The sequence below is a fragment of the Hydractinia symbiolongicarpus genome, chromosome 7 (genome assembly GCF_029227915.1).
Source record: "Hydractinia symbiolongicarpus strain clone_291-10 chromosome 7, HSymV2.1, whole genome shotgun sequence".
Classification (NCBI taxonomy): Eukaryota; Metazoa; Cnidaria; class Hydrozoa; order Anthoathecata; family Hydractiniidae; genus Hydractinia; species Hydractinia symbiolongicarpus.
The window spans coordinates 18,002,146-19,153,542 of record NC_079881.1 but is presented as its reverse complement, the minus strand read 5'-3'; the positions used below and the strand labels follow the sequence as shown (position 1 = coordinate 19,153,542).

Here is a 1,151,397-nt window from a genome sequence, read left to right as displayed (position 1 = left end):
TCGGGCTTTTACTTGGATCGCTTATGTTAAAAATTGCCCGAAAGTACGTTTTTTCATAATACTACACTCTACAGAACTGTAAACAACGAACTTATAAAACTAATCTCTAAATGTTAAAAACACCAAATATACGTTCCACCGAGCGCATAAAATAAAGAAAATACCAACAATATTACCGGAATTAAAAGTCGGAGATTTCACAATCTTACGTGAAACAGAAACGAAGTTCCTGGGAGTTTTACTAGATGAGAATCTTACCTGGCGGAAACACATTGAAACTATAAGTATAAAACTTTCAAAATCTATTGGTGTTCTTTATAAAGCTCGACACCTCCTAAATAAACATTGTCTAATAAACTTATATTTTTTATTCGTACATATAAATTACGCAAATGTAGTTTGGGGCAGCACTAATAAATCTAAACTTGAATCGATATATCAACGTCAAAAACACGCTGTAAGGACTATTCTTTTCCAAGACAAATTTACGCATAGCAAACCACTACTGCAGTCTATAAAAGCTTTAAATATTTTCCAGATAAATATTTTTCAGAACGTATGCTTTATGTATAAAATGAAGAACAAATCTATACCCCCATAATTTCTAACATGTTTTAAGTAAGAGAAAGTAAATATTCAACCAGGTCGTCTGGTCAGTACTATCCACCATACAGAAAAACTAAGGCCAGTCAGTTCTCAACTTCATATCGTAGTCCATATATCTGGAATAACATACACAAAATTGATAGATTTGTACTTGACAATGAGAGATCCTTTTCAAAACAAAGTAAAAACATTTATATTACATAGATTGAACAATGAAGTTTTGTACTTTTAGAACTTTATTTATCTTTTGCAGGCATTTGTTATTTAACATTTTTTACGTAGGTTATTTTAATTCTCTTTTTCATGCATATTTTTATATATAAGCGTCTTCATAGCAAGAGCATGATATGTTATTTCAACAGGTTCTCAATGAAATCCGCTGGCTCCGCCGCAGTTTCATTCAGCGGAACGCTCACTCCCTCCTCCTTCGCAGTGCAATTTTATTACTTTGTGTCCCAATATTGAATCCTGCGACAAAATACGCGGGAAATATGAATAACAATGGGACAATTTCCATGGATGCGCCCCCTCTTTCCCTCCGTCCTCCCCTGACGACATCAGAATACGTTACATCAGAATATATGTTTCAGGTTCAGATAGAGAAATTATTTAAGCATATGCTAAGCAGCATACTGCCTAGCCTGGGTGAATACCACTACACTGTCTGAGTTCACTTTTTGTGACTACACTATACTATACAGCCGTTTTAGGCTGTTTAGCTAAAATTAAGATCATTTCATTTTATCCATATAGCTCGTTGCTATTAAGGCTGTGTTAGTTTTTAATTTGTTTTTCAACACGCGTAACCCAAAAAAAACAATCATATAATGCGTGTCCGTGTTTTAATTTTTAACGCAAGCACTTTTTTAGGTAGATGGAATTCTCTGATTCTATTAGTGTCTCTTTTAGAGAATTCGGGATCATTTTCACTCATCGAGGCCGTCTTTTCTTGTTTGAGAAAGTTTGATAAAAACGTGGATGGCGTTGCAGGTACTTTCAAATGCTAGTTTCCAAAATTTTAGGAAAATTCAAAAAATATATTGGTTAATTGACAGGTATCATACCGAAAATCACATAAATGAGAAGACAGGGGCCCCAGTCTATAAACTTTCAGAAAATCATCGTCAAAATTAAGAAGCATTCAGACGAAAGCAAAAAAATATGTACGAAAGGACAAAAAAACGCCCAGTGTCTAATACACTAACTGCTTATGGGAATTTTATCTCAGGTTGAAAAATTGTTCAATTTCGCTCCGTGATTAAAATCATACCAATCATTACAAAAGTAGTGCAAATTCTTCACAGTACGCTTTATTTACTTAGCCCTAAAGGGAAAAGGAAAATGGAACATGTGACCGACTTAAGCGGAACTCTAGGTGAGTCAGACTTTTTGAAAACGTGTGATTTCTTATCGATATAATGAAAAAAAAAGTAACGAAAAGTCCCACATATCGGGGTGCGACTTAAGATGATGTTTTGTAGTTGATAAAGAAAATTCAATAGGAACTGAAACTTAGCCCAACAAAGTAACAGTTCGACTTGTCCAAGATACGGGTCAGCGTGAGGCTACTGTACTACAGAAAGTGCTTCTTCGTTTGTGAAATTCACGTGATTTTTAACAAACCTAAAATTTGTAAAAGTTAATACCAGCGAAAATCATTTATCTTACCATCTACTCTGAGTTCAAATACACATATAGAAAAACACGTTAATAAAAATATGTATCATGAAAATAATATTTACACATTTGAATAGATTACAATGATTTGTCAGATGTTTCAAATAGTTATCAATTCTTACAGTTTGTATTTATTTCATGCTCAGAAAGTTTCACGGGACACAAAGACTAACAAATATTTGCATTCTTGCGGGATAAATTTTCGCGGTTGACAAAGTTTTAATGGATTCGCGTAAAGTTATTTCTGCGGATGATTAAAACTTAAATTTAATCAATAAAAAGAAACGTAAAAAAATTTCATTATAAACTTAAAGACGCACTTAATATTTTTAATAACTATATTACTGAAGTTAAAAAAACAGCAGGTGATTGTAGAAATTAAATCTATGGTCTTAAAACTTCGTACTTCAGGACATTTCAAGGAAATTTTTTCGTAGTTTGCAAAATAAACCCTGATATTTCAAGAAAATTAATTTTGCCAATTTTTTAGAAAAAGACAAGAAGCCACAAAATTGTCATCCTGAGAAAATTTTAGAAAATAAAGTAATTTTTGAGGGGCTTTTTATACAGAGACAGGCTGGCTGACAAACCGAGCTGAATCACTTGTCGGGCTGGATTTTAACTTGTGTATTCTTCAAAAATAGCACTTAGGCGAGATCACGGAGAACGGGCTGGCTCAGCTTCCGTATAAACAGCCTCTAAGAATAAACACATCGTTCAATTCAAAGGCTTAAACTAATAAACGTCTTTTCACTGTTCAAGTTGCATCATTGTTCATTTCGTAATTTTCATACGCAGAATTAATTTTGTCCCTTGTTGGTTGAAAATCACTGCTCAAAGACTTCCGACAAAATGAACATAACAACACGAAGATAACAGCAAGAGCAACAAAGCCACCAATCGCTCCAATAACTATTCCAACAATTTTTACTGCTTTTGACTCACTGGAGCCGCCACCTCCACCGCTGCTCCGACTTCGACTTCTAACCCGACCACCGCGACCACTACGCCCTCCTCTTGGCTGAGGGTCGGGCGAATTCCGAATTCCTTCATAATCAAGTTCGTCTTCCAAATCAGGATTCTCTTCGTTTAAAAATATTTCGTGTTGTTGATACGCGTAAATTTGAAAATAAAAACAAGTTAGTACAAGTGCAAAGAAAGATATATCTAACAAACGCATACTGTCTTTCCTTCATAAGTGTCGAATTAAAGATTTTGCGTGATACTGTAATGTGTTTAACCTATCTCAACAAAACCAAATCCATCGAGGTTGTCTTTCAAGAACGACAAAATGACAAAAAAGCGGTGGCAGATTCCTTCTAAAAGTGACGTGTAACATGCTTTAACGTGTTGTCACGCTGTTCTATCAAATGGGCCAAAATTTCTTCGGATCAAGTTACATTAACTGTGAAATATCAACAAGTAAATTACGAAAAACATGTTAGTTGAAATGCTTTCGTATTTTGCGCTTACGAGCGTTATAACATTGATTCACGAACATTCCAATGGTTGTCTTTCTTGTTTACGTTTTTTCATCATTTCCATTCTTTCACTATAGGTAGGTCCCACATGCCAAAGTTTGGTTGGTCTGTTTGCTCTTCTTTTACAATATTCGCAGCAATACGTAAGCAATGTCAAAAGAAAAGCCAAACCAAAGACAGATCCAAAAATGATTCCAATGATCTCTCCTGGTGTTAGATCTACAACACAACACACGCCTCCACTGCCACCTCCTCTACGATAACGTCTACCCGAACGTCCACCTCTTCCTCCTCTTGGCTGAGGATCTGGGAGGCTCCTGATGGTTTTGTAGTTAAGTTCATCCTCAACAGCGGGACCATTTTCGTCTTGATCTAAAATTGTTTTTACATCGCGTCTATAAGCTTGGAGCACATGATAAAAACAAGTCAATATAATAAGCAGATGTAATAGAACTCGCATCTCCTTGAAGATTTCACAATGTTTTTTTTATTTCTTATTGGTCTACTTTATATAAATATTCACTCAATTAAAAAAACATTACGTCGGCAGAAAATCGGTCTGACGTATATATACTTTAATAACGGTTGCTTAGTAACTAAATGATTTTCCTATCTAGAAATAACAAAAAAAAAATTAATCGTCATCAATTATTCACAAAGCCTTACAGAATCACATTAGAACTCGCAAAGTCAGCATAATCGAGTCAGCATAATCTTTCTAGTTCTAGGTCATTTCAAAAGTTATAACAAATATGAAAAATAACAAGATTATTAAGCACAACAACTCAAAAGACTTTACAAAATTACGTGATGACAGTTTTCACAAAAAATAAACCAACACGATTGCCCTGATCAAGCGTGATTGCCCAAATTATATAGCCTGATTAAAAATGCAGTCCTGTTTGCAGACATCTCATTTTGTGAATTTCTCTACCTAATGGAAAACACTAATAAATAACCTGCTTAGTTTTCAAATAGAACAACCTGACTTAAAAAATGCATGATTAAAACAAAACAAAAAACAAAGCAAAAAATTCAATGTGAGTGACATTTCCAGCAAATTTTTTGAAGAATTAATCTCTTTTAAGAAATACATAAATAAACTAGTCGATAAGGCCTGTGTAAAAATCCACTTAGGCAAAAAAAAAAAAGTTGGCGAAAATTAGTTCATTCATTGCTCGTAATAAGAAGATTGAGACGCTGATCCAAATAATGTATAGGATCATATGTTTTCGACAAGCGCCTGAGGAGATATAAGTTTGAAGATTTTGCTGGTATCAGCAAGGGCTTGTCAAAACCCCAAATTTATTTTTAGAAATTTGTATACATGTTGCCTTCATTGTATAGATCTTGAAACGTTGATCAAGAAAATGTATAGGATTGTGTACTTTTGACAAACAGTTGCAGAAAAGTTAGGGTTTGAAGGTTTTTTGATGACGTCATCAATCCGTTAATTCCGAAACGGATTCGGGGACCCAGGTGTGGGAAACTTACCCAAATTGGTCCCAGGTGGTCCCTAGTTACCCACGCGGTAAAAAAACATTGACGTCACCACTTTGTTTTCAAGTTATTTGGCCTTGAAGTTTTAAGTGCACTGTAATGGCTTCATTAATTTAATTTACTTTCCTTTAACAACAAGAACAGAACGAAAATAGTGTTTTCAGGATTAAAGTTCATTTTGTGATATAAAATGTATGACGTTTCAAGGAAAAAACATTCATATTTGAAGCATAAATTTTTAACTTGAACGAAGATAAAATATGTTTTGAGTTAACTTTATCTACCAAAAGAAAAAAACTGTCTCATTTTGGACCTTCCTCTGTATAGCGTTCTCCATTATATATATATACGGTTTACAATACACAGATTGCAAAATGAAAATCCTTTGGTCAAATACATAATCTGATTAAGCGGAATAATATTTTAGGAAGCGTTAAAGAAAGGGTTAATTGCTGTGAAAAATAAACTAAAATTTGATATAAATTCCTCAACAGTGCACGCAGTAATGGCAGTAGAGGAATCTCTCACGCTCGATGACTTCAAACTGTGCAGTTTATTAATTCATTCAATTCATTCGAACTTTAACTTTGTGTACCAAAAAAAAAAATGTCTCGGTTTTGATCCTCCTCCGTACAGTGTTTTTTTGTTATATTTGGTTTACAATTCAGATATTAGTTCAATATTTAAAATATTAATTTGGTTTTGTTATTTCTCGCGTGTGGTTTTAAAATACTAATACAGTCAGTATATGTTTTTTTCAAAACACCTTCTGTCATTTAATCAACTGTTGCATAAAGCCGGAGTCACACTAAGCATAAGCATTTCAGAAAAATGTTTCATGAACTCTTGTGTACATTATAAAATGTTTCACATTCGAAGCAGTAGTTGCGTTTATTTCGTTTTATCTATTTAACTCTAACTGGACTACTTTGAAGAATTGTCTTCTAGAAGCTTCTGATGATACCTGTGGGTGGACGAAAGGACCAGCTAGACATAGACAGACCTGGTGGTGGAATAATGAGGTTGACCAGTGGATAAAGGAAAAGAGGAAACTTTGGAAAGAGTGGAAGTCAGGTGGTAGTAAAAATATTTACTTAGAAGCTAAGCGTCGCGCTCGTACAGCAGTGTATAAGGCAAAATCAGAAGCAGAGAGAAACAGATTTGCAGATGTGTTAAGAAGGGAAGACCAGCGCAATGAGGTATTCAAGATAGCAAAGCAAATGAAGAAGACTAATCAAGATATTGTAGGTGAGAAGTGTATACGTAATGATGAAGGTGTTTTGGCTAGCACAAAGGAGGAGAAAAGGGTAGCTTGGAAGAATCATTATCAGAGGTTGCTTAACACTGAGTTTGATTGGGACGAGGATAATTTGTCTGATGATGATGTCGTAGAAGGGCCAGCTATGCAGATCAAGACAGAATGGGTAGTGGAGGCTATTAGGAAATTGAAGATTGGCAAGGCTGCAGGAGTATCAGGTATTGTTGCAGAGATGGTAAAAGCATCTGGATATATTGGAGTTGAGCTTATTACAAGTCTTGGTAACCAGATTATAAAGGATGGTGCTATTCCGAGTGAGTGGCAGTCGAGTGTAATAGTGAACTGTTTCAAGGGCAAGGGTGATGCATTAGAAAGGGGTAACTATAGAGGTTTGAAGTTGGTTGATCAAGTAATGAAAGTTATTGAAAGAGTGATTGATAAGTTACTTAGAGAAAGAATTGATATAGATAAGATGCAATTTGGTTTTGTTCCAGGGCGTGGCACAACAGATGCAATATTTTTACTCAGACAGCTTCAGGAAAAGTATTTAGGAAAGAGAAAGAATCTCTATTTTGCCTTTGTAGATTTAGAGAAAGCTTTTGATAGAGTGCCACGTAAAGTTATTTGGTGGGCTATGAGAAAATTAGGTGTGGATGAGTGGCTAGTTACGATGGTTCAGTCTATGTACAGCAATGCTAGAAGTCGTGTCAGGATTAACGATTCACTTAGTGATGAATTTAGTGTAAACGTTGGTGTACATCAGGGTTCTGTACTTAGTCCTTTGTTGTTTATTCTAGTCTTAGAAGCGCTGTCGATGGAGTTCAGAACAGGTTGTCCATGGGAGTTATTGTATGCAGATGATTTGGTTCTCATAGCAGAGTCGATGGAAGAATTAGTTGAATAGTTTGAGAAGTGGAAGAAAGAACTAGAAGAGAAAGGGCTGAAGGTAAACACAGCAAAGTCTAAAGTCATGATAAGTAGCATTGCAGCCAAGTGTGACCTTGTAGTTGGAAAGTGGCCTTGTGGAGTTTGCAGGAAAGGGGTTGGTAGTAACTCAATTTTTTGTCAGACTTGCAAGCATTGGGTACATAAGAAGTGCAGTAGTATTAGTGAAAGGTTAAGAGCTGACATACAGTTTGTATGCAAGCGTTGCAAAGGTGAGATTATAGAGAATGAAGTATTTCCAGCTTTAATGATGTACAACAGTGGCTCGTTAGAGATAGTTAAGAACTTCTGTTACTTAGGTGATATGTTGGGCAGTGAAGGGGGTGTTGGAAGAAGTGTTACTTGCAGGATAGGTTCTGCTTGGAAAAAGTTTAGAGAGTTACTTCCTTTACTGACTAGCAGAGTCCTGTCAATTGAGGTAAAAGGTAGGTTGTATAAGGCCTGTGTAAGAAGTGTTATGTTGTACGGTAGTGAGACATGGGCAGTGAAGCAGGAAGATCTTGACCGTTTAGAAAGGAATGATATGAGAATGGTTAGGTGGATGTGTAATGCCAGTCTGAGAGACAGAAAGAGTTCAGATGAGCTAAGAAGCAGGCCAAGTCTCCGTAGAATTAAAGATGTTATCCAGATAAGAAGATTGAATTGGCTGGGGCACTTGGAAAGAATGGAGGAGGATAATTGGGTAAGAAAGTGTAGAGACTTGATAGTTCCTGGGGTAAAGCCCAGAGGCAGACCGAGAAAGACTTGGCAGGAGGTTATAAGGACAGACTTGATAGAGAGGAAGTTGAGTTTAGATCTAACACAGTCTAGATCAGATTGGAAGAGGGTCATTAATATACCCCGTCCAACCCATGCTAGCATGGAAAACGGACGTTAAGCCGAGAATGATGATGATGATGATGATGTGGTTATTTAAAAAAACTGCTGGTTTTCTGTTGGTTACTTCAAAATACTGGTGGTTACTTCAAAACACTGCTGGTCCCTGCTAGTTCCTGCTTTTAGGAAAAGGCGACCAATAATCAATAAAACTTTATGTGTAAGCTTGTTTACGTACAAATTTGAATGCAAACCGACATGCAGATCCAAGTTATGGTGTAGTCAGCAAAAACATCATTTAAAACTTCTGGTTCCCTTTAATGTTTTGATTTTGCACCAAGAACAATGGACTTGCACACAGATATGCAAATAATATATAATAAATAAATGGGTCTGCCCGTCCTTTTTATATTGCATTGGGCGGATCTTATTACTTGCAGTACCATTTTGTGTGACAGACAGATGTATATGAGTTAACGATCAAAGATATTATGCGAAAAAGACTTAGTTATATTCCAAAAGCATATAAAATTATCTAGACAATGATCAAAAGATTACTTAAAAAAATAATTTTAGATCATAAAAAAACGCCTTAAAAAATGACCCCCTGGCTTAGAAAATTTGTCCCATTTACAAAACTAAAAGATTTTCATACATTCTGTTTGCAATTTTGTATTCACTATACATATATCTCGGGTGCATTTTTGAATTATGCTTTGAATGTTTTTACTTTTAAAGATATTTCCCATCAAAGTTAAGTACTGAATTATTCACTTCGTTTCATCACAAAAAGCATCATAACTTGAGTTAGGTTTAGATTCACACCTTAATTCAAAAAAGCACCCGAGATGTATCATTCCTTTACAAAACAAAGTCACCCTACTCCTCCTTTTTTAGAAGTTTATTATTTTCTGTATAATTCATTCGTCACCATAGTAACGAATTTATTTTTAACACTTTCTGTATGATGTGCACATGTCTACTTACTTCCACACTTTGATCATAACAAAACGACATGAGTAAGATAACAAATAATAAGAAGAAGGAACACAGATAAAAGTAAAAAAATGAAAAAATATAAAAAGATTCGCATAAATATAACTATTGTTTTTTTTAAAAATCTTTTATGATGGTAATTGCATTATCATAAAATTTCGCTTGTCTGAAAGTAAGTAAAAATTATTTTTAAGATGACATATTTATGAACATTCGGAAATGTGTTTTTGTGAGTGCAATAAGTTATGTGTGTTTGAATGTAAAGTAGGTTTTTTGGAATAAAGACATTCTTTCAGATTGTTTCATTTCTTTTTTTCTATCAAAAAGCTTGTATTCGATTCTATACGAATGCGTAAAAAATGTTTTTTGAAAAAAAAAGAGATTCTTTCCCTTACTCACACCTTAAGCTGCTCTTAAAAAAGAGAAGATGTATTATAATAGTTGAAAAAAAAAATTCTGAAAAATCTATAAATTAAACGTATATATATATATAAAGCCAATTTGGCCTATGTGGACCTAAAATGTTAAACCTATAGCTATACCGAAAACAAGGAAACCTTTTAGAAACAGGCAAACAGAGGGGGAAGCGATATAAAAACTAGGGAGGAAAGGGAAACAGAAGAAAAATAAACTAAATAGGAAACAACCAGGAAGCACAGTGCAAAGTATCAATCATGGCAGTAACGTTCAAACAGTTGTTGGTGCCACTTAAACTAAGTGCTTCATTCAATCCTACCTAGTCCCTCCTTCTGATTGGACCTATAAGTGAACCTATAAGAAATCTAGCTAGCTTTACTCTAGCCCATTTATCAATACTGTTGCAGAGACTACAGTGTAGCTAGCTAGCTGCCTACCTGAATTTTAAAAATAAACAATGAATGAATGAATGAATGAATGAATGAATGAAATAAACATATATTTCAGTTTACTAGGAGATAAATATACATTATTAATTAAAATTTTTGCCCTAGTAAACCCCGGAAACTGCCAAAGTTAGCAGAGCTCGAAGTATGACAGCCACCGTGGACAATACAAAAACACACAACTTACACAGACAACACTACAAAACAAGACAGACAAGCGAAAAAATGTGAAAAATATTGCAATTGCAAATCCCAAGAAAAAAGTGGTGTGAAAGTGATTGTGAACAATAGTAATTTTAGGTATATATAAATTAAACATAATTAGACAACAATGTATGCTTTATTAGAGATTTAAGTCTATGCAAAGGGAGATCTAAAAGTCTTATTTCAGGTAAGGTATTCTGACAACTAGACCATGATAGGACACTTTGATGCCTAATGGATTTCAAACCAAATGCAGAAGTACAAACAGCACGCAAATTTATAAGGCCTAGGCTGTTAGCACGAGTATTATGAGAGTGAGAGAAGTCAATTGAAAAGGTACCAATCAGAGGAACAGGTAGATTGTTGGAAAATAAATTATAAATAAATAATACATTTTGCAGTTTCACAGTATCTGTGAATTTAAGGATGCCTAAATCTTTATAATATTGGTTTGCATTTGTTCTATGGTTGGCAAAATTCATAAGACGTAAAGCACAATTTTGAAGGACAGTGATTCGGTTCACTTGTAAACTTATGGACTGACCCCAGACTTGGGAGCAATAATTTAGATTTGAGTGGAAGAGAGCATTATAAACTGACAGAAGAACATCCATTGGCACATAATGTCTTATTTTTGCAATGATTCCATTAACCTTTTTCAATTTGGTTGCTGAATTAATCTGGGACTTCCATCCTAGGTTAGAATCAAGCAGTACACCAAGATATTTTATAGTTTCACTAGGAAAAACCTTTTGACTACCAATAGAAAGCTTAACTTCACAGTTAAAGGGTTTAGAGGGATGTCTAAAGACTATATATTCCGTTTTACTAGCATTAAGAGATATTTTGTTAGCACTGAGCCAGTGCCAGAGGAATCTAAGATCAAGATTGACTTTTTTGACGAGGGATTTTAATGAGGGATTAAAATGCAGCAAGTTTGTATCGTCAGCAAAGTGATGAACTAGGGAAAATTTTATTGCTTCGTGTAAGTCATTAATATAGAGCAAGAAAAGAAGTGGGCCAAGTACAGATCCTTCAGGAACACCATGCTTCATAAATACCTTATTTGAGAAAATACCTTTAATGGAGACAAACTGATCACGGTCAGAAAGATAGGATTTTAATAAATTTAAAACATTACCTCTAACGCCATAATGAAACAATTTTTTCAATAAGATTTTATGGTCAACAGTATCGAAAGCTTTTTGGAGATCTACGAAAATTCCACAAACATAATTACCTTTGTCTAGGTTGTCAGCAATTTTTTGAATCATGTTAAGCAAGGTTTGTGAAGTGGAATAGTTTTTTCTGAAGCAAAACTGTTGTGAATATAGGACCTTGTTTTTGTTAAGGAACTTATAAAGTCTATCATGAATCAGCTTCTCATAAAGTTTGTCAATATTTGATAACAATGAGATTGGTCTATAGTTTGTGCAGTCGAGTGTGGATTCTTTCTTGTGAATAGGGATGACTTTAGTTAATTTAAGTTGAGTTGGAAAAACACCTAAGGTAAATGAGAGATTAATAATTTTAGATAAGGGACAAGCAATTTCATTTTTAATAAGACTCAAAACATTATAAGGAATACTTGATGGACCACTGGACTTTTTAGAGTTTATAGTAGATAAATATTTCAAAATCTCCTCTGGAGTGGTGGGTGACAGGAACATTGAATTGGGTACACTGTTTTTTAAAAACTGATTAAAGTTTTTAGGTGTGTGAGGAATTTTCTTGTGAAGGTTTGTTGCGACAGAAGAAAAAAAGTTGTTGAAAGTATTGGCTACAGTTAGGGGATCTGTGGTTATAGATTTATTAATGTTAAGTGAGATTAAATTAGATTCATTGCGACTACTAGAAGAGATCAAGGACCTTATACCTTTCCAAATGTTACCAATATTCTGGATGTTTTTTTTTGAAATAATCAGAATAGTAATTCTTCTTACTGGTTCGACACAAGGATACAATCCTATTACGATATCTTTTATATCTTTCTTGGATGTTAGACTTAATGATAGGGTTTTTTGCACACATAAAAGATTTATAAAGTTTGTCACGGATTTTCATGGATTTTAGAATACCTTTGGTCATCCAAGGATTTTGTGGTTCAGTTTTTGATTTTGTTGATAATATAGTTTTATATGGAACATGGATATCCAAAATGTCCTCAATGGCTTTGAAGAAACTGTTAAAAGATGTGTTTACATCTTTATCACCTGTACAAAGTACATTTTCCCAATTTAATGCAGAGACTTCATTTGAGAAATTGGTTTCGTTAAATTTAGACCAGTCTCTCACTTTCAGTTTTTGTGGCTTAGACTTTTCATTAGTTCCATTGATAATAAGGAACTGAGGCAAGTGATCAGAGATGCATGTTATAACATTACCAGAAATAGTGTTCAATTCATCAAGGGTAGTGAAAATATTATCTATGATAGTTTGACTTGACTCAGTCACTCTAGTAGGCAGGACGATATGAGGAAATGGTCCAAAAGAATTAATAATATCTAAGAAATTTGTTGCATGAGTATTAGTATTTACTTGCATAATATCGATGTTGAAGTCACCCATCAGTGTCAGAGATTTTTTTTCAAGTGAGATTTTTTCCAGGAGAGGCATTAAAATATCATTGTTTAAGATCTCAACAGGCATTTTAGGATGTCTGTAGATACAACCTACAACAACATTTTTTCGGTTTTTGCGAATGACTTCAATGACTTCAGGCAAGTTTATCTAGATCAACACGAGTGGTATAATTAAGACTGTTGGATACATAAAGTAATGCTCCCCCCTTTTCTCCATCACATGGAGTGTGCTCAATTGTATAATTTGAAAGTGAAACATTACTTGGGATGATTTTATCTTGGAATTTTGTTTCAGTTATACCAATGATATCGAAAGCAAATTCAAGGTTTTGGAGGAGAGCTTTAAGCTCATCAAAATGCAGACTCAGAGATGCTATATTCATGTGAAAAAAAGAAAGAGCTTTCATGTTGTCCAACTTTAATGATGTAAATTCGTCTGTATCATAGTACCTACAGTTGACACCCTCAACACCCATATTTTCTTGTACAGTCTCGTAAAAGTTATTGAGATCATTCAAGCGGGACAAAAAAGATTTTAGTTCAGTATTTTTGCAGAACTGGAATTTGAAAAGTCAGGAGGAGAGGTAGTACTCATGTTATTAGAGTCGTCAGAGAAAACATTTCCTGGGGGAAGAGCATTTCTAAGGCATTTTTGACAGGCCCAGTTAAATGGTGAGTCTTGGAGCAGAATATATTCACTAGCTGTAATGTTGTTACATTTGGTATGAGACCATAATTTGCAGAGATCACAAAATACTGCAGTATGGTTGTCATTTACTGATTTTCCACACACACTACAAGGGAAAGGGATTGCAAGGCACATTTTTCACACACAAACTAGACACAAAAATAAACAAAAACAAAATAATGTTAGCTAGCTAGACACAAGGGAATAGCAATACAAAACAATACTAAAGGGCATGAAAAATAAGCATTGTAAGGATGATATAAAAAATATACAACAATATTGGAAACAACTTAAATGATATAAGCAAAAACAAAAGAGAACAGAAACATTACGATCGTACAATCGTGTTTACACCGCCATTTTGGAATGCACACTAGAAATAACATAGTCTCGCTTGTAAATAAGACTAAAAACAACAACGGCTGCGCTTATTTGATTATGTTTTCTAGAATTCGAATACGAAATCAGGAAACATAAAAAATACATCTCAAATATAAGAAAAATCATGGAATTAAGACTCCTTAAAAGAGAGAGGGAAAGAGTACGAGCCGTAGCAGTAGCCGTAGCCACCATCTTTTCCATACGGGCCATATTAAGACTATGTTTACACATTGTGGATAGGTTTCAATCCGGAACGCTTTGTTATTCCCGTGGCACCAACATCTTCCTCCTCGTTCCACCCTTTGATTTTACCCTTTTTGATCTGAGAGAAAGAAACAACTTTGTGAAGCTGCGGCCTTTCTATGTTTCGTTATGTAACAAATGGTTTTTACGGCTTTCAGTGTGAAAGTTCGGATTGTCAACAACTTGAAAGAGGATTAGTTGTTGGAACATCAGGTTTAATTTCACGACAAAAAGGCTAAGTATGTAGATCTTTCCTGTTTAGCCCTGCATAGTCCAGAAACCTTTCCAACAGGCTGGTACTTCCCATGAAAAGAGTTTAAACATGTATAAGATTCACTACGTTGAACACCGCGGAGTGTATAGCTAGGAGACCCATCATAATTTTTCTTACCACCAGAAAATCGGAATAAAAGGCGGAACTTTAGCCACCCAGAAATTTTGTGTTCAAAACATCACCACGTGTAAACGCACAAAAAGCAAACATTATCTTTCACTATTTTTTTTTAAAAAAAACGAAAAAATGTGGCCAATAATTGTTTCTATGGTAATGTTGAAAAAATAAAACAGGAGGGGAATTTTGCACCTTCAAGTAAAAAACGAAAATGTCTATGATCAGAGGTCTGATCGGGGTGAAGCATTCTCTGTTCAGAATGAAATACAGATGTGCTATGATAAAATATTCACCTATATGTATACACACCATCCGGATAAATTATCTGAGTTCATCACGAACATATTACCCCACGTAGTGTAGTTGGTTCGTCTGATGTCAATCTTCTAAATCTTTCAAAAGCATGACGGTGGGGTTGATTACCTGAAGATTCTTGCTTTGTAAGTTGGACTCTATATTCGACGAAATTTGCGCGATTCTCATTTCATAAACAAGCAATACTGACTACGGCAACGTAGCTTCATGGTTATAACTCTCGCACTTTGTGTGTGAGACTGGGATTTGATTTGCCTTGGCGACGATTCAATATAGGCGAGTGAATGTTACCATAGCCCAGGGTTAACCAAAGCAATGCGAGGGAAATGGGGAGATGACACACTGTGTGCGGTGTTGAATGTTGCAAGGAGTTGCCTGATAGATGACGTTTGCGTAGCTCAAAGAGGGCATTAAATACTCCAGGACTCGCCATCTAACCCATGGCCTGTTTGAAAATAATAGACGGGGTATATCCCTCGATATTTGTGAGGCTAGTCATATAAAATATGCACATCTATCTATTTGCGAAGCCCAACAACATAAACAAATAACAAGAGGCGGAAAACAGTGCAGATGTTGATGACCGTTTTTTTTTACTGAAAAAAACAACAAACAAAGATAGCTTCATAAAGTTGGTTGCGTCGAGACAGAGGGATACATGATTTGAGTAAGTTGACAGAAATGCAAGATCAAGTACAGTAACAGCGAATGATATTGATGTTGCAATGCTGCGACCCTCCCACTGAAATGAATGTCATGGTGAAAGTTATTTTCTTTTAAGAAAAGGCAAACAAGCATGGAAAGTTAATGAAATTAGCACGGATGAGATGCAGATAGTTTCTGCCATTATAAATGATGTATGGGCTGTGCAAGACAAGGTTTGAAGAGCTGCAATTGACATCATTTATAATTGAAGTAACAAGGATTCCTTGCGCAAATTACAATATTACATCACAACATGTGTATAATCTATAGCACATACTCTAATTTAATCCCTTTATCAAAGCAATAGAAAATGCTTGGGTATGCCTTGGGTATGGAAAAATCGAACCTAAACAAATGCCACCAACATAGGAAACAGCATATTTTTATGGGCTTTGCGTTTATTTACAAGTGATGATTTGGAAATTGCTATGTGATAATGGGATGCTTCTTAAAGTAATAAGACACAGTTGCTCAACCAACATGGGATTGCATCCTTTTTTATGGGAACTGCCATGACGAGTCTTGTGGGAAGAGAAGGTTTTTTAAAAAAATTCACAATGACAATGATCACAAATACACAGTGATAATTTCTTTAGCGAATATGACAGAAATGTTTCCGAAGATCTATTCACAATGTAAGAAAAAAGTTAATCGAATTTCTGCGTCAAATATCTTGATATTAGTTTGAAAATAAGTGTTTCTCTTATTATACGAATTGCCGGAGAAATCATTACATCCAACTGCTTTTGTTGGGAATACTATATTTTATAGTTTTATAGTTAAATGATCAATTTTATATTTTAGGTAATCATGGAAAATGAAAGACAGAAACATTGTAACAAATGTGATGATTTGAAAAAACCTTAATCCTTATTGTTTTCATTTGCGGAAATGCAACTGAATTTCAATTGCATCCTATATTTTCCTTTCTGAAAATTTTTAAAATTGTAGTAAGCCGGCTGTATGCAACTGCTAGTCCGAGTCATGATCGGGACGAAAATTCTGTTCTAATGTCATATATGATTATCTTTGAAATATGGCCCTCTCTGACATTCGTCCTTTTTTTAAATGGAGGTTATCTCCAAGAGCTTTTTTTGTTTAATCAACATATCAAACTGACGCTGTGTACCAAGCTTCAGCTTGGCATATTGCAACCTCGCCCCCAGGACCTTGTCGCCCCTGATCTGTTAGCCACTATCAACTGCATCAACAAGGCAAAATGCCCTTGGAACGAGGTTTGACATGATGCTTTTTCGGGGTTTAGGCAAATATTCTTATTTACCAAACGGACTAAATTTATAATTTAAGGCAAAAATTAAATTAAGTTGTCACCGTGATATGTTTTTTGCCTGCCTGCTTTGTTAACACGTCGGCATGCACGCTGGCAAATTGCCAAATACCGTTGTAAATTAGAAAGCCTGAACGCAAATATGTATTCACCACAGTTTCTGCATTTATCAACGTCGTCCCCAGGGTCTTGTGGTGCTTAAGCCGTTATTACTATGAAATAGGCAAAATGCCCTGCAAACGAGTTCGGGCATTTATATGGTGTTCAAAAGTTCTTTTTCGTTGAATGTTTATGTTTGTGGATCTGAGTTAGAATACAAATAACGTCGTTTTTAGATTCTGCAGAAAATATTAAAGATGCTCTGGCCGGGGGAGGGTAAGGACAGCATAACGTCGTCTCCACGGCATGTTTAAAGTTGAGCAAAACGTTCCTTTGGGACGAGGTTGAGAGATTTTGCTGATTTTTTTTTTTTTTAATAAAATCGCGGGACTCTTTTTGCCTTAAAAATGGCGCAAGCAAAAAAATAAGACTTTTTAGGAAATTTTTACAACTTTTTTTAATAAATACGTGTTGCCCGATAACAGGAGTGAGGAAGGCTTCTGTTTTCCTGAAATTTAAAAAGTATCTAATATTTTTAAAGCTTGACAATTAATTGGGCGAGTTGGTTTATATGCGCTTGTTAAAATACCTTTGTAGTCACAAACCTTTGTAAAAGGGTTTTGTTTATTACATATGAACTCTTTTGTTTGTGCATCATGTCACGCATTGTGTCCTTGTGTCATTGACATTCTGCGGTCATCGACATTTTATCTGTGTTTATCTTCCCACAACTAGATATATAAACACTGTTAAATTTATTGACGTTATGATAACAGTGTGATTCCTTTTCTTTTCCTTTATTATTTCGTGCAGGATAGCAGTGTTTTGGCTGGTCATAAACACGTATACCACATTACATCTTATATGGATTAGTGTCCATAGCATAACGGAAGCAATCACAACCGAGGGAATGTTTTTTGTGTACGTTTTAACATAGACTTACTACAGGTTTTTCATGATATGACGAGAAGAATCAAGACATATATTACTCTAGAAAATGTTTCATGCGAGGCACGCAACCATCTAAGGTTTGTTTTCGATTGAAGCAGTGCTTAACCGACACGTCATCTTAATCTCCAATCGCCCGCACCCCTGAATTTTTATTTTTAATAAATTTTACAAAAAGTGAAAAAAATTAACATTACTTATAAAAAAAACTGCCAAAAAATAGTGGGCCGGACGAGACAACGATCATGAAAATTAATTGTTAGCCAAACTCGAATTAGATATCAAGGAAGCAATTGAAATTCTTTAGAAGTTAATAACTATTAAAGTGAAGTAAATCTTAATGACGTGATTTGGACGCTTGAGAATAACGATCTACCATAACTGAACTGGCTTGAAACGTGCAGAGGTTGATCAAGTTAACGTTTTGTCTCAATTAACAATCTTGACACTTTTCGTCCAAATGATTGACAATAAAAAAAACAAGAAAGATTATTGTTGTTATGTAAATACCTAAATGTTTTGACTTGAATTTTGCATTCTGCTTGTTTTCTCTTATTGTTGGTCCTTAGTCTTTAGTCTAATTACTTCCCTCTTATTCCACTCTATCTGTTCGCCACAATGATTTCTTGTGATTTTACAGATTTTAACTTGTATGTAGATTTTGTATTTTATATTACTTTTATCTTAACTAGGCGGAATAACCATTTGTATATACACTCAAGGCTACAAGCAAGCGCGCATTCCGCAAAAAAAGGGAGTTCTTCCCAAAATCCACCATACTTCATCTTGTACTTGATAATAACCATTCACCGGTATATTAAATGAGTGGTATTTAGAAGACATTTTTGTGGATGCTAAAGGAAAACATTTTCTAAATAAGTGAAAGGAAAAAGGTTAATTGAGCAGTTTTTGAAAGTAGGTGTGTTGTGGGGAATTAGTGGTACCTGACGATTGGATAGTGGTCAATATTGTGAAAGTACATATGTTATTTTAAATGTTTCAAATTAATACATTATTAACTTTATTTGGATTAAAGGTTTTTGTGTGATTAGGTGGAAAAAAATAATTTTACAGATTTAATAAAAAGAAAAAAGTTGATTTAGAATTTCTAAGCATTGGTGACGTCATGCTGAAAGTTAATTTCCGTGATGCTGACACAGGAGTTTCACATGTCAGCCATAATGGTATTATAATAGTAAAGAATAATTATGACGTAATAAATTTATGACATCATTACGCAGTGATACTATAAAAGAGTTGATCCGCAGCATACATAGCAAGTCAATACGAAACAGGAGAAATCAAAACATAAAATGAAGACATATTTATTGGTTATAATCTTTCTAACACTCTGTTCTTTGTATAAAGATATCGATGCTCTCAAGCTAAATGAAAACACGACGACTGAAATACAAGAAGAAAAAAATCATCTTACTGATGAGACCTTTCAAACTAAGGAAGAAGAAGAAGAAGACAATAGAAAAGAAGAAGTTACACTAAATGAAGGTGAATTGAAATTAATACCGCATCCTCAAGCTAGAGGGCGGGGAGGTGGTGGCCGCAGCCGTGGTGGCGGTAGACGATACAGACCAAAGGGTGGTTCAGGAAATTCAGGAGAACTAGGTGGTGGTGAAATTTCTGGTATTGTGATTGGCTGCATTTTTGGGGTTATGTTACTAATATTTCTTATAGCCTATTGCTGTGACTAAAATACACTTAATTACTTGTGTCCTTAAACAGTGGAAAAATTACATTAACATCCTATTGTGTGCAAAGTTTGTTGGAGATGCCAATGTTCTAACAGCTTTACGTGAGCAATTCGTTGAAACTTAAGCAATAATTGACGTTGGCGTGATAATGTTTTTTAAAAAAACAAAAATGTTTTCTGTGCATTTTATATGATAAACTACAGAACAAGTTGTAGCAAGGGAGCACTTTTTATTTCTTATACTTTAATGCCGCATTTTTATTGCAAATAACAAAATTTGCAAATATTATTGTAATATTTAACTAATTCAGAAACTTATTATAGACATTTATTTATAAGCAAATTTTAGCAATTTTAATTTTTACTTATTGTATGTATATTGTAAAGAAAAAAAGAAAAACACTAAACTCATTTATTCAGTTCATTCAGTATTCATATAAACTCAGTTATTTGGCCATTTTTCAAATATGGACAAAAACTTCAAACGGTCAATGTCTCAAATTCGCTCCTTCTGCACACGCGTAGGCCTCGTAGACAGCGTTTAAAACTTGCTAGTCGCATTCTCTAGCACGCATGTACCCTGATCATCCAAATAATCCACGTCGGGGCCCACGAAGGTCCAGAAATTCGTGGAAACTTGTCATGCTGATGACAGCAACAATTTGCACATTGTAAGAGTTTGGACTTAACCAAATAATCTAAAATGGTAAGTCCTAAGTCCACTCTGAACATTCCATTGACAAGTGAATTTTGACAAGTTCAAAATTAAATATTGAAATTAGCCGTCTTGTCTAAACATATTCCGACTAAGATTGTAGATAGGTTGTTTGGATTAATTTTATGTATAACCAAGTTAAATCTTGTGACATATTTGTTATAAATCCCAGTGTACTTACCACAACAAGAGAAAATAATCATCTACAGGTCATCCAGTGTAGAATATCCAGTACAGGGTATCAACTACGGGGCATCAACTGTAGGGCATCGACTGTAGAGCATTTTATGCACGGCATCCTGTGCAGGGCATTAACTGCAGGATATAGACATGAAACAGTTGCACAAGCCAAAAATTTGAACAAATAATGTATACCAACAATTTATATTTGTTGTCTTTAACATCTTCAACGGGCATATCCCGTCAATTGTTTTCAGAAGGGCTCAAATGTTTAACAATTATTTCAATATGTTACTTAGCGGCTCCTGTGAAATTTTTGAACTCACTGAATATTGTACCTTCTATTCTACCTTTCCATTCCACGTTAAGGCGGAGTCTGCATAGTATATTTTTCTGTATAATTTTTTGCTGTTTTTGGTGATTAAGTGCTGTATGAAAATCAAATTATATATGATCAGTAGAACTCTTCGATTTTCAAAAAATGTATGGTACATTTGGGTATTGTTGGATTCTTAGTGTGAAATGTGAAATAGAGTACGAAAAATGGTAGATTTTCCCATACCTGTTCGATGAAAACACAGCCATGATAGTGTTTTCATCGAACAGGTATGGGAACTATATCTTTTTTATCACGTATGGATTCTTACAACTTGTAACATAGAGTGAAGTATTAATTTTTTGAGTTGTTCCCCTCTAAAATTTGATGTTTTTGGTTTTGCGATGATACGCTGTTTTCTGTTATTGTCAAGCATATAAGCAAATTTTAAAAGTGATGTTTTTGCTAAACATTTAAGAAATTTGTTTGATTTTACGATATGTGCTAGCTGGAGATAATATGGTAACACAAAATAGGCTGCAACCTCATTTAATACTACTTATCAAACTTATAGAACTTGTTAGGAGTGCATTTTGTATTTAAAAAACTTCTTATAGCTAGCGAGCTATGTAAAATTTTACTTTTAACAGTTTAGCTAACTAAAAGATTAACTGTAGAGCTAATTTAGTTAAACAGTTGCCGCTCAAAATGTGGAACCCCGGATAATTAGAAATTTTAGTAAGTCGAACCATTTTTCTTGATGCCTTGGATTTGCGTTATCAAACTCTCTTAATTTCTTCGGATGAGTGGTACGCCGGATAAGTGGAACATTCGCTAAGTGGAACCATTTTTCTAGTCCCTTGAGCCAAATTACACCCTTGTAACTGGATCCTTCGCTCAATTTTTAAAACAAATTCCGGAATTCCGACGCTCGGTAGAAAAGAGATTTAAACCACGTTTGGAACAATTAAATAGATATTTTGCGGGCTGAGTTCTTGTTTTTAGAAAGTCATAAAGCAAGAAGAACACTCTATCTTTACTTATGGGAATTCTTTTCCTGATGAAATGAACCTTAAATAGCCCTGGGAATGAGGTTGCCACGAAATGCCTAGTTTGTTTAAGGAATATCTTCTTGTGTGCAATCGTCATTGGATGTAAACTGTCTATTGTGCCCTTGTCGTGTCCAATGTTTTATGATTGAAGAAATGTACCAATAATTATACTGGTTTTTTCCTCTTTTCTTTAATCATATCCTCTTTGTCGATTGGACAATGTGTTAATTTAGTAATCCCACTAATTCAGTAATCCCATTTCGCTTCGCAACCTTTTTGCGAAGCCAAATTGTGGAGCACGTTTGCTACGCAAAGTATACCAAGAGAATTATTGAGATTCCCATAATTTCGATAGAAAAAAAATCATATAAATCAGCGTAAAGAAATATGACTGATATTTTTCGCGAAAAGGTAGGTTATTTTTTTGTCTAATAGAACAAATAAGTTTGTACCGAGCAGCTGTTATAAATGTTAGCCAAAAATGCCAATAAATAGGCTTTGTACCCCCTAGCCCCCGTCTTTTGTCCCCTCCCCCCCTTTACACTCAAGCAATCAGAAAACGGCTATCGGCTAATTTGAATTATCGTGTATTTTACAGACCTAACACAAATACATAGTTTAGACTAAGTCCTTAATTGACTTAGCTGGCATGCTATTTCTCCTAATATTTCGATTTGGAAAGCTTGTATATACCTTTTGAAGGCACATTATATTAATTTGAACGTTTATAATGCGCAAAAACGAGTTATATTTATGGCTTCACTAAAAAGAAGATTTTAAAGTACCAAATTATCAGCTTGAATTGGCATGTTTGTGGTATCCTTTTCATACAGCAGAAGGAAAGTGAGTTGCGAAGGCATGGATGATTTGAAAGTTAAATTTACGTTTTTTCCTTGGTTTGATGTAGCTAGCTAACTAAAGTACTTTTTGGTGGTAGTGGCCACCATGGAAAATATTTTTTGCTGTCATCCTTGAATCGAATCATTAGCTAGCTACAATCGTGGTGACAATATGTTGGGACAAGACAGCAAATTTCGAAATTCGCCACCACAAGTAATTGCGTAGGCTCATTCTATATTAGATTCACACATCTTGAACTTGCCAAAGTTCACTTGTCAATGTTTTCAAGAAGCGAGCTTACGTACGACGTGTGGATGTCACGAATGACCAAATTGACTTTTGTTCGATAATGGTGGCGACCGTTAATGTAATTATTGTTTTTCGAAGATTAAGTTTGGACATATATAAAATATTTACAAAAGATAAAAAAATTTAGGGCGTCATCATTTTCTTTACAACCCTATGTTTTTGCATTGTGTTTCATGAGCCTACAATAATGTGGTGTAGCTAAGTTATGATACGTAAAAACTACTCTTGAATGAACCTTTAAGAATGTGAAACCACATAATACACCTTAATCAAATTTTGTGTTTTTCTTAACTTTCGTGTTCAGTATGATAGATTAGTATGCCTGTCAACTGGCCAAAAAAGCCATAAGTATGAGGGCAACCTTGAGCAAATTGTTAAATGCAATTTGTACTTTCCAAATGGGAAACAGTGGTTTCAATTCTGTTGTCTTGGCCACAAAAAGTAGTGATCTATATTTTATGTGGTTAGCCTCATTAATTCCAATAAATTTACTCTGTCGATTTTTTTCCAGGAGGGACAACATAGACGGTTCTAGGGTGTGAAAAAGCTTCTATTTGAACTACAGAAACCCTATAAATTTCTGTTCAAAAAGGAACAACTGTTATGTGGGATTGAACCCATATGAATATGAAGTGAACTGAACTACCAATTCCCAAAAAAAGACAATCCTCAAAATAAACAGAGTTTCGTGACTTTATTAATTATATCAAGCGTATTGTATCTAGTAAACACTTTTTGAGCACTCTGTCCCACAAAATGATATATATTTGTAGTTTAGAAATTTAGCTCTAAATATCGTCCCTTAAAGGCAGTGGATTTTAATGTATTTAGAGACTTTACTATATATATATAATATAATATACTATAAAAAAATGTTTTCTGTTTCTTTTTAGATTGTGTACAATGAGAGTAAGAGATTTTATCTTTCAATACGTAAGATAAAAAGAAGAAAGCGAAGCCTCACACCGCGTTATTATTGTTTTTCTGTCAAAAATTTGAAGCTGTTTTATAAACCTTGATAAAGTTAATAAATTGTTTTTGTTTCTGTAGATCGTTTGTTTTTGTTTATTGTTTCCCGTGAATTTTAAATTCATTTCAACAGATTGGGTGGCTTCAAGAAATGGGTTTTCATAACTAGTGCCGTTATTTTTATGTAAAAAAAAAACCCCACAAGCTGCTTCGTTCGCCTTCTCATTTCCGAAGTCGTTAACGCGAAAGTCTCTATTATTATCTGCGTTCCGAGTATTATTTTCCTGTTGAAAGAGTGTACCTTACGACGCGCATCCCTTTAATTCGTGACATTTTCGCACACTACGGATTGCACAACTCGATGTATTGCATTTCTTTCAGAATAAAGGCTTTAACTTTATAAAAGTATAACTTTGCATGGATTTTTGGCGCCTAAAGCTTCATCAACGTTGGATTTACGTCGGCCACCACTGGCAATATTGTGATTATTATCAATATTTAATTTTATAATTCTGTGAAAAAGAGGTTTTACGAAATTTCTTAGTTATCGTTTTTGTTTAGTTTCGCGCGATCAAAATTTCTCGTACCTTCTGAAAAAAAATATTCCGCATATATATATATACATTGCATTTTTGCCAAAAAATCACTACTTTTGCACAACGAGTTGTTGTTGTTCCGCGGTGAGTTTATTTTACAACCTCGTCCCCAGTGTTTTCTACGTCTACGATATTCAGTTTTGGTGTATTCCCAGATATCAGCTGCAGTAAGATGTTAGCACCTCGCCGTATTATATCAAAGAGAAGCAAAAAGCACTAGGGTCAACCATTGGCTAATTTCAATTTTGCTTGCAACTTGCGTAATGCTTCGCAACCTTTTATTTAATTTCAAGTTACACTCCTGTCTTCAATAATCTCTCTCTCTTTTACCACCAAACGCACCCACCAAACAAAGTAACAAGGTTTAAGACTATCACCTAAACTACGGCAAAGTAAACAATGAACAAAGTGGACATGAGGGTGTTAGGGGGTGTTAAAATCTTGCTATTATAGAGTCTCTGCCCCACTAATTTACATAAAAGAATTTGCTATAGTCATTTTACTTGATACTAGCCTCTAGAAAAATCAGAATTTCTTTACAACCGTAAAAGATAACTAAAAACTGTTTTTAGAATTGGAATCTACGATAAATTTTGAGTACATAAACAGACACAATAAAAAACCACATTTTTATTTTTTTCGAAGGGGGTGTTCTACCTTAATAGACTGGAGATTAATTAGAAAATAGAAGAATATGTTAAGAATGTGAAGCTGATCTGGATATTCATGGAAAAAAATTTAGCTGCATCCAGCTGCATCGGTTACATGTGAATGTAAATTCTGTGAGGGGCGGATAAATAAAATTAAATAATTTAAGTCACACCTAATTGCTCATAAAAATAATTAGAACATGGTGTGTAAAAGGAAGAAGAAGATCTAGTACAGATAAAGACAAACTCTGACATTGCTCTGACATACATTCTGAATAAGATTTTTAAGAAAGCCCCGAGGTCGTCAAACTTTTGCATGAAATTATTTTTATGTTAATACAACATTATTCGGTTAAAACACAATAAGTTATCCGACAAATAAATTCTCAGCTACGATTCATAACTACATAGCTAGCTATATACACATCATAATAATAAAAAATTGGTTTGTTTGTTTATTTATTTGTTTGCTTGCTCGTTTGTTTCCCTGAAGAGAAAAATCAACAATTTCCCTACACAAACTCTCAAAATTCTAGCAATGAAAGGATAAACCATCATATCACACTACTCCGTACGTGTGATTTAATAAAGCATATTTTGAAATCAAACGAAAATTTAAATATAACACTGTTTCATTGTCTGTCCATTTTTTAAGCCTTAAAACCCAAAACGGCCGGATTAAGGTCAACCAAGGGTTACCTCAAATAACAATACGACGACGGAAATAATATTTTCAATAAATTGACTTCTTTGAAGAAATTTCCGTTATGGCGATTAACATTGTGACCTGCACAACCTTTACATATATAAAGCTTCTTTAATTCTGGTGAATATTTAAAAAATAAAATAACGTGATAGCCTACAACAAAATGAAGACACTTCTATTACTTTTAACATACCTTACGCTCTGTGTTCTCTCAAAACAACCAAATGCATTCAAACTAAATTCCACTGAACACATACAAGAAAAAAGCCATTTCTCTATCGATGAGAAAAGTGACAAAACACTTAAAGATGATGTTGTTGACGAGGATGTTGCAGAATTAAATGAAGAAGAAATAAAATTACAACCAGATGCTCAAGCAAAACGTGGAGGTTCTCGTGGTGGCAGCAGAAGTGGATACCGCAGAAGTAGAACAAATGGTGGAACAAATTATGCCAATGGTGACACCTGGAGTACAACCTCATGGCTTATTTTTTTTTCTGTTCTACTCGGCGTAGCAGCAGCCATTTTTGGACTCTACTTTCTTAATAAATGTTGTGGATGTGTTAGTTGTTAAAGTTGGTTGCTTAAAATTTAAAGAATAAAACTTTAGAAAGACTGCTTCCTTAAAAAAAACTGAAGCGATCATCATATAACATAATTTTAATAATTTATATTTTGCTTGTTATGTGCATATTTTACAAAAGAACTATAGAAGATAGCAACCTTGTCCCCAGGGCTCTTTTCTCTTTCTGACAATCTCGGACGGCGATATTAGATACTAATCACATAAATTTGTGTCATAAGATAAATTGTTGATTTTGATAGCTATTAGTCAGGTCTCTTAAATAAACCTAACCCATTCTAGCAGGGTTTTTAAAACATTTTCAAGCCTACCTTAGATTGTCTTAAATCAATAAAAAATCCTACATCTCCATTTTATGTGCAGCACAGTTTCTAAGGGTCTAGGACATAAATAAGACCAAAAAGGCTAATTGCTAAGCAGTTCTCAGGCCTTACATCTATTCTCTGATCACGTTTTCATTTGTTAGTAAGCTTCTGCCGAACTATGGTGAAAGCTTTCATGTCTTACAGCACTAATATCTTAATTTAATCGTGATGTTTTTACCACACTAAGCATACACACATATTATACGTTATTTCGAAAGAAGAGCCAATTTGTAATATTTGATTGGAGTCGAAATATATAGCCATTATTGCTATTACAAATTCTTTCTAAGAGCAACACATAACCCTTCTGTTTTCTTCAATCTCAATGGAGTTAGTAAAAAAATCAGGTTTAAAAGAAACTTAAGAGCCGCACTCGGCCTTTCCTTGGCTATAATCACTGTACATTCGAATCATTGTGTTTCAGGAAACTTTAAGAACACAAACATTTGAATGCTAAGAAATAAATATCTGTCAAATATTGAGATGAAACAATAAGATATTTTGAAACCACAACCCCAACACGTTCCACCAGAATTTTAATCACAAATTAAACATCGATTGACCTTTTTACCTGTATTATTTACATGTCACGGTACAACCACACTCTACTCCACAGGTCTTTAATTCGGAAGTGTACTCAAAGAGTTCTGGAAAGGCATAGTAAACTGGCAAATTTACCGCACAGCCTACTTAATCAAACGAATTTTCGCGATTTAACCCCAATAACAAATTTTTTTGACCTGGCGAATATTTATCCAACAACCATGCATTTTGCTGTTATTAATTCCCATACACTATTTCACCCATATCACCTTTTAACTGACGGTTTGCAACATTTCAAAATTAAAATTAGCACAAAAAAGCCAGTAATTTACCGTTCTTTTATTGATAGAGAGTATACTTCTTCTTTTAAGGTGGCAGTAACCCTTTTAAAAATCGGGAATTTTTTTTTACATAATTAGTTACGAAGGATTGTTTACAGACTATATATTTACTTTTTTTCTGATACAACACACTTGTCACATCTTTATGGCTAAAATACTATTATCTTTCACCAAAAATATTCAGCTTCAACAATTCCTCTTTAAAATAAAATTCATGAATAATTAATTAGTTCTGCCGAATATAGCTTAAGTCTACGCGCTTGCGAAATTGTACAGAAAGAAATGACGTAATTATTAAAAAGAAGCGTTAATCACAACAAAGATGGCGCATTGAGTAGAAATTTAAGACGATCTTCATTATGGTACACTGCACGAACTTTAACTTTCGATAGCATTTTCTTTTTACTTTAAAATTTTTAGACATGCTTGGTGAACCATGCAGCCATGATACGGTGTGCGGAAACCTTTTTATTCGTAATATTTAAGATTTCGGATCGTATCCGAATTCTTATTGAAACCGGCCGATTTCCCTCCTTTTTCTTTTTTTCTTCGTCCGGCAATTTGACCAAAACGCCATCGATGCCGTTTCCGGGGGCAACTTCTTATAATGACGTATAATGCAACCAATCAGGTTCGAGTATTTTTTGTGACGGAAAGGACCACCAATCTGGCTTCAGGCCGGCTTGCTTTGTGTTGAAAAATAATCCCGGGGGCTGTACCCGAAATATATCTCAATTTTTGACACATTATAGTTCACACATAATTATTTAAAAGTTATGAAAGTATTAAATAACGTTACATTTAGGGTAAAGAACCTATTTCATTCATACGGGACGCTAGTAGGTTGTATCGGTTCTTCCTTTATTCTCCCTATATCTTACCCCCTTGTCATAAAAGCAGAATATGCTGTCGTAAAGATAAAGTTTGTTTTCATGATGGCGTTTTCAGCGAGAGGAACTAGACGGGCATTTCTGTCATGGTAATGTTCTGATATGATAAGCTTTTCTGAGTAAATTCGTCACATGAGTGATAGCCAGCTAGCTTCTTTATTTCCACTCCCTTGCAATGTTGAGTATCATTTGACGTTGTAAAAATGTTGTAAAATATGTGGATGTACTTTGAAAGTGGAAATTTAATGACTTAATAAGTGAAGCTGATATTGATATGATACTGAAAATGGAATAGTATCCAACCACTTGCATGTTAGATAAGAAGAACTTTACTGAACCCTGAACAATGAAGAAGAAATTTCTGTATTCCGTTTGTTGCAAGGTGGAACATTAATTAATAACCATCTCTGAAAGTTTAATAAAGCCTTTTTCTGAGATATGGCGTACATGTCGAATACAACAATGTGTAGTTAATTTTCAAATTACATCTCGTGCACTTTTTATCGAATATGAAGTGCTATTTGGAATAAGGTACAACACACGTCCTTGATCTTCAATCATAATTTAATACCATTGTTGAAATCATCCAATAGTTCATCATGCATATTCCATAACCATGGCAATGCAATAGCGATGGAAATGGCTTCATTAAAACAGAACAAGCAGACAAAACTGTAATGTTGAATTCGTTACATTGCCAATACAATTCCACTTGTCATAAATATCGATTACCAGATAAGCTTTAGTTTCATAAACCAGTATGTACACAAAACGGTGTTGACAACTGTCAGTTCTCGTATATTGGAATTCGGTTCGTCAAGTTGCAGGAAAGAAGTATGTTTTCAGATCATACTTCCGAACACTGATTTACCTGTACGCTGTCATATCGTTGATGTAACTTGGAAAAAATGAACTAAAAATGAACAGCCACCATAAACTCTCTGTAAATGTTTAATCGATACTAAATGGATTAACAATCAACTAGTGAATGTTTTGCTTTTTCAAATGTGTCAGCTAAAGCCTACATTGTCACCCCGATGGCAAATTTTACCCTCTTAGTATCTTTCCCTCTATCTGCGGGATAATTGAAAAAAAAAGGTTTATCAAATCTATTTCATACCCTCAGCATGACATAATGTTCTGAAGTTCTTAATACATGTCTAAATACATAGTGAAAATGTAATTTAGGACAGGATCCGCTCGCACTTATTGGCACTATTCAAGAACATTTTTGACTTTAACTTAAAAATGTACAGAAGGTTCGATGGTAGTGGACGAACGCAAACATTTTTAAATAGAAATTTCTGCTGACTCAGCAATTTTAGTGTTTAGTTAAAATTATTTGATTATGTATGTTTAGGAAATAGTAAAAAAAATGGTATAAATAAAACACTGAGTAAATAATTCAGCTATTTGGACAGTTAAAAAAGGGTTACTGTCACCTTAAGCAGTCAAAATGATCTTGAGTTATGGAATCATTCTTTCTCTCTGTAATAAAACACTAAATACAGTAAAATAAATTCATTTAGGCACGGTATGTTTATATGATTTCGGGCAAAATAAAACTCACTTCAATCTAAAAGACTCAAATAAAATTTCATCTCGGCCTCAAAATATGTTTAACTCAAATGAAACTACGCATGTTTAAAAGTTAATGCGCATGTACACAAAGTTAATGCGCATGTGCAAAAAGTTTAAGCGCATGTGCAAAAAAGATTAAAAATGGCGTCGTGGCGAGCGGTCATGCTCTTTTTGCTGTTAATTTTTTGCACACCTTGAACTGCATCAGAAGCTAAATCTTGTATGCCTTGTTTAGATGACTATTTTAAAAATAGAGGTTTGAAGATACTACATCAGAACATTCGTGGTTTAATGTGCAACTTTTCATTGTTACGACATTTGCTTCACACATATAAACAAGCTGATATTTTTGCATTAACTGAAACGCATATCGATGAAAATACTGCTAACGCGAACGTTTATGGGATCACAGGATATCAGTTTATATCCAGACATCGTGAGAATGGTTCAGGAGGGGGGGGGGGGGGGGCGGTGTATACGTTAAAAATGGTTTTAACTGGAAAAGAAGGATGGATTTTTAACATAAATCAACCGAATGTATTTGGCTCGAATTTTTTTGTTAAACACTCAAAATCTTTCTTTATAGCGTGCTATTATAGACCGCCAAACACATCGAAATATTTATCAAAAGATTTCAACATTACATTTAATGACAGTTTAATTGCGGCAAAATGCGAGCAGAACGAAATAATTCTACTGGGAGACTTGAATGCGAATTACTTAAAAAGAGACGATCGTAAAGAACTTAAAACCATTATTGAAACAAATGGTTTTGATCAACTCGTCAAGAAACCTACCCGTATCACACAAACAACAGAGACACTTATCGATATAATTGCGACTAAAAACCCGTCAACAATCTCAAAGGTAATTGTCGAACTACTCTCCCTCGGGGACCACAAACTTTGGATGCATACGAAAACTCAACCATATTAAATATGAATAAAAAACAACGCGATTTAGAGATTATAAAAAATTACAACCTAGAAACACTAACTGATGATGTTAAAAATATAAACTGGAAACCATTATACCAATGTAATGACCTCGAGACCGCAACAAATTATTTCACAGACTCCCTAAAAAAGGTTTTTGATGCACACGCTCCAATTAGAACGAAAACCGTGAAGGGAAAACCAGTGGCTTGGCTGAAAGGAGACTTCAAAAGGTATATAGTCACTAAGGATAGATGTTTAAGAAAAGCTCGTAAAACCAACAACGACCAAGACTGGGAGGAATACAGACGTGCACGTAACAAATGCAACGCGAAAGTCAAAGAAGCAAAACGAAAGTACCATCGGGACCTAATCGAGAAAAATAAGTCGAATCCACGGATTGATGCTATCAAAGCGGTGTTTCCCTCGAAATCAAAAGCATCAGTAAATTCATCATCGAAAACATCGGAAAACCAGACACTCGTAAGCACTTTCTTAAAGTACTTCAGGAACGTTGTCACCGATCTCAAATCAAAAATCGTTACATTATCAAATTATATATGGAGACATTATACCAAACGAAACAGACGAACTAATCACACTTTCGGATTTTCCTACGTATCGAGGATCTTCGTCGAGAGGCAGCTTAAATCATTGAAGAGAAGAAAAGCATCTGGTACTGATGATTTATCACCTGGGATGATTAAGGATTGTCGAAATGAAATCTCGCAACCCTTGACTTACATAATCAATCTATCTTTGAAAAGTGGGATTGTACCCTTTATCTGGAAACGTGCAAAGGTACTCTGATGCATAAAAGCGGTGACACTAAAAAACCTGAAAACTATAGGCCAATATCAGTTCTTCCAACATTCTTAAAGACTTTGGAGAGAGCCCTACATATACAACTCTCACAGTATCTCGAAAATAACGAGTTACTAACAGAATTCCAGTTTGGATACAGACGTAATAGATCTTATGAAGTTAGCATCAACTCTACTTTTCGACAACATCAGAAATTTTATCGACAAGGGAAATACGGTGGGAGCTGTTTACATAGACTTAACCAAAGCATTTGACACCGTAGGACATTGAATACTGTTAAACAAACTTTATGAGTATGGGATCGAAGGAAATGAACAAGAATGGATTACTAATTATCTTTTTAATCCAGAACATGTTTAGAATCGTATGTTTAGAAGGGACGTACTCAACTAAACAGCCATTATTGTCAGGAGTTCCACAAGGGTCAATTCTTGGACCATTGTTGTTCATATTGTTTTTTAATGACTTTCCAGAATGTCTTACAAACAGCAGAATTGTCATGTATGCGGATGACACGGTTATTTACGTCACTGACAAAAATCTGACAACTGACAATCATCTTGACGTTTCCTACCGTGGACAGTCAATCAGCAATGTTCCACAATACAAATACCTCGGCAATATCATTGACCAGTACCTGAACTTCAACAGTAATTTTGACCATGTGTACAAGAAAGCCAGTGGACGCCTACGACACTACTTGACGCCGATTCTGCATATTATATATTAACAATGATGGTGCAACCAATCCTGACGTACCGCAGCACTGTGAAGCTTCTCTACACTAACACCCAACAAAAGAGATTGAAATCGTTAATGAATCGTGCTGAACGTATTTGTTGGTCGAAAGGTTCCGTGTATAATCAGTGCTATTAACAAGGAAACGTGCTGTCTCGTCAAGAAGTCCCTGGATAAGACTCTGTGTTCAAGTTTTAACGATTATTTCGAAATCAGTAATCATTCCAGGAAGACAAGAAACTCTGGTTATCTTCTGAAGTTACCTAAAGTCAAACTTGAATTAGGAAAACAGTCTTTTGCTTATGCAGGAGCTAAAATATTTAACGATCTTCCACTAGGCATTAGAAAAGTGGAATCTTATAGTCAATTTACAATTGAAATAAGAAAACATTTTAACTGATTTTGTATGTATATGTTAATAAATTTATAGATTGTTTTTATCCAAAGCTACCATCCTCTATCCCAGGATCCTTTTCCTGCTTACTCTAGATCTCAAATGGCCCTGAGAGCAGGGTTGGTTTTTACCCACTAACCTTTTAAGTTTTACTTTATATTTTTATACTTTTATGTTCACAGGACTAGCATTGATAACAGTCGTAAATTTTATACAAAATTTTACGTAGCTCACGCTTTGTATACTGTTTAAATATTCTGATAATTAATGCGCATGTGCAAAAAATTAAAGCGCATGTGCAAAAAGTTACTGCGCATGTGCAAAAAAGTTACTGCACGTGTGCAAAAAGTTACAGCGCGTGTGCAAAAAGTTACTGCGCATGTGTAAAAAGTTATGGCGCATGTGCAGTTCACACAACCTCGACATGAAAAACTTTATGTAAACACAACCATATTTCATAGCAGTTTGAAATTTAATTACGTGTAAATCTCATGTCGGGTCCAAAGGCCGCCTTAGTCAAATTTGAAATACCTCCCTTCTTTCGGATTTTGACAACAACAATAAATTAAATTTCTTAAATATAAGCATACTTTTCCCAAAAAAATGTTGAGGCAAACGATAATGTAGATAGCCAAAATAACCCTAAGTTTAAACAGCTCACATGGGCTGACAATTTAAAAACAGAGAAGTATAAATTCACCGAAAAAGAAACAAACAACCTTGCATGAAAAGATTAAATAAATAAATAAAAAATGCTTAAAATATAACATTACATCATACCATTATTACATCAGTAAATTGACATAAATTTGATAAAAACTTTAAAAGATCGCGCTAGCTAAAATGTTAACTTTAGAATAAAAAGTTACGGATAGAAAACCTAAAAACATTTACAAAAAAAACGTACTTCAAATGTCCACACCTAATTGTCAGTACGATAAATCCAAAAAAGCTACGTTTCTATGTTAACAACCACAACCCATCAAAGCTTCTCTACATTCGAAAATAACACAAGCCCGCAAAATAGTAACAGGTACTACAAACAATTATTTACGAGCAATTATTTACGAGCAATTATTTACGAGCAATTTTTTACGAGAAATTTTTTACGAGGTTTTACGAGAGTCAAAAACAGTTTGTCAATAAAAAAACCTGGTTTTTATATGTAACACGTATCTCCGTTCATAAACGCGAACACATTTCGTTCAAAATCGTTCGATTCTTCTTGAACATCTTTTGCGTTTGTAGGGCACATCTCTTCAACCGGAAATATAAATCGTTTCTTTTTCAACGATTTCTTATCGTGACCTGTTTTACTAGGAACGTTGTTATTGCACGCTTCTACTCGTCTCGTGTGCCGCGGATGTTTTTGTTTACGACAGCGGTTTTTATGTCCTGAAGAACGGTCAGCGTCAGAAATGATCGATTTCTTTCGTGAGACGTTAGACTGCCTTGCACGATCTTCTTCAATTTTTAACTGAAGCGCTTCGAGGTAAGCCGTATCTTGCGGATCCTGGACGTTTTTTTTTGATTGTTGAACGATTCCGGTGAAATAATTGGATATGCTGTTATAATATTCTCTTCCTGCATTTTCGAACATTTGAGGAGGTATATCCGCCGTAACGCCTCTTTTAGCGACTAACCTGTCGCGGAAAATATCTTTTTCACATCTGAGGACGGGAATAAGCGGGTAAGGCGTTCCTATTCCGCCATATGGAAAATGCATGGGTGGTGGCGGCATGCAAAAGGGAGGACAGATAGATTGTCTATGCAGCCTAGCTGTATTTTCATTCATTCGTCTAGTTTTTGAATACTGATTTCGTATAGAGTTTTCTTTTATCAGACACTCTTCTCTCCTATCTGCCTTTACAACTTGCGCATGCGTAATATCAAAATGTACATTTAACGATTGTTCAGTATCGAAGTGTATACCACATTCACAAGTGTAGGATGTAGACGCTTCCACAGTCGATACGTTTTTTAATTTTGATCTTGTCATATTCGATTGACTATTGATTTTCGAACTTTTAAGATTCGATACGTCATTTCTTTTCGAACTTGCGGAATTCGATAAGGCTGTATTTGAAGATTCCTTCGCCTTCGCCTTTTTAACTTTCGATTTGTGTTTCTTTTTCGAGCTTGCGACATTGGAGACGATTTCAGTTTCAACATTTGACAGATGTTTTAACGAATTCAGTTCAAATGACGTCTTTCTAACGCTTGATTTTAAACCATCTCTCTTTCGTTTATATTTATCACAAAATTCTCTGTCAACCATTTCATAACTTACGCAATTTTGAAAACTCTCCGATAAATCGATAAACTGTTCCGTTTTCGATTGTTTCGCTGTTTCTTCTACTTTGTTTACAACAACCGGTATTTCATCTTGGGTAACAATCTCATTTACTGTTTCGTCACAACAATCGTCCACAGAGAGCGACAACAACGACTCTTCAGCTTCTTTTAAACTCACAAAAGTTGGAGTGCTTACTGAAGGTAGTTCCCCTTCCCCTTCATTCGCACAAGCTTCTATGGAAGGCATGGCTGGTTTAATAGCCGGAACTGTAAATAGATTGTCTTTGATTTTCTTCAAACACGAACTGTAATGCCAGTTAAGGGAGGCAACGCGTTTGAATGTTTTCAAACAATGTTCACATGTCACGTGGTCCCGAGGAGTAGAAACAGCCACCCTTTTTCTCTTCTTTTTTTTCTCATGCTTGTGGCGATGGGGGATAAACTTTACCGCACAGTCAGAACAACACCACTGAATAGTGTTGTCATGCGCCGTGTGCGCAGTTAGTAGGACTCCCCCACGGAAACAAAACTGACACTGTTTTTCCTGAAATCCTTTCTTTTCTGCCAAGACAGCTGCCAAGTGGCGTTTCATGCGATGTTCTTTTAAGTCGCTATGACCCAAAAACAAATCATTGCAGTTTTTACATTCTAAAATATCATGACTGATTCTGACAACATCTTGTGAGAAAAACGTTTTCTCTCGACATCCATGCGACGATATTAAATGCTCGTTCAAACAATGCAGCCGTTTGTAACTGCGCTGGCAATATTTGCATTTAAATGGTACTAACTTAGAATGTCCCACCAAATGGTGAATCAGCTCATTCTTGCTGTCCGTTATCTTGCTACATTGGTAACATTGATGTGAGGCTGATTTGTTTTGATCGAGCTTGCTTTTCTCTTTTTTAGCATTCTTGTCAGCTCTTTTCTGCTTAGCATGTTTTGCATTAAGCAAACAAGCGTGAGGTTTGTTCTTTCGAATTGAATAGTACTGCTTACATGTTTTGCAAACTTTCTTGCGATGAACCAACATTACATGTTCCTCTAGCTGTTTACTTTTCTGGTAGCTTTTGCAGGCACAAAACTGGCAGTGGGATAACTGCTTGTTCTTTTTACGCTGGATGTGTCGCTGTAGTTTTGGTTTTGATTTAAACACATACGAACAGTCCGTGCATTTTAACGAATCCGGTGACGACGGCTGTGCAGTGTGTTTCGTTTTTTGATCCACTTCGCAAACATGTTTTGGGCCTTGATATCGTCGAAATGGATACACCTTAAGGCTCCGATTACACCATTCGCAAATGTAACAACCAGACGTACTATCGGCGTAATCCATGACATTCCCATTTAAAACACGACAAAAGTGACTTGCTCTGTACTCGACGTCTCCAATTTTGCTCGTCACACCACACTTAGCGCAATAATAGTAAAGCAAAGTCCTGAGATGAGCATTTAATACTCCTAATGACTTGAAGGCTTTCCTACAATGCATGCACCTGAAAAATCTCACATTGTTTGGTTTCACTTCAACTTGAACGGTCACTTGGACCTCCTTGTTATGCATTTTGCTACACTGGATGAAATGCTGATTTCGTTTTGCGCTCGTTCGAAACTTCTTCTCGCAGTATTCACAACTCTTAAGCAACGTCTTATGACAAAACACGCTGTGTTGCTGGACACGCATGATATTGTGAAAGGACTTGCCACATTTCTGACAGGTGTTTTCCGTGAAAGCCGTGTAACGCTTTGCACTGAAGTATTGCGGACGCTTTTTAATGAAAATCTCAATGTTCTCATTGGAAAAACAATCTCCCATATTATGCTCATCAGACAAAACAACCGGTAACGGGTTTCGCTTGTTCAGCAATAATTTGTGTTGCCTCAACTCATCGTTCGATGGAAATGGATTCTCACATTTCGAACACATGAAGATTTCTTTTGTTGCTTTAAAGTCAATAGCGCCAAGCGTTTGCTTTTTGCTTGGCTCCCCGCAATGCAATCCGGCACAGGACTCCTCGTGATCCAGCAACCTTCTTCGACTATCAAATATCTTGGAACATTTGGAGCAAGTTGGACGAGGTCGATGGTCGTACTTCACGTGCATGTCGAGCGCAGTCCGGCTGAAAAAATGATCTGTGCACACCGTACAGGGGAAAATCGTGACGGGTTTTTTTGGAGCTGGAGCAGCTTTTACGACGCTGGGCTGTCTGATCTTTGTCGTTAGTTTTTTGACGTGCTTTTTTGGACACAGTTGAATGTGTTTTTGCAGCATTACTCGGCTAGTAAACTTTCGAGAACATAACGTGCATTTATGTGTCACCACTGGCTGTCTCACTACCTTCATTTGCTTGTGTTGGTAAAAAAGTTTCTGGAAGGCTGCGTACGACATAAATAAGCGTTCCGCATCATCTACGGCAGCTTGTTTAGCTTGTTTTATAGAGGGCTTCATTTTAGCTGGTTTGTCTGCATGGGAATTTGCTGTGTGCGGTTTCGGGTTATCGGGGTTTCCGAGATGCGTCTTTAGGCCTACAAAATTAATACAAATATAAATATTTTATGAACAGTAAAACAGGATTTAAATAATAACATGACTACATTTTTCTTACAACACAACTCTGCAAAACACATTACTAAAAAATTAGGGAATAAGAAACACGTGTTTTTAAAATAAGCATAACCCTAACTCCGGTTTTGTTGAAAGAAAATGTAAAATTCAGCTTTAAAGTCATACACCAACATTTTTTATGAAGCATTTTTATATTTCACATATATTTTGAAAAAAATTATCTGTACGTTATATTTTTTTTTTAATTTAAAAAGGATAAAAAATAAAAGGTATAAACATATTGAACCCAAAATGGAAGTTTACTCAGCACACGCTTGGAGGTACACGCTTGGAGGTACAGGCTTGGAGGTACAGGCTTGGAGGTACACGCTTGGAGGTGCACGCTTGGAGTTACACGCTTGGAGGTGCACGCTTGGAGGTACACCCTAGCGGTTTATAACGATTGCTGTCAGTTGGAGCCAGAAATAGTGAAATGGTGAAAGTAAATAGCGACGGACAAATTCCTGCGGAAACATGCAGGATTTTTGTTATTTGAACTTACAGGTGAAAAAGATGTCTAGTGCCACTGTCAAAACTTGAAAAGACTGTATTCCTTTAAAAAAATCAACTTTTTGTACACCATAACAAATTACAAAAATCGTTTTAAAAAATATGATCAGCCTGAAATAATTTTTTGGAATCGTTTGGAAACCTGCCAAAAAGGTAGTTGGACATAAGAATGGCTTTTAGGCCTATTCGGTTAACAATATGTCGCTTGTATTTCCTTTGTGTTGCATCATACTTTCATATATATCTATAAAACACGTAATTTCAAAATTTTCAGGTGGCATACCTCCTATAGATATTGGCTCTTATTTGACATTAAATTTCTATGAATTCCTATACTATTTAACAACTTTCATTGGCCTTATGCTTAGAACTGAAAACTTATAACAGAATTTTATTTAATCAAGGGATCATTCTTTAAGTTTCTAAATGCGATTAATATCGGTTTACTAACTAAGCATCGGATTTCTGTGCTACATTTTAGCACTTTTATCATGCAAAATATGCAATATGTCAGCACCAGGTTTAGGAAACAGCGAACTTGTGCAACAAATACACCAGAGAGACGGAAGTCTTCAAAATAATGTCACCTGTATATGTCTGTCTGTCACGCAAAATGGTACCGCAAGTAGCGAAAAGCACGCAATGCTGTATAAAAAGGACGGGCCAACCTGTGAATTATTACACAACCCACCGTCTAGTATAATCTTTAATACGTTAAACACAGTTTTTTAATAAAAAAATCAAAATTCTAACACATTGCTCATTATTCTGATTTCTCTATTATTCTGAAGAATAGACTTGTTTTTAACCTTAAATCCCAGCCTGATATTCTTATAATCCATATTATTTTAAAAGAACAGCGCGCAACGTTTAATAGTAGTCTGCTACTTCTTCGTTAAACTTTAATGCCGCACAAATTTCATAAATATGATTTACCGTCGACCAGACCAATATGTCAATATGTCGGTAAAGATTTCAAAGTGAAGAATAAAAAAACTGACGAACAAACCTTATTTAAACTTTAAAAATTACTCTGATTCATTCATTCTAATTTATTACATAGAATTTCTTCCCAACGACAGCTATCAAACGCCGTAAAACGTGTATATACGTTTTTAAAAAAATGCACAAAGCGATTTAACGGGTGCGATTATCACAATCTGAATGATTTCTTATTTTTTTTTGTTTTTACAGTTTTAATATTCCTTCCGTTGTATACATACATATAAAATCTTTCAAGATTTTATGTTCTAAATTCTACAACTTTCTATAAAAGAACATTTAAACTTTCTTCTTCAAAACTGCGTCAAATAAGTCTTAATTTTTATATTTATTATACGCATTAAATAATTCATATTAGATCACACCTTTTTCTCATAAAACAATACCAACATGTTACATATATAATCATACTATAATCACTACGACTTGATTTCCCCAATCACAAAAACACGAGTCATTGTGACGAAATAACTCCGTGTAATTTGTAGCAAATCGATTTTACTTTTGGAGAACAATACCAATGCCTTTTTAAAAAGTTGTAAGAAGCCTGCATAGCTAATTACGTTTTTCTTCCCACATTATCGCCTTTCTTTTTCACGAAGACACACACGAAGACCATTCCTTCTTTAATTATTCTATCTTATCAGTACTTAACTTTATCAACTCGTGGAAGTGATGATTTAGCTAGTATCATTGCAAGCGGTTCTTGTATTATCTAAAAATTTTGGCCTACTTTTGAATCGGCTTTTCAAAGTTCAGCTAATTTTTGAGGAAATACGGTATTTGTTGATATAGAAAATTATGTAGCATAATCGTTTTGTGGACAAGTGTTTTTCTTCTGGAGTTGTTGTTGTCCAATGTAATGTTTAGTAAAGGATGTTGTACTTGAAAAGCTAAGTCATTTTTTTTGTCTCACGCCGGTTTTCCACTAAATGTTAAATTCTGTGGAAAAAACTACTGTGTTTTCAAAAGAAAAAAGCGCCTGACCTCATTAAATGTTTTTATCATATCCTTATAAAGAAAATTTTTAAATTTCTTTGATCAGCATACTTTATTTGTTAACTGTGCCAGATTTAGCCGAAAATGAAGTGGTTTTAATTTTTGTACCAATTTTGGCCTAAATTGACATTTAAGGTGACAAGAAATCAAAGTTCTGATGTCACCAAAATGTTCAGCATACTTTTTTTGTTAACTGTGTCAAATTTTGTCAAAAATAAAGTAGTTTTAAGTTTTGGACCAATTTTGGCCTAAAATGACATTTAGGTAAGAAGAAATCAAAGTTTTGATGTCACCATCATGTTCAGCATACTTTATTTGTTTACTGTGCCAAATTTTGTTGAAAATAAAGTAGTTTTAATTTTTGGACCAATTTTGGCCTAAAATGTCATTTAGGTGACAAAAATCAAAATTATGATATCACTATTATGTTCAGCATACTTTTTTTGTTAACTGTGCCAAATTTTGTCGAAAACAAATACCAATTTTGGCCTAAAATGTCATTTAGGTGACAAAAATCAAAATTATGATATCACTATTATGTTCAGCATACTTTTTTTGTTAACTGTGCCAAATTTTGTCGAAAACAAATACCAATTTTGGCCTGAAACGTTATTTAGATGTACTCCCAGTACTTAGGGAGCTTGGGTACGAAGTTTAAACCTGCGACGTTGCAATTGACCATTTGGGACAGGGTTAGTTAGTAAGTCAGTGATACCAATACTATCCTCCTCTCAGAGGAACGTGAAATCCCAGGGTCGATTTTTCTCAAAAAATGCTCCGAAAGAAAAAAACGACGGTTTCAAAGAATTCCCTACGCCTTTGGGCGCGGAAATTCAATAAAGTTCTAGTACTTTTGGCAAGGGAACTCCCGTTGCCTTTGAGAGTTTTTTTTAAATATTTTTTCTTTCCTTAAAATAAAGACTTCTAAAGGAATTTTGCAAATTATAACATTCATACTCAAAGACCTTACAGTATCCTCAATCCTACGTGGTATGGTTTTTTTGCAGGTATGACAAAAAGTGACTTGGGTCGGGGCAGTGCCTGCTGCCTATGAAGTCTGACAATTGTACTTATGACACAAAACGTGACATTTTTTCCGTAACGTCACCAGCATTTTTAAAATTAATCTATCAAATCCTGTTTGAGAACGTTCGTAGCGTTTTATTATGTTATACGTTAGAAATAATAACGGTTTATATAACATTTCTTGTTTTTGAACATGAAAATGAACAGAACTAGCTAAATCCAGAGAAATCAGCTATGGTTTATATATCCATTTTAGAGAGTTTACAAGGGTGGTTATGAGCAATGACTAATAATTCTAGACATTGTTCAAAACCACCATAGAAAACCCTCTATAAAGGAAAATTTTAAGAAATCGGCATGAAAATTTCGTAAGAATGTTAATAGGTAAACAGCTATTTCTACAATTTTAAAATTGCTGAAGTCAAATAAAAAATGACGTCTAAATCCTTTGGTTTTATACTACAATTGTCAGAACTTTTATATCACTCCACTAGAATTCATGGAGTCTGGCTACTTTATAGTGTTGGTGTGGACGTTCTAAAAATCAAGCCTTTTAATAAGAGAATAACACCCGAGCAATAAATCCTCACCCAAGGTTATTTAATTTAGACTGGGCGAGCAACCTGAATAAGTTTATAAACGCATATCTTAATACAAAACATTTTTATCTATTTTATCACATCTTTTTTTATATATAGTTTGGTTATTTTTACTGCAAAAAATAAAGAATACATTGAGTTTCATGTTGGATGAATTGATATTGTATAGCCAGATAAACTTTTTGTGGAGTTGGGGAAGCAATTAATGGCTCAGCTAGTCTCTCATTACTCAGAATTGTTAAGTCTTTGCACGAGCAAGAGCAACCGCAACCTTTCTCTCCACAATTTTATAATGTAATTTGAGAAAGCTTTGAGATTACGATTCAAGGGTCCAGTACATGACAACCTCTTTACAATAGCCATTTGCCACAAGGTTTTTCTGTTAATAATACTTTCTTTCCCTTAAAGCATTTCCCACTTTTTTGCATTTGAACCTGTCATTGCCATTGGCATTTGTGCTGTGTGTAAAAAACCCAATTTCTTTCAAAAATGACAAAGGAGTACATTGGAGGATAATTGGGACATAATATTTCCCACTCTAAAATATACCAGAAATTTTTTGACCAATATAAAGCTAAACTAAAAATTAATTCAATTTTCAAACCTATAAAACAGCACGGCACAGAGGTTATCGTCAAGTTTAAAATTTCAACACTGAGAATACAAGTATAACAGAGAGTCTACTTCTTCTAATAGTCATTTAATACCGTAAGATTCAAGTAATCAGCTTAGTACTTTATAATCGTATTAAGTCCTAAAAAGAGAACTTATAAAAAATATAAATTACACCTAATCTAGGTGTAATTTATATTTTTGCAAGCTACCATTGCAGCCGCCATGTTTGGCTCATAGACAGACAGCAAGCATGTTGATATAAAACTGTATTACGTGAGATATTGATCCTTACCATTTTCAGCAGTGAATGTCTTCTGACTCACTCCTTTGATTCCATATTTAAGAAAAAACATTGAATAATATGGGTGCTCCTTCTTGGTATTTTTATCAAGTATCTTCTTCATTCCATCAAAGTTATACGTTTCAATAACATTCTTCACCTGCAACTCTTTTGGCTTTGGAGAATTGCACGAATGCAGATTTCTCAATGCCAGCATTGTATTGTTTGTCCTGTTAAGGAAAAAAAAGAAAAAATACATTTTTTTGAATGAAATTCTTTTGTTGAAATTTGGGGCTGTTGTGACATTGAAAACTGTATTGTTATTAAGGTTTAATTAATATTTTCCTTGTCATTTTTTGTTAACTGTGTCCACAATTTGCAAACTAAATACATTTTTAAACAATAATAATAAAAGTGTTTGGCATAATCTTTCAGTAATGATACATCAATCTATGCACAATAAAATTTGATAGACCACCAGTCGAACACTTAAAGCTTCTTCATATCTCAGGTTCGGAATTAAATACAGTGGCCCTACTTGTGTTGACTGTCAACACTTATAGCTTAAGAAAACAAATACAGGCCACATTTCCACCAAACAACTGTTTTGACATAAAAACAAACAGAAATCAATGCAATTCTTTCCTCTGTTTTTAATATTAGAAAGTCATAAATTTCTTTCAAACAATGAAGTATAAAATGGCAATCTGCTTTTTTTAAAACTTCTATCTCTTATGTATTCTGGTAGATTTTTCTAATAGAAATGGGGTCATCAGCAATAGATTAAGGGGTCTCACACTAACAAACAAGTGACATTTTGGGGAAAAAATATGTTAATCAATTCAACTTTATAATATCTATGCATTGATAAAATTTGAATTCACATCCTAACAGGTCTAAAATTACTGAATAGTTCACCACAGGTTAATTGTGGTTCCTGAAGTAAGGACTTATATCTTGTTGAGAGGCTTGGCTTTGATTGCATTCAGTATGAACAAAGATGGCTACTAGTATCACTGAAGGATATACTTTAGAAACCCAATGTTCTTCCAAATCTAGAATGGTAGACTAGTAAAAGGGTGGTTGCAGGGCATGAATACTAGGGTGCTCCTTATCCCAGACCCTCAAAGTAACTAACAAATACTGCTGTAGATCCAGGCCCTAAAATTGCCTTGCTTACCTATCAAATGGGGGTACCTAAAGTCAACAAGTTTCCATCATCACATTTTGCTAATAGTTTGGTTTGCCCACCCACCCACTCACCCTTTTAATATATATTTTTCTTTTTTCTTTTATGTACATCAATCACTTCATGTACTGGCATCAATGTCCACAACTGTCACCATATTAACTAATCCTACAATCAACCACGACCCACATGTCAACTTGATAATCGGACCATCATCGTCACATGACGAGTGCATATGATGCCAATTGATGTAACCCCTAAGTACAACACAACACTGAACTACAACACGCAATGATACCACGAATTACAACATGCGACGATCTACAACGCAAGATGGAGGGATCAATTGACATGTAAGACGTGTGCTCGCTTACACCAGTTCTCTTGCCTCAACGTTTTTTTGGTGATCCAAATTTGGCTACTTGCGGTCGCCAATTTTTTTGTCCAGAGGTAGAAGAACTGTTGACCTGCGCCGGTGGGGATGTCAGATTCCTTCGTCAGCCAAATGGGATGAAGATGCGTTTGTTTCCCTAACAAATGAGTTGCGTTTCCATGAGATACACCAAAGCAGATAGTAGGCATTTCCAAGAGATTTGCTGGGGTGTGGGCGATTCCATGAGATTCGCTGAGATGTAGGCGATTTCCAAGCAGGTTGCTGAGAAATAGGCATTTCCACAAGATTTGCTGAGATGTAGACATTTCCAGGACATTTGCTGAGATGTAGGCATTTCTACGAGACACAGACACCTCCCTTTCCCCAAACTCAATTGTAGTTATGACATGAAACAAGAGAAATATGCTTCTAACATTATTTGTCATTGTTGTTCTTGCTTTTGTGTTGTTGCTTCAGAACCATAGCAATTAATGACAGAAAACGTTAAAATTTGCTATTACTTAAATATGACATCATATATAATTTATGCAGCATAATTAAATCTAAAAGTATTTAAATGTGAATATTCTGAGAATGAAAAGAGCTTTTTAAAAATGTTTTAAAACTTTTTAAGCTCTATAAAACAAGTCCATGTCATTTTGTATTTCGAGTTCCCTTTAATGCAAAATCTGACTCTCTTTTTTTTAGTGCCGAGCAGCAAGGATGTTCAAATTATATATTGGATAGTATTGATCATTAATTAATTAAGTCCCCACTTTAAAAATAAATAAAAATAAGACGAGTTCGAAATAAATTTGCAATTTTATTCTAAAAATCAGCCAAGCTCGCCTTCATATATATAAGCCTTTTCGGCGACTCAGCACTCTTGTAGCTGTTCAAATTTCAAAAGAAGAAATAAAAAGTTTTTAGAAATAATGAGTGGAATATTTGGATTAGGCGACTTCAATTTAATTAGTTTTTCTACGTGCCCAACCGACCCTAATTTCTATGAAAACAAAAAAATAATAATATCAAACAAAAAAGTTTTAAAGAAAAAAAACATGAAAAAAAAACAAACATTTTTTCATCCCATCTCGTGAAAATATAATGAGAATAGAAGATAATAATGATGTTATTTTTTGTTGGTTGAATGTCCATCTACAATTAGACTAAACAAGGTGAATCAATAACGTTACTTTAGGACCACCATTGCTAAGGCAACTAGAAGTTGATTCTTTGTTGTTTATGGTAATTAGTTGCGATAAAACTAAAATGCGCTGTGCGCTACTTTTGTAATCACAAAAATAACGTGGTTAATAAACAGAAGTTTAAATTTTTATGTGATTTAAAACAAAAATTAGCTACTTTCGCTAAAATAGTTATAATACAAGTGAAAAACAAGACAAAAAATTATTGTAACACGCTCCATCGTTATGATTAATATATATGTTTAAAATTACACTAGCTAAACTGTAATAAAGCAAGAGTTTGTTCGATACCATTTAGGAAAAATAATTAAAACAAGGTAGAATTCGCTTGTCGTAACACCCTTTTTGACCATGCAAGTATTTTTATCTTTTCACCTTGAGAACTAGTTACATATTTTATAGTGAGACAAATTATTATTATTCAAAAATACATGCGAAAATGTTATACAAAAATACATGCGAAAATATTATGCGAAAATATATAGAAAAAAGTTGTTGTCGTAACACTTTTCTCCATTGTTATTTTTCATTATTTTTTTGCTGTTCATTCTCAATAAAATTATTTTCATTTATTAAATTATAAAATTATTTTTATTTTTATTAATCCCGTGATTTCACCTTTCTCAGTAACTTTTTTATTCCACTGACAACAATGGCTGGCTATGACATGATATCCTGGGCCTTACGTCCATGTTGTACCATATTACCATTTTCACTAGCACTGAAACTTGTGCACTAAGACAGCTCAAACACGGGTAGATCACACACGAGACTTTTTTTGTGCAGTGGGGGTGTGACATTTTAATCAATTGTTATCTTTGTAATGAATTATTTAATACCAAACAAGCCTAAATTATTATGAAACTAGACAGGCTGGAAAATATTTTTAGGAAATTATTATGACTGTTTTTTGAGTATCAGAAAAAGGTACATGCCAATGTTTTAAGCAGCCACTAGCTTTGTTTTAGACAAGTCACCAAGTATTACGACCATTTTAATTACAAAATAATCTTAAGAAATAATTCTGTGGATCTGACATTGGTAAAAACACATCACAGAATTAAGATGCAAATCACGGAAATAGGACATTTTTGACAATTTTTTTTCACTCTGCCCTGTGTAAACGCCCGCCTTGTTCGCCAGGATTATTGCAAGTTGTTTAAAGGGATGGCTTATAGTCAAAATCATGAAGTTGTGTGGCAAGCGGAGTTGCCAGATTTTCGCTAAAGCTGTCTGTTTAGATAAAGCCGTCATCAAAAATATGTTGTGTTCGCGTCCTCCGACCGACTCACTTTTGGAAATAAAAACCCGAGTCGGTAAGTCTGAAAAAGACGGGGGGGAAATTAATTGGCCTAAACACATATAGGACGCTAGGTCATTTTTGTTGAAATGATCGGAAAATTTCAAGCATGTTTACCCTGATCTGAGAATAGTAATTATATAGCTAGCTATACTGCATAACAGCACACTAAAAGTTTCCCTGATTGCATTGCAATCATTTTAATCCTAAAATAGGCTTTAGAAATAATTCCAGTGGATTTCAAATTAAAGTAAAAATATCCCCAGTGATACGTAAATTACAACACAACTAGTACATTCCTTTTTAGATTGATCCTGTGCATTTTTGCAAAGTTGTAAAGGAATGTTCTAAAGGGATTACTTTATGTTTTGACGCAAAAGGATCGTCGCTAAAGCCGTTTTTTAGATATTCACGTAATAGGAACAGGACACAACATTGCCAACCTATTCTTCCATAAAAAAAGTATATATTAGTATATATATATTTATCAGTATTAAGCTTACCTAGCTATAGCTATCTAGCTTTCTGCTGGTCTAACAAACGATAACTGCTAAAGGCCTCAAATACACCAAAACAAAACACACTTTCAATACTACTTCGATCTGGGTCACATGGCAAATGATTTCACGGACCATATTAATCGGTAAAAAAAATAAAAATCGGTTTATCGGAAATTTCGGATTTCTTCTACAGATGCAATAAATAATCTATTAGCTTTAAATTTATTGTACCAGCAAAGCATTTTAAGGTAAGAATAATAAAGATTATTATGACGAAAATAAAAACTATCAAAAAGAGATTATTTTGTACAAATTCTGCCCTCATGAAACAGCCCCGATCAAAAATCCGGCTAACAATGATGGTTCCTGCATTTTTCTTGTGCACGCATAATGCCAATCAGAAAACATGGCTAACTTTTTTAGAACTGAACTGGCTTTTTTGACATTAGCTAGTTTTATATATGTTAGTTTTTATATCATTTATTTTAAATCACCACAATTTGTGTTTGCTGTGGCTTGCAGACATTACTGTTTTTGTTGTGTTTGTATTTAAAGCAAAGTTTCTTAGTTAGCTAGCTACATGTTCCTCAAAATATACACAGATTTTAAGGAAATTTAAAAAACACCATTGTTTGAAAAAAACACCATATGCAGCTATAGCTAGCTATAGCTATAAAGGACACCATCAAAAATATGTTGTGTTCGCGTCCTGAAGACCCTGCAAAAATGAGTCGGTCAGGCGGTCGGGCGTATTTTCCCTCGGGATTTTCAGATCGGAGCAACCAAATTCGTTCCCAGGACCAAAACAGTATAGAGCCAACTTGACATCGTTTGTAGACCACTTTTCACCCTGTAAACTGTCAATAGCCACAGGAGTGCCCTAAATGAATTAATTTTTACGGAAATAAATTTTCGCGAGTTTTTGTCAATTTTGCATTTTCTGGCGAAAAATATTTTCTTTTTGAAAATTCCTCACAAAATTTTTTCCTGATTTTTTTCCGACTTACTGACACGGGTTTTTATTACCAAAAGTGAGTCGGTCGGAGGGCGCGAACACAACATATTTTTGATGACGGCCTAAGAATAAAATAAGAATGAATTTCAAATTTATGTTCTTACCGTTAAGAACACAATAAGAACAAATCAGGCTAGAAAGGCTTAAAAACAGCCACCTTAAAGCTTACCTCCCACTTCAAAAAAAGTTCATCTTATTCTGTTTATATTATGTTGAGAATTTGTAATTTAACATTTATTAAGTAAAATTTGAAATAATAAAGCTAATATGAAGCCACATTTTCTTGTGTTTACAGCATGCTTCCTTTTCGAAAGCCGCCATTTTTTGATAATTTTTTTTTCGGATTAAACCCAGTTTGACGTCATCTCCCGGATGGCAAAAAAAGCCCCCCTGAACATGTTGCTGCAAAACAATAACTCAGAGAAAAGGAAGAAGAGTAAATTGTTGCAAATAAGATTAGTTTTGTTAATAATTATAAAATGTGTTTTTGTGCTATGGCTTTTTGTAATAAGAATAATAGAAGTAGCGCTGGAAGGCATTCCTTTGCCAGTCTTCCAACAGGCAAGGAAAAACGAGCTGCGTGTACTCTTAACAGAGTCGATACCTTTCAGAAGAGTTTTAATCATCTAGAATGTTTTGATCAACGTTGGCAAAAAAGGCTTTGGCAATTCTAAATCTCTGTCTACTTGTCTTTGCATTAGGCCATATGAAAATTCTGGTATAGGTGCTCGCTCTTCTACGTTGCGTCTAAGACTTTTCTATTATATTGTGGTACACTAGGCAGGGGATTTACGGGATTTTATTTTGTTCTGCGTGCGTTGTTGATTCTTCCTTCTTTTTTTTCTTTTTTGCTTTCTTATATTAATCTATTTTAATTTATTTTTCGTGTCGCGTTTCATTCTCATATCAAAGAACGCTATAGGCCGGGGGATCGAGTTTGCTTGATTTGTTATTATAATAAGCCCAGGGTTGTGTTTTTGCACCCATTCTTTCTATGTTTACTTCCGCATGGTCGTGATTATTAATGCTGCCAATAGTCTAGTCATGAAATGAAGTTTTCTGCAAATCTTCTAAATTAAAAACGCTTTCAGAGTCTAACTCTTCTAACCAACACAAACTCTTAGGGATCACAGCGCGGCATTTTTCGAAAGAGTAAAATAAAATGTCGCCCGCCATGGTTTGCTCTGATAGCCCTAAATAGCTTCTTTTTTACTTTAAAATATACTTTCCGGCGCCGCGACCCATCTCCTGTGGGCATTGAAGTCTCTACACAAGTCAGGAAGAGCCAATCTCGTTCTGAGAGCATCGGAATATCTAAAAAGGCCATGGTTTACTACTAAGCTATTGCTTCAACTTCCATTCTCATCCTCATATCAGCTTTTCTGATTCACTGTCAGGTTTTGTAGACTTTTTACTGGCTTCAAAACTTCAAAACTAAGAAAGCCTACAACTTTTTCACGGGAACTCAGTTTTAAAAAGGGAAGTAAAAAACAAGTGTTTACTTATCTTCAGTATGTACGTGTTACAAACTCATCTTCAGTACCCGTTACAAATGTTTAAAAAACAAGAACCGCTTTGTCATATATAAAACCACTTTGTATATAAAAACATGGGCCAACGGCAGAGTCAGCGAAATTATCATCCGGGAGTTGACGTCACAAGCCCTCCCGCGAAGGAATTTATTTAAAATTGGGACACAAGATGGCGACTGGCACAAAGCTTCTTCTTCAGCTAATATTTTACAACTTCAACAACGAATATCTTGCGAACAAATCAAAATAAGTACAAAAGAATTTTTTTTTCGTTATTAGTACAATATTTTGAGTTGATTTTCGAATACTTTTTTTAAAGTGGGAGCTAAGCTTTAAGGTCAGATTTTACTGGTTCTTATAGAAAAGATGTTGTTGTGCAGTAGGCGAAATACTATTACTAGGAAGCTGATACTGGAGCAACCTTAGAATACCATCGCAGTTTTTTAATTTGTGGCCAACAATCCAACGTTCAAATGAGCTAATGAACCAACAAGTTCACGAACCAACATAGCCAATGAACCAACTTACCAACGAGCCAAATAGCTACCCTCAATTTAGGTGTTGGTATAAAAAAGTGTGTAATCAGCAGTGAAAACCCAGAAATGATGAAACTAGCTACAAATATAAATATAGTTTATTGCAACAGTTTTCCAATTTTTAGGATTTTTTGATTTTTCATTTTTTTCAAATTTTTATGTCCATTTTTTGCAATTCCCAGTGATGTTTCTGTTAAATTTAACTTCAGTGCATGTTATTGAGCTTTTTACTTTTTTAAAACAGTAGTAATAATATGGCTAATATTGATGTTGCAAAGATGTTTACGAAAATGTTCCATCACGACATTACTAGGGTCTGCAACACTTGATTTTATCTACAAGGCTTTTTTTACCAGGAACTGGAGCTGTGCCTATACCCCACTTATGGTGCTTAAAAAACCCACCAAGACCCCCAACAGTATAGAATTAATTCTGCAAAAATTATTTCCTTTAGGGTAGCATCTATCATTATTTTTTCGAGGGATCGCTGAAGGAAAGTGTATATAGTTGTTGAAAAAGTTTGACTTTTTAAACAGTTAAACAGACAACTTAATGCATTTATATATAAATGTCACAATATACTACCAAACGATATCGTTGTATAGTTTATCATAATGGACTGAATGTTTATGTGTAGTGAAATTGGATGTATCAAATTCTTGCCATGGATGATTATTACTGTACATTATCTAGCACTTTATCAACATTAATATTTCTAGAATAAATAATGAACTCTGCTTTGCAGAACACAGCACAAAGCATTTGGAAAAAACATTCCTTTACTCTTATGCGTGGAACTTCAAATATTGTTACGAAACATCTATTGCATGTTGCTTCTCAGTTGGAAGAAGAAATTGAACGAAAGAACCAGAAAGATTTCAAGAAAAGTTCTCCTTTCAAAAATATTTCTTTAGTTACTCCAAAAACATTTACAAAGTTTTTATTTACTGAACTAAAATTAAAAAGTGATGAAGTGGATGAAAACACTGAACCTGGAATTGAACTTCTCCGAAATATTGCATCTAATTATGATTACTGGATTCCACGAAATAATCAGTCTCTACTCCTTTACTATAGACTGCAGATGCTTCTACAAAGGATTTCATTTCTAAAGACAGTAGGACTCACGCCACAGCAAAAGTTGAAACATATTGAAAAGTATCCACCTCTGTTGCTTTTTTCCTTTACTGATTGCTCGTATGAGGCTAAGATGCTTTATTTACGTGGATTGGTTAATAAAACTGGAAACACATTTTTACATCTCTTTTATCCAGTCACAAATAAGGTACGTGTATACTTGCAAATTTTTTTTAGTTCACTAGACTTTTATGTTTCATTTAATGCATATTACAAAAAAGGAATGTGGGTAATTGTGATGTTGTATACAGTTGATCCTGTAGGATTTTTGCAGAAAAACAAGCATCTATAGAAACATTATTACTCAACATGTTCAATAGGCAAATTGTTTCCCTTCTATTGAAATATATTGTTGTAAGATGAATATTTATGATCTGCTTTTTCTTATGTATTGTTATTGTTTTGTTTGTGTTATATGTCGTTGTTGTTGTTGTTGTTGTTTATTTTGGGTTTGTCACTGTTTTTACATATGCAGTTTTTTGGATTATTATCTGTACCACACAATTAATCTTTTACTTGTCCTCATACAAAAAAATAACCTGATTAATATATAAAAAACCATGAACTGTTGCTATAATTGAACCCAGGAACCAAATTTACTCAAAAATTTTTTTTCTAAATCACACAAATTGAGGTTGCGTGTAACAAATTAAATTCACACAAAATTTATGTTCATTTTACTTTTATTTCAGATTACTGCTTCAAAATCAGACATTGAACAAAGAATAGCTACAGTGGAATCTCACCTTCGGATCAAGCAACCAGCTGTTATTCGACAACTGCTTAACATGCCGTGTTTTTTCATGGAACCATCCCTGCTAAAAGATGTTGACCACATGTTAATTCACAAACATTCTTTGCCATTTCAGTATGACATTGATCAACATACATTACATGTTTTACCACCTGTGTGCGATTTGCCTTCTCTTCGTCTTTCCCCTGTTAAACATTTCAGCAACAAAGCGAATAACCAAACAATTTCTAACCTTCCCACATATAAATTAGATGACATATTAGATTATCGATACCCACAAGACAATGGCAAAGGAAATCCTGAATGTTTATCAACTTTTTTAGTCAAAGCGGAGAAGGAAGAAGAAAAAGATCGAACTGGAGGACAACCACTGAAAGGAATACGTGGGTTTAATGTTCCTCCAAGACAATACTAGTTATCTACTTTTTGTATTTTTATACCATTTTGTTGCAGAGAATTAAATTTGTTCATTTACATTATCCATTTATATCTAACTGTAGCTTCTCAAAAATAGAGTTATAACATTGTTCTCTTTAATGAGGTTGCAATTGTCATTTTCATGGTTCAAATTATTAAACAGAATGAACACTTTTTTAAAAAAGTTAGTTTCGTAAATTTTAAAAAAAAACTATGATTAAATTTGATCTTGACTATTTGAAATGACTGTTTTCTTATGTTAAATTGTTTCACCCTTTGCTGCTTTTACATATCAAATAAGATTTGTTAATTGTCTACAGATATTTATCTAAAAAAATCAATAATTTAACCATGTGATAGAACACTGGGAACTTTGCTGTCATTAAGATTAAAAAATTATAAACATTTTGATTGTCTATCAAAATGTTTATAATTTTTTTAATCTTTTTTTAACAAAAAATATGATCACATATGAACCTGATGTTTGATGAAAGATTTTATTCTTTTTGCCTACTCTGCCAGCCTTGCATTGGTTTTTAGTATCATAAACATGTCTAATTGTCAGTGTTATTTTACTTTTGTAATCGAAGGTTACGTTGGAATGAATGGATTATGATGTGATTTCAACAAAAAATGGTTGCTAACTTGAATCATAAGTTTGTCGATAGGAAGCAAACAAATAGTATTTGATTTCTGCAATATTTTGCGACATTAAAATTAATTAGGGAACTGACTATTCTTCGATATTTTCAAACATTTTGTTACTACATCTCGTCTTACCTTTAATTTAGATGGCAGGTAAGCCCTACAACAGCATCCCTTATCTAATGCTAAATAAAGACTCAATTAAAACAACAGGGACGATTTCTGTGTAAAATATATTTTGTTTTGTTTTAGTTACATGAATACTTCAACAAATTAAAAATTTGTACCTATAACTAAAAATGGGTAATGAAGGATATAGATTTTACGAAAACGTTCTTGGCTCACCCAAATTTATATTGGCACCTATGGTTGAACAATCGGAGCTTGCATTTCGTTGTTTGAGTCGCGAGCTTGGATCACAACTGTGTTACACACCAATGTGGCATGCTGGTATTTTTGCTTCAGATGAGAAATATCGTAAAGCTGCTATTGAATCAGCACCAAATGACAGACCGCTGTTGTTCCAAGTAAAAATTTTTGTTCAGAGTGTAATTCGTGAACAAATATATGATATTTATCCTGGAAAATTCAGTAGCACTGTTTTTTTGTCTAAACTTATTATCCTAGTGCATTTACGATGAAAGCAGGTTACGGCACCTGGCAATTTATCAAAAGTTTATTTGTGAGTGAAAAAACTGACAAAAAATTGATGATTTTGTTGTAGAAGCTTAGCAATAAAAATGAAAGATTCATAGTGGATCTTTCATTAATTTCTATAAAGTTCTCTCAGTAAACAATATTGAACATACATATTAGGGAAAGAAGGAAAATCATTAATCTATAAATATTTCTATTTCTATTCTCACAGTTTTGCGCCAACGACCCCGAAAAATTTGCAGCAGCATGTGCTTTGGCAGAACCTCATTGTGATGGTGTTGATTTAAATCTTGGATGTCCACAAGTCATTGCACAAAGGGGTATGTGCTATAAAGTTGTTTGAAGTTGCTTTAAAGAAATTATTATCAGTTAAAGTAACTTTTATACTGGCCATGAACCCTTGGGTCTAACTGCAACTGTATTTTCAGGTTTTAATGAAAAACTGGTGATTATCAACGTGTCTTGCGAAATATAACTATTTATACTATCTGTAACTAATAAATATTTTCTTGATACTTAACTTTTACTTTTTTACATCATTGCTGACAGGGATGGCATTTTTCACTGTTTGCATTAAAAGTTTGTTTTATTTTTTTGTATTTTTTCTGTTAGTACTTATGTGCAGACCAGTATTGACAGTTCTGTGTAGATGTTTTTTGACGAGCAGTTAATTTTTACAAATTTATTTTAACAAAGACCTTCTTAAAATTGGATATCTGACCAAAAACTAATTCTTGCGTTTATAATTTTTTAAATTTGGTCTAGTCATATAAACTTGTGATTTATACAATACGTGTAATGTTTTTATTGAACTGAATTTGGATCTAATATACTACAGACACAAACACACTTGGTCCAAATTTGTTGCAAACCATAACTGTGTGTAATCTTTGAGTGTTTCATAAATCTTCCTGTAAATTAAGAGCTAATACCAAAATTACAGCTAAGTAGTTGCTGAAAAAGAAAACTAAAGATAAAAATATGCATAAACATTTTTGTGCATTTTTAGGTCATTATGGAGCATTTCTGATGGAGGAATGGGAACTTGTGGAGAAAATTAGTAAGAAGTTATTGTTTAGTTTATCTGTCTGTCTATCTGTGTCTGTTTGTATGTAAGTTTATTAGTTTAAGGTCAAGGAAAGTTGATTTATCTGTTTTGCATGACTGCTTGCATTCAGCTTTTTTAGACGCGATTGTTGATTTTATTCTCTATAGTATTTTTCATTCCATGATTAAAAAAAAAATTTCTCTGTTTGTCTTATAATAAATTTGCCAATATTTTCTATTTTAAATTGTTTCATTATTTATGTAAGCATTTGACGTTTTGGTTATCTTTTCACTTTTCTTAAAGGGCGATTTCTATTCACATTTTTTTTAAAAAAGGTTAAAACTGTGGCCTTCGATTTTTTTAAGTTTATAAAAAGCAGGCACATTTGCATTTTTAAGCAAAATAAAATGCACTACGCATGATGTTTTGAAGGTGGTCAAACAAAATATTGGCCTTATTGATTGACTTGTAATGAAATATATAATTGCTTTTAGTAAGGACAGCAAGTGAACGCATTAAGAAACCTATCACGTGTAAAATACGAATCTACAAAAGTATAGAACATACAGTGGAATATGCTAAACGGTTAGAAAAAGCAGGTGCAAAGGTAAATATTTTTTTTTTCTTTTCAAAAATGGTCACTCGATAACTGTATTTCAGACGGAGTAATTTTATTTATTCACGCTAACAGTCTAACAAGGGTGCATATCTTACATATATGTGTAAAATCATTGATCTGAAATATTAGTTGGAGTGAGCATTTGTTTCATTATTTTATTCCTCAACCTTCAACTAAGGTGCAGCGGAATTATTTAAAATGGTTATCTTACAAAAATACCGCGGTTGTGTCGACAATTAATAATTACTTCCTCTTTAAAAGGAATCTCTCCAATTTGAATCTCTCCAATCTTGATTGTCATGATGTTTCTTCGAAAATTTCAGAATTTTGCTACTAGATAGTAACCGTGCATGGTCGCTTACGAGAACAAAAAGGTCCTCTCACTGGTGTGGCTGATTGGGAGCATATAAAAGCCGTCAAAGAGAATCTCTCAATTCCTGTCTTCGCAAATGGAAACATTCAGTATTTAAGAGATGTGGAAAGATGTTTTGAATACACCAAAGTTGATGGTGTTATGACTGCAGGTGAATTGTTTTATTTGTTTGTTTTTGTTTTGTTTTGTTTGTTTAAAAGTGAATATGATATATTGACTGAACTTTAAGGAGTACAAAAGCACTGCTTTTTATAAGACCAAGCTTTGTGCAGTTTAAAATGATTACTTTTTTTACTATCACAGAAGTGATACCGATATAGCAAGTTTTCTCTCAACTGTTTGTAACATTATGCTTTTTTGTGTAGAGGGTGCGTTATACAATCCAGCTATCTTCACTGGAAGGCAACCTCCTGCATGGGAGATGGTTGATAAATATATCTCCTATGCAAGAGAACACACTCCTCCGCTTGGTTATATTCGAGGACATTTATTTCGAATGTGGCATCACTGGTAAGTCATTGTTCATACAGATTTATATGCCAAAGGACATTTTTCAGTAGGAGAGCACACTGCTCCACTTGCTGTATATAAATTATCTGTACAGGAGTTTCTGCATGCCTCACCTGTCATTTAAAACAACCTTTGACCTTGACCACGTCGACGTTGACCACGCCATCTAGACCGCTTCGTAAAGTGTTGTGCTAATTATTTTTCATCTATATTATAACGCCATTCAATAATTTTTCAGTTATACCGTACTCTTTTTTTTCCAAACCTAAATATGACATGTACTAATAGGTTGCTAATCGTAAAATAACTTCTCACTAATCCAATTAGAGCTGTCAATTTTCGACGGTATAAGTTAAAGCAGTACAGCGATGTGCAAATATAAGGAAGATGAAGATCCTAATATTACCTCTTATAAATAAAATTTATATTGTTAAAACCAAAATCTATATTTTTCTAAAATCTCCTAAATAACCTATAATTTAGACGCGATATATCTTGATTCCATCTAAAAGATCCTAAATTGTTTATTCAACTTACTTCCGTTTAATCATTTATATTTTAATACATTTTTAAAAACTGAATTGGTTTTAAATAGAAACTCTCTATTTTCTCCTAAAATTTTCTAAAAATCTCCTAAAATATGGAATTATTTTTAATTATTGTTGTTTCATCTCTTTATCTCCTAAATTCTTCTAAAATTCAAATAAACTAAAAGTTGTAGTCACCTTGATTAGGGGAGAGATATTTTCATCCTGCCACTTAATGGGAGAGTAATTTTCGTCCTCGTCTTACTTGAGACTCTTTTATCTGATTTTTTTTTAATATTTTTGGTGATTTAAATGCAAGCTGTTTAGGTTTGCTTCCTGGGAGTCATTAGTCAATAGAAAACGTTCTTGTAAACATTTTCTTTTATTCGTTTAAGTTAATTTTTTGGTACTCCACATGGTGTTGATATTAAGATCAGTTTAAATAAAAAAATATTGTATATAGTTTATTTCAAGAGAAAGAGCTTGCTCTGTCGGCAACACAGTGACCCCCTGTCTGTGACAGTACCCCCTGATACTAAATACTATAAAACTTTCTAGGTGTGTAGGAGCACTTCTAGATAGAAAATATGGTCCCAAACAAATTTTGTTTACTCGTCAATATACTCTATAAAAGTTAAGTTTGTTGATACATTTTTTAGTTTGTGCAAATATAAAGATTTGCGAACTCCTTTGGGCGTCGCAAAATCATTCGATGCGTTGGTGGAGGTATCCAATCAACTTAAACATCTCTGTAAGGTATGTACTTTTCTTCAATGGTGCGCGTGTTTTCTTAATAACATGTCTGATTAAAAGATATAGCCAGAAGTAGTAGATTATAGATACTACTTTATGTTGTCATCATCAACATAGTCATCATCATCCATTCTCGGCTTAACGGTTGCTTCTTCCTCACATGAGTTAACTCTAAACTCTATAGTCCTAGAAATGGAAATACACTCCCGGAAAGTTGCAAAACTTCTAGGAAATGATTTTTTAAAATTGGTTTTTAGACAGTTTCTTTAGTCATTAAGTTGTGAAACTGCGTTTCTTTTTTTAATCACACGCGACAGTAAAGTGACCTATAAATTAAGGTCTGTCTGTACATCACAGCCTTTCTCTGGATCTGCTTATTAACTTTTTGTATTTTTTTTGCAAAAAATGTTTCTACTTATCAATAAATGCTAAAAAGTGAGTTTCTCGGAAGTTTAAAGAGAAATTTTAATGTCATTTTAAGCAAAAAGTACTTATAATTTTTTTTTATAAATGTCTAAAACTTAAGTAGAGATTGTTACCATGAAAAATCATGCTGCTAAGTAACATGCCTAATTACCCCAAATTCGCCATAAATTAGTTACTGGTGTTCTAGAATAATTATTAATACTTTTTTCTATTATTGGCCTGGTTAAAAAAATAGATGTTTTGGAATTATCAGTTTGGTAGGCGACTTAAGTTTATCTCTATTGCATAAATGGTTTAAAGTGAAAGAATTTCGCTCCATTAAGAATATGTGATTTCCAAATAACACGCATAAAATGAGGCTGCCAAGGACAATATACGTGTTCTAACGATTGTTGAGTTTTTCCACTCTTTTTAAGTTACTACAAGTTTCTGAATGTTTGTGAAAATGTTTATCAGAGTACACTAAAATTCACATCTTTAAACCTCTTGTGGCTGAAAGTACTATCAGACGAGTTCGCTATTTAATGTGTGAAATTTTGTATTGTCTTTCTCTCCATTTCTGGTCATGTAAGTTTTTAAAATAAGATTTTTCGGATGAGATTTATTTCAGTGTAAATTTAAAATCTTCGTTCATCTTAAAATTTATTTGTTCCTTTTTGTAAAAAAACTATAATCTGAGAACAAATGATTATATACAATTCTCCGTTGATTTCATGTTTGTCTAAAAAGTATGCTACTAAGCAGCAGGCATGTTTAATATTCACGTGTGACCATTGAGATGGAAGCTTGTTTCTCCTTGAAATTCCTTCTTTATTCACTTGGATAACTCCTAAAAAAATGTCAGAAATCTCCCAGAAAACTCATGGAAAACTCCTGTTGAAAATGCATGGCTACTCTATTCTACTCAACCAATTTTTTGTTTGATGGAGATGAAATTTGAAAAATTCCCTCTCTTTATTAGCAACGTCTTAGAAATCTCATTTCAGAATCAGCTTTGAAACATTTATTTTCCTTGTGTGTGTTGTAGCTATCTGAAAAGCAGCAGATCATAAATTCTTCTTGTCATCTGTAAGTTTTCGAACTCTCCATTCATTTTCTGTAGAAAGATGCAGAAAAAGACATTGCCGAAGGAAGAGACAGTGAAGAACTGGATAAGCTTCCATACTGGAGATGTCAACCTTATGTAAGACCTCCGTAAGGATGCTACTTTTCTTTTTTTTGATTATGACGACTCGTGGCTGGCGAAAATAAAATAAATTGGCCGAGTATGTAATGCGTTATGTTTCTTTGACTGCAGCTTCGAAATATTTTCTCACAAAAATTTGGGGTAATTTTAGATTTTATCGGGTTAAGAAATAAAACTTTTCTTCATGTCATTTGGTTTATTTTTTTATTTCTGTTAATAAATCTATTTTTTTAAAAAAATTCTAAAAAGAAACCATTTATTGTTTTATAAGTAAATTTATTGTAACAATACCTTGAATTCCGTTGTGATGACACTAAGATAAAAAACCTACAGAATTGTTAAACTGATTTTAAAACTTGCAATACTGTTATACGCACAAAAGCTCTTTCTAATACAGCATTTTTGAATTGTAGGCAAAAAAACGCCGGTAAGCGGGCTCATGAAGAATTGTCAAGTGATGAACCGAAAAAGGATAGATCGCATACGAGAAGAAAAATGTTACGACAGAAACATTTTGAACATGGAAAGGGACTTTTCCCTAAAAGTGAGAGATTTTTGTTGTTATTGTTGTTTATTGCTTGTGTTCTTTTGTAATTACGACTTCTAACGGACTTGAAAAGCTCACAATATAATATTCCCAACAACATTCCTTTCTAATTGACCTGCAATACTAAGAGCCAAAAAAGTTAAACCTTAAAGAAAGCTTAAACACAGTGGGAAAGAGCTTTGGAAGCCATAAAAATCGATAACAAAAATTGGTAGCTAGATAACATGTTAAGTTTCATACTTTATAGCTGCGAGAGAAAAATGGCCGCTGTGTACAGTTTGCCTTGTCAATCCATGGGTAAGTTGCCTTGCTTCCTTTATTTTAGGCTTTGTTTATACGTACTACCAAAGTAGACCTTACACGACATTTCTTATATATTAGGGTTCGAAATGTGAATTTAAACGATGTCGCAAGTGTTGCAAACAGAAATCTGCTGTGGAGATTCAAGATTGCCAAGGTAACATAATTTTTGTTTGTTTTTAATATCTTCTGTTATTTTATGTTGTGTGTGTTACGAAACGTCAAACTTTTTGTTAAACTCATTGATAACTATTCCGGAGAATTACCATCAACCAGGAAATCATTGATGAGGCTCCGTTACACATATAATAACATCTCTTATAATAATACGGATTATACTATGTCATATAATTCTTTGTTCGAAGTTTTGGGGTTTTGAAAAAAATTATCCGGAATAGATTTCGAAGTATCGGTAAAAGTTTGTATTTCATTTATAATGCTCAAATATTTCAAATTAAGATATGAAAAAGTGGAAAATATTGATTTGATGATTTCTACATGTGTTGTTCCTAGCTCATGTGTTTTTAGACTATATATTACTTCATAGTGCACCGAGTTTGGTACCACAGCAATCTTGTTGCAAACCCACGAAAGAAGAAAAGCGAAACAACAGATAGTGGTCAAATAGACAGTGACAATAAGAATGACACTTTTAATGAGTCGTCGCCTGTCGTCAAAAATACCAACAACACTTCCAATGAATCGTTACGTTTTGTCAAAGATACTAACGACTCTTCAGAGAAATCGTCTCTGGACGTGGACAATACTTCTGTTGGTAGCCAAGATGTTTCAGGTGATGACCACGCGATGGAGCAAGCTGTGACATAGAAAGAAAATACAAAAACTTTTTTATAAGTAAATTTTACGTGACATTTAGCTTTCTCATAAGATATTGTACTCTCCGACAAAATGTAATAAAGGGTCATTAAAATAGAACCTAGATTTTAAACAGGTTTTCTTCTAAAATTATGAAATCTTATCACCTTGTTAAAACTATTTAAAAAATAATATCTCATGCTGCTCAACACATCACCACATCTGGAGAAAAATTAAACCACCGCTTGAAATCTACTTTCTACATCTTTCATTTAGTGGATAGAACGCTGCGTTTCTATCCACGTGTTTCCACGACAGGTGACTCCGCCCTGACAACTTTTATGGGCGTCATATGACTTTCGTTGCAAGGTAAAGGTAATAGAAGAAGTTTAACTCTTAAGTCGAGTCTTTACAGGGTAGATGTTATATCTGTAGAATTGTCTATAACGAAGAACTTTGAACATAAGTCAATTGCTTTTTCAGACGCAGTATTTCTGACTAGCGATAAGAACCTAGCATCTTATTGGTTATAGGCTGTTTTTCATCAACTTTTTTTGTTTCGATAAACACAAAAAATTTTGTTTAAGAAAACTTAATTAACTTCCTCTCTTTTTACAGGCTCATTTGCTGGCAACCTCGTCTCCAGGGCTGTTCCTCGCCGTGGATATTCGAGATGGCTTTGTTGGTTATATTGTGTCTGTTAATTGTCTCCTTGCAAGGACTAAATTTTGCGTTAAGTTGGACATGTGCACCAATTGAAATTTTATTACCGTTTGTACAAAATATTGTGTTGTTGTTTTCATCTTTTTTATTTAAAAACATTAGGCTGCACCCTTGCTTACCAGTTGTTTGGTTATAAGAAGAATTAAGCTTTGAGTAAAATGTCGCTTATAAAAAGGTACACTGACATGAATACAACACCAACCTCGTTCTCAGGGCTTGTTAGCCTTTTTATATTTGTACGGCCTAAAAAGCCTAATGAACCCTTGGGCCGAGGTTGTTATAACACCAGACATAAATTATTGCTAAGGACGGCAAAATTTCAAAGCTCTTGACATCAGCACAAGCAATTAATTAATCAGTTTCTACGTAATGTAGGCAACACGCACTGCAACCAATTGCCACTTAGGATCTTAGCTAATCTCGTTAGATCCAAAATCTTAAAGTGTGCTAATTTGTCCAACTTTTACGATTTTACGGTCCTTTAGAAGGCGTGTAGAGGATTGTTTCAACGCACTTTCGACTTTGGTTACTCGGCTTACACCCAGTACTGACCAAGGAATTCTGCTTTGCCATTAGGGGAAATAGCCCAAAATCAGTCTTTTGCAAAAATATGACTGAAATTGTGAAAGATTAATTAAGTGTCCAAGTGTATTTTGAAAACTGAGAAGAGAATTTGAATGTTTGCAAACCAACATAAAACAAAAGCGAATGCATTTTTTTTGCGAAGTGCGTAACCGCAGCGAATATAAATGTTAGAAAAATTCCTTGACCGTGTAACTTCGGATCCTTAATTTAGATATTTGTTCTAACAATAATCAGAACTTATAATCATTCAGTCTTCTCGTTATCATAAAAGTCAGCCACGAAAAATCGAACGTAAATAATCCAAGTTAACGCAAGATTTTTCATCCCCTGCTCGAAACACCAGTTTCATAGAAATACTGGTGGTAAAGTTGGTGTTTTTTTGCAGGATTTATTTTCCCTATATCACAGAGTCTGCTGAAATATTGCTTTTAAAGTATATTTTTAAAAAAGGGAAAAAAATCAGAGATGAAATGAGTATGATTTTGTTCCTCAGATATAAAATGCTAATATCACGCTTTCGAATTACTGTTTCGAACATTTTCATCTCGAATGTGCGTTCGAAAACATGGCTGCTAAAAATGTTCCAAAAGACTGTTAACGTAAACGTTCCAAGGACAAAGACAAAACTTATATTTTTCGTAAACAAATGTTATAACTGGAATATGCTAGGTAGGTAGAAAGTGTTGGAATAAATTTTACGATTCTTTTTGTTAGTGGACGGATAAAAGCACCGTATTCTTTCTGCTTACGTAGATTACCTTTATTTTTATGCCGTGTGACCAAAAGTTAGCTAGCTGGATTATCTTTAAAATGTCAACAGGTAAATAATGCTTTTCCTTCTATTTAAAAAGCTAGCTAGTAGCAAATTTTTAAAAACAACATGAATATATTTTAAACTTACTGCTTCTTTAGAAATGTAATTCCATGTTTTCATTTTAGAGAAAAACTTGTACAAAAACGTGGAGACACTATTTTTGGAACTATAGCTGTATAGAATAAATAAACAAAAATACGTATGATTTTCACTTCAAAGTTGTATATATTCATATTTTCTAGATTAGATGTTGAGATGTCGTACACAGAGAATAAAGAAAACATGCTATCATTTCATTTGCAACATTTCGCCAAGAAGAACAAACCCCTCAGTCCTTTTGTTTCAAAGTTACGCTTTCTTCTAAACAGCACGAAATACCACCACGCTATACGCTGGTCTATGGACGGTCGAGCAATCATCATCACAGACATTGATACCTTCAAACAATCTGTTCTCCACAACGAAGAAGAAATGTTTAAAACTAGAAACTTTACTTCTTTCGTTCGACAGTTAAACCTCTATGGATTTCGCAAAGTTCCAAGCAACGGTAAATCTGATCCCATGTCCAACATGAAGTTTGAACACGTTCATTTTCGGCGGGAAAGACCAGATTTAATGTATTTGGTACATCGCACTTGCTTAGGAGGTAAAAGACGCATAGATACATTATCAACAAGTGGTCTGTTGCGTGGAAAAAGAGTGTTGATGCCGAACTCTTTTGATCTAAGAAACACTAAAGACAATGGCTATAAAAAACCACCAACACAAGTCAGATTAAACATTCCCTGTAAATTTTCGCAAGTTCCTAAACTTGCACGTACTCCATTAGGCGTATCCGTTCTTCAAAATCTGAAACGGAAGCATGAACAAAATTTCACAATTGTACACGAAACAGCGTCAATTAATCCTACCTTGGATGATTCGTTAACGTCTTCGCTCGATAGTTCAATTAACGAAAGGGATATCGATATTCATGGTTTGAATTCACATGATGAACACGATTACGCGTTACCTGTTCATGAATCAAATCACTGCAATGAAATCGACGAAAAGGCAACTTTCAATTTTTTAAATCAAACTTTTAACAATGAAATCGAAGTCGTACGTGGTCTTCTTAGTTTAAAAGATGTCAAGCCAAAACATGATACTAACTTAGACGGCTTGACCACACTGGCCGAGGTTTCCTTTCAGCTCTCCAACACACCGTTGTTACTGGAGACAAATTATAATATTCGAAGTCAATCCATGGCCACACCAAGAGAAACATTGCAATCCTCCTAGATTACTGACCAATGCAGCATGTTTTACACTGGAAGAATATGTTTTCGGTTTTATTTATGTTTGTTTAATTCTACTTTTAGTCCTACCAAGAGAATATATATGATAGAGTCTGTCATCGAAGTTCGAGATATATATCTGCTATTTTTAAAAAATGTTAGAAATTCTCAATAATTTTTACATTACGGATAGAGAATGTTCTGAAACAAATTTCGTAACACATAGAGTGTTCGTTCACACACATCCGATATGCCTAACAAAATAATTTGAAGAAAATTGTGACTTTGCTCCGATGATACAAAACACATCGTGTGAACAGAATAACCAAAACATAATAGCGGCATTAAATAGTAAACAAACATACATTAGCAATTTCGCTTGATGGATGATTGACTAACTGTTGCAACTGGATCTTTTAGTTTCCTGTACACATTATGTTTCGAAATAATTTAAGATAATTTCTTTTTCGGAATGATTTCTATCCGCGTGAACACGGTGTACATATTTTCTTGTAATTGTAGTCACGTGTAATGTATCCGTCAGAATTCATAATACTAAACCACGATCACAAATTAAGCATTTTTTGTTAACACTGCAGCAATAAAAAAAGTTCGAATTTTGCAGAAAGTTTGTTTGACTTTTCTCTTCGTACTAAAGTTGTTTAAAGTTGAAAACGTTGTAAAATGAGAGTATTTTCGCAATGGCGTCAGAATAGTCTTTGTAATGACGTCACCACAATTATAAGTTAAGGAAAATGCAAATTTTATAGTGTTAAATTTTGTACTGTAAAATGTACCCTTATTTATTTATTTATTGCAGTAAAAATTAAAATATGTTTTTATAATAAGTGACAATAATTTTACAAATAATACTGGCTTCTTTTCTCAACCGTGCTCCCACGCAACTTCCTTTCCAAGGAATTTCGTTTTGATAATAAGCCTGTTTACTTCATTACCAGGGTGTTTTACCTCTTCAATAAATTTGCCTGCTATATAAACGGCTCAGAGACCAAAGAAGAGACCCTTAGAAACAACTCACTGTTAGAAAAAGAGAAAAAAATGCACTGGAAACGAGGTTTGCCAATTTGTCAGTAGTTAGATTACCTTCGTAATATTTATCATTCTTAGAAAAAGGACTTTTTTAAAAAATTGTTATCTTTTTATAAACAATTCCCCGCCGGCAACTTCGTCCCCAGGGCACTGTGTATCTTTTTTAATATCCAGGACAGTGGTACGAGCACGATGTTCGTATCAGTGTTCCAGATATTAGGAAAGATACAAGACGCCCTGTGGACGAGGTTGTCCTACGGGAGCTTTTTTCTAAACAGCATTTTATAATTCTGAAAAATCAATATATCTTCTTATAATAGGCTACTAATCGATTCCTGGTTGTTTTTCACGTAAAACACTCTTTTCAGTTTTATGCTTAGCATACGAGAAAAGTGTGACCCAGTATCCCGGGACTCTACAGGGTGGGACCAGGGATGCAGGTTAATTTTTTACAAATACCAGAATAATTTCTCCGCATACGAAAAAGGCGAAATTAGATTTTTCGGCATATGCATTCTATAGCTTCACCTGTGCGAACTATCACTTTGATTATTGTTTTATGGATCATACAGAAAACAAACTTGTGGAAATGTGCAATCAAACAAGAGATTCTCTTTGGTTTGGCAAGTTCGATTACCTATACAATGAACAAAATAAAACTTTAGTTCTGAACATAATCAAAAATACATGAAAAAACGTTGAAAAGAGTGTCATTTTCTCCCTTTTCGACTACGTATTTGTCGTATTGCATTCTGCTTTCTCAGCTGCCTTCTTAGCGTCTGCACTCTACGATATCGTTTGTTTTTCATGAAGTTCGAAAAAATTATACACAAAGTGATAGTTTTTACAGGCGGAAAAAATTTAAAATAAATGAATAACCCAACTTTTTTTTCGCAACAGAAAGCCAGTACTGGTTGTCTAGATAATAAAGTACAACAGAAAAGAAGAACATAGAAACATTTATAAAAAACATCAATACCATATGCAAGAGCGGTTTAACAAACAAGAGAATAGTCAGACCAATCATCATGATTTAAAACAAACTTGTGAAAGTCACTTTACTTGCGTTCTCCCTTTCCATGTTGATGTTTACAGCATTCTGGTATTCGTAATATTTTAACTCAAAAAATTTGCTCTGCGTTTTGGGTCCCGAGTCCAACCATCTAGGGTCCCTGGATCATTGGTTTCAAACTTGTCCTGTATATAGTTGGGAGGGCTTTGCTTGTTTACAAAAATATTTGTTTTACTTTCTTTCTGCAGATTTTTTTTATATGAAAGTACAACATAAAAAACAAATGTGGTAATTGCTGGCAAAATTATCGAATCAAAATTACGAATTCGCATCAAGAAATTACGGGGATAAGAAAAGAAATCGAGAAAATGTACTCACTCACCCAAACAAATATAAAAAATTCTATCACTATTTAAGAGGTAAAGTGTGGCCAGGTTGCCTTTGTGCTTATTGATTGATTTAACTTCAGGGTGTGCTCCGAGAAATTATTTTTGTGTTAATTAGTGGATTTTAATTTTAGTGAGTTGCTCTGACAGTTATTTGCGTACAAGCTTTCGTATGAGAGAAGCCGAATTTTGATATTCTCGAAAGAGAGCTTAGTTAACTAGGCTATTTTTATCTTTTTGCAAGTGGGGGCGGGGGAAGGCACAAGAATGCTTTGGACGCACAAGTGTCCCCATTGAAGAGTTCATTATTTAAATGCGACACTACATGACGTTATTCCCAAAATATGCCGCCACAACGAGCACGCCATTATGCAACTATTGGCAAAACACAAGGCACGTGTTGTGTGCTTTTTCAAGTTTTTTTTAGATTTTATTTAGTTTTATCCTATTTTTATCAATATATCTGATACAACCTGTCTAACGTATTCTATACATGATGTGCTGAAATTTATCAGTCGAGGGAAAACTGCGTGACTGCTCTCCAGACAATTGTTTTTGTCTAAAAAAATAAAAAAATGATATATATGTGAGTGACCCCTTAGTTCATTTTAAATGGATTTTTCTTATATTTTATAGAATTAAAGTAAACTTACTCTTATATTTTATAGAATTAAAGTAAACTAAAAGTTAAAATTTTTACTTTCGTTTAGTTCCATACCTTAAGAAAAACTGAAAAACTCATGTTTTGCATACAAAGAGGGGCCATGGCCCCTCCTGGAAATAATAGACAGGGTATATCCCTCGATATTTGTGAGGCTAGCCATGTAAAATATGCACATCTATCTATCTATCTATCTATCTGTCTATCTATCTATCAAAGTGCATGTAAGTGGTTATAGCTCTCCTATTCCGTCGGGAGACCGGGATTCGGTTTCTGTTGACGGCGATTCAACATTGGCGGGTGAATGTTACCATAGCCCTGGATTAACCCAAACCGTTTGAAGGAAATTGGGAAGATGACTCTATGTGTGGGCCGTTGGATGTTGCCGGGAGTTGTCTAGTATAGAGCGGCCCCTAATTGGGCCTGCGTAGCTGAAAATGAACATTAAATACTCTGGTACTCTCCATGTAAGCCATGGCCCCTCCTGGAAATAATAGACATGGTATATCCCTCGATATTAGTGAGGCTAGCCATGTAAAATATGCACATCTATATATCTATCTCTAGCTAGCTAGCTAGCTAGAGCTAGACCTTTAATGTTTACATTTTTCGCGGTAAGTCCCACTGGCTCTAACAACTGCGTGCCAGGCAGAAAGATAACTTCTGATCGACTAACTAACTGACTTCATCCAGTTTATCTAGCACCTGAATCTTTTTGCCTGCCATGCAATTGTTAAAGTCAAAGGGGCTTACCGCGAAAAATGTTCTTCTTCAAAATTTGTGTTAAATTAATGACTTTTATTAAATGCAGTGGTAATTTAAAGAGTACTAATTTCATGACTTGTTAATTAAAATGCTTCGTAAAGTACATTTTTTTTTACTCCTCATCAGAGGAGCTCAACGGTGTTCTCTTTTTCAACAATCTTTTTTAACATTATTTTTGCAAACAACGAGAGACCGCTTCACTATCTAAACCCTGATCGTTGCCTGTTAAATTTAAAACCTGACAATGCGAAACTCGTTAAAAGCATCTACAAGTTTTTCCAAACTGAAAAATGACGAGACATCACCACTGAAAACGGGTAGTTTAACATGGGCCGATTTTTGTAAAATTACAAGTTAATGTCATGCGAAAAAAATTTACTTACTGTTAAAAAATGTTTTTCCTGCTCAAAGTATTTTCTTCTTCTTAAATTCCTGTTAATTAAATGCATTTTTCAAAATAATTTCATTGAACTGCATTAATTTCATGTCCGTTAATTTATTTAGTGTTAATTTCTTGACTCATTAATTTCATGGAATAAGGTATGTTATAAGTTATATTATTATCTGTCATTTTAGAAAAAGGAGATAAAAAAGTTAAAAAAAATCTATTTTTTAGTTTTTTTTTGTTTTTGTATAATTAAATAACTGTTTTCAAACGAATGTTTGTCATGTTTATCTTTTATGTGCGAAATTAATTTTAAAGGAAAAAAAGAAAAGAAAAGAGAAAAGAGCTGATAACTTATCGGTAAATACCAGTTCAACTGTTTTGGCCAATTATTTCTAAACAGTTTCAATTGCCTTAAAAAGTTCACCAATTAATTGCGTTGTATTTAATTAATTATTTAATTAATTGTATTTAAGTACCAATTAATTGTGTTGTATTTCTACATTCAATTCACACATTTTGAACTTTTCAAAGTTTGTTTCTTTTATAGTCATGCTTCATCATACAAAAACCCCAGAATGTATAACTATTCTTCTGTGTGTATTTCAGCTGCCTAATGTTTGTAGATTGCTTAAAGGAAAAAGTGTTAGCTATTTATTTCTATAATTTTTCCCTTTCCCTGGGGAAAGTCAGGAAAAACTTTTTCACCCTTTTTACAATTGAGGCTAAGGTCAAGAAACAGTTTTCTTATAAAAAAATGTGTATATATTTAAGGCATTTTTGATTATGGTATTTATGTAGTATTCATTATAGTATTGAAATAAATAAGGGTATGATGGCACATTTCCAGAAGAAAATGGGTAAAGATAGAAAAACTGAAGAATTTGTTTCTGATGATGATACAGATGAGGAGGTGGGTACTGAATTATTTTTTTATTATTATTAATGAATGGTAGATATCCTTGTTTGGAAGTTCTTATAGCCTTTATAATTCAACATAAAAACGTTGGCAAATAACTGCTGACTCGATTTGTGTAGTATTTTTTTAACTTAACAAAGCACGCTGGTATGACCCTTTACATTTCATGCATACCCGTAGAAGGCAAGTAAACTGATGCAAAAAACATTTTCTTTTTTTCATTGTTACATTGTCTTCTTTTTTGTTGTTACAATTGCTTTTTTTTTGTGCATGTGACCCACAAATCCTACAGACTTCTTATGTGTGATTTTACTGCGGCAAATAATTTCATATTTAGTTATAGATAATTAGTTGTATGTTTTGTTTAAAAAAGATTAATGGCTGAAAAAGATGTATCATTGCTCCATTGGCAATGTTGGTCGGTTGCTATTTTTACCCAGGAATAGGTTCCAGTTATTATATTATTATCAATGGCAGCCCTTTAAGGGTTTCTATCATATATAAAGCTCCTATTTATCTACAAATTCTGTAAAAATGCAATGCTTAGACATCTGCCAAAATTGTGTATTATTTGTGTTGATAGGAAGTCGTGCTTGGCAAAAAGACAAGAGAACTTTATAATAATCCGGTATGTAATATTCTATGTTTTTTATAAACAAGTGAAAAAGTAGAAATCTAGCTTATTAGCACAAGACAAGTTCAGACATTATGGTGGTGTTAATTATTAAATTGCATGTGTTAGGAATAAGAATAGTCTGTAACTGATTACAAAAAGCCTTATACAAATGAAAAACACATACTGTCAAGTCTCCAATAGTAAGGGGGTCTGGAAGAGTGTTTGGACAATTCCAAAATTAAATTTGCTTATATTCATGTCAGAAAAACCAAATTAATGATAGGTGGACGGTTTTAAAAAAGTATTGATTATTGTGGCAAAGAGTCACGTATTATTAGTTTTTTCAAAAATTAATGGTGCAAAGGAGGGGGCACTATTAGAGACTTCAGAGTAAGAAGGGTTCCCCAACTTGGTTATAATTAAGAAGAGTCAGTATTATAGTATGTGTTCGAAACTAACTACATGCGCTGTATAAGCTTACGGTGGCCACATCTCTCCATAACTCTCTCCTTAATTTTAAAAAGTTTTTAACAACTTTCTCTTAAAATTTCCTCAATTTTTGTTAGGCATTCTTGTTCCGCCTGTTACATGTTTTTGATTTTCAAAATGCTACATGGGTGCAGCATAATTCATTTTTTATGTAAAATAATATGTAAATGTTTTTTATTAAAAAAATATTTGTAGTCTCAAGATTAGTTAAAATTCTCATAAGAAGTCCTCAATTCGCCTTAAATTCGATTATGAAAATAGTGGCAATCCTTCACTATTTTCCTTTTCTTATTGACATTGTAATCACCTGCATTAGCATTCATCTTTTATGTGTTTAGGATTGTTCCATTTTTTTATTATCTCTTTAATAATACCTGTATACGTCTGTTTGTCTGGCCGTCTGTCTGTCTGGCTGTCACACAAAATAGTAATCAGAGTAGTGCGGTATATAAAGGACGGCGAACACGTTGATTTATCCATGGGGCACGACTAGTTATTATTATTATTCAAGTCGACTAGTTATTATTATTATTCAATGTATTTTTTAACAGGAAGCAATGGAAGCTAAACTAAAACAAATGAAGACAGATTTGGACTGGTTGCAATGTATGGATATTACAACAGATTTAAAAGACGTAAACATTCCAGGTGTTGAAAAAAATGACACAAAGGGCGTCCAAACAGATATACAAGATGATTTTAAAAGAGAAATGCTGTTGTGAGTGTTCATATATGCATTTAAATTTTATACATCGTTATTTAAAGAGTTTGTTTCCACATGTTAAAATTTCTTGGATCTCCTGTGTAAACGGTTTCTATCTATTATTTCAAAAAGCAAAATTAAGTTGTTCTTCTTCCAAATATTTGTCTTAAACAAAAACTTTTGCGATAAAAATTTGCAAAATTTCCAGGATTGTAATCGCAAAATATCGCAGGGTAATGTTTTTTATCGTTGAATAAAGAAACAGGTAACAGAAACAGTAGGCTTCAAAGAAGATTAAAGAAATGCAGTACATACTGCTAGTTTGAATTTTAAATGTTTAGTTTTATATCTTATATGCTGCTAAGTTCTCCTTTTTTCTGGTTATGTTTTTTTTTTTTTGTAGACCTTGACCATTTGTAAAAACAAACAGAGATTAGAAAAAATTTTTGGCACCCTGAAATATCTTTTTGTGTGCTTTTTCTCTTTTGCCACTTTGCCATCAGTCGCCATGTCAACCGACCTCGTAATGCGAAGAACTGTGATAATTCTAAGCATAAATGATGAATAATTTCACACTAATTAGAATAATTCTGAAGTTAATGAACAAAACAAAGCATAAACTCTACATACGGTTATTAACCTTGTTCAGCCTAGCATTTACTCAAAAACAAGTGCAAATATTACTTGAAAAACCATGCCATGATGACACTACATTTTTTTCAGTTATTGTCAAGCACAAATGGCGGCTAAGGAAGCTTTGAGCAGGTTACGAAGCCTTGATATTCCTACAGAACGACCAGATGATTACTTTGCAGAGATGGTTAAAACTGACGTACACATGCAGAAGGTCCTTATAAAAGTTTTATTTATTTAGTACATGCAATGTATATAGACATTTAAAGTACATGGGGTATAAGGAAAAGAAGGATACCTTGACAAATTGTTTTAATAAATATTTTGTGATACTAATGTAATAAGTGGTGGCTGATATGTGCAGTATAATGTACAATTAATTTCAAATTAATCTTTTTTTAAAAGACTGCAAAAAACTTGATGGCAAATTGTTGTAAGTTTGTAAGGTTTTGTGTGCAGTAAATTATTGCTTTCCTAGCTTTATGAAGCCAACATTGACCAACAACTTTCGTGTTTACCGGCCGAATGTCGATCTATTTATTTTTAAATTTTTAGATTCGTCAAAAACTTTTGGATCGTAAAACAAGCATGGAGAAATCAGAGAAAGCAAAAAAACAAAGACAACTGAAAAAGATTGGGAAAAAAGTAAGCTTTATGTTTTTGTTTGACAGGTCGTGTTTCATTGTGTTTGATGTTTGATATGACAATCTACCATCTTCAATTTGCATTCTTAAGGTCCAACAAGATGTCTTGCAAAAACGACAACAGGAAAAGAAAAAGATGTTGGAAACTGTCGATCGGATCAAGAAAGGCAAGTGAAATTCGCAGCAATACAAAGAGAGAAAACAACAAAACTTGAGATAATTAACTCGATTGCTGTGTCTATAGGCTTGTCCAGCATCACAGGACATTATGCGCATGCTCGTAGCTGAAAACCCGATTTGTGCAGAACCCTTAAAGACATTTATTTACCCAGTTGTTTCTGATAGTTTTGTTTGTGTGTTCCATTTAGAAAATTTAGGTTTGGTATTTTAGGGAAGGAAAAATTTAATGATTTTCACAAAAGAAACGATGATGATATGTTTAATGTATCGAAAGAAGACAAAAGGTAGGTTAATGTTAATAACACCTTTTCTGAATTAGTTTTCTTCAATGAACTGCTGCTATTTTTCAATTTTGTCGAACAAAATAAATGTGATTTTTGAAATCCTGACCTGAAACTTGATGAAATATAACATCTTTAGATTCATACAGCAAACGAACAACCTGAGTTTTTTTAATTTTGTACTAATTGACCTCTGCTTGAAACAAGAATCTTATTAGTACAAATCAGAAATTAAGAAAACTTTGGCGATAACATTAATACCACCAAAACAGCATTTTCCCATTCCGGATTAAGTTGAAATTTTATACACACACCAATTCAGTGATGCTGAATATGATCTTAAAGTCAAAACATCAAAATCTTTAAAAAGATGCAATTTGGGAGACGTGTATTCTGTATATCTTTGCTATGCAAATTGTGATTGCATTATGCGCTGCCATAAAAACATTTGCTGTAAGCTGAATCTCCACAAGGCGTAAGATGGAGAGGCGGGCGATTTTTCTAATTTTTCCTCGTATCCTGAAAGTGGGCGAAAGAATGGCTATAAAGAAAGTCGGAACCATTCCTATTATTCGCAAGTTGTTTAAACATACAACCAATCAAAATGCAGGAAACTGTAAACAAACTTATTTTCGAAGCCTTTTCAGACGTCGTCAAACGAAACTCTTATTCACTGTCGTGTTATTATCAAAGAAAAAAAAACTTGTAAACTTTAAAATTAGACAAATCTATCAGAAAATTAAAAAATAATTCCTGATTGTGTATATCGCTTCATAACTTTTGCAACAAGATTTGTGATAGTGAATATTTTACTTTATTTTGTCTATCAAGGAGATTTACTAGCAGTTGTAAAAGTCGCCTCGAAAAAAATCGAGAAGGATATGATTTCTGTTGTTTACTCTAGGTCTGGACAAAAACGGAAGAGAAAAGATGAGAAGTTTGGTTTTGGTGGTAAGAAACGAAAAGTGAAGAAAAACTCCGCCGACAGTTCATCTGATATGACGTCATTTAAATCACATCTTCACGGGAAAGCGAAGAATGTCAACAAACAAAAATTTGTGAGTGGTTGTAAATATACCATGTGTAACGTCAAACACTGGAACACGCCATTTTAGAAGTATACCTTGCGTTGTTCACGCCCTTTAACATACTGTATTCAATTAGGAGGGGCGCTTATTTATTAGCGGCTGCGCCTTCTAAAATTAGATATACTAGATGGACACTAGACTTGTTATTTCGAGCGGATAATGGCATGCAGTAAAATAGCAAGGATGTTTTCCTACATGCTGTAAATTTTTATTCACGAAACCAGAAAATAGTATTTGGCTGATAAATCCACCTCGATTTCTTTCCACAATGTTGCTGTTAGCGGTTCTGAAAAGTTTTCATACTTAATTTTTCATCGTAGTTAAATAAACAATCGTATATTAATGTTTTGTTAAGAACTGAAACATTTGACTTGAATTTGTATGTTTTATTTGGTGTTCGCACTTGTACATCAAAACTTTAATTTGTAATTGTTCTTATCTTGTTCTAAATTTTTTGCCGAGTTTTTACTAGATGTGAAGCTTATCTTTTCTCTTAACCTCAATACTAATAACATGGTTGTTTTTATAAAAAAAGTTTGTTTGCTATGGAATTTACTACATCTCTTTAGGGTAACAAAAACTCAAAGAACGTAAAATCTAAGCGCCTTGGTAAATCGAGACGAATGCAGTCCCGTGGAAAGAAGTAACGTGCACGCGCTGTATAATCGAGATGAGCTATTAAAACATCTGGCATGACGGAGCAAACGAGAATACTGGTTTCTATAGACTGCTGGAAGCTGTTATTGTGTTTTGTACCACTTTCTGGTAGTTGGCCACCCTCCAAAAGATGGTTTAATTTTTATGTAAAATATTCGGATTATTTTTCATGTGAAATATATATAAAACTCCACAATTCGAACATGAGAGGTTAATGTCACTACGTCCGCTACGCCCGTTTCTTTACAAATACTCACGGAAAATAAATTCTTGAAAAACATTTGAGGATTGCTTACTAAAACTTTGTGAATTGGTGACTTCGCCCTATTTTTATGTCGTCGATAGTTAAAAATTTTTAAACATGACGTGTTTAAAAATACTACCACTTATCTGTTTTGCTGGTTCATGATGATATCTATATTATCATTGGTAAATAGGTGGTCAGGGAAAAAGCCAAACGGATTTTTATTTTCTAACCCTAACCACAGGACACAAATTAATAGCAGTATATACTTAATGCTGAATTGTACATATCCTGGGGAAAAACTCATGAATAATAATAATAAAATGCGTTTACTAAAATTCTGTACATCTACATCTTTTCAGCCGGTGTTTTTGTGTTATTTTTTATTATTTAAAAGTTTTAACTTACTGAAATCAGACTTCATTGTTGTTTCAGAAGATAGCTTTGCCTCGCTAGCTGTCTTACTTTTTGATTATTTTCCTTTGTTCAAACAGTTAGTCGTTTCCTTATGGAGATAATATCAGATCTAGACAAATGGAATACCTAAATTTTCAGAATTTTCCCTTTCGTGCTCTTAATTTTTTTATCTTCATAATGCTTCAACTGTCTTCAACTATTGCAATGGGTATTCTCCCCATTGGGTTTTTTGGCTTAAAATATGCAATAATGCCGGCCAAGCTAATAAAAAAGAAAGAGCGTGATAAGAATTAATTATCATAATTAATAACCATGAGGCAATTTCTTCTTTCTGTTTTGTTTTGTCCGTGGTCTCCAGAAACAATGGCGAATAGAATAGAAGAAAATTAAATCTAAGTGGAGAAAGTGATAGGGATGTTCTTACGCGCAGCCATTTTATTAAAACAGAACCACAATTTGCCATGTTTTACAAAGAAAAACAAGCAAAAAGAACAGCGTGAACGGAGCCTAGCATAATGGCGATTTTATCGAACTCCATCTCAGTGCTCATTTAAAGATAAGGCCGTTTGTTTACCTACGGTTTCACACAAACATTTTGCGACGGCCCGCTCATTAGACGGGAATAAGAGATCAACAAGATCGTTAAATATGGCGGCTAGGAAAAAACAACAAAAAATCTAAGATATTAAAGCATCATTATCTCCATTTCTAGTAAGTTTTATATCCTTTGTCGAAAAGGGTGATTACGCGCCTTTAATTGAAAGGTTTTTAACCAATCAAAATGCTTAAAATCTGTACATCAAATGTGCGTTAAAAAAATGTTCGTTTCTATATAAAAAATAAACATTAGTAGAGGAACTTTAAAAATATTATGTCGTCAGAAAAGGATAAAACAGAAATCAACGAGATTTTTATCAGTAAATGAAGCTTATTAACAGAAAAGTAACAAATAACACACTCCGTTGTAACGTTTTCTCAAATTTTTTGTTGTTGTAATAATAAACTGTAACAGCAGCGAGTTCAACTCTGTCTTCGCACTCTAAAGACATTTTATCAAAAGAAAATAATCAAAAATCTGTCCAGTTTTTAATAATGTTCAATATATTTCAACAAATCGAATTCGATCAATCGGATCGTGTATCACCGCCTTAAGGCTTCTTGTCTCTCATCAGCGCTGGCGCTTTTTGATAGGTCTGACAAAAGAGACAAGAGGTCCTGGGATCGAGGTTAATGAATGCAATCAAATATCCTCTAATTTTACAGAATTAAATTCCACAAAGCTACATTTTCTTAAAGCATAATGTTAAAAATCAAGCTCACTTATTTCGCTGAATTACTAACTTTTAACCGTCGTACTTCTCCGCAGAGCATGTTCGTCGGTTATTTGTTGCAAAATCATGTCTAATTTTTGAAATTGCAATTCAATGCCTCTGTTGTGTTTGTCAAGCATCTGTTGACGTCGGCAGAATTCTTCACCTCTTTGTCTGCCATTTTTACAGGGAACTTGTTGCTTCTCTTTTACTCTACTTAGAGCAGCTTCCATCGCACTAAAAGAGTTAAAAAATGTGTTAGTAGCTTATCTTAGGTTCTTAGGACCCATTATTACTGCGAAGATAGTATCGGTTTCCAACTCGTAAAATGCAGTCGTATGGAAACATAGCTATGTTCCAAATGGTCAATTGCAACGTCACAGACTTAAACTTTGTACCTAAACTCTCTAAGTACCAAATGACGTTTCAGGCCAAAATTAGCATTATTTTTTTCGACAAAATATGGCACAGTTAACAAAAAAATTATGATAAACATGGTAGTGACATCAAAACTTTGATTTTGTGGCGTTATTTGAAAAAATAAACAAAACTTGTGATGTAATAACTGCCTGAAAGCTTATTTTCAAACTTCATGAATACCATTTGATAATCTAATAGCCGCGCCCGAAAGCCAATTAAAAGGAGGTCACTTATAATGTTATACAGGATTATAAACCAAGTTGATTAAAGAAAGCAACAGATTTCCATTCTTTAATCCTGTTTTTTTAAGTACAATAGTCGTTAGCCCGTGGAAAATCCACGGGTTCGCCCGTCCTTTTTATACGCATTGCGTGCGTCTTGCTACTCGCGCAGCTAAGCTACCATTTTGCGTGACAGGCAGACGTATACGGGCATTATGATATAGATTCTACCAAATATAAAGAACTCACTCATTGTCCTCTTCGATTAGTTTAATGATTTTCTGTATTTCTCGCTTTTGCGCACGCGACACCTAAAATAAAGTGGTAAAAACAAATCTTACATTTTCGGTTTTAATACCCCCAGAAAAACAATAACAAAAAGAAAGTATTGTGCTGAAACAATGGTGAACATGAGACTGATTAAATAACACCAAGTATATGAATACAAGAATTGGATGCTGATGCAGCATCTGTTATCGAAACAGTGATGCATATGTGTGTAAGAAGGAGAGGTGTGTGGCTTGAGTACATGTCATTTGCTTCTCAAAAGTTACAAACACAACATTACTTAATATATGCATGTCGCAATAAATTACATAATGCACAAAAAGAAAATACAAAAATATACAAAAATATACAAAAATATACAAAAATATACAAAAATATAAAAAAATATACAAAAGTATACAAAAGTATACAAAAATATAAAAAAATATACAAAAATATACAAAAGTATACAAAAATATACAAAAATATACAAAAAATTAGAAAACAATACAAAAAATACAATAATACAAAAATACACAAAAGTAGACAAAAACAGGAAGAAAATGCAACATGTGGCAGTACCTGATGCAGTGACGTCATAATATTGAGTAATTCACCTAAAGATAGCATGTATACGAGTAAACAACCTTTTAACAATGCTACCAAAAGTTTCATTCGTACTGTAGATTTGCAGAAAAGTTTCATTCTTAAAGTTTTGCAGAAAAGTTTTATTCGTACTGTAGGTTTACAGAAATGTTTTATTCTTACCGTAGGTTTCCAGAAAAGTTTTATTGGTACCATAGGTTTTGCAGAAAAGTTTTATTGGTACCGTAGGTTTCGCAGAAAAGATTTATTCGTATTGTAGGTTTGCAGAAAAGTTTTATTGGTACCGTAGGTTTTGCAGAAAAGTTTTATTTGCACTGTAGGTTTTGCAGAAAAGTTTTATTCGTACTGTAGGTTTGCAGAAAAGTTTCATTCTTAAAGTTTTGCTGAAAAGTTTTATTGGTACCGTAGGTTTGCAGAAAAGATTTATTCGTATTGTAGGTTTGCAGAAAAGTTTTATTCTTACCGTAGGTTTGCAGAAAAGTTTTATTGGTACCGTAGGTTTTGCAGAAAAGTTTTATTCTTACTGTAGATTTGCAGAAATGTTTTATTCTTACCGTAGGTTTGCAGAAAAGTTTTATTCGTACTGTAGGTTTGCAGAAAAGATTTATTCGTACTGTAGGTTTGCAGAAAAGTTTTATTGGTACTATAGGTTTGCAGAAAAGATTTATTCGTATTGTAGGTTTGCAGAAAAGTTTTATTCGTACTGTAGGTTTTGTATTTGTAATTAAAGCTTGGATAACATGATTTGAAGGTATATTGTATACTTTTAAAGATATTCTGAAAAATATGTTTATTTTTAATTAAATATATGACGACAGACAAAAAATTATACCTTTTTAAACAAGGAGATTGACCATAAAAGTTGCAAAATTTGTTAGATACAAATATCTAAAAAAAGATTTAAAATTTAACAGACAAACCTTTTTAAAACTCGATATGTTCCTTTCGATGCTGTAGTATGCAGGTGTTTGATACAAGAAACAATTTTGATTCACTTTTTATAAGCGTTATGCTTTAAAGGTACATGAATAGTAAATTCAAAATTTAAGATTGAATCTACAATATTTATGTTTTTGTTAATGCACCCTGGCAAATTTAATTTTAAACAATACTTGCTTCAACTTAAAGCTACTAAACCTACAATCTCTTACTAAAACTTTGACACCGCGATAGCTTTTCAACCATGTTTTAAAGCGAGAGAAAGCGTAAACTTGCCAACTTTTCGCAATGAACTGCGAGTTCTTTTTTGCAGATGCTTAGTTTAATAGGCATCACAATTGACTATCCCTTATTCGAATTCCCACTTGAAAAAATTTTTGTTTGAATTATAAAGAGATTCGAATTATGGAAAGTCTCTGTAATTCGAACTTTCAGCTTCAAAGAGTGAAAATTTGAATTACAGAGAGAAATTACGTTAATTTAAAAATGAAGAAAACGTAATTCACGTTTAATTCAATCTTTATTAGTTTACACAAAAAAGAAACTTAAAAACACTCTAAAAAACACTCTTAAATTCGAATTAGGAAGAAAATCGTACTGAAGAGACTGAAAAACTAGTCGAATTATAGAAAGTTTCGAATTAGAGAAATTCGAATTGTAGAAAGTTTTGAAAAGAGTTTCTTAAGGAAAATTGGCGGTGACTGAACACTTTTTCGAATTATAGAAATATTCATTATGATAAATCAGCCAACAAATAAATAAGAAAAGTTTTAAAAACACATGTTAAAATTTTATTGCGAAGCAATTGAGCTTTGCGAGCGAAGCGAAATTGTGGAGCACGTTTGCTACACGCGAGGTATACCAAGAGAATTATTGACATTCTCAAAATTTCGATAGAAAAAAAATCATATAAAATCAGCGTAAAGAAATAGGACTGATATTTTTGCACATAAAGCTAGGGTATTTTTTTTTCTAATAAAACAAATAAGTTTGGACCGAGGGGTTGAAGTATAAGTCTAGTAAAAAATGTAATAAGTACGGCTCGTACCCCCCCCCCCCATCACCCCCGGATTTCGACCCCCCGTCTTTTGGTCCGGATTTTACGTCCGCCGAACTTGAACACACAAAGAGGAATATGCCGTGAACAAGAAACGGTAGTCGGCATATTAGACACGTATATTTTACAGACCTATAATATGCCTTATTTCTTTGTATTATAGCTAATTATTGTATAAATAATTAATTAATTATTTTGCAATTTTGATTCTAATACTATTATAGTTGTATTTTAATGAAAAATAATAGTATTAAAACGGTTTTCTTCTTTTGAAATAATTTATTGCTAGTCTTGTTTCTAATCGACTCTACTTGTGTATTTTAAGCTTTTTTGTTGCTGTGCTTTTTCTGGAGATTTGAGTTGGATTGGAAAGCTCCTGTGTAAGGTACCCTTTTCTAAAGAAATATTGAATCAAGGTAAGGCTTAATAATGATAAGGCGCCGAGCTGTGTTTTATTTTATTGTTTCTAAGAAGATGTAAGAATTCAATATTATCAATTTTAATTGGTTTTATCCAATGTCCGTACACCCTCCCTGAGAACAAGGTTTAGAACGACATTAAAACATTAAAACTGTCATTAAACAGAACTCCAAGGATGCCCAAGCCGCACACGTCCTCTAAAGGGCGTGGGAATCTTCGAAACTGCTTGTAATTTTAGAACAAGGGTGCTGATAAGAGAAATTTCTTGTCCACCGCCCACGTGTGTTTGAGAACAACCCACATAAAAAAGTTCATTATTTTTTAAATTATTTGTGTAAAAATTACTATTTCATTCATGATAAACCATTTGTCAGTCATTTTATTCATCCAACAAAGAATCCTATCCAAGGTGCTTTCCTATTAGTGCTGAATTTAATAATTGACATGATTCAGCATAGTTTTTAAAAGGGTCTGATTGCAAAATATGATTGCCAAAGTTCAACACTTGTAATATTTGTGTATTTGTGTACCCAGCTTCTAAAACACAGACAAGAGACATTATAATTTCCTCTGGGTGATTACATTAATGTTGGTTGAAAAAAACCTGAATGATGAGAAGCATATGTTTTTGAATGGGACAATAAACTTATTTAATTTCCCTTGGCCTTGCATCAATCAAATTCTGAAAAAATAAACACTTTTGGAAACAGATTTGGAAACTGTTGGTATGGTTGGAACTTTGCATATAAAATTAGTAAAGTTGCCAAATTGTTTAGTTTTTTCTTTTATACTTTTCAGAATTAGCCTTAATTATTTATGAGATGAAAAACAGCGCTTTCAATTCCATTGACTTGGCCATCCCTTAAAGGCACTGGAAGCTTCACTATATGAAAATGTTTTCTTTTTCTTTTAGATTGTGTACAATGGGAGTGAGTGATGTAATATTTCAATGCGTGTGGTGAAAAGAAGGCAAAACCGTTATTGTTTTTTCTGCCCAAAATTGAAGCTATTTAATAAATCTTGATAAAGTTAAAAAACTGTTTTGATTTGTTTGTTTTTGTTTTAATTGTTTCCCGTGAGTTTTCGAAATTCGTACTAGCTGATTCTGTGGCTTCTAGTGCCGGTATTGTTACGTGAAAAAAATACTGTTTTGTTGTAAGGTCATTTACGAAATCGTTAACGTTAGGACCAACTTCTGCGGGTTGTACAACTCGATGTATTACATATCTTTCGGAATACTGCTAAAAGTGTAATTTTGTATTGCGCTCTTTACTTTTATCATTCTGTGGGAAAAGGCGGTACAAAATTTTAACACGCGTTATTCGTTTTTGTTAGTTTTGCGTAATCTAATTTTCTCGCACATGTTGAAAAGAATATCCCACGCACATCAAATACTCGCGCAGTCTATTCGCAAAAAAAAACTGTTTTTGCGCAACGAATTTTTTTGCAGAGCGTTCACTTTCCTACCTCGTCCCCAGGGTTCTTCTATATGATATTCAATTTTAATGTATTTCGGAAGATGTTAGCGCCAAAGAAACAAGAAGCGCTAGGGACAAAGTATAGGATAGTTTCATTTTGCTTGCAACTTGCGAAATGCTTCGCAACCTTTTTTTTTAATTTCTAGTTTTTGATTTATAAAGTAGCACGAAGCTTTTCGTAACTGAGTTACATTTTCAAGTGATAAAAATATCCTAAGCTAAAAACCTTTATACAAAATATCTACAATAAAATAATTAATTGATTTAATTAAAATGTTCTACCCAAGGGAATACAAGTAAAAATCATGGACAAGCGAAACAAAAGAAAAGAAAGAAAGAAAATGTGCAAAATCACCATGTGTAAAAAACAAAATAAAAGAAACAAAAACTAATTGCCCACGGGAATAGAGAATAAAAACAGGCGATTGTGTAGATAAAAAGCTTTGTAACTCCATTCCTAAATAACAAAAGTGATTTGGTCTCTTTTTGATCATTCAAGAGGGTCTTATGGGAACAAATGAAAAATGCCTCCAAAATCTTTCTTTTTCTAGTGTCTCTTGGCGCCTTAGACAAGATGGACCAATTAAGGGCGTGATCGGGATTTCTGACTAAGTGCTTGGAAGGTTCGGATTTCTCACTGTTGGAGTTATGTTCTTTCCATCTCACAATAGCATTTCTCATTGTTTCTCCTATGTAGATAGTGTTACACGTCGCGCATTCTCCCTTGTAAATGATTTTGCTATGGTGGTTAACTTTATCCTTTAATGGGAAAAGAGACCTGACTTTAGTAGTTTTCCACGTATAAACAACTCTGACTTCCCCATTCGTAAACGATTCTATGTTTTTGACAACTTTTCTAATTGACGCCTCATTCTTGGGACAGAATGGTATTTGGATAAAAACTTTCTTTTTATCTTCTTTGAACAACCAGTCTGGGATTATCATTTTCTTTATCATTATTTATTTTCTTTATAAATTAAAAATAAAATTTTAACATGTGTTTTTAAAACTTTTCTTATTTATAGAAATATTCAAATTATAGAGATTCTTTTTAGAGGAAGTTAACTATAGGGTAACTTTTTGACCCAGATTTTGTCTGATAGAATTTTCGTTTTTTACAATTCTTATAATTTCGCTATTCAGGGCCGTCGATAAAGTAATAATTTCTCGTGATAATAACACGATTTTGAATGTCTGCTATAGGAGAATGTCAAATCCTCACTTTACATACACATGTCTCTACACTAGTTGAAAGTATGAAGAAAAAAGGAAGTGTGCGGATTAGCGTACACTCCCGTGCTCTTTGACTGAGACTAGTGTGTATAAATAAGCCGCCCTCTGGCAAATAGCGACAGAATGTTTTTGTTTTCCTAAAGAACACACATATATTACAGGGTCCTTTTTAAGTATTCCAAACAGAAAACACTCAGAACAACCTGGAGATGTTCTCTAAAGTCTGTGTAAGGATTTAAATGGACAGGGAAAGGGTAAAAAGTTTTGAAAGCTTAATCTATAACTGACATATTTTGGATATTTTACTTCAAAGTAATTAAATTTCAGAAAAAATAAATTTTCATAACTTAATTCCTTCAAATGATTTGACCAAATTTTATAAAAGTTTCAGGAATTAATCTTTTTTAGTATGACTCAAGCATGCGAATTACGTGTGCACTTGTTTCAGGATTTGCACTTTTCATAAGATGCAATTTAAAAATTATTAACCATGTACAGTGGAATCCCGTTAAAGCAGACACCATTGGGACCAAAAAAACTGTCTGCTTTAACAGGATGTCCGCTTTATAGAGAGTTTGTGTCAAATTTTATTTTAGATGGGATTTTGACCGAAAAAGGTGATTTATGCTTTACTGGGCTTAAAGTAAGAAGTTAAGAGGTTAGGATTTGAGGGTATATCAGCTATATTCAGAAACCTTAATCAAACTTTACAAGAAAAAGTCTTTGATAGAGGCTTGCTTCTTGCATTTAATTTGTAGATCCTCAATCTTTTTTGTAACTGCCGTCAGCATTTTTTGACTTGTTACTCAAAAATATTGATGAAGAGATAGAAGTAATTATTATAAAACAGAAGGAGTATTGTTTTGAATCTTTCGTTCGAGGATACCATGCTTATATGGACATTTGGACACCGAAAGTCGACGATGAAAATCTCTGTTTGAAACCAAAAAGCGACAATGAACATGATAGCTTTGCAGTTGCTGTTTTGCTGGAAGGAAAAGTCGTTGGACATGTTCCAATGAATTTAAGCAAGTTGTTCAATAAATTTCTTAAAATCCCAAGCTGTACGATCAGATGCAAAGTCACTGGGAAACGCGTGAACCGTGGGGCAGGTTATGGTCTCGAAATTCCAGTGCATTACGCACTCATTTGCCCTGACAAAGCTGTGTCTTTTACAGAAAGGTGTATTAAAAAGATTTTAGACTCTGTTGATAAAAAAGTTAGAAAATGTCTGAAATAAGAATAAAAATTTCGTTGCAAAATCTTTGTTTCCATTTTTTGTTTTGTACTGTACGCTTTACAGGGAGTCTTTATAGGGAAAATATTCATTTGGTGCAAAATAAATCGTCCGCTTTAACGAGTGTCCGCTTTATGACTGTCCGCTTTATAGAGAGTTTTTTATAAGAGTTTGACTTAAAATCAGTCCGTTCCAAGTGCTAGTGTCCGCTTTAACGGGCTGTCCCCTTTAGAGGGTGTCCGCTTTAACGGGATTCCACTGTATGTCATTCTATGTTATTTCCCTTGACCATTTTAATAAGATGGCAGAAAAAGGTATAGAAAGCTAGGTTGCATATTTTGGTTAAGCCACAATGGTTAACCAAAGGTTATTGACAAATATTCCTCAGAGTATCGATGCGTTGATTACAAACAGAAAAACTAAAAAAGGAAATCAATAAAATTACCAATGAGCATTTTACCTATTACCATTTAGTATTGTACTAAACGTAAAAAAGGGAATGGTGCGTATACAACTTCCCTTCCGATCATTGAAGGAAAGTTCAGTAATAATAACGACTTGAGATATTACACGCGCAAATATAGCTTTAGAGTGTTCCAGAACTATATTTTAATATAACTTCTATACCTTATTGTAAATTTTATCGCTTTGTACCTAGTGGAGTTTGTTTTCAGAAATAAGTATTTACAAGAACCTCTTCTACTAAAATACCTATGATTTTTTGCGTGACTAATGACAGTTAAATAGAACACTTTTGTGCAGTGTGTTAAATAGACCACTGTCCGTGTTGTATGTTAAATAGACCACTCTCTGTGCTGTATATCAAAACTACTTTCCGTGTGGTATACCACTTGCTGTACAGTATGATAAATAGACCACTCGCCGTACAGTATGATAAATAGACCACTCGCCGTACAGTATGATAAATAGACCACTCGGCGTGCAGTATGTTAAATAGAACACTCTCCGTGCTATATGTTAAATAGAACACTTTCCGTGCAGTATGATAAATAGACTACTTTTCGTGTTGCATGTTTTAATGTTGCTGTGAGAACAATGGAAATGCTCACTAATTCCTATAGTTAGGAAATTTGCATCCGTAGATATATTTCGCATAGACAAAATACCACGAACCAAATGCAAATCTTAAATTAACTGGATGACTTGCACAGAAGTAGTTTTATCATCCAGAAACTGTGATATCTGCAGAAGCATAGTAGCTACAAAGGTTCTTGTAAAGGCTATGTACAGTTTAATGTCACCAACCAGTTAATCAACAATCTAGAAAGGTTAAATGACAACGAATATGTGCTAATAAGTTTATTGAGGATGTTGTTGTCATTAACGTTAACTTTTTGAGCGCATGTATTAAAAGCCACAAACTTTCGTAAACTTTTGTGAATATCGGCATGTCATCTATTCCTCGATGTTGTTGATATAGCAGGATGCAAAAGGGTGGTCCCAAATAAATTTTATATCCGATTGGTTTCTCCAAACCCATTCAACTGATGAAGTTGATGTGCTCTGCTCACGTGTTCAAAGCTTTTAGTGGTTTGCGAGGATAAATACTAATATCCAATTAACATATCCGGAAAAAACTTTGTTTACAAAGTATAATTAGTTACTCTTGTCTGATTCTTTAGATTATAAACACTGAAAGTATTTATTTAAAGGGAATCATTTTAAAGGGAAGCATCAGGATGAAAAGAAAAAGTGACATCAAAACAATATGTTATATAAATTATATAAATTATTGGAGTTCTTGTTGTTTCGGATACAAGAGAACATGACGAATCGGTTACATTGGCAAATTTTAGGAAATTTTCTTATAATTGTACAAAAAAAATTTCACTTCTCAGTCACAAAAACAAACCGTCACCATCGATGGGCTAGAAAATTTTACCTTAAAATTGCCGCACACAACGAAAATTTTGAAGTAGCAATTAAATCTTTAGATTGTTTATTTTTTCACACATTAGGGAACCTAAACATGTGTTTGTTGCAATTTTACAACGTTTCGTCTATTGAGTTTCATTCGCATTGGTTTCAAACAATACATTGCACGTGTTTTTAACAGTGGTTTTCCTGTTTTGTGGAAGATCACCTCCTCGTCACATCGCATTGCGTAGTACGTCACGTGGTTTTGACATTTCATGTCTCAATAACAAGACGCATTGTAAGTTCTCGTTATTGCCTGTTCCCAATTAGATATATAAGGAAGAACAGCGAATCACTAATTATTGTTGCTTGAGATTTTCTTTACTCCGGTAATTAATGATAGATATTAGTATTATTATTATTATTTTATACAGGATATAGCCACTTTAGTATAACACTGTTGTCAAAGTGGTTCCTTTGTTCTTAATGTATACATTAGGTACAAACCGGCATTGCCTACCCAATTCCCCTCACCTCAAGGGTTGACCCTTAGGTGTGGTTAAGACACTTGATAAACATGCCCACGCTGTGGACCGAACCACGGACTCTGTGACTACAGAGCAAACGCCATAACTACAAGGCCACGCGACGTCAAGCATCTCAAGCAATGTCACTTTCAAGTTGCTTGTTTAGTATCTCTGCCTGGTGTTTGACAAATATTTGTGTTTTTAGCAGACATCGTCCCTATGATAGTATCGAGGGCTGACTTGATGTGTGTCAGGAAGAAAACTTTTAGAATAGCGTGTCTAAAGTAGCGTGCATCCATTTATATGCTGTTCTAGTGGTTAGAGTTATGAGTCATGCAAGCAATATGCAATTTAATATTGTTGTTTGATCTAATCTATTGTCCCAGGACGGTACTATATTTTTTATGTTCCGTAATGAGCTCGTTATACCATTAATTAGCAATTTTAGATTAACGACCACATTGCTAAGCACTTTGACAGTGATTCTTCTTTTAACTTTTAGTTGTCAAAGGGAAAGAAGAAGTATGGAATCAATAGTTAAAAGTAAGTTATCTTGTTAAAGATAAATTCTTGTGAAACATAAGTTGTGCACAATTTAACAGGAATAATGAATGATTTTGAGCAAACTGCAAACAAATGGAAATTCAACTTTTATGATTGTTCTCCCTCTGTTAGTATGCGCAACAAGTTTACCCAAGTCAAAATAATTATTTTTTCAAAACAGTAACTCCCCTTGTACCTTTTACATAAGTCTTGTCCTTCTCTTTGTTTGTTTGCCAAAGTTTTGTTCGTATGTGACAATTAACTGCTTAGAAAAAGGAAGAATTGTGTCTTTTCGTGAGCACATTCTTTAGAGAAGTAAAACCTCTAGACTTTAAATCTAACACTCAACTGGTTGAGTTTGTCATTGTGCTTGTACTTGTTAATTTCCTTCTTTCGTTAGAACAATACTGGTACTTGATTTTTTTTTACTTCAAATATTGATACTAATATTGTTGTTATTCAGGAAATAATTCTTTGAAGTTTATCATTGTTCTGGTTATGTCAACAGCAGTGTTCATTGGTGCAATGCCAGCCTCTGATAAGGTGAATGTTATATTTATTCAACTGCCGAACGCACGATCAAATAATTCTTAAGATTGGTTATATCTGTACTAAATAAAAGTTGACAACGTCATGCATGCCAAAAGTTTGAGTTAATAAGTTTCAAAAGTTGCAATTATGAGATTGTGTTTAAAAAGAGGAAGTGAGAGAAGGCTGTTTTTATTCGCTCAATTACTAAATTGGTTGACAAAAAGATACTGATAAATATGCATATAGATTCGAATGAATGAAATCAGATATCAAGGGTCTCTGTTTGGTAATTATTTCAATTTATTTCAGGTCATCAAATGCCACATGTTACATAAAATAAATTGTGATATCTAATTTTTACCATTTTTGTTATTCAATATATTGCATTAAAAAGTTTTTAAATGCATATGACGTTTAAATGTCTCGTGTTATATTCTCTATTATACCTAGACCTTTTTAGGCTGAGTGAGAAAATAGGGAGTGCACAAAATTGTCCGTGGGTGATATCAGATCTACTTATGCTTAAGAGATGAAATTTGGCACGGTTGTGTTATCAAAGTTTAAAATCACTTTGGCATAATGTATTAATACAAACTGTTTCCAAAAAAAATATTACTTAGAGTTTTAAAAAATGACATCACACATACCAAAATAGGTCATTTTCCGTATTTTACAATACACATTAAATTTTTTAATGTTATGTTATGGTCCTTATTCCTTAGTGATTGTGTAAACTAAATTCAGAAAAAAATTAATTTCGCAAAAATTTTTTAATATCTGTTTTTAGTGTCTCGCTTACAAAACTGGTTGTGTAAATGATTCAGATTGTGGATATACTGGCAGCTGGAGAAACTGTCCGTGCAAGTTGTTTACATGCAAGTGCCGTTCGGTGAGAACTAACATGTATGAAACGAAAAGATTTTGTCTCCCTCCTCTGCAAGCAAGAGAAATCACTGGCGATGGATTATAAAAACTTTCTTTCTTTTTTGTTTTGTTTTTATCTTTATAAAGCATGTAATTTTGTAAATACTATTTTTGCTTAAAATATAGGCAACACAATGTTTTGTGATCTCTTTCCAAATGAAATATTTCATTAAAGAGTACATGATTCGTGTTCATTTTAAAGACCAGACCGACTGGCTTGGTCGTACGCTCCACAAGAAATCACCATCATTTTGTATACATCTTTGTGAGTGCTGAATTATTTATACTCAATATTTTTTACATATTTGCAAGACGGGCGGCTAAATTAAAAAACAATAAAATATATATCTCTTTACTGTGATGGTCACGGGTCAATATACACAAAATAATTCAACAAGAAAAAGTTGAATTAAAATGGCAAAAATGTTAAACAACATGTGACAAACATATTTTTATTATTCTATACTACTGATACTGAACAAACTAGCAAGTAAATATAATTCGTGATTTTTTGAAATTAAAGCTTCCTGTCTGTTTATTTATTGAAATTTGGCGCCATCTTATGATAACAAACTTCGTCGTTCAAAGCTGGCAGTATGTTGTGGGAAAGGGACTGAAAACAAGAAAAAATATTGTTGATGGTCATTTATATTTCTTTAGTTTAAAGAAGTTTCAACAAAGGTTATAAGATGCTGTTATAGTACGTAAAATATCGTAATTATCTTCAGTCAAAGATCTTGCTTCAAATGTTTACTTTCAAGTACATCCAAACCAATTTATTTCCACCCCATACAGTCATTAAAATTATATAAAATTGTTGCAGGGAAGACATATAGATACTTGGTTGTGAAAGACAGAGTTATTTATTTGTTAATACATTAGTGATCTTAGTAGATTTTGGGATTTAGAAATCTTTAATTTTCATCTCTTGCTTAAACTTTATTTTCTGGCTGACAAAGTAATCTTTTTTTTCGCCTCTCCGTTAATTGATTGCTTCAAATTTGTACCATTTTCAATTGCGAAATAATAAAAGGAAAAAACGAATAACAAGTATTAATTATTTTCCAATCTGACTACGCCAACAGGTCACCATGTTGGGTATATTGACGAGTTACTATTTTCAGTAGGTGACGTAAGGTCACGAGGAATGCATAATTTAAAAAGTATAGTAAAGTAATAAAATGATATCTTAAAAGTAGTTGTAATTTGTTTCCGACAAAACTTTAATTAAGAAAGCGCGTTGCTTGTTGTGCAATTTTAAAAATGATATTACTGTTTCGGCGAATAGAAAATTAGCCACGAGAAACCAAAGCCGCCACGCGAGCTAATTTTACACGGCGCGTGGTCGTGATATAAGGGAGCTTATGATGCAAACTACGGGAAGGTGGGGGCCACGTCATGACGTCATTTTTTTCGTTCACGTTTTCGTTATCCGTTATCAAGTTGACTTACGTAAGTTGGCGCGAGAACTGAAAAACGAAAAACAGCAATAAATCGAAAGTGAAATACTATTTTACTTGCTCAAGCGTCTAATAACATCAATGCTGAAGAATTTTGTCTACATTAAGAGTGAAATTTTCGGCGAAAAAACTTTCGGGCACAATTTTTTATTTAAGCGGAAAAATTTTTGGACAAAATTTATAAATTCAAGAAATGCATGGGTAAGTCCTTCAAACGAAGGACTTACCCATGCACCCATGCAAAATGACACAAAAAGAAGGCTAAAAACATTTATAGTGTACATAAACTATGTTTGGACTTAGGCATTCAGGTAATTTCTTTTATTCGAATTGCTCCCCGTAGGAAGTCTTGTTGGCAAATGGTTTCTTCGTATCAAATATTCAGTTGTTTGTATCTTTGCCCTCTGTTGTCGAGTCGAATAGTACATTGGACGAGTAGTAATCTCTACTGCGGCGAGTTTTGCCGTGGGGAAATTTGATGCTTGACTAAACCGTCGGTGCACGACGTGAAATTCATAACCAAAATTGACATTTGTCTTCGGCCGTAATGATTTTGCCATGTCACGCCGTCCGAAGTTTTTGTAATTGTCTGTTTTTTGCACATCCATGCCTGCCGACGGGGGTCCGTAAACGTCTTGTCTATATATTAATACAGAGAGTGTGCATGTTTGTGAGAGAAAAAGTGGATGTGTTCATTTTTTTGAAGTCACCGAAAAATATGCACGTTTCAAATGCTAATTGACTAATTAAACTTTGCTACGTCAATAACATTAGATTAACGTCAATTTCCTATCAAATTAATGAAACCATTACAGTGCACTTAAAACTTTGAGGCCAAATAACTTGGAAACGGAGTTCTTTCTGTTCTGGTTGACCGTGCTTGTGTTACACACACAAGCACGGTCAACCAGAACAGAAAAAATCGATAATTGGCATAAAGTCCCCAGAGGACCACCATCAACAAAGTCAGGTAGTAATTAATATGATTAAACTTCGAGAAATAGATTTAATAATCTTCTTCATGAGGATTTTAACTTTGAAAACCCTAAAAAGACAAACCTTATTACAGGCTCTGACATTTAATCAAGTGGAAGGTTTTTGTCACAAACTAATGGGTCAACAAATGCACGTAATATAATGTTTCGTCCCAGAAGGCCAAATCCGGTTGTAAGTCACTATTCGGAAAGGGAAAAATACTTTTACAATAATAACAATGATCAACAACGTATGAGAAAGCCAGCCACGAAGAAGAAAAAAATCAGAATCATCTGCGATAGTATTCCTAAGGGAATTAAGACAAGAGAATTTAATAGACACTTAAAAAATGGTGATGCAAGAATAAAAGGTTTTCCAGGTACAAATGTGAAGAATCTTGGCCATTATGCCCTTCCCACCCTAATCGACGATCGCCGCGATATCGTTGTGTTGCACGTAGGAATTAATAATCTTCTTGATGTGGACGAAAACGATAATACTGAAGAACAAATTGCTAATAACATCGTAAACGTTGCAGATATATGTAAAGAACATGGCGTGGAAAAAGTTTTGTATCAAGTATCATCAGGTAAAAGCGAGTAAATTTTAAGAAAATTAATAAAGTGAATAGAACCGTAGAAGATAAAGGTATTGCACACGACCATATTAAACAATGAAATGATTAAAGAGCTCAACTTTTGGAAAGATGGCCTACACTTAAATGATAATGGGAAAGTATTTTTAGCCAATAATTTTTTATATGTAAACACGGTTTCTTGAGGGGTGTTCCATAACTCTAAGTGATGTCTCAAATAAGGAGCAAGATGGATTTTCTAATGAATGTGATTTAAAAAATGCTAAACATTTGCGGCTTAACCGAATAATCCTTTGCTTTGCTATTTAAACTTAAATAGCTTAAGGAACAAGATGGTAGATGTTCGCGAAGTTGTAACTAAAATATCACCAGATTACTTTGTTTATCAGAAACTAAATTGAACCTTAAATTTCCGTCTGCTCAATTTGATATTGAAAATTATGAAATACGAAACAGAAGGGACAGGGATAAAAATGGAGGGGGACTTATTGAATACGTCAAAAAGGGCTGATTTGTAAGCAATTATCGAACCTTAAGTTATTTGTTCTGAGATTACAGTGAGTAAGAAAAAAATGGGCCATTTTTAGTGTATATAGACCACAAGAATCTTCTAACTTAAGCAACTTTTATTGAGATGAACGCCCACTTGATTTACCTTTCAAAACTTATGATGTTGTAGTCATGGGCGATATAAATATTGATTGTGATGACTCAAGTTCGATAGGTTTTGACAGTTTTACAACTTTTTGCGAAACCTACAATTTAAAAAATTTAACAAAACAAAAAACATGTTTTACAAATACTCATGCGTCACGAATAGATGTGTTTTTAACAAATAAACATTCATGTTTCCATAATTCTAAATCTTTTGAAACTAGACTTAGTGACCACCACCATATGATTTCTACTTTTATGAAGACTTTTTTAGTACATTTAAAATCGAAAGAGATATCGTATAGGTGTTTTAAAAAATTTGATGAGCAAGTTTTTCTTGAAGAAGTGAGGAGCACAGATTTTTGTTGTGATAACATAGATCCAAATGAAAGTTATGAGAACCTTGTACTGAAATTTCGAAATATAATTGATAAACATGCACCTATAAAAATTAAATTAGTTCGAGGTAACGAAGCCCCGTTTAAGAATAAAAAATTACGAAAAGAAATTTACACAAGATCTCCTCTTAACAAAAATCGAACAGATGAAAATAGGGCAAAATATAAAAATCAAAGAAATAAGTGTGTTAGTATGAGACGACAGGCGATTAAAGAGCATTTTAATAGAAATTTTGGAGCACTGTTAAACCTTTCCTTACTAACAAATCAGGTAAGAGCTCTAATGAAACATGACAGTAACAGTAACGGATGATAACAAATTAGCGGAAATTTTCAATGAAGCGTACATACACATAGTTGAAAAATATAGTTAAACCAGTGTCGCTAAAAAATTATCAATCTGAAAATAGAAATGAAGTTATCTCAAGGATTCTGGAAACATGTAAAAATCACCTTAGTATTCTTGAAATTAAAAATTCACTAATTGATCAAAATAATGAAATGTTGTTTAACTTTAAGGAAGTCTCTGAAAATGAAATCTTTAAACTTTTCGGGGATCTAAAAGTAGGTGTGGCATCTGGAGAGGACAAGATAACGTCTAAAATGGTGAAGTTAGCAAAACCTTATTTGACAAAACCCTTAATAAATGCCATTAACAACAGTATTTGTCTTTCTGTTTTTCCGAGGAGAGCTAAACGCGCTACTGTATCCCATATTGATAAAGGTGGGAAAGATAAATTATGTGTAAACAACTATAGACCAGTTAGCGCTTCGTACAGGTAAACAATGTCGCACATAGGTGTAATTCGCTTTTCCAAAAAAAAACGTTATCGCAACTTCGGTTGAACAGAAACACAGGAAAAAGGCTGTTGTTGACACTGTTGGTCTGAGCGGCTACAACAGGTAAACCGTGTCGCACATAAGTATAGGCGTAATACCATTTCCCAAAAACTTTTGTCGCAAATTCGGTTAATAAATATTAAGGAAACAGCCTGTCCTTGTCCTGTCAAGTTAAACAAATTACTCAACAATGCAGCTAAGTTTTCATAACAGTAATAAAAGTTTTAGCTACCTAACTGCATTTAGCGTAATTATATATTGAGAAGAAAATGTGTTTATATGTTCGTCTTAACATGTAAAAACAAACAGAAAATAAATATTCCTATAGATGCAAACTATTTAAACGAGAAAAAGATGAAAGGAATACGTTTAATTCTGACACCATTACTTCTAAACTAAAATGGCCTTCGCAGCTTGCCTCCGTTTTGTTTGGCTTCTGCCTTTAACCCGAAATTAAGCTGCGTCGAACCAAAAAACAGAGGTCAATAAATATCGGGTTCTGTGATATTTTTCCAAAATAGCTGCGCGCAATAATTTTAAACAGAATGCGGCTATTATTAAAGAGTAGTCGTCCTTTATATCGCATTTTGTGTTTCCGTAACAGACAGACAAACAGACAGACGACGGTTAATATTACAGAGACTATTTGGTTACCTGTGGAAAATCCACGGAGTCGCCAGTTTTTTATATACCGCAGTTCGTGTTTCCGTAATATACCGACAAACAGAAAGACGACAGCTATTTTTAAAGGGACTAGTTGGTGACCTGTGAATAAATTCACGCGGTCGCCCGTATTTTATGTACTGCGTTTCGTGTGTCGCGATACCTGCAAACTGTGCCTCACATTTAGGTGAAGCGCTTTAGTACTGGTATACAGATCATTACTGATAAATATTACAAAGTCAAAAAGGTTTTAGAAAAAGATATCTCAATAAGTGATCTACAAATGTCAAACTAAAATGACCTTCGTCAATGTTTTCTTGCCCGGGCAGTAAAGCCTAACCAGCCGAACAAGCATTTACCGCGAGAAAATGAAATGTTTTTTGATTAGTTTATACATATATTCAAAACTGCTAATTGGCTAATTAAATCGAGGAAAAAAGTCCGGGGAAGAACCGAATTGCTTAAGTAAATATTTATTTTGTGTGGGTAAATCATACAAACAAAAACTGCGACGCAACTGTTTTGAACACAAAGACACGCGACGATTATTATATATTAACTAGTTGTAATCCCATGGAATAATCCACTGTATCTCTCATTGAATCCAAGTAAAAGATACTAAGTGTTACAAGAACATATAATACAGTAATCTAAATTTTAGAAAGTCACAATTTGCAATATTTCATATTTATACCTGCTAAAAAAAACGTCTAAACAAAATTGGGAATGGCTAACAAAATCGAAGGTGTCTAACAACCGTCATAAAGGTAACATTGGCAATGTAATATAGTCACTTGTCAGAATATTAAAGATCAGATTATTGTCAGCTTTTCACTGTATCAAGAAAATAGTGCAAGAGTGCCGTGCGTAATAAAAATGCATCGTTCTCGAATATATCTCAAACGATCGCAACGTACCAGATGTCAAAATTGATGAAGTTTGTTTACATTTAGGTTTATTATAACGACATCAACAAAAAAATACTTTTTAAAGTTTATATAAATTAATCCCTAGGATATACACGCTGTTTTTTCAGCGTCAATATTCTTAACTTTTTTGACAAATACTATCGTCATTATTCTTAATACATTCTTAGCATGACTATGGCTTAAGAATACATAATGGCTCAGTAAAATAAAGCTTGCTATAATTTACTATAGCTAATGGCAAATTCTGCTACGCATAACGGACCTATTCGTACGTACGTCAAGTCACGTGACAATTCCCGTTGACCAAGAATTGCGTAATTTCACAGGATATTCTGGCGGAAAATTTTCTCTGAATTGTTCTTAGTACCACATTTTTAAATAAACATCTGGGCACTTACTGTACCCATAGGAAGCACAAACTTGGGCAAATATTAAAACTAGGTACATACGAATTTACAAAACGACCTAAGCCGATGTTTGAAAACCAGATATGTTGTTGTGGAGCTGAAAAGAAGAGAAAAAAAGCTGATATTCGTAGGTAAAACAAAATTTAGGGAGTTGGTTCCCGTTCATATGCATTCTTAACTATCTGTTTACCAAGTATTTTTTATTTTGTGTGCTCTTGACCTTTCTTAGTGCAGCGGTTTCGTGTTTACAACAAACATGTATCTACTTTCTCTTAAAACGCATATTTAGTAAAGTGCAACCGCAATTTTAGGTTTGCTGCTTTACTTTAGGACATATATTACTTTAGCTAGTTATATTAATCTTGTTTAGTAAATCTGTTTCAGATGTAGTTAGCTATAACTAGCTAAGTGAAGCTCTTCCCGAACACGGGCTAGAAGAATCTTTTTGAATTTTAGCTTAGAAAGTATTTAGCCAGCTACAGCTTAACTAGTTTTATAAAAAACTTTTTATGCACAGAATATAACAAATCACGTGTTTGACAAACAAAGACGTGATTGAGTGGTTTAAGACAGGCGTGTTCTAAATGTATGTAAACAATTTTGTAGCCATTTTTTGAAAGATCGGACAATGTTCAGTGATAAAACAATCTTCAATAAAATTCGTCAACAAGGAAAGATTTTATAGAAGGGAAAACTAAAAATTAGAAAAAGGTCGCAGAGCATTACGCAAGTTGCATGCAAAATTGAAAGTAGCCAATAGTTGTCCCTAGTGCTTTTTGTTTCTCTTTGATATAATACGGCGAGGTGCTAACATCTTACTGCAGCTGATATCAGGGAATACACCAAAACTGAATATCGTAGACGTAGAAAACCCTGGGGACGAGGTTGTAAAATAAACTCACCGCAGAACAACAAGAACTCGTTGCGCAAAAGTAGTGATTTTTTGGCAAAAATACAATATATATATGGGGAATATATCTTCTCAGAAAGTACGAGAAATTTAGATCGTTAAAAACTAAACAAAAACGATTACTGAGAAATTTTGTAAAACCTCTTTCCACAGAATTATAAAGTTAAATACTGATAATAATCACAATATCACGAATTCAGTGTTGGACGAAGTAAATCCAACATTGATAAAGCTGTTAGCGTCAAAAATCCATGCGAAGCTATACTTTTATAAAGTTAAAACCCTTTCTCTGAAAGAAATGCAATACATCGAGTTGTACATTCCGTAGTGTGCAAAAATTTTACGAAATAAGGTGATGCGCGTCGTAAGGTACACTCTATCAACCCGAAAAAGATACTCGAAACGCAGATAATAATACAAACTTTCGCGTTAACGACTTCGGAGATGAGAAGGCGAGCGAAGCAGCTTGTGGGTTTTTTTTCACATAAAAATAACGGCACTAGTTATGAAAACCGATTTCTTGAAGCCGCGGAATCTGCTGCAATGAATTTCGAAAATTCACGGGAAACAATAAACAAAAACAAACGATCTACAGAAACGGAAACAATTTATTAACTTTATCAAGATTTTTAAAACAGCTCCAAATTTTTGACAGAAAAACAATAACAACGACGTGTGAGGTTTCGCTTTCTTCTTTTCATCTCACGTATTTAAATATAACATCTCTCGCTCTAATTGTACACAATCTAAAAAGAAACAGAAAACATTTTTATATAGTATATTATATTATATATATAGTAAAGTCTCTAAATACATTAAAATCCAGCGCCTTTGCGGGACAACATTTAGAGCTAAATTTCTAAACTACAAATATATATCATTTTTTGGGACAGAGTGCTCAAAAAGTGTTTACTAGATACAATATGCTTGATATAATTAATAAAGTCATGCAACTTTGTTTACTTTAAGGGTTGTCTTTTTTTGGGGATTGGTAGTTCAGTCGGTAGAGCGTTCACTTCCTATTCATATGGGTTCAATCCCATGTAACAGTTGTTGCTTATTGAACAGAAATTTAAAGGTTTCTGTAGCTCAATTAGAAGCTTTTTAACACCCTAGAACCATCTATGTTGTCCCTTCTGGAAAAAACAATTGACAGGGTAAATTTATTGGAATTAATGAGGCTAACCACATAAAATATAGATCACTACTTTTTGTGGCCTAGACAACAGAATGGAAACCACTGTTTTTCATTTGGAAAATTGTATTTAAAAATTTGCCCAAGCCTGCCCTCATATTTATGGCTTTTTTTGACCAGTTGACAAGCACACTAATCTACCATACTGAAAGTTACAAAAAACACGAAATTTGATTAAGGTCTTTTATGTGGTTTCACATTCTTAAAGGGTCATTCAAGAGTAGTTTTTACGTATCATAACTTAGCTATACCACATTTTTGTAAGCTCATGAAACACTATGCAAAAACATAGGGTTGTAAAGAAAATGATGAAGCCCTAAATATTTTTTATCTTTTTTAAATATTTTTAAATATGTGAAACTTAATCTCCCAAAAACAATAATTACATTAACGGTCGCCACCATTATCAAACAAAAGTCCACTTGGTCATTCGTGACTTCGACACACGTCGTACATAGCTCACTTCTTGAAAAATTTATTGCGAGGTTCGAGTGTTGAAGAATTTGACATGCAAAAGTAGGTAAACAAAGTAGAACTTCCAGGTAAAGATACCGTTTGATAAAATAGTTCAGATTTAGAACATATATCAGTAAAAAGACGCTAGTAGCAACAGTACAAAAGTTTTTAACCACAAATGAGCAAATACCTTAAAGAATGAAGAGGTATATTTTCCCGTGATAGTTTTGGATTAATGATATAAAATTATTTCCACAATACAACAAAAAAAAAAGAATGACAGCAAAAAATGTTTTCCATGGGGGCCACAGGCACAACAAAGTAATTTAGTTAGCTAGCTAGCTACATCAAACCAAGAAAAAAACGTAAAAATAACTTTGAAATAATCCATACCTTCGTAACTCACTTTTCTTCTGTTGAAAATGAAAAGGATACCACAAACATGCCAATTCAAGCTGATAATTTGGAACTCTAAAATCTTCTTTTTAATAAAGCCATAAATATAACACGTTTTTGAGCATTATAAACGTTCAAATTAATATAATGTGCCTTCAAAAGGTATATACAAGCTCTCCAACTCGAAATATTAAGAGAAATAGCATGCCAGCAATTATTATCAGGACTTGGTATAAACTATACATTTGTGTTAGGTCTGTAAAATACACGATAATTCAAATTAGCCGATAGTCGTTTTATGATTGCTCAAGTGTATTACCCAGTCTTTCGCTTCCGGCAAACGGAAAATCGGGAAATAACGGGGTACAAAGCCTATTTAGTGGCATTTTTAGCACAAAAAAATAACCTACCTTTTCGTGAAAAAATATCAGTCCTATTTCTTTACCCTGATTTTATATGATTTTTTTTCTATCGAAATTTTGAGAATCTCAATAATTCTCTTGGTATATCTCGCGTCTAGCAAACGTGCTCCACAATTTTGCTTCGCTCACGAAGCTCAGTTGCTTCGCAATGATAATATTTACAGAAACAATGAAAAGGATAACAGCAGCTTATTCATTGATAGGTAGGTAAATCTTTGGTCGTCTAAAAGTGACATTGAGAAATGGGTTAGATGTATTGAGGAGAATGTTCAATAGAAAAAGGTTTTAAAGAAGAATTTTATTGATTTTTAAAGAAGGAAGTATAGTTTAGCAAGTGAAAGACCTTACGACTTGTTATTGAGACGCAACGTGCACAGCTTCAAAAATATTTTGAGAACACAGTCTTTAGTTGCAAAGTTAATTCATCTTAAAGCACATGAGGAAAGGTGTAATGATGTGTTTGGTTTAGAGGTTCCTCTAAACCAAACACATACACAAACCAAACACATCATTACATGTTATGTCATTAGTTTCATCAAATTCTAAAAAGTCAACGTAAACTGTGCAGTATGAAGGAGAAGAGAAGACATGGAGCTTTCCTCGTCTTGTCGATTTAGAGAAAGGGCATATGATTATTATTTGCTACTTTCTCAGTTGATATATAAAAATAAACATTAGTAGTATATACCTACAATACTGGACATAAATTATTGGAAAAGGCCAATTTTTGGCTATTTCTCGAACTGGACAAATGGAGTCAAAACTCTGCAGGCTGCAAAAGCTTCGCTTTGGGAGATGTGTAGGCCAGGTAAATAGCGTCAAAAATGCGCTGGTTGAATGGGTTTAAAAGAACTACAAGTTCCGAGATATTGAATTCGAAAATGTTAATCTTAGCAAACAGTTAACCACAATGACGGGGATTATGAAATTGACGACAAAGATTTTTTTGAAAAGAAAAGTTAAAGGGAACACTCTCACTTTTTTCCTAAATGTTTTTTTTTTAAATTTTTACCTGAAGGAAAATTTTTCAGACGCTTTTAAAATTCAAACTCAAAAAAAATACGGACAATTTAATTTTTTTGGACAAGCTTTTGTCCGAAAATAAAAACGTCTGAAAGTTAATGTACTTTATTCTTAGAAACTCAATAGTAGTTAAAGTGTTTTCCAATATGTCTTTGACTTGCCCGAAGGCCACTATCAGTACAGTTTCTTTCTGCTTGTGGCTTCTATCAAATTCCGCGGGAACTGCATTTCCCAGCTAGCCAATGACATCATCACGCTTGAATCAACGGCTTTTTACTTAAAAGAGACGCAATATGACTTAAACAAAAGGGTTGCTACTTTGCCGAATTCATGTGATGCGTAACCCGGACTTAGTATCCTCGTATCCTCGCGTTGTTTGAAGATCATTTTTAACTGAGACTAGCTTTATTTCTTATGTGCAAAGAAAGGAAGGTTAAATTAATTATATTTCAAATAATCGCCAGGTTTGTAACAAGTCTTTTTTTTATGAACACAATAACAAATCATGAAATTTTTCTATCATGTCAGAAACGAAATTCAGTGGGTACTGAATTTATGACCTATTTTGCCATGAACTACTGCTTGGGTATTGATTTGCGTATTGTTATATAAGTAACATCAGAAAATTGTGTACGTTTTATTCCATATAATTGCATAAGTCGATATTGGAAAATATGACCTGATAATTCATCATCACCCAATCCAATGCTTGCAGCTTTCCAGTTTCTTATACCAGTACGGTATGTGGCTAATACTTCAGCAGGTTCAATAACGGCCAGGCCATATATCATGTAATAAGAATAAAATCGACTAGTATTGATAATGATGGTGACATAGACTTTAAAGTACAAATATTAAGCCAAACAACTAATCAGGAAGATCAGAAGGCAATTGTTGAGGCATGTTTCAATGATAATTCTAAAAATGTGATTAAGGCCATGTTGTGGTAACCATATTTATTTATATCTTCCCCAGTCCTCTAGCTGCTCTTATTATGTATTTATATTCTCGCACATGTTAGTTTAGATTTCGTTCTTTAAAAATATAGTCACGTTTTAAAATAAAGTTTTATTTATGACGATATTTCCGACGTTCAAAAAAAGACCTATTTAAAAAATCTAGTATCGCTGGGTTTAGACTTAGCAATGAAAATTATAAAACCGTCGTTGATTTACTGAAAGAGAGATATAATAATAAACAGTTACTTATTTCAGCACATATGAAAAAATTATTGAAACTTGAACAGGCGAATAACTTAACTAACATCGAAACATTGCGTAATGTATTTGACAACGTTGAGACACAAGTGAGAAGTCTGGAAAATTTAGATGCCACGTCTGAAAATTATGGTCCGCTATTAATACCGGTACTTATGTCGAAACTTCCAGAAGAGTTTTATACTCCTATTCATAAATTCGATGGCGCAATAACTGTTCGGCGTGAAATCGGGGCTAAGGCTGGATAAACAAATAAGATGGCGGACAAGAACCTAAAGAAAAAGGCAAACAAATCTCTAGGTCGTGAATATGCTGCTTATGGCTGCTCAACTCGCGAGTATACTGTGTTAAATGGAGAAAGACAGCGAAATAATGTTAGTTTTTTCAATTTTCCCCGTGATACTTTTGTAAAGAGATCGTGGTGCAATTTAATTATACGACAGGATGGCCTAGATGGTTTTAACATTACAAAAAACACTCGCTTATGTGAGAAGCACTTTGACATCAGTGTGATTTATAAACCACCAGGAGGGACACGTAAAAGACTGCTGGATGGAGCAAAGCCAATATTACATGCATGGAATGATTTTGGAAAAGATTTTAAAAACGAAAACAATCAATGTTAAGAGCGTCTCCCAGGAAAAAATGCAGAGTTCAGACACCATTGCAACTCACTTTTTCTGATTAAGAACTTTAAGTAACAGAGACACCAGAGATATCTGAATTGGATCAAATAAAAGAAAAACTCCAAAATTTTAAAAATGATAATGTTTCTTTGAAAAATGAAAAAATATATTTACAAGCTAAGTGTGAACAACTTCAACAAACAGTTAATAGTTTACGTCAGGAAATAAAACATGTATTATCAGTTAAATGTAACTTTGTTGCACATTGCTTAAGCAGTGATAGTATCTGCAACTACTATACAGGATTTCCTACTTTGGCCACATTTCGCTCAGTCTTGATATTTTTAGATGCAGGAGAGATTCGGGAAAACGTAATTCTCTTTAACAACCAAGAAATAAAAGGGGATTCAAATTGTGGACGTGAACGTATTTTTTCACCACTAGAAAGTTATCTAAACACATTGATAAAGTTACAAAGAAATTTTCCTGTTAAGCATCTGTCATAACATTTTGATTCTTCTGAAGGGACAGTAAGCAACACAGTGACCACATGGGTTAATATATGTATCTAAAGTTGGGATCAATGTGCATCTGGCCAGACAGAAAAAAAATACAAATGCTAATGTCTAGTTCAATGAAGGAAAATTTTCCAACTACAAGATGTATAATTGATTGTGTGGAATTTGAAGTTGAAGTTCCGTCATCCCTTTATGTTCATAAAATGTTGTATTCAGATTATAAAAGCCACACCACAGTAAAAGTTTTAGTTGGAATAGCTCCCGGAGTTTAATTTTATTCTACAGCGTATCCTGGAAGTATTCCAGATAAAAGTATTGTGATTAAAAGTGGATTTTCACATCCTGGTTTATGGGAGAAAGCGGACAGTGTAATGACAGACAGAGGTTTCACGATTGAAGAATATTTAAAACCATTGAATGTAAAATTAATAATACCAGCTTTTTTAAAAGGACGTGGACAATTCACCACAAACGAGATTGTAAAAAGTTAACAAATTGCAAGAGAGCGAATACATGTGGAACGAATGATTCAGCGTTTAAATAGTTACCATATATTTAATCAAGTAGAACCGGTCAGCATGATGGGATCCATGAATCAAATTATTACTGTTTGTGTGGATTGCTGGCAAATTTTCAGAATCCTATTTTAAAAAATATAACGTGAAAATATGTACATAAAATTATATATATATCTATATATATACATGCTTGCAGTGAAGTAAAATATTTAATCCTTCATATATTTTTGAACCAACTCAGGCAATATTTTTGTGAAATAAAGCTGTGCTGCTTCAGATTGAATATTTTTCCAAAATTCTGGATCGAAATAGGCACGGTATGTGTGTTTTTTTTTATTTTTTATAACATCATTTTCTTTGTCGTAAACAATGCATGGGTTTTTGGCTACAAAACAAATATCTTTTGGATCAAGATCTTTGTAATGCTCACTACACTTGACTTCCAGTATACCAAATTTATTTCCATGATTAATTTTTCCATCTGGTGTTGAACCAAAAATGTAATTAACAGAATCGATTATTAATCCACAGTCCTCCACATTGATTGTTTCTTCTGTCGTTCTAAAATACCGTTCATACATCTGGATTGCAATTGGATAGTAAAACTTCGATAAGCCATTTTCATTTTAGCAACGTTATTAATTTTCTTTTCACCGAAAACAATCCCTTTTGCTAATGAGAAAAGGCCTTTTTCAGTTTTTTTACTTAAGTCACCTATTTTGTTAAAAAGCGAAGCAGTAAATCTGTACTTCCTGTAATGAAACCACACGATAACAACCCGTTTTCATCATCGGCATTACCAGTTCACTATTCACATCAATCGAACCGTGATCTTTCGCACAATCAGTATCAGAACAACCAGCATAATTATCGCAATCATCAGAATAATCAGAATAGTTATCGCAATCATCAGAATAATCAGAATAATTATAGATGCATATTTTGTGACAAATCGCATAAATCACAGCAATGCCGAATAATCACTAATTTCGATGCAAGGAAAAACGTGTTACGTGACAAGAAGAGATGTTTTGTTTGTTTAAAAGGTGAACATTTAGCCAAGTCTTGTTATTCTAAGATTAGTTGTTTAAAGTGTTCGGGTAGACACCATGTTGCTATTTGTGATAAGAAAAGGGACGTTGACCAAGGTCGTAGAGATAAGCAGGGTCGGATCCAGCTATAGGCGAGGTAGGCTAAAGCCTACATTGAGATGGAGCTATTAAAATCCTGCATATGATAATTCTATGGAGAAGCAGCTCGTGAGAGAATCGACAAGAAATATTCATAGATCGCGCGCGGTCATTGTGTACGTGAAAATGTTATAGCCCGTGGCGCTTTGAATCCCGTTTGTTTACGTTGTCTCGATAATCTAACAATTTTTGTCTTTCCAATAGAGACACGCCAATCTGCCTTAGAAAATCACTTGTCCTAAAACTCGCAAGTAGGCTAAAGTCTGGACAGCTGTTTTTAGTAACCGATGGCACACAGTTATTTCAACAGGGATTTCAAATTCGCGAAAACACAGTCTAGTTGCCTACTACTTTTCACTCGCAAGTAGGCTGAAATTCAACTCGCAAGTAGGTTCAGAGGACTGGTGACAAAACTCAAATTCGGGTCAAAGTTCAGTGAGCCAGAAAATAGATGATCAAACATGGCTTTTAGATACTGCTCAGATATGTGTGTTTCGTGAGATTTGTGTTTCAGGTGAGTTTTCAGAGTTTTTGTTGGTTTCATATTTTATAAAACACCGGAATAATGTCATGCATGAATCATATGTCCAGCTAGCTAGGAACTTGTTAGTCTTGTTAGAGTTTATACTACCTGGCCTGTGGAAGACATCATCTCCTCCCCACACACTGCCAACTTATTTATGTCTGCATGTAGCTAGAGTAGTATGAACAGAGTGTCGAGGAAGATTGAAAAATAGTCAGTCCAGTTGTGCATCGAGAATAGATCTTATTATTTTTAGTAATGTATAGCTAGCATCTTGAAGAAACATGGACTTTGAACTTACTCTACAACAACAAAAAGACATCAGAACTCGTTTCGAAGGCAACTGGAGAACTAAAAAGTTGTTTTCACCGTCGTCACCATCTATTTTGAAGACAGATGAACTTGCACAAACTATATTCATCTCTACTGTTGAAAAATTCAAAAAAAAAGTTAATCCTGCTCTCAAGCCAGTTAGGTATCAAGTTCTTTTTGTTTATTTACACATTCTCGAAGAAAATGAGCACTTATTCTGTATGTATAGTTTCAATATAGAAGAAAACATACCTAGACCAGTAAACATTTATATAGCTATACAGCAAAAATAAAGTTTTGTTTTGTTTCTGTTAAAAGTTTTTTTTTACTTGTCAGTTGCAACAGTATATTTATGTGAAACACAGTACGATAAACCACGATTAATTATAACCGGAATTTGTTCAAATGGCAAGATATTTTCATTGTCAATGACTGGATGCATGTTCTTTTAGAATATCTGGGGATGGTAATTGTTTGTACAGTGCAGTGTCAGTTGGTTTGGTTGGTAACCAGTCATTAGCATATGATTTAAGAGTCTTGACGTCAATTGAGTTGTTCCAAAATGCTGAATTTTATGCTGATCATCCACACTTTGAAATTATTGCAAATCAGTTGCAGTGCAAAAATTCAAAAAATCTGTTTACACAGGCTTTATCAGATCATGGTTGCAAAGTTTATACCGAAACGAAGTGTCGCATCACTGCTTTAAAAGAGGAGGCTTCATATACATCACGGAATTATAGTTGGTCATCATTTGTCTGTGTTATGGCATTATGTAATGTTATTGAGGTAACTAACTTCCATACGACAGTATATACAGAGTAGACAAAATGTAGAATCTACTGTGAATATATATCTGGGAAATTTCTTCACTTGGTGGGGAATAGTCAAGATAGTCATGGTCCTAATGTGTTCCATATTTCTATGAAACTTTTTGAAATACACCTGAAATAGTTCTAGTTATCATAGCTTATGTAATTGAATTAGTTTATAGAGATATACAATATTTTTGTTTATATTAGTTCCCTATTCAGCTTGTATATCAGCCACTGGGAGATTCAAAGTTGGATTCACTTTTCAATAATGTGTTTTCACCGAAAAAAGATGCTGAAAGTAAATCCCTATTGGTGTTATTATGGTACAATTCCTGTGTTGATCGTCCAAAGACAGTAATGCGACCAAATCATTTTGTTGTTTTATTGCCCCTACCAACTGGTAAAAGAAAATTGGCAAAGCATAGTTTAACCTTGGTGTCTAATCTTCCAAATATTGTGGCTGAACAACCTTCTTCACAAAAAGCAGTGAAAAAAATCGTGTGGTTCGAAAATCAATAACATCCTACTTCAGTCAAAACTTGCCAGGTATATAACACTTTTGATGAGATAAAGGTGCAAACATTTTATTTATATCTGTTTTCATAATGGATTTTAGTAGGGAATCAATTTTTCACAACAATTTTCAAACAATTACAAATATGGAATGATGAGTTATCAGTATGGCAATTTTTACTGATTCAATCCTTTTTTCAATTTTACAGAGACTGGTGAATCTTCAAAATCTCTTATCGAACCATCCAAATCTACTGTTGAACAACCTACTGAAAATAAATCTGACGAAAAGGTTGTGGAAGTTGATCATATCCTTGAAGCTGATGTGATTAATATGATGAATACTGATGATTCAGTAAATGATGGTGCTTTACAATTTCCTGAAGTGAACAATGAGAACATTGATTCATTTGATATAGGAAATTTGGTGAACAATGTTGCAAAAATAAAGGTCACTGAAAAATTAGCTTTTTTAAATTCTGTTTGGATGCCTGATGAAAACTTTCATTACCCAACCTCAAATCGACGTTTCATTCATTCTTGGTTGACTTCTTATCCATGGTTATGTTACTCAAAAATCCATGATGGGGCATTTTGCATAAATTGTGTGATGTTCCATAATAACTCACAAAATGTTGGGAAAATGGAAAAATTGTGCAAGGAACCATTAAGAGATTGGAAAAATGCGAAGGCTTTACTTGAAAAACACCACCATAAATCTCCACATCATAAAAAGTCTGTTGTAGATACAGCAAATTTTAAAGCTACAATGGCATCAACAGACACCAGAATTGATAGGCAGCTCAACAATATTGTGCATGTACAAATTACAAAAAATCGTGTTGTATTGAAGTCATTGATCAAGATTCTCATAACAATGGCTCAACAATGTATTTCGTTAAGAGGTCGTGATGAGACAGATCCAACTGCACAATTTTAATCTAAAGAGAATGTAATGAGCAATTTGAATCCTGGTAATTTTCTGGCTTTTGTGAAACTAGCAGTAGAGTTGGAATGCCCTGCTTTGAAGGAACACATGAGTAACTGTGCCAAAAATGCTACTTATTTGTCAAAAACTATTCAAAATGAACTCCTATCTCTTATTGCAAAAAAACATTGTCACCCAAGTAGTTGCACAAATAAAACGATCTAAATATTTCTCTGTTCTTGGCGATGAGGCAGTAGATATAAGCAACAAAGAACAGATGCGATATATTGACAGTAAAGATAAAATTAGAGAGACATTTTTAAAGATGGCAGAATGTAAACTTGGTTGTTCTGGTAAAGGGCTGTCAAAAACTATAATTGATGCTGTGGAGCAAAACAACTTGGACATGAATGATTGTAGGGGACAAGGCTATGATGGAGCAGGTTAAAATCTGATACAAATAACCATGTTTATCATTAGCTATCCATATATTTTTATCTTCATTTTGTTCTTTTTATTCAGGTGCAATGGCTGGAAAATGTTCAGGAGCATCCACATTGATTAAGAACAAATTCCCCAAAGCCATTTATGTTCATTGTGCATCTCACAGGTTGAACCTATGTGTTGCAGTTGGCTGTAAGCTCCCCATGGTTGCTGATATGATGTCACAGTTTCAAGCAGTGGCATTGTTTTTTTACTGTTCGCCTGTCAGAACTCATGTTCTGAAAGGTGTCATAGAGGCTGTGTCACCTGAGATTGTCCATTCAGTAGTTTTGAATATTTGTCGTACAAGATGGGTAGCCAGGCTGGATGGACTTGACTATTTCTGTGATTTATTACCATCTGTCATGCTCACTTTGGAGAAAATCACAGAAAATAGAGACAAATCCTTCAGTCGTAGTAACATGGATGCTGCAAGACCACTCCTTCTAGGCATATGTCAGTTTGAATTCATTGCTGTGTTGGTAATTGTTCAAAAGGTTTTGGGTTACACTCGTGGTCTCACTGTGAAATTACAGAGTATTGAATCTGATCTTGTTAAAACATCAAGGAACGTGCTTTTGTTGAAACGAACACTGCAAGTGATCAGATCAGATATTGACACCCATTTTAATAAGTGGTATGAAAAAGTTCTATCTTTAGCTACTGAGCTTGATGTTGTGGAATCAATGAAACGTCGATGCAGCATCTAGTTGTAACTATGTTGCCAATGGAGTGAAAGAGTACCACAAATTGGCTGTTGCTATTCCCTTCATCGATCATATACTGCAAGAACTGGACACTAGATTTTCTATTGACAATCTCAGTGTCTACTCTGGTTTCAGCATCATGCCAACTACCATTCTTTCAGATGAGGGTCGTGTTCTTGTGGGAGACCAACCAACATGGAAAGTTGAATTTTCTAAATTTATTCAGAGATATCGTGATGATATTCCTGCTCTGAGTAACTTGTACGCACATATGTGGAAAGTTAAGTGGAGAACATTCACCGGAGTGTTACCTACCACATTGCAAGGTCTGTTAAAACACACTGACAAACTTTTATTCCCATCGATACATGAAGCGATACGAATTCTAGCTACTATACCTGTCACTACTTGCACCTGTGAGAGGAGTATTTCAGGTTTACGTCGTGTGAAGACATGGATGAGGAATACAATGACAAAGGAAAGATTGAACAGTCTCTGTGTTATAATGTTCAATCGAGATGTGACTGTTGATTTAGATCAAGTTGTAGATGAATTTGCAGCTGCTAACAAACGTAGAATGACGTTTTCTAATATTTTTAGTGACTGAGTTTAAGTATTGTTTTTATAGTTTTAGTACACCTTTTTTATATGTCACTTTAGCCATAAATTATAGGTTAAACATGGTGTACACAGTGTTGTAAATACCTATTTTCATTCGATTGTAAACTTTATGTGTATAAAAATAAATCTATCATTTCAGTTTTTTGATGATATTGCTGCTGTTATCTTGTATAAAATTGTATGACCAGTATGATCTTCAATATGATGATAAATGTTTTCTTTGATATTTAGTTGAAAATTCACAATTGTAAAATGAAAGAAGTTCAAATGCTCAAACAATGGAAACAAAAGTTCAACGGTGAGTTTTGCTTTTTTACCTTCTATTGTTTTGTCTTGCTGTATCATTCCTGTTTTCAACGAAACTCTTGTATTTCTGGGTTCAATTCCCAGCAGGAGTAATTGTTCATTACTGTTTCATTTCAGAAATATTAGAAAGAAAGAAATGAAAAAAGAAAGACAGACAGAAATAAGGAAGAGAGTTAGTCAATACAGTTGCATATTGAAATAGAAAGTTTGTCCTTTTTGTTATTCAGAAGACTGTCAAAGGTGTAAACAATTTTTCTGTGTGTCAAAATTTATTCGATTCTTTGTATTTTCTGTCATAAAAACAACTGTATTGTCGTCATTTTTCGACACATTTAGAGCCATTTGAGGCATTTAGAGGGCTCTAAAAGCGTTGGCTTCCAGGGCTCCGCCCTGTAACCGTTGGGGGGCTCACAACGCCCCCCAAACCCCCAGTTGTTCTGGATTGCGCCCGATAGGGCGCAATGCAACGCCCCGTTGGGGCGTTGTAAATTCAATTATTCTAAAAAAAATTTTTTAAGAAATTTTTTTATATAGGCCTACATCCAGTAATTCTCTGGATCCGACCCTGAAAATGATATCATATCGAAAATCTAAATAAAAAACATTGAAGACATTATGTTATACATTTGTTGACACTTTTATAGTTTATCACGTATATATATATATATATATATATATATATATACGTGATAAATATATATATATACGTATATATTTTATAGTTTATCACGTACATATAGGATATTTAGGCAGCTAGTGAAAAGGATGTGGTTACCATATTTGTTTATATCTTCCCCAGTCCTCTAGCTGCTCTTTTTATCTCTTATAATAATACGCCAGTTCTGTCTGTCTGTCTGTCTGTCTGTGACTTTTGCAAAGTGGATAAAATTTCTTTGATAAAGTCTATAAAACATCGCCTATAAATTTCTTCTGTAAATTAGCAAACGTTACCGTTAAAGCAATATTGACGTCAAAGGAAAGTATATTAATTTTGATTATGAGATAACAAAACAGCAAGCTGTAGTGATTCGACTAGTCTAATGACTCTTATTATAAGTGGTAGAGGTTAAACCCTCTAAAGATCTCTAAACAAAGCAAGATCTCCCTTTTACAAGGGATTAGTGAAGCCATTGCACTGCACTTTTAAATTTAAGGCTAAATAACTTGGAAACGGGTGGAATTAACTGACGTCATCTCCTGCGTGGGTAACTAGGGACTACCTGAGACCAATTTGAGTAAGTTTTCCAAATCTGGGTCACCGAATCCGTTTCGGATTGTACGGGTTAATGACGTCATCAAAAAACCTTTAAACCTTGATATCTCTGCAACCGTTTGTCAAAAGTACATGATCCTATACATTTTCTTTATCGTCGTTTTAAGATCTATACGATAAAGGCAACAGGTATACAAATTTCTAAAAAAAAAAATTGGGGGTTTTAACGGGCCATTGCTGACGTCAGCAAAATTTTTAAACCCTTATATGTCCTTAGTCGTTCGTAGAAAAGATATGATCCTATACATTATTTTGATCAGCGTTTCAACCTCTACACGTTACAGGCAACGAATAAACTAAATTTCGCCAATTTTTTTGGGATTTAGAATGCTGACGTCAGCAAAACGTCTTAAACAACCAACTTTTTCAATGTCCTATTGCCTAAGTGGATTTTTCCACGGGTCTTTATCGACTAGTCTATATTATAATGCTTGTATACGTCTGTCTGTCTGTCACGCAAAATGGTAGCTTAGCTGCGCAATAGCGAAAAGCACGCAATGCGGTATAAAAAGGACGGGCGAACCCGTGGATTTTCCACGGGCTAACGACTAGTGTATTTATATTCTCGCACATGTTAGTTTATATTTCGTTCTTTAAAAATATAGTCACGTTTTAAAATAAAGTTTTATTTGTATCCGAATTTATCTGGAAATTCACATGTTCACACGTTGCTGATACATTTGGTTCCAAGGTATAACTGTTTCTAAATGCCCAGCGACCGTCATGTTCGCATGAAAAAAGGGGTGATGGTTAGATGTTCTCACCCAGCCAGTCCAGTCAATCATAACTGAACTAAATATTATGTAGATGAGCTACAGCGCTAAGAAAGGAAACAAGATGCACATGGACTGATAAGGAAATTAAGCTTCTTCTGGATACAGTGAAAGCCTAAGAAAGCGGAAAATGAATTACAAGGAAAAGACTGGAGGAGTATCGGGACAAAGTATGAAACAATAACTGGAAACCTTTAAGATTCTTAACCAAAGAACAGTGATGAGGACTTTCCAAGGAGTGGTAACAGACTCAGCGAACTGAGTAGGCAGAGAGTTACTAGCAAACTGAAAAACATACGTCCCAGCTACAAGAAGGCTGTAGATGCTGGCTGCAGAAGCAGTGGAGGTAAAGTGGTCATCACATTTTTTGACTTGTGCACTGACATATGGTCAGGGTCACCATCTACTACTAGCCTGAGTGGTGGTTTTGAATCTACTGCGTTAGTTCCAACTCAAGAAAGTTCTACTGTGGAATTATCAGAGGCTAATAATTCCTCTGTTCTGCCTTTGAACTCTACATACAATGATGACATAACAATGGATGACCATGGTGATTTAGTTTCCTCAAGAAGTTCAACATCTTGAAGCAAGGACAGCAGTAATAATGAAGACAGACGTAAGAAAAATAGAAAACACTTGAAAGATGAAAGGCATAATCGGCTATCAAGAAAGATGTCGCTTGAAAATCAACAATTAAAACTTGCGAGGGAGGGCTTGGAATTAAAGCGAAAGTTATTAGATAGAATTGATCAGTCAGATGCAGACTTTAAGGACAGTATGTCTAAAATGGCAAAGTGCATTGAAAATGTGGGGAACACATGTTACAAATTCCCACAGGTTGTAACATATGATTTGTTTTCAAACGAGAGCAATACAGTTTTGAACAAACCTGGGGTTTGAGTGTCAGAAGTCAACGATATTTTAGAACGTGCATTTCGAGGTCAACAACAGAAATAGTGACATATTTTAAAAGTGAATTAATTTTTACAGCTTATGTAGATATTTTTTACTAGTCGATAAAACCCGTGGAAAAATCCACTTAGACAGAATAACAGTAAAAAAGAACCATTATTTAAATTTTGATGACGTCAGCAATGATCTGTCAACAACAAAATATTTTTTCATGGAAATTTGTTTTCACGTTGCCTCTATTGTGTAGAGCGTAAACTGCTGATCAAGACAACGTATATGATCATGTGGTTTTAATAAGCAATTAATGAGATATAAAGGTTTAAAATCTTTCCTGACGGCAGCAATGGCCTGTCAAAACCGCAAAAAATTTTTTTAGAAATTGTATACCTGTTGCCTTCATCGTATAGATCTTGAAACAATGATCAAGGAAATATACAGGATCATGTACTTTTGAGAAACGGTTGCAGAGATATTAGGGTTTGAAGATTTTTTGATGACGTCATCAACACTTCCATCCCGAAACAGATTTTGGGACCCAGGTTTGGAAAACTTACCCAAATTGGTCCCAGGTGGTCCCTAGTTACCCACGCGGTGAAAAATTATTGACGTCACCACTTCGTTGTTAATATACTTTCCTTTGACGTTAATATTGTTTACCGTTAAAGTTTGATAAATTACAGAACCGTTTTATGTATGTATATGTATTTTATATTTTATCCACTTTGGTAAAAAAAATTCCATGACTTTTCCCTGACTTTTCCATGACTAAAACCGTTAAGAAAAATTAAACCCCTAAATTAATCAATTATCAAACAAACCATAAATTTCATTATTTAGAGAACAACTTTGCTGAAAAAAGTACAAGTACTTTTTTCTACATGATGAAAAATAACAAAATCGTGTCAAAATATAAAGAACATATATATTCATACAGAATATTCATATAAAATCAGAACTTTAGAAAAAAAATAGACTAGAAAAACAAAAAATATCAACTAATATCCTATATAGAGTCTGTGAGCATTGACGTTACTTTTCTTTCTGAAGATCCTTAGTTAGCTTCTCCACAGCTTTATCTAGATCGGCTATGTTAGCTTTCTTTTCGGTGACCTTCCTTCTAAAAGCATTTGCTTTAACTAAAAACTCCATGTTCTCAGATTCCTCAACTTTGTAGCAGAGTTTTTCAATATCCGTGCTCAGTGCATTGATGGATGAGATTAATCTTTTCTTATAGTTTTTAACATTGTTGATTTCGTCTGTTATTGATTTTCTTTTGTTTGATTTCTTGTCTTTGTTGACTTTTCTTTTTTGGTCTTCCAGAGGTGTTTCGTATCTTTGTCTGGCAGTTTTACAACTTTTCAACAGACCATTACTCAATTGATACTCATGCAAATCCACATTGGATGATTGTAGGTGGTCATATACTACTTCTCTTGAAGATTCTCAATCAACAGTTCTTTATTGATACTAAATCCCCGTTCAACAGCAGATTAACTGTGTGATAATGTGAAGATCACTTTACAGATGGCCTATAACGCTTTTTGATCTTTGAAATACGGCCTTAGGAATTCATCCACTCTTGATTTGCTGAAATCAAATTGCACAAACTCTTCCTTAGTAGGTGCGTCGAGCGATGACAAGAATTTCTTAAGCTCTTCTTTTGCCGAATCTGCTACAGAAGGCAACACATGATCAACCTGATGAAGCTTTTCAACCAGAGATATAAACTGACTTGTAGCTTTCTGTTGGTTCTGTACCATATTGACTGATGATAATGAGGAGGAGTATCGAACGATAACATACTTCAAGGGACTTCTCTCTTGTAGCTTCAATATCAGATTAGTTAGAAAAGCCACAGAATCTTTTCGGAACTGATGTTTTACCCCATGCGTTATCTCTTTTGACCGCAAGATAGCCTTTACAGCTGTGCCTGTGTTCACCATTCCTGTCCCATGCTACAAGCTAGAACTATGCTAGGACTCCCTTCCTTAGAAGAAACATTGATTAAAAACGATTTTACCACACAGATTACATCAATATAAGTTATCATTGCTTGTAAACTAAGCAGTCACATGACATAATGTATAATAAAACAAATTTATAGCATAATAAAACCAAACACAACTATGTTATATTCCAACAAAGCTTGACAATGAAACTGTTCAAAAAAATTAAGTTTTCTTGGAATTTATGCTACAAAATATAAACTGCAAAAATATTTAGCCAGTCAAAAACTTAGGTTGTCAAGGAAAAAAAGTTCCATGACTTTTCCATGACTTTTTCATGAAAATCCTGTTTTCCATGACTTTTTCCAGACCAAATAAAATTCCATGACATTTCCATGATTTCCAGAAATTCCATGACTTGTGGCCACCCTGATTTGGTGGGATTGTACCTGCCCTTAACTGGTCATTGATAACAGAAATCCCCCAAATTCGTGCATCGTGCCCACTCCCAGGCCAACACACGACTACGTCAAAAAAGTAATACCTGTAATCCACATATGCCTGAACATTAATAGCGTAGCGTCTTTCTCGATTAATGAAATCACTTGCGTTGTCTTTTGGGCATTTTATATCAACATGAGTTCCATCCACAGCCCCTACACATTAAGGGGAGCCGTAACTGTTCTCGAATTTGTGGTCATCTCATAACTCTGTCGATAGTTTAAGTCATTGTCATTGAATAATATAAATATCATCATGTCATGAACAAGCGAGTTTATTCTATGCTACGTTTTGATTGATACAGCTGTCATCGATAGTCATTGGCAAAGATATCAAATCAGGTCCAAGATGATCACAAAATGCTTTGCACACTTGCTTAACAACTACCGAAACTGTGCTCTTACTAATACCAAACGCATTCGCTGTCTTTTACATTCTTCCTTCATCAGATAGGTAGTACAGAGTAAGAACAACTTGAGTTTTAACCGATATTGCAGCACGCATTACAGTTGTTTGTTTGAAAATGAATGGTCGCAGAAGTTTATATAACTTATTGAAGTTTGTGTTTGACATACGAAAACATTGTTTCCAATCGTTGTTGACCACTTTGTTGAACAGGACGTTTTCCCACCAAATACTCGTTTTTCGTGGTTTCACCCAATATTCTCGCGAAAAGTTCTTTTTTTACGAAGACAGACTGACTTTCCTTCCGAAATTCTGATTGTGGCAAGTTGTTTTCGCTTGCAAGTAAAAAAAGCAACTCTCATATATTCATATTTCGCGCTGTATAAGTTCTCCACAACATATGCATAATGCTAGAGCTTTGACCTTGCTTCCTGAAGAAGTAGATACTATTGTACTTAAAGAACAGGTAGATTAAAGGTTTTAACAAGGTACACTGCCAGGTGTGATACAGTTGAGAGGTCTATAAAAGGGTTGTGTTATGGTTAGTCTTGTGGAGGTCGTCTTTAATCAAAACTAGGGTACAATGGCCATTATTTTTAATCTTTTCCAATGGAATTTACAAAGATGTTAATGATGAAGTGCTACAGATAGGTTGCAGATGCTTTCTGAAGAACAGAAAAAAAAGCAGGATTGAGTGATAAATGTTTTAAATTTGTGGAAGAAGAAGATAAGGGACCAGCAAGGCAGGAACATGGTGGTGATGGTGAAAAAAATATATCATGCATAACATGTCCATTGGAATTTAGAGATACTAAAAAAAGCTTTATATAATAATTAAAAAATTACTGGGAAAAGAGGGTGCTAGTGAAGAATTGTTACAAAATGGTGCATTTGCTTCAGCAGATTGAAAAACTCTAATTTTCAGCCTTCAAATAAACTAAAAACAATTTGGTTTTATCCATGGAATTCCCTACAATTTTTATTAATGGTAGCTGTGAAATCACTATTCGAAATCTTGTTAGTTTTAGTTATAATGAATATGTTCAGCATGCCAGGGTATCTCAACATCCTTATTAAAACGTTTTTTACCGAATTAAGAACGCAAACTGTAAAACGATGGCGTTTTGTAGTTTCTCAGAAGTTAAATGCTGCTCATCTTCCTATCACTGAATTAGCTAAGAATTTACATCATGGTGATGATTGTGTTCCTTGTAAAATAATAAGTGCTACTGCTAAGTTGCCTAATTCACTTTTCTTTGAGATTGATAATATTACAGAAGAGAAAAATTACAAAGTGCAAGCACAATGATAAACCCAACCACTGAAGTCTTAGATTTAAAGTACATAGGTTTTGCTTCTCTGGAAAATGTGCTCAGAAAAGGACACATTTCTTCCTTTTTCCAGGAAGCTAACTGTTACATACGAACAACGAATCGGCAAACAAAGAAAGAGTATGACAGCACTTCTCTAAAAGGCACAAGAGCTTTAACCAAATCCGAGTTTGGTGAAGTGCCAGCATATTTTGATACAATGACTTGTGCTGGGTATCATTGTGTTCCTTTAATTAATCTTCTCATTAAACATTATGCTGTTTTGAAAAACGAAGAGGAAGAATTGATCAGGGAAAAAGTCAACGATGGCACCTTTAAGCTAAAATTGTTTTGCAGAAATTGCATATTGGTACAACTTATTTTTATAAAAGCTGTTTTAATTATTATGTAACTGCCATTAAAGAAGTTTTACAATATTCTGATGCAATGTTGGAGGTATGAATGTGCGAAAAGTGAAGTTGAAATTCATAACAGGAGTTGCGTTTGTGTTAATCATAAGTGGTCGAGCAATTCATTTAATGGTAAATATACCCAGGAATAAGAAAGAGTGTAAAACAGCAAGTGACTGATTATCCAATGAGTGATAACAGCAGTAACTGGTACACATAATCTGAAGGACCCAATAAAGTTAAAGTTACAGATGTTATACAGATGTTATATAAGAGAAAAGAAAATGTTCGAAAAGAGTTGTAGCTTGGTGCAACCAATGTTAAGAAAAAGCCACTGTTGCAAAAATTGGGATTGCAGGAAGTATAGCAGTGGTAACTTTTAATGGAGATTCGGAACAGCTTGACCCTATTGGTTCAACTGATTTCCAAAAAGCTTTGATGATCCTGAAGAATTTACAGGATTTACAATTTATCAGTCCGTTAATGAAGTTGTGGTATTATCAAAATCAATGTGGCAAAACCAAGATCAAATTTGTCTTCTAAATCGACTTTTGAGAATAAGAAATGGAACTATTACATAGGATGAATGGATGGCAATTGATAACAGATATGAAAAAAAAGAATGAAAATTACAAAGTGCACGCACAATGATAAACTCAACCAGTTAAGTCTTAACATTTAAATTTTAGAGGTTTTGCTCCTCTAAAGAATATGCTCATATAAAGGAACACAATTCTTCCTTTTCCCAAGGAGATAATTGGCACAAAAATTGAACAAACAAACAGACAGGGAGAGTAGGACAGGACTTCTGTAAAGGGTACAAGGGTTTCGACTCATATTCCTGAACCAAGGTACCCAAAATGTCTAGCTGAGTCACCTCAAAAGAGGTCTGCAAGTGGAGTCTTCACTCTCCAAAGATAAGACAGTCAAACCCCTTTGCTGACATAAGCTGGAAGTTGTGGTGTTGACTGCAATTTACCTAAGCTCTTCAAGGAAAAGAATGTAAGGTTGTACACCATTAAGCAAGCTTTGTTTGCAAGGGACCACTGCTCAGTCGTTGCAATGAAACCACTTACCATGCACTTGGTTATAAGCAACAGTAGTGTAATGGCCATTGCTCAAATTTCCAGAGTGGTTAATTACAGCCCTTAAGTTGTAGTGCTTGCGACAAGAGACTTCAGTGTCCACAGTGATAGGTATAGAAACGGTGCCCGCGTAAGATGTGACAGGAGAACAAACCTTAGAAACAAGACCTTTGTTATAGGCAAAGCGCTTTAATTGCAGAACCAAAATTGAACCGCACTCTGCGACCTCTTTTTCAACTGTTGCAGCTTGGTAACTATTGCAGTAGTGACAGAAGTACCAGTTGACACCTGACAATTCTTCGCTCTCCAAAAAGTTATCCACCGAAGATTGTACAGTCGATGTCAAGGGTAGTTGAAGAAATGGACTTACTTGCTCAGAGGTGCTAATATTATTGCAAACGCTGCAAGTAGTGCAGATTTTCACACGAGTGTTGAATAATCCACCAAAGAAAGGAAATGCTAAGGAAAACTCTGGTATGAGATACTCACGAATCTCTAGGGCATCTTGCTGAGAGAACGGATTAAAAGCAGCACCCCTTGTATTAGAAACATGGCCTTTTAATGCATTTAGGAATATAGAAGTGTTCACTGGAACCTTGGAGGAGGATTTGCGTAGAATACTTACAAAACTTTTACCTATCGCCATGTTGGAATCATTTGCAGAGTTGGCTGTGGCGACTGCGGGTAACACATAAAAACATTGCAAGATGGAATTGAAGTAACATGTGTTGCCCAAATTTATCAAGCCGCTGTTTCTGCCTAGTGATTCTTGTGCAGGCAAGGTAGTGGAGCTCTTTGTTACGCCCTGGGAATTCTTGTCCTTAAAGCTAGTGGTCGAAGTTGCTTGTGACTTGGATGATTTCTTTGAAACAGTTGGTATCAATTGAGCGGTATTCTGTGGGTCCCTACCAGGATGATTTACCAGACTTAGATTTCACATGATAAAGTAATAACTCTTATGGTAACATAGACTGAGGTTAATGAAGTGAACCAGAATCACTTAGCACAACTTGCAGTGTCAAGTATAATTTGAAAGTGAAAAAGTTATGTGGTCAGATTAGTAGACCGTGGGGTCTACAGTTATTTTGGTGAAAAACTAACTTGAATTGACATTTTTGGGACTTAATATGGCATTAGGCAAAGTAATTATTATGTTGTATGCAAAAAATGAAGTTTCTCCTAATGTTCCTAATGCTATTGTACTAGATTTTCTAGGATATAAAGGACCAGCTTGGATTTAAGAGTTTCCACAATGTGCCCTGATTCCTGTCAACGAAGGCAAATGCGAGAGTAACTGTTGTTTTAGACGTGGCATTCCACCAATGCCTGGATATGCTATTCCTATTGCTAAAAGCCGGGGTATGACCATTGGTAACACAAAGCAGATTGCCCATGCTGTAGAACAAAACTGCAATCAAAAAAGGTCATGAAAAATAGCTTAGTTTTATAATACGTATACAGCCCTTTCCATAGCAGAAAAAGAGTCTAACCAAACTTTGGTAGAATAAATTTCTGAGGATAGACCATCATATATAAATCATCATCCATCAACTCAGGCCTTAAACAATGTCTTGTCCGGTACAATAACTCCTTTCCAGTCACTAAAATGATATGTTAGACTTTTAGGCCTCTAAAAAATTGCGTTTTTCTAGATAGACATCACAATTTGTTGGTAAAATTAGTTTGTTTAAGACACAACAATGAGACATTGTTCCTGGCCAAAAGACATACTTTCAGGGGGTTTGTTGTAGGGAAATAAATATGCTTGCTCCTGAAAATGAAAATGTGATGTCGACAAGTTATAGTTCCTTGGTTTTTTGTCAATCCTCTGAAATAGTAATAGAAGGAAATACTTATAGTACCTCTAACTACTAGTAAAATTTAAGTCATTCGCCCCCCAAAATACCAAAAACTTCATCAATTATTCTGCACAATTTTTTAATTTCAAAAGCATTGACTCATAATGAAATTCAAGTCATTCGCTTCAAAATTAGCTAAAACTTTAGCAGTTAGTTTGCACAATTGTTTTTCAATTTTGGAGGCATAAAGATGACTAAGATGAAAGATGAATCTACAAAACAAACAAACGAACAAAACTTATTGGCACAAGAACGTCCAGATGTCGCTAACCATGAAGGTGGTATAAGAAAGCAACATACCTAGATTGTGAATAGAATTGGCCTCCATAATTGTAATTCTAACTGTTTGCGTTATCGACGCAAGAATAAAAAGGATACTGCTCCAAAAAAGTACTCTCGCTTTCATTGCGGTGTTCTTGATTTGCAAACCAATAAAATAAGTGGTAAAGGGATTCGTTTTTTCAATGCAGTCACATCAAAAAGGAAAACATCCCATATATATGGGGGTGATCATCTCTGCTTGATGATGCAAGTCCGCTAAGTTGGCTAGCAAATTGTGACAGTCAACCCATTATCGATCAGGACCTTCTTTTAGGGTCTCAACCAGATTTAGTACATGTTTTTCGTCATCTTATTGAAAACAGTGCTGTTGGTAGCACAAAGAATTTGGCGCAACGACTACTTTAAAAAATTGCTTTTCAAGTAGATGTACAAGGTGCTGAGGCAGATTTAATAGTGGTTGTCGTTTGACTAGATGTACCAGAAACTTCGATACATTGGTATCTGTGGCTTTAGAGCTTGAGAATGAAACTATTACCAAGAGTAGCACGGTGGACAAATGTTTGAGTAATAAACGAAGAGAAACTGACCTAGAAATATCATTATGGAATTAGAGGAAAAAATTTGATTGTACTTGCAAGGTAGACATCATCGCAGTTAATAATATGTGCAAAATATGTTCGACCTGTTACTGAGGACTAAGGAAAAGGTATGCTTATCATCTTTTTTGGAACCTAGCACAATACCGAAAAATTACAGGGAAAACATGATCATTTGCTGCTGCTGCTTTTAACTTCCCTTGTTTAAACTGAAAAGTATCCATCAATATTAAACGAAGCATTAAAGAGACTATACGACCATTCGATAAAAGGAGAGAGAATCACGAAGTCACACTCGTGTAATCAATAGTGAAACCAATACTCAGTTTTTGGATTAATTATCGCAATATACAGATGCAAGTTCCCAATATTCACAAAATTCTATCATTGCAGAAATGAATATAGGTAGAGCAATATTGAGAGATGTTGCTAGACATTATGGTGCTGATATCCATGAGCCAATTATATACAACAGGTTTTTTTCCAATGGAGGGCCTACATTATGCAATTCAAAGTTTTGGTACTCAATGGCTAATTAATACGTATTAATACATCTAAAGAAACAGAAAGAAATGAATTGCAGCACGCTGATGATTGTACCTTATCCCAAATATACATTTAAGTGTCGTCAACAGAAATGACTTGACATTAATGCCAGAATACGAAATAACAATTGCCAAAAGTCAGGGTATGTCAGGGTTATTTCATACAATTTTTTTAAAAAAGCTAATTTTAATTGACTGTAACAAAAAAAATCACAGTAATAAATACTGAAAGTACTATTCAGTCTCTGAGTATCATACTACGTTTACGCTTGACCATTTACACAGATTCAAAGAAAGTATCCGGATTTAAACGAAAATGCAATAAGTTAAAAACAAAAATGTTTTATCCATTTTCACGTGTATGGTGGCCTACAACACCCATGCAAAAAAGAGAATCTTAAAACAAACAAACAAAAAAACAATTCAAAGCTAAATAAAATTAAATTAAATTAACTACGACTGAAATGAAATGAAATCAACTTCGCTTTAGATCAAATGAAATGAAACAAAATTAAATCAACTTTACCTTAAATTAAAGTAAAATGAAATGAACTTATTTTTATAGATCTAAAAGTAATTGCTCAACACAACCGTTTTTAAAGAATTACATTATTTTTTTCGCGGAAATGATGAAATGTGATGTTTTGGCTCATGGAAATTTGTTAACTGTCAAATATGTGGTTTCCACATAGCTTCTGACTCCTAAATTCACGAACTAAATGTAATACTCGCAAACTTTAAATGTGCGCCAAGACAAAATGGCAGCAATAAGAATGCATACAAGTGGAAGCACTTCTTATGTAAAATAAAGAGGGGGAGAACCAAAAAGACCGTCAATGGAAAAAGGAAAAGTGAAGAAGCTGGGGCTACAGTTGGAGGTAACATTCTGGCGAAAAAGAATGATTGTTCCGCGTTATGCCAGTGAAACAACAGGTAATTCTATGAAGTATCCAAAGATCGGTCCTCCTAAGTTTGTACCTTATCCTTTTGGAGAAATAACATTTGATGTCAAAATTGCTAGCAAGAGACACTTTGCTGGCAGGCTACCCAATAGAAATAAAGAGTGAAATTTCAAAATCAGTAAATGAAACATCTTGTGTTAGGATAGATCAAATTAAATCATTTAATATGACTCATGTTAGATTTTTTCAAATCTCTTTAAGCAACCACCCTATGAATAAGGAAAATGAAAATGACCAAAAAGTGATAAGCAAACTCATAATGAACGCACGAATAAATTTCAACAAGAAAAGGAAAAAAAATGGATACACATCATCACGTTAAAGTTTATCATTATTTTCATCCTCCACCACCACCAGTTCCAGAAGAAACGGGTTTTTGAGCCCCCTTTCCAACTTATCTATAGTTAGAAAACGTTACTGTCAGAGTTGGCCACCTTTTCCAAAAGTGTCACCCAGTAAGCGACTGCAGCCTGAAAATTAAAAGTATCATCAATGCTGCAGTTGGGCTCCAAAGTTTTAGATGCACCTAAAACTATTGAAATTTTTTAATTCAACATCAGAATTAGCTGGTAAACAACTGGCCTTTATGAAGTTTTTAAAGGAAACATACGATGCTATTGACATTATGAACAAAACTTCAGTACGGAAGATTTATCACAACAAGCAGTAAAAATGCATATGTTAACACTACACTTTGCTGAACAGTTAAAGTTGAAATTAACCGGTAATGCTAGAAAAGAAATTGGGAGCACGTTTTCATATCACATGCCAAAATTAGGAAAACTATTGGAAGAGCTAGGGGAATGCTCCATTGCAATGGTAAAGGATTTAACGATTTATCTGAATGTTTAGCTCACTTTACATTTCTAAAATCAGAAAAAAAATTATAGCTTTTGGATATTCAAGGTTCTGGTTATCAATTATATGACCAGGGAATAGCAACTTCAGAAGTGGCTGTTGGTCCAGATGGACTGAAATTTTGAATGGGAAACCTTTTAGTGACTGCTTTTGAAAACCTTATATACATGTCTGTAGCAAGTTTTGTGAACTTACTGGTTTTAAACAAATATATTAAGTTTTAATATTTTTTTTACATTGTATTTCACCAAGTTAGTGTCCATGTTATTGATTATATTTAAGTTTTAGATAATAGATATATTTTCTCTGACTTCATCCACAATCATTAGCAAATGCAGTTAGAGACTGGTCATCGAAGTAATATTCACCAAAGTGCAAACATTTGGCAGTTCAGTTGCATTTCTTAGTTTTTCTGCACCCACTTTAAATCCTAAATTAAAGGTTATAAACAACTAATTTGTAGGTGATAAATTTTTGCTCTTTAACCTGGGTTTTGATCAGTTTTGTTTTATCCTTCAGAGACCCAATCAATTACCTCACAGCTGTTATTATGTAAATGATATGATATGATGACATGATAAATCATATATATACAGAGTATATTTTTAGTATATTACCACACTTCTCAAGCTCGTATCTTTAAGGAAAATCATAGATATAGTTTGGGATTCCATCGAGCATTAAGCTATTCTTCTCAAAACAAATCCGACGATTATTCCGCACCATACATTTAAACTCAACCAGTTGTTTTTGAATCATTATGAAAGCAAGTTTGTTTTTAAGGATAAGTACAAAGCAAAATCTTAAGGAATAAGGATTTCCCCTTTTTAAATTTTGTACTGAGGTTTAACCCTTTTATTGATAACTTGCAGATGATTGTAAAAAGAATACCTGTCTTCTTGATCATTAGGAAGATAATGATGTTCTTCTTTTAACTAGGTCAATCCAACTTTAAAATACTTTTTCAGCCTTTCATGTGTTCTTTCCACCAACGCTCTATCTAAAAACAGATTCAAGTGTGTATTTATTTGTTCAGATTTTTATTGTTTCATGCATTGATATTTTTAAAATGTTGCTTTTAGGTACCGAAATATCTATATAATAATACGCCAGTTCCGTGTCTCTGTGACAGGCAAAGTTGATATCGTCATTTTCTTTTGATGAAGCCGAAAAAAATCTTTGACGTTGCCGAAACAAATATGTCTTCTTTGTGGAGAAAAGCCGCGAGTTTTGTTTGTTTACGTTTTAAAATCACGTGATCAAAATAAAAAATTTAATTGGATGAACCAAACCACGGGATTAAAATAAAGCAATTTGATTTGCTGAAAATTTCAAGTTTCCCCTGACGATCAAAACAAACGTAAAAAGTTTTTTTAAGTTCAGGAGACGAACAAACGAAGTAGGTTGCTTGCTATATACAAATATCAGAAAAACCATTTATTTTATGTGTTGTAACATGTCCTTTTTTTATTTAAGTAAATTTTAAGTAGAGAAGAAGGAAAAGGAAAATTTAGTTGAAGTGGATTTGCAAGATCGTGTGATAGAAAAAGGAGTTTTAAAAAATCAGTTGTTAGTAAATAGTATTCTTTAGATTTACCTAGATTTACAGTTAGCTTACCATTTTTTCTTTATATTTTTTGTTACGGATAAAAGGCGTAAGGAGCGAGACAGTAGTGACCTACTTATAGGACAGTGAGTGCTACGACGTAAGAAATTTCAAATTTATCTTTGTAAAACCTAAGGATTATCATACCTATTGTACGATAAATCGTTCTTTTTACTATTTTTCCCATTATTTTACATTACATCACTTGGCTTGGGTTGCGACGTTTTTTACATTCTTCAGGTTACCTGTCAAACTTTTGTTATAACAAACTTCTTGCATTCCAGTCTTCAGGTTTCTCATTAATTTTATAGAAATTATTCCAAAATTCTGTTGACCCTAGGCTCAATTTTATACCTTAAAAATGTTTCTTATAAAGGAAAAGCGTGTAGCCATATTAAGATCTGAGGAAGAGAAAAAGGAGACCAATTTTCACTTGCCCAATGTTTGGTTTGGTTGCTTGCAGAGTTACATCTTTCTTTTGATTATGCCTTCATTTATTATATAAAGTTTATTCCCTTGGGGAAACGTTTCCCAATTTACACTACTGTATTAGCTAATAAATAACTAACTAGCTATGTTTAGTTTAGTAAATGAAATTTTAGCTGACTTATTTCTTATTTATTTTTAGAATTTGTGGTTCCTACTAGCTAGCTAGCTAGCTAGGTTGTGTATTTTTCTCTATAATGTCTAAACCGTTAGAGTAACCATTAGACCACTAAACCATTAGAGCAGTAACAGTAACAACTAATGAATAACGAATCGAATCGAAATTCAAACGCAAATGGCAGTTCCGCGCAACTAATTCAATTGGTGACATCTTCTACATCATTCAGATGCAACTCCTGTAATACGAGAACTTTTACCACATATAAAGGTTTGAATATTCATCTTAGAACATGTTTTCGAAAAACAAATGAAGCGACAATTACAAACTCTTCAAGCCAACCAGCTGCCGAACGAATTATTCCAACAACTGTAGTAAATGAAAATTTATATTGGAAGAGCATTCCAGGGTCAAAATTTACGCATGATTTAGACTATACATAAGAAAGAATAGTTTATTGGAAAAAGAATTTGTTTTTACTACCTTTTGGTGCGGCTGGAAAATCCTTTATTCGAGAAATGACACGTCTTATAAATCTTTGGATCGACGATTCGACGATGAAACCTATTTCGTTAAAAGCACTTCATGTAATGCCTTCACTGTTGTTACAAAAACCCAGCAAGAAGTCGAAATCAAAAGACCATACAAAAGCTTTAGAACGGCGCTTGACACTATGGGAGAATGGCGAATTGTTAGAACTTTTTAATGTAGCTGTCGCTATTCGGGAAAGACTTCAACCACCAAATCCGAAAAGTGATATTTCATCTATTTCGAAAAAGTTTTGATTGTTCATGCAGAAGGGAAATATCAACAGTGCTTTGCGATTATTAACTGACAACATGACGCAAGGTATCCTTCCACTTAACGACGAGACATTATTATTATTGGAACAACAACATCCAGATCAGGGGAATCTTAGCGAAGATACGTTAATAGATCAACCGTCACAGCGAATCCATGATATTGTTTTTGATATCATTGATGAAGACATGGTATTGAAAGCTGCCACGTATACCAAAGGTGGTTCTGGTCCGTCAGGTTTGGATGCTGACGGATGGAGACGCATACTTTGCTCGTCCACATTTGGTACCACCAATACTGATCTACGTAAAGCCATAGCCGAGTTAACGAAGAAGCTGTGTATTGAATCTATTCCAGAATCTGATAGAGAAAGGTAATGCTGCATAACATTTCGAAGTTATGCCCAATGATTGCTACGTTCATTAACAACTGTTATGCTGTACCTGCACGTTCATTCGTGATAGGCGGAAAGGAGATTCTTTCGAGGGAAGGCACCACACAGGGCGATCCGACGTCGATGGCTTCGTATGCTATTGGAATCATACCATTGTTGAAAGCACTTTTCAACAATACACGTTCGAATGACCACACCCTTGAATAGGTTGCATACGTTGATGATTTTACTGTTGCTGGAAAACTTTACGAAATTAAAGAATTTTGGTGGAAAATCGTTGACATCGGTCCGAAATACGGCTACTTCCCGAAAGCGACTAAATCCCATCTAATTGTGAAACAAGAGTATCCACTTAGTGCTGAGCAAATCTTTGCAGATTCAAATATTTTGGTAACATCGACTGGTCAACGTCATCTCGGTGCAGTCATTGGTAGTCAGTCATACAAGATTGAATATGTTAATAGCAAAGTTGCAAGTTTAGTTGAACAGCTAAAACTTCTATCAAACATTGCTGAACTAGAACCTCAATCATCTTATTGTGCGTATGTAACCGGTTTTAAAGCTAAATTGACATTTCTTCTCCGGACCGTTCCTGACATAAAAAAATTACTTCAACCGATAGAGACAGTCGTCAGAAACGAATTCATACCTGCGATAACTGGTGGTCATCTATGCTCCGAAAACGAAAGGCTTTTGCTATCACTTCCCACACGACTTGGAGGATTGAATCTCACTATTTTTCCTGACGACGCACAAGTACAATTTAATAATTCGTGAATGATCACAAAATGTCTTGTCGACTCTATCAAAAAGCAAGACATTGACGGTATCTACGATGTTGGAAAAACAAAAACAGCTAAAGCACAAGTTAGAACTTTAAAATTGGATATCTAGAAAGAGAATCTGGCCCTATGCAGAAATAACATGACGGTGAAGCAAGTTAAGGCAAACAACATCAACCAACAGAAAGGAGTCTCCAATTGGCTCAATGTATTGCCAATAACTGAGCAAGGTTTTTATCTCAACAAGCAAGAGTTTTGGGATGCTATGCGTCTACGCTACAATTGGAGCATTCCCAACTTACCCAGCAGTTGCGTTTGTGGAGCTCGATTTGACGTTGAACACAGCATGAAGTGTAAGATGGGTGGCTTTGTTACGAGACGTCACAACGACATTCGTGACCTCACATCAAAGTTACTCAAGGATGTTTGTCATCATGTACAGTTAGAACTGAATTTGCTACCGCTGACTGGAGAACGTTTCGATTTAAAGAGTGTAAAAACCGGTGATGATTGTAGACCGGACATTCGTGCTCGTGATTTTTGGATAAACGGCCAACAAGCATTTTTTGACGTAAGGGTTTTTGACCCCACTGCCTCGAGGTACAACAACCAAACTTTACGGCAATCTTTCATTTCAAACGAGAACGAGAAGAAAAGAAATTACAATCGTAGAATTTTGAGTGTTGATAATGGCAGTTTCACGCCGCTTATATTTTCAATTCACGGAAGCATGGGTCGCGAATGCATCACTTTTTACAGTCGGCTTTCGGAAATGATAGCGGATAAGAAGAACATACCCATTTCAACTGCAGTCACACATATACGCACAAAACTTTGTTTTGCTCTGTTGAGATTTGGTTTAATAGGTTTAAGAGGTTCGAGAAGTTTATATAAAAAGTTCGATGTAGGAAATGATATTGTGGTTGATCATGAAATTTCAAAGTTAAACTGTTAAATCGTTAGCTAGGAATATGTTGTGTTATGAAGTAATTTAGTCCCTTGTAATCATATGTTCTAGTTATAGTTGTAAAATTGAAAATAGTTAACAACTTATTATATAGATAAATTTTCAAGTAACAGTAACAATCCTGTACATGGTTTTACGCTTTTTAATAATGCTCGCAGGTTTGTGTTGCAACGCCCTGAAAATAGTCAAAGTTTAGTAAGTATCATTATGGGCCAGCAGATGTCAGATACTCCTCAACATGTTGAACTGCCAAATGAAGTTCAGGTGAATGTCATACCACGTGCATCAATTTTTGATGATGTGTCTTTATCTAGGCATAGACATGCACAATGTGTTGCATGTGTGGGTATTGCTGAAAGTAATGAGCAGTCTGCCAATAGACGTGCTCAGGATGCTGAACGACATGATGTTTCATGTCAAGGAGAAAATGGTGAGCAGTCTGCCAAAAGACGACGTCGAAATGCTGAGAGGCAGGTTATTGTTTGACAAAGGCAAAATGTTGAACAGGTAGTAAATAGACGTCAGGCAGATATCCAAATGCATGATGCTGTTCGTGCTCGCCGAAATGCACCGTATTATAACATTGCACGTCAAAATATATTGCCTAATTTATATTTTTTAGGTGCCATGGACAAAGAGTGTGAGTATTGTCAAGCTTTAAAGTTTAAAAATGAAAATTGTTTTAAATGTTGTCACACTGGTAAAATGGCATTAGATAATTTGTCCCCTTACCCTCAACACCTTAGGGATTTATTAACAAATACAGATACTGTTCAGGCAAAAAACTTTCAGGCAAATATACGTAAGTATAATAGTGCCGTTGCATTTATTTCTTTTGGAGCAAACCTTCGCCCCCCCCCCCCCCCCCTGGCCGTGGACCACCATGCTTTCGTATCTGTGGTAAAATATGGCATTGTGTTGGGGGGTTTCACCCTCCTGAAGGACAAACCCCTGTTTTCAACCAACTTTATATTTATGCAGCGGGTAGGGCACTCAACGAAAGAATGGCATGCCAAGGAAATAATGGCTGTCGTGAAGATGTGATGCAAACTGTTTAAGATGTCATGGACAGAGTAAGCCCGTTTGCTGCTGCCTATAGGTACATGGCTGAAGTTGAAGCTGAAGAATTATATCAGGCAGCAGCACAAAACCGTGCTCCATCTGAAGTACGTATGTACCTGAGAGTTGGCAATGACCGGAGGTGCTACAACTTGCCACATCATGATGAAGTTGCAGCAGTATTTGTTGGGCAAGATGGAGCACCTCCTGAAAACAGGGATGTTGTTATCTATCCGCGTGGAGGTGATTTACAGAATATTTCCACAATGTCTGCAAACTTGGAGCCAATGGTGTATCCTCTTTTTTTCCAAGGGTTAAACTAGGTTGGGATAATAGGATACCTCATGTTGCTGTACGTGCAACCCGTACTCGCAACACTACTACAATGTTGCAGTATTATACTTACCGTTTAGCTGCTCGGGAGTATTTCAGCCCGATTCATTATGGTAAGAAATTGTTTCAGCAGTATTGGGTTGATTCTTATGTTAAAGTTGAAGGTGATAATTTAAATTACATTCGAGCAAATCAAACCAACCTTCGTGTTGATAGTTATGAAGGTTTAGCTGACCATTTGAATGCACGAGCTGAAGAGCGAGGCCTTCAACCAGGTCATATTGTTGTTATTCCTTCAAGTTTTCAAGGAAGTCCACGTGCCATGGCTCAAAACTATCAAGATGCTACGGCCGTCATTGGTAAGTTTGGAAAACCTGAATTTTTTCTGACTTTTACGTGCAATCCAAAATGGCGTGAAATTACAGAAAATCTGTTTGCACGCCAACGTGCACACGATCAACCTGATTTAGTTTCTCGAGTTTTTATATTGAAACTAAATGAACTCCTTAAAGATGTTACTGATATGGGAGTTCTAAACAAGACTATAGCACATGTGTATGTTATAGAATTTCAAAAGAGGGGTTTGCCTCATTTTCATTTGTTAATTCATTTAGATCCCAATGACAAACTTAGGGATGCAGATGACATAGACAGTGTTATTTTAGCAGAAATTTCTAATCAAAAGGAACACCCTGAGCTGTTTGAAATTGTACGATCGTGTATGATTCATGGACCATGTGTTCATTTGAATCCTAATTCCAGATGTATGGAAGATGGTTTTTGCACAAAAAGTTTTCCAAAGAACTTTTTAGCATCTACGGTAGCTAAAGTCAACGGATATCCATTATATAGACGTCGTGATAATGGTATACATATTAATGTCAATAATGTTGACGTAGATAATCGCTGGATTGTTCCATATAATCCATGGCTTTCCAAGAAATACAATGCACATATGCCGCTGCCGTTCAGGCTACAAAATTAACAGCTTGGTTTGTGTTAAATGCAGAGAATCATGATGCTCGGCAATATATGTATCCAGATTATCCTCTTCACTTTGTTTTTAATAAGAACAAAGTTTGGAAACGAAGACAACGCGGTCTTGGTAAAATTGTGTCCAGAATGTATAGTGTGAGTCCTCGCGCAGGTGAGCTTTTTTATTTACGTATGTTGCTATTGCATACACCTGGTGCAACTTCTTTTGAAGATTGACGAACTGTCAATGGCCATGTTGCTGAAACATTTCGTGACACCTGTTCACTGCGTGGTCTCCGGCAAGATGATACTGAATGGAACAATACTTTGCAGGAAGCTGTTAACTTTTAGATGCCTCGACAATTAAGGCAACTGTTTGCTGTGATACTTACTCACTGCGAACCTTTTGATCCTTTTATATTGTGGACAAGGTACGAGGATGCAATGTATGAAGATTATATTCGCCAAATGAATGAGGAACAGGCTGAGTACAGGCTGCTTCAAGATATTAATTCTGTACTTAGGCAATTTGGTAAATCTCTTACTGAATATAATCTTCCTCATTTAGATGAATTACCCCCAGCTGAAAACATTGATGTAGCTATGGAGGCTGCACTGGCTAATGCAGTCATAGAAGCTGTTGTAAATGTTGCTAACAATGCAGCCCAAAACAACTGTCTGTTTTATTTAGAAGGTGCTAGTGGTAGTGGTAAAACCTTTACTTATTACCTTATTTCTGAACTTACTGGTAGAGGTTTTCAAGTTGGAACTGCTGCATTTACTGGTATAGCAGCAACACTTTTAAAAAAGGGTACCACCATTCATAGACTATTCCGGTTACCTGTTCCTATTGTAGAGAACAGTACATGCAGCATAACCCCGGTTTCTGCTTATGCTGCAGAATTGCGACAAAAGAGTCTCTTTTTACTTGATGAAGCTTCCATGATTTCTAAGCATGCTTTTCATACAATAGATCGTCTTTTACAAGATATTTGTAATAATGAGCTTCCATTTGGAGGTAAAGTTGTTCTTTTAGGTGGTGATTTTTCAGTTACTGCCTGTTGAAAAGAAAAACCGAATGAAATTGTTTAAAAAGTTCTCCATTATGGCACTTGGTTACAGAGTTTATATTAACTCGCAACATAAGAACAAGGCCAGGAGAACAACAATTTGCTGCATGGTTTCTGCAACTTGGGAAGGGTGTTTTACCTGTTCGGGAGCAAGAACCTTTCCAACGTTCAATTGAAGTGCCATCAAATTGTGTGTTGCAACAAAATCAATGTATTGTTGATACTTTGTTTACGGATTTTCACCCAGAAAATATGCCATCATCTGTGGTACTAGCACCCACAAATGATGACTCACTTATCATTAATGGTCAGGTGTTGGCGCTTCTGCCTGGTGAAGAAAAAGTTTATTTTAGCGCAGACGATGTTGTGTGTGATGATGAGGAGGAACGGAATCAATATCCAGTAGAATTTTTAAATAGTATCACACCTTCAGGTATGCCTCCTCATTGCCTTAAATTAAAGACTGGTGCCGTTGTTATGTTACTAAGAAACATAAACATAAAGAATGGTTTATGTAATGACACTCGCCTAATTATAAGACGTCTTCGTGACAACTGTGTCGATGCTGAAGTACTTACTGGTAATGCCATTGGAGATAGGGTTCTTATTCCGAGGGTGCAACTTGCACCTTCGGATACAGGTATGCCTTTTGTCTTACGTCGCAGACAGCTTCCACTAAGGCTGTCTTATGCTATGACAATAAACAAGGCACAAGGTCAAACCTTTGAAAAGGTTGGAAAGGTTGCTGCGCAGGCCATGTTTTTCTCATGGTCAGCTGTATGTTGCTTTTTCAAGAGCAAGAGCATTTGGTGATGTTCGAGTAGGTGTTGTTCCCTCATCCAGGCAAGGATTTTTTAATAGGGAATGTTATACTCAAAATATGGTTTACCGTCAGGTTCTGACATAATTTACTGAACAATTGTGGTGCAGTATATAATGCAAATATAAAATAAACAAAATAGATTATTTGCTCTTTATATCTATCCGCCGTGTTGTGCGAAATGTACTGCCAACATGAGAGTAGCGTGCACTGTTGATGGGGGTAAATGTTCCTATTCGGTGCACCCATGTCTTATACATTTATAAGGCTCATCAGAATAATTAGGGTTCAGCGGTATGCTTAAGTCAGGGGGGAGGTCTTGATCTGACAAGGAAAGTCTTGAAAACAAAATAAAATGTTTTGACTGTACTGAACAGGATAGTAATTTCGTATTCACATTTAAAAACAGTGAATTTGGTAAAAGTGCTACAACCCTTACAAAAAGCTGATGATACTACTCTTTTTCGGATATTTATTTTGGCTTTTTCAAATTTATTGTATGCCCGAACTATGTTGTGAATCCTAAAATTACAGTAATGATGCATTTTATTTAAATGTTGTGTTGCACATGCATCTCTTTTTCTTTTAGGTGAAGTGCAAAGTCCTTTGGCTTACCTTCACGTGGTGCACTTTGTTAAGTGATTAGCATATGAACGCATCAATTTAAAAATGATTTATCATGAACTAAGGATTAAGAAAAGAAATTTGCAACATAAATTATTTCTTAAATCTGCATTCTCATACATTTTGCAACATCAATTATTGCGGTTTAAGGCTTTTTTAATTTTGTGCAGTCTTTTTTATAAAACTAGCTTCAAATTTTTATATATCAGAACAAACAAAAAACACTTAGAAACACTTAGAAAATTTTGCGATATGAAATGATTGTGGCTTTACTGATTTTTTTAACCTTTTGAACATGAGGAGACATTAAAATAAGGCTGCTATAACTTATTGTGTGGTAGGCATGATGTGTTCTAACAACTTTAAAAATAATATGTATAAGGTCAAAAATTACAATGGTTACTCAAACCCTAAGCAGAATAGGGTTAAGTCAAGCTTTAACTATCCGTCTGGGTTTTAATTCAACTGAAATTCATGAATAAAGGTTAAGTCAAGCTTTAATTATCTGTCTGGGTTTTAAAATCAACTGAAATTCATGAATAAGGCTAAATCAAGCTTTAACTATTCGTCTGGGTTTAATTCAACTAAAATTCATGAATAAAAAACCTGTTTTTGAGGGGTGCTCTTCTTCATTATGTGAATAAGGTTTTTGCCAGAAAAATTGAATTTAAAAATTATTATTACTAATTTAACCAATACTAACTCACACAAAAACTTTATGTAAAAAAAATAGCAGCAGTACGTCACTTCACAATTTTTGAAATTTCTTTTATGTGTTTATTTATTATTCATTTTGTTTACACCTTTTTATGTCGTCTAAAGTCTTTCTGTATCGTTACGCTCAACTCATTACCTTTAGCCGTCGTGCTTTGAAGTAAAAGATGGAGCTGCGAATGCTAAGGTTTCCTTAGGACAAGACGATCGTCCAATAAAACCGCCATTAGTACGTTGCTTGTTTTAAACTTGGATTTATCCTTTTTTTGATCAAGTTTACGTCAACTTAAGTCTTTGTGTTATGTTACGTCTAACTTATTACCTTTAGCCGCCGTGCTTTGAAGTAAAAGATGCAGCTTCGAACGTTAAGATTTCCTTAGGACAAGATGATCGTCCAAAAAAACCGTTATTGGTACGTTGCTTGTTTAAACTTAGATTTATCCTTTTTTGATCAAGTTTATGTCGACTTCAGTCTTTGTGTATCGTTACGTCTAACTTTTTACCTATAGAGTCGTGCTTTGAAGTATAAGATGCAGCTTCGAACGTTAAGATTTCCTTAGGATAAGATGATCGTCCAAAGAGACTAGTACGTGTTTAGCTTTTTTTATATCATAGACGTGAGTAATTAATAAAAACGTTAATTTTAGTATTTATTACTCTATCTTTATACATTCTTTGCTATCTTCAGCCATCGTGCCTTAATGGAAAACATTCCAAATCGAAAATGGAGAATTTTTTAATAGAAAATGACCACCCCAATAAACAAGCGTTGGTATGTTGCTTATTTTTGCCTTGTTTAAGAAACAAAAAGTTGATCAAGGTTGATTTTAAATTACCTCATTCATACTAACTTTCGGGTGTATTAAATTTCGCGCAGCATAAAAAACATCGGTTTAACAAGTATAAAATTTTGCAAAATGGCAATGTGAACGTATCAAATTCCCCACAAATTAAAAGAATAAATAGTAACATTTTTGGCTTTAGACAAAATATAGATGGTTTTCTTATATATAAATTAAAGGTATTTTTTGCGCAAAAATGATTACTACGAGCGAAAATTAGTACGAATAAGGTAACTAACTGTTTATAGCACACCAAATTTGACCAGGAAAATGTGGTCGCTAAACGAGACATGGCATTCCGCAGGTTAGTGCAAAGTTTTACTTAATTGTAAATGGTGTACAGCTTTTACAAAACTACTAACATAAAAAAGGCACGAAGAAGAATCTTTACACTGGGAAACGGTTAAGAAAATAAAAAAAGGGGGCTTATCTTCATCATAGAACATTTACAGCATTGAAAGAAAGAATAAATTGTTAAAAATAATACTAATAGTAATAAGGGGATCTTACTTATTTTGATTTCAATCGATTCTGTTTTATTGTTTTTACTGATGCACAAGAAATTAATTGGGCTTCTTAATATTAAGACTAGAGTATTTGTAATCAGCCAATCACATATTTTGGATAATTCTTGGTTAAGAATTGAAACATTTGTCTTGTTTAGAATCAAAAGAGAGTGTCCCGTTTGCAAGTTGATGGTGTGGAACCTGCCACGTCATCTTCGAAGCAGGACACATGGCTGGTCTGCAGAAAGTGCGGCCGCTTCTGTAAACCAATTTGGACTACGTAAAACAAACAACAGAAAGAAGAAGAAAGCCGTAGCAGTAGAAGCAGAGTCAGAAGTGAAGAAAAAAAAATCAACGAAGTTACCATCACAAACGTATTTGCCCCATACAAAATTGCATGAGAGTGACCCTTCATTTAAACGTACATCTTTTGAAGGTCCATAAATTGGCAAAAGACGCAATATATTTAAAATTGTTTAACAGTGCTTCTTACTTTGTTCCCGAACAAATACCTCGCGAAGTCATTGTTTATCCAAGAAAGAAGTACGGCATTGTTCCCAAAGATAGCTCATCTCTTCCTCGGCTAATAATCAAACCTATATTTGCTGAAAGGAGAGCAGTGGAAAAGCCCATAGAACGCACAGGGTATGTCACCGTATCAGATTCTTATTCTTTAAGATTAAGAAAGCGAATGGAAAAGGAAAGCAGTAATGAGGATGAAATCAACAGTCAGACAGGGACGAGATTTGAGCAATACACGACGGGGCCAGACGGGGGAAGAAAAGGACGCGCTGTCGCTTGCGTCGCCGACGATGTGAGAAGAATATTTAACATCTTATATGCGGGTGAAAATTTAAGAGTTGTGTTTGATAAAAACACAGCAACCTTACGAAATCAATACTTAATGATTGTGAGATAACAAAACAGCAAGCTGTAGTGATTTGACTAGTCTTATGACTCTTATTTTAAGTGGTAGAGATTAAACCCTCTATATATCTCTATGCAAAGCAAGATCTCCCTTTTACAAGGATGCAAAGATAAATTTGCCAAATGTTGAAACGCAAAACATTTTGACTGCAATTTTAAAAATCGACCAGTGGCGCAAAACGTACTCCAAATGTGATACTGTGCAAAGGCATGTGCGGTTCAGGGAAGATCTAGAAATGCTTGTAAAACCGGAACAAGTGCAGCAGTATGAGAGCAGTGAACAAGCATTACTGGCAAAAACCTTGTTGACCGACTTAAAAATTTTTACTGGTAGGTATATACCTCAATTAGAGTACTGTTGCATTGGAGATCATTTGTGTGCTGTAATTGCCTCCAGTAATTGTCAAAGATCTGGAGTTACCGCACATATGACAATAGAAGAAATCCAAAGAGCAACAAAGGTAGGCAAAAATTATCAAATTGAAGTTTGGGACCACAAAACTGTAGCCAACTTTGGTCCAGCTAGAGTAAACCTGGTACTGGAAGCCTTTGGATGGCTTTCCTTTTTTTGTAGAAAAAGTTCGAAGCCAATTAAGAAGCTGCGAGGGTAATGCGTTTTTGAGTTTGGAGTGGAAAATCCATGACGTCTGGTGACGTTAGCAGCCGAATACACGAGTCATGGAGAAAGGCTGGTATATTTGAAAATAGGGAAATACCAAAACGTTTATCAACAAAGATAATTAGAAAATTTAGTTCTACTGGTTTGAAAGAATCCAAGAGCCAGTTTACGCGACAAGTGGCAGACAAAATGATGCACAGTGAGAAGACGGCAGGGTCACATTATTTTGTGAAAACTCTAAAGAAATTAACTTCAGTTTGCAGTAAAGCCATACGTGAGCACTTCTATGGTTCATATGCAAAACCATCGCCAAATAATGCATTACCAAATGCAGACAACGTGTCACCTAGAAAAAGGTGAAATGGCCAGGAGGTAAGCACGCTAAACAGTATATTTGGAACAGTATATTTGGAAATGACTTACATCTTATCAGCAAAAAAGAGATCGAAAAAAAAAAAGAAATGGACAAATTAGATCTGGAGGCATCACCAAAGCAAATATACGACAAAGTGAGGAACTTGACAAGATATGAAGGGCACAGATCTCCGGTATGTTTATATCTGTGTTTAATCAAAGAAAGCATTTTTGTTTTTGTTTTTTTGCGTCTTCGTGGGAAAGTACGAAAGAGTTTTCTTTTTCTTTTTACACTTGCGTCATTATTATAATTCCTCATTAAATTGTATTTAGACCAGTACTATTTTAAGAAGGTCACTGTGGTCGGAGCATGACGTACATCTACGCTGACTACGAGAGGCGAAAAATTGATTAAATGGGGTCTGCTTACTCCTGACGTAATTGAGAACGAGTTAAAATTGTGAGATTTTGGAAAAGTTTACCATAACACAAAACCGTACAAGAGTGAATTATGAAAGAGCTAAAAGAAGCAAGAAACACTAACACTTATCATCAACAATAGTATTGAACTTTTTTTTTAGTTTTTGTTTTTTGTGTATGTACCAATTACTTCTGACATCACCTCTGGGTTCTATGTGGACCGAAAAAAAGGCTAGACAGATGTGAATAGTATGAAAACTTCATATCAATACCAACATTAATATTATTTTGAAATTGGCTGCGAAATCCCTACCATAATTTATAGAATCGACCACTTTGTAAGTTTTTTTAGCCCTTTCGAGCCTGTAATTTATTTTGATTGAAAATTAAGAAATCTTTTACCATGCCTAAAGATACTGTGATAGCTCTCTATCTTTAAATGTAAGACCACTAAATTATACAGCTATATTCTGAAAGTATATTAAAATATCAGAAATTGAAAATATGCAAAAAAAATCATATTCCAACATTTAATATGTGCTTGATCTCCTAGACTGTGGTAGCCCAAACATTGCATTACAAGACATTACGGATGAAAACCAAGGCTCGATCTCCACATCCTCTTCTACGACCCCGTCCTCTTCTTAGACCTTGTCCTCTTCCAGCAGTAGCGCCACGCACAGCAACGCGAACAAGTCAACGGCCCATGTACTATGCTATCCATAGTAGGTAAGGTACCACATCTACCTTACCTACTATGGATAGCATTGTCCCCTGCTCCTCCAACATGCTGTTTAGTTCTTTGTAGTGGAGGGGAAGCTTCAACGTCAGTGTCAGTGTCTCTCTGGTCAGAATTTGGAGGTACTGGATTATTGTTGTCTTTACCCATGGCTACTAATTCATCATTCAAAAACGGTGATGATGGTCTATTATGACCCAACTCTCCATCAGTTACATTATCCTTCCAGCCTTGTTCACCTTTAGAACTTTGGGCTTCAATTTCAGCCTCCTTATTTCCATCAGCATGTAGAATAGCAGCCTAACATTTTTCTTACTTCAACTTAAGCTACTTGGTACGTCAGCCATTTTTTTCTAAATGTTTATAATTTAAATTTGAGGTCTAAAGTAGCAAAAACCGAATCAAAACTTTTGTAGATGGAAAACTGCTACTTCGGACTTTTCATACAAAATCTCAGCCAAATCCGCCGAACGTTGCGTGTAAAAGGTAGACTTGAGCGTGGGGGTCCGTTTTCGGACCTTTCGGCTCCAAAGGGTCAAACCACACACAATAATGCAATACTTGAAAGTCATGGTTCCCTTTAAAAGAAAGTTTTACTCTTTTTTATAATTTCAGCTTACACACGTTAGCCCGTCGAAGAATTAGTCGTCTCACTAATCCGATATTTTATGCATCCTTAGCTCAAAGTTCGGCATTATCTTGAACAGGGCTAAAAATACGGCTATTATTATAGAGACTGTGAAAAAATCCACCGGGTCGCCCATTCTTTGTATAAGGCTTTTTTCTGTTCCCGTAGCACAACTTACTCACGCACACATACACAGACAAAATACCGAATAATAAAGAGAATAACCCACGGGTCCGCCGGTCCTCTGATCTTTGCTCGTCGTGGGATCGCTACTTCGTGCGCATTATTTACGACATCAGTCAGCATGACAGACCCTGCGGGAATAATTAATATAGAGGCTAGCGTAGCCCACGAAAGAGTCGACGAAAGTCGCATAAATTATATCGCATTTAATATTTCGGCTAAAAATATTTCATGTATTCTTAACACAAAATCAGCCTGTGTGACAAAAATAATACGGCTACTATTAACGGGGGTCCTTAGATTTTTGTCTGTCGTAATAAACCTGCAATTCGATCCTTTTGAACATAGACAGAAGCCTAGTCGTTAGCTCATGGAAAATTCCACTGGTTTGCCTTGTTAGATTTTTGCCCGTTGTACGGAAACGTTATTTCGTGTATCCTTGTTCGCCTGTTAGCATAAAGTAATCGTTACTCTGGTACCATTTTGCGCAGAGACAGACAAGGGACGGGTATTAATACTATCGAGACTAGTCGTTAGTCTGCGCCCTTCGTATCAAAATGCATCGCCTTTGCTATTTCATGTGTTCGTAGACCGACTGTTTCTCCGTAGACTGACTTTTTTTCTCGCAAACAGACAGACAGATTACGATTATTAATAAAGAAGATAAGACAGACACTATTCGTTGGTCCATATAAATCTCACTGTGAGTTCACCCATCACAACAAAGTAGATAAAAACATGTTGCATTTGCTTTTTCATGTATCCGTAGCATGACTATGCAATTGCTCGGAGATAGACAAAATATTTCTACTTTCTGCTATGTTCATCCCTGGTAAGAAGTAGTGTTTTACTCTGAGCAACACCATTTTTAAAATATTTCACTTGCTACTTTTTGCATACCGTAAATGATTGAATAAGCTATCCAACCCAGTCAAAATGGGTTTAGGAAGAGGGTGCTTATACGGAGGGGAAGCGGAGGGGTTATTCAAGACTGGGGGCTTATTTAAGAGTAGAGGATTATTCGATAAATTACGGTAACTGTTCCATAAATACTGTAGCTAGCTTTAAGAACCACCACATAAAATATGAAAATCCACATAAAAATCAAAATCTAATCCGCAAATAATGTAAAGCAATAAGAAAAGTGCAAAACCCGTGCACAATCTTTAGAAAGGTTCAGATTCTACTTTTAATGTGTAGGGTATAAACTTTTGCGAATGAAAAAACATAAAAAAACTTAAAAAGTACGTATTACGAAAAAACGTGTACTAAAGTAACCGCTACTCCCTGAAAAACTTATATTTTCTTCGGTCCGGTGTAAAATGATGAGAATAGAAGGTACATTCTTATCTCATTAGAAATCAAGGACACGAGTTAATCTTTAACATTTTTTTCTCTATGCCGTTGATACAGTAATATGTGATCATGTGTCCGTAGTTTTCTAGTGACAAGTTGATTTGCAGCTTTATGGCAGTCAACCTAGAATGTCAAATATGTTGCATTATATTCAAAGCGAAAAAACTGCACGGTTTTGACCCTAAATTACTTCTTTCCTTGCTGGGAAAGTATATATTACCAAAAAAAATTGTTGCCACGCACGACAATTGATTGCGCAACCTATATGCATTGCCTCGTAAACCTTAAATGTCAAGTTTTTACCGACTTTTAAATTCCTGGAGGCCGTAATAAAGGCTTCTAAGTGGTTATATTATTAATTAGCAGTTTTAAATGTACTAAATTGGCTAAAATATTCGTTAACTTGCAAAATCCTAAACTTCGCGAGATTCTTTTTGAATGAATCGCAGAAATACATTTGGCTGTTTCGGCTACTGAATCTTGTTATTCACGTCCAAGCTAAAAGTTTAATGAAGGTTGAGGTTTCGTCAAGACAGCATTTTAATAAAATGCTATAGGTTCCAAGATATAAAACCCCGACTTTTTATACAGTGTACTCGATAAGCGAGATCCTGGACAAGTAGGACTTTTGCTAAGTGTTACTGAATTTCTCGGTCCCCTAAACTTTCATACTACATTAAAGAGGAGTTTATAATATTGCGACCAATTTTTTTCCTAATAACCAAAAAACTTCAACGCAACGACTTCCGCTAGCAAGGAGATTCGAGTAAGTATGGGATCGATTTTTCGGTACTTTAAGAGATGCACTTAACGCGAATATACCTGCTCCTACATAAGAACGAACACCCTTTATAGCAGATAATTCTCTACACGACGGACGCTTTTCTCAGGAACGAATGTAATGACGGTCAACTCTCACAACAAAACCTCTATGTACCGAATACCTTTCTATAGCGAATGTCAGTAAAATTACCAACTTACATTACCCCATAGCGGATTCACCCGCCAATTAGAAGGATACCATAGTTCTTAAGACGAGTTTATTACTGAAACTCTTTTAAAACGAATACATGACTTTGCAAATCTTCTTTTATTTAAAATTAGTCACCAATGCGTATAATTACTTTTTTTCAAAAATGCACGACTTTCCGGGACTAAAATGGTTAAAAAAAAGTTATGAAAGGTTTTATCAAGTACAAGTCCACCGGCACATTACAATTTAGACTTAATTTATTGGAAAAGAGGGTCGAATTTTGAAGTTCGTTTTACAAGCAATTATAAACGCTGTTTCTATAAAAGACATAGGCACTAAGAAATTGTCAAAGTTCACTTGTCAATGATCTCAAATGGACTTATGATTTAGGATCTTAGGTTATTTGGTTAGCTTCAAATTCTTAAGCCATAACAATTTTTGCTGACGTCAGCATACTCCATTTTTCGATGTTTGACACCTTAGCTGGCCGTCGTGTAAATTTTTCAGAAATGCAGACATAGCAGAAACTTCCAGCATTTTTGACGCTGGCCTATATATCCGCCAAAGTAAATCTTTTGCAGGCTACCGGATGCAGATTTTTGGTAAGGTGAGTTTAATTGCACATTTCGTGAAATTGCCAAATATCGACCTTTTCCAATAATATTATGACCAGGATTGTAGCTTCCCAAGTGATGCAAAAATGATGGATCAAGTTTTATCAGGTGTTCAGAAGGTTTCTTATGGAGTTTAGAAATCAAAAATCAAAAAAGCCTGAAATAAAAAAATATTTATAGCTCCTCAAAAAGCCACTCCTGACTTCGCTGTCCAATTAGAAGCAATGCCAAGCTCCCTTTGCTTACTAAATACAGCAATTAAAATGACATATTTTTCCTAACATCTTCCTTTAAACATCTTTAAACAACATTTTCCTTATTTGCAGTCCATATTCTTTGTTCAATGTATGCCCGAGTGCCTGTGATTTCGTGCATAAAGTATCAAATATCACATATATTCAGGCCCGGCGGGCAATTTTTAAAGTGGAGGGGCTAAATTATTCCGTATCAAAAGAAGCCCGATCATCACGGGCTAAGAAATCTTTAAAACTTTCGGCCCCTTGATTTGGTAAAGCATACTTCAAATTCCGAAATATTGCGCTCAAAAGCCTCACAAAAAGCAAGAGGTTATATATAGAAATAAAGAAACGCCATATTTTATGCAAAATATATTTTCAAAAAAAGAAAAAAAAATCGTACCAAAATAAAAATAATGCAGAGAAAGGTTATAGTATATGACAACTACCAGTCCTCCTTTGTAAATTTTCCGAATACTCGCTTTCTGTTGTCGTCGTCCCTTGATTGAACAAATGCGTTGGCAATTTTGATCAGATATTTAGACACAACTCTTTTGCCATATAATTGCAGCACAAATTCAAATTATATTTATATATTTATCAATAAAACACATGATAACCTTATAAAAAATCACAAGCCTGATGTTGGGGACTTCGTTTACGCATGGAGGAAACGACGTATAGGATTATATAAACAGCAGATTGACGTTTAGCGTATACTTTACATTGGTCATCTCCTTTTTTTAATATAGTTGACTCTTGTTCTAATTATAGAGAGATTCGAATTATAGAGAATTATTAAGTCTTTGTCATTCGAACTTAGAGAGAAATTACGTTAAGTTCAAAATCAAGAAAACATAATTCAAGTTTGATTTAATCTTTATTACAAAATAAGAAACTCTATTTAAAAAAATGTTAAATATTTGATTGCTTTACATTGGAGAGTCGATCTCTTTCGACAAAACGAATTGCATCACCAAGTGCAAGACCAACGTTTTGAAAAATAACGTTCGAAAGACAATTTTTGAAATTTAGAAAAACATTCGAATTTGTCAAAGCCCTCTTTATACTCTAAAATTCGAATAAGGAAGAGAATCGTTCTGAAGGGATTGAAAAGATGTTCGAATTATAGAAAGTTTCGAATTAGAGAAATTCGAATTATAGAAAGTTTCTAATTGGAGAAATTCGAATTCTCGAATGTTTTTTATAAGAGTTTCTTAAGGTGGTTCCCATAGAAAAAAATTTTAAAATTCAAGAAGTGTTATTTAGCTGTTTTCTGACAGCAAATTTAACTTAGAATACCGTGGCAAGTAGTGCTTGCTTCTGACACATTTAGATTTTTATTGCACATTCTGCCACTTTTTCCAACCAACCGGAAATATAAGTCTTAACGACGCACCCTCCAAAGTGAACTCTACAGAGTTTACTCATCAAGGTATTTGGTGCTTTCAGGTTGAAATAGTGCTGGCGTACACCTTTTGTCGATCCACAAGTCAAGATATTCATAAAATAATCTTTAAACAAGTGTTTTGCCGTTTTAGTTCGGAATCCACGCGAAACATGAATTCTCAAGATCGAAGCACCCACGCGTTACAATTTCTTCTGTAGTTGCAGGCATTAGTACTACCTAGTGTTTAAATGAAACCGATTTTCAAATCGAAGTTTTGTCTTTCAGTTATTTTGTCGAGATATTGCCTGTCTCGCCCTGTTTTAGCTTTTCTGTTGTCCAAAAAATACCGCATCAGTTCTCTGGAAGATGAGTCAGCCTTTGGAAAGTGCGCTTCTCTCAATCTATACACGTGACCTTTGAGGAGCAAAAGCGGCTTGAGGAGCAAAAACGGCTTATTAAGTATCGTCACAAAAGGCAATCCTCTGCGATATAGTTTTTTTTCTAGGGGAACCGCCTTAAGGAAAATTGACAGTGAATGAGCACTAGTTCAAATTATAGAAATATCCAAATTATAGAGATTCAAATTACAGGGAGTCAACTGTACCTCTATTCTGTCTGTTTTTGCGCGACAAAAAAGTTGTCCTACGAAAACACGAATATCACATGCGATAAATTTATCCACTTTGTTGCGACGGAGAAATTTAAAGGACAGGTGAACCTGTGGCTGTGGGCTAACGACAAGTTTGCTATAGCCGTATTCTGTTCAAAATGGAAGCCGAACGCTACTTCGTGCTAAGGATGCAAACACTAGGAATTTCCGGGATATGTACAACAGGTAATAATCTAAAGATTGGAATTGTGCGACAGGCGCGGAAACCCGTGGATTTATTGACGGGCTAAGTTGTGTCGGGAATTCTTTTCCCAGGCCCTTTAGACACAGCGAAATTTTAAACTTGTTGTTGAAGTTGAATGAATATATGTTTCTTAAATTATGCTACAAATAATAAACTACAGTGGTGTGGTTCCTCTTTACAATTTCTTCGCGATCGAGGAAGGAGCTCCGAGAAAGTCATTTTCAAAAGTTTCATATCAATCGAGATAATTTACCTACATCACCGACTAGTGAATAATGAATTTCATCAAGATGGAGTCCTCCAATGTTGTTGATCTTGCTGTTGATCAGATTGACGACAGTAGGAAAGAACCTAACATGGAAGAACCTAACATGGAAGATAATAGCCAAACAACAACTGGCGAACGAAAGGCTGATGGCCCTGCGATGACTGATGGCCCTGAGAGGCATCAACAGCATAAACGTTTTAAAGTTACCCAGGAAGAGGATGCACATAAGTGGTCCCTTCCTGAGGAACTCGCTCAACATGCCAACATCCGAACAAAGGCATCCGAATAGTTTATTCCTGACTAGGAACTAAAGTCAAAACCATCAAGATTATGAGCTGGATAAAACCTTAAAGAAGATTCAAGAGAAAGTGGCTGACATAATGGGGCCACTTTTCAAGGTATGACAGATGGTGGAGCTTGTGCGTAGCTCTGGTGAGGGTGCGGACTTGCCGAATCCGGAAGAAGTGGCTTCAGCAGTCGAGAAGTCTGTAACTATGGTGGGACAATGCTTAAACATGTGGCCCTATGAACGTCGTAAGAATGTTTTGACTGCTATGTCGAATGTGTCAGCCGCTCAAGCGTCACAAACTTTGCAGGATTAAGCATCACTGCGGCAGATGGATGACGATGACCTTTTTGGTAAAAAGTATAGAGAACGTATGACAGAGACGAACAAGAATATCAAGCAAGATTGTATGGTCGTGCCATATCTAGATAAACCCTCATCATCATCAGGTTCGAAAAAGAGATGGTTCAACAAAAAGCCCTTTCGATGGGGCCCTTCCCATTTCAAGACGATGGTGGGGGAGGACAGAATACAAGTCAAAAAAGTATTAGAAAATGGTCCTTGTCTTATTTTTGATTATGAGATAACAAAACAGCAAGCTGTAGTGATTCGACTAGTCTAATGACTCTTATTTTAAGTGGTAGAGGTTAAACCCTCCAAAGATCTCTATACAAAACAAGATCTCCCTTTTACAAGGATGGTCTGTAGAACCAAGTTAATTGAAAAAGCAACCCTCTGGACTATACAAATATTGCAACAACAAAACAAAAAACAACAACATATATTGACACAAAACGTATATATATGTAAATGAAAAATACATGAAACAAATAAATGAAAACTATATAAAGGGGGCAAACAACTACCTATGCGTCAGGACTTGTGAACCTGGCTGTGGCTTTACACGTGTTACGGGATCCCAACACTCAGCCTTACACAGGTGATTGATGCTTTGGACCAGCGTTGGTCAGGACCAGCCTGGGGTCGTCGCACCAAAGACAAGACATAGTTGAACCCCCTTGCTATGCTTGTTATGATTACTCTATAAGAGAGTGAAGAGTCAGCAAACTCTAGGTTCACGGTAGAATGCTTGTGACAGAAACAGCCGGGGTAATATAAAACCGCTAGGGAAAGATAACCCTCCCCCTTTTATGTGAATGTTAATCAGACAATTATTACATTTTCACATAAAACAACACATACACAGAAGAGTTATTTAAATCGGATGGTGCAACTCTAACAACTGCTTTATCGTCACATCTTAACCATGAGCCACGGCTGCGATCTTTAATGAATGCCCAATAGTGACCTGCTCCTAGGGTGCCCGAATGATAGTGGCAGCTAACGAATATTTGTTGTTAAATGATATGTCATCCGTTGGCTGAGAGCGAACTCTAAAAAATGTCGTCATTTGAAGCAAGGCAGGTAACAAATTTGTTATTTTTTAGGGTTCTTCCATCAAGAAACGTAAACCTCTTCAGTTGGATAATTAGAATGTCTCCACACTGGGTGAAAACCGTTTCGCTTGTACTGTCTTGATAAGAAGAGCACTGCGGGCAAAGCCACCTGTCATTTCCAGACAAATTTTCGGGCTGCAAAAAAAAATTAATTGAACCTGTAACAAGGGAATTGGGTAAACTCGGAGGACCTCACTCGGGTTCATCAGGTAATTCTAAATCATTTTTAAGTCTAAAAATTCCAAAGGCCCCTCTGGCTGGGCGTATAATACATTTTCTTCTAGCCTGGAGAAGACTAACTCAGGACAAAATTCTGTTGTCAATAGTCTTGGGTTACGAAATCCCCCGACATTGACTCAACAAGAAAAAAGCATGGTAGATAGAGAAGTGATGGAAATGTTGAGAAAAGCAGCCATCACAAAAGTAGGTTCTGTAGCAGGACAGTTTATAAGCAATCTTTTCCTCGTGGGGAAAAAAAGATGGAGGAAATCGCTCAGTAACTCAACAAATTTGTACCCTACAACCATTTCAAAGAAAATTTTAAACATTGCAGCACGGCACAATGAAATACTCAACCTGTTAAGCTTTAGGGTTAAATCATAGAGGTTGTGTTCCTCCAAAGTTACTGCCAATAAGACACTTAAACAGTGAAAGAAACACACACACACACAAAAAAACACACACAAAAAAAATGCACAATCCCAACCTTGACACCAAACGGTTTCGCCCCAAAGCCTCAACCAAGTGGTGTCAGGATTCCAGGCAGGGCACTTCTAGTCCAAGGTCCACTAAGTGGTCATCCGGAGGCCCTGGAATCCTCTTAAGGTTTGCATTCACTGAAATATCTCCCAAAAGAAGGGGACGGAACCTAGATGCGTTGTTATCAGAATTCCAGGAGGTATTCAAGCCTGAATTAGGAACATTAAAGGACACCCTTGTGCATATTCCAGTTTTCCCTGAGGCGAAGCCCAGATTCTTCAGAGCTCGCACCGTTCCTTATGCTCACAAAGATAAAGTAAGGAACTAGACAGACTCGTCAAAAATGGGTTTCTCAACAGGTCGCATATTTAAAGTGGGCCGCACCCATCGTTCCGGTTCCAAAGGACAACGGGACAGTAAGAATTTGTGGATGAAAAAGGTTTACAATACAGCAAGCTGCACTGAAGTATCTTGTCTACAGGGACGGTGGATGTAAATAAAATTGGGATTAGGCTCCCAGAAGAAGGTGCTGAATACACTTTCTTGCTTATTACAAGCATGAGTACTGTCCAACTTGGACCTATAACTATTCACTGAGAAAATCTTAAAGAGAAAAAACAATCCTTCAATCACAAACAATACGACACAAGACAGATCTAACAACATAAACGGACTGGTTACAGAACAAACACAAATGGAAAAAATGTATATGTCAAAAATATATAATATAAAAAAAAGAATTATATAAAACCCTCCTGTGCGCCAGAACTTGTGACTCTGGCTGTAGCTTTCCACATGTGTTACAGGGCCCCAACACTCAGCCTTACACAGGAGGTTGTCATGACAGGACCAGCCTGTACATATTTTGACTAAGGACAGCAGGGTTGTCAAGCCTGAAGACCAAGTTAGTAAACTTGGGCACCTTACTGAACTGGGGTAAAAAGTGGGGTCGTTACACCCAAAGACAAGCTGAAAGCAAACCCCCTTGCTAAGCTTCTTTTAAGTTACCAGAGAAGAGTGAGCTGAACTCTTTACCCTCTGGGTATTGACGGCAAACTGGTTCGAATGAACTAGCTGGGGTAATATAAAACCGCTCGGATTTACATTTTCCTCCCCCATGACCCTGGAAGTACAGGTTTTATAAACGTAATGATAAATGTATAAGAAAGAAAGAAAAAGCGGATCAACAGCGAACGTAACAAAGAATATAACATGAATTGTTGTTGAGAATAGGTGGAGAGCATTTGCAAACCGCTCTATCATTGCAGTGGTACCAAGAATTTGTGGCAGGATCCTTAACATAAGCCCAATAATGACCTGCGGTTAATGTACCGGAGTGATTAATTGTTGCTAACAATGAGTAGTTCTGATTAAACATTGTGTCCGTATCACTGACGAGAGGTAGTTGCAGGAGAGAGTCACGTATAGAAACACATTCAACAACTCTGTTGTCTTTTACCAGATGTTCACCATGTTTTAAAAACCTTTTAAGATGCAGGAATAAGATTTCACTACTCCTGCTGATTTGCGTTTCTCTAGTACTCTCTCTATGTGCAAAGCATTGCGGACAAAACCACTTGTTTCCATCAGTTAGAATTTCCGGTTCTAAAAATTTGCTGACACAAGATTGGATTTTAGATGTCATTGGCAGTGTTAAAATGTCCTGCATTTCGACATTTACCGAGGTGCACAGGCAGGTGTTACAGCTTACGGACATTGAGATTTCAGTTGAGATTTTATCTGCAGCAATCGGGGAAAATCCCTTAAGGGCGTCCAAAACCACAAACAAAATCTCTGCTACATCTTGCTGAGTATTAAATTGGAAGTCCAGTTTCCCATCAGAGTGCATTTGACGTTCAAGGGCCCAGAGAAAATTCGAAGGGTCAACAGGTGACAATGATTGCTTCAGCTTCGCCATGTTAAGCGAAATAGACCTCGCAATAGGTGATAAATGAAACGATTCTGACCCACTCTGGCACCAGAGTGTTGGAATGGTACTTAATACTTGCAAAATGGCGTTGGCGTAACAAGTGTTGCCTTTGTTTAAAAAACCGATGTTTTTATAGACACTAATTGGTTGAGTGTCATTTTTATTTTGGCTAACCTTTTTAGATGGCCCCTTTCGGCGAGATGAAACACCCTTGGTCTCCACAATGGGCAAAGCCTGCTTGGATTTGGGTAATTGCATTAAGGAGTCAGTTGACCAAACATTGGATTCACGTGCCAGCCAGATACAAAAAGAAGACCTCATACTGATTTTACCGAGATCATTTGCAGTGGAATAAGCAAGTTTGTTGGTGAAACCCATTCTTTTTAAACAGGCAGTGGTGGTTCTTGCACAATATCCTCTTGCTCCTACTTCCACTGCGAAGAAATCAACTTGCCAGCCATTAACCATAATCACATTCATTAAACAGGAATATTTGGCAACTTTTGTGGAGTGCCAAGCATTCATGTTTTCCTCACATGGGCAAGTGAGTTCTACAATAATAACGCGCTTAAGGTCATTTGAATATAACACAAGGTCCGGTTTAAGCTCAGAAATGGCAATATGGCTAGGAAACACATAGTTCGAGTGTGTGTCAGCAACAATCTTCCAATCTTTGGTAAGGTGCAGTATACCTGACACTTTAGATTTTGTATGTGCCTTTGACCCGGCTCTCAGAAAGGTTATTTTTTGACAATTTTTAGGAGGTTCAGAAGGAAGCTCAAAAATGAACTTTTTCAAAGTTTCTACCAAATGGGTAAGTACAGAATCGTGTCTAAAGGTATATCTACCCTGGGAAAGAGCAGTTTTACAAGCACCAAGAATGTGAGCAGAAGTGCAAATTTCTTTGTGACATAGGAAACATGATGGTTCTGTATTTATTTTCCACCTCCTTAGGTTACTTGGTGATGGCAGAACATCGTAAGTGGATTGCAGGCAGAAAGATAAGAGATTAGGAGGAGTTGCTAGGATGTTCTTCCATGAAAGATCAAACTTTACGTAGTTCTCCCATCTTGTCCATTGGCCCTGCACCTGAAGTTGCAGTGCCTTAGATAGATAGCTTTCCTCGTCAATCTCAGCCGATGTTTTTGCGATTAACTTTCTGTACTTGTGAGTGGTTTTTGGTGGTATTACTTCCACTTTACAAATGCCAAGACCGGTTCGTCCACGCTGTACAGGACCCCTTATGGTCTTGTACTTTAATTCACCCTCAGCTATGTTAACTGCATCGCTCACCTTCCAAGAACCTGCCTTTAAAGATGGATCGAGTGTTGACAGAATCGGATCTTTGGAGTGACGCAAAAGTAGGTGGCCGCTAATCTTTGCGGATTTTAAAATAGAAGTGAGGCTCTTAATGGGCAGAGGGCAAGGAGAGGAGTCAGCATATAGGGAAATGTTTGTGATGGAACGGTGTAAGTTCAGCCATTTTCGTATGAACACTGAAACCTTTTGCTCTAGGCGCCCAGCAACAGACATCGAGACCTCGTATATTAACAGTGGCCACTGAATTCGCGGGATCAAAAGATGTTGCAAGATCCAAAGTTTTTGCGCTCCAGTGTATAAGGACTTATTAATGACACGAAGCCCTTCTATCAGCTTTTCCTCCAATTCGTTGATGGACTTCCTGTCTGAGATAGAACAATCAATAATCCGGCCTAAAAATCGCACTGGCGAGGCATGAATAGATGGGATATACTGTGAGAAATCAATGTCGTTTTCAGGGCTACTTACACTAAAAGGGGTGCTATTGATAGATCTTCCCTTGATGATCACAAAACTACGGGATTTTTCAGCGCGAAATGTCATATTGGCCCAACTTAGAGCTGTGGTGCACCTGTTAAGGAGTACTTGTGTTCCAGCAACAGAAGAAGACATGATGTTTATGTCGTCCATAAAAGCCCTTATTAAAGGTAAGGATACTCTGTTAGAGGTGATGTAGCATGACACAGATGTTGCCAGCGTATACTCCAAAATAACATTTATGCCTGATAAAAACAAGACGATAGACAGGGTGCAGCCAGCGAAGATGCCCCTGAAGTGCTGGTGCCAATTGCTTGGAGCAGATTTTGAGAATGATTTGCTGTACAGCCCAGAATAGTAACCCTTTACAATGGCAATCCAACTAGGAGATATACCATACCTTTCCAAAGCAAAAAAGATTAATCTGTGCGGTATTGAGGGATACGCACTTGCGATATCCAACCAAATGGTGGCAAGATCAGTTCTTGCAGAGCGTGCATCTTTTAAAGCTGCCCAGATTGACGACATGTGTTCCCAACAGCCAGGAACATTCGCCATGCACCCCTTTTGAACAGACGTGTTAATAAACTTATTGTTATGGATGACATGTGTTTCTAGTCGCCTTGAAAAAATACTAAAAAATAATTTTCCTTCGACATTTAGGAGGGCTATAGGTCGAAAATCTTTTAGGTTAGATGGTACAGGAGTTTTGGATTTGGGAATGTAAATTTCTTTGGCATGACGCCATTGAAGAGGCACAACACAATTTTTTAAACAACACTTAAATACATTAAACAAGAAGGATGAAATTTTCGTACATTTTTTGTACACTTTGTAAGATATGCCATTTAGCCCAGGAGCTGAGGCGTTCCTACGCGTATATAAAACACTTGCGAAATCAGAAAATTTGAAAGATGTGGCTGAGAAAGCTTTCTTGATCTGCGGAGGTGGTGGAAGACCTGGAAGAAGGGGAAGAGAAGAGTCGTGAAAATTATCAGATAAGCTAGATAATTTATGGTTGTCCAGAACAGACTGTTCAACACAAAGACGAATATCTGATTTAGGGTTAAGCAGGTCCTTTCCTGCTTTGTAGGGATCATTCCTAAAAACCTTTTGAGCGTTCTTAAAGCTCCACTTTCTTCTTCTTCGTTTCTCACCTCGACGCATCACCCTTATTTTTATTCGAACTTGTTGCAACAGTTCTTGCAAGGCAGTTAGTTCCTCCTTGATGGTTGATGAGGCAATCTGCGCTAACAGAACATTTTTCTCCTTAACCAGATTAATGGAACGTATTGTACGCCTGTTAATACTGGCAATGTTTTTTGTTTTATTTGAGGAGCGGCAACCAAATATTTTTGAAGCCTCTTCGTAAATTAAAGTTTCGAGTGTTTTAACTTTCTCAGAAATGGATAGATTGGTACAAGCCTTTAGCTTGCTATGCACAGCACTGTCTAAGTCACTCCAACGCTTATCATTCATCTTACCCCATATAATGGGGGCTTTCTCATCGAGGTTCTGAAGTTTGTTTTTTTCCGTGTGACACAATTTACTTTTGTGGGATGAAATCGAAGTAGAGATTGTGATCTTAAGCTTTTCAGCACCACTGAGAGAACAAACATCCTCCAAAACAACTTTACAGCTTTTCATCAAGTGCTTTTGGAGTACTGTATCATTTTGTTTATTGCAATGATTCTTTTCGAAGTTGGGTATAAAAGAAGTCATAACTATAGGGGTTGATTATGCACAGGATAAGATTGTCAGCCCTGCGTTGCCTGGCGCACAGGGTAAGGCTATAGTTTTCACAGCGGCACCAAGACTGTGAGGATTCGCTAGCGACTAATTAACCCATTAGCCATTCATCCGTTGACGCGTACCGTGGATTAGGGTCCGGTTATAATAAAATCAAAATCAGTATACACAATCGAGTCCTTTAAAACGGTCATGTCGATCCAGTTGCAAACAGTTTACCGGTCTTTCCCAGTGTCACTAGTCTCTCCCAGTGTCCCTAGTCTTTCCCAGTGTCACTAGTCTTTCCCAGTGTCAGGTTGAAACCATTGCGGTCAACAATAAGATGAAAAAGGTTTACAATACAGCAAGCTGCACTGAAGTATCTTGTCTACAGGGACGGTGGATGTAAATAAAATTGGGATTAGGCTCCCAGAAGAAGGTGCTGAATACACTTTCTTGCTTATTACAAGCATGAGTACTGTCCAACTTGGACCTATAACTATTCACTGAGAAAATCTTAAAGAGAAAAAACAATCCTTCAATCACAAACAATACGACACAAGACAGATCTAACAACATAAACGGACTGGTTACAGAACAAACACAAATGGAAAAAATGTATATGTCAAAAATATATAATATAAAAAAAAGAATTATATAAAACCCTCCTGTGCGCCAGAACTTGTGACTCTGGCTGTAGCTTTCCACATGTGTTACAGGGCCCCAACACTCAGCCTTACACAGGAGGTTGTCATGACAGGACCAGCCTGTACATATTTTGACTAAGGACAGCAGGGTTGTCAAGCCTGAAGACCAAGTTAGCAGTCAACCAGGCCGCTGACCTTGACAGCTATCTTGTGTCGAAAACTGAAGATCTGCTGGCTATGCTAAACGGGGGAAAACTGTTTTGCAAGCTAGACCTCAGTCATGCATATCAACAATTGAAGTTGGACAAAGGGTCAAGGGAATACTTAACCGTAAATACACACAAGGGATTATATCAACCGACCAGATTGCAGTATGGCATACACTCGGCATTAGACATGTTCCAACAGGAGATGGAGAAGAAATTAGGACACATACCGCGCCTTACGGTTAGAGTAGAGGATTTCCTGCTTGCAGGAACAAGTCAATCAGACTTGTTGGCAAATCTAAGAGAAACAGTAATCAAAAATTGCGGACTAAGATTAAAGAAAGAAAAGTGTTCTTTCATGGTGAGCGAGGTGATATACTTAGGATTCATGATCAACAGTAGAAGTGACACTCCAGTCAAGTCAAAATTAGATCGATTCTAAAATTACCCACTCCAAGCAAAGTCCACAAATTGAAATTCTAGTATTCAGAGGTGGGTTTTGCTGTTGTGAGGATATAATTATGAATTGAGATATCGTAGCGGAGAGTTAAATGCAAACGCGGATTGCATGCATCGTCTTTCCTGCCTTCAGAGGAATCCTCAGGAGCAAAAAGTGAAGTGATGCTCACCGAACTTGTACATTTTCCTGTTACAGCACATGAAGTACAGAAAGACACCAGAAGAGATCCTGTGCTTGAAAGGGTGCTCGACTTTGTATGCAATGGATGGCCAGAACACATGACGGCCCTGGATCAGTGGAAACCCTACAAAATTCGTCAGAACGAACTGTCAGTCGAGGATGGATGTGTGTTGTGTGGCAACCGAGTAGTAGTGCCAGCAGCTCCGCAATCCAACATTTTGGAAGAATTGCATGTTGGATCTGTTGAATGAAGGCGTTGGCCCGCAGCTACATTTGTTGGCCCAACATGGATCGGGATATCAAGGAAAGTGTTAAAGGATGTCAACCCTGCCAAGAACACCAAAACATCAACCATGGACAAGGTTTCATTTAGACTTTGCCGGACTTTTTCTCGGAAAGGTAATTCTGGTTCCAGTCGACACATTTTCCAAATGGATTGAGGCCTATCCGATTGAGTCCCAACAACTACGGGTTAAAGGCAACAATAGAATGTCTGAGGATCGCCTTCGCCACCCATGGTCTACGCCAGATGTGTGGAACTGATAAGGGGCCAAGTTTTACAAGCAGCGAGTTTGACATATTCATGAAGAACTGTGGCATTCGGCACATCACAAGCGCTCCATACAATCCGTCAACAAAAGGTAGTGCAGAACGAACAGTTCAATCCTTCAAAAGTGCAAGGAAGAAGATGAGTAGTTCTCCATCTGTCGATTCCATTTAAACAAGAGTGAACAGGTTCCTTTTCGGGCATAGAACAACGCCACAAACAGCAAACGAGATGTCTCCGGCGGAACTTTTAATGAACCGGAAGTTGACTACAAAGTTGAGTCTCATCAAACCAAATCTCTAGAGGCGATTGAGTGCAAAACAAGAAAATAATCTCACTGGAAATGCTCCCTCCTGGTCCTTTTCAGTCGGACATGAGGTGTGGATGAGGAGTCATAACCGTACAGATTCGAAATGGGTGCAAGAAGTAATCGAAGCAAAATCAGGACCCGTTTTCTACCACATACATGCAGGCAACAAAATACACCACCGTCACATTGATCAAATCAGGAATAGGAGCGACAGCGGCGAGAATATCTTAGATCCTGTGGTGATACCACAACCAGATTATGAGATAACAAAACAGCAAGCTGTAGTGATTCGACTAGTCTAATGACTCTTATTTTAAGTGGCAGAGTTTAAATCCTCTAAAGATCTCTATGCAAAGCAAGATCTCCCTTTTACAAGGATGGTCTGTACAACCAAGTTAATTGAAAAAGCAACCCTCTGGACAATACAAATATTGCAACAACAAAGTACAAAAAAAGTACCCAAACAAGTACATTACGCGATGAAATAGTACCACCGCAACAACGGTCCAGACAACCGGAAGTCGTTGAAACTAATGCTGTAGCGCCGTGCACGCCAAAAGTTGAAGCTATGCCTGGGGATTTTGAGACACCAAAACGAGTCAGGCGGAAACCTGAACAGCTAGAGGATTATGACTGCTCGACCTAAAAGAACTTAGAGGGGAGAAATGTTATATACTTGGACATTGGAACGGACTAATCCGGTTGCCGTAAAGTTGTTTTGTTTTGTTCTTTTGAGGAATGTTTTTTAGTAAAATAAGATGGCGTCTCTGTGACCACTATTTGTTGTCAGCTCTTTCTTGTTGGTTCAAAATACTACAGTTCGTTGTCTCAACTTGTATAGAGTTTCAATGGCACACGCTCAATGTTTTGACTGCTAGCCTTTTGCGCATGCGCACTTAGTAAAAATCAAAACACACGGAAGCCATCTAGTAGATCTTTGCGGGAGCTTGGCGCCCTTACGCAATTCCTTAATTACTCCACAGGAATACAGCCAGGTAACAAAATTAAACAAATCGTGTAGCAAAACTGCTAACAGATATCTAAATGCAGCTATTCGACTTTTGGGTGAGAACTCATGCGGATGAGGATACAATGCAATGACTTCTTCAAAAACATCCTAGTGCGCAACTGAAGTATGACGCCATGCTATTGCAAGGTCAAACCAAAGATATAAACAATGTTATCTATGACGATATTAATGCTGAATTGATAAGAAAGTGTGCACTTAAAAGGATCCTAACATGAAAATATAAATAAATATAAAACAATGAAAAAGAGTAAGAAACTTTCAAAAAACATGCTCTTACTATATGTAGATTACTAATGTGTTTGATATTGTTTAAAACATGCTGGATTCATAGCCGCCATTTGCAGAATAAACTCGACCGCGTTGTATTCTCGGTTCCAGATTACTTTGCTTCGACAAATGCTGTGACGTAAGGTGTCTCGCACTTTTACAGGAAAAAATATTGTGAGCGCATCAGACGAGAAAGTTATTAAAAATTGAACTTTTGCCTTCTTCCTCACATTCGATAGCAATATCGTACTAGTAAAACATGCACACACAATAAAACAATCTTTTGGCCTTTGTCTATCAAATGTCTGGAAAAGCCACGTGTTAATTAAAAAAGTTTGTTTTTAAAAATTTTTATTGCGGTTACGAACCTTTAAGAACTTATAGACATTATGGTTCATTGTGAAGCTGTTAATTGTCATAATCAGCGTAGATGGTCGTTGGCTTCTTGCAACGGACATGCCGAGTTTTTTGTGAAAAGGTTTGCGTCTGTGCTTTATCACATAGCCAACAAACACTCGAATTTTTTAGGTATGCTGTACACTCAAATACACATTCCATTTAGGATAAAAAGAGAATAAAATTTGTTTCATTCTCTTTAGTTAAGCAACATGTGTTACTGAATGTAATGATGATACGCTAGAAAAAAACGAAGTTCGCAGGGTTAAATGATTAAGACCGTTATCACCAGAATATGAGGCAATTAAGAAAGTGTTATGTGCAACAAAATTGAAAAATGACATGCTAAAGTTATCCAAAGACATGCATACTACGCTTCTTGAGGTAACAAAATCTTCAAATAAATTTCCTGTAGTTAAACCAGAAAGCTTTTCTGTTTCCAGGTTTGCTGCTTTTTATTCTTTGTCACAACCTCTCTAAGGGCTGGGTTCCAAGTCTACCTCTCTTAGCCCTGGGCTCTGTGTCAGTCTGTGTCAGTAACAACGATACGATTTGCAGCTGTCGACTTTTCTTTCTCCAAAGTTTAACAAAAGTTATTGGTTTTGGCGGACGGTGTCAATGAATGTGGCTGGTGTCTTGCAGGAGGCAGGGGATGCTTACTCAAGGGCCCGCACCAGATCCCAATTTCACCAATCCTCGTGTTTCCACATTCACATTTTTTTAATTAAACTTTCCGTCTTAAAAGACTAGTTTTATCTGCATTGCGATGTAGTTACTCCTATTCTCCGCAAGCATAATTTATGGTTAATTTATTTTGATTTATTATCAAAAAAAAACACAGATCCACATAGAAATCTGTTCCAAACGATCTGCAACAGCTCGGATAAGTGTGCACCTATACGAAATAAGCTCTACTCTATATACGATATAGTTGATACACTACCAAATTCCACACACAATCTTAAACGAAACCTTTTTAACAGTTTGCCCACCACGGGTTGACATGAAAACGACACCCCATCTTGGGTGAAGTCTTTTTAACAGGTTTGTCCACCACTGGATGGCACAAAAACCACACCCTATCTTGGGAGTAGGTTGTTTGATGATTTGACAAATCTTCAAGCATATAGATTTTTATTAGAATAAAAAAACCACCTCCTTTAAATTATTTTCATATCTAAGTCAATTATCTATAATTGCGACTGCATTTCTCAATAAAAATTTCAGTTGGTGACAAAATAGTTTATTTAAACTACGCATTAATGCATCAGGTTGATAACTTAAAGAAATTCATCAAGTTCTTTGCTTAACTGCTTTTTTAGAATATTTTTTTCATGTTGATATATCTTGTTTTTATCTGTTTTAAATGCAATAAATAGTTAAAAAATTCTACATTTGAATTGATTCATGTAGGAATTAAACCCACTGCTAATTTTGCAAGTGTTTCTTCCATTTAGAATCTGAATTGAACAATATGTATGAAGTAAGCATGCCAATTGTAATTACTTATTTTCAATTATATTTATATATACTATAATGTAGATGTGCTATAACGTTAAAAAAATCTTTCGCTAAAAAGTATTACAAAAAATTATATATCCTGTAGTGAGAGAAAAGGCAATTGCAAACTTGTCTCACTATCGGACCGATAGCTCAGTTGGCAGAGTAATGGGGCGCTAAACCCAATAGTCACTGGTTCAAATTCCACACAGTCCAAGTTTTCACTTTCGCCGATCCACTACTGAAAATTGTTAAATGTATATGCCTTGTACTGTATTCTACTACTGTTGTACTAAGGTAATGTTACCGAAACACCCGGCTGGGTAGCTGGCCGCGATTGACGGAAGTGAAGGCTTGTGCTGGTTGGCTTGAACCACCAACTGGGCTCGATCCTGTACTGAGGGAAAAAGGCATATGCAAACTCGTCTCACTATCAGACCGATAGCTCAGTATATGTATATACTAAAGATAATTTATTATCTGTCAATTTAGAAAATTAAGATGAAAAAGAGAGGATTTTTATTTAAATTTTATAGTTTTTTCTGTTTTTTTTATTTTTTTTTATTTGAATAACATTTCCGAACGAAAGTTATGCCATGTGTACCTTTATGCAACCTGTTTTTTGAAAAAAAGAAAAAGAACAACAAAATGAATAGGAAAACACCTGATGACTCATCAGTAGATACCAGTGTAACTGCTTCAGGCAATTATTCCTAAAAAGTTTCAATTGCCCAGCAGGAGTAGCTAATTCCCACCGCCATAGGTGTGTTTGTTGTTGGTATAAATAATGACAATTGTCACAAGTCAAAAGGGATTTGATGGTTTGTACCATAAGTCGAGTTTCAAAGACCAGCTACTAAACGATTTGTAATAATTAATGTGCTGCATAATAGTGTCATTAGTATAAACAATAGTATAAAAGTATAAATGATAATATAAATGAGATAGCAAGCCTGACCTGCAGCGTGATTCTCCAGCATTAAGTGCGTATTGAAAAAAATAAGAAACTGTCACATAAGGCACATAAAATAAATTTATGATGGAGGAATAACTGTCCAGCAGGTAAAAATGGTTTGATTTCGAAAAAACTATATGAATGAGCTAGCCAGCAGCAGATGAAGAATGATGAAACACGGCCTGTCGTGAAATATCTGGGATAGATATGGTGTGTGAATGGATCCACAGACTATATATTCGGCGATTCGGTTCAGCTTTGCTGCGGTAGTTATAATTGACATTTTGCTTATTTGACCAATCACATTTGTGCTACATCTCCCATTTTTAAAATTTTGCAGGGTGAAACAAACCTAATTCGTAGGGGGAAGAATGCAAAAAAATGTGGAAATGGAAGAGTAATTAGCTAACGAAAGTGCGTTAAAAGTATTGCTTAAGTACTGCAGCAAAAAAAGTAAAATATACCGCTACATAAAATTTTCGTGTCCCCTTTAATTTTTTGATATGTAAATGCACCAATACGGGTCCGCAATCCGATACGTATCTTACCCTCCTATGTAGCCCTTCGCGAGCAATTGTAGTTATGGTAAATCGGCAAAATTAAATAACGCTCATATTAAGTCATAAGCCGCATTTTGCCTCAACAGGTTATAGCCTAGACGTCCGTGGTGAAAAAGCTACAATCTTTGCCAGTCTATAACAATTTATCGCGCGTCCCTTTACCATTTATTCCCGCGATGCCCCAGAAACTTGAGGTAAGAAATTTGTGACTACTGCAAGATGGTGGCTTTAATCTTGTCACGCATATCGCTCCGCAGCCTCTTGCCTAGAAGCTTAGATAAAATTGGTAATTATAGCAAGCGATAGTGCAGCTAGTGCATGTTGCGAGCGCGCTTGTTCTCAAAATATTCCTTGAAATTAAAAAAGCATAATTTGTTGATTTAAATTTATTTGGAAAAATAATTTTGTATGGGCTTACCATGGCAGTGGGGAGGTGTATGTGTGTGAGAGATATATCACTAAAGATAGCGATAATCCCTGTATTTTATTGTGCTTTCTGATGCTGTTGATTTATATTCTTTTTGTTGGATTTGATAATTGTTTTTTTTGGTTTCTTTGATTTTTATGGCGGTCATTGGATTTGGTGATTTTTCGATTGGAATTGGAGTTGGTGTTTTTGTAGTATAATTTAGGTGGTCGGATTTTGAGATTTATGAGTGGTACTGGTCGCTGCGTTTGATTTGGAATTTCTTCTTTTGGGAGGAGTGTAGTTCTTTTAGTTATTGGATTTTTCTTGTTTGTGGTCACAGGTGGAGACAGAGGTGTAGAGGGATCCTTACCTGACTTACCTGGAGAGGGTTGGCCGCACGTTACGTTGTCTGGTATGGGTGTAGATATATGTTTGTACTGTAATTGTAATTCAATTTGGTGTAATTTAGATTCTATGTGCGTGATGACTTGTTCCAGAAGAATATGGTGAAGGAAGGCTGTATGTTGACATATCTGGTTTCAGTGGGTAGTTCAGTTTTTTGTAAGGGAAATGGTGGGAATGATATTTATGCATGGCCCAAAGTCTCGATTTCTGTTTTTTTTTTTTTTTAATTTTTCTATTAGGAGCAAGTCCAAGCTTTGTTTTTTTTTCTTTTTCGAGGTGTCTTTGGTGCACGAAGGTAGGGGAGTCTTCTGGAGGACCAAACATGTCAAAGTCTTCTGAAACGCCAGTACTGAGTTGATCGCAGTCCAAGATGACTAAAATTTTAAAGCAAAAAATAGCGAACATCACTTTATCATTTATTTTGTCGGGGTTAAAAAGGGGAGGGGGGGAGACCAAAAGGGAGGTGCATGTGAAATAGTTTTATAACGATCCACTGGGTGTCCCACTCAAAGAGAGCATTTTGTTTTCAAATATGTCAAAATAATACCATGTGTTTAATTTGTGTTCCAAATTGGTTGTAATCCATCTAATTTCGTGGATGCGTTTTATCGTTTTCATAGCGTTTAAGTGGCTACATAAAATATGTTGTATGGAAATTTGTGGGGGGCAACCATTTCCAAACATAAATAAAATTAATTTAAATGTATCTGAATCGGATAGAGGGAGGTTAGTAAACAATAACTGCATATCTAAAGACCATGTGTGTATTGGGAAAAAGCTGTCACCATTTATAGACTTATAAATTTCGCCGCGTATTTGTTGGATATTGCTATTGTTAAGATTGCTGAAGAAAATTTCTGTCTTTTTTATATCTCCTTCACCTTTGAGGTTGTGTGTAGAACGTTTTCGCAATGTAGAAAATCGAAAAGAAAAAACGACAGTAAGTACTTAAATACTTTAAATTTGCTATATTAATTCACACTATTATTTTATCAGTATCTCGAAATGTTTTAGCAGCGTTCTCTTAAGTCTGGGAAAATATTGTTTTTCAAAAAATTTGTTTTTGTTTTTATATTTTACCGCACCAAAAGCAAGCAGACGTGTGCTTAGCCCAGCTTATACCCAGCTAGCTACCAATTTTGTTGCTTAAATATATAGTTAAAAAAAGTCATTCAAACTTTGTTCTGATCATGCCTCCACAAAAACACTTGTGTCAAGCTTATTTTTTGCTTTGACTACCAGCGACCTATAACTCTATATACTCCATGTTTGAGTCATAAAGCTAGCTACATATGTTTTATAATTTTAGGCCATCAATGGGATGGACCCCGGAGCACGATGAGCTCTTGATTCCAGAAATTCTAACTGTGGGCCCTTATAAATATAAACATGGTACGCCACAGCGTGGCAATGCCTGGGACCAAATAGCAGATATATTAAATGATATCGATGATCCCAAATTCAGAGTGAATCAATGAGCTGTCAGGGATAGGTACTCGGCAAGGCAAGAAGAAATTGCTAGTGGAAATTCACCACCTGAGTTGACAGATCTGGAAATTGCAATTCAAGATATTATCGATAAGTTTAATGATTTATCTATCCAAAGTACTGGTTCAGAAAATGCTGATAGTGAAAGAAAATCTGCTGAAGAAATGCGTCAGAAAAGTTTAGAAACCTTCAGCGAAACGAAAAAAAGAAATGCTACTTCTGACGATGAGAGCCCAAAAGGTGCATTAAAGCGTCGAGCAAATGGTACTAAACGTTTTTTAAGAATAAAAACTGAAACTGATCGTGAGTTACGTAGAGAAGAGTTAAAAATTCGAGAACATGAGCTTGCAGGACAACGACAACTTATGGCAGATCATCAAAAGGTATTAACTGAATGTATGGAAAGAATTTCACAAAATCAACAAGCAGCTTCACAACAGCACAATCAATTGATGATGACCCAGTTACAATTCCAACAACAACAGTCACAACTGTTTGCAGCTTTAGTAGATAAATTGACAAAATAAACATTAAAAAAAAACTTTGCTTTAAAATTTTGCTTTATGTTTATGTACAGTGTTTAAAAAGTTATTTATAAACATTGCTATAGTCAAATGATTGTTTCTTTCCTTCACTGAAAATAGTTGAATATGTCAGGAGGGTCAATGCCAAAGTAATTTGAGGTAGTATTTTTGTACAGACAACTATGAGCATTTCTCATCAATGCACAACATATATACATTTTTCCAAAGGAGCTAAGACCAATTTTCAGATTCTTTTTGTATATTTTGTACACCCATTCCACAGAAATGCGCACTTGACTTATTGCTTTATTGTATAATTTTTGGTTCTGATTGAGACCTGCATTTCGTCTAAATGGGGCTTGTAGATGAACTCTCAAAGGATATGCAGGGTCCCCATAAATGCAAAGTGTATTTCCAGCAGGCGAGAAGCTATAAATTTGTAATTGATTAAGCAAGCCTGACTCTGCAAGCATACCAGCGTCATGTTTTCTTCCCTCGTATGGACAAGATAAGTTTGCTATGATTCCATTAGGAGCCACAACTGACTGGAACTTTATAGCGTGAATTCGCTTGTGACCATTATACATAACTCTTTGGTTCTCTTGTGCTCTACATATAAGTTGAACAGTGTCATCCACAAAACCTCAACAGTTTTGAAGTGGTGCGCCTTTTCTATGTATGCTATCTGCAAATCTTGAGAGTTCTGTATTTGAGAACCACGGTTGATTTAATGTAGTGACGTGATATGAGAAATTTTGATACACATGATCAACAATAAAATTAGATATCATTGAAAGTTAAGGTGTTGGGCGACAGAATCTATTCATGATATCACTATATCTGCATGGGTATGCAAACCTCTTCAAGACACCTTGAGCCCATTGTAACATTTTATTTCGTTGGGTATTTGAAGAGCTTCTGTCAAAATATACAAGTCATTCTTCCAAAATCTAAACTCAGTTCTACATTCATCATCGCTCATAGAATGTAAATCGAATCGTTCGTAATTCCAGTACGGAAGGTCATAGTTTTTTGTTCTGTTTATATCATATAGTAAAATTCACGTATCTTCATCAATTAAGTTATCACTGTAAGCAAATAAAATAGCTTCACGAACATTTCTCAGGGGAGCCATATTATATATATATATACGTTTTTCCCGCCGTTGTTCGAATTTAATGATCGTAATGACCGTCAACTATTGCGGAACCGCTATCCTCGATCATTTTGTTACGCCGTCGCAGAACTTACCGCCGTCAATTTCGTAAGGTGCCTAATAAGTAGTTCTTACGGTGAAAAGATAAAAATACTTGTATGCTCAAAAACTTGCTTTTCAAAGTTATGCAGCAAGAATTTTTCTTGGTTTGAAAGTTATACAGCAAGAATTATTCTTGTGTTGCTTTAAAAGTTGCACAGAATATACTTGCATTGTTTTGAAATTTATACAGCAAGTTTTTCTTCTCCCACTTAAAATAATAAAAATGCAGCTGATAGCGGCAGCGAATCAGCGGAGATTTAATACATTAAGGTCACATATTCTCGCGTGACAAAAAAACGCGAAAATTTTATCTTAGCGCGAATACATTTTTGCGTATGGGGGATTTTGAAAAGGTTACGCAGAATAAATTTTCACGTTTTAATGAGAGTATTTAGCTTCGGGATGGCATAAAAACAATTTTTGTATGACTTTTTTTCTTAAAGAATTAAATTTGGTCGCTAATAAACTGACATCGATACATTACCGTCGTTCTCAACTTATTCAAGCGGGCTAAGAATTGCATGTCTTGATCATAACAATGAGTTTTTTGCGTGAAAAAAAAAGCTCGCGGAAATTCTAACTTTCGTGTGGTGCGGCGATTTTGATTTTTTTTCTCGCGAAATTGACCAAACAACGCGAAATTTGTTACCGCGAAAATATGTGACCATTAGTATTTGTTTCCGCCAGTGACTTTCTTGTGTATAATTTGCGGAATGATTCGTGTAAACATTAGGAGCGGTTACGCAGATTTCACCACGAACTTCGTAAAAGGGTTGTTTTGATGGATATAACTTAAATTCTGTTATACAATTCAAAACAGTGTACTGGGTAGCGATTAAGTTAAAGTATCCTGAAAGTAAATTAACTTGGCGATGAACAATCGATCTTTTACCTCTTTATATATCTTTAACGAGTGGGCGAGGCAATCTGAATCAGCAAGAAACATAATAAATAAAGAACATGGTACTTAGCCTGTATATACAAAACAGAACTTTAACTATGAGATTCAATTACCAGTGCATTTGTGTTTATTTAAAAAACACAACACAACATGTGCTTTTTGTATAAAGGAAGATGAACAAATAATATATACAGATGTAAACAAAATAAAAGCTTTCTGTAATTCCGAAAAAACTATAAACAAACTTGTTTTTATTTCTACTGGTATAAATGATTGGCACAAAAAAGCAAATTGCTGGCAGGTTTTATGATCTTAATCCTTCAATGGTTTTTGTCATAACAAAGAATTTAAAAAACAGAAAAGTATAAAACATAAAATAACGAAACATTGCTCAGACTGTTGAGTCAAACGAAATCACAACATCTTGCGTATTCACTTTAACAGATATTTCTAACATATCCAAAAAGGTATCTTCAATTGTTTCATCATTTTTTGGAATGTTATTGTCAAGGAAATCATTTATCACATTGGAAAAGATAGTAAACTCGTGCTGTTTGACCTCATTCTCAAGAACAACATTGACATTAGTTACATTTTTACATGAAGCAATTCTCATCTTAGAATTGCAGGTGTTGCACTTACAGATTTCTCTCCTGTCAGCAGAAACACATTCTTCTTGCAGCATTGCTTGACAAATTTTGAAGTGAATAATGTTACACGAGATGAACTTCCCTATTAGAGTACGAATTTGATCTTCCCCCAATGGTACAGGCTTGTTGCTCCAATCAATAGTTGGAATGTCTGTTCTTTGAATGGTTACTGAAAAATCAGACGTCGATTGCAATTTTATACCTTTCCACGACTACAACTTTAAAAATTTGATAACAAACATTTTCCTCTATTTCATTGATCAAATCACCCATATAGATATTGGTATAATTCCCGTCTCATCAGCAAAAAAACCATCTCTCACACTCTTAATTACTTTGTTTAGACCTACCTGGATCTCTACTGTTTCTTTAGACCATGACACGAAGCCGACAACTTTATTTGAACCGGAATGTTCCAATTTAATTTTATTTACCTTTGTAAAGTGTCGTGCGGTTCCCATCTGATTTTACAGCTAAAACGTTTTGCCAGTGCCAACGGCCTTGTGTCAAAAATTGCCTCTCGTATTACTGCTTACCCTGGTACCCTTTCCATACCTTTAACCGTAGATGGAGAAGTGAAATTTCGTAAAAATTTTCAATTAAGGGCTATTATCAACCATTGCGGCAACTTAAATAATGGTCACTACACAACCATAGCCTTTGACCAAATGGTACACAGGTGGATGCATTGCAACGATAGAGCAGTAATTTTCTGTGATGACCGCCTTATTAACAGTCACGAGTCATATGTTTTCTTTTTAGAAGAGCTGAGATAAGAATATTTTAACCGTAATGAGGGGGTTTGATCATACTAGGTCTTGTCTTTGGAGAGTGACGACTCCACTTATTACCCCAGTTAAAAAAAAAAAAAATAAATAAAAAATAATAATAAAAAAATATTAGCAGGGGGGTTTGATCACACATGATCTTGTCTTTGGAGAGTAACGACTTCACTTATTACCTCAGTTAAAAACAAAGAATAGCACAGTTGAACAGAAAGTGGTCAAAGTTAATTTTGGAAAGATAGGGATGTGTAGTTTCTGCTGATGACCGTCCAACACAAGAATAACCAATGCTCCTGCTGGTTTTTCCTTCGGCTGAATATGTGAGCGAGACTATTCTATAAGCAAGTCTCCTTGTAAGATCATATCGTTATTAATGGTATTTCATCTATACTGACTATATTTTTGATAGTTGAGTTTTAGGTCGACAATATCTGATTGTGTTAGTAGTAATGGATGCAATAGTAGTTTCTGCTTGTGTTAGTGGTATTGCATCAACTCCAATCAATAAGCATCGAACATGTTAGAAGTAATAGATGGAATAGTAGTTTCTGCTTGTGTTAGTAGTATTAAAACAACTCCAATCAGAACATATTAGAATAATGGATTCAATAGTGGTTATAACATTTTCATTCCAGTATTTTGCAGTAAAGATCAAATCTTCTAATGAAAATTTAGCGAGAGTCATTTCATAATTTTCATCAGCATGAACTATGATGACATTTTCCCTGTAAATTTCGAAGTACATCACCTGGTTGATGATAAAGTAACATGAAAATAAAATAATTTGGTGAAAAGTTAGGTTTCAAAAAAGAAACAAGAGAAACTTCAAGAAAATTGCTTTTGAACTTATGAAATGCACAATTATTATACTCAAGAACAAATTCATTCAGTTTATCTTCAATACTTGAACTATCATCCTCTGGTAATAATTGAGTTTCAGTCAAACATATAATGTCACGGTTGCAAAGATGTTTATCTGCAGCAATATCTACAGCGTGCTTATTGAGTGACCTTGTGTTAAACAATGTTACTGTTACATTGTTATGAAGTATATCTAAATCCATCAAAGGTTTAAAGGCATTTCCATCTCTTAATCTCTTATACTCAGCATCTGCTTTTTTCTTAATTCTAATTGCTTTGTATGAAAATTTACCGATTAAAAATAGTCCCTTATTATTAGTAACCCGACTTAATGATCGAAGCTAATAACAGCACTTGGTAAACTGAGACCTTGTACTTTATGACATGAACAAGCCCAAGAAAGCATCAAAGGAAATCGTGTTCGTCTAATACAAGGAGAATTGGATATCCGTTTTGTGTGTTTAATGTTGATTCTGATCTTTCAATCACTATCCAGTTATTTTGCCTTGTAATTAAATTTGTCTGTTTTGATTTTAACCCGGCAGTATTGTAGGTGCTTGGAAATTAAAGACACGATTCCAACGGAGTAGTTAACAATCTTAGTCGCTAAACAAACAAAATACAAGGCGAAGTTTAAGTAACAAATAACACATATAACATGACATAAATATTAGGAAATAATCACTTACTAGAAATATAGTGGCGTGAGCCAAGCCAACTACAAGTGAGAGAAAACAACTGAAATGTAACTGAGATCAGGACAACTCCTGTGATATGCGAATATAAATTACTAATTCACTCAACAGCGAATGTATTCCTGAAGTTTATGTCCGACCTTGTCGCTACATGCTGAGGACTGCTAGCACAGAAAAAGGATGTGCAAGATGTGCAAAACAAAACAGACTCAAGGGGAAAATTTAACTAAAAATAGTACCAAAATTACAATTATTCTTTTACATAATTAACACGGGACATCACAACACAAAACTAACGAATATAATGCATCTCGTACTCCACCGCAGAGCGAACTCTACAGCAGAGCACAAACGGGACAACACAAGGACAACACAACCCAGTTACATAACAGATATAAATTTCAATACGGCAGGACATAAATAGCATATAATTAACTAACATTACTGTTTCTAAATTTAATGAAAGAAATTGCCCCAGCGTTTGTCAAATATGTCAATATTCTTGGTTATCATAACTCGCACATTGTAAATCTAATTTATAAGTAAGCCCACCAGTTTCGCTCAAATTGGCTGTTTTAACCCATGTCAAATCAACATTTGAAATTTCGGCTTCTCTTGGAATTTCATCGATAGCTAAAATGTAAGTTAATTGGTGTGTCTAAATGCTCAAGCATTTGCTGATTGTGTTGATTTACAGGTGCATTTTCAGCAAATATATAAATAGTTTGAACAGGGTAGTCTGCACTATATTTTGTCAAAAAACGAGATTTTAAAAAAACTAGAAACCTAGAATACCTTGAACGTAAGAACAGCCATGTATGTACACAGGCCTTCCAAGTACTGGTGGTAGCTGATAGAGATCTCCACATAGGATAATTGACTTTTCTCCAAATGCCATGTCGCAGCTAAATATTTCTCGCAGTCGTAAATATATTTCTTTGAATAACTTACTTGGAACCATAGGAATTTCATCAATCATAATCAATTCTACAAAAGCTAGCTTTAAGCGCAATTTAGTTCTTGCCTTGTTATTTAAAGGAAAGAGTTTGCCTCTTGTTGGAATAGTTAACTCTGAATGAATTGTTGTCCCATTTACATTTATGGCAGCTACACCTGTTGGCGCCAAAACTAATATCCTACTTTTACTGGGTTCATTACCCCTGTAAATCAACTGTTTGCTTAAAGCATTGTACATTGTTGTAAGAAGTAGTCATTTACCAACACCGCCGCCACCAGTCAAAAATAAATGGAATGGTTAAATTTTACTTTGTGCTTTACAAGACAAATTCTTTAAATATTTTCTACCGCAATTATGAACAAATTCAAAAATTTCTCTCTGCTGGCAATTGAGACTTCTATTTCTAGCATTTAAATCATCTGTCAATAAGGCAATAGCAATTGAAATGACTTGATTGGAAGATGCAGGTGGCATTTCATCATTCTCTTCTTCATCTTCATCATCTACTAATTGATCTAGAACCTCTCCATTTTCTTGTTGACTGTATGCATCTTTGGCAGTGGCATTAGTGTTCATAAGTTGCTCAAAGGCTTGATCAACTAGTTTTAAAAACGGTTCAATCAATGCTTTATTTATGTTATTGTATCAATAGTGCCAAGTTCTTGAAGTATTTCTACATAAGTTTGGGAATTTTCTGATGTTAACTCAAGTTTTTCTTTGTTGGGTTCAATTCTGCATTAATATATGTCTTTTTCAAGTATGTCTTTGCGCCAAACTTGGAGAAAGATCCCTTGATAAAGGTTCTGATATAATTTTATGCTCACAAGAAAACTTTCCTAAATGAATTCTGCAACTATTATTTCTGTACTTTCTGCAAGATTTGGAATGTCGGTGTATTTGATATGTTTTAACAAGTTCACAAATTTCATTTTGACTTCTGACAGGTAAAACTGCACTTATCTTTCCATCGACATGCCTTATATAAAGTTCCTTATTATCGCTTCTTAAAACTGGTGAATTTGTTGTCCATAGAAAAGAGTGAATATGAGGACTTCCTTTTACCTGAAACTTAACACGAATAGCATAGTATTGTGTTTTACCGAGTAAACCACCAAGGACAATCTCTTTGAAAAAGTTTTCTACACAGCTAATACTGGATTACAATTCAGTTCATGATAAGTCATTGCATCTAGTTGGTCCTCAGTTTTACATATTATTATTATTATTATTATTAGGATGGATGTGCTATTCTAATTGATTGTATTATTCTGCAACTCGTTTTTTTTGGTTGTGCTATTCTGTAAATGGTTGTATTATTCCGTAATTGGTTGTTTCGTGTTTTTTGGTTGTATTATTCTGAACTGTGATTGGGCCATTTTTTTTTATTTTTTTATTTTTTTTTTTTTGACAAGGATTTTTATTTTTTCTTGATATTTTCATTGTGATAAATTTCCGCAGGGATTAAATTTCGCGGTTAAGCTCATCCGCGAAAATCGATTATTTCGCGGATGAGCCATTTTCTAATATCTCGCGGGGACTTAATTTCGCGTTTTGACATTTTTGACTATTTTTTAAAACTGGCAAAATTAGCTCTCATGACAAACCGCCAAATCTATTGTCTGTTTTTGAATGCTCAGAGATCAAAATCAACCAGCTGGGAAACCAAAGCCAGGCGGAAAAGTAGATACTTCTGTAATCGATGACGAGAGGTACTTTATTTTGAAATATAGAATAGCTTAATCTCTTAATTTTTACTCGTTTCTTTTCTTATGGGAAAACGCTTGTGGAAGTGAAGATTTCGACAATGGAAATTTTTTCGGAAATTTTCTTATATAAACTTCGCGTGTCAGTTAATTATTTAAAAATTTCGAGGGGACAAATTTTCGCGGATAACTATACTTTACAATATTTTCGTAGGGACTTAATTTCGCGGATTGGGTCAAATTCCGAGAAATCCGCGAAATTAAATCCCCGCGAAAATTTATCCCAATAAAGTATGCAGATCCATTGAATGAGACTTAGGCTTTTGGCAAAAACTATACAACAGTGGCTATATCTAAAAATATGATTCTTTCGCATCCATCGCATACATCGCAAGTTCAAAATATCTGACCAGATTTATGCTAAGTGACTAATATTTTTTGCCTAGCAACGATTTTTGCCTTTTTTGTGCGGACTACAATTTTTTGTTGTTTTTTTGTCATTTTTTATTTTTTGTCAAAATTTTCAATTTACTATCTATAAGACCATAGCAGTAATAGTGAGAACACAAAGATTGTGTGAGTCTCTCCTCCCATTTTTCTAAATAACCTTTACAATTGTTGATATATATAACAGAAGTCCTGTCCTACTCTCTCTGTCTGTTTGTTTGTTCAATTTTTGTGTCAATTATCTCCTTGGAAAAAGGAAGAATTGTGTTCTTTTATATGAGCATATTCTTTAGAGGAGCAAAACCTCTAGAATTTAAATTTTAAGACTTAACTGGTCGAGTTTATCATAGTGCGTGCACTTTGTAATTTTCATTTTTTCTATTTCAGTGTCCTTTTGTTGTTGTTTATTGAACGAAAAACAAAGGATATTAGTCGGCAATAGGAGACTAAATGTTTACCGACTATATTTTTTCCCGACTTCCCGAAGTCTAAGCACGATATTCCCCTATCCCTATACTCTCTCTGTAATAGACGGCGTCTTATTTGAGGAACGTAAACTTTCAGTCATTTAAAACTTACGAGTATTGAATTGTGAAGGAGAGCGCGTTGACCAAACACACAAATAAGACACAAACAGCATTCACCCTTCAATAATTTTATTTTTAGTTTATTTTTCCACAGAAAGTACTTAAGAAACTAAATTCTCAACGGAGATACCGTATTTAAATAGCACACATAAAAAATTAACATAAATCCTTAAACATAAAAATGACGCTTCTAGTGCAAATCAAGTATCCGCAAAAATGTCTAGTTTTCTTTTACTACAACTTATTCAGCAACCATGTTTTGTGCTTCTTCAAGCCACATCCGACACTTAGAAAAATTCTCCCTTGCCATTTCAGTTTGATACTTTTCGCGCATATTTAAAACCAGATATTTCCAATAATCCGAGTCGTTCATTTTACACATTTCTCGTATTCTTTCATGTTTTTGAATACACGGCTTAACTTCCTTTGCAGTAAAACTTCTTGTGCTAAACGCATTATCGTAATCTGCACGTTTTATAAGTTCCTCACACGCATACGTAAGGGCAAGAAATATACGCCTATCATGTTTTCTTCCTTTAACCAGGTCTTCTCGTTTGGTCTCAGCATATTTTTCACTAAATATCTAAAATTAAAACATTCATTATTCCTCCTATTAATCCCTTAATTTCATTCTTAGCATTTTTTTTTAAATTTTCTACGAACTATTAAACCCAGTAAAAAATGTGCTTAAACCTGTGAAAAATTTGGTTTGGAAATTTCACATAACATTATAATTAAGCAACGTAAAACGCTATATATATTACCATTTCATCTGACCTCACAAAAGAACCAGTTGTTTTTTCTGTTGTGTTTAAAACCTCGTCCGAAGTGTCGGAGTACATACTTTCCGCAGAACTGTCACTGTTGAAATCACTTTCATCTTCGGAATCCGATAAAGGTTTATTCTAAAATAGGAAAAAAAGAGTACAACAGCATATAGCATGCATGATAATGTTAAGCTAAATGCATATGACCAGTATAAAAGTCATTCTAGAAACATGTTAATCCAGCGTAATTTCCTATATCTTAAAATACACCAGGTTTAGGACTTCAATACGAAATGATGCGCATGTGCTCATCCTAATTACTAAAATAAGCATTTACGGCACAAGTTTTATTAATTTTTTTATATATACCTGCTGTTTATCGCTTTTTGTACCTTCACGCAGTGAGTATGTTTTGACAGGTGCAACCTCAACCTAGATGAAAAAATGCAAATGTATATAACGCCGTCCGTCTGTAAGCCAGAGATGGTAGCTACGACTAGCAAAGGGTGAATTAACGTGGATTTTTAGATAGATTAATTCCCATGTTTTTTACCATGATTTTACGACGGATAAATTATAACTTTAATATTTTCCCCATAAAATAACTTTTGTACTTAGTAAAAAAGTGTAACAAAATAAATAAGCATTAACCACCAGCCACCATTCCGACTCACAGATGGGCAGACGTCATTATTATAGAGATATAAAAATTTATAACATCAGAAAATAGAAATAGCACAAGAAGAGGGAAAAAGCATCTCGTTACAGGAGAAAGAAGAAAACATGATACAGGAGAACATGGATTCACAAGGTGCATACTCTATGAAGTTATAATTCTAATAACAGCAGCAATCATATGAACTCACATTTTTTTGCTTTGCTTCATTTTCTCCATAGAATTTTTTAAGTTTTTCAGTCCCAACTTCAACTTCTCCCAGTATCTCAAGAAAATCAGCCAATTCTTTTGGTTCAAGAGCGTTGTTGTTATTGGCCCACTTTATAACGTCATCCTTTGATGGTATTTTCTTTTCATTTTTGTATATCTCAGTGGTGATTTTTTCAATATCTTCAGTTTTAAGGACTTTTGTGATGTCCCCCACTTCAAAAGTGTTCCCCATCATCATTGCCAATTTCAGCGCTTCTCTGTGGTTGGAATAAAGGTTGTAGTGGATATTTGTGGTATCTTCCTTGTTCTTCATAAAGTGTTTGGCAAAATATCCACTATCTATGCCATCTACTTTGCAACCAAATGTAGCATCACATCTTATTCTAGTTGGACAAACCCTTCCATATTCATTCTTCTTAAAAGCAGATGCATTTTTAAAGGAAGATGTCAAACTACTTCCAATGACAGCGTGCGATATTTGATCGGCATCTGATGCAATAAACAAATATGTTTCCGTTGTTGGACTTAATACATCCCTAAGATGATCGACATAATACTTTAAATAGCTAAAAATATTTTTAGGTAACACAATTACTTTTTCACCATAAATTGTAGAAGTCTTGTACCGCGAATTGGTAAAAACCATATATCCTGGATACTCTGGGTCGGTGTGAGCTTCCTGAACATCTGTTAATCTTAATTCTATTATGTTTGATGCTCTAAGCCCGTTCATAATGCACAGTTAAGTAATTAGGTAGTCTCTCACATTCTGCGCAAAACGCTTTGTTGGCTTTGATCTTTCTTTTTGGGAAGTATTCTCAACCTGCTTGATAAGACCCTGTACAAATTGTGACCGACCATATCTTATCATGTGCGTAGGCGTCATCAGCCTTTTCAACTTTATTCACGTTGAAATTTATGCTTTCTTTTGAGATGCCGGCGAAGTCGTGTATGCCAGACACCACATATTGTGCACGGTAACGGCTTAGCAGAACCATGTTTATTTCTTTTAGCCCACAGAAACATTACCCTGATCTCTGATTCTTTTAGCTTTGCCTCACTATTTGAGTATTTATGTTTCAACATAAGATGTTGGTGCAATCTGCTTGAAACTCTATTGCATACTGGGCATTTGATATCATAGCTCTTTTTCAAATCCTTCACTCCTGTTTTCCGCTCCCTAATAGTACCAGGCGACCCAACATATTTTGAGACACAGGCCATTGTTTTTTTTCGTTTCCTTTCTGCCTTTCTTTTTTCCGCAAGCTTTTTCGCATGGCTCAGCACTTTAGGTGGTCTTCCTTCATCATTTTGTGATTGTTGAACCACAAGATCGATGTCTTCCTCCTCACTTGTCATATATTCCCGTTCAGCAGCCCTCTCGGCCTTCTCCAAACGCTTTTTCATCACTTCCATCGACTTCTTTAATTCTTCTATCTTATCTGGAATAAATCACGAAAAATAAAAGTAACTGCGTTTATTTTATTTCATAAATTATTTAGAATTTACATAGTTCCTACCTAATCTTCTCTTCTCCTTCAGTTTTCTATTCTTTTTTAGGCTTTTCACTGGATCTGTTACTACAAATAGAGAAGATAGAAGTTAAATTTGGGAATACAATTTGTAAAGAATATTCATTTTTAGGCTATCAACCACACGTGCTAGGGAGATAACATCGGATCGATAGCGCAATCAGTAGAGCAATCAGATATCAAGCGAAAGGTCGTGGGTTAGAGTCCTATTCGATAAAATAACTTTCAGCACCGCACCTGTTTCAGTGAGCGAATTTTTATCCTCACAACATCTATCACGTCCAATTTCAGAATAGGAAACGTCTTCATCTAAACAGTATGGCAGAGCTTGCAAATAAAATTATGTTACCATTAACAAAAATTAAAAATGGCGCCTTAGATTTAGTGATTTTGTATGTTTGTAAGTAAAATTTCTGTCATAACAATCCCATGTTACATCCTTTGATGTTTCCAGATTTTTTTGATTTTGTTTCACAACTTTTTAAACGCTCATATTTTATGTCTTCGTTTTAAGAAATTTTGGGGTATTAAAAACGAAACGTATACAAAAGTTTTCTGTTCTCAAATATTTCGATCGAGAGGTATTAAAAACAAAATTGGTTTAAATTTATCCTGCTTTTGAAATTAAAGATCGTAATATCAATCTTACACCGTAATATCAGTTCTTTCCTACACTTTTTTAGAATCGTTAAAGTTTTTACGTCATCAAAAAACATATGTACATAATATAAAATAAACAACAAGCAATCAGAAGGTATTCGCCTTTTTTCTATTGCTTTAAGTGCAAGCTATACTTACAGATTTTTCCAGGATAAAAACTCTCCGGTACCTCGTAGCCAAATAAGGTTGGTTTCATTTACCTATTTTCCAAAAAGAAACCATATAGAAGCGACATATTTCTAAGCTTAAAGTAAGGCAATATCATATTATACAACTTTTTAGGGGGTGGGTGGGTGGACTTTCTCTTTAACTTGTTATAGCTATAATGGTTAATGGACTTGTGAGCAGGGTGAGAGTTGTTGCACGTGTTATAACGCTAAAACTGGAACTAGTGTGCCGCGTAACGGCACACGAATATTTCGTAACGAAAATAAATACGATAAACGTTCGAAATGTTACATCCGGCAAATGCTTTTTCTTTTGGACGCTTCGTAATTAATCCTCGTTCTTAACTGTACAAGTGTGTATTTTTGAAGAAGCATAGAGCCATCTAAGGCCATTTTAATGAGATCATCCGTCTTTGGCCCACTTTTGATTATGTGGCCACATCGCTGACGAATTTTCTCGATTTCTTCTTCTGAAAACATTCTTCGTCGGGCAATATTGCTGGATGCAACGACAGATGACTGAGACGCTGCTAAATTGGTCTACACATAATAAAGAGAGTAAATCATCAAGTCGGTTTTTATGCATATTGTGATGACATTCGTAAAACACTATAAATATTTCATACCTCTTGTGATTTAGAGTCATCGTCAAGGTGCTCAGATTCCACAATATCAGTCTGTTCTTTACCGATTAATTTCTTACTTTATCGTACAACTGCTTCCCAGACACATCTTTAATGTTCAAGGAGAAATACCTCTGACGTACGTCTTCAATTTTAACATTTCGTTCTACAATTTTGTCTGCGAAAGCAGACTTTAAAATGCTTTCCTCTTCTGTTGTCCATGATCTCTTAGTATCGTATTTCAAAATTGGAGATGCAGTTGCGCCATACTTTGAGTTCACTTCTCCATGAAAATACCCTCGAACCACTTTACAACCTATGTAATAATCAAATTATAGATATTGTGTAAAATTTTCTACTATCAGACATTCTGCAGAATTTCTCCCGAAGTCACGAAATTAAGTCAGAAAAAGTAAGCACAACCTTCAATTCGCAAAAAACAACAACAAAAACAAGGAAAAACGTCAATGAATGAAATTAAATCCACGAAATACAACGCGAAAAAAATAAAAATACATTGGGGCAATATGCTGGTTTTGAAACCTCGAAAATTTCTTATCGCAAAAATTTTTACTCTTTAAAAGCAAACCTAATTTCATTCTCATGCTTCTGTTGTTTGTTAACAAACAAAAACCAACTACGCTTATACTCCTGTCACGCCAAAACTATTAAAATGGCATTAACAATGCGATTTTAATAGTTATGGCGTTTAGTAACCACAAATGTACAAACTTCACGGACAACTTTAAATAAAGGACTTACCTTGCTTAGATTAATTTAATTTTTTACGATTCACATAGTGCGTTTCTGCAGTTTGGATGCTATGTGACATTGCCGCAGCTGATTCAGCATAAAAACCAGTTTCCGCTTCTCGAATTCCAGTGCTAGCACTTTTTCTTAATATTGTGCAACTCAAATTTTTAGGTAACTTTCGGTTAATGCATAAATGCCTGCCTTTAGCCAAAGACTGTGCAGCTGACAACTGATAGCACCAGATCTCATATGTTTACCAGACCATGATGTAAAAACATATGGACAACAAACGCTAATTTGAGAGCCTATTTTATTAACGAACAATGATAGCCAATCAAACACATGTCTTTCTAGTATCACAATGGCATGCCCATACACGTGAAAGGTTTTGTGATCTCTAACTTTGATCACATAACGACCATCATCTTGTTGAAGTGCAGCTTCAAATTCTTTTAATTTCATGTTTGCACTAACACCAGAGCGTTGGGCTGTGCTAGTATGTAGCTCCACAAACAAGAAATCTCTCATTATGCAAAAATCTGTCATGTTTATCATATTTTGACAGTATGGGCTGGCGTATTGACCAAACAGCTTAATGGCAGCCCTGTTATGTTCACTTGTTTTATAGGTGGAAATTTGCTGAGGAGTAACCATCATGATCTCATCCTCTTCTTGTCGTTCCCAGAATCTGTGCTTTGACTGCTTTTTGTAGGTTTTCGACCATGCCAAAAGTTTCATTTTCATCACTGACACCTTTTCTAAGGAACAATTTGGAATTTCCACCTCTTCTGCAATAACGAAGTCGCAGAAATCGCCAAGTGATCTCAAGTATCTCTTAACCGTGTCAGCTTCATATTTCATTTCCTTACAATATTCTGTCAAAAAATGGTCTCTCAAAAGCCTCGGTTGGAACATGTCACTGACAGATGAAGCCTTTATCACAGTATACATTCTCTTGATCTGCGATGCTGTTTGCTTTGATGCTTGTTCGTTCTTCTGTCCTCCGTCAGCTGAAATGATGTACTTAAAAAACTGATCAACAAGGTTTTGTGTAATTTTGTCAACTGCTTGCTGGGACTGGACGTTTTCTTGTTGAGGCTGGTATTCGGAATCGGTGTCAGATTCAAATTCAGAAGAAGAACCTGATTCCGAACTTTTGGAGCTTTGTCGATCGTGCATAACTTCTTTATGTTTATACACCGGTTTAATAACTTCATTCGTGTTTTTTACTTGGACTTCTTCCACCCTCGGCTTCGAACTGACTCGCGATTGAGCCTTCAAGTTTACCTTTACTTGAGCACATTTCAAAACTCTCCTTTGTTCTGCAGAGCCCCGCTGTATGTGATGCACTTTGAGCAAGTGTTCGTCCAATTTCAGTACTGCAGCTTCACAGGAACCAATGGGGCACCACCGTTTTTTATGGTAATCACGCAGTTTTTTGTTGCTTTCTGCGTTATGTATTTTTCTTTTCCCTTTGTTGTTATTGTGTTTCTTTCTTAAGTCAAACTTTTCCATGGCACCAACAGCCTTTTCTCGGCACCACTTGTGTACTTCACGCAAATGACGGGAAACGTCTGTGACAGGTTTCGAACAACACTTAATGGGACACTTTATTTGTCGTCGTTTTGTTAATTTTTGCTTTCTAAAAGGAATAAAAGTAGTTTCAGTATGCTAACAAAGTTGGACAAGCACAAAATTTAACACGCAGTAAATGTCTGCACCATTTACTTATTAGATTTTTCACTAAATGAGTATACGTTTATTTTAATTTCACAATAATAGAAGTGTCTCTTGAAACTTATCCATCGCATATTTCAGTCTACCCCTTCATCAAATGTTCGATATTAATTATAATAACGCATGAATTATACTTACGAATTTAGATCGGTTTTCTCATTGTTAGTCACTTTCTCTAATCGTTCAAGACTCTAAAAATATAATTTACAGGGATTCATTAACAACACGTGAATAAAAATACAGTGTTTAAATTGGAGAATTATTTTGTGCTTTTATAAGCCTACTCTCGCCAGGTCTTATAATGTATGAAATGTTTACCTCTTGTATAGCCCTGAAATCGTTTTGTTCCAGTAAACGGGAAACCTGTTCCTTGATTTGTTTAATTTCTACCTCTTTAGAATACTACAAAATAAATATTACAGACCAATGCTTGCTAGCGTCATTACCCCATTATTTTCAAGTGCACTTTTGTGGTCACGTTTTAGTTTGACTGGTGACTCCTCAATCTAAACAAAGTGAAAATATCGTATACTTAAAGACTTTTATTTAACTTAATTAAAATTTGCCTCTTTTCTATGATCATCACGAACACTATAAATTTCGCATCGACATTATTCAATCATCTTTAAATGGCTATGCAAATCGCTTTTGCTTTGAATCAAAATATAAATTGCAGGTGTACCTGGTTAATTTCACATTCGTGCTCTACCACACATTCTGCGCAAAATAATTGATTCTTTAATTTACAATGAACTTGCCGACACTTATCAAATCTATCTGCAAACACCTCCTTGTTACATCCAATACAGACCTAAAAATACAAATAAAATCAGAGGTAAACATAATGGCAGATCAGATTGTTATCTTTAAATATTTTGTTATCGCAGTGATAAATATGAAAACAAATATTCGTACCTTCACATTCCTTAGGACAGTCTTCTTGCGGCATAAATGAGATTCCAGACACTTTTCGCAAAAATATTTTTGGTATGCAACACACAAAAGCGCATTGCATTCGCCCATTTCACCTGGAGGTTTTCTCTTTTGACAATAGCAACATATCTGAAATTAATAAAAATAAAGTGATAATGCACGATTTGATGGGTATATTGAAAAACTAAATGTCTTTGGGCTTTAAATGAAGCGTAATGCTAGTCAACAGTTATACTAAATCTCTGTTGAGTTGCCTGTAAATAGTTTCCATGCAAAATCTTACCTTAGCACTTGTCTTTGTGCAAGCATGTTTATCCAGGCATAAAGTACATAAAACCACATCACTCTCCGCACACGATCGTCGGCCGCATTTTTGAACAGTAAATTTGTGTTCCCCACATATTGCACAAACAACCTAAATTAGCAAAAATGAAATTTACAAAACGCAAACATTGAATGACAAGGTAAAATCTATACTTTCGATCTATGTACTATTCTCACCTTGTTTAAGATTTTCTTGCAAACATGTTTATCTAGACATTTCTCACATAGAATGATATCACTATCTGCACACGATTGTCTGCCACATTTCTGAATAGTAATTCCTTCTTCACCACACATTGCACATACAGACTAAAAATGCGTTTTGGTTATAATACACATTCATTTGGGAAACATAAATAATAAAATAATAAACTCTACCTGGTTATCAGTACTTCTCAAAGGAGTCTCTTCTGTAATTGGTTCATCGTCAGAAAGACACTGCTAACAAAATAAAAGTCATCTAAATGTTAAATGTAACTATAACAGATCGTTTTCCTTTATATGTAGTATGGAAATATTTTTGTATATCATAGGTTGAAAAATTTCATTATCTTCCACATTTCTGAATAGTAATGCAAAATTTATTTTCCTTAATAAATAAATTATAAGAATTGTACCTGTCCATATGTCTGCCTACATACATGCCCATTAAAACATAGAACACAATAAAGTATATCCCCGTCTGCACAAAATTCGAATTGACATCTTTGCAAGTTGCGACACTTTTCAGTGCAAATCATGCAGTCCTAAATAGAGTGCAAAAAATATTAAAAAGAGGGCAATTGACTTTCAAAATTCATTGAATACAACTTCAAATCCTGTAATAAACACATACACCGCTGATATCAGTGTTAACAGCGAAGTCACTTTTATTGATAACGATTTCCATGGACTTTTCAGCCTTTTCAGCCTTATGAGATTATATAATTTACAGAAACAATATTATACACATAACAATTTATCTTAACTAATTTTGAAAAACGAATTTCTAGATTGATAATTCTGTAATGAAAATCATTTATCTTTATTTACCTTTCCAGAAAAAATATCCAAAATTTTCTTTCCTACATGGCGTATTATTTTCACTACTACATCTTCAGGAACATCTTTTAAATTTCTGAAACAAAACAAAAATAATGAAATTAAAATTAAGAGAACAATTAGATGACAGTACAAGCTTGATAACCAAAAAAAACTCACTGGAAAGACACCCAAAACAACTTTTCATCTTTCATCTCCAACTCAGTGTAATTCTAATAATGGTGTAGAGAGATATTACTATGATTATCATACATCTGTAACGTAAAATACTTATCAAATAATCTGCGGTATTTAAATATTAAATTCCCATAGTTATTTGGCAGTAGGTCTTGTACGTTACATGCAAATTTTATTGATTTGTTGTTATTATTAATAATATAAGCCAGACATCATTTAAAACAAAATGCAACAACCTCCTTGAATATATTATACTTAACTATTGAATTTACAAGCTGTTTTTTACGTTTGAAAAAACAATATGAAGACAAAGGCAAATAATAATACTTTGAATGCTTTTCTTTTATACAAATAATTTTATAGAAGAAAGTAATGTTTCTCTCAAAAAATAAGAATTAATTTTAACCTAAAATTTTCCATAAATTTGAATACTCTAAGACGATGCAAAATATATTTGACCTGGTGTGGGACATTGAAGTATTTAAAGTCTTGCTTTGTTTATACTCAACCTAGCTGCAGGTCACTGAGTATCAAAATCTCAACTAAATAATTCTGAATGTCTCATTAAACCTTGTTGAATGTCTGTTTAAATGTGTCACCATGCAAAAATTAAAAGTAGGTCAGATTTTTATAGTACCAATGCAGTTTTGTTTGCATCACAGAGATTTGGATTTTTCTGCAACCAGTCTTTTTCCTACAAAGATACAAAGAATATGGAGAGTTACCTTAAATGTAAAGTTTAGACTTTTAGAATTATAAAGATTCTCACAGTCTATTCTTACTTCGGAAGTATCAACACCAGGCTCAATATCGATGTGCACTACACCATCACGACACGTTATTCTTTCTTTTAATTGAAAATCAATTTGATCTAAAGTATGGATTTTACCACTACAATACTTCATATACAGAATGTACAGTGTTTTACAAACATGTTAATATGAATATTTTATTCTCTTTTCCACTTTCAAATTACACTACACTTAATAATAACACTCTTCACCTTTTTGGATAGTATCTTCATTAGAAATGGACTCATCTTTATTCTTAAAAAAATAAAAGCATTTTAAATAACCAACAAGGTCAAATAAAAACAAAATTTTACAAGGTCAACTGTCCATTCACATTAAAAGTTTCACTTAACATACACATTTGCTGTAACTTATTGACTGAATCATGCTCAAATTCATGGCAAATTTTCATTTAGGATCCTGAAATAAATAAAATAAATTCTTGTCAATAGATAAGCATGTATTTTAATTTTGATGTAAGGTAAACTAATTACCTTTCTCCAAGGTAAACCAGGTACACCATATGAATATCTTAGCTCAATCCCTGATGAGAGGTTGGTCAATGCAAACAAGCATAGGTGTAATTGCCCTTTAATTTGAACTGAACGCATAACACAGTTTCCATATGGAGAATCATTGACATATTTGCCAAGGCGATTGTCAAAAGTGGCATTAATGCTAAATGCATTAAAAATAAAAATCAAATTTAAATATTATCATTTTGATTAAGGCAAATGGTCACACGAATGTGCCATGACAAACATTGATCTATATTTACCAAATATCTTTGAAAAAGAAGAGATACGATCCTGCTGCTTCACTGTACGTTGTCATACGTTTTTCTCCCTCTGACTGCGTTATATGTTCACCAGAATATTCCAGCAAAAATTATCATTTTTCAAAATCTTTAACAGCAAAAACACCATAGCCTGTATAATGTAAAGTGCTATGTAGTATACTTTAAGTGGTACATTGTCACAAGCAAATTCATCAAGTACTAATCCTACACAGGTAAATCATAGGAAGAAGTTTGTCTGTTTGTAAAAAACAACGCTAATTAGTGGCATCTATACAACTATAAAAAAACATAAAATAAACAACGTACTTAAGTTAGTACACAGTAAGTACAGTTAAAGTGTTAAGATGATTTTTAAATCACAATAATAAATGTGTAAATATTGATGCTAATCACGGTGCACATTAAACAAATGCAAAGAATAACAAATGATCAGAAAAACAGACAACCAAAATCAATGTATAGTTCAGCTAGGCGGTCCTTAAAAAATTATTCGTTTTCTAACCGACCACAAAATTTTGGGATATGATTTTCAACATTCTTTAATTTTCCCAGTATTTCGTCGATTCCCAACCCCCCAAAAGTTAAACTACTGGTTGCAGCAAACAAATCAATAACGAAATAAATAATCAAAACAACAGAGTATGCCAGAAAATCACACTTCAAGCAGCTACTATATTTATTTATATTGTATTCACGATCTAGTATATTTTAAATTGGTAAGAGATAATTGAAATGAGGATATCCTAATATTACAAACATACAGTAAAGCAAGGTTGACAAGAAGACAGTATTTTTTTATCTGACAAGAGGTAAAAAAATAATAAACCCTACAATCGACCCTACAACAACAACACAAGCCGGAAAACAGGGAACCATAACTAATAAAGGCCATGTATACAATTATAAAGTGAAACTAAGGGAATAAATAATGGCTCAGCTACATGATTTAGTTTCTCAGAATGGGGCTATATCTTCCCACTTTCCAGAGCCTTCGTATATTGTTTATTAACTGACTTGGATATTTAAATTTACATATTAAAATTGATGCTTACCAATAACATCGTCTATCCAATGTTTTTCAAATCCAGAAGGGTCTACTTTTTTTGTGCAGTAAAGCTTTGCTTGCTCAGTAAAATTTACTTTCACTCTTTTTCTTTGAGACTAAAAGTAGATAGAACATGTATAACAACTTGGTATGTCTTTATTAAAATGGGCAAACGTGTTATAAACCAATGCTCCATTTAGTATATGCAGCATACTGTAAAGGCTCTATTAACCAGCCCGCACGCTTATATAAAATTTTGAATTTTATGGTGGGTGCTTATTTCAGAGGGGCAGTAAATCAAGAGAAGTGCCTTAAAAAAAACCCTCAAGCTTTTAGAAGTATAATGAATATAAACATTTTGACATAAAATTTCATGCTGTTATGACTTAAAAATAAAGCTTTTTTGAAGACAAGTTTTTTTTCCTAATTCTAAAATATTGAAATAAATGGTCCTTTTGGCTATCTGCCTTGGGGTGCTTAAAATAAAGCTAAAAAAAAGTGCATAATCGAGTATTTACAGTAATTCTGTATTTAACAACAACATGGTTACAAAATTAATTTTTTGGCTAATAATCCTATAAAGCTTTAGACCTAGGTATTAACTCACCATTGATAATTGAGTTTCCTCACTAACTATTTCGCTGAAGTGGAATTGACTTCACCTTTTATTTATTTATTTATGAATCTAAAGAAAATAATATTGCATTTTAAAACTTTATTTCCATAAGATATTTAGGTATAAGTGGTAAAAATTTATTTTACATCACACCTGTGCAAAAACCAAACATGCAGGTTTCAGCAAGAACAAAACCAGAAATTTTAACCCACCTACAAAGAACTTGTAAGTATTATATAGTCAAATGCTATTAATTTTTATTATTATAAATTTGCAATACAAAACAACAAATAATATTGGACGCCTAACATTATTCAATAGTAGCTCTACTCCTTTTTTGGAATAGATTTAATGTTTTTTATCATTATTAAATCAAAAAAGCACGTGAAGTGCACTAAAAACAACAACAACATCATGCAATAAAATCTTATTGTTTAACATGGAGATGCATGGAGAAAATTAAATATGTATACTCCATACAATTGGGAAAATCTTAAATCTTACTGTGATAATTTTAACCATTTTTCAACAAAATGAGCATGAACTGGTTTGGACATGGATATACTTCGTTTTTTGAAGAAAAAAAAAATAAGCTTTGTAAAGTGTTTGCAACTTGCACAAAGACCAGCTCACATCATGAGAAATATTCAGCTTGCCTAACTAAGCTAGCTGGTTAAGTGAGCCGTCTAGCGTAACCCGATACGCCCCTTGGTGTGAGTTTTTTATTTTTTCAGTCCCTTCAGTCTATTATTTATATTTTTGCCTGTACATATCCATGTGTCAGCCTTTCTTATTCATGGTGTTAACAAAAATTCTTAATTCACGTCAGCAAATTGGTTTCTCTCTAACTTGGATGTAAAATTGAACTTCAGCAACTGTGTTGCCATAAAAAAAAAATTAGTTAGAAAGGCTGATGTGTGGACACGAGTATTGTTTTCGGTGAAAAACTTATCAAAAACAGCGCATATATGAGGGCGAGATCTGAGTTTTTTCAAATAAATTTTTTATTTAACAAAAAAAGAGAACCTTAAAGTTAAAAGAGTTGTAGGTTTATATTAATGATTTTCTAAGGATTTTATTAGTGGTTATAGCTCTCGTACTCAGTGCGGGAGACCGGTTCGATTCCTCTTGACGGCGATTCAACATGGGCGAGTGAATGTTACCATAGCCCTGGGTTAACCCAAGCCATGTGAGGGAAATTGGGAAGTTGGCATACTGTGTGGGTCGTTGGATGTTGCCGGGAGTTGTCTAGTAGAGCGCAAGCTCTAATTAGGTCTGCGTAGCTCAAAATGGGTCTGCGTAGCTCAAAATGAGCATTAAATACTCTAGGACTCTCCATCTACGCCATGGCCCCTCCTGGAAATAATAGACAGGGTATATCCCTCGATATTTGTGAGGCTAGCCATGTAAAATATGCACATCCATCTGTCTATCTATCTATCTATCTATTAAGTATGTATGTTTATCAAGCAAATTGTATCAAATGCAGCCTTTTCATGAATTTTACGACAATAAAGCTCCAACAAAGTTTGTTCCTGATCCCAGACATACTGATAACAGTATGTCTGCCATTATGTTTTTTGCGAAATTTATGTGCATGACTTTTGCAATAGAAGGCTTGATTTCCTGCCATTAATACAAATTCCTGCCACTAGAAAAGTCTGGCCCATGCAGTTGTTGTTGATAGTTGAAGTAAATGTTGACATAAATTCTGTATTTTTATTTATTTTAAGTTCCCGTAGGGTTCCAACATTGGTGGTTTAGTACACTGAAAAGTTGTTTTTTAATTTTTAAACTTGATGAATTTTGAGTTTTTGCAAAGCACCAAAACCATCTAAAAGGCCTAATTAAATTAGGCCTTTCGGGTGGTTTTAATGGTTAAGCATTTTCGCAGCATGTCATTGGCAACTTCTGCGATATACAACCTAATGATGCCCAAGCCTACCCTTTAATACCTGTTTTTGATGTAAATTACTTATAAGAAAGTTATTGTTTCCTTTTCAGAGCTTAGTTGTATTATTGCCGTCCGCTGCAGTTGTTGGTATATAAAGTAATTTTACAGTGTAATAATTTTCCTCAAAGGCGTAATAATTAATAATTTTGGGGCTAATTGTTACGCTTAATAATTGTGGAGCAAGGCAGTTAGGAACTAAAAATTGTTTTTACTTTTAAAGATGGTACCATAGCCTTTACAAAATCACAACAAAGGAAATTTAACTCTTTACACCGGGCAAAAAACAAAGTTTTGTGATATGGCGTAATAATTACCCTCCCTCACTATAACACATCGGCATTCCCCTGTCACTTGCAAAGTGCTGATGTGAATTAGAAAAGTGGATTGGTGACAAAATTTGTGTAATTTATGATGTTAGCGATGTTTGAAGCAGCCATAGCCTTTTATAAGAAATTTTTCAATTAAAATATTTTTGTGAAGTTTTGTGAGTCCTAATATTTTGTGACAATTAAATTTTGCGGATTTCATGAAAAGTCCATTGTTTTCTCAATTTATACCAATTCCCAATGGCTTTCAGAGTAGGAGACATAAAATATACACTGCTGAAGTTAAAATTTATTTTATTTACATAATTACAGATTCAATCATAACGGTTAATGAAATAAATAAGCGTTGTTGCAACAAAAATTTATTTGTATCACAAAGCCACTAAAACAAAATATTTCAAACAGGGGTAAACATAAAAAGTATTAGTCCTTTGATCGTTACTATTTGAATAGTATGTGACGCAAACTGAACTGGACCTAAATGTGGAAAAAAACTTATCGTTTCCTTTCGTAAGTAAGTCTTGTACGCAGTTGAACAAATTAGTATTTTCCCACCAATTCGGAATCTTCCAAGCTTTCTGAAACTTTATACTCTTCAATTGGCCAAAATCTTATTATTTTAGCACATTTTGCTTGCAATTCTTTAATTTCACTACTTGAAAACATCTTTCTTTGTGTATTGGATTTTTTCGCCTCGATCTCGCTATCGGAAGTCATCGAAGTTATCGTGATGTTCGGGATCTACTTCTATTATTTCTCTACGAGAATGTTTGGTATGGTGAAAATCGACATCACTTACATCGTTGGCGTTATCGTCGGCTTCAGTGTTTTGATCAAAGTGTGTCTAAAATTTAAAATGTGTTTAAACAGACAATTTTTAATAAATTCTTCATACGTTGTTTCGAAGTCTTTTTGGATACACTTTTTTACACACCTGGAAAATAGAAATCGAAATTTTAGATTATTTTGGTACAAATCAATTATTATGCAGTAAAAAATAAATACTGGACTTGCCTCGTCATCTGCTTTTTTCTTTTTGCCTCGTCATCTGCTTTTTTTCTTTTCAGATGCTATTTTCATAAAGGCTATATGCATACTTTTATTTTGCCAAATATGTTATAAATACAGAAGAGATAGACTAAATACTATAATGTAGATTTTAAAGCCAGTAATAATGATTTACCGTAGAAATATTTTCTTTGGTTAGTGTAGATCCGTTGCTAGCCTATGGAATAAATAATAGTTATTAACCAATTATCTCATCCCTTTGATATTCGACATTTTTCGAATTTTTTAAAAGGTAAGGTAATTGACATGGGGGGAGTCACTTAGTGCTATTTCATTCGATATGAACAAACATGTTCTTTTCACCCGGAATATGGATACTAATAAAGTTTTCTTTTATTTAATGTATATAATTACCCCGTCATTCAAACCATGCATACAGTTTGCTTCGTTATGATTTTTGAATTAATTGTCCTATGACACAAGATACAATGGTTCATGTTGTTCAAAAATTTTATAACATAAAAAGAAAACTACTACTGTATGCGGTCTTTGCATTACAGCTTTCTCTTGTTGATTCTGGGTGCATTCGAAAAAATATATTCTTTTAATATGTAAATAAAAGGATAACTTTTGAAAAAAAATCATTTGCAAGAAGTTATCTGACAAAAGTCATAAATTTTCATCTGCTAAAACACAATTTATTCTAGTATGATGTGTTCAACGCCTTTATAGGCTAAACAAGCTACTGAAATCAAAGAAATACAGTGCCAAGATTGAAATAAGTAGTCCTAATAAATCTAAATTAAATATTTGGAAAAGCAGTATAAACTGTAAAGTGAAAGTAAAACAAATAAAAACTAAACACAGCAAAGGATGTTATACTTACAAAAGGTCCATAGAAGCTTTTTATTTTCAGACCATTTTCTTCTACCCTATCTTTCAGGCACGAGAGTAGGTTTTTGACGGCATTCATTTCCTCATTTGTAATTTTAGGATCCAATTTCATCATACACTGAATAACTTCATCTTGTGTAGGAAGGTTCTTTTTAGTGGTCATCGCATTCGTTAACTCCTCTTTTTCTTTTTCCTCAATTTTTATTTTATTTCCGCCTAAAACTTGAAATTAGCCGCCGAGAAGACTGGCTGGCTGGACAAATGGTTTGCATACATATTGTAATGCATTGCGGTTGTCTGCTTTCTATTTTTCATAAAATGTTTAGCCACTTTAAACACTCAAGCCTTTGCAAATGATGGAGTTAACGAAGCAGATACGTTGCTTTGAGTTAACTTTGGTATATCTGATGTTGAAACTGATAAACGCGAAGTTTTTTTCTCATCAACTAGTACTGGACGACATTATTTCACATAACTTTCAAGTTGTTCAAACAAAGGATTAGGTAAGGCAATCAGCTTTTTACCGTAGATGCTTAACATCTTATACTTCGCGTTTTCAATTACTTTCTGTCCAGGATACTCTTCGTTTTCTACTTCATTTTTGACGTTTCCCAATGTCAACTCAATTAAATGCAAAGCCTTGAAAACATTCGTAATAGACATTTTTCACATTAGGTAATTCCATACATCTATTGAAAACCTTTTGACATTTTTACACTGCTAAACTTTTTCATAATTTTAATGACGTTTTGCACATGCTTAAAACGGTCATATGATATCATGTGGAACGTCGTCCTTAAATTCTTCTTTCTATCTTGCCGAACGTCCATTCGACGTTGTGATATCTTTGGGTCCAATTCTTTGTTTAGGTTTTGCATATTTTCCAATACATTAGTGATATCTGACCTTGTTACACTAGCAAATATACCACATTTATGAAGAAAGGTTAGGAAAAAATTCACGCAATGTCGAACCTTCTGCCCCACCTTTTCCAATTTTGCAAAAACAAGGGGTGATGGTAGTTGTCATGCAATGCGTACTTGTTCGAGAGTGAATTTTTTGGAAACATTAAAAAAATTTTATCCACGGTACCCCAAATTATCTCCACTTGATTTCTGTGTTGCTTGGCTGGGCGGTTGTAACTGCCACTCGCTTTTAATTCTGCAACAAATGCCTTCGTCAAATCTTTCTTAGGCTTATAGTAAATTTTAAAAACACACTCGGATACTACATCCCATGACTTCTTCAAGATTTTGCGGAAGGTATTTTGCGCCGATCCTTCGTTTCCCATTCTGCCATATTTTTAACTCAGTGGTTGCATAACATTGAAACGTTGAGATTTGTCCAACTTGTACTTTCGGCTCAAGTAGTCTAACCGCAAGTGGCATACTTTGCAATCTTCGCCTGTTAATAGTAATTATGCGCCCAATTAGTTTTTCTCTGCCCACAAAAACATCACACACATTTCTGATTGCTTTTAGTCAGCGTCTTGTTCACTATACTTGTGTTTGTTTTGCAAATGTCTAGCTAATTGTATCTCAATTTTTTTCGTGGCATTCCGAACAGGCAAATGTGAAAACTCTTTTTTTATTTTGTTCATCACCGTATCATCACATTTTACAGCATCTAATGATCCGAGGTGTATTTTAATACAAGATCTCCGCTTAGCCAACTTTCTCTCATTAATTCGCTTTTTTTATACCATACTATTGTTTTTTCCCTGTTGAATATAAACTCATCGTCTGCAAGTAATTGCATTTCTGCAGCAGTAATTAATTTGTTCAATCTGTCTCTGGAGTCTACTAGCGATTAGTAAATGTTCATTGCTGTGTTTCCCTCTTGCTCACTTTCACTAGATCCTTCTTTCCCGTTTGAACATTATTCAGTATCAGTTTTCGCCGGAATAAACTTTCGCGATTGAGGCCAAAAATCGCGAAAGTTTCTTTCATTGAAATAATACAAACTCTGCTTAGAAGTAAATTAATAGATCGAATTTTTACCATTCTGTTTGATGTTTCTGACGGCCAAATAAAAGTTGCTTAACAACATAACTTCTGTACTTTCATTTTTTGTATTTTTTGAAAATGCAATTTTTCCTGATTTTCAGATAGAATCCAAAATAATCGGGTTAATCACGTGTGAAAACTTTCTAAAATGAAATTTGTTTATAAAATAAAGTTATTTTGTTAGTTAAAAGTTTCAAGTATTATCCTAATGAAAGTTATTTTATTTTACAGATCACAAGAATTTTATAGAAATTTAGGGGCTTGTTTCCAAAAATGGCCAATATCTAAGGCTCTGTGAGATACTTGACCTAATTATTTTGTAGGCAAGTTGCTAATAGATGAATACTAAAAATCAAAAAGTATTTATAGCTATGCTACGGAGTAAAAAAGGGGGAAGGTGGGGGGGGGGAGTTGGTCGGGGAGCGAACTGAATGGTGTTAATCCCAAAACTAACTAAAATGACACAAACAGCCATGTGAATACTTAAAATCTATTCTGAATGCTTACTTGATTGAATGAAGTTTTTTTTTTCTAAAGAAATAATCATTCATGGTTAGTTCTAAATAACAAAATTATGCTGTTTTCATATATGGCTCTGAAACAAAAAAGGGTAAAGATTCCTATAACTGATATAGAAAAGGTAGTTGCAAAATGGGGCAAGCTGGTCACGTGACATTGTAATTTCGATTGTCGATTATTCTCCTGTCTCTAAACTCATCTACAAATGTAGTTACGCTTTAATTGCATAGCTTAACAGAGAAATATTACTGTACAAACTTTCGATTGTTTGAGTATTATTATTCTAACATTAGAGATAAATGCGTCGCAGCAGGTACCTGTAAGGAGAAATAATATAAAAAAAAGTTTATCATTATACAGCTGCAGTCATGTTTATGTTTATGGTAGTAAGCAATTCTTATTATTATTATTATTATTATTATTATTATTATTATTATTATTATTATTATTATTATTATTATTATTATTATTATTATTATTAGGATGTTCCTATTTGAAAACAGGATAGCCTGACATCCTATGTATAACGACAACCGGCAGGCGTTGGATCAATTATATTATTGTTGTTGCGCAAAATTTATATTATTGAGATTAGATCCAATAAAAAAAATTATTATTTTATTCCAAACAATATTGATTTCCTCTAACTTAAAAATAGTGATAATAATTGATTCAATAATTATTATTGGTAATACGTTGATCCAATTATTATTTCCAACCGCGGAAACAAATTGCCGTTTGACGATATCGGATAGCCTGCCATCTCTAATTTTTTTCACATATGGCAAGAGAAAATGTTTACTGTATTGGGTATCAGCAGTTTTGCGCCGGAATCGTGGAAAAGTCTTTTGCAAGTCAATAGACAGGGAAAGTCTTTGTTAGCCCCTTGATTATTGTTTTCTTGCGCTTTAGGTCATAACTATGAAACCTATGTTTTTATAAAATTACCGATCAATTATATCTTGTGTATTTTTTAATGCAACGATGCGTTTCCTTTTTATTAGGACGCTGACCCACCCCTGTGTAAAAACCCGCATGAATTTGCCCTTCACATATATATCCCTGCATTTTATGCTTGCTTGTCCGCCTGTCATCATGAACAAAGAAATTACTGATCGGAGAGTCTAAAATAACGCAGTGGTGCAACCGTTTCTAACACAGATAGACAACGTATATTATTGTTATAGAGAGGATTTCGGTTTGGCGATTAATGATTTTCCATTTTACTAAGGCCCAGTATAAACGACTTATTTTCAAGTTAAGGAGAGAAAATGTTCCCAAGTACTACAGGAACGAGAAACCGTTCGAAATATTCTGTTCAATTATGAAGACTTCAATTGACAAGATACTTATCCTATTTGGTATGGAAAGTCGCCGCGCCGGAATTATTTACATCAGTAAAATGCTCGGATTAAGTGAAGTCGACTTAAAGTCTAGACCTTCTCTTGCAACATGATAATGCAAATATGTTGAAGAACACAAAATAAGCAATTTAAAAACAGTACAACGAATTAAAAACATAATGTGTTTAAAAGGGGAAAGGGGGCGGAGTGGGGCAAGATACTCTAACTACATAAAATGGCACCTAAGCTGTGCACGAAAATTCAACTACATACCCGAATAATATCAAGGAAGATATCGCGCCCTAACACAGTGATTATTTGAATATAATCTCTATCATAATTAATACCCGTATACGTCTGTTTGTCACGTAAAATGATAACCATAGTAGCGAAACATGAATTGCGGTAAATAAAGGGCATGCGAACCGTGGATTTTTCCAAGGGCCACCGATTAGTATTTTCTAAATAACAATGGATCTTTAAAAACATATATCTTATCAAAATATGCAGACTGACGTCAGCAAAAGTTATTGCTGACAGTCATAATTTGAAGCATTAGTTTTAATTGTCTCGTCATAGATCACGTTTTATGGCTTCTAACCCAAGACAAGGTAAGTTATGGGGGTAGGGCAGTTTTGGCTCTCTCCTCCCTCCTCCCCCTCCCTGACACCCTATACTTCGGCATGCATAGGGTAAAAATACACTGCTGCCTGAGGAGGAGAGGATGAAATTACTTTTTGGAGTAGAAAAAACCTGTACGAACATACTTTGGAGAACAAAAAAAAATCATTTTGCTGGCCACAGCACTGACATAATTATTAGTGTACAATGACGAAATTTACATTTTCACCGGAGGAGATTAATATAAAAGAGTAAATCATTGGGAATTTTTAACCATGGGCTTCTTAGCTTTGCTGGATGTGAGCAAGCTGTTACTGTTTGTAGTTGCTAGCATTACATTTTCTTATCGATAATCGACATTCGTTGTTGGAATTTTATTTCACAGTTTTCATCAAAAAGGTGAAGAGCTAAATTATATTAAAAGTGAAGAAGTTTTAAAACGATGTTAAAATAGCGGAAGGTATAACTAAACATTGAAATTTTAGGGAAATTCCTTTGAATCAATAAGATTGACGCAGTATCAAGTATCAAATAGCATTATCAAAAACAAACTATAAGCATAAATAAACTATAAAGCTATATGTATTATGAAATTCACCCTTTTTTTCTTTGTAGATTTTTCTCTCGTAATTTATTCGAGTGCGCAACTGAACGAAGGTGTACTTCTCGAACAACCCACATGATTCTAGATGTGTCCTCAATCTGTTTTCATCTAAGCTTCCACCTTTAATTAGTTCTTTTCCATGCATTAAAATTAATTTTAAATCATGTTTCGGAAACAGTGATTTTCGCTTCATGACACACGGTGGTGTTTTTTTCGGTGATATATGACGCAACTTGTCATAAACCTGTCTAGGTGACGCAGTTAGAGTTGGTACAGCTGCGCATTTTTGTTTTACCTCCGAGAAACTCACATCATTATTGACAGGAAACACCTCTTTCAGCTCTTTAATCTCTTGTTCTGACCACACTTTTCTTTTGCTTTCTTGTCTAGCTGCTTCGTTTGACTTGTCAGCTTGGAAAAGTTCTTTAACTACCCAACCAAAGAAGACTTCTCCATATTTCTTAGGAAATAGTGTTCCTCTGCTGTCCTCATGCTGTGTGTCATCAACGTGGCGGCATCTTTTAAATTACAGCTTTCCGATTCTCTTAATGCTGTGCTAACAGACTTCCGAATTATATTTGCTGAAAGATTTTTTGGAGGACATTTATCATTAAAATTACCAACTCTGTCCCACTGAAGATGAAGACGTTTACTAATGTCCCCAGGTGACACTTTCTTTCCTGACCAACTTAAAAATACATACTCGCATTTTGGTAAAGTTTGTGGTCTGGCAAATTTCACGTATGTTGTCAAGAAATCAAATTCTTCTTCATTAAGGATAATTTTAGCTGGGCCATAGGTGTCAACTGTTTTATGGTCCCAAACATTCATTACAAATTTTCCGTCAAGCTTCGCTGCCCTATCATATTCATTCATTGTGAGGTTGGCCGTCACACCAGATCTCTGTGCAATTGATAAATGAATCACAGCATATAAATAATCTCTTACGGCGCAATACTCCGTCTGAGTTAGATTATATCCTATGTCTTCCTTTAAAAGTTTTAGTATGGCTTCACCCTTTTTTGCTCCCTTGTTACTGTTAAGGTATCTTCCTACTTGCTCCTGATCAATGAGCATTTCTCGGTCGTCTGTCATCTGCTCAAATTTTACCAATTTCTCTTGCACTTTAAAAATTTTTCTCCACTACCGCAATTTTGAAATAAACGTTGTAATGTCTTGATGACTGCTGTTCATTACTTCTTTTTCCTCAGCAATAAAAAATTCGCAAAAGTCTATTAGACTATATAAATACTTTTTGATACTGGTTGTTTTTTTCCGTTTCTTGACAGTGCTTTGTAATGTATTTATCCCGAAAATCATTACCTCCATTTCTGAAAACAACGCTTAGGTCATCCTTTACTTCCATAACACGAAATATACGTCGTATTTCATTCGCAGTCAGGTAAACTGCCCTATGTTTTCTCTGTCTATCAGGGCCGATCCTATAACATATGAAGTCTGTAACCAAAGTTTCCACGTTACTAGCAAGGTTATATATTACAGATTCGTTCTTTTCATCAACAGGCTCAAATTCACTTTCCTCACTTTCACTTTCCTTACCAAAAGAACTAGATTCGTTTCTGGTGTTGCATGCAGTGTTTTCAACAACGATCATTATTCACTGAAATCTGAACAGATTGCACGAAACATTCCTCTACGTCATTTTCGTTCGCCTTTTGTTGTAACTGTTTAATAGGTGCAGTTGAAGTTGATACAGTGCTTTCCAATGTTCTATTTAAAAATACTTCCGAGAAAGACTTTCTTGGAGATTCGGAAACATTGCCTTGTATAAAAGGGGCGTCTACCTTGGGTGCCTGTTTCAGCAAATGATAATATAAAGGACCTTTTGGGATATTGTGTTGTTTCATGACGTGATCAGGTAGGTTTGTCCTCACCATCATGCAATTTTTAACAGAACACATTCTCTTGCGATGATAGTTCAGAGTTTTTTTATCAATTTTACTTAACTTTTCGTTGCCTGTTTTTGGTGTGCTACTAAAAAACTGACTAGAGGCTGGTGCAGCACTTTCCCAGCTCCACTTATGCTTTTGCCTTAAATGTCTTGTGATGTAATTCTGTTCAACATCACACACAGGGCATTTAAACTTTCGATTGGTCCTTCTTCACTACCTGTTTTATTCTGTTCTCTCTTTTTTCTTCTTTTGACCCAAGCAGCAGCTCAATATTGTTATGAGTATAAGATTTACTTGAATCGTCATAAACCTTGGTATTACAAAAAACGATTTGAGAATTCTTCTTAGTGGTATCTTCGTTAGAGTTTCTAGCCTGCAATTTTCCTTTCTTTGAATCAGTAACTGCAAAGTCGACCTAGATATTGATGACATTATTATTTTAAGACTTGTCAAGCACCCATACCAACGTCTTTAATAAGCGACTATAGGAAAGGCGCAATCTTCAATAAGCGTCATAATTTTCTGAGTACACATTTTTTTCGCTCCTGACCATTATGATTCGATTGGATTGACTTACAAGTGAATTTTTGGTTACCGTAATGCTTCGAATATATTGTCCTCTTCCCTCGAATAGACGCTCTCCTTTTCAGTCATTTTTCAAATAAACGCCCCCTCTACTAGACACCCCCTCTAACATAAGACCCTCCCTCATAAGGGGGCGTTTACTCGAGACGATAGTAAAAGTATATGAAAAAATCAATAACTGTTATCGTTTTGGTATTTTATTTGAAATGAAATTTTATTGGTTCTATTATAATATAAAAATTTCATAAATACAACTAAATACAATCTCTCATATTTGATACATCGGTAAAATAAGGAAATTTTCTATAAATAACAGCTGCTGCATCCCGTTTCAATATGGAACCAAAGCGTGTGAGAGAATGGAAAAATGATATTAAGCAAATTAACTTAACAAAATTGAACAAGCTAGGTCTTGAAGGTGGAGGGAGAAAATGCGTAGATGAAAATTGGACGCAGTAGCCGCTTTTTGTTTTTTTAATTTTTCTTGAACTTCTAAACTGAGCTTCAAAGGCTTTAAATAATTAGAACTTTTCCGCCATGGTAAATACTTTCCTTTATCACCGTAATCGTATCGAAGCTCTTAGTTTACGTCGATATCTTTACTTGCGACTAAGCATATCTGTGGCATTTCACCATCATGCTTTATTACCATTCGACAGTTCGAAAAACATTGCGGTGAGTCGTTGACGTATCTTGCCATGCAGTTAGAATTTGTTGCATTGACGCAAAGTTTATTATTTTTGTCAGAGAAATAAAAAAGGTATCTGGATGAAATATTTTCTCCGTACTCTTTTGCGAGATCATCTGCTTCCGTCGCACTAACTAAACTTCCTTTGTAGCTGAGCAAAGCATCTCCGTTTTTGAACCACTTTGTTGCAAAGACACCATAGCCTGATAAAAAGAATTAAAAAATTAGTAAACAGCTTCTATACCAGATCAATAGATATAATCTTGCGTATCATAATTCCTCAATTTTGTAGATATTTGCTAAAAATAATAAACTTAATCGACTGCCTGAGGTTGATCCGTCACCAGTCGGTTAGGGCGCAATATTTTCCTCGATATCATTCCGATTTTTTCGTATGGTGTGGAATTTTCGTGCCATTTTATCTATTGTTTTCGCGGTCAAAACAACGGTACTCTTTGGATTAGAGAAGTCATTTTCACTCACTCAGCATGAATGTTTGACATAAATATTTCCATCAGTTGCTACCTAGGGACGATTTCTCGTCGATGATGATTAGTTGTTATCGGCGAAAGTAACACAGTTGGGCAAGTTCACGCGTGTCGGTTGCTATTGATTGACATATTAACTCATTCTATTTCAACAAAGGCGGTCGCATATAGTTACTAGTACCGTGACACCGTATTAGTAACTATATTGATACTTTTGATATTTATATTTAGCGCCATAATTGAGCCTTTTATTAGAGCGCGATTTTGTTAAAAAAAATTAAAAATTCATGCGCCTTTTTAATAAGATATAGCGTTTATTTGGTGCATTGTTTGCTTGGCTGAAAATTAAAAAAAATCCACAAAATCCTTAACGTCCTTGGCGTGAATAAGAGATAAAAAAATAAGGCTTAATTATAGAACTCCAACGACGAAAATCATTGTTATATCAAAACATTCGAAACAGATACACGGGTCTTTTAAAGAATGGGCGTGGCATACCACCGACTGGAAAGTTTTTAAACTTTTTTGGGTCGGCTACTAATTGTTACTAAGTTAAAGTATGTCCGAAGGTCATTTCACCCTCCTTTCCCTCTTCCCATCTCCTGTCTGACGTGAATAATGTTAAAGAAAAAATCAAATATTAAATACTCACCGATTACTGTGTCGATTTGATGCAAAGTAAATCCGTGGCCATCTTCAAGGGCTTCCTCCCAATCGCGTACCAAAAATCGATTATCCTGCATGAACATGAATTATTATGTTTTTTACTTTTCCATATAAAGCCTAGAACATTTTCAACATACCTTCGGTATTTTATATTCCTTTTATTTTCAAGGTTACCTCTGTGTAATGTTACAGACTATAAAAACTGGATGATGACACAATGGTTACTTAGATGTATATAATTTTATTACCTTTTTCCAACTAGGAGGTTTTGAGGTAAACAACCAAAGATCATATTAAAATACCTCGTGTATCAATGTAATGTGCAGTAAAAGTATATAATAGTAACTCTTGGAGCAACATATATTGTGGGAGTAAATTCCTACACACGGGTGAGAACGCAGTGACTTTGGGTTGGTAATTATTTGCATAATTAGAATGTAAGATATTATAACTTACACGGTTTCTGAGTGTATATGCTTTCTTTTCAGTATCCATTGTGTCCGTTTACAAAGTCAAGGTGCTAAAAGAAGAAGATGCAGAGTAATTATTTGGGTTGACAGGCTAATCCGTTGAACTTTCCATAGCCTGAGATTTTTTCGCGGATTGTTGTTATATCTCGGCAAACTCGTACCCAGACTGATAAATTTTAATCTTAATAATAAAATCGGATAGTCTGACATCTTCACGCACATTGCTCTTTTGACTCGACAAACTCGTACCCAGACTGATAAACTTTAATCTTATTAATAAAATCGGATAGCTTGGCATCTTCACGCAAATTGCTCTTTTGACTCGACAAATTCGTACCCAGACTGACAAACTTTTAATCTTAATAATAAAATCGGATAGTCTGACATCTTCACGCACATTGCTCTTTTGACTCAACAAACTCGTACCCAGACTGATAAACTTTTAATCTTAATAATAAAATCGGATAGTCTGACATCTTCACGCACATTGCTCTTTTGACTCGACAAACTCGTACCCAGACTGATAAACTTTTAACCTTAATAATAAAATCGGATAGTCTGACATCTTCACGCACATTGCTCTTTTGACTCAACAAACTCGTACCCAGACTGATAAACCCTTAATCTTAATAATAAAATCGGATAGTCTGACATCTTCACTCACATTGGTCTTTTGACTCGACAAACTCGTACCCAGACTGATAAACTTTTAATCTTAATAATAAAATCGGATAGCCTGGCATCTTCACGCAAATTGCTCTTTTGACTCCACAAACTCGTACCCAGACTGATAAACTTTTAATCTTAATAATAAAATCGGATAGTCTGACATCTTCACGCACATTGCTCTTTTGACTCGACAAACTCGTGCCCAGACTGATAAACTTTTAATCTTAATAATAAAATCGGATAGTCTGACATCTTCACGCAAATTGCTCTTTTGACTCGACAAATTCGTACCCAGACTGATAAACTATTAATCTTGATAATAAAATCGGATAGCCTGGCATCTTCACGCAAATTGCTCTTTTGACTCGACAAACACGTACCCAGACTGATAAACTTTTAATCTTATTAATAAAATCGGATAGCCTGGCATCTTCACGCACATTGCTCTTTTGACTCAACAAACACGTACCCAGACTGATAAACTTTTAATCTTAATAATAAATCGGATAGTCTGACATCTTCACGCACATTGCTCTTTTGACTCGACAAACTCGTACCCAGACTGATAAACTTTTAATCTTAATAATAAAATCGGATAGTCTGACATCTTCACGCACATTGCTCTTTTGACTCGACAAACTCGTACCCAGACTGATAAACTTTTAATCTTAATAAAAAAATCGGATAGTCTGACATCTTCACGCACATTGCTCTTTTGACTCGACAAACTCGTACCCAGACTGATAAACTTTTAATCTTAATAATAAAATCGGATAGCCTGGCATCTTCACGCAAATTGCTCTTTTGACTCCACAAACTCGTACCCAGACTGATAAACTTTTAATCTTAATAATAAAATCGGATAGTCTGACAGCTTCACGCACATTGCTCTTTTGACTCGACAAACTCGTACCCAGACTGATAAACTTTTAATCTTAATAATAAAATCGGATAGCCTGGCATCTACACGCACATTGTTCTTTTGACTCGACAAATTCGTACCCAGACTAATAAACTTTTAATCTTAATAATAAAATCGAATAGCTTGACATCTTTTGCCACATTAATCTTATATCTCCACATCAGATTCACTAAGATTAAAATTCGGGCAATGGCTTTAATGTCCCACTATAAAGTATAATTTATAATTCCCCCGGTAAAGGTTAAAAGCCTCACAGACTTTCTGTGCTCTCAGGCTATGCATCTTACAAATAAATGCACACGTAGACACACAAAGACACAAAATACTTCTTACTCAAAAATACTGTGCTTTCACTTTGCTTCTAAAACGTTGATGATGGTAATGTACTTTCAAAATATCAATAATATTTAATTTTACGCCAATATCGTGATCACTGTTCGCCTTTTATAAACATCCCCCAATATCAATTACAATTTTTCACTACGCTGTCGTTGGGTCATCTAAAGTATCTGGTCAAGTTTTATTGTTTTTCATCATATAGTAGTTTTAACATTTAATCCTTTTATTGTTGCATATATCGATCGTTATTTATGAGTATATAAAGTTTGTAATTATAAATTTGTAACTTGGTTTGGTTGTCATTCTTACCTATTAGATATTATCCTATCGAAATGGTCTCCAGTCTATTAGGACAAATAAATAAATGAATACTTACTTACTTACTTAATTCAGGATAGTCTGGTATTTACACTAAATTCCCTTTTAATCTTAATACTAAAATCGGATAGCCTGACATATTTTTTAATATTTCTCTCATAACTCAACAAACTCGGTACACAGACCTACAATGTTTTATTATTTCTAACAGATTTGTGTTTCCATTATCAAAAAGTGAAGAAGAGCCCTGGGGAGGAGGTTGACATTTTGTGTTGTGATTAGCAGTATGATTTTACTAATTTTGCGTTAACGCGGCGAGTTGCCGTAATTGATCACCGCGGTTAAAATAGAAAATAAAATATGATAATGCTATGGCCGCGAATTTTGCAAACTAAAGACTTTTGATTTCGATGATTGAATTTGTTTCATCTACAAATATTGAGAAAATATTATAGTTGTTTATATCTAGGTCTCAATATTTTGTATAGCTACTTGTAAAGTATATATGTAAAAATACCCGACCGGAGTTAGCATTTTGTATGTTAAAATTTGTCTATTATTGGTCCTTAGTAGTGTAGTAAGTAGAACGTACTAGATAGTTGAATCCTTAAGTCAATAACATTTTTACATTCACAAGATATTTCGTCATATTAAAAAGTCATGACTTACCAAAGTATTGGAAAACAACTTTATCAATGGCGTTATATTGTGTCAAATATATCTAGTTTGACAGTCTGTTTTCTATTCCCATCAAGAAGCTGAAGTACTTTTTTTTCGCAGATTACTTTTAGCACATTTTGGGAGCTTTTAATTCTGATACCTTTCAAAACTAAGATTGTGTTATTGTTGTGTACTACTAATTCTATTTAAACCAGACCATGATATGTAGAGATTTGTCGGGTACTTCTTAACCAACATTTGACCTAAAATCATAACGAAAACCTCAGTTTCTTTGATTTTTTTTACTATACTAGTTGGTAACCCGTGGGTAAATTCACTAACTCGCCCGTCCTTTATTTGCCGCATTATATGTTTCGCTACTGCGGTTATCATTTTGCGTGACAAACAGACGTATACAGCTATTATAAAGAAGCAGGGGAGCTTTAAACGCTGGGATCAGCCACAAGTAGCTGTGTGACACTTCGTGGAACGCCCAGTAAAGTACTTAATAAGACCCGCAGAGTTGAGCGCTTCAGTATAGGAATGAAGTAAAGCACACACAAAATTATGGTGTTTTATTCTCCCACAATTTTAGCTGAAATAAAAACACAGTTTACAACCCGTTGGTACACCGTCATGGAAAAAACAGTTGACCAACCTTTTATATTTTTCAGAATATACTCAAAGCTGAGCAGTTAGGTAAAAAAAGAGGTAAAAAATGCCGCGCATAAAATTTATCGCAACTTCGGTTAAATAGAAACACAGGAAATAGCCTGTCGTTAACAATGGGATGAGCGCTTGGTACAGGTATACTGTCTCGAACATGCTATATATGCAAAATATATACCATTTTCCAAAAAATTATATCCTAACAACCCGTCGTTGCTCCGTCTAGCTAAAAAATCACTCAGCAATTTTTCTTTGTGGAATATATTTTCATGACTGTTATAAAAGTTGTAGTTACTTAACGTGGCTACGTTCCTCAGCTTTTCACATGCCTACATGCCTTAATTTTTGTGTGATAATTCTTTTTGTTGGATACTCCTTGTTGTTGCTAAAGAATCCAGTAGTAAGCGTTGTTAGTCTACTCTGAGTCAATGGAAAATCACGTGTTTTTTGTTGTTGTTGATACTTCAATGGGACCTTCACAATCTTTTTAAAAGCCTTGAACAGCAAAATTTCAACGCCTTAATTTTAAAAGGATTCATCTTTCGCAAAAATTATTTCCCTTAATTTCCCAATTATTTCGAATCGTGAAGGTTTATTAATAAAATCCCAATTACCGCAGAAGCACTAGGGCACGTAAGTACATAAAGTACGTTGCGAAAATAAGGCGCGTAGACACATAAAGCACGTAACCACGAGGGAACGTAAGGCACGTAATTTAGCAGACCCTGTACATGGCTAGAGAACGAGATGATATACAATCCCGATCGATATTAATACTTTTTTTCCGGTCCTTTTAGTCATCGCAATCTCTTGTAGGCAAAATTATGTTATACATCTGGAACTCCGTTATCTCAAATTTTCGTTTTGTGGAACTATTTTTCCGGTCCTTTCAGCTCACAGGACGTATATTTATAACAGTATTTTTTACTGATATACTCATCCTGTATATAAATTCAGAAATAAAAATAATAAAATAATCATTTTATCACGAACTGGATATAGCCTAGAGAAAGCAGAGTAATACTTTAAGCTTTTTTGGAAAGAAGTAAGTTTAGTAACAATCACATACTACTATCAATATATATATATATATATATATATATATATATATATATATATATATATATATATATATATATATATATATATATATATATATATATATATATATATATATATATATATATATATATATATATATATATATATATATATATATATATATATATATATATATATATATATATATATATATATATATATATATATATATATATATATATATATATATATATATATATATATATATATATATTCTTTTTTCTGTTCCTCGTTTTCGGCTAAACGAGTATTTTATCTCGAACTTCAAAAGGTCTTCGACGCTCGATAACTCGGCTATCCTTTATCTCGAACTTTCGACGTCCTAAACTTTTTTATCAGTTCCCTGAGAGTTTGGGTCGACCGTATTTATTTTAACACGTGGTATTAAGAAGAAAAAAAGTACAAAAGGAGATCGACAAACCTGACACCACCACTTTCAAACCAAAATGGCTTTCGTTACATGTTTTCGTTTTTGTCTTTTTCTTTTGATTCTACCTTAATTCTGTAAACAAAATCCGCAAGAAATTTTCCGAAATAAAGCTGCGGCGCATCTTTTTCGAACAAAATACGACTATTATTAAAGAGACTAGTCGTTAGCCCGTGGAAAAATCCACATGTCCGTCCGTCCTTTAAATTTACAAATCCCGACACATTGGATAAAATTTATCGCATTTGATATTCGTGTTTCCGTAGCACGATTTTCTAACTCAGCGGAGCGTTTGAGCAGAGACAGACAAATTACGGCTAGACTAGTCAGTCCTCAAAACATATCGCAATTGGTGTTTCTTAGCACAATGTTTTCGCGTGGACAGACAGACCATTATTAAGATAGGGAGCATAGACTTACAGCCTTTGATCTGAAAAGTAATAGTCACCATGAATTGAATTGTAGTCTGTAATAAAAGGCATTAAACATATTCGTAACATGTCGGGATCACCATTTAACCTAAAAATATGCTGACAAGCTTAACTGATCTGAAAGTTTTTTAGAAATTATGCACTGGCACTAAACAAATAATTTTGTTACATTAGTTGTATATATTCTGTTTGTACTCAAATTATTCATTTTTGATTTTTACGAATTAGAGCCCCGGAATCTCAATCATTACGATATGTTCACCACGCTTTAACTGATGGAATTTTTTGTCCGTATTTTATATACATGTTGACCATTTCAGTTAAGTGCAAAGAAGTTATTTCATATTAAAAGAAATTCCGTAATGCTACATCTGGTGTGCGTCACCGAGTAACATAGTTTCATTTTTGTCAGGTAACCCAAAATTCTCTGTTTACACGTCCTTGCCACGCCGAAAAATTGCATTACATTGCGTTGTAAAAACATAAATAAAAGTGCCAATTTTCCCAAATTTTAAAGACGTACAAACTGTCTAACAAACTAAAGTTTTACACAAAAATCTTCAAATATAGCTACTGAAATTCACAAAACTAAAAAGCATTAAAGAAATCAAAAATCTACTGTTTCTTAGACTGTTTTGGTTTCGCCATCATTATTTTTCACTCGCTAGAAGTCGTAGTTTTTTTCTTGACGTCACGTGGTTTATGCTTACCGAACACGGCGTCCTTTTAAGAAAAATTTAGGTTAGGCAGAGAAATCTTATAATTTTTACAACCCTGGGTTTTGGGTTGTGAAACGGTCACGACTCTGGTACAGTCCTGTTCAACTGGTCTGTACCAGAGTGATGCTCGTATCACCGTCTGAATGTTAGAAAAAAATACAGATGCCCTGCTTGATTTTTTCACAAACTCGTAGCCAGACCGATAACATGTTAATCTTAGTAATAAAGGTGGATAGCGTAACATCTTTTCACACATTGATTCTATATCTCCGCAGAAGAGTCGTGCCCAGACATTATGAATTCTATTTTAAATAACTCCTGTGGTGCATTACTCTTATAACTTGACAAACTCGTACCCAGACCGACGATATTTTAATCCTAGTAATAAATTCGGATAGCCTGACATTTTTTCGCACATTGCTTATATATCTCAGTAAACTCGTACCCCAACCGACATAATTCAATTTTAAGTAATAAATTCGGATAGCCTGACATCTTTTCGCATATTACTCTTATAACTCGACAAACTCGTACCCAGATTGACGACATTTTAATCCTAGTAATAAATTCGGATAGCCTGACATCTTTTCGCATATTACTCTTATAACTCGACAAACTCGTACCCAGACCGACATAATTCAATTTTAAGTAATAAATTCGGATAGCCTGACATCTTTTCGCATATTAATCTTACAACTCGACACACTCGTACCCAGACCGATAACATTTTCAACTCACTAATAAATTCGGATAGCCCGCTATGTTTTTGCACATTGCTTTTATAACTCAGCAAACTCGTACCCTGACTGTTTTGCTAATATAATTGAAAACTAGTACCCAGGCTGACATTGTTTCAATCTCTGTAATAAAACGCCAGTTCCGTGTGTCTGTCTGTCATTTTTGCAAAGTGGATTATTATATTCACTACTTTCTTTGATAAAGTCTATAAAACATCACCTATAAATTTGTTCTGTAAAGTACTAAACTTTGATGTTAACATAATGTTGACGTCAACGGAAAGTATATTAATTAATGAAGCAATTACATTGCACCTAAAACTTTGAGGCCAAATAACTTGGAAATTTTTCACCGCGTGGGTAACTAAGGACCACCTTGGAGCAATTTGGGTAAGTTTCCCAAGCCTGGGTCCCCAATCCGTTTCGGAAGAGACGGGTCGATGACGTCATCAGAAAATATACAAATTTCTTAAAATAATTTTTTGCATATTTGTTCGTTTTTGCTGAGGTCAGCAAAATGTTTAAACCCTCATATCTCCTTAAGTGTTTGTCCAAAACAAATGATCCTATACATTATTTAAATCAGCTATTCAAGCTCTACACCATAAAGGCAACAAGTAAACAAATTTCCAAGAAAAAACATTTTGTCTCTTGACAGATCCTAGCTGACGTCATCAAAATTTAAATAACGGTCCCATTTTTGTTATCCTGTCTAAGTGGATTTTTCCACAGGCTTTATCGACTAGTTCAAATACTAATTTTAGACCTTCTTGTTTTTTAATGATGTTGGAAGACCTGCAAATTTTGTATATAGTCTGTATATTATATTACAGACGCCTGTATATTATTATACAGACCACTGCTTTTAACAAACAATAAAAAGTTCTATCGGGAGTGTGATATAAAGATACATAATCATTCCGTTACAGTGATAAAAGTTCAATAAACTATAAAAATATTGTAAGAGTTTTTTCTTCATTCTCTTCTTCTTTTGCAGATATGACTTTCTCGTAAACCAGCATTAAGTTTTTCTAAAATATAAAATCATCTATCAAAATCTGGACAAAACTAAACACTATGCAGTGACGCACTTTGTATGTTTCATGGTGTCATATAAAAGAGTTTTGATAAATTAGCGTGTTGTAATATATTTATACGTTATACATACCTTGAACCTATAAATTAGATCCATTTCTTTAAATTTATAAATTACATCGGTATACTTGTGCTGTCATTAGAGAGCTTCAATTTACACTAAGGTGCCACCATTTACCTGGATACATAAACATGTGCTAAAAAATCACATTGAAATGTGATTAAACATTGTTTTTAACTACTCCACAAAGCAGTTTGTGTACACTCTTACACAGGTGCAGTAGGTGAAAAAAAAGTTACTCCATACCTGAAATAACGATAATCCCCAGATTGCACATATTCTTGTCTTTTTTCATTTCAGTGCTTCCCATCAGGTAATATTATGAACTCTAAAGTGACATTGTTTAGAAATATGAGAGGTTTAAAAAAATTTTTAACCATGCTTTCACAGAAAATTGCCCACAATTAAGGACACTATCATTCAAATTTAACATTTTAATTTTCAAATTGTCAGTTTTCTTAATCATTGCTTAGTGTGATATATACAACTACCTTTTTGCTCATTAAAAGAAAACATGCATCCAATTTTTAGATAAACAGTGTTGATGAGAAAATTTGAAAAATTAGATTGATCGTGTAATACTCCGAAGTTTTGTGAAGAAACACTGCTACACATACAATAATAGGAAAGATACGCATAAAGAATTTCAGAAATTACTTATACACACTTTTTTGTAATAAATCATTTTTTAAGAATATATATATATATATATATATATACACATACAATATATATATATATATATAAAACAAACTTTCCATAATTTATAAACAGACACAAAATGATAATATTTTAACAATATCTACAAAGTTTCTGTTACTGTTTTACTGTCACAGTATACAAATTGTTTTGACAAAGTAAAACATTTTATCACTTAAATTACAACTGAGTTGAAACTTTTATCCCAAAGTAAAAGAAATTAAGAATGTCGTAAAAAAATTGACAAGAAGAATTCTCAAAAAAATTAAGAATATTTTGCCTATGCTTAGTTTAAATATATCTGGAACTTCATCGCAAACTGCGTTTTGACAAGCTTTAGAATAATCTCTTTTTCACAATTAAACGATATAGGTCATATATGTGATTGAGCATCCTGAGACTCATTTCCTAAACATGAATATATATCAAGAATATAACTTCAGCAAACAGACAAATAGTGAACTATTTTTCTTATGTGGTGCTTTAGGAGCATTGTAACAGAATTAGTGTAACAGAATTAGTTTAGAAATTTAGGCATATTTAAAGAGGCAGACAAGATGACTGGGCACATGATAGTCAAAGCCCTGAATAACATATTATCGTAATTATATTTATTGTGAATCATATAGCTAAAGTTTCAAAAGTATGAAATGATTTAAGATAATGCTTAGCTAGCTATCTAGATTCGTGGATGTGCAGGTTAGAATTTTCTAATTTTTCCAGATCAGTCATGAAAAAGAACAGCTAGCTAAAGCTACAGAGCACACCTTTCGACTTGCTAACCTTGTTTAATAAAGTTAAATTTCTCTAAAGCACAGGGCTGTGCTATCTAGCTACAGACAAGAGGGTCATTATTAGCTATATATTTATTTTTTAAACAATTGTCAAGTTATCACAACACCAGGCACCTATAAAGTTACACACTCAAACTAACCATAGCAATAAGTCTTGTATTTTTAACTTCAATGTTAGCTAGCTATATATATTTAATAGTACCATAACAACTACTCAATATGTATGTTTAGATAAAAACGTAATTAGGACTAATACAGCTATTAGTTTAGAAAAACTTTAGTCTCCGTATAACCTATATGATTAGCTAGCTAATCATATAGGTTATACTTAGCTTATTAAACAAGCATCCTCTTACAGAGATGGTCCGCCAGACTGTCAACCATTATTAAACACAAGTGGAAATGTTAACGGCGGCCGACAAGGATGGCAGGCTATCCTATGAAGATGGCAGGCTATCCTATGAAGATGGCAGGCTATCCTATGAGATGGCAGGCTATCCTACGAGATGGCAGGCTATCCTATGAAGATGGCAGGCTATCCGAAAAAGATGTCAGGCTATCCTAAATCCAATTAGGAACATCCTTATTATTATTATTATTATTATTATTATTATTATTATTATTATTATTATTATTATTATTATTATTATTATTATTATTATTATTATTATTATTATTATTATTATTATTATTATTATTATTATTATTATTATTATTATTATTATTAGGATGTTCCTATTTGAAAACAGGATAGCCTGACATCCTATGTATAACGACAACCGGCAGGCGTTGGATCAATTATATTATTGTTGTTGCGCAAAATTTATATTATTGAGATTAGATCCAATAAAAAAAATTATTATTTTATTCCAAACAATATTGATTTCCTCTAACTTAAAAATAGTGATAATAATTGATTCAATAATTATTATTGGTAATACGTTGATCCAATTATTATTTCCAACCGCGGAAACAAATTGCCGTTTGACGATATCGGATAGCCTGCCATCTCTAATTTTTTTCACATATGGCAAGAGAAAATGTTTACTGTATTGGGTATCAGCAGTTTTGCGCCGGAATCGTGGAAAAGTCTTTTGCAAGTCAATAGACAGGGAAAGTCTTTGTTAGCCCCTTGATTATTGTTTTCTTGCGCTTTAGGTCATAACTATGAAACCTATGTTTTTATAAAATTACCGATCAATTATATCTTGTGTATTTTTTAATGCAACGATGCGTTTCCTTTTTATTAGGACGCTGACCCACCCCTGTGTAAAAACCCGCATGAATTTGCCCTTCACATATATATCCCTGCATTTTATGCTTGCTTGTCCGCCTGTCATCATGAACAAAGAAATTACTGATCGGAGAGTCTAAAATAACGCAGTGGTGCAACCGTTTCTAACACAGATAGACAACGTATATTATTGTTATAGAGAGGATTTCGGTTTGGCGATTAATGATTTTCCATTTTACTAAGGCCCAGTATAAACGACTTATTTTCAAGTTAAGGAGAGAAAATGTTCCCAAGTACTACAGGAACGAGAAACCGTTCGAAATATTCTGTTCAATTATGAAGACTTCAATTGACAAGATACTTATCCTATTTGGTATGGAAAGTCGCCGCGCCGGAATTATTTACATCAGTAAAATGCTCGGATTAAGTGAAGTCGACTTAAAGTCTAGACCTTCTCTTGCAACATGATAATGCAAATATGTTGAAGAACACAAAATAAGCAATTTAAAAACAGTACAACGAATTAAAAACATAATGTGTTTAAAAGGGGAAAGGGGGCGGAGTGGGGCAAGATACTCTAACTACATAAAATGGCACCTAAGCTGTGCACGAAAATTCAACTACATACCCGAATAATATCAAGGAAGATATCGCGCCCTAACACAGTGATTATTTGAATATAATCTCTATCATAATTAATACCCGTATACGTCTGTTTGTCACGTAAAATGATAACCATAGTAGCGAAACATGAATTGCGGTAAATAAAGGGCATGCGAACCGTGGATTTTTCCAAGGGCCACCGATTAGTATTTTCTAAATAACAATGGATCTTTAAAAACATATATCTTATCAAAATATGCAGACTGACGTCAGCAAAAGTTATTGCTGACAGTCATAATTTGAAGCATTAGTTTTAATTGTCTCGTCATAGATCACGTTTTATGGCTTCTAACCCAAGACAAGGTAAGTTATGGGGGTAGGGCAGTTTTGGCTCTCTCCTCCCTCCTCCCCCTCCCTGACACCCTATACTTCGGCATGCATAGGGTAAAAATACACTGCTGCCTGAGGAGGAGAGGATGAAATTACTTTTTGGAGTAGAAAAAACCTGTACGAACATACTTTGGAGAACAAAAAAAAATCATTTTGCTGGCCACAGCACTGACATAATTATTAGTGTACAATGACGAAATTTACATTTTCACCGGAGGAGATTAATATAAAAGAGTAAATCATTGGGATTTTTAACCATGGGCTTCTTAGCTTTGCTGGATGTGAGCAAGCTGTTACTGTTTGTAGTTGCTAGCATTACATTTTCTTATCGATAATCGACATTCGTTGTTGGAATTTTATTTCACAGTTTTCATCAAAAAGGTGAAGAGCTAAATTATATTAAAAGTGAAGAAGTTTTAAAACGATGTTAAAATAGCGGAAGGTATAACTAAACATTGAAATTTTAGGGAAATTCCTTTGAATCAATAAGATTGACGCAGTATCAAGTATCAAATAGCATTATCAAAAACAAACTATAAGCATAAATAAACTATAAAGCTATATGTATTATGAAATTCACCCTTTTTTTCTTTGTAGATTTTTCTCTCGTAATTTATTCGAGTGCGCAACTGAACGAAGGTGTACTTCTCGAACAACCCACATGATTCTAGATGTGTCCTCAATCTGTTTTCATCTAAGCTTCCACCTTTAATTAGTTCTTTTCCATGCATTAAAATTAATTTTAAATCATGTTTCGGAAACAGTGATTTTCGCTTCATGACACACGGTGGTGTTTTTTTCGGTGATATATGACGCAACTTGTCATAAACCTGTCTAGGTGACGCAGTTAGAGTTGGTACAGCTGCGCATTTTTGTTTTACCTCCGAGAAACTCACATCATTATTGACAGGAAACACCTCTTTCAGCTCTTTAATCTCTTGTTCTGACCACACTTTTCTTTTGCTTTCTTGTCTAGCTGCTTCGTTTGACTTGTCAGCTTGGAAAAGTTCTTTAACTACCCAACCAAAGAAGACTTCTCCATATTTCTTAGGAAATAGTGTTCCTCTGCTGTCCTCATGCTGTGTGTCATCAACGTGGCGGCATCTTTTAAATTACAGCTTTCCGATTCTCTTAATGCTGTGCTAACAGACTTCCGAATTATATTTGCTGAAAGATTTTTTGGAGGACATTTATCATTAAAATTACCAACTCTGTCCCACTGAAGATGAAGACGTTTACTAATGTCCCCAGGTGACACTTTCTTTCCTGACCAACTTAAAAATACATACTCGCATTTTGGTAAAGTTTGTGGTCTGGCAAATTTCACGTATGTTGTCAAGAAATCAAATTCTTCTTCATTAAGGATAATTTTAGCTGGGCCATAGGTGTCAACTGTTTTATGGTCCCAAACATTCATTACAAATTTTCCGTCAAGCTTCGCTGCCCTATCATATTCATTCATTGTGAGGTTGGCCGTCACACCAGATCTCTGTGCAATTGATAAATGAATCACAGCATATAAATAATCTCTTACGGCGCAATACTCCGTCTGAGTTAGATTATATCCTATGTCTTCCTTTAAAAGTTTTAGTATGGCTTCACCCTTTTTTGCTCCCTTGTTACTGTTAAGGTATCTTCCTACTTGCTCCTGATCAATGAGCATTTCTCGGTCGTCTGTCATCTGCTCAAATTTTACCAATTTCTCTTGCACTTTAAAAATTTTTCTCCACTACCGCAATTTTGAAATAAACGTTGTAATGTCTTGATGACTGCTGTTCATTACTTCTTTTTCCTCAGCAATAAAAAATTCGCAAAAGTCTATTAGACTATATAAATACTTTTTGATACTGGTTGTTTTTTTCCGTTTCTTGACAGTGCTTTGTAATGTATTTATCCCGAAAATCATTACCTCCATTTCTGAAAACAACGCTTAGGTCATCCTTTACTTCCATAACACGAAATATACGTCGTATTTCATTCGCAGTCAGGTAAACTGCCCTATGTTTTCTCTGTCTATCAGGGCCGATCCTATAACATATGAAGTCTGTAACCAAAGTTTCCACGTTACTAGCAAGGTTATATATTACAGATTCGTTCTTTTCATCAACAGGCTCAAATTCACTTTCCTCACTTTCACTTTCCTTACCAAAAGAACTAGATTCGTTTCTGGTGTTGCATGCAGTGTTTTCAACAACGATCATTATTCACTGAAATCTGAACAGATTGCACGAAACATTCCTCTACGTCATTTTCGTTCGCCTTTTGTTGTAACTGTTTAATAGGTGCAGTTGAAGTTGATACAGTGCTTTCCAATGTTCTATTTAAAAATACTTCCGAGAAAGACTTTCTTGGAGATTCGGAAACATTGCCTTGTATAAAAGGGGCGTCTACCTTGGGTGCCTGTTTCAGCAAATGATAATATAAAGGACCTTTTGGGATATTGTGTTGTTTCATGACGTGATCAGGTAGGTTTGTCCTCACCATCATGCAATTTTTAACAGAACACATTCTCTTGCGATGATAGTTCGGAGTTTTTTTATCAATTTTACTTAACTTTTCGTTGCCTGTTTTTGGTGTGCTACTAAAAAACTGACTAGAGGCTGGTGCAGCACTTTCCCAGCTCCACTTATGCTTTTGCCTTAAATGTCTTGTGATGTAATTCTGTTCAACATCACACACAGGGCATTTAAACTTTCGATTGGTCCTTCTTCACTACCTGTTTTATTCTGTTCTCTCTTTTTTCTTCTTTTGACCCAAGCAGCAGCTCAATATTGTTATGAGTATAAGATTTACTTGAATCGTCATAAACCTTGGTATTACAAAAAACGATTTGAGAATTCTTCTTAGTGGTATCTTCGTTAGAGTTTCTAGCCTGCAATTTTCCTTTCTTTGAATCAGTAACTGCAAAGTCGACCTAGATATTGATGACATTATTATTTTAAGACTTGTCAAGCACCCATACCAACGTCTTTAATAAGCGACTATAGGAAAGGCGCAATCTTCAATAAGCGTCATAATTTTCTGAGTACACATTTTTTTCGCTCCTGACCATTATGATTCGATTGGATTGACTTACAAGTGAATTTTTGGTTACCGTAATGCTTCGAATATATTGTCCTCTTCCCTCGAATAGACGCTCTCCTTTTCAGTCATTTTTCAAATAAACGCCCCCTCTACTAGACACCCCCTCTAACATAAGACCCTCCCTCATAAGGGGGCGTTTACTCGAGACGATAGTAAAAGTATATGAAAAAATCAATAACTGTTATCGTTTTGGTATTTTATTTGAAATGAAATTTTATTGGTTCTATTATAATATAAAAATTTCATAAATACAACTAAATACAATCTCTCATATTTGATACATCGGTAAAATAAGGAAATTTTCTATAAATAACAGCTGCTGCATCCCGTTTCAATATGGAACCAAAGCGTGTGAGAGAATGGAAAAATGATATTAAGCAAATTAACTTAACAAAATTGAACAAGCTAGGTCTTGAAGGTGGAGGGAGAAAATGCGTAGATGAAAATTGGACGCAGTAGCCGCTTTTTGTTTTTTTAATTTTTCTTGAACTTCTAAACTGAGCTTCAAAGGCTTTAAATAATTAGAACTTTTCCGCCATGGTAAATACTTTCCTTTATCACCGTAATCGTATCGAAGCTCTTAGTTTACGTCGATATCTTTACTTGCGACTAAGCATATCTGTGGCATTTCACCATCATGCTTTATTACCATTCGACAGTTCGAAAAACATTGCGGTGAGTCGTTGACGTATCTTGCCATGCAGTTAGAATTTGTTGCATTGACGCAAAGTTTATTATTTTTGTCAGAGAAATAAAAAAGGTATCTGGATGAAATATTTTCTCCGTACTCTTTTGCGAGATCATCTGCTTCCGTCGCACTAACTAAACTTCCTTTGTAGCTGAGCAAAGCATCTCCGTTTTTGAACCACTTTGTTGCAAAGACACCATAGCCTGATAAAAAGAATTAAAAAATTAGTAAACAGCTTCTATACCAGATCAATAGATATAATCTTGCGTATCATAATTCCTCAATTTTGTAGATATTTGCTAAAAATAATAAACTTAATCGACTGCCTGAGGTTGATCCGTCACCAGTCGGTTAGGGCGCAATATTTTCCTCGATATCATTCCGATTTTTTCGTATGGTGTGGAATTTTCGTGCCATTTTATCTATTGTTTTCGCGGTCAAAACAACGGTACTCTTTGGATTAGAGAAGTCATTTTCACTCACTCAGCATGAATGTTTGACATAAATATTTCCATCAGTTGCTACCTAGGGACGATTTCTCGTCGATGATGATTAGTTGTTATCGGCGAAAGTAACACAGTTGGGCAAGTTCACGCGTGTCGGTTGCTATTGATTGACATATTAACTCATTCTATTTAAACAAAGGCGGTCGCATATAGTTACTAGTACCGTGACACCGTATTAGTAACTATATTGATACTTTTGATATTTATATTTAGCGCCATAATTGAGCCTTTTATTAGAGCGCGATTTTGTTAAAAAAAATTAAAAATTCATGCGCCTTTTTAATAAGATATAGCGTTTATTTGGTGCATTGTTTGCTTGGCTGAAAATTAAAAAAAATCCACAAAATCCTTAACGTCCTTGGCGTGAATAAGAGATAAAAAAATAAGGCTTAATTATAGAACTCCAACGACGAAAATCATTGTTATATCAAAACATTCGAAACAGATACACGGGTCTTTTAAAGAATGGGCGTGGCATACCACCGACTGGAAAGTTTTTAAACTTTTTTGGGTCGGCTACTAATTGTTACTAAGTTAAAGTATGTCCGAAGGTCATTTCACCCTCCTTTCCCTCTTCCCATCTCCTGTCTGACGTGAATAATGTTAAAGAAAAAATCAAATATTAAATACTCACCGATTACTGTGTCGATTTGATGCAAAGTAAATCCGTGGCCATCTTCAAGGGCTTCCTCCCAATCGCGTACCAAAAATCGATTATCCTGCATGAACATGAATTATTATGTTTTTTACTTTTCCATATAAAGCCTAGAACATTTTCAACATACCTTCGGTATTTTATATTCCTTTTATTTTCAAGGTTACCTCTGTGTAATGTTACAGACTATAAAAACTGGATGATGACACAATGGTTACTTAGATGTATATAATTTTATTACCTTTTTCCAACTAGGAGGTTTTGAGGTAAACAACCAAAGATCATATTAAAATACCTCGTGTATCAATGTAATGTGCAGTAAAAGTATATAATAGTAACTCTTGGAGCAACATATATTGTGGGAGTAAATTCCTACACACGGGTGAGAACGCAGTGACTTTGGGTTGGTAATTATTTGCATAATTAGAATGTAAGATATTATAACTTACACGGTTTCTGAGTGTATATGCTTTCTTTTCAGTATCCATTGTGTCCGTTTACAAAGTCAAGGTGCTAAAAGAAGAAGATGCAGAGTAATTATTTGGGTTGACAGGCTAATCCGTTGAACTTTCCATAGCCTGAGATTTTTTCGCGGATTGTTGTTATATCTCGGCAAACTCGTACCCAGACTGATAAATTTTAATCTTAATAATAAAATCGGATAGTCTGACATCTTCACGCACATTGCTCTTTTGACTCGACAAACTCGTACCCAGACTGATAAACTTTAATCTTATTAATAAAATCGGATAGCTTGGCATCTTCACGCAAATTGCTCTTTTGACTCGACAAATTCGTACCCAGACTGACAAACTTTTAATCTTAATAATAAAATCGGATAGTCTGACATCTTCACGCACATTGCTCTTTTGACTCAACAAACTCGTACCCAGACTGATAAACTTTTAATCTTAATAATAAAATCGGATAGTCTGACATCTTCACGCACATTGCTCTTTTGACTCGACAAACTCGTACCCAGACTGATAAACTTTTAACCTTAATAATAAAATCGGATAGTCTGACATCTTCACGCACATTGCTCTTTTGACTCAACAAACTCGTACCCAGACTGATAAACCCTTAATCTTAATAATAAAATCGGATAGTCTGACATCTTCACTCACATTGGTCTTTTGACTCGACAAACTCGTACCCAGACTGATAAACTTTTAATCTTAATAATAAAATCGGATAGCCTGGCATCTTCACGCAAATTGCTCTTTTGACTCCACAAACTCGTACCCAGACTGATAAACTTTTAATCTTAATAATAAAATCGGATAGTCTGACATCTTCACGCACATTGCTCTTTTGACTCGACAAACTCGTGCCCAGACTGATAAACTTTTAATCTTAATAATAAAATCGGATAGTCTGACATCTTCACGCAAATTGCTCTTTTGACTCGACAAATTCGTACCCAGACTGATAAACTATTAATCTTGATAATAAAATCGGATAGCCTGGCATCTTCACGCAAATTGCTCTTTTGACTCGACAAACACGTACCCAGACTGATAAACTTTTAATCTTATTAATAAAATCGGATAGCCTGGCATCTTCACGCACATTGCTCTTTTGACTCAACAAACACGTACCCAGACTGATAAACTTTTAATCTTAATAATAAATCGGATAGTCTGACATCTTCACGCACATTGCTCTTTTGACTCGACAAACTCGTACCCAGACTGATAAACTTTTAATCTTAATAATAAAATCGGATAGTCTGACATCTTCACGCACATTGCTCTTTTGACTCGACAAACTCGTACCCAGACTGATAAACTTTTAATCTTAATAAAAAAATCGGATAGTCTGACATCTTCACGCACATTGCTCTTTTGACTCGACAAACTCGTACCCAGACTGATAAACTTTTAATCTTAATAATAAAATCGGATAGCCTGGCATCTTCACGCAAATTGCTCTTTTGACTCCACAAACTCGTACCCAGACTGATAAACTTTTAATCTTAATAATAAAATCGGATAGTCTGACAGCTTCACGCACATTGCTCTTTTGACTCGACAAACTCGTACCCAGACTGATAAACTTTTAATCTTAATAATAAAATCGGATAGCCTGGCATCTACACGCACATTGTTCTTTTGACTCGACAAATTCGTACCCAGACTAATAAACTTTTAATCTTAATAATAAAATCGAATAGCTTGACATCTTTTGCCACATTAATCTTATATCTCCACATCAGATTCACTAAGATTAAAATTCGGGCAATGGCTTTAATGTCCCACTATAAAGTATAATTTATAATTCCCCCGGTAAAGGTTAAAAGCCTCACAGACTTTCTGTGCTCTCAGGCTATGCATCTTACAAATAAATGCACACGTAGACACACAAAGACACAAAATACTTCTTACTCAAAAATACTGTGCTTTCACTTTGCTTCTAAAACGTTGATGATGGTAATGTACTTTCAAAATATCAATAATATTTAATTTTACGCCAATATCGTGATCACTGTTCGCCTTTTATAAACATCCCCCAATATCAATTACAATTTTTCACTACGCTGTCGTTGGGTCATCTAAAGTATCTGGTCAAGTTTTATTGTTTTTCATCATATAGTAGTTTTAACATTTAATCCTTTTATTGTTGCATATATCGATCGTTATTTATGAGTATATAAAGTTTGTAATTATAAATTTGTAACTTGGTTTGGTTGTCATTCTTACCTATTAGATATTATCCTATCGAAATGGTCTCCAGTCTATTAGGACAAATAAATAAATGAATACTTACTTACTTACTTAATTCAGGATAGTCTGGTATTTACACTAAATTCCCTTTTAATCTTAATACTAAAATCGGATAGCCTGACATATTTTTTAATATTTCTCTCATAACTCAACAAACTCGGTACACAGACCTACAATGTTTTATTATTTCTAACAGATTTGTGTTTCCATTATCAAAAAGTGAAGAAGAGCCCTGGGGAGGAGGTTGACATTTTGTGTTGTGATTAGCAGTATGATTTTACTAATTTTGCGTTAACGCGGCGAGTTGCCGTAATTGATCACCGCGGTTAAAATAGAAAATAAAATATGATAATGCTATGGCCGCGAATTTTGCAAACTAAAGACTTTTGATTTCGATGATTGAATTTGTTTCATCTACAAATATTGAGAAAATATTATAGTTGTTTATATCTAGGTCTCAATATTTTGTATAGCTACTTGTAAAGTATATATGTAAAAATACCCGACCGGAGTTAGCATTTTGTATGTTAAAATTTGTCTATTATTGGTCCTTAGTAGTGTAGTAAGTAGAACGTACTAGATAGTTGAATCCTTAAGTCAATAACATTTTTACATTCACAAGATATTTCGTCATATTAAAAAGTCATGACTTACCAAAGTATTGGAAAACAACTTTATCAATGGCGTTATATTGTGTCAAATATATCTAGTTTGACAGTCTGTTTTCTATTCCCATCAAGAAGCTGAAGTACTTTTTTTTCGCAGATTACTTTTAGCACATTTTGGGAGCTTTTAATTCTGATACCTTTCAAAACTAAGATTGTGTTATTGTTGTGTACTACTAATTCTATTTAAACCAGACCATGATATGTAGAGATTTGTCGGGTACTTCTTAACCAACATTTGACCTAAAATCATAACGAAAACCTCAGTTTCTTTGATTTTTTTTACTATACTAGTTGGTAACCCGTGGGTAAATTCACTAACTCGCCCGTCCTTTATTTGCCGCATTATATGTTTCGCTACTGCGGTTATCATTTTGCGTGACAAACAGACGTATACAGCTATTATAAAGAAGCAGGGGAGCTTTAAACGCTGGGATCAGCCACAAGTAGCTGTGTGACACTTCGTGGAACGCCCAGTAAAGTACTTAATAAGACCCGCAGAGTTGAGCGCTTCAGTATAGGAATGAAGTAAAGCACACACAAAATTATGGTGTTTTATTCTCCCACAATTTTAGCTGAAATAAAAACACAGTTTACAACCCGTTGGTACACCGTCATGGAAAAAACAGTTGACCAACCTTTTATATTTTTCAGAATATACTCAAAGCTGAGCAGTTAGGTAAAAAAAGAGGTAAAAAATGCCGCGCATAAAATTTATCGCAACTTCGGTTAAATAGAAACACAGGAAATAGCCTGTCGTTAACAATGGGATGAGCGCTTGGTACAGGTATACTGTCTCGAACATGCTATATATGCAAAATATATACCATTTTCCAAAAAATTATATCCTAACAACCCGTCGTTGCTCCGTCTAGCTAAAAAATCACTCAGCAATTTTTCTTTGTGGAATATATTTTCATGACTGTTATAAAAGTTGTAGTTACTTAACGTGGCTACGTTCCTCAGCTTTTCACATGCCTACATGCCTTAATTTTTGTGTGATAATTCTTTTTGTTGGATACTCCTTGTTGTTGCTAAAGAATCCAGTAGTAAGCGTTGTTAGTCTACTCTGAGTCAATGGAAAATCACGTGTTTTTTGTTGTTGTTGATACTTCAATGGGACCTTCACAATCTTTTTAAAAGCCTTGAACAGCAAAATTTCAACGCCTTAATTTTAAAAGGATTCATCTTTCGCAAAAATTATTTCCCTTAATTTCCCAATTATTTCGAATCGTGAAGGTTTATTAATAAAATCCCAATTACCGCAGAAGCACTAGGGCACGTAAGTACATAAAGTACGTTGCGAAAATAAGGCGCGTAGACACATAAAGCACGTAACCACGAGGGAACGTAAGGCACGTAATTTAGCAGACCCTGTACATGGCTAGAGAACGAGATGATATACAATCCCGATCGATATTAATACTTTTTTTCCGGTCCTTTTAGTCATCGCAATCTCTTGTAGGCAAAATTATGTTATACATCTGGAACTCCGTTATCTCAAATTTTCGTTTTGTGGAACTATTTTTCCGGTCCTTTCAGCTCACAGGACGTATATTTATAACAGTATTTTTTACTGATATACTCATCCTGTATATAAATTCAGAAATAAAAATAATAAAATAATCATTTTATCACGAACTGGATATAGCCTAGAGAAAGCAGAGTAATACTTTAAGCTTTTTTGGAAAGAAGTAAGTTTAGTAACAATCACATACTACTATCAATATATATATATATATATATATATATATATATATATATATATATATATATATATATATATATATATATATATATATATATATATATATATATATATATATATATATATATATATATATATATATATATATATATATATATATATATATATATATATATATATATATATATATATATATATATATATATATATATATATATATATATATATATATATTTCTTTTTTCTGTTCCTCGTTTTCGGCTAAACGAGTATTTTATCTCGAACTTCAAAAGGTCTTCGACGCTCGATAACTCGGCTATCCTTTATCTCGAACTTTCGACGTCCTAAACTTTTTTATCAGTTCCCTGAGAGTTTGGGTCGACCGTATTTATTTTAACACGTGGTATTAAGAAGAAAAAAAGTACAAAAGGAGATCGACAAACCTGACACCACCACTTTCAAACCAAAATGGCTTTCGTTACATGTTTTCGTTTTTGTCTTTTTCTTTTGATTCTACCTTAATTCTGTAAACAAAATCCGCAAGAAATTTTCCGAAATAAAGCTGCGGCGCATCTTTTTCGAACAAAATACGACTATTATTAAAGAGACTAGTCGTTAGCCCGTGGAAAAATCCACATGTCCGTCCGTCCTTTAAATTTACAAATCCCGACACATTGGATAAAATTTATCGCATTTGATATTCGTGTTTCCGTAGCACGATTTTCTAACTCAGCGGAGCGTTTGAGCAGAGACAGACAAATTACGGCTAGACTAGTCAGTCCTCAAAACATATCGCAATTGGTGTTTCTTAGCACAATGTTTTCGCGTGGACAGACAGACCATTATTAAGATAGGGAGCATAGACTTACAGCCTTTGATCTGAAAAGTAATAGTCACCATGAATTGAATTGTAGTCTGTAATAAAAGGCATTAAACATATTCGTAACATGTCGGGATCACCATTTAACCTAAAAATATGCTGACAAGCTTAACTGATCTGAAAGTTTTTTAGAAATTATGCACTGGCACTAAACAAATAATTTTGTTACATTAGTTGTATATATTCTGTTTGTACTCAAATTATTCATTTTTGATTTTTACGAATTAGAGCCCCGGAATCTCAATCATTACGATATGTTCACCACGCTTTAACTGATGGAATTTTTTGTCCGTATTTTATATACATGTTGACCATTTCAGTTAAGTGCAAAGAAGTTATTTCATATTAAAAGAAATTCCGTAATGCTACATCTGGTGTGCGTCACCGAGTAACATAGTTTCATTTTTGTCAGGTAACCCAAAATTCTCTGTTTACACGTCCTTGCCACGCCGAAAAATTGCATTACATTGCGTTGTAAAAACATAAATAAAAGTGCCAATTTTCCCAAATTTTAAAGACGTACAAACTGTCTAACAAACTAAAGTTTTACACAAAAATCTTCAAATATAGCTACTGAAATTCACAAAACTAAAAAGCATTAAAGAAATCAAAAATCTACTGTTTCTTAGACTGTTTTGGTTTCGCCATCATTATTTTTCACTCGCTAGAAGTCGTAGTTTTTTCTTGACGTCACGTGGTTTATGCTTACCGAACACGGCGTCCTTTTAAGAAAAATTTAGGTTAGGCAGAGAAATCTTATAATTTTCACAACCCTGGGTTTTGGGTTGTGAAACGGTCACGACTCTGGTACAGTCCTGTTCAACTGGTCTGTACCAGAGTGATGCTCGTATCACCGTCTGAATGTTAGAAAAAAATACAGATGCCCTGCTTGATTTTTTCACAAACTCGTAGCCAGACCGATAACATGTTAATCTTAGTAATAAAGGTGGATAGCGTAACATCTTTTCACACATTGGTTCTATATCTCCGCAGAAGAGTCGTGCCCAGACATTATGAATTCTATTTTAAATAACTCCTGTGGTGCATTACTCTTATAACTTGACAAACTCGTACCCAGACCGACGATATTTTAATCCTAGTAATAAATTCGGATAGCCTGACATTTTTTCGCACATTGCTTATATATCTCAGTAAACTCGTACCCCAACCGACATAATTCAATTTTAAGTAATAAATTCGGATAGCCTGACATCTTTTCGCATATTACTCTTATAACTCGACAAACTCGTACCCAGATTGACGACATTTTAATCCTAGTAATAAATTCGGATAGCCTGACATCTTTTCGCATATTACTCTTATAACTCGACAAACTCGTACCCAGACCGACATAATTCAATTTTAAGTAATAAATTCGGATAGCCTGACATCTTTTCGCATATTAATCTTACAACTCGACACACTCGTACCCAGACCGATAACATTTTCAACTCACTAATAAATTCGGATAGCCCGCTATGTTTTTGCACATTGCTTTTATAACTCAGCAAACTCGTACCCTGACTGTTTTGCTAATATAATTGAAAACTAGTACCCAGGCTGACATTGTTTCAATCTCTGTAATAAAACGCCAGTTCCGTGTGTCTGTCTGTCATTTTTGCAAAGTGGATTATTATATTCACTACTTTCTTTGATAAAGTCTATAAAACATCACCTATAAATTTGTTCTGTAAAGTACTAAACTTTGATGTTAACATAATGTTGACGTCAAAGGAAAGTATATTAATTAATGAAGCAATTACATTGCACCTAAAACTTTGAGGCCAAATAACTTGGAAATTTTTCACCGCGTGGGTAACTAAGGACCACCTTGGAGCAATTTGGGTAAGTTTCCCAAGCCTGGGTCCCCAATCCGTTTCGGAAGAGACGGGTCGATGACGTCATCAGAAAATATACAAATTTCTTAAAATAATTTTTTGCATATTTGTTCGTTTTTGCTGAGGTCAGCAAAATGTTTAAACCCTCATATCTCCTTAAGTGTTTGTCCAAAACAAATGATCCTATACATTATTTAAATCAGCTATTCAAGCTCTACACCATAAAGGCAACAAGTAAACAAATTTCCAAGAAAAAACATTTTGTCTCTTGACAGATCCTAGCTGACGTCATCAAAATTTAAATAACGGTCCCATTTTTGTTATCCTGTCTAAGTGGATTTTTCCACAGGCTTTATCGACTAGTTCAAATACTAATTTTAGACCTTCTTGTTTTTTAATGATGTTGGAAGACCTGCAAATTTTGTATATAGTCTGTATATTATATTACAGACGCCTGTATATTATTATACAGACCACTGCTTTTAACAAACAATAAAAAGTTCTATCGGGAGTGTGATATAAAGATACATAATCATTCCGTTACAGTGATAAAAGTTCAATAAACTATAAAAATATTGTAAGAGTTTTTTCTTCATTCTCTTCTTCTTTTGCAGATATGACTTTCTCGTAAACCAGCATTAAGTTTTTCTAAAATATAAAATCATCTATCAAAATCTGGACAAAACTAAACACTATGCAGTGACGCACTTTGTATGTTTCATGGTGTCATATAAAAGAGTTTTGATAAATTAGCGTGTTGTAATATATTTATACGTTATACATACCTTGAACCTATAAATTAGATCCATTTCTTTAAATTTATAAATTACATCGGTATACTTGTGCTGTCATTAGAGAGCTTCAATTTACACTAAGGTGCCACCATTTACCTGGATACATAAACATGTGCTAAAAAATCACATTGAAATGTGATTAAACATTGTTTTTAACTACTCCACAAAGCAGTTTGTGTACACTCTTACACAGGTGCAGTAGGTGAAAAAAAAGTTACTCCATACCTGAAATAACGATAATCCCCAGATTGCACATATTCTTGTCTTTTTTCATTTCAGTGCTTCCCATCAGGTAATATTATGAACTCTAAAGTGACATTGTTTAGAAATATGAGAGGTTTAAAAAAATTTTTAACCATGCTTTCACAGAAAATTGCCCACAATTAAGGACACTATCATTCAAATTTAACATTTTAATTTTCAAATTGTCAGTTTTCTTAATCATTGCTTAGTGTGATATATACAACTACCTTTTTGCTCATTAAAAGAAAACATGCATCCAATTTTTAGATAAACAGTGTTGATGAGAAAATTTGAAAAATTAGATTGATCGTGTAATACTCCGAAGTTTTGTGAAGAAACACTGCTACACATACAATAATAGGAAAGATACGCATAAAGAATTTCAGAAATTACTTATACACACTTTTTTGTAATAAATCATTTTTTAAGAATATATATATATATATATATATATATATATATACACATACAATATATATATATATATATAAAACAAACTTTCCATAATTTATAAACAGACACAAAATGATAATATTTTAACAATATCTACAAAGTTTCTGTTACTGTTTTACTGTCACAGTATACAAATTGTTTTGACAAAGTAAAACATTTTATCACTTAAATTACAACTGAGTTGAAACTTTTATCCCAAAGTAAAAGAAATTAAGAATGTCGTAAAAAAATTGACAAGAAGAATTCTCAAAAAAATTAAGAATATTTTGCCTATGCTTAGTTTAAATATATCTGGAACTTCATCGCAAACTGCGTTTTGACAAGCTTTAGAATAATCTCTTTTTCACAATTAAACGATATAGGTCATATATGTGATTGAGCATCCTGAGACTCATTTCCTAAACATGAATATATATCAAGAATATAACTTCAGCAAACAGACAAATAGTGAACTATTTTTCTTATGTGGTGCTTTAGGAGCATTGTAACAGAATTAGTGTAACAGAATTAGTTTAGAAATTTAGGCATATTTAAAGAGGCAGACAAGATGACTGGGCACATGATAGTCAAAGCCCTGAATAACATATTATCGTAATTATATTTATTGTGAATCATATAGCTAAAGTTTCAAAAGTATGAAATGATTTAAGATAATGCTTAGCTAGCTATCTAGATTCGTGGATGTGCAGGTTAGAATTTTCTAATTTTTCCAGATCAGTCATGAAAAAGAACAGCTAGCTAAAGCTACAGAGCACACCTTTCGACTTGCTAACCTTGTTTAATAAAGTTAAATTTCTCTAAAGCACAGGGCTGTGCTATCTAGCTACAGACAAGAGGGTCATTATTAGCTATATATTTATTTTTTAAACAATTGTCAAGTTATCACAACACCAGGCACCTATAAAGTTACACACTCAAACTAACCATAGCAATAAGTCTTGTATTTTTAACTTCAATGTTAGCTAGCTATATATATTTAATAGTACCATAACAACTACTCAATATGTATGTTTAGATAAAAACGTAATTAGGACTAATACAGCTATTAGTTTAGAAAAACTTTAGTCTCCGTATAACCTATATGATTAGCTAGCTAATCATATAGGTTATACTTAGCTTATTAAACAAGCATCCTCTTACAGAGATGGTCCGCCAGACTGTCAACCATTATTAAACACAAGTGGAAATGTTAACGGCGGCCGACAAGGATGGCAGGCTATCCTATGAAGATGGCAGGCTATCCTATGAAGATGGCAGGCTATCCTATGAGATGGCAGGCTATCCTACGAGATGGCAGGCTATCCTATGAAGATGGCAGGCTATCCGAAAAAGATGTCAGGCTATCCTAAATCCAATTAGGAACATCCTTATTATTATTATTATTATTATTATTATTATTATTATTATTATTATTATTATTATTATTATTATTATTATTATTATTATTATTATTATTATTATTATTATTATTATTATTATTATTATTATATCATTCCGACGCAAGTCTATATCGAGACACGATTGACAATTTTGGAATCGTGGTCGCTTAGACTATCCATTCTAAACAAAGATTTTTTGCAATTTTTACTTAGAAATGTGTGAAAGCCATTAGATATTGCAATGTATTAACTAGGTTACATATAGCCTAACTAGTCTACAATGTGTCGCCTAATTAGGTGATATGCCCTAATTAACCTACCGTCACCTAATTAAGTGTTTACCCTAACTGACTGAATGTAAAATCAGGTAGTCTTTGCATTTATAACTTCAGTCAGCTAATTATACAGTAACAGCTGTCATATAGAATGTTGAAGGTGTGAGAAAGTCTAGCACTGCATTAGAGGTAAACATAGAAAAATTACCTACGCAATGTGTAGTTTCCTTCGTGACATTCGGCGAAATTGGTCTTTCTTGAATCTTGATTAAAATTGGCGTCCCGCGTAACCGCATCTACCATTTTAATTGTGGCAACCAGAATGCTATTGACCAATGGCATGTTTGACGAATCATCTGGCATATAACAAAAGCGGGAAAAAATTGGTGTATTTTCATAGTATACTTCATAGTATAATATACTACTTGGATGTACTACTTGGATGTTTTTTCTCTTTGCAGTCTCTATACTCCATGATTTTTTTATTTTTTTTATTGTAGTAATATGTGCTATGATATTTTCCCTAAAAAGATAATGGTACAAATAATTTTAAATACATATTTCACCTAAACAGGATCAAGCAATAAAGGAAGCAGCTAGTATGTCTTTAGTTCCCTGATCTACATCTTTATTCTGTTATGTGATTTATGGAATGCGAGATATACTTGAATACACAATTACATAATTAGAATATCGTCTTTAAATTAGGCATTAGGTGGGGCAAATTAAACGTTGATCTAACGAAGAGATCCAGTATAATTTTTCTTACCACCGGGAAAGGGAAATATAGTTAGGTTGTAAAAAATTACAGTCATTCTTAAAAGATTTTTCTGTGGCCAATTCCATTGTTCTTTGCCCACATGATCGATATCGGAAATGCCCTTTTCATCCGAATATTCGAGCGGGTGGTTTCACTTAGGGATTTGCAGAGCCATTTGTTTGCGTCTAGCTTTTTTTTGAGATACCGTCATTCTTCTAATTTAATCCTCCGGTAAAAATAATTATTTTGAAGGAGTCGTACTAATAATAAGAGGAAATAAAATACCTTGGAAATTGAAGTTGATTGTCGTACTAATAATTAGAGTAAAATAGGAATCAAATCGTATTAAATTAGGGGTTGAAAAATTGAAAACACACTTTTTGGTACTTTTTATTTTTTTTTTCTTTATTTTTTAAACTCTTATTTATACCAACTTTTCTTCTCCCTTCGAAGTTTTCCAGTTCCTTGAGAACTTTCTCTCTCATTTGATTGTGAAGTTTTGCATCGACTGTTTTGAAGACAAAATCAGCTGGTATCTCCATACCTCCTTGTGGAAGATCGAATGAGAATCTTCGCTCTCCTGTTACCTTTATTTATAACGTGCCTTCGTATTTAAGAAAAAAGAATATCAGTTGCGAGAGAAATTTAGGCACATGTCCAATTGTTTGTCCATTATCTAATACAGCAATGGAATATTTATCTTCAACCAAAGCACCCAGTCTCACTTCTGGTTCGCTCGTTAAAATTGATCCTATTTCAGCTTTCCATTGCTTCCATCTGTAAATATGATAACCTCTGATGCAACAAGGAATAGTAAATTCTTTTTCCAATGGTATTGGTATCTCTAAATCAAGAAGTAGTAATGGAGTAATATCGTCGGTCATTTTTCTACAACTTTTCTGAATATGTCGAGGTAGAAGCTAGCATCAGGCAAATACTGACGTCTTTGCATTTCGAATCCAATGTTTTTGTTCGGAGGAAAATCCAAATGATATTGCGAGCTTATTGCATTGCAAATCGAATGTTTCTTTTCATAGAGGAAAACCCAAATGATTTTACAAATTCAAAACAATCGATTTGGAGCACTTTTTTCTTTTGTCAGTGCTGTCAGTCTGTCGCGCGTGGTATCATCATGTCAACCCAAACCAAACTGTTTGGCTATTTTCAAAGCAACGTTAAAAACCAACGAAAGCGTCAATCAACAATATCCTCTTATTTTGCTCCTGGAACTGCAAAAGATGACGACGTGGTTTATTTAGGCAGTAAGTAAAACTTTAGTTTAATGTGACTCAAATTATGATTTCAACTTTGAAATGAAAGTGACAGAATAACTCAACTCTTTCAACGACATCGTTTGTCACTGCACAGCAGGACATCAGTGAGCCAAAAGCTTCCACGTCAATTGGAAGAATCGATTTCGAAGTTTTATGCAGATGCCGGTCGTTTCATGAGAATTGGGAAATATCCCAGATCATTGGTGGGAAATATGGATGAAACTCCAGCTTTTTTCGATATGGTCCCAACAAAGAGCATCTGTAAGATCGGTAGCAGAGAATGTGTTGTTCGAACGTCAGGGAATGACAAGAAACATATCACCATCGTTCTTTCAGCTGCTGCTGACGGTACTTTGCTACCGCCGATGCTGATTTTTAAAGGGAAGACTGAAAGAACTATCGGAAAATTGCGTGTTCCTGAAGGGTTTGTCGTAAAAACTCAAGAGAAAGCATGGATGGATGAAGATCTCATGATTGTTTGGCTGGATGAGATATGGGTCAAATATGTGAAGAAAATCAACAAAGAGCTCGGATTGGAAAACTCCCTGTTAACCTATGATGCCTTTTCTGCTCACAAGACAGACACTGTGGCGAGTAAGCTGAACGAAAACAAATCAGATGCCTTAATGATCCCAGCCGGTTGTACTTCAAAGTGTAAGCCAATGGATGTATGTATTAACAAACCATTTAAAGCAATTCTACGAAAATGTTGGGTCGAGCATGTCAACAAAGCAGTCGAGAAGATGCCCACACCTACACCTAGCTACCACCTACCTACATAAGCTACCTCCGCCAACCAGACAGGACATGGTGGATTGGGTTGTAAAGGCATTCCAAATTATTTCAGATGACAAGGATATGATAATGAAATCCTTTGATGTATGCGGAATAATTACCACAGATCCTTCGAAAGTCCGAAGTGGCGAATTTTATTCAAAATGCATGGAAAAAGCTAAAACCATCCTAGACAGTGACGATACTGAAGACGATCCATTTACTTTGTAAATTAGATTAAAATTTTTCATGTTTTTTTAAAAAAGAAAGTTTGAAACAAAAAAAATTACGTGTTTTTTACTATTCGTACTATAATTAGAAGAAAATTTGACCTTTATCGTACTAAATTAGAGGAAAATCTGAAATTAGTAATTATGGACTCGTACTAATAATTAGAGTTAAATAAATTATTTCATTTTGCCAAAATAATTAATTCGTACTAATTAGAGCACGGATTAAATTAAAAGAATGACGGTAAACTCAATTTATTAACATCCAAGAAGAAAGCTACGTCAAATGAGGTTAGTCTAGTCGAACTTCATTTGATGTTTTTTGAAAATTTTAAAGCTCAGTAGTTTTGTATAAAAATTATGTGAAGTACCAAAACATGTCAAGTCCCAACCGATTTTGAATTTTAAGAATCATAACGTAGTACAAGGTATGCGAAATAAAAACAAAAACATGCCAAGATAAATAATATATAAGTTTCTTCTTTTTAACATATTTTGTATGCTTCACTATGGAGAAGGGAGGATTCAAAGTCCAACTTGCGCCGCAACAATATAAATTTAAAGATGGTATCCTAACTAGTGGTTGCTTCACACATTACCAAGTAAACCGTTATCTATTGCTCAAAAATCAAGCTCAGCATTAGAAAATGTTAAGGAGGCAAAATAACAAAAAGATCTGTGAAGGCCAGCACATATGGCAATATTCAGTTTTATAATAATATTGGTTTGTTTTATATTTAATGGATGAGGTAACAATAATGTTTCTGTTAAGTGTACAGTTTTTAGATCCTATAGACGTAAGGCAGAGGATATCATGTTATATCCATCCAGTGCTGCTAGTGAAAAGGAAAGCCACATAACTAAAGAGGCTCACTTAATACAAACAGTTTTTATAAATATACTATAGTTACTAGGCGACTCCAACTTAATAAGTTGTTCTGCGGCCCGACCGACCCTAATTTTCAGGAAATTAAAAAAATAATAATAAGCACAAGTTTGTTGGTTAAATATCAATCTACAATTATACTAAACAAAGCCAATCCATAATCATCTGTTAAGACTGTTGCTAAAAGGCCACTTGCAGTTGATTCTTTGTTCATGGTAATTTGTTGCGACAAAACTAAAATGCGCTAATTTTGCGCTAATATGTGATTTATAACAAAAATTAGCTAGTTTTCATTAAAATAATACAAGTAAAAAACAAGACAGATTACTATATGTATGTTTGAAAACACGTTAACTAAAATGTAATACAGCAAGACTTCTAGTCGATACCATTTAGGAAAAATAATAAAAACAAGGTAGAATATACTTGTTGTAACACACTCCCTCATTATAAATTTTAAATAAATAATTTTAATACTGCGAAAGACTTCAAATATTGTCGGCTAAACTATAGTCCGTAAAAAAAATCTGGACTCGAATTTGGATTGCGCAAAAAACATTAAAATAACACTAAGAGGAAGAAGCATTTCATGTTTAGGTAATCGTTTGTTCTGTTTTCTCTTTCAGCTCCTTCGTGATAGATACTACTTGATAGATTTAACTGTTAGATGCAAATTGATAGATACTGTTTGATAATTGTTTGGTATTTTTGGATTTGGCTCTAGGGATTATTTTCTACTTCTAATTTGGCCTATAAAACAAATAAAAACAACTGATAGAATGCCTGTCTATCAAACTATTAGCCCAGTTAAAGGTAAATTTCATCAGGGTGATGGTAGATTTGGTAGTACAGCTGGTCGTCAATGTGCGTGTATTTCCTTATTTTCTAATTTTGGTTAAACATTCGCTCAATTTTAAGGTGGAACAGCCATGAATGTTACAATTTTTACAGAAGGGGACCAAATATATAAGTCGCTAAACACCAATGAGTATCTTTCTGCGGAGGATTTACCTAACACTATTGAATTTAATGGCTTTACTTCTAATGTTATGTTTAGAGAATTGCTTGATTATGAAGCAACTTTAGTACAAGACTTTACTTTTCTGAGATCTTTAAATTATTTTGCAAGTCACGAAACATGTGCTATTGAATGTTCAATGTTTATTGAAGGTTTTACCATTGCCATTTACCGTACTATATCAAATAATATTAATACATATCACGTTTTTGATTCGCACAGTAGAGACCTTCGTGGTCTTACTTCACCCAATGGAACTTCTGTGCTGTTGCAATTTGATAATTTGTATGAATTGGAAAAGTATATACAAGTTTTCTATCTTGACTATAGAAGCAAGGAAAGAACATATTTTCAAATTCAATTCATTGAAATAACAACAACTGAGAATTTCCGTTCATCTTAAATCTCTTCTTTTTCAAATTATATGCGGCATAATAGAATTGAAGCTCAAAACAAATGCTCGTAATACAATACGTCAGGACAAATACAATGATAGCGATAGTGAAATAAACAAGAAAGGAAGACAAAAATACGATGAAAATAAAGGTAATTTAAACGAAAAACGGAAACACAATTATAATGAAAATAAGGGTGATTTAAGCAAAAAACGAAAAGAGAAATACAATGAAAATAAAAGTGATTTAAACAAAAAACGAAAAGAAAAATACAATACACAATGAAAGTGGAGCTCTCTAGAACACTTTCGACTTATCGCCGTTTTTCACTCAAAACCCCAATTTCAAGGGTCTGAGACAGCACTGTTTCCTCGCTATATTGATCCTCTGTGCAAAGGGTCAATACCGCGGACAATTACCGCTGTGCTGCAGCACTCTCGTACGAACGCAATATTGTGACCCTGGTTGGGGTCACAACATAAAATAAAATGTCCAGCGTCCCAGAAAATTTTCCAACATATAATAAAGCAATGAGTTTCTTTAGAAATGCAATTAGTAAATTATATAGCGCTGTATCTGCACCAGTGGCAGCAACACGTGATGCACTCGCAGAGAGACTGCAGAGTGTGCGTGAAACTGCTTCTTTATTATACCACAAGGCTAAGGAGAGGCTTGGTTACGGTCAAGCCTTGAAAGCCACCGTTGAAGACGCTGCTGTGGAAGAAGAACAAGTGGAAGAAGTGGATCACAGTGCTGTTGAAACGGAAGGTGGATTTGATGGTAATTATCGACATTTCCGAAGTGAAGGAACACCAGAAGGTCAAGTGGTGAGTATTGAACAGTACCTGGATCAACAGAAAAAACATGTGGAGAAAGTCATCACAGACTTGCAAAACACTAGACAGAATTGGAAGTTTCAACTGAATCTCGTGGTGGAGTTTGTGCACAGGGAAAATCCTTCTGACAAGTTTACAAAACCAATATGGAGTGAAGCTGTCACAATCATGGAAGGAAGCGACATCGAAGAATTGATCGAAGAGATGTATAAAAGCCTGCTAAAACGCTTTAAAATGACATCGGAGAAACTCAAAAAAAGCGACTACATCTTCAACCGAATCACGGAAATGACGTATCACTGCCACATGATTGACCTTATGAGAGGTAGATCATGGTTCAAGACACCCGAATGGCTGCAAAAAAAGCACTGCATCATCAATCCCAAAAATGAAGACGAGCAGTGCTTCAAATGGGCTGTCATTGCAGCCCTCCATTTTGATGGCATTGGAGCACATCCTGAGCGCATCTCGAAGCTCGAACCGTTTGTTGAACAGTACAATTGGAGTGGCATCGAGTTCCCAACTCCCAACACACACTGGAAAAAGTTTGAAAGGCAAAACCCCAACGTGGCGCTGAATGTCTACTTTTCTGAAGAAGATTTTCAGGTCAGACAGGCATATGTTTCGAAACACAACACGACACGTAAAAAGGTGGCAGATGTGCTAATCATTCAAGAAGGAGGGAAAAAGCACTACGTTGCCATTAAAAGATACTCTGCGCTCATGCGCGGTTTATCATCTAGACATCGAGGTGATCACTACTGTTGAAACTGCATGCACGGATTCCGCAGTCAAGAGCCACGAGACAATCACATGAAAGTGTGCATGGACCATGATTTTTGCGAGATTATCATGCCTAAAGAAGGAACAGTACTCAAACACGAAGATGGGCAAAAGTCGCTCAGAATGCCATTTGTCATCTATGCAGACACAGAATGTATCTTGGAACCTGTTCAAGGTTGTGATGGAGACCCTGAAAAATCACACACCAGAGACGTCAGCAAGCATGTGGCTTCAGGATATGCCTTCATAACCAAATTTGCACATGGAGAAGTTGAAGAATCATCCGACTACTATCGTGGAAAAGACTGCATGGAAAGGTTTTGCAAGGGACTGAGACATCAAGTCAATAGAGCTATCAGACATCCACAGAAGAAGATGATCCCGTTGACACACGAAGAGAAAGAAGCCCACAAGTCTGCAAAAAGATGCTTCATTTGCAATGGGCTTTTCAAGAAGAACAACAAAGACATCACAATGCGCAAAGTTCGAGATCACTGTCACTACACTGGTCAGTATCGAGGAGCTGCACACAGTTCGTGCAACCTAAAATATCGCATCCCCAACGAGATTCCGGTGGTCATGCACAATCGCTCACGGTATGACGATCACATCATCATCAAGCAACTGGCCAGGGAATTCAAAAGCCACGAGTTTGAATGTCTGGGTGAAAACAGCGAAAAATACATCAGCTTCTCCAACAAGCAATCCGTCACATTTCAAGGAAAAGACGGTGAACCGCTGAAGCAGATGAAGAAGAACAAGAAAACCAACCAAATGAAAGAAGTGGAAATCAACACGACCTGCAAAATCAAGTTCATCGACAGCTGCAGGTTCATGCAAAGCTCACTGTCAAGCCTTGTGGATAATTTAGCTGGAACCAACAGTGAAAGTGTCAGCTGCAACGACTGCAAATCAAACATGGAACTCATCGAGATTGACTCAGAGTACAAGGCGCAATTCAAGTACCAAACCTGTTACTGCTCTTACAAGACGGTGGAACTGAATGAGCATTCCATGAAGAAGAAATTTTCCAACACATTCAAGCATGCAAAGGGCAATGACGAGCACTTTAGACTTTTGCTGCGTAAGGGTGTTTACCCCTACGAATACATGGATGCGTGATGCGTGAGAGCGTTTTGAAGAGACAGCACTTCCTCCAAAAGCACAATTTTACAGCAGCTTGAACCTTGAAAACATCACCGAAAACGACTACAAGCATGCTCAAAAGGTGTGGAAGGCTTTCAACATCAAAAACCTTGGAGAGTACCACGATCTCTACGTGATGAGCGACACGCTTCTTTTAGCAGACGTTTTTGAAAATTTTCGAGACACTTGTCAAAACATCTACGAGCTTGATCCAGCGTATTTTTACACTGCTCCAGGCCTCGCATGGCGAGCAGCTCTAAAAGTGACTGGTCAAGTGCTTGAGCTTCTCACAGACATCGACATGCTACTGATGGTTGAAAAGGGGCTCAGAGGTGGTATTTGCCAAGCAATCAAGCGCCATGCTAAGGCGAACAATCCGTACATGGGGGAATTGTTTGATGTCAACCTGTTGATCTCGTATCTGCTGTACATCGATGCCAACAATCTGTACGGAGGTGCCATGTCACAAAAGCTGCCAACACACGGCTTTAAGTGGCGTGAAGACCTCGAAAATTTTACTCAAGCTTTTATAGAAAATTATAAAAATGGAGATGATGGATATTTTCCTGAAGTGGATGTCCACTACCCGAAAAAGCTGCACAAACTCCACAACGACCTTCCATTCTTACCTGAAAAGATGCGTCTGAACAACGACTGTGAAAAGTTGACGTGCAATGTGTTTGACAAGGAAAAATACGTGCTGCACATTCGCAAATTGCAGCAGGCACTGCAGCATGGATTGGTTCTCACCAAGGTGCACCGAGTCATTGAGTTCAAGCAAAGTGCTTGGCTGAAGCCCTACATTGACATGAACACAAAGCTGCGAAAGGATGCCAAAAATGACTTTGAGAAAGACTTTTTTAAGCTGATGAATAATAGCGTGTTTGGCAAGACCATGGAGAACGTTCGCAAGCACCGTGACATCAAACTGGTGACAACGGAATGGAGGCGCAAGAAGCTCGCATCAGCTCCAAACTATCACAGCACATCAAGATTTGACAAGAAATTTGTGGCAATGGAAATGAACAAAGTGAAGATCGTCATGGACAAACCTGTCTACCTCGGCCTCTCCATCTTGGACTTGAGCAAACTCACGATGTATGAGTTTCACTATGACTACATCAAGCCGAAGTTTGGTGCAGGCGCAGAGCTTTGCTACATGGACACAGATAGTTTCGTCTACCACATCAAAACAGACGATGTCTATAAAGATATCGCAGGTGACGTTGAATCAAGGTTTGACACATCGAATTACAGTCCCGAAGACAAACGTCCCTTGCCTATTGGCAAAAACAAGAAAAAATTGTGCCTCATGAAGGATGTACTTGGTGGCAAAATCATGATCGAATTTGTTGCATTGAGGTCAAAAATGTATGCGTACAAGACACTCGAAGGATACGTGGAAAAGGAGGCAAAAGGTACAAAAAAGTGTGTCGTCAAGAAACAGATCACGTTCGCAGACTATTTGAACAGCCTGCAGACCTGTCAAAATTTGTATCGCACGCAACTGAGATTTACCAGTCGAAAACACGAGATTTTCACCGAAAAGCTGAACAAAATTGCGCTGAGTGTTGATGATGACAAGCGACTTCAAGCTCAAGGTGGGTTCACCTTTGCACATGGAACCAGTCCTGGATTAGTTTGCAAGCAAGAATTGCTCGCCAGGGTGTGGGTGTGCCAGGGTAAACCATGGATGTTTTGAGTCTTGCGGCTTTAAAAATTTATAAAAAATAAAAATGATGAACGACATCAGCCTCACTATAGCAATAATTCTTCCGTACGTCTTGATCGTGCTCTGCTTTTTGCGCTATAGAAGGCTTCTAATGAAGATGAGCGAGATTACAGCTATATTTGATGTTGTAGACACACCTGCGGAAGCCTTTCAACCCAAAGAAAAACCTATCGACAAACGTCAAGCTTTGAAAGAAGCTATACGCAAAGGCAAACAGCATCTCTTGCCGCAGAAATGTACTGAAAGCTTTGCTGACAAGGCATCAGATGAGGCGATCGAAAAAGCGTATGCGGAATTCGTTCAACGTGAAATTCACGAGAAGGGAGAAAAGACCGCCAAGGCACTACCTTCACATGCGATTAGCATGTACGCGAAGGCTGTAGGTAATGTTGTTCAACTCGATAGTGCGGAGGGTCTGAAAAAGGACATTGAGGAAGACCCAATTATCAAGGACTCCATGGCAGATTTGGGGATCCTTGTGTACTCTGCCTTTGGAAAATTTCTAGCGCCACTCTTGGTTGCTGCTCATACTATTAATCACACTCAGCTCTCCGTGAAGTCCAAGACAGATAAAGAGCGAGATGATGAACAGCAAGAAGAAAATGGGGAGCAGTCAGATATTTAACAAAATGGAAAAATTGAAAAGGCTGTATTGGATGGCAGACGAAGACGAGTACCGAAATGTCCTAAATAAAACTGCAAAGCTAGCCGAACTCTCGCGAAAGCGAAAAAACCACGCATACGTAGAGGAATTTCTAAAAGGGTGGGAAGCCCTGTTTGCGTACGGAACCTACGCATCCGAAGGAGAGGTAGACCCCAACTTTTCAGCATCTGAGGCCTGGAAGCTGATGCAGGATCTTGAAGACGCACACCTTGACGAAAAGACGAAAAGTTTCAAAAGGCAGATGATAAACTTTATGCGCGCTCTAAAGTGGATGCAGTGCTGCGGACGTCTCACGCCTGACAAAATCCAAGCCATCCATGAGATCATGATGCGCGGGGAAAAACACAGGAGCGGCAAACCCGTGCTGACAGGGAAATACAGGACGACTAAGGCATTCGCTGGTTTTCACGAATTTGCCCCTGTTTCTGCAATCCCAAGGTTAGTGATAGACGCCCTGGATCGATACTACTCTACAGAGACTGACGATCCGATATGGAACGCGGTGAGGTTGTTTATGGACTTGATTAATACCCATCCATTCGAAGATGGGAACGGGAGGCTATGTAGGCTGGTTATTTCCCACGTACTTGTGGAGAGTGGAATGAGTCTCTTTCCGGTTTTGCTTAGCTCGTTCCACAAACGCGGCAGGCGCCATTACATTCAGGCTGTTATAAGGTTTAAAGAGAGACCATCGTTATTTTACACGATGGTCTGTAGGTCTTTGGTGAAGGTATGGGATAATTTTGAGCAAAACTTGGCTCTACTAGAAAAGTCGAAGATTCACTGATTCGTCACTACAAGGAAATTTTGTAAAACTCTTTACAAAATTTTTAGCCCAAGCGTGCCTTTGGTCGTTTAAAACAGTAGATGGCTTTTCCTTCGTTGTAGGTCCCTGTTGAATCGACAGTCACCTCTACCCCCGATCTGGGCACTTCAGATAAAGACCTCTTTTCATCTACTATTTTTCCAAGAACAAGTCTAAATAAATGGGTGAAGAGCAATCTAACCAAGTCATAACCAAGAAGAATGAGGGTCGTGTTGCTGCTGGCAAGAGACTTGCTGAATGGAATCGCAAGAACAAGGCTGACTTACAGAAGAACTTGGACAAAAGTACTTCGCAAGAGGGTCAGGAACCTGTCGCAAGTCCTCACAAGTTCAGTGCATATCTATATGGCGCTGGAGGTATTGCCGTTCTTGCCGTTTGCGTGGCAGTTCATTATATACGTAAGAAGCCTAGCGTCGCCGCAGGAGTACGCGCACCTCAACCCACGCGAAAGCAAGAGCCCGAGCGTCAGCCTGATATTGACATTTTCAAGATGCGATAACCTATAATAAATGAGCAGCAAAGAGTACCAGAAAGAAGTCGTCGATTCCTTGTGGGAATCTGTCAGATTAGTATCCTATACTATTGTCTTGGCGCTAGGCGCGAAAAAGGCTCTGGGAGTTTCTAGCCGGGGGCCAAGATGGACATGGAGGACGGCCTGAAGCTCGCTGGCTATATGACAGGAGCGATATTATTCGACGATTACGCGATAAAACAAGGGTGGTATAAGCGTTCCATGATGCCTCCAAAATAGTTGACCAACGAGAAGACTACACTATACAAATACCCAACCAATGTGGGCAAGCGAGAACATTAGAAAAGGTAACCGCTTCATCTCTAAGTAAGCACCCTACATCGCCTGGCGGCTCCACGGTAGTAAGGTTCGGCTCCGTCCTGACGGGCACGAGTGACCCGAAGGACCTAAAATAAAATGACTCTAGACATTGTCAAGGAGCCGCATACGGCAATCTTTACCGGACCGACAAGCTGTGGCAAAACGCAGCGTGTCCTGGATTTGCTTGAAAACGAGTATAGGCAGCATTTCGACAACATTGTCATTCTCTGCCCTACACTACGCTGGAACAAGACCTATCAAGAGAGATCCTCGCCATGGAGGGATGACTACGTGTTTCTGGTGGATCCCAAGGATCAACTCTTCGAGTGGATCCAAAAACTGTCGTCGTTGCTGGCGGGCGAAGAGACGTTGTTTATCGTTGACGATATGATAGCCGACGAGAGTCTCGACAAAACTCGTGGTGCGTTGCTAGAACTAGCTGTTTCGGGTAGACATCGTGAGCACAGTCTCTGGCTACTAACACAAAGATATAAGAAGATTCCGATAACAGTAAGGGATCAAATGAAACAGCTTTTTGTCTGGTAGCCAAACACCTCTACATAGCGATCGCTGCTGTCGTCGCTTTTGTTGTGGCCTACGTTGGGAAGGGTGGCAAACTATCGTAAATATTAGTGCTCCCGCGGAGCATTAATATTTCTTCAACCAAATGTACATTAGGATCGATAATACTCCCGCAGTAATCAAGGTGGCCTTCGTGTCCTCGTGAGGGTTTCCATCTCCTAGACCTGACTGAGGTATCGGTGGCATCTTTTCAGACCCCCGGGTTAGGGACCTCGATATTTCTTGCCCAGACCTGACTCGTTTTAAACCCCGAGGCTGTGTGGTAACGGGCTTGTTGTTTAGGTCTAGCCTTATGCCAATCATCGCACTCGCCGGCGCAATCAAGATGTTGTTGTTATACCCCACAATTTTACCAATACGCAGCTTCATATCGGATGGTAGCATGTACACGTGGTGCATCACGGCAAAATTCACTGGGGTCCTGGCATATTGAAGCACCTTTTGAAACTTGGTGATATCGTGGCTTACGTTCTCCTCACGTTGTACCATGGCTTCGAATTTCTGTAGTAGTATCTGTCTCGCTGTAAAATTGTCAGCATCCGAACCTATAAGGGATGCCTTGGCATCAGCTTGGGATCCTAGTAGTAAAATCACGTAAACACAAATACTCTCGCTAAGCTTCGACAGACCTTCCGATGTCAGGCCTTGGCTCGTAGGCATGATAAACTTGGCCCAATCACCATCTACTTGCGGCCACCATCTACCATTTGTGAGCGAGGACATGAGAGCTCTAAACTTGTATTGGGCATTGGGGTCGGCACCATATTCACGACAAATCTGGGCATATCCAGATGTAGAGTAGGGGTTCTCGTATTGAGAAAAGCCGTCATCGTGTGGCATGGGTACCTTCATTCTCGCTAGGATACGCCGCATGTGGTAATAGACGTGGAATTTAAAGATACTATTGATGAGAGGCACGGAGCCCTTCAAGTGTTTGGCGGATATACCCAGGGCGGTGCTAGCGCAATGACAAGCGAAATTAACTTGTATATTCCAGTAGCCAAGGGCTTGACCGGTCCAATTTACACTTACGGGGTCGTTCAACAGGTTAGTGGGGACTTTTATGGGGTATTTCGTGAACATCGAGAAGGTCACAGGAATGTGCGATTCTGTAGAAACGTAGAGGTCTTGATATTCTAGATTAATTACACCGAGAGGCCATTCGCCTCTATTGGACTTGTATTTTGCCTTGTGGTTATAGCTATAAATGTTCATGTTTCTTTAAAGAAACATGAGACAGCTGTATGTCACGGATATAGAGAAGCCTACGATTTTTCACGAGAATTGCCCTGAAATCAATAAGTATCAGGCCTGTATGGCTGAATCTTTTCGAAAAAAAGAATGATATCAAGATTCATAAAGCGGTGCTCGGATCGACCGATGATGGGAACTTTAATGTTGGAGTTTTTGAAACCCTCATCACGATCGAGAAGGGTCTATATAGGATCGAGGATCTCGCTGCAATAGTCAACAATCAAGCAGGGAACAGGATCAAGCTCTTCGTACTCAGGAATGGAGCGTGCAGGGTTAGGGTTAACAAGGGGTACATTGCGATAGTCGATAAATCACTACTGGACCTTATGGGTTATAATCTTCATACCGAAGCAATGTTTACCGAGGGCGACCATGACAGCTTCTACAAAACTGACGTGTACCAAAGATTGAGACTCGTTTGCCCTCAGCTGGATGAAGACGATTGCCTACTGGATGGGAAGAAATCAAAAATTCTTGCTTTGCTTCCCACCAAAGAGTTAAACGCATGGGGAGACATGCTTACATGGAATTTTGACACTCCAATCTACCTTCCTTTGAAAGGCTCAACAGACAGACTGGAGTTCATGCTGACGGACGAGCATCATCATGAAAAAAATGTTTCGTTCGTCGGAATTACGATGCATTTACTCATAGAATAAATGGCAGATATGAAGCTTTACCCAACTTTACCGCCAAGTGCGCCTGAGCAGGAGCCTGATCACCTGGCGGCTCCGCAGGAGCAAGAAAGTCAGGTCTACAGACTAAAAAAGATCGAAGAAATTGAGCAGTACCTGCGGTCTGAGATCAAAGAGAGAGAAAAACTCTACAAAAAGTTCAAGCTTTGGGGGATGAGGCTTCGCTATGCTGATCATGGCATGATTGCTGTTACTGTCATCACCTCCGCAGCAGGTATTGCCACGCTTGCAACCGGATTCGGAGCCCCTATAGCAATTGGTCTTGAAGCCGCGGCTCTTGCAGTTGGCATAGGCCAAGTAGGTTTGAAGAATGCTTCCAAAAGGATACAGTATAAGGTGCACAAGCACGAATCCATCAAACTCCTAGCTGAATCAAAACTAGACACTGTATACGATAAGATTTCCAGAGCGATCCAAGATGATATAATTTCAGACGATGAGTTTACATGGATCATGCAGGAAAAACAGCGCTACATGGTACTCAAGGAGCAGATCCGACAACGAACGAAAAAAGCTGTGAAATCCATCAACGATAATGAACGCGCAGAGTTGCTAGCACAAGGCAGGCAAGAAGCTAAAGATGAAATTTTTAAAAAACTGCAATCTGCGCAGTATGCCAGCGCTACTTATAGTCTCCACCTGCTTACAAAGTTTAATATGTTGGTCAACATACTAGACGATTACTTCTCCTGTATCTTGATCTATGAGCAAGTCGCCATCATGTACGACACGTTTTTTAGCGAGATCCCTCAAATATTGAGCTAGATTTTTCTCCCATACAATTTTAGCACAAGGCTCGCAGTACGGTCCGTCCGTTTGTGTCGACGCATCCTTATACTTGACTTTGCGTATGGCTTCAACAAGGTCTGCTCGCTTCAGCGTAGAGTACCCTTTGAGACCTAAGGCTTTAGCTTCTTGTCGCAGTTTGTCCATTTGTTTATGTGGGTGAGCACAACCAGGCTTTCGTTATTTTTGTGACTGTCTCCAGTCACAAAAGATTACTTTTTTTGTCTTTTTAGTCTTCCACTTCCACAAGGTCGTAATCATAGTAAAATTGCCCAGGATTCTTCGTAGATTGTTTCTTTCCCAGTGATTTGATGAACATCTGACCCGTTCGACCTATCAAAGCTTCTCTCAGTACACTCGTTGCCCATGCTCGAAATCGTTCACCATCACAATCGATCAATGTGATGACAGTTGCATCACCTTTTTTGGTCTTGATCTCTTCAACATACTCAATTTTGAATATGATTCCAGTGGGAACATCACGCCACTTCATAATACACTCGTGTTCTGATTTCAAGGCATCAAATTGTTCTGCAGATAGGAAAGGCATCTCTTTATTATAGATTTTTTAAACCCCAACCAGGGTCACAATATTGCGTTCGTACGAGAGTGCTGCAGCACAGCGGTAATTGCCCGCGGTATTGACCCTTTGCACAGAGGATCAATATAGCGAGGAAACAGTGCTGTCTCAGACCCTTGAAATTAGGGTTTGACTCAAAACACGGCGATAAGTCGAAAGTGTCCTAGAGAGCTCCACTTTCATTGTGTACAATGAAAATAAAGGTGATTTAGACAAAAAACAGAAAGAAAAATACAATAAAAATGAAGGTGGTGTAAGAAAAAACGGAAAGAGAAATACAATGAAAATAAGAAAATAATTTACAAAGAGTTGGCAAGCCACCGCAATGATGAACTCAACCTGTTAGGTCTTTGGAAATAAGCTAGAGGTTGTACTCCTTTAGAGAAAATGCCTTTAAAAGCACAATTCTCCCTTTTTACAAGGAATTAATTAAAAAATATATAAAAAAATAATAAGGACACAACACATTTGAAAAGATGAACAGAACTTTAACCAAGAGCAGGTAGGTTTCGACCCATATTTCTGAACCTAAGTACCCTGGATGTCTAGCTGGGTCACCTCGAAGAGGTCCGCGGACGGTCATCAGCAGAAACTAGACATCCCTATCTTTCTAAAGTAAACTTTGACCACTTTCTGTTCAACTGTGCTATTCTTTGTTTTTAACTCAGGTAATAAGTGGAGTCGTTACTCTCCAAAGACAAGATCATGTGTGATCAAACCCCCCTGCTAATATTTTTTTTTATTTTATTTTATTTTTTTAACTGGGGTAATAAGTGGAGTCGTCACTCTCCAAAGACAAGACCTAGTATGATCAAACCCTCTTGCTAACTTAATTTGTATTTGATTTTGTTTTATTTTTGACTGGGGTAATAAGTGGAGTCGTCACTCTCCAAAGACAAGACTGAGTGTAGTCAAGCCCCCTTGCTGACTCATTCCGGTTAGAATATTCTTATCTCAGCTCTTCTAAAAAGAAAACATATGACTCGTGACTGTTAATAAGGCGGTCATCATCAGAAAATTACTGCTCTATCGATGCAATGTATCCACCTGTGCACCATTTGGTCGAAGGCTATGGTTGTGTAGTGACCATTATTTAAGTTGCCGAAATGGTTGATAATAGCCCTTATTTGAAAATTTTTACGAAATTTCACTTCTCCATCTGCGGTTAAAGGTATGGAAAGGGTACCAGGGTAAGCAGTAATACGAGAGGCAATTTTTGACACAAGGCCGTTGGCACTGGCAAAACGTTTTAGCTGTAAAATGAGATGGGAACCGCACGACACTACTTCTTTTTTAACTAGAGCAGTTTGATGAGCGTTGCAAACATGGCAGAAGTAGGCATTGGTGTCTGACAACTCCTCGCTTTCGAAGAAATTATCTAAGGAAGATTGTAACGTAGGGTGCAGAGAAAGTTGGATGCATGGTGCTATAACTTCTGAGGAGCTGGTAATATGACATGAATTGCAAGTGGTTGATGTCTTGATGCCAATACTAAAAAGACTTCCAAGAAATGGAAAGTCTAATGACAGACCACGTAGGAGATATTCAAGAACCTCGGGGACGTCGTGCTTAGCAAAGATATTAAATGCACTTCCCTTCGCAGCTGAGATATGATGTTTCATAGCACGCAAAAAATGGGAGGGATCAACTGGACTTCTAGAAACAGCCAAACTTTGAAGAACACCTACAATGCTTCGCTTAACTTTGAGGTTGTTTTGCTGACAGAAATGGCTTCTTTAACTTTTGGAAGGTTATAAAAACATTGTAAGATGGAGTTTGCATAACATGTGATTCCCAAGTTTTTTAGACCGCTATTCCTAAAATCAGGGTTAGATGGCAATGCGACTGTTGTTTTGGAAGACCTTGTAGCAAGTTTTTCGATTTTTTTGATTTTACAAGATTTTGTGTGATTTGCAGAAGATTTCTCAGGGGTTTTTGATTTCTTTCATTCCATATTTATAACAGAAGAAACTGCAGGAATGATTGGGGCCTTTTCAGGCTTAACCCAAGTGGTAGAATTTCGAGACATCCAGATGTAAAAATAAGCACTCATGGAGGTATAAGTTAGGGATTGTAATAGGGAACGTAAAGGCTTGTTAGGGAAACCAAGGCGACGAAAACAGGTCCTTACTGATTCTGAACAGAAACCCCTTGCACCCACCTCAATGGCAAAGAAATGCACGATCCATCCATTGTTTTTTATAGCATAAAAAAGTGAAGAATATTTTTAAGCTTTCGTTTGTGCCAATATTCCGTGTTCTCTTCACATGGACAAGTCAGTTCTAACATAATTACAGTTTTGGAAGAACTGGATATTAATAACACGTCTGGGCGTAGTTGTGTTATTGCAATGTATGGTGGAACAACTAAAACTGAATCTAAATCTGACAGTATTTTCCAATCGGAAGCAAGGTGAAGAAGGCCTGGACACTTTGCATGCCTCTTCTTAGATGGTGATTGACCGGCCGGAATGAAATTAATTTTGTTGCACTTGGAAACCCTAAGAGGTTCATATGATACCAAAAACTCTTTTAATGCCTCAAAACTATTAAAACCGAGTCATGACGGTATGTGTATCTACCCTGCGTAAGGGAGGTCCTACAGGCACCCAATATGTGAGAGACATTTGAGGATGGTTTCTTGCACAAAATGCAACTTTTGTCTTTCTCAATTCCCCATCTCACAAGATTGGTTGGAGAGGGAATGGTGTCGTAGGTTGCCCCTATACAAAAGGAAGTTAGACATTGTGGCAGTGAAAGAATTGTTCTCCAAGATAATCATTTTTCACATAAGAGCACCATTTCGTCCAATTGCCTTGCAAATGCAACTGTACAGCTCTAGCATGGTAAATATCTTCTTCATTTTCTTCAATGATATTGGAAACAAGCTTTCGGTAAGCATAAGTGCCTTTTGGTGGTATATTTTTGTGGTCTAAGAGCCCTAAGCCAGCTCGAACAGTCTGATGCAAACCTAAAATCTTTTTGAAATTGAGTTGACTATCCGCCGAAAGAACTGCCTCACTAACTTTCCAATTTCCATCTTTCAAAACTGGTACGCACTGGAAACTTGTACATACAAAAAAAAGTATCTGCTAACTCAGGTTGAAAGAGTTTACACTTTTAAAAAAAGATAAAACAAGGCCTACACTTTGTTTGTGTTTGTTGTAATAGATGTCTATATTTTTATTCTGTTAAGAAATTTCTAATTAAAAAATGCAAATTTGCTATTAAAAACATTGTAATATTGTTCAATCCTCTGATGGTTTTTATTACATTTGCAATAGATGTGATAAAACGCCCATAAAAAAGAAAGTTCTTTGTCAATCAGTGCCAAACAAACTCCATATATTCCAATTGCCAAATTATTTATTAAATATACGGCGACTAGAAAGAGTTCTTATCTCAAGGCGTTTAATATTTTAAAAAGTAACAATTATGAAGGTCAAGCACAAAGTTAAAAGGAGCATTATGTAATATCCTTATTGAAACAGTTAATGTGTCTGATGTTTTGCCTAGAAATCCTGATAGTAATGGAATAATTCTTGTTAAACTTAAGCGTAAACTTGAATATAGAGGCCATGTTTATTTTAAAGGTGTAAGACCAGAATTTGTTGCAAGGCTTTTAGAATACTTAAAACTACACAATCATTTGTATCAAGATGTAGAAATTAATAAAAATATCCCTAATGAACTAATTAATCAAAATACATGTGGGACTGAAGATGATAATATTGAGGATTCAATAGATTTTTAAAGTTGAGGTAACCCATTAAGCAATTCCTGTCATTATAGAAAATTATGATTTCTGTGATAAAAGTGAAAGTGATCAACTAGAAACAACTGAAAATCTCCTAAATGCATTTCGATTTAGTGCAGATGAAACAATGTTGATGACTCAAATAACTAGTTCAAATGAAATCGGTAATAAAATTTTATCACTTGCTCCTGGTGAAGGAAAAAATCCAGTACCTATTTTGAATGGTGATCATGCGAATAGACTGCACGAGTATTTGATGTGCGTGGGATATTCTTTTCAAAATCTGCGAGAAAATTAAATTACGCGAAACTAACAAAAACGAATAACGCGTGGTAAAATTTTGTACCGCCTTTTCCCACAGAATGATAAAAGTAAAGAGCGCAATACAAAATTACACTTTTAGCAGTATTCCGAAAGATATGTAATACATCGAGTTGTACAATCCGCAGAAGTTGGTCCTAACGTTAACGATTTTGTAAATGACCTTACAAAACAGTATTTTTTTCACGTAACAATACCGGCACTAGAAGCCACAGAATCAGCTAGTACGAATTTCGAAAACTCACGGGAAACAATTGAAACAAAAACAAACAAATCAAAACAGTTTTGTTAACTTTATCAAGATTTATTAAATAGCTGCAATTTTGGGCAGAAAAACAATAACAGTTTCGCCTTCTTTTCACTACACGCATTGGAAGATTACATCTCTCACTCCCATTGTACACAATCATATTTAAAAGCGCTGTTTTTCATCTCATAAATAATTAAGGCTAATTCGAAAAAGTATAAAAGAAAAAACTAAACAATCCGGCAACTTTACTAATTTTATATGCAAAGTTCCAACCATACCAACAGTTTCAAAATCTGACAAAATCATTTTAAAAGCTTTTTTTTTTCAGAATTTGATTGATGCAAGGCCAAGGGAAACTAAATAAGTTTATTGTCCTGGACCCATTTAAAAACCATGCTTCTCATCATTCAGGTTTTTTTTCAACCAACATTAATGTAATCACCCAGCGGAAATTATAATGTCTTTTGTCTGTGTTTTAGAAGCTGAGTACACGAATACAAAAATATTACAAGTGCTGAACCTTGGCAATCATATTTTGCAATCAGACCCTTTTAAAAACTATGCTGAAACATGTCAATCATTAAATTCAGACTGATAGAAAAGCACCTTGGATAGGATTCTTTATTGGATGAATAAAATGACTGACAAATGGTTTATCGTGAATAAAATAGTAATTTTTACACAATAAATTTAAAAAATAATGAACTTTTTTATGTGCGTTGTTCTCAAACACACGTGGGCGGTGCACAAGAAATTGTGATATAATTTCTCTTGGTCTATTATTCCTGAGAATATTCTAAATAAGAGGCTGTCAATAAGCTGCAAACGCCCACATATATAAGGGCGAATTCGGGCAACTTTTCGAATTAAATTAGCGGTTGTCTTCCAAAACCGCCCGCACTTTCCCGAACTTGCCTGGAGCATTTCCAAAATTCAATTCCTTGTAACATACCTTGTGGACGATTGTTGGAAAAAGATGCTTTAAGAGAAAGGAGTTATTAAAGTTTAAAAGTTATTTATCAAGTAAATTTTATCAAAAACCATCGAAAACAGTTCTTTTTAGAACTTTGCTACCACATAGTTTATTTTATGGTCTATGCGGGTTTTTTCGGGTGAATACTTGAATTTATTTCAAAACGCTAAACTTGCCCAAAAACGCCTGCACGTTTTACGGCGTATGCAGCTTATCAGCACCCTTGTTCTAAAATTACAAGCAGTTTCGAAGATGCCCACGCCGTTTAGAGGACGTGTGCGGCTTGAGCGTCCTTGGAGTTCTGTTTAATGACAGTTTTAATGTTTTAATGTCGTTTTGAACCTTGTTCTCAGGGAGGGTGTACGGACAACTAATTCCTATTGACAATTACATTGCTGTTGATTTGATAGCAAAAGTGGATACTTTTTTTAATTACTGTAACATGTTACTTATATAATAAATAAAAAACTGTGATAAAAAACGGTTGGTCGGCTCACTCTAGCACCCAGAGCTATTTGTTTTGTCTGCGCCATAGCTACAGGTTTTCCTATATTTGGCTATCAGTCAGGTAGTAATACAGCTTCTCCATATGTATTCTACAAATTATTTTTATACAAAACAGAGCTCTAGCTAGCTACCTTTCGTGTGATTAAGCCTTACCTTGATTTGGATAAAACCAATTAAAATTGATAATATTGTATTCTTACACCTTCTTAGAAACAATAAAATAAAACACAGCTTGGCGCGTTATAATTGTACAAATTACTTCAATATTTCTTTAGAAAAGGGTAGCTTACACAGGAGCTTTCCAATCCAACTCAAATCTCCAGAAAAAGCACAGCAACAAAAAAGCTTAAAATACACAAGTAAAGTCGATTAGAAACAGGACTAGCAATAAATTATTTCAAAAGAAAAAAAACCGTTTTAATACTATTATTTTTCATTAAAATACAACTATAATAGTATTAGAAGCAAAATTGATCAAAGAAATAAGGCATATTTTAGGTCTGTAAAATATACGTGTCTAAAATGCCGACTACCGTTTCTTGTTCACAGCATATTCCTCTTTGTGTGTTCAAGTTTGGTGGACGTATAATCTGGACCAAAAGACGGGGGGTCAAAAACCGGGGGTGGTGTGTACGAGCCGTACTTATTGCATTTTTTACTAGACTTATACTTTAACCCCTTGGTCCAAACTTATTTGTTTTATTAGAAAAAAATACGCTAGCTTTATGTGCAAAAATATCAGTCCTATTTCTTTACGCTGATTTTATATGATTTTTTTGCTATCAAAATTTTGAGAATGTCAATATTTCTCTTGGTATACCTCGCGTGTAGCAAACGTGCTCCACAATTTCGCTTCGCTTGCTTCGCAAAAATCAAATCTTTAAGCAATTTACATGTTAAACTTAACCGTAAAATCTTACACGAAAAAAATTCTATATAAAAAATAACAGCTTAAAAGGTGTAAAATCCATTTTGGAAAAATACGTTTTTTGTCAGTATGGCATTTGATTTTTTTGTCACAAAGCTAATAGGAAATGTTGACAAAATACAATTTGAAGCAATAAAAAAACATTCTACATTTATTTTTGCTACTTTCGTACAAAATATCTATCATAATTTTTTTAAACCCACTATATATAGCAGTCTGTTGCAAAGTTTCTTCTCCCCAAAAAGTTTATTCAAAATGTAAGAAAAATAAAGAAATTTTCACATTTTAACTATTTCTTTACAACGCACAGGCCGCTTATCAAAACAATTTAATCCAAAATATTGCGAAAACTATTTCTAAATCAACAATATCAGCTATTTCGGTAACAATGCAGACAGTAATAAAAAAATGTTCCTTAACAATTTGCCTTTACCCATAAAATCGTACACAAAATATCAATCTCTGTCACAAAACTTCACATGTAGTTTTAAAAATTTAAGAATTTTACGGTTATTCAACAGGAACAATCTATCTACAGTTCGTTTTATGCCACTTTTTCCTAAAATGAATACTATAAATTTCTAAAACCAACTTTTTGCAACACAAAATATAAAAAATATAAACCAACTAAATTTTAATGTAAACAAATAGAAACATTTCCAAAGTTCGATTATTTCAGTACATTACGTTTAAATACTCTCTAAAACGACATTTTATCCGAAATTTCAAAGAACATTAGATCGCATATAAAAATTTCAAACTAACAAAAATCAGTATTTTTTGTAACACTGCATACAGTGCTTGCATACAGTTCCAGATTACACAAAATGTAAAAAAAATATAATTTCGTTATTATATTTATTGAATGGATGTCAAAAAAAAAGGAAAAGGCTTGTATATAGTAAATTTGAACGATAAAATAGGTCTTCTAGTAGTGTGTTAACCATGATAAAATGGTTGTGTAGACTAATTCTCAATAAAGAAAAATCAGTTTTTTCGGTTCAGCAAAATTTTAAAACACAACAAAACTGAAAAAGCACAAAAAAAGCACAAACACAAACTTTGCTAGATGCATCCCGTAAACCATTCTCTTCTACAAATGTTTTTGTACAGATTTATTTCGAAGGAATGAAGTATAGAAAAATGCGCTCATCGTTTTTAAATTTGTCTAAATGAATTCTTTTTTCTTTTGCTTTAAACAAAAAACTTCAGTTTTTTTCTTTTGCACTGTTTGCTTTGCTTATTTTTGTCTTAGCGACGCAAAAGGATTCCATCCTTAATTAGACGTTGTGAACCAATGATCGCATTTAAAGATCGTTACATGATAACATTGAGAAACCGTTAAAGAGCCACACAAAAGGATTAAGTTCCTTACAAAATAAATTATTATATAGATAAAAGAACAAAATCAGAATCTGGTTACACTACATCTGCTCAGTAAACTTTTACAAGCGCAACTTTAATTCCAACTCGCTGTCCCAATAAAAATATCAATGACAAGCGCCAGAAAAGAGGTTCCTTTGAGAGAAATGCAATAGATAATAATTCAGATTATTCGAAATTTACCAAAAATTGTTTCATTATCACGCCTTAGAATTATTTTTAAAAAAAGATTTCGGAAACGAGCGTCAATTTTTGTTACAAAAAGAATTTAAAAGAGTGTAGTTTATTTTCAGAAACTTATTTGGTTCGGGTTTTTTCGAACATACTTTGAACGGGGGGAGGGGGGCGTAATCCCCCCTCAAAGGGTTGTTTAAAATGTTACTTTTACATATTTCATAAGACCTGGCACAAAAAAAGCCGATCACTAAATTCCCTAAATTCTGCAGTTTGTAAAATATTTAAAAAAAATTCTATATAAAAGTAAATATAAATACCTAAATAGGTTTGTAAAATCACCCTGCCAAAGATTCACATAAATTTAAAAAATAAACAGCTTACAACCTTACCAGTTTACAACAATCAAATATTGCATAGTGCCCCTGGCAAAATTGAATGATTTTTAGGTACGGTTTTTCTTTGCCAATCTTTACAAAAATGTCCAAACAGAACGGTTTGTGAGGAGTAAATACTAAATTAATAAAAATCATATCTTTGGGCAACGTACATATTAAATTTAACGGGAAAAAATTCTATAAAAAAAATAACAGCTTAAAAAGTGTGGGAATCCGCCTGCACCCCCTCAATAACTTCTCATAGGGTAGTTCAAATTGAATCAAACTTGGCACACTTATAGTACGTCAGAAAAAGGAACAAAATGGCAGCAATAAATTTTTGTTTGCGTCAGCACATTGTCTGTAACGTCATTAGAAGCTTGAAATTTGTTAAAAATGCCACAATCTGCTTAAAATTTAATTACTTTTTTTCCAGTCACCATATTTTCCGGTTTTTATGTGGATCGCATAAAAAATTGCCAAAAATTGCCCGAAAATCCGTTTTTTCCCGATTTTCGGGTATAATCCGACACAATCGGGAAATCGGGTTAGTAACGTGTCCATATTATGGAAAATAATTTTTCTTAATAAAACAAAGTTGTGTTGCCAGTTTCAAGTTCTAAGGATAATCCTAGCAGATGTTATTAAATTTTCCCTGTTATAAGGATTTCATAGAGATATTTTGGGGTAGTTTCGAGTAATGGCCAATATCAAAGCCTCTGAAAGCTATGGTACCTAAAAATTTGGCATGCAGGTGTCTCATAGATAAATATTAAAACTCAGTAAGTTTGATAGCCAAATAACATAGCAATAGGGAGTTATTAAAAAACAGCCGTCAGAAGGGGGACAGAATCCCCCCCCCTGGACCGAATAGGGTTAAGGGTAAAAGGCAAAGGCAAAGGCGTCTCATTGTCCACAAAAAAATTAAACCCACTTTTATTATTAAAGGCCGGTTAGCTTTCTTGATCATCAGTGAAAATTAGTCCCTGCAAAACTAACTTCTGTTCCTCGCCGGAATTTTCTTACCACACAATTCTTGCCAATAAATTTTTAACGGGTGTTGGGTGTTGAGCGATATCGTATAATGCTTCTACAAGGTACAAACTGCCCTTCCCTGCGTTTTTCACAAAAACTTCCTACGTCAGAAATGGCGTGTAAGCACATTTTCTACCTCAACTCTAAAGCTAGTAACTGAATTTGCGCATGAAGATAATGTTCCCAAGCAACATTTTAAAAACAATGTACCTACAATGTTACGTTAATTGTTTTCATATATGACTGTTATTTACTGCATGATCCGGCAGACACTAAATATTCAGACCTGTATAACTGGATTCATTAATTTATGCCTAAAAAAGCAAAGAAAAAACAGTAAAATTAAATTTATAATTAAAGATGTACATATACTTTCATATTTTAAAAGCACTAGGGATAATGAGGCTCCCAAAATGCTCCCTATGTGTTTAAGTATTACTCGTATACTTTCTAAATAGCTTTGATTTTCCGATGACACGAGCTTGGCAAATGCAACCACCAGAAAAAACTGTTCGCCAAAATCAACAAGAATTGTGGTGAGAAGGTATAGCAGTAACATTGCGATTTTGATGCTGGAAACGAGATGAACAGACACAAATATATATTGGAAAATTAACAATGTGACGAGTGAAACCTGTCCTAATACTCCAACCCAGAAAACGACCACAGATCCAGTTTTGATTCTGATAACTGCAAGGCAAGCTAACAAGAAGCCAACACCTTTAATGATAATGCCAGCAGAAATCATTTTGTAAGACATCGACAGTACGTCCATCACAAGAAAGGGAAGATTTCTACCAAATGAGATGCAACTAACGACATTGAAGAACGTCATAGCAAACATAAAAACCAACACTCCCGATTTACAAGCCTTTTTGAAGACTTTTATACCATCACTGTTCGAAACATCTGATATTATAGTAGATGACTTTTCTGTAGATGCTGCTTCCTTCATATCATATTCTCTTGATAAATCATGCGCAAAACATACAACACAGCATTGTATGCAGATGATAGTAACGAGGAGAAGAATACCTGATATATTTCCATATCCAATTTGTAACTCACCGAAACGAATATCGACTTCTGCAAACGGAAGTACGACACAAGGCCCAATTGTATATCCTAACGTCGCTGATACAATTAGATAGGCAAATTTCCTTTGTAGTTCTTCAGGTGGGTATGATCTTGCTGTTTCACCGATAATTAAGGGTTGCAGTATAATAACACATCCATTAAGGAGTTTTCCTGCGAGAGGAAAGAGCGGAGACACTGGAATAACGTATAAAATACTGCCTAACATTGACACAAAATTTATAATGATAATAATTAGCTTAATACGTCTTGTTTTGTCAGCGAATCTTGCCACTACGGAAGATAACAGAAATGGCAGAATATAAACTGCGGCGCTTATTAATCCATAATACAAAACAGGTTGATTAGTCTTCATGAGTTTTGTTAAGTAGATCCATAATGTAGCTGCATTTATGCTTTTCTCAAAATCAGCGAAAAAGTATAATAGCATATATACAAAGAGAGTGGTCTTTCTTTTCACCTCCCATTCTTTTATATTAACCAAGTTATTCATAATCTACGCAGTTTTGCGTGTTAGAGTGGTATGTGCAATCGTATATAGGATACGCCTTTATTACGTCAGCAGTAAGTTTTTCCTCAAAAATATCGGTTCGAGCAAATGGTAAATAATATAAACGGAGTCGAAAAAGTTTCTTTTAAAAAATTGATAATTGAACCGTACCTCCCTAAGACAATCATCAAAATAATAAAAATTTCTACAGGAAAACGTATAAAAAGTAATAAAGTTCGTTGACAAAAGGTTGCTAAGGTTACATAATGCGATAATTGAAAAAAAGTAAAAGGTAATTAAGGCTCAATTATTTCTCACTCACCGTGTTCTTTTATTCTTTTTGCAAGTCTGTGGCTTCTTTTTACACCTAGCAATAAATAAGACAGAAAAAAACAGCATTGGAGTAACTAGGTATATTGGTATGGAGAGTCAAAAGAGGACCAATTTTTATTAAATCCTAAATCTTTTCAGAAAGTCGTTGAGTTTTGCTATCTTTCATGCATCCGTCCCTACTGGAACTTGATGACCACCTGACGTGTTTACTTATCATTCTGTCTGTGAAGCCGTTATTTGCAGCAGCACGAGCTCAACCTGAGCGTAAAGAATGTAACCCAAAATTTTCCGGTAACGACTTGTGACCAGCAACTGGATTATAAACTTCCTTAGTATCCACGGCCAAGTGTGGATTGCATCTTTTGTGCGTATTTTTTTCAAGAAAATAACCCGTGAAGCTGATCACTTTGCAGTTGTCGATGTCCGTCTGTTCTTCTTTACGCCAACATTTTCTTGATTATATGCCCCGGTGAGGTACATAAAACGAAAATTGCAACAATTAATATTAATGACAGTTAAAGTTTGCAATGCTTACCACGCGACCAAAAACCGAGGCTTGCCCGAAGATACGACACGTGCATTTATATTATTATGATGGGCATGCGCATAACCCGGAAAATTGGGTTACATTGCAGTGAAATCCAAAAAGGAATTTCGTTCCCGACTTATCGCAGAACGTCGGAAACAGCGCTAACCTCACCAATGTACAAAGCGTCACAGTTCGTATCGGGGACATTCGACTTTGTATGCTAAATTAGGTTTGTGTTATTTGGTTGTTTGATCTTCGATCGTAAATTGTGACCCAGTTTCGCACCAGTGTAGCAATCTTTGGTCGTGTAGGTGTTGTTTTTTGTAATACAAATTTTATATATAGTTATTACCTGGCTTATGTTATGCCCTCGTTTGTTTAAAAGTTTCATTTAAATTTGCAAATTGTATGGAGGAAAGATGCTTTGTTTTTTTAATCTCCATTTAATCCTGGGGTTAAGATTAGAAGAAATTAAAACCCGCAAAGCGTCTATTGAAATTCTATTCAATCTTCTAATAAGACTATATATATAGAAATTTAGGCACACTTGCCTTTGTTTACGTTTTAAGCTATCCAAATACATATTCCCTAAAGACTGGAGTCTAAGTTGATTCCAAATTTCATTATCCGATCATCTTTAAAGTACATTAAAAACAATTAATTCTGATATATATCACAACCAAATAAGTTTTGCAAAATAAGTTTTCATGATGGTAATAAAAGGTGTAGCTACCTAACTGCATTTAGCATAATAATTTTGTTGTAGCTAGCTAGCTAAAAACTGCATTTGGCTACTTTCACTTTTTGCCAGAGATAGCTATGAAGAGCTAGCCACAATCAAAACATAAGACCAAATAAGAATATACCAAACTTAATAAAAACATCAAAAGAATGGGAATAAATAAGGCTAGCTGTAGCTTCCGGCTAGCAGAATGCTCCCTTAAAATCTACGTTCCTAGCTAAAATCTGAAAATTGGTTTGTTTAAGATTTATACATTACTAGAAAATGTGACGATATATTCATGTTAACATGTAAAAACATGAAAATAAATATTCCTATAGATACAAAGTATTTAGAAGAGAAAAAGGTCAGAAGGAGACTTACGAACCGGGCAACATCACCTCCAAACTAAAATGGCTTCCAAGCATGTTTTCGTTGTTTATCCTGTTCTGGCGTGATTCCGAAATTATTCCGAAATTGTGCTGCGTCCAAACGAAAAAACGAGGACCGTAAAAATTGGGCTCCGCGATAATTTGCCGAAGAAATCTGCGCGCAACCATTTTGAACAGAATACGGCTATTATTATAGAGATTTATCATCATAATGTCATTTTAATTGATTAGTTTTGATTGGTTAAAACTTATCGCACACGAGAAAATTTGGACGCTTTTCCGAGATTTGCTAGCTGTTGTTAATAAAGAAAATGGATTAGCAAAACAGAATTTTGTTATGGAAGAGAAAACGGAAGTCAACTTACATTGTGTTTTTTAATTTTGTACTTCCAAATGGGTTTAGAACTTGGATGTGTTAATGCAACGCTATGGATATATGTATGAACTGTTCTAAAAACCAATAATCCCGAGTTGTTATAGAGGATGATTATCGGACGCTTTTTCGCACCGTCCATATTATTCTCTATTCTCATATCATTCACACATCCCCTTGTTTCCGTGGTTTGGAAGATTTTTGAGCGGTTTTACCATGGTAGTGACACCACTCATGGTTTCAGAGGTTGCAAGATCATACCCTAAAGAAGAAGTTTCGCAAAAATTGATAATGCTTAATGGTAATCATTTACTAGGTTACGCCTGCGGGCCATGCCCTTTTGTATTTTGTCTCAAAACAGATTTTTGGATTTGAAGTATCCACATAACGTATGCCAATGTTATTGGACCTACTTCATTTACAAAACATAAAATTAAACGGGTAAATTGATGATGCAATGCTTAACTTGTTTATTTATACTTGTGCGCAATATCAAATATTATATTTCCAAAACTTATAAACTATAAATAAACAAGTTAAGCATTGCATCATCAATTTATCCGTTTAATTTTATGTTTTGTATTAGCCGCTTGTTCAATATCGTTTTTCTTACTTAGATATTGATTTAGCATGTGTAAATTCATATAATAAGAAAATACTTTGCAATCTTGTGTTGCTACGAAGTTTTGGAAATATAATATTTGATATTGCGCACAAGTATAAATAAACAAGTTAAGCATTGCATCATCAATTTATCCGTTTAATTTTATGTTTTGTGTTAGCCGCTTGTTTAATATCGTTTTTGTTACTTAGATATTGATTTAGCATGTGTAAATTCATATAATAAGAACCTACTTCATTTGTAATTTGCTGCATTATACTGATTGTTGTATTAATTTTTACGAATGATTTATCAAGAGGATATGACATAGAAGCAGAAACCATGGAGATAAAAGTATGTGTTCCGCATCCACAGCCAGCACAACAAAAAATATTTTTCAAACTAAAGAACTCTCCTGATGATCCTTATCTGCATATTTTTTGGGACAATGGACCAAATAATTTTCCGTACTTTACCCATGATTGTTATCACAAGATTGAACTTCAGTTAATCAGTTCTAAATATTCTGTTAATGGGTGTTGTATTCGCCAACATTGTTTTTGTTACATTTCTTCTATCTCGGAGAGTGTCAAGCAGAGAAGTGTTTTATCTGGTGTTCTAAGTTTGCTTTCTGTAGTTCTGACATCTTTGCTTTTCTTATTGCTCTACTATCGAGTTGGGAACGGTACTGGATGGTAAGTGATGCTGGTTACAAATCTTTTTGCAACGCAGTGTTTTTACTTGCTGATCAAACATTTGCAGTGATTGTGTGCGCAAAATTGGCCCATTCATGCAATCCAGGATTCTTGAAAGGTGTTCGTCTGTTTTCTATACAAAGTGGACGAGCCAGCCACATGAAAATATTTTATCCTGCAGCGACAGCTTCATCAATTATTCTCTTGGGATTATTAATATTGGGAGAAAAGTCTCTTTCAAATCCTATACCAATTATCTAACACTTTAAACATGATTAGTGACAAAGTTCTATATGCGACATAGGAAATTCCAGCAATACATCCGACACGATTTTGAAACAATGTCATCATTAAAAAATTTTTAAGCGATTTCGAAACAATAACCGTTTGCAAAGACAACTAACCTTCTTTGAGCATATTCAGTGACCTAAACTTTGCAGTATTTGATTTTATTAAAAATGTGTTGTTTCTGACTTTATAATACATGGAATTTTCTTCGTTTTGCGTAACAAGGCTGCCACTACTCTGCCTTATAATTTATACAGCTCGTTTATAAAAGTACATTTTTTGTTATTTGTGTTTAAAGGGGCCATGAAACGGCTTTTGCTATTCAACTTTAGTGAAAAGTTTCATGATTAGTGGGGACAAAAGCAACAACTTAAACCATCACAAATATTATATTACGCATCCAAATATAACTAAAAATGACAGAAAAATTCCCTACAAATTTTGGATATCCATGATTTATCACTTACCTTGCTTTTAACAAAATTTTCTCATAAAATAAACTTTAAACCTTTTGAACTAGCTAGCTCGTTACACCATTCGAATTTTTTCGCAGAAACATTTATTGTACATAAAGCCAATTTAGGTAACAACAAAGGCCTTAAAATCCTTTTAGAGGTTTTAATTATAATAGATTATAGATAGACTATATTTTACCGCTAAAGAAGAATAATGCAGGAAGAAAATAAAAAATAAAAAAAATATCAGATTCATTATAAACCTTTAATTGATAATTGTTTATTGATAATTAATTAATTAATTAATTAATTAATAAAGGGTTGTGTAGACGTATTATATGTGGTTTTAAAGTTCGTATAATTTCTTGTGCCTTGACCTTCTGTTAATTACACACCATTCTTCGAAATTTGCCTGGATTGGGCTCATTAAATCGTTTCGTGGCCCCTTTAAGTGTTGGTTTTATCAAAGAAATATTGGAAATTGAGGTATTCCTTGTATAATTCTAACGTAATATAATTTATAATCTTCACCAAAACCATTGTAGCACCGGTAGTTTGCGGTTCAATTATCTTCATCCGCATCGTAAGGTCAGGTAGAAAGGGTTTAAAATGTTTTAATCCACTTTCTAGCATGCATGTGTTCCACCAAATGAGCCACATCAGGCGCAGAAGGTTCCAAAATTCGAAAAATGGTTATACTGACTTTGTTTTAAATTTCATGAAAAGAAAATAATTTTTTTCCTACTAACCATTATTCTAAATCTTTGTTTTTCACTAAAACGTTCGAACCCCTTTCACGATGAAGAATCTTATTTTATGTAGACTTTTGAACGAGGAAAAAATGTCTTTTTCACAAATTTTTAAACAACGAATAACGCGTTTTTTTTAAAAAAATGCAGCAAAGCAGTGTTGTTGAGGTACTGCTGGACTATTTGATAATTATTAAAAAAATTAAGCAGATGGGAGTTTCGTACGTTTTGGTAAGAAACGAAAGGTAGATTTATGTTTACCAGCGCAATTATTTTAATATCTTTTAGACAATTTAACTTTCTTTTATATCCAATAAATAATTTTGTAAAAAAAAAAAAAAAATTAATTAAGAAATAACGGGTATACTAAATCTGCGTCTGAACCATTACTGTATCCTTAAGCAATATACCCGCTGTGAAATTGAAAGTTTAAATAACGTGAATCTAACATAGAAATTGTCAGTACATAGTCACAAACTTTAATATTTGCGGCCATGTCTTAGAACATATATTGCCGAGGATTGCAGATATTTCTGTCAATTATATATGTTCAACATGTGTAAAATATAAACTATAAATTACATTGGCGTGACTGTTTCTTTATGTGCTTTGCTTGCGTTAAGTTATTGTTGAGAAAAGAAACTAAGTTGGTTGCAAATCTCAATTCTTAAATATCCCAACCAAATCCAGTACAATTTTGCTTACTTTGACCGATATTTGTTCCATCAATAATTATAACTTCATCTCTTTAATTAGTATTTGTATACGGTGCTGTTCAAGCAAATCTGTGAAAAATAATATAACCATGTCAAAAGGAGAAAAATCTATAGCTATTACAAACAACAATGCAGAATTGGCGTAAATATAGACCATTTATTAAGTTATCCAACTTATTCATAAGCAACTCTACATGGACAAAATTAATATGGGAACCTAAATTAAAATGGATATGAACTTTATTTTATTTTGATGTACAAGAAAATACTAACTTCACCGGTCCGAAAATAGTTACGAAACATCACGTATAAATCTTTATATACGCTTAAAAATATGTTTTATTTGATTTAGCTAAACTTGAGTTTTTGACAGTAACAATTTTGTTACCTGATAACATAGAACAAGGTTAAGATGTTCTTATTATTTTCCCGCTATTAATTAGTACGCTGCACGGCAACAAATTTTCGAAGAAAGACAACATTCTTATTTTAAGTTTTAGGATTAATATTGACATTTTCAAATAAGTACAGAATACCGATACTAAAAAGGGATGATGGTTTCTCTTTGTTAAAACAAACAAGAAACACATTACGTCCGACATCAAATGTTACTTTCACCTGCTAAATCGTAATAAATTAACCCAATAACTTATAGTTAAAAAATATCGACAAAAGTATATACAAAAAACAACCTAATAAGTAAAAGGTTTATTAAAATAATTGCAGTAACGAAATGTCAAATACTGATTTTGATACCTAGCAAGATCAGATAAGAGCAAAAACACATACTTTTCTTATCGCATTTCTTATCGCCAAAACAGGAGAAAAGAAAAGCCTCACAAGGCAAAGGAGCCTCAAAGACATCCCACCTTTCGCGTCTTTACAAAAAAAGGATAGTTTCTCAAATCAGTATAAGGTATACATAGAGTACAGGAGCTGAAAACGTAAAACAAACGAAAAGGTTTTTGTTATTTTGGTGTTATTATGTCAGCTAATACAAAGAAAATACAGATATTATACACACGGATACTGGTCATGTATTCAAAAAATAAGGATTAAATATCAGGTCAGGTTATCCATGAAACTAACTGATCCACTTTTTCAAATCAATATCTGGGATATTCCCACACCCTCTTCGTACTGTGTTGGGAAAAACAGCTCTTAAAGCATTTCTTTGGATGGAAACGATACCTTTTAATGTGTTGCATAACACCTTCGACAATGTCATTTTGTTTATTTCAATAAGCTGGTCCGGAGTGAAGACACCAGGGTTTTCATACCAAAATCGATCTCCGTCTCTGAAGCGCTCAAATTGGATTTTTTGGATACATTGGAAGGTTGGTCCAAGCATTTTTCCGTTGGTGCGTCGTTCTGCAATACCAGCTGCAAATATGTCAATGTCATTCGGGTTGTTGTACACTGTCTCGAAATTCCTAATCGTTGAATTAGACATTATTCCCACCAGATCTTCAAACGTATTGATGGCTGGTAATCTACATCTTCGTCTCCAAGCTCCATATGTTTTCAAACCATGATCTCGTCCTCGTTGAATATTCAAAGCTGTCAAATCTTCAAGTCTTCTCTCTCCTAAAGGAACAAGTAACCTTCGGGCAATTCCAAACGCAAACGTGGTATCAACTACTTGCGATCGGTTTGCCAATAAACCAAATGCTGTTGGTTCTATACCCCGATTACGAATTGGAAGAGTGTTTTCAAATGAAGCTTGAAGAGAGATATCGTTGAAGGCCGTGTCAAAGTTGTTGTTTAGTTGCGCCCAGGCATTTGGAACCAAACTGTGACCGAATCTAAAGGCTGCTGTTGAAAAGACATTAGTTATGGAAGCATCCACTGATGTATCGTAACCTTTGTATGGAGCTAAATCAACAATAGGTGGAAGAAACTCGTTGTAAACAATGCGTTGATATATGGCAATATTGATTTTCCTTGCTGTCTCGAAAAGAAACTTTTCACTGGTAGATCTTGTCAAAACTTTTAGTTTTTTAGCTATGTAGTTGTGATATCGCACAAATATCGTATGTAACGTGTTTAACACAATATTTTCGTCTCCTCTGTCATCACCAACCAATGAACATCCGCCTGGATTTCTACATTCTGGATCTGATGGTGGCAATCTAATCGGTAGCAAATTTGACGAAGTAACCTTTAGCAATCCATTGCCTAAACAAAATATGAAGTTTTCGTATGAGATACCCTTCAAAAACTTTGAAAGTTCATAATATATTGTAAACGCCAAATGCATGTAAATAACTTACCATCTAATGTTCTCAACTGTTTGTGAACAATTATATCGTTGCTGTATACTTGGGACAAATCAACGAAAGATGATATTATGTTCAACTGTTCTCTTGTGGTTCGTGGTTGAAATTTGGGTTGACAGACAGGAACTGACCTTGCCAGAGATGTACAACGTGATCCACCTGACCTGATTATCAGTGGGAAACATGGGTACGTGAAGGCAGTTATTGAACCACATCTAGTACAAAATTAAATATGTTAACTAAGTAAAACTTTTTTGTATACTAAACAAAATAAGAAATGCATATTATGGGTTTACCCTGCAGACACATCGCACGGAGGATGACTTGTGTATGCAAAGTCATGATCGAGGAATTGTCCAAATGCCATAAACATTGTTGACAACGATGATCTTTGTCTGTTTCTAGTTTGAACGCGGAAGACTGCCCGTGAAACTTCATGAGCTGTAGGAACGCGCGGTAATGTTCCAGGAAAGCCACGCGGAGTATCAAGATTTTTGCTATCGACATAATCAGCCGCTAAATTAAAAAGTGTAAAGTTTATGAAGGTGTAAAAATAGTTCTCTTATCTTTCTCATTGTATACTTACGTAAAAGTCGAGCTAAAGCTGTATCTTTTGCTCCTTGCGGTGGTTTCGCAAGGTTGTTACAGCTGCCGTCAACTGATCGAAATGGCAGAAACGCTTTACAAAAAGCAGTAGGATTTGGTGGAACACAGTTGGCGAAGGTATTTCCAGGATTAAACAGTTGTGCTAGAATAAAGATTATATTAACGCATCAATGAGCCATATATGAAAACAGAACGTTTCAACAAGCTTTTTATGACAGTTTAGATTTTCTAACAGTTTAGTTGCTGCGGTGAAAAGATAGTAACTTTAAAATATTACCTTTCATTGTACATGCTAAAAGCAACGGTATTAGGAGTGTTGCTGCTAATTTGCCCATGTTAAGTGACAGCCAATCTTCCTTGTTGATTTTTTTGTTACTTCTGAGATGCAAGCAAAATAAGAAGTAATAAAAATGTAAAATTCACTATTATTTATATGATTTCACAGCTTCCAGATTTGTCAAGTCTCGACTACTTCTTGCCTGGTCATTTCCATCAGGATGTCAGGAAGGAATAGATTCGTTCTTGTGATAATTAACTTTGTGGTTTATATTCTTATATGTGCTATATTTGTTAAATTAATATGCTGTGACGTTTATCTCATCTACCGATAAATCTGAACATATGAGGAAGTTGTAAATAATCGATGAGAAACTAGCTTTCTTTCATCTTTAATTTTTAGTACATTTGACTGAGTGTACTGTTGGCTATGCGGTTTCACCACCGAACGCTTCGCATACATATTTTTAAAAATTGTCTAACCTTGGTTATTATCAGTAGTATAAATGACTAGTCCATGATCCGTGGATAAATCCACATGTTCGCCTGTCCTTTATGTATTAAGACTAGAACCACATATCCATATTTCTTGTATTTTATAACAGAATTTCATTAGCAGATGTTGTTTTGGGTATAAGGTGATGTTGGTTTGAAACTTTTTTATGCCAATTTGCCTTTTTTAACAAATAGCTTTATTTACTACTTTAATGTAAAAGTAGCATATATTTTTTTTTCAAAGGAACTTTCACTTTATCTTGTTATTACAAAAGTTAAAGACTCCATTGGACAATCCAAATTATCGGACCCAGATCCGCTAATTTGAAAAGTCCGGAATCATAACTTTTTAATCAATGTTTAAGGCTGTTTTTTTTTGCCGCTCTTTAAGCGAACATTTCTTGCTCCAATAAAACTAACAGCGCTTAGTTTTTTATATTCCGACAAAATTATTAAACAAGGCGGTTTTATTTTTAATTTTATTTACTTACTTATATATTATTATTTTTATATTTATTATTTGCAAACTTCGCCGAAAGTGTTAAATGATTAATGCTCTGCAGCCAACACGTAGGTCAGCCGGACAGCGTTTTAAATCTTCCTAGTGGCATTCCCTACCGTTTCTGCACGACAAAATAGTTCTCGTTGGGGTCCCCGAAGTTTTCGAAATTTGGGAAAATTAGTCGTGAGCAATAACTAATACGTTTCAAGACTAACGGTTTAACGAATAACCTAAAATCCGAAGTCCTACATCCGCTGTGAAATTGAAAAGTTCGACTTGATATAGAAACAGCCCCGGGAAACACTTGTTGCGTCGAATCTCGAAATTAGCTGTCTTGTTTTGTCATAAAATCGTTCGGGTATTGAGTTTACTCCCTGGGTACTTTCTTTGTATACGTTTGACTACACGGGCCGAGTCCGGAATTTAGGGGAAATAATGATTGTAGAGTAAGCCAGGCTTCTTCCTAATTTAATAATTGCTTCTATTCAACAGGCTTTATCATATCTTGACATAAAGTTATTCTAAAGTTCAGAGAATTTACCTGTTACTTTATTCATGAATACTCTTTAAAAATTTAATTTTAATAGTTGGCAACTAAATTAAATCTGTGTTTTTTGTTAGGCATAATTAAGAAAAAGTCACCACCTTAAAAGAGTAGCAATATGTTAGACAAATATCTCGGTCTGCTTACTTCCCCTATGATATAATACTTTTTAATAAAATTTAACACCTTGTTCATACACGTTCACGCCAATGAAAAAGGAAATGTTACGTAAGCGGACGGAGGTAATTGGCAAACAATAGTTTTGTTAATTTGTACTATGCAATGTGTTTGCTGGCTACAAAGTTTTATGCGTAAGTATAGCTTTCCTGTGTTGAAAGAAAACTAACCGCGATTTTTTGTGGGTTCCTTACTGAACGTTCTGATTGGATTCACTAATTTTGCGTCTTTCACAAAACAATGAATACACAACAATTAACCGATCCTTTAAAGAGAAACAAAGTCATGAAATCTAATTATTATAAGGAGCTAAATATACGATACATACGATATATGCGCTCTAATTAATTGGTGATATTGACACGAAATCCTAGCTTTAATGCTCGTAAGTAAATATATAAGACAAACAGTTAAATAGATTCGGAATAAATTAAGAACTCTGTCAATTCACTTTCCTAATTTTTTCTGATAATTTCTTACAAGTCAAAACTTCAGGCTAAAAGATTGTAACCTGGCTTTAGTGAATAAATTTTCGAATAGAAGTTTAACTGTTTCTAGAAAGTACCACAGTCCAGCTTTTACGGAAACACAATATTACATATGTTAATTCACTTAATTGTAGGCAATCTGTAATGTGGTGATTTATAATACTGTGGTTTGTTCGTCGCCACCGTGTGTAGTGTATTAAAATTCTACGACAGCATTATCGTTCAAACATTTGGATAAAAATGAAAAGAAAACATTAAATATAATTTAAAATAATTAACATAACTTGGAAGTTTGAAAATTACCCTTGTAACAGAGTTCGAAACAAGTAACGAAATTCCTATGAAAGTTATTTTATTAAAAAACAATATGAACTTTTGTTGTGGGTAACATACACAATGTCTTTATATAATTGTCATTTTTACTTTATTTGCCACTTTTGCTGACTAGGACATTAGAAAATGGAATGGGTGCAAGGAAATACTTTTTGTAAGGTTTAAGAAAATAATACTATCACTACGGTAGTAATAAACAGTATGGGGATCACAATGAGAAGAAAGTACAAATGTTATTACCAGTCATAAGTAAAATAATTTCGTACAAATTTCATTTCAAATAATTTCTTTTTCTACGCTCTCATACTTTATATAATAAGCAATTCTAGGCTCTTAACAGATTAAAAGAACAGAGATAACCGGAGAAAAAAAAGCTCACGGAGATGTTAATAAAAACAATTCCTAACGAGAACTGTAAAATATACTTTTTCTATTTAATATTAACTTGTCGCTTGCTTATATCTTTTGTTTTGTAAACAATTTAGAAATAAACCAACGTTATTAACCCAGAAGTGGCATTAGCAGCAATGACGCATAATATATTATTATAGCAAATATAGGAAAAAATAAAACACCACAAAGTTAATTATCACATGAACGAATCTATTCCTTCCTGACATCCTGATGGAAATGACCAGGCAAGAAGTAGTCGAGACTTGACAAATCTGGAAGCTGTGAAATCATATAAATAATAGTGAATTTTACATTTTTATTACTTCTTATTTTGCTTGCATCTCAGAAGTAACAAAAAAATCAACAAGGAAGATTGGCTGTCACTTAACATGGGCAAATTAGCAGCAACACTCCTAATACCGTTGCTTTTAGCATGTACAATGAAAGGTATTATTATACAGTTATTATCTTTTCACCGCAGCAACTAAACTGTTAGAAAATCTAAACTGTCAAAAAAGGCGATAACGTCGTTGCTATGTTTTCATATAACGTCGTTGTTATGTTTTCATATATGGCACATTGATGCACTAATATAATCTTTATTCTAGCACAACTGTTTAATCCTGGAAATACCTTCGCCAACTGTGTTCCACCAAATCCTACTGCTTTTTGTAAAGCGTTTCTGCCATTTCGATCTGTTGACGGAAGCTGTAACAACCTTGCGAAACCACCACAAGGAGCAAAAGATACAGCATTGGCCCGACTTTTACGTAAGTACACTATCAGAAAAATAACACTATTTACACAACTTTATAGAATTAAGCAATCTGCCTTTCCTGGGGATAATACTTTTTTTTATTAAAATAATTTTTTGTGCTCATATGATCACCATTCAACTGAGAAATCTATATTTTCCACACAAAAATATGTTTCTTAAACTACAAACAGAGCTCATACAGTTCTGTACATTTTTATTTTATCTTTGTTTCTGACATATACATGTCAATTAATGACTACGTTTTCTTCTAATTTAGCGGCTGACTATGTCGATAGTAATAATCTTGATACTCCTCGTGGCTTTCCTGGAACATTACCGCGCGTTCCTACAGCTCATGAAGTTTCACGGGCAGTCTTCCGCGTTCAAACTATAAACAGACAAAGATCAACGTTGTCAACAATGTTTATGGCATTTGGACAATTCCTCGATCATGACTTTGCATACACAAGTCATCCTCCGTGCGATGTGTCTGCAGGGTAAACCCATAATATGCATTTCTTATTTTGCTTAGCATACAATAAAGTTTTACTTAGTTAACATATTTAATTTTGTACTAGATGTGGTTCAATAACTGCCTTCACCTACCCCTGTTTCCCACTGATAATCAGGTCAGGTGGATCACGTTGTACATCTCTGGCAAGGTCAGTTCCTGTCTGTCAACCCAAATTTCAACCACGAACCACAAGAGAACAGTTGAACATAATATCATCTTTCGTTGATTTGTCTCAAGTCTACAGCAACGATATAATTGTTCACAAACAGCTGAGAACAGTAGATGGTAAGTTATTTACATGCATTTGGCGTCTACACTATATACTTTTAAAGTTATTGAAGGGTATCTTTTACGAAAACTTCATATTTTGTTTAGGCAATGGATTGCTAAAGGTTACTTCATCAAATTTGCTACCGATTAGATTGCCACCATCAGATCCAGAATGTAGAAATCCAGGCGGATGTTCATTGGTTGGTGATGACAGAGGAGACGAAAATATTGTGTTAAACACGTTACATACGATATTTGTGCGATATCACAACTACATAGCTAAAAAACTAAAAGTTTTGACAAGATCTACCAGTGAAAAGTTTCTTTTCGAGACAGCAAGGAAAATCAATATTGCCATATATCAACGCATTGTTTACAACGAGTTTCTTCCACCTATTGTTGATTTAGCTCCATACAAAGGTTACGATACATCAGTGGATGCTTCCATAACTAATGTCTTTTCAACAGCAGCCTTTAGATTCGGTCACAGTTTGGTTCCAAATGCCTGGGCGCAACTAAACAACAACTTTGACACGGCCTTCAACGATATCTCTCTTCAAGCTTCATTTGAAAACACTCTTCCAATTCGTAATCGGGGTATAGAACCAACAGCATTTGGTTTATTGGCAAACCGATCGCAAGTAGTTGATACCACGTTTGCGTTTGGAATAGCCCGAAGGTTACTTGTTCCTTTAGGAGAGAGAAGACTTGAAGATTTGACAGCTTTGAATATTCAACGAGGACGAGATCATGGTTTGAAAACATATGGAGCTTGGAGACGAAGATGTAGATTACCAGCCATCAATACGTTTGAAGATCTGGTGGGAATAATGTCTAATTCAACAATTAGGAATTTCGAGACAGTGTACAACAACCCGAATGACATTGACATATTTGCAGCTGGTATTGCAGAACGACGCACCAACGGAAAAATGCTTGGACCAACCTTCCAATGTATCCAAAAAATCCAATTTGAGCGCTTCAGAGACGGAGATCGATTTTGGTATGAAAACCCTGGTGTCTTCACTCCGGACCAGCTTATTGAAATAAACAAAATGACATTGTCGAAGGTTTTATGCAACACATTAAAAGGTATCGTTTCCATCCAAAGAAATGCTTTAAGAGCTGTTTTTCCCAACACAGTACGAAGAGGGTGTGGGAACATCCCAGATATTGATTTGAAAAAATGGATCAGTTAGTTTCATGGATATTCTGACCTGATATTCATTCTCTATTTTTGAATAACAGACCATATTTTCTTCTCAATTTTAAAAAAGTATTCTCTATGTAATACATGAAAATGGCAAATCTCTTTTTCTTTTGTCTTAAGAAATCCGAAAATTTTAGTTCCTACATTCTATGTCTACCATATACTGTTACCTAAAAACTAGGAATATTTCGGCGCTTTGTTTCACTTAGTGACCTCTATCTTTCTCTACTTTGTTGGGAATGCGACAAGGTTTAAAGGAAGAATATTCGCTTTTATCTGCAGCATTTCACATGTCGTTACGGCAACAGCCATCTTAATAAACCCTTCATTTAATGACAGGTTTGTAAACTTTTGTCGATTTTGTTACCTCTCATATGTAACAAAATCGACAAAAGTTTATTTATTTATATAAGTTATTGTATTAATTGATTACGATTTATTAGTAGGTTGAATTGAGATTTGATGTTGGACACAATGCGTTTTTTGTTTGTTTCACAAAAAAAAAACACCTTTTCTTTGTAATTTCTTTATCCTGTGCTTTTTTAACATGTGAATGGTAATCTTAAAGCTTGTATTCGTGCGAATTTTTTTATGGTGCAACTAATAATAATAAGAAAAAGATATTAACAAAATTTTAACCTTTTACTGAGTTATTAGGTAACAAACTTGCGACTGTCAGAAATTCCAGTCTAGCTCTATCGGATTTTTAACAAATTTTGTACAAGAAACATGTTATTAAAACTCACATAAACATTTATACGCGATAATAAGTAATTACGAACTGGTGAAGTTAGTACTTTCTTGTACATCAAAGTATAATTACATTTATAATTATTTGATTTAGTTTCTAATATTAGTTTTTTCCATGTAGAGTTCCTTATGACGACTAAGTTGGATCATTTGATAAATGCTTGATATTTATGCCAATTCTGCATTGTTGTCTGTAATAGTTACAGATTTTTCTCCTTTTGACATGGCTATATCAAAGATTTGCTAGAACAGCAGCATATATAGATATAGTTTCTTTTCTTAACATAACTATTACATAAGTTTACATAACACAAGTAAAGCACATAAAGAAACAGTCACACCAATTTATTATATAGTGTAAGTTTTACACTTTGTTGAACATAGTTGACGGAAATATGTACAACCCTCGTCAATATATGTTAGATTTACTTTTATTTAAACTTTCAAGTGTACAGCGGGTACAGTGCTTAAGGATACTGTAATGGTTCAGACGCATATTTAGTATGCCCATTATATATCAAAATTTTTATTTTACTTTCAAAATTTTTTATTGCATATAAAAGGAATTAATTTTTTTCCACAAAATATTAAAAAAATTTCCAGGTGGACATAAATCTACATTTTTGTTTGTCACTAAAACGTGCCAAACTCCCCTCCCCTTATTATTTTTTTTAGTATTTCTCAACTAGTTCAGCATTACCATAGCAACAATACTTTGCTACATATTTTTTCGAAAAAGTGCGTTGTTCGTTATTTAGAAATTCGTGAAATAAATATTTTTTGCTTGCTTAAAAGTCTACAGTACAGTCTACAGAACAGTACCCTGGTAAACGCCGCAATATATAGATTCTTTATTGGAACGGATTCGAGTTTTGTTGAAAATGTAATTTATTAACCACACTTATTCATTTCTTTTAACACCATAAGCCTGCAACTTTGTTAATAAAATACTATGACCAATTGTGTCGAAAGATAGATTTATGTATATAAAGATAGTATATACAGCCTACCGTTTTACTATTATCTAATTCTCGGCGTACACTATCACATAAAATGCGATTGCTTTAAGTCTTTGCTTGTTATTAATTTGTCCATAGCTGGGAGCATTTTATATGCCTTTCCCACATCTCTTTTGTTTCCGTTGTTTGAAGGATTTTTAAGCGGGTTTAGCATGGCAGTGACACCACTTATGGTTTTAGAGGTTGCAAGATCGTACCCTAAAGAAAAGGTGTCGTAAGAATTGATGAGGATTAATGGTAGTCGTTTAATAGGCTACGCTTGCGGGCTAGGCTTTTCTCTATTTTGTCTTAAAACAGATTTTTGGATTGGAAGTATTCAAATAACGTATGCCAATGTTATTGGACCTATTTTATTTGTATTTGCTGCATAATACTGGTTGTTGTATTAATTTTTACGCATGATTTATCAAGAGAATATGACATGAAAGCCGAAAACATGGAAGGAAAGGATATCGATTCCGCATGAGCATCAGCGCATCAATAAAGATTTTTCAAACTAAAGACACTCTCCTGATGATCATAATCTGCATTTTGGGGGGGGATTTTGTATTAATTCTTACGCATGAATTATCAAGAGGATATGACATAAAAGCAGAAACCATGGAGATGTGTTCCGCATCCACAGCCAGCACGACAGAAAAAAGTTGTCAAACTAAAGACACTCTGCTGATGATCATTAATGCATACCTTTTGAGATAATGCACCAAATAATGTTTTATACCTTACCCATGATTGTTATCACAAGATTAAACTTCCGTTATTCAGTTCTGAATGCTTTCTTACTGGGTGTTGCATTCGCTAACATTGCTCTTAATGCATTTCTTCTATCTTGGAGAATGTCAAACAGAGAAGTGTATTATGGTGGTGTTATTAGTTTGCTGTCTGTAATTTTGACATCTTTGCTTTTCTTATTGCTCTACTATCTAGCTAGGAAAGTTACTAGATGGTATGTGATGCTGTCTGTGTTTTTTCTCGCTGATCAAACATTTACAGCGATTGCGTGCGCAAAATTAGCTTATTCATACAATCTAGGATTCTTGGAAGGTGTTTGTTTGTTTTCTATACAAAATCAGCGAGTTTTTGGAGCTATGTGCGTAGGAATGTATCACAGCCACATGAAAGTCTTTTATCCTGCACCGACAGCATTATCAATTGTTCTTTTCTGCGAGGAAAGTCTCTCTCAAATCCTGTACCAATTATAAAATTATATATACTTTAAAAATTATTTCTAACAAAACTCAATATGAGAAAGTTGGTATTCCTTGCATAATTCTAACGCAATATAATTTAAAGTCTTGACCAGAACCGTTATAGCAACGACAGTTTTTCAGCCATATCTGATATTAGACAGATGCCGTTCATTTTTCCTAATCGGAATCGTAAGGTCAGTTAGAAGGGGCTTAAAATCTTCTAGTCCACTTTCTAGCACGCAGGTGTACTACAAATAAGCCCCGCCAAGGCCAGAAGGTTCCCAAAATGGAAAAATGGTTAAGCTGACTTCAGCACTAGAACTTGCTTTTTCTTCAAGCGTTTTTTCTCTATTGCTTTATAACAAAGAGAGATTACGACAGAAAGAAATTTTATAATTATCAAAAATATACCCAAATATTTTTTCCATAAATCCCCAGATTTTTTTTTTACTAAAACGTCTGAATCTTCCCTCCAAAATGAAGAAACCTCTGGACAAAACTTCACATGTGCCCATAAATGCCTGCTGCAGCATGTTTTGTCACATTTCATGTAGACTTTTGAGGAAGGAATACGAATTTTTAAATAACAAACAACGCGCTTCGGTGAAAAAAATATATAGCAAAGTATTGCTTAATTTGTTGAGATATGTTACAAGATATATTACAAAATAAAAGAAAACTAAGCGGATTTGAGCTTTATACGTTTCTAGTGATAAAGAAATATGTAGATTTATGTCCACCTGGAAATTTTTTTAATATCTTATATACAAAATTAACTTCCGTTTATATCCAATAAATAATTTTGTATATAAATCAGAAATTTTGAGATATAATGGGTATACTGAATATGCGTCTGAACCATTACAGTATCCTTAAGCATTGTATTCACTGTACTCTTGAAAGTTTAAAGAAAAGTAAATTAACATATATCGAAAAGAATGGTAGATATCTTGGTCAATTATATATGTTCAGCAAAGTGTAAAATTTATATTATAAATTAAATTGATGGGACTGTTTCTTTATATGCTTTAATTGCGGTAATTTACGTTCTAGCAAATTTGTAAACAATGATATAGCCATGTCAAAAAGAAAAAAATCTGTAGCAATTACAGTCCACAATGCAAAATTGGCATAAATATCTATCATTTATTTCTTATTTTTGTGTTCTTTGTTCATACTTGCAACTTGCTATACCTTTAATTCAAGATGTTTTATTTTTCTTACGTTTCCACTGTCAATTTCTACACTGGACCATAAAAAACTTCTCAGAAACATAAGCTTTAGGATTACCATCCAAAGTTTAAAAAAGTACAGGATGCAGAAATTACAAAGAGATGGTGTTTTTTTTCTTTGTGAAACAAATAAAAAACGCATTATGTCCAACATTAAATTTCAATTCCACCAACTAATAAATCGTAATCAATTAATACAATAACTTATATAAATAAATAAACTTTTGTCGATTTTGTTACATATGAGAGGTAACAAAATCGACAAAAGTTTACACAAAGAAACAAACCTGTCATTAAATGAAAGGTTTATTAAGATGGCTGTTGCCGTAACGACATGTGAAATGCTGCAGATAAAATCGAATATTCTTCCTTTAAACCTTGTCGCATTCCCAACAAATTAGAGAAAGATAGAGGTCACTAAGTGAAACAAAGCGCCGAAATATTCCTAGTTTTTAGGTAACAGTATATGGTAGACATAGAATGTAGGAACTAAAATTTTCGGATTTCTTAAGACAAAAGAAAAAGAGATTTACCATTTTCATGTATTACATAGAGAATACTTTTTTAAAATTGAGAAGAAAATATGGTCTGTTATTCAAAAATAGAGAATGAATATCAGGTCAGAATATCCATGAAACTAACTGATCCATTTTTTCAAATCAATATCTGGGATGTTCCCACACCCTCTTCGTACTGTGTTGGGAAAAACAGCTCTTAAAGCATTTCTTTGGATGGAAACGATACCTTTTAATGTGTTGCATAAAACCTTCGACAATGTCATTTTGTTTATTTCAATAAGCTGGTCCGGAGTGAAGACACCAGGGTTTTCATACCAAAATCGATCTCCGTCTCTGAAGCGCTCAAATTGGATTTTTTGGATACATTGGAAGGTTGGTCCAAGCATTTTTCCGTTGGTGCGTCGTTCTGCAATACCAGCTGCAAATATGTCAATGTCATTCGGGTTGTTGTACACTGTCTCGAAATTCCTAATCGTTGAATTAGACATTATTCCCACCAGATCTTCAAACGTATTGATGGCTGGTAATCTACATCTTCGTCTCCAAGCTCCATATGTTTTCAAACCATGATCTCGTCCTCGTTGAATATTCAAAGCTGTCAAATCTTCAAGTCTTCTCTCTCCTAAAGGAACAAGTAACCTTCGGGCTATTCCAAACGCAAACGTGGTATCAACTACTTGCGATCGGTTTGCCAATAAACCAAATGCTGTTGGTTCTATACCCCGATTACGAATTGGAAGAGTGTTTTCAAATGAAGCTTGAAGAGAGATATCGTTGAAAGCCGTGTCAAAGTTGTTGTTTAGTTGCGCCCAGGCATTTGGAACCAAACTGTGACCGAATCTAAAGGCTGCTGTTGAAAAGACATTAGTTATGGAAGCATCCACTGATGTATCGTAACCTTTGTATGGAGCTAAATCAACAATAGGTGGAAGAAACTCGTTGTAAACAATGCGTTGATATATGGCAATATTGATTTTCCTTGCTGTCTCGAAAAGAAACTTTTCACTGGTAGATCTTGTCAAAACTTTTAGTTTTTTAGCTATGTAGTTGTGATATCGCACAAATATCGTATGTAACGTGTTTAACACAATATTTTCGTCTCCTCTGTCATCACCAACCAATGAACATCCGCCTGGATTTCTACATTCTGGATCTGACGGTGGCAATCTAATCGGTAGCAAATTTGACGAAGTGACCTTTAGCAATCCATTGCCTAAACAAAATATGAAGTTTTTGTAAAAGATACCCTTCAATAACTTTAAAAGTATATAGTGTAAACGCCAAATGCATGTAAGTAACTTACCATCTAATGTTCTCAACTGTTTGTGAACAATTATATCGTTGCTGTAGACTTGAGACAAATCAACGAAAGATGATATTATGTTCAACTGTTCTCTTGTGGTTCGTGGTTGAAATTTGGGTTGACAGACAGGAACTGACCTTGCCAGAGATGTACAACGTGATCCACCTGACCTGATTATCAGTGGGAAACATGGATACGTGAAGGCAGTTATTGAACCACATCTAGTACAAAATTAAATATGTTAACTAAGTAAAACTTTATTGTATGCTAAGCAAAATAAGAAATGCATATTATGGGTTTACCCTGCAGACACATCGCACGGAGGATGACTTGTGTATGCAAAGTCATGATCGAGGAATTGTCCAAATGCCATAAACATTGTTGACAACGATGATCTTTGTCTGTTTCTAGTTTGAACGCGGAAGACTGCCCGTGAAACTTCATGAGCTGTAGGAACGCGCGGTAATGTTCCAGGAAAGCCACGAGGAGTATCAAGATTATTACTATCGACATAGTCAGCCGCTAAATTAGAAGAAAACGTTGTCATTAATTGACATGTATATGTCAGAAACAAAGAAAAAATAAAAATGTACAGAACTGTATGAGCTCTGTTTGTAGTTTAAGAAACATATTTTTGTGTGGAAAATATAGATTTCTCAGTTGAATGGTGATCATATGAGCACAAAAAATTATTTTAATAAAAAAAAGTATTATCCCCAGGAAAGGCAGATTGCTTAATTCTATAAAGTTGTGTAAATAGTGTTATTTTTCTGATAGTGTACTTACGTAAAAGTCGGGCCAGTGCTGTATCTTTTGCTCCTTGTGGTGGTTTCGCAAGGTTGTTACAGCTTCCGTCAACAGATCGAAATGGCAGAAACGCTTTACAAAAAGCAGTAGGATTTGGTGGAACACAGTTGGCGAAGGTATTTCCAGGATTAAACAGTTGTGCTAGAATAAAGATTATATTGACGCATCAATGAGCCATATATGAAAACAGAACGTTTCAACAAGCTATTTATGACAGTTTAGATTTTCTAACAGTTTAGTTGCTGCGGTGAAAAGATAGTAACTTTAAATTATTACCTTTCATTGTACATGCTAAAAGCAACGGTATTAGGAGTGTTGCTGCTAATTTGCCCATGTTAAGTGACAGCCAATCTTCCTTGTTGATTTTCTTGTTACTTCTGAGATGCAAGCAAAATAAGAAGTAATAAAAATGTGAAATTCACTATTATTTATATGATTTCACAGCTTCCAGATTTGTCAAGTCTCGACTACTTCTTGCCTAGTCATTTCCATCAGGATGTCAGGAAGGAATAGATTCGTTCTTGTGATAATTAACTTTGTGGTGTTTTATTTTTTCCTATATTTGCTATAATAATATATTATGCGTCATTGCTGCTAATGCCACTTCTGGGTTAATAACGTTGGTTTATTTCTAAATTCTTTGTAAAACAAAAGGTATCAGCAAGCGACAAGTTAATATTAAATAGAAAAAGTATATTTTACAGCTCTCGTTAGGAATTGTTTTTATTAACATCTCCGTGAGCTTTTTTTTCTTTGGTTATCTCTGTTCTTTTAATCTGTTAAGAGCCTAAGAGTCTAAGGAAAATAACATTCCTGTAAAATAAAAATTTTAATTGCCTCAGTACGCAAGTGCCGAAACGGTTTAAAAAGAAAACAAATGTAATAAAATAATTACCCCCCTTTGAAATATTATATAATGCGATTAAAATAGCAAAAATAATTTTTTTGTAGGAAAGGGCCTTTCTTAGAAAGTGTTAGCACGCTGGAGTAAAATTAAAATAATATACTTTTCTTACTATATGAAGGTATTGGTAATAGAAATCCATAGTTGTATTTGTCGGGCTATCAGGAAGTAAACTGTAAATTGTTTTGAAAATTTGACGCCACAATTGTCTACATTTTCTTAAAACTGGAAGCAGAATTATGATTATTTTTCCTGTACAGAAAATTTTAGTGCTGTAGATGCGGTATTCGCCAATATGTGATAAACATAAAAGATGGTGTCACAATATTATAAAGAGAAAATTGTGAATATCAGTTGAATGCTACTTTTAAAAAAGTGAAGGTTCCGACGTTCTACGATAAGTTAGGAATAAAGCTTTTTTTCGGATTCAGCATTACAATGTAACCGGACTATTCGTGTTTTATGCATGTGCATCAGAATAGCCTAAGTTCATGTGTCGTATCCTCGAGCACGCCTCGGTAGTTGCATTGTAAACTTTAACTGTCATTAATTACTGTAAGTTACTACACACAAGTAATCAAGAAAGTGTTGACGTGAAAAAAACAGACGGACAACGAAAATATTGTTGTTGCTTTCTGTCCTAATATATTGTTAGGAAGATGTGAAAAAAATCTTTTTTAACACATTTTGATAATGACATGTTATTTTAATTACTATTTTTTCAGTTCAAGGCCCCCCTTGAGGTTAGTTTTTTCTTAACACACGGAAGCTATACCTACGCATATAATTTGTTAGTTAGCAAACATATTACGTTGTAAAGTAAAAATTAACAAAACTATGGTTTGCCAATTACCTCCTTCCTCCTTTCCATTTTCATTGACGTAAACGCTTTTAAACAATGTGTTCAATTTTATTAAAAAGTTCTTCCTCATATGGGAAGTAAAGCAGACAGAGATAAATGTCCAAGATATTACTTATATTTTAAGGTGGTTTGTTTGATTTTCCCAACACACATCTTAGACATTCCTAACAAAAAGCATTGACTATTTGACACTTTCGGCGAAGTTTAAAAAATGACAAAAAAACTGCTTTTTTCAATAATTTTGTCCACGATTAAAGTCAAATTTTGCACTATATAAAAAACTAAGCGCTGTTACATTTACTAGTTTTACTTCCTACTCTTACCTTGTGCTAATTATATATTGAAAATTATGAAATGATAAATTAACATTCTGCTTTTTTTCCATAACTTTGGTTACAGTTAAAGTAAAATTTTGCATTATATCAAAAACTACGCCCCGTTAGTTTTATTTTCAATTTTAACTTTATGACGAAATATGTAGGAGTGATAAGTTTGAATTACATTTTGTTTATTTGAAACGACTTTCCATGAAGATGGACATGGAAACATCTCAGATTAGCAGATCCGGGTCCGCTACTTTGTGTTGTCCGATAAAGCCTTTTGTAATAACTAGATAAAGTGAAAATGCTTTTCAAAAAATATGTGTTGTTTTTATATTAAAGCCGTTTGGTTAAAAAAGGTGAATTTGCATAAAAAAGTTTGAAAGAAACACCACGTTATACCTAGAACAACATCTGTTAATGGAGGCCTGTTATAAAATACAAGAAATATGGATACATAGTTATGTAACATAGTTATTCCTATGTCGTTAAGATAGGTATTTTAGTTGATTTTAGGAATAAAAAATTTATTAATTTTTGTTTCTACGCTTATAATTTATTACGTGGCTACCACAAAATAGTTTTATATTAACCTTTCCTTAACGTTAGAGTTATAGTAAAGACGATATAGTTTTACCTACGATTATTATGTTTTGTCTATAGTCTAAATACATTCCAGAAATAAGACTTAGGCGTATATAAAATCTATATTATAATACCCGTACACGATTTACCCACAGGTCATTGACTAGTCATTTATAATACTAATAATAACCAACGTGAGGCATTTCTTAAGAATATGTGTGTATGGCATCTTGATGGTGAAACCGCACAGTCAACAGTACACCCAGTGAAAATTTATTTAAAGTAAAGTCAAAGGAAAGCCAATTTTTACCCAATTATTTAGAAGTTGCTCATATTTTCAGAGTTATCAGTAGAAGAGATACACGTCACAGCATATTAATATCACAAATATAGCAAATGTAAGAATATAGGCCACAATGACAATTATCATTAGAACGCATCTATTCCTTCCTGACATCCTGTTGGAAATGACCAGGCAAGAAGTAGTCGAGACTTGACAAATCTGGAAGCTGTGAAATCATATAAATAATAGTGAATTTTTCATTTTTATTACTTCTTATTTTGCTTGCATCTCAGAAGTAACAAAAAAATCAACAAGGAAGATTGGCTGTCACTTAACATGGGCAAATTAGCAGCAACACTCCTCATGCCGTTGCTTTTAGCATGTACAATGAAAGGTAATATTTTAAAGTTATTATCTTTTCACCGCAGCAACTAAACTGTTAGAAAAACTACACTGTCATAAAAAGCTTGTTGAGACGTTCTGTTTTCATATATGGCTCATTGATCCGTTAATATAATCTATATTCTAGCACAACAGTTTAATCCTGGAAATACCTTCGCCAACTGTGTTCCACCAAATCCTACTGCTTTTTGTAAAGCGTTTCTGCCATTTCGATCTGTTGACGGAAGCTGTAACAACCTTGCGAAACCACCACAAGGAGCAAAAGATACAGCATTGGCCCGACTTTTACGTAAGTACACTATCAGAAAAATAACAATTACAATTATACAACTTTCTAGAATTAAGCAATCTGCCTTTCCTGGGGATAATACTTTTTTTTATTAAAATAATTTTTTGTGCTCATATGATCACCATTCAACTGAGAAATCTATATTTTCCACACAAAAATATGTTTCTTAAACTACAAACAGAGCTCATACAGTTCTGTACATTTTTATTTTTTCTTTGTTTCTGACATGTACATGTCAATTAATGACAACGTTTTCTTCTAATTTAGCGGCTGACTATGTCGATAGTAATAATCTTGATACTCCTCGTGGCTTTCCTGCAACATTACCGCGCGTTCCTACAGCTCATGAAGTTTCACGGGCAGTCTTCAGCGTTCAAACTAGAAACAGACAAAGATCATCGTTGTCAACAATGTTTATGGCATTTGGACAATTCCTCGATCATGACTTTGCATACACAAGTCATCCTCCGTGCGATGTGTCTGCAGGGTAAACCCATAATATGCATTTCTTATTTTGCTTAGTATACAATAAAGTTTTATTTAGTTAACATATTTAATTTTGTACTAGATGTGGTTCAATAACTGCCTTTACGTACCCATGTTTCCCACTGATAATCAGGTCAGGTGGATCACGTTGTACATCTCTGGCAAGGTCAGTTCCTGTCTGTCAACCCAAATTTCAACCACGAACCACAAGAGAACAGTTGAACATAATATCATCTTTCGTTGATTTGTCTCAAGTCTACAGCAACGATATAATTGTTCACAAACAGTTGAGAACATTAGATGGTAAGTTATTTACATGCATTTGGCGTCTACACTATATACTTTTAAAGTTATTGAAGGGTATCTTTTACGAAAACTTCATATTTTGTTTAGGCAATGGATTGCTAAAGGTTACTTCGTCAAATTTGCTACCGATTAGATTGCCACCATCAGATCCAGAATGTAGAAATCCAGGCGGATGTTCATTGGTTGGTGATGACAGAGGAGACGAAAATATTGTGTTAAACACGTTACATACGATATTTGTGCGATATCACAACTACATAGCTAAAAAACTAAAAGTTTTGACAAGATCTACCAGTGAAAAGTTTCTTTTCGAGACAGCAAGGAAAATCAATATTGCCATATATCAACGCATTGTTTACAACGAGTTTCTTCCACCTATTGTTGATTTAGCTCCATACAAAGGTTACGATACATCAGTGGATGCTTCCATAACTAATGTCTTTTCAACAGCAGCCTTTAGATTCGGTCACAGTTTGGTTCCAAATGCCTGGGCGCAACTAAACAACAACTTTGACACGGCCTTCAACGATATCTCTCTTCAAGCTTCATTTGAAAACACTCTTCCAATTCGTAATCGGGGTATAGAACCAACAGCATTTGGTTTATTGGCAAACAGATCGCAAGTAGTTGATACCACGTTTGCGTTTGGAATAGCCCGAAGGTTACTTGTTCCTTTAGGAGAGAGAAGACTTGAAGATTTGACAGCTTTGAATATTCAACGAGGACGAGATCATGGTTTGAAAACATATGGAGCTTGGAGACGAAGATGTAGATTACCAGCCATCAATACGTTTGAAGATCTGGTGGGAATAATGTCTAACTCAACAATTAGGAATTTCGAGACAGTGTACAACAATCCGAATGACATTGACATATTTGCAGCTGGTATTGCAGAACGACGCACCAACGGAAAAATGCTTGGACCAACCTTCCAATGTATCCAAAAAATCCAATTTGAGCGCTTCAGAGACGGAGATCGATTTTGGTATGAAAACCCTGGTGTCTTCACTCCGGACCAGCTTATTGAAATAAACAAAATGACATTGTCGAAGGTTTTATGCAACACATTAAAAGGTATCGTTTCCATCCAAAGAAATGCTTTAAGAGCTGTTTTTCCCAACACAGTACGAAGAGGGTGTGGGAACATCCCAGATATTGATTTGAAAAAATGGATCAGTTAGTTTCATGGATATTCTGACCTGATATTCATTCTCTATTTTTGAATAACAGACCATATTTTCTTCTCAATTTTAAAAAATGCAATTTCTGTATTTTCTATGTAATACATGAAAATGGCAAATTTCTTTTTTTGTTGTTTTAAGAAATCCGAAAGTTTTAGGTCCTACATTCTATGTCTACCATATACTGTTACCTAAAAACTAGGAATATTATGTAGCTCTTTTTCACTTCGTGACCTCTCTTTTTTTCTATTTGTTGAGAATGCGACAAATTTTGAAGAATTTTTGCTTTTATCTGCGCTTTTTGTGTGTCAAAAGCATCATTTCACATTTCGTTACTGCAAGAACCATGTTAATAAACCTTTCATTTAATGACAGGTTTGTTTCATTGTGTAAACTTTTGTCGATTTTGTCAACTATAAGTATTTATTTATATAAGTTATTGTATTAATTGACTACGATTTAGTAGATGGAATTGAAATTTATTGTTGGACATAATGCGTTTTTTATTTGTTTCACAGAGAAAAAACCACCATGTTGTTTTAACAAAGAGAAAACCACCATCTCTTTGTAATTTCTGTATCCTGTACTTTTTTAACATTTGCATGTTAATCCTAAAGCGTGTTCCCATTCAATTTTGTGTTCCCACTAAATTTTTTATAGTGCAGTGTATAATTTAATAACAGAAAAATAAAAAATATTAACAAAATTTCAACCTTGTACTAAGTCACCAGATAACAAAGTTGTGACTGTCAGGTAACAAAGTTGTGACTGTCAAAAACTCCATTCTAGCTCAATCAAATTATCAACAAATTCTGTAAAAGAAACATATTATTTAAACTCACATTATCAAGTATACGCAATGTCTTGTAACTATTGACGAACGAAGTTAGTATTCTCTTGTACATCAAAATATAATTAAATTTATAACCATTTGATTCAGTTTCTAATATTACTTTTGTCCATGTAGAGTTGCTTATGACTAAGTTGGATTATTTGATAAATGCTTGATATTTATGGTAATTATGCATTTTTCTCTGTAATAACTACAGATTTTTCTCCTTTTGACATGGCTATATCACAGATTTGCTAGAACAACAGCATATATAGATATAGTTTCTTTTCTTTACATAATTATTACATAAGTTTACATAACACAAGTAAAGCATATAAAGAAACAGTCACACCCATTTAATATATAGTGTAAATTTTACATTTTGTTAAACCTATTTAATTGACGGAAATATGTACAACCCTCGTCGATATATGTTAGATTTACTTTTATTTAAACTTTCAAGTGTACAGCGGGTATAGTGCTTAAGGATACTGTAATGGTTCAGACGCATATTTAGTATACCCATTATATCTCCAACTTTTTACTTTATTTACAAAACATTTTATTGGATATAAAAAGAAGTTAATATTATCTATAAGTTTATTGCCCAAGTTGCACACAAACTAGGTTCACACAAGTACGAATAACGTTATTCTATGTAAAAAGTCAATTCTGATGGAGCCAAAAAGGAAGAGAACAAAGCTAACAGAAGAATATAAAAGAACTAACCCTATTAAACCTGGCTTTTCTAAACTTGAGATATTCTAAACTTAGCTCATGTTTGCATTTACAGATGTTGCTGCTGAGGTAAACAATATAATGACGTCATTGGGATCAATAAATGATGTGATTTTGCAGGATCCATATTTTGTTCACACACGGTTGGTATTATATTCTAAGGATTTATGTATCTCTATAGCAACACTTTAGTACCACCTGGTAAGGAACATGCAAGTAGTGAATAAATAACATGACAGCCAGTATAACATCTTACACTTATGGACCGTCCAAAAACTGGACTACTCCCGCAAAGTATAAAAAAATTCAGAAAATATGTTTTGTTTATTACAAATCCCCCCAAAAGTTAAAAAAATTCACAAAATTTCAGAACTGAGTTACATGGCGAACATGGTTTTTGATTGGGTAGAAACACTTTAGCTATGATAGCTATGACGGGATTAATACAAACTTTGAAATTTATAATAAGGAATATACTTCCATCTTCTAGAGATACTTCTCATTTCTATTGTATGCCCATTCCGCGTAAAATTTTCTTAAAGTAAAAATTAGCCTTAAGTTCAAAACATCAACATGATAAAATACCACAAAACATGTACTTTAGGGAACGTGTATTGATATGCTAAGTCATTAGAAAAATAAAAGAAAATCATTTAAAAAAAAAATAATTAAGTCATCTAAAATTTTTGCGATAGCACTTTTGATTTTAAATCATTTCTTCCGAGGACAAATGCTTTCACTGTCAACTATTGCCACATTGATTGACAATCAATGTGGCAATAGTTGACAGTGAAAGCATTTGTCCTCTCCTTATTCATTTTGAGGTTGTAAATTACCCAGCTTGTCAACCCTACTCTAAAAACAAGACAAAAAATACCCTCTCTTCCTTCCCATTAATTAGGAGTAATCAAGACAGCCCTCGCTTCTCCGCAAGTTATATAGCATAGAATATTTTCCCTATGTTTTAGGCCATCAAGCCGTTGTCTCAAGCATGTTTGTTTATGTACGTGTGTGTAAAACAGTAAAGTGTTTTATTCCCACAGGATAACATTCACAGCGAGTAATTAATACTTAATACTCAAAAATGAAAATAGAAGCACATATTTTTATAATTTCATTTTGCACACGTTTATTCAAATGCTATTATAATCCTAAAAAGCGCAGTTTTTTTAAATATTCCTTTAGTAGTGCATACGCTTAAAATTCTTTTCACCTGTGAGAAAATGTAGTTGATAACTTTGAAATGTGACGTAAGAAGCTTTAGAATAGTTTTGGCACAAGGAGAAATGAAGTGGCTATGTATAAGCACTTAATGACAATTGTTTACACGTGCTAATTTTAAGGAAGTAATTTAAAAACCACTTAATTAAGCATTAATTATACTCTAAATTTATGTTCCCGGCTGTCTTAATTGTTTTCCTCCCCCCCTAATAAATCAAGATAATGTAACTTTGGTTACTGCAGCATAGATTATTCGACCATAGTTTGGATTACTTCTAAAAGAAGAAATTCTTCTTCCAGTATCAGCCACAGTTGTTATATATCTAGCGTTGTCACTATCTATCACATCGTTTATCTCGTCAATGTAGTAGATTCAGGATCAATCTTGGACAAATTTTTTTGCCTTCAGGTGACAGAATCATAACAATTTTATGAAAAATAAGGTAACCGGTGGATATCTTGAGAAGATGAGAAATAACTGCGTGCTGTTGTTGAATAAATTGCGTCTCAGTCGCTTCAATAACATATGAACAGTTCGTTTAGATTTCTTTTTCTAATATTAATAATAATAACCGGAGCAACTTCAGAATACTATCACAGTTTTAACTATTTTTTGCAAAAGGGACGGCTAGCCAACAACCAACAAGAACCCATTCCTTTCTTTTCCATGAGATTTACTTAGTGTTTTTCCTTGAATAAAATTATTTACCATAAATACAGTAGATAACATAACATCTTGACACAAGGCCGATAACATAAAATAAACAACAACAAAAAACACATGATTTGATAGAAAAGTTATTCCGATGATACGGATGGAGCACTACCAAACTGAATGGATATTGCTGAGACAAATGAAAAAAGAAACAATAATCGAAGAAAATGAACAGAAAATCTCTATCCAATTAACAACGTACAACTACAACTAAATCTAAAGAAAACAACCCTACTTACAACTTAACAATTAAAACAAATGAGGAAAACACACGAAACATGAGATAGAAAACAAATAAACTAACGAAACTGAGAACCTGAACCTCCAAACCTTTTTTCTACATCACTTTTTAACAAATAGAATAAAATCAGAAAAAAAATGTCAGTAAAAGTATGTAAAGTTCCTAATTGTCATTAATAGATCTATTTCCATGTCCATTTTCGTTCCGCAAAGTATACATATCAAAATCCCGAATAACATGAAAACGAGATTAGTTTATCAACAAATTTTAAGTTTGCAGGAAAGTACTGCATAATATAGTTTGCTTTTGTAAAGTTGAATTCTATTTATTAACACTTGGTAATGATTAGGGGTAATAGTATGTATCTACCAGATCACGCGCCGATCTAATGGTTTATTTTAATACTAGTCGGTGGCACGTGAAAAATCCACGGTTTTTCCGTTCTTTTTAAACCGCATAGGGTGCGTCTCAGTACTTTCGGTACCATTTTGCGTGACAAACTGACAGACGATTACGGGTTTTACAATATAGATTCTTTGTGTTAAATGAGCTAGATGTACTATAGCTATCTTTAAATGTGAAGATATGAATAACTGGCTGGCTGACTTATTCTAAACAAACGTGAAATGTCAAGGTGTTTCTCAAGATTACTGATGTTGCTGAAATACATCTTGTGTCTTTACTGATTGAGTGTACCACCTTTTTGACACAAAATCTACAAATATTAAAATCAACTACGCTTAATGGCAGTGCTTGTAAAGCAATTGAACTTTTACAACTTGTCTTACCCTGCGCAGTCTTATCGATTACTTCCGTCTGTTTATGACAAACAAAGAGAAAATCTTTTTACATTTCTGTTGTTATGGCGTGACGTCAATAACATTATTTTAACGTCAATAACTTAATTTAAATCAATGAATTCATGACAGTGTAATTATAACTTCGGGCCCAAAGTCTAAGAAGCAAGGACGTCAATCATTTATCTCGATGTGGCTTACTGGGTACAGCGTGAGACTAAATTGGGTAAGCTTTTAAAACCTGGGTTCCGAATCCTTTTCCGGAAGGACAGGTTTATGAGGTGATGGAAAAACCTTTAAACCCTAAATTTTTGTTCGTCAAAAATGATTTACGAATTACTTTGTATTTGGCATATTATGGAAAACTATAAAAGAGGACCTAGAACAAAGGCCTAAAATTTTTAAAAACATAAGTAAGAAGAACATCCTAAGGAAAGTTGTGAGTCGCTTGTTTGAGGCGATACACTTTAGCACTCTAATATCATAAGCAGGAGGTTTAAAGTCCAACTCGCCAACCACCATAAGTACGTCAAATTACGATCCTACATGCCATTATTCTATGTTAAATAATGAATTGAATGACGAACTAACTTTGCAGAAATGCAAGAAAGCAAACTTTATTATTCACTACTACTTCGCTGCAAATTTAAAATTTGCTTATAACTAATCTCGTTTTCATGGTCTTTGGTATTTCGATACGTATACATCCCGAAATAAAAATAAATATGGAAATAAAAAAACTAGCTGTATGCCCGTGAAAAGAATCTATGTAACAGACACACATGCATCAAAGAGTAAACAACACTACAGTGCGAATTTTACAACCTTTCTTATTTATTGATCACAACCTGAACATGATCGATTCAAGTATCATTGAAGAACTGGAAAGTAATTTCGATCTTGGAATTGAGTTAATGCCATCCCAATCCTTGATGTCAGTTTCTACAATCGACGATGAAATCAGCGATTTTTTAGTTGCCAGTAAATCTAAGAGAACCACATATCAAGATTTAACAGCTTCTCGACGATTGAGATTCTTTATGAAAAAAAATAATGCTCAAAGACTCGTGATTTTCTTGATCTATCACCATGTGAGTTGGATCAGTCAATTTTTCATGCAAGCATGCAAATAGAGAAAAATACTATGAAATAAATGGCCAAAATAATTTGTATTAACCGGACACACTAAATTCATTCAGAAACGCATGGCAAAGAGTTCTCAATGACAATGGAAAAAAAGCAAGCATTAAAACTGACAAACAATTTGACAGATCGCGAAAAGTTTCGGCTAGCAGACGGAAACAACTCACACAACTGTGAATGAGGAATAAACCCAATGCCACTCGTCCCCTGGAATAATGTGAGGTTGACAAACTTTTTGAAGTCCAATACTTCGACGTTGGAGATGGTAAAACACTTCAACGAACTATGTGGTGGATTGTAACAACATGCTTTGGCTGTCGTGCCAGGGATGAATCGAGAAAGTTAAAATACGGGGACATAAAACTTTGTATCGATACGAAAATACTTGAAATGGGATAAAGAAAGAGGAAGCAAAACAAGGACAGGAGAAAACAGCAACTCCCATCAGCGATCTTTTAACCCCCGAGCATATGCTACAAACACCGACCGTTGTCCTGTAAGGGTTTACGAACTATTTGTTAGTCACCGGCTAGACAAAGTAAAACAAGTGACTCACCATTTTTTTAGCCGTTGCTCCAGCCAAGCACGTTAAAAAGAATGTTTGGTATTTTGATCGACCTTTGGGTAAAAATTTATTGGGATTATTTCTCTCTGATGCTTCTGATTTATTACAGAATGAAAAATCAAGTTGCAGTAAATCAAAAATCTCGAATCATTCCTCCAGAAAAACAGCCACCTCAACTCTTCTTAACAACGACGTCCATCCAATTCACGTTTCTCAATTAAGTGATCACAAAAACATCGAAAATTTAAAGTCATATCACACGGCTTCAAGTAAACAGCAAGAGCACATGTCAGACCTAATCAGTTTGAACAAAAAACGTCCTTTGCAAAACATTACAAACACTATATCCATCTCATCATAAAGAAATGTTGATAATTTTTAATCCATGGTTGATTGTGCACACATAAATAACTGCGTTTTTAATATAAACATTCATCACCACAATGAGCAACAAGTAAAAAGACGTCGAATTTGTGTGATAGACTCTTCTTCTGACGAAGAATAAACTTTGGTTCAAAAACACCGATGTGTGTCGCCTTTAAAAGTTTTATAGACACGTTTTGCTGGTCAATGATGGGAATGAATGAGTTCAATTAAGAGAAAAGAAATAATGCTGTAACAACACACAAGGGAGAATCACGAACAACAATAGTAGGAGATGCAGAAGATAAAAGAAAGCTCAGAAATTTCTTATTCAACTGTATCCATCCATTTGAAGCACCAACAAATGTTTCATACAATTATACAGGAGAAACGTGTACAGAAAACCCAATGTTGTTCGTTCTTATGGAAATGGAACGGAAATGATGCTAAAATTCAATCACAATCTACCTAAAGGATTTAGATCAAAACTTTCAAATAGAGTAAATACTATGGCTAAAAGTAAGAAACAAAAGTAAAAAGGTGAAACAAATGAAATATATAATACAGGACTGATATTCTCATATGTAATGTATTTGTTAAGTGCTAAGCAGATTGAATTAAAAAGTATTTTACACTACGAGCTAGCACCGGTACCAACATCCATGTTCCAAGATAATGGTGAATCAAGTATTGACAAGTACAAAATGTGGTTGTAAAGGAAAAATTAAGCTTAGTTTTGACTGCTTAACATCTAACATTTTCTATATAAATTATATTATATCTTTTTTTTTTAGGTAATAAATGTCAGACCGTGGTTTTTCACATGCAAGAATTCCTTGTTCTGAATTTTGTGAATGTCGTGAATCGTTTTCAATAATGTTAACTCCGAAAATAACGAATATGTTGATGATAGCGACAACAATAGTGAATCTGATGATATTGAATTAGATAAGAGCAGTAGTGAAGAAGATGATATAGATATATTTTAAATTTATTACTGATGTATTTTCCATAGACTATAGCTGTATATCCAAAGTCTTGTTCAAAATAAAAGTCGTATTTTAAAATATTTATATCCCCCAATAATTTAGGACATATCTCGATTTTTATCAACTGTATAGTCAATAAAAAGTGCAGTTATAGTCAGTATTAAATTTCGAACAAATGATATATAGCATGACCATATTTGTACAAAATAAAAATTTCCGATTTTGGGATCTGGGCCAAAATTGTGTAAATTGACTTTGGACTTATAAAAAAAATTTGCACACCCTGTTGAGCTTAACAACATTCAAAATGTCACCAGGAAGGTCAAAATGACACTTAAAGAAAACAATTACATATATCCCCCAAGATGAAGTTTCTTGGTTTTCCACTGTACTAATTGTCCTTCCTAAAAAAATGGATCACAAAATGTAAAATTAATAATTTAAATTATTTCTATCTTTTACCCAAAAATTACAAATTTTACAATGCATAAGACAAAAGTTGTAATTCAACTAAAATCGGTTATTTCTGCCTATTGTATACTATCATCTTCCACTAAAAAGTGTGAAAGCGGACGGTATCCAATAAACAGAAAATAGACTCCCCAATTAAGTGGACAAATCCACTTAATAAGGGAGGCAAAAAATTACGATTTTGATGATTGCAAGCCCGTTACCACTTTTGTTAGAAGTTGTGACGCTGTTCTTTCCATTGTGTTCGGCTTAAATGATGATCAGAATAACGCATCACGTGCTTACCACGAATTGTTAAAGAAATATAATGATTAAAGGAATATTTGATGATGTCACCAGATCTTTCATATACAACTTTTTTTTCAGAATTGTATTACTCTGCTGTGTAAAGCTGAAAGGAATATTTCGCGAGGCTCTAGTTTAATTTAGTGTGTATACGCACATATTCCAGGATGTAAAAAACAGGTTTTACAACGTTTATTAATTCTACACGATCGTGCAATAAATCTTCCAATTATTTTCGAAGTTGCGTGATACCAATGCAGCGTTTTTGAATTTGATGGATCGAACCAAGGAGGTTTAAAGAGAGAAGGAAATACATCTCAGCAACGTCCATTTAAATTCTATTCAAATTTCTTTTGTTTACGTGCTCCTTTGAACCCATCCGTTGCGCCGCTTTAGCTGTATTTTTACATACCGAGAATGAGACGAGTGTTTTAACGACAGAGCAGAACTTTCAAAAAACATATTGAGAACTATACCAAGCATAAATAAAACACATGGCTCTGTTAAGCTATAAGAATTAATGCTGGTGAAATTTATTATCACCACTTGCAAAATAATTCAGCTGGTATTTGGCACTTATATTGCGTAAATTGATGCCCTGAGATATGGTGTAATTTTACATCTTGTAGATGTTTCTGTATGTTCCCTCTTAGCACAGCGTCAGTTAAAAGATTGAAAGAACTTTTAAAAAATATTACTGCAGGAAGGGTTGCATATTAGTACATATTTTTGTCTTCAAAGTTATTGAATTTTTGGTATAGACTCGGTGTTCGGTGACTATTGTTTTTTTCATAGAACAAAGAAAATATTAATCATTCGTTTCTCTAATTATGCGTTTTTCGTTGGGCAATGATTTACTTTTATTTCTTCACGTTCTTATTTTCTAATATTGTTTTTTTTATCTCTATCTTATCATAATTTCCCCTATATTCGGCTGATTTTACTTATTTTCTGCATATACCACCAGAAAAGTTCAAAACTGATTTTAAACGATAAAAATACAAAGCAAACGAGTTTTTACCGCTAGACACGCGAGATGTCCAAAAATTTTGTTTACAAAACTGAATTTGAAAACAATACTCCAAATCGGCAACGGATGGTTTTAATAGAAACTGCTGAGATATATCTCCTTCTCTTTTTAAACCTCCTTGATCGAACAAAGTTTCAAAATATCGTATCGGAACAGATGTAAACACTGATTAAAAGTTTACAGTTTGTTATGTTTATAACAACGACAAAAAACACTGTATCACCCCGCCCCTCAAGTGTTAAAAACAGTAGCAACGAAAAACTACTTTTTACAGTTTTAAATAAATTCTTCTTTAGATAAACACTGACAGCTTTACAAGCATAAAAAAAATGAAAGCATCACGCGCCAATGGTGGATCTAGTGATTCTTTTGTTCCTAACGTATAGCGAGAAGAGGTGCCTAGCGGGAAAAAAATGCTTTTAGTACATCACAAAAGGAGGGATCTTCCAATTTCCTAACTATCCACACAAAAAAAGTGTATAAGGCATTATGTACATTGTTTTTAAGATTTTAGAAAAGTTGAAAATCAATATCCAAACAATACAAGGTTTGTACGAGGTTCCATTTCCTAACATCTCAGTCTATCTGACACTGGATTCTTCCATCCTAACCATGCTAGCTAAAGAATGACTCTTCGGCATTTTGCTTTCCTCTTCCACCTTTGCAGCCGAGAAAAGCGCGACACGTAAATATAAAGGAAAACACTAAAAACCGGTACTGCGCACCATAGTAGATCAGCAAATTTTTTCTCAATATTTTCTCGCATGCAGCGAATGTGACGATTTATTGCGTCACGCTAATTGTTAATAACAACTATAATGCATCCAATGAACAATTTTTCCCAAGGTAACAGAACAATGACTAAATCAATTTGGTGAGCGGACGAGTGTAATATAAGAAACATTTCAAACAACTTTAATAATTTTCACATACAAAAAGTTTTCTAACATGCGACGTTAGTAATCACAGCAATGCTACAATTCCAATAGAAATCAAAAATATTTATATTCATCGTATATTATATTACTTCAAAATTCATATAGATGAATTCCTGCGTGAGGTTATTTGTTAAATGTTCAGCGGTAAGCTCATTGGCTGTGGTATTTGCGTGGCAGAGAAGATGCTATGATTTTCTGAGGAGTGGTATCCTTCTGTGAATTTTTTCTCACGAAAACATCGTTTGAAGTTTTAAACAATTATCGAGTGTAGATTGGTTCCTTCTGAATTATTTGAATTCATTTATGTGACGAAAAAAACTAAAAATATGTTCGTGTTACCTAGCGCCTCCCTCTTTTTTTCTGCCACGCAGATATCAGAGCCCAATGAGCATACCGCTGAAATGAAAACAAAGGAATTCATCTGCTTTAACTATATATTATAGTTTTTTTCGTAGCGCTTATTCCAGCATTAGCGTGTAATTAAAAAGATTAAACTGCTAGATAATTCATTAAAATTTAAACTAATTTAGAGACAATAATTCGAGGAAGCTTTTGTTATAGTTATAACCCACAACACTGTCTATTTTATTTTATAACATTGATTAACAACCTTTAAAAAGGTCTATAAAAGGTAAAGACGATTTTCTTATTTTTTGTTTTCTAACATTGTGATAGATACTCAACTAAATCTTGCCGTTTGAGTTGCGTTAAAGCAATTTTTAAGTCTTCAATCGTAAACGATGGACATTGATGGGTGATAATAGTAAACAGATATTCGGCAGGACTTTTTTCTTCTTTCGGCTTGTTTGATTCAATGGTCGTTATCTCTTTGCTTGAATAGCCACATCTTCCAGCAAATGTACGCCAGTTATTCGTTGAGCAATTGAGAAACATGGCTATATGATCTTGCTCTTCATAAGGAGTTTCAAAAAACAATTGAGGATACGACTTATCCTTCATGTATGCCAAGACATCATATCTCTCCATCTCCTCCATCGTTTCTTTAAAGGCTTTTGTTTTTAAAGAAGGCTTTCTTGTTTTGTACACTTTTAAGAAATCCTCACATGGGCTGTATCCTCCATGAACCAAGTTTTCGATTTGAACTGTAGACAGGCCTACCTTTTCTTTCAGGAGATGGCCAAGCTTTTCAACATTTCTATTTCCATCTAACTGATTGGCCAAGTGTCGCCGATCTCTCATTCGCATATCACGCAAGAAGCCCTAAAAAGAAGAATGAAGTTTGGTCCCTTTAAAAAGAATTAAAATATTGAAATAAAAACAAAACAAGAAGGAACAATGCATTAACTTACTGTCGATCCAGATGGTCTTCGTGGTATTGAAACACTATCATCGCTTGATATACTTTGAAAAGATTGTCCTAAAAAAATTTGTTAGTTCCTAATTTAGTGGCACACTAAATAAATTCAACATAAAATGCCTTGAGACTTTAAATTTCGAAATTTTATGACAGTAAAAATTAAAATTTACTTATAACATAGGTTTTTTAAAGTAAAGAACATAAAACAAAATGAATTGGACACATCGGGACACACCACGTGAAATCATCGCCCATGAAGGTGTTTTCTAAAAAAAATATATAACATAGATGACACATTTTTTAAGAAGCAATTAAGTAGCAGCCAGGCGAATCACGTTTGAGTGTTCACAATAACATATCACAAAATTATCTACCTTAGTTCTCTTGTATTTCATTGGATCTACAGGAAAATCTAACAAAGCAAATTAAATGTCATTATATGACCTTTACCACCAAATGACGCTTACAATTAACAACCCTTTAACAACAAATAGAACATAGCTTTTTAATATTAATTCAAAAAGCACTTACCTGTAATGTTGTCTTCAACTTCCTCCTATTAAATATTGTAAAATATATAAACGTGATACGCCACGGTGGAAAAGTATGAATGCGATGCAATGCGATGCAATGCGATGCAATGCGATGCAATGCAATACAATCTAGTGCAAAGCAATGCAATCCAATAAAATGCAATGTAATGTATTTCAATGTAATGTAGTACAATGCAATGCAATAAATGCGATCCAATACAATTTAATGCAATACAATCTAGCGCAATGCAATGCAATCCAACAAAATGCAATGTAATCTAATTCAATGTACATATACAATGCAATGCAATGATTGCAATGAATGCAAGATAGTTTAATGCAATACAATCTAGTACAATGCAATGCAATCTAATCAAATGCAATATAACGTAATGTTACTAACCTCTTCATTCACATTTGGAAGAATTTCTGGCATGTCTCCTGATGTTATTAGAACTAACAAAAAAGACCGCATGACATTAACACCCGACTTTCGTTTCCCGCTCAGCTGTTTAGAAGCTTTTTTCATTTTAAGATAATGGACCAACAAACATTTTTGAAAAAATAGTTATTAAGAATGATGGTATCACAAAACGATGTTTTTTGATCACCGTTCTAAATTCTGTCGAGAACGAAGCATTTTTTATTTTAGAAACATTTGTGCAAAAAATAGCACTAGGATAAAATTATGCTGCTTAACGACTCAAACTAGTATGTGAAATATTGCAATAATCATTTTAAAGCAAAAAAAAAATATTCTTTAATGATTTCATAATCCAATAAAAAAGACAAACAAATGTGTTTTTTTGTCAACTCAATAAAATAGCGTAACAAATAATTAAAAATGACCTTACTATCAGGGATGCTTTGTTGACTTCCGTCACGAACACTTTTTTCTTCGACAGGCTGTAAGAAATAAGAACAATTGTAAGAAATGGTATGATAATTTAATATGTTAAAAAGTACCAGTTACCAACCTGATGTAAGGGCAGTTTTGACGAGCTTATACTTTCTTGTTCTCTAAGTTCCACATATCTATCTTTATCAGAGTAGTCCTAAATGCATGTCAAATAAAACGATATTATAAAGGTCAAAAAGATAAAAAAACACGACTAGTTTTTTCTAGACACGTTACCAAGGCTGGGCCGTCGACAGTGATGGAGCTGCCGCTTTCTCTTTCCCATATTTTTGCAGAGTAAGATTTTTTTTAACGTGAATTTGGAAAAAAACATTATGTTTACTTATGTGTCCGTTTTCATAATCATGCAAAAAGTAGCTAAATAAAATAAAATATAATGATAATGAGGTGACAAAACAGCTAGCTGTAATGATATTTCTTGTCTAATGATAGCTGGTTCTATTATAGTTACATGTTGTAACCCTCTGAAGATTTTTCCAAAAAGCAAAATCCCCTTTTTTGCAAGGATTTCCTAAAAACATTGACCGTAAAGGGGCAGAAAAATACAACAGTGACACAACACAACACAAAACAATAGATATTAAAGCAAATATCATTTTACAAAATGGACTAATGTAAAATTGAAGTGAATTTAAATCAAAGAATGATTAACGTTAGAATCAATTTGGACAATTTACTGAGGGTAATTTTACTCACATATTTGTATATTCTTTCATAATTGTTAGGGTTACGTAAAAAAGAGAAAGCAATATTTAGATATTTCATCGACTGAGAAATTTCTAAAATCACTGTTCAGAGAGTGCGGTTTTATTCAATCTAAAGCATCAAAACCTAAAATACTTTCCAGCGCGTCGGCCAGAACTCGTGGGCCCCCCTTTCGTCACTTGAGCGTGGGCCCTCAACGTTTATGTACATGTCGACGTCCCTGCAAGAACCAATAAGTATTAACTTACAAAGCCTATTGTAAAGCTTCTTGGTCTTTGTTTGGGTTTCACGGGAATATCTTCATAATTACCTAGAAATCAAAAAAGGTATAAAAAGCATTGTATGGTATTATCTTAGCAGGTGAATAACTATATTGTTTATTATCTACCTTCATCTTCTTCTTGAATAGTGATATTCTGAAAAATAAGAATTCAAAATTTAAAAAATATTTTTTTTTATTTTCAAATATTACTTAGCATAAAATTTATTGAAAAGGCAAACCTCGTATTTATGCCCGTCTGTCTTCGGTCTTGGCCTAACTCTAGGTCGAGCGTCTGATATAGTATTATATCCTAAAAACGCACAATAAAAAAGAAATCAAGTTTTCTTGATTACTTAATTTTTGAGAGGACAGTTTTTAATTCTCACGTATTGCTTTCTACGTGTAATAAAGGTGCTACAATTAAGAAGACGCCAAGAAAGTGTCGAGAATGGGAGAGCTTATATGATATTGAAGTTTTCTTCAAATCTCATCTTTAATTGTGTTGGTTCAGCGAAGTCTTAATAGTAGTTAACGGTATAATATACGGTATAGTGTTGGGTTACGAAAGCTGTGTTTTTATAATTTTAACCCAGACTTTCTTATATGTCTTTGTAACTAACGCTCTACACAGTCCGATTATTTAGTACAAATTACATGTTTTTCTTTTATAAGCAATTAAAACTTCAAAATGAGGCTTAAGGATGCTTATGAATTTATTTTTCCGGTTTGAAATATGCTCAAGTTATGCTTAATGGCAAAAGGATTTATTGCAATAAGCCTATGAAAAACACATGATTAGGCTCGAAATATGCTTATTTGAAAAAAAATATTGCATTTGAATTTTAAACATCAGTAATTACAACTTAAAATTCACTGCATACTGGTTAATTAAGACATAAAGAAAAAAATAAAAACTTCACAAGACTTTACAAAATGGTTAAAAATGACCAAAGTTAAGCCTACCAATGCCTATATACGTCATACTTATAAAAAAACATGTATATGTGATAAAATCGTGTAAACAAAATGTTATTAATATTTACCGAGATCGTCATCACCAGGCAATAAATTATAGATTTCCGTCTCTTCCTAGAAATGAAATATTGATATGGAAAATGATGGTCAAAAAAGTAGAGAAGTGCATATTGGCCGAAGTTGTTTTATTTGAACTTCATAAGGAGTAATGGCAATCGATTTCCATTGTCTAGTAAATGACCATATATGCCAAATTCGATTTCGTGATTTTATCCCAAATAGTATTCTTGGAAACATTTTTGCTCACCTCATTAGTGGACAGTGACTTACTTTCCCCGTCTCTAGAAATAAAAATAAAAATGCAACGTAAAAGCGTACAAGGAATAAGTATAAAATAGTGTAGGCAAAGTAAACTTACGTTATAATGAGTTTAGATGACAGGATGTCAATTTCGCTGGCGACATCTAAATATTTTGAATGAATCAATCCACTTTTAAGGTGATGTAAATTTAGATTACTCGCAATGTACCAGCCATCCTAAAATTTAGTACCATAATAAATACCTTGGAAGTTAAATATCGGCACTGCCTAGTATAACAAGAGTCCAACTGGACCTTGTGGTTTTGAACATTACTTTTCCGCCCTGTATTTTCTCACCTCATAATAGATCAAATTTAAGTAATATAATTATTTAACTTTCTTTTTATCCCCAATGCCAAAAACTCTACGGATGCTTGAACGTACACCAGACGACTATGTTGATAAAAGCGGATACTAAACTTACTTTATAAAAACGTAACACTTGAATACAATCATTCGGCCAGAATTCTAAAGTCTAAAAACAAAAATTCACAAGTCAATCTATCGATAAACTTACCGCAGCTGTCTAAAATGTTCAGTAGTTGGATTTAAACCTTTAAAAAAATAGTCTTAAAAATTAAAGTTCCTTAGAAGACAGTTACTCGAATAAGCGCCTCTCTTAAATAAGCGCCTCTCTTAAATGAGCTCCCTCTTAAATGGCGCCCCTTCTCGAAAGATCACTCTCTTGAATAGGTGCTCCTTACAATCTCAACATTTTTTTAGCCCAACACGCTCTTATTCAAGTAAATGTAGTAATTGTATGTTATTAAAGAATTACTTTGCATATCAAGCAATATTTTTTAAACGAATTTTAAGTGACTGCAATGTATTACTAAGAAAATGAAATTCCTGTCATGTATTATTACTCAATTTTTTGTCATACATTTACCTTTCGCCTTTTTTTGAGAAGTATCTCCTAAAAACAAATAACTTTTTTTGTATAACTGAAAACAATGAGAAAAAGAAAAAAGGGAAAAAATAAAACAACAACAACAATGACAATGACAACAATGACAACAACAACAACAAAAACAACGACAACAATAACGAACCTTCAGCGAAGCTTTTGGTAACTAAAAGGACAAGAAATATAGTACAAAATTAAAAAATAAAAAATGGTTAAAATCAGTAAAGCATATTTGAACTAACTTACTTTTAACTTGATCTTTCTATCATTTTCTCTTGCTTTATAGATTTTTCCAATCTCAAACGCAGGACTCGGATGCTATAAAGGATATATTGAAATATAAAATTAATTTTCACTTACAGGTATGACGTAAAATTAATCAGTCAATGTTTTAAAGTTTCTTATTTCATTTACGATTTAATCGCGTAAATATAGTACATAACTACTCTCTGTCCGTAAAACTTCGGAGAGTGGATAGTTTAAATGCTACAAAAACTCGCTTACATGGCTATTTCAATTACAAAGAATTACGTAAGTGTATATTTTAAACTACCCTAGTTGGAATTCCTAGATTGTTAAATTTCAGTCCTTATTATAGATGTCGACTCTTCTTTTTCCAACGTTTAACAAAAGTTTTTGCGGATAGTGTCAGTGAATGTGGCTGGTGTGTTGCAGGAGGCAGGGTATGCTTACTAAAGGGCCCACACCAGACCCCAAGCATGAGTGAATTTTATCAATTCTCATGTTTCTGCATTCATAGGTGTTTGTTTCAGTACAGCTGGAATCCATTAGATTTTTGATCATTCTATAAAGGGGAGAGAATACAGAAGTTCTCCAGTGGCTTCTTATTCTTTGGAGAGAAACCTCCGTTTTTTTTATTAGGATCTCTGTCTTAAAAGGTTATATCTGCATTGCGATGTAGTTACTCCTACTCTTTTCGTACTTACAAAGCATGAAAGATGCGCTGAAAGATGTATCGAACAAGAAAGTAGTAACTTGTAACTATAACCACAATATTTTCTTAGATCGTTATAGCCAGATGACGTCTGGACTTCTTTGTCATTTCTCATATTACTTCGGAGAAACTAAACAATACACATTTAATACGAGAATGACATTTTATCTTATCTATATTATAATGCCCGTATACGTCTGTCTGTCTGTCACGCAAAATGGTAGCTTAGCTGCGACGGGCAAACCCGTGGATTTTCCACGGGCTCACGACTAGTGTTAATTACATGCACAATTTTTTGTGACGCAAAAACCATTTATAAATACCACAATGCAATCAACTGGATCAATTTACCTAATAAGTTTCGATTTTCCGCTTTCATTTAAATGCAAAAAACAAGTAAAATCTAAATTATAGCTTAATGGAATGATATAAACTGCATTTCTTTGCACTACCGGTTATTTGTTTCACAAAGAAATTCCAAACATAACCCTAAACATTGTTACAGGCTGAAATTTTTCAACACTTTTCGTTGTTACAAAAACAACTGTTATTTTTCCGAAGTCTTATCAATATCTTTTTTTTCTCATCGATATTTTTATAAAATTTTTTTTTTACATATTGATGAGAAAAAAAAATATTTTGTGCTTAAATCTCCATAATAACACGGAGACTGTGATTATATTTTTCAATTTTCTTTAAAAGCGTCTATAATAGCCCATCAAAATGTGCTGTATTTTAAAAACGTTTTGTTTACGATGTTAATTGGTTAGAACAAATCATGTGATACAATAAAGTGATTTCATTAATTGGGAATTTTATTGCACATGCTAATTTAAGTTTACCGTGACGAGTGCTTTGTTATCAATTATCGTACGAACAAAGTCACGGGCAATCAAAGTTGTTATTGTTGCGGCCTGTTTCGTTTAAAAGTTTTAATTGATTGTTTGTGTCTTTTAAATGAGATTGACAACAAATCATTTCGCGATAAGAAACATACCATGAACTTTATAAGTTTTTGAGTGGACACCTCCACGGGAGTTCGTTTAAAAAAATAGTTTTTTAGCCTTCCTAATGAGATTATTTATAAACCTTTTTGTGATAAAAAGCAGAATAAATTTAAGTGGAGTCTCCACGGGTTTAAATTACTAGTCTATATTATAATGCCCGTATACGTCTGTCTGTCACGCGAAATGGTACCGGAAGGTTTTCAATACTTGTTGGTACTGGCTTTCAATACTTTGGAAACTTATATATGTCACAACAGGAGCTTTTGTGCAAGTTTTTGTGATTTTGTGACCCCAGGGGACTCTTTTCCCCCGGAGTTTTCTTCCCCATGATATAACTTAGGGCTTTATACCTAAACCTTTCTGTTAAAAATTACGCAGTTTAAAACAAACAACAAGGCAAAACTCACGGTAAAGGAAAATGACATTCTCACTAGCTAAAATGATAACTCTATATATCTCATATCTGCTTAGTTACAATATAAAAATTAATGTCATTTATTGTGTATAAAAGATCACAAGTCGAATAACAAAGTGCAATTCGAACGAAAAACTTACTTGGGAAAGTTTAGTGTCCATCATTCGACGATTTGTTTGTGGTATACTTATGTGGTATAGTTTTGGGTTGTTGTGGTTTATATTTTATAAGAATACCTAGTGAGGGTTATTTCCCAGTAACACGTACAAAACCTAATGACTCAACAGCATTGGCATTTATTTGAATTATGTTGTTGTTTTAATGTAAATAACTTAACAAAAGGAGGGATTAAGACATGCTTTTTTATGAAATTACTTCATTGCAGTTTCGATTCGTAAGCATTTTTAGCGTAGACGACAACAACAATAAAACTGTAAAGTCGTTAAAAGAGATCGTCCTGTTGCCGGCAGCAATTATTTTAATCCTCAACATTTTAGATGGCTTCCGTTGACTCTCTTTTATCTCTGAAATACCAAACAAACAAAAAAACATTTGCTTTGAACACCTTGGGTTTACTTTTTTTTGCCTCGTCGCCGGGGTAAAAATTATATTAGAATTTAGTGTTCATGAAAAAGGTTTAAACAACAGCAAGCTGCACTGAAGTATCTTGTCTACAGGGACGTTGGATGTAAGTAAAAGTGGCATTAGCTCCCAGAAGAAGGTGTTGAGTACACTTTCTTGCTTATTACAAGCATGAGTGCTGTCCAATTTGGACCTATAACTATTCTCTGAGAAAATGTTAAAGAGAAAAACAATCCTTCAATCACAAACAATACGTCATAAGACAGAGCTAACAACATAAAGGAACTCTTTACAGATTGAACACACAACTCTTTAACGACGTTTCGGCCGTACGACGGCCATTTTCAAGTATAGCTATTTACAATTGACGAATTCAACACTATATACAAAATATCGTACGATATATCATCGTACGATCAAATATTCCGTAGGGGCAAGTCAATTATCTGAAAATAGAAATAATGGCATTGATGCAATATTTCTATTAAGAATTGGCTTATCCCTACGGATTAACAAGCTTTCCATCAATTCCAAATCAAAATTATTAGATGCGCAGGAGATAATAGAAAAATTATCTAAAGATGGTCTATTTTTACAGAAAACAACATGCTCCAAAACCGCACTAGGGTTAATAGATTTGAAGGATTTTCCAGTCAAGGCAGAAACGGCCATGTGTTCGCAGGCTCTAACTTTCAAATGTCGCATAGTTTTCCCATAATAGATGGCATTGCAGCCATCACACTGATATTTATATACGACTTTTGAACGCAGAGCCTTTGAAACACGGTCCTTAAACCGGAAAAAATTGCCAATTCTACAACCCGATTTGAAAATAACCCTAAGCTTACAGCACGGAAGATGCTTATCAAATGTTTTAACTAAGTGAGTTCGCAGTTTCAACGATATATTACCCAAATATGGCAAAATAATAAGAACTTCTAACTTAGGCACGGTACTGAAAACTTTCTTATCTTGAAACATTCTGTCGAGAAAAGACTTAATGCATTGATCAATCAAACTTGACGGGTAGCCATTTCTTAACAGAATGTTTCTAAGATCTTGCATTTCTAAGTGAAACCTAGAAAAATCAGAAACAATCTTAAATATCCGAAAAATCAATGTCATTATCAAACCCGTTTTATATTCTTCCGGCAAAAAGCTGTTGTAATTCGTGTAAACACCACTAAATGTAGGCTTCCTATAGATAGATGTAACAAACTTCGATTCATTGCGAGAAACAGATACGTCAAGAAACGGAAGAGTTTTATCGGCCTCGCACTCAGACGTGAAAGATATGTTGATGTGTTGCCTATTAAGATAGTCCTTAAATAGAGGCAAATGGCTAGGAGATGAGAACAACACAAAAACATCATCAACATATCTTGATGATAGATAAGATATGTTGATGATGTTTTTCAATCAGATTGAACACAAATAGGAAAAATGTATATCTCAAAAATATATAATATAAAAAAGAATTGAATAAAAACCGTCCTGTGCGCCAGAACTTGTGACTTTGGCTGTAGCTTTCCACATGTGTTACAGGGCCCCAACACTGCATGAATAATTGATGATGAGGTGACAAAACAACTAGCTGTAATGATATTTCTTGTCTAATGACAGCTGGTTCTACTATAGTTAGACGTTGCAACCCTCTAGAGATTTTTTAAAAAAGCAAAATCCCCCTTTTTGCAAGGATTTCCTAAAAACATTGACCGTAAAAGGCAGACAAATACAACAGCGACAGAACACAACACTAAACAATAAATATTAAAGCAATTCAAAATGAATTGAATAGGTACAAATGAGATAAATAAAACTTATCATAACGTGAATATCCTTAAACGGATAAATTTAAAATTATTCTTTAGAGAATGTGTTTAAGAAGCAAACAACTATCTGCGCGCCAGGAGTTGTGACCCTGGCTGTAGCTTTCCACATGTGTTATGGAGCTCCAACACTCAGCCTTACACAGATAATTATTGCTGTGGACCTGCCTAATGACAGTACCAGCCTGTCATAACTGGGGTAATATGCGTGGGCGTAACACCACGAAGACCAGATAAGAAAATCTAACCCCCTTGCAAAGCTTCTTCTAAAATGACTAAGGGCAGCAGGATTGTCAATCCTGAAAGCAAAGTGAGCAAACTCTGCCTCCCTACTGGACTGGGGTAATAAGTGCATTATTAGCGTCGAGAAAGTGTCCCAGGTTTTGAGTAGCTTTATTTTTGCCGTTGAAATTTTTTCTCTATCGCTAAAGCGATGGCTGTGTTGTTTCATTTTGTGCCAAGAAACTGGAATAGTGACGTTTATAAGTCGGTTACTGTAATTCATTACTATTAACAGCTATAAACATGGCAGACGTTGGTGTGTGTTTACACTTCTTGTAATAGAAATAAATATATAATTTATATAATAATATAATATAACAATAGAGATATAAATATACTTAGTTGCATGCCTAACATCGCATTATTAATATATTCTTACAATAATATGATAATTCAACCTAAACATGGAGTGGATGAAAGACAGTTCTATAGTGTTAACAACAATCTTTGTCCACTCGACTGAAAAAGGGTTAGAAAAAGCATCGTACATAGGACAATTATGTCGTTGAATTTACCCTGTTAGGAGGAAAATGTTTATATTGGAATTAGCGAAATTACGGAATTGTCATGAAGAAAAAGGTAGTGAACCAACTATAAAATAGTCTTTGCTTACACATTGCACAACATTGTTTAAGCGAAAAGTATTAGCTGATACGTTACCAAGGAGACAACCGTTTAAACAATAGAAACTGAATTAATTGCAAAATGCCACCATAAAACAAATTAATCTTTTGAGGTACGACTTAAAGACTTATGTAAATATGCTAAGGGGAAGTTTTTTCTAGCGTCTTCCGAAGACGACGACGCTGTTTTGTAACGGAAATTCCAGTTTTTACTCACATTTAACGAAGCAATGACATTTTTAATGCATGACGCTTGCGACAATTGAAAAATTATCAAGAAGTTGAGTTTCAAATCGAAGTCAATCAATTTAATTAATCGATAGATATCTCTAGCGATTAATTAAATATGATAAAATAAAAGTGCTTCCTGATAAAATTAGTATGGGTGAAACGAACGAACCGTCATCCGTTTTATACAAATAGAGAGATGTCGAAACATTACAATTAGATAGAAACATAACACGCACATAAACAAATTGTGTACTGACGTGAAACTTTTTTTCTTGTTCTCACTGGCAAAACTGGACAAGAATACGTAAACAAAACAGTCAGATTTGTGTATGAATAGGTGAGAAGTGCTCCATTAAAGGGATTTCTTAAAAAGCTATAATGATGATGCCAAACCTTCTCCTTCAAAAACTAAGCAAAAATTCTAAAGCAATAGATCACTTCGCAGCTTCGGAAAGAGGACTCATCTCATGACGAAATCGTGACATCCTTGATTTGCAAAAGAAGCTGAGACGCTTTAAAACTATTATTGAAATTTTGAATGCAAAGAGGAAATGTTAATGGAGCTAAAAGTTATTGACTATTACCGTGCAAAATGGATTCTTGTCATTAAACAACGAAACGCTCAAAAATTTGAAACAAAAACATTCTGAAGATTTTAAAATAGATCGCACAATTATCCTTCCAGATATGTCAGAAATAGCATATTTAATTGAATTCGAAAATATTGATGTTGGGGGTAGTACGCAAGGCTGCAATGAAGACGAAAGGTGGTGGATGGCTTTTGGAGCTGGACGGCTGGACGTTGACTAACTTCAAAGAAACTTCCACAGATTTATGCAAAGAATTCGTTAAGGCTAAGTTTATATACGGTCGATCTTTGTCGCGTCTAAGTTAACTATTTGTTAGTATTGAATAACCTTTGACAAAAGTCTCACTGCATAAACTGAAACATCCAGCAAATCAATTAAATGCAGCATTTTTATTTAATTTAATGCAAAAAAAAAAAACGATACAAGTTATGCCTGGATCTATGCAGGCGAACTTTGGTCGAGATAGAGTTTCGTCTTCAAATTGTATCAAACCAAATTAGTTTCTATCGTTTTTTTCAAAAACATGCACAACAAACTTATTCAGCTTCATGTACTGCAAGATGGCAGACGAATACAAATCACACGAGGAAGAGGTAAGTAAACAGAGCAAATGAATTATGTACATTATATTTTTTGTGACTAAAATAAAGATAAAAATGTCTGTTGATATTTGTAATGTGCGCGTGCTCATATTTTTACAGAATGTGTGGAACGACACTTCAGAAGAAGAGTCAGACAGTGAACGTATATCGCTTTGAAAATTTATAAAAAACACGAAGAAAATCAAGCCAGGTAAAACATTTTAATAGCTAGAAGATGTTGTGAATGGCCTGATATATGTAATCATTGATAATGGAAGTATAAGTTATTATTACCAAACGTGAACAACGTAAAGAATGGAGTGGTGGAAGACGTGAAAGAGACATGTTATGCTAGGGGAACAGTACAATTATGACATCATGCCGACCAGTAGAAATTCAAACGATGCGTATGTCTTTGCCGTGAAGCATCGATGAAAATAAAGACAGCGTCAGGAATTTAGCGTTTTCAGGAAGACGAAAAACTAGATAGATGGATTACCAAGCTTTTACTTGTCATTACTTCAATGCCTAGTTGCCTGCTAAAGCAGTTTATTAAGAAGAAATGAATTCACAGAAGCAGCTACTGAACTACCTGATGACTTGCTGTTACCACAATCTTCATCTACCTCTTCATATGAGCACTAAAAACTTAAATATGTACCCATCTCTAGCATACATGGAGAAAATGTAAAAAATGATCATTTGAAGGAATCATGAATGATTTCTCAAGTTAAATTAAAGAATTGCAAGATGTGGTTGCAAACAAGGCCTCAAAAGATACTTTAGTATTCGAGAAAGAAAAAAGTGAAAGGCAGGCAAGGAGGGCTCATCCCTCCATGCCAGCATAATCAACTTATAGGAAACCTATGCGCTCAACATGCTCCTAATGTTCCTGCAGATACTGGCTTTCCACCAGGTTTTCAACATTCACAGTCCATAGTGCTGTAAATAATACGTCAGTTAATGCATTGACAACTTATTTAGTTGCACCTTGACCAGTGATCTCAAAGTGCTTCTTTCGCGAATCTGTTAAATCGAGAAGATCGCAAACATAACGCAACTAAAGTTTAAGTACAACGCCTTTAAAAGTTACAAAATTGCACTGCCCACAGTCATTCAATGCAACTACGGAAGCGGACATTTAGACTGCGCATGCGTCAAAACTTGTAAACAAAATCCGTGATTTTTCTTCCCAAATGATAAGTGTAGGGTATGCACAGACTGCAATAACTTAAAAACTAGTGTGACTTGCAATATAAAGTTTAGAACGTGTGTCCAGGAGGTAGTCTTAGGTCGCTCAGTTAAGTTGCTACAACAAACAGAGCGATTTTGCGGAAATTTTTAATCTTGTAAAAAACATTTTAAACCCTGTTTTTTTACGGTTGGTGTGAAAATTCAAGAGTTTTCCCAGCAAAACAAGAACTTAAGTAATAAAGAGGAACCTTTTAGCATTCACTGGTTAAAATTTGTACTTCTGGCCACTTTTTTACTGGCAGTTAGAATAGTTTTTCAAACACACCCAACTTATCGTTTTTCTGTTATCAAAAATGGCTGACATACATGCTACCAGTTTTTCAAAATTATGCCGAATTTCATAATGTCATTATCATCATTTCCTTAATGTCATAAAACACAAAATGGCACAATCAAACCTCCCAAATCAAAGTATCGAGTTCAAGGCTGGTGGATCCAGGGTAATTTTATTATTTTTGTTACAAAAATTGTTCTTACATGATTTGAAAATTACGAGTGCACGTTTTTCTTAAAAAAACTTAAGCATTTGGTTGAGCCTGAAATGTTTCTTAATTTTTCTTATTCGAGCCCAAAAAGTTTCGTAAAAAAACGTGCATATGTTTTTATGAGAAACAAGAATTGTGTTCTTATCGAATTAAAAAGGGCTGGTCATTAAAAAGGGCTAGCCAAAGTTTTTTCTTATAAAAACGTGTACACGTGTTCTTATACAAAACCATTTAAAATGTTTTAATTTCTGATTCGTTTCATACAAGTCCAGCGATTTATTGGATCAAATTATTTTTCATGGTTGAAAAATTTTAATTCTTATTTGTACAGCATAAAAATTTTGAGAGTTCTTAAGCCACTTGTTGAAAATCAGGGTTAGTAAAGGTTATCAGGGATGCTAAACACACTGTCATATAAAAGTGTAGTTTAAACATTATATACATGTATATATAATATGTATGCATGTATGTTTTTTCTTAAAAAAATATTGTACAAAAAATAAAATAAAATCCGGACATTCTTCTCTAGTCCTTGATTTTAACATCCACGCCTAAAGCTGAGAAGATTGGACCAATCACAACCAGACACCTAAGGAGAAGAACGCAATATTTAAAAAATCAAAAAATGGTCACAGGAGGAAAAGCTGAAAATGCATTAAAACAAACATCGCATCTGCAGAAATCATTTCGGCATGAGGAGAGGATAGAAATTTTAAAAAACTCAAACATCTCATCAGTAGCGATTACCCCTGAGGCATTGGTTGTACTAAAAGTCGATATAGGTATTCCCTGGGAAAAAATAAAAACAATGGCAAGGTATATGAAGACTTAACTTTTTTGCCATATTGTCTATACTTTATGGGAAATTCCCAGGGTATTCCAAGCCATTTTATTTTATGATTTTAATAAGCTATTAAAATGTAAAATTTTTTGTTACAGGTGGCTTAAAACATCTCAATCTAAGCAACAGAAAATAGCAAAAAGTTGGCAAGGAGACGATATTATTACTGAGAACACACCTTTTCGCTTTGAGGTTAAAGACAAAAGTAGTATATGGGATTAGAACAGCAGCATGGTGTTACGTAGAAGATTTACCATCATACATAATAGGATATCTTGAGAAATTGTTACAGTAAGGAAACGGTGTACCATAAATCCCAAAAAATCTAGTCAAAATTTTGTTAAATTTTTTTTAAATACTTCTTTGCAGGAACACAATGATTGTCAACAAAAAAGAATTCAAAAATGAAATCCATGTGAAAATTGGAGGTGACCATGGTGGCTCATCCTTTAAAATGTCGTATCAAGTTTGTAACACCGATCGGATTAATAGTAAAAACAACACTTTTGTTTTCAGCATTTTTGAAGTGAAAAACTATAGAGTTAAGATGATGGTTTATGTCGTTTTAGTGCGCAAATAGATCACCTTCAAAATGCATCATGGAGGTAAGTAAAGCAATCACCCACATTTCTCCATTTATTGATTGAATTATAACGGTTATTTATACACTAGGCAAAAACATGAACGCGTCTTTATCTTTGGTGAAAATGCTTTTCTTTGTGCTATTTATGGACTCACAGGGGGAAACGGTAAGAATTGTACTTATTTTTGTATTTCAACATTACAAGTGCACAATCATTACTAAACCGAGTTTAATTTAGGACGACATTGTTGCTTGTACTGCACAATTAGAAAAGAGGAGATGCAAAAAACAATTGCCAGTCGAGGTTGTATGTCTAAACACACATTAGAATCCATAGCTAATGATTTGAAAGGCTTTCGCGAGGCATGAGGAAACATAAAGAATGCTAAAAACTTCAATAATGTTATTGATGATGTGATTTTTAGTGTGCCAATTGACCAAGTGAAAATGTGCTTACATAATCGATTATTTAAAATTCTTTAAATTTTTAAGATTTTATAATTAGTAGCTTTTATTACACTAGTGTTCTAGCTCAGATTAGGCTTATCCACAGAATTAAATCTAAGGAATCTTTATAATAATGCGTATTTTTATGCATGTCATCATAAGTGACAAATGTTGTAAAAAATTTCATCCTACCTTTAGGTTGCAGTTCCAGTGTTGCACATTTCACTAGGGACATATCTGAAATTTTTCAGAATGCTGGAAGATGACTGTCATCTTATAGATATTAGAATTGCTGGATTCTTGGCCATCGAAAATAAGAAATTAGGCCAAAGTGATTTTGACCAGTATGTTTCTGATCAACTGAAAATAAGAGAATTGGAATATCAATGTCTCGATTCTGAAAATAAGATTAGCCTTATACATGATGCGATTCATGATGCCATCTTGAAAGATCCAGATAACAAAACAAACATAAAATCCGTTTATGAACCAAGACTAGATCACTTTACGAACAGACTTACAGAAAAAAGTTTAAATAACTCAAATCGAGACCAGTTAATTTAAACTTGGAAAACTTCATCATGTTTATATTTTTAGACAACAAGTAAATCTGAATTGAAACAAAAACAAAGTTTTGGCAAAAGCAATGGCCCACTAGTCCGAAAGTTAGACCAAATGTGGAAAGGCAAGCGTATCATGAAAAATCGTTCGTTGGAAATCATGTCCATAAAATGCTTAAGGTAAATATTATACCAAAAATAAACTTAATAAATTGTCTCTAAAAATCCTGTTCTTGTGTATCATTTTAAAATTATAGAGAATAAAATAAAAACAGTGAAAATTTACCTGTTAATAGGTTAAGAATATAATCCAACTTTGCAATTCTATACCAAAACTTAAATTCGAGATTCCTGGGCTTGTCAACACAAACATTCATTATGACTCCATAAACATCGCTACAAAATACAAGAAATTATTTAACATGTATTAAAGATGTCATAATCTGATGAATTCATGCAAAGCATTTGATGAGCAAAAAATCCAAGATTTAGGTAAGATGCAACAAGGGTTGTGTATGAACATTTTAATTAGTGCATATTAACATAACGAAACAAATTATTCAAATTATTTTGAACACATTTTATAGATAATTTAAGGATGCACTTTTTACGTGATTCATTTCCAAATGTAGGCATTACACCAAAACTCCACCTGTTGGAAAGTCACGTTGTAGAGTTTGTTAAAAAGTGGGGCATTGGAATTGGACTCTACAGTGAACAAGGAGGGGAAAGCATACATGCTAAATTCAACAACTTGAAAAGAACTTATGCCATAATGAAGCCAGATAGTATGGATTTTTATGAAGAGAGAGTTAAAGTTTAAATCCTGTGTTTTCGGTAGCAAAGCATACGAAAAAATTCGAGAATGCTAATTATAGGAGGAAAGAAAATTATTTACAAAGAGGTGGCAAGCTACCGCAATGATGAACTCAACCTGTTAGGTCTTTAGCAATAAGCTAGAGGTTGTACTCCTCTAGAGAAAATGCTTTTACTGATACGTAAAAAAACAGAAATATTTGCTTATGCTGACAATAAATCTCTTAAAAAGCCTTGCTTTTCTCACGATTTGTTTGGCTTGCTTCCTTAAATGTTGGGTACCTAGTTTGTTTAGCTATCTAGTATGCATATATGAGAAAGATATCTATAGCTATATATTTACATATAACCATAGTCACAGGAAAACTGCTTATGATTTTTGAAACACTTGTGTTTTGTTGTAAATATTTTTTATTAATATTTTATAATAACCAGGTAGTATATCCAGTTCAGTGAAGTATTAACTCTATTAATTTGTAGATGTACAAATTTAGAAAAAAATATTGATTACCTTTTGGTGTCTGACAGTAGCCATTTTTATTTTATTGAAATTATACAATCTTCAATCTTCAATTTCTCTGGACAAAAAAGTGGCCAGTGGTCAAGGTGTTTCTTTTAAAATGTACCAATGCTGTAAAAACTCTGTAACTGCAGAAATCCATCTTTTTGTCAGCTAAACCAAAATTTTATAAACCAAGTTTTATAAGAAATATTTGCCCCAAACAAATCACGTCCAGCTAAACACGTTAGTTTCTCTGAAAGAATGCTCATATGACGAACTGAAACACGTTTCTTGAATTGTCTTATTTACCAAAATAATTTAAGCATGCATGCTGTTAAAACAAAGTTTTGTGGTCAGCGCCATGTTCTTTTATAAGAAAAGTAATCGGAAAATCGCGCATGCGAAGACTGAATGTCCGCCTATAAACTACCGTGAAGTCAACGTTCAGTTTGATGTATAGCCGAAAGCAAAAAGGAAAACAGATCCTACTCAAAACCCCCGCAGAATGCGAAGACATTCGATCTTTCAGATACTGTAAATATTAATTTATGTACACTGCAAGCACAAGGCAAAAAACAAAAAAGATCAAACTTTTACATGACTCACAGAATTCTATGAAAAAATGAAATAAAGATGAAGAAAAAATGTTGTTTTTAAATTTTCGCGTGGATTTATTTTCGCGAATAAGCTCTTTTCGAAATTTTCACGAGGATTAAATTTCGCGAATTTAGCTTCTTAAAAATTTTCGCGAGTTCTTATTTTCGCAAATTTGGGCGAAATTCGCGAAATCCTCGCAAAAATTAATCCACTTTAGGTAAACCTTTCGTAATACAGCTGCAGACATTGTTAACAAACTCCCAAAAAACATCAGAGACGAGAATTTTTTTAACTCTTTTAGGAAATGTCGTAGTTACCTTTTAGACTCTTCATTTGTCACATGCATGGCTTGAATTCCACTAATTAATACTACTATGGTTTTATGTGTATTGGATAAGCCTCTAAAGATTTGGTACAAAAACAAATAATTAGTTCTTCTTCGTCTCACCTTTTGTCTTTAAAAAAGAAAGAAAGTATCATTATCAATATTGTTACAGAGAACGTAACTCTAAATCACATTTTGTTCTGGTTAAAAATGGTAAAAACACTTCCTTCGAATATCTTCAACTTTTGTCGTCGTTATTTCGTACTTTCTCTGCCAACAAAAGCTAACTTAACAATATGGAATTTGGAAAGTTTGAATATATGCCTGTTGTGTAACGAAAAGACGGAGGGAGACATCATATAACGGCGAATTGTAACAAGAGTGTTCTGGAGGGAAGATATACGTGGCGTCATGATTCCGTACTATACACCATCGCTGCACAGACGTGTCTGTCCTGCTTGTAAATACAACAATCGCGACGAGTACTTTTTTATTAGATTTTTTGAAATGCACAGTGTTGGTATACGTTGGTAGAAATATGTTAGTTGATTTAATAACGGCAATGAACATCAAAGATCAAACAAGAAAGAGAGCTTTGTTATTACATTACGGAGGATTTGAATTACAAGGCTTTTTTTGAAGTACTTGAAAATACTGGAACCACAATCGAAAATTTAACTAATGCATTAGTCGATATTTTAAGCCGAAAGCGAATGAATATTTTGAAGTTTAGAATTTAAAAAAACAATACAGAATGATGTCATAAGTGCACCACAAACAGAAGACTATCAAGTTATAGCATACTTAAGTCTAGCGTTGTCAGATACCGAATCTCGTTAAAGCCAATTAGAAAAGGAATGTTTAGTAATTGTACATGGGTGTGAAAAGTTTTGCTTGTATGTACTCCACTCAGACTTTGAAATTCTTACAGACCACAAACCATTGGTATCATTACTCAGGAATCTTAAGTCAACTTTACCTTTACGTATAGAACGCTAGCATTTACGCTTAGAAGGATTTAATTTCAATATTCGTCACATCAATGGCTCTTTAAACCCGACAGTCTACTGTTCCCGACACACTGTTCCTGACAATAATACAAACTCTACTAGAATCAGCGAAAAACACGTAAATTTTACATCGAAGTATGCAAAACCGATTGCCGAGATAAAACTACACACGAAAAATGACCCGACCCTGCAATGTCTGAAAGAACTTATTATTCGCTGTACTAAATGGCATTCTATAGATACGATATACCCGAAATAGCCCAACTGTAACGTTGGGATATTTGGGGGAGCTTCACCTTTATACCAAAATACGCAACGAGTTTACTTGCAACACCGACGAATCCTTGATACTTAGAGGAAATCGAATTGTAGCACTGACATGTTTTCGCCACAGAATGCTCAAACTAGCTCATTAAACGAAATCCATATTGCGTGATAAAATTTATTTTCCGGATATTAACCAAACACTCTGCAAGAACTGTGTATAAACTCGTGTCTAAAACCATCTCCCCTACCACCATCGCCGTGGCACACATTAAACATAGACTTTCTGAAAACGTTACTAAATCGCTCGCACTTGCTGGTAGTAATAGACCAACGTACACGCTTTCTGAAGTAGAGACCGTTGGCTAAAAAGCTTCTGCACCGACTTTGGGAGCTTTAGGTAAAATTTTTGCAACGCATATACTCCCTCATAAAATTATTTTTGATAACGGTAGTCCATTTTACAGTAATGAATTCAAACGCTACATGCATGCTAGCGGAATATATCATCAGAGAATCACACCGCTACATTCGAAAGCAAATTGACCTGTCGAGGATTTCATGAGCAACATTAAGAAAACTCGACAAATTGCTGCAATATAAGGAAAGCCCTGGAAAATCGCACTGTAAAAGTTCCTGTTAAATTATCGCATATCGACGCATTAAACAACCGGAGTCAGTCTAGCTAAAGCACTATTTCAACAAGTTAGAGGAAAAATGCCATTCTTAACAACTAACTTAACAGGAATGCAATCAAGGAGGCACCACACCGAGATGCACAACAAAAATTTCGACGCCTGTTTTCATGCTATAAACAAAGTTGACTACGTGCTGGTAAAACAACCGAAACCTAACTAGCTTTTGGCCCTTTTGATCAAAAACCATACTGTATCACACGAGTTCAAGGTACGAAATTGACGATAAGCCGACCGGGACATACTATCACACGCAACGTTAAACTTTAATGAACTTTGATCAAGAGGGGGAGAAAAAGAACGATATTGAGAATCCAGGAGAATACCAAACTACCGCTAGACCTACTGAGTTATATGTACGACAACATCCTCGAAGAATTAGAAAAAGACCAGACTACTTTCATAAAAATGTACATACCTGAACAACAGTAACGGATTTATTGTAAATTTATGTAAAAAAAAGACAATCTGCGAACTTGTTATGTTTAGGTAAAGCGACAATGAACACATTAAACTAAAGAGGTGGGAAATGTTGTGTTTAAGGTTGTGGAGACTTTAAGTAGAGTTGAAAATATATAGAGCAGCGTACAGACCCTGCATCTAAATACAACAATCTTAGTCAAGTGGAAAACCACCACTATGTATGAAAATGCTTCAGGTTTTCTACACCCATCAATCCTGTTCGAATATGTCAGACCAGACATTGTCCTCGTGAAAGACAACACCTATCATATCATCGAGTTCACGATTTGTTTCGAGATCAATTTGGTAAAGTCACATGAATATAAAAGCAGAAAGTACAAGTACATACAGGATTACGTAATGGATAAGAACTTCGACGCCGTAGTTTACCCTGTTTAGGGGGTGATTACAAAGAAAACTTCAGCCCGGGTTTAGAAGTTAGGATTGCGTATTGCGCATGTTTCTATTTTTTTGTATATGGTATTGTGATTGGTTATATTTGGTCACGTGCTTATATTCTGTTTATTAACGCTACCTCGTGTATATTTTTCTCTCTTGCAAATAGCCTTTCGAGAGGGAAGTAGAGTTATGTCTTCTAATCTCGTTTTGACATGGCGTCCGATGAGGGACTCGAACCCGCGACCCTCAGATTAAAAGTCTGATGCTCTACCGACTGAGCTAACCGAACGAACCCAGCTGCTGTAATGCCAACTGATTGTCTCTCAATGATTGTATGTACTCTGGTCCTAACCTTCTATTGAACATTTTTGACGTTTTGATTCGATTTCGCCTCAACCGAGTTGGCATTTTAGCTGACTTGAAAGCAAGCGTTTTTGCAAGTTGGTATATCTGAAAACCATAAGGATTTTTTACGTTTTCTTTAGTTAGATTCGACTGCCGGTTATGATTCCATTGTTGTTTCTCAGTTTTTAAGAGCTGTTTTTGGAGTTACCAGCAGTCCATGCCACCATTAACGTCATTTGAGCAAATATTTAGTAACTGTTTTGAAAGAGTTAATCGAAAAAAATGTTAGACAATCTATATGTGGATGACTTAGTTTCAGGCTGTGATTCGAGTGAGCAAGGAAAAACGTACTACAAAAATATTAAAAGCGTAATGTCTGGAGCTGGGTTTGTTTTACGGAAGTGGGTAACTAATGATTCTGAGTTATCCTCTTATTTTAAATCCCATGAGAACATTAATGGTCAAGGTGTAAAGTCTAATGAGGATGATGCGTCTTATTGTTACACCATCTTGCCTCATGCTGACAAAAATGCCACTGTATTGGGTTTAGGGTGGGATACCAACACTGATGAATTTGTTTTTGATTTCAACAATCTACTTCAAAAATGTTTAGAGATGAAAAAGACTAAGCGCGGTCTTTTGAGCACAGCCGCATCAGTTTTTGATCCTCTGGGTATTGTTGCTCCTGTAACGGCAAGGATTAAAACTATTTTTCAATTCCTCTGTAGTGATAAGTTAAGTTGGGATGATAATATACCACAAAATATTTTAACTATTTGGGAAAAATTTGTGGAGGAATTAAAAGCATTAAATGAAGTCAGAGTTCCAAGATTCATTTTTACTGGTTGTCATGGTTTTTCAGACAGTTCTAAGGAGGTTTATTGCACTGTGTTGTATATGAGGGTTGTGTCAGGAAGTAATGTGAATTTAAGTTTTATAGCATCTAAGACAAGAGTGGCCCCTTTGAAGCAACTTTCAATTCCAAGATTAGAATTAATGGGATGTTTGCTTCTCTCTACATTGGTACGTGAAGTGTTAGATGGATGGAAAGGTAGAGATCATGTGAATAAGGTCTTTTGTTGGAGTGATTTACAGGTGAGTTTGGCGTGGATAAAGGGAAAAGAACGATGGATGGAAAATAGGGTAGTTTCTATTAGAAAGGTTGTTGAGAGGAGTGATTGGCAATTTGTGAAAGGTGACCTGAATCCTGCTGATATTCCGAATCGTTTTGGAAAAGATTTAAATGATTGTTTTTCTAGTTCGTGGTTAGCTAGTCCAACTTTTTTGTTGAAACCTGATTTTGATAACTTTTCTACAGATTCTAATTCTGTTAATGACACTGTTCTTTCTGAATCCATAAAATATTTTACCGATAACCAGAACGAAATTTACACAAACTTGACCGAGACAAACATGACTGTAACAGCTACTGAAGACATTGGCTTGAGTAAGACCCTTGATGTGAACAAATTTAGCTCGTAAAGGAAGCTCATCATGGTTGCTGGTTTTATCTTTCGCTTTGTAAACAATCTGAAGAACAAAGCTGCTAACTTTCAACATCAAAACGTTACAGAAGAAACGCTTACAAAAGAAGAATACGATGCCGCATTCACAAAACTCATCAGAGAAGAACAACGAATTCTGCAACGCCAGTCAGACTTTGGAAAGCTTCGCAATTCGCTTAAGCTATTTGCTGATGACGACGATGTTCTTCGGTGAAAAGGAAGATTTGAGAATTCCACGCTAACATCCGATGAAAATCATCCAATTACACTTCGAGATGGCGTTTTACACAACTGGTTATATGGGATGCGCATCAACACGTTATGCATCATGGTATCGAATCAACATTGGGCTACGTCAGAAAAATGTTTTGGATAGTGAAGGGGAAAAAGTCTGTGAAGAACGTCATTCGAAAGTGTGTAATTTGTATTCGTTTTCAAGGGAGAACACTCAGACCGCCGACATCTTCCGATCTGCCAGAGTTCAGGATGGATAGTTTTTCCAAATCGTTTAATTGCACGGGTTTAGACTTTACAGGTCCTTTATTTTATTGGAATTATTGTAAATCTAGTATTTGTAAATCGGACAGTCTAAAATGTTATATCCTACTCCTTACATGTGCCACAAGTTGTGCGATTCCTTTGGAACTTGTAACCGATCAGTCTACCCATTCGTTTGTTCGAGGTTTTCGCATATTTGTTTCACGGAGGGGAACTCCGAATACTATTGTGCACGATAACAACACTAAGACCTTCAAATCGACAGAAGTAAAAAATTACATGATAAATCATGGGATTAAGCAGTGTTTTATTTTGCCAGCATCACCCTGGTGGGGCGGTTTCAACGAGAGATTGGTCCGTAGTGTAAAACAACATTAAAGAAAACGCTGGGACGGTCGTTGTTAACGTTTGAAGAACTCCAAACAACGCTGTGTGAAGTAGAAACAACGATCAATAGTCGTCCATTGACATACGCGAATGAGGATGACCTCGACAAAGTTTTAACACCAAACCACCTGATTTATGGAACGGACATTCACGAAAACGAACAGAAATTCGACTCTATTCTGCAATATGAGGACTTCTCAAGACGTGTTCGTCATATTCGACTTACTTTACAACATTTCCGTAACGATTCAATACGACGTATATAAACGAACTCTATGAACTATATGGAGACCTAGCATCAGGCAGCTTTAAACTGGCAGGTAAACTGCTGGCTAGTTCAATATGCCTAAATGGACCCGCACCTTATTTCTTAACCAGGTATCTATATATTAATACCCTTGTGTCAGTGACTATGTAAATTCAAAGCACTAAAATCATGAGTCTCTTTCTTATGGCTCATGCATTTTGTCCCCAAAGCGCGGCGTTACACTAAAATTTACTAAGTTAAAAAAATTGCCACACAGGAGTTAATTTGTTGTTTATTTTAAAAGCCGTGTGGGGTCGTTATGGATAGAATAATATAATTTTACCCCCGGTTTACCATGTGCGCGTCGTATCTCACGGAAACCAGTTGTTTATCAAATGAACAAAGAAAACTGAAGCGAATATGGTTGTCTCTTTTTCAAATTAATCCTGAAAAAAGTTATTTTAAACAAAGCATGTCAATGTTTACTCATCATGAGGTTAGCTTAAAGCTTATTTGTTTTTCCATAATTTCCAATTTTGTGTTCTGGGACCGAGGTTGCTTACTTATCGCATTTGAATATGAATAATTCGAATCTAAAATGTAAAAAACTGTTGTTATCGATCGGGTATAAAAGCTAATGTAGTTGTCAGAAATATTTTGTAAAAAAGAAAAACGAACGATGATATAACGTCACAAAGAGAACTGATTGGAAATGTATCAGACAATTGTATACACTTCGATTCGGTCTCTTTGGGATAAAGTGAAGTTTAGTAATCGAAGTAAAAAACTGATTGGATTTTTATCCAGAGAACGCTAGCTAGGTGCCTACTGAGAAAGCAAAAGCAAGTGCGTCGTTTATAGTACCTGGTACAGAAATGGATTTAGGTGTAACGATTTTTTAGCCGTTTTACCTTTCAGAGCTAAACTTTCCCATAAATATTAATATTAAACAATGTTTTTTCTTGTGTCTTCAGGCTGAACATATTTTCTTTAAGCACTTTTTTTTAAGAATGTAATTTTTTTTTCGGGCCATAATAAGGATAGCATTTGTCAAAAAAGGTAAGAACATTGAGGCTGAAATAAAAACAGGGTGTATATCCTAGAGAAGAGTTTATGTAAACTGTAAAATGTAATTTTTCCGTTGTTACTGTTTTTAACGCTACGAAATGGATGATTTAATGTTGGTGTCGTTATTATAAACAAAACAAAATGTAAACAAATTCCCCAGTGTTTACATTTGTTACGTTACTATTGTTTAAATAAGTTCGATTCTGAAATTCCAAAACACGGTATTGTTATTACGCACGATTTTCCTGATCATGAGTATGCGCCTTTAAGGCAACCTGTTCTTTTAATATTTTGGATTGAAATGTTACGGTACATATACAATATACCGAAATGATTCATTATTTTTTGTTTTTTTTTCGTGTTGTTAACTATTGATTTCTTATATTTCGAGTAAAATTTTGGGAGGAGTTGTATAACTTAACTAAATATGTTGGATTTTTTTTTATGTTTCATATACTATTTTCACTGGTGTACTTCTGGAATTGCAAAGCAAGAATATAGCATTAGCAAATTTAGCCTTTTACATGACAGTTGTTCGACACCTTCTATTTTGATGGACATTTTGCATTTTTATTTTATTTTTTTATTTGCACTTGTTTCTATTTTTAAACATTTTCTTTCAGCGAGTATAAAGATAGAATAATGCAGACTGTGAGTTTTAAAAATTCAAATTACTGAGTTGTATGTTTTTGTTTGGTATCCCTTACATGTATTCAATAAGAGATTCAGTAGATTCTTCCACGGAAATTCAGCTAGTTGAACTTAAACTTGAATCTTTGTGGTGGTATAACTTACATAAGGTGAGAGAACAGCAAGCTGTAATAATACTTGTCTTCAGACAAATTGTTTTTGTTAAGTAGATTTTAATACCTTCTAAAAGGTTGTGCAATTTTACAAAATCTACCTCGTTGCAAGAACTCAAAAAAGGGAAATACAATGACTATGGTGGCGTGTCAATTAGTGATAACCCCACATCGCAAATTCTTCAAACAGGTATGTCATGAATGCATTCTATTTTATAGAACTTTTTTTTATAACATTTCATGTTTTTTTACAAGTTTTAAAAGTCTTAATTTGTTTAATTTTTAGTTGTGCTTCGCGTGGTTATTCCTTGTTCATCTTCTTTAATTTTGCTAATACTTAAACAACTTGACGTATTAGCCTTCACTATTCGTAAAATAGAGGTATAGAAAATTAAATCTTTTGTTCACATCAAAATACTTGTACTTAGCTTAAAGATGTTACAAGGTTGACTTGTTACGTGAATTGCTATTCACGGATGTTGGGTTAGATGTCTTGTCGGAAATTGGGTATTGAGCTGTTCCTCGTCGTTCAGATATAGAAAGTAAAGATGCGGTTTGTTTTACTGTCCAGATATAGAAAGTAAGGATGCTGTTTTACGGTAAAATGTTATACCTATTTCCAAGATTTGGAGGTTGTTCCACCGACTGTAAAATTCCTGTTTCATAAAACTAGTTAGAGCAATTTCTTCTCGATCAAATATGTGAAGGACTCCTTGCATACGGCTTAAATATTATAAAAAACCCCGAAATTTGAGAAATTCGTTGTTCCAAGGTTTAGAAAAAATGACTCCTTCAAAAAGAGGAAATAGATGATTGATGATAAGGTGACAGAACAGCGATCTTTAGTGATAATAGTTGTGTAGATGGTTGTTGCTATGCAGAGGGTATACACTCTGGCTGCAAGGATTTAAATAAAAGATATCAGGCAATTTTTTCATTGCAATCCAGACGTAGTTCGATGCAATTGTGAACAGGTAAAAAGCTTATATTTTAGAAATTTATAAAATAAAACTGTTTAACTTTATTATAATATCCATAGCCGTTAACAATAAGTGAGCAACAAGCAATCTGTTACGCCCAATGACTGGATTTGTACAAATTGCGTTCACACCGTTTTACCATTCCTCAATGTTAGATCATTAGACGACACATGCGACTTTGACGCTTCATTACCGAACGAAAACATCCTAGTTGATCACCTACAACGTATAAACGAACATCGTAACAACATATCTATCGCTCATCTTAATACGCAATCGATAGCTTCCACCTTTGACGCGTTTTATTTGATGATCAACAAATACAAGTTCGACATTCTTGCAGTGACAGAAACATGGTTGAAAGGTAGCGTTCATCAGTACAATTACGTTCAAGTCGAAGGATACGAAACTTTCTTCAGAAATCGAGAAGGGCAGAGAGGTGGTGGAGTAGGGTTTTATATAAAAGATAATATTGTCACCAGTGAACGTAAAGACTTCAACAAACTCGACCAATCAATAGAACATCAATGGATTGAAGTGCGTGGCCGAAACAAAAACACCCCATATTTAGTTGGAGTAATGTATCAACCGAGTTCTGATGAAAACATCAAGTTAGATTGGTTAGAAAAACTGGACAGTTTGCTGAGTAAAATCTGTGTTAAGTGGAATGGTGTTATTATTTTAACTGGTGATTACAACATAGATCTCTTAGCTGATACAGAATCGTCTCGTAGATATAAAAATATCTTGTATTCATACTCGCTACACCAACTGATTACTAAGCCAACAAGAAAATCGAAAACACTAATTGATCACATAAGCTGTAATATACCACAAAAATTGATTCATCAAGATGTTATATATACCCATGAAATAAGTGATCATGACATGCCGTACGTTATCTTGAACATCAAAAAGCAGCGGTACGAAACCAGATATAAATGGCAGAGGAACGAGAAGGCTTTCAATCTTGATAAGTACAAAGCAGACTTTCGAAATCTCCCATTGAATCTTGTCTTCAGTTTTGATGATCCTGCTGACCAGATAAGTGTTTTGAATAAGCTAGTGTGTGACTGTATCAATGATCATGCCCCGCTTAGAAAAATTAAATTGACGCGTCCTCCATCACCTTGGATGAATGACCCGAAAATAAGCTCGTTACAAAATCACACAGAGATATTACGAATGAAATCCAAATTAAGTCAACTAGTAAGCGATCGAGAAAGCTACAATAAATCAAAGTCAAAGTTGAAACGAACCATCAAAGAATCAAGACAGACGTTTCTAAGAAAAGCACTTTCTTTAAAGCAACCAAAGGAAGTGTGGAGGACAGTTAATCAAATTCTTAAACAACAACACAAACGAATTAGACACAGCCCAACTGATATCAACCAGTACTTTTGTACTTTGGCGAGTGAACTGACCAACAAAGAAAACACTAACACCGTTAATGCCGAATTCATAGAAAACCTACCAATCAATAACAGTGAAAACTCTTTCAAAATACAACACACTAATTACAACGAAGTTAGAATATTTTACTGAGTTTAAAGAATGATTGCTCTACTGGTTTTGATAGTATTCCAGTAAAATATCTGAAACCAGTTGTTGATTTCGTCACTTCGCCACTTGTACATATAATTAACACAAGTATTGATAAAACAGTTTTTCCAGGTGCGTGGAAAGTGGCGAGAATTTGTCCTGTTCCAAAAATCGAAAACCCTACTCAAATTGCAGATTATAGACCAATTTCCGTGTTACCAGTTTTGTCTAAGGTATACGAACGTGTCATATTACAACAGCTTTGTGACTATATAGATAAACAGTCTTTAATGAATGAAACACAATCAGGTTACCGGAAGGGACACTCGACAACAACGATATTATTGAAACTAAGAGATGATATTCAAAAAGCTATGAATAAAAGCGAGGTAACCCTGGCTGTTTTAATTGACTACTCGAAAGCATTTGACACTGTACATTATGAAACTTTACTTCTCAAATTACACCAAATGAATTTCACAAAAGAAAGCTTATTGATAATCCATGACTATCTTTCCGAACGAAAGCAGTTTGTTCAAGTGGATGATAAAACATCAAACACGCAACCTATCCATTTTGGGGTACCTCAAGGAAGCATTCTGGGCCCAGTATTATTTAACTTGTATGTCATGGATCTGTCTCAGAATGTGTCATCTAACACAACACAGTATGCTGATGACACTGTATTATACCAACACTGCAAAATGAAAAATTTGAAAACATGTGCAAAAACACTTGAGGACGATCTGAATAGTTTATCTGGTTGGTCAACCAATCAGAACCTTCTATTTAATGATGGCAAAACGAAACTAATGTTATTCTCAACAAACAAAATGAGTTCCTATCATCATCTTGAAACAACCAACGACTGTAACATTATTCACAATGGTTGCTCAATCGAACGTAACTCAATCTCAAAAATACTGGGAATAAATTTTGACGAAAATCTGAATTGGAAAAATCATATTACCAAAGTTACACAATCTTCCTATGCAGTAATTCGAGCACTTAAACAATGGAAACGATTTACTCCGTATCATGTGAGAAAGAACCTCGCTGAAACACTCATTCTATCCAAACTTAATTATAGTAATGTAGTATTTGGCCAATTACCAAAGTACCTATTAAATAGACTTCAGAGAGTGCAGAACACAGCAGCATCTTATGTTCTTGGAAGATATGTGAAAACAACAGACGTTATCGATCTTGGGTGGTTGCCAGTTAGAGAAAACATTGATTTCGCGACTGTTAAACTGGTACATAAAGTTTTACACACTGATACATGGCTAGACTATCTTCCATTACATATGAACACATTTAATCCACGTTTGGGTAATGAAATGACATTACAACATGGTGAAGCAAAAACGTTTTCTGAACAAGCTAACATATATAATGACCTACCACGTAAAATAAGAGTTTGTGAAAATTTTTACAGGTTTAAAACAGATGCGAAAGAGTATTTCAAAGACAAAGGTCTAGCGAGGCTTCTGTCATTGTGATACTTTTTCTTACGTATAACTATTTTATTTTCATCTTTAACGACTTGCTGAGATCAGTTGAATGGTACTTCAACTCTTCAATCGATTTCAACAAATTAACTTTTAGCAAGTGAATAATTTTCATCATATTTTACATATATCTTTTGTGGTTTAGCGTCCTGGTGTCTACTACCCCAATTTACTTAGCAACATGTGCCTACTTTGTCTATTATATTCAATTTATTTAAGCTACAATTTAATTGGTGAACTTATGCACTTTTGTCTTCTACTTTTTCCACGTTCCAATTTTCTTTTGTCTCCCTGTTTTCAGCCTTTTCTCAGCGTTCTGTTCCAATTACCATGTGTCTTGACTTATCTTAAGTGTAGGATTTTATAGTATTTTATTAATTGTATTATATGTATAAATTTATCATAACTTATTTGCAAATAACTTTTAACCTTTTCTCTTTTTTTTTTTTTTTTTTTCATGGAGAAGAACCATTTGTAAATAATGGAACCAAATACATGATTATTACGAAAACAAAATAAGAAAGAACGCCTGGGTGGCGAAGATATGGACAAACCTAACAATTTTGTTCCGTCCAGAAGATTTGGGAGAAAAACATTCTTGGCCCTAACAAATATCTTTCGTGATATTGCCATTCGTGCTGATTACACAAACGAGTACAATATGAAGTTGGCAGTATCTGACCATCCGTGGCTTCAAAACATAAAAAAGATGAATGTCGATGACTTAAAGTATTGTGTGCATACGCTGCGCAATAAATTTAGAAGTGTAAACGCTAAAACGTTGAGAAAATGGGGAAAATAATATGAGGACGTTAAAGCGTTTTACAGGCAACAATAAACTGTTTAAAGGTGTATACCTATGATCTTTTGTGAAAACAAATTTTTTATGGTACCTGTTGTTTTTATGGCATTGTTGTTTTATTATTTTTTCCTAGTTTTTACATTAATGTAAGGAATTTAAAAGATTCATTTTAGTTGGCAAATTATACGATGCCCACTTTAAGTAACATTAAAATAACAGAGTACACAGGAACAAAGAAGAACAACTTTCGAATACAACAGAAAACATTAAACAAAACAATGATAAAAACAGCTACACTTTAGAGACAATAAAAACAAGCGATTCAGTGCGTAAAATAAAGAAAACTTATTAAAGTGAATATCCTTTAATTATAATAGCGGAATACAGAAAAGAGGGTATTATGGTGGAAAAAAGTGTAAAAGAGGGCGTGGTCCAGGAGGGACGTGTAAATGGAAGTATTACAGAAGAGGAAAATGTTGTAGAGAAAGGTGGTTGTACAGATGTAAGTAATCCATTGTAACCATACATCAAAGATTTTTAAATCTCCAAATGCAAGAATTAAATCTATATTACAGTTTATTCTTACTGTCATACCATTTTATTTTTGGGGAATCCTATGCTCGGTACAAGGAGTACCGAAAAGTTCATAAAAATAGAAAATAAAATTAAACATTACAAAAAAAGGTATTCAAAAGTTTAAGGTGATATAAGGGGCTAAAATGTATATTAACTAATTAAAATACATTTTAAAAATAAATTTTGGAAAATCAACATGAAGTTAACAAGAACAGGAAATTATTTCTTTATTTTGAAATACGTACTTTTTTCAAATATGCTCCTTTCTTCACCTTATACTTTCCAAAATTTAAGTAATGAACAGTTCCTTCAGGGTCGGATCCAGCTATAGGCGAGGTAGGCTAAAGCCTACATTGAGATGGAGCTATTAAAATCCTGCATATGATAATTCTATGGAGAAGCAGCTCGTGAGAGAATCGACAAGAAATATTCATAGATCGCGCGCGGTCATCGTGTACGTGAAAATGTTATAGCCAGTGGCGCTTTGAATCCCGTTTGTTTACGTTGTCTCGATAATCTAACAATTTTTGTCTTTCCAATCGAGACACGCCAATTTGCCTTAGAAAATCACTTGTCCTAAAACTCGCAAGTAGGCTAAAGTCTGGACAGCTGTTTTTAGTAACCGATGGCACACAGTTATTTCAACGGGGATTTCAAATTCGCGAAAACACAGTGTAGTTGCCTACTTTTCACTCGCAAGTAGGCTGAAATTCAACTCGCGAGTAGGCTCAGAGGTCTGGTCACAAAACTCAAATTCGGGTCAAAGTTCAGTGAGCCAGAGAATAGATGATCAAACATGGCTTCTAGATACTGCTCAGATATGTGTGTTTCGTGAGATTTGTGTTTCAGGTGAGTTTTCAGAGTTTTTGTTGGTTTCATATTTTATAAAACACCGGAATAATGTCATGCATGAATCATATGTCCAGCTACAATCCCGGTCAAAAATAAAGGCAGTAAACCCTTTTTTCATGTGTAGCAAGAGCTTGATAAGTACAAAGCCCCCTTTCCCCCAGTATCAATGTTCAAAAGTTGTGCTAACGCATTTCCAAACATTGATAATGGGGGAGAGGGGGTAAGAAAGGATTATACTGCACTTTTTGTAGCTTACTGCCAATATATTTTGACCGGGATTGTCTCTGAAATTTTAGACTTAGAATTTTTTCGGCAATTTTTTGCAGTAATTTTTTTGACTTAATTTTTAAATTAATTCTAAAGGTGGATACTATATATATGTTTTGAAGTATGTACCAGCATTGTTTCTTTTGTGCCATGCTAAAATTGGAAACAATAGAAATGCTAAAACAATAGATGACGAGGCGAATGGGGCATTTTTCGATAATCGCGAGACATTATAATATTCCGTGAAAAATTGTAGTTAGATGAATACGTTATTGTTACTAATTTTTATGGGTATTAATTTTGACGCAGTTGTGCGAAAAAAAATTATTTGCGCGCAAAATTTAGTACAGAAGCAACGCGCAAAATGTTTTGGGTGAAAAGTACTACGCGCAAAAAATATATATATACCTTTTCAAGAATGAAAGGGTACATGTATATTGAGTCAAAAATTCAGAAAATTAGTACCAATAAGGTAGTGCTAAGCTCTGTAAGGGAAGATCGAACTGAAAAAAGGACCTTGTTTATGTTTGTTTTGCATGTACATAACTGCCAACAGAAACAATGATAACAACAACATGTATATTTTCGTCTTTCTAGAAAGATATATATAAACATAAAACCAGCGCAAAATCAAAATGTCTCCACAAAACAGTCGGAGTAAGTATCAAAAAATAGACCTACAAACTTCCATGAAGTTGAGGATATTGCATCAGGAGAACGGTCTGAGTTGTTATGAGCTTGTCAAGCGTTATCGGTATCAGCGATCACGATATGGTCGGTTTCGTCAGAAAATTAAGAAGAGATAAGTTACCACCAAAAATTATCAAGACTAGGAATTATGCCAAGTACTCTAGTGAGCAAATGGTTGACGAAATTAGTAAACACGACTGGGGTGAACTTTATGGAATGAAAAATGTGAACATCGCATGGTCATATTTCAAAACTACTCTCACCGCATTGTTCAACAAACATGCCCCTATCATCGGGAAGACAGTCAAAGGACAATTTTGTCCGTGGCTTAACAATGAGATATATAAATTGATGAACGAAAGAGATAAGGCTTTACGAAAAGCGCGAAAATCGAAAAAGCCAAGCGACTGGAAGGCTTACTGCAAAGTTCGAAACTTATGTGCACGTAAAATACGAGAATCGAAGTCCCAATTTAGTAAAAACTTACTAGCACAGAATTGTCATAATCCAAAGAAATTTTGGGATACGATAAAGAAAATAATGCCAACTAAACCACGAAACGTCGTAAGTGATGCTACAGCAACCAAATCGAAAGTTGAATCAATATGTTTGTTTTTCTCTTCAATAGCAGCTCAAATCAAGGAGAAATCGATTCCCTTAAAAGATTTTGTATGGAAACAACCACAATGGTCGAAATTACGAACTACTTCCATATTTACCTTCAAATATGTATCGAAAATATCGATCGAAAAAGAACTGAAAAAATTAAAGAGAAGTAAAGCCACAGGTGTAGACGATCTTCCACCTGGACTGCTCAAAGATTGTTCCAGTCAAATCGCTGCTCCACTTTGTCACATAATAAACTTATCGATACAAACGGCTATGATACCTGGAGAATGGAAGCATGCTGTAGTTAAGCCAATTTTTAAAAAAGGTTCGACTGACGATAACAATAACTATAGACCTATATCTATATTGCCGGTCATCTCAAAAATTCTCGAAAGGGCAGTATATGACCAAGTTATCGAATATCTTGAGAAGAACAACTTACTATCTCAGTATCAATTTGGGTATCGTCGTCTCAGATCAACAGATTTGGCTGCTAATCTATTGTTAGATGACATTAGAAAGGAAGTTGATAAGAAAAAATACGTTGCTGCAGTTTTCATGGACTTGTCAAAAGCCTTCGAAACGGTTGGTCATAGTATTTTAATTGAGAAATTATCAGCTTATGGTATACGTGGTAACGAACTAGAATGGTTTTCTGATTATTTGTTTGGGAGAAAGTAGTGGTAAATAACATCAAATCTGTCCCACAACCAGTGAATTGTGGTGTTCCGCAAGGGTCCATACTCGGGCCATTATTATTTTTAATTTTCTTTAATGACTTTGATAATGTCCTACTTAAAGCTAGCGTTATTAAATTTGCAGATGACACTGTTATCTACTTCTCAAGTGAAAGCTTTCTCGTCCTTGAAAATGTATTAAATGAAGAACTTCTTGCTGTTGAGACATATCTACGAGAAAATGATCTTGTTATTAATTTAAACAAAGGGAAAACAGAATGGATGATATTCGGGACGAGTAAAATGTTGAAAAGTGCTGAAGGAAAAATATCATTGTCATGTAATTTTGTGGAGATTAATGAGACGAAAAGCTACAAGTATTTGGGATCAATTATTGATCCTAAGTTGTCTCTAAATAACAACTTCGACTCTACATACAAAAAAGCATCTGGAAGACTCCGTTTACTGACGAGACTACGATCCGAAGTTGACGATACAACTGCTAAAAAGATTTACGAAACAATGATAACTCCAATCATTACATTCAATAGTATCATCAATTTGAACCTGAATAACACCCAGTTGAACAAACTGCAGTCCTTGGATAGACGTGCCAGAGTAGTAACTAACAGCAACAGTTTACAACCCATTTACGACAAAATTCAACGAAATGCTTGTAATGTTGTCAGAAAATGTATTGATCGTAAAACATGCTCAAATTATTGGAACCACTTTCAGCTGCTAAACCATCAAAGACTGACTCGAAACAATTCTTATTCGCTAAAGTTACCAGCAGTACGTTTGGATATGGCAAGAAATGGTTTTTACTATATGGGTGCCAGTATATATAATTCTTTACCAATAGATATACGAAGGGAGCCTAGTTATATGAAATTTAAAAATAAATTGGATAACCATATTTTTTAATCGTTTGGCCTACTTACACACTTTATTTGGACTTTGGACCCTAACACAATATGAAACTCTTAAACCTTGTCTAGTCTTCCTTACTTATATGTTTTCACCTCTGTTTCTCACCCTTTCTACTTGATGTTTTTAGATACTGCAAGCTTATGACATACGCGGTTTTGAATTAAAATGTTTTTTGCCGATTATTCATTCGACATTTAGCAGAAGGAAGCATTTGTGATATGGCATGTTTTATCTTTCGTTTCTTAGTATAGCATTTTCAATATTTCATATATTATACTAGCTTTGTTGCCTCACCCATTTATACCAATTATCTCCCATTTGAGCGCTTAACTCAGGGACACCTATAATCTTATCTTTAGTGTATTTTCACCATTTCATCTATGTGCTTAGCGTTTTTCTTTTTGTTTTGCCTATTCCTTTTCATTTTATTGGATTTTAGAACATCGACGATTTTATATTTAATTGTATATAATGTAGAGTATTTGATTTTAATTTTAGCAGGACACATTTGAAAAGCAGAAATTTATTCTGAAATGTATATCCTGGGTAAATATTGATAAATAAATAAATAAATAAATAAAATGGAAAACAGTTTGCAAAGCGGACCATTTACAGGCAAGCAAAAAAACCTATGGATGCCGCTGCCCCGTTCGATCCACGGAAAGAAAACCAAGGTCGCCCTCGAAAGTTGTCTATCCGTATGGAACGAATTATTGTCAGAACTGTGGCACAATTGCGACGGAATGGGGTACAGTTCTCCTCGAAGAAAGTTCAAGAGACAGCAGGACTCGGCTGGAAGATAAGTAACAGAGACATACGACGTTGTTTGCAGAAACATGGTTACAAGTATTGTCAATCAAGGAAAAAAGGACTTTTGAGCGTGAAAGACAAATCCATTCGCACGAAGTTTGCTAGGCAACAGTTAAATCTCCCGGCCGAGTACTGGACTTAGGAGATTGGGTTTTATTTGGATGGGATTGGATTTGCATTTAAGCCCAACCCGGCTGGAGAGGCAAAAACAGTATCAAGTATGACCTGGCGTAGGCGCAACGAAGGTCTTTCTATCACAACAAAAGGACGAAAAGAAGGCAGTGGGGGTAAGATGGCAAATTTTTTCGTTGCGATTAGTTTTGGTAATGGGGTTGTCATGTGTCACCATCATGACTGGAAAATCACTGGCGACAATTTTGCCAGGTATGTTATTGATGAACAATTCCCCACTGCCTTCGCGAAGAGCGAGTCTGCGCTACCGTACAAGTTTCTTCAGGATTGATGTCCTAAACAAAATTCAAAAGCAGCGAGGGTGGCCTTGGAGCGCAAAGGTTATGTCATGGTCAAAATACCGGCACGCTCCCCGGATCTAAACCCAATAGAAATTTTTTCCACCTGGTTAGGACAAAATTAAAAGAAGACGCAATGAAACAGAACATCACAGCAGAAACATATGAACAGTTTGTGAACAGAATCAAGCAAACCGTGTTGACAGGTATTCCAAAACAAACTATTGACAACCTGATATCATCAATGCCAAAAAGGTTGGCACTTGTGCAAAAGCACAAAGGTGCCAGAACAAAATATTAAGTTTTTAAAGATATTTAGCTGTAAATTCTATGCGTCACAGTGCGTCACTAATGCGTCACTCGGTTTTTTGCATGTGTTTAACTGGTAAATGTATGCGTCACATGCGTCACAACATTTTTTTTAAAGATATATATACTATTATTTTAAAACTTTGGATGTGACGCATGTGACGCATTAAATTCTTTTACAGCATAGTACTATATAGCTTGTGACGCATATGTGACGCACTTGTGACGCATGGAATATAATAACTTTTAAATACGAACATAGTTTTTATATATTATACATTTTACGCATCCATGCCTTGGATAACCAGGGTGCAAAAACAGTGCAGACAAGGTTCTAAGTCTTTCATCGATTCCTTTGGGATTTCTTCAATGAATTTGAATTCTCGCCACCTTGAACTCATCATATCTGTTTCGCGTTGGTCTCTCTGGTTATATTTTCCAACATGTTCAATTGAACCTTTGCTTGTAGTCAAAATTGGCATGGAATTGTCCCTGCCTATAACCATGTCAGTGGCAAACTGGTTTTTAGGCCTTGGCAGGTGAACAGTCTGACCTTCCAACAGGAGGAGAAATTTGTTCCATGCGATTAATTCCGCTGACTACCTAAAAAGGTAGGCGAGTTCACATTCATCGAGGCCAACCCATGCGTACTTGCTGCTTGCAGGATTAATAAAACAATTGAAAATTAGTTCTACAGAGTTCAACAAGAATGATTTTCCACAATTTGTTGGTCCTGTTAACAGGATATTGTTATTTTTCTTGCGACCACGCTTCAGACATTCTCGCAGAGCATCAGCAAAAACGTATATATTGATGCTATTGTTTCTCAACACTTGCCTTGCACACACCAACCAAGTGCCGTTGCATCCGTCTACGCAGGCTGTGTTTGATTTTTCTACCACAACGTCAAGTCTACATTTTTGCTGTCGCTCGATCTCTTTAGGGGCACTGTGCATTTTCCAAGTTACAGAAACGAGTTCTGAGAGTGCCTTTGAAGACTTATTTAAGATAAAGTTGAATAAGTCTGGCTGATTCTCAGCTTGTCTCCGGTTTGCCACTGACATGAGCTGAGTGTCATTTTTTATGTCGTTTTCAACAAGAAACTTGGCAACATCACTATTAGATAAGCGTCGTTTAGCTGAAGCTTCCGGTTTTTGTACTGGACCCTCCAAACACCGGCGTTTCTTTGAATTTTGGGAAAAACGAGTGAAACCCCGCTTTGACACTGGTGATTTGGCATTCTTTAAGTTTGGGTGATTTTTGCTGTGCAAAACTGACTCAAACGGTTTATCTTTGCAAACATAACGGTATGCAGCCAAGTACCCATAGTTTTTGGATGAGAAGTTCACAGAAATCTTACGTGTCTTGTAAATGTGCTGATGAATGGGGCGCCAACGACGGGTTCCACTCAGTTTCAATGCCATGTGGTAGTGTTGATGCTCACCATCTGCATGAACCTCTGTACAAGTAGCCCAGTGTTCGACATTAGCCTTAGGCGTCCCTATGGAAAATGCCTCTAATACGATGTCAGTGAACGCCTTTTGATTTGGAGCAACACTTAGATCTGCTTTGGAGTACGTTAACATATACGTTCTGCAACTGTCTTTGTTCTCAAGCTCCTCATCGCTATTTATATTGTTTGCCATTCTATATTAGGTTTTATACTTTATTTTATACGTTATTTTAGGCTAGGATGAGAGCTTATTTCTTGTGTTGAATATCATTTGATTTCACTTTCGTTTTCTTCGAATTTTGGCGCCTAATTTTTATACTTTATTTTATACGTTATTTTAGACTAAGATGAGAGCTTATTTCTTGTGTTGAATATCATTTGATTTCACTTTCGTTTTCTTCGAATTTTGGCGCCTAATTTTGCTTATCATTTCACTGGATTCGTTGCAGAATAGTAGTCTCATAGAAACTAGGGCCAAGTCCACGTGTAAATTCGAGTTGTAGAGGCCTTTTTGACTTTCTCTAGGAAGAAAAAGGCCACAACTCTTGTCAAATTTTTTTCTTGAAATTCAGACAATCCCGGTCAAAAATAATGGCAGTAAACCCTTTTTTCATGTGTAGCAAGAGCTTGATAAGTACAAAGCCCCCTTTCCCCCAGTATCAATGTTCAAAAGTCGTGCTAACGCATTTCCAAACATTGATAATGGGGGAGAGGGGGTAAGAAAGGATTATACTGCACTTTTTGTAGCTTACTGCCAATATATTTTGACCGGGATTGTAGCTAGGAACTTGTTAGTCTTGTTTGAGTTTATACTACCTAGGCATATGTCAGTTTGAATTCATTGCCGTGTTGGTAATTGTTCAAAAGGTTTGGGGTTACACTCGTGGTCTCACTGTGAAATTACAGAGTATTGAATCTGATCTTGTTAAAACATCAAGTAACGCGCTTTTGTTGAAACGAACACTGCAAGTGATCAGATCAGATATTGACACCCATTTTAATAAGTGGTATGAAAAAGTTCTATCTTTAGCTACTGAGCTTGATGTTGTGGAATCAATGAAACGTCGATGCAGCATCCAGTTGTATCGAGAGAACTATGTTGCCAATGGAGTGAAAGAGTACTACAAATTGGCTGTTGCTATTCCCTTCATCGATCATATATTGCAAGAACTGGACACTAGATTTTCTATTGACAATCTCAGTGTCTACTCTGGTTTCAGCATCATGCCAACTACCATTCTTTCAGATGAGGGTCGTGTTCTTGTGGGAGACCAACCAACATGGAAAGTTGAATTTTCTAAATTTATTCAGAGATATCGTGATGATATTCCTGCTCTGAGTAACTTGTACGCACAGTTAGATATGTGGAAAGTTAAGTGGAGAACATTCACCGGAGTGTTACCTACCACATTGCAAGGTCTGTTAAAACACACTGACAAACTTTTATTCCCATCGATACATGAAGCGATACGAATTCTAGCTACTATACCTGTCACTACTTGCACCTGTGAGAGGAGTATTTTAGGTTTACGTCGTGTGAAGACATGGATGAGGAATACAATGACACAGGAAAGATTGAACAGTCTCTGTGTTATAATGTTCAATCGAGATGTGACTGTTGATTTAGATCAAGTTGTAGATGAATTTGCAGCTGCTAACAAACGTAGAATGACGTTTTCTAATATTTTTAGTGACTGAGTTTAAGTATTGTTTTTATAGTTTTAGTACACCTTTTTTATATGTCACTTCAGCCATAAATTATAGGTTAAACATGGTGTACACAGTGTTGTAAATACCTATTTTCATTCGATTGTAAACTTTATGTGTATAAAAATAAATCTATCATTTCAGTCTTTTGATGATATTGCTGCTGTTATCTTGTATGAAATTGTATGACCAGTATGATCTTCAATATGATGATAAATGTTTTCTTTGATATTTAGTTGAAAATTCACAATTGTAAAATGAAAGAAGTTCAAATGCTCAAACAATGGAAACAAAAGTTCAACGGTGAGTTTTGTTTTTTTTACCTTCTATTGTTTTGTCTTGCTGTATCATTCCTGTTTTCAACGAAACTCTTGTATTTCTGGGTTCAAGTCCCAGCAGGAGTAATTGTTCATTACTGTTTCATTTCAGAAATATTAGAAAGAAAGAAATGAAAAAAGAAAGACATGAAAAAGGAAATGATACCGCAAGTAGCGAGACACACGGAAGCGGTAAAATAAGGACGGGCGGACCGTGATTTTTCACGGGCCATCGACTTGTATACTATATTATTCAGACATTAAATGTAAACATATCTAAAGAACCACAAAGTATAAATTTTGAATTAGTAAGAGATTTTCATACGAGCTGTTGCAATAATGCTGGGCGTCAACATTTTGATAACATCTGATACCAGTACTGCAATGCACCCATATACCCTCATTAGTCCTACTCATGATGAAACACATGATATTGCTGGTGAACAACAACTGGGACATCTATTGACTGATGGTACTACTGCAGCTGCCTTTTATTTTGCTTGGGAAGGTAAATGACAATCACTACCAATCATTTGTCTTTGATGACATCATAAGCATTCCTTCTGTTACATCATCCACATCACTCAGTCCCCATAAAAAATTCCCTGTTTGTCATTAAACAATGTAAATCAAACTAAAGAAACAACAAAAAAAAAATCTGGTGAAAAGGAATTGATTACTTTAAAAGAAAAGCAAGATCTTGTAGTGGAAAAAGTAATGAAATCTAATATGCCTGCTGTTGTACTACAAAACATATCTAAAAGAAATAGTTTCTTAAATAAAGAACTTGCTCTAAAGCAAAAGTGTATTCAGTTAAATATTAAATAATAGAACCTGAAGTCAATGAAACAACTATCAAAACAAAAAGAAGACGCTCGCAAATAAATTATAAATGCAAAAAAAACATTTGTAAAACAGCTGTGGGTAAACAAAAAAATTCAAGTTTAACAAACGACATGTTACGCTGCCAAATACTACACACAATTTACCACCTACACACTCTGTGTCAACAACTTAGTCAACGGGAACAATTTATTAACTGCACAGACAATACCCAAATATTTACCAACCTCACAACAGTTAATACCAAAATATTTACCAAACACAAAACAGTCAATACCAACAAATTTATCAACCCTGCAGTCAATCGCAACAGTTGTCACAGGCAACCAGTGTAGTGATCAAGACAACATTTTTGGAAGTGAAACTGTCACCATTCATCAAAATCCCGTTGTAGTGGCGGCCGTAGTACAGTTTGAGGAAGGTGAGAAATTACATAGCTTGTCAACCTGTAAAACTTGCTTGAAACTCGACCAGTATTTCATGCAAAAACTCCAATAAGACCTACTGCAAAAAATGAAGCAAAACCAATTACTGTTAAGCCATGGAAATTTTTTAGCGATGGAAGGTGTGATAGGTGTCATGGGGAGAGTCTTAGTGGTTTTAAAAAGAATGTCAAGACACCTGCTAGATTTTCAGGAATACTGTCAGCTGATGATAATGACTTGGGTCCATTACACGATAACATCCGTCATGATGATATGCATTTTTTACCAGTACCACCATATCTCCAAAACTTGACCATACTAGAAGTAGCATTAATTCGTCGTATTACTGTCATTATGACTACACACCTTCTGCGGTATGGCATGCTTGCATTAATAAGGTCATTGTATCAGTTTTCCTCAAAGAATGCAAATTGCTATAGAATTGCCATCGTTACCATCGGATCAAAATTCAGTTCAACAGTATACCGTACAAAGGATTAAAGTTGAAAATGAATTACGAGGGCTCTGTTTTGGATACCCAGAAGGGGGTGTTATATGTCACGATACTAAAAATAAATATCAATACAATGGCTCTGATCACAATATCAAAACTCTGAAAGGACGCTACTTCCAGTTCCTGCCGAATGAATACTATAGGATGTCTCCCAGTTGTGGAATTGCCAAATATCATACCAGAAGGAGATAGGGGTCCTGCTGAAAATCAATTTCACTAAAACTTACCTGAAGATGATGGCAGTATAACCTGTCCTGGTTTAGTTTGCCCCGTTGAACCTAAAGATGCTGACAAGGAGTTACGAGCACTACGGGAAAAGAAAAAAAAGGTTCTGAAGAGGCGGTTAATCAAGCTCTTTAACGTGGCACTGTTGCAAATGCAAATTTGGAATATACGAGAGAACAGCCTATTCGGGAATTAAAAGCTCTTGGTTTTTTTACTATGGCATACCCAATTGTTTTTATTAATGGAAATAGTGACTTAACTTAAGGTTGAATAAAATTAACTTTGAAGAATACATCGAACATATATATTATTGTTCTGATAATCGGGTAGCACGTCATCCGTACTTAAATTTTTTTTATTGAACATGCGTTTGCGAATGCAAGCATTGCAGCAGGGTAGCTTTCTGGTTTCGCAACAATTAAATGATGCTCATCTCAAAATCGCTGAACTGAGAGATAATTTACAAAATGATGATGATTCAGTTCCACGAAAAATTATTAGTATTGGAAAAAGCCTGGTACATACCGATTCGTACTGGAGAGACCAAAAAAAATTGGATGCCATGTTGTTTTTTATACGAAATGAATTTGGCGATTTTTGGCGATTGATACCTACAGTTGTGCAGAATTTTATTGGAAACCATTGCATGAACTACTTATTAAGTATCATGCGCTAATAAACAATTTAAACGAAGATGATGTACAGCAGCAAATGGAGAGCGACAATAAATTCAAAAGGGAAATGATTTTACAAAATCTTCATATCGTCACGCAGTATTTTGATGCAAGGACTATAAATTACTTTGCCACAGTCAGCAAGGAAGTATTTCAATATGATAACTATTGGTTGCGATATGAATTTGCTAAAATTCGAGGTGAGATACATGGTCATGCGATAATATCATCATCTAAACATGCCCAAAAAGTAAAAACTATCATGGATGGGTGCTCTGATAACGTTGCAGACTCACAAGCATGCAAAACTGCAGCGCATGAACTTCAAAGTTGGTTGCAAACAACAAACGAAGACAGTGATGACATTTTTTCACTCATGTTCACTTCAATGCATCCTGCCGGTGGAAATGAAATTATAAATACTTCTGGAATTACAGATTGGGTTCTTAACAAAGATCAATGGGCAAGACCAGAAGGGACTCAAGATCCTCCAGATCATAACTCATTGTCACAAGAACTTTCAAATGTTGCTAGTCATGAGGGTGGTATAAAGGAGCAACATACCCATCTTGTGAACAGAATTGGCCTCCATAATTGTAATTCTAATTGTTTGCGTTATCGCCGTAAGAATAAAAAAGATACAGCTCCACAGAATTGGAATAATTATGCAATTCAAAAATTTGGTAGTCAATGAGCAATTAATGCTGACACATGGTTACAATCTATATCTGAAGAAGCTGAAAGAAATGGATTGCAGCATACTGAAGATTGTACCTAACCCCAAAAAAACATCTTAAATGCTAATGAATTACGAAGAACAGTCATTGGTATAAATCTTCAGCATTTTTTTACAAGTGGCAAAAGGAACTTTGCCAACAGGTGCCCAGCCATTACGTTTATTAAGACAAGGAACAGCTGGTGTTGGGAAAACATTCATCATTACCAAACTCACTAGAATTGTTCGCCGTATTTTTAAGCGAAATTCTGCTGTTATGAATTTGGCCCCAACTGGTGCAGCATCAGTCCTCATACCTAATGTCGGACTATACATTTAATGACTCCACCAACACACAAATTGAAAAGAGATAAGAATTTAAATTCTGTCCAGATTTCTTACTATCCGTTGGGTGATGTATCTCTAAGAAAGCTCAGAAAGTATATAAGCGTGCATGAAAACAATGAACTGAAACTATTTCAACTTAATATTAATGAACGTAGTATGCAGTCAAACCATCTTGTGGTCTGGCGCAGCAAAAGATTATGTGAGGCAACAGGAGACTTTGACAATTATTACGGAGATGTACCAACTTTCAATTTCTTTGGGAACCTTGGTCAACTTGGACCAAGTCGTGCTTTCGATCTACATCAGCCACCAAAACACGATGATTTAACAATCAACTTTGCTGGTTATGCAATCTATCGCTCGGTTAAACATGTTATTGTTCTTACACAGACCATGTGCCAAGGCCCAGATCAGTTGGATCTTTTACAACGACTACTTAGAATACGTGGATCGATCACATCACTCAACAAGATTGGCAGAATATAAATAGTCGTTACGAAAATGCTTTGCCCCATACTGAAAAATGAGACTTTCTTCATGGTCGCGTCCTGACATTAATGGAAACATGGAATGAAGTTAATAAAGAAAACCACAATAAATTAGCAAACCTTGGTGTACCAGTTGCTGTTATTCCATCAGGAGGCTGTGGTAAACATCACTCTTTGACTGATAAGATCTTTAATGGCAGTTGGTGCAACTGTAATACTCACAAAAAACCAAAAATGTTTTACAGGCCTCGGTCTTAATAATGGTGTCATGGGAAAAGTAATTGTAACCCTTTATTCACCAAATACTTCACCACCTGAATTTCCAATAGCTGTTGTTGTCAATTTCCAAAATTATAAAAAGCCCACTATAGATTCCAGAACATCCAACAAGGGTACCAATTACTACTGCTGAAGGTCAATGTGAGTCTGATTGTTGTAGCAGAAATGTCCTGCCATTGATGCCAGGTACTGAAGATGCAATTTGTCCTTAACCATCTGTAAATTGCACATGTATAAAATGCCTATCCCATTCATAATGATAATTACAATCTAAATTCACCTATTTTGCAGACAATCGCAAGCTTTGTGCCGATTATTAATGGCGTTGTAAGCCAATTGCAACCTGAACAAAGTGCATTGACATTACAGCTTTGTGCTGATTATTAATGGCGTTGTCAGAGGTGGAGGCCGTGGGTCATAACACTGCCTAACAAAGGTCTGTGATTGTTACATGAATTAACCATGTATACCATTTGATATCCACTTGCATATCTATTTCACCCGCACCCCTTAGATTATCATACCACAATACTATACTGTTTTTACTTATGGCAATCAACATATCGTTTGTACCCTACCGATTATCATACCACAATTACCATACCATTTCGATTTATCGCAATCAACATATGGAGTGTGCGGAGGAGTAGGCGCTACCCGAATGCAACCTGAACAAGGTGCATTAACATTACAGCTTTGTGCTGAATATTATGGACATTGTAGGCCAATTGGAACTTGAACAAGGTACACATGCAACCTAAACAAGGTGCATTAAAGCATTGAGCTGATTGCACAATTTTTTTTATAAGCAACTTGAATTTTGGTCAAATCTCAAGTTTTTTTTAGCCAATATCTAGGTCTGAAGTTTCTTTTTGTAAATATATATGTAAACAAGGGGAAAAATAAAAGTTGTCAAATTTTTTTAGTAAAATATAAATTTCCTGAAAATAAAGTGAAGTGTGCAACAAATAAGTTTTGTAATTTTCTTTTCTCATAAGTTTAGTTACTTATAAACGAGTTGCTTATAAAAAAACGTGTATTGACATACCGGACCAAATTCAAAACCTAAACAAGGCGCAATACCAGTACAGCATAATGCTAATTATTAACATACCGGACCAAATGCAACCTAAATAAATTGCTTTAACATTACAGCATTATGCTAATTATTAACATACCGGACCAAATGCAACCTAAACAAGGTGCTTTAACATTACAGCATTATGGTTGTTTCAATTAAAAATAAATTTGACATTCCGTTGTATCTATATTCCATCCGTACTCTACAAATCATCACAGCCCAATCACCCTACCATTACAACTTAGCACAATCAACCTACCAGCCATCACACTGTAAGTTATACAACAACAAGTAAACGATTACATCACCAAAATGTGGTAACTCTTTTTTATTTAGAATGTTAATTACAACATAAATCTGTCCTTTATTTTAGGTATGACCTGCTGAGTCCCATTGGCTACCTTCTCGTGGTGCAAGTGATAATGAGATAACAAGAGAGCAAGCTGTGATGATGGAGCTTGTCTAACGACCCTTGAAGTTAAAATTGTAGAGGTTACACCCTCTAAAGATCAAAACACAGTGCAAAATCTCCCTTTTTGCAAGGATATTCTGTAGATCCAAGGTAATTGAACCAAACAACTCTCTCTACACAATACAATACGTACAACTAACGGTCGGTACACAAAAATTGACAACATGAAAACACAAGACAGACAACAATACAACAAAGAATTTACTATAAAAATAAATAAATAAATAATTAAATATAAAACTATAAATATGAGCAGACAACCACCCAAGTGCCAGGACTTGTGAACCTGGCAGTAGCTTTATAAATGTGTTACAGGATCCCAACACTCACCCTTACGGGTAGTTGTCGCTTCGCTTCCAGCCATAGGTCAGGACGAAGACAGTGGAGTAATCTACGTCGATGTAAAATCACGGAAACCAGAAAGATAGAAATGAAAACCCCTTATATAGCTTCTTCCTAACATCAGGTATAGCAGGATCGTTAACCCTGTAGACTAAGTGAGCCAAGTTAGTCTCCCTACAGAACTGGGGTTATAATTGGGGTCGTTACACCCAAAGAAAAGGCAACTGCCAAGCCCTCTTGCTAAGCTTCTTATAATTGCTTTCTAGGAAAACGGCTAGTGAGCGAACTCGTGAATAACGGTAAACTGTATCTCACACACACAGCAGGGGTAATGTGTCAAGAGCTTGTAGACATATAAAGTTTTTACTTGAGATAATAAATGAAAACGGTTTATAATACAGCAAGCTGCACTGAAGTATCTTGTCTACAGGGACGATGGGTGTAAGCTGAATACATTTTCTTGCTTATTACAAGCATGAGTACTGTCCAACTTGGACATCTGACTATTCTCTGAGAAAATCTTAAAGAGAAAAAACAATCCTTCCATCAAAAACAATATGAAATAAGACAGAGCTAACAACATAAACGGACTGGTTACAGAACAAACACAAATAGAAAAAATGTATATCTCAAAAATATATAATATAAAAAAGAATTAAATAAAAACCGTCCTGTACGCCAGAACTTGTGACTCAGGCTGTAGCTTTCCACATGTGTTACAGGGCCCGAACACTCAGCCTTACACAGGAGGTTGTCATGACAGGACCAGTCTGTACATATTTTGACTAAGGACAGCAGGGTTGTCAAGCCTGAAGACCAAGTTAGTAAACTTGGGCACCTTACTGAACTGGGGTAATAAGTGGGGTCGTTACACCCAAAGTCAAGCTGAAAGTAAACCCCCTTGCTAAGCTTCTTTTAAGTTACCAGAGAAAAGTGAGGTGAACTCTTTAGAAGTATGAAAATTACAAAGTGCACGCACAATGATAAACTCGACCAGTTAAGTCTTAAAATTTAAATTCTAGAGGTTTTGCTCCTCTAAAGAATATGCTCATATAAAGGAACACAATTCTTTTTCTTTTCCAAGGAGATAATTAGCACAAAAATAGAACAAACAAACAGACATAGAGAGTAGGACAGGACTTCTGTAAAGGGTACAAGCGTTTCGACTCATATTCCTGAACCAAGTTACCGCAAATGTCTAGCTGAGTCACCTCAAAAGGGGTCTGCGAACATTTCTTTCATCCATAACTTTTCATCTCTCCTACTCTGTACAATCTTGTGTGACTGGGGTAAGAAGTGGAGTCGTCACTCTCCAAAGATAAGACCAGTGTAGTCAAACCCCCTTGCTGACATAATTTTTATTTTGTTTTTCGCTTTTATTTTGACTAATACATGTTGTTTTGAATAAGAATGATGCTTTTAGGTATGTTTTTATAAGAACCCTTTCTATAGGAAACAGGCTTAGTAAGGCTAATTTTTAAGAAACTTTAGTAGGTTGAGAACTCTCCAACTTTATTCGTACAACTGAAAATTTATGCACTGCCATAGCAAAATTGTAATTTAAGTTTACATAATCATACCATCAGCATATTTTTTAACTTTAATTTCCTTCCTTATACGCAGCTAAACACAAGGACAAAAAATGAGAAACATGGAAAGTTGGTAAAAAATATGAATTAAATGTCTAGATGCTCTTCAACCAACAGCCAGGGCTTTGCAGGAAATGTATTTCTGTAAAAATTAATTGATAATTAGAAATCCTACTTTCATTTAAAGGCCTTATGCATTTAAATGTGTCAAGATAGAAATGTACAAAATAACTTAATATTCGTTTAAATTTCTTTTTAGTGAAATAAAAATGACGAATGTTGATAATATAGACCATTCAAATGTAATTTTTATGTGCTACTAATTATTAATAGCCAGGTGAGATAAGTTAAGCGATTGTCAATAATGCAAGAGTTAGCATATAAAGGTATAGAGTATGAAAATAATTTAAGAGAACTTTTTTGTAGGAGTTACAGGAAAGAATATCTAATTTAGAGAAAAAAGTGGAAGATTTAGAGAGAATAGTGGAAGTAAGTTATACGCCAGAAGTAGCTTAAAATGTAGAATGTCTTAAATAGTAACAACAGGTTGATAAATGGTCATAAAATTATATCAAGTTTGCATTTTTTATGGTAGTTTAGAATATAGCATTTCAATAAGTTTTGTTGCATTCATTTAGGAATTAGTGGGTAAAAAGAAGGATTTAACGTGGGACACCTTTCGGGACTTCTGTGCCGAGAACAAGTCCCTGGGTGCTTTTATAAGCTCACACAACTACAGGTCCTAGAAGGCGGCAGGGGGTCAAATGACCTACACCAGAGAGGATGATGAGCGGGAGAAGAATAAAAGGAGATATGGTGGAGGGAGGAGTGGAAGATTAGCAATGAGGTTTTTTTTAATTTTTTAACTGTTTTATTCTGTTCCAATATATTTTATTTATTAAGTTATCAAGATTTTATGTTTATATCAGAACATTTAGTTTTACTGCTGATGCAGTTCTATAATTCTGTTTCTTAACACTTTTGTCATTTTATCATTAACTTTAGAAGGAATTAAAGAATTCATTTTCTGGATTGTTCTTATTTTATAGTAAAATTCAGATCGAAGTTGGTCTTAGTTTTTAAAGGAAATTGTTGCGTTTTGCAAGATTTAAAAACAACAAACTGCATACCTTATCGGTAAAAAAAAATCGGTGTAAAAAAAAGTAGGCAAAAAATTTAGTCGGCAAAAAAGTTAGTCACTTAGCAAAAATTAGTCACTTTTTACCGGTTAATTTTTTTAATATTGCTCACTTATTGCCGACTTTTTTGACACCGCTGAATTAAAAGAGAACAAAGATTTTACAACAATCTAATCTATTTCAATAACATCTTTATTAATGATTTTATCAATAATATTTTGGACATCTCCCGGCTCCTTCGCATTATCTTCTTCTTCATTTTCATCATTTTTCTCTTCTTCAACACTCCCTTCTGCCTTATCATTGTTAATAACAATATCAATTTCGTCGTCGTCACTCTCGCCGTCGTCATCACTTCCGTCATTTTTTTTGTCTTCCTTCTCGCCAGTGTAATCATAGTCGTATAGGTTGTTGATAAAGTCTTTCATTAGAAAAAAAATTCTGTCTTCTTTCACTGTAAAAGTAAGTGGAAGCGGTACTTCAAGTCCTCCTGCAGGGATCGGGGACACTTTGTAGTTGGTGGAGAGCAATTGACCAGAAATACTTCCACCTTTTTTGATGAAATAAAAACAGTGGCGTGAAATTTCCCTTGGAATGTGCCCATCAGTCATCCAGTAGTCAAGGAAATTATTCTTTATTTTAATGGCACATGCATAAGGATCACATTCTTTGGACGATTTGTTAGTCTCAATTTGTACTTGGACTTTTTGACCTGCTTCAGCATTTTTCCACGTTGCGTTCTTGTAAACATGATAACCTCTGGCTGCAATCTTTCTGTCGAATGAAGGCATATTTCTACGAACATGAATCAACGAACTTGCCTTGTGAAAAAAATGAGTGCAAAAAAAACACGTTCGAACATTCGAATGCTTTCGAAATCTATCGTGACATAATAAGTTGCTCTCCACCTTTGTTGTTACGTTATAAAAACAAAAGACATCGATTTCAATCAAGGAGCGAAGGAGGGACTTAAATCAAATTATGTAACTTTTCTGTTTCATCACTTTATCAATCAAAACATTGATAAAAAAGAATAGCAACAATGGCTAAAGTACGAGATTTGAGAGATTTTTATAAATCTTCATCGAGAAGCTGTATTGGGAAATCTCCTGAGAAAGTACCAACGTTTTTAACTTCTGCATCTGGCACTGTTAATGGAGCAGAAATCAACGCGATTAATAAAGAGATGAAAGCGTTTGTTCAACCAAAAACCAAAAAGAAATACTCATCAGTTCCAAGCAACATAAAGAATGAAGTTGGAGAATACGCTCTTTTGAATGGCCCCAAATCAGCACTGGAGAAATTCAAGAAAAATATACTTTCTTCCGAACGTCAGTGAATAATTGGAAAAAAAAGATTCAGAAGAACAAAAATCACTCTGTTTCATCTACTGTACACGAGAAGAAAGGTAGGCCAAACCTCTTACCAGACGAACTTATGCTTAAAGTGAGAGATGTGATAACTGGAGTACGTCTGGCTGGAGGTGCTATTTCAAGAAAAATGGTCATAGCAATTGGTAATGGAGTCGTCAAGGCAAACTGTCCATCAAAACTTAAAGAATTCGGTGGTCATATTGTACTTACAGAAGGCTGGGCTAGAAATGTATTGAAATCGATGGCATGGTCTGAACGAGAAGGAACGACCGGCAAAATCGAGCCAAGTGAACAATTTTTACTTGAAGAAAAGTTCACATTTCAACGACAAATTTCCGCTGTTGTCAGCGATGATGATATTCCTAAGGATCTTATATTAAATTTGGACCAAACTCCTTTATCTTATGTGTCTCCTGGAAAATACACTTTCAATTCAAAAGGAGCAAAAACTGTTCCAATTAAAGGCATCGATGATAAGAGACAAATAACAGCTACTTTTGTTATCAGCATGACTGGTAAGTTTCTCCCGATTCAACTTATCTATGAAGGCAAAACAAAAAGATGCCTCCCAAAGTTTGATTTTCCAACTGGCTTTAATGTTACATTTTCCAGCAATCATTGGTCAAATACTGAAAAATCAATGGAGCTATTTGAAGATATTATTTTTCCGTACCTGGATAAAGTCAAAGTAAATCTGAATTATCCAAAGGAGCAACTATCGTTAATAATCATGGATACATTCAAGGGGCAGGATAACGAAGCTGTTCTTCAACTTTGCCGAAAGAATTCTTGCAGAGTTATAATAGTGCCCCACAACCTAACAAATAAGTTTCAACCACTGGATATAACCTTGAACAAGCCAGCAAAATCGTTCATTTCCAATTGTTACAATGAATGGTTTTCTCATCAAGTTTCCCAGCAGTTGGAGAAAGGCATAAGACCTGCAGATATTAAAGTGTCGCTTAATCTAACCGAATTAAAGGTGATGCATGCTAAATGGATTTCAAAACTTTATGAATTCTTATGTGCTCAAGATAAAATGATATTAAATGGCTTCAAAGCTGCTGGTATAACAGAAGCAGTGGAATCTGCTAATGCTGTCTTGGAAAGAATTGAAAACCCTTTTCGTTGTTAAAATATTTACTTATTTTTCTCTGCTATTTGTATGAACGGTTTGTTGTTGTTGATTATGTTGTTTTTGATGTTTATATTACAAAGATACCATTGTTAGCATTAAATTAAACAGTAGGAATTCAAAAGAACTTCTTTAATTTTCTTTCTCCTTTACCAGGTTTGGTTTTACAGGATCATTATACACTAACTCTGTGAAAAAGCTCTCCACCAAATATGGTCATAAATAATTGAACCAATCATTAACCGAGAAATTATTTGCTTTTATCATCTCACGTGGGTTTAAGAGAAAGCTATTGGTTCAATTGGTTCAAACTTAGTGTATACAAAGACATAATATAGCGGAGCTCCGCTACTTGGTGTATACTCCGTATAATATTGCGGATGAGGCTTCATAAAACGACAAAGTCTAAATTTGATTAGAATCCCTGGAATCACTTTGGAAAGTCAAAAAACTAAAAAATTGGAGGTTAAAAAGTAATTCAAAAAATCGGCAAATATTACTAGTCGGTAAAAAAAAAGTCGGTAAAAATTTTCGGTCGGCAAAAAAAAATGTCGGTAAAAAAATTGGTCGGTAAAAAATTTAGTCACCTAGCCAAAATTTGGTCACTTTTTGCCGACCTTTTTTTTACCGATAAGGTACTTTACGTTTGCGAATGTATGTCTGTTTTTTAGTTAAATTTATTTATTTATGATATATACCGTATTAGTCTAAAAAGCGTCTACCCTAGAATTATCGACCCCTTTTGCCATAATATATATAAAAACCGCCTGCCCTGAATGAGCACCCCTCTATTTTCTCAAAAGACGCGAGACACGTATTCAAGGAGGCGCTCATTTGGAATAAAATTTGAAAATTGTTCCAGATATATATGCCGTTCAAATCCTGGACGAGGCTAGGATAACACATTATCAAGGTGATTTTTTTATCTGAATCCTTATATATGTGAGAAAAAGTGTCAATTTTATAAAATCTGTTACTTAGTGCATGTGTTACTTTGCACCAAGTTGGCTTTAAACCTCGAAAATCTAAAAAAACGTCCTATTTTTAGCCTTTTCACCGTGTATTTTTGATTATATTCGACTATGTTTTGTATTTTTACTCCAAACCTCCTATCATTTTTCTTTTTCTAAAACTTTGAATAAAACTAACACATTTTGGTTAAACGTTTTGTGTGGATGAACATGGTAGGCACAAGAAACTAAAATAGGCGTTTTTTAAAAGTGATGCTCGTTGACTCTCGTTGACTTCTCTGAACATTTTTGTATCTTGACTTTTATTGTTGTTAGAGTTATTAGAAACCAATATTGTCAAATTCATTCGAACCAAGTTAAATTTTAATCCTAAATTTAACAAAAAACTTCTTGTATTGACACATAATTCTGCTAAGATGATTCGCTGTATATGGCCCTTATATAAATGTAATATCCTATTTTTAGGTATTGAAATTGAAATATTTGCACCTTAATATTTTCTATGCTCCCGGACTAATATGTATATAACTTAGATATATTGAGAAGACGTAATACTTGAGTTGTAGAGGGATGAGTTTTAATAAACCTGCCAGGCCAGCACTCACCGTGCCTTTGCCTATTCTTCCCATGCCTTTTCTGGTGCCTGTCATGCCTACCCACCCCTGCCATGCTGATTCCTTTCCATGTTTCCTGGCCTGTTACGCCGTGCCCTTTTCTTGCCGTGCTTTCCGCAACACTTTCTATATTGATTAATGACGTTCTAAAGTTTTCCAGGAATTTAAAGTTCCATCCTGAGCGGGTCTTCAACGTTAAAAACCTTGTGAAAGAAGTTACCAATTCATTATGGGTTATCGATGGTAACTCTTCATAGTTCAACAAAAGCATCAGCCAATGGTAACTGTAAACAATTACCAGGAAACTTCTCGGGTATATACGAAAAGGAATATTTTGATTGGGAGCAAGGAAACGAGCAAAGCTTACCTTGGACCATTCATCATTAGGAGACTAAAGCAACGCCCTTTTCATCGCCATGGATTTATGGAGCAACGCCAACTTTCCCTGTAAAAGAATTTTCGAATGCATGTAGGCAACTTGCGGAAGCTATGAGATCCTATTCCAATTACTTGCAAAAGGCTCAATAACGAATGGCTGAAAACAGAACCCAACCTTCTGAAATATCTCATAAACTTTTCTTACAGAATATAAAATTTGCCATTAAAGAAAGTAATATTCACGAAACCTATTTTAAAATGAATGGTTATTTCACAGATATAACAATTACAAGACCGTTCACATAGATGGCAGTGTTGCAGATTTCGAAATACCCGATGATAAACGAGCGCGTTACTTGCGGTTTAAGGATTTGCAGATTTGTGACAGGTAATTTATACTTTTATCTTTTTTTAATCTTCACACACGCATTTTACCAGGCACAGAATATTTTTTTATACCGACTCGCTGTTGTGACAGGAGGTCGGGAAAAGTTGAATTATTATTTTTGCTTAATTTTCAAGATACAAATCTGCAAACATGCAGCGGGTGGAAACATTGGGAAAATAACGTTTATATGGATAGTTACCGATCCGATAGATCGAACAAAGCAGTACCAAGCCATCAAACAAGTTGAACAACAAATACCACGATTTGAGTCTCGTTTAACAGCGCAACATATGAGAGAAAAGTATTTAAATGTCTCTGGCTTAACATCAGTTATTCGGAGAAGTCTTGTTGCATTTCTCACTGGCGAAACACCAGATTAAGTATTTCACTTTAAAACTTATTTGCCTCATTGGTAGGTAAAGTGAGAATTGGAATATTCATACTTATTGTCTTTTTCAGAAATAAAGCTGAAATAGATGAACGTTTTGAGGAATTTATCTCTGTTCCCTTCGACGAAGACGAAGAAGCAGCGTTGTAGTACAATTTACGTAGGACGAATAAAAGAAGACCAAACGGAAACTTTCAGCAGTTCTATGCCGAATTAGACAGTCTTCTGGAAAAAATTGGAAAAAGCTGCTGAGGAACGCAGACATTCTTAAACAGCTCACCTATCGCTAGCAGTATCAGTCTCGCAGCTGGCTTCGAAGGTAAGAATTTACAGCAATACCATGCTTCTTCTCTTTTTTGTTGAACGGGCAGCATCATCTCTAGAAACAAGGTTAATGTTCTTCTCCATTCAAAATTTTTATTCAATTATTTTACAGGTTAAGAAACGACTAGATAAAAGAAGGCCTGTCAAATGTCCACGTACCAAGTGTAACCACAATAGGTTATCAGTTCAATCCAGTCTATCAGAATAGAAATTTGAGCAAAAGGTATATGGGGCGATTTGATGTAGTATGTCAAATTAAATGAAGACAATTACAGAAATTTCACGAAGATGCCCACTACGTCAACGCATACTTTCCGTAAGTTTTTCTTCTACCGTAATCCTTTATTTCATTTCAGAAATATTACGCATAATATTTATATTTTCACGGAAACACAAAGAATTGGTGCGTGAAAAATCGTAACCAATGTACTTTCGTCTTGATGGATAACACGGCCAAAATGCCTGTTGGTGAATCTGGCACGCCGAAGCAGCGACAAGCCACATGGATAAGCCATTAACAATGAAAAACGTTGTGCTCGAGTCTTCAAATCACAACTACCATTCGGTAAACTTGACACCATGGGTGAATCTTTTGTGTGACATACAAGAATCTCCTACTGGATCGTTTTACGCCGGCCAATTTATGTGGGAATCAAGGATTCGATTTTTCAAGCCTCTGATCCTTTGAGACATGTTTGTGAGCTTTTGTCAACTTTTCGCATCAACGAAAATTTGTCTCGATATCTTGTTGTTTTCGCAGACGGTGGCGGGGATCATAATATCACATTTCTCTATGTCCGGTGCACCCTCCTAGCTTTATTTCGTGTCAGAGATTTTGATGTATTAAAGATGGCAGATGCGCTTGTTACCAGAGTTACATCAACCCAGCTGAACAAGAATTGAAGAGAAACAAGATGTAAGCTGAATGTGTATATAATATTAAAAGAGACCTGTTACAAAAATATACTTTTATGTTGTTTTTTTTTGTTTTTTTATATATATATATATATTCATTCTCATACATTTTTAGACTGATCTCTTAAAATTAACATTGGAGGAATGTAGGAAAACAAATGTATTGCTACAAGAGCTTGTCAATAAGGTATTTTAAATTTACTTGATTAAACAATATTTTTAAAAAAAGAGAATTTGTAAAAATTGTTTTTAATTGATTTGTTTGTATATTTTATTTTAGGGTGATAATTCGACAGTGGGGCAGGTTTCAATTGAGCCAGCAGATAAATTGAACCGTGGTGACTATGTATGTACATCAATTATGAAGAAATTTATATATTTATTTATCCTCCAGAAACAACACCCAAAAAATTAACCTATTTTTTGGTTGATAAAGGCTTAGGCTTTGTTTTTATTAGGTACTTGATGATGGCACAAATCTGCTGGATGTTCCTCGGGTGCCACATAAGTATCTCAAATACGCTCGAAAGTTGGCCAGGAAATTGTGGACTGATGAGGAATTGTTGAATGGCATCATCGAGCCACAAAATAATTCACTTTGTATAATATATTCATAAAAAATACAGTTGTTGAATCTCATTTATCCTATTTTTTGTCATCATCAGAATGTCCAACGCTTTTGTTACAAATTAATTTTTTAAAACCCAAGATATTCGTAAAATCTCTGCAACTGTAAGATTTTGTACAGTATGATCATACAAAGAATAATGAAAGAACTTGTTAGATCTTCGAAAATTCATTTTAAATATATTTTATCAACAATGTTGTAAGATCTTAACACAATTTTTAGTAAGAATTTTGTAAAATCTTACAAGATCTTGCACTTTTTTGCAAAGATCTTGTAAGATCTTACCAAGAATATTGTAAGATCTTTGTAAGAATCTTAGAAAGATCGTAGAAAGAATCTTGTAAGATCTAGGTAAGATTCTTAGTAAGATCTTAGTAACATGTTTTATCAGGGTGGTCACTACACAACCATAGCCTTCAACCAAAAGGTTCACAGGTGGATACATTGCAACGATAAAGCAGTAATTTTCTGTTATGACCGCCTTATTAACAGTCACAAGTCATATGTTTTCTTCTTAGAAGAGCTGAGGTAAGAATATTTTAACCATAATAAGTCAGCAAGGGGGCTTGACTACACTCAGTCTTGTCTTTGGAGATTGACGATTCTGAGAAGAATGAAAATTACAAAGTGTACGCACAATGATAAACTCGACCAGTTAAGTCTTAAATTTAAATTCTAGAAGTTTTGCTCCTCTAAAGAATATGCTTACATAAAAGAACACAATTCTTCCTTTTTCCAAGGAGATAATTGGCACAAAAATTGAACAAACAAACAGACAGGAAGAGTAACGCAGGACTTCTGTAAAGGGTACAAGGGTTTCGACTCATATTCCTGAACCAAAGTACCCAAAATGTCTAGCTGAGTCACATCAAAAGAGGTCTGCGAACGGTCTTCAGCAGGAACAAGACATTTTTTTCATCCATAAATTTTAATCTGTCCTACTCTGTACAATCTTGTGTGACTGGGGTAAGAAGTGGAGTCGCCACTCTCCAAAGATAAGACCAGTGCACCCAAACCCCCTTGCTAACATAATTTTTTATTTTTTTTTATTTTTTTTTCCTTTTTGACTGGGGTAATAAGTGGAGTCGTCACTCTCCAAAGAAAAGACTACAAAAAATAAATAAATAAAAAAATAAGAATAGTCAAACCCCCTTGCTGACATAAGCCGGAAGTTGTGGTGCTGACTGCAATTTCCCTAACCTCTTCAAGGAAAAGGATGTAAGGTTGTACACCATTAAGCAAGCTTTGTTTGCAAGGGACCACTGCTCTGTCGTTGCAATGAAACCACTTACCATGCACTTGGTTATAAGCAACAGTAGTGTAATGGCCATTGTTCAAATTTCCAGAATGGTTAATTACAGCCCTTAAGTTGTAGTGCTTGCGACAAGAAACTTCAGTCTACAGTGATAGGTATAGAAACGGTGCCCGGATAAAATGTGACAGGAGAACAAACATTAGACACAAGACCTTTGTTAAAGGCAAAGCGCTTTAATTGCAGAATCAAAATTGAATTGCACTCTGCTACCTCTTTTTTAACTGTTGCAGTTTGGTAACTATTGCAGTAGTGACAGAAGTACGAGTTGACACCTGACAATTCTTTGCTCTTCAAAAATTGATTGATTGTGAGATAACAAAACAGCAAGCTGTAATGATGGAACTAGTCTACTGACTCTTGCGTTTTTGAATTGTAGAGGTTACACCCTCTAGAGATCTATATTCAGTGCGAGATCTCCCTTTTTACAAGGATAGTCTGCAGAATCAAACTGAAGATCGCACAGTCGATGTCAAGGGCAGTTGAAGAAATGGACTTGCTAATATTATTGCAAGCGCTGCAAGTAGTGTAGATTTTCACACAAGTGTTGAATAATCTACCAAAGAAAGGAAAAGCTAAGGACAACTCTGGTATGAGATACTCAAGAATATCTGGGGCATCTTGTTGAGAGAACGAATTAAAAGCAGCACCCCTTGTATTAGAACCTACCATAATTAACTGTAATTATAAGCTCGTTTATGATTGGTTAATGTTTATGAATTTCGATCCTGTGCAATTATATAAATACATGCGCAACATCATTTTGCTTTGCTTGATGATGGTAGAAGGATCTCCCGAAACGTCGCCTACTAAACTATCATTTCTGTGTGTTCCAAAGGACCGGCCTGGAAGGTGACTGGGGTAACATGGGTGGGTGTCAAACCACCCAGACAACACAAGCTAGTGTTTGCCCCCCTTGGAATGCTTCTTATGACAGATTTAGGTCAGCAGGATCGTCGAACCTGAAAGTTCAGTGAGCAAACTTGAACCTCCCTACTGGACTGGGTAATAAGTGGGGTCGTCACACCCGAAGACAAAACAAAATATCTAACCTCCTTGCTGTTTGGTTACAATTTGTCACCTACGGATGTAAAAAAGGACGTAGACCTGGCAACTATTTAGAGATGATGGGTGAATTTTTTGGACCAATCTATCGTTGCATTGTAACAAGACCTTAGATTTTTGGTCATATACCTTTGTCCAGTAATGTCCAGATTTTATGGTACCTGAATGATTTATGGTCGCAACTACAGAAAACTTCCTGCTGAAGGAGATGTCATTATACGAGCAAATCTGGACAAACAAGGGTTTTCGCTTTCGGAAAAGCAATTGACCAAACGGGTGTATCTGACAAAAGTGTTTTAGGCAGCATAAAATCTAAGGAGCTGCACAATCAGCACTGACCAGCAGTGACTGATAGATGTTTCTTTTGTGCTTTCCCGGTGTGTATTACATTGTGGGAAAGCCATTTATTTTCCCTGATAGTGACTCGGGTTTAAGAAATTGGGCGAGTCCTTGTGAAATGGATAAAGAAGTGGGAAGAGTTAAAATGTTTGATGTATCCTCTCTTGAAGAGGAACAAAAACAGGTATCACGTTAGAGTTAAAGTGGTGGTCACCCTAGACATATAGTCAGCGCGTGAAGAAGAGCCTTTTAACTCATCAAAAACTGTATTGAGAAGTTCAGGAACATCTTGCTGCGTGTTTTAGTTAAAAGCAGTGTCACGTTCTAATATTTTCCTTTTAAAGCCTAAAGAAAATTTGATGGGTCAATATCAGATGGAGAACGTTAGAGCACAGACATATTAAGTACGACAGCCTTTGTAATTGGAGAGATGCAAGAATACTCAGATGACCATTGAGAGCACAACAACGGACACACACTCAGAGCTTGCAAGATTGCATTTGCATATAGCATGTGTTGCCTTTGTTAATAAAGCCTGGTCTTCTCGCAGATCCTTAATTTAAAGAATTTTGGTATTTGGTGGAATGTGAAATTCGGTTGTCAATGTTGTTTGAGTCATGGTTATTGAATTGGCAAGATCGTTTTTTGTCGGTGCTTTTAGAATCCTCACGGTCGCTTTTACAGGGGGTGGTAATGTTAGACCATTCTGTAGTGTTCCTTGCTAACCAAATACAGAAAGAGGTGTCCATGCTTTTGCGGCGTAGATGTTTAGCACAATACCCTCTAGCTCCTACTTCCATGGCGAAGAAATCGACAGACCAACCGTTTGTTGCAATCACATTCACTAAGGATGAATATTTCGTTGTTTTGGTGGAATGCGAACTGTCCACATATTCCTCGCATGGACATGATAGTTGTATAAGCATTGCCCTTTTATGGCAGTTGGAAAATATAATTACATCTGCTTTTAATGAGGTAATTGCAATATAACCAGGAAAAGAATATGAGTTGTTTAGGTCGGATTCGACTTTCCAATCCGAGGCAAGATGTAAAATGCCTGTTGGCAAACTTTTCCTTTTGGCTTGTGCCTGGCCAGATTTTACAAAGATCTGTTTGGTGATGCGCTTTGGTGCGGTTGTTGGAATATTTGAAATAAAGGCATTTATTAACTCCATCAGAGTTTTAACACAGTATCATGTCGGAAGGTAAACCTTCCTTGTGTCTAAGATATTTTACATGCGCCTAGAACATGGGATGTTGTGCAGGCTACCTTACCGCATAAATGACAGTTAGCTTCTGTAGTAATGTGACAGCATTTCAAGTTAGATGGGGATGGTAAAACATCGAACGTATAAGGTAGGCAGAAAGATAGTAAATTTGGAGGCATGGCAAGGATGGAGCTCCACGAGAGGTCTTGCTTTACGTATTCCTCTTATCTTCTCAACTGACCCTATACTTCTAACTTGATTGCTTTGGATAATTCGTCGTTGGAAGTGTCGCTGACTACTACTAAGTCCGCTTTTCCCAAATTAAGTGTGACCCTTGATTTTTTTAAAGTGGAGTTCTGCCTCAACTGTTTGTGCTGCGTTTGCAGCTTCCATTATCCTGAACTCAACATAGCTGCGTTTTGGGACAACAAAGGATCTCGCAAATCGCGCAAAAGCAAAAGGCCACAATTTTAGAGGCTTTTGAATTATTGGTCAGACTTCTTATTGGTAGCGGGCAAAGCGAATTTAATTAGTAAAGAGCATATGCTTGATGTATAGTTGTGAAGTTTCAGCCACTTTCTGATATAAGTGGAAAACTTTTGTTCTAACTTACTAGCTGCGCTCATGGATACTTTGTAAATTAGAAGGGACCATTGTATTCTTGGGATCAGCAGGTGTTGTAATATCCACAGTTATGGCGTGCCCTTGAAAAAAGATCTGCCTATGACGCGAAGGCCGTCTAATAGTTTTGAAAAAGGTTTACAATACAGCAAGCTGCACTGAAGTATCTTGTCTACAGGGACGGTGGTTGTCAAAAATGGGATTAGGCTCCCAGAAGAAGGTGCTGAATACACTTTCTTGCTTCTTACAAGCATCAGTACTGTCCAACTTGGACCTAAAACTATTCTTTAAGAAAATCATAAAGAGAAAAAACAATCCTTCTATCACAAACAATACGACAGAAGACAGAGCTAACAACATAAACGGACTGGTTACAGATCAAACACAAATAGAAAAATGAAAATGTCAACAATATATTAATATAAAAAATAATTAAATAAGACCCTCCTGTGCGCCAGAACTTGTGACTCTGGCTGTAGCTTTCCACATGTGTTACAGGGCCCCAACACTCAGCCTTACACAGCAGGTTGTCACGACAAGACCAGCCTGTCGATATTTTGACTAAGGACAGCAGGGTTGTCAAACCTGAAGACCAAGTTAGTAAACTTGGGCACCTTATTGAACTGGGGTAAAAAGTGGGGTCGTTACACCTAAAGACAAGCTAACAGCAAACCCCTTTGCTAAGATTCTTATAAGTTACCAGAGAAGAGTGAGCTGAACATTTTACCCTCTGGGTATAAACGGTAAACTGGCTTGTATGAACCAGTTGGGGTAATACAAAACCGCTCGGATTAACATTTTCCTCCCCCATGACCCTGGTAGTACAGGTTTAAAGCAACAGCGAAGGTATTTTATAAAGAGGAAAAAAAAAACTAGCAGCGAGTATATGTGCTGTTAAGCGTTCTTGGATCAACTTTGCTTATTGCCTTATCATTGCAGAGGTACCAAGAGTTTGTGGTCCGATCTTTGATATGGGCCCAATAGTGGCCTGCATTCAATGTTCCAGAGTGATTTATCAAAGCTACCAAAGCATACTTTTGGATAAAAGATGTGCCCGAGTCACTAGATATCGGGATATTGAGATGGGGATTAGAACAGGAAAAACTTTCAACAGATTTATTGTCCTTAACCAGATGTTCTCCATTTCTTGCAAACCTTTTCAGGTGCAAGGTTAAAATTTCGCTATTCCTCGTAAAGCTTGTTTCCCTAGTGCTCTCTTGGTGCAGGGAACATTGTGGGCAAAACCAATTATTTTTATTCTCCAGATTTTCAGAAGCTAAAAACATACTAACTGACAACTGTACGCTGGAAGACGGTGACAGTGTTAGGATGTCCTGATTTTCAACAGTAACTGAAGAACAGAGACAGGTGTTACAGCTAACTGACACTGATACTTCTGTCGAGATGTTCTGAGACGCAATTACCGAGAACCCTTTCAATTCATCAAAGACAAGAAGTAACATCTCTGCCACATCTTGATGAGGGGGGGCGAGAATATGAGTAACTACATCGCAATGCAGATAAAACTAGTCTTTTAAGACGGAAAGTTTAATTAAAAAAAGGAGGTTTCTCTCCAAAGAATAAGAAGCTGCTGTAGAACTTCTGCATTCTCCCCTTTACAGGGATAATCGGAAAGTTAATGGATTTCGACTGTACTGAAACAAACACCTATGAATGTGGAAACACGAGGATTGGTGAAATTCACTCATGCTTGGGATCTGGTGCGGGCCCTTGAGTAAGCATCCCCTGCCTCCTGCAAGACACCAGCCACATTCATTGACACCGTCCGCCAAAACCAATAACTTTTGTTAAACTTTGGAAAAAGAAAAGTCGACAGCTAATTGTATTGGAAAGTTGTATTTCCAGAAGAGTGTATCTTACGTTCTAGGGCCTTAAGAAAGTTTGAAAGATCAACGGGGGTCAAAGAACGGTTTAACATGGTCATGTTAAGAGCAATCGCCCTCATAATTGGTGACAAACGGGATGACTCCGAAGCACTCTGGGACTATAGGGATGGAATAGTACTTAGTGCTTGCAAAATAACATTGGCATAGCACGTATTGCCTTTGTTGACAAAACCTGCATTTATAAAAATTGTCTTTGTTTTGGCACTAGTTTTGTATGGTTGATTTTTAGAGAGACCGGAGTATGTGGACCTGACAAACGACCCTTGGGCATTTCTTTTACTGGAGCTGGATTACTTTGACGATATGCAACAGACTTGGGTGGAAGAGTCTTTCTCGTTCCGGGTGCCTTAATTAAGGGGTCTTGAGACCAGTCTCTTAACCCTCGAGCAATCCATACACAGAAAGAAGCTGTCATACTGATTTTACCAAGGTTTTTTGCGGTGGAATATGCCATTTTGTTGGAAAAACCCAGCCTTTTCAGACACGCCGTGGTTGTTCTCGCGCAATAACCTCTTGCCCGGACTTCTACAGCAAAGAAATCAACTTGCCAACCACTGGACAGAATTACGTTAACCAAGCAGGAATATTTAGTGACTTTGGTGGAGTGCCAATAGTTTGCATTTTCCTCGCAAGGGCAAGTGAGTTCGATTGATTGTGAGATAACAAAACAGCAAGCTGTAATGATGGAACTAGTCTACTGACTCTTTTGTTTTTGAATTGTAGAGGTTACACCCTCTAGAGACTTATATTAAGTGCAAGAATTATAACTCGTTTAAGCTAATTTGAAAATATAACTATATCAGGTCTTAGTTGTGACACAGCAATGTGGCCTGGAAAAACAAAGTTTGGACTAGTGTCGGCAACAACTATCCAAGTGAGATGCAATATACCTGTAACCTTTGTCTTCGATTTGGGACTAACATAAGCACCTCCCTTAACAAAAACCATAGAATTACAATTCCTAGAGATGATAAGTGGAAGTGCTGACAGGAATTGTTTTAAAGTGTCAACCAAGTGCACTAGCACCGAATCGTGCCTAAACGTATATCTTCCCTGAACTAGAGCTATTTTACATGCACCCAGAATGTGACCAAAGGTGCAGATTTCTGTGGCACAAAAAACAGATTCAGTAATTATTTTCCAACGTTTTAGATTGTTTGGGGATGGTAAGACATCATATGTAGACTGGAGACAGAAAGATAAAAGGTTTGGCGGGGTAGCTAGTATGTCTTTCCAGGAAAGATCGAATTTAACATAGTTCTCCCACCTAGTCCACTGGCCTTGGACTAGAAGCTGCAATGCTCTGGAAAGGTAACTTTCTTCTTCAATTTCCTTTGATGTTTCGGAAACCAATTTCCTATACCCATAGGTGGTTTCTTTAGGTGGTATAACGTCTCTCTTTGTAACTCCAATTCCGGCCTTTCCATATTGGATGGGACCTACCATCGCTTTGCAATTTAATTCACTTACAACCGTGTCCACTTCCTCGTTCGCTCGCCAGGTACCAGCCTTTACAGTGGGATTAAGTGCAGACAGAATGGGATCTTTTGAATGGCGCAATAGTAGGTAACCGCTGATTTTTGTGGAAGTGAGACTCTTTATGGGTAAAGGACATGGGGATGATTCGGCATGTAAGCTTATGTTGGTAATGGAGTGGTGCAAATTTAACCATTTTCTAATAAAACGTGATACTTTTTGTTCAAGGCGGGCAGCAGTTGAGATGACAACTTCATCTATTAAAAGTGGCCAATGAATTCTTGGAATTGAATGGTGTTGCAGGATCCAAAGTTTTTGGGGACCAGTGTACAGGGACTTGTCATTAACAGACAGTCCATCAAGGAGTTTTTCTTCCAGCCTGTCGATTGTCTTTCTGTCAGAAATGGAACTGTTGATAATCCTTCCTAAAAAACGTACAGGTTGATTATGAATTGACGGGATAATGGGAGAAAAAACAGTTTCGTTGTCAGGTCTAATAACGCTGAAGGGTGCGCTGTTAATTGATCTACCCTTAATGATGAAGAAGCTGCGGGATTTTTCTGCACGGAAGTCCATTCTTGCCCAGCTAAGAGCTGTGACGCACCTGTCAAGTAATATGTTTGTGCCAGGAACTGAAGAAGACATAAGGTTATTGTCGTCCATGAAGGCTCTTATCAGAGGTAAGGAAACTTTGCCTGATGTAATGTAGCAAGAGAGTGATGTTGCCAGTGTATATTCTAAGACAACATTTATACCAGACAGGAACAGAATGATGGACAATGTACAACCTGCAAAGATGCCTTTAAGGTGTTGTGCCATTTGCTTGGAGCAGATTTAAAAAATGATTTGCTGTACAGACCAGAGTAGTATTTCTTCACAATGGCAATCCAACTTGGGGATATGCCATATCTTTCCAGAGCATAAAAGATTAATCTGTGCGGAATTGATGGATACGCACTTGCTATTATCTAACCAAATGGTGGCAAGGTCAGCTTTTTCCGAGCGTGCATCTTTCAAGGCTGTCCAAATCGATGACATGTGTTCCCAGCAGCCAGGAACTTTCTCCATGCACTCTTTTTGAATGGAAGTATTAATTAACTTGTTGTTGTGGATGATATGCGTTTCCAGACGCTTTGACAGAATACTAAAAAATAATTTACCTTCCACATTTAGGAGAGCTATAGGTCGAAAGTCTTTTAGGTTGGTCGACGTAGGAGTTTTTGACTTAGGTATGTAAATTTCTTGGGCATGACACCATTGGATAGGGACAATACAACTTTTTAAACAACATTTAAATCCAATAAACAAGAAGGATGAAATATTTTGTATATTTTAATTCGTCAATTGCTTTCCTATCCGAGATTGAGCCATCCATCACACGACCTAAAAATTTGACAGGCGTGGAATGAATTTACGGATGTTGACAGTCAGAGAAATCCTCTTAATTAAGCTGTAATTTGGATGTCAGCTTAATTAGGATGTATCATACAGCTTAATTAGGTGACATACATCTAAATTAGGAGGTAGAAAAAGTTTTTCCCCGATTTCTCGAAAAATGTAAATTTTAGCAGAATCACCGCCGCAGCTCTTTCATCATCAGTTTGACCACTACATTATAAAAAAGAATGGTATCTCCAGCACCCCGGGTTCAAAAGATATGGATAAAGAATGTTAGAAATCGCGAGCCCGGCGTCAAATAACGCGCCGGTCATGTAGTTTCATTTTAACTTGTTCGAATTCATAATGGCAGCAACCTGAAAAAAAACCGCGAAATAACTTTGCTGCTGTGGGGACGGTTGTGTTGTTGCTATCCAATCCAAAGTGCAATTAAATTTCAAACAATTAAAATGTCAATGTTCGATGAAAAACTGAATGAAATAAACACTGGTAATAATCGTAGTAGCAGTGGTGATGCAGCGAGAACGGCTCCAGATGAAAATAAAGAAACAAATGCAAAAAAAACAAGACAAAGGGGTGTTAATTTGATTGCCAAAGCAAAAAAACGTGCAGACTGTAGGTACAAACGTCGAAAAGACATACTGAGAAGTGCTTCATTATTAAAATTAACAACTAATGATGAAATATATTTGGAATTTTATAGAGAGAAAGAAAGTGTTCCAGCAAGATTTTCCACCTCAAAAGAATTGATGCAGAAAACATTTGAATAATTTGCTCTTATCCGACAACTTAACACTTCCTCCAGCAACACCCTTATTACCATCTATGCCATGGCTAGGAGGAACATATACCAACATGTTTCTATCTCCAAATGAGGGTAGTGGGGGTAGTAACACATTTTCAGATGTTTTGTTGTCAAATTATCTTCACAACAATATTGATAATAACAATACTGATACTGACATTAACAATAACAATAATGATGATGTTGTTGATAATAATGTTGTAAACACACCACAAAATATAGTACAAGATATCTTTCCTGTTAACAACAACGATGAAAGTAAAACATACAATGTCAACGAAATCGATTTTTTAAAAAATATATCACCATCAAATAATATTGAGGAGAGAACTGATGTAAATTGCAACATGTGTCACATCTGTAAAATAGAACATGACGTGGAAAAGGATTTAGACTCGACGTGGGTGAATTGCAACCGTAGAAACTGTGATTATTGGGTGCATGTAGTATGTGTTGGCATTGACATCAGTGACAAATGGTTAAAAAATCTGAAATATTTTTGTCCAACCCATAATGCGGTTCGCGTGACTGCTGCACGAAAACGACTTTTTAAAAAGAAATAGTAGTAGCAAAGCAAATAAGGATTGTGCTCACATTTTTTGTTGAATTTTCGTTGAATTTTTGTTCAAGCTGGACTGAAAGAACTCAATTGAGAAAAACGATAATGGTATTATTTACCAACACTTTTTATGTTTTCTAAATACACATATTTTTAAAACCCATATTTTTGTTACACATAAAGTATCTTATGAAACCGGCAGTTGTTATTTATCAAAAGCCATCACATTTTTATTATATACATAACAGCCACAGATTATTTATATTCTATTATATAATATATATAAAAACCTTGTACATAATCCTCGTGGGGGGGGGGGGCATATTTCTTATATTCATACTTCTTTCAAGACAATTCATCTTCTGAAAGTTCAGCCATCAAGTCTTCTTCATACTCTATAATTCGCAAAGGTAAATAAGTAATATTTTGAAGGTTTTTGCCATTTCTTTTTTGTTCCCAATAAAACAACCGTTTTGTTTTTGCTTTATTTGATAAATTCAGAAGGTTATCATGCAAATTTTCTCCAAATATATTAAAAGCAGCTTCATGTTGGTTATATTGTGTTAAATAGTTAGAATATCTCAGAACTGAGCGCCATTGAATGACTTCTTCATTGAGAATTATGTTTCTTGAACCAGACTTTTCATTGACTTTCAAAATGTTAGAGTATTTCGTGTACAAGCTATCAAATTTATCTATGGATCTTGAAATCCTTTTCCAAGTTGACTTGTCAACGATGCCCTTCGGAGCGATCATTTTTTGACGTTGGATCTTCTGCTCTAAAAGAAAATCACCACCTTGGTTTTTTTTCTCTAATGACCCTGTAGAGAAACTAAGATTTTGATTTCGTTGTTCCGTCACTTCATTTGGATAAATAGCTCTATTCCGAAGGTCGCGGTACTCTATTTCCCTGTAGATCGGATGATTGAATGCATAAAACAAATCTAGATATGCGAATCTTCCCACATCACTAATTTTGATGTCATTGCTCCTATCTCCCACCCGCTGTGTATAAATACCAAGACCATAAGTTAATACCAGTTGCGTAATTAATTTCAGTGTTGGCGAAGTTATTTTTGACTGCCATTTGAGGAATCCCAATGGCGACAAACTTCCTGTTGTTTCAGAATCGTATAAACGGAGTAGTTCCATAGTTGTACCATGAAGGAAGGTTTCGAAACTTTGCCAAGCCTTGTGGTTGTCCTTACACTTCACGAAGTATTGATAGGCAGCAATCGATTTGATATTTAACACGTCTTTTGCCAATAGTTCCAAGCAAATTCGGTCTAAAATTTTGAAAAAACATTTCAGTTGATTCATGTTTAAATGCCCCAATCCGGGAACAAGTGTCACCCAATCACACTTTTCTTTGTCAGTTTCACAGATTCGGCTGGCGATACAATATGGCGGACCATCGCAACCAAGATAAGACCATTTTCTACCGTCAGGTATATGTAAGTTTTCCTTCAACTCTTTAAGTATCAGCTCAACGTTGCAATAGCTGTTTGGGTTGAGTAATATTGGTTCGCCAATCTGTATGGTTTTGTTATTTACTACACTCTTCTCACCTAAATTTAAGTACTTTTCATTAGATGAGTCCGTCTTTGTTGATCGTTGTATGTCCTCAATAACAGTTTTTTGCACAGGGAATCCACATTCGTCACACTTTCTTTTCAAATTGTGATAGATTTTTCCACTTTTCATTCGTGCATTGACGAGTTTGTGCTTTCAAAAATTGATGTATTCGACTGTCTACTTCCTTTTCGTCTTTAGCGTACATTTCTAGCATTTTCGATATATATACCAGGCGAATATTTCTAAATGTATTTTTTCCATGCTCTATCATTATTTCCATTCCACGTTGTACTTCTTCTTCAGATTCTCCCTTACCCCAATTGCATGGTTTAAGGTTTTCGTTTGTTTGAAGGTAATATGTAAAGTGGTAGTGATGACATCAGCTGCAGCAGTTTTATTTGCAGAGACGCGATAGTTTTTAATGACATATTTTCCAATGTTGTCAAAGATGTGTCAAGATCACCACTCGGACAAACTATTGTCCCACGTCCCTGGTCTTTCAACCAGTTAAGATATGCCGTATAACTTCCAGCAGGATACAGTTTTCCATTTATTGCGGTAACCATTTTTGATCCAGAAATAGTTGACTGAATAAGACTTGAAATAAATGTGTTAGGGAGTATCCAGTTAAAATTACGTAATTGGTATATAGCTTCGATTACACAAGAAATACGATAACACATTAACTTGGAATGATTTTTATTGAAAGATAACCCAGACAATCCTTCCAAAAAGCTTCTTAAAATTGGGTTTCGTTCCAGTATAAAGTTGTCAACGTCAATGTTTTCTAATGCTCCAAAGTTTTTATAAATGCCACTAAGTCCTGCTCCATCGGTACCTATGTTTCCATTAACAAATTTCTCCGCTATGATTTTGACCAATCTGACTAAATAACTCACATTGACGGCATCGTCCTTCGAACATATTGCCAATGACGAAGTTAGGTTTAAAACAATTGAATCCAAAGCACTATCTTTTGTTATAGCTGTTTCAGTAGTTTGAACTGGAACTGAAGAACTAGAGGTCATAATATTCCGTACAACTGTAACACATCCTTCGCAAATGAAGTGACTTCGCGGTCCAAAATACGTATGTAGTAGCAAATAACTCAAAATCGATCCTTTCACTGTTCGTTGTTTCGTATCATGAACATAGAAAGTTTCATCTTTCGTCACCCATTCGGCATGTTCGGTGCACTTGCATATTTTTTTACAAGAATATTTTAACATTTTTCCTGATAAAATAAAAGCAAATATATTTAATTACTTCTGACGAAAATACGCAAAAAGAAGATAATCAGAAGTAGTGAATAAATACATTAGTAGACAGAGACTTTTTTCCCCAAAAAATGACACGTGCATGTTGAGAAAATATATATTCAAAAAATAAAAGCAACTGAGTACAACGCTCTAAACAGCACAGCTTTCGGGTGTATTGCTGCGATATTCACATTTTTCTGTTCCCTCCTGCGTCTTGAAAAAGCCTTGCAATATATTAAACACGACCACAGGCTTGTTTGTAACAATTTCATATTGGCAAATAATAACTGCTCCGCCACCCCTCTCGTCCATGCCATAAAGATTGTATCTATACCCTTCGTGGGCGGCAGGTTTTTTGCTTTGTCTTGCAGGAGCCGTAGAAGTGCTGAAAAATACAAAATATCAAATACACATTGGACCTGCATAAACTAAATGGTAAACTTTTTACTCATTTTCAATTTCGAGCGCAACAAATACGCAAGTGTTAATACACGGTATAAAAATTTTTTCTTGAAGGTATGATAATTATTACAAATACTACTAGTATTCTACCAGTATAATTTTTGTGCGTTTCTTTCATCTAGAAGTTGTCTGAAAACACGGCATAGGTTTGCTGGGACACGTCCCACTATTTTACCAGCCACATCTTTCGCTAGCTGGTTTGTTTCATTCTCTTTTTTTGCAAATCTTGTAACATCTGTGTGTAAGTGATTACGAATATCATCCAAGGCTGGCATTATCACTTGCATAGCATTTTCGTCGTATAAAATTCCATTTTCTTTTTCCACAAACATTTTGATGTTAGGATGCGGATTCACTTTAAAACTATGATATCCTCTAATTGTGCTGTCAGTAACATATACAGCCTCCATTTTTCTTCTTCAGTGTTTATGTTTAGTTCTTCTGTAGTATTTTTTCCCAAGTCCGGTGTAAATTGAAACAATGGTTCATCGTAGCAATAGTCTATTTAAGCTGTACTGCATCCTAGTTAGGATGCACGTCACGTGATACAGCCTATTTAAGCGGACATTCTTAAAACTTCAAATTTAGCGGATCTCCGGGGTGCTACGAAAAAACTTATGTATTGGAGATGTTTATATGCACGAAAATATTGGATTTATTGAGTTAGATAGATGCTAAAATTCAGTTAAATGTGTGTTTTCGACGATCAAAGTTTTGTACATCAATTAAGCTGTAGAACGCCTAATTAGACTGTATGATACATCCTAATTAAGCTGACATCCAAATTAAGCTGTACAACTTAATTAAGAGGATTTCCCTGACTGGTAGAGAGGAAACTCAGTTGGTTCTGGTTTAGTAACATAAAATTGTGTACAATTCATGGATCTCCCTTTAACTATGATGAAGCTATAGGATTTTTCTGCTCTGAATTCCATGCCTTCCCACCCGAGTACCTTGGCACAGCGCGTAAGAAGTGACTGAGTTCTAGAAACACTTGGCGAAATCAGGCTAATAATAACTATGAAGGCTCTGAAAGAGGTAGCAAAATTTTGTTTGACGTAACAAAGCCTGAAACAGGGTTACTTAAGGAAGATAGTGATGTCTAGTTTTTGCTGATGACCGTCCGCGGACCTCTTCCAGGTGACCCAGCTAGACATCCATGGTACTTAGGTTCGGAAATATGGGTCGAAACCTACCTGCCATTGATTAAAATGTTTTGTTAATCTTTTTAAATGTTGTGTCCTTTTTATTTTTTTAATCTATTCTTGGAAAAAAGGGAGAATTGTGCTTTTAGAGGCATTTGCTCTAGAGGACTACAGCCTCTAGCTTATTTCCAAAGATCTAACAGGTTGAGTTCATCATTGCGGTGGCTAGCCAAATCATTTTCTTCCTATCCCTCAATGTTTGTGAGGCTAGTCATGTAAAAAATGCACATCTGTATTGCTACACGAAAAAGTCTATTTCAAAATTTTAATGCCGTAAAGGGATGTTCTGTTCCAGCAGAAGAAAAATTACAAACGCCATGAAGTCTGATTGATATCCAAAATTAAATATGTTAGTTATTACCAAATGTGGATATATGTCCAGATTTCATGAAGAAAACGTATTTTGCCCTCTTTTTCTGACAAATTGCTTTAATACAATATCTTAAGAAGGATAAAAATTGTTGCAAAATATATTACCAAACTTTACGCCAGCAAGGGGGTTTGACTGTACCAGGTCCTATCTTTGGAGAGTGACGACTCCACTTATTACCCCAGTCAAAAAGAAAAAAAAACAAAAGAAAAGTTTTCATTCTTATGCTAGCTTTCTGAAAGGAGGGCAAATGAATATCTGGAAAGACAGATAGACACTGGGAAAGACTAGTTCTCTTTTTGTTTTTTGTTAGTTTGTTTGTTTGTTTGTTTTTTGTGTGTGTACGTTTGTGTTTGTGTATGTTTGTGCTGTTTGTCTCGCATGCATTTGTGTTAATTTAAACATCACTCCCTATTGACAGTTACCAGTTATAAGTGAAGTATTCAACAATAGATAGGTAGTACTTACACGCAAGGGGTCAATAGGTTGAGTTGTGGGATGGCATGAAAAACATGCCTGCTGAGCCCGCAATAAAGTTGGCAGCCCCAACCCAATTGTTATCTGTCCCACCCACCAAGCTTAGGCCGGCCCGTCGGATTTATTTTGGTTCTACAAAAAATCCAAATCTATTTAACCATGATTTTCCAAATGTTATTGACCCAGACCGTATCAGGACTACCCCTTCGGATATCTATATGATGTCTATATAATGAGTCGCTCTTCACCACAGTTCTGTAGGGAGGCTAAGTTGGCTAACTTAGTCTACAGGGTTAACAATCCTGCTATAGCTGATGTTAGGAAGAAGCTATATAAGGGGTTGTCATTTCTATCTTCTTGTTTCCGTGACTTTACATCAACGTACATTACTTCACTGTATTCAGGCTGGTCCTGACCTACGGATGGTCCGAAGCTGGTGGCTGGTCCGAAGCCAACATGTAAGGCTGAGTGTTGGGATCCCGTAACACATGTGGAAAGCTACTGCCAGGTTCACAAGTCCGAGCGGGTAGTTGTCTGCTCCTATTTATAGTTTTATATTTATTTAATTATTTATTTGCAGATTCTTAAATTGGACACTACGTTCCCGAAATTAAAATCAAGGGAAAAACTATTTTTATCTCTAAATACAGCTTGGGCAATTAAAACTCGGGTTGATTGGTTTATTTTGAATTGTAATTGTTGTTCTGAGTGAATTAATATTTAACATAATTTTATGTCCTTGTGGTATCCGTGAGCTGTTTACAATTTCGGGAACATCAAAATTTATGTCGCCTACCAAACCCCCGTCAAACGTTGGTATTAACCCTGAGAGCAAGCCCTTGATATGTTGACTAAAACGCATGTAATTCACCTAATTTCACCAACAACATCAATTATCTATCTACAAAATACAGTTTTTTTGGAGAGCAGAATGTCCTCTGCAAGTATAACAAGGCAAGTCTTCGTTGCTCTTTTAAACAGCACCGAAAACCGTTTTCGCGAGAGCACGATCTATAGCTTTATTTTTCTTTGCAACACGATGTTGAGACATCAATGGGCAAAAATGGTTACCTGGACATCCTCGGTAGTGTTATATATGTAATACATGTAAAGCGTGTCTCGTTTATTTCTAAAACGAGACAAAATCCGTATTTTCAATTTTGGGAACATGATGTTTTGGAATGCGCATTGTCAAAACACAGGTATAACAGGATGTAGTCCTGACATTGCTAAACTGTCTCAAGCTAGGAGCAATCTCCTTAAAACGGACAGATTTTAAAGTTTCTTCACACAACGCAACAATCTCAGACTCGTCAAGCCGCTTTATATCGCACGCATTAAAAAATTGCGTTAATTGCTCCAAATCTTTTTTCCGCCGACCTTTCTTTTGTTTTCTGCGATATAGGGCAACCCAGTCTGTACACGTTACATTAAGACTCGCACATTTGTGGACATATTCTTTCAAAGCCACAGGTTCATCATGGACTACAAACATGTAAAAACATCGCAACGAAGTTACGTAAGCCTTTACTGTGACTGGTAGTTCATCAATTTTAGTTTCAGATTTACACGTCCTAATTTGTTCTGAAGGTATATTAGTGTTGATATATATGGTCTTAGGAGAGCATTTTCGAAGTTCAGGTAAACAATGATACACTGCTTCTTGCAAAAGAAATTGCCTGGATGTGGCATAAGCAGACGCTAACTTTTACATGGCTTCTTTAGACTTCAACTTCATATTTTTAATTTCTTTTGAACCTTGTGGCAATGCTTGAGATGAATCAGATTCAGATTTTGAGAAATACAGTGGAATCCCGTTAAAGCGGACACCATTGGGGCCAAAAAAAACTGTCCGCTTTAACGGGATGTCCGCTTTATAGAGAGTTTGTGTCAAATTTTATTTTAGATGGGATTTTGACCGAAAAAGGTGTTTTATGCTTTACTGGGCTTAAAGTAAGAAGTTAAGAGGCTAGGATTTGAGGGTATATAAGCTATATTCAGAAACATTAATCAAACTTTACAAGAAAACGTCTTTGATAGAGGCTTGCTTCTTGCATTTAATTTGTAGATCCTCAATCTTTTTTGTAACTGCCGTCAGCATTTTTTGACTTTCTTCATCGAAGACTGTACAACGGCGCATTTTGTCCAACGTTGTGATGATTTATTTGCAGCTCAGATTCGTCCATGTTCCAAATGTTATCCAAAGAGTAGCCTTCAATCAACTCGTTTACCCTCTCTATCCAAGAAGAAACGGTTTCTGTAGATACATCACCAGCCTCGCCAACAATGCGACGTTCTTTGATTGAGAAGGTGGATTTCCAGCGATCTAACCAGCCATCAGAAGCTTTGAAATCGTCAAATTTACTGCTCTTTAGTTGCTCTTTTATTGCAATCGCCTCCTCTTTCAACATAACACCATTTGGGTAGATGTTAGAAGCAGTACATCTTTGGTACCATTCGAATAAAATTTCATTCAACTTATGGTACTTTCCATGACGATCACGTTTCTTGTCTTTTTCACGAAACATTTCATATTGAGTACGAATTTTCTTTTCATTCTTAAAGATCGTAGCTGCTGCTGTTTTCCCGATACTGTGAATATCTGCAAATTTTCTGCATCCAAAGTTCGGGTTTTTCTTAGCAAAATCCAAAAACTTAATATTTTCATCTAATGTTAAAGTTTTTTTTTGAAATTTACCAGCAAGCTGCTGCTTCGACAACCTCTCTCTTCCCGTCGCCATGTTGAAATAACTAGACTTGTTGTATGTTCGATTTTCCAACAATTTCAAAATAAAAACATTCGAATTTTTAATGATTGCGAAGAAGTCACAATGCAATGTCTTTCAATGACATTAAACAACAGATTGAGAGAACAAACCAACAGACAAGACAGCGAGAAAACGATACGAGATACGAGAAAAACAACAACAACAACGAAAAACATGTCTACCATTCAAAACATGTCTACCAGTCAAGAGATGTTGCTTTAAGAAGAAGAATTTCTTGATTGAAATGTTACTCAAAAATATTGATGAAGAGATAGAAGTAATTATTATAAAACAGAAGGAGTATTGTTTTAAATCTTTCGTTCGAAGATACCATGCTTATATGGACATTTAGACACCGAAAGTCGACGATGAAAATCTCTGTTTGAAACCAGAAAGCGATAATGAACATGATAGCTTTGCAGTTGCTGTTTTGCTGGAAGGAAAAGTCGTTGGACATGTTCCAATGAATTTAAGCAAATTGTTCAATAAATTTCTAAAAATCCCAAGCTGTACAATCAGATGCAAAGTCACTGGGAAACGCGTGAACCGTGGGGCAGGTTATGGTCTCGAAATTCCAGTGCATTACGCACTCATTGGCCCTGCCAAAGCTGTGTCTTTTACAGAAAGGTGTATTAAAAAGATTTTAGACTCTGTTGATAAAAAAGTTAGAAAATGTCTGAAATAAGAATAAAAATTTCGTTGCAAAATCTTTGTTTCCATTTTTTGTTTTGTACTGTCCGCTTTATAGCGAGAATATTCATTCGGTGCAAAATAAATCATCCGCTTTAACGAGTGTCCGCTTTATGACTGTCCGCTTCATAGAGAGTTTTTTATAAGAGTTTGACTTAAAATCAGTCCGTTTCAAGTGCTAGTGTCCGCTTTAACGGACTGTCCGCTTTAACGAGCTGTCCGCTTTAACGGGCTGTCTGCTTTAGAGGGTGTCCGCTTTAACGGGATTCCACTGTATGCAGCCATGTACGACACGGCTTTGTAGTAATTGAAAACCAGCTGCAAATCCATATTCGCTTTCCATGCTCTCAACATCACAGGATTGTAATTATTGATAAAACAGGAATTAGGAGACCTGTACAGATGAACCTCAAAATCATTTGAGAGGGACAATGATTTATAATATTAATTTTCAGTTATATGTAATTCATCTAGAATTTCTTTTATGCTTTTGTGTTCAATATATTAACTTTACTTTAAAACGTATTGCATTGCGTTGTTCTATCGATCCCTATATTGCCAAAGGTTACAAGCCCGCAGCAACAACAACAGCATCAACAACGAAGGCCAACTGTGGATAAAAGTCACTCACACTCGGACCCAGAACCGCCTACCAACAACACTCCAGCAAAACCATCTCATGCTGGTCTGATTAATAAAGGGAATACATGCTATGCTAATTCTATCCTGCAAGCATTATCTGTAACTCCTTCACTTTGGTCACAAAGTGCATCGGAGTCCTCTTTTGTTTCCCCCCTGGCCAAGTCCGTCTTGCTGACTATGTCTCTGTTGTCTAAACCCACCTCAGTTGTAGACCCTTCCCCCTTTCTCCGAGCGTTACAACGTAAGATGTCCAATGCTAGGAACAACCCATTCAATATTAACACACAGCAGGATGTTCCTGAGATCCTACCTCATGTATTAAACGAGTTGACAGGGCCATCAGTTATCGCTAACAATATTATTAGCAACAAAGTAACTACAACAATATCTTGTAATTCATGCCTCTTTTCTTCCAGTAGGGAGGAAAGTATGTCCATTCTGCCACTCCCTGTTTCAAACAACATGACAGGCTACATTAAAGCTTTTTTGCAACCAGAATATATGTCTGGAAATGACAGATGGATGTGCCCACAGTACTCTTCCCTTCAAGACAGTACCCGGGAAACTGTCTTCACCCAGTGTGGAGATATACTGATCATCCAACTGAAAAGGTTTAACTGTATCCAAGGAAGATCTGTGAAAAATAAAAAATTTGTTTCTTGCCTCGCCCAACACTAAAACGACACACTAAAAGTTTATTCCCATCCTGCGGAGGCATTCAGGCACACTGGCGGCTGGTTACTACTGGGCTTTCATAAGAGATCAGGGTGTTAATACATGGTTAAAATGTGATGATAGGGCAGTGATTAGTGTCAAGCCATCTGATCTAGATAACTCCACAGTGTATGTGTTATTTTTTGTCAAAATTTAAATAATTACCCCAGTCAGAAATAAAAACAAATTCAAATAAAAATGAGTTAGCAATGGGTTTGATCATAGTAGGTCTTGTCTTTCGAGAGTGACGACTCCACTTATTACCCCAGCAAAAAAAATGTTAGCAGGGGGGGTTGATCACACATGATCTTGTCTTTGGAGAGTAACGACTCCACTTTTTACCTGAGTTAAAAGCAAAGAATAGCACAGTTGAACAGAAAGTGGTCAAAGTTTACTTTAGGAAGATAGGGATGTCTAGTTTCTGCTGATGACCGTCCGCGGACCTCTTCGAGGTGACCCAGCTAGACATCCAGGGTACTTAGGTTTCAGAAATGGGTCGAAACCTACCCGCCCTTGGTTAAATTTCTGTTCATCTTTTCAAATGTGTTGTGTCCTTTTTATTTTTTTGTATTTTTTTTTTAATTAATTAGGAGAATTGTGCTTTTAGAGGCATTTTCTCTAGAGGAGTACAACCTCTAGCTTATTTCCAAAGACCTAACAGGTTGAATTTATCATTGCTAGCCACTTCTTTGTAAATTATTTTCTCTCACAATGCAACTAATGTTGGGATACATTAAAACTGAATATCATAGGCGTTGAAAAGCCCTGCGCGTAATATATTTCTTTTCAGAAGGTACAATAAAAATGCCAAAGTTGCATTTTCTGTCATGTCCGCATTATGAAAAAATCTGTTTCACGACCCAGAAATGTCCAGAAAAACAGGAATTGAATCAGAAAAATAGTATGGTGTAAGATTTTGGATGTTACTAAATGTCTCAAGTCCTAAATCCGCTGTAAAAATTAACTTTCTCAGATTCGGAATGGGTGTTATGTACATAGAGACGGCTTCCGTAATTGCTTCGGCTTTTGATATTCATTTTTATTTTGCAAACATTTTAAGAATTGCGTCTTGTGACAGTTAACTCTTTGGAAAAAGGCAGAATTGTGTCCTTTTGTAAGCATATTCTTTAGAGGCGTTGTTGTTGTCGTTGCCGTTGTTGTTGTTATCATCATTCATCATTATACAGGTTAACTACTTCAAAAAATTACAATGTTAATGCTGAAATAAACTTTTGCTTTGTTATGAAAAACACAAGATACAATTGACGGATACAATTGAAAATGCACAGCAAAGATTAATGTAAAAAAGAAAATAATCATAGTTTTTGACTAGCTTCTGTTTTAACTCAAGGTAGACAAAGCAGTGAGTTATTTTATAACTTTCCTTTTTCTTATTTTACATATAATACATTCGGGACAGTTGATAACTAAACCGTTCTCTAATTTCATGCTGCTAATCAATTTAAAAAACATTAAAGGAAATTGAGAAAACACTAGTTCTTTTTAATAAACAGTTTTAAATAAAATTTAAAACGTGTAAAGCGTAACACTGAGAATGATGAGTTGTTTTAATAGCTTTTCACTCCTTCTAGTGAATATGTCTGTCTGGTTGTAACGTCACAAACATATGTTGCATGTTGTAATGGTGTTCGTTAGCTCACTTTTTGGTATAATTATGTTATTTTTATTTTCAAATATCTAGAGAATTAAGAAGTAGGCAAAATAAAAATTTTTTTTCGTTGTTTTGTAATATGAACTTTTTATTTTCTGCATGGAAGGATCCCTGTAAACCATAATGTGAATGTGCTCGTGTTTTAAAATTTTCAACATAAAACCTGTTTAAAGCACAAATAAAATAGAACCCAGGATCAAAACGTTTAACAGTAAAAACGAGACACGTGTTATCTTTTTATATTTTACTTTTTGGAACTATTTTCATTAAAACTACTGAACTGTACTAATTCAACTAAATTATATGCACGCAGAAAATCTAAAAATATTTATTTTGAAATTTTTAAAGTCTATACATCTTCATCATTATTTCTGTTTGGATCTATCTCATCCAGTTTAATTCTGTTCTCACATGTTTTTAAATTTTGATAAATCTGTGATATTTAGGGGGTATAGTATTGATTCCACATAAGATTAATAGATCTTTTTTTAATGCTGTTGTGCCTGGTAACTCGCCATTATGTCAACTCCTGAATTGGGTTCTTGCGACGTGGTACTGTTCCAATTATAGCAGCATGAAAAGGTTCACTGAGGTTGTGCTTGTATAACATCATTATGTTATCACCACTCATTGGCTCTTTAAATCTCACATGTTTGATTAATTTATAACTGTCTGTTTTTGTATCTTCTAGATTTCTTTGCAGTGGTTAAGATATCGCAAAAAACATCCTGACTCATTATTTTTAAATTATAAGGTTTTTTTTACATGCAAACTGGATGATCGTTTCCCATTGGTAAAGATGGTGAATTTCCATTCCTTTTTTAGCATTTACGATGCAGGCATAAATACTATCATAAGCATTCTATGCATGTCTTTTTTCTAAGTAAATCAGATCAACTGATTTCAGATTACGGATATTAATTGTTGCTAAAAAAGCACTTGGTTAATCATTCTGTTTTGTTTTTTTTGTTTTTTGTTGTTGTTTTTTTGACCTGGACAGTTTTCAGAAAATAGAATGCCTTACATCAGTGCTTTTTACATTGTCATTTAAATAATGGTAGATAGAGCTGCCTATTTCGCGTGAGCCTCTTTTTGCTATGGTTTGGTTCCAACTATAACAATAGCCCTGCTACTAAGTCCATTACTTAAAAATTATAGGCAGCAAAATTTTGCTTATAAAAGAATGACGAATGTTCTCCGAATGTAACAGTAAGAATCTTCTGCAAATCAAATAGCAAACACTTTACTGTCTCCTGATTATTAGAGATTGTTAATCTCTCGTGACAAGGTTTTGTTTCCTTGATGATCTTGGTATTTTTTTCCCAATAAGTTTAAAATTCTATGCAGATTTCACATCTATCTTTTTTAGGTTTGTGGAAACCCATCTTAAATTTCATATTGAAAACACGGCGATATTTTTGCTCTCCAACATTCACTTTTGGTCTGCTTTTGCAACAAAGCTCATACATCGTCCAAATGATAAGATCAGATCTTAGGTAATGCCTATTTGATTGAGCCCTAATGTAATGTCCTTCTATAACAGGAAAATTTTTTATATGTTGGATAATTTCAACATCTTCGTCTTCTTTAGGATTTTTTGTTTTGCCCCTTTGGTCACCGTGAACAATCTGTCATTTGTGAGTATTGCGAACCATCTTTTTCTGACACATTTAGAGTATTAAAGAACATTGTCTTACAAAAAGTGAGATTATATATACTATACGATGATTTTGTTTAGCACGTGCTCCGCTCCCCCTTGATCTTTTTTTCTTTAGAACAAATATGTGCCTTGAAATAAATTCACGCTGTTTTGCAAATCACTATAAGACCAAAAATCAGCAAAAACAATCAACCGCTCATGTTCATTCACTGATATACTGCGATTTTTCCTACATGTTTGATCACAAGGCTGCTTCATAGCTCTGGTAGATCTTTTTGGAAAAGCAGGATCACCTGCTTTTCTGTAACGGCTATAACTTTGTCCATGATCACGTTTTTGCTTTCTGATAGATCTTTCGCTTAAATCTGGTTGTCGTTTTCTTTTTTACCCCTTGAAACCTCTTTTCCAGTTTCTTCTTCATCAGGTTCAATTGCTCTTTAAAGAGTTTTGGGATCCATTGTTTTAAATTTTCTGGTACAGCGAAGAAATATAAGTACCAGAACAATGAATATCCGCATCAATTGCTCTTCTAGCAAAAAAACCTTTTTATGAAACATTTGTTATAACCAAGGATTAACACTTTATTATGAACGACACTTGAATTGTCATAAATTTTTTTAGCAACAAAGATGTTTGTTGACCAGTAAGTAAAAGTTTTCCCTTCGCTCCTCTATAGATAAAAAATGAAAAATAGAAAAGTTATACTTAAATTGATAATCTAATAGCATATTATGTATAATTCATTCAAAGCAAAGTTAAAAGAATTAAGCAAAGTCGTTATACCTTGATTGACAGGAACATCACCAGGTGTTGCGTCACCTTTGTCATTTACTTCCTCTACATTCTCTATCTAGTCTCAGCTTTCGATTCTTCCAAGCTAAAGTTCAAGGATTTCCAAGCTGTCCTACATTCTCGTAGAAATGCTTCTTCTCCTGGGCTGAACCAAATTCCTTACACAGTATATAAGAATTGTCCTCATATTGCATCGTTTCTGTTTAACATTTTTCAAGCTTGTCTAAAGAAGTCTTTTATTCCTGTGCAATGGAGAATTGCATCAGAACTTTATATACCTAAAAACAACACACCTTGTCCATCCAACATAAAGGATTTTCGCCCCATAGCTCTTCTGAATGTTGAAGGAAAGCTCTTTTTTAGTTTGATTTCCAAGCGGTTAGAATCGCATATTATAAAGAAAAACAACTTCATTAATACTTCCATTCAGAAAGGTTGTATGGAAAAAGTTCCGGGTTGCTGGGAACACATGTCTATTGTTTGGTCCACACTTAAGAATGCGAAGGCACAACATTCTTCACTTTAAGCCATATGGCTTGATATTGCTAATGCGTACCCTTCAGTTCCGCACAAGCTGATTTTTATGGCTCTCAGACGCTATTGTGTACCAGAATCATGGATAAGGCTCATACAGCTATACTACGACAGCCTGTGGAGTAAGTCTTTCTCGGCTTCTGCTCCTTCCAGTTGGCATCAACACTGTAGGGGAATTTTTATCGGCTGTACACTTTCCATTATACCATTTCTTGCAGCTATAAATGTTATTATTGAGTATGTATGTGTTACCCCCAGCCTTATTGATACTGAAAATAATATAAACAAAATCCCAGACCAACCCCCAATAAAAGCTTTTATGGATGATATGTTCTTAATGTCCAATGTAATGTTCTTAATTGATTGGGTAGGCATGTCGTTTAGGCCTTCTAAATCACGCAGCATTGTTATTGATAAGGGAAAAGTCGTCCAAAGTTCACCGTTTACAGTTGGCAGCGAAAAAATTCCATTCATTCATTCTAATCCAATTAGGTTTTTAGGCAGAACAATAAACTCATCCTTGTCTGATTCTGCTGCAATACAAGAATTTCTAAATGATGCCGAAGACAAATTTATGGCTATAGACAGGTCCTTTCATAAAGGGGGCCATAAGGTTTGGTTTTTACACCATCTGTTAATTCCCAGAATCCGCTGGCCATTATTAATTTATGAAGTTTCTCTATCTACTATCACAAAACTGGAGCAAAGATTTTCTGTTTTCATTAGGAAATGGTTAAAACTACATCATTCAATTTCCAACATTTCCTTATATTCCTCGACATCGCCTTGTCCTCTTCACCTGAAAAGTCTTGCATCTGTTCTCAAATCTACCAAAATCAGTGGACATCTGTTACTAAGAGATTCTGTCGACCCTTATGTGTCTAAGTGCGTACCAGATTTGAAAGCTGGTAATTGGAAAGTTAGTGAGGCAGTTCTTTCGGCGGATAGTCAGCTCAATTTCAAAAGGATTTTAGGTTTGCATCAGACTGGTCGAGCTGGCTTAGGGCTCTTAGACCACAAAAATATACCATCAAAAGGCACTTATGCTTACCGAAAGCTTGTTTCCAATATCATTGAAGAAAATGAAGAAGATATTTACCATGCCAGAGCTGTACAGTTGCATTTGCAAGGCAATTGATTGATTGATTGATTTAATTTGTTTACCGTCGGTTATTATATACAATAGTTCTTTAAAAAAATAATATTTTGCAAAAAACTAATCAAAACCGACCAAATATTTTTATATATTTACAATTTAGATGAAAACTATAATAAATAAATAATGAATAAATAATAAATAAAAGATAAACATTCCCCCTCTCCCATTTTCGTATTGATTACGCAAGTTATGGAATCAATTGCCGACACTCTGTGCATAAACAGTGAGAGCCATTCCATTTTTTAATCATTTGCTTAAATTTAACTAGATCTTCGCAACTCTTCGTATGAAAAGGAAGTTTATTCCAAACTTTTGGGGCTAAACATCGCAAACTGTTTAGACCAAAGGTGCTTGTTTTTACACTGATGGTTTTTAGGTTGTCCATGTTTTGACTTCTTACTGGCCTATCAGTTTCCTCAAAAAGGAAAATATCTTTTATGAAAGAAGGACTGATGTTTCTCCGAATTTTAAATATTTCTATGCATAAATATCTGTGCCTTAGTAATTCCATATAATGTTTATTTGGGAGGCAATCAACTGGTCTTGGGTCATCATGAATAAAACTTAAAGCCCTGTTGTGGAGTTTTTCAATTTTCAAAAGAGATTTCGAAGAAGAGAAATGCCAACCTAAGGGACAATAATTAAAATTTGCATACACGAAGCTTTGTGCTAAAATAAAAAATTGGATCAATTGGACCAATTGGACGAAATGGTGCTCTTATGTGAAAAATGATTTATCTTGGAGAACAATTCTTTCACTGCCACAATGTCTAACTTCCTTTTGTATAGGGGCAACCTACGACACCCTTCCCTCTCCAACCAATCTTGTGAGATGGGGAATTGAGAAAGAGAAAAGTTGCATTCTGTGCAAGAAACCATCCTCAAATGTCTCTCACATATTGGGTGCCTGTAGGACCTCCCTTACGCAGGGTAGATACACATACCGTCATGACTCGGTTTTAATAGTTTTGGTTAAGGCATTAAAAGAGTTTTTGGTATCATATGAACCTCTTAAGGTTTCCAAGTGCAACAAAATTAATTTCATTCCGGCCGGTCAATCACCATCTAAAAAGAGGCATACAAAGTGTCCAGGCCTTCTTCACCTTGCTTCCGATTGGAAAATACTGTCAGATTTAGATTCCGTTTAGGTTGTTCCACCATACATTGCAATAACACAACTACGCCCAGACGTGTTATTAATATCCAGTTCTTCCAAAACTGTAATTATGTTAGAACTGACTTGTCCATGTGAAGAGAACACGGAATATTGGCACAAACGAAAGCTTAGCAAATATTTTTCACTTTGTTATGCTAGCCTTCTGAAAGGAGGGCAAATGAATATCTGGAAAGACAGATAGACACTGGGAAAGACTAGTTCTCTTTTTGTTTTTTGTTTGTTTGTTTGTTTGTTTGTTTTTTGTGTGTGTACGTTTGTGTTTGTGTATGTTTGTGCTGTTTGTCTCGCATGCATTTGTGTTAATTTAAACATCACTCCCTATTGACAGTTACCAGTTATAAGTGAAGTATTCAACAATAGACAGGTAGTACTTACACGCAAGGGGTCAATAGGTTGAGTTGTGGGATGGCATGAAAAACATGCCTGCTGAGCCCGCAATAAAGTTGGCAGCCCCAACCCAATTGTTATCTGTCGCACCCACCAAGCTTAGGCCGGCCCGTCGGATTTATTTTGGTTCTACAAAAAATCCAAATCTATTTAACCATGATTTTCCAAATGTTATTGACCCAGACCGTATAAGGACTACCCCTTCGGATATCTATATGATGTCTATATAATGAGACGCTCTTCACCACAGTTCTGTAGGGAGGCTAAGTTGGCTAACTTAGTCTACAGGGTTAACAATCCTGCTATAGCTGATGTTAGGAAGAAGCTATAAAAGGGGTTGTCATTTCTATCTTCTTGTTTCCGTGACTTTACATCAACGTACATTACTTCACTGTATTCAGGCTGGTCCTGACCTACGGATGGTCCGAAGCTGGTGGCTGGTCCGACGCAAGCATGTAAGGCTGAGTGTTGGGATCCCGTAACACATGTGGAAAGCTACTGCCAGGTTCACAAGTCCGAGCGGGTAGTTGTCTGCTCCTATTTATAGTTTTATATTTATTTAATTATTTATTTGCAGATTCTTAAATTGGACACTACGTTCCCGAAATTAAAATCAAGGGAAAAACTATTTTTATCTCTAAATACAGCTTGGGCAATTAAAACTCGGGTTGATTGGTTTATTTTGAATTGTAATTGTTGTTCTGAGTGAATTAATATTTAACATAATTTTATGTCCTTGTGGTATCCGTGAGCTGTTTACAATTTCGGGAACATCAAAATTTATGTCGCCTACCAAACCCCCGTCAAACGTTGGTATTAACCCTGAGAGCAAGCCCTTGATATGTTGACTAAAACGCATGTAATTCACCTAATTTCACCAACAACATCAATTATCTATCTACAAAATACAGTTTTTTTGGAGAGCAGAATGTCCTCTGCAAGTATAACAAGGCAAGTCTTCGTTGCTCTTTTAAACAGCACCGAAAACCGTTTTCGCGAGAGCACGATCTATAGCTTTATTTTTCTTTGCAACACGATGTTGAGACATCAATGGGCAAAAATGGTTACCTGGACATCCTCGGTAGTGTTATATATGTAATACATGTAAAGCGTGTCTCGTTTATTTCTAAAACGAGACAAAATCCGTATTTTCAATTTTGGGAACATGATGTTTTGGAATGCGCATTGTCAAAACACAGGTATAACAGGATGTAGTCCTGACATTGCTAAACTGTCTCAAGCTAGGAGCAATCTCCTTAAAACGGACAGATTTTAAAGTTTCTTCACACAACGCAACAATCTCAGACTCGTCAAGCCGCTTTATATCGCACGCATTAAAAAATTGCGTTAATTGCTCCAAATCTTTTTTCCGCCGACCTTTCTTTTGTTTTCTGCGATATAGGGCAACCCAGTCTGTACACGTTACATTAAGACTCGCACATTTGTGGACATATTCTTTCAAAGCCACAGGTTCATCATGGACTACAAACATGTAAAAACATCGCAACGAAGTTACGTAAGCCTTTACTGTGACTGGTAGTTCATCAATTTTAGTTTCAGATTTACACGTCCTAATTTGTTCTGAAGGTATATTAGTGTTGATATATATGGTCTTAGGAGAGCATTTTCGAAGTTCAGGTAAACAATGATACACTGCTTCTTGCAAAAGAAATTGCCTGGATGTGGCATAAGCAGACGCTAACTTTTACATGGCTTCTTTAGACTTCAACTTCATATTTTTAATTTCTTTTGAACCTTGTGGCAATGCTTGAGATGAATCAGATTCAGATTTTGAGAAATACAGTGGAATCCCGTTAAAGCGGACACCATTGGGGCCAAAAAAAACTGTCCGCTTTAACGGGATGTCCGCTTTATAGAGAGTTTGTGTCAAATTTTATTTTAGATGGGATTTTGACCGAAAAAGGTGTTTTATGCTTTACTGGGCTTAAAGTAAGAAGTTAAGAGGCTAGGATTTGAGGGTATATAAGCTATATTCAGAAACATTAATCAAACTTTACAAGAAAACGTCATGATAGAGGCTTGCTTCTTGCATTTAATTTGTAGATCCTCAATCTTTTTTGTAACTGCCGTCAGCATTTTTTGACTTTCTTCATCGAAGACTGTACAACGGCGCATTTTGTCCAACGTTGTGATGACTTATTTGCAGCTCAGATTCGTCCATGTTCCAAATGTTATCCAAAGAGTAGCCTTTTTATCAACTCGTTTACCCTCTCTATCCAAGAAGAAACGGTTTCTGTAGATACATCTCCAGCCTCGCCAACAATGCGACGTTCTTTGATTGAAAAGGTGGATTTCCAGCGATCTAACCAGCCATCAGAAGCTTTGAAATCGTCAAATTTACTGCTCTTTAGTTGCTCTTTTATTGCAATCGCCTCCTCTTTCAACATAACACCATTTGGGTAGATGTTAGAAGCAGTACATCTCTGGTACCATTCGAATAAAATTTCATTCAACTTATGGTACTTTCCATGACGATCACGTTTCTTGTCTTTTTCACGAAACATTTCATATTGAGTACGAATTTTCTTTTCATTCTTAAAGATCGTAGCTGCTGCTGTTTTCCCGATACTGTGAATATCTGCAAATTTTCTGCATCCAAAGTTCGGGTTTTTCTTAGCAAAATCCAAAAACTTAATATTTTCATCTAATGTTAAAGTTTTTTTTTGAAATTTACCAGCAAGCTGCTGCTTCGACAACCTCTCTCTTCCCGTCGCCATGTTGAAATAACTAGACTTGTTGTATGTTCGATTTTCCAACAATTTCAAAATAAAAACATTCGAATTTTTAATGATTGCGAAAGAAGTCACAATGCAATGTCTTTCAATGACATTAAACAACAGATTGAGAGAACAAACCAACAGACAAGACAGCGAGAAAACGATACGAGATACGAGAAAAACAACAACAACAACGAAAAACATTTCTACCATTCAAAACATGTCTACCAGTCAAGAGATGTTGCTTTAAGAAGAAGAATTTCTTGATTGAAATGTTACTCAAAAATATTGATGAAGAGATAGAAGTAATTATTATAAAACAGAAGGAGTATTGTTTTAAATCTTTCGTTCGAAGATACCATGCTTATATGGACATTTAGACACCGAAAGTCGACGATGAAAATCTCTGTTTGAAATCAGAAAGCGATAATGAACATGATAGCTTTGCAGTTGCTGTTTTGCTGGAAGGAAAAGTCGTTGGACATGTTCCAATGAATTTAAGCAAATTGTTCAATAAATTTCTTAAAATCCCAAGCTGTACGATCAGATGCAAAGTCACTGGGAAACGCGTGAACCGTGGGGCAGGTTATGGTCTCGAAATTCCAGTGCATTACGCACTCATTGGCCCTGCCAAAGCTGTGTCTTTTACAGAAAGGTGTATTAAAAAGATTTTAGACTCTGTTGATAAAAAAGTTAGAAAATGTCTGAAATAAGAATAAAAATTTCGTTGCAAAATCTTTGTTTCCATTTTTTGTTTTGTACTGTCCGCTTTATAGGGAGAATATTCATTTGGTGCAAAATAAATCGTCCGCTTTAACGAGTGTCCGCTTTATGACTGTCCGCTTCATAGAGAGTTTTTTATAAGAGTTTGACTTAAAATCAGTCCGTTCCAAGTGCTAGTGTCCGCTTTAACGGACTGTCCGCTTTAACGAGCTGTTCGCTTTAACGGGCTGTCCGCTTTAGAGGGTGTCCGCTTTAACGGGATTCCACTGTATGCAGCCATGTACGACACGGCTTTGTAGTAATTGAAAACCAGCTGCAAATCCATATTCGCTTTCCATGCTCTCAACATCACATGATTGTAATTATTGATAAAACAGGAATTAGGAGACCTGTACAGATGAACCTCAAAATCATCTGAGTTTGAGAGGGACAATGATTTATAATATTAATTTTCATTTATATGTAATTCATCTAGAATTTCGTTTATGCTTTTGTGTTCAATATATTAACTTTACTTTAGAACGTATTGCATTGCGTTGATCTATCGACCCCTCTATTGCCAAAGGTTACAAGCCCGCAGCAACAACAACAGCATCAACAACGAAGGCCAACTGTGGATAAAAGTCACTCACACCCGGACCCAGAACCGCCTACCAACAACACTCCAGCAAAACCATCTCATGCTGGTCTGATTAATAAAGGGAATACATGCTATGCTAATTCTATCCTGCAAGCATTATCTGTAACTCCTTCACTTTGGTCACAAAGTGCATCGGAGTCCTCTTTTGTTTCCCCCCTGGCCAAGTCCGTCTTGCTGACTATGTCTCTGTTGTCTAAACCCACCTCAGTTGTAGACCCTTCCGCCTTTCTCCGAGCGTTACAACGTAAGATGTCCAATGCTAGGAACAACCCATTCAATATTAACACACAGCAGGATGTTCCTGAGATCCTACCTCATGTATTAAACGAGTTGACAGGGCCATCAGTTATCGCTAACAATATTATTAGCAACAAAGTAACTACAACAATATCTTGTAATTCATGCCTCTTTTCTTCCAGTAGGGAGGAAAGTATGTCCATTCTGCCACTCCCTGTTTCAAACAACATGACAGGCTCCATTAAAGCTTTTTTTCTACCAGAATATATGTCTGGAAATGACAGATGAATGTGCCCACAGTGCTCTTCCCTTCAAGACAGTACCCGGGAAACTGTCTTCACCCAGTGTGGAGATATACTGATCATCCAACTGAAAAGGTTTAACTGTATCCAAGGAAGATCTGTGAAAAATAATAAATTTGTTTCTTGCCTCGCCCAACACTAAAACGACACACTAAAAGTTTATTCCCATCCTGCGGAGGATATATCATTCACAAACCAATATAAATTAACCGCCACTATTAATCATTCAGGCACACTGGCGGCTGGTCACTACTGGGCTTTCATGGGAGATCAGGGTGTTAATACATGGTTAAAATGTGATGATAGGGCAGTGATTAGTGTCAAGCCATCTGATCTAGATAACTCCACAGTGTATGTGTTATTTTTTGTCAAAATTTAAATAGTGTGAATTCGCACTAAAACGGGAGTACATTATATCAAAAGGGGGAGGGATCTTTTTTTCCTAGCGGTTTGAAATTACCCCTGCTGTGTGTTTTACATACAGTTTACCGTTATTCACGAGTTCGCTCACTCGCCGCTTTCCTAGAAAGCAATTATAAGAAGCTTAGCAAGGGGGCTTGGCAATTGCCTTGTCTTTGGGTGCAACGACCCCACTTATAACCCCAGTTCTGTAGGGAGGCTAAGTTGGCTCACTTAGTCTACAGGGTTAACGATCCTGCTATACCTGATGTTACGAAGAAGCTATATAAGGGGTTTTCATTTCTATCTTTCTTGTTTCCGTGACTTTACATCCACGTTCATTACTCCACTGTCTTCAGGCTGGTCCTGACTTACGGCTGGTCCGAAGCAAATGGCTGGTCAAAAGTGACAACTACCCGTGTAAGGCTGAGTGTTGGGATCCCGTAACACATGTGGAAAGCTACTGCCAGGCTCACAAGTCCTGGCGCTCTGGTGGTTGTCTACTCATATTTATAGTTTTATATTTATTTATTTATTTTTATAGTAAATTCTTTGTTGTATTGTTGTCGTTATGTCTGTCTTCTGTTTTCATGTTGTCAGTTTTTGTGTACCGACCGTTAGTTGTACGTATTGTATTGTGTAGAGAGGGTTGTTTGGTTCAATTACCTTGAATCTACAGATTATCCTTGCAAAAAGGGAGATTTTGCATTGCGTTTTGATCTTTAGAGGGTGTAACCTCTACAATTTTAACTTCAAGGGTCGTTAGACCAGTTCCATCATCACAGCTTGCTGTCTTGTTATCTCAAAATCATCGACATGTTTTGTTTACATATTTTTTACATGATTTCGAATGACGGTAAGCCTGGTATGTTTTAACAAAATTGTACAATTCAGCATCTTTTTCATCTGGTATAATGGCATGAATAGTCCTGTCTAGAAAATTCACATATTCATCAATTGTTTGCATGGTCAAACAGATGGATTCAAAATCCAAATAAATGAATGAATGTGAGGTGATCTTCGAAATTGGAATTCAACAGGGATAGCATAATGTTTTATTTTTCTAAGAGGGCCATCTAAAATATTTTCCTGGGAAAAGACCTCAACGCGATATTGGGAATGTTTAGCAACAAATACAGGATTTTGATTTAATATTTTACATCGCTCGAAATAACTAAGGTTGTTAATTTGTTCTTCAGACATTACATGGCCTTCCATTTCCGATATGATCTTAATTAGTTCATTCCAGCGCAAATCAGCACATGATAATGTCAGAAAAAAAGTAGGACATCCAAGTTGCCTTATCATAGCCAGAACTTCAAGTTGAAATCGCTTCCAATAGGCAGGTGTACCTTTGATTTGGTTCATAAACACATACCCCTGGTCAGATGAAATCAAAGAATTAACCGTTTGTTTGAAATTATTACTGAACATACTAGCTGTTAAATTACCAGATGTTTTTTCATTGCGATGTTGATTTGACTATTTAGTTTTTGTTGTTGGAGAACAAATTGAGCAAAAAATATTGATTACAAAGATTTTCTCAGAGAATAGTTATAGGTCCAAGTTGGACAGTACTCATGCTTGTAATAAGCAAGAAAGTGTATTCAGCACCTTCTTCTGGGAGCTAATCCCAATTTTATTTACACCCACCGTCCCTGTAGACAAGATACTTCAGTGCAGCTTGCTGTATTGTAAACCCTTTTCAATTTATAATGACAGATAATAGAACGTAATAAAATACCTCAATTTTGTGTTTATCTTGTTATCTCCAGGAGATCTCCAAGTCGCAAGATAATTAAACGAGCGGAAATTGGAAAAGCGTGAAGATTTTGCAGAGCATTGTATTTTCTCATAGTTAATTGGATAAAAAACAAAAGATTCTGGCGATGAATTTCTGAACGCGTGATTCAGCCCATGGATACACAGACCCGAGAGATCAGGTTTTTAGCTATATTCGACGACAAAGAAAAAACGCGTGTGATACTAGAAACTGGTTACGTAGTTAACAAGCGTTTAAAATTCCCGTTTGCAAACAAGATCGCATTTTTAATTGCGTAAGAGCAGGAACAACTAGAAAATAAAGAGTAGGGAAGCAAAATTCAAACTAGTCAATACTTTGGCCCTAGCGCTTTCTTCTACCTCCATGAGTGCTTCTTTTTACATCTGGATGTCTCGAAATTCTACCACTTGGGTTAAGCCTGAAAAGGCCTCAATCATTCCTGAAGTTTCGTCTGTTACAAATATGGAATGTAAGAAATCAAAAGACCCTGAGAAATCTTCCGGAAGTCACACAAAATCTTGTAAAATCAAAAAACCCGAAAAGCTTGCTACAAGGTCTTTCAAAACAACAGTCGCATTGCCATCTAACCCTGATTTTAGGAATAGCGGTCTAAAAAACTTGGGAAACACTTGGTATGGAAACTCAATCTTACAATGTTTTTATAACCTTCCAAAAGTTAAAGAAGCCATTTGTGTCAGCAAAACAACCTCAAAGTTAGGCGACGCATTTGTAGGTGTTCTTTAAAGTTTGGCTGTTTCTAGAAGTCCAGTTGATCCCTCCCATTTCTTGCGTGCTATGAAACATCATATCTCAGCTGCGAAGGGAAGTGCATTTAATACCTTTGCTCAGCACGACGTCCCCGAGGTTCTTGAATATCTCCTACCTGGTCTGTCATTAGACTTTCCATTTCTTGGAAGTCTTTTTAGTATTGGCATCAACACATCCACCACTTGCAATTCATGTCATATTACCAGCTTCTCTGAAGGTATAGCACCATGTATCCCACTTCCTCTGCACCCTACGTTACAATCTTCCTTAGATAATTTCTTTAAAAGCGAGGAGTTGTCAGACACTAATGCCTACTTCTGTCATGTTTGCAAAGCTCATCAAACTGCTCTAAGGTAGTGTTGTGCGGTCCCATCTCATTTTACAGCTAAAAAGTTTTGCCTGTGCCAACGGCCTTGTGTCAAAAATTGCCTCTCGTATTACTGCTTAAGCTGGTACTCTTTCCATACCTTTTACCGTAGATGGAGAAGTGAAATTTCGTAAAAATTTTCAATTAAGGTCTATCATCAACCATTGCGGCAACTTAAATAATGATCACTACACAACCATAGCCTTCGACCAAATGACTCACAGGTGGATACATTGCAACGATAGAGCCGTAATTTTCTGTGTTGATTGCCTTATTAACAGTCACGAGTCATATGTTTTCTTTTTAGAAGAGCTGAGGTAAGAATATTTTAACCAGAATGAGTTAGCAAGGGTGCTTGACTAAACTCCGTCTTGTCTTTGGAGAGTGACGACTCCACTTATTACCCCAGTCAGAAATAAAAACAAAATCAAATAAAAATTAAGTTAGCAATGGGTTTGATCATAGCATGTCTTGTCTTTGGAGAGTGACGACTCCACTTATTACCCCAGTAAAAAAATATTAGCAGGGGGGGGGGGGGGGGGTGATCACACATGATCTTGTCTTTGGAGAGTAGGGACTCCACTTATTACCTGAGTTAAAAACAAAGAATAGCACAGTTAAACAGAAAGTGGTCAAAGTTTACTTTAGGAAGATAGGGATGTCTAGTTTCTGCTGATGACCGTCCGCGGACCTCTTCGAGGTGACCCAGCTAGACATCCAGGGTACTTAGGTTTCAGAAATGGGTCGAAACCTACCTGCCCTTGGTTAATTTTCTGTTCATCATATCAAATGTGTTGTGTCCTTTTTATTTTTTTATATATTTTTTTTAATTAATTCCTTGTAAAAAGGGAGAATTGTGCTTTTAGAGGCATTTTCTCTGGACGAGTACAACCTCTAGCTTATTTCCAAAGACCTAACAGGTTGAGTTTATCATTGCTAGCCACCTCTTTGTACAATATTTTCTCTCACAATGCAACTGATGTGGGGATACATTAAAACTGAATATCATAGGCGTGATATATTTCTTTTCAGAAGGTGCAATAAAAATGCCAAAGTTGCATTTTCTGTCATGTCTGCATTATGAAAAAATCTGTTTCACGACCCAGAAATGTCCAGAAAAACGGGAATTGAATCAGAAAAATAGTATCGTGTAAGTTTTTGGATGTTACTAAATATCTCAAGTCCTGAGTCCGCTGGAAAAATTAACTTTCTCAGATTCGGAATGGGTGTTATGTACATAGAGACGGCTTCCGTTATTGCTTCGGCTTTTGATATTCAGTTTTATTTTGCAAACATTTTAAGAATTGCGTCTTGTGACAGTTAACTCTTTGGAAAAAGGCAGAATTGTGTCATTTTGTAAGCATATTCTTTAGAGGCGTTGTCATTGTCGTTGCCGTCGTTGTTGTTGTTATCATCATTCATCATTATACAGGTTATCTACTTCAAAATATTTACAATGTTAATGCTGAAATAAACTTTTGCTTTGTTATGAAAAGCACAAGAAATTAACATTGACGGACACAATTGAAAATGCACAGCAAAGATTAATGTAAAAAAGAAAATAATCATAGTTATTGACTAACTTCTGTTTTAACTCAAGGTAGACAAAGCAGTGAGTTATTTTATAACTTTCCTTTTTCTTATTTTATATATAATACATTCGGGACAGTTGATAACTAAACCGTTCTCTAATTTCATGCTGCTAATCAATTTAAAAAACATTAAAGAAAATTGAGAAAACACTAGTTCTTTTTAATAAACAGGTTTAAATAAAATTAAAAACGTGTAAAGCGTAACACTGAGAATAATGAGCTGTTTTAATAACTTTTCACTCCTTCTAGTGAATATGTCTGGTCTGGTTGTAACGTCACAGACATATGTTGCATGCTGTAATGGTGTTCGTTAGCTCACTTTTCGGTATAATTATGTTATTTTTATTTTCAAATATCTAGAGAATTAAGAAGTAGGCGAAATAAATTTTTTTTTCGTTGTTTTGTAATATGAACTTTTTATTTTCTGCATGGAAGGATCCCTGTAAATCATAATGTCAATGTGCTCGTGTTTTAAAATTTTCAACATAAAACCTGAACGTCACAGACATATTTTGCATGCTGTAATGGTGTTCGTTAGCTCACTTTTCGGTATAATTATGTTATTTTTATTTTCAAATATCTAGAGAATTAAGAAGTAGGCGAAATAATTTTTTTTTTCGTTGTTTTGTAATATGAACTTTTTATTTTCTGCATGGAAGGATCCCTGTAAATCATAATGTCAATGTGCTCGTGTTTTAAAATTTTCAACATAAAACCTGAACGTCACAGACATATTTTGCATGCTGTAATGGTGTTCGTTAGCTCACTTTTCGGTATAATTATGTTATTTTTATTTTCAAATATCTAGAGAATTAAGAAGTAGGCGAAATAAATTTTTTTTTCGTTGTTTTGTAATATGAACTTTTTATTTTCTGCATGGAAGGATCCCTGTAAATCATAATGTCAATGTGCTCGTGTTTTAAAATTTTCAACATAAAACCTGTTTAAACCACAAATAAAATAAAACCCAGGATCAAAAAGTTTAACAGTAAAAACGAGACACGTGTTATCTTTTTATATTTTACTTTTTGGAACTATTTTCATTAAAACTACTGAACTGTACTAATTTAACTAAATTATATGCACGCAGAAAATCTAAAAATATATATTTTAAAATTTTGAAAGTCTTAACATCTTCATCATTATTTCTGTTTGGATCTATCTCATCCAGTTTAATGCTGTTCTCACATGTTTTTAAATTTCAATAAATCTGTGATATTTAGGGGGTATAGTATTGATTCCACATAAGATTAATAGATCTTTTTTTAATGCTGTTGTGCCTGGTAACTCGCCATTATGTCAACTCCTGAATTGGGTTCTTGCGACGTGGTACTGTTCCAATTATAGCAGCATGAAAAGGTTCACTGAGGTTGTGCTTGTATAACATCATTATGTTATCACCACTCATTGGCTCTTTAAATCTCACATGTTTGATTAATTTATAACTGTCTGTTTTTGTATCTTCTAGATTTCTTTGCAGTGGTTAAGATATCGCAAAAAACATCCTGACTCATTATTTTTAAATTATAAGGTTTTTTTTACATGCAAACTGGATGATCGTTTCCCATTGGTAAAGATGGTGAATTTCCATTCCTTTTTTAGCATTTACGATGCAGGCATAAATACTATCATAAGCATTCTATGCATGTCTTTTTTCTAAGTAAATCAGATCAACTGATTTCAGATTACGGATATTAATTGTTGCTAAAAAAGCACTTGGTTAATCATTCTGTTTTGTTTTTTTTGTTTTTTGTTGTTGTTTTTTTGACCTGGACAGTTTTCAGAAAATAGAATGCCTTACATCAGTGCTTTTTACATTGTCATTTAAATAATGGTAGATAGAGCTGCCTATTTCGCGTGAGCCTCTTTTTGCTATGGTTTGGTTCCAACTATAACAATAGCCCTGCTACTAAGTCCATTACTTAAAAATTATAGGCAGCAAAATTTTGCTTATAAAAGAATGACGAATGTTCTCCCAATGTAACAGTAAGAATCTTCTGAAAATCAAATAGCAAACACTTTACTGTCTCCTGATTATTAGAGATTGTTAATCTCTCGTGACAAGGTTTTGTTTCCTTGATGATCTTGGTATTTTTTTCCCAATAAGTTTAAAATTCTATGCAGATTTCACATCTATCTTTTTTAGGTTTGTGGAAACCCATCTTAAATTTCATATTGAAAACACGGCGATATTTTTGCTCTCCAACATTCACTTTTGGTCTGCTTTTGCAACAAAGCTCATACATCGTCCAAATGATAAGATCAGATCTTAGGTAATGCCTATTTGATTGAGCCCTAATGTAATGTCCTTCTATAACAGGAAAATTTTTTATATGTTGGATAATTTCAACATCTTCGTCTTCTTTAGGATTTTTTGTTTTGCCCCTTTGGTCACCGTGAACAATCTGTCATTTGTGAGTATTGCGAACCATCTTTTTCTGACACATTTAGAGTATTAAAGAACATTGTCTTACAAAAAGTGAGATTATATATACTATACGATGATTTTGTTTAGCACGTGCTCCGCTCCCCCTTGATCTTTTTTTCTTTAGAACAAATATGTGCCTTGAAATAAATTCACGCTGTTTTGCAAATCACTATAAGACCAAAAATCAGCAAAAACAATCAACCGCTCATGTTCATTCACTGATATACTGCGATTTTTCCTACATGTTTGATCACAAGGCTGCTTCATAGCTCTGGTAGATCTTTTTGGAAAAGCAGGATCACCTGCTTTTCTGTAACGGCTATAACTTTGTCCATGATCACGTTTTTGCTTTCTGATAGATCTTTCGCTTAAATCTGGTTGTCGTTTTCTTTTTTACCCCTTGAAACCTCTTTTCCAGTTTCTTCTTCATCAGGTTCAATTGCTCTTTAAAGAGTTTTGGGATCCATTGTTTTTAATTTTCTGGTGCAGCGAAGAAATATAAGTACCAGAACAATGAATATCCGCATCAATTTCCCTGCAAGTGCTCTTCTGGCAAGAAGACGTTTTTATCAAAAATTTGTTATAACCAAGGATTAACACTTTATTATGAACGACACTTGAATTGTCATCAATTGTTTTAGCAACAAAGATGTTTGTTGACTAGTAAGTAAAAGTTTTCCCTTGCTTCCTCTATAGATAAAAAATGAAAATTAAAAAAGTTATACTTAAATTGATAATCTAATAGCATATTATGTATAATGTAAGATTTTCATTCAAAGCAAAGTTAAAAGAATTAAGCAAAGTCGTTATACCTTGATTGACAGGAACATCACCAGGTGTTGCGTCAACTCTGTCATTTTCTTCCTCTACATTGTCTACATCTAAATGACAACAAAAAGACTGTAACATCTGCAATATTTGTTAAATATATTGCTATGTTGTGGTCAATATAATACTGATAAAAGTTTGTTACTTTTAAATCAAAATTATATTTTAAATAACAATTAAACTGTTTTGCCTTTCACATAATATATGATATAAGATGCGTATTTTTTTCAGTTACCACCACAAGTTCTGATGTCTTTATGGATGAATATATAAACTTTACTCTGACTGACTTTTTATAGACTACTATAACGATTCCCTTAAGAAGAGTTTTAGCACAACTGAGTAAGCCATCACTATACTTGCAAATTTTACTATCGAACTGACTAGCCTGTACATACACATACATTTTATAAGAAGGTGTCACAGACCAGCTTCTTGTTCCTTCCTCTTGTCCTCCACTATATTCCATGTTACTTCCAACTTTTTACTAAGTGGATGACATAATAAAATGTTATACTGTAAAAAATACTGAATATGGTTCTCTTCTAACCTCTATTCCTTCTAAAACTATTTGAAAACACTTTATAACAAAGAAAGTATACTTGGATGGTTGTCAAAAATAAACTTGGTGGATCTTACTTTGCGTAGTTTAAAGGCCAGCAAATGGTTTATTATTCATTTATATAAAAAAATTCTCTTTCAATGTCTTATTTTCTATGCACTATATTGTTTTCATTTGTACATAATGCAGTGTTTTCCCTAGTAAGCATTCTTATGTTCTTTGCAACGCAATGTCCTGTGTTCTTTGTGATGCAATGTTTTCATATTTTTAAAAAATAAACTTTTTCTAGACCCATTGGACAACAGAAATTTGTATATATTTTTTGAATATTAAATAGTTATCCTGTGTAAATATTTGTCAATAATAATAATGTTATTAAAAATAGTAAAAATTGATTTTTAAATTGTCAGATATTTAAAATACATTTAAAATGGCTAAAAATAAAAAAAACAGGAAAACATTACTTTTGCTATCACTTTCGATCATTACTCCAGAAAAGTGGCACATATTTATTTTTAATATCATAAACACTCCATACAAGGACAATTTTTAAGGACTAAGCATAAAAAACATACAGTATTTGCATAAAAAATACTACGAAGATATGAGAAGAGCAGTAAAGGAAATTCCACAAACAGATTTATCTCCAAATTATGGAGTTACACGAGTATGTCCAGATGTTGGACCTAGCCTCTTCTACTATTTCAATTTTTTAATCAAAGGAGATACGCTTTTTCTAAGTTATATATGTGTTTTTCTTAAATGCATTATTTTAAGTTGAGAATTGTTTATAACCAAGTGCATGATAAATGGTTTCATTGCAACGACAGAGCAGTGGTCCCTTGCAAGCAAAGCTTGCTTAATGGTGTACAGCCTTACATCCTTTTCCTTGAAGACCTTAGGTAAATTGCAGGGGGTTTGACTACGTTGGTCTTACCAGAAAAGAGAACCATTTCCTTTTTTTTAAATATGCAAAATTACGAGTTGCGTCCTTTCTATTTTAAAGGGGCGAATTGTGCAAAGAAATTATGAGACGTACGTTTAGGTGTTTCAGCAAGTCAATTTGAACTCACCTTCGAAAAAATTCTTGGAACAGGGCTCTGACTAAAGCACAGGCATACAAATTGACAGACCTTACTAAATCTGCGAGTTGTGGTGAAGAGGTACTGAAAAGTATGCGTCCTTCAGATGTATTTTGTACGATGGCCCACAAGGGTCACAGTGCGAGAATTTTTTATACACTGCGCGAGAATTCTAAAATGTGCGAGAATTTTCCACTACACTGCGCGAGAGCTTATAAACTATGCGAGAATTTTTTTTTACACTGCGCGAGAATATTCAACAATGCGCGAGAATTTCCAAATATTGCGAGAAAATTTATATAGACTGGACGAAAAAATATTTTAAATATCGCAGGCCTACATATCATCGATCTGGTCTTTAAAATTAATTTTCTTTCGCGCTTTTTTTCTCTTTTAATGGAAACAGCATGGACTTTCGAAAGCATAGCTCGAAGCCATAATGCCTATACCAACGCACTTGCCATGCATTTCAGTGAGTGTTAACAGTGATCGTGATTCTTTGATATCGCAATACTTCTCTCAAGACATGACAAATCTTGAAATAATATCTTTTCTTGCAATTCATCACAGTATTTACATAAGTTTGTCAACATTGAAAAGAAGTTTAAGAAAAATGGGCTTGAGACGACGCATTGGTCAGTACGAGTCCAGAGAGGAAGTGATTCAAGCGATTTCAAGTGAATTGACTGGAAGTGGAAAGTCACTAGGTATTATAGCATGAGTATACGAACAGGACTTAAATTTTTTAATGTCTTGTTCCCAAGCATTTTCTACCAGGCGTGAAAACTGTTATTACAGTTGTTTACTTTTTTTAGGCTACAGAAAGCTGTGGAAGGCCATAAAGGCAACGGAATACCAGCCAGAAGATCATCTGTCATGGAAATTTTAAGAGAGTTGGATCCAGTAGGAGTTGAAAGTCGCGCAAAGAAACGGTTGAGGCGCCGAATCTACAGCGTACCTGGGCCAGATTTTTTATGGCACTTGGACGGGCATGACAAACTGAAGCCCTACGGTTTCAGTATACACGGTTGTTTTGACGGGTTTTCCCGCCGATTAATTTGGCTCGAAGTTGGACCCACAAATAAACGACCAGAAGTTGTTGCCAGCTATTTCTTAGAAGCTGTAACCCAGTTGAACAGACTACCTACTAGAATAAAAAGCGACGACGGGACCGAGAACAGCATAATCGAGGCCATTCAGATATGCATGAACCTGATCACACGGATGAGTATGCTGGTCTCGGCAGTTTCATCGTGGGATCCTCTCCGAACAATCAAAGGATTGAATGTTTTTGGTCGCAGTTGGCCAAGGATAGACCAATGTGGTGGAGAGAGTTTTTTGCAGAGCTTGCTGGGATGGGCTATTTGGATGGTGGCAATGTATTGATTGCTCAATGCGCTCGTTTTGGTTTCATGCACTTGATTCGAAAAGATTTAGATGATATGGCGGTGCGCTGGAATCAACATATCATTGCACCGAGCAGAGGTTCAACCCTACCACGCGGACGTCCAGATACCTTACATTTTAAAGCAGAGCTATACAATAGCAAATCATACAAGAAATTTGTTGACATTAGTGACATCAGCGAATTCAACGATCCTACATTTGCTATTGCTGTTGCAGACAACGAGCCTGAGTTTATTGAATTTGCAGACACAGTCCTTGCAATGAAAGGACACCCAAATGGACGTCCAAGTACAATTCAGCAAGCCTTAGAAATATACTTTCTTTTACTTGATGCTGTAGCAGAATTTATGTAGATAACAATGTAACAAGTTGGTGTTGAAAAATACAGATGTAATCTTGAAATCTTCAATCTTAAAACAAAATGTTTAATACATTTGAAACAGCTGTATTAAAAGTTAAAATAAAAAACAAAATAGAAGAATGGTCCATTATCAATGATAAAAAGCACTGATTCAGCTTCATTAAAAATAAAATACAGAACAAAATAGAGGAAAGAAAATCTGTGTCATTCAGAATTAAAACACAACAAAAACAGAAGACAAAACAAAAGACACCACCCCCCCGTGTCAACGGCTATGAAAAACACAATTCAAGCATTGTCGTGGGCAATATTTGCAAAGCTGAATGACGTTTTAAAAAATATGCTAATTCAAAAAACAATAGAATACCACTGATAAAATATACTTATCAAACAACAAGTATTTTTAAACAATGCCAAAGCCCGGCGAATTAATAATATCTTCGGTAATGTTTCTAGAAAATTTTGACCCAGTATATCATGGTACAACCGGAAAAGTGAGCTGATACTGACATGTCGAAACACTGATTCTTCCCTTTCCAGTTATATGATCAAAAAGAACTTTGATTTTTTCGTTATTAGGTACAACAGTAGAGCCTGTGAGAAACATCATAACATCGCCTAGTGAAAGTTTTTTCTCTGATTTAGCACTCTCTTCTGTTTTTTCATTCTCGACATCAGATACGGTGAAAGTTTTAACAGTGATAGACTTACCGTGACCCAATTCATCGAGGAAGTTTTTCCAATTGTAAAAAATATCTTCCTCTAGGGCAGCTTTATCACTTTCGTTCGAATATGTTACATCAAAACAGGACTTGATAACCTCAGGATCAACAAGATCTTGGTTGTAAGTGAATAACTTCGTGGCTTCCAAAGGATGCTTTCTAAGCAGATCAAGAACACCAAAAGCTTCAAGTCCCTTTAAAAATTGCTGAATTTCCTCTAATTGCATAGATATTATGATGTGGTGAGCAACCTTTTGCAATAAATCAGTTTTGTCTGCTAGTTTCGGACATGGTTTGTTGTAACCATAGTCAAATCGTTCATGGAAACGTTGAACTTGAGACTGAAATTCTGCTTCTTTATCACAATTTCTGATATTTTCAAGTTTAATTTTGAGGTCAATGCTGGGTATGTCATCAATGCAACATAAACAGTCTTTATGCCCTGAAATAAATTAAATAATCTCAGGCATAAACAAGAAGTCAATATCAAAATTTGCCAAATAATTCACTGAAACACATGCAAACAAGGCCTTTTATAAAGCTTCCATACATCAACACTAATGTAAACCAAACGCCACCTTGGAAATCACATGTTAGTTAATCCTTAGACTCACCGACCCTGAACCTTCGAAACCATATCCACCCCCCCCCCCCCCCCCCCCTCCCCCCACACAATGTCGAAATGTACATATTTCATGAAGCAGTAAAATGACATGAAGGCAAAAATAGGTTTTCGTTTTTAAAGAACTCACCCACTATAAAGCCACTGAGACCAGCACTGAAGTATGGTGGATTGCAACCATGTAATAAAGATAATGACACAAATTTTCCAAAAAACATATATTGATCTTCTGTTAACTTTTGCAGATCATGGATGAAAAATTCATTCTTTTGACGGCCATATGTAAGTTTACCAATTGTGCTTTGATAAAATAGCGATATTAACTCACGAGTAGGACCACCTGTGTCTACACCAGCTTCCTTACCACCCATACTGGTGAATTCTACCTTGAAAGGAGACAATTCAGCATCTGAAAAAACACCTCCATTTTTTGCATAACATTAAATACACATCTTCTTCTGATATTAAAAGTTACTTTAATTTTTTTCATTAACTTCGCTGACAAAACATTCAACTCTTTCTCCAAGTTTAATTTTGGTGAATTACTAGATAAAGCTTTAATACGTTGTTCTCGCAAATTTTCGATAGATCTGTCAGTAATATTTTCATTGGATGGTTCTTCGGATGTTGATCCACCTTCAGAGTCAAATGAATTCTTTTGACTATCTTTCTGCAATGACTGTTCAAACTCTTTATCTTGCTTACATCTGATGCAAAACCTGAAGTAAGTGCCCGAGCATGTGTCACAAATTTTTCTTTTCAAAGCAGGACCAGCAGCAGTAATAGGCTCAGAATCAGAGAGTGACATACAATCATCATTGTAATCATAATCAAAATAATTTTCAAGCTCTGGACCATTATCATTTAAACTAGTTCTCAAAACAAACCATGTTTTTGATGGAAACAAACCCCTTTCTTTAAGATAATCTGGAATACTGTCCCGTAAGTTGACTGTAGTACCGGTAACATCTTCCAGTTTTGCAGTCACTTCTAGTCGGTCTTCATTGAAACAGTTCTTTCCACACACACCAAAATAAACATCCAGACTTTTGGTCAATAAATGCTCGAAAGTATGATTCTCCTGATTTAAAGCAATGAAACGGCTTCCTCCTCCCTCTGCTTGTTTCACATTTATCCAATTTCCTCCAACCTCTCTCATCCACCTTACTTGGATTCTAATATCCTTTTTATTTGTTGAAGCATTGCCAGCAGCACGAAAACTTTTTTGGTTATCTTTGTCAACAAAGTGTTCAATCTGGTAGTGATGTTTCCATGTCTCTTCTGTTCGTTCTTGATGTCACTGGATTCTCCATTACAAGCTTGGTCTTGGTCTTGTTTTGACAAAATACTTCTTTCAATTTCTTCTTTCACCTCTTTCCTGACTTCTTCCTTAACTTCTTCCCTCACTAAACGTCTGAGTACAGAATCCATTTTGAATTTGGAAAACAAACAGAACAACTTTGCTCTCACCCCGAGATACCTAAATAAATCCTCCATAAATGGTATGGGAGGCGCTGTGGTGGAGTTCAACCTCGGTTCCAGGATACTGCAGATAAACTTCAGACCAAGGTCTGTAAAATAGCATAAATTTGATTTTCATAAGAAACTTTCTAACACAAATATAAATTCTCGCGCACAGTTTCGAAATTCTCGCGCACAACAGTTAGATTTCTCGCGCAGTGTAGCAGAAAATTCTCGCACATTTTAGAATTCTCGCGCAGTGTATAAAAAATTCTCGCACTGTGACCCTTGTGGGCCATCGTAATTTTGTACACAAAGTCCCCTTTTCTCATTAGTTCTTTCAGAAGTGACAAACTCTCTATTTTAAAGTGTTAGTATATGATGTATTTGTTGAGACTTTTTTCAAATTTGATCAACTAGTAGTTCCTTTCGACAGTCAACTATATATGGCAGGGAATATGCGATTAATAAGGTGTTTGACATGAATGGAATACGATACCCCTGTACTACTGACACCGAAAACAAACGAAGTATTCTTACCTCTTTTTGATCGTTGGCCGGGGAGTCACTTTTTGAAAAACTACTCTCTACTTCGTTCTTAAACGGAGGGCTTTCGAACAGGCCGGTTGCCAGCAGTATTTGATAAAGCTCTCGACGTAACTACTTTAAATCAGTAAACACTGTTTCAGACGTTTCAAAAGCGTTTGAATCTTTGATAAACTTTGCTTTGAAAGATTCACAAATAGGTTGTTGTTAGTGGTCTTTTCAAAGTGTTTCGACTGATTTTTTAAAATGTCCTTCACCTTTGCACTAGAGTCGATTAATGTTGATAATATGTTCTCCGTTCTGTAATATACCGGAGAGTTACATGTCTGGGAAAATAAGGGGATGGTCTGTTCAAACAAACATGTCATTTCCGGAGAAGCCTCGTCATTTGGGGTTTAAGACGTTTCCCCATATTCGTGTTCATAAGCCAAACTTTATCGTGAAGACCTGTTAGAATTTTTTGCCTTCATATATTTATGAATGTAATCGATTAAGTTAGAAGGAAAGTTCCCAAGAGGAATCTTGGCCTGCTGAGTCAAGTTCAGACCGTGCTCTCTTAGCAGAGGGTTGCTCGTCGTTATCGGATTTAGCTCTTTTGCTGGTGAAGTAGTACTATCGTTGCGATCAAATCTATGACACAAACGTTTAAACATCATCGAAATCGGAAAGAGTGATGATATATGTATCTAACTGACGGCAATATTAAAATAGGCATCTCTTACCAAACACGGAATGAATAAAGAGATATTCAAGTAGTTAAGCTTAAACTAGAAAAACAAACTTACGAAGCGTCCATCTAGTTTTGCGCGAAAAAAGTTCGTGAGTAAGGACTTTCACCTGCAAGGCCTGACAATTTCGATGTATTATCTCTGGGTCATGGTCAGACTTGAATGGTAGCATCGCGACGTAGCTATCTCCGTTGCAGTAAGTGTCTTTACCACAGCTGCGGGACCCATGCCATGTTAGGAAAATTAGCTAGATAATGCCGGTGTATACTTAATGTATACATTCCGAACACAGGACCTGCACTGATAACAGTGTTTCCAACACTAAAGTGGCTATGTCCTGTTTAATTATTTGGAATAATAATGTCGCAAGACTCGACCTCCCAAGAACGACTTTAATTAATTCCTAACTGATGAACATATAGCCCATGCTCTTCAAATGCTGCAAATGTGTTGTTACCCACTTTTCCACTTAGTCCACTACCCAAAGCTGTTTTAGCTAGGAAACTTATGCTTGTCCGCCCTAACAGCCTTTTAAGTCATAATGGCGGGTGCAATTTTGAAATAAATAATTTACCCACTTTAATCTCAGTAAATCTGTTCACTGGATTGAAAATAAAGCACTCAAAGGAAAATATACTAACAAAAGAATAAATTACAGCATCTAGCTTCTGTCAAAGACATAGTATATCACATTCTGATTACTGAAAGTTGGCTTACATTTTTCTCTCCAGTTGACACCATGTTCTCTTTAAATTGATATTTTAAGAGAACTGGAGTCTTTAAGGATATATAGGGCTAAAGGAAAAGAAAATGGAATGTTTTATTAAATGAAAAACTAGTTATAGGCCTGTTAACTTTTTATGGCGCACATAAGTGGCTTAACTGTGACACAATTTTCGATGTTTAGATTTGCTGAAAATCGAGACAAGGATTATCTTGCTTTGTAATAAAGCATATTTTATTTTTCTCTATTTTGGCGTTGGTTTTATTGTGGCTTGCTTTAAGGCATGTTGTCAGCAAGTGTTGGTTCTAACCGTTCGACAGGAGCCTTAACGTTCCTGTATCGGTTTTTCATTGCTTAAACTTGTGATGAATGAGAGTATTCTCCTTGTTCACCATAAAATTCACAACCAACTTTCCATTTTCGTAAAAATTCAACCATGCGGCCTTCAAGCATGTGCAACTTTAGAGTGATGTTTATTTCTGGCTAGTTGCCACCAGGTATTTTAAAAAATTTTCAATCGAATCCTTTAAACTAAAAAAGTGTTTAAGTGTATATATATAGTCAGCTACACGTACAGGTTTAAGTTTTACTTTTTGTAAACATTATTTTCCTCTTCTGTGAAATAATCAGAAGAATTGTACACTCTGTGACAACAAACAAATCTAAACAACTCTGCAAACTTTTCGCAACCCAACGTTGCAAAACTTGTAGACATAAGCCTAAAGTTGGACATTTTCATTTTTGTGAGTTTTTTATCTCTGGTTTGCAAGTACTAAAAACTCTCACCATTACTTTTTGTAATATTATTACCCTATTACTGCATATATTTTAAATCCTTTTAGGTCAATTATTCACAAAGATATAGGCAAATTGCCTGTGGAAAAAAAAAAGAATAAAAAATCACACCCCTTAAAAAGTCAAAAGGATAAAAAAATTATAACACCTTTTAAAGTTGGTTTTAAGCCATAATTTTTAAATTGTGGCTAAATTATAACATTTTGAACCTTATTGCGCTAAAAAGAATCCTTGTTAAAAGGGAGGGTTTTTCTATGTTGCAGAATCTTCAGAGGGTTCCAACCTCTATAATAATTAGCTAGTCGCCCTTACATAACTTATATCACAACAGCCAGCTGTTTTGTGACTTTATCATTAAAGGGGAATTAAGCCTCAAACTTAAATAGCATTATTTCGGTTAACATTATGTTCGTTTCCCAAATTCTGGTCAAAATTTTGAATAAATATTATTTGGATTGATTTTAATATAAAAGTTACCCCTTCTATGAGCGAACGGTAAGCGCCATTTAAATTTTCTGAGGCCATGGCTGATTCTGCAGACTGTTATATCGTGACGTATATTACGCTGAAGAAGCATAAGCTTGCGCTGAGCGAAAGCAGCGAGATATGGAAAATTCAAGCTCCTGCTCTGACTATCCTATTTCAGAAGTAGAATATTCAAGTGACTCTAGCGAAACGTCTGTAACAGGATGTTACATGAATGAGCCTGAATACTCCAAAGCAGAACTTGAAAAAGTGACTTATAAATCTAGTGATAGCGAAGATGAAGACGAATTGAATTCAAGCAGACTTGAAAATTTGCATTGGTGTACTTGTACATGTTGCGTTATTTATAATTGCTTCACTCTTGTGGAATGCAAGTGTTGCCAAGAATTTTTCAATTTATTGAACGACAAGTTGAATGATAACAAGTGGATCACGATGCACAAGGATTTTGAAATTTTATGTTTGAACCGCACAGTGTTAGAGACAGCCAGCATACGACATCGACGATATCAGAAAAAATATAACGAACTCTCCACATATCCTAATAAGTAAGTCTTTCTTCAAAAAATATGTTTCTCGTAAATATTTTCACAGACCATATTTCTCATTGTCACACACAAATAAAACGTTCTTCTTATCTTCTCACTTTTCGCTTTATAATCTTACAGGTCCATGCGCTATGAAAATACACACAATCGCAGATTATTTAATTAAATTAAAAATAATGTCATTCCTTGAATATCTAATAAAAAGGAGGAGAGAGCCCATGTGCCTCAAATAACAATTTGTTTCAAAGAAGTTTTGATGAATAAATAATTTCTTTCGAATATTTTATCCTGGTTTACACTATAACATAAACTTTCATTCCGTTGTAGGGAAATGAGGTACACCAGTTACCGACAGTACACGGCCTGGGTACATTATTATGAAAGGCTTGGAAAAGGATGTCGCGTGGTGATTCCAGCTTGTGTTGTGCGGAAAATAAGGGAAGAATTTCCTGATTCAGATGGAAAATATACTGGATTCAAAGAATTTGTTGACATATAACGGGACTTAACATTTTTAAACAAACAATAACAACAACAAAAAAGCGAAATAAAGTACAACGGACCAGAGTTATTTTTTGAATCGTTTTGCATAATTCCGTTTCTCTAAAATTTTCGAAGTGTCAGGTCTGGCCGTGTGGGCAATGTTACGTGGTCGACTAAGCTTGTTTACAACTTCTTTACCAGAGATCTTTACCTTTACCCCACTCTCCTTTCTTTCAATTATGTCATTCATTATCGCATCAACAAAACTGAAAGACTTGGGTTCTTTCACAGGTTTCGCGACCCACTCTTTATTCAATTTGCTTGAGACAAACTTCCACTTTTTTTCACCGACCTTCTGACTCCCTTTACGCGCGCATTTTACAACAGCCTGCTTTCGACCAACGTTATTGTTATGGTCCAAGATAGCCAACTTCACTCGGGCGTTCATCACATTCAACTCGAAATGTTGCCGTTTTGGTGCGTACGCTGTTATTAGTGAGTGAAAAACTTCCACGCCCCTGTGTGGTATGGTTCGCAAAGAAGTTCCATATCCTTCAAGTTTTTTTTATCAAGGACGATTTCTTCCAATGCATTATACGCTGGCGAATGTTTCTCAATCCACTTCTTCTTTCGTGCCTCAGCACTAGAATAGGCTTCGTGTCGGCACCTGGGATACTTGGGATATTGCTTCGCGAAATTATGTTTATTCGTAACATGTTGAAGTATCGACTTCCACATTTGCACCAGCAGCTCTGGGTCACCTTGGCAGTTTTCGGCACACCAGAAAAGATGATTTCCTATTGGTTTGATCCAATCCTGTAATATTCGCCTATCTTTTCGTTTTACTAGTGGTCTAAGTTTGGCTTTGATGTTCTTAGCAAAATGCCATGGATCATACCGATGCATGATATCTAACCTGTTTTCACGTATCCATTTAGCGATTTGCCTGTTTCGGTCCGTGGCAACTCTTCCTACAGGATAGTTATCGGAACTTAACTGCCCAAGGCAATTTTTGAAGCCTTGTAACTCCAAGGGCGCCGAACCTTTACCGGTTGTTGTTTGGATTGTGGTTGTCGCAACAATTTTGTTAGACGCTGACGATTGTAAACTATATGTGCAATACTTGGCAGATTTACCAGGTGAGTCAAATCTGCCATCGCCAAGACATGCTTCATTCTCTCCCCGACTATCCTCTCTTGCACTGGCAATATTTTTCACGAAATGGTCGTTTACAGTTGGGATTATCAGTGATCGCTGAACATCATAGTATGTTCGTTGATTGACAAAATTTAAACCAGAAAAATTCGCAACTTTCTTCACCCTTTCATATGTGTTTCCTAAAATGGTAATATATGATTTTAGGTGATCCAGACTGCAGCGTGCTGAATGAGCAGCGAAAATAACAAAAAGTCAACATGTCCGAGAGATGAGGTTGCTTTCAACCCGTTTGAAAACATGGCATAGCCTGCTGTAAGTTTGCATATCATCATGCAGCATGCAAAAGAAGATTTTTTTTACCTGAACAAAATATTGCAGAGGATAGCAACAAATTAAATGCTGGCATTTTTCCAAGCATGGGTTGACTTTTCCAGTCAAAAACCACATGCTCATTGATGCAATACCCTTTGTATAGTACACACGTTCCCTGCTCACGCTTTTCGATACTGGTTGCGGTTCCATCACATGAACGACAGAGCAGTAAGTTAAATATTTCATCTAGCAGGCTTTCGAAAACAACAAATTTCTTTTCTTTTAAAATGCTTCGTTCGGTTTCATGAGCATCACTAATATTGATTGACTCTTCTGCACTTTCAGCGATGTAATCAGAGTCTTTTTCATCGTCAGTTGGTAAAGATTGTAATGACGAGTTTATAGGAGAGAGTGAGACGTCCTCACAAACGTGCTTTCTTTTAGAAGGAGTGGAGCAAACAGTTTTTTCTTTGGAATATGCGTGATCGTTTACCACAGCAACGTAATTAGCAGAAATGGAATAATACTCGGGAGCTTGCGCTTCAAAGTCACATGATTCTAACCGATCAGTTTGACAGCTTCTGTTTAAGTCGCTTAGTGATATTTCACATTGAACTTCAACGTTCTTGTGGGTTGGTTCAATAATCTTGAAAGATAAAATAACTAAGTTTTACCGAAAAAAAAGTTGCAACAAATCAAAATCAGTTACAGCGTGACTTACATCCTTCACATTTATGATCATGATGGTTTCTTCTTCAACCAAAGTTGGATTTGTTTGAACATTCACAGTTTCGTTTTGAGAAACTTCCTTTTCCGTTAGCAGATGGCCGATAAGCTGTAAAACACAAAATTAAATACAACTCAGTGTAAACAGGACCTAAACAATATCATTTGAAAACACTCCAGAGGTAGTCTAGATAAAAAATAGAAAGAAAACTGATGTAATTATATGTTAGAAAAAAGTGACCAACTTCAGAACGTGCTAATTCTTCACTTCGTCTAACAGATATGTGATGATTCAAAACATATGTTTACTTTTCAGGTCCATCTTACGATCTCCTAAACAATGACCTACAGATCCGTAACAAAATATAAAAGCAAAGGCGATGTCGGAAGGCATGTAAGCTCCGCGTGCGCGAGAGGCAACGCAGATATCACATCTCTCCCAACTTAACAAAATGGTTCCTAGTAGAATTAAATATCAACATAAGACTATGTGCACCAGCAAAGCACAACAACTGGCTAGTTGAGGCATAGCGACGCTGCCCAACTACCACCAAGCTACAAACATAAAGTCTTGCAGTTCCAAAATAAAGTTCATGTGTTCGTAGTTACGCAGTAACGAAATCTTTGAAACGAGGTGGTGGTTTAACGTTTCAAGTACGTGTGTTTCTATTTGGAACGAAGAGTTCTTCATCATTCACCTCTTCCTCGCCATACGCAATGGTCTCGTCACTGGATGGGCTTTCTGTGACAACGGTATCATCAGATGACGTCAAGTCGGTTTCGTTCCTAGGGTCGTTTACAGTTGGTGGCAGGTCAAAATCGTCATCAGAGCTTTCTGTTGCAGAATCGGTTGTCACTGTCGGTTGTTGAAGATGTCGTTTATTTGACCGCTGGTTATTTTGCATGAAGTAGGGTTTGACGTGAGAGGAAGTGCGCATCATAGTTTTTGTACCGTCTTCAATGAAAATTGCATTTCCTTTTACAGCAGAAACAGTACAAGGTTCATCGCGCCATCTAGGGGTAAGTTTGTTGCGATGTGTTGACTGATTGGCCACGAGAACCTTTTGCCCAGGTTGGATGACATGACTGCGAGCATTGTTGCGTTTGTCTGCATATTTCGTGATTCTCTCTTTTTGGATGCGGTCTCGGTTTTTAACGACAGACATGGGCTTTTTGGAACTTGTGGTTGAGGCTGGTAGCTTGTCTTTAACCGGTCTGTTAAACAGAAGCTCTGCAGGAGTGGCACCAGTGGTTGCGTGCGGTGTGGTACGGTATGCTAATAGGTAATTCTGGAGGGCAGTTCGCCAGTTCTGATTTTCAGCAATTGCAGCTTGGATGGTTTTCTTCAGATTTCTGTTGAACCTTTCAACCTCACCATTTGCCTCGGGATGGTATGGGGTAACTTTGCGGTGCTCCACCCCAAATTCTTTCATCAAAGTAGCGAAATCTGTATTGCTCCGGAATTGTGGTCCATTGTCGGTCACTATTATCTCTGGCGCACCATAACGACAAAACATTTTACGAAGTTTGTCAACGATATTAGCAGCAGTTATTCGGCGGATAATCTCTACCTCGGGATATCTGCTGTAATAATCAATGCATACTAGCAGGTGTTTACCAGTAGGGAACGGACCGCAAAGGTCACAACCCAAAATCAACCAAGCTGAATCAGGTATTTCTGTCATTACTACTGGAGTTTTGATTTGTGCACCAGCGGTGACTTGACATCCATGACATGACTTAATGTGGGCTTCAACCGAGGAGCCCATGCGTGGCCACCATACTTTTTTCCGCAGACGTTGTTTTGTGCGTACTTGTCCCTGATGTCCTTCATGTGCAATGGAGATGATGCTTTCTCGCAGGGTTGGCGGGATGACAATTTTGTTGGCAAACATGAGAATGTCATTGACAATGGATAGTTGCAAACGTGAGGGATAAAACTCTTTAATAACATCCAATTTTGGAATGGTTCCAGATGCAAGGTGTTTCTTAATGAGGGCAATGGCAGGATCATCATTCTGTGCATCACGAATGTCTTTCTTTGGTATGGCAGCTGGTAGTTGTTTACTTTGAATAAAGTTGACAAATTCCTCAGTCATTTGGTGCGATGGTGTATTGTCTTGCATAGGGTTTGACCGTGACAGGTAATCTGCTCCATTGGTTCTGCCTGGGTGATACTCAACCTTGAATGCGTATGGCATGAGTCTCATAACCCAGCGTTCAATGCGTGGTGGAAGCTGTTTCCTACGAGGGGAGAACATTGTCACTAGCGGCTTGTGGTCGGTTTTAACAACAAATTCTATACCATAAAGATAGATTCGAAACCGCTCTATTGCGAATAGGATAGCCAAGCACTCCTTTTCAATCTGGCTATATCTTGTCTCTGCATTTAGTAGTGAGCGACTGGCATATCCAATTGGTTTTAAGATACCATCTGGCTGACGTTGCATTATAACTGCGCCAAGCCCAACAGGGGATGCATCAGTAAAGATTTCGGTGTATGCGTCAGGTTGATAGTAAGCAAGTGTCGCACTGGATAACAGCATGATCGTAAGATCATTGAACGCTTGTCGTTGCGCATCACCCCAGCTCTATTTGGTGTCTTTGCTGAGTAGTTGACGCAATGGTGCAGTCACAGTTGAGAAGTGTGGTAAGAATTTGGAGCAGTATGTCACCATGCCGAGAAAGGATTGCAATTCTTTCACATTAGTTGGTGGTTTGAGGTCAGCTATAGCTTTTACTTTCCTCTCATCCGGTGCAATTCCATCTTTTGACAACTTATGACCCATGTAGATAAGCTCAGTCTTCAGAAACTCGCATTTCTTTAGGTTTACTGTGAGATTTTTCTCTCGGAGACGCTCAAATACGCATTGCATGCGATCCAGTAGATCTTGATTACTAGTGCCACCAATAATGATATCATCTGAGATGTTACGTACTTTAGATAGTCCTGATAGTGCAAGTTCCAATTCTCGTTGATACTGTTCAGCGGCAGAGGCGATTCCATATATCAGCCTTGTGAATCTGAATATACCACGGTGTGTTGCAAAGGCCGTAAGGTCTCTGCTAGCCTCGTCTAGAGCAATTTGGTGGTATCCCTTGTTCAGGTCCAGCTTTGTGAACACTGTGCACCCGTTGAACTCATGCAGCACTTCTTCCAGAGTTGGTATCTGATACGGTTCTCTTATGACTGCGGTGTTTGCAACACGCATGTCAACACACATACGTATGCCATCAGAAGTTGTTTTCTTAGGTACGATCACAAGGGGATTAACCCATGATGGTGGTGATTCTATGGGCTCGATGACACCGAGTTCTAAGAGTTTTTCTAATTCCATGTCCAGTTGTTGCTGCATTAGGATCGGTAGACGTCTGGCTTTCTGTGCGACTGGAGTTACCGTGGGATCTATTTGGATTTTGAGGTTGACATCTTTCAGTTTTCCAAGGCCCTCAAACCTGTCACCATAATTGCAAAGCAGTTGTTTTAATACACCGTCCTCGGAGGTAGAGATGTGGTTCACCTTGTCGTTCATGGTTCCACCTGGGCCAACTCGGAGTAGGTCCAATTTGCAAGCAGTTTCCACACCCAATATGGTGACAGAAGATTGTGGTACAACAACAAATCTGGTAGACACGACTTTCTCTCCAGCACCAACGACAACCCATATGCAGCCATTAACTTTGAGCGGTGACGACGCACCAAAAGCAAAAACTTTCTTGTGGTATGGAAGGATAGGTGACTTTAATTTTAGTGCACTTAGGGTGCTTTTGCTGATTACATTGATGGTACTTCCACTGTCTATGAGCACATTGACACGTTGTCCATCTACATCTACTGGGTACATGGAATTTTTATGGTTGGGACAGTTAGGGTCATTGTCGATGGCTAACACAAAATCATCATCCGAGGAGGAGGTATCAGCAGTGACATAGCGAACAGTTGCCTTAGTTGATCGACATACATTGCTAAAATGTCCCTGTATTCCGCATTTGTGACAAGACTTTCCTTTTGTAACAATGCATTTGTCTGCACGATGATCTTTTTTACCACACCGGTAACAGTACGGTTGATTATTCTGCGACGGTCCTGTGTGAATTGTAGGTGGTGTTTTAGCAATTCCACTTTTTCTTAGACCGGTGCGTTTTATCTTTCTTGAGATAAAATTTACATCATCTTGCTCAGAATCTTCATCTTCTTGGTTGCGACTAAGGGTCGATTTGGTATACTGTGCCACTTGGTGATCAGCAGCTTCCATTATTGTTGCAATGTCGCATAGTTTTACCAAAGTTAACTCACTCTCCTTTAAAAGGCGTTTTCGGAGTTTACGTGATGTACATTTTTCAATAACTTGATCAACTATCTCGTCATCTATGTCTCTGAACTCACATGTTTTCGCCAGTGTTCGCAAACGTGTGACATATTGTGAGATAGATTCTGACTCCTTTTGGGCACATGTACGAAATACATGACGTTCGTAGCGTTTGTTTTTCTTCGGAAGAAAATATGTATCTAATGCAGTACATGCTTTAACATAATCATTTTGGCCATCTGCGGCCTCTGGCTCAGGTAACGTGTCAAAAAGTTCACGTAAATCTTCACCCGCACAGTGTAACAGAAGAGCTTTCTTCTGGGTGGTATCGGTAATACCTGCAGCTACTAAATACAGGTCAAACCCATTTCTCCACCTCTTCCAGCGGGTGCCTAGACTAGTAACGTCGCCATTTGTATCAAAGTGTGGAGGACAACTGATGTCCACTGCCCTAGCCATAATGTAAACACAACACGTCTCTGTGGCTAGCTCTCGAAGTGGGTAAGCAGAAATAATTGAATAATATCGTTCTAGATATCACAAAGGAAGTAGAAAAAGTAAAATTGTCCTGTATGTAGGGAGATTCGTCAGGATTAACAAAGATAAACTCGCAGCGCCAGTGTGATGATTCAAAACATATGTTTACTTTTCAGGTCCATCTTACGATCTCCTAAACAATGACCTACAGATCCGTAACAAAATATAAAAGCAAAGGCGATGTCGGAAGGCATGTAAGCTCCGCGTGCGCGAGAGGCAACGCAGATATCACAAGATAATTTTCGTTGCTGTAAATGTTTTGTGCCGTCCATGTTTATTTCATCGTATGTTTTGTGCGAAAATTTTGTTGGCACTGCCCCCGGTACTAACTCTTTCTTTTTTCTTTTCGTAAAATATTCCGGCAATGTTATTTCTTTTTTTAAACAATCTGGGTGAAAATGATCTTCGCATAACACAGCGTCTTTACCAAATTTCAACGTATTGATGTTCACATCGAGACGACCCATGTTGTTTATCCATCTCAAACAACGCAACTTTTCTTCGTTACTGTTCGGTCGAGGAATCATAAAAAAAGACTTCTTCACCTCTCCTTTCCCAGTACTATTTCTACAGCCATAAGCTTTACAAGTAGGCATCGTTTTTGGAAGAAAGATAACATCAACAAATACGCTGTTACGTTTGTTCACATTGTGTAAACAACTTTAAAAAAGATGAAGAGATCAAAAAATTGAAATGAGCGTAAAATACGTCATAGATCTCCATCGCAGATTTTTTAGATTTAAACATGCGATTACTGTTGTCAACTTAAAAAAAGTTAAGAAAAGGGATGTAAATTCAAAGAATTTCAATTTTTTTTATATACCATCAAAATAAGTAGGGTTTGTAAAAGATATTTCCGAAGAAAAAAAATTTGGGCTTAATTCCCCTTTAATAAAAAATCACAAAAATGACAAAAACATCACACTTGTTTTCTCAGAATTTGTTACTTCTTAACTTTTCACTGTCTCATATGTAGTCAGGGAGGGGTAAATTATTATTATCATTTTTCTTTTTCGTTTTCTTCCGACTCACTTTCACTTTCCATTACAGATACGTCGTCAACTTAATCATCTTCGTCGTTATCGCTGTATCACTGTACTCTTCATTACCATCGAAAGTTATTTGTTTCCGTGTTGGAGCTTTGACTGGTTTCTTCAGTTTGTTTGCTTTTGCTTCTGCTCTTAGTATCCTGCCTGTTCCTTTTTTATGTTTTCCTCTTTATATCGTAATAGCTTTTCGCGATATTTATTGTTAGGGATTACTTTGGTGGAGAAGTCTACTTTTCTTCTTTTTGCTTTTAGCTTATCCACTTTTTCTTACGTTTTCTGAAAAATTAGTTCTCCGAGAGTCTTTTTTGACGAAACTAGATACATTTTCTCTAAAAAAGTGGATTTTTCTGAAAGGACTAAGACCATCATGCTAACTTACTGAAGTCATATTTGTAAAGCTAGCCCGTTTCATGGGGTTTTTTGTTTCCAAATTTCTAACCCATTCGTTTAGTGCTAAAACAAAGACAATTTCATTAATGCAGGTTTTGTCAACTAAGGCAATACGTGCTATGCCAATGTTATTTTACAAGCACTAAGTACTATTCCATCTTTATGGTCCCAGAGTGCTTTCGAGTGGCGATTGCTCTTAACATGACCATACTAAACCGTTCTTTGACCCCCGTTGATCCTTCAACTTCTCAAGGCCCTAGAACGTAACATACATTCTTCTAGAAATACAACTTTCCAATACAATTCTCAGCAAAATGTGGCAAAGATGTTACTTCTTGTCTTTGATGAATTAAAAGGGTTCTCGGTAAGTGCGTCTCAGAACATGTCGACAGAAGTATCGTGTGAGTTAGCTGTAACACCTGTCTCTGTTCTTCAGTTACTGTTAAAAATCGGTACATCTTAACACTGTCACCGTTTTCAAGCGTCCAATTATCAGTTAACAGAATTTTAGATTCCTAAAATCTGGTGAATAAAAATAAATGGTTTTGCCCACAATGTTCCCTGCACCAAGAGAGCACTAGGGTAACAAGGATTACGAGAAATAACGAAATCCTAACCTTGCACCTGAAAAGGTTTCTAATGGAGAACCTCTGGTTAAGGACAATAAATTTGTTGAAAGTTTTTTCTCATCTAATCCTTATCTCGATATCCAGATATCTAGTGACTGGGAACATCTTTTATCCAAAAGTATGCTCTGGTAGCTGTGATAAATCACTCTGAGCAATTGTATGCCGGCCACTATTGGGCCCATATCAAAGATTCGACCACAAACTCTTGGTACCTCTGCAATGATAAGGTAAGCAAAGTTAATTGATCCAAGAACGCTTAACAGCACTACATCATATGTTTTCTTTTATACCAACTGCTAGTTTTTTTTTCTTTCTTATTTTTCCTTTCTTTAAAATACTTTCGCTGTTGCTTTAAACCTGCGCTTCCAGGCTCATGAGGAAGGAAAATGTAAATCCGAGCGATTTTGTATTACCCCAGCCGGTTCATACCAGCCAGTTTACCGTTAATACCCAGAGGGTAACGAGTTCAGCTCACTTTTCTCTGGCAACTTATAAGAAGCTTAGCAAGGGGGTTTGCTTTCAGCTTGTCTTTGGTGTCCCAGTTATTACCCTAGTTCAGTAAGTCCAGCTTGACAACCCTGCTGTCCTTTGTCATAATATCCACAGGCTGGTTCTGTCATGACTGTGTAAGACTGAGTGTTGGGGCCCTGTAACACATGTAGTAAGCTACAGCCAGAGTCACAAGTTCTGCCGCACAGAATTCTTTTTTATATTTATATGTTTTTGACATACATTTTTTCTATTTGTGTTCGATCTGTAACCAGTCCGTTTATGTTGTTAGCTCTGTGTCGTATTGTTTATAATAGAAGGATTGTTTTTTCTCTTTAAGATTTTCTTAAAGAATAGTTATAGGTCTAAGTTGGACAGTACTCCTGCTTGTAAGAAGCTAGAAAGTGTATTCAACACCTTCTGGGAGCCTAACCCCAGTTTTGACAACCACCGTCCCTGTAGACAATAGTGATTGAATCGTTTGATAACTGGTCAAATTTTTCTAGATTGTTTTTTTTTTACTAATTCAGATGACATTCCTTCCATTTCTTCCATCAGTAGAGACACAACAATTCTTCAACCAAGTATCATAGACAGTTTTTTTTTCCTGTGAGAGGCCATGTCTGCCCCTTGTTTCTTCCATTTCGGAAAGTTCTGGCAAGGGGGTATGGCTTGTTTTTTGATAGATGTTGACGGTACGGTATGGTGCCGGACAGATGCTGACAGTAGATGTTCCTGGACAGATTGTTACGGTACAGTAAGCTCAACAGGGTGAAAAAGTGATTTGGGAACTTGTTGGTCTTTTATATTATCAATCATTGGTTCTGCTCCAGTGAAAGATGGGACAAATTCAATGCCATTGTTGCATTTTTGTATGTGGGAATTCAAACAGTCAATTCTCTTGAATGTTTTTTTGCAATTTGGACATGTTTTTGAGACTGCAGGTGAAGATTTAACCGAGATGGATAATCAAAACTTTTGGGGCATTGGGAACACTGGAATACTTTGCCTTTTTGCTTTCCGCAAATTTTTATGTGCCTGGTAACGTTTGATTCATGAGTGAATAGCTTGTTGCAACTACAGGAAACAAACATTTTTGTTTCATCAAGAAAGTACTTCTTAGTTGATGTGGGTTTTGTACACTCTTTTCTATGTCTACAGAGTTTCATTGGATGGTTAAATAAAGCTTCACAGCCTGTATTTTAGCATTTGCGATATTTGAAATCGGAAACAGAAATAAACACTTACATATTGGCACAAAAAGCTAAAAACACACAAAAAAGGATGTTACTGATATGAACACTTTCAGGAGAATTTGTTGCAGCGTTTCTGAAAAAAGGAGAATGGAAGATATTCCTGAAAATGAGTTTGATAATGTATTAAGCCTCACAAGCTCGGGTAATACTTTGACGTCGGTCAATATTCTCCAGTATTCCCCTCATAAACAGTTATTATAGGGTTAATATTTCATAGTAATGGATTTTCTCTAATTTCATCTATTTCAACGTTGTTTGATTTTATTTTTTTCTCTAGATCTTGTATTAGAGGCTCGTATTAGTTGATGATGTTGTTTCTGTCGCCACAAATTTAGCTCTTTCTGCAATTTCTGAGGTCGTTGTTTAAGTTCCGTAGTCTGTATGGTCACTTTGTATTGACGTCTTAAAATGCAAATGTACTCCCCATACTGATTGTCAAAATTAATTTTAGAAGGTGCAAGATGGTCAGATATATCAACATCAGTGTCATAGCAATAACTTTTAAACTTGTTAAATAACTTCAGATAAACACCAAGTGTTATATGTAAACAAGGCATGGAAACCTATATACAAAAGTAAACTTCAAAAATTCATAGTCTTTATCAATATATGCACTTGATAAAAAAGGGGAGAATGTTTTCCAGTGGCTTCTTATTCTTTAGAGAGAAACCTCCTTTTTTTTTCATTAACACCTCTGTCTTTTTTTTGCGAAAACACAGAAAAATCAGATTTACAATAATAATTTGTTTGGGATTGCAGATGTCCAGGACTGCTTTGTAAGAACGATGAAGTTTGAAACAACGGCAGACAATTATAAAAATACTTACGGTAGGTTAACTTCATTTAAATACAGCTATAACCAGTCAGTGTATAAATAATGTGGTTGTTTGGTATTTCAGCGCCATTAGAAACTGGATGGTTTCAAACGAAGATAGTACTGATACTTTGCTCTTTACCTGAAAAAGGACAAAGACAGTGTTAACAGCTGGTTTACATCCTCAAAGATTAAATATTTTACTGCATGGCTATCACCAAGTAACACAGGTACTGAGTTTTGTATTTTGTAAATAAGGTTAGTGTCTAACCGAGCTGTCAAAAGTAAAACTTAAACAACACTCAATTTTTTCAATAACAATTTTTTTACCTTCAAGATAAACGATGAACTACCAAGAACATATTACCTAAAAGGTTGCCATAATCAATATCCAGAACTTTTAAAATTACTCCAACGCCTGGGATGGTTTCAGGAGCAGAAATAATTTTGGTAGATTTATTATCAAAAGAAACACTGGGACCCTTTGCTTAAAAAAAAACGAACGTTTAATTTGGGGAAATGTAGCATTTTTACCGACGGAACCACTTTCACAAGGACAGCCTCATTTGTGGTGTGTACATAATGATTGTTAAATGCTAACTTAAGAGAGCTGTCAAGTGTTAGATACATGTTTTAAAGAAATAATTACAATAAAATTATTCGTTGGACTTCTAATACACAAGGTCTAATATACAAGGTCATACACAAGGTTTTACTTTGGTTACAAGGCATAATAATCGCTTTTTTTACGCAATAGAAAGCCAAAAAAAGGCTAACGTTTTTATTAGTGGTGATTACAAGGTAAGGACGCATATTTTAAATATTTGTCTGATATAATAAACAGTATCAGCTGGGAAATGTAACTTTTTCATGTTTCGTTTCTACTTCTTTGCCTTGCCTTGGTATGAAAGCAGCCACCAGCTACAATCATGTATTTACTGCAAGATTAGAAGCATCTCTTAAGGCAATAATAATTGTTTTCGATTGTGATCATCTCTCATCTCCAATAACTGTACTTTAGTAAAAAAAATCTTTTTCCAAACAAATATTGGAAGAAAAAGAGGAATAAACGGATCTTCCATAGTCATTGGAAAAAAGAAGATGGATGCAACGAAGAACCAATCTTTCAAAAAAGTCTTATTGCAACCCATGCAATATACGAGTTACCTATTGTTTGCGCGTCATGGATAGGTTGGAAGATTCGCTGATCCACTACATCATTGATTATGAAAAGGTATGAAAACAGGAGCTGAAAACTTAATGAAAGTTATCTAAAAAAGAATTGTAAATAAAAAAGCTGGTGAAAAATCTTTATTAGAAACACAAAATATACAAGCTTCAAAAACTTCAAATTATTTTGCAATCTTTTAGTGCTAATATAAAGGTGTGGAATTCAAAACACTCGAGAAATTTGAATTCACATATTTAATGAGCACAGAAAAAAGAAAATGCTTGTTAAGCTTCCCCCATAAATTGGTAAAGTTTTAAAGGATTAAGCCCAATAACTTTGGAATGTGGGTGTTAGATATTCTTCAATCTTTATACATTTCCTTTCCATAGAACTTTACTGAAATTTACAGCATAATGAATAAGGACGATTTGTCGGATTAGAAAATAGATGACTCTAAAAAAGGTAGCTAAAAATAATAGTTCTTTTATATCTATTTTGTGTTTATCAAAGAACACTAACTATTTTTAATATCCGCAGGGAATCTATTGCGGATAAAAATTAAAATACATACAAGGTTGTGATTATATCTGGCCCTCCCCCATAACACATATGGTGTTATGGGGGAGGACCATTCATGTTATCAAAACACGTTTCTGAAATGCTTGTGAGGTTCTGCACTTTGCACGTTCTGAAATAAAAACAAATAAAATAAAAACAAAAGGAAAGATTAACACGTAATAATTCCTCCTCTGAGTTTTTATATTTTTGCGTGTGCTACTAGTGTCAATTTTTAGAGTATTTTGTATGTGACCAAAAACGTGTTTTGTATGAGAAGGAGTGTTTAAACTGCCAAGGCCAAAAAAGAAATAAATGCCTTTAAATTTTTGTTTTGTTAAAAGGGTGGGAAAATGTAGTGAAGTGCGTACAGGTCCATGTTGCCGACAGGGGAAAAAGATAGGGAAACTTGAGTGAGGTGGCTTCAAATGCAACAGGAGAAAATACACTTGCACACCTTCAGGAAATATTTTATTTTATTCTAAATTATCAACTGACTGTTCTTGCATAATTACATTGCATTTAATCGTTACGTTTTTATGCACTCTGAGTACCGTTGCAGATTTTTAAGTCGCAGTATTGCCATTCAACTTTTGTTAGAGTTGTAAAACACCACGGTCGTTCTCTTTTACCCCCTGGATTACGACAATAATTGTGTTTGCCAAGGCCGTCACATTTGCTGTGAATATTAAACGTATGGAAATGCGGATAGTTTCTATTCCAAGGTTGGCACATCACTCCCTTCTCTGTGTATTGCAGGTTGCCTCTGTAATCACGACCTTTAGTTGCATTGCTTACACACACTTTCCTGCTCTCCAAGCTTGGCACCTTGTTACAGAAATACCTGGATCTGATTTGAGCAAGGTCAAGGTAGCTCCATCCTTTTCGTTGTCCAATTCTTGGGTTTAAATACCGATACTTATCCAGAACATCGATCGTTGTTTTATTGTTCTTTGAAAATTGTTTTGGTCCATAATGCATTATTGACCAGAAGTCATAAGCGTAACCCCTGCTATCCAAGTCCCTAGACGTTAGTTTATCTAGAAAAAAATACTGAAATTAATTTCTTCTATTAAAAAGAAAAACGGAATTTAATTTTTACTAATTTGAAATGGCTAACGCCGATGAGGGTTAATCCGCAAAATATTCGAAAGACGAAGAAATCTTTTAAATATTTGAAATCGAGAAATATTTTTCACATGGAGAACTATTTTTTCAAATCGAGAAATATTTTTTTCGAAATTATTTTACCTATCCTTTTATTTTTAGTTGGTTGCGAACTCGTGGAAAAATCTCAATTACTCTGCGAGGGTTGGGGTTAGCGAAGTAAAGCTGTGTGCAACCATATTGAACAAAGAAAAACACTTCTACCAGAGACTAAAATACATAATCTTTTTTTTTTCAAATCAAGGACATTTAAAATGATATAACCGGCGTAAATGCATTTACAGTTGACTTTCCCTAATCCGAATTGCCACGGGGAAAATTTTTGTTCGAATTATACAGAGATTTGAATTATAGAAAGTCTCTGTAATGCGAACTTTCAGCTTAAGATTAAAATTCGAATTACAGAGAGAAATTACGATAATTTTAAAGTCATGAAAACATTATTCAAGTTTCATTCAATCTTTATTTTCATAGTTTACTCTATTTGTAAAACTGTTGAATTTTTGATTGCTTCACATTGGAAAGACGATCTCTTTCGAAAATACGAGTGCTTTTCTCAGGACTACGCCAAACGACACTGTAAAATTCGAATTAGGGAGAGAATTGTGCTGAAGGGACTGAAAATCTGTTCGAATTAGAGAAAGTTTCGAATTAGGGAAATTCGAATTGTAGAAAGTTTTATAGGGTTTCTTAAGGAAAATTGACGGTGACTGAGAGCTCGTTCGAATTATAGAGATATTAGAAATATAGAGATTCGAATTAGAGGGAGTCAACTGTATCATTAAAAATGTTGAACCTCTTGAAATTCTTAATCTTTATTCTCTGTCACAACCTCTTTTAAGGCGGGATTCCAAGTCTTCCTCTCTTAGCTCTGGGCTCTGGGTTTTTTTAAGTACATTGTTCAATTTTTATAGGTCTGAACAGATAATGAGGCATAAAAATGCGGCTTTTTCACCACGTTGTTGTTCAGTAATTTTAAGTATATATTCATCTTTTTTTCGCTATAAACATATCTTTTTCTATTTGAAGATTTTTAATTGGCAGCAATTTTATTTAATTTCTGAGTTCTGTCTGATCTGAGGTAGCTGTAGTTTTAGTAACCTTATAAATATAACAAAATTAAAAAAAAAAATTTAAACGCACCAAATTGTCTTTCTTTTCCTTCCATTATGTTTTCTTCGTTAACTTTTACGAACGAATCTCGATCAATTCTAGCTTGTTCGTGATAAAATCCAAAAGCGTGTCCAATCTCATGAAGAATGATTCCTTTTTTCATGCATCTATCAAGAAGGTTGATTAATTGCTGTCCAGGAACATAAGTGCGATGCTTTAACCAAGTATCGTATCTTCCAATTTCCGACCAACATCTATGTAAATAATTCAACAGATTTCACCTTTAGTTCAAAATGCACCTGAAAATGTCTACACGTATATATTCACAATTATTTTTATTTTAACTGTTGATTAAAGCACAAACACAAAGATCCATTTTAAATCATAGGGAAAAAAATTAAGTTGCAAAACAAGAAATAACATTTTCTCACCCTGTTTCATTCTTTGTAAACAAAACATGAGGTGTTGGACGACGTTCATAATAACGATTGCTTAAAAATTGGTAAAGTTGTGGGTGCTCGTCCAAATCAAGTAGTTTGAAACACATCTTTAACTTTGCATTAGTTTCTGCTACTGCTTCTTGTATTATGGCCTTCTCTTCTTTGGCTGGAATGGTGAGAAAATAAAGAAGATTAAAATAATTTACCGTAGAAAAAAAGAACATTCTTTTTCTTGATAAAGACGTTGGTGGCAATCCACAAATTTTAATGGCTTTTGAAATGCAAAGAAGGGGTATGTCAAAGAACTGCAGAATTCTTGTTTTCTATATATATTTTATATATATTCTATATTTTCGTTCCCTCAATAACTTTTATATTGAATCAAACTTGGTACACTCACAGTACGTAATGAAAGAAACAAAATGGCAACAATAAATTTTTAGATTCTGTTTGAAGTTTTTCATAATTAAATAAACGATATTTAACTTTTTTTGCGGTTTTTACATAATTCGCGTAAGAATGGAAAACAAAATAAAATGGTTCTTCTTCTCTATTTCTCACCCTCCTAGTAAAGAATAAGATCTATAAAAAATATAATATAATTATAAAAAATAGAGGGGGTATAATCATTTTGCAGAATATTGAAGACACAATCTTGTCATTAACATAAAATCATAAAAAAAAGTCTTACTAAATTCAGGATCTATTTTATATGGCATAAGGCCAAGCCACCAATTATTGGTATGTGCAATAGCTCTTTTATGATAGCCTGGCTTCTTATTCTTCCCCAGTCTTTTGAGTTTCGAGTCTAGCAATATGTCGCCTTGAAACAAACCGTCATCTGAAATGTCAAAATACGAACCACATATTTATAAAGGACATGCTCAATGCCTAGCTTTATCCAAATAAGTTTCTCTTTTTGGGAACGTGGTAGAATTTGTATCTGCTGGGCGCTATTTTTCCATTTATATAAATAACGCCCCTCTTAAGTCAGGATCCAGCTTAGCTCAAGGGGGATCCCGCTTGGCCGGGACGGGACAAAGTAATCGTGGGAAATAGCACCTTCGAATGTAAAATTTTTGCTAGGTTGTTTTTATGAAAGTTACAAATCATATAAAAAAAAATCCAGGTATTAAATTTCCAGTTTTTTAACAGAAATCGTGTTTCCGAGATTCATTTCTGGAGATTTTGCTAGGTCTTATTTTGCAAAATAAACTAAAAGGGAAAACAACATTTAACAATTATCTTAAATTAAAATGGGTTAAGTTACAGTTGATCACGTGGATTAGTTCCAAAAATGTTATTTGTTCTTGGCCACAAAATGTGAAAATATACGGGTGGAGCATAAACAATAGTTAAGCTAAAAGTATAATACGTCTTTTTGGTCCTAAATGTTCATAGTAAGTACATTGATCTTAAAAAATTGTTTGTTAATTCCTTACACTTATTTGATTTAATTTTATAATTTCTAATAATAAAAGTTCTACATAATAAAGAATTTATGTTAATTCATTTAGGCTGATCGATAATCAACTCATAACAACTTAAAAGTGAGTGAGTGAGTGAGTGAGTGAGTGAGTGAGTGAGTGAGTGAGTGAGTGAGTGAGTGAGTGAGTGAGTGAGTGAGTGAGTGAGTGAGTGAGTGAGTGAGTGAGTGAGTGAGTGAGTGAGTGAGTGAGTGAGTGAGTGAGTGAGTGAGTGAGTGAGTGAGTGAGTGAGTGAGTGAGTGAGTGAGTGAGTGAGTGAGTTAATTGGTTTATCGATTAGCCAATTGTCTTAGTTATTAACCAAGTGGTTTAGCTGAGCCAATTGGTTCATGAATTGAAAATTGACTTAACTGTCAGTTAATTAGCTTAGCTATGAACCAAGTGGCTTAGCTTAGTCAATTTAGCTTTTGGCTAATTGCCTTAACTATCACCCAATTAGCTTGGCTGAGGTAATTGGCTCAGCTATAAGCCAATTGACTTAACTATCTGCCAACTGGCTTAGCTATCAGTCAATTGGCTTAGCTATCAGTCAATTGGCTTAACTGAGCCAAATTGGTTTAGCGATTAGCTAATTGTCTCAGCTATAAGCCAACTAGCTTAACTATCAACCAACTGGCTTAACTTTTAGTCTTTTGCCTTAGCTATCAGCCTTTTGTTTTTAGCTGCTGGATGGAGATATTAGAAGTCAAAATTATGGGATATCTTCAGTCAATCCAAAACTCTAATGTGCGAAATAATTAAAACCCAGGGTAAGTGTGTGATATAAAAAATAAAAATAATTTTCTAACGTTGTTGCGCATTTCATGCAAAAAATTACTTTGGGAAAAGGAGAAAATTCTTCATACTTTACAAACCCAAAAGTAGACCGAGAAAAACGCTGGAGGTAGTGCGGATTGACTGGATGCTGACAAATTAGAGTTTATAAATAAAACAGTCTAAATCCTTAGTGCTACATTTCACGCGCTTGGTCTCCTGGACCTAAATCCTAAAACTCAAAAAGTATATAGAAAATATAAAAATACTACCCGGGGAAACCGGCGTCGAATCGCGGAGCTACGCCACATGTAACTGTGTGGCATGCCGTTGAACGCAATGGGGAACGCTTACTAAAGAGCCACAACCTGTGTCACACATTCAGGTGAAGTGTTTTAATACAGGTATGCCGTATGTTGTAAATCGAGTATAGCGCACACAACATTATAGTGTTTCAGGCGTAAGATATTTTTTTAAAAAATAATTTTACTGCAACTTTAGCGGGGGAAAAAAACATTTTTGATGCGCTGTGGCTAAATCACCATATTTTTTCGTGCTTACATAAAACTCTTGCGCAATTTAGATATAATTAACGTAAATAAATTAATCCTTAGGCATAAATTTCCATCAATTATAAACGTTCATGTAACCAGCCAGTGTCTAGGCCCTTTTTCGCCACTATCAAACACCAAATAGGCAAAATGTACTGGGAATGAGGTTGCTCAGAATCAACACAGAACTTTCAAAAAAAAACAGTCTATAGCTAGATCTCCTATATGTTAACATAGGATAACAAGCAAAAGATTTTTAAACTTACTTCCAAAGCGCCTGCGGCCATAAGTCCGGGACTACTTATACTTACGAGATAAAACTTGGCATATTTGTAGAAAGCCTTCATATAGGTGAAAATTAATTTTTATAACGTCATTGGGATCAGAAATGACGTCATATGTGTGCGAAAGTTTTATGTCTTTATGATAAATGTAAAAAGATTCATGACTCCGCAAACAAAATAAATGCTATATTCTAATGTTTAGAATATGGCATTTATAAAATGGTCAGGGGGAAAAAATAAATATAATGACGTCATTGTGATCAAAAATGAATTCATGTCGCTGAATAGAAATATCCTTCAAATTTGGTCAGTATTTTAACCTTGGGACCCAAATATCTCTTTAGCAACAACTTAGTTGCCACCTTGTAACGAATATATAATATAATAAATATAATAAATATATATATAAATATAATAAATAAACCAAATACAACATCCTACAGCACACAAACATGCATGTCAGCACTTTTTAAAATTTACAAAAAATTTCCCCTGTCTGAAAAATGCAATACCCTTGCAAAGAATAAAATATTTAAAAAAAGTTTTTCATTACAAGCCCCAAAAAGGTTAGGAAAAGTCACAAAACTTTAGCATTAATTGCATGCTTAACAAAAGTTATGCTAAATCAAAGAGTTTCTCTAAAACTAAAGCTTGGACTCAAACAAATGTCGGAGCAAAGCCCTAAAATTCCAATCCACCTTATAGCACTCCCCGAATTACAATTAACCAAAAAGAACAAAGTCTGTGTGGTCACATCTTACCATCTTAAATAATAGAAGAATTAATTATATTTGTTCGGGTGAGTGAGGCCATTCGCGCTTAAAACAGAGGATTCCCGATATCGACCACGTGAGCAAAGATCAATATTCTGACCGCAGAAAAATCGTTTGAGACGCAGCATAATTTTTTCCACCCAAACTATTCCGTTTTCCTGGTGGTAAGACAAATGATGCTGGGTCTTTTAGCTATACTAGCTAAGGGAGGTGTTCAACTAGATTAAAGCTTGTAGCTAGCTACCTGAGTGTCGGAGCCAGCAGCAACAGCCTTTATAAAAAAAGTTTATGGTTGGAGGAAGTAGTTGCATTACTTGTATTCATAGGTTTTTATAAGGCTGTTGCATTTGCAGCAGATAACCAGTATTTAAACAGCTACCATTTTCCACTGCTTACATGGACTTTTGCTACGGTTGTAAATTTTTTATTCTACCTATTAATTGAATAAGTACCGTTAGTACCACATTATGTATTATTACGTGTTATCAAAAAGAGGTAATGGACATTTTGGGTTTGTTTTAACCCTGTTCGGTCCGGCGTTTTTCGAATATACTATGACCGGGGGGGCTGGATCCGCCCCCCCCCCCTCAATAACTTTTTATAGGGTTGTTCAAATTGAATCAAACTTGGCACATTTATAGTAAGTCATAACAAGGACAAAATGGCAGCAATAAATTTTTGATTCCGTCAGCACATTTTCTGTGACGTCATCAGAGGCTTGAAATTTGGTAAAAATGCCACTATTATCTTAAGATTTAATTACTTTTGTTCCAGAGCGAATTTTTGCATTCTGTTTGAAATTTCTTAAAGCTAAATAAAGGATATTTAACATAATTTTTGGTTTTTACGTGGATCGCATAAAAAAATGCCAAAAATTGCCCGAAAATCCGATTTTTCTGATTTTGGGTAAAATCTGAGAAAATCGGGAAATCGGATTAATCACGTGTCCAAATTATGCAAAATGATTCTTCTTAGTAAAACATAGTTGCATTGCAAGTTTCAAGTTCTAAAGATAATCCTAGCATGAGTTATTAAATTTTCCCTATTATAAGGATTTCATAGAGATTTTTTGGGGTAGTTTCCTGTCTAATAAATAAATATTGAAAGTCAGTAAGTTTCATAGACAATATAACATAACAATAAGGAGTTATTAAAAATAAACTTCCGAACAAGTCAACATGTTTTTAAGCCTCCTGATGCTTTTTCATGTGAAAGCATGAAGGCGAAAATTTACTAGCGCTGCATGTTGTACGTCCACTGGAAACAAGAATGCTCACACATACTTAAAATAATGGCGATTCAACCAAATTCATTGGTTTTTATACACAGCAGCGCACTTAGAGCTTATAAAAATTGAAAAATGATTTTGACTTTTATAATGAACTAATTGTTGACTTTCGCCCTAACTTCACTTGCAGTAAATAACCACATAAATCTTTGATTACAAAAACGCTTTCGAAAAATATTACAAATTTTGAATTTTCCTGCGAAAAATATATTCTTTAAAAGCTTCAGACAACAACGCGGAAAACAACGACAAAGACAATACCCTTCTCCATCAACTGACGAGTATAGCAATATGGCAATGGCAATGCCTTACCTTCTCCTAGATTCATTTCTGGTGACGAAGCAGTGTCATGGCTTTCACCGTCACCATATATATCGTCATCATCATCATCGTCGTCGTCGTCAACATCAGTGTTATCGCTGGCATCGATACCGTCACCTTTCTGATCCAAATTATACTCCTCAAGAACATCTAATGCGGTAGGAGTACCATCAGTGGTTGTTAACTGCCACATACCAACAACAAGAATAAAGAAAGCATATGTATCAAATTTTGCTTTCATGTTTCAAAATAACAACTGTAGCCTAAATTATCCAAGGGCTTACTTATAAAATAAAAATTCCTTATATTTGGAGCCCTTTTTACAGATCAAACGCGCGTTTTTTATAAGCTACCTTGCTCTAAACTTTCTATTTAATGAAAAATAATACGCCGTATGAGCTTTTGCGTGTTTTGATACAGATTCACTGATGCGTAAAATGATTTCAGTCTTTTGAACGGTCAAACAGCATCGGGAAGTTATTCCGCATATTGTTTATGGGACATTTTATTTGCTTCGATGATTCTCTACCCAAATACACTTTTATTTCATTTCAAAGTACAGTGGAACTTCCCTAAATTGTACACTTGCAGGACAAAAATATTGTCCCGCAATTTTGTGTTACGATGGTCACGTGACATATACGTGAATGCGTGACTCGTGAGAAAAACGGTGTAAGAGCAAAAATATATTATAGAAAACAAAATACATGTGAATTCGAAATTCAAGTCAGTTATTTTGCGCCGAGTGTATAATTTTAGAATTTATCACAATCTCCGTAGCGTCTCTTTATTAATAGCCGTATTCTGTCTGTCTGTTTATGCGCGAGAAAAAAGTCGTGTTACGGAAACACGAAATGCGATAAATGAAGGACAGGCGAACCCTTGGATTCTTCCACGAATTCACGACTAGTGTCTTTAATAATAGCCGTCGTCTGTCTGTGTGTCCGCGAGAGCGGCGTCCCGTAACGGAAGCACGAAATTTTTATAATGCGCACCAATACCAAATGCGATATATTTTTATCCACTTTGTTGCGACGGGTAATTTTAAAGGACGGACGAACCCGTGGATTTTTCTACGGGCAACGACTATCCATATCATAATACCCGTATACGTCTGTCGGTCTGTCTGTCACGCAAAATGGTAGCTTAGCTGCGACGGGCGATCCCGTGTATTTTTCCACGGGCCAACGACTAGTCTACATTATAATACCCGTATACGTCTGTCTGTCTGTCCGCGAAAGTTATGCCCTGTTGCGGAAACACGAAATGCGACATATAAAGGACGGGCGACCCCGTGGAGTTTTCCACGGATTGGCGACTAGTATCTATAACTGTGTTAACTACACACAAAATCTTAAGACTAAAAATAGGAAGTGCGATAAATTTTTCTCGACTTTGTAGCGACGGGGGAATTCCCGTGGATTTTCCACAGGCTAGTAGTAGTATATCTAACGAGTAGTATATATATATTACAAGTGAATTTAAGGAAAGTATATATACGCTCGTTAGCTCTTTTATTATTTGTTGACAATCGCGAATACGAAAGGTGAAGGTAAAAAAAGATAATCAAACTCGAACCATACATATCATACACATCCTAGTCATTATGTTTTTACCAACGATTCGACATGTGAACAAGAACTAAATTTACAAGTTTAACGAGATGCTTGCTACCAATGTGCAGTTGTTAGACATGATGGGAAGACTGGAAAAGATATAAAAGGTATAAAATTTTACTTACAATATATATATTAAACTTTTCTTTTTGACTAATGGCGAATAAGTCAAACACAACCACAATTACCGTCAAAACCGACATTAGAACCACACCACTACCACCACACCATCACCACCAGCGCCACCATCACCATTACCACAACCACCATCACCATTAGCATCACCACCACCACCAGCACCACCGTCACAACCATTATTACCATCACATCATCACCACCATAACCACCGTCATTAACTTCATCAGAAACCAATGAATAAGAGCTGTAGTAGGAGATCCTTTTCTCCGAGCTCAGACACACAATTTAGAAATCTTAGAACAATAGAATTAATATCTGATAAATGTTTTCGACATAAAGGAGGAAATAAGAATAAAATGAAAAAGTGAAGACAAAACACCTGAATTGATTAAAGTTGAACCAATTGCAATTTTTAAAATTCCATTCCGCACGAATATTCCGTTATGCTGAGGTAATTAAATTTTTCCTGATTGTGTGCGACTTTTAACATTAGGTAAGAATTCAATATCGGAAACAAAATTTCACTTTTTCGTAAGAAAAATTCTCGAATTGAAAATTATTTCCGTAAACTCTTAATATTTTTAAAATATGAAAATTTTAGGTATACTAATAAACTGAACTCAATATTATAGTAACAAATTTATGTTGATTAGTTTTGCTTAAGAATGTTAAATTGTTTTTTTGGTTGGTCACAATATTTTTAAAAATTTAGTTTAGTCTGAAACCAAGAAAAGAGAAGGTATGTAAAAATTTTAGACATTTTAAAAAATAACGCGCTGATAAATTGTGCGACACAACAATCTAAAAAGATTAATTTAACGATGTTTGATATTTTTTGCCGAGCCGAAGAATTAAGGTGTCAAAATATTTATTTTACCTTTTTAACCCTTTTCTTACTCGCCACCCGCAGGGCGGGTTATTTGTGTTACTATTTCGGAAAAGGTTATATCTCAAAATCTAGACTTTCCGACACCCTAGATCAGTCCCAGTGACGCAGCGAAATGTTTTTCGGTGGAAAAAGGGTTTTATGCAGACGCAAAAGAAGGCTATCAGCTGTTTGATAAAAATTTGAGTAACTTTCGAATGTTCAATAAAATAAATCGAATTATTTATTTACGCTGTTTTATCAAACACATTTCACAAATATTGAACCGATCAATTGTCCATCCGTTTTAAAATTGATAGTAGCGACTGATGCACCAGCAACTGTTGAAGAGCCCATCGTCAAAAGACTAAAGATAGGAGATCGGTTTAAATTCAGAAAATGTGGACGTTACAGATTTTAGAATACATGCTGTATGCAATTTCCTAGTTAATTTCGCCCAACCTCGTTTCCAGCGTTTTTTGTCTCTCATTGACCCTGCGCTTATTGATAGATCTGACGAAAAAGGTTCGTCTCGCCGCCTGATATGGAAAAAGAGGTCCTGGGATCTAGGTTGGATTTCGCCAAGAAAAAGACTTGGTGGGCATATCCAATTCATCAGATGAGAGGCTGGCAATAACTCTACGATTTTTAGGGTACGTGTGAAGCTTTTAAGTTCTTTCTGGACTGTCACGAAAACTCGTTCGAAAACACTCGACATCGTATTTACGTGTTAACTCCAACGCGGTGATAAAATACCAACTGAATACATCAAGCGGTAAAAATAAATTTAATGAAGGAGAAAAAGGTTGATAAATACTTGTTCGTGAAATTTTCATCAAACTTTCTTAAACGAGAGAATTTTGTCCTTCTTTTGCAATTTTTAAAAAAAATCGTTCAACATTACATCGTCGAACACTACATTAAACTCGAGAGTTTGATGTGCTTTGACGAACATTTGAATTCATTTGAGTCTTTACTATATAAAAAGTTAAGTTAGCTGCCTCGAAAGACTAGAAAGAAGGATTTTCACAAAACGAATTGAACGGCAAAATATATCTGAACATGCGAAGAGTTATTTGTTTTCATTTTGCTTAAAAAAAAATCGCTTCGCCGGTTTGGTTCTCAAGACATCATCTTTCGGATCTAAGCGAGGTGTTGTATTTAACAGTTTTACCAAAATATGATGATGTATATATGTTTTCAGTCATTAAGATTGATATTTGGAGCATTAATTGTAGAACTTCTAGTGTAAAAGGTTTTTCAAAAAATAAAAAAATTCTTAGACAACTTTCCAACCCCTATTATACAAAATAAAGTTACGTGGAAAGTAAGCTGTAAAGCTTCCCCTACTTTGAAACAAAATGATTTCATAGGAAAGAGCTTGAAAACTGGAAATTTATATATCTTTTGGGAAAACTTTGAGCGCTTCTTAACCCTTAAGATACTAGGCTTTTCTGAGACCTATAAATATAGGGGAGAAGTTCAAGTTAGAAGGATAATCCGAACGACTAAATGATTTTAAAGAAATTTAAAGGGTAGTTTCGAGTAATGGCCAATATCTAAGACATAAAACTTTGGTATACTTGTGTCTATTAAGTAACTATAAAAACGCAAAAGTATCATAGCCATAGAGCATAACAAAACAGAGTTAATAAAAAACAGCAAGTATATTTAGGGTTCAGATTTTGGTTAAGATTTCGATAATCATACATGACATTATTAGGTTGATCTGAACGAGGTGTTGTATTTATCAATTTAACCAACGCATAAATAGTCATAATGGTTTATTTGCTATTTAGTTTGGCGTTTTAAACATTTTATATGAACTTTTATGATTAGTAATTATAATTATAATCGATCACAGCAATTCTTTGCTTTAGAGAAACCTTATGATGTCATAATTTCGCATAAATAAGTCCCATACTTCACGAAAACTATTGAGATTCATAGAAACTTTTCAAACTCTTTCGTAAGGAAGAAACAACAACGATTTTTGTAAAAATGTATTGTCAACATCATTAACAGCTCTCTGTACCTTACATTTTGTAAGCGTTCAATAAAGTGTACAGACGCTCAAGGGAATCGATACAGACGCCCGAGAGAATCGCTACAATGTTAAATATCCGTTTAAAATATTCGTTCTCGTGTTACTCGACTTCCAGCGTGGCGCCGACAGCTTCAAGTTGCGTCTTTAATTTATCCGCGTCTTCCTTACTCAGCTTTTCCTTGACAATTTGTGGGACGCTTTCAACGAATTTTTTTGCCTAACAGAGACAAAAACAGTTTTGTAATCAAATGAAGCGGGAACAAAGTTGAGCGATAGAATTATTAAAATTACTATCATAACTTTGTACAAAACTCAATTAAACGATAGATACATTAATCGGAAAAAACTTCGCCATCTTTGTCTCCTTTTTCGTAAGACTTTATCTCGCGAAACTTTTAGAAGCTAAAGTTATTCAGTACAAAATGTTCAAATCGTCGATTCACACCCACTAAAAGTTTAAAAAATAATTTTCGTTTCATACGTTGTTTCACCTTTGAATTGTCAAATATACTCGGATATATATTTGCAAGACTTCGACTGTAGATGTTTGTTTCAAATATAGAAAATTTATTTCTCAAATTCCAAAATTTAAACACGAATTGCAAAAAAATTCTCTTGCCGCAACTTTTCGCCAAAGTTTATCTAATTTTCATAGCCAAAATCTCTCCGACTAGTTATCAATTGAAAAGAACTTCCCGTCGATAAATAAATAAACAAATCATACAAGAAATATACCTGGACTAAGTTGATATCTGTCATTATTGATTTTATTTCTTTGATTAGTTTCACTTTCTTTGCGTCGTCAAATTTGATTAATTTGACTGCAAATTCAGCCTGCTCTTCTGCCGCTGCTTCTTCTCCCTAAAAGGAACTAAAATTTTAAATACTGGATACTTTGCTAACTCTACAATTCAAGCACACAAATTGGAAAAAAATTGCTATTGTTTGTATCCTTACAAACTTCGTCATCTTTTGGTAGACACAACTAAAAACAATACAAATTTTCTTATTAACACAACTTTGCAAGAACCACAAGGTGAAAATACTTGAAAAATAGAAATAATGGAAAGACTAAAATTTATCACCTGTCTTTAAGGTAGAAATTTTTAGCAGAATTTATTGTTGAGATTTTGTGTCGCCAAATATTTGAATTATACTGTGAAATTATGTTGGTCAAAACAATAGAACAAAATAAGAACGATATTAGACTGAACATGTCTGAACAATAAGAACACGTTACCCTGACGTTGAATCTGTTGGTTCTTATACAAAAAATAGTATTAATATCATGGCAAGTCTATACATATTCCAATATGTTTACAAACTCACAGAAGGCTCGTCCACTGGCGCTGCTGCTACTGTGCCTGCCATCATCATAGGCGTATCCTGAATATTTAGTCGAGTCTAACGAAAAAGAAGTCACAATTTTAATTTTAAGTTCAACCCCCAATATTCACAAATTCATTCCTTTGAACATTCAATTCATAAAGTAAAGTTATCCAATTTTACTAACCTTGAGTAATTCATTTAACCTAGAAACCTCAAGTAGATTTAGCTTTGATATACGTTCTACAAGCGATTCGATGTGTTCAGGGTATTTTTCAGTACTGGCTGTTGGACTCGGTAGAGGTTCTGTGGAGTATTGTTGCACATCATGGTAAGGTAAAGCACGGGACTTACACAGAGCAGTCCAAGATCTAAAAACAAAACAAAATAAATTTGTGTTGTATCCCACATGTTTCAGTTAGTCAGGTATACTTATGTTGTCACGCATAATATCTTAAAGAATTTTCTGGTGAGCCTTAAACCGCTGATATTTTCTGTATTTTTATAAGAAAAAACCTTGGGAAGTCCTAGTAAGGTTAATTTATGTGCATGTGAGTTGCCAGAGGGTGAGTTGTATGTATGTGATCTAGCCGAAGAAGGTATTATGACATATATACTGTAAATCAGTCCCTTCCTTTATGTATTATTTGCATTTTTTCTGAGAAAAATTTAAAAAAATATTAAAATTCATTTCTTTGTTCCTTCAAAACAAGGGTTAAATTCATTAAATTGACTTGTGTCCTTACAGCGCGGTCAGGGCTTATGACACAGAAAGCGCTAAGTGAGCATTTTGTATCGCATTTAAAAGGTGGCAAGCAAGGAGCTGGGAGAGGAAAGTATACCAGTATATATATACTCTAATAATTAGCGAATGTAACAAAAAATATTATTATTTTGTTTGATAAAACAGTATTCAGGTATCGTTATAGCAAAAAAAAAATTGGAAAAGGTAATTCCATTGTTGTGATTTAGAAGGTGTGCTGCTTTGTTCAGTTAACAAATATCATGTCAAGATATCATTATACAGACAATTTTTAAATTTGCTGACACTTTAAGGATTTTGAGCTTATTAAGTGCTGGTACTGTTCTGCCTGGATTATGAATGCTGCCTGAATTAGGTACGGCAGCTTGCCCGTTTATAAACAGGGCAGAAGATACATAATCAGTGCAACATAACCACGACTGGCTGGCTTATGTACCACAGTTAAAAAATACTATTTAGCACCTACAAAACAAACATAATAGGGACAGCCAGGCTTATTTACAACGCTTTATATTATTTGGCACTTATAGAACAAACATGTATGGCATGTACGGCATTTTGATATTATTTCTCACTTATAGAACAAACATAATCGGGGCAAGCCAGCTGATGTATGACAGTCTAATGTTACCGTAATGCTTCAAATAAACACCCGGGGTGTTTATTAAATTTTTGGGGCCCGTCTATCAAGGGGGCTTTTAAAAGAGGGGGCGTTTATTAACTTTTTTACACTTTGTCTCCTTTGCAGTTTTTAAGGATACCTATAATATATATCTTCACAACAGAAAATAAAAGATATTTACATGTTTTAGAGAATGAACTTTAAATCGAAAAACTAAATTTCCAACCTTAAACCTAAGATTTAGGAAATAAATAAATAAGTAACTATACTTTTACTATCGCCTCGAATAAAGCCCCTTATGAGGGAGGGGCGTCTGTTAGAGGAGGCGTTTATTTAAAAAATGACTGAAAAGGAGGGGCGTCTATTCAAGGGGGGCGTTTAATAGAAAGGGAGCAGTTATTCGAAGCATTACAGTATTTAAGACTTATGGAACTAACATAATCGGGGTAGGCCAGCTTATGTGTGGCACTTTTATGTGATTCCTCACTTATAGAACAAACATAATCGGGACGACCGGCTCTTATATCATTTGTCATCACTTCTGACAAGCAAATAGCCCTGGTGGCAAAGTTGTTGTTGTTCTCAAGAAAATGAAATTACGTAGAAACTAAATTTTAGTTTAATACCTTTCACCACAAGTAATTCCTGTCAAACGAATAGTTCCGTGAAGTATTATGTGGAAATGCACTCACAAGATGAGTTTATACTTAGAATTACGGTGAAACATTTTTTTTTTTCGTTATGCCTACTTTTCAATAGTATTTGAAGAAAATGCCAATCACAGCCTGCCTGACCAGCCATTATATCAGCGTTTATAATCTGGTCAACACAACATAATCAGGGCAATATAACATAATTGAGGCACGCGTACATAACCCGGTCATCCTGCTTATAAACAGGCCGCGTTCGCAATCTGGGCAGAACAGTACCCAATAAATACACTAGCCACATCCTTTTTAATCAGCTCATCACGTTTTAAAACACAATACAATATAATGGCGAGGACTTAACATAGAATGGCATAAAAAAACTTATGGCGTGGCTAAAGAACCGGTACCGGCTCTTTAACTAAAGAACCCGTAAATTTTTAGCCGGCTCTTTAACTAAAGAACTGGTAAATTTTTAGGTCATGTGATTTATCTAGACCACCATGCTATACGTTGTGCATTCCCTCCATGCGCGCTCTTTCCAAAATGGTTCTCATTGTGGAAGGTCAGTTGTACTCTTCGTTTAAAGAATTATTACAAAAATTAGCTTGTATAAGCAGAGAAATTTTGCAAAATTGTGGATAAGGGATTGTAGAACTATAAAAGCAAGACAGAGAATTAAATCCTGATTTGAAATATCACGAGTAAAGTATGCATGTGTTAGTGGAGGAAGGTCGCTCAAATCTTGTGCATCATCAGGATTGCGAACTTCATCGTAAGTAATTTTCTTTATATATATGCTTTTTCGTAAGAAAATTCTCTTAAATTGTCAGCTCTTTTATTTTGTAATGTTTTCCATAGAACTATGCAACAAGGATGCCCCTTCACCATAGCTGTAAGAGTGTCTATAAGGATGGAAAACACTTGCAAGTAAATCCTGACAGTTACATAACGTTTGATGGTGGCGTTTATGACAGTGACAAATAACGCACCACAGAATTTATTAATTAGGGCTGTTATTGCGCTAAATGTTTTTGAATAATTTTTTACAATAATGCAATTCCCACAGTTCTATAGGAATTGTGTGAAACTCCTGTGGTCTAAAGGTAAGATTCTTGTGGAGAAATTCATAAGAGATCCAGGTTCAAATCCTGGCAGGAGTTATAGAGCCAAAGGTAATGCCTCTCTTTGATCATGCTACTTTGTTTTTTGCAGATGCAGTGTGCAAAAGCAGCATTTGGAAATATGGCAAGTGAATAAATATATATTCAAGTTTTTAGAATGTTCTCTTTCTATTGCATTTTTTGATCATATATTACTCCAATATCCACTTTTATTTCATAAGTTACTGATTACTCGTCTTCGTTATCTAAGTATCTCTCAAAATAAACCAGTGCTTTAAGTCTATTGAATCGCACGAAAAAAAACAGCGCTCTAAATGAGTCTCACGAAAAAAACCGGCACTCTAATATCTCTACAAAAAACTGGCACTTTAAGGTATATAACCTTGTCTTCTACAAAAAACTGGCACTCTAAATCTTGTATCTTACAATAAACCCAGCTCTCTAGGTCTAATGAGTCTGACGAAAAAAACGGTGCTCTAACATCTCTACAAAAAAACTGGCACTCCAAATGTAAACTTGTCTTCTACGACACTCTAAAGGTAACCTTGTCTCGTACAAAGTAACTGGCACTTTAAGACTAACAAGTATCTTCCAAAAAAACGACACTAACTGTTACGAAAAAACCCCGTTCTCAAGTATCACTGCAAAAAACCCGGCACTCTAATTTTTAAGAAAAAAAACGGTTCTCTAAGTAAGTCTACTGTCTTTTACGAAAAAACCCAGCACGTTAAGCTTCAGAACACTTTCAACTTAAAGCACCGGTAGCTGCTCTTAAAAAACTTATAGGTCTTATGTCAGAAAAACAGGGCGTTAATTCCAACATTAGTTTGCCTTTCAAAAGTGTCTGGAATTAGAGCTTGTACATGCATGTAGTTAGCTAGCTAGTATGGTGGGAGAGATTTTGAGATTTCCCAAGCCAACTAGCTCAACATTAAATATTCTCTATTTTATAATAAACATTTCCACACTAATTATGTATAATTATCACAACTGTTATAAAAGTATGTTTGTTGTCTACCTAGCTACTTTAGCTAGCTAGAGTTATCTAACTAACGTATACCTTCTGAAAATTGAACATCGACAGCATGATCGTATGGCGGCCATCTTTATGGAATTTCGTGTTGCAAGTACACGACTCAAATTTACATGCCTGATTTCTGTACATTACACATGTAATTTTGGGGGTTGAAGTTTTTTACAAGACCAACAAAATAAACGCAGTAATTGCAATAATTGCATGAAATTGAAATGCTTATTTAGTACTTTCTTTGTAAAAAAGCTTTAATTTAAATAGGTAACAGTAAAATGGCATAACTGTATACTTGACCCGTAGGTCTGTGAATTAACAATCTAATCCATAACCACAGGCCACGGGTTGACTGAACAGATAATGTAAACAAACAGTCACGAACACGAAGAAGGAGAAAGAGACATGTTTTGGTTTGGTATCTTACATAATCGATTTAAAGCTAAATACTTCAAAAGGAAAGTAGCAAATATTATTACATTAGATATTATCATATATGTAGCTAGCTAGGTGTACAGCTATATACAGTGTGTAAAATGAAAACGTTCAAGAAAATGAGACATTTAATATACAAGTTTATGCTGCTTTACGTATTTTATAGTGATGCCAGTTCACAGAAAGTTTTAAGCAAAGCACTCGATCCTAATTCTTTTCACAAGAAAGGAACGTCAATTTTTTTCTTACTTGATATAAAAACAGACTCTCCTAGTTTTCCTGGTGATGTCACTACACTAAACATAACACTTCTTAATTCATGGAGTCTGATAAAATACCAGTACAAATGGTGGGAAATGGGTCAAAACTCAAGCGGCGAATTAATTACTTATAAAAAAGAAGTTTGTATTAAAATGAAAAATACTGCTGGAATTACTGGTTTCAAAAATATCTCAGTTGAAGTAAGTTATGAGGAGCTACCAAATATGTGGATGGTTATTGCAAGAAATGAAACATCTATTGAATTGACAGGTAGTTATATGATCAAGAGTAATTTGCATTATATCTTGCTTTCTCTAAAACCTTTGGAATTATTTTTGGTTTTAGTTTCGTTTAGGAGAAAATCAAAATAATTTAGGGATATCTGTTGTCAGGTAGTCCATGCTCTGTCAGAAATTGTCAGGAACTTTTGACAATATGGGCAAAATGTCAGCAGAATGTTAGAAAAGTTTGATCTTTTTATGAAATTTCAGGAAAATTCCAGGCTTTTTAAATCTTTCACTAAGTCCCTGTAATGCATATGTATTTCAATGTCAGTTTTATTTTCAACTTGTATTTGTATCATCCTTTGTTTCTTTGTTTTTTCTTGTTTATTGCATTTTTTCTTTTTCCTTGCACATTCAGCTAGTTCATTTGTTGTAACTATAGGAAAAAGTAGAAAAAAATTTGAGAATTTCAGGAGTTTGAAAATTGAGGTCACCTTTTGAGTGGACACCTTGAATAAAGAATGGATTTTCCTATAGCCAAAGACCTTTGTTTGTTTAAGTTTATAAATGCTTTACTAACTTTTTGATAAATAGATGTTGTGACTTGCCACGTTCATGCATATAAAGACAAGAAGCAACAAACAAAAATATTTGATTTGGGCAAAGTATCTTTCCATACAAACGTCCATGATCCAAACGATTTTTTAAGAAATTTAACATACGCTTGGAAGTTTCAAGATGAAAAAGAAAGTGAAAATTGTAGTTCTATGTCACATGTTTTTACAAAAGACGGACTGTATTCTGTTCATGTGCACGTGACAGGAGGTGATGTAAATGGCGTCATACATTCCGGTGTATGCAACACCACGGTAAACATTAAAGGTAAGTGCTTCGGGTAATATGTTAGTACGCATTTAAAACTTGTAACAAAACATCGGAATTAAAATGATTCTGATAATACTTTGATTTATGAAATTTTGCACATATCTCATTCTCGTAAAATCCCGCTGCGCGAAAATACTTAATTTTTCGCGCATTTGGTTGTGCGAAAATTCAATTTGCGCGAAAATTTCTTTACAGAAGGTACACGAAAATAAGATTACACGAACTTAAAAAATAAAGAGAATAACGAGATTAAAACTACCACAGCATTTTCCACACAATCATAAAATTAATTTTTATCGAAAATTCTTGTTGTTTGTCGTAAATTTTAACGTCAATCAGCCGTTAGCTCTAAACTTAGGTTGATGCCCTCATGAAGCTTTTTATCATCCATAAGAAGTGCGTGATAATAAAATGTGTGAACAAAAAAGCTCCATTAAATTAAATTCGCGTGAGGTATTTAAACCGATAAAAGAGCGAATGTGAAATAAAAATAAACTTTTAAAAGAAATTTTATAATTTTTGCGAATGCGTAAACTGTTGATTTGTTTTGTTTTTGCGTGGGTTGCGAGATTGATCTTATCTTCATTAAACAGGCTTAGGTTTTGCATTTAAAGTAAGGCAAAACATATTGTACTTGTTAAAAATTATTGTTTACTAAAGAAACAAACAAACATCCATGTATGTCAGATTTGTACTTCTAAACCGCGTGTATGTTATTAAAATGTTTTTTATTTTATTTACTTACGGAATTATCAATATTTTTAACGACGCATTCAAGAGGATAAATCTTAAGGGGGAGGATTCGATTACTGTAAGATCAGAAACTGTTAAGTGAAGAAACTTTCACAAATTTGCTTCGCGGATATTTTTGATAACGAAAATTACGCATATTTTTAGCCGTAATTTTATTTTTGTGTATATTTTTAAGCATTAAGATTAAGAAGATTAAGAATTAAGATTTATCGTACCTTAAGCGAATTAATTTTTTTCGGGGATTTTATTTCGCGGTAGCCCGCAAGTTTTTGTTATTTCGCGTGATATGACTGCTGACTTTTTTCTTATCCAAACAAAATGTTGTGTTTTTCCCGCAGATTTATTTTGTGGACATCGATAAAATAGGATATGACATTTCCGCCATTTGCCAAACGCTTCTGATCTCAATTAGGTGGCAATAACGTTTTCTTCATTTTCATGGAAGATTATTCTATTTGCCTAATTTTAAAATTTAACCGAATTCAAACTTATTTGCAAAAATTGCCGGCGCGATATCTTTTTTGCGTGGCTGCATTGTTTGCACGTCGGCATTTCGAGTGCCAACGTGAATTAGAAAAACTGAAATAAAAAAACTACCATACTTCGCGTAAATTTTGACTAACTGTAAAATCTAAATTTTTTTAATGCAAGAAGGTCGGCAATTGCTAAAGATAACTAACACCTTAGATAATTATTTTGAAAAGCGAACTTGCACACAACCCAATCTTCACCCTCCTGAACGTTTTTATTTCTCTCAACAATAACAAATATTAAGTATATAAGTATTTGTTTTAGCGAGACTACACATAAAACTTTTCGCCTGGCAGAAGAAAAAAAGATCCTCTCCACATCTACCATCGAAAGTGGAAAGTTTTGCTCCTGGCATAGTTCATTTTCAAGCAGATGTAGACGATCCTTATCACTATTTCGCTTCTGCAGTATACACATTCTTGTTCAACTTTGGAAACAAGCGCGTAAATCTAAACTCCAATAAAACCTCTCATGTTTTCAAGCAACTTGGAACTTTCAATGTTACAGTGCTGGTCAAAGCAATCCTACCCAGAGCAACGTATTTCTCAAGTGGACAAGTTCGATTGTGTATAGATCGTAGGTTTTATGCTTATATATAAACATGTTCATGTTCAGAGCGAAATGTTTAAAAATTTTATGTCTCTTTATTCACGTTCAAAGGTAAAACATTGCGAAATGTAGTAACTATTCTCCTAAAAAAAGATTACTGCACAAACTCAACAACTGAAATTTACTTTTATAAAGCGGAATTGGCGAGTTTAATAACCTTTTTAGCTCGTTTAATAACCTCTTTTTTACGTATTTCTTCGCAGAAGTTGTATAATTAATTCAAAATGCATGTTCTGGTTTTTTATTCAATAGCCTTCTCTTGACCCTGCAAGCATAAACGACAAGGGACTACAATCTTTCTGGGTCCTCCTCCCCCCTCCCTCCTTCCCCCAAGAGCGTGTAAATCATAAAACTGTCGATATTCGGGAAAACCTTAAAATCTTAGGATCAAATTTCTTCAAACACATGGAGCTTCACTTTGAGAAGGTTCCATTAGATTTTAAATACGCGAAAAATAATACAAACGGAAATCCTTACAAATAATCCTTACCCAAAATTATACTTGAAATAATGCATATTATTGAGTTTATTTATTTTGCTGTTAGTGAACAAAGAAAAATTTCGAGTGTTGTTTTTAGGCCCTATCCATGGATTAAACGTCTTTGGTGAAAATGATATAAAGACTGGACAAGTGACGCCTTTTAAAGTAAAATGTCATGGAAGGTATTTACAATTTTTATATTAACACGTGTAAAAAATACTGCTTCGTTGTGTATAGACGACTTTCATCGTGACCGTGTTACTTATAATCCCCAGACCTCTTACGCAAATCCACTAGTCAACTCCAAACTTTATTTTGAGGTAGAGGCATCTTTTGATCTTGAAATTAGAATACAGCTTGCACGTTGCACGTAGTTTAGATTTAGTTTATATATCAGTGAAAAGATCGTAGAAGCCACAGTACAAAGTTTAACCATAATTTGGCTTTCTTTACCTAAGGTCTGCAATGAGGTACTTTCTTTGTATACATTCGACTATACGGGCCAAGCCTGGGATTTACGGGAAATCGCGGGTTTTCGTTTGCTGGCAATTAAACTTCTTTTGTTCAGCGTCTCATCAAAAATGAAAACATTTCTGAAAACTACAAGTCTCATGCGTTTTAGTGGTGAAAAAATAATTTAAAAAATCGTTCGGGAAATGAGTTTACTCCCTGGGTACTTTCTTTGTATACTTTTGACTATACGGGCCGAGTCCGGGGTTTACGGGAAATGGCGGGTTTTCGTTTGCCGGCGATTAAACTTCTTTTATTTAGCGTCTCATCAAAAATGAAAACAAGTTTGAAGACTACAAGACTCATGCGTTTTAGTGGTGAAAAAATAATTTAAAAAATCGTTCGGGAAATGAGTTTACTCCCTGGGTACTTTCTTTGTATACTTTTGACTATACGGGCCAAGCCCGGGATTTACGGGAAATCGCGGGTTTTCGTTTGCCGGCGATTAAACTTCTTTTGTTCAGCGTCTCATCAAAAATGAAAACATTTTTGAAAACTACAAGTCTCATGCGTTTTAGTGGTGAAAAAAAAATTTAAAAAATCGTTCGGGAAATGAGTTTACTCACAGTCAATTTTTCTGATTTTTCCGCACATACAAGAATCTCGTAAAAAAGTAAACATTGAAACTCATGTATATGAAACAGGTGTTGCTGGCAGAGTCATAATCGCAACTGATGGTGACTTCTTTGGCCCCTGCATCAAAAGTGTAAAAAAAACTTTTCTAAAAAAAAACTTTCATATACATTTATTCGTAATTTTCAGGAAAATTCAATCTTATTATTTTTCGGAGTGTGAGTTTTCCTTTGGTCGTTGAGCTTCTATTTTTGCGAATAGGGTAGAATTAATTAGTCCAAGTTTTCACGACACTCCTTTACTAGTATTTTAGCATAATTTATTACGTTCTTGTTATGAAACTAAAGCATTTTTTATGTGTAATGTGAAAGTTTTTAGTGCGAATTCCTGTTTGAGATTTTTTGTGTGAAAATAATTATTGCAATTTTTACCCAAATTCGCATTAGTCCCGCTTTTTTTTTGCTCCGTACATATGTATTATTGCCCTTTGCTGTACTCTTAAGGTAGTCAAATATTGGAAACCAAAATAGAAGCCCTTGAAACGGGATTGGTTGACCCTTATAAAGTATTTAAAATTACCCTTCTGCAAGAACCTCTTAGAACGAAAGGTTGTTCGTAAACAAGTTACGATCTGTGTTCTAATAGTTGTCGCTAAGGTCCTGTTTGTTCTTATGACGTTAGTTTAACGCTTTTGTTAAGGATTTCGCGTTAGTTTTATGCTTTTGTTTAGTTATCCAGTATCGTTTTGCTGGTATGTGACGCAATCAAATTGTGACCTTCCTGATGACTTCATGTGTAGTCCAACATTGATCAACGACGATTGCGAGATATCGTTTAATCACACCTTTAAACAGTCTGGCAAATACTGTGTGAACGTGTCTGCTGTCAATACTGTTGGATTTGCGAATGTTCTTCACTATGTTAACGTCATAGGTATTATTGTTAGTAATTTATCATTTATAAAAACTCTTGAAGCAGAACAGCCAGCGCATGAATAATTTGAGAAACATTTGAATACCTTAAGAGAGATTTTCACGAAACGCGTATTTAAAAAAAATTTGTGTGCGGGGGTGGGTGGGGGATTAATTTTAGCGAGTGGGAAGAGAATCGTAACGAACTCCCAAAAATGTCTTTCTCGAGAAATTCCTAAACGTAATTGCTGTTACCCTTTGAAGTTAATTTTGCTCTATTTTTAATTTAACAATTATATTCAGAGATTTTCTTCGATCTCATTATTTCAAATGCTTTCAAACAATATATTCACACTTTTTTCTTATGAGAAGAAAGTTTACAAGAATATTGAAACTCAAAACACCTAACATTAAATAGATCAAGAGCAATCCGTGAGAATTGGATAAATCTGTTGTAATTATTTGATACGCAAGTTGCCTTAAACGTAGTAACTTGCATTAATTTTGCGTTTTTTCGTCCATAATAATACCTGCGAAATATTCCAAGGCACTTCATTCGCGAAAATAATTTCCCACCTATCTGAAAAATCGCGAAAGGTAATCATTAACACTGCCATGTATCTTAAATGCCTAAGCCATTTAAACGAAAAATTCATTTTTGTAACAGATAATATATTTTTAGCTAGAAACCCACGACTTCCGTCATCTCGCAAAAATATGTTTTTTGCAAATCAAGCAATCGTGGAAATTAATTCCCGAAAAAATGACTTCTTCCGGAAATTAGTTTCCTTGAGGTGATACTGTTACCGTTACCACTTATCTATTTTAACTACAGGACAGCCAAAGAAAAGTCATGGCATAACCACACTCGTAACTACACTGCCCATACTTGCCATATGCTTGCTAGCTATTTCAGTGTTTGTTGCCATCAAGTACTCAAATGGAAGGCTAAAGAAGAGGAAAGAAACAGAAGAAGCTAAGTTTGATTTTCGCATCAGTAGATTGCCGACAGCATCAACTTCATCAACAATGACATTTCCTTGGAAGAGAATATCACTGTCGTTTAAAAAATGCAACAAGGTCAGTTTTCTTATATTTCGTACCCAAGAATATAAATTATGTTTTATCATAGAGAGAACAACCACACTTTTCTTTTTTCAATCATTAGGTGTGAATCTTGCGTCATTTTTTACAGTAAGCCTTCTTGTCTTCTTAAACTAACGGTTAGTCAAAGATACCGTCCAAAAGCAAACTTGCGATACTAAGAAACATGGAAACTAACCGTTTTACTGGAAGTGGAAAAATTACTAATTATCAAGCTTGATTTTAGAAGGGTTTTTTTTATTTTGGGAATTTTTAAGGGGTGGGGTCACACTCTTTTGTTTGTCATTGCAATTCAGCTGCTGAGACATGGCTTATAATAACAAATTTTACGTTGCAAAAGTAGTATATGTACCAAATGATCAACACTTTTTATCTTCTGTGGAACAGACTAAAAATTAGTGTTTATAAAAAATAGTCCTGAAACCATTCACTTTCTGCGTCACAGTTTCTGACGACACCCTCTAGCGGCGGTAACTGATTTACAGGTTATAAACTTTCTAGCTTTGCTTCACTCGACATTGTTATGAAGAAGTTGAAACTGAAAGTGACGAAGAGTCTCCTTTATTCAGTCCATACCAAGAAGAGATGGCTTCTTCCAGTAGACAGCCCAAGACACGAAAGATCAGCTACTATGGGACTGTACATATGAACTTGGCGCAACTGCAACATCCTATTGTGTCTGATGAAGGCAACGATATTGGTAAGGTCGACGCAGAAAGTTCATAAGTTTCCACACATTGTATTTATCACTATTTTTAACCAGTTGATGAAATTTTTTATAAAATGTAGAATAATTTTTTTTACGTTAAAATATTTTATAATTTATAGTAATTTAAACCATGCATAGATATTATTACTTAACATAAAGTTGTATATTTGATCAAAATTCTATTCACACTCGATCACCGTTATGTACATGCGATTATTGACAATAGAGACCTGTAGTTTCTTTCGTCTTCCGTTGCTTTAGATTGCTTGGCTATTTGTCCGTTTTACTTTTTTTCTTCGCCTTGACGTCCGTGTCGTTAGATTTTCGTTTAGTTGCTTTCCCTTTTTCTTTTTCCTCTGTCAGTTCTATATCAAGTTGGCATGAAATTTTATGTGTCCACAACGCCAACTCAACATCGTGTGGCGTCCAGGTGTTCGTATCTAGAGTTATTAAAATAAAAAGTACAAACGGCTTTTACGTCTTTACGTCTTGCCTAATTAAACAGCACAAAAATTGTCACCTTTTTTTGAAAGTTCTTTAGCTTTTTTAGTTATCTTGTCCAAAAATGTCAAATAATATTTCATTGTATAATCGATTTTCCCCGATATGACGGAGCTGACGGCTTCGTCCGCCATGAAAGCATATATCTCAGGACAATAAGCTGTTAATATTGCTAAGAGAAATGAAATTATTCAAGGGAAATAAACTTGCATTTTGCGAACATAAACTTTCGCGAATGAGTCTTATTTAAAATTTTCGCGAACATAAAACCTTCACGAATCAAAATTCTCAAGATTTACGGAAGAATCAATACGAGAAAATTCTTAAGAAATTTTTTAGAAGTTTCTATTTTATTAACAGAAAAATTGAAACTGGTCAATCTTGGGCTAGGTAAACGTCTTTAACACCAGTCAAGTCATAAATATAAAGAATCAACTTAATATTGGTTTAGTTATTTTTCCGGTGTCACCGGAATTTTAAACTTCCCTAAATAATAACTCCCCAGTTATAATAAACTAGTTTGTAGTGACCCCCAAGTTAAGATAAACTAATAAATAATAACTCCCCAGTTATAAGTAGTGAATTGTTACCACCTAGAGTCAACATTTCCTAGGAAGTAAGAACTCCCCCAGTTTATTTTGACTCCCTTATATTTCTTTTTGGATAGAACGGTAGAAAGTCGGTTCAGTTACTAAACTTTATATGACTAAAATTTTCTGCTTTGAACTGAAAATAAAAAATACAAGGTGTTGAATGATTTGAAAGAAAGTGGCAAAACTTGCTGTAAAGAACAGATGACTACAGAATATAAAGTACAGTAGATAACAATTTTTTTTCGAAGTTCTAGCAAAGTTACAAATTAATAAAAAGGGGAAACAATAAAGACACTGTAAAGGTAAAGATAAAGTGTCTTTTATTTATAAATCCCGTCAAAAATTGATAGAAATAGTAGAAAACGTAACAAAGTTTTTTTAGAATAAGGCTAAGTTCAAAATAAAAAAAAATCTCTTGGTAATTTGTAATGCCTTTTATGAAAGACTTAATTTAATGTGTATTTTTAGTATAAAAGCATTATAAATTCTCAGTTAGCTTACTTTCAATGACATAAAAAAGTTTTTTTCTGATCAATAATAGAGATCAAAAAATGTTTTAGAATACAAAGTTATGAAGACAAGAAACTAATCTTTGAAAAATAAGGGAAGTGTTTATTAACTGGGGGGTCATCATTTACTAGGTTATTCCTACTCTAGAGGAATTATTATTCCTTAATTTATTTTGACCGGGAAGTCATCTTTTACGGGGAGTTAAGATAATCTGCTACACCAGTTACATAAACATTTATAACTTAAATTCTTTTCGCGTACATAAATTTTTGCCATGTCAGAAGTTTACGCGTTTCGCGAATTAGGTTTCTCTTTGCGAAAGTTTCTTTCTCTAATTCATTTATTCTATAGTGCGATGCGTTCATTAACGTCCTGTCTGTTAAAATGAAAAGTACAAATGTTTAATACCGGACGCTGTTGCCGGTCCAACTGCTTTCAACTTGCACATTTCTTTTATGGCCTCTTCAGGTCGGTCGATTTTCTGAAAGCTTGATGAAGAAACATCCTCTACCATTTGATCCGGATTTGTTTTGACCATTTCAGTTAGACGTGGACGAAATTTGCCACGCTAAAGAAATATATTTTTAAAAATTTAAAGGGGGATTTTCACGTAGCGAATTGTGAATGGTGAATTCAGCGGCGAATTAGCTGCTAAATATCTTCTTTTTTTTTTCCACCTGGAAAAACATTAGATGGGACAAAACAACACAGGGCGAAGTAATCACAAGGATAAATTTTAATTTAGAGGAACTGTCAAAAACTGTTAGCATCAAATCACAAAGCAACAATGGAGAGAAAGGAAAGGCATTTTGAAAATGTAATCAGTTTAAAAACAAGGCAGTAATGAATTTTACAAAGAATAAACACTGTAGATTGCGTTTTGAATTGATGAAAGTTTACACCGAAATATTTCGTTTCTAAAAAGTAAAAACTGTTTCTACTTTATAGCGAAGCAAATTTTTTAAATGTTTCAAACTCATACATATTTTGTCGAAAACCCATGAACTTGCTATTTTTCCTTGTAATTTGTGGGGCCATTTTAACTTAACTTAGTACGCGGGATACATTGCTTCCTTTTTATAAGAATTACATAAATGATTTCTAATGATTCGTCAAGAATAAGCCTAAATATTAAGGTATCCTAAATTTTGAAAATTTTGAGCCCCGTCGTTCTTATAAAAAGAATACTTAAAAAAAAACAGTGTATACGACTGAAATGTCATAAAGGGTTGTGTTAATTACACTTCATCTAAACAAGGCATAGATTTTTTCTCACTGTGCAAAAATTAGTACACCCAGGGTAGACTTGGTGGTTGCAATAATTAATGTTACTAGCGTGAGTACTCACAGTCAACTTCCATTCCATTAATTTGATAAGTTCTAACTTGTGTAGACATGAATCATCTCTGCGTTTCTTTAATTCGCTACTTAACTCTGTTTGATACCTTTTTAAAAAAATTAATATAATGACAAAGAAAGATGAACTTGTTTTATGCACATTTTTTATCAAACTAGAACTAAGAAATCCTTAAGGTATTATACAAGAAACCGTAACTTCTCCTTGATTGATATTTCTAGCTAGGTTCGTAGATAAGTGTAATAAACAGACCGCTAAAAAAAAGTCTGAATAATCGCCCTCCCCCCTCTCCTTCCTCATTTTTTTATTACTTTAAATATATATTTTAATCCCAGATCATACACGCTCCTTTTTATTTCAATTGCCCGCCTATTCAGAACTATACGCAGTAGCAGCTAGCTAGTTTGTTTCAAAAATGTACAAGGGAAAAATTTATCCTACCAATTATCAAGTTGTAAAAGATTTTTCTTTTTCTTTTTTATACAAAACATTTCCAGCACATTTTTGTAGTTGACAAGATATCTTTTCCATTGTGCACAATCTGAGGATGCGAAGAAACTAGAAGCTCCTGCTGCCATTACTACTCGTGCAATACAATTGATGTAAACATCTCACAAAATAATATATCCTGCACTTTCTGACCAGCGTACAAAATGACAACAAAGATGGCAACAGCTGATACCAAGACTATGAGTGTTGTAAGAGAAAAAATGCTACACTGGCACACTGTTTACAAAGTTTCATCCATTTCCAGCCCAATGGAGGATTATTCAATGTAAGCTTGGTGTATATGATATCATCTTACTTAATCTTAGCGAGATTTAGGTAGTATATATGTCACAGCCTTTTTTGTAATGAAGAAAGAGTGGATTCTATTTTCTCAGTTCCCTTATTGGTATAGCTTTATTGCAATATTGCAGTTGATTACATCGTGGTTGATTTGACAAGTAGATGTGTCAGCTTCTAAAGAGAGTTTAGTGTTTTTATCTTAGAACTGTAGTGAAACTAAGTACCAAAAAGTCAGAGTTTAAACATCACTTCGTCTCTCAACAAGAATTGTGTGGGCCAACTAAACATGCTTTTCCTAGTGACACGGGAGTGTTCATCAAAAGTTTCCAAATGCAAAACCACTGTTTTGCATTTGGAAATAATTTACGGGAGTTGATTTTTAAGCTTCTATGAACTTCTTTTCTCATTATTTTAGAAAGAAATACAGCGATTTTTAAACTTCGTAGCATTGTTGTTTCATCATTTTAGATGTTTTGACATACGATTATTCACCTGCGAAAAAGGAAAAATTTGTTATATACATTTTACATTATATTATACATATTACATTATATTCATTGATCTCACAACATTGTATAATAATTGAATATAACAATGGCTTTTGCAATGTTTGTAAGCTAACTAAAGTTTGTGTGCAAGACATCTCTATTGTTTTCGACTTGCAAAAATATCTTGTGCATTTAACAACAGGTTAACATTGAAAACTCTTACAAAGGTGATAACTATTATATCCATGTAAAGTTACAGTTCAGTGGTACTGTAAACACAGGTAAATTTACAGAATTTAACGACCCTAAATTGATAAATTTTGCATTGTCTCAGATTATAATTATTTTACATAAAAAAGTCAATATCTTAATCTTCTTATTGCTTTTAGAGAATTAAACTTAAAAATAACTAAAATAATAAAAAAATAAAAATTTAAATTATAACAGAATATTATTTTATAATCCATCATTGGCGTTGTTAGCATTGTAGTGATATTGAGTAGTAGATATTAGATGCTGTAAAATTAGATAAAAAATTGTTGTTCTAATAATAATTGGTTATTATTTCTATGAGTACTAACACATTCTAGCCAATTTTTTTCTTGCACAGTAGAAGGTACAAAGATAGACTTGAAGCATAGGAATTTGAGTTTAGAACTACCACAGTCCAGAGACTGGAAGAAGGTCATTTATATGCATGCTAGCATGGAAAGTGGACATTAGAAAACTGATGATGTTAATGATGATAATGACAGTGGATTTTTTTTATTTTCTGATTGTGGTAATAATAATAATAATATATAATTGTTTTGTAGGGAAATCTCTGAAGAGAAGACTTACCCAATAGTAAATGCTGCCAAAAGGTTAGTATATTTTCTCTTGAATGTTAATCCTAGCGAGAATGTTTAAATGCTTTGTCTGTGCCATTCTTATATATTTATTAGTTTAAGATTTCGAAAAAATCCTATAATTGCAAATCTTAAGTCTGATTTAGATTCTAATCCTGATCTTTTGGCATTTTTTTTATTGATTTTAACTGATTATTTATTTGTACAATGTAGGTTATCATTGCTCAGCAGTAACATGCAAGCGGAAGAGGAAACCATGTTAAGGTCATTTCTTGCATCGAAACTGAACAAAAATGAAGAAATTAGTTACGAAAGTGTAGTACTTAGCATCGAGCCAAACTACTTTGTTCAAGATGTACCCACACAAATATATTATAAGGCAATTACAAGAGAATCAGGAGGTGCTGCAAACACAGGGTAAGATTTTTAACAAAAGTGCTATTGGTTATAGTTTAAACACCATTTTATAAAAGTAGTCACGCATACATTAAATAATTGCATCCCATGTGATGCCAGCCTTTCTATTTTGCGTCAACACTTGAAATTGCCAAGTTAATGCTGAAATGATTTAAATAAACAAGTTTGCTTTTTTTTATTTATTTATTTTTGCCTTTTTTTACTATTTATGAGACAACATAAGTATGATGCAATGTTTTGTTTAAAAAGTTGTTTTGTTTTCAATAATTGTAATTGTGTCTTAAAAAATATGATTTTTTTTTAATTTAGAATGGATGCAGAGAAAACAGATGTGTTCATAGTGTGCTTTGTAGCATCAGCCTTATCAGGACTTGAAATGTATCCTTTTATTCCTCAGTCAACAAAAAAGTTTTTGGAAATTTCTTTTATGTTTATGTCTCAAAAACTTGTGACTAAATCGCACAGACCTTAACACTTGTAGGTTTCAAGCTGATTTGGATAATTACTGCAATTCTTTGATGCCATACTTAGAAAAATATATGGTGAGTACTTAAAATAAATTAGCTTCATTCTTATATATCAAGTTTTTCTTTATTTTGATGTAAGATTTCTAAAAATTATATTTTATTTTGTATCGGAGATTCTTTCTCATATTTTCTTTTTTCAAGGAATCCGTGGATATTAGTGAATATTTAAAGCTATTGGAATCGTGGTATGAAACCAATGTATGAATAAATGTTTTTTTCTTTTTACAAATTGCTTGCACATGGTTTATGATGAAACAAATTTCTAATTTGTGAAACTTTTGTTTATAGATATGTTTTGTGGAGAGATGCTTGACATATTTTTCTGACGATCTATCAACTTTGATATGCGCTGTAAGTAGCATTTGAAAACCAAAAAAAATTAGCTTTGATGTGATGGAAACACATTGTGGAAACTCTTGAATTGGTGTATTTTGTTGCAGTAAACTCAGGAATTGGTGTATTTTGTTTCAGTTTACTAAAGGATTGGTGTATTTTGTTGCAGTAAACTAAGGGATTGGTGTATTTTGTTGCAGTAAACTAAGGGATTGGTACATTTTGTTGCAGTAAACTTATAGGCATGGGCGTATTTTAAAAAACTGGTGAACTTCGACCCGTTTATAAGTATTTATTATCAAGTTAATTCGTCCAAAAGATTATTCTACAAAAACTTTTCTAATATTTTGAAGCTTTTTCATTGGTTAAATTCTACCTTTTTTTTAGCTGCTAAATAACATATTTCATCTAACATTGTAGGGTTTTTGCGGAGACAGTGTAACAGTTGATGAAAACATATCTGCAGAAGCAACAACAGATATTCAAAGGTACTACGAAACAAAAAAAAGTCGCAATGTGGTAGAAATTTAAGTTTACACTCTCCGTTTTATATTTTTTCTCAGAAAAGTAAAAAAAGACAATAAATTTCGCATGCTTGTAGGCACTTCAACGCCCCTTAACACTACGGTCTTTACTTTTAACCCTACCCTCGTGTTTGAACTTTAAAATAGACTGGAATAATAGTACACAAAACGTAAGGAGTCGCATACATTTCAATTACTTTGAAATAACTGTGTCAGAGATCTTTAAATGACCTAAACAATACTTTAAGTAAATCAGAACATTGATCTACCTCTCTGTTTTACTGGATTAGCGTGAAAAAATGCTATAGCTGCTTTGGACAAAAATAAAATGTACCCATGTAAGACGGAAAGAGGTTGGTGTAGTGGTAGCGCATTTAACTTGTAATCATAAGGTTGCAGGTTCGAGTCTCCACTCTGGCGCATTTTAAATGTAGTGTTGTCAGCCCATTTAGTACCATCTACTGACCGCTAACCAGCTTGTGTGGCAGGCAAGCAAGTTAGAGCAATGCTATAATTTAAAGTAGTTACAGTCGTAGGGAAGGAAGAGCCAGCTGTTAGGATGGAATCTCCAAGGACGTTAAATCTTCCCGTGCTTATATACTTACTTCTGGGACATGTTGTCTAATTGGAAACAAGGTTGAATGGTGATATTAAAAAATGAGTCTATGAGAAACGTATTTTGTTAAACATTTTTATTTTCGATTTAGATTTCTTAAATGTTGCAGTTTATCCCAATTGTTTTTGGAGAAATCTTCTTCTGTGAGTTTTATCTGTTATTCTTCTACTTCTCTGTTCACGTTTGGTGTTTGAATGATATCGCGAAATGTTGCAGGCAGTACGATTGTTTAAAACCATTCCCTCTTCATATCTAGCTCACGAATAATAAATATAAACGTTATCACAGAATGTGTGCAAATAAAAAATTGGTGATCAAGTCAGCGCAAATTGTTGTTGACTGTTTTTTTCAGAAAACTCCATCATCATCGTCTCTTCAAGATTTGGCAACTTTGGACAGCAGTCATGCTATGAAAATACGTCAGGATCAGGAAGGCAATTACATCATTGATGGAAAAAGTGAGCTTCTTTTACGGAAATAGAATAGAAGGAAGAATGTATTGGCTACAAGTCAACTTTGTGTGGCAAGCAAACCATTACCAGTAATGTACCATAGTGACATTCCATGGAGGGAAGAAACAACCGTTGGGAGAGATTCTCTAAAGACGTTCTCTGCTTACGTGTGCTAGAATCAAAAAGAATTTGTACATTTGCATTGAAATTTACTTTCTTTTCTCACGCAGGATCGACAACATTTTGTGAAGAATGTATAAAAGCAATGCAAGCGCTCACAAGTGGACATCCAATTAAAATGAGACAGTTATTGGAAAATTATAAATTGAAGGTAAGGAAGCAGCAGGAGACCTACCTGAACTTAATGTCTGTGTTTGGCGTTGCTTCCATAGCCCTATGATGGTTTAAGATTCTCTTGATCATTGATGCGCGTGAGGTTTTATTTATAAACGAACAAAAACAAACAATTAAACAAAAGTAAACAAAAACAACAAAACGAACTAATTATACTTGATACGTAGATATGTGTCACTTTTTATTCAATAATTTTTTTTTACAAAAACCGTCCTACCTGCAAATTTAATATTCATTATTTCCGTACGGAAATCATGCATCATTATTTTTACCCTTTACGTGGTATGATGTTTCTCGATTTCAGAGTATACAAGATATGAACACGTTCAAAAGATTAATCAACCAATCAGAGACGGATTACTACACGTTGTACAAGTGAGTAAATTTCCTGCAAAATTAGAACAAAAAAACCCAGTGGTGTTAAATACTTTCTAGACATGTAAAAGAATTAAATTTAGCCCAAAAGAAAAAAGGTAAAAAAAACATAATTAAAATTATAGTTGACCAAGTTTTTTGTACTAACTGTAAATTATCAGATCATATATGAATATATACTCGTCAATTTTTAGTCAATAAACATATGGTTATACTCTTAAATTTTTTTGCGTATAATGTTTTTCGCGGGTCAAAAAATTGCACTATTTAGTGTAATTTTCGGTTTAAAATTTTGTATGAAAAAAATTTAAGAAATTAAGACAGATTTAGCGTATAATTATTTTCGCAAAACCCATTTTGGAGACGGGTTCTTTTCTTTAATTCTCAAAAAAATTTCTTGAATGACAATGGAAACTTTAATTTGGTGAACGTAAAGATGCGCTTGATGTTTGCATCCAAACTACATTGAAGTTTTACCCATCCTGTGATAATCTTACAGATTTTAAAACCTTATTATTATTATTCCTAATATTTATACAGGATATAACTACTTCAGTGTTGGAAACACTGTTATCAACGTGGGTCCTGTGTTCTGAATTAGGTTTACGCCGGCATTGCCTACCCAACTTTTCTCACATGGTATGGGTTGTCCCTTGTCCCGTAGATGTGGTGAAGACACTTACTAAACATGTCCGCGCTGTAGATCGAACCACGGGCTTTGTGGTTACGAAGCGAAATCACTAACCACAATGCCACACGCCGCAATAAATTCTCTTTTAATTCTTCTTTTCAGAACCTATGTATTCCTCATCACTTGCGGAAATGGCGTCGTTTTGTTGCGTAATGCGAAATTGCAGAACAGTTTTCAGACTATCAGAACGACGAAACAAGTTATAGACGTGCTGGAATCCTTCATCCATCGTCTGGGTGGATTTGGCGTGATTGATACCAACGAAAAGAAACTTGAGCTAAACGCGAAGCTAGCTATCTAGCTCTGTGTCGGGAAATTAATTCTTCTGCATATTAGTTTTCTGAGAAGTATGAGCTTTTAGCCTACTGCTTTCTTAATTGTGAAGCAATGCCTTTGAAGACCTGTCGAGTCTGGGCCATATTTTCTACCCCAAGAATGCTTTTTAATGAATGCTTTACCAGGAAAATTTACCAATACAATTATTTTCAGCTTTTCGCGTTACCAGATTATATCCAGCTGGCAGTGGCTATAATCTGAAATTGATATTTAAAGCATGTCTAAAAATCAAAATGATATTAATTTGATCAAATCGATTTATTTGTGGTAACATAAAGTCGAATGAAAAATCCAGGTGTCCCGTTGCTTACAAAATGGTCAGGGAATCAAGACGTAGATTGAAAATATGATCTCGTTGGGGCTTTTTTTATATGTGGAAATCTTCCACCCGTCTTTTTCCTTCAACAAATATTCAATTTATTTTATTAAATATAACAACGACAGCGTTTTCCAACCGAACGTTGCATAAAAACAATCCGTGAGCATGACAGATTTAAATAAGTCATTTGCTTAAAAAATTTTAAAATAAATATTGTGTTAGACCATAGAACATATTTTTTCACCGAGTTTTTGGAAACGCCTTTATAATCTTATCGGTTACAAAAAGTTTGGCAAAAAAAAATTTTAGTCGGTAAAAATGTTAGTCACTCTTTACTGACTATATTTAATCAACTTGCCTTGTTTTATAAAAATTTCAGCGAAGTGAGTAAAAACGGTTACTCGAAAAAAATCGTAAAAAAAGATGGTCGGTGCTAAATGTTAGTTGCTGAGTCAAAAAATTTGTCACTTTTTATCGATTTTTTTATCGATAAGACATAGTCTTTTTTAATGATATTAAATTTGTGTGGCACTCACAAAAAGTAAAAAAAAAATGGTAGCAAGGATGTTCATTTTATAAACGTTGGCTTTGTGCCGCATTGTTTAGATTTATTGAATTGATAGTTAGAGAATATTTTTTGCAGTCATTTTATTTAATATTTATTTCTATATTTTGTATTTATTTTAATGCGTTGTATTTAATATACTGGTGTAAGTATATCCCATCAATTCTTTCTATTGTAATAAATGAAGTAAAACTTCTATACGAAGGATAACCTTTTTTGATCTTCTAATTTAAGCAATTTCCCTGTCCCGGCTTGATCTTTTTTATAAGCACCTCTACTTTTGACCTAGAGAGAAAAGCTGCTTCACGGTTGCTTAACGAAAGTGGTCTGAAACATATTCACACGCAACTTTACAAAAAAAATGGAGTAAATGTTATTCGAATCAAAATTAGACAGAAATAGAATTTACCATAAATGAGTATAAACGATTATCTTGGAGACAAACCTGAAAATCTTGTTCGTCTCGACGCCAGGACTTAAAAAGGTTGTTTGGGATATTCGATTTAAAAGTCACTTTATCACAACTAAGGTCTCACTGCTGGCCAACGTCGATCCCAGGGCCTGTAGCGTTTTTTTTATATGAGGATGAAACGTCTGTTGTACCAGGGCTTTGTACGCGTTTTATCCTTATATCAAAAAAGCTGCAGACCCTGGGATCGAGGTTGACTACCGGCTGATAATTATAACCTGGAAATCTATGAACGCATTTTATATTCGACATTTATGAACGCGTCGGTATCCGGTAGTTAAAAATTCGAAGTATAATAGCAGCGTTGCTGTGATAATTTAAAAAAAAATTAAACTTAGCAGGCGTAATTATCGCGTCCAAACAACAACAATTAAAAACGCTTCAAACACACCAAAAACAGAAGAGGTGATAAGAAACTGGTGATAAAGTTGATTTATTATCACGTTGATTTGTGTCTTGTGCGCTTACAAACTTTGAAAAATAATACATAGAAGAAATAAAGAGTGAAGAAAAGTATGTAGTAATTTTTGTACAGGTATTTTTTCTTATCTCTTATTTTGCTACAAGATGTGATGCTATTGTTTACTGCATGTCGTGTTTGTGTTTGTGTTGTTGTTGTTGTTGTTGTTGTTGTTGTCCTTTCCGTGTTTCATAAGAATTTATTTTACATCCATTATACATAATTCATTTATTTTGAAAAATTGCGGAGTGGGCTCAATTAAAAAATTCTTAGAAAAAAATTAAAAAGACAGAGTAAAGGACGTTCACTTTGCCAAGCTTAGTTTTCTTGACATCCCACAGCTCCGTGTTCCAATATGCATCGGCAACTTAGTTCGTCGGGTAACTGTATCCGGAGTATATAGCCTATTCAATTACCCTTCTTTTGATAGAGAGGGTAAAACCTGGCAAAATTTGAAAAGGTATTGAACAAACTTTTGATTTCGTCGCGGAAGAACACAAAACCTTTAGGAGTTGTTATTGTCTTATAATTGTCATTTATATGCCAGTGCAGTAACTTCAGTCAAAAAAACCCTCTACAACAACAAAAGAAGATCCAGAAAATTAGGTCTCTTCCACTGATTTAGACACAGCTGTTAGTTTCAATCTTGTCACTGTTCTGCGAAGATTACCGAAAGAATTAAACGGTTAATTGGTCTACCTCCGCAGTCTGCGAAATTGCTACTTTTGCGCATACGTAAGTGAACAGCGTTTGAATATTGAATTGATGTAATCTTAAAAAGATAGAGTTATTTATTGAACGGAGGGGTTGAATATACTGAATGCTGGGAGTTGAATACGGAATGCTGGGAGTTGAATACGGAATGCTGGGAGTTGAATATACTGAATGCTGGGAATTGAATACGGAATGGCTGCATAAGTACAAATTGAGGGAATATACCATGTATGATGTCAAACCGGGGGAATATGGTGTTTTTTTAAAAAGAAGCCAGAGAAAGTGTATCATCTAGTTTTGTTCGATCACTGAGTTGTTATTTTTTACTTACAGCCGCCTACGCAATATTACTTTGTAAAAAACTTTATTGCTTGGTTGGTGTTACATACTTAACAGTAAAAATATTTTTTTTAATTTAAAATTCTTTTTAATTTTTTTTTTAGTTAACGATGCGTAAAATACACGTGACACATATGTTGGTTACCATGGTAATATACTGGTATGTTCTTCTTTTATGGCGCATACTTCAATAAGCGTAGTTCACTAAGAATTAAGCTTTTAAGGCTTTTTAAAAAGTAAATTTAAAATGAAATTCCTGTGTTTTATCCAAAGAAAAATACCTTCTGTAAAACTGCTGATAAATTTCTCCTGGTTTTTATTGAGCCGATATATCTCACATGTCATGAAAATACATAAATAGTCAAAATAAAAATAGGGCTTGAACAAAAATCTTCCTCTTTATCAATTTTTCTTCAAAAGGTGTCTTCTGCTGAGTTAGGGTTCACTCCACAAAAGCTGTATACATACCCGTCGAAGAATTCACAGTATAAGATACTAAAGTATTGCCATTTTGTAAGATGTTTCTTTCGTGTGTTGCAAGTGTGGGTTTTAGAGATTTCAAATTAAAATTGTGCTGTCGCAGGATTTTGCAACGGTTTTGGTTAATTTTTCGCTAGAGGCCTTTTGGAATGGGTCCGGCTGTAAAGAGCTCAACATCAATATAATTGATGGGTGTGTACTTGAGCTCTGGTTGTGCATCATTCGGTGATATCTCGTTAGTACGTGTTAGTAGAAAGGTATATCGCAAAGAGTACATACGCCTCGCCCTCGTGGTATGTCGCAAGGAGGTAGTATCCTCGCTTTTGTCTACTACATGTGCTAGGGAGATAGCACAGTCCGTAGAGTAATCGCCCAGCAAGCGATTAGCAATCAAAAACTTGTAACAATACAGTCCACGATGCTGAAAACACACAAATGTCTAAGAATAATGGAAAAACCACAACAAGCGTTCAACCTAGGACGTTAAAAAAAGGGTCATCTAAAGTGGATTATGTTCCATTCTAAATTTCTAAAGTTTTGAAGCCGAGTAACACATTCTAACGCACGATAAATATTTCTACAATTTAGGCTTGCATGTATTATGGGTTCGTCACAATTTTCACAAAACTCACCCAACGATAGAAAAACCAGTTTAAATGGTATGGCATTCAAACCTTTCAATGAATTCCGAAATACTATGGTTGTGTTTACATTTATTGATGCGGTCTACTTATGCTCTCTTTTTAGCATCTAACACAACGACGGAGAGCGAGGAAAATCATTTTAAAGTTTTTCAACGCATCTTGGAGAGCGAAGAATACGATCGTAGACTTCGACCGGGTGTATTTCGTATGTATATTTATTTACTTGTTGAATGTTTGTTGAAAAAAAAAACACTTGATCGATGCAGCGGAACAGTTACGGAAATATGTGACCCATCTAAACACAAAAAGTTTTAATTGTTAAACTGTTGCATACATATGCTTTTAACTTATAGGATCATGCGTTTTTTTACCAATGGTTAAGAAAATATCAAGGCTCAATGTTGTTTGATGACGTCATTAACTTGTCGGTTTCGAAAGAATAAGTTTAGCTTATCTTGTGAGAATTGCCCCAATTATGGACCCAGGTGGTCCCTGGTTACTCACGCGGGAGATATGATATCACTTTTTCCCGCCCTTTTTAAGTTATCCGGCCCCAAATATAAAAGCGAAATGTAATGTATTTCACAGTGGACTCTCCATAACCCGAAACCCTTTAACTCGCACCGCTCCTTAACTCGAACGAATTCGTAGGCACCGTGAAAATTTCCTAATAAACTCTCATAATCAACTCTCTACTACACGAATCTCAATAACTCGAAAAAGTTGAACAATATTTTTTGCTCCTTGAAAGCATATTAGACTATTTTCGCTCTTCATAACTCGAACAATCTGAAAATTGAAGAATTTCAGAGTTTTTTCTGATTCGAATATTTTCTACGTGTGTTCGCCCCCTTAGATCATTCGAAGGAAGTCATTCGAACGCGCCGTTCGAATGTCAAGTGGTGTATTTACAAATATTCTTGCGTTGAAGTTATCATTTTCATGAATAAAATGGCGTCTGTGGCAGCAGGGAAAAAACGTCCATTACTCAAGCCGCTCCATAACTCGAACAATTTCGGATTCCCCGTGAAAGTTTGAGTTATACAGAGTCCACTGCATATTTATTTAATGTAATGTGTTTTACGTCGTGCCGAACCTCAAAATAATAACAAACAAACGTTTCGGTTACTTCACACAAAAAGTCCACTTTGGAGGTTATAGACAGGCACAGTTGGTGTATTATTGTAATAGCCTGGTTATAAGGTCGTGGAACATAACAAGGAGAAAAAATATAAGAAAATAGATTTTTAAACTATTTACAAATTAACAAACATTAAGGTGTAGCGCTGCAGTGACGCGCCCATTTTTGTTTTCAAAATAATTTGTTTTAAAACTTTGCTTTAGTTTTGAGAAAACAAAAACTGTGATCACATAATCAAAATGATAAAAAAAACCTTTCAAAATGACTGCTGCTCCGTTAGATCGCCCAAACATGCTGCCATTGCTAGAACGTCATGTTGTATTCATCAACCCCTGCTTTCTCGATAACTTCGCGGCAAGATCAAAATGGATATTCCTACTCTGATGCTATTTGATACCGCTTATAAAAAGCGCTAATTAAGCCACGGGTAAACGAACCTTTAAGAAAACAAGGTTGTACTATCCCTGGAAAGAAATTCCTATATCAGCACACTAATCCATAAAAAACAAACCTGGTATAAAGAGTATCAATTATCAGTTTTTGTGTTTAGGAGAACCTTTAAAAATTGCAGTGACGCTTATCATTCACGCACTTGGACCTGTTAATGAAAAGAAATTTGTAAGTAATTTGCCTACTTGTCTTTTGTCGTAGAGAGAAGAAGGCCGATTGTGTAAACAGTGTTTGTATTCTAATGTACGGAGACGGGGAAAGACCTAAAAACACATAACGCAACTTTTATTGTGGCATCTGTTACAGCTTTGTGAGTTACTTTACAAAGCTTTTCGTGTTGTTTAAGTGCACGAAAAACAAATTCCGCTAATGACGACACTTCTTTCTTGTAAATGCCAACTAAACGTAATCGGTGATACTCGAAAACTAAAAGCCACTGAGTAGCTCAACCTTAATCCCAGGGCCTGTAGAGGATGAATCACGTACGTAAGCGTTTTATCCTCCTATCAAAAAACGCTACAAGCCCTGGGATCGAGGTTGACAATCGCTGCGTTTGCCGACGATGTTTATTTTTATCCTTTTTGTAGAATTTAGTAAAATTTAATGTCGCACAGAAATTAAAAATAAGTTGCACACGAAAATAACAGCCGGTATTCTATTTTGTTTTAAGACCTTGGATGTTTTTGTGTTAAACTTTTTATTTTATGTAACATATTTTTCCTCTTACTTTTTTCAGCTAATAATAATAAATTATCTAACATTTGCTACTTGTTCTGATTTTGTAGCATCCTTTTTATACAAACACTATTTTTTAGACCGTGGGAACAGATTTATATTTGTCACAAGCATGGACCGATGACCGGTTAGTATTCGATCCGGACCACCCGGGTCGATACATCCAATTAATTGGAGATGACTGTGATACAGTCTGGACGCCGGACTTACATTTTACAAACTCCCGTTCTGGCACTAGACATTTAATATCAAAGGAAAATAAAGTTTTATTTGTCTTTGGAAATGGCTTTGTTGTCAACGGTCAGCGGTAAGTAATGCGTGGTCGGCGATAAGAAACCGTAGTCATAGCAACAATTGCGCGTATCATATTTACTCGGAGCACTTCCACCCTGATTAAACGTACAATGTGGCACTCAACCGTGATCCCAGGGCTTCTTATCAGTCTTGTATATCATCAGAACTTATGAAAGCTTATGGAAATACTTAGGAAATATTCCCTGTACGTATATTCTAATTCAGTCTGGACGCCGCATGGTTGGTGGTATGCAGATTAATAGGAACCTTTTTCTTTTTTTTAGTTTTGCGTTGGATTTTTTGTGCAAACTTAATCTGTATTACTATCCTAAAGATAAACAAAACTGCACTCTTCAACTCGAAAGTTGTAAGTTCTGTTTCATAGTTTACTAAATGCTCCGCTATCTATTTTCTTTATGAACTGCGCTAGTATCAATTTTTTTTCTAGAGCGTCCTGCTCGGAAAAACAATGCATTTTTGACTTCCAGAGGCCTTGCCAATAAACATATTATTTCTTCTTCTTTATAGATGGCTATCCCACGTCGGATTTGATAGTGGAGTGGTTCCAAGTACCAAAACCAGTTGCTATTCTTGAAGAAGGAATGCCAATAGCTGGTTTTCTTCTGGAGAAATTGGTTACCAGAAACTACACTAGACGCTACTTTAACTCTTCCCGTAAGTATATCAGAACAGCTCATTGGTTGTTGTAGCTACTTTAAAGTGTTTCGTCTATAACAGTCGCCTGTATTTCTTTCCAAATTAATAGGTTAAAGTTTTGGTAGATTAGCTTTCACTTTGTGAAATGTTATTGAAATCTTTATGTCGTAAAATAATCATTAAACGCAGCTGAAAAAATCGTATCGCAGACAAAAAGATTAAATAAATACTCCAAACTTGTTCTTAGGGCTATTCTAAGTCTGTAATATACTTCGTCCCGTCAGAATGTCATAGGTGTAGAAGAGAACTGAGGACGAGATTAGTTTTGTCATGATCGGAATCAGATCGGAATAAACTACCCAACCGTTTATAAAACTTATCATCTAAAAATACAACAAATATCTTATGAATGCAGAACATAAGATGGCTTCGTGATGAGGCCGCGTATAAAAACCAATTAGGAAGGTTTGCGCAGCAAGTTGTTAAGAAACATCCTCGTTTAGGTCAAAGTTAATAAAAAATAAGAAATAAAAATTGCTTGCTTCGATTTAGATACGATGAATCAATATTCTTGTCTCGAGGTTGATTTTCATTTATCAAGAACATTCACCTATTACCTGTTCAACGTGTATGCTCCCTCCATCTTGCTAGTTGCGATGACGTATGCATCTTTCTTCATTCCGCCAGGAGCCATCCCAGGAAGAATTAGCTTGATAGTTACCAATCTACTTTCTACCATGTTGATTTTTCAAAACTCAACCCTGGAATTGAATAAACTCGATTACCGAACTTACCTCGATTATTTTTTCTTGGTGGACATTTTATTTATTTTATCGACAATGGCGGAGTACATATGCATTTTGTTCTTAAAAGAGTATAATATGAAGGTATGTATTTGGATATAATCTAGTTGTTAGCGTTTCGTGCCTTGTTGACATTGCCTACGGTGCCATTTCTAGGCAAAAGGTCTGTGGACAAGGTTGCTTACATAATAACGCGCCATTAAAAGGGGATAATGAGAAACGAGAAGTCGAAATAAACTGCGTAAAACAACGCTGAGGTTTTATTTTGTAAATGTGCATTCCTGGAGGCTTCTTAAGGCAAAAGCCTGCTTCAATGTTATAGCACGTCGGTTCAAGGCGCACGAAACAAATTACAGTCCCTTAAGCGGACATCCTCCAAAGCGAAAACCTCTAAATGACGGACAGAAATTTCACACCGGACGAATCCTATGAGAAACTTTCATAACAAAACATCACCAAAGCGGAGACTCCATAAAGCAAAAACTTTTTTCATAATTCACCTGCATAAATCGACGCAGAAAAATACAGTTTTTCGTATTCCATCTCTTTCCAAAACATTTATTTATAGCAAAAGATCATTTCGTGAAAAGCAGTCACTCTTCTTTATATTTACTCCACGACTTTTTCTTGACCAGAGATATAATATTTACAAAGGTACTTCTAACCTATACCCTTCTCCAGTGTTTTTAGTTTCTAAAAATAGTCTTATTAGAGAGATAAAACATAAATATTCATTTTGATATTGGCACAGGAATGTGACTCACGACTTTATCCAAGAGAAAGTCGGGCTAGTATAAAACAAGCCTATCTAAATTTGGGAACTGTTTAATCCAAATCTCAATCAAAGCGGACACCTCTCTGAAGCGGACTAGATTTTTTGTCCTGAAAGTGTCCCTTTTATTGAGGTCCCACTGTACTCAATATTGTGTAATATTTAGAAGCGCTCTTCATGATCTTTGTACTTCTTTTAGCGTTCGAAAGCTCGCAAAAACAGTTTCTGCAACGCCAGTTTTAACAATCATCAGTCTACTTTGCAAGGAAATACACGTTCGACATATCGCAGGCTACCATTATTAAAATTTAATATGGCGGATAATAGTGGGATGAATTCTCCGCGTGAAAAGCATTGCTGCACGACTAATCGAGGCGAAAGTTTTCACCATGAAGAATTGTTATGTGTGTTGACTGTGGACACGATAGCGAGAGCAGTGTTCCCTGTACTCTACTGTGGATTTTTAGGTGTTTATGCGTATTATATTTCTTATTCATGAATACCAAATGCACTTTCCTTAAAGACGGATTATCACTTAGCATTTTGTGTTCAGTATTAGGGCATGAGCATTGAGATTTTTAGAATACGGTGCCAACTCAGTAGTATTAAAGGTCGAGATAATCTAACTTCCCAAGCTTTTACAACTAATTTCTCTTTCGACAACAAATAAAAATCGAGCATTTTAGCGTTTATATCTAAACACGAGGAGCTGCAGCCAAGAACTCTGTCAGTGTCATCAAATTGTAGGTTTTGTCTTTGTTTTTGAAGATTCTTTTTACTTGCAGTCAAGCAAATTACGCAGATTTCTTAATAATTTATCTATATATTAGGTTTAATATATTTACAATAATATGCACTCGAATTAAAGAACAGACAACTTATATTTATAAATTATTACAACAAAAATAACATTGCTCATAGCAGTTTACGCTGTCTCTAATACATGACGTGAACTCCTTTCAGTCAGTTCTTCCATACTTCCCAACGATAAAGTAACCTCCCGCAAAGCTGGTTGCATTTCTGGGTATTCGCTATTTAACCGGTCAACGATCGTAGACAGACACTGGAAGCGTTCTGTTTGTTTTTGTTTTTCGGTATCCAGTGAAGTAGGGGTCTTGCACAGACGTGTATATTTTCCTCCTTTTAGTGATGTGTAATATTTTGCCTTCTGTTGTTTCTTAAGGATTTCGTTGAAGTTCTAAGTAAAAAATCATTTTTCCTTCAATAATTATAAATTTTTACAAGTTAAACCATGTTTAATTGTACTCGTAAACAATTATGTTGAAAATAATTGTACTCGTAAATATTTGTGCTCGTAAATTATTGAGGTCATAAATAATTGTTCTCGTAAATAATTGTTCTCGTAAATTATTGTGGTCGTAAAATATTTGGGAAAATAATATTGCTTTAAATTTTCTCGCTGGCGGCTGTCTTGCACGGAGATTATTTAACTACTTAAACAGCAATCTCTCCGCTCCATCCTTTTAAAAAATTACCAGCGCCATCCTCCCACGGGGGAAAACGGCACGGGGTTCGGCCCAACAACCCTGCATGTCCTTTTACGTAGACACTAGGTATGAAGGGGTTAGTGCTTTACGAGCGCAAAATTTTCCCAATTGTTGTAAGATATTTCGATCAATTGCAATTAGTACTGTCGTGTCTATGGGTGTGTTTTTTTATCAGGAGAGAATAAAAAGTTGAAGAAATTAAATCCCCACTAAATATCAAAAATAGACAACTCCACGAAAATTGATCCATGTGAAAAAAAAATCGTAGTTGAACCCGATCGCAAAAGAATTCTCCTAAGAAGGCACACCCTATTAACTAACTTAGCCACAGATACAGTAGTCTGTAAAATACTCACTCTTTGCTTCAACTCAACCATGCGTTCAATATCACTCTCGTGTATATCAATAGCTTGCTGTAATTTTTGTCCATTGGATTGCTTCTCTTCTAAATTGCCACTTAATTCTTGTTGATAACCACGCAGACGGTTGATTTCTAAAAAATAAATAGAACGTCAATATTCTCACAGAAACCTGCGTATATGCAGGGTCAGAAAATCCTGCGAGAAAAACATTTGCCTCCAAAGTTTTTCAAACGCAAGGTATTGTCTTCCTTATTCAAAATGTTTTTGTGTTTCTGGGATTTCTTCGTTTGTTGTTCCGTCCACATATAAAGGCTGGTCTACACTAGATTAATCTAATCGCTGATTTCTTAGTACATACACCAGTCTATAGTATATAGAATTAAAGGGTTACGAAATTATGCACTAGTTCTCGATTTTAGAGCGAGAGGGTGGAGAGTAACCAGTTTTTAACCACACCACCTGTCCCGATTCATAGAGGGTGACCAAAACCTACCGTCTTCGCACGCATTCGAATCTTGATTGGTCTGTTTGATTTTCTTCTTTAATTCTTTTACCTTCTTGTGAAACGTCCCTTTGTTCTCCTTGGGTTTGCCAAGTTTCTTTCTGTCCATTTTCGCTTGCGCCTCACCCCTGAAGAAACATTAACAAAATGTCACTAGGAAAACAGCTCTCCGTTGCAGATACTCTAAAACTGTTTCAAAATGCAACGCTACCTCACAATGATGCACTCCCTTTTAAAAACACTTTTTTCCATGTCCTGGATTATCTTTTCTTGCTGTCGCATCAGCTGAGCATAGCGGACCTCCATCCTGTGTATTTCAGCCTTCATGGCATGTATTTCACCGTTACCAACGTCAGAATCCACAGTATCTCGTGCCTCTCGAGCTAATTGAGTTTTTTTCTCCCAAAGCATAATCTGCCGCCTAAAAATGAAAACCAGTATTGATCGAGAAAACTTCTCAGTTTATGTTACAAAGCAGGCTCTTTCTTTTACAGGAGTTATTGATCCTTTACTTAGAGGGGAGGGGCAATGTCTGTGTTTTGTTGATCTCCACAAACCCAAGTTTGTACTTTAAAATACCATTTGTCGTTGCTAACATATCTTACAGATTCAAGCAAATGCTTTAAGAAAAGTCAATTTAAAACGCGTCAAGACGGGTCCATAATCACTTTGCTGTTTGTCATTTCTTCATTGTGACAAGCTTTCTTAAGGGGAATACTACATAATCAGTGCATTCACTTCCATCTCATGCAAACGTTTATAGAGTTTCATATAAACAAAACATTTCGCATCAGGTTTTCCACGTCGGCGTGCAAAACAGAACTTTTCCTGCTCATAAAGGTTGCATTTTAAAAAATGAATTTTTAAAAAATATTTTTTTTAATCTATGAAAGCAAGGTTTAAACAACTGAAATTCATTTCATATTAGAGATCAACGAAAAAAAGTGCGACATTTCTAAGCATGGAAAATATACACTGTGTAAAATTAACCCTAGCATACTTACTCCGCTTCTACAAGTGCATTCAGAAGTCGCTCCTTTTCTTCGTTCAAAGCAGTGATGGAGTTCTGCATTTGGATGGATTTCAACTCGGCGTCCTAGTAACATCAAACCAAGTAACAATTTTAACACGAAAGAACGACATTACACAAAAAAAACATTGGGAAGCACAGTTTTTGCATAAAAGATCCAAAAAAATACATTCTTGACCAATATACCCTAAATTCTCCTGATATAATTTAAGTAAAAAAAAACAATGAGTAAATTGCTACTTTCGGAAATCATCAACGTTCTACAAAATAGCTGACTTCTTTCCTGACTCTTTTGCCAAATCACGATCAGTTTTTGCATATCTTGCGTTCACAACAATACAATTTGAGCTTATTAAAGGTTGCAGTAACTTCACTCTGATAAAATTGAGATTGTTGTTGATCCTTAATTAAGCCTTGCAAAATTTACAAAATTGTCGCTAAAAGAGATCATTTTTGTTTACTTCGTTTCATAGAAAGAGGAAGATTAAATAAACATACACGGGTTAAGACAAGGGCAGGGTAAACACACGGGGTGGGGTTCACCTCATACCTTCAATGTTGACATGAAATCATTCTCCAGCAAGATGTTGTCTTGTTGCAGAACGTCTTGCTTGTCACGATTCTTGTGGATAAGGAGGTTCAGTTTGGTCATATCGTTTTGCATGCTGCGAACACTGCGTTGAATGTCGGAGATTTCGTTCTTCTCACTGTTTAGTTCACCTTAAAAAATACAACTTGATAAACGACGGCGATGACAACAACAGCGACCACAACGACATCATCAACAACGATAAGCCTCAACAAGACACCAACAACAACAACACCAACCACGACAACAACCACGACTACGATCACAAGGACATCAACAACAACGATAACCCCCAACAACGACCCAAGCAACAACAACAGCACTAACAAAAACACCAATCACGACAACAACGACGACAACAACCACAACAACGGCAACAACGACAGCGACAACAGCGACAACAACGACAACAACAACGACAACAAAAACAACAACAACACTAACAACAAAATAAACGACAACAACAACGACAGCGACAGCGACAACAACAGCAACGAAAACGAAAACGACTGAAACAACGAGAACAACGAATAGTCGGAATTGACTAACAACTTTAGGCTTTTTTGTGACTTTCTCATCACTTTTAACGGCTTTGTACTTTTAAAGTAACTTCCATGCAACAGCTTTAGAACAAAATCTTCTAATATTAAGTGATTTCCACCCCAGCAGATTAAAATTAAAAACGTAGCCCTGTTACCCTCCTTCACTGAGTGCTATACAACAACAAATAGAATAGTCACCTTCGATTCTCAACTTCTTTTGCATGAGTATCGTCGATTCTTTCTTCTTCGTTTCAACTTCAGTCGATTGCGCCGCAACCTGCCGAACTACTTTTACAAGTTCGCCTTGTTGTCGTAACCAGTACTGTTGAAGTTCCAAACATTCGTTGGTCGTCGATTCGATTTGGCGTTGTAATGTTTTGATTTGAAATTCAAGCGGACCTGTATACGCTTCGCCCTAAATGAAAGAGACAGCAGTTTTTAAATAGCAACGAACAAAAATTGTACTATTATTTTTGGTATTTTTTAGTTATTGATATGTCTTTTGTACATACATTTCAGAATGACTAAGATCTCAACTCACAATTTAGCTATCGCCACTGTCACTGTATCGTATTCAGAATTTGCAACGAGCCTTTGCTTTACCTTAAGGGGTAAGTGGTAACTCATTTCGTCAGGATGTTTTCGCGAATTTAGCATTTTTCACCTATTTTGCGAAACTTATTCCCCGCAAAATAACTAAAAATCTGTTTAATTTGCAAAAAATTAATTCTCACGAAATAATTTTTTTCGATTATAACGAGCACAAACATCCACATGTTGGTAGCGGCAACCAATAATAGTTTATCGTAAACTAGCCTTAAGGCAGATTTAATATAAAAGCTGAAGAAGCAGCAACAGTACCTACCCCTTCCTTACTGATGAGCACATCTATCTTCTTTCCCAGCTGATCAATGCTACCTTCTTTCTTTTCGATGACAGCGTTGCGTTTGACGATTTCATTCTCGATCTTTGATATGGTTTCATTCTTCTGGTGAATGACTTTGTTGATGTTGCTCAGCAAGTCTTGCAAACCGCGAACGCGCGTTGTGGCGTGCGTGACTTCTAGAACGTTCTTCGAGATTTCGTTTTCTACTTCAGCGATAGACCTTTCCTATGAAATAGTGTTTTTATTGGTGAAACGTTGATAACATAATTTCACTCCATTTTTGGGGGGAAGGGAGTCAAAGGGAAAGTTTTAAGACCCTTTTCAATTGCATAACGTGTTTCTCTAAATTGTCACCAACAAAAAATTAAAAATCCATGGTAATCATTTTGAAAGTTAAATATAGCAAACTTAGATAGGAATTTGACAGACAGGAACCCATGTAGCAAAGAATACCATCACCATAGCAACAAAAACCCTATCAGTTAAAATCAAGCAAAAATATACTAATAAAATACTGGTTACACCCTAACCACCACAGACAATGATTTTTCCCTACCAGCTGAGTCGATTTTTTGCGGATTCGATTAGTCATCTTTTTCGTGTACTGGGAGGCTTTTTCAGCAGTCAGCTGCTCCTGCATTTGTGACATGATCAGATCCTCGATTTTTATTTTGTCCTGGAACTCTTTTTCAATTAGCTTTCGAAGGTTGACTAACTCACTTTCTTTAACTGTCACCTCCTAAAACAAAACAAAAACAGAATCATGACATACGTTTGATACCTTTTCTATATAGGTCATATTAGCAAGAGAAACCATAGCACTCAATCACAAAATGAAGGCTAGATAGGGCCCAAATACTAAGGAAGCTAAGTACGACGTTGCAATAAAGTTTGAAGAAACATTTATAGATTAAGATAAAGTTTTTGGTATAATAGTAAGGCATACAAGAACAATAAAAAAATTAAACTTACAATTTGCGCTCTATTCAAAAACTGTTCAGTTTCATGCAACGTGCGGCTGTATGTGCTGTACTCTATCTTCAAAGCTTCATGCTTATTTTGTGCGACCGTTATTTGTTTCTTGACAGCCGTAATATCGCTCTCAATTCTGTTGTACATGTACGTGAGTTGCTCATTTTGTTCCTGAGCTTTCAAAATTTGCTTCCTGTAACCATCCAGCTCCGTTTCAATGGCCAAGATTTGTTGTTTCTGAACGCTAAAAGAACGTTAAACTTTATGTGTTAATCACAATAACACCAAACAAACAAAAAACAAACAAAAAAACACACAAACAAACAGAAAAGATTGCAAAATTTAAATTTTCAAATAGGACCTGAGAATTATGCAAAAAATGCAGACTAAAAAATTGCGCACATTTATATTGAAAGGAGAGATAAAACATATCAAAATGGTAACCTTACATAACTATGGTATTACTTATATAAATTTTATGCTTATATGCCATGTCTTAATAAATTTTATGCTTAATTCACAGGGAGATCACGAATAAGCAAAAAATACTGCAGAAATCAAGTTTGCAGATTCAAGCCAAATTCGCAAACATCAATTCTGTATTATTTTCTTTATTTTCATTATCCCTTTTGTTACAGCAATCTATCTAAAAACTAACAACTGCATGAAGGCAGTCAGTCAGGCAATAGAAACCAACAGATAAACAAACACAAAACAGAAAATACAAGAACGCAGGCAGGCAAGAAAAACCAACAGATAAACAAACACAAAACAGAAAATACAAGAACACAGGCAGGCAAGAAAAACAGACTGAAAGGCAAAAACAGCCATCAACACTAACATACTTGACAGCCTCTTGCATGGCACCATATGATTCATCCCTTCTCTTCATACCAATCAAACTGTTGTTCCATTGCTGCAGCAACTGCTTCTTCTCTAAATCTATGGCCTAACAAAACGTAAGTTAAGCAACCAAGTTGGATTGTAATCTCAAATAACGTAGAAACATCGATTCTAAATTCCCATCATAAACTTAGCTTATGCCTACACTACAAAATCATACATGTAAATACAATGAAAAATAAACATACCTCTAGCTCTGTAGTAGCATCTGTTAAAGTTCTTGTAGCTGCTTTGGTCTCCTCTCTTTGAGCTTGTATTTGCGCGTCATACATTGCTATGTCTCCACGTAGATGGTCAACAGCAGAAACGAGTTTATTCACTAACAAGTCCTTAAAGGTAATGTTTTAAAAAAAATTAAATGAACAAAGAAACTAACAAAAAAAAAAGAAACAGCCAGAAAGCAAGCAAGCAGGCAGGTGGACAGGCAAGCAAGCAAGAAGACAAAAAACAAACGAATAAACGATCAAAGAACTAGAACAATGAAAACAAACAAACAGACACAACACTTACTTGTTTTTGCTTCTCCCGCTGAGCCTTTATAACTTCTGTTCCTGCTTTTTCAGCTGCACGCTTTAAGATTGATATGTCCGACCTCACATCATCTTTGGCAGACTCCACATACAAAAGTTTGGCAGCAATATTTTCCACTTCAGTTTGCAGTTCATTTGCTATAAAGAGAAGTACATCAATCCTATATGCGTATTTCATTTTAGACTGAAATTAAAACGTGTGTGTTAATTGTAAAATTAACCATGTTATTCTCCCTGGTCCACCTCCATTTACATGAAATTTAAAAACTGAGTGTAGCCTGCGTCACAAAATATAGTTTGTGTGTGCAGATCGTTTTCAGAGCTTGCAAAAGGCGAGTGTATGAATGCTTAAACATTTCGATTCTGTTTAACAGCTTTGTTCGCTAACAAGATAAGAAATGCGATAACATTGACAGATATGTGACAGCATTCCTGAAGTTTCAATAATGGAATAAAATTAAACAAACATTTTTTTACTAGCTATGAAACTGAACGTACAGCAAATTTAGAATAACACCACAAGTAACCTGTACTGTACTAAGCAGTAGCTTTTTGGCGTGGTATTCACATTTTCCTAATGCAATATTTGTGTAGTTAGCGGGAAAGGTATATGCTATCCTTTTGTCTATTCCAATGCAGTAATTATACAGCTTCACAGTATCACCACACATAAGAGATAAGTCACTTATACATAAATTGTTTTTAAAAAATAATGAAAAGTCTGCCTGTTCTAGTGAATGATACCATTGTTAAACAACCGCCAATCTACAATTCTTGTAAAATTTTAATATGACACTGAAATCACAATTTTGCCCCTTTTTAACTAAGAATAAACTAAAAATACTATGCTGAATGGAAAAGAGATATTAACACGTGGAATTATTATACATTTAAAAATTTAAAATTTCTAGAAAAATTAATGTTGACAGCAGACGTAGGTTCTTCAGCTATTTGGTAAGATCCTAAATATATTAAATCGTAATAATTGTTGGTGAAGCTAGTATGCACAATTCCCTGATGTTTTGGACCATTCCAAGTGATACCCTTGTCAAAGTAAAACATTTAGGCTTCAGAGTACTAGCTAAGTGATCCTGTTTGGCCATTTCAAGATTGGTTAAAAGGTAATTTCCACAAATATTATGTCCAGGGTTGTAGCTACTTTAGTCAAGCATTAAAATCGCAATACATCACTTAATGGTATGGCTGGCTAGTAGAAAAATGACATGTCAGCTAGCTATTTAAGCAAAAGATAAAAAATAAACAGCAATAATTTGTGTTGCCTAAAATGGCTCTTAATCTTAGTATGTTAGTTATTAGCGGCTAAAAATATTAAAAAAAGTATATTTAAGATTTGTTGTTACATGCAACACAAATAAAAGTCCAAAACTGCAGCTGACTGTATGGTTTTGCAACAGTGAGTCGTCATTATAATTATTTCTTTTCTTACAAATCAAATACAGTGTTGGCTTTATTTTACTTGAAAACAATTATGACTTTAATTTTTGTTGTCAGTGTCAAAAATGTTTTAATTTTCTTCAGACCCAGACAGTTTCGTGAGTTTTTCAGGTTCTTTCTAAGCTTTGTCAACATTGCTTAATTTCTATGTTCTGTAAATTCAGTAGTAACCCTTCAGATGTAATAAAGTTCAAAACTTATATCCGACAAAGAACAAAATAGAAAAATTTAAAGTTTAAACTGCTAGTTGTCAATCTGGAGGAAAATCCAAATTTTTTGCTTGTCGCACATAATTCTGGTTCTTAAATTATCATCCTCTGGAAATATCCTATGCAACTCCATTCTTACATCCTCCACACAAAGTAACATCCAGGTTACCATTTTAACCAGAACACAGGTATTATTAGGACTAACCTTTTCTCCTCCTGTGTATCAAATCATCCATTGCTTGTTTGTACAATGTTTTGATTTCATTTAATTGTGCTTCACAATGTTTTCGAAGCTGCCACTTCTCATTAAAATCATCGTGTTGTTTTTCTAATTGCATTTGTTGCCTTGCTAACTCCTGTTGTACTCCATACAACTCAACACCAATCTCTTCACGTTGCTTTTTGGCTGTAGAGTGCTCTTGTAGCTGTAAACAAGGACACACACAAATATAACACATATCGTATTTAAAAATACAAGCATAAAGGGGGAGTCTAAGTCCCAGAAAAATCAATAAATTTCTTCTAAAAGGGGCACCAAATTTGTACTATTTATTTATTCTGGAAATGTAGTATCCTTTCATTTTCAACACGGTTACTTTGCTTATTTCCATGTCTAATTAACTACAAAACTTATATAGAAATATTTTTGGTTACTGCCCAGCTCTAGAGTTTGTAATACTATTGTATTAAGCTTAACCATGAGGTTTGGACCAGAGATTGCCACTTAGAATTGTTGTTTTTGGACTAAATTATACACCAAGGCAAAAAATGTCTTACTAGTTCTCGGAGTTCTAATGTTGATTTTTCATCTTGTTTCTTCAAATGCTCTTCATAAGCTTTTTGAAATCTTTTCATTAAAGGCTAAAATATTAGGTATAACAATGACACTTAGAGATCATAAGCATATAAGCATATACACTAAAAAAGTTGATGACACAAAAACATCACAGAGCTCAAATTAGATTTGAAGGTTTGAATAATCTTTTCTGTATAAAACTGATTTTCATATATTACGATGTAAAAAAAATACCAAACCTACATGGGAAGGGTCAAGAACAATTAAGTCACTGTCAGGTTCTCCTTCGTCATCCTGATACCCATCAGACTCTGAATCACCATCAACATCCATTCCACTATCATCCACTTCTTCAGAACCAGCAAAATCAACTTCAACGTCATCTAAATACTGATCTTCTGAAAAAGAGGAAGGAAGTTGAGTTCCTCCCTGCACTAAATTATCTTCATTGTCTTCCTCTTCTTCGTCATTTCTATCACCTGAAGATAAATTTATAATTGTCTTTTAGGATTTTAAAATTTCCACAATTTTTTTTGAAATTTTGTATTTTTATTATTTTTTAAGTTATTGAAACTTTTTTTGTATTGTTCTAATGTTACTGAAATAAAAAGTATTAAACAATCTACTTTTTTACTTTTTAAATATATAAATATGTTATACATGTGTGTTAGAGATTTCGAGTTATTTCATCGAACAAAACACACAAAATTAAAAAAAACAACGTTATTTTTGGCGAACGTATACCATCTTTTTAACCTTGTGTCAATGCTGTGCTACTAGCTATGGACTTGAAAATTGGTATGGGGGACCTGGAAACATGGTTCTATCGGCCCGTACCATGTACCGTTCGTCTCGCAAACTATAAACTATTTAAATTTTAAGTAAAAGTCTTCTTTAAGCGCTAAGAAAGAGGAAAAGTGCCAAAGTGGTACACAGCAATTTGATGCAGTATGATCCTTTTCCTGTTCAATTAAATAAGTATTTAAACTTCTAAGAGAGTCATAGCGATGACATTTAATGTTTTGTTAGGTATGGTTTTTGTCCTAAAAAATTACAGCGGCCTGGCGTTTACTTGGGACTTTATTGCTCGACCCTGAAATTGTTTGAAACCATAATTTTTCAAAAAAACTGGAATAAGCAAGACAACGGTGTCTTAGCAATTTTGAAGCTAGCCCAAAGGTTGGCAAAGCACGAGGTAAGGGACAAAACAGTAAACTACTTTATTTTGCAGGGATTTTGATATTATTTTTTTGCTATTAGAGCACCCTTGATTTTAAGAAATTGCTATAAAGCTTGTAAAACTTCAGGTGTGGCTAATTTTTATCTTTTTTAATCTTGTTTCTCCTGTTTTATATTTTTCTGTAAAAAGTAGCTATTTTTTGGTCCTACAGTTTTGCATTTTGCATCGTGTTCTGTATATAGCTAAGTAACTTAATACTTCTTTTTTGTATTTACTTAAGATTTTGTTGGACTTTTTCAAGATGAAATTGTTAGAATCAAAGATGTTTATAGCTATAGGTAGCTAGCTAGCTAATCTTGGCTTTATCACAAGATTGGGTGCTATTTTATACAATTTATAAAGAAAAACAAAGTGATTGCTTTGTACATATTTAATGTATATAATAAATAAACTATTTATGCACAACTTGAGGTATTTTCTACTAGCATGAGAAACTAAAACGTTGAAACCGTTGACCCAGTTTAATATTTCATTTATATCATCTCTAATGGCCTCAGAATCCAAAGTATATGTTTTTTATTTAATTAATAAACGAATTCTAAGCATACATTCAGGCTCTAAAAGGCCATTTTACACATATTTCTCACATTTGGCTCAAAAAATAACCCTTTGGAGAATTTCAGACAGACTAATATTTCATCTACATCATCTTTAATGACCTTAGAATCCAAAGTAATGTTTTTTATTAAGTTAATAAACGAACTTTAAACATACATTGAGGTTGTAAAGGCCGTTTTTTCACATATTTCTCACATTCTCACATCAAAGAATTGATATAGATAAGATGCAATTTGGTTTTGTTCCAGGGCGTGGCACTACAGATGCAATATTTTTACTCAGACAGCTTCAGGAAAAGTATTTAGGAAAGAGAAAGAATCTTATTTTGCCTTTGTAGATTTAGAGAAAGCTTTTGATAGAGTGCCACGTAAAGTTATTTGGTGGGCTATGAGAAAATTAGGTGTGGATGAGTGGCTAGTTACAATGGTTCAGTCTATGTACAGCAATGCTAGAAGTCGTGTCAGGATTAACGATTCACTTAGTGATGAATTTAGTGTAAATGTTAGTGTACATCAGGGTTCTGTACTTAGTCCTTTGTTGTTTATTCTAGTCTTAGAAGCGCTGTCGATGGAGTTCAGAACAGGTTGTCCATGGGAGTTATTGTATGCAGATGATTTGGTTCTCATAGCAGAGTCGATGGAAGAATTAGTTGAAAAGGTTGAGAAGTGGAAGAAAGGACTAGAAGAGAAAGGGCTGAAGGTAAACACAGCAAAGTCTTAAGTCATGATAAGTAGCATTGCAGCCAAGTGTGACCTTGTAGTTGGAAAGTGGCCTTGTGGAGTTTGCAGGAAAGGGGTTGGTAGTAACTCAATTTTTTGTCAGACTTGCAAGCATTGGGTACATAAGAAGTGCAGTAGTATTAGTAGAAGGTTAAGAGCTGGCATACAGTTTGTATGCAAGCGTTGCAAAGGTGAGATTATAGAGAATGAAGTATTTCCAGCTTTAATGATGTATAACAGTGGCTCGTTAGAGATAGTTAAGAACTTCTGTTACTTAGGTGATATGTTGGGCAGTGAAGGGGGTGTTGGAAGAAGTGTTACTTGCAGGATAGGTTCTGCTTGGAAAAAGTTTAGAGAGTTACTTCCTTTATTGACTAGCAGAGTCCTGTCAATTGAGGTAAAAGGTAGGTTGTATGAGGCCTGTGTAAGAAGTGTTATGTTGTACGGTAGTGAGACATGGGCAGTGAAGCAGGAAGATCTTGACCGTTTAGAAAGGAATGATATGAGAATGGTTAGGTGGATGTGTAATGCCAGTCTGAGAGACAGAAAGAGTTCAGATGAGCTAAGAAGCAGGCTAAGTCTCCGTAGAATTAAAGATGTTATCCAGATAAGAAGATTGAATTGGCTGGGGCACTTGGAAAGAATGGAGGAGGATAATTGGGTAAGAAAGTGTAGAGACTTGATAGTTCCTGGGGCAAAGCCCAGAGGCAGACCGAGAAAGACTTGGCAGGAGGTTATAAGGACAGACTTGATAGAGAGGAAGTTGAGTTTAGATCTAACACAGTCTAGATCAGATTGGAAGAGGGTCATTAATATACCCCGTCCAACCCATGCTAGCATGGAAAACGGACGTTAAGCCGAGAATGATGATGATGATGATTTGGCCCAAGAAAAACCGTTTGGACAATTTCGGACAGTAATAAAATTAAGTAATTTTCATTCTAGATACTTAACCTAACCTGTGGACCATAAAAAACATGTTTTCTTAACTTTATTGCAGAGATATTGTGGAAGACATTCATCTTAATGATAATTTTTTAGGACATTTTTAGACATTTTGGCCTAAATTTAGCAATTTCTGAGATTATTTTTTTTTTAAAAAAATAATAATAATCTTATTTCGTTCTTGAGATATCCTGTTTTAACTGAGAGGGTAAATCAAATTATTTTTTGTAACACTTTTGTCCGCTACGAAACAGCTGTGCCAAAGCCATGTAAGTGAAATTGGGGAGATGACCACTACTACTACTGTGTGTAAGCCATTGGATGTTGCAGGGAGTTGTATAGAAAGGTGGAGATCCTAATACATGGAATCACAGTCCCAATATTTATGCACGCATCTAAGTGATTACATAATGCCCGATGCTCGGGCAGAAATGGAGGTAAAAATGTAAACAAACTAAGCAGAAAAGTTACCTTCATTTCTGCGAGCGCAGGAAAAACACGGCACTATGATTGAGTGTACAGTACAGTCCAGATGTAAGCGCAGGCCATTTCGTAAGATTTTAGGCAGGCGTGCAGTAGATCAAAAAAAATTTCTTTACAAAAACATTTCCTTTACCCCTGTACACCGCACAGGGGCTCATGTTTTGGCGTAAGGAACAAACAAAGTGCAAGTTCCAACAATGTACGACAAGGAATTTCAACCCATATACGAAAAAGTTGTAAGCAGACTCGTTAATTTAACTTTGTTATTACTTGTGAGGCAAACAGATATTTAAATTAAATTAAATTATGGAAAGTCGAACAGCCGCTAATAATAATATTTAATAAACCTTATGTTCGATGAATCATACAAATTATTACCTAAAAGAATATTTCGTTATTAAAGAAGTTTTTTTTTCTTCTTATTAGTTAGTTTATCTTTTAGTTATTTAAGCTTAAATAACGCTGTATTTCTTTTAAATTCTCCAAAATGCGACCTTACAAAGATTAAAATATTGTTGTATTTTTTTATAAAATCATTAAAAGGAAACTCGCAAAGCCTTAATATAGCCTTGTGCGTAATACAGACTTTTCATTACTATTTCAGAAACATTTGGGAAGAGACAAGGGAAAAAAGACATCATAAAGTAAAGTTGCATGTCATGTCAATATTTACAGAAAGATCAATCTTCAAAACTAAAACAAATGAATCACTTTAAGTCTGACCAAATGATGACTGATTCGTCGTCGTCATCATCTTCAGAAGAAGTGTTTACAGTGGCTTCACAATCAATATGTCGAGTGACCTGACATAAAAATTAAAATATTAGAAAAAATAAAAATAAATCAAAAAAACCTTTTACTGTTAAAATCTCTCACCTGGTATATTGTTACCACATTTGTACCGTTTATAAACGCTAACATAGCTGTCTTCGCATTTCCTTTTAATCGAGAAGTAATTTCCGTTATATACCTCTCACAAACTTTACACCACACATAGTTTACCAATACCTTTCCATCTTTTTCCTCTGTCTTCCAACCAAGAATATCTGATTTACCCCAACTTTCAAAAGTTTTTAATTCAACTTTATTTCCTTTCGTTCTTTTTTCAGACATTTTAAAAAAAATTTATAGCGTTGATATAATCTCCACATTAACCCAAACTGAACAAACAAAATAAAATATCGACGATCTCACCATTAACTCAATGTTTTTATTGGTTCGCAAAATTTGAAAGGAAAAAGAAACAAATGGTAGCAATTAAATTCACATTATCAACATTTAAAAGAATGCTCACGTGCGATCTATTGTGAGTTCAGTAAAAGAATGATCGTTTATTTTTAAGGTTTATTTAATAAATTTTCTCTCTTATAAATACAATAATTTTTAATTACAGCAACGTTTTGCTCGTGTGATGAATCGCACTTCTAAACAAATCTGCGCGTGTGTGGGGGCGTGCGAAATGGCCTGTAAGCATACACAAACGCTCAAGTTTCACCTTTTTCTCAGAGGCATTAGCTGTTTGTCTTTAGTTCTTATTATCTTTCTTATTATCTCTATCAATGTGACACGACGAGCCATTGTTTGATAGTTTTATAAAATAAAAGATTTGCGTGAAAACTAAATAGACAGCAAGAGGCATTGTTTGTTGGAAGCATTGTTTCAATCTTTTAAGTTTAAGTTGGTACTAACTCTTTTTCCGAGATTTATTTTTTAAAAAAAACAGTGTTTTTAACTTTGTATCTTTTTATTCTTACCAGAACAAAATGTTCCCACAACGAGCGTTTTGGCCTTTTCTGTGCGACGAAAGTATTATATTTAGACTCTTTCTTCAGTATTAAAATTTAAAACAAAATGTTCTCATAATGAGTGTTTTGATCTTTCCAGAACATTCTTTTTTTACCAACGAAACTAATTATAGTAACGCGATTTTAATCTCAATATATTGAAAAAACACACGCTTGTTCCATTTTTTTCTCGAGTAATCATAGAACTCGCATACAGCAACACTAATTTTGCCATGTTTTGAAAAGCAGGTAATTTATTGCGACGAAAGTAAAATGTGCTATGCGTTCATTATTCATTATTTTTGAAAAAAAAATTATGCGACGTAGCAACGGAACGAAGAAAATTATAAACGTGCATGTTAAAGTCATAAAACTCTTTAGTTAATAACTTTTTTGTAAATATTTTTTTAGATGTAAATAATTTTTCAAAACAGTATATATTATTAAACAATAAACTGCTTTTTTTATAAAAAAATTCCCTCACGTTATTATTGTTGCTTCGATCCTAAAACATCCCCCAAAAAACAAAAAGAAAATAAGCTTTGTGACGTCCTGTTTTTTATGGCAATATTATAAAATTATACAGATTTTTGTCTCAGTTATACAAAAAAAAAATTCAGAAAACAGAGTCTGCATGTGGTAATTGATTACAATAACATAATTAGATATCATGCTGACTCTCTGTGCTTGTGAAAGAACATGCTGGAAGTGATTTTATATAATGAAAGTAGCGAAAGCATTCAAAGAAGTAAGAGAGAAAAGTTGAACTTTAAAAATTTTTTTTAATTAAAAAAAAAATGTTGTCTTATGTTTTTCTTTAATATAACTTGCGAGTAACATGATATATATTTTTAAAGATTTATGGTGGAGTAGTTTATTTATTGCGTACTCGCGTTAACAAAAAGATTACTCTTATTTATTTTACTCGCACTCGCATTGTACTCGCACTCTGAATTATTTTAATCGCATTTATTTGTACCCGTACTCTCAAAGATGTGTCGCTTTACTCGCAATCGGCACTGTATATTATTCCCCTTTGCCTTCATTGAACAGAATATTATTTATTTTGGTGTGCGATTAGCGCGTGTCTGAGGTATTTGGTGTTTTTTTGACGTGCAAAGATCGCACAGGAACATTCAAACATGACGTGTATGGGCGTGCGCGTGCGATCGCACGCCATCCCTCTGACGAGGCCTGTATCTAGATCATAATGTTCTGCCCAATCTTAGGACGCTGCTCAATCTTTAGACATAAATTGCCCAGTCTTAAGACTGGCCGGCCAGTCTTAAGACTGGACATGGCGTCACAAGATTTGGGCAAAAGACCATGTTAGGCCCATCTTTGGCGCCTTTTAGATTTTAAAGAAGGGATGTTCCACACGACCTCTGTTTTTTGCAAGTCCCCAAAAACATTCTCAGGCACATTAAAACATCATATTTTGGGTACTGTCCTGTTGAATTGACCCGACCAGTACACAGTAGAGTGAAAAACGTAGCTAGCTAGGTAGCTGGTAGAGCACCTGTTATACATTTAGCATTTATATACAGCTTGTAGTATAGCGGCTAAATTTTAAAAATAAAATGTTTATATTTATAAAGAATCAGAAAAATCGTATTCAACCATATTATTAGTTAGCTAGCTGTTAATTTCATTGGATGAGATGTTTAGCCAGCTAGTGAGCTGTAGCCAGCTAGGTAATATGGTTGAGTAGTTTCAATTTTTTAAACATATAATACATGGTATATATAAATTTTTGGCCTTTTGATTTTCCAAGAAAAGTTTCAATTTAAAGTTCCTATTAAGAGGTAAATTCTAGAAATTTATTGTTCTGTTTGTCTTTCACAGTTGTTCTAAGATTGGGCATGTACCTCCATAGATTGGGCAGTCCAGTCTTAAGACTGGCTACACATTTGTCATTGTCGGAAGATTTGCCTGGCCTGTCTTCTTAAAACGGGCTAGTTCTAAGAGATTGGGCAGAACAATCACATGTGTAGACAGCATATGCTAGCTAGCTAAAATTAAAGTGACCTGGTTCTGTTTATTTAACTGGTTTGAATTTGTAACAGCCATTGAGGGTTTTATCAAACTCATCTCTGCTTCAAAATGTTGTTAAAAATATTAAAAAATGTGAGGATCACACCCTCTATAAGGACAAGGAACATGAAGTTTGACTTACCAGTATTCACGTTTAATGTAGTATCTTGCTCATCATTGCTTGATAAATTTAGATTCTGCAGTGCTTTTACAGTAAGTTTCGCAACAGCGTCAGAAATTGTTGTAGTGCCAGATTTTGCAGTCTTTCGAGATTCCCCACTGCCGCTTCTTTCGTCTGCCATGTTTGTTACTGTCTCCGTATGCACTGTGGTCAACAGTACAAACAAAATTCACAAATTAGTTGTCTAAGATTTAAACAAAGGAAGTGTGACCATACAATGTAAACATGATTTGAATAATGGCTATACCTTGAACTACTATACTCGACACGGCCAGCCGGTCAGTTGTTTATTCTAAGAAGTTAACAATATATACACAAAACAGTTAGGAGGTACACTGTACACTTTATTATTAGGCCCTTTCAAGAAGTTGTTGTTTTAGTCATGTTCTATTTGTTGCCTTCATTATTATTCTCTAAAACTTAAAGCGCTGATCGAGAAATTGATGAATACACCTTTACGATAATTCAATTGTACATGCGTTCCTACGGCTCTCCATCGTTTTACAATATCGGAAAAAAGGAGGTAAAAATCGTGTTTTTATGAGAGTTTGTTAGAGACGAAAGCGTGTTTTCTCCAGTTTTTAACATCCGTGTATCAATTTCTTTCAAATTTTCAGAAAACGTTAATAATAATAAGATACAACTTATGTGTACTTTTCATTAAAAACAAAACGCGGCAAGAAGAGTTATCAAGAAAAAATGTGTTTTCTTCTTAATAAACTGTTATAAAAGTGTGATGTTTACCTCCTCTGATTGCTAAATAAGCTGCGATGGAGTGTTAGTTTTCCCGAATTATCGTAAAGGTGTATTCGCCAAATTTTTTTGTAATTGCACTGTTCCGACCCATATTGTCCGGCCGACCCATGTTGTCCGAAGAACGGCAACAACCCATATTGTCTGAATCCAACCCATATTGTCGGGATAAGTAAAATACACTTATCGCTTGATTATTTTTCAGAAAATTAATCTTTTGCTAATGCGGATTGTTGACACCCTGGGTAAGACCTTTCAACAAAATTACAAGGTAACGCAAGCCACGTCACGAGGGTGCCGATGAGCCGCATATGCCCTAAAAAGTGCGGGCATTTTCGGGCGAGACACTGATGTGATTCAAAAAAACTATAAAAATTAAAATAAACTTACTATGTGGTAGTGAAGTTCTTAAAAGAACTGTTTTTGATGGTTTTTGATAAAGTTTACTTTATAAATAACTTATATATAAACTATATTAACTCCTTTCTCTTCAAGCGCCTTGTTCCCAAATATCGTCCGCATGGTTTGTTACAAGGAATTGCATTTCGGGAATGTTCCGGGCGATTTCGGGAAAGTGCGGGCGATTTCCGCGGGAGCAAACGCCAATTTTATTCGAAAAGTCGCCCGAACTCGCCCGTATATATGCAGGCGTTTGCGGCTTATCGGCACCCTCTTGTCTTGTCCTCATTTTCCTGGGTGGATTTGGCATAAAATATTTTATTCCTTTAGGACAAACACCTTAGAAATCTCTTATGTTGTTTATTTTTGCAGCTCTGAACAGGACTCTGAACTTTTCACTAAATTCTATTAATCAAAGGAAAGGTTACCACTTTTTTTGTTTGAGGTTCTCTATGTTGGTGAGTGTTGCAGTTTTTTACTCCAATTTGTTAAACTGTATGTAATTTCTGAAGAAACTTATGGAGATTGTGCAATACTTGCTATTTTTTTCTTGCTTACACAACAATATACAGTACTGGAAAAAGGTTGTTTAAAATCACGTACCGCGACGGTATTCTCGATCCACGATAGACGTTTTTTTACTTTCAAATTGTATCGAGAGGGCTTCGCAATGCATCTGTCTCGATCTCATTCTCAAAGCTATTGAGGCCATTAACACTTTCTTATAATAGAACTATTTTAAAAATAAAAGTGTATTCAACAATGATCGCAGATGTTTAAATATAATTATACTTCCTTTGTATTATATTTTTTTAACTTATGCATAACAATCTAGGGTATACAGCTAGCATTAATCTTTTTTTTTTAGATCACATTTTAAAAATTTAAGAACTAAGAACGGCGATAGAAAAGCTTTGTTAGATTGCATTTTAAGAGTTTAAGAACGAAAAGCAGTGATAGAAATGATTTTTTAGATCGCGTTTTAAAAACTTAAAAACGAAGAACGGCCATAGAAATGCTTTTTAGATCGCGTTTTAAAAATTTAAGAATGAAGAACAGCGATAGAAATGCTTCTTTAGATTGCATTTTAACATTTTGAGAACAAAAAGTGGCGACAAAAAAAGCTTCGTTAGAGATCGCATTTTGAAAGTTTAAGAACGAAAAGCAGCGATAGAAAAAAAACGTTAAATATGTAATACGCTAGAATTACTTTAATAAATACGAAAGTTAAAAATTTTCTTATAATATACACTTATTTAAAATAAAAAAAGATAAAGCAGAGATGTGTTTGAAATAAAAAAAACTTTCTTTTTATTCTTATTAAAAAAACTTTCTTTCTCATTATCACCTACCATCGCGACACATAGAGACGGATTTTGTCACATTACTAGATTCTCGATAGATCGTGACAATTTATTTTAATTGTATCTTATTATTATAAACGTGGTATACATCGCGTATCGATGGAGTCCGCTCACGTTACGCGCTCGATATGTTAAACTACCTTTTTCCAACCTTTTTAATTGGGATGAGAAGAAAATCATTGACAGAGAATCCAGAACAACGGCTAGAAAGATTAAAGAAACCATCAACAGTGTAGAACATAACAAACACATAAACAGCATCTTGTATCAACTTCCTGAGATTTGGTTACCAGCCCTACAGAAGAAGTAGTTACCTACATCTAGATCCGAAAATGTTAATTACCGTAATTAACGGTAATTATCAGCTCGTTTCTGATTGGTTAATTTTTATGAATTTCGATCCTCTGCAATTATATAAATACATACTCAACATCATTTTACTTTGCCCGATGATGGGAGAAGGATCTCCCGAAACATCATCATTCATCATCATTCTCGGCTTAACGTTCGTTTTCCATGCTAGCATGGGTTGGACGGGGTATATTAATGACCCTCTTCCAATCTGATCTAGACTGTGTTAGATCTAAACTCAACTTCCTCTCTATCAAGTCTGTCCTTATAACTTCCTGCCAAGTCTTTCTCGGTCTGCCTCTGGGCTTTGCCCCAGGAACTATCAAGTCTCTACACTTTCTTACCCAATTATCCTCCTCCATTCTTTCCAAGCGAAACGTCACCTACTAAACTATCATGTTCAAGAAATGATAAACTTTCCACAGTAATATGAATACTGAACAGACAAACCGAAATAATATCTTCAGTAACCTTTTTCCAGTACTGTAGGGATATTAAAAGTGTGTATGTTTTTTAGGTATATACAGTAATGCTTGAATGTAACTTTACATGAACGCGAGTTTTACGACCTCATGTAACGATCTCATGTCTACATAAAGAACCTTTACATATCTTTTGTTTACACACAAACTTAATTGCTTTCTATTGTTATCGTCGTGCGCGAGTCAGAACAATAAGATTTGGTGAATCCTTTTGTTGTCACATGTAACATGCATGTTATTGTTTAAAAATGTTACAGATCACGAAGGCTATTGAAATATATTATGTTAGAAATAAATGAACATAACTCATTAAAAGCATTTCTATCGCCGCTCTTTTGTTCTTAAACTTTTAAAATGCGATCTAAAAAAGCATTTCTATCACTGTTTTTCATTCGTAAACTTTTTTAAGTAAAATGAGTAAAAACAGTAGATACTTGAATCTTTGTTAAATTTTATTTTCTTTCGTTGATCTCTTGATGAATATATCAAATAAATACAACAATGGGACACACACAGTTCACATGAGCTAATTAAATTTCGCGAACAAGACATGAACTCTATTGTTTTTAACATGAAAAAATAGCTCATGTATTTAACAATAGGTTAAAAATAACAACGAAAGTTTTGACACTACCGAAAGCTCATGCGAAGGTGATAACTATTGCATACATGTAAAGTTACATTCGAGCAGTACTGTACAGCTCATCTGCATGTTTGCTAAAATTGTGAAGGTTGCTAATAATTGGAGCTTACAATCTAAAATGAAGATTAATACTTTCTAATTCACATTTAATCCTGATATGTTTAAAGGGTGAGAAGGAATTTAAAACCCAAATCATCTTTTTATCAGAAATTTAGCAAAAGGCACAAAATTACAATGTTTCAGTGTGATACACCAGAAAAGTTATATGTGACTAACAACACCTGTGCAAAGAAATAGACTGAAAAATACTTTGCTCAACCTAACATACCCATCCATTACCTGCTATGCAGTTGCTAAAACCAATGAAAAGAACCATATGAAAGATAAACGTTGAAAAACCTTTTTATTCCTCAAGTACGATGTGACTATGCCTATGATGTGACAAACATTATTACAAACAAGTTTGTAATAATGTTTTTTTTGCTTATTGGTTGGAGTTCAACTCTGAAAGTTTTTGCATTAAGATTTTGTAGAAAAAAGCTCAGTTGACTACAGGAAAGTTATTGTACCAGCCTACCATTCCGCTTTACGGAACATACATTTTTTTTACAACCAATTCTAGATTATGGCGGATTTTTACTGTGGAAACATTTTCTAATTTGTTGATTTTTTTTCATTTTCCTAAAAAAAATAAAAAGGTTAGAAAGTAAAATTCGTCTCCATTTTTATATTATTTTTAACAGGCGATGCATTACCCCCTCCCCTTCTAACGGCCAATTTGTCTTTAACAGAGACATAAACTGTTTGACAACGGCCCGTTATCCTCAACTAATAAATATGAGGGATAAAAATTGCCAATGGCCAAGAGTTTCAAAAAAAATGTTTTCATTATTTTTATAGAAGCTATCACAAATATATAACTATTTTTGATAATGTCAGGACGTTGGCTAAAGTCGTTGACACATTAAAATATTTTTAAATTGCTTTTGTTTAGTGTATCTATAATTTCTTACAATGTGTGATGTGAACGAAGACAAATTAAATGCAGAGCAGATGCTTCAAAAGAAGAAAAAAGTCTTGTTAGTATAATTTTTTTTTTGTTCCCTTGTTTTGATGTATTGTAAAATATTGGTTTTGCATTTCTTTAAAAACAGACTGCAAGATAAAGCAGTGTTGCTTTTTGTATGAATGCACTACTGAACTTTTAAGATCTTGTCATTGAAATTATTTAACCTATTATATAACCTCTGCAAAAGGGTTCCGGTAAGACAATAAAAAAAAAATGGTACAGTATTTTTGGGGGTCTAATAGTTGCACGATCTAATTTATCTTTGTTATAGTTTAATTTTCAACAATAGACACAAAGCTTTAGGTCTAAGATAACAGATAAACCATTTTTAGAACTTGTAATATCTAACATTACTAAATTAAAGGATATACCCTTTTGTTAAGCAGTTGTGAAATTTGCTTTAGAGTAGGGAGTACATGCATGAAATGCAAAGAAAATAAAGCCATTGTTGTCATTAGGGTAAATGATCCAATGTGCAGGTAGGTTGAAATGTTCATATATTTTTGTTTGTTCTATTGCGTTAACTGTACAACGTTCCCTTTTGTGACTGTAACTGCCTAACCCATCAGTAATTGTAGTATTGTGAATACTTTTTTGGCAATGACATAATATTGGATTAATTTCTATGTTTAACAGGTCATGCTTTCTGGTTTATGTGACACACAAATTTCGCTCCACACTTGGGAAGGCACGACTTATTAAACCAAACGATAAAGTAAGTAAGATAAGATATAAGTGGACATAATTAAAAAAATGTTTATGTATTCTTTAACTTTAGCCTATTTCAAGAATGACTTTAGGAGAGCTATTATACGTAGTCATGCTTAAAAATTTCCCTATGCATCCCAAATCATGTAACTTGAATTGTTTTTTAAGGTTTTGCTTGCCTTATCAAGTGGTCACTCTTCAATGGCTATGTTGCATCTTGTAAATGAGGTAAATGCCTTTTAAATTTAGCTCTAGTTGCATGTACTAATAATAGACCATAAGCTATTATTACATTGGGGATTTTTAAGAAAATGTTTTCACAATTCTTAGAAAAGAATGCTGGTGTTACAAAAACATTTTCATAGGAAAATATCTTCAGCAAGGGTTTAATTAGTTCAGTATCCCCAAAAGAACAAGAACTCCTTTTGATCATGTCATTTTCAACTTAAAAAAAAAATAACTATAATTTTATATTGGTTGTCTATGTGTTTCTGAATGTTCAGAAAAAAGTAAGATATACCAAGGCAATGTCTCACCAAACTAATTTTACATATGGATAGGAAACAAGTGTATCTGTGGGCAGTTAAAATCTGCAAGAGAAATTTTTGTAGCCACAAATGCCAGCCCATGTTAGTCTAGCCTTTGCTGTTGCTATCTTCATGCTTTTAGATAACCCTGATATGATAACAACTGACGTTATGTTGAGTTAAATTATTGTAAATCAAGATATTCAAATAATTTTTCTTTAAAGCACAATAGAAATTTAGCACTGTTAGCTGCTTTTTCTTGCAATTGTCCTGGGATCTGAAACTATTTTATCCTGGAAAAATAAAAATGGCCATAAATGTACATTTTAATTTACCAAACTAATTGTGGTTTATAATACAGGTTCGTTTTAATTGCATGTTTATTATTGTGAAACAGAAGCCACTCATTTTTGTTAATGTTCATAGGCTTTAAGTGAAAGTGCACACAAAAGATTGAAGTTTGAGCCAGGAGTAGTTTTTATAGACGGTAAGTCCTACTTTAGTCTAATTTGCAGACCAAACAATTCCATGAACCTTGCCTTAGTTGCTACCTATCAAATAGTGAATTTTCCTAGTGAGGTGATTTCATATTGAATTCTAATAAAATTTATTTGTTATTATCAATTTAGAACGAGATGTGTTATCGGATAATAAAAGTTACGACTTCGCTGCATTAAAAGATGTGACTGAAAAACTTGGTTATCCTTTTTATACTGTTCCAATACATAAGGTAAATGTAATTCTTTTTTTACCATATCTTTTTCCGTTATGAATGTTCTTATCAAGTCGATGTGCTACATAAAAAAGTAAACTTCTACTACTTTTCACTTCCAATTCGAAAATTTCAAAAATTGTGTTTAGAGATTTCAAGCAGATGCAGACGAGGGAGAGGTGAATTCTAAAAAACGATTTTGCGAGTGTTTTAATTCTATAAACACACTGTCTGCAAAAATTGAATTTTTATCAGCAACAAGGTATTTTTCTTTTTTCTCTTTTTTTATTTCTTCTCCGTTGGACTGCAGCTAACTGACAGAAAAATTAGGACCGCTTTTCAAGGAAGCATTTTGAGTACAGCTTCGAGCATTTGAATGTTTGCAATTTTCTATAGGTGGAAGTGTTTTCATAATTTAATTAGTTGTTTGTGCAAACTCCTAGAAAGTAGGTTTGTTTCAACATCTAAGGCTAACAACACAAACGCAGCAGCAATAAAAAGATACCATTTTACTAATCTAGAGACTACATTCTGGACGTTGTGCTAGAAAAACATATTAAAACTCGACTTCTATGACAAAAAAAGTTTATATAGGTTAACTCGATATTTGTTTGAATTTAACTATGTGACGTAGTGGAGTATGCAAAAGAATCTCTAGAAATATTGCGACGCAACTTTATACTTCCAAATAACAACCATTTTTGTGTTGCTTTTTTACGGAAAACTATATGTTTTTTACTAGCTTTGTAAACTTTGTCCAACAATAGTTGTTTGTACTGTTCCAAAGTTTTCTGGTTGTTTTCTAGCAAAATCTAAGATTGCTTTTTTTCAGTTTTGATAAGATATTTCATATAATTGTCTTACCAAATAAACTCCTATGAGTCAGAATTGTTAAATCATAGCTTCAGTATCAATTTTAACTTTATTTTATTGGTGCGGGATAAACCTGCCTGATCAGCACTACTTCAAGCTTCAGGAAATACTTACTACGTCACTCAGCATACGACTTTTTTGATTTTTTGTTGTTTTTTCATATGACATTCCTAACTATATTTATGCCACCTAATTTTATCGAATTGTTGCTTTTTCTAGAATGTCATTAATTGTTGATACTGCTCGGAAATACAATTTCACAAAGGTAACAATTTTGCAAAGTCATGCTTAAAAAGTATATATGTATTTATAAAGCATCAAAAGTTTGGCGAAATGTTTTTTTTTACCTATTGTTGTATTATATTTATTTGTATACTAGTCGGTGACCCGTTGTTAAATCCATTCCCCCCTCCTTTATATATACCGCATTTCTGGTGCGTCGCTAATTAACATACTATTTCGTGCAGAGACCGACATAATAGAGCTATTATTATTGGGAATGTTAATCCCTGTATAATATGTATTGTGTGCACTTATTGTTTGATTGTTTAAAGCAAGTTTAAGGCAAGTTTCTTTTACAGAATAACTAGCAAATTTTGTGTCGCATCAACAATCAATGTCATTGCATTAATAATCTACAAAACTCTACTTGGCATTCTACATTCAATGTGCTAAAATCATTTATTATCGTGTTCTTCTTTTTAGATTATGTTTGGTGAAACTGCAACCACACTAACGATGAAGCTACTTTGTAACGTAGCACAAGGTCGAGGAGCCAACATAGCACAGGATATGGTATGTGTGTTTCTATAACTGGACTAGTCAGACGGAAAGGTGTGCTTCTTATGATCAATGTGGCGAAATTAAACGTGGGAAGATGCACAAGGAGTGCATGCATGCAGAATTTTTTGGCATTTGCAGACAGACAATAAACATTCCGAAAATGCTACCTTTTTGAATGTAATATACACTGAGCATATTAAATGCCACTGGCAGATGTAACTATGGACACTTCAATAGAAATCACTCTTTATGTAAAATTTATCATGCATTATTTCGTGCCCTGAGAGTATTTGTGGATGAAGGGATTCTTCATTGGTCATATGAGTGTGGTGGTTGATAGACATGTATTCTCTTTATCATTTTTATTTTAATAATTTTACAAAATGGAAAATAGGCCAGAAGAGTCATTTGATCTGATCAGGAAAAGAAAGGTAGTTTTCGTGATGTACTAATTTTCACTTTTTACCTTCTGTTCACATGATAAAATCTTACTTTTTTATTTTAGGGTGTGTCAGATAACAGACATTCTAATATAACTCTTATACGGCCTATGAGGTGAGATTTTCTTTGAATGAGTTATTTCAGAATAAAAATAAAAAATAAATAAATAAGTTGTTTATTAGGGAATTTTCATCAAAAGAAGTGGCCATTTATAATCGCTTACATGAAATTGAAGTCAATCCACTCCCGAACCTGCACACAATGGTTAGTACGTTTGACCACACCATTTCAATTCTGTCTTAGACTTCTTATAAGCGGTAGTGACCACACTGTCTCTTTCTCTTTTGCATATATATTTAGCTTAAGTTCTTTTTATGTCCTAGACAACCAGTGGTTCAAGTCTACATAGACAAACTGAAGAGTTTATAACTGGCTTGCAGGTTGGGCGCTTTTTTATGGATTAGTTGTGACATTGTTTCTTGCTACAAATGGGTGGAAAATCGTAAACAAAAACAATATGACTGACAATTTTAAAATAAAAACTCAATTTTCAGATTTGGAAGTGTATGTGTTTTTTTTTTTTTTTTGCTTCTTCTTTAGCTATGAGTAATTCACCCATCTTTCGTGTTTCAGGCGGATTTCCCTTCGACAGTCAATACAGTGTTTAGGTATTGTTGTTTTCCACTGTCAACAGGCGTGACTTGTTTGAAAACTTTTTGATACATGTTTTTTCTGTTTTAGGACAAGCGACAAGTTATGTGTAAACGCTGATTTGAAAGTTTCAGACAAAAAATGTCTTCTGTGCCAGGTAGGAAAATAATACCTACGTGAAGTTTTTATGTCTTGAATGCAAATAGCACAAGAACTGTTTCATGTTATTTTCTAAATATTAAGTCTTCTGCTCGCAATGGCGAGTCTTTTCATTACCAGCTAGAATTTGTTTAAAATTTATTCTTTACCTTCTAAATATTATTTATCGTCATGCTCAATCTGAGATGTTCATGTTTTTATCAAATTGTACTAATGACAATTGCGTGCAATAAGACTGGGAAAATTAGATTAAAAAAGATGTAATAATCTTTAAAATAGGAAGTAAAACCATTGCATAAACCCAATAACTCGGGAAATGCTTCGGAACATTTGGGAAAACCCTAATCACGCATGAAGGTGTTTAAAGAGGATTATACATGACGCACCTAATGGTATGAAAAATACCTGTTACAACTTTTTACTTTCAGTCTTCTCTTTTTTTGTAGAGCGTGCTGCTAATGGAAGAAGAAGAGAGGGAAAAAATCGTTGCTTCTCAAGGTATATGTCTACTCATTTTCCATTGCATTGTTTCTGATCACCTTTTCAAATCTCTTTCATAGTTGTTTAATGAAGTTTTTTAAAGATCGAAAATTCCAGGAAATGGTTTGTTCAATATCGTCATAGCTAGCCTGGCGTTTTCACTTTTAGCTCTTATCATTTATGTTTCAGGTCATTGTTGTGGTTCTAGTGATGAGTGTAACAGTGGAAAGCTTCGGTTAGTATCGTTTTCAACTCGCAAAAAAGAACAGCCCGTGGTATCGTATTTCTTAGAGACAGTTTGTCTGCTGGACCTATAAAATTACACCAGATGACCTTGATACCATAGAATGTCTGAGAATAGCTCTCAAAATCTTAAAGTACAAATATTTCCAATTAATTTCATCGCGTGTATGTCCATGTGAAAGGTTAGGCAGCTCAAGTGGGAGCTTTGGGAGCCTATAGCAGAAGCCTGATTAATAACAGAACCGATACAAACTGAAGTGGCTATCCTCGGTAAAAAATCCCAATAAAAATAATACGTTGTTTGGCAATGCTATTTTGGGGTGTTTTTTTTTTCACAGTTGCATTGACTTTGTCATTTAACTTGTGTTCGTATGATAAAGAACCTTTAAAACTGTAAGATTAGCAGTATCACACTTACTAAATTTAAAACCAGCTAAGTCAGCGATTATTTTAAAAAATTTTTATCGGCGATTATTCAACATATTTGAAAGACAATTAGTGTCATGATAAAATTCGAGGCTAGAAGTGTGTGTCGCCCCTTAGTTGTGGTCACCAGGACTTGTTGAAGACAGCCACCCTCTCGTGCAGTCACTTGAGTTGACAGAAAAAAAATACTCAACTTTGATGTACTATGTATATATCTCATTACAAGCTCGTGAGCTTGTATTAAAACGCAAATGTGTCCTACAAGAATGGAAATTTTTGCCTCTCTGAGCACCGACACGGGAGTCGTCGTGTGTTCGAATCTCATCTTGGTAACTATTTTTACTTTTTTTTGCTTTTTTCTTTTTTAAAAAGATAAGACAAGTGTTTAAAACACTTGTTTAACTAACTAGTAAATAAAGGTGTTTCCACCAAACTTTTTAAAAGTGAATGTAGACAGAATTAACTGAATTAATGAATTTCGCAAATTTTGGGGTTTGTGGGTTTGTGGTCTTTCTTCTTCCTGTCAGTCGGTTTACCCAAGACGGACCCATCGAAAATTAAAAGTTCGAGGAATTTTCCGTTCAAGAAGGTCTCACAAATCAATTTTGAAAAATAAGTGTGTAACAAATATTATTGCGTATCTGAATAGTAAAATATGTCGTGTCTAACAAAAATCCCAATTTGATAGACAGCTTTTTGTAAACTTTATTCGCGAGGTTGTTTGCGTATATCATACGTCTTGTATTATTTGTTAAAATAGAATGGTTAACATTTGAATAAATAGAAAATATTGATAAACTTCTGAAGGATTTGTTTATCTGATTAGGTACATGCGATTCTAAATGAAGTTCGAAAAAATCTATTAATGTGCGATTTCTTTGACATTTTTTCTTATAGGTTAAAAGCTGAAGATGTTAGATCTCTGTTATGTTATGGTAAATATTTAAATTGTTTTATGTGAACTTCTGTTCTGCAGATAGAGATAGGAGCACTATGTCAATTAACTTGGTTATTTATTCAATTCTTTTTATAGGATGCAAGTTAACATTTAAAGATATGGTATGATTTTAAGTTCCTGCTACATTTTTTGTTCCTTGCACACCCAAGCCAGTTTCACATAAAGCAAGTTACACATAAAGCCAGTTTCACATAAAGCCAGTTATGCGTAGAGAGTTTTAGCGTTTAACATTGAACATTGATCCACCGGTAGAAACGTTAGGTCGACTTCCATAGTCGCTCTGGTGTACTTGGTCTGCATGGTACTAAAAATGGCAGCGCTTTGTGGTGATTTATTGGTTAAAAAGTTGTTTACTTTGAACTATTTGTAAGTTGACACGTGTCAACATCCAAATCTGCCAAAAAAAGCGCCAAGATCGGAGAGAAAAAAAACAAATCTTAATGCGCATATACTAAACGTTGGAAGCCGCTGCTAAAACGTTGTAACGGAAACCGAACTAGCTTTCCCTGGTTGCTGATTTTCCATCCTTTTTTAGAAATCTATATTTGAAACATTTTTTTTTTTTTACTCCAGTGCTTGCTTCCCTTAATATCGTGTTGCAACGATTCTGTAGCAACCGCTGTTTTTAAGCGTCTCAGTCTGTCCAGCAATGGTTAACGTCAAAACTTCTTTGTCAAACTGTACCTACAAAGACTAGTGATTTTTCTCTTTTTTACCAGGGTAATCGAGTAGAATTGTTACCAGAAAAGTTGTTGCAAGATGTAAGCGTGGAAATGAAAAGGTTTGTGTTTGTACTTCCCGCCATGAATAGGCTGTGTAACCGCCCGGGCGCTTATGTAATTTGGCGACTTTGATCTTTGAGCGCCTATTCCGCATAAGCGTCTGTCTTATCGCAATATATTGTCGGTCCTAAGGAAGTAATTTTGGGGTGAAGAAAATTGGAGCCGTTGAAAAATTAAGGCTGATGAAGGGCTAGTTTGAAATTTCAAAAATTCGCTTTCTTCGAAACGCAAGAAAAGCAATTTAACTACGACTATTCGATCATTTACGGCCTAAAAATTTTAGTGTTTATTATCGAATTATATGTTGAGTTTTTTTTTTTTTGTATTTTTAGGAGCAAGATGAAGGAGAGCATACAGGATTTCCTCCTGGAGTGATAATTAAGTTTTGTAGATATTTTGTTTTATAAAAAGAAAATTGTCAGCATTACACTTTGGTTATGGTGTTTTCCCTGAACTTAAAAAAATTGTTGGATCATATTTGCCCATAAAGCTGTTACAGTTTTAAATTTTTCTACTTTTCTCACATTACGTATTTTAAAACACTGCTTTTGAGGTCTTATTCTCACTGGAGGTCTATTTTCAGAATTGTTGCTCTCTCAAAATAGTTCTTCTCTATTGATATTCATATTAATTACAGCATTGTCTTCCTTTACTTAAGTAACTATTATACTATTACCTGTCTACCCTTGGTAACCTTGATTTATTGATACTTTCTTTTTAGCATAGATATTTTTTATAAACCGCACTTGAAGGTCTGATTAGATAATTAATTTTAGCAGCTGTGCGATAGTTCTCCCAAATCGCTTTCAATTTCTGTATCCAGGAGAATCCAATGTGATATTTGATGTGGGCGTTTGTTGTTGAGCTTCAATTTTGTTTAACTCTTCCATTTTTTGAAAAAACCCTTTATTATTTTGTCTTGGTGGGTCCACTAAAATTGTTATTTTCACATCCAAACGTTGTCAACACTGTGATTCACAGAAACAAACTGGAAAAGATTAAAACAGTATGCAAAAAATGACGCTGCTTAACTCGTATAGACCTCATATTTTTTATTTTCCGTTTTTTTATCTTTCGATTTGCTGTGTAACACATACCCCCCCACCCCCCCAGAACATCACAGGCGTTAAAGAGTTTATCTATTTCATGTGATGCGTCACATTTACAAATCAGCCTCAATCCCAGGACCTTTTGTCTCTTTTTTGCATATCATACGACGACGAGACAAACGCGCAGCGCTGATGAGAGACAAAAAGCTCTGGGAACGAGGTTGGATTACAAACATATATATAATGTCTAAGCTAAAAAAAACCTACTGTTTTCCGCAAGCCAAAACAGAATGTTGTCTTTGCAGCTATTTTGCAATTTGAAAAACCTTGACATTATATATACTGAAGATCTTTGTTAAGCCGGATCTCTATTCAGCAATTTTTGTCCGCCTAAGCTGTGTAGCGCTTTGTTTTAAGCATGTGCAATGCCATTATTGCGTGATAATCTTTGGTCGCCGTGGTTCCATCGTTAAAGTCACTCATGGTTTGTTTTTGTTTGGTTTTCAAAATCTCCCGCAAGAATATGAACAAATGTAGACTGAGCGCACAATAATTTGTCCTGTGCGCTTTGAAATTGCGCGCTTATAAACTCGCTATAAGGAGATCCGACTTTAGACAAATGTCTTGCGTCTTAATTGCGTGTTTTACTTCTTCGTTTAGCTTTATACTATGTACCAGCGATGTTGCCATGTCGCGTCGTGTACCATCTCTCATCATAATTATATAAAAAAAATAAATTTAAAGTTGCTTGTGAAATTTTAAGTGAAATCCAGAAAGAACACGCTCCTTCGTTTTCTTTTATACTACGTCCTTATCCTACTACGCATACTCACTATGAACACTCCTTCACAGAGCTGAAAAGATTCTCCATTTTCGATTATCATGCGAGCATCGTGAATGCCTCGCTTTTAGTATTCTTTTGTTATAGATTATCCCACTTTTCTCTTCATGCTGTGACATAAAAAATTTCTTGATTTTTTCACTGGTATTTTCGGGAGCTATTTTGACAAAAATTTCTCTAGCACATAATTTTGCGAGTTTGGCAAAAATCCGCGTAATTTGCGAAAATTCATACTCTAAGTCTTTAGAGAAAACGCATTTCCCGAGGAGCTTTGGTTTTTAATCTATATTTCGGAATATTGTAGAAATAATTATTACGATGAAAATTTACGAGTTGTCAATTACGTCGTGAAATTTCTTTTTACAAAATATTTTTGCCTACCTCTTTCATTTTAATGGCTACAAGGAATCTTATGAATTGCTTCTTTAAAGTGCGTAACTTATATGACAATCTCATTACCGACGCTGGTTGTTCTCTTATGGTGAGCCCAGGAAACGGAAAAGATAAGATTGTGCGAATTACTAAAAATCCTTCATTAATTAATCCTTCATCAAATCATTAATTACGTTTTCAAAAATGTTAATGAAGTGTCGACTCATGTTAATGACATAATTAATTACACATCAAAATATTTCTATTTTCTCGCACAAGCCAAAATTTTTCATAACTTAAGAATATCCTCTTCTTAATCGATGGTTATTTACAATAAAACTGCCCCTTCCGTAGCTGATTTGGAAGCACTTAATTGGCTAATTTGTGATGACGTCATTGATGCTTTGGCATGCAACATATTACTATAAAATGTTTTAAAGAAATGATAAAACGCAGTGGAATGAATAGAAGCGCTTAGAGATGGAAGTGTACTCGATCTTTTTCTTCGTCGCGTTAAGTAAGTTATAAAAACTATAAAATGTTTTATAAAAGTGGTAATAATTTATAATTTATAATTACTATCTTTTATTACGTCGTTCACATAATTGAATCAATTTACTTATTTATAGCGTTTGTTAACGTCGTGTTGGCTAACCGGAGAATGAGTACTACTGATGAAATTGACTCGATTAACAAACATGGTAACGTTTGTCCCTTTCTTTTCTCCCGCGATTTTTTTGTTATATCATGATTTTGAACTATCACCTTGAGACAATGTTGTTACTTCCCAGTACTTTTTTTTAAAAGTCCATAGCTAGAATACTTAGCGTTGCACGCCCGACATAAGGCCCGAACTTGTGTAAGAAATTCAGAGCGCAATTTAACCTTGTAGATATTAATCGACTTTGAAATTCGAAAAACTTATTTTTCGTTAAAGCTCGTTCACAATCGAAAAGATAATGTCGATAATAAAAACTTTACGCGCTTTTTAAAATATCAAAATTCCAACCAGACTGTTCATTATTCTTATTTCTCCATTGATTTAAACAATAGACGCATTGTTTTTAACTTGAAAGCCCCAGCCTGATATTATTTTTAAGGCAAAGAGTGTAATATGGAGTGCTAGATTTAGACTTTTTCTTTTTAGTTTTACACGAACGCAAAAATCTGCAATAAATAATGATGTCTAGGGCTAACGTCGTTCCTAGGGCATTTTGCCTTTTTGTTTAATTTGATAAGAAATGTCTCGATAAAAGGTCTCGAAAAGGAACATACTAACGGCTCAGGGGCCAGAAGACAACCAAAAGAGGTTGGTGTAGAACTTCACAAGGTACTTAGGGCATTAAATATCAGTATTTTTGTTAGTTTCATCCATGTTTTCTCATATATATAGCTGGAATACACATGGAGTTGATGGATGAGAAAACGGACGAGACAAGACTGGGAAATCATGACGCCAACCACAAGATAGGACACGCATTTTTGAAACGATCATTTGACATCCGATGGCCAAATCGCGTCGTTCCTTACGTGATTGATTCAGCTTTTAGTAAGCACTGTTATTGAACCTACATTGAAATTTCAGTTTTGGTCAAATAACTAAGATGCATCCGCGAACGTGTGTCGCGCGTGACATCCGTGAACGTGTGTCGCGCGTGACATCCGCAAACGTGTGTCGGATTTTTAATGTTCCAATCCCGGAGTTGTTTTTCCAAAAACATTTCAGTTCGAATCATCTTGCTATTATTATCTAGGCCTTTCGTTTCTTTTGATTATCGACCCCAGAGCTCTTTGAGTTAAACTTTAAAGAGCTCTGGGGACGAGAATGGTTTCTTTTAAAAGGCCAAGTAAATTTTTCAATCGATTATCTAGTGAACTTTGATTTCTAACTTTGTTTCAGAAAAAGAAACGCCACATTCTGAGATTATTAATTAAAAAACACAAAGAGATCTGGTTACGAGGCTGCTTTTTCTGCGAAAAACAACATGGATCCGCTTTCTTCACTAGTCTTCTAATAATTTGTCTATTTGTTTTACAGGGAGTCGCAACATCAAAGATCCGTTGCTAAAATACGCAACTGCTTACATAAAGGGTGCGATGAAAACATTGGAAACCCTAACATGCGTGAGGTTTAGAGAATATAAACTTGAAAATGCTCCAAAACATTTTGTTCACATCATCAACGGAGAAGGGTGAGTTAACTTTGTCATTCAAACAATAAAGGTTGCGGCCAAGCTTGACTATAATGATGTCAAATAACGAAAATGTTCTCAGCACGAAAGAAAGCTGTAGTGGACAACTATTATAGCGCAACCGCCCTTAAAGTATAAATGTTTCACACACATACATATTTACCAGGGAATATCGCAAAAGGGAAAGTAAATCATAATTTTAAACATTCTTTCTTTTTCATCATGTTTGTCAAGCCGTAAACAAATCAAACATATTTCCGCATGAGAGGTTAGGAAAAACAATGGATTACTGGTGGTGATGTCACGTAAACATGGCCTGAAAATTTTTAAATTTACCAGTTTTATAGACCGTTTCCAGTCCTTCTTAGCTCTGTAGTGAGATTCTTTTGTGTGTTGTGTGTTTGGTGTTGTCGTTGGACAACACCTCAGGGGGATGTATTTTACCAACCTCGTTTCCAGGCTTTTTGGCTCTCATCAGCGTTGGATATGCAAAAAAGAGATAACAGGTCCTGAAATCGAGGTTGGTATTTTACATCGGATAAACTAAATAAAATTTTCACCTAAAAAGCAATATGCTCAACCTAAAGAAGGGTGAAAAGAAAACAGGTAAGGTTTACGACATATGCTCAGTGATTTAAAGAGAGAAGCATAAAGTTAATCAATTAATGGACAATTACTGGCCGGAATGTTTTATATAAAACCACTAATTGTAATTTTAGATGTTGGTCGTATGTTGGTCGAAAGCGGCGTGGTTCGCAAAGACTCTCGTTAAAGATTGGCTCGTCCGTAGAAACGTGTTTACGCCAACCAATCATATTGCACGAGTTATTGCACGTGCTTGGCTTCATTCACGAGCAGTGCAGAACTGACCGAGATTCTTTTGTTCAAGTCTATCAAGAAAATATTGAAGCAGGTAGAGTTAAGTTTTAATTTTGAAAATGGCGGCGAAAGAGATCATTTAATGATGTCAGGATACTTAAGCTTGGTTCTCACTATGGGCTAATGATGAGCTAACCATAGTGCACTAATGCGCTAAGACCTTAGCCCATAGTGTAAGGCAAGCTTTATTGATTTTTCATCTTACTTGGGAATTTTCTTGTTACCTTGATTATGTCGTGTAAAAAGGCAAGGTATACTAAATTAACCGGCAAACGATACTTATCTATTTAGGGAGAAGCAAGGAGTTTGGTATCGAGTTATCGTCAAGAAATGTCGTCCAAGAATATGATCCATTAAGTGTTCTGCATTATTCCAAGTAAGTTTCACAATCTCAAGCTTTATTCCACAAAACAAGGCTTTTCGAGTTTGTGACTAAATTTTTCATTTTTCATTTGATTGAACACGACTTTCTTAAATTGCTTATTGTGATCCACCTGACCTAGTCACCAGGGATGATGCTAATATGATCGTTTGTGTGTCCACTGTAAAAGATAAAATTTTTTTGTTTTTTATTTAGCAAAGCGTTTTCAAAAAATGGTAAACAAACACTCATCTGGAAAAAAAATCCAAACAAACCACTTGGCGGTATCCAGATTTCAAAACTTGACATTAAAAAAATAAATGCAGTTTACTGTCAAAACCCATCGACGGCTAGACCTGCGGTAACGACAACTTCGCCAGCACATACTGTTGTAACTACGCGTATACCGAAAACGAAACGAAAAAAAACAACCCCCGTAAAAACTTCGAAACCAAAAAAATGGTGGCCTGCAGGTGAGTGATATCAGTATGCAGATTTTGATGTCTGATACAGACCAAGAGACAAAAAAAATTCTTTGTTAGGTTAAGCTGCAAAGAAATATTTACTACCGGTCTTTTAAAAGAAAACTGAAAGGTGTGTTTGACGATGAGAATCTAGTCAATTTATCCATGCGTACTAAACCAACCTTGTCCCCAAGTATTCTCGCTTTTTTAAATAAGTTACTCTAATATTAAGCTACAAAGCCTGGGATAGATGTTGGGGTCCAGTTAAATAACCCAACTAAAATTTGTGCATGTTTTTAATGCTTTTCTGTGAGATTCTTGTGAAAAATATCCCTTTTGATTTTATCCCGGAGACCCAGCATAATTTTTCTTACCACCGGAAAATCGGCATAATTAAGGTGGAAGAAATTACGCTGGGTCGCAAACGATTTTTCTGCTCGAAGAAAGGTTAGTTAACTAGGCTATCACGGCTCTACGTTTTACCAAAATAATCCGAGAATCGCGCTAATTTTTTAGTCCAATAAAATTGTAACATGACGTAATTTGCTATTTTTAGCTTGCAAAGACAGACTCCGCTACTGTAGACATTTGATAGTGTTTCGTGGGTACTGCAAATTGTATGGTTATCGCTGTCCAAAAACATGCGGGTTGTGCTGAGGAAAAATACCACACTCGATGTGTGAATATCCTGTATATATCTGTGCATAAAAATTGATATATTTAGCTTGGCTTAAAGCAAGAAACACAATTTATTTTATAAATTTTCTCTTCAGCTCCTTGTTAAAGCATAATCAGATCGTGTATGGTTCAGCAAATAAAATAATGTTTTTTACTTCCAACTCAGTCAAGTATATATTTCTATAGTTATGGATTTGTATTTATCTTTATGTTTGTGTGTTGCAAGGTACGAGTTACGAGTGTGTAGAAAAAGCAACAGAATCTTTAATCCGTACCTCCGAAAAATAGCGCTTTTTTGGCACCATGAAAAAATGCTTCAATTTAAGATAAATCTGAGAATCAATGATGAAAGAAGTAATGTTGTTTTTGATTTAGAACAAAGTTAAAGTAACGTATATACTTTTTTATTAGAACAATTTTATAAGAACAATAAGGCTGAGAATAGTGAAAAAATAGGCAAAATTTCGGAGAATTACTTTTTACTAATATTCGAAATTTGTACTTAGGTTTTACATTATAAAAATTGGATCGTAGTGTGAGAGATAAATAAAAATTGTCGAAGATAAGAAGAACATAAGAGTAGTTGCAGGCTAACATGTGAAAAATAAGAAAACCACAGGCTGAAACCAAGTTTCCAGGTTGTTATTGAAAAAGTGTATAAATATATTCTCTTCGATTATGAAAAACATAGAAACAAAAAAAGGACTGGTAAGTAATGCGTTAAAGACCTATTCTTTTTAATTGATAACAACAAAGGTTTTACTAATCAACTAACAATTTTCTTTCATACTGTATTTATTAATAAATTTTATATTTCTTATTTATTGAATCTTGTATTCAAACCTTATTTATTAATAAATAGTCAATTCGCACGTTCTTACAATGAAAGTTGATTGTCCGACACTGCAAGATTTGGCAGTTAAATTATATTTGTCGAAGAAAGGGGTTTCAAAATGAACAAATTTAGGCCTAATTTTTTAACGTTTCTTTTTTTCCGTTTGTGTTTTCTAAGTTTTTCGCGCATTTTTTGCTTTCATTTTTTCAGCGCCTTAAGAACCAAAACAATTTAAAATTAAAAATTAGTTAAGTATACATTTTTAGTTAAAATTATTAATTAAAAAATTTTCTTTGTATTTAAGATTATTAGCTATTCACTTTTATTCCAAATTTAGTTGTTTCGCGGTTCTTCAGCCGCTCGGTATTTTTGTTTGCTTGCATTTTTCTATTTTGACATGTTAATACTTCCCAAGAGAAGTGTTAAAACCGCAAGGACCTTCTTGTTGTTTCAAGTTTCAGTCTTTGTCAAAAGGTAAAAAAAAGATTATATCCATTTTGTTTGACAGACCAGTACCAATTTTCTGAATCGATGTTATATTTTATTGTTTTTTTTATAACTATGTTGTAATGTTGATAGATGTTATCTTCCTATATCCTGTGTGATTATTCCCCCGGTCGGCAAATGTCACGTGAGGCTTTTAAACGAATCACAAATTAGCATTTCTTTCAGGGGTAACCAGTATTATTTGGGGAAAAACGCGGTGCTTACGCAGTCAGCTCCTTAAAAGAGTCTTATTCAAAAAGTGTCTCACTGACAACCTCGTCCCCGGGCTTTTTGTCTCTCGGTCGAAAAGGGTTCATCTCGCCGTCAGATGCGCAAAAATAGACAAGAGGTCCTGGTATCGGGGTTGTTTCGCTGACATATTGTTAGGTTATTTTTTTGTACTTTAGTTTTTGCTACTTTGAATTCTTTAATTTATAGTTTTTGTAGTTCTTGTTTAACCAAAACTAACCACAAGTAGTACCACGTGACATTGCGACCTCGTCCCCAGGATGCATTCCCACCAAAATATATAAAATATATATATAAAAAGACAAAATCACTGTAGACGACGTTGTGGGTTGTTTTATTCCTAAATGTAGATTATGAACAATTTAAGCCTGACCCCCAGTGCTTTTTTAGCTGCAGTGCAAAAAAGCACTGGGTGGTAGCATGCGAAATGAACACAAATTACACCTGATTCTGCACAGTGTCATAATGCAAAAAAAGGAAAGAAAATTTTCTGTAATGGAAATCTCTGTAATTGAAATTTCTGTAATGGAAATCTCTGTCATGGAAATCTCTGTAATGCTCGTCTTCATTTGCATAACAAGCACGTGAAGCGATAAAAATGTCCGACAACATTGACATTCGCCAAGGAGATGTCTTAAATTCTGGTCAGACAAATAATTGTCGGCAAAAATTTTCGTCAGACAAAATAACATGTCGCACATTCGTTACCTAGCAGAACTCGTCCCTTTTTTAAAGAGAACTCTTGTCTATGTTTTTTGAGTGACTTTTTATGGAGACGAAAGGAAATGCTAACATAATTTGCTGGACAAAAGTTTTTCACTATCAAAAAATATCGTCATTTTTCTCCGACATTTTTTTGTACAATTTATATTTCTAAGTTCTGCTTTAACATTCGATATGTAAAGAAAATTAAATCAACAAATCAACCTCCAGGGCTTTTTTACTCTTTTTAAATACCGGTGCGGTTTTTACATCGCTGTCCCGATATAAAAAGAGAAAAATTGTACAATTCGCGTAAACAAATTCACTCCGTTCAATCGCATATACCTTTATTCATTCTTTATTTTTCGTTGGTGCAGTCGTGTAGCAACAGTACACTAAGCGGAATCATAAAATCCAAACTGTCTGACAGTACAATCAATTTTTTTTTGAATATATATGTATTAAATAAACATGTCTTGTTTAGCTTTTAGACAACTTCGTTTCCAGGGCATTTTACTTTTTTGGTTAATTTAATAGCGATACGGCTCAGGGGCCAAAAGACTCTAGAGGACGAGGTTGGTTTTTAGACTTTACATTTACATTGTTTGCGACAAGAATTTAAAAAATCTCACCAGTCTAGTCATTATTTTTATTTTTATATTGTTCTAAGCAATTGACCTATTGTTTATAACCTGAAATACCATCTGAACAAAATAAATGCATATTGAACTTTAAATTTCTCATAACTTACACTGTCCGTTGCGCTCTAAACTGTTACTTGAAATTGAAAATTATTTATTTTCAACAAAGTTGACACAGTAGCGACCCTAGCGAACGTTTTAAAAAATCTATCAATCTTGCCTTGAGACTATCTAAATACGATGTACTTTCCAGGAAGTCAAACAGCATTTAGTCATGCTGGGACAACAAGACTAAAACACTTTTGTCTTTTTCGTATAGCAAAAAGAATTTACAAAGAAAGTCAAATGGGCTAACTTGTTGGCACATGATTTAACTTGTTTTTAATTGACTCAAACAAAAACCAGCTTAAAATTGTCCTAACAAGCGCTTTACTAGTGCCCAGACCTCGCCGTATATCGACTTTATAATGACTCCAATGATGACACAGCTTAAGATCTAAAGCCTGGTTTTCACTTAAACTGAATATTTGTTAGCAACTTGTTGTAATAATGTTAACAGTGCAAAGCTTTTAAAATAATTTTCAGAATTTTCAACGGAAACTGTTTTTACTGCATTCCAAAATTTGGGTAACAATGGACTTGATTTGAAGATCAAGGTAACACTTCTTCCACTCGGTATCAAAAGAATTATGTTCAAACTTTTGTTATTTTTAAATTTACACTTTATATCACCTGGGTGCTTAGATATGCCCTTAAAGCACGCCAAAATTAACGCGATTTTTGAATTCTGTGAGAAATTTCAGGCGCGACGGAGGTTTAATTTTTATTTTTTTAGATTAGTAACGCCAAAAATATCATCTTTAAAAAGGTCGTCGGCGTTTCTGGATTTTCTGGATGGCGATTTAATGTTTTTTAAAAAGATGAGATTATTCACCTATATACACATTAAACTACGTTGAAAATTCTTCAAACTTTGTCAACAAGATATCAGTTATATGATTTCAGCTATTTTGTCTTTACAACATGGTGCTGTTTTTACGCTAATGCGCCAATATTTACAAAATACCTAAATTTTACGCCCAGAATTCACTTTTTACTTAGGCCACAAGAAGGACGCATTAAAAATACCATGCTTTAAATTGAGTAAAAGAGTTTTCAGTACAAATTTTAAATGAAACGGAGTATTAGCGTTTTAAATTTCCATATGTTTTTTGGGGTGTTTTGGGAGAAATGCACTACGCCCTAGATTCCGCCCCTGTTGCTATGCGATTATGTATCTTTTCTGCATAATATGTTTGATGTAGATTTAAAAAACACTGCTCATTTCTACTCTCTTTTTTAGTTTAAAATCTTTGCGAATGCTTAGGGCGCTATACCTGGGGTGTTGCTTAATTTTTTAACCAAAAATTTATTCTTAGAAAAGGAAAGCAACTTCAGACCAATAATAATTTCTCTATATATCCAAGGAAGATGCCGCGAACAAGAGATTTTATGTGGTTTTTACCGCCGTGCAATCAACGACTAACTAGTTAATTATTTTTTTTGTTCACACCAATCGAAGTTTACATTGCGAAATTTTAAAAAATCTAAAGGGGACTTAATCTGAAGCCGTTCGCAATACAAAAAAGCAGAAAAAAGGTCCCGAGGGCTAGGTTGACCATAATCATCACTAAACACATTTTTTTGTGAAATTAGAATAATTGGAAATATATTGTAAACACCGTCAAAAAGTTCCAATTTGCCCTGGGAACGAGGTTGGAATTTACAACAACGCTTCCATTTACTTTTCACATTTTTTTTATATTTCTTTTGTTACATTTGGCTTTTAATGGACTGCTTCATATTTTTTTGAAAATTTAAGTTGGAAACGTTAAAAAAAATTTAATAAAAAAAGAAAACGTATTGTTTTTATTATTACTGAAAGGTTCTCACTCTCGCATTTGTTAAATTATGCATAATGAGACATTATAATGTCGACTCATAATGACTTTGATGACATCACAGTATAACGTCCTAGCCTGGTTTCTACTTGGAAAAAATAGTTTTATGAGTAACTTGCCGTAATGATGGGAAATTACAGTTTACTCTGGTGAAACCGGTTTTTGGTTTGATTAGTTTGTTATGATGTTGTTAAAAGAATAACATGGAGAGTAATTGATTTACAAGCACGGGGTTATATATAAAAAATTAGTGACACTTCTTTATTTTGTGATATATGCTTGTTAAGTTTTTTCGACAATTTCAGCCCAAATAAAAAGCCCTGGGGAAAGAAAGACTATTTATCAGAAGCTAATACCTGCCCATGTTTACGCCGGTTCCTGTATTTGATACTATTCCCTTCCACATTTTGTCAGGTTTGCCAAATATAAAGGTGTTGCTGACCCTTCTGTGAAAAAACGTTTGACAACCATTGGTAAGCATCAAAGGCTGACAATGGCGTAATTATACCGCCCACCACCTACATTGTGTGACACTGTTTTTATGAACTATCCGCAAGCTAATAACAGGGTCATAGAGATCAACATCTAAAAGTAAAATTGTACTTGTTTTGTTCACGAAGAAGCCTGGTCCTAAGCCGTAACTAGACAAACTGCATAAATAAATCAGTGAATAATACTTTCAACAGACACATCCAGTGAAACATGTCAAAACACTTTCGAATCTTGTCAAATTATTTTTACAGCTAAAAATCTCACTGTTGGGCCGACTGGCTATCTTTATATTTAGCTATATACTAAACACATATTTTTTTATCGTAGAATATAATAACATGTTAGCACGGTATGTTGACCGACCAAGTCTGCTGAAGACAGTAATATTTTTCCTAATAAGTTTTACCCACAGTATTGACGGTGCTGTTAAAATTCAAAGTGAGTAGTTTTATAGCTATAATAGCTAGCTAGCTAGCTGATTGTTATATATAATATAACTTGTTATAATAGCTAGCTAGTTTTGCATTATATGTATTTTGACCATATTTCTTTTTTTATCAGAGTCATAAATTGTGTTTAAAGTAATTAAAAATATATAGCTAGCTATATATATATATATAAAATACTTTATTTCTTGTGTAAAAGCCTTTCTGGTTCCCCTATCATTTTTCTTATTATAAACCATGTTATTGAAGATATTATTTCGGTTTGTCTGTTCATTATGCATATTACTTTGGAAAGTTTATCATTTCTTGAACATGATAGTTTAGTAGGTGACGTTTTGGGAGATCCTTCTCCCATCATCAGGCAAGGTAAAATGATGTTGAGCATGTATTTATATATTTGCAGAGGATTGAAATTCATAAAAATTAACCAATTAGAAACGAGCTGATAATTACAGTTAATTTTTATGAATTTCGATTCTCTGCAAATATATAAATACATGCTCAACATCATTTTACCTAGCCCGATGATAGGAGAAGGATCTTCCGAAACGTCGCCTACTAAACTATCATGTTCAAGAAATGATAAACTTTGCACAGTAATAAACCATGTTCTTCTTTCACTTTGAAGACAATATTTAGAGATTTTTCAGCTAGCCAGCTATGTAGCTAGCTAAAAAATGCAAATGCAAGTACCAACAGAGCTTACCACTCAAATTGTAAACAAAGAAATTTAGAAACCTATATTCATTGCTAAACGAATACTGACTGGTTTTAATGTATATAAAATACAAATCAAGAATGAACAGTTTCGAGGTAGTGTTTGCCCAGAAAACAGCTTAAAAACAAATATTAAATTTTTTTTGGTTGTACCACCACAGCAATAATGTATCTTGAAATGTTATGAAGGTTTAGTAAGGTAAAAAAAGAGGCAGGAAGGTTTAATAATGGTACAAAATTAAGCCTTGTAATCCAATTTTTCTGACATCAACTTTGGCCGAAAATCAAAATGGCAGATCTGTGTATGGTACCAAAAATTATCTTTGGTAAAAGTTTGTGCAAATAAATTTTTCCATAAAACTGTATTTTGATGCAATTTTTTCAATAAATTTTAACTATCCTTGAAAATTAATGATGCAAGAATTAACTTTGCCCCTTATTAACATATGTAAATATCCAGGACTAAAAAAAGAGTTATTAATTAATTTAAAGTAGTAGTAACCCTTTTTCAGCTATCTAAACAACTGCATATTATATATTATTATATTCAGTGTTTTATGTATACTATTATACTATTATGTATACTACTTTACTATTTCTTGAAAATATTGTCCTTGACACACATGAAAATGATTTTGATTATTATCTAAATTGATAAGTAACCAAGTTGAAAGGATGCATGCAGAGTTTTTTGTTCATTCATATTTTTCAAACAATAGGCTTTGGTATATTTTGAAGAAAAATATCAAGATTAAAAATATTTCGCACATCTTATCATGGCTGTATGATTTACCAAACATGTCTGAAAATATTTTAAATTAAAGAAAAACACTATTGGAATTTAAAGCTTGCACAGTGCAGTACTATAAAGATTGTCGTAACATTCTATATTATACGCACATCTCTGATGTTATTAACCTTTCTCTTTATTTATTACGTCACTTCTTTCTGCGTAATTTTACTAGTGCCCAACACTGAACCTATAATCAACAGAATAATCAAATATTCACTAGGTTTTAGTTTATACCTCAAAGTTTTTAGTGAAAGAGATAATAGCATCATAGCTATAAAATCATGATAAGAGTGATCAGGAAAAAAGGATGTATACTGTTATTAAATAATTCTGTCAAAAAAAACACCTTAAATTGACAAATAAAGTGTGAAGTTACATTAAGTGGTACTGTAATAATGATAAACATACTTCTTCCTTGATTCATATTTTTTTGTCATTTGTACTAAATTGTGTTAAATAAATTATTTTCATAGGTTTTTATAGGCATTCGCGTTAATTTTAGGAGGGTGGCAGGAGGGTATCCCAAAAGTTCTGTACACAATGAATAGCTTTATAAGCTTTTTAAATTATCATTATTAATTGGTAGTGTCAGTCCAACGATTCTTTCTAATTTGAACGTTGTCTATTTTATTGCCAGGCTTGTGGGATTAAAAGTGTTTTTCAATTGAATCTAAGGGGAAATTTGTTTTGATTTTAATAAAGATTTGCCTGAATTTTTTTTTAGCAAGTCAGCACCCTCCTAGTAAGTAAACCTAAATAGGGTAAATACTCAGAGCATCATATTAATTTAAATGCTTCTAAAAGTTTAAAGTGTTTACCTATTGCTTGGAAGGGTATTTCAAAATGTGATGATGTCATCATAAGATCAATGGCTATGGTGTCCACATCTCTTCTGGTTTTGAAGATAGATAAAAGATTAAAATTTTAAATGAATTTAGGCCACCCTGTACCAAGAGGGTGGTAAAAAAAATAGGCTTATTAAGGAGAGGTGTTCAAAAGCCATTCCCACAACATGTAGAAATGCTTTTTGACAAGCTTCTTACCAAATCATAAGCCAAAACCATCCTAAAAGAACCAATAAATACCAATGAAAACACATTATCACTTTTAGTTTTGAACAAATTTAGGAAAAACTTAGAATTTTATTTCACGTGCATCTCTGTATGGGCCTGTCTGTATTTTGCAGATATAAAAATCAATTGCCATGATTATATATTTGTACCTTTACTCTGGATTGGCACTGTATAAAAAATTTAAGGTTGTGGTAATTTTTTTGTTCTTGTTTTTAGGAAATCCGTTGACAGATAGTATTCTACATTATGAACCGTTAAATTATCGAAAAGACATTTTGTATAATAATCATAACAGGGTTCGGAGATCATTGGATCCACATAAGAAACTGCATTTAGATTTCTATGCTCATAACAGGTATATGTTGCAATTGTGACTATGAGACAAATGTTTTCATAAGCATAAAAAGGAAAATAAAGTATAATCATATTGTACAGCCTTGGTGAATCATGTTTTTGTGTGTGTTATTAGCATTTTAATTAGACAGTCCTTTTTTTTTCCTCATACGTAAAAAAGCCTAATTAACACTATTACTGTCTGAAATTGGCATCATGCCTTTAGTTTTATCTGTGTTTATTTCTTTGTTTGTTTTGAGAAATATAACTCATAAGTCTTCAATTTGTTTCTACAATAGGCATAATGTAAGTATACTTAAAAAGCATGATTATGTGTTTCGCATAAGCATATCCCATCATTATTCCAAATTTTTACTCACACATAGTAGAGCTGAATACAGGCCTATACAGCTTTACTATGTACAGTCGATTTAAGACACTTGCAGACCTTCTGTGTTTGAGTGATTTGCTGACCTAGAGATACCTTACCATTGTTGGCCAAAGGTTTAATATGGGCATTTTGTTTCTGCAGCCTTTCAAATTCTTTTCGGTACTCTGTAATTGTCGAGGTGAATGCCCACATAATGACACAAATTTTTAAATTTATGTTGGCAAATGTTTGCTGTGTTTTTTGTATGTTGGATGTAACTTAGATCTGAAGATTTCCTCTTTTTTCCTTAAATTTAACTGTTGTTAGTGTGTCTGCGATCCCAAAATAAAATATATAAATTGTTGACGTGAAGCACATGTTTGCCAACGTGAAGCAGGGAAAATGATACTTCTTGTTTGCATATTTTTGGCTAAATAAAATGAATTGAATTTTAACTATTTTGCAAATTTGCATTTACACCAATTAAATTGCGTCTAATTTGTTAGGTTGGGTTGCATCTGCAAGGAAAAAAATGTTACAAAATATTATTCCTTGTTAAGGCGTGAGTATAGGAAAAAGTCTTTTTTTAAAAAAAAAAAAATTTTACAGTGATCAAATAGGAAAAAATCTGATCTTTCTAATGGTGCGAAAATATTTTAAAAAAAGATGTATTTAAGTTAGGGTATTTTCCAAAAATGAAAAAAATTGCCATAAATCAGTTTTCACTATGTGATAAGATCAAATTTTTGTTCACACATAATCATTTTGAGTATTAATTTTTATTACTCAAGGTTATAATGATAGCCGACTCCAAGAGGAAAACGATTTTTGTATGTAGTTGAAAGATTCTTCAGGTTTTTTGTGATTTTTGTTTCTACAATTTGTTTTTGTTTTACCCATACTCGACTGTGTGTGATTGGCATAAAAAGTTGTTAAAAAAACCTGTTAGCTAGTAGTTGTTACCATAGTGACCAATTATTTATGCAGAAGTATAAGAATTCTGTAAAAAACTTTAAACCTCTTTTTCACAGTGCTTATTTTTTAAGAGAATACTTTGTATGTTTAAAACCCTCTTTTATAAAACTATAAAGGCTCTGGGGTGGAGAGCACCTCTAGCTGAAAGAGGAATGTTTGATCTAAAACGATTTTTTTTTATTTGGTGAGTTTGAGTAGAAGGCGTGTTATGATGAGTTTACCGACGATCAGAGGTTAAAAATTGTGGAAAAAATGTAATACTAAATATCTCCAAAGTATAAATTATTAAGAAAAATTTAAAAATCGTTTTTAGATAGATGTTTTGTGATCCCGAAAAAGTAAACAGTAGTTTTGTAAATGGGATCTCATTTGTAGGAGAGGGGTTGTTTTTTATTCCTGACTATTAAACCTTCAAACTTTATTCTTTTTTTTCTAATTTTCATACTATTATATAGGAAATCATACAAGCTTTCTAAAAATATATACATTGATGTATCGAAATAAAGTTTTGATGAATTAATAGCATTTTAAAATATCACACCTTTTTTGTGTACTCACGCCTTAACTATGGACATGTCAGAATTCAAGAAGCATGGAAAAATATGCCTAAACTAATTTCTAATTAATGCAAGTTGAAAAAAAATGTAAAAAATGAAACTAAAATAATAAAATCTACATTTCTAATAATTTTTTGAATTTCTTTAACTATATATAACTTTTTTTTGTTTCTGAAAAGCGTAATGCATTTTGGAGATAACTGTTTTTGTTGTGAGTCATTGTGTTGTGTTGTCGGTTCATTTTTTAATTTCATTTCTACTGTATAATACTTGTCCTTCATACAAAACACAATATTAATAATAAATTATTTTTTTTGCACATGGGAAGAAATTATATGGGAATGTTTCATTGCATTCATTAAAATTTAAAATTGATTTTAACAGAACTCTGAATCCTTTTGCTATCTTCATTATGTTTTCATAACATTTTGAAGTAAATGCAATTTATTTTAAATTCCACTAACAGTAATTTTTTTTTGCACATTTTAAGTTTCACACATTGGTTCATCATCATCATCATTCTTGGCTTAACGTCCTTTTTCCATGCTAGCATGGGTTGGACGGGGTATATTAATGACCCTTTTCCAATCTGATCTAGACTGTGTTAGATCTAAACTCAACTTTCTCTCTATCAAGTCTGTCCTTATAACCTCCTGCCAAGTCTTTCTCGGTCTGCCTCTGGGCTTTGCCCCAGGAACTATCAAGTCTCTACACTTTCTTACCCAATTATCCTCCTCCATTCTTTCCAAGTGCCCCAGCCAATTCAATCTTCTTATCTGGATAACATCTTTAATTCTACAGAGACTTAGCCTGCTTCTTAGCTCATCTGAACTCTTTCTGTCTCTCAGACTGGCATTACACATCCACCTAACCATTCTCATATCATTCCTTTCTAAACAGTCAAGATCTTCCTGCTTCACTGCCCATGTCTTACTACCATACAACATAACACTTCTTACACAGGCCTCATACAACCTACCTTTTACCTCAATTGACAGGACTCTGCTAGTCAATAAAGGAAGTAACTCTCTAAACTTTTTCCAAGCAGAACCAATCCTGCAAGTAACACTTCTTCCAACACCCCCTTCACTGCCCAACATATCACCTAAGTAACAAAAGTTCTCAACTATCTCTAACGAGCCGCTGTTGTACATCATTAAAGCTGGAAATACTTCATTCTCTATAATCTCACCTTTGCAACGCTTGCATACAAACTGTATGTCAGCTCTTAACCTACCACTAATACTACTGCACTTCTTATGTACCCAATGCTTGCAAGTCTGACAAAAAATTGAGTTACTACCAACCCCTTTCCTGCAAACTCCACAAGGCCAATTACCAACTACAAGGTCACACTTGGCTGCAATGCTACTTATCATGACTTTAGACTTTGCTGTGTTTACCTTCAGCCCTTTCTCTTCTAGTCCTTTTTTCCACTTCTCAAACTTTTCAACTAATTCTTCCATCGACTCTGCTATGAGAACTAAATCATCTGCATACAATAACTCCCATGGACAACCTGTTCTGAACTCCATCGACAGCGCTTCTTAAACTAGAATAAACAACAAAGGACTAAGTACAGAACCCTGATGTACACCAACATTTACACTAAATTCATCACTAAGTGAATCGTTAATCCTGACACGACTTCTAGCATTGCTGTACATAGACTGTACCATCGTAACTAGCCGCTCATCCACACCTAATTTTCTCATAGCCCACCAAATAACTTTACGTGGCACTCTATCAAAAGCTTTCTCTAAATCTACAAAAGCAAAATAGAGATTCTTTCTCTTTCCTAAATACTTTTCCTGAAGCTGTCTGAGTAAAAATATTGCATCTGTAGTGCCACGCCCTGGAACAAAACCAAATTGCATCTTATCTATATCAATTCTTTCTCTAAGTAACTTATCAATCACTTTCATTACTTGATCAACCAACTTCAAACCTCTGTAATTTATAATGCATCACCCTTGCCCTTGAAACGATTCACTATTACACTCGACTGCCACTCACTCGGAATAGCACCATCCTTTATAATCTGGTTAGCAAGACTTGTAATAAGCTGAACTCCAATATATCCAGATGCTTTTACCATCTCTGCAACAATACCTAATACTCCTGCAGCCTTGCCAATCTTCAATTTCCTAATAGCCTCCACTACCCATTCTGTCTTGATCTGCATAGCTGGCCCTTCTACAACATCATCATCAGACAAATTATCCTCGTCCCAATCAAACTCAGTGTTAAGCAACCTCTGATAATGATTCTTCCAAGCTACCCTTTTCTCCTCCTCTGTGCTAGCCAAAACACCTTCATCATTACGTATACACTTCTCACCTAAAACATCTTGATTAGTCTTCTTCATTTGCTTTGCTATCTTGAATACCTCATTGCGCTGGTCTTTCCTTCTTAACACATCTGCAAATCTGTTTCTTTCTGCTTCTGATTTTGCCTTATACACTGCTGTACGAGCGCGACGCTTAGCTTCTAAGTAAATATTTTTACTACCACCTGACTTCCACTCTTTCCAAAGTTTCCTCTTTTCCTTTATATGGTCAACCTCATTATTCCACCACCAGGTTTGTCTATGTCTAGCTGGTCCTTTCGTCCACCCACAGGTATCATCAGAAGCTTCTAGAAGACAATTCTTCAAAGTAGTCCAAGTACTTTCAACATTGTCACTATCACATTGACTATTGTAGGCTAATTGCTGAACTTTTGCACTAAATTGTCTTGCTACAATCTCTTCCTTCAGCTTCCAGACTTTTCGACGGGGCCTGTACTTTCCCTTGGCTTCTTTGACACTCTTCAAGATAATATCACAAACCAGCAACCTATGCTGGGAAACACACTCTTCCCCCGATATAACTTTCACGTCCTTCACCACTTTCTTGTCTGACTTTCTAACCAAAAAGTAATCTATCTGTGTCTTACAACCACCTGACTCATATGTTATCAGCCTACTCTGTCTATTACTGAATGATGTGTTGCAAACCACCATGTCCGTTGCCATTCCAAACTCAAGCAATCTCTCCCCTTCCTTATTTCTGCTCCCAAATCCATAGCCTCCATACACACCTCTATAACCTTCAGATGACTTCCCAACATGACCAATAAAGTTGCCGCCCACCATGACAAGTTCAGTGTCTCCAAACTTTGATGTGACTACTATTAACTCATCATAAAACTTATCTTTATCTTCCTCACTGAGTCCACACTGTGGAGCATAAACTGACAGAAAAGTTACAATCCTATTACCTATCAAAAACTTTATCACTATAATACGACTATTAACATGCATAACATCTTTTACTTTTTCTACCCACTTCTCTGCAACGAATATGCCAACTTCTTACACAGTAAATATATTCCTATAAGACATGGGATCCACTTTGGTTAAATTTATATATACAGGCCTGGTCAGGAGTAAACTCGCCCACATAGGACACATCACTCTTTCTCATTAGCAATGGTGTGCAATTTTAACGGTAGCTAAAACATAAAACTCACATTTTATGAAGTAAACGTTAGGCTAATATATATGTAATTTTTTTTGTTAGCTCTCCTTTAATAGACTACTTTAAAAACAAGGCTTTGTATAAATTGAAAACGCTACGCTAGATGCATGATGTTGCTGTTATATCTGTAGAAGCATAAATTGCTGATGAAGTAGTGAGTTTGTCAACGTTTCCAGACAAAGTTACAAAGTTGCTGCAGTGTTCTATTAAGTCCCGAAATGCACTTTTAGAACCTTATCCTCTCTTTTCAGATATCACAATGATGAAAACTGCCTTGTCAAGCAGAAATTATAACTTTTAAGGCTCCTAAAAGGCTTCATATAAGCTTGCATTATGTGTTTTAGCCTTCGATTTCAAAACTTTGTAATCCATCCATTTTTTATGAATTTGTCACCTTTTTTTTTTAGAAAATTCAACCTTCGTCTGAAGAGAGATGTAAATCTATTTTCACATAGTGCAAAGTTTGGCCGTGCAGATTTTCATCCGTCAAATATATATGAAGGATATTTACATGGTAAATTTCTTTTTCTGAAGTACATAAAAGTGAGTGACCTAACATTAATCAATTATCGCATTTAAAACTAATCCTAGTGTAATAATTCTCTGTCTGTCTGTTTGTCTGTCAGCAGAGTCAATAACATGTTTTAAAATTCGACAGGTAGACAGAAAAAATAAAAAATTAAAATCAGATACCAGTCATGAAAGAACACTCCTGCATATTATTTTATTTTAAGCACTCAGCATATTATTACTTTTTTCTTGAAATATACTCTGTAGAAGCTTGGCTGCTAACCCTCAGTGATTTTTTTTGTCGGCAATACAACTAGTTTAATAATAATATAATGATAAATAATAATCAAAAAAGGATCTTAAAAAAACATAGTGTCTAGGTCCTGGATCTTTAGAAATGTAAACAAAGCAAATTCCTGACATGACAAATTATAAAGAGATGACATTATTTTTAGTCTTAAATTGACATGAGTTACAATGAGTCATATACAAACAAGAAGCACCATTTTAATTTTAAATACATGCTTTTAGGAGATACGAACTCTAGAGTGCATGGTTTTGTACATGATGATATATTCGAAGGAAGAGTGCATTTTGGTGATGGAAATGAATTTCACATCGAATCAACAAAACAATATAATCACTTAGATCCTACAAAGTTTCATTCTGTTATTTATAATGTCCGTGATATTGTTCACCCAAAACAACATGTATGTGGAGGGATTATGGCTAGCACACAGCAACACATGAACCGAACTGTGTGGAAAGATCTACGAGGTATGATTAGTGGCAAAAATGTTGTGTTTTATATTTCTCACATTATGACCAATATTTATTAACAGTGTATTTAATGTTTAGATGATGACTATCTAACATTTGCTCCTTCAAATAGTCATAAGCGTCAGCGTAGAGCAACTGGATTCAATACAGATTTAACAGAGTGTCAGCTTTTTATCAGAGTGAGTGAGATTTTTAAACTTTTTCCCCCTTTAAAGTCTGAAAGTGTATATTTGTTGTCATTTTTTATTTTAACAGGCTGACAAAACCTATGTCAAATATGCAAAAAGCGCTGAAAGGGCGATGTATTTAATGACACAACATGTAAAATCTGTCAGCCATCTTTATTCAGCCACAGATTTTGACAAGACAGGTGTTCCACAAGGTAAGATTTTTAACATGCTATAACATTTAACATTTTAAGATCCACAATCTTGAATGGAATATTATAAAACAAGACAGCTAATTTCGAAGTTCGCCGCACAAGTGATTGTTGAAGATATTTCTATATTAGATTCACACATTTTGAATCTGTCCAAGTTCATTTGTGAATGTTCACAGCAGACTTTGGATGTTAAATTGTTTGGTGAAACCCATACTTCGAAAATGTGCTAATTGTTGCTGACATTAGCATGGCAACTTTTTCTGGATTTTGGGACCTTTGTGTGACCTAACATTGATTATTTTATTCTGTGGGAACACAAAAATTGCCATAACAAATTTTAATGCTATCCACCCTGTCTAACGTGAGTGTAAGAGTATTAAACAGCTGGCATTTTTGTGCAGATTTAAAAAAAAATGAATAAAATAATTTTGTTCATTATTGCGGCTTGTTGTGTCTGCAGTGCCTCAACTGTTGATTAAAAACTTTAGGCTAGCTTAAAGTTTTTATTTTTGTCCCCTATTTTTTTCTTCTTATTTTTGTGTTGTTTCATAGGAATTACAATTAACATTAACAGAATCGATGTTATTGAGCAAGATGCATGTAATGCAAAACCAAACTCAGTTGACTGTCAACTCAACAGTGACAACATCGGTGTAGAAAAATTTTTGGATTTAGCATCGCTTGAAGACCATGAAAAGTACTGCCTATCATATATGTTTGCTCATCGAGATTTTAATGATGGCGTTCTTGGTCTTGCATGGATTGGTGATAGTACGTATTTTTATAGCTATAGCATTGTGATTTTACCATGCCCAAGCTGTAATGCTGAATTGGCAGAGGTGCTTAATCAGCTTGTATTTATTGATTTGCAAAAGTTTCTTATCAAAACAATTCAATTATATACCAATGTTAAAAGAAAGACAACATCTTTGTTTGGCTTTCTGTATTCTAATAATATCTGGACACCAGTCCCTGTCTTAAATGTTCTTTACTTTTACCCAGGACCCCCTTAGCTGATGCTTAACTCTTTCTGATGATTTTTTTTTTCATTTCTTCAGCTGTTGGTGCTGGCGGTATTTGTGATAGATTTCGAACTATAAATGGCAAACAAAAAACTCTGAATTCTGGAATTGTTACCAATCTAAATTATGGGAAAACGGTTGCTAGCAAAGTTACTGACATCACTTTAGCTCATGAAATTGGTCATAACTTTGGAGCTAAGGTAAAATTGTCTAGTTATTTAGACAAGAATAATATTTTTTACAGATTACAGAGGCAAGTATTACAATGGGGAAGGGAATAAATTTAAATTGGATAAGAAAGAATGCCTGTATTGTAATTTTATATCACTAGTCGTTAGCCCGTGGAAAATCCACGGGTTCGCCTGTCCTTTTTATACCGCATTGCGTACTTCTCGTTATTGCGCAGCTAAGCTACCATTTTGCGTGACAGACAGACAGACGTTTACGGGCATTATAATATAGATTTTAGCTAAAAAAATTTTGTTATTGAGCAGTTAAATTTTTACCCAATTTTACCTTCATCTTACAAATATTTTTTTTCAAGATATCAGTCATATATCAGGTTTGCTTTCCACTCTTCTATTTGTAAAGGTGTTCTTTTTTTATCTTTAGCATGACCCAACCAGTGGAGATTGTGCACCAGGTGGTTTGCTTGGAAACTTTATCATGTACCCGCGAGCAACGTCTGGCTCTGATAGCAACAATTATAAGTTTTCATCATGCAGCAAAGGTTATATTTGGCCAGTACTTCAAGCAAAATCTGCTATCTGTTTTAAAAGTAAGGAGTGTTAATAGTTTTTTTGGATACTTCTGTTTTTCTTATATAGAATTCACTTTTTATGATTACAGTTGAAAATTTAGTCGAAAAATGTGTTTACCGAATTAATAATTTAGTAAGCTTGGAGATTTTTGTGCAAGCTTTTTAAAAAAGTAATTGCTTATTCTAAAATGTGGCGGTTATCTTATGTAAACATTTTTTTAACTGTTGTTGTGTCACATGCTCATGGTGATGTTGGTAAGACTCCAGTTACATCCCCAATTACCATTGCCACCTTTTAACAATGAATGCAACATCGAATTTGTTTCCTTTTTTGTAGAGAAGGGAGCACCGATTTGTGGCAATCGAATTGTAGAGGCAGGCGAAGAATGTGATTGCGGATATGACGGTGAACAGTCATGTAAGGACGATCCATGTTGTCTTCCAGCAACTGGGAATGGTGGTTGCAAGTTTAGTCCAACTGCAAAGGATGTTGATGTCGACAGGAGATGCAGGTTAGTTCAGTTAATTCTTAGGTCTGATAATCTAAAGGACAGATTACATTGTAAACTTAAAAGAAGTTCGCTTAGATCCCTACACTTGTCGCCAAAACCTCTAGAGAGTTGTAAATGAGAACCATGCTATTTTGTTGCAAAATGTTTCTTTGTGATGTTAAAAAACCTGGTAGTTGTATGAGTTGTTATAATGTTATATTCTCAGATTTAAGGACGTCTCTCTTTCTGGTACATGTTGTGGTCTGGTACATAAATATTTGGATTGATGATGTCTTTTTTTTGTATTTAGTCCATCGTTGGGTTTTTGTTGTGATCCGAAAACCTGTGCACCTTACTTGGATTCTGAGAACAGAGTTTGTTCCACTGCAACTGACTGTGCAGAAGAATCAAAGTGTGTGTATCTTTTCAAACAAAAAACCCTCCTACGTCTTTGTATTTACAAAATATGTGTTGTGAATTAACTACATTTTTATACTCAGCAGTAGGGGGGGGGGAGGTTATAAAATACTAGTACAATGAGTACTTTCGATTACTTTTTTTTTTATGATTTTTTTTTTAATTATTTTCAGAAGCACGTGACTAAATTTGCATACATGGAAATTTCTAGCTAAATCTGTGTTCAGCAAGTATTATTTTGATGAAGTTGTTATCACATTTAAACCCCTCATAGTTTTCTAGCACTTACGACATGCCTCGTTTTCAGGAAGAAATCAATTATAATATAGTTGAATAAACTACTTTGTAACAGGTTATCTTCTCATGACATTGTCTTGATTATCTCCCTTAACCAAACATAAGCTCTTCGACTTACAACTGCACCCAGCCAATTTACAAAGATGACAAAATCACGAAGTGCAACAACGGTTCAAATGTTTGTATAAAAGGAGTAAGTACTAGGTTGTTCTGCATTTTATTTGTTAAACAAGTGTTTCTTTATAACTGGGTTACCACAGAGCTTGAAAAATACCCATTTTTAAAAAGTCAGGAAAAATTGTAAAAAAAGGTAAAAAAGCATTCTTTTAAAACTATAAATATTATCTGCTTACAATTGTATTGTATTCTCGACAATGTTCGTTTTATTTTCACAGATTAACAACATGTTTTGGCAACATTTAAATTTTTAAACACATCAAAAAGTTTCTTAAAATTTTTGAATACACAATATGTTTGCGTATTTTGAGTGTAAACATGCATAGAACTGCTATTTCCTCTATATTTCAACAGGTTTGTCTTTGAACTTTGGTTTCGAAAGCTTATTCTTCTAAAGTTCTGGCTGGGATTTTTAAGAATTTGGAGGGGTTTTTTAGCCTTGTTTAGAACTTGTTCGGACACCCTTGTAAAAAATTCGAAATAGAAATAAATTCAAAATGAATTATGGTCTGTGTGACATACGGAAGGAGAAACAACTTCATTTCTGTACGCTTCAAATGTATTGAATTTTCTATTGTTTTTAATTTCAAAAGAATCAGTGCGTGAGGTGCTCGACCGAGTTTTTTTCGCAAAAAAATGATTAAATTCCTTATTCTCCTTTAATAGGGGCTAACTTTTTTCTATTGAAATCTGACTTTAACACGCTGCAGGCACGTGATATTTGTATGGAAAGTGTGCCTAATATAAGTCGGTAAACAATGCTGTTAAAAACTTCAACAATACGTTTGAAAATAAGCGTTTAACCATGATATTAACCTATTTTTGCAGGCTTGAGTATACCACTTTGATCATGAAAAACAATATAGATAGATATGCGCCGGACAAGTGCCGACAAAATGTGTGCTGGATTAATGTTTATTCTAACTAAAGAAATAACTTCTTATAACAGAACGTCGTTTTAAAACGAGATATAAACTTTTTCTTTTTGTTTACAAAAGTGTCGAGCATGTGCTTCTTCGCTAATTATGTTAACATAAGAACAAAAGAAATTTTACCAATTTCAATGTGGCTTCTTGTTTTGATAATATTATCAAATTCATCATCAAATTATCTAATTGTTTTTATAACCAATCATAGTTGCGAATTGTTATTTACGAATAATTTAGTCACACAACCGCCAAAATTTCAAATTAAGTTTCTATACAGACACCTGCTAGAACCTCACGCAGTGTTTCAATAGAATTAGAAGAGTTGTTTCTCCTTCCGTATTCTTTCCTCCTCCAAGGTGTAACCTAGCAAAACATTGCTTTTGTTCTAATTCTTATCTTTTTCCTTTTTTCAGCAATGTACTGGTTCATTATGTCTTGCTGAATCTAACAAGGAAGCGTGCCAATGTAAGACAGAAGCAAATCTTTGCAAAGTTTGTTGTCAAACTGTGAATATGACAAACACGTGTGATGTTCTCAACCCTGGGCGAGATCTCCCTGCTGGTAAGCCTTTTTTTAAAATCTAAACCCTAGCTATGGTGGGCGTAGGTACGCCTTAGCTACGGTGGGCGTAAACAAGCCGAGACTTCCTATCCGTTTTCTTTTTTTTTAATTGACATGATTTTAAGTAAGGAAGCAGGCAAAAAATATATCAAATAAAAAAGAAAAATAACTTTTCCATTCCTAATTCTTTTACTGACAACTTTTGATTTTGAAGTCTGTCTTACTGTTACCTATCTAAAAAGTAGTATTTATCTTTATCATTTAAACCGAATGCAAAGCTAAATCTCATGACAATCGGACAACTGAGAGTACTGTGAATGAACTTCATTTTATTCATCGTTAACGTAATATTGGTTGAAGTTTTTTAAGATATTTTTGTTGTTGTTGTTGTAGGTTCTCCATGCAATCAGTATCAAGGATATTGTGATATTCTGTTCAAGTGTCGCAAAGTAGATGCGGAAGGTCCTTTATCACGTTTGAAGAAGTGGCTGTTCAGTTCTGACACGATCGACAATATATTGGACTGGATGAAGGAGTACTGGTGGGCGTGTATTCTCATTGGATTAGCTTTAGTCTTGTTTATGGCAGGTAGGGAATTGCTACCCTTTTTTGTGTGTCTCTGTGTGTGTTTATGGGTGAAGAGACCATCTAACATATAATATTTAATATTTACCACCAACCTGGTGACAATATATTTGACTTCTCTTTGCAGGATTCATTGCATGTTGCAGCGTGCACACACCGAGCAGTAACCCAAACAAACCACCTCCAAGAGCTGTTACTCTCCCAAGAGGATTGTCAAAACGCGGAAATCGTCACGCTCAAGCTTCCGCACCACCTCCGCACCACCGACCAGGTGGCAATCGTCATGGAAACGCACCATCATCATACGATGATTCGCTTCCGGGTTATAACACTGCTACACGTGACAATCGACCACCAAGTTACCCTGGATCCATGGAGTTGAGATAAAAATTTGATATTTTGCGGAATGAGGAAAACCAAAGTTATTTAATAACAACGTTTTTTTTCTCACGTTACAGATTTAGCACAGATTTTTATTTAAAACGGAATTGTAACAATGTGATTTTATGGATTTTTATGCGTCTGTTACGGGGCTCGCCTTGGTGAAAGACCGGACGCTGATTCGGTGAATAACTCAGAATTTCAGGTTGATCATTTCTACACCATAAACATTCATACTTCTTATAAATGTCTGAAACAAGTGCTTGTAAAAAAAACTTTGTGTTGCTAAAAACAAGGTTACTTTGAAAACGAGGGGACTTTAAAACGAGGTCATTTTTAAAACGAGGGTACTCTAAAAACGAGGTTACTTCGAAAACAAAGTTACCTTAAAATTAGATTACTTTAAAAAATTCGGTTACTTTGAAAACGAGGTTATTTTGAAAACGAGGTTACTTCGAAAACGAGGTAGATGCAATCACTTGAGTTTCAATCATTATTTTTGTTATTATTTATTACGATTAAATTGTGGAAGTAGTTAAGAGGTTATAAACACGACTAACTTTTATAAAATGAAGCTATGTGCAGGTGTTTTAGCGAGCGAAAATTACTACGTGCAGGACAATTAAGTTGCTCTTCAATGTGAACAATGTGAACAAGATATACTCGGAATAATCTTGTTTTTAAGATTAAGAATAAGGAAAAGGTGGAATTTTAAACCTTTAAGCTGGAATGATTAACGCATATTTGCAGGACAGTTTGTGTCCAGCGGTGAAACTGCTAACAGTACATAGCTGCGTTTGCAATTTCATTTTGCATCTCGTTTGCATTTCGAGAATATAAAACAAATTTCGAGAAATTCGCGTTACGGGAACTTTATGTCAACTGTACAGTTACAAAAAGTTTTCTGAAACAGGAATCAATGTGGCTTCTTGTTTTTAATGTTTTAGCTGCTTAGTTTTTAAAGTTTCTCATTGAAATAAGGCCCGTGTATTTAGCACGAATAATTTTTTATTATAATTCCAGATGTTGTTTATATTTCATTTTGCTTTTGTAAGTTTCATTTTTCTGGTGAAAGATTACAACGACCTTATTCTTACTAATTTTCGTGAAAAAAGTTCGTTATTGAGCGTAAAATTTTTCCGCGCGAAAACTTAATTTTACTGAAAGACATGTACATTTTGTCTAAAAATTTAAACATGCGCGAAAATTGACGCGCGAAATACTTGTGTTGCTATTACGGCAAAATTACACGCGCGAAATGGATTTTTGCTGCGAGAAAATTAGTACGAATAAAAGAAATGTTCGTCGTGCTCTTTCTATCTGTTTGTTTAAATTTGAGCTGGGTGGTTGATGAGTAAAACCAGGAAGCGACTGTTATACTAAAAATCATATTTCTATATTGAGGTTTACAAGCAAAGTTTGATGAAACCCGTTTTTGTAGTCTGAACTTTAAAATTCTTTATCATGAATTAAAAGTCACCCACACTTCGGATTTTTATTTTTTAGTATGACAGACCATCTTGGTTGTAATATACATAAGCATGTTTTGTATGAGATTGTTCTGTACGTTGAACACTTATTTGTTGTAAATATATTATGTTGGCCTTTCATACGGAAAAGTTGTTTTTATTAGCTATTGTAGCAGTTGAAAAAGATCTCACAGAGATGGAGTAGAAATATCACGAAGTTCTTTGTTTTGTAGGCATTCTAAAACTTCAATTTTGTTATATTAAGCAATTATATTTGTTTTCAATCATTTAGAAAGATTTTCTTTTAACGGTCATTCCGAAAGACATGATCCTGTTTTGTAAAAGTAGCAAACCAAAAATACTGGTCAAGAATTTGAACTTCTTGGTCATTAAATTTAGTGACCTTTATCAATGGACACACGATACTGATTTTTGCGGCAAAAAAATATATTTCGCTGGTATTAAGTTTCGCAAACTTATTTTCCCGAACAACGTAAGTATTTTCGCGAATATTTAAAAATAAGTGTATTTTGATAGAAAGAAGATGAAATCAGAAAACATGTTTCACAAAATTACATTATCTTTTCATTCTTGGGTAAAAATTTGACGAATCATTGACATTTTATGTCGTACTTAATTTCGCGAAAATTAGTACCCGCAAATATTCATACCATTAAGAGTAGCTTACCACTCCTCAGCATGGATTTTTTTTACTTTTTCTTGAATCGCTTTTGCTTTTGAAAAATAACCAGAAAGAAAATAAAACATTTTAAAATGACTTCTTTTATTTGTAGTAATAATTTTCCACAATACACTTTATAAAAGTTTTTTTGAACAGTGAACAAAGAACGTTCGATATACTACAAAAAAAATCTGTTTTATTATAAAATCCTTGTTGACGCTCTTCCTTAAAAAAGTATTTAACGTAACAATTTCAAAGAATATGTTTTTTGTACATGGAAGAATTTCAAGATTTTCTTTGGGCTACCAGCGGAATTTCTGTCGCCTTAAAAATTCTACATTACAGGTAAAAAAATTTTCACATTTTTTTAATATCGTCCATTGTTTGGGTAACTTTGGCAGGTGCTATTTTATCACGGATTCGCATCCATCATTTTCGTTATAGCTGTTGTAGAAAAGTCATTCTTTGAAACCACCACTGTCAACTTGCCGTACTCAGTGTTGGTGCATACAAGGTTCCAGCCGGGGCATTTATTAATTATGGATTTTGATAGCTTTCTCTGTGTATGCATATCGCGTGCGTTTTGGTGCTTTGTTCACGTGGTCCAACCCTAACCAATAAGGTTGCGTTGCGTTACTTTGAAAGTCTGATAACGTTAAACGACGATTCGGATCTTCAAAAAAGGGTATATAAAAATAATGAATAATATAAAACACAATTCTAAAAATTGACTTTAAACTAATTATCTGTGATTCAAAAATTTTGTTGATGTTATGAAAGTACGTACCATCGGGGAAGTAAGTTACTTTTCCCATATGAACAAGTGAAAACTTGATCTAAAACACAAAAAGTAGAAGTGTTGAAAAATGACAAGCAGGTAAAGAGCGTGTCAACAAATATGACGAATTGATGAAGTCTAATAATGAATCCTAAAAAAATATATGGGATTTCCTGCAAATCATTGCTGGTCGATTGAAAGCATTATTTCTGAATGTTTTAATTAAAAGATGGGATGGGAGAAAGGGGGCGGACGATGAAAGGGAGGGAGGGGCGGACGGACGAAAGGGACTGGCAAACAAACGGAGTTAGCGAAAAAAAAAACTTGCGCTTATTTGCAAATAGAATGAAACTGATGAATGAAAAGAATTTACGAGTGAGCCTACCTTTTCGAATTCTTTTTCTGGAAGAGTTAATCTCTTTCGAACTCGTTCTTGAACTGACAACACTGTTTCACCCTAGCCATAAAAAAGAATGTTATTAAAAAACAAGTGTTGTGTGAGATCAGTTCAAAGATTGTGAGAAATATACATGACGAGTGAAACTTGCTCTTCGCTGTGGAGATGTTACCCTTCGCCGTAGAGACAATACTCTTCGCCGTAGAGATAAGACTGTAGAGACACATAATAAAAAAATAATAAAAAACAAACTCACTTCTGTAATTTTTAAATAAAATGGAACACCAAAAGCGGTATATGCTTCCTAAACAAAAAAATATTGATAATTAAAACTAACGAACGAACAAATAAACAAACAAACAAAAAAATTAAGCAAAGTTTAAACTTCAACTTGTTTCTAAACTTACCTTCTGGAAATGCATAACCGGTACCAGCATTGAATTTTTATCTTCGTGTAATTCTTCTCTTGGAATTTCCTACAATGAGAAACGTCTTAATGCTAGAGAGTAAACGAGTTTGCTGCAGAAACAACATAGACCATACATCTTAATGAAAAAACAACTTTTACACCCCACGAGTTAATAACACGTGCCTCAAGTTTGATCTGCTAAATTTGGCAAACGGTTTTCTTAATCAGGTAACTTTACCACACAAAGAAAATTTCCTAATTTGTCACAACAAGGGTGTAAATTTCGTTATATTATTGATACACGATATTGTTGCACTCCAAAAAACTGTTTTTCTCCTTAGACACCTCAGCGTTAGAAGTTATTGATCGTCTAAGATTTAGGAATGGTTTCCAGGTTCTTTTATAAAAAAAATTATCTTAAAAACGTGTTAAGGGGAAATCCACTTTAAACTTGTTAAGTTCTGAATATGCACAACTACATAGTTACCTCTAGACGATATGATCTTTGCGGCTGTGTGACCAGGGCATCTAAACTACTGGCTGGCGGTACTATTCTTTGTATTTTATTCGAAGAGATTTCTACCAAGCGAAGTTGACAAGAGTCCACGGGTTGAACGAATTTTAAAGCCTCGTCTAATAAATTTTTTACAGTGCCTAGCTTGTCTACAGGAATAACAAGATCGGTCTAAAATGGAATAAAATTAATTGCTATATCAAAAGGAAAAACAGGAAAATAATGTTTGAAGCACAAAATCTAGAAACAATGAACAATATTTTAGAGACCAGACTTGTTACAGTAACAAAAAAACGCAGACCTACCTCATCCCTTAATTCAGCGTTGATGTATGCGCATTTGAACTGAATTTTATTCTCCAGTATGTTAATAGGCATAGTAAGCTAAATAAATAAAAAAACTTTTGCTAGCATAATCTAGTTACATCAGTGATGGAGCTTTAGCAGTTTAACTTTCGTGAACACTAAGGCTAGATTACACGCGTTAATAACTTTCATTAACATAAATGCATACTAAACGCAGTGTAAACGGAGCATTGTTTGAGCAAATTACCTATAACTGAGAAAACACTGAAAAATATCAGCTACATTTAAAGCTGGAACACTCTTACTATTTGGTAATAAAGTTTTTTTGCTCCTCTTCTTCCACCAGCCAAGATATCTTTCAGCTGTCCTTCATAAGTGCATTTGATAGCATTCCCCGGATGGTCACGATATCTGAAAGTGAGTTATAAAAGCAAAATATTCAGAAACGATTCTATCGCCTGGTTTACACTCCTGAATGTAACAAAATATGATTGGTTATTCAGTTAATTAACCAATCCGATTTTAGAAACAAAGTTTAACGCGCAGCCACATTCTGAGGTAACAATGAGGTTTCACGCAAATTTGTTTAAATTTATATATTGATTGGAGTATTAGTAGGTGAAATGGAGTTTACTTACATTTGTGGTTTAAAGAATTGTATTTTCATAGGATCGACTCCAAGAGAAGCAGCAGCAGCGTCAGCAAGCTAAAACGAAGTAAGGCTGTCAATAAGCATGCTTTACTATTATGACAAAAGGGAAGAAGAATACGACTATAATTATTCCAGAAAACTATTTTGCTAAAGGGTCTACCTCAGTAGCACGATTCTCAGTACGCACATCTAAAGAATTTAGCCGTATCCTAGCAACAGTCAAAACGAGGATTTGCAGAGCAATGTCACTCTCCCTACTTAAAAACCATTAAAGACAAAAAAATTTTTTTTGACCATTAAGACAAAGCTGTATTAGCGAGACAAGTATATATGGCGGGCACGTAAAAAGTTAAGTTTAAAACGGAATGGTAAGGACAAAACACTTAATAACATCTCTTCAAACATCTGATTAGGGAATATTCTTAAATATTTGAATTAAATACGGTTAAAGCGACAATCACATTGTTTTTGACTGATACACAGAATTGAATATGAACACAACATTGATGTAGCAATAAATGTCAGTTCAACTTAGCATCTAACAGAACATGATTATAAAAAACGCAAGAAGTGCACGGTGTAGACAACTGCAAGAAATTGATACCAAAATCTAACCTGTTTATACGTCATCCTCAGATTGAGTATTTCAGTGAAGCCTACGTCATTCGAATTCGCTTTGTCGCAAAACACCACTTGGACTTGTTGTAATAAATCTCTAAAAGTAAAAAGCGTCACAATGAAGCCTTACTGACTTTGACTACAATGAAGCCTTACCGACTTTGACTACAATGAAGCCTTACCGACTTTGACTACAATGAAGCCTTACTGACTTTGACTACAATGAAGCCTTACTGACTTTGACTACAATGACGCCTTACTGACTTTGACTACAATGAAGCCTTACCGACTTTGACTACAATGAAGCCTTACTGACTTTGACTACAATGAAGCCTTACTGACTTTGACTACAATGAAGCCTTACTGACTTTGACTACAATGAAGCCTTACCGACTTTGACTACAATGAAGCCTTACTGACTTTGCCTACAAGGAAGCCTTACTGACTTTGCCTACAATGAAGCCTTACTGACTTTGACTACAATGAAGCCTTACTGACTTTGACTACAATGAAGCCTTACTGACTTTGACTACAATGAAGCCTTACTGACTTTGACTACAATGAAGCTTTACTGACTTTGACTACAATGAAGCTTTACTGACTTTGACTACAATGAAGCTTTACTGACTGTGACTACAATGAATGTCTCTTAAAACCAAACCAATGATAAAAATAATACAATAGCCTACTTGAAATATTCCACAGGCGTTGGAATTTCGTACAAAGCAAGATTAGGATCATATCTACAAAAGAATTGAAACATTCACCAGAAAAAATAATCAAACGATCTGATTGGTTGAAATAGTGGTCATGGCAACAGACAGAATAAAAAATGCAGCCAGCTGAACATGCATCGCACTTACGCTTGAAAGCAAATTATATCACCATCCATTAGATCTTGTACAACCTAGACGAACAACAACACAATGTAAAACTACACGCAGGCGTGTAAACCTAGATGAGTTAAGCATGACAAGGCTAGTGTTGTGTCATAGTAAAAAATTCCAGCCTACAAGAAAATATATTTTAGGTATATGTGTATTTTATGGTGTTACCTTCGTTCTGATGGATGACATTACCGTCTCAAAGGTGAGTAACAAAAATAATAAAAACGCTGAAAATTAACTCGCCTCATCAAACTTTTTGTCTGTTTTTGTTTTCTCCGTCTGACCTGCCTTTATTTCCTACATTTAAATAAATTGGCAAAAAGATATATCGAATTATAGGTTAACGAATCGTAGGTAATGCAAAAGAACTAATAATACACTCTGACTCTCGATATCACGAAATTTCGTTTGTCTTAAACAAATTTATTGTTCCCAACTATTATTTCTAAACAATTATAAACTCAAAAACGCTATCCCAAACGCTTTTCTTTTGTTTTTGCTATCCCAAACGCTTTTCTTTTACTTTCGCTACCTCAAACAATTTTCTTTTGTTCTCGCCATTCCAAACGCTTTTTCTCACGCTCTCGCTATCCCAAACACATTTTTGTCCACGCTATAACAACCACTTTCTTTTTTGCGAGCTCAAATTTTAAAGTCGGCTGTATTTACAAAACAAATAAAAACAAAAACAAAATGAAAATTTGTTTTAAACAAAAAACAAACTGCTGACCATACCTCGAAAAACAGCAACTTTGTACCTTTCGGTAACCCTGCACGTTCACACAACATCGGAAATAACGAACATGGCTGCGACTTTAAGTCTACGTACGCATGACCGCAGTACGACATCACTTTAGTCCTCGGGTTATAATATTTAAAAAACAAAATTATCTCATTTTTACTGTCAAAGTCTGGTAAACTATCTAGACCGGATTGAACATCAAGTGTCTCTAAATACGCTAACATCAACGTTTCCTGATCGTTGGCGTAATATAATTCGATATCATCCACGCTCTCAAATCTGCGTTTATCTTCGTTTCTCAATTCGACTAACGCGGGACGAGTCGTATTGTTTGCTCGTTTTTGGAAAGGCCACAAGCGACATTGAGATGCTGTATAACCCTAAAAGGAACGATATCTTTTATGCATAATACCAGGCGTCAACCCGTGAAAAAATCCACAGGGTAGCCAGACAGAGGACAGCTAAGAGTTTACAGGATTGTCACTCGTCACCGAGTGAGAACTGATGACTTTTGAGACTTTTTAACCATTGTTGAGAAAATCATAACGAGGATGCTTTTGCCAGAAGTTTGCTCCTTCTTTCTAAATTTTTTTACAATTTTAGAAGAGAAATTTAGAAGATTTTAGAGCGTAGGGAGTGTTAAATTGTAAAATGTAAAACACAACGCATTAAATGAATGGACTAACTTACTAAAGTTTCTGCAATTATACGTGTCGCATCTTTTAATTTTTCCCTCTTCAACATCCGAAAATTGCTACGAAAGTAAATTAACAGATATTTGATATATATATTTTAAGATATATACCGCAAAATATACACCACTAGATATAGACCAAAAGATAGATACCACAAGATATAGACCATATATATCTTAATTTTTAAGATCTCAGAGCTTTATATTCTTACTCTGTTCCGATAATTTAGGTACTCAAGGTACCCAACTTATCAGAACAGTATTTCCATCTAAGTCATGCAGAAAATGATCGCAAAACCAACTTACACAGATCTCACATCATCCAGATTGAATAAGTCGTTGCCATTCCACATAGAAAAAGCATCTTCAGTCAGCACCTAAACATATCGACATGTGCTGACACAACCATCGTATTTTGTCTGCTGGGATTGTCACGCGGTTATTATTGTAAAAAGGAGCATGAAAAAAGGATACCATGCAACAAAACTGTTTTTAGCAATTTATAAATACAACGGAAGGAAAAACAAAAACAGAAGAAAAAAAAATTACTTGGAGAACGTGTTAATTAAGTGAAATCTTATGTATCACATAAATCAGTGATGGGTGATGACTAAACTGGTTCAGTCACAAGAGGGGTACTTTAATGGTATATCAGTAAAAATGACCAAACAACAAGGTCTGGTGTAAAGAACCGAACAAATGACCAATGTCAAGCTCAGTACAGTTTACCTGAACATCCATGTATAAATGAGCTTCGCTTCTTTCTCTTCTTCGCTGCGCTTCTAATCTTTTCTCTTCAGTGAATTTAGTTTCTAAATGTTCCGGAATATCTTCTTTCGACACACCACACAAAATATTTTCTAGGAAAAAAAACGTAAACCTAAATGTTGCTTTGAATGGTACTATTATTATTATTATCATTATTCTGAATAAATATACAGGATATAGCACTGTTATCAATGTGGGTCCTGTGTTCGGAATGTATACATTAAGTATACACCGGCATTACCTACCCAATTTTCCTCACAAGGCATGGGTTGGCCCGTAGCTGTGGTGAAGACACTTGCTAAACATGCCTGCACTGTGGACTGAACCACGGACCTTGTGATTACAAAGCGAACTCCATAACCACAAGGCCACAAGCCCCAATGACGTGTCAAACGCCACAATGACGTGTCAAAATGTCAGTAATTGCGGATAAATGAGGTGAATCAAAAAGGCTGGAAAATACTTGTCCGTAACATTTGAAAACATTCAACAACCTTCCACTTACTTAATTCTGAAGTACGAATGTATGATAACATGTAAGCATTTGTACAATGTCTTATCACCACTTCATCCTAATGTGAAAAAAGCAAGCATAGTCATTGACACGTACAATGACAAATTTTTTTAAAAAAATTAACAGTATATAACTAGTTACCTCAAAACCACCAAAATTATTTTCAATGGCTTCTTTTTTGCTTGCCTAAACGTTATTAAGAAATACAATTTTTTTCCTTTGAAAAAAACGCACCATGCTTTTTCATTTTCTTCAAACTGTATATTGACTTCGATTTGCAACAACAGGAGTAGTGGGCAAATCTCTCTGATATGACCTCACAAAATATAAAAAGACCTAGAAAACTGTTTGTCAAGGATGATCAAAAAAACCCTCCTGCAAGGCGTTTGTTCGTAAAAAAATCAACAGGACAATATGCAGGAATGGTTAAATAAGGGTTTAATAATAATAAAAAAACTATAATGGAGCTTTTTGAATATAAAGCAAAAAAAACAATTAAAAAACAGACTACCTGTGACACTACATCATCATCGAATTTATACCACTGAAAAAAATAATTGCAAAAATGGTAACCCTGTCATAACATGATGATCACAAAAAAAAAGAAAAACACACGCACCTTCCCATCACCTTTTGGGTTGATGTAAACAACATAATGGCCACCGTGGTTATCACCTGAAATGAAAGTGGTGTTTATTTTCTGACAACAAATGCCACTATAAACGCATCAATGTTATGTTTAAAAGAGAACTAAAAAAAGTGAGGCAGACAAAATATCTCTGGCTTTAACATGGACTCGTCTTCATAGTGTTACACAATATAGTTCGAATCTAGTTCTTTAAAAGTCTTTACTTTGATCGCACAGGATAATTGAAGTGATTTTCTCGGTCATTTTTTCAGAAGTAGAGCAGCAATAAAGGTACCGATTTAATAAGTAAAAATGACACCAAGAGTTATAAAGATTTAACTTTTTTTACTACGTACCACTGTGCACCAGTACAGCATGTAGCGTGAATATAGGAGCGGGTTCGTTTTGTTTTGCCGATGGGTCGAGAAATTTAGTCAAATCTAACTGTTCAGGAAATGCATATCTAAAACATAACATAACAAAAAAGTCCTTACATAAGTTTTAGTGACAGGGAATGGAGAGTGAATTGCACTCTGGAATTATTGATTATGCTGTAAAAATTTAAGTTGATTATAGCACCTACCTGTCGTTAATTTTGTAGTTCGTGTCTGTTTCAGGATCGTATTGAAAGCGAAGAAGATGAAGATGAAGAACAGGTGGGAAGCGACGAAATATAACTCCTTTCTTTGCATCCTGTACGTGAACACACATGGTAGCAAATACCAGATTCAAAAATAATATATTTAGAGACCAAAAATTTTATTCAATTCGTATTTTATGGCGGAAATTTGGTTGAAAATTTTACTCGTTTTGAAGGGAACCTCAAATATATTTCACAAAGGACAATACATATAGAGGATAAAATTGGGTCCTCGCACAAGTGAATATATTTCATGAGTTTAATTTAGGTTCAAAAAAACTGATCATCTGGGATGAATAATTTCAACTAGAGCCCAAAACTTTTTAAACGTTTTAAAAAAATTGAAAACGTCTAATCCTCTGCTGGGAAAAATGCATATCTTCATAAAACAAAAATACGATATTGGTATTTAAATATTGAAGAAAAAGATCTACAGAGGTGATCCTTGGTATTATACTTTGTATCTGTTAATTTTTTTAAAAAATTGGGTCTGAATATGCTTATAAAAAATCAATTTTTTCGTGAGTCTGGATTCAATTTGTCCTTTAGCTTCTGCTATATATGGCCAAAATGCGCCACAATGCGTAAAAATTTTTTTCAGAGTAAAAAGTATTTTTTAAATTACCTGTAGGCCATGTTCTCCTGCATCGTATTTGTTGTCACCATCCAGCATCTCCGCTTTCACATATTCTGTGAACGAATCAATAACTAAAATAAAATAGAATAAATGTCTTTGCTCTACCATGGAAAAAGAGTGTTGTTAGGTGCACAACAAGTTAAAAAAATAAAGACGTGGAATTAGCATCTTAAGGTTTTTTATGCTTTAATCAAGAAACATGACCCTCCTTTCAATTTTCAAGGCTTCACAGAGCCTGATATAGATGGTTCTATAACGTATGCTTTTTAGAAAGCACTTTTTTAAACATTGTTTACAGTGCTCATGCATCTGTGAAAGTAGTGCCGCAAAGTAGTGACCAGAAATTATAAGCTGGATATAGAAATGTTAATACACATATCATACGTAAATCACGCAATCTGTTAGGACAAGCTTGACCTCTTCGCTGATATATGAAGAAATCGAACAATTAGACAAAATGATAACCAGCTCATGAATTGTGATGAAGTTACATTACTTCAATTTATAATAAATTTTAATCTTATCTTATTCAAGGTTATTCAACTGACTTCTGTATTTTCATGCAAAACAACTTTAAAAAAAACAATGGGAAAATTTTCTAATTTCTGTTCATTTTGATTTTTTGCTTTATTTAGAGATTTCTATAAATTAATGTTAATTATTACTTGTGATTAAATATTAAAATTAAAAAATAAGAAGCAATGAAAAATTATGGTGAAAACTTTTTAAAAAACATTTTATTATGAATTAATCATAAGCAATCACTCAATACGTCTTTAAGTTTCAAAAACATTGATCTTTCAATCAGCTTCAACATGACTAAAAACTTAGTTAGTTCAAGCTAGTCTAATTCTAATAAAAAACATGGGTGACATCACTGTCACTCCACAACTAATAAAAGAATTGCAAAAATTTGAGGCAAAGAAGACTGTCTACATGGTAAGTTTATTTCTCTATAAATGGACACAAAGAAAGTAAATTTAAGTTCTATGCACTGTATTGTAAGGTTGTGTTCCATGTTATAATATGTTGATGACTTTTAGATATAAGACAAAATATCAAAAAAAAGGGTCAACACTACAACTTCTTGTATTCATTTTTATCAATAAATTATATGCTCTGATCAATATTTTTAAAAATAGTAGATAAGTAACGGATTACTCATTGTTAGTGATTTAAAATCCAAACCTTGGTTTTCGTCTTTGTGTAACTCTAAATGTCATGAACCACCAATATAACAAATACAAAAACCATATTGATTACACAAAACAACACTGCCGCTACTTGAAAAATCCAATAAAAACCTCGGGGTAAAATGAACTGTCACTCTAACTTAACATAGGGAAAGATCATGGCATGTATTTTGTTACATTAGGAAATTGGTGGATTACCTATGCTTTTCATTTTAGACTGACGAAGATGTAGAACATGAAATCGAAATCTTGGACAGCCAACCAAAATCGTTCAAGTATTACTTTCAGCACCCTAACTTGCGATTATTGATAGCCTGCACTGTGACCATATTAAACTTTTACATATTCGCAGAAGATCCAGTTTCGCACAGTGTCACCAATTGTCACATATCATTAATTGGAGACATCTACTCCATGATTTTTGCAAAGTAAAAAACATGTCTTAGTACATAAAGTGTAATTTTTTTTATATACATATATATATATTTAAATATATTGCCTATTAGCTGCAACTTCACAGTAAAAATAATTCATAAATTGCTAACAATGCAAAATCTAAACAGTAAATCTAAGAAAAGAATGCTTTCGTTTTAGCTATCCACCAAACGGGTACAGTGCTGTTAAAGTTTGCTTGTGGTTATTCGCAATAATCTTCAGTATTATTGTTGGCAAAATATTTATTCACTATTGGCTATTTTGCTGCAAATTGAAACTCAAATTGTTTTCAAAGGAGGGACAAGGGTCATGGATGTTGGTGTTTTTATTCACATTGTGTGTTGTCTTTTACCAGTCAGCAATATTCAATGCAGTTCTCATACTGGAAGGAAGTGAAATGGACCAATACCACTCTACAGATAATATGCACATTAAAAACAAAACATTTATGAAAATGGCAGCTATTGTAACATGGCTGGGTGATTTTATTACAGCTTGGATGGTTCTTGACATGATGTTACAGGTAACATGCGAATTTGTAAAAAACACTGGCACAAGCAAATTAAATTTAATCAAAAATATATTTATAAAAATTTTAACCACTCAATCTTCTGGTTAAACATTATATATTGCATAGAAACCTCACAAGTTTCTGAAACCATAAAAAAAACTGAAACAAATAATACCACACAAAGCAAAACTAATAGTTTGTATGAATATCATATTAGGAAAAGAAATATCATCACTGGATGCGTCCAGTTCGACGGTGGTGGCAAACAGGTTACAACAGGGTGATTGCTTTCTGGTTGGTGTGCTTAGCTATGACTATAGTAGTTGTGGTGGGCATAACAACAGACTTTGTGAATTGGGATGGAATAAATCGTGGGATGGTTTCAACTAATGAGCTCTCAAGATCATTCTTAGCGTCGTTTATTTTAATCTTTGACTTAGTAATTATAATGCAGGTACGTATTTATTTATACATTTATTTCTTCCCACAATAGCATCAATGGTCACACAAAGAGATAATTTTCCCATTTTTGATTACATTAGGACTGGGATTTCCCACACTTTTGCTGCACCACTGATGTCAAATTACCAGGAGTGCATTCTAACGAACTCTCTATTGCCTTGCCGGCGTGTTGTGTTGTAAACAATCCAGAAGTTCAGATCTCTGGAAAATGGTTTAACTATGGCATACTTTTGGTTGTAATGATACTTGATTTGTATAAATGGAAAACGCAAATTATGTACGAACCATTTGAATATGGTCAATACGTAAACAAAGAAGGTAAGCTGAAAGAAATTTACATGCCATACAAAAAGTGTAACAAAAAAGAAGGCCCTCTTAAAAAACATGATGGCATGCAACTATAGCTCATTCTTCATGTCACATAACAACAAAACTTCTGATTTTATTTACCAATTTTGTCAATTACTAAAAGTTTTTAATGTATGTTGACATTAATTCCTGATCAATGAATTTGGCTTCGGAAAACCTAAAATTTTTATAAACTTTAGATTTTTTCAGGTCAGAGTTTTTTCCTAATTTATTACTTTTTCGACATTTTTTCACTATTCTAATTTGCACATCCTAATTAGTACATATTAAGTTTAGATTAAAATGTTTTTTAGGTAAAATCTTTACAGTTACGAACAAAACCTTTCTCGCCATTGCAGATAGGAAAATGCTAACTTATGAATATAGATGGAACAACACTAATCATAATGGCACTGTGTTGGGAACGCTTGATCACATGACATTATCCATGTATAATGGATACCCTGTAGCTTTAAAAGGTAAACAAGATCTTTTCTGCATTAAAATGCAAACTAAATGTTGTTAAAAAAACAGGGTGATGTAATAAACATTTCTCATCATAACTTTTGCTACATTTTTAAGAATTTTAGACATACAAATCTCAAATCTAATGCACTTTGGATAGTTACATATAAAAATAATCGAACATATCAATTATACTTCACAGATAACACAACAAAACTTGTGCAGGCTTCACTTTCATCAAGAGCATGTTTATCAGCCAACATTACATAACAACTTTTTTTGTTGTTGCAGGTATTGCATTTATACCATCTATACTAGCGTTCTTTGTCTTCATATATTTGGTGTACACGTTTGCACAAATAGAAAGCGATCGAGAGAAATTGGTGAGAAACTGGTATGAGAGTAAGTTTATACAAAAAAGAAAGTCACGAAAGATAAAGCCAAATGTTGAAGAGGTATTAATACGTGTCCTTTTTTGGGCCTTTTAACAAAGTGTCTCCTGCAAACATATTTCCTTCTTTGTTACATACAGATGAATGTAAATTAAGAAATGAAGCTGTACACAAACCTTTCTGATAATTTTGTTTGGGACATGTCCAAAAAGTGAGATTGGTGTAAAATGCTATGGTGTGCATCATCTTAAGTTCTTCAACTTAATTGCAACAAAAGTCACATTTTAAACTAAGAATATGACTAATACCCTATCATAGTCTAATCTGTCGCGCCCATCATAACCCTATTTACTATACATGTTCTAAAAGCCTTATAAGACTTTTAATTAGGCATTTGCATAATGGGTGACTCCCAAATTGAAAAATGTACACTAAACTTCAATCTGACAATGGGGATCTGTGACCTTAAATTTTTTGGAGAAGAAAAAGTCCAACACACTGATTTCTCATCATCAAAAAACTTGATAAAGTTTATGCCTTGCCTCTACAGTTTAGACTCGATTATTTCAGATATACTTTGTAGTTGTGAAAACGTTTTACACAAGCTAACATGCAGGGATACCAGGAAAGGCATTAAAGCTGTAGAAGTAAAAAAAATATTTTTTATTTCTTCTGAAGTGATGTAACGTTTTAATTTAGTGTGGTCCATTAGTTCTTTCTGACAGGCATTTTTAAAAGTTGCTTTGTGAGTTTTGGTGAACAACCTGATCACGGTTTCACTTTGTTCTATAAATTTGCACGTAAACCCATACTCTACCATACATTTTTTGTCTGTGAGTTCCTTAAAGGGGCTTTAAAGAACCTTGCAGTAGTGAAATAATTGTGGAACAGTGCGAGTACTTGACTTTTATTAAGGGCACTTTTTGAATAGTGAAATGAAGTTAATGTTATAATTTAGACAAAAAAGGCATCACATATGCAAACATGTGTTTTTAATTGTAGGATTCAGATAGCGATAGTGATGAAGATATGGAAATCATTGATGTCAACACACCGAATAAATTGAACTATTATTTCCAGCACCCTTATGTTCGACTAATCATTGCTTACACAGGGGTCATATTAAGTTGGCTGGTCATCGCAGAAGACCCGATAGGATATAGTCTTGCAGCTAGCAAAGCAGATGTGCTGGGAAATATTTATTCCATGCTATTTGGAAGGTAATTGGAAAGGGGATTTTATATGTTACGTTATCTGAAATTACAACCGGCTAGCACCATATTTACATTTTATCATCCAATATAAAAATTTTTCAATGCCACATCTGTTGATTTTAACTAAGTGGGTTCATTTTTAGCAAACGACACAATATTACATTTCTCATCTAACACCTAGCATTTTCCATTTGTTTAGCTATCCCCAGAAGATTGAGTTTGTGGTTCTGAAGTTGTTTCTGATAATCTGTGCATTTGTAACTGCATTATGGACAGGAAAGTATGTCATCCACCAGTTGCTGCTTAATGGTATCCTCAAACTAAAACTGTTCAGTAAAGGACAAGGGTCATGGGTCATAATTTTTGGCACATTAGTTGCATCACTGTACTGTTGGTCTTTAGTATTTAATGAAATAGTGAAAGCAAATCCAGAAATATCAGATTCCCTCATTACTAATGAAATGGAGATCACTTTCACTACCTTTACAAAGGGTGTTGCAATTGCATCATTTATTTCGCATTTCACGCTGGTGTTGATGGTAACAGACACATTACTACAGGTAAAGCTTCTAAACTAGTGTGTATATTTTAAATAATGTCTTTGAGTAAACAAAGTGAAAAGTAAAAAAAAAAATAAAACATTAAGATTTTCATTTCCGTTACTGTGTTAGTTTGTGTGCCCTTCCTCTTTTTTTCAAATGTACCTGTTCCTTCGATAGATTGTTCTTGATTTTTTAAAGGAATATTCACAATGTTTTTCTTTCTTAAACAATATTACATATGTAAACAATGCTACCTATGACACCGTCCCCCCTCAAGAAAAAACAAAATGGCAGACACAAGAAAACCATGAGAAAGACAACTCTATTTTTTAAGGAAAACGAAAACACTGCCTACATAACTTTTTTTTACTCAAAAGTACATAATACTTATATTCAGCATAACCTTTATCAACTTCCCAAAGCAAATTAAAAGACACTAAACATGTAACCTTGGAGCCTAAAATTTATTTCCTAATCTTCGTTCATCAAAAATATATTACATATGCAAAGCTATATTACGTGGATACTGTGAATGTATTCCTGCCGTCTGATTGCTAATTAAAAAAGCTCTGTAATTGATTTTGTCCTCTCCTTTCTTCCTCACTGTGTTTACAGCATGCTGCCACTTTTAAATTTCTAATGCTCACCTCAAATCATGTTTTATTGAGAGATCCCTGCTGCTGAAATCAACATGCTGACAACTTTATTGCTATACATCATTGCATTTTAGTTTAAATCTTAAATTTCTCTAGGAAAAACATTATCCAACCTGGGCAAAATGGATCCGCAAGAAATGGCAAGGCAAATACTTAAGAATAATTTGCTTCTGGTCAACTGGAATTGTGATGACCTTCATTGCAGTTATAGTTATAGCCGCAGATTTATTGTCTTGGGATGAAATGTCATCCAATTATGCAGCTTCAAATGAGTTAGGACGTTCTTGCCTTTCAGCTCTTGTGATTCTCTTTGATGTACTTGTGATTACACAGGTAAAACTTCTACATACATACACACAATACAATTTCAGTCCAGGTGTTTCTAGTTATCACCGTGGGTGAGTGCAATGCAATGGCATCACTTGTAGTTACAGTATCTTCGACCATTATTCTTATTTTGATGTTGATTTTGATGCACTGCTCTTTTTAAAGTTTAAAATTTCAGAATTTGTTTTGAGATTTCTTTCAGTAACGCACAGATCAAGCATCTATATTATAATACCTGTATACGTCTGTCATGCAAAATGATACCGCAAGTAGCGAGATGCACACAATGTGGTATAAAAAAGATGGGCGAAAGCCTGAATTTTTTTCCATGCCACTGAATAGTATTGTTATATTGATACATTCTCTCATAGGACTGGGAATTTCCAAGATTTAAACCCAATCCATTATTGAAGCTACCTGGACTATTAGCATCGAAATTGAATTTTAAAATGTGCTGCATGCAGTTTCAACTGAAAGGAAAATGGTTCACATATGGTTTGTTAGGCCTTATTCTTCTAATCGATTGTTATAATTTTAAAAATCAACTTATGTACCAGCCTCAGTTGTACGAGCAATTTACTGATCAAAACAATAATATTATAAGTATTGTAGATGAAAACTTGTTCATCAAAGGAAACAGTACTCAGCTCAACCACACCATATACAACAACGATCAGATACACAAACTGCATTTAAAATACAATGATTACACAATGGGGGAGAAATCAATATCTTTTTTACCCTTAATATTGGCAATCATTCATTTCGTTGCTTTTGGAATAAAGCGTTCAATGGAGAGAAGAAAAAACTGAAGATAATATATAGCCATATTGGAACCGGTTTAATACAAGCGAGGAAACACGCAGAAGCTTAATAAATGTGTACAGATTTATAAAATTATTAACAAAATTATAGCACTTACCATGGACTTACAGAGATATTTCAATAAATATTCCATAAATAAAGAACCCAATAAGAAACCGAGATCTCAAGATTACAATAAATATTATGGCACTTACCATCAGTTTTCCCTTTTATGTTCAACTGAATATCATAAAATGGTTCTTCCCTGTAAAGAAAGCAAATTAAATTTTTGTGGATAAACTTTTTGTGAATGAACTTTTGAGTAATTAAAGACAGAATGTTGTATCTTAGTATTATTGGTCATCTTTTTACTTCTTCCAGTAATCATAAATCACAATATCAGAAAAACTCACCTTGCTGAACGGTAGTCAACATTTAAGCATTGAATATATGACTAAAAAGAAAATATAAATGCATGAATAAAATGACACACAACTTTTTTTTACTATAGCACTTATTAAATAATGGTTTATATTAAATCATGACAAAGAAAGAGAAGTTAACAGTTTTCGAGTCCATATGAGTTATTATTATTAGCACAAAAATATCTCAAACATGATTGGCTATAAGGAGGGACATAAATACAATGTCTTATGCTACATGTCAAATATGACAGCGTAAAAATATTAAGAACCCAAGTAGAAAAGAGAAATAAGTACCACAGGTTCTTTATATAAGAGATCTTATCTTCATATGTTTATAGAAGAAATAAAATAAGTGATCACAAAGCCATGTTGTAGTGTTTTTGACTTGTGTTAATTTCAGGGATATTAAAGCTTTCATTGATGGTTTGTTTTCACTAAAAAATGCTTCACTGTTTGTTTACAGATTTTGATACAAAAATAGTTTTGCTAAAGAAGCAAGTAAAACAGCCTGGACGACATTGATAAGCACAATAATATTCTCCTTTTTCTTATCAACATCAACCGAATGAAATGACCAATTGAAAAATATTTGTTTTATTATAATTATTTTTGTGAGCAAAAATATTAAATTTATACAACTTTCATCTCACTTTTCAACACTAAAACCTTACCAAAACGCTCAGAACAAAACAACAATTATTTTGAGTAAAATTTTACAGACTTGATAAGATCAAAACATTTGATAATGTTGTGAAAATGACTAAAAAAAAATGAAACTCAAACCAGTATCCCAAACAGAGCCACACCATGAACATATTGGGACTGTCACACTGATCTAATATAAAAATATTTTTTTTAGTTTATACTAAACACTAAATCAAAGCTAGACTTACGTTCATTTTTCCTTCTAATAACCGTGGTATAGTACCCTGAAAATAAAAATGTTTTTATTTTTAACAGATGTCTGTTATTCCACATTAAATAATTATTATGTCATGAAACTGATTTTTATAAAAAAAAGTTTTTATTGACCAAGTGAAACCTAAATTCTTCCAAATTTAAGTTATTTTATAGCCTTCCTATGTTAACCTTTTCAAATATCAGTGTTTTTATTTTACACATTCACAGTCTATACATACCTCTACAACGGTAGATTTCATTTTCATTTCCATGTTGTCTAACAACTAAAAAGATAGGAAGATACAAGGTAAAACGAGGTAGGAGGTGCACAAATAAGATGCAGTATCCTGAAACGTTATTTAACTAACGCCGTGATAGTTATTGGACTATTACAGAATAGTAGAAATTATTTTTTGACTTTGCAAGAAAAATCAGTACCACACAAACCCAAAGTCTTACATATGACCATAATAGATTCCACTGCTCTGTAACATTTAAAAACAATTTAACTTAAATGTTTTAAAATTCTGTGGAGGAATCCCATTGTGGGATGCATTAGATATTAGTTCCTTTTCCTAACACAAACATTGGCAAGATGGCTTTCTAAAACTGAAACTCAACAATTGAATACATACCACACGACAAAGTTCCTGTGCATCATGTTGCATAAAGCTATCTAACGTTTCCCACCCAAAAGATCTGGTCAGCTTTTTTGTTGCCACTGACTTATCACTAAAAACATTTATGAATCATTAAGGTTCAACATTTTTACAAAATACAGTGCAGAGTGTCAATGACTTAGCAAGTAAACAATTTAACAAGACTAGTGTTTCCAATCCATCTGTTTCGTGCTTGTTCTTACGGTCATATTGATATTTAAGCACCAAATTTTTTTAAATGCAATTAATGACCATTTACACTTTCTGTGTACGAGTGAGGTTTTTGTGCTTTGGTTACCTAAATTTTAGTCTGAAATTCTGGGCTGTAAAAATAAAACCTTTATGAATCTGATGTATGTACAGAACATTTGGCCAGAATTAGCCGAAAAGTTTCTTGTCCCAGACATATTCAAAACATGTAGGGCAATTTTCTTATTTAAAAGGTTGGTAACCAAAGCTTGCATTGTCAGGCCTCAGAAAAAAACAAGTAAGCAACGTAAGGTTTCCGTAACTCGATATCACCAAGTACAGGAATACATACATATAATAAGCTTTCAACCTCATCCTCAAAACCTCTATTAATTAGCTTTTACAATACAACAAACCACAAGCATTTCTTCGGAGACCCATCTGCAGACTACATCAGATCATGTTCTTCACTGAGTGATTTAATAGGCACTAGTGCTCTGACTGTAAAATGATTTATTATGTGTACATTGGAGATCTTTACACAAATTTTTTTGAAAGTAATCGACTTTTTTATATAAGTGCAGATAGGTAGTAGACACAAAACCATGCTATAGATTTTATCTTCTTCCTTTTTTACGACAGTCAATCAATCAATCAATCAAACAAACAAACATACTTGTGTTGTAGTTCATAAAAAACTCTCTGTAATGCTAGTGCCACACTTTTATTAGGATCGTCGTTTTCTGTCGGCATTTGATACACAGTCTAAAAAATCACAATACACACCTAATAATATAAAGATTAAACAAACAAAGGCTTTAAGTATTTGCTGATAATTCTACCTTGCGTAACTGATCAGTACAATATAGGGTCTGTAATAGTGAGTTCATGTAGCAGGTGGCACCTTGGTTTTTCAGGCCAACAAAACCAGTCAACTTCTTAGAATCCCAGCTAAACAAGAAAAGCTCACATGCTATTTTTTTATATTTAAAATCCAAAAAAAAAACAGAAGTTTAAAATACACACACAAAAATGCATCTAATCTTATATACTTCAAATGCTAGGTCAAAACCTTTCTCAAAATTTATATAATAACTAATAATACACTCACAAGACACCGTGTGGAGCTTCTGCCTGGATAAAAGCTTCAATGAAAATGGAATCATTCTTGTTATAACCTTTGTTTGAGTCAATAATATCCTGAAAAAGATACAGGCATAAGTATGCTCATCATAGACCATTGCATGGACAAAAAAATCTGATAATCCAACATAGACATGAACACTAATTTGGGGAATATCATTTAGACACACACAAAAAAAATATGTAAACAGAAAATATATATGTAACGGGTTCGAATTAGCAGCTTGCAATTCTCAATTTGCGAATCAAAATGCCATTTTTGCGAATCACTTTGCGAAGAAAATGATAAAATTGCGGATCAAATATTTTTAAGTGGCGATAGAAATGCTTTTTTAGATCACATTTAAAAGTTTAAGAACAAAGAACAGCGATAGAAATGCTTTTTTAGATTGCGTTTTTAAAAAATTAAGAACGAAGAGCGGTGATAGAAAAATGGTAATTGATCTAAGGTGATTCCAGGTCACATCTATATGGTGGTTTACTTCGTTACAGAGTGCCAAAATTTTTGCGAACCGACTTTAATTTTTTAATTCAAACCCCGATGTATACTAATTATGCATACGAAAACAAATATTATTTCAATAATTGTATATTTCTTTAAGCAGTCAAAAAAATTTAAAAAGCATTACCAAGCAGGGCTGCTACTGTCAAAATTATTTTTTGAGTCAGTATAACGAACAAAAAAAAATTGGTAATTCAGCATACAGAAAAAGATTATCGACACATATTCTTATATACACACAGAAATAGTAAAAGAATCAAAAACTGAACTTACTGCCCATGGTACAAACGAACTATAACCCCAGTCATTTTCTTTCCCAAAAAACACATGTGTTATTTCTATTGACAAAACACAATAAATAAATAAATAAATAAATAAATAAATAAATAAATAAATAAATAAATAAATAAATAAATAAATAAATAAATAAATAAATAAATAAATAAATAAGAGAGAAATGGCAATTATAATAGTAAAAAAACACCTCTTTTCCTTTCAGAATTAATATTAGGATGTATCAACATGCAAGAAAAAGGCTTGAGGGTTTCTGATAGCTTTTTCACAGTTAATGCTGTGGTTTGATAAGCTTATAAAAAATTTAAAAATACAAACATGGATTAATGAAAAATGGAAAGAAAAAAAATTTGCAGAACAACAACTTTTTGAAAAAAATAAAAAACAAGATAAAGTATATAATGCAGAGATAAAAAATTCACTTGCAAGCATTCAGAGATAGGAATTACATTTACTGTTATCCCCATCTCTCCCACTTTCTATTAAACATGCGTTTAGGTTGAGTTTTTCCTAAATTTAGGGCAAAAAAAAGACAAAATTGATTGTAAGTGCTGGGAAAGTTTTGATATTTTAAAAGCTTTTAATCAAATCACACTTGTATATTGCAAGAGTTTTGCTGACTTACTTCTTGTAAAATCATCGCCTTTGTGGTTTCGTAAAGTAATTCGTGCATGTGCTTGACATGACCATGATGAACCCTCCTCTGGATCACACTGCACAAATATACCTGCACTTTTTACCCTTTCACCACTCTGATTCGTACTAAATCGAGGCATCAACATGATTCGCCTGAAACAACAAGTTTAGAAATAGCAGGAAAATCCTCAGAAATATTAGCATTTTTTAATTGGCACATTTGTCAGTAAAAATATATTTTAAGCCTCAAAAGAGGCTGAAAAAGTCATTTTTTGTTATAGCAGTAGTCACGATGGTACACATTGTTAATAAAGCAAAGAACTATACCAAGGTAGGTTTCTGATTAACACTGGATCACTTAAAACTGTATCTTTAATCTTGCTAACATTTTTTACATCAAACGTTATGGAACCCTCTGCGCGACAGTGGTCATGTAGATCTTTTTCCATTGCAAAAGCATCATCACTAGAAGCACTTGGAGTGGGAATGGTCATAGGTGATGCATCTACAGATTCTACAGCTTCCGGTTTACCTAGAAAATAAAATACCATAATCTCATGCTATATTGCAACTGGTTAATTTATATTTCCAGACCCGAAAACTATGACAGCAGGGCTGGAAATTCAACTTTATTTTAGGCAAGTTCCATTAGATTCTTTCAAATAACAAAATGACAAGACCTTTTTAGGATACATACACTTGAAGTATCATCCCTTTATATTCGCTTTATATTTTTTAAATCTATTAAAAATAATTTCTGAGTTTCAAGAGAAATTAGTGATTTAAAGGAGAAACAGCTTTTAAAAGCACACCTTTCAAAAACAATTCATTGGAGAAACATGTGAATCAACAATTAAGGAAGTTTGTACTGAATAAATTCTCGCAAAAGTTTTTTTCTGATAAACATATCAGGTGAATCTCATACAACTATTCATATATCAGAAGTAAGTAAACCAAAGCAGTCATGTTTACTGGACTGATTATTAAGGTTTGAGTAAGGGAAAGAAGTGCTATCTATTAAAAATCGTGAAACTAAAATTGAATGGTGGTCAATGCATTGACATAGTTATATTCCAAAAGCATATAAAATTATCTAGACAATAAAAAAACGCTTAAAAAAATGACCCCTTGTTTAGAAAATTTGTTCTACTTAAAAAACTAGAAAATTTTCATACATTCTGTTTACAATTTTGTATTTACTATACATTTATCTTGGAACATATTTGAATTATACTTTGAATGTTCTTACTTTTTGAGATATTTCCCATCAACGTTTAGTGCAAAATTTGTCACTTTCTTTCATCACAAAAAGCATCATAACTCAAGTTAGGTTTACATTCAAACCTTAATTCAAAAAAGCACTCGAGATGTATCATTCCTTTACAAAAAGTCACCCTCCTCCTCAAAGCTTTATTGTTTTGTATTTGGAGTTTAAAAGGTATGGTATATATATATGAACTCTGTAAAAAAAGAGTTTTAAAGATTTTTTTTAACATTACATTATTTTCTGTATAATTCATTCGTCGCCATAGTAACTAATTTATTTTTAACACTTTCAGTATGATGTACACATGTCTACTTACTTCCGCACTTAGATCATAACAAAAAAACATGGGTAAGAAACAAATAATAAGAAGAAAGGACAAAGTGGTGATAAAAAAGTTCCTCATAAAAATAATGATTGCTTATTTTATAATCTTTTGTGACGGTAATTACATTATCAAAAAAGTGAGTATAAATTATTCCTAAGATGATTAATTTATAAACATTCAGAAATGTGATTTTTGAGTGTAATAAGTTATGTGTGCTATAAATATTTTTTGGAATAAAGACATTCTTTCATATTGTTTTATAATTTTATTTCTTTTCTATCAAAGCTCATATTTGATTCTATATGAATGTGTAAAAAAATATTTTTGAAAAAAATTGATTTTTTTCCCTTAATCACACCTTAACTTCATTAAAGCCTTTTGCATCCCTTATTATAGTCTTACCAAGCTTGGCTATCTTGAAGGTTGGATAGAAGTCAAAGAGAAAGTTCAGATGGAAAGTCCGGAAAAGTTATGCAAGTTAAAAAAAAATCTTCTATTTCCAGTGTCTACAACAACAACTTACCTTTACTATATAAACAACAATTTTTTTAAAAATAGCTCAGTTTTAGTTTACACACTGCAATCCTTGATATTTAGTCTTTTTAAAAACTGTCATCTGTTTGGAAATGTACACAGCAAAAGCAGTCTCACAAAACTATCTGATACCATTATTTTTATCATTTTTGAGTTAAACAATGTAAATTTTCAGAGATATATACTTGTAGAGTATATAGTTTTGAAGATATAACAAATATTGCACAATTTTTGATCCTCAAAGTTCAAATTTTGTTGTTGTTACGGTAAGTTTGAACAGTAATATCTCCATATTAAAATGATTAAGAGAAACAAACAAGATTGGAAAAATGAGAAAAAAATGAATAAATTCAAAAGTAGATTGAAAGAAGAGACAAACGGTAATGGAGAAAAAGAATAGAAAGAAGAAAGAGAGAAGAAGAGAAAAAAAGATAGATTTAAATTAACAAAAATAGGTTTCTAAGCTGTACAATGCACAATGCATTCCAATTGAAGCAGCTGGAGTTTTTTAAACAAACATGTACATAGTCTTACTCAAAATAGAACCACAGACAGTGGCTTCTTGCCTAGACTTCCAGTTTTTTGTTGTTGTTGTTTTGTTGTTGTTTCATTAATCACAAATTCTTAATTAAGTTGTTTGTCAGTGGTCCCTTAAAGTTGTTCACAGTAAAAAAAATCTAAAATCTGTCTAAAAGTCAAGGGATTATTCTGGTAATTTCCACTACAAATATATATATATACATTATTATTATAATTGTTTTTATTAGTATTATTATTATTGTTGTTCTTGTCGTTACTCTATTGTTGATATGCATATGATAATGAACTCACTCACTCTCTCCTGAAAAAGGCATATTCAGCTACAGTACTGGAATCAGGACACTTAACATTGTGGATGGCGTATCATACGCATCACGCACGATTCACGATGGTGTCGCGATAGTAAAATTTTTTAGCATCGTCAAGGTTGCGATCTATGGTGGGGTCGACTTTCACGATGCATCATGACTTTCGCAATCCATATCGCGACCGTCATGATACATCTTTAAACATTATAAAAATCACGTAATTAATGTCATGAGAGAATAGCGCAATTATGAATAATTGTGTTTTGTTTTTTTTAAATCAAAAATATTTTCGTTGTCGTAAGCTTTATCTTCTTCAGACTCTAACTTATTTAGTTGTTCTACGGGACCGCCCAACCCTAACTTTTACGATAAAAACATAATAAAAATAATAATGTTTAAAATTACGCTGCTTGCCAAAATCTTAAATTTCTTAGTCGATATTATTTAGGAAAAATAATTAATATCATTAAATTTTTCTCAACGATATTAGAAAAATAATTAAAACAACGTAAAATACGCATATCGCAACACCCTCCTCCGTTATGAAATAAAAAATAACTTTAATGTGGGAAAGACTTTAAATATTGTCATCTAAACTATAGTCCATGAAACTTTTTTGCACTTAAATATTAATTTTCTTATAAGACTTCGCAAAAAACATTAAAAGAACACTTAACTTTTTTATTACAATAAATTTTGTGTTTTATTATTTTAAATGGAAAATAATAATTTGCTGTATAAATTTCGAAACAGCCATAAGTATAAACTGCTGTATATCTTTCCAAACAACACAGGTATATTCTGTATAACTTTCGAAACAGCACAAGAATAATTCTTGCTGTACAGCTTTCAAAACAACACACAAAAAAACATGCTGCATAACTTTTGAAAACAAGTTTTTTAACATGCAAGTCTTTTTATCATTTTACCTTGAGTACTAGTTACATTTTTTTAGTGAGACAAATTATTATTATTTTTCCTTCGCAACTAAAAATATAAACTGTGTGCGTTATGCAAAAATACATAGAAAGCATTTGTCTTAACACCCTTCTCTGTTGTTATTTTTTTATCATTATTTTTTGTTGTTGTTGTTCCGACCATACATTCTTATTTTTTCATGAACTTTTATTAAATCGAACATTCGCTAATTTAACATTCGCTAATATAAGCAAAACATACATAGAAAAACATGGTTGTCGTAACACCCTCCTCCGTTGTTGTTTTTTATTTTTTTGTTGTTTCGACCATTTATACATCCTCGATAAAATTATTTTTATTTAGCCGACCGACAGACCGTAAACTACTACCTACTTCACCCATAGAACAAACAATTAATTTAGGGTCGCCTTATTTCTAAAATCCAATTTTTAATGAAAATACAAGATGCGAAAGAATTTTTAAATGTAAAAAATAAACATAGACACAAGATTAGCTATACACATCTATTGTTTAATATTTTTAATGTTATTCATGATCCATCAGCGACAATCACGATAATAGTGACGATCGCGATAGCATCGTTATTTTTTTATACATCGCAAGTATCGCAAAGCTCTTCGTTAACATTTTTTCTATTGCGATGGTCACGATAGGATCGCAGATTGTTCGTGTCGCGCATGATACGCGCTTACGATGTTAGGTGTCCTGATTCCACAACTGTAAGTTATAGACGATTTTCATCATGACGCGTGTTGTTTATAATCCCCAGACCTCTTACGCCAAACAACAGGTAAAAAACGCATGTAGTAAGTTGCGGACCAGTCCAGTCCATTCTAAACTTTATTTTCAGTTCAAGGCATCTTTTGATCTTAAAATTAGAATATAGCTTGCATGTAGTTTAGATTTAAATCATATATCAGTGAAAAGATGGTAGCAGCCACAGTACAAAAGTTTTTAACCATAATTTGAATTTCTTCACCTAAGGTCTGCATTTTTTTGCCTGTCAATTTTTCTGGGTTTTTTTCACGCATGCGCAAGAATCCTGTAAAAACGTAAAACATTGAAAGTCATTAGCTAGCTAGCTATCTAACCTTCATCATTATTTTCTGTTACAATTCCATCTTCTTCTTCTTCTTCCTTCCCAGTTCCTTTATTTTTCATTCTTTTGGTGGTTGAAGCTTTGAATTTACCAAGCTTCTTTAGAGTACCAATATGTTGTTGTTGGCTATGTGAGGCACCCAGGGTGTTTGTTACCACCTTGGCGTTTTTACTGGCTACTAAACCCAACTTGCAAGCTACCCGCCACTTGGCGGATATAAACTCCTGTATATACTATGATTTAAAAATGAATTGTTCTGCATTTGTTCATACCCTAATTTGCTTTTAAAAGCTTTTAGTAATATTAGTTCCCCTCTATCCACTATTTTATTTCGATTTACACAACTTTGACCACCATATTGTGTCTCAGACGCATGCGTGAATAATCTGTTTCTACTGGGTATAGCCTGGATGATTAAGTGCCTAAAATGTCCTAAATAACTTTAAATCAAAGATAAAAAACGCAGTATTGATTTACAAAAATTATCAGCAGTGGATAGTTGCTAAAATTATTTTAACTTTCTTTTGAAGGTGACAATGAAAGTCATACTTTTTAAAATAGAAATAAGATGAACGAAAAATCAATTCTTTAGGTGCATCACGTCCAGCCTAGTTTCTTTCCATTCAAAAAAATTTTTATTGACGTAGCCATTCTCTTCCACGTTTGGCGCCCGACGGACGAAGCAAATTAAACCGACTTTTTTTTCATTTTATTGATACAATAATTTAGATTTCATTATGGTAGCAGATAAAGTTGATATGTCTTTAGACGACATTATTTCAAGTAATAAAAGGGGTAGAGGTAGAGGAGGACGTGGTGGTGGAAGAGGTCGTGGAAGTGGAAGGAGTAGAGGTTTTTCAAATAACCGCCGTGGTGGTCGTGGTGCCGGAGGCCCAATTCGACGTGATAGCAATCGTGGAGGAAACCGAAGTGCACCATACACTCGTGTAAGTAGTTTATGAGGTTTATTTTATCTTAAAAAGGCTAAAAAGAAAAATTTTAAATGTGTTTAAGAACATGCTAATTTTAAAGCTAATATAGCTAGCGTATAATCCACCAACTCCGTGAAAAAAACACATTTAACATCCTTATATCCTTATCATCAACATATCGGTTATTTCAAACTTTTATTATTGTAGCACTATCTGTCAAGAACCGTTTGGGTGTATGATAAGAAAAAAAACCATTTATTAGTGGACAAATAAGCCGGATCCAACATGTACTATCATCCGATGAAGCCGTGATGGACCTTCAACTCCGTGAAATTTGAAAAACGCCTTTTTTTGCTTTCTGATCATCATCAATCTCGGCTTAATGTCCGTTTTCTATGCCAGCATAGGTTGGACGGAGTATATTAATGACCCTCTTTCAATCTGATCTAGACTGTGTTAGATCTAAACTTAACTTCCTCTGTATCAAGTCTGTCTTATAACCTGCCAAGTCTTTCTTGGTCTGCCTCTGGGCTTTGCCCCAGGAACTATCAAGTCTCTACACTTTCTTACCCAATTATCCCCTCCATTCTTTCCAAGTGCCCCAGCCAATTGATGACTAATTTAAAATTAAAATATTCATTAGAAAAGATTCTTGATTCTTGAGTCCTCAAAAAAAAGTATAACATGACCATAATTATAATCAATTAACACGTTGACTTCCAACTACGAGTATACTCGTAGTACGTGGGCGTCACTTATTTGCCAACTATGAGTATACTCGTAATAAGCAGGCGTCACTTATTTGCCAACTACGAGTATACTTGTAGTAAGCGGGCGTCATTTATTTGCCAACTACGAGTATACTCGTACTTTTAGCATATGATTTCAAATTAATATTGAAACTGATTGACTTATTCTAGTCAGGTTAATCTTATTTTTCTAAGTAAAGGAAAGGTTTGTTTTTAAATGTTGGCCATGTGTTTACTTTAAAAACCCGGGGTTTCCTTCTTTTTGGTGAATGATTTTGGACTTTGCAGGAAAATATAACTATAATCTAGACGAATGAATATCCATATCTTTCCACTAAAATGACATATAAACTAATTATTTTACATGATATGTTTTAAAACATTCTCCTACACATAATGGTGGCCGGTTTTCACATCCAACACATTGATATCGTGTTTCCTTTCGTTTTATTTTGGAACACACTCTGCATGGTTTTGTTGACAATTTCTTCTTTTCGTTTGGTGGTATGGCGACTAAGTAATGGAAATTGTCGGTGTTGTTGTTTTGTACTGGTGGGTTATTATTTAACCTTCTCCAATTAGATCGGTAATGATCATTTCCCTGAACTTTAACATCGAGATTAATTTCTTTGTTCCATATGTTAAATTGAGACAAAATGCGTTGAAAACAAAAATATCAATCATGTGCAATGCAACCTTCTTATACCACTGAGTTGTTTTCCTGAGGCAGTCGTAATATGATACCATCTGGTCAGCCCGATCGATACCTGACATGTTTTGATTGTAGTCACGGATGATGTTGGGTTTCAACTTTTTCTCGCCTCTCCGGTTTGATACTTCGAGCGTTTCCACAGCATGCATATTGCTAATCACCAACACGTCTCGTTTGTCTTTCCACTTCGCAACGGTGACACCTTCTCTGCTCCTACTAATGCTCTCTCCCTTTTTCAACTTTGCTTTAATAACTTCTTTTGGGTTCGACTTTCAATTGCTTCGCAATGTCCCACATATGTTGGTGCTTTCACCGAGCAGGTGTTTGGCTAACTCAAAAGAATTGTAGAAATTATCAGCGAAAAGATGATAACCCTTTCCGAGAAAGCTTCCCATCAATTCCAAAACAATGGCCCCTGTTTGACCTAACGAGTGAGGGTCGGGTGTCGCTTCACCAGAGTAAATTTTAACATTCAAAACAATGCCATCAGACTCGCAAAGCTCATAAGATTTAACGCCGTATTTGTGTCGTTTGTTTTTTATATGTTGCCTGAATATGAGGCGTCCTCTCCAAAGCATCATTGATTCGTCAATCGAAAAATTCTTGTCGGGTGTGTAAATATTAGGCATTGTGCCGTTCAATTGATCAATCAGTAGTTGAATTTTATTCAAGCGTCCACCAACTGTTGTTTCATTATCAACAAAGTGCCAAAACCTTAACATTAACTGAAACTTATTTCGAGACATTACCTTAGAAAACACTGGGAACTTGTAACGTTTATTTTTGGACCAGTAATGCTCAAAGGATGGCAATTTGACACTTCCCATATGAAGGAGAGTCCCAAGGAATAGTCTCATCTCCTCTGCATTTATTGGTTTCCAATCTTTCAATTGAGAGCTCCTTTTGAGTGGACGCTGTTTCTCGATTTCCTGCTCTGCATAACGATTAGTTTCAACTACCATCACATTAATCAACTCTTCTGTGCCGAAAAGATTAAAGAAATCCACAGGCTCTTTGTTTTCCATGTCTATTTTCAAACCAGGCTCTTCATTAAAATCAAATACTTTAACAATGTTTGGTTCGTCTTTCCATGGATTTTCTTTCGTATCAGAGTTTTCAGCTTGATCATTTGCAGGTATACTTTCTGGACAAGCAATTGGTTGGGCATGATCGTTAGTTGGTCTGGGAGCAAGTGCACCTCTGAAGGCAAGCCCCCCTCTGGTTCTAACTCGTTTTCGGGGTCTTTCAGGACTATTGGGTACCACAGGAATTTGTTCTTGTTCGGAATCTGATTCTATCTCTGATTCGCTTGAAGACGAAGTAGAAGAATCAGTATATAGAGAATCTGAATCTCCTAATTCAGGAACCTCATCTTCACTATCAACTCGATCTTCTAAGATCATTTGTGCTACTTCAGCGGAAGTATATCGTTGATGTGCTATGATGATAGAAAAAAATTATGTGAACTTAAATTAACGTTAATCAAAAAGGCCAAGCTTGGGAAATAATCAACAAAAATAGCACCAGGGTAATTGATAACAGTAGGAAACGATAAACCAAGAAATGCACTCACATGCTTAGTAAAAAAAGCTATAAAAGAACGTAAAATCCTCACCTTTTTTACTCATTCTACCAAGTGCAAGCCAAATAAAAATGAAGGTATTTTTGTTCCGACAGCTTTAAATTATCAAAGAATAGACTGCAATGCAAGAGTTTCCTTTAAAATTGTTCGAAAATGCTGCAATATATCAGCTTCTTTGAAATCAGTTACTACGAGTATACTCGTAGTTCGGCACTGAAGAAAAAAATTCTTTCTGCAATGCAGAACTACGAGTATACTCGTAGTGGGTTTTTTTAAACCATGACCTTCAGTTTGAAATATGCTCAAAGAATATGTATGATAACCTTAGTAACAAAATAGGTAGTTTTGAGATATAGCTTTGGCAAATAGCATGGATACGCTAAAAATAGCACCGGCAGTGAATTGACGCCACAGCTTTTTTGCCTCGGCAAATAATGAACGCCTGGTAAATACGGCCGCAGCAGCGAACGTGTTAACAGAGATAACAATATATATAAAAAATGACCACTGTTGCTCTTGATTTGAAAATCACAAAAAGGTATAGCTGGCTGAACTTACCGCGAAATCTTTGTCATGCGCAAGTTCCGACACCCCTAAAATGATTAAGTTGTAGTATCAACCCCCTGAATCTAATTCATTCATTAAAAATGGTAAACAGCCGTGGTAAGCTACCGCATTTATTTCATTGGCTAAAGTAATAGCATATTTTGATGTATTTACAAAAAAGTAGAAAGTGGAAGTTTCAGCAGGAAAAATATTTATTAAACTATTTACTCACCTATATAATCTCAAGAAAGCATTGTCGCTTTTCTAGTTGTTATCAGCATAGCCTTGTTTCTATTATTCTTTGTACTTTCCCATCATGCATGCAGTTTGCTTTTTTAGTACAAAGGAAAATGTTTATATAAATTTGTTCTCTTGTTTTGAGTTATTAAAATATATAACTAGTTGTCTAGGTGAAAAGATAATACTTGCATGCTCAATAATTTGTTTTCAAAAATTATACAGCGAGAAATATTTTAGTGCTGTTTTTAAAGTTAAACTGCAAGAATTATTCTTGTGCTGTTTCGAAAGTTATGCTGGGTTTTAAAAAAGTTGGTTTGTCCTAAATAGGCACTGAATGCTAAATTTGTGTTCATCTACTCCTAATTTGAGAATCACCTAATCAACAGTATAAGCAGTATTCAACATACATTCTTCTTACAGCCCAGAAATGTTCCTGACAAGTGGGAACATGACATGTATGATGGTGCAGGCAGCCGCGCTAGTGGTGGTAGACGATCTGAAGGACTTACAACTGGAGCTCATCTACAAATTTCAAATCTCGATTTTGGTGTAACAGAATCTGATATAAAGGTAAATTACACTGAACTTTTGTTTACCCCATTTCTCAAGTATTTTCACATCGATAAATGTTATCTTTATATGATCAAAGGAGTATAAATGAAAAAAGTAACATGTTTTTTGTAATAAAAACATTCTCATGGCATAAAAAAATTTGTTATTGAATTTCCGCGCCCGAAGGCGTAGGAAATTCTTTAAAACCGTCGTTTTTTTCTTTCGGAGCATTTTTTGAGAAAAAATCGACCCTGGGATTTCACGTTGGTCCGTCACAGATGTAAACTTCGTACCCAAGCTCCTTAACTACTGGGAAGTCTAGTATTGACGCTTCAGGCCAAAATTGGTATTTGTTTTCGACAAAATTTGGCTCAGTTAACAAATAAAGTATGCTGAACATGATGGTGACATCAAAATTTTGATTTCTTGTTACCTAAATGTCATTTTAGGCCAAAATTGGTCCAAAAATTAAAACTACTTTATTTTTGACAAATTTTGGCACAATTAACAAAAAAAGTATGGTGAACATGATGGTGACATCAAAATTTCGGTTTTTTGCCACCTTAAATGTCATTTTAGGCCAAAATTGGTCCAAAAATTAAAAATACTTTATTTTCAACAAAAATTTGCAAAGTTAACAAAAAAAGTATGCTGACATAATGGTGACATCAAAATTTTGATTTTTGTCACCTAAATGCCATTTTAGGCCAAAATTGGTCCAAAAATTAAAACTACTTCATTTCCAACAAAAATTGGCAAAGTTAACAAAAAAAGTATGCTGAACATAATGGTGACATCAAAATTTTGATTTTGTCACCTAAATGCCATTTTAGATCAAAATTGGTCCAAAAATTAAAACCACTTCATTTTCGGCTAAATCTGGCACGGTTAACAAATAAAGTATGCTGAAAATGATGATGGTACAAAAGTTTGATTTTTTGTCACCTAAATGTCATTTCAGGCCAAAATTTATCCAAAGATTAAAACTGCTTTATTTTCGACAAAAATTGACACAGTTAATAAAAAAAGTATGCTGAAAATGATGGTTACATCAAAATTTTGATTTTTTGTCAACTAATGCCGTTTAAGACCATAAACGTCTCAATCGCAAGACTTTCAACCATGAATGATAGGCTGTATTTTTTGTTAGCAATTTCTTTTAAAATGTGAGTTTATTATGACACGTTTCGTTTTGTTTGCGTTTGTTGTAAGATATAATGTCACTGATGGGCTTTATCTTCAAAGGTTCATGCACCAAGCCCCTTCGAATGTTTGGCACAATAACACAACGAATTAGCAGGTTTTCATCAAATATTTTGGTAGCGCGCGGAAATTCTTAGAGCCCCCAGGGCTTCTTGTTTATTTTAATGTTTGATGTCTAAATTTGGTCACCCAAATTCGGACAGATTTTGTTCATTTGTGACGTAGTATGGTGTGCGGCATGCGATGTCACAAATAAAAAAAACAACAGGACTTGTGAGGATTGACTCCTGAAAAAAAGTTCTAGACAATCACAGTTTGACATTTCCTTTCTTAAATCATTCAGAATGCGTCTGTTTACATTCCCGCGGACTTATGTCACACAAGCTAGTATTTTGCAGAACAGACCTCCATCTGAAAATGTAGATCAAACTAAATGTATGGGCTTTTTTCCAGGAACTATTCAGCGAATTTGGTAAGTTGAAAAAGGCAACAATCAATTATGATGAATCTGGAAGATCCCACGGTACAGCAGATGTTGTTTTTGAACGTAAACCTGATGCCCTAAAGGCCTTCAATACATACAATGGAGTGCCTTTAGATGGTAAGCATTTAAACTACTTGTTTGATGCAATATAGATACAAAAGTTCTTGACAATGTAGGTGACTTAAATTTTTTTAGGAAGGGCTATGAAAATTGAGATGGTCACTGCTGCAGTGACATCACTGAACTCCACAATGAGTTCTGGAAGGTAAATTTGACTGGCACACACAGTCATTTAGTTTCTTTACACAAAGGTAAATAAAACTAAACGATGCAATGGTACATTTGTATCATTAAAACAATAGTATCAACTACGTGTATTCCCTGGATTTCTTCTCTTGGACAACACAATTTCGGTTGCATATTGCCCTGGAATGATATCCTGGAATTCTGGCGGAGTTCATGTTTTGATGTTAATTTTTTTTCAGATTTAAATGGTAAGATTTTTATTTAAGGACTGTAGAATTGCATACTTTTTATATTGTTCGATCCTGCAATTTCTTTAGTTGTGGCTTTTTAAATGTATAATGTTGTCCTTAAAAAATGAGATATTCAGTTAAATTTTGTAGGAGAGGATCATCACGTGGTTTCAGCAGCAACCGTTCTGGTGGTTTAAGATCGGGTGGTAATTTCCAAAGTTCAAGAGGGCGAAGTAGTCGTGGTGGACAACGTGGAAGGGGAGGAAGAGGTCGCGGACGAGGTCGTGATCGACGTCAACCTCCTTCCAAAGAAGATCTTGATAAGGAATTAGACAGTTACATTGAACATGTAGGTTCATGTTTAACTTTAATCTGTAGTTTTCAGCGTAAAGCATTCTACTGTCAGCAGTGGGATGCCTCCCATATAGAAATTATATCAATACAGATCTTTGGCGAGTACAGTCGTTGGGACTGCACACAACACTATGAACAAGTAGCCTTATTTCCCCTCAATAAAGCTATTCATAATAAACATTTTTATAAATTCGCATGTGCTTTTCTCTCCACAAAAAACACTTGTTTACTCCTTACTATCGCATGCATTCTCCTTATTGACTTAAATAGTCCGGAGATTGTTCTTATTTTGTTTTCACTTTATATAGGTGACTTCGAGGATCTCTGATACTATCAACTTCCATTGATTTTAATTTTCTCTTTTTTTTGTAGAACGATTAAACCTGCTAAGTCAAAGAGAAGATTGTAAATATGCACACAGCTTGGCTGTTAAATCTGTGTAACATCAAATTGTTAATGTATGAAAGCCGCGATGGTGAAGAATATAATGAACTTGTTTGTGGCACATCTTTTATTTTTAACTGAATGTTAAATTTTATTTTGTTTGCGACGTCAGCATTTTATTGAGCTTTTACGAAAACGAATTGTATTTTTTATACTGTGTTCAAGAAAATACGAGCTTTTATTTAATCTTTTATCATTTAAGGAGAAAATGGTTGTTTTTACTTGTAAAAAAGAGGGATTGGCCTACAATAAATAGTATGAAAACGGAAGCGGATTTTAGTGGGTTGAGTGGCCAGCCACATTTTTCAAACTGACAATGAACATTGAAATGGGGGAGAGGGGGACTGGAAACTAGCTACTATTCTAGAAGTGAAAGCCTTCACTGTTTTAGTATACACATACCACAATTTTTAAACAGAATCTCTACATATGGTACCACAGAAACAAAAAAGATGATAATGCGTTGGGCTTTTTCTCAACCGCTCATTTACAAGTGAATATATCAGTATCTACGGTTTACCAAATCAATATAAATAAGATCCTCGAATTTCATGAAAAGTTAACTGCGAATGTGAAGCTTTGGACACGATAATGGAGGCTAAAAGAAATAAATGTTTACGTTCGACTGACACTGATCAAATTACTGGCAATCCATGCTGAGTTGATAAGCACATATGACGAGTGACAGGAACGGAACATTGGTCAGCTAGTAGAATCAATTACAGAGTCAACGGAAAGGAACCCTGTATCTATACACTAGGAACTCGAAAAAGTGCAAATACTGTAGGATAATTATAACAATATATGAGGATAAAATCATAACTCAACTGACTGTAAGAAAGTGAGCAAACTAAAAGAAATACGAACGATGTTGAGCCACCCCTTAGCTGTATTTTAAATATACCTTAAGGGAAGAAATTTTCGCGGGAAGAAAATTTCGCGGTTTTCGCGGTTTTTGGAAAAAACCGCGAAATTTTCTTCCCGCGAAAATTTTAAAAATTCACCGACCGCGAAATTAAATTCCCGCGAAATTTTTCGAAATTTGTTGACCGCGAAATTGGAAAATTGCTGGAATTTATGATGCGATAAAGAAAGGAAAGTTGAATCTACCAAGCGTCGACCCGTTTAATGAGATAGCGCCGTTGGCTATGTCACCGGATGAGATTGCTAACCAGCCCAGCTTCATCGAAGTATCGGACGAGATACGGGAAGGATACGTAAACGAAATCGTAGAAAATGATGAAGATGACGACGACAATGATGATGATGCAGAATGGGGGTTCGAAGAAGACTTTGATAGAAACGCATTTGACTTCATTATCGATGATGAATGTAACGAGTAATTAACAATTTAGAAAGACTATTTTTTCTCGACCGCGAAAATTATATTTTTTTCTCGACCGCGAAATTAAATTCCGCGAAAAAAATCGTTTTGATCAACCGCGAAATTAAATTCCCGCGAAAATTTCTTCCCTTAAGGTACGAGAAAGGATCGCACAAAGCTGCAAATAGTCTCCTCAGTGCAACATTGTACAACACGTCAATTTGTGACCAAGTTGTCGGCAACTAAGATTCTTTTATCTATCCTACTGATAAGATCCTTGTGAATAGTGTATAATTTTGGATACAGTAGCAGATAGTACCCATGCGTCAGCTACCATGATGGAGCAACCCAACATGAAACCAAAAAAAACTAAATTGCAAAGAACGGAGATATTGTTACATACTTTGACAAGAGAAATTGATAGGACAATTACCCTTTTTGAGCAATTAATGTGCATCTAGAGCAACGTAAAGAATACCAGCTAAAGTTTAAAGAGATAATATAAGACAATCTTTTAGCACGTCGATTCAAGACACAATATTGCGCGATGTTTAAGAGCGCTTTCGTGTGTGCGCGCAATTCTGTTTTTAATAGGCATTGTGCCGCTTTGAAGACACACGACTGCGCAACGCTAAGCACGCCGTGCTTTGCGATCGAAGTGGAATCTCGCCACACGTCACGTTTATTTCATTATTATTCTGTTCCGTAAAGCGAGAGAGAAGACGCGCGCACCACTTTTGGTAGGTAAAGGTATGGTTAAACAAGACGAATGATTATTTTTTCAAACCCATCTTTCATAGCGTGACTAGTCAGGGCTTTCTAAAATTGATCCTTCACATCCAAAAAACTCAAAAAAGTCTCGGGACGAGGTTGAGGCATTTTTTTTCAGTTTTCCTTTTTCCTGGGATTTGTTTTTTTGTCCATTTGGCGCTCCGTGTTGTTTGCGTGGTTAGTTTCAATATGGCATTCAAGCTGTACCAAAGCATGCAATAGAATTTTCCCAATCAATCTTAAATAAATTCTGCTGCAAAAAGTGAGCAAAAAGCTGCATTTTTACCTCAGCTAGAGCTAGCTAACTAATGTTAGCTTAAAGTGCATGAAAAAAAAATCAAAGCAATCTAGCTCCCTAAATCTTAATTGTAAAAACCGCTAGGTAGCTGGGTAGCTAGCTATAACTAGATGCTCATTTTTTATCCATTGGAAAAACATCCATATTTTTGCCTATCATATTGTAGAATATACAAGAATAGCTAGCTTGATGATTATTTTCTTTCCTATAGATGGTGGGAAAGGGCATCATTACATGTGAGTTTCCTTGCTATCTTGATATATGTATATATTTTTTGCAAGCAAAATAAAGCAATTCAATACACCTTTACGATAATTCAATTGTGCATGTGTTCCTCCATCGTTTTACAATATCGGAAAAATTGTGTTTTTATAAGAGTTTGTGTTAGAGATGAAAGCATGTTTTCTCTAGTTTTTTAACTTGCGTCGTATCAATTTCTTTCAAATTTTCAGGAAACGTTAATAATAATAAGATACAGCTTATGTGTACTTTTTATTAAAAACAAAACGCGGCAAGAAAAGTTATCACGAAAAAACGTGTTTTCTCATTAATAAACTCTTATAAAAGTGTGATGTTTACCTGGTTGTGCCTTGTCGTAGGCTTCCGAAGAAAGTCTTCAGGATTAGCAGTTGTGTACCAGTCCTCCATTGGATTGAATATCCATCCAGTTTACACCAATGTGTGCATATGTATAATAGAGTTTGAATCAGCCCGTCCTAAGGTGGTGTACCCTACCAGCTGTGGTTCATCTGGTATCTGGAATAGATATTTATCAAGGCTGTTTTTAAAAAAGTCCAGTGTGCAACCAGACATATTATGGATGGATTTGGGGAGGATGTTAAAGAGCTTTATTCCATGGATAGGTAAACTGAACTCTGCCACCTTACTGTATGGACCACACGGAAGTTTTCCTTTCCACCCATGCTAAAGATGATGATAGCTTTGAATTTTCAGATTGACATTTGGTACCAACTGTTCCATGATTTTCCAAATATAAATTATTCGATACCTTTCCCTTCTACGCTCCAATGAATACAGTTTCAGTTCCTTTAATGATTACCAATAGTTGTGATTGGGCAAGTTCTGATTTTTTGTATATAGGATTATTGCAATGCCTCTATCATCTGTTTCTCTCCAACTTTATGTGGACTCCATAGGACTGAACAATACTCTAATAGAGGAAGAACAAGAGATTTCCACATGGTCATAAGGAGATCCTTCGTTCTGGTGTAAAAAGTTCTTAAAATCCAAGACATCATGTTTTTACTGTCATTTACTACTTTCAATATGTGGGAATGAAAGGGGCAGTTCTAAATAAGCTGCAATGGTGTGTTAGTTTTCCCTAATTATCATAAAGGTGTATTGGCTAATAATTCCTTTTAAAAGATCTGATTGGTTAAAGAACTATTTGCCTGCGGAAAACAATGTAAACAAAGTTTACAGCAAGTCATTGAGAGATATTTCGTTATTTATTATTCTATTAGATTAGAGGTCTCTGTGTCAACTCTAGTAGAGAGGCTCAAATGACGAATCATGTCTGTTGGAACAGTGTCTGTAAGATTTTGAGGTGTTTTTTATAAATAATGCACACCAGAACTCTTTATTCCACACTCTTTTATTAGGGTTTCTAATTTTTCTTTTGAAAAAATTTGAAAAAGAAAAAGTAGTACTCTCAAACACCGTGTGGGCGGATGACAGGTAACTTACATGCTGACCTTCCAACTGACCTAAGGTGTGACGTAAATGTAATTTTGCCTCATACTTACCATCCCTTTTTTGATTATCAAAAGTAAAATCATTTCCAGGACCATAAAACAACTTGCACCACTTATCCTGTTGCCAGGGTTTTTTATGGTTTAGATATGATAACAAGCCATCCCTTGGCACAAAAGAGCCTATGGGGCAGGTTTTAGAGTTAAAGGAAACTAAGAAGGCAATGTTTTGCTCTAATTGGCCAGATGTAAAAATATTACATCGCACCAAGATTAAGTTTGGGAGCTTAGTTGATACTCATAGATTGAAATTTTTCAGGTTTTTCCAACTTATATACTTGAAGAAATCAAGTTTGAAAATCAATTTATGCTAAGACTGAAACTTGATTTTAAAGGTACTGTCCAATTAAAAATCAACTAAAATTTTGACAAAAGATTCTTATTTGTAACTAATTTCTATAAAAGAAATAAATAATTATTTGTTTTATTTCCTAACACTAACTGAACAACATCTCATTCTTGTTTACAAAAAACCAAGCTGTCTCTCGCTTCGATTGTTTATATGGATGGTGGACTGAAGCGAGGCTGAAATAATATGTCGCGTGTAACATATTTAGCACACGGAAGTGACCAAAATAAATAAAACTTGGGCCAGGCTGATATTTTAGTATATGTTTAAAAATTTTGGTAATTTTACCCTTCATGTCCAGTTTTAAAATTTAAAACAGCCCTCGACAAGTTTCTCAAAACTCTCCCAGATGAACCTCGGATCCCTGGGACAAATGAAGCCTAAAAAAACAGTATAGTCACTGTAGTTTGATCTAATCCTCATCCTCCTCTCTTTAGAGATGGAGTAGAAGAAGAGGAAGAAATGACTGACGTCGGTCATCCACGACAGGTGTGAAGCTACAACTTCAAAAGCTAACATAAGTAACATAAGTAAGCAGTCTTGGTCACGAATATTTGCACCCGCGTACGGTTGTACGTACGCCTACACTAATACAGGCATGCGATCAGTATCGCACGCCTAGCCTATGATTTTGACGTGCATTTATTACATTCAGGAGAGCGGCAGCGCAGAGTTTTTGAAGCATTGTTTTTTACTTTTTATTTGCTTCTTTTTCGTTTGTTGACTTATTTATTTTAGCAACAAAATGTTTACAAACCATGTTCACAACAAGCTGCCATATTGAATGAAGCATGTGAAAAATGAATAACCAACTTTGATCCAGACCTCAAACAACCAAGTAGTAAATGCAGGCTTCTCATTTTGAGGTACGCGATCGCGTTCCTACGCCCTATCGTGTACCTAAATTACGTGAGGTACGGGAAGAACCGAGTACCTCCGTTAACAGATTACTTTTAGATCTAAGAATTATTGAATAATCCTGACCCTTTTAATCCATAAGCAAGTCTATTCATAGCCAACCTCCCCATCCTAGCTAATTCACCGACTCCTGACTTAGTTAAAAGAACTACGTAGACATAAATCTCTTTTGCCTGGCCCCTTCGTCGTTGGTAACCAGGTCTTACCAAGAAATCCAGCCATGCGGTTCTTAACTAATGCGGAGGTGAACGCCGACGGAGCACGGATGAGGCAAGTCTGCAAATATGCACTTACAGGCGGAATAGACATTTTATCATGGATTTAATGGATGCAACTGACCTTCGGTTCGTAAATAGCATTTCCATTTGTCATCGTCTTAAGGAGACCATTCCAAGGTAATGAATAAATTTTTTGCCAGCTGAAAAACAAAAAAAATATTGTCGACGCAATGCCGACGCAAAACATTTGAAATGTATCTCACGTCAGCAATTTTAATGAAGGTGGGTATTTAATAGAAATACATTTTAGAGATATATACATTTTAACGCGGAAGAACAATTATGTATTGGGTAAAGTTTGGGTAAGGGATTACTCTAAAATAGCTCAGTTCTGCGTGGCGTGTGTACGAAGTAGAACGAGGCGTGTGATAAAGAGCACGCCCGAATTTCACATGGCGTGTGCGGAGGCGTGCGCGTGCGATCGCACGCCATTCATGACCAAGACTGAGTAAGTACCCCTTGAATTGTGAAAGACCGCCTTTCATAAATTATTCATATAGAATTTTATAATCGAAGGCGAAAGATATGTCTAGACCTTAAGGTAAACACACTGTGCCAATTCTGCACGAACCTTAAGTAAGAAGCATTTGCTAATAAAACCTGAACTTCAATATGACTTTAGCCCCAGTTTTGCATAGTTGTTTCCAGCTACTCTAAAACCAACCAATCAATAATTAAAAATTAGTTTTCCCTTTACTAGATGTCCTGCCACAGAGAGATTAGACTCAGATCGCACATTCAGTTAAGTTGAGAGGCAGAGTTATGTTGTGGTGTGCTGTTGTGAATTGCACTTAACAACAGTCGGAAAGACTAGGATAAAATTTTTGATACCCAAGTATCCACTAATAAAATCTACTGTATAAGGAAAAAACAAAAGTCAAATAAATCTCTGAACACAGAAGAAAAGAAAAGGATGTTAGGAAGGGGATAGGGGCTGGTAACTAGGTGGTCGTTCCAAATCATATAATAAGTGTTAGCACATTTAATATTATTCCATCTTTTTTTTATAGAATCATTTGAAGAAGTACCTCAACAATACAAAGATGTTACCGAATTCAGCTGTACTTCGTTGGCTATTGATATTGAAATGTTGAACTTATTCCATTGGTTGTCAAACTGTTGTTCAAACATGGAATGATTCAACACAATTTAAAGCGTTTTTTTATCATTATATTTGCTAACTAATGACTTTATTTATAACTTTATTATAGAAGTGTATAACGGACGAGGAAGGCGAAAAAATTCCGCTATTTCGAATCAAGTATTCCAAGCTCAATAAACGGTTTGTTGCAAAAGTTGTACAAGAGGAAAAAACTATGAATACTTCACCTACATTGTTCACAAATTTTAAAAAGAACTAATAAAATTGACAATGTTCTTTACAGATAGCGCCCAAAGAGCGACTTCCAAAAGAAGAGATCATAGAAAAGTGTCAACAATTTAAAAGAATTAAGTTGTAGATTTTGTACTTTTTTTTAAATTAAGCTTCTGTTCAATAATTTCTCCCCCTCCCCCTTCCATGAAATATTAAGCCCTGGAATTTCTACCCCATCTTTGTAACCAACATAAACGCCATTAGCACTAAAAAGTCCCGCAAATCTTGGGTACGACGCATGCTGGTATAACTCGTCGCAGCCCCTACCCAAATGATTATGCATGAACCAGCAGAACTGTCAATAAGCGGCATAGTGTACAATCTAAACAAAGTTGTAAATAGTTTATTGTAGAGTGCAAAAAAATGAGTAAGTAAAAACAACTTCGAACCCAGGGTCTTTTTATTGCTTACTTGTTTGATACTTCGTCACTTTTCGCCAATTCTCTGCTCTCTTGACATGGAGTGCCACCAAAGCTGTAAACAGCGCACTCTTTAATAAAACCTCTGCTTGGAATTCTTTTTGTGTTCCATAATACATTTTTTATATGAAAAATATTACAAAATTACTTAATCACACTCACATCTAAAAATACTCATGAAGAATTACTCATGAAACAGGAGAAAATTTTATACCATGTAATTGAAAGTATTTAATAGTGTCTATCTTGTGTTAGCACAAACATTCAATTTGAGAACATCCTCTAATATTTATCGCACAGGCACCATAGACCTACTGTAACATTTAGGCGAGTAATGCAACAAGGTCTCCAATGTTATGTTTGTCTACGTCTTGAAAAGTCGAAACTAAGCTCATCATTCGCTGTTCTTTCCGGCTCGAATTGAACTCCTAGAACCTGCAAATTATTTTCATTCATTGTTATCTTCATGAAGATCTTTTTCAAACGAGGAAAAAAATATAAAAAAACATTTAGTCGATGCACAAGTAAGGTAGTTCGTCTAATAAGAAGCCAGTTAACTACGTCACAAGCAAAAATGTGCTGAATAATGAATTTACCCAGTCCTTTTGCTGCATTCATAAAGATGGTAGGCCATTGTATTGAGATTATAACAAACAAACGATGGTGCTAGGTATCGGATAAATCTTTGTTGTTTAAAAGTGCAATCTTCGTTATTTTTGATACTCAATAAAACAATAGAAAAGATATTGTTTTTGGGTCAAGGAAAGATGATAATTACGAAAAAAACAATTTTATCAAATGCATGACTGTTGATCAGCAGCACTGTAACACTGACTATGAACTATGTTTGCATATTAACACTTGAATGTATAATTTTCGAGTCACATTATTAAAGATTTTTAGCATGTGTTTTGAATATATATAGGACAAATATCACTTTAAGTAATTTATTCTCTTGGGAATTGTAGATAATATTTTACATAATATTTTTCTATATACAAATGTATCAATGTGATCATGGCTCTAATCTGAGCCAAAAGCTCATTTAAAACGTGTTGTTTTTAATTAGTTTTACCTTACTTGACATGTATAATTCATACGCAAATCTCAACTGGGCATTATATACAATATCTAAATCAATTCATGGGGTTGTACAAGATTATGTATAATTGAATATGAAAAATAAAAATATCCAATTTAAAAAGTTGGAGAATAGATTTGCAAATTTTCAAAGTAAAAGCCCATTGTTTTATGTTTTTTTTTTTTTAATATAGTAAAATGGATCCTGAAACACATATTGGATTGGGCAGTAATCTCCACCAAATACTTTCAATTAGATGCAGTGTAAAGAAACCCTTGTTCTGTCAGAAGTGTGAGTCTTGCAAACTTATTGAAAAGATCAACCGTTCTAAGGCTTGGTTTATTCCTCTAAGTCATAACAATAAAAAGTGTTTCTTACAGCAACTGATTCTGTCTGCAGCAGACAGTGTTGTACGAAAGATACCAAATATGTTGACCAGCTTACAAGGCAAAGATTACCAGTATGCAAAGACAAGACTAAGACCTAGCATTTATGATGACAGTATTCAAGATCCTTCAGATCATTCAGTAGATTTAAAACAGGTTTGTTGGTTTTTGTTTGTTTATCTGTTTTTCTGTTTGTTTTTTTGTTTGCATTTAAAATCTTGCTCAAAATACTGTGCTTTAATATGATTGTATAATCACAAAATTACCATAAAAGCATTTTTTATGAAGTTAAAAGAGTATCATTAAAAAGCCAAATAAATTGAAGTTTGTTGCGGAAAGAAACACTTTATGTGTATTGTTTTATGCAATAAAAAAACTTTAATAAAATGCATTTTTAGATTTGCATAACTAATTTTCTCCTTAACATCTCATTTTTAATTTCCAGCCTACAAGGCTTGAAATATGTCAGTTTTCAGGGGGTTAAAAAATTACTTGCATTGACAATCTCCAATCTTAATCTCAACATTAATAAAAGGATGAAACTTTTCTTTTGATTTTTGTTAACAGAGCTTAATAATAGTGTTCTTAAAATCTAAAACAAAAAGCAAAATCATTTCAATATGCAGATACATAATATGGCAGTGTTTGTTTTGTATGTGAACTCTTTCATTTTTAATTCTGCAGTCGGGGGCTATCCAGGATTTCTTTAGGGGTGTCGGTATCTTTAGCAAGAAATTTTTTATAATAATAATTGGCTGTCTTTTGTTTTGTTGGCATGTATTTATCTAGGTGTTTTTTATAATATAAAATATTTTGTAGAAAGGAGAGAAATAAATAAAGTATTTTTTGAACATCTCAAAAATAGCTTTCTTATTTGGAGTGCCCTAATTACGTATGTCCCCAAAAATTTTATACCAATGCCTAAATTGACCTGGATCACTCCCAGACAGTGTGCTATAACTAATTATAAAATTGACCCTATTTATGCACTTGTTAAAAGCATATCCTATCAGAACAGTCTCACAATATCTAGCTAACTTTTTTCTGTAAACTTAGACACATTCTTGACTATTTCACTATATTTTGATTATTTGTAACATCAGATTGAAGATATGGTGAATAACGAATATATGTTGTGGTATCTCAAGTCAACAGAATGGTCACAGACTAACTACTTAGTAAGCCTATTTAAGTTATGCAGTTCGGTCTTGTTAAATGAAATTAAAGAGTACAGCATTGCATTATTAACCAACAAAGGAAAAAGTATAGAAAGTGGTAAGTACAATATTTAATTTTGGTCCTTTTGGGTTGACCAAGTTATATAAACTACAAAAAGTGGGGTTATGAGACAATAGAAGTTTTCCAATAGCTGACTCTGTTTAGTTTTACATGTATTGCAAAGTTAAAAGATTTTCTTTCTTTTGCTTTTTATTAAATTAATAGTCAAATTCTTTGTGTAATAAAGCCTTGGAATAGAGTTTTTCCATAAGATACCTCTTTATCATTAAAAGAAACACATCATGGAATTAATGAAGCACGGAATTGTGTTAATTTTTTACTGTGGAAAAGGGGATTTAGAAAATTTTCAATATTATAATTATATATATTATATATTAATTATATATATATATATATATTATATATATAATTATAATTATAATAATATGTATTTCATTTATCTATTCCTCCCTTTTGCTGACGCGATCATTGTTCAAAATGTCCTTTAAAACTTTGGATTATCAGAATATTCGGTACACTTATACCAAAAATTGTTTTTTTACACTTTTCTTAAACCATATTAATTTTAGCACCCGCAATGTATTTTTTTGGAAGACTGTGTTAATTTTATGCTATTGAAATGCAAATTTTCGACAAAATGTATAAATATTATATAATACATTAATTTTCTATGTTGTTAAGGTAATTTACTAAAATAAGGTATTTAAAAAGATATGAAGTTTACTATGAAAAGGGAAAAAAATTTTATTGCAAACATGTTTGTCACATGTTTTCAATAAAAGTATTTTTTCCTTTTAACATTACATGTATGATCTAGTGACAATATGGCTTTACTGAAACCATGTAGATCCGGATGGCATACTAAAATTAACAACCTCTTTTATTTATTTAATGATACAGAGAACATTATTTCTGGTACTGACATAATAAAAATACAGCATGGAGAAAAAACTAAGAGCTATTTTTAAAATGCTAGGGATCTTTGATTTTTTTTCTAGAAACTAGATTTGACCCAAGTTGTCTGCCTGTTCCAGATGAGATAACGCTCCGAAAAATACCGAAATGTCCAAGCGCTCCCCTGATGAGATGCAAGTCAATCTTAAAAGCAAGAAAAATAAGTTCAGCTAAGGAGAGAATTACATTTCAGAATGAAAATTCATATTTATTTGAAAATCTTGGTAATTCATCCACACGACCGTCCTCACAACATTCAAAGGCATCATCAAAAGCAAAGTTTGTTTCGCGACAGAATTCCTCGGCCCGATGCACACCAATTTCATCTTGCTGTTGGGATTTAGACACACCACAATCATTTGTTTCGAAAACATTTTGTGAATATAAAGTTAATCAAAATATTGGTGTGGATTTTTTGCGAGTTCTACCTGTTCAGCTTTGTAAAAAAATTTTTGGTTATCTGGATGAGGCAACACTTACAACATTATCTAGTGTTAATAATCATTGGAAAGAATTAGCAGAACAAGTGAAAGCAGAGCTGATATTAATCCAAGTTGCCAAGGAAGATGTTATGGTTATGCAGGTGATGTCTCTTATTTTAATACCTGTATTTTTGTCTGTTTGTGTCACGCAAAAGCAACTTTCGTGCATTTTCATCCACTTTGTTTTAACAGGTGAGTTCCTGTGGAATTTTAAGGATGGGTGAGCCTCTGAGTTTTTAGGTTTTTATTATTTGCTATACTGCATTCAAATCTCACATTAATTTTTTTCAGGCAGCAAGTGCGAAAGCGCCACATCCATGTTATGCTCGCTATGTGCCAGTTCATATCCCTGTTGTAGATAAAGAAGGAAAATTAAAAGTAAATCTGGAAGGTAAACATATTGATGTTGTCATTGATCAGGATGAGTTTTGTGACCTTGACATGGAAGAGTGTTATAATGGTTATGAAACACAGAAAGTGATGATGGAAGAAAGGAATGTATATTGCAACAGCTACAATGTGTTGGTTTTAGATGCACGGTACGCCCGAAGTATTTGTGTGTGGTTAAACTTCAGGATTATTAGGAATAATGTTTATCATATCAGGCAAATCTGTTTTATTCTCATTTGTAAATATAACTTTCATAATGTGACTTTGGCTCAGGGGAGTAATTACATTAAAGTATTAGCAGTTTTAGCAGTGTTAAGCTTTCTACGTTTTTTAATATAACTCTTTAAAAATTTTCTCTTTAGTTGCAAGAATGTAAAAAAATGCTCTTACGGACAAACTACAATGTATGCTGAGGGTATTTAACCATTTCAAGAAAACATTTCTGTTCTCATGTTTCCTTTTGTTTTCTATAGAAAGGACAATCACAGATATGTGCATTATGGATGTGGTAGATTTGTTGGTGTTGGGTCAGTGGATCGAAAAATCAGTCTACTTAATGTAAATACAGCCGCACATGTACAATCTATAGCTGGCCACACTGGCTCAATCAAATGTTTGTGTTTGTATGAACCTAGCAATATTGTTGTGAGCGGAAGTTATGACACATCTGTCAGGTGTGATGTTTTTAGGCTTTTTTGTTGTTATCACCTTCTACCATTGTCTTTTAAAGGGCTTAAGATTATTTATTATAACTAGTTTGACAAGTTTAATTGTCTGAGACCCCCTTAAGAAAATACACATATTCTTTGAAGACATTTTTCATAGGATGCTTGTTAACTTATTCAGGTTTTGGTTACCTTGGTTACGTACTAATTTTTCAATTTTTCAGCTAGACTAGTTGCTTACGTTTCGACTCGGATGTTCTTAGCTTCATCCCATAGCAATTCAGTTGCTTAAAAATATTATTTAGTAGCCTAAAACATAATAGTAAGTGGTAATATAATACACACTTGTATCTGTCTAAATTTTAGTTGACATAGAAAGCCTGACTTTTCCATCAGTAAAATAAAGTTTCCTGTGACAATTAGACTAAACCCTTGACCCCACTGGACTAAAACCTTACCAATATTCTTTACTGAATGATTGTTCAAGAAAGGTGTGTAGCTAAAGCAACCAATGTTGCTCTACCAAAATGATAAGTCCAACAGCTTTAATCTTCAGTTATACTCTGGTCAGTAGGATCTCTTCGAATTTTCCGTATTAAACAAGTTTGCCATCACATAAAAGAAAAATCAGTCACTTAGCATATGTAATTTAAAGCGGATTATTTTTTATTTTAATAAAGAGTACAGTAGAAATATTTATTTGTGAAGAGACAAGGGATTACTCTTATCTTGGAAACTGTACTCTGTAGGTTAAAGTTTAAAAGAGTGCAAAATGTCAGTTTGTATGTTAAAACTGACTTTTTGGGATATATACGAATGCCTATATTTATATATTGGTATATTTATACCTAACGTGACAAGAGATGCAACGTACAAACATTTCTGATCAGGGAAGGGATAGAAGTTGGAGGGTTAGGAACATTGCATACGACAAAAAAAATTTTCCTTCTGTTATTGATTTATTTTTTCATACAATTTTAGAGTCTGGGACTTGACGACAGGAAAATGCAAATTTATATTTCGTGGGTAGGTTACATAGAAGCTGTTATTTTGATATAGACTTCTTAAAATGTTATTTTGTTAGTACATGACTTCTATTTTTTACAGACACAAAGGAACGATACTGTGTGTGGCTGTGTGCAAATCTTTTGCTGTCTCTAGTAGCACCGACAAACGAGTGAAAGGTAAGGGAGAGATATTATCTTTGCTGTAAATGACAACGTTACTGTTATTTTTAAATGTTGATGAATCGTCTGTAATTCTGTCCTTTCATAATAATTTTTGTTCTGAATTTAAGCACACTTAAGGAAAACTTACTGCTAGGCTCCTACAGATGCATGTTTGTGTTTTTACAAGCTCGTGAGCTTGTATTAAAACGCAAATGTGTCCAACAAGAATGGAAATTTTTGCCTCTCTGAGCACCGAAACGAGAGTAGTCGTGTGGTCGAATCTCATCTTGGTAACTATTTGTACCTTTTTTTTTGCTGTTATAAATCACAATCTCATAGACAGCTTTTTGTAAACTTTATTTCTGAGGTTGTTTACGTATATCATACGTCTTGTTTAGTCTTATTTTGAAAAGTGTACATTTTTATCAATATTTTGTTTTTACAAGTTACGAGAGGTATTTAATTAAAAGTTAGTTGGAGTTTAGTTTTTTGATCTGTAACGTTCTCTGTTTATGGATGTTAGGGTGTCTTTTCTAGGACTTGCTGAAAAATGTCTTTCTCTTTTTCCTCTTTCCTAAAAGACCAATAAAATCCAGTTCTGGCAAAATGACATTTTTTTACACTGTCTACGGTTAAATGTTTATGTCGGAGTAAACAGTCTTAACCGTTCCATTTATTTACATTTAATTGTATACCTTCAGAACTTAAACTCGGGGACCTAGAAATTATTTGAGTTTTTCTTATCTGTCAGCTATTTAGCTGCTCATACTGCTCATTATACCGTGAAATTGATATTCGGTGTATATTCAACATTTAACAACATTGTCAAGTTTGTTGCAAGAAAATAGTTTTACCATCGGTGGCATAAATTCGCAAACTAAGAATTTAAAAATAAATTTAAAATTGTTCTACTTGTCAAAATTTAAAAGGGTGTACACATACCTTGTGTGTATACGGTATAAGATTGTCACAGAAATAAAAGCTTTGAAGAAGCCAGTCAACGAACATAAACTAGTTAGAAGTGGATCATTCTATAATACAGCTTTTTAAACCTAAATTTCTTAGTCTTGGTAAATTCTTTTAATGTGTTTTTTTATTCTTGTGTTGTTGGCATGTCTTTTCTTTTTCCTTGTACACAATAAAACTATTATATTGTCTCTCCTTGTGTAATCATACCTTTAGTATTTTCAAAACTAAAAACAGGACCATTCCATCTATCGATATAGCTCAGCCTGATTTTGAATTTTCACTTGCTTACAACAAGAAAAGAGAAAAAAGGACTAAATGTGTATATCAACAGCAGTGAAGTAACACTTTGTAAGTTACAGTCACGACAGATTCTTAAGTTGTACCATATATTTTACTCTAGTTTGGACTCTTGCAACTGGCAAATGTAAAACGACATTGCAACATTCAGTTGTGGTCAGGACGTTAGAGGTATGCATGCTGTTTACCGAAAGGAAGCCAGCGGACAATTTTTGTACCAAAAAATCTTAGGTGTTATGTGTTGTCAGGAGGTAGCTATTGTGGTGTTTACAGCATTCTCCTGCGCTTAAAACAAAGTTTACTTGGATGTAAATTCAAAATAGTAAGAGAATCGTGTTTTTATGTTATTTAGCAACCATGGCAGAGATGTACATTTAAAAACGTTTAACCCTATTCATGTTGGAGACCGCGTGGTCTAGGTCAAAGATTAGAGGAAGGGAGGGTGCACGGGGAGCAAGCAAACTGCTTAGCGTTACACACAACATTAGCGTAAACTAACAAAGATGGCAGCCTCCCTTCAATGTGAGTCACGTGGGTGATTGCAAATTAACTTTACCATCATTTGCATCATTTTTTCTTAGATTAACGAGGTGTCTGTGATAACTGGCAGTGATGCAGGAGTTATAAATGTTTGGGACATCGAGACTGCACTTATAATCAAAGTATGTATTTTTTTGTACTGTTCGTGTACTATACGCTTGAATTGATCAGAAAACTCTGTCTTTATTTACTACACAAGCTCGTGTTGTAATGTTTTATCGCTACTTGTCAATATGATTCTTATCTTACTGCAGAGTAGCACGAACATGTCAAATTTCTCCTTCTCAACGGAAGATGATTTCGTCTCTGTTTGCTTGTCATGAGATTGAGACGAATGAGAAGACGACGAGAATCGTGTTGAAAATCGTGCTTACGTTATTGAAAGTTTTTTGATGCGTGGTCCCGCTTTGACCAAAAATAAGAATTGTTCTGTTTTTAACAAAAAACAGACATCCTCTAATTTCTTAAATTTCCAAATTGACCCCAACCTTGAGAATCCATCAAAATGACGATAAAGAGAAAATTTATTTACTGTCTTTTTATGCACTGTTCCTACTTTACACTGCAACATGAGAGTTGAAATTCATTAGCCCCACCTAGGACTTATAAGAAACGGGTTTAACAAACTTTCCCAATTCAAAACCGTAAAAACAAACAAACTTGGAACCAGAAAGTTATATATTGGGAACTTTACAGAAACCAGAAGTAAAGTTTTTTTTTGATGACTAATAATTTTTAATAATGGCCAAAAAGGGTAACAAGCGATTATCTACTAGACTCATTTTGCTTATCAAGAACTATTTTTAGTTAGAAAACTCAAGTGAAAGACGCTTTTAAAACTAAAATGTATGCCATTTAAAGACGAGTGATTGGCTTCTTCTCTTTCAGACATTAGAAGCTCATTCGAATTTAGTGACGTGTTTAAAGTTAACGCAATATCATATCCTCTCTGGTAGTAGGGATTGTTTTGCTATACTTTGGAGTAACATCGGCGATTTGACGAAGCCGTTAAAGCTTTACCGACATCCACAGTAAGAAATATTTACGTTTTTTTTATATGCACTTAACGTGCCGTGTCCTAGAGATGTAGTCTGTATTTTAGGGAGGTGTTATGTTTGGACATTTCGTATTGTCGCTTGATAACTTCGTGTGCTGATGGAAAGGTTAGTCTTAATTTGTTTTTTACTAACCTGAAATTTTTTTTTCAAATTTTTCTTGGCATTCAGAATCTAATTCTTTTCCACCTCTGGTATACAGATGGTTTGGTTTGAAACAGGGTGTGTACTAAGCCAAAACACAATGGATTATAGGGGAGATTTCGTTTGAAACAAGGTGTGTGCTAAACCAACATAATGCAATATGGTGGAGATTTCATTTGGAACAGGCTGTGTACTCAGCCAAAACACAATAGAATATGGTGGAGATTTCGTTTGAAACAGGGTGTGTACTCAGTCAAAACATAATGGGATATGGTGGAGATTTCGTTTGAAACAGGGTGTATACTAAGCCAAAACACAATGAAATATGGTGGAGATTTCGTTTGAAACAGGCTGTGTGTACTAAGCCAAAATACAATGGAATATGGTGGAGATTTCGTTCAAAACAGGGTGTGTACTCAGTCAAAACATGATGGGATATGGTGGAGATTTGTTTCTGTGCTTTTTTCTGCATTTTGTTATATTATGATCTGTCTTGTTACTTAAAGCGTTTGCCCAATATTGAGTGATTTCAAATGATTGAAACTATGAGTGGTGAGCAACATAATGCGATTTTTGTGATTCGTTATATGTGTTTTAACCACTCTTTAAAATGTCGGGTGTAAATAACGTTGCTACCGACGTATCATTTCCATATTATTTAGTAATTTCCTTGCTTTTCTTTATTCACGTAAATATTGTTGTCATATTTGTATTTTTTTGTCAAAGTTGTCAAAAAAGTGACGTTGTTGTTGCACATGGCACAAAATTGGGTAGGCTGTATTTCCACATCCAGATTGCCTTATCGGCCCAACAAAGTCGGCCTATAATTATCGCCGGCCTTAGCTTTTCGCTTTTTTCCACTCAAATTTTCGAGTCCGGAAAATATTGTCACGTAGCCCGACAAATTATTGGTTGACAAGCCAAAATTATAACTTTTTACTGTACACTGATATTTTTGCAAAATTTGCACTATTAATCAAATATTTATAAAGAAATAATTTTGGCCTTTCTGATTTTTTAAGAATTTTTAAGAATCCTTCTCCGGTTTTAAACAAACTATCACTTTATTGTCGTAAGAAATAAGAAAAAATAATTTGTTCAATTAATAAGCCTCATTATTTGTTACCTTACTTAGTACCGAGTTTGTTTGGGCTGTTAAGTTATCGGATTCATCGGGTCAGTAAAATTTGAGTCCTCTTAAAATATCCTACAGTACCGAGTAAGTGTCCCACCTCTGATTGTTAATTTTCGAATCCTCTTTCCCCAATGATTGATTTCCAATACATATTTTCGCGCGTATTAATTATTGCGTAAAACTTTTTGCGAGAATTTCTAATTCTCCATCTGACAGTTTTGTTTGTTTTTAGATACGCGTGTGGAACATGTTAAATGGTGATTGTTTGCGTGTCATACGCGGGAACAGTAAGAACGACGCTATAACAAGTTTGTTTTGCAGTGAAAATAGGTACGAAAACAGCTGTTTGTCAATATTCCGCCATAATTAAACGCCCATGCTGAAATCAACCCAACTGTCTGATTAAACTCCCAAGTAAAAAGGTTAAAACAACAACAAAGCTCTTCAAATAAACGCCCGCCTTCTCAAGGGCCGCCTTCTCTCAAATTGTGAAAATAGGCGTAAATTTCTTTTACTTTTTCAAATAATATTTTTTTTACGTTTTCAAATAATCGATTTCATTGATGACCATTTAAACAATGGCCATTTTTACCGCCCTCTTGAATAAATACCCCTGCCTCTGAAAAAAGTTAAAAAAAGCAAAGAGCTCTTGGCCAAGTTTTTTTAAAAGATTTCTTGGTGTCTGCTATTTGTTTTTTGTTTTTTTGTGAATTCTCGGATTCTTATTCCATTATTTATCACTTCACAAATGTAGTCAAATAAATTCTTGCGAAATTTATATTTTGCACCCTTTTTGAGGTATTTAATTCTATAAAATTAGACTTTTAATAGCAAATCGCAAAAATAAGCTCCGCAAAAGTAGGCAAAAGTTGATCAAGTTTCGAAATGTTTTTAAATCGCAAAAATAATTGGAAATTTTTGGACGTCGACGAGTTACTGATGTTAGATTGTGAAATGTTATTTTAGTAAATATACAAATAAATATAAGGGGGCCCAAGCGGGAACATTGATTCGGCATTATTTTTGTAAGAGCTTCACAAAATACGTTTCGCAGTTTGCATGCGTTCCAATCGTAAAATTTAATTCTGCAAAAAAAAATTTCATAAATATATTCCTTATGCAAAGTTTTTACTGTTACATATTGATAATGCATTACATTTCTGTGTTTTGTGAAATTGTTAAATAAATAAAACTCGATTTCACTCGCTTCGTTGTGCCTCGTTGTTTGTTTACATTATGCGGCCATTTTTAATTTTTTAACTCTTGCCATCAGATCCCGTGATTATAAACATTGACTTAGTTAAATGATCTCCAGCATGCAACGCCGGACATTCATCGAAAAATATCGTCACATTAAGGTACTGTACTATGAAGTTACTCTTTTCCTTTTTCAGATTTGTGGTGAGTACATTAAATTGCATCCTTGTATATAACTTTGAGCCTGTCGAATGGAATTACGATGCTCCCAGAGAGAGACTGGAAACCAACAGTTTGAACATTTTAAAGTTATCACGGGATAAACCTCCGCATGCCTATACACGTGCAATGAGATTTTTATATCATGGTTCTCCGATTCATGACCGGGACAATAACGCCATCCTCCAACCGAATAAAAGCAAAAGCGTGCATGTTTGCAACCAATCAGGTCGTTTAAGTGAATTTGAATCGTCAAGGAAAACAATAAATCGGATCAAGAGCGCACCGGCGATAAACAGAAATGCATTAGTGCAACCAACTTTATCCAGCATTAATCGTCATATTGAAAGAGTTAAGAGTGCACATTCTGTTATGAGGATAGAAGTTACGAATAGACTCAATGTGGGAGAGCAGATGGTTTCTTCGTCTCAGCTGCATAATCCACCTTGGAATGACAGAGTAAATAATCATTGCGATGTAGTACCGACGAGCCCCTGCGATGGACTGCTGAAGAGCCAAGTTAGCAAGACCAACTTAGATTCCATAAAGTTAAAAGAATCTAAGAGTATACAAATTAAAACTAGATATCGTAGCGCTCCAGCCTACAGAATGAAGCCACTCCTTTCTTCAGAAAGAGGTTTTACCACGTCGTCTTTTAAATACGACGAGTTGCCTAGCAACAAGATGGTAGCTAGAAAACAACGTAGGCCGCAAACAACGGCCAGGCTGTCTAGCGCAAGTCATGTTTTGAACGATTTTTTGGATTTAAAAATCAAAACGTTTCACTTACAGCTGGAATATGAAGAAGAATTACGTCAAGGGAAATTTTGACTGCATGCGATTAAAAGATGGCGTTTACTTTGCTGTTTTTACGGTGCCGATTGCACAAACAACTTAACCTTTTAACTTTATACTAGAGAACCCGTTTAATACCTCTATAATAATATTTTGCCTGCCTGTTCGTAGGAAAAACGTCGTGCTATGGGAACACGAAATGGCATGTAATTTAAAGACGGGCACTAGTTTGCAATATCGTAATTTATCGGTTGCTATATGGTGCCATATTAAATTTTAATAAACGCCAATGTTAACAAAATTTACACCTAGAGTGAGACTGGAATTTATATTTCTATGCGGAATTGTTTATTATATTTATATTTAATAATGTACTGATAACCGAATAATTAATCTTTCTGACTAATACATCATTCGTCAGCGTAATAAGAGTTGAGAGCAAAACTCACTGCTCTTTGAGATAAAACCTTGGTAGTTCTACTTATGACGTTTATTTCAAAGAGCTCTGGGAACTAGAATATCACCAGACTTCTTTAACGGAAGAAAACAATGTGGAAGAACTTTCTCACTTTTTTTGGCTTTTTTTACGAAAATTAATTCCGCGAATTTTTTAGATTGCTGATTTGCAAAATTTAGTTATTGATTTTCTGTTTTTGGGCAATAAAACTGTTGTAGGAGCAACGATATGCACTTTTAAAAATTATCAACCTTGTCCCCAGGGCCCCTTTTGGTTGTAGGACCGAGGTTGAGAAAATATTTAAACGGCTTCCAAATTTTTTATCCATTCACAAAAATTATAGGCGAAATATATCACTGTTTATGCGAATTTTTCCAAATCTGCGAAGTTTCTTCAACAAATACTTTTTCCCTTTCTTCCAAAACCGTGAAAACCAATCAAGGTTTTTCACAAAACGTGCAAACACTACACGACTTTTACTTGTTTCTTCGTGGGAGGCAAGCTTTAAAGTAATTCACAAGGACAAAAAGACGAAATAAAAATTGAGTTTTTTTCTCTCATGAGGTCATACTTCGTCTGTAATTCCTTGTTTCTTTTGTGGAATTTTATTCGTTGCTTTTTCTAGTTGCTGCCTGAAAAGTCGTTCACATCGTCCAAATTTTACTTGACGGGTAACACGACTCTGGTACAGGTTACCTATTAGTAAAGTAGAGTAAACGAACGCTATTTACAGATTTGAAGCCAAGTCATAAATTAATTCGACGTGACACGGGACGCGTATATGCCGCCAAAACCTTCGGTTCTTAATTTAAACCTGAAGTGGTTATGGTATCGTACTACTCTAGGGTTCAAAACTTGACAGACCAAAAAGAATACCACGGCAACAATAAAAAACAACCAACGAGCCAAAAGATAATTGTTGTTGGTATAATCAACTACATAATTTATAATTGATGTATAATTTATTTTGTAAATATTTTCCTTCCTTTTAATTTGTGTTTTCTTCGTCACTACTATCATCGCCACCTGTAACGAAAAAAAAGTCAAATTCAACAAAGGGAAATCATGCGCATAAAAAAACCGGGCTCTGCACACCAGTTAATAGCTTCAACCTGTCTCCACGTCACTCACCTAACGTCTTTTTAAAAAGTTTATAAAATCTCAACTCATGTTTCTGCTTGTACGCAAAAATTGAACAGGAAAGTGATGCAGGAGCTTACCTTCATCGCTACTTCCACTGTCTTCGTCGCTTTCAAACGTGTTATCAGGAATATCGTATAATCGTACCACGCCCTATAGAAGAGAAAAGTTTATGAGGTTTTTGTATATTAAAAACAGCCTGAAAAACACATGAGAAAATGCTAATAAATTTAATTTTCTTTGTCATTTTCCTTCTGGTCAGAAAAACTCTCTTTTTGAATAGTCTGCACTCTGACAGATACTGGCAAACACATCCTTACCTTATTGGGATCTCTTAACAGCAGATATTTTCCTTCTGGCATCTTTAAGCAGGTATCCACGATAACTCTTAATATACCCCAAGCGTTGTCCATATCCAGCGCTATTTGAGCCGCGAATGATTTGGGATTGAACTGTTGTGTACTGAGAATGACGTGGCGTGTCGTGTCATGCATTGCAACACGTGAAACATATCTAGTGGAATACGGAGAACATTACTTGCAAATTTAAAAGCTGCAAAAAAAATCTGGATTTTCAAAATGGCGCATAACCTAAAAACTTTTTTTCTTGAAAAAACATTTTAAAGCAACCTTAACCATCAACACATACTGCGAAAAATTCGCTCTTCTGAAAAAAGAGTGAAGTTGTTTGATAAAATTTTCAGCTTTTATAAAGCAACTAACAAATGAACAGCAAATCATAATATTCAGACAGATTGTTTTCACACGATGTTAACCACGATGAAAAATGTAAATAAATCGAGAAAAAAAATTACCCTATTTTCAAAAGGGCACTTCCAGCTAAGATGGCGTTACACGTCCACTTCGCCATTTTGTTACTGTTGTTTTTCAATTCGGTTGCAAGCACTGAACCTATTTGCGAGTCCAGTTTTTGTCTCCAGTCGATTTTAGCAAGCTGTCAACGGAATACAATATCTCTTAAGAACACATAAAATCATTCTCTCAACTTGTAGTTAACATATAAAAATTGTTTTAAGAGCGAATAGTTTAAAAAGACAAACAAAATAATTAGTCTCATGAAAATGCAGTCAGCAAAAAATTTTAGCCACCAACACAAAATTTTATTATTTTTTACCTAACTTACGCTATGAAAAAAAATAAAGGACAAATTCCCAAATGCAGGGGAGGAGTTAGCTGATTACTTTGAAAAAAATAAGTCATCTGACACTTCTGCTAACAAAAAGAAGGCATATTCCTAACAGAAGTGGCCGTTTTTTAACAGGAGCAGGATTATTAAGCAAAATAAGGAAATACTTACACGTGGGTCAAACTCATTCAAAGCTTTGATGCTAAGAAACTGATTGTTTGGAAGGGCAGCGTCATGCTCGCAACGTATCACTAAATTGATTCCTTCACCGAGAGTGTATCTGCGATATCTGCAACCAAACACACAAACTTAGAAGAACATATGACAATCAATTGGAAAGGTTATTTTATCACTTCTTAAAAAAACAGCTAAAGTAAATAATTCTATAGACCAACACTTAAAAATATAGTAGATGAAGTTATTAAACCAAATTTAATGAAGTTTTAAAATTATGTAGTTGTAAATTATGTACTGTAGCATGCTAGCATATGCATATACTCTTATGCAAAATTCTCAGAATAACAATAGCAGCAAAGTGGACCTCTGGCTCAATAAGGACAGAAACAACATCAATAAAAACAAAAGCAGCTACACAAACAACAACAAGAGAAAAAACAAAAACAACACAATAAAAACAACAACAACAACAGCACCACAAGACAACCAGACCAAGAAATATATCCGCTGGTATATGATACATACCTGTAGCCAACAGAAGCCACCTCTTCTCCCTTATCTTCAGCAAATGGGTTGGGGTGTTCAAACTTAACCGATTCACTTTTCTTTAAACATTGTTGTGAAAAGTTTTGGTTGATGTAAGTTGCTTCCACTGCCAAATTATAAGGACTGTTAATACCTTCTTCTTTTAGTTCTTCCTGTGTTGTTTCGTACACCGGTAGTAAGTCTAAGGAATAAAAAATTATATAACGAAAAAATAAAGAAAATCTTTCATTTGTTGTTAAAATAAGGTTATTAGCAATAATTAACTAAAAAATCACAGGTGACAAATTATATTATTGTAATAGATGTACACACTTGTTTCATTAGCATATGTTTTATAATCAGGCTTCAGGCTAAAAACAATAGGTCGATTGTTTGGAACAATACAGAAAAAAGAGCCTGGCTAGAATCATAGTATGCAATAAGATCTTATGTCCTTCTTAAATTTGCTAGGAAATAAGTACTCTCCAGTACATGCAATTAAAAATAATGGTGACGTTTTTTTTTTTACAAAACCACACATAATACAAATTAACACAAGGTATGTTAATACCTTGTGCTAATTTGTATGTAGTATGCTAGTAATAAGACAACCTTGTTTCCAGTGGCTCCATAATGCCTGGCCCTACCCTTGCATGTTTCTCAGCAAGCTGCTGTACATAACTGAGAAACTGTTAACTGGAAAAAATCTAGCCAAAAATGAATTAAAAAAAAGTTTAACAAATCATAAGTGAAATCATAAAGAAAGTTCACTAACCAAAATTTGGGTCATCTCGTTTATCAAAGAACAACTTTTTTCCAACCCTCTGCACAATGATATCCCATGAATGCACTGAGCGTGTACAACACATCAATGTGGAAATAATCGCATCTGTTCCAAACACATTTCCTTTGCTAGTCAACTTTCTAATAATAGGGTCATCAGTTGTTGTTACACGATGGAATGTTCTACTATTCGACTCCAAAACTTTTGGATTCTTCGTAGAGATTCGATCATACATTTTGTCGTAAAATTCCACAGCACCAGCATTGTACCTGGACAAAAGATAATAAATTTAGAAAAAAACATGGCCGTCTGTTCCTTCTTACAAGATTGATATGTTAAAGACAACGATTATTACTGTAAAATGCAACTCTTATTGTGGCAAGCACACAAAGTTTAAAGCCACCATACTATTAGAAACTGTATCAAGCTGCTAGTGTCAACAAAAATCTTACAAGTCTTCTGGTGGAGGAACATCAGGCAACTTTAACTTAGCAAGTCTTGGAAAGTCCATCTCTTCAACTACTTTCCAACTATCTCTAACCACAACAGAAGCATTACGATTCTTTTGAGTCTAAAAAAACAGCTGCTTTGAAACCAATTTGAAGATTAAACAGATTCAATATAGTATTCTACACAATAAAAACGAGGTAACCAATGTACAGTTCGGCTTAAAAATTGTAGTGTGGTGTTTACAGTCAGTTTATGCAAGTACCAGGTATGCAGTGAAACGGTACAGAAATTTGGTAAAGGACAAATCATGTGATTGATCAGTTAGGCAATTTTTTTGGCCAGCTAGGTTGATGCAATCCAATAGTGTAACAGCCTCAATAACAAAATAAGAGATAACTTCACCATGGAATTATGAACTGTAGTTTTATGACAAAAGGTCAGACAACAGATCAAAAAATTTCATCAAAATTTCATTTCATCAGATCATTAGCTTAGTCTTTGCAATTATTTTTATAATGCATACTTTCCAGGTTTACCGTTACTTTCATACAGTGATTAATCGCTAAAGAATAGCTTCGATACCAAAATGAACGTATATTTGAGGTTAATACAGTTGTTCAATCAAAAAATGTATGCTTACTCACCCTTAAACATAAAACTTTAATAGACCAAAAGAGTGCAAATTAAAATTAAAATGAAGTTATTTCTCCAATAATCAACATCATATAGATTAAAAGCCAGCTATTTAGCAAGTATAACAAGTATCCTGTAAGGAAGTCTGATATTGAACACCAAAAACTTCAGGGTAAGGTACTTCTCCCCTTTAACCTAAATAGGTTAAATTGTATATTATTTCCCTTTTTACCTGCTGTCTATCATTATAACGGCGATAGTGCATATTCTTCTGGCTTTTGCGTTGTTGTTTTCCTCTTTGTTGCACCTGTCCCATCATAAAAGCTTCTTTTCTTTGCTGCTTTTCTCTTTCCCTTTTCAGACGAGCCTATAACAAGTTTAATTTATAATTAAAAAACTATATTTTGGCACAAAACGCATAATTTAGATTAAATCCTTGATTCAGGTTAAAAAGAAAACATAAAGAGGGCCGAGTCATAAGGTATGACATACATTATTAAATCTTTGTCGGTTTTTCTGATATGCAGTCTTTTGCGGTTTAGAAGTGTCAACCAATCTAAAGGTAGACTCATCTCCCTCATGATAATATGCATATTGACTTCCACCTGCAAACTGTGAGTGGTACTTATCTAAACACAAACAAATAATTTTAACTTTTATCTTTTACAGGCTTAAAATCAGTACAGGTTTAAAGAAATGTTTTATTCATCTCCTTCGTCTTAATTTTTTGGTACTTGAATCATATATTTTAACTGAATTTGCAGGAAAATTGCAATAAAAATGGAAATAAAGTGGGAAATAAAAAAATGTAATTTAAAAAATTCAGAATCTAACTTTGTGAATATGTAAATTTTTTGTCTCAACTGGCACCTATACGTTTGCAAATTAAAAACATCCCATAAAGTTCCTTTCATATTTGTTGCCTCGACTGCTCATTTTGTCACATAAATGTAAAATTTCAGTGTTTTTGCATGTGAAACATCACTCAATTTATCAATTTATATATAACAACAAACTTACTTCGATCTTGAAATTGTCCAGTCCAATCAGATATCTAGAAGTAAAAAAACATTTTATAAAACTAGACAGTAGGACACCACTTGAAAACTTTTTAAAATAATTTTTTGTTATGAAACAAGGGACTTTAAGTGTTTGTTAACAATTATGTCTGTGTCACAAAAAATGTTTGTATCTAAATAAAATTGGTGTGAATCTTTAAATTTTGGCCAGATAAATTAGCTAAAATATAGATTTGATTATCCATATATAGGGAGCAAACCCTCTGCTGAATGAACTAATTATCTCCAAACAGCTTGTAGTTTTACTAATGTAACAAAAAACTGAATAAAAATGAAGCCTGGATTATTGTACCACCATCACAAGGAACATTTGTCTGGAAAAGCTATAAAATAGCAGTCCATGGAAATTTGCTTTGCTCGTGCTTCATTTTAACCTAAGTGAACCAAAACCAAAATTTTTAACTTTCTAGTAACAGTGATTCCTAGGATATGGTCTTTAGAATATCTACTCATTAGAATAATAATTAAAACAGTCAAAATTGTAGATTTTAGCATGTCATAGCTTATGTCTAGAAATCCCATAAGTCTGTAAGTCTCCAGAACTATGCTATTTCATTCGTATTTATTTAAAAAAGAAAATTGGTACAAGGAAATTATCAAAATTTCAGTTTCCTAAGTTTATATAGTTATTTAAAGCATCTTAGAAATATTTAAACCCATATTGCTTTCTGGGGTTTTAAAAGATGATATAAATTTTTCATTCATGCATTGTTCTCACTCCTCGCCTTATTTTAATTTGAAGCTTAAAAAAGTTTTGCATGGTCCGTACTTTGTGAGGTTATATACTTTGAAACCACATCCAAATAAAACATTTTGATTTTGATTTTACAGTCAGGGAAAACATTTAAATATGCTGTTACAGTATTCATAAACTACACCTCTTAATTAGACGTCTATTACATCCTACTTAAGTGCCAAGTAGCTTATTTAAACTGTTAAAAGCAAAATATTCAAAAATTAGCACACTTAAAAAGAAATTTACATTTTCTTAAGTGCTTAGTAGTAAGGACTCGACCAACTACAATTATGCCAAGTCAAAAAAAAATTGATGAAGGGAACACATGTTTTACACGAAAACGTCCTGGCTTAAATAAGCTGTAATATCCATCTTGCTTCCATTCAACCAATTTTTTTTTACACAGTGAAATTGCTTTCTTTAACTTTCTATTGCTTGCCATTGTTAATATTACAAGCTCTCTCTAAAACACAATTCTGGAGATCATTTTTCTTTTGTGTTGAATGTAATTCTAATCTATTTATATCTTTGCAATCACATTGAGCACATTGAAATGATTTGCTATTAGTAATAGAGCAATATAGCAGGTTTTAGGTTTAATTGACACGTATTTCACAACCTAGTGCCCAGGACTTAATTATTAATTCCTGTTAAAAATTTTGAAAAATATTAAAATTAAAGTATAGATAATAATTTTCTTTTTAATCATCGCCACCTTCAAGCAACAGGTGGCCACTAAAAATATAAAAAATAAATATAAAATACAATTAATGACACACGCAACTATCTCCTCCTTATTGCCGCCATTCATTTTATCATGCACACTGTGATTGCTGAGATATTAATAGATAACAAAATTGTATAAACATTAGAAAAGAATGTTCCGTACATCGCTGTTAGACAATCCGTGATAATTATTATGTTTTTTATTTTTATGCTAAAAACTTAAATATACATAAAAAACAGAGATTTTACTTTAGGTTTATAACCTGATAGAATGGTTTTTTATTTGTTTGTTTGTTCAATGGCAGGAGGAGTTATTATTGGCTGAAACTAATGTTTACAAATTAAAAGAAAACAGCATTGTCCGATTTGGTACTAGATAGATGTGCATATTTTACATGGCTAGCCTCACAAATATCGAGGGATATACCCTGTCTATTATTTCCAGGAGGGGCCATGGCGTAGATGGAGAGTCCTAGAGTATTTAATGCTCATTTGAGCTACGCAGACCCAATTAGAGCCCGCGCTCTACTAGACAACTCCCGGCAACATCCAACGGCCCACACAGTGTGCCATCTTCCCAATTTCCCTCACATGGCTTGGGTTAACCCGGGGCTATGGTAACATTCACTCGCCCATGCTGAATCGCCGTAAAGAGGAATCGAACCCCGGTCTCCCGCACAGAGTACAAAGCTATAACCACTAATCTACGGCGCCACAAATGCCGGCATTAGCAGAAGATCGACTTGTCAAATTAATTTTAATTCATTATTATTTCGCCAATCGGAGACAAGGAAGTTAAGAATAAGAGAGTTGCTAGTTCAGACACTTGATTCTCGTGTTTGGGGTTCATGAGTTTAAACGTCCCCCACTTGTCTCCAGCATGAAAAAACAGAACACATGTACATGAGTATAAAATGATTAGGGTAAGTAAAAATACACTGAATTTTTTTCTTAACATGATGCGGGTTATGCAAAGGTGCGGGTTAGTAAAACACATTGATTGAAATTTTATGCGGGTTATACGAAGGTGTGGGCTATCTAATAGCATCTAGTTCATAAGTCCCTAAAAAAGCTGAGCTGCGGGTTATACGATGTGCGGGTTATATACCGGAAAATAAGGTAAGTATAAATTACTAAAACAGTTTATACAATGTTTAATGGTTGCCTGTGAACCTTGCTTTAAAACTTCACTACACACTATGTTGGAATTTTATATGAAGTGGTAAGTGCCATGTAGAACAGCTATACCATTGTTTTTACAAAATTAGGCATTGGACTTAATAGCAGTTGCTGGGTTCTTAATTTTGTGGCAAAGTTTCATTCCCCATGTTGAAAGGCCACGTGGTACAACTTTCCTTTTAGAAAAAGACAGACATTTTATGGATAAACTCTGATAGAAGAGGCTTTGATTAAAAAACAACTACAAGTATCTAGCTAAATTAAACTAAAGCTAAATTAGTGAAAACTCTTCTAAAACTACACTATAAGACAGAATTGAAAAACGAGATTCTAGGAAAAATTCAGCCCCTATTTATGAAAAGCTGACTGCATAAACAACATGTTTTTCCTCAAATCATAATTGCTACCCTGAAATATACGGAGATGCAATAGATGAATTCCTGCGTGACGTCATTTGTTTACATTTTTGTGGATGTGCAAGCAACTGGCAGGAATACATGTGCTCTCAGTTATTATGATATGTAGTAACAGTCAGGGAAATCCTCTTAATTAAGCTGTACAGCTTAATTTGGATGTCAGCTTAATTAGGATGTATCATACAGCTTAATTAGGTGACATACATCTAAATTAGGAGGTAGAAAAAGTTTTTCCCCGATTTCTCGAAAAATGTAAATTTTAGCAGAATCACCGCCGCAGCTCTTTCATCATCAGTTTGACCACTACATTATAAAAAAAGAATGGTATCTCCAGCACCCCGTGTTCAGAAGATATGGATAAAGAATGTTAGAAATCTCGAGCCCGGCGTCAAATAACGCGCCGGTCATGTAGTTTCATTTTAACTTGTTCGAATTCATAATGGCAGCAACCTGAAAAAAACCGCGTACCGCATCCTAGTTAGGATGCACGTCACGTGATACAGCCTATTTAAGCGGACATTTTTTTAAAACTTCAAATTTAGCGGATCTCTGGGGTGCTACGAAAAAACTAATGTATTGGAGATGTTTATATGCACGTAAATATTGGATTTATTGAGTTAGATAGATGCTAAAATTCAGTTAAATGTGTGTTTTCGACGATCAAAGTTTTGTACATCTTAATTAAGCTGTAGAACGCCTAATTAGACTGTATGATACATCCTAATTAAGCTGACATCCAAATTAAGCTGTACAGCTTAATTAAGAGGATTTCCCTGACTGAGTAATACACGAAGTAGTGGTTTCCAAAGACAATACTGTATAGTTATGAGAAAAATTTGAGTGGAGGCTACTGTGCAGATATGAAAAACAACAATAAACACGTTTGCCAGTTGTTGTGCAGTGGGTATTTTTTGTAAAAAGGAAATTTTGTGTTCAGTTTTAATATTGAAGTTATGTCTTCTAAATTGGTTTAAGATGATTAGTACAGTGCAACTAGTTGTACAGATAACTTAAGTTAAATATAATAAGAGTATATGTTATTTTTACTCACCTGTGGAAAAGGTGTATTATAACAAAACTAAGTATCACGTGACATTTGCCCTACTGGGAGAATACTTATCTGCCCAGTGAATTTATACGACCCGAAGCTAGCTTAGGAGATTTTCTGTTGCAGGGTTTCTAGACATAAAGCTATGGCATACGGAAAATGTACAATTTCGTCTATTAAGAAAAATGGCCAGAATACGGTTTTTAGGTTCAAAAAGTAACGCCACGTCTTAAAAATGCAACGCGATTTTCAATATTCTAGTCTGATATTTACACAATAAAACTTATACCTTTCCAATTCTGTCACCCTTAGAAAAAGGTTGATATGGTATATCCTGAAATTCTGTTGGAACTGCACATGGACCCCAACCAGAAGGGTTATCTTGAATTACAGGCGGAGCAAAGTGAGCCGCCATCTTGGGAAGTAGAAAGAGAATGCTCGTGGCCTTTTAGTCAGCCGATATTACGGAAACCGACCATTGAACGCTACGCATTTTCTTCTTCTCTCCGCTTTTTCGTTTCCCACTAACTTGTTTTTATTCTTATCCGTCCTTTTTCCAGTTGTGTCGTGAATTATAAGAGAAATGATAGTCTGCACAAGTATATTGGGATTCTTTCCCTTTTTATAGGTGTGTGCACTTTTCTGCGAAAGTTAATAGTAAGGTAGGCATATTTCAATCTCTATCCCAGGAGGCCTATACATCGTCGTCTCCAGGGTTTGTTGCCTATGACAAAGCCGCTAGCGCTTGGTACAGGCTGCTTTTCATAACCAGTATATTGGTTACTATAAATAATTAATGATTTGTCTCGCTATTACAATTCTGCAGTTAGTAGAAGCAACTTGATCAAGACCTAGTTCTTCACATGCACATGGCAAGGAGAGCGATGTCGTTTGGTTGTTTATGTTTTTCAACGCTTGATTGTCGAAAGTTCTATTTCAAACCAAATTATTTTTTTTGCTGAAACTATATTTCATAGTGATGAAATCTTTTAAGAAGCGTTATTTATCAACATAATGTGGTAAAGTGTAATTAGATAATAATTTCGCCGCCTGCCTCGATGTCAAAAAGGCAAAAAACCCGGGGGAAGAGGTTGGGGGGCCTGGGATCGATGTTGGACATATTTTCAAAGATGATTTTATATCTCTCTGCCTCCAGGAACAAGACTAACATGTCTACATCGAAACATTAGAGGTTTGTTGATATTAGCGAGACAGGAAGTGGAAATGAAGTTTTACATACAACCTTTTCCCCAGTTTTCCCAGTTTTTTTGTCTTTTTGATTAATTTACGCGGCTGCATCGCAATGCTAAATTCATACTGAAAAAAGGGTATGCGTTGCGGCGCGTTTTCACCATACATACAGGATATACAGTTGACTTTGGAATTGCCACCAGAAAAAAATTTTGTTCGAATTATAGAGAGATTCAAATTATAGAAAGTCTCTTTAATTAGAACTTTCAGCTTAATTTTAAGGTCAAGAAAACGTAATTCAAGTTTCATTCAATCTTTATTCTCATAGTTCAGGGGCGGATTTAGACTTCGGCCACTTCGGCACTCGCCTAAGGAGAAATTTTGCCAATGAGAAAATCATGTGTATCTAAATATAGAAATTGATTTAAAGCAACGCATAATTTTTATTATAAGCGTTTAATAAGATTCCTTTGCGCCCAGGATCCGAGGTAATATTCTTATCTCCACTCAGGAGTGTTTGCCGAGGCTCGACTCTCCTTCGATGTGCTTTGCCGAAGTACTATGGTTCTTACGGTAGTCGAACTGCATTTTCGTTTACAAAAAAAAGAAACTTTATTTAAAAAACTGTTGAATATTTGTTTGTCTTACATCTTTCGACAATACGAGTTGCATCATCAAGTGCATTTCTTCTCCAGGTCGACACCAAACGACACCCTAAAATTCGAATTGGGAAGAGAATCGTGCTGAAGGGACTGGTTCAAATTATAGAAAGTTTCGAATTGGAGAGTAACGTTGAATTGCGTAAAATTGTGCGGGTTTTGAAATGGCAACCATGGAAAAATATGCAAGTCTCATATTCATGACAAAGCTGTGCACACCTCAAAAAACAAATGTGAACTATCTTTTTTTAATAAACTCGCCTCTCTATTTAACGCCCCTCAAAGATCATAAACCATTCTTTATATCCATTTATGGGACAAAAAGTTTTGATCGTCAAATACACTCATACAGTACATACTGCAACATTTGATCACAAAAATAAGACTACAACATTGTAAATGCTGATGATATTTAGTAAAGAAACGCCCTTTTTTCTTTTTTGAATAAACACCTCTCTCATTAAATGCCTCTTTCTATTAAACAATATTTTAAAAACAACGAAATATGAAACACTGCATTCCATTAGAAGCACCCTCCAAACTTGTGCCCAATTCTTTTTTCTTCCTACACTTTTTGGGCTAAAAAGTAGGATTTTGCGCTTAAAACGACAGTTTTTTTAATAGAATAAGATGGAATTAAGGTAAGTAGCTTAAAAACAACAAAGCGTTTGATATACGCAAACAACCTTGCGAATAAAGTTTACAAAAAGCTGTCTATTAAATTGTGGTTTCTGTTACGAAGTTAAACACGATATATAATATTTGTTACGCACTCCGCAGTTATTTTTCAAAATTGATTTGTGAGATCTTCTTGAACGGAAAATTCCTCGAAATTTCAATTTTCGTTAGGTCAGTCTGGGTAAACTGGCTGACAGGAAGAAGAAAGACCACAAACCCCGCCTATAATTGGCGAAATTCAGTAATTCAGTAAAAATGGTAATACGGTGCAGTGAAGTCATTAGCGAATATAACAGGTCGGATATATCTCTGTTATTCGTCCAAAGAATATTAAGGATGAATTAAATTTTATTAAAAATAACGAACACCGATAAAATTAAACCTTGATGCATAATATCCTAAACAAACAAACGAAAAAAAAAACAATTAGGCAAGGTTCTTAATATTGACATTTTACTCTATTGCCAACCAACCTCGTCCTAGGATTATTTGCTTTTCAACAGTGCCTCTGATACGATATATCTAGCCGCCGTGATAAGGTGCTGACCTTGTATCGACAGCTTCTTAATACTTTTTTTCTTTTTTTAATATCCAACACTTTCTTCCCGCCTCGGCAAACTTCACGGAAGAAATCATTAAAAAAAGTGGTTTTTCTGAACATGGACAGCGAAGCTAAGCATTATTTTATGGGTGCAGACTCTAAATATAAGATCTCCCAGACCAAGACCAATAACATCTATTTGTAGTCTTTGGAGAAAATGCTTTTATAATTAGACGCTCTCTTTTCCGAAAAGACTGTATACAATTAACTCCCAGTAACTCGAACCTCCAAGGGACCAGAGAAAACAGTTCGACTTAACGAATGTTCGTCTTAAGCGAAGCTCCCGTAAATTCAAACTTTCGACAAAAATGAGATACTAGTTCGAGTTAAGGCGATTTTTTCTTCAGATTCAAAATGTTACAATCTATTAAGTTTTCATTGAAAGAAATTTCGTATGTCGGTTTGACTTAACCTTGCTAATAGTTCTTGTTAAACCACTCGACTTATTAGGTTGATGTATTTGTGAAGAAAAGCAACATATACTCCCGGAGTAACTCCAGAGCTTGACGCACATAATTAAACGTGCCGACGCCTATGGAAAATGCGTTATCACTATTTACTGCATAAGCAGTAAATCTTGCATTATTCAACTGACAGGACAAAAGTGTATGATGGACATTTTAAAAAAACAGAACTTATAATTTAAAAGAGGACTCTAACTTGTAAGGAAGTAACTTTTGTTACGTGCAAGAATGTATTTATTTTCTAACCTTTTTTTCCACTTATCCAGCCAGCCATCCAACGCTTTAAAATTTTGTAAGATCAAAACTTTCAGCAAATTGAAAAGGTTTCTTTTTTATCATATTGCCATTAAAAGGAACATTTTGACTCCTTTGTAAAAAGAACCAGCTTTTTCGAAATTTATGGTTATATTACATACCAGTATTCATTTTTCAAACATTTATTGTCGACTTAGACACTAAAAAGTTCGAGTTATCCGAAGAAATTAACTTAAGGGGAACCAAAATATGGTTCGAGAAAACAAATGTTCGAGTTCTCCGGGGTTCGAGTTAACGAGTAGTTTTTGTAAGAAAGTATTAAAAAATGTTCAAGGGACCGTAGAAAACCGTTCGAGCTAGTAAAAGTTCGAGTTAACCGGTGTTTGAATTACCGGGAGTCTACTGTACAACACCTAATTACTCTAAATATTTGGGATAGTATATGTAACAACTCTCGGTCCAACACAAACCGTTCAGAAACTAACTAACGCATCTGATTTTGAAGTAAATAATCGCACTTCATCACGAAAAAGGGTAGGCCAAATCTTTTTCTTTAAAACTTGTAAAAATCACTAAACCGAAAATACATGTTATTTAGAAAAAGGCATGTGCAATAGTTGAAACCTCACATGTATGAAAACACTTTACAATAAGTGTTAACTTTAAGGTAATGAGCTGATAGAACTCTGATCCATGCATACGATACTTGGCTCCTAGAGTTCTTCTTATGTCTGTTATTATATTCTGACGGGACGGGTCACAAAACCACAAATTTCGCCCGGTAAGAGCCACAAAGACAAGCCGCAGTTGCTGTGGCAACAATATTAAAAACGCATGGTTTGTTACTTGCCTTACATATGTATTAGGGAAAGTAAATCATCTACTACGGGATGTCATTCCTGAGAGAATACCTCCTTAATGGCTGTTTATCTCGTCCGGCCGAGGGGCGAAAAGAAGATCAATAAGGTTGTTTAAATCTTGTCTCGATTAGTAATAGATTTTTGTAGTGATGGAGTGACGCAAAGTACCACATCGAGTCGTAGTAAAGGAAAAAAAAACAGGCGAAGGGGAAAGGCTACAAAACTTTGCACCACCAGACGGAACATCAAGAAGAAAGTGTTAATCTGTTGGATTAATTAGTCTTTTATCCCAAAGGAAGAAATGGCTGATGGAGTTGGGGTGCTACCATTTGTGAGAGGTATTGACCTCTCCAAGAACGACTTTCATGTACGTTTAACCATTCTTCTTATTTACATGTTTTAGTCATAAGTGACTGCATGATTATTTGATTTTCACAGTGCTGCTTGTTTAAACAATCAGTACTTTTTGTAGCATGTTACGTTCTCTTAAGAATTTCCCTTCCTGCTTTGGAAATTGTTTTAATGGGTCTCACATTTATTTATAGCTTAGCTAGTTAACCAAGCTTTCTTCTTCAAGTTGAAAAAATGAGTTTCTCTCAAACAAAAGCTTAGACATCATCATCATCATTCTCGGATTAACGTCCGTTTTCCATGCTAGCATGGATTGGATGAGGTATATTAATGACCCTCTTCCAATCTGATCTAGACTGTGGTAGATCTAAACTCAACTTCCTCTGTAACGAGGGTGCCGATATAAGCCGCATACACCGTAAAAAGTGCGGGCGTTTTTGGGCGAGTTCGGGGTTTTAAAAAAAATCAAGTATTTGCCCGAAAAACCCTGAAGAGACCCGAACAATGCTCGAAGAAGAAATGAAAAACAGACACTAATGATTCAAAAAACTATAAAAATTAAAATAAACTTACTATGTGGTAGTGCAGTTCTTAAAAGAACTAGAAGTTTAAAATAAGATTAACTTGATAAATAACTTATATATAAACTTTATAACTCCTTTATCTTCAGGCGCCTTCTTCTAACTATCGTCCGCATGGTTTGTTACAAGGAATTGCATTTCGGGAATGTTCTGGGCGAGTTCGGGAAAGTGTGGGCGGTTCCGGGAGACAACCGCCAATTTAATTCGAAAAGTCGCCCAAACTCGCCCTTATACCATTCTCATATCATTCCTTTGTAAACGGTCAAGATCTTCCTGCTTCACTGCCCATGTCTCACTACCGTACAACATAACACTTCATACACAGGCCTCATACAACCTACCTTTTACCTCAATTGACAAGACTCTGCTGGTCAACAAAGGAAGTAACTCTCTGGACTTTTTCCAAGCAGAAGCTATCCTGCAAGTAACACTTCTTCCAACACACCCTTCTCTGCCGAACATATCACCTAAGTAACAGAAGTTCTCAACTATCTCTATTGAGCCACTGTTGTATATCATTAAATTAAGAAACCCTGAGTTTAAATTGAACAATGTGACTAATTGCTTCGGAGGCCATTTTGTTTTATCTGTGAGTTGTCTACCAAGCTTTGTAGAATACTAATGTTTGTTAGAGTAAAGGAAACCACTTGTTGCGATATATTTGGGATGAAAAGGGCTTTTTTCGATAATAATCACATGAGCAAAGAACAACACAAGTAGCCAATCAAAAAGCGCGGCCAGAGTTTGGCCGCAGAAAAATCATTTGAGACCCAGTGTAATTTTTCCCACCTTAACTACTCCGCTTTCCCAGTGGCTAATTTAGTTAGGGAAAACGACAAAACACAGAATTCCGCAATCTTGGTATTTGTCAAATTGTTACCTCTAAGGGGCCTTCGAAAATTTTTTGGGGCCCTGTTAGCGGGATATCGGCGCTAAAGGGGGTCTGAAGTTTGAAAAAAAGATCCGCTAAGCATTCAAAAATTTGTTTGTGGCCTGAAAATTCCTCGTTGTTCGCGAGCACAATTCCTCTTGTCATCAATTCCGATAACTTTTATCTACAAAACACGCCCTGAGCCATCCAAGATTTATCCGAATGGGTGTATTTCAGAGGTCCGAATCTTAGCGCCGATATCCCGCTAACGAGGCCCGAAAAGAACTTTAAAGTGTAATTTTTGAATTTCTATTACTATTCAATGCATATCTAATTCCTTTAGGTATATTTAAGAATTATGTAAAACACAGTCTGGGAAATCCTTGTTGTTGCACGGTTAACTTCCAAGATTTAGCCATGTTATTGCACGGCTATCAAACATGGTGGATTTCCTAAGGAGTACAATTACACGGCTAACAAATTTCTTGACTTTGGGTGGTAACAGCGCAAAAAAAGTTTGCAATCTTGTATGCATGATATTTAGTAATAAAGTTGTTTCTTATTACCACTGGATCTCTTGCAGCCACCTCTTCTTCAACAAGGCTGTTGAAAGAGCCAAAATCTGTATTATAAGACATTTTTGGATACAATAGTAAAAGAACAACCTTTCTTTGTTTTTTTTCCTTCTCGTGTACATTTACGTGTGTATATAAATATTATCTCTGTTTTTATTTGGATGAATGCGCTGGATCGCCTGGATAGAATTTTTACAAAAATTAATGAAAAATTACTAAATATATACTAAAAAGAAAATTGCAATAAAAACAGTCAATCTTTTCAATGCCATGTTCAAATTTCCAGGCCTGAGCCTGAGCTATATATAAGTCTTACTGTAATATCTAAGAACGATTACAATTATACTAAACTTATATATAACTGTCTTTTTGTCCTCTTCGTAATAAGTTGTAATCCTAGTCGTTTCACCTAAAACCAACCACTTTTTAAAAAAATTCTTTAAAATAATGTTAAAATGTAAGTTGCGTTGATTTCTTAAAAGTCTTAATAAGGGTATATTGATTGGCACACAATTTTAAAATATAAGCCTGCAAAATTCACCAGCTGTTCAACATAAAAAAAATATTAATATTCTATAGGTCTAACAACAAAATATATCAACAGCAAAAATTAAACTTTTCTGTTTTTGACAAAAATTGGCACAGTGAACAAACAAAACATGTTTGATCAAGCCTGGAAATGATTTCTACTAACCTAGGCCTGTTGATATGATTATGATAATAAGATATATTGCCTGTTGCCTGAGTTGGTTTTTTGGTTATTGTCTTGACAACTTGTTTTACAGGCTAAGTTAGCAATGTAGCAAACAATTATCAAGCCATAAACCACTTATCAAGTCAAATCAAACATATTTCAATACCAACAGCAAGAGGGGAAAATAAGGAAAGAAACATTTTTTTGCAAGATAACCACGTATCCACTAAATTTTGCGTAACTTTCAAATGCAGGTGGCCTAAAGTATAACATTTTTGTGTAAGCTTGTATAGGCCCTATATGTTTATTTGCAAAATTTGATTTTTTTAAATCCATTTTTTTAATCCATTAGCAATATTTTGATTAGCATTTCGGGCTCTATGTACAATACAAGCAACAAGTAAATTTTCTTATTTTTTTTAATCATTAAATTTGAATGAGGGATCTTTTTTATTGTGGATTTTTTCATAGGCTTAAACAACTAGTCTATTAAAATTAATTCTATTTTAGTCATCCTTCCCATCTCGTATTACCTCCATGACAAACTTACGATGGCTGCGTGTTGACAGATCAAATCTAACAAAAGTTCCTCCAGAAATTGGAAATCTAACAAAACTTGTAAGTCTTATGAGTAATTATTTTTCACAGTGCTATAAATTCTATATTCATTAAATTTGTGTCCCTGTCTTTCTTTTTAGGAGCATCTTTCACTAGTGAAAAATAACTTAAACAGTTTACAAATTAATGTAGAGAACTTACCTAACTTGAAGGTACTACACATTCATTTTATTGTTTTTCTACTTAGTGTTTTTTAACCTATTGAATGTCCAATATGAGGATTTGAGGGTCCTGGAAGGAGAGCCAATATATAGTTAAGAGATATCTATGTTATAAGTTTTTATCTGTGATTGGCAAAGTGTGAATGCATGTCCATTTATAGGCCCAAAATTATGCAAGGAAATATCAAAAAAATTATAGTTATGTAGAATAATTCTAAAAATTCCTGCTTTGGTGCATTGCCATATCAATAAAGAAAAGGAAAAGAAAATTTGCTAACAAAATTCTAACTTTTAGTAAAAATCTACATTATTTTCAACCCTTGTCAGCCTGGACAAATTACATTATGTTAGTTTTTAATTTAAACAGCTCTGGCTTTTTATTTATTTAGATAGAGATCTCATATATGTCCTTTTAATTCTTAGGTGATTAATGTTCGGCATAACAATTTGAAAAATGCAAGTATACCAGATGAAGTGTTTGCACTGGATGATCTTTTGACAGTGGTAAGAACACTCTTCATCTTTTAAAAACTTTATAATTCTCTTTTCTTTTGTTTTTCTTTCATGTCAAAGAGAATTAACACTGTTGAGTTAAGTAAAGAATGAATGCTTGTAATCCAAACTTTTGTGTGCAGACTTCAAAAATTTATTTTGACAGTCAGTCTTCTGTTGTTTGAGATAATAATAAAAATAATTTATAAAAGAATGATTTTAATAAAGATCTATATATATTTCATAAGTTGTTTTTGAGTATTTGTATAAGAAAGTTGGAGTCACACAATGTTTAATGTGTAGACGATAAAGTGAAGTTGAGAAATAATGGCTTTCCTCCTTGTTTTGATTCTCATGATTGCTTCACATATAAACTGTTCAAAAATTATTTCAATGGAAAATGTGGAATGTTCAACATATGAGGATTACATATATACAGATCCAAGATATTACAGATATTATCCTTATGTTGTGAAACTTCATCGCTGCATCGGCAGTTATGGATTAATAAGTCCAGCGATGAGAAAATGTGTCCCACTAGACTTCAAGACAGAAAATATTAGCGTGTTTAATAGAGTAGATTTTACACAAAGTTCAATGTTGGTTCTAAATCATACTGGTTGTCATAGTGAATGTGTAAACAATGCATCCATGTGTACAAAGCACGAAAAGTGGAACGATGTACTATGTAAATGTTTATGTAACTATGAAAAGAAACCTAGTCCGTGTTGTTTCCCGCATGTGTGGAACTCGTTAGAATGTGGATGTGTGTGTCCTACCCAAATGCGGGAATGTAGCAGTAGAAAATCGTGGAGCTATGACGAATGCGATTGTATCTGCAAACCAGAATTTTTCTATCTATGTTCTAAAAGAAATCTTACAATAAATTTGAACACATGCTCTTGTGGACATAACGTACAGCTTGAAGAATTAAGTGCATGTAGCAGGATGGTGTCAAGGAAAATCATTTTAGTTGCAATGCTTGCAGAAGCTTTGGCCATTATATTTTGTTTCTTAGTTTACACAAGTTTTTGTAAAAGAAAAAAATTGGATATAACGCATGAGAAAAGTGTTTTATTGAACGAGGAGACAAAATTATAATGTTAGCTATTTATGAAAACTGGTGAAGAAAATTAATAATATCATGCATTAGACAAACTTAAATCTAAAAAGAACTGTTCGTACAGCAACATAAACTGGCTGTGTGTAAAATCCTTTTGTAAAAATATTTTTTTGTTTTGATAAATTATCATTTATTTATTTGATGATTACACATTGTACCATGCACAAGAAGATAAATTCAGCTTATCTTATTTATTTTATTTTTTTAGAATAACCTTGCTTGCAAATTAGTAATAACAACTGAACATGAAAAACATCTAGCTTTTCTAAATTGTTAAAATATTCCCAATTTTTCAGTTATGAAAAGGCCTGTATTTGTCCAAATTTTAGCATATAAATGACAAGTGCTTAACTCCTTTTTTTGCTTACTATTAGTTTCAAACTTAACGTTTAAAACATGCAGTGATATTATAAAAACAAGAAATGCATCACTAGTTCGCATACACTGTCGTGTATGTATACAATGTTCATCCTTCTTGACTGGTTTTTTTTAAAAGTCTTGTCGTTTTATTTTAGGATTTGAGTCATAATGATATCATTGAGGTAATAATTGTTACAGTTTTTTAAAGAATCATTAATTTTTCTGTGTTCCATGTTTAATGTTTTTTTTCCTCGTCACTGCAGATTCCGGAAGAATTGGAAAATGCAAGTGAATTGCTTGTCCTTAACCTTAGCAACAACCGGTAAATTCTTGTAAATTTTTTAAGGGAACTTTGGTTTGTGTATTTTTTCCTTCTGAATCATTAATAGATTTGATTGCAATGCCTGAAACTTGTTTCGTTAAGTAATTTTTTATTTATTTTCTTAGCGTTACACAGATTCCTAATCAGGTATTTCTTTAACTTTTTTGTTGAAAGTATTCTTTTGTTTCTACTTGTTCCCTTCACATCTATTTCTTTTATTTAGTTATTCATGCATCTCACAGATTTGATCTTTATGGATGTTAGTAATAACCTACTAGGTATAGTATGCTTTGTATACAAAAGTTAACTGCAACGGGACTAGTTAATAAAGTTTTTGTTTCATTTTCAATTTGATTTTTTCTTACTTTTTTTAAAATTTTTTGTTATAGAAACTATTCCTCCACAATTACGAAGATTAACCAACCTGCAAACTCTTGTAAGATTTTTTTTATTTTTTACATAAATTATTCAACCAATAAGGTTGATGTTTGTGTCATTACCACAAGTATCGAGTCACTCAGAACATTGTGACACATTACCAAAAAACCCTAAACATTTCTGAATTTCACAAATTTAAATTTAGATCCTCAACAACAACCCGTTGCTACATGCACAACTCAGGTATGCTCTATCCTTGATGTTATAAATACATGAATGACAAGCCAGGTGCTGTACTTGTTGAATTGCTACTGTCATTTTTATTAATTTATTGAAATCACCGATTTTGTTTGAGTAAGAAACCGTAACAATACAATTGCTGAGCTTACCTTTCACTGGTTAAATATCAATTCTTGTTGCTGTATGGTTTCGTGTACTTTTTTTCTTGAAAACTGATGTTTTGTGCACTGTTTAGACAACTACCATCCCTAACTCAACTACATACGTTACATCTCCGAAATACACAGGTACAATTAAATTTTGTACACATGATAAGATTGTGTTTGCTGAAAAATAATTAACATATTTAGTAGGACGACTACAAGTAAACTACTGTTAAGTTATATTGGCAAATGTAAGGAAAAAATAAAAAATAATATTTAGTAAGGAAGATCGCGAAGAATATTAGTTTGGTTGTTTTATTCCTAGAAATTAATGACAATGGCTATCTTCACTATTACTCTTTTTTGGATATTTGAAAGTGTGATATTATAAATTTCAAGTATTCTGCCTTTTCTTTTTTTAGCGGACAATATCGAACATGCCAAATAAATTGGACAATATCGAAACGTTGACAGACTTGGATATTTCACATAATGATTTGCCAAGAGGTTAAATTTGTTGCAAACTCTTTCATTATATTTGTATGCTAAAAACATCTTAAACAGAGTGGGCACATCATCATCATCATCATCATTCTCGGCTTAACGTCCGTTTTCCATGCTAGCATGGGTTGGACGGGGTATATTAATGACCCTCTTCCAATCTGATCTAGACTGTGTTAGATCTAAACTCAACTTCCTCACTATCAAGTCTGTCCTTATAACCTCCTGCCAAGTCTTTCTCGGTCTGCCTCTGGGCTTTGCCCCAGGAACTATCAAGTCTCTACACTTTCTTACCCAATTATCCTCCTCCATTCTTTCCAAGTGCCCCAGCCAATTCAATCTTCTTATCTGGATAACATCTTTAATTCTACAGAGACTTAGCCTGCTTCTTAGCTCATCTGAACTTTTCTGTCTCTCAGACTGGCATTACACATCCACCTAACCATTCTCATATCATTACTTTCTAAACGGTCAAGATCTTCCTGCTTCACTGCCCATGTCTCACTACCATACAACATAACACTTCTTACACAGGCCTCATACAACCTACCTTTTACCTCAATTGACAGGACTCTGCTAGTCAATAAAGGAAGTAACTCTCTAAACTTTTTCCAAGCAGAACCTATCCTGCAAGTAACACTTCTTCCAACACCCCCTTCACTGCCCAACATATCACCTAAGTAACAGAAGTTCTTAACTATCTCTAACGAGCCACTGTTGTACATCATTAAAGCTGGAAATACTTCATTCTCTATAATCTCACCTTTGCAACGCTTGCATACAAACTGTATGCCAGCTCTTAACCTTCCACTAATACTACTGCACTTCTTATGTACCCAATGCTTGCAAGTCTGACAAAAAATTGAGTTACTACCAACCCCTTTCCTGCAAACTCCACAAGGCCACTTTCCAACTACAGGGTCACACTTGGCTGCAATGCTACTTATCATGACTTTAGACTTTGCTGTGTTTACCTTCAGCCCTTTCTCTTCTAGTCCTTTCTTCCACTTCTCAAACTTTTCAACTAATTCTTCCATCGACTCTGCTATGAGAACCAAATCATCTGCATACAATAACTCCCATGGGCAACCTGTTCTGAACTCCATCGACAGCGCTTCTAAGACTAGAATAAACAACAAAGGACTAAGTACAGAACCCTGATGTACACCAACATTTACACTAAATTCATCACTAAGTGAATCGTTAATCCTGACACGACTTCTAGCATTGCTGTACATAGACTGAACCATCGTAACTAGCCACTCATCCACACCTAATTTTCTCATAGCCCACCAAATAACTTTACGTGGCACTCTATCAAAAGCTTTCTCTAAATCTACAAAGGCAAAATAGAGATTCTTTCTCTTTCCTAAATATTTTTCCTGAAGCTGTCTGAGTAAAAATATTGCATCTGTAGTGCCACGCCCTGGAACAAAACCAAATTGCATCTTATCTATATCAATTCTTTCTCTAAGTAACTTATCAATCACTCTTTCAATAACTTTCATTACTTGATCAACCAACTTCAAACCTCTATAGTTACCCCTTTCTAATGCATCACCCTTGCCCTTGAAACAATTCACTATTACACTCGACTGCCACTCACTCGGAATAGCACCATCCTTTATAATCTGGTTAGCAAGACTTGTAATAAGCTCAACTCCAATATATCCAGATGCTTTTACCATCTCTGCAACAATACCTGATACTCCTGCAGCCTTGCCAATCTTCATTTTCCTAATAGCCTCCACTACCCATTCTGTCTTGATCTGCATGGCTGGCCCTTCTACGACATCATCATCAGACAAATTATCCTCGTCCCAATCAAACTCAGTGTTAAGCAACCTCTGATAATGATTCTTCCAAGCTACCCTTTTCTCCTCCTCTGTGCTACCAAAACACCTTCATCATTACGTATACACTTCTCACCTACAATATCTTGATTAGTCTTCTTCATTTGCTTTGCTATCTTGAATACCTCATTGCGCTGGTCTTCCCTTCTTAACACATCTGCAAATCTGTTTCTCTCTGCTTCTGATTTTGCCTTATACACTGCTGTACGAGCCCGACGCTTAGCTTCTAAGTAAATACTTTTACTACCACCTGACTTCCACTCTTTCCAAAGTTTCCTCTTTTCCTTTATACACTGGTCAACCTCATTATTCCACCACCAGGTCTGTTTATGTCTAGCTGGTCCTTTCTTCCACCCACAGGTATCATCAGAAGCTTCTAGAAGACAATTCTTCAAAGTAGTCCAAGTACTTTCAACATTGTCACTATCACATTGACTATTGTAGGCTAACTGCTGAACTTTTGCACTAAATTGTCTTGCTACAATCTCTTCCTTCAGCTTCCAGACTTTTCGACGGGGCCTGTACTTTCCCTTGGCTTCTCTGACACTCTTCAAGATAATATTACAAACCAGCAACCTATGCTGGGAAACACACTCTTCCCCCGATATAACTTTCACGTCCTTCACCACTTTCTTGTCTGACTTTCTAACCAAAAAGTAATCTATCTGTGTCTTACAACCACCTGACTCATATGTTATCAGCCTACTCTGTCTCTTACTGAATGATGTGTTGCAAACCACCATGTCCGTTGCCATTTCAAACTCAAGCAATCTCTCCCCTTCCTTATTTCTGCTCCCAAATCCATAGCCTCCATGCACACCTCTATAACCTTCAGATGACTTCCCAACATGACCATTAAAGTCGCCGCCCACCATGACAAGTTCAGTGTCTCCAAACTTTGATGTGACTGCTATTAACTCATCATAAAACTTATCTTTATCTTCCTCACTGAGTCCACACTGTGGAGCATAAACTGACAGAAAAGTGACAATCCTATTACCTATCAAAAACTTTATCACTATAATACGACTATTAACACGCATAACATCTATTACTTTTTCTACCCACTTCTCTGCAACGAATATGCCAACTCCTCCATATCCATCACTATTACCAATCCAAAAAAGCTTATACCTTAAGCCCTCCTACCTTCCACAAATCTCACTGAAGCTCCTCTCCACCTAACTTCCTGAACACAACACATATCAACAGATCTACGTTCTAACATTTCAACTACTTCACCTGCTCTACCTCTCAGAGTACCAACATTTACACTAGCCATCCTCAACCTAGTGTTATCTACCTTGTGATGTGATAGCTGGGTAACGATCTGACGATGCTCACATCTGACATCTGTCCTACCGTGCGCGACACCTTCACTCCTTAGAGTTCCACCCCGTTTACGCAGTTTGTCTGATTAACTATTCTTACGGCCATTAATAAAGAGTTTTGGCATTGTTTTACAGCTGGATGCCCTTCCTAGCGCCAACCGTTCACAGACCGGACTGGGTGTTTTTTAAAGTGACACCATCACTATGTGGCATTTCATGGGACTTCCACAATCGCCCCTTTAAACTAAGGTATGGTGGAGGACGTTCAACTCCTCTCTTGTCTCTTAAGGAGACCCTTCACCCAGGAGACCCTTCACCCACTTCACACACTTCTTAAAATATTCTGAATCACTTAAAAAATGATACCTAAAATATTAAAATTCCCAGAAATATTGATTCCTTTTAAAAAATTTACTAAATTTGTTTATCAGCATTCCTTTCTTCAAGTATTACTTTCACGTTATTAAAAAAAAAGATTAATCAGTGTATGTTTTCACCTTTACAACATTCCTAGACCTGGAGTTAAATTCCACTTTCTAATTGGAAAGGCATATCGGGTACACATCCATAATGCTTGTTGCTACATTCTATCATAGTTCCTGAGCCTGTTTATCGTATGACGAATCTTAAAAGGCTGGATTTAAGTCACAACACCATAACAGAATTATCTAGTCTCATTGGTAAGCATTTTTTTTAATCAGAATAAAATTATGGTTTTAAAGAAAGCAAAACATTATTAATTACATTTTTTTAGATTCATGGACCAAGCTAGAAACACTAAATCTAAGTAGGAACCAGTTGACTGCATTACCTGTAAGTTTAAGCTATAAAATCCATTTCTCAAATTGAGCATACTACCTTTAACCTTTTTTCTTTTTTTTTTTAATTTAGCATACAATATGCAAAATGACCAGTTTAAAAAGACTTTATGCAAACAGTAAGTTTCTTTAAATTTTTTAAGATTTTTTTTTTAAAAACAAATTTGTCATCTCATATGTTAATTTCAATGCAGGTAACAATTTGACGTTTGAAGGGATTCCACTTGGGATTGGAAAGTTGTTAAACTTGGTATGCATTGTTTTTCCTATTTCTTTTAGCCTAGTCCCGAAGAGAAATCCTTTATGGCAGGCAGTTTGAAAAAAATAATTAATTTAAAATTTAGTGACAAACAAACAAGTCATTGAAAAACCTAAAAAACATATTCTTAGCATATTCTTACCTTTCATATTAATTTCATATTAAGAATTATTTGTGCATTTCTGCGGGCATCAAAATTCAAATGACCAATCTTTTCCATTTTTCTTCTGCCTAAGTGGATTTTTCCACAGGCTAGTCATACTAAAGGAATTTGAACCTAGTTTTGATAATATTTAAAGTAAAAATTTATGTTCTGTTTTAAATTCAGGAAGTTTTCATGGCAGCATGGAATAAGTTGGAATGTATCCCCGAAGGTGTTTGCAGGTAAACATTTTCTCATCTATCCTGGCTGGTAACATAAAAATTAGTACCAGAGATGAAAAGAAAAAGTGCTAGATTAATACCCTTTTTGATCTCTTAAACAAAAATCCCCTTTTAAATTTTGACCTCTTAAACAAAAATTTTCTTTTACTCTATAGATTGCTCTTTATATGTTTTATTTTTATTTTATGCATGTTTTATGTATGTTATCATTATATTTTCTTGTTACAGATGTATGAAGTTAAAAAAATTGGTCCTTCACTCTAACTGCTTGATCACGTTACCTGAAGGAATACACTTTTTGGCAAATTTAGAAGTAATCAGCTTAATTCATAGAAGTATCATAGAAGTAAAACTTTTATTTCAGAAAAATTTACTCTATACTTATTGTTCTTTACTAGAATTTAGACACACGAAATAATCCGAAGTTAGTGATGCCTCCAAAGCCTGTATCGCAAAGTGAAGCAGATGCTGAATTTTATAACATTGATTTTTCATATCAAACTCAACTTCGTCTTGCGGCTGGTCAGTCTCCGTCTGTGTTGCAGAGTAAGGTTAATTATGTTTATAAACAAAGGCAAGGGGAAGGTACAGCTTAAACATCAAAAGTAGTTGATGCCTGTCGGTCAGATATCAAGAAGCTTTAAAAGTCTTAAAGTGATAATTTTGAACAATTATTGTAAGTTGGTTATACCACAGAAAATTATTGTGAAGCAGAACTTTAAGAAATTTTATGTCAATGTTGTTTAGAACAAAAAAATGTTTTAACTATTAATATGTTGTTGCAAATGATTTGTCAGCATCCATGTGACTTTTTTTCTTCATTTATTTTCAGCCAAAGATCCAATTGCTAGAAAGGTAAGTTGTCCACATAAAAGTACTGTTTTCCGTGTATGTATCTTATTTGACATGTATTTTCATATAATATAGATGCGACTCCGTGGAAGAAGATATCAAAGTGTTAATGAAACCGACAAGAAATTGAAGGTAATGCATTATCTGGGCTTAACAGAAAATAAAATAGAATTAGACTAGAAGAAAAAAGGATTGAAATTAGATCCAGACTGAAAGAAAAAAAGATTGAAATTAGATCCTTCTCCCTATGACTGTTTTTGCTTGAGAAATACACATTTTTAATTTTAATTGTCTAAATGTCTTTCACTGTTTCTTAATGTTACCTACTTTTATTTAGGGCATGGTTGAAAGTGCAGAAGAACGAAAACATAAGAAAATAAGGAAGGTAATTTGTCCTAGGATTTATTCTGTAGGTTGAATACGAATGTTTTTATGTTGTATTGTTCTTTGATGTTGTATTCATATGTGTTTTTATGGGTGCTATCATGGGTCAGATTCTCATTGTGGTGAATTTTTTTCATGTTTTCAGGATGGCGATGATGATGGATCACCAGATGATCATAAGCTAAAGTAAGTATTAATAATAAAAGAAATTCAACTAAAAAAACTTTTTATTCTATGTATTGTTTTTTTTTTGTGTTACTTTTAATCATTAAATTTTAAACTGGAAAGCTATGCTATACACTCAATTGCTCCAATTTTGAGCATTCTTGACACTGTTTTTTTTATTGCATTGAGTTTTGTTTCTAACTCAACAACAAGAATTCATGGGACATGAGATTAGTAGACAATTACTGTTTTTATTTTTATTTTATACCCTACTACATATCCTATACATCATACATCTTACCATCCCATACCTTACGATATTTTTTATTATCCTCTTAACTCATAAAATTCCCCAGTCAAAAGGCTTAATTCATGCAAAATTAAAATCTTTCAGGATTTTAAAATATTCATCACACCTTGGTACAGGCCACACCATTTTATAAGAGTCGAGCTTAGCCAATTCGAACTTAGCTCATCTAAGTTTCGAATATGATAGCTGTATTTAACAACATTTGCTAGATTAACATCTAAGAAAATCGAACAGACCGTTGTCAGACAATTAATGCTTACATCATTCACATAAATAACAAACTGCTATAAAATTTTATAGGACAGGCAAACGGTGGGATCAAAAATTGGTGAAACCTGATTTAAACTATCAAGATATATTTCTAGAAGACGTTGGAACAGATGAAGGTTTGTGTTTGGGACAAATTTTACATTGTAACAATGAATTTATTATTACATGGTCTCATTTATATTCACTTCAATTTCATTTCCTTAGGTCTTACTGTCTGGGTCATTGAGAACTTCTTACCAACTCCAATGGAAGAAGGTGTGTTACATTTTGTGAATCTGGGGAAGTATCGAATTTAGTCCCAATAATAAAATAATGATTTAATTATAGGGTTATTTGGAAAATTTTATGATGGCGATTGTTATATCATATTGAAGGTAAGGTGATTACTCAAATGTTTATCTATCATCTTTTTTTTAATCTGTTTTTCTTTGCTAGAACATAGATATAAAAAAATATTTTTTGACTTGGGAAAGTGAAACACAGCGTTCTCACTAATGAAATCCTGCATACGACAAGTTAGCCAAATTGATATTATGTTGTTGGTAATGGGAAGCATTTATATTTTTTGCTTAAAGTGATTTAATATAAACAAACATACATTTCATTTAGACTGAGTATGACGAAACAGATCAACTTTTCCACAAAATATATTACTGGATTGGTCAACACTGCACAGTGAGTGATCAAAAATAATTTATAATAGGGCGCGTACTGATATCACATCTAGTAGGTTTTAAGTTGGCCAGCCTGCAGTGTTGAATGTGTTAAAAATACACTGCTTTATTGGGAGAAATTTTTTGTCATATTTCCAAAAATGTGAAATACTGTTAAAATATATAGTATAGTATAGTATAAAGAATTTTGTAAATAATTTACTTCTTTTTATGTTAAAGTTGGACAAAAAAGCCTGTGCAGCCATTCATGCAGTTAATCTTCGTAATCTGCTCGGCGCTGAAGGTAGAACAATGAGAGAAGAACAAAGTGATGAATCTGATGAGTTCTTGGAGCTTTTCGACACTGGTGTCTCTTATATCGAAGGTGGCAACAGCAGCGGCTTCTACTCTGTAGAGGAGACTGTGTATACCACCAGATTGTATCGATTGTATGGCGGACACGGTATAAAGGTGGAACCTGTGGAACTCACATGGGAGTCTCTTGATCCGAATTACGTGTTTGTCTGTGATGCAGGCCTGAAAGTCTATGTATGGTCTGGCTCGAAGGTAGATAGTGTTTTAGCTAAATCAGTGTTGTGCTGTAGGATGAAGTGTGTACCATCTTCTGTAAGAGAAAAAAAACCCTCACGGTTATAGAGTTTACTTTAATTGAGACAAGGTTTTACAATTGTAGTGATCAGTAATCTAAAGCACTTGTTACACTAATAAAAACAATATTCGCGAAACTGGATTACAACTTCAGTCCCCCCCCCCCTTTTATTCATTTAATGAATTTAAGGTGAACTCAAGTAATTTTATGTAAAGACTTTGCTTCTTTATCTTTTATGTGTTGCTTTTTATTCTTGTAGGCCAAGCTCATGTTTAGGACCAAAGGACGGTAAGGGTATATTTTTATTTTTTATTTGTCTATTAATTTAATCATTTATTTAGTCATTTACCCATCATTTATTCATTCATTCATTCAGCAGTCAGTCATTTATATTTTATTATGGCCCTCTACTTTTTAAATTCTTCTCATTAAAACAACATCCACTTTTTCAGCTTATTTGCAGACAAAATTATGAAAATGGAACGCAAAAACAAAGGAGAAATTGTGCAAATATTCGAGGTATTGTCATGTCGACCATGTTATTAACGTTCTCTAGCATAGCGACTAGGATATTACGTGACTGAATGTTTATAGGATGAAATTGAAGAATTTATGGGCTTCTGGGATCTTTTGGGTGGTCCACCAACTGGAAGATTGCGCGTAAGTGAAAAACAACTTAATGTCATAACAGCTTTTGTTTTGTAATATAGTTTTGACTTATTTGTTGTTATTTCTGCAGGAGAAGTATGAGTACAAGTATTTTACACCCAAGCAACCCATTTTATATAAAGTCGGCCTAGGTATGGGATACTTGGAACTGCCTCAAGGTATGCTTTTTTGTGTTTTAGCTATAATTGTGAGAGCAGACGTTTAAGTTCTAATTCGTTTTGAAAAGTAATAAATTAATTTGTCAGAGAGCGTTTGGCTTAATCTTGTTTTTGGCCTTTTTATACTTGTCTCGATTAGTTGTAACTTGTTCAAATTGTCTTTGTTAGCTTGTGTTTGTTTGTTTAGTTGAATTACCTGATAACAAGTTGAAGCAGAGCCTACTTGACACGAAAAGTGTTTACGTTCTCGACTGTTGGTCTGATGTTTTCATATGGTGAGTTGAAAATAATTTTCATCAAAGTTATTGAGTACTATGCAACCAACAGTTCCACAATCACATTACCATTTTGTAATTTACTCTTTTACCGTATACGTCTCCTTGTTGTTAATATAAAAAAAATATCTTTTGGATATTAGTTATTTTTGCATAATTGATTTGTTTTGACCTGTTTTTATCTTGTTGTTATTTTGGGTAAAATTGCTCGGAGCCAAATTAAAAATATTATTTTTTGTTCATTTTGTTATTGTCAATTTTTGTAACACTGCATGGTTTTTGGCAAATTTTAACTAATCATACTCGGAGAACTTTTCTATAGTCTCCAACGCTACTAATAATTTTGATTTGGAGTTGAAGGAGAGTCTGTTGATCCGTAGGGACAAGCCAATTCTCAATAGAAATATTGTGTCTATGCCATTATTTCTATTTTCAGATAATTGACTTTCCCCTTTGGATAATTTTATGATCGTACGATACAATCATACCATATTATTGTATATTTAAACATATTGTATTAGGGCTTGTGTTCTTATCAAGGCCGTTGAACGGCCTAAACGTCGTGAAGTGTAGTGATTATTATTTTTTTATTTTATAACACCGCACACAAACACTCGGTTAATGTTATTTTTTGTTACCGAGGTGAATTTTTTAGCGTTTATTTTTGTAAAATTAATTATCTAATATCAAAATAATATAAATAACACGGTTTGTTTTAACAGGTACTGTCAGTAGTGAAACAGTGCGTCATTTTTTCTTAGGATTGGTCGTCGTTCAGCCCGCTTAGTTCGAGCTGCAGCGTTAAAATTAGCTCAAGAACTTTCCGAGTTTCTACCAAGGCCTGCATTTTCGTTGGTGACGAGAAATTTGGAAGGGTAAGATATGTAGCATGTTTTTTTTTTACTATATTGACTACAAACTGTGACTTTTAGCTTATCGGATACGCAATTATGTAATTCCGTGGTGATTTGGGAAAAGGGGGAATGCCTCTCCAATAGATATCACGATGTTATTTCACCTGAGTCAAATTATAGTTAGGTTTAAACGGGAATACTGTTTTATGCCTGGCTCTTCACAATAACACATGCTTTATAAAGTATATTTCTGCAGGTTTCTGGTGTTCTCTTATAGAGTGGAACAATCCGTGTTCAAAACAAAATTTGCTGGTTGGGATGATGTGCTGGCTGTCGATTTCACCAAAACCGCTGACAGGGTGGCACAGATCAAAAAGGTGCGTTATTTTTATCCTGCCAATTATGTGCTGAGTCAGCTTCTTCTCTAAATTTGCAGACTCGTTGATTAAGTAAAAAGAGTCTATTTGTGGCAAGTTAAACTGTGTAAGTACAGTTTCAAACTTTGATTATTTCTAGTGGATAAATCTAGCAGTATACATTATAAAGTGATGAATTTTAGACAAATTGACTCTCTTAGATTCTCTTAGTCTAAGCTAATCTGGCTGTGCCGCACGGCTTGGCTCGACTTACCTTCACTGTAGAAAAACAACTGCCATCTGAGTCGTGCTGCAGAATATGCATAACGTTTTAAAACTACCTATTTAGCAAGAAATTGTTGCTAAATATAGCTACCATCTTGTAAATTTTGTTCCGGTTCAGTTAGGTTTGGATCAGATCGGATTGGATTAGATTGCTTCTTATAAAACGGTATGCTGAAACAAGGCGTGATGAATAGAGTTCGGTTCGGCACGGAACAGCTTATATAATAGTCTTTATGAACTTGAGTTGATTGTTATCTTGTACATGATCGTTTTCGTGGCGCTGTTACACAAATATTTAAACTTTGCGTTGATTTTATAAGCGTTTTTTGAACGATATTTTCTGTGGTCGCATAGTTGCCAGACTTACAAGGGAGGTGATAATTATTTTCTTAAACCTTCTAACGTTTCAGGAGAGTGATGCAAACGCGGGAAAAAGCGAAGACAGTGTCGTACCCAATCTCCCACCACCGAAAGTACAGAAGGTGGACTTGGCAGCATTGTTTACAGCACGACAGTTGCCAATGTCGGATCAAGAATGTGTAAGTGTTCAGGCCATCACGACCTAATCAAATTTAAAAGAACTATTTTAAATCACTAAATGCTGACAAATTCACAGGATCTCCAGGAGCCTTGCAACTTTTTAAGTTTTACTACAGTAAACTCTCGTTTTCACAAACTCTAATGGGATACAAAGTTCGCAAAATTGGGAGTTCGTTATTTCGAAAGGGTACAAAAAGTTCATAAAGGCTTCTACGGAAGCCTGGAAAAAATTAATAATTCTTTAAATTGAGATATTTGTTGTATTGGACGCTCGTAATGTTGAGAGTTCACTGCATCTTAACAGCTAACAGAAAAAAAAGCCTGGGAATAAACACTTCCCGTTCATTTATATGCATGGAATTCTTATATTTTTATTAGGATCAATCGTCTGAAGAATGGAACGAAGATTTGGACCAAATGGAATGTTTCGTGCTGGAAGGAAGAAAATTCGTTCGGCTGCCGGAAGAAGAGATCGGTCATTTCCGTAGTGGGGACTGTTACGTGTTTTTGTGTAGATACTGGGTACCACCTGAGGAAAATGAAGATGAAGAAGCGGAAGAGGAGGAGGAAAAAGAAGACGACTTTCAGTGTGTCGTCTACTTTTGGGAGGGACGCGACGCTGGTAAAATGGGATGGCTAACGTTCGCGTTTAGTCTGCAAAAGAAATTTGAAGCCTTGTTCGGAGACAAACTTGAAGTAGTACGAACTAGACAACAGCAGGAAGCTCTGAAGTTCCTCTCTCACTTCAAAGGTCGTTTTGTTGTAGAGAAAGGAAAAAGAAAGCACAGTGAAGCTGAAGCGAAATCGAAACTGTTTGAGATTCGTTCGACGATGGGTAAATTGACTCGTCGTGCCATGGAGGTGGAATGCGACGCAACTAATCTCAACACGAACTTCCCTTACGTGCTCAAGGTAGGCTCGAATTCCCCTTGTGCTATCCTTTTTACAATTAAGCTGTAGCAGTTTTGTGATATTGGTAATAGCCCGGCTATTTTAGTGTCACTTCATAGTGCAGTGGTTGCAACCTCAAGAGGGAATAGCGTTGTATAGGGCAGGGATTGTTGAAAGCATTTGGTATTTTCAAAATAGCTTTTCACTCTAAGTTACGAGATTATGAGAAGTATTACAAGAACTTTTCTAGGCCAGGTGAAAAACTTAGCATTTGGAAACTACTTTTCTCTTTTTCGACTTTAATCGACAACTTATGTTCCAGGTCCCCTTTGACAATGCTGGTGGTATTGTGTATGTATGGCTGGGTAAGAAATGTGACCAGGAGCAGTTTAGCCATGCAGAGGAGATTGGCAACGAATTGGCCGAAGAGGGTTATTCCTTACAGGTAGTACAGGAAGGTGAAGAACCGGAGAACTTCTTTTGGGTTGGTATTGGCGGAAAGAAGGAAATAGCTCAGGTAAGTTATTAAACGAATACGGTTTTTGTGAGGTGTTTGACTAGATAGCTGTTCTTGTCTAGTGGATTATAATATACACATCATAATGTTAGACATCGGAACAATTTTTTGTCATATAGAGCTGTTGATAAGAACGCGTACCATTTTCTAAATGTAAATATCCCTTCAGCCTTTCTAAGTCAATTTAGTCCGCGTCAAGAATGAATTGTCGGCGTGAAATATGCTTCACATCGGCAAACTTGTATTTCAAGTCTGCAATGTGTATTTTATTTTGTGATTGTACGCTCCAACACGGACAATATTTAAAGACGAAGTGCGAAGATAACTTTTTTAACTTCAACTTACATCTAGCTTAAATAAAACCTTAAGAGTTTTCGTTGACAAGAGACTTAAATTTCCTTCCTAGCATTGCCCAACTCCGTCAATGTTAAAACGGCAGGCTTCGCTAGACAACTTTCGCTTTAAGTCGCGCCTCACATTTTGCTTACTTTTAACTACTTAGGCGCTTCATGCTTTTTTTAGACGGCTGAGTACGCTGACAATGCAAGATTATTTAGATGTTCCAATGAAAAAGGATTTTTTACGGTGTCAGAGAAATGCTCTGACTTTTGTCAGGTAAGAGAGTTTTTATAAGTTTAAAGATTTTGGTTCAGAATAAACTAAATAAAGAACGCATTCTTTTTAATTTTTGTTAGAGTTGTCATAAGGCAACTTTTCAAAAAAGCAAGCTGGAGGAGATTTTTATGTCCCTCCAGTATTATGCATAATATTACCGTTATTTAAACGATGATCGCTATACACCTAGGACGATCTAGCAGATGATGACGTCATGTTATTGGACACTGGTACCGAGGTTAGTATATTTTGAGACTTATATTTTTTTGCGCTTCAAGTTACCATTCTCTCGACCTAAGTTCATAAAAATATAAATTACTCCTTGTCCTTAACTATGATGTATGTTATAGAAATATTTTCACTTTAGTGCGACCTTATCAACTATATTGTATTATGTTTTAGCTTTTCATCTGGATAGGCGAGACAGCGAGTGATATTGAGAAGAAGTTGTCAGTAAAAGCGGCGCAGGTAATGCTTGAGCCACACTTTAGGAAAATCCTTCCTTTTTTTACCCCTACGTAAGCAAACCTTGTAGTAGAGATTTTACAGAAATAACAAAACCAAATGCAATCGCACTGAGTGAGTTTGCAAATTCGAGAGTGTTTATAATCTCCTACAAAACAGGGTGTAACAAACGCCTGAGAATAGCTATGAAAGTAGAAAGAATGTGAGGGATAGGCTTTTAATAGCGAGTGCTAAAAAGGTGCCCCTTGCCTTATGTTGTATGAACGTATGATAGCTCTATAAGCTCTTTATATTTGTTAATACTTGTCAAATAGAAGGTTATCAAATATTTATTTCATCATTAGTGCCAAAGTAAAATGGTCAATAACTGTTAGAATTGTTATACACATATAAATAAGATCAAGTATTTAAGAAGCGTAGAAAAGTGATCATAGTACTTAAGGAACTGCTGGCCTTGTGGTAGAGCGTTCGCTTCCAGTGCGGAAGGTCTTGAGTTCAAACCCCGGTCAATTCATGCTAGAGGTTTAGTATGAGAATAGGATTGATATCTTCGGCGGTTCTCTAGTTGAGCAACTGTTGTGCTTGCACTGCTCAAATGAGAGCTTTAAATGGACAAGGACCCCCATCGCTAGACCCTCATTGAAAGCAGTTATATTAGGAACTGGAGAGGCTATTATGGGCATTATGAACTGTAACTGTCTATTGAGAAATAAATGTTTAAAGTATTATACTCTCTAAAAAACAAACAAAATCGTCATGTGCTGAAACACAACGAAAATTTGTTTTGTAATTTTGCTGGCCATTTAATCTTTTGTGATCACACATTTTTTGTAAAAACTTGGGTTTATAGCAGTGTAGTTACTACACTGCTATAAACCCAATAAGTTCCCAACCCTTTAAAAAGTTAAGAACGTTCAATCGTTGGATTTTAGTGTTATTATGAAATCATTCGTGTGAAGTAAGGCTTTCAAGGAATTTAGCAAGCTTTCAATAAAAGGCTTTTTGATATGCGATAAAAATATTCCAAACTAATATGAAAGGAATATCCTTTCTTTGTTATCCCTGTTTTCTTACCCCTTGCTAACTTTGGTTAGAAAAGTCTAAGTAGTGCATCTGCAGAATCGCAAGTTTTGCTGAATCAGCACATTTTTGGGGCAGCCAACTTGTTTTAACTTCTCTCTAATGTAAAATCGTTATGTAGAATTTCGTATCATTTTTTAAAACAGCTTTTATTTATATACTCGAATTGATTGCATTCATATTTTTTTAAAGTTTATTACAGAAATGCTGACATCAGCATAAAAATGTCAAATTTAGACTGTTTTTCAACATAACTCGGTAATGAAGAGTTATGCTTAGTTCAGTGTTACCAGTAATTTGTTTAAGGAAGTGACTCGAATTTTCACAATCTGGTCTGCAAAATACCTTTTAATATCTGGTTAGCCTAAAAACACCTCGATTTATGATATATAGGTATTTAGGACCTAAAAAAAATATAAGAAAATTTTTACTCTTCGCGGTGTATATTTTTGGACTATGGTCTCAAACTTTTTATAATTTATAAAACAGCTTGTATAATTTTGCAATACTTCTTCCATTTTTCGTAGGTTTACATGCAGCATATCAAAGAACAAAAGCTGGGACCTCAGCGCAAGCTCCATTTAACCGGCAAACGAAAGGAGCCTATTATATTTTCGCGATGCTTCCACGGGTGGTCTGAATGGCCAGCAAAGTAGATGTCCAAGTTAGCTATCAAACCGAAATCGCTTATGACATTGTGTAGTTTTTTAATTATAGGGTAGAGAGAATGTTATATATAATTTATAACCCTTTTCGCGTCATTAAATTTTCATGATTTTTTTAAACAAAATAATTCTAAAATTATGTATATTTGGCGCCGGTAAGCCTTAAGGGAGACTGCTTTTAAAGTATTTTTGTATTATACGTGCGTAGCGAGAGTAGGTTAAACATATCAGATGTGAGCAGTCTTGTTTAGAAGACTAAGAAATACAGGAATGATCACTGACGGGGGTAAAGAGGTGGTATTAGACAACCCTCCTCCCGACAAATTGAAAAATGTTTTTACTGCATTGCATTTGATAGAACAATGTTGCAATGCCCCTAAGTGAGCCCGGCCTGGCGGAATGTCTGATGAAAGTAACTCTAGTTATTCGAGAAATATAGCAGAGACGGTGAATTAGTTTTCCTTCAAAGCAGTTCTTTGTCCACAAAGCTCCCATTCCCGCCAGTTTTCGATGTCTTCTTGACCTCTAAAGGGATTAGGATACGTGAATCAGTTTGTGACCTTTTTCTTTAATTAATTTTTGAGTAAGTTTTACAAATGGTTTCAGTGATTGTTTTGATGTTGTTCTTTTAGCGTGCGCAACAAAATCTCAGCGCCGCGTTTTTTTGATGCGAAGAAAGACAAACAGTGGAAATTATTTAATAAAACTTTTATTAAAGATGAATCAAATCATATATTTTGTACAATTTTTTTTTAGTTTTTATTTCTAAGCGTTGATTTAAAATAACCTTTATGGATGCAGCCCTAGCCCCAATTCTTTTATTCCGTTTTGTTCTTTAACAACGAAAGGAAAGCATGGTCCTGGAAACGAGGTTGATATTCTGTAATTTTTATATTCCGATGAACACACATTTATCAGAGGATGCGTTTTTTTATCGTGTGATGTAATCGTTTTTCGTTTTGTATTATATATTGATTAGCTCGCTGTTGTATTTTTGTAAGATAGCATCAAAGAAGAGTTTTCTTTGAAACTTCTCACTACATTTTTACTCCTCCCTCACTGCTTTCGTATTTTTCTTTGTGAACTGCTGCTGTTCATTATTCACGAGAAAACAGAACTGATAAAAAGAGTTTATGTTATCATTTGGCGGGTTAAAATAACGTGAAGAAAGAAGGTTCAGATTTCAGGTAAGGTGTGTGAATTTATTAAAATAAAGTTTTGTTTTTATTGAGAGATTTATTACTTTTTTATGAATTGCGTTAAACGGTGTCACGTTTTGACGTAGATCACTTCGCACGCGTCACCCTATAGTACATATCACGCGACCTCGTATGTCAGTAGTCTTTTTTGCGTTGACGCTTACCTGGTATTAATTAAATCGTATACGCGACGCTTGTATAGTTTCTGTACCGCTTAACAACTTATAATGAATTTTTTGGTAAATTAAGTGGTATTAAATTTAGCGTTTGAAAAGGTAGATATTTAGCCGAGAAAGACTAAACGTAAAATTTCGACGTATTTAAGTTAAAATTGTATTCATGCTTTACTTTTTAAAGAACAACAACTGAATTCAATGTTGTGGCGAGAGTAAGTAAGATCTGCGATCTATTTTTACAAGAAATTTCTATGTATTTTTTATGTGTGTAAATCTCGCGGAATAGAACCAGAAAATTTAAAGCAAAAAATCCCGAAGACGAGGATGCCTCAGCAACTAATTCACTAGAATCAAATCTGACTAAGAAAATGGGCCAATATATCGCGTTAAGAAGCCGTTAAATAATATTGGAAATAGATAAAATAATCGTATTAGTGTGTAGTATAAGCTTGATTATATTATATCCATCCAAAGATTTTGTTTGTGGCTTTACAAGTTCGTACCAACGATATTTCACTACCGAACGCTAGCAATCAAACACATTCCTAGTGCTTCATTCTCTTTTCAGTAAAGAAAAGGTTATGAGAACAAAGTTGGCCAGCACTACTTTTCCTGATACTTCTAAATATTTTTTTCATCTGATCTTAAATATTGATAAACAAAAAAACTAAAAGTAATAGTTCGCCCGTCAGTGAATTATTTACTCTGCGTGGGAAACGAAATAAAGTTTCGCGCAGCCAACCCCGCTCACAGCGCCTTTTGTCGACTTTTTATATTGGGACGGTGAGACGATGTTCGTATTGCGCGCCGATGTCAGAAGAGATACAAGATTGTGAACATGCAAAATACGACATGTAGAAGATTGGTCGTATTATTCCGTTGAAAACGTGTTTGCCGGTCCTCAGATATTCATATCAGATATTCGCCTGTTAGCTTGGAGCAATTTAAATTACTTTAAGGAGGGTAAATCAAAGCTGCGATGCAACCATTTTGAACAGAATAAGGCTATCAGAGGAGAGAATTGAGAATATGCAATCAAACAGGAGAAATGTGTAAATATCTACAGCCAGACTCAAATCTCGACTTTCCTTAGTCAACAAAACTTTTCACCACTTACAGTATAAACATGATAAAGTAAACGTTTAATTTTTAAGTTGACAAGCAAATTCTATTAATTATAGAAAAAAAACATAGGAAGGACATAATAATTTTTGTTTGTTTGTGAAAAGCAAAATATTTATAACCTAAGTTTTCTGACCAAATTATGTGTTTTACGTGCGCAAAATTAAATCTCCGCCAAAATTAAATTTTTAATCGTCCGCCACAATAAATTTTGACCGACAATTTTAATTAGATTCTCGCCACTTGGGCTACTTAAGGTCAGTCCTTTTTTATTTCAGGGTCATTTTCACTAACTCAAGTTATAAAGATTGTGGCATAATTTATTGGCCACCATATCATTATATGAATAGTAAAACGCAGAATTCAACTTTTGTGAAAAATTTTGATGACGTCATATGCCATAAACGCGCTTTACCCGCAGTTTTTTTCAAGCGGTTTTCCGCACCATTAAAGGGTCTTTAATTTCGCGGGAAGTGGCATAAAAGCAAGTATTGGCATGAAGTGTCTTTCGAATACTCTGTATCAAATTGAAATATTTACCTCCCGCGAAGATATGACGTTGTCAATTTCAAAAAATAGATTTAGATTTAATAGAATGCGCGTTTTCGGCATTTTGTCGATGTATATAAACTTACGACAGGGTTATCCTGTAAATAGACCACGTAAGACGCGCTTTTACACCCTTTGTCGCAAAAATTGTACTTGTTCAATGACGCGGAAAACCGCTTCAAAGAAAGCGCGAAAAAAGCGCGTTTTTGGCATATGACGTCATCAAAATTTTTCACAAAATTTGAATTCTCCGTTTTACTATTCATATAATGATATGGTGGCCAATAAATTATGCCAGATTCTTTATAACTTGAGTTATTGAATATGACCTTTGAATAAAAAGGGACTGGCCTTAAGTAGCCCGAGCAGACTTTTCTCCTTAAGGTAATCTTCTTTTTAGTCGTGTCGTGTTATTAACCGGTAAGTTTCTTAACTGTTTTTAAGCGAAAACAAAAAATGTGTCCGGTTAAGGAGAATGTCTGTTTAAAAAATTTCACTTCGTTAGGAAAATCCAAGTTGCTGTAACCGTATTGTTTTGCCAAAGTAAGCAGCCATTATGTTCCCTATAATTCCTTTCTAGCTTATTACGCGAATTAGTCTACATAAAGAGAATCTTTTATGAGAGTTTGACCGTGTTTCGGCGAAGCCATAAAACATTTTTGCCGCTTCAGTCAAGTTCAATTGAAATAAACCCACAACACTCGTGTTATAAATAAAGTTTAGTTCCTTAGTTTCTTTTCTTATGTGATGCGTAATTTTTGCATTTAAAACACAGAAGTTGTTAATAATTTAGGATAGCGTTAAAGCAAAACAAAAAACTTTTTGGAAAGGAAAAAACAACATTTAAAGTAAAACACGTTTTCTTTTAGATTGCGTTATAAAAATACACTTAAACGTTCATACGAAACTACGGGTTGGGAGCAGGTGTAGATGTAAGAACTTTTCAGCGGGACACCCTCTACGAGTAGCATTTTGTTGTGGTTATAAAATTATGTGGCGAAACATTGAGAAGAAAACTGACGAGATGGAAGAAACCTCACCATTTCTTAATCCAACAATATATAAAACCGCCAGAATGAAATCTCAACCCGTCAGGACTATTCAAACTTTCGACGAAAAGCGAGGAAGATACACTTTACTCAAAATTGAATCGCCGTGGAATGACTTGATTACCCAGAACACTGAAAAATCACCTCGATTAATCAAACCGCGTAAATCTTTTGAAGATATTAAAAGAGATGTAGCAAACAAGGAGGAATTTACTAAAAAACAAGTCGCGAATATTATGACCAAACGAGACAAACGATCCATAGCTGTTATCTTGATAGGAGTGCTTATCGAGTCAGAAATGCCGTTATATTTTTATGAAAGTTTGGAAAAGTCCCAGCACCTCAGAAGAATTTTAAACAGTTTTATAAAAAACTCGAAATCTGCTGAAACTTTATTGAATGACCTGGTACACGCTAGTTGAAGGATAATACACACAATTTGATGTTTATGGTTCAAAAATTTCCGATAAGTTTAAAGTTCAGTTACGTTGAAATGCTTTTTGGCGCCAAAAGTGAAGGTGGGAAAAAGGTCTACTAAATTATTATATTTCTAGAAAGACTGATGGGAAATCTAAATAATCGAAAGATGAATATCACATATGAAGAATTTCAAAATATAGAAAACTGAAAGTATATAATTTTGGATAAAAAAGTCAACAATTGAGAAGGGGTCCCTTAGAAAAAAGACTAATATTTAAGAACTGGAGTTCACAATCAACAACAACAACAACAAATTGTGACGAATTAATCAAATATTTTAATAACTGTACAAAAAAATAATTTATAATAATTATAAAATATATACACAATTTAAATTATATCTAGAATATAAAAAACAAAAAATATATCTATATTCTGATCTATATTTTTCAGTTCGTGCATGTGGAGCAAAAATATACTCGTTTAAGGCAGGAAAAACCTGGAAATTTGCATAATTAAATAGCTTTGAATTTGTACGCTATAGCATTCTCATTGCAGATAAAGTTAAGTTCTTCCTAAGGACATCAGTCAACCAAATAAGAGCGTTAGAAAATATAAAAGTATTATTGATTTTGTAGTCGTTTTGAGAATTTGGGTTTTAAATTAGGAAAAATTAGGGTGGAAATTAGAAAATCTTATTTTAATAGGTTCTAAAAAAATTTTAGGAATTCCAAATTCTTAACATTTTAGAATTTTTAGGAAGAGCCAAAAAACTTTAAAGATCCTGTTTTCGGATTTTAAGGAGTTAACACAATTTCGCCATTTACCTGGGGATTACATTGCCCTTAAACTATCGTGTTTAGAAATTATTTTTAAAGTTAATTGAAACTACATGGACATTTGGAACATTTTAGAACGTTGTCTTATTTTTTTGGCAAATGTTAGAAATTATTATCTAATTCAAATTCAGTTTGACAATCCAACAGAAAATCTCAAGATTGTCACAGAGTACGCATAAGCAGCTTATCAGAAAAAAAGATTTTCTGAAGTAATACAGGAAACTTGAGTTTGACGGCATATCAAATCACACCATGCCGATCCATGGCCTACTTTATAAGTTCTACTTTTGCCGATCCTAGCTTACTTTATAAGTCCTACTTATGCCGACGCAAATACTTGTAAAAGATTAACCGTTAGCATTTAAACCTAGTTTCTCCATAAACTTAACATCGACGATAACTGAAGACTAATACAAGAAGGGAAGACGTGTATGTGAACACAAAAACAAAATAGCGTCCTCTATTAGGCATCTTAAGACAAACATTTTCCGCTGTTGTACATCAAACCTTCCTATGTACGACATTCTGGCCGGTTTTATAAACTTAAAAAAATATTAATGTATCATAGAAATCATGTTTTGAAAAAAATAATTTAAAAATCCGAATTATATTACCTCTTTTAATTTTCTCTCGCATTAAATAACTTATAATATGATATATTCTAAGACCATGTTCACACGTTGCAGATAGGTATAATATATTCTACTAAGACCATGTTCACACGTTGCGAATAGGTATAATATATTCTACTAAGACCATTTTCACACGTTGCAGATAGGTATAATATATTCTACTAAGACCATGTTCACACGTTGCGAATAGAGATCGCTTCACGAATTTCGTACTGGATAAGGTATCGGTTCACACGAAACTCAACCTTTTCGAATGATCAAATATTTCCATTTCGACACAAAAGCGAAATGATTTTGCCCCGATACCACTACAGCATCGTGAGAAAAAAGTAGCGGAACAAAATGGCGTGAAAATGGTCTCAGTGAATGTAATCAATTTCAACATCGAAACCCACTCACGAACACAACCTGTCGGCTCTTCTTCACAAATTAGACTGATTACTTAAATATGACTGGTCAGTATATACTATCCATTAACCAATCATATATATATTTATCTTCTTTTATTCTATTTGAATATCAAACGAACTATGAGTGGTTCCCAGACCACTACTTAACGAGGATGTGAAATCAACACTTTTGCCAGATATAGGCCGTGGACTGACTGTACGTAGTTGGGCGGTCGCAGATTTACTACGTGAATGATTCTTTAGATCCTAAACACAAGGGACACATGCTTTTAATTCCTATTTTTCAGCAGGATGAGATCAATAGTGTGAAAGTTAAAAAAATAACGTCACTGTCTTTCCCAGAACTAATACTATCCCTGGTAAGATACTTAAATTACAATTTTTTTCATATTGCAACTAAGAAATTTGGTTTCAGCCTGAAGCTAATTTCCAATCAGAAATTGAACTCGAAATTTCAACAGGAATATAATGCATTATTAAAATGACTCATGAGGAAAGACATGAAAGCTCGATTTACCCTGCACAAGATCCTATAGCTACCAAATTTTGTAATGGGACCCAAGCAGCTATAGTTCAGAATTTTTTAGATTATACCCTGGAATTGTTCTGTTTTTTTACTTGCTCATCCTGGAACTGTTCATAAAATGCAACATTTAACTCTGTGAAAAACTCTGCCTTGAAAGATATTTCTCAATGTTTCTTGTGCGTAAATTTTTTGCCTTGTCATTGTTCGTATTGTGTTCTTAGTTTTCGGCTACAAGATCATCATGTGTTATCAAATAACACTATGCTGGTGTATTCCACACATAAAACAAAACAAAACAAACAAACAAAAAGCAAACAAACAAACAAAACAAGGAAAGAAACAAAACAGAACGAACGATCACGAAACAAACATATATGATTGCAGCATCAACGAAAGTTCAACTTACTTTCTTTGATATCAATCCTCTGTATAATCTACCATCTAAACCTTCGATATCCACTTCGCCACTAAAAAGATATTTAATGCATTTCAATACCATCCTCATTGACACTAATATTATTTAAAATCAACTGATTTGTAACTCCGCTCCATACAATCGACTTACATTAGTACTGACTAAAAAAAACTCCCTAGTTACATTGGCCAGGGCTAACAGGAAATCAACGAAGCGATTTATCCGCTTAATATAGACACAAGACGCAGATAGGATATGTTAATAACCTTAAATATCTATAAGTAACAAATGAATCTTTCTTACTCAATTAAGATCTCATCAGGGTCTTGTCTCATTGTTGCTGGTAAACTTGTGCTTGAACTAAATTAAAAGTTACATTAAAAAATAATTGAATTAATTGAATGAATGAATGAGTTAACGTGAGTAATGGAGTGAATGAGTGAGTGAATAAGTGGATTAAAGAGAATGCACAAATAAATACATAGTGAATGAGTGAATGAGTGAATGAATAAAGAAAATGAATAAATAAATGAATGAATAAATAAATAAAGAGGTGAATGGATAAAGTCTTTTGGCAGTGCACCGAAGTTATATTTCATCTACACTCTTACCCTGCAAAGTACAGACGACACTGTATACAAGAAAAGGAAAAAAAACAATGAGAGAACAAATAAAAAAATAAAGAGTAAAACATGGTACTTGATTCTGGCTGTGATGCGTTTTGGTGGGGTGGATGAAGTGTGTTTTCCACCGCAAGCTCGAGTGGATTTGCCAGCATTGTCACCTTTCAAGCTAGAATATAATGACAAACAAGATAATGAGTACTATAAAGTAAAAAATGATAATGTTTGTTACTAGAAAAAAAAGGAAAGGTGTTAATATTATATTTTTACATGAACAAAATGTACTTCTATGAGCTTGAAATAACATACATGGCCACACTTACATTTTTTGTAATAGTCGTAACTGATCTAATTCATACGCATTTAAAGGTCGACCACGGATTGTTTGCAGATGGCTGAAAATAACAAATTTCAAAATCATTCACATTGCATAGAACATTAATGCAACAACTAAATAGTATTTTGATTTTGGCATGTGAGACTTCTCTTAGTAAGAATATTTTGCCTCAATAATTTTTCTCGCTAATATTTTGTCTTGGTAATACTTTGTCTCGATAATATTTGGCCTCGATAATATTTTGTCTTGATAATATTTTGTCTCGGTAATTTTTGGCCTCGATAATATTTTGTCTTGATAATATTTTGTCTCGATAATATTTTGTCTTGATAATATTTTGTCTCGATAATATTTGGCCTCGATAATATTTTGTCTTGATAATACTTTGTCTCGATAATATTTGGCCTCGACAATATCTTGTCTTGATAATATTTTGTCTCGATAATATTTAATCTCGATAATATTTGGCCTCGATAATGTTTTGTCTGGATAATACATAGTCTCAATAAAAAAAAGTATAAAAAACGAAGAGAAGAGTTTACCTGTTTGTCTGCATAGTCAATGGTCGATCGCAAGATAAACAGTTGAATTTCATTTGACTAAAATTTGAAAAAAAATTATCTTTACGACAGGAAAAAAGGGGCGTGATCCCCAAAACATTTTAAGAGGGGTAGAGTGTATACTGTATTTTATAACATGGATTTATATGCGTTTTGCTTAAAAGATTATTCATATCAAAAGATGATCACTCAAAAAAGAAAAAAGAAATAGAAAACGTAAATAAACATAGAATGGTTTCCATATCAGGATAAAAAAAGATTCTTACGTTCTGACTGCAGCCGCTTCTTTCTTATGGGGATAGAAACCACCCTGTCCATAGTGAGGATGGCTACAGTCCACATCATCCGCATAATGGATGTAAGGCATTGTTCCTTTAGACGGGGTGTAAGCCGACGAGCTTCTTGATTGACCGGGCGTTCCTTTCGTGGGTGTGTACGAGGAAGTATTTTTCGACGGATTGTACGCTGCTGGATTGTCCTGGGTTAATGTATGTGTGACAGTGACGCCGTTGCGTGGTGACGATTTGTGTTTTTTAGAGTCGTGTGGTGGTGTTCGTTGTTGGTCTTGTTCCGCCTGTTGTTGGGACAGGGTATTGTAACGGTTTTCTAAAAGTGGAAGTTTTGTTAGACAGCGAATGAGACAATGATGCAGTGCGAAATAGAATAGTTTGGTTTATCACTATAGTCACTATGTATTTGCACCGCAGTGCTTGTAAGCATATTAAAACGCGCAAACGACCTTATTCGTAGTAAATTTTTTCGCGTTATTTAGTGAAATTTAGTAAAAAAAAGTTTTGCACTAAAATTGTGATAAGTCAAAAAAAAAATTATCAATGCGCGAATATTAACACGCGTGAAATTCGTTTCTATTAAGACTGCGCGAAAATTAATACGCACGAAATATATTTTTCTTCGCTGCACGAATATTAATACGCTGGAAAATAGTACGGTATTAATAATACCTTTAGAACAAACAAAAAATCAGCATCCACAGAGGAAAGCAAAAATCCTTTAATATTCAAAAGAGGCTTGAATTTAACAAAGAAAGGAAATCACGAGTAAGACATTTCAGTCCTTTCACATCTCAGGACGAGACAAAATAATACCTAGATATTCACGAAGTGGTTGTAATTCCGCTCTGTCTAACTTATCATCCAAATCATCCAACACATCAGCCATTTGTTTCCTGTAGTCACTTTCCTAACAGAGAAAAATTAAAATGTTTTAACTATGTAGAGTTTCAAACTTATCAAATTAAGCATGATAGAAATACTCACGTGATCACGCAACCTATCTGCAAGCTGTTGTAACATTTTATTTAATTTAGCAATTGCGTCATCAAGCTCATCTTGTGTCACTCCATTTTTATAATTCATAACTTCGCTGCCACGTCGTGAGCTACCAGTCTCGCTTCCACGTCTCAAACTACCAGTCTCACTTCCACGTCTCTTACTATCAATCTCGTCTCCATGACTTGACTTACCCAAGTCTTCAAGTAGCTGAAACAGTAAAAATTGTGTTTATACAGAAGTGTAAAATTTCTTTATTAAAGTAAGTAATTTTTTTAAAAAAATTGAAAATCAAATGAGCGGACTTTTAATAAACTTATTTTTTGTAAAAATCGCAAACACCCAAATAAGAACAATACCTTTTCGTGTCGGTTCAGCCTTTCATCATCTTTATCTAATTTGTTTTCTTCCAACCGGTCAACAGAAGAACTTAACGCCTATAATAGAAGAATATTAGAGGGAAATAATTTAGTATTATTGTTAATAAATATGTCAGTTTTTTTTTTAATTTCCAAATTTTAATTGGCATAAAAACAAATCAAGGATTTTGGTGAAGACAATCTGCAAGAAGTATTTAGTATGTCACAGCAAGCGCGGATGACGTTGTTTTTAAACTACGCCAATGACTCAATACCGCAAGTCTTGACTAGCTTGTGATAAAATCATGCATAACCAAATTTTGAGAACAAAAAATATCGTCCATCCGCAACTCAACGATTGTATGATGTCGCAAAATGTTTCTTGATGGTTAACGGTAAATAGATGACACAAGTTAAATACCACTAGAACGTATCCAGCAAACTATTCATGTTTCGCGAAAAAACAAAATATACAACAAACAAGTGAAAACGACAACTTACTTCAATTGCTTTTTGTTTTCTGTTGTCTTCAGCTTGCAGATCATCCATTGTGCTTAATAAATCAGCCATTTGTTTTTCCAATTCATTCAACAATGCTTTCAGTGCAGGAACTTTCTCGTCATCCACTAAACTTCGCCAGTGCTGAAGTCCATTTACTTCTTCACGTAAATTACGAAGCAGGTTCAATAACTCATTCAAATCATCTGAAAGAACGAAAAACAAGTTTCTCTATAATAAGAACCGTATTTTGTCTGTTAGCATCAAAATCAAGTGGTGCTAAGGAATCACGCAATAACAATGCCAGGAATTTGTATGACGGGTGGAATTCGGAAGCCCAGGATATTACAACGGCTGAACCTGTGGACTTTTTTACAAGCTGACAACTAGCAAATTCATAAAACAGGTATTTGTGATACACAGAGGATTAAATGTGGAAAATTAGTTCACCTTGAGTGAGAAATCCTTTCAAATCAGATTTATCAGCTTTACTAGCAAGTTGCTCCTAAAATAAATAACAGATTGTAACAATTTTTTTGGGAAGACTTAGTTAATGTTAATTAGCGATTAGCCATAAAAAATCAACAAATAATTACCAACACATTGACAACACGTTTTTCACCTACCCGTGTAACTTCCAAAGCATCCATCAAGGCAGCCTGTCTTTCTGGCAACATTCCAATCTCACGAAGTTTTTGTACACAAGCTTCACTTGGGTAGATTTTAGTTGGACAGGCCTTATGAGTCGAATTAACTGAAGTACCACTATGCCGACTGCTTGGACGACTTCCAGTCTGACTGCTACTGTTTGGTCGGCTTCCCACTTGGCTATCGTGTCGCTTTCCAATCTGACTGCTAGGTCGACTTGAACAGGTAGTCAAAGCGTCCTCCAGTTGTGGCCACTTAACATACAATTCTAAGTGCTGTAGATCGTCCTTTGAAGCAGCATTTTCCATTTCCTCCCGAAGGGATTTCTGAAAAAAATATAGCTACTAGTAAATAATCAAATTTTTTAACACAAACAAATTTATTGTCTACTAACAGGAATTAAATCATGTTTGTATGTTGTAACGTTTAGCGTGTCATTTATTTAAAAGCAGTCGAAGCGTACATATAATTCATGTACTTTAAGATCTTGTTATAGTGGATTACATGATTTCTACACTTTCTTGAAAAGGTTTTCTTAAAACAGATTAACTAGTTCCAAAACATTTTCCAAGATATATTTATATCCAAGTTAAAGAAATAAAAATAAAAAATGGCAATGTGTAGCTTTTTTAAGTGATAAAATCACGTTTAAATGCTATGTTGAAAAAAAAGCACTCACCACTAACTCTGACAATCTTTTCAATTCCCCTACAACAACAAAAAATCATAATAAATTTCGCACATTTGACATTCTATACTAGTAATTATTAAGCTAACAAATACCTGGGTCTGCCAATTCATCAAGCATGCTGAGAGGAGCTTTAGTGCTTAGCTCGTCCTACAAATAAACACGGTTATTACAATTTCATTGCTCAAGAAAACGAGGAAACAAGTAGGTTAAACAGTCGTTTTGTTTGCAGACGATAGGTAATAGTTAATACCCAATGAAATCAAAATACTTTTTCTGCTCCATATAAAGCAGTTTCATAAATAAAGTACATATCGACCCTCATGGTATAAAAAACACTGATTTGATTTACGCTAATAATCTATTTTTTTTTGCACTTAAATATTCACATGAAATTTTTTTTAGTTCCACTAATAAAAAGTTTCTGAACTTTCCTAAAATTGAAAAAAACTAACATTTTTTAAATACGCAACTGTCAACTTTGTTAGAAGTAATCCTTAATGTAAATTTTACAACTAATAAACTTGAAATAATTAACCTGAATATTTTTTGCTACAGCTTTCGCATTTTCCTGAGCTTCAACGAAAGTATCAGTCAACACAAAATCTTCTAAGTCCATAAGCTTCGCACATCCATCCATTTTATCTTCAAGATTTTTCTATATCAAGAGAATATAAGGTTATTCGTTAGACTTTTCAGGAATAGTGTACGATAAAACCATGTGAGTTTTTTTGAGAAATTGACCAAACAGTATACTCCTGTTTTCTGAAAAAGTGAAGTAAACTTACTAGGTCTTTGCTGAATTCATCACTCTTCTCTTTAGCCAGATTTCCTATACAATAAAAAATTATATTGTAATAGTTGTTTTTACATTGCTGGATCACATGGAACAAGACTTAACAGATACCTTAAAGGTTTATGTTCTTCTTGCTTTAGGTCAACCCCTTTAAATTTAGGTTGACTATATAGTGTGGATAAGCAAGTTTTTTTCTGAAACAAGTCGTAAGCTTCAACCCACAAATGTTAAACAAGACGGAATATATTTTGTTTATTCAAGAATATTTTCTGTGAAAAGTGCCAATTAGAAATGGTGTCTGAGAATTTTACTACTATAAGGAAAAAATCATCAAATCTATTTGGAACTAAGTAAAAGGGTTTTTAAAATCGAAAAAGATTTTTCCTGTGAGAACTTCTAATTTAGTAGAACTGCAAAAGTTTTTCCTGCAAAATTTTGTGTATATTTAAACTGCAAACTTGTTCTGTAAAACACTTTCTTCCATAAAAGTGCATTAGGCCTTTTATCACAGATTTTATTGTGTATCAGATAAACTAAGTTACTTGCTCTACCTAACTTTCAGTTTACTGGACCCAATACAATAGAACAAAAAAGATTAAAAAAACGCAGAAACTTTATAGGCAGGCAGACTCACCAGCATTATCGATTCTTTCATCAATCCGCGAAGATCTATCTGACAATGCTTTCAACTGACTATATAAGTCATCAATCTGAAAATACATAAATAATGACACAAATGAGAGAAAAAACTTCATTAACGGTGGGCTGGATTAGAACATTGATAAACAACAATAAAAAAATATTCGTAAATAATAATTATTATAAAGCTTTTTTCTTTTAAGAGTTTTTACTTGATTTGAAGACAAATGCTTATTCTGTAAAAGCAAACTTTTATTGTTTTTCAAGTTTCTGGAGATGAAGAAACATCAGATTTGTATCTTAAATATACATCTTACATCTTTACCTTTTTCCAAAACATGAAGAATAGGCCTTACAATAAGAGTTCCTGTATTTGCAGAAGTATACTTAGGACTCTTTTGCAGATGCACAAGCATGCACACCTACCTGGCCTTTCACTTTATTTTGTTCATCACTAAGTCTTTTTAACTCTGGAATTAGCCTGTCTACCAGTTCTGTCAACTAAATAGAAAGTGTTTAATCATATTCAATTACACAGCTTTCCTGTATAAACATTTAAAGATAATAAAAGAAAAATGTATATTAATTTGTAGGATGACTTTGGAAATTTAGTCATTTTTCTAATACACATTTGTGTACATGATTGACTTTGTTTTGAAGCATGCATGTTTAAATTTTGCCTTTGTACAGAAGTTCACAAAAAATAGTAACCACAATGTGATTGGTTAATATATTTTCATCAATATCTACTACAAAACACAATGTTTACATCCCAGTGAAAAAAGATCCTACAAAAATCAATGCAAGAATGCACAAACCTTTTCAATTCCTTCTTCCGCCCCACCCATTCTATGATTTAAACTGACAAAGTGCCAAAGATCTGTAACCACTGTGTCCGGACTAGTTTTTTCCTGTGCCCAACATCTGAGTTCATCAACAGACGGAAAGTCTTTCACAATCTTCAACTCTGATTCAATATATCTAAAAAGATCACATTGTGTACATGTTTAAACAGACATAACTATCACAAATAAAGTTATTCAAAGCATAACCATACCTCAATCTATCTTCCACATCTGTAGGTAACAATGATGATTTTTTCTCTTCAGCTTTTTGTTGACCAATTGGACTCCGAGCATAATCAGACACAATGACAGAGACTTTTGACCTATCTCTACTGTATCCACCACCTGCTGTTCGAGGACGCATATTCTTTTCATCTACCTTGCTTTTTATAAAATTATAACCATCACAAAAGTTGGTGTCCTCTTCATCAATGATCAGTTGTTTTTGTGACAAACCAAACTTTTCAAAAACCTCCTTCATTAAGCCATGTAATACGTAAAGATTGAGTGGTCCTATCTCAGGACCACCTAAGGCAACATCTAACACTGTTTCAAAATCTAATTCCATCTTAACCATGATTGAGCAGTTCTAAAAATAGAGTTTTAATTGAGAAGAGGCATTATTTCTTTAAAAAAAAAAAATTGATGTCATCCAATGTTTATTCATGTTTATTTAAATGGTTACTACTTGATTGAAATTTGTTTAGAAATTCTTGATTCATTAGATAGAAAAGGCAATATTCTTTCTATGACACCAACGTTTATATAAGAATTACAGCTTATGCAGGAATAATTTTCCACAGGTTTTGTGTTACCATAATTACCTGCATATACATTAGTATTAAGTGCTGTAAGATCATATTGTAAGAAATAAAATATATACAAAATATATTTTTAAATTAAATATTAAAAACCAATCACAGGTAAAAAAATAAAAAATGTATAGGAACGTTAGGACTAAAATACGTAAACGCCAGTCTCCACAGAACAACCAGAAAACCAGCAGTCCATACAGATCGACCAGAGAACTAGCAGTGAACTAGCAGTATAGTGACAGAACGAGCACTTTAAATAATTACAGTTACAGAAATAAACATAGAGGAAGGAGAAAACTAAAAAATCATTCAGATCTCTGAAACCATTGCAAAGTAACTGCACACTAAATATGGGTAACACATTGTGACAAAAATATGGGATTATTTCGACACTAATACATATAACCAGAAGCAAGCAACTTGGGGTCGAGTCAGGAGTTCCAAAGCTAATCTTTTCGGAATCAATATCTTATTAATTGTGGTCTATAAAAAAGGATAGATGGAAGGACAGCACTACTCTAGGCCTTGTGATATACGTTTTAAATATGAATTCTCTTACAACTCTTGCTCAAGCTACCTATAATTATTTTTGCTTGTGCTGTTCCCTTTTCTCACCTACAATGAAGACTAAATTGCAATTATGTTGCTGTGATTGTTCATGTTATAGAGCTTGATTAGCAACAAAACCAACCTATTTTCTCATATCAACACTTGAAGCTAAATTCTAAAATTGTGTTTTATTATCAAGAACTAAATTTGGACAAATAGACCTGAAGAATGCTCATAAAACACAACAGGTAAATGTATAATAAATTTATTTGCTGTGATTGAGGCTCAATAACACTAATTTATTAAAATAAGAAACATCTAAACTAAAATAAAAAATATGTTTCTTATAATTAAATACATATTATAAATATTTATCTAAAAAATAACCCCATGTTACTGTGATATATACTTGAGTATAACTACCTTCTTTGTGTCTCGTTGCATTCGAGATGTTTGAAAAAAACGAAAAGAAGAAAAATATGTATTTAGCTTTACTTTCTGCGTTCTCCTGCACAGAGTTCTAAGTTCATTCGCTGCTGGTTCTCTGCTTGCTCTGTTCGTTCGCTGCTGGCTCTCTGGTCATTCTGTAAAAACTGGTGGTTACTTATTTTACTCCTACGATGTTATGGAAACAGGGTGTTGGAAGTTAGAAAGCAAGAATATTTTGAGAAAACGGCTTTATGTTTGGTTTATTTAGTCAACTTAATGCATCATTGTTCTTATTTTTTTTTCAGACTACTTACTATATTGTGTTTCAATTGTAAATTAAACAAGGTAACAAGTTTATTTGTTCAAGAAATAAAAAATAGGGTCCTCGCTCTACCGGACAACTCCCTGCAACATCCAACATCTCATACAGTGTGCCATCTCCCCAATTTCTTTCATATGGCTTGTGTTAACCCAGGGCTATGGTAACATTTACTCACACATATTAAATCACTGCCTGAGGGAATCAAATCCTGGTCTCCCTCACAAAGGCATACAGGGTGTACAATATTTATTTTGTTGTACAGCACCAGAGCTTGAAATCTGAACCTTTTTAGACTAGTCAATTGTGTTAAACAAGTGTAATAACGTTTTTTAATATCATTGTTTAACTTAACACACATTAAAAATAAACATGTTCTGAACAGAATTTACTTTTAAAAAAACCCAATACTTATGCTATATACCTTCCACTGAGTTCCCACTGGATAAAATGCATACTGAGATGATTTGCTTCTGGTAATAAAACAGTATTGCAGGTATGATTTACATGTGCCTTGATCATTCATTGCTGTTGAAAATATTGGTGGTTTCAGCTGGTTTAGGTAGCCACTGCTTTTAGTAAGTACACCAGTTTGATATTTTGAATATATTTACAAATATTAATGCTTAGTTACCCTAATTTTCACCAATGCCAATCGATGATGTTATAATTCCACATAATTAGTTAAAATTTCAAGACTTCTATATACATCTTGGAAACCAATAAAGATTTTTCAAGCTCTTTCATATGCAGCAACTTGTTTTTGGGGTAAGCTTTAATAAAATTAAAAGATTTCTCAGAAGGAAAGATCTAAATTAGGTGGCCATCACTTGATTCATTTTTTTAAAACTATTTTCTTCTTCTTTTCTTTGATACCCTTTTTTTAGCGGCGATTTAATATGGGTGAGTGAATGTTTCCATAGCCCCAGATTAACCCATCAAAGCCATGCCATTGGGGAGATGGCACACCACTGTGTGATGTTGCAGGGAGTTATCTGGTAGAGCGTGGACCCCAAATGGGTTTGTGTAGCTCAAAATGAGCATTAAATACTCCCCATTAAAGCCATGGCCCCTCCTGGAGATAATACATAGGGTATATCCCCATTGCCCTCAGTACCAAATTACATTGCACACAAAGTTGTCTACCTTAAGAAAACATTCATGGGGTGGCTACCAATAGTAGTTCAAACTAACCAGCCTTTTCTATACTCTTTTTATTGTAAATGGACCTGTAAGTGAACGATCAAGAATTTCTTCTAAAGACAAAATTTATCAGCTTTTAGGTCTCTAGTAGCTAGGTAGCTATTGTAGTTAACTGAAATAAAATACAGATAGCTAGTTATATTAGTTTTAAGCGTTCCTTAAAAAAGAGATATTACATATAAGATTTTATATATAATTTAAATCAACTTACCAAGTACTATCGAAAAGTTTTGTTATAAACTCTATATTTTTTCGAATGTTTTGATATACACATGGCCTTTTTTCCCGTCTGCCATCTTGAAATGGTCATCTGCAGTAATAAGTATGCCGATTGTAAAATCTTATATAATATTATGGTACGTGCAACCATGTTATAAACAAATCATAGCAACACAGAAATTTCTTTCGCGCAAACAAAAGAACAAAGGCCTGTAGACCAACAAAGACTGGTTACCATCACAACACATAAAACATATCGGAGGCAGTAAGTTCCAGGGTTTCTTCAGGCTTTTTACATTTAATTCGTTGCAAATGGAATCCGAAAAAATAACCCTGCCCTTTACTATTAGGACGAGGTTTATCAAAAAATCATTGGAAAAATGAGTAAAATAAATGGGCAGTCATCTTATTAATCACTCAACACTTGTGACCAGAGGGAAAATTCTTAATAGTTAACTGAGACTAATTGAGAACATCCAATTAATTAATTTCTCTTTCCTTTTACAATAGAACTATCTATACTTCCATTGATTTTGTGTACAAATTATTAATATTTAGGCGGGAAGACTACTCAACTAGAAATTCGAAGGAACATAAGAGTAAGGTTCTCCAAGAATTTTTTCTAGCAATTATACCAAACAACTACGATGGCCGGGAAGTGCATAAAAATAAAATCTGTTTTATTAAAAATAATCTTTACTTTTGCCGAAACTAAGCTCACATGAGTCTATCAAAGGAACTTCCTTAAATAGAAAACAAAAAAGACAACTTGAAACAGAGTTAGAGTTTTTACTTCGTTAATCTTACATTCTATCTTATTTGCGTTACGAAGCAAAATTTATGACAAATTTTCAACCTCAAAGTTGCCATGTTTACTACAAGGTCATGATAAGAAACGAATTCGAAATAGTTTGTGTATTCATTTGCTATTAACTTCTTTACAAGGGCTCTCATCGGTGTAATCTATCGGAAAGGATTGATCTAAAAATCTAATTTTTGAAAAGAAGAAAAGAGAATTGGATTTTCCATGGACATCGCTGCTCTTCGACTTTTGTAAATAGTGGCAGTTCCATTGGTTTTGAAATTCGCTCTTTCCTAATAATGTCCAAGAAAAAGAAAAGCATTGATTGATTTTTGTACAGTTGACTCCCTGAAATTTGAATCCCTATAATTCAAATATTTCTATAATTCGAACGAGTGCTCAGTCACTGTCAATTTTCCTTGAAAAACTCTTATAAAAAACTTTGATCTGTGCTAAAACTACAGACGAGTGTGTAGACGAGTAACAGACGGGTACAGACGAATACAGACGACTTACAGACGAGTACAGACAAGTTACAGACGAGTTATAGACAAGTAAAGATAATCACAGATAAATCACAGACGATTTAGTTTTCTTTAAAAACAATTTTATTTAAAAATGAAACTTCATAAAAAGAAAAGTGAGTTTCCCCACTGAATCGAAAGAGACCGTCTTTCCGATGTGAAGCAATCATTTATTAAACAGTTTTACAAATAGAGTTTCTTTTTTGTGTAAACTTTGAAAATAAAGATTGAATGAAACTCGAATTATGTTTTCTTAATTTTAAAATCAATACCACAAGTTCGCATAATCCTCTGAATTATTAATTATTAATTTATTTCCTGTGCGAAAGTACTATCAACAGAACCGCTTTGCCTACGCCGATGACCAAGATCTTTTTTTCACGTATTTTAGGATTATGTCTACGCATTTAAACATCTTTTCCTCGTTTAAACATTATTTTATGCACTTCTCGGCCAAACGATTAACCCTATACACAACGGACAAATAAAATGATATGAAAGTCACAATTCTTCGAGGTTTCAATCCAACTTACTTAAGATTGTTTCTCATCACTGATGCTGCCTTCTGTGGAAATAGGAAAGCATTTTCAATCACATGGACATTGGAAAGCAAATGGAGAGATAGGAAAATGTTCCTTCTGGCGCAGTCGCGTGCGCGTACAAAAGTGACGTCATGGCAACCCCCAGCAAAGTCAACGCCAATCCCTAATAGTCACTGTGAGTCACAGCACAGTCCCTATGAACCCAGCACCATCCGATACCATTCCATAATCTACATAAGACCTAGTATTCTGATGACGTCATCAGAGGTCCCATAATTATTCTAACACAATTCTCTAAAAATCAACGCATGCGCAATAAAAACACGCTAGGTCGAGCAGAATGAAATCCTCCGACAATATTAAAAGAAAAAAACAATAATAGCAAATAGAAGGTAAAACATTATCCGCGTTAAGATTGCTGGCCAAAAAACGAGGCCTTCAATGTTATTCAGCTTTAAATAAGGCCGATCTTATCAATTTAATTGAAAAACATGAATATTTTAACAGGATTATTAAGGAGAATCCCAACATATTTCGACATATACCAGATCAGTTCATGACGCAGGATATATGTGACAAGGCTGTTGAAAATCATTTTTGGTTGTTCAAGTATGTACCAGATCATCTTAAAACGCGAAGCATGGGATCAAGATCGTTGAGGAGGAGCCCCACCTGCTACGGTATATACCAGATCGGTTTATAGTGCAAGATATGTGTAACAAGGCTGCCGAAAAAGATCCCGACATGTTTGAGTATGTACCAGATCGGTTTATGACGCAAGACATATGTAGCAAGGCCACCGAAAAGAATCCCGAAATGCTCGAATATATACCGTACCGGTTCAAGACACAAGACATGTGTAACAAGGCTGTTGAAAATCATTTTTGGCTGTTCGAGTTTGTGCCGGACTGGTTTGTCACCCAGCACATATGCAACAGGGTTGCCGATGAGGAGGTCGAACTACTCTCTGCCTATTGCCGGAGGAAATCCGAAAAGGCCGGAATTAAGGAGGATCTTCTTCCAATAGCCTGGCATCCGGATAGGGTCATCGATTGGTGCTTTTCGGAGGATGAAAAGGTAGGTCTCAAAAAGTATTGGGGGTTGGCCTGAAAATGTTATTTTACAGCAAATGTTGCAAGATAACTAAATAAAGATGTGTATCAACTGTCAATATAGTCTGAAAAGTTTGATTTTCATGACCTTTCTTACTGCCATCGGTCTATTCCTAACTCTTGTAATCCTGGCATTCGTACGGGAGGTGAAGGAGGGGTCTAATGAACGGAGGATTAAGGATGACAACCTAATAAATGAATGAGCATTGCGACGACTGTGAAAGGGTACTCGATGCATATGACAAATGTACCTGAGGGCGTAGGTTCGTAGTAAGCGGTAAAATGTTATGCTGGTACTGCTATCATGAATATATCACATATAACGGAGGTGGCTGCGTATGTACGATGGCATGTTATTCTCTGCAGTCATTCAAAATATACAATAAACAAGATGCTTAAATTTGAGAACGAGCTTGTTAAATGTAATATACTCTACAATTTTGCTGCTACGTTTACAGATATCGATGATATTAATGTAGAATACCTGACTATATCAGAAGCCATGCCCTCTAACGGAGGTAAGGACAAACGATATGTGATAGGGTATCATACACAGGACCTTGTGATAGTTCTCAGGGTAAAGACGCCTAAAACCTAGTCTCCGAATGGGGTGAGTAAATATAATGCAAATGCGTCACCGGCAACGAGTCTGGATTTTGAGGAGTATCTGGATTGAATCGCAAAATATCGTCAAATATGGTCAAAAGTCGAAGAGTTATTCTTTAACGACAGAGCCTGTAAAAAAGGATCGTTATATTAATGCCAAACTCCAATATTACAAGGACACAAATACCACCAAATTCTATGGTATTTCTGTACCCTACGATGAGCCCTGCCAAGGCAGCGCTATTCTAGCCTTTTCATCAGTATATGTACAGGGCAAAAACCACTACCCACAGGCACACATCACAGAATGTTGGTACGTTTTTTAAAATCTTATCCTGCATCTCTTTTCTCATCCCTGTCCCTGGCAACCAACTGGGCACGCTCTTGCTCATTGATGCTGTTAACAATCCTATTGAACCGCTGCCGCATTTGTTCCTTTAGTAGCATATACCTCTCCTTTTCCCTACTGATTAGACTGTACTCGTAGTCCTCCCATGGCAATGGCCAAGGGGAATCCTAAGCCTGAGGCTATCGCTCCAATACCAAGTCCGGACGTAATCACACTCACACCAAACAGACCATGGTCGCAAAATCGTGCCCAGGTCCCATGCATTTTAAACTTCTTCGCAAGCCTGTCCCGCTTCTTTATTTCATTTCGGAGATACTTTTCAATATCATCAATTTTTTTTGAGCCTGTATTCCTGGCCCTCATCCTGATCAGGGCCTTGCACAGGTGCACTCGGTAAATTTAGGTACAACTTAGCTATATCGCTCATCTTTATGTATGAGAGTGCACATGGTTATATTGAAAAAGTGACGTTCTTCTCATGGTGGTAGACGTCCGTTAAAAAGAACTCCAGACGGTCCGTGGACCCCTTTAGTGGAAGGTAAGGTATACAGGAGTGTCAAAGGTCCAGATTAACATATCTCCCCAGGCGTTTAACTCCTTGGTAGGAAGCAAGGCCAGAATTTTAGACTTTTAATGTGAATTGGAAAGGGCAGGCGTTGGACTATTGGAATATTCAGGTCAATTTCGCTACCCATTGCGCAACTACTTCATTAGGCATCTGTAGCAGACACATGACGGGCTCCGTACCCCTTATCAACAGCATTTTTAAATTCCATGTCTATTACCATATGCGTCGTATTCTGGAAAGAATGAAAGGTACCCATGCCTTACAGTGATGGCTTTTCACGGTATAAAAACCCATATTGAGCTCTGGGTATGCACAGGTATGACGCGACTACGGTGCAGATCCCAATGCCTTGTACAAGTTTAAAGCCGTCATGTCGTCGTTGACAGATGGTAGATGGTGGCCCCAAGTTGACGGTGATTGGGCAAAATTCATCATGCCGACAAGTCAAGGTCTGACGTCAGAGGGTCTCACCAAGCTTAGCGAGAGTATTCGCGTCTACGTGGTCCTGTTGCTGGGATCGCAAGCAGGTACCAAGGCATCCCTTCTAGCAACCGGTGCTGATAATTATACAGCAAGACAAATTCTGGTACAAAAATTTGAGGGTATGGTCCAACATCAGGAAAATGTAAGCCATGACATTACCGAAATCCAGAAGGTATTGCAATATGCGAGGACTCCAGTGAACTTCGCTGTCATGCATCACGTGTACATGCTACCCTCCGATATGAATCTGCGTATAGGCAATATTTTCGGGTACAATAATAATATTTTGATTGCCCCTGCAAGTGCGATGATTGGTATCAGGCTTGACCTAAAGAACAAGCCTATTGTGCGGCATACTGCACCCCTCAAGCATACTGCAAAAATATCCATAAATACCCCCGATCATACCATACCTCCCACGCCTACAGCAGGGCAAGAAATTGTAGGACAAAAGGGTGGGGGTGGCACCCCCATACGTTTTAGAGGGACAAATCAGCATGAGGATAGCAGGGCCTCATTAATCACCATAGGGGTAGGTGTAATCTTGGCCTATATATGGTTACGAAAAAAATGAGGGCTTATTTTACGTATAGTACTACAAGCCCGGCAGCTCACACAATTGCCATATACAGATGCTTGGCCGCATATGTAACGATAGTTGACACTACTCTAAGAAGGAACGACACCACCGTACCGATGACTCCGGGCAATGCGGCACCTGCTTTACCCGCCAAATATTTGACAAAATTTCTAAGCCTTTCAAGTTGCTTTTGTACAAACCCTTTTTCACCACCCGCTGCGCCACTTCCTCCTACAGCACCACCAGCGCTCCCCCCTGTAACAGAGAGTACGATGGTGGAAATTAGTAGACTTACGGCAGAGACCACACTTGCAATGGTAAGACCTTGCTCCTTGAATAATATCTTAAATTTTTCAAGCAGGGTTTTATCATCCCCAGAGACCTTTAAAAGTGTGTCTTTAATATTTCTCAATTGGCTGTAAATAACACGGTTAAGCTCTTTAACCTTCTCCTGCAAAGCATCCCTTTCATCATTCATCTTTTTAATGCCCCTCTCAAGCTTACCAATAGCCTCCTTCATGCCTTCGTGAATTTCACCATCGGCATCTACCTGGTTCTTGATCGTTTTAATACTACCTTCCGAATTTTTAATATTTACATTATACGAGGCTATTTTATTTTCCAGGCTTTTAATATTCCCTTGGTATGTTTGGAGTTCAAGATCAAGCCCTGTTAATTCACGTTCAGTGAATTTACCAGAGAATGAGGTTTCCTCCGTAAGGCTTCCCGCAGTGGAGAATGGCGTTTCCTCCGTAAGGGTCTCAGCATCATGCATAATTCTCCTGATATTATTAATCGTCTTCATCTGAATCATCTCACCAGGGTCCTCCTCACCTTCATTAACAATAGCATCAACCTTCATCGCGAGTTTCCGGACTACCTCCATCTTGTTGGGCGTAGAGCGATAGTCGGTAAAGCCCATATCACGAATATATCGAGCAGTAAGACCATTATTTTTTAATGTACTTAATGCTAGGAACCCGGTCTCATTCCTCTTGGTAAGCTGCCCATCCTCAAAATCGAAGTTACCATTGGTCACGTTTACATCTACCCAGGTTTCATCCAGAGGTCCAAGATTCCAATTATTATTAATATGTATATAAAAATCACTTACCTATTTTTGTAGTATAGATTTGGTAATTCTATATATCGAACTACCCTGCTGCTGTCCTGATATTGATGGAAGTTGCTCCGTTCCGGGGAGTTGCGTCGACTGTTGCGTATCCTCTCTGTCGCCTTTATCATCATGCTTACCTATCTCTTTCTCGTCTGTAAAATCATATCCCGGGTTATTAGCCATCTTTATTTACAGCTATATAATAAATATATAATGAACGCATACGGTACATTGATGGATCCCTAGGCCGATAGCAAACAGCTATTAGGTATGAAGGTGCGCCGACAAAGAGTGCAGATTTCTCATACACCCTCAACCATCGACCTGAAAGAAGATCTGTACGTCGAAGAGGTTCAAAATATCTCCAACTACAACATTTTGGCATTGTACCGAGATCTCTGGCTATCCAAGTTTGAGCGCAACGATAACCTTATATAGGAGGGTATTAACCCTAATGACGGCACAATCAGGGCCCTGCAGGTCAAGACCACCAGTCACGTCGGAACGGATGAAGAGAAAGCCATCGTTCAGGCCTACGGAAACACCTTCTTCACACCCATAGGAAAAATGTTTGAGTTGACACTGGACCTCCCCCTATATCCGGAAGGCCTGTACGGCAGATTGCAATTCATCATCAATTTTGCGCCTTACAGCGACGTCATCAAGGATGCAGGAACCGAGCCGCGGAAGCACGGGAGCCAAGCCGGCTGATGATACGTATAAAATTAGCAATATCAGACTTGAATTTGATAAGATTACTAATGAAGGCCTGGCAAGTGACCCTGCCTTATGAAAGAGTACTCAGGATGAAGGTGCTTACTATGATAAAGGTCCATACCAGCTACAACATTCAAATCGACTCACCATTAGAATCGTTCAAAGGTGTCCTGCTATTATTCATAGACCCTGGAAAAGTGTGCGCACCCTATGCCGGTGTTAACGAAACGTTTTACAACCCAAAAATCGGAAGATCAGCGTCACTGTCGAGGGGGAACCTAATGAGCTTTACTCTCACGCAATGTTACCCAAGGATCATCTCGTACAAATCCTTAACTTTTCTGGCAGGCGCGGGAATTCCAATGTCACCATCGGGCAATTTTTCAATGAAGGGTATGCCCTATTTGTAGACTTCCGTAGCTCACCCGATCACGTGCTACATGGTAGTGGAAGGCCCTTGCAGCGTCTAAGTAATGGCATAACCCTGCATATCACCAAAGAGGCCGATGGAACCGGTGAGTGTAGGTGCTTCGTGTATCTGTTACAAAGCTTAATGTCCTGGACGGTAGGCTCGATCGTGTTGAATATTAAATAAATGGACACAATAGCTGCTATAGTGGCTGGGGCGGCCATAAATGCCCTTTGCATTTTCGGGATCAAATTATTTATTTAGCAAACTCTCAGGGCATGGGGAGGCCGAACGTAAGCGGCACAATGAGGCTGTTGAAAGGCGCAATACAGCTCAGGCCATATGGATCAGGGACCGGCAAGCCAAACTCGATTGGTTTTCGACAGAAAGGGAGAAACAAATAAAAGCGGGTAAAAGCCTTCGTGAGCTCGATGACGACATGTACCAATTTTATGTGGTCTCAGATGGAAAAGCACCGCAATTGAAAGACTTCTACACACCCTCGAAGCAACAGCAAGATGGTGAGTTGACGTTCGTTCTTGGCTCCCTGTCCCTGCTAGGCTTCGTGGTTCTACAAGTATCTGTAACAACGTGCGTTTTAACATGTATAAGTAAAGGAACATGTCAAAAGCAGCATCATATATCGTTACAGAGGAGTAGGCTGAAAAGGTAAGCAATATCTACTATACTCCGGAACATTTCTGGATCGGCCGCAAGGCTATCAAGTTACTCCCAAAGGAGAGCGGCATCTCAAAAAAGAAGGTAATTCATTGGCTTAGTAGGCAACTCTTGTGGCTACGACACATTCGAGGCTAAAAACGTATTGATTACCCCCATTTCATCGTTACGACACCGAATGAGATGCACCAATTCGACCTACTGTACATGCCTCACGATCGTTTGTACGGTAGTACATATAAATACATCCCGACAGGTATTGACGTGGCCTTGCGTTACAAAGTAGCAAGACCCCTGCGAACAAAGAAAGCAGGCGAGGTTGCCGACATGATCAAAGATATTTACAAGGCGGGACCTTTACACTACCCCAAAATCTTTCAGTGCAATAATGTTAGCGAGTTTAAATCGGATGTAACAAAACTGCTTGAGGGCAAAGGTGTTGAGATCAGCGGGCTACAACAAAGTACCACCATACATTCACGGCCTTTGTGGAAAGCTACAACAAGGTCCTTGCGGAAAAGTTATTTAAGCCTCAAGATGCGCAGGAGTTCGCATCCCGGGAGACTAGCACCACCTGGGTCAAGCATCTGTACACTATAGTGAAGGGTCTCAACAATACCAAGACTACTATGATTGGCATGAAACCCAACAAAGCGATCAAGTTGGATAATGTACTGAGGATGGTTTATACTTGTACCTCCTGCAACCCGGGGAAAAGCAACTGATGCTTTCTGGAGTAAAAAGACGTACAGACTGGATCGTATGTTGACGGGTAGTCGTCTTTTATATTATTTGAGGGATGGCCCTGATCGTTGCTTCGTCTCGGAAGAACTCATGCAGGTACCGGAGGATGTTAAAGTACCTCCAGAACATGTGAAGGAGTGGTGATAGGGATCGAGCTTTACCAAGGGGTTGGGTGCCACCCCACCCCTTGGATACCACCTATTCCGCGAGTTCTAAGAGACGTTCATACGTATAGTGTTCTCCGAGCCTAAAATGTCTAACTCTCTCCGGATTGCAGCGGATACAGCCCCGTTCCCTAAGCCAATTATAGCGAACAATAGAATTGGGGGTTTCGGCCAGTATCACGATCTCGCCCTTGGGGTAATCAACGAGTTTATTTCGAATCTTCTGTGCTACATACCCCTGTTGTCTACAGATTGCAACATAGGCCAGGGATCATCATTATTCTTTTGGATTATTACCATACTGGTATCCTTACCCGAATCTTCGAGGTGGGGCACAGCTCCTCAATTTCATCCCCCAAAACCATACGTTGGCTTTACCTGTCCTCAATTTATCATTAAGGAAGGCTAGGACCCCATCCTTATCCTCAAGGGCTTGACGCTGCTCCTTGATTTCATCCTGCAATTTTTCCACCCCCTTCCCGGCTTGCCATTTTGTCAAGGCTACTGCCTTAGGCTTTCTCGATCTGATGGTTATCTCGAGGGCTCCGTCCAACGTGACGAATATATCATGTCGTTTTTTATTACTTTCCGAGGTATCTGAACAACTGTACCTGGCGGGTACAGATGTTATACCCTCTAGTTCCCCCCTTTTTATTGTCATATGACAATCAAGGCTGTATATCCTGGCATTTGGAATGCATAGGAATTTCTCCAGGTCGGCGCGTTTGAAGAGGGGTTGGTCCTGTTTATCGAACAAGGTCTCAATGGCCTCTGCAAGTATTGCGTTGAATAAGGCGAGTGAAAACATTTTCGATATACCGATGCTTGGCCGGAGTTTTTCAATGTGGTCATTTTAATACCCACAAGGGTATTAAAAAGCGCCCGTTTAAGACTTAGTCCCCGGGTTAATTTCGGCAAACATATAGCGAATTTTGTTAATGATGTGAAAAATGGAGAAGTTGGGGGCATCGGGGCAATTTTAACATCGAACCAGGATTTCCGTGACAGCTTCGGCGGAAATAAATATATTGTGTCCTTTTTTTCCCCCTCCCAGCATACCCGGGCGTTTGAGGTCTCCGATGATCCCCAGCATACCCTCTATTATCGCTCTTGATATTGTCATATTGCGATTAAGACCGTACTGCCTAAGATTTGGAATACTTAAAAACCTCTCCAGGTCAGCTCTTTTAAACCATAGAGCCTCACAATCGTCGTATATGATTTCTACGTGTGGGGCAAGCAACGTAACAAGCTTTTGAGATGACATCTTTTTTGTCATCTCAAAAAGTAGATCGTTTGTATGTTCATTCGATGATGCTCCAGGTCCTGGGGTGTTCAAGCCTTACGTATAGACACACGTGCTTGGACCTCTTCAGACATGCTTTGATCTCGCTCCAGTCAGGAATCAAATTGGTTTCCTCGTCTATCATTTTCATATCCGACCGCTCATGTGGGTACCATAAAAACAGGGCCTTCTTCTGCCTCCGAAGGTTCTTCGGAAGAGCACTGTAACTTTAGGTTAATAACCACAAACTATGCCTTCCCGAAATAGCAAGTTCAAGCAGGGGCTGTCTTTTTTTATCGAGGCGCTCGTCGGCAATAATGTCATCACCACAAACAACGTATCCTCGCCCGCGAGTAAGGACGACAATTTCTGAATCCATTCAAACAGCTCATTCCCGGGATCTATAAGGAACACATAATTATCCTGAGTGAGGCCCTCTCCAGGTATTTCTTATTCCACCGTAGGGTAGGGCAAAGTATCACTATATTGTGATAGTGTCCCCTATACTCATGCCCAAGCAGGTCCAAAACACGTTGTGTCTTACCGCAAGACGTCGGACCCGTAAATATTGTTGTATGCGGATCTCTTACGACATCCATTTACTAATAGTTGCTCCACTTTCGATTGTGAATTTTCGGATATACTTCAAAGCATGACTCGCATACCCATGTACCCCTGTGGTTATTCACCAAGGACCCTCGACAGGCAGGGAAGAGCTTAGTCCCTCTAGCCTTGCATTCGAGGGGTGGTGGAGACATTTAATTTGCCTTCAAGGCATCGCAATGCATTGGGGTACCTTTACAAGTAGTTCCTTCTCTGGGCTATCTTCAATAAGTTCGATATATTTAGGTATAATGCTATATGTGAGTAGGTTATATAAAATCAAATAATTTCCATCCTGCTGAACACCTCGAATTTCCCGATCGATAGCAAGGGGGTATATTTCAACGTCTTCAATGACCCTATTTTTAGGAGTCGGCCGCATTTCCTTGGCTTTAGTCAGGCAGTCTATGCAACTTTTAGTTCGACCAGTGCCCCTAATTTTAAATTTGTGTGGCGGTAATATATTTTTGCATACCCTACAACATTTGATGTCCATTTACTATGGCATACTGTGCCCGTCGTAATGCATTAGTGACCTCGGCAAGTGTTGGGCGATTGAAAGTTTCATCATATCTAAATCGTACCTTGTTATTAACGTACCTTGTTATTAACATGTCTCTCATAATTTTCCCACGTGTATTCCTCCTTAAATTGGGCTTGGATATGATCCTGTAGCATAATTATTGTTTCGTATAAGAGCTGCATGTAGATACGACGTTTGGCACTCCCTTTTGATACCCTACCGAGATCAAGGCAGGGAATGCAGTTTTTTGTCAGACCTTTACTCTTTGACTTGAACTGATTTAAGGGGAGGGTTCTTAGGCATTTATAACACTGCTTGGCCTCCTCTTCCATATTTTCTATTTACCCCCGGGGGTAAATAGAAATTTCACTGGACGGTCTATTTTTGTTTGGGCACGATGGTTGGGGGTAACCATCCTTTGGATACTGCCATTTCACGACTTGCTCTCCCTGCTGAAAAATAAGCATCTTGAGGACGTCTTCGGTGTCCATTTTGGTAGATGGCTTTGTTATGCCCAGGAACTTTTTACCCGTCATGGCATAGGCAAAGGTGAAACCAAGGTCTACCACTGTCTCGCACAACTTATCCAAAAAAAATTTTTCCTTCGGTGTTACGTTGCTTGCACTTATTTTATTATTACTGCATTTTGAAAAAGTCGATATTTGGTTAGGTTTTGTCCTTTTTCCCCCGTTGGGGCTCTGGTGCGGGGTTTTGGGGTTTGTTTTTACCCTTGCTAAACATATACCAAGCCTCGACGCCTATGGCAAGCTAGGCTATCGCTCCTACCCCATAGATGTGGACACTGTTCATCGACTTGCTGGAACCTGTCGCAGGTTCCCTATCATCCTGTGAGGTACCTTTGCCCACGTTCTTCTTTAAGTCGGCCTTGCTCTTTCGGTTCCATTCCGCGAGTCTCTTGTCGGCTGCCACACTACCCTCATTCTTCGGTCGTTTTGTTATAACTCTCTCCTCTTGTTTTTGAACCTCTTCACTCATTTGTTATAAGTCCTAAAACTTATAAAAAATTACTTCTTTTTTACATCAAGATGGAGGGATAAGCCCTGGTCCTCAAGGATCTCCATGGTCTCTTTTATCCCTTTGAGTATGGCCTCTAAGCTGTTTAAAAATCCCTCTAGAAGTATCTTAAGAACTCCCTAAACGTCATTGGTTCTTTCTTTGGCGGGGCTATTCCAAGCTTTCTCTCCCTCATCAGCGCTGCTAGTCTGTGTCCCTGGGCAACCATTTCCGGGTGCTTTTTGTGTACCTCAACAATTTTTTACACGGCCTCGGGTTGCTGTTGATTGATGATAATACTACACGCACTGCTCATCTTTGTTATCTTTAGTCTCCTCCGCGTTCTCTTTCTTTTTGCTCATATGCCGAGCCGTATGCCCCACCACAAGCAGTGGGACCAAACACCTCCCAATGCTACAGTATACGAGGATCCCAAGGTCTGTCATGCTATCCCTTATAATGGGATCTTCCTCAATATCTCTCCTTAGCTCCTCAATACTGTCAATATCAATAAAATTTCCTATCATGCTGGCATATAGGCTGATAACATGGGTTGACAGTGCTTTTGCTGCCTTCTCACCCTTCTCCTGGAGCTCGCATTGAAGGTACTCTGTATGTACCTTATCGATAGCCCTCCCCGGAGCCTTGTCGACAAACCCTTCTGTGCATTTCTTTGGCAAAAGATGCCCTTTACCTTTACGAAGAGCCTCTTTTAAAATTTGACGCTTATCAATGGGCTTTTCAATATTTTCATATTCTGCGGAGGCATTGTAGAATACTTGTGCAATGTCTGACATCTTTATTAGTAATCATCTATATCGAAAAAGTATGTAGGCAATCATGGCATAGGGCAGGAGTATGTCTATATACAGACATGCCTCCATTTTATTCTCCTGTAGACGCCAGGCGGTAATGGCCTCTTGCAAGTGTCGTAATTTGATCTGGTTGTACAACCCGCTTATCGTCTGCCCTGTTTAGTGCCAACTTGTTCACCTCCTGGGTATATACCTTATGGCCCTTGTTTTGGATCAAGATCTGTCTTTTGTATATGTCAACGCCCTCTTCCAGTCATCGTTGATAGTTATCGAAGGTGATCGACTTCTTGGTGACACACCTCTCCACGCCCTTCGCTTTTCGATCACCGACTTCCTTGGTAAGGCTCCTATAGGCTTAAAGTTTGGCCCTCAACGTAATGAACTCTGTCATTATTTTACCACCAAATTCATCCTTCATCAGACCCACAACCTTCTTGTTTTTCCCTATAGGGAGAGGTCTCCCATCATCTGCATTATACGCACTTGTATCGAATCTTTTTTTGACGTCTTGCGCAATATCCTTGTAAAAATTATGTGTCCTGATATGGTAAACGAAGCTGTCTGTGTCCATATAACAGAGCTGCAGCTTGCTACCATATTTTAGCTGCATGAAATCGTAGTAGAATTTGTACATCACTATCTTTGACAGATCCAAGATGGCCTGGCCTATATACACCGGTTCGTGAAAAAGGCTTCGTGTACTTCTCCTCATTGGTGACCAGCTGAATATTGCGGTGGTTCCGGATATTTTCCATCGTCTTGCCAAATATATTTAAATTCATGAGTTTATAAAAGTCCTTCTCGAACTCGTTTTTGGCAGCCGTTCACAACCCCGTGTTGTGATCGATAAATCCTTTTAACCACGCCTTTTGATTGAATTGGATCACCCTGTGCACTTTCCTGAGCTCAAGATCATGTTTTATAGCTTCATGAAGTGCCCTGATATGCACCACATGTCTACGCTTGTGTTCCAAATTTGGCACCGATTTCTCTACCTTGTGGACCATCTTGCGTTCGGGTATGAACGGTAGCTCGTTATGCTTGTCATGTAGCTCCTTGGGGTAATCAATATCTACCTCTAATATGTACCCATGTTTGTTCCCTTCAACGAGCTTTCCGATCCGCCTTTCGGTGAATGCCTCGACGTTCCGCACCCATTTGAAACCATCTGTTGGTAGGTCCTGACGCATGGCGTACCCGTATAGGTTGTTCGCGTCGAGGTATTGGAGGTAGGAGGACTCCTCATTGGGGTTATACTGCTCTCCCATATACTTGTTATTGGCCTTGGCATACCAATGTACAGCTTGGACTATACCTCCACGGATACCTTTCTTGAACATCAGGAGCATATCGGGGTCTGTGAGAAGCTCTAGTTTGATTCCGGTATATTTCAGTGCTGCATTCCATGCTAGGCCGGGTGCACTGTAGAAATGTGCGGGGTCAAGGCTGTAGTTGTTCAAGCAGACGCCTCGAAACGTCTTGGAGACGTCGGCTAATAGCAGTACGTCTATGGTCAGGTAGATGTCATGGTAGTCCCCATGGTGACGTTATCACCCCCGGGGTAATGACATCCCATACCTTTTTTGCATAGGCATAGTCCCTGTTGCTGATGCCCTTCATATTCAGCTTGCTATGGAACGCATTCTTAGGAGGTAGCTCCAACTCTTCGAATTGCTGCCATCCATTCATGTACTCGTACAGATAGACACCTTTTCTCAGCATCAGTCTAAAGGTATCATCTTTGTCGATGAATTTGGCTATTGATGGTACATTTGCCTTTACCTGGTCCCGATTAAGCTGCTTGGTGGTACTCGTTGATTTACAATTTTTACACCAAAACTTTGCCTCATATTCGGCGTCTATGCTCTGGAATTCTAGACAGGTATCCGCACACTGTTGACATTTCACACCGGCAGCGTTTGTTCCAATGAGATTGCTTGCTAATTTATCCAGGCTGGATGGCATAAGTCGACAACTATCGATAAACCCAATCTCAATCTTCTTGTACTTATCGCCATCACCAGAAGATCCCATACCTTTAAGTGGTACCTTGATTTTCACGTTTCAAAGAGATGTACTCGGTGTTTTCAGCAATACAGCCAATGTCCTTGGTGTCGTACTTCTCACCCAATTCCCGTATGAACAGTTGGCCATCATACCCTGAAAGCTTGTGGAATATAACCGGTATGTGGCTAGGTATCTTGTATTTGATATTACAGCTGTTATGCGCTGCATATAACCCAGTATAGTGGCAATGGTCCCGAACTTTGCGGTTATTCTTGCTGTCATCAAAGGGATTTTAACATATATGACATTTCGATGCCCCGTCATGTTCTCTTTTTAGGACCTCAGTTAGTTTGGTCATGGTTTGCTAAGGGTAGGTGCTATACAGTCTTTTCACCTCATCCTCCAGATGGTTGACAAAGCGGGTGACGCAGTCCTTGCCGCGGTACACCGTTAGGGGATCCGGTACATCCCCATAGGCAAATGTGCTATCGGTACACCATCCAGATGGTACGTGCTTGCTAAGCTTTTTAGTCTTGGTCTCTCTGGCATCCTCTTCCATTGGTATTAATAAGCTTTTAAAGTCGGCATATATTGTGAAGGGCACCTTGAATTGTTTCTGTCCATCTCTGTAGTATAGCCATTTTTCAGCCTCCGTCGGCATCGTAATTTTAACTGCCTCGTGATCGGTGTAATACCTATAATGCTTATCCCTCGATTCGGCTGTGGGAAAGCCCTGTAGGCAGTTTAGGCAGAAGTGCATTGTATTCCTATTATTTGAGATCTCTTTGCTCAGGAGCCTCGATAAACTTTTGACAGCTGTATAGTGAGTCTTTTTATCATATGTGGTAAGCAATAGGGTCACCACCTTGGTACGTCCGTTGTGCACCGATTGACGTAGGATGTTGATCTTTTTTTCCGTTATGTATAGGACGTTTACTGCAATGTCGGGGTTATTAGCCTCGAATTTGTATATGGATTTGACACTTGTTGGGAACTCTATACCATCCCAGTTATAAAGGCCTACGTAGGGTTTCAGCTTGCCTATTCTTTGTGAGTCTTTTTCAATCTCCTCATGATGCAGGGATGCTATAATGACCCATTTGAAACACTCCTCATCATCATTTTTCGGGTTAATAATGACCTTCTTGGAGGCTATCCATTTAGGTAGTTTGATGTACGATGAGTCTCTTGTTAGTTTTAATTTATGGAAATCTACATCAAGGTGTAGTATTCGACCGATCAAAAAGCCACTTTTGGGGAATGCCGGGTTTTCCACATGTGTTTTAACTTGGGCAAACATCCTATCCAGTATGTCATCTACGTTGCTACCCTGGAATGTCGTCTTTGGTTCCATCTATTGGCTTCCTCCAATGTATTCATAGTGACAGCTGTATCTTTGCAGACCCCATATCTTCTTCCTGCCCCTCAACCAAAGTTCTCACGTTTGGTCTCACCATCCCTATATACCCGTCGACGTCCGCTCACCCTATAACGGGAATGCGGAAACTTCGGAATGTCCTATGGTGAGCATGCTTATGTTCCTGGGGGGTAAAATCTTGCCCTGGGTGTTCATGTAAATAGTCTTCCTCGGTCTCCTGTTCTACCTCATAATGGGGCGTAGTCCTTGTATTGGTTGCCTTGCCATATAATCCCATAACCGTACGTTTAAGGGTCGCATATGCACCCCTGACCCCCTCTTTTATAGGCTTTGGGACGGCATCAACCAGCCAGTTGTACCATTCCCGCATATTGGTCTCAACAATCGATCGATTTTTCAACAGCTCCTGTTTCTCAAAGACGTCCATCTCAGATGGGGGCAATACCCAGTTATGCCATTCCCTGATTTTACCACCTATAGCTGGACGGGTCTGGGCCATTTCCTGTCTCTCGAAGACGTCCATATCCTCTGATGTTATAGGTCTGACCGATTTCTGTCATACATTCTCCAACAAGGCAATCAATTCAGCTTTACGTAACCTATAATACCCTATTAAACCACGACGTTTTGCAATATCACGTAATTGTTTGACCGTATGTGATTTCATTCTCTTTATTATATAGAATTTTTTTGTTTGTCGGAGGATTTCATTCTGCTCGACCTAGCGTGTCTTTACTGCACATGCGTTGATGAATATCAGGGAAATTGTATGCGCGTTGATTATTAGGGAATTGCGCTAGAATCTTGATGCCGTCATTATGGTGAATAATAGGTCTTATGTAGAATAATATGGAATGGTATCGGATGGTGCGGTGACTATTAGGGGATTGTCGTTGACTTTGCTGGGGGTTGCCGTGACGTGCGCCAGAAGGAACATTTTCCTATCTCTAATGGTAATAAGACAGTTGGGGTCCAGTTTGATTTATTTTATGATCAAAAACTAAGCTACACTTAAGAGACTCGGGTTAGCTATTACTATTACAGATAGGTTTTATATTCAATTTAACAATTCCGGGACACGGGACGTAGGGAAAATCTTTGAATCTAAAACAAAGCGAGGACTAGAACTCGTCTAAGTAAAAGCAATTTTTTGAGTTATGGCATTCTCATGTTGTGAGGCATTTATGGCTCAGTTTAATTACTCTCGTCGCTTTCTATTCGTCATTTAATTACTACAATTACCGCTACACTGTCCCAAAACATATTTGTGATTGTAAGATTTTTTGAATATTTCAGTAATCGTTCTAACATTAGTATCAATATACATGTGCATTTACCTTCTGAAAAGCAACACTTGGTTAAAAATGACAGACATGGTTTAAAAACGTTGCTGTCTATATGGTTTTCTTATATCAACGTTTTTACTTGTGTTTCTCACAATTTTTGGAAATCAAATTAAAGTCGTAAGTAGCTATAAAGCAGAGTACATGCGGAATGTAGCTTCTCGCTAGTGGAGTTTATTAAAATTTCATGCGTTGCTTTCTCAGTCCTAAATCATAAATAATAAAAACTTTATTGAGTTTCTCTCGAAAGACAATACCTCCTCTCATAAAAAAACACAGACGGGATCTTTGAGAATAAGAACTGGAGATAGCGTGTTCACATCTAGCGTAATAGTTTAAAAATGTATGCACTTAGGGATTTAATCAGTAATTTACGGTATGTGATTAAGTTAACTTGATATTTTTGTCTGTGTATAACATGTTATTATACACTCGTGGGGGACAATGCTTTCTGCTTTTATTTGTAATCAATTTCATGTTAATTTCAATTATACAAATCATTCAAGCATAAACTTTTTTTAAAAAAAGAATTTATCACTATACGTGATTGGTTAAAAGTATTTTAAACTGATTAAGGCGGGAATCTTTTTTAACTCTTAAATGTTTTTTTGTTTGTTTCTGAAAACACAGAGATTTAATTCAAAGGGCAACTGGAACAATCACTTCATAATAAAACAGTTATTACATGTGCACTCCTTATCCTTAATATACTGCCTTGCTTCGGGTGAGAAAATCTTGAAATATCTTCATATCAAACGACCAGAAAATATCTACTGAAACTCTAATCAATATATATTTTTTTATCATATGTTGGTAAAAGTTTGTTTTTATCTAGACGAGGAATCAAAAAAGGAACACCAAGGAAAGATGGGAAACCAAGAGAAAATTGTAAGTCTAAAATCTGTATTTGACACTTTCACAAAATTGAAAAATTTATATTTAATTTCTAATATCTTTAACCTACTTAAAAGCAAAAATAGATACCCCTGACTAAGGCAAGTGAATGTTTATGTATCCAGACAATTTTGAAAAAATCGGAAGTGATCAAATTTTTGTCCAGTGGTCTGTGATTAATCCTTATACAGATTTTTTCTCCCTTTTTATATCTAACAGCAAAATCTAGCTAGTTACATTAAATTCTCGGGCAAAATTAGCCAACAAAAACTGATTACATTTGTAAATTCAGTCGGTAAAAATTAACGAAATTTTGTAAAATCGATTACCGACAAATTTAATTTTACCAACCATTTTTTTTGCTGACTTTTGCCTACGGTAAATATCTTACCGTTTTAAATACTTTTGTTACTAAAGATATATGAAAACATCGTAATAGTTCAAAATAATATTATCGAATTGAGCAAGTTAAGCGGTTTTAATAAAGGACTAAGCGCGATAATCCACGACACCAAGAAAATTATTTCGAGTTTCGTGTTGCATCATGCAAACAAAATTACGCGTTATGAGGTTAGTACGAATTTAACAATAAAACGTTTTCCGTTGTAACGGAACGAAGTTACGCGAGTATGGGATATTCATTACTTCACCGAGATATGAAATTTACATTTAAAATAAAATATATTTGATGTGAAAATAACATAGCATCAGTGCATAAAATGTTTAAAATAAGAAATAAATGTATAATGTTGCATATATACAAATTTATTTAAAATAGGGTGGCTGTTGACATAAAAATAGTTGACTGATTTTTCCATTACGACTTTAATTATTATTGCATATAGCTGATTCAAAGTGGTAAAAGTGGAGTTATCGTTTTCACACTCTTGTATGTTCGTGTTTTGCGAGAAAAGAAAATTCAATAAAAAATTCTTATTAAAAAAACGAAAATTAAAAATTAAAAATTTAAACAAACAAATAAAAAAACTAAAGGCAGCTCTGAAGTGTTGCAAATCGTTCGATACTTTTTTGTACTTTTACAGATGTTTCAAATACCTCTCTCGTAATGGATTCCAACAAGTCATGATCGAGATGGTTGCTGAGTGACTTTTGCAGCTTTTCAGGATTAAAATAAAGCGTCAGCTCGCAAAATGGTCGATCTAATTCCAGCTTGTTCCCAAAGTAACTTTTCCCGTAAACAATACTTGCATCCAAGGAATCACAAGTAAACATCTTTCGAATTTCAACATGGCGGACAACGCTGACAGCTTTTTTTGTTTTCTCGTTTGCTTTAGAAGAAAGGATTGGTTTACCGTCTTTAAGTTGTATAGGTAGAACTTCATCTCCTCTGCTTTCAGATAAAACTGCTCTATATAGGTCAGAACCTTCTTTAACATCGTCGGTAGAAGAGACGAGCATTCTGATATCGGGATTGGTATGAACATTACCAACAAAGTTTTGCTTATCACCAGTAATGATCGTACCATGAACCCAATGCAATGAACGTTCAGCAACTTTGACAATTTTTAATTCTTCATCGCAGCTGATTTGCACTTCGTAACTAGAGCTTGGTGACAAGGTTACCTTCCACTGCGCTGGTTGACGCGTTCTGGAGGATCCTTCCACAAAGCCACACTCCTGAAGAACGCTGCCATACACTACCAGAAGCTGCTGTCTGGCGCTATCGTCGCGAGAGTTTTCTTTAAGTAGACCAGGAGTAAAAACACCAGCTATGCCTCTTCTGACGTTTTTTTGCTTCGCAAATTTACGCCCGACTTTTTCTGAAAATCTTCCACGCAGAGGAGGAAGTTTCCTCATTTGATATCTTCAAATATAAAAAGAAAACTTATCAGAAAAAAAAATGACTTATGTGAAATGATATTAAACGAATCCTTTCCACTACGGTATTCATTTTGGATATTTAAAAACAGGAAAGTATGACTCGAAATTAAACTAAAACTTTTTACCCGCATATGTTAAAATTACTATCAGTAGAACCAAATACTCTCGAAGAACAAACATGTTTTTCGGATCTTTTCCTTATAGAACTATCTTTTATTACAAAGTTACAGGAAAAATATTAATACACTAGAAAAAATATTCAAATAAAGGTAAAGGTATCCTTAAAAAACGGTATATATATATATTTTAAAGCTACTTCTTTCAACCAGCAACACCAGTTCAATCTCTGCTGACAATCAAAATTTTCTCTGTTAAAAAATTGAGTGAAAGCGAAATAGAGTGTTGGTCGAGCGCAAAATTGACAAAATGTAAACAAAACATTACCTGGCTGAATCTGGCAAATTCGGTTTACCACCATCGCTATCAAAATTAGGTTTAAATTCTCCTCTTTTCCATGATTTTCTTGACTTTCTTCCTTTCTCAACAGCAGCTTCTAATTCTCGTATTGAAATTGAAGTCTGGGAGTCTGGCAGTCTGCTTGAGATGTTGACCAAATAGAAACAGCCAAATCTTGTGGTCAACTCTAAACTTTCTTTGGCCTTTTCGTTATGAGCTGGAAACTTCTCCAACTGATGCAAAACATGATTGAAAAATCGTTGGAATTCACTTTCTTTCCAGTCATCAGAATCTTCAGTTTCGTTTTTCAGGAACAAGAACTGCCTTTCATGAGACAAGTGCAGTAATTCAAACGCACCACAACTATTTTCAAATTCCAACAGCGATTCGCTACTGCTGTTTTTAGCAGCAATGATAATAGAAGCCCCTTCCATAAAATATCTTGAAGCCTTTTGAGGTAAACGACCAAGAACCAAAGCCTTATTGGTGTGTATTAACGATCTAAGTTCGCGTCTTAGATTTTCTATAGCAATTTGAGTCCCTTCTCCTTTCAGTAGTAAATTATTTTTGCCATCCAAAGCTTCAATACAAACAACTGCTCCAGTTAATTGTGTCAGTCTAGCAGCATGGAATTTCAGCGCTTTTCCGATTGCATATGAGACAGATAATGGTAACACTTTTGAAAACTCTTTTCTTGTTTTGGACGACATCAGGCAATATGTCTGCAACGCTGCTGCATCTCGAGTTGCAGACAAACAATGATATGCGCTGTTTGCGTATTTTGCAATGCGTTCAACTTGGGATTCATCCAAATGGACCTTCGGTATTTGAGGCGCTGGCCAAATTATTTCAATATTTCCATAGAGATCAGATGCCATTCGAAAGAAATCATGGATAGTCTTGCCCAAGCGATGAATATCATGAAGTTTGATTTTATCAAGACTTTGATATAAATATTTGAGACCAGTCCAACGTGTCGTATGTCTTATTTCAGTAAGATGATCTCCATTTGGGCAATCCAACACATGAATAATCAATGCATAAAATTCTGCAGTGTCTAAAACAGATTCTGAATTAATCACTGACTTCACAAGACCAACTACGCGTGCCCATCTCACGAGAATCCAAAATATAGGTAGATAGCATACATCGGTTTTATACAGAAAATGAATGTACATCGTCTTTCTTAACCCAGTTTCATTCATGGATATGTCTCCGTTTAAAGGGAAATCTGAATCAGCGCTGGTGCACTTCACAATTGGTATATTTGCATTAAATATTTCTCTTTTGCTCGACACAATCGAATCCACCGATCTAGAAATGACATTCTGCAAGAAATGCTTTTGCTGTTCCTTTTGCTCACATTTTTGAAACTCTTTTTTGATCGAGTCATCTACAATCGAGCTACTGTATACTTCTTTGGTGGCAAGTACACACACATCCACATCCGATTCAGGCTCGCAAACATACAGTGATGTCGATCCGTACATAGCAACAATAAACCCGTTTTTTAATTGGAATTTTTCCATGCAGAACTTGTTAATTGCAATATCAATATCCTTCTGGAATCTCAATTTGTCGGTAACACTTTTCAGGAGAACAGTGGAGTTTTTCTTAAATAATGCCAAAGCTGATTCGCCGATGTTGACATAGACTCTACTTGGTAAATCACGTTGTTTTGCGGCTCGTATTTCACATAAGACATCACTGACGACCCAAGGAAAGCTAAGAAATACTTTGTCGCAACCAGTTATCTTGATTTCTTGATCGTTGCATACGCGATACCATGCACATGCTTTAGCCCACCTAGCTTCCTTTTTGCCGGCCCCCTTAAAGAAAATGCTGCGATACTTTTTTACAATAACTTGGTAACTAGCAATGATTGCGTCTGAGGCTTTACCTTTATCATGCTCAAGGTGTTGACTCCAATTATACGTTGCTCTTCCCAGGATGACATCGGCCTCAACTTTTAAGTCAAACTTTGACATTAACATCTCCATGTTATGCACGTAACCAACGTACACATCGACAGCGTCTTCTAAGTACTTCTCATTCCCTTTTACAAATAGATTCATGTTCATCAGCATTTTTACATTACTTCGTTTCGAAGACACATCAAAATCGTAAGTCACTGAACGACATCTTCTATACAGCTCTCCAAGAATTTTCTTGGATTGGTAAGAATCAACAACAGGTTTTTCCATAAAATCAGGAAATCCATTTTTATCAACTTCTTTGATGGCATCAACAGGAACTAAAGGTGGCACACCAGTTTTTGGGTAATCAACAGCACTAGATTGCGACTTTGCAAGTTCAATAGCAAGTGGATCTCTAGCACCATCTTCTTTAATGTCGCACAAAGCAAGATGTTTATGTGCAACACGGCCAAGACTGTCATTTTTCATAAACGCAACAAAGAAGTCTGCAAGCATGTCTTGTCTTGTCACATCTACAGGTTGAACCGGTACAGACAGTGTGGCAAGAGCTTCATAATCACAAGGAGGATAGGTAAATATCCTAGCTGGAACTAAATTTTGGTCCCAGATGATGGCAAATTTATCGCCATCAAGATCACCGCCACTGCAGGAAGCTGCTAAAGAATAACTGCAATTTCTTGCCGGCAAAACAACAACGTTGAATAAATGCTTAAGCCTATCTATTCGTACACCGGAAACTCTTCGATGGTCACCTGGATGCAAGCAAGGATTTCGATACATCAAAATGGGACATTCTAAAATCTTGTCTGGTTTGTTTTCTCTTCTTAGCTGTACAAATACTTCGTCCTCTTTTAATATGCCATATGGATCCGGAATACCGACCAACAAACAGCCCTCTTCGACTGGAATGTTGGTTTTTGTTCTAATCAAATGCGTTTCCAATCTGTAAATTCCTTGCAAAATATGAAACCAGTATCTCTCGTCTAATATCTCGAAGTTGCAGGATTTTAATTCTTCAATTGTTTTTTTCTCCAAATATTGCTTTAACACTTGCTTGGCTATATGTCCGTCAGTAAACATTTTAGCAGACTTTGCCAACTCCTTTTCTTGATAATCCAATAGATATTTCGCCAATGGCCATTCTGACTTAATTGATGACAAAAGTGTGATGACTTCCCTGTTTAAAGTCAAATCATAAATCTTTGTAGGACAAACAACACAGAAGCTGGTATCATTGTTCTCCATTTTTTTGACTGAAGGACGAAATGCAAAATGTTTTCCCTTCAAATCAGGATCGCTATTTTCCGTAGCAGCAATCATGCCTTTGAAGCCGGAATATCTTATCTGAAAAGCAGAGGGAACATCGATTTGCAGCTTGTTAGCTATGTGACTTGTCATTGACATTGATACTTTACCAGCACCGTCTGTAGTTAGTTCACCGTTGTCTGCTTTTTCGTCGTCGACCATGGATATGTCTTCCTTCTTCAATCTCATAACATGTTGGTCAGCAGTTCCATACATACCAAGGCGTGATATATATTTCGCAGCAGATGAAAATCCTTCAGGATTTGGAATTACCAAACTACGGATACCAAGCACCTCGTCATAATTACGAGCTGCAATGAAGTATCCTTTGTTTTCACGCAACTGGCTGCCAGTTGAAGAAAGGTAATAGTAGCGGACGTTTTCTATTTCTATACCGTTAACAATAATGTCGCGAACACGAGGCAACACTTGAACATCATGTATCTTTGCCATATCTTCGTCTTTAAAAGATACAATGGCAAGTCTACTTCTTTTAACTTCAAGGAGACGCAGAAGTCGATTTGATGCAACTGGAATAGCCGGGAGAGCAACAACTCGTGATGGTGTGACAACTATTCTTTTCACAATAAAGTGATTATCTGGAATGGGATCATCAAGTAGTTTCCGCTGGTTTGGAGGCAATTTGTTAAACGCAGCGAAAGCCTCGCTATATATGGCATTAAAGTTTGAAAAGTAAGAGTATTTCCAGACGGAACTATAAATCCTTTCCATAATACGTTCAACTAAAGACACAGACTCTTTCATTCTGTCAACGTCTCCAAGCGAAGATTGACACAACTCTTCGATATTTTTTTGTATCATCAATTTAATATCTTTTGGTATGCACATAACTCTTGCATCTTGTAAACATTTCAACGACCATAAAATGTTTCTATCACTGAGTGATGCTTGGGCACTCCGTGCCGTATGATCCAGTAAAGGATGAAAATTTAACTTTACATCAAAAGTTGGAGAAGGAAAGAGAAATGGAGATTTAAGTATTGACCTTATACGAGAAAGGTGATTTAGGTTGAATTTGACAAACAAAACAGGGTTCTCTGCAAATGGCACCAGCTCTTCATTTTCTCCGAAGATTCGAAACCAATCTGGTTGAAGTCCAATATACAATTTCGGTGGATGAGTAACAACACACGCCAATGTGCATGTTTGCTCATTAACCGATAGAACTGCGAACTTTCCGATTGAAGTAAACGGGATCATAGCACGATAGCCTAAAAACATCAATTCGATATGTTTCTTGGGTTGAAACACCATTTCTACATTTCTTTCTCGCCATGAGACAGCTGCATTTGTTTTGTCGACGAAATGACCAACACCATAACCGGTACAATCCACCCTCTCCAGAGCGTTTATATCATTGCTTGTGAAGTATCTCTTCGTCCACAGGCTTGAAGTTTGCCGATTACACGGTATCTGAAAATCAAATGTCCTGCAAAACATGTCATAAGTATCGGTAATGCTTTGACCAGTTCGACATTTTGCACCAACAAGAAAAACAATTGTGTCTTTAGGAAACACACCTTTGGTAGCAGAATCTAAATCAGCACCTTCCTTACTCACTTCTAATCGATGTACTTTAAAACAATCAGTGTCATCTAATATTTCGATGAATCTATTTTTAATCTGCGCTTCATTAACATCAGGTAGATAATCAGCATAAGCGGTAAAAATAAAATCACTATCTCCCAACTGCTTTTGCAGGGGCATGATTTGGTCATCTTTGATACTCTGGCTATTTTCTGAAAGCTCGTTTTGTATTTTCTTTATGATATCTTTAGACAGATCAGAGAAGTAAGCGTTAACGTTATGCTTTTGTCTCAACACTGTCTTAAGGATTTCTTCTTGTTCGTGAATATCCTTTCTTTGTGCTGCTTCGAATTTACTTTGAAAACAAATGAATTTGCTCTCCTTCTTGCGAGCCCTCCCTCTTGTCTGCACGAGCTGAATGAGACTTCGCACTCCAGTGAAACAAATGACTAAATCACACGATGCAACATCTAGTCCTTCTTCTAAAACCGAGGTGCACACAAGCAGATTACATTCACCATTTTTAAACTCTTTTAGCACTTCTTCCTGTTCGCCTTCCCAGCCCATTCCATCGACTCCACCATGTCCTACAACGGTACGAGCACCGAACTGTGGATAATTTTTTAAGATATAATTATACAATTTCCTTGCAACAGCTCGTGTGTGAGAAAATATTAGAACTTTTGAATTACTTTCGGTATTTCTTAGATAGTTATCCAAAGATTGTAGTCGGAGAGAATGAGATGTTACGTTTTCGAATTTTTTGACAATCTCAGAAAAACTTGAACATTCTTTCAGTTTCTCGCAGGCCATTGGAACTCCCAGTATTGCACACATCTGCAATGCATCAATCATTATGAAAGCCAATTTTAGGTGGTCATCTAAGGTTGGAAAATTTTCAAATTCTCCTACCATTGCTCGCAGATCACCAACAAGTTGATACGAGTTCAGTAGATCGGCTCTCATTTCCAACGGCGAGCCTAATCCCAGCTTTCTAGAAATGCGTTGAAGTAACTCGTTCAGTACTGCCACCAATAAATCAACAAAATGCTGCTGTTTATATGAATATTCGACTGTGTTAATTTCAGATGATAAATTTGATTTTGGTAAATCAGGAAAGTAAATTTTAGTGTCATATGGAAAGCTTTGTAAATACTTATCCAGACGTTTTTCAGCTTGAATAATACTGTTTGCGCTGAATGGAGAAGCTGTCATTGACAAAATGCGTGGTTGTTCACAATACGGTTTTGCTGTGAACATGTTCAAAACTTCAACATATTTGTGCTGACCTGATACGTGGTGACATTCGTCCAATACGACAGCGCAAAAAAGACTAGTATCAATGTCATCTCTTTTTACCATTTCTGCAAACGCTCCTGCAGTAACGACCAAGACATCAAAATGTCCGTTATTGATCTGTTTTATTTTGTACGACGTTCTGTTCTCTCCACAGATTCTGATAACGCGAAGATTAGTATCCGCTTGTATTGCATCTCCTTGCTGGAACACCAATGGTATACGATCGACAATCATTAATCCCATTTTTCCTGGATTCAAACTGCACATTTTACCTAGAAACATGGAAGCTATCAATGTTTTACCAGCTCCAGTTTTGATAACAACAATTAAATGACGTTGTAAAGCCTCGACGTAACCTTGAATTTGGTAATATCTTGGCCTTTTCACCAGTGATACAGTTTGCCATTCAAAATCTGATAAATTAGACAGTGAGGGATAAACAATTTTATTCGAGTGTACTGTTTTTTCTTTTATCGCTTTACTGCTAATAGGTGCGGTAAGAACATTGAAAAAGGAGCTTGGATCACGAGTATCTATAACTTGAAATTCTTGGTAAATGTTCCACCACTTCTCGGCTTTACCAAGGGAACGACTGCATAATTTAACCTTGTCACAAGCAAATGCATAAAACTTTGTCCCTTCAGGACCAAACGGCAATACGCAGCCAACATTACCATTACATGTCCGGCACTTTACACGGATTTTCTTCTTGGATTCCTGCACATCATAAATTGTATCTTTCGCTAAAACTACGATTTGTAATTCAGGTTTAATTGAAAGGTGGACGTCCCGTGGACCTTTGATGTAAAAAAAGAGCTGCTCTGTTTTTACCAACACTGCTCTACATTCCAGACACTCCATATGAAGCCCTAAAGATCTACAGAGAAAGTAAATAAGAAAAGCATTACTCTCACTTACCATGAGTATACTGGCAATGTGTTTTTTTGCTCTAGTCAATTAAATAAGCGAAACATTTGTATATAAGAAAGACATACCTACACTCAGGTTCTTTCCTGCATTTGATCACTATGGTTTTCGCTTAAGAAAGTTCTTCGCGTCTTTCCTTGTTTATTAAACTTTTTAACTGTTGTTGCAGATGGTGATTCACTTTCCAATATGATTCCAGGTTAAAAATCCTTAAGAGAGAAAGTATTGTTAAGTGAATGCTTGAAAAATTAGAATATGAATTAATAAGTCTTGAACACTATTCTTTTTTAACTTGGAGGAAGAAAAAACAAGGTGATATAGATGACTTTATTAGTTAAAACCACTGGAAGACAAAATAGCTACATTATAAGAAAAAACAAAATTCCTCATTAATGTAAAATCGATTTTGTTCCTTAAAACACAAGGTAGGTAAAGCGCATAGTACGTTAGGGAAATTGATTTTTGTGGGGACCTTATTTTCGCCGATTTCTTTGTTCTGGAATTTTGCGGGAAAGACAAAAAATTATTTTCGTGAATTTAGTTTTTAGGAATAGTGAGGGTCATTATGTTCTTCATGTGCAGGGACTTGTTAGAAGCAATTTTTTGATTGGAATCTGGTTTTTGGTTGATTTAAATACAAAAAATACTAGGTGTCATTTTCATCCAGTTTCTAGTCACTAAAATATCAAAGTTCTAATTTTGAATTTTTTTTCCAGCAGATAGAACGATAAAATATATAAAAACTGTATTTTGAAAATGTGGCACTCAAGAGATACAGGGATTTTAAAATTTTAAATTTCAGGGGGTAAAATATGTATTTGAAAATTAGTGTTATATACTATAAAAAAAAAGTTCAGGCAGTGAAATGTTTTTGTTTTGCAATGATAGCTGTTTACAAAAGTACAGTTATATAAAACAAGTGCATTCTATAAAGAGTAATTGTTTTTATAGCAGTTTTGAAGTTATTAATGTAATAGTGTTACCCCCTGAAAATTCTTATATATCATTCAAGACATTATAATGTACTTATATTATAATGTGTTTGTTCTATATTTCATTAGATATTGCTAAAACCAGTAACCTTATACCTTTTAGTAGTTTAAATTATATTAGTAATTTGAAGTAAAAGGTAGCAGGTGGAAATTAAAAGATTGCATAAGACTTTTTTAGTATGATATTTTTATGATGTGTTTTTTTAATAGATCTCCTATGAATAGTGAAAGCAAAGTTTATTTTATTTTATTAGAATAGACATAGTTAAATTAAAGAATATGAATGAAGAAACTCCAAATAAAAAGAGAAAAAGTAGTGATTTCAGCTTAGAAAAGTGTATTGTTTGTCAAGAGAACAATAACAAGAAGGTATGTTGTAATTTTTCAATGATTCTTAGCTTTACGGTTTTTAAAGCTACTTTATTTTGGAAATTGTTATTCTCATTTTTCATAGATCACTGCTTTTCCAAAATTTGAAAGCATGAAGAAGTTAATTGAATCCCTTATCGAAAGAGCTAATTATGAAGAATGAACATAATTCCTTTGACAACTTGGAAAGTTTGTCAGTTGAATCAGTAATTGATAAAAACGCTTTTTACCATCAAGAATGTTACAAAATTGTAATTACTAAAACAAAAATTTCCTGTTTGCAAGCACGGTATAAAAAGTTACATGATTCAGCACCCATACGAGGAAGACCATCACTAGAACCAAAGTAGTAATAAAACAAATGACAGTATTCATAACTAATACACCATTATCTTAACCGAAATATTTACGCTCCAAAATTACTTAATTTGACAAGGAGTGTTGTGTTATATGTCAAAAGGAAGGAGGTAAACTCCATAAGGTTGCCGTCCTTTCAACTGGGCACAAACTGCTACATGTCGCACAACAACTACCACACCAAAGTTTCTTTATAAGGCTTAATTCTGTTAAATTTGCAGTTATATGCAAAATGTATGCAGTTGAGAGAGAGGGAGGAGATGCTGAAAACTTCATATTTCGTTTAGGTGAGCTACATGTTGTTTTTGCCAGGCTGAAGATGTTAGGAAAATACATTATAGACAGTGGTATAGATAGACTTTTCATTGGTCCCGAATCTATGGTGAAACAACACTAGGCCAAATAATGGACAAGAAAAACACACCAAAAGAGAATAGAAGCATATTTTACAAGGTGTTTAGCTATCCCGTCACTTCATTTAAAAAAAAAGCGTTAAAGCAGAGCAATATGGATTGGCTACCAATTAAAGAATATGAAAAGATATCTCAATTCATGAATACTGACACATCTGATTTGAATCAGCATCTTCGAATTCAAGCAGAAATGAACCAGATCATTAAATCCTCAGGCATCTAAATTAGATTATATGAATTCCATGCCTCTCTCCGTAAGCAAGCCTTGTTTCTCCACAACTTTATGAAAATGTTTCAAGTCTTACTTTTTTTTATACGCACATCACGACAAGGATTAGGGAAACTTTATTTAACTTCGTTAATGAACTTTGCGAGTTTTTTTTTGCTCATGACTAGATCAATTATGCACGACTATCACCTCTCTACCTTGCAACCATGGTGGAACTTGAACTGATAATTTACCAACACCAATGGCATTTATTGAACTCAGTAGGGTTTTACTTGTACTGACATGTTTAAATGCCTTGAATGTCGGAACAGCAATGATGAAGAAAATGAAGCGAATGAAGATATTGATATCAGTGACGATTATTTATAAATTTTACTGAGAAAAAGTGTTTTTTAAGGCTTAAATAAACCAAAAAGCCTTAATATAAAAAATTTTCTATTCAGCAGGGGTTGAAATAAGTTCAGTAATGAGTATATAACATTACTTTAAAACAACAAATATTAATTTAAATGGGCATTTTTACTTTCTTTTTGAATTACAGAACTGACAAACATAGGTCATCTCTAACGCAAAAAATGTTTTTCACTGATTTTTTGGTGTAAATAATTTTACCCCCTGGATTCTTTAAATTAAAACGTTTAATATCTCATTAACTGTTGATTTTTTTAATATGGTTTTTTGACATTTTTTACTTGTTTTTAAATTATCTATTAATCAAAAAAAAAAAAAATTTAAAATTCCAACTTTGATATTTTACTGACCAGTAAAGTGATGACGTCAGCCAAATCAACCAAAAACCAGATTCCTATCAAAAAATTACTTCTAACAAGTCTCTGCATATAAAGCTGTAAATTGTAACATAGTGAACTTTACTAGAAATTTTGCAGGAAATATTTTTCGCAGATTAGTCAAATTTGGAAATTTTGTGGCTTGCAATTTTCATATGAATATAAAGCAAGAATAAAAAAAAAATGAAGGAAAAAAACAAACTATATATTCTGGTAAGTATGTTTTTTTGTATTGTTTATAAATTGTAGGTACATTAGCTTATTCATAAGCTGATTCACTTTCGAGGTCCTCAGGCATCGTGGTATACTCCTCTTTCATAATCTAAAGAATCCTCAGCGACACTTTTCAACACACTACAGAAAACAATGTTTAAGGGGTTTCAGAAATACCTTGTCTTGTGACATCTATGCTTGGGACAGTGGAGAAATATATGGTGTTGGACCGATATAAGGAAATTGATTGAAGAATTTACTGTGAACCAAAGAAAGAACCAAAGTATGCTTTTTGGAGGTCAGAAGAGCAGATGCAGACGCTGTTGAACCTGATGCAGGTGTTCCTAATAAAAGAAAAAAGAAAACGTTTGAGGCGAATAAACCACAATCAAAGAGTACAAACAACGTGCAGAAGAGAAAGGAAAATGTCCCAGAGAAAGTTATTGTATTTGACTAAGTTAAAACAAATCTTAAATAACTAAAAAAAAACATAGATCATTGTCTTTTGTATTAAAACTGCCCCAGATTAGCATAAATCCAAGTTTCCAAGAAAATTTTGTGGGATTTAATTTTCACGGGTCAGGCTGATTATGAAATCCAAAGTAATTTTAATTTAACCATGTTCTCCATTCCAAATCAACTGCAATTAAGATATATTTTACTACTTTTATCCTGCCTTTCTGGTGAAATACACCTGATGTGCAACATTAAGTCTTTCTGAATAGTTTGCTACAATGTAAACCTAAATGAAGTTAGCCTGAGATAGTCTTTATGTAAAATGCTAGCTTTCATGCTTACAGTTAACAAGTTCACTTGTAGAATTAATAAAACAAAGATTTTCAATAGAAAAATTTTATAATTCACTATTGTGAATTTAAAATTACAATATATTATATATATACATTTTGAATGAAATAATTCTCTACAGTCTGACCATAATATAGAATTATGTAATACTTAAAGCTATATTATTTCATACATCCTAAAATTGGAACTTTTGGATTATATTATTGACAGGCCAGCTAAAATATTGAGCTTGGTAATATTACGATGCTTTAATTGTATTTCGAATAGTCATGAAAAAGTGTTACTTTACCCTCCATAGCACCTCCTTGTACAAGATGTGCTACCGTATTCTCTGTGGTGGTATAAAACACAAAATTAAATATCTCTATATTGTCTTTCCATTCTCATTCCAGTAATTGATTTTTACTTTAATTCTCAACTAATGAAAAAAATTAATACCTTTTGTAAATTTAAAATCAGCATAAAAGAAAATTGCAAGTTCTCCTTGCAAACACACAAATTTCAGAGACTTTTTTTGAACAAAACGAACATTGAAGATATGAAATGTATGTGATCAAATGCTGCAAGCAAAAGGAAAGTAAAATAATTGGCATTCTTGTTGTTTTGAAATTCAAAGCACTATCATTCTATAATGGTGTGTAATTTTGCTTTTCGAGCAAATGAAATATAACTTTCCATTTTTGATATTTGTTGCTTTACCAAACGTAATTGTGTACTTGAAAGGGAATGTTGTGAGTCTCTTTTAAAACGAAATATTGCTGATGGGGTAGATTTAGCTGTGATGTACTGTTGTACAGTAACAGTTTTGCTTAAAAAATTTGGATGTGTCTTTAAATTTTATATCTCACATTTAAATAAATCAGGAAAACTTCCAAGCGCACTGCTCAGCATAAAAAATTGTTGTCATGGTACTCCTTGGCACCTGGGTTTGATGGTCTGGCTTCTGTCAAAATATATGATTCAACTCTGTTTTGTTTGGAAAATACTTAATATTGCGTGTGTAGGTGTGTGCTATTATTACTTTTTACTCTCTGGTGTACTTCACTAGCATATAGCAAACTGCGGCAAGATTCATGTAGCAGAATGATTCAGGATTATCATTCTGTTGAGCTGACCAGAGATTTAAAATCTATTAAACATAGACTTAATATAAAATAGTTAATATAAAATAGTTCTCCAAAAAAACATAGATTAAACTATAAATCTTGAAGTCTTTAATTGTGAATTTTCGTCATTAAGTTCTAGAAGTGTTGGTTGTGTACCTAATTCCTGAAATATTTACACAAGTTTCAAGATTTTCCTTTTGCGCATTCAATGTTCGCACTCAGGTTTTAACATATATATATACATTTAAGTTTTGCACACTACTTGTGTAGTGTAAACTATGCATAAAAAACATTATTTATATATACCACAATTTATTGCACATCTTTCAAAATTGTGAGCTCATTTTTTTTTTATAAACATGCAAGCAGCATTGCCGATTGCTGTAAAATAAATTCAAAAACTTTATGAGTTATAGATAAACATTTTTTTTGCTTGGTTTTGTTAATGTGAGTGGAGTTTCTTCGAAATAGTCAAAACAACTAATAGTATGATAATAAAAATTGTTATCATTTTTTTATTTATATATGTTAAAAAATCTTATGGCTGAATAGCAAATATATCTACACATAAAAGTTGTATATTTTTCCTAAAAAGTTCAGAATATACAAACCAAAGCCCATGTAACAGCTTAACTGGCCTTAAAATGGTAATACTGGATTTGATGCTATGCCATTTTGATGATTTGATGCTGCCTCAGATTCAATGAAAACCCCTAATTGCTTTCAAGCCTGCTTAAGGAAAACATAGTCTCTTTGAAGCTATTTCAGCATAAAATGCCTAAGCCTTATCCACAAATTCATTCCTGCAAGCCCAAGCTAAAAAATTGTGATAGTGGCACTTTTTTGGTCATTTTTACAAAGTTAGAAAAAGAAATCAACTCTGGGAATTTTACTTTGTCTGATGCGTAGATTAGGATTTAAACACGTCTGCATTACGAAACAATCAACAAAGCCTAAAAATTGAATGCAAAATTATGGAGATGCACACTTTGTGGGTCGTTTATTGTTTCAGAGAGTTTTGTGGTATAGCACAGAGCCAAATTGGGTCTGTGTAGCTTAAAACGAGCATTATATAACAATCTAGGGCTCCTCATCTAAGTCTGCCACCGTAAGATAAATGCCAATTACAGAGAGATTGCTTGAGATACTGCTAACATGCAAACTGTTATCAAGTTTCTTTTTTAGTCATAGTTATGTTTTGCACAGAATAAAAATGATATATGGCTAGCTAGCGAGAAGGGAAATTAATCTATAATTAGAACTTACCCTTAATATTTGATCATTCAGATTCTATTTCTTCATTATTTTCAACCATTATTTTAAGCATACATTTTTCTAGTCTGTTGTCAAGAAAAAAAAGGGCGAAGAGAAGAAAATTTTTTTTAGCAGAGAAGGATCGTAAACATCCCCAGCGTAGTTCTCGGAATTCAAGATTGAGTCACATGACCCAAGGGTTTAAGGGTTAAGAAATACGTTTGATTGCAAAAAAATACGAAGATATATAAAGGAAATAGAAGAATTAATATAGGAAGACAGCTATTTTAATTAATTATAGATCTAAATCAAGAGATTTAGACATAGTCAACCTGAATAAAAAATAAAGTTAGATAAACTCGCAGAGAATATTTTCACACCCCCTGGTTTGACATTTGGTGTACCACCACCCAATCAAGAACACAACGTTGCGCACCGCAGTTCAAAGTGGAAGCTTTTGCGCATACTGTTGCAGGATTTTATCGTAATGGTTCAACACTGTTGGCTGCATATTTCCTATGTTACAACATTCTAGAAAGAAAAATGTTTAGGAAAGCTGGGACATGACAAAGATTTTTTAAAAAATCTAAGAAATCACTTCTCACACATGCATGGCAGGCATGTAGCTAACACTTTTAGAGCTAGCAAGGTTTTGCGGTTTTAGAGTGACTTCGCAATTTCCCTTACACTTGTCACTGGTGGCTTCACGGCTTTGTAATGTCCTCCATATAAAGAACAGGCAAACAATAAAGCAAAGTCCTTGTGCCGAGCAACGAAGTCAGTTGTGTTTTCAGTGAAAACACAACTGACTATAGGGGTTCTTTTAAACCTTAATTGTGGTCAAAACTGATCTCTAAGTCTCGGGTTTGCTACCTTGGTCTCAAAGTGTTAATAGCTACATGAATTTTTTTGTACCATAGCTTGGTGGTTATAAGTCTTGCACTTCGCGCGTGAGACTGGGGTTTGATTTCCCTCAACAATGGTGATTTAATATTAGTGAATATGTTACCATAGCTCCGGGTTAACCAAAGGCATGTGAGGAAAATTGGGGAGATGGCACACCGTATGCATTCTTCCACACCATTTAAATTATTTAAAATTCATAATGGAGCAGGCACAAGCATTTTCTGCCGTGTTGTTTTGCATGTAACTATACAATGATCTGTTTAACAACAGTCTTGCAATATTACATTTTAATTAATTGGTATGGTTCAGAAGTAAAAACAACACAAAGTAGTGGTAGAAAATATATTCTTAAATATAGTTTGCAGTTATATTTGGGGTATGGGTTGAGGTGCTAGGGCTTCATTATAAATTAAGTACTGAAATAAATTACTGACATTGTACCAGACAAGACAATTGATAAATTTCTGACATGTAACAGACAAGACAATTGACAAAGTACTGACATTGTAACAGACAAGACAATTGACAAATTACTGACATTGTAACAGACAAGACAATTGACAAATTGCTGACATTGTAACAGACAAGACCATTGGCACTACATGCCTTAGACAACGGAATCTTGACTCTTGACACTATATGTCTATTATGGTGAGTGCTTATCATAACATTTGGCACACGGGCTTCTTTTTACTGCACCATATGGCCACTGGCTTCTTTTAGACATTTTGACAATGGACTCATGACACTTGACACATGTCTTACTATGGTGAATGTTATCGTAACAATTGGCACACGGGCTTCTTTTTACTGCACCATATGACTACTGGCATCTTTTAGACATTTTGACAACGGACTCATGACACTTGAGTCATGTCTTACTATGGTGAGTGTTTAGCATCCGGGCTTCTTTCTGCTGCACCATATGGCCACTGGCTTCTTTTGACATTTTGACAACCGAATTTTGACAGTACATGACAATTAATGACAATTAAACATTTGTTGTATTATAACAGACTGACACTCTACACAGAAAACTTACTTAACCCTATCACAGTAAAGGACAAACAACCCTAAGCTAAAACAGAATAACTCAGAAAGCCCAGCACCCCTCCCAGAATTAGTTAAATTATAAGAAAAAAATGGCACAGCGATGGTTGATTCTGCTTCTGGACTAAAACCTTGGTGGGGTATATCAGTCAAATGAAACGTAGCCCCCCCCCCCCTGCAAGGAAATCTTGAAGCTAAATCAAACATCGACCATCAGACTGCGCCGAGCCGTGCATCCAGTCACCATCCACATTAATGAATACATATGACTGTGTCAGGTTGTTCTTGTCCTTATTCCATCACCAACGTTGTATTTACTTATCGATAGAAACGTGAGAGATAACGTATACCAGATTGTTATTGTCGTCATTCCATCACCAATGTTGTATTAGTGTGTTGAATATAGAAGAAAACAAAACAGAACTAATTAGTACATTAATCGGAGAGAAAGGACGGGCAACCGTCTGAACTGGTCAAGAGCAAGAGGCTTACTGTGTTCTACTCCATATTTATACTCCCTTGCTTGTGGTATGGACCTATGGCCTTAAGTAACATGCTTAAGACAGTCTATTTTGGTTAAATTATTATAGTGTTGACTATTAGTCATAGGTCACCAGCACATTTCTAAAATTAATAATGCAGAATGACAAAACACTAGTGAACCAGGTAAGCCTTATACTAGGAGTCAATGGAGACACACCTTTTCTTCTGTAACCCCAATTAACATGTCCTAAACTTTTAGTTTAGCACCATAAAACATATTTTTTCTTTCAACAAAGAAAAAAAAAACATGTATATATTAGTTATAGCATTAGGGTGTTACCACAAGTGCATACTACCTTGTTTTTTATATTTTTTTTCTATACGGTAGACTATTTTAGTGATATGCAGTATTACATTTTAACTAGCGTATTTTTACTATTACATATCAAAACCATAACGGGGGAGCTTGTTATAATCTGTGCTATTAGGACTTGAAAACTGTACACTCAAATCAGTTTTTAGTCAGTTTTGTGTATGGAGGCCTGTGAGCAGTATCGTACACACTAGAATGACAAGAGTTCTAGATCTTTGCATTTACAGAAAATAATTGCTAGAAAATGAACAGATCAGAGAAACTTTTTTATATAAGAAACCAGTTTTAGCTACTGAGGCTCAAGTTTCATTTTTTCTGATTTTGAGGCTAAAGGTTTCTTAACAGTTTCTTTCATTTTTGACCTATTTGTTTAAAGTTTAAATGATTTTTTTTGTACATAAGTGATATATACTAGCGCTGTGTTAGTAGTATGAGTATTACCTTCTGATAATTCATATCATTTTTGGAAATCAAGGGTTGTGTCTTTCTTAATAGTTCTAGTTTTGTCTGCTATTTGATCAATTAAAAAAAGTGCTAAGATTTCACTGCAATATTTTCTGTAATAGTTTATTGTTTTGTGGAGCTTGCAAAACTGAGCCAAGCTTTAAGTGTCTTAATATTTTCAAATTTTGAGCCTCAGGTTTCTTATAAGCTTGTTTCTTATAATAACGTGTGTATTGTTTGAAGAACAATAACCTGTGTGAGGTGATCTTGAGAATACTTCAAGCGAGAAGTCTATAGGATTCATAAACACAACAGTAATTAAATATGTAAAAATAAACTTCATTGTACTATGAAGTAATAAGAAAACCTTAATTTTTATCTGAAAGGATATTCTTTCAGCCGTAAAAAAGGGAGAAAAAGGAAACAACGAAAAGTTGTAAGAAAAAGAGAAAAGAAAATATTGAGAACTTGTCCGAGACAATATAAGTTAGTGTTTAGGATAGATGCCGACTGGAAAAGAGTGACTTTATTTTGGATATTTGCACAGGAAAGCATGACTGTAAGGGATAAAATATAATTTTAAGTGCTGCATCATGGTATTTTTACTTGGTTTGGTTCTTTAAATCATAACCTTACTGATAAATATTTAGTTGAAGTGCAAATTATGTTAAATATTTTTAACACAGTGAGTGTAAATGATCTTATATAGCAAATATTTTATCATGTTGGAGAAATCTAAATATTTGAACTGCAAAACACGAGAACCAAGTGTCTAAACTGACTTTTTATATCTTAAATCTTTATTACTGGTAGTGAAAATAAAGATCTATACAAAGATAAATCTCCTAAATACATGTGTCTCGAGTGTTTTTAAACAATCTATATGGCATTATGTTCTCTTTTTACAATGTTGTTTTTGATTGTTTTCAACAATCTACAGTGATACTTTTTCTTTTTACAATCCTACCTTGGTGCTTTTTAACCAAACTATGATGTTGTTTTCACTTCCTGATGCCCCATTTTGTATGTTTTTAAATAATCACCAGCAATGTTGTCGCCATCTAGGAACCGTTTTGATGCAATGTGTACCAAAGTGCTCCTGAAGAAGGCCTGAGTGGTGTTTGAGCTTGTACTATTTCATATTGCAGTAAAAACATATTTTAATTTTTGGAATCGCTAAAAAATATGAAAAAGGCAAATGATTAAGTTTTTTCTTTTTTCCAGAAAACACATCAAACATGAAAAGATTAAGGAACAGTTTTTTGCAGAATCAATTTTTAAGATTCCGTGAAATATGTACTTACATTAATACTTACATCAAATAATTGTAACAATATCAGAGTAAACATGTGAAAAAGTAACACTGACTTTGTCTTTATTATTTTTATATAGGGGGAATACGACAACTGTAAAACTTCATATAGAAATGTTTTCATCATTTATGCAGCAACTTTAAAAGTCAATACAGACAAGTTTTTATCGTTTTAGAACGAAATAGCAACGTCAGGGTTTGAGTTAATAAATCGTGCTCGTATTTACCTGCGAAACATAATATTTGCAGATAAAAACTTTTTATTTTAAATAATTATGCTTTTCATTTTAGTGTTTTACACTATGCAATAGGTGAAAATGTAGCTTTGCATGTATACACAAGTTTTTACGACACCATGTAACGTCGATATGATAACTTGTGTAAAGGTAATAACTTTAGCACATATGCAAAGTTACATTTGAGCGATATTGTAAGTAGCATTTTTCTATTCTCTAATGTATGTAAAGCTATGTTTGATGTTAATAAAGTTAGCAGTTCCAAGCACAATGTTTATTAAATGCTAATTTTTCAGCTCAACTGCTAATGACCAATTCACGTAAAAATCTGATTTAAGCTGGAAATATCTTAACGCAATGAAGTGTATATACACATGCTTTACTAAAAGACATTTTTTGAATATTTTTCCTTTTGCCTGATTTTTATTTAATAATGTTTATTATTTCTTTCAAAAAGAATATTAGAAAAATGGGAAGTTATTTATCAGTGGTAAACAAAAATGTTTTATTAAAAGCTGCTGTTTCAGATGTGGCAATTCAATGGACATGCTTTGTGGTAGCACAAGTCTTCAAAACAGAAAAATTTTATGATTTAGTTGGTTCGTCCTCCTTTCTCTATCTAACATGGGCAACCTTAATTTGGTCAAAACGTGGCCACAGTGTGGTATGGCATCCCAGACAGACAATACAAAATTCATGCATTTCAGTGTGGGCAGTTAGATTAGGGACTTACTTATTTTCCAGAGTTATTGCCAGTGGAGGAGACAGACGGTTTCGAAAAGCTAAAGAAAATCCATTATTATTTTTTACCTTTTGGACCATGCAAGCAGTATGGGTGTGGTTGACATTATTGCCAACAATGATTTTGAATACGAAAGAAGAGAATAAAGAATTAAATTATCGCGATTATATTGGGTGGAGTGTGTGGGCTTTGGGGTTCCTTGTTGAAGTCATTGCGGACTATGAAAAGTCAAAGTTTAAATCTCGACCAGAGAATAATGGAAAGTTCATTTCTGTGGGATTGTGGAGTTTATGTCGGCATCCAAATTATCTTGGAGAGGTTTTGATGTGGGCAGGTTTGTTTTTGCCTGCAGCAAATGTGATGCAGGGGAAAGAATTCATCAGTATAATATCACCATTCTTTGTCAGTTATTTATTAACCAAAGTTAGTGGTATTCCTATGCTTGAGCGTTATGCTGAGAAGAAGTGGAGTGGTAATGCTGATTATCAGAAATACAAAGCATCCACTGCTATGATGATACCCTTTGTTTGGTGATTTGATGTATAAATGTGAACATGTTGATGATGTTGTGTATGTGTGTGTGCGTGTGTGTGTGTGTCTGTCATTTTTTTTTTTTTAGTGTTTTTATTTTTTGGTACTTTAATATACTTTTTCTTATTCAGTCTGCTTTAGTTTTTAAACTTACCTCTTTAGTGCAAAAGTTTGAATTGCAAAATAATTTTGTTTTCTTTTCTTTTGTTCGGAAAATTTTCACTTTCACCAGAGCTTTAAAACTAGGTTTCAATGCATTGTTTTCTTAACAGTTTGTAAAGTTATTTCGGTTAATTCGCTTATTTTTTTTGTGAGATGACAAAAAAAGGTTTTATATATAAGATATAAATGTGTTATTTTTCGCACATATCAATTTTTATGCAAAAGGTATTGTGGGTTATGTAGTTTGAGATGATGAATTCATTCTTACCTATTTGAGTACTTGTTGTATTTATTTAGATAATTTTGGAAATTTCTGGAGTTGAATTTATTTGCATAGTAAAACCCCAGCCCTTTTGTAATTTGACAACCTATTAAGTTCCATCAGCATGACCTGTGTAAAATTGATCTATATAATATTTTGTCTGTCTGTTCAAGTTGGCTGCCCCACTGCTTTATTTTAAACCCCCGTCAGAGTAATTTAATTCACTTCATGTTATCAAACAAACAAAATGCACGAAATATGGATACAAGTATAATGTACGACAGGAGAAAATTTGATGGTCAGTAAAAATAATGAAGTCTTTTTTTGTCTATTATTATCTATGGGAAGTCTGTAAAATATTTTAGTGCAAAAAAGAATTCATGGTTTTTATGTTTTTTTTTAGAAATTTATACAATAGTGTTTAAGCAGATGATATATAAAAATCTTTAATTTGAAATAAAAAGGATTTACCTACCAAACTTGTTACATCAGAGGTGAAAGTAATGCATTGAAAGATTTTTCACATCAAGACATTGGAAAGAGGAAAATTTTTGTCAGGTAAATGAGTATTTAATATTAAGTTCTGCTAATCAACTAAAACCAAAATAGAACATCCAGATTGTCTTTTTTTCAGTCAAGAGGTATGTTAAGGCATTTTAACTTGTGGACTCTCTGTGTTGTTGATAATGTTTATACTTTCACAGTGCAAGTATTTTCAATGGCTGTGTCTTATCTAGATTAATTACAAAGGCAAATATCAGATGTTGTCTCCTCAGCGTTTTGCATTTATTTTAAATTTAAATGATTGGTCAAATTTTCTGAAGTTGAACTTATTTGGTGAAACCCCAGCCTTATTGACAACCAATTAACTTTCACTAGCATAACCTGTGACTATTTGATCGATATAATAATAGACATATTTTGCCTGTCTGTTCAAGCTGGCTAATTAAATAAATATCTAGAGTCATGTCATTATAAATAGGCATGTATAAGATTGCAAGGTGGAAAAGTTTTGATGCAAACAATGTGACCCATCCTGAGGGAGGTTCCTTTGCAGCACCCATGCATCCCCCAGGAATCCTGTAGCCCCTTTAATCATTGAGTAGTTGTCCTTAGAAAACCTTTTCCTCCCGCTTCCTTTCTTATATTTAAGTTGTGGTGCAAATATTATATTAAAGTTGTGGTGCAAAATCATGACAGGGCAACAACCAGCGAACGGCATGTCTAAGTAACCAAGGGGTTTATTGTCTAGTGATTATAAAGCACACTTTAATTTAGACAGTTAGAATTTTGGTGAAATTGATCACTGACTTGTGCCTCATGCGCTATTGTGGTTATTATTTAGCCTTTCAGTAATTCAGAGTTATTTTGTGGAAACCAACATGCATTTACTTGAGTAGAAAAGTTACTGTCTCGAAGTTTGTTAGGAAGGGCTTTTCGACCTTGGTTGTACTTCAATTTTTTGGCTATTTACATTAGTTAATTTGTTTTTGAACAATTTTTGTACTATTTACAACTAACAAGTTTATCATTTCGGAAACATTTTTACAACATTCAATGAATCAAAGCGCTCAAAAACCAATGTTAGAATATATACGTTTTCTTGTCACTGTAGTCAAACTCAAACTGAAGAATCTGTTTTAATAAGAAATTTTTTAATTACAAGCGTCTGTCAATATTCAGTAGCTCACCTTGCCCTCTACCCTTTGGAAGTATCGTGAAGTCTGCAAAATTATTTAAAGCAGGTCTAATGTAACTCCATATCTATCTCCACTTGTCTGTTGGAGATTACAAAAAGACATAAATAGTAGCTTAAGTATCTAATAGCATTTGCACAGTATCTTTGAGGAATTACACATCATGATGCCGTCTCTCTTTAGTAAACTGCTTGGTTATAACTCCAAAATAAAAAAATGACTGTTGGAATACTTCATGATGCTTTAGATTGGACTTAGATTAACTTTTAAATTTGCTGTTCCTCAAATCAGTAGTAATTGTAATGTTGTTCAGTGTGTATAAAGAATGTGGAGACCAACTCTGAAACATGAACGTAATTATAAAATAATCTAATTAGGTAAACTTACCCTCATTTTTAAAGTTAGAAAACAAAGTTTTTCTGAAAAAATGACACTGGTTTATGAAGAGCTACTGCACATAAATTTATATACCACTTATAAGAAAAGCGATGACAGAATGTTATCTTTAAAACCAATAAGTTGTGATATGACATCTAGTTTACAGCCTTAATCCGACGCATTATATAAAATAGAAAACTTGTGCAGATAGAAAACATCGTGTTGATGTTGAAGCAGAAACACAGAGAGAAGGGGAAAAAATAATCCATACACCTTGCAATCATACATAGTGACACATTGCACATGACTTGATCAAGGTAAAAAGTTTTTTTAAATTAGAAAGGGTTGCGGAGTGGAAGACTGGATCCTGTAGAATTTCCTAAATGTTAAATTTTTATAACTTGAGCTTTGAATGTTTTATTCTGAACTGTTAAGGCTACCATATACTCGTTATATCCTTGTAGAGGTAAGACAAACGATGATCCCCAACAATTATTTATGTGTCTATGGAACTATAGCGAAATTAAAACATTCTTTCACTTCAAGACAACTGGGTTGATGCGCTTCTAGAAGATGAGAATGTTTTTCTTCAATACGTATTTAGTACACACATTTTGCAAGAACTGTAACCTTTTCGATTGAAAATTTTTTAACCTGAAGTACCAAAGCACAATGATCTATTTTAAATAATAGTGTTCCGACTATGTTATTTCTCACATTAAATTTTGCATAAGAACTTGAGCTGAACGTAAATGCTGCTCACCAAGTATCTTCCTTCCTTCCTTCCATCAACATTAACTGAATATGAAAGCTGCACACCAAGTATCTTCCAGATCTCATGTATTCGAGCTTAGTTTTGTCATATTTGATAAAAAGCTATTTTTATTTGACAGTTTTGCTATTCATGTGTTGTTTTGAGAAGAGCAATTTAACAATTTTTTCCGCATTAAAAATAAGGTTTTGATTTCTTGACAATCTTTGTATCGACTATATATTGTATTCAACAGATTTTTTTAGCGTGGCTAATTTCGCTTTTTCATCTGATGTGTAGCATATCGCAGCGTTGAACATTTTGTCATGTAGACGTATCCACAACAGTTGAACAGCCCTGACTCAAGAATACTACCCTTGTGGAACATCCGCTATCTGCTTTTAGCTGTGACATTTTATCATCAATCTAAATAAACTGCTTACATCATTGTTTTTATAAACATGATTGAACAAGCAATGATGTCGAATACAGGCTACAAAAACTTAATAGGGGTATGATTGTACCCTGTTGAATACTCATTGCGGATTCCTTGAATAACCCGTAGTACTTTGTTGTGAGTGATTTTTTAGCTTAAATTTCCATTTATCCCTTCTATCTTTAGGAAAGGAATAAATAAAATCATTAATTTAACTGATTTCAGTTGCATGTTGGTTTGACCAGTTAAATGTAACGATGTCAAAATAAAATAATCATTAAAAGTCTACAATGCGACACAAATGTTGTTTACATAGTGTATCACTTTCTTGACGTATTCCCACTGACAAAGGTTGTTAGTAGAACGGTCATTTAACATCGCATATGCTTTTTTAATCTAGGTTTTAATACTTCTTCGATGGTCACGCGCAGCGGATTGAGTAATTTGCACATTTTATAGCTTAAATCCCTCACAGGCAGGGAATGTAAGTCGAATGTTATTTATTTGAACAGTGTTTTAACATTGTTAAAATATCAGGGCGGTTTTCTCCTTCCTCCCTAAATTTAACCTCGCTGTTTAGTTACAGTAGTAACATACACTTCCGTTTGATAAAATTTTCGATTTATATGGAAGTACTAACAAAAATACGATACAACACCAAAGAGTGTTGTCATGGAAATCAGAGCTACTAAAACAGAAGACCCTTACACAAAGCGATGGGGTAATTAAAATAGAGATAAAAATAACTTTTTAGTGGGCGAACTCCATCCGCCAAATTACAAGATGTACTACAAACCTTTAACTTTTGACTCTTTCACACACGTTCTAACACTGTGATGTCTTATACTCACTGTCTTATACTCTTCTTTTCCCTCTTTACACCTAATTTAATAGATTAATGACCAAGAAAGTTCAACAAAATATCTCGACAGTATTATTAATAGGTTTAAAGAGGCTTTTTTTTCTGCATGAAATATTTGGATGAAGATAAGCCTAGTTGAGGTAAACTCCAGAATGCTGATATAATTTGTAGTACTTTGTGGGCACTATGAAAAAAAAAATTACACCATAAAAACAAAATTATGTATATTAAAATATAAGTAGATTTTGTCGCTTGAATTGTATTTCACGGTATGTTCTCGTTTACATATGTCACAAGCCTTATGAGAGTGAAATATACGAGACAAAAAAAAACCGAAAAAATATGACGATATTTATCGAGAAAAAGTGCGATATCTAGTTTATCTATAAACCGAGCACAAATCACTGTAATTTGATATACTCGGCAGATGATTGTTCAATTTTAATCACGGGTTATGAACTTTAACAACTAAAATTTTTTTACTTTATAATGAATTATGCCTGAAATGGTATTTATTTCAAAAGAAAAACAAAGCTTGTTTATGTCACACCATAATGAAATTAAATGAAAGTAAATGTTAGAATAATAGATTCATGTTAATTTAATATGAATTAGTTGAAGTAAAAACAGTGATTTAATCAAAGTCAATCAAAGAAAAAAAATCAGCTTTTTGCACTGTAGAATTGAAAAATAAGTTAAAATTGCACTCGTTTCTCGGTAGAAAACAAAAATATAGCATATATTTCGTGTAAATTAGGCAAACACAGTACAAGAAACTAATAACAATATTTTATTATTTTAAAATAGTATTTTAAAATTTCAAAAGTAATGTTTTAATTAAAATTCTACATATTTTTACCTATTTAAACTTTAAAACCACATTTCTGTTCTAGTGAGACGATCTAACTGCTGTATTAAAAATGACGATGAAATGTGTGGCTGTTGGTGATACGTAAGTGATTTTCTTTGTACCTTAACTATCTTTAAACTTATCCAACATATTGTAGCAAAATATGTCAGTATTCAGCAGAACTTTTGTCAGCTTTTCTTGAGATTTCACTAAGCAGTTGCGCAGTGAAAATATCTCTAATGGTTTAAAAAGTTCAATGTGATTTCTTGTTATTTAAGCAAATATATCTGATGGTCGTACTGCTCCTTTTTAGAGGAGTCGGAAGAACGTCTTTGCTTATAACGTATTCAACGAAACCAGAAATATTCTTATTCAGTAAGTGTCCTGATGTCGAGTAATTGGTTGTAAATTTTTGCAAGGAGATGTAGTGCCTTTATTTTCATGTCACCCTTTCTGTTAGTTGAAATGTATTTTTATGAAGAAAACAGGATTTAAATCTATATTATACCTGTATACGTTTGTCTGTCACGCAAATTGGTAACCGCAGTAGCTAGGCACAAGAAATGCGGTAAATACAGGCAAAGCGAATTTATTTTTTTACGGTCCTCTAACTAGATGCAAATAAAAACTTTAAAAACACTTTTGTGATGCTTTTGATACAAACTTTTTACCTATGGATATAGATAGTGCATGTCCTTGTTACGAAAATGTTTTAAGGCGTGACGGATACATTTTGGATGTGGATTTGGAAAAAAGTGAAAAATCAGTTGAGATTGTTTTAATGGTAGCTTATAATAATGATGATGGTATGTCCTTCTATGAGAAAACGCTTGACAAAATTCCTATAAGTGTAAAAATAAAAAAGATCTCTCACATTCACTGTTGAAATTTGTTTAGGCTAAGCATTAATGCAGTTAATCCGGGCTCTAATTGTTCCTAGAACAGTAAGCATTTTCTCTCTCTCGTTGATTTAGTGTTACTTTCGATTTTTTTTTTTTATATCTTCCATTTTTTAGCATTGCAATTTCTGCAGGTTTCACCACATTTCACCTTCACAACTTAATATCTTTTACAGACAATACGATCTTAATTTAATTGTGTTAATTTTATTAATACTATAACACATTTCATATTGAGACACTTTATATGACGTATAATGACATTTTACATGTAGATAATACTAATGTCCTACTAAGTAATATTGCAGTGATTCCAACATGTAATATTCTTTTTATGTATTGCATGTATAATGATTTCATGTTTTAAATTTACTTACCAGGATGTGGTTTTGGTATGTTTTTCATTATCAGGTCGAATGCATTTTACCTTATTTGGGCTTCTTTAATTTTTCTGCAAATGTGACATTATTACCAAAGCAATAGTTAATTGAGGTTGCTGTTTCGAAATGCTACAATTTCAAGAAAAATAACCTATTTGCAATATTACGCAATTTTCCAAGGTTTTATTCGCAAACATAAATTCAACCATAGTTTGTACGCCAATATTTTTTTCCTGGTATTTAAATGTTTTTCGTTAATAAATTTCTTTAGAAAGAAGTAAACATTTTTGTAACATACCGTGGGAATATTACTAAGATGGTGCAAAAGCTTTATCACCAGCAATTATTTTGATATGAAGAATGTATATTTGTAATTGTATTTTTTTTCTTTCAATTAATTGTTAGTGCTTTTTTGGGATATTTTTTTGCAGCATTAAGTTGCCTTAGAAGGCGAGACTCGCGAAATTTGATTCATTAGAGAAAAATATCAAGTTTTCCCTGATAGAGCTGTACTCGTTGACAATGTGGTTTTTTGACTGTATTTCGTAATTTATGACCCTATATTTTTCAGATCCGTTTTTAATCTTTCGGAAGATCAAGATATTAATTTTTTGATTATTTAGATATATTAACATCAGTTAAACAAAGCGAGAAAATTCATCGACATAATTCTAATGTAACAATTCTTTAGACGATGAAAGGACAGATCACATGTGTTGTTGTTAGCGACAGGTCTGTATGATATTTATTTTAAAGAAACTTGCAACCCTATCCCCTACAGTGACAGCCACAACCCTATCCCCTGCACTAACACCCACAATCCTATATCCTTGACATGAACATCCCTAACCGTATTGTGCAAGTCTTTCCTTTACACAATGTAAACAACAGACAACAGAAGCCAATTAAAATTTAAAACAAAAATGCGTGCTTAAAATTGGGAAAACGATTTTTTTTAAAATAGAGAACACAGTTAGAAAACTTTCATCAATCTGTATGAATTTTAATAATGGCCATTTTGCTCTAATGTGGTCCTGGTTTTTTATTACATGAATATATGTGCATGTGCAAAAATCCTTAAACTTTTGTAGCTAAATATTGGCAAGGATCTGAAAAAAAATGGAAACGGAAAACCCAAAAGAGGAGACGAGAATGAGGGATTACTGCTTTCATTTAATCATTACTGAGATTCTAACAGTGTTCTTTGGTCTAATCTAAGATCTATGACGGGTTTTTTGATAAAAACGTCGAATCCTATGTTTCGACAGATTTGAGGAGTGTTGGTGTAAAAATCCTTTTAAAAATGAAATTTATTTTTTCATATATATACAAGTTATATTTTGTAATTTATTTCAGGAGACCACAATGGAATTATACCCTATTATTACAAACTTTTAAATATATTTTTATTACTATATTTTTGAAATTAAATAAAAAAACAAGGCGAATAATTATTATAATAGTGAAAAAATGTAGACCAGCAAACTTTTCGTCATCGTCTGTGATGAGACAACAAAAAGAAAAAAACTGATCCGACTGTTAAAAGCCTGCTCTAGCTGTCACAATAAAAACAGCAAAGTTTTTATAATAATTTCTCCATATATTTTTTTTATAATTTCTACATAGTTTTTGTGATATAATGTAGTTCTCAGCCATACTTTGAAATTTTTGATCCATTAAATATAAGGAGTAATATTTTAATACATATTTTCAGCGCTACTTAATTAATTGCACACATTCTTTGTTTATATAACAGCGTTTACGGTCTATATACACTTTAATGTTGCAAGAGTTATGCTTCTTTAACAAGCAACTAGATTGCAATAGCCTGAAGCTTCGATTTAGGGTGAAACAGCTGCTACGAGGTTGACCAAACTTAAAATATGAAAAAATGTAAAGAAGAATACATTTTACTTTATCTAGGCTAATTAAATTTTCTGCAAATTTGACACTATTGTCAAAAACAATAGCTAAGTGAGGTTACTATTTCGAAATCCTGTAATTTCAAGAAAAATGCGCTGATTCGCAATATTACACAATTTTCCAAGGCTTTATTTGCAAACATAAATTCAACCATAGTTTTTTCGTTAATTATTTTTTCCTGGTATTTAAACTTTTTTTGAAAATAAATTACTTCAGAAAGAAGCAAAAGTAGAATTACGTAGGGCTAAAAATCACAAAATGTACATTGTAATATACTGGATTACCACAATTAGCGATTGAAAAAGATGATATAAGCATTTAATTTGATTCATATGATAACGAAGTCGGTTTAATATTATATAAATTTTCTTTTTTTCTCGCTAATTAAATAAAATAAAAAAACACAGAAAAAACCTAATTTTACCAAAAAATGTTTTTCTTTTGGCCACTGTAGAGAAGGGAAAAAAAGAAAAATTTATTTATAATTTTGTTGAATGCCATATTATGTTATTTGTTGCCAGTCTTTGCAAATTATTAAAATTACGCTTAGAAAAATCCACGGGTTCGCCCGTCCTTTATATTTTCCCGTCGCAACAAAGTGGATAAAAATATATGGCATTTGATATTTGTGTTTCCGTGACATCTTTTACTAACTCAGCGGGGGGTCCGCGCAGAGACGACAGATGACGGCTATTATTATAGAGATGCTTAGACAAGCATATGAAAATAAAGGTCAGCAAAGGTTTAGCCATTGTAAATAATAAGACAACAAAAAGCTGATCTAATCATTAAAAATTAGCCTATCGTGTGTTGTGTGATAAAAATGTTGTATATATAAAAGATTTAAAAATTATTAGAATATCTTTAGTTTACAAGATATTTTCTTTTTCAAGTTCAAGTTAAACTAATTAATTAATTAGTTAATTAATTAATTATATTTATAGTCGAAAGGAAAAGTGTTAGAACTTAAAAAGATGAGCAAAGAAATAAAATGTGTAGTTGTTGCTGACATGTAAGTAATTATACCTTTACATTTTTTTTAATAAGAACAACCTAGTATATAAAAAAGACTGAGATTTTGCCAAAACTTGAGGGGATTTAAGAAACGTATTTAACCGAATTTTTTTCATGGATAATAATAATAATAAGGGAGTCTAGACAACAAAGAATTACCATATACTCCTTCCAAACCTTAAAAGTATTCATCATTATTTTAAATTTGACTATATTTTCTAATTTTTTTTAAGAACATAAGAATATAGAGGCTGCACTTTTGGGCGTTCTTATAAAAAATCTTTAAAAAAATTGTTCGTATTGTTGTGTTAGAAATTAATGTAAAACAAGAAGCCCTGGGGGCTCTAAGAATTTCCGCGCGCTACCAAAATATTTGATGAAAACCTGCTAATTCGTTGTGTTATTGTGCCAAACATTCGAAGGGGTTTGGTGCATGAACCTCTAAAGATAAAGCACACCAGTGACATTATATCTTACAACAAACGCAAACAAATAGAAACGTGTCATAATAAACTCTCATTTTAAAAGAAATTGCTAACAAAAAATACAGCATTAAACGGCATTAGTTGACAAAAAATCAAAATTTTGATGTGACCATCATCTTCAGCATACTTTTTTTATTAACTGTTTCAATTTTTGTCGAAAATAAAGCAGTTTTGATTTTTGGATAAATTTTGACCTGAAATGACATTTAGGTGACAAAAAATCAAAATTTTGATGTCACCATTATGTTCTGCATACTTTTTTCGTTAACTGTGCCAAATTTTGTCGAAAACAAATACCAATTTTGGCCTGAAGCGTCAATACTAGACTTTCCAGTAGTTAAGGAGCTTGGGTACGAAGTTTACATCTGTGACGGACCAACGTGAAATCCCAGGGTCGATTTTTTCTCAAAAAATGCTCCGAAAAAAAAAAACTATTGAATTTCCTACGCCTTCGGGCGCGGAAATTCAAAAATATTTGTCATTTAGCTCTTATAACGTTCTTGATGTTCTTATAAAAGAAATGATTTATAATTTTTAAACCAATTTAAAAAAATGTTTTAAAGCTTCGTATTTGTCTCTCGTATATATTCATTATATTTACCTGTGACAGAAATATAGAAATTAATGTAAAAAAATATTTGTCTTTTTAGAGGCGTTGGAAGAACTACCTTGCTTATAACGTATGCAACTAAACAGTTTCCAACCGAATATATTCCCACTGTGTAGGTATTTTAACTTAAAACAATTTTTTAACAATTTTCTCAACTTTTTCTTTCGTTAACTTTTATTCTAAAATGTCTAATAAATTCCATACCTCTAAAATCTAAATTTTCCAACAACTTTAAGCTTCGATAATTACGTGGTGGATGTGGAACTGAAAGAGAGTGAAGAATCGGCACGTGTTGGTTTGATGGAAGCTGCTAATCATTTTGGTATGATTTGTTTGTTAAACATACCCTCGCAACCTATTGCCCATGTAACCACAAGATGTAGCCTCATATAAAATTATATGTTTCATATTTCCAGAGGAGGAAGAAAGACTGAGACCTCTAATTTATCCTCAAACAGTGAGTAATGTAATATTCATTTCGCAATTACTTTGTGTATTGATTTAGTCATAGACATATCTCTATGATGTAGCTTAAGGATACGGTAACCCCTCTGAGACACATACTCAGTATATTTATAATATCTCCTCTGCTCGCTATATTAACCCTAACAAATATATATAGTCTGAAAGCCAAATAAATCATCTCTAGAGTGATGATAAGTATTTCTATAAAAAGAAAAAACATTTTATACAAAAATTCACCCTTCCAGTTCATTTTGTCGAACACTTCCCTCAGTAAAATTTTTGTTCGTTGAAAAAAAATATCATTGCGAAGCTCTTATTCAGTTCTAAAAAAGTTTACTTTTTTTACTCAAAACAACACGTGGTTCCAAAAATATAGCATATTTTGTGTTACAATAGCTGTTTTATGACTGATTTATCTATTTTTAAGCATGATAAATCAATAACTCGATATTTCCTCACTTTCTGCGTTAAAAAAGCAAAGTTTTGTAGCCAAAGATATAGTTGTCGCAACAAACTTGTTTTCGTACAATCTCGACAAGATGGAGGGGAGTGTTCGACAAAAATATATACCGTTACGACTAAAGATTTTATTTGAAGAAAAAGCAAATCTAAGACATTTGCTTTTACTTGCAAGAATCATGGTTACACCCACTTAAACGTTATAAATAATTAATAACTCATGAATATTTTATTTAAAATTAAAGGTAAAGTGTTTTCGTGGAACTATGGGTCTAGTTATTGTTAAACAGATAACAGAATGACCTAACATAACAGGATAAAACGAAAAAAATAAGAAAATAAATTATAAAGGTATAGATGATAAATAATAATATATTTGTATAGATTATTAAAGTGTAAATATTTCCTATGTTATATGTAGAGATGCAATTTTTTATTTGTTCTGCATAACTCTCTTTAATTATTATACAGATTAAATATATTTGAGGAATTTTAAACTTTGAGCATACTATTGAAAACTCTAAAAGATAAAAAGGATTTTTTCCCATTTTATCCCTATTAACAATAAATATTTTTGATTCTTTTTAAAAAAATATCAGGAAAATATGCCAAAGAATCAAAATTAAAAAAAAATAATTTTTTTAAAAAAAGTGACTCTGAAGGGGGTTACCGTATCCTTAACAATAACCAAGGCAAGACAACAACTTTCAAATTTTAATGTTACCTCAGCAAGTTTTTTTATTTAGGATGTGTTTTTGATATGTTTCTCGTTATCAAATCAAAAATCCTATGAACACGTGCGTACAAAATGGCATCCAGAACTTAAAAGATATCGTCCTACTGCAGCTATCGTGTTAGTTGGTACAAAACTTGACACACGAAACGATAAAGAGTATGCTGAGAAACATGAAAAAGAAGGGAGAAAGATAATTACAACAGAAGAAGGAATAGAACTAGCGAAAAAAATAGGAGCTGTGAAGTATTTAGAATGTTCTGCATTGACACAACAAGGTGTAAATGAAGTATTTGATGAAGTAGCTAGAGCTGGGTTAAATGTTTTGAAAACAACTCATACTCCAACTCAAAGAAAAAAATGTACATTGTTATAATTTATTAGTAATATTATATTAAGACGTTTACACCATCCGTTAATTGTTGATGCTGATGGAAGGATGTCTTGTGCATTACATAAAAAAAATCAATAACAGAGATAGCTTTTTTTATGTGTTGGTGGCGCTAAACGAAATACTTCAGCACAATAGACCATCAACTATTTTAGATAAACAAATTATTTGCTTCAGTTTGAGGAATATATTTCCGCGGACGACTAGACCTTTTCAGCATCCGCGGAATTTATTTATGCAGATGTTAAAGATCAAGGAAATATAGCTTTCGACAAAGAACTCACGCGTTTTTTGTTTTACAAAAATATGCTTGATAACAATATCGGGATGGGATTTCAGGTTAAAAACAATATCTGGGCTTAACGTGTTTATTCCGAAACGGAAAAAGTCTAGTTAATAAAAAGTTACAAAAACGACAGTCACAACATCGACACTCATAACACAAATACTAACAGCTTTGTGTAGCATTTTAAATTTTAGGACAAATACATTAGTTACGCACCAGGGCTCATTAATTATCAAAAAAAGTGTAAACAAATATGCTAGCTTTTTATATTTAAAAAAACGCGGTAAAATATAAACTTTAGGAATTTGGAACTTTAATGTATTTTTTTTGAGAATGCGATCCTTGATAATTTTAAGTGTACTACATAAAAAAAGTAACTACATAAAAAAGTAACGCTTCAGCGGCATAAAAATATCAAGGTTCTTACTTTTTCTGAATTCCAATTCACATGAAACACTAGAATGCATTTCCTAACTTCTTGTGGCTTTCAACTTTATTTTTCTACTTGTATTTCTTTACTTGGACTTTTCTTTCTCCGAATCACTTTTTGCACTTTTTTCAAGACGAAGGGACCGTTCTTTTGTTGTTGTTTTGGTGTTGAGGGTAACCATTTTTCGAGAGTTAGTCGTTAAAATTATTTCAGCAAACAAAGTAACCCCGCTGGCAAAATAGACATACTTTCTCCGGCGACATTAAAGAAAATTTCGGCTACATCAAAGAAAAATAAACACATCTACCTTGCCTGTTACAGACAGACAGACAGACACACTCTCCGTATTATTTTAAGACATACATTACGCGCAAAATAGTATTTATTTCAAAAGAAAACAAAAGGTTATGTCACGCCTGAATGAATCTAAATGAAAATAAATTTTAGAGTAATAATTCATGTTAATTTAATACAAATTAGTTAAAGTAAAAGCAGTGATTTATCTTGTAAATTCTTAATTTCTTCTTTGTTTGTAGTGGAAAATCGTTCCATATTTCGTTTATCTCGCAGAAATATTTACATATGTTATGTTAAACAATCGAAAGACAATAAACTCGTTCAACGCACTATACATATAACCTCACTAAAGTTACAGGCAACATCTACGGTGTAGAGCACTGGCACTTCTCTTTACTATGACTGTCAAAACAAAAGAATAATTGAACTTTAAATATTATTTATGATTGATTGTAAATTTGTTTTGTAAAAAAAAAAAAAATATGTTTTTTATGAGAAGAAAATTACTGACAAAAAACGTACTGATAAGTTCTCGTTTTTCAAGTAAACAATAACTTTACTCGGAGACTTATAAACACTATTTCAGTCTATCAAAGAACAAATATAAGCTTTTTGCACTGTAAAATTGAAAAATTAGTAAAAATTGCACTCGGTAGAAAACAAAAATATAGCATATATTTCGTGTAGATTAGGCAATCCCAGTGCGAGAAAAACTCCAATCATATGACGAAGACCAGTACCTCATTGTAACAAGTTGTTGTTAACTCATATTGTGTTTATTTATGAATTAGGCTCTATATTAATTTATTTTGGAGTTATTGGTAGCAATCCACTATTAAATTTGAAATGTTAAAGATGCAACTTAACAGCAACAGCAGTAATTGTATTGTGTTGAACCCTTTACAGTTCTTATGACCACTTAGTAGGATGCTAATTTACGGAAAAAAACTTATGTGTTGGACAAGGTATAATCCAAAACTTCTTCTTTATAATCTTAATCTTAAAAATAGTTGTGTCCTTTACCACTCGGGTCTGGTTCTGAATGATGTGGAAAGAAACATTTGTCAGTGCCAAAATTTATGCTTTGCACTATTAGAGATATTTACATAAGTATTTAATTTGATTTATGTTATAACGACGTCAGTTTATTATAAAATCACATATATATATATATAATGTATATATACATAATATATATATATAATATATATATATAAGGATAGTCAAGTGTGCAAGAAAGCTAACGGTTTTTAGGTGTCATTGTGTTTTAGCCTTACTCGAAAGCGCATACTTATTTGAATTTATAAATCTATTGCTTTATTTTGTCTATTTAGATATATTAACATTATGAGTTCAACAAAAACCAGAAAAGACATCGAGATAATTTCAATGCAACAAATATTTTGTTTACCAGTGCACCGAAGTGTTGATATAATCATTTAATTTGATTTATATAATTATCACGTCAGTTAACGTAGTTTATTATAAAATCATATGTATTTAGAAAATAAAATAGGCAAGTAAGCTAACGGTTTTTATGCTTCATTGTATCTAACCCTGAAGGCGAACATACTCTAAAAAGTTTATGTTTATTTTAACTCGTAATTCATTGCTTCATTTTGATTATTTAGATATATTAACAACATGAGTTAAACAAAGCGAAAAAAGTCATCGACATAATTTCAATGTAACAATTCCATGACGATGAAAGGACAGATCACATGTGTTGTTGTTGGCGACAGGTTATATGATATTTATTTCAAAGATATCCTTGACATGGACATCCACAACCCTAACCTTGACATGGACACCCACAATTCTATCCCATACATTAACACCCACAACCCTATTCTCTACACTAACACCCACAACCCTATTTCCTACACTGAACTCACAATCCTATCCCCTACATAGGCACACACAATTCTATCCCCTGCACTGACACTGACAATTCTATCCCCTACACTGACACCCACAACGCTATTCTCTACACTAACACGAACAACCATATCCCCTGCACTGAAACCCACAATGCTATCCTTGACAGGGCATCCACAACCCTATCTGTCACACCAACACTCACAACCACATTCCCTACACTGACACTTACAATCCTACCCCCTATATAGACACAAAAAATCCTATTCCCTGCACTAACACTCACAATCCTATCCCATACACTGACACCCACGACCATATTCTCTACACTATCACCCACAATCCTATTCTCTACACTAATACCCACAGCCCTATTCCCTACAATGAAGCCAACAAACCTATCTCCTGCATAGACACCCACAATCCTATCCCCTACACTAACACTCACAACCCTATTCCCTACACTGACACTCACAATCCTACTCCCATACACTCGCACCCACGACCCTATTCCATACATAGACACCCACAACCATATCCTTTGCATAAACACCCACAACCCTATTCCCTACACTGACACTGACACTCACAATCCTATCCCTTACATAGACACCCACAATTCTATCTCCTGCACTAACACTCACAATTATCCTATCCCATACACTCGCACCCACGACCCTATTCCATACATAGACACCCACAACCATATCCTTTGCATAAACACCCACAACCTTATTCCCTACACTGACACTGACACTCACAATCCTATCCCTTACATAGACACCCACAATTCTATCTCCTGCACTAACACTCACAATTATCCTATCCCATACACTCGCACCCACGACCCTATTCCATACATAGACACCCACAACCATATCCTTTGCATAAACACCCACAACCCTATTCCCTACACTGACACTGACACTCACAATCCTATCCCTTACATAGACACCCACAATTCTATCTCCTGCACTAACACTCACAATTATCCTATCCCATACACTCGCACCCACGACCCTATTCCATACATAGACACCCACAACCATATCCTTTGCATAAACACCCACAACCCTATTCCCTACACCGACACTGACACTCACAATCCTATCCCTTACATAGACACCCACAATTCTATCTCCTGCACTAACACTATCCTATCCCATACACTGGCACTCACTACCCTATTCTCTACACTAACACCCACAACCCTACTCTCTGTACTGATATTCACAACCCAAAAGATTAATTGTCCCTAAAATTTAGTGACAGAAAGGGACATATGCTAGGGAAATTTGGTCCGTAAGAAGTGATTACATTTTGTTCGAGTGACTTTATTTTTTGCTAACTAAAAGTTTTTACTGATCTTTTTAAACAAACCAATAAAGAAGCAACAATTAATAGACTATTGTATACTTTTATTTTAGATATGTTGGGAGGACTTGCTTGTTAATCGTTTATTACAAAAATACCTTTCCAACAGGCTATATTCCTTCATCGTAAGTTGTTGAAATATTCTTATTTTGCTGTTATTACGAAAAACAGAAGATATAAGTACATGCTTCGTTAAAGTTAGTTTACAACACACACAACATTTTGCAAAAGTAGCAATATTGCAGCTTACCGACTGCAGAGATTACGCCTATTAATGCTTTACTGCACACGATCTAATAAACGCCCATTTCCGTTAAATACCTTTATGCGTTTATTAGAACATTTGCAGTGTGTCCATGTCGGAGAATATCTCCAAGAATATGTCCAAGTCTATAAATAATATAAACATATGATAATATTCAGCGAAAATTACTTTTAAAACATGAGCTGTTTGCTTACCAGACAGTACAGGAATAATAAATAAATATAAAATGTGACGAAGCTCGTCAGCAACGTGAGCCTCTTAATAAAATAATAGACGTGATGATTTCATGGAGGGCGTAAGAAATTTTAAAATGACAGCATATGCTGCCAATATGTTTGTGTTGAGAGGAATGTTCATATAATTGTTGTTGTTATGGGTAACGCACATTGTCTAGTAAGGAAAGTTGTGTACATTCCCAGGTAAGTACACCAGCTGCGTCGTGTATATTTATTTTGCTTTCACTTTAAGAATTGGTATAGTTGCGCAGGATGTTGAGCTTACTGAGACCGGATGTGTTATTCCTATTGTAGTGACTGAAGCTCTTAGTGACAATGGTGAGTTTTACAATTATATATTTTTGAGACTCTAGGCATAGGTAGCGCGTTTCGCTATCTTGAAAGGTAAAATTATCTTTTACGACAATTAGAATTTAGAAAAGTAACTTCAAAAATCTTTCAAAAAACTACTAACCACCGCAAAAATCTTGAAGAAAGTGTAAAAATAGGTATTATATGTCAATTTTGTTTGCCTTTATTTAAAAGTAGAATGCAGTAAAATAGGCTAAATTTTACTTTTTTAAGCTGATATCAGCATTTCTGTGTTAAATTTTAAAGAACGTTATTGCAGTCATTTGGCAGAAAAAAGAAGTTGTTTTGGAAAAATAGTATGGTTTTCTCTTTCACTATTTGTTGTCAATGAGATATTCCATGTTGAAAAGAAGGCAGAAGGCAAAATTTTGCTGGGTCAGTATATTTTTGGGCACGCACCCTTTTTCACCCGTTTTCACCCGTTTTAACATAATACATATTTACATCTAGTAATATACTGACATTGCAAGATTTTACCAACAGCATTTTTTTTTCCACGTGCTTACGAATAGTAATCAAATGCATTATGTAGTGAGAGAATGAATTTTACATAGTTATTACCAATACTTTCAGGTTCGGATGAGCATGATCGTTTGAGACAGTTAGATTACGAAAAGAGGGTAAGTAAAGCAATGACAAGTCCTTAAAAACTTGAATAGTTCTTGGTTTTACTGGTAGTAAGATTACCTAAAAGAATGAATATTTCTACTCGCAGAATGTATTTTTAAAGACCAGATTGCTGATAGCTTTTTAAAATTTCTTAAACGGAAACTTTTAACACGCGAATGGTATTCCTTTTAAAAGATTTTACAATTTAAATGACGCCATTTTTAAAATTAAAAAATGAAAAAAATTAACGGGGAATCTTTTGCGATTTTACCATTTCTTGCATTTACCACTCAATTCCAAAATAATTTCTGTTCTCTGTTGTTATTATCATTTTCATGTTGGAACATTTTGAAAATATACGGCTATGTGACACTTTATGCAGGATGTGGTTCTGGTGTGTTTTTCACTATCAGATCGAACATCTTATGAACACGTGCGTACAAAATGGCATCTAGAACTTAAAAGGTATCGTCCTACTGCAGCTATCATATTAGTTGGTACAAAACTTGATACACGGGACGATAAGGAATACATTGAACAAAATAAGTTGGTCGCAGTAGAAGAAGGAATACAATTAGCTAAAGAAATAGGAGCTGCAAAGTATTTAGAATGTTCGGCATTAACGCAACAAGGTGTAAAAGAAGCATTTGATGAAGTAGCTAGAGCTGGTATATTGGCAAGACGAAGTAAGAGATGCATCGTGCTGTAATCGTGAGACTAATTGAAATCTTTTTCCTACACACCTCTCAATATTTTTATCTTGAGTACAGAAAGATTTTAATAGAACAGGAGGCTTAGGTTTCAAAGAATTGCATCACATCATTTTTACAAACATTTGAAAGAAATTAAAAAGGTTAATACAAAGGTTAACACGTTACATAGATGTTGAAGGAAAATTATTTCTAGAAACATTTAGTAAGAAAAGTACCAGTTTTAAATTTTATGTAAAAAATGGTAAATATTATATGAAAAATAAAGAGAAGAAACAAAATTAACTATGAAATGGGAGCTGTGAAATATTTAAAAAGTCATTCGAAAATGCAACAAGGTGTAAAAGAAAGATGTGAAGAAGCCAGTATTTGTGTTTTGATAAGAAGAAGCAATAATTGTATCGTCTGCATTAAGTAGGAAACACTTCTATCGGTAGGCTGCTCTCCCATTAACTTTAGAAAGAGAATATCATTTTTTTTATCTCCTTAGGCATGTAGCTTGAGTTTTGAATGAGTTGTAATTGTGTAAAACTTTTAGCTGTTTGCTTTACAGCTAAAAATTAACAAAAAAAGACAACACTACAAATAATTATGTGAAGAAGACTATTTGGGTCAGCAAATCTTTGGTCATTGTTTAGATGATCTTACCATTAAAATTTTCCTGCTTTTCTCTTCTCTGCAAGAGAGAGAGAGAGAGAGGTAAAGGTTATCTGTAACATTACTGTAGCATACATACTGTTGAAATCTTGTTGCAAATTAGGTCCGCAAAAGTTAAGTGGTAGTTTCAACGAGGACAACAAAACTGCCTGTGTACTATTGACTACGTAAACAACGAGTAGTTTTAAATGTTTTTTTAACATAGGGAGATCTACATGCGAAGGGTTAATATGGTTAGGGTTTGCTTTACCCTTTCTCCAATCTTTAATTTGGCAAAAACTAGGTAAAATTTTCAAAAAGGAAAACAAAGAAGTTTGGCCTTGCAGCAAGTCGTTGCATTTGTATATACTGCCTTAGTGAGACAATTATTTGCAAAAGGAATTTTTATGTATAACTTTATTGTGTAAATTGTTTTTACAGAAAAACAAGATTCGCAAAAGTTTCTGCAAAATTTATCTGTGAACATAGCATAAACAACTTCAGATGAGATCTGCCTACTTTGCCTACAATCAACAAACGCGTTAATTAAGCTGGTTTCAATGTTTTTATAGTTTAGAAAAAAAACGATGAGTTCTGACTAAAAATGAGAAAGCAAATTAAATGTGTGGTTGTTGGCGATACGTAAGTGATTATACTTTTTTAAGGATTGTTTACAAATTATATCAACAATTTTTATAAGATTTTTGACTAACCATTTCCCTGTCTGTCAACCTACGTCAACTGTGCCTTAACCCTCTCCCCTTAAGTTCACACCTTCTTTTACAAAGAGTTTCGGAGTGGAGATATTCTTACATATAACTCCCCTTCCCTTCCTTCTTACGGTTGACTTCATTTGTGGACAATCCCTTATCATTAAATCAAGAAAGTTGTTGCTGAGTGTTAACACCTAAAAATAATTACGGTCGAAAAATAGCTTTCCAAAAGTTAGAATACAATTATGGTCCAAGCTAAAAATGGTTCATGTTTGGCACCGGTAATTAAGAAGATCCATCCAGCCTCTTTTTTAAAGATTCAAAGCACTTTTATAACAGTCTTTGGGAGAAATTATGGCAGTTTAAGGGTTCGGTGTTTTTTGAATGACTTTTAATCGTATATCTACGTGACCCTAAAAATATTTCAAGTTCAACACACCAAAAAAAACAGTCGCCGCGATTGCGCAACAATCCTGTATCGACATTTTGTTCCAGGTATCTTGAAAAAAATCTGCAACATCGCCGCAAATTTCACAACATCCTCAATATTTCTTTAAATTATTTGATCAAAAAGATAGATGCATGAAGCACATTGTTTTATATATGACTGTTCCAATTTCAAACGTTCTCGTTGCCTTATATTCCCTTTGCTAACAAGAAATGATGTATATGGCAGCCCATGGAGGAAACTGATAGCTGAAACGGTGACAACGGTGTTTTTCTATGTTTAAATTCCAGTGATGCTGTAAAAGGGTTGATATAATACTAATTGACAAAGTATTTTCACAATCCTTTTCATTTGTCTTTTCGGGTTTAATTGATAAGCTTACCTTAGTTCGTTATTAGCGCGCATTTTATTATTGCACTAGCCATAAGTAATATGAAACTAATTTCTGCGCCCCTCAAAGCCTGAGATATTAATTTGCAACCAATTTAATAATCACACCAAACAGACAATCAAAATTAAAAATTCAAATTATGGACGATATGTTCTGGTTACACCATCAAATTAAAATCGTGGTGGCTTCGCAAAGAAATAAAAAAATGTCTGCAATTCATTTTTTAATTTTTAGAGGCGTTGGAAGAACTTCCTTGCTTATAACATACGTTACTAAAAAATATCCAACTAGTTATATTCCTACCGTGTAAGTATTTTATATTAAGGATTGGTTGACGGTGGAAATTTTTTAACAACGTTTTACCGGAAGGTCGTGTATTTTTGTTTCGCTGCATTTCACAATAGTAATAAAAGGGTTAACAAAAAAATGTATAGAACATATATTTAAGACAAGTAAAAGACACTAACCTTTTTATTACGAACGTGTTTAAGCTTTGACATGTACTACTTAAATGTGGACTTGGAAGATGGCGAACAAGCCGTCACTATTGCCCTGTCGGAAGTTCTTTGTGACAATGCTAGGCATTTTTAGTAAGATATACTCAACAACTTGCTCTTAAATGTAACCTATTTAAGATTTCATATTTTGTTTCAAATAATTTAGGCACAGAAGAACATGATAGATTAAGGCCGTTGTGTTATCCTAAAACAGTAAGTATTATGTTTTTTATCACTATTAAGTAACTGTGGTATTACCTTCATGTATTAAGATGGGTTAACTGGACGTCTTAGACCTGTCACGACTACGAAAGGGCAAGTAAGCATGTGGATAACTTCTTAGAGTCTATTAGTTTAATAATTCGCAGTATGAATAATTCTTGAGTTATAAAGGTTTTCATGTTGATGAGGCATACGTGAAAATCCCTGTAACATTAGTATTGTATTGTAAAGGTTATGTGTATTAGCTCAGCCCTCTGGGTAAGGAAAACCATTTTATATAGATTGGTAACTTTGGATGTATTTATGGTATGTGATATTACTGTCTTTTCATCATCTTCCTAATTTATCTTAATTTCATATTCACTAATATTTAGAACGTTGTTTTGGTGTGTTTTTCACTGTCACATCGGAAATCATATGAACACGTGCGTGTAAAATGGCACCTTGAATTTAAAAAACATTGTCCTAATACAGCTATCATTTTAGTTGAAACAAAACGTAATACACAAAACGATAAAGAATACATTTAACAATTAAATAAGAAAGGTAGCCAACTAATTACAACTGGAGAAGGGATGCAGCTAGCAAAGGAGATAGGAGCAGTAAAATATTTAGAATGTTCTTCAAAATTGCAAAAAGGTGTAAAAGAACTGTTTGATGAAGTTATCATGGTAGGGTTACTTTTGAAGAAAACACCCTCGAACAACACGAGATGTATATTGTTGTAGTTTATACAAATAAAATTAAAAATTAATAAGCCTAAGAATGATTCATAATAAACTTTACATCTATATATATATGTCATCCAGATAAACTATCTGCGTGTGCCATCATCATATGCTACACGTTGTGTAGTGGTTCATTTGCGACTTGTAGTTCTGGCAATCGTGGATTGAGGCCTGCTCAATGCCAAACATTGTAACAATCCATAAAGTTTTAATCTCACCTTATATCATAATTGTAGTTCATAGTCAGAGTTCTAATCAGTGGGACTAAACATTTTTAGTTGAGAATCACTACAAGAACAAACCATGATAATCATCTGCAAAAAGAGAAAGGGTCGCCTCCATACTTAATTTTATTGTCTGTTACTAACTGATAGCTATTTTCAACTGGTTTATACGGAGCATACGCAGCGCTTTTTGGCTAAAAAGCCTTTGTCATGGGCTTTATACAGCACGGTATAACTTTTAACCTCATAGCAACCAAAATAGAAGCTATAAATGTATACAAATAACATTGTTGGAGAAACATTGCAACATACCTACGTTCACGCACACTCAAAAATCAATTTGCACTAAACCAAAATCACGAATCATCCCACTAGAAAAAAACATCAAGAAATGTTGATAATTTATATCCACTGCATTTTTCATTTAAACATCCATCAGCACATTAATGTTGTGTGTACTTCTGATAGCATAGATATAAACTTGTGCAACTGCGTCGACGACGTAAATGTCTGTTGATCTGACATCTATCTTTTTAAATAAATATTTCAGCACTATCAATAAGTCTTCATCCTTTCAGTTCCTCCTCAGTTCTCTTTGCATCCTAGTATAAAGCGTATGCGAGAAAATAGTTTGGGTTCTAAGTTTTTTAAGTTTAGTCATTTTGAAACTAGTGATTGATAAGAAAGTGAGTGGTTCACTTCTTATTAAAGTTTTAAAACTAACTATTACTAATTATGTTTACGCGGTAACAAACTGCTTCAGCGAGGCATTATTAATTCCGCTTATCCTGATGAGCTAAATATGGCGGACATTATTCCAATCCGTCTGTGGAAAAGTGCAATTATGGACCCGTTAGTTTGCTACCGGACGTGTCAAAGGTTTTGGAGCAACTTATCGGAAATAGGAAGCAAAGAGTAAAAACAGGAAGTCTTTTTAGTGATTAGCTTAAGGTATTTTCGGAAGTTCCTTAAGGTTCCGTTCTAGGCTCTATTTCGTTTAATATTTTCATCAGCGACATATGTTTTACTGTTCTCGATCTTCACTGTGTAATCTTGCAGATGACACCACTTTGTATCTCTGATAAAGCTATAGCTAATGTCAGAATGGAATGGTTTCAAATCCTGATAAATTTCAAATGATCATTTCTCTAGGAACAGTTGATATTCTGAATTCTAGTAGTGTCAAACTTTCAGGGATTTATATAGACTCAAAGTTACGTTTTAACATGTGAAAGAGGTGTGCAAGAATGTTTCACGAAGAACATTTTGGCACGTATGTGTAGTTTTCTTTATCCGCTACAAGTCACTCGTTTATTTACCACATTTTGTCGCAATTTAACTATTGCCCTCTTGTGTGGATATTTTGTAATAAAAAGTCTCATCAACTCCTTCGTCGGGAAATATCAGTGAGACACAGTGACTTCTCTCTTACTGTCTCAGACTATTTGATCGATTGAATCAGGACTCAATTCACCAGAAAAGCCTTCGTTATCTTGTTATACAAATGTACAAAATTTTCAACTACATTGGCCCTAGCTTAAAATCTTTCTACGTTAGAGTGACACAGGCTTAGAATCACTTGCCAGTGTCCATAAAAAATTCGTCCTCTTTGAACATTAAAGCACTGATACGAAACACAAGAATATATTGTCAGTGTTCGATTGCCAGTAACAATGTGTTATATTTTAAAATTTTAGTTTTTTTTGCTTTTTTAATAGTGTAAATTAGCTTTTTCAACTCTGAATAAATAAATAAATTTGATTTGCGATTAATTTGCTTAATTAATTATTGTATAAGGAATATAACTTATACAACTTGTATAACTTTTAGTTGTATAAGGAGTATTACCTAATTTTGCTACTTCTACATGCAGTTTGTATTATCATGGCTACAGTGGTTTATGGCATAATGTGTCCCCATCTAAAAAGACGAAGAAAAAGATTCCAAACAAAATCCAAGATGGAGAATTCAGTCACAAATTCTAAAAAATTTGTCGTACCATTTTTAATCGTGAATAAACCACTAAGAGATGCAGCGCTTCATTACCTCCGCTGCAAACGTTTTCTTTTAATGGCTTCAGATAATTCAACAGTATTACGGAACATCGCTGTTGTTAAAAGTGATTCTTTAAATCAATCTACAGCTTCTAGTATGGCGTTACCTACAATACTAAAATTTGTTTTATATCATACACGCTATATTTTACCAAAGTATTTAATGCACTACATCATTTTCCCAAGAGTAAACAGAGTACCATTGCTTTCTTGGTGCTACAATGTTGGAACACTAGATCAATCTAGTCAATTTCAACAATAAATCTTACAATGGGAAATTTCGGGTGGGTAGGAGGCAACCACAAAACGCATATGGAGAACAGTCAAAACTGTTTTGTTTTTTACCTATTCGTGTGTTTTTGTATTTGTAGGATTATTTAGTTTTTAAGCCGTATTCAAAATTTTTATACTTCGAGATTACGATATCCTTTCTTCGACAGTGGAAATGTCAAGTCAAGTTCTCAAAGTGCCGTTTTATGACATTGAGACCATCCAATAAGTGGCTCTGGCCTGAGAATCAAAATCCTTCAGATGAGCATGCTTTGTTTGCAACTACTAAATGAATTAGCGCTTATTTGCCTATCATTTTGGAAAATATTCGTCAAATCCAAAATAATAGAACTGGATAGTTTTTGTTTATAAAGCCAAGATCAGTGCGGCCTATATCAAAGTGAATTAACCAACAATGATTTTTATTTTTTGAAAAATAAATTTCGGATATATGACCATCTCTTTAGGTTGAAACACAATCATTAAAAAGCAGTAAAAAGCAGTTAAAATGATCTACAAATAGTTTACAACACACAGAGCATCTTAGTATTTATCTTTGGTAAGCGTTGCAGTCTTTCGTTTGTTTCCAAGCTATATAAAAACGAATTCGTAAAATTCTCCGAAATTAGAAATTGTAAAAAAATCGCAACACTTTGCTTCCCTGTACCAAACATAAATGAATAAACCGAAACGGTATTAGCTACTTAAAAGATGTCCAGGCTTCTAAGCGATGACTCAAAAATAAAAAAAGTGTACAATTACCGTCAAAACCGACGTTTGTTTGTTTTCCTACGCTCCTGTTTGCATAATGTGTTAATGTTAGGCTGCTTTGCTTCAGTATGGTAAGGGGAAAATACACTTGTAGACTCGAAATGAGTAAATAAAATAAACAACAAACAGTCCGTATATATATGATATTTGATGTCCTAAAGACTCAAGATATGGTTGGTGCATGCATTCTTAATGTTGTGCGCCATTTGTAAAATAAGCAAAAAAGGAAAATGTTATAATATTATTTCGGATATGTAATGTTATCTGTTAGATTCTCATTCTATTTCACACCTTTATTCGCCAAATTGTGTGTCCCCTGTTTTTCATGTTGTCACAGATGGATGGATATTATAATTGCACAATGTTGTTGAATGTCATCAGGGGAATACTTAACTTTTAGTTTCTGTTATAATATTCTTTTAATGAGCACTTTCAAAGGAAATTTTGTGTTAACATTGATAATTAAAAATATTGAATGATTTAAATACATCGATAGTTATATTGAATCGATTGTCTCCATAGTAACAAAGTGTAACGAACACATGAATATTTATAACAGATTATACTTCAGATCATTTTATGTTTATATTTTATTCGATCACGCAACATAACAAAACTAATACTTTTTAAAAAACACACTCACAATGTATCAATTATTGTTTATTTTGACATTCGTTGCACTGTGTTTACATGGGTTGGCAATATTCTGTTTGTGCAAGAATAAGAAACAAAATAAAAACCAGAAAGTATTATTGATTAATCTGAGCGCAACAGAAGTTATTACTCTCCTGCTCAAAACTAGTTACACTGGTATGGCGATGGCAATACATAAAGTGAAAACAATAACAGAGCAAGTCGCAGATTTATTGTTCATGATTTCGTTTTACCTGTACACACTTGCAAACTTTTTGTTGCTCTTCGCCATGTTTTTTATCATAGCAGATCGTTTTCTTTGCATTCCTTTGCACGTCAGATATAATTACGTTGTCACGAAAATTCGATTGATGAAAGTCATAATTGCAGCTTGGATTGTTAGCACGATAATAGGATTACCCTTACTTTTTTTGGACTTTCATATAGAGTATTTCATAATTTTGATAGTTCTAAATGTAGTTTATATTATCATGGCTACAGTGGTTTATGGTATAATTTGTCTCTATTTAAAAAGACGAAGAAAAACATTCCAAGCAAAATCCAAGATGGAGAAAGTTACAAATTCTAAACAATTTGTCGTACCATTTTTGATCGTGATTACTTTCATCATTTTTTCATCTCTGCCGAGATCTATTAACCTATGGCTGTTAGTGATGGATGGTCAAACAGAAACTGTCACGTTTGGCATTCTTATTGAAATTTTGTTGATCTGTGGTTTCATTGTTGATCCTCTGATTTACGTTTTCTTCAATAAACCACTAAGAGATGTAGCGCTCCATTACCTCCGTTGCAAACGTTTTCCTTTAATGGCTTCGGATAATTTAACAGTATTACGGAACATCGCTGTTGTTAAAAGTGATTCTTTAAATCAATCTACACCTTCTAGTGTGGCGTAACCTACAATACAAAATGAAGAACTTTTTCACTCTTATTACGTCATGCACGCTATATTTTACCAAAGTATTTAATGCACTACATCATCTTTCAACGAGTGAACAGAATACTAATGCTTTCTTGGTGCTGCAATATTGGAACACTAGCTAAATATTTTCGATTCCAACAACAAATCTTAGAATGGAAAATGTCATCCGGGTAGGAGGCAACCACAAAACGCATATGGAGAACAGTCAAAACTGTTTTGTTTACCTATTTCTGTGTGTTTGTATTTGTAGGATTATTTAATTTTTGCTTTATTCGAAATTTCTATACTTATACTGACAGTGGAAATACCAAGTCAAATCCTCTAAGTGCCTTTTTATGACATTTGGACTGTCAAATACGTGGCTCTGACATCAGAGTCAAAGTCCTACAGACGAGCACGCTTTGCTTGTTTGCTTGCAACTGCTAAATGAATTTGCACTTATTAGCCCATCATTTAGAAGTTATTCATCAAATCCTAAATAATACAACCAAATACACTCTGTTTTTGAAGTCAAAACCAATGTGGCATTATATCAGAATGAATTAACCGGCAATGATTTTTACTTTTTGAACATTATATTTCGGATATATGAATCCATCTTCAAGTCTAAAAACAATCATCAAAAAAGGGTTAAAATGCTATACAAATAATTTACTACATTACAGCGTATTAGTATTTATCTTTGGTAAGCGTAACAGTCTTTCGTTTGTTTCCAAGCAATATAAAAATATGTTCGTAAAATACTCTGAGATTTGAAATTCTAAAAAAAAATCGCAACGCACTTTACTTTCTTATACCAAACATTGTAATTGACTAAACAGAAAGTGTAATAGCTACTTAAAAAGTGTCCAGACTTTTAAGAGATGACTCGCAAATAAGAAAGTGTACAATTACCGTCAAATCCGACGTCTAAGTTTAACGACCTTCCCTCCCCTAAACATCAAAATCAAAAATGTAATTAATAAAGAACATCAATCCCTGAAATCACAGCACTCGTACAGAAGCTTCTAAGAACATTGTAGATGACAAATCAAGCAACAATGATATCTAAACATGGTATGAGGTATTTAATGAACAAGATAATTATGTTTAAGCTTTGATATGTACTATTAAGATGTAGACATGGAAGACGACGAGCAAGCAGTCACTATTGTCTTATCAATAACTCTTCGAGACAATGGTATGTTTCTAATGGAAGATGCTCGCCATTAAGCTGTCAAATTTAACCTATTTTAACTAATTTAGGCACAGAAGAACATAATAGTTTGAGACCGCTGTGTCATCCTAAACAGTAAGTATTATGTTTTCTACCACAATTAAGTAACTGTCGCATTACCTTCCTGGATTAAGATGGGTTACCTGAACCTCTTAGATTTGCCACAACTATGAAAGGGCAAGTATGCATGTGGATAACTTCTTAGAGTCTATTAGTATGCATGTGGATAACTTCTTAGAGTCTATTAGTTTAATAATTCGCAGTATGAATAATTTTTGAATTAACAAAGGTTTTAATGTTGGCGAGGTATGCGTAGGAATCCCTGTAACAAGAAGTACGAGAATGTCAGAGCATTGAATAGACCATTAGTATTATATTGTATAGCTTGCGTTTATTATCTCAGCCTTTTAGGTAATGTATCTTCATTTCATACCCATTATTATTTGGGATGTTAATATTGTATTGTAAAGGCTGCTACGTGGGTGTCAGCCTAACCTTCTAGGTAAGAAGAACCAGTTTATATGGATTGGTTACTGTGGATGTATTTATGGTATGTAATGTTGCTCTCCTTACATTGTTTTCTTAATGTATCTTCATTTCATTACCATTATTATTTAGGACGTTGTTTTGGTGTGTTTTTCACTGTCAGATCAAAAATCATAGAACAAGCTATGAGGATCGTCTCCAAAAATGAAAAAGCGTCACCACCATACTTGATTCTATTGTCTGTTATTAACTGACAGGTTTTTTTTAACCGGTTTATGCAGAAAATATGCTGTGCTTATTGGCTAAAAAGCCTTCGCAATGGACTCTATACAGCACCGTATATTTTTTAGCCTTATTATTTTTTAATATCATCTTCTGCGCCTAAATTAGTCGAACAAAAATACGAAATCTTAAATAGGTTACATTTGACAACTTATTGAGAAGCATTCTCCATTAGAAAACATACCAATGTCTTAAAGAGCTTCGACAGGACAAGAGTGACTTGCTCACCGTCTTTCAAGTCTAGCTTAAACATAATTATCTTGTCTATTAAACATTTCATACCATGTTTAGTAATTATTGTTAACTGATTCATCTACACGCTTCTTAGAATCTTATGTCCAAGTGTTGTGATTTCAGGGATTGATGTTGCTTTAATATTACATTTTTTGATTTTGACGTTTAGGGGATAAAGGAGCGTTAACCTAAGCATCGATTTGACGTTAAACGCGAAAATTCTTAATATGTGAGTCATCCCGTAGTAGTCAGAACATTTTATAATTAGCTATTACCATTTCTGTTTATTCAATTATAATGTTTGGTATAGAAAAGTAAAGTGTGGCGATTTTTTTACAATTCCTAGTTCCAGAGCATTTTACGAATTCATTTTTATAGAGCTAGAAAACAAACGAAATCCTGCTAGCTTACCAAAACTTTTATACCAATACGCTGTGTGCGTGGTAATCTCTTTGTAAAGCATTTTAACTGCTTTTTAATGATTGTGTTTGGACCTGAAGATAGATCATATATCCGAAATAAATTGTTTAGAAAAAAAAATCATTGTTATTTAATTTATTCTTATATAATGCCACAATGATCTTTGCTTCAAGAACAAAAACTATCAAACTTATTTGGTTGCATTATCTAGGATTTAATGAATAATTTCTAAATGCTGGGCAAATAAGTAAAAAAATTATTTAGCAGTTGCAAACAAGCAAGCAAAGTGTGCTCGTCTGTAGGTTTTTAATGATGTTGCCAGAGCTGCTTACTGAACAGTGTCAATGTCATAAAAAGATGTTCGGAGAACTTGACTTGTCACTTTCGTTCTCTTACACACTTCATATTTTCTAAGAGGAACGAACGAGGTGTTTTGTAATTGCAAGGAGTTTGCTCGGATACTTCCCTGTCGGGCAGGTGAAATTCGACTAAAGAATTAGGGATCCAAAATTTTCGTCTTTATGCTTTCTTTTGTATTCGAAAATTATCCAGATGCTGACAGCGACACAAATATTACAGGCATTCCGGGCTTTTTCCCTTCACAAGTTGAGTGTCACTTTCGTTCTATTACACACTTGTTTGCTCGTTTGCAACGTGTTTGATCGGAGGTTTCCATGTGGAGCATGTAAAACATGTTTCACAGAAACAGGAAAGAAACGGTACCTGCTCCTTACAACGGCCGTTTTGGCACATCGATCATTTCCGTTGTTTTGACAGTCTACACCTTTTGTTTTTCTTTCTTTTGCTCTGTTTCATCTCATTTTGTGTTAAAATACTCTCTCTTAAATTGCGTCGCGTTAAGGCGCACTAATTTTTATTAATTTTTGATCGTTGATAATTTGCTTTTTTTAAACAAACGGGTTACTGGACAAGAAGAAACGCAATAACTCGTTTACCCACAGGCACTATTTTTACTATAAATATAAATATGATGTCAAAGCCGTTTACAAGAAGATTCCTTAACAAATACGTATTAGTTCTTACCCTGTATGTTGTCTTACGCTCCTGTTCGCATAATGTATTAATGTTAGGCTGCTTTACTTTGGTATGGTAGGTAGAAAAAACACTTGTAGACTCGAAATGAGGAAATAAGATGAGCAACAAACAATCCATATAGTTATTATTTGATGTCGAAAAGATGCAAGATATCATTGGTGCGAGAATGCATTCTGAATGCTGTGTACCATTTGTGAAATAATAAGAAGAAGAAAATAGAAAATGACATAATATTATTTCGGATATGTATCTGTTAGGTTTTTACTTTATTTCAAAACTTTATTTGTCAAATTGTGTGTCCCCCGTTTTTTATGTTGTCACAGATGGATGAATGTTATAATTGTATTTATTAAAGGTGTTATTGAATTTCATCAGGGAAATATTCAAATTTTGTGTCAACATTGATAATTGTATTTTAAAATATTGAATGATTTAAGTAGATCGATAGTTATATTGAATCAATTGTTCAGTTCCCCATAGTAATAAAGAGTAACAAACACATAAATATTTATAACAGATGTATTAAAATGTTGATAGATATGTTGTTTTTATTTTTAACGATCACGCAAGATAACTAAACTGATATCTTATAAAACACACACAATGTATCGCAATGTATCTAGTGTTTGGTTTGACATTCGTTGCACTGTGTTTACATGGGTTGGCAATATTCTGTTTGTGCAAGCACAAGAAACAAAATAAAACCCAGAAAGTATTATTGATAAATGTGAGCGCAACAGAAATTTTTATTCTCCTGCTCAAAGCTTGTAACCTTGCTATGGCGATGGCAATGTATGAAATGCAAACAATAACCGTTCGTTTCGCACATTTATTTAGCATGATTTCGTTTTACCTGTACATACTCGCAAACTTTTTGTTGCTTTTTGCCATGTTTCTAATTATAGTAGATCGTTTTCTTTGCATTCATTTGCACGTCAGATATAGTTACGTTGTAACAAAAATTCGATTGATGAAAGTCATAATTGCGGCTTGGATTGTTAGCACGATAATAGGATTACCCTTACTTTTCTTGGAAGACTTGGAAGGAGAGTATTACGTAACTTTATTAGTTCTAAATGTTGTTTATATTATCATGGCTACAGTGGTTTATGGTATAATTTGTCTCTATTTAAAAAGACAAAGAAAAAGATTCCAAGCAAAATCCAAGATGGAGAAAGTTACAAATTCTAAACAATTTGTTGTACCATTTTTGATCGTGATCACTTTCATCATTTTTTCATCTCTGCCGAAATGTATCAACGTATGGCTGTCAATAATGAATGGTAAAATAGAAACTATAAACTTTAGCATTCTTACTCAAATTTTGTTGGTCTGTGGTTTCATTGTTGATCCTCTAATTTACGTTTTTTTCAACAAGCCGCTAAGAGATGTAGCGCTTTATTACCTCCGTTGCAAACGTTTTCCTTTAACGGCATCAGATAATTCAATAGTATTACGGAACATCGCCGTTGTTAAAAGTGATTCTTTAAATCAATCTACACCTTCTAGTATGGCGTAACTTACAATACAAAATGAAGAACTTTTTCACTCTTATTACGTCATGCACGCTATATTTTACCAAAGTATTTAATGCACTACATCATCTTCCAACGAGTGAACAGAGTACCAATGCTTTCTTGGTCCTACAATATTGGAACACTAGTTCAATCTAGTTAATTCCAACAAAAAATCTTAGAATGGAAAATGTCATCCGAATAGGTGGCAACCACAAAACGCATATGGAGAACTGTTACAACTGTTTTGTTTTTTACCTATTTGTGTGTTTTTGTATTCGTAGGATTATCTAATTTTTAAGCCGTATTCAAAATTTTTATGCTCCGAGATTACGATATCCTTTCTTCGACAGTGAAAATGCCGAGGCAAGTTCTCCAAGTTTCTTTTTATGACATTGAGACTGTCCAGTAGGCGGCTCTGACGTCAGAATTAAAATCCTATGCACAAGTATGATTTGCTTACTTGCAACTGATAAATAAATATGCACTTATTTTCCCGTCATTAGAAATTATTCATCAACTCCTAAATAATACAACCGAATAGATTTGATGGTTTTTGTTCTTGAAGCCAAGATCATTGTGACATTACATCAGAATGAATTAAGCAAAAATGATTTTTATTTTCTAACAATATATTTTGGATATATGAATCTTTCCTTAGGTCTATAAGCGGTCATTAGAAAAGGTAAAATTCTATACAAATAGTTTACTACGCACAGAGATAGCGATGTACATGAGTTTTAATAAGCCTAAGAGGTTCTTGTTCGTTTTCAACCTATATAATAATATACATAAGTTTATTTACAACACTGTATACAAGCTATATAAGTTTTTTTTAAAACCTCGTAAAATGCTTTAAAATTAGAAATTGTAAATAAATTGTAAATAGAAATTAAAACATATAATTTTTTGGTCTTATCAATACTTTAAATCACATGCACTCAGGCATAAGCTTTTTAAAACGTGGATGTTTCACGGTTTCAAATATTTAAACAACAAAAATTTAACCCCCGTCCTTGCTAACGTCTGTTAAGGTAAGCCATACTTTTTCCATTTGCGAGTCGTTCCTAACATCATCCAAAAATGACTACGAAGAAATTGGCTCCCTCAACCAACTAAATTGCACTTTAGCAGTTACATGGATATCTGCTTGAAAATATTAAAAACTTAGGTCAGCAAAAGTTTAGTCATTGTTTATAACAACACAACCAAAAGATAATCGAGTGTTTTTGTTAATAATAAACTTCTTTAGAAACAAGAGCCTTATGGCGCGAACACGGTTGCAATTTGCCAAACAAAGATGGCGGATCGAGTGTCCTCGTCCTCACACGTCAAAAAAAAAAGTTAAAAATTTTTTAAAAAGTTAGGTTATAGAAGACAAAAAGGTGAAAGACCTACAAACAACTGCACTGTGTTTTTTTTGTGTGTTTATTTTGTGATCTGTCTCACGCACTTTAAATTCCATAATACACATAGAAAACGTAAATGCGTAAGTTCGACCAATGATTCAGCATGTATCCTCGACCCCGTTAAAGGCTAAAACACAGGCTACATTCCCATTTCGCGCGTCGTAGTAGTTGCCTGATGATTTCAAACACGATTACACTGCGTTGCAACCGTGAATAATTTTATAATAGACAAGCACAAACAGATAAATACAATCGCGAGCAGATTTTGTAGTATCGTTAATTTTTTTACAATTGTAAACGTATAATACCTATTAAAGAGAATACAAAAATTGATCAGAGGTTTTTTTATGACAACTTAACATTTGTAAAATTTATCATGCATGTATTTAATGATATTATCATTTTAATGTGAAGACTTTTAGCTTCACAACTATGGTAGCAAAAGCAATGAAATGCATGATACTTGGTGATTTGTATCACTTAACTTTAGAGGGGTTATTTCAAGGCGAGTCCTTATTTTTTAGAAATTCTATTTACGGTCAAAATTTAGAATGTTCTATAAATAAATGTGTTTTTTTCGCTTAATGAGCAAAAAAATACAGGAAAAAGCTGATCTAAGCGCTGTTTCCGACGTTCTGCGATAAGTTTCTTTTCGGATTCTGCACTACAATATAACACGTAACTTTCTCGGTTATGTTAACGTGGGGAATAACAGACAGGAATCGACAACTGTAAAGTGACCAGCTTCACGGTTTTTTTTCTTGGAAAATACGCGCAAAAGATGCAATCCACATTTGGCTGTGGAGACTGAAAAAGTTTTTAATCCAGTTGCTGGTCGCAAGTCGCTCGATGTCAAATGTCAGAAGATTTGTGAATATAAACAAGAAGCTCTGCGGCTTGAAGATTTCCGCCATTAGCCTAAAAGATCTTAAAATTTGAAGTAGACCTTGAAAATGGAGAATTATGGGGCAAACAAAAATCATTGAGTATTCTCAATTATTATTGTAACTAATCTGCAATGTTAAAATACAACTCAATAAATAAATAAATAATTTTTACGTAGCTATATGAAGTATTCTAAAATAACAGTTAAAACTTTAACTGGATACTTTTAAAACTGATCAGGAAAATTCTGAAAACTAAACTTGACGATTCCAATATCAAATTTCTGAACGAGCTAAATTTGAATGATGAAGTAGTTCATTCTTAATTAATTCTGCAATAAATACATATTAGCATTCTCAGTATTTCTCAGTATTTAGGCCTTCAAAATTTACTTTCTTGTTGAACATTTTTTGAAAATGCTAATGGCGCATGGTTTGATAACAGCTGATCTGAAAAAGAAAGTACGTTTTAAAAATAAGAAACAAGAATACACAAATTTACCATAAACTGCATGAGAACCAGGTTGTTTAATTATTGTCCCCACTTTTCTTCGCCTCTTTGATTTGAAAAGGAAATTTATTAAAAAAATAAATGATAAATCAATGCCATGTGATGCACAAGTTATATTATATATACTAGTGCAGTGTAAAACACGTGGGTAGGCGACCACCAGCTGGCAGTACAAGAAATTCTGAATGTATATGCGTTTATCATACGCGAGATTTTTCCAGTGCGAAATATTCAAACCCCAGAACTGCGTAAGAATTGTCTACCTGACAAGTTTTAACTTTCACAGTTATAAATTTTCGCGAATAATGCCTTATTTTACATTTCACGGGTTCGGAAAAATGTTTTTTTCTTGAATAGTGTTTGGTATTTCATCCCAAAAAGGCCATGATGACACTGCTTATTTTTACTTATGGAAATTATACCTGTGAAATTTCCATCTAGGCTGGAACCGCAAAATTTAAAGTATCGTTGCGGAACTTACGAGAGTGGTCGTTGAGTTGGTCAAAGGCACTCTACTTTTATGATACAAAAGATTCTTTCAGTGATCAAATTTTAATACAACACAACAAATAGTCTCATAAGTCTCTGTTAGTAGTTGACAAAACTGAGTTAGCGTAACCTTGAGCTCAACATCATCTTTGTTAGACTCTTCACCTCCGTGTGGAACAAATTTTATGACTTTGTTTTCGTGTAAAATAAAATTGATTTCTGCATCTTGCGAATCTCGGATTTAAGTTGCACATCATTCTGTACAACTTCTTTACCAAATTGTTCAAACAAGACTTCTTTGAATATCTTCACGGTCTGTGCTGTTTCACTAGTAGACGCATCAAATGTGAGAACCTTTTGCCAGGATGAATCATTTTTCGCAATGAATTCAACAGTATACTCTCTGCGGCAAGTGTTGCATAGACAACAACCTGTGCCAGATTGTACAACTAATAACTAATTGACACGAAGAAAACGTGTCCAAAATTGTGCTTTGAATTTCTGGACAACAAAGAAGTATTTTTACAACTGGTGGATCTACTGCGACATATCGAATATTACATCTAGCTCTTCAGTTAAATAGCAGATGTTGGTTGAAAAACTGGTGAACAGCACTAAGTTATCGTGGTAAATTCTGGCAGATATTTCCGCAAACTGAATTAGCGTACCTTCTTTAACCAGATCAATTAAATCGCCCCATATAGACAGTGTCATCGTTCTAGTTCCATCCGATATTGCACCTTCTCTAAGGCGATCACTCCTCATTCTGCCATCTCTGTTGTATGATTTCTCGCATGATTTCAGCTCCAACAAACTTCACTTTCACTACCATGGAATCCACAACACCAGGTTCGGGAATGTCACATATTTGGAACGCGTCAGCATCATTGATTTGAAATGGAAGTTCTGTTTACAGTGCTTATACAGCAGAATACACATTGAAGTATACCACATCGCGTCCCTTAGCAACTCTGCTAACACCCACCAGTGTGCCATTGTAAAAAGCATCCATATATGATTGGCGAATAGACTGTATCTGGCCATGGTTGGATACTAAAACTTTAGTGAATTGAGTTGGTGCACACTTGATAAATGCAAAGAAATACTTTCGCTTTATATTGGTTTTGGTTGTTTTGATAGAGGATACTGGTGCAACGAATCCTTTAACATTTAGAAAATTGTTATTACAGTCTATGAGATCACAACTATTTTTTTTTCTCAAATTGAAGTAACTTTAATGTGATTAGATTTCGCAGAAGGCTTCATCTCAAACATTCTGCGGATGGGCATGTTCCCTTTTCTGCATTTTTAGTTGAGGTAGGGAAATAACAACATAATGATAGTAAATCCTTTTATATGCACTTTGTGATCAAAACTTTGAATTCTACAGGGCTTCAAATCTGGTTCACTGGGATAGTAATCACATCCGAACCCATTATACTACTGATTACATATCAATTGAAAATGTTGCAGGTAAGCCCCCTTTTCAACAAAATTTGCAGACGGCCTGCAGCGAAATTTAATCATATTAAAGTACAAGTTATTTTGAAGTTGTATTCATAAAGTAGCAATATAAAAAAGTAAAAGTAGCTTTTTTATATCAATGATCTTCTAATAATGGATTAATTATACATCTCAACAATATTCATAAATCATTTTTTCGCTGTAATGCAAGACTTGCTAACTAAGGATGATGGTGCTTTTGGAGAATAAGGTTTTTCTGGAGAAGATGCAAAAAGTTGCTTTGCAGGTTTTGGTGCAGAAGGTGGTGACAAAGTTCTTTTCAAGTCAGGGCTAATATTCTCTGCATCTTTATCTACAAAAAAAGAAAATTCCAATTTCACAAATATGTCTTCACTAAATTTCAACCATATTTGTCACTGTGAATTTTCGCAATACGTTGATGAGCTACTCATAGCACTTCTTTAGTTGGGGTAGATGGTAACTGTTCATTTTCGGCATCATTCATTGACTTTTTCATAGGATTTGCTATAAAATAGTATTATGTAAAATACTTAAAATTAAACTTGTCACGCAGCATTTTTTTAGAAAAAAACAGAAATTAATCTAGCTTACCATTTCTCATCTTTGACTTTTTATCATTAGAAGAAACTAAAAAAAAATCAAGACAAATTTTCTTTTTTTTTTTTTAAAGGAAGATTTTTTGCAAAAAATTCAGAAATTATGTATATACTGTTGAATTATTTGAAAATTGATAATTCGCAAAATTTGAATACATGCGAAAATTTCAAAATGTAAAAATCACGAAATTCGAAAAAAAGTCCCAGGGCTGCTATAGCTTCATAATAACGGAATATTCTCTGTTGATAAAACAACTCTAACAATTATTTAATGAAACTATGAAAATGAAAATATCTTACCATTAACTTGCAATTTTTTCTTATCTTTTGAGAACACTAAGGGAAAAAGGATTATATATACAAAATAGAACATAAACCTAAACACAGCATATCTACAAGGCTTGAAATATGATAGAATAATATGCAACAATATCATGAGAGGAATCTTATGAAATGAGTTTGGTTTGTGAATTAAATGTAAAAAAAAATATATAGAAAAAATCAACATGATGCTAGACCATACAGTCTAGCTTCCTCCGCTATCCTGGCTTGAAAATATTGATATTGTGTAAAGGCTGAAAGGTCATAGGTTCAACAATAAGATCATCAAGCGTTTGAACTCTTACCAGGGCAACATAAGTTAACCCTGGGTAGCTTTCACTTGTCCCTTAATCAATCCATGCCTTCGGTAATGTTAGCCCTTGTGATTTATGAATAGTGATAGCCCAAGCTAACTGAACTGTCTTCTTTTAAAGTTTGATCCAGCGCATACCTTAACCTGTCAATCAAAAAAGCTCTTCCCACAACCCACCTTTCCAATAACAAGTAATAATAGTTGTTCTGGCTCTGAAGACTGGGTTTGAGTTGACATATGATTTAAAACCAAATTAAAAGCTTTCTGTTGTTGGACATTCAACTTTAATACGTTCAAATGGTCATTCATAGGTATTCCTAGGCTGTTGTCTACAAAACTATTTTTTTGAAAATTAATCCAGGCTGGCATATCTCTATCTCTTGTGTTTCCCAATGTTGAGTATTATCAACTTTTATTTCTTCATTATGATCATAGACAACATCAGTTTGACTATGACTATTGACAGTATTTGCTAGAAACATCCATTCATCTCTCTCTCCTCTAGCACACGATCTCCGTGAAAGTTATCAGAGTCATCTTCAATTAAGTTTATGTTTTCCAGTTCAATGTTCAGGAACTACAATAGGACCCTCATCTCATATCACATTCCTCTTCGTTGTTCCACAATGAAGATAAAGCACACCTCCAATTTTTGCACTTCACTTTATATTTACAATATTTTCCATATTTAGCGCCTTTATAATATGATAAATAATTCGGAGCAGTTCTAACAGCTACTACTTTTGGACGTCTTTCTAACTTGCCTCCCTTGAGAACGAAAGTTGCATGAAAATTTACCAAAATTTAATTTTTTACATCTAAATCTGAACTGAAATCCTCTCGACGAGCATACAAGTCCAACATCGACCATTTCGACACAAGTTCGCCATGTAAATTTTGCAACTTTGACCCTTCTAAGGATACTGTTATAACTTGGAATGATGAACTGTGTAACTTACGCCGCAACAACTGATGACAAAACTCTTGTATGCTCATGTCTCTAAAACCTACAGCACATAAGCTTTTTGACCACTTTCGCTGAGTCAAAAGAATCGACTGTAACATTTTACCAACATGAATGAAAGCGTCTTTCGCAACAGATGAATTTTTTTCTGGTTTAGAAGCATACCTTGTTCAATATGAATGATAATCTATGATAACACTAATATTACAATTCGCCCTCCAACCTTGTAGTTAAACTCTTTGATGCCTTTTAAGTCGGGAGTCATTACGCTAAGTTATTACCTCTGCCTTGTACTTTAAAGATCCATCCTTAGTGTTCACTTTTTTGAAGTCTAACTTCGTTTTTCAGCATAAATCAGAATGGAACTGGAACCTACTGATACCATCCTTACCTTTGAGACAATAAAGTCAATTACATACATGTTTCTATACAGAATTGGGCAAGTTGGAATAATCCGAGTCAAGTAATTCATTTCCTAGTACATCAACAAAACACGTTTTACAGGGATGGGTTTGAGGTTTGGACCGAACAGAGGGGTCCTCTGGATTAATAGTAGTCAGTAAACAATCAACATAGTTGCAAACTATTTCTTCTGCATATCGACCTACCTCAATGTCACAATCTAGAAGAAGACGATCTTCATCTGGTAGATCTGACACATTATTTTTTGTTAAGAACTCGAGAGCTACATAGCTACTAGACCTGCATCATTTCTCAATTTTGCAAGGCCGTGACAATGGATAGATCCTCGAAGTACGGTGAATTCATGTCTAAACCAATGCCAAGAAGCACCTAGATAATCACACAGCCATGATTTCACGAAAGACTCTGTTGTTTCAGTAAAAAAACAATCAATAAAGTGAGGATTGTCAATGATTGCAGTTCTAAGTTCTTCACTAGTATTGGTGCCCGAAAGGCCGAGCAATTTTAACAGTTCTAGCCAATGATATTCTGCCATTGAAATTGTAAAAAAAAATATAGGTACTCCAACCAACCGTAGCGCAGCACGAAGTTGCTGCCGAACCCTATTCCAATATAATTTCGATCCGGTTAGTTCCTTGGTATAATATAACACTTTTGACATTAAACTGGTACTGGATGCATTATTAGCCATTTCCTGGAATTCTTCTAAAGTGAAGTCAAAATCACCAGGATTCCGTTTCTTATACAAATTACCTTTACTCAATAGACGTTTCCTGTACAGCATATTAAATGCCCAATAAGCAAATCTTAGATGTGCAGCAAACCGAAAGTACCATTTTCCCTCAACCATCTCAGCAAATTTAAGCAAATGTTTCAACTTAAGTGCAAATGATTTTGTATCACTTGTTGGGTCTCCTTGGCCATATGGAAATAATGTAGAGAAAGCCATAGTAGCAATATAATTGGTACCAAACTCAATTAGATTAGATTAGCTTTTCTTTTTTGTTGCCTTATAACAAACAATGACTAAACAATGACTAATACTAACTGGTAGCCTCATGATAGAGCGTTCGCTTCCAGTGCGGGAGGTCTTGGGTTCAAGCCCTGGCCGATTCATGCCAGAGACTATAAAAGTGTGAATCTATCTTTTCATGAGAACAGGATTAATATCTTAGGCGGTTGTCTAGTTGAGCGATTGCTTTCTTTGCACGACTTTTGCTCAAATTGGAGCTTTAAACGCACTAGAGCCTTCGCAGGACCCTCGTTGATAGCAGTACCAATAGGAGCTAAAGAGGCTACCCTGGGTAAATAATTTCAATAATAATAAATGCTAGCCGACCGACATGTTTTATTTTTTTTGCACAATCATTTACAGAAAATAGAAATTACATTTTAAAACCACAGTACTTTGAATATGTAATTCATCTTCCTAGCTTATTGAAATTAAACTTACAAAAGTATAATAGCATTAGAGAATCTAAATTCAAATTTTTCTTAAATTGTCGAAGTATTTTGTATTTAAACCAATTTTGTATTTCTTCCAAGATGAATGCTAGTAACACCTCCCAACTTTTAGCTGCCAATAATATCACAATGACTAAATTTTGCTGAATCAAGTTGTTATTATTTTCAGGGAGATATTTACATAATTTTGAAATTACAATTTAGTTGTTTAAGAGCAAAGTGTTTCTCGGGAGCCAATTTCTTCACATTCATTTTTGAGGTGATTTTAGGGAAGACTCGCAAATGGAAAAGTATATGCTAAACTAAACAGACATTAGCGAGGACGGGGATTAATTCTTGTGTCGTTCAAATATTTTATACCGTAAAACATCCATGTTAAAAAATTGTTGTAACTAATCTGTCATCTACACGCTTCTTTGAAACTTATATCTGAGTGCTTGTAATTTCAAGGATTGATGGTGCCCAAAAATTATATTTTTTTTATTTTCACGGAGGGAGGGAAGTGTGTTAAACTTAATCGTCTGATTTGACGTTGATCGTACACTTTTTCATTTGTATCTGGACATTTTTTAAGTAGCTTTTACCGTTACTGTCTTTTCAATTAAAATGTCTATGTGTTTAGTTTAGGGCAGTAAAATGTGGCGTGGATTTTTTTTACAATGTCTAATTTAAAAGAATTTTACGAGGTTTTGAAAAAACTTGTATTAGACTTTTGACTAAACTTCTATATAGCATTATATAGGTTGAAAACATAGAAGAGCCTGCTAGTACATACACTAATTGTGTGAGTAGCAAAGTATGGTATTTTAACCCTTTTTTAATGACTCCATTTGGTCCTGAAGATGGATTATATATCTTAAATATATTCAGAAGATAAAAATGTTTGTTGATTAATTCATTCCGATAATGCTACAATGATCTTGCCTTTAAGAACAAAACTATCAAATCTATTTGGTTGTATTATTTAGGATTTGATGAATAATTTCTAAATGATGGGCTAATAAGTGCAAATTCATTTAGCAGTTGCAAGCAAGCAAGCAAGTAGGCAAAGTGTGCTCGTCTGTAGGTTTTTAATTCTGGTGTCAGAGCTGCTTACTGCACAGTATCAATGTCATAAAAAAACATTTGTCTTTGCATTTCCACTGTCGAAAAAGGGATATCGTAATCTCGAAGTACAGAAATATTAAATCTGGCTTCAAAATTAAATAATCCTAATAAAAAAGCCAGTGTTGATTGTTCTCCACATGCGTTTTGTGGTTGCTTCAAACCCGGCTTACATTTTCCACTCAAGATTTGTTGTTAAAATTGACTAGATTGATCTAGTGTTCCAACATTGCAGCAACACGAAAGCAATGGTACTTTTAACACTCTTTGGAAAATAATGTAGTAATAAGAGAGAAAAAGTTCTTGATTTTGTATTGTAAGTTACACCGTGCTAAAAGTTGTAGATTGATTTAAAGAATCACTTTTAACAACGGCGATGTTCCGTAATACTATTGAATTATCTGATGCCGTTAAAGGAAAACGTTTGCAACGGAGGTAATGGAGCGCTATATCTCTTAGTGGTTTGTTGAAGAAGACGTAAATTAGAGGATCAACAATGAAACCACAGACTAACAAAATTTCAGTAAGAATGCTAAAGTTTATAGTTTCTATTTTACCATTCATTATTAACAGCCATACGTTGATACATTTCGGCAGAGATGAAAAAATGATGAAAGTAATCACGATCAAAAATGGTACGACAAATTGTTTAGAATTTGTAACTTTCTCCATCTTGGATTTTGCTTGGAATGTTTTTCTTCGTCTTTTTAAATAGAGACAAATTATACCATAAACCACTGTAGCCATGATAATATAAACTACATTTAGAACTAATAAAATTACGTAATACTCTCCTTCCAAGTCTTCCAAGAAAAGTAAGGGTAATCCTATTATCGTGCTAACAATCCAAGCCGCAATTATGACTTTCACCAATCGAATTTTCGTGACAACGTAATTATATCTAACATGCAAATAAATGCAGAGAAAACGATCTGCTATGATAAAAAACATGGCGAAGAGCAACAAAAAGTTTGCAAGTGTGTACAGGTAAAACGAAATCATGCTAAATAAATGTTCGAAACGAACGGTTATTGTTTGCATTTCGTCTTTTGCCATCAGCATGGCAAGGTAACAAGCTTTGAGCAGGAGAATAAAAATTTCTGTTGCGCTCACATTTATCAATAATACTTTCTGGTTTACATTTTGTTTCTTGTGCTTGCACAAACAGAATATTGCCAACCCGTGTATACACAGTGCAACGAATGTCAAAACAAACACTAGATACATTGCGAGTGTGTTTTTTATAAGATATCAATTTAATTATCTTGCGTGATCGTCTAAAATAAAAACAACATATCTATCAACATTCTAATTTACTTGTTATAATATTTATGTGTTCATTACTATTTATTACTATAGAGAACTCAACAATTGATTCAATATAACTATCGATGTATTTAAATCATTCAATACTTTTAAATGCAATTATCAATGTTAACACAAAATTTTCTTTGAAAGTGCTCATTAAAAGAATAATTTGAACACGTGACTAATCCGATTTCCCGATTTTGTCGGATTTACCCGAAAATCGGAAAAAACGGATTTTCGGACAATTTTTGGCAATTTTTTATCCGATCCATGTAAAAACCGGAAGATATGTTAAATAACTTTTATTTAGCTTTCAGAAACTTCAAACAGAATGTAAAAATTCACTCTAGAACAAAAGTAATTATATTTTAAGCAGATAGTGGCATTTCTAACAATTTTCAAGCTTCTGATGACGTCACAGAAAATGTGTGGACGCAAGCAAAGGTTTATTGGTGCCATTTTGTTCCTTTTATGACGTACTAAAAGTGTGCCAAGTTTGATTCATTTTGAACAATCTTATGAAAAGTTATTGAGGGGAATCCGCCCCCCCCCCCCCCCCCCGGTCATAGTATGTTCGAAAAACCCCGGACCGAATAGGGTTAAGGGTAGAAGATTATCCCCTAGTAAGCCATAAAAATCCTCAGCATTACCATAAAAACTTTCAATCAGGGGCTTTATTTTGTTCCAAAGTTCAACAGCTTTATTAGTTGAAAATAAAAATTTATCCTCTGAAAACATAAATCTTGCTGATTCAGGTAAACATCTGTCACCAAAACATATCTCAGCACTTTTTTTCACCATTAATTTTAATGTTAATGGATGTAGCTTCTTTAGAATTTTTTCTTCTTTTGACAATTTTTGCACGGACAGAAAAGGGCTAGCATCTGGCATTTCTGACAAGGCATGCTTAACATTGCAATGTCTGGTTAGACCACGTTGTGATTTGCAAACTTTATCGCAATTTTGGCAACGGTAAACCTCGGTACCTCGGTAAATCTTTCTTGCAGCTTTTAACTTCTGTTATAAGAGCATCTAATTCTGTGTTAAAATAAATTATCTTCCAAAAAACCACCATCAATTAACTCAAATAGATCATCAAGATCATCTCCAGCCAAGTAATCCTCTCCTATTTGAGCCGCCATTACTAACTTCCGTGCAGTATCGGAGGTTCGTCCGACACAACTTAAGGATAGGTTGCGCAAACAATGTCGGTGGTCGTTGCCTCTAGACTATCTTTTTTTTCTTATGACTATGCTCAAAGTAACGTTTTAACTTGCATGTGAAAGAAATGTGCCAGGAATGTTTCACAATAAAATCTTTGGAATCATTTGCCGGTGTCCAAAAAATTGCGTTCTCTACGAACATTGAAGCACTGATACGAGACACAAGAATATATTGTCAGTGTTCGATTTACAAGTAACAATGTGTTATAAATATTTTATAATTTTAGTTTTTTTTTGCTTTTTAATAGTTAGCGTAAATTAGTTTTTTTTACTATACATGTAAACCAACTCTGAATAATTGAATAAATTTAAGTTAATATTCGCTGATAAAATTTCCACCAAGAATATTCTATTCTAAAAATATGTCAAGGTTTACTTTTGCTAATTCATCTTTCTTAACAATAAGAATGGGGATTGAATGATAAATATTGCGGCTTTTAGGAGTTTTGATGCATATTTACAGGCTTAATTATATTTTATTTCGGATATGTAATCTTAAGCGTTTAGCTTTTTATTTTATTTACAGTTTTTCATTTTCCAATTGTGTCCCCCCTTTTCTTCGTTGTCATAATAGAAACTGAAAACTTTAGCATTCTTACTCAAATTTTGTTGGTCTGTGGTTTCATTGTTGATCCTCTAATTTACGTCTTCTTCAACAAACCACTAAGAGATGTAGCGCTTCATTACCTTCGTTGCAAACGTTTTCCTTTAATGGCTTCAGATAATTCAACAGTATTACGGAACATCGCCGTTGTTAAAAGTGATTCTTTAAATCAATCTACAGTTTCTGGCACAGTTTAACCTAAAGTACTAAATCAAGAATTTTTTAACTGTTTTATGTCATGTAACCTACAATACTAAAAGTTGTCAAATCAGGAATGTTTCTCTCTTATTACGTCATTCACGCTATATATTACCAAAGTATTTAATGCACTATATTCGTAGGATTATCTAATTTTTCAGCCATGTTTAAAATTTCTAGACTTTGAGATTTGGATATCCTTTCTTCTACGGTGGAAATGCCAAGTCAAGTTCTCCAAATGTCTTTTTATGACATTGAGACTTATCAGTAAGCAGCTCTGACATCAGAATCAAAAACTTTCACACGGAAGAGCGTGCTATATTTAAGCGACAAAAGAATCAATCCCCTTCCTCTCTACTGTCTGTTGAGTTAAGAGTATACTTTTTCACTTTCGAGTGGCCCCTAAAAAAACCTTAAAAATTGACTGTGAAGAAATTGGCTCCCGGGAAACAGCATTACCACCAATATTTTGCCTCAACTTTTATTGCCCTCAAACAACAAGTTGTATTACTGCGGAAAGTTTATCATTTCTTGCGCACGGTGTTAAAGGAATGATAAACTTTTCACAGTAATATGAATACTGAGCAGACAAACCGAAATAATATCTTTAATAACTAAATTGTACTTTAGAAATTATGTGAATATCTCCTGGAAAATATTAACAACATGAGTCAGCAAAAGTTTAGTCGTTGTTTATAAGAAGACAACAAAAAGACGATCAGCAAGTTTTATTGATTGATAACAAACAATTTTTAGAAATAATTGTTTAATAGATACAAACGGATAGACACAATCGTAGGTGAATTTTAAAGTATCATTAAATTTTTACAATCTGATTTTATGACTTTTCTTGTATTTAAACGTATAATACCTATTTTAGGGAAGATAAAAACTGAACAGTGGTTTTCTTTATGACAACTCAACGTTTTTAATATGCATCATGCATGTATTTAAAGATACACCATTTTAATGCGAATACTCGACTTTTCGCTTCACAACCATGGTAGTAAACGCAATAAAATGCATCGTACTTGGTGATTTGTAAGTTTTCTGTTGTTATTTTAATTGCCTATAGGGGCATGCCCTTTTAAAGTTCATAATTACTTAACTCTTTTTGAGCCATATGACGATTTAAATAGAAAAAGTAAAAAAGACAGTCTGAATAAGTTAATTATATTTAAATCACGTTAGCCAGATCATAAATAAAACAAAATTTTTGTAGTTTCTAATATTTCGACTATAGTTCAAGTCACTTGTTGTAAAATATTTTATTCTCTGATGTTGATTTTTTTTGTTATTGTTTGGTGATGACTGTTCCACTGTTTTTTACAGCATAGTAATAGTTATGTAACAATGTCTGTGTTTCAGATATGTTGGAAGATTTTCCTTTCTTGTGACATGTGCAGCAACAGAATATTCAATTGGATATATTCCTACTGTGTAAGTATTTTTAGAAATCGTTAGTGCAATTTATTAGAAACAAATAAAGAAAAGGCGTGACGAAAAAAAATGTTTACGGTCCAAATTTAGTTCCAAAATTTTTTTTTTCTAATTTTGAAAAAATGTCGCTGTTATAGAAAAAAATCAACGCGTTTCCCATACATTTTCGTTCGTGATTTGACAATACCATGCCGCATAACTAAGAAACTCTCTATCGTCGTCTGTTTAATTACAACCGTGTTGACTGCACATAAAATAACAGCCCTCTAGCCCATGTACGAAGAACGCGTCCGGGCCCTGCTATTGCAGGGACGAGTTGCCACTAAAATAAGACCAATCAGGAGCAAAGTTTCAGTTAAATGACCCGTATACGTCTGTCCGTCTGTCTGTCTGTTACGCAAAATGGTAGCTTAGCTGCGCAAGTAGCGAGATGCACGCAATGCGGTGTAAAAAGGACGGGTGGACCCGTGGATTTTTCCACGGGCTAACGACTATAATTTATGTTTCAAATCATTTTTCCCTAAGAATGTAGTTGTTTTTCGCTATTAAGCTGTGCTGTAAGAGGGCTCGATTAACTTGTAATAGGTTGCCATGTATGCATGAACTAGTGAAATTTGTCTGAAGTAGCACCAGCAATGCTTTGGTATTTTAAAGCATAATTTACACTTAAGAACCAAATGAATCGGAAGTGAAAAAGAAAAATACTTTAATTAAATTGGCTAAAATTTTTGTTTTTTATATTTTTTTCTCTTCCTGTGCCACAAATGATTTTAACTTTCCGGTTGGTTCGAAACTGAAAAATATTTATTAACGAAAAAGATAGTAGAAATCACAATGGACCTTTCCAATCCGGTCTATATCTTTTTCGAGTACAAATTCACTTTAATATGACTTTCATGTACAAGCTCCTTATTTTAGCTCTGATAAGTATACAATCGATGTGTTGCTGGAGCTGAGTGGACAAACAGCTACCATAAATGTGATGGAACCTCTTAGAGGAACTGGTATGAACACTACAATACGTTTTTATTCATCTATGCATTCCTTTAAAACTTTTAACTTAACTTTTTCATCATAATTTAGGCACGGAAGAGCACGATAGAAAAAAGCGTATGTGTTACCCTAACACAGTAAGCATTTTTTATGATTGGCCCACTTTCTTTTATGTCAATTTACATGGTAGTTTTCAACTCGTTTCGAAATGTGAATTTCATCTACAAATTGCTGCAGCGCTGACATAACCACCACGGATCAGCTGGATGTTTGCTCAGTCCTTTCAATCTCTGTTGTATAATTAATTATTTTTAGGATGTGTTTTTGATATGTTTCTCGTTATCAAATCGAGAATCCTATGAACACGTGCGTACAAAATGGCATCCAGAAGTTAAATTGCATCGTCCTACTGCAGCTATCATTTTAGTTGGTACAAAACTTGATAAAGAGTACTTAATCAGGGATCAGCTTTTTACAACAGAAGATGGATTACAATTAGCAAAAGAAATAGGAGCTGTGAAATATTTAGAATGTTTATCTCAAACGCAAGGATGCGTGAAAGAAGTATTTAAAGAAGTAGCAAGAGCCTGGTATAAAGAGACAGCTAAGAAAAAGAAGCAGTGTATATTGTTATAAGCATCTGCTATTCAATATCGAATTTGATCCTTCCTTAACTTTACTAGTTCCGTTCTCCATTGACAATACTAGCCATAGGAGTGGTTGTCAAAATTTAAACAATGCGAAAATAATAAACAGAATAAACATTCTTTCTATGCCCAAAACACGGTTTCTGTTGCCCATTATCATCATTTGCAGCGTTCTTTGTTTGTAAATAACACCGTTTTTCTAATTTTGTAACTTTTGACCTAAAATTTTGTAAATTTTGACCTAAAACAATATAATACAATGTGAAGGTTATACAAAAGATTTTAGCTTCCCATCACGTTTACTATTTAAAACTTTGTTGAAAACGAAAAAAAGTTTATTTCAGTAACTCCGGAAGCTTTCTGGAGTTACTGAACTAAACTAAAACTGATATAAATAAAAAAGGGTTGCTACAAATGAGACATGTTTGAAAGTGAGGCCGGAAAAAACGATCTTATAACGACCACAGGAGCCTCCTTTATTAAATCACTCTTCTTCGGGGAGTGTTAATTACCATTAGATATAATTACAACTGAGCTATACTTAGGCGCCAGAATCTTGATTAGGTGATATGCATGCAGTAAGCAGCTTGAGTGCTTCAGCAAGTGTAGGAAATTTATATTAAAAATGCAAATATAACAGTCGTCGGCAAAAATAAGTCATTGTTTCGAGGAGGACAATGATTGAGCGTTTATGATGTACAGAGTTTATTGTCATACCCAATATTTATGTTGGCATGCGAATATATATACGTTTGCTTTTATTAAATTTTTGAGGATCTATTGACCCCAAAGTATTGTTAAAAGTTAAAAATATTACGCAAAGCTTGTTTCAACTTAGGTCGGCAAATATTAAGTCATTGTTTCAAAGAGGACAATAAGCAATGATTGTGTGTTTGTTGTAACATATGACCATTTAAAAATAAAGACTGTCAAAATCTCGTCCCCAGGGTCTTGTGACTTCTTTTCCGTTATGACGTTTTGACCGTTATCAACTTCATCAACAAGGCAAAATTGCCCTGGGAACGAAGTTGGGGACTGTCACTGACAATTCTGTTTGAAATAAGATATACTTTATAATCTACGAGATTTATTATCGTACCGTTTAATTCATCTCTCACTGTTTCTACCAACATTTTGTAGCGTAAAAAAGATTCAAATAATTGTATATATTACGGCGCTTTATTTCTAGAGGTGTTGGAAGAACTTCCTTGCTTATGACGTTTGTAACTGAGAAATTTCTAACTCAATATGTCCCTACCATGTAAGTATGCTGGATCGGCTCTTTTTTCAATTTCATAAATGCATGGTTTTAACAGGTATTATAGGTATAGCCTTTCTTTATTATCAAAGTTTCGATATGCATCCCATGGATTTGAAGTATGAAGGTGATGGAAAGTCAGTTGCTGTTGCTTTGATGGATGCGCTTAGTGGCAATGGTATGTTATTACTCTGCATAAGATTTTTATTTTATAATCTGTGCAGGATTTATTTTTTTATTTATCATTCAGGCACAGAAGAACGCGATCGATTAAGACCTTATTTACCCCGAAACAGTAAGTACTATAATTTTTATTGTTAATTTTAACATTAATTTCTTGTTGTTGTTTTTCAAAGCTTACCACCCGTTTTCATTTCATTTTTCTAAAAGTGCCCTGTTAAAATGTCGATCATTTTATTGACAATCAACTTAATAACGTCAAAATTACCCTGTCTGCGCTTTACACGAGTCCTCTTATTCAAGATGGCGATCGGTTTTGCATGCAAGTCGCTTGTTACCTTGTTTGTTTATCTTAGTACATTTATATATGAGTGTTTTAATTTTTAGCTGTTTTAAATGGTTAGTAAGTTTTCGGTTTGTCAACATTGAATGTTATACAGTTATAATCACTAATTCCCTCTCGACGTTAGTGCACGCTTTTCTTTTATAAAAATGCCAAAATTCTAACCATGCTAGTTATTATTTTTATTTCTCTATTGTTCTAAACAATAGATCTAATGTTTTTAATCCTAAATTCCAGCTTTACTGTTATAAACCATATTCTTATAAAAATTTAAGTATCTGGCTAATGTAACATTGAGCCTAACAGTTAAAATATGGAAGTAACATCTGTTTTGGTGTCATAACCTTGTTAAATCTTCAACTGATTTTTTGTTTTGTTTTTTCTCCACTGGTGAAGTAAGAATGGGGTCTAAAATTCTGAGAGTTGCCTAAGCAGAATATATACAGCTATGTCAAACTTTATTTAGGATGTGGTTCTGGTATGTTTTTCACTATCAGATCGAACATCATATGAATACGTGCGTACAAAATGGCGGCCAGAAATAAAATCGTATCGTCCTAATGCAGCATCATTTTAGTTGGTACAAAACTTGATACACGAAACGATAAAGAATACATTGAACAAAATAAGCTGGTCACAGTAGAAGAAGGAATACAATTAGCTAAAGAAATAGAAGCTGTGAAAGATTTAGAATGTTCGGCATTAACGCAACAAGGTGTAAAAGAATTATTTGAAGAACTAGCCCTGGTGGCATCGCATTTTAGGAAAACTCTAAGAATCAAAAGATGTGTGTTGTTTTGAAATGATAGCCGAAGTAGCTGATACTTGTGGACATATACTATTACTTGTGTCTTATATATTTATACTGAAGCGTTAGTTCAACGTATTGTTGAAACTAAATGATGCCACTTTGCTCGGAAGGAGGGGGGTATGATAATACTATCTTTCTTCAGCCCTGTTACTTACCTTTAGGCTTTTCTTGGATATTTTGTGTCTCGACACGTTTTTGAACTGTGGAAGGTGGGTAACAATTACTTATGTTGAAAAGTTGCGTGTTTATATTATATTCTCCGTGACGCGACAACGTAGAAAATTTGCGTTTTAAAGCATGGAGATTGCCTAGAAATATCTTTCCAAGCCTCCTTGGATTAGTACTTTTCTTAAAATTTCGCAGTAACAAATAGTTCCCTGTTTTATAACTAAAAAAAATCAGAACATAATAACTATTTATTATTGTTTTAATGCAAGGGGCAAAAATATCTGAACGCATAATCATGCTCATTTTGTTCGTTTTCTGGAGAACTTTATGTTGCTTATTAGAGAAGCGTGTATTCAACTTAATTTGAATATTTAATGCATGACAAAATTCGAAACAATCCGTGACACGCCTGTCTGCTCGTAATATTTTCAGCTAAATAAGTTATCCGACAATGTTAAAGAGATTATCCCTAAATGATACTTGGATTCACGATATTGTTGTAAAACACCGCATATAATACAATTATCTACTAATTTTAGTTGTTACAAAACGTGATAAATGGAACGATAAAGAATACATAAGCAATATGAGGAAGGCAATCAACTAATTACAACTAAGAAAGGGATACAGCTAGCAAAGGAGATAGAAGCAGTAAAATATGTGTAGTGTTCTTCTAAAAATCAACAAGATGTCGAAGAAGTAATAAAAGAAGTTGCTTAAACTGAAATATGTGTTTTGACTACAACTACGATAAACAAAACGTGTACATTAATGTAATCTGAAAGTGTGAAATTCTTCTCTGATTTTTACACCATTTTATCACTTATCCAAATATGCTACAGCATGAACGCATTGTGGTGTGTTGTTACAAAAAATCAATTAGTGTTATTGTTTTTTCGTACTTTTTTTTGTGCTGACGTCCCTGTATAAAAATAAAGCAACAAGTTCAGAATAAATTCCTGAGCTCCTGCAGGTCAATCACTTTTGTGCTGGATACAGTGTTGTCAATATCGGTCCTGTGTTTTGAATGCATACATAAGTACATATAACATAAATAGTAGTCATAAAGACACTTGCTAAACATTCCCGGGCTGTGGACCGAAGCATGGAACGTGAATAAAACTTAATATATGAAATTGCAGTTGAAGGGCAAACATATTTTAACTCTAATCTATTTAGGAGTGTTACTTAGATTACCAACAGTTTTGTTGACATAAACTACTTTATCTACAAGTACAACCGAATTTCTTTTGTGAGACTTTTAAATGACAATATCGAGGTTATGGAACGAAACCACCGCTTCTAGTTCTTCATCGCTCAAATTCTTCGGTTTCTTGAGGTATTATAATTCTAAAATGATGTTATGGCGCAAATTCCTCGTCTTCGATATCATTTCCATACTCTTAACATTACAATGATTTTTTTTAAACGATACTATGTAATCAGCATAATCAACTTTTAAAGGTGACAGAAGGAAGTTCAGACCTTTTGCTATTTTAGTGGGGTCTTAGACTATTATTAAAATTGTTAAGGTTATACTTTTTCTCTGAAATAAGTATTATACTCAACCCCGAGCTTTTGTCAAGGTGAGTCCTTATCTCTTAGAAATTCTCTTTACTGTCAAAATATTTAGAAATTACTATAAAAAACGATGTTTTTTTGCTTAATGAACAAGGAAAAAACAGGAAAAAGCTGATTTAACCATTAAAATTTGCCTATTGGTCACTGTAGAGTAGTAGAAAAGGAGAAAAAGTTATATGCACCTTTTTTGAATTGCCATATTATGTTATTTTTTGCCAGTCTTTGCAAATTTTTAAAATTACGCTTAGACAAGCATTTGGAAAATAAAGGTCAGCAAGGTTTTAGCCATTGTAAATAATAAGACAACAAAAAAGCTGATCTAATCCTTAAAAAATTAGCCTATCGTGTGTTGTGTGATAAAAATGTTGTGTATATATATATATAAGATTTAAAAAATATTAGAATACTTTTAGTTTCCGGGATATCATCTTTTTTAAGTTAGGACAAAGTTGTAAACTAATTAATTAATCAATTTACTTCTTTTAATTATCTTTATATTTATATTCTAAATGAAAAGTAAAGGTTAGAACTTAAAAAGATGAGCAATGACATAAAATGTGTAGTTGTTGCCGATAGGTAAGTATAAGTAGTATACCTTTGATAATAAGAACCTAGTATATAAGAAATTTAGGGTTGAGATTTTGCTTAATTAAGGAGGTATAAGAAACGTATTCTGCCGAAATTATTTTTATGGATAATAATAATAAAAAGTCTAGAATAACGAAAAATTATTTTATAGCAGTTATAACTTCCTATGTACTGTCATGTATGTTTTTCAAATAAGAGAATTTCATCACCATATATTACTACCAAACCTAAAAATATTTATCATTACTTGTAAACATGACGATATATTTTCCAATTTTTTTTAAGAACATAAGAATATAGGGGGGTAAGAATATATAGGCTAATGTAGTGTAAAACACATAAGCACATTTAGCTGCAATTTTGGGCGTTCTTATAAAAAATCTTTAAAGAAAGGGTTCGTATTTTTGTGTCATATTAGAAATTAATGTAAAAAGATATTTGTCTTTCTAGACACGTTGGAAGAACTACTTTGCTTATAACGTATGTAACTAAACAGTTTCCAACCGAATATATTCCCACTGTGTAGGTATTTTATCTTAAAACAATTTTTAACAATTTTTTAACCTTTTTTTTCGGTAAAATCCAAACATGTCTAATAAATTCCATAACTTTATAATCTAAATTTCCCATTTTACAATAATCTTTCAGCTTCGATAATTATGTGGTGGATGTGGAACTAAAAGAGAGTGGAGAATCGGCACGTGTTGGTTTGATGGAAGCTGCTAATCATTTTGGTATGATTTTCTTGTTAAGCACCCTCGCAACCGATTGCCCATGTAACTACCAAGATGTAACCTTATATAAAATTATATGTTTCATATATTCAGAGGAGGAAGAGAGACTGAGACCTCTAATTTATCCTCAAACAGTGAGTGATGTGATACATTAATATTTTGTTATAATTTCATGTTAACATGAACTACGGCAAGGCATCAGCTTTCAAATTTTATTGTTACCTCCAGCAATTTTTTTATATAAGATGTGTTTTTGGTATGTTTTTCACTATCAGATCGAACATCTTATGAACACGTGCGTACAAAATGGCATCCAGAACTTAAAAGATATCGTCCTACCGCAGCTATCATATTAGTTGGTACAAAACTTGATACACAAAACGATAAGGAGTATGCTGAGAAACATGAAAAAGAAGGGAGAAAAATAATTACAACAGAAGAAGGAATAGAACTAGCAAAAAAAATAGGAGCTGTGAAGTATTTAGAATGTTCTGCATTGACGCAACAAGGTGTAAATGAAGTATTTGAGGAAGTAGCTAGAACTGGGTTACTTGTTTTGAAAACAACTCATACTCCAAAGAAGAAGTGTACATTGTTATAATTTGTCTCAACATTACCTAAAAGACAATTAACTCAACCATTTCAAGTCATTGTTAATCCATTTCTAAGTTAGTTTTAAGTTGGCACAGTAGACCATCAACCACTTTAGCTAAACAAATCATTTGCTTCACTTTAAGGAAAATATTTTCGCGATTGACAAGATTTTTTCAACATCTGCGGAATTAATTTATGCAGATGTTAAAGATCATGGAAATAAAGGTTTCGATGAAGAACCTGCGCGCTTTTCATTTTGTAAAAATATGCTTTATAACAATATAGATATCGGATTTTAGGAAGAATCTGATCTAATCATAAAAAAAATTTGCCTATTGGCCATTGTAGTGGAAGGAAAAGGAGAAAAAGTTATATATGAATTTTTTGAATTGTTATATTATGTTACTTTTTGCCAGCCTTTGCAAATTATTAAAATTACGCTTAGACAAGCATATGGAAAATAAAGGTCAGCAAAAGTTTAGCCATTGTAAATAATAAGACAACAACAAAGGTGATCTAATCATTAAAAATTAGTCTATCGTGTGTTGTGTGATAAAAAAATATATATAATTTAAAAATTATTAGAATATCTTTAATTTACAGAAAATTATCTTTTTCAAGTTGGGGCAAAGTCGTAAACTAATTAATTAATTAATTCACATGTTTTAACTATATTTATATTTATATTTATATTTATATTTATAGTGTAAAAGAAAAGTAATGGTTAGAACTTAAAAAGATGAGCAACAACATAAAATGTGTAGTTGTTGCGGATTTGTAAGTAATTACCCTCCTGTTCTTTCTTCATAAGAACCTAGTATATAAGAACGTTGTGGCTAAGATTTTGTGTGAGAAATTATTAGTAACGTATGCACCTAAAATTTTTTATGGATGTTAATAATAAGAAAGTGTAGAATAAGGAAGAATAATTTTAAAACAGTTATATCTTTCTATGTACTATTATGTATGTTTTTCGAATAACAGAAATTCATCGCCATATATTACTTTCAAACCTAAAAATATTCATCATTATTTGTAAATCTGAGGATATGTGTCTAATTTTTTCAAGAACATAAGAATATAGAGGCTAATTGAGTGTTAAAAATAAGCACATTTAGCTGAAATTTAAGACGTTCTTATAAAAAAGCGTTGACCATGTAATCTTTCCAAAAACTTATTTAACTCAGATTTGTTACTTCACAAATTATTGCGATTAAAAATTTACAACTGCATGATTTAGTGTTTTTAAACTTTTGGCCATGTGGTTTATTTTTAAAGCTTCGTATTATTGTTTCTTATATATTTCACAATACAGAAATAAATGTAAAAATGTATTTGTCTTTTTAGATGCGTTGGAAGAACGGCCTTGCTTATAACATATTTACATAAAAAGTTTCCAACCGAATATATTCCCTCCATGTAAGTATCTTATCTTAGAAAATTAGTAATAACCTTAAGTATCACAGATAAGTTTTTGATACTTATTAAAAAGTCTTAAGCATTGTTGTTTTTGTTGTGTTTTTAACAATTTTTTTAACTTTTTTTTCATAAACTTTCATCCAAACATGTCTAAAAAATTCCATAACTCTATAGCTAATCTAAATTTTCCAACGACCTTTAAGCATGGATAATTACGCGGTGGATGTGGAACTAAAAGACAGTGAAGAATCGGCACGTGTTGGTTTGATGGAAGCTGCTAATCATTTCGGTATGATTTGTTTGTTAAACACCCTCGCAGTTTATTGCCATGTAACCACAAGATGTAGCCTCATATAAAATTATATGTTTGATAATTTCCAGAGGACGAAGAAAGATTGAGACCTCTAATTTATCCTGAAACAGTAAGTAATGTAATACTTATTTATTCTTTGTTATTACTTCATGTCTTGATTTAGTCATAGATATATCTCTATGATTTAGCTTAACAAGAACCATTGCAAGGCAATAGCTTTCAAACTTTAATAATATTTTCAGCAATTTTTTTTATCTAGGATGTGTTTTTGATGTTTTTCACTATCAGATCAAACATCATATGAACACGTGCGTACGAAATGGCATCCAGAACTTAAAAGATATCGTCCTACTGCAGCTATCGTGTTAGTTGGTACAAAACTTGATACACGGGACGATAAAGAGTATGCTGAGAAACATGAAAAAGAAGGGAGAAAAATAATTACAACAGAAGAAGGGATAGAACTAGCGAAAAAAATAGGAGCTGTGAAGTATTTAGAATGTTCTGCATTGACGCAACAAGGTGTAAATGAAGTATTTGAGGAAGTGGCTAGAGCTGGGTTACATGTTTTGAAAACAACTCATACTCCAACTCAAAGAAAAAAATGTACATTGTTATAATTTATTAGTAATATTATATTAAGACGTTTGAAATTTTTCTCTGACTAATAGCATCCGTTAATTGTTGATGCTGCTAAAATGTGTCTCGTACTTAACACAAACGAATCAATAACAAAATCAGTTTTCTTTTGTGTTGGTGACGCTGAAAGAAATACTCGGATTTAAAGATGCGGCTAGCTGCCAACTTTTACAAGATTTAGACGAGCAGGACTATATGAATTGAACGAACTAATACATTAAATTTTGCAACTTGGGCCAGTGTCTATTAACTCAAGCATTTTAAGTCGTTGTTAGTCTATTTCTAAGTTAGTTTTTAAGTCAACACAACAGACAATCAGCCACTTTAGCTAAACAAATTATTTGCTTCAGTTTGAGGAATAATTTTGCAGATGACTAGACCTTTACAACATCCACGAAATTAATTTTTGCGGATGTCAAAGATCAAGGTAGCATAGCTTACGACGAAGAATCTACGCGCTTTTTCTTTTACAAAACATGCTGGATAACAATATGAGATTTCAGGTTAATAGCAATAGGTCTATTGTTTAGAACAATAGAAGGATTAATTTAGAATTAGAATTTGTGCATCCTTATAAGAAAATAATAAGTTAGGAAATCTTCTCCAAACTAATTGAAACATGTCAACGTATGAGCAGTTGCTTGATTTTTTCTTTGACAGACTCGACTTGAGATCTCTAACTAGGGAATTTTAGAAAATGTCAAACTTGTCAAGCGATTTAAGTTGACTTTCCGAGCGACTTAATGTTATGGATTGTGCGTTAAGAACAATGAAGATGCACACTGATTCCTGTTGTGTGAGTAAAAAATATAAACTACAGACAACAGAAGCCAAGTAACATCCATTTTAAAAGCAAAATGGTTGCCTAAAGTTACTGAAATAATATTTTTTTAAAATAGAGAAAACGGTCAAAAAATTAATTTCAGGTCCTTTTGGATCTCGTGCTTTCAACAATCTGTATGAATCTTAATAATAGCTATTTTGCTTCATGTGGTCCTGTTTTTTTTACCTACAAGAATGTTTGCGCATGTACAAAAATCCGTAAACTTTTGTAGCTAAACATTGGCAAGCATTTGTAAATAAAAAAGAAAACGGAACACGAAACGGAATGAGGGGATACTGCTTTTATTCAATCATCTGATATTCGACAGATTTAAGTAGTAGATTTAAGTAATCGCAAACTGGTGTAATAAACCTTATAAAAAAGATTGATATAAACGAGGCAATCGACTTTTTATCTAGTGTTTTGTTAAGAATTATTAAATGACTATTAAATAAACAATTGTTTACAATAGGAAAAAACTCATAAAAGCATAGGTCGGCAAAAGTTAAGTTGTTGTTTATAGAAGGACAATAAAAGCGCTTGCGCTGGACGCGACTATAGAATTCAGGCAGGCAAAGAAACATGTGTTCAACGTTGAGTAAAGTTTGAAGAAAGTAAAAAGATTGGAGAAACTTTCTCCAATCTTTTTACTTTCTTTAAACACTGTTTTACTTTCAAAAGATGCCTAGGCGAATAACATGTGTGGCTGTTGGTGATACGTAAGTGATTATACTCCACGAAAGCCTTTTTGGATAAAAAAACAAATCGATCTCTAAAAAAGTTTAGTATAGACATAGTCATCGGTATAGATAAATTACCAATGTTTACAAAAGTTAAAAAGTTTGGGTTTTTTTTTTTGCACATGCGCAAGCATTTCTGTAGGTAGAAAATATAAACAACAAACCACAGTAATTAAAGAAATCCATAAAAAAAGAAAGAACTTTCGCTTACAACGAGTGAATTTTTTAAGACAAATTAGAAGAATATAGTTAAAATTTATTTTCAGTTTCTTTTAGATCTTATGTTAACCAAAAAATCTTAAATTTTCATAAATAGCCATTTTTACTCTGTGAGAGTGTTGTTTTTTAACCTACACAAAAGTGCGCAAACAAAATTGTTCTCAAAATGATATCAAAAGAACTACGTCACGCGGAAAGTGTCTATTTAGGAAACAAAATATTTGGGTAACATGGATCGCTCTGTGTGATTTGATGATAAAACCAGTTATCTTATATTTTTTTATTTTTCATATGGATTTGTTTTTTTAGAGGCGTTGGAAAAACGTCGTTGTTATTCGCATTTGTAACTAAAACTTTCCGAACAAGATACATTCCAGCCGTGTAAGTATCCGAAAATTGAGTGTCTATTTTAAATTTTTTGTATTATATATAAAAGAAAAAAGTACCAATAGGAGAAATATTACGCTAAACCCATTTTTCTGTAACTGCGTAAAAATCTCAAAAAAATAACTTTTTTTATCAGCTGTGTGTTTGAAATATATTCACTTTGAATAACAACAGAAGAAGCTAATAAGGTCTTGTCTGTTTTCAACCAAAAGAAATTGTATATTTTGCTAAGAAAATTGAATAATATCAACATAACTTTTGTTCTATTTCTTACAAACCCAAATTAAACATTTTTATTACGAAATCATTAAAGGTGTGATATTGATCCATTGGATGTGAAATTGGACGACATTAAAGAATCTGTTAGTATTGATGTGATGGAAGCACTTGGTGACGATGGTATGCTTTTGAAGCAACCTCTTGTTTTACCTAAACTGAATTTTTTGATTTTTTTTATCTATTATTATATTTATTATTTAGGATCTGAAGACAATGAATTACGTAGACCCATCTGTGATCCTAAAACTGTGAGTGTTCTACATCTCTGCCGGAGGCATCCATTTGTTAATTAAACATGTATTGAATGATGTGGAATCGAATACAGGTGACTCCCTCTAATTCGAATCTCTATAATTCGAATATTTCTATAATTCGAACGAGTTCTCAGTCACCGTCAATTTTCCTTAAAGAAACTCATATAAAAAACTTTCTACAATTCGAATTTCTCTAATTCGAAACTTTCTATAATTCGAACAGTTTTTCAAACCTGAAGGGTTTGAAAAACTGTTCGAATTATCGATTCTCTCCCTTATTCGAATTTTAGAGTGTAAACAGGGCTTTGACAAATTCAATTTGTCGAGAAAAGCACTTGCTGATGCAACTCGTATCTCAAAAGAGATCGTCTCTCCAATGTAAACTATGAAAATAAAGATTAAATAAAACTTGAACTATGTTTTCCTAATTTTGAAATAACGTAATTTCTCTCTGTAATTCGAATTTTCAATCTCTGAAACTGAAAGTTCGAATTACAGAGACTTTCTGTAATTCGAATCTCTCTATAATTCGAACAAAAATTTTTCCCTGTAGGAATACGAATTGGGAAGAGTCAACTGTATTAAAAATTATTCAGTCGTACTTGTGATATTCGATAAGGCCTTCACCAAGTTAAGTATCATTAAATAGGGGCTGCATAATTTCTAGGGTTATGTACCGATTTATTTTGTGATATTAAATTTAGTCAATTTCTTTGTGCTTTTTATTTTATTTTATTCGTAGGTAAAGAGGACAAAACTCTTAATAACTATAATATGATTTACCTACAGGCAAAATCTACCATTAAGCAAACCCTTAAATTTCCTTGCATTGAGTAAAAGGAGATATTGCATTCGTGTAATATCAAGATTTATCCACTCGAGCCAAATCTAGTATTCAAGAAGAATTCAGTATGTTTTTAGAAATGAAAAATGCTTACGTCGATGTTAACATATTGTAACCCTTAGTTATTTTAGAACACGCTTAACCAATCAGGTATATTATATGACACGCTTAACCAATCAAGTGTAGTAATTAAGTTCAAAACAAACGACAATAATACTTGAATGATTAGAAATCAACATGTAATTGATCACTAATAAACGCAAAACCAATTGTAAATTAGCATGAAGTCAAATCGGCTGCCGCTCGAGAAATATTTCTTTATCTCGACTGGATAAATCTTGATATAATATTCAACGAATGGGACAATAACTGAGCTTGTTGAAAAGTCAAAATTTAAATTGTCCTTACTCCAAACCAATTACTAATAACGGCAGATTAACCTATCTTCTAAAATTCGTAGCGAAGAATCAATAATAATACACGTTTCCCGAATTGCATGTTTTTTTGAAATTTTAGAATTTTGATGTTTTGACTTTAAGATCATATTCAGCATCACTGAATTGGTATGTGTATAAATTTTCAACTTAATCCGGAATGTGAAAATGGTGTTTTGGTCGTGTTAATGTTACCGCCAAAGTCTTCTTAATTTTTGATTTTTTCTGGCAAAGTTCAAGCAGAGGTTAATTAGTACAAGATTAAAAAAAACTGTTGTAACAGTTTTTTTGTTTGCTGTAAGAATCTAAAGATTTAACATTTTATCAATTTCAGGTGAGGATTTCAAAAATCACATTCATTTTATTTGACAAAGTTAAGAAATAGCAGCGGTACATCAAAGAAAACTAATTCGGGAAATTTTGTATTCTAACAATATTCTAACAATATAAAGCTTAAAATATGACAAAAAGAAGTGAAAACATACCAAAAAGAAGCTGCCTGTATATCGGAAGATCTCTTACATTTTAGCACTTCAATAGCAGGAGAAGAATCTTAAATTTTGAATAAATCTCAGCCTCGTATTCTTATAAGGTTTATACCTACATAAAAGCATGTAGCAATTAGCTGAAGCGTGTAGCTCTCTTTTATTATACCATTCTCATCCCCAGAGCTCCAACCTCTAGATTTACTTCAACAAGTGCTATGGTGCATACTTTTTATACTTTCATTTCGTTTATTTATATTTGTTTAGGACGTGTTTCTAGTATGTTTTTCATTATCGCATCGAAAATCGTATACACAAGTGTTGACCAAATGGCATCCGGAATTAAAACAACACAGTCCTGCTGCAGCTATCATTTTAGTTGGTACAAAACTTGACACAAGAACAGACAAAGAATATTTCGAACGAAATCAAGCAATTACAACAGAAGAGGGAATACAGTTAGCTAAAGAAATAGGAGCTGTGAAATATTTAGAATGCTCGGCATTAACGCAACAAGGTGTCAAAGAAGTACTGGAGGCGGTTGCCAGAGTTGGGCTGCTAGTAATACAAAATCAATGTTGTTTGTTGTTCTAATTTGAGACAATTTTCCTTTAAATGGATCATGGATCATTTTCTTGACAATGAAACAACAAGGCGTATTATGAGAATCATTGTGTTCATTTTCAGAGAATAATTCCTGTCCGTCCAAGTTATGAAAAGAAAGGTATTATAGAAGGAAAAATCATTGTTCAAGAGATATTGTTTGCTCCGATGATGATCTTGGTAAACTTAATTGTCAGTTTGTTTTAAGCCATTTCTAAACGGAAATATACTTTGTGGAAAAAAGTTATAAAAAATTTTTTATATTTAATGAGCAAATAAATCTAGATGTGCTGAAGATCTCTTTGTGAGTCTAATAGCAAAGTTCTTGATCTGTAATATCTCCTCAAGAATACAAAATTAATTTATTTCCTGCCAAAAAAAGTTATTCTCCCTGAGAAAATAATCAACCAATGAGTCCGACGTTTTTTAGACCGAGTATAGTTGTTAGATATACAACGGTAATACTGTTGTTAGTTAGTTAACCTAGTTAAATAAGGGTCGGTAAATGTTTGGCTAACGTTTATCATAAGACCGAAAAGAAAGCTAAACATGATTATTTTAAAAATTTACATGTCACCAGCAGCAGTTTTATTCGGTTTATTCGGTTGTTGTTAGTATAGTACAGTCAAATAATAATAGTAAATTTCACATCACCATTATCTGTGTTCGATCTCTATATAGCGGAATACGTACTTTTTATAGAGTGACGTTTGAAATTTTTGTTGAACAGGGGAGTATATATATATATACTTCCCTGTTTAACAAAAAGATAGATAAGACCAGGATATATGAAAGCCAACTTTATAAAGTTGGCTTTCATATATCCTGGTCTTTAGGGGAAACCTGAAAACCACATAAATTTATAAATGTATAATATAGAACCTAAAAGTTATTCTTGCCTTGGAGCTCTTGTTTATCAATGAGCTTTGGGGACGTAAATGCTTAAAATTGACAATGGAATTTTTTATTATAGTCCAAAAAGAGTTAACTCGACATCCTTGTCCCCAGGATTTGTTGACTGATGTCAGAGTGGCTATTGCTTGCAAAAAGGCGAAAATCTCTGCGAACGAGGGTAAATTGTTAGGACGGTGAAAGTTTGGTCATTGTTTATGACGAAACAACAAAAGTGCTGATCTAATTATTACAATTTACTTAGTCAGCATTTTGAAAAGGATAATTTACAGACATTATTTAGTACCCTATTGTCCATTCAGGTGCCTACGCGTATAAACTTTTGTTAAATCTATTTACCAGGGAAGTAGTATCCCTGAAAGAAAGAAAGTGTTAAAGTCTCAACATTTTCCGCCTTGTCAATCCCAACCGCAACATATTGCCTATTAGCTACTACTGATTTGTCCCAAACAAGAAGGTGCATGTTAACTAGGTTTTTATGTTCTTAGAATAATCACTTATTCTCCCTCGACAAGGACCACTAACAGCCAGGTTATTGATAATACAGGCTACTTAAATGAAGGAAGACTTTCCCTTTTTATTTTTCACTGTCGTTTTTTACTAGGTTGCATTCAGTGGAGGGGTCACTGACGAGCATTTTTGACTCCGCGTTTTCTTAGACTTGTGGTTGGTATAATCCACCATTATCTCTTTATGCTTCTTTTATTCCACTTAACTTGTGCCATTGTAGCCTCTGGATTCACACCTTTTTTAGGCACTCGTTAACATACTCCTTCCACTGAGGGGCTATGACTATGCCAAAAAGCTCTAATAATGCTTGAGTAGCTACCATAGATCACATTTTATAGGAAATTTTAAATTGTTTACTTCTTGTTAGACTGGGTGAAAACACATCCTTTACAGAAGTCTCTAACCATCATCTACAAAAATTTATTAGGCAGGTACGTATTTTTTTTGAAATAAAAGTCAGTTTACAACAAGGAAAAACCCGTATATGCGGCCTTATGAACTTACATTACACACAAAGATTATGTTAATCCAACCTCGTTCACAGGGCCTCTACCATAAAACTCCCCTGAAGTTGTATGTAAGTCCTAGATTAACCTTAATTTTGGTATTTTGTTAATCAAGTTGAAGCATGTTTTGCGGAGGTTTTTCTACTTTTCTTAAAATCCGAGGGCCGTCAATACTGGCCGTTTAAAGCGAACAAAAAAGCTGATCTCACCATCTTTATTTGGTCAGCGGAATAGGTACAATTTACCGATGTAGAAGAGAGAATGTAAAAGTACTCTTTTAGTCAAAATATGCAAACTAACTTTGTATAGACATTTTTTAATTCAAAATACAATGTTTTGGTTATCATTTTTACAATATTTCAATTTGCTTTCTGTCAATTAACTTTGTTTAAATAAAAGTAAATGGTCCTGATTTTATATGCATAGCATAGTACTCGAATTTGGCTCTTTGCGGGGGACATCTATATAACAGGGTGGAGTATCAAGTCCAACTCTACTATTTCATTAAAAATTCTGCACAATCGGTAGAAAGGGTTGGCAAAAGTGTATAAAACACTCGGCCCTGAAAAGAAAACAAAATTAATTAAAATACTTTGGATATAACTTGAATCGTGTCGTATTAAATTCAGATATTTTAATATAGTAAAAGAAAAGTTTTAAAGCGATTATGCAAGCTATAAAGTGTGTTGTTGTCGGAGATGGGTAAGAACGTACTTATGTTTATTTTGTACTTAGTTATTCTATGTAGCGAATTTACGCCTACAAGCACCCCTTACTCATATATAATAACTAAAAGTTATTACCAATACTTTAAACATTATTAAAATGTTTAAAAATTCTTGACGGTGTGCAGTTATCAAGACTGTAAACTAGGTATCTGATTCTTGCAATTTAGCGTGAAGGTTCTGACTCACCTGAAACACCCTGTAGCGTACACCGTCCTTATTACATAATTATCTAAACAAACAGGTCTAGCCACGATCTGACAACTCTACTTGTCACATAACTTAGCTTGAAACATCCTAGTTCTGGTTGTAGATTAGTGGTTATAGCTCTCGTACTTTGTGTGGGAGACCGGGGTTAATTCCTCTTGATGGTGATCCAACATGTGCAAGTGAATGTTACCAGAGCCCTGGGTTAACCCAAGCCATGTGAGGGAAATTAGGGAGATGGCACACTGTGTGGACCGTTGGATCTTGCCAAAAGTTGTCTAGTAGAGTGCGGGCCCTAATTGGGTCTTCATAGCTCAAAATGAGCATTAAATACTCTAGGACTATCCATCTAAGCCATGGCCCCTCCTGAAAATAATAGACAGGGTGTATCCCTCGATATTTGTGAGGCTAGCTCACTCTTACACTTTGTGCGTGATACCGGGGTTCGTTTCATCTTGGCAGTGATTCAATATGGGCGTGTCAATGTTACAATAGCACTGGGTTAACCAAAGCCATGTGAGGGAAATTTTGAAGAAAAAAACACTGTTCTGGCTGTCGGATGTTGCAGGGAATTGTCTGGTAGAGTACGGACCCTAATTCAATCTTTGTGGCTTATAATAAGCATTAAATACTCTAGGACTCCTCATCTAAGCCATGGCCCCTTCTGGAAGTAACAGCAAGGGAAATTCCTTTTATATTTGTGAGGCTAGCCATGTAAAATATGGCATCTATCTATCTCTCAATGCCAAATTTAATCAAAGTTAGTTGTGATACCATCGCAGATCTGCCATTCCCATTATTGGCAGCACTTAGGATACATGTAAAACAGCTTTTCTGTCGCCGTTCTTCCGTTATAACTTTTAAAATGCGATCTAAAAGAGTATTTCTATTGCCACTTAAAAATATTCGATTCACAATTATATCATTTTCTACGCAAATCGATTTGTAAAAATGGCATTTGGATTCGCGAATTGTGAACTGCTAATTCGAACCCGGAACTGTGTTTTTATGACTTAGTATAACTTCCTGGGTTTTGTCATAAAAATTTTGTGCTTTACTATAACTAAAAAGTATATTTTTTTAATTTTTAAAATTAATACAGGCTTAGATTCATTTTTTAAAACGCTGAAATTGCCTGGAAAGCCCACTTATAAAGCAATACTTCTCAAATTTCCTCAAATTTAATGTCTTTTCTACTTTATTGTCCTCAATCTGGTCACAAAGCTTTCCCAAATTGTAGCATTCCTGCTTCAAGGAAAAAACTTCCCCTTCCTTGGAGTTATACCTATAAAAGTTTTCGTACAAGAGTTTGAAGAAAAATAAATGCAGTTACAGCATAATAATTTATCCCTCAAGGAAAGAGTTCCCCACAAAATTAATGCTCCCACCAATCTAAACTATTTCTCTTCTTCCACCAAGATTCTCTAATGTGACACACCATTATAATCATAGTAAAAACCCCCATTCAAGTGATTTCCATTCATTTGTGTAAAGCAGCCAAGGATGCATAAAATATGCAGTAGATATATAACAGACAATTTTGGCAGTCTATTTCATAGATTCGGGTATTAAATGCATTGCAATAGTGTCTTTTCAGTTTTGTTGTTCTCCACAAAGATTTTTTAATATTTTTATGCATGTGTGCACTCTGCAATAGCTGAATGTTAACATACATTGGCAATTTTTGGTTGACTAGAATTCATTCTGATTTAGATAAACCTATTTTTGAAAAAACATTTAATCTATCAGCAAGTTATAAAACAGTAACAATAAACTTTCAGTAACTATATATGTATTAAGCAATCATCACCAGTAATTTAAGGATTTGGATACTAATATTTTGTCAGTAATAACTGACATAAGTACCAGATTTTTTGGTACTGTGCACGTGTTTTTCGTGTTTTTTGTTCTCATTTAAATTTCTGTTTATTTTGTTAACATAAATTATCTGTTTTCGAATTGTGGTCCTTAGATTTAAATTTTAATACAGTAAAAAACACTAGCCATGGTGGAAAGTTGAATGAGATAAACTTTAAAACTTAGTGTTTTGTCAATATTTATTTTTCTGTGTTGTGTACCAAGACTATCATTTTTATATTTAGAGCTGTTGGAAAGACCTGTTTGCTCATTAGTTACACAACGAATGCTTTTCCTGGAGAATATATTCCTACTGTGTAAGTATAACTGCCTTCTGTTACAAAGTTAGAAAATTGCTGTGCTTATGCATCCACATACAAAAAGTTATAACAGAAATTCCATTTCTGAAGCAGAAACGATGCCAAAATTTGCTATAAAGTTGTATGTCTTATCATGCATACAAAAAATAAAGTATCTATATTTGCGGTTTAAAATAGGGTGTTTGATTTCCACATTAAAGCATTGTTTGTATTTGTGATGAAAATATAGTATGTCAAATAAAAAAATCAATTTCATTAGTTTTGTAATTAACTCCCAGTCTCTATTTAACACCCGTCTCCAATTACTGTTCCTATAAATATCTTAAAAATTTGAATAAAAGTTCACGGCTTTCCTAAAGTATTTATTATACTCTTTCGTAAGCTTTAACCAGACCTTAAAATGTCTTGTTGATCACCTTTGTCTGTTTCATAAAATTCATGTTTAAACTTAATACAAAAATATATTATATTGTGTTTTCTACTACTTCCTGTGAGGAACCATACACATATTTGTACTTTTTGCTAAACTTTCAGATTTTTTATTGTTTCACTTGTTTTCTCCTTAAAGTGCCTCAGTAACTGGAATCCTTAATGTTTAATTTTTTATATTTGCGTAACTATGTTCTTTAATTTTATTTAGCTTCGATAATTATTCTGCAAATGTTATGGTTGATGGTAAACCTATCAACTTAGGACTGTGGGATACAGCAGGTAAAGATATTGTAAACATTTCTATTTTTTGTTCATTAACCTTATGCCTGCAAAATGTCAAGTTTCTCATTCAGGATGGTTAATGGTTCCTGAATTCCTTCATTTCTTCTGGAATTTTTATTGGTGCAGGATATGTACTAGATAAAAGTCACTTTCTGGAATTATTCTTGAATTCAGAATTGACAAGCAACTTTTTAGGTTACTCAAACAGCTGACAAAAGCTTGGAAAGTAGAATTTGGCCATTATCTCCTTTTTTTTAATTAATTTTTAAGAAATTTAAGTTTAAAACAGTGTTGTTTAAAAATATCTTTGTTTTTTTATACTTAGGTCAAGAAGATTACGACAGACTGAGACCTCTCTCTTATCCCCAAACTGTAAGTCGTATTGCTTTTTTAGTCATTTTTTATTTTATTTATTTATTGTTTACCAGTCATTAGCTTTGGTAGTAAACGTATGATAATATATAATGTATATTTTTTTGTATAATTGTGTACGTAAGTTGCACTTGTATTTTGCACATTCAAACAGGGATAAAAATACTCTATAACAATTTCTCTTTGCAACGAAACGACAAATACGACTTTTACTAAACGACGAAATAACTTAGTTTATTTTTATCCCAACCACACTTTAAATTTTATTTAGGACGTCTTTTTGATATGTTTTTCATTGACAAGTCCGGCATCGTACGAAAATGTCCGTGCCAAATGGTACCCCGAAGTGAGCCATCATTGTCCAAACACTCCCATTGTTTTGGTTGGGACCAAACTTGATCTTCGCGACGATAAAGAAACCATAGAAAAATTAAAAGAAAAGAAGCTCGCGCCAATTACAACCGCACAAGGTTTACAGATGGGCAAAGAAATAGGCTCAGTAAAATATTTAGAATGCTCTGCTTTGACGCAGAAAGGACTAAAACAAGTGTTTGATGAAGCCATCCGAGCTGTATTATGTCCTAAAAAGCCGGTGAAGAAAAAGAAGAATTGTGCATTGTTATAAATTGTGAATGGTCCGACCAAGTGTTACAAAAAGAATACTCAATATTGAAAGATTTCAATTCTTTAAATAAAATTCGTCCCTGTCTGCGAATTTAATCAACAATGGACATATCAGACAATGGATGATATATATATTTTCACGTGATGTTATGATTAAATAATTCTGTTATGTTCTATTGATCTGAAAATGTCACTTTACTTCAAGTTGGTTTTCAATCCTTACGATTTTCAAAGTCTAAATAACTTAGATTCTGGTTTGGGAGCTTGTTCTTGATGATAGCAAAAGTCTTTTCATCTTAAGTCATTTCTAGTTTATACGAAATAACCTTTGTTACACCTAGATAATTATGTGGTTTTTGTTTGGTTTTTGCAACCAAGTCATGTGAATATACAAATTATAACTGTGCAGCCGTGTAAATGTTGCATAATTTTTATAGAAAAAAAGTAATTTTTTCATTTACTTTTTTATTAAAATTTTAACTTGCGTTCATCTATTTTTATTTGATTATTATTTTGATATTTTTAGTATCAGCACTGGAAACCTTTAGGATGTAATGTTATCTAAAATGGAAAAACGCGTTGAAATTGGCCTAAAAATTGCAGCTTTTGGTTGTACACCGAACTGAAAAAACTTGGGAAAGTCGGGAAATTTTAAGGTTCGGTCAAAACGTGGGAGTCAAACTCAATTTTTTTTATTGCGTACAATGCGAGGTAAAAGAAAAGCGAAGATATAGTATGGAGCAGGCAAAGACATCCCAGTCCGAAAACATTAATTATTCATGCTAGTGCAGTTTACTTTCAGACAATACGTTAAGTTTGTACTTTTCTTATCCACTTCATGTCCAGAGGATGTTACTACATTCATATGCAGTACTTATTTTACAATTGTTTTTGCCAAGGTTTTTGCTTTTTCCATTTCACTTTCTGATGTCATTGAAGGTATAGATAAATTCACATTGCAGTCGGACAAGTTTAAAAAAAAAGTTACCTGTCGTTCATTAATATCGTCGGTAAAAATTTTCGTCAATCGGCAAAAAAAATTGTTATTTTTACCCACGAAACTAGTTTAGAGTAAATATTTCTTAATTATCTTTTGTTTCATTCTCTTCATATTCGTCATCAAATGCAATACAACTCGCATTTATACTTGAGTTGGCTCGTCATCAACATGCTGGATTCTTCTCTTTATGTTGTTGACCACTTCGATGTTATCTGATGACTAATTAACATCGTCATAATTACCCTGGTGATATCGAATGATTAAAAGTCTTTCTTTTGATGTATTTTGTGCAAAAAAAATAACAATTTTCGAAACTGACAAATAAAGTTTTTGGGGATAAAGTTTACAAAATAAAGATGTTCGTCGCTCATTAATTTCGCAGAAAAAAATTTTGTCGGTAAAAATCACTTGCCAGAAATTCGTCACTTCATTTTTCGCCAATCAGGTACTGCTTATTAAAATTGCGACCCTACCCTTTCACCCTTTCGTTTTAAGATGCTTATGAACTCTCAGCGTTAGGATTTACAGCTTACCTCCTGCGAAAAAAAAACAAGTTGGCTTCATATCAAAGGGTTTGAAAAGTTTTCCAGAATTTATATTTTCTTAAAAATATTGATCGACTCTCAAGTTATTTGACTTAATGCATGACATCGTGTATTAGACAAAATAAAGTGCGGTTTTAATAGTTCATCAAGGTATGTGGTGATGTAAATATGTTCTCACCTATCCATGTTGATATTCTGAACATATTTATTATATCATTCATACTAGCAATTGTTTCTAAGCATCTAATCGAAATTATCATAACTCGGCATAATTAGCTAAACGTCAAGACTTATATATCAGAAACCAATAAAGATTTTTTTTAATTTTTTTAATAAAAATTTTAATAAAAATAAAAAGATTCATACGCAACTTGTTTTTAGCGGGCTTTTTTCCATTTCAGTTGGAATTTCGATGCGTCCACGTGAGTGACCTCTGTTATTATGATGACGGTATCGTCTTTTGTGTTTTGCCACAAATATATGTTCATATCATTAATCATATGATTAAACGTCAAAACACTAAGGGGATTACCGCCCACCGCCCTTTATCACACTTTACAGCAATTCCCGGCCGGGCGAGAAACTGTTTTGTTGTGGAAATTCTCTGCGCTTCAGTACTTATTACTTGACAAAATAACTTTTCCGCAACTCCTGTGTTTTATCATTATAGAAATTGAAAAGGTCTGGTAATGGAGTGCAGAAGAAAATCTCTCACCTGACATATTTCATTTCAATATTATAATTATTTATTTTGTAGGACGTGTTCTTAATGTGCTTTTCATTGACAAGTCCGGCATCATACGAAAACGTCCGAGCAAAATGGTACCCTGAAGTGAGCCATCATTGTCCGAATACCCCGATTTTATTAGTTGGAACAAAACTAGATCTTCGGGATGATAAAGAGACAGTCGATAAACTGAAAGAAAAAAAACTAGCTCCGATCACAATAGCTCAAGGATTACAGATGCAGAAAGAAATACACGCTGTCAAATATTTGGAATGTTCCGCTTTGAGTCAAAAAGGTTTAAAACAGGTCTTTGATGAAGCTATTCGCGCAGTTTTATGTCCGCCCAAAGTACAGAAAAAGAAGAAAGCTTGCACCGTATTGTAAAATGGAATTATTTCAACATGAGACTCTATGCTGTTAGAAAAAGTTTCTCACTGCATATCCTAAATACCTATTTTTTTGTTTCGCTTTTTTTCACGACAGAATACTACGATTTTATTTTTGAAATAATTTTTTATTTTCTTGACTTACTTTATCTTTTAATTTTTCAGCCCTTTCAATTATTTTTTGACCTCGTACATATAGTTTTGCTTTATATACCTGACTACTATAATTACAGTGGCCTGAAGGGCCATAAAGGTTTGGTGGAAGCTATCTTCGTAGGTATTTGGGAGCTTTTTATATCAATATCCTAAATCACTCTTACAAAAGATTTTTATGTTTTCACACGTGACACTTATTTGATGCTTAATTTCTCTTTTCAAAGTTGCTAACTAAAAAAACGCGTAGAACCGTTTCTTTTTTCATGAAAAACCTAAGAAATCTTGGGAACCAATGGAAAGAATTACTTCTTAATTGACTAGTTAATTCTGATGTAAAATATTGCATATTTATAGAAGTTGTTTTGTAATACTTCAGTGTTCGTTATTTCTTGTTTTGCTCTTGTTTTACTTATTACAAATTTACATGCAACGTCCTCACCAACCCTCTTTTTTTTGTTGTTGTGCTGTGCCTGAAATAAACTGGAAACGAAGTTGGTTATTCATGTTTGCTGGTTTACAAATTTGCAATTTGTCACCAGGACACCTTTTCGCTTCTGATGTTTTTCATTTGGAAGGTGGTTATTTTAGTTATTTTTTCTGCTGTTAACGCGTAAAAAAAAATTATTGATATTATCAAAATTGAAATTATTTTTTGCTTAAGTACATATCACATGAGAAAAAAAAAGCCTGCCAAACTAGGTTGGCTCAGTTTGCTAATAATTTCTCTTCACTACAACTCTTCACAACAACTTTTCACTACAACTTACTATTAAGTAGCTGACATTCAAAAAATCGTTATTTTTTTTTAAAAAAAATGCTATTTCTGTAATTTAAATTAAAAAAACACCTAAAATATAACAATAAAAGGTTTAAAGGTCATTTTCTAGGGTCTAAAATTCATTTTGTGACCCCTCACTTTGAAGACCGTTTCATTGGTAATGATATACATTCGATGGTAATGCAAACACTTTTATATGACTATTTTCTCAGCCCATGATAAGAAATTACCCTATTTAAGAATATATAGCAATATGTATAAAATATAAATAAATATAAAGACATATCAAAATGACATATAAAAACACAGGTTGAAAATTGACAGGTAGCAAAACACTAACAGCCTGGTTTCATCAAACACAAAGGTAAAATTGCCATCGGGATTTGCTTTTTTATTTAAACCTTATTTATCTATGTTCAAGGCAGAACAATGGTGATCGCAACTAAAGACAATTTTCATTTTTATCATGGCATTACGCACCAATAGCAGTATCTAGATGCTCTACCTCGTCCCCAGGGACGTCTTGTATCTTTCTGACATCCGGGACAAGATACCTTGGTATTGAGGTTGTTAGATGCTGTTTCCATTTTAAATGAAATAAGGGATTTTAGAGTTTTCTCACTCAAAAAATCCAAATATTTCTATTTATTATATAGCCGTTATTACTTTAACGAATACAATGTTACATCAGTGGAGAAGTTTATCTCTAGTTCGGCCACCTGAAACATCGTCTGCAAATCAAGCTTGTCTTTTACCAACGACCTTAAATGTTCTTGCAATCGCTCGGAGAGCATAAAAGTCGTCAGAAAGTTGTAACCATGCCCAGTGCCTTCCTGCGACAGAATCACTGCCGTTGGTTTACCATAAATTGAAATCTTGTTTTTATCAGCATTGTGACAACGATATACTTGAAGTCTTTTTAAATAAATTCAAATTTTGTCCCAATGTAAAACTGAAAAGACTTGCGGATTACGTCTCTCTTAGATGAAGCAAAAACTATTGTTTTTAGCGCTTTAATTTTAACCTAACACAGCTGAATGGTGCCCGATATATCACATCCTCGTCTCCAGGGTTTGTTTTCATGGCAAAGCCACTAGCGCTTACTTGGCAACTAAAAAGGCAAAATCCCCTGGGAATGAAGTAGCGATATACTAGTAAAAATATAAACACGCCTTTTCTATGCCTAGTGAAACCAATCCGACACATTTAACATGGAAAAATTGTGGATGGTACGTACAAAGGATTTAAACATTTGTCCAACATTCATCTAACTAATGGACTTAAGCTTTAGACCCAATCTCGCCCCATAGACTTATTTTTCGCTTTCTTCCTCTGTGAAATCTGAAACCGAAAAATAGCTCTGGTGATGAGATTAACTTTAGGCCGTAGGAAATTTCACGAGAATTCGGCAACGTCAATCTTAGGACCAGTAGTCTCTTTTTAAGTATCGGACGGCGAGAATTTTTCGTCAGATGTGTCAAAAAACGCAGCGTTGGTAAGGGACAAAAAGACCTGGGGGCAAGGTTGGAAACTTCGACTGTCGCTAATTTTAGCTAGGATTTTTGCCCAAAAACAGGCAGATAAATGGACAGAGAGATTTGTTTAGAACAAAAAAGAAATAAGAATAATTAGCCAGACTGGGTAGACTTTATTATTCTTATAAAAATAGGATGCATAGATATTGATCATCTGACACGAGATAATAAAAATACCATGCAAACAACAATCAAACCTTAACCTTACAAACTTGTGCTTTGTTTCAAAGTTGTGAATATTTTACTGAAAGATGACCCTGGGTAAACATGTTCCATCCACAAGACTATAATTTTTTGACCCATTTACTTTTACAGACGGATTTCTTCCTTTCCATTTTCTCAGCAGTAAGCTTCTTCGAATTTAACAACTGCTTGATAAGTTCTCATCAAGCTTTTATATTTTTACCTCCCAGCAATTTAATTGTGAGACCCATTGTGAACTTTCTTATCACCTGGAAATCGGGAAAACAAGGCGTACAAAAAATATGCTTAGCTCCAATCGAATTTTCCGCAGTGAGAATTCTGACCTTTTTTGTTCGAGGACTTTTATTGTTCTTTGATGTTGTAGGCGAATGATTTCACTCGCCTAATTCTCATCGTCTTGGCTTGTTCGATTTTTTGTTTTTAACTTCTTTATGATTTGATTCTGTTTTCCTTGTTGTTTGTTTGTTTTTGTTTTTAACTTTGTCTTCTTGAAGTTTTCAAGAGTTATATTTTTCTTTTTTTCTTTCTAAGTATGTTTTAAATAGCTATAATATTTTAATATTTCACGATTCTATATTTGTTGTTTGTTTGTTTTTGTTTTTAACTTTGTCTTCTTGAAGTTTTCAAGTGTTATATTTTTCTTTTTTTTCTTTTTAAGTATGTTTTGAATAGCTATATTTTAATATTTCACGATTCTTTATTGTATTTTATACATTTATGCTACTTGTATTATTTATTGTATTTAATATATATTGACAAAATTTCACTCGCCTAATTAATTAATTACTAGCCAGACACCAGAAAGTATAAAAGAGCTATATGGGCGAGATTAAGTAACTTAGGGCTGCACTAAGTTGATCGTGTGCAAACTAGAAGGATTTTCTTTTTTCCGACTCCGACGAGGTGTAAAGTGTACCTTAACTTCCGACAAATTTCTCGGAAAAAAACAGATCACAAACTTTTGCGCACTATCAATAAATATGGTGAAACTGAGCGGTCAGGTTCATATTCATGTGACACACGCAAGCCGTGACCTTGGTTATTGCGCTTACTTTGGCTAAACTAAACCTGCTTACCCCTCAAAAACTGAATTGAAAACCACCATATATAGTGAGGTGTTATTAAAAGGTAGGAAATCATTTGCACTTTTTTTTATCATAGTATTGACTAGCCAAGGCAAGAAATATTTGTGGAAACTAGCTCCAACCCAGCAATATAAAATAGTTTTTTTTAAGCTCATCCTATAGATAAATTTCTTTGTTTACATTTTCAGTAGTAAGCTCTTTTAGTTCTGGCAGCCCTGGGAGACAGGAAAGGGGGTGTAAAAACTAGTGAAGCTATTTAATTTTTAGTCAATCTTTTGACACAAGCAAATTTTGAGTTAGCACAGCCATATTTAATTTTCCAGCAAGTGGTGCAAGTTGGACTTTGAGCCCTCTGTTCTTGATAAGGAAGCATACAAGAAGACATGTCTTTGTTTACATTTGGGCCCCAGTATTAAAGGTTACCTTCTGCGAAAAATAAAGTTAATTTCATATAAAAACACTTAAAGGGTTGTCTAGGAATTTAAATATTTTTTTTTAAATTCCTTGATTGGTTTTTTAGAATTTGGACTAAGAAGATTCACTAATTCAGCCCTCAAAATTAGCGTCGGCAATTGACAATTGCCGTCGCAATTGCTAGCGTGGTTTCATTTCATGAATGCAAAAAACTGCCAAGGCTAATCTTTGTTGCGCATTCATTTTGCGGTAGAAAAGTGGGGGACGTTTTGAATTGTGAACCCCAAACTCTCTCAATCTTAACTTCCTTTTCTACATTTCCAAAATAGTATGCATGACTATAGTGTCACTTTTATAAATTTATTGTTTATTTTTCAGGTCATCACTAGCAAATTGGCAAAAATATGTTTCGTTTTCAAATTACAAAAAATCTTCTATATTTTAACAAAATTTATACAGGTTTTTGTTTTTAAAATTGTTTGAATAACACTTGCGGCCTAAAGAAAATCCATTAAATTCGGACCTGCTATGGTTTCCAATTGTTTTGTAAAATTATTGAAGTGAATTAGCTAGGATGGTCAGGTTGGCTATAAATAGGCTTGCTTGTGGATTAAAAGGACCAGGACTATTTAATAATTCTGAGACTAAAAGTTTTCGACCAAGACGGAAATCTATCAGACGTTTTGTCCGACGAAATGTGGTAGAAATTTTGTTTGACGAGTCTCCAAAAGTTATTCTGAGGGCTGCCATCGCACGCTACAAAATGGATTTTATAGATTGATTTTGAAAACTCTATATTTCAGGCGTGCGTGCAATCACACGCTTCTCCTGAAAAAGACTGATATTTAAAGTGTAAGTAAGACTAACTAAAAAATTAAAACTTTCAAAATTGCCGAAGCTTCACTCTCTTGCATCGGCAAATTATTGCAGAGGGATTGCCGTTGCAAATGACTATGTCTGCGATGGTGTTATATTTAACATTTTGGACAAACCATATATATAGAGTTAAAAATGTGTTCTCTTCAGCAAGCTCCAGTATCTCTATTCCTGCCACACAGATGTCAAAGCTAAAACAGCTTACTGCGTAAATGTAAAAGAAAAAGGTGCTGTGCTGATCCATGTTGTCCAAAAAAACAGCAACAACCCATATTGTCTGAACCCATCCCTCAATAAGACCTGTGAATTAAATTTACAAAGTAAGTCACATCCTCCTATAAATCTTTTTGGACAACATGGGCAGAAATATATCTCCTAGCCATATTGTCCTTCTACCTTCTCTGACAACATGGTAGGGATATAACCGCCTATATTGAAGTAAGTAAGTAATTATTTATTTTGTGAACAGGAATTACAAAACTATTTTATTGGTAAAGACAAAAAAATCACAATTTAAATGAAATGATAAATAATGTACAGTACAGTGTAGTAATGCCACAGTAGCTTAGTGATTATAACTCTCCAACTGTGTGTGGAAGACTGGGTTTCGATTCTCTATGCCGGTGAATCAATATGGGTGAGGAAATGTTACTATACAGTAGCCCCAGGTTAACTCAGGCTATGCGAGAGAAATTGTGGAAATGGAACACTGTGTGGGTCGTTGGATGTCTAGTAAAGTGCAGTTCCTAAATAGCTCAAGATAGCTTTAAATATTCTAAGACTCCCCATCTAAGCCATGGCCCTCCTGAAAATATCAGACAGGGTATATACGTCTATTTTTAAGCTAGCTATGTAAAATATGCACATCTATCTATCTAGTAATATCTGTACCACTATTTAAAATAACCAGGAGACCACACTATATTAAAAGAATGTGAACTATTGACCATACCATGTGACTTTGAAAACCTTGACTATCCATAATTCTCCACAAAAAGCCTTAAAAATCTTGTCGGACATGAATAAATAAATAAAAATTAGGTATTATTAAAATCTTTGTGAAAGTGCAATATTGAAGTATAATTCAGTTTACAACACTATTAATCTTGATCGTCTAGTTAAAAAAGTTGCTTTGCAGAAAATGCACAAAATTGATGCGCAAATGTTCACTGTTTCTTGAATATTCACTGTGAAACTCAAAAGTTTAAAAACGGAAAACGGCGATAGAAATGTTTTTTTTAGATCGCATTTTAAAAGTTTATAAACGAAAAACGGCGATAGAAATGTTTTTTAGATCGCATTTTGAAAGTTTAAAAACGAAAAGCGGCAATAGAAATGTTGTTTTAGATTGCATTTTGAAAGTTTAAAAACGAAAAACCGCTATAGAAAAGCTTTTTTAGATCGCATTTTAAAAGTTTAAAAACGAAAAACAGCGATAGAAATGTTTTTTTAGATCGCATTAAACAAAAAGCGGCGATAGAAATGTTTTTTTTAGATCGCATTTTAAAAGTTTAAAAACAAAAAACAGCAATAGAAATGTTTTTTTTAGATTGCATTTTAAAAGTTTAAAAACGAAAAGTGGCGATATAAATGTTTTTTTTAGATCGCATTTTAAAAGTTTAAGAACGAAGAGCGGCAATAGAAATGATTTTTTAGAAAGTTAAAGAACGAAGAACGGCGATAGGAAAGCTTCGTTAGATAGTATTTTAAGTATTTAAAATGTTATCAACTCTATCGTTGTTAAAAAAAATAAAAATTCAATGGCCTTCGCGTTTAATTTATTCTCGCGCAGAGTATTGTTTTATAAACAATGTTTCTTCCTATGCTTTTGTTTTTAACACGAAGCAATTATTTTCACGCAATTTGAAAGGAACTCGCTATCCTATTGTGTTTTTTAATGAAAGCAATTATTTTTGCAAGTTGAGCGTACGCGTACGCTTACATCTGGACTGTACTGTACATCATTTACTGGCCCGAAAGAGCATAATATTTATGTTGAATCCCATATGTCATTTATAATATATATGTACTTACCCATACTGTCTGTGTTTCAAACTCAAATTCCTCTACCTCAAGTCTGTCCTTATTACCTCCTGCAAAGTCTTTCTGGGATTTGCCACACGAACTATCATATCTCTACACATTCTTTCCAAGTGTCCCAACCAATTCAATGTTTTTATCTGGATAACATCTGTAATGCTACAGATATCTAGCCTGCTTCTTAGCTCATCTGAACTCTTTCTGTCTGTCAGACTGGTCTTTCACATCCACCAAACCATTCTCATGTCATTCCCTTCTAAACGGTCAAAATATTCATTCATGCTTCATTGACCATGTCTCAGAACCCGTACATCATAGCACTTTGTATGCAGGGCTAGTACAAACTGAGTGTCAGCTCTTAACATTCCTCCAATACCACTGCACCTCTTACACCCAATACTTACAAAAACTTGAGTTACTATGTAGCAACACCTTTCCTGCAAACTCCACAAGGCCACTTTCCCACTACAAGGTCATACTTGGCTTCAATGCTACTAATCATGACTTTGGACTTTGCTGCATTCACTCTTAACCCTTTCTCTTGCAGTCCTTTCTTCCACTTTTCAAACTTTTCAACTAATTCTTCCATCAACTCTGCTATGAGAACCAAATCATCCGCATACAGTAACTCCCATGGACAACCTGTTCTGAACTCAAAGTGAAATACCCTACGAAGTGACATTCGACACAACGAAACATGAGATCAGGCCAACAAGAGTAATATGCCACAACGAAAACCATTACGCTACGAAGAAAACCACACCACGAAGAAAGATACGACACCATGAAAGCTATTACGAGTCAAAGAAAAATATGCCACGAAGAAATATACGACACGACAAAAAGCATTACGACGCGACGAAAACCATACACGAATATTGTTCAACATATAACTCCATAACATAAACTGTGCCACCTTCACTAGCCACTTATCCACACCTAATCTTCTCATAGCCCACCACATAACTTTACGTAGCTTTCTCTAAATCTACAAAGGTAAAATAGAGGTTCTTTCTATTTTCTAAATACTTTTTTTTTGAAGCCGCCTTAGTAAAAATATTGCATCTGTAGTGCAACATACCCCGGAACAAAACCAAATTGCATTTTACCAATATCAATTCCTACTGTAATTAACTTATCACTTTTTCAATAACTTTCATTACTTGATCAACCAACTTCAACCCTCTATAGTTACCTCTTTCTAATGCATCACCCTTGCCCTTGAAAAAATTCACTATTACACTCAACTGCGAGTCACTGGATAACACTATCCTTTATAATCTGGTTAGCAAGACTTGTAATAAGCGAAGTTAGCTGTTTACCCATATTGCCAAAAAGTGGTCCATGCTGTCTTTTTTCCACAGTTTAAAATATCAGACAAAATGGGTTGACAAACATCGGGAGATGGCACAGTGTCAAATGCCTTTTTTTCCAAAATATATTAGTATTTACCTACCTGAGCATTAACAATTAGGAGTTAAGTTAAATCCTAACTGCCTGCATATCACAAGAGTCTTGATCGAAGGGAGCCGATGTGTTACAATTTTGACAACTAAATTTTTAACTAAGTAGTCAGGAAGCTAAGAACCAAAAATAAAATCAATATGTCATTCTCGAGGGACAAACTAAAAATCTTGTATATATAGTGTATGTTTAAGTTAACTTGAACATTGTGTTAAAAGTTATTCTTATTTGTAAATTCTATTTTTTTATTTATTTATTAATATGTTTTCAAATTAGTATTGAATGCTTTATATTTTTGGAATTAACACTGTTGTCACTTACCCCCTGCGTTATTTCCATGGAATTATTTGATCGAACAGAAAGTTCAAACACTATAGCTAGAGGTAGAGATTTTTGTGGGAGCCATATTCAAAGAAGATGTGGTTAAGATGAATGGTTAATTTCATGGAATATATTTTGTGATTTTTATAATATGACCAGAACATTTTCAGGACTAAAAAATGTTAAGAAAAAGGTGAATATTAGTTGGGGAAAACTTCCATCACTAACAAATTACTTTGTCATTTCACCTGATTAAATTTTCCTTAGTAGTATGCATGATAGAAATAAAAATACATTTTATTTATTAACAAGGCTACGTTTTTCCCATTTAACACATGAATAGCCATATTTAAAAAAAAAACATTGTACAAAGTTGTAAAATCCCTGTGTTATGTTAAAAAGGAAGCCTAAAAGTTGCCATATTTTTGTTATAAAATAATGACAAACCACCCTACGAAGCCTAAAAATTGCAGCATTCCATTGTAGTATAACCAGAAGACAACCGTGTAAAGCCTAAAAATCGCTGTTTTCCTTTCTAAAATAATAAAAAACATCCCTTGAAACCTTAAAAGTTGCATATTTAAATATAAAATAGAGAAACAGAAACTATTTTTAATTGTGGTAAAAAAGTACCAAAAGCATGCATAATCTTCCAACCATAAAAATTCTTCCAATAGCTTTTGTAATCATTTAGCGCTTTCAAACAAAAGCTTGCATGTTACATGTGAGAACAAAAGACTTGATGTTTCATGAACAATAGAAAGGAATAAATTTATGTGTAAACAAAAGATATACAGAGGTTGTTACACGACGTGATAAAACTTGTTAAATTCAAGCGGTATTGTACAAGGAATTTATATTCCATACCCTGTGTTAGAAAAAGTTTATTAAGCCCTACATGCTTTGTTAAGGTATGTTCACCAAATCAATAATGTTTTTACTTATTTTAGATTTAAAAAAATGTTTTGGTTTAAGAAGTACAAGTTGCTACTTTGGAAGAATTTTACTTTGCAAAGGCGAAGACCCATATCAAGTATATTCGAAATTATGATGCCTATACTCTTTGTTTTCATTCTTCTTATTCTTCGAATCACAGATATAAAGTCACAAAAGAAACCTGTAATCAATTGGAAGGGATTACCACTAGACAATACTCCACCCTTCACAAACTCGCCAAAGAGAAAATGGAAGATTGCATATACAAAAAACTCTTCCTACTTTGAGCTTATGAGTTATGTTCCAGATTTTTTGCATGTGGACATTCAATCCTTTGAAAATGAATCGATTCTTGTAGATACACTGGTGACAGATGAGGAGAATTCGAATCAGTCATATTTGTGTGGGGTTTTGTTTGATTCAGATATCAAAGATTCTGAAATCACATACCGCCTAAGATTTCCATCCACACCTAGGACCCTCAATGGGAAGGAAAGTCATAGTTCCTTTAGCTTTATACCAAAAAAATGGTACACACAGTTTGTTTTCCCCCTTACCTTCGAAGGAATGGGGCCGAGAAATAGATATTCAGATTCAGGTGGACCTCCTCCATACTATAACAATAGTTTTTTGTCAATACAAAGAGCAGTGGATTTTGCTATAGTACGTCACCATAACAAATCTTTTAAGGCCTCTGATATTGGGATCACAATGAGACGATTCCCGTATCCATCCAGAATTAAAGATCCATTTATTGTAGTTATACAAAATAGTTTACCGTGGCTTATTATGTTATCTCTGGTTTATACATCGTTGGTCATAGTGAGAGATATTGTTTATGAAAAGCAGAAGAAACTAAAGGTAATGCATAATTTCCTCAATTTTTTTTACCTAAAGATTGAAACAATAGTAGTAGTTTTCAAGGCTTACTTAATTCAAACTGTCTAGAAAGTAATGCATTGCTTACTTGAAAAGAAATAATAAAGAATCTATTCACAAAATTGAGAATTTGAGAATAATTCAGGATTTTTTTCTCGCCGTACTAGTGTTTTATGAGTGTTTTTGTTTTTAGCATTATAGATGAGTAAACAAATAACAGTGCAGTTCAAATTACAAATAAATTAAACAACTCTGTCTATCCTTGTGTACTGTATCTTTTGTCCTGTGATCATGTTAACCATTGAAATAAGCAAGAAAAATTATTGTAATGAAAAAAACATGTTTTTTTTGCAAAGTGCGTGTTGTAAACAAGGTTTGCAGATTAAATATCCTACTATTTTGGTATAAGATTACTGTATGAAAATGCTCTATAAATTATAAAAATCATTTTTTAAGGAATCGATGAAAATGATGGGCCTAAGTGGTTGGCTTCATTGGGCAGCATGTTTTACGAAATGCTTTGTATTTTTGTTAATCCCAATGTCTGTTATCACGATAATGATGTGTGTAAAGTTTGGTGGTTATGGTAAAATGTTGTTACAATCTGATGGCTTGCTTATATTCGTGTTTTTTCTGATGTATTCAATCACAAGTATAATGTTCTGCTTCTTTGTTTCAACGCTGTTCTATAAAGCAAATTTAGCTGCTGCAGGTGGTGGAATATTATGGTTTTTATTGTACACTCCATATTTTTTCTTGACAAATTACTATGACCGAATGTCAACTATGTCGAAGACTCTAGCATGTCTTGATTTTCAAATAGCGATGTCTTTTGGTTCTAATCTGATTGGAAGATTTGAGGGGGAAGGAAGTGGAGTGCAGTGGTCGAACATAAACAAGGGCGTAACAGTGGATCAAAGTTTCACATTTGGTCATGTTTTATTTATGTTTTTTATTGACTCTCTAATTTATGGCTTGTTGGCATGGTATATTGAAGGGATATTTCCTGGAGAATATGGCATCCCCAAGAAGTGGTATTTTCCATTTTCAAGGAAGTATTGGTGTAACATTCAAGAAACAGTAAGTTTTTTTTTCAAGGAGTTGAGGGGCTATTCTCATAGAAAATTTTGGTGCTTCACTTTTTATTTTTCTAATTGGATACAAAGTTAAGCTTCTTTTTACACAGAATTGCCAATCAAGTATTAAAAAACATAGAAACTAAATTCAACTGCAGTTTTTTTCGAATACTCTTGTAGCAGCATATGGTAAATAAAATAAGTGAATCATGCTACTAAAAGCACATGCAAAGTTCTAAATTAAAATTGCAGTGTCTGTTTTTTTGTTTTATTTCTCTCTCTTTTAAGTTGTGCTTAGTGAAGATTTTTATATCTTATTATTTTTCTAAAAGGATGAAGAGGTTATCCCATTAGTAAATAATGATTTTGGAGATGACAACGAAAGAGAAATTCACTATATTGATTCAACTTTGATTGAAAAAGAGCCGGAAGGACTGAAGGCTGGAATTCGAATAAATAACTTGTCAAAGAGATTTAAAGTTAACTCAGGTATTCAAAATGAAACCAATTTATGTATTGCTACTATTAATCCATTTATAATCTGTGGTCTGATTTTCAATTTTTCTATTGATGTGTTTATATATATGTATTTTTAATTCTACTAGATAAAAATGTTTTAAGTCATTACTCTTTAGAGACCAAAGTTGCTGTAGATAGTCTCAATTTAAATTTGTATGAAGGAGAAATCACAGCACTTCTTGGTCATAATGGAGCAGGAAAAACAACAACAATATCCATGTTGACTGGTTTAATTCCACCAACATCAGGAAATGCAATAATAAATGGATATGATGTTTTAAATAATATGGCTGGAATTCGACAAAGTTTAGGTAGAGTGGATTAAAGGCATACACAAAAGTTTAGAAATTTCATGATCATCAATAATGCTTTTGTAACATGAAAATTTTAGATCGTTGACTCATATTTTTATTTCAGGAATATGTCCACAGCACAATGTCTTATTTGATAATTTGACAGTAGAGGAGCACCTGATATTTTTTACCAGCTTAAAAGGAATTGATGATAGGAGAAAGATACACGAAGAAGTTGACCGAATGATTGACTCTATTGGCCTCCTTGATAAAAGACACGTTCGCAGCAAAATGCTGTCTGGAGGTATGAAAAGAAAGTTATCGGTTGGAATTGCTTTGGTGGGTAACTCAAAGGTATAATGCTTTGTAAAGGGTTTACTACACTATGTGATTAATCATATATCATATGTACAAATCATGCAGTATATTTTAAAATTTTATTTTAAAGCCTATTCAAAATCACATGTTTAACTTTCTATGATTAATCATAACTTTTTACCCAATCAAACTTTTGAAAACTAGGTTCGGCAAACTTTTAGCGTATTTTTAATGAGCAAATTGTATATTGGAAATAATTGTCTCAAATAAAGATTGCATTTGTTTTTATCATCTACAAAATGCAAAGCTTTCTCCCTATATACCCAAAACTAACCATTTTTATTATTTTTTTCCCTCACAAAAGTCAGACATGATTAATCATGTGTATACGAAATAAATTTTGTGATTTTTTATTTGCAGCATGTAAGTATAATAAACCATATATGATTAACCTTGTAATGTAATATAGCTTTTAAGATTTGTTTTTTAGCATTTAAGTTTTGTTGTTGTTTGAAAAATACCTGATGCGAGATTGATGAATACTCCATTAAGTGCTTGTAAACCCCCCATAAAAGAGAATAAAAAAGAAATGTTTTAAAAACACTTCCACCATCACCTGTCTAGACAATAATTTTTTCTGAATGGTTGTGTATACTTTGTTTTTAAAGGTTGTTATGCTTGACGAGCCTACAAGTGGTATGGATGTTTCTGCTAGGAGATTTACTTGGGACTTACTGCAACGAGAAAGGCATGGACGAACAATACTGTTGACAACGCATTTCATGGATGAAGCTGATGTGTTGGGTGTGACATTTTAAACTCCTTTAATGAAGATTTTATCAGTAACAGTTTTTTAATTAATATTATTTTGCCACTAGGGGACAGAATTGCTATTATGGCAAATGGTAAAATAAAGTGTTGCGGTTCGTCGCTATTTTTGAAAAACAAATATGGCTGTGGATACCATATGGTGATGGTAAAAAAACAGAATTGCGATGTGAATGTTATCACAGATCTCGTCAAATATTATGTCCCATCTGCGATAGTTGAGAGCAATGTAGGTAAGGGTTCAACTGATCACTATTCCTTTCCTGTTGGTTTGAGAAGATTGGGGAATTTTTTAGAAATAATACACTTGGAATGAAGATTTTTTAAGAATCATATGTAGTCCTACAGCACAATAAGAAAAACACTTAACAGGTAGACAGGAAGTTAAGAGATATTTAAATAGAGATACATTATTATACATTGTCATCAAAACAATGTACAATATTGTGCCTGTAAGAATAAAAATAAAAAAAGTTAAGTTTAAAAGGTAAAACACCATCATTTTACAATAAATGTTAAAAATCATTTTATTACATTTATAAAATAAGCAGAAACAACAATTCAAAATTAATTTTAAATGTCTTAAATATTGTAGGCTGACATAAATTAGAAAGAATGCATTAAATGTCATATCGCCACTCCTATGGAGTAAACTAACTAAACATGGCTGCCTTGGTTATTAAATTTTTCCTTAAAGGTTGGTGATATACATAAGCAAATTGATATCTCCTTATAAATTACCATTAATCCTGCAAATACTGGGCTTTTTTCAGGCTTATAAATCCGTCCACCCCCTCTCCCTTCTATAATTGTTATAGGCTTTCCCAATTGAAATAAAAATTGGCATGGTTGCAGTATATCATAAGAGGAAAAAAATGATGCCAATAATTTCTTGATTATGTCAGTACGTTTGAGAATTCTTTAGACACTAGAAATTCTTCAGAAATACCATTGTCTGTATGAAACCCAATGACATAAGCAAAGTTTAATAAATGTTACTAATGTAATCTAGTTTTTACATATTCCAGATGGTAAAATGCCTGAAAATTGCTTAAAAAACCGTTTTAATGATTGTTGAGTAAACCTGAATGATAATTATCTGTCAAACTTTGCGGAATGATTTCCCTTGATGAAATAAACTTGTGTTGTAAGTTTTAAGTTCAAAGCGCAATCTTAACAGGTGTAGTTTTGAGTAATAGCCAACATCTATGGTTCTGGGGGGTATGAAACCTAAAAGTTTGGCAGGCAGGTGTCTTATAAATAGTTCTGAAAAGTATCATAGCGAAAAAAGGTGACACCGGGGTGGGCGGATACTGCCCTATTATATTCAGGGTTAAGGAAATTTCAAGTGTTGAGTATGATTAATTTTAATGAGGTAATTATTCTTTTATTTAGGTTTGGAGTTATCTATTATATTACCAAGTGACTTTTCACACCAATTTGAAAAACTTTTTACTGAAATTGAAAGCAGGCAAGAGGAACTTGGCATATCCGGTTACGGTGCATCTGTCACAACATTGGAAGAAGTGTTCATTAAAGTAGGAGAGGAATCTGAACATGAAGAGAACACGCATAAGGAGTTGTTTCGACAACTGAGTGGACAAAAGGAGACATCAAGATTTGTTCCTGGTGAGCATGCTGGTACACTAAACTTTACTTTTTCATGTTTTCTTGTTTTTAATTTTTTCACCTTTTTTCAAAACGACTGGACTGTCACATATTTTTTTCTGTGTCACAGGGTAACACCGTCCCAAAGTGACCTGTTTAAACCATTTTAGGAAATCTAATTGAGTAATCTTTATCAAGTGACGTAAACAAAGTAAACCCGTGGTTTTATTTTTATAAAAATGGACATTTTCAGCAACTTAGGAAGTATTTGTTAAAAAAACAATGTTTTGGGACTTCCTGGAGGGGTCTCATCCAGGGTGATAGATTTGCACCCGCAGTACTATTTCTACTTTTTTGTTTTATGTAAGATTTTCGAGTTCTTTTGACAAGAACATAAAGATAGCTAAAACAATCATATATTATATGTAAATAAAGAAATGGGAAAAAAATAGTGATAATAAAGTTTGAATCAAGATTTTTGTCAACAGCGAAAATATAGAAATCAGATCAAACTACTTAAATTCTCACTTACCATTATTTTTAGTTAGTGTTAACTGCTAATGGGTTTAAATATTTGTTGTTCAATCTAGAATCTCCATTGCCTAAACCGTCATCTCGGACTTTTGATAATGACGATGAATTGGTAATCGATACGTACATGAAGAATGCTGGGTACCGCTTGAAATTTCAACGCTGGTATGCAATGTTTGTCAAAAAGATGTTGCACTCAAAACGACACAAAGCTTCAATCATATCACAACTAATGATGCCATGTTTGTTTGTTCTTATCGCACTTATTGTTGTTAAGACGATGCCAAAAGAATCGGAGTCTCCAGCTTTGACACTTGATGTTAATATGTTTGGTGAAAACTACGTTGCATATAATGGGAAAGGGAGGTTAGTATATACGCTGGTTTAAATTTTCAGGACTTTAGTGTTTTGTGACATGATTAATATGGCTGATAAATTTTTCTAATTTGAAGGCCTCAAGAAAATTAAATTTTTCCAATTTTAAGACCTGTCAGTTGGACAGAAGAAATCTTCATGAGTACAATATTATGGAATTATAACTTTTACTGACAATGCATCAGCAAAACACATTGCTGATAAAATTTAGATGTTGCAATTTTTACTAAAGTTTGTATTCTTATGTTTCTCTTTGTCACAAATTCTGTAAACATGTTTCATTACCAGTACCATGTGCTCTCTGTTGTTGCATGGGCACTGGTCTATTAATTGTTTGAGATATTTCATCATATTTTAAATTTTTTCCCAAATCTCTTCCTATATCTTCATTAATTTGATATTCAAAACGTATTTTGATGAAGTCTTTAGGATAAATGGAACTGTATAAAAAGCTGATTATTATTGTATTCTGTTTGTTTTGTTTTAATTTGTTTTCCTTATAGTTCAATCTTATTGAAAAATTTGATGGTGGCAATACCAGATGTTTTAAAAAGTACTGACTCACATTCTGTCCATGTGGATGACACGAAGCATTTGCAAGATTATTTACTAGAACAGGCAAGCAAAGATTTGGCAGTGTTTAATCTAAACCATCCTATAGCGATACAGCTAAATAGCAATGATAAGAGGAATGGTAAGGAAAACGGTAAGGAGAAGTTCTGCACATAAAACATAAAAACCATAGTGGTTTAGTTGTGAGATTTTTTATAGCCTAATTACGTGAGCAACTCCTATCCTATTATCCTTATATTTTCCAAATTATATCGACAAAGAAGTCTAGTTGCACCATCTTTATTTGAGTTCAGGTGCCTGCTAAGTCACCTTTGTTCAAGCAATGTCTTGTGTACCTTGCTTTGTGGGACTAAAATTTAAACGCCAAAGTCTTTGTGTCTGCTAATTACGATAGGAATAGACTATTGTTGTGGAAAAAGCCCTTTTTTCTGATATGATTGCAACAGTGCAACAAATAAGTTTTATAGTGCTTGTGTTCCTAAATCAAAACAAACTAAGTGCGAATAATAATATCTTTGGGTTATCAATAGTAAATTTGATAGTTTGTTTTCAGTTAAAGTGTAATACTAGTCTTAGCTTAAGGCACGTTGAGTTTAGAAAAAGGTGGTTTTTTAATCAGAAAAGATCAATTTGTTTACACAATTGGAATCGCTTCTAAGGTTATTTAAACATTCGTCAATGTAATGCCCTAATTGCTTAAAAATATTTTTTAATAGTGCTTGAAAGTTGCTATCCTCCAATAACGTATATACATTTATCCGGCATTATAGAAAATTTGTATGTTAGGGTTAGTTTACATGTGTAAATACTCTCGTCTGTATGATTTTTTGTTTTTGTACACATAAGGTTTCTACCATCATGCAATATGTTTTTTCAACGCTAACATGAAATTATTTGTCAGAATTTTATTTTGTTCTTCGCATAATTTGTGACTTATTTTATACTAATATTATTGGTTGATTTTGCACCAAATAAAATGAATTTACACTGTAAAATCATATTCCAAAACACCTGACGTGAAATTTTACTTTGGTGAACGCAAAAAGACCTAGACTTTCCTTTTAAGAGACAACATTGGGTTGATCTCACATCAGCTACCCCTTAAGCTGATGTGAGATTTTTTAAAAACAACTAGACTGAAAAACTACAGAAGCTTTAATAAAAATATTTGTGTCACATTAGGTTGTAAAACCCTTTTCACCAATGACTTGTGTTAGTCCAAGTGATAAAATTACCATTAATATGTACAGTTAACTCTTGGTAATTCGAACCTCCATGAAATTCGAATTAAGTCAAAATTGAGGTGATACTTCGAGTTAAAGCGATCTTTTAAGAGCTGAGACACAACAGTTTCTGGAAATAGGTGCAATTTTGGCGATGGAGAGAGCATTCAAGTCCCTTGTAAGTTGCATTTGTCCAAAAAGGCAACATTTTGTACGTCAATATTTTGTCAAAAGTTAGAAATAATAAAGAAATATCAACTTGACATTTATCCAGTCTTTCATTTTCTTTTCTCAAGTAAAAAGGTCTCGTTATCTGCAGACATTTTCAAAACCAAAAAAAAAATGGGTCCAGTTAATAAATGCTTTAGTTATCTGAGGTTTAAGTTAACTGAAGGTTTTTTAAGGAAAATACTAAGGAAAGTTCAAAGAAACCCAAGAAAATGTTCATGATGATAAAAGTTCAAGTTATCGGATGTTTGGAAGATAACTTTACTTTGGTTTGGAAGATAACTTTACTTCTTATTTAGTATCTATAACAGCTTGGTTTAACAACGAAGCTTACCATACACCTGCTGTTGCTGTCAATACCATAACAAATGCTATCCTGCACGCTTACACGAACAATTCAGCACTCAAAATTGTGGCTGTTAACGATCCATTACCGACCACAACGAAAGAAGGGTTGAACGATTTAAGCATGTGAGTAGAAATTGGAACCAATAAACAGTTTTTGAGAAAAAAACCCACAGATCAGGGCTGCTTAAAAGCAGACATTATGGACAGCAGGCTTTATTTATACAGCATTTAATTTTCTTTTGGTCACGTGGTAGCTCGTAAGTCAGGTAAAATAAAAATGGAAATTGTTTGGCTGTTATCTTGTTTCAATCTCAATTATTGTAACGCATTTAGAGCCTCCCCGTCACTTATTGAATTTTTGAAATTTTTGTTAGAGTGATTTTTAAAGACGGATCTAATTGAAAATAAAGAAAAGTGCTTTTAGAAAATGTTTGGAATATCTGGGATGCTAAGACAAAGTTACTACAACAGAAAATATCTGGGATGCTAAGACACAGTTCCTATAACAGAAAATATCTGGAATGCTAGGACAAAGTTACTACAACGAAATTGTCTGGGATGTTAAGACAAAGTTACTACAACAGAAAATATCTGGAATGCTAAGACAAAGTTGCTACTACGAAAATGTCTGGGATGTTAAGACAAAGTTACTACAACAGAAAATATCTGGGATTCTAAGACATTGTTCCTATAACAGGCAATGTTTGGGATGCTAGACATAGTTCGTACAAGAGAAACTGTTTGGGGTGTTAAGTCATAGTTCCTACAGTAAAATCATGTTTAAATTTACATGTTTCTAATTCATTGATTATTTATATAGAAAAATAATTTAAAATCTGTATATACTACTCCTGTTACAAATATTTTTAAAAAAGGTTCTCTACATTCGTTTATATTGTTACAGAAAAAAATATACAGTACAAAACATATTTCCTCGTATTATTTTAGAAATCCAAATGGCTTTCAGATTGGTTTCAGTTTGTGTTTTGGCATGTCCTTCCTAGCTTCAAGTTTCGTTTTGTTTTTGGTTCAAGAGCGATCCACGAAAGCCAAACACGTTCAGTTTGTTAGTGGTGTTGATCCTATTAGTTATTGGACGTCTACATTCACATGGGATCTGATTAACTTTGTTTTCCCCACAGTTCTTGTTATGGTTTTGTACTTAGTGTTTCAAGAAGACGCATATTCAGGTAAAAAATTTTTCGTGTGTTTTATTCATGTGAGAGGGATTTGAAAAAAGTATTCCTAGCTATATCGATTTAAGAAACTGTTTTAGAAGTTTAATTTTCCAGCATTGTATCTCATCCACGGATGTTATTTTGTAGCACCGCATCTCATACGACGATATTATTTCGTAGCACTGCATCTCATCCGCAGAGATTATTTTGTAGCACTGCATCTCATTCGCAGATATTATTTTGTAACACTATCTAATTGGGAGTGGTCATACTTATAACATCGTATCTGAGCCATAAAGATTATTTATATCGTCTTCTTTGTGGAGGCTTTTTTGTATCATAATCTTATCCGTTTATTTTGTAGGAACACGCCTTGGATATGTCTTCATACTTATGATGTTATATGGGTGGGCAATCATACCATTCATGTACATGTTTTCATTTGCGTTCGAAGTGCCCTCGACTGCGTTCACTCGGATGACCATCTTGAATGTTATCACCGGGTTAGCAACCATGCTAGTCGTTTTTATACTTAGTATTCCGTCGCTGAATTTACTTGATGTTGCAAAAGGATTAAAGTGGGCTTTCTTGGTTCTACCGAATTATAATTTGGGTCAAGGAATGATTGATCTGTTCAACAACTACCAATCAATTGGGATTTTTAATAAAGCTGTTGCAAGTTGTGAAAAATCGTTTCATTTCGACAAAGCCACGTGTAAGAACATAACCCTAAGTCTTGTGGGTGATCAGTTAGAGTTTGAAACAAACTACCTGGCATGGGCAAACCCTGGTATCGGGCGCTACTTGGTGTTTCTTGCCCTGGAAGGTTTCGTATTCTTTTTTATCGTGTTGGTCATTGAATACGAAATCGTTCCACGGTTTTTTCGAAAAATTCTGTCCAGCAAGTCACGCGTCGTTTATGTTCACAAAGATGGAGAAGACCCTCCGCTGGATTCTGATGTACAAGTTGAGCAAACTAGGATACAGAATCAAAATCGTGGCAATGACGTGCTAATGTTGAAAGACTTAACGAAGGTTTATCGTTCCTTATTTGGTAGGGCTTTATTTGTTAAAACTATTCATAAGCACGTGGAAAAATCCACGACAATCTGGCTGCGCTATTCGCTGCAACGCTGTTCTGGCTCACATACAGATTTGTGATACTGATGCGCCCCTTCGGACGTTTTTGTGGTTGTTTTGAACGAAAATGCAGCCTAAATTTTTTATTTTTAGAAATGCAGTTAATGTTTACAAAAAATTTTAGAAAATACTTTAAATGTCAGGATCTTTTAGGAAAAATCAGTGCTTAAGTCGTCAAAAGATTTTTTAACTTCCATGAAGTATAGATGGAAAAACGCCTGCGACTTTTGATATCGTGTAGGCTACAAAATCATTCTCGCGAGGTTTCAAAGTGGGCACAGTAATTTCTCTTTGGTTTACATATGTGTTTGTTTTTTTATTCTTTAGGTGGAAACTTTTTAGCAGTTGACCGTATTTCACTTGGTGTTGCGCACGGGGAATGTTTCGGCCTGCTCGGTCAAAATGGCGCCGGTAAAACAACAACGTTTAAAATGCTGACCGGGGATGAGAGCATCACAGCAGGGTCAGCGTATATCGATTCCTTCGATGTGTCTATAGATACTGGAAAGGTTAGAAGTTTTCGTTCGTTCGTCCATCCGTCCGTTTGAAACACTTTTGCCTACGCTGCTTGTTTTAAAAGTCAAAATCATTTTAAAATTTTCACGAGAGCTGAAAGCGCCTGCAGTGTAGTTCATGATTGTCCAATGAGTTTACTCAAATCCCCACCATTTTGAGTTTGTGCCCGCACTTCTGTTTTCAGTGGAAACTCTTACTAGGACGCACGACCGCTCAGCTCTACGTCGTGCTTTTGAAGTGGATTGTCGCCTTTACATCCTTCTTTAAATCGATAATGGCTTGCGGTTAAATGACTGCCAGAAAAGGGCGTATATATGAGTTTCGAATATACATTTGATTGTTCTAGTTTCTTCCTGATTTTAGATTCGCCAAAGAATGGGTTACTGTCCACAGTTTGACGCCCTTGTTGACTTACTAACGGGACGTGAATTACTGACAATGTACTCCAGATTGCGTGGTATTCCTGAGAAAAGTATCCCAAGGATTGTTGAAAATCTTGCGAAAGCCCTCACCGTGGATAAATACATTGACAAGGTTACCAAGACTTACAGGTATGTGTTTATGCGGTGTGGTGTCACGTGACCAGAAATTACAATGGCATGTGATTTTGTAGTTTGGTTATATACTTTGCAGTACATGCGGTTATGACACGAATGTCACAATATACCAAGTCCTTTATACGTAGGAATATTGGTCTAAATACTCTGAAAATATCGTTTATTAGGGAAACACCTCTACTCTTGTTGATGCGTAGGTCAGATAGGGATTAATTATTATACCCTTGTTGCGTTTTCTAACTTCCTCGCATGATTGACCCCTTTCAATCAAGGCTGTTAACTGAGGAATAGTATGTACATTGTCATGTGCAATGATTACAAAAAGTTAGCCAAACAAAAGGAGCGCTAGATAAAAGGTCAGGCTGGTTATGTAATCGGATGTCTTTACTTTAAAAGCTATTTTCACTGTGAACTTTGTAAATGTTCTCAAATTTAAATTTTGTCCCTGTCGACTCCTCTAATTGACCAAATCTCGTTTTTGTTCTGGGGGTATTTTAGCTGAGAGTACAAAGTGTTACCTCTGGGACTAATAGCGCAATACCGTAATTAAAAAAAATACCAGTGTACCAACCTGGGGCTTTATATGTTGTAGCTGGCAAAATCTTTATTTATAGTGGAGGCAACAAACGAAAATTGAGCACAGCCATCGCTTTAATTGGAGATCCTTCTTTAATCTTTTTGGACGAACCTTCAGCTGGAATGGACCCTGTTGCGAGAAGAATGTTGTGGGATGCTTTGTCAAGAGTTATAGCGAGTGGAAAATCCATTGTTATAACCTCGCACAGGTAGGGATGCAAGAATTATCTTTAAACGTGAATGGTTTTTATATGCACTTTTGCTTCTCTTGATTTTCTTGTATGTCACGAAAGAACAATCTTCTTGTTAAACACCTGCTTTTAAACTTCTCCTTGCAGTATGGAGGAATGCGAGGCTTTGTGTACCAGGATTGCAATCATGGTGAACGGTCAATTTAAATGTCTTGGAAGTCCACAGCATTTGAGGACCAAGTTCGGTGAAGGCTATACATTGATATGCAGAGTCGGTAAGTATTCGCGTCGTCGTATCGTTGTTGCAGTTTGCCGACGTCGTTGCTTTTGTTGCTGTAATTTTTATGGTTTTTGTTGAATTTTTCAGCGAAGCATCTACGTATTATTTTTTTTTATCTTAGCTGGCTTGCAGCCGGATACACAACCTTTAAAAGACTACATAGCAACCACATTTCCTGGTTCGACCTTAAAAGATGAGCACCAAGGTTATTTACATTATCAATTGATCGCAGAAAACAAGACATGGGCGAATTTGTTTGGTATAATGGAGCAAGCGAAAAAGGAGTTCAACATTGAGGATTACTCTGTTAGCCAGACAACTTTAGAGCAAGTCTTCATGAATTTTACGAGAGCGCAAAGAGTTGTCGAAGAATAGTTTTAAAGAGGTTCAAATTGTTTTGAGGGTGTTTTACGAATAAATGACCGGCACCGAACAAACACACCATGTGTGATTTCTTTATTTTTTTTTTTTTTATCGGCATTGTCACCACCAGTTTGTGTAAGAATCCTTAGTCAACATCAGATTTTTTTTATTTTATTTTTGTTTTATCGGTATTGCCACCACCAGTTTGTGTAACAATCCTTAGATAGTCAACATCAGATTTTTTTATTTTTTTGTTTTATCGGCATTGCCACCACCATCACCATCATTACCACAACCTCTAGCACCACAATCACCACCACCACAATCACCACATCACAATCATCACCGCATCACAACCATCATTGTATTACAACCATCACTGTATTACAACCATCACAACCACCATCACTACTACCACCACCACATCACCCCCACTACAATCACCACCACCACAACTTCCATCTCCCTCTCCAACGCTACCACCATCACAACCACCACTACCACTACCATCACCACATCGTAATCGCCATCGCCATCACATCATCATTTTTTTAAAAAGTGTTTTCTGTTTTTACGTGTTCTGTACTTCCTCACTAGGTTGTTTTGTAAAGCTAAATTTCCACTCAATGACAGAACAGGTCTGGAATCAAAATACAGAATACAAAAGAATAATAAGCAGAATAGCCAATAAAAAGGAAGTATTATTCATGTCCCGGTTTGTTTTATTTTTTGAGTGGAAATCATGCTGAAGTAGATGTAGTTTTTCTAAAAACAATTTTTAGCACAAAATTTATTTTTACGCCAGTTAATATTCACATTTTGTATAATTATATTAAATATTGATAATATATAAATTAGTTCCTATTTTTATACTTTTATTGTTTTTATTTATATTTCATACTCTTAGTAATAATTAAATGATGCATCCTTTCCTCTTTAATAATACCGCCCTGTACATTTTGAAAAAAAAACAAGAAGCCCTGGGGGCTCTAAGAATTTCCGCACGCTACCAAAACATTTGATGACAACCTGCTAATTTGTTGTGTTATCATGCCAAACATTCGAAGAGGTTTGTTGCATAAAGCTAGCACACAAGTGACATTGTATCTTACAGCAAACGCAAACAAAATGAAACGTAATAAACTCACATTTTAAAAGAAATTGCTAACAAAAAATACAGCCTATCATTCATGGTTGAAAGTCTTGCGATTGAAACGTTTATGGTCTTAAACGGCAATTAGTTGATAAAAGATTTTGATGATGTCACCATCATGTTCAGCATACTTTTTTTATTAACTGTACCAATTTTTGTCGAAAATAAAGTGGTTTTAATTTTGGTACAAATTTTGGCCTGAAATGACATTTAGGTGACAAAAAATCAAACTTTTGTATCATAATCATTTTTAGCATACTTTATTTGTTAACTGTGCTAAATTTGGCCGAAAATGAAGTGGTTTTAATTTTTGGATCAATTTTGGCCTAAAATGGCATTTAGGTGACAAAAATCAAAATTTTGATGTCACCATTATGTTCAGCATACTTTTTTTGTTAACTTTGCCAATTTTTGTTAAAAATAAAGTAGTTTTAATTTTTGGACTAATTTTGGCCTAAATGACATTTAAGGTGGCAAAAAAACCAAAATTTTGATGTCACCATCATGTTCAGCATACTTTATTTGTTAATTGTGCCAAATTTTATTGAAAATAAAGTAGTTTTAATTTTTGGACCAATTTTAGCCTAAAATGACATTTAGGTGACAAAAATTAAAATTATAATGTCACCATATTATGTTCAGCATACATTTTTTTGTTAACTGTGCCAAATTTTGTCGAAAACAAATACCAATTTGGCCTGAAACGTCATTTAGATGACTTCCCATTACTTAGGGAGTTTGGGTACGAAATTTAAATCTGTGACGTAGCAATTGACCAATTGGGTCAGGGTTAGTTAGTCAGTTATACCTTGGAGGAAAGAATACGGATTCTTTCCTCCAAGGTTTCACCAATACTATCCTCCTCAAGAGGAACGTGAAATCCCAGGGTCGATTTATTCTCAAAAAATGCTCCGAAAGAAAAAAAACGACGGTTTTAAAGAATTTCCTACGCCTTCTTGCGCGGAAAATCAATAATAAGCGCCCGAGAGGTCAATAGAGGAAAGGCGGTATAATGACTAACAAGACTTCCTAACCAATTAGTCAATTGGAAGTACAGAAAATTTTGTGTTGAAAAGTCAGCATCCTTGTCCTCAGAGTCTCTTTGCCCCAAAGCCGTTATAACGCAGCAGCTATCAAGTTTATTAAAAAATGCCCTGAGAACGAGGTTGGGATTGCCAGGTTATTTAAAAACACTAAAACACAACAATAGTTGAGAACTTTTATTGACGTACGTTGTTTACAGGTTGTTAGGGCCTTTCAAAATAACTGGACAGGTATTACTTGCACATCATCAAAATTTCTGTTGATAACCTCATTCCCAGGGCTTTTTCACGCCTATGAAACGACTGGGTTGGGAAACTTGTGAATTGTGAGAGGATTTTAATTTACACTGCAAACTTGAATATGATGCTGAATATTTTTTAGTAGAAAGAGAATCCCTTATGTTAACATGTCTACTGTCAGTAATTAATAGATGTCTGTTTCCCAGGCCTTTATTAGATTTTAGTGAAACGGCACCTGAGGAATGTTTTGTTGTCAAAAATGTCAATTATATTCTCATACCGAAGGTTAATTTCTACTTGACTGTATTCTCGGCTAGCACTATAAGCTCACGAGCTTTTTTGGAGAAAACGAACAAAGTTTACTCAGTTTCGGAAAAATTGGATCGAATCGCATTGCCGCATGCTGATAGGAGCATCATTTGTTGTTAATCTGAAATAACATATTGTTTCCTATTGTTTACCAAAATAAAAGAGGATATTTTAAAATTGCATGTGAACAAGCATTTACCATGCAGAAGGTGCCACGTCGTAGGAAACTGCGTTCCCAGTGTAGATTAAGCTTAAGGGTCTTCCTTTTTTTCCGAATGATTTCAGGTAAAAAGACATAATTCCCGTGGCGACGAGGTTTAATGGCTATTTACTTTTTGGCCCTTGGATATTTTCTTATTAGGCGGCAAACCCAACCTCGTCGGCCCACGTCACTGTGACAATCTCAGGTGGCCGAAAGAGCACTGAGAACGATAGGTATGCGCAAACCATCCTTAAAACCATCGTTAAAAAATGTAATTAAAAAGTTAAGTATAAAAGAATCTCCCGTGGTCTACGTCCCATCGTTTTTATTTTGCCACCTTCAGTAAATGTTGCAAATTTAAGTAATGATATCAACCTGGTCCTGAGGCATGCAGGAGTCCTGGTACAAGAAGGTTGTGTCCAATGCAACGGGAACTTAAATTTATTGGAATTTCGTAGGATTTACCTAAAATCTAACCCCCGATCAAATATTAGTAGTGGTACAATAAGTAAATAATTTACATGTGGATTTGATTTCGCGAAATGTTCAAAAATAGGAAGTGGAAAACTGAGGGGAGAAGAGGTCACACACGGGTGACGGTCAAGTACCCTGATTGCGCAAAGTGGACAGAACTATGCGCAAGTCTCGTTTACTTTTTGATTTAAAAATGGTAGATCCTTGGAAAGGGAAAGTGGTGTGAAAGTTGGGGTGTAAACAATCCAACATATTTTTTAATCTGCAGTAAAGAATTAATGTGATAATTTCACTTCTTTTTTTAAAGCAAAAGTCACAATCAGGTCAGCGAAAAAATAAAGTGGCAAGTAGCTCATATTGTTTATTTTCTGTCACTCTGTCCCCACAAATGTTTTTGAGAAATTTCTAGCTATCTAGCTAGCTAGAGCTGCTGATAGATAGATAGATAGATGTGCATATTTTACATGGCTAGCCTCACAAATATCGAGGGATATACCCTGTCTATTATTTCCAGGAGGGGCCATGGCGTAGATGGAGAGTCCTAGAGTATTTAATGCTCATTTTGAGCTACGCAGACCCAATTAAAGCCCGCGCTCTACTAGACAACTCCCGGCAACATCCAACGGCCCACACAGTGTGCCATCTTCCCAATTTCCCTCACATGGCTTGGGTTAACCCGGGGCTATGGTAACATTCACTCGCCAATGTTGAATCGCCGTCAAGAGGAATCGAACCCCGGTCTCCCGCACCAGAGTACGAGAGCCATAACCACTAATCTACGGCGCCACTAGGCTACAAAGCTAGCTACGAGGGTGCCGATAAGCCGCATACGCCGTAAAAAGTGCGGGCGTTTTAGGGCGAGTTCGGCGTTTTGAAAAAAAAACAAGTATTCGTCCGAAAAAACCAGCATAGGCCCGAACAATGCCTGAAAAACAAAAAAAAATAGACACTAATATTGGTAGAGCAGTTTTTTAATATATTAAAAAATAAGAACGACAAAATCTACGACATATTTAAATATATCTTTCAGCAAGCTTTCGCCAACGCCCATACTTTTCTAGTTTCATACCCATGGAATATAAACACGGCTTGATTTTTTCTTTTCTTTATCGTTGTTACCATCTGTGTTCAGATCTTAATAAATTTCATGTAGAAATATCTCAGTTGAAGACAATTCTTGGAAGGAATGGATACCCTTCAAAGGTTTTTGAATTCTGTCTCAGAATTTTCAACAGCAGAAATTACGAACCGAAGGAACAAGTGTCCCTTGCTCCTAAGAAAGAGTTAGTCCTTGTTTTACCTTTTTTAGGAAAGATTACCTTACAAATTAGAACACGTTTGCACCGTTTGTTTAAGCAGAAACTGGAACATTGTAATGCTAAACTTATATTTAAGAGGAGGCTACGTAACTGCTTTGCCTTTAAGGACAGAATACCCGAATCGTTACGCTCCGGACTCGTTTACTGTTTTAAGTGTAGTGGCTGCAACGCCACTTATTATGGCAAAACAAAACGCCATTTTAAAGTCCGTATGTCTGAGCATTTAGGTATTTCTGCACTTACAGGTAAACGCGTTAAACCTGGTCCCCAGGCCAGTGCCGTTCTCGAACATTTAATGTTTTGTAATAACTCTCCAGCATCGTTTCACAACTTCTCAGTACGCGGAAAAGTCTAAAGATTTTAAACTTACTCTGATGGAGAGCTTATTAATTGAGCGTGACCGTCCCATTTTAAATAACACGGTAAAATCTATGCCTTTAGAATTATTATAATAGCTCTATTCTTCCTATTATATCTTGTTTAGTATTTTATCTCTAACTTGTAAAATAAAATTTAGAAGCAGTGTGAACATGCCAACCTGGGCGTTGGCGAAAGCTTGCTGAAAGATATATTTAAATATGTCGTAGATTTTGTCGTTCTTATTTTTTAAGACACTAATATGATTCATAAAAACTATAAAAATTAAAATAAACTTACTATGTGGTAGCAATGTTCTTAAAAGAACTGTTTTTGATGGTTTTGATAAAGTTTACTTTATAAATAACTTATATATAAACTTTATTAACTCCTTTCTCTTCTAGCGCCTTCTTCCCAACTATCGTCAGCATGGTTTGTTACAAGGAATTGCATTTCGGGATTGTTCCGGGCGAGCTCAGGAAAGTGCGGGCGGTTTCGGGGGATAACCGCCAATTTTATTCGAAAAGTCGCCCAAAGTCGCCCGTATATATGCGGGCGTTTGCAGCTTATCGGCACCCTCTTAGCTAGCTACATACTTTACTACTTTTTTCCCAGTCCAAAACCATAGCTGGCAAAATTGTACCTCTGCTGGCAAAATTGTACCATTCTGGGTTTCACCAGTTCAGGTGACATTCAGGCAGTTAGGATTTTAGGTTGTCATCAAAAATATGTTGTGTTCGCGTCCTTCGACGACTCACTTTTGGTAATAAAAACCTGAGTCGGTAAGTCGGAAAAAAGACCGGGAAAAATTTTGCAAAATATTTTTCAAAAAGAAATTTTTTTCGCCAGAATTAATTTATGCAAAATTGACAAAAACTAGCGAAAATTAATTTTGGTAAAAATTAATTCCTTTGGCACTCCTGTGGCTACTAACAGTTTACAGGGTGGCGAAAATTGGTCTACAAACGATGTCGAGTGGCGCTATACTGTCTTTGCTCTGGGAACGAATTTGCTTGCTCCAATCTGAAAATCCCAGGAAAAAATATGCCCGCCCTCCTGACCGACTCACTTTTGCGGGGTCTTCCGGACGCGAAAACAACATATTTTTGATGGTGGCCTTAGCTAACTTTATTTTTAATTGTTGGTGTTCAGTGGATGTTCTTCAAAATAAGATGGAACAGGTGGTATTACACAATGTAAATACTTACTTTTTTCTTAAAAAGTGGGAAATTCTCAGAATCATCAGACTCTAAAAAAGGAAACAAGAACCTTTTGAGGCTCACTATTGCTTGTATTGGAGGGAGGGAGGGAAGAAGGAGTGCCAGCTATATTTGTACCCAATGCAGTCTATGTTCATAATATTTAGGGTGGATGTGCTGCATTTCGCACATTCTCGCAAATTTTTAAAAAGTGGCCGCGCGTAAAAACATCTGTATCACTTTCTCCACTTAAATTTAATTTTCTTTTATTCTATTTGTCATTGTTTTTGGAGACCAGACAAAACAAAACAGAAAGAAGAAATCACAGCATTGCCTTGTGGTTATAAATTATGATAATTAATGCTTATCACGCTCTTTCTTTTTTTATTAGCTTGACAGGGTTTACTGCATATTATAAGCCCAAATACCCAACGGGGGAGAATGCTCATTGTGATAGTTAAAGATAGTTGCAGCAGTATGGAGATAATTAAATTTAGAGCATGAAAGAGGGGAAATTCTGAAAATTTAGATATTCTGATATTGTTTCTATAAGGAAGCGACTAACTATTTGAACAAGGGAAAATAATCAAAAAGTAAGACAGCTAGCGAGGCGAAGCTGTCTTCAGAAACAACAACAAGAAGTGGTCAGTGCGGCAAAGAAGTCTGATTTCAGTAAGTTAAAACGTTTAAATAATAAAGAATAACACAGAAACTTTGATTGATTTATCTGATTTATCGTGTTCGAAACTTTGTGGATACATTTATAAAAGCATTACGATGGAAACACAGCTACGGATACTCTTCCTCATTCCTTATTTTTTCTGTAATGGAATGAATCCAGCAACCATGCGATTGATTTTGCTGTGCGTTTATTATCGCATGATTCGTGCAATGAAATGTAATGGCGGTTCTGTAGGCTTAGAGAAATTGGGGTGAGTTTGCTATTTCTATGAAACATTTAAACATGTTCTGGTTGTCAGTTTTCAATAAAATTTTTAGGATAATGTTTTCTCATGTATATCTTTCAATTTTTACTATAAAATAGGTACCTCAAAAAAAGTTGCCTACAGGGTGACTAAGCGCCTTTAAGCAAAAAGATTATAAAAATTGCACAAAAAAACTATTTTTGTTAGAAAAGTTTCATGTGCATGTTTTTTGTTTAAAAGGCTTTTGCAAAAAAAATTTTATCCTTTTGAAAAAAATATTATATATCCTTCTGAACATTTTTTTAGATCTTTTTTTCTTAACAAAAGTTTAGAAATAACTTTTGCAGCTTAACTTTGAAGACAAGTCTTTGTGCATGAAAGTATTTTCAGCTGGTAAAAGTTTTATTAATCCGCCTCTCTCCAAAAAATGAATAAATTTGTTCTCTTGTTTTGAATTACCAAAATAACTATAGCTGTCAAGGTGGAAAAATAAAAATACTTGCATACTCAAGAACTTTTTTAACAGTTATGCAGCAAGAATTTTTCTTGTGCTGTTTTAAAGTTATAAAGCTAAAGTTATTCTTTGCTGTTTCAAAATTATACAGAATGTGTTGTTTTGAAAATAGCAAGTTAAGATTGTTTTGTTTAGAAATTTATACAGCAAGTTATTCTCCTCTCATAAAAAAACAAAGCAATTTTAGTGTTGTTTTAATGTTTTTCGCGCAGTCTTGTAAAAAAATCTATGTCTTACATGTGCAATTTCATTTAAGAAATATAGTGTAGTTGGCAAAAATTATGTAATAACCTAACGGAAGAGGGTGTTACAACATCCTGTATAGAAGACTATTTAGGCAATAGTTAGCAGTATCACATTTTAGCTAGCGAAAGATTTCACCATCATATAATACATGATATGTTATCAGAACAAAGGAGTGAGTTCAACGATAACGCATGTCTTGATTATTTCTCGAGTCTTTTCAAATTGGCATCCAATAGATAGATAGATGTGCATATTTTACTTGCCTAGCCTCACAAATATTGAGGGATACACCCTGTCTATTATTTCCACGGTATATATAGATAAATAATCCTTCAAAAAAGGTAAACTGGTTTATGGATTATGGTTTTTAGATTCGCTTAGATAGGTGACGTGACAGTAAATTTGCCTTCTAAAGTACATCTATAATTTAGAGAATTGCTTTATTAGCAGTGTAGCAACCATATTGTTTAAAATTTGATGATACTCAAACTGTTCTGTTTAGCCCTCTTTTTCAGATTAAACATCTTAACTCTTAACAACGAATTGGAAGTCCAATCTTTGCACATTTTTTTCATTACAGGTGTAGCCATAAATTATTTTCAACTCTGCAAACTTATTTCTGATAACATGGGAATTTTTCTGAAAGTTTTGGTTAATAGTTTTTTGACAAGTTAATTCCCTTTTTTAAACAAATATCTTTCTTGTGACACCATATTATCTTTGAACTATTAACAAGATTCAGCCTCAAATTATGAGTGTAAAGGTTGAAGGATTACATGCCCTAAATTGCAAAACACATTTCACTACCTCTTGTTGTATTTGTCAAGTATGGGATGTTGCATTCTCTTTTTTATATTATTAGTTCACATAACTTGTGTTGCAAAACATCTGGTGTCGTTAAAATCAAGTGTATTTTCTTTATTGACATGAAAGATTGATGTGTTGTCCAGTGCCCAATCTTTATTGTTTATGTTATATACTGTTGCACATAGATAATATTTATTTTGTAATTGGTTGATAATGAGACGTCCTGTTAGTCGTATGTAACCATGAACAATTACGATGTCAAGACAGCGCCGTCATTATGACCGCATACGATTAAATGAGCTGGGACTAGGAACTAGTAAAATCAATCCTGTTTTAGAAGAACATAGTGAAAGAGATCCATTACTACCACAACCTCATAGAGCAAGGATAGCAGAGGTTCGTTCACTTTTGTTTTATTTATTCTTGTTTATCTGTTTCACAAGATATTGCATTACTTTGGAACTAAAACTGACTATGAGGAGTGTGATTGCAGGTACAATCACGCTGCTTACTTGGATTGGTGAGTTCTTAACCAAATCAAAACAACACCAAGTTTTGTAATCAAAAGTATGCATGGAATAGGCTAATAACTATTTTCTATATTTGTCATATGCAGTCTTAATTTTTTTTATGATCTTCCTACAATAAGTATTATATACTTCCTTACTATCTTTTTTATAAATTCAATAAGGCAAAGTTTTAATGTTTTTATATTGTATACATAAGTTTTGAAAAATGCATTGATCATTGTAAATGTGTAAAAATAATGCTACAGGGTTCTAACAAATTGTATTTCATAAAATAAAATATTGTCAGCACAAATTTTTATTTGTATTGCACTAAATATATATATAAAAATTGTTTTTAAAGAATTGTTACAAAGTACTTGAAAATTGTTAACAGGATGTAGCAAATGTTGTTGGGAATTGGAAATAGTTTCAAAGTTTCATTTTATTTGCTAAGTATTACTTCAGCTGAACCAGTTGGTGTTCTCATGTGCTTGACATTTTGGCAATTTTAGAATTCTCAAAATCCAAAATGTGAAAAAATGATGTTAAACTTATGTTGAAATCTTACAAAGTTGTCTTTATTTAAATCCTTTTAAAAGCTCTTTTAGTATTGTAAATTTTTTGGTTAATTTTAACGTTTTCTGTAATCAGTAATTCGGGTACTGGTTGTGCATTGGATGTGCATTCAATCTTATTTAGTCTATCATTATGGTCTTACTGTCTGTGAGCCAAAGATGGTAGCTATAAGTAATGTTGCATATTTGGGATAAATATTGTTTACAAATTGATTTTAAACTTTAAAGTTAATGGTGCTTCTTTAATGGTGTTTCTAGTTTGTCAATTGCTTGTAAAGTATTATCAGCATTATTGTCTAGAATGTTTTTCAAGATGTAAAATAGATGTAATTGTATTATTGTCAATAAAAAGCTTGCTAATTCGTTGTATTCCTTAAGTAATTATTAATTTTTTTGCAAAACATTATCTAAAAAAACCATAGGTGTAGAATTTTACCATTTAATAGTAAGTGGATTTTTCCACGGGCCTTACCGACTAGTTGTCAATAAAAAGCTTGCTACTCTGTTGTATTTTAGAAGTAATTATTATTTTTTTGCAAAACATTATCTAAAAAAACCTTTTGAGATTCATATGTCTAGAATTTTTAATAGTATCTTGAAATTTGATGTCATACTTTGTTTTGCTTTCTGTTCTAAAGTGAATGTAATGTCAACAAGTCAACATATCAAGTTTCATAATTTAGTTTGTACATCATGTGTTATCGTAATCTTTACTTGTAACAACTTTGTGTTTATAGAGAAGTATGAATTCAAACACGTCCTCCATTCCCTACAAGCCATTCAGTTCACCAGCGTTATACTCCATCAATCAGAAAACAACAAATGACACACCAGAATACAGTGGTTTATCAGATATAGCTGTAAGTGAACCTTTTGTAATTCTTGTAACACAACAGATATTTTTCTTTGCACTGATAAAAATAAGAATTTTGAGCTATAATGCTGCATATATATAACAGCTTGCGAATTTTCTGATGTTACAGTGAATGTTTTGTCTGAAAAATTAAGAAAAATTAAAAATAGTTGAAGTAAACTTTGTTTAGTTTCTCCTTATAAATTGAAAGGTAAGTTTTGTTTTACTTTTTAAGAATCATTTGGAAGTGTCCAATGAAGATCCTGGTCAGCAAATTATATCAAGCAAGTTTGAGGTTGGTTGAAGTCTGCAACTTCTTTTAATATTTCTTCTCACTTTCCCTTTTTTAAAAAAGTTTTAAAATTATATAATGGCAAAAGAATAAGAAATAACTCAACTGTCTTTTTCCACGCTATATCCACAACTTTATTTTCGTTGAAAGAAGCAAAATATATGTCTATATAAGCTTTTATCACTCATAAGTAAGTTATACTTTTCAGCATACCTGTATTGACAGGTCTAAAGTAACTCAAAAGATTTAACTACCTAACAAAATGAAACTTCAGCTGGAAAATATTTTCTTAAAATTAATTTATCATAAAAAATAAGTTGATCATTACGTTGATAATGTGTTTGTTGTCTGTTTTCTATGTTATTGTTAATTAAATGACGCTCTGTAGTTGATTTTATTCCAACTGTTCTGTCTCATGTTTGTTTACAACATATGCTGCCATTTTTAAAAATTTCTAATGCTTCCCTCAGACTATGTGAATATGTCTATTGTTTTATCTCCACAACTTACATGCAGCGCATTTCCTTGTTATATTGCCTGTGGAAGGATTAAATATGTTAGTATGTGATTCACCTTTAAGTTCAGTGATCTAATTAATAATGTGACACAACCAAAGTGACATAACTTGCAACACTCTGTTTGTTATTTAGAGTTTAGATTATGACTACTGTGAGAACACATTACAAAGGAAGGAGCAGAAATCCTTTACAGGAGAGGTAGGCTGGCTGTCTGCAACAGCCTTTGGTGTTTTCTATTGTCCGGCTATTTAAAGGAAGTTACATTTTTTTTTTGCCTCTTTTTGCGTTACTCAAGCCCAGTACATGTTTTATTTATTCTTTACCATACAGAGGTTTTGTAACCATGCCATTTTTGTTTGACTCTAAATATAATAACTGCAGCTACTTTTTTTGTCAACCACAACATTGCTTAGCAGTTGTTTAATCTTTATTCTTTCAGAAATATGTTCAAATGAATATTTACAGATGGCTTATAATGTTAATCATCGGCGTGTTAACAGCAACAGTTGCTGTCTCCATTGATATATCCATAGATAAACTAGCAGGGTGGAAGTATAAAATTATCAAAACACGTATCTTTTTACTAAATGTGAATACTTATTTGACTGGATTGCAAGCATTTGCAGAAAAAACATGCATTTGCACACATCTGCAAACACAAAAAATTATTCAGGCTATTGATATAGCACATGCAAATGTCAAACTATATGAAAATTTACCAGGCACAGCACCTGAAATACTTGAAGTGTTCTTTTTACTATACATGTACTAAAATTATCCTGAAAAGGCCTGTAACTAAAGTTTGAATATGTTTTTTATAAAGTTTGAATATTTTTTTATGAAGATTACTCTATTATTTAATTTCCTTCTTAACCACTGATGGCAGAATTAGATAAATGTGTCGACAGCAGTTGTTTGGCAATACCATATTGCTTGTGGGTTGGATTAAATTGTGCGTTTGTGTTAATGGCAACTCTTATGGTTGTTTATGCGGAGGTACGTTTGGTGTTTGTCACATGAATCCATCACAATATTTTAGCCGTCTTATTCTAGTTCTTTTAATGCCCAATGAGTTGTTATAGTTTTATCAGGTTCTGATATAATATGGATATGCAGCACGCACAAAACAAAACCAATTTTTAATAAAATTGTAAAACTAAAAATGTATGTGTAAAGTCTAGTTATTTGCAATAATTAAAAAAATTCTGTAATGTAAAGTGAAGAAGTACCCAACAAAAAGCAATTTTAGCTCATAGAGTATCTGAAATGCAATTGTTTATTCCGCACATAGCTGTAACAGGCCCCATTTTTACAATCCTCTCTTTCCTTCCTCCAACTTTAAAAACTTCAGCTAAAATTTAGATTCACAATAAAGGTTATTTTTAAAAAACTTAAAATTTTTTTTGCCTTATCATACAAAGAAAAGCCACAATATTCTCTTTATGTTAATTTGAAATTTCCAAAACATGAAAAGATTAAGGAACGAGTATTAAAGGGTCTACCAACCGGTTAAAATGCTCACATTCCGTATATCCCGTGCACATATTAAAAATCCGGCAAATACGTTTTGCGCAATGAACAAACCAGCGCACTTTGCTTACTGGTTCAATATTTTTTTCCGAAAAGTATATTACAAATAAATATTTCAGCAAGACTCATTCTAGATGAAAACAAGACCAAGGATGGAGAAGATAAAAATTCTAGATATATCTATATGTTCCAGTCTGTAAATTACATACATGCTGGAAAAATAGCCATTTTTGTTTTTCGTCGCCTCCAGCTCGACTTTCGTGTAAGTCACTAAAGTCGAAAACCAACAGCCGTTCCATAGCCGCTTTAATGTAGTCAATTGTGATTTTTTAGCCTGTAGCAGCTGGCAGTGGAATACCACAGATCAAATGTTATTTAAATGGTGTAAAAATACCTCATGTGGTCAGAATCAAGGTAGGGATATCGTTGATTTTAGCACTTAGCAACATGTTTGTCGGTAAATTCGCACCTGCGTTGAAAAAACCACACAAGTTTAGCTAACTTTATCTTAAAATCAGTCACGTGAGAATTTCCATGGTGTTAAAACTCGCTTGCAACTAATCTGCTATGTTTTCTATTTTCCGGGTCCCGTATGACCTTTAGTTTACAGCAGTAATCAACACTTGTTTCACAAAATTCACTTGTTTCTGTGTAAAACATCCTTACATATATGTGACAAATAGAGAAATTTACAATGGAATGTACCAAGACAAATTACATATAGTGCCACTTGCTTATTGATGCACTACGTAAAAAAAGATGAGAAAATGCAGTGTACATCTTTCTAATAAAAGTAACAAAATGTTGAAATTTGCATTATACTTTTTCGTCTTAGACACTTCTCACAAAAGTTGTTGGTGTTGTTTTCTCTGTGGCTGGGGGTTTAGCTGTGGGCAAGGAAGGTCCAATGATACATACAGGTGCTGTAATAGCTGCTGGTGTATCACAAGGTCGATCGACAACATTCAATCGTGATTTTCACATGTTTGAGATGTTTCGTACTGATCATGAAAAACGAGATTTTGTGGCAGGTGGTGCAGCTGCAGGAGTATCGGCTGCTTTTGGATCACCTGTGGGTAAGAATATGTTTGTCAAAATATTTTGAAATGGTGTGATAGAATGTACTTCATTTCACAAGTGTGTAATCTTGTTTTTTTAAATTATGCACACACTAACAAAAGAACTTGTGAGGTTTTTGCGCTTTAGCAGCAAATGCATTCAAATGAAAATGAGACTTATATATGCTTGTTGTATTTAGGGTGAAATTTTCCTCTTTATAAAACTTGATTTGGCAATGCAGTATACTCTTGTTTATAGGTGGAGTCTTATTCTCTTTGGAAGAAGGCTCAAGTTTCTGGAATCAAGCATTAACATGGCGCATGTTTTTCTCCTCTATGATCTCTTCATTTACTTTGAATGTTTTGCTTTCAATATACAATGGACAAGCTGGTAATCTTGGGTACCCTGGTCTTATAAATTTTGGTCAATTTTCTGTAGGTTTTTTTGTATTCCATTGTTTGGCAAAACTGATTACTTTTTACGTTAAAAAAATGTATGTTTGTTTTAGGGATCATATCAAGGTTACGAATTACCACTGTTCATGATGATGGGTGTATTAGGTAAATTTTATTAACCTTTTTCTATGTAAGAGTGAGGGATGGTGGGGTCCCTTCAAACTAGAAATTTGAACTGTACACCTTTGGCTTATCTGATGCAAGTAAACAGATGTTCTTCCACGCCTCACATGTACTGTAATATGAAAGAGTTTAACTATATGCACAATAGATACAACCTCAGAAGTTGTTCCAACTATTTTATTAGAAAATAAGAAAAATATATAAAATAAGTTTAAAAAGTTAAAATCTATCATACTATGAACAACTAAAATCAAATTTACATATGTCAGGATAAAACGGTTTTGACAAAAAGGGTCCTAATGTTACACAAATATACGTTTAAACTTCATATCTAATTGAGCATTTATTGTAGGTGAGCACTTTTTAATGAAAATGCAACTATTTTTTTAAGTTTCCTATTGTTAGATGAAGTCAATATTAACACCCTCCAAGAGAAAACATATCCAGCTTTGAGCAACATGTGCTTTGCTGGTGTGTTTTTCCCTGAAGTTTGTCCTGCCCAACCAATATTTTATCAATATTTTATTGTAGCAGTTTTGTTTTGTTTTCATAGGTGGTTTGTTTGGAGCTTTGTTTAATGCGATCAATCATCATTTAACAATCTACCGAATGAGGTAAACATTTTTTCACAACAGATTTTCTTTGGTTAAGTACCTTTTCTTGTTAAAGGAATCGCAATGTCTTTTCATTTCATGCAACTTCCTGCTACACTATACTGTTATTGTCAAAAAAAAAGCTAATTGCTTGGTTATCATTCTTGCACTTATTTTGAGGGCATAATTACACAAAATGTGCCAGATTGCCTCGCCTCCTTAAATATTCCAAATAACCTAAAAAAAAAGGCAACCCTCTTCAACTCTCCTGAATGACCTAAATCTTTTATATTTATTTATTTATTTTTTTGGATGGGGAAGATCTTTTTTAAAATCTTCCAACGTGCATTTTCTCTTACTAGCATGTATTTTGGAAAGGTTTATTTTTGGTATCTGTCTATTTCCTCCTAAATTTTTTTTAAAATCTTGTAAAATATGAAATGTTTTTTATACATTTTTAGTGTTTTTTTTCTAAATTTTTACTTGAATTCCTAACCTTAAATCTTGTAAAATCTCTCTGTAAAGTTTTTGACATATTTTTAGCCTTTGAGTACAACATCTATATTATAATACCCGTATGCGTCTTTCTTTCACGCAAAATGGTAACTGCAGTAGCGAGACACACGAAATCACGGGTGAACCCGTGGATTCACGGGCCACCAAATAGTCCTCATTATTATAAAGTCCTTGAGTGTTGTAAACATAATGTTGGTTACGTAGATTTGTGAAGAATCGACCATTGCGAGTGATTGAGAGCTTAATAGTTGCAACAATGTCTTCTTGTGTTGCGTTTTCATTGATTTACTTCTACAATGATTGTCAACCAGTCGGCTCATACAATTCCACAGGAACCCTGCAGGTAAGTTTGCTTCACTTTTATCTTCTAGTATGCTGATGTTTAAGTATAGCATTTATAGATTAACAATCTTTAAAGCTTATCTCCCGCGAAAAAACAAATTAATTTCATATCAAAATTTGTCTAGGAATCTATTATGCATTTTGAAATTTCTTTATTGGTTGCACTATTTATGTAAAATAATGACGTAATTGACTAGTTCTGAAACATGAGTTTTCTTTTATTGAGCATAATTATGGTAAATAAATATTGAAATTTCTGAAAACGTTTAAAATGCCAGACTGAACGTCAAAAACATTTTTAACCGTATATACCTTATCACAATTGTTGAATACAACACCCCTCAGAGCTAGTTCATGACGTAATGCATAATTAGAAAACTCTTGAAAACCAACCAAAAATTTTGAAAAAAAAATACCATTTACAAAGATTCTTCATGTGAGCTCGACTTGTTATTTCGCGGGAGGTAAAGCTTTAAGTATACGAAACGAGATTTTCTAACTATTGATTTGTTTAAATAAACTTTAAAGTCACTGGGTTTAAAAATGATAGATGTGGATAGTTCTCGATTAAACTAGGTTGTTGAAAAGTATCACGTAGATTTGCATCATGCTTAATACTTTTTATTAGCATACGCTTAAGTGTGTGTAAGTTTCGTACTTCCATTGATTCTTAAAATCTTAATCTTGTTACAAACGTTGTGCTTGTAACAGAATGATGCATTTTATTTCTTTCCACTATCTTATTTTCAAAAATTATGTAAGAAATTTAAATGTGAGGAGAAATCCTACAGAATTTGCAAGAATATATTTTCGCCACTCCATCAATTTTAAAAATTTCGCAGAAATTTAATTTTGCGAATACATCGATTTTTAGATATTTCGTGAGAATTTATTTTCGCGAATACCAGTTTGAAATATTTTGTAGAATTTTTTTTTTTTTTTTTTGCGAATCCGCATTTTCAGTAACTAAGTAGGGATTGAAATTTTTAATTGAAGACTGTACTCTGGAATAAAACATACTATTTGTGATAATAAACCAACTTCACATACTTTTGGTAGGTTCTATACGCATCATTAATTTTGCGAATCAGCTGATGAAAAAAATGTACTTACGCGAATCGAGCAAAAACTTCTTGTTGTGGGTGTAAGATATGCAGTTGTGAAAATCACGAAACTTTCTGTTTGCGGAAATTTTTGACCTTACAATATTTTTTTGCATGGTGTATATACCTGAGATGTTTCCTCTTTTTTGCGGAACAACCTGTAGACTGGATGGTCAGAATGCGTCTCTAAACCGATGTAAATATTAATCTTTTTTAGTTCTTTTGCCCAGATGGTAAATTCAGTGCAATGGGTACGTTGGTTTTCAGTACACCGGAGAAATCTGCAAAGTCACTGTTTCATGCATATCATGGTATGTTTTGTTGTTGTTTTTTTGCTATAAGGAAGAGAGTAAACCCAATTAAAAAAATATATATAGAAATTGCTAGATGAAGACATAGTAGAGTTTTTTTTTGCTTTTTACGAATAGATGTCATAATTTCTTATTTTAGCCCCAGGGGAGTAATTATATTTTGGATCTTAAAACGGTGTGGAGAAAACTGAACAAATAATTAAACTTTAATTTTTTTACCTTTTTTAACTTTTTTTATTCTTGTTATTGTCACTGTTTCATGCATATCATGGTGTGTTTTGTGTTTTTTTTGCTATAAGGAAGAGAGTTAATTATTAATTGTTTCTGTTTTTTTATGTTTCAGGCATGTATTCAATTTTTACGCTGATTCCATTTTTCATTTGTTATTTTTTACTGGCTACTTGGACTTATGGTTTGTACGTACCTAGTGGGTTGTTTGTACCTGTGATCCTATGTGGTGCAGCGATGGGACGTTTGTTCGGAGAGCTTATACATATGGCGTTTCCAAGTGGAACGTGGTCTGGCCCGGGAATATATGCGCTGATTGGAGCAGCTTCACTCCTAGGTAAGGCATTCATATTAAGTTTAAGACTTTCGTGTTTTCTGATTTTCTTTCAGAAATATACAAATATGCAAAATGTATCGATTTTTCTTCCTTTCCTTCTTCTTCTCTTATTATTATTACTCATAACATTTTATACAGGATATCGCCACTTCAATGTTAGAATTACTGTTATCAATGTCGGTCCTGTGTTTGAATGTATACATTAAGTATACACCCGCATTGCATACCCAATTTCCCTCACATGGCATGGGGTGACCCGTAGCTGTGGTAAAGACACTTGCTAAACATGTCCGCGCTGTGGACCGAACCACGGACCTTGTGAGCACGAAGCGAACTCCATAACCACAAGGCCACGTATCACAAGGCCTTTTCATCTATAAGTGCATTGTAGTACTTCTTGTCACAGTTAGAGAACATTGTTTTGGTGTACTTAGCAATAAAATACAAGGCACTGCTATGCACCCCTTTTAATGTTTTAATGTTTTCTCCTTTTATGTTTTTGAAATTTTAATTACTACTGAGAGAAGATATGTGACAAGACCTCTTCAGACTGCCATCAGAGGACATTTGAAGTCTAGTATGATTCTTACTTAGGTGGCGTGATGCGGATGACGATCAGTTTGTGTGTCATTGTCATGGAAGCGACGGGTGATATAACCTATGGTCTTCCACTTATGTTGTGCATCATTGTGGCGAAGTGGGTTGGTGATTTTTTTAACGAGGTAGGTTTGACCATGTGACTTAAGAAAAATTTTATGTTTGTTGGTTTACAACTTACTAACAGCAAAATTTATTTACTGCGATATGCAAATGTTTTTTTTTCTGTGTTGAATGTGCATGTGGAATTGATTTTAAACCCAAGTGTGGAAGTTTTTTTTTTTTGTCCTTATTTGTCACTGCCACCATTTTCTTCATTTCGTGGCGTTAAACTGGCTTGCGTTAGTTGTGTAACAATGAGTGTTTTACAGTAAAAAATAAGAAAAAATGCTAAGAGATGCCTAGGTTTGCTGAAATTTGACAGATCAGTCTACTTCATATAAGCTAGTTGAAAAGAAATAAACCCGGGGCTTATTTGCCAAGTCTTAGGGTATGAGTTAGAGATTTCAAATATACAGTGTTATACACTGGTTAGTTTATAGTGTTTATTCACACAAAGTAGGATTTGCTGGACCTCTCACGCGAAGTGAATAGGATTGTTACCTCCTAAAAACATTGAAATTATCTCTGTGCGTTTTTGTCCCAACATGTCTGTTGACTAAGTGTACGGCGTTTGAAATCCAGTTTGGTACGCTGACATGTAATGTTTTCTATGTTATAGGGTATTTATGATATCCACATCAAACTAGCGGGAGTACCGTTTCTCGATTGGGAAACACCGCAGATGACGTCACACATATCAATGAGGTGAGAAGTTTGCAGAAGTAGAAATTTTACTGAAGTGATAATAGCGTCGCCTTTCTTGTTGAAGTTTTAATCTGAATTTAAAAATGTTTAAACAAACAAATAAACAGACAAACAAACAAGCAAAACAAAGGCATAGGTATAAGAAAAGACGAAATTTGAGATTAGCTAATTTTTTTTTCGTCTTAAGCTAACCATCGAATCCGTGCATATTTTTCGTTGTTCTCCTACCTGACCTAAACTCATAAGTGGTTGCTAAAGAAGCTTTCACTGGTGAAAAGTTAAAAAAAATATGATACATTTGAAGATGAGGATAAGAAAAAACCAAGTCGAGGATAGTTCTTCGCATTATATTGGACATATTATTTTACTATATGTAACTATGTTATTAATTATTTCAGTCACGTGATGAAGACTCCTGTAGCGTGTTTCCACGCAGAAGAAAGGGTATGTGTTGTAATTATTTGATTTATCACACCTCAGCACATTTAATAAGAGCTTTCCCTCGGTACACTCTTCTGCGCAGATCCCCATTTCAATAGGCGCACCTTAGCAAGCGCAAATTCGTTAGATAATATTTTTTTTTTGTTAACGTTTCCACCGTCATTAGCTCGAATTTCGTGTAAGTCACTAAAGTCGAGAACCAACAGCCGTTTCGTAGCCCCTTTAACCTACAAACCCCTGGCTTCCATTTTCTCTAGAATGAGCGCACGTAAACAAAACTCCGCGAACTCCACCAGAAAAAAGCATTTGATGTAAATTATTTTTATACCATTGCACTCTCTTTTAACTAAGAAGAAATTGACTATATCTTAACTCTATCTCGAGTTTGTGTATCACATAATAATCATGTGATGATCGACTGACCACTGTGCAGCGTTTACCGAAACTAAGATGAGTGTGCTAAACAGCACGAATTGTGGCAGGCTCGTTATTGTAACCTTAGGCTGTTTACGGGCAAATTTTTCAAAAATAAGGTCAGGCCCTTATATTTGCTTGTGATAATATTAGTTTGTTTAATAAAAAGAAGGAGATCAACAAATCAAAAGAGATGAAATGAAGCTAAAGGCTATTGTCTAAAAGCTTGTTTACTTTTCGTTTACGGCAAGATTTTCTGTCGGAGACGATTTTTCGCTACTCCACGGTGTTCTGTGATAAAATGTTTTCCTGTTACGCTGTGTTTTGTTATGGCACAATTTTCTGTTGCAACACACTTTTTGCTACTCCACGGTGTTCTCACAATTTTTTGTTACAATTCAGTTTCGTTGCACGACAAATTTTTTTCAGGTTGGAAGAATTATTGACGTTCTGAAGAACACAGCGTCTCATCATAACGGTTTTCCAGTTGTCGATAATGTGCCGCAACCCGGCGTAAGTTGATTTGTAACAGCGTTAGCATTTACGATGTCCTCTTCTTGGTAAAAATATCGTACGAATGACTAGTACGTTTTGTATTGTTCTTATCCTGTGAGTTGTAAATAACTCTACCCTTCAGTCATTAGTCAGCTTTTCTGTATGTAGCTTTTTTGTTTGCAGGAAGGACGTAAAAAGACATTTGGAACTTTTCGTGGCACTATTCTTCGATCACAGCTTATTATTTTATTAAAGCAAAAAGTACGTGCGTTTTAAAACATCTCAAGAAAAGGGTATTCCATGACTTGTTTTTTTAAATGTAAAACCTTTCTAATAAAATCCCCTGGGGTCATTTTAAAGAGTTTGAGGTACTCCTAGGGACTTCTAGCATTTGCCCCACCTAAAGTTCTAAGAAATAATTTGTAATGATTATTTATTTTGTCCTATAATCTCTATTTCTCACAACACGATGTTCAAATTCTTCTGTTCTGAGTTTTTTTCCGCCCTTTTTCTATCAAGAGAAAACACATCACAAAATTGTACTAAAGTTTGTCCTTGCTCTTGATAAACTACCAACAAAATGTCCTTACAATCTCTTTGTGCAGACTTTTATTTCACGAATTTGCTAGTTTTGGTTTGCAAAAAATGTTAAACCACATAAAATTTGTGACTGCTTTCTAAATAAACCATAACTTATTATGATTTGCGAAGTTGATGTGTTGATGTTTTTGCGTTTTATTTCGCGAAATTCTTCGCAGATATTAATCCACGCAAAACACACTGAAAATAGAAAACGCAAACAAAAAAAACCTTGAAGGTTGTGTAATGATCTAGCCACGATTCTTATTTTCGATTTTTATCAACATAAAAGCACCAACCTATTCTGCTCCTAAAAACTCATAGTACATCTTTTATCTATTTTTTTTAACTATTTTTATGCAGGTATTCTTCGATCCTGGAATGTCCCGTCCGAGGAGACATCGTTTGACCATCAAAGATTTTAGGGATGCCTACCCAAGGTTTCCACCAATCAGAGTACGAATTTGTTTGTAGTGCAAAACGGTTTTAAAGTTCATCTAAATTTAAACTATTTTGTTCTGTCCAGATTATAGTTCACACCAATCTTTTCAGACGGTCGTGTAAAGTAATGTAATAATGTTTCAACGAAGAATGTTCATTTTAAATCTTTTTTTTAGAACATTAACATATCGCAGCGTGAAAGAGAGTGTTACATAGACTTGCGTCCGTTTATGAATCCCGTGCCATACACAATACAAGAGGTATTTTTAACCTTTCCACTTGGAAACAACCTCTTTCTAATTCTTTATTTTTACCTGTGAAGAGAACATAAAACGCATTGAGGACGAGGTTGACTTCATGATATTTGTTAACAGAGCAACGAATTATTTAGGGGTCATCTACAAAATTCGTAGCAATTCGTATCAAAAAAATTCGTATATGCTATACGAATTTTCTTTTGCCATACAGTAATTAAATTCGTATAAAATTTTTCTAAATTCGTATAAAATTCGTATGAGTTTTTAATTAAATTCGTATGAGTTTTAAATTAAATTCGTATGAGTTTTAAATTAAATTCGTATGAGTTTTAAATTAAATTCGTATGAGTTTAAAAAAATTCGTATGAGTTTTAAATTAAATTCGTATAAGTTTTAAATTAAATTCGTATGAGTTAAATTCGTACGAGTTTAACAAAAAATTCGTATGAGATTTTAATTAGATGCGTATGGTTTTAAAAAAAAGAAAATCGTTTGACATTGTATTAAATTCGTATATGAGTTTCAAAATAAAATATTTTTTAGATCGCATTTTAAAAGTTTAAAAACGAAAAACGGCGATAGAAATGTTTTTTTAGATCGCATTTTTGAATTTCCGCGCCCGAAGGCATAGGAAATTCTTTAAAACCGTCGTTTTTTTCTTTCGGAGCATTTTTTGAGAAAAAATCGACCCTGGGATTTCACGTTGCTCCGTCACAGATGTAAACTTCGTACCCAAGCTCCTTAACTACTGGGAAGTCTCGTATTGACGTTTCAGGCTAAAATTGGTATTTGTTTTCGACAAAATTTGGCACACTTAACAAAAAAAGTATGCTGAACATAATGGTCACATAATAATTTTGATTTTTGTCACCTAAATGTCATTTTAAGCCAAAATTGGTCCAAAAATTAGAACTACTTCATTTTCAACAAAAATTGGCAAAGTTAACAAATAAAGTATGTTTAAAATGATTATGGTACAAAAGTTTGATTTTTTGTCAACTAATGCCGTTAAAGACCATCAACGTTCAATTGCAAGACTTTCAACCATGAATGATAGGCTGTATTTTTTGTTAGCAATTTCTTTTAAAATGTGAGTTTAATGACATTTTTAAAAGTTGAAAAACGAAAAACGGCGATAGAAATGTTTTTTTAGATCGCATTTTTAAAAGTTGAAAAACGAAAAACGGCAATAGAAATGTTTTTTTAGATCGCATTTTTAAAAGTTGAAAAACGAAAAACGGCGATAGAAATGTTTTTTTAGATCGCATTTTTAAAAGTTGAAAAACGAAAAACGGCGATAGAAATGTTTTTTTAGATCGCATTTTTAAAAGTTGAAAAACGAAAAACGGCGATAGAAATGTTTTTTTAGATCGCATGTTAAAAGTTGAAAAACGAAAAACGGCGATAGAAATGTTTTTTTAGATCGCATGTTAAAAGTTGAAAAACGAAAAACGGCGATAGAAATGTTTTTTTAGATCGCATGTTAAAAGTTGAAAAACGAAATATAATTCGTATGAAAATTCGTATAAAAGAGAATATAATTCGAATGACAATTCGTATGAAAGAGAATATAATTTGTATGAAAATTCGTATGAAAATCGTATAAAAGAGAATATAATTCGTATGACAATTCGTATGAAAATCGTATAAAATTCGTATTAGATTTTTTAAAAATCGTATAACTATTTAACACTATACGAATTGTATACGATTTTTATACGAATTAAAAGCAATTAAATTCGCATATATTCGTATAAAATATCATACGAAATTTGTAGACGACCCCTTAGATCAACCTCTAGTTCACCCTTTTTAAAAAAAAAGAACTGGGTGCTGGTGCTGGGGACAAGGTTGACTTTAGGATACGAATGCTAAGCATACGCGTAAAAATGTGGCTATTTATTTATTTGCTCATTTTTATTTGGACTTTAGAAATCATCCCTAAACAGAGGATTCCGGTTATTCCGAGCTCTTGGTTTGAGACATTTAGTTGTGGTGAATGAAAATAACCAGGTCAGTATAGAGCTAAATCTATAACATGTTTTCAATGCATACTGCTGAGCCGTGCTGTTGTACACTTAGTGAAGCTGGGTTTTAAGACAAATCACTTGAGTTGTTCTTCCTCAATAGTCGTGACTTCGGCAACCGTTAGCGAATGTTTAGAAATCCTATATTTTAGTTATAAATGTTTTACTCCATTCCCATGACGTTTCTGGCTGAATTCTCTATACACCGGGCGACAACTCGTCCTTATGAGCCCTTCAGCTATCTCCGTCAATCTGGAAAATGTTGATAGATTAACAGTCCTTAAATTTTCCCTGATTATGTCTTTGCATATCATTCTTTCAAAAGAAGGTTTCTGGATTATCGATACGACAAAATAATTTCTTATTCACTTTAATCCAATTTTGGTCACTTCATTGTATTTCAGACCAGTATTGTATTGTGAGGTTGCTGTTCTAGGGATTTTGGTCCCTTCATCGTATTTCAGACCAGTATTGTATTGTGAGGTTGCTGTTCTAGGGATTTTGGTCCCTTCATTGTATTTCAGACCAGTATTGTATTGTGAGGTTGCTGTTCTAGGGATTTTGGTCCCTTCATCGTATTTCAGACCAGTATTGTATTGTGAGGTTGCTGTTCTAGGGATTTTGGTCACTTCATTGTATTCAGACCAGTATTGTATTGCTGGCTTACCCTTGTAGGATTTTTCTGTTTTGGGTTGCAGGGTATGTAAGGTTTAAGCAGCTTTTAAACCGACGTAATGAAAAAAAAACAACGGTACAATACATTGAGTTGATGACGTCATTACAATGCTCGTGGAGCTGAATAATTGTTCTGCAGTACCAAAAAAATGTTGCGCTTTGTGTTATTTTTAGGTGATTGGTATTGTGACGAGGAAAGATCTCGCCAGATATCGCACGTGGACACATCGTGGTCAGATGGGATTGGAGGAACTGCAAATCATGCAACATTCGAATGACGAAGATTAGTTTATAGAAATTTTTTAAAAAATGTCTTGCTTTCTTGAGCGTAGGAACTAATTTTTATCACTATATTAGTACAAATCTCTTACTGGACGCATTGTAACGAATTTTTGTACATATTCTCTTCTTAGTGAAGCTGTAATTAACTGAAATCGCGAACTGTTACAAAAATATGTTTTTTGACACAAAAAAATATTTGGAAGCATGCTATTACGATAGTCAAATTTCTGAACTTCCTTAGTACGTGAAAACACCGGGTTAAGAATGAACCATTTTGTTGGAAATAACTGGGAATATTTTTGTATTTTTCAAGGAGTTTTTTTTTAACTATTATTTCCAGCATTTTTTTCCTGCGATATCTCAATAGACACTTAAAAACTCGGAATTTGGCTTCAATGACTACTCATATGAGCGAATGTTCTTCTCCTGAGGTGTTTACTCACATGTTCGAATGTTCTTCTCCTGAGGTGTTTTTTATATTAGCATGATTTTCCAGTAGCATTTTTATGTCGTGCAGATTGTAAATAAAGAGCTTCAATTTTTTTGCATTTTTTTTGTAGACTTTCTACATACTTGTAATTCAAAAAAACTAAAGAATAGTATTAAGTTAAGGTGAAATAATTGTGCTTTATTTTTGTTGTTGTTGTGTTTTGTTTCATTCTTACCGTGATCACGGTGGGTTCATTATATAACCCCTTGGGTCAACCTCGTTCCCAGGGCTCTTATCTCTTTCTGACAATCTCGAGGTAACCCCTTGCGTGTTAATTGTTTTCTTTTTATCCAGTAATTCTTTGTGTTTGTTCTTAATCGGTAATTGCTACAGATTTTTTTTATTATGTATGAAGTTACTAACGGGAAATCAGAGCTGCTTATAATTAATTATAATTAATTATATATAACTCAGGCATATGGCAACATTTGAAACGTTGTTTTCGTCGGAGGCTATTCCGTTTTTCAAACATTTACTTATTCTATGGTATTTTCCCGCCTTTTTTGGTGAGTGAATTCTTCCGCAGGCCCTTGAAACAGTTCTTCATATTTATCTTCTCCAGCACCGTTTAAATTTTGCTGGGAATAATTCGTCAAATAAAAAGACTGAAACAATTTACACGCTTTTTTATAGACAGAAAATGTTAGCAGCTTGCTGTCTCGACTCTCTTAAATGTTTGCAGGCCATCTACTTGAATAGAGCAAACCTGTGTGTACTCTAGATCACGGAATAACCGGCCCAACGCCCAAATCGATGTTAACCATCTCTTTGTAGCGGACATCAGAAACTCAAAGATGTGCGCTGCAGAGAGATGGCCACTACATAGAGGCTGGTCCAAATTGATTGATGCAACCTGCTCTGGGGTATTAGGATAAGCGCAAAATATCTACCGGAAGAGGCTGGTCTTAGATAAATTTTTGTAAATGTGGTTTTATATATGGGACGTTTAAATACCTGCTACAGAGAGGTGCCCACTATTAATTCCTCGCTTTTTTATTCGTTCCTGAGAAAGTCTTCGTTGGAAAAAGATATCCACTATAAAGAGTGCTCGTTTTAAAGGAGGTTTTATCCTGTTTATTAATTAACATATTTTTAATATATATTTTAACATAAACATCCGCGTTTCGCTGTTTAAAACATTAATTAAGTGTGATAGACTTTTAAAGGAAGGTTTACGTAATATAATAAGAAGGATATGATTGCTTCATGTTCGCGTCTCTCCTGCAGCTTTGAAGTTCATTTTTATTGCAAAATACAATCAACTTGACGCTAGCCCAGTCAGCCCTGACGTCATATTATTTTCGTTCTTATTTCAACACTCCTCTCTTGAACGTAAGGCTCAACCTCGTCCCATTTTTCGCTTCCTTGATCAAAAGGGACAATGATGCGCCATGTTGGCCGGGATATCTTTGTTTTAACAACTTGTAGATGACAAATGTTTACGAAAGCTGGCGAATTTTTGCAACCTCGTTTCCGGCGCCTGTTGTCTCTTTTTTAAATCGGAACGGCGAGACAATGTTAGGATTTTTGTACACCCACTGAATTTTCTTCAGATAAAAAAACAGGACCGTATAGGCTAAAATGGATGTTTACGTCGCATGGATATTCGTCTAAAATAACATAAAACAAGACATATCTCAAAGAGGTAAAAAATACGCATCAGCAAAAAAAATAAAAATTATATTGAAATTATATTGAAAACAAAAAAATATATATTGAGACGGCAAGTTATAACTAAAGAGACAAAGAGGCCTGGGGTAGTTTTAAAAACGTGTTTTTCGTCATCAAACACAATTTTTTCACGTTAATTAACTGGAATACTACGTAATAGGCCTTATTGTAAGTTTAAATGGTTAGGAATATCGCGACACGTTATGCCAAGGAATCAAGCTGAGTTGGTTGAAAAGAGACAACAACGAGATCCAACTGTTAGTTCTACTCGATAAAATAGTGTGCATTTATCGCAGCCTGTTTTTTTATTGCGTCTTTTTATTTTGCGGAGAATCACGTGATAAAAATCGGTTGGCAGATAAAAATGCACATAGGTTGGGAAACAAGAGAAAGGAAGATAACATCTTTTCTGTTCATAATAAGAATTTGTTATCTTCTCATTTTTGTGTCTTTTGAGAACACTTATTCTTCTGTTCGATTACATCATTTCCATAGATCGAAGGGAAATAAACGACCGGTTGGTTTTTTGTATTAATTGATTTATTTTAAGTGTTGATTGGAAAGCTGAAGAGTGATATTTCTCACAGATTATGAAAGAAGAAAAGAGTTTTTAGTTCGACCTTTTTATGTTTTTTGCATTTTGTTCGGTCGTAAATGTTAGATTTAGGGTGTTTTTTTTTTGAAAACATCAACTTGGGTGTTTTAAACGGAGCTTAAATTCATGAGACAGTCTGATAATTTGATGATAATTATCTCTCTTTTGATTGGTGGAAACAGACGCACGCTAGAGCTTATGTCTTTTATGAACTTTCTATAAAACCACGAGTCTCATTTATTAACAGCTTGTTAATATTCTCTCCGCTATCATTATTAGTGCATTGTACATTCAACAATCTCGTTTCTTGTAAGAAAAAAAGACGAAGTACTAAGTTGTTCATGACGTCACTTTTTTTTAAATGTGCGAAATATATTTTCTAATTTTACTTTTAGTTGAGAGAACATATGTGTTTTGAAGAGACGAATCATTTTTAAAGAGATGTGTGAAATTGTTTAATGTTACATGTGATGAACTGTTATAACCTTATATTACGTATCGGAAACACACCTTAGAAGATATAAATTGAAATTTTAAAGATTGCTCCAGCGTTATGATGACAATGTACATCGCTGAACTAATAATGGTATTATTTTATATGGCGTCGTCGTTAACGGCAACGACTAACGTGACGACAGTCGGGCCTGACTTAACGATAGTCAGGCTAGTAATGAATCTTCCCTTTCTTCCAACTCCACTTAGTGCCAGAATGCTCTCCAATTCTGGAGCACATAGCGGGAAATATTATGCATCGGCAGCCATACTGGCAGCAGAAGACATCAACAAGTAAGTTATTTTTTTTTAAAATAAACACCATTCTAGGATTTTTGGGGTAGCCAAGACAAAACAATCAAGGCAAAATAAACTAATAAACACAATGTTGTTTGACAGTTTCGGCACTTTATAAGCAGTGCAGCCCTATGATCGGTAGCATTATAATATACTAGACGTTAAGCAGTGGAAAAATCCACGGTGTCGTCCGTCTTTAATTACACGCTATTCCATGTGCCCGTTGCCCGACACTTTTATGGCGGACAGACAGACAAAATATGGCTATTCTTATAGAGACTAGCGGACATAAGAAATACTCTAGAAATAAAAGACCCTGGGGATGAGGATGGGGACCAAAGTAAGGCTGTATACAACCATTTTAAGCACATACTGCTATCATTATAGAGAACTAGTCAGTGGACCATGGATAAATCCATATGTTTGCTCGTCCTTTATATATCGCATTTCGTGTGTCTCGCTGCTTGAGTTATCATTTTGCGCAGGGACAGACAGAATACAGCTATTATTATAGAAATAGTCGCTCTCTCGTGGGAAAACTATTTCCTGTGTCCGTGTAGCACGATTTTTTTCCGGCAAACAGACAGAATACGAGACTAATCAAGGGTGTGTATATTTCTCGTAATATTTTTTCATCTTTTAACCAATAATAGAAGCTGTGAGGTATTTAAATCTGCATCCACAACAACTGCACAAATGATGACAATTCTATGCAGTGTGCTGAGAAAAAAATAATAAGAACTTGTAGTATAATGATGAAGCTTCGATCACGGGGCCTGCAATCAAATCATCACACTGAATTAGTCTATGTGGCTTAGCACACTGTACAAAGTAAATTGACTTAAAGATCATCTCCACTACACTACACAAAATAATTCGAGTGAAATTATTTTCAGCATTTTAACTGGCTGTCAGAAATTCTTTTTTGATCAACAGTAGAATTGATTTCTACTTTTGGTGGCATAGTGTTTCCCTTAAGGCAATCAAAATGCTGAAAACAATGTGATTATTGTGTTTTTGGTGATAAAACGTCTTTCGTTGCTCAAATGCGATCTCTTTCGCGCAGAACCACTATGAACTAGAGAAATTATAGATAAACAATCTAATTGACGCACATCTGCGCATGCGCGGAAACTAATACAGTTAGCACGCGCAATGCATTATCTGTTACCATGGAGAAATTTCTGAGTATTAAATAAGCGTTCAAAGGTGTATAGAGTAATCTACCTTTTAAAGCAATGAAGAACAATCTCGAGATAGTCAAAAAAAGAATAAAAGACTTGGGAAAAAGTGGTACAAAAAGCTCTTTGTTGGCATTTGCTGCGGCAGTAATATTGCATGATAACTTGTGATAATTAGTGAAACAAAGTAGCGAGCGCTTGTCAGACGAGTTGATAAAAGTTAAAGTTTTTTAATTGCAAATTGGTGAAAGAATCACTAACCTGAGTTCATATGCATTCTTAAAAGCAAACATCTGATTTTTACTTAATATTTTTGTCATTATTTTGCTTGAAACAAACAAATATAAAAATTTTGTGATAAATTGACGGAACAAAATGCTGACGTTAACTATATTATAATGATTGACGTCACTTTCAATTTTTAGCCTAGTTCCCGCACTTTTCATCTTGTTATTTTGTATCGACGTCCTATGATGTCAAAAGAAGCAAAATAATCCCTGTGAACGGGGTTGGGGTACAAACTTATGTGCTAAATTTTAATCTTTGGAAGTAAAATTTCTTTGATCCAGTGTTTTAAAGTAATACAATGGGAATCAACCTCGTACCCTGGCTTTTTGGTTATCAAAATGCGAGTGTCAAGACTGAGTAATAATCAAAATTATTTTTCTGATAAAATTTCAAGCTTTTTTGAAAACTTTTTAGTTGTTATTATTGTAACTACATCCCAAGAAAGTTTAACCAGCTCCATAAGAATGTTACTATTTATCACCTCTCAAAAATCAATGATACACTCGTCTACCATTACGTATTATAGACAGACAGACGTGTGACAAGCATTATATTATAGATTAGTTGGTAGCCTGTGGATAAATCCATCGCCCGTCCTTTATATAATGTATTTCGTGTTTCCGTAAGACAACTCAAGTTTGCGTTACAAACAGACAGTCGAACTATGGGTATTATTAACATAGAGACTAGGCTCACCCGTCCTTTTAATCCCGCCCTGTTTCGTGTTTCCGTAACACTACTCTGTTTCGTGTATCCGTAGCATGAATTTTTTCTTGCGTACCCACACAAGCAAAATACGGGATCAAAGAAATTTTACTCCTAAAACACTAAAACGACAATCCTGTTGATGCGTTCGGAATAAGTAACATGTATCAGAGAACTAAGTTTCTAGGCATACCTCTCAGCTCCTAAAAGTCATTTCAAATAGAAATTCTGGCATGGTCGTCAAATTAGGCAATCTTTTTCTTTGATTTTATGTTTGGTGTAAATACCTCCGCTTTATTTTTTCAAATAATAACTGATAATTGAAGCCAATCATAGCGCAAGCAAGTTAATGAATTTATATTCTTTAAGATCATGTCTTCCTTTATTTCGGTTATACTGTTACTTACGTAAACAAAAAATAACGTCGGCTATGAAGAGTATATCAAGCTTACCCAAATATCAAAAAATATCTTTCACATACTAAAATCATACTAAAATAATTTTTGAGGGATAACTGATTAGTTAGAATAAATCATCTATTTGAGTTTATATATTTAACCATACAAGGTACTTCTTTAGTACAAACCACTTCTTAGAACGTCATGGGAACGCAACCTCGTCTCCAGGGTCTTGTGGTCCCTGAGCCGTTATAACGGAGTGGCCAACTTCTCGCCGCTATTAACTTCATCAACAAGGCAAAATGCCCTGGCAACGAGGTAGATGGGAACGAGATTTAATATTTAACTAAAGATTGAACATACACATCTAAAATAATGTAAAGAGAGGAAAAACATATCAAACTTGTTCCCGCGCCTTTATGCGATATTTCTTCGGACTTTGTCCAATATTTAAACGAAAAAAGAATTGGATTGGATAAAAAAATCCAGTGTGCAAATTCTGATACAAGTCCAACATCGTGACAAACATTCAAAGTTGTTCCCAGGGCCTTTTATTTATAGTCGGCATTCCGATATCAAAAACATAAATAAATTTCACACAAAAAAATTATAAATCTAGATTGTCACTTTTTCCAGGAAAATTAATTATTTGCTATCTGTAGAAAAAAATGTAAGTGAAACATCTTTAGTATTCTTCCACAACCTTCCACTCTCGACCCCAGAGCTCTTTAAGATACACTCGGTTGTAATTGCAAAGAGCTTTGAGGACGATAATGACATCCTTCTTCTACAATTTTAAACTCTGTTTTATTCCTTGTTCACTGGATGCATAACACACTCCCCGCTTTATCTAATCAATTCCATAACGTCTTACTGTTTGTCTTCTGTTAGCCGTTATCTACTTGTTGTACTGAAGTATTTCAACCATATTCTAAGTTCTTTTTAACTTTTTGACCGTCAACATTTATCAGGTCTGCCCATCCGACATTTTCTTTAAAACAATGACACATAATCTTTTCTGTTTTTTGGTAGTTTCTCACTAAAAGTACATCTTCTGGTCCAAATTGAAGTTTTATATTTTTCATTTTAATCTTGTAATTTTGCATTCGTTGGTGCGGAGAAACATTGTTTGCTTGTAATGGCGTCTGAAATCGAGTACAAATGCGCTTTCCCGCTGGTTTTTATTTGATTGCATTTTTCGCCATAACGCAAAAAGCTCGATTACTATCAAACATTTTTGCGCTATATCGGAAAATGCAGTCAAACGAAAAAGAGCCTCCCTGTTATGGTAATTGACATGGTGTTCTAGCCAATCAGAAACTTTCTTAACTCTCACACTTTTTGGCTGATTGTCTCTCTGCTCCCTTATATGGACTTAGAGGATTAGCTCAGGACTTATGGCGATTGAAACAATACTCTAAATTGACAAAAAGAATATCCTGAAACGAATTATAGGGACATACATAATGACGTTTCCTTGTCTTAGTTTGTCGGAAAGCTTGTACTCGTTTCCAATATAACATCATTAACTGGTACACTCGCTTTCTCACACACACATATTAGACAAATAAACTCTTTCCTAAGTTCTCAATTTATATCATGAAAGATTTGGTAAACTACTTAAAAAAAAGCCCTAGGGATGAAGTGGACTTTTTTAATCCACTTTTAGTACTGCACTGTGTTTTCTTCTATAGCGATGTCAGGTTGGTGGATTATAGGAAAATGAGCCACAATGGAGCTCCTTCGATAATTGTAGAAGATAAGAAATTGCGCCCCAACAACACAAAATACTTTCGCTTAACCCAAATTAGAACTAATTGTAGCCAAGGTTTTAATTAGATTTAAAAGGAAACGATAAGCTAGAAGTGAGATTGCCTAAAAATTGGAAAAGTTTTCTTGGACGCAGAGGCCTTGTTACAGGTTACAGGTTGGTAGACAAGCTGTTATGTATTTATATCAACCTTGTCATCAGGTTTCGTTTATAGGGGTTCAAATATTGTTCCGCCTATTGAGGTATGGAGTGTGCATAATCGAACTTTGTCGCAAGGCAAAATAAATCATTTGGCCATATACATAACGGTTTCCTTTGTGGAAAATGGATAAATTTCTAAGAAAAGTTTTAAAAACACATGTTAAAATTTTATTTTTAATTTATAAAGTAGCACGAAGCTTTTCGTAACTGAGTTACATTTTCAACTTGAAAATGTAACTCAGTTACGAAAAGCTTCGTGCTACTGTATAAATTAAAAATAAAATTTTAACATGTGTTTTTAAAACTTTTCTTATTTATTTGTTGGCTGATTTATCATAAGGATAAATTTCTGTCAGGTCAAAATATGTACCCAGACCCTTCTGTCCCTGACCGGCGCTACACTTATTGACAGGTCTGACAAAAATGGTTCGTCTCGTTGCAAATAGACAAAAAGAGACAACCAGTCTTGGAATCCATGTTGAACAACCTAGCTAAGTAAAAAAGTGAATGATTCTCCAGATAACTAAATATATTTAGACACAAAATGTCATTTGATTTTAGACGGGCCGACCTGCTTCCTGGCAAAAAAATTGTAATTCATTGGCATAACAACGAGAGTGACACTGAATGCGACGAAAGGCGTGGCCTCAAAATTCTAATTCAGCAAATAACAAACATGACTTTTCATGGAGTTATAGGATACGCTTGTTGGTGTGAAACTATAGCGAAAATTCTCACATCTACAAATACCCCGCTCATATCACATGTAAGTGTTTCTTATTTCTTTTATCGCCATTTTTGTATAACATATATACTTATATACAAACAACACTCTTTTTTTATCTTTTAAAGTGGAAAGGTGGCTCTGTGGTAAGGTTTTCGCCTTTTTACAAAGTTAAAAAAAAATATGGTTTGTTACTTGATATTAGTACCGCTATTTACTTCTTACTAACGGCCTCGATATCAAAAAAGAGAAGGCTGCAACAATTTAAAGCAATCTTTTCTATTAAGTATACTCAAAATGATTGAGCGCTTAAGCCAAATGGACTTTCATTTTTCTGTTTTTTTTTTATTATTTAAAAACGAGTCCAGAATCTGGCAACAAGGTTCGTCCTTAGTGATTTCTAGTAGAGCGCTTGTTGATATGGCTTCGTGATGACCACAAACTCTCGATATATTTTACAAGTATCAGGTTCTCTTAACAAAGTTCTGGGTCTTAATTTATAGCAATGCAAATAGAAACAAAACTAGATAAATAATCATAAAGAGTTCTCTAAAGTCCTTGCTAGCTTAACTTTCGCTTCTCTTAGGAAATAATGTTTTAAGTAAATTCAAAAAACAATAAAGATTTGCTCATAAACTTCACATCATAGAGGTAGAATGGAGAATAAATAATCAATGTTTACATTTAGCAAATAAGGAACATTATAGACTTTACGAAACAAGAACGGGAACAATCTACAACGAAGTTGTCAATAACTTCTTATGAAAGCCAGCTAAAAGCTAAAAACGCGCCAAAAATGATTACGATACGAAAAATTAAACGAAATCGACAACATGGAATAAAACCAAAACAAATATGGCAACAGTCATGATTGCAAGAGATGACAAAGAAACTGACAACAAGCCGTCAAACACATAAAATGTAGAAAAAACAACTTATTATATTCGCTTTCCCTGTGTCCTGTAGTATTTCTATATTTTATATTTCTATATTTTTACTTCCTTAATAACCGACCTCAAAATGGTTCTTTTCGTGTCAAAAAGAACGCCAATATGGGTTTACGCTGATCTGCACATGCGCAATGAAGAAATAATAATATTTTTTCTGTAGTAGATGAAAGGCAGATCGATTAAAGATCGATTCTAATTGGTTAATTTTGTTTTTACAACGGCTGCTAGCCCATTATTAAACCATGGGACCTGTAAGGTTTTTCTTATCCCATATTAAAAAACACTACAATCCCTGTTAAGTTTTCCAGTCAAGATTTAAAAAGTCTTCTTACCAAAAATTAAGACTGTGACGGAAGTTTAAACGGCACATTCAAAAATAACATTTAGAAATTTTGAAAGTCATTATACATCTTCGTGTACTGGAGGTAATCTGGAAAGAATGTCTGTTGACAAGATTACTAACAGTGCTTTTAATTATGTTCGACTTATTTTAAAATCTGAAGGTAAAACCTTTTTGCAGTATTTTTGATATGTGCGTCTTTTCTGGTAAAACTTTCCAAAGTCGAGGATATTTGCTTAGTTTTACCTCCGTTATGAACCTTTATATTTTTTATAACCATTATGATCATGAAAACGATATGCGCAGTATTTCTTTTTGTAAATACAACTTTCTTTAAAAAGCCACTCTCGAAACAACTTAGTGTCTTTTAACAACTTAAGGTGGTATAATGTTGTAGCCACAATAGCCCTGGGTTCAAGTTGAGATCCATCCAATGCACTACGCTTCTGAACGTAACCCCCGCGACTATTAAATTATTTTTAAGAGCCCCTTACCACCGAGAACTTTTCGCATTCCGGTTCTAAAAAGTGATTAAAATGTAGGAGGGATTAAGGAAAGTTTTGTGGTATTCGACGAGACCGCAATAGGCTTTTAAGGGAAAGCTAATGACTATGTAATGCACAGTTTTTCCTCCTTTACAAACAGAAAATTTAAACATGTTTTGTTTGTCGGTTTGTTTATAATAAACTTTTTTTATGAGAGCTAACTAGCCCGAAGACGGGAAAAATATATAAAAAACAAAAACAAAGTAGCCATTGTTCTAAAACTCTTTTCTTCGCTGTAAGACATGATAACTTAAAAAAATATTTCTTGAAGTTTTTTGATAACAACAAGAACGCATTCAAGCCTACATTTTAGAATTATATTTAATATCCTAAGCTTAGTTAACATTTATTCATGTTAAATATTTAAAACGCCGTGTGCAATAAATAAGAAAATGCATGCAGTTGGATAACTCGAATACTCGGCAAACCCAAAAATCTCCAAGTCGGTCGAAATATCTCGAACTTGGCCTTATCTTTTTTAGCTTTTTTCATAGAATTCGAGCATTCGAAGGTTTTCGAATCAAGCATTCTATTTTTGAAAACATAAACAAAGCGTCATGAATTCAATTTAAGTTCTTTGCAAAAACAAATGGCGCCCATAAAACGAAGGTCAAACAACAAGTCTACAGGCGTAAAGTTTAAAGCTTTAAAAGTCTTGGCAAAGGGAATGACAAGTAAAGAGATGGCAACAAAGTATGCTTTATTGTTTTGCAAACTTTTTTAAATGCCCAATCTTTTTTTTAAAGTGACGCGGTGAGAGCTCGAGTTTATTTAGCGCGACTAGCTATATAAGTACAGGGCTCTACTTCTACCAGAGAACTCATAAAAATTAAAGAAATTCTTGCAGTTTGACGTTCTAAAGTTTTCTCATCGACAAATACAAAAGAACTTTGTTCATAAAAGCTATTAATTAACGCGTGGGTTAATTAACATGTTTTTGCGGTCTAATTCTCAATGGAGAAATTTTGCAAATGCGAAAGTGCCTAAGATTGATTACTTCTTGTTACATATGTTGCAATGTTTGGTAGGCTTTGTTTACACAAGCAGTCTAAAATGCGATGTTTTAATTCAAGACAAATTAAATTATTTTAGCGCTGTTGATAGGGGTTAGGCTTTCTAAAAATCTTACACAGAGTAAATTTTGTTCATCGTTAATATTACCAACTGTTTTAAATGTGCATTAAATTGACAATGAGAAATTTAAAATACAGAAAGAACACAAAGGCTAAGTTTATTAAGCTTCAAAGAATAGATCACAAAGAAAAAAAAAGTAGCATTTGGTCACCTTTTTTTTATTTCTAGGCATGACTTAAAAATGCAAAAATGAGACCTTGGCGCTTAAATCAAAGGCATTTTTGAAATTCAGTGCAATCTCGTTCCCAGGCTTCTCTTTTTTGCTTTCTGCTAAGGCTAACAACGTTAAAGTTGGAGCCATATTTAGACAAAACCCCGGCCTCTAGGTTGAATTAAGTGGGTTTTTTTTAGGTAACGGGAATTTACCTTACAAAAAGGTAGAAATTATTTAGATTATTGTTTCTTCGCCATGTTAAATTTTATTAAAACAAGAACATCTAAAAATGTAAAAATAAAACTACGTAGCGTTTTGTAAGTAAAAAAGCTCTTACTCATGAAAATCTTCGTATTTTAATTTTTACGTTTCTAGATATTCTTGTTTTAATAAAATATTCAGATTATTCAGAATATGCTTGCAGTGGAAGTATGAGACATTATAGAAACCAGCCCCCTCGCTGGTATTCTTATGAGAAAGCACGTGTTGATAAGTTTGTAGTTCATTTTGACGAATTTGACAAATTAGTGCACAAGTCGCAAGCGCAGCGCGAAAAATATAAGCAGCATGGAATTTGGACTATAGCGAGAACGGATTCCGTTTGTTCTAAAGTTTAGTTTTATCTTAGGAAACAAAAGATTACCTAGTTTCTTGATGTGTGCATATACACTAAAAATTCGTGTTTTGGCACGAATCAAACTTAAACGGGAATTTGTTTATAACAATTTTTTTACGTTAAACTTCTTATTTCATTCAAGAAATAAAATTTCTTTTTTCAAATTTAAGGCAATAACGAACTATTTACATATTATTATAAGAATCATTTTGCATTTGTTTTTTTTTGTGTCGCGTGCTCGCAAAATATCTCCTTGTATAACCTGTGACTTACAATCGGACCCGCACTAAACCACCAAACTGAAATGCGGAAATCAAAGTACACCACGGATAAACGGATATAGTTTAGCAGGCCAGCATGGCTAAGGCCTTTTTTTTTTGTCTCGCTTTATCGAGATGGGAATAAAATCAAGTATTGAAAAACCAATTGAAGTACAAAGACAACAATAACAATGTGTTTGTGATACATTAGAATCATAACAGCTGAATAACTTTTGTACCATTTCATGGGATTACTAAAGTGACAAACAGGAGAACATCCTCAACTGATAGCTACCAATTTAAATTATTAATTTACTCATGAAAGGTTAAAATCCATTCTTTTAAACCGTGGGCAGAATAGTTAAATGAATATACGAAAAAGAATTAATTGTTTTAAAAGTTTTTATTTCAACAAGAGAAAGCCAACGTAGGAATCTCGTCCGATTGAGCTTAGCTACTGTTGGTTTTTATATTATAACTGCTACTTAGAACATTATTTAAAATGATACAAAAAGTTACAGAAAATATAGAAGTTTAAATCAAATGCAATGAAGAAAGGCACTGATATTACCTACATTGCTTTCATACTTTTGCAATTCACTTTGGTAAAATTAGAATATGAATCATACGATGAAGGCTATTTAGATATTCGTAACAGTACATACAAAAACTGGCATAAAAGGAAAGAAATAACATTCGCTTTAAATCTACCTTGGGAGTTAGGCGATTGTGTAAAGTGCCATAATGGGCTTTCTGGTAGTGGTTATAACACAGCGAAATTTTTTGCCTCAGCAGCAGCAGTCGCAGTAGAAGATATAAATAATAACATGACATTACTACAGGGCTATAAGTTACGATACATTTGGAATGAAAATTTGACTGATACACATTGTCATGAATTTTCTGCCATAAATGGCCAACTAAGGCAAATAAATTACCAGGTTGATGGCTTTGTTGGGTTTATATGTGCATGCGTACCGATAGCAAAGAATGCAGCAGCTGTAAATAAACCATTTGTGTCAATGGTAAGTATGGCAGCAACCAGTACGTTTATCTAATTTCGTTACCTCAGGTGCATCCACATTCTGTATGAACCACCCTATTTCTTCTGTTAGTCCATCTATGTGCTAATGGCTCAGCTTTTTAACACAAAAAGATATATTACTTTCCCTTAACAAACAATTTATATATAAAGTTCATAACATTCTAAATATGTTTTATATATTTTCAGATTAGCTTCATCTCATTTGTGGTTATCAAAGTTTATTATTTTTCGCATTTTAGCAGTATTTATAGAATCAAAGTTCATTTAAAAACGCCATTAATATTTGTTTTTTTTTTTACTCTTGATACTGTCACAACTTTTTAACAATTAAAACATGGCAACCAAATTTCTACTTCTACATATAAACATAATAACTGCCTATTGATTAACAATTAAAGATATGTAATGACGTGACAAGTTAATTTATAAACTTTGTTTGGCAACTTTCATTTAAATGTTTTAGGAAATTGTTTTTGTTTTGAAACATATTTTGTGCAAGAATCTAGCTCCTGTTTTTCAGCAATCATTAAGATTATCAGCAAGATGTTATATTCTATATTATTTTTGTTTATCTTTTTTGGTAAAAAAAGAAATTCTTGTAGTCCCTGTTACCTACGTGTTGTTTTTAAGCTTATCAGTAGAAATATTTATATACGGTTTTATCTTTTTTATAATTCTCGCTTATCTAAAACACAACATTTGACAACCTAAAACCTCTGCAACAATGCAATGACCAAGAAATAATTTAGGATTTTTTAATTATATTCTTTTTAATTATATTTCAAAATTAACTCTTATGTCAAATTGGGGAACACTCAGCAATGTCAGCACTGTATATAAAATAAAGTTTTTTAAGTTGCATAGATTATATAAAAAAAGAAACATATAAAAATGTAAAAATTAAAATCGAAGGTAAATCTGTTGTATAATATAGACTTAAAAGTGAATGGTATCTAAGCCGAAAAAACATATTTACCCTTAACTTTAGTAATGAAAATAAGTAACAAAGCGTTATTAAAAAGAATAGGTTGTAAAAACCTGCTGAAATGTTAACTTATGTTTAAAATAGTAGATCATCTAATATATACCTTTTATTACTTATAACTTTACCATCACTTGCTGTATAAATAAACAATGAAGTAGTAGGTATGTAGGTGACAAATTAAAAAGGCTACAGACAATGTTCTGTACAAGCAACCAAGAATTTTTCTTAAAATTAGTGAAAGGTGTTTTAATTTAAAGAAGAAGAATATAAAAATTTAAACTTCTTTAATTCTAAGAAAACATGCTTATAGTCTGGTAGACATGTTTATTTTTCAGCATCCTTTTTTACCATGTTTTGTTAATTATTTAAAGCTTGCTAGCCATGCAGGTTGTTATCATACTGAGAAAAGAAGATGTGGTACAGTAAATAATGTAAAGCATGATTTGTTGTTATGCTTTTAAACATCCAGATTTTGCACTGTTTGCATATGCAAGAACCACAAGTATAATACAAGTCTGCAAAAATATTTTGATAAGACAAGTGTTTTTTTGTCAACAATTCAAAATACACTTACAGTAGCACTTATTCTTAAACTTTTAAAATAATTTTTAAAGTGTTCTTATATAAATTCAAAATAAATTTTAGAAAATATTTTTGGATTTTGTGTTCAATCCCTTTTGCATGAATTTAGACAAATATTTGAAATGTTGTTTGAGTATTTTTACAAAAGACAAAATCTAGCCAGTCGTTAATAATAACATTTCAAAACATTAAAATACAAAAGTTTACATGAAGTTTATATACTTTGGGGAAAAAGTAATGCTGAGAAGTTTTGCATGATTTGATATTGTTGAATTAACCATAAATGAAGAAATGAAGTATAAATATAATTATACTTTTTGTTTTTTAATAACTTGTCTTTGCAAGTATAGATTTTAATTCAAATGCAATATACTTGAGAATTATTTGTCAATTCTACACATTTTGTAAAGTTATATATATATATATATAACTGTATTTATTTTTAGTTTTTTTTTGTGTTTTTTCCACTTTGTTGTGGTTTGATCAAACATTTATGGTTTTTTATAATCCTCTTAAAAACAAGATTTCAAAAGTCTTTATCATCAAATATTTTTTTTGTTAAATCCCTTTTGTCAAAAACATAATATTATTTCAATGATGTCCTTGTGTTTAAAGTTTGCTTAGTTTTAGTGTGTTTTTCGGTAAAAAGGAGTGGTTTCTACTAGATAGTTGACTGGTTTCTTTATTCTGTGAGATTTTTTAAAATGGGGATATCTACATTTGAATAAGTAAGTCAAGTGATTAATATAATATTTAGCCTAAGGGACCACCGATCTACTAATCACAAGTATCAAAAGAACTACAGATTGTTCCGGTTGCTTTCTTTTACTTCCTCTATGTACAAAAAATAATTATCTAGGGGGTGGTTAATCAACTTCATGTTACATAAATCCAATATTATGTTTGGTCAACTTTTTCATCAGCACAAAATGTTTTTAGTAACTTTCTTTGATAAAATCAATTAATATGTATACTGTTGTTATGTTGTGACTTAATTAGTTATTGGTCTTTTTTCTGTGTAAGGATGTTATTATTTTACTCCATTACAATTACTCAATCTCATAGTGTGTAGCTTAATATGTAGAAGTGCATATCTCATAAAAGATTAGAAATCTTTTCAAAACTTAAAACCTTGTCATGACAAAAGAATTTAAATTTTAAGATATCAATTAATCCAAAACAATTTTATCACTGTTAGACACTTAAGATATAATTTAGATATGTTTTTATACATACTCAACCCCAACAGCGCTAATGGTGGTATTACTTCTGCCAACAACTGTGTATATTTTGAGACAGTTGCATTCGCGTGTGTTTTTGAATGACCATGTGTTGCTTGTTTTTGTTTTTGTTTTCAAATAGTGTCAATGTTTTTGTTTAAGTGAATTTTCAAAAGCAAAAAAAAAAACAGAAAAATGATTTAAATTTAGCAGTGTTATATTGCACATGTAGATACTGCAATTACACTTTTATTTTTGATCATTAAAACAGGGTTGTCACTATTTTGAGTTTGCTCTCTCATAATTAGATTGTCTTACATCAAAAAGTAATAATACAAACATGGAATATTGGATTAATTGTAAATATAAACAAAACAGAAAACTTCAAAATACGTAAGAAACAAAAAGATTATTTTTTTTAAAAGATTCCTTTATAATTGCGTTAAACACATGTGGAGACTTTTTGTTCCCAAATTAAACAAAAATTTTCTATCCACCAATAAAAAAGGCTGGGTTTTATTTTCATTTTTTTTTATTTAGGTCAGCATGAGACAGGTGCTGACTCACCTGGTGGTTTATTTCAATATGATATTTTATTGCAATCAATGAATTACAGAACTTTTGAATCAATAAATTAACCTTTTCCATTTTCTAATTTTTAAGAGTTCTTCATTCAAATAGAAACCTGAAAATATAAGTTGTGATTAAACGTTAGTTTCCAGCAATTTCAAATGTACCATATGATATTAAAACACCATAATATCTCCTACAAATTCTGTTTTTTTTGTATATCCATGACTATTTAGAATAGGGGTGGGTCATATTCATTTTTAAGATCTCAGGAGTAAAATGAAACTAGTGTGTTCAGACAGGTCTGTTTTTGAGCAGATTTGTATATGTCAACATTAATAAAATTTGTAAAATTCCTTTTTGAAGAACAATTGATCAATTTTGAAGGTCTAAAAGGGGAGTTTCATTAAAAGCATTTGTTTAGAAAATTAACAAAAAGCTTTGCTGTTGGCGCCAGATGTTTTTGACAGTAATGCCGATGTGTTTGAAGTAACATTAACCTTTGACGTAAGAAGCTAAGCTTTATTGACTGTTGCAGTGATACGAATTAATTAAACGATACTAAAACGTGTGCTTAAACAAAGCGTGTAAAATGTCAACCAAACTTGCTGCCGGTTTTGTTTTCAGGAATAACTTGCAAAAACTTTTTGTCTGTATTTTTGTGGTCGAAAATTTGTACGATTTGCAGATAAATATTTTTGACAGGCCAATATGGCACTGATTTTATTATATATTTGCTAGTGAAATAAAGGAACTAAAAAACAAGTAAAGGTATTTTCACACTTTTTAAGATGAGGTAAACTGATGAAAAGTGAACATGTTTATTTTCTGAGCACATGATGAAATCTTAAATGTTAATAAAATATTAAAAACTTAAACCAAATCTATTATCTCTCTGATTCTGTTAAATTTTTTATAAAGTGAATTGTCAGAATTTTTAAAATAGCTAAACTAAAACAAAGTATTCTCTGTTTTGAAAATCCACTTGTAATATATTGTTTATAACAACTTTTATTAACCAATTTACACAGCCCCTGATTAATACATTTTTATCGATATACACCTTTACTATTATCCTCTCTAATTATTTTCTCTGCTTGCCTTTAATTTCCGAGCATTTATTAGGTTTGTTTACAATGAATTATTGTTAATTAAACTACTTGATTAATATTTAAAGCAAAGGTTTATTAATCTATAAAGAAAGCCGACACTCGAGATCTCAATGAGTTTTGATACCTCACAAAAGACCTCAGAAATGCCTGTACCAGTTTTTTAAGTTCCTTTAAAATTTCATCTTGAGTATGTGTATCTACAAGAAACCTAGTGATTTGACTCTATAACTGCAAAAGTTGTTTAAAAAACTTCAAGAGACTAAAAAATCTATTATCTACATATGAAATAGGAGCAGGGTTGTATTAACTTAACACTCAAAATACTTTCATTAGTTTATAGATTATTTTTTTGTGAGAATCCTATTTTAAGGGGCCTAATTTTAAAAGTTCTCCATTTATAGTCTGAAAAACCTTATTTTTAGTTCCAAATGTTTCTTGTTTCTTATTTTTCCTTTTAAAAAGGAAAAGATTGTTAGTTCAAAATGCGCTATTGTATAAACTTTTTTCTTCCAAAGGCTCCTTTTGGCCGGTTTCTCTTTTATCTTCCGCACAATACTTTTACAAACTCTATATATAAAAATAAACATTCAGATGGTTTAAATTGATTGTTCAAAAGTTAAGCATTTGGTTTGCACTGCAATCATAAATTTATTTTAAATAAATCAAAAAATTTCCTTTTTAGAGTTGCACTGAACCTGAATTATCAGACAAGAAAAAATATCCAACCTTTGCTCGAACTACAACTCTTAACGTGGATGTGGTGCACATGATAAAAGCATTGATGGAAAAGTTTCAATGGAAGAAGTTTGCAGTTCTTTATGAGCGCAGTCATATGTGGGAACCATTATATGAAGCATTAAAGCGGGTATCCGATGACAGTAAAAGTGATCTGAAAATAACGTTGGTAGAGAGTTATGACAAAGAAGATGCACACAAGCACAAATTTGAAAATCTTGATCACAAATTTGAACCTTTTCTCGATGAGTTGCCTTCAAAAGCTCGAAGTAAGTAACTGCTTTTCGATATTGATACCAGCAGCAATTTTAATATAAGATTATTAGCAACAGAATGAAAAAAAAAAGTTTAAAAAGTTAACGAAATCTTTTCTTTTTTTTTTCTTTTTTCTTCAAAAATTTCCAAGGTTTACGAATGCTACCTTAGGGTATATGTGACAGGTGTGTGTGTTATTTGTTAACTTTTTTATGTAACTCTATAATAACAAAGGACATTTGCTATTACTAAAGTTATTGAAGTAAACTTTATATTTCTTGGGCTGATAATTTGACAACATATAGAAATAGCTGACATCTTTACCGCATGGGCGATAAGGGTACACCTTGGCTCAAATTTTGTCAACTTCAAAAGGCAGAGCCAATCATCTGTTTTGGAAACAACAGGTTGATAGCATCACAGGAAAACCTTTTATCTTGTTTATGATTTCATTAAAATTGTTAAAATTAATTATATTTTTTTCTTTTTTTTCTGCCTAAGTATTGTTTATCGTTAAAGCAAGTCATGTATTGATTGAATTATTCCATAAGAGCAGAGTCCTTCATGCTTTTTTACTGTTTCAAATGTTATTGATAGCAATCGAATATCACATTTGTCTTGGAAAAGTTAGAGGGACTTAACTTTGCTTTTTTGTTGTCTGTTTTATTCTTGCCTTTGATTAAAAGTAACAGATTTATATTAATTTACAAAAATTAAAATTTCTTGCTTTGTTGGATTTTTTGACAGATCAATCTAGTTAAATAATATTGTTTCCACTGAATGCACTTAATACTTGAAACGGCAACAAATGTTTTCCCTAGACAAAACAAGTTCGGCTTTTTCTAAATTAAACCTTTATTTTAGTTGTTCTGCTGTTGTTTGGAAAAGGATATCTGCGACAGTTTCTTGTTCAAGCTGAAAAGAAAGGATTGAATGATGGAAATTATGTTTACGTAGCTATCAATCCATTTGCGTCAGATTCATCGACATTACGACAAAAAAGTCTTGCTGGATATTTATGGATATTACCATGGAGAGGAGAACTAGATGAGAAAGTCGACCCTTTTAACACAGATAGAGCAGCACTTGCTAGAGCTTATCAATCTCTCATTACACTGATGCCTGAGGTATGCAGACACAGCACTTTTTTCATCTTTAATGTTCAAAAATCAATTGACTGGAATGCTTGATTCAATATTTATAGGTTTTAAAAAAAAGAAGAAAGCAGACAGTTAAATGTTAACATTTTATCCCTTTAAAAGATTTTCCTGCCAATCTGAATATCTAAATTCTGCATTTTCTTCGGAACTCAATCTTAAAATAAAAATGGTTGTAGACAAAACATAACACATGACACTTTCATCTAACCTACTTGACTGTCACTACCTATATTCATATATTCTTTAGACTGCCAGTATGAAAGGAGAAAATTATAATAAGTACTTGCGTTTCCAACAAAGAGTAAGGGATGGAATGTCCCGACCACCTTTTAATACAGATTCATATACTGGCATATTAGAAAATAGCATGCAGCAAAAGAACAAGAGCAAGGTAATGAGAGAGTGATAGTGAGTTATTTAGTTGTAACAGTCCGTTGTTGTTACAGTCTTTACTTTTAACTACAATAATGTTTATGTTTTTAGCCTCCGCCTGAAGCAGAAAAACTATATGACGCTGTTATGTTGTACGCTTTGGGCTTGAATGAGACATTGAAGAAAAATCAAAGCATTACGAATGGAACTGCTGTTATTGACAACATAAAAGGATTGAGTTTTCAAAGTATGTGTGATTTTTAGGGAGAGGGGTCTCTTATCTAGTCAATGAAAGAATGCTGCACAATATGCATTCCGATTCCGATGTGAAATATGATGTTAAAAAACGTTTACACATCAAGGCCAGTACAATCTTACCAACAAAGTATTTTGCAAACCGGGTCGTCACAAAAATCTTAAGGATTGGGAAAAGCAAACAAGTGTCATTTTGACATAATTTTTATTTTAGTCAATTTACATCTACAAAGTCCTTGTAGGGGTGAATTCCTTATTCATAACATATATCTAAAATAACATATAAAACTTAGGGAGCCTTCAAAATTTGCTTTTTTTTTTCAGGTGTTCATGGTTCCAGATTTGTTGTTACATCCAAGGCCGACGTTCAGTTCTTCTTCAATGTTCTTCAGTTTCAATTTACACCAGAGCAAATTAAAGAGCTGGAAAAGGAAGACATTACATTAAGGAGAAGTAGGGTTAATGTCCTGTCTCGGTATGTAAACAATATGCTCAAGATAGTATGTAAATTTTCTATTTTTTTATTTAGGCGCTCAATTTCTTCCGAAACAAATTTACAGCATGGAGCCTGTGTGTAAGAATGTATCATGTTCCCAGTTAAAATTTGTAATGCAACCAACAGATCATAAAGTACGATGGCATTTAGGGTCGTTACCCCCTGACGAGCCGAAATGTGGATTTTATAATGAAAAGTGTCCTTCACCAGAACCAGAGCGTAAGTTTAAAAATAATTGATAAAATATTTTGTTGACTATAGCTAGATTAAAAAAAGGTTAAAAGAGACCAACAACATCCCTCTAAATTAGGTAAATTTCTTATGCAGTTTAACAAAGTTGAATGTTTAATTAAGAAAATGCGAATTACTACAAGAGGAAAATATTTCTTTTAAAAATGCTGTTAAAACAGGCAATAAATAAGACTGAAAGAATATAGCTGCAAAAAACTCTATTTACCTGTGTCTTAATACTCTTTTTATTTATATTGTAATCATCTTATGTCTATATATAAGTCTTTTTTTAAATATCGAAAAAACGTAGTGTGGACACCTGTTGAAGCTATCATTATTCTTGTGAAGAATATTTGTCTGTATGCTGTGTATTATTAGACAGTTTGTATACATCATATTTGCATGCTGTATGTATATGTGTATATTTGTTATGTAGTTTATATCCCTTGGGAGCTTTTTATTGTAATGGGATGTGTTAAGGCCCATTACCATTGTTCTCCTACATAATAGTAATGGACTTTAGTATGCCTCTACGGACATTTATATCAATTATGTTTTCGCATTTTTGTGGAGTCAGTTGGAAATTAGTCTTTATACTAGCAGTTGACTAAATACTTTTAATGGTCCAAATTTTTCTTTGCACTCAACATTGGCAGATTTGCATGAGTGTTTGGTGTTTATTGACCAAGTATTTCTTGACCCTTGGTGTTGAACAAGTATTTGTTTATAGTCTTGGTATTAACCAAGCAGTTGTTGACTCTTGTTGCTACACTGCAAAGTTAAGGCATAAACTTTGTGAGTGAGTTTTTATATGTAATACATGTCAGATACATTGTTTTGTATTGGTGTTTTTTTGTTTGAATTTCTTCCGGTCACATTTAGGCTATACCTTTTTTCTCTTTGGTCAAACATTCTGTGACCAACCTTCTCTGTGTCCTATGTGTGTGTGTCTTCTCACCCTGTTTCTTCTGATAATAGTTTGTTTTATTTGCTCTATTACGTTAGTTTTTCCAATTATATTTGCATAATTGTTTTAGCCATTATTGTAAACTTTTCTTTTGATAAATAGACAATTATAAAGTACATTGTGTTGTTTACTTTCACAACAACACCTGAGTTCTTGTTATAATTAAAGAATATGCCTTTTAGTCAACACTGAAATGTATTTTTCAGCTTTTTCCTAAAAAATATTACGGCACATACTATATTGATGCCACCTTAGCCACTAGATAATTAAATTTTAATAAGCCAGACGGACTTGTGGTCAATGTTTGACAGGCTGTTATTTTAAGGAATTTGATTATATTTCTGTATGATGTCAAAGTGGTGATTATTATTTTAGGAAGTGAAGTTCTTGCTTTGGCGATATCAATGACAGTTATGGCGGTTATAATTATCATTTTGCCAGTTTTTTTATACAGGTACTTTTTTTGTTATTGTCAAGAGAAAATGTGCTGTTTAGTATTGATTTAAGACACATAATTTGATGTGCATGCTGGACATTAATGTGTATGCAAGTTTTTAACATGGGGTATCAATTGGAGCTTTCTTGATCGTGTTTTTTACAGAAATTATCATCTTAAGAGAACATTGAAGAGTCAGTTATGGAAAATCGATCCAAATGATTTATTTTTTCATGATTGGAGAAGTGTTTCAACATCATCTTTAGGAAGTTTGGTAAGTCTGCAAATTTTACTAGCAAAGCGTATAGATTATTTTGCATTTAAATGCGTCTCTTAACCATGAAGCTGCTTCTACAGAGGGTTTAGTAAGGGTACAAAAAAATATTTTTTTTGTGAAATCTTAATTATAGATGAATCAATTTTTTTAAGTGTAGTACCATACAGGCAACTCTTGTCTACGAAGTTGTGTTTTATTTTTTAGACAAGCCAAACACTCAGCATTGACTATGAGAGCTCAACAAGACAAAGATTTACCACTGTGGCTATTTATAAAGGAACCCTGGTGGCTGTTAAGAAAATAAACAAGAGAAATGTCGAGCTAAGCAAGAGCGTTTTAATGGAATTAAAGCAGGTGATTTATCATTATACTGTTCATACTTTGTTTACAATAAAGCATATATTTTTATGTGTATGTTAACCATTTACTGGCTGTGGCAGCCATAAGGCTCCCTTTGAAGGTTTTTTAGGGACGACGCCTCTACTGTGTTCCCAAATAAAAGAAGCATGGCGTTGTGTTTTGTCCACGAAAAAGTTTTTTTTCTCCGAAAATACAAAATTTTGTGATAAATCTGAACTTTTTATGTTTCCATACTAAAAATATTTGCTAAAAATTGAACTGTTAATTGTTTTGGTTTAGATTCGAGATGTTCGGCATGACAACTTGAACCAGTTCATCGGTGCAAGTATTGAAGCTAATAATGTGTACATCATAACACAGTATGCGACGAAAGGAAGTTTACAGGTACCTCGTCTGGTTTTGTAATGATACATAACTTTTATAAGAAGTGAAAATTCGAAATCAGACTCGAATATGCTTATGCAAAAAAGAAAACCCCATCAGACTACGAGTATACTTTTGTTATGCTTACTACAAAAACTTAAATGTCACCTTATGAGATGAGATAAAATTGTCGCTAAAACTAAAAATATAATTGCACAAGGCAAGTTCTAAAGGTGTAGTGGTATTACTTAAAAATTGTGTTTAAATTAAAATACCAATAACACAAGAAAAACACATCAGAAGGATTCAACAAAGGGTAATGTTCTTAGCATGTGCTTAAAAAAATCCCCCAGTTTTAATTTTCTTGTAAATATTATGCGTATAAAAAGCATATTAAAACTTAGGTCTGTATATGTGAGTGTAGTATGCATAGGAATATCTGCCTGGTCTTTCTAGTTTCTCCGTGTAAACTATATTATCTTGATCGTTTGTAAAATATATTCTATTCTTCGTTCTTTCCCAATTTTTTGTAAGTTAAATATTTATTTTTAGGATGTTTTAGAGAATCCAGAGATTAGATTAGATACTTTATTTATTCTTTCATTGGTGTATGATATTATAAAGGTTAGTTGAGACAATTGCCACAAGTCAATGCCGCTTTTTTAAATTTGGTTAACACAGGAGAATGCTTACAGTAGTCTGCCTGTTAAGCATTTGTTGTATAGAAAATTATGGGCTTACCTTTGCTTAGCTTACCTTTGCTAAGACTGATCTATATAAGACGACTTACAGCTGTTTAGTGTGTGCGTTCCTTTGCAATTTCTCGTATGATACCGTACCAGGTTCCCACTCTTATTTAGGAACTTTGTGCTAAAAATAGAACTTCTTGTTCTCTAGGGCATGTTGTATTTGCACTCCTCCACAGAGATTAAATCGCATGGCAACCTCAAGTCGTCAAACTGTGTTATTGATAGTCGTTGGGTGTTGAAGATCACGGATTTTGGATTGAACACCTTTCGTAGTAAGCAAGGCACTATCAGCTCGATCGAGACAGAACCTTGCAACAGTAAGTTCTACACTTAAAATCCAGCAATAGACTTGGCTTGCCATTAAACCGTGTGAAAGTTACACGAAAGATTTTAATTTTTTTGGATTATTAATTATTAATATTACTAAATACGTACCGAATAACTAACTAATACTAAGAATTTAGCAATTATGTGAAAATAGAATTAAATAAAATAATAATGGCTATAATAAAAAAACAAAGAAATAAAGCTGGCATCATATTACGGAAAACTAAAATTTCTTGCAGGGTATATACTTCCATAAATGACATCTGTCACACGTAGCTTGGGGGCATTTTTATTGAGGTTCCCATTCAGGGATAAAATTAATTTGTTATCCTCTAAAGTGTGATTTGGGCCTTTTGCGTCCAACAGAGAAATGGGTAACAATAAAATAATTTTGGGTGTGATTCAACGATCAACGGACTCAAGAGGCCGTACAGTTTAAAACGCAACTTCTCATTTATGTATTGTAGAACTGTTTTTAAAGATTTTTCTAAACTACAAGTATGTAATATTCAGACCTCCTGTGGAGAGCACCTGAACTTCTCCGACTGAACATTCCACCTACGTCACGCGGTAGTCAGAAAGGAGACGTGTACAGCTTCGGTATCATTTTGCAAGAGTGTCACACAAGAGATGGCGCGTGGGGAAGCTCATTCCAGGATGCGGAAGGTAGTAATTTCCTACAATACACAATCTTTCCTAACTCACTCCCTTTGCGCCCCAACTTATTTCATCCTTCCTGCCAGAACTTCCCTAAGCTATTTCTACGCGCAGTTAAATCTGTGTATAGTGGACATCAGCCAGTGATAATTTTTGATTGCATGCACATTATGATGTATTATCATCTACTTTTTGTTACGAAAATTATTTCTTGCTTTTTTAGCAATTATCGAGCGAGTAAAGAGGCGTTCGACACCTGCGTTTCGTCCAGTTGTACCCGAGCTGGTGGATGGTGCAGAAGGTCTGAGAGATGTCATGAAGAAGTGTTGGGCGGAGAATCCGGAAGAACGTCCCCAATTTTCTGAATTAAGAAAAGATGTTGAAGTGATGATGAAAAACAATGGACTGTGAGTTTGTTTTTTTTGACATCTTGGTATTGTGTGCTACTTCTTTTCTGTTTATATTACGCGAGATATTAAAAATATTAGAAGTATCAGTAGCAGTGTAAGATGCACACACAAAAATTGCTGGTTGGTTTCTAGATAAGTGAAATAAAATATTTGAACGTGCTCTGTAAGATACTTACAAGGACGAATTATATATCTGGCTAGGCATAAGATGTGTTAAAGTCTAAATAGTTTTCCGACTTTCTACGGCACTCGCAATATTCTAATTTTCTTACGCGTGCATATTAAAATAAACAACTTTTGAAAACAACATTTTTAGAATTTTATTTGTCGGACGTTTTTATTTTTTGAAGTTTAATTATGCACCTCGTTGTTTTTCAATTTATAACCTTCATGGTGGATATTAAGGCTTGCGTAAATTATAACTTTTTTGTACCCGCGAAAATTTGTTCGTTTAAAAATTAACCCGTATGTAGATTATCTGAGGTCGTAGTTAGTTTGTTGTGCATAGTCGTGCTAGAAGTTTGGTTCGCGGGTCTCTACCTAAAAAATACTTTTTTTTTATTCAGTATAATGTTTAGTAGTCACGACCTGTGTGTCAAATCGGATGACGTAGACATATATTCCTCTCTGACCTGTCACGCTTTTTCTTTTTTCTGTTTTTATAATAGTAAAGGAAATAAAGTGAAAATATATATTTGGGGTGGTCATTCCTCGTGAAAACTTTTTGAAACTCCTGGCAATGGAGTATGCTCCTAGAATGCTGCAAAAATTATAAAGAAAACTCCTAGGAAATAATTTTCTGAATCTGTTTTTTTTTTATGTCATGAGATTATAAGAAGCGTTTATTTAAATGTTACCTTTGGAAGAAAAAATTCGGAGACCGTGACTTTTAGATTTAAAGTTTTAAAACTTATTTTTGGATATCTCTAGCGCTTCCTTACACCGTTACAAGAGTACTGAGCTTTAAAGAAACGTTGAAACGTTTCTAGATTTTTAGCATTTTTTCAAAATATCTTATTTTCTTTATTTAAGACGTTGGAATATCCGAAGAATGAACTTTTATAGGTGTTTTTGGAATGTTTCAACTCAAAGACAGAAAAAAAAAAATAACGGACACTCACCAGACCCAAACAATCTTGCAATGAAAAAGTTTAAATATAAAAATATTGAGTTAGCCTAGAAAAAACTTGTGAATAAAATGTTCAAATAATTTATGAGCTTTGACTTTTGTTTACATAAACGAGTTTCTCTATCTACCGTTAATACATTGCCGACTTCTCTTGCATTCACGTCATCCCTTATGCTTGCGGCACCGTATAAATGTGTTACATCGGCTTTCGAAGGTAAAAGCAAGAACCAGCACTACTTCGCTTACGAAAGCATCTTATTTAAATAAACTAGTTGTTAGCGCGTCGCGACATAGTGGATAAAATTGTCTCGCATTTGCTATTTCGTGTTTCCGTTACACGACTTTTCTCTCGTGCGAAAACAGATAACATATGGGCTAATCAAGAGACTACTCATTAACAAAAATTTACGGGGTCGCCCGTCCTTAAATTCAACGTTATTTCGTGTATCCGTAGCACAACTTTTTTTTAGACACACAGGCAGAATACGAGTATTATTAATATAAAAATGCTGCGCTGTTGAGACGGATAAGAAAAACAATAAAAATCAGAGATTAGACTGACGTCAGATAAAGCGAAACATAAACGGGTGTATACAAGTTAAAATTTGATTTTAAATAGATAATAGCTCACCAAATGCAACCTTTTCCTGAATTCTGATTTTAAAATCATATTCAATGTCTTTCAGTGGTATCTTCATGACAGCATTTTTGCATTACGAGACTATTTTTGAAAGATCACTTGTAAAAAAATTCAATGAGCAGTTTGCATGGTTACTGTTATTCGCTTAAAAATGTTGATCTATTATCGATTAGCCTCCCAATGTTTTTAAGTTTTCACAAGAATTTATAATCTATTTTTTATGACATCTTCCACGTCAAAGAAGTTTTAGCAAATCAAACATTCTATGCAAGTTTACGTTTGTTTTATTTTTAGTAAGACAAACATTTTCGACAATATGATCTATATGATGGGGAAATACTCAGACGATCTGGAAGAAATAGTCGAAGAGAGGACGAGTTCTCTGATAGAAGAGAAACACAAAGTGGAAGCTCTTCTGGAGAGAATGCTGCCGAAAAGTGTTGCTAGGCAACTTATGAAGGGTAAAGAAGTGGAAGCAGAAGCCTTCGAAGAAGTGACAATCTACTTCAGTGATATTGTGGGCTTCACCAACATTTGTTCCTTGATAACGCCTATGGAGGTCGTGGACATGCTTAACAGCTTGTACACAATGTTTGATAACGTCACGCATGATTATGACGTGTATAAGGTCAGTTGAAAAAACTTGGCAGGGGTCGCCCCACCTCCTCGCATTTTCTCAGCGTTAGTTTTATCGCGAATACCTTGTTCGTACTAATACGCGCATGCGCGAATATTAATACGTGCGAAAATCAGTATGCACAGAAATGTACTTTTTTTTAGGAAACAAAGATTTTTAACGCCTCTATATTTTGTCTATATATTACTTTGTTTTGTCTGTCATTTGTAGGAAGTGTAAGTTCACGCGAAAATAAATAAGCGCAAAATAAGTTTATACTCCTATTGCGTCAAAATTAACTCGCGCGAATGAGATTTTTTTCCGTTCTGCAAAAACTAATACCCACGAAAGCTAGTACGAATATGGTGGCTATTCTGAAAAGAAAATTATGACTGTAGGCAGATACATCAACCCCAAAGTTAACACTGTTTTTAACAATCTCGAAAATTACTTTGCGTGAGGTTTTTGTGAATTTGGTCGCTTATTTTTCTTTTACAGGTCGAAACGATCGGTGACGCATATATGGTGGTATCAGGATTGCCGATACGTAATGGAAAACAACATGCGAAGGAGATCGCTCTTCTCGCTCTAGATATTTTAGAGAATGTTAAGTGCTTTAAAATAAAACCGAGTCAGCAGCAGCTAATGATTAGAATTGGAATTCATACGGGTGAGTAAAGTCGGTCGGTTAGTCGGTCGGTCGGTCGGTCGGTCGGTCGGTCGGTCGGAAGAAAGTTTTATTTTTCAACGTGATATCAAAGTAAATTGTTCTGCATGCAAAGACTCATGAAATTTGTACTAATTCTTTGTAGGACCCGTTGTTGCTGGAGTAGTGGGCACAACGATGCCACGTTACTGCTTATTCGGAGACACGGTCAACGTAGCCGCAAGGATGGAGTCTCATGGACAAGGTAATATTTTTCTTCACTTTAAAAAATTAAGAAGCACCCATGTGCTTCTACTTTCTGCGTATTAGGTTTATTTACGCAAAAGAACAAAAAAGAGCAAGATACCTTAGAAAATCACAAATGTTGACTAGAAATTTTTTATTTTATAAAAGCGGAAAGTAGAGCTGGAAAAATACGCGGATTTAATTAAGCAAAAATAATCTATTTTTACGAAATTCAATCCATACAAAAATCCTTAACTTTCTTTTATCGATTTTATTGTGACAACCAACTTTTTCTACACACTGGGACAGCACCATGTTCTTCTTTGTATATCTAAATGGTTTTATTTTCCAGGGCTACGAGTCCACGTTAGTTGTAACACCAAGGATGCCTTAACCTCTCTCGGAGGCTTCCACCTCGAGTCGAGAGGAGCTACGGCAGTGAAGGGTAAAGGTGACATGGTAACTTACTGGTTAAATGGGTGTGAACCACACTTAATACGGAAGAAACCTGTTTCCAGCAGGAAGGATATAAACTTGTATAGTCACGGGAACGAGTCCATTCACAAACTTTTGCGTGATTCACCACGCCTGCGACATAAACTGCATTTAACACCGGACTACCTACCCAGGACGCCGCCTCTAGCTGCTTCCACCTTGACCACTGATAATCTACCAAGGAGATATCGGAAAGGGTATTCTGGCGCGAGTATATTGGGGCCTCTTTATAAAAAGAAAGGGATCAGCGAACGAAAACATCCCAATGATACGCATGTTGAATTTCTAGACATGCAGAACATGGAGACGTCGAATTTACTACTTCAGCAAAATACTCCTTCTTCTAGCCCTCATCATAACTACGCTGTTGAGAATGGCAATGTACGAGAGGATTGTTTCACGAAGTTAATTTGAAAGTGAAAATATGAAAGAGGTCTGTTGCGCTGCTAGCTTGTAATAGAAAGCACTTCTGTTACACGACTTTATCGCTTTTTCAACAGCTACGACTTATTACCCTCGCTGGATGTTTTTTTCCCGATATATCTCATCCACTAGGGTTATTTTCCTATGATGTCACAACTGTTTTAGTCATTTTTAACACCATAAACTCAGCGCGCCAAAAGTCAAGAGATGCTGCCTGTTTATTATGCTCGCTAAAAAAAGAGATGTTTTATCGCGATTTGTTTAAACCCCCACGAAGGAGTGCACTATGTTTTTTTGTTTATTATAGATGTACCAAGTAGCATATCATACTAAATTAATATTTTAACTGTTTTTGCATAAATTATACTGATTTACATTTTGCTAAAAAGCAAATAGCTGTTTTTAATGTGTACATAATATCATGGCTCACTGGATATATGTGATCACGTAGACATTTTATTAAATTTCAAATTCTATACTAGTAATTATGTGTCTTGTTCAAAGTCGTTATTGTTACTATTTGAATATAAACCTAGTTCTCGGTCTTTTAAAAAGACGACAATAAATTGGTTGGGAAGGCCTGGGTTAAGGCTGTTCAATTCGTGGAGTTTTATCCATTGCACCTTGCACTTATTACCACCGAAGTTTTTATTATAAATTTTACTTCATTATTTCCTTTTTTTGCAGAAAATTCTAAACTTTTTCAACGAATTCAGTGTGATTATTTATTCTCTACAACAAAGAGCACGTCTCCATCGCAGTGTCAATTTACTTTCAGCCTTTTTTTTTCTTTTTTTTTCATAGATTTTTAGGGGCGTATCTGTTTTTGATTTCCTTAGTTAGTAGTTTAAAATATTCGTAAATTTTATTACAGTATACAAGCCAACGTGGTACTTTTAATTTTCGTATGATGTGACTTGTTACACCCACGGAATGAAGTGTTTATAAGAATCTGTAGATAATATGCATATAATATTTAGATTATACTATCTCGCCTCAAGCTACACGCTTTATTGACCATCGTATCCCTGTTTTTTGATTTTATTTTTCCTTGGTTAAGAGAATAAGGAAGAGCTTAGGAAATTTGGCAAATGGTAAATAAAAAAGAAATTGTCTTATTCTGGCTGACACATAATTTCTTAGGAATTGGTTAAAATAGTCGGAAATTTTGGACCTCGGAGCACATTCCGTTCATCAGACAAAGAAATGTAGAATAAATTTGATGATAATTTTGGAGGGTGATAAAACCCCGATGATTAAAATGTCGATTTCTTAAAAATGGACAAAAGTGACGGAAACTTTCTCTAGGTGACGAGTATTTTGTCGCATGAACATTTTTTTCCGACATATTTTTGTCTTAAGGTATTATTGCACATGCAGACATTTTGACCGCATTCAAATTTTTTTGAAAATACTAATGAAATATTGTCTGAGAATAAGAATAAAGCTTACAGCTTTCATGTATTTTAAAACGTTTTATGAAAAGAATTTCGCCGCTCGGTTAATATAACTTTTACTTACACTGCCCTTTTACATTAAGACGGTGTAGCTATTTTCGGACACATAAAAACAAATTGGAGGCGTGCGGTGTATCACACAAAAACATCCGTTAAAAATAACATTTTGTTTCTTAGCGACAGATAAACAAAAATGGTGGCATAGTGAGATTTTACTTACGCAGTTTAACACTGATAAAAACTGAGAGAAACCCTACTGCTGCTAACAGGCATACAGAATAAACGGAAAAAGTAAAGGTTAAAAAAATGGAAAAAAATGTGGTTAATCAAACGCGGAAGAAAAAGTTTTAAATTCAGTCAGAATAATGACGATGCGACTTTTAAAATAAATAGCGGGAGTTTTTAATTAATTTATGCCTTTATAATTAATTTATGCATAAAATGATTTGTCAATCCCGAAATATCTTCACTTCCTTCGATTGTTTTTCTATTTTTTGTTTGTGGTTTTTTGCTTGGTAAATAGTTTGCTTTTTCTGTCAACCTAATTTCCATGGTCCCTTTACTTTCCTAGCCGGCCCTGATGAAAGAAAAGATACAAGGTGCCCTGGGAATAATTTCATGAATTGCCCATTAATTTTGTCATTTTTTTTTAATTGCATTAATGATAATAATTAATTTGTATTACTTTTACACCATCTATATTTCACTCCGACCAACGATTTTACTTTCTACGGGGCTAAAAGAAGATGGAATACACTTTATTTTGTTCCCACAGCAACAAGAATTTATTGCCAGAACGTGAATCAAATGCGCATTAAAATGTAAATGTGCGTATTAGTTCTACGTCAGCAGGACCGCGCCCTCGCTCCCAGGTCTATTTATTTATTATATATATATTTATATCAGACCATTCCAATGAAGAAACAGAGAGATCTGGTAACGAACGAGGGGTATTTAATAAATTTAATGAATATCCGAGGACTAAGTACTAGCTAGTTTTAATTATTAATGTCGGCATAACTTCAAAGCAAGAATGACTTCACGTGCCGATACACATCTAATAAATGGTTCACCTTTAGCTTAAATAAAAGACCAGTCCAATTCACTATTGAAGCGCTAAATGAATAATATACGAGGCTTAATTGAACAGTATGGTAGAGAAAATTAACTTACCACAACGCTTAATAATTTTAATTAATCTTAATTATTTTTTTTTTCAATTTTGAAAGTATTTTATTCATTTACCTAAACAAGAAATAGGATGTTAAACCTTCCAATTTTCGATATGTTTTGAGAGATGTTTGGATAAGGGTATTTTCTTAATCCTTCAGTTTAATTAATTCAAAAAGGGAAAATTTAGATTTATATCCAACAGTATTCATGACACATTTAAATGAATGAAAATTCACAGTTTTAATCAGGTGTGTGCAAAGCTGTTAAATTAATTATGTTGTTCTTAATTAATTATGGAAATAAATTTCTCGGTTGAAAAAATAAAATTAACTAAATTAAAATACACTTTGATTGTTTGGGACAGGTAGACGTGTTTTAATTATCACCTTTGTTTTATGTATATGTTAAGGAGGAATATATCTTCTTTCAAGTTTATATATATTTTTTATAATATATATTTGTTTAGCATTTCCAGTCAAATCCATTTTATTTATTTTAATCATTTTCCTTTTTTTCTTTTTTTTTCTTTTGTTGTTTTTAATATACCGTGTTTGTAATATACAGTGTCTCACTCTTCTCCCCACTCTTCATCGCACGTTATCAAAAAAAAGTACTGCGCTATATTTCGCAAATTATAAACACGATAAACTTCAAAGCATAAAATGTTGCACGTATCGCGGATTTAACCTTCGCAAAAAATCCTCAAGCATCGTTCCATTCAAGTGGCATTTAAATTCAAGTTAGATTCTTGTAGACCATACTTTTAAATATGTTAAAAATAATCAACAAACATGAAAACGGTGGAATTATCTAGGATGGCTTTCGATTAGGCTGAGTGTTATATATTTTCAGTATTTTGAGTTTGCGGTTCAAATAATTTGAGTTTCAAAGTTTAAGTGTAAAATACACCGATTTAACATTTCAACTAACTATAAAAATTGTTTTTTAGGCTAAGGAAGGAAGGGGATAGTAGATATATAAAGATAGATTTTACTCTAGGAAAGCCTTTTTTTGCATTCAAAAGCCTAAAACCAACCCTTTGAAAAAAAACCAAACGAACAGCCCTTTTTTTTTCTTGATCAATCTTTTAAGGTAATGGCTATTTTTCCGGCATGTATGTAATTTACAGTCTCGAACATATAGATATATCTAGAATTTTTATCTTCACCAGTTTTGGTCATGTTTTCATCTAGAATGAGTATTGCTGAAATATTTCTTTGTTATATACTTTTCGAAAAAAAATATTGAACCAGCGAGCAAAGTGCGCCGGTCTGTTCATTGCGCGAAGCGCGTTCGCCGGATTTTTAATATGTGCGCGGGGTATACGGAATGTGAGCATTTTAACGGGTTCGTAGCCCCTTTAAACACTACATTCCCTGGGATTAAGGTTTTCTACGAAGATTCGAAATGAACAAAAGGAGAGTTGTAACAAACAAAAATTAACTGCGCTTACACGGTTGTATTTTTTGTCGACATGTCAAAACAAATGGCGGGAAGAATAATCCAAATGCAGAAAATTCGAAAGAAGGTTTTTATTTAATCAACGTTATTTTTTTTAACAAAACCTGTAAACAAATCTTTAGAAAATAATCCTGGGTTCTACAAATCCAAACAAAATAGTTATCAGTTAATAAATACAATATAAACTGTTTTATCTATCTCTGCCGAGAAATATTACTCTCGATCAGACCGACCTTGCAAGCTGGGTTTATACTGTTGACCTCAGGTAATATTTCATTTTTTAATCTACTTATCCTGTGATTAAGATGGTATTCCTTATAGGTTCAAGTTTTTAATTTACTATTTAATTCAGATTGCTACCATTGGGAGCGGATTGTCTCTTTCATCTTTAAATAGCGCTAAAAATTCAAAAGACGAAAATAGATAAATTGTTGTCCCTTTTGATAATTCTCTCTTTTTACTAAATGATAGTTTAACAGTGTGTAAAAGCGAATTAATTTATGAAATTCTTAATGTTTTTAATACGGTGATATGAAGTGTTTACTTTGGGGTCAAACAAGAAATCGTCTTTCCAAGAAGATTTAGGAAGACAAAGATGAACACAGAGGTGTGGTGGAAGAATTTAGATAACAGGAAATTATGAAGAAGGTTTTCTGATTTCATTTGTATAAGCTTCGTAGCAAAGCAGCTTGTCGTGTGTCAGGAATATTCATTAACCTTCAAATTGTCGCCAATAATAAGTGTTAAGTAAAATTTTTTTAAAAAAAAGTTTTGTGTCATATGGGTGGTATCTATTCGTCAAACATATTTCCCGTTGAGAGTTAATTCTAGAACACATTGTGTTAGGAAAATGAAAAATTTCCACTAAATTTGTAAGTTCGATAAATTTGTGGTTGTAGATAAGTTGGTTTTCGTCAATTGTCTCTTAGCGGAGAGACATGTTTGCGCTTTTTATCTTTTTTATGGAGTCGGAGAGCTGGGAACGAGGTTAAAAGACAATACGTCGTCAAAATTTCGTAGTAGGTAAATTAACCTGCCGATGAATCTATATTATAATATAGGTATACGTATATTATAACATAGATTACATACAGTATACATATAGTATACATATATAATATACGTCTGCCGTGACGCAAAGTGATAGCGAGACGCACGCAACGCAATAAAAAATACTATTTTATCGTTTGTAACAAAATACTTCATACGTTTACGTGTGTTACTCGTTTATCTTCCCAGAACATCTAAATTTTAACTGAAGTTGGATTCTTATTTGTATTCTTTCAAAATTCGGTTGGTGATAAAGATTTTATGGAACCGAAACAAATGGTTGGTGTTGGAGTTTTTGTAAAAGCATACATCTAGGTATGCCAGTAAAATCTATAAAAGAACATAGGGTAAATACATACTTCTTAATTTCCTAAAATCGCAGCTTCAATATTCTTATCAACTAGTTTTTATATAAAAAAAAACGTGTAGCATGGACCCTTTTAAATTTTCATACAAGATCTCCCTATGAAACTATTGCGCATGTGCACAAAGCTAATACGCATGTTTGAAAAAGTTATGGCGCATGTGCAGTTTGCACAACTCCGATTTATAAAAATCTATGTAATGTAAACACGACAAAATAATTTCCTTGCGATTTTGAAAATCTCATTTTGGGTTCTTGGGTTCAAGGCCCTTATTTTTCAATTTCATATTTCAAAAGGTCGAGAGATTTCTTTTAACCTTGTCCCAGGGCCTCAATGCCCGAGGTGTTTATTGTCTTTGTGGGCCGTCTGTTCAAGGGGGCGTTTAAGAGCGGGAGGAGTTTAATAGACTTTTTGTATTTTTTCTTTTCTTTTGCCTCTTAAAAATTCAAACCAGGGTTGAGGCTAGGGTTCTCATTTTGGTGTTGTGCAAAAATATTCTTTCGGGATTCAATTTCGCTGACTGATATGGCTTCATCATTTACATTTTCAGTCCAAACGCATCATCACAGCATTATTGCTCCAAATGTAAATGTAATGTAAACTTCTTTACTTTTTGCTGAGAAGTATTGTTTTTCTCATGTTAGTGTCATATATTCGACCTTTTCTTTCAACATCAGCATCTGGACATTCGTAGTTTAAACTAACTAACATCACATCAACAGACCCTCTTGTAGTTAAGTTAATACGGTGAACTGAGTGTTCTCAACCTCGTTCCCAGTACCTGTTGTCTCTTTTTATTTTCTGATATATTAAGAAAGAGAAAAGAGGTGCTAGGAACCAGGTTGTAATGCATAATTTTATTATCACACTCTGATTGTTTGTTCCACATTACCTTACTCACTAGATATTTGAAAAGTCTCAATGGTGTAATCTGCACGTAAATACTTGAGACCTTATATTTCTTTTCGGTTGTTCTTTGAGTTCTGGCTTCTTTCGGAACCGTGCGAAAATAACCTGCTCCTTCTCGATAAGAAGAGACATGTTGTAATCGTACTGAGAAACACTACATTTTCGACAGTCGTCTTCAGTAGTACTTAAGAACACTTTGCATATCAACAGAGAACGCACTCAACTTGCCTGACTAAAACACAAGTAATATTCACTTCATATTTTACTAAACACGATCCTCGATAAGACTTGTTATTACAACAAATTATCCTTTTTGATTGAAAGTATGAGAAAATGAAAATGGAATAGTGCATTTCGCTGTGAATCACGATTTGAAATTTGCAAATTGTACGCATGACTTTTTATAATTTTAGGAAAATATAAAACATAACTTGAATAAATGAGGCAATGTTCTGATTGTTACCAATGGCGATGAGGTTATTTGCGATTGGTTTTATTCCTTTGCTATTTTATTATTGTAAGTAACATTTTAAACAAAAGTTTTATTCACGCAAGCAACAATAATTTCTTGACTTAGAAGTTGCAGGAACCATCGCTTTCGCCACTCGTAAATTTGATAAAATTTAGGCCCCACCATTGTAAAAAGCTGGATCGCTAGATCTTAAAAGAAGCTTTTAAAAGGAGAACCCCAATCTCGACCACTCAGTCTCTGCATAAGGCCATTCAGTGTTTAAAAGTGTTAAATTTTGAACAGTTACAAAAAACCTCATACAAAGTTTAAGAATTTCTAGCGATCTGAGCCATGCGGGGGACCTGAGTGGATGTAATTCCTGTAATCAGCGATCAATTTCATTCCCAGGAGTTCTTTTCACTCCGCTCAAGGTTAGGTGTATTTCGTGAGTTGTGTACATCAAATATTCGTTTCGCTTTCGGTTTTGAATATCAAATAGATTGGTTAAATTATGGATTTGTCGTCATCTAGATTAGCAAACTGGAAATGAAAATTAATTTGTTCTTTTTTTAAGAATTTTGTTTTAAAAATATTCAGGTCATGCGTTCCCTCGTGTTTCACGCTTGGACAACAATGTTGGAAGTATCAGTGGTGGAACACCACTCAAGATACGAGGAGAAGGTATGTAGCAAGCTAGTGGTTTATTTCTTTTCTTTTAATATTTAAATATTTAAGTCACCCACATGTAGCTTAGCTAGCTACCCACTTAAAATGTATGTAGCTAGCTAAGGTAGCTTAAATTCATCATGTATCAGCAAACAAGCATTTTTTTTTTTAATTTTAGTTAATATATGAATGTTTGATCTAAAAGAACAAAGAATAAGGTCAACAATTAAACTTTTATTTCCATTAATGGCAAATTGGCTACTTACCTCAAAACCCCCTCTATGTTAACGATATGCTATTTTTCTGACGTTGTACCATAATGTACTATACTAAAATAAATAGGATAGTAAAAGGGATATACTATGAAATATAACTGTAAAATATATGTTATATGTACATAGTATAAAACAATGTTTTTTAAGGGAAGGCAAGTAAGTAGTAATAAGACTTGATACAGAGAAAGTTGAGTTTAGATCTAACACAGTCTAGATCAGATTGGAAGAGGGTCATTAATATACCACGTCCAACCCATGCTAGCATGGAAAACAGACGTTAAGCCGAGAATGATGATAATGATGATGATGATGATGATGTTCAGTTATTGTTTAATTGTTTTAGTTAACAGAAATTCCAAAACTTCTACAGATCGATTTTGCTATTGCATACCATTAATTGTACATTAAATGTTCCCAAGTTAGTTTAAAAGCTAAATACACACTAAACGACTGTAATAGAAATATAAAAGATACAAGAAAAAAGTATAATCGCCTCTTCTACTGAATGTGCTAGGGAGATAGCGTTGAATCGATAGTGCTATGGAAATTGATGAAACTGATCCTTAAATTTTATTTTTTAATTTATTCTATGCTACTTAAAGCAAATAGATTAGTTGCAGTATGACGAAATGTTTTGATTCTGCATCAAGAAGAATCGAATGCAAATGCACATGCACAGATAATTTGGGCTATAGATTAAAATATCAACATAAAGATTCATGATAAAATGTATCTGCTATTAATAGTTATTTAATGTGAAAATTTTTGTTTGTAGGTTTCTCAACCGATCAGTATGAAGGTGGAAATGAAGTCATCTTTATAAATCAAGTGACAAAGGCATATTTACCATGTGATGTAATTGACACTGATAGTACTTCAACTGTAATATCATGTGAAACTAGACCAGAACCAACAAAGAAAGATGCTGAATATAGTGTAAAGGTGAAGGTCAATGGAGTATGGCTGAACAATGACAATCCAAGAACATTTTGTTGGGGAACCTGTCGGTTTTACGTAAGTCAATTTCTATGGTTGAATAATTATATTTTGTGATTAAAAAATTCATTATTTATATAAGACAAATGTGTTTTTTCAGGACCTTATTTGAGCTGTATATATATCTACTATTTGGTTTTCTTGATAAAAATGTCTTTCAAATCTAAGTGGGGAATTTGGTGTTTCAACTTTTGTTACTCATTTAGTAATCAGTCTACGCAAATTTAGAGACAGACAATGTCAACCTCATTATTTTTTTATTTTTGGCCCACTTATATATTTTTAATATTATATATGTATATATATATAGTAAAATAACATTATAATTTAAAAAATGTGATAAATTAAAATAATTGTTATTATTTTTCTTACTATTATTTTGTCTAGTATCGTGACTGGAACTCACCTTATTTACGAAATGTGTTTCCTGAATCAGGCTTGCCAGGTAAATAGAAATTATAAGTGCTTATTGGTATCAAATTTATATGAGTAACAAGACGAAATATCCGTTGAAATAGAATGTCATCAATAAAACTTCTTGTTAAATAAATTTGTACACATAATAAACTAATAAATGTTTTCCTTGTAGTTGTCAGACAGTTATTTGAAGCATAGTGATAGAATGTCTGCAGATAAAAACAAGCATCTACAGTTGATGTAGAAATAATTTTAAGATTTGAAAATGAGTTAAGGACATACTTTGCAGTATACAGAGCAAGAAAAAGCTGTTTTTTTAACTATATAAGTAAATGTTTTAAAAAAAGTTTCCTAAATTTTCAATTTTACCTTGAGGATGACATTTATGAAATACTTTTAGGATTCTATGATTTTTTTGAAATGGTTGGTAGATATTTCTGTTCAGTCAAAGGCTTTTATGTTAACAAGATGTTGTTTAAAAATCCATAAATTGGGTTCTTTTGGGGAAATCTTTTGAGTCTGTCCACACTTTAAAAAGATATATCACTTTTTCATACCCATCGTTAAGTTTAGCTTAAAATAATAATTTTATTTTATTACAAGTGGTAGTCTTCAATTAAACTTAAGCAACAAATGCACATATTTTACCAATAATATATTGTTGATACTTTAAAAAATTTTATTTAAGATTTTATAATTTTCTCCTTTCTAGTAAATTAAAGAAACATTTGTTTTAAAAAATGAACTTTTTATCAGGGATCTGTAATAAACAGAAAGTAACTATTTTTTTAGAATCAATATAAAAAAGAAGAAATATCTAATTTAACCAGCAAAACATCATATAAGTGAAAAAATTATTTTTTTTTTTTTAAATTTCATGTACCCACAAATAATATTAAACTGTGTTAAATGATTCAATTGATGCTTTATGGAGATAATGATTTATTCGCTTAAATTTTTGCTGCATTGCTACGCTTCAAGTAAACAATGTGCTTTTTTTATTGCCTAAATTTCGGGAGTATCTTTTCAGTTTAGAAAGGCATGATTAGTTGCTAGCCATCTTGACCGTTTCTTTTTGTAGCGTCAGGCACATATGTCAAATTTTGGCAGCCAGTGGCTGTTGACCGGTTGTTATTTTAAGTGCTGAAGTTATTTAGCAAAATTTGGTGAGATCACACAGTTACGCTAATGAACAAGACTTAAAGTACTGCACATTTCAAGTTTTATCTAAAAAAGATATTAAAAATTATTTATGTTTATTTTTGTTTCATATAATCATCCAATTTTTTTACTGTTTTAAGATGAAAACATGCAAATGGAAGGCAGATTTCTGACATCACAGATTAGTCGATTGTCTCCGGATTTTGACAGTAAAAAGAAAGAAATTAATAGGTACATATTTTGCACTTCTTTACATGTTTTGTTAAAGATATTAGAGAAGATGTCATACTATCTTAGAAATGCAGATGTTTTTACTTTGGCTGCAGATGTTTCGGAAAAATATAGTGTACATAAGGCTTTTTGTTGCTAGACTGAATAGTAAAGCCATTACTGGGATACTGTAATGAAATGTGCTGATGATTCTAAAAAGAAGAAATACTATATATGAAGGTTTATCATGGCACTTGTGTGTAATCAAGTTGAAGTAGAGCTACTTTGTGTTTAAGCTCCCAGTTCTGGGGACAGCAGACCAAATCCTGCTTCCTGCACAAAATAGCCTCGATTTGAAAAAATGCTTGTTTGATTTTAACATTTATGTTGTGAAAATTTGTAAAACTTGAACAAGTATTACCATGAAATGTTGTCATGTTTATTGAAGATAAAGTTATATGGTCAACCTAAACAACTGGTGTTTTCTACTTTTATTTCTACTTTGTCTAGACTGTTTGTTGGCAATGACATTTGTGATCCATTTGATAAAAATGACAATGAACTGTAAGTTACTTTATAAATTCATTATTTAAAATTTTGCTGTGTTGACTTTCTTCTAATTTTTAAACAATGTTATCCCTTGTAACATATTCAGATACTAAGAAGGGTTCACACTTAAATATAGCATGCTTGTTATTTATACATAGCATGCTATAACTGAATCAAGTCTTAGTTAAACAGCAGGTAAAAATTTGTAAGGAAAACTTATTTTGAAATCTCTACTTAAAGCAGGTGTTTCAAGGCCGTTTTTATTTTTGCTTCAGCTAAAGCATGTAAACAAAGGTCAAAAAAGAATGTTAATAAATATTAAAACAATTAGCAAAGCAAAAAGCATCCCCATTTGCAAACTTGATCTAAAAATATAGCATGCTTTAAATATCCAAGTGTGACCCCCAATATCTTTATTTGAAATGTTTATTGTAGCTACTTACAATTTGTATACTTTTACGTGTTATATGCAGAATCTAAGGCGTAATGGTTTAAAGAATATAGTTTTTTTTTTAATTTTTTTTGTAATTTTTGTGGAGAAAAGATATGTTTGAACTACGAAACAACAAAATTTTATTATTAAAAAAGTATAAACAGTTGTGCAGTAATAAATTGATTTCCATTTAGTCTTGGTGTGGACCCTGACATGACACGTTGGTATGACGAGGGATGGGTGAAGTGCCAACCAAGAATTAAAACAGTCGGTAAATCATTTTTGTGCAGCAGCAAATAATTACAATGAATTGTAGCGCCTTTAACATTGATAGTTCAGTATGTCACTCCAGCAATTGACTCATATACATCTTCATCCTTGCAATTTACTTTTATTATTTATAATAAAGTGCTGGAGCCATGCATCTCTTTCTACTTCAAGAACACCAGCATTTCTTCTTTCGCACAATATTGAATAACACAAAAATTATCTTTTTCTCAACTTAACGTAACTCCAATAAATAAAGCAACACAAAGTAATTATCCAACACAACACCAATAAATAATTCAACACAACAATAATTTATTAAGTTTTGTATCTATTGAAACATGTCCCATCTCAATATCCCATATAAGATATAACATACAATAAGTAAAACAAAATGACAAGCAAAGAGTATAGACCCTTTCCATGCCATTTTTTCACATTTTCTGTGATTTTTTAAATATGAGAGTTTGTGAAGGACTTATCTATACAAACATTTATGCCTGTTTATAATTATCATTCCAATTTGTTTTGAATTTATGTAGGCTCATGGAATGTGTCATTTATTATTTCGAAAAGTGGAAGATCAAAGCGACTACAGGATTCATTGCTGATAAATAGCAATGACGAATTGTATAACTACCAGATTTACGCAGGTAATATAAATTTATCTAATTTTAATTTTTAGTGTTAATAAATAACAGTTCCTTTGTTATTGGATCTGTATCCTGTTTTTTTTATATTAACATTTAATTAATGAGTTTATTTGACAACTGTAGATGTTGAAAATGTTGAACCTAAGATGGGGAGCATTAATGGTGGTACGTTGCTTTCAATAACTGGGAAACATTTTGGAAGCAACAAAGAGAACATCAAAGTAAAAGTAGCAGGTGTCGATTGTAAAGTGGTCAGTGTTGATAATGAATTGATAAAATGTCACACTGGTGTGCAAGATCTGCAGGCGTCAGAGGGCGAGGTCTTCCCAGGTTAGTATTTTTTCATACTTTGTGACTTCTGGAAGAGAATTTATTTTTGTTAGTTAAGCTTAATGGGAAAATTTGTAGCAAATTGTTTTGTATTGATTTATTATGGTTAAGGAAGAAATACACTTACATATTTATTTTTAGGTGGGCGTGGGCATTATGAAGAGATTTGGCCTCAAAAAAGTCACAGTGTTGATGAAATTCGAAAGACGTACACCAAAAATACTCCCATTGAAAGTATTTCAAGAATTAGATACGATACTCAAGAAATACTTAGTTACTCTCGTCATCAAAAAAGATACAGTGCTATTGCTGGAGCAGTAAAAGGTTTTCTAAGACCACCATATTCTGGGTGGTTTAATCTTTTGATTAAAGGAGATGATGAAACAGAATTTCTGCTAAGTTCTGACATGCATAATAGGTCAAAATCAACATTGGTAAGTAAGGAAAACAACTTTTCATATTTTTTCAACTTTTTATTCGAAGACAGAAAGCAACATCAGAATTCATTATATACTGTATTCACTCTATTATTCCTTTTGCAGGATTAGCGTTTCAACCTTAGATAAAGGTGGTTTATTAGAGAGTCTGAGATATTAGGGAACCACAAATTATTGTGAAATTCTGCTTACACTGCTACATGCCAGAAATATTGGAAAGATTAGATACAATACAGACTTAATAGAAATAAAAATTGTCAAAACTTTGAAATTTTTTTCACTTTTTTTGTCCTTTTATTTAGCGCAAAGTTGCTTTCAGTAAATACCACACCAAGAGAGCATACATGTATTATCCATCACAGACATCTGAGTTGATGTATTTGGACAAGAATCACGAATATTATTATGAAGCTTACGTTGCAGACGGTGGAGGGACTTACGATCTTGCAATTGGTTTATTTGCTGGCCGCACTAATCATGCAAACAAGATTACCAAATCTGCAGTGAATGAAAAGCAAAAAATTACCATTACCAGCACTGTTGAACCAAGTAAACAGGTAAAACAAAGCAAAAGTGTTTTTGTATCTATTTTGGAATCATTTTTTTATTTAAAAAACTTGCATTAATGTTTCCTTTAAGTTTCTTTTAATTTTTTTTATTGCAATTATTTTTAAAAGCTTATCACATTTGAAGCCTCTGCGCAAAATGTTGTACTCACTATGGGAAGCAAGAGTAGCATTCCAATTAATAATGTTTCAAGCATCAACGATGTAACCGAAGCAGTAAAAGACTTACTTTCGGAAAATTGCAAATTTCTAAACTTTCCCGGTGAGAAATAATTAATATTTTATGATTATTTTATTATTCTACAGATGCCAACAAGATACTTCCCAAGGCATCACACTGAACTAGAAAAAAATTCCATTGGCAAAAAACTGTTTGCACCAATGGGAATATACTTGTTGCATTACAGCGTGAATGAGGCAAACTATGCTGATATCAGCATTTCTGTGCTAAATTTGTATCTATATTATAATACCTGTATACGTCTTTCTGTCTGTAAGGCAAAATGGTAGCTTAGCTGCGCAGTAGCGAGAAGCATGTAATGCGGTATAAAAAGGACGGGGGAACCCATGAATTTTCCACGGGCTAACGACTAGTAAAAATAAATGCAATCAAAAGTTGTTTTGTAAATTGGCACAGAAAATTGGCCAGCTTATTGAATGATTTTCAAGATTCTATGGAATTATAAAGGACATATAAATAACTGTTATAAATGTTTAAGAAAAGCTTGTCAAACACAGACTAACAAGACTCATTATAAATTTCCTTTTAATCAATAAAACTACAAAAATTAAATCAAAGAACTTCTAAAAAAGTATTAAATAGTTTTTTGAACGACTGAATGTAGGACAGACGGTTAATTTGGTTGTTTAAGAAACTAGTATTGATGTTGCAAATTGATAGAACACACAATTACTTATTCTGCTTAATTGTTTGGCCATGGACTCATTACCAGCAAGTCAATTTGATTTTTTGACTGCTTCTTTCAATGTTCATGCACTATCAACATAGCTAACAAAACCAAGGAGAAAGTTTAAAAAATAATAATAATAATTATGACTGTCCATCATGTTAAAAGAAATAAAAATCGATATTCTTTTATTACTGATTCGGAAAGTCAAGTTGGAAAGCACAAGTGTATAGATGCTCTCCTGAAACATATAAAAAAACAGATGCAAGTTTATTACAAATAAAGAAGGCAACTCATTTTAAATAAGATTTTGGGTCTGTTTTTACATTTTACATTGATTATTATCTAGCATGTTGTATCTAATAAAAATGCAGTAATAATATTGTAATAATGATAATTACAATAATAATAAAAATATAACAGCAATAATTAAAAAAAATAAAAAAAAACTATTTAATTGTTTAATTTAAATTAATTTACTTATTTATTTATTTTAGGAAATCCTGGTGACATGTACTACTTTGAAGATTATGAAGGAGAAAAAGTTGGGACTGAATATGGTAGCAGAACTAGTGTTATGAGAGCAGCATGTGGAAGAAATATGCTTTTATTGGAAAGCAACATGTTACCATTCTATGGAGGAAGAACAACACATAAAAACGGCGAAAAGACTGACTCGTTTTATAGTGCTCATGAATATCCTTTTGTAGGTTTATTTTTTTTTCTATGCTTGTATTATTCAACATCATACCATTATTTAAATGCAAAAGTGCAAAGATATAATGATTGAAGTTAGTGTATAATATTTGTCAGCTTAGTTATGGTACACTTCTCATACAATTCTTAGATTCGCAAATGCATTGAATTATGTATATGAATTATGTATATGACATTATTGTTGGTACTCTGAGAGGTAGAGCAGGTGAAGTAGTTTAAATGTTAGAACGTAGATCTGTTGATATGTGTTGTGTTCAGGTTGTCAGGTGGAGAGGATCTTCAGTGGGATTTGTGGAAGGTAGGAGGGCAAGGTATAAACTTTTTTGGATTAGTAATAGTCATGGATATGGAGGAGTTCGCATATTCGTTGCAGAGAAGTGAGTAGAAAAAGTAATAGATGTTATGTGTGTTAATAGTCGTATTATAGTGGTTTTCGATACGTAATAGGATTTCGATACGTAATAGGATTGTCACTTTTCTGTCAGTTTATGCTCCACAGTGTGGACTCAGTGAGGAAGATATAACATATAACATGATATAACATGAGTCAGGTGGTTGTCACAGACACAGATAGATTACTTCCTGGTTAGAAAGTCAGACAAGAAAGTGGTGAAGGACGTGAAAGTTATATCGGGGGAAGAGTGTGTTTCCCAGCATAGGTTGCTGGTTTGTCATATTATCTTGAAGAGTGTTAAAGAAGCCAAGGGAAAGTATAGCCCCTGTCGTAAAGTCTGGAAGCTACAGAAGAGATTGTAACAAGACAATTTAGTGCAAAAGTTCGGCAGTTAGCCCACAATGGTCAATGTGATAGTGACAATGTTGAAAGTACTTGGACTACTTTGAAGAATTGTCTTCTAGAAGCTTCTGATGATACCTGTGGGTGGACGAAAGGACCAGCTAGTCATAGACAGACCTGGTGGTGGAATAATGAGGTTGACCAGCGTAGAAAGGAAAAGAAACTTTGGAAAGAGTGGAAGTCAGGTGGTAGTAAAAATATTCATTTAGAAGCTAAGCGTTGTGCTCGTACAACAGTGTATAAGGCAAAATCAGAAGCAGAGAGAAACAGATTCGCAGATGTGTTAAGAAGAGAAGACCAGCACAATGATGTATTCAAGATAGCAAAGCAAATGAAGAAGACTAATCAAGATGTTGTAGGTGAGAAGTGTATACGTAATGATGAAGGTGTTTTGGCTAGCAAAGAGGAGGAGAATTATTATCAGAGGTTACTTAACACTGAGTTTGATTGGGATGAGGATAATTTATCTGATGATGGTTGAAAGCTGACATTTAGTTTGTATGCAAGCGTTGCAAAGGTGAAATTATAGAGAATGAAGTATTTCCAGTGATGTACAACAGTGGCTCATTAGAGATAGTTGAGAACTTTCGTTACTTAGGTGAAATGTTGGGCAGTGAAGGGGGTGTTGGAAGAAGTGTTACTTGCAGGATAGGTTCTGCTTGGAAAAAGTTCAGAAAGTTACTTCCTTTGTTGACTAGCAGAGTCCTGTCAATTGACGTAAAAGGTAGGTTGTATGAGGCCTGTGTAAGAAGTGTTACGGTAGTGAGACATGGGCAGTGAAGCAGGAAGATCTTGACCGTTTAGAAAGGAATGATATGAGAATGGTTAGGTGAGAGACAGAAAGAGTTCAGATGAGCTAAGAAGCAGGCTAAGTATTCGTAGAATGATGACATTGCAGGTTTGAAGAAAATGACTGTGATTCTGTTGGATTAATTTTAAAATATAATGAACTTGTTTAAAGAAGAACTAACGAAAAAACTTACATAGCTTCTTTGCAATAAAATCATAATTATTTATTAAGTAAACAACATCAGATAAATAAAGCTACCCAAAGATTTTTATCTTCTTTTGAAAAGGGTAAAATTCTAGATGTTTTTTTCTGCCTTATTTTTTTCTGATACATCTTTTTTTTGGTGGTCAACCCCATCACTTTAAGACTTTGGATGATTAATATTGAAAAAACTTAAAAAGAAAATTATGCACTATAATAAACATTTTAATCCTGAATCTGTTCATTACTGCTATAGTTGGCTCTTTCTTTTTGAGTAAAAACTTATGCATTATGTATAAAACTTATACAACTTATACATAACAGTTAAAACTAACTTTTACTAGCAAAATCTCATACTTACTCATAGTCAAAAACCCACCTTATGAAACACAATGTCATATAGGAAAGTTATATATTGTACTATATTTTTCTTCCGATGGAAAAGTTACCATCAAATTGTAAACAGTTCGGTTACATTATTAAAAATTGCTGTTTTGATATGATGGTGGAGTTGTTACACAAAAGAAGGTTTATGCAGACAAACAATAATTTTTCTTAGGTCTGCTTTTCAATGGTTGGTCCGTTCAGAGACTATATTCGTGTTGGATTACGATACCAAACTTCAAGTTCTGAGAGATATGACAATGTTGATCTTAAGATGCCAAGCAGTGACAAAAAGATTCGATGTGTGAACTTAAAAGAATTGATATTGACAAACAGCTGGCTGCTTAACACTAGGAAGATGGAAGCGATGACATTTCTTAAAGTTTATAGCATTGGATTTCATAGGAACAGTAGCTATCTAGCTGAACTGGGTACATACATTGATAATTTTTGGATTGGAAAACAGGAATTGAAATGTAAGTAGATTATTAATTGTTTATGCAAGAAAGTGACAAGAATTTGCCTTGTCTCTTTGGAGATGGCTATTTTGGGTTTTTGACAATTAAGTTTAGTAATGTATACATGAGAATGATACATATTCAAGATTGATTTACAATGCTGGATTTAAACTAATTTTGGTATGAGTTTCATCCTGGAATTAATTCTTTTTTTTGCGCTAGTCAAGGTCCTTAAAATAATCAGTATGAGTTGGTTTTTTGGGATACTAATACTGAAGTCGGAAATGTAGCCTTGGATGTTCATAATATTGATATTTCTTTTTAGTGCAATTAATTTATTGAAATTATGCTAATTTTATATTGGTGTGAAACTCGCATGCAAACACATTTCATTTTATCCTAGGACAAATTTCATCCCAGGGACAAATTCCATCCTGCTTATAAACGTGAAATTTAAAAGTTTCTTATTTTCGGACATTATTTTTTGAAAAAGAATCAGAAAAATAAAAGAACTTTCATAAATTATTTATATAAGTCAATTCTTTTGCACTCCAACATTGTTTTCATGTTAAATGGAAAAAAAAAAAAAATAGAAACAAACAAGGCTTCTTCTAACGATGATCTTGGTATAGGATAAGATTATCTTTTAGGATAAAATTACCTTTTTGTGTTGAAAAATAAATAACCTGTGACAGAGTGGTTTCAAGGCACATGATGCAACTTCTATTGTTAGTTAAGAAAGTGGTAGCTTTCAATTTTTAACTTGTTGCTCATAATTTGTTGCTTTTTAAAATAGGAATAAACTATTACTAAGAGTACTTTTTCTGAGTTGAACTTAGTCTTACCAGGTTTTTAGCTGATGTGAATAAGATATTACTTCAGTAAAAGCTTCCATAATTGCCAAATGTCAAGGTAAAATGTCATGAATTTGAACGGCTCCTGCAGCTCAAATAAAAAGCTTTGAGCACTAGAACTTTTACCAGAAATAAGAGGTTTATTTATTGAGGTTCCAGATAAATGCTAGTCAACATAAAAATAGGAATTGCAATAATATATACATATATATGTTTTTTATTTCAGTGGGTACACATACTCCTGCTGCTGGAAAGCAGTGGATGAAATCATTTGTAGTGACAAAAGAAAGTGCAGCATCTTGGCAAATAGAACAAGTACCAGCCAATTGCAGCTCAGATATCCCTTCGTTTACTGCAAAGGATTGGGTGGTTGCCAGCAGACAACATTCTAGTGTTATATATGAAAATGGAGGAAAGCTTATAAACATCACAACGTTAAAAAATTCTAGTGAAGCAGTGCATGGAACCTTTTCATTGCAATATACCGATGAGAAGAAAGTGTATAACATGTCAGGTATCTACACATTATCTTCACATTATTGAGATCTTAAATGTCCTGTTAAATTTGCCTGTATCTTTACCCAGTCGGCCACCCGTGGAAAAATCCATGGAATCGACTGTTTAATTTTGCGGGAGTTTTGTTTACTATTTCGTGTGTCAGTTGCACAACTTTTTCCTCCTGGACGCAAGACAAAATATGATTATTGTTATAGAATAGGTGATGCAAATAGAGATAGGTGATACAAAACTTTGATCTCCATAAAATAATCCGCTGAAAGCATTTCGATATGCAAATTGTGAACTGCGACCTGCTACTTCGCGCATTGGTTAAAATAACCAACAAGTTTTATAGCGTGAATTAATTAACAATAATTGACCAATTATTATTTAAAACGATCCCTGATAATTTATAACAAAATGTACATACATTAATATGAGCCCATTGCTATTGCCACAATACTTTATTTCATTCTGTAGACTTGCCCGCTGACATATCTTCAACTGAGTTAAAGGAAATTTTGGAAAGTAGAGTGGTTGGAATTGGAGACTTGCGTGTTGATCGTGGAGGAGATTGTCATGGGTATAATTGGGAAATTGAATGGATCTCTCATGGTGGAAACAAGAATGAAATCGTGGTCACAAATCAATTGCAAGGGGTGGATGTACAAATTAATGTTGAGACACTCCGAGAAGGCGGTATTATATTTGGTCCGTTGACTGGTGAATTTCTTCAAGTTGCAATGGAAACACCACAGGTAAGAAAACTTCTTTTTGTATCATTAGTATATTTATATAGAATACAGAAAGTATGGACAAGTATAAAAAAATCTATCATTTAATAGATTTTTGACTCTTTTATCTAGAAAATTTATTGTACCATATTACAGAGTTCATAATGCAAAAAAAAATCACCTGAAAAAAAACAATGTTTTGTTTTAGTTTCACATAAACGATGATCCTAACTTGCTTTGTTGCATTTTGCATTTTGCATGCTGCATTTTTTTCTTTGTAACTTTGAAAAAACACTTTCAAAAAAGCTTTGTCTTTTTTTTACATTATTTTACAAATCAAATGCAGTCAGGTGATACTGTAAGATACAAAGCCTTTGGAGATGTTTTTTAATGACTTTTACTGCAGTCTTATCCTATTTCTGGACTCCTTTTATTTGTAGGTTGTTGTTACTGTTAATGACATTGTGTCAAGCTGTCGAAGTAATAACTGCTCATTTGAATATTCAACTGCTCAAACTCCCATAATAAAGTCAATTACTCCAACTGAAGGTTCCACCTCTAGTTCATGTGAAAGTGTTACCATCAGCTGCACCGGGTGCACAAGTGAAGTGAATAAAACATCTGTTGTCATTGGAAATGCACCATGTTCTGTAACATCAGCAACTGAGAGTGAGATTACATGTTGTTTAGGTGAGTGCACCTCTCCCCCCCCCCCCCCCCCGCAGCACGTAAAAAAATAAAGACTAGTAATGTTGGTATATCAAGTGGTTTTATGCAGATTACGTAAAAGTCAGCACACACACATTTTTTGTATCTAATTTTTACTTTGTTATTTTAAGGTCATTCACAAGCTGGTGAAAAGGAAGTTGTTATTAATATAAATGGTAAAGGAAATTCAAAGCCAGAGTTAACTCCAGTTATGTTCAAGTAAGTACTGCTAGAATACCTGATTTTTTTTGCGATTAATATGCCATATGGAAAAGCATTGCTATAGATTTTTTTAACAAGTAGAAGAGGACGATAGTGGTTGTGTTATTTCTATTGACTTTACATTTTAGATACTTGCTAGTTACAACATCTGTTACACCTAATACAGGAGCATCAGTTGGAGGTCTGCATGTAACTATTTCAGGTTCTGGATTTGGAGAAAACAAAGACCATGTGTCAGTTTTCATCGGTGTCCAGAAATGTAATGTTGAATCTGTAACGATGTCGACAATTGTTTGTGTGACTTCTCCAGGAACTGATGGATTATATGATGTGACAGTAAGTGCCTTTAATATCTTTGTTGTTGTTGTTGTTGTTGTTGTTGTTGTTGTTGTTGTTGTTGTTGTTGTTGTTGTTGTTGTTGTTGTTGTTGTTGTTGTCATCATTGTCGGCAACATTGTCTTCATTCTTTTTAGCCTTGAAAATAATATATATGGATGTAATAAAAACATCAATTTCAATAAAAAAGAATAATTCATCATTTTTAATTCTGTAGGTTAGTGTCATAAATCAAACTTCTGCTGTGTCAAATTCATTCAGATATGATTCTACATTGAATCCTGTCATTACTGACTTGTCTCCAAAAAATGTGTCTGTGGTAGGTGGTACAACTATTTCAATATCTGGCTCAGGATTTCTAAATGGTGCCGAGTTGCCTAAAATTACTGTAGATGACACTGACTGCATTTATGTGTCTCATACAAGTACACAAATTCAATGCATTACCCCAAGCCTTAGTGTTGGTGAAAGGAAAGTATCAGTTAGTATGACTGGCAGAGGCTCAGCATATTCTATGATATATTACTACTTGCACGTGTACGATGTTAATCCAAAATGTGGCTCACTTGTTGGCGGTTCTTCATTGACAATAACAGGTGAAGGTTTTGGTGATAACAAGACAAGAGCTACAGTATTTATGGGAGACCATCCGTGTGATGTAAACACTCTTAGTGATAATAAAATAACATGTAAGACAACATCAGCATCAAAGACAGTACACCTTGATAACAGTGCAGCCCACCCAGGTTTGTTTTTTGCTTTTTTATCAACACACCTCTTAAGATTATTGCCATTGAACAAACTTAGAAACAAGTCTTTTTCTTACAGAATTTGGACCAGGCTATGCATGGAATTCTTCGATAGTGAATCTTGTTGTTGGTGATAAAGTTAAGGTTAGTTCAAGTTTTGAAAATGCAGAGGAGATTAGTAATATCGTTGATGTAGTGCATAGTAATAATCTCACCGTTTCTCATTTATTTATTTATGATTCCACATTTTTTAGTGGCACTGGGCTACGAATCCATTATCAAATCTTTTGATTGGAATTTACCCCGCTAACAGTGATGATTCGTCTGATTATGACAACACAGATAGTATTTGCGCTCCTTCACCTAGTGGCAGTTGTATTCAGAGATATGATGCTCCTGGCACTTTTTATTTTACAAGTGGTCTTCTGGTTGATAATGGCAACACCAAGATAGCATTTGGCGGGAAGATTATTGTTAAAACAGCAAAAGATTTCGTGACACATTTGAAAGTTTTCATTAACGGTATTTTCTGTTTATTTTATGTAGATGCCAATATTTTGGTTCGAAACACTAGTTTATTATAACTTTTTTGATATTGTTGTTTATTTTTATAGGTCACCCTGCATTACAACTCCCGACATCTTCTTGCATACAACCTAGTCAGACTTCTAATATGAATTCATCATGTTCTCAATGCAGTCACAATTACACCTGCTCAAAGCTTCGGTTCTCATATAGTAATTGCTTTACACCTGTTGTTACTGAGGTGGAAAACAAGAAGCCACAAAACCGCCGTTTGATTTTGAGTGATATTGTCATCAAAGGAAATCTATTTAGTTCAGTTATTAATGAAAACATCGTTCACTTTGGTACGCATCAATGTGTTGTTAAGGAAGCGAGTGACACTGTTCTTGTTTGTGCTATGGATATTTCCACCGAACCACCGATGAACACATGGCTACCTTTATCACTGCATGTGAAAGAGAAAGGTGATGCTTTAATCAAAATCAGTAATCAGTTTGAAAAGTCTGTGATTTTTCAAAATTCGTTGACATTTGTTGGGCCTTCATCTGGATCCTATGGAGGTTGTAGAACTGTAAATATTACTGGAGCAGGATTCCATGATTCAATCAATGTTACAATTGGTTCATCATTTTGTACAAAATTGGCACTGTCATACGTTAACATTCAGTGTGCAGTGCCAGCCATGCCGTATAATAGCACGCTTGTTACAAAAGTTCCTATTCGTGTTTTCGATACACTGTACCAAACGTCACACGATGGCTGGAATAATAAACCAAACCATCAATACATGTTTGAATATAACCCTGCTGAAACACCAGAAATTTTGGAAATTTCTCCAACGACTGTGCACAAACCTAATGTTGTGATTAATACCAATGTCACCAAAGTTGGAACGGACTCTAGCAGTCTCAAGATAGAGATAGGGAAAGTCACTTGTGAAGTGCAGAGTTTGAAAGAGTTTTCTAACTTTACTAATATTCTTTGTTTCCTAAAAGAACTGGAAGCTGGAGAACATACACTGGTACTGACGCATCGCCAATATGGTTGTGGGGTTAGCAATGAAACCTTTATTATTACCAGTTCAGCATTGGTGTCTTCTGCTCAACCGAGTAGTGGGAGCATATATGGAGGAGCTGAAGTGACAATTCATGGTCATGGCTTCCATTTACATGGAACAGATGTCATGTTTGGAGATAAACCGGCTGACATACTATCTATAAGTCATTCACAGATTGTAGTTAAAACACCTGCCTCAAAAGAAGGAGAAGTTGCAGTAAAGGTTTTGACAGATGGAGTGTCATTTGATGAAGTTAAATTTGAATATGCCACGGCTAAGACGCCGGAAATAACATCATTATCTCCCACAAATGGCGTAGGTGGAAATGTATTAACCCTGGATGGTCAGTTTTACACCAATGATGCTGTGGATGTGCAAATTAAAGTTGGTGATACTGTGTGCCAAAATCTGGCTGTGTCGTCCAGTCAAATCACCTGCACATTAGAAGAGCATTTGGCTGGGGTGCAAAATGTCCAAGTCTATGTCAATGGATATGGCGTATCTAGTAGCGAACAGACATTTACGTATAATTTGCAAGTTAGTAGCATCCAACCAGTGGAAAGTGGTTTTGGGGGTGGACGAATTTTAGACGTGACTGGGCGTGGCTTTGGACATGATACAGCTGTGACTATTTGTGGTTCAGACTGTGCTATACTGGGAAAACCAACAAATACTACACTAAAATGCCTTTCACCAGTTTTTAATGGTGAATATTCTGTTAACTTGCCTGACCAAAACTGTGATGTGAATGTGACTCAAAGTGATCAGTCAATAATCTATAACACCAAGTACACGTACAAGCAAACTCTAACATCGTCAATAACTGATGTTAGCCCACGGCGTGGTGGAACTGGAGGCGGAGTTAGACTAACGATTACTGGTACCAACTTCCTTACGGACAAGAGTTTATCAACTGTAACCATTGCTGGTGTCAAATGTCCTATTCAATCCATGACAGCAACTGAAATTGTTTGCATCACCGGAAGCACTTCGAATACTACGTTGAATACCAATGTCATTGTTAATTTTGAAAATCAGGGCTTTGCTGTACCTATTAATGCAACGTTTTCATACGTTGACGTTTGGAGCTCGAAATTCTCTTGGGGTGGTATGTCACCACCACAGAAAGGTATATAATTTATTATGTTTTTTCATAAAAGCGATCTTGGTTAGGCTATGATTTTTTAAAAATTCAGTTTTAATTAAGATTGAATAATTGGAAAAATGTGATTCTTTTTTAATTTTTTTTGAAATATCTTCAAATTTTAGGTGATTTTGTGGTGATAGAAGCCCATCAAACCATGCTGCTAGACATGGACACTCCAGTCCTTAAATTCCTACTCATAAAGGGTGGAAATTTTATCTTTGATCGTAAGGATATCAATCTGCATGCAGAATATATTTTAATAGTTAATGGAGGAAGCTTTACAATTGGTTCAAAAGAAGAGAGATTCGAACACCGTGCTACTGTTACACTTCATGGTCATGTCCGATCGAAAGAGTTGCCGATTTATGGAACAAAAGTTCTGGGACTTAGAGAAGGCTACATTGGAATGTTCGGTCGGCATATTTTGCACACTTGGACGAAGTTACGCAGTACTGTTAATGCGGGAGACTCAAGTATGGGGGTAATGCTGCCAGTAAAAGACTGGAAAGCAGGGGATGAGATTATTCTATCAGCTACTGGTAAGAGTATGAGAGAAAACGAAGCACTTCACATTACCTCTGTGTCTAGCGATGGGATGACAATAAATTTCAAACCTAAACTAAAGTACAAGCATGTTGCCATTGTTCAGACTATTGCTGGAAGAGTTATTGAAACAAGAGCTGAAGTGGGACTCTTGACACGGAATGTGGTTGTACGAGGCTCAAAACACGACGAATGGAATGATGAAGTTAAAAGTTGTCCAACTGAGTTTGATCCTGGTCAGTTTGCCAAACAAACGTGTTTTGATGGGAAATTTGGTGCCGAAAAAGGAAGTGATCAGTTTGGTGCGCAGATTATGATTCATTCGCATATGAAAAGCAAAGGTTTAGCAACTGCCCATTTCGATCATATTGAAGTTACACACGCTGGTCAAGCTTTTAGATTAGGAAGATACCCCATCCATTTCCATATGGAAGGTGATGTTCATGGTTCATATGTTGTAGGCTCCGCTATTCATCGTAGTTTCAACAGAGCGATAACCATTCATGGTACGCATAACTTGATCGTTGAAAGAAATGTGGTCTATGACACTTTAGGTAAACTTTTTTGTATATTATCAATAATTGCCAATGTGTATTAAGGAAATATTTGTTGACCAAAGTAAACATAGGACTTTGTTAGCTGTGCAACTGGCTTTAATTTTTAGCTGAATTTCCACTTAAGAGCAAAACAGGACTAAACAGAAAAAGAAATTTGTTTGGCAACCTAATAATCATTCTTTTGTTTTTATTTTTTTTTTGCTTCTGTGTGCAAGCAAAGTTGAAATGGTTATTAACTTTATGTTTGACTTGGAATGAAAAAGCTCATCAACCAACCACATTTCAGAAATCACATTTGTCCATTCCATTCCATTCCTATTCCAATCCATTTCTTTTTGTGCAGAAATTTACCTTTTTTATAAACAAAAAACAGTTTAGTGTTTCTGTTTTACAGGCAATACAATATTTATGGAGGATGGCATCGAAACTGGGAATTTCTTACGATACAATCTTGTGATATTTGTCAAGCCATCCAGCTCAACCTTGAATGTTGATATAACACCAGCTGCATACTGGGTAACGAATGCAAACAATACAGTCAGTCATAACGCAGCGGCAGGAGGTAGCCATTTTGGATTCTGGTATCAAATGTTTGAAAATCCTGAAGGGCCGAATTACACACCGGATATTTGTCCAAGGTATGTTAAATTTTTGGTAATTGAAACACAAAATATGTTTTTGTTACTGTAATTTGACTTTTTATGCGGGTTATTAATGGAAAGACAGCTTTTAATGCGAGATAAATATGAAGAAATTATTAAGTGGATTATGGACTATTAAAAAAGGCGTTTGCCAATTCTAAAGTATGTAATGCTATTAAATATTCCTCAGGGTAATAATTTTAAATTTTGCGTTTTCGCTAATTTTTGCTAAATTCACAAAACGCTAAAAAAATTTAAGATCACTAATTGCGAACTGTACTTTACATGAAATTTCATAAATCGAATTTAAAGATCATGTTCTCAATGGTTTTTAAAGTGTCTTTCACAGGAACAAGAATTTCGGCCTAAAAATATTTGATACCTCGTTTTTTCTTCGGAGCAACATTAAGCAATTTATTACGATGAAAATTAATACATTTTAATTAGTGCATACAATAATAAATTTAGTTCGTTAATTGTTTACGAAATGAAATGCTCACGAAATTTAAAAAAAATATAGCTATTTTTCATTCATAAACTCGCAAAAATCTATTTTCTCATTATAAAATGATCTGCAGTTAGATGTCATTAGAATGATTTAAAAAAGAAATAATTTAAAATGTTAAAACGAAAAATATAGCAGCAGTAGCCTTGTCCTTTTCTTATCACGTATTATTCCATGTCTTTGGTGTAGGCTTGGTGTAGGAATACAAGAAAGAACCCTTAAACTTGTTAAGTCAATCAAATAAATATAAGCCTGGTCTGTTTTAAAAAGAGGATGTTTCGTTGTCGCTGTTAAAGAAGCTTAAAAAAAACAGAATTACCTGTCTTGACTTGTTTTGACAAACCGACAACACAGGCATTATAATATAATACGCCTGTAATTGACTATAACAGCCAGTATAATAAATATTGCCTGTAGATATAATTATAATATTAATAGATACATATTTATTTATTTATTTATTTGTTTGTTTGTTTGTTTATTTTTCTTTGTTTGTTTGTTTATTTGTTTGTTTATTTGTTTGTTTGTTTATTTGTTTATTTATTTATTTATTTGTTAGAAATGTTCCTATGCTTGAATTTCAAAACAATACTGCACATACTTTTGGACGATATGGGTTATGGATCTTTCCCACTTATCATCCAATGAAAACAGGTAAATGTGGCGCAAAGGAGCATGAGCCCGCCCACTTCAACACCCTTCTCTCATGGAATAACCAACGTGGCGCAGAATGTTTGGATTGTGGATCCGTACGGTACGTAAAGTGATTATTATTTGCTTAGTTTCGGTTTTTACGACAATAATTTTTTTTTGTGGTTCTGTTTTTAGTTTTGTAGATTTCATTGGATTGGATAACGACATTGCGGGAATTGAATTCACCGAAGCAGATTCAAATAATTCACCATGGGGTGGCGCAATGATCAAGGACTCACTCATTGTTGGTCATTCGAAATTACGTGAGGTTGGAAGTTATCAAACCCTTGTCAAAACTAACAGCAATTGCACAGCAAATGGAATAAAGTTGCCGTTTACAGCGCGTTTGACAGTCTCTAGTGTGACCATGGTGAATTTTGATGAAGAAGGCTGCACGTCATTTGCGACATGCTCTCACTGCAAGCCGTTTGATGGTGGATCAATCATTCGCATGAATAAAATTCGCTTCCAAAGCAGTCCTAATGTTTTAGACTTAGAGTTCAATCATGCTGCACTGATTCAAGATGAAGATGGTACAATCTCGGGTCATCCTGGTGGTCGTATCCTTCCAAGCATGGGGTTGCTTGACCCAGCTATTTGTAAACCAGCTTCAAACATGTCGTTTGGTGTCCCGGGTTCGATCTGTAGACATGGTGATTTTGTGAAAATAGCTTGGAATAAAGTAAAGCCTTCATCTATTGATGGAAAAGACGCATACCTAGACAATAAACACGGTCGTGATATTGTAAAATGGCGGAAAAAATCGAAAACGCATCCAAGTGGTTACACAGCATTCCTTCCTGTTGGTGATACCGTCAAGCTTTCATTCCAAAATTTATCTCAGTTGACCAATATTTCCTATGCCATGGCGATATATGAACTTCAGAATGACGAATTTAGTTATGTGCAACACGCTTTTAAACAAAAACCAGACTATTTCCGCACATCGTCTGCTTCTCATAACAACACAGAGGAGTTTCCTGATGGCAAGAAGTACCCACACGGAGCGTGGAATTATGATGAAGCGGAGATGGACGTTACCTATGTGGTTAGCGGTAAAGAAAACAGTCCAGAGCAACCATCGAAAAAAGAAATTAACTTTAACGTTTACAGATGCTTCTTTGAAGAATGCAAAGTGCCTACTCCACCCCCAGCTCCTGAAGGTCGTCCTGGAAATGCCAGGTATTGGAGTAAAATGAGCGACTGGCAAGGTGCTCTTAAAGGTTATGGTGGGCATAAAAACCTCCCATCTGATGGCGATTCAGTCATGATAAATTCAGATTGGTTTATGGTTGCTGATACAATTTTGCCAGCCATGGATCAATTGTATGTTTATGGTGTTCTGGAGTTAGAAAATGGCCGTGATCATGTGTTAAAGGCAAACCTTATTGTTGTGGGCGGCTTAAATGGGTTGCTAATAGTGGGATGGCCAGACAAACCAATGTTAAATAACGCCATCATCAGTTTAACTGGTGATCATGGTACCAAAGATTTACCAATGCCGTCTGGTCCAAACCTTGGCGCCAAAGCTTTGGGTGTGTTTGGTCGCTTACAGATGTTCGGAAAAAGACATAACATCCACTGGACTGAATTATCTCATTCATTGGTAGCTGGCTCGAATATTATTCATTTAGTGGATGATGTTGACTGGGAGGTTGGGGACGAAATTGTTATTACAACTACAACTTTTGAGTCAAGGGAAGCTGAGAAGTTTGTCATCTCATTCAAAGCTGGAAATAGAACACTCCATTTGAACAAAGCTTCTAAGCATGCTCACACAGCATCGCAACATAATATAAATGGACGCAAATTTACAATGAGTGCCAAAGTTGGTCTTCTAACACGGAATATTGTTATTGAAGGTGCTAACGAGCCAGCACGGTCATTGGAAGATCAATCATTTGGATGTCGTGTGTTGGTCGGAAAGTATTCTCAAAATGGTCTGACATATGTGGGTAAAGCCCAAATATCTGAAGTTCAATTTAAACATTGTGGACAATACGGATGGACTGATCCTTACGACCCAAGGTTTGTCATGATACTTATTTAAAGGGTTTTTCTGACCTTCTAGTAAAATTAAGTGATGGAAAATTAAGTCTAATTCTTTTTTGGCTTGTAACTGTCTTCGAAATCGTATTTGGAAGAAAAATAATGAGAGATTTTAATACAGCAGCTAAAATGTTGAACGTTTTACTCAGTGGTTAATCTAACATGAACATGTAGTAGGAGAAAACAAAAGGATTTCATAAGCACGGTGGCGTTAAATTTTTATGTCGCGTAAATTTAGATTTTCTCTCGCATTCTTGGATATTGGTCATGTTGAAGGAAATGACTCGTTTGTTCAACACTCATCGTTCAACGACGGCTTCAACACGGCTATTGGTGTTTATGGGACAGACAACCTTAATATCTCAGATAACGTTATCTATCACGCGGTTGGGCCAGGAATCGACCTTCAAGGAAGTAACAATAAATTGCTACACAACCTCGTGGTGTATTCGATAGCTGAACAAACATACAAGGTAATTTTTTTTGTAATCCTAGTTACCTGTACGTAAGCTAAAGATGGTAGCTACGAGTAGTGAATGGTAATTTTTTTTGACTTTATCATGGACTCACAACTAGCCTAAAAGATTATTTTTCATTAAACTACCTATTTTAACAGTGTCTTGTTAATACACTATTTTAGGTAGCGTTCATAACCTTAAGTATTCTGTGTTTTTGTTAAACCCTTGATTTTAAAATATCTATCTTGTTAATAGGCATTAACTTATATTTCGAAGAAAAATATTTATAATAACTTAAACTTGATTAAAAATATGTTTGCATCTCTAAGTGTTTTTATTGTAATTTAAGAAGACTTTGACATAATTTCCTTAAATCGTGTTATTTACATTTCCTTGGCAGGTGGAACCTTACAAATTTGATATGAAGTGGCCTGGCGCTATTCAAGTTGAGTTTGCGAAAGATTTTACCATGATAGGGAATAGTGTGGCAGGAGGTGAAAAGGTTGGCTATAGGATGCATGGTGTTCCGTGTTCTGATGCTACTGCTCACGAAAGAGTGCGAGACAATGAGGTAAGATTCTCATTACATTCGTTAGGGGAAAAGTTCCTAACAAGGAATTGTGGAAGGTCCCATAGTCAATATTTTAAACTGATGATGGTCACAAAGAGAGAACAAATTACTTTGCACAAAAAATAGAGAATTTCTTTAGCACTAAAGTTCCATATAAACCCTGCGAAACGAGTACGTTGGAGGTTTTCTGTAGAAAGAGTCAAAATATGAAGTAAAGATACATCATCAAGTCATATTTTTTTTGGACCAACAATTCACGTTGGCCCAACGTGAATTGTTTTGTTGTACGGGCGTGCTTGACAACGTGACTAGCAAATTTTTAAACCCTGTCCTTTTCGCTTACGTGTGTGCAAATAAGGCTGTCTTAGTCTCAAAATTCTTTGCCCAAGTGTGTAGATTACAAATAATAATGTTATTGTCTGAGAAACAAAATTATTATTTTTTTTTGTACGTAACAGGTACATTCAACTCTACATGGCATTCACACTAAAGGAAAATTCAAGCATTGCGTCAAATTCGAACAATTTTTGATCTGGAAGAATTTGGATTATGGAATCTATGCATGGCCTGACCGAAGCATCCTGGTGAAGGACGTCATATTCGCTGACAATAAAATTAGTGCGAGTTTGAATGTATACGGTCCAAATCCATTATCACACAAGTCCAGAGATAACAATGTAACAATCACCAGCTCACTCTTTGTTGGGAAGTCTAATAATTTTGACTGCATAAAGGATAACATCATCCCATACCATGCTTCTTTTTATCCACAGAGATCACCAAGAGCATTTAAAGGTCAGTTTAAAATAAAACCATTGTTCATCTCCATTGTCAGTAAGAGTGAATTAATTCTGTTAGGGTGATTTTAGAAATGAAAATTATACACGTGTTTTTTATATACAAATGTCTAAATTTCAGCTGTGGCTGTATGTGCTAACTTTTTAACATTTTCCCAGCCTTAAAATTTTTTTTGTGTTCTTTCAAAATCAAGGACATACATCATCATTTTTTGTTGTCAGCATTTATGTAGCGTAATCATTGTTCTTACCACTGTCCTGTAATTTTGTCACACAACCACCATCACCACCACCACCACAACCACTACCACCACCACCACTACCACTACCACTACCACTACCACTACCACCACTACCACTACCACTACCACCACCACCACCACTACCACCACCACCACCACTACCAAAACCACCACCACCACCACCACCACCACCACCACCACCACCACCACCACCACCACCACCACCACCACCACCACCACCACCACCACCACCACCACCACCACCACCACCACCACCACCACAAAGAGATACTATCATGGTAATTTGCTTGCTAAGTCTTGGAAAATTTTATGTTTAGCTTCTTAAGCGATATATTTTGTTTACATAGGTGGAAATGTTGCCATTATGTCCAGCTTGTTTTCCTCGTCCGCTGGTACTGGCCCACCGATGACTTGGGAAGCTCCAATGTCTTATCCGGCCATCAAAGGGTTAGCCATGTACACTCACAATACTTTTGCTCACTTCTCCTCACCATGTGGAGAGACGAAGCGTGATCTGATTTTGATGACCAACCCAGTATATGGGGATGCTATACACCCTGCTCAGCTTTCAAATATCAAGTTGATTAACGTTGATGAAGATAGCAAGGTAATAAAAATGTGTTCTACAAAAATGGTACAGTAAGTGAGCTAAATGTGTAGTTTTTATCGTGTGAAACAGTGCTTATTATTACATTGTATTTCACTTTCATCGTGTGAAACAGTGCTTTTTGTTACAATGTATTTAACTTCTCGTTTTTCTTAGACCCACATACATAAACCAACAACTAGATGGATAAACCCTTCAGATTGTGTGGATATGGATTGTGATGCAAGAAGAAAAGTGCTCATCACTGATATGGACGGTTCATTCTATGGAAAAAAGGGGACAAGTTTAATTCCAAAGTCTGAGTACGGTTGGGATGGTGATAGAGTTTGGGGGCTAGGTAAGTTTTTAAGTACGGCGTGGTCAAACTGTAGGCTAGCTAAGTTTTTGAGTAGGGGATTATCAAAATTTTGGCTAGCTAAGGATTCAAGCATGGGGTGGACAAGCTTTAAGTTAGTAAAGTTTTTAAGTACGGGCTGATCAAACTTTGGGCTAGCTGGGGTTTCAAGTAGTGGGTTGTTAAAGTTTAGCTTAGGTTAGTTTTTAACTAAGGACATTTTTTCTGCGTATAAAGGATCGGAAATTAAAGGTAATAAATGGGCTATATATAAGAACAATTATTTGTCATCTACTGAAATGTTACATGATCGAAATCTCAGTGGATTGGGAATTTTATCTGTCCACTGTTGGCGACCGGATAACCGTTCCCCATCTTATTATTAAATTTTCAGGACACCTGTTAAACCCCATTTATTTTTATATCATTAATTTACAAAAATATCCCTAATCTAGGTAATTCTCGCATTCCAAAACCAATGTTGTCAAGGGTAAATGGAGATCGAGTCGACATAGACACTGTATATCCGAACAAAGGCATCATTCGTGGCATATCGTCTCAATCACAGTGTGAGTTTGTCAAATCGTGGAACGCATACAAATGCGAGGGCATGAATTACAAGATGCTGATAATAGAAAGCTTGGATAAGGACACTGAAACCAGACGGCTTTCGCCTGTTGCAATTGGTTCAGAGGGATACATCGATTTGATTAATGGTCCACAGGACCACGGCTGGTGTCATGGTTACACCTGCCAAGAGAGAATTTCAACTTTTAATGCATTAGTTTCAACGGGGAAACATTATGAGGTGTTTTTAACATCAAACAATCCGAAGAGAATTAGACTTATGTTGCTGAATGTGGAGGAGAGTGAAGCGATTCGAGTGGAAATGTTCTATCAAAGACCAGAGAGGCTGGATATCTATCGAAAAGGTAAAGCTTTACGCATGCACGGCTTTAGAGTATGGTCGGCTACCCGGCTACCTAGAAGCTTTACCGCGACCAGAATACTACCAGGATTCTTCAATATATACTTTATAGCATATGCGAAGGAGAAATGCACCCTCCTACGCAAACTAGCAACAGTTAAGGCTTGAAGATACTTTTTGCTTTGTTTTGTAATTCTAAAGCTTTGTATATAAGTATAAGTCAAGCATTTCTGGAAGTATCATTTTATAGAACATGTGTACTTAAAAATAGTAGAAGAAAAATTATAATGTTTTTTATGGAAAAAAAAGCACAAAATATGACATGGCTAAGTAATCAAGACCTTGTATATTTGCTGTGAAAATTCGGGTTGCGAAAACATGTCGTATATTTTATGCTTCAAAATGTCAAATAAATTTCTGATTGGGCTATTTTTTGTTTCAAATTGTCAAACAAATTCCTGATTGGTCTATTATATTTGCTGTTTAGGTGTGTACGTAGCTCCCACGAATGCAAAATACGAAGGGTCAGAATTTAAACTGTTACCAAAAGATCCGAAAAATCCTACTAAATTCCAACCAAGTACAAGTGGTTACCCTGCAGGGAATTGGTTTGATGTGGACACAAACATGCTCTGGATTGTGGTGAAGGGAGGGGAAGCCATCGACATTAGAACCATGCCAGTTATAAAGGTGATTGTACCTTTTTTGTTATTGTTGCCGTAACTAACAACAGAGGAATGAGATTTTGTAACAGTGACGGCTTTAAATGTGGTTTAAAGAAACTTAAAGGATAAAATGAGAATTTTTTAGGGTTTAACGCTCATAAAGGCATTTTGAGCATGTAGTAGGCACATTAGCATTTAACATACGACTTACTCCAGTACAGAGACTTAGATTCTGAGAGAACGCTTGAATACATCTAGGACTTCATTGCTCTTTCGCAAAGCTAGAACCTCTTTTTTAAATTTATTTTTTGTGAATATTTGTTGTTAAGTATAAATCGATGTCTGGTTCAGATTCTCTTAAGGACAGATAAAAAAGTGTTGGAGATCGCATTTTTTTACGATTTTTTTTTTAATAATTCCAATTATTTTATTCTCTTTCAGTTGCGCATGGGCGTGTCAGAAGAAAGTGTATCGACGGATGATTTTTTCAAGGAGAACATTGTTTCGAATCTTGCAGCTTTACTCAACATACCGAAGTCGAAGATTCGTGTCATGAAAGTGGTGTCTGCAAATGGAAACCGAAGAAAAAGAAGAAGTGGCAGTCTGTCCTATATTGAGGTTTGTATTGCATTGTGGGTAATTTTTTAACTGATCATCTGGGGGATCAACATCGGATACAGTTTCAAAGTAGTAAACAAATAAACAAATAAACAAACAACAAAAACAATAACAATATCAACACGAAAACGCCACCTAACATACCTTATTCTACAAAATTTTGTTCGGCAAATTATAGTGTTACTACTTTGCTTACAAACAAATACATTGGAACTAAGGAAACGGGGTTTAACTCTGTCAAAATATACACATTTAGTCAGAGTGAAAACTGTGCAAAATTAAAGTTTTGCGATGAAGAGTGATACGATTAGTACTCTCCATGGTTGACTTCTTCTAATTAGCTTTGTATTTTAATGATTCCCCGTTGAGTAATAAACAGCATTTACATATTTATTTTTCGTGTGTTTTTAGGTTCAAATCGGTGATCCTCCCCAAGAAACGTTAGATTCATCGAACTCTACAACCACATCAGGTGAAACAAATTCAGTGAGCAACAAAACAACAAGTGAGTTGCACACGTAAATAAGAAAAACTCGTCATTTCACTGTATAGATGTTTACGTGCTCTTTTCTATCATTTTGCTCACTATGCCGAATAATTTGTAATGAGAGAATTTTTAAGGAATCAAAATTTATATAAATCTCTTTCCAATAGATACCACAACATTTGATGACCTGCAGAAGCTGACATCGAATGTTGTGGAAGCTTCACAAACGGGAGAACTTTCTTCAGCGTTGAACTTAGACTTAGATGTTATTGTTGTGACGGAGCCCGAACCTGAACCAGTTAACCAAGGAAGCAAAGCTACCAACGAAACAGGTGCGTCATACTGTACTTTGTTTTTAACAACGCGATGCGGGCGAGAGTAGAATCGTACCTCTCGCCTTTCAATTAAGGTTGAAGTTCGAACCCCCACTCCGGCGCACTTTAAAATTTCCTCCTTAAGATTTTAGCAAAATCTTTTAAAATACAGAAGTTGTTAGTGTTTTCTACTAAAATTTGACCTGAAAAAACTCTACTAAAATCATCTAAAATTACAAACTTTTAAATCTGTAGCGATCCAGTTGAGAAGTTCTCCAGCTATTGCTAAGTTTTATGTATTAGGGAAATTTATACGTTCCTTATTAACTTCTGCGTCTACGTCGAGTGTCGCGTTTTGTGTGCATCCATTGCGGAATTACTTTTATGCGCTCAGCACTTTCTTTCTTTTAACCTGTGTATATTTCAATCCTTTAGAAGGAGCAGCGAATAGTACGCTAACATACGCAGAAAGAATGAAACTTCAAGAAGAACAGGAAGAATCTAAGTCGATTGAGTATCTGATACCAAAGAAACTAGTGATGTTTACACATCCAAGTGAAGTCAGTAACGAGACCATACCCTTCTCAGTGCAGCCCAAGCTGCGATTATATGACGTCTTGGATAGGTGGGTGGAGAATGTTGGTACGAAACAGCAGCCTTGGATTGTAACAGCGTCTCTTGATAAAAGTTATGGGGACCCTCATGCGCGCTTAGAGGGAAATTTGAGCGTAGCTTTTGTGAATGGTTCTGCTATCTTTACCAACCTGGCAATCACACATAGTGGGGAAGGTTATCGAATTATCTACAACGTGACCTACCCAACAACCGTGTCGTTTATTGTCGCACACGGTGCGCATGTTATCAAGGAAAGAGAATTTAAATATAACTTCACTGCTGATTTAACTGCAGTCTTTGATGCAATGCCATTTTCTCCCAACCCTAAAGTGGTAGTGTACGATGCTGCGAATGGGGAGATTGTAGAAACTGGTTGGAAGAACAGAGAATGGTTTTTCCGCGCCGAGTTGATACAAAACGGAAACGAGAACGCTGTTTTGCTTGGCAACGATAGATCGTTCGTACACAACGGGGTTGGAGTACTCAACTACACCGCTATTGATCGCGTAGGAAATGGATATCAGATCAAGTTAAAGATCTACACCATACCATCGTCTAAGTATCTTGCCGAGTACATCTCTTCAAAATTTGACGTTTCTGAAAGGGTTCTGTATGTAAAAGTTGCAAGACAGATCAGTAATTGCAACGATACAGTGGTCTGTGGTCAACAGCCTACTATACAAGTACGCAGTGTCCACCCTGACGTTTTGGCTGGCAACTTGGGAATCAGAGGAAACACATGGTTTGTAAATGCTTCTGTCTGTTCTGCGGACCCAGACAACCCGTTACTTGGTACCACGGTTATGCAACTGCCTAGATTAGGTGAGGTGTCATTCACTGACTTGCATTTCGATTACGTTGCATCTGCAAAGAAGTTATGCTTTGCAATATTTGTCGTCCCTGGCGAAAATGTCAAACTTTTCAATCTGACTGCAGCTGGTGACACTTTCCAAGTCAATAATCGAGTCATGTACCTCTTCGTAACTACTCCTCCTGCTCGTGCTAACGAGACAGTCGTGTTTGGGCAGCAACCGGTTGTCGATGTACGTGATATGGGTACAGGGAAGTCAGCTATTCCCTTAAGAACACCGTGGACTGTAACTGCATCTTTGAAGGAAGCATTAAACGGAGGTGTGTTGTCAGGAAACAGGATGGTGAATGTGATTGGAACCTTTGCCAATTTTACTGATTTAGTTATCTCAACCTATGGAGTTGGTTTTGTTTTAAAGTTTGAAAGCAACTACGGACAGGTGGTAAGTGATGTTATACATTTTTTTTCTCAATCTTATTCGGTGTATTTCTAAAGGCTGTTTTTCACTTCAAGAAAATTCTCCGCGGAATGGAACGGAAAAGAACGGAAAAGCTTCTGAGCATGCGTACTTACAATGTTTACATCACGTGAACGGAAAATTTTCTTGTCCGTTCCGTTCTGAGCAAAGTAGAATCGAGTTCAACTTTTTCTTTGCTTTGTGTACGGAAACGACAGGTAGAATATTTTTTAGCCAATTAGATGATTTTATTTCGTTAGAATTGCGCAAAGTGTTTTTTACCTTCTGTATTGAAATGTGCGCAATATTTTGAAGTGGAAGTTACTAGCAGAAAATTTTCTGTTCTGTTCTGTTTTTGTCCGTTCCGCTCCGCGAAAGATTTTGATAAAGTAGTGTATATTATGCTAAATTAGACCGGGAGAGTACATCAGAGTGTGTCTCTCTGTGTAAATCTCGGTGTAAATCTCGGTGTAAATCTCGGTGTAAATTTCGGTGTAAATCTCGGTGTAAATCTCGGTGTAAATCTCGGTGTAAATTTCGGTGTAAATCTCGGTGTAAATCTCGGTGTAAATCTCGGTGTAAATCTCTCAAAATGTGTTGTTCTTCGCTTTACGCTAGTTGAGCATAAGATAATCAGTCGGTGTTTATGATGTAATTGATTACGATTTTTAGACATACTCGCCGCCGTTTAACGTCAGGTTTACGAACGACTATTACCCACAGTTCAATACCTCAACACCCAGCACGTTGACATGTTTTGAAAACGAAAGTACATCTACGGTGATTCACAAAGTACACGCAACTGATAAGGACATTGGGCTTGCTGGAATCATCAAATATTTTGTCGACGATCCGACAAATACTTTCGGCATATCAGAAACTACGGGTGAAATCGTTTTACTGAGGCAGGTCGACAGGGAAGTAAAGAGTAGCTACACAGTCATTCTGCACGCTGTTGACAGTGCGCCGACACCCTTTGAATGGAGAACAACTAAAACACTTGTCATTAATATTGGAGACATCAATGATAATCCGCCTGTGTTTGCTTCGCCGGTCTCAACCTTATACGCGGATGAAACTGTGACGGTTGGTTCGGTTGCCGTTAATGTGGTCGCTACTGATGCTGATGAAGGGTTGAACAGCAAGATTGTGTATTCTGTTGTATCTTCAAACGATTCAAACGGGGTTTTTTCATTCGTACCTAGCAACGGAAGCTTTATTGCGCAAAGTAAGTGATATTTTTGAGTTATAAACAAGTGAAACAAATGTCAGGTACACGAAGTTATGTTCTAATAATCTTTTTGTGAGTGACTACAATTTTTCAAATATTTTTCTAAATGCTCTATTGCACAACAGAATCGAGTACTCGGTAGTTAAGTAACACCTTTAAATCCAAGTAAAAAAACTGTCAAAATGAGCACCATTTTTTAATTTGTTTTAACCCCGCCCAACCGTACGCTAATTGTACGCCCTGCTTTCCACGCCCTCTCCTCTGCATCCTACTTGAAAATTCTACGATTGAAATTCCGCCCGAAGAGAAAGCAGCGAAAGTTGTTTTGCTTTCATGTTCGTAAACTGTGTGAGCTAAGCTCCTCTTCGCTACTATCTCCATCGTTCTTAAGTTTTGTTACGAACTGTGATATTACAGAGATAATACATTGTATTTTTAGAATCGTTAGACCTCGATCAAAGTGACAGTCAACCTCCTATGTTTGTGTACAACATAACAGCAACAGATCAAGGTGAAAGCATCCAACATACAACCCACCATGTTGTTCATCTGCAACTTCGAAGAGTCAATGAATACACTCCTATCTTTAGCACGCCTGGCGCGTCCTTGAATATACCCGAAAATATAGCTGTCGGCAGCTTTTTATACAAGGTATGTTATTCACGTAAAAAAATTTTTAGCGCCAACTTTGAAATGTTTTATTTTCATAAACATACAAGCAACCGATGATTAAAAGAACTGTCCTTTGTTATAAACCTTTCGGAACAAAATTATTCAAGTTAATAATTAAGGCTGGGGAAGTTTGGCTAAAAAGGTTCGTTGCTGTGGAATAGACACCGTTAAAATGTTTGGATAACAAAGTTGGCACCGGATGAGAGACACTCCTTAAATAATCCTCCCCAGGCTCCTGTTGCGAATAGAGAATTATCTTTTAGAAATATCACAATATTAAAAAAGGTGAAGGGTTCCATTTGATGACTCAAAATACTTCTAGTTGGCAAGAATTAAGGGAGCTAATTTTTTCGAGTCGAGATTAAATTTGCGGCAGTAAATTTTCTCGAATTTAACAGATTTCGGTTTTTCGCGGCTGCTTGAAATGCAAAAAAGTAATCCTTAATGCAGGCAATGTTCTCCGATTATTTTGTTAAAATTTATCAAAGTTTAGAAAACGAATGTTTTTAATGAGGTGTTGGGGTAAAAAAAATGAACGCAACTTCACTTTGCATACGATATCGAGATTAGCTCAAAGTACGACGGACTGTGTTTGCGGGTTAATTTTTTAACATTTCTCTGTTTATACGTTCCAGGTGTCGGCAACTGATCAAGATTCAGGAACAGATGGTGTAATTGAGTACACTATCGAAGCTGGGAACGAAGGTGGTGAATTCGCAGTTGACAGTAACGGTAGCTTGACTGTTGCAAAGCAACTCGATCGTGAAACCAAGCCTGTTCACACGTTAACCGTTTTTGCATCGGATACTCCAACTGTAGGTGCACCGAAATTTTCAACCGTCACTTTCGTCATATCACTCAGTGACGTTAACGACAACGCACCCGTGTTTACGACACAGGAATGCCACACCTTTGTATCCGATGACGCTGCAGTTACGTCGACGGTCTTAACTGTTTCAGCAACGGACGCCGACATTGGCAGGAATGCAGAGTTGCAGTACGTTCTTCAAACTGATGATGCCGTGTATTTTGACAACTTCTTTACATTTGATCAAACATCTGGATTTGTTCGTGTGAAAAAGGATTTAGATCTAGACAAGCAAAATCTGTCTTCAAAAGATATTTCCTTCACAGTGCAAGCAAGTGATCAAGGTTCTCCATCGTTGAGTAGCAAGTTAAACTGTACCTTGTCAATCACCGGCGAAAATAAATATCCACCAACGCTGAGTCACGACTCTATAGTGGCTGTGGTTATTCCAAGCGACGCAAAACCTGGATATCGTGTTACTTCAATCAACGCAACAGACGGTGATTTTGGTCCAGACGGAGAGATTTCATACAAAATAGCCGAAGGAAATTCGGAGAATGTCTTCAGCATACTTTTAAACGGTCAGGTCAACTTGGCAAAGATTCCAACCACTGGTTTCTATTACCTTACGGTGACGTTGTCCGATAAAGCGTCTCAAGCCAAGCGAAGATCAACAACCTGCACATTGGCAGTGTATTTCTTAGGAGAAACCATTCCAAAAGGTAATATTTACATCGGAAATGTACACAACAGTGGACAAATTAATTCCGTTTCTTCAGAAATCGCAGTTCCTGTGTTTGCTCAGTCCGGATTGCGAAAGCTTGAAGGCTTCGACGTCAGCATCTCGTTTGACAGTGCAGCAGTTAGCTTTCACTCAGCTAAAAGTGGTTTTAATGTGGTACACAGTGAAAGTAAGGTTAGAATTGTCGGTGTAGTTGGTGTGGATTCAACCACATTTGGTGTTCTGCAAATTGCTGAGCTCAAATTCAACGTGCTTAAACAGGGACTTACAACCATGTCGCCATCTGTCTTTGCAATGCTAGATCAAGCAGGAAAATACATCCCCCTGTCTGCTGCACCGACTCCCTCTGATTGTACAAGCGTTATTTTTGCTGACGTCAACAAAGATTGTCTATTTAACATTGTTGACATCGCTTTTGCTCAATCCTATGTGAGAGAAAAGAGAAGCGGTTTCCGAAGTGATCACGCTGCTACGTTTGCATCCATTACTTCTGAGCAGAGACAGAGCCTGGACGCTAATCAAAATGGGATGATCGACGGTGAGGACGTAACCTACATGATGGATGTAATGTTGACACGTTCTGTAGCAGTAAAGAGTGTTAAAGTAGAACACCCTGGCAGTACAAAGGACCAGTGTTTGTTTAAAATTACAGTCGACATCTACGACTCGATCACCTTGCCCACCTCTTTTTCGTTGTACGCTGCTATAACATACACAAACGCGCCGTTCACGTCAAATCCTCACGTTGAGACAAAGATCACTAGCTTTTCGTTGTCTTCAGGTATTTTAAAGCACGGCGATGTGGTTCCTTTGACCAAAGCAGATGCTTCTACCTACGTTTTTTCATCAGAGGTCTCCACCCTGGCATCAGATTTAGGCGTAACTATACTTGTAGTTGTTACTAGTGAGACTTCTCATGTTACGACGATGTTTTCGAAAGTCACAGGTGGCGAAACGAAGATGATTTCTTTAACAGACAGCAACAAGTTTAATGTTTCGAGCAACTACGCTCCGCAAATCGAAACGGCGCTACCGGAAACTACATACAGATGTCGTAACCCGTTAGCGCTCCACTGGATGGGTATAAGGTTCGCAGAAGATTATGACGTGCATGTGAAGGGTCGAGAAGTCCAGTTTAAGCAGGAGTTTAAAACGTTCTACGAAACGTACGAATTACTCTATTACAACAGGACCGTTTCCGTTCTTAACATAACTGTTAGAAAAGGCAGCATTGTTGTGGAACATCAAATCCAACTTCTCGAAAGCCACAAATCGGATCTGATTGAAGATTTAGTGAGAAAGATTCAAGATGGCGGATTTACTTTCACATTCAATTCAACTGTTTTAACGCCAGTCAAGACCCTGTTGATTGACGGGACGGAACAAGTAAAACAACCGACGGAAACCGATGATAAAGATGGTACCGTTGTTGCCATCGTCGTTGTGCTTGTGTTTTTGCTTCTGTTGATTCTGGTTATTGTGATCTGCATATGTTACAGAAAAAGGTTCCGCAGACGTCACCACGCGCCAACAAAAGCTGAAATTTTGGAAGAAGAAAATTCTCCAGAACATTTGAAACCAAAAGCAAGGTCACCAAGTCCAGTTTATACCTCAATTGTAATGGGCGAGATGAAATCACCTGTGACGAAGCCAAAGGAGGAGAAACACGAAGAAAGGCAAAACAGTGTGACGGTTGAGAATGGTGTTACAAACAGCTCATTTAGTCTGAAAGATGAAAGCAGTGTACAAATGGACGACCCAGCTGAAATTTATTTATCTGATTTGTCTGCCAAAGAAAAGGTAAGATAATTTCTAATTAAAGTTCACTGTGGAGGAGAGAGCACGCTGTGTGCCTTCATACATGTTTTTTTTCTTTAAACATTTTTATTGCTCTGAAAGCTCAGAAATGTTTTTATATCTAACTCCAATGACACCTTATTGAGTTAAATAAAAATTACATTTTTTAAAAAAAATCTTTAGCGAGATAGCATATCTCTAGCGACGAACAATCCGGTAGGCGACTCCAACCTCGAACGGTTTAATCAAATATCTCCCCGCCCTAAATTGAGTGCTCGCGCTCGACCGTACACCGCTCGCGAGCGACGATCTGCGTCACAACAGATGCCTGAAAGACCACAATCTTCTCTCGCTGCAATTATCGTTCCATTTGATGATTTATCACCGCGCGAAACACCTCGACTTCGCGCCGACACGGAAGAGACGAATCTCAGTGGACCACCAGGTTCGATCGAGGAGGAGGAAAGAGTGGAATTAGAGACTTCGACGACGAGTATGAAGTCGCGTCTGGCGGGAATAGAGGAATATGATGTAGATGAAGAAATAGGAGATGATCATCCAACAAGCTCCTTTCATGTGGTCGGAGGGATCGACCCTCTTGACAATGAAAGTAAGTTTCAATTGTAATCCACTAGAAATCCACTTGTCTCTCATCTTTCTCGCGTGTAAACAGAAACGTTATTTTAAAAGTAAACATACTGCTGCGTATTGGATAGTTAGCAGGCATTGTAGGAATAAATGAAATCTCAAGCCGGCCATGTTTTCTGACCCAGTCAATCTTTCTGAGAAATCTATTCATTGAAGGCAAAAAAAAGACTGGCGTGGGAAACTGGTATTTGTTTCTCATTTTTCTCAATTTCTTTTACGCTCGCAAAGGGCAAGCTGACAGCCTTCTTATCATAAAGAAAGTAGTAACAGAGTGCTCCTCTTATCTCTGACATTTTTAAAATGACGATCCTTTATGGCGGACATTTCTTTAGCCAGCGGTTTTCTCTATAAGTCACGTTTCTTTAGCCAGTGGTTTTCTCTGTAAGTCACGTTTCTTTACCCAGTGATTTTATTTATGTCTTTTTTGGGCACGTGATGAAACTCTTGGTGTAAATAAAAAATTATATTTACATTAGAAAGAGAGAATTAGATTTCCAATAACACACCACCAATACGTTTTATGCAGGCCTGCCAACAGATTATCGTACATTGGAAGTGAAGCAACTTCGCGACGAGTCGCAGAACATGCTGCAGTATCTAGGTGTGGTTCAGGTCGATATCAATGGAACGTTAACCAGTGCACGTGACCACTTTTTGACCAAGGAGGATTGTTTTGGGGGTAAACAAAAGTTTTTGTTTGTCACAAAGAAATTGAAAGTTATTCATCCTAAAAAAGAAAACTCGATTCTCATCAAAGATGTGTACCGCCATTGTGTGCAAGTGAAAGTTTTGCCAGATACAGGTAAGCCTCGTTGATTTTGTTTGGGATAAGCGCGCGTACACTTTTCAGGGTTTTTTTTGGTTTGGAATAAGCAAGTTCACTTTTTGGGTTTATTTTGCTTCGGATAAGCGAGTTTATGTTTTAGGACTTTTTTGTGCAACAGAATTATGTTTAATCTTTCTGGAGTAAAACTGTTAAATCAGACCACACATTGTGAGGCAGCAGAGGCTTAGGTTAAAAATCGATTAGGTTAGGCTTTTGGGTAAAAATTGATTGTTTAAAAGGAAAAATTATAATTATAATCTTAAATAACTACTTTGATGGTCCCAATTGACGAAATTTTAAAAGGAGAAAAACTTCAGTGACGGAGATTGAATGCTAACGAAAACATTGTCAAATTTTCGTAACTGATACAGTAGATAATGATAGATACAAAATAGAACATCGCTTTCAGGTCATAGGTGTCTCTTTTAAGTGATAGGTCTACAGAAGGCGTTGTCTAGTTGTCTGTCTGTCACTAGCGTTAAGCTGCTTAAACAACAGCACCTCAGGATTTTTACACCAGTTTGCAAAGATCTTTCAATTTTAACTGTGCTAAGAATATGCTTAGAATATATCAGGATGATTTTTGCCCAAAAGTTAAGCATATTCGTGTTAATTAGAAAATAGCGTGTGATATGAAGAAATAAGTTCAATTTGTTGCTATATCACATTAATTACAGTTTAGAAGTCGCATGTTTCCCCTGGAGCAGTCATATGATTTGTTGTTGTTTAGATTTGAACAGTTTATTCTGCGCATGCGGGCGCATTGCCACGTTGAAATGTCCAGACTGTTTGCAAAGAGGTTTTTGTTCCGATCATTGCCAAGAAAACAAAGCCGCCGATCACTGGAAAGTTTGCTCGAAAAAAATGAAACAACTCAGTGGAGGAGAGTCTGTCATATAATTTTCGCGCGAGACAAAAAAAAAATGTTTATGTTAATTTTATTATATTACAGGTCATACGAAGTATACCATTTATTTGAATGTAAATTTTGTTATTTTTTTTGTTGTTATGTTAATAAAACTGAGAAGTTAATTTGAGCTTTTAATCACACTACACCGTCCTCTAAATTTATCTGTGCAAACGGATAAATTTTTAGTTAAAATTTTCTCCTATAAACTTCCCGCTAAAAATGGAATTTAAATAATGCGACAATTTGATTGGCTAATTTCTATTTCACAAAGACTTTTCCGTTTCTGTGTGCACAAGTTCGACGCATTGATTTTTACACTTTTAATGTGGCAGGGACCAATATTAAAAGTTCTTTCCCAGATTGTCTTTTTTCGTTTGAAAATTAGCAAAAAGGTCGGGGGACCATGTCCCCAGCTCTCTATGTTTCGTGGACCCTGCCTTAAAAGAAGATGGAAGAAATTGTAAGTTTTACTTCAGATCAAAACGAAAGTTTATTAGCAAATCAGGTTGCTAAAGGGAGAAAAGCCCAGCTTGTATATAAATAATTTATATAAATTGATTTGTATCATTATTATAGCATATTTCTTAATATATTATTATATTCACGTGTATTATTATTATTTTTAACGATGCTGATTTTGCTGCTAATTTTACATAGTAGAATTTATGCACTCATTTTGTATATATACACATAGTAAAAAAGAAAAAAGAATAAAAAGTGCTACGTTTGTGTTTATTTCTGTTTCAACAACATGTTGATCCATTTCCATCGAGGTATAGAGGCCATAAAACAAGATCTCCGCCTTTGATGTTACTCTCCACCTTTGATATTCTATATAACAGTGTGTAACACACAGAAAGGTGAAGTACAAGAAATTTATGCACTTTGCAATTATATAAACAACCTGAATAATTACTTTTATTTATGATAATTTATGATAATTTATTAGTTTATGATTGTTGCCTTCTAAAAATAGAACAACCTTTTTGGCGGTAAAATAAGTACGGTCTGCAAAGTATATTACATATTACTAAAATCGAATATTTGAGGAGGAAACTAAGACAAAGAGAAGCAGGATTTGGTGAAAATTGATTGTTAGTAAATACCTTTAAAAACATGGTAAAGTCGTTGATGCTTCGACTGGCTTTATGTGCAGTAAACTTTTGTTTCTTTCTAAGTTTATAAGGATTAAAAATAATTTTTATCTGACAAACCTGATTATTTTTTACCGAGTTTTATTTACCGACCTATATTTTCCACCGTTTTTTTTTTTGCTTTTTTTTCGATCATTATCTATGAGACCGTAATAGTAATTAAAAAAACACAAAAAAACTTTGTATCAGTCTCAGAGCGCTCATTCACTTTCTCAATATGGCTTTAGGGAGGAGAAGGAGAACTGAGAAAGAAAAAAATAAAGCAGAAGTTGAGGATTAAAGCAGAGAAAACGCTGAAATGAAAGAAAGAGAAAAAATAATCATTGCAGTTGACAAATTTATTTACTTCTTTCATTGTCCCTTTGTTGTTGTTTTAAAAAAAAGAAAAAAGGGTTAAAAATTTATTTTTTGATCTGTAGATTAGTCGGAAAAAAGTGTCTAAATTTTTTGCTGACTTTTTTTTTGCCGATATATAAACCTTATATACCCTTTATATTAGGTTTTTACGCTAAAGAGGCCAAAAAATGGTACGACTTATCGAATGTCCGAGATATCCGAGTACGAATAAAAAGGATTTTACTGCATACAACCGAATATTTCATTTTAATAAAAAGTCATACAAACTATTGATTTATATCACCTATTTTTTATAAAAATGACGTAGGTTAAAAAAGTGGGGGAAGGGTGTGGCTCCCCCTTTGTTTTTTTATCAATTTTAAATTTTGCATTGTGTTAATAAAAACCACAAATTCATGCCCAGGGTTCTCTGCGCACTAAATATTTTACAACACCGTTTGTAATCGTTTTCATGGCGACGGAAGAACAATATCTTCTAAAAACCGTATACTCATTCAAGTTGTTAATGTAGGTACCTGTCCTTACAAGATAAGTCCCAGTCTTCTTGCGCTGATATGGTACGAGCAGTATCAGGAATTTAAAATCGAAGTTGCTTAATTTTTGAAAAATTTATTCACACACTTCCGCAAGGTCCACAGGATATTTTTGTTCCACAAATAAATTAATAATCAACTTTCGTTTTTGACAGGCGGACAAAAAACGGCGCAACCGCTCTCTGGAAGTTGTACGAAAGTGCAATACATTTGATAACGTCAACATAAAGTTAGATTTGCAATGACTCGACAACGACAAAGCTAAAACTTTAGGATAAATTAAACAAAATATTACAAAAACGCTTTTTTTTAAATATACTCTATAGGAATGTTCAAGATAAAATTATGAAGATCACAAAATAAGGTTCATATTGACATTTTGCTTGCATGATCAAAACTTTTGGTTTTTAACTCATATAAACTTGTATCCTATCACTTGAATCATTTCGCTCCACAAAATTTACATCTCTGCCTTATTATAGAATTATTCAAAACACAAAAATTTCGTTCAATGATTTTATCGGTTCGAAAAACAAATCGCAAATGAAAAACCGACCCTGGATTAGAAATGACGTGGCAGCGAGGCTGATTAAAAATTGCTTCCTAAAAATGTGTGTATTATTATCTGGTCAGTTTTTATCCGAATAATTATGGTAAATCCCTCGTTTCCAGAGTCTTTATCCCTAAAACAGCAACCTCGCCCCCAGGGCTCTTATGATATTCTGACGGATTATGGAGATATCCCGTCCTGTAGTTTTAACGCCATTTTGCTGGTGGAATAAAAAACTTTCGGTATTAATTTCTTTGCTCTGCGGTTTTCACCACTGAAAAGCATGAGACCTGTAGTTTTCAAAAATAGTATCATTTTTGGTGAGATGCCGTGTGAAAACAGTTTAATGGCCGGAAAACGAAAATACGCGGTTTCTCATAAATCCCGAAAACCGACCGATATAGTCGAGTGTAAAGAAAAAGTACCTGGGGAGTAAACTAATTTCCCGAACGATTTTTGAAATGCGGCTAGTTCCCCTGCTGTCAAATTAGGTGTTAAATTTAACAATCGAAAGAAGTAATTTTTTATTAGTTGAAAGAAAGATTACTGAATCGTTAAATTAGAAATTATTAGCGGTCGTGGCACCCTGTGGAGTGTGAAGGTGGTAGGGTTAATAATTTACAACTACACTGAATCGAAGGCTTTTTTTGCAACTCACAGATAATTTAATAATTTAGGCAAAGCATTCATGGTTGAGGATTGTACGTATCGTTTATACTTTTTACCGAAATCAATCAAAACGTTCGATTTTAATTTTAAATATTGTTTGTCGCGGATAGCACTATGGTATATAACTTGTTTCAAAATATTTTTTATTTTTTTTTTAAACTTTGTAACAATTTTCTTTAATAGAGTGTATGTAACTTCTGAAGGGAGAAGATATTATTTTCACGATAATCACGTCGAAGAATTGTCTGCTTTTATTTATTTTACAGCATCTCAACAAAAACTTTAATCTCTGGATTTTGAGGAGCCAAGCAGAGTATTCCACTTCGTCTCCAGGGTTTCTTGCCTCTTTGACACTGTCGTGAAGTAAGCGAAAGTGACCTTTCAGGCAACAAGTCCGGGGGAAAAAGAGTGACAAAATTGCACTGTTGTAACCTTTTTAACGAATAATTATATAAATTCTACGAATGCAGTTGTTTCCTTATTAGGCGAGGAAAATACGAAATCATCCTGGTGCCCAGAGCTCGTTGAAATAAATTTTGATCTCAAAAAGTCTCAGGGTCGAGAATGATGTTTAACCACTATGTCCTTTGATTTTCGTTCTGAAATTGCTTAGAATAAAAAGGCTTTGTATCTAAGACCCTTCAAACTTGACTTTGAAACGCGCCTCTTCTCCGTTACTATAGAAAGAAACGTGAAGAGTAAATAAAAACTATTTTATGCTATAAAATTTTCATTTTTTTTATTTTTACAGTAACAATGTAATTTACTCAAAATGGCGTTTATTGGAACGTTCTCAAGAATATTAATTGCAGCAGTTTTTTTAGCTGCAGGTGAGTGCGCAACTTTTAAAAAAATATTATTCATACAGTGGAATCTCTCTAAAGTGGACATGGTAAAGCGGACACCTCTATATAACGAACACTATTCCTTAAAACGGACTGATTCCGGTCAAACTTTCACAAGAAAATCTCTATGTGAAGCAGACATGTGAAAAAAAAACACTTGTTAAATTTCGATTTTCACCTTCATTTCGTAAATTTTTTAATTTTTTTATTTACAATCTCTAAAATCTTTTTAATTTTTTTTCTCTCGATCAATCAACGTCTTTATCGACACCAACAAACTTGTATAGAACTGGAAATTCCAGACCATAACCAGCCCCTCTATTTATACGCTTCCCTGTGACTCGACAAGTTATTTTGCAATTGGGAATTTTGATTTGAAAGGAATAGAACAATAAAAAAATGTATGTAAACAAAAAAAAGTCATGTTTTCGGCAAAATTTTGCTCTGAAAGTGATTTTTGTATAGTCTTTATAAAGCGGACACCTCTATAAAACGGACAATTTTTTTGCACTAATGGTGTCCGCTTTAGAGAGATTCCACTGTATTTTTTTAGCGAACATATCCAGTCTTTTCACCCGCTTTTATCCGAGGGGAGGGATACCCTCTTCCCCAGGTTTTTTTGCCTTTTTGATACGAGAGGAGACGCCGTCATTTCTCGTATTGAAAAGGAAAAAGACCTGGGGACGAGGGTGGGGGAGGGGGAGTACAGCTCAATAAATCATTTCTTGTCACTTCGTACTGAATTCGTGCAGGCACAACAAGAAGTCATAACACAAACCATGTGCGAATGTTTTGCGTTTACTTTACCATTCCTAAATTGCTAGAACCAATTCTAAATTGTAATCAATGGCTTAAATTTGTTAGTTTATCTAACTAGTGTCATTCCTGCTGGTATGGTAAAAAAAGTTGATTTACAACATTTAAGAGGCAAAACTTAACTAGCTTTTAGCTTAACCAGCTACCAGTTTTTTTAAATTAAACATCATTTCAAAAGCCTAAATATGTAGCAGCTACCTACGTCTACTTTGGTGTGTATTTTATTGCCTACGTATATATTTGTAAGTACTACTTTTTTAGTCTATTCAAGTCGTGTGACAAAATTGGAACCTTCTAGTGGCAGTTTGATTGGTGGAACCTACTTACATATTAGAGGTCATGGTGAGTAAGAATAATTTGAATTAACCCTGTTGATACATAGACGGATGGATTCCTTTGTTTAGTTAAGCTCTTTTGTTTCTGGCATCTGCATGACAAGAAAAGCGATAAGAACACTGGAGCTATGTTATTTTCAGTCCATTTTTCACATAAAGTTTATTGTTAGGACTTTAAACGGAATCGAGTTAAAGTCATCAATCTACACTCAATGATAGTTAAAAATCTCAACAATGCTTTTGTGAGAAAAATCCAGCTTTAGCATCTTTCTTTCTGTCATACAAGTATCATATTCAAAGGAGCATATTTTATAATTCGCACAAGGAAATGATTATAGAATAAGAAATCGGGTTAACTATGCGATGAAACTTTACAGAATTATTTCCCTTTTATGAAACAAAGTTGTTGTGTGGGTTTCAAGTTTCTAGTTTCTGATTATGAGGATTTCGGAGATGACTTTCAATGTTTACGATTTTATGGGATTCTTGCACATGCGTGAAAAAAATTAGAAAAATCGACAGGCAAGAAAAAGGAGACCTTAGGTGAAGAAAGACAAATTATTGTTAAAAACTTTTGTACTGTGGCTACTAGCATCTTTTCACTGATATATGATCTAAATCTAAACTACATGCAAACTATATTCTAATTTTAAGATCAAAAGATGCCTCTAACTAAAAATAAGTTTGAAATGGACTGGTCCACGGCTTACCTGCATTATTTTGCTTGTTGATTTGCGTTAGAGGTCTGGGGTATATAAGCAAAACCCAACATGATGAAAGTTGTCTATAGATGTGCATATTTTTCATGGCTAACCTCACAAATATCGAGGGATATACCCTGTCTATTATTTCCAGGAGGGGCTATGGCTTAGAGGGAGAGTCCTAGAGTATTTAATGCTCATTTTCAGCTACGCAGACCCAATTAGGGCCAGCGCTCTACTAGACAACTCCCGGCAACGTTCAACGACCCACACAGTGTTCCATCTCCCCAATTTCCCTCACATGGCTTGGGGTAACCCAGGGCTATGGTAACATTCACTCGCCGCCAAGAGGAATTGAACCCCGGTCTCCCGCACAGAGTACGAGAGCTATAACCACTAATCTACGGCGCCACTTCCACTAATCTACGGCGCCACTTGCTTCGAATAATAGCCAATTTTAAGAGTATAGGACCTAAAAATTTAACATGAAGGTGTCTAACAGAAAAAAACAGGAAGTATCAAAACTGTAAAGCATAGCAAAAGAATTTATTGAAAAATGGATTGAATAGGGTTAAACATTTTTTTTAACATCATAGAAAAACTTTTCCTGGCAATTAGTGTCCAGAATTTTACTTAAAACAAACTTTTCCAAAATCTCCAAAAAAAAGGTGCTGTTTTTTGTGTCGTTGCTAAGTAATGTCTTCTTTTGATTAAACCTAAATTCCAATGCTTATGTTTTTAGATAGAACATGAAATTAATTAGGGTTTTGTGCATGTTGGGTAAAGGGAAGAAAACAATACAGTCAAAATAAATTTATTGCATCTAAGTCTAAAGTTATGTCAAACTCCATTTCTGATTGCTGTAAGGTCTTCTTTTTGTAGATGAATAGTTAAAACAAAAAGAATTATAAACAAGTTTGAATAAATTTAACCAAATTTGATATGGAATTTGTACTTCTGATCTCAACTTAAATCTTGATATATACAAATATTTAAAAAAGGTGGTTTGGGTAGTTTGAAGTTCATGGCAGTAATTGCCATAACCAAGATGAAATAGAAAGGCTGCAATTAAAATAATAGTAAAACAATAATAGTCACAGTTTTTATGACAATTGAAAATGTATTCCAAAAGGTTCTAAAATATATATTTGCCATACACATGTATCCCTGAACATGAATTCACTTAACAAAAGATTTATCACTTAGAAGTAATGGTTTCTGCTTAAACACTAGGATTTTCACATGATCAACACAACAAACCTAACAAGGTCGTTTTTATCAACGAAGTCACTGGACATGTGTTAGGATGTGATCTTGTTCACACTGCATCAAATGAGAAAGTAATTGTATGTGAAACTCGGTAAGCAGAGCATTTTTATTAGCTTTAACATGTATCAAAGAATATTAAATTTTATTATTTGTTAGTTTATTTTTGGTTTTATTTATAGAAAAGAACCGAATTTAGAAGATGGTGCAAAATATAGTGTAAAAGTGAAAATAAATGACAAGTGGCTTGCAAATGATGAACCAAATACTTTTTGTTCTGGAAAATGTGTATTCACTGTATGTTTAAGTTTGTGGAGTATTATATACATTTTTTAATGAGAACTCTTGTTCTATGTTGTGCGGCTATAAATCTCTGCTATGTGATCTTTGTGCTCTTAGCGGTGAGTTTATAATTATAGGAAAGACATCTCTCATGGAATAAAACATGTAATATCTCAGCCTTTTGATGAGCCTTTTTCTTTCTTGATAAGGGTACATCTACAAATTTCGTATGACTTTTTTTACGAATATATACGAATTTAATTGCTTATAATTCGTATAAAAATCGTATACAATTCGTATAGTGTTAATTAGTTATACGATTTTTAAAAAACCCTATACGAATTTTATACAATTTCCATAAGAATTGTCATACGAATTGTGATACAAATTATATTCTTACTTATACGAATTTTCATACGAATTATTAAGATTTTCCAATACGAATTGCAATACAAATTTTTAAACAAATGGTCATACGAATTTAATTTTCAATATAATTTCTTCATAGAAATATAACTTTTAGCTATGCAGCTAGCCTTAAAATAACAATTTCTAAACGCTATTCTTATTACTTGAAATGATTGAGCTTACAAACAACCATCTCTGAACGCTGTTCGTGTAAATTTTGAAGGATTAAACTTATAATGGGAAATTAAATAATTATCTCTCGCCGCTTTTCGTTCTTAAACTTTTAAAACACAATCTAATGAAGCATTCCCATCGTCGCTTTTCGTTCTTAAATTTTTAAAACACGATATAAAAAAGCATTTCTATCGCCGCTTTTCGTTCTTAAACTGTAAAAATGCGATCTAACGAAACATTTCTATTGCCATTCTTCATTTTTAAATTTTTAAAATGTGATCTAATAAAGCATTTTAAATGCCGCTTTTTGTTCTTAAACTTTAAAAATGCGATATAACGAAGCTTTTTTATCGCTGTTTTTTATTCTTAAATTTTTAAAACGCGATCTAAAAAAAACATTTCTATCTAAAAAACCCATATGCATTTAATTATAAAAACTCAAACGAATTTTTTTGAAAAACTCATACATATTTAATAAAATCTGTAACAAATTTTTTTTGAAAAAAAAAACATACGCATCTAATTAAAAAAGAATTTTTGTTTGAACTTAAAACTCTTAAAACTCATTCGAATTTTTTAAAATACTCATACGAATTTAATTTAAAACCCATACGAATTTAATTTAAAACTCATACGAATTTTATATGATTTCAGAAAACTTTCATACGAATTTAATCACTGTATGGCAAAAGAAAATTCGTATAGCATATACAAATTTTTTTCATACGAATTGCTACGGATTTTGTAGATGGCCCCTAAAAGTAATTATTCTCTTGTAGTATAAAAGGGATTTCACTCCAACCATTGACCATGTTACACCAGATGCTGGACTTTCAGGTATACTCTCATTATGAATGAATTCATCATTGCACACTTTTACAAACACATAAATTGACAATCTTGACAGTATGAGATTCTTTTAGATCTTACAATCCGTATTGATGGAAAATTGCTGACCCGGCAAGTTAGTCGCGAACAAGATATTTTTGATCCAAAGAATGCAGAGCTAAACAAGTATGAGATATCAACACATTTAAACAGTATATTGTTATACTTTGTGATTGAGTAATATCCAAGTAATTTATCTTCAGTAAAGGTGATTTTAAGTAGCCTATGGCCCTGACTAACTTTAGTTTTCTTCAAAATAATTTTCTGCAAATATTAAAAAACCTTAAAAAATATACATATGTGATAACAAGTTTATACATGCCCCATGTTTATGCAAAAACTGTGTCAAGTTTTATACTGTGTTGTATTTCTGATTTTAGGATTTTTGTAGGTCATAAAATTTGTGAGCCATTCGATCGTGAAAACAAATCACTGTAAGTATATTCATTATCACATTTTTTGGAAGACTTAATCAATTTTTTTAGTTGCCTTACAAACTTTTTCATTTACGCTAAACTCGCAACATACTTTACTTCCAATTCCAATTTTTACCTTTTTGATATGTTATTTCAGATTTTTTCTATGAAGAATCCTTTAGTCCCTAAATAAAATATTTACTGTTAATTTATGTGCTACATATTTGTTTTTAGCCTGGGCACTGGTTCAGATGGTGGTGAAGAAACATGGCGTAAAAAGTGGGTGAAATGTCAACCAACTGCCAGTCGTGTGGGTAAGTTGTTGAACTATTTTTGTTGTTTTTTTCTCTTCACTTTCCTAAAAACTAGGACTCTGTGTATTTTTTGTTACTTTTTTTAGGATCGTATGTAATTTCTGTCATAACTTCCAAGTTTGGAGGCAGATCAATGCGTTTACCTGGGTCCTACTTGCTAAACAAGGAAGAAAAAAGATACAACTACCAAATATTCACTGGTAAGATAACTTTTAAGGAAAAGGCTAAACTGACATTTTCATGTATTTCTATTGTTTCTTAAGTCTTTTTAATATAAATCCTTTATTTAAAATTTAGATATAAAATCAGTCACCCCAAGCAAAGGGAGTTTAAAAGGTGGAACTTTAGTTAAAATATCAGGAGCATTTTTTAAATCTGATAAAATCCAAGTGGAAATTGGTGGAATTGAATGTCTGGTAAAAAAAATCACAGCAGATTGGGTTGAATGTGTTACAGGAGAAATTGATCAGAGCATTTTAAATAAAAACATTTTTCCTGGTGGGTAATATATTTTTAAGTACTGGATTGCATAGATACCAATGGAATATTATGCATACTGAATTTTCATATAAATGCAAACTTTAAAAAGCACCTCTTTTTAAAACAGATGTGAGCGAGGAGGTTTATTTTCAACTTTATAAATAAGACAACCTGTTGTAGTTTAGTAAAAACATACAAGATACACATTTCTGTAAGAAAAAAACTATTTGGAGTCTGTATTTATTTTAGTTTATATTTTCACTCCATTTTTGTTACATACACACAAATACTGTTTGTTAAGTGCAGCATTCATTGAAGAATGTTGACAATCAAGCAACAACTATTTAGTTTCATTAAAGTTATAGTATGCAATGTCATAACATGAGTAGTCTTAATTTACAAGGAAAGGTTAATGATGTTTTGATTTTTACTATTAGATTGCAATAAAGCTTTGCATAAAATGGGGTCACCCATTAGCCTTTTGATATGTGTATATTCTTCACATTAGGCCTCTATTGTAAATTAAAACTTGTGTGATCAAGTTTGTTAAACCGAAACTGAAGTTAATATAAAGAAAAGATGTCTTTGTTTAAGTATATGGATATATATTTTTAGCATAGGTACATAAAACATGATGCCATTTTGAATTAATTATTTCATTAGTAGTAAGCTTCATATCAAGGAACAGGAAAAAGACAAGTTGTGTATTCATGTCTAATAATTTCTCTTTAAAGCGAATTTGTACCAGTTTCATTTCAGAAAATACAAATTTACAATTTCTTCTTAACTACTTTATGAGTTGATCAAAAGTAATTTGTATTCTGAATTCAAAATCAGTCAAATGCAACAAATTATACAAACTGTGAATTTGTAATTCTGTCCAAATCCAAAATTCTAGAAAATAAATAGAAAATGTTTCGTTTAAGTACAACACTCTAGAGATTATCAAAATATTCCAACTGATTAATTTATCATATGGCCTTTTGTCAGGTCATGGTGTTTAATTTTCATTTGAAAATTAATAACCCTTGATATACTTATGAAAGGTTATTAATTTTGCGAATTTTCATACATGATGTCTGTTCAAGAGGACAGTGATATACAAATCTCAAAATATGAATTTACCTTTTGTAGCCTATTTTTTGCAAGCTTTTTCATTTAATGCAGGTGGCCGTGGATATGAGTATTGGATTTGGAACACAACAACTCGCTCTATATCAGATCTTAAATTGTACAACAGTACACACCCTGTAAAAGTGGTGCATGGTATATCTCACAGCTCTCTTGAAATTAGCAGTGCAAGGCTGTTTGATGAACGATATGGTGCGATTGGATTTAAAGTTCGTGGTTTTTTGCGTCCACCATTTACTGGAGATTGGCATGTAATGTTGCGTTCGGATGATAAAGGAGAAATTTGGCTGAGTACAAATGACTCGGAAACTGGTTTGGTGAGTTGGATTCGGTTTGTTTATGAGATAAGTGTTTATGAGAAATGTAAATTGCAGAGATGCATGAGGTTTTAATTTAAAACTAATAGTATTTTGGACGTGGTTGATATATTTTTAATGGCAAATTAATCAAATACGTAACAACATTTTAAGTATTAGGACTGTTAAAAACCAGGCTATCAATTTGGCTGAGTTATGTTTGCAGCAAAGATTTTCATGAAAGCAACAGCAATAGGTGATGCAACTCCTAATTACTTTTTAGTAAATACAAACCAAAACAAGGATATTCTGGTAATGTAATTAAGTATAGAAATCAGACCCCTTGCCCTTAATTCATTTGCGTTGATTGAATCTAAACATACGGAACCATTCAGACCATACTGGTATAGGACAATTAGGCTTAGCAAGTTGTTTGAGAAGAATAATTTTTAATGCTTTGTCATTGGTTTAATGGATTAAAGATTCTTTTTGTCAAAAAAAATTCCTGCAACTGCATCAGACGCATCAGACACAAAATGTGAAAAGTAGTAGCGAGACACACAAAATGCAGTAAGAAAAAGGAAGGGCGAACCCATGGATTTATCCACAGGCCACCGACTAGTGAAATTTGAATTATAATGACTGCATTTAAACCAACTTTCATTTTTTCTTTGGTCTTAACAAACAAAGTATATGTATGAAATATTTTACTATATTGGTAAACTCATTGGTAAATATTTAAATTTTGACACTGCTAGGTGAAGGTTGCAAGTACAAATGAATGGAGTCGATTGAATTGGTTCCACGAAGAATCTCAAAAATCTCCAATAATACATCTGGACAAAAACAAGCAGTACTATTTTGAAGGATATTTGCAAGATCACGCTGGTAGTTATGAATATAAACTTGGTCTCTTGACAAACCAAACTCAGTACACATCAGCAGATGTACAAGGAGCTTTTGATGAAGTACAAAAAATATTTATTGCATCACAGTACCTTCCAGATGTCCAGGTTAGTGTATTATTAACAAGAAATAATATTTATTTTAAGTGTAGATATTTTTTAAAAGTAGAGATGGAAAAATGAATTACCGTAATAAAAAATTATTAGAAAAAAAAGAAAGAAAAAAGATTTTTTACACATTGACTATTTTTTTTGCGCATCTTAAAATGATGTTTTCCAACTCTAATTATTGTTAAACCATTTTTCTATTAATCTTCGCAGTTGTCATTTGAATTACTGATGGTAACTGCTGCAGACACGATGTATTCTTTCTATAGTGCATTAAGTGATATAAACCATGAACCAAGATCTACCTAGGTTTAAATTAGTCATTGTTTATTATAGCGTATTGACTTAAGCAACTTGGCACCAACAGAAGAGTTCCGTTTATCATTAGGTAAACGTGTCAGTGGTATGATTACCAATCAAATGAATGCAACAGCTATTCGAAATGTGTTAGTTGACTTATTTACTGAAAAATGCTCCTTAGGAATGCCAGTTGGTAGGTGACATGCATTTTTTAACATGTTAATTATTACTTGTGAGACACCCTTTCTAATTCAATTTATTTATACCTGTTTCACTTCAAACTTGTGTTTCATGTTTCATGTAAACTATTTAGATTTTGCATTTAATTGTATGCTCAAATAAAATAAGTTGATTTTCACATTTTTTGTACTTGCAACACTTAAAAAAACCACATCGGCAAAAAATTGCCAATGTGAATCAATAATTTTTGTTTACTTGCCTAAATTGTCTTAGCAATTGTCAAGTACTGATTTGAATGGCTGCATAAAAGCTTGTGATATTTTGATAGTAACAATTTGCTTGTAACTACAATGTATAGCCCAATAAACTGTTTGAAAAATACAGACTCAAAACTACAGAATACTGAAATATCTTGAATTAACTTTCTGTTAGGCGCAAACACATACTTTTATGAAGATTATGAAGGCGAACCTACTGGGGAAGAATATGGCCTACGAACTGAAATAAAGAGACCACCTTGTGGTCGAAGGATGTTAAAAATGAACAATGATGATAATATTTACTTATATTATGGTGGAAAAACAGTGAAAAAGGATGGGATGAAAACTGACTCTTATTTCAGCGCTAAAGATTATCCACAAGTAGGCAATCACAATAAAAATCTTTTGTTTTTGTGGAACTCTTTTGCCAGATTTTGAAATAAAATGGAGGATCAAATTCGTATCTACTTTATTGTAATGAATTTATATTTAAATTTATAGGTTTGCTTTTCAACTCGCGGTCCATTTCAAAACACTATCACACTTAAAGTTGCTTATTTATATAAGTATAACGATACATACCTAGCCCCGTCCACCACTATGTTAACCTTTGACCTGCTCTTGCTTGATCGTATAACTTGCTTTGATATGCTGTATGCAATCCAGAATAGTGACTATTTAAAAGACAAAAAAATGGCAGCCCAAAGTTACTATCGTGTGCATTATATCAAACTCAGTCGAAACGAAGATATTAAAAGCATAGATTTTGTGCAAGATCTCTTCCTGGATAGTTTATGGATTGGTAAACCCATTTGTGCTGATGCTTGTCCACAAGACGTGCCATTAAATGAATGTTCACAACCTTGTTATGGTTTAAAAGGTATGATATTTTTGTTTGAATTAATTTTTGTAAAGGAGCAGTTATTTATTTTATTTTTAAAAAAAATGGGCGCGTTTGTATTGCTACTACTTTATCTGCTTTTGTATCTCACACACAACATTTCAAGGATATGGTAAGTTGTGATTCTTCTTTATTTAGAACTGAGCCTGGAAGAAGCTCCAGGCAATTTCTGGATTGAAAAGGTTGATGTGGAGAAGAAAAACTTAACATTATTCCTTAACCTGACTGTTGCTGATTGTGTAAATTTGCCCTTGTTCTTTGTGAATGACTGGACACGTACAGGCTCTGAGAACCAATCTATTGCCCAAAAAGAAAGTTTTACCAAGAATGGAAAACAAATTGAGATTGAGCGAGTTCAAAATGCTAGTGGGTCATTGAGTGGAATGTTTGATTTGAAAATAGAACTGGGTGGAGAAATGATGATTGCAAGAGGTATTGAAAATTTTTTGCAGGTTTAAAATCATCCTTACATAAGGTAAATCTCAATTTAACATCATTTAAAGATATTTTCCATTTTAAGGATATGCCCAAGTATATATTTTTTTCCTAATGGAGGGCACTGATTGGAATATTTAGTTCAGCAAGAAAACTTAAAGTGAAACAACTTACCTACAGTCCCGATCGCGAGTAACTATACATGAGTATACGAGTACGGGTACATTAAATGCCGAGTAAAGTGCAAGACGAGTATGAGTAATCGGCGAGTATACTACTCCATACCCTCGAGTATAACCTCTTGCGCATGCGAGTACAGTAAGTGAATGATTTGTGAGTAAGTAAAAATGTGCCCAGCAGGGAAATCTTGGGTCCAGTGAGAATGATGTGCACCTGAATTTTGAGTGAGTTCCCTAATTACTTCAAAATGGGTTGTCATAAATTATAAGTAGCTTTCAAGTCTATCGTGTAGCTATCAGCATTTCGCCAATTTGAGAGTTTAAAGGAGCATTTCAGCACTAAATTTTTATTATGAAGCTTATGTTCTTATATGAAAAATATTATATTAAAAAATAACATGTATCAAGGATTTGCGTCTTAGTTAGAATGCATAAAAATAAACAAAATAATGAATTATTACAGATCGTCTGTAACAACGATGTACTGAAGATTCTTTCTCATGTTTTTATAATTTTATTATCCATTCTCATCTTACCAATCATAGTGTGCATAATAAAATAAGCGGCAGTAATGGGGAGGACAAAGTTTCACGTGTCTTAGTAATTGTATTTTTAATTTTTTTCACATATTTTGTGGGCACCTGTTGTTTGAAAGTAGCGAATATAAAAAGAAAAGAAAGAATGAGTATCATTCAAACTAAATTGTTACATTTTTTACTGTTTTTTAACAGCATTTATCAATTTAGTCCTGGGCACTAGCTTGTGAAATACATGTCAATAACTCGTAAACATGATACCTGCTATATTGTTCTATTACCAGAAGCAAATCATTTCAAAATTCTCAATGTGATTGCAAAGATATAAATAGATTAGAATAACATTCAACACAAAAGAAAAAAAATTATCTCCAGAATCGTGTTTTAGAGAGAGTGAGGAGATCTTTATAACGCAGACAACTGAATTTCATTCGGTATTTTTAGACTTAAAATCATTTTTCAGAAGTGATGTTGGTTTGTTTGTTTGTTCAGAAGCAAAAGAGTTCGCTTGAAAGTTACGACTCCGTTGTAAGGCAATTGAGGTTCTCCCTCGTTCTAGCTATCATAAATAGTTTGCGTTGGTGCGCACTTTCCCGCAGTTTAGTGTCAGGTCCCTGTGGCATGGTTCCAAATGGGATTGCTGATTCGATCATAAATTAACAAAACGGCAGGGCTTAAAGTGTTAGCATGTAATCTCAATGCCAGCTTCAACTCACTATTGAACATAAAAAACTAACGAACGAAGAAAATAACACTGTAAAAATAGTGTTTTTCAAAAAATCCAACACCAACACCAAGTGCATTCTCCGCCAGTTTCTCGATTAATTTTATCGTTTGTCTTCCGAGCACGCTAGCGAGTACTGTGTGAGTACAGTAGCAAAAATGTGCGAGTATTTTTGACGTACTCGTACGCACATTATATTCATTGCTTACTCGTGGAATACCCACAGAAGAAATTACTCGTACCCGTAGTTTAATACTTGTGTATAGTTACTCGCGATCGGTACTGTAATCACAGAATTCCTTTACTAATAAGTTAGAAAGTCAAATTTCTAAAAATACATGTTTATCGAAAAATATTGTGTCAAAATTAATTTGATATTAATATATTAGATATATTTGATATTAATATATTTGATATTAATATATTAGATATTGACTTGATGAGTTGTCATTGTTTGTCTTTTCTTTTTGCTAAGATCTTGATGCAAATATCAGTTCTATCGATTTGCGAGAAAGCTTGGAATCCCAAATAACAGGAATTGGGAAATTAAAAGTGTTAAAAAAATTCACGTGTGTCAGTTCCGAACTTGAAATCAAATGGATTGAAATGGGTGGAAATAAACCACAGTTTGATGTTGTTCCAACACGGTTAATTGGTATCAACGTGAGTGCTGTTGTTGAGACTATTCACGATGGTGGAATTATTTATGGGCCTCTTTCCGGAGAGTTTTTTCAAACAGTTGAGAATTCACCACAGGTATGGGACTTCTGACCTTTTTATGTTAGTTGTCCAATTTTTGCACTAAAAGGTGCATTATTATTTCAGGTAGCAAATAATGTTTATATTAGATGTTTTCAATACTTTTCATTTGTTTAGTTTAACTCACATTTTCTTTCTCATGTTTGTATTCATAACTGCAAATACACCTCACAACAATTTCTTTACAACACCTCAAGCAGTGTATAAAAAGATGTGTTTGTAACCCTTTGTAACCCAAATTCTCATCATGATCAGTTAAGTATGAGTTAGATTTATGGACTTGAATTCCATTCAGAATTTTTTATAGGGCTTGTCGAAGCTATATAAAAATTTGTATGCATTGCTATATTTAGGTTGTTGTGACAGTTAATGGCATTGTATCAAGCTGTCAATCAAAATCATGCTCTTTCAATTATCTGTTGTCAGAGACACCACAAATAATTTCAGTTTCACCTTTGTCTGGTTCTGGCGAATCACCATGCCAACAAATTGAGATACAGTGTTCACTTTGTGGTAGCAACATAGAAAACATAACTGTGCTGTTTGGAAATGTAGAAGCTGAATTAAAATCTATATCGGACTCTTCACTATTCGTATGCCCTGGTAATTATTTTACATTGTGTTACAGTTTTTCTTAAATTTAGTTTTTTCCACATTATAAGTTTTTTTTTTGTCTTGCATGAGAAACCTTTTTTCATATGTGCTAAGAAATTTGTTAATTATTTTTATTGGGTTATTTTTTTAGGTCCTTCAGAGGCTGGTCCAAAAAAGGTAAAAGTGATTGTGGATGGTAAAGGTACAGCTAGTGGAGATTATACCTTTCAGTAAGTAGCACTTCGTATTGTTTTGTAAATATTTTACGATCTTATGTTTTTCTACAAAACATTTTTGTACAAAGTTTAAATGTAAATGCCTCTAGACTTTGTGGTGGCAAAACTCAAAATAAAGTTCCTGTTATACTTTTCTTGGTAACCAAAATGAGTGTGTAAATATGCATTTGTTGGTGTCATATCAAGTGTAAAAATGCCAATATCAGGTTTTAGTTTTTTATTTCAACGTCAACTTTTTATATATTTCTGCAAACTTTGAGATATTTTTTTGAACTTTAGTGTTGTCTGGAAGAAAAATCCTATAATACATATGATTGATTTATTTTTTAAGAATTTAGGAAATATACCTTTATTCTTTTTATTCATTTCTATTATGTAAAGTGTTTAAAATTTAGGTGGCATACACTAAAACATTTTGAAACAGAGTTAGTAACATATTTATCATTTTTCAACAGATATTCCATTGGAGTTACAAATGTCTCACCTGCACAAGGTTCGCTAAGCGGAGGCTCAAAGGTCACGTTGGCAGGCTATGGTTTTGGTGTCAGTTCAAGTAATGTTACTGTTTTATTTGGTGATACACAATGTGAAGTGGAAGAAGTTAAAATGAGTGAAATTGTTTGTGTGACTTTGAGTCATGTAGGAGGATCTGTTAATATATCGGTGAGTAATGATTTATATATTTTTTACCTAAATTATGTTGCAAAACAATGTTTTCTACCTTTATCTTTAACCATTCGATGACAAAACACATAGATATACAGTTGAGAATCGAATAAGAACAGCCCCACAGTTAGACCGTTATGGATGTGTTTCATATGTTTTACAAAGGGGATGAAATACGAAACATATAGGTCTTAGCAGCTAGTGGAAATTAAGGTTTTGGCAAGCTAATGATTATCTGTCTTTTTAAAAATAGGGAAGCATTCCAAGGGTTACTTTCTAGTTCTTATTTAAATGTTCTTATTTTGCAGGTATCAGTAAACAGTGCGAGTGCTTCACTATCAAGTGCGTTCAGTTTTATCAATATGTCAGTCCCAGTCATTCGCAGTGTGTCACCAAACATTTTGTCAGGCAGTCAATATCATAACATTAGCATCAATGGATCAGGCTTTCAGAAAAATAATGATATACCTGTGGTAAATGTTGGGAATGTTTCTTGCAAGTACTTTACGCATACCAACACACTCATTGTTTGCGGCATCAAAGCATTAGGGCATGGTGTTTACAGCGTCAAAGTTTACGTTCCAGAAGTTGGTTTTTCAAAAGATACTGGAAATTCTCAAATATTTAGCAAGCTTTCGTTCAACAGTTTTTCACCTGCTGTAGGTTCACTTGTAGGAGGAACTGACATCACAATACATGGTAGTGGTTTTAATGATAATGTAGATAACGTGTCTGTCGTGCTTAATCAGATGGAGTGTAAAGTTACTAGTGTAAGTGAAACTGTAATCAAGTGCAAGACTGGTCAGCCAGCAAAGACAATTCAATTGAGTAACACAGGCACTCATCCTAGTAAGTCAGTTCAGTTCGTTTTAGGACACAATTATGTTTTGAATTTCTAATGCTTGCAGAATTTAAACATTGTTTGTTTCTTTCAAAATATCTACCTTTTGTTTATGCATCATTTTTTTTGTAACATAGATGTTTAGAATACTGATGATGCTTTCTTTTCAGTGCTAGGAAAGGGATATGCGTGGAGCAAAAGTGTTGTGCATGTCATGGTTGGCCAGTCTGTCAAGGTGAGTTTTTCATTTTTTTTTTAATACTATTATTATTTAAGTTGTTTACTCAGGATAGCGTCTTCAGTTCCTATTGGTTCTGCCATCAACAGGGTCTTGCAAAGAAAGGTCCTAGTGCATTTGAAGCTCCCATTGAGCTACGAAAGAGAGTCGTGCGAGCACAGCAATTGCTCAACTAGACAACCACCTAAGATATAATTCCTATTCTCTGAACGCTAAGCAGAAGGAATAGATTTACACTTTTGTAGTCTCTGGCATGACTTGGTCAGGGTTTACCACAAGGCTACCAGTCGGTTCATCGGTAATGATAGACAAGGTTTTTAAAAAAGCTTAGAATGATTCCAAAAGTTAAACTTTCTTAAAAATCACATAGTTTTATTACCAAGATTCTCATAAAAAGCAAACAAAAAACAATGATAGGAAAAAGAGTAGTCAAAATAAAAGATTAATAAAAACAGGATATACAAATTACTTAAAGACAAGGCTCATACAGCTTAGGGACTGCAGAGCCTTTGTAAGGTGATGCTGTTTTGTCAGAAAGTTAGAGAAATTACTAAAAAAACTGCCATTTTCCAAAAAAAATTATGCGCATGATTTTAATTTCACTAAACTTTTGTTCAAAGAAATGACACATGCAATGCCAGTTCTTGGTCTTAAAAGGCAAAAATCTGGTAACAACCAGGTGTAAAGTGAGATCAATTTAGCGAATTTAATATGTAGACAAGCTCCAGTACGCATTGTGTCATCTGTGATACTTTTTGTGAATTTAATATGTAGACAAGCTCCAGTACGCATTGTGTCATCTGTGATACTTTTTGGAACCATTATAAAGCAAACAAACTAGTTTATTTTTTATTAAATACCAAGTGAGATTTTGATAGGGTGTGACGTTCATTTTGCAACCCCCTGCACCTTATAACGTAATTGTATTTTATTGCCTAGCACTACTCTAAATAAGAATATATCTTATATCCAATGTAAAAGACATTGGATATAAATTTGTACAACTTACATCAATTAATTCAATTTTGATTTAGTGGTCATGGGAAGTTGATATAGAATCGTCGAACAGAATTGGAGTAATCTTAATGGCTGACAAGCAGGGTGTTTCAACGATTAAAACTATTTGTCAACAATCACGCGTTGGAAATTGCGTATATCGGTTTACAACAGAAGGAGTGTTTTATTTTTCAAGTGGAAACATTAATAAAGATGGTGAAGGTGTTTCATTCAACATGTCAGTACATGTACATGGAGCGACTGCTATATCTGCTCAACTGTCAGTTGACGTGGAAGGTATGTTATAAATTTTTTTCTCAAATAAGCATTTTTTTATTTTAACGTGTAGGCCTTTTTTTAAAAACAAGAAAAATAAAAAGCTGTGTTTGTTAATAGGGTTTTCTTTGCAGGTGTTGTTTCTTTCAGAGAGCCTCTTTTATTTTTATTGTAAACTCCAACAGTGTGGATTTTTTTAAAGGGTCACTTTTTTACGTGGTATTATTAGAACAATTGAGTATTAGGCAAAAAAGTATTTGTTTCTAATGACTGAGCTCACTCATGTTTTTTTGGTCCTAAACCTGATACTTCATTGTTCTAGGATTTAAAGCTGTGTATGAATCAAATAAAAACCGCAGAAGAAGAGAAATTGACCTGCCAACATTTACCTATGATAGACCTAACACTCCTGAGGTAAAGAAAATCTATTACAAAGAAAACGTAACTGTTTTTGATCCTATCCATATAAAGGGCAAATTATTTTCAAATGTTATGGCTGAAAACATTGTCACAATTGGAGATCATCAATGTTATGTCACTTTTTCTAATGCCACTGATTTGACCTGTCAACTGCAGGTGTCACAACAAGTTACTTTGAATCGACCTTTACCTGTTTCCTTGACTGTAATTGGGGTTGGAGATGCTATAGTAACTGTAGCGGATGAAAATGATCGATTCCTCACCTTTAAATTAGCTGTACAAAACGTTAACCCTTCCTTTGGTTCTTTTGCTGGTGGTACAAAACTGACACTTCATGGAGCAGGGTTAAATTTGCAGTCTATTGAAGTGAAAATTGGAGACAGAATCTGTAAAATTCTTTCAAAAAGTTACCAAGAACTTACTTGCGAAACGCCAAGCTATCCAATGGATACCAATTCGAAGGTTTACGATATAACATCCTGCGATACACTTGTAACTGATGCGTGGGGGCAATGTGTCCACAAGTCTATTGGTTTTCAATATCATTATTCAAATCTGAAAACACCAATGGTAATGGATGTCTATCCTAAAGAAATTAGCTCTATAAGCACTGCTATTAACATTTCGGTGACACACGTCAGTGGCTTTAAAACTGACAATATATCTGTCAATTTAGAAAGCAACAGTGGTAGATCATATGAATGCCAAGTGGATAGTAAACAATCAGATTTGAATTTTGACCCTTCTTTCGTTATTTGCTACATGCAGTCTGTACCAGGAGGTTTATATAATGTAAAACTTAATCATCGGGTTCTTGGTTTAGCCATTAATGAGAATAACAAAGTCACTAGTTTGGAACGATTTGATAGTGTCACACCCAATACTGGCAGTGTTCATGGTGGTGTAATGGTGACGATTGTTGGCTTCGGTTTTCCAGATGACAAGGACGGTGTTTCTGTGCAATTTGATGACCAGCCTTGCCAAGATATAAATTTGAAAAGTTCCAAAGGCGAGATAACTTGTACGACGCCTGCCCACGCTGCTGGGGTTGTTGATATATCCATCAAGGGTGGAGCGTTTGGTACAAAAACGTATACCTTTGATCAATCAAAATCACTTAAAATAACATCCATCTCCCCGCTGAATGGTTTTAGTGGTGATATTTTAACTGTGAGTGGAGATTTTCTTGATGATTCGACAGTAACTGTCATGGTTGGACCTAAAGGTTGCAGTATTACAGAGAGAAGTCAACAAGCACTTAAGTGTGCTCTACCTGACCTGTCAGGAGATAGTTACCCTGTGACTGTAAAAAGCATGCAATATGGCATCGCACGCTCAAACAGTGTGTTTAAGTACACACTTGAGCTAAGCACGGTGGAGCCATTAGAAGGTGGTTACGGTGGAGGTCTGCTTTTGAACATATCTGGAAATAGTTTTGGTGGCAATACCATAGTGTCTGTTTGTGGTCAGCTGTGTGTCATTCGTAGTTTTCGAAACGATTCCATTAAGTGTGTCCTGCCACCGCAAGATTTTCGAGAAGCAGATTTAAGTTGTGATGTCAATGTAACGAATGCTGACCAAGTGAGAATATTTACCAGTGAATTTGTGTATAAAGCTGACTTGACACCACAAATAACCAATGTGGAACCTCACCGTGGTGGAACCGGTGGTGGCGTTTTAGTGACTATTACTGGTTTGCAGTTTGCAGCAGAGTTGAGTAAAGTGGATGTGAGGATTAATGACATTATATGCAACGTACAAACTGTAGCGGCTGATAGCATATCTTGCCTGACTGGTCCTTCGTCAAAAACGAATATGAACTCACGCATTGAAATACATTGTGATGGTAAAGGAGTTGCTGTATCGAATAATGGTAAAGATAAATTTGAATACGTTGATGTATGGAGTTCACCTTACACATGGGGTGGAAAGCCTCCTCCAGGCGAAGGTATGTATTTTCTATTCTTTAATTTTTTATGTAACTGTAGTCAGTAAAGTTTAAGAAATGCTTTTGCTTAGGTGACTTTACTGAAGTGAATTATTTTGGAATTTTTATTATGTAAGGGATATATCGCAACAACTTTTGATCAATATAACAGAATAAAGTTGCTAGGTTTTGTACAGAATATGGTGTTTCCAGTACAATAAATCGCTTTACTTTAACCACGCCACATTGTAAGAGGAATAAACAACTTAATATGTGTTTCTTTATTATAGGAAGCTTTGTAATTATTACCCAAACTTTGCTCCTTGACACAAGCACTGCTATTTTGAAAATGTTATTAATTCAAAATGGTACCGTCATTTTTGATCGCAAAGATGGTGTACATTTGCAAGCTGAAAATATCCTCATTGTTTCTGGTGGCCAGCTTCTAGTTGGATCTCCTGATCAACCGTTTCAACAGAAGGCTGAGATAACTCTTCACGGACATCAAAGATCAAAAGAGCTGCCTGTTTACGGAACTAAATCTTTGGCTTTACGGGAAGGCCATATTGGTTTCTATGGTCAACCCATAAAGCATACATGGACGCATTTATCAAAGACAGCAAGTACTGGTGATAAATCGATTGATGTATTGCTTAGCGTTGATGATTGGAAGCCTGGGTATGAGATTGTTATTGCTGCAACTGCAAAAAGTCTTCGAGAGAATGAAGTGAATTTTATTGAGAGCGTCACAAATGGTGGGAAGACGATTAATCTGAAATATCCTTTGAAGTATAAACATATTTCAATCGAGCAAACAATAGCAGGTAAAGTGATCCCTACTCGTGGTGAAGTTGGTTTACTATCTCGTAATATCGTAATCCGTGGTTCGAAAAACGACCAATGGAAAGGAGTGATCGAAAATTGCGACGAGGAATTCGACCCAACTCAATTTGCGCCGCAAACGTGTTTTGATGGTAGATTTGGTGATGAAGAAACAAGTGACGAGTTCGGTGTGCAGGTCATGATACACTCTCATGAAAAAAGTATGGGTCATGCAACTGCGCATTTCGATCATATTGAAGTTACACACGCTGGTCAAGCCTTTAGATTAGGAAGATACCCCATCCATTTCCATATGGAAGGTGATGTTCATGGTTCATATGTAGTAGGATGCGCCATTCACCGTAGTTTCAACAGAGCAGTAACAATGCATGGTGTACATAATTTGATTGTTGAACGAAATGTCATTTATGACATACTTGGTAAGTTATATGCAGCTTCCTCATTCCTGTGTCTGATTTTTTCAAATCGTGAGCATTCATACAATCCCAGCTCTAGAATTTCAGGGAAATCTCTGGGTATTTTTTACTGATTCTAAGACAAGTCTAAAAGCTAGAGTTTAACGTGCATGTGACTTATATAGAAATGGTAATCTTAATTGCTTGTTGTAAGGTCTTAGACATTGGGTTGTTTTTTTTGACTTTTTTTTGCTGGAGTTGGATACACATGAAATATGTTGTAAGAAGGAGAATGTGTAGTAAGACAGGGTGTTGTAAGCAAAACAAGGCGTAAGTAGAACAGCGTGTTGTAAGTAGAACAGGGTGTTGTAATTAGAACAGGGTGTTGTAAGTAGAACAGGGGTTGTAAGTAGAACAGGTGGGGGGGTTGTAAGTAGGACAAGGTGTTGTAAGTAGGACTAGTTATAAAACTCACACCTGTGTCTCTTTCAATTTTAGGAAATGCGTATTTCATGGAAGATGGTATCGAAACTGGAAATTTTGTGCGCTACAATCTAGCTGTCTTCGTGAAGCCTTCCAGTTCCACACTGAATGTAGACATCACTCCGGCAGCGTATTGGGTGACGAACGCCAATAACACGGTGAATCATAACGCTGCTGCTGGATGTAGTCATGCGGGCTATTGGTATCAAATGTTTGAACACCCTGAGGGCCCAAATTTTACACCTGATGTTTGTCCAAGGTAGGTACAATCGTTTCCCACTAAATTTGTTGTGTGTGAACATAGAAATAATACAGATCGACCACTCCCTTTATAATTATTTTTATTTTTAATAAATTTTAATCCTTAGAAACTCTTTAACACTTAAAAATTACCGAAAATGTCCTGTTCTTCAAAATTTCTGAGCAAAAAATTAATCACCTTTCTATAGTCCTGAATTTAAACAACTTACAGTCGTGTGTGCATATTATAATCCTTTAAATTTCTAACTAAAGTTCTCAAAAAGGATTGTAAAGATTCCTTTAATATCCTTACAAATTCTTCAATTCTAAGAAGCAAATTATTTAGTGATATAGATTACTTACTCGCTAAATGTCGCGGTAAATAAAACAAACCTTTTTTCTCTCATGATAGAAATATTCCCATGCTTGAATTCAAAAACAACTCCGCCCACACCATGGGGCGCTTTGGATTGTGGATATTTCCGATTTACCATCCACAACAGAATGGAGCATGTAATTCGCATGTTGCTGAGCCAGCACATTTTGAAGGTTTCACAGCGTGGAATAGTTTAAAGGGGGCGGAATGTGTGGAATGTGGTGCTGTTAGGTGAGTGCTTGTAGTCTATTTTTGGTTAGAAAAATTAAAAATTATATACACATTTTTTCTTTTTTTATACGTATGTGAGCAGTGACATACACAGATCTAAACCCCTGTGCACATCTGCCACTTCAGGGATGTATATTTAATCAGTTTTTGTAGGTGCATACAGCGACTAGTTAAACCCTTAATTGCTACTAGGGGCTTAGTTAAGGGAAAGAGGGAGGGAGATAAAGATATGTTATGTCGTAGGGGCATGTATAGGGCGGGTCACTTTTATTCGGAGATGTAGGAGGTTGATGGAGAACTATTTGAGATATTTGTAGTTTGCACTCTCCGTCATTATATTGTTGTTCAATTTTCATATTAGAGTGCGCATGAAATATAAATATATTTTGTATAATTATGTAATTATTTCCGCTGAATTCTACTGATTTTAACATAGCCATAACAAAATAGAATATTGTTTAGCTCTTCAGATATTGTCTTTTATCAACTATCATTGCAGTTTTAATTTTAATCTTGAACTCAAGATAAAGTATACTTTGTAAGGTGACGATTCTACGTAAATACTATTGTAGATTTGTTGATTTTACATGTTTGGATAACGATCTTGCCGGCATCGAATATATCGAAGCTGCTTCCAAAAATGCGCCCTGGGGTGGTCCATTAATAAAAGATTCTTTGATCGTCGGTCACAGCCAGCTTGCAGATCACAACACGATGCTTTTGAGTGATCACACTACTTGTACGAAGAGTGGTTTGATGTTACCTTTCAGTGCACGATTGACCGTGACTGGCGTTACCATGGTGAATTTTGACGAACAACAATGTGTAACATTTGGTGAGTAACCTAATCATTTAGGATAAAAAAATTTATGTTATAATAATTCGGTTTGTCACAAAATTGTACCGCAAATAGCGAGACGCACCCAATGCGGTATAAAAAGGACGAACCCGTGGACTTTATGAAGGGCCACCGATTAAGCGTAGTAAATTGTCTTTGTACTCTCTTTCGATATCAGACTCTACGCATGCGTGTTATTGTAATTAATGTCAATTTGTATAGGTGGTTCTACGCATGCGTGTTTTCTGACTGATGTCAACAGTCTTCTCGGAAGAAACTGGCTAGCGTATTATTAAGGGCGATTTTGTGGCATGATTTTTTTTTAAGAAAAATAGTGTACAAACAAAATTGAAGGATCGCCGACTGATATCATTTCATCTTTTTTTTACCTTAGGTACTTGTGCACATTGCAAAACGTACGATGGTGGTGCCGTGGTTCGTTTTGAGAAGTTAACCTTTATAGATGCACCAAACAGAGTTAATTTCCCTTTCAATCATGCGTCAGTGTTATACGATATTGACGGTACTCTTACTAAGACGGCTGGAGGATCAATCCTTCCACATATGGGTATGTTGGACCCTTCGAAATGTACGCAAGATGCTAGTGTCAGTTTCGGAGTTCCTGGTGCCATCTGTACGGAGGGAAAATTCCGTAAAGTGGCCTGGAATCAAATGAAGCCATCTTCGATAGACGCAAAAGACGCTATCTTAACTAGTAAATTTGGAAGCGACCGTGTTAAATGGAGAAAGAAATCGAAAACACACTTCAAAGGCTACACCGCTTTTTTGATTGTGGATGAGCCGTTAACACTTTCGTTTGAAAATTCTTCCCAGTTCACAAACATCTCCTTCAAAATGAAAATCTACGAACTGGAAGATGGTGATAGCGGTATTTTGAGACTGAAGTTCAAGCAAGTGCCTGACCATATTGAAACTTTTTCAGGCTCGTTGAGAAATAGTACACCTCAGGTACCAGACTCCTCAATGGTACATGGTGACTATCATTTTGATAAAATGTCGAAAGAACTGAGTATTCTCTATAGCGGAAAGGAAAACCAAAAAGAAACACCTGCAGCAAAGAAGATTGACCTTCGCATTCATCGCTGCTTCTATGTGGACTGTATACTTCCTACTCCACCTGTCCCACCTTCAGGGCGACCTAATGTCACTCAAATATGGAGCGATCTATCCAGCTGGGAAGGTTTGTGTTATTGAATAATTTTTATTTCTATGGGAATTCTCTTTATGTATATCTTTGTGTCTGTTAACATTATTTAGTCACGTGTCGAGCGACATTCGTGAGAGCTTGTTACGATTACTTCCTCAAGATTTTATTTTTATTTGTTCAGGAACTCCTGAAGGTTACGGCGGTCACAAAGAATTACCGAAGGAAAATGACACGGTTGTCATAGCGACTGATTGGTGGATGTTGATTGACGAGAAGACAGAAGTCATAAAGCTTGATCAGTTGCATATCTTTGGAACGTTGGAAATCGACGGTGACAATGACGTCAATCACGTGATTCAAGCCAACATAATCTTCATCGCAGGGCCGTTAGGTCAGCTAATTGTTGGCTGGCCTGATAAACCCTACCCAAATATTCTTTCGATACAGTTAACAGGTGATCACAACTCGAAGGATATGCCCATCACAAGTAGCCTGAACCTTGGCTCGAAAGCTATCGGTGTATTCGGTAAAATGCAGTTGTACGGAAAACCAATGCCTACTGTGTGGACAACACTTGCCGAAACGTTGGATGTTGGTGGTAAAATATTAAAAGTGAAGGAGAGTGTTGCTTGGAAGGCTGGTGACGAATTAGTTGTCACGACGACATCGTTCGAATCAAAACAAACCGAGAAATTCCTAATTGAATCTGTGAGTGAGGATGGAAAAACAATAACACTGACTGAAGCTGCTGCACATAAGCATGTGGCGTCATCTCTACGTGCAGGCGCATGGAAGTTCAGTTTAAGCGCGAAAGTTGGTTTGCTGACACGTAATATTGTCATTGAAGGAGTTGACGCTCCCGCTAACTCTTTAGAAGGTCAATCGTTTGGTTGTCGTGTCTTGGTCGGAAATTCTCCTAATGGCAAGGGAAGAGCTGAAATCGCGCATGTGGAATTTAAACATTGCGGACAATATGGTTGGACGGAAGATTATGATCCGAGGTATAAATTTAGATTTTAAATATTTAAAATAAAAGTTATGTCTACTTTCAAAGTATTTATATTTTCTAAAGTGAGTTCTGTTCTAATCGAAGTATTTGACATATTGAAAGCAAATTAGATAAATATAAATTAAAATTATGGAATAAGAACTTAAAAAAATGATTCCGTCAGCAAAAAATGATGACGTCAGCAAAATTAATGACGTCAGCACTGATATTTGATGTTAAACGACTTCTTTATTACTGTGTCGAGTTTCATAGTCATAGCTTTTGCTCTTCGTAGAGGTGGCAAAGTTATACCCCTTCCTAAAAATTACAAGATATCCAGAATGTTGTGAGAACTTGAGGTTAAAGGACAAGGAGAACCTATCGCTTTTTTAAAATTTTAACTGTCCCACTCATATATGATGCTGTTCTTTAGTAAAATGGTTTTTAAGAGTATTTTTTTAAAAATGTTTCAAGTTGATTTAATTATTTTAAATTATCTGTTTTACTGTGTTGGCTATTATGCGAAAATATAAGAACCTAATTTATAAGACGGTAAGGTTTTGCCAAAAATTAAGAACATATTAAGAACGTGCTTATTCATTCACAGCATTAAAACAGCGTATTGTCCGGCTAAAATCCAAGAACATAATAAGAATATTTGAGGCTGGAAAATAGCTTGAGCTGAAAGATAGATGTTCTTATTTAAAAAAAATCTTTTTATTCCTACAGTTGATAAGCTGAACTTTTTTCAATCTATGTTATAATACCCGTATACGTCTGTCTGTCTGTCTGTCACGCAAAATGGTAGCTTAGCTGCACAATAGCGAGAAGCACGCAATGCGTTGTAAAAAGGATGGGAGAACCCGTGGATTTTCCACGGGCTAACAACTAGTTTGAAACAATTTAGAGTTTGCAATAATTTTATTATTATCTAAAAATGCTTGTTCATTATTTCTAATATTTATTATTTATATTTTTTCATTTCATTGTTTAGATTTTCGTTAGCATTTTTGGATGTCGGTGATGCAAGTGCTGAAGCATTCCCTTCGTTCGTGAAAGGTTCGTCCTTCCACGACGGCTTCAACGTGCATTTGGGTGTGTTCGGGACAGACAACTTGAAAATACAGAACAACGTTTTTCATCATTCTGTTGGCTCGTCCATTCAAGTATCCGGACGAAATCATCAACTCGTTCAGAATTTAGTGGCGTTATCACTGGCAGAAGCCACGTACAAAGTAAGTTTGTCCGCGTTTTTTGAAAATCCTAAGGATGTTTTTTAGGCTTTTCGGGTAGATTTGTTTGTCCTGAATTGTTTGTCTTGAAATTTCAGTAACAGTGACTAAAGACTGTTGAAAAGCCATAATTTTTTATTCCTTTCTGCTCTTTAAGTGGTACGTCCAAACTAGCTCCCAGTTTTAATTTAAATGAAAAAAAAAACACTATGAGAATTTCTATTAAATCTATAAGTTTCATCCCTTTTGCTTCATTATTGCATTTCAACCTTCCTCTCCAGGTCACTCCATACGAATTCGACATGAAATGGCATGGCGCTATTCATCTATTGAAAGCACACAACTACACGCTAGTGGAGAACGTCGTTGCTGGTAGCGAGAAGATTGGGATCAAAACATCGGGTGAAGTATGTTCAGATTCCACCTCAACCAAGCGAGTACGGAGCAACGAAGTGGTTGGATGTTTACATGGCTTGCATATTCCTGGCGAGCGTCGTTCGCAATGTGTTTACCTAGATGGCTACAAAGTGTGGAAAAGTTTCGATTATGGAATATACGCATGGCCGTCGAACAGTATCAACGTGAATAACGTCATACTCGCCGATAACAAGATCTCTCTCAGTTTGAATGTGTTTGGCGCCAATCCGAAGGCTCACGTGATTAGAAATGATTTGGTGATGGTCACACATTCTGTGTTAGTCGGTCAGTCATTGACTTTCGATTGTGCAGAGCACGAAATGACGCCGCATCATTCGACCTTTTATCCGTCACGATCGCCAAGACTGCCAAAACGTAAGCGATAGTGGGGACAATTTTTTATTTTACAATACGCGTATGTACTCATCCACTGTGTTGATGCTCTCCACCAATGTGCCCTACTAAAGCAATTTTTTTTAAATCGCATTGGTAAAAGTAATCCCACCGTCTTCATTAACTTTTATGTAAGTTACCAAAATTGAAATCAACAGTCTGGTTTGCATCCCTGTAAAAGATTCAGTTAATGGTTCGTGGAGTTAACAAAAAATCTTTGAGATGAATATTCAGTCTTCACACTCAGTCTTCACACTCAGCTGCTATTAACTGTAGCCATGTAAAATATCACTAAAATAACACATACACGTTTAGAATGTACTATATTTGTTGTTTTGAATAACGTTTCGATAAAAGATCGCATGACAACTGATCTGTTTCGTTTTTTAGGTGGAAACGTGGGCATCATGTCAAGCTTATTCAGTGCTTCTCCTGCTACCGGTCCTCCGATGACATGGGAAGCTCCCATGTCGTACCCATCAATCAGCGGGTTAGCCATTTATGACGGTGTGACTTTCTCAAATTTTACTGACGCGTGTGAAAAACCCAGCAAAGCGTTTTTCACTAATGCAGTCTATGGTGATGTCATTCATCCTGCGCAGATTGCTAATACGACTTTAGATCACGTGCTGAACCATAACAAGGTACGTCCATTGACATTTTGTTTTTTTTAAAAAAGTACGAAGTATAGACGTGTATCGTAATGTTTTGAATTTGCGATGTGAACATTGAACATGTGCATACATTCTTGTTGGTAGCCAGGAGACCAGCTTTGCGCTTAGAATACTAACGGCGCCTTTTGATTGGCTACTTCTATTGTTCTTTACTTGCGTGATCGATATTGGGAAATCCTTTGTTTTGAGCGAGAATAGCCTCACTCGATCAAATCTTGGAGGATCAAATATAATCTCGTATTATTTAGGGGGCTAAGATGTGACCACGCCGGCTTTGTGCTCATTGGTTGTTTTTAATTTCGAGTTTGCTATGGTGTGGATTTACGTTTTAAGGATTTGCTCTAACATTCGTTTTCTTCTAAGCTTTCGTATGAGAGAAACTAATTTCATTAACCTCGAAGAAAGCTTATTTAGCTAGGCAGTTGTAGTAAAGTAAACATTAGAACACAGGTGAAATAAATCCAGTGACAAAAAACAAAATTTTCGCTTAAAATTGATGAAGCTAAGTTATGTGAAGATAATTGCAGCACCTTCTAAATTCTAAATTTTATTTTACATGTATACAATCTTAAATTTTATGTACTTTTTAAAACATTTGTGAGTCTTACCTCCAACAATGGCCGAGTGTGTACAAAAATCGTTTATGAACACTGACCAGACATCTATGAACTATGATGTCTGACTTTTGAGAATCAAGAAGCTCATATCGATAATCCCAATTTTTATATACAAAAGATTGTATGATACCAAATATTGTACATGTATACAATCTTAATGACAAATAACTACAATAATTTTTCTGTTTTCAACGTTTTTTATATATTTTCTCAACCAGAATGATTATTCCGGCAGTTTGTTGTTTTCTGTAACCCAAAGGTATTGATGATGATAATTCGTCCTCATTTAGTGAAATTTCAATTAACAAAAATGTTTGTTGTATAAAAAGCTTTTTTCATTCCAGATCTTCCATCATACTCCAACAAAAAGATGGATTAACCCTTCAGATTGTGTTGACATGGATTGTGATGCCAGGCGGAAAGTTTTGATCGAAGATTTGGACGGGACGTTTTATGGCCAACGTGGAAGTTTAATTTCAAAATCAGAGTTTGGATGGGACAGCGAAGACCGATCGTGGGGATTAGGTCTGCGTTTTTTTATCACAACGGTGGCTCTGCAACTTTAAAACTGCTTCTAAAATGACGGATACTTTGATCTTGGTTTTAATCACCGTTAGATTACAATGTGAAGTTGCCATCTTGCTAGTGTTATAAATTTCACGATGATCTTGAAACTGACCTGACTGTTTTTTTCGCGGGAAAAAAATTACATAGCGCCCTACTTGCAGCTACCAAAATGGTAGATGTGGTAGTTCTTTAATGATAGCAGGTTTAAATTCGATTCAACTTCTATTCGCACTTCATAAATATTATTGATTATAGAAAATATCTAAGTTAGTCATTTTTTTTCATGTTCAGGCAATTTTCGAATACCAAAAGCTATGTTGATGAACGTCGATGGATCTGTTATCGAAGCCGATACGAAGTATCCTAACAAAGGAATCTACAGAGGAGCGTCGGATTGTCAATTCAAATCTGATTGGAACGCCTACCTGTGTTCGAACGTTAAATACAAAATGCTTATTATTGAGAGTTTAGATGGAGACACGGAAACTAGAAGACTGTCGCCTGTTGCCGTAGCAACCAGTGGCTATATTGACTTGATTAACGGCCCGCAGGACCACGGTTGGTGCCATGGTTACACGTGTCAAGAAAGGCTTTCGACGTTCAATGCTATAGTTGCAACCGGAAAGAAGTATGAAATTTACATGGCTTCGTACAACCCTCTGGACACAAGATTTAAACTGTTACATGCTGGTATTGATGATGCAATTATAATAATGTTTTTTAATCCAAAGCCCCAGCGGCTAGACGTTTACTCAGATGGTACGTAAACGTGTAGGAACTTGATGTTTTATTTTCTATTAATTTATTTTAGTAGACCGGTAACTAGGTTGGTCCAATGTATGACCAGCTTACTCAGATAGAATGAGCAATTGCATTCCGTGTTAACAAAAAAAAATTATCTGGTTGTTTTATATTCTGTAGATAAGTTTGTGTCACCGAAGAACGCTGTACCTAACAGTAAGTCATATAAACTGTATCCGAATGATCCGCAAGATTCCACAAAGTATGAGCCAGCCTTCTCTGATCAACCTGGGACCAACTGGTACGATAGTTCGAGCAACATTTTGTATGTATTGATGAAAGGCGACGGAGAGATTGTTGTACAAACTCAATCTGTTATTGTGGTGAGTTCTGTTTTCGTGTGTAATTGATGAGCTTGGTTCGCTTATTTGGAATGTCGAGTTAAATAGTCGCCGAATTGAATGCGGTGTAATATAAATCAACCTAAGTTTTTAGATCAAAATAATCGAATAATTAAAACTGATGCAAATTTGGGACTGCAAAGTATGGCGAATATGATAGTGCTTTTAAAATGTTGATCATTAGAACACGGATGTTATCTAACTACAAAGCATTCTGGACCTTAGGCTTCTGACCTTGAAATATTTCTCATGTCGATCTTAAGAACGTCCCTAAATTCTTAAATTCGACTTCTTGATTTTTTTAACATAAATTATTTTTAACTGTGCTATTCATTATTTAGGTGAATTTTGCGTTCTCTACAGAATCACTTACGGTTGATGAATTTTTTGGCGAGAAGATAGTTGCCAATCTAGCAGCGTTTTTAGGAATTCCTTCGAATAAAATACGTGTGATGGAGATCATATCTGCTGAGCAAACAAGAAGAAAAAGGAGGGCGGTGTCACCGTTAGCCCATGTTGTTGTACGTATCTCATTCTGTACTACATGGTCAATCCCCCGGGTCTTAATTTTTAGAAATGATTTAGGGGAGAAGGGCTTTTTAAAAGGGGGCTTGATAAATTGGCAACTTGTAAGCTTATCATTCAAAATATTTTTTATATTACAAAACAACGACGTGGAGAGACTGTGTAATACGTTGGTGGAGAAATTCAGCACAAAAATATATAGACCGGAAATTCTTTAAAACTAGTCGGTGGCCTGTGGGAAAATCCACGGGTTCGCCCGTCCTTTATGTACCGCATTGCATCCGTCTTTCTATTTGCGGTACCATTTTGCGTGACAGTGTTGTCAGTTCGTTTATCGAAATAGTATTCCATACCCATATACGTACCTAACTATAATATTTGTGACTGTCACACACATACATATTCATAGGCACCGGAGTCATCTTTGAAAATCAAATTTTAAAGTTTATCTATGCGTATATTCTATGTTGTTTTTAACTGAATGATAATTTGTCTTGTTAGCCTAGTTAAATTCCTGTCACTTTTCTTCATTGAAGTTTTTGCTGATAAACAATCAAAAAGATTAAGAAACAGAATTATTGACTTTTCTTCAGGTGGAGATTGGTGATGAACCGAATGCTAATCGCACGTTAAATTCCACTCTTGACTTGAATGCAGTGAACCAGACAGGTATACTCATCCTCCGTCGGTCTGTTCTCGTCGTGTGAGTTTTGTTGACAAGTTGTCATTTACTTTGTCGTTTTTAGAGTTTACTTACGACGAACTCCTAAATGTTTCAAAGGCATTGGTTGAAGCCACACAAACAGGGCAGTTAAATAAAGTTTTGGAGGTGCCAATTGAACTCATTGAAGTAACTGAACCTCCTCCGAAACCAGAAGAAAGTGTTTTTAATATTAACGAGACAGGTAATCATTCCTTTCTTTGTTCGTTTCGTTTCGTTTCGCTCCGTTTCGTTCCGTTTCCGTTTCGCTTGTTCGTTGTTTTTAAGCTGGACGAAAGTTTTTTACTCGCTGTGCTTCTTCGTTTTAGAAAATGTGAACGGAACGGGTCCCATATATTCCGAGAGGTTAAGTATAGTGGAACCAACATCAGCAATCAAATACCTGATCCCTTCAAAAGTACTACTTTCCAACGGTGTCAGTGCTACTAGTAATGAGTCGGTTCCATTTCCTCAACAACCTGTTCTCCACATGTATGATGCATTGGATAACTGGGTAAAAAATCTTGGAACGAGCTTAGCTCCGTGGAACGTAACAGCCTCTCTTATCCACAATACAGGGGATGCTAGCGCTCGCTTAGAAGGCACCACAACTGTACCCTTTATCAACGGGACTGCGAATTTTACAGATCTGCAGATCACACACGCAGGAACAGGGTATCAATTAAAATACGAGATCTCTTACCCTAGCGATGTCTTATTCTCAGTAACAGGTGATCAACGCATTGATATTAAAGAACGTGATTTAGGCTTTCGTTTTAATGCCACCATAAGCGATCCTGCAGAGGCTAATCCGATGTCCCCGCATCCTATGGTGTTTGTGTTCGATCGAGCTACCGGCGAAAACATTGAAAATATTGGCTCGAAAGGACGAAAGTGGTTCGTCGAAGCAACGCTTCAGAAACCAGAGAGTTCAAATGCAGCGTTGATTGGAGTGTCGAAAGTTGAATTTGGCATGACTCATGCCTTGTTTAGCAATCTATCTGTTGACAAAAGTGGAAGTGGGTATCGGTTGATTTTAAAAGCTTATACTGAACCATCGAGTCGATATGTTTCTGAGGAATACATTACGAATGAATTTTCTGTAACGGAGAGAAGTTTTTATTTGAGGATAGCGAGACAGCCAGCCGACTGCAACGAAACAGTTGTATGTCGCCAACAACCAATCGTTGAAATTCGATCCCAGTCCCCTGATGCTGTTGCCACTCATCTTAATTGGGACAACTTGGATTGGCATATCGAGGCTTCGTCATGCTCTCCTGACCCAGAAAATTCTTTTCTTGGAACAAAAAAACTTGCTATCCAAACTTCTGGTGTTGTCGAGTATCAAGACTTGTCATTCTATTCAATTGGGCAGAATTATCGACTTTGCTTCAAGTTGGCGGTCACTCCAGCAACAGCAAAATATGAAAACATCGTGGTGCAATCGAACGCTTTTTCAGTAAATAAAAGACTGTTTTATTTGCGTATGAAAGTCCAACCGGGTATGTATTATGATTATGAAATTTCATGACATTGTTGGTCACTTTAACTAAAACATTCACGTGATAAGATACCAAGTAAGAAAGGAGGCTGCTCATATTACAAACTTTGAATTACCTAACTTAAAGGAAACCCATGGTATAATTGATGTTGGACTTATATTATAGAGCTTAAAAAGTTGGTTAAATTTTTTAAAAAGAATTTTATTTTAATTATGTTGCATATATTATGATTTCATATTTAAGTAATAGCAAATTTTGACATTTTCTGTTATCAGTAATTTTAGACCTGCATTCAAACTTTATCTATGCATAAATTTTTTGCCAAAATGACACTCGTTTACTCGTCCCAGACCTCCTAATTTTTTTCCACTCCCTATCTCCTTTAAGTTGATTAGACCCTGCCTTTAATATTTTGCACAACTGTCGTCTAGGTAACGCAGAAGAAAAGATAATATTTAAGCAACAGCCCGTCGTTGAAATCATGGATATCGGTACAAACAAGCCTGCATCTCCACTAAAACAGACTTGGGAGATAACAGTGTCTGTGTATCAAAGTGCAAACGCGGCCGTATTGACAGGAACAAAAAGTATTCAAGTTACGACAGGAACAGAAGCAGCCTTCACCAATCTCATGTTTTCCACATATGGTGCGGGGTTTATTCTCAAATTCAAAAGCAACTATGGACATGAGGTAACGTGTAAAAGACTCTCTTATGGACGAGATGAAACATGTATAAAATTTTTTTAAAGGCACGGGGTAACGTGTATAAAACTCTTACAGACACAACGTAACGTGTAGAAAATGTGGACCAATAAGATAGTTTAATATTATTATTTCTTTATTAGATTTATTCCGATCGATTTGACGTACATTACGACAACAAGTACTACCCAGTTTTCAAATTAGATTCGCCAGTTGCTTTGAACGTGAACGAAACTACACCAAAGGATACGTTGCTGTACAAATTTACGGCGACCGACAACGATAGCGGGTTTCAGTCAGTTGTAGAATACGCCCTTTCGCCACTCAACGATTACATATCAATATCTAAGTCAGATGGCGAACTGAGGTTAACAAAACAAGTAGACCGGGAAGTGGTGGACACACTCACCATCACTATCACTGCCACTGATAGTGCTCCATCTCCGTTCGAACATTCAACCAATCATACAGTAAAGATTACAATAACAGATACGAACGATAACCCACCGACGCTAAATAAAAAAACAGTAACCAAGGAAATTATGGAAACAACCCCTGTGGACGCAGTTGTGTATAAAGTGATCGCAGAGGATTTGGATGCTGGTAAAAACGGACTGGTGACTTATTCAGTTGCTTACACAAATGATAGCAACGGACTGTTTACTTTGAGGAGTGACACAGGAGATTTGGTTATACAAAGTAAGTAGCATTTGTCCATTGTTAGTGAGTGACCGCTCTCCAGTGGTTAATGGGGTTTTTTGATGAGATTTTTAGTCGTGATTTATACTTTGTGTGGTTAGCCTTACTGAATTCCGCGGATATATCCTGTCTATTTTTCCAGGAGGAATCATAAAGATCTATAGTGTTTAAAGCTCCCATTTGTGCTACAGAAATTTGTTTTTCAAAATTTCTGCCCTGGATTTATTGGCCATTTTTATCTTCAAATTGCGGTGTTTTTCGCAAAGTAGGTTAGATTGAATCGGAATTAGCTGTTTCTGTGAATTCTGGTAAAATCCTGTCAAGAACAAAAGAGAAAAAAAAAACAGAACAGAAAACATAAAAGTTATTACTGTCCTTTACAACATCGTTAGTAGTTATAGTTTCTTGAAAGAAACGTACGAAAGTAGTTCACTGTCTTTTATTCTACAAAAGAACGGTAGAAAGTAGCTCATTGTCTTTCTTTCACAGAAGGAACATACGAAAGTTGCTCATTATCTTTCTTTTTTCAAAAGGAACATACGAAAGTAGCTCATTGTCTTTTGTCTATAAAAGGAACGTACGAAAGTAGCACATTGTCTTTCTTTCACAGAAGGAACATACGAAAGTTGCTCATTGTCTTTTTTTTCTTTCTATAGAAAGAACGTATGAAAGTAGCTTATTGTTTTCTCATTATAGAAGACATCGACCTTGACACGAATGAAGCAGCGGATCCAACTTACGAATACCATATACGCGCGTCAGATAATGGCCACACGCCGTTACACGCAGATATGAGAATATACGTGAAAATTGTCAGGGTGAATGAGTTCACGCCAACAATATCAGGAGATAGCGCTTTATCAATTAACTTGCTTGAAGATTTGGAAGTGAATTCAATTATACATCAGGTAAAATTTAAGAATAAAAGCTTAGGGAATGTCTCTACACCAACTAAGCTTTTAACAACAGATTGTCTGGGCTTATTGTATTTGTACATAGTGTGGAAAACCTATTTTTGTCAAAGAGAAAAAACTAGGAAAAAGTCCAGAAATAATTCTCTAAAATTCTGAGTAAATTTTACGTGACATATTTCAATTAAAATAATCCAACTTCGTAGGATTCAATCTGGTGCTAAGAACAGTTGATTACTGAAATTTGAAAATGGTACTTGTAGTTTTGTTTAACCAAAAAACCTAAAACCATTTTATAATTTAACCCCACAACAAAGTTTTTTTTGTTTACGTCGAGTACGATATATTTTATACCTGCAAAAATATAATATTTTAAAAGATGTTAGATAGAAGTACAGAGGATATTAAGAAGTCTTTTAATCGAGCCACTTTGTACCAATTTACCTGTCGATTTTTGCCTTAAGGGTTGCATTTCTCTCATTTGTTGCAGGTGATAGCCACCGATGCTGATACAGGCTCTGATGGAGAGCTCACCTACACCATCGCAACTGGAAATGGTAACAACCAATTTGAAATTGACTCAAGTGGAAAAATAAAGCTAAAAAAGACACTTGACCGGGAAGCGCTACCATCTTATAAACTAAAAGTCGTTGTCAATGACAACCCTATCACAGGTACAGCCAAACAGGCGTCTGTATCTATAAATATCGTTGTAGACGATGTAAATGATAACGCGCCAGTGTTTACTGTGTCAAAATGTGAAGGTTTTGTGTCCGATGATGCCCCTTTGTCAACAAAAGTATTGACTGTGTCTGCTACCGATGCTGACGAAGGATTGAATGCAGAAATCGTTTATACTTTGCTCTCCTCCACAGATAGTTTTCTCGACTTCTTTACTTTTTCTGCCGACAGCTTTATTGTGAAGTCCGACTTAAATCTTGATCGCCATGATGTGTTGAAAATGGATTTTAATGTTGTTGTTAAAGCGCAAGATAAAGGCAATCCAGTTAAAAGCGATACGCTGAACTGTGCTATCCACGTGACCGGTAAGAACATATACGCTCCGGTTTTACAGCATCATCAAGAGTTGACCGTGATGAATAATCCGGAATTGACTGTTGGCTCTCAGATCGCTAAAATTAATGCCAGCGACGAAGATTACGGTCCCGATGGAGAACTCACATACGAAATAAGCAATGATGTCAACAGCGTTTTTGAAATCTCGTCTACCGGCGTTGTTACATTAAGACAGTCTCCTACAGTGGGTTTTTATTCTTTGAATATACGTGTATCTGACAAAGCATCCGTGGCCAAACGGAAAAGCGTGAATGCCACGCTACTTGTGTATTTTAAACAACTTCCTATCGAAAATGTTCGTTCAATGCGTATAGGTAATGTATCAGACGAACAAGTTTGGGTGGCTAAAGATATGACTGTTAAACTTCCAGTGTACGTCCAACTTGGTACTCAGTACCTAGAGGGCATAGATATTAACATCGAATTTTACGGCGACAAAATTGTCATTGATAGTGTGACCAGTGATTTTGAAATTATTAGGCTATCTAGTTTAAAGATCAAAGTCATTGGTCTTACTCATCCTGATGCTCAGGTATTCGGTTATGCTAAAGTTGCTGACATACAGGTGACAGGCAAAGAGGCAGGGAGATTGGAATCGACCATGACTGTTTTACATCTTGTTGATAAAGAAATGAAAAATATTCCTGAGTCTAGTGCTAAACCCAGGGAATCTTGCTTGCACCAGCCTTACTTCGTCAATAATGACTGCTCATATGACATTCTGGATGCCTCGTTTATTCAAACTTATGTTCGTGAAAAAGAAGCAAAGTTTTCTACTGATTTAGGCAAGCAACTGACGTCGGTGGAAGCGTCACAACTTTCAGCTATGGATTCTGATAAGAACGGCCAAGTAGATTACAACGATGCACGGTTTGTTCTGAATGTCCTGCTTGGTCGTGCTTTAGCCATCACTGATTACATTGTGATGGGTCCTGGTGATTTACTAAAAACCAAAGAGAATTGCTCGTTGTATGTTTCTGCTGCACTTAAATCTCTCACGCTTGACGCTGACAGCGATGTTCAGGGTGTTTATGTTCTCTTCACCTACCCCGACGCTTCGCTTCGAAATCAACTGAAAAACTCCTTCATTGTAAGCGAGTCAAGTTACATTCTGCCAGTCAGCAGTGACGTTAAATACGGAGATTTCGTTTCCATCAAGCAGTTTGGAACGAGTTACGTCGTAAAGTCTGCAGTTTCGCAAATCTCCCTTGATAACATGGGCGTTTCCCTTTTATTCACGTCGGCCGCCGGCATTGTTACCACTTTCGTGAAACCAAAAATGAACAACTCGCCTCAACGGATTGAATTTAAAGGAGCTTCTTTAACGTTTGATTCGACTGTGTCTGCACAAGTGAACGTTAACATTGGGAAAACATCACACAGATGTCGCAATCCTTTCAAAACAACTCGAATGGTGATCAAATTAAATGGGAAATACGAACAGGTGGTTCTATTCCGGGAAGCTCAGTTTAAGGCAGAGATCAAGACATATATCACAGGACATTTTAAGCGCACGTTAAACAAAGATCTTCAGGTAAATATTGTGAGTGTGGAGGCGGGAAGCGTCGTTGTCGGATTTGATGTCGTCCATGAAGCTGAAGACACCGACAACATTACCAATCAACTAAGTACATCTTTGAGAAACGGAGATTTTGTATTTCCGTTCAATGGAAACAGCTTGCCCGCATACAACACTTTGATGGTCAACGGTGAAGTTAGAACCGTCCCAGAACAAGACGAGGACGATAAAACAGTGACGTACATCATTATTGTTGTACTTATCGTAGTGTCATTGCTATTCGCAGGCTTGTTGTTTTACTGCTTTTTCAAGAAGAAAGACAGAAGCAAGAAGAAAGATAAGGTCGTAGAGAAAAAAGAATGGCGTAAAAATAGCTTGGATGAGGGGTCGGAGAACTGGCATTACGAAAAGCAGCCGGCTATGAGCAGTTCATATAACCGTGGCTTTTCAGATGAAACCCTTAGCGTTGTGGGGGGTTCACTGCGTCGAAATATAACGATGGAGAACGGGTCATACGAAGAAGTCGTCGGAGGAAAGTTGGAATACGTGGCTCCCGTCACACCTGTACACAAGATTCGTTCAAGCTTGCGAAGAAGGAATACTCCGAGAAGTTTGGCTCAACTTGAAGCCATGGAATCAGTGATGGACATCGCACCGACACAGGTATGGTTTTTAATTTTTTGTTGTATATACCTTCCAGGTTGAATGTTTTTCAGTTAGATTTTTTGCAAGTTTTATTATTTACCCATTTTCGCTAAATCAAATGTGGAAAATTAAAACTTTTTACAAAACGCGAATATAAAAAACCTAACAAATTTAAACCTTTTGTTTTGCTGTTCGTTGTTGTTGTTGTTGTTGTTGTTGTTGTTGTTGTTGTTGTTGTTGTTGTTGTTGTTGTTTTGCAAATTACATTTAAGACTGAAATAAAAGCTGCAAAATATTCTTTTTTGAATATTTCGCAAAAAGGTTGAAAAAAGCTCAATATTTGAATAAAATATTCGCCAAAATTATAAGTTATTTTTGCTCCATCTATAAATGTGCGTTTCAGTGCTGTTAGAATTGTATTTTTTATTGTTAGGGATATCACAACGAGGGTGTGGTTACAAATCATGAAAATATAATTAAAGATTATATTGAAGTCGAAGATTCGAACCATCCTTCAGACGAAGAAGGTAAGAAGAAGTATCAGCTAGGTCGAATATTCTATTTTAAGCGATTTAATTTCGCGTAGATTGTTTTTTTGGACTAGTCGTTAGCCTTGAGCAATCCACAGGTTAGCCTGTCGTACATATCCCGGCTAACGCTATTTCATGCACCCGTAGCATTAACTAGCGATTCGGTTGCCATCTTGAACGCACACAAATACGGATGTTATTATAGAGACGACAATTTTTTGATTTGTCCCAAACTTTAGGTTTCAAAAATGATTAAAGTTTGTAAAATTTCGCGTGAATTTGTTTTCGTGGACGGCCATAAATTTTAAAAGGGTTTATTTAGTTGACTTAGTGCATTACTGCTCAGAAATAAGGGGGTTAGTTTTTTTTGTTGAAGAAATACATTTCTTAGCTGAATCAAATTAAAAAAAAGAAGCCCTGCGGCTTAAAGATTTTCGTCATTACCACCCTAAAAGATTCTGAAATTTGAAGTAGACCTTAAAAACGGAGAATTATGGGGTAAACGAATCATTGAGTACCAGCACACAAATATTTTTTGCCTGATAAAATAAACGAATTTAAAAATATACTATTCAACTCCCTAGCTATATCAATAAAGCCACTACGACCAACCAGACAAGCAAGGGGCGAACAACAAAATGTAAACACTTTTAGTCATGGCTTTACACGGAATGTTCTGGCCACATGAAGAGTACACAACCTGTGGTCAGATTGGTTATTAAATTAGCTGGTTATAAAATGAGGCATATTCATTGGCTTTTGAGAAAATCAAATTTCCCGAGGTCTTAGCCTGGACACAAACTTAGCAACGTCCTGACTTTGTGCTGTCGCTATCTATATATCTTTTTATCTTTCATCAGCTGATTTTGAGGATTCCGCCTCGCGTAGCGTTGACAGGAATTAATTAATTACGATGCCACAAAGTGCTTGTTTTAATAAATAAATTTTTCCTGAAATTAACTCGCTCATGCAATTCTCTATAATAATAATGGCCGTATTTGTGTCAGCAGGAGAAATTTGTGCTCCAAAACACAAAATGAAATATTCTAAGGACAGGCGAACCCGTGTATTTACCCCCGAGCCACCGACTAGTCTTATTTATCATTTGGACATTAATAAAAAGTAAAGGTTCAAGAGAATGCGTTGCTACGATACAACAGCCCATGTATTTTCATCTAAAAATATTCTGTTTTGTTTCAGACACTGAGTACATTAAAAGAATGGAAGTTCATCAGCTGACCCCCAACAGCGTCCTCGGATTGGAACCATGTGGTTTCACACGTGTAGAAATTAACGGAACGCTGTCGGAGCTTCGCGCCAAGTTGAAACAGACATTGCTGAAAAAAGGGGAACACTTTGCGTTCATGTCGAAGGAATTGAAAGTCATTCATCCGAGGAGAGAAGAAAACGTGATCGTGAAAGATGTTTATCGCACTCAAGTCAGAATCAAAATACTTCAGCAGAAAGGTTAGTACTTCACATAAACCAGCATATAGTTAAGGTATTATATTCAGGTGTTCTGTGTTGCGTTAGCTTTACACAGAAGCATCAAGTTAATTAGGGCTATTTCTTTGGAACTTGAGAATAATTGTACGTGATCCAATTGTTTAATTTCTCGGGGATTTTAGCTGACGTCAGCAATTTTTTTAAACCCTTATATCTTCTTAACTGTTCGTCAAAAGCACATAACCCTATACATTTTCTTCCTCAGCGTTTCAAACTCTATGCATAGAGGCAACGGATATAATTATGGATTTAAACTTTACACAACAGTGCGTTGAAAAATTTTTGAAAAAAAAATTATTGGCTGACGTCAGCAAAATTTGCTAACCATTACATCTTAACTATTCGCTGAAAGCCCATGATATTATATATTATTTTGATTAGCATATCAGTTCATATACAATACAGGCAACAAGTAAAATCATGCTGCCATCACCAAGTGGATTTTTTCACCGGTCTTATCGCCTAGTTTTGGTTAATTTCTAAAAAACAATTTTGCATTAAATGCAACCTAATTTTCCTGTTCTTTGATCAATAAGATGTAATTTTTTTTAGATTCGGATGTATTGTTTTGTTCGTGCGGTGGCGTGGCCATGTTGTTTTGTGACAAATGCTCGATGAAAGGTTATTGTTCAGATAATTGTCGAGCGTTAAATAGTTGGGGTCATCGAGACGTGTGTCGAAACAACATCACCTAAACATGGACAACTCATTTTCCAGCATATCGTAATTTTTTTTTCTAATTTGTTTAATTTTGTCGACAAACATCGAATTTTGAACGAAATGCAATTTTATTGAGAATTGATATCACACTGTACAATAATTTTACACTTCACTTAAAGGTCTACCATTTTTTGTGCCTGCCATTATTCTTTTAGCTTCATTCGGCCTTTCCAAAATAGTTCCTTTTTTCTCTGATAAACTTCGGTCAATCTATTTGAAATAATAACGAAAAGACCGATAATAATTTTGAATTTTTACCGCACTTTTGCATAGAATTTTTTGTTTGTTTGTTTGGTTACATTTGTAAATATCAACAACGTACGTAACTACCACCTCATGTAAACAAACACACCAGATTAGCGAGCGCTTACATTATCCGGTATTTCTATTTGTCGCGGAAAAAACTTGATTATGAACTTATTCAGGTTTTCGAATTTTCAACCTTCCTTACCAAGTCGCGTAATAAGAAGACAAATTACCATATGCATAAGATGAATAATTAACCGCGCGGAAAAAGAATTAAAAAAAAGTCATGTTATACACTTTGTATTTATTCAGCAAATGCATGTTCAAATAATATAAAAACTGCATTTTCATCTATTTATTGAAATATTGCAATTTTCCATTGTATTGGATGTTGTCACCATTGGCCCATTTAGGTAACAGCAAGTGATGCCGTCTTTTGAAGATTTTCTCGATGAAAAGTCTGTTGCCGTCTTTCGAATCAACTTCTAATTGAACAGATATGCATAAGTTGCGTTAAGTCTGAAAAGCGATTCAGCTTCGTCCTCCTAATTCAGATTGTAAAATTCTCTCACCAAATAACATGTCGTTATCCTTTTATGTTCGAGCAATCTTATCCTGCAGCTTTTTCTTCGCTTTCTAATATACGTGCTGGCGAGAAAAGAAGTAGACTTATCATATCAGAAAACTAAAAGACGATTATCGAGTATTTGGCTGATCAGCTTCGTTTTAAAGGTCTTTTTCGGTTTTTTTACAAAAATTCTCTCACTTCCTTTCAAGACACTTCAATTAGTTCCGAATGCCGTAGGGTATCCACACTAGTTCTACCAGCCGACTACAGCCATGTCATTATCTACTGATGAGGAACTCTCTACTAAGAGAGAGTTCCTCATTTGGTTAACCGGGACAACCCATCACTTGACACTAACAGCCTACCGGACGAAAAAAACAAGTGCTGACAACGAACGGCGTGCAAAAACAAATCAAAGGGGACGATCGTGAATAACTTGTCTATATTTTGCTTCTGACAATGTTATAAATTTAAAACACTAAAATATCTGCGCAAAGCAAATCTTATAGTTTTCTGTAACATTTAGAGTGAGGTTTTAGATTTTTGACTTAAAATGACATATATACTGCCATCATATATTGTCTTTAAAACCAGGGTTTCACACAAACACAGAGAAATGAGCCATAAGTTAAGTTAATGATGACGGTCTTCGTTTTAATTTTATTAAAAACAAAATTTCGTACAATTACAGTGAAAATAGGTGTATAAAAGAGTGTCTACAGAGTTTGCGCTTTTTTGTACCCAGGAAACCAAGTGCAACGCAACTTCCCCTGCTTTCTTAAGATTTCTCTATGTTTCAACAAGCATGAATAGATTTATTTTATCAATTTTAAAAATAATGTGCAACTTTAACCATGGTGCGTGTGAACATGACACAGGTACAAAAAATAAAAAGAGTAGAAAACGTGGTTAAAGAAACAAAAATTTTCTTTTTTCATAGACTAACAGCATTGTTAAGAAATAAAACACTAGTCGTTAGCCCGTGGAAAAATCCACGGGTTCGGCCGTCCTTTATATTTACCCGTCGCAACAAAGTGGATAAAAATATATCGCATTTGATATTCGTGTTTCCGTAACATGATTTTCTAACTCAGCGGGGGTCCGCACAGAGACAGACAGACGACGGCTATTATTATAGAGATAAAGAAATATTCGTTCAGATGGCAGATCTGTAAAACTCGCAAATTCATTTATACAGTTCCAGTGCTGACAATCTCTCCTACATTAGAAAAATTCGTTTTTACTTCGATGATATAAAATTATATTTAATTTCTTTGTAGCACTGTGTTGGAACGTCACTTAGATATCAAATACCGCTTAGAGTGTTGTCCAGCACCATTTCCAAAAACTAAAGAGAATGTACATTATAATAGAGTTTTTTGTGAAATTGCACTGTAAGATTTCCCAAAATTGATTTTAAATCAGAAAATCTGTTTACAGACTTAAACTTAGGGAGATTTGAGATCTTTTAATGGGAATTTTTGAGCTTTTTCAGAAGATGGCAATATTTTTAGAAAAAGTTGGACATTTAAGAACATTTTTTAAAAATTTCCAAAAAAAATCAAGGGCATTTGAGATTTTAAGTCAAAGCTGCGAGAGAAGAATAAATTATTCCTGTACCCATGTAGCATGTCTATGTATTTTAAAGATGACAACATGTGAATAACTATATAGTTTTGTGTAAGAAAAATTAAGAAGATTTGACAAAGTTGTTAAAAAGTCTAGAGAGAGCGATTGGAGTAGATTTTTTAAAAGTAAGGAGTTTTGAGAAGGCGTAGCAAACCTGCAAAAAGTTCTGGCGTTCTCACAGTGTATCTAGTGTCAAAAAAAAAAAAAATGAAGGTCAAAAAATAAAAACACAAACTCACCTGTTCATAATTGATATTGATGACTCCAACTTGTCGTGTGTCGTGTTTTCGAAACGCGTCTGTCAGCGTTTTCAACATGACACAACATTGTATGAAGTCATCGAATTTCATCGTGCGCACGTTGTTCCGGTCGAATACTCGCACGCACAAACCGCAGAACTGTGGTGAACTAATTAGAGACAAAGAAATTACTTTGCAATTAAATGACCTCACTCCAAATACACTGATTTAAAAAAAGTCGTTTTTGGTCGATAGACCTACTTCTATATCTATTTCGTTTCGTTTTCGAGATTAGTTTTGAGCAAATAAATTTAAGTTTGCAGCGAAGTAAAACATATAACGGTTTTCTTTACTTGTATTATTTGCAAAAATTAATTTGTCATATAGATTGTTATTACTCCTGCAAATCTAAGGCCTTAAAGCTTAAACCTCTCACTTGAAAACATGTTGATTTCAGAGAAAAGAGCTTGGAAAGTTGTCTAAGAATCTTTTTAATTTTTTTGCAAAATCTTTATTGGTTCTTTAAGATTTTTTACTTAAAGGTTCCACAAATTATGCATGACAATATCTCCCGGATCTAAGTGAGGTGTTGTTATCGATGGTTTTAGCAAGATATGATGATGTATATATTTTCACTAAATATGCATGAAATTATCTTTCCAAGCTCTTTCATATAAAATAAACTTGTTTTCAAGTGAGAGATAAGCTTTAACGTTTTTTAATCATATTTGGAGTTTCTTTCCACGTTTTTTTACGATGTTTTCAGGTTTCAAAGTGTTCACAATAAGGAAACGCAACGTTTTCACGTTATGTCAGCTGATCATTGTCACATGTGCAAACACAACAAGTCACTAATGTTTCGTCACTAAACAGAAATGTATTTGGACATATATCTCGCTATAGATGGATACTTTAGGTTTTTAAGATCTGCAATGTTCATCAAATACCCTCAACACTGAAGTATATATTATATCCATATTGCATTGAGTTACAACGTTTCGAATCTTCGGACAAATTTATTTTCTGACTTTCCTTACTATTTCACTCCCATTTTTCCCGATAAATATGAACAAGTTCTTTATGCATATAAAAACGTCAACACACTAAGAGAATAGTGACCTAAATATCCTAAAAAATTTCCAACTGTTTATCAATATTAAATATTTGCTATACTTTACTCTATCCTGACTGAAAAGCAGTATTGTTTGTTCCAAATTTTGTAAAATCCTTTTTGTTTATAGATCAGAAAATTAGATCACTTACAGCCGATATCCGAAAGTTGTAAAGGCTTGGATTAGTTCTCCTTCGTCAATAGTACCCGATCGGTCAGTATCAAACCTAAACAAAATACATCATAAAGAGTTGTAGACACAGCTTCGGAATAATGGATGCGAAAAAACTAACCTATCAAAATAGTGGATGCGAAAAAACTAACCTATCAAAATAGTGGATGCAAAAAAATTAACCTATAAAAATAGTGGGTGCGAAAAAAACTAACCTATCAAAATACTGGATGCGAAAAAAACTAACCTATCAAAATACTGGATGCGAAAAAAAACTAACCTATCAAAATAGTGGATGCGAAACAACTAACCTATAAAAATAGTGGATGCAAAAAAACTAACCTATCAAAATAGTGGATGCGAGAAAAACTAACCTATAAAAATAGTGGATGCAAAAAAACTAACCTATCAAAATAGTGGAAGCGAAAAAAACTAACCTATAAAAATAGTGATGCGAAAAAACTAACCTATAAAAATACTGGATGCGAAAAAAAACTAACCTATCAAAACACGCTTTCCAATCTTGGATGTATTTCCATAGTGCTGCAAATTCGTATACATCTATAGTTCCTGATCTATACACAAAATAAAACATAGAGAAAGACCCAACTCATGTTTCAGTTTTCTAACATTGACCAAGCAACGCGCGATAAAAGTTTCAAAATAGGGAATACACATGTAGGAGTAAAGGGAAGGATTATCTTTAAAACTTTCCAATAATCAAACTAAGACACATCAACCCTTACCTATTTTAAATGATGAAGCATTTGTACTGTCTCCACGTCATATTTTTTATTCCAGAGAAAATTACAAACATTAAAATAGGAGAGGAAAGGGGGGTGGGGGAGATGAAAGGGGGGGTGGGGGAGATGAAAGGGGGGGTGGGGGAGATGAAAGGGGGGGGGGGGGTGGGGGAGATGAAAGGGGGGTGGGGGAGATGAAAGGGGGGGTGGGGGAGATGAAAGGGGGGTGGGGGAGAGAATCGTACTGTGTCATTTTAGGATATTATATTACCAATCTTGTGGATTAATTGATGTAAAATTGAGTTGCCTTAATTCTGTGAAAGGTTGTAGAAAATGGAAGCACAAATCTTAACAAACAAAACAAAACTAACAAACAATCAAAGCAGATAACAAAACAAAACAAACATTATACAAACATGAACGCACCAACTGGCAAAGACAAACCATTCTTACTGGCAAAAAGAAATTTACCTATCTTTATCGAACATCCCTATCATAAGTCGACATGTTTCGCCGTTGAAATGAGACCAGTTATTGTTAAGTAACGCTTGTTGCAGCTCATCAGCTGTGATGGAACCAGAATTGTCTCGATCTACAGCCTATAAAGAAGATTCAGTAACATACAGAATATATTTCACGCAATAATTGTATCGGGTTTGCAAATAATAGCTGGTAGGATTCCTTGGAAGGATTAAATTCATGACACCCATGTAGTATTTCCATGCATTTTGAATATGTGACAGCTTGTAAAACTAAAATTCAGAAGATGTGAGGAGAAAGTTGTTGCAAAATCAACTTCTTTAAACGATTTTAAGAAGACTTTTTCATAATTAAGCAGAATTAAAAAGAGGCAGACGTAAAGAGTTCTAAGGAGACATGGCGACCCTGGTATCGTGAATAGTAGGATAAAAATTACTTGTGAAAAAATGCATTTTCATAGGATAATTTTCCATTAGATTAACTGATTAATTATAGAGCTGTGCTGTCGTCATCTATCGATCACCGCTATGCGAAAAACACAGTAAAAATTTGCAACAAAACCACATAAAACAAACCTGAAACCATCCCCACAGTGTTGGATCAATCCCTTGTGGAGTAGGACGTTGTCCTGATACAGGTCCAGCCTGACCTGGCTGATATCGCATTTGTGAGTAGCCCTGCTGGTAACCACCAGGTTGCTGTGGTTGATAGCCCTGTTGTTGATAGTTTTGCTGGTAGCCTCCTTGCTGTTGCTGTTGGTAGCCTCCTGGCTGTTGCTGTTGGTAGCCTCCTGGCTGTTGCTGTTGGTAGCCTGCTGGTTGCTGTGGTCTGTAACCACCTGGAGGTTGCTGCTGGTATCCACTTGGTGGCTGCTGATGCCCACCCGGCTGTCGATAACCTTGCTGTTGTTGCTGGTAGCCACCTTGATTGTATGCTTGCTGATACCCTTCCTAAAAAAAGTGTTATTCTTAAGTATCTTGTTTTGGAGTTTGCTAGGGTTATGTGTTTTGTAAAAAAAAATTTATTCATAATAATAGACATTGCAAAAGGATTTTCTTTCTGGTCAAAACTTTACATAATCATAATCGGGTTACTTATTTTAACAATTTTATAAGGATGTTGTTTGCTCTACATAATTAAATGGTGCAAACAGTGATCTTCTATTATGCAGTTTTGTACAGGGATTGAAGTTATGTGAACACAATGGTCAAAAGGTGCCTAAGACGGGGGTGGGGGAGAGTGACCTTTCTCTGACTTCTTTACTTTGGACCCAGAAGTGATGTTACAATGAAACTCCTTTGCATGGCCAATATTATTTTAGATAACAATTTTACATCAAAATATTGTGATAACGTCATTATTTTTTCCTGATATCATTAATTTTATCACTTGGGTTAAAGATAAACTCTTTCAAATGTTAAGTTAATTCATCAATTATTCACAGCAGGATTAATTAATAAGCATATCATAAAAAGTCATATTTGTAATCGGCAAGTGATTTGCATTCTAACAATATGTAATACACATGTTTGTTCAAAATCCAAAATTGGTTGATTTCTGATCCTACCATCACTTGTTAAGAATTTAGTCAGAAGACCCTAAAATGACCCTATATTAAAAAAAATAGAAAAAAATGATGCAAATTTATTAACTTAATCAAAAATTGAAGTCAAAAATGTCATATTTGTAACGTGGACAATGGGCACCTCCATTCGCAAATAGGATTCCAAGATCAAAAGTGAGGTTGAATTAATGTAGCATTTTTTCATTATAAAATGTTTATTTAGTCCAAAGATGACACTTTCAGAATATAAGAGGAAATTTGTTGTATAACAAATGTAAATGTCATGTTGGTAGTTTAGGGATTTTATGTCTTATTAATATAACAACTAGTCGATAAGGCCCGTGGAGAAATCCACTTAGGAAGGATAACAGAGAAAAACAACCGTCATTTAAATTTTGCAGACATCAGCAGAGACCTGTGAAAACACAAAAAATTTTTTCAGAAATATGTATACCTGTTGCCTTCATCGTATAGATCTTGAAACGCTGATCAAGAAAATGTATAGGATCGTGTACTTTTGACAAATGGATGCAGAGATATTAGGGTTTAAAAGTATTTGATGACGTCATTAACCCGTCCATTCTGAAACGGATTCGGTGATCCAGGTTTGGAAAACTTACCCAAATTGGTCTCAGGTAGTCCCTAGTTACCCACGCAGGAGATGACGTCAGTTAATTCCACCCGTTTCCAAGTTATTTAGCCTTAAATTTAAAAGTGCAATGCAATGGCTTCACGAATCTTAATATACTTTCCTTTGACGTCAATATTGCTTTAACGTCAAAGTTTGCTAATTTACAGAACAAATTTATAGGCGATGTTTTATAGACTTTATCAAAGAAATTTTATCCACTTTGCAAAAGTCACAGACAGACAGAACTGGCGTATTATTATATAGATTTTATAAACTTCGTAACATTATTTGTCACAAGTTCTATACATGGGATACCTTCATGATTTCTCCTGTATTTTTTTGTAACGTTTTTCAGTTATTTATCAAGAAAAACTTTTGAAAACTATATTTTGTTGCTCCTTGCTAATACAAAATAACTAAGCTAAGGGAGGAAGAAAACTGTCAGATATAGATTTCAGAAAATAGGAACACATAAAAAGCAACAAAATCGACAAAATATGACAAAACAAAAATTTGACTAGCAAAAATAAATTTAGATAGTTAAATAAATAATAACAAAAATAGGTAATTATATTTGCCCGTTTTAAATATGCAATAACATGTGGAGTTTCTTTATCTTCGCTTTTCTTCATTCTGATGCAAGTTATTTCAGATTTGTTGTGAATATAATTACCTATCGGTGTTCTTATAAAGCAAACTTTCTTCATCATGACTCATCATACTCTCTTATCATATCATTATATATTGCTATATTGAGCACGTTACCTTAATTTGTAAAAGAAATAGGACATTCACTGGACCTGACACTGGAACCCAAAAGAAAACCAAAGAAAACATGAGGAAAAATTGTGTAGGGGGATGTGAAGGCCTTTCATGATAAGCGCAGACCCTTGAGAAAGAGTCCCAGTGACAGAAATCAGCTTTAAAAAGTCAACAACTCTTCCACTTGCTTTAAGTGGCCAAAATAGTGAGTGAGCTTCATATAATTTCAGGAATATTTTTTTGCAAATCAAAGAAATTTCACTATTTTTAATCTGGTTTGGATATTTCTTCTTGCAAAATATGCTTTCCTGTTAAAAATTCTAAAATTGCCCTATTTGAGAAAAAAAGAAGTTGTCAACAAATCTCAGAAAACTCGCTTAAATCGTCCTCATACTAATCACACTATTTACATGTTATACTTTTAGTATTTGTATAATTAGTCATTTTTCTTTTTTCTCTTTCGCAAATATCAATTCCCATAAAAGATTTGTAGATTTCTTTTCACAGAATGGGGAAATAAAATCCCCCTAAAATTCACAAAAATCTTTCTTTTCCCGAAAATTTCCCTTCAGGTAATTAATTTTGGTCACTTATTAGTCACATAAATCAAAACTTTGTTGTCATCATTAAAAGAAGTATACAAATCAAGATAAAAAAATTTGCGCATAACTTCATAACTTCATTTTAGAGTCTGCTGAGTTACTTTAATCAAAAGGCACTGATTATTGAGACATGGATGATTCACTGATTGATTGACAGCAGAGAACAATCCCTAAACTAACCCAAACAATATTGTTATGTTCCGTGCATGATAATAATATTAGAAAGCAGTAAAGTCTATGTGCAAACAAAGATACACGAGGTTAGTTCAATTAAACATTGGGTTGTGCAACTTTTTGAAACCTTTGTAGATACAAAGTGTGATTTAACTGGTATATGCATATATGGCTTGAAAAGGTTCACTAAACCTAAAATTTTGCAAATTTTTGCACACTTATATTCTGGTGTAATATAAAAGCAGGGACACAAGTGGTAAAATGATTGGATTTTTTTACAGATTTTTAGAAAGCACAGTATTTAAAAGTTTGCAGTATACTCTGCATTACCCATACAAACACCTGCTTTATTTACTCAGTGATTTATGTATACAAATTTTAGTTCCTATTTTTGAAATATAGACCTGTACACTTAAAAATGATGTTATTTATTATTTAAATTGCTGGTTAGCAGAAACTTCAGAGTATATATGTACAATAAACAAAACAAAAAATTGTCTTTTTGAGTTTTAATTGGCCTTTGGGTTAATCACATTGAAAAGGTGTGCATAGTTTATTTGATCGACATTCATATTTTTGAAACAAACAGAGTATATCTGCACCCCTTATCATTTTTCTATGATTTACAAAAAAATTTCTTAAAAAAGAAATTCTATCAGAAGTTAAAGCTCATAGTATAGTGCAGTACTATATAAAGATCAATGTAGTAGATGTCAAAATTTTATAAGCTTTATCTTTGTTGCCATTAATGCTTTTAATTACGTCATATCTTTCTCCTAAAATTCTACCAGCATGTATCACTGGAGCTTTAGCAAAATTATTTAATTACAATTTACAGGAAAGGATAACTGTTGAATCTGAATGTTTTGATAAATGATATTAGTATTATCTATAGCTACGGAAAAATATGGGTTACTGTCACCTTAATTAATTTTTTAATTATATATATATACTCTTTTTTTAAAAAATTTTATATATATATATTAATTTTAAGCCACTGTTTCGTTTTATAAATGGATTTATTTGATTTTGCTAGACTGCTGTTTACATTTTCTGCCTGTATAAACAAGTCACAAATTTTTTTGACTAATTTACTGTTGTAAATAAAACCATATTATGTAATTAGTATCTTCAATGCTTATTTTATTAAGTGATGCAATACACTACAAACATAACAGAACAAAAATGACATATTTAATTCCCCAATTTGATTCCTTACGCAAAATTCAAATGGTTAGAGGAATCAAATGAAATGGTTGTTTACTGACATGGGCTCTGGCAGAAATTTTTATTTTTAAAAACAAATGGCTCCCTACCAATTTCTTAACCGCTGAATGCAGCTTCTACTTTACCTTATCAATGATTATGTTTGTGTGGAGCTAATTATGCTTCAGTTTTGATTCATTGCTAATTACATCATATTAGCAGTGTTCATTTTGACCTTACCAGTGTTCCCTCAGACAGATGTCTATTCCCCAAATCAAAACATGTGGCACAAAATATTAATAAATTCAGAGTCACCATTTTTGTGAAGCAAGGCAAATCCAGTGTGGTGAGTTGAGAGCAGCGAGGCCCATCCGGTATTAGCCACATGTTATTTTTTCTATCTCATATTATACAGCTGAAAAAAATCGAAATTGAAAATTTGAAATTGCCATTTTTTTACTTAATAAGTCAAAACCCCTTAGCCTCGGTTTTCCATGTTTCCTGCTGCCTCTACGTTCTGGGAATGAGGTTGCTATTTTTAAGAAAGCTGACCAATCCATTTGAATAAAACTGTGAAAAAAACTGTAATTGTTTTAGTGTTGTTCATATGAGTTGCATAAGTTAAGTTGGTGTAACATCAGCTCATGCAATATGTCACAAAGAACAAAAATAATGGAATTATATAGCATCATCTCAAAATTAATGTCAAATAAGGTTAGTAGTTTCAATAAAGTTCAAGTAGTTTTTGTTCAGATGCAATGTTAGCTATTTTCTACTTAAGACACAAACAAGGAAAGATAGCTTTGTCTTGGTCTACAGCTTTTTGTAATTTTGGAATAAGTATATATGGATTAATAAGATAAATGAATTGAGATTTTTATTGCTTTTTTCGACTTTTCGGATACATATAAACAGTATGATAAAAACCTTTAACCACAAAACGTATCGACATGAACTTTTTCTATAACTGAATTGTCCGAACCTATATTTTTTTCTAAACAAATAGGAAAACCCTTGAAACAGAAAGAAAACAGAAAGTGCGTTTGATTACAGAAACTCATAAGATAATTTATGCTGCAATGTGCCTGCTGTTGTTATGCTATAAAAACAAATTTAAATATTTTTTCCCAGGGCTTTTTTTTCGTAATCTAATTTGTGGTTAGTGCCGCTCCAGCACGCATATATATGAAAAAGTAAAAAAGAAGCTCTGGGTACGAGATTGCATTTTACTTGAGGAAGTTTTTTAAGACTTTATTTAAACTGTCTATAGACCTTTTTGAATGTTTACATTTTTTGCGGGGTGGCAGGCAAAAAGATTCGAGCGCTGCGTGACGTGAGGTCCTTTTCAATCAGTTTCTTGGAACAAAGGTATCATTACAACTTTATTTGAATATAAGTTAATCAAAAGTTATCCATATACACATGATGTAGTTCAAAGCCTCAATAATGGGTTGAAATAGACCTTCCTTTAACAAACTCCTGCATCTTTGTGCCTTCCACCCAGCTGTTAGAGCAAGAGGGGCTGACAGCTACAATGTAAACATTCAAAAAGGTTGATTAGATAATATAGTCCTCTCCATATTTGTCATGGGAAATAATGTATATAAATTTTTTGCTTAAAAACATAGGAGCATGTGCCTGCTCAGCAACCCTTTATATATTGATTATATAGCTAGATTAATAAGCCAGCTAGCTAACATTGTTAAGGTAAGGATCCCCAGGTAAAATTTAAAAATTGACTAGGAACTCTTAAAAAAAATTATCTTTTTGAAATTGATCAGACTGTGAAATCTTAGATAAAGAACTTTAAATTTACACTAAAAATTTCCATACTTGTTGATTCCAAGACATCGTTCTTTAATATGGTGTTAACTAAACTTGTGATCAATCAGAAATTCCTTTATTCTTCCCCAATAACTTTCGATTTTTCTCGTCTCGATTATCCTGCTTGTTTTTTGTTTAGAATGTGAAATGCGTAATGTGATCAGGGTCGGACCCAGGGGTGCCCCGCAAGCTTGTTCACGTCCCGTAAATGTTCTGCTCACCTGCTGCTTGAACAATAATTTAAAAAATATCAAAATATCACTATAGTATAAGGCTTGGCTGGCATAAATCTAAGATTGGTGGAGTTTCTTAGCTCCAATCAGCAACTCACGCGAAAATTTTATAAACGTAGGTAACTTTTCTAAAAGTAGTCACTTGCGAGACTATAAAGAGGTGTCTCCTCGGAGAGATTTGTCCCACACTTTTAACACGTGGTGAAAAAGTTACCCAGGGAGGGGTTACGAGTTGGAAATCCCCTTGTATTACTTAAACTTTAACCACAATAACTTAATATACAAGAAGAAAATAACACTGTAACAAATATTTATCGATTTAAAAATATGTTTAAAAAAAACTGAATAAAAAAATGTCCATTATTGTTCTCTTTATGAAGGCTATCAATATTATTAATTTTAACCAAAAAGTTCACGTAAGACACTCTGAATATTTCCGTGGTTTTGCCCAAACAAAAACCCATATTTTAGGCTAAAAATTGCCTCCTTCATGGTAAAAATAACGTCATAAAAATTTTCAGAAAAATGGCTTGGCTTATATTGACGGAATTTGTCATAAAACTATGGAGGCACTTTAATTTCCACGTATGCTAACTTGAATAGCAAACCCTCTAAAACACAAGTAGTGACAATGCCATTGTTTGCTTTTTTCCCGTAGTCTTTCTATGGACAAGATCTGATAACATTGACATCAACCGCAAAATACGATACCAGTGATATCACTGTCCCCGTAACTGCGAAATACGGACACCAACTTTTTAGTATTATTATTTAAATTATTTACCAAGGGCTCTGCCGAAGGGGGTCCTAGTGCATTTAAAGCTCTCATTTGAGCTACAAAAGTCGTGCAAGCTTAACAATCGCTCAACTAGACAACCGCCTAAGATATCAATCCTATTCTCATGCTGAGCGCTAAGCAGAAAGGATAGTTTCACACTTTTATAGTCTCTGGCATTAGTCGGCCGGGGTTTGAACCCAAGACCTGCACTGAAAGCGAACGCTCTACCACAAGGCAACCAGTCGGTACTGACCCACTTTTTGTAGCTTTGTTACAAAAACCTTTTGAATCCCTTTCAAAACTTTTCACGACACTCTTTTTTCGAAATGCCTACGTGTATTTACGTACTTTTCATATTTTTTCATAAAATCTCTCGAAAGATTTTGGTGTTTACCGGGGCCTATTCTCATGCTAGACTTGTTAAAGGTCTTGAATAGCTTTGTAGGCAAACATAATTTTTAAGAGTTTTGCATTTATCTAACCTTATTTCTGGAGTTTTCTGATAAAGAAAACTTGATGTTTATAAAGATATATAGTATTTGCCCTTTTTGAAACAAATTCGTGTCCTTATTCCTGTCTATTGCCACTTCACTTATATGGCTTCGTTATTTTAACTTTGTATTGACCATCTGATATAGCCATTTGATTTATTCACTTTGACTAGACATTCTTGAAATACTTGTGCGTTGTCATTTTTTTATTATCTTCTACTATATGAATTTCTACTTAATTTAGTGTACACTTTGGAATATCCTAAAGCAATCGTATGTAGATAATTTAGAGCAAACATTTAAGTGGAAATGTCCCCCAATGTCTTTAATTTAAGAACCGAAAAAGTTATGTCTCAAATGTTAAATGTTCTGACGTTACGGCACAACGTCAATAAAATTATTGTAACGTCTCAATATCTTAATTTAAATTAATAAAGCCATCGCAATGCACTTAAAACTTTGAGGCCGAATAACTTGAAAACTGGTTGGTGACGTCGGTCATCTTTCACCGCCTGGATAACTAGAAAAAATCTGCGACCAAACTGGAAATGTTTCCCAAATCTGGATGGCTGAATCCGTTTCGAAATGACGGATTGATGACGTCATCGAAGAATGTTTAAACTATAATATCTCTGTAATCGTTTGTTGAGTACATGATTCTATCCTTTTTCTTGATCACAGTTATTTTGATGGGTCCCTGCTGACGTCAGCAAGATTTCTAAACTCTTATATATCTCCTTAACCGTTTTCAGAAAGCACTTGATATTATACCTTTGTAAATTAGCATTACAGGTTGTATACAATACGGGCAACCAGTAATATATTTTTATTTTTTTAATCTGCTGACGTCATTAAAATTTAAATGCATGATCTTTTTCATTGGTCCTCTGCCTAAATGGATTTTTCTACAGGCCTGAACGACTAGCATTTATCATATAATCTTGTTGATAAATTGATACCCATGTAACTTTCACTTTTATTTTTGTTTTCATCACCGTGCACTCTTTTCCACTATGTCTACACAACGCATGTTGTACATAATTCTTGCATGTACCATGTTATCCAGCCTGTCATATTTTAGTACGAACGGCACAAATTACTTAGCAATCTTTCTACTGTTTACTGTTTTTTTAATCTACTCTATCATTTTCCTTTTTTTAAAAAATAAAAATAATGAAAAGTATCATTTATAAACACCCTATAAACCATGGGAGGTTTTTCACAACTTCGTTCTCAGGACTTATTCACTCTTGGTAAATCTAAAAGTGTAATCTAAAAATCTAACAGTCTAAAAGTACACTCGAACTTTTTCTAGCTGTTAATTACCAGATATGTGGAAAACTTGGCAGAGTCTAATCTTAATCCTAATATCTGAATTTAAATTTTATCGAATGCTTCGCAAAACTATTGCAAATCACACTGCCAACACACACTCTCCTCCCCTGTGTTTGTTGCCTGATGGTAGACCCTAAACATAAAGTTGCGCAAACGTGATCTTGCGAAATGGAACATATAGAAATCTCTGAATTAAGACTTTTTTAACGTTTCATACTTTAGGCACCAAAAACTATCGATGAAAGAATTGACCTTTTTTTGAGAAGACCTATTTGGTACCTGTACAAAACAAAGTAGGTTAAATTATTGTTACAAAAAGCATGTAGAAGTGATGCTGCGCTCTTATGTCGGCACATGCGATTTGGACTCTTCAATGGTTTTCGAGACATGCCGACATCTTAAATACAGAACACTTTTTTTACTTTTATGTAGAAAAGGTGGTAATATAAAAAAGAAAATTAAGAAAGAAAATTAAGAAGAGATAATCTAACACGTTTTTTTATCGCTGAGAAGGTGTTAGTATAATTCTCACATCTACAGATTTTTTTTTTAGGCTGATAAAGTAACTTGGCGACAAATTCCTTTTTTCTTTCACATCTTCACACTCAAGATTACAATTGGTAGTTGTTGGTGGTCATCAAGCAAGCAAGTAAGCAAGAAAATCCATCTGTGTAAGTTAGTTTGGATTCAGTTGCTTTTTTTGTTTTATTTACAATTTCCTGTTCCATCTCGCTAAATTTTCATTTTTTTTGTTTTGTGGTGTGAACGTTCTTATTAATATTATGCAAACCATTTAAACAAATTCAAACTAGTTTGTAGGACATCACTAATTCGTGTATTTTTAGCATAACTACTTAAAAACCATAGGAATTTAATTTTCGTAGATATTTCGTTCATCTTTAGCATTAATATCTAAATTTACGAGAAAAAAACATGGCATAAACTTTCGCGAGAGACTATAATTTTGGGCAAATTTCGTGGAAAAAAAACTTTCGCGATATTTTAATTTAAAATTTTCCGAAATATGTATTTTCGTGAGAGACCACGAAACCGAAATCTGCCAGCGAATGTTTTTACTCTTAAGATACGGCTAAAGTATTATAGAAACGCGGGGAAGTTTATGCTGCTATAAAGACTTTAGAAGTTATTACACTATCAATCAAGCCTGACTTGTCAAGTTTGAGTTTTAAACCTTCGTTGATCAACTTGCTGCTGATCAAAATACACCGTGTGTCAAAAAAAAGTGAATATAGCTATGAAATTGACAGCTTTGACTTTTAGAATGCTGGACGCTTCAATAATATGTTTACAGAAAGAAACTTAAAAATGGTTGAATAATAATCATAATATTTCTTATTTAGAAAAATGTTTCTCTTATACCTCCTGATGCTTCAACTTGTTTTCTACACACTGGGAGATGAGTTACACGACCCAAATGAGTTTATAGAAGATTGGAAAAAGTAAGTTTGCTTGTGACATTTTAAATTTTTAATAGGTTAAAAAATCCTTTAGATTCCAAATCCAAATATCGACGGAAATCCTTAATTTTTTATGGCAAAAGATGGCGACAAGTTAATAGAGAGCTATGTGCAATCACGTTGTCATATACTTTTCATGAAAGCCTGTCATAAAACGTGCCAAAAATTGATTACGAAAAATTACACGAAAGTGACAATGTGAAAAAATATCAAAACAAACATGGCTACTGTCAAAAATGCCAATAAACTTTGTTTGGGGAGCGTTTACCCTGATCTAAAAAAAACAAATGTTCTCTCTGCCTTAGACGGCCCTGTCCTTGTTTTGTAAGGTGGCTAAAATCTAGCGTAACCCCGTTTAACAGATCTTCTGTTAAAAGGCATCTTTAGCCCTCCTCGCTGTTTGCACCCGTACGCTTCTGTCTTGACCCCCCGACATTCCATACCTTTTGGTACAGACCAATATCCAGAATATAAAAGGGATAACCGTTTCTTATTCATCGCTTTTTCGAAATGAAAAGTTCCTTTTACAACCTAGTATAAAGATATAACTGCATCACCTCGCTTTTTTCCAGATGACTGATTGTAATTTTTAGTGGGACCTTTAGTAAGTACACAGAGTCCTCAATAATAACAGTTTCAATGTGAGTTTTAAGTTTTTCCGAGATAAATGATGTTACATAGAACAATAACATTATAACAAAAACACTTGTTCTAGGCATGCCATACTAATTGAGGAAAAATGTTATGAAGCTAACAGCAAGCGAGATGGAGTGACGATGTTGTGTAGTACGTGTTTCAAGAAATGGAAGACAGGCTTCAATGTGTAAGTGAAAAGATTTTGTTGTGTTTAACACTTGTGATCAAATCGTACACCTACGAATATATTGATGGCAAAAAATCACGAATTTTTCTCTTAGTGTTTTACTGACGAATTGATATTTTTGACAGAGTTGTATTTTGTGTTTTGTATTTTATAACCACAAAATTATCTACTCGACCGAAGATTAAATCAATTAAAAACTAAGAAAACTAAAATGCTATTTACTTACTTCATTTACTTAGTTCTGAGCAAAAGAGTTTTCAGTTCTTGTAAATAAATAATAAATCCAAGTAGAATTATTTAGCAGGATATTTTTATTGAATTGAAACTAGATGGACATTTGGAACATTAAACAACAAAAAAATAAATACAACGTATTGACGACGTTTCGGGTGTTCATACACTGAATACTTGAAAATGGGTTTATAAACACCCGAAATGTTGTCAATACGTGTTATTTTTATTAATGAAATTTTTTTTGCCTGCGAAATTTTTTGTCGACATATACAATCCTGTAGATAATTATGAAAAAGCAATGGTAACTATGAGTTAATAATGTTAATACGGAGAAAACTGAAAGTTTTTGTCGGTAACCACTACCAATTAAAAAAAAGTTGAAAAAAGGACCACCAAATTCATGGGTATTCCTTTAAAAAGAAGTGAAAATGTTAAATATCTTGGGGTAGTATTTGATCAAAAAATGCAATGGGAAAAGCATATAAATAGAAGAATCTTGTTTTACACCTCACACCAAAAATCTGTTAATTAATGCACTTGTCATGCCATATTTTAACTACTGTTCGTCGGCATGGGCTTGTGCCACAAGGTAGATGGGGGACACTAGAAAAACAATTAAAATACGTTTGTACTTTCTTGGAAAAGATATTCTTTGAATAATTTACTTATGAAAATCAGTGCTGTGTCGATTGCATGCGCTCAAAATTCTTTCTCGCAAAAACTGCCACAGTCAATACAGTTTCTAAAAGCATCAAAAACCAGGTTCAAACTGTCCGAAATTTAGTAAAAAAGCTTTTCCGTTTAGAGCTGCAAAAGTGTAGAAAAAACTTTCAAACAAAGAGACCTGTAATAGAAGTTTGCCTTCTTTAAGACTTCCATCTCTGTAAATTCTAATGAAGACCAATTTTTATTTTTTTGTTTTTTTATTTTTTGATTAAACTTAGGCAGCCTGTGGTTTCTCGTTTTTTATTCCTTTTTTTTCAGTGGCACACAGTGGGAAATAAATAACTGAGTTTTTGTTATTTTCTGGCTTTGTTATTTATTGTTAATAGTCGTTAGCCCTTGGAAAATCCACGGGTTCGCCCGTCCTTTTAATACCGCATTGCGTTTTTCTCGCTATTGCACAGCTAAGCTACCATTTTACGTGAGACAGACAGACAGACAAACAGGCAGATACGGCAGAAGACGCCGGAATAAAGCTTAAAAAATTTCTTCTTCAAATTAGACCTCGCACACCGGCTTCTGTATTCCCTTTTATCGTTAAATTCATTTTCTAGAATACCCGCGGAGGAGATCAACGAAGTTGTGTGTATGAGTAGCGGTGAAGAGTGTACAACAGGAGCAACTTGTAAACAAATCTACGTACCATTGGCAATTTATTTCAAACCACACGACAGCGAAAACAAATACCAGTTTGCGCATGCGCAAAAAAGAAGTGATTGTAGATGCAACGATGCGATAGAATTGACTAACGAAGCAATACACTAATTTAAATTTTACCTTCAGATTTTAAGTAAACGGAAGAGGGTCTTAATAACGGTGTAGGGACTGGACTTATCTCCAGGTCCCGTTTATTCCAACCTAAGAGGACAGCCTGATAAACATTTCACTTTTTTTCTTGCACCCTAACCATTCTGCAGGTTTGTAACTAAATAGAAATCAGAGCAGAAATATAATTCTTCACAAATAACACGGAGCGGAGTGAAATGTTCGCTTTAGTCTTTGCTGTATTGCCTCGCTTTCCCGTATGTTAGTTAGCTGTGGGAGTTGTTGCAAATCAGTCATCGAACGGGATATCTTAACGAGCTATGTAAAACCAACTTTAAATAAATAAATAAATAAATAAATAAATAAATAAATAAATAAATAAATAAAACAATTTCTCAGGAAGGTTCATTGTTCTTCTTTTTTAAGAATAAAAGTGGGAGTGAATACAACTGGGTGTCTACCACTCAAGTGTTTAAGACGTCTTTTTAATAAGACCTAGTTTATATGAACGCCAAGGCCTAAATTTTTTCAATTATCCGAGCATATTAATAACCCAACCTCGTTCCCAGGACGTTATATTTTTTATAACCCTGTCCAAAAATAAAAAGCCTGACAAACCCTTTGATTAAAAACCTGCACGAAATTCTTTCTTTATTAGAATTTAAGAACTATTATTTTCAAAGAGTAGTTTTTTTCTTCTGTACATGTGCAGTTTTGTTACAATAAGATATCTTGCTCTAACAATACAAAGATTGGCTTTGCAAAAACAAATCGCCGAAATATATGACCATCATATTACCTTTATTGGAATTAAGGGTTCTTTCTGGTTCATAAATTAATTTAAAGAAATGTTTAACTTCGGTTACAATCAAGGACTGTGAAACGCTTTCAAGGTTTTCTCATAACTATCCAATGTATTGTACTGTCCTTATATATTACAAATTTTCATTGACACAAAACATTGTGCTTATAAGAAACATAATAGTAATAAGCTTGGAGTGTCATCACACCTAAAATGATTTTTTAAAGATTTTTCTGTTAGCTACAATCTTGAACATAATATTTTTCCTGATCACTTTGCTAAAACGTCGACAGGTTGCAAGAGCTTTGCTTGTATAGGTGTGCAGGCGAAAACATTCTCCTAGTGGCATTTTCTGTCATTGGCGGAACAATTTAAACGACGGCCTTGTAAGATTCGGAAAATCAGAAAAATATGCCGACGTTAGCAAAATTTACTGTCGTTTTAGGTTAAGCAAAGCCCCTAAATCTTAAGTCCGTTTGCAAACAAAGAACAATGACAAATTAGTTGTCTATAAATAACAAGGAAACATTGGCAAGCGATCAATAGCAAGTGAACAATGACAAACGACGAATAACAAACGACCGATTACAAAGAACCAATAACAAACGACCAATGACAAAACGACCATTGAAAAACGACCAATGACAAACGATCAATTACAAGCGGGAAATAACAAGCAGTCAATGCAAGCAAACAATGACAAGCAAACAATGACAAGCGGGCAATGACGAGCGGGAAATGACAAGCGAACAATGACAAGCAAGCAATGACAAGCGGTCAATGACAGGCGGCAATGACAAGCGAGCAACTTCTTTAAAATTTATGCTTTAAGTCTTCTGAATTGTCTAACCCCGCCTATTTTTTTTAACCAGAAAAGAAGCTAAATTAATTCTCCTACAAAAAAAGTATGATTTTATAAGAATTGTTTAAGGTGGTAAACAAATGAATTAGTATGTAGTAATTACCTCCATAACCATCGTTACGACTAGATAACTATTAAAATAAATTTGAGGAGGAGCTTCATGTAAACAGAGGCGGTCATAGAGGAACAAATTATGAGTAGACAAATTTTAACGAGCATCAAAAAAATGATTTGATTTTTTTTTCAACAGGACTTTTTTTCGATTTGACGATTTTGCAACTGCTTTGCATAAAGATGTACAGTATACATTCATTAGCCACAATTTCTGTTGTAACTAAGCATTCAATTTTTAATATAACACAAGTATAAAACCTGAAGGCTTCGTTCCTTCTTTTTTATGTGCATGTTGTAAGCAATTGCTAGGTATCTGGTTCACAACGTTTACTCACTTATATGATTTTAGGTGGTGTTTGTGTGAGGCTTATGTGAGATATATTAGTTGTAAAACCTTGTTCTCTTGTAGCTGGTTACCATTTTGTTCTTTTACTTTCTTGTAGCTGGTTACCATTTTGTTTTGGGTTGAGTGTACACCAATTGAGTCTGGTACCCAGCTTTCCCCAGTTCCCTATCAAGTGCATTTTAGTATACTGTGCCTATATTGAGCTCACATCAGGGAGGCTAGGCCCAAGTAAGGAAACCTATAAGTAGAGGCACAGTAGGCAGTGCATGCTGGGTTGGTTGTAACAAAGAAATGTGTGTTAAGAAAGTATAGATGACAGGAAAGTAGTCTTTTATTTGGACACACCCTCTAACACTTACACATATCAAATATCCATCGTATTAAAAATAAAAAATCAACTTCGTTCCCAGTGTCTGTTGTATTTTTAACTAGTCGGTGGCCCGTGGAAAAAATGAAGTGCCGCACAATGAATTTTTGTCGGGACCTAGGTGAATAGATGGATTCTATATAGTCCTAGGTTGACCCTGCTGATCTAATTGCAATATCTCCAAGGTAGATAGATTTTAGTACTATATACTTTAACGCTCTTCACTTATAGATTTAAAAACATTTAAGCAAGATATGTCCCAAAAATACCCAAACAGGTAAGGGTAAGAACGAAAGGTTTTTGCACCGGAGATGCGAGGGGAGATTATGGACCTCTTAGGGTTTATGCGAAACGGTTAAATTATTAAAAACTATGAAAGGCTATCTCACTATTAAGAGGTGCAAGTATAATACATTCTCAATGGTGACACGCCCAATTCTATTGTTCACCCAACGTTTGCGCAAACCAAAGTGGCGTATGCTACTTTAAGGGTCACCACAAATTATGCTGCTTATAAAGCCTATATAATGACTTTTACCAATTATTAAATAATTAAGGAAAAGTTTTTATTAAAAGCTAGTTATAAAAACTTAAAACAGGCTAGCAATGTGGCAACTAAGTTTGCGTACGCTTAAAATAAGTAAGTAACCGTCCTTGAAGATTTCATCCTAATGGCTGCTTCTTCCTCCCCTTTAACTATAACTATGTTACATTGCCGCCAGAGATATGTATAGCATTGCTCTAACTTGCTTGCCTGCCACACAAGCCGGTTAGCGGTCAGTAGCTAGATGGCACCAAATGGGCTGACAACACCACATTTAAAGTGCGCCGGAGTAGGGGCTCGAACTCGAAACCTTATAATAACGAGCCGAATGCGCTACCACTGTACCATCTCTGCATAAAGTAGTTGAAGTAGTTACATGGAGCCATCAGAGATATTTTTTAGGGAACCAATTTTATACATAATGCCTTACGGTATAGAATATTTCAACATCATAGGATGTTAAATCCTATGATGTTGGAATAGGTACAAAGCTCCTTTTCTGTCCTTAGGTTGGATTGACATTTAGCGTACACTTTTCGATTTTCGATCCCTAAGTGTGCATAAAAATAATGATTTGAGGGAAATTTTAGATATAATAACTTAAAGCAGTTAAGTGGGGCAATATTGATTGTTTTTAAAGAATAATTATCCGAGAAAATATTTTTAGGTAACAGGAAACCTCGCATTTATAGTGGAGAGTCCAAGTTTATGGTGATTTGATTTTAGTCATTTGCTTTTGTTGGAAATATATGTAAATGATGAATTTAGTATAAAAAAGGCTTCATTTATCGTTTTACTTATACCATGTCAACAGAGCTTGAGAAGATCTTTATCTATCATGCTTAAAAGTATCTATTTAAGGGTAGCAGTTAGAATTTGAGGTATTAACACATACTCGTGCCATTGTTTTTAGCGGTTTGATATTTGCACCAGTTTTTGGGAGTTGGCAGGTGTTGTGCTTTATTTCATGATCGTTAAAATGAAAAAATACAAAAACTGTTTTTTTCTGTTGATAGTCTAACTGCAATACATATTTTGAAGCCTTCAAATGTTGATAATATTTTTAATCTGAATCCACAAAATTGTTCTTAGGTTTTCTCCTATTTTGTCATTTTTGAAGATTAAAGAAACATTTTAGTTTTTCCTAAATATTGACAAAGCCTTTAACTTTCTCAACATGTTCTAAAAGTTTTAGATCTTTGAAGCTATATGTTCTTCTTATAAAGCTTGCTGTTTGATTACTGTTGGCCGTGTGATTTCCTTGATACGAGGAAACAACTTGCTGAAAACGTCTTGATCTTCAGGATTTTTTTCACTTGGTTTTGAACTATTTTCTAATTGATGAATGCAGTCAGCTAACCATCTCAGTTCCAGCATTTTATTTTTTACCTCTAATAAACATCCCATCTTGTAAAATTCCAGATAAAACTCATCCTCTATTAAAAGTCTGCATAACCTTTTATTTTTCTTGTTGACCGTTCTCTTTTTGTTGATCATTTTGATTCGATCGTTCCCAAAAATAAACTTCTCTTATTTACGTTATGGTAACTGGTTTTGGGTACCTCGCAATGAATTCATTGTTATCTATTTGAGGATTCTGTCGCCGTTAATCGTTTTAGACTCTCAGTTATTTACAAGATTAAAAACTATTATTTTATTATTATTTTTTTAATTATTTTATTATTAACTGTCTTTCAGGCACTTCAATATTTTACAATGGCTATTCGTCCTATTAAAATAATAATAATATTTAAATAAAGAAATAAGTTATTCTATAAAAAAGACACATGACAGAACATATGAAAATGAACATTATGCACCAAAATATATAATATAAAAATATACATACATTAAGTATATTTATTATTCGACGGGCTTAAGAAACAACAAAAACAATCGAGCAAATGAACAAACATTGAGACTAAGTAGAGCAGAAGGAATCAATCAAAGCATAAAGTACTGCTCATGGATTGGTCTCAATCGGGCAGCAGATGTTAAGTTAGGGTATTGAGAAATTGTCGATTTAAAAAACAAAATTTGGAGGCATTTGGAGTTAAGGCGTTTTAACTGTTGAACCCTGTTGCACCTTGTTGCACCCTGTTAATATAATTGACGATTGAGTTTTATTATACTCGTTTTGTATCTGATAATGAATTTTTACCTTGAAACTATCTCCAATCGCCGGAAATTTATAGAAAATATTTTTGCAAGCACAAACAAATGAGATGAAAATACAACGTATTTTCATCTCGTTTTAACAAACGACGATGAATTCGAGTTAAGTTTTTATAACAACAGGCTTCCTCGTAACTAGCACAGAAGTCTAACTTTGTTTCGTAAAAACAGTAACAATAAAAATTCAAGAAACCTCTAAGTAGAAAGTCCTCGGAACCACAAGGTTATTGCCAATAGGGAAATTTCTGATAGCGCACAACACCTCCTCGCCCCTCCCCTAAGAAATGAACTTTTAGAATGCCATGTGTACCATTTATACACTTATTAAACTTTTAATATGAGAACATTAAACAGTGTAAAATCATAAGTTTTTTTGGTAGTCTAGCTAGTCATTCCTATTTCACGTTTAAGGATCCATTGCTTGGTTATTTTTATTTTAAATTATTAAGAACGGTGATGGAGACTAAATTCCTAAACAAATATAGACACGTGGATAAACATGACTCATCTGCTCTACGGAGATGGTGTAGTGGTAACACATTCAGTTAGTAATGTTAATACTGAGGCTCCATCAGCACATTTAATGCGCATTGCGTTTGGTTTATTTGGAGGCTTCCACCGGTCGTAAACTAGCATTTTAGAGCGAGTTTTGCAAATCTCTCTGAGGTAATGTAGCAAAGTTAGATGGACAAAAGTAACCGTGAGGACAGAATCCCCAAAAAGGTTAAATTTCCCGTTGCTTACCCAGCTAACTTAGTTAGCTACTTATTTCAGATCACGTTAATGACGAATCTAAGGAAACTTAACTGGAATATTTCTCTCTATTTCTTTATTTCTGTTGATTATTATATTTGTACTTGTTATTTCTTTACGCTTGCATGTGTGTTTCCTTTCAGGACGTTTTTCATAGAAACAACCTATTGAAGGCGGACCTTTAATAAGTTCCTTATCCGCAGGAAACCATTGAAATTTGGAAGAACTTTATATCCTATTGCAAAAAGTTTAAACTACATAAATAGCGAATTTCATTTGGCCATGGAATATTGTTTTAGAACAGAATATACTATGAATTATTCAGACTCTTGGTCACAAGTCTGAATAATATTTAAATATTTCATTTTCAAAATTGTACCACCATGTTAATCATACAGTTTTAAAACCCAAAGCTCAATCAAAAATTGAGATTAACTTCTATTTGAATATTAAACCGCGCGAAAGTATATTTCACTGTAAAAGAAAAACGAAGAACATTTCCGGTTCAATTAAACCTTAAACTGAAAACGAAATGAATTTTAGGGCGTTATTACAAACCATAAAACCAGGAAAAAGTGGAGAATATGACATCTACGAAAAACTTGATCCAAAGTTGGCTGATTTAACTTTAAAAAATACAAAAATGTGCAAAACCAAAATACCAAATCTAGACAAAAATACCAAAATAGCTGTGAAATTTACCAAGCAATCTATTGACATTTCTTTAGGAATTATTTTTTCTCACCAGTCGTTAACACGTTGAAAATCCACGGAAATCCGCACGACACAGTACAGCCGATAAAAATTATCGTAATTGCTTATTTTTACCTTAAAGATTTGGGTGCCCGGTTAAGCATGGGCCGGTATTGCCGCCAGGCACATAATGGCCCTTCTTATAAATATTAGAACAAACCATACAAAAACATAAGGCTTGCATACAAAAGTGAAAAAAAAGTTTAAAACATTCTGATATAATGTGTCTAAAACATTGATTAAAAAAACATTAACAGCGGAAGTGTAATCCTGGTATCTATATTATAATACCCCTATACGTCTGTCCGTCTGTCACGCAAAATGGTACCGAAAGTAGCGAGACGCACGCTATGCGGTTTAAAAAAAACGGTCAAACCCGTGGATTTTCCACGGTCCACTGACTAGTGTTTATAAATTTTTTAAATTTTCGAAAATCTTTCTTTCGATAACTTTTCTTTTTTTCAGTGTTCATTTCCAATCTAAGTATGATGCGTCATGGAACAGATATAGAAGTGACTTGCTCATTTCACGACTCATCTTCATTCATTCTTATTTTTGCATTATTAAACCGTACAACAAGAGGTTTGTTGATGCTTATCTGATATTTATTAATATTTTAATTAATATGCTACACGGAAAAATAACAAACGTTTTCATCTGGCTTACAGAAATAAAAAATGTATAAGTTCTACTACTTTATTTAAATCAGCTTTAGGAAAATAAACACACTCCACACTTGTTTTAAAGTTTTGTAGGACTAGTACTTATATGACACTTTTGTCATGACACTTGACACGTGAAACGGAAACACGTGATAGACCAATGTCTTGTTATAATAATGGGACAGTTTTCCCGTTTCGGCTGGGCGTGTTTCCTGTTTCTGTTATATTTTGATGTGCCACTAAGCACTCGAAAAACATTGTTTGAGCACTTTAAATAGCCTACAAAATTTCAGGAGGTCATGCTCAAAATTGAATTACTCACATTCGGCAACTGCGCCAGCTCGCCGATGTGTTTGACAAAGAAAGGAAGATTTCTAAAGCATAAGGTGTACACTGTTAAACAGTACTTAAGTAATTAATATCACCTTTGTGATCGCATACAAAAGTACATCAGATGCTGTTACATGCATAAAAGAGCCTCGTACGTGTCTGGGCTGGACAAAGTGAGTCAGGCATGACAGTATACAGTGAGAATTTAAGATGGCTTTCTTCGTGAATGCAGGCGTGATGACGTAAAATACAGCAACTGGAAGTTTGACGTCATCTAGCTCTCCTCCCCAGCCTGCTTTGAACCTGAAATATGCAAGTACAATGTGCTACCCAAATAAATCATTGACGAAGGGCGTTTAAAGTAGTTAACGATAAAAACTTATTTTTTTGCAATTGCGAAGATAAGTACAAACAAGATTTCTGCCACCAAGTGCGTGTTCTTATGCTAAAGAAAATAACATTTTTGTCTAGTGCAAATAATTAGAACTGCTTAACCAACTCTTTCCATTTTAAAATGCACTTTATGTGAAAAAAGTGTTACCAAAAAAATCAATCTGAAATGATATAGTGTATTATCCTAAACTGACTGTGTTTTAACTAAAATTGCAATGGATATTCCTATATACATCAGGTTGCATTTGGTTGCAGTAACTAAAAACACTTTTTTTAAAAAAAAATCATAGAATTTAACCATAAACAAGGAGATTGATAGAGAATCACTTTAGGCATGATTTTGTTAAAAGAAAGAATCTCAAGTTTCTACAGCGCCCTCAAACGAACAGTCGCGCATACAACAGGACAAAATTATTTTTTGCGGGAATGAATATTTTTTTTTGAGTTTTATTAGCTTTCATAGGGTTGATGATGCAGCGAATAATAGTAATAAATTTGTGATTTTGTTTTTCTATGGTAAAAGGAAAAATAGCAATTGCGGAACCTCGCGTTGCCACCTTGCATTGCTTCTCATGCTTGCATATACATATTTTTGCTTTTTCTTCATAGAATACGCTTCTACAATTTCAATAATAATGCATTGTTTTGAAATTCCCTGATCAGGTTTTTATAAACAATTCGCACTTTCGCGTTCCTAGCACATGCTTTTTATATGCCAAAGTATTGCTACGCTTTGATGCCCTTCTTATAAATAATTTTTTCGGCATAAAAACAATCTTATTATTTGAAACTATATAGCCATGTTTTTTTTAAAAATGTGAAAAAAAAAATTTATGAGCAAGAAAGAATTAATCGTTAGTTGTACGTGCGTTAAAGCTGTTGCGTCAATCCAAAATGAAAGCCTCGGGTTGTCATATTTCGCTCAAAACAAGCAAAAAAATTAATTCATCTTAGTTCATGTATTCTTCACTTTATTAAATAGAGGGCTTGGTAACTAAGTTTGTAAACTTTCTTTTTGAATAGTACATCACATAACGCCTCTGTTTCGTTATTTACCACAAGTGTATTTTACGGAATGAATAATTTAGAGCAAAAACAAAATATCTATTTTGCCATTTTTCTCCCTTTTTTAACCTAAAATTGAAATTTAAAATTAAGCCTGTGAAATGTTTGGACAAAGAAGTGTAAAACGTTCAGCATTTTTTAAGCGTCGTTTTTATTTGTTTTTTATCCTTCTGTTAAATAGGCATTGGTGAAATTGTATGGTAAATTAATCACGTGGTTTGGCCTACTTGTCGTTCCAGCAACCAATTCAAATGGAGCAAATGGAAGCGATTTCAATTCAACTCATATGTAAGTTTTCAATGAGTAATTTTTTTGTTCAAACCGTTCACGAAATTGAATGCGGCAAAACGTTTTTTTTTTCATCATTCAGAATGGTAGGGAAATAATTTTTCTGTTTTTTTTTCTTGCTTTTTTAGAAAGACTATTTTTGTTTTGTTCCTGTTTGCGTTATTTAAATATTTTTTCATGACAGTTAGTTTTTTTGGGATCAGCCGTTTGTTTGTTTTTGCTAAGTGTTGTATTTTAACATATCTATCTATAGTGGTTCTTTAAAATTATTTCCATGTAATTTCATTGAAGAGAAGAGAGAGTGAATTAATGCAATCATTTTCATATTGCGCTGTAAATAATTTTATTATTTCACTTTAGAGAAAATGACAAATAACTTAATGAAGATGCAACAAGCTGTTTTTATCATTTGTTTGTGTGCTGCCATAACTCTGGTTCCTGCTAAATTAATCCCAGGTTTGGTCTACGCTTTTATATTTATTTTTTACGGGAAAGAGTTTCCGAAGAGATGTTCTTAAAATGTTTTTTTATCAGACTCGTATTTGTTGTTTTCAGGCTCTGTTTTTTTCAGAAAATCGATAATTGGATAATTGTTGAAAAATACTAATTAAAACTGTCTGAGGTTTAAAACATGATTTAATTAAATGAGGAAAAACAGGATTATTTTTGTGTTCTCATAAGAATTTGTAACTTAGATAGTAGATTTTAATTTTGTGTCACTAGACTCTTTGCTATACCACTTATTAACAAAATATTATTTTCTCTCTTCGCATACTTGGGCACCTCTAAAAGTCCCAAAAGGCCTGGAATTTCTTTAAGTGTCATGGAAAAGTCCTAGAAATTAGGGCGTAGAAGTCCCGGAAAAAAATGATGAGAAGTCCTGAAAAGTCTGGAATTTTAACAAAAAATTTGCTCTAGTAACCCTGTCCAATGAAAAACCGACATATCACAAATTTTGCATTTTTTTAAAAAAACTGTTATTTGATGATTGATATAGTATTCTTTCTAAAATTTCAGTAATTTCGGATATTCAATCTTACAAAAAGAACTTTTATGAAATAATAAATGTATAAATGAAATTTGACTACAGCCCAAAACTGTTCTTATATTGGAAACAGTTTTTGTATCTTTTTTACAGCATACATGAAACAAATATTTGCGAATTAAGTTTTTTTTCTGAGGAAACTTTGTTTTTGTTTTAGAAAAAAAATTACTAAAATCTCAGCCTTAATTTTTCTTGATAAAAAAAAGCTCTATTATGTTTTTATATGACTACGAAAAGAGCGTCAGACTTTTAACACCAATCTTCATTAAATAGACCTTTTAAATTTTCTTTTGTGTTTCATTTTAAATATTTACTCGCTCTATCACTTTCTTCATACACATTTGTATTTTACAATAATTCTTGCACAGGTCTAACGATTTTAAGAACTCGACATTAACCTTAGTGTCATCTTAAAATTATTTAAGATTGGTACGTTATTGACGAAAGTACTGTTAAATCAGTCTTTTATGCAACCTCGTTCCCAGAACTTTTGATATTTTGATAAATTTGATGTCGATGATAACGGCTCTAGACAAGACACCCTGGAAAAGAGGTTGAATAAAATGTGACTAGCTGTCCATATGAAAAGAAAAACTATTCCCTGTAATTGAGTGAACATATTTTTGCATGGTTTTGTTTTTTCGTCAAACAAAAAAACGTTACCCCTGGTAAGAAAATCTCATCCGAGATTGTTTTGTTCATCTCCACACTCGGCAGTTTACGGCAGGTTGTTAACAAAGCGATATTTCATTCTGAAAACTCTGTTACTGAGTACAATTGTCTATATTAAGCAGCCCTTTGCGTTGTAAAAACCAACAGGGTTGAAAACAAATTTTTAAATCTTAAATGTTTTTGTATTTAAAACATTATAAGTTTTTCGTTTTTTAAGAACCACTAAGGCTTAATTCCGTAATTTTAAGAACATTCTAAGAATAAAACTAAGGTTTGATCGTCAGACAACAATTTTTTGTTTGTGTTTGAAATTTGACTAATTTGAAATTTTTATTTTAAAACGTTTCTTGAAAAAGATGACAGCGTAAATCATTGTAGTTTCACCAATGTTTTGGGATATGAGATATTAGTCATTTCCTCATTTTTTAAACATGTTTTTAATGTCATCACAATTTTAAATGTTTTGTTTGAAAGATTTTTTTTTGAGCCATTATGAATCGCTTTTAAAAATTTGTTCAAGAATCATGAGGTTCAAATAAAATGCATGTAAAATTGAATTCGTTTTTACGGAATGGGGAAAAAACAAAAAGACAAACAGTATCAATTTTAGAACCTGCAGTACATAAGTAGGTACATGTAGGTACATGTAGATGTAGGTACATGTAGATGTAGGTACATGTAGGTGGTACATGTGGGTACATCTAGGTATATGTAGGTTTGCATTCACCATCTCCAGTTGTGTTACTGCATTTTAGAATCAGCAGTACAAAATTAGGTACATGTAGGTTTACATACACCATCTTTAGTTGAGTTACTGCATATCTTTGGTGTCGCATACACTGGTTAAATATCAAGCTATTGAACGTATCTAATGTGGGAACTGTTAACTTAGTGCAGCCAACAAAAACGTGGCCCATACTACTATAAATTCATAATTATACATAAAGAAAATAAATCATCTAACAAATATTATCTATCTATTTATAGGTGATGGATCGAAATTTCAAGTAAACGGATTGTTCCCGATTAATGCTGATGGCAACATCAACTATCAGTCAGGAGTAATGATGGCAGAAGCGATGCGTTATGCTGTTCAAAAAATCAATCAAAACTCTTCCTTACTTCCTGGCTATAAGTTGGAAATTGTCCAGATGTATGACGTGCTGAAAGAAGAGCCTGTAAGGAAAAAGGTTCTGCAAACATTTATACGTAGAGTACCATTCTTGATCGGTCCACATACGTCCGAGTTGTCATATGTCACCAGATTTCTCACGTCGACCTTCAAGATCATTGCATTCAGCTATGGAGCCACCTTCAGCGATTTTGATAAATTCGGATTTAAAAAGGAGACGATGGTAAGAACAGTCCCCTCCGATGTTTTCCGCATTAGAGCAGCACTTGATTTGATGCAAAATATGGAATGGAGGTACATTTCCGTGGTCAGTTCGTACGGATACAATGGGGAGAGAGATGCTCTGCATTTCATTGCAAACTTATCCAGCATCGATGCTTGCATTTCTGATCAAATTGACTTACCAAGAACGCCGACAATGGAAGATTACACCGAAGCCGTAAAAATACTGAAAAGCGACGATAAGATTAATGCTGCTGTTTTCTTCACGACGAAGAAAGACTTCAAAAACGTCATCTCAGCGATGAATGACTTCAACGTGACGGATAAGATATACGTCCTCTGCATGTATGGTTGCACAAACTACATCGAGGTTGTGAAAGGCATCGAGCACATTTCAACAAACGTTCTCAGTCTTGACTTGCACTGTCCTGAAATACCAGGTTTTAAAAATTATTTTCTAAATTTGAAACCGAAGTCGTCACATGGAAGCCACTTCTTGAAGTTCTGGCAGTCGGTTTTCGACTGTTCCTTTAATCCAAATTCTACCCGTAAATGTACAGGAAAAGAACAACTTTCAGAAGGAAAAGGTTATTATCCTTTGACTCCCGTTCATACAGTTATCAATGCTGTGGATGTTCTTGCGGGAGCTTTGACACAATTAATTTACCGTGTTTGTCAGAGTGGGTATGATTGGATGAAGAATAAAACAGCGTGTGTGATTAATCCAGAAGAAAGGGCTCTCTATAATATGAGAACTTTAAAAACTATTCAAAAGCGCTTCTTATTTCCAGATGGGACCACGAAAATGGGAAATTTAAATCAAGACAAAGTCCAATACGATGTGCACAAGCTGCAGTACCAGGCTGGCAAGTATGTACACACTCCCATTGCATCATGGGTTACCGACAGAACGAGCAGGGGTTCTCTAACTATACATAAAACCTGGTATTCAAGTGAAAGGTTCCACAAGCCTGATGTGTTCTGCAGCGAACCATGTAAACCCGGACACATTAGAGATAGAGATAGTAACCCTGCGAAGCAACTTTGTTGCTGGAGATGTGTTGCTTGTCCACCTAACAACATTGTTTTAGATGACACCTGCTTCCAATGCGCAATAACTGAAATGGCTGATATAAAAGAGAACAACTGCAATGCTTTGCCTATAAAAATACCGAATTTACAAAATAAAAATGTTTTACCTGTTATTTTTACCTTGGTATCTCTGGCTGGCATGATCTGTGTCCTCGTAGTGGTCGTGTTTTTCATTAAGTACAACAAGATCAGGCTGGTTCGTGCATCAGGAAGAGATTTAAGCTACATGATCTTGTGTGGTATTTTTCTAATCTTCACCTGTCCTTTGTTGTTTCTGCGTATACCAACGATCACGACATGTGTATTTCGAAATGCTATCCCAGGAATTGCCTTCCTGGCATGCTACGCACCGCTATTTTTAAAGACCAATCGAATCTATCGAATATTTTGCCATGCTAAAATTTCAGTTAAAAGGCCATCGCTTGTCAGCTCTCGATCACTTCTCTTGTTGGCCTTTGGTATCGTCACTGTGCAAATACTCCTAGTGGGAGTTTGGTTCATTTCCAAAGTTCCATCACCAGTTGCCAAAGTATCGAAAGACAGCATGTATATCACATTTCATTGCAAGGGAGATTCGAGTCCAATTCTCCTCCTGTTGAATGTTGCCTTGAGTGTCTTCTTCATGATATCGTGTACTGTCCTCGCCTTCAAGACAAGGCACTTCCCGAAATATTACAATGAAGCGAAATTCATTGGCATCACATTGTACATAACATGCGTAGCTTGGTCAATATTTCTGCCAGCATACTTCTTGATTCCAGAATCTGATTTCGTGAGGGAATACTTTATGAGTGCCATTTGTGTGATAATCGGATACATAACCTTGTTTGGTTTGTTCGGCCACAAGATAAGATTGCTTATTTACCAAGATAAATTGACGAACGAAAATGGCAACTTTCCGACATGGTATCTTAGCTACAGCAGTGACTGTAAGGATAATGCTGATGGAATGATTGCACACCCCGAGCACAATGCGAACTCTGACGAGACTATCGCTTAAACTTTGTGCGATAAACATTATATCTTTTTGGATACGAACACGCAGTTTGTAGATCGCATAATAATGTAAAAGGCTAAAAATTATGTAAAACACGACACGGTAAAAAATGCAGACAATTATGACGAACAAGCCTCGAGTGAAAGTTTGTTGAGAGCTTAAGGACTATGTTTTTAGCTGAAGCTAAAGAAAGGACGAATGGCGCGTTACATGAACTTCTGCTGAAAACAAACAAACAAACAAAGAAGCGAAAAAAAATTTAAACATGTAATATTTGTAATGTATATAATTTTTAATTTTTATTGTTGCACAAATTAGCTTCATACATTTTTGCGTTTTGTAGCTATATAGATACAAATTTATGGTTTATTTTCGCTTTATTCATTTTTCTTCGCAGGGAGTTTAATGCGTTGGGTTTTCAGTAACTACGAGGAAAATTTTGAATTAAAAAAACCCACATTTGAAAACTGGAAATTTTTAGTGCAGTAAGCATGTATATAAAGATATTTATTCGCATGTCTGCTTACTTCTTGTATTTTGCGAATTCACATAGACACAAAATATTGTTTAAAGGAGAAAATGTGTCTATATAGCTATTTAACAACTTTTATTTCTGCGACAGAGAAAGGAAATTCAAAAAGGATAGGCTTGTTAATTAAGATTCGTCTTTACAGAGGGTTTTTAAACTGAATTTTTTATCAAACAAAAAACTTAAAAACACGAAACAGTAAAAACAATATTTGATTGTCCCTATTTTACTTGTACATAATTTGTAGATAATAATTTACTTCTCTTGTTTAATACGGAATATCGTAACTCTAAAGAAAAATGGATGTTTTTAATTTTAGTTCATACACACTTTTTTCATAAGAATAATGTTATGGGAACTGGAGCTTCGGTTTTTGCCAAAAAAAGAGATAAAATTTATTTTCAAAACAATGAACATTCTGAGTGTCTGCATTTTGCTGTAAAAGAAGAACAACCCAAGATATTTTTTTCTTGTTCCACTTTGCTTGTTTAAGTTCTTACAGCGACAACGGGGGTGAGAGGGGAGTGGAGGATTTTGGAGGGGGCATAATTGTCTGTTTTGATTAATGATGACAAACATAGCAACATACTATGAAAGTACACTGACGACTGCAGAATTTTTTGATATTCTGCAGTACCATAACAACAAGTCAATCGAATTATTGATAAAACGAAATATGTGACGCTTTAGATGAGTCAGTCAAGTTATATTTGCAAAACAAAAAATTCAGACCAGTATCAATTTTACATGATTAAATGACGTCATATTTGTTACGTGTGCACAAAGTTAATTGAGATAACTCTGAAGCAAAACAATCAACATTCATTAAGATATGAAACCTGCACGGATGTATAGCACACGCTAATTGGGAAATTCCAGATAAAACAGAGTCATTTGGTAGCTCAAAAGAAATCTTCACATCCACTAGGATTTCTATCGTAGGGTTTACATTGTTAGCAGTGAAAATGAAAATAAATTCTAAATTCATAACAAAAAATATAATCAATTACAGTTCTTTTTATAATTTTTAAAAATAAGAGAGTTTATTATGTAAGAAGTACGCAAAAAGGACGGGGCATGACCACACGGGAAACCTCGTGCTATCTGATTGGATTCGAAGAAGCTATTTTCCGGTACAATTTCAATCCGTCCTAGCACGAGGTTTTCGCTTGAGTAAACTGGGATTCCTGCTGGAGTTTGGACGTTTCTTTTTTCTGGAATAAAAGCTCCATTTCCAAAGAAGCGCTATGAAAGTAAAATGATTATAGAATGTATAGCTAAGGATTCTGATAATTTTAAATTCAACAACTTTTATTTTAAAAGACTTTAAAAAATGATCAGGTCTACTTTTTATAATTTTAATATATTTTTCTTTATTTTCTTATGTTAGAAGTGTTGTAAGGAAAACCAGTTCCGACAAAACTGTTTTACAAAAATAACACTTTCCCGTAATGGAAGGAAAAAAAGATTTCTAAGCTATACTATATATTGGACAAAACTTTGTAAACAAACGCATTTTTCCAATGCCTTTCCATTATGGCTAAAAGCATTAAATGCTCAATATTTCGGAGCTGGAAAGCTGCGAAGTTACGACTTTTGCACGTGCGTAGCTCAAGTGGACAGCTTTTAAAATTTCCTAGTATTTCTTTGTCTACCCATATTTTGACTAAGATTGTAGAACAAAACTTATCAAAAATAAACGAGAAAGTGGTAGGATTTCCCCCCCCCCAGCCCCCTGTCCCCCTTCCCCCCCTGAAAAAAGAAAAAAGAAAATACTAAAAGATACAAAAATTTATACTGGAAAATAAATTAATCTGTGATATTGCAGCGGTAAAAAAACAAACAAACTATAAGTTACTATAAAACATCATCAATGGAAGTGTCGCTAATTTGATAGCTTGCATTGCCTATAACCTAAGAATCGGAAGAGATGGTGGTGAAAAACAAACTTTCACAGGTCTGCATTGACATTTTTTTAGGCTTGACATTTCAATAATAAACAAAAAAGAGCAATCTTTTTCCATTTCTTACTATTCTGATGAGTAACCGAAAAGAAGCTTATAAAATATTAACTTACAAAAAATATTTACATTGTTTAACAAACAACAGCATCTTTTCGATTGTTACCACCTGTTTTGCAGGCGTCCTTTTCCCCAAAAAGTTTACAACTAACTTGAATGACTTAAAACACATCAGAATATCGATTGAAAGTACTTCAATACATTGCACGGCCATGTGACACACCACGTGATGCAATGTTATCATTTTTCAAGCACTTTTCACATTGTAAATGGTCAACATAACCTTTGAAGCAACTTGACGTGCAAGAGATAAAGGTTTGTTTTCGTTTTTCAACCGATTTATTTTTTGTCAGCTTAACCTTACTGAACTCATTGATAAAATGCAAAAACGCTTTTTTGCAACCAGCCTTTTTACAAGCTTTAATATAATTAAGTCATTTCTTATAACATCTTAGTATTCTTGTGTTTATGCATTTTTCAAATTAGAAGTGTTTGTAAGCAATATTTAGCCCTTTTGGCCCTTTAAGTTTAATACTAAATTTAAGCATTACTAAAATCCTATTTTAGCATTCCAGGAAAATGACAATAATATAAGAATCCTCTTATCTTCATATTATTAATTTTTTCTTCTTCCATGCTTAGTCCACTTTTCGCTCAGGAAAGTCTTAAAACTAAAAAACTATGGTTTAAACACAATTGAAGGAATCCACACACACAAGTCAAAGCACGAAGCAAAAACAAACAAAACAAACAAAACATTTAAATTTCAGCTTCTTTTTTCTTGGAAATGAAATTGCATTTTCAGGGATTTTTTTAACTGGTGTAAAATGGTCTCGACGAGGGCCTAATTGCTCGTCAGCGCGATCAAAGCCCCACTTCCCCCTGCCCAAAGTGACCACACGAGTTGTTGTTAAACCACTTAACTTCTGATTTTTACTTCAAGTCACGGAAATTTAACTTTTTTTGTTTAACTTTGAACAAGAATTAAAAACATCAATTTTTCTTGTTTATTTTATTCGAAATTAAATATTACATATTCATGACATGCGCTCATTATCCCCTAGTGCTAAACAGAATATTGCTTGCCTGTTTTTTAAACAATCCTAGCCTAGTTAACTAAGCTTTCTTCTTCGAGTTGATAAAATGCGTTTCTCTCAAACAAAAGCTGAGACGCGAACGAATGACTCAGCGGAAACCCCGAGTTTAAATTGAACAATATGACTAATCGCTTCGGAGGCCATTTTATTTTCTCTGTGAGTTGTTTACCAAGCTTGGCCAAATCTGACTCTGGTAAAAACTTTGTAGAATACTAATGATTGTTAGGTTGAGTGAAACCACTTGCTGGGATATTCGGGATGAAAAGGGCTTTCCCCGATAATAATCACGTGAGCAGAGAACAATTGAATTAGCCAATCAAAAAGGGCGGCCAGATTTTGGCCGCAGAAAAATGGTTTGAGACCCAGGGTAATTTTTCCCATCGTAACTACTCCAAATTTCCCGGTGGTGAAAAAAATTATCTCCTGGCTAAAACAGTGCTGCAACAGCACGGAAGTGGTTAGTGTGGATGAAAATATCTGAAAACAGTTGATCTCAGTTTCTGCAAAGGAGATGTATTCAACATGCCGTAGCGGAAAAAAGTGATAATTTGATCATTTTTTGAGCATATTCAGATTGTGAGAGATTAAAAGACGTGAAAGACGATCACAGGTCGCCTTCTGAATGATGTTCTTTAAGTAAAAAATAAAATAGGAGAAAAATAAATATTTGGTAAAATGCCATCTTTTTTAATTGTTTATTCTGGATATACTTTTCCTTTCTCAGAATGCCAAAAAAGAGGGCACAAAACCGTACCCAGATTCACATAAATCTTAGCAAGCCCCATTGGAAGCTCCGTTAATAATGACTTCTGGTAAAATTATAAACTTTTTTAAAAACAAGGACCGTATTATCGCATTTGCTTCGCCAAAAAGTTTGTTTACTCAAAATACAGCGACCTGCAAAATGTTTTTTTTTTATTTTATTTTGGTGAAAAAGTTAGAAAACAGACAGATACATTTGACGTAGGTAGTCTGTCCTTAGATGAGTTTGTTTCCAAAGTTTGTTCCTTGTCTGCGACGGAACGTGTAAATATTTGACACCAAATAAATTCCGATCAATAGTTGCGATTATCATGTTCAAGAAATGTTTGTTGCATTTATAAGCATGTACGTAAATATAATGCAGCTATCTCACGTGTTTTAAGAAACGAGATCAGGAAGTTGAAGAACGTTTTTTTTAGAAGTTCACCAAACATCGAGATCAACAAAAAATAACTTTTGCATCTTCATTTCCGTGTTTTGTTTCAACGTTCGGGATCATTTTAAACTTTCTTTAACCTTTTAGAGTTCAAAGACATTGTTTGCGTACAAGCTACGGCAAATCAATTTTTATTTTGTTGGAAGAAAAATTTCGGCGCGAAAGGTAAATCATAAGATTTAATTTTAATATTTTTTGAAGTTAAGGCGTACTGATTCTTCCTATAGGCTCATTAAATTTATTCATTTATTTTCTGTTTCATTTATTCATTCATTCATCCATCCATCCATCCATCAATCTATCAATCTATCCATCCATTCATCCATTCATCCATCAATCCATCCATCCATTCATCAAACCATCCAATCATTCATTCACTCACCCATATCTTTTCAATTATTATTTTACTCTCTAGTTGTAAGTATGCTCAATTGATGCGAAACAATCAACGCAAACCTCTTTTCATATTTAATTTTAACAGAAAAAATAGATTTTGGCAGATCCTATTTAATAAATGCACCGTCCTGGAACAAGAAGGCGAAATTATTGATCAAAATATTTTATAGATTGACAGCAAATTGATTCTTTTAGTTAATGCAGCTATAATTTATTTTAATAAGATTCTATCTATATATTTTCTACCTGACAATTTTCAAAATGGATTAACTCTGATAAAATATAAAATAGACATCAGGACCTCAAGCAGGCGCTCTAGGTACGGGGTCGCAGTCATAAAACATAAAAAAGTCACTTATACCAAAGGTGATTATTTATTTATATATTTTGTTTCTTTTCTATGTAATTTCATATTTAAAATTTGTAGTGCATTTTCTCAGTGGATAAAAATTCTAACATTTTCTGGTCAAAACAACAACTCCTAAAGTCACGTAATGCGGAAGGTCCACAAATTCACATCTTCACCCCTCCAATTGAAAAGCTGTGCCTGCTCCCTTGAGATGCGTTACGATTTCTTATCGTATAAAGATATAAAGTAACAAGCATATTAATTGCCAATAATGTCATCGCTTTCAATATTGATTATATTTCAGTTGGTTGTGAAATGATGTGAAATGATGTGAAATGATGTGAAATGATGTGAAATGATGTGAAATGATGTGACTTGTGTAATAATCTTATTATGAGTCGTTGGGTGGTGCAGTATTTGTACATAATGTGAACGCGATTTAAACGATTTAAAATTTAAACACCTTTTAGCTTTTTTACAATGTTTAGATGATCCATCGAGCATTATACCTCTATGGAACATCTATGGATGTTCTATGTTCTAACAAAAAAATATAAAGTGTAAACACACCCAATTAGATGGGTCTTGTCACATTAGGAATTTAGTGTTCGAGTGTTGTCATAAATTTTCTTCAAAAATTCATTTTTTTTCTCTGGAATATTTAGTATGAAGACTTGGTTGTTAATTAATTTGATGGCTGCCATTCTCACAATGATTGTTGCAGATGGGAAGTTGGATGGTAAGATATTTATTTTTTAATTTCCCCCATTCCCTCTAATGGAGGTCCCTCTAATAAACGCCCACTCTAATAAACGCCCACTCTAATAAATTCCCACTCTAGTAAACGCCCACTCTAATAAACGCCCACTTTAATAAACGCCCACTCTAATAAACGCCCACTCTAATAAACGCCCATTCTAATGAAACCAAACATTGAAACTACATCTTAAATTTCGTTCCGTTTAAAGGCGGAATCATTCTATAAAACTTGATCATGCAATAGAGATGGGATTGATTGCCCATTTAAATTTCTTGTATAATTTAGAATTTAAAAAGACGCTAAAAATAAACGTTATGTTGCAACTGAGCGGAGAGGATGATCCAAGTCACGATCATTCGGGAATTATGATGTTGGAAGCTGTGAAATACGCTGTCAAAAAAATCAACAACGACTCGTCCTTTTTAAATGGTTATAAGCTTGCCATTTACAAAGTTTTCAGTTCCTCGATGGAAGCAAAGATCCGCGACTACGTGTTAGACACATTCAAACACATCGTGCCATTTCTGATAGGACCCTACACGTCAGAGCTTTCCTATGTTACAAGCATTCTTACGGGCACGTTCCATCAAATATCAATCAGTCACTCAGCGACCTATCGAGATTTTGAAAAGTTTGGACCAAGGTATGGTACAATGCTACGCACTGTTCCTTCAGACGTCTATCGAGTACAGGCAGCTGTGGAGTTTATCCAGAAGATGGGGTGGGATTACGTTGGTGTTGTCAGCTCTTTTGGTTACAATGGCGAAAGGGAAGCAATCCCCTTTATGTCAAATATATCTGCTATTAATAAATGCTTGGCAATGCATATCAAATTGAAGAAACGACCCACAGACGAGGAATATTCCAATGTAAACCGTTTATTAGAATCTGATCCTCGTCTCAAACTGGTGGTGCTGTTCACTACAAAGAACGATTCTCGCAACATCTTACGCTGGCTTAACAAAACAAATCACCGTTTTATTATCTTCTGTATGTACGGTTGCTCTAACTATATCGAAGTAGTTAAAGGAATAGAAGAAAACGCAAATGGTGTTTTGAGTCTTGATGTTCACACGCCGGAGAATCTTGGATTTAAAAAATATTTTCTTGGACTTCAACCCACAATGACATCGAACTCTCGTTTTGTTTCCTTTTGGCAATCAGTTTTCAATTGTTCCTTCAGCAATAAGTTAGAGTCTATATGTACCGGTAAGGAGCAGCTTTCAGAAGGAAAAGGGTATTATCCCCTTACACCTGTCCATACCGTTATCAACGCCGTTAAAGCGATCGCTGATGCTACAAAGCAACTGATTCTTAGAAGATGTGGAACTCTCAATTCAGCAAATTTGCAGGAATGTGATTTCAAAGCGTATGATGTCAGCTCATATACAGCGGAAGCTTTCAAGAATTTATTAAAATATTCATTTAAAGATGGAACGATTCAAAATCATTGGAATGGCAACGGTGATGATATCGTTCGTTATGACATACACAAATTTCTTGCCGTTAATAATTCATTTCAGAATCTTTTCATAGCAAGCTGGAGCGTAAATAGGACCAAATATACACCAAAGATAAGAGGGCATTTGCGTTTGCACCAAAACTGGGAAACGTATGTTAAAAATCAGAAAGCGTTATGCAGTGAAGAGTGTCAATATGGACACATTAAACAATGGAGTACCGATCTATTAAAAAAACATTGTTGCTGGACGTGTTTTAAATGTCCTGCAAATAGCATCGTTTCTAACAACACATGTGTTGACTGCAGGTACACTGAGAAAGCAGATGTCGTTCATAACTCCTGCAACCCTCTACCTGAAAAAATCATGCAGCTTCAAGGCAATCCAATCACGGTCGTGTTTATGTTATTTTCAATTGTAGGAATGTGTCTTGATGGCTTGGTTATCGGTTTGTTTATCAAATACAACGACTGCCGTTTTGTGCGAGCGTCTGGAAGAGATCTATGCTACATGATTCTATTCGGCATCTTCATCATATTTTTGAGCCCATTTTTGTTCCTCGGTTACCCAAACTTATCTACGTGCGTACTACGGAGTGCGTTACCTGGCATTGGATTTCTCGCGTGTTATGCACCGTTGTTTCTTAAAACAAACCGAATTTATCGCATATTTTGCCAGGCACAGAAATCAATCCAAAGGCCACCAATAGTGAGCTCAAGATCCCTTTTGTTGATCTCGACAGGGATTGTGATTTCTCAAATTCTATTGGTCAGTGTGTGGTTCATATCGGATATCCCAAAATCAATTGCAATTTTATCGGCCAACAAAGAGTACCTAACTATTCATTGCAGGGGAGATTCAAGTCCAGTCTTACTGCTCCTAAATGTCATCTTGAGTGTGTTATTCATGATTTCATGCACCGTGTTGGCTTTTAAAACAAGAAATTTTCCTAAAAATTACAACGAAGCCAAATATATCGGTATCACACTTTACATAACTTGCGTGGCTTGGTCGATCTTTCTTCCGGCGTATTTTTTAATACCGGAGTCAGACTTTACACGAGAATACTGCATGAACAGTGTCAGCATTATCATCGGTTATGTCACGTTGTTCGGTCTATTTGGTCAAAAGGCTAAAATGCTTTTGTTTCAAGACAAATTAATCAACATCAAAGAAAATCTACCGACATGGTATTTGACGGAATCTAAAGATCAATGCGATGCGACGACGATAGACCTTCGTCGAATTAGTCAAATTGATTGTGACACCCTGTGAAACAGTGGCGTATTGTCAGCAAGAGAAAATTGCTGAGAACAAAACATTGCACCATGTGTGTTTTTGTTTATTTATAATTTTTTTGTTTAATTATCTTTTTATTTATTTATAAATTCATTCATTTCATTTATTGATCAATTAGGTTCACAGTCTTTTTTTATAAAAGCAAAACTCTTACACGACGCTGGCTGTTCATAGTTGTTGAGCCTTTTTAATCCAATTTTGCTTTTATTTTGTTCTTAGTAGTAACAGCATAGCTTCAGAATTTCGTCTCGTTTTATTTACGGAATATTTTTTGTAATTTGTGTGTTTATATGATTCAGTGTGTTCTTCTTTTGCAGGTCTGTATTTGTAATCACGTCAATACCAATTTCATTTTGCATTTATTAGGTTAGGAAAGAAACGAGCGCCAAAAAAAATATCCACAGCCCATTAAAGATTTTAAAGGAAATTCCTGAATTGTTATTTTAAAAAAACTCGGGTTGTTTTTACTTTTAAAGCTGATGATATAAGCCTGAAACAGTTCTTATTTTGTTCTTATTTTTTGGCAAATGTGAGACTTGTGTTCCTATAGAATAATTCTTCGTAAAAAACCGTGTATGTTTTTAGGCAATGACCTGTCTGACTTGTTTTGCATTTTATTTTTGCAATGTCCAATCCTTTTCAAAATTTTATCAAAATCTCATAAAAGATGGACTGATTTTATTTCATTTCTTCTAAATTTGACCTTAAACCTATTAATGATAGTAATAACGCTGCCACCTAGAATTGCTTGCAAGCATTTTTCGAAAAGTTTGGCGTCATTATTACGAGTCTTCAACTGAACCTTTTCTTTTATAGGATCTAACTGCATTTCAATTTAGCAATTTGCGAAGGTTAAATTCTCTTCAATGTTTCCGTAAGTTTTTTATTTTGAAAAAATGCCACCAGAAGAACATTCTAGAACATTTAGCGATTACATCCTCACTGTATGTCGGTCGGATTGTAGCTTTGAGCACCTGCATTTCTTTGGATTTTTCACTAGCATACATCTAGTATTTACCAACAATTTCATGTATATAATATTGTGTGTAAATATGTACTAGATGAAAAACAAATTGTCTTTTGTGTATGCCTTCCAACGCACCTGAAAGCTTTGATCAATCCTTTAAATCATAAAATACATTCTCTATTTTATATAATATGTCTGATGCGGGTTCTAGTTTTAAAAGGTGGCTTAGTCTATTTACCTTTAGTGTCTGAATATACAAATTAGTTTCCGAATTAGTTTTCTTTGATGTACCGCTGCTTTCTATAAAACATTTTTAAACAAAATGAATGTGATTTTTGAAATCCTCACCTGAAACTTGATAGAATAAGAACCTTTAGATTCATAAAGCAAACAAACAACCACAAGATTTCGACCGTAACACTAATACCACCAAAACAGTATTTTCACATGTCGAATTGAGTTGAAAATTTATATACACACCAATTCAGTGATGTTGCTCATGATTCTAAAGTCAAAACATCAAAATTTTAAAAAACATGTAATTCGGCGAACGTGTATTTACAGCACTGCGTTGGAAATGTTTCTAGTTATTTAATGATGGCAGCCGTTATTTACTGGTTTTAAATGCTTTATTACATGCAAACTACTGGATAGTACAAGTAATAAAGTCAAAAAAAAGTTTGAACGAATAATGATAAAGGTTCGTTCTAGTGCACAACTCGGGCCATGGTCTGCGTTGCAAGATTTTAGAAAATTTACTGTCTTTCTGCATACTATCAGCTTCTTTTTTTGCAAAATGAGGTGTTAACCAATTGTTCAAAGCCTTTTAAATGTCTACCTTTAGCGGATTGTGATTAACAGCGAGTAATATATGTTCAACGATGTTTAAACGTGGCCATGACATCGGTTGAGCTAAACAGTTCTTCTCGCCTTTAAAGAAGCAAATATTGTTTCAGCTTCAAGTAAATTACTAGTAGCATGTTTATGGTTTGTATAATTCGCTCTCAAATTTTCGTCAAGCTTCAGGCTTTAATACAATACGAATGTTCACCTTTTCTCATTTCCATTCCGGGAAATTACATCAGTTTGAAGCAGGTGCAATCGATATGTTAATTCCAATAGTGCTGATGATATGGACATTCCTGGACATAATATTTGTGCAAAAGATCATTTTTGACTTTTTTTTTAAACAGCAGCACCTGGTCAGTACTTTACAACCGGCAGTCTTCAATGTTTTTAATTTAGCAGGTGCAGGAACTATCTTGAAGCAAAACATCTAGAAGCTGGGCCGTGCTGATGTCCGCAAAAAATTGTACCGTTTAACCCCATTTGGTCAGGGGTATTTTGGACATATTATGACTGGGGGTGGGGGAGGGAGGACGGATTCCACTGCCTCCTTCATAATTTGAAAGGCTTGCCCAAATAAAAAATAATTTGACAAACTTATAGTACGTCGTAAAAGCAACAAAATACAAAATGGCAGCATTAAATTTGCTTATGTCAGTACTTTCTCTGTCACGTCATCGAAAGCTAAAAATTCGTCCAAGATACCACTATCCGCTTATAATTTAATTACTTAGTTCTAAAGTGACAGTCAAATAAAAAAAATCATCCGAAAATCCTTTTTTTTCTTCTTATTAAGTGTAAGCACGTGTCCAAACTTTGAATATAATTTTCCTAGATGGGATAAATCAGTGGTGTGAGTTTAAAATTCTAAGGATAATCCTATCATGAGTTGTTTCGAGCAATGGCTAATATCTAATGCTTTGCGGGATAAATAAAAGGACAGGGCTAACCAAATAACCTAAAGGCTGAAATACACTATCATTTTTCAATGATCATTTTCCAATTATCATTGAAAAATGACAGTGTATAATTTTTTACACTCTCATTTCCAATGATCCTTAAAAATGAAAAGTTGAACATGTTCAACTTTTAATTTTTCAATGACATTTTTTTTCTATTGTTTTAAATCGAATCCATTGTTTTCGCACACGTGTTTGTTGCACGCGATGTAGTTTAGGCGTAAATATAGATAAAAACAAAGATTTGAACAAGTAATTCACCCGAGAATGAAGACGCAAGAAGCGACCGAAATTTTTTTTGAGATTTGGAGAAGCCAGCCCAGTTTGTGGGATGTTAAATCCCCGTTTTATAAGGACAGAAACGAGAAGGCAAAAAGTTATGAGATATTCAAAGGCAGACTAGGAATGGAAGGTTTGTGTTATTTCGAATGGTTTGGATGAGAAAAGAAAAACATGCATGTTTTTATGATCTGTTTTTCTTTTTAGAGAAATTAGTGAGGAGTAAAATAAATACACTGCAAAGTTATTTCAGCGCAGAATTGAAGAAAGTAAACAACAGCAACAAATGTGGAGCAGGACGAGATGATGTTTACGAAAGTAAATGGCCATACTTTCAGTCCTTGCTATTCCTACGTGACTCCATCGTCCCAAGAAAAACAACTTCTTCGATGGTGGGTATAAATTTCAGACAAATTTGTCTTGCCATGGAACAGCACCGGTGGAGTTAAAGTACGCACAAAATTTATCCCCGATATCTTTCGCATCATTTCTGTAGTTGTTCAGATGTTCAGAACACCGCCCATTCAATCTCCGATCCCAAGGAACTCTTCAACACATGCCACACAAAATTACCCACCCTTTGTGTCTCCGCTGTTATCGCCTGTTTTACAGAATATGTACCCACACCCAGTGAACATATATCAAAACACTTATTAGAGTCCAGAAAGTTTGTCAGATCTCAACCCAGAAAGTGAGGGCTCACAAAGTGTGACTGCTAGTTTAGTACGTTTGATAAATTACTGAACGAAATATATATATATTTACCTTGAGGTATTTTTCTTTTAATCGCATGTAAATAGCTTTGCAAACTTCAGCGATGAACTGTGACAAAATACTTTTGTGAACGCGAAATAAATACTGTAATTCGGTGTAATTTATCCCACATGAGAAAAACTTCAAAGTTGCAGCTACTTTGACTTTAGCAGGAATTGGGTCTCGCAAATGCGTTGTTTTTTTCTCAATGTCAACTTCTATGAGATTTAGGAGCTCCTCAAAAATATTCGGCGGCATTCTTAAAAATCGCGTATACTCTGCAATTTCCTCTACACGCAGTTCATACATGAAAGTATTGTAGATGCCAAGTTCATTTCGCCTATACGGCTTCACCCATACATTTCTTTGCATTTTTTCCTATGTTTAGCTCTCTTTTTTGATAACATATACACAACAACAGCAGCTGCTATTTTTTCTTCAGAGTCCATGTTGCAAAGAAAACAGTGTATTTGTGAAAGTGTATTTGCGCCAAAATTTGTCATTTTTAATGTCATTGGAATGTATCATTGGAAAATGATCATTGAAAAATGATAGTGTATTTCAGCCTTAAGATCAAAGGTATTAGGTTAGCAGTGAGCATTGATAAGTTTGGCGTGCGTGGTAATTACATAGAAACGGCTTTCTTAATTACTTATGGTGACAGGCTTTCCTCTCTTCCTTTGCACTAATTTAAATCCGGACTGCAGACATGTGTTCGCTTTATTTTCATCAAAAATAGTGGTGTTTAGTTGGTTCTTGCAAAAGGCAAGATACTTCGTACATATGTCTAATAATTAAGGCTAAATAAACTGCTAATCCATGAAGATTTTGGGATTTAAAGTTTTAGAGGTTAAGTTTCAGATATGAGAAATGACTCAAAGAATGTTGTTCTTTCGCAAAAACATAAGGCAGCTATTGATTAGATACATTTTTTTATTGCAGGAAGTGATGTTTGAGTAACAACTATTTTTAACACGTGCTGACTGTTGAAAAGTAATTTAAAACATGGAATTAACCAGAACTTAATTTAAGGAAGTTGTATCGTTATCTGCTAATTTTTTATTTTTGTCTTGTTGTAGCTGTCGACATCTTGTAGTTTTTTTATATTTCCCTTATCGATACACAAGCTGTTTTGCTATGCTTTGTAGTTACCACGTTCGAAAGGGTTTAAAGTGAAGCATAGAAAATTAAAGAATTTGATTAAACGCTTCTAAAGTGAGAACAAGTTAAGTAATTAGAGAAAGCACTAGGCCTAAAATTTTGTGTTGTTTATAAAAATGCGTGGGTTAATAGTTTCCAAAACTCACAAACTTCTATGTGTTACATATCGTTGACCATAAAAGAATCCGCATGTCAGATTTTCGACCGTCGTTCATATTTTCCGCATCAGTATTTGTGTATGTTTGACCACCTTATATGTTTTATACGTTATTTATGTTAGCATGAGGTAAATTATGGGGGTGACTTAAATACAGCTGCGGTGCAACCCTTTTGGACAAATTTATCGAAATGTCTTGTAGCTCTAAGTAATTCTTTGCTAATAAACTCTTTATTTTATTAAATATTGCGTCGGGATCTCATGTACTTTTGTCCTCCTGTTCGCGTAATGTGATTAATTTACTCTGCGGGGAGTCTGAAATAAAGCTGCTGAGCAACTATTTTGAACGAATATGTATTATTATGAAGAGATTATAAACACGGTTTAACGCTGCTAAAACACATTTTAAAACCATATCGTCAATTTATCATTTAAGTTGATACACATTTTTTGTTTTATAAGAACAGTATTGTAAGAACACGAACCTAAGGTTTTACCGAAAAATAAAAACAGCCTTAGACTCAAGTTATCAGTTTCAAAACTAAGAAAGACCTGGGTTAGAGTTTTCCTACAAGATAACAACAATCTAGGATACAAATTCTCTAATCATGCTTTCCTAAGCTTCCTACATTTGTTTTTTTAATCGTTTTTTTTTTCCACCTATAAAAACTGCAAAATAGTAATAATATTGCCGTGATTGTTCATAAACATAATTTGTGAAGCTGCATCAGCAACACAAAAACTTATTTCCATAACCTTACCTAATAATAAAAACATCAGGTTGAAAATACTTAAAAAACAGACAGTCTTAGATAAGTCAGAAGTTTTGTTGTTGTTGGTAATTCGTCTTACTTTATATTTTTAAAAGGAAATTTAGAAACTCGTGTGTGAAATATAACCAATAAAGTTTGTTTATCGCACAACAACACATCAGAAGGTGATGTTTGCAAAAGTGGTGACTATTTTTTACACACGATAATTTTTAGGAAGTTATTTAAATGTCATTAAATTAAAAATGTAATGCGTCTGAGGGAAAATGTCGCCTCCATTGTCTGTCTTTGATTGCATAACGTACACTTCAGGCTGTATTTATTCTTACAACATTAGAATTCTCAACAGCGGGTTCAAACGAATACATTTCTAGTAAAAGTTAAAGTTACAACCACGGATTCAGACGAATACATTTTCTAGCAAATCTTTACTCATAACACATTACGTCACTTCTTACATAAAAAGTTTAAACCGTCTAGCGAATAATAAACAGATGTTGGATAAGGTGGAATCGAATATGGAAAATTATTCAGTGGAGCTTGTGATATTCTAAAAAAACTCAGCTGAGTCAAATATCATCAAAGCGAGACTGAATAATTTCAACATCTTATTTCACTGAATCCAATATATGTTTATCATCCTCCCGAAAAATGAAGGAAAAAAAATAACTGTTTGTGAAAAAGTCCTTTTAAAATTAACAATGAAACATTTAATACAACAACAACTTTTTTTCCCGCCGCTCTCCTTCGTCGAGGTTCTTTATGATTAATTGAATTGCTTCTCCTCGTAAATAATAAAAAGATAAAGGAGTGTAAGATATTTGAATATCTAAAATTATTCGACACAGCAGTTTGCTTACGCCTGGATGACGATATTCATGAATTATTATTTGTTGTTGAATATTAGATGTATGCAATCTCGGTGAAACAATATTCCAGTTGGCCTATCCTCGTGAAAAATTACTTAACCTTGAGTATAGATAAATCTTATTATTCAACAATGGAAGCATGCAATATCTACTTGTTATAACATGCTGCCTATCTTGACATACTACTTGCAATTAAAGTAATTCCTTTTAAACATTTTGAACTATGCAAAATTTCGTTTTCCTGCAATGATTTCAGAAAATTTAAAGTGGTTACAAAACGGTTTCAAATTATTTTAAACTAGCTAGCTAGCTAATTGGTCAGCTACATTCTTTGCAAACCCAGCTTTTCGTATTTCCTTAGTTTCTTGTCAAAACAAACTTTTGATTTACTGATATTTAAAATATTTTAAAGAGCGCAACTCATTTTACTGCCTTAGCAAATTCATGATAAAAATTAATTGTTCGTAAACACAATATCTACACAGTTGCACATTTAAAATGTGCGAGGATGGAGAGTGACGCCCATGACGGAGATCTCCTTTAACCCTATTCGGTCCGGGGGGGGGGGCGGATTCCGCCCCCCCTGACGGTTTTTTTTAATAACTCCTGATTGCTTTGTTATATGGCTATGATACTTACTGAGTTTCAACATTTATCTATTAGACACCTGCATGCTAATTTTTTAGGTCCCATACCTTTCAGAGGCTTTGATATTGGCCATTACTCGAAACTACCCCTAAAAATCTCTATGAAATCCTTATAATGGGGAAAATATAATAACTCCTGTTAGGATTATCCTTAGAACTTGAAACTTGCAACACAACTTTATTTCATCAAGAAAAATCATTTTGAATAATTTGAACACGTGACTAATCCGATCTCCCGATTTTGTCGGATTTCACCCGAAAATAAAAAAAAAACGGATTTTCGGGCAATTTTGGCAATTTTTTATCCGATCCATGTAAAAACCGGAAGATATGTTAAATAACTTTTATTTAGCTTTCAGAAATTTCAAACAGAATGTAAAAATTCGCTCTAGAACGAAAGTAATTATATTTTAAGCAGATAGTGGCATATTTGACAATTTTCAAACTTCTGATGACGTCACAGAAAATGTGCTGACGCAAGCAAAAGTTTATTGGCGCCATTTTGTTCCTTTTATGATGTACTATAAGTGTGCCAAGTTTGATTCAATTTGAACAATCCTTTGAAAAGTTATTGAGGGGGAGGGGGGGGGGGCGGAATCCGCCCCCCCGGTCATAGTATATTCGAAAAACCCCGGACCGAATAGGGTTAAACATTTCGTAGCTCCTTTAAATGACGTTTACTGTTCGCCATTGTGGCGTATGCTGTGCCTATCTCAACGACACAATAGAATCAGAGTAATTTTTTTTTGAAGATAAAATTCTAGTTCCGTCAAGAATAACTATTGAATTTACTTAGCGGAGAAATTGTTTTTAACTTGTCAGTTATGAGAAGCAAAACAAAAATTCGCGTAAAGGGCAGACAGATTCGATTAACAATTGACGGTACCACTTCCTCAAAACATTTTTTAGCTAACAACGTCAAACACCTTATTCCGTTAATTGTTAATTGGTCAATGTCATATTTTCAGTTGAGTCATTCAAGCGTAAATCGATTTATTTATTAAATGACTTATCGGATTAATTCAACTAAACGTCAATACACTAGTAAACAATGGTTTTTCAACTTTTTAAAACGCGGATAAATATCTATATTTTAATGCTCATATAGTTAAAATGTTGATAAAAAGCTAAAAGTCTGACTCATACAAACCAACTATATCAAAATGCGAATCTAGGTATTGTGTCATGGTGCCATTCAATTTTTAAACATGTCCACGCGTAAAACGTAGCAAGATCTTCAGGCAAAATCAGTCTGGCAGAGCGTTTTTAAAAACTGAAGGCTGTTTTTAGACTTATTTAAAACTTTTTAAGCCAATTATAGTTATGACTAAAATTAGCCAACACAACAGAATATTTGGCATCGGCTAATACATACATTCAAGAAAGAATATAATTGGTGGAATAACATGTCACGTGCAAAATAAAACTTCCCATACGTGACAGTGTAGGCTACGGGAAATGCCCACCTTTAAACTTGCGTCATATGCTGAAAATTTCCCACACAGGAACACATCGCCTTACTGCTGCCTAATATGCGTTTTATGCTGATGTCAACATTTCAGGTAAAGGACTTTTATTCCCGGTGTTTATTCCATAAAATTTGCCATATACGCCTAATATTTATTGGTCTACCTTGTCGGGGGAAAAACATTAAATGCTTTAATATTGTTTCTACATTAAGTAATGAACTTTAATGATAAAAGAGACATGAGAAGGAGGAATAAAGAGGAAGAAATTATTTTCTTCTTTATTTTCTATACCCGACTATCTATACTAGTCGCAGACTATCTCAATGCAATGAATGTTAAAAATTGTGTCCACTAAGGGAGATAGAAATCGTTGCTTTATTGTAACAATTTTAGAACCCGTTCGCTTTTTTAAGTTCTTCTAGGTCTGTTCTAAACATGAAAAAAATGAAAAAAACTGAACCGACAGGGATAAAATATGTTTTTAAAACGACTGAATTTGTTTTTATATGGTGGATTAAAGTCTTATAAGAGCACATGGAACATTGATATTTTTTATATACGTTTGTAGCTAATAATCAACCGTACAAGATTTTTACAAGCATACAAGAAATCTAACCAGGCTTGTCATTTATTCCTATTTCTCTATTGTTTTAAACAATAGACATATTGTTTTGACTGAAAAACGTAGTCTGATATTCTTATAAAGAAAAAGCGTGTATCACATCATCAATCAGCTACATTACTTTTTTTTAACCTAAAAACGTCTATTAGGAATTAATATTTTTCTCACTTGTATTCTGTCGTGGCAACAAATGACTAAAATGATATAAACATCAAAATGATGACACTAGGAATAAAATCATTTTGTTTGGATAACATGATTTGATTAACGCAAAAAAAAAAATTATTAGTAAATGTTTTTTTTATATGAAAAAAAAGATTTAAAGTTTAGCTTAATAATAAAGTATATTGGCTTTTTGACATTTATCTGATAAAAACTTAGCTTATTTTCTAATTCGTACCTCAAACAAAAATAACTTTATTTATTATTATCTTTATTTCTTTATTACTTATAGTAGAGTCAGTCTAGAAAGTCAGTCTAGAAAGGTACAACGAGTGTCATACAATATCTAACACAGTATATATTTCTTTCCTCAATATATGTCCTACAAATATCATTCTAATCTAAGGGTTGGTGGGAGGCTCAATTGTGATGCGTCGTAAGACGATACACTCGTAAAAAGACTAGGACACGTGATAAAGGCGCGCCAAAGAAATAAATAGATTCATTTATGTTCAACTTAAGGGACACAATACCAAGTATAAAAATATAAAGGACTGTAATTTTTTTCGTGGCTTTTCGCTTTAAACTTCTCTTCAAAATTTGATTTGTTACTGGCTTATTTTAACAGGGTCTTTTTTAATTTATTTTTCAGGTGTCATACTGACCGGTATGGGTACCATATAAAATGTATACAAGAAAGTATAAAAGTGGTAACATAAAAAAAGACTTTTAACTTTAAGCATGAAAATCGTTCATGAAACAGCTCTATTACAGTTATGATAAACAATGACATATGATAGACAAAAAAACCCTATTAAAAAAAAGCTTGGATTTTGTTTCAATAAAAAGAAAACCTTCTTCTTTATTCGAACCCATACAATCAAATAAATACGTTTGGGAAGAATGGATTCGAACTTGTGTTTATAAAAGTTCGTTCAATGTCCTTTAAAATTTGGCAATAAAGATCGCCAAACTTTATTTTTCGAACAACATTTTATGATGCGTAATTTCTCCAAAAATAACGTATTACTTAAACAGGGTACAGGGATTTTATAATACCTATGGCACTAACATTCATTTTACAGAAAAAAACTAAAATATCAAATTTCTAAATGTGCTGATCTTTTTTTTAGAGCGAAGCAAATATTGGCAGCAGCATTCACCGAACTGAGAGAAGCTATGAAGTTGGTGGCTGCTACAAAATTTACACTCGTGCTACCATGATCAGTTCTCGTAATTGTGTTTGCAGATGTAGCTAAAGCCGCTGATTCTGGTTCTTTCCCGTGTATTTACCGCGTAATACGTGCTATCTGCTGTCCCCGACACCCGTTTTCCAAAACTGTGGTTGACATACAACCCGTTTCACACTCTTTGTAAAATAAACAAACCTTGTATTGTCAGCATGATGCCTTTTTTTCTTGAAATATATTTTTGTTATTGTTAGTTATCACAAGGTCTTAGGTTGTCAGTCTATTTGGAGTCATCTAGCTACTGACCGTTAGGGTAAGAGTGACAGGCAAGCAAGTTCAGTCAATGCTCTATGTTTCTCTGAGGTAATACATAGTTACAGTCAGAAGGGAGAAAGAGCCAACTGTTAGGATGGAATCCACAAGGACGTTGAACTACCCGTTAAACTAATTACTTGCATATTAAAGTTCTATTTCGGGCCTTTAAAGGCGTACTTATCTTGATAATGTTGGTAACGCCCGGGACATATTTTGCGCCATGCATCCTTAGGATTATTTCTCTGATCTGTAATAATGTCTGATTTCTGTTTCTCATAATCTTTAAAAGTTCGCAGAACTTTTGTCAGTCTATTAAGTATCTTAACTCAAGAAAAAATGATATTTATTTTGAGATTAATGCTAGGAGATTGAAACATGGTTTATATTTTCTCCCCAATTAAATATTCCTGCTTAACCTACTTAACCTGCAAACCTCCTCCAAACTTTTAATGTATTGATTCACGCATGAATAAAGCCTTCTTTACACAGGACATATATCTTTACCAAAGTAGGCAGAGTAGTTCTTACTTTTAATTCGCCCAGATTAAATTTTATTTTAAATGGTTCAACTTCCTGACGATATATACTGCAATTAAATCTGATGTAAGTTAAAGGAAAATGTAGGCGTTAAAAGTGTGAATTACATATAATTATCCCAGTAGTATTACTAATCATGAATAATCTATTAATAACCTTCGAAACCAATAAGCGTCTGTCTGTCTACTTACGTTATTCCGTCTGCCTTGCTTAATTAATTAGTGACACATTCTGTTTGTTACGCTAAAGGTAACAGGAAAACCTGTTATAAGATGTATTGCTACAGAGAAAATACTACATGCAATGACAATCGAGTTGCTTTATTCCAGCCATTAAGTACATTAAGCTTAACGTAACTATATTTATTTCGACGGTAATAGTAACGGTTTTTTTGGTCAAGGTCTCCAGTTTTCTTCTCAGGAGCCATGCTCATTGAATCTCTCTGCGTCAAGTGCCCTTCAATTTCTTCAAAATATCAATTTAATTGGTCAAGTAGAATTAGCACGGTCTGTGTCAATGGTATTATTTTTTATGTTTCTGTTATCAAAAGATATTATAGGGTACAAATCCATTTAATTAAGATATTAAGAGTTGCGTATTTAAAGGTTTGCTGCGGGACTAACTAGAAAACAACTTTTTCGAGATCTTTTTTTTAATTTTTTTTAATTCCACAGATATGCATTCACAGATTTATTTGTACAGTGTCTAATACAAGAGGCTTGACGAAAGTGAAACATAGTCATGAAAAAGTCATAGGGAGAATTTCGCCGCTGACGATTTATCAATTTTCCTCATAGTCGCACTTTCTTTTGTGGCTTCCTCAAATCTAGAAATCAACAATTTCTCTGTTGAGAGAGAGGCAAATGACTGTACACAACTCTTTCATAAAATCAATTAGATAAGTAAGTCTGATGTCATCATATCATTACACTAAAAAATACCGCAATCTGAGATTATAATAATGCGCGGCTAATTACCGTCAAAACAACCTCTTCCGTCCCAACATGTTGGAAATGACCAAGCAAAAACAAAAGATACTGGGTGAAGTTGAAAGAAATAAAAACGTATAAATAAAGCTGGATATTTCATTTTACTTCACACTACACTTCTCTTGCATCTGAAGAGTTAGGAAAGACATATCTTGGGATTACTGACAATCAATCGGCAATGGAAGGATTAGTAAAGACATTGGAAGTGGTGCTATTAATACCAATACTGCTAACAAGCTCAGCCCAAGGTAATATTTTTAATTATTTTTTTTTGTGAACTTCTATTCGATAAAATTGAGTGCAACAGTTTCATGAACATACACTCGCTGTTTTGTGATTGCATGCTTCCATGTGCCATATACTGATGCATATATACTGTTTATATTGTCTAGGTCAATCTTTTAATCCTGGAAATACGTTTGCCAACTGTGTGAATCCGATTCCTACTACTCTTTGCAAATCCTCCCTGCCATTTCGGTTTGTTGATGGAAGATGTAACAACCTTGCTCGGCCAACTCAGGGGGCAAAAGACACAGCAATGGCTCGTCTTTTACGTAAGTGTATCTGAAAAGAGTGATTATTTACACAAGAATCCTGCAAAAATGTTTTGTACTTCTTATTACCGTTCTTAGTGTATTCTTGTTCCTAATTACAATTATGCACAAAACGCAAAAAAAGAAAAAATAAGAAAACAGAAAACCCGTTACTTATAGTTACTGTCTTGACAAACTACATTTTCATGTGTTTTTCATCCACTTCAGCTGCTGATTATGTCGATAAAAACAATCTTGATACACCTCGTGGTTTTCCTGGAACATTTCCACGTGTTCCTACAGCTCATGAAGTTTCACGTGCAGTATTCAGAGTTCAGTTTAAGAACGAGCAAAGTTCATCGTTATCAACAATGTTTATGGCATTTGGACAATTTCTTGATCATGATTTTGGATACACAACTCATCCAACATGTGACGTGTCGGCAGGGTATACTTAAAATATGTTTTTATTTTACTAAAAATTGTTTACATACAATCCCGTTTTAATTATTTGTATGTCTATTAATAGATGCGGTTCTGTTACTGCCTTCACATATCCATGTTTCCCACTGATAATCAGATCAGGTGGATCAAGCTGTACATCGCTGGCAAGATCAGTTCCGGTCTGTCAACCAAAATTTTCACCACGAACCACAAGAGAACAGTTAAACATAATATCTTCTTACATTGATCTTTCCCAAGTCTACAGCAACGATATAATCGTACACAAGCAATTGAGAAGACTAGATGGTAAGTGAAACGCGTGTAAAACACGTGCAAAACGCGTGTAAAACGCGTGTAAAATAGATATGTTTGTAGTGTTTCATGTTCGTATCAAAAATGCTAATTTTATTGATTTTATATTTCGTCTAGGTACTGGTTTAATGAGAGTCACCTCGTCAAATTTGCTACCAATTAGGCTCTTACCATCAGATCCGGAATGTGGAAATCCAGGCGGATGTTCATTGGTTGGTGATGATAGAGGAGACGAAAATTTTGTGTTAAACACGTTACATACGATATTTGTGCGATATCACAACTACATAGCAAAAAAACTAAAAGTTTTGACAAGATCCTTCAATGAAAAGTTTCTTTTTGAGACAGCGAGGAAGATAAATATTGCTATTTATCAACGCATTGTTTACAACGAGTTTCTCTCACCTCTTGTTGATTTAGCTCCATACAGAGGTTACGATTCGTCAGTGGATGCCACTATAACTAATGTCTTTTCAACAGCAGCCTTCAGATTCGGCCACAGTTTAGTTCCAAATGCATGGGCGCAACTCAACAAAAACTTTGACCGGGCGTTCAACGATATCTCTCTTCAAGCTTCGTTTGAAAACACCCTTCCGATTCGTCGTCGCGGTATAGAGCCAACAGCATTTGGTTTATTGGCAAACCGATCGCAACGAGTTGATACAACTTTTGCGTTTGGAATAGCCCGAAGGTTACTCGTTCCTGTAGGAGAGAGAAGACTTGAAGATTTGACAGCTTTGAACATTCAACGAGGACGAGATCATGGTTTGAAAACATATGGAGCTTGGAGACGAAGATGTAGACTGCCAGCAATCAGTACCTTCGCCGATCTGTTTGGAATTATGCCTAATGCAGCAGTTAAAAATTTCCAAACAGTGTACAACAATCCGAATGACATTGACATATTTGCAGCTGGTATTGCAGAATTTCCTATCAACAGAAAAATGCTTGGCCCAACTTTCCAATGTATCCAAAAAATCCAATTTGAGCGGTTTAGAGATGGTGATCGATTTTGGTATGAAAACCCTGGTGTCTTTACCCCAGATCAGTTGATTGAAATTAATAAAATGACATTGTCAAAGGTTTTGTGCAGCACGTTAAATGGTATTGTTTCTATCCAAGGAAGGGCTTTAAGAGCTGTTTCTTCCAACACAGTACGAAGAGAGTGTGGAGGTATTCCAGATATTGATTTGAGGAAGTGGATAAGTTAGCTAATAAATATGTGATGTAATTTGCAACTTTTTTGAGTTTACGCACTTATTTGAAATTGAATATTTAAAATCTGTCTGTTTGTCTCATTTATAATCATTTTTTAGACCCAGACTTTGCCCTTGTTTAAAACTCCAAAAAGAGTTTGTTTGAAGTAACTTTTTCACTTCTGCACTGTTGTGAACAATCTTCTATATTTGGTTGCTGAAGTTTTCCTAAATTACTCTTTTTTTTCCATTTTTTTAGATGTAGCTTTTTCTCAGTCCGCTTATTTATATAATTTATTAGTCAATGTAATTGAATTTATTAGGTGTCGATAAGATTTTTGTTGGACGTAAAGTGTTTTTTTTCTAGACAATAGAAATGGCAATTAAATGCTCCGTTAAAACAACAAGATTCACAAACTGCTAAGTATGTCGTTATTAAAAATATGTTTAACCACAAACCATTGCCAATGGTGGCAGACCCAATTATATTGTTTACTTAATATTAAAACAAACAAATAGTAAAAATTAGTATATAATACTTGGGATGTGATTACAAGTCATACTGGTATTAAAACCTATTTAATGGCTCTAATTAGCCACTCAAACTTTTAGGACAGAAACATTATTAGAAGTAAGTTAACGTTTGCACAAAGTTAATTTCTTGAGAAAAACAAGTTTTAATGATTTAAGCTGCTATATGGGACCAAATTTAAAAAATTACTACTAACAAGAAATATAAACTATTTTACGACGAATGCATCAAATTGATAAGCTAGATATTAAATTTGTCAATTGCAGCCGACAAGAAACACAAACTATCATTCGATGAACGCTTCAAAATGACATATTTTTTTGAGGAAAATTTTAGATATAATAATTAAAAGCAGTTAAATGAAGGTAATAACTTTTGTTAAAAATGAGGATAATACCGTTTGTTTAATTAATTTTCTAAAGAAACAATGTCTTCTAAAAGGAATCATTTCATCCATAGCGATTACCTACGCTAATAAAACGGAATTTGATATCGGAAAAAGTTCTAAATTTATTCCAGAGTGTTACGGTGATGTTTTAAACTTTTGTCAGTACACTTACAATCTTTCGCATAATATTTTCTTTTAATTTTCTTAGTAATTTCCAGTTTTTAACCTTGTAGTTTGTTTTGGGTTAAATTCAAAGCTGAATGAGTGGTCACGTCTTATGATACGCAACTATTCCCAAATTCAAATTTCATAATACATATAAAGAAATTATCAAAAAAACATAGATACTTTTCTAATAATAAACAGTAAAGAGTAACACAAAAAGCATAAATATATTTTGGCCATCATGCAGCTTGTATTATCCAAAAAACAGATCCTTTATCAATATTTATTACCTGACTGATACGAAAAACCGGTTAGTATGAAAAAATCCGATGGTTTTATTGGTTTACGGTTATGGAGTAGTACTTAACGGTTTGGAAAGCCAATATTAAAATGGTTACATAAAAACGTAAACAAATAAAAAACATTTCCATAGCACACAAAAAATATAAAATTAGCTCACCTAAAGCCATTTCTTCGTTACAATTTATATAAACAATGATTCGAATTTGTTTTGTGAAGGTACAAAAGTTTAAAATTGAACGATTTTAAATTCCAAAAGTAAACAATCAAACATGCGTTTTTATTCTTTTTTGGTTGCTTGGGAATAGACACTTAAAAAACAGCTTTGTTGTTATTTGTTCACAAAGGAATGTTTTTTTTTCACATAAGATGCAATCATTCAAGTCGGGCAAGGGCACAGACCTCGCAAGCTCGGTCTGTACTTTTGACCTCGGGCTTTGTATTTCACAGTGCAACATCAAAACCGTCCAGTATTCGTTTATTATCATGTACTTTTTTATACCTTTATTTTTTTACCTAGTTTCAAATAACGTCGAGGCTGAGTTTTGCAAAAAATTAAAGATAATTAACTCCTATATATACGGAGGTGTGGCACTCAAGGGCTAAAATATGCTGATATCAGCAGCAAAAATCTAAAAATCATAAGGCAGAACCACATTTTTTCAAAATTACCCAGGGTTCCTCGTTGTTGTCCATCACATTGGCTAGCGCTGAAACTTGTGAACGAGACGCAGCTGGAAGCTAAGGAATCGTGGCTTCGAACTGAAGACATGCTAAGAAATGCCATGTGTGGTGCAAGGGAAAGAAGAGTAATTTTTTTTCATTGGATTTACAAGAATTTAAGGTACCCCACAATGAGAAGTAAGGAACAAAAATGCCTTTCTGATGTCTGATGATGAGGGATGGTCACATCTGGATAATATTTATTTTGTGATTTTAAGCTAGCTACCTAGCTAGCACCATGCCAGCACTCAAGGGGCACATTTGTTATTAAATAATGAAGTGATAAAGCACAAGAGCTGAATATAATATTTTTATGTAGCTAGCTGCACAAAAGATTTTTCAAGGATTCTGTCATTTTAAATGAAGATAGCTACCTGCTAGCAATTTGGACCTTCCATAACAGTGAACAGTCAAGACTTTAGTATATAGCTAGTCAGGTCTGCAAGGCATTGCATGTTGGTTAAATATGTTGTCACGACAAACAGAAACCTATATTTCATAAATAAATTTCTGCAAATGTTCAGGTTTCTTTTATTGAACAGAAACCTATTTTTCATAAATAAATTTTTGTGGATTTTCAGGTTTCTTTTATAAAACAAAATTTTTTGGAAAGTATAGCCAGAAGTAATATTCGCTTGGAGCCGGAAGACGGAAGGTATCTGTCCAGGTTAAGACTTAGTAAAGGGTAAACTGTGTCACACGGAGGACACTTAGTATAATGTGTTACAAATCCAGTGGAGCGCTTATAGCATTAAAGGTGTAATACATTTTTCATAAACCAACATTCACAGGACTTATGATGAAGCCTATTGTTACTGCTGCAAAGCAAATACAGTTGATTAGCATTTTTCATTTTGCACAATAAGTTCCCGTAGATATTTAAAAATTAATTGTGAGTGGCACCAGGCTGAGCGATTAGTGCAAGTAAACGTGTTGCAGATCCAGGTGGACAAAAAAATAACTTCTAACAACTTTGTATTTATACGAGTTGGATAAGGTATTTGGTCCTAAACCTGGGACACATTTTATCTGTTTGAATTATTTTAAATCCTGAGAATCACTTTGAATGTTTTCTGTACACATGTCTTGTCAAAATGATATGCTGTCAAAAACAGTTTATCGGCGTCTCCAAAAATGGCTAAATTCAGGAATCAAAAACTATAATAGTGACAAAAAAATTTTTTGGGTTCATTTCATCAAATTGGTCTAAAAACATATAATACTAAGTTTCAAGTCATTATTTCAATTTTTAATGAAGAAATAGGACTTTTACTTATTAGAACCACTTCTTTTCTTGATTTATTTCAATGACTTTAAGAAATGCTTAAAAAACACGCATTCTTTGAACTTTGCTGATGACACTGTGGTTTATGTCGAGGGAAAGAACAAGGAATCAATCGAGTACCAGCTAAATGAGGACTTGAAGTTGATTTCAACATATTTCCAAATCAACCAGCTAGTTATCAACTTGAATAAAGGCAAAACCGAAAGTATGCTTTTTGGTACCTCGAAAAAACTATCATCCTGTGGTAAAAATATGTCCTTGTTGTTTGATGACACTGAGATACAGGCTACTGAAATATACAAATACTTGGGAACTACGTTGGATAGTTCACTTTCACTCTCTACTAATTTTGATAAAATCTACAAGCGTTCAGTATCCAAATTACGTATGTTGTCTTCTCTTCAAACTTATCTCGACGATTCATCAAAACGAAAGATTTATATTGGAATGATTGTTCCTTGCATAATATACAACTGTACGGTAAACTTAAATTTAAGCCAAACGCAAAGAAATAAGCTTAAATCCATTGATAATCTAGCTGAAACGGTCACTGGAACAAACCAACCACCTGTTGAAAACGTATTGAAGAAACAATCAATTCTACTTGTGCGAAAATGTTTAGAAAGGAAAACGTGTGCAAACCTTATTGATTACTTCAAAGTACAGTCCCATGGTAGGGAGACAAGAAATGATGGTTATAAATTACAAATTCCATTCACAAAACTCAAATATGCAAAATCTGGTTTCTTTTCAACGGGTGTTACACTATACAACGAGCTACCATTAAATATTCGTAAAATTGAAAATTTTAATTTGTTTAGGAAAAATGTTTTGAAGATTTTTAACCTTTGATTTGATTTATATCCGATAGTCCCATACTCCATTTGATAATACAGAGTGTTCTGTTTGATTTAACGTGCTTATTTTTCCTGCGGAGACTTTACTTCAGTTGTGATATTTTATTTGTAGCCTGTTAGTTTCATAAACAGACTTTTGCTGTTTATTCTATCAGCTCACAAACAATCTGGCAGTTTTAGCTAATTTTAGGACTTTTTAACTAGTTTCATTTTTATTGCTTATATAATATATATTTTTACCTTACTATATTTTGATTTTTATTTTTAAAGACAGGACGTTTGTTAATAGCAATATTATATATATTGAAAATCTATATCCTGTATAAAAATTGTTTATAATAATAATAATAATAAAAATATGGTTTTAGCATAGTTTTTCATACCGCTGACACCAAAATGGCTGCAGGGACTAATCAGTTTGAAATTAATTTATATTATTTTAATAACAACCCTTTTCTCTTTATGTGTTTTTATTTTCCTGCAAAAGTTGTTCCATAGCTTATGTATATCACATTATTAACAGGATGAAAAAGTTACTGTGAGACATGGGTTTTAAACCTTATAAAGTTCCAGCGAGAAATTTGAAAACTAATAAATGACAAAATCGCAAAAGTTCATCTTAAAAATTTTTAATTTTTGTTTATGTAAAAGTAATCCACTTGAAAAGGTTTCTGAGGTTTTTTATGAAGAAATCTTCCATATTACCCATATGGGGTAAATTGATGAACAATGAGTTTTCCTGCAGGTGTTCTGTAGTATGTGTACTATAATTTTAAAAACTGTGATGTAATTTTCCTCTTAAGTTTTGATTTTAAACCCAGCTAAAAAGCTCAGCCTTGTCCTTCCATACTTAGTCTGGCTAGCTATAGCGAAAAAGTTTAATATTTAAACTTGACCTATTTTACTAAGTATTAAGTAATAAATGCTAGTTTAATCAATAATGTAGCTATATAGGGTAGCTAAGCTACCTGTAAGAACAACATCAAACAACATTTTGTAAACAAACCCAGTGGTATTTTTGTAATAAGTACCAAATTTTATGTGTGCATTTCTTGCGCTTATTGGTTACACTCCCAAAGTGCCCTGTACGTAAATCCTAAAAATTTATGTCATTGGCTCACTCTTTGCGAATGACACCACATAACAAAAAAAAACCGTGCTTTGCTATTTCCCCTAACCTCTACCGAGATTTGGTTGTGATATATGTCAGAATTAATTGTCTTTAAGAACAGAGTGAAAAAAAAATTAAATACCATCTTCTAATCCTAAAAATATTTCGTTGATAATTAATTTTTTCTTCTATAAAAAATGTAGCGATATAATGTGTTATTAAGTTTCTTCATTATTTTTCAAATATAGACAAAAGCGTAAAATGGTACTTATTCTGCAGTAAGCAGGCGCAAATCGTTACTTGTCCACACGCTTAATGGCGAACAATCCAAGAAGGATACGTGTAACTCACTATATTGAGTAAAGTTTTGACTTTTTAATAACAAACAATAAATACTATAGCATGTGGTGTCAATGTCTGTGTTTTACCATTCTATATTACTTGGTTTCTGATTTCTCACGATACTAAGACTAAGACTACTTTATGGAAGCTAGGATAATCATTCTTTAAAATTTCTGTAATAGCATCAGATGGAATTTCATAAAGACTGGTAGGTTTAGTCAGCAGTTTACTTGTGAATAAGCAACATATTTCTGGGTCAGGTATTAGGTTGTTAAGGTTGCCCGAATTGCTTAGCTGGTTGGTGAGTGACAAGTGAACTCAATACACACATAAATCCTAAAGCGGGCCATAATGCTGTTTGTAAGGTTGTTTAATTTGAAATCTAAAAACTTAGCAACTTGGTTATTTATAAAAAAGTCGTCCAGCCTTGGGTTAAGAAAAAAGACTAACCTTAACCAATCAAGTTGCATAATTTTTTTTTCTTTTGTCTTGTTCTGAAGTGGACATTGATTAAAGATATTTTCAACAAATTTCACCAGCTATTAACCGTATAAAAAACTTGGTTTAATTTGGTTTAAGCGCCAATTCATTTTCAGCAACTCAAATACCGTAATAACTCAAATAAACGCGTTTAGTAATTTTTTATCGATTAAGTTGCGTCAATTCGCGTATTGTTATTATAGACTAGTAGAGTAGCATGTGAAAAAATCCACTATAGATACTAAAGTATTAAATTCTAACATGGTTTAGAAAAAAACTTAAAAAGATTAAGAACGCCTAAAGATCACACTGAACTGAATTTTTAAGTTTAGTTAAGTGTTCCGCCTTCTTTTCGTTAAGCACATAGCCGTATTAAACCCATTATCGTCTTGTGTGTTTATTCACAGGGGGCGCTAAATCTGTCAAATACGGTATAAAAAAACAATTAGAGCATTTCTGTCGCTTCATCTGAGTGTAAAATAAAATGCTGAAGTAGTTTTTAAAAAGTTTAAGTCGAAAGTTGTCTCACGCCATTTTGCCGTTAAAGAGAGAAGCACATCTAGTCTGATCCAAAATATAGACGTTCTGATAAAGAAATTTATCTAAACTATTAAAGCTCACAAAAATTTACAAAATATATGTGATTTGTTATTATCAATCGAAAGACAAGAATGAAATAAACAACAAAGAAAAAAAAACAACTTACATTGAAATTTATTCTTCTTCTTATCAAAAAATTATATTTGTCAATTTCTTCAACAAAAGGCGCGAATAACAAACATTTTTTGAACGACATAAGCAATGCAATGTTAATTGTTTGCATAAGTTCGTGGAACTATTCATAGCAAAGAACGCGTATTGAGGGAACAATAAAGGTTAGTTAGCCTTGACTTTGTTTAGTAAAACTTTTAAATTAACTAAAGTCTTTTTTGTAAAATGACACAAAAGGCAGAACAAAAATATAGTTTAGCGAATGTGACATGTTACTGTGAAGGATACAGTAACATCTTTTATCTATTTTTTAAAGTTTTTATTCAACAACGTTCGGGCAATTTTGCCAGCATTACAAAAACACTTGGACTTATTATCGCAAATAGCCCTCGAAACCATGTTATTAATATACTAATTGACCTTAACCTCGCCCGTGAATTTATTCAAAGCAACTTCATTGAGATAACAATTAAAGTTACCCGTGACATTTGTATATAAAAAATTAAATTAAATAATTTTATCTATAACGAAGAAATTACAATCCTTGAAAATTCAGTTAAACAAGAAAAATAATTGACGTTAAATAAATGATATTGACATCGTGGCGTTCTTTGTCCATTAGAATTTTATATGTGCATTTCTCGATGACACCAAAAATAAAGAAAATAAAGATATTCACTTTGCCTGTCAGTAACACACGCATTCATATAAAAACTGGTTAAAAGATCCTTGGAAAAATCCACTGAGGCTGATCAACGACCCGTCCATTTTTATAAGAAATTTCAAAATGCATTTGTGTCCAAGATTCTTCAAAACAACAAAACCACATGTACTATGCATGTTACACTTACGGAAACACAGAAGCAGAGAATATTTATGTGAGAGCAGTCGTTAAGCGTGGGAAAATCTACGAGTTTGGCGTCGTACATAATTATATCAGACAACAATGCCATTTTATCATTTTGTCTTAATCAAAAAACCTTCTGAAATCATATGAACTGGCATTGTACAATGGAGTTTCTTTATATTTAAAAATTGAACGTCGATAAAATGGTAGTGTCTAGAAAAAGGAAAAGCAACAACAAATACGGAAAAACAAACTTTTTATCTCAAGAAAAAAAAAAAAAAAAAAGGTGTAGTAAAGGAAAAAGAGTTAAAATTATAACAACGTTCTTTTTTAAGCGTACAGTTGACTCCCTCTAATTCGAATCTCTATAATTCGAATATTTCTATACTACATAGAAGTGCCCAGTCACCGCCAATTTTCCTTAAGAGACTCTTATAAAAAACTTTTTAAAATTCAAATTTCTCTAATTCGAAACTTTCTCTAATTCGAACAGTTTTTTAGTCCCTTCAGCACGATTCTTTCCCTAATTCCCATTTTAGAGTGTAAACAGGGCTTTGACATATTCAAATGCTTTCATAAAATCTAAAAATTTTCTTCCACATGTTATTTCTTGATTCTTCTTCCTGATTGAAAATAGCCAAGAGAAAGCTTGAAGCCTTGATCGAGTTAGACAATCAAATAATGATGTAGCAAAGTTATTGGACATACCTCTCAACATACTCTCGACATGGAAGAAAACAAGGAAAAGATCTTTGATGCTTTCAAAAACCAAAATGCTGGTAAATAAAAACGCATGAAACAGAATACCTACGGACAACTCAACAAAGCAGTTTTGAAAAGGTTTACACGTGTAAGAAATCGTCTCTCTGACGTAAAGCAATCAAATATTTAACAGTTTTTCAAATAGATTTTTTTTTGGTGTAAACTATAAAATTAAAGATTGAATAGAACTTGAATAATGTTTTCTTGATTATAAAATTAACGTAATTTCTCTCTGTAATTCGAATTTTCACTCTCTTAAGCTGAAAGTTCAAATTACAGAGACTTTCTATTATTCGAATCTCTCTATAATCCAAACAAAAATTTTTCCCTATAGGAATTCGAATTAGGGAGAGTCAACTGTATTTGTTCTTCACTTCCTAAAATTATATTCCGAATGAGGATACCCATGTCTTAAAATTTATCATCGGGTGTTTGTACTATGCCTGTCATTATCATCAAATGCAAACAAAAAACGACACAGAAAAAAGAAAATGAATATTTATGTATACATTATAAGTTACATGGACTTTATTTACATTTCATTAAATAAGGTTAATATATAGTGTATTTCCTAAGTTTATTACAATACAAAAAAGTATTAGAAACAAAAAAAGTACAGCTACATTTTTACAGTTGTAATACAGTCTTTACAAGCTCAAAGGATTTTGTGTATTAAAAGATTTACGGCAGCTATCGCAAATTGCCGGGTTCTTTCGATATTTTTGCAATAAATTTTAATAGATGACTAGAATTTTTTACATAGAATTTCGCAAATCGTTGCTCTTTAAAAATTTCGTTAATCACTAAAAAGTGAAACTGAAAAATTTCATAAACGTTCGAATTTAAAGAAGTTATACTAGCTAAAGTCTAAGTAAATGTGTATATACAATATAATATAAAAAAAATATATAGCATAGTTATATACAAATCACCCACGTTTTGTGAAAAACATCGAGAATAAAGAAAAACATACTTTGAACTTGCAACTCATAACATTCGCCTAAGGCTATAAAATACAACTTATAATAATTTAAAATAATTTAAAAAAAAAACTTTGAATCTTTTGTTTATATAAAAAAGTTTACTTATCAAACCACACATGATCAGGTCTTTTGACCTTGCACTTTCTATTTCGCATAAGAACAGGAAAACCGGTTACTATCCGGTTAGAAGAGAAAGTTTTAAAACCTTTAAAACCTTGTGGCACCATCCTCTTAGAAAATAAAATTTACCGGTTCAAATTATCGTCTCAAAAATTTATCGTCTCAAAAATGTTCTCATATACTGTACACTTTGTACCTTTTTGTAACATATTTATGAATTATGTTTTTCACTAATATTCTAACTTCAAAATCTACAAAATAATTTATTTCATGCGTCAGCACGAATCTATGTTCTTGATATGAGTCACCTTTAATAGAAAGTAAGGTAAAAGCATTTGAACCACAACAATGTCCACATTCTGTTTTCGTTTTGATGACAGCATTTTCCGTATGATTTGATCTTGTTTGCATTGTTTTTAATCTCCTAATAAAATTCTTCCAATGCCGACGATTTTTCTATGAAACATATAAACCCTGAGATATAACTCATAACAAAGATTCTTTCTTGCTAAAATATTTTACTTGTGGAAAGGTTTTTTGCTACACAAAAGGGTTTCTACAGCTTCTATTATTGGTCCAAGTATTTCACTTAGGATTACTAAGATGAGAAACAAAAAATCATTCATAAAGTTATCCAAAAAAAACTTTTTGCCAATATTGGAAAATTTTTTCACAACAGTCTTACCTTATTATTTAAGCACGAAGCAGCTACATCTTCCTTAAATTGCAATTCAAAATTTATCCGTCCATTCTTTTTAACGTCAATTGTAACCTGAAATAACGTCTTATTTTTCAGCAACGGCAATTCGATCGTTCCATTGTTAGGTCTTTGTGTTTTACCTTGAAGCCTAATGTTCATGCCTCGATGTATTTTGCCATTTTGAAAATCTTCATAAAGGGAGTAGTGTTGTTTGAGATATTCTGTTGTTGGGATGTTAACACTATCCGTAGAAAAGATGTACTCAACCTAATGATGAGGACAAATCAGACTAATAATATATATTATAAATATGATATCATTTTAAATAAATGATCTGATATACCAATACTTCAGCTGCGTCTTTGCGTCGTGACAGCCAAAGACGATTTCATTGTCTAGAATTTTCTACAAAAACGTCTAAACTACATCCCCTCAAGCTACGTTTTATTTTCAAAATTTTTGTTTACATTTTTAATTAGCCAACACTGGAGAGGCTATATCCTGTATAAATATTCGGAATGATAATAGTAATAATAACTAAGCTAGAAATTAACAAGTCAACACATTTTCTGATTTTATGGATTTTGAAATCATCAAGGATATATTCATACCTGTTTGATAGAAAGCTCAGTGTACCATCTTTTATTGATAAAGGGTAACATTTCGATAGACACGGGAAAAATTGAACGCAGTATTTGTTCGAGATTCAACTGCAATGTCAGCTTTACAACCCAAAAGCTTAAGTCTGCACCAATCATCAATTCAGTTTTCACATTCTTGATTTTTTCTCTCTCAAACGATATTGTTGAAATTCCTCTAAAAGCAGACAACCTGTTTTTATTGTACCATACTATACTCCATGTTGGATTAGAGATGTTTAATGTCTCAATAACTTTAATCTTGTAAGTTAAAATTGATTCAATTTCTCGAGGAAATGGCTTCAGTCGATGTGAAAGTTCAATATTTAACATATTTATTGATTGTCTGGATATTGAATGCATAACGGTAACTTCTTCACTTTCAGGCCACAATTTATAACGGAATGTTGTTCCACAAAGATCATAAACACCTTTCCCCGTAATAAACATACCATCCAAATTCCTTTCAATGTATACATCAACGTTACGCAAAGTTAAATGTTTATCAACTGCATACGTTTTAATTTTTCCAATTCTTGTTTTCAACAGCTGTATATATCCTGCTTTAGTAGAACAGTTTTTGTAGCAATAGCCGTTTATGAATCTTCCTTTTTGTTGTTCAATGACAAGGTTTTGTAACTGTTTGACGTTCTTTACATCTAAATTCTTGACAAGGTGTGACAAGAAGGTTTGTGTGTGAACGCATTTTGTTTCTTGACAATTTGGACCACCAGCTATAAATTTGTCCTTAAACAGAACCACTGGAGAAGAGGATAACGGAATGAAATTGCGGAGTATGCTTACTTTAAGAGATTTAGATCCTGTAGAGAAGATAACTTTTTTTAAATTATATCAAACAAAAAGAGGTTTTGTTATTAATGTGCAAGTGGCTACTCGATCTGTCGGATCAAACTCTTATTAACTAAAGCTTTCCAATAATCGGTACAAAATTTTCGAGTTGTTGATGCTTTGAAAGCACTTTGGGCAATTGTAAAACAATAAATGTTGAGACACATGAAATGATGTCTTTGAACTTGTGCCTGGGACCTGGATCACTTGTAAAGATCCCTGTATAAGGAAACTCTTCTGTCCCAAAAACACAGCGTCTAACTTTTAAGTGTTTATGTTATCTGTAAAAAATATATATGTAGGTGGGACAGTATAGAAAAATAAAAAATAGGCATAAAGGTAGTAAATTGCTGGTCAATTTTGGATGTCTCTTTTATCTTAATACACAAAACCAAACTTAAAAACCATACATGCATTAAAACTTAAATTTGGTTAAATTTTCTCCTCGGTAGATTACATTTTTTTATAGTTGGCATATCTGCAATGGGTCTGAACAACCTTTAATTATTATATATACTTGGGAAGGACGCAAAGTTCCCACGGCCTGTTTGACTACGCATAACTTTTGTTGGGTAAGTGATAAAGTGCAGAATTTTTTTTGACCTTTACTACCTTTCACTGGAGCATGTGATGATGAAAAATATTTATATATTTTGGGGGTATTGCATTTCCACAGGGTTAAATTTTTGTGAATCTTGAAAGCGCTGATATTAATATAGAAGAGGTAGAAAATCTTGTATTTGAGATAAAAAAAATTATTTCATGTATGTTGGTCACGAGGTGATTGCCAAATGTTTTGCTAGGGACAAATGTGACATCTAGCGATAAAGTACGATTTTATAGAAATAATACTTGAGGAGAATTACGTTAGTTCTAATCCCAATGACGTCATTATCTTGTTTTCCTCACCTCGAACATCTTTGAATACAGTTCTACATATGTACCAAGTTTAATGACAATCTCTAAATATTTCTGGAAACCTATCTTTTTATCTGTATCGTTAAAATAGCAAACTTTCTTGCAAATATGACGTCATTTTGATCCCAAAACATCATAAAAATACTTTTACTTATTATCAATTCATTATTTGGTGCACGGTCAATCAAGTCTATTAAGAATCAAGATTGCAGTATCAGTAAACGTAAGAAATTAAAGTATATTGGAAAATGGGGAAAGGAAATAAGGAAAAAGGGCCTATTTTAGGTATATGTGATGTCATTTCCGATCCCTGCGACGTCATAAAATAACTTTTCTGGAAATGGTTTTGTGTAAGGCATTCTAAACTGTACGCATTTGAGCGTAAGTAATTTGAGATTTATGACCTCCACCCTTAGGCTTACACGGGTCAAACACGCCAAAGTATAATAGGGTTGAGGATGCAATATTGGAATTATTTGTTTAAAAAAAAACCTTTGCGCATATCAGTACTCTTTATCAATTTCTTACCAACTTTGTAGTTTGTTAATTGACATGTTTGTTCCGTCGTTGTCTGCATACCTAAACGAAGCATTAGACAGGTTATACAACAGAGGAGAGGTGTTTGGTACTTTGCGTACTTACATGGGCGTTATGCAACTTTAATTTTATTTTAAACAATGATGCACATAACTTTTTTACAATTCTAATTCCCTGCTAGCGCCTTTTGGACACGTTTTCAAATTAATAATACATACGAAACAAAAAGTATTAGATAATGATCTTAGACTTTTATGCGGTTTTCCTTATTGCCCATTAACATATTTAAAGTACCATTAAACAAACTCTTATTGACAAGGACTGCTAATTAGAGCATTGATTTTATTAAATACTTAATTAAAGGAAATGTGATACTCACTCGGAATGTTCAAAATAAGACAACCTTCAAAAGGCAATGTCATGCAACTGGCTTCCAAAAGTCTCTTTGATAATTCGGGAATTACTTTTACTGCAGAATAACAAACTGAATTTTTGGCTCGTTCACAATCCTTTCTACATGTTTGCTGGACGAGGTACGCTTTTCCTTGTTTTTGACGACAAACAGGAAAAAAACGGCGACATAAAACCTGTTTGATGAAAGGGATACACGACACATACGGATGATTATCAAGCTTCACCATTATCTTCTGTAGATGACTCTCCAGTTGGTTTTGGTTATAACGTTTGCCAACATGAACAAGAATAGTTTTGTTGTTGTCATCATAATCAAGTTGATCACAAATCTTCCCCTTGTATTCCTCACACTGCTTCACATCCATCTGACAAATTGCTAAAATTATATCAATCATAAAACAATGATATATAGATTTACATTGTTAACTAGAACACATATATGTGTCAAGAAAAAGGTATTTTACAATATTGATGTAGAATGTGCCTAATGTTAACTTGTCAATATTCTACTGCGCTTTTTGAAAAAAGTATTGCTTGATTGAATAAATTGCAATATCCTTTTTGCATTGCCAAATTTTTCGTTAACTTAAGAAGATAACATGAATATCTATTTAGGATATAAAACATCATACCATTTACCAATAATCCATATAAGAAAAAGATCTTTGTCCAAATTGTAGTTGACATTCTAAGCAAAGCCAAACCTGCGATAAAAATCAAACCATGTTGAACGAAAACAGATAAATGTGCACTTTGAGATTTCAGTTTTTTCTTGTGCAATAACGGTTTTGGAAATCTCTCCTGCTAAGGTAACACACTCTTCACATGGTGTATTTTGCTTCTTGAAATAAAAAAACATTTAAATATACCGCTCCCATTTTTCCTATTCGACGTTTCGTTTCATTAAATATGTATTACATTAAATACTACATTAAATATGTATTTTTTAAACGTAAAACATTAAGACAGAGAAATTCAAAGTTAGATATTGTGATGTTTTCAGATATTTTCAATAAAACACTAGGTAACTGAAGGGACTAAACTGAACTTCCTTATTTAAAACATTCGCTAAACACCGCCGCACGATTTGAAGGATGTCTATTTAAAGTTATTGAACATCTTTGAGAAAAAAAAATCGTATACAACTTGACTCATATTTCTAAAACAAGAAAGTTTGGACGTCAAATGAGGGTAGGGGTGTAGTTGTCGTAACTTCCTTGTCGAAAATAAATAAATTTTTGTAGTATCACAACAGTTTTATAAATGCTTTCTATTTTCACGCTGTAGAATCTTCATCCCCCGCAATTATCAAAAATAGGGAAAAGGGACAAGCTTTTAGCTTACATATTTGAAAAACCTACACCTTTCCTTAACCAACGACCCGGCTAAATCAAGTTTTATTGAACCAAAATCAATGCGGTTTTCATACTAACTGCGTTTTGTATCCGCAGTGTATAAAATATTTACTAGATAGCCGGAGCATTACAACACGAGGGATTTTCAGTCATCGCAAATATTATGTGCATTTTTGCCATAAGGCACTGGCTGGGCAGTGAGTTTGAACAAAATATAGCTATCAATATTAAGAGCAGTGGTTAGCCCAAAGAAAAATCCACTTGACCTAAATATTCAGGAATTAGTAATTCGCCTGCCATTTTGAACAAAATGCAACTATCAACAAAAGAAAATTTATCTGTGAAAAGGGCACTCCCTCTCAGGAGGAAGACGTGTATAGTAAAGATACATATGCGCTGTACTTTTCAAAATTTAACATGACACAAAGTGCGTACATAATAAAAATAAAAAATGAAATAAAAAAATTAAGTCCTTCTGAAAGTTCAAAAGGTACGTTATGCATGACCTACCTAGCCAAGTCAGAGCAGATAAAAACAATTAGACTTTAATGTCCCTAGCAGGTATTTATACCCTCTATTTTTTATCCGAAAAAAAATAACGCAAACAGCATGACATTGAAGTTGATATTAAAATGATTTAATAGGTCTGCTCATTTAACACTTCCCTAAATACAAGAAAAGACGAATTGATTTAAATTGTCATGGCAATTCCAAAACAAATAAAATTTATTGAGCAAGAAGTAATTTTATTCCCCCGAAAAAACTTAAAAAATCTTAATCTGTTATTTGTTGATCCCCATACTTTATTCTGATCTGTGAATAGGTTAAGTTCATGACATGAAAAGAGACGAAACCAAGGCAATTAAGCCTAACAATGTTATTTAAAACAAATTAATTAATAAGGACACAGCATAAATTTAATTTGTCCTTAAATGGACGGCAGCAGGACACTGTAGTTTCTTTTTGTATTACCATGACTGCTAAGATATTTAAAAGCTCATCAATTTCCCATGTCAGTTTACAAAAATAGTTTCGACCTAGTGCCATTATGTGAACAATAATTTCGTAAGGTTCTATTGTTTGTATCTAAAGTCAACCTAGCAACTTTTCAACTTCCATGCCTTTTCGCACAAGTTTATATGATCTTAAAAGAAGTCACGGTATCAATTGAAAAGGTTTCCAAGAAGATGTCTATTTTGGCAAGATTTAATCACAAATCATAGCGATATCGAGAGGAAATTGCCTTTTCACAAAACAAACAAACATACTAAATATATATACTAATTATTTTTTACATTGTGTGTATGCCGCTATAATAAAACTATAAAGTCCTTAGTTTTTTACGGTAATGGTGGATAATAATGAAAACACCTACAATTTTGTTTGAAATTTCAATTTCTCTCTAAATTCTAGACAAAAAAAAAAAAAAAAAAAAAAGGAAAAAGGATTCACATTGGTAACAGTGCTTCCATTGCTAATTTTTCCAACAGTTGAGTGGTCATGTATAAACATAAGGAAATAATAATTCGAAAAAAACGTACTGTGTGGCAAATTACAGTAATTATATTCTTCGGGTCCGTAATTAAGCATTTTCCGCAATGCTATATATAGACACAGTACAAAAGGCATAATTATCCAGAGAATTGTAAGGTTGTGCCAATTAGTGAGACGTTTTCGTTATTGTTGTTTTTCATTGTTTCAGGTTTGTTTTTCAATTCAAATTAATCTGTTCTGACGCATTTCTTTACGAAAAAACAATTGCAAAAAGGCTTTTAAAATTACGCTTAAGGAATAAGTATACTATTTTAACCCAAAAAAGTTTGTTTTAGAGGGTTTTTATAAACAAAAAATTGATTTTTAATTCAATGTTTGTTTTAATCCTATTTTCATGCTTAGGGCTAAACAAAAAGGATCGATTCATACTGTTATAGTCCTTGGCTTCCCTCGAACGGGGATTGAACCCACTAACAATGGAGGTTAACCCTCTACCATAAGGCCACCAGTCGGTTAAGAGTCTCGAGTACTATAAATCTTTTCATATTTTCTTTAGATATAGAAATCAGTGTCAGCTTTGTTTATTTAACAGAGATATTTTAATGAGAGTGATTTTTGCGAAGTAATCTATAAAATCAACTCTTCTCATCTGCGAAATCATTATCGCGCGGATACATTACCAATCTGGGTGAGTATTAAACAAATAGTTCCCGTTTGCTTACGAGGAGTTAGTCAATGTACTAAAATAACTTCATGAACATGCTGAGAGAACGAGGCGTTGTATTATGCACAAGTTAATGTAAAAGTTTAAACTTAATGCAATGAAAACTAAACATTAATTATTTACAAAACCAAGCGCTGAATAACACCCACTAAGCTATCGATGCTAACAATAAAACAGATGTTGTTTGCTTTTTAGTGACTTAAATTGAAGTCAACATAGAGTGTGGTTAAAATGATCTCATGTATAAATAGAAAGAAAAACTTTCCCCGATTTAAGAAGCTAAAATTTCATAAATGTTACTACATAAACATAATCCGTTTCTCTCCTTTTCTAAGTATATTTAAGCAAGGTCTGAAAACTCCAATGCTGAAAGAAACATATTTGGACATTCTTTGGTGTAATATTTGATCAACATTTTTATGGTGTTTTTCGCCTTAAATTCACAACTACACCATAAAAATCTCCTTTGCATTGTTGCGTGTGTTAACACAGTTTTTGTTGTTCTTTTACTTAATTACACTGTATAAAAGATGTTCGTTTTTTGGATATCAACAGTTACCTTTTCACAAATCTCCCGCCTCAAGCAATTTGGAATACGTTTAGGCAATTAAGGGGGGAGGGGTCAATCTCATTCATTTTGGTAAAATGCTTTAAACTGATTGTAGAACAAATAAAATAAAGAATCAGTTATTGGAATTGCTACTTTTACTTCAATTCATCGCGGAATTACCAATATTTGAGGTATATCTATACTCCTGCTTGTGCAAGTGAAATTTTGAAAGTGACTCTATCAAAAACCTTATCGTACCACTAAATAGAGCAGGAGGTAATGCTAAAAGACGTTATTTTATGTTAAATTAAATTGCTGCTTTATTTTCATTGCTGCTAAACGATTAAAAATGACATTTTACCACCACCATTTTCGTGTTTAATGTTATATAAAAAATTCAACGGAATCTTTAAATGAAAGCTGTGTTAAAAAAGCTTATGGTTTTTTCATTTTATTTTTTTTCGCTAAACATGCTAAAACATGCGTATTTTGTCATTACTCAGCAAAATTGTGAATTTTTTCGTTTTCGAAAAAAAAATGATAATTTAATTCGAAACAGCTTTTGGTTCATAGATTGGGCCCAGTAGTCCAATGTTGGCCCGTAAAAATGAAAAAACTAAGATTATTTGGTATACTTGATGTCCTTTCTGCCATGTTAGGGTTACACAACATTTTCTTGCATTTGTTGTTTGCCCACTCTAACTTTTATTTTTATGGAAGTAAAATGGCGTGAGTGGTTAGGTAGAATAAAATATGTCTCATGTTTACAGGAAATAGTTAATCCCATCAAGCAAGTCTAAAAGTCACGTGATCTTCCTGATTAAGCATTACAACACACTATAAAAAAGATTCAGCCAATACAACGTGTTAAGGGTAGTTTCCACTAAAACAATATATTGTACACACCTAAGTGTACAGAATTGCATAACTTGCACAATATATTGTATACATATAATCACGACGTACGATATATTACTACTTCAAAATTCACATTTTTTTAAAGTCAAATCGGTATAAAATTGAAGAAACTAGCAGCAGGTTCTTATCAAAACAATTTTAAACAATCGAAAACCTCCTTTGTTTTTTACGCATCAAAATATTATCAAAACAAGTGCGAAGTATTTATATACTTCTTGTATATAATTATACACCTTGAATACCTGTTCCTGTAATTAACTTTACAATAAAAAATCGTAAGCTTTAAAGTCATAAAATATCAGACATCTTTCATACAATATATTGTACAAGAATTTACAATTGTGTACATTTAAGTGTGTGCAAAATATTGTAGCAATGGAATCTACCTTTTAATAAGGCTAATGATACCCTCGTGTTTTTGGGTACCATAAAATACAATATCATCTAAACAAATAGCCTAGCCAGTAAACTAATGCGCCAAAAGATTAGAAAAAACACAGTAAATATTAAAGAGCCTAGAACAACGTATGAACCCAACGAAACAAAGTTCCAGGAATTAATGACAAATTCAAAGTCTACAAGGACCTTGAATAATGAAGAAAATTATTTCCTAAAAGCTGGAGAGAACGTTACATAAGGTGAAGCGCTTACCTAGATAGTTGCCCACTGAGACGGTGAATCGAAGTGGAAAACCTACTTCTTATCCTGTGACTAAGAATTTATATGATCGAAAAAGGTAGTAACAACAACGTCGGCACATAAGTCTTATAACTATGTAAACAAAACTTACAATCAGATTAATTAATCGACAATTCCGCGACAAATAGTTATAAATAAACAATGAATCAGAGCTTGACTCCATCACCATGGTATTAGAAAATTGGCTAACAGTCTTGATTAAATGCCTTCTTGACAGAAATGCTCGTCTTTAATTTAGAGAACAACACTTTCCTGTTTTGAACGACTCTTTCTTTAAAGCGTACACTCCTAAAGGGGCGTCTATCACGTATCTGGATTCTACTAAGTTCTTAACAAACTGATTTGACTAAAAACAGGGCTATTTATAATTGAGCAATGTTTTTGCGTTTCCTTTTGCATTAACCGACCTTTTTTAAATTTAAAAACATTCAAATTTATGAAAGCCAATAGGCCAAGTGTTAATTTCTCTTAGTTGCCATAACAATTTAGAAACAACGTGAAATCGAATGGAAAGGTGGAGAACAAATGTGTGAAAACAAATTTTAAAAGCTGTAATTATATTTATAATTATCTGCATTATATAACAAAAGTTGGCCTTGAAACAAACGCCATTTTAATTAGCTAAAAATAAGCATATGCGGTAAGTTTGAAATTTGTTTCCTTATGTTGGCGGTGTTATCTTTTTAATTGAACTGATAACATAAGTCACATCTTCAATAAAAAATTAAGACACGCCTTGTTGATTTGACGTAGGTTGTTGATGGTATTATATTGGAATTTTCCGCTGATGTTGTAAACACATTTAATTTCTTAAACTTGTTCCGGATAATGCTTTAAAGAGATGTCTGACCTAAAATCTTCCTAGTAGATAATTTTACCCGGGAGGATGATATGGAGCACGAAGTGAAAGTTCCTTGTGATAGGAGGCTAAAACCCCTTCTAAAAATATTGAGACAAAGGCACTTATTTGGCAAACAGCATCAACGCGCGAATTCTTTGCAGCAAATAGTCTGCGAAATTGCTTTTAATCAGATGCGTTGGTTAGGTAGGCAGCGTTCAAATTGTGCTAGCCGTGCTTTTTTACTCGTCCGAGTTTCTAACACGTCAGGGCCCACCCCACAACTTAAGAACAAGTGATCAGGCTGATGTCAGCAATAATTAGTACATTTTCAGAGTTGGGATCTGTTCAAATAACCTAAGAGCCTAAGTCCCTTGCATTGTAAAGTAAACTTTGACAAGTTAAAATTGCTTGAATCTGGTAAAGAAATGGCCTATGGAACTACTTGTGGAAAAGAGCTTTAGTATTTCCCAACTTGTCTGACTATATTTTGCAAGGAATTGTAAATAAAAATACCGTTAAAAACGATCATATAGCTATGATAAAAAATGTTCTGAAAGAAAGGCATAAATAAAAAATCCAGTAATGTTCGTATGATGGAGGTCAATTTCAATAAAATATTCACGAGATACCAAAAAGGTATCTGCTTTAAAAAGGTGCCCGTGTTGTGAGTCTTAAAATACGTACCTGTCTTATACACTTCTAGAGGGGTCTAGAGCTGTCGGTCTGTTCAACTGTTTCACTAAACATTGTAAATCGGTAAACCTTTTATCATTATCTCTTACAAGCATTTAAGTACTGTTACTAATTCACTGAAGTAAGTAACATCTCAACGAGAAAATGAACTTGACAATGACCTCATGTGTTTAAGAATTAAATTATGGTATGTCTCAGCTAGTTGCATTGCGTTTTCTTGATGTGCCTTAATTTTAACGAGGGCAGCCTTTGCAAGAAATTTCTTTACATAGTGTTACATTCAAAATAAAGAAACGCATGCACTGTAAAGAGTGTTTTAGATACATGTATTCAAAAGTTCAGACGGAAGAAAAGTCAAGTAATTCAGGCCGGGGGTGGAGGGGAAGCCGTCTAACAACACCCTCCATATAATACCTATTGAACTGACAAATAATGATAATTTAGAAACTTGCAAAGAAAAAAACGAACAAAAAAAACAAAAACGAATTTATGTATTTTCAGGAAATATTTAAACTCAACTACGACTACTTTTAAATATGTTAATTAAGTACATTGTTTAATGAAATGGCCATACCTTGATATGTCTACTCTAAGCTTTATTGAAGATTAATCATTTTAATAATGAATCATTATGTTAAAAATTTCTATGACGAATTAAAATCACGTGACAAGTGACCTACTTATCAACAGTTAATTCTAAAATATCCACTGCTCCATCGGTGCTTCTATCACCTGGTAGTCTCTATACTTTTAAAACTCAAAATAGCTTGATATTAGGAGAGTTAATTCGTGCTTCTAGAATTAACAAAACACCCTAGATACGCACGACACCAAGAGAGATTGCTATCCTTCTAGCAGGGAGTTGTGACCTTCATATTGACACCAAGGCAACCAGATTTATTATAGCCATTATTTCATGCTTAAACGTATTAGTCAAGGCATGGCTTTATAATCCTAGCTGATCCTTTTTTAATAAATCTATTAATGTCCTGGTATAATGGCTTAAAGAGTTTGCCATGACGCAAGATAATCATAGGGTGCGTTCCCACGCCCAGGGATAAGATCGCATTAAAGGACAAGGTAAGCAGAAACTTACATGATTATAAATGAGATATTTACTTATAGTACGGTGAATAAAATATTTTAATTCCCCTAACTGATCGTGTACTTACAGACATTAAGTCTTGGGCCCACGAGCAACATTTTTCATCCACGCGCAGCTAATTTTAACCGGGGCCCAACCAATAGTTAAATTGTATACCAGAATTTTTGTGTTAAATTTCATAAAAAAGTCAATCCTATCATTTGACAGACAGTGGATAATCTTATCTTCAAAAATCTTAAGGCGTTCTAATTTGCCATTTGTCGTGAAAAAATTATTCCATGCTAAACATAAGTATTTTGTCATGACTCAGCAAAAAAAGTAAAAAAAAATAGCCAACTTTAGACGGTAAATTGAAGTGGAAATTCGATTTCTGATCCTGTGAAGTGACTTTAAAGCTAATCACAATCTTTAAGAACCACCATAGTTTTGTTTTCTCACCAGGGAATGTTGTAAAAAGACCCATTGAAGAAACGCTGGTAATTTCACATGCAAATGCCCTGTCGATGTGCAGTACCGAATTATTTAAATAAAAGATATAGGTTAAAGTATCCTGCACCTGCGTTAGTTTTAAACACAATTTGCAAAAAATGCGGGGTGATATAAAATCCGAATAAAGAACAAAACTAATGTATGACATCAAAACATTAGTAATAAATAAAGATAATAAGAGAGGTTATAAATATATTATAATAAGTGGATAATTCTTTACCGATAATAAACAAAGGAGAAAGTTAAGTTGAAGCATTTTATTGCTTTAACTAAACCTGATTACTTGTAAGCTTGCTTATATAGTGATGAAACGCCCAGATCAACTTAAATCCTTCTTTTTATTATGTCTTTGCTTTTAATATCCTTCTTCATCCCTTAGTTGTTCCTCAATTGCTGGTAGCTAATCACTAATCTTTTTACGTTTGTACATGCAACGATTTCCACTGTTTTTTCTCTGTCTTTATGTTAGGCGCCTGGAGCAGCATCCCACTGAGTCGAGACTCAACTCATAAACACAAGACGAGCCTTTATCCCACTCATTAACGTTTTTGCAAAACAACAACAAAACAACAACAACGACAACATAGACTCATAGTCTTTAATGTTAAAGAATCTAATGTAATTAAGTTCATCAACGAATCGTGAGTAGGCGAGAGCATCACGACCTTTCAGAGGTCAAGTGCACTTTTTTTATAAAAAATAGGTGTTCGGTCTGGATTTCTTAAACCTTAAAGGAATTTTTCTAAAAATTTAAAGGACCTGACTTATACCTCTATAATAGTTTTCACCGAGAGTCAGTTTATTACATTTACTTTTTAAAGGATATTTGAATGTAACAGTACTCAGAAGATAATCGCGAATCTGTTTGTGCTTCTGGCGAGAGAGGGAAAATTTTGAACATGGCAGCAAGGCACAATGAAATACTCAACCTGTTAAGTTTTAGGGTTAAATCATAGCATTTTGTTCCTCCAATGTTACTGCCAAAAAGACAGTTAACTTCCTTTTCGCAGGATACACAATATCAGTGAAAAAAAGAAAAAGAAACACACACACACACACCACAGATTGCACAATCCCAACCTGGTATATTTGAGATGAAGTAGCAGCACAAAGAACTTTACAGGGATGGTTTTTCTGTCTGAAGTCGTTAATTATAAGCAGTATACATGTATATCTAAATATGTATATCAAAAATGTAAGAAATCACTTTTTAAAATGTTGAACATATGATTAGAAACTCTTTGAAATTACAATGTACATATAGGCAGCCAATAGCATCTTCCCAAAGACTGTTATTACAGATGAAGATGGAGATAGCAAACAAAGGCGGTCAAAAAGTTTAATGTTTGACATTGGTAGTCTGTGCACTTACATTCCTACAGATATCATCTAAACTGTTGTAAGGCGCATGGATATTGCAAGCGGGCAATGTTGGTTTTCAGAAATTCTGATCAACGTTCTTGAAAACAGGAAGATAAGTACCGGTATTGCCTGTTATCAAGAAAAAGGTAGCTTTAAAATGTTGCAGAGTATATGTAAAATGTAAAAAAAATAAAAAAAAATAAAAATGCATTGAAAATAAAAACGACAAGTTTTATTGAATTAAAGCATTAGTTGTACCTACAATTTGCAGCAAAGTCATTAAAGTATCAGAGCCTACCTATTAAAACTGTTTTTTTTGCTGATTTTCATTAATCGCCATGGGTGCTTATATAAATTTTAAGCTATTAAGCTGGGGTCTATTTAGAATGTTGGTAATCCAAAATCAACTTTGGATTCCATATTTAGATTTGGTAGGTAAAACCATCAGAAATGTAAACAAACAAACGAACAAACAAACGAACAAGCTCCACTTTCTTCCAAAAAATCAAACAAGCTCATTAATATTTGTTAAGTTAAATTTCACTTAGGTTTTGTTACTTCATTACAAAGTATATTTATCCTTAATTTTTTGACGCAGGTAAAAAGTTAAAGTCAATGAAAACCAAAGAGAACATATGAAAGTTTCTTAAAAAACAAGGTTGTCAAAAGATGCAACACTAACCTTTACAAAACTTTAACACTGTTTTTTTTTAAAAAAAGCCGTATTCCGTCTGTCAGAAATAGCAGCTCTATTTTGGAGTTTTTGCAAAACACTGTGTTTACCGACTTTGTTTTGGTTGCGCGCAGCTCTATTTCAGAATGCCCATCGAGCCCGTTTTTTCCCGGCTTTGTTTCGACTCCTCGCGCGTAGTAGACCAATCACGAAGCTCGATTTTTGCTAATAATCAATCCACGTTCTTCGCGGTCTCAACATGTCGACGTTAAAAACCTGCTACAATTTTGTTTCGGAAGTGATGGTGTGAAGTTTGTAGATCCCCTGTTGGCGTTTTTCTCTTCTAAATGCTCTGTATATATATAGAATTATTTATTGATTATTTTCCCCACACACAAATTTTGGACACAAATATTACAATTTTAGCTATGAACGTAGATCTTGACAGGTCCTAAAAAGACAGTAAGCTGGCTAGCCTTATTATTAAATTTAGTATAAGAGCATCTTTGTCAACATTATTCTTTTTTTATTTTTCCCAATCTGATTCTTACTACCCTACCCTACTTCTGGCTAAAAAATGAAGTTTGGCTGCTACACCTTTTACTGTAATAAAAACTTTGGCAAAAGTCTGAAGTTTAGCGATGTAACCGTATTTTGTCTGTCTCTGCGCGGACCCCTGAGTTAGAAAGATGTGATACGGAAACACGAATATCGAATGCGATATATTTTTATCCGCTTTGTTGCAATGGGTAAATTTAAAGGACGGTCGAACACGTAGATTTTAATAATAGCATTATTCTATCTGTCTGTTTAAAATAGTAGCTCAAATTTCTGTAAAAAAAGAAACCAGGAGGAGGGAGGGGTATCAATTGCCGACTTTGCTCACAAGCTACAAATGCAACATACTTTTACTGAGTCTGTTTAGACCGCTCGCGCGTAGTAACCCAAAAACGAAAGTCGATTTTTTAACGAATTGAACCAGGCTCCTTACAACCTCGACATGCCGAAGATCAAAAACATCAACGGTCCAATGCTTGCGACATGACTTACCATACTCAAATATGGTCCAACAGTCCATTTAGAATTTTCTGCTTACCACACGCAGTTATTTTTATTTCAGTTTTACAAATAATTTGTAAAATCTAATTTTACTTGCTCCAATTATAGATTTTTAATGCCAGTATATACTACCGTGTTTCCAACACTTCGAATAATCATCCATAGCACACAGAAAAAAAGTCCTATATTCAGATTTGGACAAGTGGCACGATTGGCGTACGTAACAAGAGTGTAAGTTATATTGCAGGATTACAATCACTGAATGTAAATAATGTTAATAATTAATTTCGATTGGTTGGGAATGAATTGGATTGGGTTGGGTTGGGGAGCACCACACCTATCCGACGATGTTTTGTCTACTATTAATGTTGATGACATTGACCCTTCCCTAAAAAAAAAAAAATAATAATTACAAAGACAATCGTACTGACTGACATTAGATTTTAGACTCAATATTTTTTTTTAAAACAATACAGCACGAGTGAATTGTTTTAGAGTGAATTGTTTTAGAGTGAATTGTTTTAGGGTGAATTGTTTTAGAGTGAATAATGTATTGATTTGATACATAGGGGCTTCCTTATCCTTTTACTATTGTAGGTGGCTTAGGCCAACTGTATCGGAGAGATTGATCAAGATGAGTGCATAAGCGTGCTTGATGAATGTAAATATTAATCTCTGTGTGTCTGTAACAAGCAAAGTGGATGTGTTCATTTTCCTTTGATGTTGTCAAAAAATACATGTCTAATATGTTAAATTTTCCGACGTTACGGCGCGACGTCAATAACACTACTTTAACGTCAACATGCTATATTAAATTAATGAATTTTTTACCGCGAATTTTTTACCGCGTGGGTAACTAGGGGCCACCTAGGACCAATTTGGGTAAGTTTCTCAGATTTGGGTCCCCAAATGCGTTTCGGAAGGGGCTGGTTGATGACGTCATCAAAAAATCTTCACACTTCAATTCTCTGCAACCGTTTATCAAAGATGATAATGATCCTATACATTTTCTTGATCAGCGTTTTAAGATCTATACGATGAAGGCAACGGGTATAGAAATTTCTTAAAATAATATTCTTGCATATTTCTTTGTTTTTGCTGACGTCAGCAAAATTTTTAGACCCTTATATCTCCTTAGGTGTTTGTCCAAAACAAATGATCCTATATATTATTTTATTCAGCTATTCAAGCTCTACACAATAGAGGCAACAAGTAAACAAATTTCCAAGAAAAAATATTTTGTCTCTTGACAGGTCCTTGCTGACGTCATCAAAATTTAAATAACGGTTTTTTTTACTGTTATCCTGTCTAAGTGGATTTCTCCACAGGCCTTATCGACTAATAGTAAATATTTTTTTATTTTATATACGACTGCTGAATTAGTTCTGGTTTGTGCTGAACTATAATCTAGTTCTTAATTAAAAATGATTTCCTAACAAATATTATTTTTTTTATAAACTATTTCCCTATTCAGTGTAGAGATACATAGGGTACATCTTGCCTCTAAACTTTTGCCAAGATTAATTGCAAGTGGATCAGACAGGCTGAAAACATTATTTATTATGACAAGAAAATGTTGGTAAGGCATGCCCTCATTATATATGATGTAACTATCTGCAGAAAGGTGGCCTTTGATTAGTTAAAAGACGGCTTAAAAGCTTTGGATTTTTAAAATGTCTTGAGTTGTTATCCAAAATTGTTTTAAAAGACCACTTGGTTTCCTGGGAAATTAGTTGAACCTAAAAATTTTGATTCCAATTTAAAGGAAGAAGGAAAAAAGACGAAAACTTGTTTACTGAATTTCATTAAATTTCATTAAAAATAGTGGCAAACTTGCCGACATTTTAAACTTTATTGCAGGTGTTGGTGCTAACTAAACTTGGAAAAATAGTATTAAGGATAATATTTTTTGTAATTTTGAGTCTTTGGCATAATTTCCTGATATTTTTTAAAAAAGAATCAAAAATACTTATTGTTAAGAGGGATAAAATGAAGAAAAATTTTCTTTATCTTTTAGTGTTTTCAATAGTGTGCTTGAAGTTTAAAATTCCTTAAATATATTTAATCTGTATAATAATTAAAGAGAGTTATGCAGAACGAATAAAAAATTGCATCCCTACATATAACATAGGAAACATTCACACTTTAATAATCTATACAAATATATTATTATTTATCATCTATACCTTTTTAATTTATTTCTTTATTTTTTCGTTTTTATCCTGTTATGTTATGTTATCCTGTTGTCTGTTTAACAATAACTAGACCCAAAGTTCTGCGAAAACACTTTACCTTTAATTTGAAATAAAATATTCATGAGTTATTAATTGTTCATAACGTTTAAGTGGGTGTAACCATGATTCTTGAAGGTAAAAGCAAAGGTCTTTGATTTGCTTTTTCTTGAAATAAAATTTTCTGTCGCAACGGTATATATTTTTGTCGAACACTCCCCTCCATCTTGTCGAAATTGTGCGAAAAAAAGTTTGTTGCGACAATTACATCTTTTGGTACAAAACTTTGCTTTTTTAACGCAGAAAGTGAGGAAATATCAAGTTATTGATCCATCATGCTTAAAAATAGATAAATCTGTCATGAAACAGCTATTGTGACACAAAATATGCTATATTTTTGGAACCACGTGTTGTTTTGAGTAAAAAAAGCAAAGTTTTTTAGAGCTGAATAAGAGCTTCGCAATCCTATTTTTTTCAACGAACAAAAACTTTACTAAGGGTAGTGTTCGACAAAATGAACTGGAAGGGTGAATTTTTGTATAAAATTTTGTTCGCAGAGGGGATATTTTAAATATACTGAGATGTGTCTCAGGCAGGGCCCGAGGCGACGGGCGGGCCACCCAGGCCGTGGCCCGACCACTTTTTTGCAAAGTAATAATTTTTTTTAGCTAGAACATTCTGATTTGAGAGTTCTTGTTCCAAATAAATTAGCATTACATTAACGGTCTTTCTGTATAATTAAAATAAACAATTGAACTATAACAAAGGCAAAACTTTTCTTTTTTACCTTTTCCATTACTATGAAATATGAAGACATTACATTGCGCATTGATTGTGAAAAAGTGAAAACACGCAACTGAGTATTTAAAAACACACGAGATTATTTTCTGCATAAAAATGAATCAAAATAAGTTGACAAAGTATTTTAAAAATTCTAAAGATGATACTAACAAAACTACTACAAATCAAACATCTATCAACGTACATAATGTAAACGAAGTATCAGAGACAAAAATTGAAATAACTACCGATAAACCTTTCCATCCTCCTGCTACTTATCCATTTCCTAAGAAAAAATATGGCACCAGAGAACGAAGCTTCCAAGCACATTGGACTAAAGATTTTCCTTGGTTACACTATGCTGAAAAGTAAGCGTCTTTTTATTTTTTCATATTATAAATTAAACGGACTATCATTTCAATCATAAATTTTATATTTTTGATAATGCATCCAACTAAATATCTTTTTTATTGTTTTAGCGCACATGCTGTGGTGTGTTTCTATTGCCATACGCAAGAAAAGCGTGGAAACTTGAAGGATCAAACAAACAAGGACACAGCCTTCACCTCAAAAGGATTTTCAAATTGGAAGAATGCTCTTGATAGTTTCCGAGGTCATCAAAGCTCATCATGCCACAAAACCGCTTCCTCGTACCACTTGGTTCTACCACACTGTGCAGACGTTGGCGAGTTAATGGACAACATTCTCACCGACCAGAGACAGGTTGAACGAAAGTACCTCCTTGATGTCATTAGATGTTTACGCTACCTTGGCCGACAAGGCATTGCTCTTCAAGGAGACGATAACAATGACAACTTCACCCAACTTCTTTATCTCCTCGGAAGTTGTGGAACGAGAGTTTAAATGAGAAGCTAGACGCTGGAACGAAGTCGAGGATTAATGGGTGTAAAAAGCAGATGGAGTCATTTTCATTCTATTTTGGTCTGAATCTAGGACGCAAGCTTTATGCTCACACAGATAATCTGTCCATAACACTTCAGAAAGAAAAAATGTCAGCAATCAGCGGTAAAGAATTGGCTGAACTTACGAACAAGACGATGCAAGGCATGAGAAACGAGAGAGACTTTAATATATTCTACGAGACAGTCACCAAGTCAGCAAGTTCGATGGATTTCGTTTCTTCGCCAACAGCACCAAGAAAACGCAAAAGACCAAAGTACGACATCTTGGAATTTGTGGAAGGAAATCCAAGCAGCACTGGAGAAGCCTACTATCCAGAAACTGCTCATGCCCACTATAAGGCCATCTATTTCGAAGCAATTGACGTAATTGTCAGCGCCATCAAAGAGAGGTTTGAGCAACCTGCCTTCAAAGTATTTACAGAAGTGGAACAACTGTTGTTGAAGTCAATAAGTAAAACGCCAGCCGAAGAAGAAATGAAGACCGTTAATGCAAGTTTCTGTGATGACTTTGACGATCAATCGTTGTTGTGTGAATTGGAGTTGCTACCAACTATCTTTCGTGAATCCAGTCCTGTCAACTTCAGCGATGTTGTAGATGTTGTACAGTCGCTATCAACCGAAAAACGAAAATTGATAAAAAATGTCGTCATCATCATACGATTGGTTTTAACAATGGGAGCTACATCCGCTACTCCGGAACGATCATTTTCTACGATGAGACGGTTGAAAACCTGGATACGTTCTAGCATGAATTAGAAAAGGTTCAACGATTTGTCATTGTTGAACGTACACAAGGAAATCTTAGATAAGATTTCTTTAATAGATATTGCCAATGAGTTTGTAAGGGCTCATTTATCTAGGCAAAATGTTTTTGGTATTTTTACAGAAAGCGATTTGTAACGTTTTTATTACTTTTTATGAAAAATGTAAAATAGATTTTTATTGATATTCTGTGAGAAAAAATAATTATTCCTCTGCAAAGAGTTTATTTTGACATACATTTCTGCTGTAGCTTATAGCTAAAGATGCTTGTTTTAGCCAATCTGAAGGGTCTTTATAGTAAAAATTTTCTCGGGCCGTCGGCGCCAACCAAGGTGCCGCCTCCTTAGTCACTATATTATGTGGACCGACCACTTTACAAATCGCGCCGCGGGCGCTGTCAGGGGGTTACCGTATCCTTAAGAGTTCATTGTCGATCTTATCAACCGCATGTACAAATACGATAACATTGCCAGGATGCTGTCGATGCAGCATTTTAAACTGTAATGATTGATAAAAAGAAATTAAACTGTTTTGCGGATTTTTTTCGGCTACCACTTTTTTTACTCATCAATAAACTGAGCATAACATTTTGGTAACTTCCTAAAGTAAAAGTAAACTCCCTAATAGTAATAGTAAGTAAGAGGCAACTTCCTTACTACATTCCCGACTAAATAAAGCTGTTTCGATTTTATCGTCCGCATTCTGCCTCGTCATTTTTTTTACCTCACGCTGTCATTTTTTAATTTTAAACTCTCGCCATCAGATCACATGACTATGAACTATTGTTTAATTAAGCAATCCTCACTGCTAGCTTCAGCATGCTAAGACCTTTATCACCATATATCACCGCATATTATGTAAAGTGGTTTTTATGGGTGTAACACCAGTATAAAAATCTGACCAAGTGTTGGTCTATCAATGAGTAATGCTCTATCAATGAGTTCACACTTGTGATGCAAACGCAAGATAAAACTGTACCAACACCTTCAACGCCAGCAAAAGCTCGATGCAAGAATTGATATTCTTATGTTTGCGTCTATGTTTGTAGCATAATTTAGGTTGTGTGAGCTAGAAAACGGAAGCCAACGTAAACGCAAATGCAAGAAAAATAGCAAAAATAGTTTCTAAACACAGAAGCAAGTAAACTGTTGTAAAGTCAGAAATATTTTAAAAGTACTGAACAAAGTAGCTTTTGAAATATTCACTCTGGAAAGATAAGTCATATAATAAAAAGTGATGAACCACCTTTTAAAACGGCTCTATGGTGATTTTTTTTACCATCCGTCTGGCTTCAGTATGGTGGAATCTATTTTCTTTATATTCTGTTCTCCTTTTCCTACGCAATTATAACATATTAAAAGAGATAGTCAACTATAATTCTTATACTTCTTCTTTATGCATTATGTTTCTTTGCGTTTTCATGATCGTTTGCGCCAGATTTTTTTAAAATTATCATTGCACATGCGTATGTTGCTTGCGTTTGCGCTTGCGTCGCAAATGAAAATCAAGCTTAAACCAATTTGATATGAAAACGACATATAACTGTTTTACGTAATTGATATTTAACTCATATGAAACATCATCTTACAGACGGTATCTTTCTTCAATCAGACCTAATGTAGTAAATGTTCTGGTTAATCCTTCTGAATATTTTTGTACACTTCCATGGTTTACCTAATTGGAATATATCTGGCAGTGGCACCACATCCAGTTTTAAAAACAGTGTTTGCACATGAATCTTGATATTTAAGGGTAGTGAGAAAGAATACACCGGTGTCAGGTGAGGAATTGTGTAGCTCTGCTTAAAGAAACAATAATTGCATGGAGTAACATCAGGGTATCCGCTTCTTCATGGTCATAATTGATCAGATGGTCCGATAATGTTCCAAATTTGTAATGTGATGTTTCATAACTAACAACATAGCTGATGTTAATATTGAAAATAAAATGCAATTGATGTTTTCGCAAGATTTTTTGTTCCATCTTTCTTTGTTATTGAAGATATTATTTCGGTTTGTCTGTTCAGTATTCATATTACTGTGAAAAGAGCTAATAATTACAGTTAATTACGGTAATTAACATTTTCGGACCTAGATGTAGGTAACTACTTCTTCTGTAGGGCTGGTAACCAAATCTCAGGAAGTTGAAACGAGATGCTGTTTATGTGTTTGTTACGTTTTACACTGTTGATGGTTTCTTTAATCTTTAATTCGACCAATAGTCTCCTGCACTGGAACACCGTTATACAACCTATCAAAATTTGTTGCTTCCATCCTCAGCAAATTCACAGCAAGTGACCACAGCAAAAACTCAAAAGAATATTCGGAATACATCAGAGAAATAAAGATAGCAGACGACGAATGCATGGTATCATTTGATGTCACATCACTCTACACAAATGTTCCCATAAAAGACACCTTAAACATCATTAAAGACCTTATCGAAAACGATGCTGCATTCAGTGAAAAGACAAAGATTCCAGTACCGGATTTTCTGCGTTTGGTCGAACTTGTTCTAACCAAAACATGGTATCTGTTTAATAAGAACTTCTACACGCAAAAAGACGGAGTTGCCATGGGAGGCCCTGCATCATCAGTAGTCGCAGAAATATACATGCAAGCACACGAGACAACAGCATTAGTCACATCAGACAGACGTCCAAAGGTTTGGAAAAGATTTGTTGACGACGTATTCGCCATAATCAAAAGATCTTATCCAGAAGAGTTCCATGAACACATCAACGGCCTACATCGACAAATCAAATTCACTGTTGAGCTTGAACACGATGGAAGTATCGCTTTCCTGGACACTTTGGTCAAATGCAAAAATGGTTCCATTTCAGTTTCAGTGTATCGTAAACCAACACACACTGACCAGTACCTTAACTTCGAATCAAACCATCAGAGATCTTGCATAGAAAGTGTCATATCTTCATTACTGAATCGTACCAACCGCGTAGTCAGTGACAAACAGGGGAGGAAAATAGAAATTCGACGTGTAAGAAATGCATTAATCGCAAATGGATACAGTCAAAAAGTCATCACGCAAGTAGAAAATAACATGAAGAGAAGATACAACGGAGACAACAAGGAAACATCAGAGGAATTTATCGTATCAGCATTCCTACCCGTCGTACCAGGAGCGAGATCCTTCGTCGAGTTTTAAGGCAACACAAGATAAAATGCATTCTTAACTCTAAAGACAACCGCACTTTGTCTAAACCAAAAGACAAAATAAACCTGGAAGAACAAAGCAATGTTGTGTACGAAATCCCGTGTAAAGATTGTGATGCAGTGTATACAGGCGAAACAAAAAGAAAGTTTAAGCAACGAGTACAAGAACATATGCGCGCAGTGAGAAACGGAGATGTGAAGAAAAACGAAATTACGGACCACAGCTGGAGCAGAAGTCATCAGTTTAATTGGGATGAGAAAAAAATCATTGACAGAGAATCCAGAACAACGGCCAGGAAGATTAAAGAAACCATCAACAGTGTAGAACGCAACAAACACATAAACAGCATCTCGTATCAACTTCCTGAGATTTGGTAACCAGCCCTACAAAAGAAGTAGTTACCTACATCTAGCTCGTTTCTGATTGGTTCATTTTCATGAATTTCGATCCTCTGCAATTATATAAATACATGCGCAACATCATTTTACTTTGCCAGATGATGGGAGAAGGATCTCCCGAAACGTCGTCTACTAAACTATCATGTTCAAGAAATGATAAACTTTCCACAGTAATCTTTCTTTGTGTTTTAAAGTAACAGAACCTTTTTTGAGCCAAAAATGCAAATCATCGTATGGTTAGGAATTTTGTATCTGAAAATATTTGTTTAATTAATACCTAACGAATAATTCTTCTTCTGTTCAATAAATAAAAAACTAACCGCAAACAACAATTGATTATAAATTACAAAACACCTACTAAAATTAGCTAGTAAACACAACGACTAATTACCACAATTTTTAATGATGTCTAGTATTGTCAGTTTGAAATTCTCAACATACCTCTGAATAATGATGTGCTATATTTTTAAAAACTACATTATTTGAAAACTTGAAGTTCTATGATTTCTCGTCCGGCTTTTCAAGCCTTTCCTATGTATTTGCCATATACAAATCATTTAGCAAAATCCTTTTATGTCTTCATGAGTTTCATATGAACTTTTTTTACGACTTTAGCCATTTATTTTGATAAGCTTTTTTGATATTTTAATTTAGATAAATATTCATAACGATCTAAAGTGTATTTAGAAATGCCTCATTTTTGTTTGTTTACATAGCTATAGAAACCATTGACAATAACAAAAACAATGATCTCTGGTTATCACAAAGTTATGAAAAAATATTTCAATAATGCCTACCTTTGACTTTTCTTAACAGAGCAATGACTGGCAATCTGATAAAAAGAATGATTTTGGGAAAACTGATACTTGTAGCATTCAAGAATTACCTTTAGAACAATTTTTTTACCTTCTCTGGACATGATAGTTATCCGTGTTTCTTTCTTCATTTAATTTGACCACCTATACTGTAGCAGTGAGTTGTTTAAAATGTTGACTGCTTCCTCTTCTCCCTTCTAGTGCAGTGTCAGTTGCAGTGTCAGGGCTCGTAGTAGCTTTTGTGAATACATTAAATACGCAGTCTGTTAAGTCAAATGATATTATGAGCTAACTACTTCACATTCATGGTAATACGTTTAGTTAGAGAGCCTTTTAGTTGGTGATGTATTAAGGCTGCATGCTTGTTTACAGACCAAGCCATGCATTTGAACTCCGGTGAAAGTTGTGTCATAAGCGGTGATATTGACATGAATTTGTCCAAATCTGATTAATTTTGAGTTAATCCTTTTATCCCTCAAGGTACTTTCATATTTTTATTTTCCTACTGCATTGCAGGATTGACGTGTTTACTAAAAAAACACTATTAAGAAATTCCCACGTAAACCAACCATTCTTTTAAATTGGCCATTTCACGTAACTTAACAGGAGCCGTGCATAATGCACTTGATCGTGAGCAAATACAATACATACGCGTCTTAGATAACCCACTTGAATAAGATAAAATAAACTAAGCCTGAATATATAAACAGAATATTATGGAGTTTTGAATATGGAGTTTTTTATTTCTCTCTTAACTTATATATAAATTTTTTCCATTTAAATAAATCAGTGTCCATACATATTGTACAGTAATATACGCTTGTGTGAGTGACAATGTGAATCCAAGGCACAAAAATTACGGGCCAGCCTCTAATAACTCATGCATTGTCTCCCCAAAGCATGGCGTTACGCTACAATGTACTAAATTAAAAAAAAATCGAAAAACGTTTTTTTCCATTAATGTTAAAGCTTCAAGGAGCCGTATGAATAAAAATAATACTCTTTTATCCCCCGATTTAGCATGCGCATGCCGTATCTCATGGAAGAGAAAATTAAAGCTAAGAAGGATTTTCTTTTGTATATCTTTTGTACTCATTTTGTACTTCCTCAAAATTAATCCTGAAAAAATATTTTACACGGGATGGCAATGTTTACTATTCCATTGAAATTGTTTTAAACATTACAGGATTGTTGTTGTTATCATAAACAACCTTAAACCAATGTTTACATCTGTCACAATAGAATTTTTTAAAAGTTTTTTACAATTTTTTAAATTCGAAAACGCTGCATTGTTATCAGGCATGTTACGGTTATGTTGTTTTCATCTTACGGTTTCGTGAGAGGCAGAAAATGATCTGTTACTATTATGCTCTGACACGTGACTATATCACATTGTCAAGATTAACTTTATTACTGTGTCGTATGAAAACATTCGAAAGAATTAGTAAATAATCGTATGAAAACGTTGAAACGTTTTCAAATATGATATTTTACATACTGAAATGTTTTTTAGCTTTAAGATACTGAAAAAGGTGTATATGAAAGGTCTGATGAATCATCAAATATTCTTTTAATCATGATATTTCTTCAACACTTTGCTGCAAGCACGTGATCCTTGCGTTATTCTAATTATTGCTTAAAGCTGAACACAATGGAAGGAGCAGCGTCACAAATTTCTGACAAAAATGATTACAAGTCATTGAAAACCGCCTTTAAAATCCGTAACTATTTGCCTCTATAGTTAAATGGATTTTTTCTAGGGTTAAGTATTTCGTTATATCTCAGTTAAACGTCTATTGAAGAGGACGATATACAATTGACAGAAATAACTGATTTTAGTTAACTTACAATTTATGTGTTGCAAATTATGGGATTTAAACTTTATGATAAAGGTAGAAATAATTGAATTTTGTAATTTCACATTTTGTGATCAATTTTTGTTGTGGAGGCAACATTACTGAAAGAACTATTTTTTTGTATATTTTTATATAAACGTTTGTGGTACAAATTGATGTGACTAAAATTTGATTTAGAAAGTGGTAAATATTTCCTCACCGCAAACCGAACAGCTATCTTTTTTACGTAAACGCCAAGTCTAATCATACACCTTGTACTCATCAAACAGTTGCTGACAATGATCAAAAAAAAGATTATCTGATTTGTCTTCCAATATACAAGAATTTGATAAAGTCAAAAAAAGCTATGAGACAGCCCCACAGTCTGGTTTAACCTAACATTGAATGGAAAAGTTGGGAAGAAATTCCTGCAACAGGTGAGCAATAACTTTATTAGAACAAGTGAGCAAATAGTTACACCGTCCTATTTCCTAAACAAATTTAAAAAGTTTCGAAAATCCCAGACATATTAACAAATAAATTTACATGCTACTGGAAGTAAAAACAAATAAAAATACGGCATAAATTTACAAAGTCTCTCTTGCTATTTTAGTAGACGTCAACTCACGACAATAGAGGTGTACATTCAAATACATCAGCGCGTATATGCCCGTAAAGATGTTTGCTAATAGTCCAACGCAGCCAACAATATAACTCCATCCCAAACTAAACTGTGGACCATCACTTTCACTGATTAATTCGTGTATAAAACTATTTAACGAAACAGCCATACAAACTGAAGCCACAAAACAAAATATAGAGTTATAAAAGCCTTTCAGGTTCGTCAGGATAGTTAATGCGAGAATTACCGTGAACATACCAGCAAGAGAAAAAACACACGCTAGTACAGCAAATACACGAATAACATCTAACCAGTAGGGACTATAGTCAATTTGATTGCATGATACTTGATTGCAAGTAACCCATAGCCCCCTTGCAGTTGTATTACTGTTTTGATAAGTAAACCACGAGGAACCACCAGTACAAGAAGTAATGCAAATAAAAGAAACACAATTTGCAATAACCAATGATATATGATGTCTTTTTATCATAACTCAGCAAAGAAATATAATACTCTGTTGATCAGAACGCGAAGTTAAGTAATTTAATTGCAATAAGTATGCTGACATTTCAAATATAGATATGTAGTTGATTATTCAGAATTTAAGCTATCTTATCATTTCAAGGTAAACAGCTAACTCATTGTTTTATCTATCTTGATAAAATATTTTTGCTTCATCTATCTGATCGACCAACACATGGTTGATTCATAAAGACGTGTCTTGTTATTTATGTGCTATTAAATTCTAATCATCTTAATACCTTATAATATCGAAAACAAAAAATTAAAATATTAACGCAGTTACAAAAATTAATTAATAAATTTTGTACAACACTTGTCCAAAGATTCTACTCACTTGTCGAAGAATGTTTCAGAGGTATTGTTAACACTTCGGCAAATAACCATATTTAAAGCTTATAATTCTCTTAATAACGCTTTCCCACTCCAGCTTATTTTTAAACTTTTCTTTGATAAACGCCTCCCTCTATTAATTGCATTTTCTCATAAACGCTCCTACCCTGGGATAGTATGGAATAACAATAAGCTCTAGTTTAGGGTAAAATGTTTTATATTAGGCAGGAATAAAAGTTACTAAAAAAAGTTACTGTTCGAATGTATGAAGTTGACTCAAAATGTTTATCAGTAACAGCTCCATGACGAATAGTTTTAAAATTGATTGCTTATGAAAGAGATGCGCGCGGATGACAAGTGATTGGATAAATCGTCACGCAAAAGGAACTCGGAATCAGAACTTCGAAATCAAATTACCTAAAGTTAAACTAGAGTTTGCGAGAAAATCGTTCTACTTCTCAGGCGCAAAATTATATAACGCCTTACCAATTGTCATTCGGAAGGAAAACTCTACTTTTATCTACAAGAAACTCCTGAAGTTTTATTGTAAATAAAAATAAACTTGTAAATATTTAAATTAATCTGTGACCTTCCTGTTACATTGATAGTCCAGCCTAATCCATGTTTAGCCCAGTCTAATTGTCAATGCTGCTGGGAGTTCACAGTATCCTTTTTTTTCTTTTCTTTTTTTTTTATTTAGTTTAACTTTTTCTTTTTCCTTTTTCTTTTTCTTAACGCAGGACACAAATTAATAGCAAACTTCTTTAAAGTGTGTGCATTAGAAACAGTTGGCAGGGAAGATAACTGCAGAGAAATATATCACGTGTATGAAAACACGTTGCGGATACTGGATTTCGTTAACATTTCGTTGCATTTCACCAACCCTATTCTAGGTTATTAAAAACTAAAATCTATTTCATATGTCATAATCAAGATGATAGGTAAACACAAAAGCAATTAGTAGGAGGCGTAGATGTGACAGACAGGGGATTAAAATTGTAATAGCAGATAGCATGTGTTTTAATTACTTTACAAACAAGATACAAATATAAATACTTCTAAGCAGTTTGTATTTACTTTGTCCTGTTATAAGGCATGCAATTTAATTTTGAAAATTTGCAAAACTTTATTTTAGTCAATTTGGACATTATGTCAGTCCTGCGAAACAAGAAATAGGGAAATCTACTGGTAGCCTTTCGGTGGAGGGTTCACTTCAATGCAGAATATCGTGGTTCAATCCACGGGTGTGCATGCCGCAGACTTTAAAACTGTGAATCGATTTTTTTTTCTGCTTAACGTTCAGCATGAGATTAATATTCAGGGGTTGTCTCGTTAAGCGGTTGTTGTGCTTGCATGGCTTCCGTAGCTAGCTTTAAATGCGCTTGAAGAATCTTAATTGTTAACAGTACGAATAGGAATTCAGTATCCTGGGTAAATAATTGTAATAATAAATATAAAACTTACTCATTCCGCACAACTTCGTTTTTAATTGGATGGACTTTCGCTTCATTTATATATCGCATTTCGTGTTTCCGTAACACGACTCGCGCACAAACGGACAGATTTTTGCGCTAAAAATATGCAGTTTCTTGCTGCGATTTTCTTAAGTTTGAGTTTTTAATAGCAACATTCACATTGTTGTTCTTGTTGAAGATTTAGATACTTCTTTATCAAAAATCAGTTTTGTTTTATTGAATCTGAGATATTTAATTACGTTCTTAATAATACAAAAATAGAGTACACCTGGCTTATGAGCTGGTCAATGTGGTCAACAATGCATGCAAAGTTAGAAAAAATGCACTATCTTTATCAGAATCTACAAAAGTATTTTTTACCAATTAATTCTGTCAAAGTTTGAAAGAATATTTTTGTTTAGGCTAATATGGATAATACTATTAATTAATGATTGTAATTGCTAATGCAGATACTTCTCCTGCGCCGAAATAACAGCGTTATTAATCCGCGCTATTCTATATTGTAACAACTGGCAAATAATAAAAATAAGGATAAAACCTGATAAAGTGTAATAAATCCAACTAGTTTTCTACTTGCAGATGAGTCCGACCAGTACTTTCCGATAGTACAACATTAACATGAAAATAAGTTCTTTTTTAACATCCTGACATCTGAATGACGTTCACACATTCATCAAATATTGCACCTCAATTGAAGAGCTAATTGGGTATTAAAAGTTCTATGTATAAGGACTTTACCTGCAATCCATTTTTTGTATCTTGCCTTGTAAACGTAACTTGTTAGAGAAAGGAGAAAATTTTGTGATATATACGCTGTATTAAAGTATGTATTGAAACAATAAATCTTTAACTAAAATATTTTATTAGATGTTCGTAACATATTGCAAACAATATTGTGCCGTGCTACTATTGCACGAAAGTAACTACCTGTATGGTAAAAAATCCTGTTTGTCATTAGATAAAATAGCAAATTCTTGTAAATATCGCATAAGGTAAGACATCAATCGAAGCTTTTCCACTATTGATTTAACCTGCGAAAAAGCAATTGATTTAATAAATTATGTTATGATTGTTATGAATGTTAATACCAAATAATATGCCAGAAGCACCAAGAGTTTCAGAGCAATGTTTACTCGACTAGCTGTGCGTCTTTTCCTAATAAACTGTTCCTTCCTCCTAAGTTGTATGGACTGGTTAGTATGTAATCATGCTTAATAATTACATTAAAATGATTATCCGTTTAAAGATATTGTCTCATGTGGTTCACTGTGGATTTTCACCTCATTGTTCTGGAACTTTTGGTGGGTAAGAGCATAAATTCCCGTGATAAGAGATAACAAAATGCCAAAGCAGCCAGATATACAACTCCAACCTAAACGACTGTCATCCAAATCACGTAGAGTTTTCATCCTTTTTATGTAACTGCTCAGCGCTACCACGATCGCAATCATTGCAACAAAAGAAGCAATTGAAACATGGTAACTTTTAAGCTTATCGAAAAAAATTACAACATATGATAACCCCAAACTACAGATAGACACCAAACTAGACAATACACCAAAAACTCGAATGACATGAAGCCAGTAAGGAATATTATTCGAAAAAGGAAAACACAAAGATTCATTGCAAGTTTTCCACAATCCTTGTCTTGTTATCTCACAGTTGCCACAAACTAACCATGATTCTCCTCCAACGCAAGCTGTGATACAAATAAAAGAGAACATAGTCCCAAGAAGTAAAATTATATCTTTCCTTTCCATGGTTTGTGTAACTAAATTAAAAGTATATATTCATATCATTATGGCAATATGTGCTGTAAACTTAACTTACAACTTATTAGATAAACTTTAATTCATTTCAACATATCTGTTAGTGGCGTTTAAACATTTAATAAATTGAATATTTTATTTGTATATCTATAGCTCTATACCTAGTGTTTTTGTAACAGAGTTTCATCCTTGTTACGCAAATTCTGTTTCGCTTTCTCCACACAATGACGCATTTCGTGTATATAGATATAGATCACAGCAAATAAATAAATAATTCTTAGTCAGGTTGTTTGCTTTGAAGGAGATGCTGATCAATGAAACGCATATAACTTACGATGCAGTACATACAATTCTCTTTGTATAAGAAACACTATGTTTCTTAACTTGAGACTGAGATAGAATATTGAAAAAATTAAAATGATGATGAACTCGCAAAACAGCAGCATATTTCAGGAATATAAAACAGGAGTGGGATTTAAATTTCAGAAAATTTCTTTGACGTTAAGAAACATTTAGGCTGAACCCAATAAGTTTTTTTTTTAGGAAAAAAAGACGTGTATCTCTCTTCTGTAAAACAACAGTGAATTTGGATGTAGAATTAAACTACACTTGTAATCCGAAAATAAAAAAAGTTAAAGTCCTTTCTTTTGATAAAGTTTGCGATATCATATCTTTTTTAGCATCATCTACTGTTTCCTTACAAACCAATAGCTTTGTTAACTATAAAGAGTAACTATAAAGATCCGCGTATACGCAATGTCATATGTCAATTAAAGAGCAAGCAACAAGAATAAAAGGTGAAGAATAAAATATATTAAAAGTTGAATTTATCAGTTGCCAAAGCAATATTAGCGCAAAGGTTATTGTAATGTACTTCAGTTTTAAAGATTTCTTTAAAGTTGAGAAGCATCTATGTTGGGTCTTGGTATATGAAGAAACACGTACATACCTTAAGTGATTTGAATGTTTAGATACAGTTTATAAAAAATCAAAAAAAATCTACAGTTAATTTGACATGACATTATGAAACATAAACACAAACAAAGTTTCGGTGTCAATTTGGTTGATTGTAAACAGTTAAACAACAATACCTTGTTGTGTTAGAACACTATCATAACATATTGACAAAAACTGCATGTCGGCTCGTGGTTGCTATAAAACTGGTTTCTATATAACAAGTAGCATAAATAAAACATAGGTTTTTATTTTAAACAAACATTTGGGATGTTAAAAATTTTCCTGGTGCCAGAACAAAGAAAAAATTTGCAGAATCACGGGTGAGAGCTAACACTTGTTGCATTGTTGGCTGGTGTAAGAAAGTCGTTCCCAGACGGTAGCTACAAAATGTGTCAAACATCGCGATATAATAGATATATTGGAGCATACCAATTTGCAAGGGGGTAATCTCCTTCATAAAGACTTGTAATTACATAATACTATTAATTATTTTTAAAGAAATGGAGAACAATAATGACTAAAAGGAAACCAGACATCCTTGCGCTTTTAACATCTGCACCTTTTTGTCGGTAGTGTTTTATGACGCCCTTTATTTATGTCAAGATATGAATAAAACATGCATGGTTGGAAATGACATAGGAAGTTGTATTACATAGAAAAGCACATTTTATTATACTAAAAAATAAAACTAAGAACACATGGCGTTATTATAAAACCTTATGAAAACTTTTCTTAGAATATATATATATATATATAAAATGGTACGCATAAACAAACCATAAGAGTTTTTCATAGAGTTAACTTGTCAATGTTTTTTAACGGTTTTGGGCTACTATCACGCTGGAACAGTCTAACAACCAAACACTACTCTCTGTAATGTTTTGAAAGATGTTTTGACAAAACAAAGATTTGACAAGCCACAATAATTTTCTACATCAAAATAACATTCTTAAAATGGATGATATTCTTTTGTTGCGACACTGACTGCTATTGGTTCTCATGCTTGGGACAAAGACAAAAAAGGCTTTCCATACAGCAAGCTGCACTGAATTTATTTTGTTAAAAGCGACGGGTGTTGTCAAAACTGGCTTTGGGCTCCAACAAGAAGGTGTTGAATTCACTGACATGCTTTTTACAAGCATAAGTACAGTCCGACTAGGTCCTATAACTATCTTTTGAGAAAATCTTAAAGAGAAAAAAAATCCTTCTATCACAAACAATACGACACAAGACATAAACGGACTGGATACAGATAGAAGAAAAATGTAAAAAATGTATATGTATATAAATATAAACATAAAGAGTTAAATAAAGCCCTCCCGTGCTCCAGAACTTGTGACTCTGACTATCCTTTTCACACGTGTTACAGGGCCCAACACTCCTTACACAGAAGATTTCCATGACTAACAGGACCAGCCTGTAAACATGTTGACTAAGGACAGCAGGGTTGTCAAGCCTGAAGACCAGACTAATAAAATTGAGCACTTTACGGAACTGGGGTAAAAATTAGTCGTTACACACAAAGACAAGTGAAAAACAAACCCCATTGCTAAGCTTTTTGATGTAAACCATCATAAAAGAAGGAAAATTACAAAAAGCAAGCACTATGATTAACTCGACCAGTTAAGTTTTAGATTTAAAGTGTAGAGGTTTTTTTAACCAACATGCTACAACACAAGGAAATTACTTGAAACACTCAACACGCCTTGTTGACCTCAAATTTCATACCATATCATTCAAATGACCAATATACATAATTTCTTCCAACAATTACTTTTCAACCTCATCACTAGTCCCAGTCTTAGCCTTTTCAACATTTAAGGTATGTTCTAACTTTTTCTTAAAACGTTTCTTACATAAACTGGTAACACAATTACAGTCAGCTACATAGCTTTTTATCACGCTTGTTGTAGCTAATTTAAGGATGCTTTCTATTAAAGCGTCCATGGCGGCAGCTCTCAACGTTTAGACTTGGTAGCGTTTTCGAAAGCTGTATTGGTTGAAAATCGTTATATTTGCAAAAATGTTGAAATCAGCTCACAGTAAATTGCACAACTGACAAAACACAAGCCTTGCAATTAAAAAAGAATTTAATACACATGCCCATGCCACTAAATTGTGGGAGCAGGCTTCAAGCAGATATTTCCTATTAATTGAATATTAAGTGTTTTAACCACTGCAGGCAAAAAAAATTTCACGAGGAGCAGCCTTGTCGAAAACTTTTCTAGGGCATATAAATGTGGTATTCAGCAAGAATAGCCATGCAATATCTCATGGTGTAAACACACCAGTAAAAAATTGGCTCAAAAACGTTAACTATATCTCTGCAAGCTTGTGTTCACCTAAAATTTACGCCAGAGTTCTGAAAAAATCAGAGTAGCACTCGTGCTAAAGCTTAATAATCGTCATAGCAAGAAGAATGAAGATTACAAAGTGCACACACAATGATAAACTCGACCAGTTAAGTCTTAAAATTTAAATTCTAGAGGTTTTGCTCCTCTAAAGAATATGATCATAGAAAGGAACACAATTCTTCTTTTTTCCAAGGAGGTAATTGGCACAAAAATTGAACAAACAAACAGACAGAGAGAGTATGTCCATAGCAGTCGTGGATGGTTTTATTATTTCGATCAAAGAACGAATATTGACAAAGTACTTCCCCACTTCAGTACGAAAAATCGCATAAAAGATTCACAAAGAGAGCGCCCCTCTACATTTTCAATGCCAAAGTTTGCTAAAACATGTAATTTGGCAGTTGTATTTAGAACATGGTTGAAAAGTCCATGTGGTGGTGCTAAAGATCATTTTCAGGCCAATCAAATAACTTTGCTGCGAGGATTCTCCTTCGGAGGTACCATTTCCGGTTATCGACTATTGCGTTGGCTGTATTAATATGTTTTCTAATTTTGTATGTTTTTTGAAAAACGAATGAAAGGTTGGCTTATCAGGATTAATTGGCTATATTAATGCTATTGGGCACATGTTTCGTTACCGACGGGGAACAGGTACAACTGAGAAAGATTTGTCAGTATTTGTTGCTGCAGAGACTTATTTGCAGTGTTAAGAATTCTCTCTCGTAAAATGAAAGCTGAATGGAACTGTATCTATACCATTGCGACAAATATAAACACATTGTGTTAAATGTGTTGCAGCACAGATTTATCACTTTGATTTCTTTCATGGTAGCTTTATTGTTTTTAATAGTGAAGGCTTCAAGAACCATGACGTATCTAATTCTTACAGTGACACTGATTAAAGGCGTGAAAGAAGATGGTTTTAGAGGTCAGAATATCTTTAAAACTACGGAGGAATACCGATTTTACTATCTCTTTTATTCATAGAAATACTATACTCTATTCCATACTCACACCACTAAACGAATAAATTGACAGCGTAAGACGAAGATTGAACCCAACCAACGACTATCTAGAAAATAATTTACAAACAGATGGTTAGCCACCGCAATGATAAACTTAACCTGTTAGGTCTTTGGAAACAAACTAGAGGTTAGACGACTCCTCTAAAGAAAATGCCTCTAGAAGCATATTTCTCCCTATTTTCAAAGAAATAATTGTAATCGAAAGAAAACAAACAAACAAAAACGACACAACGCATGTGAAAAAATGGACAGAACTTTATTCAAGGGCAGGTAGGTTTTGACCAATATTTCTGAACCTAAGTACCCTGAATGTTTAGCTGGGTCCCCCCAAAGAATTCTGCAGACGGTCATTAACAGAAACTAGACATTTCAATCTTCCTACATTAAACTTCGACCGTTTTTTGTTCAACTTTGTTATTCTTTGTTTTGTTTGACTGAGGTAATAAGTGGAGTCGTCACTCTTCAAAGACAAAAATTAGGTGTGATCACCCCCTCCCCCCCTGCTAATATTATTGTGAATAGGACTCAAATTACATGATGACTTTGTGACCAAAATTCTTCCAAAGCTCAAAAATGATAACATTTCCGAAACAATAACTAATAATTCCAACATTCTTTATGGTGAAAACAAGTTGTATCAAAACACTGATTCATAAAAAAAAGTGACAACTATCCACAGCCAAGTCCGAACTGAAATGCGGATGCTGGCAACAATGTACATTGAATTTAAGTCCCTTAGTGGCATTCAAGAAAAACACAAAACTTGTGTCCACATGTTTTGTCGAGAGACTATTGACTCGGGTAGTTAGGGGTAAAGTCTGGTCAAAGAAAGAATATGTTTTACATGTTAAGCAGTACTGGAAAAAGGGTAAGAGACAAGTTATACAAGACAGAAAAGACCAATTGTCTAAATTCCTTCCTGCGCTTATTGAAATATAATAAAGATACTTTTTTATACAATGCTTTGTATAATTTAGAAAAAGCAAAATTAAAGACTGCAAGAAAACCATGGCAACTCCCTTTGGAAGAAGATGTGCGGCATATATATTGTTATGTCCAACCGAAGCTGAAGGAGCTATTCTGTGACTATCACTTGTGGTCAAAAGGCAGCTTTATTATTAATTTAAGAAATGTGGTAATGAGTGGCCTCATAGGAACGGGTGGATTGATCCCCAAAGAGTTAAAGCACTCTCAGATGAAAATAGCCGACCAGACGGGGAAGGGTAATCATCACCTGGTACCTTTGTTAATTCCAAGCGATGCAACTGATGCTCTAAAAGTATTATCTGACACAGAGATACTCGACGTTTCCGGGGCTGCATGTTGGAATGCATTCGTGTTTGCAAGTACACAACAATCGGATTGAACTTTTTCCGGATGGCATGCTCTCAAAAAGGTCTGTTCTATCATTGCGCTGAACAGTCCTAACTTAATAAAGGCAACGAATAAGCGACATCGCGTGAGTATATTGTATGCAGCTCTTAAAATTCCAGATAACGAAAGGAAGTTCTTTTATTCTCACATGAGAAACAACGAGTAAAATAAATAAGGGCGTTTATCAAAGCCTGCACGCATTGATATGGATAACAAAAATAGGAGAGCAACTCTTAAAGATAGATGGAGATGAGTGAAATTGATTTTTGTACGTAACATACTTGCTTTAATAATTTATTGTCAATTTTAAATTCATTTTTAGGGACTTAATATGCAATTTCTAGCATTTGCGTTCGCTTTACAGCTAGTTCATTCGAACCAGTTTACCGTCAATACCCAGAGAGCAAAGAGTTCAGCTCACTCTTCTCTGGTAACTTAAAAAAAGCAAGGGGGGTTGGTTTCTGCTTGTCTTCGGGTGTAGCGACCCCACTTATTACCCCAGTTCAGTAAGGTGCCCAAGTTTACTAACTTGGTCTTCAGGCTTGACAAAATATGTACAGGCTGGTCCTGTCATGACAACCTCCTGTGTAAGGCTGCGTGTTGGGGCCCTGTAACACATGTGGAAAGCTACAGCCAGAGTCACAAGTTCTGGCGCACAGAAGGGTTTTTATTTATATTTGTATATTATATATTTTTGAGATATATATTTTTCTATTTGTGTTTGTTCTGTAACCAGTCCGTTTATGTTGTTAGCTGAGAATAGGAGTAACTACATCGCAAGGCAGATATAACTAGCCTTTTAAGACAGAGATGTTAACGAAAAAAAGGGAGGTTTCTCTCCAAAGAATAAGAAGCTACTGGAAAACTTCTGCATTCTCCCCTTTACAGGGATGATCAAAAAGCTAATGGATTGTCTTATGTCGTCTTGTTTGTGAGTGAAAGATTGCTTTTTCTCTTTAAGATGTTCTCCGAGAATAGTTATAGGTCCAAGTTGGACAGTACGCATGCTTGTAATAAGCAAGGATGAATATTCAGCACCTTCTTTTGGGAGCCTACTCCTAATTTTATTTACATCCACCGTCCCTGTAGACAAGATACTTCAGTGCAGCTTGCTGTATTGTAAACCTTTTTTAATACAATAAAAGAATTTTGAACTTTAGGTCCTGGATGTTCGAAGAATGAATGGCAAAACAATGACGATAAGGAAATAGCAGCGCCTAGTATGTCTGTTTAGTTTGATATCGTAAAATATAGCATTTTTTAAAAACTTTTTTGGCATAAACTGAAAGTATAATGACATGACAACAAGGGAGTAAGATATTTTTTAAAGTATTAAAAGGCTTGTAACTAATGAACGACAAATAAAATATATCTTAGCTAGCTACTAGAAATTTCGCTAATTTATCAAAGCGAACAAGATATATATTTCATGCCTTTTTCACTGTAATTAATATGCAAGAAACATGAACAATAATAAAATTTCAAAAAGTGCGCTAACGACTGCAAGCTAAAAATACCAAGCACGAGAAAATCACTTATAAATGCGTTGAATCGGAAAGGTTAGGTAAAATCAGAAGTTTGTTTTAAGCCAATCATGATAAAGAAAATGTTTTGATTGTTATTTCGTAAATCATAGTAAAAAGTAGTCATGGCGGAAACTTGTGGAACTGAAGAATACCAATATTTTGAAAACAAATGCCATCCTCAGAAAGACAATCCTGTGAATGTTGAAAGTTTAAAAAATTCAGTTCTTTTAAGGATGTCGAGATACAAATTTACTTATCAAAGGCTTGAAATGTTTGTTTTCGATCATCAACCTTCAGCTATTTCCTTCTGTAACTAGAGAATTGACATTGGTAGTTGTGAAAGATTCAAAGGAGACACCAAAATTTGTTTGCAAATTTTGTTTAAAACCATATTTTCGTGAATCGTTTCATGTAAGGTATGTATGTATGTAACAGATAAGCAACGTACACAAAACACCTACATCATTCCGTTTTATAGTAGCCTCCTAGCACTGTACCACGAAACCTCTGACTAATGTAATTTCTAGGGTATTTAAATTGATATTTGCTCAAGTTGAAAGCTCTCATAAAAAAGCTATTTTTATCCTCAGTTTAATAAATTTTGGGTTGCTCAAAATTATTTTCCTGCTATTGATAAAATAAATACTCCAGGTAACGCTTAAAACATGTCCACATTTGATTTTAGCACTCTATATACCAACATACCTCGCAATCTGTTAATTCATGTATTATCAGAGATTATTGGTTTCGTTTTCGACTGTAAAAAGCAAAACAAACTGGGGTTTTCAATACGTCCGTGTATTAGACAAACAAAGGCGTTAGCAATCATTTTTTACCAAACATGTTTCATATTCTTGATTTCTAAATATTTTTTACCATCGGCTATCTTGTCTTAAATAGAGATATTGGCATCCTCATAGGTATTGACCTACAATCCTGGCCAATATATAATGGAATTCCTTCTTGTTGGACTGAAGAAACCTGCCCCCTCCCCCCCTTAAACAGTGTTGACTTTGGCTGTTCCTTGAATGCTTAAAATTTAACACAAATCAACATTGTGTATGGGGGTAGGGGGGAAGGACAGCTAAATTCCAATAATTTTGTCCAGTATTGTCTGCATATTCTTGCTGTTGAGACTTTTTTTGAAAAGTTTCAGAAACTTTTGTTTTGTTTCCAAGTATACACTAGACATTCACTGCCTGTCACCACATGTGTGTAGCTGTAGTCTGGTTGATCACAACACCTCCATACTGCTTTGTGTTTGAAGGTTCTGTGTTTTGCATAGAAGACACATTTTGTCTTTTCTTATATGAATCTGTTTAAACAAAAGTTCTCGCCATTCTGTAGCTATATAAAATATTTACAAGTGCTACCGCACGTCTTCCTTCAACATAAATACAATAATAACAAAATATTTTCTCCGTTTCAGTGCATAATAGATATAAAAAGTAGACAAACCTGTTGCCATGAATAAAACAAAACGCCGTCCATCTACATCAACAAAAGGGTGAAACACTTCGCAACTTGCAAAATATGTACCCTCAGTATGCCCGGACGACCCTTTATAGACACATGAAGCTCCCTCAAGCCGAAGTTTTTAAAGAAAAGTTGGCTGTCACTAAGGGAAAACGGGGTCGTCCACGCAAAATCACAAGTAGAGGAATGCGGAAAATTATCACGATTGTCACAAAACTACGCAAGACGGTTGGTGACTTTTCTTCAACGGATATACAGCGAGAGGCAGGTTTATCAGAACGAGATGTGTCAAACCGAACAGTTCGACGGTACTTGAACAAAGCGGGATACGGTTTCACGCAATGTCGCCGCAAAGGTCAACTTCTAACTGAAGATCTAAAAAAAAGGTTAGAATTTGCAAGAAGATGCAAGAATCTTCCATCAAATTTTTGGGCAGAAAGCATATCATTTTATTTCGACAGTGTTGGATGGGCACATAAAACAAATCCAGCACAACACGCACGTACGTCTCGAACCCGTACCTGGAAAAAACGTGGCGAAAGTCTCGACCAACACTGCACAGCGAAGGGGAAGAAAGAAGGTGTCGGTGGTCGCATGGCTCGCTTCTTCGTTGCAATTGCCCACGGTCGAGGTGTAATCAAGTGTCACCAGTATGCTTGGAATGTGAATGGACAAACATGTGCGAACTTTGTTAGGGAACATTTACCAGGAATGTTTCAGATATCTGCTAATAACGTTGACAGGCAATTTCTTCAAGACAATTGCCCATCTCAAAATAGTGCCCTGTGTATGGGGGTAGGGGGGAAGGACAGCTAAATTCCAATAGTTTTGGCCAGTATTGTAGCCTCCTTTCGGGCAAACCTGTTCTTGTACTTCTTTGAAAAAAAAATTGTTTAAAAATTAATCTCTAGAGGTTCATATAAATACAACAACACAGGACGATTTATTGATGATCTGTGTACAATAAATAACGGAGAAGATTTCCTAACATGTTACAACACCATTTACCCTACAGAACAACATTCGAAAGTCGAACAACATGGAACCAAAGCTACATTCCTAGATTTAGAAATTGAAATAAAAAAAGACAGCACTTCCATATATATACTCTTCGGAAAAAGAGATAAATTTCCATTCCATATAGTACGCATGCCATATCGGAAGCGAACATACCATCATCTACCTTTATGGACCAATCTTTTCCGAATTTTTACGTATTGGCAGATGCTGCTTACTAGTCGAAGACTTTATATCCCGATCTTCCATACTTTTAATGGAATGATCAAACAAGGAGGAAATAAAAACATGATCTCCAAGCAAATTATTAAAGTAATGCGTCGCTACAATGGCGTTTCTAATAAATATAACAAAAACAGTGAAGAAATATTTTTTTTATAAACATAAGAAAATAATTTACAAAGAAGTGCCTAGCCACCGCAATGATGAACTCAACCTGTTAGGTCTTTGGAAATAAGCTACAGGTTGTACTCCTCTATAGAACATGCCTCTAAAAGCACAATTCTCCATTTTTACAAGGAATTAATTAAAAAAAAAAAAAAAATAAAAAAAATAAAATAAAAAGGACACAACACATTTAAAAAGATGAACAGAACTTTAACCAAGGGCAGGTAGGTTTCGACTCATATTTCTGAACCTAAGTACCCTGGATGTCTAGCTGGGTCACCTCGAAGAGGTCCGCGGAAGGCCATAAGCAGAAACTAAACAGCCCTATCTTCCTAAAGTAAACTTTGACCACTTTCTGTTCAATGTGCTATTCCTTGTTTTTAACTCAGGTAATAAGTGAATTCGTTACTCTCCAAAGACAAGATCATGTGTGATCAAAGCCCCTTGTTAACTTAATTTTAATTTGATTTTTTTTTTTTTGACTGGGGTAATAAATTGAGTCGTCACTCTCCATAAACAAGACTGAGTGTAGTCAAGCCCCCTTCCTGACTTATTCTGGTTAAAATGTTCTTACCTCAGCTCTTCTAAAAAGAAAACATATGACTCGTGACTGTTAATAAAGCGGTAATCACGGAAAATTACTGCTCTATCGTTGCAATGTATGCACCTGTGAACCATTTGGTCGAAACTATGGTTGTGTAGTGACCATTATTTAAGTTGCTGCAATGGTTGATAATAGCGTTTATTTGAAAATTTTTACGAAATTTCACTTCTCCATCTACGGTAAAAGGTATGGAAACGGTACCAGGGTAAGCAGTAATACGAGAGGCAATTCTTGACACAAGACCGTTGGCACTGGCCAAACGATTTAGCTGTAAAACGAGAAGGGAACCGCACGACACTACCTCTTTTACAACTAGAGCAGTTTGATGAGCGTTGCCAACCTGGCAGAAGTAGGCATTAGTGTCTGACAACTCCTCGCTGTTAAAGAAATTATCTAGAGAAGATTGTAACGTAGGGTGCAAAGAAAGTTGGTTGCATGGTGCTATAACTTTTGAGGAGATGGTATGATGACATGAATTGCAGTGGTTGATGTCTTGATGCCAATACTAAAAAGACTTCCAAGAAATGGAAAGTCTAATTACAGACCAGGTAGGAGATATTCAAGAACCTCAGGGATGTTGTGCTGAGCAAAGACATTAAACGCACATCCCTTCGCAGCTGAGATATGATGTCTCATACCACGCAAAAAATGGGAAGGGTCAACTGGACTTCTAGAAACAGCCAAACTTTGAAGAACACATACCAATGCTGCGCCTCGCTTAGAGGTTGTTTTGCTGACAGAAATGGCTTCTTTAACTTTTGGAAGGTTATAAAAACATTGAAGATTGAGTTTGCATAACATGTGTTTCCCAAGTTTTTTAGACTGCTATTCCTAAAATCAGTGTTAGATAGCAATGCAACTGTTGTTTTAAAAGATCTTGTAGCAAGTTTTTCGGGTTTTTTGATTTTACAAAATTTTGTGTGACTTGTGTAAGATTTCTTAGGGGTTTTTGGTTTCTTATATTCCATATTTGTAACAGAAGAAACTTCAGGAATGATTGGGGCCTTTTCAGGCTCAACCCAAGTGGTAGAATTTCGAGACATCCGGATGTAAAAAGAAGCACTCATGGAGATAAAAGTTAGGGATTTTAATAGGGAACGTAAAGGCTTGTTAGGGAAAGCAAGGCCACGAAAACAGGTCCTTACTGATTCTGAACAGAAACCCCTTGCACCCACCCAAAGAAATGCACGTTATTCTTAAATGAACGTGTTTAAGTTAAAGCAAACAACTCTGTGCGACAGGACTTGTGACCCTGGCTGTAGCTTTTCACATGTGTTACGGAGATCCAATACTCAGCCTTACACAGATAATTGTTGCTGTAGACTTGCTCAAAAAGTAAAACAACTGGAGGAAAATAAATTTCTAAATACTTAGAAAAGGATTTAAACAATGAGGTGGGTGAAAAACAGAATATTTAAAATAAATACACTGGATTGAATAGCGAATATGCAAATAGATTAAATGAAATTAATAAAATTTTGTTATAAGTCACTGAGTTACCTCAAAAAAGTCTGCGAACAGTCTTCAGCAGGAAGCAGACATTTGTTTTATCCATAACTTTTCATCTGTCCTCTCTGTACAATCATGTGTGACTGGGGTGAGAAGTGGAGTCGTCACTCTCCAAAGATAAGACTAGTGGAGTCAAACTTCCTTGCTGACATAATTTTAATATGTTTTAATTTTTTTTTTGTTTTTTCCTTTTTGTCAGGGGTAATAAGTAAAGTCGTCACTCTTCAAAGATAGGGATCTGGTACAGTCAAACCCCCTTGCTGGCGTAATTTTTATTTGTTTTTCGCTTTTATTTTGACTGGGTAATAAGTGGAGTCGTCACTCTGCAAAGACAATACTATAAAAAAATTAAAAAAAAGAATAGTCAAACCCCCTTGCTGACATAAACCGGAAGTTGTGGTGCTGACTGCAATTTACCAAAGCTCTTCAAGGAAAAGGATGTAAGGTTGTACACCATCAAACAATCTTTGTTTGCAAGGGACCACTGCTCTGTCGTTGCAATGAAACCACTTACCATGCACTTGGTTATAAGCAACAGTAGTGTAATGGCCATTGTTCAAATTTCCAGAGTGATTAATTACAGCCCTTAAGTTGTAGTGCTTGCGACAAGAGACTTCACTGTCTACAGTGATAGGTATAGAAACGGTGCCTGGGTAAAATGTGACAGGAGAACAAACCTTAAACACAAGACCTTTGTTATAGGCAAAGCGCTTTAATTGCAGAACCAAAATTGAACTGCACTCTGCGACTTCTTTTTCAACTGTTGCAGTTTGGTAACTATTGCAGTAGTGACAGAAGTACGAATTGACACCTGCAATTCTTCGCTCTCCAAAATTTTATCAATTGAAGATTGTACAGTCGATGTCAAGGGAAGTTGAAGAAATGCACTTACTTGCTCAGAGGTGCTAATATTATTGCAAGCGCTGCAAGTAGTGCAGATTTTCACACGAGTGTTGAACACATAAAAAAAACATAAAAACATTGCAAGATTGAATTGATGTAACATGTGTTGCGGAAATGCAGCAAGCCAATGTTGGTACCTAGTGATTCTTGTGCAGGAAAGGTACTGGAGCTCTTTGTTACGTCCTGATGATTCGTGTCCTTAAAGCTAGTGGTCGAAGTTGCTTGTGACTTGGATGATTTCTTTGAAACAGTTGGTATCAATTGTGCGGTATGCTGTGGATCCCTACCAGGATGAATTTAAGACAAAGAATCTCGAGATAGCCAGATGTAAAACGACGATCGCATAGATGACTCAGTAAGAGATTTCAGAGTGTAACGCACAGACATGTTAGAAAAGCCGAGGCGACGGAGGCAGATTCTGACATTTTCGGAACAAAATCCCCTAGCTCCTACTTCAACAACAAAGAAATGCACAGACCAATTGTTTAATCTCATGACGGAACAAAGTGACAAGTATTTATCAACCTTGACTCCATGCCAAGTCTCCATGTACTCTTCGCATGGGCAAGTTAATTCAAGGATAATTACAATTTTAGTCATGGCAGAAGTTAAAAGTATGTCCGGACGAAGTTGAGTTACAGCAAGATAAGGTGGTACTATTAGGGTTAAATCTAAGTCTGACAATAATCTCCAATCAGAGGCCAGGTGAAGGATTCCTTGAATTTTTGAATGCTTTTTGGTGGGAAGAAGTTTACCAGCTGGAACAAAGGATATTTTATGACATCTAGATGGTTTTACTGGCTCATAATCAGGTAAGAACTTAAGTGTGGTGGTAATATCGACGTCGGTGTAGGTGGCCAGTCGGACAGTCCTGGCCACAACGCAACCTATTTTATAGTAACGTCAATGGACTGTAAAACAAACAAAGTTTTAGATATGGAAGTTGTAAATGTAAAGCAAGTCAAAAATTCGCAAGGTAGGTACTATACGTAACCCTACATAAGTACCATTGCTTGTTATATGTATACACTGTTAAAAGTGACACTGATCTCATATTTAGGAATGGAAAAGCACGGCTTCATGACTTGCGTGAAAAGGTTAGATGATGAGGTTGGTGTTAGAGCTGTCTCCACTGATAGGCACATACAAATACGAAAATTAATGGCAACAGACGATAAATTTAAACACACAATACACCAGTTCGATCCGTGGCACTTAGCGAAAAACATGTCAAAATAGCTTGTGAAGTTTGCAAAGAAAAAAAGTAAGTTCTGGAATGGTATCTGGTAGCAATATAGTGAATACGTGCAATATAATTGTCAAGCTTTTTTATAGCGTATCAAAAACTGGGAGAGGGTTTTCCATCAATAGTAAATCATTTATATTGGTCAATAAAGACATGTCATGGTAATCCTGAAGAATTGGTTGAACTATTTCTTTCAGTTATTTATCACTCGCGTAATCGACATTCATTTCCTGGTATCTATTACACTAAATGTGAGCATGAAAAGTATTCTGTCGAAGAGGCTCAAAGCAGAAATTGGTTAACGCCAGGTTCACCTGCCTACGAAGCCCTTAAGAATGTCGTCATTAATGCACATTTTGTAAAAGATATCAGGAAGCTGAATGAAAATATCTTTACCACGTATTTAGAAGTGTTCCATGCATTAAAGATTCGTTACTTACCCAAAAGCATTTTTTTTGAGCAAGAAAAAGTGGTTGCGGGGGTTGAACTAGCTGCGCTGGATCATAAACTCAACGTATATCGGGAACAGGTAAAGTTTATTGGCACGTCATCTATATTTTAATACATAACTTTCCGTTGTTATTTCATCTTTTTTATAGGCTGTTAAAAACGAAAATCCCGCGAAGGCACTTACAAGCCTAAGTTTAAAATTTCATGGCATCGATATTTAAAACGCTTTGTTGCTAAAAAGGTCATGAAAAAAAAGAATCATAATTTTCTCAGAGAAATTGCTCTAAGTTCGTACTATCGGGCGGTTGATAGAGAAATTCGTGTCCAAAATGATCGAAAACGGACGTACAACGTCCCCAAAGAACGACCTGAACGAGAAAAATAATAGGAAATTCAACAAAGTACTCAAGACTTTCCTAACATATTTCTTCATTTCCTTTATTTTTGTACATTTATTGTTAATATAATTTATTGTTTTCAATCTTCTGGACATTGTCGCCCCCAAAACAATTCATTTTTGTCCACCAATCAGGTCTTGAACCTGGATCTTTTATTTAAAAATGAGAGTCATTACCATTAGACCAACAGGGCATGAATGCATACACAGTTTCACAGACTATTTTACAGTAAAGTATAGTTATAATAAACCTTTTTAGGGATATCATATCGGTTTTCTTATATAAATATCTCAGGGTAAATCAAGCCTATCGATAAGAAAATAAAATCCGAGAAATAAATTGCTCCCCAGAGATTAAAATATCTTTAGGTGGATAAATTTTGCCGAGTATTTAAATTGGCAAATGATAAATTTTATAAAGTTTGGCGTGGATTAAGTTTGGCGAATACAAAAAAAATGTTTATTTTGGCGGGAATTTTATTTTGACGAATTACACAAAGAAAGGGATTTTTATGTCTTAAAATATTTTTAATAGTGATAAAACATACCCTTTCTTCGTTTTCTTAAACAATAACCTTGGCAATTCGACAACAAAACCTAAAGGTGGAGATGAGATCGAACGTTCCATTTCAATGTCGATTTCAAAGGTTTCATCAACAACCAACCTTGAAGCACAAGAAAAGTACAATAAATCCACAAACAAATACCATCATTGATATAAACTGTTTTTTTATAAGCGTAACTTTCTTTTTTTATAAGCGTAACTTTCTTTATATAAGACCAACTTTCTTCCCCCATTACCAACTCTATTATAGCTAACAGGAAAACTTGATATACACCGTTATAAAACACATCACAATACATTTAATGCAAAGATACTGGGAACTAACTTGTTCCGTCATTTTAGGAGGAAGTGTAACGAACAAAGGTACCGTTAATTCTGAAACACAAAATAAAACAACGTCGTGACATGAGCTACAATATACCAACTCTCTTAAAAAGAAGAGAAATCCATATCACCATAGCAACTCATTGTACTCATGATATGAAAAAAATATTTACAATTGGTCGAATCGAACGACATTTAATAACGGTCTGTTACCACAGCCATCTAACAACATAGAGACATAGTGCCCAAATCAACTTCTAAACGACACTTGACACCTAAACTGTTTTTCCAACCAACTAAAATTCATATTACCATAGCAACATTATGTACCACCATTGTGCCTTAAAATATCAAACAAAAAATATACTGTAGAACGGCCTGTTGACACAAACTTTCAACAAAACGTAACGCATGGACACCTTTAGCCGTGTCCAACTCTGAAATTAGCCGTACTAAAATCCTAAATTGTGTTTTACTTATAAAAGAGACCTGAGTACAAAGTTGCAACCGGTCTCTTAAATTAATCATAACCCATATCGCTATGGCAACAACTAATACTCACATTGCGCTTTTTTGAAAAAGACGAACAACAGTTGACAACAGCCCGTTTAAACGGCCCTTCAACTATATATGGCTGCACATGTCTTAAAATCGACCTCTTTTCACTCGAGTAGCTGTTGTAGCAAGACATACATATGCACGACAAAGAGAACGGTAAGTTAAAAAAAGAAAATTGTTCTTACTAATTGATGAGAATACCTAAACAAAGGTATGGCCCACTATCACGAGGAGTTATTGATTAGTCCGTGCTAGGACGGGGCCGAAAACTCCAATGACGGTAGAAATCAACTGATGCTCTCATTATTCAGTTAGTTTTTTAAGAACGAAACACAAATTGCCAATATCAACACTTATATATTGGTAGATAACCAGAGCAAACTACAACAACATGTTCGCTCGAACAAACTTAAACTAAACCAATTTGATTGTTCAATGTACGATGGGGAAAGCGAGAGGGAATAACACACTGATTTTCACACATTTTTTTAAAAAAAGAACGAAACACAAATTGCCAATATCAACACTTATATATTGGTAGATAACCAGAGCAAACTACAACAACATGTTCGCTCGAACAAACTTAAACTAAACCAATTTGATTGTTCAATGTACGATGGGGACAGCGAGAGGGAATAACACACTGATTTTCACACATTTTTTTAAAAAAAGAACGAAACACAAATTGCCAATATCAACACTTATATATTGGTAGATAACCAGAGCAAACTACAACAACATGTTCGCTCGAACAAACTTAAACTAAACCAATTTGATTGTTCAATTTACGATGGGGAAAGCGAGAGGGAATAACACACTGATTTTCACACACATTGCTTAGGTGAACGAAAGTTTGAGTTCGAGGCGGTATGTGTCCGAGAAATGGTCATAAGATATATGTATCACGTGGCTAAAAAGTGTTGGCTGATTTGGATTCAACTAAAATCATCCGATTTTCCGCTTAGCCATCTTTAAAAAGCAACAAAAGCACTCCATCGTAGTTCATAAAAGAAAAAAACGTAGTATCGCTTAATCAAAAATTTACAAAAATATAACCAGATAATAATACTGGGAAATCGAGTGCTCCATAAATGAAATGCTAGCCGTTTTTGATGTATAGGGATGAAATTAATAGAAATTCTGAAATACTCTCCACCGTAGTAACTTTTTATATTATTTGCCTTAATTAATAAGGAAATGGGATACGCTTCGCCGCGCTAGCTACGCTACTCTCTGCAATGATGCTTCCCATATCTGGTACAAACACAAATGATTTTAGAACAGAGGCAATAGCTTTTACCCATGTAGAAAATACACGAATTGCCAATGTTTTAGAGACGTCAAATCAAGTAACAAGGTCTTCCTGCAGCAAACCCAATTTAACAAGTTTTATCCATTTTAGCCTCTAAAATTTAAATTTAAAGACTTAACTGGTCAGGTTTATCATTGTGCGTGCACTTTGTAATTTTCATTCTTATACCTGACTCACTTGAATACTTACTTAATAACTTCCTCTGTCTCTTCGTCAACGCTCTCTTCTTCACTGCTTTCTCATACGACGGGTGCCATCCTTTTGACCGATTTTTTTCTCTTTTCCGTTGTTTTCCCCTTGTCCTTATTCGCAGATAACCTTGCATTTTCAGCTTGTTTTTCTTTTCGCATTCTTCTTTTCTTTTTGTCTAAAAAGCGCACGGTGTTCATCCCCAGAATATACGCGGGCCTTTGTTATTACGCATACATTTCTTTAATGTTTTTTCAGGTGTTTTTGAAATAATTATTGATTCCACTAGCGAAGATGGTATGACGGACAACAAGGGATGGTTAATTCTCCTGCTGCTACTGCTCGTGCTGTTGTGGTCGTTTTGCGGTGTTGAGGAGCTTGGAATATTGTCAGCCACATTACTAGCACCGTATTTTTCTGCCTTTTTACCGTCAATGTTTTTAGGAAATCCTTGCAAAAAGGGGGATTTTGCTTTTTTGAAAAATCTTTAGAGGGTTGCAACCTCTAACTATAGTAGAACCAGCTGTCATTAGACCTAACTATAGTAGAACCAGCTGTCATTAGACCAGAAATATCATTACAGCTAGCTGTTTTGCCACCTTATGATCATCCCTGGAAGAGATGGTAAGATATTGGTTGCTCTAGGATCACATCCACATTATTTCTGCAGCGTAGAAGTATCAGAGATTTCGGATGCTGATGGTGTATTGGACGAGGGTGGATAAGTTGGCATAAGTCGTTTTTTGTCAATGGAATCCGGGTTGAAGGGATATATGCCACTCTTCCGAAAACCTTTCTGAATCAATGACATGGTCATTTTTTACTGCATGCTTCTTGAAATACGGCAGTGAAGTTTTTTGATGGATTGTGACGCTGTTTTTTCCCCCAAGTGAAGTCAGTGTCACAAAGTCCGTAAGTTTGGAAAAGTGAGCTTTATTAGGCTTAAAAATGGTGACATCGAGTGGTTGTAAAATGTTCGTAGTATGTGGCGGCAAGCAGAAGAGATGGATTTCGTTGTCAGCGAGCATGTCTATCATATCAATGTCCATGTGGGATCCATGACCTTTGAGGATGAGCAGTGTTGGTTTCTTGATTTTTTGTGTTGATGGTATAAACAGTTTATCACTCCATTTTCGAAACAGCTCTTTATCCATATACCCATTTGGTCATATGGCATACAAGCCGATTTGCGGACCAAGTCTTGCGTACGGACCAGACGGATAGCGCTTTTCAAGGATGGTGAAAGGAGGAAGAGCATACCCAGCTGCCGACACACAGACATGGACGGTGATATGTTCACTTCATGCTATGCTTTCTGAATAGCAGAATAGCTGAATTTTCTTTCAACAGCATCCTATAAAATACTGAAAATAACTAGGATAAGGTTGAAACACATAATTTATATAATCTTTAAAGCAACTAACCTTCCCAGTTTGCATACCTATGGTAACTCCAGATTCTTCGCAGTTGAATATTCCCTCTGGTTTATCTTTAATATCCAACTTTGTCAAATTATCGTTCAATAAATTAAAATGTTGTCTCATAACTTTCTCGTCAGCCATCCGGCTTCTTTAAGGAGACAATTCTTACTTACCAACATGCAAGTCAATGTGTGAACATCAGTGTGTTATTCCCTCTCGCTTTCCCCATCGTACATTGCACGATTAAATTGGTTTAGTTTCACAGGACTCTTTCAAGGCTATTTCGCTGCTGCAACAGCTTGTAGGCGACGAACGGTGGTTTTGCCCCCAGTGTTAATCACACCAGGAGAGCACATCTGAAACACAAATTTCCAGTTGTGGTGATATCTTTGTTGTTCAGTTACTTAGGTATGCCTCAGTGGTTCCTCTTTCAAAAATACAAGGTCGGTGAACTGTCAGCCTATGAAACACCACGAGCTAATCGTGCTTTCTATCCCTACTGATGAAATTTCCTTTACCAACAAGTACATTTTTTTCTTTTTGATCAAGGTTTTTTTAATTTTGGAATGTATTAATTCAACAGCAATTATATTTCCCAAAACCACTTAAATTGAAATAGCATTTATTGCCATAGTTATCAAATTGTATATTTCTGAATCTTGAGAAGCTGCTATATATGGAAACTGATTATATATTACTAAACCTGAATCAGATGTTTTAAAGTTTTTATGTCTTTGCTTGGATATACTTGTATATTTTTAAAGATAAGCCATGCTTAGCTGCAAACGTTGACACTCTGGGTTTGTATCCCATTATTTCACTGACAATTGTGATGTAACTTGTAAGTCTTCAGTTTCTTTTATCGTTTGCAAAGGTTTTGATTTCGTAAACACCCTGTAAAATTTAGAGGCCGTTATACGACCAACTCTGTGATTGTGCCAATTTTCAATTTTACTTTTGTTTTATTTTTTTGTTTTATAGCATTTATTTGTTTATTTGTAAACACAACTGTTTCATAAAATTTTGTCATGTTTGTATTGTCTTCTGCCCTGGAATATGATTGTGCTAACTGTAATAATGTGGGTCCTTAGCAGCTTCAACTGATAGAATTCTACCTTCCATGATTTTCCATAAACATGAGCCTTTTATGTCCTCCTTAATTATGTTGTGAAGTTTTTTTCGGGTAGATTCAGTTTTTTTTAATTTCACTACATTTGATGGCCAACTGGCTGAAAATTCTTGGAGAATAGGAGTAACTACATCGCAATGCAGATATAACTAGCCTTTTAAGACAGAGATGTCACTGACACAGTGGAAAACCTCTGCATTCTCCCCTTTGCATGGATGATTGAAAAGCTAAAAGGATTTCGACTGTACTTAAACAAACACCTATGGATGTGGAAACATGAGGATTGGTGAAATTCACTCATGCTTGGGATTTGGTGCGGCCCTTGAGTAAGCATCCCCATCCCCTGGCTTCTGTAAGACACCAGCCACATTTATTGACACCATCTGCCAAAACCAATAACTTTTGTTAAATGTTGGAAAAAGAAGAGTCGACAACTACAAATCTCACCGTTGTTGCTTTTACTTACTGACACAGAGCCCACGGCTAAGAAAGGTAGACTTGGAACCCAACCCTTAGAAAAAGGTTGTGAAAAAGAATGAAAAGCAGCAAACCTGGAAACAGAAAAGCTTTCTGAACTTAGACATGAAAACTTTAGAAATCGTATCGTAATGCTTAGGCTGACCAACAAACCGCCCCTTAGTAAGGTCGACTTGGACCCAGCGGCGGAAACCCAAAAAACCATTACATATTGTCTCAAACTTAAACAAGCAATTCACTTCACCACCCAGTCAACTTTAATGCTTCGCAATCTGCCACGCTCCAATCTTTGGAAGGAATTATCAATCGTCTCAAGATTGCAATTGAAGGCCCATGCTGACCAATGAAGAACACACACTCTTCATTGACCAAAAACAAAAAGCCTTCACGAGCCGTCAGTGGTCTTTCCCACAGTCACTAGTCTTTCAAAGTGTCAACCAGTCTTTTCTGGTAGTCAACTGGATCTATGTAGGAAATATGAAAAGAGAATAGGAGTAACTACATCGCAATACAGATATAACTAGCCTTTTAAAACAGAGATGTTGATGAAAAAAAGGTTTCTCTCCAAATATTAGAAGCTACTGGAAAACTTATGCATTCTCCCCTTTTATTTTTTTCTTGATTTTTTTCATCTTTCATGTACTGCGCTTTGTCAAAAAAAATATCCCTGATCTTCTTTGGCTTCGTATCTACTTTACTCCCCGATGGAACATTCCAATAACATAGTTTACTGGTTAAAGTTGGCTTAGTTAGATTAAATCTCACAGCATGCTCAATGGAAAGAAGCATCGCAACAACGTGATTGCATGCCCCAATTAGTCCTGCAGTACGCGAGCAATAGGCTATTTAATCTCTCCGCCTGGCTGATGGTGGTCTTTAACAATTGCAGCCCAAACGTTGTGTGGTTTAAACTTAACTGTGTACAAAGGAACCACTTCACATTTTAAAATACACAAATCAGAGCTAGAACTAATGGGATGATAAGAAACTTCTCGGAGAAAATCGCAAGCGAAATATCGATAACATTTGCCCTGCTTGTAATCGCTTTGCAATCGCTATAAGGAATTTGGTTGTGTCAAGCCAATAAAATTTGCTATGTCGAGGTAGTGTGTAGAAGGCCATTTTAAAATACCATCTCCCTTGGTGTCCTTTTCTTTTAACCAATCTTCCTTTAAGGTCATTAGGTCCGGAACAACGCTGTTATTAATTTAGCTGCATATTCCTTAAAAAGGGTTCTTTCCTCAGACTCTAGTGTTGTATCGATGTCGGCCCAGGCGGCGTAGGCTCTACGAAAAAGCGACAGAATTAAGGGAAATCGGTGGTATATTTATTATTAGTATTTTTTTTAGGGGGGGGGGGGGGGGAGATAATTGCCTTGCAGCTAGGTCGTCTATATCAGTAGACTTTCTACGGACGTGTATAGGTATGATTTTAACGAATTTAATGACCACATTCTAAAGCGTTCAAATGACATTGTATCGAAAAACTGGCCTTCGGTATCCATTATGCAGCTATGTTTGATATCAAAGTGAGAAAGAACAAATCTGTAGCTTGAAGAAGACATGTCCTCTGTAACTGTATAACCATGTTGCAGAGTAATGAACTATACTAATATAGATAGGACAGTATATAAGACTACGTTTCATGGACACACTCAGTGCCTCAATTATATATGAGTTATATGCTTGTCTGTTGTGTTACATATCTCTTTACATACATTATATGTGTATACATATATTTATCTCTTGTTGTGTTTATAGATGTAAACATTCATTAACAAATATACTTTCATCATTAAATGGACTTTACTGAATGATCTTTGTTTACATCTTTTTAACTGGATTGAAGTATTAACGTAACAATTTATTGACGATGACGGTTTTTGCATGTCCTATACCTGGATGTGGATTCGAGACCGATGATGTAGATGTAATAGGCGCAGCAGCAATTTCGAACGTACACTCTCACCTACGCTCAGCTACACTAGCTCATGCTACTCCAGCACCACCAGCAGCCAGGCTTAAACGTCCTAGGCTAAAGCTCAACTCAACAACCGAAAACTGGAATGCCTTCATCCAGAGATGGGACGCATTCCGCATTCGTTCCAGAATAGCAAACAGCTTGGGAACAACGTCTTACAGGCTTGTCCAGCGTTCACCTCCAACCCACTGGCTGATGCGTTGAAAAAACTGAAAACTATAGCCGTTGTTCATGTTGCCCTGGGTGTGCTACGGTTAGAACTCTTAGTGATGCGCCAGGACCCTGACAAAATTTTTTGAACGTTTGCTGCTTGAGTACTAGGGAAGGCTGAGACATGAGAGTTCAAAACAAACCTTGATGGTGTGTGAGCACACTGCACTACTGCTTTTAATGGGGAGGTGTACTACACGGACGGAGTGATTCGCGATGTCTTGCTCAATGGCATTGCTGAAAAAGACATCCGCCATGAAGCTCTCGGTGCTGATGGGATTCAGATGAAACCAGTAACTGATGTTATCGCAGAATAGAGAAACTGCACTTAATACAAACCCATCATCTTCCTCGCCTGCAGTTTCTGCATACCTACATCACCGCAGCAACCGATATGAGAAAGATGCTGCAGATAAATCACGCAGGAACCGTGCACCATCTCCGAGTGCTACTGACAGATCGAAGACCGCTCGCTGCACAGACTGCAATAAGACATTCCACCAATATTCAGAGAAATCGCGTGGCTGGAACCGGAAACCTTTGTTGCTGGAAGAAGAACCGGGAATGCTCGAAATACAAACAAAATGGTGAAGCAAAATCGATTTCACATGACAGCACTGACACTCTTGGACAATCTCTGCCATCCACATTACTTCTCCAACATCTTACCAAAGTGAGCCTTCCCTGAACACTAACGCAAATGGTCCCACACAGAACAGGAGATTACTGGAGCACCATATATTCAACAAAGGTGAATGGCGTCGTATACTTCTATCACAGCTCACCCTCAAGTCACCTTGAGGATTGCCTTGGATAAACAACTTACCAGGTTTGTAGAAGTTACAGGTATCACTGATACTGGAGCACAGTCCGACTTGTGGTCTCTTTCCAAATTCAGGGAAGCTGGATTTACCATGGCGGACCTGACCCCAGCTTCTCTCTCCCTGAATGCTGCAAACAAGTCGACTATCTGGATCGAGGGAACTTTCTTCGCAAAGATCAAGGGACAAACCGATGTTAACAATGGCGTATTCTGCCCTTCAATGGTGTATGTCAGCCGAGACGTCAACTCCTTGTATCTTTCACACGATTCCATGTTGGAGTTGGGCATAATAAACCCAAATTTCCCTTCCGTTGGGAAGCTTTCCTGAGTTCCCAGACCAACGCCAACCCCGAAAACCGATATACTGTGGTTCGCAACAACTCCAGTCTATTTACGGGATCGATATGTGGTGCCACAAAAGATGATGGTGCAATTTGCGGTGCCACAAAAGATGATGGTGCAATATGTGCCTGTCCCAAAAGAACGAGAGTTCCTGACCACACTGCTGCACTTCCATTCCCTTGCAACCCAGAGAACAATGGTATGATGAGGCAGTGGCTTCTCAAGCGATATCAGAGCTCAACTTTTAATGCCTGTCCTCACCTAGACCTACCATCCATGACAGGCCCCACCTGTTGAAATACACCTCCAGGAGGGCGCAACACCAGTTGCTTGCCATAAAGCAATATCAATTCCTGTACATTGGCAAGACAAAATAATGGTCGATCTGAAACGTGACGAAGCACTTGGCGTCATTGAGCGTGTTCCCATTGGGGAACCAGATGGTGTCATCGTATGGTAGTCACTAGAAAGCAACGACACCCCGCCGAACAGTAGATCTTTCACTTCTGAACAAGCACTGCAAAAGGACTCACAATTCAGAAGCATCTTTCCACCTTGCTCGTCAGACACCACGCAACACATGGAAGACTGTAACTGATGCGTGGAACGGATACCATAGCGTGAACCATAGACTTCCTTTCGATAGTCGGAAAAGCTGGCAAAGTGCTTAATGCGGAAAAATTTCAATTTGTCGAAAAGGAAGTTGACTTTGCAGGCTTTCATATCGCAGCTGATAGAATTGACCCTCTTCCAAAGTACTACAACACCATCCGCGATTCTCCAACATCCACCTCTATAACTGATATCAGAACCTGGTTTGGATTAGTGAATCAGGTTACCAACTACGACACCTTGACACCAGATTCAGCTAGACACCGCATTCCAGTCATCGAAGGTAGCCATCATCAATGCAGTACGGGAGGGAGTTGAAATATTTGACCCGCAACGACCTACTTGTCTTTGTATGGATTGGTCAAAGAGCGGGATTGGATATTTCCTGCTACAGAAGCACTGTACATGCAACAGCTCAGTCCCAGATTGTTGTCCTAAAGGTTGACGCATCACATTAGCTGGATCCAGGTTTGCAAAACCAGCTGAGCAGCATTATGCCGCGATTGCCATTACGGGGGGCTTGAGCAGACAAAGTTCTTTACGCTTGGATGTCGCTGTCTTATGGTCTGACCACAAACCACTTACCAAGCTATTCGGTGACAGGACATTGGACGAGGTACCAAATACAAGACTCTTTCGCCTTAAACAGATCTTTACCATGGTGCTTTAACATTGTCCACATCCAAGGAAAGATGGATAGTGTTGCTGATGCAGCATCGCGGTACCCTTCTACTGCAGGTGAGATTTCTTAACTGACTAGGGAAGACCTTGCTGGGCCGATGATTGCTGCTGCCATTCGTCGAGACACCAGGTCCATGACATCAATCACATGGGACCACCTTGCAGCAGAAACATAAAAAGACATGAACATATACAGACTTTGCTGGACGCGATTCATCAAGGATTTCCAGACGAAACACGCTCGCTTCCTGCTGTTGCCTAGTATTGGCAATACCGTTATGGGCTTTATGAATCTGATGGTGTGGATGTATACAACGATCGTGCAATACTACCACCGTTCCTCCGCCCAAACGTCTTAGAAATACTACATTCTGCCCATCAAGGCTCCTCAACGATGGGTGTCGCGCTTGAATAATCATATTCTGGTAAGGGATGACCGACAACATCAATTGTATCAGGACTAATTGTTAGGATTGTATCGCCAATGCTGCTTCACAAGCCTCCGTACCCAACATTCCCACAATCCCGCCATCAACACCATTTGCGAAAGTGTTTTCCGACTTTTTCAATTATATTGGTCAGCATTACCTGGTTATTAGAGATCGTCTATCAGGTTCGTGCGACATGTTTAAATCCCAACATGGATCGCCAAAACCTGGTGCAGAGGGGTTGATTTCCTGCCTTCTTTCCCCGCTTTGGAGATCCTGAAGAAATATCCAGTGATGGTGGTCTGGAATTTGTGGCTAAAGCTACAGAAGATTTTCTATATCGTTGGGGTGTCAATCACAGGCTTTTGTCTGCTTACCATCCTCAATCAAATAGACGGGCAGAAGTGGCAGTAAGACAGCAAATCGACTACTCAGATCTAACACGGGTCATTCAGGCACGCTCGATATCGAAAAATTTCTCAGGGCTATGATGCAGCTACGCGATACCCCAGAGACCCTGACTGCAACATATCTCCGTCAAAGATCGTTTTCAGGAGACCCATTTAAGACGCGTTCGCTTTCTCCAGCTGTCTAGAAAAGTCCAGCAATCAAACCATTCGTCCAGTGTGGGGAAAAGCATGGCATTAAAAGAAAGAGGCTATGTTTCCATCACTCAGCAGAGACTCTCATTCATTATTCCGTCACTCAGCAGAGACTCTCAACGAACACTCTCGCATCTTACCCGCTCTTCATATTGGTGACCTCTGCTACGTACAAAACCAGACAGGAAACTATCCTAAGCAATGGGACCATTCTGGAACAATTGTCGAATCCTACGGTTATGGAAGCTACACAGTTAAAGTTAATGGCACAAGACGTCTAACAAAACGCAACAGAAATTTCTTGGGGCGATTCTGCCCAGTATCACACACTATTACAGATCATGGACCTAACACCACCGATGAGACGCACTCAGGAAGAACCGTCAGATTGCGCTCAGCAAGCCCATTTGGGCTGTAATCACCGTCCATTACACCACAACACTTGCAACCTATGGAACATAGCTCGCTTGCTGATAAACTTTTAACTCTAGCGTGTCCACCATTCCTTTACCTAACACCAGTCATTGAACCAACACGAGAATCGGTTGAAGACGTTGTTGTACCTGCTCCCTCACCAACGAACGCTGATATCCCTGAAAAATCTTCAACTACCGACGTGAATCCATATGAGCCAGAGAGTGGCCATTAGGTTTAATTCGTCTTCGCCGAACTGGAGGGGAATGCAGAGTAATGAACTATACTAATATAAATAGGACAGTACATAAGACTACGTTTTATGGACACACTCAGTGCCTCATAAAAATTTTGAACATCGCAGCAAGGCACAATGAAATACTCAACCTGTTAGTTACTGCCAAAAAGACAGTTAAACTTCCTTTTTGCACGATACACAATATCAGTGCAAAAAAAACACACACACACAACACAGATTGCACAATCCCAACCTTGACACCAAATGGTTTCGCTCCAAAGCCTCAACCAAGAGGTGTCAGGATTTCATGTGGGACACCTGTAATCCGAGGTCCACTAAGCGGTCATCAGGAGACCCTGGAATACTCTTCTGTCATTAAATGTTCTTTAATCCGTGCAATCTATTGACATATAAAACAAGGGTTGACTGGGGTAATAAGTGACGTTGTCACACCCAACGACAAGACTTGTAGGAACCTGTAAAAAGGGAAATAAGCATGTCAAACCCCCTTGCTATGCGACGTTTTTATTTCTAAACTTTTTTTAATTTTTTAAATTTCTCTATTTTATTTTCTAGTTTGCTGTGAAGTTTCTTCCAATTATATATGAGCTATATGCATGTGTGTTGTGTTACATATCTCTTTACATACATTATATATATACATATATTTATATTTTGTTGTGTTTATAGATGTAAACATTCATTAACAAATATACTTTTATCATTGAATGGACTTTACTGAATGATCTTTATCCACATGTGCTAATTGGTTTACGTTCAATCATATCGCGTTTGCCGGAATGCATTTTATTGAGAAGCGTGCTAAAACTGTTTTTACAAAAATAGCGCTAAGAAATGGTTAGCATTTAGCACAATAACTTGACTCGTTAAACATACAGTAGACACCCGGTTCTTTGAAGCTCCATGGGGGATAGGAATTTACTTTGATTAACCGAAATTTTGAATAAGTGAAATTTTCTTACTTTGGTCCAATTTTCACTCTGACTGATTTTTTGGAGGGATTTGAATAAAAAAGTTGTCATATCAAGTTTCTACTCTGCAGTTTTAAACGCAACGAGTGTTTCAAAAGTTAAAATATACAAATATAATGTTTACTAAAAACAAATATCAACGATAACCATTCTTCATTTCTATATTCTTATGAAGTGTTTGTGAAATAGTTTTCAATAAATGTTTGATTTTTGCCCTCGGTAAAGTGCTGGTTACATTTGTTGGTTATCGCGTGTAGTTTTTTTCTTATTTCATCATCATCCTTATCAAAAAGCGACCATCCTCTATCTCCGATAATGCTGGTTTTTGTGGAGGCACATCGTTTACTTCGATTACATCATCTTGCTCTGCCTTCTGTACGCTCTTGCCGTCAGTACCATTAACAATGGATTCAACTATTTCTTTATCGGTCAAAATAGTTTTGTTTGTAGAAATCTCAAAATCTATCGTCCACTAAACCACGCTTTTTTAGCTCGTTGATGTTTTCTGCAAGTGATTTAAATGGGTCATCCTCATCAATTAATTACGGTATTTATGGATACAGCTTCCCAAGATTTTACCAAAACTCGCATTACTTCAAGAATGTTCATAACAGGAACTTCTTTCCTGGCATCGATGTATTTGAGCTGACGCTTAACAACATTAGAGCGATAAAATTCTCTCAATGCCCTAATCACACTTTGGTCCATAGGTTGAGTCTTGGAATTGTGTTGGGTGGGAAAAACACCAACTATATAGCTTTGAGGTTTTCCACTTCTGGGTGTGCAGGACAGTTATCAATAATGAGAACAATTTTACGGCCTTCTTTATGATTCCTTTAAGATTTCAAAGTCCATCCAAGACTTTTTCTGGGTTTTGCATTGGCATGGAAAGCTTTTTACACCTTTAAAACATCTTGGTATTTTTGAGTTGCCGATGACTAACATTAGTAATTTTTCGCCTATGGCATTTCCCGCTACAAGGCCCGTCAAACAAATTGTACTGAGCTTTCCACCTGCACATCGTTGCCCTTTAAGATAGAGGATACTTGTTGGAAGCTGATTAAGCTACCAACAAGTACCCTCCAGGAAGATATCTTTTAATTCATATCTTGATAGGATTGTGGGTAAATGTGTTTGCTCCCAGCTTGCTGTCATTTCAGGTGTGCACGACTTTTCTTCTCCTGATATGGCAAGTTCAACGTTATTTCTATTTTTCCAGCGATCAAGCCATCCTTCAGAGACTTTGAAATCTGTTACATTGAACTGTTTAGCAAATTCCAATGCTTTCTCTTGAAGAATATGGCCACTAATTGGTACATTTCTTTCACGTGGCTTCATGAACCACTTATACATAGCTTTATCAATCTGATCGTGTTTACCAGAGCTTAGTTTTTGTCTCTTAGCTCCACATTGGCCGGACTCATAACTACTGATTATGTCTTCTTTGTTTTGACACAGTATGTTAAGGTAGTTGGCGGAACACTATACTTTTTAGCTATACTGGTTTTTGTTATTCCTTTTTCTTGAACCACCATCTACAGCTTTATACAAGGTGAACCCACCTACAACTTTCAGCCGAGGATATGCTTCTTCAATTTTTGTGATAAGGGTGTGATGATTATCCTTTTGGTTAAACTTTATCCTTTTCCTCCCTAATCCTGCCTCGGTTAACAATCCAAGAAGATCAACAGAGGGTGTTTCAGCAGAAAACGTGTATGGAAGACAGCAGAAATCCCGTGTCCAAGTGTCAGTTACAAAAGAATTTTTTCCAGCACAGGCACCACCATCATACTTTCTTCTTTTCAACGTATCTGGCATTTTGCTTCTTATTTGAGGGAACAAGGTGCTATAATAAAGTAGTGAAATATACACTCAAAAACGTTGTTTGTTGTATATAATATTGGAAATGAAGATGCATGGACAGAACTATATGTAGAAAAAAAATCCAGAAACTTTATGCGGTAATATTGTCTTTCCATCTATGATATTGTTGAATTGAAATTTTGTGAACTTATGTTAGCTAGCTAGCTCAAACTATACCTTAATTCAGATTGAGTCGTTCTGGGCTTTGCTATCTTATCTGATCTTTCCAATTTCTTTTCTTGTCTTCCTCTTCGTTTGATTCGTTTTTTTCTCTGGCTTTATCTTTTATATTCTCTAGTGTTTTTAATACATCGCTCAGCATGGACGTGATATCCGCCATTTTTTATGTTTAACTAACATCAACGATGGAGTTCAAAATTCAAGTAATAAATCAAGGACTGGTTCTGCAAAATACTTAAAAACTGAGAGCTCAATCTTGCGATCACCAAAACAATCAAACGATTCCGCGAACGCCTGAAACCAACGCCTAAAACCAACGACTAAAACGAATGCTTTAAACGGACGACAGATCACACGAATGCCTAAAAGGAACGCCTAAAACGGACGACAGAATGCAGGGAATTTTGACCCGGATCCCCCCTCATAAAAGAAAGTTGGATGCATGGTGCTATAACTTCTGAGGAGCTGGTAATATGACATGAATTGCAAGTGGTTGATGTCTTGATGCCAATACTAAAAAGACTTCCAAGAAATGGAAAGTCTAATGACAGACCAGGTAGGAGGTAATCAAGAACCTCGGGGACGTCGTGCTGAGCAAAGATATTAAACAGACTTCCCTTCGCAGCTAAGATTGATGTTTCATAACATGCAAAAATGGGAGGAGTCAACTGGACTTCTAGAAACAGCCAAACTTTAAAGAACACCTTTGAGGTTGTTTTGCTGACAGAAATGGCTTCTTTAACTTTTGGAAGGTTATAAAAACATTGTAAGATTGAGTTTGCATAACATGTGTTTCCCACATTTTTTAGACCGCTATTCCTAAAATCAGGGTTAGATGGCAATGCGACTGTTGTTTTAGAAGACCTTGTAGCAAGTTTTTCGGGTTTTTTGATTTACAAGATTTTGTGTGACTTGCGGAAGATTTCTCAGGGTTTTTTGATTTTTTACATTCCATATTTGTAACAGAAGAAACTTCAGGAATGATTGGGGACTTTTCAGGCTCAACCCAAGTGGTAGAATTTCGAGACATCCAGATGTAAAAAGAAGTACTCATGGAGGTAAAAGTTATATGTCAGATGTGATACCAGAGGAGACCTATGGAGTCCCTCAAGGATCAGTCCTTGGACCGTTGTTTCTTGTTTATATTAATGATTTAGAATCTGCAATGCACATTTACTTCCATCTGTATGCAGATGACACAATAATTATTCAAGCTGTATTTCTCCTATTGAACTTAAATCTGCACTTGATATTGAGTTAAATAAATGTCAAGCAATGGATCCACATTAATAAAGTCACCATAAATAAAACTGAAGTGATCTTTTTTGGAAATAAAACAAAACTTAAAGCATGCACAGACATCATTATATCATACGATGGCATTGAATTAACTTTAGGAAGGAAGGTGACGTCAGGTACTTCACCTTCTTTCGTATCTTTGGTCTGGGGTTATCTGGGGTTATCTTTGATAGTAACCTGAGTTGGAAAAGTCACATCAAAAGCGTTGTTAGTAAATCGTATTATAAATTCAATAAAATAAGATACAAACTTGAAGGATGAAACAAAACAATTACTCATGAATCCTCTTGTCATGCCATATTTGTATTATTGTTCACCAACATTGTGTAATGCTAATAACTCATCTTTAAAAAAGGTAAAAAATTATTTTCTAACATCAACACTTTCTTGGGAAGAGATGCTTCAGATCTGAACTCTCTATTTAATTTCAACTCAAGTATTTCCATTTTTAAAGCTGTCCATGAGATTGCACCTACATATTTGAGCAATAAGCTAACATTAATTAAAAGCAACCATTGTCACAGCACCAGATCATCTACAAGTAATATGTTATAGTTTCCCATCGAAGTGGTGCAAGGTGTCTTAATAGCACATTTTTATATTCATCTCCAAAGCTTTGGAATAGTTTGCCAAATTAAATAGTCTCCTACAATTCAAGGTTGCAGTTGGCAAACATTATAACTTTAAATAATAATTTTAAGTTCTTACATTCTCAATAAAATATTTTAACCTTTTTCTTTCCTTTTAACATAACTAAATAATTCTGATGTATAATAATTCTCAAAAGTGGCCCCCAGCGGAAAAAATCCGAAAGCTGTCTAAAAGCTGAAAGATTATTCTGGGCACTGCCACTATACATATACATTATTATTATTATTATTACAAAACAAGAACAACTTTGTGTTATGGTACCTGATATGGAGAACTTTAATGGGCCTGCACAACGAAATTGAATATTCTTTCATGGTTGTCGGTCACACTAAATTTAGTTGTGGCAGATGTTTCGGTGCATTAAAAAAAACACATCAGTAACAGCACTATGGACACTTTCTGTCATAGCCAAGTGTTGGGATGACTCTGCTATATGTAATACATCTAAACTAGTAGGAACACACACTGGTGACGTTCTTGTGCCGATATATGACTGGGTTTTTATGTTTTCTAAATGCTTTTTCAAAGTTCCAAACATAACTGACTTCCATCACTTTCGTATTAAGTTCCATCACTTTCGTATTAAGAGCAGTGACCCTGTTACTGTCCACTGCCTTAGGAGGTTAGATTCTCCGCCAACAATAAAAAAACAACAAAATTTGTTAAGAAGATGCCAGAAATAATTCAAGCACATGGTTTTACTGCTTCACGGAGAAAGTATCTTTATCAGGAAATAAGACATTTTTGTGCAGAGGGAACAGATGATGTTGTTGCACCTATTCCAATATAAAATTTGGGCTCTGATAAAAATTTCCAGAGTACCTAAATAGGTTTTCCAGAAATCTGATGCTTGTTCCAGAATTCTGATATAACAAAAAATGTCACAGACCTGATATTTTAAAATAATAAAAATAAATAACTATAGATGGTATTGTTTTAGGGCTAGGTATTGCAAAAGAGTGTATGTAAAGAATGTCACAGGCCCTGATATTAGAGAATAAAAATAGTATTAATATTGTTCCAGGGCTGGCTATTCATAAATTAGTATTTGGTACATACTAGCACCTCTTTTTAATTTTTAGATTAACTAAAATTAATAAAAAATCATGGAAGTAGACAGGGCAGGTAAGCTCTTAAAATAAATAAAACTCTACGCTCCTTGTATATGTTCTAATTCTGATACTTAAAAATTTTTAAAAATGACATCTAGCCCAAAATTATCAACTAAAACAATATTTTTAGTGCGGAAAAGGCTATAAAAAGAGTCTACTTTAAGGCTCGAATACACGGAACAATTTTGCAGATCAATTTTCAAAATAAAATATTGAACTAAAATTGATCTAATATTGTTGCGTATATATCGTAGAAAATTAACAGAACGATAATGCCATAATGACGTAAAAACACTCAAAAATTGATCTAATAAAATCAAACCGGTTTGATTTTATTAGATCAATTTTTCGTCGGAACAATATTATTTCAAAGGAAACCGCCATCTGCTCACTTTTTTTCGAAACTCACGCTCGGTATTTCATTCATTTCAAATGTTTATATGCACGTAAAGAGAGTAAATGAAGAGAAACGCGACTAAACATGTCAGATAATTTTGTTTTTGTCTCTACTTTCTTCGTGATTACACGTTGCTCTCTTCCACCTAACGTGCAACGTCGCGAAATGACGTTGTCGCGATTCCTATTCGAAACTTGAATTCTTCGTTCACTGGGAGGTTGTTACTACCACAATGCTGTGTCTCCTGAGAGGTTTTCAATGTACAAAAAGCTTTTTGGAACTTTGTTTAGATCCTCAATTCCTGACAATGACAATTCGCAGGACACGCAAAAACGGAGTGAACCAGCTGAGGAGATTGCACAACCTGAAACAGCTGTGGTTGCAAAAAAACGTGGCAGACCTTCAAAAAAGTCATCCGAAAAAAGAGATTGGGATGATGACGAAATCTTTGTTCTTATTGAAACTTGGTCGAATCACGATAATCTCTACAACACAAGAAACAGCCAATATTTTAATCGTGATACACGACAAAAATCTCTTGAAAAAATTCAGAAAGAATTAGCAGACCAAGGTATTTTTGCTTCAGTGAAAGATATTGCAGGTAAACTCACGAATCTAAAGACATACTATGGTGGTCAAAAAAGATCTGTCGAATCTTCAAAGGCCAGTGGCGCTGGAGCTGATGATGTTTACGAGAGTAATTGGAAGTTCTTTCAAGTTTTGCACTTTTTAAATGATTTGTTTACTCCAAGAAAAACTTTCAGCAATGCCGATGAAAATTCAACGTACGAGGTCTTGAATCCACCCTCAGCAAAAAGCGCAAAGAAGATTCGCGATTCGAGCATGGAGACAGCGCAAAAAGTTATGCATTCTGCGGCTGCAGCTTTGGAAAAGTTAAATGAGAAAAGGTCAAACGGAGGAGCTGAAAGGAAAGAAAAAAAGGAAGATGAGGTTTTTTGTGAATTGCTGTGCAAAATATTAACAAGTATTCCGAATGGCGAAGAAAAAGACATGCTTAAATTGAACATGCAACATTCCGCAACGTCACTGAAGTATAAACGACGTCACTCTTCCTCGTCAAGCAGCTCTGTTTCTTCTTCACCTCTCGGATCACCTGTGTTTATGAACAACAGTTACAGCAGTTATAACAATGGATTATTCCAATAAAATAATTTTGTATACGTGTTTTTTTTTCTAGTACAAAGGTAAAAAAATAACCAGCAATAGTTTATAGCTGATTCCATTGCCATGGTATTTGTCCTGATCCATAAAAGTGGTCTGCGAACACTTCTCTGATATACTCAGCTGAGTTGGTCGCTCTATTACTTCTGTTCACTGGCAATTTCTGAATAATGGATTCGGTGTAGCTTCCTTCTCTCCAGCGCCCAAGTTCAACTTCTCCGTTTTCGCATTCAAAATCGATGAACCATTGAGGTGTATAACTCTCTTTCGACAAATCTCGTAACATATTGTGCAAAACGTGTGAGGCAAGCGTAATGATAGTTGCTTTTTCAGGACTTAGCATGAGCTTGGTGGAGAATACTCTGAAACGGTTCACCCATATTCCAAACGCGTTTTCACTAATGCGGCGAAATCGTGACAAACGGTAATTGAATATTCTATTTCTCGGTGTAAGTTTCCTTTGTGCGAAAGGTTTCATGCAGTTGTTGGTTAATGGAAACGCATCATCTCCAACAAAGACGTAAGGAATAGGCTCGTTGTTCTGATCATAAGCCCAGTTTGGATCAGGAAACTGTGGCAGGGGCTTACAATCTGGAAGATTTAAGTCACCATTTTCTAAAGCTTTGTAAAAATAGCTGTTTCTATAAACACCGCCGTCGCTTATTCTTCCCTGGCAGCCAACATCCACGAAGCAAAACTTTTAATCATGATCGACTATAGCGAGAAGTACAATTGAAAAGAATCCTTTATAATTATAGAATTCTGACCCAGAATCCTTAGGATGTAGAATAGATATGTGTTTCCCATCAGCAGCACCAATGCAATTTGGAAATTGCCAACGCGTTCGAATCTTTTCCTCTTGCGCCATCCATTCCTCTTTGGTGTTAGGTAGATGTAAGTATTGATCCTTGAAAGACAAATAAATTTCTTGGCAAACAGTTAGTATGAACTGAGAGATAGTTGTTTTATGAATTCGAAATTGATACATCAAACTTTCGTAACTTTCACCAGTTGCAAGGAATCGCAAAGTGACAGCTAACTTCTCTTCAGGTGAAATTGGATCTCGCATCATTGTTCGTTGTTTTTGATGAATGATGAATGATTTAATGCTGTCACAATGAAGTGATATATCCTTGATATGCAAAATGAAGTAATCAAACTTACCTGAAAAAGTATCCGTGTTCATTCTTAAATAGCTTCGGTAGCTCTCAAAATCCGTTAATTTTAATTCGTTCAGAATTGTATTATAAGCTCTTCATTTCTGTGATGAACCCAATCTTTCACCCATACAGTTTTTTTTTTCCTAACTTTTCTGCCATGTGAAAGAATGACACTGCTTGAAAAGATCAAGGAGCACAAAATTGTTTCTTCTTCGTTGTCGCTCATGCCTGATGTTGTGGTAAATTAAATTCAGATTGTTCTTTATATTGTCTCGTGTATGTATACAAAAATATTAAATCAATTTAAGAATTGAGTAATTATTGACCTAAAATTTTTGTGTGTATTTTTTTTAACAATATTCCGAAAAATAATATTTTTCGAAAATTGATCTGTAAAATTGTTCCGTGTATTCGAGCCTTTAAATTTTACTTTCCTACACTTAATTTAGAATCACGTGAATGAAAATGAGAATGAAAAAGTGGAAACAAAGGTAAGAAATTTTAATTTAATTTTTTTTAATGTAACGAAGAAAAAGTCATTATTCCAAAATATTTTGTTACAGGTTATGTTCTCAATTATTACATTTACCATAGTAAATTTTTTTGACACAACTAAATTTTGGTAAAACCAGATTATTTTTTTGTTTAGATTAATTACTTAAACAGTTTCGTGTATATAAAAAAATTATCCAGGCCCTACAAGCAAAAGAAGCTTTAAAGCCTGGACTGGAGGTAAAGACCACAAAAAATTTAAATAGGAAAAAAGGGATAAAAAAACACCACAGCATCCACCACAACACCGATACCAACCCTACCAACCTCCACCCACTTATTCCGCTAGAAACCTTGTAATTCAAATAAATCAGGGTAGCACCGAACAAAAGTTTCATTAGGTGCCCCATAAATAATTGTTTGTAACCAAACATGCAAAAGAAATTAGGGCTAAGTGAACCAAGGTGTCCAGGTTTAGTTTAGTCAATTATTTATGGGAAGCTAGTACACTCAATTTGAATTAAGAAAATCATTTTTATGGAGCTTTTATGTTATGTTATGGAAATTCCATATTATGTTTTAAAACAAATTTTTGATGAGGTCTCAATTTCGGTATTAAAAAGGTGTGTATTGGACTTACCCAAATTAGTTTTTAATAATTTATTAAATTTTTTGCCTTTTTTCCCACATTAATAATCGAACTTTCTATTTCAATTATAACGAGTTTGAAAGTTTTGCAACCCAACCTGAGCTGTTATCTAAACAGCTAAATGATTTCATTTAGCTGTTTAAAAGTACATTATACGCTTGTACAATATAGTATACTATTTCTTAATAATATATTAATTCTAAACAAAGTGTGATTTCTGCTTAGCTATACTAGGAACATTAGTACACATTATTTTGTCTGTATCGCCTGATTTACCACTGATATTAGTATACTGGCACTAATTCACTTTTAAGCAAAATAACCTCAAATCAAAAGCTTTGCAGCGAAATAAAAGTTTACAGCACTTACTGTATCGATTGTTATGAAATACATGGATACAAATTCTAGTTGCATGGAATGTTTCATTCTGCCATCTTGCCGTTTCAAACCATGATGCCTAATGTATACCGTCATAACTTGTATCTCTCAATTTTTTTAATTCTATTGATTGCATTCTTGGTGTTTGCACACCGTTTTTATTTCCATTTCTACTAATGTCAGAAGGGTTGAAGTAATTATTTTACAATATAATTATATTTCTAAAAAAAATAATTATTTAACTTTTAGACACGGCGTTTTTCTCTACGTGCGCATGACACTTTTCGCAGCCAGAGATCAAAACTTAGCTGTCTTAGCTCGCTAGCATTTATCAAGTACTGCTGTTATTATTATTTAAATTTACGCTAATTTAGTCCTAGCAAAATAGCGATAAATAGGGATAAAAAAACAAAGAAAATCCCGTAGCTATTTTTATCGATAATTTTATATTTGTTTAATCTAAATTATCGATAAAACTTCTTTGTTTAGCGAGCACGCGCTATAAGTGATCAATAATAAAATATTATCGCTGAATGAGAATAAGAAAATAACTTATACAAAGAGGTGGCAAGCCACCGCAATGATAAACTCAACCTGTTAGGTCTTTGGAAACAAGCTAGAGGTTGTACTCCTCTAAAGAATATGCCTCTAAAAGCACAATTCTCCCTTTTTACAAAGAATTAAAAATATAAAAAAAATAAAATAAAAAGGACACAACACATTTGAAAATAACAGAACTTTAACCAAGGGCAGGTAGGTTTCGACCCATATTTCTGAACCTAAGTACCCTGGATGTCTAGCTGGGTCACCTCGAAGAGGTCCGCGGACGGTCATCAGCAGAAACTAGACATCCCTATCTTCCAAAGTAAACTTTGACCACTTTCTGTTTAACTGTGCTATTCTTTGTTTTTAACTCAGGTAATAAGTGGAGTCGTTACACTCCAAAGACAAGATCATGTGTGATCAAACCCCCTGCTAATACATATATATATTTTTTGACTGGGGTAATAGTGGAGTCGTCACTCTCCAAAGACAAGACTGAGTGTAGTCAACCGCCCCTGCTGACTCATTCCGGTTAAAATATTGTTATCTCAGCTCTTCTAAAAAGAAAACATATGACTCATGACTGTTAATAAGGCGGTCATCATAGAAAATTACTGCTCTATCGTTGCAATGTATCCACCTGTGTACCATTTGGTCGAAGGCTATGGTTGTGTAGTGACCATTATTTAAGTTGCCGCAATGGTTGATAATAGCCCTTAATTGAAAATTTTTACGAAATTTCACTTCTCCTTCTACGGTAAAAGGTATGGAAATGGTACCAGGGTAAGCAATAATACGAGAGGCAATTTTTGACACAAGGTTGTTGGCAATGGCAAAACGCTTAGCTGTAAAATAAGATGGGAACCGCACGACACCCTGGCTGAAGTAGGCATTAATGTCTGACAACTCCTCGCTTTCAAAGAAACTATACAAGGAAGATTGTATTGCAGGGTACAGAGAAAGTTGGATGCATGGTGCTATAACTTCTGAGGAGCTGGTAATATGACATGAATTGCAAGTGGTTGATGTCTTGATGCCAATACTAAAAAGACTTCCAAAAAATGGAAAGTCTAATGACACACCAGGTAGAAGATATTTAAGAACCTCAGGGATGTTATGCTGAGCAAAAACATTAAACGCACATCCCTTCGCAGCTGAGATATGTTTCATAGCACGCAAGAAATGGGAGGGGTCAGCTGGACTTCTAGAAACAGCCAAACTTTGAAGAACAGCTAGAAATGCTTCATCTAACTTAGAGTTTGTTTTGCTGACGGAATGGGCTTTTTCAACATTTGGAAGGTTATAAAAACATTGTAAGATTGAGTTTGCATAACACGTGCTTCCCAAGTTTTTTAGACGGCCATTCTTAAAATCAGTGTTGATGGCAATCAGACTGTTGTTTTAAAAGACCTTGTAGCAAGTTTTTCAGGTTTTTTGATTTTGCAAGATTTTGTGTGACTTGTGTAAGATTTCTAAGGGGTTTTTGGTTTCCTACATTCCATATTTGTAACAGAAGAAACTTCAGGAATGATTGGGCCCTTTTTAGGCTCAACGCATATGGTAGAATTTCGAGACATCCAGATATCAAAAGAAGCACTCATGGAGACAAAAGTGAGGGATTTTAATAGGGATCGTAAAGGCTTGTTAGGGAAACCAAGGCGACGAAAACAGGTCCTTATTGATTCTGAACAGAAACCCCTTGCACCCACTCCAATGGCAAAGAAATGGACGATCCATTCATTGCTTTTCATAGCATAACAAAGTGAAGAATATTTCTTAAGCTTTTGTTCGTGCCAATATTCTGTGTTCTCTTCACATGGACAAGTCAGTGCTAATAAAATTACAGTTTTGGAAGAACTCTATATTAATAACATGTCTGGACGTAGTTGTGTTATTGCAATGTATGGTGGAACATATAAAACGGAATTTAAATCTGTATTCCTCTTCTTAGTTGGTGATTGACCAGCTAGAATGAAATTGATTTTGTTGCACTTGGGAAACTTTAGAGGTTCATATGATACCAAATACTCTTTTAATGCCTTAACCAAAACAATTAAAACCGAGTCATGGCGATATGGGTATATACCTTGCGTAGGGAGGTCCTACAGGCACCCAATATGTGAGAGACATTTGAGGATGGTTTCTTGCACAGCATGCAACTTTTGTCTTTCTCAATTCCCCATCTCACAAGATTGGTTGGTCGTAGATTGCCCCTATACAAAAGGAAGTTAGACATTGTGGCAGTAAAAATAGAAAATAATTTACAAAGAGGTGGCAAGGCACCGCAATGATGAACTCAACCTTTTAGGTCTTTGGAAATAAGCTAGAGGTTGTACTCCTCTAGAGGAAATGCCTCTAAAAGCACAATTTTCCCTTTCTACAAGGAATTAATTAAAAAAATATAAAAAAATAAAAAGGACACAACACATTTGAAAAGATGAACAGAACTTTAACCAAGGGCAGGTAGGTTTCGACCCATATTTCTGAACCTAAGTACCCTGGATGTGTAGCTGGGTCACCTCGAAGAGGTCCGCGGACGGGCATCAGCAGAAACTAGACATCCCTATCTTCCAAAGTAAACTTTACCACTTTCTGTTTAACTGTGCTATTCTTTAATTTTAACTTAGGTAAAAAGTGGAGTCGTCACTCTCCAAAGACAAGATAATGCGTGATCAAACCCCCCTGCTAATATATATATATTTTTAAACCAGCTCGACTAGTCTGATGCAAACCGAAAATCTTTTTGAAATTGAGCTGACTATCCGACAAAAGAACTGCCTTTTAACTTTCCAATTTCCAGCCTTTAACTGTGGAAGGCACTTAGGACACGTTTAAAACGAGTTAGAAAATTTAAGGGGAATTTCAAATAAGTGCAGGTTTGAATAACCATAAGTCTACTGTATTTTGCATCTTTTTATTTAATAAAGTTGATATGTTATAAAAAAACTATTGTAAAATAATTTAAAGGCCCACTTAATAAATTGTTTGGCATAAGAAATAATAATGCTCAGTGTTCGACCACGCTTATGGTTTGTTTACATACGAAATCCGTCATTATTAGATTACGTCACTTTAAATTAATGATCGCGCTGAAATCAGAGAATAGTGTATTGCCAACTTAAATACACTATGTATTTGTTTAGTTTTTATGTTGAAATCAGTTTGTGTATTCTTGCGGTCGGAATGTCACGTGACAAACAATAGTTTTGCCAGCCATTATGAAGTGGTGTACGCTTTTTCAGTCTTTCTGTAGCGATTAAAGGGATAAGACGTCTTTTTAATTTTAAAATGTATTAATACGAAGAAAATTTGACTGGAGAAGCTTTAAAACGTTACAAGGAAAAGATTTTGCTAATTGGTTTAGAAAAATGTCCGTACAAAAGACCTGCAGATGATTGGATAGAAGACCCAACAGAGTGGCCACCACTTTCATATCATCATCTTTATCACTACCTTATAAAATCCCCAAGTAAGAATCTTGCTAGCTAGTTTTCAGAAAACTGTTTGTTGAACCTGACTAAATAAATATTTTTGTTTTAATTTTTGATTCACTTAGGGATCTTCAGTCCAGAGGCAATGGAAAACTATAAATCTTTACAGGCTTATCAATATTTTATTTCTGGTTGGGTGCAAACGATTAAACATATTCATTTTCCTGGTGGTGTAGTGTTTTTTGCTGATGTCAGACCATCCTACCGTACAACTGAGGAACCCTATCATCCTTGGGTAGCTGTTGCAAAGAGTGGAAAGGTTGTAGCTGGTCACTGTACATGCATGGCTGGGTAAGTTTTATTTCTTTGTTGTATATATTACCTCTGAATTATTTTAATTATTAGCCTTGGTGAAACATGTTCTCATGTGGCAGCAATTCTTTATAAAGTGGAAGCTGCTGTTCGACAAGGTTTAACTCACACCACTCCTACAGACCTTCCTTGCCAGTGGAACCAAAATTTTACCCGGAATGTTAAAGCCTTCAAAATCTGTGACATTATTTTTTATTCCCATAAAGGGAAGTCACCTATAAAATCATATACAAGAAATGATATGCTACCTGCCACATCACAGGAACAAAGTGCATTTTTAGCTGATTTATCAACCGAAAGTAAGAAAGTTGTAGGTTTATCTCTGTTTGAAGAGCATCAAGATGCTTTCGTAGTAAATGAACCTCCACCTGTTCAGCGTAAATTACCTTCTTCATTGTTGGATTTGTATGTGGGAAATAAAACATTTTCTCCCAAAGAGTTAGAAATTGAATGTGATAAAGTTATCAAGAACTTAAAGTACAGTGAGTCAGATCTTTGTTACATCGAAGAAGCGACTAGAAATCAAGCTACTTCTTCAACCTGGTACCAACAGAGAGCTGGAAGAATCACTGGTTCCATTATCCATTCAGTGCTTCATACAAATGAAACCAACCCAGCCAAAATTTTAATGGATAAAATTTGTCAGAAGAAAATTTTATCTTTGAATGTGACATCCCTAAAATGGGGTAGAGACCATGAACACGAAGCATTGTTATTGTTTCAGGAAATATCAACTTCCGATACTGTAAACAATATTGTAGTGTTGGGAGACCCAGAAACTCACACCGATTTTGAATGCAAAGATGTAGGATTATGTGTACATCCAGAACATCCCAGGCGCGGATTTAGACTAGGTCAACCCTGTCACGCGACCTAGTAAAAAAATGCCGAGGATTGAAATCGAATTCTGTCGAATTTACCCAGAATCTGAAGATCGAAATATTTCTCCTTGTTTTCTCATAACGCGAATTGGATCAACCTATGTTGACCTGACCTGTGTTAGCCAGTCTTGGCTCTAGGTTATCCTGCGAGGCTTTTACCGTCGACTAGAATCAAACCTATGTGGGCCCGACCTATTTTGAGTCAGAAATTTTGAAGTCAGCCCAGTCTTGGCTCTAGGTTATCCCGCGAGGCTTTTACCGTCGACAAGAATCAAACCTATGTTGGCCTGACCTATTTTTAGTCAGAAATTTTGAAGCCAGCCAGTCTTGGCTCTAGGTTATCCCGTGAGGCTTTCACCATACACTAGAGTCAACCTATCTTGGCCTGACCTATTTTTAGTCAGAAATTTTGAAGCCAGCCAGTCTTGGCTCTAGGTTATCCCGTGAGGCTTTCACCGTTGACTAGAATCAACCTATGTGGGCCTGACCTATTTTTAGTCAGAAAGTTTTAAACAAACCTGTCAAAATTTGTAGCATGTTGGTATAAATATAAGTAAGGCATGCGGAAGATTCTTTCCGTTCTCAACATGGCTTGCAAGAGCTTGAGAGAGCGTGTGGAGTTAGTTTTTGAAAACGAAAATTTTGATGAGCTACCTCAAATTTACGCCGAATTAAATAAAAAGTTTAAATGTAATTCTGTTTTGCCATCTACTGACGTGTTGCAAAAACAACTTACTTTTGGTTTTATCCAAAGAAATTGCCATGCAGAATACTACCTTCCTGCCTATGTGAAAGCAAAGAAGGATGGTTGCGCAATTACGTTGAAGTGAGTTGTTTATGTTTATCTTTTGTTGTTTCTATAATAGCTATGCGTTTTTGTTACTATGACCACTAACTATGCAGCTGAATATTGTCTTAAAAAAGATTATGAATAATCTTTGTTGTTTTAAAATGTGCAAAGGTCATCTCAAATATGTCTTGCTTGTTCAGTTTCTTTTGTTGATGCATTCTTAGTTTATTTATATATTGAGCAAGTTGAATTTCATAAACAAACCTTTAATAGGCAGCAGTTTAGCAAAATGTGTAGTTAAAGTTTTAGAATAGCTAGCAATACCTATTTTTATTACAGGTCTCAGGTCAATGGAAATTGCCTGTACAGTTCTATGGCGTTGTGTTTGTTTGGGAAAAATGTGATGGTTGACGACTTACGAATTCTTGTGTCAGTGGAGCTAATGATGAATGCTAGCTTTTACTGTAAGCATCCTCTATTTTCTTCTATCCTTGCTCTTCCAGAAAGTCTCTTTAAATCTATGGAAGATATTCTCAATATGTCTGTCTGCAATTCTGCATTTAACACAGACAAAAAACAAGAAGACTTAGTTAAGGAGGTAGCCATTTTAAATTTAATAGATCGGAAATATTGTTCCTTTCTTGCTATGCTTGCTCTGTCATCTGTCACAAACAGGAATATATTTTCTTATTACCCAGATTATGGATGCAAAAAAGCTCAAATGTTGTTTAACCAATTAATAGAGCCTAGACAACCAAGCTCTGCTTTTGCTATTCACATTTTGTTTTCCTATGAAGGCTTACTTCCATCCAGAGAAAATTTTGCACCTAATCATTTCGTTCCAATTATTTTTAAGCAGATACGTAAACGCAAGTCAGGTTCAGCTGCGGACACAAAAGTTTTATCTCCTCCTGTGAAAAGGCAAACAAGGTTTTTTCCGGATGCACAGGCAACAGGGAAATTATCTCTTGTAAAACCTGTGATTAAAGATAAACAGTTTAATTTCTTTCCTAATAAAGCTTCCTTTAACAATAAACTAACTGAAGATTATAAAGATAGTAACAATAATAGCACATCTGCTGAAGATTTTAATAACAATGACAAAGCTTTAAATGATATTTCCTTTGCTACTGCTTTAAATTTTGAACATCAATATGACGTTGCCTCTTTCCTTTCTAAAGTTTCAGGTCTAGATGATAAAGGTGTACACAACCTAATCACCAATGTTTTTGTGCCCGATAAATCTTTTATTTTTCCTAAAAAAAGTGGGCGTTCCTTTCGGCATGAATGGCTAAAGACCTTTTCATGGCTTAAATATTCACCAACTTTGGATGGAGCATTTTGTTTGCCATGTATCCTTTTTGGTCACAAGGTTGCTAACAAAACTTCTAAGTTACAGAAATTGCTTTCTCAACCTTTTCGACATTGGCCAGCTGCCAAAAACTTTTTTAAACAACATGAAATATCAAAAAATGGTTTACATATTCAAACCAGCCTAACTTTTAGTGCATTTGTAAAGAATTTTTTAGGACAAACTCAACCAATCAGTGTAATCATAGATTCCAACTACAAAAAACAGGTTGCTGATAATCGAAAGTTCTTAACACCAATTGTTGACACCATAATTTTATGTGGTCGTGTTTGTATTCCTCTTCGTGGCCACAGGGATGATAGTAAATATCATCCTGAAGTTGGAAATTTTTCAACTGGTTCAACTGGCAATTTTATTGATCTTTTAAATTACAGAGTACGTGGTGGAGACAACCCTTGAAAATCATCTTCTAAAATGTAATAAGAATTCTTCTTATATTTCTAAAACTTCACAGAATGAAATAATTAATTGTTGTGCAGATATAATCACAGAAAATATTGTTTCTGAAGTTAAGAAAAACAAGTTTTTTACGATTATAGCTGATGAAGCATCAGATACATCCAATAAAGAGCAGTTATCATTAGTTTTACGCTATGTAGATAGCAATTTTGACATTAAAGAAGATTTCATTCGATTTCTTCACTGTAAGGAAGGTTTATCTGGAAGTGCTCTTGCTTCCATTATTCTCAAAGCTCTAAGTGATGACCTAGTTTTAAATGTTCAAGACTGTAGAGGCCAGAGTTATGATGGGGCTGGTGCTGTGGCTGGTAGAATTAATGGTCTTTCTGCTCATATTTTGAGAATCAACAGGAAGGCTATTTATACTCATTGTCATAGTCATCGCCTCAACCTCTGTATATGTGCCTCTTGTTCAGTCCAAACAATTAGAAATGTGCTTGATAACATAAAAGAGATTTCCTATTTTTTTAATTTTTCCCAAGTAAGGGAAGACATGTTTGTGAAAAATATTGAATTGTATGCTCCTGATTCCTTAAAAAATAAGCTTAAGGATGTTTGTCGCACAAGGTGGATTGAACGTGTTGAAGGTATGGATACATTCCAAGAACTTTATGTCCCTCTTGTTTTCACTCTTGAGGAGATGTTTGTTCAAAGGCAATGCAATATTGACACATCATTAAAAGCCTTGTCCTTATATAAATTAATTACAAGTTTTGATTTTATTATTACAATGGTAATTACTCGGTCTGTATTTGATATAACACTGCCAGTAACACGAATGCTTCAGAGCAAATCCAACGATATTTTTGAGGGACTTCATATGATTGATGCTCTTAAAAGTGCAGCCATGGCTACACGAAATGCAGTTGATGCCTACCATGAAATGTGGTATGAGAAAGCTGTATCTCTAGCTCAAAAAGTATGTGTTACTCCTACAAAACCTAGAACTTGTGGACGTCAAAAAAACAGATCTAACATTCCTGCTGAAAAATTTCGGATTATTTTAAAAGGACAACAACTATTCCAATGTTGGACCATTTAAATTCTGAATTGAAGTTACGTTTAGACATATCTACTGTGACTTCTTATCAGGGCTTGTCAATTATTCCATCTAAGATGATGTTTTTAGTTAGTAAACATGGTCTATTGGGATGGAAAGACAAGTTTACAGCTTTTTGTAGCTTTTATTCTGATGACATGCCAAACTTTTTAGCTCTTGATGCTGAGCTAGATCTCTGGCATAAGTTGGTTTCCTGGTTTCCGGAGCGGCATTATGACTGTCCATGTCGGGCTTAACGAACTATATTTTCAATCTATTTTTCGTTTGTCCTAGGCATGCTGACGAGCCCTGACATTGGGTGAAACAGTCTAAAAATGATTTATGCTAACAAAATACATTTAAGTTGTCATTCTTTTTCTATTTGAAGTGTTTATGCGGAGCTGCGGCGTTTATGAGAATGTTTCGTTTCTGTTATCAAGGTCTAAAACGTCTGCATACGAGGTTGTTTTTTGTCCCCGTTTAAGCCTATTTCAGGGTTCGCAAAGCCCGTTTTAGCGAAAGCTTCTGGGCCCAGACCCCGCTTGAGGGGCTTACAGCGCCCCCCAAGACCCCCAGCTGTATATTCAAATTTTCTTAGTAGGTCATGATGCTGCTCATCATGACCTACAAAGAAAATTTGCTAGATCCGCCCCTGCATCCTTGGTTAGGTGCATCCCCTGATGCGTTAGTCTGCTGTGAGTGTTGCGGTTACGGTGTCGTAGAAGTTAAGTGCCCATATAGTTTACGTGAAGGCTCTTTGTTAGAGGCCATAAATTCTAACACATTTTATGTCAAAAATATCAATGGAATTTATAAACTTGATAGTAAACATTGTTATTATGCACAAATTCAAATGGAAATGTTGGTTACTAATGTCTTGTATGGTGATTTTGTTGTTTGGACACCGCAAGAAATTTTATTTTAAGGATCCCTGTCGATTAAGATTTTACAACCCTTATGCAAGAGCAGGCAACATTGTTTTGGAAAAATCATATTTTGCCTTGCTTAATAACAAAATCGTACAACACAGATACAAACGCTCTTACTCCTGAAATAACACCAGAAAACCGTACTTATTGTGTGTGCCAGTCTACGACTGGTGAGGGTGAGATGGTTGGATGCGATAAGTGCGACAACTGGTTTCATCCAAGCTGTTTAAAGTTGAAAAAACTTGCAGCCCAGAAAGTCTGGTATTGCTACGAATGTAGAAAAAAGTGAACTGATATGTTTAAACTTTATTGTTACATTTATATACATTTTTACATGTTTATGTGTATGCTAAGGCAGAAATATTTTACAAAAGTCTAACTTCAAGGTATTTACTTCCTATGAACTATGCTTTCACTTAAGTTACACAATGCTGCACAAACCGTAACAATTTTGTCACAATTAGCTAGAGTCTCATCAAGTTTTTCGTCCTTCATACTTTTAACACACCTTATTGGCATGATGCCTTTCAGTATAATGTAGCGGTTTTTAAGAAGTCCAATCACTCTTTCAATATTTATTCTTACTAATGCAATTTTTCGTGTTGACTCGATTTCTTCTGCTGACAGCTGCTTCTTACCTTTTGTAAAGGCAGGAATTAAAAGTTCACTGCCAGAGTTTAGAGCAAAATCTTCCTTCAATGTGAAGCCTCTGTCAGCAAGAATTTGATCGCCAGGGTGATGATACTTTGTTGTTGTAAAATCTGATTCTCTTACTATTTGTACATCAGAGGCACGTCCTCCATAACAACTTGAAATAAAGTTCAGTGCACCTAGTGGTGTGCAGGAAATAAATACTTTGATTGTACAGTGTTTTTTGTATTGACTGTAGCATTGTCCCCTTGCTAAAAAATTGCTTGGTGCCTCAATAAATATTTCAAAGCAGTCTATAATGCTTGTTAGCCTTGGGATTTTTGCTTAAAAACTGCTGGAATTGTTTGGAATATTTTCTCCCTGTCTGACATCCGAATAAGAAATCTCAGTTTATAGTACATTATGTTAACCCATTTCCAAAAATACTCAATGCATGTTGTTTTAGCTATATTTTTAATATATGCCAAGAATTCGAAGTTTGGGTTTTGTTTAAGTTTGATAATCGTTAACAATATCTGATCTTCAACGTTCAAGGAAGGACTACGACTAACTTCAATGCTGAATTTTTTTAAGTAGGAAATTATTTTATCAAGTATGAGAATAGGAGTAACTACATCGCAATGCAGATAAAACTAGTCTTTTAAGACGGAAAGTTTAATTAAAAAAGGAGGTTTCTCTCCAAAGAATAAGAAGCTGCTGTAGAACTTCTGCATTCTCCCCTTTACAGGGATAATCGGAAAGTTAATGGATTTCGACTGTACTGAAACAAACACCTATGAATGTGGAAACACAAGGATTGGTGAAATTCACTCATGCTTGGGATCTGGTGCGGACCCTTGAGTAAGCATCCCCTGCCTCCTGCAAGACACCAGCCACATTCATTGACACCGTCCACCAAAACCAATAACTTTTGTTAAACTTTGGAAAAAGAAAAGTCGACAGCTGCAAATCGTATCGTTGTTGCTTTTACCTACTGACACAGAGCCCAGGGCTAAGAGAGGTAGACTTGGAACCCAGCCCTTAGAAAGGTTGTGACAAAGAATAAAAAGCAGCAAACCTGGAAACAGAAAAGCTTTCTGACCTTAGACATGAACACTTGAGAAATCGTATCGTAATGCTTGGGCTGACCAAGAAACCGCCCCTTAGAAAGGTAGACTTGGAACCCAGCGGCGGCAACCCAGAAAACCATTACATATCGTCTCGAGCTTAAACAAGTAATTCACTTCACCACCCAGTCAACTTTTATGCTTCGAAATCCGCCACACTCCATTCTTTGGAAGGAGTTATCAATCGTCTCGAGATTGCAACTGAAGACCCATCCTAACCAATGAAGAACACACACTCTTTAGTCACCAAAACCTAAAAGCCTTCACGATCTATGGTCTTTCCCACCGTCAGTGGTCTTTCCCACAGTCACTAGTCTTTCCCAGTGTCAACCAGTCTTTCCTGGCAGTCAACTGGATCTGTGTAAGAAACAGGAAAAAGAGAATAGGAGTAACTACATCGCAATTGAACTCCAAGCCAGTTAGTTTAATACTCTTGTCCTTATTGTTCCTTAATCCTTCATAGGATAATGCCGTAGTTTTAAGATTTAATTCAGCCCGCAAGATATCTCTCTCATTACGAAGATTAAACGTCTCCATATACAATGCAGTCCTTTCTTCCTCTACCAACGGGCTGGATAAATTGGTACTTGAATCGGTCTGTTCAGTCAACGTTAATTCCGTCGGTTCTTCAACACATGTACTTGATGATGGAACTAAAAAGAAAACATTTTTATAGTCAAGGCCTCTTGTCCATATTTTGTGTATTTTTTATATAAAAAAGTGTAGCTACTCACATTCTTTACTCAGAGTCCTGTTAATTCTTCTATTGACGCGATCCATTTTACCCATTTCTGAAGAGTTGTCTTTAGTTCTCCCAGGGAAAACAGAAGGAACATAATCAGGATGTTTCTCGAAGTTTTCTTTCTTTCCTAAAAGGATTATTTTTACTAGCTACACATTCCAGTTTTAAATACAGAACAGGCTAACAAAAGGCACATGTACGCAGTTGTGGAGTATCCCTTACCAGTTGCAAAATGTTGAGAACAAACAAAATTATGTCATGATTTGGGTGACCATGTTTTGTCAAGAACTTTTCCAGATTCATCAACTTGTGCACGACTTATCGCATTTAGCCATAGTCTTTGACGTTTTTCCTCTTTTGGAATAATATAATAATTTAAATCCGGCCTATTCCTCTTATTATTTGTACAGTTTTCAACACAACAACACTTTGGCATCCTGCTGAGAATATTGAAGCAATGCTGTCTTTCCCTTTTTTTGCTACCATATTGTACCCCAAGCCAACATGGCTAGTTATCGTTGCCATGGTAGTGACGTCATTCCGACCGCAAGAATTGCTCATAAAACGTTTTTGCTGAAATATGATCCTATTTATAAGTCATTTTTCCGTATAAATTGGGAAAGAAATGTGGAAATGCCTAAATTTATTAAGTTACAAATTTCATGTCCTCAACCGCCCAATGTACACATGTTACCCAAAAATAAAATTATAATCAATCAAATAATGGCTTATGTGATGGATAAACTTCCATAACTTAGACCCAGTGATGTTAAAAAGCATATTTTTTGCTATCGTAAATAAACAAGTTAAAGGTTACCTCCCGAAAAAAAACAACTTAATGTATTTCGACGTAGAAACATACTATAATAAACAATATAACTTTCTTTTTGACAAAATTTGTAACATAAGGAAGAAATGTTTCATTCAAATTCAAAATATCACCTTCGTAGCTTGTTTACATCCAGCCGCCATTACTAAACTAAAATCACACGGTGGTCGTAGTGTGACGTAACGAGTATGCACAATATTCAGTTCGGAATAATGATAGCGAGTCTTCTATTCAATGCCGCAAACAAACAAAATTTAAAACCCCCGTACTTCTTTATTATTCAGTAAATTTATTTGATCGAATGTTTTGAAAGTATAATACTTAAAGAAAATGGCTGAGAACACAAACGCAATAGCTGGCTTTCAGTTTGAACCCAGAAGATGTTTCGCGAAAGCCACTTCAGACTCAGATTCCAGCTGGGAAAGTGTAAATGAATCAGACGAGGATGTCGAAAGTCCACGTCGCAAAATTCAGCCAGTTGGCACGTGGTGCAAATGTGGCAACAGCGAAGATATGCCAAGTGAAGAGGAATGTTTTTGTTGCCGGGAATTGGAGACAGCAGCTGTTTTTGAGTTAGGAGCTTGTTGTTATTTTCTCTTACAATCATTCCTCTGTTCTCGTCGCCTATTTGAAAGTAACCCTCTCTATTTTTTTCAGAAGATGCGTTCAAGTGCATAATTGAACATGCGCACTTTGTCAGCATTGTTATTTTGAAGAATGCTCTTTGGACCGCATTAGTTGGGATGCATGATCGAGAGGCTTGTCATCTACCCAACAGAAATAATGTTCCACCTAGGTGAAAATTTTTCTGAATAATTTTCTTTGTTTTTCATCACTATATTATGCTTCTTTATACACACACGAAATATATACATGTAGTAATAACGTTTGTACACTATTTATTCTGTTTATATATTACGTACAGGACTTATAGGTACGCAAGTTACCGTCAGTTCACTTGGTGGGTCCACAATAGAATTGGTAGACGTATCAGGAGAGTGATCCCATCTTGTGTGGTGAATAGAATTCGTAGAGAATATCCTGCACCAGATGGTATTTACGTGGGCTACAAAGATGTAGAAGGAGGCCCAGACGCTATTAACGAGGTCAATTTGATCTGAGCTTTCAGAGATTATATATTAGATTAAAAAATATTTACACTTTTTTTACGTTTTTTTTTTTTCATACGACTATATTTATTGGAGTTTGTAATAGTTTCCTCTCGACGAGGTCGTTCTATGGGTGATAAAAGCAAACATCGTTTTCTCAATAGTCGCTCTTCTTTCAATGCTTTATCGCTATCAACAGCTCTAAAGTAAACAGATCTTGTAATGTCTCGCATGAAAGTGTAGTTTTTTGCGACTTTAACTTTTTTAGCTGTGAATCGATTTGTGTGCTTCGTATATTGGACTCTAAAGCGTGGAATGTATTTTCCCTCCGAATTTTTCTTCTTGTAACTAGCCTGCGGTGAAATATAATTATTACAATCATATTTACACAATAGGTTATCTAAATTCACACAATAAAAATTACCTGTGCTCTATCAACGTTGAAGTTGTGATCAAGACCAGCTAAGGCAGTTGAGGCCAACATTTTTTCCTTCTCAAAAAATATACTTCTGGGAAGGTACCGTATTTTCAATGCGTGGAACACCTCCACCCCAGACATATATATTCTCACTCATTTGGGCCATATCTTTCACCAACTGTGGCTGTTTCAATATTTTCAATAATGCTTCATGTGCAGGGCTGTCAGGCTTAATCCACTGCACATTTTTGGCCTCTTCCGTCGTGTATCTATCATGTGCACATTTGGTATAGAACTTCCCTGGGAATGTGTGCTTGTTACACGCATGATGAATTACAGATAGAAATCGTTCCACTAGCTCATCACCATTTTAATTGCAGGTAGTTACGCTCCAGTATAAATGATTCACAATGGCACGTGCCCACAAACCCAGTAACTCAAATCCTGAAAAGAAGAGGAAAGGAACTAAAACAGTTCGTATCAAAAGTAGGTAAGGAAATTCTGTGGGGTACCTTTTTTCTTCGAAAGCTTATGCAACTTTTCATAGATTCCTTTTGCAATATGCCACGGGTCGTACTGGTGTTTAATGTTTTTGTATTTGTCATCAGTTCTCATCAGCGCACGAATTTGATTGTGACGATCTGTTGACACGATTGCTATGTTAGCATCAAAGTTGTTATGTAGGTTATGCAGACAACGAATAAACCCCTCTTTCTCCATTCCTAGTAAATTTTGAATAAGAATAGCTAAATTAACATAGCTATTACTGTATGAAGTGTATATATGGTGGAAGCTGACCTTGCGAATTTTTAACTTCTTTCACATCAACCACGTTGAAATCCAATATTTTTTCTGTAATAGTATCCACGGCCGAAGCTGTACAATATGTAGCACTATGACCGGGACTGTCACACTGTCCATCAATTGCCAGCTGTAAATGCTTCTCAGATGCAGAACAAAGTAGTGCTTGTTGATGCTCAGACCAGAATCTATGTATTTCTGGGAAAACATATTCCCCTGAATGGAAAACACAAAAATGAACTTCATACATTGTAATTTGCGCAGAAGGACGTAAGCAATAATAATAAAATAATAGTCACCTCGTAGTCGAAAGTAAATTCAAAAATCCGTACTTTGTGTGGTTTAGCGTAGATGCACTTGTCCGGCCAGCATGCGCTGCATACTCATTACATCACGGCCGTTTTCAGTGTGAAATTATGTTTTCTGTAATGGCGGCGTGAAGACGATCGAAGCTCTGGGAGACTGAATAAATAGTCATAGCTATACTCAAGTATGTGTACAAATTTTAAAAAACTATTGCTGGATTGTTTTATAGTAATGTATTTCGAGTTGATTTAAGCATATTTATTTTTCTTCGGGAGGTAACCTTTAAGCCCTGTCCTCAGGGTTTTGGTTTTGCTACACGATTTGTTCCATATTGAGATAGTGGTCTTTTCGTGCTCATTTTCTCTTGTAAACTTATTACGGTTGGCCGGCCTTTCGTCTTTTACGGATATTGTCTGGTGAAAAATTAAAACTTGATATTACAGCTAGCCTTTACACAATCCCCCCACCTATGTAAAAAATAAAACAAAACGATAACCAACGCCCAACCATCAAATTTCAAATATATAGTAATAACTACATTGACTTCCTTTTGCGAATTAATGACTTCTTATACAGTCAGGGAAAACTTTTAAATATTCTGTTACAGTATAAATAGTATGTTACCTTCAAATTAAATGTTCAATACAACTTAAATAAGCGAGATACAGCGTAAATATGCTTTAAATGCTTATATACGGCTTTTTCCCCCTAACCGCATTGTGTTTTGTTCTTTAATGGAAGGAATAAATTAAAATATAGTTTTGTTAATGAAACCATGAGATAGCACGTTAGCCAAGGTATAGTTCACAAGTCATATGTTTTCTTTTTAGAAGAGCTGAGATAAGAATATTTTAACCAGGATGAGTCAGCAAGAGGGCTTGACTACACTCAGTCTTGTCTTTGGAGAGTGACGACTCCACTTATTACCCCAGTCAAAAATAAAACAAAATCAAATAAAAATTAAGTTAGCAGGGCGGTTTGATCACACATGATCTTGTCTTTGGAGAGTAGCGACTCCACTTATTACCTGAGTTAAAAACAAAGAATAGCACAGTTGAACAGAAAGTGGTCAAAGTTAATTTTAGGAAGATAGGGATGTCTAGTTTCTGCTGATGACCGTCCGCGGACCTCTTCGAGGTGACCCAGCTAGACATCCAGGGTACTTAGGTTCAGAAATAATGGGTCGAAACCTACCTGCCCTTGGTTAAAGTTCTGTTCATCTTTTCAAATGTGTTGTGTCCTTTTTATTTTTTTTATATATATTTTTTAATTAATTCCTTGTAAAAAGGGAGAATTGTGCTTTTAGAGTTATTTTCTCTAGAGGAGTACAACCTCTAGCTTATTTCCAAAGACCCAACAGGTTGAGTTTATCATTATCATATTATCATTATTTTCTTTTAAATACTTTTTTAATAAAAAAATCAACCACAGGCAAATCATCTGCTCTAAAGCTATCTACCATGCAACTGCTTAAGTACAATAATGAAGATGCGTGTATGATGTCAACAGCTACAACTTCGGTTTGACAATATTTTTGTCTATTAACGGATCTGCGTTTATTGTAAAAGCAGAAATACAAGAATATCTTTTCAAAATTTTAAAAACAAAGATTACACTGGTGATGTAGAAATATAATCAAAAATTTTCACTGGAGAAAGTGTTTCAATGCAATTCAGCACTGAAAATGAAAGACACAATCCTGACAATTGTGCCTTCTACATACTAGGTAAATAATGTTTCTTCCCGTGTCAATTCTTTAATTGTTATGCAGTATTACCTATGCGTATTGGATATACTGTAGGCTCGTGATAAGTAGAAATGGTACTGGATACCTTTTTCTTATCTATGGGTTATTGCCCAAACTACTGGAAAAGGCACTTACGGAAGGGTTAATATATTCTTCTGTGTCAAGGTACGATTACTGCTTATAATTATGAGGGTTATGTGTAATTTATTTTAGTCAGATCACTACATCTTATGTTTTGTATTTCATTAACTTTCTACACTTTATGATAATATATATCATCTTTTAACTGAATTAAACGGTTAGTGGATTTGTGGACAAAGCAAGGTCTTCGTTTACTCATTTTTCCTTATTTATGAATGATTAAACCACAAATCCACGAAGCTGCGAATCCTCCGAAGCTACCAAGTCACAAAGCCATTTTAATATCGCAAAAGTGCATTTTCATAAGGAGAATTGTAAAGCCGTTTATGTAAATCAATTTTAAACATCGGATTTAGTGTTAAAATCACATGCAAGTTTCACTTTAAAATAATCTGCATCTCAACTACTTTCATACATTAAAGAACGTGATTAATGTACGCTTTATGGGAAATTTTAATTTAAAAATAAGAAAAAAAACATATCATTTCAAAATTTATTTTATTTAAATATAAAAATGTGTTTTAATTTGTAAAGAAATGGTTTTCCGGACAGATTTCTGATAGGCCAAGGTCTTATCGTCTACTTCCGTTACAACAACAACATCCCGTCTAGTTACTAAATCGTGTCAAGATTGACTACATATTTCAGTATGTTAAAGAAATGGATAGTTCGATATTGTACTTCGATGATAATGCATAAGGTATGTAAATGTTTCATTATTTCATTCATTTTTTAAAAAAATCTTCCAATTTTTTAGTTCTCTAGTCAGTGACCCGTGAATAAATCCCCAGGCTTACCCGTCCTTTTTCACTACATTGTGTTTCTCGCTACTTGCGGTAACTTTACCTTTTTGCTTGACAGGCTTATATGAGTATTATAATATGCACTAAAATCGTCATTTTATTACTTACCTTACTCTGCCATCACTAATAATGTTTGACACATTTTATTTTTTTCATTTTTAATTTATTTGCAGTTTATTGATGAATTACTTAAAACCAAACAATCTGCATCCATACAATCTGCGCCTCAAAAATCTGAGTTAAGCATGCAATTTTAATGACGCCAGGGTCTCTTGTGACGTACCATTCATTTAAGCAAAGCTGCCCTAAAAGATTCCGCAGTTTATTATCGCAAGAATTCTACAATTTTTTAAGCAACATGTTGGTTCAATTGTAACGGTTAGACAAGAAGATTCCTCAAGAGATTCAATGTTTTTTTAATAAATTACCATACAAAGAATTGCCCATTGACACAAAAAAACAAACTGGATGAAATCCAATACGAGCGTAAAATGTCAACAACGCTACCAGCATGTGTAACACAGCGGATTATTGATGCTGTTAACAGTCCCTTATCAAGCAGTTAAATCTGCTCTTGTAACCACTGAAATTTAGTGTTTTTACATCAATTTAAGTTAGATTCATGACAGTCACAAAAATTTGGTATAACTTCACGTCTTTTGTAAACAGGATCTCATAATCATAAAAAAAAAATTTCGACGGTTAACAGGTTTTTCTTTCTCCTAATATCCTTATCACTTGTTCCGAATGTATTGTAGCCTTTTTATGCATTTATCAAGTCATTTTACACATCTGAGTCGTTTGCGTGCCCTGTTCTTATTCCAAATTTTATGTTTCCAAAATTTAGATGAATTTGTCTTTCAATGTGCTAACGAATATTTGTGCTAAATTTGGTGGCAATACGATGTCTCCGTCACTTTTGGAGGAGGGCCTGTCTGCAGAGTCAGCAAAACGTCCGGCATTAATGGGAAGACTTCTATTATGCTCGAGCCGTTCAGCTTCATGTCTAAGGTAACTAGACTAAGTGGTGCTTGTTTATTAAATACGATCTTTCCTGGAAGAACCTACTCTCTCTGCGCAAAGTTTATCTTCGTTTTGCAACGGTGCAACCTATGACACGCTTCCTTCTCCTAAAAATCTTGTCAAGTGGGGAATTCAAAATGACAAAAGTTGCAGCCTATGTAAAAAACCCTTTTGTAACGTTTCCCACATTTTAGGCGCTTGTAAATCAGCCATTTCACAAGGTGGATTCACGTACCGCCATAATACTGTTCTTCTGTGTTAGTGACAGCCATCCAGAAGTTCTTATCCGATTATGAGCCAGCGAAACCATCTAGATGTCACAAAATATCCTTTGTTCCAGCTGGTAAACGTCTTCCCACTAAAAAGCGTTAAAAAATTCAAGGCAACCTTCGCCTGGCCTCTGATTATAGATTATTGTCAGACTTAGATTCAACCTTAATATTATCACCTTATCTTGCCGTAACTCAACTTCGTCCCGACATACTTTTAACTTCTGCCATGACCAAAACTGTAATTATCCTTGAATTAACTTGCCCATGCAAAGAGAACATGGAGACTTGGCATGGAGTTAAGGTTCATAAATACTTGTCACTTTGTTCCGTCTAGAGATTAAACAAGGTTGGTCATTAAAACGATATTGAAGTATTCAGCTGCTCAGTTATATCTACGAAGTTTTCAATGGTATCAATGTTAGTGATTTTCATCCGTTTAGAATTTTCTGTTATAGAGCAGTAATTTTCTGTGATGACCGCCTTATTAACAGTCACGAGTCATATGTTTTCTTTTTAGAAGAGCTGAGATCAGAATATTTTAACTGGAGTGAGTCAGCAAGGGGGCTTGACTACACTCAGTCTTGTCTTTGGAGAGTGACGACTCCACTTATTACCCCAGTCAAAATAAAACAAAATAAAATAAAAATTAAGTTAGCAAGAGGGTTTGATCATACTAGGTCTTTTCTTTGGAGAGTGACGACTCCACTTATTACCCCAATTAAAATAAATAAATAAATAAATAAATAAATAAAAGAATAAAAAAAATATTAGCAGGGGGGTTTGATCACACATGATCTTGTCTTTGAAGAGTAACGACTCCACTTATTACCTGAGTTAAAAACAAAGAATAGCACAGTTGAACAGAAAGTGGTCAAAGTTAATTTTAGGAAGATAGGGATGTCTAGTTTCTGCTGATGACCGTCCGCGGACCTCTTCGAGGTGACCCAGCTAGACATCCAGGGTACTTAGGTTCAGAAATATGGGTCGAAACCTACCTGCCCTTGGTTAAAGTTCTGTTCATCTTTTCAAATGTGTTGTGTCCTTTTTATTTATTTATTTTATTTTTTATATATTTTTAAATTCCTTGTAAAAAGGAAGAATTGTGCTTTTAGAGGCATATTCTCTAGAGGAGTACAACCTCTAGCTTGTTTCCTAACAGGTTGAGTTCATCATTGCGGTGGGTTGCCACCTCTTTTTAAATTATTTTCTCTAAATCCAATACTTTTCCTGACGGTGGCTGTGAGACCTTTCCTCAGTCTTGTTGCTCTGTGTGTTTTCAATATTATGTCGTCTCACATACTATCTCCTTGGGTAAAGAAAGAATTGTGTTTTTTTATATGAGCATATTCTTTAGAGGAGCAAAACCTCTAGAATTTACATTTTAAGACTTAACTGTTCGAGTTTATCATTGTGCGTGCACTTTGTAATTTTCACTCGTTGAAGTTCAGGATCATCTGTTTAATGTCAATGTTCTCTTTATTCTTTTTTTAAAGGCAGCTTTTCAAGTTAACATATTTTAGAGTTCCTTATTCTCTTTACTGAGTTGCGTTAAAAAGGTATCCTTGGTTGTAAAGATTTTGTTCAAGAGGTGAATTTATTTTTTCTACCTTAGCTTCAAGTGCTTTGACAGTATATTTAACAACCCTTTTTTCTGCTAGAAGAGTGTCCAGTGTTACTGCTGAGCTTGACGTTGATTTGGCATGATGGTAGCAAGTTGTGATTTGCTTCGAGCACTTGTTACTAGAGCCATACGATGAAGGCAAATATAGTGATGGTATAATAACTACTTGTAAGTTCTTGCTGTTTGTTGTTGAAAAAAACAACAGAAATTAGCTTTTCATTAAAGCAATCTTTAGTTGAGGTGAATGCCCTTTTGTTTGTTGCATCAAAAGAACAGTTAGAGAACGTCCGATGACGACGAGAGCTCAGGCAACAATGGGTCAGAAGTACAAGTGACAATTTTGATCAAAGATAAACGGTAAGAACAAATGTGTAAAACACACTGTTGTTCATAAAAGATATATACATCAGGATAAAATATGTACAACAAGCATGTATATACATTTCGTTCTTATAACAAGAGATAGTCTACTTCTAAAAATATTATTATTCCGAAAACTAGTACTCTGTCAAAAATTTTATTATATCCATTCTAGTCAATCTGTTTTTTATACCATGCAAGTTTTTCCAGGTGCAGACTCTATATAAATAACATGTCCGAATCATCTTTCACACGTTCACTCATTTGTGAATGTTTTTCTGTAACACTTGACAAGGAACTTGTAAGTAATTTACTTTTACCCTTAGATACTGATGGTATTTGTGACTGTTTATCGGTCGAAATATTTGACAAAATAGAACTTGACTTAAGCTCACTAGCAATATTCTAATGTTGTTCTTAACATTGCTCTAAAGCTAAATTGTTATTGCTGCTTGTGGTTTTATTTGAAATATGCTCTCTCGAAATTATCAGCATCTTAAAGTATTAACATGTTAGTGCCTTGCATGCTCCTGCGTCGGGTTTACACGCAGGTTTTATTTTTTAGAGCATTTACAAATCCATCCCTTAAGTTCTTTTAACCATTTCGAATAAGAACTTTAAGAGTAATTACAAGTTGGTCAGTCAAAACTTTTTTTTTAATAAAAACAATGCTTTAATGAAACAATGATATACCTTTAGCAAACTCATTTTTTTTTGTTTGTTTTGGTGTCCTTGTTGCCTGTTGTTTAAACAATTGGATAATGTGTGTCTAAAGTGACATCTACGTTTGTTGATGTACACCTAATGGATTCATTTCATTATCCAAAAGCAATATTGTGGATGTCTCATCATTATCATCAATATCAAGCGCTGTGAGTCGTGCACTGCGATTGTCGTTCTAAAATATTTAAGTGGACTTTCAGCTTTATAATACAGCAGTTCACGTTTTCAAAAATTATGTTTGTGCGTATACATAATAATTACGTAATACACCTGTTACGAAATTTTATCTTGAAACATAAAAACGAGGCCTGATGTACTTAGCATGTAAACAAACTGATAGCGAGCGGGTAGAGTTGTAAAGTTGAAAGTTTTAGCTACTCCTTTGTTCTGATCCTTTCATCTGTTCGAGCATAACTTCTTAAAGGATTTGCCTTTCCTGCTAAGAGGGATCAAAGTCCATCCAGGAACCCACACTGTATCCGAGCTACAGGAGGAGCCTTTGGACCAAGTTGCTTACACTCACAGATGATTTCTTGATTACCACGTACTGTTGAAGTAGAATTCCGTGTTACTCCCAAAACTTCTATTGAAGGTAATTGTAAATCCTGGCTTTGACAGTTGTTGTAAGGGCTGTTCTAGCCATAACGTGGAGAAAGCCATGATATTGCTCCATTGGGAGTAATTGTAACCAAAAATTTACCTGTGCAGTGATATTTTTAATCACACTTGGAGTCTCAAATAAAATTTTGCCACAATAAATAATTGTTCGCACTTTTCGGAAAAGCAATCAGGCAAGGTTGCTCTAACTTGGTATCAGGTTGGCCAGATAATTATTTTTTTAATAATTATATTTTTAATTCCTTTGACAAGAGTTTGCCCATGTAATTATGATTTGGGACACTTTTCCAACCGAAATACCAAAACCAAAGGGTGAATCTACTATGAGCAGATATAATCTCATTCTCATTAAAAACTAATAAAAACTCCACTTCTAGGGATAATTTCTTGTCAGTCTAGTTTATTTCAACTGAAAAAATTTTCCATTGACATCAAATTCAGGTGATGAAAAAAAACTTTCATACCTGTCAGGACTTGACAGTCTTTTTTTCAGTCGCATAGTTTTTTTACTGCCATTCCAATAAGTCATTGCGGCAATTCTAAAAACAGCTCTAAACATTTTTGCACTTTCTAAACCAGTGAATGTTGACACATTACTTTCCCGGGTAATTTGAGTGAATGTTAGTAGAATAGGTCGAAACAGTTCATGTTCTGTGTTTATATATGAATGTTAGTACTTTTTTTTCAACGTCTAATGATATTGCTTCAGTATCGTCGTCCCTAATTTCTTTATCTGGAAAGTCCACGCTGTCTTTACTAGACTCTGGATTTTTTTAAGGGGTGGTCTTGTTGTTTTTTGCAGTGCCTTGTACATACTTTGATGGTGTCAAAACAAAACAGGATCAGGGTTTTCTTTTGTTGGTTCACCATCAGGAAAATGATTGGAACAGACAAGAAAGTTTTTCAGAATTAAAAAGTCGTGCCTTCCTTTGGAGACACAGTGTATCCAAGTTGCTTGTCTAAGAGGATCTACTGGGATTTTGAGCATAATAATTTTTCCTGATTTGACATTACTGTGAATTTCCATTTTGTCAGGGTAACGTTTGTTATTGTTACATACTCCTACAACACATCGATCATGTTTTCCCATATTATCATTTAGTGTTCCGAGAGAGTAATCAAAAATAACAGTCAAGTTCAAATCCGGTAGCTAGGTATAATGTTCAAAATAAAATCGTGTCCAAAATAGTAATCCAAAAATAAAGTTCAAGTTCAAGTCCAAATCCAATGTCAATATCTTTATAACACACAAAGCAGCTACACAATTTTAAATATCTAAATTTGGGGGGGGGGGGGATCTCCAGCTACTTAGCTAGTTTAAAGGTTCTTGAGATATATTAACCTACCTTCCTTGCTCAAAATTCACAAAAATATACAAGTAAGCGTTGGAAGCGTATCATATCGTCAGTACAGGAGAAAAGGGGAAAATTATAATTTTAACATTTATTCAAACACGGTTGTTTGTTAATTTTATTTCAAAGCAAAACATATCAACGTTTCATTTTGGGGAAGGAATAAAGAGCTTACAACCTTTGGCAGTACTTCCAATATTTTCGTGGAAAAAAACAAACTGAGCCACCAAAAAGAAGATCGCCAAAAAACTACCTACTGATTCAGAAGAATTCGAGCTTTTTGACAATGAGGAATTTTCTCCTGACATAGATGAAAGGGACAAGTCTGAAGTTAGAAAATACTAGCTTATCAAACGAAGTTACCATTTTAAACAAAATAATATACAGCTAATCTATTCCTATCAGAGATAGGACTATATATTGTGAAATTTGAAATTTTATTTGCCTTATTAGATTTTGTCAAAACTGTATGTATGTAAAACTGTAAATAGTATGAATCAAAATGGATAACACCTGAAGCTTCTAATATAATGACATCCCCTTTCAACAAAAACAAGGACCAAGGGTTACATTAGAGCCTAAAGATCAATTATTCTTGTACTTGTCATGGTTTACAGTTGGATTTGACCTTAAAAACGTTGCATGGCTGTTTAATATTTCAAAGTCTACTGCTTTTCGATACATTATTACAATTGTAAATCTGTTCTATAATACTCTGAGCTCAATACCGATATAGCCATCCAAAGCTTATATAGAAGACACCATGCCCAAAGTATTTAAGAAGACTTATTCCCACTACACGTTGAATTATTGATTATACAGAGTTATTTTCCTACAGGCTGTCTTTGTTATTCACACAAAGTAATGTTCAAGTTACAAAGGTCACGTGACGTACGAGGGTTTGTTAGGAATAGCACTATCCGAATCAATAACATTTATTAGTCAATTATATGAGAAATCAATCCTAGGTAAGAAAATTGTTAGTCATTCTGGATTAATTAATAAGCAATTGTGGGATCAATATGACAGTATCATGACAGACAGAGGCTTCACTATAAAGGATTTACAGGTTGAACATCTTATCATTTCTCGGTGGACGAGAACAGCTGACAGAAAAAGAAGCTAAAGAGAGCCAAACAAAATACATCAAAAGTTGTCAGATTTTTAAGATTCCACACGGAGAATGTCGAACGGAATACAAACAAAAGGCTCGTACTACTGTTGATTTGAGCGAAATTATGCAAGTATTAGTTAAGTTTGTATCACGCCGTCACGGTTTCAATTAACCAACCCATACACACGGAGAATGTCGTGCGGTACATATAGAAAAGGCTCTTACTTTGTTTGACGCCAGCGTGTACATCAATGTTCGCAACGAAATTGGGTCTTAGGTAATTTTGTTCGTTTCACAACCTCAATCTTAATTCTTGCTGACGTCAGCATGGCTTATGTTCCCGACGTCGCCGGTCATGGCGTTATTTATTCCACTATGCGGATTTTTAAAACATCGTCACCCGCCCTACACATCTCCTAATAAATAAACCTCGCACCCTGTGCTAAGGAAATTTCTTTGGGCGGTGCTGTTTTGCCACTTGGGAAAATGTGCAAAAAACCGCCATTTTCCGAGAAGATAGAACATGATAGTAGGCATATTAGGATAAAGATATGTTAGACATATACGACTAAATAAATTACTTGTTCATATTTTTTATTTTTATTATTTTAAACTTTTTTTACAATATTTGTTAAAATTTCTTGAAATCTTTTGCGCAACTCTCAAACCTTCTTTTATTTGCGCATCAGTAACACCATGCACTCGACGGAAGTGTGTATCAACCCTGTCGTAATACCTAAGGCGAAGAAAGAAAAATATATCAAGAAGATTCGATATAAAATTCGATATACGATATACAAACACTACAAAACTAAGTAAGTGTGCAAAAACTTACTTTGCACATAACTTGCATGGTAGCGGCTTTGACGTGCTTCGATATATTGTAGTCAGGTGGGTATTCGGACTTGTCGTGATTTGAAAAAGAAACCAAGTCTCCGTTTCACACGGTGGACAGCTTCCAAATGTCTGTCAATTCTGTCACCCATGTAGTTGCACACAAGGAAAGGGCATTGCACTTTGTATACCTTTCGTCCATTTGCAACATATAATGAAACAGGGTTTTCGTGACCAAGATGTGACAATAGGTCTCTTGGAATTTCGTTTTTTCTAGTGTTGATAAATTGCAGTGCCTTCAGATAATCTGCGTACCTTTAAAGAGCAAAAATTTGAATTAATTTAATGTGATAATTTGTAAGTTGCCTTTTCCACTTTCGCACATCCTTGTCTTCATTAGTGTAAACTCACCTTGTCGTGTCACAACCAACAGGTATTTCAATTCTGTGTTGAAAAGGTTGCCCTAAAAAAATTAAATATTTAATTAGTTCAGTGGTGTTGTTAAACACAAAGAAATTAACGAGGTTAATATAACACTGTGACCTATGCCTTCACTAGTGATTTTGTCCATATGAAATCCACAAGCAAAGCATCAATTAACACACTGAAATATAGTACAAAAGAAACAGTTAAGAATTTACCTGGGTAAAAATTTTTATCCCCTGTGTATTCAAATTTTAAGCACTCAACTTGTTGGTCACGTGCACTGCCACTCATTACTGAATTGCTTGTTTTATTTTCACTAAACGATAATGAAAAATCATTAATTTGTTTTGATCAGTAGCTCAAAATTTCAGAATAGGCTTGCGTATAATGAGTAAATGCTGAACAACAACAGACAAAGTTACACTTTCATATTGCAGTCTAAACTGATGCTTAGTTTCACCTTAGTTTAAAAATACTATTTTTCAGAAACACGAGACCTAAATGGGAAAAAACTTAAAGAAACATTGACAGCTTAATAGTTGGGAAATATAACAAGACCTTCTAAATCGTACGTACATGCAGTTTATACATGAATTTGAGAAACACGAGGCTCAAAATGATTAAAAAACTTTGATATTCAATAAATAAAATAAATTCAATAAAATATTTCAGTCGCAAATAAATGATTTTTTAAGAAATATCGAGCACGCCTTACAAAACTAGTTTTTTATAAAAAAATAAAAAAATACATGCACGCTTAAAAAGGTCTATCACATTGTTTTGGGTAGATTTAACATACCATAGAGGATTATAAGCATAATCAATAAATAAAAAGTTGGTTTAAAATTGGAAAAAATGTCATGACACCGCTATAGATCAGAGCTTTATATACTTGCAAATGAGATTCATGCATTGAAAATGATATTTTAAGAACAAGAAAAGATTTCACAAAACTTGAAAAGCAGCTTTTTATCCTTCATATCATTTTCAATACACAAATACTTTAAAAAATACTTTATCTACAAAGTGCTTTTAATGCATCATTGCATTGTTCAGATATTGTGAACATTCCATTTGCTGAAATAACTTCAAGCTTGTAAAGTATGGTAATGGATGATCCTGGTCGAACTAAATTTTTCCATAATATTTTGGCATTATAGCTGTTCGCATATTCTCTTTCATTCACTTTATTTAACCAAGCACCTTCCACTTTCCCTGCTGACCATTTTGCAACTCGAAAAAGCTAAAATTCTTCTGAATCATCCGGTTGGGAATACACTGGAAAAACATCCCCTACGTGGATTTCTTCTTTGGAAATCACTAAAAATATGAGATCAGTTGAACAAGATCGTTATATGAATCGCAGTCACACTTCAGTGAACTTGCATTAGTGTATTTCAGATTTAAAACAAGGGACAGACTACAATTATAACATTTTAATTAATTAGTTTGTTTTTTTTGCATAACAATCAACTTCTTAAGTAAAATACATAAAATATAAACATACCAGATAGTCCTTGCACAGAAGATGAAGCTATAAAAAATTAAATAAATCATTGCACAAATGCAATTTTTAAGTTCACAATGAAGAATTAACCAATTATCAATGATTAATAACGAGTTACAAAAATTTCTAGTAAAAGTATTTATCATTTCTTCTTCAAATATATATTTATTATAATAATAGAAGATGGAATTAATTCTAGCTATACCTTGAGGAGCCTTATTTGCTTGTTGTTCTGTACTCTCTGATTGTTGTGGTACTTCATCCACTTGCTGTTCGTGGTTACTGGATTGCTGTCCACTTTCAAGTTCTAAATTGCCATCACCTTCCACATCCAAAAGGTGTTCAGGTGACTGACTACCAATTTCAACATTGCTGTTACCATTATTGTTGGAAGAATTGTAATCTGTATCCCAAATATATATTTATTTAATAAGTAACAATAAAAGTGAGACACTAATACACAATAATACAGCAAAAAGACTTACTTTTAAAATGGCCACGCACAGCTCTCATTAAAAAATCTCCGTACTCCCTCTAGTTGTCTGTAGTTCCAAGAAAACTCTCTGAAAATCCAGGTGTGGCATAAGAATCAACTACTGTGTTTCTCTTACCCTTGCGAATGTACACAACAAAAGAGTTATAGTTGTGTTGCTGATTGAGTCCGAGAAGCTAAATGATATTAAATATATTTTATAATCAATAATAATAATCATGATTCAAATATGTTTAAATCAATGAATCACTTTTCATAACTGTGCAGACACAAAAAATGTGGTGCATAACTGGCATATTTACTGGTAATCCAAACAAAAGCCATATACGAAAACAAAGTTACAATGTCAGAAAGCCAGAACATATGCTACACACCCTTTTCTGGATAATGTTTTTTTGTGCGGTCACATTTGTTTTTCCAACTGGAATAGTCTGGCTTAATGTTTTCTTTTTATCAAACACCTTGCCACAAGATTTACAGTTCTTGCGGCCAACTTCATTTTTTTCATCGCATTTAAAACATTTCTAAATAAATAGGATTAGAGAAGACAGACTTGCTACAACAACAGTTTCTCAAATTCTATATCAAGCATTCTTATTCAACATTTTTTGCTGAACTCGGTATTTACTGAATTAGGCAGTATGTATCAAATCATTACAGAGCTCGTCCATAAAAATATGAACAAAGGAAAGATAAAAATACTGACCTTAAATCTAATGGCATAGTGCACAGAAACTTTTTTTCGATGATTTTGTGTTGTTTCTCCATCTAAAAGACGAAAAGGATAAAAAATGGTTAAAAATGGTTAAAAATTGTTTATCTTATCAACAAACCATTTTGGTGTTTGTCTTGAGAAATATTGCCAGACCCCTCTCTACTAAACTTAAATATAATCCTTTTACTTTTTTACTAAAAAAACTCCACCCGTGGCACAACAACTTCGTTTACTTGTTTTTTATAATTTACAGAACATATTAGCTACATTGTTAGACATGACATTATTAAGCTGTGAAACCAAGAACATACAGAATTTTTTAAAGGAACACTGTATTGGCTTTCAACATCCTCATACCGCAGTTTACTATAATATATCGAGGACATTGTACCAAATGAAGCCTTTTTTGAGAACTGTATATACGCCAACAAACTAGGTTCATTATATACACCATCGCTATGGATCTACCATTATGTTTTTTATCAAGATTAGATGAAGGACTCTTAAGATACAAGGCTCAGTGTCCTGCTCTTAATAAAGTGTTATGTAAGTAACATTCCTGTAACTAGGAAAGTCTAGCACACACAATTCCACATCACACAATGTTTTTTTTAACTTTTCAAATGGATGCAGGCTTTTTTAAGTGAAATTTGGAGGTTTTTTAAAAACACCAAACTTACCCAAAAGATTCCCAAGTTTTTATGCCTTTTTATGGTGAGTCGGCAACCTCAATAGCAAAGTAGGTACGCAAAAACATAGATTAATTTCATTGTGACGTTATTTGTTTACTTTGTAGCGGTAAGCTCTTTGGCTCTGGAATTTGCGTGGTAGGAAAAAAGATGCTAGAATTTGGAGAAAAGAGGTCTTTTCCTGTCAATTTTTTGTTATGGGAACATCGTTTGAGGTTTTAAACTATTATCGAGTGTGGATTTCTAATTTATTTGAATTCAAGTCCCAACAAAACAATGCCTTTGTGTAACGAAATGGACTGAAAATAACTTTGCTTCACCTAGTGCCGCAAAAAATTTTCCTGCCACAACAATGCCAGAGCCAAAAGAGGCTGCTGCTGGAAATGTAAGCAACGGAATTCATTTATAAAGTCGCAATACACCTTTACGATAATTCAATTGTACATGAATTCCTACGGCTCTCCATCGTTTTACAATATCGGAAATGGAGGTAAAAAACTTTTTTTTATAAGAGTTTGTTAGAGACGAAAGCGTGTTTTCTCAAGTTTTTTAACTTCCTTCGTATCAATTTCTTTCAAATTTTCAGGAAACGTTAATGTTAGGACGGGTCTTCAGTTGCAATCTCGAGACGATTGATAACTCCTTCCAAAGAATGGAGTGTGGCGGATTTCGAAGCATAAAAGTTGACTGGGTGGTGAAGTGAATTACTTGTTTAAGCTCAAGACGATATGTAATGCTTTTCTGGGTTGCCGCCGCTGGGTTCCAAGTCTACCTTTCTAAGGGGCGGTTTCTTGGTCAGCCCAAGCATTACGATACGATTTCTCAAGTGTTCATGTCTAAGGTCAGAAAGCTTTTCTGTTTCCAGGTTTGCTGCTTTTTATTCTTTGTCACAACCTCTCTAAGGGCTGGGTTCCAAGTCTACCTCTCTTAGCCCTGGGCTCTGTGTCAGTAGGTAAAAGCAACAACGATACGATTTGCAGCTGTCGACTTTTCTTTTTCCAAAGTTTAACAAAAGTTATTGGTTTTGGCGGACGGTGTCAATGAATGTGGCTGGTGTCTTGCAGGAGGCAGGGGATGCTTACTCAAGGGCCCGCACCAGATCCCAAGCATAAGTGAATTTCACCAATCCTCGTGTTTCCACATTCATAGGTGTTTGTTTCAGTACACTCGAAATCCATTAACTTTTCGATTATCCCTGTAAAGGGGAGAATGCAGAAGTTCTCCAGCAGCTTCTTATTCTTTGGAGAGAAACCTCCTTTTTTTAATTAAACTTTCCGTCTTAAAAGACTAGTTTTATCTGCATTGCGATGTAGTTACTCCTATTCCCTAATAATAAGATACAACTTATGTGTACTTTTCATTAAAAACAAAAGGCGGAAAGAAAAGTTATCACGAAAGAACGCGTTTTCTCCTTAATAAACTCTTATAAAAGTGTGATGTTTACCTCCTCCGATGGCAACATACACTGTGATGAAGTTTTAGTTTTCCCGAATTATCGTAAAAGGTGTATTTTCAAATACGAGAGAGAATTGAAAAGAATGAAACAAGCAAAATAACTCCTGCATTGCACTACCATCAACAACAGTTTCATACAGAAAATTTATTAGAAGTTATTGGAAGTCTAGCTAGATAACTATCCCCAGTAAAACAGAGCTTTCTGTAAAGGATATTTAAAGGGCTTCTCTCTACTAGCTAGCTAGCTAGTTAGCTACAGCAGCTAACTTCAACAAAAAATATCTAATTGTTTTGCTAGAGTGGGTTTAATACGGTAACTTAATTAGGTAGTAAAATAATAGCAAATAGGTATGAGCATTTGGTGAATCAGACAGTAAAAATAAAGGTGAAAAGCTGAAGAATGAGAAAGCCCCTCACTTCACTTCACAATAAAGCTCAGCCTTCACTTGTTGCTTCAATCAGGAAAATTTTTTTGCCTTTAGTTTTATTAGCAGTCGATGAAGACGTTGACGTTGTCATTGTGGATGAGGATTCATTTTCAGATGCGGTAGACACACGTGAAGCCATTTTGAAAGTTCCTGTTGGACATGCTTTCACTTGTACGGCAATATTCAACACGGTTAGTGATGGATGTAATAGCGTACACGGTTGTTGATGAACGTTATTATAACTTTTTAATGATAATCATAAAAGAAACGGCAAATTTGCGTTTTATGAATATCATTAAATCTTTTGGCGCGGATGGGTTGTTCTCTTTGTCCACCCAACCTTTTCTAATATCTCTCAATTTTCTTCTTCTATTTTTAACCTTTAAAGTGTCTTTTCTATCCATATTCGACAAGCGGGTTTTATCCTTACGAGATGATGACAAAATGGTTTTAGCTCCAATTTTAAGATTCAAAAAATTTAAGACTCTTTTAACACCAGCTGTTCCCTCATTAAAATTCAATACGGCAGAATTAACTCCCTTTTTGGAAAGAAGCTTTTTGTAAGAATATATTTCTGGGACACCTTAACCAAATTACGTTGTGTTTGTTTCAGTACAGTCGAAATCCATTAGCTTTCCGATTATCCCTATAAAGGGAGAATAGAGAAGTTCTCTAGAGGCTTCTTATTCTTTGGAGAGAAACCTTTTTTTATTAAACTTTCCGGCTTAAAAGACTAGTTTTATCTGCATTCCGATGTAGTTACTCCTATTCTCAGACTCTCATTACCGTTCTGTGTCCTTCCGTAGGTAAACTTTTTCAAAATTTTAGCATCGCTAATTCCTCAAAGTCTTTCCTTACAATATCTTATATCCAAACTGGCAAGTTTACTTTTGGTTTGTAGGAATTGTCAACTAATGCTCCTGACTTTTTCCACTTACACCAGCTATTGGACCGGTTGGGCATAGTATGTGGCGACGAGTTGTGCCAGGGAAATCAGTACAGTGGTACAAAACTGCTCAAATGTTTTTTTTCATTCGGTACACCTTTTCTTTATCATTTAATGACTTTAAAGCTGATGTTTGACGTATGGCCATACCAAAATAATTTTGCATGGCATTAACTGCAACTTCAGTTAGTTTGCCATGGCCTGTCAGCTTCATCCCATTATGCTTTTCCTTGCGTCGCTTGCATAGTTTAGTTCCAAAAAGTTTTTGTATATGACCAACAGACTCCAATTTCTCGAGTTCTATGTCATATGCTTCATATGGTTTGCTAGCAACAACATTACCATACGACGAAGAGTCACCATCTCCCACACTGAGAATTTTAGCGGTGTCAATTCGACACTAAGAAGTGAGTCATTCGCCAGTGCCTATATCGGCACGCCTACGAGAGTCTTTTTGATTCTTTTGAAGAGTCATTTGTGAAAATTGCGCGCGAGACATTTTTATTCTTCTAAAGACTCATTTGTGAAACCTGCGCGCGAGTCATTAAGCGTGGATTCCCGTGGAGATTCAAAATGACTCTTTATTCAACATAAGAATAAGTAAGCATTAATGTTCATCAACATTTATATTTCACACTTTTTAAATTTTTTTACAGTTTTCTAATTTTAACATATATATGATATAATGGCTACGTTAAGGTTACTTCGCAGAGGTGAGCGGAATAGGAAAAGACGTTGGAAAATCTCGAATGCACGCCGAGCTTTCTCTAAGAATCCTTATCAGGCTGGAAAAAATATTTTAGATCCTAAATGTTCAATAAAACTTGAAGTTGCCCAGGACGAAATGGATTCACACAAACATTCAAGCTTGAACGATCCTTCACGCCATATACCTCTTTCAGATCTTCCTGGATTGCCTTCACCACCAAATCTAGTCTCAGCTTTCGATTCTTCCAAGCTAAAGTTCAAGGATTTCCAAGCTGTCCTACATTCTCGTAGAAATGCTTCTTCTTCTGGGCTGAATCAAATTCCTTATACAGTATATAAGAATTGTCCTCATATTGCATCGTTTCTGTTTAACATTTTTCAAGCTTGTCTAAAGAAGTCTTTTATTCCTGTGCAATGGAGAATTGCATCAGAAGTTTACATACCTAAAAACAACACACCTTGTCTATCCAACATAAAGGATTTTCGCCCCATAGCTCTTCTGAATGTTGAAGGAAAGCTCTTTTTTAGTTTGATTTCCAAGCGGTTAGAATCGCATATTATAAAGAAAAACGACTTCATTAATACTTCCATTTAAAAAGGTTGTATGGAAAAAGTTCTGGGGTGCTGGGAACACATGTCTCTTGTTTGGTCCACACTTGAATGCGAAGAATGCGAAGGCACAACATTTTTCACTTTCAGCCATATGGCTTGATATTGCTAATGCGTACCCTTCAGTTCCGCACAAGCTGATTTTTATGGCTCTCAGACGCTATGGTGTACCAGAATCCTGGATAGGGCTCATACAGCTATACTACGACAGCCTGTGGAGTAAGTCTTTTTCGGCTTCTGCTCCATCCAGTTGGCATCAACACTGTAGGGGAATTTTTATCGGCTGTACACTTTCCATTATACTATTTCTTGCAACTACAAACGTTATTATTGAATATGTGTTTGTTACCCCCCACCCTTATTTATACTGAAGGTAATAAAAGCAAAATCCCAGACCAACCCCCAATAAAAGCTTTTATGGATGATATATTCTTAATGTCCACGTCAATTCCAAGTACTCAAAATTTATTAAACAGGTGTACAACAGCTCTTGATTGGGTAGGCATGTCGTTTAGGCCTTCTAAATCACGCAGCATTGTTATTAATAAGGGAAAAGTCGTTCAAAGTTCACCGTTTACAGTTGGCAGCGAAAAAATTCCATCCAATCATTCTAATCTAATTAGGTTTTTAGGCTGAACAATAAACTCATCCTTGTCTGATTCTGCTGCAATACAATTATTTCTAAATGATGCCGAAGACAAGCTTATATCTATAGACAGGTCCCTTCATAAAGGGGTCCATAAGGTTTGGTTTTACACCATCTGTTAATTCCCAGAATCCGCTGGCCATTATTAATTTATGAAGTTTCTCTATCTACTATCACCAAACTAGAGCAAAGATTTTCTTTTTTCATTAGGAAATGGTTAAAACTACATTATTCAATTTCCAACATTTCCTTATATTCCTCGACATCGCCTTGTCCTCTTCCCCTGAAAAGTCTTGCATGTGTTCGCAAATCTGCCAAGAAAATGAAGAAGATATTTACAATGCCAGAGCTGAACAGTTGCATTTGCAAGGCAATTGGACAAAATGGTGCTTCTATGTGAAAAATGATTTGTCTTGGAGAACAATTCTTTCATTGCCACAATGTCTAACTTCCTTTTGTATAGGGGCAACCTACGACACCCTTCCCTCTCCAACCAATCTTGTGAGATGGTGAATTGAGAAAGACAAAAGTTGCATTCTGTGCAAGAAACCATCCTCATGTCTCTCACATATTGGGTGCCTGTAGGACCTCCCTTACGCAGGGTAGATACACATACCGTCACAACTCGGTTTTAATAGTTTTGGTTAAGGCATTAAAAGAGTTTTGGTATCATATAAACCTCTCAAGGTTTCCAAGTGCAACAAAATTAATTTTATTGCGGCCGGTCAACCATATAAGAAGAGGCATACAAAGTGTCCAGGCCTTCTTCACCTTGCTTCCGATTGGAAAGTACTGTCAGATTTAGATTCCGTTTTAGTTGTTCCACCATACATTGCAATAACACAACTACGCCCAGACGTGTTATTAATATCCAGTTCTTCCAAACCTGTAATTATGGTAGAACTGACTTGTCCATGTGAAGAGAACACGGAATATTGGCACAAACGAAAGCTTAACAAATATTTTTCACTTTGTTATGCTATGAAAAACAATGGATGGATCGTGCATTTCTTTGCAATTGAGGTGGGTGCAAGGGGTTTCTGTTCAGAATCAGTAAGGACCTGTTTTCGTCGCCTTGGCTTCCCTAACAAGCCTGTACGTTCCCTATTAAAAGCCCTAACTTTTATCTCCATGAGTGCTTCTTTTTACATCTTGATGTCTCGAAATTCTACCACTTGGTTGAGCCTGGAAAGGCCCCAATCATTCCTGAAGTTTCTTCTGTTATAAATATGGAATGTAAGAAATCAAAAACCCTTGAGAAATCTTCCGCAAGTCACACAAAATCTTGTAAAATCAAAAAACCCGGAAAACTTGCTACAAGGTCTTCCAAAACAACAATCGCATTGCCATCTAACCCTGATTTTAGGAATAGCGGTCTAAAAAACTTGGGAAGCACATGTTATGCAAACTCAATCTTACAATGTTTTTATAACCTTCCAAAAGTTAAAGAAGCCATTTCTGTCAGCAAAACAACCTCAAAGTTAGGCAAAGCATTTGTAGGTGTTCTTCAAAGTTTGGCTGTTTCTAGAAGTCCAGTTGATCCCTCCAATTTTTTGCGTGCTATGAAACATCATATCTCAGCTGCGAAGGGAAGTGCATTAAATATCTTTGCTCAGCACGACGTCCCGAGGTTCTTGAATATCTTCTACCTGGTCTGTCATTAGAATTTCCATTTCTTGGAAGTCTTTTTAGTATTGGCATCAAGACATCAACCACTTGCAATTCATGTGATAATACCAGCTCCTCAGAAGTTTTAACACCATGCATCCAACTTTCTCTGCACCCTACGTTACAATCTTCCTTAGATAATTTCTTTGAAAGCGAGGAGTTGTCAGACACCAATGCCTACTTCTGCCATGTTTGCAACGCTCATCAAACTGCTCTAGTTGAAAAAGAGGTAGTGTTGTGCGGTTCCCATCTCATTTTACAGCTAAAACGTTTTGCCAGTGCCAACGGCGTTGTGTCAAAAATTGCCTCTCGTATTACTGCTTACCCTGGTACCCTTTCCATACCTGTTACCGTAGATGGAGAAGTGAAATTTCGTAAAAATTTTCAATTAAGGGCTATTATCAACCATTGCGGCAACTTAAATAATGGTCACTACACAACCATAGCCTTCGACCAAATGGTTCACAGGTGGATACATTGCAACGATAGAGCAGTAATTTTCTGTGTTGACCGCCTTATTAATAGTCACGAGTCATATGTTTTCTTTTTAGAAGAGCTGAGGTAAGAATATTTTAACCGAGTGAGTCAGCAAGGGGCGGTTGACTACACTCAGTCTTGTCTTTGGAGAGTAACGACTCTACTTATTACCTGAGTTAAAAAAAAATAGCACAGTTGAACAGAAAGTGGTCAAAGTTTGCTTTAGGAAGATAGGGATGTCTAGTTTCTGCTCATGACCGTCCGCGGACCTCTTCGAGGTGACCCAGCTAGACATCCAGGGTACTTAGGTTCAGAAATATGGGTCGAAACCTACCTGCCCTTGGTTAAAGTTCTGTTCATCTTTTCAAATGTGTTGTGTCCTTTTTATTTTTTTATATTTTTTAATTAAATCCTTGTAAGGGAGAATTGTGCTTTTAGAGGCATTTTCTCTAGAGGAGTACAACCTCTAGCTTATTTCTAAAGACCTAACAGGTTGAGTTCATCATTGTGGTGCCTTGCCACCTCTTTGTATATTATTTTCTCCTATACAAAAATGTTAAAAAGTATTAAATATTTTTTTATATTTCAGTTAAGCACAGTTTTCATATTTCTTATAATATTACAAAGACTGTGTCTGTTTGTAACAGGCAAAGTGGATGTCTTCAATTACCTTTGATGTTGCCGAAAATGTTATGTCTAATATGTTAAATTTTTCGACGTTAGGGCGCGACGAAAATAACACTACTTTAACGTCAATATGCTATAATAAATTAATGAAGCCATTACAGTGCACCTGAAATTTTGAGACCAAATAACTTGGAAACGAGTTGGTGACTACAATGTTTATTTACCGTGTGAGTAACTAGGGACCACCTGGGACTAATTTGGGTAATTTTCCAAACCTGAATACCCAAATCCGTTTCGGAATAAACGGGTTTATGACGTCATCAAAAAAACCTTTAAACCATATTATTTCCGTAACCGTTGGTCAAAAGTACATGATCCTATACATTTTCTTGATCAGCGTTTCAAGAGCTATAACAGGAAGGCAACGGGTATACAAATTTCGAAAGAATATCTTTCTGTACTTTTATTTGGGACTTTGCTGACGTCAGCAAAAATTTTAAAACCGTAAATCTCACTAACCATTCATCAAGAGCACGTGATTACATACATTTTTTTGATCAGCGCTTTAAGGTCTACACAATAAAGGCAACGTAAAAACAAGATTCTAATTTTTTTTGGAGATCGGTTGCTGACGTCATCAAAATTCATGTGACGCTTATTTTTCAATTTTATCCTGCTTCAGTGGATTTTTCCACGGGCTTTATCGACTAGTTTTGACATATGTTGTAAAAATTCGTTCGAAAGATATACAAAAATATATATAAAAATCTAATAATTTTTATTTTTCAGGTAAGCACAGTTTTCTCGTTTTAAATATATACGAAAATGTTAAAAACGTATTAAATATTTATTTTTATTTTTCAGTTAAGCAACCAACTAATAAGCAACTAGTGTTGGGATGGTAAATTTTTAAGCAAGTTTTAGTGCTTCGTACCTAGCAACTATAAAAATTAAAAAAAGCTTCTTTTTATTAAAAAAGTAAATTTTTTTAAACTAAAGTTACCCTGATAGTGTTAATAAAAGAAAAATTATGAATCATAAGCAACTGTTAAGCGAACTTTAGTAATGACATTATCAAAAAATAACCACCTTGAGTGCTGGGCCAAACCTTACTTCCTTAACCTTAGTTGCTTATTGAAAAGTGTAAATAAATAAAGTCATTTAAAATATATTATAAAAATGTTCTACATAATTTTGAAAAAAAACATCAAGCAATATTATCCTTTCTTTTTAAAACATGAAGTAGGGATTAACTTCCAAACTAATTCTTATAAAATCTTTTTTAAATAAATATAAAGTACAAAAAATATTATTAATTACACTTGAGCCTATTGATTAATGATATCACTTTGCTGTTCACTTTTGCAGCATCGTGAAAATTCAGAACATCTTTTTGAAAATATGTCAATGTGGCAGTCACGTTCTTAGGATAACATAAGTTAAAAAGATAAAACGATGCCAGATAAACTTGGAAGGCAGAAATGAATTCTGAACACTCTGCTACAATGCAACCATCTACGACAACCTTGAACTGGCACACATTATTTGAGGTTCTTTCTTAGCGTCAAAATTGGAGAACAATGACTTAGCATCCTCCCTTAGTAGTGCCGGTACAAGGATGATTGCCAACGATACCAAACAAGCTAAAAGCAGATGAGTAACATATACATAAATTAATAACGTATAAAGTAAAAAAAAAATCGCAAATACTTTATTCAGAGAAATTTTTGGGAAAGAACTTTTGCTGGTCCAAAAACCCACAAATTTTTTTGGATAAACATCCGCGACACTACAACTTGAAAAAATTGATGACAAGCAAGGACCTTTAACTTTATCAGTTTCCTTAGTGATTGTATCAATTGCTAGCATTAACGAATCAACCCAAAAAAATTTAATTCTTTGTATATATTAAGTGTTCGCTCATCTTCTCCATCTGGGCTAGTGGGGTTAAAATTACTGACACCCCAAACGTTGATTACTGCATATTTTAAAGATTGTTGATGTGTTGCTTTCTGTCATTTTGAGCAAATAGCTCCTTTGCAGCCTTACACTCAGTATTTTCTATGCATTTTCTTTTTCTAGTGTTTTTGAAGAAGTTTAATATTCTTCTTCTCAGGATAAATTAAATAAAAAAAAAGCATAACAATGTTTAAAACTAGGTAATTAATAGTTACGTTTTCTTTTATGAAACGAAAAAAAAGATATGATATAAAATACCTTAGAATCTCGTTCCGTAGGAAATTGCAGCTTCATATGTGGCCATTTCATTACTAACGCATGGTATATCTCATCGTACTGCCAATCCGTTGGATGACTAATATTATTAAAAACTTTTGCATGTTACCCTAAAAAAAGTAACGATAGCTCCTGATATTTTTTCATATATTAAAAAATAAAAACTATTACTTACTAAGTACACTTGATAACTTCTTCAAACAGTCGCTTATGTATTTCTGTCATTTCACTTGGTTTTGGAATGATCTTTTGGTCCATCTTCAAAGCAATTGATGGGCTAATACGACCTATTTTCATAACAAATGGCCTAGGTCAAGGTTGAAAAGTGGAGTTTTTATTGTTTTTAGATAATCCGGAACTTTCACTAGTGTCAATATTGCTGTTGATTTCTGCCTCCGGTACTTCATCATTAGCAGATGAATGACTTTCATCATTGGCAGATGAATTGTCATTATTATTACTAACCACAACATTACTAACTGCACTTTTTTCAACAGAACTCGTGTTAGAGCATATTGCAGAAATTGTTGGGAGAGTCAATGGTGTTAAATGACAGACAAGGTCAACATTTTCTTGGTTAATATGTGGAATTACTGCCAACTTCCGCACTTGATGCAAACAGTTAAGATCATCCAAGTCTATAAATTCCTGAAATTCGTCATCATAGTACTGCAAATTAAAACATTGAGGTAACTTCACAGGTGAATTTGCAAATGATAAACATATGGTCTCAAGTAGTTCTGCAGATTTCAGAATTGATATAATTTTACGCATATTTTTGTAAACAACAACAAATTCCTTTTCTTCAGTGAATGCAATATCCATTATTATTGTTCTATAACATAATTTTTTTTATTTATTAAAACTGTTGGATTAAACGCATTTACTGAGTTAACAAAAGCATTTTAAATTTATAACCCCTTTTTGAAAAGAAATTTGACGGCTAAAATGTTTTATCTTAGTAAAATATAACATTGTCAAAACATGGATGGTCAATGAAAGAAAAAAAAATGTAACCTGAAAATAACCATATTTAATACATTCTTCAAATTATAAATAAATAACATCAAGAACAACCAGAGTCTACAAATTGGAATAATTCGACAGCTTTATTGTGTCTTTATCAAACAAATATATACAAAACAAAAATAAAAAAAGGTAAGAAATAGAAAAGGTTAAGCAGGTATTAAAACTTATTTGGCACATAATACACAATTTATAACAAAACAGACTAATGGATGGAGGTGGTCAATTCTAATAAATATATTGTTTTCACTTCTACGAACCAGGTAAGCATGAAAATGTGTAAGTTTTTGACAGAAACGGTGAATCATTGATGATAAACACTAATTATTTCACCCATTTCAAGATTTTTATCATCAACAAAAACAACCACAACACCACTTGAATAAAATTTATTTCCATTGTATGTTACACCCTGTGCTTCGAGAAGACTATGTGCAGCATGTGGTATAATTGGACTTAAGAAATCTTTATACAGTTCTGGAATTTCATTTATTGATTTTTCTTTACAACCAACCGGCATTATGTCATGAGATGAAAAGTATGAGTCTTCCTTGTTGTACAAATACATAAGCATTTGATGATGAATAGCCATAGACTTACATACATTCATATAATTCCTTGTATTTGTGATTGAATTTTTAAAATAGCTGTGTTTGGATTCAAAACGAAGAGTCTTTATGAGCGGCCCAAATTCCCAAATGTTTGCAGGATAGTGTGTAATGAAATGTGCCGTAGGTTTCAATGCTATCTCAGGAAATAAACAACAATAATTCTTTAAAAAATTTGTAATTAAATGTTCTAAAATCTTAAGATGATCTTCAGTAAATTTTGGAGCACACAATCTCTTTACAATATCAGTAAAATCAATCAACAACTTACACATTTCATAATCTTCATCAACACCAGCACCTATCATCAATGGAAAAAGTCGTAGTAAGCTCCACATCTCGCATGCAGTTTGCTTTACCCTTAACTGTGTAAGGCGCTTTTCTTTAATAATCTGGGGCTTTTTAGATTCCATACAACTTTGTTAACAAAGCATCCTTTTCAACCTCTAAGATCTGTGCGTCATTGGCTTCATTAGTTCTAATAACATCATCACAATTGTTGTCCGAAATGGCAGATTTTACGCGATTACAGAAGCGAAAAAAACGTTCTACGGTAGAGAAGTTTTGGTAATATCCTCCAATAGCATAGCATGCTAGTTTATCTGCCACAAGCATTGATATAGTACCGAAAAACTTTGTGTCGATTCATCAAAAGTGACATTTATTCCCTCAGATTCAAGCAATTTTAAGTCATCAGTAAGTGGTGAAAGAAATGATTTGTATGAATATAATTTTATAATTGAGCATTGCACAACATTGCTACTCGAGATCTGTGTTCTGGTTTTAAGTTACCAAGTATAAAAGAGAATCCAGATATCTTAAATTTATTTGTTTTATTTCCCAAAGGATTGACAACCTGAAAATCATCATGATAAAAAATTATTTGTAAACTGTTTTCGAAAGCAGAAAATATTGGATTGCTTTGAAATAATGATCCATCCGAAAAACTGCGTAAAACTCCATTTTCTCTGTATGCAGATTCAGAAAAAATGTCATTAATTATATCGTCATGGTTTATAATCTGTTTTAATGTTTGTAAAATAGGTACATAATACACACAATCAGACTTTCTCTTCACCGTATCAAATCCAATTACTTTTCCAACCGGTGAAACATAATGATCCTTTTGTTCAATATATCTATTTAAGGATGCTCCATTTGTAAATTTTAAAAGTGGTCTTTTAAACGGACTATCACTTTCTAAATACATTTTCGTCTCATAGTCTAAAACCAAAATTTTCATGATTATCTTGTAAAGATTTAATAATTTTTATTTTTTGAGAATATCTGTCTACTAGTGAAATATAACCCATTTTATGAGCTATAAATGATATTGCAGTCTGTGGTACATTATACTTCTCTCTCATTTCAAGTAAACTGTTGGCAACAATGTCATCAAAATTAAGGGATTGGTATGGATTCTCGATAAATGCATGATCTTTAGCACTACTAATAATAGACTCATCATTACCATCAACATCTAAATCAACAGTAGCTACAGTCTCTTGCTCGTCACAAACTTCTTTATTTGAGGTGTCATCATTTAATATATTATCAACAAATTGCACAAATTTAGAATGAAATTCCATTATATGTATTCTAAAACTTTTTTCATTTTAGAACATCCCACATTTCACAGAAAAGTTTGAATCTATTGAGTAAAAGTTCCATAAATGCTTAAATAAGCCAGCTATAACTTGCAGTATTATATCCACATTAATTTCTAAAAATCTATCCAAAAACCTTCTTTCTTGAAAGAGTTTAGCGATGCTAGCAGTGGAGCACAAAGAACTTTAGTTCCTTTTGTTTATTCCGAGCGCTTTATTTTAATTGGCTTAAACGAGTTCTCTTGGTTTACTTAATTATTTATTTATTTTTTTAATTACAGATTGAATCTTTCCACCTTGGTGGATATATACAAAATACTTTGTTATTTTTCTCTTCTTTTCTCAACTTCATTACTTTTTTACAGACAATTAATTCTGATATATATCACACCCAAATCTCGGTGTAGGTTACGGAAAATAGCAAAGTACAGTGTCTTTGTTACGTGGTGTCATTCATAAAGAGTGAGCCAATGACATAAATTTTTAGGATTTACGTACAAGGCGCTTTGGTAACATTCATAAGTGCAATAAATGCACACATCAAATTTGGTACTTATTACAAATTACCACTGGGTTTGTTTACAAAAGAGAACAGCTTCGACGTTGTTTCATATTGTTCTTACAGGTAGCTTAGCTAACCTATAGCTAGATATAGGATTATTCTAGCATTTATTACTTAATACTCGGTAAAGTAGTCCAAGTTTGAATATTTAACTTTTTGGCCCTGGCTAGCTAGACTAAGTATGAAAGGACAAGGCTGAGCTTTTTAGCTGGGTTAAAAGTCAAAACTTAAAAGGAAAATTAAATCACAGTTTTTAAAATTATATTACACATATTTGAGAACACCTGCAGGAAAATTCATTGTTCATCAAGTTATCCCATATGGCTAATATGGAAGATTTCTTCATAAAAAACATCAGAAACTTTTTTATGTGAATTACTTTCACATTAACAAAAATTAAAATTTTTAAGATAAACTTTTGCGATTTTGTCGTTTATTAGTTTTAAAATTTCTCGCTGGAAAGTTTTAAGGTTTAAAACCCATGTCCCAGAGTAACTTTTTTATCCTTATCCTAATGTCGTTACATAAGCTATGCAACAACTTTTGCAGGAAAATAAAAACACATCAGAAAAAAAGGTTATTATTAAAATATTATAAATTAATTTCAAACCAATTAGTCCCTGCAGTCATTTTGGTGTAAGCGGTGTGAAAAGCTATACTAAGTAAAAGTCCTATTACTTCAGCAAAAATTGAAATAATGACTTGAAACTTGGTATTATGTTTTTAGACCAGTTTGATGAAATGAACCGAAAATTTTTTTTCTCCTGAATTTAGCCATTTTTGGAGACGCCGATAAACTGTTTTTGACAGCATATCAATTTTGACAAGCCATGTGTACAGAAAACATTCAAAGTGATTCTCAGGATTAAAAATAATTCAAACAGATAAAATGTGTCCCAGTTTTAGGACAAAATATCTTATCCAGCTCAGAGATAGTGGGAATGTGCTTCTAAAGCACAATGCCAAATACATAATCTAAATTTTATGCCGTATAAATACAAAGTGGTTAAAAAGTTATTATTTTTTTCACCGGGATCTGCAACACGTGTACTTGCACTAATTGCTCAGCCTAGTGCCACTCACAATTAATCTTTGAATATCCACAGGAACTTATTATGTAAAATGAAAAATGCTAAACAACTGTATTTGCTTTGCAGAAGTATCAATAGGCTTCATCGTAAGTCCTGTGAATGTTGGTTTATGAAAAATATACTGTATCTTTAATGCAATAAGCGCTCCACTGGATTTGTAACACATTACATCCTCCGTGACACAGTTTACCCTTTACTGAGTGTTAACCTGGACGGAGACTTTAGGTCTTCCCGCTCCAAGCGAATATTACTTCTGGCTATCACTACTCTCCCAAATTTTGTTATTTCATAAAAGAAACCGTTAGGTTAAAATTTATTTATGAAAAATAGGTTCCCGTTCGATAAAAGAAACCTGAACATTTGCAGAAATTTATTTATGCAATACAGGTTTCTGTTTGTTGCGACAACCTATTTAACCAACATGCAATACCTTACATACCTAACTAGCTATATACTCAAGTCTTGACTGTTCACTGTTATGGGAGGTCCAAATAGCTAGCTAGCTATCTTTATTTAAAATGACAGAATGCTTTGAAAAATCTTTTGTGTAGCTAGCTACATAAAAATAATATATTTAGCTCTTGTACTTTCACGTCATTGTTTAATAACAAATGTGCCCCTGGAGTGCTAGCATGGTACTAGCTAGGTAGCTATTCACAAATTAAATATTATCCAGATGCGACCAACGTTCATCATCAGACATCAGAAAGGCGTTTCCGTTCTTTACTTCTCATTGTGGGGTACCTCAAATTTTTGTATATCTAATGAAAAAAAAATTTACTTAAGACTTTCTTAGTACCAACCGCGTCTCGTTCACAAGTTTCAGCGCTGGTCAATATGACGGACAACGTCGAGGAACCCTAGGTAATTTTGAAAAAAATGTAGTTCTGCCTTATGATTTTCAGTTTTTTGCTGCTGATATCAGCATATTTTAGCCCTCGAGTGCCAATTATCTTTAAAGTCTAAGTAATATTATCCTAAAACTGTTTGAATGTTTTAATATAATAGGTCTACTCTGGGGCTGGATTTTTGTGTCCAAGCATTCTCTGTAAAGTCTCTATACAGGAGATTTTTTTGGCCATGTGACGGCAAAATCTCAAACTAAAAGGACAGCCGCAGCTACGGATTATTCAAGTTTTCGCGTGTTTTTAATCTTGTATTTAGTATAATCATGGGATTTTGCCGTGTTTGTAAGCAAATGATCAAAAATTGCTGTATGAAGGATCATATACAGGAACGCAAAGATGCTGTTCCTAAAAGTTGTGACCAATGTCAACAACCATTTCGTGGAAATAATGAACTAAAACAACACGTCTTGACATCTCATGAGGATTTTAGATACAGTTGTAAACAGTGGGACAAAAAATATCGCAGTAAAAGCGGCTTGGGTATGCACTTAAAAGTGGAAAATTCTCCTGTTAATGTTATATACCCTGTAACTAGCTCAGTTTAACTTCTTTAAGATAGCTCATTGCAAACTGAAACGTCCCTGTATATTTGCGATATATGCGAAAGAACATTTAAATGGAAGCATAATTTGTTACGACACAAAAATACGGATAATGGAAAGTGTTGAAGAAATGAAAATAATGCTAATAAATTATTTTTATGTTAATTTGTGTTCCATTAAAGAGGTTTAAACAATTTAAATACTTGAAAGATAATGTAAAGTCTTTTCATCAAACTATGTCACCAGTAAAAGATGTGAGAAAAATGAATAACTGCTATCCATGTCAGAAGTGCAATAAAAATTTTAAAACACGTGCTGGAAGGCTATACCATTTAAAGAAAAATTATATTTCATAAAAGCCCTTAATCCAGGAGAGTAGGAACAAAAGAACATTATTGGTTATTTCTTGTATATATTTTTTTTCTTATATTAAATTTTTATTTCTTATATTATATTTTTATGTATTTTGCTCCTATATAGACTTATTCAGGCTGGGTACATTTGGAATTATGTTCTTAATTTTTGGCAAAATTTCAAACACAACGCAAAGGACCTTTAACATTTTTGTTGATGCCGTTAAGGGGGACGGGTCAGTAATTTAAAAAAAATCCATTGGGGATCAGGAAATTTCAAAAATTAGTTTACGTGCGTATATTTCAAAATAGCCTTAAAATAAAGGAGTGATTGTGCCAATTCTTTTTTTAGGGATCTGTTAAGAATGTGAGGGATCTGACTAATGGTGATATACCGTTGATGACACTTGAAAAACATTTTTGAAGGCCCCTAAACTAGGTTCATATGAAACCTTTGGTAAAAAAAATTTTGGAGAAAAAGAAAAAATTTTGGTGGCTGTCAAAAAAAGCTTTATTTTGGCAGGAATATAATTTGGATTTTTTTTACAAGCCCAATAACTTGTTTCTCCTAAAAAACACAAAAAAGGCTATTGTTAGCTAAAGATCAACATTTTATATATTTTTGTTAACAAAAGGGAAAATAAAAGTTGATTGCTTGCCCTAGTTTATCTGTTACTTTTTACATTTCAACAGCAATTTGATGCATACTTTTGCTTTTTTGTATAATTTTGTGTGATAATATAATTTTATAATCATCCATGGTAATGTTTTTTGTACTGGTCTGGAAAGCATCCAAAAATATACTCACTTTCAGTGCATGAGTACATTTTTATCGTGTTAAGTATGTTTGGCCTATATTTCTCTCTAAAAATGTGGGTTGCAATAATGTTTTGACTTACAACATGAGCCAAATTACTTTATTCGTACTACTTCGTAGGTGTAAATAATCGCGCGTAGCTAACCTTCACGCAATATCAATATGAACGTATTTCCTGTGTATATAAGTGGTATATTTCGCGCATAAACACGAAAATTAGTACGCGCAAAAATTAGTACGAATAATATACTCATTTTCTCCTCGTAATTTAGCTGAAAGTCTGGAAACATGTCCGACAACTAAAAAAGGCACCACCATGCAACGATTATTAAACACACAACAATGATTGAACGCACAACAATAATTGAACGCGCAACAACCATTGAACGCATGACAATCGTTAAACACACGACAATCATGGAACGCACAATAATCATTGAACGCACAACAATCATTGAACGACAACAATCATTGAACGCACAACAATCATTTAACGCACACCAACCATTGAACGCACAACAATCATTGAACGCACAACGATCATTTAACGCACAACGATCATTGAACGCACAACAATCATTGAACGCACAACAATCATTAAACGCACGACAATCATTGAACGCACAACAATCATTTAACGCACAAAACAATCATTGAACGCACAGCAATCATTGAACGCACAACAATCATTGAACCCGCACGACTGTATGCCTCCCAATTGCATATCACTCGTTTAAACGTCATTTTCTTACAAAAGTTTGTTGATTAAAAGATTGACTCTCTAAAAGGAGTCACGCTAAAGCTCGTATTTTAAGGATTCTTTTAGGCAGTCAATTTGACTCTATTAGGCAGAGTCATTATGAAAAAACGGGAATTTATTATATTATGATGAATATACGGGAGTCACTTTGACTCTTCCAGGGATTCATGCATTAATGATGACCTTGAGAGTGTCACTTTGACACTGCTAAAATTCTCAGTGCAAGTATTATTTATAAATTAGATCGTTTTTTTCAACTGAGCGGTTGAAAATAGTTACTACCTCAGAACCTTCCATTGTACCTGATGATATTGTATGGTTCAAAGAGCAAATGTGGTTAGCTTTCCATGCCTGATAACCAGGCTTACTTTCTTTCTTATATTGCATAGGTTGAATGACAACCTCTGCAATATTTGCTGAAAACTTCAAAATCTAAACACTTCCTACGTTTATTGTAGCAACTACACCGTTAAGCGAGATATGGACCCGTTTCTGCCAGGCACCATCAATTGAATCGGTAATAAGTTTCTTGCCTGAGCATCGTCTTTCTCTTTGGTTTCCTCTTTAACTTTCGTGGTTGCTTGTTGATTGTTCAGCACAAAAAGCATAAGCTTCTTGAATAATAGCGCTGACATTTTGAAATGCATTTATGCTTATACAAGACATATTGGCAATTCTAGAAAAATCGGTCATTGCTCATTGTCCTTTACCGATTTCTCGAAGATGACCATCTTTAAATTGAGATCAAAGAAGAAGTAAAAGTACTGTATACAAAGGTACATATAGCACTAAAGCATTAATTTATGCGAAAATCCTTTGTGGCTTGTTCTCTTCGTCGGTGAATATCAAACCACTATCCCATTCTGGGCAACTTGACACATTTTCAATCAGTTTCTTTAAGATGGAAAAGTTTATCAAAATGTTGTATTTTTCACTATCAATTGAATCGTCAGCTTTTTGAACAAATACTTTGCTACTGCTTACAGTTTGAGGTACAGAATTTTTTCCAACTGTATTTTGCTTCTTATGATACCTGTTGCCACGAAAATTTTTTTTTCCTTTTCTATAGCCTTTATTTTTATTACTTCCCATTAATCATTCTATTCTTGCCAGAAAATATGAAAAAAATAAACTGTTTTAAATATAGAATGCAAAAACAAATTTCATCCTGATCACTTAGCACAAACTCCGTTTGTTTATGCTTGAAAATCATCCAAGATGGCCCCCGAATAAAGTTTAAACTAAGCTGACCTATTAGTCGGAAGCGTGGTTAACCAAGTTGGTCAAAAAATACTAAAATTAGAAGTACTAAAAGCCCTTAAGGGATCAAATCCCCGTTGTTATGGACCGTTACTAGGGGAATATTTACTGGTAATGGGCTAATTCCTGATAAGCTATACTAATATCAAAAATTAGATTTTAGAATCATTTTCAGCGATATTTGTTTACTTTAATTTAATCTCAAATCGAATTTTTGACCAAAATCGGGTATTTTTATTGGTGAACCTTAAAAGCAAGGGCTCATTTAATTTGCGAATTACTTTCCAATTATGTTACAAAAATTTTAGGTAGCAATTAAAAACACATTTCCATCCTTGTGTTTTTCACAGCGCATACGTAGATTTAAGCCAAATAAATTTAATAAAAAAATAGTAATCTAAACAATAACAAATAAACATTATATATTATTAATTAAAACAAATATAAATACCCATCCATAAAACTTTAATAAAATTATTAAATGCACAAAATTAAATAGTGAAACTATGTTCGAATAATGTTCAGTTGTTCGAATAATGTTGAATTGCTGTCAAATTCTTTTTTATAACTTGCTTATCAAACTACCAACTACTGCTACTATACTTTGAGCAAAAAAACTTTATCAAGTTTATTTTATAATCTAGCAATAAATACTAAATGAAAATTGAGGAGAATCTGATATTTAGTTGGGATTGATGTACATGCAATATTGCTGGTAGTTTTGTGGTAAAAAGTGGTTAGCGAATTAATAAAAAAACACAAATAATCCAATACAATAATAATTTAAAAAACTTGTAAGTAAATTTTAAGTATTCTTTAACTTAAGTAGTTACAATTTTCTCAACTTTTAAATTTGTTACTTAAAATTAAATAACAAATTCCCCCCCCCCCCCCCCCCCCCCCCCCCTTAAAATTTAATTTAAAACGCCGCACTGCAGTGGCTTCTTCTTGACCATTTTTTTTTTGGTTCTTTGGAACTTTTTGTTTCCACTCGAAACCAGATTTATCCTCAACCCCATTGGCTTTCCAAAATATGAATACCCTACCAGACTGGGGGCCAGGAGGCGAAACTTTGAAATCTTTTCTTTTTAACTACACTAGAGAAAATTGTGTGCGTGTTTGAATTATATACGGAGAATATATGAATGGATTGTTAAAGTACCATAGTTTAAAAAAAGTTACAAAACAATGTGAGAAAAGTTATATAAAAAAATAATGTAACTTCCTTCTTCTGCACATTCTGACTACTCTCAACAAACCTGATTTCTTCATTAATAACATCGTTTTCTAAATCCATAATGCATGAAAAAACACAGAGCACGAAAAGTTTTTTATTATGTAAACGCTTATTTACCATCGCCTCGAAGTAGCTTGTCTTCTAGCTCCATTTCAATAGACATTTTCTAGTTATACAAATATTTTTGCTTAACCTACAATGGAAAATCCAAACAATAGATGATACATCCGCAAGAAAAAAGTTTTTAGTGTGAAATTTTTAAATAATTTTCGTTAAGTTAAAGATCTGTTTTAGAATGATAGCAAACGTAAACTTGGAAATCAGTTTTAAAAACCCCCCAAAAGTATTCTTTGGCTTTCAGTTTGTGATTAGCATATTAAGGTAATTTCAATTGTATCGCTGCCTGCCTAATTACTGCACATTTAAATTTCTCCCTGTAAACAACTGCAATTTATGTGTGTACTCCCTTGTAAATTAAGCATCAGTTTTAACAGAAATATAAATGTTGTAAAGGTAGTATAGAAATTAATTATTTGAACACATTTTTTTATACTCATCTGGTTTAATAGGAGAAAAAAATTCACTATAATTCAGGCAATAAATGATGGAATTTTAAGGTACAGGAAAAACAGATAACAAAAAAACTTAATTGCCCACGTTCAAAAATTAAAGTTATCTGTTTTCTTTAATTTTCTAACTTTGCAATTGCAAAAATTATTCAATTTGTAACCTTGGACAAATCTGCTAGTGCATTCAGTAAAAAATCATGAGAAAGGCATTGAATTAATTTGAAAATCTAGGTCGCCATCCAGTTGTCATATATCTTAATAGTACCAATTTTCAGGAGAATCAATTTGCAGGCATTTAAATAGTTTTTGTCAGATTTGCAAAATTAATTAACAGCGAGATTATTTAAAAAACCACTTTAAAATGGTAGTAATTGTTACTGACGTAAGAATGAGAGCATTTTTCAAATATCTGCGGCTTGAACGTGATTAAAAAAATTCCCACTTAACTACTGCCAACAAAAGTATTGACACTGATATTGTGCTAGAAATCTATTTTTATTACTACTTAAACTGAAAGCTTTCAGTTCTTTCAGGTGCGACCTAAATTTTAAATGGTAGTAATTGTTACTGACGTAAGAATGAGAGCATTTTTCAAATATCTGGGGCTTGATCGTGATTAAAAAAATTCCCACTAACTACTGCCAACAAAAGTATTGGCACTGATATTGTAAATGACAATAAATTGTTAAAAAGATATACTAATGTCAATTAATGAAGTACAGCGTCAACCGGATTGGTAGCCATGACGAAAAGAAAACAGAAAATTGGCTATACGCCATAAAATATATATATATATATATGTATATATATATATATAGCTACTTTACTCATTACAAATGTTTAATTCATTTACTTTTTCATTCAAACAACAATAAGAGAAATGTTAAAATAACATTTTCTTGTTCTTGCATGTTGCATGATAAGTAATAAGAGATGGTTGTACTAAGATTCTTAACGTCTTTTCATTGTCGGCTTTTATATACCAGTATACTGGCTCTAATCTCTATAATAATTGCTGTCGTCTGTCTGTGTGTCCGCGAAAGGCGCGTCCTTTTACGGAAGCACGAAATGCCATATATAAAGGTCGGGCGAACCCGTTGATTTTTCCACGTGTAAGGACTAGTACTAACCTATAATCGTTTTAAAACACCTTTTGTGTTTTAAGATTTATTAAATATACCTTCGAATTGTGGAAGTATCGATGCCTCAGTGTTTTATTACGAGTCAAAGTAGTAAGGTAAGACGAGGACTACACTAACAAATTTTATCTTTTCACATAGAGATAGATGTATTAGAGGTGCATTATTTAAATTTATATACCTACTCCACTCCATAATTGCCATTTTTATTTTTTGAATACTGATTGTTGCGACCCTATGTCGATGTCGCAGAAGATTTGGAACTTTCAGTGTTATTGCTCCAATGTGTTCTAAAACGATGGGCATACTTTTTACAATATTTTATAAGTATAACGAGGTTTTCTGTCAAGTTTTTCCTAATTAACGAAACTGTTTCCTTCCTGTCACTGTGTAGGAGGAATTAAAACGCGATCAATTAACAAATGATGTTTTTCCCGTTACAATCGATTTGGATTGTAACAGGGATGATGTTATCGTATTAACTAACGCGCATACTAGTGAACATCTTAATAAATAAGCAAAATTTTGTCTTCACCCCCGTTACAAATGCTAATTTGGCTATTGTTCATTTAACTTGATCTTTTAATAAGGAAATAAGCCATTATAAAGACTGGGATTTCTACAAACCAATATTCTTATTGTTGAGAATTATACAAAGCGGACGACTTTTAAATTACATGACTATGGTATCCCAAAATGACCTGCTAAAATGGAAGAAGAAACGAGCGTCCACATATGTGGTTTTTCTGTTCGTGTATTTTCTTATTGGTATGGAAATGGGTTGCATCAACGCAACATTGTGGATATATGTTTCCACTCTTCTGAAAACCGATAACGATGGATTGTATTATGGCTTAATAAGCACTGCATTTTTTGTGCCATCTTTGTTTTTTCCCCCTATTGTAACAAGAATTGTTGATAAAACACGCCGAGTAAAGTTATGCCTAATTTGCATAATGTTTTTGTCTATTAGTGGCAGCATTTTATATCCAATTCACGTGTCGCCACTATTTCCATTAGTCGGAAGATTTTTAAGTGGTTTTAGTATTGCTGCAGGCCCACTTATGATTTCCGAAGTAGCAAGATCTTATGCAAGCAAGGAACTAATGCAACGAATACCACTTTTAAACGGGATCATGATGTTTGGGTATGCGTTTGGACCGTGTGTTTCAGTTTTGTTTCTAAATGCGAATTTATGGATTGGCCAAATACACATAACATACGCAAATGTGATTGGACCATTTCTTCTCATTGTTACAGTTGTTCTTCTTATCGCTATCATATTTTTTTCTCATGATCTATCACGGGAGTATGATATGAAGCTGGATACAACGGAAACCAATGAGTACAACAGAACTGAGACTATATTCGATACCATAAAAAGAATGTTCTGTGCTCCTGACAGCTTGCTGATCATTATTATTTCAGTTTTCTTCGGAATCGCTGATCAGTTAATTTTTCGTGTATTACCCTTACTAATCATCCAGAAGCTCAATTTTAGCTATGCATTTTTAAATGTGGTATTGGTCGGCCTTTCTCTCTTGAACACAGTCCTTATAATAGTTTTGGTATATCGGAAAATGTCGGACCAACAGATCTACTACATTGGAGTTTTAAGTGTCGTATCAATAATGATAACATCTTTATTGCAACTTTTAATTTACCACAAAGTTGGAAACGTTTTTGTTTGGTATATCTGGATAATACTAACAGCTATCACTTCAGTTGTTTTTCTTCTTTCGGACCACGCATTCAGCGTTGTTGTAACGGCCAAACTTTCATTTTCGTGTAATCAAGGTTTTATGGAAGGCGTCAGAACTCTCTCTCTTCAAAGTGGTCGAATTATTGGAGGCGTGATGATTGGTGCTTATTACGAATATATGAATGTGTTTTATGTTGGAATGAATGTTTTGTCAATTTTATTCCTGTTTGCCATATTGATAAGAAGAAAGACGCTTTCAAACCCAATACCAATAATTTGAAACACTTAGCTTGTAGTGTATGCATGCCGTGCGATGGGGACAGACAATGAAACGTTGTATAAATAATAAATTGACAAAGGAAACGTTTTTATATCAATACGCCTTTAGTAAGGAAAGTCGACCTCACTGAGATTTATAATCGATACTGCGCCAGTTTTTATCTTTTTAGGATTATCTTGTTAAACTTTTTACAGCAAATAAAATGTTGGTTAGTACGTTCTGTTAATATTCTACGTGATTTAATAATTTACTTTTACTTAAATGGGCTACAAAACGAGTTGTTCATTTTTTTACTTTAGCGACATACAAAAACGCTAAGCTTATGACGGGAAAAAAGTTTTATGAGCAATAAGGACCAAAACAACATCCTAAACCATCATGGTTAAGGATGTTGCATATTTTTACTATTAACACCCAAATAGAACTAAAAACAATAGAAAAGATTCCATTACATTACAAAGCACTTTTCCTGATGGGAAATTAAAGTTTTCTTTCTTTCTTTTTCTAAATGTCAACGACGTCACTAATGATTAAAAACAATTAAATAAAATTGTTTGTGGGCTGTATTGTATGGAACTTGGAATGCTAATCAAAAAATATATAAGATCATTATATGTTTTCAACAAACTGCTAAGGAAACATGAGGGTTTATCAATTTTGTTGACGTCAGCAAGGGCCTGCAAATGAATATATTTTTTAGAAATTCCTTAACCCTTGCTATTGCATAAAACGTGAAACTCTGATAAAGAAAATGTATAGGATGATGTACTTTTGACGAACGGTTGCAGAGATATTAGGGTTTAAATGTTTTTCGATGACTGCATTAACGGGATTTGAGTTTTGAAAACTTCTTAATTTGGTCTTTGGTTGTCCGTAGTTACCTGTGCGGTAAAAAAAATGACTTCACTACTTCGTTTTCAAGTTATTTAGCTTCAAAGTTACAACTGCAATGCAATGGCTTCACTGATCTTTATAAACGCATTAACGTCGTCCCAATGCATTGACGACACGCTATAACGTCAAAAGAATAAAGAAAATAGACATAACCTTTTGGAGACATTAAAGAAAAATGAAGATATCTACTTTGACAGTCACAGATGGACACAACTTTAGTATTATTATATAGACTAGTCGATAAGGCCCGTGGATAATCCACTTAGACGTCAGTAAATATTTCAGTATATTGCACACTGCCCTTTATAAAAAAATGAATCTTAAAATGTCAAAAAGTTCGTGTGCAAGGTGAAATTTCTCATTTAATAAAACTGTTCTTAAAATCTTATACAAAATGTCAAATGTCAAATCGCATTAAATCTTCTACACAAATCTTACACAATATAAATAAAACAGCTTGCAAGGTGTAAAATAAAGATATCCACTTTGGCGGTCACAGACGAACGCAACTTTCGTTTTATTTTATAGACTAGTCGATAAGGTCCGGGAAAAAATTCACTTAGACAGAAGGAAGGACAATGGAAAAGATCGAAAATATATATTTTAAAGACGTCAGTAAATTTGCCAGTATATGGCACACTGCCCTTCAACAAAAAAATGTTCTTAAAATATCACACAAATTGTCAAATGTCAAATCGCATTAAATCTTCCACACAAATCTTCCACACAAAAAAGTACAGCTTGCAAGGTGTAAAATCTAATTAATAAGAAGTTACAATAACGACAGTCACAACATCGTTACTCACAACACCAATACTCACAAAATCGACAGTAACAACACCAACCGTTGCAACACCGCTAGTCACAACACGGATAATGTCAGAAATGTAACATCTCAAAAATATACACCTTAGTCATATCTTGAAAACCCTTAGGATTTTAATTGGAAATGTCACAAAGGAGCCCTGCAAAAATCAACACAAATCAACAAATATAGGTTCGTTATGCATTTGAAACGTTGTCCTTACCCTAAATGCAAAAATACCAAATAGCCATAATTTGGAAAACATCAACTTTAAATCTAGAAAAATCAGTTTTCGGTTGCATACCGTGCTCTCCTACAAAAACACACAAAATATGTAAAAATCAACCGATTAGCAACACAAAATAATTTTTTGGTACGATGATCATACTGCCCTTTACCAAACATTTTAAAGCGAAATGTTCAACATAAAGAAAGTTAAACATAAATTGTAAAAAAAACAAAACAAACAGTTTCAGTCATAAAATTCAGAAATTTTTGATCATCACCAAATATATTATTTTCCGCAAAATCAATTGAACTTTGTCAAACGCATTATTTTATGCCCATAACAAATTGTGACAAAAAAGTATAGAAAAGAATTATTTTTCTAGATATAAATTTGGATGAAAGAAATGTCTAGTTCCTGCTGAAGACTGCTCGCAGACCTCTTTTGAGGTGACTCAGCTAGACATTTAGGGTACCTTGGTTCAGGAATATGAATCGAAACCCTTGTACTCTTTACAGAAGTCCTGTCCTACTCTCCCTGTCTGCTTGTTTGTTCAATTTTTGTGCCAATTATCTCCTTGGAAAAAGGAAGAATTGTGTTTCTTGATATGAGCATATTCTTTAGAGGAGCAAAACCTCTAGAATTTTAATTTTAAGACTTAACTGGTCGAGTTTATCATTGTGCGTGCACTTTGTAATTTTCATTCTTCTTATTGCGTATCAAACTCGGTTTTTAACATTGGTTTTGGAGATAATGTTGAACTTTCAAATTTAATTTTTGCAAGTTGTTCTCCTGTGGCACTTCAGATTAAAATAATGCAAAATTCTCAAGAAAACCAAAACGTGAAACTGTGGAATTTTCTTCCAGCAAAACTGACATCGCATATACAGTTCTTGCCAACAAAACATTGAATGTAAACAACACTTCAAGAATTTACAAAAAACTTCTCATATTGGTATTTTTCATCCAAGTTTACACATACGTGAGAAAAAATATACTCTATCAGCATCACAAAAATGTTTCCAAAACACCTTAAATATATTTTTTTTTGCTTTTTTAGTTCCCTTATGGCAAAGGAACTTTTAATTCGAATGCCGTCCCGTTTAAAAGTAAATACTTGAGCGAATCATGTTGCTTATTTTCAATCACGTGGTTTATATCAAGTTAAAAGCAAATCAAAAAACTCGCGCATTAGGTGGTAAAAAATATCGCCTTTGTAAAAGTCACAGACAGACAGAAGCTCCGTAATATTATAAAAATAAAAAGTTAAAAATAAAAAACGCAAAAAATATATTTTGACTTGCTATTTTTGCCTCGATTACCTTAATTAGAGGTTTAAAACATGATCACTTCTTAATATAGTTAATAGCCTAATAAAGAAAATGACATGCAATCATAGGTGGTTGATTGGTAATATCCTTTATTGCATGTTAATTCCTTCCCTATTAACAGATGAATAAGTTCTGAAATTTTCATGGCTATCGCTTTATCGGGTCAAGGGAAATCTTTTTTTTGGCTATTCATAATTTACCGAAATTCGCGTTTTGAGAAAATTGGCTGCAAACTTAACGAAAGCTTTAATCGAAAAGAGAAATAGATTTGCGGGTCAATTTTTGCTATTGTTTCTTCCCAATATCGGTCGGTTTACGATTTACATTGTCGATTTATGTTCCATCTTTTGATTCGTTGCTAGCGTTCTCTGGATCAAGTCTAATCAGTTTTTTACTTCGATTACTAAACTTCGCTTCTTCCTTAAGAGACAAATTGAAACAACAGTTTTGGTTTTACATTTTACATTCGAATTATATTCAAATTCGAATAGTTTGTTTTATTAAAGTAAGCAACCCTGGCATGCTATGTTTGAAATAATTTTTTTCAAGGATTTGTTCGAAAAACAGACAACCTACCTCGCTTCGGTTTCCCTTTTTCAGTTGAAAAACAACTTGTTTCCGTGAGATACGCGCGCAAATGGTAAACCGGAACTAGAATGGCAAGCTTGGTAAATTTTAGCGTAACACCACGCTTCGGGGAAAAAAATGCATGGACCATGAGAACGTGACCCGTGATTTACACATAGTCACTCATTTCTATCCGCGGTATTTTAAACAAGGTCCAAGACTCATGTATTCATGCGTTTGCTATCGTAATTTGCGCACTGTTTTGAGTGCAAAATTCGAAATGAAACTTGTTTTCCAAAATTTTTGACATCAAGAAGCATTGCTTTCCAATTGCGCACCATGGAAATGAATTTAAGTCAAAACTAAAATGTCTCACAGGCCACCAAACTTGTCGCAGCTCTTTTATCAAATTGCAGTTCGACAGCCCTGGAGAAATACATAATCAAATGCGTATGAATTGAAATTCAGGCCGTTGTCTGTCAAAGGGCGGACATAGTCTTCTATAGTAAATGCAATATAAATAAACTTAATGCAGTACTATGGTTGTGAACACGAGTTTTTTTGGCTATCCCAATTACGGTAGTAACTATACATTATAATTCATGGCGAGGTAGAACTCTGCCTTGCCATGCCTGGACGGACAGATAGATTTATTTTTACAGTAAATTTTTTTGAGGCCAAAATGCAGCTTCTCTATAAGCTGTATTTTTCCTGTTTAAATTGGTTGCGCGCAGCTTAATTCTGAACTCTTTAAACAGTCATTCAATTCAGTTAAGAATGCACAAACAGCGATGCAGGGAATGTGCAGGACAGAGAAATTATTATCAGTTTTTCTACAGTTTAACGGCTAGTACTATGGTAATATTCTTACACATCTCGTAGAAATAATCGTGTTTTAATTTGTTTGTTATTAAAGTAATTATTCAGTCGCAAGAATGAGGTTGCGAGCTCTCAAACCTATATGGAGGTGGGTGATCGAAAATCAGGTTTGTAAAATGGCTATTGTGCGAGAATGACCATGGTGGTATTTTGGACATAGTTGTTGCTGATATGCGGGGAGGTTTAAATGATATGGGAGTGAATTAAGGTTTCACCAAGACAGATCAAAGTAATGCATTCGAATTTTGTATTTCTGGTTTGTAAGTGACGATGTTGCTGATATTGCGAAAAGTAAACCGTGAATTAATATTATTTGATTCTCATCTTGGAAAGACATTTAGACGTTTTATCGCCACAAAAATTTTATGGGTCCTTTTGCAAAGAAATATTTTTCTGATTCAACGATGAAATTGTTTAATCAGCAGTTTAAAAAAGTTTTGATGAGATAGGATGTGTCTAATAATGTATATTTGGGGCTGGTTAGCTATATTTATCATTAAGAACACGGAACAAAAAAATGGACAATTTTTCGCAAAAATATTTCAGCAAATAAATAAAATACCTTGCATTGATGAAAATGGAATTTTCTCTAAAAATTTTTTGCGAATGATCGATTTTTACAGAACTTAGTTTTCCGAAGTTCCACAAAAAAATGTACAAATATTTCTTTCGCAAACAATTAAGTTATGTTAAATGCGATCCTGTGTAAATGCTGTTGAGTTCAATTTTAATATAAGCTTAACACAAGACTTCGAAGGGTCCTAAATTCTCCTAACTTCTTCTAAAATTATGCTTTAAGTCTTTAGTTATCCCATGTTGTCTTGTCTATCTATATTTTGTTACTATCATGGTTCTCTAGCATGTGCAAGTTCCGAAAGTTGTAACAAAGATAAAACAAAGTTTTAAACAAGAAGACATGCGTCTTTAACATCTGCGCTGCGAGAGAAATCAAGTCGCTGCGTCGAGAGCGTGCAGCATGTAATATAAAATTTATTATGTAATGCATATAAAGCATTCATTATAAATAAAGACCGTTTTGCATTTAGGGTCCACATTATTTTATGAACGTACGTAAATAGTTCAAATCAGTCTTCTTGGCTAAGCCAAGACTAATTTCTGAGTATGGCGGCTGGATAAGAATAAAGAAACGCCGCCATACTCCCCCAGCACTTGTTAGGTTTTTTCATTGGGACAGAACCTGAACCGCCACCAGTAGGTCAAAAAGAAGAAGAAGCTCTAGAATGATGTTACACCATTGATAGACTCGGTGCGACCTGCAAAAACTCTCAAAAACCAATTTACCGCTTAATTATTTTCGCTTAAAAGGGATGCCGCCCTATTGGATATATCAACAGAGATAACCAAGAAAAGTCACAAGACTAAGTACAACTAGCTTTATTTATAAACACTAACAAAATATAAAAGGGGCCTCACATAAAAACAACATTGTTGTGCAAGTCTAACTCACAACAGTTTGGTAGGTTTTCTCAACTAGACTAAAGACCCGGCGTGGAAACTCCGGGTTAAGCCACGATTAACTGTGCGGCCTGGCGTTTAATGCCCAGTGGAGCGCCTAATAAGAACCGCAAATAGCGTTACACATTCAGGTGGAGCCTTTTAGTACAGGTATGCAGCATGTCATAAATATCTAGTAAGGCGGCCACAACATTTAAGTGTTTCGGTTGATATGTATGTTTTTTAAATATACCTTTAGCTGAAATAGAAACACAGTTTACAACTCGTTGCTACCACGTCATAGCAGAAACAGTCGGCCAACCTTTTTTATTTTTCGGAGAGTATTCCCGGTGAAAGTTCAAAAATAAATTTTTCTTCAGGCTGAGAGTTACAAGTAAACAATGATGCACATCAACATAGGTGTAATATATACCATTTCTTGAAAAAAACTTTTTAGCACTAAAATCCGTTGTTACAATGGCAAAAATATTTAATCAGTATTATCTTATTTTGCAGAATAAGTTTTAGTATATGTTAATAAATTAGTCGTGACACCGGACTGATCACTTGGTACAGGTAAACTGTGTCACAAATGCCTATAAGCGTAATAGCCTTTTCCAAAAAAATTGATCACTATATTTATTTATAAATAAAAACACACACAAAACAGCCCATTGTTAACACCAAGTATAGCTTTAACACACTTTATCTTTGATTTTACCAATCCGTCCTCGTGGCCTTGTGGTTGCGTATGTATATTCTAGTGATCTCGTAGACGCCCTGGCTTAAAATTAAACGCCAGGTTGCGTAAACACGTGAAACGAATACGGTTTCTGATTGGTTAATGAAATTAAAGTCCGGTGCAAAATGCTTGGCAGGCTTAATACTCCGGAACTTTTCAGAGTAAAACGCAATTTTGACCTCAAATCTTTCACAAGTTTTAGTCAATACGCTTAATGTGTAAAGATGATTTTTTTTATCTTCACTATTTATTCGTATCACAAAAGTCAAAAGAAAATCGTTAAAAATCTCAATTCATTTATCTAGTCAAACCATACTTATCAGAAATTAAAAAAAGCTGTAGACCAAATTATAAAGCTAGCTATTTTTTCTGGCTTGTGTGTTAAGTAGAAAATTTTAGCTAACGTTGCCTCGTGCAATGACTAAATAACTTTATTCAAACAACTAACCTACCTTATTTGACATTTACCTGCAACTCATATGAACCACGCGAAAACATTCTAACCTTAACCCGAACGGGATAGTGTTCTTAGAATTAGCGACCTCGTTCCCAGAGCGTAAAGTAAGCAGAAAAAATTTGTGATAACCGAGACTGAGGAAATTTGACTTATCAAGTGAAGAATGTTACATTTTCGTCAAATTTTTTTGAAAAAACTTGATGTTTTTCCGCGTAGAGTAGAAAATATAAAAATAATAATACGCACCTAAATGCCACATGGGCTTCGCTGCGTTTAGCTCGCAGCGCTTGCTTCGCTTAGTTTCGCAATAAACGAGAAATTTGAAAGTGATGATTGGTCATATATTTGTGATCGCGATCGCGTCCTGAAGTCCCTGCAAAAACGAGTCAGTCGGTCTGATTTTTGCCCGGGATTTTTGGGTCAGAGCAACAACAGTATATATAGCGACACGCACAAATTTTTTTCTGTTTTTTTCCCGACTTGGGTTTTTATTACCGCGAGCGAGTTCGTCGGAGAACGCGAAGTTAAGTGCAAAATTGTGTATTACATGGTTGGATACATTTTTTCTTTTATTGCTTATGTATATCACCTTTGTACTGTCTTTTAGAAAGATATTAAATACGCACACAGCCTTAACGAATGTAATGTAGAAAATGAAAAAATGTAGCTAAGTATTTTCCATCATTTCACAGAATCTATGTGGATGTATTTTAGTAAAGTCATGCTTTGGTGATCTCATTTTGGCAACAACTTAAACAAAACGCTTGTTATGTAATATATCAAGTTAATTACATTACTGAATTATTTATTTAGTCCTTTTGATGACAGTGACAAGGAGTCCACAAATTACATTCAAAACTTTGTCAAGACTCTCCATGAAGACACTCTAAATAAATAAGACACTCTAAATGTTGACAATGTGGTAAAAGGTAATATTGAAAAGGTAATATTCAATACTTTAAAACTCAATTCCTGTTAAATTGCTGCTTTTCAGCACCCAGATTAAAAACCGCAAAAAAATTCTGTGACATTTTGTCACAAAGTACTAAACAACCCAATGTGTTGTAAAATTATTATCAATCAACAGTATTTCCAAAAGAATTAATTACTATATACATCATGTATTTTCAATTTTTATTTTTTACCAGCTGGAATTAAGAGTTACTTTGAAAGAAAAAGGACGTCGTTGCGAAAGTCAGGAAATAATGTTGAAAGTTCAAAAGACATTGCAAGATCCCAACGTCGTATTCATGTAAGTAAATTGTTTTGCATTCATATTTAAATACGTGTAATGTAAACACTAGAAACTAGTGTAGCTCATTCAAGGATTTTGCTGTAATATGCCAGTCTTATTATTTCATGATATAAATACTCATTTTGTAATTTTTTTAGAAAGCCCAACGCAGGAAAAAATACCTTCGAGAAAGCCAGAGTGGCGTCACAAACTTTTTCAAAAGCTATTCACGAAAATAGATGAAGAATATCAAAAATCGTCATCAAAAAGTGCAAAACAACAGGGGCCCTGTAACACACGTGGAGCCAGAGTCACAAGTTCTGGCGCACAGGAGGGTCTTACTTAATTCTATTTTATATTAATATATTTTTGACATATACATTTTTTTTATTTGTGTTTGTTCTGTAACCAGTCAGTTTAAGTTGTTAGCTCTGTCTTGTGTCGTATTGTTCGTGATAGAAGGATTGTTTTATCTCTTTACGATTTTCTTAAACAATAGTTTTATGTCCAAGCTGGACAGTACTCGTTCTTGTAAGAAGCAAGAAAGTGTATTCAGCACCTTCTTCTGGGAGCCTAATCCCAGTTTTGACAACCACCGTCCCTGTAGACAAGATACTTCAGTGCAGCTTGCTGTAATGTAAACCTTTTTCATCATCAGTTTGGGATCTGAGTAATTTGAAATGATGAAAATCCTTTACAATAAGTTTCTTGAAACACGAAGTTAAACTACACTTAGCTATTTGGAAAACCTAAGTTTACCGAAAATAACTTGCCAACGAAACGTATGTTACTCCGTAACAACTCTCTTCAAAACTTGAAGTTTATTGAACTTGACTTGGAAAACATGAGTTTTTTTGACTGAAAAACGTCATTATATCGATGTTTTGGTATTTCCTGCTTGTGAAGCGTGTGTTGCTCTGTATAAACTTTCTGTAAAACATAAAGATTTTCTGAAAAGTTTTATTTTCAGTGAATTGCAACATTGCTGAAAAGAAAACTACAAAGAACATCAAGTTTTTCTTGCACAGATTTCTCCAGAAATTGTGGAAAACATGAAGTTTTTCTGGTGAAATCTGTAAGTTTCTGCAACAGTACCCATAAATTTTTCCGCAGTGCAATGTTTTGTATTGATACAGGATAATCGTACTTTAGAGTCGACAACGTCGTCTTAGATTCCTTATATTTTAGCTGCAAAAAAAAAAGTAAGCGAGTCATTTGAAAAACAAAAAAAGCTTACGATGTAAAAAATTATATATTTTTAAAGAAAAAAAATAACTGGAAACAACATGATACAACACAAAAAAATATTTAGGATGAAAACAATTTCAATTTATTTTTGGGCCTTTGGTTAGCCCCATTTATACTACAAATGCCCAGGGCTTGGTTTTCAACAAATATTTTAAACTCGCGTGACTCTTGGACACTTTCAGCTATTAAAAATCGCTTGTAAGAACAAAGTAACTCTAAAACTCCTATTTTTATTAAACTTTAGAAAAATGTAAAAAACAACCACATCTAGCCCTGCTGAAATTCATCGCATCATTACGTTACGTTAGTTCAAAAAAAGACATAAATATCGCAGGATGATGATCTAAATATTTCACATAATTTTCACTATAAATTTTTGCGACTGGCATTTATCTCTCTTGTATATATTATATACTCTAAAAATCTGCGTATCAACTCGACCAAAATATCTATATGAAAGAAACTGCACCATTGGGATGACTGTATCAGAAAAAACGACTCGGAAAATTTCAAAACACTGTATGATTCAGTCTGTAAATATTTTTTTTTCAGTCAACAATTGAATCAAATCTGAGACGCGATTATTGGTTGAACACAGGACCTCATGGTTCATGTCTGATACCATATTCGCGGTACCTGTCCTTTAAATCTAATGCTTACAATATCTAAGGGACGTATTAAAACTGGAATTAAATAACGATGTTTCTCAGATATTTTTTGTTTTGTTTTATTTTATCACGATTTTTCAAGCGTGTCAAGAAAAGTAGCTCAATTAAATTTACAATTAAAATTTTCGTTCTCTTTCCGTTGACACTAGTAAATGCTGGACATTGCGTATTTCCTTCATTTTGACCTTTCTGTAAAACCGCTTCAATATTTTCGCAGAGTATTGTTTTGTAGAACTTACTTTTATTTATTTTTTAACAAAGTACCATGATGATAGAAGGAATATCCTTAATGGATATTAACTTAACGCATGTTTTCCTCATTTGAAATTTATATTTCTTTATATTATTGAAACATATTTCCCAAGCGTATGTTTTTAGTTTAATGACTTTTTGTTTTTGTGATAACTCGTAACTAACTACCCAGTAAGGAATTAATAATGACATTGCATTTTGTTCATGTAGGGAATTCATAGCACGGTTAATGATATCCCACGACATTTTAAGAACAGAAGTTAATTAACCAGAACGATATAATTCCACGCCTTGTCGAGATAAGCCACGTTGAGCGAGAGAGAAGAGTTTCTGAAAAAAAATTAAAAAACCAACACTAGCGGGGTAAAAGTTCGTAGTAGCTGATGGTATGTTGTTTTTATTGATTTATAATCTTTTTTTTCATCTACCTGATTTTAAGAACACTGCATCTGTTTTTAATTTATTTATAGAATGACAAAAGAAACTTCGGCAGCTGGAAAAGAAAATATTTCAAACTGCACGCTAGTAAGCCGAATTTTTAAAATTCGAACAATATTACAATCTTTGTACGCTGTAACTTGCTGTATCACTTTTTTTAGTTTGTTTTACCAGCATTTTATGGAGAGGTAGAAAGAGCAACTGTGAGTCCAGAAGAGGTTGGAATTGAGGACACTGGATTGCTGTATGTGATTTTTTTACTTTTTAATATATTACGTATCGTGTGCTATAAAGCTGTGCGCGCACGCTGAACTACACATTGTAAGCCTAACATATACCTTAATTTGCGAAGATTTTGAGCGTGTGTAAATTTTGTACATTTTTTTCTCGCGTATTTATTTTTTCACGCCCAGCCTCTAGGACAGATTTAAGTATTGCGCGCTCCTTGAAGGTTATATGGAATAGAATCATTATGTACTGTTCTCTATGGCTGTCAAATGTTTAACCACTCTTTGATTAATGCCAACCTGCACTAAAATTCCGGAAGAATTATATAAATAACAAAAGTATTCAGCTTTTCCCTAACCTTGCGTGGGCGTAAGTGTTTGGAAATTTCACACAAGAAACATTTGAGAACCTTAAATACTTGGTCATAACTTGGAAGGTAAAGAAAAATTCTTCTTAAAAGATTTTTCACTATGATGAATCTTGTTACGACAAACAATGCTTGATAAGCCGTTTTATAGAAGGAAGCTTAAACAACTTTCTATGTTTTTTCTATGTTTGTTCCGGTGCTTCTTTATCAAAACTTTTTCTTACTCAAGTGCAATAACAAATGTTGCAGCTAGTGAGAAAAGCTGAAAACACAAACCAAGCTTCTCCTATCATCGGACAAAGTAAAATGATGTTGCGCATGTATTTATATAATTGCAGAGGATCGAAATTCATAAAAATTAACCAATCAGAAACGAGCTGATAATTACGGTTAATTACGGTAATCAACATTTTTGGACCTAGATGTAGGTAACTACTTCTTCTGTAGGGCTGGTAACCAAATCTCAGAAAGTTGATACGAGTTCTGTTTATGTGTTTGTTACGTGCTACACTGTTGATAGTTTTTTTAATCTTCCTGGCCGTTCTTCTGGATTCTCCGTCAATGATTTTCTTCTCATCCCAATTAAACTGATGACTTCTGCTCCAGCTGTGGTCCGCAATTTCGTTTTTTGTTCTTCGAAGTTTATTTTGTCTTTTGGATTAGAAAAAGTGCTTCTTAGGGTGTCTTTAGAGTTAAGAATGCATTTGATCTTGTATTGCCTTGAAACTCGACGAAGGATCTCGCTGGTACCTGGTACGAAGGGTAGGAATGCTGATGCGATAAATTCCTCTGAAGTTTCCTTGTTGTCTCCGTTGCATCTTCTCTTCATTTTATTTTCTACTTTCGTGATGACATTATGACTGTATCCATTTGCGAGTAATGCATTTCTTACATGTCGAATTTCTATTTTCCTCTCCTGTTTGTCACTGACTACGCTGTTGGCACGATTCAGTAATAAAGATATGACACTTTCTTTGCAAGATCTCTGATGGTTTGATTCGAAGTTAAGGTACTGGTCAGTGTGCGTTGGTTTACGATACACTGAAACTGAAATGGAACCATTCTTGCGTTTGACCAAAGTGTCCAGGAAAGCGATGCTTCCAACGTGTTCAAGCTCAACAGTGAATTTGATTTGTCGATGTAGGCCGTTGATGTGTTCATGGAACTCTTCTAGATGAGATCTTTTGATTATGGCGAATACGTCGTCAACAAATCTTTTTTAAACCTTTAAACGTCTGTCTGATGTGACTAATGCTATTGTCTTGTGTGCTTGCATGTATATTTCTGCGACTACTGATGATGCAGGGCCTCCCATGGCAACTCCGTCTGTTTGAGTGTAGATGTTCTTATTTAACAGATACCATGTTTTGGTTAGAACAAGTTCGATTGATTGATTGATTTAATTTATTTACCGTCGGTTATTATATACAATAGTTCTTTAAAAAAATAAAACTTTTGGGGGTAAACATCGCAAACTGTTTAGACCAAAGGTGCTTGTTTTTACACTGATGGTTTTTAGGTTGTTCATGTTTTGACTTCTTACTGGCCTATCAGTTTCCTCAAAAAGGAAAATATCTTTCATGAAAGAAGGACTGATGTTTCTCCGAATTTTAAATATTTCTATGCATAAATATCTGTGCCTTAGTAATTCCATATAATGTTTATTTGGGAGGCAATCAACTGGTCTTGGGTCATCATGAATAAAACTTAAAGCCCTGTTGTGGAGTTTTTCAATTTTCAAAAGAGATTTCGAAGAAGAGAAATGCCAAACTAAGGGACAATAATTAAAATTATTTTTGTTTTGAAATTCATTTTTGTTAGTGGTATTAATTCTACAACTTTCTTTGTCATAATTGTTGACTTGAGGATTCGGGTCTTCGTTGTAAAGACTTTTAAAACGATTATCTACATTAATTTCGCTTCTTAAATGCAAAACCCCCGAAGGACCTTTTTGTTTTGGTTCACTTGACTGCTTTTTATTAATATTGTTAAATATATCTCTAACAAGACATCGTAGATCTTTGAGTTCGTCTTTCAGAAAACTATATTCCTCTTTCAAACGATCAACGAGAAAACTCGATTCCTTTGCTCTCAATTTATTTACCTCGTATCCAATATACTCCTTTTAAGTCGTAACTCTAACAAAATTACTTAACAAATCAAAATTTCTGGACTCGTTTACCTCGTGATCTAAAATACCATTATCGTAAATTTCTTCCCTATCCAAGTTTTCTTCTGGTTCTTGTAATTCTTCTTCGTGTAAAACATTTTCTACATCGACGACAAAACGGTAACTCGGTAATCCAGATCTTTCAGTTAATTTAATAACATTTTTTTCACATAAATCATCTAAAACTTTGTTTACAACTTCTACATCAAACTCTGTTATCGTTGTATTTATAACATCCTTGCTTGCTCTTTTCTTTTTTCCATGTATTTCTTTTATAGCTTGTATAACATTCAATTCTTCTACTGTATAATCTTCAGCCATATTTCAAAATAAAAATTAAACAAAAGTTTGTTTAGAACGATTTTTTCAACACGTCAAAACGTGACCGCTCTCCCGTACGATTTAATAAGATCGATCAAACGCAGAAAATTCGGTACTGGAATCTTTGTCTTCTCATGGTCGAATTAGATTTCCCTGTTTATGAATTATTGGTAGTCCGTAAAATCGCAATGGTGGTCCGTTACAAGGTTTTAGTCGGTAATACTGCTTATCGTCGATGTATTCCTTTCTCTTCAACTCCGTTAAGATGTTCCTCGCTTCTCGTTTGATGACTTCTGGGGGATCTTTCTTGAGAAGTTTGTAAGGCCCGTTGTTGTGTTCTCCCCTTGTCTGCCGGTAGGATAATGATGTCTTTGTCCTTCTTTAGATTCTTCAATGACAGTCTTTCAGATTTTTGCAAATCGTCCTTTGGTGTTTTGCTTTCCTGTAGCGTGAGGCTTACTTTAGCTCTTACTGTGTCTGCCTCTTCTTTTGGTAGATCTTTAATTGCCTCTTCCACTTTCGCAACTATTTCTTTCTTTGGAATTGAAGCTGGTGTCATACAGAAATTCATTCCTTTTGATAGAAGGTTTGTTTCTTCTGTCGTGAGTTGTCTGTTGGAGACAATCCATTTGCTCCTTTCTATATCCGTTTGTGTATCATCATTGAATCTGTCATTGACTTAGTTAAACTTTTTAAGGTGTCTGTCTTTCCGAAACGTCATTTTCAAGAAATAATAAACTTTCCACAGTAATATGAATACTGATCAGACAAACCGAAATAACATCTTCAATAACAAACCAAGCTGTATTTATTTTAAAACCAAGCAATGCAAGCAATTTAAGTATTTCTGTTCAACGAATTTCTGTGTCTTTCAATGATGTTTTATGAAAATCTTTTGTTAGCAGATACAAACTTTGCAGCTACTTACAAAAAAAGAACTCAAACCAACCTCTATTTTCATTAAAACAAGCCAGTTGGATTTCAATTCTCGGCTAACTTCCAAGTCATTTTTTGTAAAGTTTCATAAAACGGAGAATGACGTGCAACTTGATGTACGCTTATCCGACAGCAACATATTTTTGTCATTGCATAATTGCACATCCGGAGTGATACTTAGAATGAAAAAAAAGACGTTAAGTAAATCTAAGCTATTAGTTGACAAATATATATTTATAATATTCGCAAAACTTTTGGATTCAGTTCTTGATTTTTAAAACATTTTTAAAATCTTTTACCCAAATCAACATGTGAATGTGTGAAGTCTCCTGTTTCTTGAACTCGAATCAGTAAAATATCAAATTCACATTTATATGGCCTGCATGAAAAAAAGACCACGAACTTACTTTCGATATTTAATCATTGATTTCCAGACAATATTCTTACAAACTGACGTACTGGGTAATTATACAAAAAGCATTTTTATTGTTATAACTTAATATCAAACGTTACTTAAAACCATTATCACTTAGGTGCTAAATAACAATTTTGATACAAACTTTTTGATGATATGAAATGCAAACGCATTTCTCCTGAATTGCTTCTTCCATCAATTGTTTAGAACGACTTTATTTTTAAAAAAATTTTAAACAGATGGAACTTTAGCACGTATAACATCATTACTTATCATATGGTTGACTCCTTCTTGCATTTTGATTGGCTAATCTACACGAAATAAGTTATATATTTTTTGTCTCTACTAAGAGATGGGGGGAAGCTGATATGTTTTCCCTGATTATAGGCCTGTCCTAATAAGCGAGGCATCTTAAAGCAGATAGGCGCGGCAAGTCTTCTATCCTGTATTCGCCAATATTGTTTCAAGTAAAGTTTCCTTATATGTCATCCTAAGAACATTAGTAAGTACAAGGCAAGGTGGGGTTCTGTAAAATACACGTTTTTCGGGGTTTTTCAAAACCTGAACTTTAAACCTCAAAAAAATGTTTTATAATGTATCTCAGGCCTGCTTTCAACTCTAGCTATTAGGCTCCCCAACTTATATGAAGATTAGCTCTCTAGCTAACCAGCTATACAAATTTACGTGGATGTGGCTAAAGTTCTAAACAATACACAAATATAAATACTAAGGATACATATACTTGGCTGAAAACTAACCTTGTTGACTTTAATTTCTTAACTTAACTCGTTCTTCTTTATCATCCGCACAAAACACTAACATACTTCAAAACAAATTCATGACCAATACCGGGTGATCACACTTCCTTAAATTAAATTATTTAAAACGCCCTAGAAAAAAACCCGTCTGTTAAACCGTAGCTAATGGTTTATTACGTCATTAATTTTGTTTATTTATTTTTAACAAATATTGCCGAATTATCACGGAAAAGCCGTGAAAGCTTCCTTAATTACGTCGAGTTACTGCAGTCACAATTAACATGAGCTAAATGTTCATTAGCTCCATTTAATTGTCCGGGTTCCTCAGTAATAACACATCATAATAGTAGAGAACATTGTATTATGAAAAAAATTTATACAATATCCTTTACATTGGAATGCAAATGTATATTTGGGGCATGGATTGGGATGCCAGGCAATAAGATTAAACAAAAACAGGCAGGACAGATACATGTGCAGTTACAAAAACAGTACTAACCCCAGCATATGCACTTAAATGGTATGAGACACTCAGAAGGACATGTACATTTTAGCTGCACTCCGTTGTGAGTGTCTCCTATGGCATATCTCATTATTCTCTTCATCATAATGTACCTCAATGGTATGACACACTCACAATGACATGTATATCTACGCCGCACTCCATTACGAGTGTCTCCCACGGTATTTCATCATAATGCACTTCAATGGTACGACAAGCTTGAACGTCTACCACGGCATTACATATACACTTCAATGGTCCGACAAGTTTTAATGTCTTCCACGGCATATCTCATTATTCTTTTTGTCATAATGCACTTTAATAATATGACACACTCACAATGACATAATATCTTGGCTGCACTGCAATTGTCAATGTCTCCCACGGCATTACTTCCTCATTCTCTCTAATTCTCTTCAATTCTTCAATAAAAATAATAATATTATAAATTAATAATAGCATGCAGTAATAATATCAAGTAATGATCTAATTAACAGGCAAGAACTTGGGCACGTCTTTTAGGTTAGCCATGTTTGAACACCAATTCTTAAGAACTCTGTCTGAGAGATCGTCGGTAACAATCAATGAAACATCTCCCTGTAATCTTAATTGTGCAATCTGGTTTACCACATGTATATTGAGGTCAAGACTGTCTATTTGCTTGTGACGAATTCTACCGTGGATAGGATAAACCAGGGACCACAATGGGTACATCTGTACACAAGATACTGGAAGAACACTGCCACTGGGTACATGGTACCGCCAATTTGCCCAAAACGAATTTTAAATGTTTTTCGAATGGGGTCAGTCTTGGAACTTTACATAAAGAGAGGCAAAAATCAGATGGAGATACGTAGGTGAGTTTCTTAATCAAATGTTTTTTTTAAACAAACGTACTCTGATAATCGTAAAAGGCCAAAATATGCAAACAGAACTAGCCATTTCTACATATCTTTCAGAAGGTAAAATATATTTCAATTCCATAAGCATATACATTTTTTTAAAAAAAAAACAGCTTGGGTTATTTAGACAAGCACATACTTGTTTTTTATATCGTTTTGGTGTCACTTCTTTCCCTTCAGTGCAACTGGCAAGCTATGGTTAATTTCTAAATTTCGTATTAGCTCTTTTGACGCACTCACAATGAAAACCTCTTAAGTTACGAAATTTGTTTATGACTGGAAATACCGAACTAGACAAAAATTCATTGTTCCAAATTCGCAGGGGACTTTAACACCTAGGACCAAATAGGAATAATCCATTCGTTTCGGATCAGACGGAATGATGACGTCATTTATGATGACGAATGATGACCTAAATATCTTTGTAACTGTTTGTCAAAAGTGATTCTATGAGTTTTCTTGATCAGCGTTTCACGCTCTATAGAACAGAAACAACGGCTATACAAGTACTTCGCCAGGTGTTTTCCGACGTTAGCAAAATTTTTAAAGCCTTATCTCTCGACTGTTTTTCAAAAGCACATGACTCCATACATTTTCTGCATCAGCGTTTGAAGGTCTACATATTACAGGCAACGGTTAAAAAGATTTCGCCAAATTGTGGTAATATATGCAATAGAAAACCTATTTTTCTTTTCATTGTTCTTCTGCCTAATTTGGTTTTTTAATTGGTACAATAAACTGACGTCGATATTGCTAAAAAAGTAAAACCATTGTATTGTACTTTCACATTTTAAGCTAAATAACATGAAAACGAATGGAAATAACGACTTGAATTAATATTTTCAACTGGGTTAACCGGGTTGATACTTTGTTTAAAACGCGTGATTTTCTACGTTTCTTGATCAGCTTTTCAACAATATAATCGGGTAATTTTCGAAGAATATTAAGGAACAGATATTTAAACAGGTTTGGTCCAGGCCTTTTATCTTGTGTAATCGAGTCGTAGTTTTGTCGGACTTTTCACAAAAGAAAAATGGTATACAACATATACGAAGAAAGTTTTTGAAATGCAGTCCGCGCGCTTCGTTTTTGTTTAAAACACCATTTTCTCGATATTAAACAGATTGGTTTTCCGTTCATGGATGCTTTTCTTTTTTTAAAGAATTTTTAAGGTGAGAAGAAATTACTATTTGTTTGTAAAATGTTAAAATGTGCTTTTTCTTATGGTGTTTGTCGAATGTTTTTCTGTATATGGTGATTGTCGAAAGTTTTTTTCTGTATAACATATTTCTGCAATTCTGTAAACTATATTTCTTTTGAATTATATTTAGATAAATATATAAAACAAATGGAATATCCGTGACATAAAAAGTTTTCGTGTATCTGCAAGTAAAAGATGCTACGATTACCATTTTATAAAGAAATCAAGGCTTTTGGGTACAAGGAAATAGATCTTAACCAGTGCGGAAATTCGTGTAAGCGTTACATTACGATGGAGAGTTTTTAAATTCAAGATCAATTTAATAGCGTATTAAACAGATACCACTTTCTGTTACTGTTTCAGAGCCTTTGTTGTGACTAACTGATTTAATGTGGGTGTTCTGGGTTGTTTGATGCACACACTTTTATCAAAAGCAAAGCGATTTCAAGTCCTGTTTGCCGAATAATAATTTTGCGAAATAATTCAGCGCTTACACCATATCTGTGATGACGTTGGCAAGTGGCTTGGTCAAGCTTTGTAATAAACATCAGCAAGTAACGAAATAGTTCTACGCAAGATACAAAAAAGTAAATGTGTTTATTTTTCGAAACAAAGTTTTTGTCATGAACCAACTTAATATTGTTATAATTATTTACTAGATGAGGGTACTTTGTGTTGTTTTACCACGCTTTTCAAACTATTAACGAGCTATCTACGTCCAATCATTCTTTCGACTTTAGTTAACAAACTGATTCTTTAAAAGGCTTTTTTGTTTACAAAATTATTGAATCTTGTTTAAGTATCACTTAATTAGTTTATAAGTTATGTACGAATTTGTCCACGTGACATACAACTAGTAGTTTATAACAACATTTCAATTTCGTAGATATGCTTAAGTTTCGAGAATAGCATCCATGAACTGGAATAATCGACAACCTGGTTAGAGTGTTTTTTTCTGTACTGTAAAGTGCAGCGAACACCAAGTAACATGGCTTGACGCGCGGACTGCAATTCATAAACAGGTAATGTAGTAAGCAAGAAAAATTAGACAAATTTTACTTATATTTTTCTATTTTGCTACTTGATTATTGTTTGAAGATCTAACCACAATAACCCGCCCATCTTGCTCGCAATTTAATTCTCAATTTACCGTCAAATATGCTTCAAACGGGGTTTTGATTCTAGGCTATCGTTTAATGTTAAAAAATATCACGTGACAGTCATAAAATAGCGAATTAAAGAAAAACTACTTCTACAAAGTAATGAATTGACAATTCTTTAAGGCAATTCTGAAGGTGCATATATAGATCATTGTTTGGACCGTTTGGCCTTTCTCACCTCACTCAGTGATAAATTTGGAATGAAACATGTTGTTTAGATGTTTGTCTACCCGTTACAACTATTGTGTGGAGCTAGAGCTTTAAAAACCTCTTTCTTTGTTTCTTAATATAATCTAGCAGTGCACTCCATATAAAGGAACCTCTAAATATAAATGAAACTGTTCCAAAACTACTTGTGGTTGACCTTGGTACAATTAAGCAAGCTGGCCTTTCTTAAAGAATAGAGCAACTTTTTTAACCTGAAAAAGCTCTGTCCTCGTAGTGATAAGTGCATAATGGCTTGGCTGCTTTAAATGAAGAGCGTGACGTGTAATATGTATATTTGCATTTGAGACATGCATTTTCCGGCGAGTTAAAAGAATAAACACATCCTACTAAGCGTTAATCTAGAAGGGGTGAGCTTTGCATAGTTGCGTTGCTGCTGCTATATTTGTTAGTTTATTTTTATTATTATTGCGCTGCTGCGTTGCGGAGTTTTATAAGGGGTATTCTATAGTTTAGCCTTAATTATATTTGCTTGACCGTTCACTGTGCATCACGAGCCGCCTACCTGCCACTATCAGTCACTGGTCGCTATCAGCTGTTCCATTTATCGTTTCAAAAGTCACAATTGTAAATTAGCTGTCACGCACGTATATGAGATTTTTTATAACATTTTAACACCTAAAAGAAAGAGTAATAACTGACCAAAGAACTTAGAGAACTTAGTTCCTGGATGGCCTTGTTTTCGAGGAGATCTCACAGTGAAATTCTCATCAATTGAATTTTTGTAAGCCACCATAAGGAAAAGTTAGCAAATATTAATATTTTCTCACAGATTGTATCTCGTTCGACATTGTCGGTGGTGTGTTTTAACACTTTAAAATCAAAGTTTCTTTGCTGTGACATATATTTACGTGAATTATGTAAAATAAATTGTTTAAAACGTTATTTTTAAATGGGAGTGTTACGGAGTGCCAACGCGAGTTTAACCGTCGGCTGAAGTCTCCAAGAAGTATAATTTAACAGTTGACTTTACCAATCAAGAAAGATAAGAAATGATAAAAAACAATTGATTTTAGTTTATTCTCCATATGCAAAACTTTGAATTAGCATTGTGATACGCAGTTGCTCAAAGCCTTTAAATGACAGTTCACATGTCGTATGAAACTACACTTCTAATATATTACGATGTATAGTTTTTGAGTTTTGTAATTTAGAACGTTAAACTGACTAATAAAACCTTTGATTATTCTAAACTTTCTATATGAAACTGTAATATGTTGACCTTACCGAATTGCTAATCTCACCACGCGTCACTCTACTCTACCCAAATTCTTATCCAACCAATAACATAAATAAGAAGAAAAATAATTGAAATATTTTTAATATATTTTTTCGTGTGTATTCTCTCGATTTTTGTTATACAACACCACAAAAGGCGCTTTTTTCAGCAGCAGAATTAATTGGGAAACAAACTAGGAGATGGAATTCACTCGCGCTAAAACCAACTGAGGAGATAAATTCATTTCTAAAAAGCAGATGAGATGGAATTAACTTTGAACCATAATAAAAAAATAGGAATAGAAATCACTTATTTAGAAAAACAACAATAAGAACAGAGATAAAATTTACCCTTTTAATACCTACAGGGAGGTAATAGAATTCCCCTTTCTGATACAACAGCATAAAAGGAGTTGTAATTCACCCTTTTTAATAAATAAAAATAAAATTCTGTAAATAAAATTTTCTAAAATTAGGAACTCTATATATTTAAAGAAACCCAAATGCTTAAGTGCTAACCCTATTCATGCCGATAGCGGTGGACAAAATGCCCTATCTGGTATACTTTGATTAATATTACCCAAGATGACCCTGGAGCTCTTCAAAGTTGCTTCTTCATTACCTTGGAATTAAAAGAAAATAAATTGTACAACAGATTTCGTCAAGTGGTATGCCACGGTCATTTTCGCAGGCTCTACACATATATTTCGATTTTTTTTTATATATATCAGTGATTTTCGTCATTGAAGTATTTGAGCTTCGCATGTTGTAAATAGTACAAATACTATGCGCCCCTCGCCTTACACACCCATTTACGCCTCAAGGCGTTAGTTTTTTTCTAAAAATGTTGCCTTGTATCGTTTTAAGTAATTGTCGTTGGTGAGGTTTAGTGCCGTGTGAATTATTAATTTTAATCAAACCGGTAAAAATCTCTCCTACAAAAACTGAACTAAATCAACAACACAACCCATCAGAAGGCGTATCAATTTCTTCAATTTTTATCTAATCGACGCCTCAGATAGTTAATGGATTATGCATATTAAAATGTTATTTAAAGTATTAAAAGAGTACCTAACTTGGGTATTTTTATTCGTTTGTACTGGATTATACCCCAAACAATGGGTCTTCAAAAACTAATAACAAATACGACTTACCCTTTTTGATCCGAGAAATGTGTTAGAGAGTTCCAGAGAATTTGAGCAAACCGAGAAACTTTTGTTACAAGCCAGACATCACCAAAAGTTATGGTAACACAGTAAATTATTTTTAAGTTATTTTAAAATTGCATAGGTATATACATAATTATAATTTAGGAGCAAATAGGACAAATCTTTTATTTATGAATTTATGAACAGTAATACAAGATATTTTATTGTAAGGGGGAGTAAGCATGAAACAAGTTAAGAAAAAACTGAAGATTAAAAAATTAGAAATTGTCAGAAAAAAATATTGTTCTAGTATTTTGAATAAAGTGCTTATCATGACATACACTTCAAATGGGAAATTTAATGTCAGTGAAACAACTACTCTAGGTATGATATGGGAGGAAATGGGAGAATGAGAGGAATTATTTATTACAGCGATGACATGAATTAAGTAAGAAAAAGGAAACGTTCCTTCACTATCCGGTTTTGAGGCTTACCGAAACTCAAAACCTTCGCTGGTATACAGGAATGTGTAGCTTATAACACTACAAAAAATAAAATTACAGAACACTTCAAACGAAATGTGAATAACTAAAACAGAGGGAAAATGAAAAAACTTGCCACATACCATACAGGAGTTCCTAGAAAAGCTGCTAAATGTCAACACAAAAACATTGTATTTATTGTGTTAAAGCGTAGAATAATACAGTTGCCGCATATTAGTGGAACTTTCATGGACAAACATAGAAAACGTTCCACCTATCCAGAGTTTTTAAAAAAATACAGGTGCAAAACGTTTTATAAAAGGTAAAATTCGACATAGCAAATTCATTTTTTTGAAAGTTATTTATCGTGTGTTTTGGGACACAACACTTTCTTTTAAATATTTGGCCTTTTTAATCTCTTTAAACGCGTTTTACTTCTTGAACAAGCTTTCAGATTAAATCTTTATTTTCGATGCCTGCACGGACGACATGTTGGCTTTAGAAAATTACCTGTAATGTGTCCCACGGGATTTAGATGTAAAACAAAACATGTTCAAACGTTGGAAATGCCTCATAAAAATGCATTCTACTTTACAAAATTTTCTTCTTATTTTTTCTACTTATTTAGGGTTTCTTTTATTGAAAGAAATTAAAGTTTGAAAACGAAAACTTATGGGACTAGGGAAAATGGTTGCACTTATTTAAAGTTTAACATATCTGGGATTTCACATATCGAGCAGGCACTTTATTTTTCATTATACTAGCCAGCAGCTTCAGTAGTCCATGTTAACAATCAGGTTTATCCCGAACATGCACTAAAATGAAAAAAATATGGTTTTTATCATACTTTCACATACAGAGCAAAGATTCGTAACAATTTCTTATAAATATTATCTTATATGCCTCCACCTATGGACAAGAAAATGTAATTGATTTCTGGATGCGCAGTGGAAGCTTCTTTCAACTTGTAAAGTCAGGGCACGAATGAAAAGATTGTGGGAAAGAAAAGGATAAAGAGTGCAGTGATAAAGCCAGGACTTTATAGGCAAACTGCAGTACTGGAGAAAATAATATTGATTTTTCTAGTCACAGTGATATCAAAAGTGATAATTCTATTTACAGCGAACAGCAATCATGAATCAAATAGAAAATTTAAAAAAGAAGGAAACAATAAAAACACACGACTAATGACAATATTATCGAATGCTTTACCACTACGTACCAGTCAGTGTATTATATTGTAAAATGTCCTTCATAATGCTTTATAACTAAATACATCTTTTAGTAATTTTGTTGTTCCTTAACCCACCACCATGTCATAGCTGGTGATAAACCCTGATTAGTAAGCATAAGGACGTCAAATTGGTCTGTTCACTTATGTAAGAGAGCTTAGCGATTTTACAAGGCTAGGTTTTCTTAGACAGATCTAGATAGCGCAATCGAATCCCACTCACTTTACCTGAAAGTACTACCACCTACTGTTTTAGCGATGCACAAAGTAGCTCTACTTCTACATGACATTTGTTACAGATCAGAATTTTATGGACATGAAAGTAAATTTATTATAGGTATTTGATAATAAAATTTTTAATTTTAATTATCCATAATTGGTTTTTCAAAAAATATCGAATCCAAATTTTTAAATTGATAAGGCGAGTGTAGAGTAAAACTGAAAGAAGAGTTGAAAAAAGCTTCTTTCATTAAGATCATGTAAAAACTCAGGTAGGAAGCGAATTTTTTATTATATAATGGTGACTTAAAATATAATTATTTAGAATAAAAACAGGATTATTATCAAGAAAATAGGTTGTACATTCGAGGTTTGTCGTTGAAGTCGAAAGAAGAAAAAAGATATTTAAGGTTGATCGCTGACTCGCGGAAAGTAAAATAAATTAAAAATTTAGGATGTCACTAACAAAAATAATAGTGTGATGTAAATAAGTAAAATAATATTACAAAGATAATTATTCAAAAGTTAAAGTTCACTTCTTAAAAGCCTTAGTACTTAAAACAGGATGGATTAAAAAAGAAATTATTTCCAATAAAATTAATCTAAGTTTTCTTGACTTCAAAAGCCGCTCGAAAAAGTTTAAACGGACCGTTTAATAAAAAATTTTGTAAACAGGAAAGATGTACAACTTTGTTTTTTTTTTTAAAAGTTGGACATGTTCAACTTTTACTAAGTTGTCTCTATTGAATAATTAATGAGCTATTGACTAAAGATTTGAGCATATTTCTTCTATTTCTAATCACAACCAGTGGTAGTCCCATTTTCTTCTACCATTCTGCTGCTATAGCAATAACCGCAATGAAAGATATACGTGTTTTTTATTTGTTATTTTTTATGAAATTTTTGATTTTAACTTAACTTATAGACAGGTGTATTATAAGTTTTTTTCTTACAACTAAACGGTTCGTTTAACTTACCGTGTATTAAAAAAGTGAGTATTTTGTAAAGTATCGGGAAGACTTTTTTAAAAAAATTTAAAGTTAAGTACACAAATTATAGAATTAAAAAAATTAATTCTTTCTGGCGAAAAATTATCGCGTGATGTTATTATATCCATAATTTATTTTTGTATTGAAAATAGCTATTAAAGGAACGAAATGGTTTAAAAAAAAAATTTGACGATGCCTATTTGAAGAATTAATCATTATTTTGTCATGTTTAAATCTATAAAAGCTATGAGTTGCTGTGTAAGAAAAACTTCTGAAGCGCATGCCTAATTCCCTCTACACTCGCCTTGAAAATTGAACGGAGGGTTTTTTCACCAGCTATAAAATAAAAAAGAAAGAATGAAACAGAAGTTAGAAATATACATAAAACATATAACATTAAACATGGGAAGTAAATAACGTCCCATTTAACCTTATTTAGTCTGGATGATTTTTAATAACTCTTTTTTGCTATAATGCATGGTTATGAAACATACTTAATTTGCGTATTTATCTATTAGTTACCTGCATATCAAGTGTTTAGGCCCCACACGTTAACAATATCTCTCTCTCAACAAAATAATAGTAGCTGCGAAGGAGCTCTGAAATACTTTGTGCTTGAGGTTAACTGAAGAAGTGCTGTATTCATAATAGTTGCGTTTGTTATAGTTGATTTACGGTTGATGACGTATTATAATCATGACAGCTGTGTAATCGGTTCTTAACTTATGTCATTGGTTTTTTTGTGACCTATGACATTATGAATTTATTAGTTGACTTACAAGAACTACGCACTCAAGGATATTAGGATTTTCATGATGGCAGAGGGTGGTTTTCTGTAAATAACGATGTAAAATATGATTTTCATCGTATAAGAGGAAAAACAATAAAACGATCTTCCATCATGGCCAGTGCTTCTTACAACAACACTTTTGCTCTGTTATTAAAATGCAAAACCAATGATGATTGGAAGACACTGATTGCATTATGAATTGAAATGACACTCTTGAACGTACTAAACAAGATCAAGCTCTAGTTCTATCCCTTGACGGAAAGGCTTTTGGGAGTTGCTTTGGAATTACAATCAACGAACATAGTTAAGGAAAATGAAGTAGAACTAATCATTCAACAATTGAATAAGATGTTTGAAAAAGAAAATTGACTAAGAAGTAAAACGGTATAGAACAATTTGACGTGACTTCTTGACCAAGTTTAATTTCAAATTACATCCTTACACATAGATTACTTAAAACTGCCAATTCAGAGCTTTAAAAGTCACATTTAGAAAATCTTATTCATGCAACGGTGTCAGATTTGATTTATGATGAAGTGCGTACCAAACAATTTATGTATAGGAATCATGCTTGCCAGTTTCACAGTTTGAACAACTCAGCATTGAAACAGAACCCAGTTTTTATGGAAATAAACAAGCGGCTTAACGACTCGCTAAAAACTCAGTGGATTGTCATGGTAAGATAAAACGACGCATGCAAATGAAGGCAATAATGCTCCTCTCATTGTTATTGAAATAGTTTTACATAAGAATAAGAGCAAGGACTCCAACAATTGCAAAGTTTAGTTGTTGAGACTTGCTTGGTTGTAGAGCCAACAAAATAGTAAGTGGCGAAGGAAGGCTATCTGAATATCTGCAGTCCTATCCTGGAGAAGAACTGAACGGAGTTAAATATCATCACAGCAAAAGCCTAAACCAGTTTGGTGATGGAGAACAAATTAAGGCGTGATAAAATAGAGCTGAAGACAACTTCAAGCGAACACCCGCCCCATTATTTGCAAAAATAGATTGTCCAAATGACCATGTAACACTATTGACAAAATCCAATCTGTCCAATGAAACTATGGCTGTTTGACTACATCGTCAGTTTGCACATCCTTGATGTAAACAATTCTTAAAACTCGTAAGTAAAACAGGAGTTCCATGGTGTACAATGCCAATTTGAGAGATAAAATAATCAAGATTTCTGAAAAAGCGTTATTTATTTGTGGCTTATGACATTATTTATTTATTAGTTGACTTACAAGAATTGTACATACACACACTCAATGTAATATTGCGATTTTCTTTCGTTTATCCTTAAAACTTGGAACTTTCAAAACAACTTTATTTCATCGAGTGGAATCTAACTGTAAGTTCTGAACATGTGATTAGCTAATCCGGTTTCTTTATTTGTTGCATTTTACCCGAAATGGGGAAAAACAGTTTTTCTGGAAATTATTGGGAAAAACAGTTTTTCTGGAAATTATTGGCTGGAAGCGAATTATGTTAAAACCCGAAGATCAGTTAAATAACTCTTATTTAGCTTCCATAAACTATAAACAGAATCATAATATTCGTTCTACAACTCGAGTAAATGAAGTTTAAGCAGATATTGGTATTTTGATCAAATTTCGATCTTGTGATGTCGCAAAAAAATGCTGACATTAGAAAAATATTTTGTTTCTTTTATAACATACTCTAAGTGTGCCAAATTTGATCCAACTTATACAAGGTTATAAAGAATTATGGTGGTGGAAAAGATGGTGAGCAAATAACCCTCCGGTGATTTTAGAAAAAATTGTTATAACATCAAGTTTTATACTATGCCTTTTAAATTCATCATTTAAGAAAAACGAATATTGGTGTGTATAATTCACGCATTTATACTTTTGTGGAAGATGTTGTTCTTGTACCAATTCTCGACACCTGTACCTCAAGCGAAAAAAAATGTCAAAACTTATGCTGATAAACTTTTTACTGAAATTCTCACATATTAAGAATGATGTAAAGAAAGGTTTATCCGATATTTTAATAATTTGATTAATAAAGACTTCCAAGTAAGTAAGCAAATATACAGACATTATCTCGTTGCTTTCCGTTAAATTGTTAATAACAATTTTTATCACTTCAACCTTACGAAACACGGACTGGGCCGAAAACAAGAACTCGGACTCAAATAGTCCGAGTTCTTGTTTCGTAAAAGTCCTATTAAAAATTAGAAAAGGTCAATCGAAATCGTACACACCATAAAAATCCAATATTGCTTTTCGATTTTAGGCTGGAAGATTTATCGATAAACAGTTTTCTTAAAAATGATTATTAAAATAAGGTTGCAAACAGAAAAATAACTTAAGAATGCTTTTTTTAAGATAAAACAAACAAGAACCTTTAGAAACAGGGCACAAGTTTGCAAGACGTACAGAGAATAAAACCTTAACTCCTATACAAATATATAAAAATACTTAAAAGAAAGTTTAAGGTGAATTAAGGTGAATATACACTAGCATGACATTTGTGGTAAAAAGTCTCGAGACAAAATAAAAACATCTTGAAAAAATTATATGTTTTAAAACATTATTGGTAGTATAAGAAGATATCATCGCAAAATGTTTGATTTTTTCTCTGGTGAATACAAACTTTACAAATATATAAAAATCCGACATGGAATGTGCTCTAATATGTGAGAAAAAGGATTTAAGAAGCACAGAAAGTTTTGTATTTTTTGAGACATATACGCTTTGTCTAACCTTTTTATGCAGATGGTGCGCTAGTGTAAAAATGAAGCAACTCATCCCATTCATGACAGCATACGACAAAATTGAAAGATGAGACGATTTTATATCTACGTGAGAACTCACGGCGGTCAACAGTAACCAGTAAAGAAAAGAAGTTTTCTTGAGCTTCGCGCGAACAGAAATAAGTAAACGGTCATAGCTTAAAATCTCTTTTTGTAGTTCTCGTTTGGAAAAAAGTAAATCCTTTTACGCAATGGAAATGATGCATTTGTTTATAGCGTGGTTGGCAAAATACTTATGATCGATTATAGAAATACGATAGCACCATTATTATCTATCAAGCACTCAATACTTTCGTCGTAAATTCAAAATTTACGAATAACTTGATCTCCTCAATATATATTTAGAACTATAATATGCTATCCCAGGACGCTTTTGAGTGTCATGTCACCATTGAAAGGTGTTAAAACAGACAATTGTGAAAAACTCCTGATTAACTGTTGGTCTTGCTATGTAGTTGATTTAAAGGTTTGGTCAAAAATCAGAAAATTGTCTGAATATTTGCAAAAAGGTAAGCGAAGGTTAGCAACGTAATTTGAATTTCAATGTTTCTCTATATCCCTTTTCGAATGTATTTAGCCTTGGAATGCAACTGAATTGCAGCGTGGACGAAGACAATGATTTCATCTATACTACTTGGCAAATTTTCTGAAATTTTGCATTACCTTATAACTTTTAAAATAAAATAGTGTCGGATGTACCGAAGCTTGCTAACAATTAAGCTTTAGTTGATGAGTTCACATCAGGGTAGCTTAAATACGTAAGATGCTTTTTTAAGAGAATGGGGTTAATCTTACTATGCCAAACAGTTTAATGAGATATAGGATAGAAATTTTATAATTGTATAAATGTAAAAATTTTATTTCCGTTCCAGAAAGAAACGTGGGATTTTTTACATTGATTTTTGTATAGAAAAATCTCTTAGTTCTAATTATACACAGCCACTTAAGTCACTTATGCCATTTTAGATTTTCTTTGTGCCAAGTTTTGCTTTTTGGTCATCGATGAACTTTACATATATATAAAAATTAGCAACTAAATGAAGATCAGCCTCAGTCAGAACAGCTTAATGTACGTTACAAAAATTCAACAGAAACGTAGAAATAATCAGTTAAAATTCTTAATTTCCCTATTTTGTATTTTTTGTGCTCTCACCTTTGACAACTCACAGGTACAAATCATAGGCCAGTGTACATTCGCCTTCAGTAACGGAGCAACATGCTAGAATAAAACAGCATCTCCTCTTCCTTTTTGCTTCAAAATCGTATCTCCTGAATACCTTTAGGTGTTCCAAATTAAACTTTTTTCTTGCCCGAGAGCAAACACTTGTTCAGAGTAGAATGAGACCTTAAGAAAGTAAATGCAAAGAAGAAAGCCAAGTAGCTAAGAAGTTGTAACAGTTAGAGAAATTAAAGAAATTGAAGAAAAAGGACAAAAAAAATGTTGTTGGCCAATGATTTTTTTAACGTAATTTAGTTAACTACAATCCCAAACATAAATTATTACAAAGGAGGGCGAAGTTTCAAAGTTTGTAATCACAAACAATTAAAAAAGCAGTCTCCAAGAAAAATTTGAACTTATCACATTTCACTTGTCATTGTTCACACCGGATCTTAATTTGGTTTAAATCAGATTACTTGGTTAGATCTAAGACATTAATTTTTTCAGACGTCAGCATTAGTTAATTAAAATATTTTGTGCCTTTGTTGCAGACTTTGCGGAAAGTGCAGCGCATTATTGACGTTGCTTACTTGGTCTATCGCTGTCCAAGTATTACCGTTTAACAATTTCCAGAAATAGCCAAAAAAATGATCTTTTGTAATATTACGTATGGAATTGTAGGAAGCAAGCAAATGATGCGTTGTGTTAGCTATTGGAAAATAACATCGTCTGTAGCAGTCGGCAAGAAAGTTCTTTCCAACTATGCAGATAGCGTTAATACTTTGATAGAATATAATTAGACTATGCTTAATGTCTTATCCAATCAAAAACTGAACAAGACGAGCTGGAAAAGATTGTTTTTACAAAAGAGAAAACTGATCCTAGCTGGTATTGCAAAACGCTAACGCAACGTAGACGATGACAAGAACGACAACGATACAGACGGTGGAGACAACAAAGACGTAGCACAATGAGTTGACGAAAAACAGAAGGATGAAGAAGTGGATGGAGGTGTTTGAAGAAGTGAGAAATGCAAAGAAGAAGGCAAAAATAAGGACGAGAAAGAAGAGAAGGAAAGTGAAAAGGAAGACAAAGGTTGAAGAGGAGGAGGACGAGGATATAGAGGAGGAAGAGAAGGTGGATAAGTTACAAACAGAATGTAAGCGTGCCCTGGTCTGATCCCTGCGTGAAAGTTCTACTCTATTGCGTAAGTTGAAAAAATGAATTCATTTAGACGTAAACATCGAATCGTGGTGGAAACGTTTTCAGCGTAAAGCAATATCGGTATTTACAATATCAGTTTAAAGCATTTTTTTCTTTGGCAAAAGAAATGCCTCCATTAAATATTTCAAGAAGTGCTTATCTCTCATAACCTTCTTGCGTACATAGGGCCTGTTATTTATAGCTATTACGTCATCATATGCTTTCAGTCATAGTAATAAACCTCGCCTAAGAGAATTTTATTACGTCATGCGAAGTAGTGGGCAAGGTTGCAAGAAATAGCAGTGCAGGAAATAGGTATGACTGGCAAATGTTTCCAGAATTGTTCGCGGAAGAAATGTTCGCAACCAGAAAGATATTTTCGCGGAAATAATTTTTACAAATTCGAGTCAAAATAAATTGAATTCCGCGAAACCACATTAAGCTGGCAATTTGATAAGTCACGAAATAATGTTTTTTGTTTTGCTTTCGTCTGTAAATTTTACGAAAGTTCACTTCAATCACAAAGCACAACGTATTCTGCGCCCACTGTAAAAGGAATCTTAAATATTGTGCAATATTAAGGACCGCGTTTGCTTTGCGCCGACGTGCTCAGATCGAGTTTCTTTCTAGCACAGCCTGTTTAATCCATCAAAAATTAGGATAAAAGTTATATCTGAAGTTTAAAAGTGAATAAAGAGAGCGATTTTTCTACTTTGTACTAAAACTCACATGAAGTACAAATCATTCTTAGTGTGCGTAAATTGCGCTGTTTCTTATTTTGCTGAATTAAATCTTTGATTAATCATAGCTGGTCTAAAAACCTTACAAATCTTATGTCAATGTTAATAAAAGTCTATGAGTCGTAGATTCCTTTTTTCTTGACTTACACGAGTCTCCAATGTATGAATCCGATCCTCCTGTGCATCCAGGTACCTCCTGAACCATAACGGCGTGCGCTAAATGAAATTCTTCCGGGGAATACAGAATAACATGGAACTGCTCAGCTGCTGCGGGCGCATTAGAAGCTGCTGTTGGTGGCGGTGGCGGTCGTGCAGCTACTGCAGTCAGCCTGCTGCTGGTAGAGCTGTCCGTGTAGCTTGAGACGGTGGTGGTGCTGCTGGTGCTGTTGGCTCCGGTACAGCTGATGGTGGGGTGGGTGGTTGTGTTGGTGGTGCTGCTGATAGCAGTGGGGGTGCTGCTGTTTCTGCTGGCTCTGGCGCTGCTGGCATTGTTGATGCTGGTTTCGGTGCAGCTGACGGTGGGGGTGGTGCTGTTGCTGCTGCTGGTGGGTTGGTGGTGGTGGTGGTGGATTTGGTTGTTCTCCTCCGTTTACCAGCCTCGGTCGCTTTCTCACATAGACTTGCTGGCCACCATTTTGTCTACAAAGAAGAAATAATATAAGATAATATATAACATCCTTTCTTTCCTTATTACGTGCATCAAGTTATTTTTACGAAATAACAGAGTTACTTTTGTAAAGGGGAATATTTTATTTTTTCATTTGAACTAAATGTTGCTTATTTTAATACTTTTGAGAAATTTTGTGGAACCTATTCAGAATGCCTGTCATACATAACCACTTTTGAGAATCAGTATCTCCGAACGAAAGTTAATACCACATTGATTAGTTACAAAATAAGTTTCAAAACATAACGCACCTGCCAAGAAATATTAGACCAGGCCATCCTCCAATTGTCTTCGATGTTTTAACGAAATACAAAGTTAAAACTACAATTTGGGAGGGGGGGGGATGAATTAAACAAAGCAACTTTAAAAATTATGTGTATCTCTGAGAATCAAACACAAGAAATTTATTTGTCACAATATATATCCAATGCTTTATTACGAAGCTGCCTAACAAATCAATAAAAAATCTAGCTGCCTAACAAACTAGGTAGTCTTTTTAATGCTAAATTCTACGACAGCCCTTTTTTAATGCGAAAGTCAACATATAGCTTTGTTCAACAAAATTTTATACAATTGTTTCCAGAAAAGTTATTCCTGAAAAGGTTAGTACTATCCTATTTTACTGCTTTTCAATTTTTGATAAGCGACTGTTTTCTCAAACACAATCTTTATTTAATGTGGCTAGTTATTTCAAATACTAACACGCATTTTAAATAAAGCATGCAGTTGGTCGATAAATGACAGGTTTTTGTTACTTACCCTACACAAGGTATCTTTGCTCATTTCTCCATTTCTTGTCGTTGTTGTTGTTCTTGCATTTGCATTTGTTGCATTGGCATTTGTTGCATTTGCCTTTATTCTACACAAAAGTATGTATTATGAGACAACAAAACATGCAATAATAAATGAATACATAATTTTGTGAACTTCAATCTAATGTACTTTAAATTAATTCTTACAACAATTTGATTGGAAAGTTCACTAGTGAACCTAATTTACATGTAACCTATTGCTTAAATCAACGTTTGGACGAACAGTCGCATTGAAATTAAAACAGAAATGTTTCAGAACTGTTTGAAGTACATTGCTAAGCTGAGGAATAATAACGCACAAGGTAAAGAATAAAATCTGCGTTACTACCTAAGCTGAGTTATTAGGCCATAAAAAACATGAATTGACAACATTGATGAAGTAAAGCATTAAAAATAGCGCAGTTTTCACCGATGTATGCTATTTCTTACAATACAAACGTTTCCTCTTACAAACATGTGGGATATCAATAATCGTGGATTGTTGATAACCCACGACATATAAAAAACAAAAAGTAAAGAAGCAGAACATTTTAATTCCACGCCTTGTCGTTGGAGATAGTTATGACGGACCATTTTGTGTGACTTTCAAATGCTTAATCATTCTTTTTTTATTTATTTCATTTATTACTTAGTAAATAATAAGTTTTAATTTACGTCAACTAGAGTTATGGTTAAATTAGATTTATGCGAATTGGTTACTATTTCTTCTTTTACAAAGAAGAGTTATACTTATTAAAAGTGAGACTTCATATTGCTTTTTTGTTTTCTGTAGTTCAGAATGCTTATCATTAAGATTGTTTTTTTTTTGTCCAAGTGCCTTCGATGAGTTCTTCGGGTTACAACATTCTCATACAACGAAAGACTTTCTGTAAAATGTAATGTTTCGCGATTCAACAGAATGTTGCGGCTTTACCTTCACTTCTTCATACATTTTGGCAATAAAAGCTTCTCACTTTTTGACTTTGCTTTATTTATTTTTTTTGTCTTTTTTTAAGATAAGCAGTGAAAACATATTAAAACAATTAAAAATACCGGGAACTGCTGATAAAGGGTTTAAACATGTCGATTGCAGTTAACCGTCCATTGGATTAGTTTACGTACCTATACAAATCAAAATGGGCATTGCAAAGTCTGGTGGTAATAAACATGCCTGAAGACAAATGTTGATTGGGGAGCATCTGAAGATGTGTAGGAGTGCTCAGCTTTTATTTGCACCATTGAAAAAGCCAGGGTAAAGAAAATAATGTTTTGGTGTGTAGTAGGTAATTTTACAACTACAAGTTAGATAACAGAGATTTGTAGCAAAGAGAGTGTTTGATTTCCCTGCAATTGTACTAGACTCTTAGTAAACAAGGTTTCAGTAGTATAAAAATCCCTCGCATTTTTCTCTTGTTTTTATGCATCTTGTATTATTATACAAACAAAGTTTGCGTAGATGTGATTTCAAAGCAGTTTTTTTAAAATATAGTATCGGACATCAGTGAACCGAGTCAAAGGGAGTAACATTATTTTGCATCTAAAAGATTTATGGGTCTGAACGCTGGGGATGAAGAACTAAGCTTGGTATTTTAAGTTGATAACTTTTGTACTTACGACAAGGAAAAATTTCTTCATTAATCATGGTGTTTCTACGATAATTACGTGACATAACATTTTTAAAGTTCGCTAAGATATCTGCAGATACTTAAAACACTTCAATGTTCCTCTAATGGTTTTGTTTAATACCTTGTCTATCCCTGATTGTACGCGTGCTAATTCGAAGGAACATAGTTTCTTGGAGGTAGAACGTATCATGATATGTTTAATAGTTCGCACATAAGGACACATAGAAAAGAATAATTAAAACTTATCATTTTTTATCTACAATATTTCAATCCGAAATATTAAAAAGAACGGTTCGCCTGACAAACCCAAACCCAAATCAACAAAAATGAATTGTTTTCTCTATACACATAAAAATCTTACACAAAATAATCAATTTAAATATAGAAAAATCAGTAAACGTTTACACGAAATATAAAAAACAAACAATCTAATGATACATAAAATAGTTCTTTCAGTAATAGTCCTCAACACATGTAATTACAAAACTTATTTATTTCTACCTTTACACATGTCCGGACTCTCCCAAGGACGTTTATATAAAATTAAAAATTAAACCCGTGGATAATTGCACTTTATTAGGGAGGCAAATTGTTACGGATTTTGACGGTTATCATTCACCCATTATCATTTTTGACAGAAGTTTTTGACGACGTTGCTTCTATTGTGTTCAGGTTGAAGGGATGCATATGATCACGGGATTTTTAACAAGTATACAGGAAATATGATTGAAGTTTTGATATTAACAGACCTTTTAAATACACTTTTTTAGAATGTTATTACTTTACTGTGGAAAGTTAAAAAACATTTTGCAAAACCCTTGTAACTTTAGTAGGTATACGCTCAAATTTGAAGATGTATAAAATCATGTTTGACAACATTGCAATGATTTCGTAGGATAGTTAAGTAAATCATTTGGAATATCGTTCTATGACACAGAAATAAAAGTAATTTTAGCCATAAAAGATAGTCAGGCAAGCAATTAAATATTTCCTTATTTTATCAATGAAATACTGTTACCATTAAATTCTTTGTTTATAATTTTTTTAAAAATGTTGATAGTGGCGGTTCTTAAGAACCGCCACCATCAAAGGCGGTTCTTCTCCTTTGTTGTTTCCTTTCTCTCTTTATTTACAACTTCTCATTGTCTCATTTCTCTCTTTTTTAAAAGTTGTACTTGTTTTCTTTTTCTCCTTTTTAAAAACTACGTTTCAAATTGCCCTTAACTCATGCGTACGCACACCACAAAACAAAGGCTGACGACGGCAGCCCAGCATACCCAAATTTCCTCTAATTCTTACGTCCTAACACATGACATTGCTTATATTTACAATGTTCTAAAGAACATTATTTAAGGGGAAAGAATAAAAAATTCTTATATGGGAGTGAAGATAACAGTTTTCACAAATATCAACCAGGCCACAAATAGATCCCTGTCCTAAGTATATGTACAACTTCCTTTCAGGTACATTATCATAACAATGACACCCATAACATCTAAATATAACTACAACAGCATCACGGAAATGCCAAACAATAACAAATATATATGATCATGTTACAGGAGTTGTGTCCCAGTAACACCACTAAGGCATGTCATACTACTGCTCAATTCTAGCAAAGCGTTGTTCGAGACATGCACGTATCGTCGATAACAGTCACTAGACCACCTACCAAGAATTTTAATGACGGATTCTGATAAACCACACGAGGCCGTTGCACCACCTACCCGAAAACTGGGTTTTCAGGTCTAAATGTTTTTTGAGGCCAATACTTAAAAAAGCTGAAACATATTTCCTTGTCACAAAATCGCCACTGGAAAGGATAAACAAAAGACCCTGTTTGCCACCCCGAAACTATAGTTACTATAGTCTTGTTAAAAATGAATAGGTAACGAAAACCATTGACCATCATAATATCCTCCAAGACCTAATCCTGAGCCCTATGATACGGAATGGTATCCAACTGGAATAATGTCACCCCATTCCAGAATGGCAAAAATTCTAGCCGTGGCGCAGAAAAATCTGGCCGTATTTACCACTTTGCAAACAAAGAAACCATTGAATGACAACAAATCACGTTTCGTGCAATTTTTCCGGGATTGCCACTTCAGGAAGGTAGACATAACGTCGTTAAACTTTTACTTAGGGAGTCTAATCATGAGATTAACGGTATGTAATGCCAAGGTAAGTAATAACTTGTACTGTACCAATGATTTTCCCAAGGTCCAGTGGGACTATGTGCACCAAGATAATAAAAATCCAGGTAAGTAAATCTGCCAAATTATTAAAAATAAAAGACATTTCTGGAACCAAACTTAGAGGGCCGGGATAGCCACTGTGTAGCGTTCTTTAGAACAGTTCTGAATCTGTCGACAGACAAGTGAGCCCTCGATTAAAGCGAATGCAGGAGTGGCCATGTTTGAGGTAAGTTGTATAATGAAGGTTTGGTAGGCTAACATTTGTTGGACAAGACGTAGGTGGGAATGTGTGAGTGAAAATTAATATTGAGTGGGATGTAAAGGTGCGATGTGTAACTTGCTAGCTATGGACGACTTGTGATTCTTGGACATGTGGAAAAAAATGTCGGAAAAGTCGACATGCAATAATAGTCTTTTTTATATATATATAATAGTTGTTTACAAAACATTTTTTTAGAAATAGCACTATTTAAAAGCTGCAGTCTGAGCTGATGTCAGTTTGTTAAAAAAATTGGTTTAATAGAACGTTTATTTGTTGTCCACTATTTAAACTACTCACCAGACAAATTATGCAATATTTGGCTCAATTTCAACATCCTTTCACACTGTTTGTTCCGATTATCAGAATGTATATTTGCTTGTTGCATCAATCTTGGCTTATATACAAAGTGTTCGCTCACCTTCTCCATCAAAAAAGGCGGGTTAAAATTGCTGATAACATTGATTACAGAATAATTCAGGATTGAGCATGACAGCCCTACACTTATAAATTTCAATACATTTCCTTTCCCTTGTGGTTTTTAAAATGTTAATTATTCTTCTGCTCAAGATGAACTTAATCACAACTATACTAGAACCTCACAACGTTTTCAAAAAAAAAATGTCATTGAAATGCGACATGAGAGATGAATCCCTTGGAATCTCGTTCTGTAGGAAATAGCTTCTTCAAATTCATCACCAAGGCGTAGTGTCTCCCATCATACTGCCAAGCAGCTAGATAAAAATCGTTTAACGCATAACAATTATTAAACAATCAACAATTATTGAACCAAATAGCAGTCACTTCACAACTGGTATTTTAAAATTCCTAGTGGCTGCCAATTAAATGACACTTCTATAAACGGCCTCTGCTCACGCGGTAGTGCGCGCGTGGCCTTGTGATTATAGCATTCGCATCGTCCGTGATTCGGTCCACAGCGCGGGCATGTTTAGCAAGTGTGTTTACCATGGGAGAAAATTGTGTAAGCATTGCCAATGTATACCTAATGTATACATTCATAACACAGGACCCACATTGATAACAGTATATTCAACCCTAAAGTGGCTATACCTTGTATAAATATTCCAAATAATAATAAGAAGAATAATAATGACTGTCTAAACACTAAAACTGATATATTAATGATTCAGTTGGGGGGTCAATTTGCTTCCAAATTAAGTCCGTATGAAAAGACACCAATTTATCGTCCTGTAATAAATATACAGGACTAACTTTGACTCTTTTAAGGATTCGTTAATTAATAATGCTATTTGAAGTGTCGTAACGTGTAGTAAAACCGTCGTAATTCGCAGTGTACGCAGGTGTAATTGATCGTATATAGCTAAAAAAAATTTCCCTTTCCTAATTTACCAAATAAATGAATTTAAAAATTGTTTAACTGAAACTGTCTACTCTATAAATGCTTAGTTATATTTAAAATTTTAAAAATATAACTAATCTTTTTACCCTGCAGGAGAAGAAAGACCAGATCCCTGCAGCACTGCTCATTTTTAGTGCTACCAAAGCTGTTACAAAATCATTGTTCTGAGCGTAAAACCACAAACCAGTAACACCCTTGTGGTTTTTTAGCTCTCTATATTTGGTAAAATCAACCACAATGCTAAACTTTTTATAACTGCTTAACCGAATTAAGAGGTAAAGCACTTTCAAAAATCTGAATGTTGTATTTAATTAATTTCTTACCACTGTAAATCAAGTAGCACACATGTATTCGGTCTTTAGATGATCTTGAACATCTTCAAGCACGGAGGTGTTAGCCTCAACAGGTTTTCCGCATATGTCATGGGTCTTAGCATTACCTTAGTTACACATATTTTGGCATGTAGTATTTCGGAAAAGTCTAATTTATTAATGAAAACTTCTCTTCAATTTTCAAGGTCCAGCCGTAGGACAGTGACATGTTTTTTTTCAGTTATTTTGCATAAAGCAAGAATACATAACATAATACATAATACAGACCAAACATTGTTTAAACAACTCGTAAATCATAACCACAGAATTGTCTCCAGTCACGTAGATGGAAAAAGAGCTAAAGAAACAATTTCCAGCAGCTGTTCATCTGAAATATTTAATAAAACTTTATCTAGCTATAATGAACACATTATACATCCACACCAACACCTAGCCGAATCTTCAACTTGATTAAATGATTAGGTATCTGTTTTCATAACTTCTTGTTGATGAAGACGATTTCCAGCAACTATAACTTATGAAATACTAACTCGATACTATTTCTTTTACTTGGTCGATGAAAACAATATGTAGAAAGCTCTGTTGCATACGAAATCTTTCTGACTTGTAATTGGAAGCGTCTAGTTGCTCTACAGACAAATGTGTTGTGGAAATGTTTTAAAAGATACTTTTCCCCGATTGACTAATTTTTCGTTAACATATTTGTCACAAAACTTTGTAAACGATTTTCATACAGCAATGTTTTCCTTTTTTTTCAGCTTAAAAGTATTTTTTGTGTGGCAGTTGTAACAAGGCCTGTAATATTTCACTTCCAATATCACCATATCTTTTCACTGCCAAGCTTCCACAGTATAACACTATGATAAAGTGTTGCATAAGATATAATATCAGGTATTAATTTGATACACATAAAACAATTTGACTTTCAATATTCATTAAATCAAATTCATATATACATACAGAGTTAATTAGTTATTAATAATTTAAACCCATGGAGCAGCTATGTGACTTCAACTACTAAATATATCATGTTCAGCTATCCCTATCTTAACAGAGCTATTTTTAACAAACTATTGCCATTATTATAAAAATTAATGTACAAAATATCAGTATAAGCACTTACATGACTAAAATTGGCACCAACACTGCATGCTGTTGGTTTCTTTACTGACAAACGAAGATCCTTAACTGACACACCATCATTCTAGGTATGTATGTATAAAACTGTCAAAAAAATACACAGAAAAGCAAAATATATAGTCTTCCATGGCTGCTTCGCTAGCTATAGCTAGATAGTTATAAAGCTACATTACTAGCTATATATTACTTGATTAGATGGTACTTCATTTCTTCTTTTCTTTGTTGCACTAGCTCTTTTTAACTTTTCACGGTCTGTAAATCTTTAGTAACTTTGTCGATGGTAAAATAATTTAGCAGTAATTTCGTTGATGTTTGTTTCTTCCAACCCAAGAGCATTCTCCCCTTCACTTTGTAAGAGCAAGTCGAAAGACTGCACACATATGTTTTAGGAAGCACTGAGACATACTTTTTCACTCCTTGTGGCATTCTGTAACTCGTTTTAGGGATTTTTTATGTAAAAGTTTGATGATTGAACACTATCAAAAGAGTCTGCTAAATTACGTGCTCGACGTCCTTACGCGCTTTACGTGGTTACGTGTTTAAGGTACGCCACCATATGTGTCACTACTAAACGCAAGTGAGCATAGACTTTTGAAAGTATAAAACAAACACTATTCACGAAAAAATCCGCCAAAAAGAAAGAAAAGAAACAACGAAAAGGATCTTCTGCAAGAAGAATGGAGTCTACGGAGGCACATTCTTCAAACATTAAAATCCTCAAGGTCAATGAAATATTTTTAAATATGTTTTAAAGTAGGAAAGAATGACAACTGCTTAGCTCACGATACATACCTGATGATGATATGAAAGCGTTGTTTAACAGCCTTCCAAGCAATACTATCGATGCAACATACTTGCAAAAAGTTGCTAAAAAATCATCCCGCAAGAGAGTGATCTTCAAAGCATTTCATCCATACATCATCTGTTCGACCCACCACAAACTGAAATGCTACATATAGCTACATATCTAGGCCAATTTGGTCAAATGTCATCTTTCCAAAAAGCATTATTGCAGATTTAGGCATTGCGGACAGTGACAAAGATGATGTTGCTAACGATCTTAAAAAATTTACATTGTATTCATGTGAATTTTGGGTTTAGACGTATTACTTATCTTATTATTTACGCCAGTCGAGCACGTAATTTAGCAGACTCCCATTAAAATGAACCAAACAGCGATGAAAGTTAGTGTTACACGCCATTTTGCATTTCTCTGAAGATATGGTATTCCACAGAACAATAATGAAATCAATTTTTTGGTAGTAAGACAATGTTCGCCAAAGTTATTGTAACAGTATAACATAACTGTTGTTGAGAAAAAACGGGGGCATTAGAGGTGAAAGATAAAACAGTAAAAAAGTATCACGTTTTGTGCAAAGTTAAAAACTGCGGCTCTTGTGCCTTCGTATAATTGTCCCACTGCCTATGAGAGAAAAGCAGACATTAGCCAAACCAAACAACAAAATGAAAAAGTCTCACGGAAGTTAGATGTGGAAAGAAGTGTGTTAGATGCAGTAAGAGATAGACGCTCTGTAGCAAACCGTGTAAAACCTTTCTGGTACAAATATTTTGAACAGAACGCAAAGTTTAATCATAGTTAGTTGCGAAAGGTTTCTGTGAGAAAGCTTTGAACACTGTGCATGGACACTTTTTATAAAAAAAATTAGCATAAATATGGTTTTTACATGTCGGTACTCTACAAGGGCGGTGTCTTTGTTTTAAATTTCAAACTGAGGCGATATTAAAGTTTTTACGTAAGACATAAAACATGACCCACGTACGTGTAACAGGGTGTTGTTGAAAAATCACATTTATGTTTTAAAAAATAACGAAGCTTGTCGGTATACATCATTTTTAGTATAGCATCCATCTCGTACATAACCTTGCTGTTGTTTAACACATACCTGGACTCAGACATGTTTAAAATCGTGAACCCTTAAAAATGCCACATAAAAATGCCACTAAAGCAACGTCTGCGAAGATATATTTCAACTTTTTTAAATGTTTGACCTTAACTTTTGTTTATAGTCAAGGCGTACTAAGTTCTCTATTGTGTTACGTTTAAACGTCTAAAATTGACAATAGTCTTACAAATGGCCGTACATTCTCCTTCGATTAAATAGACAGCCGAAATCACCATGAATTATTCAGAGATGACATCTTAGTTATACACATTCACTGTAAAATGATGATTTTTATTTTTTTGAAATGTTCGTAATTAAGAATATTAAACAGCAACATCAACAATTGTTACTAGGGTGTTAAATTTTATGTTCTGTTAACAGAAATATCAGGTAGATGATGAAGGTAATGGAACACCGTTGTTTCAAATTGTGTCATCTAAACCAAAAAGAAATAGGATATCTATTTTACGTAATTGAAAGGAAGAAACGACAATACGACAAGAAAATTGCTCTTATCGCGCCACCAGATTAAGAAGAAATAAACCAGCCGTTTCGGCAGGAAGTTCTATGGCGTATAACTGATTTAGAATTCTCTCCGGGGGAGTATTTGCTTTAGTTAATTGTGCAGAAAAAGTGCTCGCATTATTAATAATTACTTATTTTCAACTAAAGCTACGGGGACACGGCAACAATTTTCATGCGATTGCAACAACAAAAAATATGTTGCAATCGCATGCAAAGTTGTTTTCGTGTCGCATGAGTTCCAGCACATGAAACAAAATTTATGAAAATGAAACCAAAACATGTGTGACAGTGATTAATGATGGCCGTCGCAGTTGATCGAAGTATAATAATCGCTTCAATTGCACTTTTTCTTGATGAAGAAGAAACAAAGAAAAAACAATCCAAACGATCTATTTGGACAAGGCCATGGTTACAACGTAGGCAGGTCGATGGAGCCTTTCACACCTTGTTCAAAGAATTAAAGGAAGAAGATCTAGAAGGATTCAAAAGATATGTAAGGATGGACGTTGGCCATTTTGATGAACTGGTCCATCTACTTGCTCCAGTTTTGCATAAGCAAGATACCAACATGAGAGAATGCATAAAACCAGAGGAAATGTGCTGTATCACATTAAGATATCTTGCAAGCGGTGAATCATTCAGATCTTTAGAGTATCAATTCCGGATCAGTAAGAAAGCAATATCTTATATAGTTCAGGAAGTGTGTAGTGCTATCGCTGAAGCTTTGGGAAAAAATAACTTTAAAACACCGGAAACAACAGAAGAATGGATGGAAATTGCAATAAATCGATGGAATTTTCCAAATGGATTAGGTGGTGTCGACGGAAAACACATTGCTATACAGCAACCAAAAAACTCTGGCTCGCATTATAGAAATTACAAAGGGAGTGATAGTATGATTTTGATGGGAATGATTGGACCAGAATACGAATTCCTTTTCGCTGATGTAGGGATGAATGGCAGAAATTCAGATGGCAGGAATTGGTCCCAAAGTTCCTTGAAACTTGCCCTAGAGTCCGGCGCACTTGATTTGCCAGAACCATCAGCACTTCCTGGTCGTCTTAGAAAAGTACCATATGTATGTACAGGTGACGATGCTTTTCCCCTCTCTACTTTTATGATGAAACCATACCCTCTGAAAGGTTTGACCTCCGAAAAACGTGTGTTCAATTACCGACTTTCCAGGATGCGACGCATTTCTGAAAATGGATTTGGTATTTTAGCCAATCGTTGGAGAGTGTTTAGACGCCCATTCTCACTGGAACCAGAAAAGGTTAAAACCATCGCAATTGCTGCCATAACGCTTCATAATTGGCTACGGAAGGATTCCACCTACGGAAAAGTGTATATTCCTAAGCATTTGGTTGACAGTGAAGATGTGACAACGGGAGAAATAATAGAGGGATCTTGGCGAAGAGACCCACCAACTGAAGAAGTGGAAGTTTTTCGATCAACTTTCCTTCTTAACAGAAGAAATTGATAGAGTTGAGAAGAAAGTAACATTTGATATGGAGGAGAAAGAAATGCTAATTGACTTCTTCAATTCCAACCCATCGCTTTGGAACCACCACCTGACCGAGTACCGAGATCGCAATTTGAGGGATTCTCTTTATGAAAAACTAGTACAGCTATTCGATGGAAAGTTTTCAAAAGAAGACATAAAGCGGGAATGGCATAATTTGCAGACAGTTTATAAAAGAGAAAAGGCGAGAGAAGAAGGCTCAAAAGTTTCTGGTTCGGGTTCTTGTGATGTGTATGTCTCGACATGGGAACTCTTTAGTCAAATGGAATTTCTTGACGTCACAGGTGATGTGGATGCATCCTGTACATCACTTGACAATAATGAAGGATTTTGTCGGCCGCCAAAAAAGATCAGGAAGCAAACGAAAACAGCAGAAGACGATGCCAAAGCAGAGTTGTGGAAATCGTTGGCTGCTTCTCTGAAGCCACAAGTAGCACCGCAACAAAATACCGCAAAGATAGAATTATCTAAACGTGCAAATTTATTTGGAAAGGTTGTTGCGGATTCATTGCTTCAATATGAACCTGAAGATTGGTCGTACTTAAAAAAGAAAGTGATGGACGTGTTCTACAACTTCGAACAGCAGAAATTAACTGGTCGTTCAAACTATCAAATTCCACTCTTCAACCCGAATCAATTCCAAGGAAATAAGTTCCAACAGGGACCATTCCTTAACATGCTCGCCAATGCTTCGACAAGCCAAAATGG

General features: G+C 34.5%; 68 protein-coding genes, 1 long non-coding RNA gene, 1 other non-coding gene and 2 pseudogenes across 97 annotated transcripts; 48 read left to right on the top strand and 24 right to left on the bottom strand.

The window, feature by feature from the left end:
- Positions 1 to 33,942: 33,942 nt before the first annotated feature.
- Positions 33,943 to 47,862, bottom strand: LOC130648366 (zinc finger protein 729-like). 2 transcript variants are annotated; one of them, XM_057454394.1, is made up of 3 exons: positions 47,727 to 47,862; positions 43,166 to 43,383; positions 33,943 to 38,043 (listed from the first exon to the last, which is right to left on the bottom strand). In XM_057454394.1, the coding sequence occupies exons 2-3, from the start codon at positions 43,368 to 43,370 to the stop codon at positions 34,382 to 34,384; spliced, it is 3,867 nt and encodes a 1,288-aa protein (XP_057310377.1). In that variant the 5' UTR covers positions 43,371 to 43,383; positions 47,727 to 47,862; the 3' UTR covers positions 33,943 to 34,381. The 2 variants fall into 2 exon arrangements, with proteins under 2 accessions (XP_057310377.1, XP_057310378.1); XM_057454395.1 differs by lacking the exons at positions 43,166 to 43,383; positions 47,727 to 47,862 and adding an exon at positions 39,642 to 39,736.
- A 3,260-nt stretch (positions 47,863 to 51,122) lies between these two features.
- LOC130648369 (uncharacterized) lies at positions 51,123 to 53,171 on the top strand. The gene is made up of 2 exons (XM_057454398.1): positions 51,123 to 52,091; positions 52,636 to 53,171. The coding sequence occupies exons 1-2, from the start codon at positions 51,534 to 51,536 to the stop codon at positions 53,110 to 53,112; spliced, it is 1,035 nt and encodes a 344-aa protein (XP_057310381.1). The 5' UTR covers positions 51,123 to 51,533; the 3' UTR covers positions 53,113 to 53,171.
- A 433-nt stretch (positions 53,172 to 53,604) lies between these two features.
- On the top strand, positions 53,605 to 61,654 carry LOC130648367 (tRNA-dihydrouridine(16/17) synthase [NAD(P)(+)]-like). The gene is made up of 12 exons (XM_057454396.1): positions 53,605 to 54,286; positions 54,628 to 54,736; positions 55,426 to 55,476; positions 55,959 to 56,071; positions 56,421 to 56,607; positions 56,822 to 56,966; positions 58,153 to 58,249; positions 59,775 to 59,866; positions 60,272 to 60,402; positions 60,653 to 60,702; positions 60,787 to 60,862; positions 61,253 to 61,654. Exons 1-12 carry the CDS (start codon positions 54,059 to 54,061, stop codon positions 61,531 to 61,533), a joined length of 1,560 nt encoding a protein of 519 aa, XP_057310379.1. The 5' UTR covers positions 53,605 to 54,058; the 3' UTR covers positions 61,534 to 61,654.
- A 115-nt stretch (positions 61,655 to 61,769) lies between these two features.
- Positions 61,770 to 65,149, top strand: LOC130648368 (uncharacterized). The gene has a single exon (XM_057454397.1). It carries the CDS (start codon positions 63,845 to 63,847, stop codon positions 64,922 to 64,924), a length of 1,080 nt encoding a protein of 359 aa, XP_057310380.1. The 5' UTR covers positions 61,770 to 63,844; the 3' UTR covers positions 64,925 to 65,149.
- A 4,801-nt stretch (positions 65,150 to 69,950) lies between these two features.
- On the top strand, positions 69,951 to 75,585 carry LOC130649167 (probable rRNA-processing protein EBP2). The gene is made up of 9 exons (XM_057455397.1): positions 69,951 to 70,092; positions 70,682 to 70,726; positions 71,755 to 71,921; positions 72,630 to 72,753; positions 73,095 to 73,184; positions 73,275 to 73,350; positions 73,575 to 73,647; positions 74,549 to 74,702; positions 75,302 to 75,585. The coding sequence occupies exons 1-9, from the start codon at positions 70,012 to 70,014 to the stop codon at positions 75,377 to 75,379; spliced, it is 888 nt and encodes a 295-aa protein (XP_057311380.1). The 5' UTR covers positions 69,951 to 70,011; the 3' UTR covers positions 75,380 to 75,585.
- A 32,566-nt stretch (positions 75,586 to 108,151) lies between these two features.
- Positions 108,152 to 110,015, top strand: LOC130648593 (52 kDa repressor of the inhibitor of the protein kinase-like). The gene is made up of 5 exons (XM_057454645.1): positions 108,152 to 108,236; positions 108,328 to 108,567; positions 108,647 to 109,244; positions 109,318 to 109,886; positions 109,975 to 110,015. The coding sequence occupies exons 1-5, from the start codon at positions 108,152 to 108,154 to the stop codon at positions 110,013 to 110,015; spliced, it is 1,533 nt and encodes a 510-aa protein (XP_057310628.1).
- Positions 110,016 to 159,055: 49,040 nt separating this feature from the next.
- Positions 159,056 to 163,439, top strand: LOC130649090 (uncharacterized; annotated as a pseudogene).
- A 73,963-nt stretch (positions 163,440 to 237,402) lies between these two features.
- On the top strand, positions 237,403 to 238,224 carry LOC130648592 (protein adenylyltransferase fic-1-like). Its single transcript, XM_057454644.1, has one exon. The coding sequence runs from the start codon at positions 237,403 to 237,405 to the stop codon at positions 238,222 to 238,224; it is 822 nt and encodes a 273-aa protein (XP_057310627.1).
- A 28,239-nt stretch (positions 238,225 to 266,463) lies between these two features.
- On the top strand, positions 266,464 to 271,117 carry LOC130648591 (lactoperoxidase-like). Its single transcript, XM_057454643.1, has 7 exons — positions 266,464 to 266,471; positions 266,573 to 266,673; positions 266,835 to 266,996; positions 267,261 to 267,480; positions 267,562 to 267,782; positions 267,873 to 268,961; positions 271,044 to 271,117. The coding sequence occupies exons 1-7, from the start codon at positions 266,464 to 266,466 to the stop codon at positions 271,115 to 271,117; spliced, it is 1,875 nt and encodes a 624-aa protein (XP_057310626.1).
- Positions 271,118 to 273,579: 2,462 nt separating this feature from the next.
- Positions 273,580 to 276,842, bottom strand: LOC130648590 (lactoperoxidase-like). Its single transcript, XM_057454642.1, has 7 exons — positions 276,813 to 276,842; positions 276,634 to 276,695; positions 276,073 to 276,173; positions 275,776 to 275,937; positions 275,292 to 275,511; positions 274,990 to 275,219; positions 273,580 to 274,899 (listed from the first exon to the last, which is right to left on the bottom strand). The coding sequence occupies exons 1-7, from the start codon at positions 276,840 to 276,842 to the stop codon at positions 273,806 to 273,808; spliced, it is 1,899 nt and encodes a 632-aa protein (XP_057310625.1). The 3' UTR covers positions 273,580 to 273,805.
- Positions 276,843 to 278,143: 1,301 nt separating this feature from the next.
- Positions 278,144 to 345,399, top strand: LOC130649571 (uncharacterized). Its single transcript, XM_057455868.1, has 2 exons — positions 278,144 to 278,147; positions 343,996 to 345,399. Exon 2 carries the CDS (start codon positions 344,049 to 344,051, stop codon positions 345,054 to 345,056), a length of 1,008 nt encoding a protein of 335 aa, XP_057311851.1. The 5' UTR covers positions 278,144 to 278,147; positions 343,996 to 344,048; the 3' UTR covers positions 345,057 to 345,399.
- LOC130649570 (uncharacterized) lies at positions 291,708 to 300,388 on the bottom strand. 2 transcript variants are annotated; one of them, XM_057455866.1, is made up of 19 exons: positions 300,239 to 300,387; positions 297,968 to 298,039; positions 297,867 to 297,887; positions 297,704 to 297,730; positions 297,239 to 297,289; positions 296,873 to 296,991; positions 296,762 to 296,795; positions 296,523 to 296,568; positions 295,719 to 295,789; positions 295,606 to 295,633; positions 295,466 to 295,527; positions 294,571 to 294,648; positions 294,448 to 294,499; positions 293,997 to 294,049; positions 293,592 to 293,616; positions 293,435 to 293,472; positions 293,296 to 293,326; positions 293,053 to 293,120; positions 291,708 to 292,963 (listed from the first exon to the last, which is right to left on the bottom strand). In XM_057455866.1, exons 1-19 carry the CDS (start codon positions 300,260 to 300,262, stop codon positions 292,403 to 292,405), a joined length of 1,461 nt encoding a protein of 486 aa, XP_057311849.1. In that variant the 5' UTR covers positions 300,263 to 300,387; the 3' UTR covers positions 291,708 to 292,402. The 2 variants fall into 2 exon arrangements, with proteins under 2 accessions (XP_057311849.1, XP_057311850.1); XM_057455867.1 differs by lacking the exon at positions 297,867 to 297,887 and having other exon boundaries at positions 300,239 to 300,388.
- Positions 314,273 to 314,345, bottom strand: Trnak-uuu (transfer RNA lysine (anticodon UUU)). The gene has a single exon. It is a non-coding gene; the product is annotated as a tRNA-Lys (tRNA).
- A 9,680-nt stretch (positions 345,400 to 355,079) lies between the features above and the next one.
- On the bottom strand, positions 355,080 to 355,670 carry LOC130648589 (uncharacterized). Its single transcript, XM_057454641.1, has one exon. The coding sequence runs from the start codon at positions 355,668 to 355,670 to the stop codon at positions 355,080 to 355,082; it is 591 nt and encodes a 196-aa protein (XP_057310624.1).
- Positions 355,671 to 356,292: 622 nt separating this feature from the next.
- On the bottom strand, positions 356,293 to 358,409 carry LOC130648588 (uncharacterized). The gene is made up of 2 exons (XM_057454639.1): positions 357,005 to 358,409; positions 356,293 to 356,789 (listed from the first exon to the last, which is right to left on the bottom strand). The coding sequence occupies exons 1-2, from the start codon at positions 358,407 to 358,409 to the stop codon at positions 356,293 to 356,295; spliced, it is 1,902 nt and encodes a 633-aa protein (XP_057310622.1).
- A 1,943-nt stretch (positions 358,410 to 360,352) lies between these two features.
- Positions 360,353 to 417,267, bottom strand: LOC130649485 (uncharacterized). The gene is made up of 2 exons (XM_057455767.1): positions 417,264 to 417,267; positions 360,353 to 361,915 (listed from the first exon to the last, which is right to left on the bottom strand). Exon 2 carries the CDS (start codon positions 361,670 to 361,672, stop codon positions 360,698 to 360,700), a length of 975 nt encoding a protein of 324 aa, XP_057311750.1. The 5' UTR covers positions 361,673 to 361,915; positions 417,264 to 417,267; the 3' UTR covers positions 360,353 to 360,697.
- Positions 393,976 to 490,973, top strand: LOC130649480 (cytoplasmic tRNA 2-thiolation protein 2-like). 2 transcript variants are annotated; one of them, XM_057455761.1, is made up of 21 exons: positions 393,976 to 393,985; positions 482,727 to 482,813; positions 483,208 to 483,282; positions 483,440 to 483,518; positions 483,680 to 483,739; positions 484,465 to 484,525; positions 484,668 to 484,768; positions 484,900 to 485,012; positions 485,843 to 485,888; positions 486,329 to 486,418; positions 486,912 to 486,961; positions 487,030 to 487,111; positions 487,231 to 487,287; positions 487,481 to 487,515; positions 487,589 to 487,655; positions 488,104 to 488,155; positions 488,327 to 488,372; positions 489,704 to 489,741; positions 489,840 to 489,865; positions 490,484 to 490,545; positions 490,879 to 490,973. In XM_057455761.1, exons 2-21 carry the CDS (start codon positions 482,749 to 482,751, stop codon positions 490,919 to 490,921), a joined length of 1,248 nt encoding a protein of 415 aa, XP_057311744.1. In that variant the 5' UTR covers positions 393,976 to 393,985; positions 482,727 to 482,748; the 3' UTR covers positions 490,922 to 490,973. The 2 variants fall into 2 exon arrangements, with proteins under 2 accessions (XP_057311744.1, XP_057311743.1); XM_057455760.1 differs by lacking the exon at positions 393,976 to 393,985 and adding an exon at positions 477,967 to 478,072 and having other exon boundaries at positions 482,729 to 482,813.
- LOC130649486 (uncharacterized) lies at positions 394,564 to 395,827 on the bottom strand. The gene is made up of 2 exons (XM_057455768.1): positions 395,587 to 395,827; positions 394,564 to 395,276 (listed from the first exon to the last, which is right to left on the bottom strand). Exons 1-2 carry the CDS (start codon positions 395,825 to 395,827, stop codon positions 394,588 to 394,590), a joined length of 930 nt encoding a protein of 309 aa, XP_057311751.1. The 3' UTR covers positions 394,564 to 394,587.
- Positions 401,241 to 403,562, bottom strand: LOC130649479 (uncharacterized). The gene is made up of 3 exons (XM_057455759.1): positions 403,419 to 403,562; positions 402,746 to 403,343; positions 401,241 to 402,564 (listed from the first exon to the last, which is right to left on the bottom strand). The coding sequence occupies exons 1-3, from the start codon at positions 403,437 to 403,439 to the stop codon at positions 401,720 to 401,722; spliced, it is 1,464 nt and encodes a 487-aa protein (XP_057311742.1). The 5' UTR covers positions 403,440 to 403,562; the 3' UTR covers positions 401,241 to 401,719.
- On the bottom strand, positions 427,410 to 433,118 carry LOC130649490 (39S ribosomal protein L12, mitochondrial-like). Its single transcript, XM_057455773.1, has 5 exons — positions 433,009 to 433,118; positions 428,980 to 429,163; positions 428,796 to 428,870; positions 428,202 to 428,327; positions 427,410 to 427,683 (listed from the first exon to the last, which is right to left on the bottom strand). Exons 1-5 carry the CDS (start codon positions 433,050 to 433,052, stop codon positions 427,567 to 427,569), a joined length of 546 nt encoding a protein of 181 aa, XP_057311756.1. The 5' UTR covers positions 433,053 to 433,118; the 3' UTR covers positions 427,410 to 427,566.
- LOC130649477 (transmembrane glycoprotein NMB-like) lies at positions 433,334 to 441,119 on the top strand. Its single transcript, XM_057455756.1, has 7 exons — positions 433,334 to 433,941; positions 434,490 to 434,777; positions 436,329 to 436,640; positions 437,252 to 437,336; positions 438,968 to 439,170; positions 439,984 to 440,228; positions 440,754 to 441,119. Exons 1-7 carry the CDS (start codon positions 433,512 to 433,514, stop codon positions 440,976 to 440,978), a joined length of 1,788 nt encoding a protein of 595 aa, XP_057311739.1. The 5' UTR covers positions 433,334 to 433,511; the 3' UTR covers positions 440,979 to 441,119.
- Positions 440,588 to 444,542, bottom strand: LOC130649488 (uncharacterized). The gene is made up of 5 exons (XM_057455770.1): positions 444,364 to 444,542; positions 443,914 to 444,010; positions 442,974 to 443,133; positions 441,482 to 441,634; positions 440,588 to 441,401 (listed from the first exon to the last, which is right to left on the bottom strand). Exons 1-5 carry the CDS (start codon positions 444,498 to 444,500, stop codon positions 441,232 to 441,234), a joined length of 717 nt encoding a protein of 238 aa, XP_057311753.1. The 5' UTR covers positions 444,501 to 444,542; the 3' UTR covers positions 440,588 to 441,231.
- LOC130649482 (protein Njmu-R1-like) lies at positions 444,571 to 451,760 on the top strand. The gene is made up of 13 exons (XM_057455763.1): positions 444,571 to 444,697; positions 446,015 to 446,062; positions 446,261 to 446,464; positions 446,774 to 446,842; positions 446,946 to 447,006; positions 447,133 to 447,189; positions 447,280 to 447,342; positions 447,745 to 447,812; positions 448,556 to 448,607; positions 448,817 to 448,922; positions 449,147 to 449,247; positions 449,575 to 449,645; positions 450,439 to 451,760. The coding sequence occupies exons 1-13, from the start codon at positions 444,576 to 444,578 to the stop codon at positions 450,635 to 450,637; spliced, it is 1,221 nt and encodes a 406-aa protein (XP_057311746.1). The 5' UTR covers positions 444,571 to 444,575; the 3' UTR covers positions 450,638 to 451,760.
- LOC130649489 (glycine receptor subunit alpha-2-like) lies at positions 453,290 to 460,291 on the top strand. Of its 2 annotated transcripts, XM_057455772.1 has the most exons (7): positions 453,290 to 453,698; positions 454,607 to 454,677; positions 454,766 to 454,867; positions 456,354 to 456,421; positions 457,069 to 457,957; positions 458,492 to 458,826; positions 459,714 to 460,291. In XM_057455772.1, exons 1-5 carry the CDS (start codon positions 453,649 to 453,651, stop codon positions 457,297 to 457,299), a joined length of 522 nt encoding a protein of 173 aa, XP_057311755.1. In that variant the 5' UTR covers positions 453,290 to 453,648; the 3' UTR covers positions 457,300 to 457,957; positions 458,492 to 458,826; positions 459,714 to 460,291. The 2 variants fall into 2 exon arrangements, with proteins under 2 accessions (XP_057311755.1, XP_057311754.1); XM_057455771.1 differs by lacking the exons at positions 453,290 to 453,698; positions 454,607 to 454,677; positions 454,766 to 454,867; positions 456,354 to 456,421 and having other exon boundaries at positions 457,304 to 457,957.
- On the bottom strand, positions 460,326 to 477,893 carry LOC130649474 (coiled-coil domain-containing protein 40-like). The gene is made up of 17 exons (XM_057455754.1): positions 477,704 to 477,893; positions 470,042 to 470,277; positions 469,780 to 469,863; positions 469,208 to 469,427; positions 467,319 to 467,476; positions 466,997 to 467,137; positions 466,751 to 466,854; positions 465,906 to 466,149; positions 465,490 to 465,672; positions 464,913 to 465,158; positions 464,246 to 464,462; positions 463,467 to 463,636; positions 462,891 to 462,982; positions 462,098 to 462,307; positions 461,878 to 462,014; positions 461,379 to 461,515; positions 460,326 to 460,712 (listed from the first exon to the last, which is right to left on the bottom strand). Exons 1-17 carry the CDS (start codon positions 477,861 to 477,863, stop codon positions 460,440 to 460,442), a joined length of 3,012 nt encoding a protein of 1,003 aa, XP_057311737.1. The 5' UTR covers positions 477,864 to 477,893; the 3' UTR covers positions 460,326 to 460,439.
- Positions 472,320 to 481,014, top strand: LOC130649484 (uncharacterized). The gene is made up of 2 exons (XM_057455765.1): positions 472,320 to 473,143; positions 480,822 to 481,014. The coding sequence occupies exons 1-2, from the start codon at positions 472,320 to 472,322 to the stop codon at positions 480,997 to 480,999; spliced, it is 1,002 nt and encodes a 333-aa protein (XP_057311748.1). The 3' UTR covers positions 481,000 to 481,014.
- Positions 490,974 to 493,063: 2,090 nt separating the features above from the next.
- Positions 493,064 to 499,573, top strand: LOC130649483 (zinc metalloproteinase nas-4-like). The gene is made up of 8 exons (XM_057455764.1): positions 493,064 to 493,325; positions 493,438 to 493,509; positions 494,202 to 494,357; positions 494,847 to 495,000; positions 495,720 to 495,913; positions 496,171 to 496,255; positions 496,457 to 496,713; positions 497,261 to 499,573. The coding sequence occupies exons 1-8, from the start codon at positions 493,289 to 493,291 to the stop codon at positions 497,359 to 497,361; spliced, it is 1,056 nt and encodes a 351-aa protein (XP_057311747.1). The 5' UTR covers positions 493,064 to 493,288; the 3' UTR covers positions 497,362 to 499,573.
- A 3,433-nt stretch (positions 499,574 to 503,006) lies between these two features.
- LOC130649476 (disintegrin and metalloproteinase domain-containing protein 10-like) lies at positions 503,007 to 520,414 on the top strand. The gene is made up of 15 exons (XM_057455755.1): positions 503,007 to 503,165; positions 505,973 to 506,111; positions 511,920 to 512,026; positions 512,554 to 512,799; positions 512,881 to 512,981; positions 513,058 to 513,184; positions 513,737 to 513,955; positions 514,243 to 514,406; positions 514,819 to 514,984; positions 515,304 to 515,478; positions 515,768 to 515,875; positions 516,277 to 516,364; positions 517,691 to 517,838; positions 518,232 to 518,426; positions 518,551 to 520,414. Exons 1-15 carry the CDS (start codon positions 503,066 to 503,068, stop codon positions 518,808 to 518,810), a joined length of 2,343 nt encoding a protein of 780 aa, XP_057311738.1. The 5' UTR covers positions 503,007 to 503,065; the 3' UTR covers positions 518,811 to 520,414.
- A 626-nt stretch (positions 520,415 to 521,040) lies between these two features.
- Positions 521,041 to 547,621, bottom strand: LOC130649473 (ubiquitin carboxyl-terminal hydrolase 7-like). The gene is made up of 36 exons (XM_057455753.1): positions 547,240 to 547,621; positions 542,563 to 542,767; positions 542,225 to 542,388; positions 541,579 to 541,643; positions 540,772 to 540,860; positions 540,503 to 540,611; positions 540,337 to 540,425; positions 539,448 to 539,544; positions 539,052 to 539,096; positions 538,806 to 538,841; positions 537,901 to 537,941; positions 537,703 to 537,752; positions 530,127 to 530,209; positions 529,445 to 529,554; positions 529,218 to 529,324; positions 528,853 to 528,908; positions 528,745 to 528,777; positions 528,375 to 528,419; positions 528,225 to 528,291; positions 527,681 to 527,811; positions 527,258 to 527,328; positions 526,948 to 527,011; positions 526,251 to 526,637; positions 525,759 to 525,812; positions 525,492 to 525,535; positions 525,318 to 525,371; positions 524,626 to 524,725; positions 523,997 to 524,064; positions 523,664 to 523,769; positions 523,359 to 523,436; positions 523,027 to 523,224; positions 522,538 to 522,606; positions 522,387 to 522,434; positions 522,119 to 522,190; positions 521,743 to 521,791; positions 521,041 to 521,628 (listed from the first exon to the last, which is right to left on the bottom strand). The coding sequence occupies exons 1-36, from the start codon at positions 547,307 to 547,309 to the stop codon at positions 521,489 to 521,491; spliced, it is 3,294 nt and encodes a 1,097-aa protein (XP_057311736.1). The 5' UTR covers positions 547,310 to 547,621; the 3' UTR covers positions 521,041 to 521,488.
- Positions 530,859 to 534,272, top strand: LOC130649478 (transmembrane protein 117-like). The gene is made up of 7 exons (XM_057455757.1): positions 530,859 to 531,077; positions 531,548 to 531,759; positions 531,926 to 532,289; positions 532,495 to 532,731; positions 532,820 to 533,057; positions 533,402 to 533,566; positions 533,844 to 534,272. Exons 1-7 carry the CDS (start codon positions 531,003 to 531,005, stop codon positions 534,038 to 534,040), a joined length of 1,488 nt encoding a protein of 495 aa, XP_057311740.1. The 5' UTR covers positions 530,859 to 531,002; the 3' UTR covers positions 534,041 to 534,272.
- LOC130649481 (transmembrane protein 117-like) lies at positions 534,594 to 538,266 on the top strand. The gene is made up of 4 exons (XM_057455762.1): positions 534,594 to 535,164; positions 535,358 to 535,718; positions 536,453 to 536,689; positions 537,055 to 538,266. The coding sequence occupies exons 1-4, from the start codon at positions 534,974 to 534,976 to the stop codon at positions 537,493 to 537,495; spliced, it is 1,230 nt and encodes a 409-aa protein (XP_057311745.1). The 5' UTR covers positions 534,594 to 534,973; the 3' UTR covers positions 537,496 to 538,266.
- A 269-nt stretch (positions 547,622 to 547,890) lies between the features above and the next one.
- Positions 547,891 to 555,707, top strand: LOC130649487 (THO complex subunit 4-like). Its single transcript, XM_057455769.1, has 6 exons — positions 547,891 to 548,194; positions 552,429 to 552,578; positions 554,217 to 554,364; positions 554,443 to 554,512; positions 554,874 to 555,072; positions 555,450 to 555,707. Exons 1-6 carry the CDS (start codon positions 547,985 to 547,987, stop codon positions 555,456 to 555,458), a joined length of 786 nt encoding a protein of 261 aa, XP_057311752.1. The 5' UTR covers positions 547,891 to 547,984; the 3' UTR covers positions 555,459 to 555,707.
- Positions 555,708 to 557,684: 1,977 nt separating this feature from the next.
- LOC130648707 (F-box and WD repeat domain containing protein 10B-like) lies at positions 557,685 to 576,150 on the top strand. 5 transcript variants are annotated; one of them, XM_057454778.1, is made up of 15 exons: positions 557,685 to 557,878; positions 559,399 to 560,524; positions 562,242 to 564,648; positions 565,596 to 565,767; positions 566,730 to 567,268; positions 567,459 to 567,706; positions 568,031 to 568,231; positions 569,204 to 569,248; positions 569,330 to 569,406; positions 570,761 to 570,828; positions 571,239 to 571,319; positions 572,086 to 572,228; positions 572,300 to 572,360; positions 573,764 to 573,861; positions 574,926 to 576,150. In XM_057454778.1, exons 3-15 carry the CDS (start codon positions 564,304 to 564,306, stop codon positions 575,776 to 575,778), a joined length of 2,931 nt encoding a protein of 976 aa, XP_057310761.1. In that variant the 5' UTR covers positions 557,685 to 557,878; positions 559,399 to 560,524; positions 562,242 to 564,303; the 3' UTR covers positions 575,779 to 576,150. The 5 variants fall into 5 exon arrangements, with proteins under 5 accessions (XP_057310761.1, XP_057310759.1, XP_057310760.1 ...); XM_057454776.1 differs by adding an exon at positions 558,514 to 558,777 and having other exon boundaries at positions 557,685 to 558,150; positions 560,473 to 564,648; XM_057454777.1 differs by having other exon boundaries at positions 557,685 to 558,777; positions 560,473 to 560,524.
- A 952-nt stretch (positions 576,151 to 577,102) lies between these two features.
- LOC130648709 (eukaryotic translation initiation factor 3 subunit D-like) lies at positions 577,103 to 586,761 on the bottom strand. Its single transcript, XM_057454780.1, has 12 exons — positions 586,528 to 586,761; positions 582,075 to 582,108; positions 581,547 to 581,683; positions 581,287 to 581,421; positions 580,424 to 580,542; positions 579,963 to 580,240; positions 579,188 to 579,389; positions 578,657 to 578,774; positions 578,154 to 578,293; positions 577,660 to 577,852; positions 577,420 to 577,492; positions 577,103 to 577,225 (listed from the first exon to the last, which is right to left on the bottom strand). The coding sequence occupies exons 1-12, from the start codon at positions 586,651 to 586,653 to the stop codon at positions 577,188 to 577,190; spliced, it is 1,593 nt and encodes a 530-aa protein (XP_057310763.1). The 5' UTR covers positions 586,654 to 586,761; the 3' UTR covers positions 577,103 to 577,187.
- A 4,334-nt stretch (positions 586,762 to 591,095) lies between these two features.
- Positions 591,096 to 614,655, top strand: LOC130649593 (protein flightless-1 homolog). The gene is made up of 42 exons (XM_057455903.1): positions 591,096 to 591,313; positions 594,529 to 594,636; positions 594,717 to 594,788; positions 595,221 to 595,301; positions 596,928 to 596,954; positions 597,036 to 597,094; positions 597,220 to 597,241; positions 597,318 to 597,372; positions 597,484 to 597,530; positions 597,678 to 597,715; positions 597,948 to 597,999; positions 598,278 to 598,362; positions 602,137 to 602,220; positions 602,295 to 602,353; positions 602,432 to 602,477; positions 602,553 to 602,608; positions 602,946 to 603,001; positions 603,230 to 603,314; positions 603,400 to 603,547; positions 603,834 to 603,856; positions 603,929 to 603,985; positions 604,191 to 604,238; positions 604,383 to 604,423; positions 605,013 to 605,098; positions 605,187 to 605,237; positions 605,310 to 605,356; positions 605,592 to 605,657; positions 605,876 to 606,202; positions 606,505 to 606,533; positions 606,698 to 606,764; positions 606,840 to 606,905; positions 606,985 to 607,072; positions 607,260 to 607,347; positions 608,109 to 608,222; positions 608,479 to 608,578; positions 609,253 to 609,381; positions 609,761 to 610,294; positions 610,596 to 610,790; positions 611,313 to 611,405; positions 611,596 to 611,643; positions 611,808 to 611,873; positions 613,478 to 614,655. The coding sequence occupies exons 1-42, from the start codon at positions 591,248 to 591,250 to the stop codon at positions 613,604 to 613,606; spliced, it is 3,738 nt and encodes a 1,245-aa protein (XP_057311886.1). The 5' UTR covers positions 591,096 to 591,247; the 3' UTR covers positions 613,607 to 614,655.
- LOC130649597 (uncharacterized) lies at positions 595,309 to 596,602 on the top strand. Its single transcript, XM_057455908.1, has one exon. It carries the CDS (start codon positions 595,617 to 595,619, stop codon positions 596,388 to 596,390), a length of 774 nt encoding a protein of 257 aa, XP_057311891.1. The 5' UTR covers positions 595,309 to 595,616; the 3' UTR covers positions 596,391 to 596,602.
- A 10-nt stretch (positions 614,656 to 614,665) lies between the features above and the next one.
- Positions 614,666 to 618,480, top strand: LOC130649604 (uncharacterized). Its single transcript, XM_057455919.1, has 2 exons — positions 614,666 to 614,802; positions 617,531 to 618,480. The coding sequence occupies exon 2, from the start codon at positions 617,653 to 617,655 to the stop codon at positions 618,130 to 618,132; it is 480 nt and encodes a 159-aa protein (XP_057311902.1). The 5' UTR covers positions 614,666 to 614,802; positions 617,531 to 617,652; the 3' UTR covers positions 618,133 to 618,480.
- On the bottom strand, positions 618,445 to 631,876 carry LOC130649594 (paramyosin-like). Its single transcript, XM_057455905.1, has 22 exons — positions 631,761 to 631,876; positions 628,447 to 628,823; positions 628,208 to 628,370; positions 627,816 to 627,890; positions 627,385 to 627,460; positions 626,743 to 626,786; positions 626,493 to 626,612; positions 626,050 to 626,104; positions 625,946 to 625,974; positions 625,245 to 625,592; positions 625,069 to 625,123; positions 624,622 to 624,824; positions 624,121 to 624,198; positions 623,750 to 623,971; positions 623,579 to 623,672; positions 622,739 to 623,078; positions 622,455 to 622,511; positions 621,899 to 621,970; positions 621,652 to 621,744; positions 621,256 to 621,312; positions 620,944 to 621,004; positions 618,445 to 620,257 (listed from the first exon to the last, which is right to left on the bottom strand). Exons 2-22 carry the CDS (start codon positions 628,809 to 628,811, stop codon positions 620,105 to 620,107), a joined length of 2,760 nt encoding a protein of 919 aa, XP_057311888.1. The 5' UTR covers positions 628,812 to 628,823; positions 631,761 to 631,876; the 3' UTR covers positions 618,445 to 620,104.
- Positions 631,877 to 650,714: 18,838 nt separating this feature from the next.
- LOC130649606 (uncharacterized) lies at positions 650,715 to 663,878 on the top strand. Its single transcript, XR_008983076.1, has 3 exons — positions 650,715 to 650,855; positions 650,967 to 651,019; positions 663,737 to 663,878. It is a non-coding gene; the product is annotated as an uncharacterized LOC130649606 (long non-coding RNA).
- LOC130649592 (uncharacterized) lies at positions 651,019 to 667,011 on the bottom strand. 2 transcript variants are annotated; one of them, XM_057455902.1, is made up of 4 exons: positions 666,880 to 667,011; positions 660,408 to 660,548; positions 653,312 to 660,289; positions 651,019 to 652,850 (listed from the first exon to the last, which is right to left on the bottom strand). In XM_057455902.1, exons 3-4 carry the CDS (start codon positions 660,271 to 660,273, stop codon positions 652,013 to 652,015), a joined length of 7,800 nt encoding a protein of 2,599 aa, XP_057311885.1. In that variant the 5' UTR covers positions 660,274 to 660,289; positions 660,408 to 660,548; positions 666,880 to 667,011; the 3' UTR covers positions 651,019 to 652,012. The 2 variants fall into 2 exon arrangements, with proteins under 2 accessions (XP_057311885.1, XP_057311884.1); XM_057455901.1 differs by lacking the exon at positions 666,880 to 667,011 and adding an exon at positions 663,878 to 664,017 and having other exon boundaries at positions 651,883 to 652,850.
- Positions 667,012 to 672,105: 5,094 nt separating this feature from the next.
- LOC130649596 (uncharacterized) lies at positions 672,106 to 673,074 on the top strand. Its single transcript, XM_057455907.1, has one exon. The coding sequence runs from the start codon at positions 672,141 to 672,143 to the stop codon at positions 672,945 to 672,947; it is 807 nt and encodes a 268-aa protein (XP_057311890.1). The 5' UTR covers positions 672,106 to 672,140; the 3' UTR covers positions 672,948 to 673,074.
- Positions 673,075 to 673,224: 150 nt separating this feature from the next.
- Positions 673,225 to 685,980, top strand: LOC130649598 (ras-related protein Rac1-like). Of its 2 annotated transcripts, XM_057455909.1 has the most exons (9): positions 673,225 to 673,926; positions 678,386 to 678,444; positions 678,656 to 678,717; positions 680,313 to 680,353; positions 682,489 to 682,556; positions 683,694 to 683,765; positions 683,890 to 683,975; positions 684,070 to 684,110; positions 685,324 to 685,980. In XM_057455909.1, the coding sequence occupies exons 5-9, from the start codon at positions 682,519 to 682,521 to the stop codon at positions 685,684 to 685,686; spliced, it is 600 nt and encodes a 199-aa protein (XP_057311892.1). In that variant the 5' UTR covers positions 673,225 to 673,926; positions 678,386 to 678,444; positions 678,656 to 678,717; positions 680,313 to 680,353; positions 682,489 to 682,518; the 3' UTR covers positions 685,687 to 685,980. The 2 variants fall into 2 exon arrangements, with proteins under 2 accessions (XP_057311892.1, XP_057311893.1); XM_057455910.1 differs by lacking the exon at positions 678,656 to 678,717.
- Positions 685,981 to 686,134: 154 nt separating this feature from the next.
- LOC130649601 (ras-related C3 botulinum toxin substrate 1-like) lies at positions 686,135 to 700,992 on the top strand. 3 transcript variants are annotated; one of them, XM_057455913.1, is made up of 8 exons: positions 686,135 to 688,456; positions 690,020 to 690,091; positions 690,700 to 690,785; positions 691,392 to 691,438; positions 691,810 to 692,113; positions 692,691 to 693,415; positions 694,560 to 695,035; positions 697,870 to 700,992. In XM_057455913.1, exons 1-6 carry the CDS (start codon positions 688,413 to 688,415, stop codon positions 692,699 to 692,701), a joined length of 564 nt encoding a protein of 187 aa, XP_057311896.1. In that variant the 5' UTR covers positions 686,135 to 688,412; the 3' UTR covers positions 692,702 to 693,415; positions 694,560 to 695,035; positions 697,870 to 700,992. The 3 variants fall into 3 exon arrangements, with proteins under 3 accessions (XP_057311896.1, XP_057311894.1, XP_057311895.1); XM_057455911.1 differs by having other exon boundaries at positions 691,810 to 692,570; XM_057455912.1 differs by lacking the exons at positions 692,691 to 693,415; positions 694,560 to 695,035; positions 697,870 to 700,992 and having other exon boundaries at positions 691,810 to 692,580.
- Positions 699,736 to 700,641, top strand: LOC130648587 (adrenocorticotropic hormone receptor-like). Its single transcript, XM_057454638.1, has one exon. The coding sequence runs from the start codon at positions 699,736 to 699,738 to the stop codon at positions 700,639 to 700,641; it is 906 nt and encodes a 301-aa protein (XP_057310621.1).
- A 2,069-nt stretch (positions 700,993 to 703,061) lies between the features above and the next one.
- LOC130649595 (melanocyte-stimulating hormone receptor-like) lies at positions 703,062 to 708,722 on the top strand. The gene has a single exon (XM_057455906.1). The coding sequence runs from the start codon at positions 704,975 to 704,977 to the stop codon at positions 705,878 to 705,880; it is 906 nt and encodes a 301-aa protein (XP_057311889.1). The 5' UTR covers positions 703,062 to 704,974; the 3' UTR covers positions 705,881 to 708,722.
- An 11,079-nt stretch (positions 708,723 to 719,801) lies between these two features.
- LOC130649603 (ras-related C3 botulinum toxin substrate 1-like) lies at positions 719,802 to 722,529 on the top strand. Of its 2 annotated transcripts, none has more exons than XM_057455917.1 (6): positions 719,802 to 719,970; positions 720,052 to 720,212; positions 720,540 to 720,611; positions 721,530 to 721,615; positions 721,695 to 721,741; positions 721,920 to 722,529. In XM_057455917.1, exons 2-6 carry the CDS (start codon positions 720,172 to 720,174, stop codon positions 722,238 to 722,240), a joined length of 567 nt encoding a protein of 188 aa, XP_057311900.1. In that variant the 5' UTR covers positions 719,802 to 719,970; positions 720,052 to 720,171; the 3' UTR covers positions 722,241 to 722,529. The 2 variants fall into 2 exon arrangements, with proteins under 2 accessions (XP_057311900.1, XP_057311901.1); XM_057455918.1 differs by having other exon boundaries at positions 719,803 to 719,966.
- An 841-nt stretch (positions 722,530 to 723,370) lies between these two features.
- Positions 723,371 to 724,843, top strand: LOC130649599 (ras-related C3 botulinum toxin substrate 1-like; annotated as a pseudogene).
- A 2,145-nt stretch (positions 724,844 to 726,988) lies between these two features.
- LOC130649605 (cdc42 homolog) lies at positions 726,989 to 730,200 on the top strand. 6 transcript variants are annotated; one of them, XR_008983075.1, is made up of 7 exons: positions 726,989 to 727,168; positions 727,631 to 727,702; positions 727,829 to 727,914; positions 728,008 to 728,048; positions 729,214 to 729,285; positions 729,856 to 729,927; positions 730,131 to 730,200. XR_008983075.1 is itself a non-coding variant. In XM_057455923.1 (5 exons), the coding sequence occupies exons 1-5, from the start codon at positions 727,131 to 727,133 to the stop codon at positions 728,268 to 728,270; spliced, it is 318 nt and encodes a 105-aa protein (XP_057311906.1). In that variant the 5' UTR covers positions 726,989 to 727,130; the 3' UTR covers positions 728,271 to 728,560. The 6 variants fall into 6 exon arrangements, 4 of the variants coding, with proteins under 4 accessions (XP_057311906.1, XP_057311905.1, XP_057311904.1 ...); XR_008983074.1 differs by having other exon boundaries at positions 727,829 to 728,048; XM_057455923.1 differs by lacking the exons at positions 729,214 to 729,285; positions 729,856 to 729,927; positions 730,131 to 730,200 and adding an exon at positions 728,190 to 728,560.
- A 315-nt stretch (positions 730,201 to 730,515) lies between these two features.
- On the top strand, positions 730,516 to 730,882 carry LOC130648586 (ras-related C3 botulinum toxin substrate 1-like; the record flags this gene model as incomplete). Its single annotated transcript, XM_057454637.1, has 1 exon — positions 730,516 to 730,882. A coding segment is annotated over one exon (345 nt), but the record flags the coding sequence as incomplete, so codon positions are not given.
- Positions 730,883 to 732,245: 1,363 nt separating this feature from the next.
- LOC130649602 (ras-related protein Rac1-like) lies at positions 732,246 to 736,242 on the top strand. Of its 2 annotated transcripts, XM_057455916.1 has the most exons (6): positions 732,246 to 732,421; positions 732,971 to 733,042; positions 733,362 to 733,447; positions 733,529 to 733,575; positions 734,942 to 734,988; positions 735,612 to 735,791. In XM_057455916.1, the coding sequence occupies exons 1-6, from the start codon at positions 732,384 to 732,386 to the stop codon at positions 735,622 to 735,624; spliced, it is 303 nt and encodes a 100-aa protein (XP_057311899.1). In that variant the 5' UTR covers positions 732,246 to 732,383; the 3' UTR covers positions 735,625 to 735,791. The 2 variants fall into 2 exon arrangements, with proteins under 2 accessions (XP_057311899.1, XP_057311897.1); XM_057455914.1 differs by lacking the exon at positions 734,942 to 734,988 and having other exon boundaries at positions 732,253 to 732,421; positions 735,612 to 736,242.
- A 2,102-nt stretch (positions 736,243 to 738,344) lies between these two features.
- Positions 738,345 to 745,946, top strand: LOC130649300 (ras-related C3 botulinum toxin substrate 1). Of its 2 annotated transcripts, XM_057455560.1 has the most exons (6): positions 738,348 to 738,577; positions 740,910 to 740,981; positions 741,625 to 741,695; positions 742,024 to 742,070; positions 742,342 to 742,683; positions 744,997 to 745,946. In XM_057455560.1, exons 1-6 carry the CDS (start codon positions 738,543 to 738,545, stop codon positions 745,348 to 745,350), a joined length of 921 nt encoding a protein of 306 aa, XP_057311543.1. In that variant the 5' UTR covers positions 738,348 to 738,542; the 3' UTR covers positions 745,351 to 745,946. The 2 variants fall into 2 exon arrangements, with proteins under 2 accessions (XP_057311542.1, XP_057311543.1); XM_057455559.1 differs by lacking the exon at positions 742,342 to 742,683 and having other exon boundaries at positions 738,345 to 738,577.
- A 2,858-nt stretch (positions 745,947 to 748,804) lies between these two features.
- Positions 748,805 to 769,633, top strand: LOC130649299 (phospholipid-transporting ATPase ABCA3-like). Of its 2 annotated transcripts, none has more exons than XM_057455558.1 (19): positions 748,805 to 749,153; positions 755,176 to 756,022; positions 756,497 to 757,120; positions 757,449 to 757,605; positions 757,752 to 757,946; positions 758,053 to 758,282; positions 758,915 to 759,050; positions 759,125 to 759,307; positions 760,470 to 760,703; positions 761,273 to 761,579; positions 762,092 to 762,294; positions 763,912 to 764,083; positions 764,909 to 765,150; positions 765,503 to 766,192; positions 766,606 to 766,787; positions 767,158 to 767,345; positions 767,966 to 768,136; positions 768,266 to 768,393; positions 768,520 to 769,633. In XM_057455558.1, exons 2-19 carry the CDS (start codon positions 755,186 to 755,188, stop codon positions 768,771 to 768,773), a joined length of 5,133 nt encoding a protein of 1,710 aa, XP_057311541.1. In that variant the 5' UTR covers positions 748,805 to 749,153; positions 755,176 to 755,185; the 3' UTR covers positions 768,774 to 769,633. The 2 variants fall into 2 exon arrangements, with proteins under 2 accessions (XP_057311541.1, XP_057311540.1); XM_057455557.1 differs by having other exon boundaries at positions 748,806 to 749,153; positions 760,470 to 760,715.
- Positions 769,634 to 777,715: 8,082 nt separating this feature from the next.
- On the top strand, positions 777,716 to 794,540 carry LOC130648795 (H(+)/Cl(-) exchange transporter 7-like). Its single transcript, XM_057454890.1, has 23 exons — positions 777,716 to 777,946; positions 779,372 to 779,494; positions 779,723 to 779,782; positions 780,430 to 780,495; positions 780,737 to 780,869; positions 781,184 to 781,293; positions 782,161 to 782,241; positions 782,663 to 782,903; positions 783,145 to 783,320; positions 783,395 to 783,446; positions 784,018 to 784,078; positions 784,778 to 784,916; positions 786,236 to 786,329; positions 786,673 to 786,894; positions 787,489 to 787,616; positions 788,213 to 788,298; positions 788,697 to 788,742; positions 789,583 to 789,666; positions 789,832 to 789,909; positions 790,591 to 790,683; positions 790,845 to 790,928; positions 792,858 to 792,938; positions 793,802 to 794,540. The coding sequence occupies exons 1-23, from the start codon at positions 777,806 to 777,808 to the stop codon at positions 793,913 to 793,915; spliced, it is 2,493 nt and encodes an 830-aa protein (XP_057310873.1). The 5' UTR covers positions 777,716 to 777,805; the 3' UTR covers positions 793,916 to 794,540.
- A 2,500-nt stretch (positions 794,541 to 797,040) lies between these two features.
- LOC130648674 (atrial natriuretic peptide receptor 1-like) lies at positions 797,041 to 825,480 on the top strand. 2 transcript variants are annotated; one of them, XM_057454731.1, is made up of 20 exons: positions 797,041 to 797,451; positions 802,560 to 802,764; positions 812,918 to 813,239; positions 814,090 to 814,352; positions 814,633 to 814,776; positions 814,869 to 815,004; positions 815,337 to 815,465; positions 815,542 to 815,727; positions 817,082 to 817,160; positions 817,308 to 817,416; positions 817,624 to 817,773; positions 818,059 to 818,163; positions 818,695 to 818,766; positions 819,040 to 819,208; positions 819,732 to 819,884; positions 820,099 to 820,282; positions 822,349 to 822,682; positions 823,169 to 823,340; positions 823,483 to 823,581; positions 823,915 to 825,480. In XM_057454731.1, exons 1-20 carry the CDS (start codon positions 797,219 to 797,221, stop codon positions 824,469 to 824,471), a joined length of 3,801 nt encoding a protein of 1,266 aa, XP_057310714.1. In that variant the 5' UTR covers positions 797,041 to 797,218; the 3' UTR covers positions 824,472 to 825,480. The 2 variants fall into 2 exon arrangements, with proteins under 2 accessions (XP_057310714.1, XP_057310713.1); XM_057454730.1 differs by lacking the exons at positions 797,041 to 797,451; positions 802,560 to 802,764 and adding an exon at positions 806,924 to 807,746.
- A 5,806-nt stretch (positions 825,481 to 831,286) lies between these two features.
- Positions 831,287 to 870,660, top strand: LOC130649568 (fibrocystin-L-like). Of its 2 annotated transcripts, XM_057455864.1 has the most exons (44): positions 831,288 to 831,412; positions 831,944 to 832,027; positions 833,063 to 833,301; positions 833,671 to 833,728; positions 835,002 to 835,092; positions 835,582 to 835,635; positions 836,248 to 836,324; positions 836,863 to 836,973; positions 837,097 to 837,303; positions 837,445 to 837,737; positions 838,043 to 838,297; positions 838,418 to 838,568; positions 839,712 to 839,920; positions 842,278 to 842,578; positions 843,641 to 843,928; positions 844,393 to 844,670; positions 845,087 to 845,336; positions 845,486 to 845,573; positions 845,705 to 845,912; positions 846,130 to 846,658; positions 846,741 to 846,805; positions 846,916 to 847,183; positions 847,276 to 849,372; positions 849,513 to 850,487; positions 850,885 to 851,128; positions 852,196 to 852,390; positions 852,465 to 854,357; positions 854,617 to 854,851; positions 855,237 to 855,407; positions 855,866 to 856,202; positions 856,815 to 857,074; positions 857,231 to 857,411; positions 857,864 to 858,340; positions 858,824 to 859,026; positions 859,443 to 859,619; positions 860,031 to 860,124; positions 860,274 to 860,438; positions 860,856 to 862,288; positions 862,976 to 863,531; positions 863,974 to 864,185; positions 864,842 to 867,556; positions 867,737 to 868,163; positions 868,728 to 869,003; positions 869,758 to 870,660. In XM_057455864.1, the coding sequence occupies exons 1-44, from the start codon at positions 831,361 to 831,363 to the stop codon at positions 869,925 to 869,927; spliced, it is 17,649 nt and encodes a 5,882-aa protein (XP_057311847.1). In that variant the 5' UTR covers positions 831,288 to 831,360; the 3' UTR covers positions 869,928 to 870,660. The 2 variants fall into 2 exon arrangements, with proteins under 2 accessions (XP_057311848.1, XP_057311847.1); XM_057455865.1 differs by lacking the exon at positions 869,758 to 870,660 and having other exon boundaries at positions 831,287 to 831,412; positions 868,678 to 868,811.
- A 3,295-nt stretch (positions 870,661 to 873,955) lies between these two features.
- Positions 873,956 to 915,049, top strand: LOC130649542 (fibrocystin-L-like). Its single transcript, XM_057455836.1, has 47 exons — positions 873,956 to 874,030; positions 875,123 to 875,203; positions 877,131 to 877,257; positions 877,346 to 877,460; positions 878,807 to 878,864; positions 878,951 to 879,041; positions 879,296 to 879,349; positions 879,566 to 879,645; positions 879,732 to 879,845; positions 879,943 to 880,143; positions 881,293 to 881,573; positions 882,311 to 882,565; positions 882,902 to 883,058; positions 883,478 to 883,686; positions 883,807 to 884,185; positions 884,345 to 884,638; positions 886,556 to 886,836; positions 887,193 to 887,442; positions 887,585 to 887,663; positions 888,125 to 888,332; positions 888,644 to 889,184; positions 889,347 to 889,411; positions 890,449 to 890,707; positions 891,009 to 893,054; positions 893,324 to 894,295; positions 894,770 to 895,013; positions 895,407 to 895,601; positions 896,174 to 896,436; positions 896,834 to 897,640; positions 897,789 to 898,608; positions 899,590 to 899,830; positions 900,109 to 900,619; positions 901,028 to 901,281; positions 902,273 to 902,453; positions 902,787 to 903,254; positions 903,417 to 903,619; positions 903,979 to 904,158; positions 904,756 to 904,831; positions 904,909 to 905,067; positions 905,192 to 906,364; positions 906,796 to 907,055; positions 907,211 to 907,766; positions 908,463 to 908,674; positions 909,168 to 911,936; positions 912,352 to 912,445; positions 913,649 to 913,915; positions 914,507 to 915,049. Exons 1-47 carry the CDS (start codon positions 873,973 to 873,975, stop codon positions 914,647 to 914,649), a joined length of 17,331 nt encoding a protein of 5,776 aa, XP_057311819.1. The 5' UTR covers positions 873,956 to 873,972; the 3' UTR covers positions 914,650 to 915,049.
- Positions 915,050 to 916,116: 1,067 nt separating this feature from the next.
- On the bottom strand, positions 916,117 to 926,775 carry LOC130649543 (sorcin-like). 2 transcript variants are annotated; one of them, XM_057455838.1, is made up of 7 exons: positions 926,635 to 926,775; positions 920,438 to 920,812; positions 919,854 to 919,981; positions 919,140 to 919,214; positions 918,620 to 918,694; positions 917,357 to 917,525; positions 916,117 to 916,836 (listed from the first exon to the last, which is right to left on the bottom strand). In XM_057455838.1, the coding sequence occupies exons 1-7, from the start codon at positions 926,650 to 926,652 to the stop codon at positions 916,795 to 916,797; spliced, it is 882 nt and encodes a 293-aa protein (XP_057311821.1). In that variant the 5' UTR covers positions 926,653 to 926,775; the 3' UTR covers positions 916,117 to 916,794. The 2 variants fall into 2 exon arrangements, with proteins under 2 accessions (XP_057311821.1, XP_057311820.1); XM_057455837.1 differs by lacking the exon at positions 926,635 to 926,775 and adding an exon at positions 925,117 to 925,293.
- Positions 926,776 to 942,863: 16,088 nt separating this feature from the next.
- On the top strand, positions 942,864 to 948,938 carry LOC130649226 (metabotropic glutamate receptor 3-like). The gene is made up of 3 exons (XM_057455475.1): positions 942,864 to 943,025; positions 943,300 to 943,395; positions 945,644 to 948,938. Exons 1-3 carry the CDS (start codon positions 942,989 to 942,991, stop codon positions 948,100 to 948,102), a joined length of 2,592 nt encoding a protein of 863 aa, XP_057311458.1. The 5' UTR covers positions 942,864 to 942,988; the 3' UTR covers positions 948,103 to 948,938.
- Positions 948,939 to 954,355: 5,417 nt separating this feature from the next.
- Positions 954,356 to 957,184, top strand: LOC130648584 (metabotropic glutamate receptor 3-like). The gene is made up of 2 exons (XM_057454636.1): positions 954,356 to 954,428; positions 954,735 to 957,184. Exons 1-2 carry the CDS (start codon positions 954,356 to 954,358, stop codon positions 957,182 to 957,184), a joined length of 2,523 nt encoding a protein of 840 aa, XP_057310619.1.
- Positions 957,185 to 960,066: 2,882 nt separating this feature from the next.
- On the top strand, positions 960,067 to 960,884 carry LOC130649209 (uncharacterized). The gene is made up of 2 exons (XM_057455456.1): positions 960,067 to 960,392; positions 960,467 to 960,884. Exons 1-2 carry the CDS (start codon positions 960,248 to 960,250, stop codon positions 960,706 to 960,708), a joined length of 387 nt encoding a protein of 128 aa, XP_057311439.1. The 5' UTR covers positions 960,067 to 960,247; the 3' UTR covers positions 960,709 to 960,884.
- An 8,499-nt stretch (positions 960,885 to 969,383) lies between these two features.
- LOC130648583 (lactoperoxidase-like) lies at positions 969,384 to 972,932 on the top strand. Its single transcript, XM_057454635.1, has 5 exons — positions 969,384 to 970,148; positions 970,293 to 970,454; positions 970,662 to 970,881; positions 970,963 to 971,183; positions 971,307 to 972,932. Exons 1-5 carry the CDS (start codon positions 970,079 to 970,081, stop codon positions 972,398 to 972,400), a joined length of 1,767 nt encoding a protein of 588 aa, XP_057310618.1. The 5' UTR covers positions 969,384 to 970,078; the 3' UTR covers positions 972,401 to 972,932.
- A 9,165-nt stretch (positions 972,933 to 982,097) lies between these two features.
- On the bottom strand, positions 982,098 to 986,734 carry LOC130648582 (uncharacterized). The gene is made up of 6 exons (XM_057454634.1): positions 986,680 to 986,734; positions 986,013 to 986,423; positions 985,625 to 985,675; positions 983,303 to 984,150; positions 982,677 to 982,958; positions 982,098 to 982,447 (listed from the first exon to the last, which is right to left on the bottom strand). Exons 1-6 carry the CDS (start codon positions 986,732 to 986,734, stop codon positions 982,166 to 982,168), a joined length of 1,929 nt encoding a protein of 642 aa, XP_057310617.1. The 3' UTR covers positions 982,098 to 982,165.
- A 14,019-nt stretch (positions 986,735 to 1,000,753) lies between these two features.
- On the top strand, positions 1,000,754 to 1,002,118 carry LOC130649018 (uncharacterized). Its single transcript, XM_057455207.1, has 2 exons — positions 1,000,754 to 1,001,388; positions 1,001,500 to 1,002,118. Exons 1-2 carry the CDS (start codon positions 1,001,138 to 1,001,140, stop codon positions 1,001,882 to 1,001,884), a joined length of 636 nt encoding a protein of 211 aa, XP_057311190.1. The 5' UTR covers positions 1,000,754 to 1,001,137; the 3' UTR covers positions 1,001,885 to 1,002,118.
- Positions 1,001,938 to 1,002,699, top strand: LOC130648581 (uncharacterized). The gene has a single exon (XM_057454633.1). It carries the CDS (start codon positions 1,001,938 to 1,001,940, stop codon positions 1,002,697 to 1,002,699), a length of 762 nt encoding a protein of 253 aa, XP_057310616.1.
- Positions 1,002,700 to 1,027,074: 24,375 nt separating this feature from the next.
- On the bottom strand, positions 1,027,075 to 1,027,831 carry LOC130648580 (uncharacterized). The gene is made up of 2 exons (XM_057454632.1): positions 1,027,777 to 1,027,831; positions 1,027,075 to 1,027,664 (listed from the first exon to the last, which is right to left on the bottom strand). The coding sequence occupies exons 1-2, from the start codon at positions 1,027,829 to 1,027,831 to the stop codon at positions 1,027,075 to 1,027,077; spliced, it is 645 nt and encodes a 214-aa protein (XP_057310615.1).
- Positions 1,027,832 to 1,048,897: 21,066 nt separating this feature from the next.
- Positions 1,048,898 to 1,050,037, bottom strand: LOC130648579 (uncharacterized). Its single transcript, XM_057454631.1, has 2 exons — positions 1,049,582 to 1,050,037; positions 1,048,898 to 1,049,521 (listed from the first exon to the last, which is right to left on the bottom strand). Exons 1-2 carry the CDS (start codon positions 1,050,035 to 1,050,037, stop codon positions 1,048,898 to 1,048,900), a joined length of 1,080 nt encoding a protein of 359 aa, XP_057310614.1.
- A 5,017-nt stretch (positions 1,050,038 to 1,055,054) lies between these two features.
- On the top strand, positions 1,055,055 to 1,056,797 carry LOC130648858 (uncharacterized). Its single transcript, XM_057454967.1, has 3 exons — positions 1,055,055 to 1,055,542; positions 1,055,630 to 1,055,855; positions 1,055,910 to 1,056,797. Exons 2-3 carry the CDS (start codon positions 1,055,650 to 1,055,652, stop codon positions 1,056,751 to 1,056,753), a joined length of 1,050 nt encoding a protein of 349 aa, XP_057310950.1. The 5' UTR covers positions 1,055,055 to 1,055,542; positions 1,055,630 to 1,055,649; the 3' UTR covers positions 1,056,754 to 1,056,797.
- A 4,939-nt stretch (positions 1,056,798 to 1,061,736) lies between these two features.
- Positions 1,061,737 to 1,062,398, bottom strand: LOC130648578 (uncharacterized). The gene is made up of 2 exons (XM_057454630.1): positions 1,062,367 to 1,062,398; positions 1,061,737 to 1,062,307 (listed from the first exon to the last, which is right to left on the bottom strand). The coding sequence occupies exons 1-2, from the start codon at positions 1,062,396 to 1,062,398 to the stop codon at positions 1,061,737 to 1,061,739; spliced, it is 603 nt and encodes a 200-aa protein (XP_057310613.1).
- Positions 1,062,399 to 1,062,622: 224 nt separating this feature from the next.
- Positions 1,062,623 to 1,068,009, bottom strand: LOC130648859 (uncharacterized). Of its 4 annotated transcripts, XR_008982972.1 has the most exons (5): positions 1,067,000 to 1,067,295; positions 1,066,714 to 1,066,923; positions 1,066,208 to 1,066,645; positions 1,064,068 to 1,066,136; positions 1,062,623 to 1,063,972 (listed from the first exon to the last, which is right to left on the bottom strand). XR_008982972.1 is itself a non-coding variant. In XM_057454968.1 (3 exons), the coding sequence occupies exons 1-3, from the start codon at positions 1,067,250 to 1,067,252 to the stop codon at positions 1,066,572 to 1,066,574; spliced, it is 537 nt and encodes a 178-aa protein (XP_057310951.1). In that variant the 5' UTR covers positions 1,067,253 to 1,067,295; the 3' UTR covers positions 1,062,623 to 1,066,571. The 4 variants fall into 4 exon arrangements, 1 of the variants encoding a protein (XP_057310951.1); XR_008982971.1 differs by having other exon boundaries at positions 1,062,623 to 1,066,136; XR_008982973.1 differs by adding an exon at positions 1,067,302 to 1,068,009 and having other exon boundaries at positions 1,062,623 to 1,066,136; positions 1,066,208 to 1,067,218.
- A 9,241-nt stretch (positions 1,068,010 to 1,077,250) lies between these two features.
- LOC130648577 (uncharacterized) lies at positions 1,077,251 to 1,078,709 on the bottom strand. Its single transcript, XM_057454628.1, has 5 exons — positions 1,078,558 to 1,078,709; positions 1,078,328 to 1,078,379; positions 1,078,011 to 1,078,231; positions 1,077,706 to 1,077,885; positions 1,077,251 to 1,077,354 (listed from the first exon to the last, which is right to left on the bottom strand). The coding sequence occupies exons 1-5, from the start codon at positions 1,078,631 to 1,078,633 to the stop codon at positions 1,077,251 to 1,077,253; spliced, it is 633 nt and encodes a 210-aa protein (XP_057310611.1). The 5' UTR covers positions 1,078,634 to 1,078,709.
- Positions 1,078,710 to 1,092,875: 14,166 nt separating this feature from the next.
- Positions 1,092,876 to 1,093,596, bottom strand: LOC130649291 (uncharacterized). Its single transcript, XM_057455546.1, has one exon. The coding sequence runs from the start codon at positions 1,093,590 to 1,093,592 to the stop codon at positions 1,092,876 to 1,092,878; it is 717 nt and encodes a 238-aa protein (XP_057311529.1). The 5' UTR covers positions 1,093,593 to 1,093,596.
- Positions 1,093,597 to 1,104,707: 11,111 nt separating this feature from the next.
- On the top strand, positions 1,104,708 to 1,106,232 carry LOC130648576 (uncharacterized). Its single transcript, XM_057454627.1, has 2 exons — positions 1,104,708 to 1,105,919; positions 1,106,176 to 1,106,232. The coding sequence occupies exons 1-2, from the start codon at positions 1,104,708 to 1,104,710 to the stop codon at positions 1,106,230 to 1,106,232; spliced, it is 1,269 nt and encodes a 422-aa protein (XP_057310610.1).
- The last annotated feature ends 45,165 nt before the right edge of the window (positions 1,106,233 to 1,151,397 follow it).

Coding starts and splice junctions, on each gene's coding strand:
- LOC130648366 (XM_057454394.1), bottom strand. CDS start 43,370: ATGCTGGCATTGAGAAATCTGCATTCGTGCAATTCTCCAAAGCCAAAA. Junction 38,044..43,165: donor GACATTCACTGCTGAAAATG/GTAAGGATCAAT, acceptor TTAATTTTGTAG/GCCTAAAGACGCATCTCGGA.
- LOC130648369 (XM_057454398.1), top strand. CDS start 51,534: ATGAACTCTGCTTTGCAGAACACAGCACAAAGCATTTGGAAAAAACAT. Junction 52,092..52,635: donor TTTATCCAGTCACAAATAAG/GTACGTGTATAC, acceptor CTTTTATTTCAG/ATTACTGCTTCAAAATCAGA.
- LOC130648367 (XM_057454396.1), top strand. CDS start 54,059: ATGGGTAATGAAGGATATAGATTTTACGAAAACGTTCTTGGCTCACCC. Junction 60,703..60,786: donor TTTGCCTTGTCAATCCATGG/GTAAGTTGCCTT, acceptor CTTATATATTAG/GGTTCGAAATGTGAATTTAA. Junction 60,863..61,252: donor GGAGATTCAAGATTGCCAAG/GTAACATAATTT, acceptor ATTACTTCATAG/TGCACCGAGTTTGGTACCAC.
- LOC130648368 (XM_057454397.1), top strand. CDS start 63,845: ATGATTTTCACTTCAAAGTTGTATATATTCATATTTTCTAGATTAGAT.
- LOC130649167 (XM_057455397.1), top strand. CDS start 70,012: ATGATGGCACATTTCCAGAAGAAAATGGGTAAAGATAGAAAAACTGAA. Junction 70,727..71,754: donor GAGAACTTTATAATAATCCG/GTATGTAATATT, acceptor ATTTTTTAACAG/GAAGCAATGGAAGCTAAACT. Junction 71,922..72,629: donor TTTAAAAGAGAAATGCTGTT/GTGAGTGTTCAT, acceptor CATTTTTTTCAG/TTATTGTCAAGCACAAATGG.
- LOC130648593 (XM_057454645.1), top strand. CDS start 108,152: ATGAGCAATTTGAATCCTGGTAATTTTCTGGCTTTTGTGAAACTAGCA. Junction 108,568..108,646: donor ACAAGGCTATGATGGAGCAG/GTTAAAATCTGA, acceptor CTTTTTATTCAG/GTGCAATGGCTGGAAAATGT. Junction 109,887..109,974: donor ATTTGCAGCTGCTAACAAAC/GTAGAATGACGT, acceptor ATGTCACTTTAG/CCATAAATTATAGGTTAAAC.
- LOC130648592 (XM_057454644.1), top strand. CDS start 237,403: ATGGAAAAATTGAAAAGGCTGTATTGGATGGCAGACGAAGACGAGTAC.
- LOC130648591 (XM_057454643.1), top strand. Junction 267,481..267,561: donor CCGTGCGATGTGTCTGCAGG/GTAAACCCATAA, acceptor ATTTTGTACTAG/ATGTGGTTCAATAACTGCCT. Junction 268,962..271,043: donor TGATTTGAAAAAATGGATCA/GTTAGTTTCATG, acceptor GTCTTAAAACAG/ATTTTTGGATTGGAAGTATT.
- LOC130648590 (XM_057454642.1), bottom strand. CDS start 276,842: ATGGATTTCTATTACCAATACCTTCATATA. Junction 276,174..276,633: donor TTCGGCACTTGCGTACTGAG/GCAATTAAAATT, acceptor CTTGCATCTCAG/AAGTAACAAGAAAATCAACA. Junction 275,938..276,072: donor TTTAGCATGTACAATGAAAG/GTAATAATTTAA, acceptor TCTTTATTCTAG/CACAACTGTTTAATCCTGGA.
- LOC130649570 (XM_057455866.1), bottom strand. CDS start 300,262: ATGATGGACACTAAACTTTCCCAA. Junction 296,992..297,238: donor AAGTGTTACGTTTTTATAAA/GTAAGTTTAGTA, acceptor ACTAAATTTTAG/GATGGCTGGTACATTGCGAG. Junction 294,649..295,465: donor GAAGCTTTACAATAGGCTTT/GTAAGTTAATAC, acceptor ACATGCATTTAG/GACTACTCTGATAAAGATAG.
- LOC130649571 (XM_057455868.1), top strand. CDS start 344,049: ATGGTCATAGCAATTGGTAATGGAGTCGTCAAGGCAAACTGTCCATCA.
- LOC130648589 (XM_057454641.1), bottom strand. CDS start 355,670: ATGTTACTTCTTGTCTTTGATGAATTGAAAGGGTTCTCGGTAATTGCG.
- LOC130648588 (XM_057454639.1), bottom strand. CDS start 358,409: ATGGCACAACACCTTAAAGGCATCTTTGCAGGTTGTACATTGTCCATC. Junction 356,790..357,004: donor ATCGAAGACAAAGGTTACAG/GTATATTGCATC, acceptor CCATCATTACAG/CTTGCTGTTTTGTTATCTCA.
- LOC130649485 (XM_057455767.1), bottom strand. CDS start 361,672: ATGAATCAACTGAAATGTTTTTTCAAAATTTTAGACCGAATTTGCTTG.
- LOC130649486 (XM_057455768.1), bottom strand. CDS start 395,827: ATGGGTGGTAAGGAAGCTGGTGTAGACACAGGTGGTCCTACTCGTGAG. Junction 395,277..395,586: donor TCTCAGTGGCTTTATAGTGG/GTGAGTTCTTTA, acceptor AATTTATTTCAG/GGCATAAAGACTGTTTATGT.
- LOC130649479 (XM_057455759.1), bottom strand. CDS start 403,439: ATGATCATAAATGTGAAGGAT. Junction 403,344..403,418: donor TGATCATAAATGTGAAGGAT/GTAAGTCACGCT, acceptor TTATCTTTCAAG/ATTATTGAACCAACCCACAA. Junction 402,565..402,745: donor CTCTGCAATATTTTGTTCAG/GTAAAAAAAATC, acceptor TTACCATTTTAG/GAAACACATATGAAAGGGTG.
- LOC130649490 (XM_057455773.1), bottom strand. CDS start 433,052: ATGGCCGCCATACGATCATGCTGTCGATGTTCAATTTTCAGAAG. Junction 428,328..428,795: donor CGCCAGTGGACGAGCCTTCT/GTGAGTTTGTAA, acceptor AGTTCCTTTTAG/GGAGAAGAAGCAGCGGCAGA. Junction 427,684..428,201: donor CAGATATCAACTTAGTCCAG/GTATATTTCTTG, acceptor TGTCTCTGTTAG/GCAAAAAAATTCGTTGAAAG.
- LOC130649477 (XM_057455756.1), top strand. CDS start 433,512: ATGAAAACGTTCAAGAAAATGAGACATTTAATATACAAGTTTATGCTG. Junction 433,942..434,489: donor AACATCTATTGAATTGACAG/GTAGTTATATGA, acceptor TTTGATAAATAG/ATGTTGTGACTTGCCACGTT. Junction 434,778..436,328: donor CACCACGGTAAACATTAAAG/GTAAGTGCTTCG, acceptor TATTTGTTTTAG/CGAGACTACACATAAAACTT.
- LOC130649488 (XM_057455770.1), bottom strand. CDS start 444,500: ATGGCAGCAGGAGCTTCTAGTTTCTTCGCATCCTCAGATTGTGCACAA. Junction 443,134..443,913: donor TAATGGAATGGAAGTTGACT/GTGAGTACTCAC, acceptor ATATTTCTTTAG/CGTGGCAAATTTCGTCCACG. Junction 441,635..442,973: donor TGGACCGGCAACAGCGTCCG/GTATTAAACATT, acceptor CATTTCTCTTAG/CAATATTAACAGCTTATTGT.
- LOC130649482 (XM_057455763.1), top strand. CDS start 444,576: ATGACAACAAAGATGGCAACAGCTGATACCAAGACTATGAGTGTTGTA. Junction 446,063..446,260: donor ATAGTAAATGCTGCCAAAAG/GTTAGTATATTT, acceptor TGTACAATGTAG/GTTATCATTGCTCAGCAGTA. Junction 447,813..448,555: donor GCAACAACAGATATTCAAAG/GTACTACGAAAC, acceptor TTTTCGATTTAG/ATTTCTTAAATGTTGCAGTT.
- LOC130649489 (XM_057455771.1), top strand. CDS start 457,885: ATGCCAATAGCTGGTTTTCTTCTGGAGAAATTGGTTACCAGAAACTAC. Junction 457,958..458,491: donor ACGCTACTTTAACTCTTCCC/GTAAGTATATCA, acceptor GCTTCGATTTAG/ATACGATGAATCAATATTCT. Junction 458,827..459,713: donor TAAAAGAGTATAATATGAAG/GTATGTATTTGG, acceptor TACTTCTTTTAG/CGTTCGAAAGCTCGCAAAAA.
- LOC130649484 (XM_057455765.1), top strand. CDS start 472,320: ATGATAAGTAGCATTGCAGCCAAGTGTGACCTTGTAGTTGGAAAGTGG. Junction 473,144..480,821: donor ATTAATATACCCCGTCCAAC/CCATGCTAGCAT, acceptor CCTCTTCCAATC/TGATCTAGACTGTGTTAGAT.
- LOC130649474 (XM_057455754.1), bottom strand. CDS start 477,863: ATGGCAGACGAAAGAAGCGGCAGTGGGGAATCTCGAAAGACTGCAAAA. Junction 466,150..466,750: donor GCCATGCAAGAGGCTGTCAA/GTATGTTAGTGT, acceptor ACGTTCTTTTAG/CGTTCAGAAACAACAAATCT. Junction 461,516..461,877: donor TTCGAATGCGTGCGAAGACG/GTAGGTTTTGGT, acceptor TTTATTTTTTAG/AAATCAACCGTCTGCGTGGT.
- LOC130649480 (XM_057455761.1), top strand. CDS start 482,749: ATGTGTGATGTGAACGAAGACAAATTAAATGCAGAGCAGATGCTTCAA. Junction 484,526..484,667: donor AGGAGTAGTTTTTATAGACG/GTAAGTCCTACT, acceptor TTATCAATTTAG/AACGAGATGTGTTATCGGAT. Junction 489,742..489,839: donor TAGATCTCTGTTATGTTATG/GTAAATATTTAA, acceptor TTCTTTTTATAG/GATGCAAGTTAACATTTAAA.
- LOC130649483 (XM_057455764.1), top strand. CDS start 493,289: ATGGAAGTGTACTCGATCTTTTTCTTCGTCGCGTTAA. Junction 493,510..494,201: donor TGACTCGATTAACAAACATG/GTAACGTTTGTC, acceptor TCATATATATAG/CTGGAATACACATGGAGTTG. Junction 496,256..496,456: donor AGTGTTCTGCATTATTCCAA/GTAAGTTTCACA, acceptor TTTTTTATTTAG/CAAAGCGTTTTCAAAAAATG.
- LOC130649476 (XM_057455755.1), top strand. CDS start 503,066: ATGTTAGCACGGTATGTTGACCGACCAAGTCTGCTGAAGACAGTAATA. Junction 515,479..515,767: donor GATGTCGACAGGAGATGCAG/GTTAGTTCAGTT, acceptor TTTTGTATTTAG/TCCATCGTTGGGTTTTTGTT. Junction 517,839..518,231: donor TGGGCGAGATCTCCCTGCTG/GTAAGCCTTTTT, acceptor TTGTTGTTGTAG/GTTCTCCATGCAATCAGTAT.
- LOC130649478 (XM_057455757.1), top strand. CDS start 531,003: ATGGGTGACATCACTGTCACTCCACAACTAATAAAAGAATTGCAAAAA. Junction 532,732..532,819: donor ACTTAGTAATTATAATGCAG/GTACGTATTTAT, acceptor TGATTACATTAG/GACTGGGATTTCCCACACTT. Junction 533,058..533,401: donor TCAATACGTAAACAAAGAAG/GTAAGCTGAAAG, acceptor AATGTTTTTTAG/GTAAAATCTTTACAGTTACG.
- LOC130649481 (XM_057455762.1), top strand. CDS start 534,974: ATGGAAATCATTGATGTCAACACACCGAATAAATTGAACTATTATTTC. Junction 535,165..535,357: donor TATTCCATGCTATTTGGAAG/GTAATTGGAAAG, acceptor CCATTTGTTTAG/CTATCCCCAGAAGATTGAGT. Junction 535,719..536,452: donor TAACAGACACATTACTACAG/GTAAAGCTTCTA, acceptor AAATTTCTCTAG/GAAAAACATTATCCAACCTG.
- LOC130649473 (XM_057455753.1), bottom strand. CDS start 547,309: ATGAAAAATAAAGGAACTGGGAAGGAAGAAGAAGAAGAAGATGGAATT. Junction 527,012..527,257: donor CTGGATGATGTGAGATCTGT/GTAAGTTGGTTT, acceptor TTACTTTCGTAG/CAATTTTCGGATGTTGAAGA. Junction 522,607..523,026: donor AAAGATCATATCGTCTAGAG/GTAACTATGTAG, acceptor TTCTCATTGTAG/GAAATTCCAAGAGAAGAATT.
- LOC130649487 (XM_057455769.1), top strand. CDS start 547,985: ATGGTAGCAGATAAAGTTGATATGTCTTTAGACGACATTATTTCAAGT. Junction 548,195..552,428: donor GAAGTGCACCATACACTCGT/GTAAGTAGTTTA, acceptor TTCTTCTTACAG/CCCAGAAATGTTCCTGACAA. Junction 554,513..554,873: donor TCCACAATGAGTTCTGGAAG/GTAAATTTGACT, acceptor TAAATTTTGTAG/GAGAGGATCATCACGTGGTT.
- LOC130648707 (XM_057454778.1), top strand. CDS start 564,304: ATGGATCCTGAAACACATATTGGATTGGGCAGTAATCTCCACCAAATA. Junction 572,361..573,763: donor CTTCGTGTGCTGATGGAAAG/GTTAGTCTTAAT, acceptor GTTTGTTTTTAG/ATACGCGTGTGGAACATGTT. Junction 573,862..574,925: donor TTGTTTTGCAGTGAAAATAG/GTACGAAAACAG, acceptor TTCCTTTTTCAG/ATTTGTGGTGAGTACATTAA.
- LOC130648709 (XM_057454780.1), bottom strand. CDS start 586,653: ATGGCGGCTCACTTTGCTCCGCCTGTAATTCAAGATAACCCTTCTGGT. Junction 579,390..579,962: donor ACGAGATGACCCAAATTTTG/GTTAGTGAACTT, acceptor TTTATTCCTTAG/ACTTACTACCGGTGTACGAA. Junction 577,226..577,419: donor CAGTGGAAGTAGCGATGAAG/GTAAGCTCCTGC, acceptor TTTTCGTTACAG/GTGGCGATGATAGTAGTGAC.
- LOC130649593 (XM_057455903.1), top strand. CDS start 591,248: ATGGCTGATGGAGTTGGGGTGCTACCATTTGTGAGAGGTATTGACCTC. Junction 603,548..603,833: donor GTCTCCGTCTGTGTTGCAGA/GTAAGGTTAATT, acceptor ATTTATTTTCAG/CCAAAGATCCAATTGCTAGA. Junction 610,791..611,312: donor GAAAGAAGGAAATAGCTCAG/GTAAGTTATTAA, acceptor TGCTTTTTTTAG/ACGGCTGAGTACGCTGACAA.
- LOC130649597 (XM_057455908.1), top strand. CDS start 595,617: ATGGCTTTCCTCCTTGTTTTGATTCTCATGATTGCTTCACATATAAAC.
- LOC130649604 (XM_057455919.1), top strand. CDS start 617,653: ATGTGGCGAAACATTGAGAAGAAAACTGACGAGATGGAAGAAACCTCA.
- LOC130649594 (XM_057455905.1), bottom strand. CDS start 628,811: ATGGTTAAGATGGAATTAGATTTTGAAACAGTGTTAGATGTTGCCTTA. Junction 628,371..628,446: donor GATGTGGAAGATAGATTGAG/GTATGGTTATGC, acceptor TGATCTTTTTAG/ATATATTGAATCAGAGTTGA. Junction 626,613..626,742: donor ATGAATTCAGCAAAGACCTA/GTAAGTTTACTT, acceptor CTCTTGATATAG/AAAAATCTTGAAGATAAAAT.
- LOC130649592 (XM_057455902.1), bottom strand. CDS start 660,273: ATGGAGTGTCTGGAATGTAGAGCAGTGTTGGTAAAAACAGAGCAGCTC. Junction 652,851..653,311: donor AATTTGCCAGATTCAGCCAG/GTAATGTTTTGT, acceptor TTATATTTGAAG/ATATCAAATGAGGAAACTTC.
- LOC130649596 (XM_057455907.1), top strand. CDS start 672,141: ATGGGAAGTTATTTATCAGTGGTAAACAAAAATGTTTTATTAAAAGCT.
- LOC130649598 (XM_057455910.1), top strand. CDS start 682,519: ATGAGCAAAGAAATAAAATGTGTAGTTGTTGCTGACAT. Junction 682,557..683,693: donor TGTGTAGTTGTTGCTGACAT/GTAAGTAATTAT, acceptor TTGTCTTTTTAG/AGGCGTTGGAAGAACTACCT. Junction 683,766..683,889: donor ACCGAATATATTCCCACTGT/GTAGGTATTTTA, acceptor AACAACTTTAAG/CTTCGATAATTACGTGGTGG.
- LOC130649601 (XM_057455911.1), top strand. CDS start 688,413: ATGACGATGAAAGGACAGATCACATGTGTTGTTGTTGGCGACAG. Junction 690,092..690,699: donor ACAGGCTATATTCCTTCATC/GTAAGTTGTTGA, acceptor TTTCACTTTAAG/AATTGGTATAGTTGCGCAGG. Junction 691,439..691,809: donor AGTTAGATTACGAAAAGAGG/GTAAGTAAAGCA, acceptor CACTTTATGCAG/GATGTGGTTCTGGTGTGTTT.
- LOC130648587 (XM_057454638.1), top strand. CDS start 699,736: ATGTATCAATTATTGTTTATTTTGACATTCGTTGCACTGTGTTTACAT.
- LOC130649595 (XM_057455906.1), top strand. CDS start 704,975: ATGTATCTAGTGTTTGGTTTGACATTCGTTGCACTGTGTTTACATGGG.
- LOC130649603 (XM_057455917.1), top strand. CDS start 720,172: ATGGTAGTAAACGCAATAAAATGCATCGTACTTGGTGATTT. Junction 721,616..721,694: donor GGAACCTCTTAGAGGAACTG/GTATGAACACTA, acceptor ATCATAATTTAG/GCACGGAAGAGCACGATAGA. Junction 721,742..721,919: donor GTATGTGTTACCCTAACACA/GTAAGCATTTTT, acceptor AATTATTTTTAG/GATGTGTTTTTGATATGTTT.
- LOC130649605 (XM_057455920.1), top strand. CDS start 727,131: ATGAGCAATGACATAAAATGTGTAGTTGTTGCCGATAG. Junction 727,169..727,630: donor TGTGTAGTTGTTGCCGATAG/GTAAGTATAAGT, acceptor TTGTCTTTCTAG/ACACGTTGGAAGAACTACTT. Junction 728,049..728,159: donor CTCTAATTTATCCTCAAACA/GTGAGTGATGTG, acceptor TTTTTATATAAG/ATGTGTTTTTGGTATGTTTT.
- LOC130649602 (XM_057455914.1), top strand. CDS start 732,384: ATGCCTAGGCGAATAACATGTGTGGCTGTTGGTGATAC. Junction 733,043..733,361: donor ACAAGATACATTCCAGCCGT/GTAAGTATCCGA, acceptor AAATCATTAAAG/GTGTGATATTGATCCATTGG. Junction 733,448..733,528: donor GGAAGCACTTGGTGACGATG/GTATGCTTTTGA, acceptor TTTATTATTTAG/GATCTGAAGACAATGAATTA.
- LOC130649300 (XM_057455560.1), top strand. CDS start 738,543: ATGCAAGCTATAAAGTGTGTTGTTGTCGGAGATGG. Junction 740,982..741,624: donor GGAGAATATATTCCTACTGT/GTAAGTATAACT, acceptor AATTTTATTTAG/CTTCGATAATTATTCTGCAA. Junction 742,684..744,996: donor TGAAGAAAAAGAAGAATTGT/GCATTGTTATAA, acceptor TTTATTTTGTAG/GACGTGTTCTTAATGTGCTT.
- LOC130649299 (XM_057455557.1), top strand. CDS start 755,186: ATGTTTTGGTTTAAGAAGTACAAGTTGCTACTTTGGAAGAATTTTACT. Junction 757,121..757,448: donor GGTGTAACATTCAAGAAACA/GTAAGTTTTTTT, acceptor TTTTTCTAAAAG/GATGAAGAGGTTATCCCATT. Junction 765,151..765,502: donor TCAAGAAGACGCATATTCAG/GTAAAAAATTTT, acceptor TTTATTTTGTAG/GAACACGCCTTGGATATGTC.
- LOC130648795 (XM_057454890.1), top strand. CDS start 777,806: ATGTCAAGACAGCGCCGTCATTATGACCGCATACGATTAAATGAGCTG. Junction 780,870..781,183: donor GTATAAAATTATCAAAACAC/GTATCTTTTTAC, acceptor CACTGATGGCAG/AATTAGATAAATGTGTCGAC. Junction 786,330..786,672: donor ACTGTTTCATGCATATCATG/GTATGTTTTGTT, acceptor TTTATGTTTCAG/GCATGTATTCAATTTTTACG.
- LOC130648674 (XM_057454730.1), top strand. CDS start 807,270: ATGAAGAAAGGCACTGATATTACCTACATTGCTTTCATACTTTTGCAA. Junction 819,209..819,731: donor CGAGACAGAACCTTGCAACA/GTAAGTTCTACA, acceptor TGTAATATTCAG/ACCTCCTGTGGAGAGCACCT. Junction 823,341..823,482: donor TAGAATTGGAATTCATACGG/GTGAGTAAAGTC, acceptor AATTCTTTGTAG/GACCCGTTGTTGCTGGAGTA.
- LOC130649568 (XM_057455864.1), top strand. CDS start 831,361: ATGGCGATGAGGTTATTTGCGATTGGTTTTATTCCTTTGCTATTTTAT. Junction 837,738..838,042: donor ATAGGTCAAAATCAACATTG/GTAAGTAAGGAA, acceptor CCTTTTATTTAG/CGCAAAGTTGCTTTCAGTAA. Junction 846,806..846,915: donor TTGTTGGTGATAAAGTTAAG/GTTAGTTCAAGT, acceptor CACATTTTTTAG/TGGCACTGGGCTACGAATCC.
- LOC130649542 (XM_057455836.1), top strand. CDS start 873,973: ATGGCGTTTATTGGAACGTTCTCAAGAATATTAATTGCAGCAGTTTTT. Junction 881,574..882,310: donor ATGACTCGGAAACTGGTTTG/GTGAGTTGGATT, acceptor TGACACTGCTAG/GTGAAGGTTGCAAGTACAAA. Junction 897,641..897,788: donor CGATCTATCCAGCTGGGAAG/GTTTGTGTTATT, acceptor TTATTTGTTCAG/GAACTCCTGAAGGTTACGGC.
- LOC130649543 (XM_057455837.1), bottom strand. CDS start 925,188: ATGTGGCTAATACCGGATGGGCCTCGCTGCTCTCAACTCACCACACTG. Junction 919,982..920,437: donor CACTGTGGGGATGGTTTCAG/GTTTGTTTTATG, acceptor TCTTCTTTATAG/GCTGTAGATCGAGACAATTC. Junction 918,695..919,139: donor TGGAAAGCGTGTTTTGATAG/GTTAGTTTTTTT, acceptor TATTTTGTTTAG/GTTTGATACTGACCGATCGG.
- LOC130649226 (XM_057455475.1), top strand. CDS start 942,989: ATGCGGCAAAACGTTTTTTTTTTCATCATTCAGAATG. Junction 943,026..943,299: donor TTTTTTCATCATTCAGAATG/GTAGGGAAATAA, acceptor ATTTCACTTTAG/AGAAAATGACAAATAACTTA. Junction 943,396..945,643: donor TCCTGCTAAATTAATCCCAG/GTTTGGTCTACG, acceptor ATCTATTTATAG/GTGATGGATCGAAATTTCAA.
- LOC130648584 (XM_057454636.1), top strand. CDS start 954,356: ATGAAGACTTGGTTGTTAATTAATTTGATGGCTGCCATTCTCACAATG. Junction 954,429..954,734: donor TGCAGATGGGAAGTTGGATG/GTAAGATATTTA, acceptor TGTATAATTTAG/AATTTAAAAAGACGCTAAAA.
- LOC130649209 (XM_057455456.1), top strand. CDS start 960,248: ATGAAGACGCAAGAAGCGACCGAAATTTTTTTTGAGATTTGGAGAAGC. Junction 960,393..960,466: donor AGGCAGACTAGGAATGGAAG/GTTTGTGTTATT, acceptor TTTTCTTTTTAG/AGAAATTAGTGAGGAGTAAA.
- LOC130648583 (XM_057454635.1), top strand. CDS start 970,079: ATGGAAGGATTAGTAAAGACATTGGAAGTGGTGCTATTAATACCAATA. Junction 970,149..970,292: donor GCTAACAAGCTCAGCCCAAG/GTAATATTTTTA, acceptor TATATTGTCTAG/GTCAATCTTTTAATCCTGGA. Junction 971,184..971,306: donor GCAATTGAGAAGACTAGATG/GTAAGTGAAACG, acceptor TATTTCGTCTAG/GTACTGGTTTAATGAGAGTC.
- LOC130648582 (XM_057454634.1), bottom strand. CDS start 986,734: ATGTCAACTACAATTTGGACAAAGATCTTTTTCTTATATGGATTATTG. Junction 985,676..986,012: donor TCTTATTTTGAACATTCCGA/GTGAGTATCACA, acceptor TGCTTCGTTTAG/GTATGCAGACAACGACGGAA. Junction 984,151..985,624: donor ATTAACAAACTACAAAGTTG/GTAAGAAATTGA, acceptor TCTTCTCTACAG/GATCTAAATCTCTTAAAGTA.
- LOC130649018 (XM_057455207.1), top strand. CDS start 1,001,138: ATGAATCAAAATAAGTTGACAAAGTATTTTAAAAATTCTAAAGATGAT. Junction 1,001,389..1,001,499: donor TGGTTACACTATGCTGAAAA/GTAAGCGTCTTT, acceptor TTATTGTTTTAG/CGCACATGCTGTGGTGTGTT.
- LOC130648581 (XM_057454633.1), top strand. CDS start 1,001,938: ATGGAGTCATTTTCATTCTATTTTGGTCTGAATCTAGGACGCAAGCTT.
- LOC130648580 (XM_057454632.1), bottom strand. CDS start 1,027,831: ATGAGATCAGTGTCACTTTTAACAGTGTATACATATAACAAGCAATGG. Junction 1,027,665..1,027,776: donor TAACAAGCAATGGTACTTAT/GTAGGGTTACGT, acceptor ACTATAAAATAG/GTTGCGTTGTGGCCAGGACT.
- LOC130648579 (XM_057454631.1), bottom strand. CDS start 1,050,037: ATGAACACGGATACTTTTTCAGGTAAGTTTGATTACTTCATTTTGCAT. Junction 1,049,522..1,049,581: donor ATAAAGGATTCTTTTCAATT/GTACTTCTCGCT, acceptor GTTGGCTGCCAG/GGAAGAATAAGCGACGGCGG.
- LOC130648858 (XM_057454967.1), top strand. CDS start 1,055,650: ATGGAAAACTATAAATCTTTACAGGCTTATCAATATTTTATTTCTGGT. Junction 1,055,856..1,055,909: donor CACTGTACATGCATGGCTGG/GTAAGTTTTATT, acceptor TTTAATTATTAG/CCTTGGTGAAACATGTTCTC.
- LOC130648578 (XM_057454630.1), bottom strand. CDS start 1,062,398: ATGTACTATAAACTGAGATTTCTTATTCGGAT. Junction 1,062,308..1,062,366: donor CTGAGATTTCTTATTCGGAT/GTCAGACAGGGA, acceptor AAAAATCCCAAG/GCTAACAAGCATTATAGACT.
- LOC130648859 (XM_057454968.1), bottom strand. CDS start 1,067,252: ATGTATGAAGTTCATTTTTGTGTTTTCCATTCAGGGGAATATGTTTTC. Junction 1,066,924..1,066,999: donor AGAAGTTAAAAATTCGCAAG/GTCAGCTTCCAC, acceptor AAAATTTACTAG/GAATGGAGAAAGAGGGGTTT. Junction 1,066,646..1,066,713: donor TAAGCTTTCGAAGAAAAAAG/GTACCCCACAGA, acceptor TCTTCTTTTCAG/GATTTGAGTTACTGGGTTTG.
- LOC130648577 (XM_057454628.1), bottom strand. CDS start 1,078,633: ATGAGTGGCAGTGCACGTGACCAACAAGTTGAGTGCTTAAAATTTGAA. Junction 1,078,380..1,078,557: donor GGATAAAAATTTTTACCCAG/GTAAATTCTTAA, acceptor TAATTTTTTTAG/GGCAACCTTTTCAACACAGA. Junction 1,077,886..1,078,010: donor CCGTGTGAAACGGAGACTTG/GTTTCTTTTTCA, acceptor TTAGTTTTGTAG/TGTTTGTATATCGTATATCG.
- LOC130649291 (XM_057455546.1), bottom strand. CDS start 1,093,592: ATGGAATCTAAAAAGCCCCAGATTATTAAAGAAAAGCGCCTTACACAG.
- LOC130648576 (XM_057454627.1), top strand. CDS start 1,104,708: ATGGTATCCCAAAATGACCTGCTAAAATGGAAGAAGAAACGAGCGTCC. Junction 1,105,920..1,106,175: donor AATATATGAATGTGTTTTAT/GTTGGAATGAAT, acceptor TTATCTTTTTAG/GATTATCTTGTTAAACTTTT.